Source organism: Phascolarctos cinereus, unplaced genomic scaffold, assembly GCF_003287225.1.
Source record: "Phascolarctos cinereus isolate Bilbo 61053 unplaced genomic scaffold, phaCin_HiC Scaffold_726;HRSCAF=1367, whole genome shotgun sequence".
In the NCBI taxonomy this organism is placed as follows: Eukaryota; Metazoa; Chordata; class Mammalia; order Diprotodontia; family Phascolarctidae; genus Phascolarctos; species Phascolarctos cinereus.
The window spans coordinates 332,640,380-333,793,812 of NW_027556098.1; the positions used below are offsets into that span (position 1 = coordinate 332,640,380).

Genomic DNA, 1,153,433 nt, shown 5'->3' on the forward strand with positions numbered 1-1,153,433 from the left:
AAGCTCCTACACCCAAAGCCTCCAAGAAAAATATGAATCAGTCCCAGGCCTTGGAAGAGTTCAAAAGGGATCTTGAGAAGCAAGTAAGGGAAGTAGAGGAAAAACTGAGAGTGATGCAAGAAAATCATGAAAAACAAGTCAACAGCTTGCTAAAGGAGACCCAAAAAAATACTGAAGAAAATAACACCTTAAAAAATAGCCTAACCCAAATGGCAAAAGAGGTCCAAAAAGCCAATGAGGAGAAAATGCCCTAAAAAAAAAATTGGCCAAATGGAAAAGGAAGTCCAAAAGATTACTGAAGAAAATACTTCCTTAAAAATTAGAATAGAGCAATTGGAAGACAGTGACTTTATGAGAAATCAAGACACTGTAAAACAAATCCAAAAGAATGAAAAATTAGAAAACAATGTGAAATATCTCATTGGAAAAACAACTGACCTGGAAAATAGATCCAGGAGAGAGAATTTAAAAATTATTGGACTATCTGAAAGCCATGATCAAAAAAAGAGCCTAGACATCATCTTTCAAGAAATTATCAAGGAAAACTGCCCTGATATATAGAACCAGAGGGCAAAATAGAAATTGAAAGAATCCACAGATCTCCTCCTGAAAGAGATCCCCAAAGGAAAACTCCTAGGAATATTATAGCCAAATTCCAGAGTTCCCAGGTCAAGGAGAAAATATTACAAGCTGCCAGAAGGAAACATTCAAGTACTGTGGAAACACAATCAGGATAACACAAGATTTAGCAGCTTCTACATTAAAGGACCGCAGGGCATGGAATATAATATTCCAGAGGGCAAAGGAGATAGGATTACAACCAAGAATCACCTACCCAGCAAAACTGAGTATAATCCTTCAGGGGAAAAAATGGTCATTCAGTGAAATAGAGGACTTTCAAGCATTCTTGATGAAAAGACCAGAGCTGAATAGAAAATTTGACTTTCAAATACAGGACTCAAGTGGAACATGAAGAGGTAAACAGGAAAGAGAAATCATAAGAGACTTATTAAGATTGAACTGTTTACATTCCTGCATGGAAAGATGATATTTTAACTCATGAGACCTTTGTCAGTATCAGGGTGGTTGAAGGAATAAAAATACATGTATGTATATAGATAGATAGATAGATAGAGGGCACAGGGTGAGTTGAAGATTAGGGGGTCATATCTGGAGAATAAAATTAAGGGATGAGAGAGGATTATACTCGGAAAAGAAGAAAGGGAGAGGTAGAATGGGGTAAATTATCTCACAAAAAAAGAAAAGAAAAGTCTCTTACAGTGGAGGGGAAACGGGGAAGGTGAGAGGGAATGAGTGAATCTTATTCTCATAGGATTTGGCTTAAGGAGGGAATAACATACACATTCAATTGGGTATGGAAATCTGTCTTACCCTACAGGAAAATAGGGGGAGAAGGGGACAAGAGAGCAGGGGGATGATAGAGAGGAGGGCAGATTGGGAAAGGGAGTAATCAGAAGGAAATACTTCTGAGGAGGGACAGGGTCAAAAGAAAGAATAGAATAAATGGGAGGGCAGGATAGGATTAAGGGAAATAGAGTTAGTTTTTCACAACATATCTACTATGGACGTGTTTTGCATAACTGCACATGTACAACCTATATTGAGTTGCTTGCCTTTTCAATGAGGGTGGGTGGGGAGGGAGGAAGAGAAAATTTGAAACCTAAAGTTTTTAAAACATATGTTTAAAACAAATGTTTTCACATGCTACTGGGAAATAAGAAATACAGGAAATGGGGTACAGAAGTCTATCCTGCCCTACAGGAAAATAGAAGGGGAAGGGGATAAGAGAAGGGGAGAGAGATAGAAGAGAGGACAGACTATGGGAAGGGATATTCAGAATGCATGCCATCTTGGGGTGGGGGTAAGGGGGAGATGGAGTGAAAATTCAGAATTCAAAAGCTTGTGGGAGTGAATGTCAAAAACTAAAAATAAATAAATTTATATTAAAAGAAGATGATTTGGGAGAAACAAGAAACAAAAGCATTCCCCTTCCTCATTTCTTTATCTCTTCTTCATTCATTGTCTTTTCCTCTTATTTAGATAAAAATAAGAGGGAAAACAAACAGAAACTACTCTGTAATGTTTTTTGCATCCTCCTTGGATTATAGAACTATTAGAAACCTTAAAGGTCATGTTTCTAATATTTTTACTTTAGAAATTGAGGAAACTGAAGTCCCAAAGAGAAGTGACAAGCCCATGGGCAGACAAATAGCAGGGGCAGGATTCAAAACCAGGTCCTCACACCAAATATAGTGTGATATTTGATTTGATAATGAAAAGACTCTACCACAATCCGTAAGTGGTGGAATGAAATTAAAGCCTTTTAAACACCTGGAGTGCTACTCTCCCTCCTTCCACCCCTGCTCAAGTCCTGCTTTGGACAGAGAACATTATGGGGGCTAACAAATACTTTCCAAATAGAATTTGAATGAAGCAAATACACATTTACAAGAACAGCCTGGCTGGTAGAGAATCATCCTCAAAGTCAGGAAGTCCAGGATTCAAGCCCCTTTTTTGACATATGCTTACTGTAAGATCCTGAATAAGTCCCTGAACATATCTGTATTTTGGCAATGCTCTGAGACTCTAATCTGCAGAGAAAGTGCTGACCTGCTTAAATAGTGGGAATTCCCTCACCTGGAAGCTTCTAAACAAGGAGTAGGGAACCTGCGCTAGATCAATGAAATCACAGATCCAGTCTCTATTCCTGTGCATAAACACTGTGTTGGGTTTTAAAATAAATCGTTAGTTTCTTTTAATGACTTTTCTTTTCAAGCTGCAGCTAGCTAGCTGATGCTTGGCACAACCGTTCTGAGTATCAACAAATTAATGCACATCCTAGCTTTGGGACTGAACTGGGTTTCAGACACCCAGAGTCAGAGAATCTTAGAGATGGAACGTACCTAGAGACCAAGTAATTGAACCCTTATCCCGACTACCACATGCCATCCAGCTTTCCTGGAAGCCCTCTAGTGAGAAAAATCCAAGGACTTCCCAAAGCAGCCCAGTTCACTTTCTGATATTTCTAGTTACTAGGAAGTTTGTTTTGCCGTCCATAAAGCCTATTTTTGTCTCTTTGAAATTTCCACACAATGCTGTTCATTCTGCCCTCTGAGCCAAAGCAGATTAAGTCATATTTCCCTCCCACAAGAAAACCCTTCAAATACAGCACTTGAAGACTATTAGGTGTTTCTCAACACCCTCCACCCCCAATCCAATGTCTTTTTCCTAGGCGAATCATCCTTTAACAGTCTTCCTTTGGAATTACCACCAAAATGTCAGCCTCCCTGAACACCAGGCCCACTTGATACTCTAGTGTTTGTTGTCCAAGTACTGCCAGACTCCAGATCCTCCCAATGGCAAAAATAACCAAAACCAAAAACACCCTTTTTCTTCTGTAGCAAATGGTTGGAGGTTTGTGCACTTCTCAGAGCTGTGCCCCTGCAGAACTTGGTCAGAACTGCTGCTGAAACAAACATCATCTTTGAAGCCGCCCTAGAGGACCCCTTGCCCATGGAACTCAGAAGAGTTTCCAAGGACCCACCTTGGAGAATAGCAGGCCAGTCAATATCTCACACCTTATGGTAGCCAGGACCACATTCCTCCTCCCTACAAAGACCCTTACTTTTCAGCCAGGGGATTAGGCATATGTTCTCCCTCTTGCTGAGGGAAAGAAATAGGTCAAATAAAAAATAATTGAAGATGAAGGAGATTTTCACAGTTTCAACTAGGCTAAGAAGATTACATGTATTCTAAGTATAATCATGGTGGTAGATTTATTGCTGGTTAAGGTTCACACTGAAGTCACAAGTCACTGGAGGCAAATAGGGGTTTTAGTCCCTTCAGAGATGCAGTAACCCTTTCTTCTTATCTTCTACTTTCTAATTAGCTAACTTCTATCTAATTTTTATGGGATTGGAGATTTTAAAGACAAAGGAAGAAATCAACTAGAAAAAGTTTTACAGCTGGTCCCCATTAGACTATATTACCACTGGGCTGGAACCAATTGTCATATTTCATATAGCTAAAACTTTGAATAGTGCAAATTCAAATACATGCAGCCACTTCATTGGATTCTTTATTCCTATTATCCTTATTTGCACTAATCAAGACTAGCTGTAGTTTAATTTAGATAAAGAAGGCTTTTCATTGGCTTCAATAAAATAGCACCTGCTTAATGGGTGTTGAATGGGATCAAGGTCATAGATCTAGAGGTGAAAGGCATTTTAGAAGTTACTAGTCCAACAGTCTCATTTTTCAGATGAAGAAACTAAGGCCCATGCACTGTGCTCTAGTCAAGAGTATTTGATTTGAAAACAAAAGTTCTTAGCTTCCCATTCCACTTCTACTAATCTATGTGATCTTAGCACAATTACTTGGTTTCTCTGGGCCTCAGTTTCTTTGTCTGCAAAATGGAATTCAACTAATTGATTCCTAAGATCCCTCCTAATTTAGAACTCTATAAACTACTAAAATGGAATACATATATATATATGTATATATATATACACTTATACATACATACACATATACACACACATATATGTATATATGTATGCATACGTATATATAGTGTTTTTCCTTTAAATATATCCTTTCCCTTTACTTCCCTACTGAGAAAGTTATTGCTTGTAACAAAGAAGAAAAAAAAAATCCAGCAACATGACCCAAGCACATCATCCAAGTCTGACTATCCATAACACGGAAGTTTTATTGTATCCCCTTAACAACTAGACCAGACATAGCTACTTACCAAGTAAGTAAGTGGTTTTTCTTTGTGAGACTCAACAGTAAGTAGCTCCACTATGCAATAATTTGGAAATGCTCAATTACGTAATTTACAATTCTAAAAAAATAGATCATGGAATGCTTTTCAATTCCACTTGTTTAGATAAGAAGAATCCATTCAGTTTGAAGTATAAATAAATCCAAACAAGCTTTACAGGTGAATTAGTATAAGGTCTTGGGAACTGTCACCTTGGGGTTTAAGTCAAGCTTTTAAAATGCAAAATCACCAATATCTTTATGGAAAAATCTGTCCTGTTTCTTTTCTCTACCATATTACTTATAAAGTGGTATACCAAAGAAAGGAACATTTTAGGAATAAATAGCATCATTAAAATTGCTTTAGCAAGGGGCAGCTAGGTGGCACAGTGGATAGAGCACTGGCCCTGGAGTCAGGAGGACCTGAGTTCAAATCTGGTCTTATACACGTGATACTTCCTCGATGTGTGACCCTGGGCAAGTCACTCAACCCTGATTGCCTCACCCAAAAAAAAAAATCTTCAGTGTCAGTATATTTGTTTTTCAGAGATTCAGGCCCTGCCTCTAAAATACCAATGTTAATAAAACATCTTTCGGGTAGTTCAAACATAATACTTTATTAACACATGCTAATTTATACTTTTCATCTTGAGTATTTCAAGGCATTTCACACATGTTAATTAAAGTTCAAGGGTTTTATATCCATATATATGTAAAATTAAAAATTTAAGCTGGGGTGATGTATAGCTGAAACATTCTTGAGTGGGGGAAGGGGAATAACCTTAAAATATTGGAGTTCTGTGGTTGCAATCTCATATTTAAGAGACACTAATTTAACATGCTTTTTCATTTCATTGGGGCTGTAGAGCATGATTTAGTTATTTTTTTTTCCTTCTGGTTGTTTTAATAGTTGGCAAAAGAGTGGATCTGATTACTCATGATTGATAACATTTATGCATTAAGAAAAACTAAACCATTTACAGATATCATCCTGAATATAGCTGACCCAATAAAATTAGAGATGTGACTTATCTAATTTGAAATTAAATTTTAAATATGTATTTAAAATTAAATCATTACAGACTAACCATATAACTAGCCAGTCTGTGAACTATGGAAACTCCAGATAACTTGGCATTTCTCCCCACTTCCTTGAGGAAATGTCCTTGACGCAGTACAGTGCAGTGAGGAAAACACAGAATTCATAGCCAAAGAATCTGTTTGAACCCTGATTTTACTTATCACTTCTAAGCAAGTCACCTCTTCTGTGGTGGCCTCAGCTTCTCCTGGAAAATGAGAGGTTTGGACCAGATGGCCACTTAAGGATTCTTTCAGCTCTATATCTCTTGACTACACGCATACCCTTTCAGAGTATACTTGTCTTCTTGATTCATCCCTCCAGTGAAGGATTTCCTCCATATGGAAATGAACTTCCTCCTTTCATTATTTTGTTATGCTCCTCACAAGGGTCAGAATCAGCCATACAGGCTGATGAAAGATAGGCAGGGAGGGGTGGGAATTGGGTTGGGCACAAAGGGAGTATATTGTATTTTGCCAGGAATGGATTTACCCGAGAGAGCTGTTGTACTGAGGATAACCTGGTATTTTTTTGCTTTTTTCTTAGTGTTGAGGCATGTGAACAAGGATCAGCGATGGCCTACTGCCCTCCAGACACTGTCTTAGGTCTAGCTCACCCTGGTTTATTGAGATGGCAAACTCAGAGAGGCAGCATAATGCACTCCAAAGAGCCCTGGCACTTGAAATCAGGAGACCTGGCTCAAGATAATAATTCAGGCACTACCTTCCTTATTTAAAGGTTTATAAAACTACAATGCATTGTATAAATAGGTGGTGTTACAATGATGATAATGGTTATGTTCTTGATAATGATGATGGTTATTGCCCAAGGTAGAGGATAGAATGGAACTGAAGCCATTGTGTTTCTCCCTCTAATGCATATCATTTCTTTCAGGATTGTTTTTCATGGTTATTCATGTGCTCTATCATAATAGTCACTTTAAATCTGTGTTGTCCTTTGCTTTCCTGATTTGAACGTTTAGTCACATTTAAATGTTTCCTTTATATGCTGACACTAAATTTAAGCTGATTTAGGATGTTCACTGTGAACAATGATAATTGATCATAAATATTTATTAAGTGTCTACTATGTGTAAGGTACCATGCTAAACTCTGGGAATACAAAAAGAGGCATAAGACAGTCATTGCCCCTCAAGGAGCTTGCAATCCAGTGGGGGAGACAATACACAAACAAATATATACAAAGCAAACTACATACAGGATAAATAGGAAGGATATGCCACTTCAACTTCAAAAATTTGTGAAATCCTTCATGTGGTTGTTTCCTTCACCAGTGCAGATTATCACTCTTCCACACCTTAAGAGAAAGTCTTTATTTGTAGATGTGGCCAAAAATGAAAAAAAAAAATCATTTCATGGTCCACCTTAAGATGAGCATCTCCAATCGTGACAAGGAGTGTCTTTGGGCACCAGGTATGAAGTATGTGTGTGTCTGGGTCGTATTCAATTCAATAAGCATTTATTGAAGACTTTTGTGTCTGGAACTCTGGATGCTAGGGATACAAACAGAAAAGTTAAAAAAAAATCCTTGACCTCAAGGACCTTGCTTTTATTGGGGGAAAACATGTATAAAGCCTTCTATGTTGAGACATTGATAGAATGCAAACTTCTTGAGATCAGGGATTGTTCCATAATGCATATCTATATCTCCTGCGCCTGTCACCATGTGTCACCATCATCTCCCTTCAGACCTGCTGGGGACACCTAAAAACCCTGAACTCAGGAGCCTTGAGAATAGCAGAGCTCCTCCAAACCACTAGACCTGCTCCTATCCCAGTCCTCGCAGCCATCATTGAGGGGAGAAATCTTTGTCGAGAAGGGGTCCACCTTCCTTATCACCACCAGCAACAACTACTGACCAACTACCACCAACAGGCAGAGGGGCACAGGAGTGGCAGTACCTTTCAGACCTCAATTCCTGCTTTCCGCCCAGCCTTCACAGCTATCTTTTGGGGAAGCAACTCCTGTGGTGAAAGAGCCAACCATCCCCACCAACAGCCAACCATTTGCCACAAACAGGGTAGGCAAGCCAGCCTCACCGAAGCTGCAAGGCTGATACACCAAAAGAGACAGGAGAAATCATGTGCCAAGCAAGTCACATCTTGACCAATGCTTTGACCACCATCTCCCTTTAGATCCTAATGGCGATAGCTCAGGACCTTGAATTGAAGAGCCTAGGGAATAATGACATTAAATAATGACAGTAAAGAAAAGACATTAATATCTGCTTTGCTGTTTATACACCAAGGATCATGAAACTTTCCCATTTAACTTATAACTCAAAACTTCCATGTCTATTGTCTCTTTCATTAGAATTTGAGCTTCTTAAGGGCAAGGAATGTCTTTTCTCTCTGTACCCCTAAAGTTTGGTTCCAACAGCCATGAAGGTAGCTGAAGCAGGCACTGGGGGTGCTTAGGGCTTGGTCAGACATCAAAGATGTCAAGGTCATCCATTGCATCCTGGGCTATCACCAGTTGTCTTGACTTTTGTCTTGCCACTGGACTTTGATGACTCTGGAAGAGATAGTGAGGCTGATGACTTTGTGCAACTGTGCCTCACTTAAATCTAATTCACACATAAGTCAAGACATCACCCTGTGATACCACTGATGAAGAACAAACAACAACAAACAGTAAGTGCCTAATAAATATTTCATCCATTCATTTATTCATGTATGGCACATAGTAGGGACTTAGTAAATGCTTGTTGATTGACTGAATTTGACAAAGCTTGCTACTTCTACATCATGATGAGGAATCAGATTCAACCCGCTGCCATTATGGCCTCTCCCTCCTTCTGATTAAAGAGGTGGAGGGTAGACATCAGAGAACTCCTCAGAGAACCTCCATTTAAGGAGGGTGCCCAGGACAGCCATCTCATAATTTCCCACTGGGCTGCCACGTTTCATCATACTTCTGCCAAGTACCCTCCTCCCCTCCTAGTTTTACTGCTTCTTTTAAAGTATTGTCTTCCCCTGTTCTATTGTCTTTGAGGCAAGGACTGTCATTTGCCTTTCTTTATACTCCCAGCCCTTAGCACGGTGCCTGGCACATAGTAGATGCTTAATAAATGTTGACTGACTGACTTCAGTGGATGAAGGATATCATTACATTAAAAAAAAGTTACTACCTCATGAACATATTTTAAGTTAACATTTTTATAATACAATCCTAGTGCAATATGCAGCATAATACACTTAAATGCACTGGTTCAGACGCAGCAAAGTTTTAATTCAGTTGCACTAACACTTTGACTGAATAAATGTCAGTAGCTATCTCATAAATAAAAAAGATAATCAATGAAAAGTCAGGCACTTTATTATCACATGCCAGGTATCTTTTGGCTAAAATAAATCTAGCTTTGACTGATAAGAATCAAGGGGTAAAATTTATTGTCAATTAGTCAGGGTCAGAAAAGCTTTATATTTCTATGATGTTTCAAATTTCAAGAAAAAGCTAGCAAGTTTCACAAAATAAAATGATTTCTAGAAAACAGAGAAAGAGATGTGAATAATTATTTTAAATTCAGGTTTAGATTTTGTGACAAAGACAGCAATAGGAAATGTTGTATAATGGATAGTGCACTGGCCTTAGAAAATAAAGATGGTCTGGATTAAAGTCCAGCCTTCCGCATGTACTGGATGTGCTAAGCACTGAGGACACAAAAAAGAGGCAAAAGGCAGTCTCTGTCCTCAAAGAGCACACACTCTAATTGGGGGAGATAAAAAAATAAACAAGGATAGTTGATATGCAGGATAAGTTGGAAAATTATTGGCAATATTGAATATTATTATAGATTATATTATATATTATTATTTATATAATTATATGTAACATTATATAATATATTATTAATATAATACATTAATATTGGAGAGATTTGGTGAGAAAGTCTTTCTGTAAAGATTTTAGTGGGATTTAAAGGAAGCCAGGGAAAGGCATTAGGGAGAGATGAGGAGAGAGAATTCTAGGCATAAGGGACAGCCTGAGAAAATGATCAGCAAAGAGAGATAGGGGGTCTTTTTGAACATCAAGACCAGTGTCACTGGATTAAAGATTATATGGTGGGGAATAAGCTACAAAAAGACTGGAAAGGTAGGTGGGAGTTAGATTATGAAGGGCTTTGAGCACCAAGCAGAGGATTTTGTATTTCATCCTGGAGGTGATAGGGAAACTCTGGAGTTTATTGAGTAAGGGGTAAAGGGCAGGAACCTGGTCAGACCTGTGCTTTAGGAAAATCCCTTTAGTGGCTGAATGGAGGTGTCTCAGAGTGATGGAAGTAACCTGGAAGTGGCAATGGGTAGTAAGGACTACTCTAGCTCCTTTTTGTATTTTATATGAACTTTTAAAAATTAACATATCATTTATTCCCATTGAAATGTGAGCCCTTTGGGGATAGGGAATGGTTGTATGTTTTTGCTTTTGTTTGTATCCCAGTGCTCAGCAAAACGCCTGACAAATAGTAAGCTTCATAAATGCTTATTGATTTCTTGATTGATTGATTGATTGAACATTCGCTAGTTCAGATAGTGGAGATAATCACAGACAAAAAGGGCTTGTGAAAGTATGGGACAGAATCAATATCTAAACAAACCAAGATAAAGATGAGTTGTGGAACTAAAAGAACCATTGTTGAAATTAGAAGCAAGTTCAAAAACCAGTAATCATAATATGGTCTGAATTGGGGCTAGCGAGGGGCAAAGCCTAGAGTGATAAGCAGGTGATTAAGTATACGTGAGACCGAAGTAGAGAAAGAATTAGCTCAGCTTGCACCACTCGGTTGGTTGGTGGGTACCTCTAATGTCTTGGGTATCCTGTGAGCCCTGATCGACATCTTCTGAAGTTTTTTTTTTCTTTCAGAGAGAGGACTCCCACCAGGACCACTGCAGGGAGGGAGGGACATCCAAAATGCAATGATTTGTGCCTTCGACCTAAAGGAGGGTCCCTCAAACAGCTGACCTATTCTTCACAACAGCTGGACTGGGATCAGAAATAGGAGTGTAAATCCAAATGGAGGGAGTTGGTGATTAACAGTCAAGCTGCTTGGCCTCATAGCTCTGTGCCTGTTACTACCGCTGCTTGATGTGTGCACATAAAGGTCAGTCAGTGCCTTTCCTGTAATTACCAGGCTGTGCAAGCTCATTTACAGGAGATTGTAAGGAATTATTATTCTGTATAATCCTGAGCCTCATGCATGTATTTCTCTGAAATGACCTTTTCCCCTCCAATTATAACCAAATGTTAATTACTAGAAATAATATTTAAATATTACGTTAGTGGTAGGATTAGTCGAAGTTTAATAATTCCTGCTCTGGATTAGTCAATATCATGTATCGACCATAGCTTACCAAGGTCTGATAAAGTAAGAACTGATGTACGAGGCTCACATTATTTCACTAAATTTTGAGCTTTTCTTTTTTTACCTCAGGAAGAATGCCAGAGGAACAGAATCTTATATTTTCATGAAATGTCATCAGCTTATTACAGATTTGGAAAGATATTTAGTCCCAAGATAAATTACAGCTCTTCCAATTATGAGGAAAATGAGTAGTGTTCCTTAAGATAGGTGAGTTCATGAGAAGTCATATAAATTGAATTTTTGGAAATTGAGCATTTTACATGCCATTAGAGGAGTTAATTTTTTCATAGGGTTAAAACTGTAGAAGTTATCTAGTCCAAATACCTCATTTTACAGATGAGCAAACCAAGGACCAGGGAAGTTAAATGTTTTGTTCAAGGTCACACAGGTAATAGTGATAGAATCAGGATTCAAACACAGAGCTTTTGACTCTAAATGCAGCATTTTATTTATTGCATGTATGCCTTCTTGGAAAATAATTTTTTGCCTTTGATTACCTTTTCAAAGCATTTTTTTAGTTAACAATAATCTATTTTCTGTCCTTGCTACCTCCCTCCTTGCATTGAAAAAAACAATAAAACCCTTGTAATAAATATGCATAGTCAAGCAAAATAAATTCCCACATTGGCCATGTCCAAACATATGACTCATTCTTCGTGCTGATTTCATCATCCTTCTATTAGGAGGTGGGTAACATGCTTCATCATCAGCCTTCTGGAATCATAATTGGCCATGTCATTCATCAGTCTTTCAGATCCATTTATCTCTCCCGCAATGTAGTTATTTTATTTTTTTAAAAAAATCATTCTTCTCTCTTTTCTTGCTTCACTTTGTGTAACTTCTGACAGATCTTCCAAACTTTCTCTGAAACCATCCTTTTCACTGTGTTTTTATAGCACAATATTATTCTATTGTATTCATATATCGTAATTTATTTAGCCATTCTCAAATTGATGGGCACCTCCTTAGGTTCCACTTCTTTGTTACTGAAAAAAAAATATTGCTCTAAATATTTTTGTCATATGGTTTCTTTTCCCTGATTTACTTTTTAAGAAAAGTTATCAGTTGGTGGGGGAAAAAAAAAACAAAATAAAACATTAGATTGGAAGACAGAAGACTGAGGTTCTAAATCTCTGCTCATCCACAAAGTAAATAAATAGAATAAAGAAAGTGGACTAGGTGATCTCTAAGCTTCTGCTCATGCTAAGATTCTGTGAAAAAAAAAAAGATAATTCTAAGTTTTGGTAGATTAAATGGGCTTGGAAATGATATTCCTACATTAGAGATACTAATGGAAAACATCAGTGCAATAGTAAGCTTTGACAAACATGAAATATATCTAGGAGGTCAGCATTGTTTTAATTTTTCTGCACCTGTATTAAATTCAGTCCTTGAGGGGATAGGCCAAAAGAACTAATGAAAACATATGCTAAGGCATGGAGTGGTTACACTCTGCCTTGGTGAGGAAATGTATTCATAGGAATGAAACTAAATCTCTAAACTATTTCCCAATAACAAACAAAATTCAAATAATTTGGTAATCATATTGCTTTATGAAATAGGGATTTCAGAAGACAGTGGTAGATTTGGGATGTGAATAGCTAGTTTGGAAGATGTTGCCTGAAAACAAGACAGGACAAAATATATTTGTGTATACATATGCACATAATTTAATCAAGAAGGCTTTAACTTGAAAGGAAAAGGAAGAAGGAAAAACAACTGCCTATGCATATGTACGACTAGAAAATCAGCAATTCTTCATATGGAGAAGAAAATCAGTAGAGATATCTGTTAATTTAGAAGAGATGGTATCCAAGAAAAGACAGCAAAAAAGCTCTTAGACATGTGTACACAAAGGATAAAGAACAAACTCTAAGCAAGGAATACAAGAAGACAAATTTTATTTCATATGCATCACTATGGCTTGCTAAGATAGGACTTACTGGAATATGATTTTGAAAAAGTATGTTATTCAAAGTAAGTAGAATAGATAAAGAGTGCAAGTAGCATTGTATATTTAAAATCTGTGCCATGAAATCTAGAAACTAGAAAAGAAAAACACTGTGGAGAGCACTTGGGTAAAGAGAGAAACAGAATCAATATCGTTGAAGGAGCATATCATAGATCATCGGTGTCACACACTTCTGAGAGAACAAAATTAAAATGTCGTTGGGAAATGTCAAACAAAATACTTACAAATACAGTACAGCACGGATAATGTTACTTTGTAGTTTTCTAAGTCAATATGCAACAGGGATTTTTTTTTCATTTGAGTTTGACTCTACTGCTATAGACCAACTGTACAGAGTAAGAAATAGATGTGGAGTTTAGGAATCAGACGGTACAGAAAGAGGATATAGTAGTGATTGGAGATTTCAAATCTCATGATATCTACTAGAACATTCCTCCTATTAAAAGCAGAATAGCATTAATAAATTCTTTTCTTGCCTAAGTGATAATTTCATGTTCTAAAAGGTGGAGGGAGTAACAAGAGTAGCTATTCTGTACCTAATTAAATAACAAGAAACTGGTTACTGAAGTGTAAAATGTGAGAACCATAGAAACAAATTACCACCCCATTTTCAAATGCATAGTTGTAAAGGAAAAGAAGGCTGGGAATAATTGGGCATGCAGCCCAAAGGACATTGGCAGGTTGCCGTAGAACTAAAGTTTTGCAGATGTCATCAGCTGAAAAAGGATCAGAAGCTCTCAAGAATGAAATTCTAAAGATGCAAACAATAATTACAATATGGAAGATAATGGGGGACCTATTTAAAAAGTAATTGTGGGTGCACAGAATGAATGCTTAGGATGTGCCAGACTTGCTGCCTAAGGAAGTAAGACAGCCCCTGCCCTCAAGAAGCTTACATTCTAAAAGGGGAAGACAAAATACATAAAGGGAGGTTAGAGTTGGAAAGTTGGTTGGGAGAGGGGAAGCAAGGGTACATGTATAGACATGGTTTGGAAATGGCCCAGAAGTGGTATGGTACTGGTAAGGCACAGGTAAGGAACAAGTAACTGAGCTTTAGAGAGGTTAAGTGATTTGCTTGACATCACCCAGTTAGTAAATGATGTAGAGAGGAATGAAACCCACATGTCCTGACTACTATTGACAATGTCTCTTAATGTCCCTTTTCATCACACCATGTTTTCCCAGGATGGGAAACACTATCTTCTTCTTAAGTAATTTTCAAAGTCTTAATAATAACTTCCTCTTTTTCAAGTATATTCTAATTTTAAAGACCATCTTTTTGCTTGTCTTTCCTTTGTCTTACAAGAATGTAAGCATCCCTTTTGGGCTGTGACAGATAGTCTACCATAATAAATGCTATGGTCTTGGGAGAGCACAGAGCCAGTGGGTTCAGGTCAGCATGAGAAAGTCTGAATTGTTAAATCTTTATGTGACAAAATAATGTTGTAAAATATTTTATGGCAGCTCTCTTTGTGGTGGCAAAGAACTGGAAATTATAGGAATGCCTGCTAATCGGGGAATGGCTGAACAGGTTGTGGTATATGATTATGATAGAATACTACTGTGCTTTAAGAAATGATGAGGTTGATCGTCTTAGAAAAACATGGATAGACTTGCATGAAATAATGCAGAGCAAAATGAACAGAACTAAGAGAACATTGTATCTTGTAAAAGTAGTTTTTTTTTAAGAATAACTGAGTGAATAAGTAATTTTGACTATTATAAATACCCAAATTAACTTCAAAGGACATATGAGTAAAAACATTATCTGCATCCAGAGAAAACTGATAAATAGAAGTAGGTATAGAATGATTTTACATACATATCCATATTTTTGTCTAATGGTAGCCATTTCTAGGGTGGGGGGCATGAAAAAAAAGAAAAGAAATCTACATGACAACTTTATTATATATTTAAAAGGAATAGCAAGTTGTACATAATAGATGTACAGTCTCATTTGCAATCACTTAAAAATTATACTATGTTATGCAAATGCTTATTTTATTCCATAAATTAAAAATAAAATTAAAAAAAAATCTTTTATTGTGCATCAGGAGGGCCAATTACAGGAGTGACAAGCAAGAAGTACAAACCAAACAGGGCACAAAACACTTAACAACAATTTTTTTTAAATTTTTAAATTTATTGACTTAATAGAATTAACCATACAACATTTCATAAAGAAAAAAACAAACAACTTTTAACAATAAATTGTTAGTGAGATTGAAAATGCAAGTAGGAAATCCAGTTCAAGGTCACACTAAAGTTTCAAGAAAGCCAGTATGGCACAAGGCCTAGGCTTGGACAAGGAAATCATTCTCTACTTGTCATGCTTATTAGAGTATAAGTCTTTTGCAAAGCACAGTGATGTCCTGTCAAGTCCAGGGAGGTGATTGGTTGTTGTCCTTCGTTCTCAGAGAAGACCCAAATGACATCACTATGCTAGAGTCAAGTTTCAGTGTGTCCGCTTGTGACTGATCAGACCAATACGAGCTCAGAATGTCCTACCACAGGTCGGGCATGAATAGTTCAGGTGAATATTGGGGTGGATTCTTTAAATTTGCACATCTCACATTTCTTTTGAGCTGCTTCCATTCTGCTTTGCTCACAGAGGACAGCACCTTCTCTGATGTGGGCATGCCATGCTGAGTGGTCCTGTGCCAGTGTCTCCCATGTCACACAATCAATTCCAAAGTTCTTTTTTCAATTGACTATTAAATTTAATGAATATATAACAATGATTATTTTACTGTAAGCATGTGGAAGTTTGCTTAATAGAGAAGTCTGGTCAGTTGCAAATCATATACTATGGAACGCCAGGCTATAGTCTATTACAAATCATTTGGGCAACTCCAGAAAGATAACAGTATAATCAGCATGAAAAAGTGATTTCCCCTCCTTTCTTTGTCTAAGCATGGTATTTATGTCTTTTGAACTTCTGCTGGATTGTAATCTTAGCAATCAGTTACATTTTCCTCCTGGTGAACAAACCAGGACCATCTAAACATATCCTGAATGTAATTAGCTACAAATGACCTATTATAATTTAATTAAGCATTCTTTCCTATCTGCTGCTTAAGTAACAAATAAATTCTTTTATGTAGCTTCCAATTAAACATGTATATTATATATTTTAATTGGCTAAGAATAAGTTAAGCAGTTGTTGTCCTTTATACTCAAAGAGGACCAAAGTGACATCATGTTGTTAATTGTCACAATCTAACCAATTTTTAAAATGTAGACAATTTCCGTGATCCAGGCACATAGGTATCTGAAACTGATGAAATATCGAATGACTCTAATCAATGTCAATCTGATTATTTGTTACCTAGGTCCAATTCCAAAGTTCTTAAGAGAGACCTTGAGAGTGTCTTGTATCGCTTCTTCTGACTACTATGTGAATGATTACCCTGTGTGAGTTCTCCATAAAATAGTCTTTCTGACAAGCATACGTTTTGCATTCGAACAATGTGGCCAGCCCATCGGAGTTTTGATCTCTGAAGCAGAGTTTGAATGCTTGGCAGTTTAGTTCGAGAAATGACCTTAGTGTTGGCATCTTATCTTGCCAGGTGATCTTCAGAATCTTCCTAAGACAATTCGAATGGAAGCACTTCAATTTCTTGTTTCAGGTTTCCAGGTTTCACAGGCATACAACAATGAGGTAATGCTAACTGAAACCTCCTAATTCCACTGTATCACTTCATCTGTGGACAGTTCCCTATTACTCCAGGCATTTCTGACACTGGGCACTTCGAAGTCAAATGAAACTCTTTTAAGGTCTGACAGGGGTAGCCTTGTTCCAGAGGGATGTGCTAACTTATAAGATTTCTTCCCCATCTAAGTTGAGAGTGTCAATGACATGTTATCCATATCATGACATGATAAAGATGACCTTCCTGAAGTCAAAGAGGTGAGAGATGGGTAAAGGATGATTCACTAATTTTTTTCATAAATTTCCAAAACAGAACATTTATTTTCTCTGGTTTGACGTACTAAGCCTACTCTGGCCAAGGACTAAAAAGTGAAGTACTCTTAAATCTTAACTCTGGAAACCTAAGCCTCAGCAAGTGTTCAGATAGTTAGTACAGCCACTTCAGTAAACTGTGGAGAGGTATATTTTTTAATTACTTAATTCCTTGGCCTGAACTTACATATGCAAATTAGAGCTAATTAGAATCATAAGACTTAATACTGCCTGCTGAGCATTGCTGTATGTTTTATTAAATATCCATGTGCTGACACCAGGTACAAAGAAGTACACTCAATTGACTTCAGTGAATTAATGAAGCTTGCCCATGTAAGTATCAGAGAAACACTCACCAAATAATTAATTGGTTAGATCTATTTTTCATTGTCCAAAAGGAAGGAATCAGTGATTACCCAGTGGATTAGGCCTTGGAGTATTTCAGTAGATCAGTGAAAGATGTTTCCAGAATGGAGAGCTGCAACAATTCTTACATGACCTGTTCTCACCACTCGGAGGGCCACAACCCAAGCCTTTATCATATCTCTCTTAGACTACAGTAATAGTCCAGTTGGTCTCCCTGCCCTCAGGCTCTCTCCTCTCCAATCCTCCCACATATGGGCTGAGGTGATATTCCTACAACACAATTGAGACCATGTTGCTCCCCTCCTCAAGAAGCTTTCACCTCTCTTGATTGCCTCTAGTACCAAAATGCTGTTAAGACATTTCAGCGTTTCAAGGTGATTATACATGACCATTCCTCATGCACTTTTAATTCCAGCCAAACTGGCCTGCCTTATTATGGTCCTGCTACACAATTTTTCATCACCTACCTCTGAGCTTTGCGTAAGTTTTCTCCATTTCTAGAATGTCTTCCCTCCTTACCTCTGCTTTTGGGAGTCCTTAGTTCTGTTGCGGGTCACCTCAAACACAAACCTACTGGAAGAGGTTTTTACTGAATCCGTTCCCTCCAGCTGGAAGTCTTCTCTCTACCTGCCACTCAAAAGAAATAGCTTTGTATTTATATTTCTATTTACATGTCCCCCTTCACCCAGAAAAATCCAAGCTTCTTGAAGATTGAGACTTTTTCCTTCTTTATCTCCAGTGCCTCTACAAAATCCTACTCTGAGTCCTCACTCTGAGTTGGGAGTACTCTCACTTATCAAGGGTTATGTCAGCAGAGCCTAAGCCCTAGATGGTTCTGCCATATTGAAAAGTCTTCACATATATCCCTGACAATCAAATCTATTTTCTGAGGACTGCCCTAGCAAAGTACAAAAAGGCTCTTGACGAAGAACCTAGCCATTTGGAGATGAATTCCTTGGCCAAGGCAGTCCATAAAATAAAGAAAAATAAAAGTTGCCTTGAGTCCTGTGCTATTCCTTTCTACTTCTCCAGTGACAGTGAAACAGTGGGGTGGAGGGAGGGTGGGAAGGAGCTAAAGTTACAATGGATCACCTGGATTTAAATTTATCTATAAATTTTAATTTGATTAGAGGCACTCTAAATGTGAGAGCCTGATCCAATGATCAACTAGTGGTCATACTGCTAGAGGAACTTAATCATACTAATCTCACCATTTGGAGAACAAAATGTAACCATAAGACAGAAGAAGGTTGCATCTAAATGGAAGGGTGGCTCACAGATTCTCTGTAAAGAGGCAAATGAAGGGATTAATAGAATTTGTCCCATTTCATGGGACATTTTGGTTATCTCATATTGCTGAGTGCATAGAAAACACATACAAAAAGACTGCTGTAAAAATAATTGCACTAATTCTTCAAAATGTGTTACAGAGAATGCATAAATACAGAAATTCTTGCAAAAACTTGATGAAATCCTCCAGATAAAACTAACCTTGGCTTTGATGAAGAGGAAGCATAGAATAGTAGATAGAGAGCTTGTTGTAAACAGGAGTAGACTGTCAAGGACTCTCTCTGGCACTTACTGGTTGTATGATTCTGAGCACTTAATTTCTCAACCCCCCAGGCAACCCTTTAAGACTCTAAATTGCAGAGTATTGGTAGTGGGGAATTTCGTCACCAGGAGCTCCACATACTGATAAAATCACAGTTCCATATCTAACTTTGACTAACCTCCTACAATTACCCCCACCCCTCCCCCCCAAAAAAACCACACTTTTAACACTAAATGACTTATATACAAAGATAAGAATATGTAAGGAAAGTGGGAGATGGGGAAAGCAAGGGAATAAACATTAAGTACTTACTATGTGCTAGGCACTGTGGTAGTGCTTTATAAATATTATCTCATTTGATTCTCACAGCAACTCTGTGGCATTATCCAAATTTTATAGTTGAGGAAACAAGGCAGACAGAATACATAGAATATACTCTTCCTGCACAATACCAAAACATTGTATGTATAAACCTAGAATTTTATGTGCGTTGTTATGTGCACATGTCTCATTGTTGCACTGGATAAAAAATTATGATGCAGACAGAAAAGATTGATAGAAAGTCAACTAAAATGATCAAGGGATATTTGTAAAAGCATAAACTAAAAATATGGGAGTCAGGATGGAAGTGGGATATATTCTAAGTCTTTAAGTCATGATGGTTACTGTTTATGATTGCAATGGAGGATAATGAGTGTGGTGGCACAAAGAACTCTTCAGCTGAAGGGTACATGGAGAAACTGTGGGAGTGAGTTGTAGCCATAGTCAGGCTTCAAGAATTCCATGTAGCTATAGATTGGGGAGTGTAGCAAACTGAAATTCTCTTTTCTACCCAATATCCTGATCTTCACATGGAACCAAATTCTCAATTATTCAGTCCCACACTTCGACTTCTGCTAGCTCAGACTTACAGAGAGAGGAAAAAAATTGAGAGATAGAATGTTTATTCATGATCCATATTTTCCAAAGGCAGCTAGGTTCTTCTCCTGCCTCATTTCACATCATTCAGACATCTTCCCCCACTATTTTTTTCTCCTCTCAAATCTTGTACGAAGTGGTTGCCCTTCTCTCCTCCAAGACAACCCTTTTACCTGTACTCTTTATCCTATCCCATCCTATATTCTCTAGAACACTACCCTCACTATCATCCCCATTCTCTCTTATCTACAAATTCTCCCTACCTAATGACCCCTTCCTTGCTGCATGCAAACACATCTTCCCATCCTTAAAATATAAAACAAAACAAAACAATAACAACAACAAAAACTCTTCACTGGATCTTTAACTTCTGTGCCTTCATTTCCTCTCCTTCCACTCTCTTCCAAACAATTTGACTTGTAATCTTTCATCACTCAACTGAAAGCATTCTGTCCAAAGTTACCAGTGATCTCAAGTATAAGGGCTTTTTCTCAGTCCTCATGTGTCTGTGATCTCCCTGAAGCACGTGACCTTGTGGATCACCCTCTCCTCTTGGACATTCTCTCTTTTCTAGGTTTTCATGATACTAGTCTTTCTTCCTAACTGTTTGATGATTCCTTCTCAATTTTTCTTGTTCAGTCATCATTCATATCATCATACCAAAGCTCTGTCCTAGGCTGTCTTCTGTTTTGGGTCTTTACTATCTCATTGAGTGATCTCATTAGCTCCTATCAATTCAACTACTTGCCAATGATTCTCAGATCTATATATCTAGCCCTAATCCCTCCCTTGAAATTCAGTCCTATATCACCAACTATCTTGTTTTTACTTAATTAAATGTTAATTTTTCCAATCAACAAAAATCTACCTTCTTCCCCCTCCCCTAATCCAATTGAGAATGAAAGACAAACAAACCCGTTATAAACGTGTATTGTCAGGTAAAACAAATTTCTACATTAGCCATGTCCAAAAGACTATATATCTATGTTTGTGTGTATACATTTTATATATAGCACACAAATATACATATAAGCATACATGTATACACATATACATGTGTAATTCTAGTGTGTTTCATTGTTAGTCCTTTGGAACTGTTGTTAGTCATTCTGTTGTTCAGAGCTCCTGAGTCTTTCAAAGTTATTTCTCTTTACAAAATGTTTTAATTGTATGAATTGTGCTCCTGGTTCTTTTCACTTCACTGTCCAGGAGTTTGGACAAGTCTTCCCAGGTTTCTCTGAAACCCCCTCATCTCTGCTTATAGTGCAATACTGTTATATCACATTTATATACCATAACTTGTTCAGCCATTTCCCAATTAATGAGCATTCCCTTTGTTACTAAGAGAGATAGAAATATTTTTGTACATTCTTTAGTCTTTGCATTCCCAATAAATGTTTATTGAATTTTTTTATATCAACAGAAATAATGAAAATATTCTGTTATTGAAAGGTAGCACAGCATCATGAATAGAAGGTCAAGAATGGGGTAAGAAAGACCTGGGTTTGGGTCCTTTTTCTGACACATGTTGACTGTCATTCAATCTCTCAGTACCCCACAGCAATTCTCTAAATGATCAGGTAACAAATGACTCCTGATCTGTAACAGTGAAGGGGAATTTCTACTTAGGGAGTTCCCCATCCCATATGAAACCCTAAGTCTGGGGGAAAAAATCTATTATTATCTTCTAGGATAGCAGATGAGGGAAAAAACTTTTTTGAAAAAGAGGACCTGAAATCATCTGGTACTTTTTATTTTTTTATTCCAGTTATTTCCATTACTTTTCCCCTCAGAATGATCCCTCCACCATTGGTATGTCTGAAAAATACCCTTAAAATAATGTAAATAATTAAATTGTAAGGACTTACCTCTCTCCTTTCTTCATTGCCAAAAGCTAAAAAAAATAATAATTTTTAATGGTGTATTAATAGCAGTAGATGGTATGGTGATAACTAATCACAGGGGAAAGGCAGAGCAATTCAACTTTTGTCTAGGTTTTATCTGAAAGGACAATGACATTAACAATAGAAATAAGTGAAGAAAAGTCCACTGCAAGGAGCTGACACTTAAAATAAGGAGGAGATAAGAGAACACACAGTAGTCTTTGATAAGAAGTCAAGTCACCCAGCCCAGATGAAGTACATCCTCAAGTCCTGAAAGAACCAAAGCCGTAATTGATGAGCCTCAGTCAGTTTTATTTGAAAGATCATAGAAAATAAGAGCGACATCATGAGATTGGAGAAAATATGTTCCAATTTTTAAAAAATGAAAAAGAATGGAATTTGTGAACTATGGATTAGTGATATTTAATTCAATTTCTGGGGAAAAATTCAGAGCAGATTATCAAAGAAATATTTGCTAATCATCTAGAAAGGGAAACAGTGATTCTAAAGAACTAGCTTGGATTTATCAAGAACAGATCATGCCAAACTAACCTCACATCATTTATTGATAGGATTACTAACCTAACAATGGAGAAGAAATTGTGTTTACCTGAATTTTTAGCAAAGCTTTTGCTAAAGTATCACACTTGGGGAGAAGATGGAGAGATGTGTGTTAGATAATAATGCAAAAAGATGGATTCACAACTGGTTGGGTGCTCCGATTCAAGAGTAGTTGTTAATGGTTCAGTGTCCATGTGGCAGGAGGGCTTCAGGAGACTACATAAAGCATCAGCGTTTAGCCCTTTGCTGCATAACATTTTTTCCATGACTTTCCATACCTTCAGATTTTCAAGACACAAAACTGTAGGATATTGCTAACACACTGGTTGACAGATTGCAAAAGAATCTTGATAGGCTAATGCATTGGACTGAATTTAATAAGATAAGATTCAATAAAAGAGATGAGAAAAGAGGGAGAGGAGAGAGGAGTTGAAGAGAAGAGAAGAGAAGAGAAGGGACCAGTACAAAATTATGATACCTTGCTGAGTGGTAGCTGGCTACAGCCAACTACAACTCCTAAGAGATTTTGTTGTTTGTTTGTTTGTTTGTTTTAATATGAACTACCCTCTAATCACAGTGTCTTACTGGGATTTCCCAGCTTTTTTTTTTTCCACCCAAGTGCATGACTTGAATGTCTCCTATTAATTTCAAACAGATCATCATTCTAAATTACTGATGTCTTTTTGAATCCTGATTCTATCACCCAACATATTCATGGTAGATACCTTTCAATTTTATGTGATACAAACTTGAAGTGCATGTTTCCACTGCTTTCCAAGGATTGAGCTCTTTTCAAGTTGACACAGATTAATTGATATTTTTGTTGAGTCTGGTCACTTGATCTACTCAGACTCCACATTTAAGGATTTTGTGAGAAGCTTTTTCAAATTCCATTTTCCTCTATCAATCATATTTTCTAATGGTTCATCAAAGATTATGGTAAAATAATAATAATTGACACACTAAAAGTTGTAAGGGCATTGACAAATAAGAGCATTCACTTGGAATTCTTTCTAGAGAAAGAAAGAGGTACTTTTGGAGAATATTGCTCCACCACTATATATCATATAATCCCCTTGTCTCCAAACTCCAAAGGAGGAACAAGGCGAGAAATTGGCTGCGGGAACTAGACTGAAAGTACTGCTATTCTTAGGGCTCCTGGATCCTGAATTATCTTCATCAAACAAAGTGGTGTTCAAGGTTTTGGTGGTAGTGGTTTGATTGGAGTAGTACATGCTGCCACCGATCTCTCCTTCAGGGTGATTCGATTCAGCTATGCTGGCTTGTCTGCCCTATGGATAATATATTAGTATTTATATTGAAACAGATTTAGATATAGATATAGATTTTTTTTGTTTCTTAATATAATTAAATATTTTTCTTCTATCTACTCAAAAGTCTTTTGCTTCACCAGGAGAACAGAATAAATCAAACCCAATTCTCTATATAACTTCTTGGTATCCAGGTTACTCATAAGAAATGCCTTAAGTACCTAATTTTTGTAACCATAAAGCACTGTGGAAATATTATTATTGTTATTATTAGTTACAGAATAAAAAAATTTAATGAATGAATGAATGAAATATTTTTAAATGAGATACCCAATTTATAGGAACTCCTCCCAATAAAAGCTCATCTATAGGGCAGAAGCAATAAGAGAATGCTCAATGAAGGAAGTGTTGAATTTGAGATTTAGAGGTCATGTTGTGGGGAGAAGACAATGTACCAATGAAAGGGAGTCATGCAGAGAAATGGAAAAAATAGATAACACCTAAAATTGTAGGTTCATGTATTCCTTAGGTCTGGATTTGGAAATGACCCTAGAGATTCCCTAGACCAAATGCTTATTTTGCAGGGTTCCTAAACAAGTTGTTTTTGGCATGTAAATAGTTAAATCTTTTCTTTAACACTTCTGGTCTTTGGCAATGATATTTTATTATGGCAACTGAAATGATTGCATGATTCTTTTTTTTTCAGAGCAGATATAGTAAAAGCCAGTGTCTGATTAGTCATTCTCATTATCACATCATCATCATCTCCTTCACTGGCTAGACCACAGTACTTTCCTTTTCTTAGATCTTAGAACTAAGATAGTCTCTCCTATGATTAGCAACTTTAAACTGTCAGCCATATGTCCTGACTTCATTTCCTCCCCATTGCCTCTTTCCTAACAATCCAAGAGTCAGTGTGAATGGCTGTGCTAAATAGTAGGGCAGGAAGGAGCAAAGTAAATGCTGACATATGCTGGCATTTGCAAACCTGAATAACATCCCTCTAGTTTGCTAAGACAAAGTGGAGCCTGAGAATTCTCGAATGTGGACACAGCTTTCAGAGAACTTATGTGTCACAAAAAATAAAGGGAAGTAATCATTTGATGTTATTCTGAGCACTGAATAAGCAAAATAATCTCAGCAAACAACATTCTTATTACCTTTTATCATCATTAAAGGAAGTCATTTAATCAACTGGATTCTGATGCTGTTAAAGATTAATTTGGCACCCCAAAATTCAATCCATTGATAAAACAAAATGTAGATAATCAATTCAATTAAACAAACATTTATTTAGATGATGATGATGGCAATGGTAAAAATAACAGGAATTTGTATTAATCAATAAGCATTTATTGAGCACTTATTATACACCAAGCACTAGGATGGGTGCTGAGGATACAAAGGCAAAAGGTAACAGTGCTTTATATAGCATTTAAAGTCTAAAGAGCACTATGTAAACATCTGTGCAAAACGCTGTGCTCAGTACTGGACATACAAAGATAGATAGGACAAAAGACACTCCTCTCAAGAAGCTTACAGATTAAAGTGGGGAAAGATTGAATATACAAATTACTTTTCCCCTCTCCTTTTTATTTTTATTTATTTTAAATTTAAAAAAAATTAATTATGTAGCACATCTTAACCATCCAATGGTCAAAAATACAAATGTGCCCACTTTAAATCCTGAGTACTTACATTATTTTTTCTAATAAATATGCCCTATTTATTACCAATCACAGTAATGTAATTGCCAATTACCACAGTAATTACCAATCACAGTACCAATCACAGGAGATCTATCTGATAAAAGCAATGCATTAAAATCCTTTTTTTTCCCCTACAAATCACTTTAAAAAGAAAGTGAGAGAAGTCCAAAGTAGGGATCCAGGCAAAGGGCTATGGGAAATTTGAGAAGGGTGAATTGACTTTTACACTGAGGGGATGTCAGAGACGACTTCTTGGAGGAGGTAGAATATGAGTTGGTTCTTGGAGGAATGGCTAGACTTCAATAGATGGAGCTGAAGGAAAGTCTAATCTAGGCTTGGGCAATGATATGAGCAAAGATAGGAAAGGTTAGAAAGAGAACAGGGGTAGGTGGTAGTCTAGCTTGGCTAGGATGAAAACTTCATAAAAGGAACAACATTGAATCAGCCTAGACAGGCTGACAATGAATCTTTTGTCTGTCATAAAGGATCAGAGTAGTTAAGTTCAGAGAAGATCATGAGTTGGTTTTCACCAAGTCCCTTTGCAAACATATAATTATAGAACTCAAAGATTGAACAAGTTTATTTATAGTTAAAAGAAAACAAATAAGGTAGATAACATAGCTCATGGAAAAATCATATTACCTATTTAGGAACAATAGTCCCAGAGATTAGTAAAGACAGTCATTTATAGTCATCCCATGAATAGTCATCCAAGTAGACATTGCCTCAAACGTGGCTTCTCAGGATGTATCTCCTATTGTGTTTCTCCACAGTGTTGCTTTGCTTAATCATCTCTTCTTGAAGTTCCTCCACTCTCCTGCAAAGAAGTTCTATGACTAGTAGTTCATCCAAAGCTCCTCATATCATCATTTGAAGTTCTGAGCAGCCACTGCGGCTCCTCCCGCAGCTCCCCACGGCATCCAGCAGGTGGTCTTCCTCTGTCTTCCCCTGCAGCTCTCAACCAGCAGTATGGCAGTACTATATGGAAGCTCCATAAGTAAAGCTCCCCTCTGTTCCATAGCTGGAGGAAGGACAAAATTCCCAAAAGGCACCTCCTGCCCACACCAGCTTTTCCCATAGATCAAATAGTTAAGTACAGCCCCACCATTCCACACCCACCCGCCACCACTACAATGGGCTAGTATTCAACTGGGACCAATTCAGCAGGTTTATTTAAATTACCCAAATCTCCTTCTCTTGGATATCCAAGGTGGGGGGATGGGATGAGGTAAGAGCTGGGCACCACTCTGTCACTGATGAAGTAAAGAAGAGAAAATGCTGCTGTCCTGACTATACATGAAATATATAGTAGAAACACTGAGCTGTAATGCATGCAATATGATATCTTATTGCACCCCTTAGTCTTCAGAAGAAGAAACTAAAGGTCAGGAAGTTAAGTAATTTATAGTCAGTTAGTGGTAAAGCTATTACTGGAACTCAAGATTTGACTCCAAAACCAGTGCTCTTTCCATCATATCATCGTGTCTTTACTTAGATCTCATTGCTAGATAGAGAAGGTGGCTAAGTGATAGAATTTTTGGATAATGTAGAGTAATATAAATAATGTGGACGATATAGAGCAGTGAAAGCATATTGTCTTGCAGTCATAAGACCAGCTCCAACACATTGTAGAAGTGTCACCCTGAAAAAACCAAGTTACTTGTTAAAAGAGAGTTGTTTTCCATCATATCCAATTCTTTGTGAGACCCTATTTGGAGTTTACTTGGCAAAGATATGAGAGTGGTTTGCCATTTCCTCCTCTGGCTCATTTTACAGATGAGGAAACTGAGGCAAATAGGGCTAAATGACTTGTGCAGGGTCTCACAACTAATTAATGTCTGAGGTGAGATTTGAACTCATCTTCCTGATTCCAGGCCTGGTGCCCTATCTACTGCTGTGGTAAAAGAGAATAAGCCTCTCTAAATCTTAGCTTCTCTGTCTATAAAAATGGCAAGAATAAAAATAATACTACATATCTTACAAGATTATTGTGAGAAAGTGCCTTGTAAACCATAATTTGTTACAGTGGAAAAACTACTGGATCTGGTATCAAAGGACCTGAGTTAGGATCTCAATTTAGTTGCTCTGCTTCTCTTATCTGTATGACTTAGGGTAAGCCACTTTCCATCTCTGTGTCTTAGTCTCCTCACCTTTAAAATGGAGGAGTTGAGGGGGCAGCTAGGTGGTGCAGTGGATAGAGCACTGGCCCTGAAGTCAGGAGGACCTGAGTTCAAATCCGGCCTCAGACCAAACATTTGACACTTACTAGCTGTTTGACCCTGGGCAAGTCTCTTAACCCCAATTGCCTAAAAAAACACAAAAGCAAAACAAAGATCATGAAAATTGATGTATACAAGAATAAAAAAATTCATTGAGAGGAAACAGTGGATTAGGGTTTGTGTTAGAAACCCTCCTGGAAGAGAGGAAGCCTATGGCATAAAAATAATAATTAACAAATAACTAGGCATTAAAGAAGGAAGGTGCATGGCATAAGAGTCAGTAATTCGAACGGTTTTGCTCCATGTGAGATAGCTTGGGCAAAGCAGGAGAGTGAGGTCTAGACACAAGGACCCAGCTAAAGACTATGTAACACCTATCCATTAAATATTATGTGCAAGGATCTGTGCTTTGGGCTATGAGAAATAAAAATAGAAGAGGTCCGTGCCAGCCACTGAGGAACATATAGTAAGAGAGGCTATAAGATCATAAGATTTGGAGTTGAAAGGGACCTTAGGGATTATCTTGTTCAACCTCCTCATTTTACTAGAAATAAATTGATGGCCAGAGAGATTAGCATAGTCACCCCAGTGTCACATGGCTAGCAAGCAGCAGAACCAGGATTTGAACAGAGATCAATTGACTCCCAGTAAATCGTTCCAGTAAACAACAGTAACAACAGCAGCAGCAGCAGCAGCAGTTATCTTGTGCTTTAAGGTGTACAGTCCTCTTTACAGTTTTATCTCATTTGATCCTCACGATAGCCCTGCAAAGTGAATGCTATTATCCCCATTTTACAGATGAAGAAACAGAGGCTGAGGGAGGTTAAGGACTTACTCAGAGTCATGCAGCTAGTGGATGTCTGAGTCAGGATTTGAATTCAGGTCTTTTCTGATTCCAAGTACAATGCTCTCTCTATCCACTGTGTTATGTAGTAGCCTATTGGTATCACTAATGCTAAGGACTGAATGTAGTCAGTGTTTTCAATCCAAAAGAATTTATTCCTGTTGAGATAACTTCAGAGAATGATCTTTGTCTTTTCCAGGCTAATCATCCCGAGTCTCTGATCCTTATACTGAATGGTTTTCAGAGCCCTTGCTATCCTGGTTGCCTTCCGTTCAATGTGATCCAATTTCGAAATGCCACACATGAGACTTGACGCCTGGAACTGAACACAGTACTTCGGATAAGGTCTCAACTGAGCAAAGGACAGTGACTCTGTCGCCTTTCTGCTTTCCATCCCTATCATTCTCCTTCTACCAACATACCTAAAATAGCATTTGTTCATCATTACGTGATGAACTTCCAGTCCATTACTGTTAAAGCCCTGTGGTAATTTTCACATGAACTGTTGTCCGAAGTGGCTCCCATATTGTAACTGTGTCTGATATTTTTTTTATTAACCCAAAGTTACATTATATGTACACAAAAGTACATTATATGTATCCCTATTGAATTTCATCTTACTAGATTTGACCTTTTATTCCAAACCCTCCAGATCTTGTATCCTCATCCTGTCATTTGACATGATAGCTGTTCCTTTGGGGAAAGAAGGAGGAGCAAAGAGAATGTAGAATTAGTACTTAAGATAATTTGGATTATTATTAAAAATGATAAAGAAAAAGCAGAAATATCCAACTTTTATTTAACTTCATTTTTACTCTACCAAGGACAATTTTCTTTGGCACTTAGCTTCTTCAGCTGCAAAATAAGCCAGTCAGATTTGACAGTAGGATTCTAGAATTAAAACTAAAAGGGACCTTAGAGACCACTGAGTCTAATACCTTTATTTTATGCTTGAGGAAACCAGGGCTCAGAGAGGTGAGTGACTTGTAAGTAGGTGTGTCTGAGGGAGGATTTGATCTCAGTTCCTGTCTTCCAGGCAAAAACTCCACTCACTCTATCCGCTGACCCATTTTAAACTCAAATGTCCGAAATACCTCTGAAAAGGATTTTATGGCATTGATTAAACAAAATATTGAAAGCATTGTGCATGTATTAGATTCTTTTCAATTAGGAGGCACTTTTGAGACTAAATTAATAGGAGATTCATGAATATGCACTCTGGTTTCCTGAGGGATAGGTACTAAACCTATGATTTCATTATTATAGAGAAATCTCAGGTAGCGAATCTCCCTTTACCACTGCAAGTCAGCAACTTATTCTATTAGAGAGTTGCCTAGAAATTGAAAGTTAGATCACTAGCCTAGGGTCATTGAGACCTTACGTGTGGATTGGGATATAAGAGTGTGGAGGGAGGAGTTTGAACCCAGGTCTTTCAAAATCGAAGGCTGAGTCTCTATCTACTTGTCCATGCTGCTTCTCCCAAAATTATACTATTTGTGCCTGACCTGTGGTAGAGCCTTCTGAGCTCCTATTGGTCTGATCAGCCACAGTCAGGACACATCATAACTTGACTCTAACATAGTGATGTCATTTGGTCCACTTTGAAAATGAAAAACAATAACCAACCAACTTGTATTACCCTTGCTTGGTACAATACTGGCACAAAGTAAGTATTCAATAAATGCTTGTGGATTGACTGACTAATGAAGAAAGCTGTGACACTAGGCATGGCTTAGGAGTGTTGTGAGAAAAAGGTAAAGAAAATGTGTCAAAGGTTTCTCCTGGCTAGATAGAACAAAATTTATTTGACTTTTTACTTATGGTCATCTTGATTTCTTCATCCATGAGAAGATCTAGACATAGAGCCCTGGCAGAGCTACTATAAGTGCATAGAAGAGCCTGAGAGGCAATGAAAACTCTTCCTAATGATTAGAACTACCTGAAAGAGAAATGGATCTATGTGGGAAGTTTGGTTTTTTCTGTTTTTGGAGGTTTTCAAGTAGAGGGTGGGTAGGTTCTTGTCAGAGATGTAGTGAAAGGCATTTCTGCTCAGGTGCAGGTTGGAGCCGTTGACCTTGGGGGGCACTCTGACTTTGAAATGCTAGGATTCTGGGATGCTAGGATTTGAGCAAACCATTAAAATGAAAGGTAGAAACTATTACTGAATGTCTTGCCCCTGGATCAGCTGATAATTTTGCTGCCCATTCTCCTCCTTTACATCAGTGTCTTCTTACGTCAGTGAATCAATTCGTTCTCCATATTCCCTGCTCTGGCCAGCTTGTGGTTTAGGAACACTGGCATTATTTGTTTTCATTAGTTCTTTTGGTAATTCCAGACATTCACAATGTAGACAGCAACCTTTCCTTCTAAATAAGATCAAAGGTTTGACTGAAGTCAATGAAAATTTTCAAAGAACTCTCCTAACAGCTGGATTATGAACAGTTGATAGTCTGTCTCTGTCTCTTTCCCAGGACTCTCGTTTCACTGAAATTCGGAAAGGATTTCAACACCACTTTTCTTTTGCACTTGGATGATTTTGTTAAGAAAACACTTTAGTTGTTTAAATATTTGTTATGTTTTAATGATTATATAGAATACAGATTCTTTTTTTCCTTTTAAAAGTAAGGTTGATCACTGGATGAATGGACCAAAGCTATAGGCAGAAATAATTACATTTCTCCTGTCTTTCCTCAAAATTTCCTAGAATGTTTTGTCTGGATATCTGCTTTGCCTTTGTTATATTTTATCTTGTTTTATATTTATAAATGAGGTTATGTATATAAAAAACCCTACAAGTCTTAAAGTGATATCTAAATGTCATGACAAAGAAGATGATGATGATGGTGATATATCTTTCCTGTGGATTATAAATTCCTTGAGTAGAGGAACAGTATATTTTCATCTTGGTTCCCTTGCCCCTAGAAGAGTGTCGTTCACATGGTCAGTGTTTAATAAATGTACATTGATTAGGAAAACAGTATGCTTTCTTTGAGAACATTATTTTTCTCGAGTATTTCTTTCTTGTTTCTTTTTTCCTTCCATACATCATCTCAAAAGGGAGTCAGGATACTGGTGGTAATTGTCATTCAGTTGTACCCAATAAATGATGTGGAATTTTACTGAACTCCATATACCAGGATTATTTTCATAAATGGGGTGAACATGACTTCTGTATCTATCACCCCATGACTTCTGGACATACCCTACCAAGTCACGAAGGGGTGCAGAAGAGCTGAAAACTGATACAGAACAGAGGCTTGTGGAAGAATTTCAGTATTATTCTTGTGTGACCTTACCATGTAAAAGTTTGTACCTTATGTTTTTGTGTTATTCTTTCCTGTAATTTGTCTTGGCGGGGAGAGGGAGGGAGGGGGAGAAGGGGAGAGAGAGAGAGAGCAAGAGAGCAAGCGCACATTTATTGAGCACTTACCATATATTAGATACTGTGCTAAGTGCTAGGGAGACATAAAAGCTAATGAGGTATTTATTACCCTCAAAAAGCTTACATTCTAATGGGGAAGACAACATATAAAGAGGTGGTGGAAAGCAAGGAAGAGGGGGCTCACATTGGGGCATGGTGGAAAGATTACAACAACAATAACAATTAGCACTTTGAGGTTTACAAGACACTTTATATACATTATCTCATTTGATCTTCACAATAACCCTGGGAAGTAGGTGCTATTATTATCCTCATTTTATACATTAAGAAACTGAGGCACAGAGAGATAGGGTCACAAAGTTAATATGCCTCTGAGGCAGGATTCAATCTCAGCTTTTCCTGACTCCAAATTCAATGCTCTACACCTCTGTCATGGTGGCCCAGTTCCCAACTACATGAGGCAAAAATCTCACCTATCAGGGTTTGTACAAGCCAAGAGTGGATCCTTAACTTCCAGTGAAGTAGAAATGGTCAGAGAATGAGGCCATGGAGGGAAAAGGGACATTGTTAGTAACCTGTTCAGGCAGTAGGGAACACCTAAGTTTCTCATGTTGGACTGGTAGTTGAATGGAAAACAAACAGAGAAACAAGCAAACAAACAAAAACAGAAGAAACTCATTGTGGTAGCACTTTAGAATCTCTCTTTTTTGTTTTTAAGATTCCTAGGAACATGTCTTCACATTTCACCTTTAAAAGGCAATTCAAACCCACAAGGGAAAAGTCAAGGGAGAATTACTTCTGAAAGCCTTAGGTCTTAGAGTCATATAGTGGAGTGATGCCTTATTAATTTGGACATTTTAGGCTCTAAGCAAGTTGCAGAAAGGTGTTAATATAGTGTTTAACCTAGTACACTAAACTGAAATAAATGGGCTAGGCAGAAGCAATGAAAATAGTGGGAGAAAGAAAAAACGTTGTTTAGAGGAACTGATAGTAATGAGGTATACTGTTTATACTTGAATGGCTGTTTGTTCAAAAATTTCTCTTATGTATTACATTTTTTCCTTCATACATAGAAAATTAAGTGATTTGTTGACTTGACAGGACCAAGGGAGGGAGTGTAGAGGATAGAGTCCAGAGCTGTGCATTCATTAGCAAAGGAAACTTCCAATCTAGAAACTAATTTCTTTGATGCCGATCAGCTATAACATAATCTTGGAGCAGGTGTTCTTAACCTGTTTTATGTCATGGATCCCCTCTGCCAGTCTGGTTAAACCTATGGCCCTCCTCTCAGAAGAAAGCACATAAAATAAACTACACATTACAAAGGAAACCAAAGGATAGTAAAAAACGAAGACGTTACTTTTTTCCCATCCATGTTCACAGACCCACTGAAATCTATGAACAGACTCCTTGGGGTTCCCAGGCTAAAAACTACTGCTTATATACTTGCCTAGGGAACATAGATAATGGAATCTCCTGTTTGAGCATAAGTTTCTTGTGAGCAGGGACTGTTTTATTCATTGCATTTGCATGTCCACCATCTAATACAATCCCTAGCACTTAGGCTATACTTAATAATTGCTTTTTTATTGATTAATTAATTGATTGGAACTCAAAGATACCTTCAAGGCTCAGCTGTTCTTCAAAACACCTTCCTTACCTCCCTGGGTTAATTAACCTCCTCAGATCACTGTGTTATGTGTCCTGTATTAACTCACCTATGAACATGCTGTATCTCTATCATAGAATGTAAGAGCCTTGACAGCAGGAACCACTTCACTTTGTTTTTATCCTCAGCATCCAGCACAGTGACTAACACTTAGTCTGCACTTAAATGCTTATGGATTGGTCAAGTGATACTCAGATACAATCCTACCTTTGGCAGCAAATCCCCATGCAATTCAATATTTTTTAAGCAAATGAATGTCCATACTAGTAAAGGAAACAAGAGAGACTGAACACAGCACTTACATGCCTAGAATGAGATTTATTTAGGGATATTCCTTAGAACCAACTAAAGTCTCAGGAAGTGTGGGTATTTCCAAGTTTAGTTCAGAAATCAACTAGGAGATAGGGAGCGATAACATAGAGAAGGATGGATTTCCAGCTTTTCCCCTTTTGTACAGAAAAGATCCATGTCTGGCATGTATTAATCAGTTGTTCTTACTTCTTAGTGTTCTCAGATGGTGATTGGTGGGGAAGCAAACTGTTATCTACTGTTCCTGCTTCAAGATCCATGTTTTCGAGGATCACTGGGCATGGTAATTGAATGACAGGGCAAAGGAGGGAGAAAGGGAAACTCTTTTCATAGAGACGTCTTTTCATAGAAAGTCTCATTTTTTGTTATTGTTGGTTCAAGGATTTTTTTTGCCTTCAATGGGCTTCGTGCAACATTTCCAGACCTTTCCTCTACACAGTGGGCCGTGAACTCATAATGGACTGCATGGCAAAACAAAGAAGAAAAGTGCAAAAGTTTATACAAGGCCTGAATTTCCGACTTAATTCTCAAATCTCCTAACCCAGTTTCCATGCTCTAATGTACGCTACAGGTTCAATGAAATGTCAACATTCACTTGTGGATTTTTGTTCACAGTGACTTATCTAGGAGATGGGCAGCAGCCAATTACTAATTGTGTATGCATATATACATTTTCTATCAGGCAATGTCATTTCATTTACATTTACAAAGAAAGGATGGAACTTGTAGTTACAGATGTCACTTATGGTTCAGGGTCCCCTAACGGCTCTGTATTCATGCAGACCTGGGGACCTGACCCCCAGTGGATCAGTTTCTACCTTGGCTTAAGTGCCGAACTGGATTTCTCCAGCAAAATCTTTAAAACAAAGCTTAGGCTCATTCATAAGTAGTTCTACCCATATGCAGATAATAGAGTCTCCTTGCAAAAATGAACTCAAAGTACATTCTGGGTATTCTACCCACCACAGAAAATAAATGAGATGCAAAGGATTCTCCAAACTCATCGAGAAATGCAAAATACTCAGAAAGCCCATTATTCACATTATATTTCCCTGGAATATAGGTACCCTTAATGAAACTGCTGAACAAATATGCCTTCACCTCAGCCCAGCATAATTCGAACAACTCACATGGATATCATGGAATTGGCAAGGTTCCTATCACCTGCTCTTCATGGTAGAGTAAAAGTCCTTTAGCTACCAAGTAAACATGGGAGGTAAATTCAAAACCAACCTTTGCAACTTCAAGTCCAGTGTCCTTTCCACTAAACCATACTGCCAGGTATTCTTCAAGAGTAAGAAGCAAAAGGGGAGGTCATGGAACCATACCATGTAAAAGTGAAGCTGCCTGGGCACAAAGCCATATTTATTCAGGAGAGGTATCTCTTATTCCACTAACTAGCCTCATCCTCGTACCCACTGACCTGAGGGAAGTAATCAGGCCCGAGCAATGGGCAGCCTTTTTATGCTAATGCATATCTTTGGATAGGTTTGTTGCATGCTCCATAAATGTACTCATTTCCTTCTGACTTGATGGCAAAGTGTCTGACCCACAGTGCTCTTGTCATCACCATGATTCAGAATTAAATAGATGTAAAGCGCTTATATTTCACCACAGATTATCATTTGGAGAAAACAGATTCCAAATAGCTAGTTAAAATGTCTTTCCAGATTTCTGGGAATCATGGAATCTACTGCCTAACATATCAAACATTAGCTAAGGAAGCAGCATTCCATTAGTCACTATTGCCTGAACTGCCTCAGAAAACCAGGTTAATGAAGAATAACCTATAACTATGACCTGATGGAGTAGAACAGAATTTTCTTTCATAATTTAAAGAATAAAAATAAACATGCTAGTGCTTTTCATATCAAGATGAGGCTATTGACCCACAGCCAGCAGGGGTCACTATCTACAATGTTTCCAGTGGTCTTAATGGATCATGGCATCCACCACAGATTCTGAGCTAGAGACCTGAGAGTGCAGTCATCCACTCCAGGTGTTCTCAAACTTTTTTTTATTTTCAAGACTTCTTTATGCTCTTAAAAAAATGTTGGTGACCTCCCAAAAAGCTTTTATTTATGTGGGTTATATTCTGAATGCAATAGAAATTAAAATTTCTTCTTCCTCTTTGTCTTCTTCATCTCCTCCTTCTCCATTTTATTATTATGAAGAAAATAGTTTTGACCTTGCATACTTCCTGAAAGGGTCTCAGGAACCCCCAGACCACGCTTTAAAAACTACTAATCTAGTTCAATGTTCTCATTTTAAATATGAGAAAACAGAAGCCCAGAGAATCGGACTGCTCTCTCCAATGTTAGATAAAGTAGAAAGAAGCAGAGCTGATATTTGTCATAATCTAGTCCCAAGGACTGGGACCCGCAGGAGAATATGGCATGATGGAGAATAAAGGACCATATTGGGAATTAAAAGGCTTGAGGTTCTAGTACTGGTCTGCCAACAACCTTAGCTAAATTACTCCCCGCCTCCCTCCCACCCCAGCCAGGTTTCTTTAGCTTATAGGCTAAGCTCAGAGGTGGGAAACCTGCAGCCTCGAGGCCACATGTGGCCCTCTAGGTCTTCAAGTGCAGCACTTTGACTGAATCCAAACCTCACAGAACAAATCCCCTTCACAAAAATGGGTTTGTTCTGTAAAACTTGGCTTCAGTCAAAAGGCCCCACCTGAGGATCTGGAAGGCCACATGTGTTCTCGAGGCTGCAGGTTCCCCACTCCTGGGCTAAGGGATCTCTCCAACTTCTCTCCAATCTCCTCTAATTCATCCTTCAAACCACTGCAAAATTAGTCTTCTAATGAACAATTCTGACACATGGCTCCACAGTTCAATGAGTTTACACTGGTAACCAAATAAAGTCCAAATTCCTCAACCAAGGTACTTAAACCCTCCATAATCTCACCTTAATTTACCATTTTAGCCTCATGTCACAATATTCTTCCTTACACAGTTTATGCCAAAGCCAAACTCAAATGCTTGCCAATCCCAAAACATAGGTATCATAGAAGTTTAGAGTTGGAAGACCCTCAAAGACATCTCTTCCAACTCTCATTTTACATTTGAAATTAAAAAATGGAAGCCCAGGGAGTATCAGTGTCTTACCTGAGATTGTACAGGTAGTGAGTAAATGAGCTGGCACTTAAGCCCAGATGTTCTGATTCCAAAATCCTTTGCTGTTTTTCCCATGCTTTTTTTCTCATTTTTTCTGACCTCTTTGCCTTTGGCACTATGCTTTCTAAATTAAAAACCAGGACATTGGGCTTTGACAAAGGATATTCCTTTGGCAAAGCCATGTTAAAAATACACTTTTACTGAAGTCTTACTTACCTACCATTGAAAGTCAGGTCAAATGCTACCCTCCTCTGTAAAAGCTTCCTTGACCTCCACAGCATAGAGTACTTTCTCCTTCATGTGAACTTATACTTTCAAAATATCACAAAGTTTAGAGCTCTAATAGACTACAGAAGTCATTGTGAGTATAATCCTTTCATTTTACTGATGAAAAGATTGAGTCCCAGAGAGCTTACATGACTTTCCAAAGATCACATAGGTAGTTGATGACAAAGTCAGGATTCTAACCCAGATCCCTTAACTCTAAATCCATAGTTCTCTGTCTATATTCTCCATATGCATTGCAATTTGTAATATGCACCAATTCATGTGCATGTTTTATTTTTTCCATTTGACTAAGCTCCTTGAGGTTAGAGATACTATCTTATGTATATTAACGTCTTCCCCATCATTATGCCATATGTCACTAAATGATGAATACCTCTTGACCCAATAATACTACTCATAGGCCTTTACCCCAAGACATCAAAGAAAGAGGAAATGGATTTGCATGTAAGTATTATGTATTTGTTTATATTTTATATGTATATAACATATATTTATAGCAGCTCATTTTGTGATGGAAAAGAACTGGAAACTAAGGGGGTACCCATCAATTGGTGAATGGCTGAACAAGTTATAGCATATGAATTTAACGAAATACAAGTGTGCCTTAAGAAATTTCATAAAGAAACCCAAGTAGACTTGTATGAGATGACAAAAAATAAAGGAAGCCGAACCAGGAGAACAATTTGTAGTGCAACAACCCTGTATAAATGAATAACTTTGAAAGAATTAAGAACTCCTATCAACGCAATTACCAATTATGCTTCCAGAGGACTGATGACGAAAAATGCTGCCCATCTCCTGAGGGAGAGATGATGGACTATACCAAATGATTCATAATTTTTGATATGGCCAGCATGGGAATTTTTTTTGCCTGACTATGCATATTTATATAAGGCTTCATTTTTCATTTTTTCTTTTTCCAATGTGTGGTGGGGGAAGGAAAGGGAGAAGTATAGCTGAGAGGAAGAGAAAAGATGTTTGTTAATAGATGAATAGAAAGTAAAGAAGATAACTATTCCGATTACAAGGATTATGTAAACCGAATGGTACAGGATGGAACTGGATTTAAGGAAGTAACCCAATATAGAATATATCAAAATTAACCAGTCCGCATAAAGACTGACTCTTTGATTCTGACTTCACTAAGAATAACAACTCACATGGATTGAACTAGATGGAGGACCCTTCCAGCTCTTAGTAAGTTATGTAGCACTTTGCTCATACCAAGTGTGAGAGATAGATAACAAAAATTATTCCTATTTTACAGATAACTGAAACTGAGGAGATTTTGAGTAACTTGCCCATTATGGCAAAGCAAGTAAATAACAGATCTGGGATTTGAACCCAGGTCTTCTGACCTCCAATCCTACACTTTTTCTACTGTGCCATGCTATTTTTCCTTCCATGCTCTAAAACCTGAACTCCTAGACCACAAAACAACCTAAGTGATATACTGATAGTATTGCTCCAGAAAGAGATTGGAGGGTGCACATTTCTGTTTTTCTCTGTCAGCCATTCCTGATATCCTTGATTAGGGAACAATAGAATGTTAAATTGGCCAAGTCCTACCTAATAACACAGAGTTTTGCTCAATGAAAAGAAAATGATTTTTAGTGAAGGTTACTAACAAGCCCGTGAGTTTTCATGACAATTGCTAGATTAGTGCAACATGCAAATTCATCCACCACTTCCATTAACTGACTAGAGTCCTTCCTAGTAAACCGAAAGATCCAGATCCAGAAGTGTTCCTGAGATTAGAACACGGTTAGTTGGCTGGTTGCTGTCCTTTGTTCTCAAAGAGGACCCAAATGATGTCACTATGTCAGAGTCAAGCTACAATGTGTCTGGGGCTGCTAGGTGGTGCAGTGGATAGAGCACCAGCCCTGGACTCAGGAGGACCTGGTTCAGACACGAATCGCTCACTAGCTGTGTGACCCTGGGCAAGTCACTTAACCCTATTACCTAGCCACAAAAAATAACAAAAAGCAACAAAAAACCAAAAAACAAAGATACAGTGTGGCTGACCATGGTGGGTCAGGCCAATATGAGCTCAGAAGGCTCTACCACAGGTTGGACACAAATAGTCCGTGTGAACTCTTGGACTGGAGAGATCTCTAAACTTGCACATGTCATATTTCTTTTGAGCTACTGAAATTCTGCTTTGTTCACAGAACACAGAGCATTCTTTGATGTAAGCATGCCATGCTGTTTGGTCTTTTGCCAGTGTCTCCAGTCACTTAATTCCAAAGTTCTTCTAAGAGACCTTGAGAATGTCCTTGTATCACTTTTTCTGACCTTCATGTGAGTACTTGCCTTGTATGGGTTCTCTGCAAAAATAGTCTTTTAGGCAAACAGACTTTTGGAGTTCAAACAATGTGGCCAGCCCATCAGAGTTGCACCCTCTGCAGTACTTTGAATACTTGGCAGTTTAGCTCAAGAACGGATCTGTGTCCTTTCAATACCTTATCTTGCCAGGTGATCTTCAAAATCTTCCTAAAACAATTGAAACGGAAGCAATTCAAACATGTCACATTACAGGTTTCACAGGCATACAATAGTGAGGTCAGCACAATGGCTTCATAGACCTTCAGTGTGGTAGGCAGTCTAATACCACTTTTCCACCACACTTTCTTTCAGAGCCTCCCAAACACTGAGCTAGCTTTGATAGTACGTACGTGTACCTCGTTATTTTTGTGTACGTCCCTGGAAAGTATACTACCAAGGTAAATGAACTTATCCACAGTATTCGATATTTCTCCATTGTTGTCACTGATAGTTCCACAGATGGATGGTATGGCACTTGCTGGTGAAGAATCTGTGTTTTCTTGGTGTTAATTATTAGGCCAAAATTAGCACAAACAGCAGAGAATTGATCAATACTTGTTGCATCTTCTCCTCAGAGGCTGCACTGAATGCACGATCATCTATGAACAAATAATCATGCACCACCTCTCCTTCCACTTTAGTCTTGGCTTGTAGCCTTTGCAAGTTAAATAATTTATCATCAGTGTGGTAGCTGACTTTGATACTGTTTTTATTCTTGTTGAAAGCATCCGACAACAATGCTAAAAGCATCATGCTGAGTGCACAGCAGAGAACAAAAGAAGACTTACAAGCAAGCAAAGAGAAGATGAATAGCTCTGACTACAATGCACAGTATTTATTATATAGGGATTCTTGAAGTGGAAATTTATTGCTATATATTTTGAATCTTCTCATATTCTACTGTGCATGTGGCAATGCTTTTTTTTCTTATTTTTTATTTAAGTCTCAATATTTAACTTTATAATATATTTCTCTTTCTTTTCTTATTGTGTTTTTAAGTTTTACTATTTGAGTTTAAAATGTTAAAAAACCCACAATATCATGCTAAAGAGCACAGGAGCAAGCACAAAGCCCTTCTTCACTCCACTGGTGACTGGGAAAGTACAAGAGTATGTCCCTTATCCAGAACCTGTACAAACATGCCATCGTAAAACTGACATACAACACTGATGAACTTCTCTGGGCACCCAAATCTTGCCATAATTTTCCACAAGCCCTCATGACTGACAGTATCAAAGGCTTTGGTCAGATCGATGAACATTGTGTATAGACCTCTGTTCTACTCCTGGCATTTCTCCTAGAGTTGTCAGGCAGCAAACACCATATCAACCATTCCTCAGCCCTTTCTGAAGCCACACTGGCTCTCAGGTAGATGGCCATCTTCCAGGTGAAGGATCAGCCTATTGAGGAGGACTCTGGCAAGAATCTTGCCAATAATAACTAAGAGAGAGACCCTCTGCAGGATTGCCACAGGGTAATCTATTTCCTTTACCTCTATAGAGATGGACAATGGAGGCATCTTTGACCTCCTGAGGGATAAACTCCTCTTGCCATAAAACCTGGAAAATTTCATTCAGCTTTTGTATGAGCAGTGAACCCTCTGTCTTACAAAGTTCAGCTGGAATAGAATCAGCACCAGGTGCTCTGCCACAGTAGAGGAACCTAATGGCATTCAAAACTTCTTCTTCAATTGGAAGTCCAGCTAAAGAGGGATTGACTTCAACCTGAGGTATGTGGTCAATGGATTCAGCATTGATTGATGATGGTCTGTTGAAACACTATGGAAATGTTCAGCTCATCTTTCCAGAATCATGTCCTTATCACTAATCATTATGGTTCCATCAGCACTGAGTAGTTGAGATGCATCATAGGTCTTTAGCCCATAAATAGCCTTCAAGGTATACAAAACATTTTGGATTATTGCTGTCAACATAAAACTGAATTTTATCTGTCTTCTTACTGAGACAAGAGTCCTGCATCTCTCTAAGTTTCACTTGCACTTGACTTTTAATGGAGTTAAGTGCTACCTTCCTAGAGGTGGATTAACTATCCTGCTGGTAAACCCTGTGGAGGTCTTGTTTTTCATTTAACAGCTTCTGAATTTCCCCATTATTTTCATCAAACCAATCTTGATGTTTGTGAGTGTCTTAACCCAGATGAGTAAATACAGTGCTGTATACTAAATCTCTTAAAGTTATCTACTCCTTTTCTGCTCCACTGTTGCCAATTATGTGTTAGCTTAGCTTTCCCTACAAGTTAGCAATGAACTGTTCCCACTCGGAGAAGCATAGACAGGCAACTTTAAGTGGCACAACAGAGTGCTTGGCCGGGAGTCAGGAAAACCTGAATTCAAATCTGGCCTCAGGCACTCACTAGTTGTGTGACCCTGGGCAAATCACTAAACCCTGTTTGTCTCAGTTTCCTCATCTGTAAAATGAGCTGGAAAAGAAAATGGCAAACCACTCCAGTATTTTTGCCAAAAAAAAACCCCAAAAGGGGTCATAAAGAGTTGGATGTGACTGAAAAATGACTAAACAACAATAAAGTATCTAAAAAGAAGTAATAGTCATCTTTCCCCTACCCTTTCCAAGCTTTCTAAGGATTGGAATATACTTAGATAACCTTTCCTGGGTTTGGACCCAGGCTCCATTTGAAACGAAACTTGTGGCGATTATGTTCCAAATTAAGAAGTGAGGGGGAAGATGGTCAAAGGTAGAGCTCACAGGATTATAGATTTTAGCTGGGAAAGTCCTTAGTATTTAGCCTAGTTCTTTGCATAGAATAAGTCCAACCTTTTCACTTTACAGATGAGTAAACTGAGGTCTGGAAAAAGGAGAAGTGATTTGGCTGAGGTCACATCTGTAAGTGGCAGAGATGGGAGCCAGAACTCAGTTCCTCTGACTCCAAACCACTACAGCGTACTACTTCTTAATTAGAAGAACAAAAACAAGAACGACATAGAAGAACCGGAAAGAAGAAGCACATTCTTGTCAGCTGGTGTTCCAGATGCTCAAAGAGAGAAGGAGAAGCCACTCTGTCCATCGAGAGCGGAGAAAGGTACCATGCTCATGTGGTTCACTGCTTGCACCTGTTGTGATTTCACAGTTAATGTAATATATACCAACTAAAAACCATGCCTATAGAAAAGACCCAAAAAAATTGTTCTTAAAGGCCTGACTATATCATTTGGACCTAGAACTAAAGTATCTTGGCATTGGGAGGGACATCTAAAGACTAGGAATCTTCTTTACAACTCCTTAACGTTGGAGTTGATAATATGTATTTATGAGCTGATTATATAGCAGTATTCCATCTCAGAATTTAACACCGGAGAGTTGAGTAGATATTGTCAACTAGTGATGGTGATTCCCCGTCACTAAGTTCTCACAATGCCAAAAGGAATGAAGACGTCAATGAAGAAGACACACAAACTTCTAACACCAATAAAAATGAGAGAAAGAGGAGAAGGTTTCCACCTTTCTCTTTTTAGGGTGTTGGGTGGTTTAGAAAACTTTATTATTAATTTCACTTACTAAATGATATTCCAGTTGCTGCTGTTTTTAAGAACAGTAGCTGTGGTATACATGGTAACAGCAAATTACGAGTATTTGAAAGAAATGTCCCTCTTCACCCCATAAAAGACTTACTAAAACAAAATAATTGAAAAGACTTCTAATGTTTAAAGAATATGTGCCTCAATAACAATAAATTTTATTGGTTGTATTATAGCACAGTTAGTGCTATTACAATTAGTGCACATATAATGACAGGTATAAATATAAGAATTATGCAATTTGTGCTTGGTTGTTAAAAAAATGAATGTGATAGTTGAAGGAATAGTACATTTTAGACTCTGGTGGAACCATAATGCCTGATTTTCTATTGACTCCTGAAATTACTCCTGAGATTACTTAAGATGCTGAATTGGATCCAAATGCATTTGAGGGTTTGCTTTTAGAAGATACCTTTCTGCATGTGTTATATTTCCTCCTTGAATTTGATTGCTACCTGCCATAGCTTTTTTTTTGTCCTTTTGGACTTTTGAAAGGTTGGCAACCTTTTCTTCTTTCTCTCAGTCTTAGTTTTATTTTAAAAATAGTGAGAAGATACTTGTATTTCTTCTTTGTTGTTTCGACATTGTGAGGATCTAGTTATAGAGAGTAAGCATCATTAGCTAGCAATGTCCACTCAGAGAACTGACAGAGTGTTATTGATAATGCTTCCCAGAGTATTACTGATAATACTCCCAGAATATTATCTCCTTCTCCTTTCCCGTGTCCCTGGATCTTTGCCCATAGTAAAGTTTAGACAATTGGAAAATTGCCAATTAGTGGAGTGGTTGAAAGGCAACAGCTAAAAAACTCAGTGTGTATGTAATTTGGCCTGGTTATATGATCTGCATTGCCACATGAACATTGGAATTGCTCCCAAACTGGAAGACACCCAAGCCTTTTGTTTCAACCACTTTGTGGTTGGTTTGGAGAATTATCATCACACTCATCAACAATGAAAAACAAGTATCCAGCACGTACTGCATGTAAGGCTGGGCAAACATACAGGTAAAAGATATCTTCCCCTCCCCCAATTCCCTGTGAACATTACACTGTAGGTGGGAAGACAGGATAAATACTTAAATGACAAATGTGACAAAATATCATAGGCAAACTAAGGTGTGGATCTAGGATCAAATACCATCATTATCTTCAATAAATATTTATCAAGTACCTATTCTATATGGAAGCTTGTTCTAGGAACTTCCAAGGACCAAAAGGGATAGACAGAGGTGCCATGAGAGCTTCCTTCAGAACTCAGCTTAAGTCTGCCTTTTGCAGGGGGGAGCCTTTCCTGTTCTTCTTCCTGACCCTCAGCAGCTAGTTCGTGATCCTCTCAAATTTACCTTCCATCTACTCTTTCTATATCTTGTATGTAGCTGGTTATTTACATGTTTGTTCCCCGTGAGAATGTGAGCTTTTCAAGGGGTAGAAACCACCTATTTGCCCTTTTTGTGTGTCTTTAGTATTTAGCCTAGTTCTTAGCATAGAATAAGCACTTAGTAAATGTTTATTCACTGACTGACCTTTAAGGAAATTTCTATACATTCATTTATTCATTCCACAAGTGTCCTGACTTCAAGCTCTTCTCTGACAGTAAAGGTGGAATTCTGGGAAATGCTTTACAAGAGAGCACAAGCTGCAGATTGAAGAAGGTTCAGCTTGAATCTACCCACCTCTAGTGTTTAGTACAATGGTAAATATGTCCCTACTTATTCCCTTTGGAGAATGTTAAACCATAGCCACTACCACCTTATCTTTTCATCCTTCATCCCGTCTTATATTTTCATTCTGTGTCTACTAGAGGCAGGCACATGGAGGCCATTGGACTGGCAGGGGCTTTAGTCAGGTAGCTGTGAAGAAAGAGGCAGAAGGAAGGATCAGAGGAAATAGAAACCAAGGAATCTTTCCCAAAAACTCAAGGGGAGGTGAAAGGAGCACGTAAACTTGAATACTAGTTGGGCCCAGAATAGTTTCTTGGCAGGCAGAAAGTCTTCAAGAGCCTAGAATTCTTTTTCCCGCCCCCCCTCTTTGGCCAGAGAGATAAGCTGTACACATTCTTTCACTGACATTGGCAAGCCACATTTATTATCAAAGGCTCACAAATTTTATCAATGCAGTGCAATGTTAAGTGTGGATTTTTGTATTCAACTTCTGATATGTATGGATATACATTATAGCTATTACTAATAGCTATTAAATAGCTATTATTATCAGATATTCAAATTCACACTCACAAGCAGCTGTTATTACTTATCATGACAAAAGCGAAGTTGTAACAAACATACGATTTAAAGATCCTACAGATATTGCTTCTATCTTTGTAGTGCAGGCATGACACTGATCCTAACTCTCCCCAGGCTCTTTTTCTCCTCTGGTTATGGCTGCTTCTCTAATCCTGCTTGCGTCTTCTTGAGCAAGTCAGAGTGCTTCCCCAGAGTGTTGGCCAAATGACTAATGTTCTAACTCTCAAGGTCCTAGGGGTAACCCTTGAGGTGACCAGTCACATTAATTCTCATCCACACTCCAGCAACTCCAATAGGCTGGTTATATTGATTGAATGTCAAACATATGTTTGCCTGAAAGATTATTTTATAAAGAACTCACATAAGGCAAGCATTCACATGGAGGTCAGAAGTGATACAAGGATGCTCTCATGGTTTCTCTGGAGAACTTTGGAATTGATTGCATAACATAGGAGACACTGGCAAAGAACCTCCCAGCATTGTGCTTTGCAAAGCAGAATTGCGGTAGCTCAAAAGAAAGGTGAGATGTGCAAATTTAGAGAGAGACATCTCCACTCCAAATGTTCATGTGGGCTATTTATGCCCAACTTGTGGTAGAGCCTTCAGAGTTCATATTGGCTGATCAGCCACAGGTGGACACACTGTGCCTTGACTTCAATGTAATAATGTTCTCTTCCTCTTCCGGAATGAAAGATGATACCCAGCCATATCAATACTATATAGGTCATGAGCCCCCACCATTGTATTTTTCATTAACACTTAAGCCAATAATATCAATCTTGCCAATCTTGCCAAAACACTTGCTGAAAATGCAAAACAAATTCATAATTTTATGTAACATTCCATCCAAAAAACTCAGTTTCATTCTCTCACCAATGCACATAATATCTATGGGAAGAGGAAGCACATAGCTAAATAAAGGGTAATAAAGTATATATGTAAGGAATGCAAATGGCTAGCAACTCACGTTCTGGAACTATAGACTTTCACTGTCTTCTTTCTGCCTCAGAAACTGTCCACAAGTTTCTTGATGAATGAAGCTTTTTTGTTGCACTGATACTGGTCTACGATGAACTTAATTAACACCTGTTGGGTACAATGTCTTGGCCAGGCTAGTCAATCCACTAGGCTTCTCTGATGTTCTCCTTCCAAACTGTCCCTCTGTTCAATTGGGTTTGCTCCTCAGCAGCAACTGTAGTATCCATCACTTCCAGCTTCAGATTCAATTCATGACTTCAGCTGAAATAGTGCTATACTTTTTTTAGGAAAAGGTTACAAATTTTATCCCCAAATTGTCAAAAAGCCCCTCTAAGTTTCTTTCCAGAATTATTGTTCCCTTTTTCCACCTCAGTGATAATTCAGATAAATATATTTTATTTTCTCTTTTCTCCACTTCTCAGCATCAACAGCTGACAACTCAAAAAAATATGTTCTGTCTTTTCTCTTTCCAGTAATCTCCTCTTATCAGAAGCAAATAATATTAGGAAACAATCTGTTTTCTCTACTCTCATATAAGCCACGATTGAGAATAGAATAAATTATCTGAATTCCTTTGTAATTTGATCACCAGGTGGCAGTAGAGAGCACTCCATGCAGTAAATAGCCAACCAATCTGAACCACTGATGTCATACAGGAAGGAGAGTCACGGTATCTTTTTGACACAATTCCGAAATCTATTCTTTCCTCTTTTTCTCTCTTCCTCGAAACATCCTTGATTCGACAGCTAGGTTTTCTCTACATGTAAACCAAATCGGTAAATGTCATTAGTCTTATAGTCAAGATACAGCTTTGGTGTCCATATTTCCCAAATAACCTGAAAGTTCTCCAGTTCTCCATATGTAAATCACTGAAGCTGACCGTGTTCTCCATTTACTCCAGTATTAATCTGAATATAATAGATAACTGTCTCAGAACTCTAAGTCAAGCTCAACTCAGGAGCTGCTTCTGTTAGAACCATGAGGTAGACCTATGCCCCAGACAAGTGCAGGTTTAACTCCTATCAAGGCAAATTTAACCCTTCTTCCTCTTCCTCCTCCTCCTTCTTCCTCTCTCCCCCTCTCTCTGTCTCTGTCTCTCTGTCTGTCTGTTTCTCTCTCTCTCTCTCTCTCTCTCTCTCTCTCTCTCTCTCTCTCTCTCTTTCTCCCCCAGATTTATGCCCCAATTAACTATGAACAGTCAACAATAGCTCCTTACATTTGTACAAATAATTGGGATCATTGGCTCGTTCCCCTGAGTTTCCAGCCTCCTCATTGGCTATTTGCCATACCAAATGTATTAGATACGTGGTCCATGAACAAGATCATGGTTTTGTATGTGATTCTCAAGGCTCCTCAAGGTTCCTAAGGAAACCTTAGTCATACCTCCAAAAATCTATTTTCCTTTTCTTTTGCTGTTTCCCTACTAATTTTTGTTTGGTATGTTATCATTAATTTGACCTAGTCCTAATTCCTTCAGACATGAAGGCATTTCTGAATTCATCTTCCATCAATGAAAATCACAACCCTTTTGCACACTAATACCTGATGTCATAGGTGGCTATGGTAAAAAAAAACTTCCTCATTCTGGTGATGAGACTCTCAGAATTAGCTAAGCTGGTCCTCTGATAAGATTCTGTCATGGGGCCCAGACTCAAAGTCCTTCCAGCTCAGTAGGACATGACAGAGTTTGTGTTCCGTTGGAACACCTTTAACCTCAAGCCTTTGGGAATCTAGGATTATTGCCAAGCTACAAAAAGGCAGTAAATGGATGAGCTATCAGTTTCCATTAATGCTGATAAAACTGATGAGCTTTCTAAATGCATCGTGAGGATGAGGATGCCATCCACAAGATGAAGTATATAGGATGTCTATGGATACATCTGTTAATTGGTGCCGGTAAAGATGTCTGGATCAAGAAAGCATGGCTAACATTTTGATAATTAAAATCTTCTTCTGACCCACAGAAAACATGAAGAAAAGTCCATTTAAGAACTATGAAAATAAATATAGCCCTTAGAGAGAGCATGTCTAGTGATTTCTGCCATTCTGGAATTTTTGGTGAAAAGGAACAAATAACTAACCTTAAAGTAACATGTTTCTTTCTCTAATTCATGCATCTCCTATTATAAAACATTTTGACTAGAATTTGTTTTAAATCAGCAGCTTTATTTTTAAAGGAGGGGGTATGCTATAAACTGCTCTTGGGCATCTTTATTAAAAATAAATTTCTTTTTAAAAGCTGACAAGCAGATTCAAAGGGAAGGTTGCTGTAACAATTCAGAAGAAAGTTTAACTGGAACAAAAATTTCGAGATCAGTTAGTCAAAATTTCTTATTTCACAGATAGACATTATAATCTGCCCATTTCTATGACACCTTATGGTTCAAAAGGTGTTGCACTCAACACAACTCTGTGAGGTAGGTAGTGTAAGCATCATGAGACACACTTATAGATAAACAAACATGATCAGAGTGGGGAATAGGCTCACCAAAGGTCACACCACTAGCAAATTTACCTAATCATAGATAACTCTGGAAAGGATCTCAGACATAACCAAGTACAACACTCTTGCTTTCCATTTAACTCTGAAAAGGTTCTCAGAGATAATACATTCTAACCCTCTTGTTTTCCAGATGAAGAAAAGAAGGCTATAAGTAACTTGTTCGGTGTCACATTGAATGCAAATAGCAGAGTTGATAGTTGAACCTAGGTCATGTGACTCCAAATGGAGCACCTATTCCACTTAACCATCATTACTCTCCATGGTTCAGAGTCAGGAGATGAGTCTCTTCCAACTTCACTCTCTTACACTCTTTACTCCTAACAGCATGCAACTAATTAGCCAAAGGCTAGGATTAGAAACTACTTGTTTTGGCTTCCCATTTTCTTCTCTATACAGTAGAACTGCAGACAACTTGACCCCTCAAAATAAAAATGATAGTGTCTATATAGCTGAATTAATGAAATACTGTGTTTGGATAAAATTTACCTCCTGTCTTCTTTGCCACGCAATATTGGACCATTCTAAATCAACGAATTAGAAAATTTCATTCGCATGCTCAATTCCTTTAAACTAATTAATATTTATTAAGCACCTACTACATTCAGGTCACTATGCTATTGTTGTAAGATAAAGAACAGATATGTTGGAAGGGGTTAAAATTCTGGCTCTTTTACTTTGTTCCTGTGTGACATTGGTCATACTTTTGGGATCTTGGGCAGCTAAGTGACAAAGTAGATAAAGGTGCCAGGCCTGGAGCCAAGAAAACATTTTTGTGAGTTCAAATATGATCTCAAACACTTACTAGCTCTTACCCTGTTTGCCTCAGTTTCTTCATATGTAAAACGAGCTGGAAAAGGAAATGGCAAACTACTCCCGTGTCTTTGCCAAGAAAACCTCAAATGGGGTCATGAAGAGGTGGACACAACTGAAACAATTAAACAGCAACCACAACCCAAGAAACAGGTCATCTAATAATGGCCAGAGGAAAAAAAGGCAAATCCTGGTGATTGGTGACTCTTTGGTGAAAAGTACTGAAGTAACCATGTGTTGACCCATCATGAATACTGAGGATATATTGTATTCTTGTGGCATATATCTAGGATATTACATATGGGCACCCAATATTTTCCAAACCTAACACACACTATTCATTTTTGGTGGATTCAGGTAGGAACAAGTTACACTCACCCCAAGGGGTTCTATGATATTATCTATTCAGGTATTCTTTCTACTAAAACAGAATGGAAATCTATCCACCCATCCCTATCAATTATGCATATCTCTTGTTGACGTCCTCCTGTAAATTCACCAATAGGAGTCTACGGACATGCTGAGACCACAATGCTATCTATCATTCATCTCCAGATTATTTTGTAAACTTCTACTATAGGGACATTTGCTGATAACATACAGCAGCAATAGAAGTACAAATGCATTTTCCATCTCCTCACTCTGTCCCCTCTCAACCAGGAACATGTTCTTCCCCTTCACTGTCTCAGGTCCTGGGGAGAGTGGACTCAAATGTAAATGGTTGTTACAAATCATTCACCCCTCCAAGTTCATTTCTGAATGTGTCATCGTTCCTGGAAGAGTTATCCATTTACGGGGGCAGCTAAGTGGTGCAATGGATACAGCACTGGCCTTGAAGTCAGGAGCACCCGAGTTCAAATCTGCCCTCAGACCAAACACTTGACACTTACTAGCTGTGTGACCCTGGGCAAGTCACTTAACCCCAATTTCCTAAAATTAAATAAAATAAAAATATTTAAAAGAAGAGTTATCCATTTCCTGCAAAATATGCTTTGGCTGTTGTGGATGCACTACTTAGTCAATCTCTGTTGAGCATGGCTGCTGGCAAACTCTGGCATCAACTCCTGCCATTGTATCTCTGCTTCTCTGACCTTTTGAAGTCACACGAGATTCTGTAACAAAGGAAAACAGATACTAGGCCCCATCTAAGACACAGTCTTGCCTGGATCTTATGCTCATCCTACATGTAAAGGTAAAAACTATTATTGTCCCTAAATACAGATTTCTGCAAATTCATTCCCCCCCATCTAAAAATCTAGTGGGCAGTTAGGTGGAGCAGGGGATAGAGCACTAGACCTTGAGTCAGGAGGACCTGAGTTCAAATCCCTCCTCAGTTGCTAATTGGCTGTGTGATCCTTGGCAATTTACTTACCCCTGTTTGCCTCAGTTTTCTCATCTGTAAAATGAGCTGCAGAAGGAAATGGCAAACCACTCTTGTAACTTTGACAAGAAAATCCTAAATGGGCATGAAGAGTTGTACACAATTGAAATGAAATTAAAATAACCAAAAAGTTACACATTTTGTCAGATATTGCTAATTGCTTAAGGGTGTTCTATTTTACTGGAAATGACCTTTCTCAATATAAAGGCAATAAAGAAAAGAATATCTAACTATATGTGTCAGGAAACCTGGTCCCTGCACATATCTGCCTCCCAAGGGCAACTGAACTGCCCAAATGTCACCCCCTTCCCCTCAGATGGGAAACCAGGCTGTCCTGGATGAAAACTCTTCCATAATTCTCTCAGTGCATATGGTCATCTTAACTGGAATCTGATCAAAATTTCTAAGGATACCTTTTTCTGTTCAAGAGAGGGCATAGTCTCCCAGCACTAATGTAGGTAGACACATTTGACTTCCTAAGTGTCACTGAAACTTGATAAAATAGGGCTTATGACTAGTATTTTTTTTTCCTGGAAGATATTCTTTATTCAAAAGGAACAGGAGATAAAGTGGGGAGATGTGGAGAGTAGCACTGTCTATTAAGAAAATTCTTCATGTGAGCAGATCTAAAACGAAGAATGGTGAAGCCTGATGGTAACAATTTTGGTTAAGTTCAAAGAGGGTTGAAATAGAAGCAATATTCCACAGAAGTATATTACAGACCACTTAGATGTAAAAAGGAAATACCTTAAGAATTTGAGAAATTGGTCATAAACCTATAGAAACATGGTATCTTAGTGATGGGGGATTTCAATTATTCAAACATCTATCGGAACTCTCTCTGCCAAAAGCGGAAAAGCTAACTTCTTGACTTATCTTAATGACAATTTCAGTCTTCCAAAGGTGGTGGAAGTGATGAAAGGAACTGTGATTATGGATTTGCTTTTTATCATTATAGAAAAATACATTATTATTTATCATTTATTAATACTGTTTGCATCTCATTTTATGTGGCTAAGCATTGTCTAATCCAAAAGCTTGCTACAGAGATTGATTGATCTCAGAGATGTTCCTGGAGAAGCAGGATGGCTAAAGAGAATGCTTGGATCCCACCCAGGTCTTGGGTCCACCCAATGTTTGTGTTTTGGGTTCCCCAAATTTGAATGTTTATGCTTACTGAAATACATCTCAGTGACCTTGCCTGGGAACTGCCCTCTTTAATAAAACAGCTTAACTGCTTGTATGTGTAGTTCTGATTTTCTTCTCAGAACTCAGAACTCTGTAATGTAAACCTCACAAAGACTGGAGATGAAGTCTTCTTCCAGCTTTCTTTCTCTACCAAATGACTAAATAAATCTATTTCCAAAACTATTTCAGGTGTTGGGGTTCATTTTCATGACTAACATCACCAAAAAGGACTTGTTATTGAAGTAGAAATGATAGGAACATGAGGAAGAGGGGAGAAATAACCACTCCATCTTAAAATTGATGATAGAGGGGGGGAAAAAAGGAAAGCTGGGTATACTCTTATCTGCACCTTAGTTTTGGGGACACCCTTTTTTTGATGCTCACTCCTATCCCAGGAGAGAAAGTGAGGCCTTATTGCTCCAGTTCAATCTACAGTAAGACGGCACTGCCCCTGAAATGGCAGATTTCTTGCTATTCCTTCCCTTTTAGGCAAATGATGCTCCATCCAGCTTCCAACAGTCCTGGGTTTGGAGGTCTCAGTGGCACAAAACCCTTCTTGCTTACCTTTCTTGACATTATTTTCATAAATATTTTATAGAGATGGGAATGTAGACCCATGGATCAATAGTTTCTCAGTGACTATTAAAAAAATAAGATCCATATTTTTCTTTTCAATTTTCGGTAAACTTTATCTTCAGATATTTTCAGAATTAATCCCTTAATGTCCTCAAAATTGTTTCACCTCCAACACAGACCTCCTTTGTGTATACTCATCTTTGTTTCCTTTAATGTCATTTCTATTTACTCATGGTTTGCATTGGGGAACTTAGTATTGGAGTCCAAATGTGGTGATTCATTTGTTATTTATGTAGAGAAGGGTTTTTTCATAAAAATCTTTGCAGATTTGTTCTATTTTTATCTCTTCATTGTCTTCTTTTTCAGTTTTATTCTTTTGAAAAGTTCTGAACCTGAGAAACACTGAAGTGACCATTTTCTTATATAAAGTACAACAAAAAAATTGTATATGAAATTATAAATCTTTATTTCATATGGTTTGTTTTTTCTTTTAGATATATTATAAATTTTGAAGCTGTCTGGTTTGTTTGTAGCTTCATCTGACCTTCACTCTATTCTCTTCTAGATACAAGGGAGTGACAGTTTACTAATCTGGGGTACAAATCTGCTTATGAGCAAAGCAATTGATGTACTGTCTGTTTTAGCCATTTATTTGTCTAAGCATAAGTCTATCCAGAGTTCTAAGAGAATAAGTTATTGAAGTGGTCTGACTTAGATTTCTCAGACAGAACTTATTTGTACATTTGAATATGACACACTACATAGAATATTGAAATGAATGGAGAACACTACATACCTCAGTGACACATGTATACATATATGCAAAATGTATATATAAACTTACATATATGTGAACAATTAAAAGATTTAGTTAATAACAGGAAGCATAAACTCTACAATTATTCTATGGCAATTATGGAAAATGCAATTTAAGGCAAAAGTTGAAAAATTGTTTACTAGCCATAAGCTGAACAGAGGTATAGCTTAGTGGTGAGAATCAGAGAAGGCAATTAGCAGTTCAGTTAATTTGACTGAGATTTTGTGGTCAGCAATGCAGAGTGGATCAGTTTAACTCAGGAGTACAAGCATCTGTTCAACACAGAAGCTATTCATATCAAGGAAATTTTCTGGACAGTTTACGAGACAGAAAGAGGGCACCAAAGTTTATAGTTCCAAAACTGTAAGTTACCCTGAGCATATGGGTTATCGTCGTGTTTTCCTTGCCAGATTTCTGTAGGTGTGCCCACTCTCATTTACAGATACTGAATTATGTTAGTGGAAAATTATGGCTCAGATTATTTATGAGTTGTAATTTATTTGAATTTGAATTTGAATTTGAGTTCCTGAATTAATATGAGTACTTGTGACATTACTCTTATTATTAATAATGTTTCCTTATTAATAAGTAAATTTTAAAAATTTTAAAAATTCAAATGTATCAGCATTGTGAGTAACTAGTTTTGTAAAAATATAAACACACTGATTGGGTCTCAAGAGCTACTCACTTAATAGAGAGAGAATATTTCCCTACTATATGGTTACTTCTAGGTGTAGTATAAAAGAATTTTTGTGTAACAGTATAGTGGTGTTTCTTTTCTGGGAACTAACACCTGCAATTGTATGGGCAGATAGAATGATCCCAGAGAGTTCAAAGGTGTCAAAAAACTTTTTGAAAGCTATAGGGCACTACATATTCATAGGGACACTTCATGCATATATTTATGTGTCTTTTTAATGCTTCATTCACTTTTATTTCTGTTTTTCACTTTTCCCTCTTCCCCATAATACCTTTCCAAATTAGGAAAACAACAAGAAAAGCATTGTAACAAATATTCATAACAAAGCAAAAAAAAAATCACCACTCTGGTCAAAAATATGTTTTATTCTGTACCCTGAGTCCATCCTGTCTTTGGTTGATAATGGGTAACATGCTTCATCTTTGGTCCTCTGGAATTATAGTTGGTCATTGCATTGATCAAAGTACTTAAGTCTTTCAAAGTTGCTCATTTATTTTTGCAATATTGTTGTTGCCATATTTTCCCCTCTTGATCTATTTTTATTCAGAAATCGTTGTGGTATGATTTTGCTTAGTGAAGTTTCTCACAAAGCTTGTATAAACTTTTTTTCCTATTGATGATTTTATTTCTTATGAGGTGAGGTTGCTCATGATCTTTCACGATTCTCCTCTACAAGATTTTACAAACAAGTTTATATTTTAAACTGATGCTATTTATGTTGCTATACCTAAAGACAAATTTTGACTTGCTAAGGCAGATTCTGGAACTTTTTTTTTCTCAAGTGATGATTGACTTGCATCAGTTAAACTTCCTTAGGAAATAGTGATAGTCTGCATCAATAATGCTTCCTTTATCCATTTTCTATGTTTCAGTGTCCATAGCTTATTTAAATAGGTAAGTCTGAAGTTGCTTCAATTGTATGATGTATCTCTTGTTTGACTTTCTTCTAATTTGATGTTAATTCTAATCTTTGCTCTACTAAGTCATGATAAAAGGATATGTGTAAAATGTTTTTCAAACCTTAAACTGCAATAAAAATGCCAGCTTTTTTTATTATCTTTATTATTACTGCCTATCTGCATAGAATCACAAAGGATCTATCTTGGAGAGGACCTCAGCAGCCATAAAGTCAATCTATGTTTGAGCATCAGTTCTCTCAAACTGACAAGTGGCCATCTAACCTTATACAGATTTCCAATGAAGTGGAACTCACTATTTCCCAAGGCATCTCATTCCACTTTCAAATCATTCTAATTTCTGGGAAGTTTTGGCCTACCTCCATCGTAAATTTGCTCCTTTGCCACTCCCATCAGTTATGCTTTGTTCTGATCTCTGGGACCAAGAAAAAACAAATCTCTTCCTTTTTCCAGTCTTTAAAACATGTGAAGGCAGCTATTCAGACCACCCCTGAGTTTTTTTCTTCTGAAGTTTAAACATTTTTCAACAAATCTTATGGCAGAAATTCAAGCCCTTTCCCTTTTCTTTTTGTCTTCCTCTAGATACTCTCCAATTTATGGATGTTTTTTCTAAAATCTGGTACAAATCATCTTTCTTCTTTGATCCTTCTTTTCCCCACTACTTTTCAAATGTATCCTTAGCTTTCCTCACCAGCCTCTGTTCATTTTGAGCTTAGATGTTCCTGATACCATAAAGGATTATAATTTAACAAAAAAAAAGTCATCCTCTATTTCCTGCTCTTGCTTACATCTTCTGTTAATGTCTTAGTGAAATCTAAGTAAGTTGGTGTGTTCCCTGTACATCTGTGTTGGTCTCTTTAGACAGTACCACTCCTTATCTCCTACTCCTTTACCTCTTCATTGAAACTGCTTCTCTGTGTTTTCAGAATTTCATTCTCAAGAGCTTTAAGTTCCTTCTGTGCTCACTTTCCCTGTAGAATTTTAGTTTACGGCATCCTACCTGTCCTTTTCTTGAACCTTTTGAAATCTACCCTCTCAAAATTTTCGTGCTACTACTAGCTTTCCTTTTCTTCTCTAACACAAATTTTTAGGTTGGAATGGTGACTTTCTCCTAAGACCATCATTTCTACTTTAGTAATGAGTTCCTTCTTGTTGGTGAGAATCAAATTCAGAACTGAATGTCCACTTATTGGTTCTTCCAGCTTTTGAAGGATGACATTATTATTAAAGCAATTCAAGAAGTTACTTGATGCTCTGCTTTAAGCAGAAAAAAAAACATACCCTTCCACATCATTTCTATATTTTGCCTTGGCGCCAGGCCTGTGATCTACTTTTGGAATTCCCAATTATTCCCTCTTTTTGTCCAAGTGATTTCTAGTAACTCTGATGAACATATCACTTTTATTTCTTCCTTAATTGAATACCATCTAAATGATTTCCAACATACTTTCCTCTTTTGGCTTCTGGATTTCCTGACACATGTTTATCTCTTTTTGATTAAGGTATGTTCTTTCAGATTCATTATGAAGTTATTGGTCTTTTCTCACTAACCTCAGTGAGATTAATGAGGCAAAATTTGCTTCTTTGCCTTGGGATCACCAATTTGTCTTGCTTTTATCCAAACTTTGTGCAATTATGTATAGACATCTATAACCATGGATTTTATGATTCCTTTTCAATTTTTTTTTCTCCTCTGACTTCCTGGATTTCTGTAATGTGATTCTTCTTTCTATACTGTAGTTATTCTATATGGTATCTAGCTTGGAGAGTACATAAGGACAATTTATTCTCACTCCCTTCCTTTTTTTTAAGCCTAAAGCCTATTTGATTGGATTTTCAAGACTTTCGTTAAATAAATTCTTCTTAATCTTTGCTAGGTGCACTCCATTCCTAGCTAGGGATGTCATCTTTCTCTATTTTAATCTAGAAATCTAGAAATCCAAAACCTATTTTCAGGTAATATCTTCTTAACAACCTATGCACTTCTCATATGTATCATTCACTTTGAATCTCTCATCTTTTAGAGGAATTAGTGAAGAAAATAATGTCCCTTCCCCTATTATCTTTAGTGCCTTTCTACAGATGTTGCACTATTTTTTAGGTTCATTTGGGTAGTACTCTTTGAACCTACATAAATCACTAGAAGTGGGTAGTTGTCAAGTTTGATATGTCTTAGAGGTTCTGTATCCCATCTTTTATCCATAGACTAGGAAGACTGCAGACATCCTTTGGATTGTTATCAGGGCAATAAATAGTCACCTCAGTGCCCCTCAGTGTATAATCACCAACTACTGCTCCTTAGATACACACCATCATTTCTTAAATTGAAAACAAGTGTTTCCCACTTAGAACATCCATTTCCTTCCTCTTCAGATTGTCACCTAGTGTTAAAGTATATGTCTTTTTAACTTGGAGCATCTTGTCGAGTTCTTCTCAGAATTTTTCTCTCACACTCCACAACAGAAGCTGGTTCAAAAGCTGCAATTACTTTCATGTCAGTTTTTTTGGGGGGGCAAATGCACTGTAATAAGCTGTGACTGAACATAACATGATATATCTTGTCTAATGAAACCTAACCCAATAAGTCTTTTATTTGTCTCCTTGAGGAGAACTTTTAAGACATTTACTATCACGACTCAGTGGCCACTGGACAAGGACATCACATGTAGAATACCAACAGTGAAGTCAAAGTATATAGATGCTGAAAGTGTTATTTTGAGAATCCTTTGCCCCCTACCTGCCATGTTGCCACCATCAAAAGCAAAAGTGGGCAAATAGGACTCAGGATAATTTTAAATTTCTCTGTTTTGTGGGTTGCCATGACCAAAAATTTCAACACTGAGTGTCCTGAAAAGAAAGAAGCCTCTTAATATTTAGCAAGAAAAACCAACCAAGTATGTTTGGGACCATAATCAAAGTCTTTCATGCATGAGAGAGAATGTGCAAACACTTCTATTCTCTTGATAAACCAATCAAGAACCCAGGGTCACCTCCATGCCTTGATGAGGCATTGAAGTTAGACTTTGTGGAAGAAAATGCCACTAATAACTCAATTATGAAATGCTTTACTAATATAAAGCACTTCAGATGTTTCTTACCAATCAATCCTCAGAATAACGCCATCTGAAAAATGTGTCACTACTTCTATTTTAGAGATTTAAAAAGAAACCCTAAGAATGGTTAAGTAACTTATCTAAAGTCACATAGTTTCCAAGTAGCAGAACCAAAAGTAGGAACCAGTTCTTCTAAATCTTTGACTAGGGTTCTTCTTACCCATCACATTGCCATGAATCCATTATTTATAAGAAATTGTTTGCTTAAAGAGTGCAATATATACAACCAGTTCCTTATTGTTCACTCCTACGTGGGTAATTTCCAGTCTAAAGACTTCAGTGCACGTCATGATGAATTTTTCCTACACAAGAGGTTTTTTTTAATAGATATCATTGATTATGAGAGTCTCTGACTTTTTTTAGCCATTGTATATAGGGGGAAATTATAAACATAAAAGCATCTGTTATGCTATTTTTGCTTAAAAAAGAAGTAAAACTAAAAATGCTCCTATGAAAATTAAGTCGGGCAGCTAGGTGGCACAGTGGGGGACAGCTAGGTGTTGCAGTGGATAGAACACTGGCCCTAAAGTCAGGAGGACCTGAGTTCAAATCCGACCTCATACCAAACACTTGACACTTACTACCTGTGTGACCTGGGCAAGTCACTTAACCCCAATTGTCTAAAAAAAAATTTTTTTAAAAAGAAAATTAAGTCAAGGAAAAAAAAACTAAGCTGAAACCCAAATAGTTGTGCTTAATAATGGTATGTAGGGTCAGTTTCTTTTCCTCTATTTTCTGTATGTTGGAATTTGGAAACATAAAGCATGCATTTCTCTGTTCCCACTAGAACTACTGAATGATGAATTGGAAAACCATAGTGATCATCTATTGAATCTTCTTATTCTTTAGATGATAAAACTTAGGCCCAGGATAAGAAGGAGGCTCATCCATGGTCACACAGTTTATTTAATAGCAGAACTGTAATTTAAACCCAGCCCTCTTGCCTTTTAGTTACAGAATCCTCAAATGTCGAAGGTGAAAGACACCTTTGAAGTTATCAGCTTCAACAGATAACTGACCAGGAATTCCCCATAGGCATCTCTGACAAGTAGACATGCAACCCTTGCTTTAGTTCCTTCAGTGATACCCATTCCAGTACTGAAATATTTCTAATTGTTAGGAAATGTGCATTGCTGGCACATAGTAAGTACTTAATAAATGTTTCTTGATTATAATAAAGTAAAATCTCCTTCTGTCAATACTTTGTATTTCCTTTTGAGATCCATACTGGTTAGCCTTAATAGCAAATAAATATTGGTTGAGTGCCAACCGTATGCAAAATACTCTACTAGGTACTAAGGAAGATATCAAGATGAATACTCCCTGCTTTTAGAAATGAGGAAACTGAGACGCAGAAAAGGGAAGTGGCTTATCCAAGTTCTCAGAACTAGTAGCAGACCAAGGTCTCTAGAGTCCTTATAAAAATAGAGGCTGATTTCAGATCCACACAAGGAAAATCTTTCTAACAACAAGATTGTGATTATATGAATCCGAGAAAATTCATTAAGGAAGTGCTAGAGACACAGACACAAAATCAAAATACAGTTCTCTCTTTCAAGAGGACATGCCACTGAGAGGAATCAGCATGTAAATAAATAAGTTGATATAAAATATTAGAATGCAATCCTTTTGAGAGGAGATACTTTTTTTCTTTTTCTTTGTATCCTCAATTTTTAGCACAATACCTAAAATATAACAAAGGTGTGTTTACTGATTGAAATATAGGCAAAGGAAATGCAAAGTAATTATTTTGGTGAGAACTAATAACATTATTACAGAATCTCAGAAATGGAAAGAAAATTTAAAGTCTTCTAGTCCAAGTGGTGTCAAACTCAAATAGAAACATCCCTGCAGGCTGCATGTTGACTTAGGAAGCCACAAATGACATTCTCTCTGTTTTTGTAGTTTTATTTATTTTGTTAAGCATTTCCCAGTTACATTTTAATCTGGTTTGGACACCACTTAAGAGTTTTGCCAGCTGCAAGGGACTTGAACCAATGAGTTTAATACTTCTTATCTAGTCCAGTGCTAAGCATGGTGCCTGGCACACACTAAAAGCTTAACAAATGCTTATTAAATTGAATTGAATTGAAACAGTTCAACCTCATTTCTGAATAGGAATTTCCTTTACAACTTTCCCAACAAATGATAATCCTGTCTTGACTTAACAGACCTCTAATAATGGGAGCTTCCTCACCACCTCCTCAAATAGTCCATTCTACTCTGAGATAGTACTAATTGTTAGGAAATGTTTCCCAACAATTAGCCTCTATAATTATTTTGCCTTTTGGAAAGTTGAGCCAGGTGAAGAAAAGGCAAGGATTGGACTCAACTGTCTTCTAAACCCCTCCAAACACCTTTTAAAAATATCCCCAAACAAATTCTAAAGCAGAAGAACCCAAAAAAGGGCAGGACTGAAACAATTTCCCAGACCAAGACAACTCAGGAGGTCAGCAGTAAAGGTCTGTTGCACCAGGATGGGAGTGGAGCTCAGTCCAGTGCAGGCCACACCTGCACAAACCATGCCCCAGTAAACTAGGAGCAAGCCTTGGGGGTGACTGAATCAGTGGCTGCAGCAGCTACTTTTGGACCTCTCATCCCACAGATGCTAAGTAGGTAGGACAGCTGGTCAGAAGGATATTACAGGGGTCCCTTTGCTGGTACCAGGGGCAGGACTCTGTTACATTGCCCATACTAAGATCTGGGTCATAGTCCTGGGTTTCAGTCCCAGGACAAGGAAGAACACTAGCACACCAGAGTTTGCAGCCATAGGGAAGCAGGGATTCTAGTCACAGATCCAGGGTAGAAGAGAGTGCTTGTGGTCACTCACAGACTAGTACACAGTATAGGAGAGTTGTAAACACACCTCTTCCTAGATCCTATCATCTTTGAAGAACTGAAAACTAACAAGTTCTCAGAATTATCTCTGAAAACAGCTGCACAAGAAACTTGAAACTTGGGACAGTGCACCCTTCACTGGGAGCAAAGCCTCAATTTAGCACAGAGTTAAAAGTCAAGAAGTAGTCTGGAAAATGAGCAAACAGCAGAAAAGATCCTTAATATAGAAAGTTACTATGATGACAAGGAAGCTCAAAACACAAACTCAGAAGAAGACAACAATATCTTAACTCCTACATCCAAAACCTCAGAGGAAAATATGAATTGGCCCCAGCCATAGCAGGGCTCAATAAATTTTTTTAAAAATCAAGTAAGAGAAGTAGAGAAAAATTGGGAAGAGAAAAGAGAGTGATGCAAAAACAAAAAAATCATGAAAAACAGTCAAAAGCTTGGTAAAGGAGGCACAAAAAATATTGGAGAAAACAACAGCTTATAAAACAGAATAGGCCAAATGGTAAAAGAGGTATAAAAGTTCACTGAAGAGGAGAACTCCTTAAAAAGCAGAATTGGCCAAATTGAAAAAGAGGCACGAAAATTCACTGAAAAAAAATTTAAAAAGTAGAATTGGCCAAATGAAAAAAGAAGGCACAAAAGTTCACTAAGAATATAATGCCTTAAAAATTAATGGGCAAGGGGAAGCTAATAACTCCATGAGACATCAAATAAAATCAAAAGAATGAAAAAATAGAAGAAAATGTGAAAAATCTCGTTGGAAAAACAACTGACCTGGAAAATAGATCCAGGAGATAATTTAAGAATTATTGTGCTACTGAAAGCCATGATCAAAAAAAGACCCTAGATGTCATCTCTCAAGAAATTATCCAGAAAAACTGTCTTGATATTCTAGAAACAGAGAGTAAAACAGAAATTCAAAGAATCTACCACTCACCTCCTGAAAGAGGTGCCAAAATGAAAACTCCTAGGAATTGTATAGCCAAATTCCAGAGCTACCAGGTCATGGAGAAAATATTACAAGCAGTCAAAAGGAAACATATCATGGAGGTACAGTCAGGATAGCACAAGATTTAGCAATTTCTACATTAAAGGATCAGAGGTCTTGGAATATGATATTCTGGAGGGCAAAAAGCTAGGATTACAACCAAGAATCACCTACCCAGCAAAACTGAGTATAATCTTTCAGGGAAAAAAAATGGATATTCAGTGAAATTGAGGACTTTCAATGAAAAGGCCAAAGCTGAATAGAAAATTTGACTTTCAAATCCAAGACTCAAAAGAAGCATAAAAATGTAAATAAAAAAGAGAAATTACAAGGATTCAATAAGGTTTAACGGTTTCCCTTCCTGTATTGGAAAATGATATTTGTAACTCCTAAAAACTTTCTCATTATTAGGCTAGTTGTAAGGAGTATACATAGACAGAGGGCACAGGTGTGAGTTGAATATGAAGGGATTAAAAAATAAAATTAAGGAGTGAGAGAGGAATGTACTGGGAGAAAAAGAAAGAAAGAGGTGGAATGGAGTAAATTTTCTCACATAAAAGAGGTAAGAAAAAGCTTTTACTGTGGAGGGGAAGAGGTGGGGATGTGAGGGGCAGTGAGTGAACCTTACTGTCATCAGAATTGGCTCGAAGAGGGAATAACATACAAACTCAGATGGGTATAGAAATCTATCTTACTACAAGGAAAGTAGGAAGGGAAGGAGACAAAAGAAAGGGAGTACTGATAGAAGGGAGATCAGATTAGAGGTAAAAATCAAAGGCAAAACACTTTTGAGAATGGATAGGGTGAAAGGAGAGAGAGAGACTAAAATAAATGGGGGGATAGGATGGAGAGAAATATATAATTAGTAACTATTACTGTGAAAAAAAATTATAGCAAATTTCTCTGATAAAGACTTTATTTCTCAAATATATACAAAGTGGAGTCAAATTTATAGAAATAAGAGTCATTCCTCAATTGAGAAATGGTCAAAAGATATGAACAGGCAGTTTTCAGACAAAGTAATCAAAGCTATCTTCAATCAAATAAAATTTCTCTAAATCATTGTTGGTCAGAGAAATGCAAATTAAAACAACTCTGAGCTACCACCACATACCTATCAGATTGGCTAATAGGACAGAAAAGGAAAATGATAAATGTTGGAGGTGATGTGGGAATATTAAAACACTAATTCACTGTTGGTGAAGGTGTATACTGATTCAACCACTCTGTAGAGCATTTTGGAGCAAATTAGAGCAAATTGCCCAAAGCATTATCAAACTGTGCACACCCTTTGACCCGCAATACCACTGCTAGGTCTGGATCCCAAAGAGATAAAAAACAAAAATGTGTGCAAAAATATTTGTAGCAGCTCTTTCAGTAGGGACACAGAATTAGAAATTGAGGGAATGTCCATCAATTTGGGAATGGCTCAACAAGTTGTTGTATATGATTGTGATGGAATACTATTGTGATACAAGAAATGACAAGCAGGATGATCTCAGAAAAACCTGGAAAGACTTACATGAACTGATGCAAAGTGAAATGAACAGAACCAGAAGAACACTGCACACAATAACAGCAATATTGTATGATGATCTACTATGAACAGTTTAGCTATTCCCAACAATACAATGATCTAAGACAGTTCTGAAGGACTTATGATGAAAAATTCCATCCATCTCCAGAGAAATAACTGATAGATCCTGAATGCAGATTGAAAAATACTTTTTCTTTATTTTTTTTTAATTCTGGGGTTTTTTTTGTTGTTTCTGTTTTTCTTTCACAGCATGACTTATATGGAAATATGTTTTGCATGATTACACATTATAATCTAGTTCACATTGCTTGCCTTCTTAATGGGAAGGGGGGAGAAGAGAGGGGAAGAAAATTTAGAACTCAAAATTTGAGGAAAAGAATGTTAAAATTATTGGGAAATGTAATTGGGAAAAATGAAATATTTTGCCTTTTCTTTCAAGAATCATACAGTTTATTTTCAACAACAAACTTGTTGCATTAAGAAAGTCCTTTGGTGTACAAGGCCCCTTGCTAGGTACTAAAAGAACAAGTATGAATAAGCCATATCCCCTGTCCTCATTGAGCTCACTTTCTAGTTGGGGCAAAGAAGATGTACACAAATAAATTCTATACAACTAGAATGTAATATGTTCAGCAAAAAGTTACAGATAAAATGGCATGAGAGTTTGGGTGAGGAAGAAATCCTTCTAGCTAGGGGAATCAGTGAAAACTTTGGTGAGCAGGTGGCATTGGAGTCAAACCTTGAAGGGCCGGGTTGTTGCTATAAATACCCTAGTCTGGCCATTGTTTTTGACAGAGAATTTCAGAATGCAGAGCTTTGCAAAGGATAATAGATTTGTTAGCTGGAAGACACCTTAGAAGCAATCAATATGGCCCAACCGTACAGATGAGGAGATTGAGAGCCAGAGAAATTAAGAAATTTGCTCAGGGTGACAACTACATAAAGTTGTTTTGGTCTTAGAATTCACTGGGTTGTGAGTAAAACCTCAGGATGACTGAATAATCTATCTCTTTCAGAAGCAATGGTAGTGTGAATTTAACGATTGTTCTCAGAACGAGAGGTCTAGAAAATAGGATGGAAAGGGATGTTGTGGATTGGTTAGGGCAGGAGTTCCAAAGCTAAATGATTTAGCTCCTCTAGGTCATGGTCCACATTCTCCACAAGTGTAGTAGAAGCCACCATAGTAGCAGTGTAGGAGCAGCAGGGCAGAAAGATGGTCAAAGTGAAACAAAATACAAACTCCTTGGCTTAACCTGTAAAACTATTCACAACCTTCTTCTGACCTAAATTCTTAGACTATCTCTTTTTCACAAACTCTATGCTTCAGTCAAACTGACCTACTCAGCATTCCCTGAAGTTGGAATTCCATTTCCTGTTTCTATATCTACACAGAGTCTGTCTGTCCCCCATTCATGGAATGCATGTACTCCTTGCTCACCTCATGCCTCTGAGAATCCTCAGTTTCTTTCAAGACTCATTTCAAGTACCACCTCTTTTGAGGACACCTTCTTGATCCCCTTAGCTATTAGTATTTTCTCCCTTCTCAAATGATCTTGCGTTTACTTATTTACGTGTTGTAGAGGGCTGGCTTTGGGGAGTTGGAAGGCTTAGGCCAGCCCGGGTCTTACCTGCAGCTTGTGCTAAGCCTGACAGCTGTGAAACTCAGGATGTCGGCTCACCACCCCCCTGTTCTGTCTCTTGAAAACAGGATGCAGGAAGGGAGGAAACGGATGGGGTACAGGACAGGATGCAGGAAAGAATGTAACAGACAAGGTACAAGAAGTAAGGAAATCACCTAATTAGATTTGTACTTTTCATGAATAACAATGTTACTATTGCTTGATACAGTACTATATAAGCCTGAGCCTTCAGATCAATAAACAGAGTTTGTTCTTCACTGCTCTCACCTGGCCCATGTTTCTTTCTCTCTTCACATTCTGTCGGCATCAGACCACAGCCGGGGACGCAGGCGCTCCCGGCGTTTGGCGCTCGAACAGGGACCTGAAAGGAAGGCTTCCCCTGGCAGAGTGGCCCTGGACAAGGTGGGCTGTTTGGCCAACAGCCCTAGAAAAGGAAACTCTGGTCGTCAAGAGAAGACGCTAACAAGGTAGGGCGATAATTTTCCAATACAGTTTTTTATTTTCACCAGGTTAAACGGGGATTAAAAAGAAACCAGACTGCCGCTTATCAGGGTCTCTTAAAGCGAAAGTGAACATCAGAACGAGACTGCCGCTTGTCGGGGTCTCTTAAAGTGAAAGTGAACATCAGAACGAGACTGCAGCTTATCGGGGTCTCAGATTTAAAGTGAAAGCAAACTGCACAGGTGGGAAAGCAAACCACACAGGAGGACAAACAAGACTACGGCCTTTGAGCGTCTTCAAAAGCTAAAGTAAACTTCAGAATGAGACTGCTGCTTTTCCGCTTCTCTGATTTAAACGGAAAGTAAGCTGCACTGGCTAAGTAGTGTCCTATAAGATAGTTAGCTAATATGGGGCAGAGCTCGTGGGCAGAACAGAGAGGCAGACAATATTATTTGAAAGTGTTTAAATACAGGGGACACAACTAGAATTTTAGCATGCAAATAAGAACATTGTCTTTCTTTAAATTGTCAACTGCATCTTTGCCATTTCTATTGAGAACAAACCAAGTGCCATTCTGCTACTGAAATCTCTGCATAAGATACCTGTACTGTCCAACCATTGCATTGCCAAGACTGTACTAATACCAACTTTGATTACACTAGGAAATGCCCAGTGCTCAGTCTTAGTGGTGTTGTAATTTTCACATATTTGGTATTTTATTGATTATTGTTTAAAATAATAGTACTATATGAGAACTTAATGATTATATCTTGGAATTATTTTGTATAGAAAATATACTTAGAAAAGTGGTTACCATGCTGCTGTCCTGTTCTTGTTAAAAAGACCCATGTCATAAATATTCAGGACATTGGCAGCTGATCACATTTACAAAGTCAGTGTGTAAGTGAAATTATTACTCCCTCCATAATGTCTTATGGACAAGCAGGAGCTGTGATGTGAAGCTACACTGTATTTCCCATTTTATATATGTCTCCCTATTTGATTTTATTCAAGTTATAGTACATTCTGAAAAAGTTGGCCTTAGGTGTGTGTCATTGTGGCATGCAAAGAATTATGATACTTACATTAAATGTTAGAATTTGTAGTCATTATGATATTAAATTTTTGTGGTTTTCAAGAGTCTCAAAGAAAATTGTATATTAACATTTTTTTGTCAGCCATCACATTTCCAAAGAGTATTCAAAAAAAAAAAAGGTAAATGTGATATGGCAGATGACCAGAATAACCAAAATCAGTGGTTAAGGGGATTTCATTTTAGATCCTTTTTAATAATCAAAGAAAATGGGACATTTGCCTTATATACATATAAAAAAAGTTTTATTGAAGTTAGAGCTAAAATAGCATACTTAATTTTATAGCTTTTGTAGATACATGTCCTTTGCAACCTTCCATTCATTTCAGATCAGTTTGTAAATCCAGAGTTCTATCTTATGGTAATTCTAGAAAAATAAAGCTTGTATTATTTTATCTACAACCACCATTTAGGTAACTTTAAAATTACATTGGCATTCAAAAAAGAGGAAAATTATTTAAGAAGCTAAGTTATATCAATAATTAGAAAACAAATCAACTTGTTTTCTTAATCAGGTGGGAGGAAACTTCAAGGGTAGGAGTAAATAAACTCTCTGCTTTAGAAATTTGACATGAGCAGTTTTGTATGTTGAACACAGTCTAATGCACTGTATGTATACTAAAATTTCCAGTAAGATGTAGCTTGTAAATTTTCTGAATCAGCTCCTTAGTACTAGTTATAATATAGCTAAAATCTTAATATATTTTACAGTATATAAAAGGCTATAACTTCATAAGTCCTTTTTAATGTATCTTTGATAGAACTTTTTGATTTAAAAAATTCTTCATTCTGACTTTGTTAGAATATTAATAGCAATATTTTTAGGCTTTCATTTGTCCTGGTGGTTCTTTGAGAGGATTTGCAAGCAAATTAAACAAGCAAGAGTGGAAGGGGACATTTATTTGTCTTTGAATATTTAGAAATATATTTTTACCCTTGCCCAACAAAACCCTCTTGAATTCAGTAGATAACTAAAGAAATTCTTTTGCTTTGCTGCAGAGTTCTACTGCCTAACTCCCCAGCATAAATCCAGCATAAATTTGTCATAGCCTGGTCAGTAGTTAAAATAACATTTCAGAGTTGAAAATAATTTTTATTAATTAAACCATTAGGGAATCTTTTTTTAACTACAGATAGGAAACTTAGTTATTTCTGTGTTTTCTGCCAAGAAGCATAACCTTAAACACATTTCTATACATACCTGATTTCTTAGCTACTTAAATTTATGCTGTTCTAAACATTACTTAATCATATTTAGTTGGCTATTTTTCTACTGAACAATTACACAATGTTAGGGAGAGTCTTATTCTAAAATTCCTTTATTTCATATCAATGTGTGATTCATGTTTTTTAAGTGTAATTACAATGTATGTGTCAGAGTATGTGCAAAAAAAAAAGTGGGGGCAAGATATACTTCAGGAGATGGGGGTATCCATACAATCTATACGGCAGGGTTTTCACTAGGGGTCACTGTTGAGAAAGACAAGAGACAGAGGACCCCTCGAATAATTTGGAAGGAGGGACCTCCCATATGGGTGGAACAGGGGCCCCTATCTCAAGAAAAGCTAACTGCCCTGACTGAAATAGTAAAAGAACAGTTAGAGGCCGGCCATATTGAGCCATCTAATAGTCCGTGGAACTCACCTATTTTTGCTATAAAAAAGAAATCAGGAAAATGGAGAATGTTGACTGATCTTAGATGCATAAATGATAGAATGCAAGATATGGGCAGCCTTCAACCAGGCTTGCCCTCTCCCAATATGATACCGAAAGGATGGCCCTTATGGATAATAGATCTGAAGGACTGCTTCTATACTATCCTGCTACAACCAGAGGACAGGCCATACTTTGCATTTTCATTACCTTCAATAAACTTAAGAGCCCCACATAGGAGATATCAATGGAAGGTTCTCCCCCAAGGGATGAAAAATAGTCCCACCATTTGTCAGCAATTTGTAGCAGCAGTCATCCAACCAGTTAGAGACTGCTTTCCACAGGCCTATATTATACATTATATGGATGATATTTTATGCTCTCACCCAGATGCTGGAGTATTAGAAAAGATTTTGAGGACTATGACTAAGGCATTAGAAGATCAAGGATTAGTGTAGCACCAGATAAAATACAACTTTCTCCACCCTTTTCATATTTAGGACAAACAGTAGAGCAGACAGAAATTAAACCACAAAAGGTCATAATAAGAAGGGATCAATTAAAATCCCTGAATGATTTTCAAAAATTACTGGGAGATATTAATTGGCTTCGACCTCATTTGGAATAGGAACTCATGAGCTAGGGGAACTTTTTAAGATACTCCAGGAGATCCTAATCTTAATTCCCCAAGACAATTAACTCCAGAAGCAGATATACAACTTCAAAGGTGGAATCTGCAATTGAACAATGTAGAACCCAAAGAATAGAAAAGGGTCTTCTTATTGAAATAACCATCCTGCCAACTCCAGAGATTCCTTTTGGAGCCATACATCAGCAAGCAGGGATCTTAGAGTGGGTATTCCTGCCATTCCAAACCAAAAGGTCTGTAACCCCTTATGCACAGCTTGTAGCGCAACTTCTATCAAAGGCGCTAAAAAGAGCACTCGCCATCAGTGGACACCTTCCTCAGGTGATCCACCAACCATATACTCAGGAGCAGATTGACATGTTGGTAAGTAATGACCCTTCCTGGCAGGTGGTGTTATCAATATATCAAGGGTGTATGGATAACGTTTTTACACAAAAAATCTTTCAATTCATGACACCTTATAAGTGGATATTCCCTCGGATTGTACAAAATCAGCCATTGCCCAAGGCATTAACTGTCTTTACTGATGCCACTAAGAATGGCACCGTGGCTTATTACTGCCCTCCTGACATTAAAAGGATTATTAATACTCCATTCCAGTCTACTCAACAAAATGAGATTTTTGCAATTATTGAAGTTATAAAGCAATACAATTGTCCTCTCAATATTGTCTCTGATAGCAAGTATGCTGTTTATGTAATTAACTCCATAGAAACTGCACAGTTAAAATACTCCACTAACCTCTCTATTTTTCAGCTTTTTCACGAATTACAAAATACAATAAGAGAACGTACCCATCCTCTTTTTTGCATGCATGTTCCTGCTCATACTTCTCTCCCAGGTCCTATAATAGAAGGCAACTCCGTAGCAGATACAATAATTACCTTTTCTTTTCCCTACTCGAAGCTCAACAATCCCATGAACATTTCCATCAATCTGCTAATATGTTAAAGAGACAATTCCATATCACACGAGAACAAGCGCGGAATGTTGTGAAATCATGTACAAAATGTGTCCCCTATCTTCCCTCTCCACGTATCACCTCCACTAATCCGAGAGGCCTTCGTCCATTAGACATATGGCAGATGGATGTCACTCATTATCCATCTTTTGGGCGTCTTCACTATATACATGTAACTGTAGATACCTTCTCTGGGTTTACTATGGCTACCCCCCATACAGGGGAGGCTGCTACCCATGTATTGATCATTTATTGTTTTGCTTTAGTATTCTTGGTATTCCAAGATACCTCAAGACTGACAATGCTCCCACCTATACTAGCAGGAATTTTGCACAATTTTGTCTCACCTATAATATCACTCATTCTACTGGCATCCCGTACAATCCTACTGGACAAGCCATTGTTGAAAGGCGCAACAAGGATATTAAAATCCTCCTTGATAAACAGAAAAAAGAGGGAATAGAAAATAGGGTAAGAAGGAGATTGGATCAGGTAATATATACCATAAATTTTTTGACACTAGATGATCAGGGACGTACTCCTGCACAAAAACATTTTGCAGGGCAAAAGAACAGGTTGTTAGATGAGCAACCAGATGTCACAGTAATGTGGAAGGATCCAAAGACGGGTAATTGGGATGGTCCAGTAAAATTACTAACCTGGGGTCGAGGTTATGCTTGTGTTTTTCCAGAACATGCAGGAGAACCAGTCTGGGTTCCCGAGAGGAACATCCGTACCTGTCAGCATACTGACCAGAGGGATAGAGACCCTGAGCATCAAGGAAAAACTGGTCGGAGAGACAAGCAGAGGAGGAAGGCGAGACCGAGAAGATGAAGAGCCAATAATAAGATGTTGACTGTCCTTTTTTGCAATGATGACTGTCGCAGATGGCTCATGATGGAGTCATGATTACATTGGACTTTATGCCTTACCCCACCTTGGGTTAAACCTGTAACTTGACCACTATACTTTTGTTTGTGTAACTCCCTATTTGCTTTCTAATACTACCAATGTAACTTCTGATCAAATATTGAATAAGTTTCAGGGCGCTTGGCATTCCAAAAATATAACATGGATGGTATTGATCCTCAAGATATTGTTTATAAGCTATTGTACTATATCAAGCAACTTAACACTTTCCAGAATATTTCAAGTTTGCTGTTGCATTTTGTACCTTGATAGTATTCTTGTTACTCTTGAGTTTTCTCCTGATGTGCATCCCACGTTCTCAAGCTAGAACAGAAGAAAGGGGGAGATGTAGAGGGCCGGCTTTGGGGAGTTGGAAGGCTTAGGCCAGCCCGGGTCTTACCTGCAGCTTGTACTAAGCCTGACAGCTGTGAAACTCAGGATGTCGGCTCACCACCCCCTGTTCTGTCTCTTGAAAACAGGATGCAGGAAGGGAGGAAACGGATGGGGTACAGGACAGGATGCAGGAAAGAATGTAACAGACAAGGTACAAGGAAGTAAGGAAATCACCTAATTAGATTTGTACTTTTCATGAATAACAATGTTACTATTGCTTGATACAGTACTATATAAGCCTGAGCCTTCAGATCAATAAACAGAGTTTGTTCTTCACTGTTCTCACCTGGCCCATGTTTCTTTCTCTCTTCACACTCTGCCAGCATCAGACCACAGCTGGGGACGCAGGTGCTCCCGGCAAAGTGTTATATCACAACAGTTGAATGGAAGCTCCTTGAGGGCAGAGGCTGTTTCCTTCTTATGCCTTTGCAACCCTGTTGGCTAATACAGTGCCTTGTACACAGTAGAAACTTTTAATTAATGTTTGTCAAATGAATAGATTTTTGTCATTTATCTGCATATCCTCATAGCACCTATCAGCTTCTTACATATAAGGTTTTTTAAAATTTTATTTTTATTTTATTAAATATTTCCTAATTACATGTAAAAATTTTTAACAATAATGACAATTTTTTAAAATATCAAGTTTCAAGTTCTCTTCCTCCCTCACATTCTCCCACCCACGTTCAGAAAGGCAAGCATTTTGTTATCAATTACTTGTGTGAAGTAATGCAAAACATATTTCATATTAGCCATGTTGCAAAAGAAAACACAAAATAAAACAATAAAAATAAAGAAATACTTTTAAAAGTATGCTTCAATCTGCAGTCAGAGTTCATTAGTTCTCTCTCTGGAGGTGAATAACTTTTTCTTTTTTTAGTGATAGGTCCTTTAGGTTTGTCTTGATCAGAGTAGCTATGTCTTTCACAGTTGATCATCATAGGAAGGTTCTTAATGAATGATGAATTTGATGAAATTTCAGCCTTATTCTTATAGTATCTACTTGCTGAAAAACTTCAGATTCTAGATTTCACTGAACAGAATGCAACCTAATGTCCAAAAATAGAGTAGGAGTACAGAAAGAGCTTGGGGGTTTATTTCTTGTCCTTGCATGGGGAATTTTCCAAGAAGGGAATGTCCCCCTCCTATACCAACAGAAAAGCATCTTGAAGACTAGACCATTTAGAAAGCAACTAATTATATTGTCTGGATTGTATCTGGATATTTTAACATCATGTAGATGATGCACAATTTTTTTTTAGCACATAGTTTATTTAAAGCAAGAGAGTCAATTCCATTGTTCTTCCTTTACTCATCCCTAACTTAGAGTATAAGCTTGGTGACACTCATATACTCATGCTTATGGTGAGATACCTTGGGAGTTCTTCCTGAAGAACTCAATTTTGTGTTTATATAGGATTTATGACTACAAATTTCTTTCACATTCACTATCTCATTGATTCTTTCAATAATGCTATAAAGTAGACAGTATTAGTAGACCTATTTTCCAGATGGGGAAAATGAGTTTTGGTGAGTTTGCCACTTGCCCAAGATCATGCGGCTAGTAAGCCACAGAACTGAGACTCCACTCTGAACCCCTCCCCCCCATACTCTGTACCCAACTACCTCTAGTGTAGTTGGGGGTCAGTGCATATAAAAATTGCTATTTTCATAGCATTTCAAAGCTTGCAAACCATACTTTGTACATTATCTCATTGTAATCACACAAAAATTCTATGAGGTAAGCATGAAAAGAACTATTATTCTCATTTTACAGATGAGAAAACTGAGGTGCAGAGAGGTTAAACAATTTGCTTGAAATTATGCTGCTAATAAATTTCTGAGGAAGGATTTAAACCTGAGTCTTTCTGACTCTAGTTCCAACACTGTATTTACTAGTCCATTATATATATATATGTATATATGTGTGTGTGTATATATATATATATATAATATATATATACCTGTGTGTGTGTATTTATATGTGTGTGTGTGTGTGTGTGTATATACATATATATATATACATATATGTATATATATGTAGGCAAAACTCCTGCCTGTCCTTTGGGTAACGGAGGCCGTTCTTTCTTTCTTGATCTACAGCTCCAGTCTCACTGAATGGCAGGAGAAAGAGAATTGATCTAAGGTGCAGGTACCAGGATCAAACAGGCTCCCTCTCATGAAGAAATCAGTCATGTCATTAGCATCCCCAGCACCAAGCAAGGCAGGAGGTGGGGAGTGATAAATGAAGGCTCTAAGTGATAAATGGTGGTTGGGCTCTCAAATGCTTCTAAAAGCATAGAGATTCTCTCAGAGGAAATACCTATATTCTACAGTTCTTACATTTTAATAATTGTTTACTGGATGAAATGCTAATCTCCAGGTAATTTTTCATCTCCAAACACAATCCTTGGTCAAAATCTCCTTTGCATTTCCACAAGGAAAAAGTACCAGTTTCTTCTGTAAGCCTTTGTATTTCCACGTATTAAGACAATCCTATCTTCCCTGCGTATCGCCCCTTACTCTTCAGAGAACATTTTCTTACATTCTTTCACCAGATCTCCACAACAAACAAATGAAATAATCTTCATTTTGCAGGTGAGGAAACTGAGACACCGGACTTGGAGTCAGAAGGCCTGGATTTTTGTTCTTTTTCAATGAGAGGTTAACTCTCCTTATCTGTAGATGGTCAAAGGTGATTTGGGGTCATATATTAAAAACTGTAAGAGGTCACTGGATGAAAAGTTAAAAGTTACAAAGAATTTAGAAGTTAGAAGTTAGTTAAGTTAGAAGGAAGAGGATACCTCTTTCTGCTCTGCTTTTCTTATTACTAGCTCTCCTAGAATCCCAAAGGAAAGTAGCACAAGGTTAGTCAGTTGGTCAACTGCATTTACTAAACATCTATTATGTGCCAGACACTCTTATAAACATGGAAGATATGAAGAAGGCAGAAAATCATTCCCTGATCTCAAGGATCTCATGTTTAGTGGAGGAGACCAAAAAAAAAAAACCCACCAAACCCACAAAAAACCCTGGAAACTGTGTACAAACAAGATATAGATATGATAAATTGGGGGAAATCTCAGAAGGAAGGTTAAAGAGGACTAGGTAAGATCCAAGTCCAATTTCTATAGGTAAAAGGTAGGTTATATAAGATGTTGGCTTGCTTCTGTTTAAGTTTTAGAACACTTCAAATAGCTTTTTGAAACTAATCCCAAGAATTCAAGGTAAGGTAATGCTTGTGGCACAAAAGATTACGATAAGAGCAATGAGTTCCCAAAGTAGGTATCTGTCTGCCTCTGAGGTCCCCAACCAGTAGTTAGAGATGTACCAGGAGATGTACCAAGATATAAAGATGTACCAAAGTTCTTAAAGCTTTCAGAGGTAGAACTTTCAGAGGTAGTTGGTTACTGTGCCTTCTTTCTGGCTACCCTCCTCTCCTCAGAAGTTCTTAAGAAGACCCTATGAGGTTGAGTGTGGTGCTGAATATCTGTAATCCTTGGTACTAGGAAGGCTAAGGTGGGTGGGTCATGGGAACTTGGGACTCTTGAGCTACTGTGCTCTAAGCCCATCAGGTTCTAATTAGGACACTAAGACAAGCACCAATATGGTGAGGAGTGGGGTGTGGCACCAAGCTGCCTGAAAAGGAATAAGCTAGCCCAGGCTGTAAACAGAGTGAATCTATAGTGGGATCAGGCCATTCCTTGATTTACTATGCTTCCAGACAAAGTGAGAGTCTCAAAATAAAATAAAATAAAAAGCCGTATGAAATATAGGGTCATTGATTTTTCCATTCAAAAATTTGGTAAATTGTGGTTTTTATCTTTATGACAGCTTCGTATTTGTTTGTTTGTTTTCATGTGAAGAGCCTTGGCTTCCCAATCCCTTAATTTTTGAGTAAATGACAGCTAACATTTATATAATACTTTGCTTAGATGGGTAAATGATAGCTGACATTTATAAAGCACAAGGTTTGCAGAGTACTTTACATATATCATCTCATTTGATTCTCACAACAATCCTGTGAGGTAGGTGCTATAATTATCCCTGTTTTACAGATAAGGAAACTGAGGCTGACAGAAGTTGAATGACTAGACCAAATAGCTAGTAAGCATCTAAAGTCAAATTTGAACTCAAATTTGAACTTACCAAGTTAAGCACTGTATCGAGTGGTGCCAAACTCAACTAGAAATGGATCCCTGCTTACGGCACATTGATTTAGAAAACCACAATTTAATGTTGTCTATGCTTTATTGTATTTTATTTTGTTAAACATTCCCCAATTACATTATAATCTGGTTCTGGCAACACTGGAGATCCCCAAGAATAACTAACATGCCCAAGGTCACTCTACTAGTTAGTGGTAGAATAGAGATTTCCTAGAACTCACATCTCCTATTGCACTGTTATTTTCATTACATCTTTCAAGTGTCAAATCCTATGGTGTAATATACATGGTAAATCTTATAAGAATTCAGAGAATTCCTACAGGACCTACAGATTCTTATAAAACACCCATGTGGATAATGAAATGACAGTCCCTCTGGTCTCTGACATTATCTTATCACCTCTGAAGTATTATGTTCATTTCTGAGTATCAGGGGGAGGTAGCCATGGCATAGTAGATACAGGGCTGTTCTTGGAACCTAGATGAGCTGGCTTCAAGTTACGTCTGTGGCCTATAGTGGCTGTGTAACCCTCAGCAAGTCAATTAACTTCTCATTGCTCTGAGTCACTATATAGGATTCTAAGTTACAAAGATGATATCACCCTGTATTTGGTATAGTGTTTTCTCATCCAAGAGTTCCCTATACTGAAGAATGAGGTACAGTCACTCTTCCTAGCAGAGTGTTACATTTTAGAAAGAGAAAGAAACAGAGACAGAGAGATGAGAGATAATGTCACTTAACCCCAATTGCCTCATCCAAAAGCAAAAAAAAAAAAAGAAGAAGAAGTAATAGGCAGAAGTGACAGAGGTATACATTTAGGTTTGAAGTACAGATTTACTTTTTAATCATTAGAACTACCCAAAAGTGAAATGGGCTGCCTCAATAGGGTATAGATTCCTTCTCACTGGAGACCTTTAAGCAAAGGCTAGATAATCATTTCCTGAGTATTTGAAGAACCTTACCGAAGTTTGGCTCTGCCTAGAGGACCTTGTACTCCCTTCCAACTCTGAACACTGGTGATTCTTAATCAGGTAAGACATTTTGGGCTTGTGTTGAGAAAGGAAGTTGGAGTCTTTAGTTTCCATCAACTTCTCCCATATCTCCATTCAAACTCTTCAAGAGGGTCCATTCTTGATTAAAGTGAAAACAAAAAGTAGTGAAAGGATACATGCTGTCCCAGAATTAAAGTTCCAAATTACCACTGGCCCTCAGGCCCTCAGGAAAAACAACAAAGTATATTCCCTAACATTACAGCTGAGACATGAGCCTAGCAGATGGCCTGCTACAGTCCTGCATGAAGCCTGGCACATTGAGGACTCTCCTTGAATAGTAGTAACGAAGAAGCTGTGGGAGAAGATTTAAAGCTACATAACTGAGGCATGCTAGAAATCCTCATTTTTCCAGGAAAAAAGTGTACCAATTCACCACATGGGTGGTATTAATGTATGGGATCATCAGGAGAACTTTACTAATATATGTGTTCTCATCGGGCAAACCTCATACCTACTTCACAGTAAAAGATTAGTCGTGTATCGAGTAATTCCTTAAGAAATGGTCCTAAAAGTAATAGACCTGAGCATGGCATAAATATTTCTCTTTGTGACAATTCACTAAAAATGTAGCAATTTGCTGCCAGGAATGATTAGAGTGAAGCTTGTTAATTCCACTAATACTATATCAAGTTTCTGAAGGTAACTTGTGAATCAATTCTTGTGACACTTTGGACAAGCCCAGGCTCTGACCAAGGCCTTCCAATCAGGAACACTGCTTCTTCATTTTGAGTGATTCACACCGCTATTCCATTACCATTTCATTATCAAAAACAGTTTTCAGGGTCAATGTGGCGGTGAGAGGCTGTCAACTACCAAACACCGTAAGGCAATTTGTTTTTGTAAGGAACATCTGGAATCCAGATTGGGATAATCACAGCCAACATTTTTATAGCGCTATAAGGTTTGCGAAGCACTTTCATACGATATCTCATTTGGTCCAGGAGAGTTTTTCTGGATGCTTTCTCCATATAGTTATAAAAGTGACATTTTTTTTATCAATTGATTTTGAACAGAACTGTCAGGATTCCTGAGACCTTTGAAGCACTGATTTAGAACTGGAAGGAATTTTCATGGTCATCAATTCTTCTCTTTATAGATAAGGAAACCGAGGATCAGAAAGACTGAGTAAGACTATGTGGCCTGGGGCCACATAGGGAGTAACCAGCAGACCCAGAGTTATAGAATCCTTTACGTTAGAACTCGAAGGGATTGTGCAGGCCATCAAGTCAACTCTTTGCTTGATGCACCAACATCTTCTACAACTACCCCTGAAAAGTAGTCATTGAGACCATGTTCAAACACCTAAAGAGATAGATCTCTCTCACAAGGCAGCCTATCTGATTTCTGAACAGCCCTAATTTTTAGTGGCACAGTGGATAGTGTGCTAGGCCTAGAGTCAAGAACACTTAAATTCAAATCTGGCCTCAGGCTCTAGCAGTGTGACCTTGGGGCAAGTCACTTAACCGCCGCTTGCCTCAGTTTCCTCATCTGTAAAATGGGGATAATAATGGCACCTACTTCCCAAGGGTGTGATGGTTAAATATGTATAGTGCTTGGCACACAGCAGGTGCTATATAAACATTAGTTATTATTATTACATCAAATCATTTAGTTTTCTAACTTCCAGTACCATTGTATAGCAATCCTTTGCTTTCATGCAGAGACATTAGGATGGTAGAGAGACACTACTTATTTCCTCATTCACGAGCTACAGAGCAGTTTCATTAAATCTTTAAAGACCATAGGTCAGACTTCCCTCTGTCCTTGTAAAAGATACATCCCTAATTGAATTATCCATTATCCATCACTTAAAACTCTTCCAAGACCAAAGACATGCATGACAAATGTTCTAGGAGTGTTTTTTTTATGAGTGAATAAGACAGTCTTCTTTGTTCATGATTATTTAGTGGTGAAGTTTCATAATTCAGAGCCAACAAACTTTTTTTCCTTCTGCCCACATCTGCCTTTATAATGGGATAAAATACCACAAGCATGATGCTGTGTTCTCTTTTCTCATTTGAAAAGAACTGTTCCCTTCTGTCTTCCATGTGGTTCTTAAGAGTTGGCAGTTATAGACCCAGCCTAACACTGGCTGGATAAGCTGATCATATACTCTGATAGCTTTTTTAGGATTCACAGCTGAAAGAGATCTATTTCCTTCTTTTTTCCTTTGCCAGATGAGGAAACTGAGGCCCCAAAAGGGGGTGACTTGCCCATGGCCACAAATCACACAGATAGTAAGTAGAAGACCTGGCTTTCAAACCAATGTCTCCTGTGTCTCTAAATTCAGTGATTTTTTGTTTGTTTGTTTGTTTTTTCCATCAATGGGCCATTCTGATAAGAAAACCAAGACATTACATTGTCATCTTCCTGAATGCAGAGGTCTGGGCCAGGGCCTGTGTTTCTATATGAGGCCATAATAATAGATTTTCACAAGTTAATAGCATTTCTGGAGCACTCTGAATAATTACTGCTCACATTTCAATTGCACTCTATAATTTTAAAAGCACTTACTTAACAATAACCCTACGAGGGAGGTAATACAAGTATTGCCATCCTCTCTTTACAGGTAAGAAAGATTTATGGTGCAGTCAGTGCCTCTTGCACAACAACACTTAGGAACAGAGATTTGGAGCTGATAAGGCCCATGTTGTCATTCAGCCTTTTTTCAGTTGTGTTCAGCTCTTTGTGACCCCATTTGGGGTTTTCCTGGCAGAGATAATGAAATGGTTTGCTATTTCATTCTCAAGCTCATTTTACAAAGGAGGAAACTGAGGCAGATGGGTTAAGTGACTTGCCCAGGGTCACACAGCTATTAAGTGTCTGAGGCCTGACTGAAACTCAGGAAGATGAGTCTTCCTGATTCCAGGCCCAGCACTCTATCTGTGCCACCTAGCTCCCTGATAAGAACCATGGGAATTATCTATTTCAACCTTCTCATTCTGTAGATGAGGAAACCATGGACCAAGAAGGTTAAGTGGCTTCCTAAAACACATATTGATTATAAATAGCAAATCCAGGATTCAAACCCAGGTCTTCTGGCTCAAAATTCGAGTTCTTCTCTACTATGTTATGTACCTTTAACTTGAAGTGACTTGCCCAAAAGACGGAATTAGAACTTGGCCTCAGATCTTTCAACTCCAAATCTAGCACTCATTATACAATATGATTGTAAACTTTCATAAATATATATACATTTGTCATGTTTGTGCAATGTGAATTTTATATGTATGTATATATATGCATAAAGAGATATACTTATGTATACAAAAACATATTTGTATATATACTTACAATATGATATACACATATATTTACAGTATGATATTTATATACCATCCAGTAAAGAACTGAGTGGTTAGATGGGTAGGAGCAATGAAAATGAAGAAATGAAGATAACTTCAGTTGAAGTTGTGAACCTGGACAACTAGAAGGATTAAAGCTGAGATTGCTGAGAAATTAGAGAAAAAAGAGATAATCTAGAATAGAGTGCAGAACTTAAAGCCTAATGTGCCAGATCTTGTAATTTTCTGGAATAGTCTTTGAAAACCCAATGTTAGGAGACCTCTTCAAAAGGACAGAATACATGGGAGCATAACAGTCCATCTTTCTCATACAATTAGACCAGCAAGACAGAAAAATAAGCACCAGACATGATAATAATCAAGAAATCCAAGGAAAATCTACAGTAAGTTAATTTTTCAAGACTGAGTCTGTACAAAGAGATAGAAAAAAGCCTATAGGTACTAGGAAGGGGTCCTGCCAGAGTAACCTACCCCATGAATGCAGCACACGTAAGCCTTCCAGCAAACAGAATGGGAGCAAGTCAGGAACACTGGAAGCCTTTATCCCAAATCCGGGACCAAAGGTAGAGAGTTAGCTCTAGATCAGACTGAATTGGTACAGCTTGCTAGCCTGACACGCTTGAAAACCCAAAGTACCATGTGCTGAGTAGTTCACAGAAGCAGCAGTGGCAAGACTGCAGATAATTCAGATCAGCACATACACACACACACACACACACACACACACACACACACACACACACACAAAAAGCCTCACTGTTCCTTTCAGAAGGAAAACTAGGTCCTCACATGTAACTCCCAATTTGAGAAATAAGGCTGGGGAAATGAGTAAACTAAAGAAATCATCAATGATAAAAAACTGGCATGAGCAGTACTGCCTCATAAATCAGAATGAAGAAATGGGAGGTAAAAATCAGTTTACATCTTAACCTTTTTATTGTGGACTCATTTGGCAGTTTTGTAAAACCCATGTATCCCCTCTCAGAATAATAGTTTTAAATGCATAAGCTATATGGCACTATAAAGGAAAAAAAATATTACAATATCATCATCAAAATATTTTAAAAACAAGTTGGTGAACCTCAGGTTAATATTTCTGGTTTAAATAAATCTCTGTGATAAACTTAACTAAGCAAAATCAATCTGAGGGCAGTTAAAAATGAGAATAGGAGTACAACAAACAGAAAAATGGAAAGGATTTGTAGAGATTTTTTAACAAGCTTTTCACAATCAATAATGGGGAGAGGAGAGAGAGAGAGGGAGGGAGAGAGACAAAAGTCTAAGGCATCGCCTTGTGTATAGCCATGAGTGCGGTTGGATCATTCAAGTGAGTCAAAGATAGGAGGAAAAACTGAAAGCAAAGATGTATTGCATGCTAAAGAAACTGGTGACAGCAGCTTCAGCTTCCTAGAGTACAGAGAAGCCTTTTCATAACTTTTCTGCCCAATCAGAGTACAATCAATCAGCAGCATTTTGTGGTGACTTAGATTAATTAGATAAGTAACACTTGTCCCAGTAGAGGGAAAGGTAGAGAAAAGGAGAATCATTCAAGAGAGAAAAATGGGGGCTTCTAGAGAGAACTTTTGCCATGTAGCTGAGTTTGTTACAGTCATTGGCATGAGAAGACATTCACTTTCAAGTGTAAGAGAAAAAAGGATGTGACCAAATATTTTTACAATTGTGAAAGAAGTCCTTTTAGACAAAACTATAGGGTTGAGGTAACCATTTAGACATGACTGCAGGTATCTCTAATCCAACAACAACAAACAGTTGTTGCAACAGTGGATAAGACTACTAGCTTTACATAGTTTGTTGTATTTTATTTTTCCTTTCTTTCCACCATTAGGCCACCAGATAGTTGGGGAATTTCTATAGTGTTAGTCCATCAAAATGTCAAGAAATGATTTTGGTTCCTATTTTCCCCCCATAACACTTTGAAAGGGCACTTACAGTAGTCCAAATATCAGTTTGACTCTAGACTTAAGCAGAACAACAAATGAACCTAGAAAATGCCAGTGAAGATGCTAGGCAGCAGGATGGTATAGTAGATAGAGCTCTGGGCCTGGAATCAGGAAGACCAGGGTACAAATCCAGTCTCAGACACTTTACTAGCTTTATGACCTAGGGCAAGTCCCCTAACCTGTTTGCCTATTTCTTCAATTGTAAAATAAAGATAATAGCAGCTATTTACCTTACATAGTTGTCTCAAGGATCAAATGTGGAAATATTTTTAAAGTGCTTAGCGTGGTATCTGACTCATAGAGGGCACTATATAAATGCATATTCCCTTTCCACCCACTCCTACTATCTCTCTCCATAAGCTATTGGAGAACATTCCTTTGAAAAATTTAAAAGGAGCCAAACTAGTTTAACAACAGGGCCTAAGGCTTCTTTATTCAGATTAGCTTAAGTGAGGGTTAACATCCCTAAAACTTTTAAATAAACCCAAGTAGAAGAGGAAATAAACTTGTTCTATATACAGAATTGGGAAGAGCTCTGTAACAATTAGAATCGTCACAAAGAATCATACACTATGACCAGGTAAGATTTATACCAGGAGTGCTGGGCTGGTTCAATATTAGGCAAACTATAGGGATAATTCATATCAATAATAAAAACAACAAAAATCATATGATCATATCTATAGATGCCAAACAGGCTTTTGACAAAATGTAACACTCATTCCTTTTAAAATCACCAGAAAGCAAAGGAATAAATGAAGCCTTTCCTAAAATGGTAAGTAATATATACTTGAAGATAAGAGGAAGCATTATCTATAATGGGGATAAGCTCAAAGCCTTCCCAATAAGATCAGGGGTGAAGTAATTATCATTAATATTATTTAATATTGTACTGAAAATGCTAGCTATAGCAATAAGACAAGAAAAAGAAATTGAAGGAATAAAAATAGGCATGGAGGAAACAAAATTATTACTCTTAGAAAATGATATGATGGTATGTATACTTAGAGCACCTTAGAGAATCAACTAAAATATAGTCAAAACAATTAACAACTTTAACAAAATTTCAGGACAGAAAATAAACTCACAAATAATTAGCATTTCTATATACTACCAATAAAGCGCAACAGGAAGAGATAGAAAAAAATCCCATTTAAAATAACTGCAGACAATATAAAATATTTGGGCTTCTACCAGCCAAGACAAACCGAGGGATTATATGAACACAATTACAAAACATTTTTCACAAAAATATAGTCAGATCTAAATAACTGGAAAAATATTAATTGATCATGGGTAAGCCAAGACAATATAATAAAAATGACAATTCTATAAAATTCAATAAAAATGACAATTTGCTTATTCAGTGCCATATCAATCAAACTATCAAAGAATTTTATAGAGCTAGAAAAAGCAATGAAATTCATCTGGGAAAACAAAAAGATCAAGAATATCAAGGGAATCAAGAGGGAAAAAAAAAAGCAAAGGTAGGCACCTAGAAGCACCATATTCCAAACTATATTACAAAGTAACCATCATCAAAACAATCTGGTACTGGCTGAAAAAGAGAGCGGTGGAATAGTGCAACAGAGTAGGCACTTTATACAGAGTAATAAATGACCAAAGCAATCTAGTGTTTGATAAACAAAGAACACAGCTGTTGGGGCAAGAACTCACTATTTCACAAAAACTGCTGGGAAAACTGGAAAGCAGTTTAGCAGAAACTAGACAAAGACCAACATCTCACATTGCACCAAGATAAGGCCAAAATGGATAAATGATTTAGACAGAAAGGGTGATATCATAAGCAATTAGGGGAACATGGAAAAAATGTATCACTCAGATCTATGGATAAGAGAAGAGTTTATGACCAAACAAAACAGAGAGCATCATAGGAAGCAAAATGGATCATTTTGATTACATGAAATGAAAAAAGTTTTGCACAAACTATAGTAATGCAGCCAAATTAAAAGGAAAGCAGGAAAATGGGGATGGGAGTGGGGAAATGTACAGAGAGTTTCTCTGTATATTTCTCAAATATATAGGGAACTGAGCTAAATTTATAAAAAATGAGTCATTTCCCAATTGATAAGTGGTCAAAGGATATTTTCAGAAGACATCAGATCTATCAATAGTCACATGAAAAATCTTCTCAATCATTATTGATTACAGAAATGCAAATTAAAACACCTTTAAGGTACCATCTCACACCTGTCAGATTTGGCTAACATTACAGAAAAGGAAAATGACAAATGCTGGAGAGAATGTAGAAAAATTGGGACACTAATGCATTGTTGGTGGAGTTGTGAACTGGTCCAACCATTGTGGAGAACAATTTGGAACTACACTGAAAGCTATAAAACTACATGCTACTTAACTTAGCGATGCCAATACTAGGTGTGTACCCCAAAGAGATCAAAGAAAAGGGGGAAAAAGACCTATATGTACAAGAATATTTATAGCAGCTTTTTATGGTGGCAAAGAATTAGAAATTGAGAGAATGCCCATCAATTGAGGAATGGTTGAACAAGTTGTGGTATATAATTATGTTTGGATTGCTATTGTGCTATAAGAATGCTTTCAAGAAAAACTTGGGAAATCTTATGTGAACTGATACAAACTCAAGTGAGTAGAACCAGGTAAATATTGTACACAGTAACAGCAACTATAAAAGACTACTCTGGTCAAGACAATGATCCAAGATAATTTTAAAGGACCTATAATGAAAAATGCTCTCCACCTCCAAAAAGACAACTGAATTCTGAGTGCAAATTGAAGTATATTTTAAAAAATTTTTTTCTTTATTTTTCTTGGGTTTGCATGTGTTTGTTTTCTTTTGAAACTTGGTCAGTATGGAAATATGTTTTGCATGGCTTCACAAGTATAATCATTATCATATTGCTTGCCTTCTCGATGGGTAGGAGGGAGAAAATTTCAAAAATGAATGTTAAAAGTGTTTTAAAATGTGATTGTGAAATATTTAACAAAATAAATAAAAATGTTTAAAAAAACAACAACAATTAAAGCTGTCCCAAAGTGGAATGAACTGTCTCCAGAAGTGGTGGAAGCCCCATCCCTGAAGGTCTCCCAATTATTAAGCATCTGACACATGGCAGGCACAGTGCTAAGCACCAGAGATACAAAGAAAGGCAAAAGACAGTCCGTGCTCTCAAGGACCTTATAATCTAATGACAGGATGACCAGTTGTAAGAGATGGATGGTGTAGACACTGGATGCTCTTCTAAGATTCTGTAAATAGTTGAGTATGTAAATTTTGGCAGTGTGATAATTCACCTTTATTTTTTTCCCTGGACATGCCCTTGCCCGTGTTACCTTCTCCATGTCAAAGGTGTTCCTCTTAGTTCTTTCAGGTGTCTATCTTTTATCTAGTAGTTCTGTATTTTAATGCTGGCATTAAGTATTACATAATCCAACTTGAGGGATAAAAGCCACAATCTAATGAATTCTGCTTAGGGGCAAATTGTTCTTCCCATTGAACAAAAGTGAAATGAAAGGATAGATATAAAAAATGTCACTAAATTCCCATGTTAAATAAGCATGCTTTACAACAGTACCATCTCTGTGCAGTGATATCATCATAGACTTTTACTCCATTTGAGGGACTTCTATATGCTGAATCTTGCCAGGTCACTGTAGGACTTAAACTTTATAGGTGTAAGCCCTTTTCCAATTACATAATTTATTCAGTCATTCCTTGTATTCCTAAGAAACAAAGCTGTTAGTGCTTATCTGGTACCCGTAATGAAGCAGGGCAGTAACATAAGTCTTATAGAGTGGTTTGACTGAGATTATTACGTGTGTGGTTGGCTAATGACCTTGAGAAAATAATGAACAGATTTATTATTTGTGTTTAGATTTCAAATCTATCTATCTATATCTATATATATACATATACATTTTTATTATTGACCGTCAGTGACTACTAATAAATGAAATTGCCATACACAGTTAAAAAATGTCTGAATTTCATATATTTTCTCTTGTACATACCAGGGAGTCAAGATCAGCGTGACCTTTCACATAGAAAAATCCAGACAAAAAGATGAGATTAATTCTTATTTAAACTTTGGCATGTAATTCAAGTTTCCTAATCACTTACTGATACACTATGCTAAGAGCTGAGGCATGAAGATGAAAGAACACACAAAGCATTAAAAAAAAAGCCCAATTCATGAATTTTCTTCTTGTTCTTCCCAGAAAGCCACCAAGAGAGTGTAACTTCCAGGTTAGCTAGTGCTACTAGTCTTTCTACTCTTAGCTATATCCTTCACCCTGAATGTTCTATAGAATTTGCTCTGGCAGTGGGGGTAGAGGTGAGGAAGGGAAGGATAGTTTTCACTGCTGCACCCCACCTGGGGTGGGGGAGAGGGGAGACATGCTAATGCTAATATATGGATATTAGCATCTTCTTTCTGTTACTGAGACTTTCAAGTAGTTAGATTTCATTATTAAAAAAAAACACATGGTTTCAGCTATCCCAGCTTGGCCAATGTTACACCAGATGAGTCTTTAAGACAGCCACTTCTAAACACTTAGTATACATTACCAAAATTCACCCATACCCCTCTTCCCCATGTCCAGGTGGACTCTAGCCTCTGGACCCACAAAGAAAGACAATCGGTCTGAAATCACTCCAGGAATTGTTCAATACTGTGAAGGAAGAGACAAAGAAGAGGACAAATATCTATCATACAGATTCAGTAAATAACTCAGTGCTTCAATAGTGAAAATGAATTATACAAGAATCCCTTTGCTTCCAATAATTTTTAAAGTCCATGTATAAAAATTCTCTGAAATATACAAGCTATAACATGTCTGAGGTTTCTCTTAAACATTTGCCAAGCAAAAAAGTGCCTTTTAATGAACACAATCACTCCCCTCATGATTCATACAACAAAATCCATTTTTATACAATCTGGTGGTTTTACAAACATAAGGCACAATTTTTTTTAAAACATCTCTTTGAGTTACAAATGACCATTAGCATTCATTTCTCCACTCTTCTCTATAACCCTGTAAACATAATTTAACAGTGTTCTTGATAAAAAGTTCTTTTGATAGAAACCCATACCCAAAGTGGGGTTGGAGCTTAGCGGGCACCTTTGAGTTTTAAGAGGAAAATGATTCATCACATTCTACACAGAAGCTTTCAAAAAAGCTCTAGTGAAATCTTATATTGTTCCTGAGTTAATCTATGGAGATGGACTGAGATGAATGAAGAAATGCCTCACAATTTGGGAATTGGCATGGCAGCCACAGCTATGCTCTCAATGGCACATTCGTCAGTGCCTCGGCGGATTCTGAAGTAGCCACTCTCACCCCAACTGGTCCCCCAACTATTTTTAACTATCCAGTAATCCTCACCACTCTTTTCATCAGTGCCATAGCCTACAAGAAGAACAGCATGATTGGTCAATTCAAAGGGATTGAAATTGTCCCTCAGCCCTGTGTGGTGATAGATCCCTGCTTTGTAGTGAAGGAAGTCATCATATACTTCAAAAGCAATGGCCAGGGGTCCTTTCTGAATCAGCTCATGTTTCATCAGGGCTTCGTTGCAGCCTCCATAGAAGCCTCCCACATAGTGGTACTCTGAAGTATAATAGCGAGTACAGTTCTTTGGAGTACATGGAGAATCACTGGCTTCGTAGGGAAAGCATTCCTCTTCCACCAGCCCAAAATCTTGGGCGTATTTTCCCCCAATGAGATATGGGAAGCCCCCATCGCAGCCTAAGGAGGGTAATAAAAAAAGCACACAAAGTTATGCTCCTCTACTGAAAAGATGCCCACTTCTCACTATTCTTCCTTCCTTCCTGCTGCCCATGAATTAATTGATTTCTCTACATTTCTTAGAAACAGAGAAAGTATGTCTGGCAGGTTTTGTCATTTTCCCAGAACTGTCTCCCAGCTAAGCTGGAACAAATTCATAGCAGCAGCATGTGAATTGGGGAACTTTTTACGTTGGGCAACATTTCATCATCGTTAAGTCCCCATAGGGATTTGTACTTATAACCTAGGTTTGGTCTGTTCAAAAAGCTAAGAGGAGTATAAAAAGCAAACTTGTGCTTACAACTCAAAATGGGGGAAGACAAATTCTGACATGGTCACAGAGACATAGAATTTAGTGCTTTGAAGGAACCTTACAGGTCATTTAATCTGACTCTCTAATTTTACAAATGAGAAAAATGAGACCCAGCAAAATTAAATGGCTAACCCAAGAGTATACAGCTAACAAGTAAAAATTAAATTAAATGAGATAGTATAGCAACAACCAACATTTATAAAGTGATTTAAGGTTTACAAATAACTTAATCTGGCCACAAAGCTAATATTGTCAGATCTGAGATTCAAATTCAGTTTCTCCTGACTCCAGGTCAAAAGATCTTTCTATAACATCAGAATATTAAATCCTTGCTTCTGTGGCATGGGCAAAATTCCCCAGGGAAGAATACCTGGGGTGGAGGATCATAAGGATGGTCCCAGACCTTGAATACTTTACTCACCTGCCTTTGTTAGCTTATCTGCTTCTATCTACTGATATTCTGCTTATACTTGCTACCCAATTCTTAGCAAACTCCCATAGTCTTACATTCCCAATCCCTGTGATACTGAATCCCTCATTGCCAAGATCAAACTCTTTCTACCAATGAGGTATGTCCACTTTCTCATCCCCATCTAACTCAATCCTGCACCAACCATGTTTTACTTCCTGCCTGCCAGCTGCTTCCACTATGCCTTTAGGAACTCCTGCTCTATAATTAACAAACTTCCTTTCATTTTAGACCTTCTCCTTTCACCTTTCTTTCAACTCTTGCTTTCAATGAGGACTAGTTCCTTTCAAATTCAACCCTGACTATCCTTTCTCTTACTGGTTGAACCTTCTCTCACACCATGTACTAGTCATGACAGTCAGAATCCTCCTCACTTTCCATTGTCATTTCCAGACTTCCATTCGATAGCCATTACTTAGCAACCTTCCCTTCTTCCTGTTTCATTCTTTCCAAATTTATCGTTCAATCCAGATCCTGGTAACTGATATTCATCAACCCTCAGACATTCTCCCTCCTTTGTCAATGAATTTCTCTTCATGTAGCCTAAGATTGCACGGCTTTCCTGGCTGTCCCATCCCACTGCTGACTCATAGTCTTACAGTCTTATTATACAAACATACATACGACACTTACATACAGCTTATAGTCCACTAATATGGGGTAACAACCATAGTTTAAGAAGTGCTGAAGGGGCGGTGAGTGGAAAAAGTTTAAGAAGCCCTGCACTAAAACACCAAGATTTGTTTTATAATTTTGTCCAGATTTTCAAAAAATGGAATGGAAGAGAGTCTGCAAACTGTAGGTCAGTGGCATTTAAAATCCTTTGCAAACTGACCCCTTTCTATCTTTGCTACTTATACAATCCATTCCTCTATGTATGTACTCTATGGTTCTGCCAAATTCAGTTACTCTCCCTTCTTCATACATGATACTTCATTTTTTTTCCCACATGTTGTTCCATTGGCTGTTCTCCAATCATAGAATATGCTCCTTCCTGACCTGTACCTCTTGCAAATCAGTTTCCTTCAAATTTCAGGTCAATTACCATCTTCAGCATAAAGTCTATCCTGACACTGCCCCCCTACCCCTACCAAGCTGTTGGAGCACTCCCTCCCCAAACTACATTGTGTTCACTTAAAAAAAAAATATTATGGATGCAGTTATATCTGTATATGTTGCACCCCCTTTCCTTGCTAGGATATAAGTTCTTGGGATGAAGAATTGTTTTTCCTTTTGTGTATATATGCTTAGCATTTAGCACAGGGCTTGGTATATACAGGTGCTTAATAACTGCTTGTTGATTTACTCATCTGTAAAATGAAGGGGTTGGACCAGATGGCCTCTAAGTACCTTTATAGATCTAAATCTATGCTTCTATCCTCCCCTGACTGATTAATTCACCATGTTATCTCTTAGTGGGTGTGTAAAGTGCTTTGCAAACCATAAAGCATACAAATATGAGCTATCATTTTGTTTTTATTAAGTATCATATTCAAGTTCTAAAGCCAATAATTATTCCACTACACCATGCTTGTAGCTTTCAGGCAAAGCTTAATGGGGCTCATGGGAATATTTCTGGTTCATCTCATGGATGCCCACAGCAAAAGGGAAGGACCCCTTTCCTATGCGACTCATGCAGTATTCAACAAGTCTTAGTGATCAATGATCACGGGCCTTTCATCACATTACATTGTCTTAGCTGCAATTGAGCCAGAGGCATGTAAAATGCTACATAGATGTTATTAATAATTATTATTATTAATAATTATTGTTATTATTACCTTGAGAATATTCGCTGCAAGACACAATCTGTTGTGGACTTAACACTGGCAACTGGGAATTATTGGTTAGGATACGAATTCTTGACTCCAGCATACCCATGGAAGCAAAAGCATAGCAGCTGCCACAGTTTCCTGGAGAAACAGAAAGGGACAGACAAGATATGTGAATCCTTCTGAGTGTCATCCTTCCATGCAGTCACACAGAATCATGCCTACATGGCCAAGTCGTAGTAAAACTCATTATCCTGTTAATGTCTTTTTAAAGGCTTAGCACCATACAGAAGACCCAACTGGGACTCCATAATTTTCCTTTAGATTTTCTTTTAACCTTTTCTTCTTTCTCTCAGAAAGTTCAAACTCAAACAAATGTCAGGCAAAAAAGCTTCAGGAGGTACAGAGAGTGTGTTTGGTATGGGGCTACATGGGCTCATGATCAGTCATGTCATTAGCATTAGAGACCTTGGATTCAGTAGTGATTGATATGGCCTGAGTATTTACATATCTCTGAAGCATAGACATTCTTTCAAAGAAAGTATCTGTGTTCCACAAATGTTTCACATTTAACAACTGTCTGCTTGATAAATGGCTAATCACCAGGTAATTTTTCATTTCCATTCTGAGGCCTAGTTCGAGATATTTTTACTGCATATATCAGTGGTGAAGAGCTACAAATCTCAGGTCAGACTACAAATACAGTTATTTACCCATATTCCATTTTTCCCTCATCTCCAACCCCCTCACCCCCACCCAAACACACACAATTGCATTTATATTCTTAAATAGAATGAGAGTATAGAGAAGGAGCAGGAATGGTATTATAATCATTGTTTCTCATTGTTATGAGCAAATATATTCATCTTTGAGACTCTACATTTATTAAAGAAAAGCAACCAGTAGGCAAAAGCAATGGGCATCTTTATCTCCTAAAATGTTATACTTCCTTTAGGAACTCTAGTTCCTCTAGGAACTAGCAGCTTGAAGGAGGGGATGGTTTCGGAGGAGGAGGCAACCCCTTTAAAAGAGCTTGCCTGTGTGTTTATGAGAGACAGAAAAGGAGAGAATCAGAAAGTGAGTATGGGATAAGATTGGTTGGTTGCTGTCCTTCATTCTCAAAGAGGGCCAAAATGGTATCACTACGTTGGGGTCAAAGTACAGTGTGTCCAACTGTGACTGATCAGAGCCATATGAGCTTGGAAGGCTCTGCCACAGGTGAGGCACAAATGTCCATATGAACATTTGGAGTAGAGATGTGGTTAGAAATTCAGAATTGGAAAGGATGTGAAATATGGTTAGAGATTCAGAGTTGGAAGACCTTAGGGACCATCTAGTGCAAACATCTCATTTTATAGATGAAGAAACTGAATCCCAGAGAGGGTAGAGGTTTTGTCCAAGGTCACTTGACTCCAAATTTAGTGTCTTCTTCAATGCACCACACTGCTCATTTGCCAGGGCAGATAAGGTTAAATCATAACTAGCTACTCACCAGTAGCAGGGGAAGAAGAGAACTAGTAAATACGCCCCTCAACCCTCAACCAATCGCTTCATATCCATATCAATTTTCAAATGAGTTTCTCCTCTATTCCTCAAAGGGAGATATATTGGGCTCTTAGATCTTTAAATTTACCTCCAATCCTATGAGAGGACTTTATCTGTCTTTATTAGATAGCTACAAGGTACAGTGATAGAGCACTAGACCTCAGAAGGAACTGAGTCCAAATCTGGCCTCAGACACTTACTAGGTTGAGTGACCCTAGGTAAATCACTTAACCTTTGTATTCCTTGGTTTCCTCATCTGTAAAACGGGGATAACAGAATCTACCTCCCAAAGTTGTTGTGAAGAAAAAACTGAGCTACTTGTAAAGCACTTTACAAACCTTGAAGTGCTAAATAAATAGTGGCTATTGTCACTGAGCTGTAGCCACAGCAGCTGACTGTTCCATCCTATCAGGAGATCAGTACTCTAGTCTAGGGGTGGCAAACCTGAGGCCTCGAGGCCACGTCTGGCCCTCTAGGTCCTCAAGCGGGTCACACTCAAGGACCTAGAGGGCCTCACATATGGCCTCAAGGCTACAGGTTCCCCACCCCTGCTCATCTTTGCTTTAACCATAACATAATATTATGTTAATTTAATATTAACATAACAACTTTACATAACTGGGTCTCATTTTCTTTATCTGTAAAATGACCACATTAGGTTAGATGCTCTCTCATGTCCCTTACAGCTTTCAAATTGTGTAATTCTTGAGAAAAAGCATTCAGAATCAGAACAGAGCAGCTTTCTGCCTACCTCTCCAAAAAATCCCTGGAGGAAAACAAATAGACTGGCCTCTTAGAACTGACTCTACATGGCAACAATCAAGCAACCAGTCTTATTCCATACTCACTTTCTGATGCTCTCCTTTTCTGTCTCTCATAAACACACAGCTCTCTTACAGGAGTCTCCTCCCCCTCCCCAACCATCCCCTCCTTCAAGATGAACAGAGCTCCTAGAGGAAATGTAACATATTAGGAGATAAAGATGTCCATTGCTTTTGCTACTGGTTGCTTTTCTTTAATAAATGTAGAATCTCAAAGATGATAACATAAACAGCATACACAAATTATTCCTAGGCTGGCAGAAGCAGAGACTATATAAGCTCTTTTTGATCTGGGGAACTTATCTTTTTTCCTCTTAAATGTAGAAAGAACTGAGCTTCAAAAGGGTTCAAATGCATGCTGTTCTGATTTAGGGAGGGCCATTTCTGCCCAACACAAAAAAAAGACTGGGCTGCCCCCACTGTGGGAAAGGGCCCTGCTGTTCTCTGGAAAGAGAAGCTGTGGATTCCCTTTCGCTATGGTTGATTCTATGAATTCTGCTGATTCCTGGGGTTGATGGGATGCTGATATCTTTAGAGTCAGCAGAAATTTCCAAGTTGCCCAGATGAGGGAAGAGAAAATCAAAAGAATTAGTCCCTGTTTTCCCCCTCTTTAAAATACTAAAAACCAAGAGGAAGTCAAAAGGAGAAGTTGTGGAAGCTCCGTTTTTCCAAGTATCTGCTAGCATAGGTTACGGGTGAGTCCAGAGTCACATCGTGACTTTTCTTCAAAAAAGGAATGTCCAAAATACCAAAAAGAGAATAATGAGGTGACTGGAACATGATAACCTGGGTCAGAAGAAAATCCTACCAAAAGGCTAGCTTTAGGAGTGTCTTTCTAGTTCTGTGCCTCTTGTAACAAGGGATCTCTTCTTTTGCCATTTATATCTCCAGCTAAATCACTCCTATCTCTTTCAGTCCTCCCTGATCCTATTTCTATCATCTCATAGAGGCCCATTCCCAAAGAAGGTATGGCAGGGAGTAGTGAAAGTATACAGACTTTCTGACTTAACGTAACTGGTATTTACATAATGCTTTGAGGTTTGCGAAGTGTTTTACAAATATTATCTCATTTTATCCTCACAACAAGTAGGAGAGATGGTGATATTATTGTCCTTATTTTACAGATGATAAAATGGAGGCAGACAGAGATTAAGTGACTTGCTCAAGGTCACACAAGAATTAAGTGTTTGGGCTTGGATCTGAACTTTCTGACTTGAGGTCCAGTGCTCTAACCACAGTACCTCCTAGCTACCTCTAAATGGCAGGAATGGTTGGCTTTTAGGAAAACTAGTAAGATAAAGTCTCTGACATTAAAGTTAAAGTCATAGGACCACAGATCCAGAACTGGGAGGGACCTCAAAAACCACAAGTCAAACCCCTCCATTTTATAATTGAGGAACAGGGAAATAGTGATTACACAAGATCAGGACACTCACTGGGACTCGGGAAGTTGATAAATCTAATTAAATTGAGTATACAATGCTAGAAGTAACTATTTGTCCAAGAAAGGTGAAGAACAATTCGCCGTATGTGTGGAGAATTTATGGGGCCCCCAAAAGGCATTTATTAAATGTGCTAGTTTTCAGATAACAAACTCCACATCTATTTCATAGTAAAAGATCAGTAGAGTGATTAGCTCCAAAATGATCCTAAAAGTAAAAAACCTGAGCATGGCATAAATAATTGGTCAAGTGACTACTGACTAAAAATATAGGATAATTTGCTACCAGAATTGATTGGAGGGAAAATTATTAAGTTCACACCTCCTACACCAAATTTATGAAAATAACTTGTGAAAGTCCATCATGATTTGACTTTGGAGAAGTGTGGCTCTAATCAAGGTCCTCCATTTGGAAAGCCAGGTTATAGTTAACTTAGCAGTGTGACCTTTAAGTTAGCAAAACCCCATTGCATGCTGTAATTCTTAAATATTAGCTAAGTTCTCCAGACAGTGGGTAGATCAGAGACCCAATGAGACTTCCCAATATAACAAAGCCAGGTTACCTATTTGCAAAGGGAAAAGCAAGTCCTTTTAATCCTAAGCTATCAGCGATCAATCCTTCCCAGATTCAGATCCAAAAGGACATTTTTTTTACCTTGGTTTCGAACAGGGCTAACATAGTTGACACCATTAACATTTCTCCAGTCCCAAGACTTCGGCAGAGTTAAAGTTTTTTGAAGTATTTCATGGGTCAATGGTGCAGGTTTTGGCCTGAAAAAGAAATATACATAGATCAGCATTTAGTCAAGCTTCAGTATTCATTTTGTAGATTATGCATATCCTCCATCTTTATTACCACAGCTACTCCAATAGCTTGTATGGATCCCAGGCCAACCACAAGGAAGGTAGATGAGCAAATATTGGGGTGTGTGTGTGTGTGTGTGTGTATTTGAATGAGACTGACCACGTATTTCTAATTACATTATAATAAGAAATAATTTAGAGATTAATCATTGTTTTTTGTTTCCTCAGACTTTGTTTTCTTGCATTAATGTAGAGAATGGAAAGCTGATACTGTGGTTTGCCGTGTGATAAGTCAACAAACATTCAATTCAACAAATATTTATTTAGTACCTATTACCAAGGACCTGTGTAACTGACATCTTTAGCACACCTTTACATCTTAGGTTTTCTCACTTTCCTCTAACAAATTTTAACAAGGGAATGGGGCACAGGTAAGATGGCCAATAGCCATGATAGAGAAGGAAAGATGAATAGTTGGAGACACCCTAATACATTTATATTAAGGCATGACTAAACTGTAGTTATACTAATCGGGCAAGATATACATGAAAATCAGGGTCATAACTTTAGTCACGGCTCATGTAACATAGCTTAGAGGCAGCAGGTCTGTGGAGAGACAAATGACTGAACTTGCTGTGTGTAATTAAGGAGGTTAGGGGAGAAAAAAGGGGGAAAAAATCCAGCCCTAAACAAACATATTAGCAGCTCAGTTGATCCATAGATTGATTTAGACCAGTCTTCAATTCATGCTTTTGACAAGATTTCTGCAGGCTAAGGTTCTTAATCTGGGGTCTATGAACTTAAAAAATGCTTTTTGGGAACTATATTTCAAAATAATTGATTTCCTTTTAATCTAATGCATTTTTTATAAATTTTAAACATGACTCTGTGAAGGGCTTCAATAGGCTTCAAAAGACTGCCACAGAGGTCCATGGCACAAAAAGGCTAAGAATCACTGATGTAAGCCTTTATCATCCCCTCTAACTCCCCTCTAACTCCCCTCTTTCTTCCATATACTTCTTTCTGTAAGGGAAATGTGCCAATTTCTAAACAGAAAGGAAGTAAGAAAGAAATGAAATACCACAAGATGAATATCATAATATACTTAGAAATTTCCAAAAAATGGTCAACATCTCCTATGCAGCTACCCATACAGGAATGCTCTTGCCAATGCAAGCACCTTTGTGCTTTTTTTGGATGTGGCCCTTGGGAAGACTAATGATACTTTCACCATGAACTATATGCTGGTGTTTTCCATTTGATACAATTTAATTTGGCACTTTTTACTGCTGCATTGTGCTTGGTGCTGTGAACAATAAAAAGATAAGTAAGACACAGTCCCTGTTCTTGAGCTAACTAAAATCTAATATGTAAAGTATATAAGCAAAACTGACATGCTAGGGGCATGGTTATTGGTAGTTATATATGATTATCTTCAGAACTTTAAAGAATAAGGCTGAATCGCTAAAGAGTTAAACATTAAAATTTCAATGGACTTGTGATTTCTTTGATGTGGAATTCCCTTCAGTAATGAAAACTACTCATCCATGCTTTCTCATTCTGATCATATTCTTCCATATATATTCTCCTGAGGATCTACCTAATGCGGATCAGGTCCATGTGTCATGGACGCCAACAGAGCACATAGGCTACTTCTTATTCATCTTTTGCTCACACCTCCATTTCCAATCATACACTTCCTTAATAATATCCCCTTTATCTTTGACTTTTATCTCAACTTTATCTTCTATCTTGACTATAGCTATCACTGGATACATGCTACAGACTACTTCTACCTACCATGTATATGTTTCTCCATTGCTTTCTGGGTAACCTGCAATTTTAGCTTCTCAAAGGCTGTGATGTTTCAAAGTTCACAACACAGAGAGAAGAGATGGTCATCACTGGGAAAATATTTGTGTTAAAAGGGTAGACATTATATCGGGGAACAGTTTATGACTAGTACAAAGTGTTACATAGTGTCGGAAATACAATCCAACCCACTTTTTTCATTTGTTTCAATTCTGTCCCAATTTATCGCTCACCTGAAGAATCTGCCCCAAACTTATGTACATATGTACTGATTCATTTACCTTTTCCTTTACTACCAGGCCAATCACTTTATTATTCATTGTACTGGACAAGTCACTCAACATCTCTAAGCCTCAGTTTCTTTGTCTGTAAAATGGGAGGATCAAATGAAATAACATGTAATTCAATTTGCAAACCTTAAAGTACTACATAAACACTAGCTATTATTATCATCTAATTGAGTAAGTCCTATAAAGTTCTGGATCATGACACAACCAGCATCATGTCATTAGCAAATAAAATCATCTAGAAAACATCATTATTTACTGGATGCTCCTCTTTTATCAGTCAATCAGCAAACATTTGTTTAGTGCCTACTTAAGCACTGGCCTAAGTTCTAGGGATTCCAACATTGGGAGACATTCTCCATGGTAATGGCAAACCCTTTTGGCAACCATATGTCTCCCAACTTAAAGCCTCAACTAATATAAATAACTGTATGGTTATTGAACAAATTATCTTGTGGCTGAATTTGTCAAGGATTCTTATATGATCTTGATATATGTATACTAATGTCCTTGAAGCTGAGCCTTTAAAATCAATTTGCTCTACAAAGTCAATAGCTTTTTTTTAAATAAAGAATAAACTTAGTAGAATCTTATATTCTTTGCACCTTTCAGTCAAATGTGTGACTACAGAGATTTAATGCACTACAGGATATGTGAAAAACTATATGTCATATATAGACTTGACTTGTTTCATCAGTTTCATAAGAGATCAGCTAATCAACAATTATTTAGTGATTACCTATGATAGAAGCTAGGCAGCACACTGGATACACCACTACACTGGGAGTCAGGAAGGTGTTAGTTCAATTCAGCCTCAGATCAGTTGTAAGCTGTTGGACAAATCACTTAACATTTGCTTAGCTCAATTTCTTCAAAGATAATACTAGCATCTATCTCTCAGAGTTGTGTGAGGACAAAGTGAGATAATATTTGTAAAGTACTTAGAATAGTGTCTGACACATAGTAGGTGCTATGTAAGTGCTTGCTGCTGCTATTGCTATTACTTACAGCACTATGCTAGGTACTGAAGAGAGGAGGAGAGGATAACATGTTCCTGGCCATCAAAGAGTTTATAATCTGTCTTAAAAAGAGAAAGAGGTCCCCAGAATACTGGGCATATTTCTGCAGGAGGATTTGGGATAGGGGAGGGACATGATCGAATCACACAGGATAAGAACAGGGTAGGTTGCATTATAAAATGAGTAAGAGTACGTCAATGACCAAGTTTTATGTTACGTTCCATGAACTTATTTTTTTTTAATGTTTTGTTAACTGCATTTCAATGTAAGTGATTTCTTTTGTAATTCAATGTATTTTATGAATTCAAAAAGTTGATTCTGAGAAGGGTCCACAAGCTTCACTAGATGGCCAAAAGAGTCCATGTTTAAAAAAAAAGGCAAAAATTAACAAAATAAAACAAAACAACAACAAAAAAAAGGATTAAGAACTCCTGTCTTAGACTAATGAGATATCATAAGTAAACCAAATAAAATGACATGTACTTTGCAAACCTTAAAGTGCTATCACTATTATTATCATAATCTTCTGTCTCCATGCCTTTGCACTGACTGTCCCCCATACCTGAAATGCACTCCTTCCTCAATTCTGTCTCTTTAAATCACTAATTCCCTTCAAAGCTCAGCTCTACCTGTATCCACTATGAGGTTATTCCTTATCCTCCCTATTTCTCCAACCCCTCTGAAATAATTGCATGTATTGTGTATATCTTTTGCATATCACAGATGTATATGTTTGTTGCCCAACAAAATAAAAAGCCCCTCAAGGACAGAACTTTTTTTTTTCATCATCATGAGCACAATACCTAGCACAATGCCTGAGGCTTAATAAATGCTTTTTGATTACTGATAAAGACCATTAATCCACCAAAAAAAATCAAAACACATTTTATCTTGACTAATGTTTTTGCTCATTTAGGGTTTTTTTTCCCCAAAAAACCACTATCAAATCATCCTAAATAGAGATATAGTCTAATTGGGGGAGAGACGATAAGTAGACATACAATAATTAGAGCACAATTATGTTCTTATGGCCAATATAGTCATGGGCTTCAGAAAGAGAGTACTGAGAGTCAAAAATATCCTATTTATTCCACAAGGAATTGAGAATGCCAATATTAAAATATAGGAATTAAACTTACAAGATGTAAATTGGGTGTTTCTTTAAGGGCTTAAAATACTAACAACAATAATAAATTTATACCTTTCAAAGTGTTTTCACATCCATGATCTTATCTGCTCTTTGCAACCAACATATTTTATCTCTAAAAGCAGCTAAAAGTCAACACAATCATTTCCGCCTCAATAATTTTCTCTTTGTTCAACATCTCCTAAACTCAATCCTTCTACTTAGCCTCGTAAGTGTATATTCTCAGTACAGGCTGCTCCTCAAAGAAAAAGAAATGGAGCAATCACAAGGGGCCAGGGAAGATATTCCTTCCTCAGAATCACTTTGCTTTGCAATTCTTGACAAAAGAGATCTTTCCACCTTTGTGGCTGTGTTTTGTCAGGCCAGGAACATCTGTCTTCTCTCACTGCGTGCACCCAGATATCCAGACACTAACGAGCATACATAAGAAGACAATTCTATAGGACTAACTTTAGATGGCATTCTTATCTGTCCCTTTGTCTGCCACACTTAAACAATAACTAAAGAAATCATTCTTTTTAATTAAGACTGCAAAAAAAGAGGGAAAAAAGCCCATAGAAGTATTACTGTCATTGTTAAAAGTGATATTTAAGTTCAGAGAATACAAGGACTTTATCAGAGAGGCAGAAGAAAAAAGCAGGAAGGTAGAGGCCAATTAAAGAAGAAAAGAAAGGAAATGCTACAGGAAGGTTCAGAACAGATTCCCCAACTAAAGTAGGTCACAAAGTACCAGTTCAGAGAAGCTAGGTGACTGTAGTAGCTCAAGCCCTGGACTGTAAGTGAAGAAGACCTGAGTTCAAATCTTGCACCTAACACGAGCTGAATGATCCTGGGGAAGTCCCCTTTTTGTTCCTCAAGTTTCCTCACCTAGAAAATGAGGATAACAATACTCCTTACCTCACAAGGTTGTTGTGAGGATCAAATAAGATAATCCATATAAAAAGCACTTTTCAAGCCTTCAAGTTCTATATAAAAGTTAGCTATTATTCTAAATAATGATGTGACATTTCTATTTGCTGTGAGGTTTATGAAGTGCTTTTCATACAGCCATCCTTCAAGGTAGGCTGTGCAAGTATTATTCTTCCCACTTTTCAGATGAAAATTACCTTCATGGCCATAGGTAAGCCACAGTCTCTCTGTATCTCAGATTCCTCACCTATAAAATGCTTATAAAATGAAGCAGTTAAAGTAGATGTACTCTTCAGGCCCTTCCAGCTCAAAAATCTATGAATTCTATAAATTCTGTTCCTCATTTTCTATAGCTTTCAATGGCAGCTAATCACTTACTGTTTTGGGACACCTCTTGTATTATACCATCATTGATATTTAGCTTTTCATGAATGTATGCATTGCTCTGTTTGATGTCCTCAACCATTCTAATCTAGTGAGATCTACTGATATTGCCTTCAAAAATCCATGGCAAATTCTGAACCTTGATTAGACAGCAGAGGACTATAGCAGAAGACAATACTAACTCCTTTGTACGATGATAACCACTGGAGAGGGGTAAAAAATATTATATGTTATAATAGGAAACATACTCGTTTTTGAAACAGAAGACTTGGGATTAAATCCCATCTCTTCCATTCATTCTTTGACTTTAGAGTAAGAGGACTTGAGTATATTTTTGATCTGGACCAAATTACTTACCATGTTTTGGCCTAAGTTACTTACTTCCCTTGTAAAATGAGAGGGTTGGATTGTTGAAATATTTTTTTAAATGCACAGAAGGGAATAGAAGAAAGTTCGGAAGGAAGAACAGACTATTTGTCTGTTTTGACAAATAGGGCAGTTTTAAAAGTAAAGTGTGGAATTTGTTATATTCTTTATTTTTAAAGCAAGCAGAATGAAATGGACATTCATAGTTTCACATGCTGTTTTTCTTTTTTGTATTCTATGTATTTGGAAATGTTCTTTATTGGATGTTTAAATTCAGAATAAAAATAGTGAAAAGTAAATAAAAATGAGGGAATTGGGCTAGGTGACCTCTAAGGTCTTTTCTGTTTCCAAATCCCTGATCTTTTGATCCTAATGAGTTCTGAGCATGAGAGGAAGGAGAGCTTATCTCTGCCTAACATAATAAAGTATTCATGGAGAAGATGGTATCAAAGTTGGGTTTCTAGGGATTGGTAGGACCTAAACAGCTTGAAATGTGGGAGAAGGCTTTCATTGAATATACAGCAGCATTAGGAATGGAAGGGGAACTACAGCATTAATTGTTCAGGGGATGAAAGTAATCCACTTTGAATGAAGACAGAGGAGGAGTGTGAGGTAAGGAAAATCAGTGATGAGGACAGAGCAAGACTGTATAATCATGAATACAAGTATTTGAACAGTTAGTATAGTCATAAGGAATACTGACCTCTAAATTACAATCTTATCTTTTGGGTGTAAATGGAGAGAAATTAACAGGCAAAACCAAGTGGTTAAAGGACAAGAAGGATTTTGATAATCAGAAATTTGCAGGGGTGGAATGGCGGAGGGAGTGAAGGATGAAATGAAGGCATTGTGGAAAAAGGGCATTTTTAAAGAACTGGTGAGTATTCCAGGCTGCATGAAAGCAGGGTTTATTTAGGTGATTAAACTGTGAAGGCCAGGACTCTCTTTTTCCACCTCTTTTTGTATCCCCAGCACTTAGCACAGTACCTGGAACATAATATGTGCTATTGATTGTTTTTTGAAGTGAGAGAAGATCTGTTTGGAGCATATTATAGAAGGCCTTGACTACCAAGCTGAGGAGTTGGGATATCACCATTACTATTATTTTTAAACAATAGTAAGAATAATGTCTAACATTTTATATAGTGCTTTATAGTTTGCAAAGCACTTCATAAACATTGTCTCATTTAATCCTCATAACAACCTTGGCAGGCAGGGGTTATTATTATCTTCATTTTTCAGATGAAGAAACTGAGGCTGGCAATGGTTAAGTGACTTGTCCAAGGTCAGTCAGCTCATATGTTTCTGAGGCTGAATTTGAATTCAGGTCTTCCTGACTACAAGTCCAAAAGTCCTCTTATATACTGCTCCATTAAGCCAATTTCACTCTTTTAGGTAATAGGGAAGTCACGGAAGATTGTTTATATTATTAGAAATTAATTTGGTGCCTCTGTGCATGATACAAGGAGATGAGAAGCAGGAAGATCATATGTGACTGCTCAGTTGCCCAGGTGAGAAGTAATAAGGGTTTCAACTAGGGTGGTAGTAGTGTTGTGGAGAAGATGGGGTGGATTCATCAATCAATTAATCAATTAATTAATCAAGAAACACTGATTAAGATACTATTAGGTACTAAGATGTAGAAGTTGGAAATGCAAAGACAAAAATGAAACAGTCCCTTCCTTAAGAAGTTTATATTCTGTGGAGGATGGGGGTGGAGAAAGGAGACAAAATGACATATATAAGTATAAACAAAATATATGTAAGAAGCAAGAGATACTCCAAAAGATCTAGAAAGTAAGACTTGACTAATGTTTGGATGGAGGACAGGAGAACACGGGATTTTCAACATAAGGTGACTAAGGGAATGGCAGCTAGTGCCATTAATAGAAACAAGCAAGTCAGGAAAAGGAGCAAACAAGATATCCAAAGGTTTTGAGTGCTTAAAAAAGATAGACTTGAGAGGGTATTACCTGGGGAATGGATAACTGTGGCCACCACTTCTCTTAATCAATTGATCCAGATTGAATTTTTCATATTCCTCGTACACGGTAGCAGTCCAGGAGTTCTGAGCAGTGTTGATGGCATGCACAAAGTCATAATTGTATTTGTAATGTTCCTGTAAATACCTGCAAATGAATTAGACCTTTTAGTTTATAATCTTTACTACTTTCAGAACCAAAGTCCAAAAATCTTTCATAACAAATTTCTTAGTGTATTGCGCAGAACTTTTCTCTGCACTAAAGGTTGGTGGATGGCACAGTCAACATACCAGAGGGGTCAGGAAGACAAATTCAAATCCTGCCTCAGATACCTAGGCAAGTCACATCAATTTGATCAGCCAAGGTTTCCTAATCTGTAAGACAAGGGGATGGGATACCTTCGAGGACATTTCCAACTCTAAACCTGGGATTCTATTTAGATCTCTCCCTGAAATCAAAGTGATTGCTATACTTCTCCTTCCCCCATTAGACTGTAAGTTCTTTGAGAGCAGGAACCATGTTTTATGTGTTTTTGGATTCTGAAAGTCCAGCGCATAGCCTTATCTATTGTAGGTGCTGAATAAACATTTGTTGAATTGGAATGACGTGCCTGCCAGAGCACATGGCACTAAAAACCTGTGGCATGAATGATGACAAGATGATGATGATGATAAACATTTGTATAACATTTTAAAGTTTGCAAAGCATTTTACGAATATTATTTCATTTGCTCCTCACAACAACCCTGAAGGTGGGTGACATCATTATCCCCAATTTACCGAGCCAGCCAAGTGAAGCAATTTGCCCAGGGGTACACAGTTGAAGTTCTGGAGCTGAACTTCCTTTCAAGTGCAAGAGAATTCTGCATGATGTAAACCCGACAAAGACTATTTACAAAGCAGACTAAATGAAGTAGGGAATGGTCATCAGCACAGAATTCCTCAAACTGAAGGAGATCATCCTGGGCATTAAAAACGGAATTTGATTTTCCAAGATTCAATTCACATGACTTTTCAAGATACACATATTGCATGTTATGTGGCTTGTCTGCATTTTTACACATCTAAATGGTGTTATTTTTAATTCTTTTTTTTTCTATATTTTGACATTGTGTACACACCACTAAAGGCCCTAGGTCATAAACTTATCTTTTGTATTGAGTACTGGAAAACACATTGAACTTGGAGTCAGAAGTTTGTTACTCCCTGTGAGCAGTGACCATGCTCAAAGAGCATTGTTCTAAGGTTCTATGGATACAGAGATAAAATCAAAAGTATTCCCTGTCCTAGGAAATGTACACTTTACTATCAAAAATAAAGACTGATCAGTTACCACATAAATGGAAACAATAATACTAAAAACATTTCCTTCACAGAGACTTAGTTTTCTCATCTAACACATGAGAGAATAATTAAACTTATGGGACAGTTAGGTGGCACAATGGATAGCGTGCCAGGCCTGGAGTCAGCTTCCTGAGTTTAAATCTGGCTTCAAACTTACTAGCTGTGTGATCCTGGGCAAGTAACTTAACCTTATTTGCCTCAGTTTCCTCATCTGTAAAATAAGCTGAAAAAGGAAACTGCAAACTAGTATCTTTGCTACAAAAACCCCAAATAGGGTCATGAAAAGACAGACACAACTGAAATGACTGAACAGCAGAAACATATTCAACTTACATTACTGACCTCACAGGGTTGTTGGGAAGAATGCATTTTGTAAAAATCAAAACAACATAAAACAAAACAAATTTAAAAAAACCTATATAAATGTGAACAATCTTTTCTTCTCCCTGCCCCCCCCAACCCCTAACACCCACAAATACCCAGAAATTGGATGAGTTAATCATACAGTAGAGTTACTAGTCTTGGAAAAAGAAGATCTGGCTCACCCCCTTATTACCTGTGGGGCTTTGGGCAAGTTAATTGTACTCTCTAAGGCTAGGTTTCCTTTTTAGTAAAAATAGAATATTTTTACATTCACAAGACTACAAATGAGCACCCTCTGGGTTTACCAGCTTTGTAAACATGCTTTCTTCTTTCTTTTATCTTTCTTTCATTCATCCTAGGTTCACTCTAAGTGGTGAAACTTGTATCTAAATGATGAGTGTTATGTAAATAAACTTTAAACCTCTGTAAACCTCAAAAGTGCCAGGAAATGAGTCTCATCGTTATCACCACTATCATCAAAATTATTGTCTTCATAAAGGATTGTTTTAGGATGGGGAAGTGAGCTCAGCAAAACTTCAACTCAGTATCAATCCCATGACACAAGTGCCTCTAGAGAGAATCTTAATATAAATAACTCTATGTCTAAGCTATTTTAAACAATCTCTTTTACCACACCCAGAACAGGAACTGCTGTTAAGAGCACAGAATCTGAGGCAAATGACTTAATAAACTACTGAGTGCATCTTGAACCAATACTTTGCTTCATTATCAGGAAAGGAAACAGCATGGCTTTAAATAAGCACTTTGCTAAAGGACAACACCAGGGAGTATAATTTGTTTTTAGTGAGAGTATGTAATAGCTATTAGACTTCTAAGTCAGAAAGATCATTCCAGAAACCAGGAATTCAGGTTTATTTTTTTAGGGATGAGAGAAAATATAATTTTACTATTATATTAGTAACCAATTGTTAAATTGGGATCCAGGCTTTTCTCCTTCGTTTCCTTCATCGAGGCCCAGCTCTGATGGAAGGTCAGCCTCTGAAGGGCATGACTGATTGAGATTACCTCTATCCCCCAGAGAACAAGCTATTTGTTCTTGTGCCTGACCCCACCCAATTAAAAGACTTTACTTCTGTTTAGGGTATAAACAGAATTCAGTGTAGGTGAGTTCTTACCCCAAGGAAAAGAGCCTTTTTACCCTTCCATTAGAGTTTAGAGTGATCCAACTCAAGAAGGAGAAAATCAACCAGAGTGGTCTGGACGGAAATGGATTCCCCAGTGCAGATTGCTGGAGGTGGCTGAATTTGAAAGAGCTAGCCAGTTCACAGCAGGAGGGGCTGAAAACTTGTACCCTATCTCCTCATTAAATGTCCACCAATCAGGGGTTGATTTTCAGTTGTCAATTCCCTTTTAGGGATTATTTAAAACTTTTCAGACTTTCCATGTCTTTGGTTGCTGAGAGAAACCACTGTTCATCAATCTATCCATTACTGTCTAGTCTAATTGATAAATTGATAATTAATTACTAGAAACTATCTCTCAGATTTTTTTTCATTCATCACAGAGGGGTGAGGTGGTGGATGGAAGGTAATATAGAATGATTGACGGATCTTAAGGGAGAGGAATGTATAAAAGAACTTGATGCAAAATCAGCTTTCATAAATAAAAGGCAGTTTTCAGCTAGTAAATAGGTTGGGTTTTAAAAAACTTAGCTGGGTGTTTTTTAGCTAGAAAATATTTTTCCCATCAAAATGATTTCATAAGTAGCAATAAATGTTCCAGGTCAATCCACAAAAGCCTATTTCACCTACTGGCTGAAATACTGTTCATTCACATGGAAAAATAATAGATATTTCTTATAGCTCAGTAAAATTCCTCTATGCAGAATATAAAGACTACAGAGAAGCATGGAAAGACATGAACTGATGCAAAGTGAAATAAGCAGAACCAAGAAAAAAAAATATATGCAGTGACTACAACAATGTCAATGGAAACAACGACCAGAAGACAATCAAAAACTTATGCTGCAAAATTACAAAGAATAGGCATGGATCTAAAGAAGAGATATAAGGGGCAGCTAGGTGGCACAGGGGATAGAGTACCGGTCCTGGACTCAGGAGGACCTGAGTTCAAAGCCGGCCTCAGATCTAACATTTGACACTTACTAGCTGTGTGACCATGGGCAAGTCACTTAACCCCAACTGCCTAAAAATAAAAAAAATAAATAAGATATGAGATATGAGAAGTCACCTCCCATAATCCTTTGCAGAGGTGGGGATCCATAGGTATGGAACATTTCATGTACTGTCAGATTTTTTAAAAATATATTATTCAGTTTTGCTGAATTTTTTCCCCCTTCTTCCTTTTCTTCAAACAAATTCTTTGTAATATGAGATGACTTTCTGGGAGGAAGAAGGGCTAAAGACAAAGGACAATTTAAAAATAAAATTTATTTTAAAAAAATAATTGACATAATCATTTAGAATCATAAGATTTCAGAGCTTGAAGGGGCTTTGAGATGATGCTTCCCTGTTTTCAACTCCTCTACTCTAGCAGAAGTAACTCCAGCCTAAGTGACTTGTCTAAGGTCACATAGCTGGAAGACTAAGACTAGAAGCCAGATGTCTTGACTTCCAGACAACTATTATTCCCACTCTAAACTACACTAATTACATGTTATAGATATATAACATTTTTGAAAAATTAAACAAGATCCAGAAAGAGTTTAATTTCATCTAAATATGAATGCTTAAAGAAAAAAGCATATTTTCTGAGGGGAGGATAAAGAAAGGAAATGGATGGTGAACTTTGTAGTGATTTTAAAGTCTTAACAACACTTCTAGGCACCTAGGTGGTAAAGACAGAATGCTAGATTCAGAGTTAGGAAGATCTGAATTAAAACCCTGCCTCATTTCCTAGCTGTGTGACCCTAGGCAAGTCACTTAACCTTTCTCTTCCTCAGTTTACTCATTCATAAAAAGGGTATAATACCTGAGTTCAAATCCAGCCTCAGACACTTGACTAGCTGTGTGACCCTGGGCAAGTCACAGCCCTGATTGCCTTAACAGAAAAAAAAGGGGGGGGTATTGAAAATAGCACCTATCTCACAGGGTTGTGTGGTAAGGATTAAATGAAATAACATAGATGGAGTGCTTTTCAAACCTTAAAGCACTTCATAAATGCTAGCTATTATTTTCACATTTTCAAGAGTAATAATGATGTAATGACCTTTTATTTTGTTGATTTCCCCCTCAAAGCATGTGTCTTTACTTTCCATGGCTACACATGTATCATTAGCACTACTCTTAAGCTTATAAATTATAATGAGGTTCATACTTTTTATTTATATGTTGGAGAGATGGGAGGGGGCAGAGAGAAACAGAAAGAGAGAAAGAGACAAAAAGAGAGACAGAAAGAGAACAAAGTTTCTATTAGAAATAACTAGGACTTAGGCCTGGGTTCTGCTTTCAGCTCAGTTACTAACTAGCCACCTAATACCTTGGGCAAGTCACATTAACTCTCCATTCATCACTTTCCTTGTCTTACAAATGAGAGGGTTAAAGTACATGAGATTTGCAGTCCCTTATAGATCTTATTCCTGATACCAAGAAATGGAGAGAGGTTGATACATTTTCCTAGATTGCTTTGAAAAGAGTTCAAAGCAAAAAGGGGAAAAAAGAAGGGAATTAAAGTGGTCTCTCACTGTATAGGAGAGAGAAAGAGAGAGAGAGAGAGAGAGAGAGAGGAGATAGGAGAGAGGAAAAAGGAGAGAGAGGAGTGGGGAGAGAGAGAGATCTTGGCTGTGTCTTATGGATAATTTGTATATGACTCATTTTTGCAAATTACATATTTCCTAACTCAGAGAATGTCTATGTGCAGTTTATGTAAGGTTAGGATAAAAGTATGTTCATACAGAATGACACAATCTCAACAGTAACTTCACAGGATAACTGCTCCAATTTGTAAGTAAACAGAAATTCTCTCCAGACAAGCCATCATCCATTATCTACCTGAAGAGCTCCAATAATGAGGAATTCACCACATTCTGAGGCATCTCATTCTACTTCTAAATAATTATTAGTAAGGTATTGAGTTTGTTTCCTCTTGAGATTAACCTAAATTTGCTTCTTTGAAAATTCTACTGATGGCTCCTGCAGCAGGTGTCACAGTGGATAGAATGCTGGACCTAATTAGAGTCAGGAAGTCCTGAGTTCAAAGGCCACCACAGTAACTAACTAGTGGTACAACCCTGAGCAAGTTAAGAAATCTCTCTTAACCTCAGTTTCCTTAATAGCAAAATGGAAACAATCATAGCACCTACCTCATAGAATTGCTGTGAGTTTCAAATGAGATAATGCATATAAAGTGCTTTGCAAATCTTAAAGGGCTAGAGAAATGCTATTATTATTTCCAGTTCTGCCCTCTGGAGTCAAACATTCACATACTTGAAGACTATCTCATCCCTCTTCAGCCTTCTCTCCTCCAGGCTAAATACTCTGATTTGGTTCAAGAGCTCCTACTACGGCATGGCCTCAAATTCCCCTAATTATCCTTTCTTCTCTTCTTTAGGTTTACTCCAGTTTGTCAATGTCCTTTCTAAAAAATGCAGCATCCAGAAATGAACACAATACTCTTGCTGTGTCCTGACTAGGATGACAATAAGCTTGTAACCTCCCTCACTCTAAATTGGATGTTTCTGTTATAATGGCCAAGACATATATCTCACACTAAGACTACAGTCAACTGAGAATTGTATCCTATTCCAGATACTAAGACACTAGTGCTAAATAGTGAAGCCACCCAGGGTATCCTTTCAAGAACAAAATTGAGAGGCAATGTGGTAGAGTGGATAAAGTGTTATCTTTGTCCAAATCCTGCTGCTGACCCCTACTAACATTGTGATTCTGGGTAAGTCATAACTTTCCTAGTCTGTTTCCACACCTTAGCAAGTGAGCTTCTTGAGGACAGCAAATGTTTTAGCATTTTGTGTATATCCTCCAAGCTTAGCACATAGTAAGTACTTAATAAATGCTCTTTGATGGATAAACTGATTACTTATCTATAAAAATGTAGGGGCTGGATTCAATGGCCTTTAACATTTTTTTCTAGCTCTAATTCTATGATCCTGTGAGCTTAGGAACACTGGCCCAGGATGTTTCCTGTTACAATAAAGCCCTGTCCCAATTTTGAAGACTGGATGTCAAGTCTTTGTTCCACTGAAAGTATTACTGCAGAGTAACAAGCTTCCAGCTTAGAAGCAATAGGTACACTCTGGGACACTGGGCCAGGGATAAGAATCCTTAGTTATGCCACCATCAATATGTTGTACTGGAGAATTAAACAAAAGGAAAATATGCTCGGATTTTTGTTCCACAGAAGCCAAAAAAGGAACAGTAAGAAAGTAAGGGGATCAAATAGTAAAAGCATTTATTTTCTCACATTCATTACTACATTAAAAACTAACAATATATTGCAAAGGCATAACAAGCACATTGTGGAGAGAAATGAGCTGATTGATGAATTTAATGTACAAAATTGGCTTCACAACATTTCTTTCCACGTTCACAAGAGAAGGCCACTATTACTTTCCTTTTTATGTTGTCAGCTAGGAGTTGGGGAGATTGTGAAGGAGGGTGGTATAGCATATCGGAATGATATTGGATTTGGAGTCAAAGTTTGTGGGTTCAAATCCCAGCTCTTCTACTTAACTATCTATGTGATCTTGGGCAAATTACTTAATATCGGTGGGCCTCCCTTGGCTTATTATAAAAGGAGAGAGTTGGTTTAGATGATTTCTGAAGTCTTTTCAAGACCTAGCCTTGTATAGCAGAAAGACCACTGGGTTTTGGACTCAGATGACCCAAGTTCAAATCCCAGTTCTTTTTCTTATTACATATATGGCCATCATCAAATCATCTAAACTCTCTGGGCTTCGGTTTCCTAATTTATAAGATAAGGAGGTTGGACTAATAGACCCCCTAAAGTGTCTTCCACCTCCAAGCGTATGAACTAAGGCTTTAAAAGGTCAAGATACTGGGCCCAGATACATATAAAAGTCTTGAATTCCAGGCTAAACAAGAATTTGGGCTTTACTTGGTAAGCAACTGAAAGTTTTTGATCAGGTGAATAGTATAAGATGTGGAAAATTATTCTGGAAATGCAGTGAAGGCTAGATCTTACAGGAGGGAGCAACTCAAAGAAACAAAAACTATTAGACGAATACTAAAATAGTCCAAGTGAGAAGTAAGTGGGGTATAAAACAGAGTGGCAGCAATGGGAATAGAAAGGAGCAGGGAGAAATGAGATTTTACACATGTATAATCAACAGGACTTGAAGACTTATTAGATGTAGTGGGGTGAAAACAAGGAAGAGTCCATAATGATTCTGAGCTGGATATCTAGAGTATGAGGACCAATAGACAGTTTTAAATGCATAATGTTTGGGAAGAAAAGTAGATGTGGGTGTCATCGACGTAGAAGCAAAAGTGGATGCTACAAGGGGGGAAAAATAGAGAGGGGTTTTTAACCCATTTAATGTCACAGACCCCTTTGGCAATCTGGTGAAGCTATGGACCCCTTTTCAGAACACTGTTTTTAAAATGCATAAACCACAATGAAAATCAATTCTATTGAAAATAAGTAACTTCCTCTTTCAAATTACCTTATCTACTACTCTCTGTATCTGTTATGTGCCTCATTGTTTACATGTTGCCTCCCCCATTATAACTACACTCTGAAGGCAGGCATTGTTTTTTCTTTTTTCTTTTCTTGACAATAATAAACACTAAATAAATAAATGATTGTTGACCCTGTATAAAGTGTGAGCACCTTGAGAGCAGGGACTATCTCAATGTTTCTATTTGTATCTCTAAAAATTAGTGATGTTTGACATATAGAAAGTAGTTAATAAAAGTTCATTCCTTCTCAGGCCTATTATTTCCTAAACAACAAGTAGTTTAAAACCAAGGAGTTTAGAGAGCCTCTGACAACGATATCTAACAAAAAAAATGCTTTGAACAATGAAGGAATCATTTTAGGCAATCTAGGGATTTTGTATTATAATGGTAAGCTTATACAAGTAATGATAATAACTATCTTTCACACAGGTTTCTTATTTTCTTTTTTTTTTTTAAGCAGTTGGGGTTAAGTGACTTGCTCAGAGTCACACAGCTAGTAAGTGTCAAGTGTTTGGTCTGATGCTGCATTTGAACTCCGGTCCTCCTGACTTCAGGGCTGGTACTCTGTCCACTGCGCCACCTAGCTGCCCCTCACATAGGTTTTTAAGCTACAGTTTCTTCATGACAACTTTGTGAAATAGGCAGCATACAATATTATTGGTCCCATTTTACAGATGAAGAAACTGAGGATCAGAAAGATGAAGTAACTTGCCCACAGTTACACAGCTACTGGTCACAGAGCAGAGATTCAAAGTCAGAACTGACTGTGCTGGTATAACATATTAGCCATAATAACAAGAAAATTGATTTAAAAGTATGAACAAACTCAGTCCTCAGCCAAGCCAACTCACCTTTCCTTGTGATACCTGGGGGGTAGCTCATTCACCCGTACATTTTCAGCAGTGCTTATAAGCTTCTTTGCAGTGAAACATGCCCAGTTCTTGCCCAAAACATCATGTACCCATCCAGGAAATGTCTCATGACAGTAACTCGTCACGTTGTGGGCTTCCTTCTTATACTGCAAATGAAAGCAAGCAAAAGTTTGGTCATTTTCCTGCCCAGCTCCTGTATATATATATTCACTTAGACTTTTAACCTGGTCCATGTTCTTTTTAAATCAGGCTTCTGTAATCCTGCCGAAATAATTTATTTATATATGGTTTAAGGTTTAAAATTGCTTTCTCCATATTGACCCTATGAGATAACAAATGTATTATTGTCCACATTTTTTATAGATGAAAAAACCAAGGCACAGAGAGTTTAAGTAACTAGCCCAAGATCACACTGTCACTTAAGTATCAAGATGAGATTTGATCTCCTATCTCCAAGTCCTGCCTGAGCTTTTTTTTTTAAACTTCATTTCACTAAATGCTACAGAGAGAAGGTATGTTCTTACAGTAGTTGTGCTAGAGGAGAGGGAGAAAGGGTTGGAGGAAGAGAGGGAAGAAAGGGGAAGAGAATGAAAGAGAGATGGATCTGATAAAATGAAATGGACAACAGTAGTAATTTTCCATTTCGGAAATAGGCTTGGCTTAGTTGGGGTATAGTGGATAAGCACTGAATCTGGAATAAGATGAGTCTTCAACACACACACCCCTTTGTCCTTTGAACAAAGTCAAATTTTCTGGAAGTAGATGATCATTAATGAACCTGATGGGGAGGAGAAATAAAATTGCCTAGAAAGATTCTCATTCTCTCTCTCTCTCTCTCTCTCTCTCTCTCTCTCTCTCTCACACACACACACACACACACACACACACAGAATATTCATTCCAGGTCACACTCATGCTCAAAGAAGCCTGAAAGAAGGAGGAGGAGCAGATGGTATAGCCTACATTAAGATCAATAAGGTTGGTGACCCTCACCCACATGGGTTGTTTCATTTTTGTAGATTCACATTGGTGTGTTCTTGGTCTTAGCTCCACTCTGTGGTCATAGGAAAGTCACTTATTACCTGTCAACCTAAAGATTCCCCTACTTGCCATCTATTCCAAGGAGGCCATTGATAAGAAGTCCCCATACTTATCAAAACATTCATAGCAGCACTTAGTGTGATAATAATAATTAAAAAAAAAACTGAAAACAAATAGCTGCCCAGTAACTGGAGAAAGGCTAAACTAAAGTGGTACATGAATGTAATGGAATGTTACTGTGCTTTAAGAAATGACTCTAAGAGTTACCGAGAAGCATGGAAACCTACATGAACTGATACAAAATGAAGAAAGCAAAGCCAAGGAAACAATATATGCATTAATTACGACAATGAAAATGGAAACAACCACACAGCAAAGGAAAATTAACGTCACAGAATTACAAACAAGAAGCATGGTACTAAGGAACAGATATGAGAAAACATCTCCCATTCCTTTGCAGAGGTGGTAAGGTACATAGGTTTAGAACACTGAGTATATATTGAGATTTTTTTTTGAATGTATTGAGTTAGTCAATAAGCATTATTAAATGCTTATTTAAATATGCCAGGCACTGTGGAGATTTAGGGATACAAAGAAAGAAAGAAGACAGTCCCTGCTCTCCAGGAGCTTGACATCTAATGGGTAGTTACATATTGCTTTAAAGTTTGCAAAACATTTTATCAATATGGTATCATTTGATCCTCAATACATCCCTGGAAGGTAACCGCTCTTATTATGGCCCCAATACAGATGTGGATGTGGAAACTGAAGTTAACAGAGGTCATATGACTTGCCCAAGTCACATAATAAGTGACTGAGGCAAATTTAGGTCTTTCTGAATACAAGCCTAAGCACTCTCTCCACTGAGTTCCCTACCTGGTTCTATTGATTGGTTTTGTTATTATTTTCCCCTCTTCTTGCACTGCAGGTGAAGACTGAGGTCCACATTTTCAGACATGGCCATCATGTTGATTTGTTTTTCTTGACTCAACTTATTTGACACACAAGAGAGCTCTATTATAAGGCAGAGGGTTAAGTGGGAAGTGATAGTGTTATAAAACAAAGAATCAATAAAACATTTTTAAAAAGCAAAGAAAATCATTAATTCTCCTGAGCCTATTTCTTTATCTATAAAATGAGGTGGAGAGGGACCTATCTTATATGGCGTAAGGGGTATTGTGAAGGAAATGTTTTGCAAACTTTAAAGTGCTATATTACTGTGAATTATTATTACTACTATCTCACTCACTTATGTGTGCACTAGTATGGGACAGTGGGAAAAGTATGGGCCTTACTGACTTTGATGAGGGAGACTTAAACTCATATACTACCTATGAGAAACCTTTCCTGATCCCCCTTAATGCCAGTCTTTCCCTTTGTTGATTATTTCCATTTTATACAGTAAACACTTTGTTTGTACCTATGTCTCCTTCATTAGACTTGGAGTCCCCTGAGTGAAGGGATTGTCTTTTGTCTTTCTTTGTATCACCAGCACTTAGCACAATGCCTGGTACATAGAAGGCTCTTAAATAAATACATACTGACTGACTACTGCTGATACTAGCTGTGTGACTGTGGGCACAGGGAACATCACATACCTGTTGACTGAGTTACAAAAAAGGGATTATGGATAAAAGTCAAGTAACATTTCATATGTAATTTCATGTTTTAATATCTATGTTGGAAACTGATGTCCTTTGTTTTCTCTTTGGGTGCTTACAGACCTCCATTTGTCCAGCAATTAATGACGAATGAATCATTTTATTTGAGGGTGCAGGGGGACTCACAGAGTGGCATCACTGAAGTGTTCTAGCCTGTGTTCATCATTGTTCTAAATCACTACTTCTGTCCTATGTTGTGAAAAGCCTGGAATGAGAGTGAAAAATCATGGAAAAAGCTAAAACAAAGGTTACCTAAGTTGAAATTTTATAATTCCCTGCCAAGATGACTGCATAGCTCTCCAGGAAAAGCCTTTCTTGTCTGGATTCTAATAAAGAATCTTGGTTTTTAGTACACTGACCAAAACATTTAGGATGTATTCTAAAGAATTTGAGTCACCCCCCAAATATTGCTGTGATCACACTAAAGTACCATTTCAATGCTTCAAAAGACTAATGACAATGAGTGGGGGGCTCCCTACATAAATGCTACCAATCTCACCATCTACACCCACAGTGGTCCAGGAGATAGGTCAACTAGGCCAAGTGGCAGATGCAAATTCATTACCAGGTCATTTTTTGAAACCTTTCAAGATTGGTAAGTGGTTCTGAGTTTATGCTTCATTGTTGAAGTGTTTAGGTATAATAGGCATTCATGCCACACTGAGCATCAGGGACGTACTTAGGCAAGTGTCAAATATTCAGCCTGCAACACTCCTGAGTGTGGTAGAACCAGATTAAAATGTAATTGGGAAATATTTAATAAAATAAATAAAAACACAATAAAACAGGTAATATTACATTTTAACATAGCTCACAGAGAGCCTTGTATATGGAATAGTGACCCCTGTTTCTATTTGAATTTGACACCGTTGGCTTGAGGAAGCTGGAAGAAGCTGCATTATTGCCTGGCCATTATTAATAATGGCCAAGCAGCTTCCTGAAAACGGCATGATTCCCATGGAAAACCTCATGTGCCAAAGGTGGATCCACTCCCTGAATTCCACATGGCTAATTTAAGTTAGTTGTTCCAGGGTAGTTGATAAAATAGCATCTACTATTAACAAAGAAGCTGAAGTCCTTTGCCTCCCCTTATGGAAACAGCATCAGAAAACCTCAGAATTAGAAAGAAGTATGAAGAAGAGAAAGAAGATGTAAAGGGTTGGGGGTTTTAATGGGGAGTACAGATTTACCCCATGCTGTTATAAAGGATTGCTATATACAGATATGGTCTAGAGCAGGGGTTCTTACTCATTTTTTTCTTTTATTATTATTTTTAAATTAATTAATTTATTTTAGTTTTCAACAATCATTTCCATAAGTTTTTGAGTTTTACATTTTCTCCCCTTCCCTCCCTGCCTCCCTCCCCAAAGCGACATGCAATCTGACATAGGCTCTCTCTATATATTCCTATTAAACATATTTTCACATTAGTCATGTTGTAAAGAAGAATTATAACCAGTAGGAGGAACCACAAGAAAGAAGAAACAAAACAAAAGGAAAAAGAGCAAATAGTATACTTCAATCTGCATTCAGACTCCATAGTTCTTTCTCTGCATGCTGACAGCATTTTTCATCACGAGACTTTTGAAGATATCTTAGATCCTTGCATTGCTGAGAAGAGCTAAGTCTATGAAAGTTAGTCATCGCACAATGTGGCTGTTACTGTGTACAATGTTCTCCTGGTTCTGCTTACTTCACTCAGAGTTCTGTTATCTTCTGTCCTGCTGGGTTCCTCACTGTTCAGATCTGAGCCTCCTGGGAGTCAGTGACTCATTTTTTCCCTTATGAAGTACAACTCAGGAAGTCCAATTTTCTGTCAGTCATGAAACGATTAATCTTCATTTAACCCAGTCTCTAAACTACTTTTGATTTAACAAAGGAGTTTTAACCTCTCAAGGTATAATCATGTGCAAAAAAGCTGAGGGACCATAATACCCTATGACTTTAATCATTTCTCTGATCTCAAATATGTCCCCTCAGTTGCAAAACAGGTCCTCTTAATCATCTGCATCTGTCCCCACATTTTAACAGAAAAACAAAAACAAAAACAAAAACAAAAAACCTGTTTCTTCACACAAGGAGTATATCAATATTTCATGCACAAATGTTCTTTTTTCTTTCCTTTTTAGGACTGTGCACATATAAGAGCTAATATTTTATATCTTTCTTAAGTTGATTTAATTCTTTTTCTTTACACAATAGCTCATTTTTGGTCTCAAAAGTTTGGCTTCTTTTCAGCAACCAAACTGCTCACATACATATAAGGTTGAAACTTACACATGACAGGTTCTACAACAGTTAGGGAAAAGAACAGGATAAAACTCAATTGTGGTAAGACCACCGAACACCTATCAGGAAATCAGACTACAAAAAAGTAAAATCTCTGTAGCCAGCAGCAGACTTGTGAAATCATTTCAACTAGAAGAAAAGTTCAATGTTTCAGGAGAGCCTAGCTTTTCAAACTCTAGCTGCCTGTGTAAACAGCTGTCCTTCATATTCAAAGAAGATACCAGTGTCGCTCCTGCTTCATTCCACATTGCAGGGAAGTAGTTGAAGAGATGGATGGGTGACCAGGATTCCCTTCCCCAAAGCCTGTGTGTACACAATGTTCTTTGGTTTGTGGCCGCAGCTGCTTAGCAGGAGACTTTTGACTCTTGGCCTCAGTATTCCCAGTATGTCTCAGCTTAAAAAGAGCCACCACAGTTTTGGTGGTTCCATGCTAGACTGGTTTTTCTATTTATTAACTATAAAACAATAAAAACTAGGGTTACTTACTTTTGGCAAAGAAGGCCCTTTTTTAAACACTATGTATGTTAATGTGTGCCCGGCCCAGTGTGCTTTACGCTTAACTAGTAAAAACACTAGTAAAGAGATGAATGCATTTTTCATTGTGTGATCTGACATTCCACCAAGTGAGGCATTAGCAATTTCATGCATGCAGAATATCATATCCAGTGAGCACATGCATAAGCACAGCTGGTTAGCAGGTATGATGTTAATCTCACCTAACGCTGAATGTTAGTTGGAACACTACTTCCCACTTTAATCTATAAACTCTATCCTATGAACCTAGCACTTGCTAGTTAGGCACTCCTCCCTTTAAGCAAGCCCAGGGTCTTCCTCTTCCATGTGAGGTAAGTTTCTCTAGTTAGTAGGTGAGAGGAAACTTATCAGTCACTGCTCTATGGCAGGAAAGTGAGGCTAATAGTAGGCATTAGTATCTGGCCTCTCAACTTCCTTTGAATTTCTTTTCTGTTAACCGCTTCTCACATTTATGAACGCTACGTGAGAAATGAGAGGGAAGTGATGAGACAGTGACATTTACAAATGCATGGCTAGGCAGGCAGAGGAAGGTTCTATTTTTTCTTCTCTCTCCTATTCCTTTTCTGATTATCCTGCCCATTCTACTGGTCCAGAGTGGTTTCACATTTAACCTAACCCCTCAATAAAGTTAAAGGATCATTGATTTGGAGCTAAAATGACCCTGAGAAACTACCTAATTTGGCCAAGGTCATACAGGTTCTAAGTGAAAGTTTTTAGACTTGACTCCAGTGGGAAGTTTAATAGTAAAAAATGGTCCTTCCTCACAGCCTTCCCCAGTTTTTTCAATAGGATGGGCCAATGTCACAGAACATGACTAAGGAGAGAGGAGTGGGTGTCTGGAAGTGTAAGGAAATAGAATATCTGGTACAATTCTAGGATAGGCAATTCTAGCTTGTCTCAAAGGCTCTCTCTATTGAAAAAGCTAAGGGCCTTCTCAGAGGACTGAGGCCATTACTTCTCTTGCCTTAAGAGCTTCCCACATATTCACTTACTATGAGAATCACATCTGAATAATTTAATTCTTCAGTATGCTAGTCAGCATGCACACCCTACCCTGCTTGAAGCTTGCTATGGCTTAGCAGAAGAGCTATAAAGCAGCTCATGGATAGGTAAGGACAAGCAGGCTTAAACAGGAAGCAGTAAAGATGCATCCCTCTTCTCCCACTCCCTTTGAGGATTAAGGTGCAACACACACAACCATTGTGTTATTTGGTAAGAAAGGTAAAATATGTCAATAGTGCTCACCCATGTTGTTCCTCAGATGTTCAAATCATACTTCCCCACAGTCCCCACGTGCAAGAAAAACTGACTCATAAAATCAGTGACATCCTAAGAAAATGTTACAAAGGGTCAAATGTGGTATGAAATTCAGATTAAGAAAAAGCATGATTAAAGCATGATAAGGCATTATAGAATTGTCATTTAGACAAACAATGAAAGGCAAATTTTGGCCTTTTCCAGCATTTGAATTATGCTAAGCCTTTACAAGTCCAAAGTTAAGAACTGGAACTAACATTGGCTATAGGTTATGTTGGGTTAAGATTGCTTACTCCTGGAATCATTCCTATTTATAAAATGGTTAAAGTATCATCCTTTGCTGCTGAGCCAAGAAAGTTAGTCAAAATTTAAACTCTACACCCACACAGATCTATAACCAAAGAAACACATGAAACTGACACCTCTAGTGTTGATCACAAATATTAAGTAAAGCATAAAATAATCTAACTTTAGGGGTGTAGGATTCCCAGAGAAAGAAGCTCCATAGTGGGATTCATAACCCACTATGATAACAGTAACAACATAAACATAGGCACATGTACAGGCACACTCTATAAAGAAGATCCAAACTGATATTTTTAAAAAGAATCTCACTCCATACAAAGTCTTGATTAGAAAAAAATAAGCTTTGGCAAGGGCTGACCAAAAAAACATTTTGAATACAGCTTCCTCTCTTTCTAAGCCCCATCTCGTGACTCAAAATTAAAATGGTGAGTTCCTTCTTTTCTAATATTATCTGTTGAGTCCTTTTCCTTCACCCCTATGGCACAGAGGAAGTAATGTTAACAAAAGAAAAAGGGGAAAAGGAACCTCCTGGATTTAATAATTTGGAAAAAGCATAAACTAGTCTGGTCCTCAGCTTACTTTCTATGCCTTCCTCCTTTACAAATCCTACGGGGAATTTCATAGTGGACATGGGTGAGAGGTTGGTGATGGATGCAAACTCAATTCAGTTAGGAGGAAAACACTCCTGTCTCTTAAAACAATAGAATGTTGGCTATTTATAAGCAGAACACACTCTTTTAAAGGGAAAACACTTGCTTTCTAGGTCACTCCCAAAAAGGAAAATATCATAAAAATGATTCCTTTAAATTATTTACACAGTTCAATTCTTACACAAGAGTTCTCTCTCTCTCTGTCTCTCTGTCTCTCTCTCTCAACAAAGCATAACTCAGTAGGCAGGCAAAGAGTGCAGGCTGGCCTTTATGTTTCACTCTAGGCTTGATTTTGACCTACTAAGAATTGTAGAATGTTTGGCCTTGAAGGAAAGCTTAAAGAACATCAAATCCAACCCCTTCATTTTATCTATGAAGTAATGGAGATCCAGAGAGAGGAAGTGATGTGCCCAAAGTGACACAACTAGCTAGCAACAGAGATCTGCCCAGAATCCAGATCATCCATTATTTCCCAGGCCAATATTCTTTTTCTGCATGATGAAATCACAATGAGGAAAAAGAAATTTTAAGTTCAAATTAAGGGTGGATTAGTGGAGAAGGGTATATTCTGATACAGCTAGGCCCCAATTAGTATGAATAATAAATCCCATGAAGGGGTCACATGTATGCAAATTCATGCTATTCATTATAATTATACAAAATATGGTCATTGGTAACAGCCTAGAAGAATGATGTAGGGCAAATTTGAATAATGCACCTACTTCATGAGATTTCTTATTCATGCTAACTGGACCTGGCCATCCCATGCATGAAATAAAGACAATTTCCAGATGAGACCAGAATAAACAAACCTTAAAATGTTCTTAAACACAGGAATAAGATCCAATATTGGAACGTGAGTAAAGAGCAATATGCAGCTCATTTCCTGCGCCAGATATTAGAAAAAAAAATGTATGCCCTATTTCTTCTCTCTTCAATTCCTTGGGGATTAGTTTCATGGACCATCTTCCTCCAAAAATCTCTAAAAGACCCATAGAATTATAAAACGTTAAGTGGTGAAAGGGACCCTACAATTTGTTTAGTCCAACCTGCTACATGTGGAAGAGTTCCTTTGGGACATCCTTGATGAGAAATCATCTGCTTGAATACTTCCAGGGATGGGTAGCTCCTTACTTCATTAGATAGTGATTCTTTTTGAATGGCATTAAAGTACTAATGGTCAGAAAGTGCTTCATTATAATTGCTAAAAAAAGATTCCTTCTATTGAACTGAAATCTGTCTACCTGTAACTTACACACACTTGTCCCAGGTGTGCCCACTATACCTCCAAGTAGATTGTCTACTCCATAAGAATGCTCTCCAAATACTTTAAAATAATGACCATCTTGCTTTCCCCTTGTCTTCTCCAGTCCTCTCAAATGATTTTCCTATGATACAATTTCAATAATTATTTTAGTCTGGACACATGATTTCATGGGTAGAGAGAAGTAACACAGACAGCTGCTTTGCAGTGTATAGACTTATTGAGATAATTGAGATAGTATCTCAATCAATCAACAAGCATTTACTAAGCACCCACTATGTGGCAGGCTCTGTGCTAACCAATGGGGGATACAAAGACTAAAGTCAAACAGTCCCTGTCCTCCAGGAGACAACATGGACATTCAATATATAAGTATGTAGGAAATACACATACATGCCTATACGCATATGTAAGTGTGTGAGTGTATATATATGTATACACATATATAGTTTGTGTGTATGCACATATATACATATATGAATGCATGTATGTGTGTGCATATATACACACTCACAGAGATAGACACACATACATACACATACATATACAAATTTGGGGAAAGGGATCAGTAGCAGGATGGTTTGGGAAAGACCTCATGTTTAAGGGGATGCTTTAGCTGGATTTTGAAGGAAACTAAGGATTTTTAGAAGCAGAAATGAGGAGGGAGGCATTCTAGGCATGGTGATCAGGCAGGTGTCCCAGGAGTAGAGCAACCCTCAACTTCTTGACTAAGTGTGGTATCATCTCTGCTAATGTGCTTCCCTTTTCTTAAGAATAACAATCATGATTGAAGATGACAACTAGTTTAACTTAACTAACTCAACTACCCATACCTTATCTCATTTAATCCTTATCACAACCCTCAAAGACGTATGACTATTATCTCCATTTTACATACGAATAAACTGAAAAGTTAAATGACTTGCCCAATGACATGGTTATTAAGTCCCCTCCCTATAATGGCTGTTTTCTCCTCTGGTGGAAGTGTCTCTCTTAAAATATGGCTCACATGTACTGTTAGTTATCTTTTTCTACATATGTACATATACATATACATATATATTATATATATATGTATATATACAATATATATGTACATATACATATACATATATATTATATATATGTATATATACATATATATATACATGTATTTTGTATCATGTGTATATATACAGACATAAATCTTTTGTATTCCCAACAATGCCTAACACAGTTTTATTGCAAGTAAAAGACACTCTAAATACACCTGTTTTATTAACACTATAAATAGAGAACTTGAAAGCAAAGCTCAGTAGATAAAACTGTGATTGTCTTCTCTGCATATTCCTTTCCTAATAAGCCAACCTTCTAACCCATCTCTTACCATTAAGACTGGGGGGAAAGGTTCTTTTTTTTTAATTTCCAAACAATTTTCCAATTTAGAATTATTTCAAAGGAAAAAAAAACTTCTTCCATAAAAACAGCTAGTATCATTTCTATATTCTCATATTACTCTAGGTACTTAAGTAAGTTTTTCTCATTCACTGATGTGGCTATTAAAACAAAACAAAACTTCACCAGCATAAATCAGTTATTTAGATAACTCCTCTTTTACCATGAAGTTGGTCATAGAAAATATTACAGAGAGATGATTGCTAGATGGCTATGTTACAGCCAAATTCTTTCCATATTATTACTGGTACAATACAATTAGAAATTATTCATCTGTATTTCATGATGATTACTTAGACTTTCTCCATATAAATTTAAATTATCATAATTAGATTATTTAACCATGAAAAAAATCTTTTTTGACATCTGTAAAATTTGATCTGATTGAATGGATTTTCATCAAGAATTTGCACACATCCTAAAGACCATGGTACAATAGAAAATTTAGGAATCTTGGGGGATGAAGTCAGTCACTTTCTACTGGTGTGGCCTTGGACTCATTTAAGCTCTCTGAGCATTGGTTTCCTTCTCTGTAAAATTAGGGCATTGATTCTGATGAGTTCAGTGATCCCCTGAACATACGATATTGAGCAAGCCATTTCTAATATGTGAAAGAGGGTCTTTTAAAAATGTCAGTCAACATAATGGAAAATGCTATCCACATGCAGAGAAAGAACTGTGGAGTCTGAATGCAGATCAAAGTGTACTATTTTCCCTTTTTTATGGGGGGGGCATTCTTTCTCATGGGTTTTCCCTTTGATTTTAATTCTCAACTAATGTGGAAATGTTTAATATGATGTTACATGTATGGCCCATATCAGATTACTCACCATCTTGGGGAGAGGGGAAGGAGGAGAAGGAAACTTAAAACTCAAAATCTCATAAAAGTGAATGATGAAAACTAAAAATAAATAAATATTTTAAGGTGTTAGTCAACATAGTCATTGGAAAAGCAGAGCTATTACGCTCTTCAAGAACATAAAGTAGGCACTTATATTATTTGTTGAGTGAAAGTGAGGTGGGGAGGGATTGATCATTTCTAACATAATGAAAGCTCAAAGGTCCACTTGTTGGATTCCCAAGGAAATTCATCTATCTGGCTTGGACAAATAACCACCAAGGTCTCCTCTAATGCCAGAATTCTATGTTTTCCTATTAGTCAACATTAGCACCCAGGGGGAGGTCATATTCTAAGAAGGAACTACAAATATTCAACAGTGAAACTCTTCTGGGTACATATCTGGGCTTCTGTGGTCATTGACAGTATCTTTCTCTCAATTTCCCATGCATTCTTTGTTTTTTAAATGCTGTTCTACTTGTATAATCTTCACCAGATGAGCTCAGTGTTTCGATCCTTGTTCCATGAAGAGGATAATATTTACTCTGAATTATATGCTGTAAGAAACAGCTATTCTCAGGCTTGTGGATTTAATTTGCTTGGACCATTTAATACTGTATTTGTACAGGCAGTTGTTTCTGAGTTTAAAGAGAACATCTGGATCACAGACTACCATCTGGGTCACAGCCTGCAAATCTTCCAGAAACTGTTTTACTTAAGAGCTTCTATTGAGAGAAGTAATATGATTTGGTACTCTATGGCAAGTAAGATCAATAGTTCAGGCCTGTATGTGTGAGCAGAAATAACCTAGACTGAGCCAACTTCTGCCATTGCTTTAATTAATAACATTGATGTAACCCTTGGATTGACTGTCTTCTGGATAGAGGACTTTCAGTCCTTTCCAGAAAGTTATTGTCATGATCCATTTTGCACATTACCATGAAAAAGCAATCAGATCAATGAAGAGTCTTTCAGAGGCACAACACAAAGGTCTGAGAGGTGAGGTGGAGGCTGTAAACCAGAAATAAACTGATTTTGTTTTTAATCCATAGTTTTGAGGGACCAGACGAGGCAAGTAATTGCCATTACAATTAGAAAGGAAGGATGTAGCCACACATACCAAACTGTGAAGACAAATATAATTAACTGTGCACAATTAAAAATAAATTGAGCTTAATTTGTTTATATTTAACTATTTATGAATTCTGATTTCATATAAATAGTGATAAGGTGACATGACTATTTTAACTCATCTTGGAAAGATTGGTGTCCAAAATTGTGGCTTTCGTTCTTTTTTGACATTGATGAAGGGAACAGATACTAAACAGAGGGTTCAATGAGAATAAGAAAATAATCATTAAAGAAACTGACCTTAAAAAAGGCAAACCATTTGTAGTCATTTAACACAATCTCAAAACCTTGATTGTAAATGATTGTGAAGAAACCAGAATTGCCAAATTCATCAGTTGCCACATCTAACTTCTGCAGGTGTACTACCACTTTCTTTCTTGGTGGCCCTGGGGACACAAGAAATGGCAAAGAAAAATTAGGCATTGAAGAGACAGTAATAAATCCTTCTCATTCATTTTTCTCCATCTTAATCAAGCTGTTTTCTTCTCATGTGCCAGATTTTGGCTCTTTTCATCCTCCTCTGTTGAAAACATAAGATGAGCATCATTTTTCGCCAAGTCCTCTGAAATACAATCTTTCAACTGTATTGTTACTTGGCCCTGTGGAAAACCCTATGCTCTTAAGAATGAGGGCTAGTGAGAATTTTCTTTAGGAGATCAAAGGACTTGTCTACGATCACAAAGTTAGAAAGTATTTCAGCCAAAACTAGAACATAAGTTTTCTGCCTGTATCCAGTATGCCAGCTCAAACAGTGAAAAAAGTGAGAGTTAGAAAAATATGAAGAGATATAGAGGGAAAGACAACAAAGTAGACAACAATGAAGCTAAAAAAGTCAGTCCCTAGAGAGATAACAACAGGAAAGGAGATTGGTGGCACAGTGGCCAGAAAGCTGGGCCTGGTGTCAGGAAGACCTAAATTCAGATTTGACCTCAGATGCTGCTTAACTGCTTAAAAGTGCTTTAAAAAAGTGCTTACAAGCACTTAACTGCTCTCTGCCTCAGTTTCCTCAACTGTAAAACAGAGATAATAATATCATCTACCTCACTGGGTTGTTTAGGGGAAAATAAGATTATTTTTAAAGTGTTTAGCACAGGGCCTAGGCATACAGTAGCTGCTTAATAAATATGTGTTCCCTTTCCTCTTCCCTTATGCTCACCTAAATTCATAAAATGGATATTTCTGAAACATTTCTCTTCTGTAGGATTTAACTACACTAACTGTATCAAAACATGGTGAACTTTTTCTTCTGCAGTATTTCTTTGTGGTCATGACGATGTGTTCTTGGAGGTTTCTTTAAGCTATTGAACACTTAAAGCACCACTATTTTTGTTCTGTTACTTTACTTCTAAAGAGTTGTGATTTCCTCCATGACGGTCCCTTCCACACCCAACCAGCCTCTGCCGTCAAACACGTGCTGATCATAAATGTTCCACACATTGGTAGACCAGAAGTCATAGACCCAAAACTAGAAGAACCTTCAGCAGCCATTTCATCCAAACTCCCCATTTTACAGATATAAAATTTTGCAGAGATGAGGCTCAGAGAGATTAAATGATTTGCCCAGAGTCAAACAGCTAGGGCACACATGAGGCAGGTTGAGAACCCAAACTTTCTTTACTCCAGTTCTAGCACTCTACTGCTTCTTGCTACTTTTTATGAGTTGTATTAGCCATGAAAAATTCATCCCCTAGACATCAGGCTTTTAGTGAGAACTCAAGTTGGTTCTCAGACAATAGCTTATCTCTCAAGCCTTTCCAGCTTAATAGGATCTGCTGGAATTTAGGCTCCTTGGCAGACAGATCTTTTGAGAATCACAGACATGTCCCTACTCTAATGAAGCATTAGACAATGACTTAAGCATCTAACATAAAAACCTATTTCCGTGCATTGCCTCCATAGAATTTGGGTTGTATCCACATTATGGGGCCTGAGTTCTACTATGTGAGAAATAGGACAAATTTAGTGCTCCTACCCAAAGTTGAAAATCATTTTGGCCAGCTAGCCTCCAGCTTTAACTTTTCACCAGATACATACCTCCCATAAGGGAAAATGGACGAAAGCTTCTGTAATGCTTCTACAATCTGGAATTCTACACTTAAGGGATTCTTGAGTATGTAAAAAACCAGTACTTGCTCTCAAGGAACTCACAGTCTAATGGCAGGTTATATTCATAGATTAAGGAGAGCTTGAAGGACCTATGATGACATCTAGTCCAATGCCCTCTTTTTTTTGGGGGGGGGAGAGCAGGGGGAAATGGTATTTTTAAAGATGACTGAGAAGTGAAAAGGTTAAGTGACTTGCCCAAAGTCACAGGTAGTAAAAGGTAGGGTCAGGCTTTGAATCCAGGTCTCCTAACTCCAAATCCAGTATGCTTTCCACTCTAACAAGGTGCATAGCCTTGTAGAAAACAAGGCATTAGAAAATTTCATTAACAAGTTAGATTGGGTTATGTTATTTTGTACTGTAAGAACAGCAAGGTTGTTTTTTTTTAACTTAAAAGTTTTCCTTACTCTAAAGAAATAGTCTCTACCAAGAGTTATGCCCTGAAACTGGAGCAGTAGTCCTGTAGTATATTTAAATAGAAATTCCATAACTGCCAGCTTCCTCATTTTCACCTCCCTCTCTCCCAACATAATATGGAAAAGTTCCCATTGTTGTGTCCTAAAGTATCTTCTAGCTCATTTCTTTTCCCAGGCAAACTCCTATCAGACCACACTGCCAAAAGGGAGTAGCCATTAATTTTTAACTTTATGAATTTGCCTAAACTAGTATCAAAAAGGCACACTCCAAATTCCCAGGTTCTGTCCCCAAAATCTTAGGTCTCAGGGAAAAATGGGAAAGAGAGAAGCAGAAAAAATAGCTAGCTCTAGGTGACTGTAATCTGCTAGCCTATAGAGTGAAATTAATGAAGAATATGTATTTAGATCAGAAGAAGATGCCTTTAGAATTAGATTTACATGACATTACACCAAATATCTAAGTACTGTTCCCCATTAGATTGGAAGCCCGTAGAAGGCAAAGATTTTTTTCGTTGTCGTTGTCGTTGTTGTTTTGGGGTGTTTTTATTTTTGTTTGCTTTTTGTAGTTTCTTTGATTCCACAGCTCTCAGCACACAGCCTGGTATATAATAGGCTCTTAATAAATGCTTGTTGACTGACAAAAAGTAACAGTTTCACAGAGGATCTTTCAGAGTCCAAAGGGTCAAAAAACATTTTTAAAAATGAAGTTCATCAGCAATATCGTAAGATGATCAGCTATTCCCAGCAATACAATGATCTAAGACAACTCTGAAGGACTTAAGATGAAAAATGATATTCAACTCCAGAGAAAGAACTGATGGTGTTTGAATACCGATTGAAGCATACTTTTTTTTAAAAAACTTTTTTCTTGATTTCTTTTTGGGGGGGCTACGTTTTCTTTAACAACGTGACCATTATGCAAATGTTTTGCATGACTGCACATGTATAACCTGTATCAAATTGCTTGCCTTCTCTGTGAGGGGGTGGGGTAGGGAAGAAGGGAGAGAATTTAGAACTGAAAGTTTTAAAAAACGAATGTTAAAAATTGTTTTTACATGTAACTGAGGAAAACAAAATACTATATAAATTTAAACAAAAAAAATGAAGTTCATAACTGCTCAAATTTCCCTACTTTGACCTGAGGCATGAGGTCTTCAAGTCAGGGGCACGAAGGGCTCACTCTGGGATTAGTGAGAAGAGGGGCTGAGGAGGGAGTATCCAGGGCATTTCAGCGCAAACTCTAAATAAACTCACCTTAGTTGAACTGAAAGGAAGAAAAAAGAAAGAAGTAGTGGGGGAAGGGCCAAGGGAAGGGAAAGGGCCTCACTACCTGTCATGAGTGGAGAAAGACATTCTCAAATAAAAGAAAAGGAAGGAGGTGGTACAAGACGCTTACCCAACACTGAGCAGTTGATGCGGTTGTCCTGAAGCCCCTGCCCCTCTGACACCTGGAAAACCCAGGTACCCTGCAAATCGGAGTAAGTGCAATTGGCGGGAGTGTCGGAGGAGGCAAACCCGACCAGAGAGAGGACGAAGAGGAGACTCAGCAGGCGCGAACAGCCCCAGAGCCCCATCCCCACCAGTAGGCAATCAGGGCGGCGTGCCGGCTGCTGCGGAAGGTGCTCAGAGAGAGCGCAGCCTAGCACCCTCCGTATACTCAGGAGCAAGGCCACCCGGGTGTAAGGCATTTAAAGCTCAGCAGCTTTAGGGGGCCGGAAAAGAGGAGGCCCCCGAGGGATCACGCGGTGGGGGCGAGATAGGGGAGGGGGAAAGGGGAACTGTCACGTGAGCAACGCCTCCTCACCCACCCCCATTCGGCCTGTCCTAGGGCCCGCCCCTTTCAAAGTTTGGGGACTAGGGTTGGCTCGGTGACGGGAAGGGACAGGGTCCGGCCAATGTGTCGTGCTAGCGACTCTACTCTGGGGCGGCTTCTGGACGCGAGGTGGAGGCGGACGGAACGGGACGCACTGGACCGGGCTCCCTGCGGACCAGCTACGAGGGGGGCTACTGCTTGCCTAAGGAAGGGCTTACAAAAGATCCCACTCTTCGGAGCCAAGGCATTCCGAACACCCGCAGACTCAAGTTTCTGGTGCTCAGTCACAAGGAAGCTGTTGGTGTAAACTACTGCTGGGTCAGAACCCCAGCATGACGTGTCCTGAGAAAGTTAGCTCTCCAGCTGCTTATCCGGGCAGAGGAACGGCTGGCCTCTGAGTAAGGGGCGTAGGTCGATAAAACAAAAAACCAGACAAAACTTTCCATAACAATTTTTCAGAAAAGGTACAGAGAATACTATGCTGTCCCTGGTCAGAGGTGCTTGTTTTTTTTTTTTCTAACTTTCGTGACTTTGCCTTTCTAGCGTCTCTTACTTCATTGTTCAGTTAATTTCTTTGGATTCCTAATTAATTTGCTCTCTCCAGGAAGTCTTTCCTATAGACTTTGAGCTCTCCGCCCTCTCCCCCGCCCAGTACTTTGCATCTCTCAAATGCACTTAATCTTGTAATGTTCTGTATTTTGGTTAATCGTATGTGAGCTATCCGGTCTCAGACACATAACACTTACTAGCTGTGTGACCCTGGGCAAGTCACTTAACCCCTATTGCCTCACCAAAAAAAAAAAAAGCAAAAAAAATAATATAAGCCTTATATGTCTGCCACACTATAAGCTCCATAAAGGCCAGTGAGTGAATTATTTAAACTGAGTTTTCCCCAGTACCTAGCACACTGTTCTGCACACAAAACCTACTTAATAAATGTTTCTTATTATTTTTGAAGTTCTTTTCCTCTGGCTACTCACCTGTATGTGAAAGGGAGAATTTATATTTTTGATTTCTACCGCTCTAAAATACATCTGAAACCTCGGATGTCTTGGATGAATAGATGGTGTTGGCCTAGGCTGCATGGCCACAGTTACAGTGTGGGTTGTAGATGGGTGCTGAGGTTACTTCCACCTCTGAGATTCTCTGATTATACTCCTGGATAAGCTAATTTTTTTTTTTGTTTGCTTGTTTGTTTGTTTGTTTAATCTCCTGGAAGTTAGTCTTTTCTCTTCTCTTTCATTATCATCCCTAAATCTGGATATAGAATTTAATTTGGAAATCAATGAGTAGCTGCACTTATATCCTTGAATAAACAAGAGAGGCAAGGGGGTAGCCAGGACTTGATTTCAGCTCTTGTTACCTTTCTTAACTTTAGCATACTTGAAATTTGAAGGAGAGGTAAGATACTTAACAATAGTGATACTAGATACAAATATAAACTTAAATTGTAGCAGTGTCTCCAAGAAGCAATGGAAAAGTTCTTTGGTTAGTTGATAAGCCTTTGACACATGCTGTTCCTGTTGAACAGTTGACTCTCAGGGTTTCACAACTTCTTCAATTTAAGCACAATAATCAATTGTAGAAAATTGGCCTTCAGTTTCTTTATTGGTAAAATAAAGGGCACAGTTGAAAAGGATCTGGTCTCTGATGCTTACTACCTTTGTGACTTTGAGCAGACTTTCTATGATCCCTAAAATGATTACCTAAGTCCCCTTTGGTTTCTAGATCTATGAATCTTAAGAAACCTTCTAGACTTGATGTTACAAAAGCATGGTAGTGATCTGCTTAAATTGAGGGAATTCCCATACAGAGCCCACAAGACTGATTCAGTTGGTCATTTTGCTTTTCAGTAGGGTCTAACTTTATGAACCCCATTTGGGGTTTTCTTGGCAAAAATACCAGAGTGGTTTTGCCATTTCCTTCTCCAGCTCATTTTACAGTTGAGAGACTGAGGCAAACAGGGTTGAATGACTTGCCCAGGATCACACAGCTAGTAAGTGTCTGAGGCCAGTTTGGAACTCAGAAAGATAAGTCTTCTGGCTCCAAGCCTGGAACTCTAACCACTGCACTATCCTGCTATCCTATAAGACTGATAACTGAATCTAAATTAAAGGGAGAAAATAAATAACATTTGTGTTGTCTGACCTTTCTAGAAAACAAAGGACAGAGCTAGTTTAAGGTTTGTGAAAGATTATAAAAATAATTATAAAAATGTTCCCTTAATAACTTTGTTAAGTAGGCAGTAAATATATCATTAACCTCCATTTTTTAGATGAGGAGACTAAAGCTACCTAACTTCCATGAGCTCATACAGATGAAAAATGCTCGAACTAGAATTCAGACTCAAATCCCCCACTTCATATTCCATATGGATCAGGCTTTATTGTCTTTGAGTTCCCTTCCAGCTCTGATGTTCTGCATTCTGGTACTAAGTTGAGTGTTCTTTCTACCATACTCCATACTATCTCTACTATCAGAAACTGTATTCCGCTTACTGCAAGAAGTTTTCAAATATACTAGGGTTTTCAGAGGAAAGAATGAGGAAGCTTTTTTCTTCAGTTTACATCTTGAAAAAATAAGCTGCTATGTTCCTTTTCTTCAGGGAGTTACTCAAGAACTTAGTTCACGTTAGTATCAAGGACCTTCCCCATGAGTGCACTTTCAGTGGAAGACAAGTAGCAGCTTTTACCAAGTAACTAGGACCTCAATTTTCTCTGCACAAAAGCTGGTTTGATAAGTATTAAAAAGTTATTCCCAACCATTCACATAATTTACTGTGAAAACACCTAGAAAAAAATGTGAGTAACTTGAATTTCCCCAGCACTCTTATTGGCACAGTAGGATCTGGGAATTTAAGTGAGTATACTTAAGGTGCTTTCCCAAGAATTATTTTTGACAGATGTTAAGGATTAAGTAAGAATGATGTAAGTATATTTGGCAACTTGATCTGATGCATCATTAAATATTGAGCAATAGCAGGACCAACCCCCCTTTTATCATCTGTGTAACATTGTTATTTTTTTCTTTATTTCTTTTCATTTCATTTTATGTTCCATCTCCTTCCCTTTATATTTTTTTTTCCAGAAAGGGAAAAAAATGCAAGCATACAAGGTGAATTCATGTCCTCTGTTTTCTAGGCTCCCACCTGTTGACATCTTACTGATTTTCCTATTAAGAAGAGATTTCTCCCTTAGCTTATCTTAGAGCATTCTCATTTCCCCTGATGCGTTCATCACATCCTAGCTTCCATTATTTTTATAGGTATCCCTTCTTTATTTTTCTGATTAAACTTTGTTCCATGAAGATGGGAACCATATTTGAGCAACTGCACTTATATTCAGGAGAATTGGCTTCCAATCTCACTTCTGACAATTATTAGTACTGGAAACCTCAAATAAGTCACTAACTTTTATGGGCCTCACTTTTCTCCAATCTAGTCCAAACTAGTAAATGTTTATTAAGCAGCTATTATGTGCCAGACACTGCTAAGCCTTGAGGATACAGTTAATAAAAGGAAAGACAGTATCCTGCCTCAAGGAACTTATAACCTAATGGGGGAGACAAGACACAAAAGAAAGAATTAGTAAAGGGGGGGAGCCAAGATGACAGAGTAAAATCAGTGACTTGTTTGAGCTCTTCTCCAAACCCTTTCAAATACCTGCGAAAAATGGTTCTGAACAAATTCTAGAGCAGCAGAACTCACCAAAAGACAGAGTGAAATAATTTCCAGCCCAAGACAACCTGGATTATTGATGAGAAAGATCTATTGCTCCGCTAGAAAAGGAGCACAGTTCAGTGTGGGCCACTCAGGCAAAGACCAGGCCTCAGCAAACCTGGAGCAGGCCTCGGGGCACTGAATCATGGGGAGCTGTGGCAGTTTCTAGACTTCTCAACCCACAAACACCAAAGACAACTTAGAAGGTCAGTAGGAAAGGTCTGTCAGACCTGTGTGTGAGAGGACCTGGGTCAGCTGCTGCTTCCAGAGCTCCTGGCCCACAGATGGTGGGAGTATCAAGCAGGTGATCAGAAGTGGATTGAAAGGATCTTTGCTGGTGCTGAGGCAGGATTCTCTTGCTTTGCCTGTGCTTGGATCTGGGTTGCAGTCCTGGGTGGCAATCCTGGGGCAAGCAGACACACTGGCTTGGCAGAGCTTGTGGCAGCAGTAGAGAGAGAATCTTCCTCACAGTTACAAGGCAGAAAAGAGTGCTTGTGGTCACTCATAGACCAGCGCACAGGCAATGAAAGGAGTAAACACCTTACCTTTTATCATACCACTTTGGAAGAACTGAAAATTTATAGATCACTAGAAGTATCTCTGAAAACAGCTGCATGAAAGCCTTGAAGCTTGGGACAGCACATCCTCTGCACTGGAAGCAGACTCCTACCTAAACAAAGAGTTTAATAGTCAAGTAATTGGCTGGGAACATGAGCAAACAGCTCAAAAAAAAATTAGAACTCAGACCATAAAATCTTATTTTGGTGACAAGGAAGATCAAAACATACAACCAGAAGAAGACAACAAAGTCAAAGCTCCTACATTCAAAGCCTCCAAGAAATAATATGAATCAATCCCAGGCCATGGGAGAACTCAAAAAGAATTTTGAGAAGCAAGTAAGAGAAGGAGAGGAAAAACTGGGAAGAGAAATGAGAGTGATGCAAAAAAAATCATAAAAAACAAGTCAATAGCTTGCTAAAGGAGACCCCAAAAAATGCTGAAGAAAATAACACCTTAAAAAATTGTCTAACCCAAATGGCAAAAGAGGTCCAAAAAGGCAATAAGGAGGAGAATGCCTTAAAAAGCAGAATTGGCCAAATGGGAAAGGAAGTCCAAAAGCTCACTGAAGAAAATACTTCCTTAAAACTTAGAATGGAGCAAATAGAAGCTAGTGACTTTATGAGAAATCAAGACATTATAAAACAAAACCAAAAGAATGAAAAAATAAAAGACAATGTGAAATATGTCATTGGAAAAACAACTGACCTAGAAAATAGATCCAGGAGAGATAATTTAAAAATCATTGTACTACCTGAATGCCATGATCAAAAAAAGAGCCTAGACATCATCTTTCAAGAAATTGTCAAGGATTGCTAATGTGAAAATATGTTTAATAGGAATGTATATGTATAGCCTATATCAGATTGTGTGCCATCTTGGGAAGGGTGGTGGGGAGGAAAGGGGAGAAAATTGTTAAACTCAAAAGCATATGGAACTGATTGTTGATAAATCAAAATAAATTAAGAAATTGTCAAGGAAAACTCCCTGATACTCTAGAACCAGAGGGTAAAATAGAAATGGAAAGAATCTACCCACCACCTCCTGAAAGAGATCCCCAAAGGAAAACTCCTAGAAATATTATAGCCAAATTCCACAGTTCCCAGGTCAAGGAGAAAATAGTACAAACAGCCAGAAAGAAACAATTCAAGCATTATGGAAACACAATTAGGATAACATAAGATTTAGTGGCTTCTATGGTAAGGGATCAGAGGGCTTGGAATATGATGTTCCAGAGGATTAAAACCAAGAATTACCTATCCAGAAAAATTGAGTATAATCCTTCAAGGGAAAAAATGGATATTCAGTGAAATAGAGGACCTTCAAACATTCTTGATGAAAAGAACAGAATTGAATAGAAAATCTGACTTTGAAATACAAGAGAAGTTTGAAAAGGTAAATAGGAAAGAGAAATCATAACAGACTTATTAAAGCTGAACTGTTTACGTTCCTACGTGGAAGGATGACATTTGTAATTTATGAGACCTTTCTCAGAATTAGGGTAATTGGAGGGGGAAAAATATATATATATATATATATGTGTGTGTGTGTGTGTGTGTGTGTGTGTGTGTGTGTTTATATGTATATATGTATATACGTATGTATATATAGACAGAGGCCACAGGGTGAGTTGAAGATGAAGGGATGATAACTAAAAAATAAAATTAAGGGGTGAGAGAGGATTATACTGGCAGGGAAGAGGTAGAATGGGATAAATTATCTCACATAAAACAGACAAGAAAAAGCTTTTACAATGGAGGGGAAGTGGGAGAAGGTGAGAGGGAATGAGTGAATCTTACTCTCATTGGATTTAACTTGAGGTGGGAATAACACATACACTCAATTGGGTATGGAAATTCATCTTACCCTACAGAAAAATAGGGGAGAAGGGGAGAAGGAGGGGGAGTGATAGAAGGGAGGACAGATTGGGGAGAGGAGTAATCAGAAGCAAACACTTTTGAGGAGAGATAGGGTCAAAGTAGAGAATAGAATACACGGGGTGGGATAGGATGAAGGGAAATATAGTTAGTTTTTCACCACATGACTAATATGGAAGTGTTTTGCATGACTACACATGTATAACCTTATTGAGTTGCTTGCCTTCTCAATGAGGGTGGGTGGGGAGGGAGGAAGGGAGAGTATTCGGAACCCAAAGTTTTAAAAATAAATGTTAAAAATTATTTTCACATGCAACTGGGAAATAAGATATAGGCAATGCGGTATAGAAATCTATTCTGCCCTACAGGAAAATAGAAGGTGAAGGGGATAAGAGAAGGGGAGAGGTAATAGAAGGGAGGGCAAATTAGGGGAAGGGGTATTTAGAATGTGTGCTGTCTTGGGGTGGGGGAAGGAGAGAAATGGGAAGAAAATTTGGAACTCAAAATCTTGTAGAAGTGAACGTTGAAAACTAAAAATAAATTAATTTTTAAAAAAAGAAAAAAAGAATTAGTAAAAATGAAGGAGTTGAACTCATTAACATCCAGAGACTCTTCCTACTTTACCACTCTATAATTCGAAGTTATATTACCTCTTTGAGCTTCAGTATTCCCATCTCTGTAATTAGAATAATAATATATTGGAAAGTAGGAATTACTTAGAGAAAAAGCATGTTAGAACTGGAGTTAATTTTTTTTTATCAAGTGGAAGTAATAATATTTGTATAATCTTTGATAGATAAAGCAGTTATTAAATGCTTACTTTGGACCAGACCTGTCAAAAGCAGGGAATACTTAATTAAACAAACAAACAAAAAACAGCTCCTAACCTCAAGAAACTTATATTCTGAAGGAGGAAGATGATACATAAGAGGATGAAAGCAGGGATAGGGGAAGAACTAGTTGGAGAAGTGGTCTAGGAAGTTGTGAATTGAGGTAGGTTTGAGGTGAGCATGGCTAGTGGTGGCACTTCCTTAAATGGAGATTCCAAGGCTGATCAATCAAAGGAGGAGGCAGGAGAGGTAGTCAAGGACAGAGGGAGAAGGGTGCTGGGACATGTGTTAAGAAGTACAGCTATTAGGGGCAGCTAGGTGATGCAGTGGATAGAGCATCGGCCCTGAAGTCAGGAGGACCTGAGTTCAAATCTGGCCTCAGACCAAACACTTGACACTTCCTAGCTGTGTGACCCTGGGCAAGTCACTTAACCCCAGTTGCCTAAAAGCAAAAAAGAGAGAGAGAGAGAGAGAGAGAGAGAGAGAGAGAGAGAGAGAGAGAGAGAGAGAAAAGAAGTACAGCTATTCCTTTCACATTGCAAGGGCTAGGGATATGGTGCCCCATGACCTGGAAAATCCTCATAAAATTTTTTGGCCCTCCCTTCGTACCAGAGAAAAAATCTGAATTACTATGGCATTAAGAGATAAAATATGTTGATATCATATAATACTACACATATCTTTTATGAATTTCTGAGTTTCCAAACTTGTCCAGTATTTTCTGCAGCTTCAGCAAAACTCCCCCCAAATTCCCACTTAATTTCTTATGCTGACCAGCAAGATATTGAAACTGCTGTGGGGAAAGTCAATATGTAGAAGGGATAATTGTAGTTGGGGAAGTCATGGGCTGATCTAGGTTTTGAGTGAGCATGGCTGCCATGAATACCTCCTCAAATGGGGGATCCAAAAGGACCTTCCCATCAGGATTGCTCTGCGGGCAGCACTATGCAAAAGTGAATTTTTATTATTGTACTGCTCAATGGAGTGAGCAGAGCACTTTGAAAATCATAAAGCGCTATATAAATATCCTTTAATTTCCCCCACTGTCATCTAGAACAGTTCATTGCCCATGTTAGTTACTTAGTAGATCCTTATTTCAACATGTTAAAACTGGAATTTTATATTTCTTCTCAAGCCTGCCCCTCCTACAAACTTCCCTATTTCTATTGAGAGCCTCCAAATTCTTCTAGTAACCTAGGTTTGCAAATTTGGAATCATCCTTGACCCTTGCAGCAATTGCAGACAGCATGCAATCTGATATAAGCTATACATGTACAATCATATTAAACATATTTCCACATTAGTCATGTTGTAAAGAAGAATTAGAACCAAAGGGGAAAACCACAAGAAAGAAGATATTTTGAAAGAAAGAAAGAAAGAAAGAAAGAAAGAAAGAAAGAAAGAAAGAAAGAAAGAAAGAAAGAAAGAAAGAAAGAAAAAGAAAATAGTATGCTTCAATCTGCCTTCAGACTCTATAATTCTTTCTCTGGATGTGGATAGCATTTTCCTTCACGAGTCTTATGGAATTGTCTTAGGTCCTTGCAATCCTGCGAAGAGCTAAGTCTATCAAAGTTGGTCATCATACAATGTTAATGTTACTGTGTACAATGTTCTCTTGGTTCTGCTCACTCACTCAGCATTGATTCATGTAAGTCTTTCCAGGTTTTTCTAAAGTCAGCCTGCTCATCAGCTCTGATGGAACAATAATATTCCATTACATTCATATAGAACAACTTGTTCAGCTATTTCCTGATTGATGGGCATCCTTTCAATTTCCAATTCTTGGTCACCACAAAAACAGCTGCTATAAATATTATTTTAATAAATGGATCCTTTCACCATTTTTATGGTCTCTTTGGGATACAGACCTAGTAGTGGTATTGGATTCTTCAACCTTTAAAACATATCCTGAATCTATCCCATTCCCTCCACTCATGCAGCCACCATCCTAGTTCAGCTCCTTGTGACCTCTCCCTGGGACTATTACAATAGCTTACTAGTCTACCTCTCTGCTTCCGTTTGCCACCCTTTTACATTATACACAGCTGCCAAAATAATTTTTTAAAGCAAAGGTATGACCTTGTCATTTTCCTGTTGGAGAATTATCAGTGGCTCCTTATTACCTCCAGGATAAGGCAAACTCTATAACTTGGGATTTTAATTTCTTTATGTTCTGGTGGCAGAAAGTGAAGAATAATTGAGAAGCCTCTTGGGGCAGCTAGGTGGTTCAGTATACAGAGTACTGGCCCTGAAGTCAGGAGGACCTGAGTTCAAGTGTGACCTCAGACAATTGCTAGCTGTGTGATCCTGGGCAGGTCACTTAACCCCAATTGCCTCAAGGAAAAAAAAAAGAAGCCTCTTGATGAGGGTAAAAGAGAATGTACAATTGGCTTGAAGCTAGACATCAAAAAGACTAAGATCTTGGCAACTGGTTCCATCACTTCCCGGCAAGTAGAAGGTGAACAAATGGAAGCAGTCTTAGATTTTATATTCTTGTGCTCAAAGATCACTGCAGACAGAGACTACAGCCATGAAATTAAAAGATGCTTGCTCCATGTAAGGAAAGCTGTGGCAAATCTGGATAGCATGCTTAAAAGGAGAGACATTACCTCGCTAACAAAGGTCTGTGTGGTCAAAGCTATGATTTTTCTAGTAGCAATGTATGGCTGTGAGAGTTGGGTTGTAAGGAAACCTGAGCACCACAGAATTGACACTGCTGAATTGTGGTGCTGGAGAAGACTTCTGAGAGTCTTTTGGATAGCAAGGAGATCAAATCAGTTGATGCTTAAAAAAATTGATTCAAGCTGTTCACTGGAAGGTCAAATACTGAAGCTGAAGCTTAAATACTTTGACCACATAATGAGAAGATGGGACTCACTGGAAAAGACCCTGATGTTGGGAAAGATTAAAGGCAAAAGGAAAAGGAGATGGCAGAGAATGAGATGGATATACACTATCATGGAAACAATGAACATGAAGTTGGGCAGACTTTGAGCTATGGACGAGGAGTCATACAGAACAACTTGTTCAGCTATTTCCTGATTGATGGGCATCCCTTCAATTTCCAATTCTTGGCCACCACAAAAACAGCTGCTATAAATATTATTTTAATATATGGATCCTTTCCCCATTTTTATGGTCTCTTTGGGATACAGACCTAGTAGTGGTATTGGATTCTTCACCTTTAAAACATATCCTGAATCTATCCCATTCCCTCCACTCATGCAGCCACCATCCTAGTTCAGCTCCTTGTGACCTTTCCCCGGGACATTGCCACTGCCCTTTAGAATTCTTAGTTTCAAGGCTCAACTCACTTTTTAAAGGCAATCTTTCCTCATTTCCCTAGTTGTTAGTGCTCTCTCTTTCCCTTCTTAAGCTGCCTTATAATTATCTATCAGCAAACATTATATCTTCCTCCTAGTAGAATATAAACTCTTCATTGTAAATTTTTTTTCATTTTGTCTATATAACCTAACCCTAATTCCTAGTTTAGTGCCTAAATCATAATAGACACTTGATAAATATTTGCTGAATTTAATTGAATTTATTGAATTAATGGATGAATATTGAATAAATTATGAACAAAACAAAAATAAAAGCAGGCCATACTATAAGGAGAGCAATTCCAGACCCAAAGTAGGTTAGTTATAGGGTAAAACAGTCATCTCTTTATCAGGAATGATCATGTGACTGGTATCAGCAGTGGCATGGGAACATTCAAAACAATTTTGTCTTTACCAGTAGTTCCAAAGGTCTGTGTATTCCCCAGGTGCAGTGGGTCATAAAAATCTTTTTGCAGTTAATATATTAACTTATATAATCACAGAATCTAAGAATTGAAAGGTACCTCAGAGACTAAATAATCTAACCTTTACCTGACCAAGAATCCTCCTATCAAAGCCGCAATAAATAGTCATCCAGCCTTCAATTGAAGGCCTCTAGTGAGGGGAAGCTTCCAAAGCAGCCCCTTCCACTTTGGAGGCAATATCAACTATTAAGAAGCCATCAAGGAGAAATCTATACTGCTACAACTTTTGTCCATTGGTTTTATTTCTGCCCTCCAGGGCCAAGAAAATTCACATAAAACATGCTTAGTATATTGCACCCAAATCTCACCATCAAATTACAAAACTTTGCTATTACATTGGGGGCCAAACACCGTTTATAGCAAGACTAACTAATTAACACTTAAGTTAGCATACACACAGAAATAGGCACAAAGTAGAGTCAACATGAGTGTATGCTGAGCACTTCCATAAATTGAAGCAAGTCTCTTAATTAGGTGCTGTAGTGAATACAGTATTGGACTTGGAATCAGGAAGACAAGTTCAAATCCCACCTCAGATACTTATTAGCTGTGTGACTCAAGGCAAGTCACTTAACCTCTATCTATCTTAGTTTCCTCATCTGTAAAGTGGGGTAATATTAGCACCTATATCTCAGAGTTTCTGTGAGGCTCAAAGGAGATAATATTTGTAAAGTACTTAGCAATGTCCCAGACATATCATGGGAACTTAATAAATAAATGTTTCCTTCCTTCTCTGGACTTAATACCCTCATCTGTTAAAAGAGAGGGAGAGAGAGAGAGAGAGAGAGAGAGAGAGAGAGAGAGAGAGAGAGAGAGAGATTAGCCTAAATAACTTCTAGATCACTTCTAGCTCTGAATCTATGTTCCTATAATCCTATGATTTCACTCAAAGTTGGAGAAAGGAGGATGACCATTCCTGGCTGGGGGATGGATAAAAGTAAGATTAGAGCTGGGCCTGAAATGATTAATCAAATTTCAGTTAGTAGGTGGTAGGGATAGCATAAGATGTTTGGGCTTTATTTGTAACATCATAGATTCCAAGATTTGCAAGACACGTCAGAGGGCATTTAGTCCAACTCATAGCTTACCAAGAAACCCTTCTACAAAACCAAAATAGTTAGTAATCCGTAACTTTTGTTCCAAGCTCTCTGGGGAAGGGAACTCCTCTATCTCCCGAGATAGCCTATTCCACTTTAAGATTGCAGTGATTGTTTGGACGTTGTACTTTTTGTCAAGCCAATATCAGCTCCTCCTCAACTTCACTCATAGCTTCCACATTGGCTTGAAGGAAGCCAGTGACTTTCCCCTCCAGCTATTCTGATGCTGTGAACTTCACCACCATGCCTCAGCTACTTTCACCTCCTGGTTGTGCTTCTGCTAGTAACAGACAAACTTCTATCCCCTCAGATAGGCTATATTACTTTCAGGTAACTTTAACTGTTGGGGCAGCTAAATGGTACAGTGGATAGAGTGCTGGGCCTGGAGTCAAAAAGACTCCTCTTCCTGAGTTCAATTCTGGCTTCAGACATTTACTAGCTGTGTGACCCTGGGCTAGTCATTTAACCCTGATTGTCTCAGTTTCCTCATCTGTAAAATGAACTGAAGAAGGAAATGGCAATATCTCTGCCAAGAAAACCCTCACATGTGGTCACAAAGAGTCAGACATGAATGAAAATGATTGAACGATAACAACAAATAATTTTAATTGTTGGATTATTTTTTTCCTCACTTTTGTTTTATACATTGTCCTTGTAGCAACATCACTCAGATCTTCCTTCTATAGTAAAATAGGTTGACCAGTCCTTCCAGGTGAAAACTCTTCAAATTCTTGAAGACAGTTGTCATGCTCTGCCCCAAATCTTTTTCTGGGCTAAGCAAGTAAGCACCTGTTGGCTCCTGTTAAATGTTCTACCTGAGTACTTATGTCTCAGAAATCAGCAAACACTACAAATCAGGTCTTGATTCATTGTTTGTTGATTATCTAGACTTTAAAAAGTGCTGGAGAAAATGTTAATAATGCCATTAAACTTAAAAGTGCTTATGTATTTTTTCTGAGAGCAGTTGTTTATCACTCACCAGCACACCACTCCTTTCAACCCATACTAATATCACATGATCTCCAGACTCTTCAGCATCCTGGCTATTTGTATTTTTTGGACACTGTTGAGCTAGTTAATGACCTCCTAAAGTATATACCACCCCAAATGGAGCTCAAGATTTCATACAGAGGTACTCTGACCAGGAATAACATTCCCTCAATAGATTATGAATTCCATAAAAAGCAGAGGCAGTACTTCTCATCTAAACTTTGCTTGTTTGTTTTTTCTCATAGAACCTAGCACAGTTTTTGTACAAGTCAAAAAAAATGAATACTGTATTTTGTTTTAAGCATAAGTTTTCCAGAAGCAATTTCTAAAAATTAATTTAACATTACTCTAAATTCTAGCATTGTTCTGCTTGAAGAGAAATATCCAAATTGTCACAGTCCTCCTCGTGTTCTTAGACATCTCTTTCACATAAGACATTTTGAAGTAGCAGGTATAGGAATCTTGAATAAGACAAATCTCATAATATAATAAAACACAATTTTGACTTAATGTTCTACTTCATCTAATAGAATAGTAGTCAAGCCCTGCGTGGTCCTTTGGTTTTCATTCTCTCCCTCTCCCTAATGGCTTGAAAAGGGGAGGACTGCAACAAAGCTGTCTCAAAGAAGATTGGCCACTGAATCAAGAAGAATTAACCATTCAATAAAGTCTTTTCAAGTCTTTTAAATAATGAAATCTTTTTTTAAATTTTATTTTCAGTTCTGAATTCTCTTCTTCCCCTGTCTCCTCCCCACCAGACTGAGAAGGAAGGAAATATAACAACCATTATACATATGAAGTCATATAAATGGTATTTTCCATATTAGCCATGTTGCAGAAAAACACCAACAACAAAAATAAAATGAAAGAATATGTGTTTCAGTGTGAGTCTACCAGTTCTCTCTCTGGAGGTGAATAGCATTTTTCATCATTAGTCTTTTGAAATTACCATAGATAACTTTATTGTCCAAAGTATCTAAGTCTTTTACAATTATCATCACAATGTTGCTGTTACTGTGTACAACATTCTAGTTCTGCTCACTTCACTTTGTATTACCTCATATGTCTTCCCAAGTTTTCCAAAACCATTCTTTTTTATCATTTCTTACAGCACAATAATACTTTATCCCAGTTATATACCACAACTTGTTTAGCCATTTCCCACTTGATGGACATCCACTCAATTTCTGTTTTTGCCACCACAAACAGAGCTGCTATAAATTTTTTTGCACATAAGGATCTTCTTCCTTTTTCTTTGATCTTCTTGGAGTACGGGCCTTGTAGTGATATTGCTGGGCCAAAAAGTATGCACAGTTTACAAATTGTTTTCCAGAATAGTTGGACCAATTCACAGCTCCACCAACAGTGCATTAGTGTACTTCTTTTTCCATATCCCCTCACTTTCTTTTTCTGTCATCTTAGCTAATCTGATGGGTGTGAGGTGGTAGCCCAGAGTTGTTTTAATTTGCATTATCTGATTATTAGTTATTTAGAACATTTTTCATATGACTGCTGATAGCTTTGGTTTCTTTTTCTGAAAAGCACCTGTTCATATCTTTTGACCATTTATCATTTGGGAAATGGCTCTTATTTTTATAAATTTGGTTCAGTTCCCTACATATTTGAGAAAGAGACCTTTATCAGAGAACTTAGCTTTTAAAATGTTTTCCCAGTTTCCTGCTTTCCTTCTAATTTTGACTATATCACTTTTGTTGCTTTGATACATTTTAATATATATTAATTTTAATAATTAATTATTAATTAATGCCATGTCTCTTCCTTTCTCTGGCACCATGGAAGCTATGAGCATAAAACAGCAGGCACATGTCTGGCCTTAGGACCTTGGCTGCATCTTCTGTTTTCTGTTCCTTTCTTAAGCATAGGTAATGGAACAGCAGACATATCTACCTTAGACCTTACCTTAGGGTTTGAGAGGTCAAGAACTTCTGGGTCCTTCAGTCAGAGCTGACTGGCAACAGGAGTGCTCTGCAGTTACATTGTTCCTGGAGAGGATAACCATTGAAAGAAGTCGGTCCCCCAAGTCCTAGCTTAGCTTGTTAGGAGACATGGACCTGGAGATAGTATTTAGATAGTACAGAGCAGGGAGAAAGTGAAATGTATATTCAGTTGTCCCATAAAAATATTGCATGTTTTACTATTTAGGTATCAGCCTCCTAGGAAAATACAATAGGAATTAGGAGTTACTGATGCTTATTTAAGTCATCACTAATATGCACTTGTGAATCCATTGTGTTAAGCATGTTTTTGAAGGCAACAAATAGCTTATACCCAATTTATATTGCACATTGATTACCTGGTTCCTTTGGGGAGAACCCAGATAAAAGCCAAACATAAACTTTAAATTATGTTCTCTAAGGGTCTTGAGTAGGGGCATAAAAAGCCAGAGAGTATAGGAAAGAGTCTGATCCTTCTTTTTAGGGGCCATTTTCTCCCCAGGAGTGAGCCCTGTCCCTGTGTTGATAGTGGATACTCCATCTACGAAAACAGGCCACAGTCTCTTCTGTGTCTTAAGAGACAATTTCATGAGCTGCTATGGCTACACACACACACACACACACACACACACACACACACACACCCCTTGTTTTTTGTGATGATAAGTTTGTGAACTATAGCAAAAATGAGAGAGATTCCAGATTTTTTTTGGAAGCATGATGTATGATTTTTTGTTGACTAGGAAGAGTCCAGTTGTGCAGGTGGTTAACATGATATAATTTTGGTGGCCAAAAGTTTGCAAAAAGGAAATTTATGTAGAATGCAAGTGGTCTGATACTATACCATATATATATTTCCCTTCCACCATTAACTTCACTTACTTTGTACAGATTTACAAGAATAGTGTTAGAAGAATGAAAGTTCTGTATGAACTTTTCCATATTTACTGATGAGGAAACAGAGGTCTGAAGAGGTCCAGTGACTTGTTCAAGGTTACAATAGCAGTAAATCACTGGGGCTAGGATCTGAACCAAAGCCCTGTGCCTGCTTCTATGTCTAAAAATACCAAGTGAAATGCCAACACTAGATGGTGATGAGCCTTTCCAAACCTTGGTTGGTCCTCAGACAACACATACAAAGTGTTATGAATGTCTTATTAGATTATATTCAGTAAAATCTATCATTTTAAAGGTGCTTTGCTCTCTTAAGCATGTTTCATGATGACAATTTTATTTTCTCCCATGACAATAAGTTCTAACATTGTTAGCTGAAGCCATTGTGCTAGGAAATTGTCTATTCAATGTCTGGAATCCTCATGAAAAACATTCCAGGAAGCTGGGGGCTTCTGCATAGCAAAAATAACTTAAGAGAAAAGAAAATCTCTGGGAAAACATCAAGCACCATGAGCTGATGTAATTCATTACCTTTTTGGTCAACTAGTAGGATTAATTGAACTCTAAAAGTTTTCTCTATGTTCTCTTGGTTCTTTGTGACTCACTGGAGGCAACTCTGAACAAAGTTGAGATCTAGCTCCTTAGTTAAATACATGTGGATCCACCATCTCCTTGAAATACGAATCTGTAGTACATAGCTTTCAGGAACCACTGCATAAAGAGGTAAAAACCAATTCTATGTGCAGTTTAAAGGGGAAAGCTTTTCACAATGGGTATGAAGGGCTTACTGGATGATGTGGTATTTGAGTTGGTGGGCTTTCAAGTACAAGCACTTACTTTTCTCCTAGCTCTGCTCTTACCTCTCTGTCATTCTCCTCCTCCTCTCAGATGCCTCCACACCCTGAAAGATCCTTCTTCTCATTTAGCCTCCTCCTCCAATTGGTGAATTTCTTCTCAGAACCTCCATTTTAGGAAGTGCTATCTATCTATCTATCTATCTATCTATCCATTCCAAAGCTTCATCATGATAAAAAAAGTGATCCTTGGTTCTCAAAATCTATGCTGCTGGAGGGCCAACTATGGTCTTACCAAGCTGGAAAGATTTTAATTAGCCATCCAGTGATGGATGATGTGACTCTATGCTTGTCATTTATGGACCAGCCCTGGTGAGTTTGCAAAGGCTCGTCAATAACTAGTCTGATGTTTGACTATAACAATTGACTGCAAACAACTGATATGTTTGACTACAACAATTGTAGTAGACAACTACTCAATAATAAAAGGTATAAGATCTGCATAGGTACAAGGAGTGTGTGTATCAGTGAAGTCATGGACCTTAGAAGAATTAAAAATAAGGCTAATACTGTAATTTCCAGAGAGATGGAAGAAGCACATTTCAGGCATAGGAAGAAGTACAAAAAGGTGAGAGTACATAGGACATTTTTTTTGGAGGTGAGGAGGAAGGCAGAAAGTAATCAAGATTGCCTAGAACTTAGAGAAAATAGAAGGATAGAAGCAAAGATAGAAAGGAAAGGACTCTAAATCCCAAAAGGTCTTGAATGCCAGGCAAAAAGACATGCAGTCCCTCCATTCTAATACCTTGTGGTAAATTACTGCAATGAAATTTGTTTCTGTTTCTCCATGGATATAAATTGCCTTGAAATGTTTTACACCTTGACATTGTTTTTATTAAAGGCTAAATATAGTTTTGTTTTGGAGATGGCTTCAAAGTTAAGCAATTAGAAGCATCATTTGGCCGAGATACACAGAACTCAGAAGGAGATGCTCTGGTCCTCTTGGGATAGTGTGTATTTCATGATACTTTGTTTTATAATAGTTAATGCAAGTTTATTTACCACTCAAGTGGAATCCTAGAACTCTCAAGGAGATGAATGGGCAGAGGTAGTGGGGTCCAATGGTTTGGGCCCAGAAGTTGCCACTGCTGTTCACAAGAGGGTGGACTGGCAGCAAGAGTTGCCTGGTGAGTTTCTGAAAATGGTGTCTTGGAGCAGCTGTGGGCAGAGCCACAGACACTGACATACTACATGGGATACCAGACAATGCCAGCTGTGCCCACTCAACCTTTTAGCTCTGCCTTTAAGCTCCTTCCCTTCCTTTCTGAGATGATCAAGGAGAGAAAGCTCCTGATGATAAATCCCTAGATAGGACCATGGTCTCATGATCTGGGCAAGTCACTCCTTCCCTCTGTACCTTAGTTTCCTTATATTCCAAATGAGAGTGAATGGGATCAGATGACCTCTAAGGTCCTGCTTAGCTTGGATTCTTTAATATTCTTTTCTCAGAAGCCCTTGGTTCTCATTTTATCTCTGTTTTCACAAGGCAGGTTCTTTCTTTCTTTCTTTTTTCAGACAGCTAGATGGGGCAGTGGATAAAGCACTGGGCCTGGAGTGAGGAAGATCTCTAAGATGAAATATGGCCTCAAACACATACTAAGTGTGGGAACCTAAGCAAGTCACTTCACCTCTCTTTGCCCCAGTTATGTTATTTACAAAATGGGGATAATAGCACCTACCTCTCAGGTTTGTTGTGAGGACAAAATGTAATAGTTATAAAAACGCTTTGCAAACTGTTGTTGTCATTCAAACCTGTTGCTAATCTGTTGTTTGTGTCTGACTCTTTGTGACCCCATTTCTATTTCCAGTTCGTCTTACAGATGAGGAAACTGAGGCAAACAGATCCTGTAACTTGCCCATGGTTATGTAATTAATAAATGTCTGAGGCCAGATTTGAACTCAGGTTTTCCTGATTCTAGGTCTAGCACTCTATCTACTGTGAGACCTCTCTGCCCTCTGCTTGACACTTAGTAAGAACTTAATAAATGTTTGCCCTCTTACTGATTAAGAACAGGCTTTTATTGTTGTTCAGTCATTTTTCAGTCATGTCCAACCCTTTGTGACCCCATTTGGGGTTTTCTTAGCAAGGATATTGGAATGGTTTGCCATTTCCTTCTTCAGCTCATTTTATAGATGAAGAACTGAGGCAAGCAGGGTTAAGTGACTTGCCCAGGGTTACTTAGCTAGTAAGTGTATGAGGCTGGATTTGAACTCAGGTCTCCCTAACTCCAGGCCCAACACTCTTATCTACTGGCACCTAGCTGTGACCTAGCTGATCTATTTTATAAGACAGTCCAAAGGGTAGTGATTGACAAGAACCCATCAGCCTGAGTCCCACTCAACCAATCACCTTGTTGTTAGCTCCAGGGTTCTGAAATTCTATTAGTAGTACTCTGTGTTTTCTCAGTAATTCTCTATATCCAGTGAGTATACCTACTTTCTGTATCCCTCAAATACTTCCAGACAATGGCTAACATCACGTAATTTCATCAGGTTGATGGTGTATCTCATCAGATTAATTGTTCCTGAAATCAACTCCACCTGAACAAGAGGTCCTTAACCTGGGGTCCGTTGACACATAAGGAATATGAAAGTATATTTCAGTGAGTCCATGAACTTGGCTGAAAAAAATGCACCTTTATTTTCACAATAATTGATTTCTTTTGTAATTGTTTATATTTTATTTTATTCATGTAAAAACATTATTTTGAGAAAGATTCCATAGGCTTCACCAGACTACCAAAGGAGTCTATCTTACACACACACACACACACACACACACACACACACACACTATTATAATTAATTGTTAATTATAGTTAGCATTTATACAGTGCTTTAAGGTCTGCAAGGGGAGCAACTAGGTACACAGTGGATACAGTGCCCACAACTGAACTACAACATGTGTCAGGCACTGTACTAAGTGAAGGGTATATAAAGAAAGGCAATAACACAACACTTGCCTTCAAGGAGGTCACATTCTAATGGAGGAGATAGCATGCAAACTACTTTGTACTCTTTTGCCAGTTGGAATTTCCTTTCTTTAGAAGGCAGATTAGCTGACATACCAGACCTGGCCTTGAGGGGAGGGGAATTTATAACTTAATACTCTCTTCAGAGGAACCAGAAATGGCTGCCCTGGGGACAGAATCACATGTGTTCTTCCATAGCTTTCTGAGCACAAGTCAGAGACTCACTAGATAGCTCTTGAGAGTGGATTATCCCAGTCAAAGAGATGACAGGAGCCACGGCACTGAGTTCTTGTGGAAGAACATGGCAGAAGAAGACATGTGCTCATCTATGTGACCTTAGAGGGTAGTAGCCTGTAGAAAATGTCCAGCGGTCTATAATAGAGGGAGAATGATGTTGGGCTCTAACCTTCTTGATAGAGACATGAGATTTCCTGGGAAATGTCAGTCTTTGGAGCTATCTTGTGGGTTCCTAAATTGGAGAATTGGGAAATAATACTTTCCAGAGAAAGGAGCAACCCACACAGGAAAGAGGAGGGGTGAAGGAATTAGATCTGGATTTTCCCTTTCTCTAATATCACAATGAGCTGTTCAGACAGTACAGGTCTGATGGGAAGGGGAAATTTAACTCCATGTTCAGTTACCTTCCAAAGAGAGGTTATAGGCTGTTCATGTGGCTTGGGTGTTTTCTACACATTTATGGTCTCTAATGAGTCCTTTGAAGGCTTAATATGTTTTCTGCATCTGAGTTTTGCTCTTGTGTGAGGCTTTGCATCTTCTGCTTTTTCTATGGAGTAGAACAAAGACTATCCTCTGCCCATACATCTCGCTAGCTTGAACAGCTGTATGGGAGCTGGGGACCCATTTATCCACATTTGGGAAAACTTGCACGTAATTAACAGCCAAACCTTCAGCAGATCTTACTTAAGTAAACTTTGGGTGGGACATAACAAGCCAAAGAGAAACTAACCTTTTGGAGTCAGATCCTAAGATTAGACTCTTCGGGGAGGGTCCCTGTGCCATGGTTTCTATTTATGAGCTAGGTGAGCTTAAGTAAATGACTTAAGGTCTTTAGGTTTCATTTTCCTCTTCTGTAAGATTAGGAGATTGGATTAGATGACCTTTAAGATCCCTTTCAATTCTAAATCCTGTGTTGCTCTGGGCTATACATGATTTGGCTCATTATCTTTGGATGACTGGAAATGAGTGCTTGCCATAGCAGGCAGAAGCATATAGTTACACTATAAAATTTAGATCTTACTTTAAGAGATGACCCAGAAATGTTTTCACAAATCTTTCACACCTTAGGCAGATCATAGAAGTCTTATTTATTCAAATAAGGACCACCAACCACTATTTTCTGAGAATTTGGTAGACCTAACCAGATAAGCTGCCAGGATTTCTGCTTGGTGAATGCTAACATCAGCATTTCCTGAAAAGGGCAACAAAGACTTGGGCAAACACAGATAGGAGAGTGACCAAATAAAAGATCACTAATCTTGAAACTTAAAAAAAAATTATCCACCCACAGTCATCCAGTTCTTCCCTCCTCCTCTTTCCTGATGTGTATTTCTCAAGCAGTTGAGAACTTATACCCCTCCCCCCAGCACCATCCCCTCATCTACCTGCCCCACACTCCACTTCCTGTGTCATAATTCTTTGATGACTTCTCTTCTATGGTTGTCAGAAGAATTCTGCTATAATACATGGACTTCAACTCCAGGAAATTTATTTTTTTGTCGTAGCTCTGCCAATGAGGGTTGTGTGGCTTTGTACAAGTTACTTAACCTCTTTGAGCCATAGTTCTCTGACTTGTAAAAGGAGTCAGTGGGACTAGACAATCTCTTCTGACTTTTTTTGTAGCTCCGGTATTTTATGATTCTATTCTCTTTTCCCACTTATTCATAGACCTCTCTGCTTGTAAAATGGATGTGGGAGTAGTCTTAATTCTAGGCTGAACTGTAAATAAAGTCAACAGAGTTTATCTTTCTGCCCTTTTTTTTTTCTGACTACTTTTTCCCTGGTCAGCTGGCAATGCATAATCCCACCTGTGTTAACAAACTGTAACATAAAATGGGGATTTTCTGGAAATAAAAACAATCTGAAGAGAATGTCTAATGATGTAAATCAGACCATAAAACATGCCTTTTGGAGTTGCTACATAGCTGGAACAGGCTATGTTTAAAACTGGAAGAATGGGATGGTCCCAGCCTCTTTAAAGAGCAGCAGCATCTTCACAGTTCCTCAGGCTTAACAACCTTATAGTCATCCTGGTTTCCTCACAATCTCTCACCACTCACATCCAAGCTATTTCCAAGGACTGCTAGTTTCCCCTTTGGACCATCTCTCAAATGAGCCTCCTTCTGTCTTCTGACACTGGCACCTCTCTAGTGCAGGCCCTCATCACCTCACACCCGGACTACTGCAATAGCCTACTGGTGGGTCTGCCTGCCTCAAGTCTCTCCATGTTCCAATTCATCCTCCATTATTTTCCTAAAGCTCAGTTTCAATCATGTCACTTTCTACTCAATAAACTCTAGTGGGTTCCAATTGCTGCCAGAAGCAAATACAAAATGATCTGTTTGGCATTCAAAACCCTACACAATTTAGGGCCCTCCTACTCTTCCAGTCTTCTTACACTTTACCTTCCCAACATAATCCAGTGAAAGTGGCCTCCAAGCCATTCCAGGAATAAGATACTCCATCTCTCTGCTCTAGAAATTTTCTCTGGCTGTCCCCCATGCCTGGAATGTTCTCCCTCCTTAACTCTACTTACTGACCCTTACCCTATTTATCCTATACATAGCTTGCTTTTTACACATTTGTTTGTATGTTGTCTCCTCCGTTAGACTATAATCTCCCTGAGGACAGGACTATCTTTTGCCTCTTTTTTTGTATCCCCAGCACTTAAGCACAGTGTTTGGGACAGAGTAGGCACTTAAAAAAAGTGTATTTATTGACTGATCTTTTGTGCTACACCCTGAAGGTGAAGATCATAAATAGTTCACCCAAAATTTGCTATCATGAACTGAATTAGGAGCAGCACCTTCCTCCCCCAGTCCCTGCTCTCCCTCTTTTCACACTCAATTTAAAGAAATAGGCCTGGATGAAGAATTTTTTCTTGTATGAAATGACAGATTTTATATAGCTTTCTTTTGCCTTGTTTTATGTACGATAAAGGAAGGTGCTCTGAGAAGTAAAGCTAGGTGAGTTGTGAGTTATAACTGTTGCTAGGGGTCTACAAGGTGTCCCGAAAGTGCGGCTTTAATAGCTTTTAAATACCACCAAGGTGTTTGGGATATACTACATGTTAGCCTTTCTTTTCCCCACTTTGTTAAATACGAACTAAAGGCTAAGGGAACAAAATGCTCCCAAATTTGGCTGCATTTCTCGGTTTTGCTAGGGAATCTAGTATAATTTTAGTAGCTAAATTGACATGTTGTTTCCTTAGTATTTTTTTTCCTTATAACAATGGTAATGCACTTCCTTAACACCATAGAAAGATTAAGATGCAAATTTTGATGTAAGTTCTTGCTGTATTTTTAAAAATCACATGGCTATTCAAATATTTTGACTTGTATGGTAAGCAAAGGTATTTGTAATTCATTGCCTTCTTCAACTTGCCGAATTAAGACCCTGATTGAATATGTAAATATATTTCATTAAAGATGTGATTATTATAAGTTTTACCATAATGTAAGTTTGTAGCTATGTCATTTAAAGATATTTTAAATGTAATTTACATTCATGCTGTCTGTAATATTGCTTTTTAAAGTTTGTATACATCAGATGTATATTTTTGTTTTGACATAAGCTACTGTCTAACTTTGCTTGGCATTTTGTCCATATTATAGACTTTTTTGAAGGAATGGAATCAACTTCTCAAAAGCTGTGAATAAATGCATTTTTACATTTAAAAATAATAAATAATTTTGCTTCTTAAAAAAGAAAAGAAAGAAATGGGCCTAGAGGTATTTGATCCTGTTCTGCTGTTTGTCCTCAGTTTCAGTTGCAGGCAATAATCTTCACTAGAAATCAAGTCAAGCCATGATGACCTGAGAGCCAGAATTGCTGATAGAATGTCGTAGCCAGTCAGCTGAGCAGGGAAGCCTGGAGAAGTCCAGATGTTTGGGACTTAATTCTAAGAGGGGCACGCTTTGGTATTTTGGACTTGGAGCTTGGGACTGTGCTCTATGGGAACTGAACTAAGCTGTTTGTATATTTGTTACTATGCCTTTGAAGTTTTTTTTTTTAATTAAAGCTAATCTGACTTTTAAGTGAATGTGTCATCACCATAGTCCCTTCCAAATCTAAATCCTATGATTCTTGCGCTGATATTTGCAAACTATTTGATCCTAATGAATTCCTTCGCCTCTCTGAGTTTCAGTTTCTTCCTCTATGAAATAGACTTAATAATAAGAGACTTATGCCCATGCCATATACGGATGGATTAAATAAACTGACGTTTAGCCTAGAGAAAAGAAAATTTGGAGTGGGGGTTGGGGGGAAGTGAATAGGATAACTGAGTATTTGAAGGACTGTCATATATTATATGGAAGAGGGATTAAATGTTCTGCTTGGTCCCAGAGAGCAGAACTAGGAGCAACGAGTAAAAACTGTAAATGGGCAAATTGAGGCCTGATGTCAAGAAAAGAGTCACATTCTACTTTGATAGATAGTTGGAGGTCTCCCAAGTTGAAACTGGATGGTCACTTGCCAAATGCATTATAGAGGGGATTTTTATTTAGGTGGGGGTTGGATTCATGTCTCTTCTATTGCAGAGATTCTGTGATCTGGTGGACTACCAACTTCACATATGTCACTGTGGCTGAAAATATACTGCAAATCTTGATGGGTTACATACATATGAGTATCATCATTAGTCCCATTTGTGTCAAGACTAGAGAAATGGGGTGAACATAGCCTCCCCAGAGTCTCTTGCAGTAGAGATGGGCATGTCATATGGGGCAGCTAGAAAAATCTCCTGGGAGGCCTTAAACTCCAGATGGTCAGGTTCTAGATGTAGTGGGATACATCCTTACCTTTCCACTTCCTGATACCACCTCCTAGGAGGCTTCTCTCCTCTCTATATCTTTCGTATCTGCCAGCTAAAAATCTAGCCATCATTTAAGGCCCTGCTCAAATGTCACCTTTACACAGGAAAAGACCCCTCCCTTCAAAGTCTCGTTGTGCTTTTTTTCCTCTATATTGTTTTTACATTCTACCTTATAGTCTAATTATTTTCCTATACATCTTACTATCTCTTCTATAATATAATCTCCTCAAGGGCAGGGCCTGTGTCTTATTTACCATAACTGAGATCACTGTCAATGGAAAAAGGTAGTTGAATTAAAGGGAGGAGTTTGGGAGTAGGGAAGTGGGAATGATGAGTGGATAGGACCTGGACCCCTAAAAGGAAAAGACCATGTCTTTGAAAGCAACCCAGTCCCTGAATTTTCCAATACATTTCAGTAGCCCAGATCACTGGTGCTTTGGCCCAAAGCATCTGGCCCACCCCAGGCCACCTTGGTTACCTAATTAGCTTACACTCTTTAATCTCATCTAGACACTTTCTCTGTTGCCCTTGTACCCCTCCAGGCTATTTACCACTCCTTAATCCCACCCAAATCTTCTCACAGTGTTTTTCTGTATAAAAGTACCAATCTTATTTCAAAGACATGGTCTTTTCCTTTTAGGTGTCCAGGTCTCATTTCTCCATCAAGAACACTAGGTAATTGAGTGAAAACTTTTAAAAACAAGTGATCTTTTTAAAGTAGAGGGCCCACAGTTGTCCCAAAATGGAGGCCTCATCCCAAATTCTACCCCTGTCCTCACTACCCAAGGGAATAATGGATTTTCTTCTCAGAAGACTTCACCCTTGGGATTGTAGCCTTTCCCTTTATTTCTTATGCAGTAACCCAACTATTGTCTTTTCAGTACACAAAATTTTCAGTCAGTCAGATAAAGTGAAAATCTCCTTAACTTAGTGTAGGAAGATGACTTTGTCCATAAGGACTGTTTGTGCCCAACCTGTGATATATCCTTCTGAGCTTATATTGGTTTGATGAGCCATAGTTGGACACATTGTACTTTGACCCCAATGTAGTGACGTGATTTTAGTCCTCTTCAAGAGCAAAAGACAACAACCAACCAAATTGCAAATATCTCAAGGGTTGTCATATGGAAAAGATATTAGACTGATCTGTGGAACCATCTATACAATCGGTGGTGGTTGTGGTAGTGTCAGTGAGGTTGACCTTGTAAATGTACATTTTGAGTATACTAATGAATCCTGGCTCTCCTTCTATCTTCCTGACAATTCCTTCTCCATCTCCTTAGCTGGATCTTCATTCATATTATGCCTGCTAACCATGGAGTTCCCCCAAGGCTCTGTTTGAGGTCTTCTTCTCTTCTCCCTCTATACTATTTCCCTAGGTGATCTCATTAGCTCCTGTCATTTCAATTAGCATCTCTGTATAGATGACTCTCAGATCAACTTGTCCCAAACTCTCTCTCAACCTTCAGTCTAGCATCTCCAACTACTTATTAGATTCTTCAAACTGGAGATCTTAAATTCATCATGTCCAAAACTGAACTCATTATTTTTCTCCCCAAACCCTTAATTTTCCTAAGTTCTTAATATCAGTCAGTCACCTGGGCTCACAACTTAGGTATCATCCTTCAGTCCTCACTCTCTCTCCCCTATATAATTGATTGTCAAGTCTTGCCATTTCTACCTTTGCAACATCTCTTGTATATGTCTCCTTCTTTCCTGTAACATCAGCAGCATTCTGGTGCAGGGCCTCATTGCTTCATGTCTGAGCTATTGTAATAGCCTGCTACTTGGCCTCCCAGCTTCAAGTCTCTCCCCACTACCCTCTCACTCATCCGCTGCTCAGCTGTCAACTTGATCTTCCAAAGCAAAAATTTGACCATTTAGAAAAATCCAGTGGCTCTTTATTGCTTCCAGGATCAACTATAAAGCCCTCTGTTTGGCTTTTAAAGACTTTCAAAACCTTACTCCTACCTATATTTCCATTCTTCTTATACCTTTTTCTCTTTTGTAGTGTTCTGTGACCCACTGACACTGGCCTTCTTGTTGTTCCTTGTACCAAAACCCCTCCTTTCTCTCCACTCCAAGCATTTTCATAGGCTGTCCTCCACACATGAAATGCTCTTCCTCCTCATCAACTCTTCCTAGCTTCCCTGGCTTCTTTCAAGTCTCAGCTTAAGTCCCACCTTCTAGAAGAGGTCCTTCCCAATCCTTAATCTTTGTGCCTTTCCTCGAAGACTATCTCCAATTCATCCTTTCTATATTTTGCTTTTAGTTGTTTGCATGTTGTCTCCTCCATTAGACTTTGAGCTCCTTGAGATCAGGGACAGTCTTTACTTTTCTTTGTATCTCCAGCATTTGGCACCGTGCCTGGCATGTAGTAAGTGTTTAATAAATGTTAGTTGAATAACTGACAGACTGACCCTTATTCTTTTGGGGTTAATGCTTTTGACAGTTTTCAACTCTGGTTTCCTCACTGAGCCTGAATTTTGTGTTTCTATTTCTATATTTCTATAGTGCTAAAAGCTGCTGGAGGAAGTCACATGACCAAACCAACTCTGGTTCATCTGACCTGCAGATACCTTCACAGAGCTCTTTTTCCTGGTACCTCTTCTCTCTTTAAACTATTTTACTTATTATCTCATTAGCTCTCATGGATTCAATTATCATCTCTATGCTGACAATTCTCAAATCTATTTATCCATTCCTAATCTCTCTCCTCACCTCTAGTCTCACATCTCCAATTGCCTATTGGACATATTGAACTATATGTCCCATTTTGTTACTCATTCATTTTAGTCATGTCTGACTCTTCCTGACACCGTTTGGAGTTTCCTTGGCAAAGATACTAGAGTGATTTGCCATTTCCTTTTCTGGCTCATTTTACAGATAAGGAACTGCAGCAAACAGTGTTAAGTGACTTGCCCAATAAGTTTCTGAGGCCTGATTTGAACTCAGGTCTTCTTGACTCCAGGTCCAGTGCTTTAACTACAGTACCACCAGCTGCCTAGATGTCCCATAGACATCTTTACAATGTCCAGAACTGAACTCATTTTTTCCCCAAAACCCTTTCCTTTTCCTAACTTCCTTATTACTGCTTAGGGAACCACCACCCACCCAGTTACCTAGACTCACAACCTAGGTATCGTCCTTAACTCCTCACTCTCTCTAACCCATATATCTAATCTGTTGCCAAGGTCTGCTGACTTTACCTCTGCAATGTCTCTTACATATGTCCTCTTCTCTTATCTGACATTTCTACCATCTTGGTATAGTCCCTCATTATCTCACTCGTGGACTAGTGTAACAGTCTGTCTGCTCTTTGTTCTCACTGCCTGAAGTCTCTACCCAATCTGGCCCATCTTCCACTCAGCTGCCTAAGTGATCTTCTTAAAATGCAGGTCTGATCATGTCACACATACCTCTTCTCCCACTCAGTAACAGCACGGCTCCACCTTCAGGATCAAATATACCGTCCTCTGCTTGGCATCCAAAGCCCTTCAAAAACCTGTCTCCCATCCCATCTTTCCAAAATTTTTGAACCTTACACCCAACCTTCTCCTCCACAGTCTAGCTAACTCTTTGACACTGTCCAGTGACACTATCCCCTTTATTACTCCCTGAACAAGACACTGCACTTCTTGACTCTGGGCATTTTCATTGGTTGTCTCCATGGCTGGAATTCTCGCCCTCTTTATCTCCACTTCCAGGCTTCTCAGACTTCCTTTAAGTTCCAGCTAAAATCTTTCCTTCTACAGGAAGTCTTTCCAGTCTCCATTTAATGTTAGCGTTTTCTTTCTGTTGATTACCTCCAATTTATCTTGTCTATAGTTTGTACATAGTTGTTTGCTCGTTGACTCTCTTCCATTAGACTGTGAATTCCATGAGAAAGGGGACTGTCTCTTGCCTTTCTTCATATCCTCAGCCTTCAGCACAGTGCCTGGCACATAGCTGGTATCTAATAAATGTTTAACAACTGACTGACTAAAACAGAGGTGGGGAATCTGCAACCTTGAGGCCATGTGTGGCCCTCTAGGTCCTGAAGTGTGGCCCTTTGACTGAATTCAAACTTCATGGAATGAGTCCCCCTTCATAAAAGAATTTGTTCTTTAAAACTTGGACTCAGTCACAAGGCCATAGTCAAGGACCTAGGAGGTCACATGTGGCCTCAAAGCCACAGGTTCCCCACCCCTGGACTAAAACATATCACTCTCATGCTGAAAAACCTTCAGTGGCTCCCTATTGTTCCTAGGATCAAATACAAATTTAGTCTTAAATTTAAGGCCCTCCCCAAATGGCCTCCCACCTCCCTTCTTGTAATTACTCCCCTTCACCAATCTCTTCTCCATAAGGGCCTTACTTGTTACTCTCTGGATTCAGCCTGTCATCTCCTGCCACTGTGTCTTTGCTGCATAGTTTGAATAGAATTCACTCCTTTCTTTCCTCTACATATTAAAATCCTTAATTTCATACAAGTCTAGAGTCAGGTGCTCACCCCTCCTAAAAGAAGCAAATGTAAGTCTTTTTTGATCTTATTTGCTAGTGTTCTATTTTGTCCCAAATTACACTGGATTTACTTATCAATGTAAATGTGTTGTCTTCTCCCCCCTTCCAATAATTGCTCATCGAGGGCAGAACCTGTTTCTCTCTCTTTTCCTTGTATCCCTAACATCCAGTACATAATAAGTACTGAATAATTACATGGTCAGTTGAGATGGTCTATACTGTTACCAAAGATGAATCACTTCTAAAAAACTATAAAAGATGTCATGAAAGAAAAGCACTACCAGAAAAGGAGGTGGGTCCATCCTAAAGAAGCTTCAAGGAATAATAGATAGCCCCAGTGTTTACTGTGCTATCTATAGAATGTTAAGAAACATGACGTCTATCAGATTGGATGGACCCCCTATGTAAGTCTTACGAGAGTACTCTAATAAGAGTACTAATAAGGATGAGAAGTCATGGGTGAATTATCAGCTACATTATTGAATGGACTAGCCATGTGAATGTGATCACAGGATGCGTTGAAATATTAATGAAATAAAAAGATCCCAGAAAGATAACACAATGGTACAGTGGAAAGAACACTAAAATTTGAGTCACAGGGATGAGACCTGAGCTTTTGTACTTACTAGTAGACTTTAAGATAGTCAACACCTCTAAACCTCAGTTTCCTCAACTGTAAAATGAGGTAATTGGAGTGAATGACTATAATGTCTGCCACTCTGGATCACATCATTTCTTGGGTTGTAGTTACATGAATAGCTTCAGTTGCCAGAACCAGAATAAGACAGTAACTCAAAAGGCACATGTAGTGTGGTTAAGTGGAAAGGAGAAAGAATTTGGAGTCAGAGGACAAGGCTCTAATCACATCTTTGCTGTGTCTAACCTTGGCGAGTTGGGTGCTGACTTTCATCACCTGTAAAGTGAGAGAGTTGGGCTAAATAGATGGCCTCTGACTGTCTGATCTTATGGGTGGCAATGGGCCAGAAGCACACGTCTCATTAATAGGAGTGGGTGTTCTGTCTATAGTTGAAAACAATTATAGTTAGCTTGGAAGTAGGCATGGCTGTGTTTCTTTTCCTTGAGATCTAGAACTCTACTAACTCAGTAAGAAAGAAATATTTGGATTGCACTAAGGAAGTTCACAAAATATCTATGTTGACAAAAAAAGGGGAAATATCAACTAGATGATTTAAGTAGTTGAGAAGCAGTCAGGCATAGTGAAAAAGTAGTGGTTTTGAGGTTGAAAGACCTGAATTCAAGTCTAGGCTCTTATACCTACTGGCTATGTGACCATAAGGAGAGAGCTTTATTTTTTTGAGGACCAGTTTCCTCATTTGTAAAATAAGCATTATCAAGTTTATACTACCATCCTCATAGGGTTTTGGGGAGCGAAGATATTTGGCATGCTTTTAAATTCTTTTTAAATGTGAGCAATTATCTGATGAATTTTGGTTATTATCAGGCAAATCTGGCTGGCAGATCAATGTCAATGTGGAGAAATATCTCTAGAGGCTTATCATAAAGTCCTATCTTTGATCCTTGCTTTGTTCAACATTTTTTCCTTAAGAAAAACAGAAGAAACACTAATCATTAGAAATATGATCATAAGCAAACACAGACATTTCAATATGTGAAACAGAAAATAGTATTGCACGTGAAACCATGATACTCAGCATTTTTTAATCAAATGTGAATGAAAACATGGATAATAATACTACCACATATTTATGAAGCACATTGACATCCTTGGAAGGTACAGAGAGCAAGTTCTATTATCCCCATCTTCCAGATGAAGAAACTATTTCAGAGGAGTGAAAGAACTTGTAACAGTGCCAGCTATAGAATAAGCACAGTAAATGCTTATCAACTGTCTGATTGCCCAAGGTGACACAGTTATTATACAGCATGTTTATAAAATATTTTGGTGGCATGAAGCTAGGGGAGATAGTTAATACATTTTATGATGCAATCCCAAAAGCTCTTGTCAGATTGCACCAATGGACTGAATTATAGGAAGGTGAAATTTATTAGGGAAAGAATTAAGTCTTGCTCTTACAATACATTAAGGGAAGGCAGATAGTAGCTGGCACAAAGAACAGTTGAACCTATACTACCAGTCATTCAATCTCCAAGCAAGACAAATGTTTAATGAGGTCAGCTGACTGATACTATTTCTTCAATGGAATTAACTTGCTGATCCCAGATCTGTTAAAGAATTGGGGTGTTTTCTCCACACTAAGGCTAACTCACTTGATTGTAAGGATAGGAAGTGTACAAGAAAGATATAGATGTTGTCAAACTGATATATACTTAAATCTAAGTGGATCTTTAAGCAGTTAATTTTACCTTAATTTGGTTCCAGTTCCATTAACGTTCCCTATAGGATCAGACAAAAACATTTCTCCTGCACTGCATCTTCTTCCCAGACTAGAACCAAGAGTAATTGAGATTGTTGATACAGATGAAATCCAGAGGCAAGTTATGTGCAGAGGGACTCAAGACAGTCAGGAGTGTAGAGATTGTGTTTTAGAAGGGATAGTTCAAATTATTAATGACATTTAGTCTATAGAAGATAAGAGGAGAGGAGAGGACAAGACAGGACTGAAGGAGACAGAGGAGAAGAAAGGATAGGAGAGGAGAAGAAAAGAGGAAAAGTTGGGCAAGGGAGGGGATGAGAGGGAAAAGAAGAGGGAGATAATTATGGTCTACAAATAACCAAAAAAATTATCATATTGGAAATTGAATAAACAAGTATTTATTAAGGGTCTGTTATGTAGAAGGCTCTGTGCTATGCTCTGGGAATTAGAAGGGAAATTATTTAGTACATATCCTTAGTGTAACAAGGATATCAATCTTTGCCACTGTAGAAGGGTTGTCCACAGTGTTATCAGCTATGCTGTTTCCCCCACCACATTTCTAATGCTTTCTTGAGATTCTCTGAGCCTGTTGGTGATTTACATGATCTGGCCTGAGCCATGGGTTATAGTGGTGGGTGTGGAAATTATGAGTAGTGGAAAAGCAAGTGGAAAAGTTTCTAGTGTTTTGACCCAAGTGGTGAGCATACTTCCGGAACTTTGGGGGTAGATATGAGTACAACCAGATTGCTCTAACTTAGAATTGAGAACTATAGACCTTTCATTAAAAGGGAAATTGTGAATCATCAAACTGCCTGATAGAGTCCTTTTGTGTACAAGATAATGAATAAAATGAATGAAAAGAGTTTTGTGACAAATAGACTACAAGCATTGTGGCCTTATGTCCTCTCCCTATTTGGAGAGGGGCTTCAATCTATAGTAGTATGATTAATATTGGGTGATAAATTTGGAGTACAAGTTTATGAGGAAAATGGGCCTCATTGGATGGGAGCATTGTTTGGCACCCATTGGAGGGCAGAGAGTTTTTTTTTTACTGTCTATGAATATGAATCTTTGTATGAATATTTTCTGTATTTTCTGTTGTGTTAAATGAAATGTGTTTTATATTTAATGCCCTTTTCAGCCTGAACACTTACAGGAGAGCTAAAGGCTTTTAAGTGAAACAAAATGAGCCAAAAACTGAAGTTCCCTGGTCTTCCTTAGGTGAGGGCAAAACATAAGTCAAAAGAATTTTGTAGAGGTCCTCTTTTCCCAATTTCCCCTGAGTCCTTGTGTCAAGACCCCTGTCACATGTAGCACCAGAAATCATAAGTAGAGGCAATAAGTGGAAATAATAGAGGAGGAAATTTTGACTAAATAAAAATTATTTTCTAAACATTAGAACTTCCTAAAACTAAAATAGGCCATCTCAAGAAAGAGTGAAATCCCTTTCACTGAAAATATTCAAAGAGAGGATGAATAAATTTAAGTAGATAACTCTGAGGAAGCTTTTGCTTTCCTTAGTTCTAGATCTTATTGGATAAGTGGGAATAGGAAAAGGGAGAGGGACTCGGCTCAAGAATAAAGACATAGAATTGTTTTGATGGCTTTGAAATTATAAAGAAGGCTAGACAGTGAGTTTGGGGAAAGGAAATCTACAAGGGTATAAGAAGGAAAAGGACTTAAACTGAAGCTGAGAAGGAATTGAATTGAAGAAGGCAGAGATGCCTTCAGAAGTCTGAAGGAGATAATAGATTCAAAGAAAAGTAGCTGAGGAGGAGAAGGGAAATGACTCAAAGAAGAATGAGACCTGTGACTAGAATGAGATTCTTGAAGATTATAACATTCAAAAGAAACAGCATAGGTTAAAAGTAATCATTTTTAGCCCAAAGAAGAAGCAGAAGAAATTTTTTTTTTCATTAAAAATGGACTACCAATTACCTGGTTGGAAAGAGAAAATAAGTGAAAATTTCAAAAACAGGTCTCAAGCCTGGTGCAGAGGCCTGATAGTGGTTGGGAGTAGGTGGTGGTAGAAGAAGAGGGTCAAACAGGGGTAAAGACCATTGCTTAGGATGCATAGGATGATAATAACTGATGACTAAGAAAAGGCAAATATTTTAACTCATTTTACTATTTTTTCCCCTCTTCCCAGGAAAATAATCATTGGGCTAAAATGGCAGAACAAGTAATGACTAATATGATGTTGATAGCCAGATTAACTAAAGAGAGCACCCAGCTATCCTGGACAAAATTTCGGCTTATGCACCAATGGCTTTTGCATTTGATGAGGAAGTAGAGTTCTTTCGCAGAATTAGATAAGGCTGGATTAAATCAATATATACTTTAGTCTATGGGGATTTCAATGTAAAAGTAGGCATAGCAAAAATATGTTGGTAACTATGGTTTCAGAGTAAGAAATGAGAAAGAGCAAGGGCTTCACAGCTATGAATAATGAATATGGTTTTTGAGAAATGAATCTGGAGGCACTATATATGTGGCAAGCACCCAACAACATCACAAAATATGAAATTGATTGTATTTTAACGGACAGAAAATGACTTACTGCAAACCAGCTGAATCAGTTTCCTGTGTGCAATCAGACTACTGACTTATTAGGACAAAGATCAAAAATAAAAATGAGTAAAGGGGACAGGCACAGAAGGTAGAAACAAGATTTCATAACTCATTGGATTGGTGAAGTGAATGTGACTAAAGAGTTAAGGATGACACTGGATAACTGAAAGGATGAAGGTACTTTTGACAGAAATAGAGAAGTTTATTTTTTTTTGCAATTGGGGTTTAATGACTTGCCCAGAGTTACACAGCTAGTAAATGTCAACTGTTTGGTCTTGAGGCTGGATTTGAACTCAGGTTCTTCTGACTGCAGGGCCAGTGCTCTATCTACTGTGCTATCTAGCTGCCCCCTGAAATAGAGAAGTTTAGAAGAAGGCTATGTTTTGGGGGAAAGATAATAAGCTCTATTTGGATATTTTGGTGGGCCTATAAGATATCCAATTTGAGATGTTCAAGTGGCAGCTATCAATTGATACAGGCTTAGATCAAATGTGATAATATTTGTGAAAAAGCGTTTGGCACAATGCCTGGCACATAGTAGGGACTATAGTCCTTGGACCTCATTTGAAAGATGAGGGTTGGATGTATAGGTCTGGGAGTCATCAATAGAGATCATGGCTAATTTCATGATATGTGATAGGGTCTTCAAATTAGAGAATGTAGAGAGAAGAGGTCCCGAACAAGGCCTTGAGGTACATTTACAGGTATGGAGCATAATATGGCTAATGATGGAACCAAGAGAAAATAGGGTTAAATCCAGAGAGGAAAGAAGGTCCAGATGAGAAAGTTAATAGTGGCGATGCAGCCAAGAGGAGAAGAAAGATGAGGGCTGAGTAAAGAATATTAGATATGATAATTGAGGAAGTTTGACAAACTGTTAGGCCCTATATGAATGTGAACTATTGTTATCAGAACTCTACTATTTCTAACTGTTTAATAGAGCAAAATTGCACATAGTTTTCTACCTTCCCTCTCAAAAAGATTTTGCAAATAAGTTTATATTCTAAACCAATGTTGCCCTTGGCTGCATTATCTCTCAGTGGCAAGATCAAGCATTTGATGATAAAGGCAGTCACTAGGCTCTTTTGCTCCCTTTGTTATACTAATTGATTTACTTCAGTTAAATGTCTTTAGGAAATTGTTATAACTTGTGTTAGCTTCTCTTCCTCCAAACATTTCCTGTTTTTCATCGTAAAGATAATTTGTTTAGATAAATCAGGATATAGGTGTTTTGAGTACATACCATATCTTTCCCTCATTTTTCTCTTCTAGTTTTCTATTAACTTTGATCTTCGCTATAACAAGTCAGTGGACTGAATATACATTGGCTTCTGATTCAGAGATATTAGTAACCAGTTAAAATATCATCAGTTTCACTTTTGTAATATTACCAGATGCTGGCAATATACAGTAGCTCCCAATTATTATCTCAAAAAATGTGCTAGTGATCTATAGATGTTGGCTTCCTTGGAGCCAACAAACATTTGTTTCTCTTGCTTCTTACTGTTGAACTATATTTTTCAACCTACCTTTTTTTCCTGTACAAGTGGATATGTCTGAATATAGCAGGTGTAGCCTGTATCTTCAAAGCTTCCCAAGATAGGTTATGGTAGTAGGAATTAAGAACCAAATCAACAAATGGAGGTTGTATATTGCTAGATGAGTGATCTCTAGGGTAGCTCAGTCCATCTCTTCTGGGACTCTGCCTCAGTTTCCTTACCTGCAAGAACAGTATAATAATAGTATTTCTACACCCTAGGGTTGTTGTGAGGGTCAACTGAGATGATATTTGTAAAGTACTTAGCACAGTGCCTGGTACAGAGTAAGTGTTGTTTTTTTTTTTAAATGCCTATTTCCTTTTCTTACTGTTGCTTCCCAATCAGGAAAATGCAAGCACTGAATCAGATGATCTCTAAGGTCCAATTGAACTCTAAATCTCTTGATCTGGTGGTGAGAACCCAGGCTATTTAATCCCATGCCCAATGTTCTCAATAGCCAAAAGAGTCCCCCACACCACTGCACCATATTCAGTTTTAGTGCTCATGACTAAGGCATTAGGTACAATGAATTTTAAGAGACAGTGAGTTTCCAAGGAATGAGTTTCGAATAATGAAAGAGAGAATTCTCAGGTGTTTTGTCTCTCTCTTGAACGGTAGTGGTTCGAACGCCTGGGGCAAATTCTTCCTCTGCATCGTCCGCTTTCCTGGGCTCAGTGTCGCCCAGTACATTTCATTTAATGCCCCTTCCCTCCTCTACCCACATCTTCCTAGAGAAAAGATATCTGGAAGATAACAATTGCATTATTTAAAATTCATTCCTTGCAAGCTCCTTTAGATAGCGTCAGATTTCTTTGAATCTAGCACAATGCCTTGCTGTTATGAAGACAGTAGTGATATGGTGGAGGCTTTATTCTTCTAGAAAAGAGCCCTAAACTTGGGGCACAACATATAGAAATATGGTATAGTTGATATGGTGAAATGGAGAGAATAGTGGACATGGAAGGAGGAGAAGCCTAGTTCATATCACATCTCCAGTACTTGCTACCTGTGAGACCTTGAATAATTCACTTGACATCTGTGAGCTTCTGTAAAGTGAATATACTGCCCATCGTAGCTACCTCCAAGAATTGCTCTGAGGCTCAAAGAAGATGACACACAGTACTTAGTAAAAGTTAAGTGGGCTTTGTCCATCCCAGCAGTTATTGTCATTATATCTATTACGATAAAAAAAATAAAACAAAACACTAAGCAGGCATGCACCTACCAACAAAAAGAACTAAAGGTATAGGCTTAATTGAAGGTCATGAATACATCAAATAATAATAATAATAATAATAATAATAATAATAATCTATTGAAATTAAAATTGAATTCAACAAATATTTCTTAAGTGCATACACACTATGCACAAAGCCCTATGCTATCTGCTGGGTGGTCTGAGAAGGGCTGGGGAGGAGACAAAGTTTAGTAAGATATAGTACCTGCCTTCATTGAGTTTATAGTCTAGTAGAGGATTAATGCATACACATAGATAGAGTCACATTAGATAGGGAAGTGGATAGAGCTATGGACCTCTTACAGTCAGGAGAGACCTGAATTTAAAACTGGCTTCAGTCACTTACTAACCTTGTGACCCTATTCAGATCACTTAACCTTTCTCTTCCTCAGTTTTCTCATGTGGAAAAGGGGGATGATAATTGCATCTACCTCCCAGAGTTGTTGTAAAGACCAAACAAGAGAATATTTGTAAAGCCCTTTGTAAACCTTAAAGTACTATATAAATGGACTTATTATAGCTGTGATGAAAAATACTGTAAGTACAAAAAATATCATCTGAGGTCTTGGAGCAAAAGGTTATTACTGTCAGGAGAATCCAGGAAATACTTCATGGAGAAGGTAGCCTTGAGTTAAGATTTAAAGAGTTCATATTTTTCTCAATAGGGGTTCTTAGCTTGAATTCTGTGAATTTTTTAAAAATATGTATGTGTTTTGATAACTATATTTCAATGCAGTTGGTTTCCTTTGTAATTCTATATATTTTATGCATTTAAAAACATTCTTCTAAGGGATCCACAGGCTTCTCCAGTCTTCCCAAGAGGCCCATGACACAAGAAATGTTTAAGAGCTCCTGTTCTAGGACTTTCCTTAATACACTCTCATTTGAACCTCCTAAGAGTTACCTATCACCGGCGATTTTCAATCAGAGGCTGACTGGATGACCCATTATTGGAGATGTTTTAGAGGGGACTTCCACTTCAGGGGATGGTTAGGCTTGTTACTTCTGTGGTCCTTTTTAGAGCTTAGGTTCTGTGATTCTGTGAGGTAGACAGTGAAAACACAATGATCCCCATTTTCTTAATGAAGAATTTGAGGTTCAGAGAGGTTCACAGCTGGTAGCACTCCAACCAACATAGGAAGAGAATTGTAAGGGAACTCAGAGATCAGTTAATCCATTGTACAGTTGAGAAAACTGAGGCCTGAAGAGAATAAGAAACTTTCTTAAGGTCACTTGGGTAATAAGGATCAGAGGCAGAATTTGAACCCTCACCGTGTTATTCCACAGCCAGAGCTGCTTCCCGCACACTTTATACAAAGAGGTCAGAATGTATGTGATGCAGTTTTAATTTTTTGAACAGCCAGGATCTACTCACTGCCCAAGGGTCTTTTAAACTTCTCTCCTAAAGAAAGAGTCACTTCTCATATTGAAAGGAAGCTAATATGATGAGGAATCCTTAGCTGTCAAATTTAGCCTCAAGTGACTTGTTATCAGAAACTGTCATATCTAATTTCCTTTCCTTAGAGAGGAAATGAATGACTAGCACAGTTGTATAGATGATCCTTATGTCCCTTCTAGCTCATATGTTACCTCTTCCCTAAATGATGTTCAAGTAAAGTTACACAGGAAGCTGGAAGATGGTTTCCATTGCTGAAGGCCTTATCTGTTGGGTTTTATAACTAGAAGGGGCATCATTTTATGGGTAAGAAAATTGAGGCCTAGAGAGGATATCTTGCCCAAGGTCACATGTGTGATCATTAGCAGAACTGGTATTCGGACTTGTCATGGGATTGTGAGAGCTCAGATTTAGAGATCAGAGGGGCCTGAGGAACCATCTAGTTGAACCTCATTTTGCCGATGAAAAAGTTGAGGCCAAAAAAGAGGTGACTTGACTAAGGTTACGTGGGTTTTAAGTAAGAGAACTGGGTTTCAGAGCATTTTCTTAACCCTAGATCTACCATATTATAAGTCTTCATTTGAAGGAAAGTTCACATTTCTTTACCACTTCAGAGGTTATGAAGCTTTTTTTTCCCCTATACGTGACAATCCAGTTAGGGATTTCCTGCAGTACTTTTTATTTTTAAGATTATGTTTCAACATTTACTTTTAAGGACTTTTTTTATCTGATGGTTTTTGTTTTATTTTTCCAAAGACTCTATGTTTCTGGAAAAAAAGAAAGATGCTTGGATAATATTGGAATTAAAAATCAGAGATTCAATTGAGAGTCAAAGGATATGAATAAACTATTTTCAGAAGAAGAATTACAAACTATTATCATTCACATGAAAGATTGTTTTCAAGTCACCAATAACAAGGCAGAGACAAATCAAAATAGCTCTGAGGTTTTATATCACACCTAGGAAATTGTCAAAGATAATAAAAAATGTAGTTAATGTTGGAAGGGTTTTGGAAAGACTATTGGTAGAGCTGTGATTTGGTTCAACCATTCTAGAGAGATTTAGATTTATGCTGAATTAAAAAAAGAGAGAGAAAAAGCTCATACCCTTTGACTCAGAGATCTCCTTGCTGGGTATATGCTTCCAAAGTGGTCAAAGATGGTAAATTCCCATTAATGCCCTAAATATTTGCAGCATCATTTCAAAGAACCAGAAACCAAATAGATTGCCCATCCTTTGAGGAATGGCTAAACAAATTGTGGTTCATGAATGCAATGGAATACTACTGTGTTATTGACTGGGACAGCTAAATGGAACATTGGATAGAGCACTGGGCTTGAAGTTAGGAAGATTGGAGTTCAAATCCTGCCTCAGACATTTACTAAAGGTGTGACCTTGAGCAAATCATGTATTATTCATAACTTCAGTTATTATAAATAATTTTAGTTTCCTCAACTGTAAAATGGGAAGATAATAATAGCACCTATCTCCCAGGTTGTTGTGATGATCCAATGAGATAATATTTGTAAAGCACTTAGCACAGTGCTTGGCATTAAATGGTTGATTGTTCTTCATTCTCAAAGAGGACCAAAATGACATAACTATGTTAGAGTCAAGTTACAGTACTTTCGACTGCGGCTGATCAGACCAATACAAGCTCAGAATGCTCCATCACAAGTCAGGCACAAATAGTCCATGTGAACATTTGGGGTGGATTCTCCAAATTTATGCATCCCATGCTTCTTTTGAGCTACTTCAATTCTGCTTTGCTCACAGAGCACAGCGCCTTCTCTAACGAGCGCACACCATGCTGGGCAGTCTTCTGCCAGTGTCTTCCATGTTACACAATCAATTCTAAAGTTCTTAAGAGAGACCTTAAGAGTGTCCTTGTATTGCTTTTCCTGACCACCATGTGAACGCTTGCCCTGTGTGAGTTCTCCATAAAATAGTCTTTTTGGCAAGTGTACATTTGGCATTTGAACAATGTGGCCAGCCCATCGGAAGTTACACTCTCTGTAGTAGAGAGCTTATTATGTTTATAACATAATAGGCACTATATAAATTCTAGCTATTATCATCATTACGTGAAATAATTAATATAAAGAATGTAGAGAAACATGGGAAGACATAAAAATAATGCACACAAAGTAAGCAGAACTAGGAAAACAATATACACAAGTGATTGCAACAGTATAAATAGAAAGAAAAGATGAACCCCTCTGAACCCTATGTTCTTTTAATGACCAAATCTGGCACCCATAAAAAATGAGAACATGCACTCCTCTCTCTTTTTTGCAGAGAAGAGAAACCAGGGGTGTGGGGAATTATGGGAACATTGCATATCCCATGAGATTCAGTTGATATGTTAGTTAGTTTTCATCCTTTTTTTTTTTTTTATGCTTTGTCAGAAGGAATGGCTCTTTGAGTAAGGGAAGGGGAGGCATATATGAGGAAATGAAGGTGACATAAAAACAAAACACATCAGTCCAAAGAATCAGTGATTTGAAAAACTTGAAAAAGAGGGGTGTTCCTTGTTCCTCTTTATCCCTCATGTCATTTGTTATAGGTTCTGAAGCTCAGAGTTACCTTTAAAAAATAGGTACTGGGGGCAGCTAGGAGGTGCAGTGGATAGAGCACCGGCCCTGGATTCAGGAGGACCTGAGTTCAAATCCGGCCTCAGACACATAACACTTACTAGCTGTGTGACCCTGGGCAAGTCACTTAACCCCATTGCCTAGCCAAAAAAAAAAATTAAAAAATAAATAAAAAACAGGTACTGACCACTACCCAATACTTCACTGCTTTATTCTTTGTCTTTTATGATTTAATTAAACTGAAGTGATTATCTCCAAGTAACAGCCAAATTCCCATGGATAACCTACATCTTAGCATCAGATTGATCTCTTTACCCTACTTAACAATTAGATTAAGAAACATTTATTGAGCCTATATTATGTTTGTGACATTGCCAAATCTAGGAGGTTAAAAAAAAAGTATGTAGAGTCTTTGATTTTGAGATAGCACACAGTAATAAGGGATGATTTTATGGAGCAGCTTTTTTTTTTTATTAAAGTTGGACCTTGAAAGTTGCATAAATGTTCAATAATTGAAAAGAAGCAAAGAGACCATTTCACAGGCAAGAAGAAGCATGAGTGAAGCCTCGGTTGTATTTTTAAAATACTGTCTTGAATGCACTCAAGATGTGTTCCGTTGATTTAACTGAACAGCTAATAGTCTGATTTGGGTAGATTACATGTACAGAAAGCATTGGAAGAAAGGCCTGGAAATGTAACATAGGGCCAGATTGTGGAAGGCCTTGAGTCTTAGGTTATAGAGTAGGGACATCATTTGATAGTCAATAAGCTCATCATTGAAGGCTTTTGAGCTGAGAAGTAATATGACATGAGCTATTTTAAAGAAGACTAAATTGACAAGAATATAAAAAAAAAGAATTGGAGGCAAGAGAGGCTGGAGGTAGAAAGACTGGTAAGGAGGCTCTTGTAATAGGCCAGGTTAAAGTTATGAGAAAAAAAATGTACCCTTAGGGAAAAACCAGGTCTAAGGTGAGGAGATGAAAGAATGCTTGTTGGAAAAGGTGGAAAATATAAAAAGTCATGCTCATATTAGAACAGAAGGGACAGTGAACTGGAGGAGGGACAGTTAGCTGGAATGGGCATGGGAAGGGAAAAGGTTAAGGAGAATAATGATCAGAACATAAGAATATGCAGCAAAGAGGAAGGGAGGTAAGTATGGTTAATTGATACTATTAGTAATAACATCTCACATTGTTTTATCAGTGAAAGTTAGGGCCAATTGGGTAATGGAGGAGGAAAGGACATCAAAATCCATGTGAAGCCACCTTGTCTAAATACTCAAGAACTCTGAGCTCTCAGAATCAAACACTACTCGTGTGGGTGAATCTCAGTTCTTTCCAGCTTTATTTAACGTGAAGATTAGTTTATTGTATGTATGGGAATATGGCTGACGAAAGGCTTGCTGAAATCATCACCAAAATACTTAGCTCCATAGGTCACACATTTGCTTTTCTGTCCTTATTCCCATTCCCATCCTATTACAATATAGTGTAATTTTTTTTTTCTTTGAAGTGTAGGAAAAGGGCTCTGAGGCTAACTACACTGTTCTCATTGCTGGTTCAGGTGCACATAGATTTAGGACGAAGCTACTTCCCTGGCTATTTTCTTCTTTCTCTTCTTCTTTTGCTAGGTAATGGGGTTAAGGGACTTGCCCAGGGTCATACAGCTAGTAAGTGTCAAGTGTCTGAATCTGGATTTGAACTCAGGTCCTCCTGACTCTAGGGCCAGTGCTCTATCCACTGCACCCCCTAGCTGCCCCCTGGCTATTTTCTTTTAAGGGAGGAGAGATACTTCAAGTTTATACTCACCGGTTTGATTCCTTATCACTAAACACTGATTATACAAAAGAAGCTTCACAAATAGTGAATAGTAATTAAACCTATGTGTCATATCAAATAAAAACCACAGGATAATAGAAATAGGAAAATAATAGAAAATATTCAGAGTGAATGGACTCTTTAAATGGAAATGAGATAACATCTTAGCTCAAGAAAGAGGTGCCCTGATTTCACCCGCAGGGAAATTTTCTGAAGTCTCTACAGACAAGTTAGAAATCAGGCTCATGTTGAGACACAGTTTTCCTCTACATGTCTGCAGCTTGCAAAGTTATTTTTATCTCTCTCTCTTCCTCCATGAGTCCAGAGTCAGTTTTAGCCCCATGTGTCTACTAAAGCAAAAGGAAAAGAAAACACATAGAATGTCTCCGCTTTCCAAAGTTCTCATGACAGCTCTACTCTTTAGACATCCTGTATCTCTCAGCATTTTATCATTGGCTCTCTTAATGGAAAAGGAGAACACAAACTTAAGGAAATAAGAGATAGTATGGGGGCTCAGGTTCAGGCAGCAGGAAATAATGCTACCAAATTCAGTTGAGAGGGACATCACTATTGCTGGTATCTCCTAATCCTCCAATTCCCATTGAGTGTATCAAACAAATCTCCATGGTCATATTGGAGTCTCCTTCGAAGGGCATGACCATCTCATACCAGCTCAAGATGTTTAACACCACCAATCATCTTTTCAGGTAGTCAATACAGGTACAATACAGGCAAGCTTTTCTCACAAGACCTCAACCATGTGCCTCAACTCTGACCTGGAAGGACTACCTTTAAAGGCTTATACAATTCAAGAACAGCCAGATTTGATCATGGTGAACTAATTGAAGATCTGACAACCTCAATTACCTATGAGGAATATCCATACTGATTTCAGTGAAGTTTTGGATACATTTATTTAGACTTTCTCTTATGAAATCACCAGTCCAAATGGCTTCATTGGCTGTATAACTAGCTGTCAAGGAACAAAAATCAATCAAATTCCTCATATCCCAGACTCAAATCAAAATTACCAATCCAGTGGAAAGACCTACTGATAGTCAAGTTACCATCAATGAGTGGGTTGCCACCAGTAGGTTGGCCCAGTATTTAAGCAATGTCAGGCTTTCCTGGAAGGGGAGTGACATGACAAACATCAAGAATAATGTGGACCCACCCTATTACCTATTTCTGCAGTTTACTACCTGTTATGTATCTGAGTCATTCCTGAATAGTCTGTGACTCCATCTTTTAACTAATTTGTAAAGTTTGAATTTCTACACATTATCATCTACTCATGACTTTAAAAATCACAGACCTTTCAATTCCTTTCTTTATTCAGCTATTAGTATTGAGATCTGTTATTTCATTTGTTTTAATAGCTTCTCCCCACCCACTACTCTTTTTGGTTTAGTTTAGTTGTGTTTATTTTGCTTGGGATGAGTGGTTCTTGTTTTTTGAAGGGATTGTCAGTGAAATATGAGTGGAATATTAATGCATTTCATTTAAATACTATAATATAAGAACTCTTTCAAAAAATTAAAAGGTAAACTTGAGTTGAAAAAGGGAAAGGAGTATGCAATTATTAAGCACCTATTATGTACCAAGTGTTTTACAAATATTATCTCAGTTGATCCTCTCAAAAACCCTGTGAGGTAGGTGTTATTATTATCTCCATTTTACAGATGAGAAAACTGAGGAAAACAGAAATTAAGTGACTCATTCAAGGTTACTACTTAGTAAGTATCTGAGATGAGATTTGAACTCAGTTCTTTTTGAATTTAGGAACAGCGTTCTATTGACTGTGCAATGTAGATATATGTTAACTCTGATCATTCATTCATTTATTCTTTAATTTTATAAATTCATTTATTCATTAATTCATTTATTAAGTCCCAACCACATGCCATGGAATTATACTGCAGAATCTCATATTTACAAAGGACTTTAGTGGTAAACTCTTCCAAACTCCCCAAGCCCATGTAAGAATTGATAGCATTATCTGATAGTTGGTGTAATTCTATAATGGTATGCACAATGTTGACTTTTCAGGAACTTTCTTCCTTAGGGTGAATACAGAATAGAAAAGAATCTCCAGTCTCAAGATCATTCTTCTGCCAGAGTTACACAATTTCCCTATTTTTATTTCCAATCTCTGTGGGTAGTTGGTTTGCTATTTCAGATTTTCAAGCATTCCTTAATTGTTTGGTTTTCATTCTTCCATATCCTTTTTCCATGTACTGCTAAATCCATTTTGAGGGTTTGCATTGAGAATGTTTTTTTTTTAATATCAAGCTCATCTTTGTATGAGCATAACTATTGTATTTCACTTTATTGTGTTTTGTAGATATTATGGTGTTTTTTTTTTTAACAAACTGAAGGTTTGTGGCAACCCTATATCAATTAAGTCTATTTGGCGCCATTCTTCCAACAGCATTTGCTCACAATCGTGTCTCTGTGTCATATTTTGGTAATTCTTGTAATATTTCAAACTTTTTCATTTATGGTGATTTGTGATCAAAGATCTTTGATATTACTGTTGTAATTGTTTTTGGGGCATCAGGAATTGCACCCATTACCCATAAATGTTATGTATGTTCTGATTGCTCCATCTACCTGCCATTCCCTGTCTCTCTCGCTCTTTCTCTCTTCTAAAACCTCACTATTCTCTAAGACACAGTAATATTGACATTTGGCCAGTTAATAACCCTACAATGGTCTCTAAGTGTTCAAATGAAAGGAAGAGTCAATCAATGCAGCAAACTTCATTGCTGTCTTATTTGAGAAATTACCACAGCCACCCCAACCTGTGGCAACCACCACCCACTGCAGCCACCAACATTGAGGCAAGACTCCCACCAGGAAAAAGATTACAACTCTCTGAAGGCTTAGATGATGGTTAGCAATTTTTTAAAAAATCAATACAGTCTTTTTAAAAATTAAGCTATGTACATTTTTAAAGATATAATACCTTTGCACACTTAATAGACTACAGTACAGTGTAAACATGACTTTTATATGCACCGGGAAGCCAAAAAACTCATGTGACTTGCTTTATTATGACATTCACTTTATTGTGGTGGTCTGAAACCAAACTCACAATAACTCCAAGGCATGCCTGTATAGCACTTATTTTACTTATTTAACAAACACCGTTAAGTGCCAGTGCCTCCTCAGACTATACAGAAGACTGCCAGTTCCAAAAGGCTATACCACTGACAGTAACATTGGCAGTCCTATGGAGCTGGAAAGACTTCACCTCAAGAGCTAGAGAGGGACTATGTGCTTATTAGCTGACTAGCCAAGTTCACAGAGGTTCAGCAGCAAAAAGTTAGCTAGCAAGAGATTAATTTTTTTTCAGAAACAGCCAATCATGAAAACCAAGCACTAAAGTATACAAGATAAGTACTTTAATAGTGGACAGAGTACTCATGTAGGTAGAGGAATGGATTCTTAAAATATTGAAGCATTTGAGATTATAATATTTTTTCTCTCTCAGTTATCCTGGTGCAATAATGTATGTGAGTATTTTTGCATTTTTTTTTAGAGAAGAAAACAGACACATGCATATTGTGTCTATATGCATGAATATACATGCTATGCACATATACATATATATGTACACTCATATACATATGAACACTTATGCATATATGTGCTTTTCTCCATACATGCATGTATACACACATATCTTTCTTTATGCATGTGTATGTATATGCATATACATATGCACATGCCCAGAACATAGTCTTTAAGTGGGAAACGATTATGAGATTTGGGAAATTGAGAGTGGGTCTAAACTACTTTAAAAGAAATAAAACAGAAGTCATCCAAATGATGCTGAAAAATGAGGTCATGACAGTTAATAAGAAGACTTACTAATGGAAAAAAAACATTGTTTACCAGCCAAAGGGGGAAAAAAGTAGGAAGATTCTGTGAATAGACCAACCAAAGTGAAAAGAAGGCAGCAAATAATTATGGTAAAAATCAATGGGCAAAATGTTATAATTTTTTCAGGGTTCATATAGACTCATATTTTTCCTATTTTTATAATACTTCAGCTTTTAGGCAGCACAGTGTTTTACACATTGCACCTTGAGTAACAAATACTTGGAAAACAGGGAAACTGGAAACCAGAGCTGCTTACCAAGGAAACCTGCCTATGAGGCAGTTGTCCCCGCAGCAGTGGGCACAGCAGAAAAGTCTTCTGGTTTGGACTCAAAAGATGCTGTTTCTAGTCTATTTTTTAATTAAACAATTTATTTATTAATTTTTAGTTTTCAATATTCACTTCCATTAGATTTTGAGTTTTAAATTTTCTCTCCCTTCTTCTCCTCCTCCCTCCCCAAGATGGCATGAAATCTGATATAGGCTCTACTATATGTTCATATTAAGCATATTTTCACATTAGTCATGATGTAAAGAAGAATTAGAACCAATGGGAGGTTTCTAAGCTATTTGTACATGTGATATCAGACAAAAAAGCTAAACTTCACTGAGGGTAGTTTTCATCATCTCTTCTGTTGTTATTTTGTTCAGTTGTTTTCAGTCATGTTTGACTTTTTATGATCCCATTTGGGGTTTTCTTGCCAGAGATATTGAGTGGGTTGCTATTTCCTTCTCCAGCTCATTTTATAGATGAGGAACTTGAGGCAAACAGGGTTAAGTGACTTGTCAAGGGTCACACAGTTAAGAAGTGTCTGAGGCTAGATTTGAAATCAGGTCTTCCTGACTCCAGGCCTGGTGCTCTATCTGCTGTGCCATCTAGCCTCCCCAGCATCTCTAACTTGGGTTAATAGAGAATCACGGAATCTATTAATTGGAAGGATCTTTGGAGCTCAACTATTCAACTTGTACCAACATTTAACTACTCACTGGGTTGTTGTGAAGAAAAAAATAAGATAAATGCATGTAAAGAGGTTTTGTACATTGAAAAACTTGATAGAAATAATACAAATAATAATTGCCTTTTGTTGTTATTGTTGTTATATTTTTATGTTAGAGAGGCAGCATCAGGCAGTGGATAAAGAGCTGGCCTCAAAGTCAGGAAGAATAAACTGTGGGACTGTGTAAATCCCTTAACCCCTCAGGGCCCTAGGCAGATGGAGTTTCCTCATCTGGAAGTTAGCTATTCCTGAGAAACCATAGATTACACCATGTTGTTGAGATGGTTGCTGTGATAACTTACCATACTCTACAAAGAATCAAAATTTCAACTGATCCAAAACTATCTAGGGCTATCATATAATACCCATGATGCCTTATATGTAAGAATGAGAGTACAAGATATTCTGGAAAGGGATGAATACAAAAGAAAGAGTCCTGGTTATTTATTAAGAGTATAGGATGTGCAACTTGTGTGTGCTGCACTGGTACCCATGGAATGTTAAAAAAACATGGAAGGAGCACTTTTGATGAATCTCTTGTGGAAGATACTGGGTAAAGCATGGACAAAAGTAGCATATGTTAAGTAGTTATGGTTGGATTGAGGTCTTTACTGTTGAAGAGACTGCTTACACTGATGAGATTTGAGGATCCTTTGGAGTAGTGAAGAATTCATATTTCTTTAGCATTTATGGTTTGCATAATGTTTTCCTTACAATGACCTTGTGAGGGAAATAGATAGGCTGGTGGGTAGGTGAATAGGTAGGTAAGAAGGTAGGTGGTAAGTAAGTAGGAAGGTAGATAAATAGGTTGGTGGTAGGTCAGTGGATAAGCTAACCAAACCTGGGTCATTCGAATTCCCAACAGGCTTTCTCTCTGTTATATAAACATACGTGCTGAGTGAAAGAATGTATTACTTTGCAGGGGCTAAAAACTCAGTAATCTGAGAAGTATCTAAGGAAGGAGTCCCATGGAAAGGAACTTCTTCAGTTTTCATCAATCATTCCTGTTTTGTCACCTTGGTTTTTCTATTTATATTGTTCCAGAACAGGGGTTCTTAACCTTCTCTTGTGTCATGGGTGCCTTTAGCAGTCCAGAGGAGTGTGTAGACCCCTTTCTCAGAATAATAATTTTAAATGCATAAAGTAAAATGCATAAGATGATGAAGGAAGCCAATTATACTGAAATACAGTTATTAAAATATTGTACAAACAAGTGTACAGACCCCAGGTTAAGAATCCTGTCTGGTGGCTGTCAGTCAAGATGTGTCTAGTAATTACATCTCAAATGGAAAGAGAATGAGTATCAGTGGGGTGAAGGGAAACTGGCCAGTGGAAAATTGCATTAATTTGTATATTAGGCAATTCTCAGCTAGAAGCTGAAAGAACCCTTGTGTTTAACTTACACACTCTTCAGAATTGTTTTTCCTGGGAATTTTCATTTATACTTGATTTACAGGTTAATGAAGCTAAGGTAGGTCATTACACAATGGGGAAGACAAGAAAAGGACAAGAATCAACTAGAAAATAAATTTCAAGGGCTTACAGGTGTTCCAAGATAGCCCTGAGAAAGTCAGAGCTGGGTGAGCCTAGTTCAATAATTACTCTGGGGTTTTGTTGTTGTGCTTGAAGTAGCAGAGAGGGCCCTAGTTACTAAATTAGCATTTTCTTTTCCTAAAGAGGCTTTCGGGTATAGTGGAAAAGACAGCTAGATGGGACTACCTTTTATTAAGTGTATTATAATGGGGATTCCTTTTGGGTGAAGGTTATACTTGCTGACAGCCGAGGTCCCTTCCAACTTTCACATTCTGTGATTCTGTGAAAAAGGAGTTGCAGAGGTGTGCTGGAGTCAACTCCTATGAACTAGAAGGAGTGAATTTGTGAGCGAATTTACTAATTTGGAAATTGGGTTAGGGTTACATACAAGGGTTTGATTTATTGTTTTCTTAAGTGTCAAGACTTAAGAATGTTATGGAGAAAATGTTAAGAATGCATATTAAACTTAGATGTGTGTATGTGTGTGTGTGTGTGTGTGTGTGTGTGTGTGTTACAGACAGAGAGACACACAGCACACAAATGCATTTAGAGAGCCAGTTGTTAAACATTTAACAGCAGCACTCCCCTGTACTGCAAAGTTTTCAAAAGTTGAACATTAATGTTCTAGAATTCTGAATCCTTGAGAGAATGAGTTAACAGAGATCAGATTAGAATACAAAAATATCTGGAGCATGAGACTTGAGGTTTTCTAATGGAAGGGCAGAGGGTTGGGAGGCAAGGATAAGAAACTTTATTTCTCAATTTTTCCTCAGGCTCATTCTGAATAGCTGGTTTACAATCACCTGACAGTTTCTTATTTTGTTGAAAGCTGCTGAGTCAATGTTTTGATCTCCTTTTCCCTCACTCGTTCAGTTCTTATCCTTCCTTTGAAGGCTCTTTTCATATATTCTCTCCTCTAGAGAGCGATCCTTGATCCCTTGGTGGGAAGCAAACTTCCCTCTCAGACTTTATATAGTACTAGGTTGCAATTTATCCAAGATCATTTAACTCCCGAGATTAGAAGCCAGGTCTCATAACTCTTAGAAACATTTTTTTCTTTCAAAACTCAGTTGCTACTTTCCATGTGAATTCTTTCCTGATCTCCTAGAGTCTCATCAACCTCAAATTAGCTTCCATTTATTTTGTATATACTGTACAGTCAATTCTAATAGAATGCAAGCTCCTTGAGGGCAGGGATCATTTCATTATAGTATTTTTATTTCTAGTGCCTGCCACATAGTAGACACTTAATACATGCTTTTTTATTGTTGGATTGATTTCTAGTTCTTTGATCTTTCCTCAAAATGTTAGTCTGAGGAACATGAGGAAAGAATGGTAGTTTTAGAACTAGTACAAAAATCACACCAAATACCTAATCAGAAAACACGGGGATTGTAATTATTTCTGTCCTTAGGAAACTAGTCTAGCTATATTCAAATATGTTAGGTAGAGTTCTTGGTCTCTCCTTCTGCTGTTGATGATCCAGTTTTTTTAAAAGTACGTGCTTTTTTGCAAGGAACCTCAGCTTTTGGGCTCTAGGTTTCCACAAAGAAAATCTCCCTGAGGTGGCAAGAAAAGGGCATTCCCAGCTGATTCTTAGAATCTACCTCTTCTCTCTAGAGGAGATGTGGGGGTGGGGCAGGAAAAGCGAATTAAAGAAGGCACTTTGGAGAACAGGTCTGAGAATCACCAGCCAGTGTTGTTAGTTCAGGACACTTTTCTTGCTAGTTGGACACTCGGAGATAAGAGTAGAGCAATGGCAAACCTAACCTTCAGAGTACCACACCTTGTTCCTCAGACACTGATCTATGATAATAACTTCACATGAGGCCCTTCATTGGATCTCTATCACCTATCTTGTTTTCAGTCACGTCTGACTCTTCATGACTCCATTTGGGATTATCTTGGCAAAGATGCTGGAACCGTTGGCCATTTCCTTCTCTAGCTCACCTTACAGATGAGGAAAATGAGGCAAACAGGGTTAAGTCACTTGTCCAGCAACTAACCCAGGGTTAGCCAGCATGACTTGGATAAAGATTCAGCAAAGGAACCTGAGAATAAGTAAGAGGAGAATCAGGAGAAACTAATGTCATGGAAATGTGTCTGAGGACAGATTTGAACTCAGGAAGATGAGTCTTCCTGATTGGAGGCCTGGCACTCTCTCTTACTTCACCATTCCCAATAAAAGAAATTTCAGATTTATCCTGGTATTCAAGGCCCTCCATCACCTCATGCTACCCTACATCTACTGCTTTATCTCTGATAATTCTGCTCCTGCCCTTCAAATGCTCTGTGCTCCAGCTAACCAAACTACACTACTCCTTACCCACAACTTATGCTTAGGGCTTTCCTGCTTTTTTTTTTTTAATCTTGTGCTCATGCTATATTCTCTATGCATGAAGCAAATGAGGTAAGATATGTAAAGTACCTTAGAAATCTTAAAGCATTGTATAAATATTAGCTCTTATTATTACAGAATGTTATCTGCCTTTTGAATTCCTACCCACTCTTTATAAACCCGAATCAAATGCCACTTTTTTCCTCTATTCTCTCATGCCCTACCAGTAATGATGCTTTCCCACTCATACCTAACATGATACTTTTCTCCTCTTTTATTTGCTTGTCATGTATTATTTTTGTAACAGGGACTGGTGTATGCACAGAACATATTAGGGTGTTTCACTGATGCAACTTGGGAAATGCAGAATGAGAATAAGCATTTATGTAGTGCTTACTATGTGCTAGGCACTGTGCTAAATGTTTTACAGATATCTCATTTGATCCTCACAACAACCCTGGGAGGTAGAAACTATTACTATCATCATGTTACAGATGAGGAAATTAGGCAAACAGAAGTAAAGTGATTTGCCTAGGCTCATGCAGCTAATAAATGTCTGAGGCTAGATTTGAACTCAGGTCTTCCTGATTCCAGTCCCAGCACTCTATCCATTACACTACCTAGCTACACTAGGGAATTTGCTTCTAAATGATTATTGATGATTCAGAATGTAAATGCTTTGGAGAAACTGCGGAACATGTGCAGACATAATGTAACTGGTTCTGGTCTGCTAACCATTTGTTAATTGCCTGTGTAGCCAGAACTAGAGGCATCTTTAAATAGGCCTAGGTCACCCTCAGGCTAGTCTCTTTGGCCATTTTCTCATCAGCTGTACTCTTGGATGACCTCTTGGACTCCTTTGCTGATGGCATCTGGTGAGAAATAACGTTGTGAGAAAAGGGCTTGGAGACTTCTTCTTGTCAAGACCATTTGATCCTGAGAAGCAGGGTTTGGTGCTTAGCCTCTGCATTTCTGTTCTAGGTGAAGGAATTGGACGGAGTCTTTGATCTTGGGTGTTTTGAAAGGCCAGGAAAGTGAGTGTCTGAGCTTCCCACAATTAAGGTATTATAGCCAATTCAGTACTAGTGACAAAAGGAACAAAGAATAACCTTCAGAAATGACCTTCAGCATTGCACACAGTAACAGCAACACTGTGCAATGACCAACTGATAGACTGCCCTTCTCAGCAACACAATGATCTAAGACAACTCCAAAAGACTCATGATGGAATTGCTATCCACATCCAGGAAAAGAACTATGGAGTCTAATACAGATCAAAGCATACTATTTTCACTTTTTTTTTCTTTCTCATGGTTTTTCCCTTTTGTTCTGATTCTTCCTTCACAACATGACTAATGTAGAAATATGTCTGACAGGATTGTACATGTATAGCCTACATCAGATTGTTGTTTTGCTTCTGTTTTCTCAGCCCAGGGGAATAAACCGTAAATTAGAAGAGACAGCTGAAAAATGGCTAGCAGGAAATAAAACACTAGATACCTAGGAAAGTACCTAGTTAATTTTGGTTAATTCAAGTCAATTTGCCTGGATCAGTTGTAGTTCCTACCATTTCAGGATCATGGATTTAAAGCAAAAATGTATGCACTAGGTTATCTATCCCAACCCTCTCATTTTAGAGATAAATAAACTGATGCCCAGAGATTAAATGAATTGACCAAGGTCACACAGGGAGTAAATGATACAGGTAAGATTTGAACCCCAGATTAATTTTATTTTACCTTTTGACAAGGTTATCCGATTTGTGGGTAAGAGATTGCTAGGCATATCTTAGCAAGATACTTGGTGTTACTCTTGTGAACAAGATGAAGAGATGGAAAACAGATGCCATTAGTTAGGTGAATTTGAAACTGATTCAATGAAGAGACCTAAAGGATCAATGGTAATAGATCAGTATCAACATAAAGGGAGGCCTCTAATAAAATGTGTGTCTTTGAACTATGATATTCTTTTTTTTTTTTATCAGACTGAGATGAAAGTACAGGTGATATGCTTATCAAATTTCAGGTGGAAGCTTAGCAAAATTATTGTCACTTTGTTTTTCATTCTTTGAAGAAGACCATTGAATAGAGTCATTAAAGTAAGATGCTATTTTCTTGCCTCTACCAGAGGCAGCTAATCAACATAGTGGATAGAGCTCCAGGCCTGGAGTCAGGAAGACCTGAGGTCAAATCTGACCTTAACTACTTATCTAATTACTCTGGGCAAAGCATTTAACCTCTGTCTGTATCAGTTTCCTCAATTGTAAAATAGGAATAATAGCACTTATTCCCAGGGTTGTTATCAAGGTCAAATGAGATAATACTTGCATAGCACCTAGCACAGGGCCTGATACATAGTAGCCTTTTTTTTTTAGGCAATTGGGGTTAAGTGACTTGCCCAGGGTCTCATAGCTAGTGTCAAGTGTTTGTTCTGAGGCTGGATTTGAATTCAGGTCCTCCTGACTTCAGAGCTGGTGCTCTATCCACTGCACCACCTAGCTGCCCCCTATAGTAGACATTTAATAAATGCTTATTTTCTTTCTTCCTTCCAACAAAATACCTCCCACACATATGGTAAACTCCTATAGGATTCCTTAATAGATGCAATGACACAGCTAATTTTGTTTAACAGTAACAGTCCTCTGGTTATCAAGATTAAACAAGGTTAAAAAAAAAGAAGAAATATTTTTGTTGAAGTTGCTTATCAATGTCAGGAAGGTGTCTGATAGGGTCCAATTAGAAAAGAGATTTCTTATTGACTGTGATGTCCTCCAGGTGCTCCTGTTTAGGAATGCCTTGCTAATTGTATCAAAGCCTAGAATTCTAAGATACTCTTCAATTATATTCGTGACCACCTGAAAGAGATGGGCCTAGTCATCCATGTTTGAAAAACCAAAAGGATGAAGAATCCATATTGTCCAGAGTATTGCATGCAGTTGGAGTTTGCCAATGAATGTGTTTATTTTGATACAGACATTTTCCTATTTGACCTCTTCCCTTATTAATCTAGTTTTATCATTTCTATATTTCTTTTAGTTCCAATTTATCTATTTCCCCTCTAATTTTTAATATATCCTCTTTAGTGGTTATTTTATGTTTGTTGATTTATTTTTTAAAATGCATACTCAGTTCATTAATCTTTTTATATTTTGTTAATATGTGATTACAGAATATGATTTCCCCCCAAGGATTGCTTTAGCTGCTTTCCAGAAATTCTAGTATGTTGTTTCATCAATCTTTTCTTTCACATAGTTATTGCTTCTATGATTTATTCTTTGACCCACTCATTATTTCAGATTTCATTGTTGTCTCCCTTTGAGTCTGTATCTTTTGTTTGTTTTCCCTGAATAATTTTCTGTTGTTATTGTGTTATGATTTGTAAGGGATGTATTGATTTCTGCCTTTTTGCATTTGTTTGTAATATCTCTGTGATCTAGAATATGATCAATTTTTTAAAAGTTCTATGTGATGCAAATATACACACATGCACACACGCACATTCTTTTGCTGTCCTGTTTAGAAGATACCATAACTTTTTAAACTCTAGTTTCTGTAGACATTTGTTTAGTTCCATATTTACCATTTATTTATCTTTCTGTTGGACTTATCCAAAACTGATAGGGAAATATTGAAGTCTCCTGTCACACTGTGTAACAGTCTATGTCTTCTTGAAGCTCAGATAATGTTTCCTTTATGAATCTGTATGTTAAAGCATTTAGAGTGTATAAGTTACTTATAAGTGTATAAGTTATTACTGCTATTGGTTTGCTATCTATAGCACCTTTCATGATAATACATTCCCTTGTTTATCTCTGTTTTTATTTGATTGCTTTTGCTTTATCTGATAAAATGTTTTTCTAGGGATGCATGGTAAAATTTTATCTATTCCTTCAGTTTTATTTTGTGTATGTGTGCATTTTAAATGTGTTTCTTGTAAGCAACAAATTTTAGGGTTTTGTTTTCTTATTCAATGTCAATTCTTTTACTTTTATAAGATTTGTCAATCCATTCATATTTAAGGTTTCAGTTAGATTTATATTTTTCTGTCTCTAAAATTATTTTTTTGAACTTGTGATTTTCCCCTCTTTTACTATAAAGATTGTATTATGTTCCTTTAATTACTTTAATCGTTTTTTTAAGGTGGCCCTGTGCCCACTGGATCTCTTCCCCTCCTCTCTAATCCCATTTTCCTTTAGGATTTTATTTCATCCTCTCTCCTGTTTTCATCTAGCTTTATATTTCTTCCCTCACTTTTTTCCCTCTCAGTCTAGTAGATTTCTCCTTCCCCTCCTCTCCTTCAGTTAGTCCTGTTCATTAGCTTTTGTGCTCCTTCCCCCAAAAAAGATTTCTCTAATTCTCTTCATTATCTATCGTCTCTTTCTGTCTACTCTAGACCTTCATTCATATGATCCTTACAATCATCTGGTCTTTTTCTTTTTTCTATGTTCTTTTTACAAACAAAGCTTCCCAGGTATCCATTCTGGGCTCTGCCTTCTAGGTGCTTTCTTCCACTGGTTTGTAGGAATCCTCGTGATTCCTCTTTTCCATTGTGAAGGCCCTGACTTATATCAGGGCTCTTCTATCCCCCCTCCTCCCTCACTAATCTATACCCACTTTCACTGAACTTTTTTTTTTCTCCCTACATTTTCCTGAAAATTTCTTTCATGTGTCCACTCTCTCACATTCTTCTAGGTTCTGGGGGTTTCAACTCACCCTGTCTTAGACAGGTAGACTTCTAAGGCACCAAATAACCAGACCTCATCTGGTATAAGGTTCTCATCTTCACCCATTGGAACATTTATCAGTGGAAGCCTTCCCACCTCCAAAATAAGACCTCTTTCCTTTTCTCTACTATTTAATCTTTCCCTTTTCTTCTTCCCCCATTCTCTTGTACGGTCTCCTCTTTCTGAGACCACAGAAATGGACTCCTTTTCATTGTTAAACTTTGATTAGACCCTGGTGCATCATTCCTTCCTCTTTATCCCCTTGTTCCCCTATCTCTTTTGATGTACCTTCCTATGTTATAACATAGTGCCACAAAAGAAACATTCATCTATAGACAGGGTGATACCAGGTTCTGTCCAGAATGCCCTCTATCCACCTCTTCAGTCCTATACTTTCTTTTCTTTTCTTTTTTTTTTTGGTGAGACAATCAGGGTTAAGTGACTTGCCCAGTGTCACAAAGCTAGTAGATGTCAAGTGTCTGAGTCCAGATTTGAACTCATGTTCTCCTGATAGACCTAGAGCTCTATCCACTGAGCCACCTAACTGCCCCTCTCTTCAATGTTATAGCTACAAGATTTCCACCTTCACCCCTGTCTTCTTTTGTGCATTTAGAAAGAAATCTCTTACTGGTCATTCTGTTGTCACTTTGATGCTGCTGTCACTGTCTGCACTTATTTGCTCCTGCAATTCTGTTATTTGGGGTGTTTGAGAAGTAAATAGTCTCTTCAATTCTGGTTTTCTTTCTAAAAATGTTGCAAACTCTTTTTTATTATTGAACATCCATCTTTTGTCCTATATGGTTAAGCTCAGATTTGAACTTGTTGTTTCTGAATTGAATTGTTAAATTTAACCACTGTATGTGTTGGAGTTTGCAACCTTATCTTTTTTTCCCCCTTTGGAATCAATCTGTCAGTTCTTTCAATTGAGATTGAATTTTCAATGTTCAGAAGTTCCAGGCACTTCTCCTTTATAATTTCCTTCATTATGGTTCTAAGGGTTGTTCGGTCCTGTAGCGTTCTTCTGGGAGACTTGTGATCCTTAGGTTCTCTCTGTGTAGGCTATCTTTGAGATCCATATGTTTTGCTTGCATAGTGAGTATATTTTCTTTTAATGTTTTTGCTTTTTGTTTTTCTTCTTTTAGGCTATGCTTCACTTCTGTGTACTTGTATTCTCAATCTATCGTTCTCTCTTTCACTTGCTATTATAGATTCAAGTTTTTCTGTTTATTATTTTTGCTATGTAAAAAACAAATTCTACAGTCATCACTCTCATTTCTATTTAAACCACTCAGGAATGGCATGGTTCTATGTTCTTCTCAAATTCCATAGGATCTTTTGTCTCAACAAGTATTGGATCATTTTTGTTTATTTTATAATGTGTGCTCATAGATGCCTGAATTTGTTTACTAAATCTGGAGGCCATTTCCCCTCTGTTGTTTCTTTTTTCCCCTTGCTGTTTTATTTACTTATGTTCAAAGTCTTTGAGGTGTATTTTTCCTGAAATCTTTGATACTTCCAGTCTTCTTCTGCCCCCACACACTTATTTTCCTGATCACTCACTGCCTGATGCCTTCCTCTCTGATTGTGGTTTCCTTTGGCACTGGATCTCAAAGTGGCTCAGCCTGCTCCCACACTGGGCAATTTATGATTCACCAGCCTAGGTCTCTGTCCCTGACTTTTGGGTGGCCAGAACTGGCCCCAGCTGGAGTACTGTACAGCTTCCCACATTCAGGATGTCCTGTCTTGGTGACCTGTCCTTCTCCCTGTGTTCCTTAGTTTCCTGGCTTGACAGTGGCAGAGCCTGCTTTTCTTGGCACTGGCATTTCAGAGCTTTGCAGCATTGGTGCTTCCAGTTTGTAGACCCTGGCAGCCTTTTTCTCTTGAAGGGCTATCTACCAAGCTGGCTGTTGAGGGCTGAACAGACTTCCACAGCCTGGAGCCAGGATCTTTAAAGCATTAGAAAGAGGGAAGGGAGGAAGAGATATAGGGGTTGATTTTGGTTTTGATTTAAGCCTGTATAATATCCTTGGTTCTATTGGTGTAAACTCACTACTGGAAATGGGAGAGGATTGCTAAATGAGGTCAGGATCAGTGAACAAGAGTTCTTGGATTTTCAGGGTGTTTTTTTGAAACCTTTTTGGATTCTGGGTGTCCTAGACCATGGAAACAGTTGAAATAGTTTTATCTTTGGTCTATAATTTCTGTTTTGGAGAGGTCTGAGAAGTCCTAGGTATCAGAGAAAATGTCTAGTCTACCATCTTGTTGCTCATGTGACCAAGATCCTCCCTTATTAGCATAAGTGAATTAATTTTGCTTGTGTAAAAGCTTTTATATTTCACGTAAATCAAAATAACCCATTTTATCTTTTATAATTGCCTCTATCCCTTGTATGGCTAAGAATTCATCTTCTACCCATAAGCTATGAAAGATTTATGATCCACTTCTAATTTTTTGTGGTTTTATCTTTAATGTACAGATCATACATCCATTTTGAGTTGGAATATGGTATAAAATGCCAGTCAAAGTCCAACTTCTGCCAGATAAATGCATCTGCTTGGACAAGATTTGAAGATAGAAAATGAATATGGCCAGAAATGAATAAATGGGAAAAAACTGGCATTTGAAAATTTGTGCAGCGTTGCTCTTCACCTATCTACACATATTTTTAACACCAATATTTAATTACAATAGCATGTGTTTCTAGAGCACTTCAAGGTTTACAACATTTACAAACTTGTTACATTCTTTCTAGTATCAAAGGAATAGAGATAACACTCATTTGATTACCATTCTCAGGGTAAGAGAAAAAAAACAGAATGGGAACATTGTTGTGGCAACAGTTGGTGGTAGGGAAGACATCACTGAATATCTAGATGACAAGATGCTTAGACTGGGTTGATTTGAGTTTTATATTGTTTGGATGAATGGGGTATAAAGAGCAGTTTGGAGCCAACTAGATAGATTAAGTTAGTTGAGATTTTACTTGACCACAAATCAGGAAGCTTAGACCCAGGACAAATTGTCAAAGCTAAGTAGAGAGGTAGACAACATAAACAGATGTTTACCATCTTTAAAAGCATTTCTGTATCTATTGTCTCATCTGAACCTCGTAACAACTTTGTGAGGCAGGTAAGCAAAAATGTTATTTTAGTACCAATTTATTAATGAGAACTTGGTTAACTGACTTGCCCAGAGTAATATGGCTAGTAAGTGGCATATTACTAGAATCCAGGGCCCAGAACTTCGATTCTATTGCTCTCACTACTTTAGGTTGCCTTACTAAGCAAGAGAGATAACTAGTATGGTTTAACTTTACCCCCAATATGTATACAATACACATTGTATTATTTTATGTAATAATATGTATATGTTATATAAGATGTATAACCCTAATATGTATAAAAATCTAAGTCAGATAATGTGGTATAATGAAAATAAATCTAGATTTTTAGACAGAAGACCCAAATGTGTTACTTACCATCTGGGTGATCTTGGGTACCTTCAATTGGGCTTCATTTTCTTCATGTCTAAAGTAGATGTTTGATTACTGAAGTAATTTCTGTTGCTAAAAATACTATGATTTTCTTCATTGGATTCTATAGAAGATTGAAATTCCCACCATTAGTGCTCCCTCTTCAAAGACCTTGGTTACATTTTAATTGGGTTAAGGCTTTACCTTAGCCAGAATCTAGCTAAAATATCAACCAGCTATTACCTTAACAAGTAATGGTTTATATTTCATTAGATTCATTATCCTCTGCTGTCAACAGAGATGCATGACAGGCCCATTTTCATGGGCCAAGTACTTGGAACTATGGAACAAGACTTTGGTGGGGAGAGAGGAGTCTTGATTAACCAGGGGGCAGAATAAGGACATGGTCTGTAATTGTAGGTGTCAAATAGAGATGTAAGATGAGGGTGACCACAAGTACTTTGTCCACTTCACAATTTAGCTTGGAATGGACCCTATCTCTAACTCTGCTGGTGGTACTTTATGTTAAGGCAAGGTTACTGATCCCTCATGAAAACTGAGGCTATGGCTGGGAAAAATGGGTAGGAGAGATGAATTTGAATGGTGTCATAGAGAAAGAACCGGAAGCATATGGGGGGCAGACTAGCTGCTAGGTGAAGTCCTTTCAAACTATGGAATTCTATAATTCAGTGATTCTGTAAAAGTTCAACAACTTAGTATGATATGTGGGTATTATTAGTGGTGAATAGATTGTTGTTTGTCCTTCATTCTCAAAGAGGACCAAGATGTCAGGAAAGTGATGCCATGACATGCAAGTGAATTGGATTTAAGTGAGGGTGGGCCATGCAAAGTCAACAGCCTCACTTTCTCTTCCAGATCTTTTTGGGTCCAATGGCCAGATATGGATCAGAACAACTGGAGATGGCCCAGGATACAGTGGGGAATCTTGGCCTTTTTAAGCTAAGGTCTTTAACAAGTCTCAGATTGACTGAGGAAGTCAGTGAGCAGGTAGTTAGGTTGGGGAGAGGAGTTTGGAATCATAGTATCATGGGGCCTTACATCCTGAAAAGACCTTAGAAATTATCTAGTCCAAATTCTTCATATTACAGTTAAGTGAACTGAGGTCCAGTGATATAATTTGCTTCAAATAATATAATTATTTTGGGGCAAATCCAGAATTTTTTTGAGTCTTGTGTTTTCAAGTTCCACTATGCCATTCTCTGTCTTAGGGTATTGGGGATGATGCATATGGGCTTAGAAAGCTTTAGTTTTATTGGCAGTAAGAGACTCAACTTGCAATGTAAAGTGAGAATTGAAGTCCTTCACAAAAAGATTCTAGGTGACATATTGGATAGAGTGCTGGGCCTGGAGTTAAGAAGATTCATCTTCCTGAGTTCAAATCTGGCCTCAGAGCTGTGTGACCCTGAGCAAGTCATTAACCCTGTTTGCCTCAGTTTCCTCTTCTGTAAAATGAGATGGAGAAGGAAATGCAAGCTACTTCAGCATCTTTGCCAAGAAAACCCCAAATGGGGTCACGAAGAGTCAGACATGAGTAAAACAACTGAATAACAACAACAACACCACAAAGAGCCTCTAATCTACCTTTTCAGTCTGATAACACACTGCTCCCCTTAATTCACTTTGTGGCTCAGCCATAGTGACCCACCCACTGTTCCTTGTGACACTCCATTTTCCTGTCTCTGCGCCTTTGCATATGTTGCCATGAGCCTTTTTTCTTCTCAAAGAATCAGCTAAGGACCACCTTCTACATGGCATCCTTTCTACCAGTACCTAATTCCAACCCCCAATAATCTTATATTTATGTAGTCACTTTTAATATTTTTATTTTTATGTATGTAACAGGGACAGGGAGGGTTTAACTCAGTTTGAGTCCAGGTGAGAGTCATATTCATCAGCCAATCATGTTGTTAATAGGGTATTTTAGCCAGGCTCAGAATTAACCAGATGGGAAAATTTCATGTCCAAAAAAGGAAAGGGCACAGTAGGAAAACTATTTCAAGAGGATCCCACCTTCATTATGCCAAGATCATGCCCTCAGGCACAAACATCTATCTGTAGAGGTTCTCAGGTGAGACTCCCTTGAGAAACTATTGAGCAATCCTCAAATAATGGATTATTGACTTAAAGATCATTCAGACACTTATACCTAAATTCAAAACTTAAAACAATATTTAATTAAAATCCCATGAGATTTAACAAAATCAGCAAAATTTCGGTGATCATAGCATGGGGCCACGACAGTTATTTTTATTTTCATAATCACAAATCATCATAAAGTCACTTTTATACTGTAAGCAACTTATGGGCTCTCCCCTAGCTTCTCAGAAAACCAATGTAACATTTTAGGGCTAGGGTACAATTGGATAACAGTCTATTATTATTTATCTCATGTTAACATATCAATTTAAATTGCACTATGAAGTTTCTTGTATATATAAAATTTTAATGTCAAATGTTTTAAACACCTTCTTCTTGAACAAATTAGCAAGGTTTGCTCTGCAGTTTTGAATTTTACAACAGTTACCTAGTATACTAAAAAGTTAAGTTCTTATGACTCTTAGGGCAATGTGGTATAATGGGCAGAGGTACGCATTGAATCTCTCCTTTTTATAATTTCTACATAGACCTATGATTTTATGAGTATGAGGAACCGTAAAATTTATTGTCATCATTCCCAAATAAAATTAAATCACCACACTCTAGCCTAGGGTAGGACTAGTTCTTAAAATCTTAGTTTTGCCCAGTTGCCAGTATGTTGAAAGGTCCCAGCACTGTTTCTCAGACTTAATTACTTTAAACCATTAGCAGGGCTGGTAAGCTCTTAGGACTGCATTTCACGGATAAGGCCATTTTAAGAGATCTTTGCTATATCAAATTTATAGAAAATTATTACCACGATCTATTATATTTCTAAATAAATAATTTTCAAACATTTTCATATCTTTTTTTTTTAGCAATTGAATCTATAATCCAAGAGAATCTAGATTAAAGGGGAATTTACGTTTCTAATGGTATTTCTAATACAATGATTTACCAAATTTATGTTAGGCACTATGCTAAGCACTGCAAAATCATGATATTATTTGGTTCTCCCAATAACCCTGGGGGTAGATACTATTTTTATCCACTTTAAAGATTAGTAAACTGAGATAGACATGAGGGTGAAGTAACTTGCTTAAAGTCACATAGTTAAAAAAAGAATTCCGAGACCACATTTTGAATTAGGTTTATCCTGATTCATGAGTTTTTCAATATATTGTCTTAATGCTGAATAGCAAATGTAATTTGCACTAAGTTCAGATTTACCACAATTATACTGATAGGAGAACACATTTAGATCACATTATGATTTAGTTTCAGGATAGATTTCAACCAAATCACATCTAGATTTTATAACCACTAATAGTCCTAATAGTTAACTTATTACTTTAACTAGTAGTTAAAATCTCAAAATTTACTGGTAGCTCCTCAAAATGTTATTTAATTGTTATCAATCAGCTCATTTTCAAAGACACCAGAGGTACTTTTAGCTCCCTATAACCTTTTATCTATTTCCTTTTTTAGGCAATTGGGGTTAAGTGACTTGTCCAGAGTCACACAGTTAGGAAGCATAATGTGTCTGAGGCCAGATCTGAACTCAGGTCCTCCTGACTCCAGGGCTGGTATTCTATCCATTGCATAACTTAGCTGCCCCCTCTGTATTTCCTTTTAAATCACCCCCAAAGCCTGATCAATTCTTTTTGTGTTCATAATCTTTTCCCTACTGTTTCATCTGTCCAACCTTGGGCAAGAGATAGGAAGAGGCTCCATGTGGCAGCTTCTACATTCCCATCACCTTGCTTTGGAAACTGGGAGGTGTAGGGGATAAGACAGGAAAAGCTACTTGTTAAAAAGAAAGAGGATGCTTAGATTATTACAAAGGCCTTTAGCATAACTATTTACATCAAACCAAATGTAACATTAAAGCAACTATGTGGCACAGTGTTTGCCTCAGTTCCTCATCTGTAAAACAAACTGGAGAAGGAAATGGCAAATTACTCCAGTATCTTTGCGGGAGAAAAAAAAAAAGAACAAAAAACTGCAAACGAGGTCACTGGGAGTCAGCCACGAAAGAAACATCTCAACAGAAAGAAAACACTATCCTCTTTGCCGGTAAGTTAAAAGCATTTGCCAAGCTCCTACTAAGTGTCTTATCATATAGGATAAAGGGTGAGTTTGTAAAACATTAAATACTTATCAAAAGAGGCATCAGACAACCCTGGGAAGCTCAAGGAATCCCTTCCTGATTTAGATTTCCTCTCATGTTGAGCAAGATTACTAAAACCCCTCATCAGTAGGATGTCTCACTACGGTCTACAAAGATATTGGAGACATCTATGACTTTGTAAGGATTCACTATAATCTGGGAGTTGGTTTCTATGCTGAGATTTGCCGGCAACTGGACAGTGAGGAATGAAATAACTTGTTCAACCTGGAGAGATGTAGACTCATGAATGTATTGGCCATTCTACATTTGGAAGCAAACTTGATGAGACAATTGTTATGTAGAAACTGCAGTAAATTTGAACCGACTCTCACAGGGAACAAGGTAAAACAGAGAAAAAGGTTCTTTCACAGGTTGAAGGAGAGATATTTACATTTCTAGTCTTGCTATATTTTTATGGTATCGGCTGTTTTTTTTTTTTTAGACGATTGGGGTTAAGTGACTTGCTCAGGGTCACATAGCTAGTAAGTGTCAAGTGTTTGGTATGAGGCCGAATTTGAAAGCAAGTCCTCCTGACTTCAGGGCCAGTGCTCTATCCACTGTGCCACCTAGCTGCCCCAATAAGTATCAGTTTTGTAAAAGTTAATTGATGAAAAATACAGTGGTGGATTAGCAGAATAGATTAGTACCTATTACATTATAGTAAATGACCATAGCAATCTAGTATATGATAAATCCAAAGATCCAAGCTTTTGGAACAAAAACTCATTATTTGACAAAAACTGTTAGGAAAACCAGGAAACGGGATGGCAGAAAATATGTATAGGCCAACATCTCACACAGTACACCAAGATAAAGTCAAAATGGGTACATAATTTACACATAAAGGGTGATACCTTAAACAAATTAGGAGATCGTGGAATAGTTTATTTGTCAGATCTATGGATAAGGGAAGAATTTAGGACTACAGAAATATAGACAGCATACAAAAAATTAAATACATAATTTTGATTATACAAAATTAAAACATTTTTGCTCAAACAAAATCAATGTAGCCAAAGTTAAAAGGAAAGCAGAAAATTGGAAAATTTATTTTGTAATAAGTCTCTCTGATAAAGGCCTCATTTCCCAAATATATGGAAAACTGAGTCAAATTTATAAAAATACAAATCATTCCCCAATGATAAATGATCAAAGAATATGAAAAGGCATTTTTCAGACAAAGAAATCAAAGCTATCTATAAGCATATAAAAAAATTCCCCAAGTCACTATTGATTGGATAAATGCAAATTAAAACAATGCTGAAGTACTACCTCATACTTATCAGATTGGCTAATGTGACAAAAAAAAAAGGAAAAAGATAAATGTTGGAAGAGATGCATGAAAACTGGGACACCAATGCACTGTTGGTGTAGTTGTGAACTGATCCAACAGTTCTGGAGAGCAATCTGGAACTATGCCTAAGGGTGCATAGCCTTTGATCCAGCAAGGTCTATATTCCAAAGACATAAAAAAAAAAAGAAAATCCCTTATTTGTACAAGAATATTTATAGCAGCTCTTTTTGTGGTGGCTAAGAACTGGAAATCAAAGGGATGCCCATCAATTAGGGAATGGCTAAACAAGCTGTGACATATGATAGTTATTATTGTGCTGTAAGAAATGACAAGCAGGGTGATTTCAGAAAAAAACCTGGAAAGACTTATATGAATTGATACAAAGTAAAGTGAGCAGAACCAGGAGAAATTTGTACACAGTAATTGGAATATTGTACGATGAAGAATTGTGAATGATTTAGCTATTCTCAGCAATACAATGATCCAAGACAATCTCAATGGACTGATAATGAAGAATATTATTCACCTCCAGAGAAAGAAGACTGAAGCATGCTCTTTTTCTTTCTTTCTTTTCTTTGTTTCTTTCTTTTTCTGTCTTCCATCCTTCTTTTCTCTCTTTCATTTTTTTTAATTCAGGCCTTCCCATGGAAAATGATTAATATGAAAATATTTGACTTGGTTGATTGCACATGTATAACCTACATATGATTGCTCATTGTCTTGGGGAGGAAGGAGGGTAGGAATGGAGGGAAGGATAGAATTTGGACCTCAAAACTTCAAAAAAATGATAAAAATTTGTTTTAACATGTAGTTGGGAAAAATATTATATATGTGTACACACACACACACACACACACACACACACACACACACAGTTAATTGGTGTTAATTGGGAACTAGGATTCTCTACCGGGCTCTGCTTCTGACTTCTGAACTTTGACACAATGCCTGAGCTGCTGTCTAACACTGGAAATGTCTTCAGAACCCGGGGCTTCCTCACCCTGCAACCACCATTCACTCTTATCACCTTCTCACAGTAAATCTTTACATAATTCCCTATGGTCTTCATATGCATATTTTCTTATAGTACAATAATATAGCATCACATTCCTGTTATCAAAAACAGGTATATACTCTGTTTCCCACTCTTTTTTACAACAAAAAAGTGTTGCTATAAATATTTTGTTGTATTAGAGCCTTTTATTTTTTTCTCATTGACTTTTTGGAAGTTTGTTTATGCCTAGCAATAGGATCTCTAGGTCAAAGGCATGCACATTTTATTCACTTTCATAGCCTAATTCCAAATTGCTTTCCAGAATGATTGCATCAGTTCATGTTCATGGTTCCAGTAACAGTGTATAAATTTTCTCAAATATTTTATTCTCTTCCAGTGCGAAATAAGGGAAGTCCAGAAGACTGGGTTGTGCTCTGAATCTTGAGGATCATATTGATTATGGGGGTAGAAGGAAGCAAGCATTAAGGAAGAAAATGAAAAGCACCTACTATGTGACAGGCAATGTGCTAAGAACTTTACATACACCATCTTATTGGATTGTCACAACAATCCTCAGAAGCAGGTGATATTATCCCCCTTTTATAATTAAGCTAACTGAGACAGATAGTTAAATGACTTGTCTTGGGTCACACAGCTAGTGAGTATCTAAGGCTGTATTTGAACTCAGGTCTTCCTGACTCCAAATCCAGCCCTCTGTTCACTATGCCATCTCCCTAAGGAAGTAGGATTCAGCAGAGAGGGAAGAATCATTTTTGCCAATTGCTGTGGGCTACTTATGAGTCATTCCTGTTGCTTTTCATTTTCTGTTGGGTAAAATAGGGCTGCCCTGTATGATGATATGAATTGAGAGTTGAGGTCGTTTTATCCACATCTGTCCAGATCTAGTTAGAAGCTCTATTCCATGACTCCCAGAGATAACTCTGGGCAAATGAAGCCAAATCTGAGGCTCTCAAGAAAATTCTAGGTGGGGACAAAATGAACTAATGAGGGTGATTTTTGAGACATCTCCAAGATTGAACCTGGTCCATGCAAAGCCAAAGGCTGGGCTTTGGGCCTATAGATTATCTTTATGTAGATCATTTAGTTCATAGTTCAAGTCCCATCTTCCCCTGACTAGAGCTTAGGCTTCTTAAAAGGTGAGCACAAGGGATAAGCAAGTTGAAGAATCTGGATAAAATATCACCGAGATAACCAGCTCTAGAGTGATGGAGAGTTCTAAGACAGCTTTGTAATCTCTCTTAAGAAAAAAAAAAGTCTACCATTTCCTCTACATCATAGGTTCTCAAAGTGAGCAACACTCTGGGGGGCGCTGGAAAAATCCAGGGGGGCGGTAGTTGCCTTGGGTGCAATTGGGAGGTGTTGAATAAAAATAAGGGAACTGTGGGAAGCATAAGGAAGGAAGAGAAGATAAGAAAACTGAAAAACCATACATGTTTCATCTATTGTGTTACAGAGTTAAAGTCATAGTGATTCCATTATTTTCCAAAGAAACACACAAAATGCAAGTTATAACTGATCAGTGGTCAATTCTGCCAACAGGTCTTAACAAGCAAGCATTGGCAGGCAAGCTTGTCACACATTGTTGTAATGGCTCATTTATAATATAATACTACATAGTTACCTAACAAAGTATTGAGCTATCAAAATTTCAATACAAGAAAAAAACCAAAAATTTACAACAAATTATTAAATTTAAGATGCTTCATTTTAAAAAATGTATATTTTTTTCAGGATGATGCAAATAAAAAAAATTAAAGAGTTAAAGTACATTTCCAGAGGAGCACTGAGTAATTTTTTGAAAAGGGGGGGTGTAGGCTAAAGAAGTTTGGGAACCACCGCTCTAAGTCATTAGCAATGGATTTAATTATAATTGGATTTTCCCCCCACAAATTCATAATTACTTTTTAAAAATTGCTTCTGACATTTTAAATTTATGGAATAAAACAAGCATTTCCATAATATAATATAAAAAAAAGATTGCAGATGAACCTGCAAATCTATTATGTACAACTTGTTATTCCTTTTAAATGTAAGAGAAAGTTATAATGTAAATTTCTTTTTTCTTTTCTTTTTTCTCCCTTTCTTCCCTCCCCCCCACCATAGAGATGGCTAATATTTACTTCTTAGTGGGCAAGTACTACTTCTCCTTTGAAATAATATATATGAAAGTATTTGGAAAAACAGAAAGTGCTGTCATGATAAGGGATTATGGAGAGACTGATAATGTGGAGTGTTGGGTCATTGCATGTCAATGAATATAGGTTCCTGGGCAAAGCCCCTATCTTTTTATTTTTGGAAATCCTAAAACACTGATAAAGCACATTTCTGAGATCATACATCTTGTAAACTCCTGGCCTACTCCTTCCTCTGGCCCAGCTGAGATCCTTGTGAATAAACATAACCCATGACTTAAACTCATTTTCTAGCTTAGGGCAGAAACAGAACATGCCAAAGATGCAGCTGCAGACAGATTTTTATTTTTATTCTTTTCAAGTGCAGATCTCACGCTGGTTGGTTCCATAGAAAGCAGCACTCTTGCTCAACCTGGCAAAGTTGTGCCTTTTTCTCTTTTCCTGAGTCCTTTGTTTTCCCCCCATTGAAGGTATGTGTGCCTTAGGAAAGTACTTTGCTGATGTTTTGTGGTTAGGCCCCTGGAGATATACAATACAACTTTCGGTTGCCTTTTTGCTACTTGGTTTAACGATTTGTTTGGTGTCAGATTTTGTTTGCCAAGTAATTTGCTCATTTTAGCCCAATATAAAGAATAGCTGAAACCTCATGGGGTAAGTGGGTGGTGGGAAAATGTGCTTTTTTCCCTAACTAAAAATTTAATACCGTAGAAATGCTTTCTGTTTCAAAATCATAATCCTTTAGAGAAGCAAAAAGTAACTAAATCCAAAGAAGCATCAGCTTGTTAACGAAGAATCTAGGAGGATAATGATAATCATAATCATGATAATTGTTATTACCAGCATTTATGTAGTGCCTTATATGTATCAGGCAATGAACTAAATATTTTATAAATATTATCTCATTTAATCCTGGGGGGGCAGGTGCTATTATTATCTCTGTTTCAGATGAGGAAATAAGGGCAAACAACAATTAGGTGACTTGTCCAGGGTCACATAGCGTCTGAGGCTCAATACCCTATCCACTGTATCACCTAGCTGCCCTGAATGAATAACTCTTATTCTGATAAATTGTAAACTCCTTAAGGACACGTACTGTTTTGTTTTTATTTTTCTACCCATAGCACCTCTTAAAGACTCAGCTCATCCCCCCAACATGTGAAATAAATAACCACTTTTATACAACCTCAGCCTCTGGGAGGGGATTCACATTTTAACTCATCTCTCATAGTCCCACCAAGTCAAAAACCTCTCTTGGACCTAGAAGGCCACATCTGGCCTTGAGGCAGCAGGTACTCTAAACCAAAGTGAGCAGCAGCTGATAGGAAATGAAGTTTCCTTTGGAAGGCCCGGCAGTATTCTAGGGATCATACAATCAGTATGTTCTCAAAACCCTGAATATCTGAAGAATCTCAACATAGACAGGGTATCTTTCTTGTATTTGGATTTTGCTCAGGACATCTCCTGTCACTGCAGAAACTGGTGAACAAATTTCTCCTTGTTATATGCCTATCTGGATTTCCATGTTGTATTATGTGTTAATTATGTATATGCTATATTTCTCTAATACAAGAGTTCTTCACTTTGTGTGTGTGTGTGTGTGTGTGTGTGTGTGTGTGTGTGTGTGCATGTGCAATATCCTCCTTTGGAAGTCTAGTGAAGCCTTTGGATTCCTTAGAATATTTTTAAATGCTTAAAATAAAATATATAGGATTGCAAGAGAAAATCAATTATACTGAAATACACTTACCAAAATATTTAAAACACACACACATACACACACACACACACACACACACACACACACACACACACACACACATGAACCTTAGGTTAAAACCTCTAAAGTGTATTGCAAGCTTCATGAAGGCAAGGACCTTACTTAAAGGTCAGATTTCCTCTACTAAGTAGCATAATGTTCTGAACAGCATTCAGTATTGGTAAACTAACATTCACTATCTGAATAGCGGGTATTTAATGCTTATTGAATTGAATTATATTATCATTGGCTCCAGAATGAATTAACTATTAACATAGTATCTTGCACATAGTAGGTGCTCAATTGTGCTCCATACACAGTAGGTTCAATGCCTCATAAAAACTCTACCTAGGAATGGAGGTCCTAACCTTTATTATGTCTTTATTTTTATTTTTTGGTGAGGCAATCGGGCGGGGTTAAGTAACTTGCCCAGGGTCACACAGCTAGTTAAGTGTTAAGTGTCTGAGGTCAGATTTGAACTCAGTTCCTCCTGACTCCAGGCCAGAGCTCTATCCACTGCCCCACCTAGCTGCCCCTAACCTTTATTATGTCATGGACCCCTTACACAGTCTGGCAAAGCCAATGAACTCCTTTTCAGAATAATATTTTTAAACACAGAAAACAAAACTAGAATGGAAGCAAAAGATGAATGAAAATAAAGATTTATTTATTTTTCCATCTAAATTTACAGATCCCTGAAATTTTACCCCAGGTTAAGCATTCCTGATACGGGAGGAAGAGTGGGGAGAAATGGTAATTAGTAGGTATCAGGAGAAGCATGGTAAAAGAGAAAGGCCATTGAATTTGGAATTAGAGAATCTTGGTTCAAATCTCGCCACATACCACACGTATGACCTTGGACAAGTCATTTCACTGTTCTTCTGGGTCTTAGTTTCCTTATTTGTAAACATAGATGGCCTCCTGTGAAGTCCCTTCCAGCTCCTGAGCTATAGCATTGGGAGAATTTCCTTGCCCTGTTTGTCAAAGAGCATTAGATGAGAAGCCTAGAAACCTCGGGAGTGAAGCCTTGCTCTGGTACTTACAAACTATGATGCTATTGTCAGCTCTCTTAACCTCACTGAGATTCTGTTTTCTTATCTACCCATAATACAGGAATAATGATACCTATACTATATACTTCACAAGGTTGCTGTGAGGAAAGTCCTTTGTAAACCTTAAAGCTCTATGTAAATTTGAGCTTTCTTTTGGTGAGGCAATTGGGGTTAACTGCCCAGGGTCACACACCTAGTAAGAGTCAAGTGTCTGAGGTCGGATTTGAACTTTGGTCCTCCTGACTCCAGGACAGATGCCTCAATTTGAGCTATTAATGTTACCTCATAGCACCCAATATTTACTTCAGTGGGAAAAGAAATCTGAAGGGCAGTGGAGACCTTTATTTGTCTAAATGAGTTGCAGGATGCTATATTTTTGAAGACAATAGTGGGTGTATGAATTACATGATATGAATTATATTTCCATGGTTGCTTTTATTTTCAAAGCACCTCATAAACATTACCTAATATATCCTTAAAATATTCCTAAAGGGGCAGGAGGTAAATAAGTGCCTGCTTTGAATCAGATGTCCACATTTCTCAGCATTTTTCACAGTTTTGTTTCTAACTTAGGTTATATATTTCTAGAATGCAGGAAGTTAAGACCCAGCTAATTTTTTGTAAAGTTTTTAAAATGATCTTTAATTTTTATATTGATGTAATTTTTAAATGTAGCTCTTTTCCTCCCACCCATTGCGTTATCCCTTATGAAGTAGAATTAAAAAAAGAAAGAGTTAAAAAAATTAATTCAGCAAAACTAAATCACACATTGAGTGACTATGTTACACTCCCATGATTTCCTATCTGAGCAATTTCTTTCAAATGTCCAAGTTCAGAGATCCAGTTAATTTTTAGTTCACCCTTTAATTTTTGAAATCCTGGGAAATTGAAGGGGGAAGGATCATTCTAAAAAAAAATAAAGGAAAGAAAAAGGGGAGAAAGTACTGAAAAGGAAAATTTGGTAGAGTATATTACCAAGAGATCACAAGAAAGGCTATTGTCTCAAATCCTTGAAATTTCTTTTAGGGTGATCAGCAGTTCTTTCCAAACGGTATGATTTCCTAAAATGCTCCCATGTTTTGAAAATGGGAAGAGGTATCCAAGAGATTTGAGGGAGTACTGACAAAATGGCAGGGTCCCAAGAGATTAGGGAAGGAAAAGAGAAGAGATGTCACAACACACAGGCTATGTAAGAGACAGAAAGACCTCTGAAGATCATTTAGTTCAAACCCATCGTTTTATAAATAGGGAAGCTGAGGCTCAGAGAGAGAGAGAGAAGGGACTTGAAATCTCACATAATCCAACATTTGGCAACTTATTAACCACAAGTATGAGAAAGTTTGGCAGGATTGTAGAGATATAAACTGTTGACCATACCAAGCTAATGGGAATTTTTTTCTTCAAATTAGTTTATCAGGCAATCCCTGTTCTCAGCTATAAAGGATAATTTGAGAGTTGGCTAACGTAATTCATCTGGCTCAACTCCAAACACATGAAAATACTTTATTGAATTTTTTTTCTTGTATTATGTCTTGGGAAGGGAGGAAAAGAAATGGGAGAGTGCTTTGAATACTCTTCCCAGAAGGGATCTGGGGGCTCAACAGCTTCCCCTTGCTAGCCAGTTAACAATGAGCCATGTAAAAACCTCATTTAACAAAAAAACTCTCTTGATTTTGAGAGAGGAGAGAGAGAGAGAGAGAGAGAGAGAGAGAGACACACACACACACACACACACACACACACACACAAAGAGACACAGAGGGACAGAGATAGAGACAGGAGAGACAGAGTGAATAGAGGGAGAAAGAGAAAGATAGAGAGAGATAGAGACAGAGAGAGACGGAGAGAGACAGACAGAGACAGAGAGAAGGAAACACTTAATTTGGTTTTGTAAGCACATGGATTTTTTTGGAAATTTCCAGATCAACACACAAATCTATCAAAAATTGCTCATACATTGAGGATATAATTAAAAATAAAATAACCCTAAAGGTACTGACACTAGAGCATTCCTGCAAATAAGATGGGATTATTTTACAAATCTGCTCCATTCCTAGGTCCCATTAGAAACCTTGACTGGAGTCTCATAGCTTACACTATAAAAGAGAAAAAGAAAAGAAGGGAGAAAGGGGAGAAGTTGGGGGGAGGGTAAAAGGAGAAGAGAGAGAAAAAAGGGAGAGCAGTAAAGGGAGAAAGGTAACTAGGGTAAAGAAAAAGTGGGGGAGGGCCAGCTAGAGAACTGGCCCTGGAGTCAGGAGCACCTGAGTTCAAATTTGGCCTCAGACCAAACACTTGACACTTATTAGTTGTGTGACCTTGGGCAAGTCACTTGACCCCAGCTGCAAAAAAAAAAAAAAAAGAAAAGAAAGAAAGAGTGGGGGAGCAAAATCAGGAAGGAGGTTGATAGGAAGAAGAGAGGGAAAGAAGGAGAGAAAAGGGAGGGAAGAAGGTAGACAAGAGAACAGGGAGAGACAGAGGAAAAAGGTGAAGGAGAGAAAGGGCCTGTCCAGCCTTTGAACTGACTATAAGAAAGGGCAAAACACTGGCCCTGAGACAGAAGGGTTTCCAGTAGATCTCAGTGAAATCCCATCTGTTCTCTTTGACTCAGTAGCCTGCTCCTCAGCTCCCCCTGAGGGTCAGAAGTAAAATCACGCTTGAATGTCAATCTGCTGCTTGAAAAAGCAGCTATGTGAAAAGGGATAGGCAGCTAAGTGGTGCAGTGGATAGAGCACTGGCTCTGGAGTCAGGAGGCCCTGAGTTCAAATTCGGCCTCAGACACTTGACACTAGCTGTATGACCCTGGACAAGTCACTTAGCCCCATAGCTTAGCTTAAACAAAAAACAAAAAATAATCTTCAGAGTCAGCTACTTAACCTTCTTCTTCATTTTGTAGATGAGAAAACTGAGGCCTTCAAAGACAAAACAATTTGCCAAATGTCTCACAGCTAGTAAATAGTAGATCAGAAGTCATCTGCCACCAAATGTAGTATTCTCTTCAGCACACCACCTCCCTTCTGGGTTTGGGGCCTTCCTCCTTCTTCCAGATACCTAACTCCTACCTTCCCATTTCAAGGACATCAAGTACCTTTAAGCTACCCTCTGCCTACCTGTCACCTGTGAGGCCTACACTCCCCAGGCTTTTTCTATATATTTATCAATCCCAAAAGATAAACTTCCTTCCCTAGTTGCATTCTTACCATGTGACCTCTGGAAAGTAACTTGACCTCTCTGGGCCTTGGGTTTCCTTATCTGTCAATCAATGAACATTTATTAAGCTCCTACGTTGTTCCAGATACTGTGCTAAGCATCAGGGATAAAAAAGAAGTGAAAGATGGTCCCTGCCTTCAAGGAGCTTGTCTGTCTAAGGATTATATGGACTACATGATAGCTGTCAAAGAATGCCTTTCAGCTCTAACTGCATGATTGATGGACTGTTGTGATCATTTATGCTAGTTACTTTAGCTGATAAACAAATCCATGTTTTGTATCATAGCAGTTACTGTAAGAGTCTTATCTTAGTCCATCAATTACTCAGTCAAAAAGAATGAGTCTAATGCTGGAGATACGAGGCTCTGCAGTCGGCTAGTTGGAAAAGTATTGCTGAGCTTGGATGAGAATTTTGGCGTACAGCAGAGCCAACTGTCTGTCCAACCTATAGAGAGAGAGTATGTCCTGCTTTGGAGAATTCAGATGGCAAGAACTCTTGTATTCCACACGGCGTGGGCAGGGGTGGGGAAAGGATGATATGGTGTCGTGTTCCAAGCACAAAGTACCTTTAAGGTATCAGCCACTACAATAAATGTATACAAGGAAGAAATTTGAAAAGAAAAGAACTAGTGGTGCCTCATTTTTTCCAAGATGGCGGGAAGACTCTGAGAAATAATTTTTAAGTTGTTGTCGTTGGTCAGTAATTTTTTAGTTGTGTCCAACTCTTCGTGACCCCATTTGGAGTTTTCTCGGCAAACATACTGGAGTGGTTTGCCATTTCCTTCTCCAGCTCATTTTACAGACGAGGAACTGAGGCAGACAGGGTTAAGTGAGTTCTGCAGGATCACATAGCTGGTAAGTGTCTGAGGCCAGATTTGAACTCAGGGAGATGAATCTTCCTGACTCCAGGCCCACTGCTCTATCCTTTCAAGAACCATTCATTTATTCAGTCAGCATTTGCCAGCACTGTAATAGTGTTTTTTGACCCTTGCTCCATAGCATTCAATTTTCCAGGTCATAGTGCCGTGTTTATCTTTTAAAAAATGCTATCCTGTTCTCAGTTTCCTTCTGTAAAATGGGGATAATAATACCACCCACCTCCCAAGGTTGTTGTGAGGATCAAGTGAAATAATAAGAATTGTTTCCTCACTATAAATGGAGGTGGTTGAACTAAAGTGCCTCTGAGGTACCTTCTAGCTCTAGAACTAGGTCTGAATCTCTGTTTTTTATTTTTATTTTTATTTTTTTTTGTTTTTATCCTTCTGGCTCCTCCAAGGTTCCTAGCACAGTTCTGGACCAGCAGCAGGTGCTAAATAAAGACTTGTTCAAATCAAAGACAATTAGACTCCTTGCCTGGTACATACAGCATGGCAGATGGCTAACCACCTTCCTTTGCTTGTTTCTTGCCCATCTGTCTGGTTTGAATTATAAATGCCAATGGCAGGACAGGATGTGTTTCTGACTGTATGATCTATATAGCACTTTTCACATTATTGGCACTTGAATAGCTCATCATGCTCAGAATCACTCTCATTACTATTGATAGCAGCAGCTTGCTCATCAACAGTTAACAATCTTCATGGAGATGCCAAAGTATGAGTAATGAGAGTCAACATGAAAGGAATAAAAAAGAAAAAAAAGAGAGATTGAAGAAAGCAGGAGAATTCAAGATTTCTTTTAATGGTGCCTTGTCTCTGAGTATTCTGACTTATTTTATTTTTTCTGTCCACTATATGGAGGGCTTGGTTTTCTTGGACCTTGGGAAGACATCATCCAAAAAGTGCAAGGTAGAACATGACTTTAGATAAACTTTATAAGGATACAGCACATTAAATGAGTCCTTTGTTTCTCTAGACACTATCTTAGTGCTTGGTGTCGAGGAGAAAACCTACAAGTGGAACTTACGACACTAATAGCACTATAAATCAGCTATGTGTTCTCCAGAGATTTAACTGAAGGCTTCTAATATATGGGGCCTTTTGACTCATTGTACAGCTTATGCAGAAAAAAAATAATCAAAACATCTAACTACCAACAAAGAGGGGGGAAGTTATTGAGTAATCTTGTTGTGAAATGTTATGTATTTCTCAAACTGCAATCAAATCAAGATTTTAGTAAAAAAAACCGTGGCTTAATGGAATTCCTACTATCATTTTTATTCATCTCAAATTTCAATCAAATTTAAATTTTAAAGTGTTCTAATAACTTAGGTTAAGTGGATCCATGCTGTACATGAAAAGTGATTTGTTCTGATTTAAATGTTAATTTAAAAATTGTCCTTCCCATGTAGTATAAGTAAGAAGTTGGAAGGCATGGAAGAGACTTTTCTATTTGGATGTAAACAATGAGCTTTAGCAGTGTATAATAGGCTGACATTCCCTTACTCATTAAAATCACAGAATTTCAAGTTGGAAAGGACCTCAGATGTCTTGTCAGCAAATTTCACCTAAAATGTCCCCAATGAAAGGGTAACAAACTCCACATGAAGATCTTCTTGATGGGAAAAATATCACAGTTTCTTTTGAGGCAAGTCCATTTTTTGATATCTTAGTTTATTTAGCCCAATCACTGCTCCACACAATAGCCTATTCAGTTTTTGGGCAGCTGTAATTGTTAGGAAGCTTTTCATAATGGGGAACCATCCTTATAACCATCCTTTCACCCAGAGACCAGAATGTCTACCATATATGGTACTGTGCTAAGTGATAGGAATACAAAAAAAGGTAAGAGCAAACAAACCAAAAACAATTCCTCTTCTCAAAGAGCTTACAGTTTACTGAGAAAATTATAGGAAAAACTGGAGATAGTCAACAGAAGGAAGGCACTGGCATTAAGGAGGCTCAAGAAAATTTTCTTACAAAAGGTAGGACTTATTCTGGACCCTGAAGGAAGTCAGGGAAGCCTGGAGAGTGGGATGGAGAGAACTCTAGGCATGGGGGGACAGCTAGGGAAAACACAGTGTCAGAGATAGAGTGTTTTGTATAAGGAACAGCAGAGCCTTAAAGAGGATGGAGAGGTGGTAAAGTATAAAATGTAAGAAGACTGGAAATGTAGGAAAGGACCAAATTATGAAGGATTTAAAAAAGCAAGCAGAAAATTATGTATTTGATCTTTGAGGTAATAGGGAACCATTGGAGTTTATTTAATGGGGGTGGTTGGGGTGGTGACAGAGTCAGATCTATACTTTAGGAGGATCAATTTGACATCTGTGTGGAAGACGTCCTACAGTGAAGGGGAATTAGAGGAAAGGAAATGTTTAAGTTTAATTTGCATTTTTACCATTTTCTCTATCACTTAATCCTGGACAAGCTATAAAACAATGAATCAAGCCCTGATGTTTTCGAGGGGTAAATGTCTAACAGTTGGCTGTGGCTCTGGTGAGCCAGTTGGGGTTGGCTTCAGCATGCTCCTTTCACACATTCTATGTAGCAATTAAACAGGCTTTTTTTTTTCCTGTTTCTCACGTAGGACAGACTTCATTTCATTTCTGAGCCTTTCCATAGGTTTTGCCTTTATAGCTGAACTGCAGTATTTGCTCAACTACTCCAGAATTCATTTCTCCTTCAAAACTCAAGTGAAGACCTACCTAACAGAAGGCCTCCCTTTTGACCCTAGTTACCAGTGTTTTTTTCCCCCCAAAAAATATGACTTTGCATTTATTTTGTATATTCTTATATGTATTCATGTAATTTTCCCTAATAGAATCTAAATTCCTTGGCTATTTCTCTTATGTCTGCATCTCCATTGCCTAGGACAATTCATAGCAATGCAGCAATTATTTAATATGTATTTTTTAATCTGTAGTTGAATGATGACTTTTTTTTCTTCTTCAAGTATCTAAAAGGCACAATGGTTTGAATACTGGGCCTGAAGTCAGAAAGATCTGAGTTAAAAAATCTAGCCTCAGACATTTACTGGGTATGTGACCCTGGGTACATGGTCAGTCAGTAAACATATATTAAGCACCTACTGTGGGCCAGACACTGTGCAAAGCTCTGGGGATAAAAAAGAGGCAAATGACAGTGATTGCCCTCAAGAAGTTCACAATCTAAGGTAGAAGAAAACAAGCAAACACATATGTACAAACAAGCTATACACAGGACAAATAGGAAGTATATAAGAGAGGGAAGGCATTAGAATTAAGAAGAGTTGGGAAAGTCTTCCTATAGAAGATGCTGTTTTAGTTGGGATTTAAAGGAAGTGAGGGAAACCATTAGGCAGAGATAAGGAGGGAGAGTATTTCAGACATGGAGGACAGACAGAGAAAATGCCCTAAGTCAAGAGATGGTGTGTCTTGTTTCTGGAAAAAGTCACAAAATAAGTCCTTCCTTCCTTCCTTCCTCCTTCCTTCCTTCCTTCCTTCCTTCCTTCCTTCCCTTCCTTCCTTCCTTCCTTCCTTCCTTCCTTCCTTTTTTTCTTCCCTCCTTCCTTCCCAAATGTATTCAGTTCACAGAATCTGAGATTTTCAGAGTTGGAAGGATATGTAGAGGCCATCTTGTCCAATATATATCTATACATCAGAGCTGATGAATGGTCATTCAGCTACTTCTTGAAGACCTCCCAGGAGACAGGGATTTACTTTCTGAGGGTGTACTTTCCATTTTGGAATAGCTCTAATTATTAGGAGGCTTTCTCTTCCATTGAGTCTAAATCTGACCACTTGAACTCTTCGAATTACTTCTAGTTCACCCTTGGGGTCAAACAGAAGAATTCTAATCCGTTTTCCTTAAGAAAGCCCTTCAAATGTTCAAGTATATTTCAAAGATAGTTAACATGTGTCATCTGTCTTCTCTCCAGGCTAAATGTAGCAGTTTCTTTAAGTGTATCTTTAGACCTCAGGAACTCCAGCTCATTCATCACTAATTTGCCATATTGAATGTTTACAAATTATCAATAGAGCTTCTTCTCTGCTAATTGATCCTATGTATCCTGTTTATAGCTTGCTCTGTATATATTTGTTTGCATGTTGTCTCTCCCATTAGACTGTAAACTTTTTGAGGGCAGGCACTGCCTTTGCCCTTTTTTATCCTCAGAATTTAACAGTGTCTGGAACACTGTAGGAACTTAATAAATCTTTATCGATTGTTTGTTACATAGAACTGAAGAGAATAATCATCTTTTTTTTTCTGTTGGATATTGACAGCCCAGTATAGATGGAAGATGCTCAATAATGAGACACAAAGGGAATCAGTTCCAAAGAGAGGTAATATAGTGCTTATATAAATAGACTTATGAAAATACACAAAGAACTCACCAACTCATTTAGACTTTAAAAAGAAAAGTACAAAAAAACTGAAGCAAGACCAGATTATAGAAAATGAGCAGTGTGGCATGGTCCAAAAAAAAAAAATAGTATCAGGAGTGTTAAAGATCAGCATGAGCTGAGGCTGGAAAGAGAAGCTATGGACAATAAGATGGGAAGTGATAACAGAAGATTGGAGAAAGACAAATGCTATCTTGATTTTCAAAAAAGTAAGAGAACAAAGTTTGTAAACTGTAGGGTAGCTTTATTCTGATTTCTGGGAACATTTCAGAAAGGATCATTAAAGAAACGTTTAGTGAATATCTAGAAGAGCTGATTACAATGAGCCGGCATGGTTTTTCCAAGAATGAGTCATGCCAGACTAACCTCATTTCATTTTTGGACAGAATTATTAAATTAGTAAATGAATGAGGTAGAAAGGGTGTGAATTAGCTCAATTTTATCAAAGTCTTTGGGAAAACAACAACAGCAACAAAGAAAAACCCTCATATTATTCCCATGGAAAAGATGAAAAGAGATTAAGTAGATACAACCTATGGATTCAGAATTGGTTAGATGATCAGACTCAAAGAATGGTTCTTGATGGCTCAATGTCAACATGATAGAAGTTTTGTAGTAGAGTACTCCAGCGACCTGTGCTAATCCCTACACTGTTTAACATTTTTTATCAATTACTTGGAGAATAGCATGGATAGTGTGGTCATCAAATTTGTAAATGACACAAAATTAGGAAGAATAGCTAACATTCTAGATTTTAGAGTTAGGAATACAAAAGGAGCTTTACAATCTATAGCACTAGGCTAAATCTCTTAAGCTGAAATTTACTAGGGATGAATTTAAAGTATTATATATTAGTTCAGAAAATCATCTTCATAAGTATAAGATGGGGAAAGTATATATAAACAGTAATTATTGTGGAAAGAACCTGGGGATTTTAGTGGGCTACAAACTCAGCATAAGTCATCAGACAGAAAACAATCATTTTTAAGCACTTACTGTGTGACAGGAACCGTGTTATGCATTGGGGATACAAATAGAAGCAAAAAGAAAAATATCCCCTGTCTCCAAGGAACTTATATTCTTAGATGGGAAGATAATACATAAAACAGAGCTGAAAAGCAGAGTGGGAGAAGGGTTGAAGTCTGAAGAATCCGAAACATAGCCAAGAAGGGAGTCAAACAGGTCCATCTTGGATCCATCTGTCAAATAGAGGCCCAACTGGTGAGGAAAGAACTCACCAATGGTGAAAGGAGTCAGCATAGCAGAGGAATATTCTAATGGTGAGGGGGTCCCAATGTCTCAGGGAAGTTCTAAACTGAAGAGGTAGCTAGGTCATGGTGATCAAGTCTGGATAGTCAGAAACATAGCTATGTGATGTGGCAGCTAATAAAGCTAATTCAACCTTAGACTGCATTAAGAGGGGCATAGCTTCCTGGAGTAAACTGGTCATTGGTCAGAACATCAAATCAATAAAAAGTATAATAGAGAATATTCAGCACAGTCCATAGAACATTGGACTTGGAGTCAGGAAGATATGTTTGAATCCTGCCTCAGACATTTACTACCTATGTGACCCTAGGAAAGTGATGTTATGTCTCTCATCCCCATCTGCAAAAAAAAAAAAAAAAGAATAAAATTGGAATGGATGGTGTCTAAATTCCCTTATAGCTCTAAATCTTTGTTACCATGGAAGTGCCCAGTGAAAGAGAAATTGTATTACCGCTGTATTCTGTCCTCTCAGTTCATGTCTGTAGTATTATGTTCATTTCTGAATGTCACATTATAGAAAGGGCAGTGACAAGCTGGACAATGTTCAGAGCAGGATGATTAGGATGGTGAGAAGACTTGGTATTATACTACTCAAGGATTTCTGGTTAAAGAAACTGACGATGCTTAGCCTAAAGCAGAGGCATTTTAGTTCTCTAGTTCTCTTCAAGCACTTGAAGGATTATTATGGGGAAAAAAAGTTGAACTTAACCAATCTTCAGAGGGCAAATTTAAGGCCAATGGAGGTAATAATAACAATGATAATATAGCATGAATATAGCATTGTGAAGTTTGCAAAGCACTTTAAATACATCATTTTATTTGAGCCTTACAACTGTGGAAGGCAGGTGCTATTATTACCCTCATTTTCCAGAGATTAAATCACTTGCCTAGGATCACATATTCGCAAGTATCTGAAGTAGGATATAAACTCAGGTGTTCCTGACTTCAGGTCCAGTAATCTCTTCATTTCCTAGGAGAACAGTGAGTGCCCTTTGAATAGATGTATTTAAGTAGAAACTGAGTTGACACTTTTTTGTTTTTAATATTTATGCATTTGTTAGGGGGCAAACTAGATGACTTCTGAGGTACTTTGAAATCTTATTTCTTATCTAGCCTTAATCACTGATTAGATGTTGTCTCAGTCAAACTGATACCTGTTAAAGACCTTAGATTAAAAATGCTAAGGTCTCCCACTACATCTGAGGCCGCCTCCAGTTGTCCTGATCTATGTCTGGCCACTGGACCCAGATGGCTCCAGAGGAGAAAGTGAGGCTGGTGACTTTGCACAGCCCTCCCTTACTGAAATCCAATTCACTTGCAAGTCATGGCATCACCTCCCTGATGTCATGGTCCTCTTTGAGAATGAAGGATGAACAATAACATAACAACAGCAACAACCCTGAAATCTATAATTTTTGATTATTCCAAAAAAAATTCTTTTTTTTTAAACCTCTGATCTGCAAACCTCTCAGTGCCTCAGTGATAGTTATGAGTAAAGTGAAGATAAAGTGCTTGATTCTGGACTTAAATTCTAGTATGTTATTAGCTTTATCTCTTTTTAGAATTTATGAGAAGAAAACTACCATCTGCTCCTCGTCCTGTTGTCGACCCACTGTTCTGATTTCCGAGTGTAATCCCTTGTTGGTACTTTAGGCAGACATAGCTTTTCTTCATTTTACTCCCTATTCCCCAGCAACTATCTCCTTGACCATCTGGGAGGCATTCACTTCTCTTCCTCTTAAGTCCTGGAAAAGTGATTACATAAACTCTCTGTTTTTCCTGGGAGGAGTGTGTCAATTGAAACCCCTAAGATCCAATTCACTATCTCAGTAATCTCTTCCAGACCAAAGTGTCCCTTCTTATTTGGCCACCACTGCCCTAAATATATTGTCTTCAATTGGAATGTAAACCTCTTGAGGGTAGGAAATCTTTTTTGATTCTATATTTGTATTTCCCGCATTAATATATTAAATGCTTAATAAAAGATTTTTCATTCATGCATTCATTTTTCTAAAAGGAAGTATAAACTCTTAATTGATGGACAAGTCTAGTAACAAGCATTTATATTAAACATTTCCCACGTGCCAGGCATTGTCAGGAACTCCTCTTGAGGCAAGTATGGTGGCATGGTAGGGAGAGGTTTTTGTATATGACTCTGGCCGAACTATATTTTAGGCCCGTGGACAGGGTATGGTTTTTGATGTCAGATGCAGGCAGTCAAACAATATTTATGAAATGCCCAGTAGGTTCCTAGTAGTGTGGCAGAAATTATTATGAGAAAGAGGTGGTCCCTATCCACAAGAAGCTGAAGTGCTAAGGTATAGGATCTGGGAACTGATACTTTAGATGAATCAGAATAGCAAATCCAGATGAATGATTCCATAAAGCGGATGTTTTTTGGTCTTGTGTATGACTGCATCAAATGAATCAAGGTGTTCATTTCATTTAGTGTAAATCCCAGAGAGCTGAAACGACTTGCTCAAAGTCACACAGGTAATAAAGGTGCAGGCCATGAATTGTAACCGAGGTCCACAAACGTCACACCAGAGCAAGATGGGGTTGAAAAAAATCAAAGCAGGGTATACCATTTTATTGAAGTTAAATTTTACTTCTCAGCTGGCCCATAATGTCAGTCAGTGAATTATGAGACATTGTTTGCTGCAGGTCATTCTCTCTGCTCAGAATAGAAATGTCCACTCAGGGACATTAATTTTTCCAACTTGCTGGACCTCCAAGACAAATATGTTTAGAATTCATTAGCAACTTAAAATTAAATTTGTAGGAAGAGAACCTGAAATATGGTGAGAATATAAAATGGATAGAGTAGAAGCTTGGTGTATGGGATAGAGAGGCACCAGAAGCAGGAAGGCCTGAGTTCAATTCCAATCTCCGATTGTCATTTATATAGAACTTTAAGGGTTTGCAAAGTGCTTTACAAATATTATCTCATTTTATCCTTGCAAAAACCCTGGGAGGTAGATGGTATTATTACCCCTATTTTACAAATGAAGAGACTAAGACACAAGGAGATTAAGTACTTTGCCCAAGGTCACATAGCAAGAAGAATGTCTGAACTTAGGTCTCAGCTGTGTGATCATTGGTAAATCACTTCTCAGTGCTATAGGCCACTCTCTAAGATTATAAGTTAAGGAGTAATTATTGATCTGTATTAGAGTAGGAATTTCACCATGGAGGGTCCCCAACTTGTGCTGAACTCACAGGTCAAAAACAAAGAAACAAAAAGGAAGAAAATGAATATTTATTAAGTATATGCCAGGAATCGTGTTAAGTGCTTTACAAATATTATCACATTTGATCTTGCAACAACCCTTGGAAGTAAATGCTATTGTTATCCTCATTTTACAGGTGAGGAAACTGAGGCAGACAGAATTTAAGTGACTTGTTCAGGTTGCCATAGCTACTTAAGTGTCTGAGACTGGATTTGATTCAAGTGTTTCTGACTTTAGGCCTAGCTTTCTATCTGCCTAGCTATAGAAGTCCAGTCCTCCTGCATAACTGGAAATCCAGTCAATTTTCAATGCATGAACTATAAGCAGAAAAATGTTAATGTCAGGCCAACTTAATGAAACTGCAAGCCACTCACTGTATGGTGAATCTTAAATGGCTCATTATTTTTAAAGAACATAAAAAGAATGGAGGAGCTTAAGAGCCCCACTGCATATAATTATTTCAGGATTAAGCAACTTTATTAGAATATATACGCTGTCTGTGTTAAGTCAGCATCTCTCAGATTTTCTTGCTAATAAAAGATTTCCACATGGAGAATCCATTATTCGGCTGCACTCAAGCCTGGAATATAGTCATACATAATGAATAAAAGAACATGTAAAAATTAATGTGTCTTTTTTACTGTACCTTTGGATAGTGGACAAAATAATTCACATTTTCCCAGCGTATAAGCCAGTGGTAATGCTGAATTTGAGTAATATCCTAATTAATATTCTAGAAATTCTAATGTATCCATTCATCATGCAGTGATTCAGATGTAGCTTTCTGAAAAGAATACTGAGTTCTTCTTTCTTTTCACTATGTAATCATTAAGTTTTATGCTGGACTGAAGTTAGTTCTCCAAAGATGAGCTAATATTCCTGTTATAACATGGAAAGGATGATCAGGGCAAAGTTTCTTCTTCAAATGCCTTTGGAGAACTAGTTTGAAATGAACAGAATTGTTCCTTTTTGGGAACATTCTGTGATTCACATGATTATCCAGACAAAGGTACAGATGGCCTTTTTTCTGCAACGTCAATAATAATATTTAGCATCTACCCAGCATTCTTTCCTGCTGAATGCTAAAACACATTAGTCATTTTCTCACCATCATCTGCAGGTTAAAACTATGTAGAGATATAAATGGCAGTAACACTTGAAAAGCTGGGAAGTTGGGCATTTGGTAACATAACCACCTGGCAATTCAGGGAAAGTCTTTGGGAAATCTCCAGTTTGTAAAAAAAAAAAAACCAAACCAAAAAACACTCCCAGCCCCAACACACACACACACACACACACACACACACATACAATAAAACACTGTTGGCTCTTTTGTTTCTCCAATTTTATGCTGCCTAAAATAAGTTCGTGCACTGCAATGTTTATGTGCATATTCTTCAAACATATTTGAAATGGAAATCAATGAGACATATTTATTGCATACTTAAAAGAACTAAGGAAACAAAACCCAATATGTAAATGTCATGAAACTGCTCTAAATCTAGCTTAAAAATAACTTGTTTAAACCTAGTTGAAAATGTTCTGGAATAAGGAATTCATTCTTTTACAGGAACTCTCTTCTGGACCTAACTTATTAAAAGTTATTAAAGAATTGCTATAGCCAATAACTGTATATACTTTGCCATTTACTCCAAGATGGTTTACTTTTTTTTTTACAAGAATAAAGTGCAGTTCTAGTTTGCTTAACTTCCTTAAATTGTTGCATGGAAATGTATTAGATGAAGCAGTGTTACAAGGGACAGTGAATTCCATAGGAACAGTGCCATAAATGTATGATCAGGTGAATGATGTAGTACAGCTTTTTTTTTTTTGTGATATCATGGGTTTGGGTTGATTATATTAATGATGTTACTGTGAAACAAAGTCAGTTAGAAAAATGTTAATCAATATATCCCTGTGAGTCTTTTTTCATTAATATTCAGGAACATGCATATTAACAAATGAATCAAATTAGGAACAATGAATTATATCATTTTTCTGAATTGATAGCTGAAGATAAAGCAGAGAGATATCAAATTCTACCTGGATATTAACTTTTTTTTTTTTTTGGTGAGGCAATTGGGGTTAAGTGACTTGCCCAGAGTCACACAGCTAGTAAGTGTTATGTGTCTGAGGCTGGATTTGAATTCAGGTCCTCCTGACTCCAGGGCTGGTGCTTTACCCACTGTGCCACCTAGCTGCCCCGATACTAGCTTTTTAAAAGTTTGCTCTTTCGGAATTTACCATTTAGGTTTTGGCAAGTTTAGGTGTTTTGCTAGAAAAAAAAGTGAATTTGATTTATTTTTTAAATTAGAAGATCCCAATGTTTGTGATCCCAATATAAGGTAAAGCCCATGTAAATCGAAATACAAAGAGGAATGGAACCTAGAAGTATTGATTGTGTACTGGGACTATACACCTAAAATTATAAGCCACTAGAAGACATGAGCATAACCCCTAGGAGTTTTTGAACTGGGCTCAGATTTAACTTATCTAGTAGTCACTAAAAGTTTGAAGGCATCTAGCTCTTTGAGACTCTACTGTTTTGGAATCTACAGGGAATGTCAAAACACCCAAGATCCTTTAAAAGATCTATTATTTATTTTAACATTAATTTTCTTTTGAATTTGAGGTCCAAATCCTCTCTTTCCCTCTAGCCCCTCCCCTGCCCATTGAGAATGTAAGCAACATGATAATAATTGTACATGTGAAATCATGCAAGACAGATTTCCACATTAACAATTTTGTAAAAATAAAGGGAAAAATTACATCTCAATCTGCATTCAGACTTCATCAGTTCTAGTAATTATCTTGGATCACTGTCTTGATCAGAATAGCTAAATTTTTCACAGCTGATCATTACAATGTTCTTGTTACTAGGTACAATGTTATCCTGGTTCTGCTCATTTTATTTTGCATCAGTTTCTTGATTTCTCATAAAGTCATTAGCTTCCATTTGTTTGATTCTAATTTTTAAGGAATCATTTTCTTCAGTGAGCTTTTGTATTTCCTTTTCCATTTGGCCAAGAAACAGCAAAATAAAACCAAAAGAATTAAAAAATAGAAAACAATGTGAAATATCTCGTTGAAGAAACAACTGACCTGGAAAATAGATCCAAGAGAGATAATTAAAAAAAAATTATTGGACTACCTGAAAGCCACAATCAAAAAAGAGCCTCAATATCATCTTTCAAGAAATTATCAAGGAAAACTGCCCTGATATTTCAGAACCAGATGGTAAAATAGAAATTGAAAGAATCCATTGATCACCTCCTGAATGACATCCCAAACCAAAACTGCCAGAAATATTATAGCCAAATTCCAGAGTTTCCAGGTCAAGGAGAAAATATTACAAGTAGCCAGAAAGAAATAATTCAAGTATCATGGAGCCACAATCAAGATAACACAAGATTTAGCAGCTTGTACATTAAAGGATTGGGGGTCTTGGAAATATGATATTCCAGAGATCAAAGAAGCTAGCATTACAACTAAGAATCACCTACCCAGCAAAACTGAGCATAATTCTTCAGAGGAAAACATGGAAATTCAATAAAATAGATGACTTTGATGCATTCTTGATGAAAAGACCAAAGCTGAATACAAAATTCGACTTTCAAATACAAGACTCAAGAAAAGCATAAAAAGGCAAACAGGAAATGGAAATTATAAGGGACTTAATAATGTTAAACTGTTTGCATTCCTACATGGGAAGGTGATACTTGTAATTCACAAGAACTTTCTCATTATTAAGGCAATTAGAAGGAGTACACATAGACTGAGGGCACAGGTGTGAGGTGAATATGAAGGGATGATATCTAAAAAAATAAAATTAAGGGGTAAAGGAGGAATTTACTGGGAGAAAGGGAAAAGGAGAGGTAGAATATGGTAAGTTATCTCACATAAAAGAGACAAGAAAAAACTTTTACAGTAAAGGGGGAGAAGGGGAAGCTCAAGGGAATGAGTATACCTTACACTCCTCAGAATTAGCTCAAAGAGGGAATAACATGCACACTCAAATGAGAATAGAAATTTATCTTACCCTATAGGAAAGTAAGAGTGGAAGGGGAAAAGAGAAGGGAGGTGGTGATAGAAAGGAGAGTAGGTTGGGGGAGGGGAGAGTCAGAAGCAAAACACATTTTGAGGAGGGACAGGGTAAAAAGAGAGAGAGAATAGAATAAACGAGGGGGGAGAGGATGGAGTGAATTACAGTTAACAATAGCAACTGTGAAAAAAAAATTGAAGCAAATTTCTCTGATAAAGGCCTCATTTCTTAAAAATGTAGAAAACATAGTCAAATTTATAAAAATAAGTCATTCCCCAATTGATGAATCAAAAGATATGAACAGTTTTCAGATGAAGTAATCAAAGCTACCTATAGCCATATGAAAAACAAACGCTCTAACTCACTATTTGTTGGAAAAATGCAAATTAATACAATTTTAAGGTACTCCCTCGTACCTATTAGATTGACTAATAGGACAGAAAAGGAAATAAACAAATGTTGAAGGGGATGTGGGAAAAATGAGACATTAATGCATTGTTGGTAGAATTGTGAACTGATTCAACCACTCTGCAGAGCAATTTGGAACTATACCCAAAGGGCTATAAAGCCACGCATACTCTTTGACCTAGCAATACCACTACCAGATCTGTATCTCAAAAGAGATAAAAAAGGAAAAGGACTTTTATGTACAAAAATATTTATAGCAGCTCTTTTCTGGTAGCAAAGAATTGGAAATTGAGGGGCTGCCCATCAATTGGGGAATGGCTGAACAAATTGTCATATGGGATTATGATGGAACACTATTGTTCTATAAGAAATGATGAGCAGGAAGTTCTCAGAAAAACCTGGAAAGATTTTCATGAGCTGATGGAAAGTAACAACGGTATTGTAAGGTGATCAGCTGTGAATGACAACTATTCTCAGCAATACGATGATCCAAGATAACTCTGAAGGACTTATGATGAAACATGTTATCCATGCCCAGAGAAAGAATAGATGTTGTCTGAATACAAAATGAAGCACATTTTTTTAAACTTTATTTTTCTTGAGGTTTTTCTTTTTTTTTTGATCTATGTTTTCTTTCACAACATGACTAACATGGAAATGTTTTGCATGACTACACATGTATAACCTTTATTGAATTGTTTGCTTTCTCAATGAGGGAGGTTAGAAAGGGAGGAAAGGAGAGAATTTGGAAGTCAAAGTTTTCAAAGTGAATGTCAAAAACTGTACATATAAATGAGGAAATACTAAATAAATTCAAAAAGAAAAGAAAAGAAAAAATATCATATTTGTGTTGTAAAAGAAATGTGGTAAATCTCCTTCTTTACCTATTTTTTTCAAAGACTTTATATGGTATTGACATTCATTGTTCCTTAAATGTTTAGTATAATTTATTGTAAATATTTATTGTTCTGGGGATTTTTTTCTTATAAGGCTCATTTGTGGGTTGTTCATTTGCTTTTCTAAGACCGGGATATTTAAATATTCTATTTCCTCTTCATTCAGTCTGGGTAATTTTTATTTTTGTAAATATTCATTCATTTCACTTAGATTGTCAGTTCTACTGATACATAACTGGGCAAAATAACTCCGGATGACTGCTTTAATTTCATATTCATTACACTCACCCTTTTCATTTTTTGATACTGGTAATGTAGTTTCCAACTGTCTTTTTAAATCAAATTCACCAATGGTTTATTTTATTTTTTTCACAATTTTTTTCATAGTTTTATTCATAAGTTCAATAATTTTTTGCTTTCAATTTTATTATTCTCTCCTTTGATTTTCAAGATTTCTATTTTTGTATTTAAATGGTGATTTTTAATTTGTTCTTTCTCTTCTTGCTGTTGTTATTCAGTCATTCTTCAATCATGTCTGACTCTTCATGACCTCATCTGGGGTTTTCTTGGCAAAGATACTGTAGTGGTTTGCCATTATCTTCTCCAGTTCACTTTATAGATGAGGAACTGAAGCAAACAGGATTAATTGAGTTGCCCAACGTTACACAGTCAGTAAGTGTTTGAGGCTGGATTTGAACTCATAAAGATAAGTTTTCTTGACTCCAGGCTCAGAACTCTAGTCACTGTGCCATGTAGTTGCCCTTGTTTTCTAATTTTTTAAAAATTATGTGCCCAATTAATTGTTTTACTCTTTTCTCTCTCTCTTTTTTTTAATTGACATATGTGTTTAGAGATACACATTTCCCCCCAAGTATTGCTTTGGCTCATTCGACAAATTTTGTTATGTTGTCTCATTATTGTCATTATCTTTAATGAAACTGATTGTTTCTATGATTTGTTCTTTGTCCCACTCATTCTTGAAGATTAAATTACTTAATTTCTGATTAATTTTTAATCTAGGCTTCCAAGATCCTTTACTGAATGAATTTTTTACTTTATTATCATCTGAAAAAGTACATTTGATATTTCTTTTTCATGCATTTGTGAGGTTTCTATGCTTTTGTACAGTCAATTTTTGTGAAGTTGTCACATATAGCTGAGAAAAAGGTATATTCTTTTCTATCGCCATTCAAATTTTTTCCCCCAGAAATCTAATATGTCTAACTCAGATTCTCCTGACTCCAAGGCTGGTGCTTTATCCACTGCACCACCTAGCTGCCCCCATTGCTTGCAATATTTTCAATGAGATATTTCACATTTCTTTCTAAATTTTTTTATTCCTTTGACTTTGTTTTATTGTTTTATGATGTCTTGTGAAGTATTTAACATCTACTTGCCTAATTCTAATTTTTTAAGGAATTGTTTTCTTTAGTGAGTTTTTGTACTTTTTTTCCATTTAAATAATTTTGCTTTCTAAGGAGCCATTTCCAAATTTTGTATCTCTTTTTCTGTTTGGTCAATTCTGTTTTTTGGGGAGTTCTTTTTATAAATTAATTATTTTTAGTTTTCAACATTTACTTCCATGAGCTTTTGAGTTTTAAATTTTCTCCCCTCCTTCTTCACCTCCCTCCCCAAGACAATGTGCATTTTGATATAGGTTCTATATATTCATTCTTATTAAACATATTTTCCCATTAGTCATGTTGTAAAGAAGAATTAGAGCCAATAGGAGGAACAACAAGAAGAAGAAACAAAACAAAACAGAAGGAAAAAAGAGCAAATAGTATATTTTGATCTGCTTTCAGACTCCATAGTTCTTTCTCTGAATGTGGACAGCATTTTCCATCATGATTCTTTTGGAGATGTCTTAGATCCTTGTATTGCTGAGAAGAGCTAAGTCTATCAAAATTAGTCATCACACAATGTGGCTGTTACTGTGTACAATGTTTACTTGGTTCTGCTTGCTTCACTCAGCATCAGTCCATACAAGTCTTTCCAGGTTTTTCTGAAGTCCATCTGCTCATCATTTCTTATAGCACAATAGTATTCCATTGCATTCACATACCATAATTTGCTCAGCCATTCCCCAATTGATGGACATCCCCTCAATTTCCAATTCTTTGCCACCACAGAGAGAGCTGCTATACATATTTTTGTGCATACGGGTCCTTTGCCCATTTTTATGATCTCTTTGGGATACAGCCCTAGAAGTGGTATTGCTGGGTCAAATGATATGCACATTTTTATAACCCTTTAGGTATAATTCCAAATTGATCTCCAAAATGGTTGGATCACTTCACAACTCCAGCAACAATGCATTAGTGTTACAATTTCCTCACATCTTCAGGGAGTTTTTTTTTTTTTGGTGATTTTTTTTTAACCTCTTTTACCATTTGGGCAATTCTGTTTTTTAAGGTACTGTTATCATCAGTATTTTTTTTTGTGTGCCTCTTTTACTGAACTACTGATTCTCTTTTATCATTCACATTTCTTTTCCTAGTCCTTCCTTTACCACTCTTAGCTCTTCCTTTAGCTCTTCCAAAAATTCTTCTTGGGCTTGTGTCCAATTAGAATTTTTCCTTTGAGCTTTGCTTATAGCTGTTTTCACATTTTTGTCTTCTGAGTTTGTGTCTTGAGCTTCCCTGTAACCATAGTATTTTTTTTTTAGGCAATTAGGGTTAAGTGACTTGCCCAGGGTCACACAGCTAATAAGCATCAAGTGTTTGATCTGAGGCCAGATTTGAACTCAGGTCTTCCTGACCTCAGGGCTGGTGCTCTATCCACTGTGCCATCTAGTTGCTCCCCATAGCAGTTTTTTATGGGCATGTCTGTTGCTATTTTCCCAGCCTATTTCTTGAATTTTAACTGTATATTGAAGTTGGGTTCTGTTCTCAAGGTAAAGGTAAGGTAATTTTATTATGTTTCAGCTGAAAGCAAAGAAAGCAAAGGTAGCAATTATGATCTTAGAGAAAGTAAAAGCAAAAATAGATCTAATTAAAAAGAGATAAGGAAGGAAACTCTATCTTGCTGAAAGGTACCATAGACAATGAAGTCATATCAATTCTAAACATATATGCACCAAAAGGTATAGCATCTAAATTTTTGAAGGAGAAGTTGAAGGAGTTAGATAAGAAAACTATACTAGTGGCAGACTTCAGCTTTCTCCCATAAAATCTAGATAATTCCAACAAAAAAATAAACAAGAAAGAAGTTAAGGAGGTGAATAAAATACTGGAAAAGTTAGACATGATAGAAGTCTGGAGAAAATTGAATGGGAATAGAAAGGAATATACCTTTTTTCTCAGCAGTACAAGGCAACTACACAAAAATTGACCATATATCAGGATATAAAAACTTTATAACCAAATGCAAAAAAGCAGAAAGAGTAAATTCATCCTTTTTATATCATAAAACAATAAAAATTATATGCAATACTAAACAATAGAATGGGAGATTAAAATTAGTCAGAAATTAAATAATCTAATCATAGAAAATAAGTAGGTCAAAGAACAAATAACAGAAACAATTGATAATTTCAGTGAAGAAAATGACAACAGTGAGCCAACTTATCACAATTTATGGGATACAGCCAAAGCAATAATTAGGGGAAAATTTATACCTCTAATTGATTATATCAATAAAATAGAAAAAAAGCATGTCAATGAATTAGATGTGAAATAAAAAAAAAACCCAGAAAAAGAACAAATTAAAAATCCCCAATTAGACACCAAATTGGAAATCCTGAAAATCAAAGGAAAGATTAATAAAATTGAAAGTAAGAAAACCATTAAACTAATAAATAAAACTAGAAGCTGATTTTATGGGGAAAAAACCAATAAAATAGACAAACCATTGGTTAATTTGATTCAAAAAGGAAAGAAGAAAACCAAATTACCAGTACCAAAAATGACAGGGGTGAATTCACCACTAATGAAGAGGAAATTAAGATGATTATTTGGAGCTATTTTGCTCAATAATATGCCTATAAACTTGACAATCTAAATAAAATGAATGAATATCTACAAAAAATATAAATTACACAGGTTAACAGAAGAAAAAAGTGAAATATTGAATCCAATCTTAAATAAAAATTAAGTTGAACAAGCCATCAATGAACTTCTTAAGAAAAATTCCCCAGGATCAGATGGATTCACAAGCTAATTCTACCAAACATTTAAAGAATAATTCATTCCAATACTATAGAAACTATTTGGGAAAATAGGTGAAGAAGGAGTTCTACCAAATTCCTTTTATGACACAAATATGGTGCTGACACCTAAACTGGTAAGAACTAAAACAGAAAGAAAATTATAGGCCAACTTCCCCAATGAATATAAATGCAAAAAATTTAAATAAAATGCTAGCAAAGAAAGCAATATATCACAAGGATCATACACTCACCAGGTGGGATTTTTACCAGGAATGCAGGGCTGCTTTAATATTAGGAAAATTATCAGCGTAGTTGACCATATCAATAACAAAACTAACAGAAACTATATGATTATCTTGATAGATGCAGAAAAAGCTTTTGACAAAACAGCACACATTCCTATTAAAAACACTAGAGAACATAGGATTAAATGGAATTTACCTGAAAATGGCAAGTAATATTTATCTAAAATCATCAGCAAGCAAGCTAGAAATCTTCCCAATACAATCAGGGTGAAGCAAGGATGCCCATTATCACCTTTATTCTTTAATATTGTACTAGAAATGTTAGCTATAGCAATAAGAGAAGAAAAAGAAATGAAAGGAATTAGAATAGACAGCAAGGAAACAAAATTATCACTCTTTGGAGATGATATGATATTATGCTTAGAAAATTCTAGAAAACCAATTAAAAATTACTTGAAATTATTATCAACTTTAGAAGGATACCAAATAAACCCACATAAATCATCAGCATTTCTATATATTACCAACAAAACTCAATATCAAGAAAGAGAAATTCTATTTAAAATAACTGTGGACAATATAAAATATTTAGGAGCCTACCTGCCAACAAAGCCAGGAACTATATGAATGCAACTATAAAACACTTTTCACACAAATTAAATCAGATCAGATCTGAACAACTGGAAAAACATTAATTGCTTATGGGTAGGCCAAGCCAATACAATAAAATTAAATGACAATTCTACTTAAGTTAATCTATTTATTTTATGTCATACCAATCAAACTATCAAAAATATTTTATAGAGCTAGAAAAAATAATAACAAAATTCATCTGGAAGGACAAAAGGTTAAGGATATCAAGAGAATCAATTTTACAAAATGTGAAAAAAGGTGGTGTAACCATACCAGATCTGAGACTGTATTATGAAGTGGTAGCTATCAAAACAACCTGGTACTGGCTAAGAAACAGATTGGTGGTGGGTCAGTGGAATAGATTAGATACTGATTACATTATAGTAAGTGACCATAGTAATCTGGTATATGATTAAATGCAAAAATCCAAGCTTTTGGAACAAATACCTATTATTTGACAAAAACTGCTGGGAAAACTGGAAAAAGGTATTGCAGAAACTAGGTGCAGACCAACATCTCACACCATATACCAAGATAATGTCAAAATGAATCAATGATGTACACATAAACGGTGATACCATAAGCAAATTAAGAAAGCATGGAATAGTTTATGGATAAGGGAAAAATTTAGGACCAAAGAAGATATAGAGAGCATTACAAAATGTCAAATAGACAATTTTTATTACAGTAAATTAGAAAAAAGGTTTTGCACAAATAAAACTAATATAACCAAAATTACAAGGAAAGCAGAAAACTGAGGAAAAAATTTGCAACAAATCTCTCTGATAAAGGCCTCATTTCTCAAATATATAGAGAATTGAGTCAAATTTGTAAAAGTACAAGTTATTCTCCAGTTGATAAATGGTCAAAGGATATAAACAAGCAGTTTCCAGGCAAAGAAATCAAAGCTATCTCTAGTCATATGGAAAAATGTCCTAAATCACTATTGATTAGAGAAATGCAAATTAAAGCAGCCCTGAGGTATCACCTCACACCTATCAGATTGGCTAATATGACAAAAAAGGAAAATGTTGGGTGCTGGAGAAGATGTGTGAAAACTGGGACACTGATTCAGTGCTGGCAGAGTTATGAACTGATTCAACCATTCTTGAGAACAATTTGGAACCATACCCAAAGAGCTATAAAACTGCACGTACCCTTTGATCCAGCAATACCACTGCTAGGCCAATATCCCCAAAATATTTATATCAACTGTTTTTGTGGTGATTAAGAATTGGAAATCAAAGGGATGCCCATCAATTGGGGAATGGCTCAACAAGCTGTGGTATATGATTGTAATATAATATTACTATGCTGTAAGAAATGACAATTAAATGATTTCAGAAAAACCCGGCAATACTTACATGAACTGATGCACAGTGAAGTGAAATAGAACCAGGAGGATGTTATTCACAGTAACAGCAATACAATGATCCAAGACAATCCCAAAGGAAAATTCATGAAGCAGACTATCTGCCTCCAGACAAAGAACTGATACTGTTTGCATACAGACTGAAACATACTATTTTTCACTTTCTTTCATTTTTTTCTTTTACTTAAGACTTGTACAGAATAACTTATATGGAAATGTTTTACATAACTACAAATGTATAACCTATATCTGATTGCTTACTATCTCAGGGAGGGAAAAGGGAAGGGAGGGATAGAATTTGGAACTCAGAAATTAAAATACAAATGTTAAAGAGTTGAAAAAAAAAAGAAACCAAAGCTTTAAGGTTCTGGAATGACTGAGGAAGACTGGAAAGGAAGAGTCCTTCTGCCAGATCAGGTACAGATAGAACTCCACAACCACAACCACTTAACACTTTGGTCTCCAACCTACTGGCACAATGTACCTTATTTCTTTAGGAGGGCTGAAAACAAATAGAAAAGCTTTGAAAAGTCAACCTCTTATTAAGGTTGCTTCTCTAACCGACCCTGGGTATCTGGGAAATCTGTGTTGAGTAAAATTTCAAGTGTTACAATAGATATGTGGTTTACAGTAAGAATGAAAAAAGATAAGGTGTTTGGACAGATGTAAAAAGTAATATACAGATTGAAAAAAAGCTAATCTTTTAAGGTATGAGAGACAAAAGAGAACTAAGCTAAGACCATGTATAGGAAAGAAAAACAAGCCAAAAATCTCTCAAAAATCAATCTCTCTCAAATTCGGGGTATGGGTATTTAAAGGGAAGACAAGGCACCAGCAAGGAAAAATGAAAAAATAACTAAATCAAATATTTAAATAATAAAAAAACCCAGTAACCCCCACAATGCCATATTCATCTTAATCCATAGATATTTAAAATGAATCTTAATACAGGGATGCCAAAATAAAAGGCCCTTTCTTGCACCGGACCTAATTTAAGTCAATTTTTTTTTACTAGCAAGGAGAAGGAGGTATTTCTTATTTTTATGATTAATTTGTTTTTTTTAGTTTTCAACATTCACTTTTATAAGATTTTGAGGTCTAAATCTTTTTCTTCCTCCCTTTTCTTCCCCTCCCCAAGAAGGCAAGCAATCTGATACAAACTATACATGTATAATCATATTAAACATGTTTCCATATTAGTCATGCTTTGAAAGAAGAATCAGAACAAAAGGGGAAAACCACAAGAAAGAAAACAACAACAACAACAGCAACAAAGTAAAAATAGTATCTGTACTCAGGCTCCATCGTTCTTTCTCTGGATGTGAATAGCATTTTCCACCATGAGTCTTTTGGAATTGTCTTGGATCATTGTATTGCTATGAAGAGGCAAGTCTATCGAAATTGATCACACACAATGTTGCTATTGCTGTGTACAATGTTCTCCTGGTTCTGCTGGTTTCACTCAGCATCAGTTCATATAAGTGAAAGAGGGATTTCTAAAGGTAGTCTTTGAACAAAGGACTCTGTCTCCATCTGATGACTGTCTGGATCTGTAGTTGGCAGCAATGAAGGATAATGAGGAGGCAGGAACCAGGAAAAAATGATTTTTAAAAATTACTTTTAGAAAGGAAATTGTACTTTCAAATACATAACAATTATTAAACATACATAACAATACTCTGATTAATACTATTTGGAAAATTCCCCATTAAAAGCCAAAATAGAAAAAATTAAATAGAACCCTTCCAAACCATAGCTAGGATATTTTTGTAATATATTAATGAAAATGTGTTCTTTTTATGAGAATGAGGAAATTGAGAAACAACTTAGAATTAGAAAACTTGAATTTGAGTTCCCAACTCTGTCTTTTCCTAGCAAAATGCCTATAGACAAGTCAATTAAGCTCTCTGTTTCTCAATTTCCTCATCCATAAAACAGAGATAATAATACACTATCTACCTTAAAGGTCATTATGGGGGGAAGGGCTTTGTTAACCAAAGAATGCTAAATTAATATTAGATATTATTATAATTATTATATATTATATTATATTATATATTATTATATAATATACATTATGATATAATGTAATATATAATTATATCATCATTATCACTAGAGAAGCTAATAACATAGGAATATCGTGATACCCAGCAACTTTTTTTTTATTGCTTGCTCATAGAATTGAGCTAAAAGGGACCATAGAGATCATCAATTCTCCTCCTTCACTGCCCCCTCCCCAATTTTATAAGGAAGAAATAGTTCTGACTGGGGTGAAGAAGACCCAGACAGTAAATAAAAAGCCAGGACTTGAACCCATGTCTTCTGACTCCAACTGCAGAGCTCTTTCCACCATATCATCTAACATTTATCTAATTTCTAAATTTCTAAAATATGTCTACCAAACTCCTTTAAATTTCATCTCTTAAAAATATACTACCTAATCACTGGGGGCAGTAGCAAAAATAAAGTTGTTTTTGCGCTCTCAAGACGTGGGCATTTTTGCCTTTGTCTAAAGCTCCATTCTACCCCCCCCATACTTTCTCATATTGAATGAGAACTGCATAAACTTATGATTATTAGCCCCAAAGGCTGAGCTAGACTAGTGAGCAATGACTTGCAAAGGGAAGAAACATCAAATAATCATTCCTCTAAACAAAGTTTGGGCAACATAGTTTCTCCTTCACTTACCAATTCCTCAGGAAGCATTTAGAATTCCAGTCCTTCCCCTGCACCTCCACCCCATACTTTCCAATTGATAAACCATTTCTTGGCAAAGATACCAGAGTAGTTTGCCATTTCCTTCTCCAGCTCATTTTGCAGATGAGGAAACTGAGGCAAACAGGGTTAAATGATTTGTCCAGGTCACATGGTTAGTAAATGTCTGAGGCCGGATTTGAAATCAGGAAGATGACTCTTCTTGACTCTAGGCCTGACCTTCTATATCCTGGGCCATCTAACTTCCCTATATATTGTATTAATTGTTGTCAAACAGATGCTAACCTGTGTTGTTTTTATACTGTTGAAATGCTATTAGTGCCTAGGGAAAAACCCTGATACCCCTGTATCAGGCTTTACATCTTCTACTTTCTCTTTCTTGCCAGTATTTGGGAAAACACACACACACACACACACACACACACACACACACACACACCCCACATACACATATAATCCTATAATCTTAAACAAAGTACCACCACACAGCTGCTTGTTTTTTCTCAGTATTTTTTTCTTCCTAAGATTGGGGGACTAATTAAGACACCCTGGGGAAGTTATCCATGCCCAACAGCATGAAATTCATATGACTGCAATCCAGATACTTCTCACCCACCCCACCAAGGCCCATTACTGAAGTTAATTAGATCCAGCAGCACTGTCTCCCAACTTATTGAGTTCCAGGTTCAGCAGGTTGTGTCAATTTCTACTGCCTTGAGCGGCTGACTATGCTTCCCTCTGGAATGCCTGAGCTGTCTGGATTCGGGGAGCAGCTTTAAATGGAATGTCACCCCAGTGACACCTTAGCAACTTTCCATCAGCATCTTCTATTAAGTACAACCAATTGAGTGTCTGATGGGCTGTGCATAAGAGCCAATTTCCCAATTACAGGGACCTTCAATAGTTTTTATGGTCCCAGATACACCCTTCACCTATTCATGGAGGAGGGATATTGCTTTTCAGTTTATCTCGCTGTGCAGCTCCCTTATGTAATGACATTCCCGATTTCTCACTTTACTTTTAAAAGCCTACTTGCAATATCCTTGTCATTGGCATCTGTCCTGAAATCCAATTATGGTGCATTTCTGAATAAAATTAAGAAATGGAGTTTATTAAGATGGTATCAAAAGGCATATAGCCATGAGAAACCTTTTCTAGACTCACTTTATGGAAGTTTCCTTTTTTTCCCATCTCTTCCCTGTTCCCAAAAGCAAGTTCCAGCAATAGTAGAAGTCAGATACATCATTACTACAGTGGGTCTGTGATTTCATTGGTCTGGATGTCTTGTCCAGTGATGTTGATGTCCCTCCTATAAATTCATCACAGGGGTTTATCCAATGTGATATAGATATAGATCTTCCTCACTTTCTTTTGCTATTGAGAGAATACTGGTGGATCACCTAGTCTATTCAAAGGTTATCCCTCACTATCCTGAAAAAACCCATCTTTTTGCTCTTTCATTTCTTTGATGGCATCTTTATTCTGATTACTCTTTGTAATTTATTACTTGTAATGTTTTTGTTTGTTTCTCTGTTTGTTTTAGTGAAACTGGGTCTCCCTAACTCTCCCAGGCTGGAAGTAGAGTGGTTGCTCACGGGATTGAATAACACCCTGATCAGCATGGAATCTTTAATTTGCTCTGTTTTTCCAACCTGGACCTATCTGTAACTTCTGCGGCAGCCTGGTAGCCCTCTTCAACTGGGGCTTGCAATATTAGTACTAGACAGTGTAGACATTGGATTAGCTTTACTCTTGACATGTCTTAGAACAGTTGAATTAAGCCATACTTCAGCAGGGACCATAACTAGTTTACATGATCTTGCTAATACTCCCCATGTACTTCTCCACCGCATGTGGATGAAATTTATTTTCAGTTGTGAGATAGTAATATTTCATGACACATCATACAATAACACTGAAATAATACTAACTGCTCATATTTCTATAGGGCTTTAAGGTTTATAAGACACCTTCCTCACAAGATCCCAGTGAGGTAGGCACAATATTATTGCCCTGATTTTACAAGTAGGGAAACTGAGGGTCAGAGAATTTAAGTGACTTGTACATAGTCACCCTGCATAAAAGTATAAGCATTAAGCCAAAAGGAGAGACATCTGGGTTCTGGTCGTAGGCCTATAATCAACTAGATGTGTGACCTCACTCGCCTATCTGAGCCTCAGTTTTTTTGTCTATATAATGTCAAGGTCAGTTTAAATGATCTCTCTTTTTTCTGTATCATACACAGTTTTGGTAATCTGGTAAACTACCAATGGACCCTTTCTCAGAATATTTTAAAATAGTTTTAGGAAATGATAAATTTAAGTTAGAGGGTGGTAAAAATAAAGATGTGTTTTTATACCATCTATGTTCATGGACCCCCCTGAAATCTGTACATTGACCCTTACAGGTCCATAGCCCCTAGGTTGTCTAGATGATGTGCAGTCATTCTGTGCTGCCTGGATGCTTTGGAAAAGGTGTACCATATATGTTATATCTTCTTGAGTACATTTTAGTATTCCTTTGCTCTCCTTCACTGGATCACCCAATCATGTGCTACAGTATTTAATTAATCACTCATTGATTAATTGAAATAGCTTCTTTCCTTTCACCTTAATCTTTGTGTGTGCTTTTGTGTGTGTCTGTCTTATCTTTTTAATAACATCATTTGCTCTTGGAGAGCAAGAGTCATGCTTTATATTTCTCTAGCTCCCATAGTATATAGCATAGTATTATGTGTGTATGAACACATACATGTTGCTCTGTCATGAATTTAATCACTGAGAATTCTGGGGTAATTGGTGGAACAGGTTAAAAGTTTTTGGATGGCTAAGTACAAGATTTATCAGGGAGGAGAGTGGCGGCATAGAGTCAAGGATCAGGGATTCTATGAGGTAAGCAGCTAGAATTAAGACTGGTTAGTCATCCCTAAAGGGAGAATCAGTCAGCCAGTAAATATTTACTAAGTGCTTACTATGTGACAGGCACTGTGCTAAGCACTGGGGGAGCAAAAGATAGTTCCTGCCCTGAGTGAGCTCATAATCTAATGGAGGCAAACATATATGCACAGAGAAGCTATATAAAGGTTTAACAGGAAATAATTAAGAGAGGGAAGACAATGAAATTAAGAGGGGTTTGGAAAAGCTTCCTATGGGAAGGTGGGATTTTAGTGGAATCCTAAAGGAAGCCAGGGAAGTCAGAAGGCAGAGATGAGGAGTGGGAGCATTCCAGGCATGGGGGACATCCAGAGAAAATGCTTGGAGACAAGAGGTGGAGAGTCTTGTGTGCAATAGCAAGAAGGCCAGTGTCACTGGATGAAAAAAGGACTTGTTGGGGAATAAGGTATAAGGATACTGTAAAGGTAATGCAAGGGCTGTAAGATGTCTAGGTTATGAAGGGCTTTGAACACCAAACAAAACATTTTGTACTTGATCCTGGAAGTGACAGGGAGTCATTGGAGTTTATTGAGTGGTGATGGGGATGGGGGTTGACATGGTTGGACCTATAAGTCAAGTCAAGAGGAAATGCTATGAAACTTTGACATTCTTAGTAAGAAAATGGAAGTGTACCCTGCAGGATTTGGGAAAGAACTGAATATCAGCCTTCATTTTCATTCCTTTCCTTGCTTTTCTCTAACTTATTGTGTCCTAGGCAGTCACTTCAGCTTGCTGAACCATTTTCCTCATCCATAAATAGGGAATAATAACATTTGAACTACCATCCTCAGAAAAGGATTGTGATTCATGAAAGTTTTTTGTAAACTTTAAAACATAAAATGTGGGTCATCACCATTGTTAGTAGTATTATTTCCTTCCCCCTTCCTTGATCCTCCTGAAGGCCAGAATGATTTTATGCAGATCTATCTATCTATCTATCTATCTATCTATCTATCTATCTATCTATCTATCATCTCTGTCTACCTGCGCCCCTAAGAAAATTCCAGGGGATTTCCCAAGCATAGTATTTACCATGCATATTTATTAACTTTCTTCTGGGGGACTGAGGTCCAACTAATAAAGTCTTCCTTTCCATACCAATAAACTTTTCTATTTCCTCAAATTTTCATTGGTTGCAAATACTCTAACATTGCAGTACATGGATATTATTTGAATGCTATCACTAAGTAATTACTCTTTTAATCACATCACTCTCTTTCAGTATGAACCCCTAAACTTACTAATGACTTTTGTAACTAACCTAATTAACCAACAAGTATTTACTTTTATTTACTTTTTTTTTTAAATTTTGGATGGAATTGGGGTTAAATACCTTGCTCAGGGTCACATACCTAGTTAAATGACAGGCCAGACTTGAACTCAGGTCCTCCTGACTCCAGGGCTGTGTTCTATCCATTGTTCCAGGTAGCTGCCCCTCAAGCACTTACTAAAGTTTTACTAATCTAATATTTCTTTCAGTTGTGCTCTAAATTTTCTAATTTGCTAAGCATGAGTTCCCTTTAGTCTGGTGTTTAGGGGTCTCCATTTCCCAGTCATTCTCAATTCAATTCAATAAATATCTATTAAGCACTTACTATGCACCGATCAACAAGCATTTATTAATAGTTTACTATGTGTCAGGTACTGTGTTAAGTATTGGGCATTATTTTAGGCTAGGAAAATAAAAAGAAAACTGTTAACAGGCTCTGCTTTCACAGAACTTACATTCTAGTAGTCTGATTTTATCTTTTCCATGTAGTCTTTGGGCTTCAAACATTTCTTTAGGTTTTCTTACCTATATCTTACAGGGAAGGTTGTAGAAGTAAGAGATGGAGTGGAGTTTGAGAACTTGGATTGGGGCTGTAAATTATCAAGCAGTCTCTGGGAGAAGGATCTGGAGTTCCTTTGTAAGCAGGATCAATATCAGCATTGTAAGAAACAGCCTAGCTTAAAGCTATTTCCCACCCCAGCCCCCTCGATTTGTTGGCTTCCTCTAGCCTTAGTTGGATTTATGGAGCTCCTATTTGTTTTAGCTTCAAAAACTTGCCTGTAATCCAGCGTCCATTTTAAAACTAGGCACTTACCTCATGGCTCCACAGGATCCCAATGCTCCGTGGTTTTCAAAGGGTTCTGATTCTTTGAGCTCTAGATCAATCAGAACTTGACCTGTTCTTGCTCCAGCTTTTGTGTTTAATTAGCTTTCCATGTATGCTCCACTAAGAGGTTTCCCCATGGGTAAAGTTATTTTCATTCTTATTTTTACAAAATGACACTCAGGAAAACATAAGATGACTGCCAAATTGGGGGCCTTTCATACCTTATGTTTATCGACTGACTAGGTAATGAATATCTACCTCATATATGCCACCATTCTAGGTTCTATGGGAGATATAAAGAAATACAATTATGTGACTCCTAGCCTTAAGGAGCTTATGTCCTAATTGAAGAATAAAACACTTAAAAAATATTTTATCTCCCCCCAATTACATGTTAAAACAGTTTTAAACTTTTTTTTTAAGTTTTGAGTTCCAAACTCTATCCCTCCCCTCCCATCCTCTCTTCTTGAGACAGTAAGCAATCTGATATAGCTTATACGTGTGCAATTAGGTAAAACATTTTCCTATTAGTTATTTCATATAAGAAGACAAAAAAAGAAAGAAAGAAAGTGAAAATAGTATGCTTCAGTCTGTATTTGGAAAATGTCAGTAGTTATTTCTCTGGAGGCAGATAACATTTTTCATCATGAGTCCTTTGGTATTGTTCTGGATCATAGTATTGCTGAGAATAGCTAAATCATTTACAATTCTTCATGGTACAATATTGCTGTTACTCTCCTGGTTCTGCTCATATAACTTTGTATCAGTTCATGTAAGTCTTTCCAGGTTTTTCTGAAATCATCCCATTTGTCCTTTCTTATAGCACAATAATAGAATAAAATATTTTTACATTTATATTTTTTCTCACTAGTTTCACACAACCACCCCATGAAATAGCTATTCAACATACAGAAAACAAAAGCTCGGAGATATTCAGTGACTTGCTCAAGGTTGGATAGCTAATTGGTAGTAAATCTAGGATTAGAATCCAAGTCTCCTGAGCTCTAGCTAGATGTTCTTTGAATTAGGATCCATTCAAGCCTCCTAAACTGATAAATCCAGGGAATGCCATCTGCACAAAATACCTTAATTTTGACAAAGCATTAGACACATTTCCTGATGTTATACTTATGGACAAGACAGAGAGATGTGGAATAGATAACAGCACAGTTGGGCTTCCTTTAAACTGATAGAATAATCCAAATATTTAGTCACTAATACTGCTACATCAATTTCACTCTGAAGAGGAATCTCGGCTGAGTGCTCTAGAGGCTTGGTCCCTGACTCTGAAATGTTTAAAATTTACCTCAATGACTTGGATATAAAGACAGAGATAGCCTATCAAATGTGGACATAGCTAGGAGGGATAGCTAACACATTGGATAACAAGAGTTAGTATCCAGAAAGACCATGTAGGCTAAAATGATTGTTCAACTACAATACAATTAAATTTAATAAAGACAGGCAGCATGGCTTACTATGAAGGGAGCTACCAGAATAACCTGGGTTTAAAAGTCTCATCTCTGACACATACTGACTTTGTGTTTCCAAGAAAGTCACACTGAACCCTTCAAGATACCAATTGCAGAATAATACCTATTATTGGTAGAGAGAGTTTTCCCAAGGCAGAGTGCTCTACAGTGTTGAAATCATAGGTCTGGATTAAAGAAACAAAGTAACAAAACATCTTGCCCTAGGCTTTAATCCAACATTCAAAGTACAGGGTGGCAGAGGTGTGGCAGATCTGGTGACTTTAGTTAATTGCAAGCTCAGTATGAATCAATGGTGGAACAGGGCAGCCACAACAGCTAATGTCATCAGGCTAAATTGAGGCCAAGTGTTCAGAATGAGAAATTTGATAGGTACAACCAGAGGAAAGCAGCCAAGTAACCAGGATGGTGAAGGGATCATGCCACAGTAGGATATATTGAAAGAAATGAAGGCATTTAACCTTGAGAAAGCAAGCCTACAAGTTAGCTGTTTACAACTATTTGAAATGATGTTATGTGGAATGGAAAAGAAATTTGTTCTAGTTGACCCCAGAGGGCAGAAATAGGACTGATGTGTGTACGATACAGACAAGAAGTAGGTTAAATTCGATATAAGGTGGGGGGAAGCCAAACCATTAAATTGCTCTAAAAATGAAATGGGAGGCCTTAGGAAGTAGGTGGTTACCCTTTACTGCAAATCTGTAAGTAGAGGTTGGATGAACAAATGTTGGAGCTGTTGAAAGTACACCACTTCAAGTGCCCTTTGGGGTATAAGACCTCTAAGGTCCCCTTCCATCAATAATATAGTCCCCCACCCCCACCCCACATAACATGGCACTGAATCCAGTGGTTCAGTAGCCTTGAGAATCAGTGTTGGAAATTAACTGGTAATTGACATCTCAAGTTCATTTAATCATCTGAGAAATAATAAAGAACATTGATGTTTACTTCATTGCAGCGGAATCCTCTGCTGAGCCTTTTTCTTAATTGTTCTAAGGCTAATTAAGTTGAGCATTTGTCACTGTTATATGTCAAGCAGTTGCTATATAATTGTTTAGAAATTTCACTCCCGGCCAGATGTGTGTGAGGGCACACAGTGTAATGAGCGTGCTCTTGGGAGTAATAATCCATCATCTTTGGGAGGGGTGGGGGAATACAAAATGGAGGCTCATTAACCAAGAGAAGCTTTTTTTGTTTTGTCTTTGTAAATTTTTATTGCTATCACTTATTCTTACTTAGCCTAAATTTCCCTCCATTTGATTCTTTCTACCTTCTCCCAGAGAATCATCCCATAAAATAATGACTTTTTTAAAAAAAGAAAATATTAAGAGGAAGAGGAAAAAAACCATCAAAATTGACCAATACATAAAAATATATTGACAATATATGGCAATGTTTCATACTTGTGGACCCTCCTCCCCTCACCTCTACAATATCGTGGAAGTAGGCATCCTTTCATATCTCTTCTTTGGAGGTAAACCTTATTGAGAATAACTACTTAAATGCATTCCTGCTATCTACATGGTAAGCACTTAATAGATGGACATAGAGTCTTTAGGGGTATTTCTTATAAAGAAGTTGCAAAGAAGCAATTTAAATTTCACTTGAGGAAAACCTTCTCAATAATTGGAGCTAACCAAAAGTGGCATGGGGGCTCAGGAGTTGATGAGTTCCTCTGTACTGGATGTCTTCGAGCAAATGTTGAATGAGTACTGATCAGATATCTGTAAAGGCGATTTTCACTATTGCTACCGGAGTTCAGGTTCAGGTTCAGGTTGAGATTACACTACTTCCTTTGTAGTCCTTCCTCATGATGCAAGTCTGTGGTTGGTTGTGAAACAAATCCAGAATATCTGAGCAATTATAGGCCAAATTCTGAATTAACTTATTCCATGTTGTTTTTTGAGGATTTGCTATGGACCAGCTACTGATCTGTGTGACAATAAGACTCAATCTCTTTCTTCGAGGAACTTTGAATCTAGTTTGGGAGACAAGGCATGTAAGTATGAAATGATGAGTAACAATGTAGAAGTACCGAATGTATAGAATGGATGACACAGCCTCTAGGAATTCAGGAGTCACTTTTTGTTGTAGGAGTCAGAATAAACTTCTTGGTCTTTCTTAGCAACAGGCTGTGACCATGTACCTAAGATGCTCTAAGTTGCAAGAATTAAGATCCATACAATGAATATTTAAAATTACAGAGGACTAGTGATGAGACATGCTATCCATGACAGAGGTGATAGATTTAGAGTACAGAATGAGACATGAGTATAAACATAAATATACATACAAGCCTACATATATATACACATGTATATATGCATGTATATATGCACATATATGTACATACATATATAACATACATGCACTAAATATACATGTGTATACACACATATGCATTTATACATAATTTATGATGAGATGGAGTATAGATATTGAGGACTTTTTTTGCTTGATTTTGCGTATTTGTAACAAAAATTTATTTACTTTTTTCAATGGGGTGGAAGAGGGAAGAGAAAATAGACTTCTATTAAATTTTTGTTAAATGGGGTACAGATGTGAAATGTTGCATGTATATTCAGATGATGATATTATATTATTAGTTTTATTTAATTCTTTTAATTTGTTACAAGAGACTTCTCACACAATGAGAATAATCTGTAAATGTTTGTAATGTAAAAAGAAAACACATCAATAATTTTAAAAAAAAGAAACTCCAAAAATGATAAAGATAAAAACTGCAAAAGATTAAACAAGCAGAATAGTCTATCTTGGAGATGGTGGGTTTTCCCCCTTTTCATAAAAAAGAGGTTGGAGTGGGTGGTAATATAATTGTTGTTTAGTCTTTTCAGTCATTTCCAACTCTTGTGACCCCATTTGGAGTTTTCTTGGCAAAGATACTGGAGTGGTTTGCATTTGGCAAATGGGGTTAATTGATTTGCCCAGGGTTGAATAGCTAATTATATCTGAGGCTGGATTTGAATTCAGGTTTCCTGGATTCCAGGCTTTTTGCTCTATTTCTCTCCCTCCCACCTCCTTCTCATTAAAAAAGAAACACTCTCCCTAAAAAGATCCCCCCCAAATCTCATGACAATTATGCACAATCAAGCTAAAAACCCTGCACATTACTCATGTCCAAAAATGTTTTGTGGCATTCTAATAAATGTCTTCAAGATGGCTCACCAAACCATATTAATGTGTTTTGAGTTTAAATTTCATATTTGAGTAAACTTAGAGATGGTAATGATTATTGGTTTTGATTTCCTGAAGCTAACCTCAGAATGACTTTTCCCATTTTTGCCACACTGATCCTACTTTACTAAAATATTTCCTACGCTAAGGAAATTGAGTGTCCACTTGGCTGGGTGGCCAATATATAATTAAAAAAAATAGATTTCTCAATACTTTAAGAAGAACAGCTGCTTTGACCAGTTATGTGTCACTTCATTGTTTCTACTGGTTTTCAGGTGGTACATGACTGTCTGAGCTGCCTGTCCATTTAATTGGGGAGAGGGATATGAGGGAGCACACCAATGTTCCAAATGCCAACTCGGTTGTGACATTCATGGCAGAAGGTCTTCATAGTATACATTATAAAATTATGGCCTAGTTTTATCTCTGACTGGCAGATATCAGTTACCATTGCTGTTTCCTGGAAGGACAATCATGAGAGACGAATAAGGCGATGGCTTGTAGTCCTTACTCAGCATCTCAAAGGTAGTGAATAACCAAACCAGGATTCAAACCTGGGACTTCTGACTATGGTAAAGTGGAAAACACAATAGATCTGAACTCAAAGACCCTAGGATTTTAATCTCCAGTGCTATTTATAGGACATTGGATTCGAATTCAGGAAAACCTGGGTTCAAATCCTACCTCATATCCTTATTAGTTGTATCACCAAAGAAAAACCACTTATATTCTCTTGACTTTAGTCTCCTTATTTGTAAAATTAAAATATTTTGTTTAGATAATGTCTGACATCCCTTCCAACTTCAAATTCAGTGAGTTTGAGACTTCACCATGATTTTTATAGCAATTATGTGAAGTACACAAAGAGGTCACTATCACTATTTTAAAACTAAGGAGTCATGATGGGCAGCTAGGTGGTACAGTAGATAGATCACCGGGCCTGAATCTTTCATCTTTCTGAGTTCAAATCTGGCCTCAGACACTTACCGACTATGTGACCCATGGCAAATCACTTAACTCTATTTGCCTCAGTTTCCTCACATGTAAAATGAGTTGGAGAAGGAAACAGCAAGCCCCTTCAGTATTTTTGCCAAGAAAACCCCAGATGGAATCACAAAGGGTTGGATGTGACTGAAAATGACTGAATAATAACAGTTGGAATGAACTTAAGCAGTTCATTTCTCCAAATTTTTCATTTTACCAATGAGACCAAATATTACATCCCCCCCTTTTTTTTTTGCTTTTTGGTGAGGCAACCAGGGTTAAGTGACTTGCCCAGGGCCACACAGCTAGTAAGTGTCCAGTGCCTTAGGCCAGATTTGAATCCAGGTCCTCCTGATTCCAAGGCTGGAGCTCTATCCACTAGCCTCTATGTCACATTTCTTATGTTTTGAGGTTTACATGTCTTTCCTCAACAACTCAGAGAAATAAGGCAAGTATTGGTATCCTTATTTTATGTATAACGCAACAAAGGCCCAGAGAGGCTCAAGTCCCCAAAAAGAACTTGGCTAAAGTCATAGACTGAAAAAGTAGCACGGCTGGAATTTGAACATAAGACTTCTGATTCAAAATACAGTGTCTTTCTTTTATCGCATTACTGTTGATTCTGAAACTGTGGGGAACTACATTATTTTTTAAGGTCAATGGGATTCAATGCTCTGAATATAGTAGTGTACTCATATTCTAGAATGAGTTTATGACCATATTAGGTGTTCAGTAAATGCTTGCTGAATCTAGGACCAACACCAGACAACAGAAGTTGGACAGAATGGGTTATTTGTTATCGGGAGCATTTCCAGCTCATCTTTCAGGGTTCACAGAAAGACTTGGACAAATAATAAATAGGTTTCTGGAACACCAGACCCCAAATTATCCAGAAAGCACTGTGAGCACCTCTCAGATCCCATTTGTGCTGGAGCAGTCTTGTAAGTGGGGACTGTCTTCCATCTGCTACCCAAAGGGCCAAGGATACATACTTCTCTTACTGCAAGAGGCAGGGCTTGTTAGAGGAAGTCAGGCCACCTTAGTTCTCTGATTATAGATCTAGCTTTTGACTGTATGCTCTTTTAGTAATTAGGTGTAACCCTGGGAACAATTAGTAAGTTTCACATGAAAAGCCATCTTAGGTGATGAGATGTGATACACTGGGTGACAGCTTGACCCTACGTCCCTATATTCTTCATGCTACAACTGGTGTTAGGGCATGCCTAAAAAATATTGATCTCTCTTTTTCCAGATGACACTTCACCTGGTAGCCCACCCTGCCTACACACATACCCTAGTACCTCAATCACAAAATCATAAATAATAGAAAATGAAAGTGGGCAAGGACTTTAGGAGCCATCTAACTTGTACCTGAAAGAATCCCTCCTCTAATATGCCAGACAAGTTGTCATCTAGATTCGCCATGGAAGAACTCCAGAGACAGGGAACTCATAATCTCCCAAGATGGCCTATTTCAATTCTGGACAATCTTAATTGTCAGAAAGTTTTTTCTATTGTCAAAATTAGACTTGCCTCTGAAAATTCCAGGCATTGCTCCTTGTTCTGCCTGCTATGGCCAAAGAAAACACATCTAATCACTTTTTCACACGACAGGCCTCCAAATAATTGAACACAATGATCCCCCCAGAGTCTCTGCCTCTCTAGGCTGAATGTTCCCAGTTTCTTCAATTTCTCCTCACATGACACGGACTCAAGGCCCTTCGTCACTCTGGTTACCTCCCTTTTGGATACTCTCCAGGTTATTGTTTCTTATCCTGGCCCCCTGAACCACACACGACACTTCAGATAAAATCTGATTAAGCCAAACTACTGAGGGTAAGGTCTCTGTCATAGCTGGTGCTTAATAGTTGTTTGTTTAATTCATGAGTTCAATTAAAATGACCTCTCATGATAGTTGTCTGGAAGTAAATGGAATTTGCTGGTGTTTACACAGCAGCAGTTTTCCCAGAACACACCCTCTCCGTCGAACAAGCTCTGATTGTACTTGTTAGCTGCTGAAATGATTGATGTCATCCTTGTGGGCAGGTTAAGCAGTGCTGGCATAAATTGTAAGTAACTATGTTTTGTTCCCTACCATGGCCATTAACTAACTCAGCATGACAGATGCTTTTTTAAAGAAGCTGGAGTTCTGAAAGTGATATCCATTTACCAATTGAAAAAAGGGGGGTAGGTGCTTAAGGAGGACTAGCTGCTTAATATAACCCATAAATCATAATAACAAAAGCTGGTACTTCAAGGTCTGCAAAATATTTTGCATATGCTGTCTCATGGATCCTTACAAGAATCCCATTAGATATTATTATACCCATTTTGCAGATGAGGAAAAGAAAACTGAGAGGTTAAATGACTTGTTCTGGTTCACAAAATTAGTATGCAATTGAGACAGGATTCAAACTAAGATATTCCTGACTTCAAGTCAAGAATATTATGAGTCTTCAAGAAACCCTTCAGCACTTAATCAGGACTTCAAAGGCCAAGGCTAAGTATCCCTGAGGTTGATACAAATAAATAGAGGTCATAAAGCAGTAGGGATGGAAAAGGTGTTTTTATTATTTCTACACCCATTTCAGATGACTTTCTTGGGCTGTGTCAGTCTGAAAAATGGGAAAGAAAAGGAAAAGAACAGGAAAGAAAAGCTTGGATGACCACTTGTCAGGTGTGCTGTTCAGGAGACTTTTTTTTAAAATATGGTTTTTGATGGGAAGCCCACCAAGGTCCTTTCCAACTCTGCCATCTTGAGAGTCTGTGAAAAACAAAAGAAACATTTCATTCACTAACATTCATTCATTCATTCATTCATTCATTCATTCATTCATTCATTCAATAAGCATTTATTTAGTCCCTACTTGTGTGGAGTGCCACATTAGGAGCTATGAAGAGGAAAGAAGGCTTAACCAAGAGAGTCAGTGTGATCTAGTGGAAAAAGCTATGTATTTGCAGTTAGACCCAGAATGATTACCTTTCACTAATCAGCAGGGCAAAACATCTTTTTTATTAGTTTTCCAAGCTTTTGGTCATGCTTCTTCTCAATTCTGAATGCCTTTATCCAAATCTTAAATCATCCTTCACATTCTAACTGAAGACTTTCCTCTTCCATAACCCTCTGCTGATGACTTTGTCCCACACAGGTCTCTTCTTCCTCTGACATCTTTGTAGCCTTTGCTGACTTTACTGAAAGACATAGCACTTAATTATGCCTTCTTACTTCTACATCAAAAGAACTGTGATTATGTCAGTGCAGGTCCTCTTGCCACCCACTCAGATCAAATCCTGCCATGCTTTAGTAGATAGTTTTATGAATTGCTGTGGCCAAGTAATAATAATAATAATAATCACCTGGCAGCCAGCCTCCTGATGTGACCATCCAATCTTAGCTAGGTTTGCCCTTAGACAAAAGACTCACACTCTGACAGCAGCCCACACAAAGCTTTTGGAGCTTAGTAGAATCTGCCAAGGATTGTGCTTCATTGGCAAAATCTGTAAAATTCCAAGGCTGCTTCTATGGCAGGATGAGCCACTGGATCATGAATTTATTGGAGACTATCCCTTTAATAAATACATTTTCCAATAATAATAATACTAATACATATAAGTACACACACATGCAAATATACATATAAACATATGTGTGGCTTAAATATTTGCAAAGCATTTTATACACATTATTTCATGAGAGCTCACAAAAAACATACACAGAATGTACTGTTAATTGACTCTTTTATAGATGTGGAAGCTGAGACCAAGAGCATTTGAGTGACTTACCCTTAGCAAGAAGAATCAGAGTCAAGATTTGAAGTCCTTTTCCTGGCTTCGTGTCTAGTGCTCATTCCACCATACCATATGGACTTTCAATGTTCTTCATTGTTAGGAAGATTCCTTTGAAGAGGATTTAATTACATAATTTATTTTATTTTGACTAGTTGTTGCATTTGCATTACTCTCTCCAACCAAAGAAACTGGATATTTTTGCTTCTTTTATATTCTCCTGTGTAGTGCTTTAATATAATATATATCAATAATGTAAATGTGGCTCAACAATCACTTTTGACTGCTTGTTTTCTCACCTGCAAAATAAAGGAGGTACGTTCTACTATTCCACTGTGGGTTCCACAGAGTTCCTTCCAGGTTCAACATTCTATGATTTATTTATAGACTGAGGTGGTCATTGATTAAAGATGGGAATTGTCCAAATGAGAAAATCATATACTACATCTTAAAAAGTGCACACCTGGCTATTTCAAAACTTGGTTCATATAAATTTATATTGGTGTTTATCTATCATATTTTTGAGGTGAGACATATTAGAGAGAGGGATTAGGAAGGGCCGGAGGGAATAGTAAAAAGGGAATAGGAGGGTCAGCTAAAGTGGCGGACTATCAGGAAACAAGGCAATCTAGTTCCTTCGAAAGTTACTCCATCAAAGATCTCAGAAGAGGATCAGACTGAGCAGTGATCAGAAATCTGAGGAGAAATCAGAGAAAGTTATGTCTATAGAACAAGATCACAAATCTAATCACAAAGCCACAAGCAAGTGACTAGGGCAGGAAACACGGAACAGAGGTGGGCAAGGGTGTGAAGTCGGGTCCTGCGAGAAGAATGGTTCTACAGCACTGTTGCTGTGATGATGGAGACGGGGTTGGCATCTCAGATTCAGCTCCCGGGTACAGAGGCTGTGATGCTGACACTAAGCTTAGAGAGAAGACCTCAGACACAGAGCCACAGCATTTTTGCTCTGACCCTAGTGGAGAGATCTCAGACTTTGCTCCTGGGAGCAGAAAAGGACATAGCATTGTTACTCTAATCCAAGAGAGGATTTCAGAGCCAGACTATAGTAGTAGAAGAGAGGCCCAGTGATGTTGCTTCAATCCAGAGAGAGTATCATGGAGCCCAAAATTCTGGGAGCAAACAGGCTTGTATCACTGTCTCTCCAACCCTAGAGGGGGATCTTGCTTAGTAAATATTTGTGGATTGACTGAATGGAAATTTTCAAGACACAAGCAAAAGTTATTGTGATAATAAGGAAAATGGGGGAGCTACTATAGAGACTTACGTAACTGTATAAGGCACTCATTGCCCAATTCAGATTATAAACAGCAACATATATATAGAAGATGGGAGGCAAGGGTATGTAACTGGGAGATGAATACTAAAGAGTAACTTAGGCCTACAAAAATGGCACTAGGAGTACCGAAATTCAAATGTACTGAGGTTGTTAATGAATATTAAGGACAATTAAATTTTGTTTTATTTGTAGCTACGTTATGAAATAGAAAAGGCTCAAAGAAATGGTGGGATGGGGTAATGAGAATGAATGATGATAAATTTATTTTTCCATTTCCATTTGATTTTCCCAAGAACAGTATATTTATATTGCAATAGATAAAAGTCAAACAGAAGGTAAATGGAGAATGTAAAGACATCACCTAGTTGCCACCAGGTAGCTGAAAGTTCAAAAAAAATGAATTATGGGTACTGAAAGAACGTCTGGGATATTTGAAAGATCTTGGAAATTGGGAGAAGTATCACAAGGTTGGAGAAGAGCAATTTTTAAAATTGGAAGAAGTAGCTCCAGGCCATTAAATTCATGCTTTATTTTTAGAAAAATTATAGATACGATACGGAAGGTATGGCTCCTGAGCATTTAGAATGGGGGAACAACAGTTACTACAAGGCAGCAGGGCTTCATCAAAATTAGATCACTTTGGACTAACTGCATTTTCTTTTTTCCAATGTAATTAGGCTGTTAGGGGACTGTTTTAGACATAGCAAAATTAAATGTCTTCCAAACATTTGACAAAGAACCTCATGTTGTCCTTATTAACAACGTGGAGAGATAGAGAATCAGTGATAGTACCATCAGGTGGATTTAGAAATAGTTGTGTGATTGTACCTTTGTCAACTTAGAGGAATATCTGTAGTGGAGTAGTCCAGAAATTATTCTTTGCCTTTGTGTTATTTAACATAGTTGATAGTGATTTGGATGATACAAAGAAAGGCAAGTCACATTTGCAGATAATGATGCAAAGTTGAGAAAGATAGGGAGCATGTTGGATGAATCAGGATGCAATCACAGCTCTGGAAAGACTCAAACAATGGACCAAATCCAATAGCATACAACTTAATAAAGATAAAGAAAAAGTTCAAGCAAGCATTTATTAAGTATTTATTATGTGTCAGACTGCATGAAGAACTGGGGTTACAAGGAAATCAGTTTTATGAGTATTGGGCAGTGAAGGAATGACTAGACAACTGTTCCTTTGAAAATGGGGTGGGGGAAGGTTATTGCACTGGAATATCAATATGAGTAAACGGTATTATATGATAGCCCAAAACTAATTGCACAAGGCTCCATTAATCAAAATGTAGTGTCCAGAGTGAAGGCAGTCATACATATTTTGTGATATTTTGTCTTGGCCAGACCACAACTGGAATACTGTGCTCAGTAATTGGCACCACATTTTAGGTATAAAATTAGAGATGTGCTGGGGCCAGATCCAACTGGACTGCTATATTTTCAGTGTGAGAGATTATAACTTGGAAATTGGCAAATCCTGCAAAATGTCATGATTTATTGTTTTGATTGTCTAGACTTAAGAAAGTGATGGAGAAAATGTTAATAATACAGATTAAACTTCAAAGTGTGTAGTGCAAAGTTTTTTTTTTCCCCTTGACAGTCAGCTATTAAACATTTACCAGAACATGCCTAGATAAAATAGGAACGCTGGAGAATTTCTATAAGCCATCACGTAGGAGGATGAGGAATGGTGAGCATGTTATATAAGGATCATTTGAAAGAACTGTGAAAAATTTAGCCTGGAGAGGAAAAGCTTTAGTTGGGGCACGATACTTGCTGTGGAGTGGATACTTGTTCAGGTATAGACTGGACTAGCTGGTCTTTGGTCTTTTCTAATTCTGAAAGTCTGTTATTCCTTAACAGCAAATCTTATGGACTTTCCTGAGTAATGACTTGGGCTCATCATCTGATGAGCACTGTTTAGATTATTTTCCCCTGAGTGCTCATAAGTCCTCCAGCCACTTTCTTTCTATGAGATTTTGGATATTGTTTCACAATTGTCAAGAACTTTCCAAGTATGTTACATGGAATACTTTCTCCCTTACTCAGCATAAACCAGGGTTGATGGTACACATCATTGCTGCATGTGTCACAAGAAATGATAACAGTGAATCAAACTTACATAGCCTTGTAGTTTACAAAGCTTTCCTTCATTACAGCCCCTTGAAGTAGACAGTGAAAGTATGATTAGTCCCATTGTACTAATGAGACTAAGAATCAGAGAGATGAAGTAATTTGCCCAAGGTCATGTAGCTAGTAAGTGTTGGCACTGATCCTGAAATTGATGTCTCTGACTCCAAATCCATCACTCTTTCCACTATTACATGCTGCTGTCTCACTAAGATCATTTGTTTTAAAATGACATTCACAGTTTTAGTTTATATCACATTTGAATACTTTATTCTTGTTTTTCCTTAGTCTAATGCCTGAATGTATTAAGTTTTTTTGCATGTTCTAAAAGAACTCTAGCAAGTAAAAAGTTTATGGACTTTAAATTAAAAGAATGATTGTGGATTCCACTCAATCCTCTATGAAGAAGAGACAGCTCCCCAGAAAAGGACTCTGGCTGAAGCCAGGATATCGAAGCATAGAAAATCTTAGGGAAGCTCAATTTTGTGTCCAGTCAAACTGTCGCTAGTAGTGACCAACACAGACCCCTGGACCCATGGAGCCATGATGAGCAATGACGAGGTAGGACTGGCAGAGAGCAATGCCCAGCTGAGATTACGTATTAGGCAGAGATGCTGGGTCAGACAGATAACATGTCACAAGATATGAGTGAGGCACAGGCCTAGTGAAAGCAGCATGATAATGGTTATAGTATTAGAAAACATTGGTAGTCTTACAACGTCCTTGGCATGGGCTGTCACTGCATGAATGTGTCCTGGCTACTCATAATCCCTATGTTTGTGCCTCTTAATTTGTCTTTCCCACCGCTAGTATGCACATTTGTAGGTGAGAATACCCCAGTTTTATGGAGGGGGGATGTTTTATATATACTTTAATTACCATGTTATTATTATTATTATTATTTTTTAATTTTTAGGCAATTGGGGTTAAGTGACTTGCTCAGGGTCACACAGCTAGTAAGTGTCAAGTGTTTAGTCTGAGGCCAGATTTGAACTCAGGTACTCCTGACTTCAGGGCCGGTGCTCCATCTACTGCGCCACCTAGCTTCCCCATACCATGTTATTTTATAAAATGCCTTTGATTTGAATGAATTGTGTCTTCTGGCTGACTAGAAAAGTTAACACATCAGTAGGGGCTTGTAATTTTTTTGAGTTGATGTGGATCTACAGAATAACTTTAATTTGGGGCTTCCTTGTGACAGATGCTGAGTGCAATTGCAAGTTGAGGGTGACTTTGAGTACAACATCTAAAAATTGTATTTGGCCTAATCTAATATGTGGCATTTGGGAAACAATGTTGTTTCCCCAAATTATTCTATTGTTATTATTCTATTATTCTATGCTATTATTCAAATCAACAAACATTTGTTGAATGTTTAATATGTACCAAACATGATGGTAATATTCTTGGAGATAGAAAGATACAGTGTCTTCCCTCAAGAAGCTTTGCATTCAGTAGAGGAAATAACAAACAGATTAATTTTTGAAAAAGGATAATGCTCTGGGCAGAGGTACTGTTGGAAAAGCATAGATGGGGTACTATCAAAGCAAAAAAGAAAAAACAATCCTTGATGAATGGGTGGCATTTGAGCTGTGCCTTGAGGAATGGGTAGAACTTTGAAAAGCGCTGTGAGAGGGAGCATCAGAGATGGAGGGAAAAATGTGAGCAAAGGTGGGGAGGCTGTAAAGCTCGGGTTATATCAAGAGGATAACATTCAGCTTAGCTGGAAAATTCATAGAATAAGGAGGCATAGAATGAAGGCAGATTAAGGACAACATTGAATGTCAGACAAAGGAACTGAAACTTTATTTTGTAGGCAATGGAATGCCCTAGAAAGCTTTAAAAGAAAAAAAAAAGAAAACCATAGTAAGGTTCTAGAATATTTTAATTCCATAAATTTCCTTTTTATAAAAAAAATCAATTTCCACTTGTTATTTTCAGGTAGGTTAAAATACTTTTTACTAGTATCATGGAGGATTTTAAAAGCTTGGGGGAATAAGCATTGCCTTTTCTTCATAATGTTTCCTCTGGCAGGACGGCCATTGAATTCTGGCTTTCTTTCCTTTTCCTTCATAAGTATCAGGTTCCTAGGGCTCTAATTACATGGACTTCTCTTGTGTATGAAAGCTTGACTTAAAGCCAAGCAGAGAACAGGGGAGAGCTCAATTCTGGTTTACTTGCAACTTTTTTGTAACTATATTTACTTGAGATGAAAGGACTCTGTTCTTTCCTGGTGTGCTTGCCTGCCTTGAGAAAAAGCAACTGTCAACCCAAGATGGAAAAAGGCCTCAGAGAGACTGAGGCAAGGTTTGGACATTGTACCTCCCTGTGAGTTATTGCTATTGTCATCTTTGGGAGCTCCTGTAATACATGCCACTTGATTTACCAAAAAAAAAATCATTTTCTACACATAATAAAAAATGGAATTTCCTGGCATTAACACATATGCATTCATTTAAAATATAAAACAAAAATCTAATGGTGTGCTTGAGATAACTGCCTGCCTACTTGCCTCTCTTATGTACTCTCAATCCCAGCTCTGCTGTCCATTGTGAATGCTGAGTTTAAACATTGCCAATGACTACCTTCCTAGGTAAGTATTTTTGGTCACTTTTCCAAAGGTCTTTCCTGAGATCATGGGATTGTTGATTTGAAGTGGAACGTACCTTAAAGAGAATCTAGTTCAACATTCTCATTTTATAGATGAAGAAATTGAGATTCAAGAGGCTTAGGTGACTCAACCAAGGTCACAAAACTACATTCTAGACAAATCCACTCTTTCTGTACCCAATTGTCTTTCAGTGAAAACACAAGCTGGATGAAGACTTGGTTTTGTGTTAGCTGGAATGGGGACCATATTGAGGAATAGGGTAGGATCTCATCCCCAAATACTTTAACTGCCAGCATGAAGTCCCTCCATTATTCACTTCATGAGTTAGGGCACTGCAGTCCTTTTTTAAAAGACAAATTAAAAAATGAGGTTAATCTGTAGTAGAGAATCTAAGAACCAAGATAACGAAGAGCTGTGAAGCCATACCACAGAGGAAAATGTGAAGCATCGGGGAAAAGACAGCTGGAATAAAGAGGCCGTGAGGATTTGTGTGTGTATGTGTGTGTGTGTGTGTGTGTGTGTGTGTGTGTGTGTGTGTGTGTGTGTACTGAGAGTGTTTAAAGGACTGCCATATGAAAAATCAATTACATATATCCAGTGTTGCTGAGGAGGTCAACGTTAAGATCAGTGGATAGATTTTACAATGAGGCAGATGATATCTCAAGGAGTGAAGGAAAGGCTTTTTAATAAGTAGAGCTGTCTGAAGATGCAATGTGCTGCCCTGGGAAGCAATAATTTTTCTTGTTTCTTGAAGTTCTTGAATAGTGTCTGGATGCCCACTTTTCTTTTGGGTAACAGAATCTTAATGTTGAGAGAGATGTTAGCTGCTATCTTCCCCACCTCTTCTTTGAGGCAATCCAACCAAAATCCCATTTCCCCACAAAACAGCCTTTTAAGTGTCTGTGGGCACATATTTTTCTTTGGACCATTCACACTGAACTGGAAACTCCTTTCAGTCGAGGCACCCCTGAAGAAGATAGAGCATATTTTAATCTCAATACCCTTACTTTTCCGTTAATTGTTGTTGTTGCTTGTCCTTCATTCTTGAAGAAGACCAATGACATCAGGTGGGTGATGTCTTGACTTGCAAGTGAATTGGAATTAAGAGAGGCAGAGCTGTGCAGTCACCTGCTTCACTCTCTCCTCTAGGATCTTCTGAGTCCAGTGGCAAGACATAAGTCAGGACAACTGGAGATTACCCCAGATGCAATGAAATACCTTGGTTTATTTAAGCTAAGGTCTCAGTTTGTCTGAGGCAACACTCCATCAGTGATTTAAGGCTAGGTAAGAAATGAGGCAAAAGATGGCCAAGTTTGCTTACTCAAAAAAAAAATCAAACTGGGAGGGGAAGAACCTCAGGGTTTATAGCCAGAACAAAAACAATTGCTACTTACATTCACTCTGAGCCATCAAAACCCAAACAATGACCAAGTGAGGTTTGGGCTGGGGCCTGTTATTGGCCAATCAGTGAGAACCAGAGTGATTTGGGTTTAAAACATGGTTACCCATTAAAACTTTGGCATAAAAGAATATAGAAGCATGTGTTGGAGTGGGTAGTGGGGAGAGGAAGAAGGGATGTGAGATGATATGTTCTTACAGAACTGAACTGAAATGTAGGTCTTACCTGGGCTTGCCTGTAGGTAAAGTCTTCTGAATTGTGATGGAAAGATGGAAAGATGGAAGAAAGAAAACTGGTGTTGTCCCTACACCAATCAGTTGTTGTGTTGCCCAAGTAGCATTATATACTTTAAATACTTTGTAAACTTTAAAGCCTTATATAAATGTCAGTCATTATCAGACCCATTGCCATCAATAATTAGCCTCTGAGGCAGACAACTCAAGATCAAAGCCAGTCACATATCTTTAAGCTTCAGTTTCTCTTCCATGAAATAGGGCTGATGGTACTTAGATGATCTATCTCACTGGGTTAGGGTATGGCACGGTATTATGAGTGTATATCCCATTAATTTATTTCACATAGAAAGGCATTAAGGGTCTAAAGTGCTTGCATGAGGGAGTAGGGATCTGGAAAGGTATAGAAGATGATTTGTTCTCTAGGAGGGCAGAATACCAAGAAGCCCTGATCAGCCAAGGCAGACACCATGAGGGTGCTAGGTACTTAGGGTGAGATGGTTTTTATTTTATTTTAAACTTTAAAATTAAGTTTTCTTTTTAAATTAAGAAAAATCTATTTTCTTGTCATCCCCACTCCACTCACCCAAGTTGACAAAGAAAAAGAAAAAAAACTCTTGAAACAAATACGTATAACCAAGCAAAATAAATTTCCACATTGGTCATGTTCAAAAAATATGATTCACTTACCACAGAGTATCTCTTCTCTGTTAGGAGGTAGGTAATACATTTCATAATCAATCTTCTGGAATCATGTGAGCACACTGAACTGATCAGAGTTCTTAAGTTTTTTAAAGTTGTTTTTATTTAAAATGTTGTTACTGTTTATTGCATAAATTCTTTTCCAGGTTCTGCTCACTTTACACTGCATCTATTCATACAAACTACCAGAAGCTTCTCTGAAACTATATCTTTCATCATTTCCCAGATCACAATAGTATCCACGACATTCATTTACCACAATTTGGTTAGCTTGTCCCCAACTGATGGGCACCTCCTTAGTATGTAATTAATTTTGCCATCACAGTAAGAGCAGCAATAATTTGTTTTTCACATATGAGTCTTTTACCTTTTTCTTTGATATTTTTAGAGGCATAGACCCATAGTGGTAGACTTAGAGATGCATAGCTTAGGATATTTTGGGGCATGGTTCCAAACTGCTTAACAGAATGACTTGACCAGCTTTTAAGTCCACCAGCAGAGTATCCATGGGTCTATTGTTTCCCAGTTCTTCCAACATTTGTGATTTTCTCTTTTTGTCAACTTTGACAATCTGATGGGTATGAAATTTTCACTTCTTTGATGATTAGTGATTTTGAACATTTTTCAAAATACTTGGATTGTTGCTTGGATTTCTTCCTTTGAGAAATGCTTGTATGATATCCTATGATTAATTTTAAATTGGAAAATAGGATTAGGTATGTTGTTCTCTCTAGTCTTGTCAGAGCTGTTTGGAGCTGAGCTATACTGATTCCTTCTACTCTGCTAGCTTGGTTGGTGTCAACAAGGTGTATTAAAAACAAGTGTTCATTAGGTCTAAATGCAATGAATCTTCTATATGATAGTGAGAGAATCAGAAAAGGCAGACAAAAAGAGTAAGTGAAAATGTTGGGCAAATGAAAACTTTATTTTTCAAGTAGCATAACATATTGGGTAAATCATTGGACTGAGTTAGAGAAACCTGGGTTCAAATCCCATCCTTAGGTACCCCAATCAGTCAGTCAACAAGCATCCATTATTCACTTATTACGTGACAGGTACTATGCTAAATGCCGAGGATACAAAGAAAGGCAAAAACATAGACTTTGCCCTCGAGGAGCTCACATTCTAATGGAGAAGACAACTGGTAAATATAGACAATATAGACACAAATATAGATGTGTCCATAGAATAGATATCATACAAATGGAAGGTTAGTTTGAAGAGAAGGCACTAGCAGTGTGGTTGGGTTTGAGGAGGGATTTAAAAAAACTGCCTATAAAAGGTAAGATTTGAGCTGAGTGGAGTTGTGAAGGAATCCATGGAATCTAGGAAGTAGAGGTAAGAAGAGAGACTATTCTAGGCATAAGCAACAGCTAGTGAAAAATGTAGGGAGTTAGGATGTAGAGTACTGTGTATGGGAAGAACAAGATGACTAATGTCGTTAGATCAGAGGCAGAGTTTGTGGAGTGGAATAAAGTATAAGAAGACTGGAAAAGCAGGAATTGGATAGGTTAAGAGGGCTTTAAATATCAAACAGAAATCTATATTGGAACCTATAGACTTTGGAGTCTATTGAATATGGGATGAGGATTATGGTGACATGATCAGACCTGTGCTCTAGCAAGATCTCTTTGGCAGGTGAATAGAGGAAGGAATGGAATGAGGGGAGACTTGAGACAGTAAGCACGATTGGACAAGTCTGTTGAAATAGTCTACATGAGAGATGATAAGGGCCTGCATCAGGGTGTCGACTGTATAAGTAGAGATGGGATTTATATGAGAGATAGTGCAAAGGTAGAAATAACAGGACTTGGTAACGGATTGGTTATGTCTGGTGAGGGAGAGGGAGGAGTTGAGGATAACATCTAGCCTGTGGGCTTGGGTTCCTGGGGTGATGGGTTAGGGATAAAGATAGTGTGTTCTATTTTGGGTTTGTTGAGTTTTAGATATCCTCAAAACCAGTTGGCGATATAGGATTCATTATATAGATCTGGGAATCAGCCAAGGGGAAAAGGGCAGCATTTAGAATTCAACTGGTGGGATTTATTATCAAAATAAGAAAACATTACCTGTTCAAGGGCAGGAAGCAAGGGGAAGAGAGTTAATCCTTTTACAATTGTGAAGGCTAGCTTTATTGACCATACGACAAGGTCTCTTATCCCAGGAAAGCAATTAGTTGTTAGGCCAGTAAATGGGGAATGTATCTTTGCATAGGAGTTGAAGACTTGCTAATATTAGTCCACTTTGTGCTTGTGGGGAGAGAACCAAAATTACATCACTATGTCAGGGGATAGTGTGTGACTATGACTGATCAGATCAATACGAGCTCAGAAGCCTCTAGCAAAGGTTGGGCATAAATAATCTATATGAACATTTAGAGTGGAGATGTCTCTAAACATGTATATCTCATGATTCTTTGGAGCTACTACAATTGTACTTTGTTCATAGAACTGCCATGCTGGCAGTCTTTTGCCAGTGTCTCCCATTTCTCACAATTGATTCCAAAGATCTTCTTGAGAGTGTCCTTGTATTGCTTCTTCTGAGCTCTGTGTGAGCACTTGCCTTATGTGAGTTCTCCATGAAATAGTCTTTTAGGCAAATGTACTTTTGGCATTCCAACAATGTGGCCATCCTATTGGATTTGCACTCTCTGTGGTAGAGTTCAAAAGTTCAACTTGAGAAAGTACCTCAGTGTCTGGTACCTTATTTTACTAGGTGATCTTCAGAATCTTCCTGGCAATTTAAATGAAAGCAATTTGGTTTCCTAGTATGGTGCTGGTAAACTGTCCAGATTTCACAGGTGTACAACAATGAGGTCAGTACAACAGTTCTGTAGACTTTCAGTTTGCTAGGCAGCCTAATACCTCTTTTCTCCCTATCCTTTGGAGCCTCCCAGACACTGAGCTAGATCTGGCAATGTGTGTGTCAATCTCATCATCTATGTGTACACTCATGAAAAGGTAATTGAACTTATCAGTAGCATTAAAAATTAGCACAAGTGGCAGATAATCAATCTATACTTTGTTGCATCTCAGACCCAGAGGCTGCATTGAGTGCACAATCATCTGCAAACAAAAAGTTACACACCAACTCTCCTTCTACCTAAGTCTTGGCTGGTAGCCTTTTCAAGTTAAATAATTTACCATCAGTATAGTAGCTGACCTTGATGATGGTTTTGTATTCATTTATCTGTATACATGTTGTTTTCTCCAAGTTCCTTGAGGGTAGGCACTATTTTATTTTTGTTTTTGTATCTCTAGCCCCTAACACAGTGTCTGGTATATAGCAGATGTTTAACAATGGCTTGTTTAACAGAATCAAAGTGAGTATGTGATAGTAAAATGTCTATTAACTAAATGTTTTGTTTTGGAGTGTTGGGTTTAGTTGAATTTGTTGGTTTAAATAGTAAAGTCAGATACTGAGAAAGAACAGTGTTAAGAAAGCACAGGCATAGTTCAAATACTGAAGTTGTTTCTTTTCCCCTTTTTCATACCACCCTCCCCTCCCCCAATTGCCCAATCAATGAAGACAAAGCTAAGCCTACACAAACTAGAAAGAACAGATTATTGCTACCTCAAATCCCTCTCACAACTCCAGTCTTCATCCAATGGGCTGAATTTTTGTCACCATGTATTTATTTGGCTGAAATTCCCTATGTTAACATTAACATCTGTGATAAGGGGGTTTTACCTTTTTTCTGGTTGCTGTGAATGTATATTTTGTTTTTTCCTTCTCATCTAGCACTACCGAAGCCAGTGACTTTCAAACATTATTCTCTTCTCTCACACCCCAAAAGAAATGGGTCAAGGGTATTGTAGGAATAATAACTCCTAACATCCCTGGCATATAGGTTAGGCTAGATTTTTTTCCCCTGGGGAAAAAAAGAATTATGAAACTGCCCTCAAGACTGACCTGGTTCAGGGGACTAAGTCTTGAACCAAAGCCATACCTTCCTGGCCACCTAAATACAAAAGTCCAGTACATGAAGAGTCAGGGAGTTCCTGAGGCTTGACACCCATACTTCGATCTCCATCATCATGGAAAATGGAGAGACAGGGAACTGGAGCTCAACCGAATCAGTGCTGTATTCTTGCTGAATAACCTTTCTATGCTATTGTTAATGAAGTTTCCTTTTGTTAAATGTTTGATGATCCACAAGTGTCTCATTCAAATCCTAAGCCTACTCTACTAGACTGGCCTCAGTCTGGCCTTGCTATTGGAAATCATTCTAAGATGTTTTAATTGTTTTCTTGATTTAGGAAATTGAGGGAATACCATGGAATCTTCATTGGTTAAGGTTACCAAGGTCATCATTGTTGAAAATCAGTAAGCCTTATTCAATATGCTAAATGTGAATGAAGAAGATATAGAAAATACTAACCTTTTAGTTTGCCTTTAAAATAAAAATCCAGGTAGATTATTTTCTTGTCATAACTTCTCTTACAATGGAAAATTCTGATAAGTGGAAGGGTCAGATCGATCCTACTGTGGTTAAGTTGTAATGTATCAGGGAAACTGGGGAGAAGGGAGTCCATTGTTACTATTTTCTCTCTGGAAGAATGACAGACTCCTTTAATTTCATCAGTGTTCTAAAAATAATAATAACAATATCAACCGTCTGTATTTATAATGATTTGAAGTTTACAAAGTACTTTATCCATCACAATTTGTGAGATAGCAGCCAAGAATTGAAGAGTATCCAAGCTAGAAGGAGCTCTGATTGTCTTTGATTCCATACTGTAACTGAACAGGCAACTCCTTTACAACATGCTTAGTAAGTGGTCATTCAGCTTCCATTTAAAGACCTGAAATGAAAGGAAAATGACTACTTTCTGAGGCAGTCCATTTCATTTTCAGATAGCCATGATGGTTAGCAAAGTTTTCCTTGAATCAAGACTATGTTGGCCTCTCTTCCATCTATTTTAGTTCTGCCCTCTGGGACCAAGAAAACAAATCTTTTATCTAACAGTTTTTCAATCTATTTTTATATAAAGTAGAATGCTTTGCATTTATTCCTAATAAATTATATCTAGTTTGACACGGTCCATTATTTCAAAATCTGAAGGTCTTTGTAGATACTGACCATATTACCCAGAATGTTAGCTATCTTGCACAGGTTTGTATCACCCATCAATTCCATCAACAAGTCAAGTCAGTAAGCATTGTTAACCACTTACTATTTGCCAGTATTATTACAAATAACAAGCAAAAAGAAAAGCAGTCCCTTCTCTCAGAGCTTACATCATTTTAAAAAAAATAATTTATTTATTTATTTTTAGTTTTCAATATTCACTTCCCTAAGATTTTGAGTTTCAAATTTTCTCTTCCTCCCTCTCATCCCACTTCCCCAAAATTGTATGCAATCTGATATAGGTGCTACTTATACATTTATGTTAAGCATATTTTCACATTAGTCATGATGTAAAGAAGAATTACAACTAATGGGAGGAACCACAAGAAAGAATAAACAAAAAAAACACAAAAGAAAAGAAGAGCAAATAGTATACTTCCATCTGCATTCAGACTCCACAGTTCTTTCTCTGCATGTGGGTAGTATTTTCCATTGTGAGTCTTTTGGAGTTGAAAGAGCTTACATTGTAATAGGGGAAGTCAACACATAAAAGGGAGGTAAAAATACAGGATGGGGAATAGGGCTAGATGAAAGTATCAGAGCCAGGGCATTGTGGCAAAGTCTTTAGAGTCAAAAGCAGCACCAGGAAAGGAATGATGACAGGCTGGCCTCAGCTCTTCCTCAAAAATGGAGGTTCCAGGAGAAACTGACTAATGGGAAAGTAGGCAACAGGTGCAGAAGGATGTTCCAAGGTGAGAAGGCCATAGATGCTGAGGGAACTTTAAGGGTGAGAAAGCCTCTGAGGCATGGTGGTGAAGCCAACAGAGAACCAGGACAATAATGAAGGATATCTAACTTGGTTATCATCTATGTTTTTATCCAAGTGACTAAAAACAAACAGTCCAAGTATGAGAGAATATGCCTAGGCCTTTCTACTAGAGACCTTTCCTCAAGTTGGCATCTAGCTATTAAAAGTAATTATTTGGGTCTAATGATTTAACCAGCTCCAAATCTACCAAAGCCCGCAATTATCTACTCTGTATCTCTCCATGTCAACATGAATACCACTGATGACTTTACCAGATGTTTTGCTGAAATCCAGACACATGGAATCTACACAGTGCAACACTCACCAATTAGTCTATTAACTCTGTCAACAAGAGATGACATTAGTTTGACTTGCATGATGAACCCATGCTGTCATAGAGCAATCGTAGCTTCTCTTTTCAAATGCTTTCCCACTATCTTAACTCTTCCTTTCATAGCTGAAACTGAACCATAGGATGGGTCAGTGACATTCTCTAGTTCACACAGCTAACAAGTTCATAGAAGAGACATCAATAGAACCCAGGCTTCTGGAGCATTAGCCAAATGTATTTTTCCCCTGGTATAGCTCACCGTCTTTCTATAGTTTAGATTTTCTGTTCCATTGCTGCATAATTACATGGAACTCCAATAGAGCAGATGTTGACGAGGAAGCTCATTTCTAAGTTTGTCTCTGTGATGGTCTGTATTCTATCCTCCAGTGTCCATGATGATGGGCAACACTGGGCTTCTGAAGGCATGAGGCACAGGGGAAACATGCAAGCCATTAACTTGCCAAGGTCACCGTAAGGTTGGTGCCAGGATTCCAAGCATTTCAGGATTTTGTGCCATGCTTGGGGATGAATTTCCTCCCTGCCTGCCTTCCTAGAAAGAATAGCTCTTTATGGCGCCAGATGATTTCTCACTTTCTTTATGTAAGGAGGATCAGCAAATTACACCCTGATGCCAATTCTGGAGGTCGCCAACAGGAGAGAAGGCAGAGGTCCAAAATGGCCCTACATTTGATATTGCCTGAAGATGAGTTTGACAGCTCTCTGGCAGAGCATCCCTCACAAAGGGATTGAAACAGTTGTGAACATGGCCCATCTGTGAGTGCCATATGGTGAGAAGATTCTTCACCAACAAGCAGGTATGAACAGGTTGAGTCTTGCCACTGTCGACATGAGGGAGGACCAACTCTCTGGCTGGACTACCCAGATGTCGCTGTATCAGATATTGCCAAGGAAGCTCTCACTGCAGGGATCATATTCACACATTTACATCCTTCCACATCATGCCTTTCCCCATTGTGGTTTTCATAGATCATAGGTTGGCATAAGAAATTAAATGGGAATTTTTTGGGAGTCTTGCAGAAGCTGCAGATGACCTGTGAAGGCCAGCAGGAGACACAGAGTCTATGACCAAATACATAACCCAAATTTTAGAATAAGGTACTGTATACACCCAATAAAAGAAAAAGGAAAAAATCAGACTTCTTCTCTGGTACAAAGGGAAAGCCAAAAAATTTTATGCAAATTTTCCAGGTCGTGGGCGCTGCTGCTCCCCTAACCCCACAATGTGGAAGGGATAATTGTATTTTTATTATCTGCAGCTAATCATTATGGCAGAACGGTATTATGCATTGAGCACAAAACTTGGAGTCAGGAAGTCCTGGGTTCAAATTCTGCCTCATTCACTTAGTAGCTGTTTGATTAAGAAATTTGCTTCATTTGTAAAATGAAAGGGATAGACTTTTTTTGTTTTGTTTTGTTTTTGGTTAGGCAATGGGGTTAAGTAACTTGCCCAGGGTCACACAGCTAGTAAGTGTTATGTGTCTGAGGCTGGATTTGAATTCAGGTCCTCCTGAATCCAGGGCCAGTGCTCTATCCACTGTGCCATCTAGGTGCCCCCCCCCCTTTTTTTTTTGGTTAGGGGATAGACTTAATGGCCTCTAAGGTCTTTTACAATTCTAAATCTTTAATAGTAATGATAATTGTTAGTACTCTAAACATTCAAGTGTTAGCTAGTTTTGAGTTTTGCAAAATTCTTTACAAATATCTCATTTTATCCTCACAACAACACTCAGAGGTAGGGGTTATTATACCCATTTTACAGATGAGGAAACTGAGACAGACAGAGGTTAATGACTTGCCCAGTATCACACAGCTAGTAAGTGTTGGAGACTAGATTGGAATTTAGGTCTTCACTCCAGCTCTAGCATTCTATCAACTGGGTCAAACAGCTGCCTATAATCCTATGTTCTTTTAACCCTGTGATCATATCCTTTCTCACAATGTAGGGAAACCTTGTTGGCAGCATCAGAAGGAAGAGTAATAAACACTTCACTAGAGAGGTAAATGAGGTGTGAGGTAAGTGAAATTTATAGCTCACACAATTTGCTTAACTAGTGAGAGGTAGAGTAGTGGAACTATAAGAACATTAAATTTAGAGTCAGAGAATCTGGACCTGCTGCTTGTGTCTACATCACCTCGGTCAAGTTATTTACCCTCACTTGGTTTGGTTAGCTCATTTGGTTAGGCTATGATACTAAGTAAACCAAGGTCAGTGATCCACGCCAATATAGAGAGTAGCATAATGCAGTGGAAAACCTAACGGATTTAGAATCCAAAGACCCACCCTTTCTCAGCCACAGTTTCCTCATCTGCAAATTTAAGGGGTAAATCTAAACAATCTCTATGGTGCCAGCTATCAAATTGGTGATCTTATCACTCACAAAATGGGAATAATGGTGTTTATACTACCTACTTCTCAGGATTGTTATAAACATTCAAGTATTATAAAAACGTGAGTTGTTTATATAGTGAGTACCTGGACTAAAATTCAGTCTGTGAATGGCGAGTAGGAGTGGTAGTGGTAGTGAAGGCAGATACAGCAAAATGACTACCAGGCTAGATTCGCATGATAATTAAATCAGCATTAATCAAAATTAACATTAATTAAATAATACAATTAAATAAATGTTATTATTCATAATAATAAGCACAATGGCAATATAGACTAGAGTCTGGTGACCATTTCACAGTATCTCCCATTACCACAATCATCTGTACTCCCCCTTCATAGCTGGAATTTTAGTCAAGGTGCTCAGTAGTAATAATAATATCTATTATTCCCTTAGTGTAAAGAACTCCTGGTATGGAAACTACTTGCACTGCTATATAGCTTCAGCAACTCATAACCTTAGAAAGCTACCTGAGTTATCCTATTGACATGGTTGAGGTGATACTTCCATGCCTTCCATAGAGATAATGTGTATATGGAGATATGGGTCCTACAAAAAGGGTACCTCTGCAAGGGTACCTTGGGCAGGTTAGTCTGGGGATGATTAGACCATGTAGTAGCATAGGCTGTCCGAAAACTGAGGAGTATGTCTCTTTTTGCCTCCACCAAAGCTGGTGTCCCTGGCCCAAATTTACTTTTTTACTCCATACTAAGTATGGCTTTGCTCCCTGGGCTCCAGTTTCCTCATTTTTTAAATTATAGGGTTGTATTTGTACATATTCAACTTTTCTTTGGGTAGCTAGGTGGTGCAGTGGATAGAGAACTTGAGTCAGCAAATCTAGTCTCATCAACTTACCGGCTTTGTGACCTCAGACAAGTCATTTAACCTCTCCCTACCTCAGTTTCCTTAATTATAAAATGGGGACTATAATATCACCTAACTCACAGGGTTGTTGTGAAGATCAAATGACATAATATTTATAAAATACTTAGCACAGTGCCTGGCACCTAGTAGGGATTTAGTAAATGCTTGTTCCCTTTCCATTTCTCTCTTCCAGCATGGAGTAATAAGATTGAGTACTGTAGTTCCTGAAGTCAGGAAAAATTAGGTTCAAGTCTCACCTCAGATAGTATCTCCGTGATCCGGGCTAAGTCCCAAATTCTCTGAACCTCAATTTCCTCATCTATGAAATGAGTGATGGGAGGACTTTCTAGCTCTAAATTCTATATTCTCTATAGAATTCTGTACAAATTCTGCAATTCTGTATGTGTATAAAAACACCCTGACCCATATCAACAATTTTTTTTTACATTCAATAGTGGGGGAGTTAGTTAAAAAAAAATTAATGGTATAAATGGGAGGTATGGTTCTGGATGGCCAAATTTTAGTTATAAAAACTTAAAAGGCAGAGGTAGCTTAGTGGCATGTTGGATAAACTATTGGGCTTGGAGACAGGAAGATGTGAGCTCAAGTCCTGTCTTGAGTATTTAGCCCTGGGGAAGTCATTTAACCTCTCTGAGCCTTAGCTTTATCATCTGTAAAATGGGGATATTGGCACCTATCTCATAAGGTTACTTCGAGGAGCAAATGAGATAATATATGCAAAGCACTTTGCAAAATTCCAGTATTGCATAAATGTTAGCTAGTGGTGCCACATTCTTTATTAGTCTTATTTTCTGAGCCTGATAGTCAGGATAGCATACTAGATAGAGAGTCTGTCTGGAAGCTAGGAGATTCTGTGGTAGCTGTGCGATCCTGGGCAAATCATTTAAGTTCTCAGACTTTAGGCAACTAAGGCTATAAATTGCAGAGAAGGTCCAGACCTGAACTGGTTAAAGGTATTTCCCCACCTAAGAGTTCCCTGTACCAATGAAATCATAGGTCAAGCTCCTTTACTTATCTTCTATATAAGGCAAATCAAGGCTACTATGAGGCCAATACATGGAAAATCTTTTTTAATCCCTGTAAGGTCTATGATTTCATAGTGTAGGAAGTTCTTTCACCAACAGAGATTACCACCCCTCTGTGATGGGCTTTGGGGGATGCTGTGGCTGAAATAGTTAATACCTTGCAAGTGACAGGACAGGCCTCTCTGAACTTAGTTGGGCATTTCCTGAGATGACAGATATACAGTCTCTTATCTCGATTGTATGTAAAGTCTTTCCAGCTTAGCAGACCTTTCCCTGATTGTGATCTACAGACCTGGCCTTTGAGGGCCCGGATACACCTCCCTTTCCTATTGAACATAAACAAAATAAGTATGAGATTTAAAATCAATAAGGGCTGTCTTATTTTCTTTGACACAAGAGATACCCTCTGATAATGTGGCTGAAATACAGCACAGTAGTGTTTTCCACAGACTTACGATGGGAGTTGGCTTTGAAGAACCACTGGTAGGATTATGAAGCAATGGTCTGAGAAAACATTATTGGAAGTAGGACCAATTGGTGTTACAAACAATACCAGCTGGCATTGGTTTTCAGTATGCCTAGGCCTTCGTGCACCAAAGATGGTAGTACATATTTGTGTTTTTTTGAAAACATATATTCTTTAGTTCTTGGGAATCCTGAAGCCCAAAGTTTGATGGGATTATTTATAAGAGACGTTAATTATCTTTAAGACTCGCTTCACTCAAGTCCTTAAGTTTTATCTTGGCATGGAGATGAATGGTATCCCAATGGTTGTGTCAGTAAGTGTGAAGATGTATTAAGTTACGCTAAGTCTGAGCAGGCAGCAGTAAGCCTGATGATGAACTTTTTAATCTATCGTCTGAGGGCCTGATGAGTTTGGGAGGCTCACCAGCAGGGGGCTAGACACTAGGGAAGAATTTTCTTTGAGCGCAATGAACTAATGAAGATTGCTTCTGCCTACTTGGCCAAAACAATCTGTTATCTGTATCAGAAAGGAAGTGCCAAAGTATCAAAATCACAGGATTTTGTGAATTGGGAATGGCACGACTAGCAGTTGCTCACGTGTAGCACGCATGTCCTGTGTATTGCAAATTGAGCTATGGAGTGAATTTACCAAATTCAAGAGAAGTACCTATTTATTTTAGAGAAGGGCATGATTTACTTACTGAGGTAGGATGAAACATGAAGGTAAATCCAAGTCCTTCTAGGTCTCTTCTAACTCTCACACTCTAAAAAAAGGTACTCATGGAGTAATTATTTAGGTGAAAACTTGTCTCTTGATTTGATGCAATAAATCAATGGAATTTTGATTGGTGTAATAGGAGTTTATTAAGTGGTAGCTAAACCACAGGGCCACATTTATGATAGAATTGACGCTAGAAGAACCTTAGAGTCCATCTGGTCTAACCCCCTGATTTTATAGAGAAGGATATTGAGATTCAATAGAGTTAATGAACTTGATCAAAGTCATATAGGTAATCAATAGCAGAGCTATGTTCTGAATCCAGGTCCTCTGAGTCCCAATCTATCACTCTTTTCATGTTGCTAATCTGCCTCACAAATTGAATTGAATGAAGTATGCATTTTTGGCACCGATGACAAGGGGAAGGACATTTTCAGATTGCCCAGCCCTATGAAGGTACATCTTTCCAATTTCCATGTTTCCATCATAGTTTGCTTTCTATGGACTGTACCACAAGATGCCGAAGAAATCCTTGGTAAATGACTTTGACTACAACTTTGGGAGGGTCCTTTACCCACCTCACTACCTCTTTTTCCTTCCCTGGAATAAGACTGTTCAAGTTGAAAAAGACCTTAGGGACACTCCAATTTGAGGAAATTGAAGTTCAAAGGATGCAACTCGCTCAAGGTTATACAAATAATTACTGTAACAGAGTTGGAGCCTGTCTGCCAGGCCAGTACATACCTGTTGATTGATTAACCAATCAATGGGGTGGCACTTGCTGGCTCAAAGAGCTAGACTTGCCTCATCATTAGTAACTGAAATCATCAGTCAATTACACAGTCAAAACAACCCCTGGCATTTTTTTTGCCTTTTGAGGTTCTCAGCTTCATTGGATTTTTCCTTGACATTTGTCTAATTTGTTTGGCCCTTACCATCACTTCAAGCAATCTTGTGTCCTTGGGCATCCACCTCAGAATTGGGAATGACTTCACAGTTTTTGTTTGTAAGAAACCCTTTTATCATTGCAGCCTTTTCCTGCCTTTGGGGTCTTGTGGTCTGGCAGACACTGCTTTTATGGTCTCTCTAAGACAGGCTGTTTAGAATGGGGGGAGTTGGGATGGCTTTCTAATTTTGTCACTAACTTATTATGGGTTCTTGGAAAAAGCCCCTCGATCTTTCAGTATAGGAATTTCTACATTTTAGGATCACAGGTCACAGATTTAAAGCTAGAAGTTACCATAGAGGTAATTTAGCCCATCCTTCTCATGTCACAGATAAGAAAACTGAAGCCCAAAGCTGTAAAATGACCTGCCCTAGATCACTCACATTCTAAGCAGGAGAGACAATATTTGAGCCGATGTCCTCTGACTCTAGTAAGAATAAATTTATTTCCTTGCATCCTACTGCATATTGGTGCTGAATGAATGCATTGCATCTTGCACAGTGTGTGGAGATCTTCCAGTAGAAAGAATGTGCTACAAAATCCTTATAGATTGGATTAAATGAAAGTGAAATAATTTTCTTGATAAACCTGGAAAACATCTTGTTCATTTAGGTAATTCGGACATTGGATTTTTATGGGAATTTTTTTAAACCTAAATTACTTTTCCAAATTGTTAGGTAGCTTGAATTATCTGGCTAATCACTCCCAGGCTTGTGTTTCACATGCCATGTAGTTATCTGGCCAGTAAGTGTTACGCTAATGAATTTTTTTATGACACGCTTCACTAGAGTCCACCAAAGTTAATGAAACCATATGACATGTTTGTCAGGAAATGAAAGACTGACTTGTGCATCACAGAGAATTTTTAAAATGTGCTAATAGAGCTGAGCAAAGAGCAAATGTAAACTTAATGAACAATAGAACAAGGCTTTCCATGCTTTAATAAAATAGCAGTGAAGTTACTGCTAGATTGGATACTATATCTTTCTTTTAACTTTTACATTGCAGAACATATTATTCTCAGTTGGCCATGATTCTAGCCAAAGAAAGCTAGTGAACTTGAAGTTTGAAGGGTGCAAAAAAAGTGTGTGGGTGTAATGACTTGTGTTTTATATTCAACATTAGTACTATTAAGTATCTATGATTTCCTTAATGTAGAGCACTTCCTCCACTGCCAAGTACAGATTATGGTCCCTTATCACTAGAGCACTCAATTTTTGTGAGTTACTCTGATAGAAAACATTCAGCCTCCTGGAAATAGGCCTTTGAGAGCTTAGACTGGGCTTCAGATGCTGGGAAGAGAGTTTGTCCCTAAGCTTGTAACTAAAAACATTTCCAGCTTCATAAAATAATTGAATTTTGGAGTTGGAAGGGAGATTAGAGACTGTTTAGTCCAACTTGTAGCTGACCAAGCATTCATACCATAATATTGTTCACAAGTAGTCATTCTACCTTTGCTGAAGGACCTCCAGCAAGGCGAAGTTTAGGGCAGCTAGGTGGCACTGAGGATAAAGTGCTGGGACTAGAGTCAGGAAGACTCATTTTCCTTAGTTCAAATGTGGCCTCAGATCCTTACTAGCTGGGTAACCCTGGCCAAGTCACTTCACTCTATTTGCCTCAGTTTCCTCATCTATAAAATGAGCTGGAGGAGGAAATGGCAAACCTCTTCAGTATCTTTGACAAGAAAATCCCAAACAGGGTCATGGAGAGTCAGAAAGTTGGACACGCCCACACAGCCATGAGAGGGAGCCTGCTCCCTCCTGAGGAAGCCCATCCCACTTTTGCATAGATCTAAGTGTTTGTGCCCCCTCTATTTTGAAATCCGGCTCTTCCTCTGTCCAATTTCCTTCTACTTGTTGTTAGTTCTGCCTTCTAGGGTCAAGCAGAAGAAGTTTGTTTAAGCCATCTTCCACGTGACAGCCCCAAACATACGTGAAGTTAGTATTGCATTTCCTCTTAGACTTCTTTTATCCAAGTTAGGTATCCCTGGTTTTTAAAGTTATCCTTATTTGGCTTTTTCTCTAGCCCGCTGGCCATCCTGGTGGTCTTTGATTGTACATCTTGTAGTTGATCCATGGCATCCCAAATTATAGGACACGGAATTGAATATGGAATCACAGGTGTGGTCTGGCCAGGGTAGAATGCAGCAAAACCACAAGCACTCTTGTTCTGGATACTATGAATCTCAAGGTGCAATAGTAACAAGAATGAGTAATGTATAACATCTGTATAGTAATGACTATGTATTATATATAATCTATAATAACAATGGACATCAAGAGCTTCACAAGGCTTTGTGTTGAGTTGTATTGGGTTTATAGGCTGATGAGACCCCTAGTTTCTCACAAGCTGTTGTCTAGCCATACCTATCCTACTTTGTACTTAACGTAATTGCTTTTTAACCCAAATATAGCACTTTACACTTATCAATTAAATTCCACCTTATTAGATTCATTCTATTATTCTAGTCTGTTGAGATAACTGAATATTGATTTCTGCCATCTTCTGTGTTATCTAAGCTTCCCAGTTTTCTGTCACATTCAAATTTTATGAGCAGCCATCTATGGCTTCATCTATATCATTGGAAGAAAAAAGTTAAAGGTAGGCCTAGACAGAGTTTATATTCCTTTGCACAACCTTTGAGAACTAAGGACTACTTTTAGTTTACAAAGAGAAACTGGAGTCAGAATCTTATTCCTATACATATAGTATATGCATATATGTCTACATACACACATAAAATGACAATAAAATGTTTTTATTGAACTTTAAATTTTAAAAAATGTTTTACCTATTTATTTCATTTTACCTTCAATCACCCTACGAGGGAATTATTTTAGGTAGCGTCTCATTTCCAGTTTTTACATGAAGAAATTGAGACTCAGCTTAATTGACTTGCCCTAGGGTACACAATTAGTAAGGGGCAGAAATTGAATTTTGTATTCCTGATTGCAAGTCTGGAATTCTCTTCACTGATCTACTCTCATATATATATATATATATATATATATATATATATATATATATATGTATATATGTATATACGCACATATGTATATGTATATATGTATGTATATATGTATATGTATACACATACATATATAATATACATACATATGTATATATATACACATACATTTTATATATATAAGAAGTATACCTAATGTATTTAGATAATATTCCCAGGACCTGATAGTCTTTCAGAATAAAAAAATTACCTGAGATCTAGGCTGAAATTCAGTTTCTTTTCTTATGTGGGTGAAACACCGTTTTCTTGTAAGTTCTTTAAGGTTATATGAGTGATCAAAATTTTCTGTTCCTATGGACCTTTATGGGAACCAAATTGATGCTCCACTCATGTTAGCTCAGATTTTGTCATATTTTTATCCACCCTTATAAAATGGAGTCAAGATAATAGATAAACTTAGTAAATAACATTAACATCCTGAGATTTTTTTTCTTTATCTGTCTCATTGTGACTATTAGAATCCTTATTGTGTCTTTTCTCAGGTATTATGAAAACCTCCTAATTGGTCTCCTTGCTTCTAGTCACTCCCCTCTTTAATCCTCTACCCCAGTTCAGGTTCTCCTAATTTCCCCTCAAGATTATTGTAATAACTTCCTAATTGGTCTTCCTGCTTCTGGTCTTCCCCTTTTCCATTCCAACCTTCTTCACATAGCTGCCAAATTTATATTCCTAAAACATTGATCTGATGATATCATTTTCCTAGTAAAAATCTTTTTAGTAACCCTTATGGCCTCTAGCAGAAAATACAAAGTTCTCAGCTTAGACTTCTACAATCTGATTCCCACTTTCCTAAAGAGATAGTGCTGGTGCCATAATAGAATGCTGAACAATTAAAGAAAATTTGAATTCAAATCCTGCCTCAGACATTTACTAGCTATGTAGCTCTGGGAACATTGTTTAAATTTGCTGAGCCTCAGTCTCTTCTTCATGCACTCCCTCTTCCAGGTTCACCTGCTAGCTGGCCATATGATATGGTCTTTACACATGATATCCCTATGCCTGGAATATAATCCCTCCTCACTCTGGAGCAGCCAATGATAGATGAGCACATAGAAGATCTCTGATTCTCCTTCTCTGAACCCAATAAACTGCTCCCACAGCCAATAACTGATCAGTTGTGAACCAGAATGACAATGTGTTTTAGGTATAAGTACCTGTGGGAAATAGCTCATTTGAGACCACTTCACCCGAAGACATGCACATTTTTGTATCTTACCTGTCTGTCTCCTTGCCTAGACTCCCAACAAATGTATAGAATAAAACCTTTTACTGATTGTAGTTTTAGTTGGAAGAAAACATTTTTTCTTGCCATCAGAATTTCTTCCCAGACTGCAATGTGAATGAATGATTTTTCCCTTCCTCCTTTTCTTCCGTCACTAATTTTCAGTGGTAGTCTAGTATTCTGCATTAGTTGTTAAACATTTACTAAGTGTAAGTTAGTTTCATAATGTTTTACATTATATTATAAATATATTACAGCAGCATCTTCCTTTTCTATAAACAGATGTCAAACTCCTTGAGAGAAGACACTGCTTATTCATCTTTGCTTTTCTTTCATATCCCAAGACAGTGCCTTGCAAATAATAAACATTAGTATATGGTTTTTGAATGTATATGTATAAATGAATGCATAATCCACATGCTTTCTCTGCTTCTTGATGAGGCACATGAAATGAATTATTGGGTTGGATATCTTTACCTGAGATATCCTGTTTCTGCAATATCATAAATACACAATTCAAGTAAAAAAATACAGTGAGCATATGCTTAATGCTATGAATTGTGGGACTCTGAGCCTGCAGAGTATGCCTGGAAACAGACGAATTTGCTGGGTGACTAAACAGGTCATATTTTATCTATAGTATGGAGGGAGTGTGAGACAGAGACAGACATCCAAGAAAAATAACCGAGAGAAGGAGTTTGCAATAAACAACTGAAGAAAGTGACTGCGAATTCCTAATTATGAGAGATCTAACTCTAGGTTTCTTGAGTGGATAATTCTCATTAATTGAAGAAAGTCTTGGACATAAGTCTGCTTATGGCATAGTAAGCAAGCTGAGGGATGAAAGGTTAGCTTTGAAAATTGGCGACATAACCTAAACGAGGTCAATATTTCTGGCCTGAGCTGTGACCCGTTATTATAAGCAAGGGCTGAAACAACTTTAGTGAAATAATCTTTTCCCAAATGCATTTAAAAGTCTTTATGTACATCTAACATAGCTATTATAACTTTCTTGTTAGCAATATTGCTCAAGTTATCTGAAATATTCTGCAAAAGTGTTTCATATTACAAAGCTGTTCATTGCGATGGTTGAATGCACACATTACTAACTTACCTACTCTGCCTGAAGATATCAACTTGAGAGTGTTTCCCACAAACATATTTAAGATTGCATGATATTTCACTATTTCCTTCTTCTCTTGACATACTTCCTTCATCAGGTTAGGGGGTGGATTAGGATTAGCCTTTAGTGCAACATAACTTTAAACAGATCCTGTTTTTTTTTTAAAGTGTAGCTTGTCTATATAAAAATTATGATTTGAACCTGGACTCAGTTCTGTCAATTTTGAGACCAAAAAATAATCTTCATTGCAGTTTATTTCAAGAATCTCTTAGAGACCTCAACAGCTTGAAAACAATAGGGTTGAACACCAATGAGTGTCTAGAAATTAAGAGTTAATTGTAGAGAAATGTTCAGATGGTAGCACATTCTGCATTTTTCTATGCCAGTAACAGACTCTTCTCATTTGTGCACCTGTTAAATTATTTCATATTCCTTACTTCCAACTTGAATTCAAACTCCTCTAGGCAGTAATCTCTGATCTTCCCACTTGGTAATGACCTTTTCACCTCTGATTTCACATAGCAGTGTTTGCACATATCTTATGCATTTCTTATGTATGATTTTATTTAATGTTCATCATTAACCTGAAGAACTGGCTAATCTTTGATTTTCAATATTACATGAAATAAAAGAAAATTACTCTTCCACATGTTTACATGGTTTAATTTACCAAGACAATCAGCATCTCCTAGGAAAAAGTTACATATAAATTTGTGTAGGTCTTTTATGGTATTTGGATTTCTGCTGAAGTTTAAACATTACAAAACCATTTTGCTTAATGTTGAGCATTGAATTATTAATTCTATGTGCCTATACACATTATAGACCACATGTAGCGAGCCTATTCATTTGGTAATAAATATTAATAAATAACTTCAAATAGCTAGAGGGGCACTACTGAAGTGTGAAGGACCATTTAAGAGCATCTGAAAATAAATTTAATAAGCATTCACTAAGACTTGACCATGTTCGCAGAACAATATTACATCATGGGAGAAATAATTTATCCTTCCATGCAATATAAAGAAAATATTGTTCAAAATGGACCTAGATTTTCTCATCATCAAACCAAATTTCTCAGTCATCATATTTCATGAGTACTTCAACAAATATTTAGTGCTTTGTTTTGAATGGTCAGATATACCTTGACATTACATTACTATAAATATTCATAATTTTATTGATAACTATAGAATCATAGCATTTTAGAGAGGCAAGGGGGCTTCATAAACATTTGGCTCGGGGACCTAATTTGAAATGAAATAAAATGAAAAAAATAAAAAACTGAAGTCTAGATCATGCAAGTTACTTGCCCAGAGTGACATCACTTATTAATGTCAGAAGTGAAACTAGAATCTAGGACTACTAGTCAGTAGTCTTGTTTTTTCTTTCCATTGTAGGGGAGTTAAAAGAAAAAAATCACTTAAATATCATGCCAAAGAAAGCCTAACATGGAAAGTACATTTTTCTAGAATGGTAGACATCCACATGTGTAGAGTTCGCCAGCGGTCTGGAACTAGTTCATTGCTGTTTAACATTTTAATCAGTTGTATGGGTGAAAACATAGAAGTCATAGTTTGTCAAATTTGTAGACAGCACAAATCTGGAAAGCTTAACTAACACCCTGGGTGACAGAGTCAAGATTAAAAAAAAAATCTCAGGATAGAACATTGAGTTGGATGGAATATATGAAAGTGAATGGGAAATAATGAAAAGTTTTCTAGAGTTAAAAAATCAAATGCTTACTCCAGATCAGGAAAGGTATTACTAGGCAAGAGTTACTGTGAATATATCTGGTGGTTTTAATAAATCGAAATCTCATATGAGTCGATCATGTGACGTGTCACCAAGCAACACTGAGTGTCTAATACATTGTTCTAGTTGTCTTTGCCCTTGCCACGCCATGTGGGAAGCATTATGCTCAATCTGGGAACCACATTTTAAGAAAGTCATAGAAAGACTGGAGCACAACCAGAGGAGGGTAACCAGGGTGGTGAAAGTATTTTAAACAAAGATTGGTTTAAAATCTCTGGAATTTGTAGCCTGGGCAAAAAAATGACTTAGAGAGTATGACAGCTGTTTTCATGTATTATCAATCAATAAACATTTATTAAATTTTTTTTCATGCCAGTCACTGTGCTAAGTGCTGGTAATACAAAGAAAGGCCAAAAACGTGGTTCGTCCTTGTAAGAATATCACATTTTCATGGAAGGGCCGTGAGGTATAAGAGGGATGAGATTTGTCCTTCTTGTCCTTAGAAAAGAAAGCTATGAACAAAGGGTGGAAGCAAAAAGCTTGAAGATTGAGGATTTGCGTAAGGAACAAAAAAGGACCCTTGACAAGTGGTGCTTCCCAAAAGGAAAAGGAGCTGCCTCAGGAGGCGATGGTTTCCTTCCCATGGAAGGCGTTTGCTCACAGGGTAGATGCCCATTGGATAGATGTGTTGGAAAAGGAATTGTTTTCTAGTTTTGTTGGAAACATTTGGTTTCTGAAGGTCCCTGCCAGCTGAAATTCTATGATTCTGTGCAGCTATCTGAAGCCATTTCTAGCACCCTTCCTTTGAACCCAACATTTGTGTGTCAGGGACTGAATTGGAATATTTTCCCAGAAATTCTTTCTTTTCATATTCCTTGGACTTGATTACAAACCAAGAATCTTGCATAATATGGTATGAAAAAGAAGCTATTTTCTGGCAGATCTTAACCATTCTGAAATGATATATTTCTAAGGACAGGGCAGGGTGATTTTATGTCATCCAAGACACAGTTTAGCTAAGTTTGAAGATGATAATCAGTTCAGCAGAAAGATGATGAATGCAGAAATAACAGCATCTTCTAAGTCACAAAGGGCCTGCAAACTTCATCAGTGGAGGGAAAGCCCACATTGACTTAATTACAAAACACTGCCATATTTAAGTATGGTACCAAAAATCCCCAGTTCAGCTTCACATATGTGCATACCTCGGGGAGGAGAAACTGCCACACTCTTCCATTTTAGTTTAGTTCATTCTCATATGGCGTAGGTATCCATGGGTAATGTAAAAAAGATTTACAAAACCAATCAATAAATATACTTCATTTTGAAATAACTGGATGGGAAATTAATCCAAACGTTAATGAATATTATGGTCCTTTTGGCCCTTAGAAAACAACGTTAAGCCATGTTTTAAATCATTTGTGGAAAAAAAATAAAACAGTCAATCACAGATTTTTTTTAATACTGTTGAAAAAGTACCCGACTACACAAACACCAATTATAACATGATGTAGACAACTGAGAAACAAGCAAATGTATCCTTAAAATGCTAAAATAAAGTACATTTATACAAGTATGAAGCAAAACAGAGCTGATAAAAATGTTAAATTTTATGAAAAAACTCATTTGCAATTCACATCAAAAGAACTGTACATTCTCTATTGTCTTAATAGTATATAAGCAGCAACAACATAAAAAGAACATACAGCCACACAATGTTTAAAACCAAATCCATTATAAGTTATTAGCCCCAAAATAATAATATTAATTACAAGCACTTATAGCCCACACAAATCTTTGAGAATTGGCACCATCTGTCTAAAACATCTATATTCTCTATAGATTTCTAATTACAAACACACTAGCAGCTGCCATGGAATCCAAGAAGTACATAGAATATACATAGTATATTTGTTCACATTTGCCAGATCAGTGACATTCAGCCACTCGGCCTTGTGCCTTCTGTCTCCTTCTCCCCCTGAAGAGAGAAATCACTCTCAGGCACCATGTCATCACCAAAGCAAATACTGATTCATCTTAATGCTTTCACTGATCTGGATTTTTTTTTTCACAGTATAAAATTATAAATGGCAACCACAGAGATTTTGACAGCTTGAGTGTTATTAAGAATTTGCTGCTCATAGTGAACTCTGATGACACCATTTAAGCCTCCAGTGTATATAGGCTATGTTGGGAGACTAGCACAGAAGATTCTTTTGTTCTGGAAAAAGTGTGTTTTCATTCCTAGTTTTGAAGTTGTAAAACTGCCACACAATCATTATCTGACTCATTTGTGGACATAAATTACCTTTCTATTTTTCTCAAAATGAGGAAAACTGTTAGTAAGAGGAGTAGCTTGGGGGAAAATAGGTTGATGGAGGATTCTAACATATTTTGTTTGTTCTTGTTTTAGGGAATTTTAAAATTTCTTTTGAAGGCAATCAGGGTTAAGTGACACAACCAGGGTCACACAGCTGGGAAGGGTCTGAGGCCAGATTTAAACTCAGGTCCACCTGACTCCAAGGCTGGTAGCTCTATCCACTGCTCTATCTAGTTGCTCCATTTCAAGGAAATCTTATCAGGCTTTTCTTACCTATCTTTACCTTATTTGAGATTGACCACATTTTAGACACTGATCTCACAATGAGCTCCTTTCTTGGAATATAACTCCTCTTTCTGACTAACCATTTGATCACATTTGTTCATCATGGGACCAAGCTCTTTTATTGAATGACTTTTCTTAGCTAATAATGACAATATAGTCCTTGAACTCTTCACAATATTCTCTTCCTCAAAGTACTACTGGTCCCAACTAGAATATTATTACACAATCAGCACACTGCTCTTATCTGGGAAACTCAAGTGATTCTAATAAGGTCAAGTAACCATCTACTCTCATCTACAAGTGTAACTCAGGCCTCAGTCCTAGTAAAGATTTTGAGTCCCTTGTGTATTTTATACTTATTCCCTGGAAGCCAGCATCTAACCTTGCAGAGTTTGTACCACATAAGGAATATTTCACTAATTTATCATGTGGAGAATCATAGTTATCCTACTAGATATATAAGTTGTCAAAATAAATATACAGATTCAGAGAGCAAGCCATCCTGCTTTGCTCTCACTGGAAACTGTATCTTCAGCTTTATAGTTAATTGGAAATGGGATTTATTATGGAAGTTTTAGGTGGGAATTTATTTGCATGAAATGATTTATATGCATATATTTTTTCTTGTGTTCCTCATCGCATTGAGCACTGTTTTAGGAAATAATCTAACAAAGAGCTAGAATAGAAGTGTGACTTACTTGAATGTGATTTATTGTGATGTGCTTAGATGACAAGTTATTTGCATTAAATTACATACGTGTATACTTATTTTTTAAAGTTCCTCCCTGTATGAAAAATCATTTTAGGAAATAAGCTAACAAATAGCTGTGAAAGAAGTTTGATCAGCTGGAAATATTATTTAATATGGAATTCTTAGATTAGAGGGGGATTTATCCACATTAAATGATTCATATATACATATACACACATTTTGTCATGTTTCACATTTCATTGAGCACTGTTTTAGGAAATATATTAGCTAAGAGCTATGAAAACAAAATCAGTACTGGGGAAAATTGAAAAAGAAGTTTCTTGGTATTATTCAAATTTGATAAATCTATTGGACAATTTATTTGGGACTAAAGAGAAATAAGAATAATTATTGAGTGAAAGAAGTAAAAAAAAAAGATAAGTAAATGTGATCCAGGAGAAGGTTAAATTACTATGTAAAGATGTAGAGATAGCTATCTATAAATGAATCTCCTCCTTTTGGACAAGGATTCGGGAGGCTGGTTTTCTAAGCATGTTTGTCTTTGTTTCATACGTACTCCTTGAAGTCTAGATATGACTGTTCTTGTAAAGAGAACTGGACTACCCACTTGAAATCAGGCTGATCCAACAGCACCATCTTCAAATTATCACATGGCATTTGAGGGTTTTGTTTGAAAATGAATATAAAGCTTCAGAACGGGGAAGGGCTAGGATATTACTCATATCTTAAAAGAAAGTAAACCACATACTGCAAAGCATGTGCTTTTAGTCTCTAAACAATTTTATGGAGCATTGTTCATTTAAAATAAACCTTCTATTGAGTTATGATTTTGTGTGTAGGGAGGAGTGATATATATGAGAGTCATCCAGGATGTTTAGGAATGAATACATTGTGACCTTTACTCTGGGATGAAATACTCATGTTGATTAAATCAGAGATGTTTTGGAATATTGGAGTGAGAGTTCAAATATGAAATACTGATTTCTAAAGGGAAAATATTTTTTCCACCTACACATTATTTTTATTATATGTCTTCTTCCTCTTTGGCTATCCATCTATCTATCAATCCCTCTATCTTCAGTATAAAGCTGGGTCAGCTCCCCTTTACATTACAGTCGCACCCCTTCTGATAATGCTATCTTGATATAAAGTACAATGTTTGGCACCTGAGGATAGCTGTACAGAAAAAGGAGAGGAAGGATGTTATACTCAGGGCTTGAGTGAGGTTGCTGCCCATCAAAATTCATTTGTTACTAGTCAAACTTTCACTCTTTTCCCCACATGTATTCAAAAGTAAGAACTGCATTAACCCATTCTAATGATTATTTCAAAAAGAAAAATGTGAGTAATTCCCTTCTGTCTTCTACAAGTGGCTAAGAAACCAAGAAAGACCATGTTGGTTTGTACTCTCTACAGTTTCTCTGTTTTTTTTTTTTAACGTTTACTCTGTATTGCTTTGAAAATCTACTTTTGTCACAGTTCATAGCTGCAATGTCTGAGCAGCCAAGAGAAGTTAAAATCGTTGCTTATTGGAGTCATACACCCTCCACTAAGCTGGCCTTAATACAGTTGTTTATTTCCAGTTTATTTATAATCTTGATAACTCCTTCGGCGACAATCCCTACAATTGTGGCAACGTCTTCATCGGGTTTGTGGGCCACCATCCCCAGTAGTCTGACTTCAAAAGTTTGAGCTGAAAAACTCTTCGAGTGTGTATCAGGTTCTTGCAAGCAGGGAATGAGGAAGCCTGAATGCCTATTTTAGCTGGCAATGCTAATGAAACAGCATTCATAAAAATGTGTGACATTCCACTGGGGAGGCAGCAAGGATAGAGCTCAGGATTGCTGCTAGGAAGAGGGTCCCCAGCTGCATAATGTGCCCTAAGAAGGGAATTATAAAACAGTGTTCCAGAAAATGTTTTTTGTTTGTTTGTTTTTTGCTACTCCAGTATTGATTGGCAACATGGTGAATAGTCTGAATAGACAGGAAATCTTCCACTGGTTTTGTTGGCTAATGGAGGTGAATCCAATGTAACTAAGGTCAACCTCCCATGGAGATTTCTGGAAGAGGATTTCAAAACCAAATTGGTAAGTTGAAGAGAAGTCTGGTAGAGCCCTAAGTCATATAGTTAGCATTCACTGCAGAGTATTCACTCTCCAGTTGTATATCATGCTTGGGACACACACTTCGGAGGATTTTACTCAACTGAAGTTACTGCTTTTCAAGATCTTCATGGGAAAAAAAGAGAGAGAAAGAGGAGAGGGAGAGGGAGAGGGAGAGGGAGAGGGAGAGAGAGAGAGAGAGAGAGAGAGAGAGAGAGAGAGAGAGAGAGAGAGAGAGAGAGAGAAAGAGAGAGAAAGCCTGACATTTTGGTCCCAGATTTTGAGTCTGTTAGAAAATGTACATTCATATTTGTTCTTCTATTCTTGATAAAAGATCACTTCTGGGATAAGAATCAAAGTAAACAAACAAAACTTTTTTTTATAGTAGCTTACAATCTATTCTTTTTTTTTCACATACTGTACACAGAGTTCATTGCTACCCTAAAGCAAAGCACTTGGTATATAACTGTTATAACAGACTCTTTATCAGCCGTCGAAAGTAGAAGCAGTGTTTCTTAAAAGCCCATGTTTTCTAAGGCCACTGGAAGAAAATCTGCCACTAGATTTTTTTAATAGCACAAAAATCTGATGTTTCCATTACTGATTTAATGTCTGCCTTACACCTCTGTTCTTAATCAGGTGACCAATGCCTGTCACTGCCTCTGTGCAAACACTAGAGATCTTGAAGGCTTGCTTTTGTCTCTGCCTGATCATCACTGTCAGGATCCAGTGTGGTCTCAAATTACATTCACAAAGAAGAAGAGCTCTGAGTGTAATCTCTTATGATAAGTGTGTCATATTTTGGAGATGATGGGATACAGAGGGCTGATTCAGACACTGGTGAGTTAGGAGAAGTGCTCCCTGAATCCACTGAGTCTCTAAAAGGGGAAGGAGGAGTTAAAGCCACCAACTCCTCCAGATCTTGCTTGACTACGGCTGATGTCTCAGGTGCACTCTCTTTTCCAGCACCTCCTCCTGGAGGGGTTTTACTGGTTGGCTGTGCACCACCATTTACCTCAATGGAAGGGAGAGGTTGTATTTCAGCAAAAGTGGTCATGGTTGTAGGAAGCTGCATCTCTTTAGGGATCAGGTAGGAAGAGCAAAGAGGGGCGGCCACCATGGTGCCTGGGGACGCTGTTGACAACATCATGGAGTTCAATTCACTGATGTTGGCCGTGAAGCGGGTCACTACACTGCTGATCTGCTCCATCAGGGAACCCTGGGAGGAGCTGCTCCTCTGGGCGTGTTCTGAGTGCAAGGATGGGATGTCATCATCCGTGCGGCTCACAGACCCTGCTGGCTGGCTCACTGTGCTGACGGGAGAAGGAGTCTGTGGCCTATACTGGGCGGGGTAGTGTTCTTCTACTTCTGAAACATCATACAGCATCTTGGTGCTAGACTCTGGGAATGTGGTACTGCCAAATCTGCTGTCTGTGCTCTTGGAGAAGGGCTTAATGACAGCTGTTTGGTTGGGGTTCTCTTTTTTGTTGATGTGGACTGACAGTCTCTGCCAGAGGTGCTGCCCACGGCTGCTCTTCTCATTCTGAGCCCACGTGACCGACTTACCATTAGAGCTAGGAATGAAAACAAACAAATCACAGACTATTAGTTCTGGAAGAGACTTTAGCAATGATCTAGCCCAACCTTCTTATTTTATAGATGAGAAAACTGAGGCTCAGAGAGAAGTGACTGCCTGAGTCAGTTTTAGACTCCATACTAGAATACATGACCTGATTACCAGTCCTGTAATCTCTCCACTATCATATGTTGCCTTCCAAAATTGGTAAGATTCATCTCACCTGGGTGCTCCAAGGAAGATTAGCACAGCGATATATTTTTATTCATCCTATCCAAGTCCTTGCCCTCCATGGTGAATGTTTAAGACAAGATAAATGGGAACTATATTTCATATTCATATAGAAAATAGAATATTCTACACACCATGAAAAGGAACAATGCAAGTCTAGAATTCAGGACAAGTTATTTTACTTAATTTGCACAGAAAGGTGACAACTGACTCAGATTATCATTACTTACCACTGAAACATGTTAAAATTGCATATCTATAACAGCAAAAGAATATTTTGTAATAGTTCCTAATCCACCTCTGTGGTAGAGGATATTGGAGAATTGTCAACATGCTTGTAATAGGGAGATATATGTACTGGGGCACACAGTATTATATACTTATATGTGTATAATATGGAGATAAATATGTATATATATATAATATGATTTATGCAAAGAGACCAAAATCATACTAATGAATAGAGTGGATGGAGGGGGTAGAAATGACCAGCAAGTAGGTGAATGATTCTGTTTGGAAACATTCTGAGAACTAATAGCTATATTCACTGGGGTGATTCTCTTACATTCTGTCAATACTACATAAACCTATACTTGTTGCTTATTTTATGCTGTGATAGGTAGCCACATCAAGAATGTATTTATATGTGTACATGTGTACATGCATGCATGCATGCATATATTTATACCATCTATTTATGCTTTTGTCATAACTTTTTACTAGACCTATGATTTCAATGGTGTACAGAATTTCCAGGCAAAGAAACTCCCTCTAGCACTGCATCAATACCTGCTCTGCAACTTATAGATCTAGAGACTTGAAGCACTGAGAAGTTAAGTGACTTGCCCAGGTCCATACATGTGGTACATGGTAAAGTTGTAGTTGAATCCAAGTCATCAGGACCCTAAAGGTATTTAAAGCCTTCCAGGAGTTTCCTAGACCAACAAAATCACACACATACACATATAAACAAATATATATATATGTATACATATGAAAGGAAACATGATATAGCAGTTGTCACATATGCATATATTCTGAAGAATAACATACATATAAATAACATTTATGGCTTCACAGAATACCACATAAACATGACTTATTTGGGTATTTTATCCTTATTTTTGGTGAACTCAGGCTCCCTGATATGATCAAAAAGGGTCATGTCATGTATTTTTTTTAAAATTTCTTCATGATACCAGTACAATGCTCTGCTTCCACTGAATGTTTCATAATATTTTTTTTTACCAACTTGCAATATTTAGACTTTCTTTCCATTCTTACTTTCCTAGGCAAGTTTTCCATGCCTTTTTCTGCCTGACTGAAGCGTTTAGCTGTAGGGAAGGAAGCTGAAGAGTTCAGAGCCTAGATCAAATAGGCTAGACTGTAACCTTTCAACTTCCCCCCTCTCTCTTCCCCAGGGGTCTGATTTGGTTGACCTCTCTAAGGATACAGTCTTTGCTAGCGAGCCCCAAACCTGGTGCAGGGAGATAGAGTGATTTTTCCCAGGGTCCTATAGCTAGCAAACATCAGAGCTCGAATTAAAATCAAGGTCTTCTGGTGTCCAAACCAATGTTCTTTCTACTATAATCCATCTCTTCGTCACATGACTCTCCCCTTCCAAACCCATACGACAAACCCATATGCCAAATGGATATTTCTAAAGCACAGGTTTGACCCCATCATTCCTTTGCTTTGGAAGTGCCAGTGATTCCTTATTTCTTCTGCAATGAGGCATAATTCTTTTGTTTGGCATTTAAAGCCCTTCCCAATCTGATTCCAATCTACCTTTCAAGTTTATTGAACATTTTTCTTCTCATGCATCCTTTGTTATGTATACTCAGTAGTTTTTTTTTTCTTGTCCCTGTCTTTGAGCCTTTGCCCCCCCATAGACTGTCCCCATGCCTGGATTTTTTTCCTATTTATCTCTCCTCCTTAGACTCTTTCAAGATATAACTCAGGTGCCATCTCCTTCATGAAGTCTTTTTGGTCTACCTGGTGGTAAATGCCATCCCCCATGAAATTCAATTAATCAACCATTCAATATTTATTAAGTATTTGCTATTTGCCAGGCACTGTGTTAAATTCTGAAATTACTTTTGAATAGTATTTTTACACACTCACACATATATACACACACATATGTATCTGTATCTATAAATAAACATAATATACACACATATGTATATATGTATGTATATATTTTTGTATACATTTATACATTTGTGTATATTGTGTATATATATGCATGTGTACATACATATAGCATCTGTTTTGTTTTTGTTTTTGAATTTACTTGTTAGTGTACATATAGTTTCCTTCGAGGAGACTATAATTTCCTTAAGGCCAGAGGCTATTTTTTTGTTTGTATCCCCAGCAGCTGGAATAGCATAAAACACATTTTTAATAAATAGTTTTTCAATGTATGAATGACTGGAGGATATAGTCTGTGACTCTCCCTTCTCACTATTTCTCAACTTAGAGTAATCTAAGACAGCACTAACTGGTGATTGTCTCTTTGAGTCCACAGAGGTGTACTATGAGGTCACCCTCTAGGATACCTAGAAAATCCTGGGCTAGGTGGAGAATTTAAAGGGAAAGAAAAACAGCTTAGAAAACACAAGACCCACTTTGAAGAAACAGTTCTGACAGTGCTATCCTTGCCACTGAAAGGACTATAGATTAGCCTCAGACTGCCTGGCTGGTGGCCTTGCTTGGTGTTTTGTTGATATTTTGGGTTGTGCCTGCTTAGATCTGATAGATATTTCTTTGTCTGATAACTCTATAAAGTTTGGCCTGTGGTCCACTGCTGTGAAAGATCCTTTACTATCATTGTTAAGATTGCTAATTTTGGGCTGATTGATCCATTAGGTTGACTCAATTGGATAGAACACCAGCTTTTTGTCCTCTGTAACACCGTGCTTCTTGATTACTCTGCTTTCATTTTCCCACCATTGTTTCCTATCACATCTATCTGTGTATTTCTTCTGGCTGCTATCCTGTCCCATTAAGTGTTTTTTTCCTCACACTAGCAACTATCTGTGGTTCTATTGAGTGACCCACAGAATTCTGAAAATGGTATGCAGCATTTTCCTTCTTTGAAAACAGAGGTTTCCAGGTGTGGTGTGTGTTTGGACCCACAATAACATCGGCAGAATAAGTATAGCAACTAGCCAGAACAACCAACAAACTCCACATTTTTCAGTAGAATTTCAAGATTTTCATTGATTCCAGTCAAGTTGTTTTGGACTTTCCCCCTCCCTTTCCCCTTCTCTTTCCCCTCCTTTGCAGCTCCAAGAGAATAAGGTTATCCAAGATCTACATCTTTCTCTGTCTCTCTCTCTTCTATCTATCTATCTATCTATCTATCTATCTATCTATCTATCTATCTATCTATCTATCATCTATCCATCATCCATCCATCCATGCATCCATCTAGTAATTGAGCTGCAGCACTCATTTCTGTTAATGATCCTGAGACTGCACTCCCACCTCTGACCACACTTCACCATCCCCTGACCACTTTGGGCTTCAGGGAAAGAAAGGAACAAGAAGACATAAGGGGAGAGGAAAACAGAAGGAAAGTTAGGAAGACTAAGTGAGCAGGACTGTGACAATATGATTTGTCCTGACTCAGAAGCAGGGGACAAAGCCCCTGTAGCTTCTTTCTATTCCCCAAGAAATGGTTAGCCTATTTGCAGAACATTGCTTTACTGCATATCACCTTTCTCCATTTCAGAATGACTCACTAATTAAATCTGAACAAAGGAAGCTCCATGAAGGTAATGTTATTCAAATGCCTGCTATTTTAACACTGCAATTTTAAAATGCAAATAATGAAGGCCAGTCGTAATGGTACTTTCCATCTTTTAATCCTTCCCTCCCTTACTTTAGGGAAATGTTAGTTATTTACTTGTCTCAAATAGGCTCTCAAATATAGCTCTCCAGCTATATGAATTCCCTTTCGTTGTTGTTTTTTTCATAGTGACAGATTTTAAGGGTTTCAGTGTGTGTATGAGTGGGGAAATTTATAGCAAAAATTCTACATGATAATTAGGAGATCTAAATTAATATACAGAAAGGACTCTCCCATGGGAAGTCAGTGAAATAGACCAGTAAACATGTATACTGCCCCTCAAAGGGCTGTCTAGGAATATGCAACTAATAAGCTGCTGCCTTTTGCCTTGGTTAGCCTGGACTCCACACAGTGAGGATTATAAGCTGTTTAAAGTATTCTTATATTTCAATATATTTAGTAATGGTAGAGACTTTAATGCAGTTCATTTGTGTTTTCACAAGTGGCAAGGGGACAGGAGCAGATAAGACGCACAAAAAATTACAGAATCTCAGAATTGCATGAGACCTCACAGGCCATATAGTGTAACCCAGACCTGAAGAAAATAAGACAGGTCTTCCAGCTTTTGGTTAAAGAATTATAGTGGGGGGAGGGAGAGAACCTGCCACCTTTCAAGCTGGCTCATTCCATTTTGGGAGCTCTATATGTTAGAGGGTCCCTGTCCCCCTCTATAGCCAGCTAAAATTAACTTTCTTTTTTTCAATTTAGAATCTTCAAAAATACCTTTTAAAAATGATAATTGTTCCTGCTGAAACTTAATTCCTCTTTATTTTTGTTTGATCCCTGTGTGATTAGGTATTTTGGGGGCAATATGTGCTGGTGGTGAGAGATGGCCTTAATATTTAGACTCTTTGGATAAATATTTCCCAGTCGTCTGTGAGATTAGAAATGTTATTACTGAATTATGCATTCCAGGCAGTAAAATTTTCACAATGAATATGGGCAGTCAACAAGAAGTTCACTTAGTTGGGTGGTCCAGGAATGTTTGCATGTTTGTTTATACCGCTGGGAGAGCTGGGAATTTTAAGCACATCCTTAATCACAAGGCATATTTTTAAGCATCTTATGAGCTTATCAAATACTTTGTACTGAATATAAATGAAGAACATACTACTTGAGCTTTTAATCTATCTTCAAAGACTTGAAATTAAAGGAAACATTTTATTTCTTAGCCTTGGAAAAAAATTTAGTGTTTATGTAACCTATCACAGAATCGGATACTCTGAGTGTTTGGTAGATGTCAACTCAAATTTCTGTTAATGCCTACTATGTGTCAGGCACCATGCTGAACACTGGCGGGGGAAAGATAAAAGACATGCATTAATGCCTGCCCTCAAGGAGCTTACATTCTATCCGGAGAGGCAATATATAAACATGTAAATATATTATATATATATGCATATAGAAATAGACATTCAGACATGTATGCATGCATTTGACCAGATATGTGGCTTCATCCCTGTAAAAAGCTTCCAGAGGTGTACTGCAGCCAGTTTGAACCACATCTCAAGAGGCAATTGTTAAGTGTTTGCTTATTTATTTATGGATGTTTATACCTCAGAAATGATTACAAATCAAGGCTTGATTTATTTTGTTGATTAAACTTAATGTGATGAATGAAATGTTAATAATGTTGATTAAATTTTAAAGGGTGGCACCAATACATTCATTCTACTGATTCCCATCCCCATTCCCCAAGCCAGTTGTTAAACATTTACCACTACATTCCTGGGAGCTGTGGATGAGGAACTTCCTCATCTAAGCATCTTTTATACAAATTATAGTCTCATCCAGTTGCCTGAGGCATTTAAGAGGTTAAGTGACTTGCCCAGGGGTCAAATAGCCAGTAGTTGTTAACCTACCTCTTCTTAACTTCTAAGGTTGTATCTCTATCCACTATACCATCTTCTCTTACTAAATATAAAGGGTGAGGATGTCCTTTGATGAGGAAACTCCCTCTATTTATGCAGGCTAACACTTTCACTGAAAGTTGTAGCCATATAAAATGCCTAGATAGTACTGGAAGGTCATGTGACTAAGGCTATGCAGGTAGTATGTATCAGAGATGTGGACTTGAACCCACACCTTTCTGGCTCCAAGGGCAGCTCTCCATCCACTCTTTCTTGCTGATTGTTTAAGTAAAATATATACAAAATAAATACAAGGAAATTATTCGGAGGTTGAATTAGCCTCAGATTGCATCTACTTCAATTTATACTCCCCGAAACATTTCTTCTATCATATACCTGACAAATGGTCATCCAGACATTATTTAAAGACCTCTGATAGGAGGTAACACTATCCCCAAAGCAAGAATTTCCACTTATCATAGTCCTAGTTGTAAGTACTTTTTCCCTTACTTAAAAGAAACCTGATCTCTGCAGCTTCCACATATTGTTCTCAGTTCTGTTCTCTGGGAACAAGGTGGACAAATATTTCCTTTCTAATTTACAGATAGCCTTTCAAAAACAGCTATTGTGTCCCCCTAAGTCTTCTCTTCATCAGACTAAATAAATATCTGTAGTCGCCTTAACTGATCTTTATACGTCATTAGCTAGAGGTCCATCAGCATCCTAGCTGTCTTCCTCTGGTGGGCCTCCAATTTATCAGCAGTCTTCTTAAATGTGGTATTCAGAATGGAATGAGATACTCTAAATGCGATCTGCCTAGGACAAAGTAGAGCCAGACAATCACCTTCCTCATTCGAGACCCTAGGCCAATCTAAATGTAGCCTAAGATATGTTAATGTGCTTGCGCTCTCTCTCTCTCTCTCTCTCTCTCTCTCTCTCTCTCTCTCTCTCTCTCTCTCTCATCAGCCTCCAAAGGTTGGCATATCATAGCATTGAAATATTGCCACTAGCAAACCTTGTACAAACTGGAAAATCAATCAATAAACATTTATTAAGTACCTACTATGTGCCACACACTGGGTTAAGCTCTGACTTAATGACCAAAATGACCGAATAAAGGAGATTATTATAGCAGAAACACATCTTGAAAAATGCGGTGCTAATGAAATGGCTCTATCAGCATATACTATAAAAGCCAGAGACTATCCAGCTGATGATAAGACCCAAGATGTCTGTTAGCTCCATCACTCCCTTTGTGTGCAAAGGCTCTGTGGGAGTCCTTGCTCCCTGAATCATCCAAGAGTTTATATTCTACCTAGAGATGGAACCTCTGAGCATTTTAATTAGGAAGATGGAATGAATTGTCTTTTGCATTGGTTTTCCACTCCATCAACTCTCTTCTCCAACCAGGCACTTCAAAGGGCTCCGATTACTACCCAACTGAGAAATTCTCAACCTCTAGGACTCACCTCCTTTGCCTGGTTGCTGAATGTAACACACAAGGGCATTGTGTCACTTCAGGCTTGCTGCTCCATCAGTTCCTCCACAAACATTTATTGAGAGTACCTGTTCTGTGAAAGGCCCACATTGTTGATGCTGATGATTGCACTGTGCTAAGCACTATACACACATGGATAGAAAGAAGTATCTAACACCTGCAAGGCGTTTTCAACCTGTATTCTCAACTGGACCATAGTCATCACCACCTAATAAGACTCCCTGCCTCTGGTCACTCCTTTTTCCAATCTATCATTTATACAACTCTCAAAATAATCTTAAGGCATAGGTATAACCATATTCCTTTCCTTTATAAAACTGTTCAACTGCCAACAAATTCTTTAGATTGGAAGTTAAAGCCCTCTACAATCTGGCTTCAACCTACCTTTCTAGCTTATTTGCATATTAACTTTCCATTCTAGCTAAGCAAAACAACTGTCTTCTGATCTGTTTCTACTCTTTCTCACCTCTCTAAATTTGGGTCTATGTCTGATATTGTTCATGTTTAGAATGCATTTTATTCATATCACAGTATCTTAAATTTTTTCTTTTTCTTTAGTGCTCAGCCCCTATGATCATAGAAACTTTTTCCTGATCCCTACAAGTTGACTTCCCCAAATTTTCTTAAAATATCTATATATCTAGATCTTTGCCTCTGTCACATGCTAACCTGTGTTATTGAACCATGTGCTTGGGCACATCATACACCGTCCCCCATTAGACTGTAAGATACTCAAGGGCATAGACTGTACTTTTTTTTACCTTCCTATTCCTAGGTCTAGGGGTAGCAGAGTGGCCTCAAATAATAGCAATAATAATAACTAGCAATTACATAGCACTTTAAGACTGGTAAAATACTTTTCATATGCTTTCTCATTTGATCTTCACAACAACCAGGTAAGGTGGGTGCTATTATTATCCACATTTTACAGATGAGGAAATTGAAACTGAGGTTAGTTTAGGATCACAAAGCTGGTAAATATCTGAGGAAAGATTCTAACTCAGGTCTTCCTGACTTTTAAGGCCAATGCTTTATCCACTGACCCATCTTGCTGCCCTAAAAACCAGGAAGAACTCTGTCCAAGTCCTGTCTCTGACACATTCTAGATGTCACTTAATCTCCTAGTGTTGCAGGCAATTCTTTAAGATTATTATTACAGAGAAAGTGCTGAACTACATCAAAAGAGGAATTTTTTTTGATTTAAGAATTCACTATGCCATTGAAATTACATGGATCCAATCCAAATTCTGGTGTCTAGAACTATGCTTTGAATATTCATTTGTTCCTTCCTTTCTTATTTTGTTTATTTACTTGTTTGTTTCTTCATTTAACTATTTTCCTAGGTATTCATGTTTAATTTATTTGTTCATTCATCTATCCACTTAATCATTTATCTTTGTATTTTCTCTATCTATCTATCTATCTATCTATCTATCTATCTATCTATCTATCTATCTATAATCTATTGTCTAGATCTGTATTTTCAACAGTGTGAAATTTTCTAGTTTGGGAACCTCATCCACCACTGTAGATTAGTAATTGTAATTTAGGTTCTTAGAGAATTGTCTGGGAGCACTGATAGGTTAAGTGTCTTGTAACTGCAGTGTGTTTCAAAGACACGAGTAGAATTCGTGTTTTTCTGACTTTTGACCCTCTGTCCACTAGAAATGCTTTTTCTCTAAGCTTTGTTCATAGGAAGTGCTTAATAAATGTTTTTTTTTTATTAATTCATTCATCCATCCATCCATCCATCCATTCATAGCAGGTACTTGTAATAAAATCAAAATCTTGAGACCGTTGCAGGGGATAGAATTTGAAGGGGCACCATGACAGAGAGCAGTTGACCTGACATGATCAATCATGTTGGACTTCATTATCTACTAGCTGGGGAGGGAGTGCAGTGGTGGGGGAATCAGAAGACTTAGATTTGAATCCCTGCTCTTCTACTTACAATATGTGTAACTGAGCAATAACTCTAGGATATGTTTGAGTCCAGTGCTCACTGTACTGCAGTTTCCTCATCTGTAAAGTGAGAGAAAATTAGACTCAATGACAACTGGGGCAACTTCAAGTTCTAAATCTATGATCCTTCAAATCTATGATCCTTCAAACCTATGAAGCTGTGATTCCTACAATAAATAATGAATCCAATATGGCAAGATAGTAAAAAAAAAAAGGCAAAGGGCAAGACTTCTTAACCTGTGGTCTATGAACTTTTTTTTTAATTTAATCACTGCATTTTGATATGACTGTGTTCCCTTGCAATCCTCTGTATTTTATTTCATGAATTTGAAAACATTATTTGGAGAAAAGCTCCATAGACTTCACCAAACAACCAGTGGGATCCATGACACAGAAAAGTTCAAGAACTCCTACTCTAGGACATGAGAGGGAAAACAGAGAGCACTTCCAACTGGTCAGAGAAGGCTTGAGATTTGGGTAAGATTTGAATAGATGTACAAAGGGGGGGGAAACATTCTAGGTAAAAAAGGAGGGTAAGGGGACTAAGAGTGCAGAGAGATTCAGGTAAGCCTGGAGAAGGTAGAGGAACATGAAGAAAAGCATTTTGGCTGTAGGAGAAAATTCATAGAAGAGATTCAAGGAAGTTGTGAGGATAAAGTGAGATGATGTTTATAAATGGCCTAGAACAGGGCCTGGCACTTAATAATAGACCCCTAGTAGATGGTTAATAAATCATTAGTTCCTTCCTTATTTCCTTTCTTCCTTGACCTAATGAAGAGAGAGGGAATTCTATGGGTCCTGGAGCTAGAATTTGTTTAAAATATATAGCAGTTAGAAATAAGGGATGCTGTGTTTAGTGAGGGTTACCAAACTATGGTGATGTCAATCAGCCCGATTTCAGTTCCTTTAGGATGGGAACTATTTCTCATTTTTGTCTTTGTATCATCAGTGCCCAACTCAGTATCTCACATATGCTTAATAAACACTTATTGAATTATTGAATTATTCAGAGAATATCACTAGCATTAGAAGGACATACTACAGAAAGGGTTTCTAAGCAAAGTTTCCAGATAGGTATCAGAAGGTTAGGAGAAGCTTTCTTCTAATGTTCGAGAATTCTATACTGTGGCATAAGGTGTTTAGGCCTGTATCTAGAGGCCAAGTGGGAAACAGAGATTAGGAAAAGCAGAAGAGGCAAAAAGATGTTGTCTGAAACAACAATGGATAGTTTTGCTATTTGATGTGGCCTTCTAGCTAGGGCAGCTTCTAGCTAAGCTCACCAAGGTAGGTCCCCTTCAGTTCGTGGTTCTAATCGTGTCTGTTATTTCCCTTAGTTAGGATGGGAAAGAGGAGTCTTTGCCAGGGACTGAAAGGAGGCAGATTCCTCTCAGATACCTGTTGCTGCCTTCATATTTGGAAAGGACCAATATCATATCCCAATGTTAGAATCAATGTACAGTGTGTCTGACTGTGGTTGATCGGACCAATATGAGTTCAGAAGGCTTTAATACAGGTAGGGCACAGATAGTCTGCATGAATGTTTGAGTTGGAGATGTCTCTAAAGTTGTATATCTCATTTTTCTTTTGAGCTATCACCACTCTGGTTCACTCATAGAGCATAGTGTCTTCTTTGATATGGGCCATCATGCTGGAGGGTAGAGATCCTAGAGATCAATAGATGGTTGAACTGTTTCTTCATTTGTAAACTAAGCTTGTACTCCTTTATGAGGTCCATTGAAAGGTTTTGTGGAACCATTGGCTAATTCTTTAAATATTTATGTTTACTTCTATTCCCCCAAAGAGACTCTAAGCTCTGTTCTTTGTATCCTGCACAACCCCTAATAAAGCCATTAACCTAAGTTAGCACCATGCTTGGCATGTAGTAAGTATTTAATAAATGCATTTGTAATTCATTCATTCACACAATAGGAATTCAGTGAATATATTTGAATGAATGAATGAATAAATATGAAAGCCTTACTTCCATAAATAGGTTTCTGGCATCCTAAAAGTAAAGATTGTTTCTTCTATATCCTCCTATCCCTAGCTCATGTAGGACAGCACATAGCCAGCCATTATTGAGTGCTTATCAAAATACTGTGCTGACTCTGTACATAGGAAATATTAAATTCTAGTTGGCAGATGTAGCCCATTTATACAAATATAGTCCCTTTACTTGCAATTCTATTGCCTCTCATGAACCCCAGAATAGTAATAAGGGTTAGGGGGAGCCTTGTTGAAAAGGAGATAAAAATCAATTCACTGACCTTCCAAAATGTGACAGTTCTCCACCAGGCAGCATTGCTGACCTGAGCAGTAGTCATTTTTATCATTCCTTGGTTTTCTATCTGTCTGAGCATAGCAAGGCAGTAGAGAGTATTTTTCTCCACTGCTATGACGGAGGATAGGGCTGGTTGCAGCATTCTTGTTCTTTCTCTTGCCTGGAGGACTCAGAAAGCCATTTTCCTTTGACTTGGTAGTGACTTCATGGAAATTAATAACTAGTGGACTCAGTTATCCCCATTAGAATACAAGTACCTTGAGGGCAGGGACTATTTTGCTTTTGTCTTTGTGGCAACTAGCATAGTACCTAGAACATATAGATGTTTAATGAATGCTTGTTGATTGAGTGAATGAATGAAATAGGAATCAGAGCATAAGAGTGAAAAGGACACTCTTAAAGACCATCTAGTTCAAAAGACTCTGAAAAGGGGCCTGCTCTGTAGTATATCTGATTAGTGTCAATCTATCCTCTTCTTGAAGACCTACAGAGAGGGAAAATTTGCTATCTACCAAGGCAGCTCAAACAAGGTTAGGACATCTTCTCTTATATGGAGCCTCAATTTACCTCAACATGACTTCTACTCATTTTTCCTAGTTTTGCCCTCTGGAACACAGTAGAATAATATCAATCTAATTTCTACATAACAGATCTTCATAGCTGGAAAGCACCTATCATGCCCCAGCTAAGTCTTCTGTCCAAGCTAAGCACCCCCACGTCCTACAACTAAGATGAATAGGGTGTTGCTTCTACTCCTTTCACCATCCTGGCTGATCTCCTCTGGAACTGGTATATTTCTCTAAAATCCATCCTGAAATGTGGTATCCAGAAGAGAACACAGTACTCTAGTATTGGTCTGACCCAGGAACAGCAAACGAGATATCCTCTTCTTCATGCTGGGCATTCTGCCTCTATGAGTTCAACCCATGATTGCAGCAGATTCTTCTTTTGTCATGCTTACACTGTTATTTCATATTGAGTTTTACGTGGTAGGCACTGTGCCAAGTGCTGGGGATATAAAGACAAAAATGAAAACAGCTCCTGCCCTCAAAGGGTTTATGTTTTACCAGAGCCAGCTAAACTCCCAGGAAAGATACTTGCCCCTGAGCACTACTTTTGGAAAGCTGTGATTATTAGCAAGTTTTTCCTTTCACCATGCTTACCTGTGCAACTTTCTCTCCTGCTGTTCCTAGTGGTGGCTGGGGACTAAGCAGAGTAAACATAATGCCTCAGCTGTATGACTTCTCTTCAAGGGCATAAAGGCAGGAGTGTGGCTGGAGCCAATGTGTACCATCTCTCAAGAGCTGTTTGTTTTATATATATATATATATATATATATATATATATATATATATATATATATATATATATATATATTTAATATAAACTTATTTATTTTTAGTTTTCAACATTCACTTCCACAAGGTTTTGAGTCCCCAATTTTTCCCCCATCCCTCCCTCCACCCCAAGATGGCATGCATTCTGAATATCCCTTCCCCTAGTCTGTCCTCTCTTCTATCTCTCCCCCGCCCTTCTCTTATCCCCTTCCCCTTCATTTTCCTGTAAGGCAGGATAGACTTCTGTACCCCATTTCCTGTATTTCTTATTTCCCCAGTATCATGTGAAAACATTTTTTAAAACACATGTTTTTAAAACTTCAGGTTTCAAATCTTCTCTCTTCCTCCCTCCCCACCCACCCTCATTGAAAAGGCAAGCAACTCAATATAGGTTGTACATGTACAGTTATGCAAAACACGTCCATAGTAGACATGTTGTGAAAAACTAACTCTATTTCCCTTAATCCTATCCTGCCCTCCCATTTATTCTCTTCTTTCTTTTGACCTTGTCCCTCCTGAGAATCATTTACTTCTGATTACCCCCTTTCCCAATCTGCCCTCCTCTCTATCATCCCCCTGCTCTTGTCCCTTCTCCCCCTATTTTCCTGTAGGGTAAGGCAGATTTCCATACCCAATGAATGTGTATGTTATTCCCTCTTTAAGCCAAGTCCTATGAGAATAAGATTCACTCATTCCCTCTCACCTTCCCCCGTTTCTCCTCCAGTGTAAGAGACTTTTCTCTTTTTTTTGGTGAGATAATTAACCCATTCTACCTCTCCCTTTCTTCTTCTCTGAGTATAATCCTCTCTCATCCCTTAATTTTATTCTCCAGATATGACCCCTTAATCTTCAGCTCACCCTGTGCCCTCTATCTATCTATCTATCTACATATACATACATATAATTTATTTCCTCCAACTACCCTAATACTGACAAAGGTCTCATGACTTATAAATATCATCTTTCCATGCAGGAATGTAAACAGTTCAATCTTTCTAAGTCTCTTATGATTTCTCTTTCCTGTTTACCTCTTCATGTTCCACTTGAGTCCTGTATTTGAAAGTCAATTTTCTATTCAGCTCTGGTCTTTTCATCAAGAATGCTTGAAAGTCCTCTATTTCACTGAATGACCATTTTTTCCCCTGAAGGATTATACTCAGTTTTGCTGGGTAGGTGATTCTTGGTTGTAATCCTATGTCCTTTGCCCTCCAGAATATTATATTCCATGCCCTGTGTCCTTTAATGTAGAAGCTGCTAAATCTTGTGTTATCCTGATTGTGTTTCCACAGTACTTGAACTGTTTCTTCTGGCAGCTTGTAATATTTTCTCCTTGACCTGGAACTCTGGAATTTGGCTACAATATTCCTAGGAGTTTTCCTTTGGGGATCTCTTTCAGGAGGAGATCTGTGGATTCTTTCAATTTCTATTTTGCCCTCTGGTTCTAATATATCAGGGCAGTTTTCCTTGATAATTTCTTGAAAGATGATGTCTAGGCTCTTTTTTTGATCATGGCTTTCAGATAGTCCAATAATTTTTAAATTCTCTCTCCTGGATCTATTTTCCAGGTCAGTTGTTTTTCCAATGAGATATTTCACATTGTTTTCTAATTTTTCATTCTTTTGGATTTGTTCTACTGTGTCTGATTTCTCATAAAGTCACTATCTTCCAATTGCTCTATTCTAATTTTTAAGGAAGTATTTTCTTCAGTAAGCTTTTGGACTTCCTTTTCCATTTGGCCAATTTTTTTTTTAGGGCATTCTTCTCCTCATTGGCTTTTTGGACCTCTTTTGCCATTTGGGTTAGGCTATTTTTTAAGGTGTTATTTTCTTCAGTATTTTTTTGGGTCTCCTTTAGCAAGCTGTTGACTTGTTTTTCATGATTTTCTTGCATCACTCTCAGTTTTTCCTCTACTTCCCTTACTTGCTTCTCAAATCCCTTTTGAGCTTTTCCAAGGCTTGGGACTGATTCATATTTTTCTTGGAGGCTTTGGATGTAGGAGCTTCGACTTTATTGTCTTCTTCTGGTTGTATATTTTGATCTTCTTTTTCGCCAAAGTAAGATAATATAGTCTGACTCTTTTTGTGCTGCTTGCTCATGATCCCGGCCAATTACTTGAGTTTTAAACTCTTTGTTAAGGTATGAATCTGCTTCCAATGTGGAGAATGTATTGTCCCAAGCTTCGGGGGGTTTGTACAGCTGTTTTCAGAGATACTTGTAGGACCCTGTAAATTTTCAGTTCTTCTAAGGTGGTATGATAAGGGGCGAGGTGTTTACTCCTTTCCTGGCCTGTGACCACAAGTACTCCTTTCTGTCCTGTAACTGTGAGGAGGGGTTTCTGTCCACAGCTACTACAAGCTCCACCATGCCAGTGCTCCTCCTCACCCTAGCACTGCCACCCAGAGCTGTGGCCCAGATCGAAACACGGGCAAAGCAAGAGATTCCTGCCTCAGCACTGGCAAAGAGATCCCAGCAGTCCCTCTCTGATCAGCCACTGGATTCCCCCTCAGTCTCTGGGCCAGAAGCTCAGGAAGCAGCTGCCCCCCCAGGGCCATGCTCTTGGGGAATGGAGATGAAACCCCGCCTTCCTTTCTCAGCACTGACAGAAAAGACTTTTCCCACTGACCTTCTAAGTTGTCTTTGGCTTTGGTGGATTGAGGAGTCTGGAAAGCTGCCCGAGATTCAGTCCTCTGAGGCCTGCTCCAGGTTCACTGTGGCCTGCATGCCCACGCTGCGCTGTGCTCCCAGCCCCGCGCGATACACCTTTCTGATCGATCATCCAGGGTGTCTTGGGCTGGAAATTTGTTTCACTCTGTCTTTTTGTGGGTTCTGCTGCTTCAGAATTTGTTTAGAGCCATTTTTTAATGAGCATTTGGAGGGGTTTGGAGGAGAGCTCAAGCAAGTCATTGCTTTCACTCTGCCATCTTGGCTCTGCCCCCCTGGTTGTTATATTTTCTATGAGCATTTACATCTCAGAAATTGTAAACACTACAAATTAGGGCTTGATTTGTTGATTGCCTAAACTTAAGAAAGTGATGGAGAAAAGAATGATGCACATTAAACTTCAAAGTATGTCCAGTGCTCACATTTTTTCTGCAGAGGGCCTATCATTAAACATTTACCAGTAAATCCCTGCTCTGAGCACCTTACCTTTTGCTAATTCACCTTGTTTCTTTCTCTCATCACTATAAAATACCTATATTGTCATTTATATAGCACTTAACATTCACTACACCACTTGAGCCTCAAAATAACCTTTTGAGATAGTTATAGCAGGTACTATTACCATCATTTTCCAGATGAGGAAACTGAGGCTCAGAGAGATTAAATGATTATGGAACTAGGAAACAGCAGAGATATGTTTTGAACCCTGATCTTCCTGGTGCTAAGGCTGACTCTCTGTTATGTTAAACTGGCTACCTCTCTATAATTTAGCATTACCTTACAAAAGGAATTTACTCACAGAATTTATGATGCTCTTGGCAAACCAAACTAAGGGAATTAGGAAAGCAGTTTTTATTTGTGTCATTTAATGAAGCCAGTAATTTCAATTCAAAATCAGAGAAACATTAGCCTCACTTCCAGTTTTTGATAGCCTCATAAAATATTCCTTTGCATAACTGATTGTAGTGCAGAGCATTTGAAAGACTCTTTTAGGTCAACTTGGGGTTTATCATTTCTTTCCTTCTCAGTGGTACTTCTAGAAAATTAATCTGAAAACAGGACAAAACGTACAAAAGACAGCTTACTTATTATTACTTGCATTCTATGCCACTTTTCAAACAAAATAATCACAGAATTGTTAGTAAACTTCCTAGGCAGAGATTCAAATATTGGGAAAGGGCATAGCACTGGTTCATTAGGAATAGCTTTCTGAGCCCCAAGAATGTAGTCACCTATACATTAGAACATTGGAACACTACACTGTAACTTTTATGTAGGAAGGTGAAGAGTTGTTTTCTTTAATTGAAGAAAAAACAGTCCCTGCCTTCAAGCTGCTTATATTTTGGTGGGGGGAACTGAGTTCACTTGTCATTAATTCCCAGGAAATCACTGCCAAATTAAAGGACATGGCTTTCTGAGTACTCAAGGCAAGAGAAAGAATAGTAAGAATACTGTGACCAGCCTCATTCCCATCACAGTGTTGGATAAACATAATCTGTATTACCTTCTTGTGCTCGGATAGACAACTGAGCAGTGACAGAAAGTGACTTTCTAGTGTAGGGAAGTTAAAGTACAGAAAATTCAATTATGGTCATGGAAGGGCTGGAGTAAGGGACACTAAAGAATATGTTGTTAAAAAAATGTCCTAGATGTTTAATTCCTCCTGCCATTAGCCTTCCTTGGGTCTTCACTTTGTGGCTTATGACCCTTCTCAGTCGTGTACTTTCCTGTGCTACAATGGCAGAGTTGGGTAGGCAGCGTATTGGAATAATTGAGATGCTTTTATGATTATGGCTCTTCTTTTAGGGCAGTTTTGTCTTGTTGATAGTAATCCACACTCTGAGTGCTTTGGTCAAGCTTTATCCCAATGACTGGCCACTATTGCCTTCTCCCCCACTGCAATTTTATAGCCCTTATTACTTGGACCAAACTAAAGCCCGCAGGAATGAAGGATGAATACGACAAACCTTATACCCGAGGAGCTCAGTCTACTTGAGGAGGCCAGCCTAGGCATATATGCATAAAAACAATGAATAATGCAAGGCAATATAAAAGTATGATACAATTCTAACTGTTTCATTTACATGGAAATAGTAAGAAGAAAGAATGCTAGATTTGGAATCAAAATAACTAGATTCAGCTCCTCTCCTTCCTATTTGTTGTGTTGTGTCTTTGTGTACCTTGTTATAAAACTACAAAGAGTGACTTCAGATAAGTCACTTGAGATTTTTGAGTCTCTGTTTCTTAATCTGTAAAGTAGGGATAATAAATGTAGTATTTGACTCACAAATGTCATTGTAAAGAAGTCTTAAGATGCTATTGAAAAGTGAGTGATTAGCACCACTGCCATCACCAATCCTCCTCCTCCTCCTGTTCTATATGAGTCTTTTCTCTCCAACAGCACTGAGAATGCTTTCATGGCAGAGCTGATCATATTTTGCTTATATTCTTCGTAGTACATAGGATGATGCTATTTCACAGAACATCCATGCTTGGAAAGGACCTCCATGATAGACTAGTTAGTGCAATCCCTTCATTGAACAGATAAGGAAATAGGCCCACAGCAGGGAAAATGACTTGCCTAAGGTCACAGAGCTGGTAAGTACTTAGTGAAAGCTTTTTAACTGACTGGTCAAACTATTCTTCTTTGGGGCTTTACTGATACAAAACACACATACTTCTGAATGTTACAAAGGAGTAGGTTTAGTTTTTCATTCAGATCATCTCCAATGACAGCCTTTCATAAGATAAGTATCAAGTATTTTGTATCCCCAGCACCAATTAATGTAACTAACAAGACATTCTATGCCCTGATATCTTTAACAGGAAAGAATGCCACTTTGATTGAGTTATAGAATTAATCAGTCAAATCTCTAAATCAGGCATGAACAGAATTTAAAAACCTCTAGGGATTCAATCAATCACAGACATTAATTAGGTATGAGCAGTCTACTTAATCAAGTTGGGAAGGAGCAAAGAGTCATTGGATAGAGTCATATGGTGAAATGTTTTGGAGTCAGCTGAAAGAATAAGACACAGTTCTGTGCCTATGTGTATCAGAAATGCAGGTTCTAACAGGACCATTCCATCAACTGCACTGGGAATCAAGTTTGGGGAGCACTTTAAGAATGCAGAATTTTGGGGTCTGTGTCAGAAGGCAGGGCATGGGGCTGGGGAGATTGAATGCAGGGGTATCACATCCTTCTCCCTCTTCATTGGCATGCCAGTGAGACTAGATTGGTAACAGTGCATCCAGCTAGGAGCTGAAAGAGGACCAACCTGATAGGTGGAAGGAAGGCAGCATCAGACATCTTGCACTCTTTGGGGCAGAAAAAAGTAAAACTTTAGTATTCTCCAAGGGCCTGGATCCTTGTGGCCCAGTAGAGAACACACACACTTTCATGAAGACTATATGAGGCCAGAAAGAAGAGAGAAAGGGGTTTTTATTCAATGAGAACCTTCTGCCTCATGCACTTTTTAAACTTGATTTCATATTTCCATGTACTCTATATACTCTTGTGGAAGACTGTGTCCTAGATTACTGGGGAGAATATTGTATACCAAATATTCTTATTATACTATGTTAGTAAATAGTGCCAACTAAAAACTAATCAACTGGATAATTGATATGAATTGAATTAGCAATTATAAGCATAAACAATTGGGGGCAGAATAATTCCTAAGTCATAATACAAAAGAAAAGACACTCCAATCCTTCAGGGTTAACCCTTGAACTTATATGAGACAAGGAGTCCAACACCCTCTGGGAACCCACCTCTGGCCACCCACTAGATAATGTGAGGGGGTGCCACACTAGAATACTAGAATTGATCTAACCTTGAGGCCATCTGGATAGTGATGTGTTGAAATGATTAATTCACTATTATTCAATCTATTAGCCTTAATTGCTTCATTAAACAATCCATATTATTCTATTATATAATTTGTCACCTTCACATTCATATTGTAGAATCCAGATTCAGTATTATATGAATTGTTGACTAACAGATTCCCTCCTTCATCCCTTTCCATAGTCTGTTTTCCAGGAGAAAATAAGCTTGTTGAGGGCAGGGGCTATGTATTATTTTATCTTCTCATTGCAAGTACCCAACATACTGTTTACAAATATTCTTCTCCAGGCTGTACTCCGAGCTTCTTTTAACATGTCCCAGAAACTTCTTTATTGTGACACTTACTCCAGCCCTGGAATTCACACATCAGAAGTATTCTCTGTCCCTCCAAATGAGGCAGTTTGTTTTAGTGCCCTTTGGAGTCAGAAACACTTGGCTGGTGTCTGTATCTTGCCTCTGCTATTCATTAACTCTCTCACTTAACTTCTCAACTTCAGCAAAATGGTAGTAATATTTGTCCTCCCAGACTCGTGGAGATGTTGGGAGATCAGCACCTAGTAAACTTTGTGTAAGCATTAATAAAGATCATAAAACAATAAAATGATATGTTTCTGTATGGATGGGGAAAATGCATTGCTTTCAGGCATTTCAGGGGATGAGCTATCATGCATTAACAAGAATTCTAGCATTCTGAGATACAGATGCACTTGCCACTACAATGAAAGAATAATGCTGCATGATTAATGGGAATGCTATGCCTTCTACAATAGCTGGATGTAATTCATTTAGCAAGCATTTGTTAATCTCCTGATATGTATGGAAGGGGTGTGCAATAATTTATTAAGTACCTATTAAGTGAAGGACCCTGTGCTAAGTGCTTTATACATATTATCTCATTCGATCCTCACAACAACCCCATTCTATTAGGAGAAGGAGGAAGGGAATAAACATTTATATAATACCTACTATGTGCCAGGAACTGCCCTAAACACTTTTTACATTCCAAATGTACTAAAATGCCCCAGTGGCATAAATAGCACATCATTAGCAATCTGGTAATTATTGAACAAGACACAGTAACATTTTTGCTGCCTTTATTGATTATCTTAAAGACTGTGACTCAGTTTTGAACTCATGGTTTATTTATACAACTGGGGCACTTTGGCACATTCTTTTTGCTCCATGGTAAACATATATATTCCTCATCTTTATAGATTTTTATTTTAGTGATATAAACTGTGAATGTGGTATGAAGTACAGAAGTATGTAATTGGCTGATATTTGGAGTTATTGGTGTTCTCATATTTTTTGGTAGATAAGTGATACATTCTGTTAAGAAAGTTGGCATCAGGCTTGAACTGGAGAGGAATCTTGTTAAATTATTTTGGATTTATGGGATATGTTAAAGCATATGAGTGAAAAAATATGACTCTTATCAGCTCTGAGACTTTCCAGTTTTGAGAAAAGTTAGCTTCAGTCACCTCCCTTAACTAGTTTGTAGTTTGTTATATAAAGGATGTATAACTATCTGTTCCACAATTGAACCAACTTATGTTTTCATTGGTTTATACTTCTTGTGGCCATAGAGATGACTAGACAGTTTCCTCATTCTCCTTCTTTGGGCATTCTCCCCCCCTTTCTGCTTTTTTTTTTCTTAAGCCATTGTAGTAAGTTTTTGATTGATACTGAACTATTTATTTATTTTTTTACTGATTTGACTTATTGTTATAGATTTGAATTTTGGCTTTTGTTTTTAATTAGTGATTAAAGAAATCTAGAATTCCTAATATAATCTTGATTTCTGGATCTCTCCTCTCACGCTACTTTTTATTGCTTTTAATTGGTTTTTCAGGTTTTCTATTGCACATAACAGCTACATATTGACATATTTGTCTAATGCTGTTGTTCTTAACCTTTTCTTATTGTATTACTTGGAACTAAGAGTACTATTGACAGAAAGTAGTATAAAGTCCTTGCACATTATGGTTAAGAGCTGTTTCAAGTTTTGTTATGATGAAGTATTGACACTTAAGGTGATTTTTCATCTCTTCAGTCCATTTCATTGTGGATTTTCTGTATTTAGAGGATTAGTAGGAAGCAACATCTGCTGCCAGCAGTATCTGGCACTATTGGCATTTTTGATTTGTTCTAGTGTATCTGGCTCTCTCTCTCAATCTAGAACATGAGGAAATGTCTGCTTGTTCTGTTGACCTCGGTGCCAAGTTATGAGCATAGTGGTTCTCAGTAAAGTCTTTCCTCTTCTATTTCTCTGACTCTTGGGAACATTTCCATTAAACTGACCAGGGTAATAACTCAGCCATTGACCAAAAGCCTCAGTGACAGCTATTGACCTTTAGTACTGCCTACAGTTGGAGAGAAGAGAAACTGCTCATAAATGCCTCTTGCCCTGTATTTCCACCTCTGGTTGGAAAAGGAAAAACAGAGAGCTTTGCAGCTGCTTTGTACCCTGGTGAATTTCCTTGCCTGACTTAAAGAGTCAATAAGAGCTGTGTTCCTAGGAGTTCTGTTCTGAATGGGTAGTGGATTCTCTGGATGAGTAAATGACTGGCTCTATTAGACTGTATGTATAACTCAAAGAGAGTCAGTTTGATAAAAATTTCCAATTCTCTTATTTAAAGGGAACTGTTCCAGAGGAAACATTTTCTAAACATTTATTCAAGAATATTCTAAGTTGAAGGAGCTTGCAGGTATTAGAGTAAAAGAGAAGATTTCCTCAACTGAAGGGGACCAAAAGACAAGAAAATAAGAAGAGACCGTGGTTTCTTGAGCAGACATTCCTGAATGGGCCAGTGACACCAAAGCATATATGCCAGAGATGTAAATTATCATAAGCATATGGGCTTTCTTCCCTTTCTTCTCTGACAGGTGCCTGTACACCCCCACAGATACCGAGTATATCGCTGTGACCACATATGAATTCAGATGTATTTTATTTTATATATACATTTGCTTTAATATGTGAGTATCAATAACATTTTTATTTCTTCTGCACTATTGCTAAAGAAATGGTTATTTTTTAAAAAATTTATAAGTTTTTATGAATCTCTGGTTGTGGGAAAAAAAGGAAGAATATTATTGGAGACCCAAAAATCAGAATGGTAAATATATATGTGTCCCCTCAACAGTGTTACTTCTAGGACTCTGAGAGACTTAAATGTAACCATGTATAGCCTATTTCTGGGCATCCATATTTATCAGAGTAAGGTTAGGGTGGGTTGATTCACTTAAGGAGTGAGTAAGTATTAGCATGTCCCATGTAAGGAGTGATCTATTGCGTTAAATTAGTGGGTAATTATACTACGCCACGTGACTCCAGTCTTGCCACTGGTGATACACTTCCTTAAACCTTTTTTAGAGTGTCTATTCAACTTCTAAGTCATTGGACTAATATGACAAAAAGTACTTCACATCTCCCCCAGTTCATATCCATCTAAATGACCTCATGTGACATTTTTGTCTGTCTCTAGAAATTCTGATGTGTCCTTGGGTGGAGGAGACTAGGGGTGAAGATCTGTTTTGATGGCTGAAGAGCAGGGATCTCTGAGGTCATCTGGAACCTGCATAGAATCAAAGCTGAATCCCTGGGGTTGGCATAAGAGTAGCCTTATGGATCTTCTAGGATGAACACTTAATCTGGGGTCCATGAAGTTTGAAAAATATTTTGAGAACTATTTCAATATAATTGTTTTTCTTTGTGATCCTATGTATTTTATTTTATGTATTTAAGAACATATCCTGAGATAGGGTCCATAGGCTTCAGACTACCAAAGGAGTTTATGATACAAAAAATAGTTAAGAACCCTTGCCCTATCATGAAGGAATACTGTAGGGATGACTCCCCTATAAAGCTGCCCTTAAGTAAAAGCTGTCTTAGGCATCCAGGAGATTATGGAGAATGGGATACACTACCATATATGAGAAAATGGCTCCCAAACCTGAAGGAACCCACTGAAGAAAAAACAAACTCAAAAGTCAACATGAAATGCTCCATATTCTTTTGAAGGCTTCTCTAAACACAGATTTCCTCATGGCTCCAACAGAAAAGAAAAGAAAAAAATATATATGGATATATAAGTGTGTGTATGTGTGTATGTGTATGTGTTTATATGTGTATGTATAAATAAAAGTCAACCAATGAGTCTGCTCTCATCTGTACTATGTTCCTCTGATAGCCAGGGAAATAGTGCTTCAGTTCTATGTTTCTACATCATAGCACAATTGGGAAATGGCTTAGAACCCAAGACTATTGGCAAAGCCATATGTATGAGTAACCAGTCCCTGCTTCCACTCACAAATTTCCAGAATACTGACTCAAATAATCTTGTAGAAGTCTTTCCCCCAATAACTCCTTTTTGGAAACATACATCCATGCAATTTAGCAGTTTTTAAAACTCATGCAACATACCCAGGTTTAAGAAGGTCACATATTCCTGGGAAGTCTCCAGGTTGTGGATGAACCATTACTAAGACACATGCACAGTTCAGTGACAGGTACAATTTAGATGGAACACATAGGAAGTAAAGGAGCTGAGAATCTACAGGAGCCAGAGGAAGGCTAGCTCATCTCATTTTAGCACTGGGAAGTCACGTTCATCCCTACCAGTTCATTGGCTTGCTACAGCAAGAGACATGCTAGCCTGAGAAAAGGCATCAGACTCAATCCCAGATTACTCTGCGGCCACTAGTCATTTGCTTTTGTGGTCAGCTCAGTCCATAATGTGAAATCCTTGCAATCTCCTCCTATTTCCAATCTGCAGTATAGGGTAAGCATTAAGTCACACCCCTCGGGTTCACATTTAAGCATGCAAAGCACACTACTCTGGGTAAAAACAGCATCTTGGACATGAAGTTCTCATGACTTAAGATGAGAATGGCCCTGAAAGGTTTTGTGAACCACACAGACATAAAGAATCAGTGGTGGCTAAAGATGTTGAACATACTGGATGGGAAGCACAGTTAGTACAGACTGAGGATCTGGGCTGGGGCCCAGCCCGCTGGCTCCTCTTGCTCACAGACATTCCACACTGCCTCAGGCCACTTACTGTTTGCTTACCTGCTCATGGTTGCTCGCCCACCATTCCCCATACTCTCTTTGGGGGTGAAACACTCTATTTCCGACTTGTTCTGGGCCAGTCTCCTGCCTTTGTACCTAATGAATCATGACAACGACAGGAGCAAAGAGAAAGAGGTGATTGTGTGCTGGGCAGCTGTGTGGTGGAAGAGCCAATGTGAAGAGGGATGCTTGAAAGAGGGCCCAGAATATAGGACTTTCCAAAGGCACCAGTCACCCCATATTAAAGTCTACAGTCCGAGAATACAGCAGGAAATCTCAGCCCAGCTCTCTCTTCTCACTCTAACAGTTACTGTCAGATATCTTTTTACATTATGCAAATATTCATTAAGTACCTGAAGGCATTGTGTCCTGGTTTTTTTTTTCTTTGATAGACCCTGGAATTTATATCATTGCTGTTTGGTTAAAACCTCATTAAATAAACTTAGTTTCAATGTCTCTTACTAATCACAAACAAAATCATCATTAACCTACATTTCCGGAGCTTATGTGGGGTATTATGTTGAGCATTTGAGACTCAATGAAGTCTAAGACAGATTCCTGGCTAAACCACAGTGCAACTGAAGCTTAGCCGGCAGTATAGAAGTGCCTAAACTGTTAAGAATGCATCTTGTAGGTTCTTTTATTTGAGAATATTGTATAATGCTCCTCTGAAGGTATTAACAACTTCATTTCAAAGACAAATTTCACCATGTAAAATCACTAGAAGACAAATTTTAATTTTTTAAACATCCTTAAATTCATATAACACTTTAAAGTTTTCAAAATATGGTCAAAAGTTACATCAAAGACCTTTTGCTGGTGTGGAGACTCTGTTGTATTGATTTATTAGTATGAGAGCTCCTACTGATGGAGAGAGGGACCCATTTAAAACAGAAAAGGGATTTGAACCCAGGTTTTCACAACGCTAATACAATACGCACTATACCAGAGATATCAAACACGTGACTCACATGCCTCATGTAAACTACAACTCTCCCAAGGATGACTGGAACCAGATTAAAATGTAATTGGGAAATTTTCAACAAAATAAACTAACCCCTCCCCCCAAAACAACATTGATAGCATTACATTTTAAAACTAAGCATACATGCAGCCCTGAGGGATCCTTACGTATGATTTAGTGGCATTTCTTTTATATTTTGACATGACTGCAGTGCACCATACTAACTCAGTCACCTATATTACCATATTTTTGGATTTCCACAACAACCCCATAAAGAAAATATGACATGTGCTCTTGTGTCCATGTCACAGAAATGAAGTGACTTCAGACCATGTAGAATTCTGATCTGGCTGAGATAATGAATGAGCAAATAATTTTCCTTCTCTCAGTGTTGGAAGTGATTGTCTGGTCCAATTCCTTACCTCAAGTGGTTATCTGGTCCAGTTTTCTACCTTCAGGGAGATAAAAGTAATATTTTCCCTACTTTATACATGAAGAGAACAAGGTCTCAAGAACTTGAGTAACATACACAGTGTCAACGAGAATTGAATGGCAGAACTAGTACTGGAATACAGGTCTTCTGAATCCTAATCCAACACTTCAAGACACTAGGATGAGCTTTCAAGATGCCAATTCTGACCAAACATGGAGTTAATATGAGTCTCGAATGCAACGTGCGTTTCTAATGAAGTAAGAAGTTCTTTTGATTATAGGACCTTTCCATTATCTCTTGTATGTGAAACAAGGTCAGGGATCCATTAAAATTTGATTGAAAAACTCATTTGTGCTTTCCAATGAGATATGGTTTGGCTGACTGTGAATCAGTAATAGCTACCTAATCATATTGGCTGTATATTCAGACCATCCAGTTTCTATTCATCCACTCTCACTGCCCTGTTCAAGGTAACAAATGATGCTTTAATAGCTGCAGGTTGCTGCCCATGCTTATGAATTTTGGCTTTTATTTAGCTGTAGGAAAGGTTAAGCTATCAGTTGATTATTTATAAATTTGAAGATAGTGAAAGAGCGGGAAATTTCTCTCTAAAGGGGTCAGGTTTACTTTGTTATTATTCTTCAAAGCGCCTTTTCCAAAGACAATAAGTTGTTATGCAAATAATCATGTCATTAATCATTGAAATATCCACGGAAATATGTAAGCAGCTGTGCAGATGTGGTAGAAGGCCTGGATTTGGAATCAGAAGACCTAGATTTGAGTCCAGGGCCTGTTACTATATAGCAGTAAGATCTTGGGCAAGCCACAAAAACTTTTAGTTTCTGCATCTATCAAATGGGGTTAACGACCTATCAATCTTACAAGGTCTTTTGAGTACCAAATGAACAAAAGTTTAGGGATAAGAGAGAGCTAAAAGTTTATCTGGTCCACTCTCTTCATTTTACAGATGAAGAAACTGAGGCCCAGACAGTGTAAAGTGATTTGCCCAAGGTCATATGGGTAATAACGGCAAATTTCAGATTCACACCTATACTCACTAATTCTAAACCCATTGTTTCCCACATAAGATGCTTTGTAAAAATCTCTAAAAATGTGGAATGTAAGCCTCTTGAGGGCATGGATGGACTTTACGTTTTTGTTTTTGTATCTTCTGTATCTATCAGAGCACCTTGTGCTGTAATAGGGCCTTAAAAAATTTGCTGAATTGAATTCAGTTAGATTTTATGTCTATTTTCAAGATAGTATATCTGTAATAACTTAGGAGGGGATAAAGTAATGTATAGAACATATTTTGAATGATGTCAGTGGATAACCTGGCTGTGGGACTCAGATATTGTGATTTATAGTTACAGCCTCTTGGTTGGGGAAGAATTCTATAATATGATTTACATATTAAGGAAACCTCTTAGAATTCCTCCCTTATTTACTTGCCAATGTCTCCATTACCTTTTGGTTGGGGCAATCAGGGACTAAGCCTTTCCTTTCATAATGAAGGCTGAGATTTAAAATGAAAATCCGCAAGTAGAAGGAGCATATTGACTTCAACTCATATCAGATATGAGAACAGATCCCTTTGAGGGAATAGATTTTGTTCAGGTGTGAAAAATGGGAAGGGAGGACAGGACAAAGCAGGACAGCACAAGGGGCCTGGATATTTAAAGAAGGGAAGGCCATTTTGGAATGAGGGCAGGGTCTTAGAAAGTACAAGTAGAGAGAACCAAAGATTTTTGTCCAATTCACAATTTTGTCTCAGCGTTGCCCTGCTCAAAACACTCACTGAAGACACTTGTTCCAATCAAACCTAAAGTGAGACCTAAAGTATTGGGAAAATACTTTTCTCCACTGTTTTCTATCCTATCACCCTCTTTCTCTTTAATTATGCAAACATGTTAAGGAAGAAGTTGCTCATCCTTCTGAACTCAAATAGGTAGTACATGGATAGAGCACTGGACCTGAATTCAGGGAGATGAGTTCAAATCTAACTTCAGAAATGTACTAGCTGTGTGACCCTGGGCAAGTCACTTAACTTCTACTTCAGTTGCCTCCTCTGTAAAATGGGCATGTTAATAAGCCCCTGCTTCTGAGGGTTGTTGTGAGTATTAGACGGTATAATATTTGTAAAGCACTTTGCAAACCTTAAAGTGCTATATAAATGTTAGTTGTTGTGTTTATTATTATTATTGTTACTATTTTATCATCATGTGACTGTTCACTAGATACTTTTATGTTGAGGCATGCTCACGTATTGTAATTGCTGTTGTTATGTCATAGAAATATATGTATTATATAACATGTTATTATGTTATTATTACTACTACTAATGTAAGGACGCTCATGCTGATATTGGTAATAATGATGAGATAGCAAGGTTTGATATATAGAATACTGCACATAAATTTAGTGGAATTTTGAATTTTGACACTGACATATTGTCCATGAGCAAATTACTTCATCTTTCCAAGTCTCAGTTTCCTTATTTGCAATAAAGGAGGTAATATAGCTTATACTACCTGCCTCACAGATTTCTTGTAAAAAAAGCACCTTGGAAACCTTAAAATATTATACAAATTACATTATTTACTAAGAGTGACAAATTGAAGTCAGCAGACCTAGGTCACTTGTGTGACCCGGGCAAGTATTTGTTCAAGTTACTTCATTTCTTTGGTTCCTAGTGCCTTCTGCTGGAAAATGAGAGGATTGGATTAGATGATCTCTAAGCTCCCTTCAGATATTAAATCTATGTTCCTGAAATCTATGAGAATAATGATATTAATGCAGGTGGAGATCTGTATTGGTAGAAGAGTTTCCTCATTTGGAATTCCCTATGTCAATGAAATAATTGTTACAGTCCAAAACAACAACAACCACAAAATCTCATATTTATATAGTAAATGTCTTTTTAGTGATCCTGTAAATTAAGTAGCATTTTAAAATGCTGGGAGTTATTTCTCTACTTGTATGGAAACCACAGTAAAACTGTTCTGACTTGTTCAATTATGTGGAACACATTCAATGGAGTGTAAGCTCCTTGAGAACAGGGATTGTTTTTAATTTCTGTCTTCTTATCGCCAGTCATTATCATAGTGCCTTGCACCTAAGTAGGTAAATAGTATGTGAATTTTGAATCAGAAAAAAGATGGAGTGCTTAAAGAGTCAGCACAAAGAAAAAAATGAGAAATTGTTTGGAACACTGATTGAATGTAGGATTTTAAGAGATTAATTGTAAAGGTGGCATGATGACAAAGGAGGGGGAATGATGATTTGTTTGTGTTTGGTAACGAAACTTTATTTGGACAGGATTATCCTAAAGGAGTCAGGCTAAAGATGTAAATAATTGTGTCTCTTCCAGCAAACTTTACACCCCCATCATCACTCCTACGCGTGCGCGCGCGCGCACACACACACACACACACACACACACTCACTCACTCACATTTTTGCCAGTAATGAATGAGAGAATGCAGTAGCAGAGAGAATCTGCAGGAAAATGGTTCCCTTCTGGTAAAGAAGATGCAGGGACTTCATGTCCCTGGATCAAGAGACCAAAGTCAAAGACAAGGTTCTTTAATAAGAGCAATTAGAGCTAACAACAGGATATTAATGCCAATAGCAGTAGAAAGCACTCTTAGAGTTTTTAACGTCTAAACTATGGTCTAGAATGAGGAGCGTTAGCTTGATCTGATCATATGGGCTAGAAGGTTTCAGTCACCCAGAAAATATTCAGGGTGAGTGAAGGTTATTTTTTTCCTTAAACTTAATCTTGTATGATGTATTAGAAATAACTACTGTTTGATAACAGTTGAATTTCAGTGAATAAGTTACTTAATTTGTGAGTAGATATTCTTTAAAAACTGAAATAAACTGTGTTGTTATAAGTAGCCATTTTTAAAAGATTAATATCTATGTTGTTTTAATAGTTACATTTTTATAGATGTAACTGGATAGATTAATATTTTTTCTTAGTTATCTGCACCTGGAAAAAGCCAACAGTTGGGCCATGAAAATGGGAATGTGGTTAGGTGAAAATGACACTAAATTTGAATCACAGGACCTTGACTTGAATTCTAGGACTGCCTGTTTCTATCTGTGTGACTTTGGCTAAGTCATTTCTCTCTGCCTCATTTTCCTCCTCTATAAAGTGAGACAGGTTGAATACAATCATCTCTTTGCTCCCTTCCAATTCTAAATCCATGATCCTATGATCACACTTAAAGAGTAATGAATCACAAAGGGATTCATTTAGTTTATCTCAATTGAAACTCAAAATGGTATGAGTATAATAGATACAGAGGTGTATCTTAAAGACCACCTAAAATAACTACCTCATTTTACAGATGAAGAACCAAGGCTTAGATCATACAGGTAGTAAGCGGCAGAAATGCAATCTGAACTCAAGTTCTCAGACTCTAAATATATTTCCACAATATCATACGTTATTATCCCTTCTTTAGTGATGAAAAAATGAAGAGACCACATAGTAAAAAGCCAAGCCACAACTCAAATCCAGTATTACCCTTAAATCTGTAAAATGGGTATAATCATGACTATGCCATTTAACTCGTAGGGTTGTCTTGAGGAGCAAATGTGGCATTTGACAATAATTTGCGCACCCACTTGTTAAGAACATTTTATGTGAAGGACCCTGGACTGGGCATTGGGAATAAAAAGCTGAAAAAATATATATGTATGTATATATATATATGTGTGTGTATGTGTGTGTGTGTGTGTGTGTGTGTGTGTGTATGTGTGTGTGTGTGTGTATACACACACACATATTTATAATGCTTAAGGAACTTTCATTCTCGGCTCTTGAAAAGAAAGCTTGGCAACTTTAAAGGTCTACATAAACACATTACTGCTCAGCAAAAATGAAATGGTAAAGTTTGGTTTATGACAGTCATCTGAAATGAACCAGCAAGTTGCCTCTTAAATAATCTCCCAGCCCCTTGTCTTCTGTACTTATCAAGGATCTTGGACACATGATTCACCCCCTGCCAGCTAAACAGTTCCATAGGCTTTGCCAGCTCTGATTATGGGACCAAGCTGTATTAGACGGATCCCTGTGTACATCAGAAAGGATGGAAAGCCGCAAGCACTGATGTGTGGGTTACAGTGTGAAATTAAAGGGAAGACAACCCAGAAACAGACTGTGGTAGCATTTCCACAGCAATTAGAATGTGGAGCTAGAGAGCTGATGCAAACAATGATTCACTCACAACTTTCAAAGGCCTAGTCCTTCACCAAGCTTTAAAAACCAGAAACCAGTTCTAGCTGAACTCAGGATTGTGTCTGCACAGCTATGGTTTAAAAAGGAAAGGACCAGGGACAGTATTTAACCATATTCAGTAATGAGAAGAACTAAAGATAACTGGCCACTTCTGTTTCTTTAAAAAAACAAAACAAAACAAAACAAAAATACTCCATTCATAAATAAATAAGTGAAATCATTGACTCTTTGCTCCAGAAGATCCTATGGCATCATGCCTCAGAAAAGTGGTTTCACACAGCCCTGGTAAAATACCAAAGGGAATCATCCAAAAATATCGGCTGGGGAAAAAAAGAATGTGACTAATAAATAGCTCAAGAAAACAATGTCCTGAGTCAATATTTATAAAAGGTTTTGAAAATCTACCATGGCATCTAATTTGTCTGCTCTAAGAGAGTGAGAAAGCACATATTCACAGGTGGGTAGTCAGAGGCTTCAAGGACTTAAAATCTATTAGAACCTAAGCTTATAGAAGACAGGGCCCAAGTTTATTAAATCAATTCAGCAAACATTTTTAAGGTATCCTCCAAATGCATAGTACTATGCTAAATCCTGGAGGAGATGCAAAGATTAATGAAAACTAGGCCTTTGCCCTCAAAAAGGATTCAATTTAGTGGGTGGGAAATGACAATGTATACTTGAATGATACTACAAAATAGAATTTTGTGGTTACATGGAAAACCATCCAAGGTTGGAAGAAGGAAAAGCCGGCTGGGAAGGGCTTGGAGAAGACAGTGCATGCAGTAGAGTTTAAGAACAGTTGGAAGCATTTCAACAGTAGAGATAGAATCCTCCAGGTCAGGGTGCATTCTGGGCATACAGATTGGTATGTGGAAAGGATCTCTCTCTCTCTTTATATATATATATATTTTTTTTTTCTTTTTTCTAAAAAGGCTCTAGTCATTCATCTTTTATCTCTTGTACCAACTTGCACAATTGATTCCGTATTGTAGACTAACATAAAAGAGCTAACTGTTAGCTAATTGATGTATTAAAGGTTATGTGGGCATATTCATACCGCCACAATTGACCAATGACATTGACATCCCATTACTCTCCTCTTCTCCCAGAATAGTTTAAAAGAGAGAGATTGATCTATTTTTACAAATACTGTAGTCATCACCACGGCATGATTTTGGGGTTTAAGAGCCCAGGATACTCTGGAACTACAGACAGCGAGAGTTGGAAAGAGCCCTAGACATCATTTCATTATATAATTCTAGGGTGATAAAGTTTAGAGGCAACAAAAAGACCTTAGACATCATCCAATTCAGAGATTCTTACCTGGGATCTGTAGACTTCCAAAGAGTCCGTGGATAGATTTTAAGAGGTTCATGAACATGAATGAGAAAAAAAATACACCTCTTTTTCACTAACGTTTGGCTTCCTTTGTACTCCAGTGTGTTTTATTTTACACATTTAAAAACATAATTCAGAAAAGTGGCCCCTAGGCTTTGCTAGACTGCCAATGGCTTCCATGGCACAAGATAGGTTAAGAACCTCTGACCTAGTTCAACTCCTTCATTCTATATAGGTGAGGTAAAAGGTCTACCTAAGGCTATGTGACTTGTCCAAGACCAAATAGCTCGTCAGTACATTAAAGAGCCAGGATTGGAACCCAGGTCACCTGATGGCCAATCCACCATATTTTTACTATGCCCCTTAAAAACAGATTGTAACCAGTATGAATTAAATGACTTTTCAGGAAAAGGTTCTAAGCCTGTGGATGCTTCTTAGACTTCTGTATCAGTCTGAACCCAGACATGCTTCAGTTTACTTACTCCTCTGCATGCATCATCATGATAATTTGAACAACTAGCTTGCTGTACATCCTCCTTCCTTCTCCCATCTCCCAAACCCAGCTCTTGAACTATAGTCAGATCTACTCTCTCATTGCTTTTGGGAGAGAACTGCCCATCTCTGTCTTTACGGTCCCACCCATTGTCCCTGTTATTTTCCAGAACCAAATAGTCCTGTCTAATCACCACTTCCCTACCACTTCTTCTATTTCAAATGTAGGCACCTGAAGGACTGGGGAAGTTTCTGCTTTTGTATTTGAATCCTCTGTAAAAGCATAGGGAATTACACATATTAAGAGCTTAATAAGTGTTTTTTCATTGATTTATTCATAAACTCCAGGTCTTTAACTAGTTGTGTGATCTGGGACTAATCCCTTCCCCTTCCGTAACCCCAGGATTCTCATAAATGTTCCTGTAAAATGAACAGGGAGGGGTCAGATGACCTTCAAGTTCCCTTTTGGGTCCGAAACTCTTATAAAAATAGTTTGCCAAGTACTTTACATATATTATTTCATTTCATTTTCACAACAATTTTGTGAGATAGATGATATTATCAGCTCTATTTTACAGATTAGGAAACTGAGGTCCAGAAAGCTTAAAGGATGTGCATAAAGTTTGACAGCTAGTAAGCGTATAAGGAAGGATTTGGCCTGATCTCTTCCTTACTCTATGTCTTGTGTTCTATTACTGCACTACCCAGCTTTGTCGTTGTTCAGTTGTTTCAGTCATGTCAGATTCTTTGTGACCCCAGTTGAGGTGTTTTTTTTTTCAAAGATACCTGAGTGGTTTGCCATTTCCTTCTCCAGCTCATTTTACAGATAGGAAAACTGAGGCAAACATGGTTAAGTGCCTTGCCCAGGGTCCCATAGCTAGTAAGTGTCTGAAGCCAGATTTGAACTTAGGAAGAGGAGACTTCCTGACTCCAGACCTGGCACTGTATCCACTGTGCCATCTAGCTGCCTCTTATCAAATCATTTATTTTTTCAATAAAACAAGAATTATGATTTTAGGTATGAGGGGGCCTTAGAGTTCATTTAGTAAAAAAATCATATTACTTCAGGGTTTTGAATTGGAAAGGATCTCAGAAATCTCATCCAACTTCTTTATTTTAAAGGAAACTGAGGCATGGGGAGATCTAGTGAAGTTCCCAGGTTCCTTCAGGTAGTTAGTGGCTGAGCAGAGAGTAGATCCCAGATGTTCAACCACCAAGTCCCATGCTATTCACTTTCTCATTTGATGGCAATGACTATGTGAGCACAATTTATTTCTTTATAAACTATGAGCACGTTGCTTTATTTTAAAAACTGACAATTTAATGAAGATAAATAGGCTTTAATCATAAACCCTAGATTAAATGTTCTATTGATGAAGAGTTTTCTCTTGGCTTTCAGAGAAATCCTGAAGGATATCTTAATTCCATTTGTAATGGGAATGTATTTAAAGAGATGAATAATTTTAAGTAATTGCTTTTTCAGTGGACACTTTGCTTCATTGTTACACATTGCACCATCAATATTTTGTTATACAGGAAGTTTTGAAGGTCATCATTATTCTTTAGCAGTAAGCTTGTAGACTCAAACAGGGAGAGAGAATAAGGAAGATAAGCTGGTGTTTATTAAGACAACACTCCAACTGATTTTATCTTTTTCTCAAAGGGAAGCTCTAAGGTCACCTTGAGAGAGGGCCTGGGGGATTACCCAAGAGCAAGATTTATCTGGATACAAACCATGTGCTAACTCACATTCAATCTTGCAAACATTCCACTTGGAATCTAGGGCCTGGTTAATTCTCTAAGCTCCTCTGCTACTAGGATGGCCCTCTTATTTACTATATCTATGGAGGTAGTTGTAGATGGAGTGGACTGAGTGCTGGATCTGGAGTCAGGAAGACCCGAGTTCAAATCTGGCCTGATACATTTACTTGGTATGTCAGTTGCCTAAACTGTAAAATGGGAATAATAATAGCACCTACCTTTCAGAGTTGTGAGTCTCCAATGAGGTAATATTTGTAAAAAGTACTTATCATAGTGACTGGAACATAGTAGGGGCCATATAGATGCTTATTCTCTGTCTCCAAAACTCCTGGTTTCTCAGTCTCCATCATCCATTATTATCAGATAAGATGGCACAGTGTCAAACAACACAGATGTGTAGTGAACTATGTTGCCATTTGGCATAGTGGATAAATCACTGGGCCTGGAGTCCAGAAGACCTGAGTTCAAGACTAACTTCAGACACTTACTGGCTGTGTGACCCTGGGCAAGTCACTTAACTTTGTTTGCCTCAGCTTTCCTAACTGTAAAATGGGGATAATAATAGCACCTATCTCCCAGGGTTGTTGTGAGGATCAAATGAGATAATAATTGGAAAGTCCTTAGCATAATGCCTGGCACATAGTAAGTACTATATAAATGTTAGCTATCATTACTGCTGTTATTGTTATTATTATTATGTGACCTTATGTAAGCCTTCATACTTCATTGTCACTTTCCTTACCTTTAAGATGAGGTGGCTAAAATCAATAGCCTGTAAGATTTCTTCTAGTCTGAAAGCCTCTGACTTTGGCTTCAAGATACACAGCCTCTCCTAGATTTCCTTCTTTAGACTGTGAGCCTTGAAGGCTTTTGTCTTTTACCTATACCTAGGGGGCAGCTAGGTGGTGCATGGGATAGAGCAAGGGCTTGGAGTCAGAAAGATCTGAGTTCAAATCTAGTCTCAGATACTCACTAGTTGTGGGACCCTTGGCAAGTTACTTAACTTTTATTTGCCTCACTTCCTCAAGGTAAAATAGGGATATACTGGAGAAGAAAATGGCAAACAACTCCAGTATCTTTGCCAAGAAAACCCCATGGACAAAGTCCATGTAGAGTTGGACACAACTAAACAGTAACGACATCAACAAGAGCTTAGTGTGCCTGGCACACAGTAGGTGCTTAATAAATATTTTGTGACTGACTCCCATCCTCTCAGCCATAGTTGTTTATGTAGTTCATTGGCCCACGGGGACCAAATCTGCCTCATGACCCTATCTGTGTTCCTGTCAGATGCCTCCATTCCTTCTGAGTTATCAGGCAGTCATGGGGAATGAGGAAGGAGACAGAAGAGAAAAGTAATTTGGTGTAGGGTAGTGATGTCAACATCAAATAATAATGGGGTCACTCATCCCTACATAAGGATCCCTGAGGACTTAGTTTTATAATGTAATGTTACCTACATTTTGTTGCATTTTTACTTATTTTGATGAATATTTTCCAACTATATTTGGATCTGGCTTGGGCCCAGATGATCTGGAAATCCCTTCCAGCCCTGATATTCTGTGCAGACCAGGTTTGCCTTGTCTGCTGCTCCGCCGGCTCATTCAACTTTGTAGCTATGAAGTCTGCCTCTACCTGAAGAAACTTTTGAACAGAAGGGTGCTTGGTATCACCTGAGCTGTATCTGAAATGAGGAAACCAAAAATCAAGTAGGGTAGTGGAAAGATCATCAGTTCTGGATTCTGAAAGCCTGGGTTCAAATTCTACCTCTAACATTTATTCCTTTTTTGACTTTGGACAATCACTTTACCTCTCTATTTCTCAGCTTCCTCATCTTTAAAAGGGATAGCCATTAAAATCCTTTCCAGCTTGATATCTATGATCCTATGGATTGTATGACAATGGTCAAATTGCTTTGTCTCAATTTTCTCATCTGTGAAATGAGAGTATTTTGCTATTATACAACACAGGGCAGCTTGGAGAAAAAATGACTTATAAACACTAAAGCACTTATATCTGTGATTATTATGAGAAAGGAATAGCTTTTAGACCTGACACTTGCTTCTTCTTTGGGATGCATAATTAAAAAAAAGGTATTGATGTCTTTTTTTTTTAACATCACTTTCATTTTCAAATATATCCTTCCCTTCTCCTCTTCCCAGAAAGCCAGCCATTGTAATGAAGAAGAAAGAGAAAATAGTTCAGCATGATTAACTAATAAATCCACCAAGCATAAGTGTATCTAATATGCTACAACCAGTTCCCCACCTCTGCAAAGACGGGAGGGAGAAAAGAATAGAAAATTTTGCTTGACTCCCACAAACTTGCTAAATGTAGTTCAGCTATAGATAATGGAATCACCTGAGAAACTTATTTAATAAATAAGTAAATAAATAAATAAGCATTATATTAAACAGATAGTTCATAGATTGGCTCTGTTACAAAGGCCCAGTCCTCAATATACCCACCACAGTGTCTGGGATTTATCTTTGCGTATTCTAGTAAAAGCTAGAATGAGTTCCTTTCTTCCCACTTAGCATTTTCACTTTTTTTGTAGACAGGTCATTAAAGACCAAAAGACTGGTTAGAGGTCTGTTAGTCTGTGGGCCTGTCTGGTTAATGATATTGACCTTCTGTACCCATATCAAAGCAGATCTCTTCAAAGCTACCTCTTATCTCAACACCAAGCACGAGGCAGATGATTAGAATCTAGAGGTACAAACTAACTGTTCTTTCTAGACTGCCTCCTTCAGTAGAAGAAGGGATTGCTGTGAAGGTCAAATGAAATAATGTATTCCAAGGTTTCTCAGGTTTTCATTTCCACTAAGTTTGCAAAAGTGATTGATAACTAGGGAATGTGGATGTTTGTAGGAGCAGTTGTCACTACAAGTCAACGTAGAAGCCTGAAAGTCAGTAGGACAATGTGTCCCAGTGGTGGTCAGACTGTCCTTATGCATCAGAAAATACCATGAGAAGTATAAAGTGATACCATCCTCCTCCTCCTCCTCAGCTCAGGTGATACCTCTTCCATGAGTCAGCCTTTCCTGACCTCCTCCCCCACTCCACTCCTCACGGTATTCTTTCCTTCTCAAATTTTCTGCAAGTCTTTGTTTGGATCTCTTCTCTTAATCCCATCACATTCTACCTTGAGCTATGGTTATTTGTTTATATGTATAGCTCTGCTCTTTGACTATAATCTCCTTGAAGTCAGGGACTGTGAATTTTTCATCTCTGTATCCCCAGTGTTTAGGGCAGTAGGTTTCATATTTTGTTGTTCAGTTGTTTCATTCATGTCTTTATGACACCACTTGGGATTTTCTTGGCAAAGATACTGCAGTGATTTGCCATTTCCTTCTCCAGCTTATTTTACAAATGAGGAAGCTGAGAAAAACAGGTTAAATGACTTGCTCAGTAAGTGTCTGAAACTGCACATGAACCCAGGTCTTTTTGACTCCAGGTCCAGTACTCTGTCCACTAATCCATCTAGCTGCCTATGTGATGTGCTTAATGACTTTTTGCTATTGAATAAATACCCTTGGTGTAATAATTCATTTTGGGATCATAGTCCACAAAGTAAGCAGGATACAGTGCCTGGTACAGGGTCTTGCATACAGCAGGAACTTAATACATGTTTGTTGAAATAAATTGAACATGACACAATCTGCAGTTTGAAATGAGGGTTCAGAAGAAATGCTTTCTTAAGAGAAGGAGTTCATATAGTATCCATATTCATATAGTATGCTTATTTTCTTTCCATATACTTTGACCACTGTGTAGCTTGGTGATAGAAATCCATGTCCTTGCAAATAATAAAAATGAGGATATTTATGTCAATCAATCAGTAAGCATTCATTAAGTTCCAAGTTCTGTGATAGGTGCTGAGGATAGAAAAACAAATTTTTGTTCTCAAAGAGCTTAAAATATGTTAAGGGGAGATGCACATGTATTGGTATATACACATTATATTCAAAATAAATATTAAATATAAAATGATTGAGGGGATCAGGAAAGCCCTCATGTAAGAGATGGGGCCTAAGCTAAGCTTTGAAGCATGCTAGGGATTCCAAGAAGCAGACGTATGTATAAGATACAGCCCAGGCACAGGGGGAATCTTTTCAAGAGGCAAGGAGGCAGGAGATGAAGTGTCAAGGACGAGCAGCAATAAAGAAGACAGTCTGTCAGTGAGGGGGAGTATGATATGATAATCCTGGAAAGGAAAGTTGGAGCTGGGTTGAAATGAACTTAAAATGTCAAATAAAGGATTTTGTATCTGGTCCTAGGGGCCATAGGGATCCACCAGGGGTTATTGAGTAACAGAATGACAAGGTCAGATTCCGTGCTTTTGGAAAATAATTTTGTCTCCCTTCCTACATTATCCCAAATGCATTGCTGGAAATGCCCTTTCTCCTTGTCCACTGCATATACAGTAATTGCTTTCCCTTAGTGCTAACAAATTGAATGAGATTTCTTCTACTCATATTATCATCGCTTACATCTTATTGTAATTACACAATCACACATAATTACAGTGAGCGTATTTACCTCCATGTGGGTCAAGGAAAACTCCCTGTTATAGCAAACATCGGGGAGTATAGTTACATAGTGTCACATAATGTGATTCTCAGCAGTATTGGCATCATTGGCTAGCTCTTAGAGACTCCCTTAATTAAATTGGTTTTACCTCGAGTGGGCACAACTGCTGTAATAAAAACAATATGAATGCTTTCATTTCTCACAACTATTTTTTCTTTTGAAAATCACCTAAAAAATGGAAAGACTAAAAGGGCAGGTACCATCCAGGGCAGTAGGTCATCACTGAGCACTTGCTAGGCATTGTTGGATAAATCCTAAGAAGCACATTCCATAGATCCGCATCTCAAGAAACATACACTCCTTTGGGGGAAGCTCTGTACATATATAAAACAGAGGATATTAGAAAATAGCATATAAGCAAATGAAAACCAAATGTATAACGCAGACAGATTGGACGGGGAAGTCAATGTTGTTAGAAGGCTTTATGGAGGAAGAAGGACCTGAGTTTCGAAAGATGGAATGGATTTGATAGGTAGAGTCTATCAATTATGATGACACACTAGTAGAGTGGGAAGAGTGATGTTCTTGTTCTGTTACTGAATTCCTGAGTTATGTTACTGTGTGCCCTAGGACAAGTCCAATAAACTCACTTTGGTTCAATTTTTCCATTTGTAAAATCAAGGCATTGACACCAGGCATCTATCTTCACAGATGCCTGATTCTCCCCTCCACAGTTAGGATGATGCCATAATGGGAAAGTGGAGAGCATGGAAGGCAAACTTTACCTACCTCATAAGATTGTTTAGGACAGGCCGATTCACTGGGAAGCTTGGTGGAGACAGGTGCAAGGGAAAGGGCTGAGGGTAGATTCAGGGTTGGTTCATGACTGAGCTCAAGGAAACACAGTGAAGAGCATTAGTAGCATGGTAATGATAATGATAATAATAATAATAATAATAATAATAAATCATAATAATAATAATCCATCACATTTGTATTGTGACCCGAGATTATGAAACGCTTTCAAATACATTACGTTGTTTGATTCTGATTGATCCTCAAAACAGCCATTTGTATTAAGTAGCACAAATGCTATTATTACTTTTTACAGATGGGGGAAGTGAGGATCAGAGAAATGATATAATTTGCTCAAGGTCACATAGTTTAGTAAGTCGTAAAATTAGAAATGGAATTCACATCTTCCCCTTTCAATTGGCAGGATTGCAGAATCACAGAATTTCATAGCTAGAAGGGACTTCAGAAGCCTTATAGTCCAATCTGTTCCTGACCAAAAATCCCTTAAATAACATACTTCAACAGCAGATCATCCAGATTTTGATTGGAGACTTCTGATGAAGAACAGCCCACTATTTCCTTAAATAACCCTTTTCACTTTTGGATAATTCTAACTTACTGGAAAATTTTTCTTACGTAAAGCCAAAATTTGTCTCTGTACAAATTCCACCCATTACTACTAATTCTGCCAAACAACACAAACTCAATCCCTCTTCCAGATGATGGTCCTACTAATACTTGAATAGGGCTATCATGTTCTCTACAAATCATATCTTCTCCAGGCTAATTCTCAATATCTTCATCTGATGTTCATGTGGCATGAAGTTAAGGCCCTATGCGATCTAGACTTTTTCCTTTGGACCCTCTCCAACATGTCAATCTTCTTTTTAAAATGTGACATACAGAAATGAACACTATACTAGGGTATTCTACATGTGTATTATTTTCTTTACACCTTTCTTCACGTTCCCTATTATTGCATTTCTTGGTGGCCATGTTAAATTGTTGACTCACTATGAGTTTGTAGTCTACTGAAACTCCATTTCTTCTCTAGAATATATTTGTAAGGTTGATTTTTTTAACTCAAGAATAAAACTTTACATTTACCCCAAATTGTCATTTAGTTTGATTCAATTAAATGTTCTAACCCATTAAGACATTTTTGGAGCCTAACTCTCAGTTATCGGATTAACATTTCTCTCAGTTTTGTGTTAATTGGAAATATTGAAAATTGTACCATCTGCGTTTTATCCAGATCATTTATAAGAATGTTGAAGTGCATAGGCCAAGCATAGGTAGCAGGCAAATGCCACCAGAAATCTTCTTAATTGGCATCAAACAATTAATGACTTTTCTTTGGGTCCAACCATTCAACCAGCTCCAAATGTACCTCATTGTTCTATCATCCACTCTATATCTCTCCATCATTTCCTTAAGAAAAGCCTGAAAAATTCTTTCCAGTCATTTTCAAAAACTGAGATAAACTGGATCTATATCATTAGCTTGATAGGTCATTTTAATAATCCTTTTGAAAAAGAAAGTATGGTATGGCTACTGCTGTTTTTTATATATTCACTGACTGTCTCTTTACCAATAGGTTCTAGATTTTTGACAGGAATTGGAGTAAAAATCAATAATCTACGTTTTTCTTTTGCAAGACAGTTGGGGTCAAGTGACGTGCCCAGAGTCACACAGCTGGTAAGTATCAAGTGATCAAGCGTATAAGGCTGAATTTGAACTCGAGTCTTCTTGAGTCCAGCACCGGTGCTCTATCCACTGGAAATAATCTAAAATTTGAGCACTCTCTTTTTACTCTTTTATTTTTGTTAAACTGGGGCAATCTTTCCCTTCTTTAATACTTGGGTGCCTCTCCTATTCTTCACAATGTTTCAAAGATCATTGATGGCATATGAGCAAACACATCCACCTAACCTTTAAGTATCTGAACATGTAGTTTATTGGGGCCAAGCAATGTAAATTTGTCAAAGTCAGGTGCTCTCTTAGACTCTCATATTTATCTTGAATATGTTCTTATCTTTTACAAATATCTTGAAGAACAATTTTGAAAGAGACATTAGACTATAATTACTAGAGGTTGTATCCAAGACTAAATCTAGGCCATCTGATATAAAGTCTTATGGGCTTTTTATTTCTGTTGCCACTGCCCTCACCGTCATTCTACTATCAGAAACAGCCTTCCATACACCATCACCTCTATCATCACCATCATGCAATTATAGGACTATCAGAATTAGAGTTGAAGGGAATTTAGAAACCATTTACTCTAAGTCCTTCATTTTACACTTTACACTTTACAAAAGAAAATTGAAGTTTGGGAAAGTAAAGTAAAATTTTTAAGGTCACTCTTTTAATAAATGGTGGAGCCTCAATTTAAACCAAGGTGCTTGTGATTCTAAATGTAGTACACTTGCCTCTGTACTATATAGCTTCATCATCAACATGACCAAATCTATCACCTTGGCCTCCATTATGACAATTATCACTACCATGGTCACTAGTTTTTCTATCACCACCAAATACTTACCACAGTCTAACATCACCATCACCACTTCCTTCACCATTACTGTCACCAGTCCTTACATCATTATTATCATCACCACCATCGCTAATAACAATTATTCCATCCATTAAGCCATTGAGATGCAGGTTTTGCTTACTTACCTTGAAGGGGAAAAATCAAATAAGCACATGGAGATTTATGGAAAGTGAGGAAAAGGAAGAGATATAGTTTGGAGATTTTAAAAAAATGAGAAACACAACAACTGAGAAATAGATTTTCTTTCAGGTACTTATCTATCAACTGAAATAATTCAGTACAGGTTTATGAAAGGTAATAAAGAAGCTAAATAAGTCGACAAGCATTTATTAGGCATCTACTAAGTGCCAGGTATTGTACTAAGGACTGAGGGTACAAAAAAGGTAAAATACTATTCCTTGCTTTCAAGGAGCTCACAGTCTAATGGGAAGAGGGGGATGACATGTAAATGACTATCTGCATACAAGATACACAGAGTAGAGGGAAGATAATCTCAAGGGGAAAAATTAGTGGGAGAGTAAAAGAGACAGAGAAAGGCTACTTGCATAAGGCTAGATTTAAGCTCAGTCTTGAGGAAACAAAAGAAGGTAAGGGGCAGAAGTGAGAAGGGAGAGCATTCCAGTCATGGGGAACAGTTGTGAAAATGGTATGTGATCAGGAGACGGAGTGGCATGCACCAGGCACAGTAGGTACATGCAGCTGGATTGTAGAGTGTGGAGGGGAGTAAAGTTTAAGAAGAATGGAAACATGAGAAGAAAATAAGTGGCAAAGAGCTTTAGATGCCAAACAGAGGACTTTATATTTGATCTCAGAGGTAATAGGGAGCCATTGGAGTTAATTGAGTAGTGGGGTGACATGACCAAATCTGTGTTTTAGGAAAATCACTTTAGCAGGTGAGTGGATGATGGATTAGAATGCAGAGAGATAATGAAGGGAAACCAATTAGAAGGTTATTTCAATAGTCTACAAGACAGGCAATGAGAACATATACCAGGATGGTGACTGTGTGAGTAGAAAGAAAGTGACATAGGTGAAAGATGTCATGAAGATTAAAATAACACAATTTGAAAACAGACTGGATATTTGGGGTGAGTGTGAGTGGTGAGTTGATGCTGACATTGAGGTTATGAGTCTGGATGATTGGGAGGATAGAAAAAGAAAATAAGAGGAAGTAGGAAAGGAGGATGGTTTGGGGTATAAAGATAATGAATTTGGTTTTAGACATGTTGATTTTTATCCAATTTGAGAGGTCCAAAAAGCATTGGGTGAAGCAGGACTACAGCTTTAGAGAAAGATTGGATCTGGGAATCATCTGCATAGAGATGATAATTGAAGCCATTGTGGCTGATATCACCAATTGAGATTGTATAGAGAGAGAAAAGAAGAGGGTGCAGGATAGAGACTTGGTGGAACCATGGATCTCCATAGATGAAAAATGAGCAAAGGTGACTGAGGAGTGGCTAGACAGGTAGGAGGAGAACCAGGAGAGAATGGTTTCATACAAACCATATTCAAACTCTAACTTCCCTCAGCAGTATCATCCACTTTGTTGTGAGGAGCAGTAGTGATGGCAGCTCATAGGGGCAGCTAAGTGGCTCAGGGGGCAGACTGGTGGCCTGATGTCAGAAAACTCCTATTCCTGAGTTCAAATCTAGCCTCAGATACTTAGTAGCTATGTGACCCCGAGTAAGTCATTTAACCCTGTTTACCTCAGTTTCCTCATTTGTAAAATGAGCTACAGAGGGAAATGGCAAACTACTCCAGTATCTTTGCAAAGAAAACCCCAGATGGAGTCATGAAGAAAGAGTTAGACACAACTGAAATGACTGGACAGCTAAAATCTCAGAAATCACCTTCCTTCTGGGTAACGACTTAATCAGCAAGTAGGCACGTCCATGGCAACTCATGTGCTAACGAAGGATGGAGATGGGCAGAAGTGTGCTGAAGCCAGCTTTTATTGGCTTCTGAGAGTCAATTGTTAAATTTTCACTGTGAGCATTTACACTTTAGAAATTGGCAAAGACTACAAATCAGAGCTTGATTTATTGTTTTCTTGATTGTCCAGACTTTAGAAAGTGAAGGAGAAAAGAAAGTGTTAATAATTCAGGTGAACCTTAAAAGTGTGTCCCTGAGTATTTTTTTTGAGTCAGTTGTTAGGAACCCAATGCTGTGATCATCAGATCACTATTTAGCATAGAATTATAAATCCTTTAAGTTTGAAAGAATCTTAAAGTACAACCCCTTCCCTTTACAGATGAAGAAACCATGATCTAGAAAGGGATAATGACTCTCTCAGAGTCACTCAACCTAAGTAGTTCCAAAATTTGGATTAGAACCCAGCCTTGTCCTCCGACTCCTGACTCAATCTTCTTAGTACATTATGTTGTTTTTCTTTCTGGAAGACACCCAGATGACAAATAGTTTCAGGATTAAACAAATTTTGGTTGTCTCCACAGCCACCCAGTGACAAAAAATTATGATGTACTAATAATATTAGAACACAGCTTTGAGTCTGAGAAACCCTGGGCTCACAGCGTTCAATGTGCACAGTCCAACTGTTCCAGTTATGTGACTAATGACTTGGCCATTGATAATAAGCTTGGATTTTATGCCAAAAGGACCACTGGGACTGTTGCTATTATTTAAAACTTATTTCTGTCCCAATTATTAACTGTAATATTTTTATCTTACTGTAGTTTAGTTCTAGATGGACCCATGGTGTTCATTTCCAAGTAGCAAGGTACTATGATACCGCAGCTGAATCATGCCTGTAGACTAGAGGCTTCATGTGGGTTTGCCCCTGAGGCCTTGAGTTCATCCATTCACTACTTATTGCCTGTGGCCATGCAATACATTCTCCTCAAGGCAGATGATTCTTTATGAGTTAATATTTATAGCGGCAATATTCTCTCACTCCTAATTACTTCATCATGAATTGAAATCAAAGGAGGCCACACGCTCTGAGCTTTCAGAAGGATCTCATAACAGAATAAAGACAGCATCCTTTATAGCTATAAATACTATTAGAGGGAGACATCCTAACGTGGTAGATTGGATGCTCGACTTTGAGTAAGGGAAACTAGATTTGAAATATTCCTTAAATGCTTACCATTAGTATAATCACGGCCAATTTTACCTTTCAGAGCTTCCATTATGTTATCCGTAAAATGGATAGATAATTATCCTTATACTACCTCCCTTCAAAGGACTGTTGAAGGTGCTTTGCAATCCTTAGGTAAATGAAGGTTTGTTATTTGTAATTTGAAGTAAGTCTGGCAGTCACTGTGAACTAGACCATCATCACTATGTGATACTTCCTGAAATAAATTGATTTTGGTACAAAGAGACAGATCTTTTTTATTGTGTGTTTCAGACTCTGTCATACATTAGGGATTTCAAAATAGAGCCTCAGTGTTCCAGCAGTGTCCTGAGTTGTACAGATTAATGTCTTCCTTATTGGAGGCATAAGTGGGAGAAAAAAGGATCATAACAGCCTAGTTCTCATTCACAGAGGGCTCATCTCCAAAGCTGCGATTCCACTCTGCATTGGACAACTAGATTTCAGCACTGATTAATTTGATTCCATTCATTCAACAAATAATTGATGAGCATTTAAAGTCTGCTGAAAATACTATTTGTTGTATGGGATGGTTTTCCAGGAAGACGGAAGAGGAGGGATACTGGGCGAAATACTAGTTATGTAATATCAGTGATGTAAAAAAAGATATTAATAAAATTTATATTAAAATGAAGATATTACATGGTTCAATATCTTTCTCAATAGTGGATGCCATAGTCTTAATTTTGCAGAAGAAGTACTACATCAGGGGTTAGGGGGAGGGGGTAAGCGAAATGTGAAGGATCACACTAAAAATGAGGATCTAAATGAAGGACAGAAGTCAGTCCATTTGTTTTCCTGAAAGACAGAACTGGCACAGATAACTAATTGTTGTAATTCAGTTCCTCATTACCTCTTTCCTGGTCTATTACAATGTCCTCCTAAATGTTCTTCTTTTTCCCAGTCTCTCTCATTGCCCCAGTTTCTCCTTTTCACGTTACTGCCAAAGCAATCGTCTTAGGACCACTACCAGACCATGTCACCTTTTTGTTCAAAACTCTTTGGTGGCTCCACAGCAGGATAAAATTCAGGCTCTTCACTCTGAATACAAGGTCCTTCACGATCTGTCTTGAACATAACTTTCCAGCCATATTTCACATTGCTCCCTTTCATGTGACCTATGGGTCAGCCAAATTCTACTTCATACCATTCTTTAATTTTTTCTTCTTCCTCACCTATACTCATGCTTCCTGTGTCCTGTGACATAACTTCCCTTCTCTACCCACCTTCACAAGCTAAAATCCTTCCCATCCTTAGGTGTCTAGTTGAGATACCGCCTCTTCCATGATGCCTTTTTCGATCTCACATGCTGGAAGTAACATTTCACAGTGTCGTAACATTTTATTTTTATGAAGTCATATTCAAATTTCTATTCCTGTTATATGCATATCTGTTTTATATTATGTTCATCACTAAATGGTTAGGCCGTTGAGAGCACACTGTAGTGTGACCCTGGGCAAATCATTTTACCTCTCAGTCTCAGTCTCCTCATAGGTAAAATGGGAATAATAATAACAATACCTACTTCACAGGTTTGTTGTGAGGATCAAATGAGACAATACATGTAAAGTGCTTTACAACAGATAAAGCAATACAGAAATGTCCGTTATCATCATCATCATCATCATCATCATCATCATCATCATCATCATCACTACTATCCTCTTTGCCTGTCACAAAGCCTTTTGAAAAAAAGCTACCTACTAAATTGTTTGTTAAATTGAACTGAATCAATGAACAAATCTGGTAAGCTTCATGAAGACAGAGAATATTACATTTCTTTCACATCTTTCTTCAGGACCTAGCAGAGTGATGGGTTCATAGTAGTTGCTCAATAAATATTCGTCACAGCAAAATTAAACAGTATTACTGGGGTTGTTTCTCAGAAGTTCTCATGTCTAAAGAGACAGGTAACTTTTCCAGAGTACAGCATGTTTAGATTTGGGGCCCCAAATCAAAAAAAAATGGTGCTAGACCTCATTTGGAACTTTGGGGTAATTTCTGAGTGCCATATTTTAGGAAGGACATTTAAAAACTGAAGTACAACCAGCAGAAAGTGACCAGGATGGAGGAAGGGTTAAAGACCATGTTGTAAGAGGATTCACAGGAGGAAGGAAGGATGTTTAGCATGAAGAAGGTGTGAAGAAGTTAAAATGACACAGCTGACCTCTTGTTAAGGGGCAGGGGCTTGCCTTTGTTGAGAAGATGCAATTAGCCTTTTGCTGAGGCTTGTGCCTCTTAAGGCACATTATCTTAAAGATAATCAAGCAATACCTGACTAGTCTTTTAGATTTGGGGATATGTCAGAGGAAGATTTTTGATTGGGCCCTAATCTCTGGGCTATTACAAACAAGGTCTCTGTTCTCATTTGGACCACTCTATCTGAGGGTAAAGACTACCTCCTCATTTTCCTTCCTGGAAGTCCAAGGGGGGAGCTGGTGCTACATTGTCCTAAGAAGAACAGCCTAAACAATAGCAGAAGCCTTCTCATCTCACTTCTTGTTGTCCACAAAATAGTCAGCTCTTCCTATTCAGTGACCAATCCTACTGAACACAGCCCCCAGTCACAGTGACCAATCAGGGGCTGCTGTGTCATTGTAAAACATAAATGTACATCCTCAGCAAGTGGCCATTGAGCAGGCATAGTTTGATTCCCATTGTTGCAATAGTATTTAAAGGGTCATCACATAGCAGGAGGATCTTATGACCATAATATCCTAGTTAAGAGATGAAATGGATCTGAAAGACCACCAAATTCAACCCCTTCATTTTACAGCTGAGAAAACTGAGACCAGGAGAGGTTAAGTTAATTCCCCAGTGTCATAGAGCTAGTGAGTGTCTGATGCAGGATTTGTACTCATGTCTTCTTGACTCCAAATCCAATACTCTATCCAACCTTTCTTCCTTAGATTATTATGGTTGGCCTTACAAGGCAGAACCATGTGGATGCAAATTAGAAGGAGGTAGATGTAAACTTTATGTAAAGAAAAAATTTTCTAATAAATAGAGTAGATAGAGATGAGATTAGCCCATTTTTCTTTCTTCCCTGGCAAAACACATATCTATTGAAAAGGAGTAGTTTAGTCTCACTCCTAGAGGAGATTATAAAAAGGCTGGCTGGCTAGATGTTCACTCTGTCTGGAGTAATGTATATTCACTCTCTAGATATCAAAGATAATTGATTGCCTTGAAAAAATAGAGGCTATCAAGGTAAAAATAAAAGAAAATCAAAAAGGGCTGAAGGGATCTTGACTTGCATCGGGAAGTTGGAGTGCAGAAGAATGTAATGTAGAAGATAGCATGATTGTCAAAGGGACAGAGGAAAAGGGGATGGTGGGAGAAAGAAAGGGAAAGAAAGGGAAGAAACAAGTAATGGTCAGTAACTCCATGATGGGGATACCAGTGGAGTACTTGTTGATATGATGGTAACAACAAGGAGGTCTACCATCTACCAAAGGCATGTGTCCAGCCTAGCACAATCTTCTGAGACTTCCCAGACCTCATGACTATTGTCCACTTAAGGTGATTTATGTAGGGATAAATGATACTCTGAGAAGAATACTACCTCTTGCTAGGATCATGGATATCTGGGAAAGAAATTGAATAGAAGATATAATATTTGCAGCATTGCTGAACATTTAAGGCAGGCAATTTACAAGAGATACACAGATTTGGGAAGGAAACAGGTGATTAAGAAAATAATTTTACAACTCTATACCATGGCTTAGAGGATAGAAATGAACAGCTTGTGATCTAGGATGTGATATATCTATAACAAAGCTTCACAAAACCAGACTTATTTGGAATCTTGAAAATCTTGTCAAATAATTTTTCACTGAAAGGCATTGGGAAGGAGAAAACTGACTACATTTATCTACCAACCTCAATCCTACAGAGAACAGTAACCACAACCTGGGAGGAATAGATATAGAGATGCCCAGTCATACACAGAAGACTAAAACTTTTAAAAAAAGATAACAATGGAATCCAGGGTCTTAGATTTCTATACACAAATGAGTAAACCGTGGATAAGAAGGATGTTGGACTAGATATCTTAATACAGGGAAGCAACATTGACTTTATAGTTATCACTTAGACTTGGTAGAATGGGAATCATTTCTAGTATATGACTTCCCAGAGAACACTTTATTCAAAAGAAGTGCAGTACATTAAAGGAGTAGTAAATAACATTGTGTATTAAGAAGATATAATTAAGCATGAACTTTTGAGAAGCATTTGTGGGATACAGTGAGAGTGATCAACAGAGAAGGAAACAGGAATTCCCTTGTTCCTGGAGAGTATATTATCAACCACCTAGAAAAAAGGAAGAAATAGACATGGAGTAAAGGAAACAGATCACAGATTTGACACAGAGGCATGTCATAGTAGTGATTGGGAACTTCAATCTTATGCTTCAGTATTGGAACTATCTCTCTTCCGAAAACACAACAACTAATCAATGGCTGGCTGGCCTTAATGATACTCTCATCCTTCAAGAGATGGAGGAAACAAGGAAGGACCCTGTTATTCTATGTCTGATTCTAACCCATGAGAAAATACTGGTTGTCGAAGGAGAAATAACGGGGACCTAGGGAAGAAGTGGATACTCTAACTCAGAATTTGTGATAGAAGACCAAAAAGCTGGGTTTTATGTGACACACCCTAATTTTGGGACCATAGATTCCAAAGTTTTCAGAGAAAGGATAGGTGGGATTCCATGAACTTCAGGTGTCCAGGTTAGTAGTGATTTTCTACAAAGAAATTGTATCCAAATGGAATAAATCTGTACTATTGTGCTTATTTCTAATCACTGTGACTTGCAAAGGACCTTGATAAACTAGAAAGTATCCAGAGGAGACAAATAGGTTGGTGATGGGCCTTGAATTCATGATATATGAAGATAAGTTGAGGGAATATGGCATGGAGTAAAGCAACATATTGGGGGGGGCATGATAGGTTTATTCAATTATTTGAAGGTCTGACTTGTGGAGGAGGGGATTAGACCTGTTCTGTTTGATTCCATAGGGCAGAAGAAGAATCAATGCGTAGATGTTGCAAAGAAGCCAATTTACGCTTGATGTCAGGGGACACCATAATCATCATCATAAACAACAGCAACTTTCTAACAATTAGATCCATCCAAAAGTGGAATGGCTTCCCTTGGGAAGTGGTGAATTCCCCCTCCTTGGAGGTCTTCTACTTGTGGATTATGTTATAGTAGAGATTCCTTCATGTATGGGTTGGAGTAGATGCAGGTGATGTCTCTTGTAATTCTTAGATTCTGTGATTCTATGATTCTGCAGTGAGAAGATCTCAAAAATGAAATTCTGAAGGTGTAAATACATAATTAAAATAAGGAACAAAAAGGGGAACTGTCTAAGCATACCGATGTGGATGCATAGGGGAACTCATTGACCAAATTAGATTAAAAAGCAAGGGAAGAAAAAAATGAAGACAATTAAAGTGATGTGCTATAGTTCTTATAAGACAACCCTCAGGAATACTTAAGCTCAGAAAAGATCTGAGGCTAGGGATAAATTCTGAGAACAACCAGAAAGGCTCACTTCTTTTTTTGACAGGTTACTAGAGGTAATGTTATAGATTGTGCACATGATAGAGAGATATAGGCCAAACAGTAGTACAGTTAGATTGATTGAGAATCAGTGGAATGGTCAAACCCAAAGAATAATTCTGATATACCACTGAGAGGATATCTCTAAAGAAATGTTCAGAAAGAGGTATCTGGTCTGATTGGGTCCACTTTATAAGTGAGTTGAATGAAGGGTTACATACATGTTTTACTTGTGTTTACAAAAGATAGAAAGCTGAGGATACCTAACACATCGGATAACAGTCTGGTTGTGAAAAGGTCTTGACAGGTTAGAACCGTGGCCCAAATCTGATTAGATGAAATTCAAAAAAGTTAAATCTAAAATTCAATACTTGGGAACAAAAAAAAAATAAGCTTCACAGGTATAAGATATACGTGGATAAAAAACAATTTGCTTGAAAAAAACCATTTGTTTACCATCTCAGTGTGACTCAACAGTGTGACAGATAGACAAATGCCAATGAGATCTTTGGCTACACTGAGAGATATGACAATTAGGGAGTAAGGCAAGAGTCTCCCAATTAGAACACTTCTGTAGTATTGATTTCATTGCTGGTAACAGGAAGTTAATTGAAAAGATAGTGTCCAGAGAGGTTGGTGAGGATGGTAGTGGTCCTCTACACTAGTCCACATAAGGCCTACTTGAGGACAATAAGGGTGTTTAGCCTGAAAAAACAGACTTGCTAAGTTGAACAAGGAAAATGGGTAGAGATCTGATTTCAATTAATATGGGGAAGATTTTTTTTTAAATATTTAGAATTATTCAGAAATAGAGTGAACCTCAGGAAGTAGTGAAGGCTGAATGATCATTTAGTGGGGATGTTGGGATACTAAGTGGTACAGTGGATATAAGGTTGGACTTGGGATCAGGAAGGCCTTTGTTTAAATTCTGCTTCAGACACTGACTACTTATGTGAACTTTACCTCTCTGCCTCATTTTCCTCATCTGTACAATGGTGATAATAATAGCATCTATCTCCCAGGGTTGTTGTGAGGATCAAATGAGGTAACAGTAATAAAATTCTTAGTAAACCATAAAGCACTATATAAATAATAATGATTATTATTATTGTTGTTATTGATATTATTGTTATTATCATTGTAGGCCCATGTGTCTACTCCTTTTCTCAGCCAAACTAGAAAAAGCTATATATACTCACTCTCATCACTTCCTCTTATTACTAATCTTTTGCAATTGGTTTTCCAACCTCATTACTCATGTAAAATGTTCTTTCAATAATGACCATGATCTCTTATATGTTACAGTGATATTGCCAAATATATATATGTACATATGTATATATATGTATATGTATATATATTTTTTCCCAGTCCTCATCCTTTGTGATCTCTCTGCTTCATTTATTGCAATTGACCTTCCTCACCTCTTGGAAAATCTCCTGAGTTTTCATTGTTGTTTAGTTGTTAATTGTTTCCAACTCTTCATGACCCTGTGGACCATAGCACAATAATACTGTCTTTGGGATTTTCTTGGCAAAGATGTTGAAGTGGTTTGCCATTTCCTTCTCCAGTGGATTAAGGGAAACAGAAGTTAAGTGACTTACCTGGGGTCATACAGCTAATAAGTGCCTGAATCTGGATTTGAACTCAGGTCTTCCTGACTGTAGGCCTAGAGCTCAGTCCTATAAGCCATGTAGCTGCCTCCCAGATTTTCATAACAGCACCCTATCCTGATTTTCGGATAACTTTTTGTCAGTCTGCTTTGTTGGTACATCATCCATGTCACATTTCTTAAATGTAGGTACTCCTTAATGTTCTATCCTAAGACTTCTCTTTTGTCTCTATAATCTTCTTGATACCCTCATCATCACCCATGGGATTAAGTATCATCACTATATCTAATTCCAGCCTCTCCCTCTTAAGTTTCAGTACTGCATTACCAACTTGGACATTTCTTCTGTACATATCTCGAACTAAATGTGTCCAAAACAAACTTATTTTCTCTTCCCCAAATTCCAAGTCCGCCTTTCTATTAAACTTTTTTTTCTGTCCTGTTTCTGACAACTAGTTTCTCAGTTTTCAGTTTCTCAGATTCATAACCTTGGCATTATCCTTGACTCCTCACTCTTCCTTATGCCATAATCCAATTGATTATTTCTACCTCCATGATACATCTCACATCTAACCCCTTCTCCCTATTCTTGTTGTTTCTGATTGTTGTTGTTATTGAGTTATTTTTCAGTCATGTCCAACTATTTGTCACTCCACTTGGGGTTTTATTGGCAAAGATACTGGGGTGGTTTGCCATTTCCTTCTACAGATCATTTTATAGATGAGGAAACTGAGGCAAACAAGGTTAAGTGACTTGCCCAGGATCACACAGTTAGTGTCTAAGGCCAGATTTTAAAATAGGAAGATGAGTCTTCTGACTCTAGACCTGAACCACCTAGCTGGTCTATTCTTGTAGCCACCACCACAGTTTATGCCCATGTGATCTCTCATATTGCATTGGCTTCCTAGTTAGTTCCTCCTCTTCCAGTCTTTCCCCACTTCAACCTGTCCTCATAAAACTGACAAAGATATTTTCCTTCAGCATAGATCTGACCTTGTCATCTTTCTCACTAAACTCCAGCATGGCTATTTATTGTTTCTATGATCAAATACTTCTCCCCGTAGGGAAATTTCCTCTAACAATGAAGTTCAGCACTATTTTCAAGTTATAGTTCTAGAGAGGTGCTTGGGGCCCTGAGAGGTTAAAGGACTTATTCAGGCATACACACCTCATATGTGTCAGGCACAGGTCTTCAATCCAGGCTGCCTGACTCTGAAGCCAGCTCTCTGTTTAGCAGGCCATACTAGGCAATGTTTCCTCTTGGGCTTAGGCAATGTAGTAGCTAGAATGGATCATAGAGATCCACTTACTTTTATGAAAATTACAAATTCTTCCAAAAAAACTGTCTCTAGTACCCCATCACAGCATAGAGATTACTACTCTATTTTTGAATACACACACACACACACACACACACACACACACACACACACACACGAATGATGGTGTCTAGTTAAACACATTTAAATGTAGGCTTTTTGAGGTCAGGCGCCTGTTTTTGCCTTTATTTGTGTCTCTCACGCCTAGCACACCAGTAAGTGTTTAATAAGACAGACTGATTTCCTTAAAGCTCACATAGCTCATGAACATATAATTCATTTTATTTTATGTTAACTTGTATACATGTCTAATCCTCAGTGCCAACTAAATTATAAGCTCTATAATCTTCTATGAATGCATAATAAAATGTATTTATTAAGCACTTTATATATGCCAGACACTGTGCTAAATTCTGGGGAGTAAGATGCTATCTCCTTTATGACTAACTACGTGAAAGAATAGCATGTATAGTGGTGGCTAAGGAAGGGAATTATAATGTGGGGAGTGACAGGGATGGTGAGTAGAAAAAAAGGCAATCAATTTTCATGATCTTTGTTTTGCTTTTGTGTTTTTTTAGGCAATTGGGGTTAAGTGACTTGCCCAAGGTCACACAGCTAGTAAGTGTCAAGTGTTTGGTCTGAGGCCAGATTTGAATTCAGGTCCTCCTGACTTCAGGGCCAGTGTTCTATCCACTGCGCCACCTAGAAATTTTCATGATCTTTGAAGAAGCAATGGTAACACTGATTAGATTCCTGGGAGTTAGGTAGAGTGGCCAAGGTTTTCTTACATAGTGACAAGGAAGAACACAGGTTTCTCATGGTGGAAGTCTGGGTGAGATGTGAAGCTTGTCTGAGGCAACTAGCTCTTTGCAAACTTTAAGGCACTATCATCGTCATCATCATCATCATCATCATCATCATCATCATCATCATCATCATCATCATTTTTTAGCTATTAGTTTTTAAGTGAGATTGCACTCCCTTACTAGTAAGGACATCTCAGACTAGTGGAAGAGTTTCCAAACTGAATGCATTGACTTACCAGGGTGGAGGGAGAATAGTATCTGGAGGTCAAATTTGGAAGGTGGTGTTCTAGGTGGAAATAAGAGGACTACAGCAGAGTAGGTGGCAATATGCCTGTGCATCTGAGCCTGAATGAAATGTGAAGTATGGTTTGGGGCCAACTAGATAGAGTGTGATAGGTCCCAGGGCCTGTGTAAAATTTATCTTTTGATCTTCCCTTCCCCCACATATGGCAAAGACTTAATAAATATTTGTTGCATCAAAAAGAAGCACAGTATCAAAGAAGGAGGGTGTAACTGGCTTTTACTTTATTTGTTTTAATCTTTTCATTAGAGTTTTAGGGATGAAGTGATGGTGGTTAGGTTCAGGAATTGTGTTTGAAACAGACTTTATGTGGGGGATGAAATCATTCTCGGCCAACTAATATGACTTTCATGCCCTGGATATGGGGTAGCCAGTATAAGTCAAAGCAAAGGCAACATACAAATCAGAGAAATTATTCTACAAAGATGAACTTCCAAAGGGGGTTTTGAAAAAGTTATAAGCTTATCTTGCCACCCGAAGAATTCATCTCAATTACTCAGTAACATTTTAATCAAATTCAAGTAACAACAAATGAGACTGGAAACATCACATGCAAATTAAACTTCCCTGTAATCACAGCATTCAACATTACCAATGCATTAGACAAAAAGAGTGTGTTAGATGCAATTCATCAAAATCACTCATATATATTCTTATAAGAGTTCCCCAAATATTCTTCAATGACTCTAGGGCTCAACTACTAAATTAATCATTTCATCAGATTTCTCCAGAGAAGCATTTTAAAAGTTATCGACACAGAATGGCACAGACGAAGGACCAATTTACTCGTTCCAAACTGTTTGGGAATTTATTTGCTAATGTTTCCGGGAGAATTAGAGATCTACTTAAAAAGTCTTCAAGAAGACAGGTGCTTGAAGGAAGCTAAAGAAGTCCTCAAATTTTTCTGCTGTAGAAAATGAACCATGTGTGTTGTGAATGCAAGAAGAAACTGGGTCCACATTTGCTTGAGCAGAATAGGATCTTGGCTACACAATGGATACTTCATCCAAGATCTGCCACTTTTTCAAGATGACTATATTTTCTCAGACATAGAGACTGCTAGAAATTGAAAAGGCTTTAGATACAATTTAGTCTAACCCTCTCATTGTGCAAATTGTGAAACAGAGACCCAGAGGATCAACATAAACTTGCCCAAGGTCATTCAGAGTTGAAGTGATAGAGGTAAGACTAACATGTGGTCTTTTGAGTTCCAGGGCTCTAATTTCCATGACACATTACTAGTTGGTGAAAACAATGACATGTAACTCCCAATCCAAGTTTAGAAATATTTTGTACTCCTATAGGGTCATAGATACAGAACTGAGAAGTCACCAAATCCTACTTCTTCGTGTTTCAATGAGGTTGAGAAGTTGTATAAGATCATATAAAATAGCAGCAGAGTTAAGATTCAAACCCAAGTCTTTTGACTCCACATCCAGCATGCTTTCCATTGTGACCTGCTGCTTCCTAATTGCCTCTAGTATGTATTCTTGAGGAAACACACAATACATCAAATTCGTGTACCTTCAATGTCAGTTAATCAATAAACATTTATGAAACAGCTCCTCTGTACCAAACACTGTTCTGAACACTAGGGATACAAAGAAAGACCAAGAAATATGCCTTGATGTCAAGGTGCTCACATTCTAATGAACAAGGCAAATATGAAAATGATCATGTATACAATACATACAGAGCAAATGGAAGGTGATCTCAAAGGGGGAGGACTTAGCAGATGGCTATAACAGGAAAAGTTTTCCTATCTGGAATTTTGGATTTGAACTGAGTTTGAAGGAAGCCAAGGACGTTGTATTTATTTATTTTTTAAATCAATCAACATGAATGATCCTGAGTGTTTAATGGAAACAATTATTTTTATATCCTACTCTTTGCCCCAAGTCTTTTCCCCTCTCTACTGCATGAGAATTGTCTACATACATAAAAGAAACAGAGACAGTTATCTAAAATAACCATTGGTGGTGTGCCCATCTCTGTGGAAAATACCTGGCAATGAACACAGACATTGCAAATAGTACTTGGTGAATGAGTGCCTACGGATCATTGCTTATTGAATCCAAACCAGCTTGGACTGGGCACTGGCAAGAATCCACCACAGCAGGGAGCTCTAGTCCTTAAAATTCTAGATTGCTGACAGATAGAGAAGACTTTGATGCCAAGTTGAGAATCTCAGAGTTGTGTTATGTCAGAGGCCACGTAGCCCAACCCACACCTGGACAAGAATCTGCTCTATAACATTCTTAGCAAGTGGTTATCCAACCATGCTTGAAGACGACCAATGAAAGAGTCTCAACTGTCAAAAGTTTAATCAATAAGAATTTATACTAAATGCTTATTGTGTGCCAAAAACATTACAAGGCAGCCAATTTCACTTTTGGATAGCTTTAGTTATCTTTTTTTCCCCCTTTTGTTGAGCTTAAAATTACTTCCTTTCTATTTCCAGCCATCACTCCAGTTCTGTCTTGTGTCACCAAACAAAATACTTTTGCCTATCTTTTATAGGGCAGTCCTTCAAATACTTGAAGACAACTATAATGCTCCCCCCCCAACTCTTCTCTTTTCCCTGCTAATAATCCCCAGTTTCTTCAACCAATACTTATAAGGTCATGAACTTGAGGCCCTTCACCATCACTCTCCAATCATCCCCAAATGTTGGGTCCAGAATTGAACATGATAATGCAGCTGTGGTCTGAGCTCAGCAGAGTAGAGTGGGATTATCATCTCCCTAGTTTTGTATTTTGCACTTATCTAAAGGCAGACTGAGATAGTATTAGCATTTTTGGGGGGGATGGGGGAAGGGGAATTTGAATGCTATATCAGAACATTGATCCAAATTAAGCTCATAGTCCACTAAAACCTTCAGATCTTTTTTTCAGATGAACTTATCTAGTCTTGGGCCAACACTCCTATCTATCTGATGCTTATGAAATTTATATTTTTGAACCTAAGTTTTTATTCAGAGTGGAAGGAATAAAGCAATTGGCCGGTAGAAAAACTTGTAGAGTGTTAGGAAGGCAAGACATTTGGTAAAGGGATTTTACTTTGGAGAGATTTTACTTTCTCACTTTAAGGGTACAAACTGGTTCTTCTAGCACATCTGTTTGGGGTATCTTGCAGGTCCAAAACAGTTTCCCTGTGAGGAAAGCACTGCTTAATTTTCAAAACCAGTATGTGCTTCCAAGAAATGGAGAATGGTATTTGGCAGCTTCAACCCTGAGTTAGCTCTCCTCCTAGCAAAATTACTGTATACCAAGGACAGGGCCCCAAGTTCTATATCATCCAATGCCATTTAGTCTGATTTTGCATTCCCTGCCCAGGGGTGGGGGGTAGTGGAGATTTTTAACAACAGCAATAACATTATATGGTGTTCTAAAGTTTGCAAAGTGCTTCTTTCTCATAATAACACCAGGAGGTAGGCAGCCTAAATACAATTAACTGCATTTTACATATAAGAAAATGGGCAGCTAAGTGGCACAGTGGATAGAGTGCTGGGCCTGGAGTCAGGAAGACTCATCTTCTTGAGTACAAATCTGGCTTCAGACACTTACTAGCTGTGGGACCCTGGGCAAGTCACTTGACCCTGTGCCTCAGTTTCTCATCTGTAAAACAGGCTGGAGAAGGAAATGGCAAACCACTCCAGTGTCTTTGCCAAAAAAACCCCAAATGGGGTCACAAAAAGTCAGACATGACTGAATAACAACAGATAAGAAAACTGCAGCTTAGAAGAGATAGGTAAATTTCCCATGATCATAGCTAATAAATGTGTGAGAAAAGAATAAAACTTCTACATATACTTCTCAGAAGAAACATTGAACTGTATTTCTAAGGATGGCAGAGGTGAAGAAAGATTTGGTGGGTCTGCCTTTACATGGACTTCATAAGATTTGGCCCTGGAAGGGAGCTTAGAGCTCATCTTGTTTCTTGTCCTTTATTTGCAGATGACATAATGGGAGACCAAAGGCAGAGGTGTTGCTTTCTGAAATTCACTGCAAGGTCTCCTATCTCTTCCCAGGCCTTTTTCAGGTCTGAGTAACACCTATTTTCCTCTCTTGCTTTCTTCTGCCCTTTTTCTTTTGATTCCTTCTAAGAATTCAAAGTAGAGCTGGCCAACCAAGTCATATCTTGGGATTTATGAACTTGATTTAAAACAACAACAACATCTATATTTCAGTGTAATTGGTTTTCTTTGTAGTCATATATATATATATATTTATGAATTTTAAAAAAACGTTCTGATAAGAAATCTAGGAACTTTACTAGACTGCCAAAAGGGTCCAATGACACACAAAAAGGCTAAGAACTATTGCACTAAGCATATCACACTGATATCAATTTAATCTGCAGTGCTACATTGGGCAATACTCCTCTAAACACCTTTGTCTATTGCCCTGATGTTATAGCTATGAAAATATACTGTCATCACTGTGGGTGATGAAACTACCAGATAAAAATGGTAGTACTTGGGAAATTCTCCTTCTGTTGGTACATCTGCATATCTACAAATCCTCTACTAGCTCTGCTCCAGTAGAGATTTACCTCAGGCTCCTTACATTAATATATCTATTTGTACAAAACCCCCAGTGACAATTAGTGTCCCATCAGCTTTGCATAAGAAAAGTGGGACTTTCTTATAGATTGAGCCCATGTCCAGAGCCTGCTGTCAGCCAGAGCCTACCCATGGAGCACCTGCTGCCACCTAATGGTCATACCCAGGAGTACTCATGCTGACTGCTGGGTGGGAAAGCTGAGAAAAGCCAAAGAAATAACTGGGAGAGAGACTCTTAGATGTATTTCCAATGCAGAGTTAGAAATGCCAAAGGATTTAGGAATACTGGCTGTCTGTGACTTGGCAACTTTCTGCCATGGTTTTCCCCGGAAAAGAGGCTTCCAAATCACAAAGCACTGTCTGAATGGTAAATAAAATTCTAGAAATGTTTGAAAGTAGAATAAGAGAGTGTCTTGATTTTGTGCAATTCAGATTGTGAAGGTGAAAACAAAAGAAAAGAGCTATCAAAAAGTCATATGAGTTTGACTTCAGTCTAACATAATAGGATTCTGCTAATATGCATTTGCTAAGTTACCTCTTGAAGGCATTTTATTTCCCTCCCCCCTTTACTGCCTCAGTATTTCAAGTCTGGGTGATCCACTGGTGACTTGGCAAATTATAGATGAAGAGCTGTAAGAGACCTTGGAGAACTTTTAGCCTAAGACAGTGAAATTGAGGAGCTGAGTGGTTAGGTGATTTTCACTAAGACTTATTCTCAAAACTTGGGATCAAGGTTCCAAGGTAGTTTCAGAGGCAGTTTTGAACCTGGATTTCCTGACTCTCAGATCCAGTGCTCTTTGCACTTTCTTGAAATGGTATTTAGGGTACCTAGGTGGCTTAGTGGAGAGAGTGCCAGGCCTGGAGTCAGGAGGACCCATGTCCAAATCCAGCCTCAGACACTTACAGCTGTGTGACCCTGGGCAAGTCAAATGCTGTTTGCCCCAGTTTCCTCATCTATAAAATGATCTGTAGAAGGAAATAGCAAATCACTCCAGTATCTTTGCCAACAAAACCCTAAGCTGGGTCACAAAGAGTTGGAGACAAAACTACAATAACAAGGATGGTCTTTGGTAGCTTCTGTGGATGAAGAACTCTGTTCTGCTGCCAAGCTAATGCTGAGTTTTTACAGATTTATCTACGTTTGTCCCTAACAGCAGGCATATGGTATATCACAATTAAAAATATTTTTGATGTTTGACAGGATTTTTGAAAGCTTGTGGCCTTCACAAACCACTTTCAGATGATGAGATAATGTTGGAGGAGAAATTTAATAAGGTTTCCCATCCACCAGTCCACATTATTTATCAGAATTTCAACAAGTTATGTTTTCCATAGAAGATATCAGAAATTTCACAAATATGTTAGAGAAAGAATTAAAGTTAGATTTGGTTAGTTGTGGATTTACTACTATTTTATACATACACACACACACACACACACACACACACACACATATATATATATGTATGTGTGTATGTGTGTATGAATTTTTATAAGAATGTATATCTACATAGACATTTGTATGGATATATAGGAAAGAGGGCAAAAGGCATTATTTTTTTTCTGTTTTTTTTTTCTTGGCTACACAATGGGCTTAAGTGACTTGTCCATGGTTACACAGCTAGTAAGTGTTATGTGTCTGAGGCCAGATTTGAACTCAGGTCCTCCTGAATCCAGGGCCAGCACTGTATCCCCTGAGCCACTTAGCTGCCCCCAAAAGGCATTTATTAAGTATATGTGTGCATATATGTAGTATTGGAATGGGGAGTAGCCTTTTCAAAAATAGTGTATGCTACTTCATAAAGAATCAAAGCTGGAAGAGACCTTAGAGTTTGACTTTTCTCACCCCTTCATTTTACAGGTGAGGAAATGGAAGCTCAGAAAGGGGGAGATAGGTTGCTGATCTGTGATTCAAATAGAGGTGATTTGATGTCTTCATGTTCTCTCAGCTTCACCATAAACTCTATTGGGTGAGTAGTTGAAAGGAATTTATGTATTAGACAAAAAAGAACTGTACTAGATGATTTCTAAAAGTCCTAACTCCAAAAGTCTATGACATTCAATGAATTTTAATCTAATTAAATAAATGTTTATTAAAAATACACCATGTGGGAGATCACTGTGTTAGAAACTGGGTAAGATACTAAGTTTAGAAATTATGCAACTGCTACCTCAGTTTAATTCATAGTTTAGTTATGAAATAAGACATAGACAAAAATAATACAAAATAACATGTGTTAAAAGACAAAGAGAGGTCCATAGAAAAGAGCTTGTTGATGACAAGAGCATCAGGAAAGGCTTCACAGAAAGGGTGGAATTTGTATTATGCACTAAAGGCTACATAGGAATTAAAGTAAGTCAATAAGCATTTTATTAAGTGGTGACTGTGTGCCAGGCACTGTGCTAAGTGATGGGGATACAAAGAAAGGCTTTCTGGGAGCTCACAGTTGACATAAAATAGACAACATGGTGCCTTTGATAGAACACTAGACTTGGAGTCAGGAAGAGTTAAGTTCAAATCCAGGGCCTGAGGGCCCTTACTTAGCTTTGTCTTCCTGGCAAATCACTTAACCTTTCTCAGGCTCAGTTTCTTCAACCGTAAAATAGGGATTATAATAATACCTACTTTCTAGACTTGTTGAGAGGACAAAATGGGATATTTGTAAAAGACTCTGAAAACTTTGAAACACTATATAAACTTCCAGGTCACGTAATCATGAAGATGGAGGATTAAACATTCTCTCTGATCCTCTGGACCTCTCGAACCTCTCCAAAACAGAAATTATGTGCCAAAGATAAAGAAACTTCAGCTGTCTCTATTTAGTCTACCCCAAATCCAAAAGAAGGTTAAAAAAGAAACCCATGATTTGACTTCTCTACTGAGCTCACTCAGTATCCCTTGTATCCCCCACCACATTCCACATTACAGGTAGAAAGGTCACACTAGCACAGCCACACAAATTTACTGCAAAAACCTAACACTACACACAAGTCTCCCCTTCCTCTTTCCAGGGCTGTGGAGATTCTGGCTCCCCAGTGAAAGTCTGCTCAGGCCAGGACGGATTGATAGTAGTTTCTTAACAAAGTTCCACACTATGGAAGCTCACTGGGGCCACACAGCTAGCATCTTGGTAGACAGTGTTCAATGCTGCAAAAGATCTCTTGTAAGAGAGCCAGGAACAGAAAAAAGCGGGGCCAGGACATATCTGTGGGCTTAAAATAGAGCTCAATACCACATTCCAAACAAACCTTCCTCCCAGAGTCTCTGAGGCCCAAACTACAAAAATCTACCCCATAGCTAATCAGCTGGTACCAGGTCAGAGAACTGAGAAACAGAGGAGACTGGGACATGACGTAATATGTCTGTAAGGTACTCCACTAAGCCTAAGGGAAAATACTCATCACTTAACTGTCCACCCAAAAGTTACTTGGGGTAGAGACGTTGGCTGGTGTTCTGTGAATTGCTCAGAATAGGAGGAGGCTGAAGCACTTTGAGATTTAGTCCCCAAGGAACCCACGATCAGAGGGAAGTGTTAGAGACTCACAAAGTTAAGTAACAAAGTAAGTAAGGGGAAAACAAGGGAAAATGAATTGTAAATACCAAAGATCTCAGGGAAAAGAAAATTCAAAGACCTTTAACATAAACAGATAAATCAATAAGGAAATCATTAACAGCAGAAAGACATATAGCTTCCAGATCTAGTAAACAAGTTCAACCATCTATGTACAAATATTGCAACATAAAGCAAAATGATCCAACATTTGATGAGACAGAGGACTCTGTGAAATTTGGGGAGAACATGGAACCATACAACACGCTGTTCCTGAGAAGTTCAAAAGAGAAATGTGAATTATGAGAGCAGAATTTATGTCCTACACAGCAAAAAATAACAGGCAAGACAAAATAACTGGAAACTGTGATGGCAAGTCTCACCAAAGAAACAGAAGAGAACAATAGACTAGGAATGCAAGTGCATAGACGTGAAGGACAATCCAGAAGAAGAGAAGCAAAAAATAATAACATTAAAAGAAAATATGTTCACCATGCAAGCAAAATATACTGATTTCAAAGACTCAAGATATGTAGACACAACCTAAGGATAATAGCAAAAACATGACAGGACAAAAAACCTTAACACTATTAATGCAGGAAGTAATACAAGAGAATTTCCCACAACTCCTGAACATAGAAAATGAAATACTAATTTTTTTAAAAAAATCCACAAATCACTTTCAGAAAAGAACAAAACAAAATAAAACTTCCAACTGTGAGATACATGGTTAAATTTAAAAATTTAACTCAGAAACAAGTTCTTTGAGCTAACAAGAGAAAGAATTGCAAATAAAAATGAAAGGAAGCCAGAAAATATAGGAGGAAATGGGATAATATATTCCAAAGATCAATGGAGCTTAGAATGCAACCCAGGGTGACCTACTCTGCAAATCTTAGCATAACCATAAATGAAAAAGAGATGGACATTTAATAATAAAGAGGCATTTGAAACATTTTTAAAAAGAAAACCAGACATGAAAAGATCATTTCCTTCTTTAACACCCCAGACAACAGACATATAGGAAGAGTGAATAAAGGCAAAAGCCAAGGACAGCAACAGCAACAGGGTGATGGCAGAGATAATAGTAAGAGACTGGTTTCTAAATATACCCAATGAGACTGGGGTGAAGGGTGAAGCGTGAAAGCAGAAATCTAGTGGAGGTAAACTCCCCTTTGTGGAGGTGGAGGTCCACAGGTGTTTCACATTAAACATGTCCCTTTATCAATGTATCAGTTGTACTGATTTTTTTTCTTCTATAAAAAATACTGTTTGTCATATGGGATTCCTTCCTGGGAGGGGTACAGAGAGGGGCAGAGATACTTGGGATAGCTATGATGATGTAAAATCAGAAGACATTATTTTAAAAAAAATTGAAGGTACAATATAAATACTAGTTACTGCTAGTATGATTATGGAAGCAATTGTGAATACAAAAGGTATATATGGTATAAATTGGAGATAATTGAAAGAGAGAAGTCACGAGCATTAAGGGAGATCAGAAAAAATTCTTTCAGAAGGTTAGGTTTTAGCTGGGATCTGAGAGAAGCCGGGTAAGCCAAATGGAGAAGATGAGGAGAAAGAGAATTCCAGGAATGGGTGATAACCAGTGAAAATGCATAGTCAGGAGATGGAGTGTATCTTGTTCAAGGATCAAGAAGGAGGCCAGTTTCACTGGATCACAGAGTATACAGAGAGAAGTAAGTTGTAAGAAGAGTAGAAAGGTAGGAATAGGACAGGTTATGAAAGGCTTTGAATACCAAGCAAAGGATTTTGTATTTGATCCTAGGAGTTATAGGAGAGACTGGAGTCGATGGGAGTGAGGGCGGGAGGAAAGAGTTTAATCTGACAGCTGAGTGGAGAATGAATTGGAGTGGGAAGAAACTTGAGGCAGAGACCAACCAGGAGGTTCTTGAAATAGTCTAGGCATGAGGTGATGAGGGCCAGCATCAGATTGGTGGCAGTATTAGAAGAACTAAGGGAACAGATAGAAGCGATGTTATGAAGGTAAATTTGACAGGACTTGGCAAAGGAATGGATATGGAAGGAGAGAGCTACTGAGGAGTTGAGAGTGACACCTAGGTTGTGAGCCTGGGTGACTGAGAAACAGTGGTAGTAATTAAGTAATTAGGAAGATGGGAGGGTTCAGGAAGAAAAATAATGAGTTCAGTTTTATACATGATGATTTTAAGAGGTCTATGGGATATCCAGTCCAGGCAGGTGGAGATGTTAGAATGGGGGTGAGAAGAGATTTTAAGACGAGAGAAGTAGATTTGACAATCATCAGCATATAGATAATCACTGAATTCATGAGACCTGATGAAATCACCCAGTGCAATAGTATTTTGGGAGAAGAGAAGAGGACCTCGGCCAGAACCCAGGGGGACCCTTATGATGCGACTTGAATGATGACCAAACAAAAGAGGCTAAGAACTAGTTGTCAGATAGCTAGGATGAAAGCCATGATAGAGTAGTGCCATGGAAATCTAGAGAGAAGAGAATATCAAGGAGAAGAGGGTGCTCAACAGTGTCACAGGCTACAGAACGTTCAAGAAGGACGAGGATTGAGAAAAGAACATTGCTAACAGTGCAGAGAGCAGCTTCACTTAAATGATGAGGCCAGATGTCAGACTGCAAAGAATTAACACGAAAATGAGAAGGAAGGAAGTGGATGTTTGTACTGCAGGTGACCTTAGGGAATTTAGTTACAAAAAGAAGAGATGAGGGTAATAGCAGAGATGGATGGATCAAGTATATGGCCTTTTTGAGGAAATGATAGACATAGGCATGTTTGTAGGCCAGTATACACAAAGAGATTGAAGGATAGAGGGAGAGAGAGGGAGAGAGAGAAAGAGAGAGAGAGAGAGAGAGAGAGAGAGAGAGAGAGAGAGAGAGAGAGAGAGAGAGAGAGAGAGACGAGAATGTAGGGATGAGAGAGGAGGCAATTTGCTAGAAAAGAAGGGATATAATAAGGTCACTTGCATATGCAGAATGGTTTGCTTTGGCAAAAAGGATGGCTTCTTCGTGTGGGTGGGTGAAGGAGGAGAAAGGAATAGAAGGCATCTGGGAACTGGAAGCTAACAGTATTTGAAGGATTATTGACATAAATGTTGAAGTCCCTTAGTATGAGGGCAGGAGTTGAAGAGAGAAGACTGTGAACCAGGTATTAAACTCATTGAGGAAAGAAAGATGGAAGGAGTGGGGAAGTAAAAGATTTAAGGTCAAAGCAAGTTCATTCCATGCTTAGGAAACAATAACATAGCAGGCACTTCTTTAGCATTGTAAAGTTTGCAAAGTCTTTACATATATTTTCTCCTGGATCTTCATAACAATCCTGGGAGGTAGATGGTATTATCATTCCAGTTTTATAGATAGAGAAACTGAGGCTCAGGAAGGTTAGGTAACTTGCCTGGGTTTATTAATTATCTGAGGTGGGATTTGAATTCAGCTCTTCCTGATTCCAACTCCAGTCCTCTAACCAGAAAAGTGAAATTCATTTAGGGAACAGTGACTAGCCTGATTTGGAACATAGAACTCATGGGAAAATCAATCAGTTAATCAATAAACATTTATTCAATACCTACTATGTGCCAGGAACTGTGCTAAGTGCTAAGGATACAAGAAGAGGCAAAAAGCAATCTCTGCTCTCAATGAACTTACAATCTAATTGCAGAGACAACATGTAAACAAATATATACAGGGCAAGCTATATATAATTAACAGAGGGAAGATACTAGAATTAAGAGGGGTTGAAAAATTCTGAATTTGTAGTCAGAAGACCGAGGTTCCAATCCTAGTTCTGCTACTTACCATGTGTGTATGACTTTGGGCAAATCACTTAACCTCTCTGGGTTTTACTTTCCCCTGTAAAAATGAGTCTGGGTGGGAATAGGGGGGAGTAGATGACCTGTAAGAGCTCTTAGGGTTCTAAATCTATGAGCATATGATGTTACAAATTATAGGGGTAAAGTGGGGAATAACCTTGAATGTTATTCTAAAGGATTGAAGATTATTTTGGTGGCAATAGAGCCATAGGTAGTTATGTGTATCGTAGGGAGAACTTTAAGCTGGGGAGAGACTTATTAAGAATCTATTATAACACTCTAGGTATCTATTAATAAGGTGGTATCAGTAGAACCTTCAACATTAGATTGTGTGTGGTCCCATGTAATAGTTATCATTTAGATAATGCTTAACATGTGGCAGACACTGTGCTAATCACGTTACCATTATTATGCCATTTGATTCTCACAACAACCCTTGGAGGAAGGTGTTATTTTTATCCCCATTATACATATGAGAAAGCTGAAACAAACAGGTTAGGTGATTTGCCCAGGGTCACATAGCTGGTAAGTATCTGAAGCCAGATTTGAATTCAGATATTCCTAACTTTAGGCTATATTTTGACCTATGACCAAGAAAACAGCTTGATGCAAAAGAGTTTGACCAAGAATCTGTCCAGGAGAAAGTCGAGTGTTTGATCTCTAATTCCAGAGCTGAAAGGGCTTTCCCATTATTTGTGTTTGTTAAGGTATAGGTCGTTGGCTCAGTGGATGGAGTGCTGGGCTTGGAGTCACTTTTCATAATTTAAGACAGAGGTAACCCTCAGGATTCTGTACTGGACCCTCTCCTCTTCTCTCTCCATACTACTTCTCTTGATAATCTCATCAGCTCCCATGAATTCAATTACCAAATCTGCGCATTTGATTCTCAGATCTATACTCCCATCTCAGTCTCTGTGTTTACCTCCAATCGGGCATCTCCAAATGTGCGTCAGATATCTTGAATTGGTTGTTCGGTACACCTCTTAAACTAAACACATCCAAAATAGAACTCATTATCTTTGTCCCTAAGCCCTCTTTCTCCTACCTTCCCTATCACTGTAGAGGGCAATGCTATCCTCCGAGTCCCCCAGACTCACAAACTAGGAGCTATCCTGAATTCCTTATTATCTTTCACCTTCTATATTCAAGCTCTAGCCACTGGCTGATTTCACCTTTGCTACGTTTCTTGCATACTCGCCTTTCTCTCCTCTGACACTGACACCGCTCTATTGAGGGCCCTCATCACCTCAAACCTTGATTATTATAATAACCTGCTGGTGGGTCTGCCTGCCTCTAATCCAGGGGTGTGGAAGCTGCATCCTCAAGGCCACATGTGGCCTTCTAGGTGCTCACATGTGGCCCTTTGACTGAATCTGAACTTCACAGAACAAACCCCCTTAACAAAAAGATTTCTTCTGTAAAATTTGAGTTCAGTCAAAAGGCTGTACCCAAGAACCCAGAAGGCCACATGTGGCCTCAAGGTCACAGGTTACCCACCCCTACTAGTCTCTCTTCACTAAAATCCATCCTTCAATGTGCCACTAAAGTAATTTTTCCAAAATGCAAATCTGATCACGTTATCCCCCTGCCACAAACACTCAATAAATTCCGGTAGCTTCCTGTTGCTTCCAAGAGCAAATACAAAATGTTCTGATTGGCATTCATAACCTAGCTCCCCCCTACCTTTCCAGTCTTCTTAACATCTTACTCTCCAAAATGTACTCTTCAATCCAGTGACATTGGCCTTCTGGCTGCCCCATGTACAAGACACTCCCTATCTAGACTTGGGGCATTTGCTCTGGCTGTCCCCTCTGCCTAGAACACCCTCCCTGTTCCAGTCAAACTACTGACCTTCCTGCCTCACTTTAAGCCCAATTAAAATCCCCCTATCAACAGAAAGCTTTCCTTAACGCCTCTTAATTCCAGTGCCTTCCCTCTTTTACTTATTACCTATTTATCCTGTATATTGTCTTTCCTATTAGATTCTAAGCTCCTAGAGCTCAAGGACTGTCTTTTGCCTCTTTTTTATCCTCCATGCTTAGCACAGTGCCTAGCACACAGTAGGTACTTAATAAATGTTTATGGACTAATTGATGAATTTTGGTGACCAAGATAATTCATTAGCTGGTGGCCAAACTTCTGGTGCCGAGACCCTCCAGATGCAGTTAGGCTGATGGAAGAAGGCCTGTAGACTAACAGGTTGTGCATTCATAAATCAAACTATCACAGCCAGCCCTTTTTTATTGATTGAACTTTATCTTCATTTTTCAAATGGTTTTCTATTTGAGAGGAATAGGAAACTACCATTTAATAAACAGAAAAAAGTCAGTAACTCCTCTCTCTTGAAACAAATAGCAGTACCCCACAGCAAGCAACCATATTGCTTGAAAGCACCTTCCTGCATATCATTGCTCACCTCAAACATTGCCTATCTCAGTAGGTTCCTGAGGAGTCATCCATAAGTGTGGGCCCAGCGTAAAGAGATGCTGATGATAACTGGATCAACTTTCTATGTATAACATGTAATCAGATGGTGAGTTCCATTACCAGCTGAAGTATCTGCCTCATTTCATTGTGTAGCTTGTGCCCAAGGTCTCGGGAATTTATTCAACAAAAAGACATTGACCTTACTATACATTTGAAAAGGCAATTGAACGCGATCATTACTGCTGGATGCCTCCAGTTGGAGGTGCTACCAAGGGTGCTTTCTATACTGCTTACCTGGACATCCTCTGGAATGCTGACAGATAAGGAAACATTCACTTAGTTTCTCCATGTCCCTTTCAGTTTCACATGATCCTTTCAGTTATAGTTTAAAATATAAATGCCTCCTTCCAGGAAGCAGCACGGTGTAGTGGGAAGTCCACTGAACTAGTCCACTCCCTAGTTGTGTGGCAATAGACCATTCACTTATCCTCTCATTGTCTGTTTCCTCCATGGTAAAATGGGGACACTAATTTGCTTCTAGGTTTGTTGAGAGGAAAACAAGCTATAAGCCTAAAAACATGATATAGAGCAGGGCTTTAACTTCCAAGATTATATTTACCAGCAGCCCTCTACTTTTGTTGCTGCTGTTCAGTTGTGTCTGACTCTTTGTGACCCCATTTGGGATTTTCTTGGCAAAGATTCTAGAATGGTTTGCCATTTTCTTCTCCAGCTCATTTTACACATGAAGAAACGGAGACAAAAGGGTTAAGGGACTTGCTCAGGGTTACACAACTAATAAGTGTCAGAGGCCAGATTTGAATGGCACCTTTGGAGGCTATATGCATGAATCATGGGTTCTTGAAGGAATGATCCAAATTCTCTGGGAGTTATTTCTACCCACACCTCCAGGGTGGCTACCGGTAAGGCTATGAAAATGGGAAATACTATGACTATTTGTAGTGAATTTTCATGATTACTTTTTTTTTTCTAGCTAAGGCAAAAATGTATATGAACTACCACACATCAAATTGGCAAAGATGACAAAAAAAAGAAATAGGTATTGTTGGGAACACTGTGAAAGACACACTAATACATTTCTGGTGAAGCTAAGACTTGTTTCAATCATTCTGGAAAACAATTTGGAATTAAATTAATCCCTTTTGACTTAGTGATTATACACTGGTTATGTCCCGAGGAAGATAAAAAAGAAAGATCCCAAATATTTTAAAATCTGACTAGTGTTTGGAAACCATTGTTTGGAGGAATATCTAATCATATTTTGAAATCTGAATATGATCAAATATTATCACACTGCAAGAAAAAAGTGGATGTATGGAATTCAGAGACTCATGGAGAAGCCCCCTATCAATAGAGGGAAGAAAGTTTAGCTAGAAGAACAATATGAACAATGACTACAATAAAGCGACAAAAACAACACTAAATGCCAGCCAAATTCAATTTAGTTGCAATGACCACTCTTGGTCCTGTGTGGTAAAACACACTTTCCTCTATAGTGAAATGGGACAGCTAGGTGGTGCAGTGGATAGAACCTTGGGCTTAGAGTCATGAAGATCTGAGTTCAAATCCAGGATCAGACACTAACTATGTGACCCTGGGCAAGTCACTTAACCCTATTTGCCTCATTTTATTCCTCTGTAAAATGAGCTGGAGAAGGAAATGGCAAACTAATACAGTATATTTGATAAGAAAACCACAAATAGAGTCGGACACAAGTGAACAACAACAATCACCTGAACCTCCTGGCTTCTTTGGCTTCCTTTAAGATTCAGCCTGAATTTGAAATTTGAATTCCACATCTCCCTAGATTCTTTCTTCTCCATCCCCCTACTGCCAGTGCCTTCCCTCAGAGACTAACTTCCATGTACATTGTATATATTTGGTACGCATAATCAATTTTATTTCACCTTTTAGTATGTTGTCTCTTACAGTAGAATGTGAAGTCCTTGAGGGCAAAGGCCACTTTTTTGCCATTTTTTGTACCCGCAGGACTTAGCGCAGTGTTGGTATGCAGTCAGTGATTAATAAATGCTTGCTGAATGACTAAATACACATAGTAACTATAAAATAAATGTCTTTTCATGCATTTATTCATTCAAGAAGGCTCAATAGATGGAAGATTTGATATTTATTTTAAAAATATATCAATGTAACTTTTAAAAAATTATGAATTGAAGACAAGTCATCTTAAAGAACAGAATCTCACATTGTATCATGCATAGCATATTTTCAGTGTTTAATCATTTTCTGCATATTTTGATCAGTTATATATCCTATAGAGGGACACATTGAAATCTCTCTCTCTCTCACTCTCTCTCCTCTCTCTCTGCAGAGTAGATATAATTAGATTTACAAATGAACAAATCATTGAAAATCATAAGCTACCTTTAAGCTTAGAAAGTGCAACTTAGCAGAAGTGAACACTTTTTGCTTAAGCTTTTCTGTGCTGTTCACTCAAGAATGGTTATAAGACTGGGCCAGAATGTGAGTTCCATCAGTATGTAAATTATTTAACAGTGATGCAGGCAGGGTAAATCGTTTCCATTAACATACCTTCTCCTTGGAATGATGTCATGGAAATTGCTATTGTTTTTAATTATGTTTCTGTCAGCCTCTGAAGGAAAAGAGATGGCCCTGTGAGGTTATCGTATTTAGCTATGCAGGAGTTATGATCTGAGGAGCACAGGGAATACTATCTTGGTCCTAAATCTCTCTCTTCTAAGTTTACCATGAGACCTAACTCTCTCTAGATAGTTTTATTCTTCTGGAGATCTGTAAGGCTGAAAAAAAAAAAGATTTCTTACTCGAAAAGATTTAGATTGTCACCAACAGCCATTAATACTTTTAATGTTAAAGTTAATTAATACTAATTAACACCTTAATACTAATTAGGGGATGGGACAAAAGACAAGTACATTTTGCTTAAGAAGAGAGGGGGGATACAGAGTAAAGTCAAAAGGAAAATGGAAAGGGGCAATGAAAGCAATGTAGTAGGCTCTGAAAATATTGACCTCTTTCTCCATTTTGCTTTGGGCTAGAATACTTCAAGGAAGTACCGAGATAAGCTAAAACCAACAAAATTACCTTTAGTTCAAAATCGTGTAAAGTTGAACTTTAAGTAAGGCTGAAATTATTATTTTAGCAGGAAAACATCAGGTGAATTCAAGAAACATTGAGTACCTGTTATGCACTAGATACCGGGAATAGAAAAATAAAATAAGTAAGTTAACTCAACACTTATTTATCAAGCATCTACTCTATGTAAAGTACTTTGTTAGACAAGGAATAAACAAAATTAAAAGAATAATAGTAATAAGGTCTTGCCTTCAAGAAGGGTCTAATTTAATTGACTTGAAGGGATAACTATCATAATGGAATGTAAGAGAATTGTCATCAATCTTTAGACATGTCCAACTCTTAGTGACTCCATTTGGGGTCATTTCTTGGCAAGGATACTGGAATGGTTTGCCATTTCCTTCTCCAGTTCATTTTACAGATGAGGAAACTGAGGCAAACGGGATGAAGTGACTTGGCCAGATTCATACAGCTAGTAAGTGTCTGAGGTCCAATTTGAACTCAGGAAGATGAGTCTTCCTGACTCCAGGCCCAGCACTCTACTCACTGTGCCACCTCACTGCTCTGTACAAGAAAATAGGAGCTCTAAAACAGTAACTGGAGGAATCTGACTTACAAGTGGAAGGAATCAAGGAAGGCTCCATAGAGGAAGTGACAATTACAACTGGGTTGTGAAGGAAAAAGAGGATTTAATCAGGAACAGATGTTGGGGGAGGCCTAGGGGAGGCAAAAGAATATAAACGGTCAAGGGAGAAGAGAGCAGAATGAGACTGATAGGTAGCAAGTTTCACTGTTTGAGCAGAATGTAGAAGGTCAAAGAGAAATAGCATGAAATAGGATCAGATAATAAAGTATAGCCAGAATGTAGAAGGATTTAAATAATATGCGGTCGAGGAACTTGGGCAAAACCGAAGGTTTTTAGCCAAGGCAGTGACATTATCAGACTTGAACAATAAGGAGATTATTTTGGTTGTTGTGTGAAGGATGGAATGGAGAGGAGAGAGACTAGAGGCAGGAAAAGTATTTAGGAAGTATTAAAATAGTGCTGTGATCTTGGGCAAGGTGGTCCATTCGTGCATCTCTGCTCCCGCGGAGGCTGGTAGATTGCTTTAGCTCAGGAGTTCTGAGCTGCAGTGTGCTAAGTCTATGTCCACACCGAGTCTAGGAGCACAATTACGACGAGCCCTCAGGAGCAGGGGGCCACCAGGCTACTTATGGAAGGGTGAACTGGCACAAATGAGAAACGGATCTAGTCCAAGCTTCTGTGATGATCAGCAGTGGGATAGGGCCTTGTGAGGGAGCATTGCACTGCACTACCAGACTAGTTAAGATAGGGAGACTCAGTCTCAAAAACAGAGGAACAAAAATTAAAACAAAAATAGGAGCCCATGTGAGAGATGGTAAGGATCTGAATTGGGGTGGTCTGGCGTGAGTACAAAGAAGATGGTTCAAGAGATGCTACTGAGAGTTGGGAGGCCAGTTGAATGTGAGCTGTGCTGGAGATCAAAGAGTCGGTGGTGATGGGAAGCCTAGGTACGTAGATGACTCGGAGGACGAAATAATTTGCTCAAAAAGGAAGGTAGAAGGAGATTCAGGCTTCTTCTTCTTCTTCTTCTTCATTTTGGTGGGGAGATAATGACTTTTAAATACTGCCCTTGTTTCAGACTTAGATCTTTGTGGAGGTGAGGAACAATGGGCATAGAATATTGCACACTCTGATTTTTTTTTTCCAACCAATAGGTTGGTTAGTTTTGCTGAACTATTTTTCTCTTTGATGTAAGAGATAGCTCTCTGGGAAGGACAGAGGTAAATGTGGTCGGACCAGAGTTTTGCTAAAAACTAGGGCCCTCTTTAGGAAGCCTAATACCACACTAGTTTTCTTGGCTGCTGTATAATATTAGTGACTCATTTCCAGAAAGTGGAGGAAGTGTGTCTTTCAAGCATATCTCTGAGGAAGAACTGGCAGGGGGTTAGGGGGAGAGAGCAAGGAGGGAGTGATACAGGTTGGGGAGAAGAGAAGCCTCACTTAGGACCACCATTTGAGAAAGGAACTCATGCTTCACTTCCTTCTCACTTGAAAGTTCTCCAGACTCCCCTTCCTTCTTACCTGCCGCGTTGTCATCCTGAAAAAAACTTCCACCCTGGGGCCCTCCTTTCCTCATTGTTGACTCCTTCCCTCAGATCAAGTATTTTAGGAAAGTCCCTAAGTGTGTTTAGCCTCACTCTCACCTGGGTTCTCTCCACATTCCTTCTCTTCATCCTCCTGTTACATGACTTTGCACCCACATGGTTGCTTTTCCTCCTCACCACTACCATATCTCTGCTTTCCAGTTTCCATACATGTGTTGTCTTCCCTATTAGAGTGTAAAATCCTTGAGAGTAGGGACTGTCTCTCTCATTTGTATTTTTGTATAGGGATATTTGTATCCCTAGCATTTAGCACAGCACACAACCTGGCATATGCTAAACACCTAATTACCGCTTTAGCTCTCTATCTCGTTGAGTTTACTATCCACTAAAACTCAGATATTTTTCAAACAGCTTTTCCATCTTATAATTTCTGGTTTCTTGAATCTAAATGTAAGACTACATGTATTCATTAAATTTCATTTTACTCAATTCAGTCCAATGTTTTAACCTCTCAATATACTTTTGGTTCCTAACTAATGATTCAGTGTGCTAGCTATTCATTTTAGGTTTGAGTCTCTTGCAATTATGATAAGGATGTTTTCTATCCCCTTATCCAAGTCAAGTCAAAACTCAAATGGATCTCTGCTCTGCATCCAGCAATACAGGTCACTAACCACCCATGACTGCCCATTCTTTTCTATTCACAATCACATCCTCCCAAAGATTTGCCATAGAGCATCCATCCAAAGTGCTAGAAGCATCCTTTGCAAGAGAACCAGTGAAGCAAGAACTGTAGCTGTCCACCTGTTATCCCTTAACCTTGCCATGTGACCAGTCCATCTTTTCTTTCCATTATATAATTCTTTGAGGCCATTTTCTACTCTTTCTAATTGTCCATATGCCATAGTTTGCTCACATCAGCCCCACATCTTTCCTTGCCCTTTGTGTGATGCTCATCTTTAGTTTTTTCAGAGGCACTGCTATTATAGTTCTTGTTGTCATGCAGAAATCTACAGGGGTAAGTAAAAGTGCCTTAAATTCCCTTAATCTACCAGTTTGGTAACCTCCTAATAAAAGAACATAAAATGAATATGACATGACATACTCTTAAAGAAGCCGATCATATTCGTTAGGATCACTTATTTAATAAAAATATAATTAAATAAAATATGGTCCCTCCAATCAAGTTAGCACGGTATACAGACTACTGGACCCAGAATCAGGAAGACCTGAGTTTAAATCCTGCTTTAGACCTTTATTAACTATTTGACTCTGGACAAATCACTTAACCTCAATCATCCTCAGTTTCTTTGTCCTTAAAATGGGGATCTAAAAAGGATTTACCCCCTAGGATTGTTGTGAGGATAAAATGAGATAATATTTTTAAAGTGTTTTGCAAGTCACATAAAGTGTTATATAAATGTTATTAGGATTACTATTATTGTTGTTGTGTTGTTATTGTTGTTGTTACCAAGGATCTTGTGATCTTTTACCCACATCCATATGCTTTGTGATCCAGTGACGCTGACCTTCTTGCTGTTATATTTTATACACAATACTCCATCTTCCTACTCTTTGTATTTTCACTGGCTGTCCTCCATACCAAGAAAGATATCCTTCCATGACTTCCCTTCCTGGCTTCCCTTCTCTTCAAGACCCAGCTGAAATTCTACTCTGCACAAGAGATCTCTCTTGAGACCTCTCCCTCCCTTGTCACCATTTCATTTCATCTGAAATGATCTCCAGTTTCCCCTGCATATGTTTTGAATGTACTTAGTTGTTTATAGAACGTCTTCCCCCTTAGAATGTGCGCTCCTTGAAGACAAGGGCTTTGTCTTTCTTTATATCCCCAGTCCTTAGAACAGTGTATGGTACACAGTCAGCAATTAAGCGCTCTTTGACTTGACTTGCTTTGTTGGGAAATCATACGTACTATCATAAAATAGTAAATGTTAATGTATCAAATGAGTGGTTGAGATTGATCATCAATGTTACATGGGTTTAGGGAGGGGAGCTTACTTGGGGAAGTCTTCAAGGAGAAGGTGAGATCTGAGCAGGGCCCTAAGGAATGAGTAGAATTTGAATAGGTCGAGAAGAGGAAGGAGAATAGAAAACAGAAGAGTGGAGAAGGGGAAGGAGAAGAGAACCACTAATTCATTATTGAGATTTTTTTTTCTTACACGGCAATTGGGGTTAAACGACTTGCCCAGGATCACACAGCTAGTAAGTGCCAAGTGCCTGAGGCCAGATTTGAACTCAGGTCCTCCTGATTCCAGGGCCAGTGTTCTATCCACTGCACCACCCAGCTGCCCCTTTATTGAGATTTTTAAAAAGAGTAATAATTTACCATGGATTCAAAGTTTTTCATTTAAGACTTATAATGGTCTGTTTACGATTACCTAATTCCTATTCCTAAGACGAACAATTTTCCAGGCAACATTCAGGTCGGCCAGTATTTACAGAAGGACCAGGACACATATGGCAGATGTCATGGTTAAGTGGAGGTCTCATGAGCATGATTTAATAATTAGCATCAAATTATATTACAAATGATAACAGATGAAAGGAAGAAAAAACTTTGAGAACTAAGGGTACAGCTACCACTCTTGTTGCTGGATGAAGGCATGAATCCACAGCAAGGACTACATCTTACTTGGGTGCTCTCTCTCTCTCTCTCTCTCTCTCTCTCTCTCTCTCTCTCTCTCTCTATATATATATATATATATATATATATATATATATATATATATATATATATACACACACACACACACACACACACATATATACACACATAAATGTATATGTACATTTGTGTGTGTATGTGAATTTCTATCAATAGCTGAGTATTTCAGTTAACTTTCTACCTTAGAACAGAGTTAGGTAATTCTGAAGTGTGCAGTCCTGAATATAGTCAGAGCTTAAGATGCTGCTAGATGCACATCTTTATTTAGGCCAGAGCAAGCATTTTCTTTGTCAATTTGCAGCTGATGGGAAAATGATAAATGGAGCTCTGGCATTCTCAGTTTGACAATGAATTGAAGCAGCACTGCCTTGTGCTATAAATTAGTGTCAAGAGTCAGGATGTTAATCACAGGGACCTCCAAACATAGGTGGCATAAATAGCATGTTTCTTTAAAAACTCTACAGTGACTCATTCCTTTTAAATAAACTTCTCTCTGCTATTTAAGTGAATTGTATGACTGACTTGGAGGGTTTTTCTTCCACCCAATTTAGGGTAGGTCTATTTGGCTTTCTAGACAACACTGAAATAGGTTGAGCTCCAAATTAATTTGTTCTGATATTCCATTCTTTCCTTTGTGGAAAGGAGAGGAGATGAGAAGAAAGGAGAAAGAGAGAGAGAAAGGGCAAGAGAGAGACAGAGATAGAAAGTCTGCAGAGACATGGACAGAGACAGAGGGAGAGAGAAAAATAATTCTCTTTATGACATAGCAAAGGAATTAGACTTATTTGGGCCCCTTTCTGGCTAAAGAGGAGAATCATTTTCCAGGTATCAACATCTGATGTGAGTATTTTCACCACTGTTATGCCAGATATGAAAGGGGCATGAAAAAGATAGAATCTTCACAGATAGCCATGAGCTATGCTTTCTTTTAGGATCTTCCAGTCTGTGGCACACATTGGTACATGGTGGTACAATTGTATGAAGTGATCTTTTATCTAGTGGAGTATTGGATTTAGTTAGTCAGGCAGAGTTGGATTTGAATCTCATCTTTGACCCTTGTTAGCTGTGTAACCATGGGTAATCACTCAACACTCCTTAGTTCCACCTTCTATAAAATGAGGACACTAACACTTGCATTATCTACCTCTCCGACTTGCATGAGTCAGATAATATGTATAAAATACACTAACCTAGAGTGAATTCAGACACAGTAGAAAGAGAGCTATATTTGGGGGTCAGAGTATCTGGGTTCAAATCTTGGCTATCATACTATTCGTGTGACCTTTGAGAAATGATTTAACCTCTGTTACTTCTCTGGGGTTAGAATAGATGACTTTATAACTGTCTGTACCAATTTGGATTTACAACCCTGGGTTTCTTTCTACCCAAATGGATCGGAAAATTTGACTGTGTATATTGGTATACAAGTTGCTTACCACATAGTATAGAGGAAGGATCACTGGGTTTATTTTAGAAGTACAGTATACTCAATTGTACCCCATAAGTTCTACTTGTCCCGTGTATTATTTAAGGCCCTAACATTCTTAAACATTAATATATTTTGATGACAAAAAAGGTGCAGATATCAGACAAGTTACTTCACCTCTTAAGGGTTAAGTTTCATCCCTTATAAAATGGGATGAAATAGTCATGCCCTGACTAGATGACCAGGTTCTTGAAAGGATCAAATTAAGCTGTAGGTGTGAAATTCCTTTATTATTATGAAACACTATTTCATTGTGAGCTATAATTATGATTGTTAGGGAAAATAATGCTAAATTTTCCAAGAAATACATATATTAGAAGTTTTAAACATTTTTGCATCACAAAAATCTTAAACAAAGGTGCATGTAGGAGATTCTTTAGGGAAGCATTTATTTACTCGGAAAGGGAAACTTCTACCTCTTGGTGAGATAAGAAAACTACACTATGCACACCCATACATCAGTATACTGTGCTAGAATGGCAGATGAGCTTAGAATCCATTCTAAATCTTGCCTAGTGTATTATGGGCATGTCCATCTACCCTGCTGAAGAAGAACCACTTGGAAAATGTTCATCCACATGAGATTCCTGTAACCAAATGCACTGATACAAATCCAATCACCCAGAACTACATAACGTTGTAGGAAAAATAAGTGAAATCCTGAAAAGCATTTATTAAGTACTAGACACTGCGCTAAGTGCTGAAACAGACTAAATGTTTAATAATTACATGCATGTTGAATCAACTGACTTATTGACTAATAATGGGGGGGTTGAAAGTTACATTTTTTCCAGCATCACCAGTGACTTTCCCCACCATCTTCCCTAGAAGTGAATTAGATGAAAATAGTAAAGTAGCTATTGGAAAGGAATATTAATAATTTACAAAAACCACTATGGATAGAATCAATGAGTTCATCTCTGTAATAATACAAACACATATCTATAGCACTTTTAGGTTTGCGAAGGACTTTCTCACAATAACCCTATGAAGTAGGTAGTACAAATCTATCTATCTATGTATTTGTATATACGAACAGATAGATATATATAGGTAATCAGTCTAGATCTCTGGTTGATTTTATTTGATTAATTTAGGAAACTTATGTTAGGGAATTATCTACTCTAATTTAGACCTTCAGCTCATCCTTCAACTCATAGTTACTAGGATGAAGGAAGGGGGCACTGAAAGCAATTAGCTGGAATATTATTGTCCCCATTTTACACACGGGAAAAAAGCATCTGAAAATTTGCATGGCTTATACAGTCCTTTCCAAGTCTAAATCTCTGATTCTCATTACAGATTGAGGGTCAGAGCTAGAATTCAAAGCCAAAATTCTGCCTGTGATAGCCCTATCATCAGTTTCTACAGCGCAGTCCCCATCTGGGAATCAGTTGGGGAAAGGGAATGCTTGCCGTCACTCCTTAATGGTTCAATTTTTCAACAATCATTATCACCACTAGGGGGCAGTGGTATACATACTTGAAGATAAGCGAAACCAAACTACATCACTAGTTTCCCAAGTGTTTACAATAGATATAGACCTAGTGTCCTGGTGGGGTTCATTGACCACCCTTCTGATTGCGTTGAGGGCTTCAGCTACAAAAAACATCAAGTTCTTGTAACTCTCAAAAGCATAAAAGGAAGGCTGGTGTGGCAAACAAATGGACAGGGTAAAACCAGTAGATGTCAAAACTGTCAGTCAGCAGGACTTATGGAACATCTACTCTGTGGAGGATTCTGCATGGCTCATGATAAGAATTCAGACCCAGAAGCAGTGGACAAAGCCTCTTCTCGGAAGCAGTTTCTAATCCTGTTGAAAAATGTATGATTTAGAATTCTGGGGTTCTTAACCTGGGATTTGTGAACTATACATATTCATATATATGTACACCTGTGCATACACACACACACACACACACACATATGTGTATATGCCTATGTATACGTATATTGACAGATCCCTGGTTATGTGTATACACACATTCATGTTTGTGTGTTTATATGTATATATCGTGATGTAATTGGCTTCTTTTGTAAAATTCCTATGCATTTTATTTTATACTTTTAAAAAACATTATTCTGAGGAGTCACCAGACTGCCAAAGGAATCTATGACCCAAAAATGTTAGGAATCTGTGATAGATGGAAAGAGACATGGCAAATGAGGGAAGAGCCCACGAGTAACAGAGAGAAGGAGAAAGAGAAGCGGTGTAAGTAAGCTGAGGCTGGCATGCAGCATGCAAAAACTCCGAGTCCTCCAAGTCCTCAGTCATTGTCATCCCCAAGCAGAATGACTCCTATACCTCATTTCATTCAGTCTGTGTAATATGGCAATTCTTACTGATGGAACCAGTTAGAATAGATAGGAATTTTCATGCAGAGAAAGTAAAATAGAAAATGCCTGATTGAAACAAGATTATTCAGAATTTTTTTCCAAGTTAGTTTATCCTCTTTTGCAAAAACAACACACCTAAGTAAATATGGTAGGACTAGATATATTCTTCTATGGAAAACACTATTCCCCAGCATCCAACCTCCTGGAGATTATTTGGCTGCCCTGAATTTTTCACCTAAGCACTTAAGATGATTAAAGTTATTTTCAGCATTTTATTGTTATTCATTAATTAGTAGGCATTAATATCTAATGGAGAATACCACTTGGGATTGAAATTCTGATACTTGACCAAGTGGTGTGTATTTAATTTCACTGTTCATGGTCCTTGGCCAGAAGGAAGGGTGAGCTGCTTGAGTAGTTTGGTAGATTATACACTCAAGCTGACTAATCATGAACCATCCAACTGTTCAAGGATATTCTCCCAAACAACTCAGTTTCCTAGCCAAGGACTGGGCTTGATGACTGTGAAAGACATGTGAACTAGACATACAGTCATAAACCTGGGTGCCAGGATCAGGTAGAAGAGAAGGTATCACAAGTTCAGCCAGGCTCTTATTCTTTCTCCCTTCTTTTGGTGATGTTTTCCTCTGTTTCTTCCCCACCCCAAGCTTGTGAGTCAGTACCAAGGCAGTCCCCCTGTATAATTTTGGCTCTAATTGCCTTCCAGTGCCTCTGTCCTTGACTTAGCAACTGAACTGTGTTGTGTTTTCCTGGTCTCATTTCCTATTTGCTCATCTGCTTTACCCCTCATCCTGACCTTCTTGTTTCTGATCCTGGTGTGGTAACCTAACTCCAAACCTGGTTATGACCAGGTTATATCCAACTGTAAGTGACTCAGTAGGAAAGCATCAAGTCTTTTCTACTGCCACTATTTTTCAGGTCATATTCACCTTTCGAAAAGCCCAAGATGGAAATAGTAATGCCCTAACTGGGATGACCTTAGCTCCTCCCTTGTTTACCTTAGGGTCTCTCCAGATGATCCCCTTCTTTTCCACAGGTTGACTAGGCTGCTTGACCGGCTGGCAGCTGAGGATGACTTCCCATCTCCTACATGCATCCGTACCACTGTAGAGGTTGTGAAGGCGCTTCTCACATTTCTCTCTGGCTTGGCCAGAATGATGTACACCTTCGGCACAAACATGCAGCCCAGGGCCACAGTGGCACTGAGGCTGACCGAGAAACACATGGTGATGATTTTGTAGTTGCTTCCAAAATATATGGGCACAAAGGCCAGCCATATGATGCAAGTGGTGTACATTGTGAAGGCGATGTACTTGGCCTCATTGAAATTAGCTGGAACATTTCTGGTCTTGAATGCATAAAAGGTACAGCTTAAAATTAATAATCCATTATAACCAAGGGGAGTTACAACGCCAAGGTTGGTGGTGTTGCAGATCAAGTAGACTTCCCGAATACTTGGGTAGTCATGCATTATGTCAGGAGGCTCCATTATGAAAAGGGCAACAATTATGCCAAGCTGAATGCAAATCAGGATGAATGCAATGACTAGCTGAGCACAGGCACTCATGAACCTTGGCTTCTTGGTACAGATCTTTTTCTTGCTGCCTGCCAGAATTCTGGCGATGCGATTGGTTTTGGTGACCAGTGCAGAGTAGCTCATGGCTGGAGAGAGGCCAATGCCTATTCTCTGAAGGTAGCAATAAATCTGCTTAGGCTTTGCGATGAGACAGAAAGTACACAAGTACCCCAAGCAGATGCCTGCCAGAATAATATAGCAGAGTTCCCGGCTAGAAGATTTGACAACTGGAGTGTCCCGGTACATGATGAAGATTGCTGTAACAAACAGGGTGGCCAGCAGGCCCAGGCAGGAAAACACCACAGCTGCAATTGGTTCTGGATCACCCCATCTCAGATACTGCACTGGGATCAGATCGCAACCTGTGGAAAGAGAGAGCCACAGTGAGAAGGAACGAGGGACAGGGGACTCACCTGGCTCTCATTTTCTTCGGATTACTATAGTTTTGCTTTTGGAAAGAAGCTGTAGCTTTCAGCTTAAAGATCTTTAATGTCTTTCCATGAATCAGGGAAGAGGATAGAGAACAGACGTGTGATTTCACTGATACAGGAAATACTCAGATGTGAAAAGAAAAGTCTCTTTACTAATTCAGGTCTCCACCTTCTGTAATCTTAGAGACTCATCTAGAGCACTGAGAAGTTAGGTGACTTGATCAGGGTCATACAACCAGCATGTGTTAGAGGCAGGTCTAGAAATCAGATCTTCCTGCCTTTAAGGCCAGTTCTTATTTTTATTTATTTTATTTTATTTTATTTTCTCTGGCTAGGCAATGGGGTTAAGTGACTTGTCCAGGGTCATGCAGCTAGTAAGTGTTATGTGTCTGAGGCCAGATTTGAACTCAGATCCTCCTGAATCCAGGGCCGGTGCTCTATCCACTGTGCCACCTAGCTGCCCCAGAGGCCAGTTTTTTATTCACTATGCCACACTACCTGTCTTAATGCATTTTTAAGGTAAGTAAAATGGAAAACATTGCATACTTTATAGAATTTCATTCAGAATAGGTTTTTTAAATATTTATTTTTAATTTATGAAATAAAAGAAGCACTTCCATAACATGGTAGAATAAATAAAAAGAAGACTGCACATGAAACTGTAACTCTATTATATACAACTTGCTATTCCTTTTAAATATATAATAAAGTTATCATGTAAATTTATTTTTTTTCTTCCTGTGTTTGACAAGTGAAAGGACTTAAGTTTTGGGGATAAGAATTCATTATTTGGTGAAAACTGGAAAGCAGTCTGACAGAAATTGGACATAGACCAATATCTTGCACCATTTACCAAGATAAGGTCAAAATGGACACGTGACCTACATATAAAGAGAGATATTACAAGAAAATTTGAAAAAATATGGAACACATTATATATCAGACTTATGGATAGGCAAACAATTTATGAATGAACAAGAGATAAAGAGCAGAATGAGGTAGAAAATGAATAATTTTGATTCCATTAAATTTTATTCAATATAAACAAATATCTATTATACCTATAAGTATATGTACACATGTACACTGAGATTAAAAACCAGCAGACACAGGTTAGTTATATACTTAAAGTCAGCTACTGAAATATATGCCATGTTATATGTTTTAGGCTCATTCTTACATATTCAGATTGAATTTAAAATACTTTATTTGATTAAGGTCCTAAAAATTCTCTCTCATATATCCTGGAGTATTGTTATGAATAATAACATTTAGACTATAAATATATTTAATTTTCTTAATGCATAAGACTGATCGTCTTACTCCTCAAGTCAAAACTTTTTCATGACTCCTAATTCTTATGTGGAATGGCATGTGTAAGGTCTGATTCAGCTCTATCTTTCCATGCCTTCTCTGGATAATAACTATATAGTTGGTTCCAGGAACCACAACCCACAGCTTCATTCTGGGAGATTCCTATGAAGTTCTGGCTGTTCTCTTTCACTTAAAATAAAAGTAAAATTGGGAATATGGTTGCCATAGTAGCATTCCTTTAAATGTCCACAATAGTTTTCTGATAAAGGAATCCAGTCATGTTTTGTATGATATAAGAATCCTTTCATTCCCCCCCCCCAACACACACACACAAAGAGAAGCAACTATTAAGGGGTTTTTTTTAATACTTCATAATGCAAGATTGTGTGAGCTATTATTTTTTCTCAATTTTTTTTAAACCTCCAACTCATCTTTATTGCTAAATCTTAATTGTCAACTAATTGGATATAATTAGTCATTAATGTCCACATTTTACATATGTTGTTACCATTCTTTTAGGTTGGAAATATTTCAAAATTCCTTGCCTTAAGTCTATTATAATTATGAATGAACCTAAAGAGAAAATTTCTTTGGCCATGTGTATTTTAAGTTTTCTACACAAATATACTAGTGGAGCATGTCAGGCAAATATATGTTCAAGTACTGCCATTGACACTAACTATATGACCTTAGCAAATACCTTCACTTCCAAGTGCCAGAATCTAGGTGACAGGTGATTTTTCTGGGGCTGTATTAGTGCAGAAAGTTTCCATATAGGGGTTTGCCTTTACAAACGAAATCTCAGTTACAGAATATGAAAAGAGATAACTTTTTTGACAAATATAATCCAACTTAAAGGAAACTTTCAGGAATAAATGAGATCTTCTGTCATTACAGGGTCAAAGACTTACAGCTGGGAAGTCAGAGTCTGGGCAATCTGACTTCCTAATTTATACAGCAGGAAATTAGGGACAGAGAGATTAAACACCTTGTCCAAAATCACCCAGATAGTTAAACGCAGAGCTAGGACTTGAACCCAGACACTCAGGCTCCAAATCTAACATTCATTCCTCTGCATTGTACTTCCCTTACAACATATGTGACCTGGCTTATATCACAAATAATCAATCATCAGCCACTGAGAGCAGAATTTGCTGACATTAAAATACACATGGGTTAGCTAGGTGGTGCAATGGATACTGCATTGGGCCTGGAGTCAGGAGGATCCAAGTTCAAATTCAGGCTCAGACATGAAATAGCTGTGGTACCCTGGGAAAGTCACTTAACCCTATTTGCCTCAGTTTCCTTATCTATAAGATAAGCTGGAGAAGGAAATGGCAAACCATCCCAGTATTTTTGTCAAGAAAACCCCAAATGGGGTCATAACTGAACAAAAAAAAAATACACATGGTGATCAAAAATAAGGTCTTAAAAGCTTCCTTTGTTTTTACCCCCCTTCTTACCCTTTTCTCTGGGCCCTGTTGTACCTTGCATGGCTGCCTACTTTGCTTTCCCTGCTCTAGGCTCTGAATACAGGAGCACTTCTAGAATCCAAGGATTGTTATCCTTTTTTTCTTTTTTTTTTTTTTGGCTACACAATGGGGTTAAGTGACTTGCCCAGGGTCACTCAGCTAGTAAGTCTCAAGTGTCTGAGGCCAGACTTAAGCACAAGTCCTCCTGGCTTCAGGGCCAGTGCTCTATCACTGCACCACCTAGCTGCCCCAGATTGTTATCCTTTTCAAAGTCATTCCCTTATGAATCTATGTACCCACTCCAACCATGCTGTTTGTGACATTTCTAGAACTCTTTTTTTTTCTAATTATGTATTCATTGGAAACTTTTCAATATGAGTGATAATTTTATCCTCTGAGATTGTTTCATTTTTTTTTCAAAATAGGTGAAATTAATTTGAAGTCGAGTCTTATAGATAAGATAAATCATCTTTTGCTTAAAACACAAGATGCCATCAGTGGATGAGCCTGATTTTGTTACATGGTGGCTTTGAAAATACTTCCGAACAGAGTTTCAGAAATGTGGTAGATTTTTCTGGGGGGGGGGGGAGTAGGCACGCAAAATAAATATGTAAAATCTCTAGTTTGTAGGATGGCACTTCTTTTACATATGAGTTCTGGTACATTTGAATTAAAAAATTAATCTCATTACTAACTTCACATTTTATTTTTCGTGTGCTGTGGGAAAAGAAAAAAAACATTCTGCACAAAAATGGAAAGAAAACATGGATTAGAATGAAAAGCCTTGTAGTCTAGTTCTGGTTGTAGAACTAACTAATCAGTTGTATATCCTTGGGGATGTTATCAGGACTGAAACTTGTGACTCAGTTTCCCCATTTGCAAAATAGAAATTGTCATAACAACGAAACCTCATATTTAAATAGCACTTTATACTTTTTCCAAAACACTTTTACCATCATTATATCATTAGTTCCTCACAACAAACTTTTGAAGTAGACAGGATTACCCAAAGGAATTATTTCCAGGATTTTTAGACTAGATGATCTCTAAGGTACCATTCAGTTCTAAAATTCTTTGGATAAAATGGATCAACAAAAAGAAAAGCTATTTCATATTGTATTAAATTCAGTGTATTAGCATATATACTGTAAGTAAACACTAGAAGGTATTATAATGATAACTGAAACATTACCAAGACCTTTATGAGGGCTTTTAAAAAATACTCATCCCTTTTTGTTGGGGAGTCCTAGTTACTGATGGTCAATTTATAGTTGGTGGACAAAAAGCATTATATAAATGGGAATTATTATTAGGACTCTCAAGTATTGAAACAGCTTATTAGGCAGAAGTTAGTAGCTATATCTTCTAGACCCCAGATTCTGTTCTTTCTAACATTCCCTGGATTAATTTAGTATTTCTCTTAGCAGCTAGTAATTAACATTTGCTAGAATATTTGAGATTCAGCTTCATTTGAGTGACATTCAATATACATCTATGCAGGAGAGCTCGTGCACTTTACTTTTAGGGAAGACTCTTAGGACCATTAGCATCTGAGTGAGGCTATTTACTCTTATTTAGCACACAGTTCTAACACTGTTTAGGTCTCTGGTTTCTGAAGCCCAGAGCAAATTAGCCTATGAGAGGAGAGTTGGTAGAGACAGTTATCCTGACAGCAGGGACAAGTGCCAAGTGACAGCCTGACAGCAAGAAAGAAAGCACAAAAACTATAATAAGCAGAGAAAAAAATCCAAATAGCAGAGTAGCCTTGAGGCCATTTAATATAAGAGCAAACAGGCTGATCCAACTTGCTAGCCCTGAAGGCATCACTATAATACAGCCTTAGGAGTAATAAAGAAAAGGTTGCACTATATTCACTGTTATATTTAAAATCAGTTAAAATTGCATTTTTGAAACATTTCCAACTGAATTGTTAAAATGAAAAGTTTATAAACCATAAGCTTTCTGGGAAAAAAAAATAAAAACAACAATAACAACTCATTTGGGATGACTTATTCACTGAGGGTAATAGATAACTGGGGTTTACCATATTTCTGTGTTGTGACCATATGTGTTTTTTCCCTAACTCTTCTCTTCCTGTAGAAGGGGATGTTATAATAATAGCTATTGTTACGAACAAACCTTTACTGAGCACCTAATGTCAGTAGAACACGTAGTAGCACTTAATAAATGCTTGCCGACTCGGTTGAGTGCTTAATACATATGAGGGAGACAAAGAAGTACATAGCTTAGTTCTGGCTTTTAAGGGACTTGCAATCTGGGTGAACAAATAGACCACAGAATTATCAGTGTTGAAGGGACTTTTTAGTTCTAACCCATTTTCCAGATGCAGAAACTGAGACTCAGAGAAGGGAAGTGATTTCCCCAAGGATACATTGCAGTTTGGTGGCAGAGTTGGTATTAGTTACTTTGAAACATATATAACTATTAAACAGTGCAACATATATGCAAAGTACCAAATAAATGGTTTGCAGGGATGGGGAACCTGCGGCCTTGAGGCCACATGTAGCCCTCTAGGTCCTCAAGTGTGGCCCTTTGCATGTGGCCTTGAGGCTTCAGGTTCCCCACCCCTAGTTCAGGGGGCTTGGAGGAAGGAGTGTTGGCTGAGGTCTGGGTAAGTTATATAGAAGATTATCGGATTTGGAGCTTGAAGGACCCTTAAAAGTCATCTAATCCATCTCCCTCATTTTATAGAAGAAGAAATTGAGGACAGTAGAAGTCAAAGGGACATGTCCAAGGTCACACAGGTAATAGCTGAAGAGGGAGTTGAACTCAGTCCCTCTGATTCCAGAGTCATTATTCTTTCCACTGAACTGCTTCTCTTATTCCAATGCTACAAAATCAGAATGGAGCAAAAAGAGGATCCCCAGCATTCCAGGGAAAAGTGCTTTAGGCTGCAAGGCTCCTAGAACTACATCTTTTCCCTTTTCTTTGATACCACCTGACATCTTATTGCTATAATTTCTTTCTCTCTCTTTATGCTTGAGCTCTGGTAGCTGCCCTTATGACCTACTGTCTCCAGATCTTCCACACCTCTAGCCTGGGCAATGACACTCCCTCTATGTGGGTACAGGGAATTCTCAATTTTTCAGGCATTTGATTGCCCAATTTGTGGATTATTCAGACCCTCCCATCTATCTGCCAAACACCAATGCCTCAGAGGTGAGGCTGAATTAGGGCACATTTGGCTACTCGGTAACTCAGATAAAAGATTCCATATGTCAATCTGTATCATTAGTACAGCTAGGTGGTACAGTGGATAGAACACTGGACTTGGAATCAGAAAGACTTAACTTCCTGAATTCAAATACAACCTTAGACACTTCCTAACTAGTGTGACCCCTTGGCAAGTCACTTAATCCTGTTTGCCTCAGTTTCCTCATCAGTAAAATGAGTTAGAGAAGGAAATGGCAAACCACATCAGTATCTTTGCCAAGAAAATCCTAAAATGAGGTCATAAAGAGTTGGATGCAACTGAACAAAGACTTTAGGAAATTTTTCTTTGTGTTGTCATCATATATGGTTAAAAGGAAGATTTTTTTTTGTGGAGGGCAGGTTGTATTTCACGTACATTCATACATGTGACTGTTATGTCTGTGCATATTTACTGCGTATGTAGGGTATCATTCCAGAACTTTCTAGTCTCATGTGTTCACACCTCTTAATCCTTATATCGTCATAGCTTTAGAATTGGAAGGGACCCTGGAGACCATCTAATTAATTTTCTTCATTTTAAAGAAGAGGAGACTGATGTCCAAAGAGTTGAGTGACTTGATTGAAGTCACACAAGTCATAAGAAACAGAAGTAGGTTTTTGAACCCAGGTCTCTACCTCCAGAGGAAATAATCTTTCTACTAATATGTTGTTCCTAAACATAGTGTTCTATGTTTCCTCTCATCCTGCTTGTCTTTTCATATCCTAAGCTTCTGAGTTCCTCAGACAATTACCTTGTACTTAATTTAGTTATCTAATTGAGGCATGGGGCAAGGCTAGGGCTTTAGGATTATGGATTGAAGAGCTGGAGGGAATTGTGGAGGAAGGTGAGGTATAGACTTGTGGGGACAGATGGTAAAAGCATGTCCAAAAGCTACTTGTGGTTAGAAATGGGCAGCTAGGTGGTGCAGTGAATAGTTGCTAGGCCTACAGTCAAGAAGATTCCTCTTCCTGAGCTCCAATCTGGCCACAGAAACTTACTAGCTGTCTGATACTGAGCAAGTCATTTAACCTGTTTGCCTCAGTTTCTTCATCTATAAAATGAGCCAGAGAAGGAAATGGCAAACCACTCCAGTATCGCTGCCAAGAAAACCCCAAGTATGGGACATGAAGAGTTAGACAAGACTGAAAAATGACTGAAATGGACAGAAAATCACGAATAGCCTTTTGGGGAAACCAAAATCTTTCTTTCCAATTTTATTTATCAGTAGATTTCAATTCATGTGATGCCTATCCTACTTTCTCCTAGAAATGAGAAGTTAAGAGTAAGCTAGATTTAGAGAGAGCTGGCAGGGATACTTCTGTTTGTTTGTTTTTCCCCAATGACAAACTAATAATATAACTATGAATTGTGTGCTGCTTAGAATGGCTTTAACAATACCTTTTGATTAGAATGAAAGCACTTTAATCTCACTGTAGAGAAGATACGACATAAAAAAAGAATGAAAAAAATAGACAGGAATCACTTATAGGCTTTTCATAGGATCATAGACCGAGATTTAGGAGGGACCTGAGAAGCCATTTAGTTCACCCCATATCATTTTCCAGATAAGGAATATGAGTTCTCAGAAATGATAAGTGTCTTGCTCAAGGTCACAGAGATATAAAACTGTAGAGACGAGTTTCAAGCTCATGTTGTCTGATATTCTCACCATTATGCAGTGCTTCTTAAACTGTGGGTCACAACCCCATATGGGGTCATGAAAAATTTGGCAACAGGAAAAGGTTTCTGAATGCACAATGGATAAAAGCTAACAAATAATGACTCTGAGTTGCTTCTGGCAACACTTGACCACGTTCCATGATAAAACTTCAAGGCAGCCTTGGTTCTGAACGCAAAGCTTGCACACTTTGCACTGTGCATACCCTCAGGCTGTGTAACACCACGTAATGCTGCCAAACCATAAAAAGGGGTTACTAGTGGAAAAAATTTAAGAAGCCCTGGTATAAAGAGCCAAAGAATTTTAATCTTTTTATTTTACAGATGGGGAAACTAAGGCCCCAGAGCGGTAAAGTGGCATATTTGAGGCCAAATAGATATTTAGTAGTTTTAGAATTAATAAAATTATTCATTTCAAAATGCCTTTGCCTGAAGCATCATGATATCAGTTTATTGGAAAAGCACTGACTTTGGAGTCAGAGTGCCTGCGTTCAAATCCTCCTTTGGAACATTTACTGGCTGTGTGACCGTGGGTGAAGCACTCCATCTCTTAGGCCTCAGTTGTCTTATTTACAAAATGAAGGGGCTGAACTTCTTTGGTTCTTGACACAGGAAAGTCTTGCATTTGTAGTCAGAGAACATGAGTCTGAACCCCAGATTTGCAACTGACCATGTTACCTTGAACGTGTAGAGGACTAAAGACTACAAGATGACATAGTGGATAGAGAGGACCTGGACTGAGGGACACCTGAGTTTAAATCCTATCCCAAACTCTTTCTAGTTGTGCCACACTGAGTAAGTCACTTTAACCTTTATCTATTTTGGTTTCCTCATCTGTAAAATGGGGATAAGAATAGCACCGACCTCCCAGGGTTGTTATGAGAATAAATGAGATAATATTTGTAAAGTGTTTTGCAAATCTTGAAGTGCTGTACAAATGCTAGCTATTATTATCACATCACAACCTAAGATTCCTCATTTGTAAAGTAATATTTAGTAGTAGCAGCAGCAGCAGCAGTAGCAGCAGCAACAGCAGCTGCGACAACCACAACATACATAGTACTTTAAGGTTGGAGAAGCACTATATCTATCTATATCGATGCATATATACAAATATTTTTTGTGTATATAGTATATATTATACATATTATATATTAATATATACTATATGCAATATTATACATATGTCACTGATTCCCCACAAAAATACTATGAAGTAAGTGCTATTATTATTCCCATTTCAGAAATGAGAAAACTGAGGCAGAGAAAAGATAAGAGACTTGCTCAGGGTTGCAAAGCTAGAATGTGTCTGAGGCAATGTTTGCACTCAGGTCTTCCTGACACCAAGTCCAGCTTTCTATCCACTGTGCCACCCTGTATTTAAATGAGAGGTCTGGGTGGTAATGGTGAACTAAATAGCCTTTCAATTCTATTATAACTTTAAATCTTCCTTGGTCACTTAGGACCTGTGTGGCTATGAAGAACACTCTCTGGTCTCAGTTTCCGCACCTGTAAAATGAGGTTTGATTGCATGGTCTCTAGGACAGTTTTGGCTCAAAATCCTGGGACCCTATATCCTTTCATGCCTTCTCCACCAAGAAAAAGAAAGCCAATGAGGTTTGTCATAATGGCATCAGAAGGACATACCCAACCTTTCCTAACACTGAAGTAGATCTGATGTACTTCTAAGATTTAAATCTCAGAATCTCAGCTTTGGAAAGAACCTCATCATCTAGCCCAACCCACAGTTGAAAAAGCATTTCCACTATACCAGACCCAACAAATGGTCACTGGACTTTTGCTGAAGGCTCTCCAGTAAAGAGGAACTCATCACTCCCTAAGGAAGTCCATTCAGCTGTTGAATTGGTTGAATAGTTAGAGAGTTTATGTCCTTTTATCAAACCTAATTTCCCGCTTTACAATTTCCACTTATTGGTCCTCCCTTGGGATGACAAAGTATGAATCTGATTCTTCTTACACAGGCTAGCCCTTCAAATACCTGAAGAGCCCTATTAGTCTCTCCTCCCACTCCCCCAACCAATGACCCAGTGGACCAGCAAGTTATTGTTTAGTCAGTTTTTTTCAGTCCTGGAGAAGTCTTCAGGAAGACAAGTCCAAATCTATCTTCAGACATTTGCTAGCTGTTTAACCCTAGGCAAGTCCCTTAACCTGTCTACTTCAGGAGTTAATATCACCTACCTGCCAGGATTTTTAGGAGGATTATATGAGATAATATTTGCAAAACTCTTAGCACACAGTGCCTGGCATCACATATTAGATGCTTAGTAAATACTTACTTCCTGACTCCTCCCAGCCAATTAGACAGTGAGGATCTCCATTAATGGTCACTACCATCTGAAGTCTATGTTCTCCCAAGATTTATTTGATTGTTGCTCAGAGGAGCTGATTGGTAACTGTAATGTCATTTATGTCCCTGAGACCATTCTTCAGAGCAGAGGTATCTGAATTATTTGGACTGAGCAATAGGGCAGAGCAAAAGAAAATGAGGATTGATTATAAGGCAATTTCCCTACCTTACCACAGAAAGGATGTTCTCACAGACCTACATTCATCATCTGTCCTAGTCTATTTCATGCCCTTCAAGGTTTATTACTCTCCCCCACCCTCCTTCAGATTCACTTAATAAAATCAAGCCAAAGAAATAAAGACTCAGGGCTATTTTTTTTCTTGTCTTCATTGGCTACATTTTCCTAGGGCAGGTAGAAAATGTTTGTGCTGACATTTCATAATGCTAATTGAATTGTGTTTTAATCTGGAGGGGAAGTATGGTTGTATAGGTACACATGTTGAAATCAGTTTCTGAAGAAGTACCATGGGGAAAGGATGGTATATTTGGGTAGGAGAACCTAAGGTCATGTTCTATATCTCCCTCTTATTGCTTGTGTGATTTTGAATAAGTTGCTTGATCTCTTTAGGTCTCAGTTTACTTATTTGTAAAATGAAAGGGTTGCAGTTCTTAATCTGTGTGTGTGTGTGTGTGTGTGTGTGCACGCACGCGCACACACATGTGTGACATGCACCCCTTTACCTATTTGAAACCTAGGGACCTCTTCTCATAATGAGTTTTTAATTTTATTTTTAATTTATAGGGCTATAACATAGTATAATAAAAGAGATGATTGCATATAAAACTGTAAGTCTACTATGTACAACTTGCTATTCATTTTAAATATGCTACAAAATTATCATGTAAATTTATTTTTTTCCTTATCTTCTCCCCGCTCCCTGCCCTAGAAATGCCTACCATTAGACACAAAAAGGTGCACACACATATACACACACACTCATACATATATATGTATTATATATATGTAAAATTATTCTATATATATATATTCCTATTCATCAGTTCTTCTCTGGATGCAGATAGCATCTTTATTCGTATGCCCTTTATGGTTAATTTGGGTATTTATAACAGTCAAAATAACTTATTTGCTCAAAATTGTTCTTAAAACAATATTGCTGCTACTGTATATAATATTCTCTTGATTCTGCTCATTATGCTCTTCATTATTTCGTGTAAGTCTTTCCATGATTTTTTCTAAAATCAACAAACTCATCATTTCATATAGCACAATAGTATTTCATTACATTCATATACCACAACTTGTTCAGCTATTCCCCAACTGATGGGCATCCCTGTAATTTCCAGTTCTTTGCCACCACAAAGAGAGCTTCTATAAACATTTTAGAACATATAGGCCCTTTTCCCTTTTCCCTAATCATCTTTGGAAGTACATCAAGTAATGGTATATGATTATGAATATGAATAATATTTTTAAATGAATAAAATAAAAATATTTACAAAGGATTACAAAGAAACTAATGATGTTGAACTATAGTTATCTGTCTATAGCTCTCTCATCTCTCTCCCCCATATATCTATCATCTATCTTACTGTCATCTGTCTCTCTATTAGCTATTTCTCTGTCATCTCTCCTCTCTCTCTCTCTCTCTCTCTCTCTCAATTTTATAGGTTAAGATGATCTCTAAAGTCCTTTCCAGTTCTAAATCTCTGATATGGTAGAACCTATAGCTCCTGTTCATATTTCAAACTAGGAGGTTAAGCCTTCAGAATAAAATTCCTCCTTTCTCAATAATCTAGTCTTCTTAGAGCAATGAACAACTAATCAAGTGAAAATTGATGCTTGGAGGTAGCATTAGCATTTTTGTTGTCTTGCAAAAAGTAGGTACTCAATAAATCTAGTAGATGGATATACCTCAGGTCTCTCAGTCACCATTACTGGCCTTGGCACTTTCAATGATATTCTTATTATCTTTAGTAGTTTGTTAACTGCTCAAAGTTGGAAATTTATTATATTCACATACATTACTGAGAAGTCTTTCTTAAAAGGATTATTGGGTTACAGATTTAGAGCTGGAAAGGACATTAAAGGTAGTCATTTGGTCCAACTTCCTAATTTTCAGATGAGAAAACTGAGGCCCAGAGAGACTGAGTTGCCCAAGCTACAGAGATGGTAGATAGCAGAGGCTAGGTTCAAACTCAGGTTCCCTCATTCTGAATCTAGGGCTCTTTTCAATTCATCACTCTGCCTCTTTGTTTACAACCAAATCTAGTCTTACTCATTTTCCCCACAAAAGTGATGTTATTTGTCCAATGCACCACTCTGTTGGTGCTACAGACGATGAACTGAAACACACATACTCTTGCCTTCTGAGACATGAGCTTTTTTCTTCTTTCATTCTTTAACTTGAAAAGAGGACATCATTTCTCACTCTAAGTTTGGGTATCTTCTTTCTTCCCACCCCCACCAATAAAATTAGAGCTTAAGTCTTCTCTGACCCCACCACTGATAATGCTACCACCACCACCACCTCCATCATCATGTTATTTTTGTTCTCGTTCTTCTTCCTCTTTAATTTTCCTTACATTATTCTCATTTGCTTGGTGTGCTTCCACTTTACCATCCTTTTCTAATAATATAAAACAAATTTCTCAAGGAAAAGGATTATTATGATTTTTGTCTTTATATCCTTAGCTCTTCACACAGTTCCCTACGCCTAGTAGGTACTTAAGAAATATCTGTTGAATTGAATTGCCAATAAATCCATTTTTGAGGAAATGTACAAAAATCAAATGTATATAAATTTAATCTTATATGAAACGCCCACATAAAGTTCAGTATTTAAAAGAATCCTGTAGGGATGTTTTTCATAAAGCAATGAATGCTTCTAACATGTGAATTTCCTAATTCTTCAGATTCCAAAAACTGGGTTTTTAATGTTCAGTATCTAGGGTGATTGATCAAGTTTACTGACAGATGAAAAGTTGCTCCAATGCAGCCTAAATTAGATAATTGTCCTTTGGTGATCTGGTAGAGGGGTAAGGGTAAATAACTTAGAACCACTATTCTCTAACGTGGCTAAGGAGACAGCAGGAGAGAATGTGACTAATGAAATCCAACATTGATATTTTTCAGGTAACTCTCTATTATTTCCTCTAGGAACTGGCTGTGTTAATTTTGTCTTTCTATCTGTTTCTGTTATCTATATGTATTTCTCTTCTCTCTCTCTTCTCACGTGTATATATTTATACACATATGTATGTATCTTTGTCTTTGTCTCTGTCCCTCTTTCTATTTCTGCTTGCCTCTGTCTCTGTGTCTCTGTCTGTCTGTGTTTCTGTCTCTATCTCTGTCTTTGCATCTGTCTCTGCATCTTTATGCCTCTCTGTCTCTCTGTATTGATGGAACAAGTTCCCACAGTGAGAGCTTCCTAAGCTGACAAAATTATAGTCACTTTATGTATTCAGATGCTTGTAGTGCCAGTTGAATACCCAGAAGTTCTCTGTGCATGGCATAACTTATGATGCTTTATGATCTAGCGTGCTGACACTCCCAGAGGGAGCAAACTCATTTGCCCTTCCCTGTTTACCTCAGAGCTGTAAGCAATAATAATTTTCTCTTCTGCTGTATATACACACCTATTCATGTAAACAATAAGCAGTAGGATATGGGCTTCAGAAGAGAGGTTAGCATTGGACATCCAGATTTCAAAATTGTCTGCCAAAGAGGTGGTAGTTGAAGCTGTGTGAGCAAAGGAGGTTGTCAAAGGAACTGAGGGATACACAAAATGTGTGTATGTTGCATACACACAGATATCTCTACTACTAATTTCCCCTCCCTTTGCATTATTATTCAAAACTTTGTTTAGGTCTCTCAAATCATTTTTAACAGGCTTTCTCTTGACCCTTTTATCCCTTCAGTTGTCACCCCATCTTTCTTTTCTCCCTTGTTAAGCTTCATGAATAATTTTTCGTAATTTATATTTTCCCTTCTTTTATCATAAACTCTTTGAAACTGAACTTCAGCCTCAGCATTTTATAGAAACTGTTCTCTCTAAAGTCAGAAATGACAGTCGTCGAACTCCAGAATTACCTTTCTTTCATCTTCCCTCTCCTTAAATTGTCTACAGCTTTTAACACTGTTGGCCTGTGTCCCCTATTGGGTGTTTTGTCCACCCTTGGCTTCAGAGATACCACACTCTCCTTTTTCTTCTCTCACTCTCTAACTTCTCAGTTTGAATCCTCCCTTTGGAAATTTCTCAAGGGTCTGTTCTTAGTCCTAGTCTCTTTTCTCCTTTCGCTCTTTCCTTTGCAATCTCTTTTTGCTTCTACTGCTTCAAAAGCCACCCCGTGTGTTTGTGATTCCCAAATTTGAATATCTAGCATGACATTTCTTCTGAGCCTTAGACACATAATTCCAACAGTCTTCAGAACATCTTCATCTGGATGTCTAACTGGCTATTCACATTTTCATAAACATGTGAAGTAGCTATAATTTTGCCAGCAAAAGAAATCCCAGTAAGAGAATTCCCTCCATCAATACAGATTGCCACTCATATTTTACTTACTAGATACATTCCAGAGTCATCAGAAACATAAAGAGATTAGATACCCCATGGTCCAGCTCTTCATCTTCAGTCTCACTCCAGCCCTGCAATCCACATACTGGAGGTCTCCTCCCCCTCCCCCTGCCTTTTCCTCTGATTGGGTGACTCATTCCCGAACCTTCATTTAAGGAGGGTGGCCAGGAGTACCAGTTGTGCCTCATTCTTCTCTAGGTTGCACTGTGGACTTTCTTTACCATGACCTGTCTGGCACCTTTATTGCCCACTCCCACTTTCAGTTTCCTTTTATATGTTGTCTTCCCCTATTTGTGTGTCAGCTTCTTGAAGGGCAATATCATCTTTCTTTCTTTTCAGTTGTTTTTCAGTTGTGTCCGACTCTTGATAAAGATACTGAAGTGGTTTGCCATTCCATTCTCCAGCTCATTTTACAGATGAGGAAACGGAGGCAAACAGGGTTAAGTGACTTGCCCAGGGTCACACAGCTAGTAAATGTCCGAGGCCAGATTTGAACTCAGGAAGAGGAATCTGTATCCACTGTGCCATGTAGCTGCTCTGTCTTTCTTGCTACTTTTATTCATATTCTCAGAACTTAGCATGTAGTAAGCACTTAAATAAATACTTGTTGACAGGTTACTGGCCAGGAGATTTGCCACATCTTAGTGAGTATGAAACGACATTTGAATTCACATCTTTTTAATTTCTAGGCCAGCACTTTATCCAATATTATACAGTACTTTGAATTTAACATGCCCCAAACCAAGCTCATTATGTTTCCACTAAGCCTTCTCCTTCTCACTTTCTTTTTTGGGTTTCTGTATCATCACTCAACGAAACTCCCATGTTCAGAAACTTGAAATTGCCTTTTTTCCGTCCAATCCAATCTCTCATTCAGTCACTTGCCAACTTCTATTTATTAATGATAATTATAATTAATAATAGTTTTCTTTGTTTCTGTCATGAAACTTTATAAATTACACAACTGCAGGGAACACTTGACCAAACCTATGGATTTCTCCTAGTGCCAAGTGCTGCTATTTGGTCTTTTCAGTTATGCCTATTCTTTGTGACCCTATTTTGGGATTTTCTTGGCAAAGCTACTGAAGTGGTTGCTATTCCCTTCTCCAGCTCATTTTACAGATGAGGAAACTGAGGCAAACACGATTAAATGACTGGCTTAGGGTCACACAGCTAGTAGCTGTCTGAGGCCTGATTTGAACTCTTGGAGATGAGTCTTCCTGATTCCAAGCCTAGAGCTCTATCCACTGTACTACCTAGCTGCCCAGTGCCAAGTACTCTGCTCTTAATATAGTGAACTATTGATACATGTTTACTGAAGGAAGGCATGAGTAAGTAAGTGGCATATCCTTGGTTTCTGCAGATCCAGTCCAATAATCTAGGTGGATGATAATCATGACACATCTAATGAAAACTCAGGCACCAAAAGAGGCTCAGTGTGTTATCACATAAAAAGGCAACAGCTCTGGAACTTGAGCCTTTGAATTCAAATCTAAGACCAGATTCTTATCATCTATGGGACTGTGGCAATATTGCTTGAGTTTTCTGTGCCTCAGTTTTCTCATCTGCAATATGAGCACAATAATCCTCAAATGATCTAATATTTCTAACTTGCTTGCAAAGCCACTGTAAGTTAGCTTTTGGCAAGTTGCCTATGTATATTATTGGATTGTCCTTTGTTCATCTGGTGAGAAGCCAAGCATGTCCTGTTTTTCTAGCCTGATATATATATATATATATATATATATATATATATATATACATATATATATATATTATATATATACACATATATATATATATATGTATGTATATATATATATATATATATATATATATTTTAAAAGCCACACCAGTAAATTGCATTATATTGCTTTAAATTGTTTGCAAGTACAATGATTCACATGATGCTTTGTGAATTTTCCATTTTACCTAATGTGATTTATAAGAGGAATCATGATACAAGACATTTATCTGGTTCATATTACTCATACAATATACCAATACTTTATGGAGAATTTGCCAAGTGGTTTAGATGGATAATGTGATGGTAGGCTTTGTTTTTTTTTTAGATTGTTTATGTTCTGGGAAAGAAAAAAGCAATTCAGTTTGGACTAGTTGTATTTGTCATGAGTGGAAATCAATGAAACCATATTTTTTTTTGAGTTTAGTTTCATCAGAGTAGTTTTTGACTATAGCCACATTTCCTAGGCCAAAGGGGAGCCATCTCTTCATTTTTCACCCATCTGTAACCTGTAATCCTCCATTGTCTCCTTCTCCTTTTCTCCTCCTTTCAGCTTCCTTTTTACATATTGCGTTCCCTCATTCTAATGTAAGTTCCTCGAGGGCAGGGAATGTTATTTCTACCTTTATTTGTATCCCTCATACCTTAGCCCAGTGCCTAATACTTACTGAGTGCTTAATAAATGCTTATTGACAGAGTACATATACACATTGCTGGAGAAGAACATGAGGGATAGGTTTTAGTTCTCTTCTTTCTAGAGATTATAGAATTTACATATTGTTCTCTTCATGGAAATGAACAGATGAATGAGAAATAGTATGAAAGCTATTTTCAAAAAATTGGTCTGACTGGAAAAGGAGGTGAATGAGACCTGGAGAAAGAATAAAGGAAAATAGATAGGTAGCCTGAAGACCAAAAAACAAAACAAACAAACCAAAAAAGAATCAATGAAAGCATTTAATGTATTGAGAAATCAGGCACAGGCTATGAATGGCATCCTTGGATGAACCACCTACATTGATAAGAGCACAGTTCTATTCAAACACTGAAAGGAAGAAAATACAACTATTTCACCTGATATGTCTCTAAAAAAATACCAGCTTGTGAACACATTCATTTCTTTTGCTTCATATGTTCAAAGTGCCTATTTAAAGGGACCCAGTGATAAGACAGTTCCTCCCTCATGCTTTATGGCTATTGGAAAATGGAAGTCAATTCTATCAGGAGAAAGTTGATGAAGGATGGTATGAACATGTGACAACTCATTAGGGAGGGCCTTTTGGGGCAAATGTTTCTCATTTTTTTATTGTTGTTTTAGTTTTTTTTTTGTTTCTTTGTTTTATTTTTCCTGGTTGGTGAGGAAAATGACAAAGATCAACTTTTGAAATAGAAGTACATAGGTTTTTTTTTTTTCGGGCTCATGTATTACTCATAAGCAATGTCTTATCTGATCACTCTGGTTGTTGGTATTTTTTCCTTCCTCAAATTTTCATACACACATATCTATCTATCTATCTATCTATCTATCTATCTATCTATCTATCTATCTATCTATCTTCTATCTATGTGCCCATCTAATTTAGGAGGACTAGGAAAGGGTTCTTGCAAAAGGTGGGACTTTTGAAGGAAGCCAGGTAAGTTAGAAAGTGTACATGAGGAAGAAGAGAATTCTAGGTATGAGAAATAACTAATAAAAATGCTTGGAGTCAGAGCAGCAAGGAGGCCAACGTTACTGGATGGCAGTACATATGGAGGAGTATAAAGTATAAGAAGACCAGAAAGATAGGAAGGTCCTATCTTAAGAAGGGCCTTAAAAACAAAACAATATTTTATATTTAATTCTGGAGGCAATAGAAAGCCTATTAAATTTATTGAATGGAGAGGATGGGACATGGTCAGATCTGTGTTTAAAAATCCACAACCAACAGCTTAGTGTAGAATGGACTGGAGTGGGGACACATAAGGCAGGGTGAACAACCAGCAAGCTGTTACAGCAATCCAGGTATGAAGTGAAGAGGACCTGTTGCAGGGTGGTGTCGGTTTCAGAGTAGAGGAGGAGGTGTATATGAGTGATGTTGTAAAGGTATAAGTGATGGGATTCTGCAACTAATAATTCAGGGAGAAGAGGGAAAGAGATAGAAAGGCAGAGACAGACAGAAAGACACAGACAGACAGAGAGTCAGAGACAGAGTAAGAGAGACAGATAGATAGAGACAGAGACCGTCAGAGACTGAGAGAGGGAGAGGGAGAGGGAGAGGGAAAGAGAGAGAGGCAGACAGAGACAAACAGAGAGCCAGAGACAGAATAAGAGAGACAAAGAGAGACAGATAGAGACAGAGGGAGGGACAGTCAGAGACTGAGAGAGGGAAAGGGAGAGGGAAAGTGAGAGAGACAGAGACAGAGAGACAAGAGACAGAGAGACAAGAGACAGAGAGAGACAGAGACAGATAAAGGGAAGACATCAGTCATTTAAGGACTACCACTCTTGCATGCAAAGCTAACCACCCTAGATTGAAAACTGTCCTTTCTGTTTCAATCAAAGGTTTGTTTCCTCTCCCCAAAGTTAGAACCTGCCAAACAGCATACAAACAGTGATCTCACCTGTGATCCAAGAAATTGAACCTAGGCCTCTTTCTCAAACTCCAGAGTGCTTTTCAGGCAATACCCTGAGAACTTCATGCTAAGTCATATTCCAATTCAAGTTTCTTCATCCACTTAGGAGCATTTATTGCAACTTTGATCTTAACAGAATCAATGATTTCTTAGCCAACCACTGACAAATCCCCTGACAAATAAAAAGTACCAAACACTTAATGAACATTGAGAATTTTTCCCTTTCATCTAAATTCAATTAAGGAAATCAAATAGCCAGCACATTTCAAGTGTATTTGGAATGCAAGAATATTTCTGCAGCCTTAAGATAATCAATGTGTCATTGCCTTGAGGATTCCTTTCTTCTCTGAAAATATCACAACCTCTCATTGAGTTCTGTGATAGGGAGGGGGCCATATTGAACAACCCCTATGTTTAAAAAAAACCCCAAAACAACAAAACAATGACACTTTCTTATTCTTTTCCTCCTCTTCCTCCTCTCTATTACATAAGAAAAATATCTCCATTCTTTCTTCTCCCACACTTATATATTTGCCCTACATGTAGCATTTAGTAACTTAGCAAGCATTAAGTTCTCTACTGTTTATAGAACATAGTGATGCATACTAGGAATAGGGACTATACAAAGTTTGGATAAAATGTAAATCCTGTTCTCGTGAAGTTTATATAAAAACATATGTCCATGTATGTATGTGTGTATATATATGTATATATATGTGTACATATATACATATGAGAGAGAGAGAGAGAGAGAGAGAGAGAGAGAGAGAGAGAGAGAGAGAGAGAGAGAGAGAAATGAGAACGACTTTGGGTTTTCAGGAAAAGTAGAACTAAAAAAGGGAAAGAACATTAATGCTAAAATTCCCAGGTCAGAGCAACTGGACCTTGGAATTTGAAAACAAGTTGATAGAAACACCCTGTTGGTAATTGATTCTCCCTTCATTACCCTTTTATCTTATCTTATTTTATTTTATTAAGCAATTGGGGTTAAGTGACTTGCCCAGGGTCACAGAGCTAGTAAGTGTCAAGTATCTGAAGTAGATTTGAACTGAGGTCCTCCTGACTCCAAGGCCAGACCTCTATTCACTGTGCCACCTAGCTGCCCCCCATTCCCCTTTTATTAACCCTCTTCATTAAGAAGGACTTCATTTCTAACTTACAAAGCATTTAGGTCAATGAGGCAAGGAAAGAAGTTTCCTGAAGAAAGTTTTCATTAACAGGTTAATGTAATTGTCTGACCCCACCACATTTCCTGGTTTCTACACTGCGTGCTTGTCAACAATGAGATTCTTTTTGTGTTTTTGATCATGAGGTGGAAGAAAACCTACTTCTTTCTTCTCATGACATTTCCTATTGCAATATTTGCATGAATGTTCTGCTTTCCTGCTTTCATTTCTTTCTGGATGGAAAGGAAGAGAGCTAGAGTTGGTCATGTCTACTTTGTAAGGTTGGCCCAGTTTTATGTGGAGGATGGGGAAATAGAGCAGTGGCCCGCTTGCCACTTGAATTCCTTCCTAACCATTCTTGAACATCTCAATCACAGCATCCAAGGATTTTGAGAGTTAGAGGGGACCTTAATGGTTATCTAGTCATTCAACTCCTACATGAAAGGAATCCTTACTACAACTGCCTTACCAGTAGTCATTCAACTTTTGCTTGATGACCTCCAAGAAAGAGTAACCTGCCACCCCTCAAGGAAACCATTTCATTTATATGTAGCATAAATTATTAGGAAGTTTTATTTTATTTTCCATTAAGCTTTGATTCTTTGCCACTTGTATGCATTGCTCTCAGTTCTAGCCTCTGAAGCTAGATATTTGAAGATAGCTGTCATTCCCTCCTCTCCTTCCTACCTTCTCTCTTGTGTACAGTAAATCTCTACTTTCTTAAATTTACCTTCATATGAGAAAGACTCAAGGCCCTTCACTACCCTACTCCCCAAAGCATTTTTTAGACACTCTCCATTGTCTTGCAGTTTGAACACACACTCTTCTAGAATGCCTTTCCTTACTCTCCCTCCAACCGGACAACTCATTTGACAGAGCATTTTGTTTTGCATTGCTCAGATGTACTTAGCATGTATTATTGTGATATTACAGGTATTTGTGCATGTGCCATACCCTCACTAGAACAGAAGCTTCATGAGGGAAGGAATCATATTTAATTCAAACCTTATGTCTCCTGTTATATGCAATTCTCTGTAAACAGTATAGAATTTAATCAATGCTTATAAATTACTGAATTTAGCTATTATTGAATGCTATGTGTAAGGCAAATATATAAATATGGGAGAAAGGGTAGAGATCTCTCTCTTATATCCCTCCAATTAATAAAGTAATTATTTGTATACATGTCTTTTGTATAAATATTTGTGTAAGTCCCTATATATGCCCTCCCTGAGGGCTATTTTTGTTTGATATATTTGTGTTTTTCTCAGCCCCTAGCAAGGAGCTTGGTAACTGTTTAAATGATTGAATCAAGTCTAAGTGAGAAGAATAATCAAAAAGGATGTGTGTTTCTCTCTTTCTCTCTCTCTCTGTCTTAGACAGAGAGAGAGAGAAAGAGAGACAAAGACAGAGAGACAGAGACAGAAATGGAGCATAATGATTTAATTCCTTAATGTAATAAATATGAGCTAGCATTTGGATAGTACTTTGAGGTTTGCAAAAAGCTTTATAGAAATAAATGAATTTGACCCTCACAGGTGCCATTATTACCTTAATTTAACAGATAAGGAAAATGAGTCCCAGAGAGGTTAAGTCCAGGGCCACACAGCTAATAAGTGGCAGAAGTTGGGTATGAATCAGATCTTCCTGACTCCCAATCCAGTCATCCAGACTTGGAGTCACCTGGTTCTTCCCTCTTTTTCAACTTCTGTTAATACAAATCTTTTACCAAAATCTATCATTCAAGGGCAGCTAGGTGGCACAGTGGAAGGAGCACTGGCCCTGGAGTCAGGAGGACTTGAGTTCAAATCCAGCCTCAGACACTTGACACTTACTAGCTGTGTGACCCTGGGCAAGTCACTTAACCCCATTGCATAGGCAAAACAAAACAAAAACAAAATCTATCATTCATCCTTTAAAGTAATAGTCTAAAATTTACTCTAAGTAATTATAGCGGGCTGAAACGAGCAGAACCAGGAGAATGTTGTAGGCAATAACAGCCACATTGTATGGTGATTAACTTTGATAGACTTAACTCTTCTCAGCAATAAAGGATATAAGACATCTCCAAAAGGCTCATGATAGAAAATGCTATCCACATCCAGAGAAAGAACTATGGAGTCTGAATACAGATCAAAGCATATTACTTGCTCTTTTTTTTCCTTCTGTTTTGTTTTGTTTCTTCTTTCTTATGGTTGAAGAACCATATTGGTTCTAATTCTTCTTTAAAACATGATTAATGTAAACTTTGTTTAATAGGAATGTATATGTAGAGCCTATATCAGATGGCATGCCATCTTGGGGAGGGAGGGGAAGAAAATTTAAAACTCAAAAGCTTATGGAAGTGAATGTTGAAAATCAAAAATAAATAATTAATAAAAAAGTCATACGAATACTTATAGCTGGGTTCCATCTTTAATTAGTTGCCCAACACAGGTTTCTATACATCAGCAGCTGAGAGTAGAGCTGAAAATCACTGTCTTTCCAGACATTTCTTTCCGCATTTCTTTGCCTTTGGATAGGCTGTTCTCCGTGCCTGGATCACGCTCCACTTTACACCTTTATCTCTTGGAATCTCTTGCTGCCGTTCAAAGTGTCGCCTCCTCCAGAGGGCTTTCTTGATTCCCCAACTTTCTGTGCTCTCTCCCTCAATCTCTTTTATATTTGCCTTGTAAACATTTTGTTTTGACTTGTCTGTGGACACATTATGTCCCTGCCTCCCCCTCCCTCTTGTAATATGTAAGCTTTTGGAGGGCAGGCATTGTTTCATTTTAGTCTTTGAATACCCAGGGTAGACAGTTGCTTAATAAAGACTCGTTGAACTGAATTTAATTTAGATAAAGCTGCATAAAGAAAACACACACACACACACACACACACACACACACACACACAATCCATGTTCCTATTGGCTGGTGAGTTGTTCTCCTCATTCTCAAAGAGGACCAAAATGACATCACTACATTAGTTTCAGTGTGTCTGACTGGCTGATCAGACCAATATGAGCTTTACCATAGGTCGGGCATGAATAGTCCATGTGAACATTTCCGGTGGCTTCTCTAAGTTTGGGCATCTCCCATTTCTTTTAAGCTACTTCAATTCTGCTTTGCTCATAGAGCACAACACCTTCTCTGACGAGGGCATGCCATGCTGGGCAGTCCTGTGCCAGTGTTCATGTCACACAATCAATTCGAAAGTGCCTATATTCACACATGCAAGTATACATGTATACCTATACATATACAAATTTGAGTATCATTCTCTCACTAAACATTAAGTCTGATTCATGGTCTAATTTGGTTGGTTTTTTTTTCCCTGACATAGTATCAGCTGGTTCCCAAATCCCATGTATCTAGAAGTCTGTTTCAAGTCAGATAACAAGCAAAAACCCTAATGAAGGCCCAAATTCCATAGGTAATCTGGGCTAAGCAAAAGGGCCTCGAGCAGAAGCTATATAATGAGCTGATGTAGCGACATGACAAACCAACCAGGAAGGCAAAAGAAAACATCTGAGGCATTCATGGGTGCACAGCCTTGAGTGATGTGCTCTCACTGTGGGTGCTGGGAAAAGACTGCTGTCAACAGATTTGCCCGGCAGACATGCAGCAGGAAGGAAGGGAGGCAGTTACTAGTTTGGGACAAAGCCTTTGAGTCACAGGTGAGTCAGAGAGACTACTGTTATGAAGAGCTACCGACTCTCTAGACTTTACAGGGCCTACAGATTCCAATTATATGAACTCAGAGAAGAAAGGACTTTTGATTTGCCATTAAAAAAAATAAGACACATTTACACATATACATCTAGACCATTATCAGTGGGGAAAAATTCTAGAAAGACCTGACATAAAATACGGAAAGAGAACAGTACTTGCATACAGAAGACCTGGGTTCATATGCCACTTCTACTTTTCAACTGTGTGACCCTGACAATGTCATTCAGTCTTTCTGACCCTCTGTTTTTTAATTTCTAAAATGGGCATACTACTTACGTGATCTACTTCATAAGACTGTTTTGAGGAAAAATTTAATTATGTATTATACCTCATTTTATTGCACTTTGCAGATACTGCATTTTTTTTTTACAAATTGTGTCGAATAAAATCTATCAATGCCATTTTTCTAACAGTACGTGCTCACATCATATCTCTTGCATTATTATTATATCTTGTATTATGACCTGTGATCAGTGATCTTTGATGTTACTGCTGTAATTATTTTAGAACACCACAAACAGTGCCCATGTAAGATAGAGAACTTAATCTATGAATGTTGAGTGTGTTCTAACTGCTCCATCTCTCCCTCTCCTCAGATTTCCCTATTCCCTGAGACACAACAATATTGAAATCAGGTCAATCAATAACCCTACAATGGCCTCTAAGTATTCAAGTGAAAGAAGAGTGAATTGATGTGGCAAACTTCACGGTTATCATTTTAACAAATTGACACAGTCACCCCAGCCTTTAGCAAACACTTCCCTGCTCAGTCAGCAGCCATCAACACGGAGGCAAGACCCTCTACTAGCAAAATGATTAAGACTGGCTGAAGGCTCGAATGGTAGTTAGCATTTTTTTTTAGCAAAAAAGTCATTTTAAATTAAAGAATGTACATCTTTTTAGACATAATTCTATTGCACACTTAATAGACTTGCAGAGTTCCCAAACACATTTGTCCTACCACTCCCTTTTCAAGAAAAAATTACTCAGCACCCTCCTAAGATTAAGTTAGGTTAACCCTTATTTTTATTCAATGCCCTCCAGTTGTTCCTGAGACTACTCCTCCTCCCCCCCCTATCATTCCAGTGCCCCTCAGGGGATGGTATTGCACACTTTGGGAATCTATTGATAGTGTAAACACAATTTTTATATGCACTGGAAACCAGAAAAAATCATGTGACTCACTTTATTGCAATATTCTGGAACTGAACCCTCAGTAACTCCAAGGTATGCTTGTATTATACTTACTGACTTTGTGACCTTGGGTAAATCACATAACCTGCCTAGGTCTCCAGTTCCTCACCTGTAAAATGAGAAGGTTGGGCTAGATTGGTTATGGGGTCCCACTGAAATTTGAATCTATGAGCCTATGATGTTCCAAACAATGTTTTCTAAGAGGGCAGCTTGGTGGTAGCCAGGTGGTAGCTAGGTGGTGCAGTGGATAGAGCACTGGCCCTGGATTCAGGAGAACCTCAGTTCAAATCTAGCCTCAGATACATAATGCTTACTAGCTGTGTCACCTTGGGCAAGTCACTTAACCCTATTGCCTAGCCAAAATAAATAATGTTTTCTAAGTATAAATCAATATATAAATAAAATTTTAGATTTGTCTAGGGAGGGAGAAGAAAGGGAATAATCACTTATATAACATCTATTATGTGTCAGGCACTGTGCTAAGCACTTTACAATTATTATCACATTTGATCCTTACAACAACACTGGGAGGCAGGTACTATTATTATCTCTACCTGAGGCTAGATTTAATACAATGGATAAAGCCAGGGCAAGAGTTGGGAAGACTCATCTTTCTGAGTTCAAATCTGGTTTCAGATACTTACTAGTTGTGTGACCCTGGACAAGTCACTTGACTCTGTTTGCCTCAGTTTCCATATCTGTAAAATGAACTGGAGAAGGAAATGGCAAACCACTCCAGTATCTTTGCCAAGGAAACTCCAAATGTGGTCATGAAGAGTTAGATACAACTAAAAATGAAACTCTTTCTGACACCAGGCCCAGTGTTCTATTCTCTGTGTCATCAGCTGTTTCTACACACACACATACACCCCCCCCCCCAATTCAGTGGTTCTCACCCCACAGAACAATTTTCTTTACCACAACAAATCCCACTGCACTGAGTATTTAATTTCATAACAGATAAGGGTTCCTGGTCAGGGTAGGCTCCAGATACACCTCTTCTTCCCCTTCCCTTCTCCCTCTCCCTTTTCTTTCTTTACTTACTCAGGGCTTATGACCTTCCTTCAAAGATAGAGGCGCTGGGTGTCTTGATGGATATAGTGCTGGACGCGGTTTCAGGAAGCCCTAAGCTGGAATATTGCCTCAGAGCCTCGTTAGTTGTGTGACCCTCCCTATTGTCACTTAACCTCTGTCTTAGTGTCCTCATCTCTAAAAATGGGGATCACAAGGGTACTTGCTTCACAAAGGCGTTGTGAGTATCAAAGGACATAATATATGTAAAGCATTTTGCAAACTTTAAAGCCATATGTAAAAGCTAGTATTATTAGCAAACTCTCATCTTCCCCAAAGGCCAGCTGGTAAGAACAGACAACAGACTGCAGCTGGGGGAGGGAGACTGAGAGATGCTGAGGAGAAGGGGAAGTGAAAACCTGAGGTGTGAAGAGGAAAAGGAGGAATGGGGGGAGGGGCTCATTTTGAAATCAAGCATTTGTAAGTTCAGAAAGGCATTTTATTTTGTTTGAGCTCTGAAAACAGCCATGGCATTAATTATAAGATCAAAGGGGACTGAATTTATATAGTAGGCCAAAAGAGGTGGCTGATCATTTATGAAGTTTTAAATGGAACAAAGTTTCTTAGCATGGCTAGAAAAAAAAAAACCTTACTTAACATTAGTGTGAAGATATACTCCTTGAGAATCATAGAACTATATAATATGCACACAGGTATATAGAGAGATTAAGTACATGTGTATTTCCATACATATGTACATAAATACCTATCATATACCTCGTCTGAATTACTTCTCTTATTTTTTTTCTCAGATGTGGAAGGAATCCTGGGTTCTCATAGACCAACAGAATACCAGAAGAAAGCGAGTTGTGGCAAAGTGGCAAAAGGCTTTAATGTGGACCCAGCCGGGAATCTGAGTTCTCCAAAGACCAACTTTGCTGCATTCATACACATATGTGGGCATATATATATGCACATACATGCATGCATACACATATGTGGGCATGTGTATGTATATATATATATACACACACACACACATACACACACACACACACTGTCTTCTACAGAGACAATTTTGAAGCTCCTTTGTTGATGGATTGGCTGACTTGTACTACCTAGGCTTAACATTTTTTAGGGTCATATGTATGCACATACATAAATATGTGATGTTTGGATCTTGATAAAACATATAAGTAGAGATATAAATTAAATGTCTTTCACAATAACAACTGAAATTTAAAAAGTATTTGCTTTGAAAAGCACTTTCCATATATTAATTAAGTAGCTAGGTAGTTCAGTGGATAGGTCTAGCTAGAGTCAGGAATACTGGAGTTGAAATCCAGCCTCAAAAATTTACTAACTGTGTGGCCCTAAGCAAGTCACTTAACCTTTATGAATCTCTGTTTCCACATCTGTAAGATGAGGATAACAACAGCACCCACCTCACAGGGATGTCATGAGGATCAGATGAGGTAGTATTTATAAATGGCCTAATACAGTGCCTGGCACATAGTAGGTACCTAATAAATACTTGTTCCCTTCCTCTCTAACAAGGAGACAAGTATCTCCTTCTTTGATAATGATTTGGCTTGAATATCTCAAAGTAGCAGGGAAATAACTGAACAAGTGAGCTGATTGTTGTTATAAAGAATAATTTAGTAACATCTTGATTCTTATTTAATTGGATCTATGAGTTCATCTTTATAGGAAGTCCCTGGTAAAGAAGGGAAGGTAATAAGAATTTATTAAAATCTACTATATTCCAGGCACTGTGGTAAGCACTTTTGCAAATATTACCTTGGCTACACATATTTCCCCATTTTACAATTGTGGAAACTGAGGTGTCTAGAAATTGAGGGACTTGCCCAGGATCACACAGCTAGAAAGTACCTGAGGCAAGATTCAAATTCCAGGATTCCTGACTCTAGGCCCAGTGCTCCATCAACTGTGCCACATAGCTGCTTTCAGGGATTTTTTTTCTACCAAGGCAGAGGAGCACCTTTTCAGCCATTCGTAGTTATTTGTTGTCCTGAGCTACCTCTTGGCAGTCCAATGATTCTGGAGGAGAGAGTTAGGCTAATGACTTTGCAAAGCCCTGCCTCATTTAAATCCAATTCAGTTTCAAGTCAAGACACCTGCTGATGTCACTGGTCCTTTTCCAGAAGGATGAACAACTATTTATGAGTAGTCTTAGCTACTCCCCTTTGGACCTAACTAGCCGGTTCCAGTTGGGCAATGCTGCTATTTCCCCTCCCTCTGTCCACATGGGGAGTTGTAATCTTGAGGTTTGAAGGCTAGCAGGTTTTTTTCTACCTAGTTTTTTATTCTGTCATTTAAAAAAAACTCAGACAATTAACTCTTTTGTCTCATGTAGTTTCATTTATAGTTTCTTGAAATAGAGCTCTTAAAAATCATTGGGATTCAAAACATTGGGATTCAAATGGAGCTACTTGACTACTGAATCCAAATCACTATGGCTCTCACTGATTGGTCAATAATAGGTTCTAGCCCACTTGCTTTATTGTTTGGGTTTTGACGGCTCAGAGTGAATGAAAATAGCAATTATTTCTGTTCTGGCCAGAAACTCCTAGGGTCTTCCCCTCCTAAACTGATTCTTTCGTGATGGCAAGTTACGCCATCTTTCCCCTCAATTCTTGCCTAGCCTTTCTTCACCGAATGGGTGTTGTCTCATACTAACTGAGACCTGGGAAAGATCTTAAAGAGGCCTGGGCCTCCCGTTACATCCAGGTCCATCTTCACTCATCTTGGACTCCAATGACTCTGGAGGAGAATGAGGCTGGTGGCTTTGCACAGCCCTGCCTCACTTAAATCCAATTCACTTGAAAGTCAAGACATTACCTTGGTGATGTCATTGGTCCTCTTTGAGAATTAAGGACCAACGACAATCTGTGGGTCTGTGTCTGTTCCCTAGGGGTACTGATAGGATAAGTCACCTTCTCAAGGTCCTATTGCAAGTATGTGGCAGAGAAAGGACTTGAACCCAGGTCTTCTAAGCCAATTCTGTATTCAATATACATATTGTCTCACCATCAATTACATGAAGACTAAAACCACTGGGCTGGCAGACATTTTGACATTTTTAAATGGATGATCCTAAAGAGTCTAAATTTCAACAAGTTAGTTTTCTCCTCCAATCGGGAAAACATCTTACCCTTAATTCATCCTGGGGGACACATAGAAACACAAGCTTGCTCAAAACAAAATTTCCTACAGATGCTATTTTGAAGCTCTTTTGTTACTGGATTGGTCAACTGGTCCCATGTAGCCTTAACATTTTTTCAGGCTAAAATTTTCCTTGATATGTTTTATGGCACAGGTCTCTGGAGCGTGAGTAAGTAGAACACATTAAAAATACTAGAGCAAAGTTAAAATGGTTTGTTGTTATTGTTTTTTATGAAAAAGAAAAAAAGGGGGTGGAGCCAGACTAGGCTCAGCTCTCCCCCAAACACCTTTAAATAATACCATAAAACAATTCTTGGAACAGCAGAACCCACACAAGGAAGGGGTGAAATTATTTTCCAGCCAAAGACAACTTAGAAATCAGCAGGAAAGGTCTGAGAGTGGAGTGCAGAGCAGTGCTGGCTGCCTGTGTATTCCAAGCCCCAGCAAACCAGGAGCAGGCTTTGGGAGCCACTGAATCAGTAGCAGCAGCAGCAGCTACTTCTGCAACTCTCAGCCCATAGAGAGTAAAGGGGGCCCAACAACCGGTCAGAAGGACATTTCAGGGGTCTCTTTGCCATCACTGAGGCAGGGCTCTATTGCTTTGCCCATACTCAGATCTGGGTAACAGTCCTGGGTGGCAGTCCCAGAGTGACAAGGAGCATTAGCATGCTAGAGCTTATAGATACAGGGGAGCAGGAACCCTCCTCACAGTTCTGGGGCAGAAAAGAGTGCTTGTGGTCTCTCACAGACAAGAGCACAGGTCAGGAGAGCAGTAAACACATGTCCTTAGATCATACCACCCTGGAAGAACTGAAAATATATAGGTCCCTAGAAATGTCTCTGAAAACAGCTGCACAAAACCCTTGCAGCTTGGGGTTTTATTGGCAAAAGTGCTAGAGTGGTTGGCCATTTCCTTCTCCAGCTCATTTCATAGATGAGGAAACAGGAAAACTAGGTTAAGTGACTTGTCTAGGGTCACACAGCTAGTATCTGAGGCCAGAGTTGAGCTTAGGAAGATGAGTCATCCTGACTCCAGGTCTAGAGTTCTACCCACTGCATCACCTAGCTGCCCAATGAAATAAACGAATACAATAAAACATAGACAACATGTAAACCGCAGGAATCCTTACACACAGTTTAGTGGCCCCCTGAGTTGGACATCATTCCTCTAGGCAAATCTCTAACCCGACAAGTTGGAGAGAAGGCCCTGACCTGCCTTCTAACAGGAGGCAAGGAACAACATGAAAGCAGGTATGTGTATACATGACATATATAGGAAATATTGTGGATAATCTCAGAAAGAAAGTACTATGATTAAAAGATCAGTTGTTTATCCAATGAGAAATTTTACATTCTCTTCTATTAGGAGGGGGAGATGAATAGAGAACACTCTACACATGGGGGCCAGCCATTGAAAATGCATGAAGTTGGGGGATGGAGAATCTTGTGCAAGATATAGTATGGAAGCCCGTGTCACTGGAGGGGAGAAAGAAGGGGAGAAGGATATAAGGAGAATGAAAAGTTAGAAAAGGACAGATTATGTGGGACTTCAAAAGCCAAACAGAGGCTTTTATATTTGATCTGAAGGCAGTTGTGAGGGACTGGAGTACATTAAAGGGAATGGGGGGTGTGTCACATGGTCAGAACTGTACTTTAGGAAGATCAATTTGATAGCTGAGTGAAGGATGGAATGGTGGTGGAAGAGAATTGAGGCAGGTTGAAAAACCATCAGGATTTGGGAATAGTCTTGGTGTGAGGTGATGTGGGCCTGCACCAGGGTGGTGACTGTAGAAGAAAGAAAGGGGAATATAGGAGAGATATAACAAAAGGTAGAAGTGAGGACTTCTGCTTCCAGGAGCCAAGATGGAGGAGTAAAAAGGTAGTTGCTTTCACCCTCCCCTATCAACCTCTGAAAACCCAGAAAATATCACCCCAGAAAAAACCATGAACAGCTGAACCAGAAGAAAGATGGGGAGCAGCAGAGCAGTAGCCCCACCTCACTTTAGCACACCAGGAGGAGATCCTGGTGCCCCGACATTCTACAGTGGGCCCGTTTCCCAGTGCCTCAGCAAAAATAAGGGGGGGCAGAACTACGAAGGGCCCCAGACAGATAAACACCCTGTAGCATTCATCTGGGGGGAGCTGAAGAAAGCAACCTAGAGTTGCCCTAAAGTTCCAGCCTTGCTGATTCCAGCCCAATACCAGGTAAACTGTCAGAACCCTACAGCCTCCAACTGCCAACCAGGAGGAGATCCTGAAGCCCAGGTGGTGGAGTGGATGTGCACCAATGCCTGGACCTTCGAGTGCCTCAGTAAGGGTCAGGGAACCAGTGGAAACCAGCTCAGAAAACCACCAGGTGCCTCAGCGCTCTACAGCAAAGGAGCCTCCCAGTGCCTCAGCTGATCTAAGGGAGGCAGCACTGCAACGGGTCCCAGGCAGATAAATACCCTGCAGCACCCATCTAAAAGGATATGAAGAAAGCTAAAGGAAAGGAAAAGCAGGCAACTTAGAATTACCTGAAAGTTCTGGCCTTGCTGATTCCAGCCCAACATCAGGTAAGCTTCCAGAAACCTACAGCCTCCAATTGCCAACATAAGAGGCCACAACACACAAAGCCAGTGACCAAGACCTAGGCTCCCAACATAAGAAGCTTGCGTTAGTGCCATCTGCTCCCCAGCAGGAGAGCTCAATCTCTTTAAAGGCCAAGAAATAAAGAAACACTATGACTAAAAAGAAACACACCATAGATTCATGTCATGAGGAGAGTGAAGATCAAGACAGAAATTCTGAAGAGGACAACGTTGTCAACAAACCCCCATCTGCAACATCAAGAAGGAATGTGAACTGGTCTGAAGCCCAAAAGGCCTTCTTGGAAGAACTCAAGAAGCATTTTAAAGGTCAGATGAGAGAGGTAGAAGAGTCCTTAGGGAATGCAGTTGGCCAATTGGAAAAAGGGTGCACTGAAGAAAACAAGTCCCTAAAGAACACAATTGGCCAGCTGGAAGGGAGGTACACTGAAGAAAACAAATCCCTTAAAAATACAATTGGCCAATTGGAGAAGGAAGTTAAAAAAAAACTAACAGAAGAAAACTCTGTAAAAACTAGAATTGGACAAATGGAAACTAATGACTCTATGACAGAGCAAGAATCAGTCAAACAGAAACAAAAAAATGAAAAAAATAGATGAAAACATAAAATACCTCAAAGGTAAAAAAACAGACCTGGAAAATCTATCCAGGAGAGACAACTTAAAAATTATTGTACTACCTGAAAATCATGACCAAAAAAAAGTCTGGACTGTATCTTTCAGGAAATCATAAAGGAAAACTGCCCTGAAGTCCTGGAACAAGAAGGTAAAATAGCTATAGAAAGAATCCACTGCTCACCTCCTGAAAGAGATCCCAAATTGAAAACACCAAAAAATACGATAGCTAAATTCCAAAATTACCAGATGAAAGAGAAAATGCTGCAAGCAGCCAGAAAAAAGCAATTTAAACATCATAGAACCACAGTCAGTATCACACAGGACCTTGCAGCTTCTACATTAAAAGACTATAGGGTGTGGAACATGATATTCCATAAAGCAAAGGAGCCTGGATTGCAGCCAAGCATCAACTACCCAGTAAAAATGAATGTGATCTTTCAAGAAAGGAGATGGATATTCAACAAAATAGGGGAATCCCAAACCTCCCTGATAAAAAGACCAGAGCTCAACAAAAATTTGATCTTCAAGTACAAGATTCAATAGAGACATAAAAAGGTAAATGGGACAGAAAGATACAATATGTTGTTAATAAGGGCAAACTGTCTACATCCCTACGAGGGAAAATGACACTTGCAACTCTTGAGAACTCTATTGTTATTACTCCATGTTAAAAAAGTATACATAAAGGGGGTGGATATAAGTTGACTTCGATGTAATGATAAAAAAAATCTAATCAAGTGGGTTAAATGTATCCAAGTAAGTGGATTAGTCTGATCTAAGAAAATGTACTGAGAAAAGAGGAGGCAGACAAAGGTAAATTACATTACATGAAAAGACACAAAAACCTGTTACAGAAAAGGGAAAGAAAGGAGGGGGGTGAGCATTGTTTGAACCTTACTCTCATCAGATGTGGCTCAAGAAAGGAATAACATAATCAGGTATAGAAATCTAACTTGCTCTATAGACAGTAGGAAGGAAAAGGGGAAAGAAAATGGAGGGGGGGATAAAATGGAAAAAGCAGTTAGGGTAAAGAGGAAGAACAGGTAAAGGGCTAATAGAAGGGAGAAGGGACTGAAGGATGTGGGGGTCAAAAGCAAAACACTAGGGGAAATAAGAAAGGAGAAAGAAAAGCATGAACAGGGGGAAAGAAGGATGGAAAAAAAGACACAGATAGCAATCATAACTGTGAATGTGAATGGGATGAACTCTCCCATAAAATGGAAGTGAGTAGCAGAATGGATTAAAAACCATAATCCTACAATGGAGTCTTCCTTAAAATAATAAATAGCATCTATCTAAAACCTTCAGCAAGCATAATATGTAATGGGGACAAACTAGAAGCATTTCCAATAAGATGGGTGGGGGGAAAAGGATGTCCATTATTACCACTGTTATTCAATATTGTACTGGAAATGTTAGCTTTAGCAATAAGAGAAGAAAAAAGAAATTGAAGGTATTAGAATAGGCAAAGAGGAAACAAAGCTCTTTGCAGATGACATGATGATATACTTGGAGAATCCTAGAGAATCAAGTAAAAAACTACTTAAAATAAACAACTTTAGCAAAGTTGCAGGTTATAAAATAAACCCACATAAATCCTTGGCATTTCTACATATTACCAACAAAGCCCAACAGCAAGAGATAGAAAGAGAAATTCCATTTAAACTTACTGTAGACATTATAAAATATTTAGGAGTCTACCTCCAGAAACAAACCCAGGAACTCTATGAACACAATTACAAAACACTTTTCACACAAATAAAATCAGATCTAAATAATTGGAAAAACATCAGTTGCTCATGGGTAGGCTGAGCTAATATAATAAAAATGACAATCCTACCTAAGCTAATTTACTTATTCAGTGCCATACCAATCAAACTACCAAAAATTATTTTATAGAGTTAGAAAAAATAATAACAAGATTCATTTGGAAAAACAAAAGGTCCAGAATATCAAGGAACTAATGAAAAGAAATGCAGGGGAAGGTGGCCTAGCAATTCCAGATCTTAAATTGTATTATAAAGCAGCAATCATCAAAACTGCTTGATACTGGCTAAGAAATAGGAGGTGGATCAGTGGAATAGGCTAAATATGCAAGACACAGTAGTCAATGACTATAGTAATCTATTATTTGATAAACCCAAAGACCCCAGCTTCTGGGATAAGAACCCACTCTTTGAAAAAAACTGCTGGGAAAACTGGAAAAGAGTATGGCAGAAACTAGGCATAGACCCAAATCTCACACCATATACCAAAATAAAGTCAAAATGGGTTCATGATTTAGATATAAAGGCTGATATAAAAAACTGGAGACAAGGAATAGTTTACCTATCAGATCTATGGAGAACAGAAGAATTCATGACCAAACAGGAGATAGAGAACATTAAAAAGCAAAATGGATAATTTTGATTACATTAAATTGAAAAGTTTTTGCACAAACAAAGCCAATGCAACTAAGATTAGAAGGAAGGTAGAAAATTGGGAAAGAATTTTTACAACCAGTCTCTCTGATAAGGCCTCATTTCTAAAATATATAGAGAATTAAGACAAATTTATAAGAACAAGCCATTCCCCAATTGATAAATGGTCAAAGGATATGAACAGCAGTTCTCAGATGAAGAAATTAAGGCCATCTATAGTCACGTGAAAAAATGCTATATATCATTATTGATTAGAGAAATGCAAATCAAAACAACTCTGAGGTATCACATCACACATATCAGATTGGCCAAAATGACAAAACAGGAAAATGATAAATGTCAGAGAAGATGTGGGAAAATTAGAACACTAATACGTTGTTGGTGGAGTTGTGAAATGATTCAACCATTTTTGAGAGCAATTTGGAACTATGCCCAAAGGGCTATAAAAATGTGCATACCCTTTGACCGAGCAATAGCATTTCTAGGGCTATATCCCAAAGAGATCATACAAATGGGAAAAGGACCCACATGGACAAAAATATTCATAGCAGCTCTCTTTGTGGTGGCAAAGAATTGGAAATTGAGAAGATACCCATCAATTGGGGAATGGCTGAGCAAGTTGTGGTATTTGAATATAATGGAATACTATTGTGCAATAAGAAATGATGAACAGGCTGACTTCAGAAAAACCTGGAAAGACTTGTATGATCTGATGCTGAGTGAAATGAGCAGAACCAAGAGAACATTGTACACAATAATAGCCACGTTGTAAGATGACTAATATTGATAAACTTAACCCTTCCCAGCAATACAAGGATCTAAGACATTTCCAGAGGCCTCGTGATGGAAAATGCTATCCACATCCAAAGAAAGAACTATGGAAGTTGAATTCTATTTTTTTCTCTTCTATTGAGTTTTTTTTCCTCTTTCTGATGGTTCTTCCTATTGGTTTTAATTTTTACTTACAACACCACTAATGTGAAAATATGTTTAATAGGAATGTAAATGTATAGCTTATATCAGATTGTGTGCCATCTTGGAGATGGTGGTGGGGAGGAAGGGGGAGAAAAATTTTAAACTCAAAAGCATATGGAAGTGATCATTGATAAATCAAAATAAATTAATAAAATTTAAAAAAAAAAGGTAGAAATGAGAGGACATGACCACTGATTCCATATGGGAAGCAAGAGAGAGTCAGGGGACCAGTAAGAATCCTTGGTTTTGAGCTTGGGTGCCTGAGAAGATGGCGTGTCCTTAACAATAACAGGGGAGTTAGGAAGAGAAGAGTGTTTGGGGGAAGTTAATGGGTTGAGTGTTGAATGTGGTGACCTTAAGATGTCTGTTTTGAAGGACATTCAGCCTGAAAATGTAATTGGCAGTTGGACATGTGAGACTGGAGGTCAGGAGAAAGGTCAGGGCTGGACAAGCATATTGGAAAGTTATCTGCATACCAGTAATAACTGAAACCATGGGAATCGATGAGGTCACCAAGTGAAATCATATAGATGAGTGCCTAGTACAGAGATGATTCTTTCCTATCCTTAAGAAAACATTTTGTAGGTAACTCACTGGGCAAAAAGTGGGCATTTGATAAATACTCAAATGAGATACTACAAGTACAGCACTTTTCAATCCTTCAAGCACTATACAAATGCTAGTAATTATTGTTGTTGTTAATTATTTGAACTCCAAAAGAACTAAGACAGTAAGGTCTCCTACAATAAAATAGTCTGCTCCAGGGAGATAGGGGTCTTATCAGCTTAGGGTGCTTGAAAGAATTTCCCTAGTTTGGCCTGCTTGGCATCATTTCTTCAGCCATCCAAAGTTCTGGGAGTCATTCTAAGTATGCTACCAGAGCCCAGCATGTGCTTTTGGTGATTGGAAAATGTTGGCTGTCAGACTACGAAAGACTGCTGTTTCTGTAGTATACTTCAGCTTTTGATCTTCCCCTTAGAGGAGCCATGCTGTGAGAGGCTGCTCCCTTGATGAGAAAGAACTGTAGAATATTTTGTTTCTGTATCCCTAGTGCCTTGTACATCAGAGATGCCTAATCAATGATTGAAGAAGGTCATTATAAGGTGCTGTAGTTTGGAGCAATTTGATTCAAATTTAGGCTTTTTTTTGTGACCTTGGTCCAGTTAATTACCCTCTCTGGGCCACAGTACCCTCATCTGCAACATGATGGGCATGGTCCAAACGATATCTAAGGCTTCTTTTACTTTTCTTTTATTTTTATGTAGTATCTATATTTTTATTTCTTTAGAAAACTTTTATCATAAACCTAAACCATAAACATATAAAAAATAAGGAATAAAATCTCACATAAAATCCTTAACTGAACAAATGAGTAGATATCAAACAAACGAGAAATGCATCTTATTCAATGTCCCTTTCCAAGTTCATCTCAGTTTTTGCTACTTTTATCTTTTACTCTTGGGAAAAAATCATAGACTTTATCAAATGAGATAATGCATGTTAAGCATATTGGAAATCCTAAAGCATTTTAAATGTCAGCAATTAAGCTATAGATGATATATTTGTCATTGTTATTCTGCTGCTCTCACTTTTCATATAGGTCTGATATTATCATATTTATTTATTTAGTTTTACAGCAGCATAGTATTCTATCACATTAATATACCATAACTTGCTCAACAATTTGTAGTCAGTGGAATTATAGCTTGTTTACAGTTTCTTTGCTATTACAAATAAATATTCTATACTGATAGGTACTTTTTAAATGATATTTTAAAGGTAAAGTCCTAGTAATAGAATTACTGGGGTCAAAAGGTATATCATTTTTTTATATTGCCATATTTGTTCTCCAAAATCTTTACACTAGTCTACAGCCACATTAGCTATGTATCAAGAATTGAAGGCTTCTTTTAACTCTAAAATGTGATTTATAAATTATGAAGTTAACAACCTGCAACCTCATCATAAAAATACCATATGCTTGTATGGCAGGTAGGCATAAGTAGCTAGGTGGTACAGTGGATAGCGTGCTGGAACTGGAGTCAAAAAGACCTGAGTCCAAATCTGACCTCAGACACTTGCCCTCTGGCAAGTCACTTAATCTCTCTTGAGGGACCTCTGTTTCTTCATCTGTAAAATGGGCATAATAATATAACCGAACTTTTGAGAATATTGTGAAGATAAAATGAGACAATATTTATAAGTGCTTTGCACACCTTAAACTACTACATACCTGCTAATTAGCTATTATAAACTAATCCCATTGTAATTGGGATCTTTCAGAACTTTTATTGAGGGTCATGAAAGTTTTCACCACTAAAGTAGCAAAAGCTCATGCCAGTGAGTATAGGAAACAATCATCTACCTTCCTGAGTCCGAAGCTAGGACCGGAAGACCTCTCAAACATTCTGCCCTCATCTCTACCTGAATTAGGTTGCAATTTATCTAGTAGGAAATTTATTTTTATGGCCAGTTCCAATATAATGCTTGTTTTTTATTTATTTATTTTTATTTATTTTTAGGCAATTGGGGTTAAGTGACTTGCCTAGAGTCACACAGCTAGTAAGTGTCAAGTGTTTGGTCTGAGGCCAGATTTGAACTCACGTCCTTCTGACTTCAGGGGTGGTGCTCTATTCACTGCACCACCTAGCTTCCCCTGTAATGCTTGTTTTGACCATATACATTTGCTTTGATACAATTGATATAGTAGGGAACAATTTGAGTATAACAAGAATTTTGAGTTTGCTCAATATTTGATTTTTGTCCTTGAAAAACAGTGAGAATGCAGAAAATGGTACCATTTCATAGTAACCCACAGGCTGCAACCCTTCTGAACCCACTTCCACAAGCAAACTTCAGTTTTTCTTTATCAAGATAAAGTGCCCTATCTTTTTGTTCAGTAGGAGCTGTGGGCAGGGGAGGGCTGGTCCAGTCTGAGTCCTACCTTCCCACCTTCAGCCATGGCCCTGCTTCCTGGAGATGCAGCCCATGTAGACAGGCCTCTCACTCCATGAGAACCTGGCCACAGGGTGAGCAGAGCCCTAGGATGCTGTCACTCATTTACGTATTTTGTAACCTTTAACGTGTATAAATCTCTGCTACTATTTTATTAGGTTCCCATCTTTTTTTTCATTTCCCATCTTTTTATGTGTCACTGATGAAGATTTTGAGTGTTGTGCCCCAATTCCATTTTCTCCATAAGTCCCATGGTTTTTATTTTAAGGTTTTACGTAGCACAGTGATTTTTAGAAGTGCACATGTTGTGTTAAAGTATAACTAACTGTACTTATGTTGGCATATTGGAACATTTTGCTTAGCCTGAATAAAATATAGACTCCTTGAAGGCAGGGATTGCTTTATTCTGGTAATTTTAATCTCGGCCCTAAGCATACTCACTGGCATAGAGAGGAGATTAGTACTAATAATGAATAATAATAATAGTAGCAATAATGATAATGATAATAATAGCATCTAGCATTTATATAGTGCTTTAAGATTTATAAAGCACCTTACATATGTTAACTCATTTGATCCTGACAAGAACTGTGGGAGGTAGGTGATTTTATTACCCCTATTTTACAGGTGAGGAAACCAAGGCACAGTAAGCTTAAGTGATTTGTTCAGGGTCGCACAGATAAAGAGTTTCTAAGATAGGATTTGAACTCAGGTTTTCCTGATTCCAAGTCCTGAGCTTTTTCCACTGAGCCACTTAACTGCCTATTTAATAAACACTTGATAAATGAATCAAAGATACTTAGTAAATGGTTATTGAATGAGTGAAAAATGAATTAACAAATGGAAGTAAATGATTTTCATTCTAAGCCAGGTTTAGTTATGGACAAAATTGGACTGCTTGAGAGAAAAAAAAAAAACCAACCTTCAGTTTCAGCCTCAGCCAAGTTAGAAATGGCCGTCTCTGAAGCAGTTTAGTATCACATACAGCATCATAGAATTGAGTAGTGCTATGAAGAAAGCAAACAGTTCTAATTCATAGCAGCATTATGTGGTACAGTCATTAATTGGAGGCATCTGGTGCTAAAGGCTAAAATGTATGCATGAGGAGCAGCAAAATGTGCAATGCAGTAGAAGAGATTTGCCATGAAAAGGACTTGAGTTTGAATCCTGTCTCTTTCACTTACTAGCTATGGGACCTTGTGTAAGCCACTTAATCTCTTTGGGCCTCCATTTCCTCATTGGAATGTAATTCATCTTTTGGAGCTTGGCCAAAATGGATTGGTATAGAGCAAGCAGAGATGTGTGGGTGGAGCAACACATGAGGCAGAAGACCTTCCTAGCCTCTCTAAACTCTTCTAAGACTTCAGACTTTACCCTGGGGCAAACTCCTCAGATTTCATCCCTCCTCCCCATCCTCCACCAACCAACCATGGTATTTCATAGAGTAGCTATTTCTTTAGTACCTTGCTTATAGTTTACTTTTTTAATTGTTAGAGACATAGGCAATTGGGTGCAAGAAGAAGCTTCAAGGAGTATGGCCTTCTGGCAGCAGAGAAGTAAGCCACTCATAAGATGTTTTTTGACTCACTATAGATTCAAGGGAAAACTAGCCCTTGGGGTCAAAGTTGAGCTGCTGAGAGGAGGGGACATAGGAATCCCAGCTAAGTAACCCTCCCAGCAGAGATATATGATGGTTGAGTGGGTAGGGGATGGAGGGGTGGGCTGTTCAATGTGAGGACCCTGTTATTAAGATTAAGTCCATCAGGACTCTATGGTTTGGGAGATGTGAATTACTGTTGGTCCCATGTGTTGCCTACCTGTGTTCTTTACTTCTAGAACCTACGTTTCCCACTGTCGCTGTGTACTTTAGAGAGAATGTGCGGCCCCAGGAGGGGAATGCTGTGTAGCTATTGTATTTACCATGTCATCTTAGTGAATGACTTTGTTTTAAGAAAACCGTGGCTATTGTTTTTGTTCAGTCATGTCTGACTCTTTATGACCCCACTGGAGGTTTTCTTGGCAAAGATATTGGAGTGGTTCACCATTTCTTTCTCCAGCTTCTTTTATAAATGAGGAAACTGAGGCAAACAGGGTTAAGTGGCTTGCTAAGGGTCACGCAGCTAGTAAGTGTCAGAGGCTGTATTTGAATTCAGGTCTTTCTGATTCTAGGCCTAGAACTCTATCCACTGTGTCACCTAGCTTCCCCTAAGCTGCGGCTATTGCTTGACTGTTCAAAGTATGTATACTGGCAGAAGCTTATGAGACATTGTTTTATGAGCGTGTCCTCAAAGAAAGTCCTTTGAATATAAGTGTAATCACCTCGCTATCAACCCATTGTAAAACCTGTGAATACCAGATTGGTAAAAGCCCAGAGGGAGTGCCATATGTGAAATTAGAGGGTTGGTTGAATTTCTTAATCTTAATGCCCTTCTACCTCTCAATTTATAATCCTGTGATCCTAAAATTCTATGATCTATGTGAACTCAAGATTCAGGCACCCTCCAAAGCCAAGAAGAATTCACATCTTCGTCCCTATTACTTGAGCAAGACCAAATGATTTGAAATACACTGTTGATATAATCAGGTGCTGTCTGTGCCATATGGCATTTCCCTGTTGATTTCATTTGGAAGACAATCTTGCATATTGTGGCATCACCATTTGTTTACCTGTAAGATCTTCAGTGGGCCAGGAGCCAAGTTGGCATGCCTTGCATGTGTATTCATCAAAAACAAACTCATTCTCTTTGCATGGAGTACAGGTCCAACAGCAGCTGACTTCTCCCTTTCGGATCACCTAAAATTAATATTTAATAGCATAATTAGATTTACTCAACTGATAAGTGTGCCTATGAATATACTTTAAAACACCTAAAGACATTGGAAGCCCATTGGCATGGCATTTCCTTGAACATTGCACAACACAAACCCCCTTCAATCAACCAATCAACAAACATTTAGTTAGGACATACTCTGTGCTTAGCACTGGGGATAGAAATGAAATAGTACCTTTCTTAAGGATCTTACCTCCTATTAGGGAAGACAGCATTCACATTTTGAAGTATGTGCAGAATAAACACAGACTAAATATGAGGTAGTGTCCAAGGAGTAGTTCTCCTCAGCAAATAGGGGATTAGGGACGTTTTCATGTAGAAGGTGGTGCTTAAGCTGAGTCTTGGAGGAAGTAAGGGACTCTATGAGGCAGAGTTAAGGAGAAAGTTCATTCCAGGATTGAAGAAAGACCAATGAAAAGGCATGAAGATAGGAGACAGGAGTGTTGTGTGTGAGGAACAGAGAGAAGGCTACTGAGACTTGATAGGAGAGGACAGGAAGGGTAGATTGTAAAGTTGGCTTGGGGACCAGTTGAACAGGGCTTTAAAAGTCAAATAGAGGAGTTTGTATTGTATTCCAGAGAAAATATGGAACCCCTGGAGTTTATTGAATAGGGGAATGATGTAGCCATCTTTGCACTTTGGAAAAAAAGAATAACTTTGGCAACTATGGGGAGGAAGAATAGAATGAGAAGAGACTTGGAGTAGGGAGATCAATTGGGAAGATATTGAAATAATCCAGGTGAGAAATGGGGAAAACCTGATCTAAAATGGTGGCTCTGAGAGGAGTGAGAAGGGGCTAGGTGTTGTCAGGGTAAAAATGGCAAAATTTGTCCACTATTTAGATATGTGGGCACAGTGAGGAGTCAAGGATGACACTGAGGTTACAAACCTAGGTGACTGGAAGGAGGGTGGTGCTCTCAGCAGAAACAGGTTTGTGAGGAAAGACAGATAATGAGTTTTATTTAGATCAGGTTAGTTTGGGATATCTGCAGGACACCTAGTTTGAAACGTCCAATAGGCACAGCTGGTGATACAGGACTGGCACACAGGCGACTGATACCTACAGATTTGTAGAAAGCCTCCATGAGTTGTTATGGCCAAAACATTCATCGTCTAGTGGTCATCCTTCTGGGGATGAACTCTCTGAGTTTCCTTGAAACCAGTTATACTGGTCCCTGGACAATAATCATACTGTTCTTTGTCATGCTATAAACACCTTATAGCTTGGTGGACCCTGCCAGAGTTTTCAAATCACATAGCTTTCAAGGACTGAAGGGTGCTCTCTATACTAGGATGAAGCCTTGGAATAGGACTTTGTGGAGAGTGTATGCTAGCTAATCTATCTATATACAAATGTGTTGATAATTTTTGATTAAGCACTCTGTGGATTATCTGTGGCACTTTTTATCTCTTTTATTTAGTAGGCCCCCTCATGTTAATAAAAAGAATTCTAGGCTAGGATTTCCTAACCTGGAGTCTGTGAATTTATTTTTAAAAAGTAGTTTAATAACTGTATTTCAATTTAGTTGATTTCTTTTGCAATTGTGTGTTCTATTTTATGCATTAAAACCAAACAAACATTATTCTGAGGATTCCATAGGTTTCCTGATCTTCAACATCTTTTTCATTCTCAAGTGGTATACATAACACATTTTAAGAAAATCATGAATAAGACTGGTAAAAAAATACAGCACTAAATCAAGAACATTTGATTTGCATAAGTGATTTGCATAAGTATTTAGATTTCCTACCACCAACACAGTGTCTATGCTAGGGAATTGCCTGAAGTAAACAGAAGCTAAGTTCATTGTCCAACTAATGAGTGTCAGAGGAAGGATTTGAACCCCAGTCTTCTTCATTTTAAGACCAGTACCTTACTGCTTTTGTGCTTTCAAAAAGCCTTATCTAAAAGTCTCAGGTCCAAAAGTAAATGACTGATTGGATCATTCATTATTTTGGGTTATTAAACTCTAGGCTTCCCCTTCCCCCTTCTTTTTTTGTTGTATAATGAAGAGGTACATTTAGTTTACTTTCACTCTTCCTGGAGATATAGCCTAGCACAGTGGATAGAAACCTAGCCTTATAGCTAGGAAGAGCTTGAATTTCACCTGGGACACATATTGAGTAATCCTGAGCAGACTGCTTAAACTGTCAGTGTCCTAAGTATATTGCTAAAACTATAAGCTGCAGAGATAGTGCCAATCTACACTAGTAGAGAGAGTTTCTTTATCTAGGAGGTCTTTATATTAATGAAATTACAAATTCAGTCCTTTTCTTGTCCTCAAGAGAGTTTTATTCAGAAAGCTCATTCTGCTTATGGCAAGAATGGACCCAAATGAACCAGTCCATCATTTAAAAATATCCATCACTCTACAGGGATTAGGAAGCTAGGATTTTGACATTGGGTAACAAAATTAGAGGTTGTAAGAATACCCTAATGGGAAGTCAGACGTGCCATTCTGGGGTACATTTCCTCCTCATAAATGGCTGTTCTTCTAGACACTTGCCCATTCTTTTCCCATCCTTTCCTATTTCTTCAGCAGCACCATAGAACCTTCTCGTGTCCTGGGTTAGACTTCTCTTAAGTTATATTCTAGGTGAGGTATGTCCTTCCCTGATCTTTCCCCAAGGACAAATATTCATAGTTATGGTCCTGTTACTATTGGAAAGACAGAACCCTTGTTTAGGAATTTCATTCTATAAATATCTTTGTCTCTGTTTTTTTTTTTTCATGGAAAATGAGTGTGTGTGTGTGTGTGTGTGTGTGTGTATGTGCAATGCAGTTAATCACTTAAACCTCTCTTTCCCAGTCATCAATCATTGCTTCACTTGGTGAGAAGGGCTGTCAAAAGCCAGATCAGCCTTCTGGGCCTGTAATTAATTTATCTCTTCCATTTTTAAAGCAGCCAAAATAATTAAAATAATTTGACAACTGAATCAGAGCTATATATGTCTATCTACATATATGTATACACACATACACACACTGATATTTTGAGGCTATTGATATGTATTCAAATAAATGGAAAGGAGACTGAAGTAAAAACAAAATTATCTTGAAATTCTTATCACAGTTTTTATATGCATTATAACCACATGGACAAAATATATGGAATAATTACATAATATGTGTAACACGTTATATGCACATATCTAATATAGTAAGTGTATTATTAGCCAAAGCAATATGCAATGATCATGATAAAATTAAAATCTGTTGTCTTTTCTCCAAACTTGCTGAGGCTCCATGAGCTTGGCTTTGTGTACATAAGGAATAAATGAGTTCCAAGATTCCATCCAGCTCTGATACTTTATGACTGCAGAATAGAGATAATCATTCAAATGAGTTAGACCAAACTTTTCCTGGGGACAGAAGGTGACTTTTGGGCATCCAAAGTATCCAAAGGTAGTCACTGCCTTATTCGTTCTCTCCATTTGCATGTAAAACCAGAGCCCAACACTGGTTTTATTTTATATTGGTCTCAAGGTCCTCCTTCCCTACTCCACTGCTATTTTCTCACCACATGCCATTACCTATTTAGTGGTTAAGCTGATAAAATGTAGGAGTTTTGTTTCCAGGAAAACTTCAGTAAAATTCAGTGGTGAGAGTACTGGACGATTATCACTTCCAAAAAGAAAAACAGTATTTTAGCCATTACAGCCACTGAAGCAACATGAATGGTGATATTTCCAATAATGAGGGGTTCCTTCCCCCAGAGTCTCAGCATGCCTAGAAAACAAAGGCAGCCACTTCTTTTCCTGGAAATACATTGGCCCCCTACCGTTCAATTTGCATTGGCTCATAGACATGAGCAGAAAAAAATGATCAAAATCAGTTCATACCCTTTCTTAGGAACAATAGGGATTCTACAGTCTATTTTTGAATTGATGGTCACAACATAATATGTTCTTTTCTCATCCTTCAGAATGGATTTGTTTCACATATCCAAAAATATACATGTATACATATATGTACATATACACACATGTATCTATATATCTATATCTATCTATATCTATATACCCATTTTTTCCCCTGTTACATCATGTTGCACACTCATGTTAAGAGGTTGTGCTAAGTCCTTTTTGTAGGCATTCCCATTCTTTTCAGGGCAGCCAGTCCATCTGCTACCTATTCTATCCTGGCAGCAGTGAGGACAGAAGATATTTTTCTTACAGCAGGATTTCAGTTAAGGCCCTAACTCTTTTTAAGCAAATGTGATCAATTATAATTTAAAGTAAATGATGGAGAAATGTGGTTTAATTCAGGTTTTTTTTTTTTAATATGGGACTGGTAATCTTAAAAACATTTTTATGATTATATGTATAATTGGTTTACTTTGTAATCCTATGCATTTTATTGTACGTGTTTAAAATCATTATTCCAAGAAGGGGTCCATTGATTTCAACAAATTGTTGAAAGGGACCATGATAAAAAAGATGAAAACCTTCTAGTTTAGATGAATTACTAATCAAATAATAATAATTCTTAAAAGACAATGTCAGTTTCTTTGTAATTTGATAAGAAGGAAAATACATACATAGCAAGACTGAGTGAATTTGCTCTCAGAAAATAAAGGCCTTTATAAGGCCAAACAACTGGTCGATAGACCCCTCTGTTCTCCCTAACCTAACTAACCTACTCATCATTGCACAAACGTTTGATTCACTTTGGTCATCACCATGTTTTTGCTCCTCCTGTTCCCTCCACCTGGACTTCCTTCCCTTTAGTCTTTGACTTTCAAGAGTCTTACCTCTCCTTAAAAGTTTAGCCCAAATGCTACCTCCTACCTGAAATGCTCCTTCATCCCTCTCAGCTGGAAGTATCTTTTGGGAACTCCCATAGCATTTTGTATGCATCTTATGATCTTATGTGGCATTATGATGATTATTTTTTTTTAATATCCTCTTGCTAGGCAATAAACTCTTTAGTGGAAAATACAATATCTCCTGTTTTTTTTCTTTTTTCCTTTGTTTTTCTGACAGTTTCTAATCTTGTTGAAATATCTCAATTAGTAGTGATCTGATCACAGTATGAGAACTCTGTGCTCCGAGGCAATTTGCCACGTATCTTATAGCCTATGACTTATAGGATCAGAGGGTTGCTTGAAATTCAGAAATGATGTGACTTGCCCTACCCATGGTCACACAGTTAGATAGAGATTGTCAAATGTAGAATTTGAAACTAAGTCTTCCTGACTCCAGGGCCAGCATTTTTTCCATTGTACTGCATTGCTTATTGTAAAAGAAGTCTAAGTTCATTGAAAACATGATTGATCATAGTTTCTAAATAAGAATAATTTATTCTCAGGCAAAGGTTTTCTCACAGTGGTTCACTGGAGTTGATCAGAAATAGTAACATTCTCCTGTTTGGCAGTGAGGTGGCAGAGTGGATAAAGCATTGGACCTGAAGTCAGGAAAGCCTGAGTTCAAATTCAGCCTCAAACATTTACTTTGCTTGTTAGACCCTATAATTTAATTTAACCTCTATTTGCCTCAGTTTTCTCTTCTATAAAATAGGGATAATAATAGCATCTACTTCTCAGGATTGTTGTAAGAATAAAATAAGATATTTGTAAAGCACATTGCAAACTTTATTATATAAATTCTAGCTATTATCACTATTATTCAGTCAGCCAACAACATTATTAAAAGAAAGGACAGAAAGAAAGAAGGAAGGAAAGAAAGAAAGACTGAAGAAAGGAAGGAAAAAAAGGAAGGAAGGAAGGAAGGCAGGGAGGGAAGAGGGAGAAGTGGGTGGAGGGAGAAGAGTATATTTTTTGTAGAATGTGACACTAGTCAATGTCGACAATTTAAAAAGGAATAAAAAGAAATACTCCTGCCTTCATATACCCTATAACCTCATAAGAAAATTGAAAATTATAATAAAAATGAATAGATGTAAGGAAGTTAGATAATTCAATTGCAAATTATAGCACTTGTAACACTATTTACCTTGATCTGGCCTTTCTCACATGGGTCACTGCACACCGACCTAATGATGGCACTTTTCTTGGGCCACACTTCGTCATCATCCATTTTCAATTCACCATTGTCCCAGCTGCCCACATTGATGTAATCGAAATAGTTGTTTCCCATTTCCTTGAAATTCATGATTTCATACCTTTGGAAAAAGAAAGTGATTATTCAACTGGGAGATAGCCACAAGCAACAATCTTACTAGTTCATCAGCTATCACATCTGTGATTTTGGAACTGGCTACACTTCATATAACAGTCTGTAGATGGTTGGGCAAGCTTTGACTTCTGCATATCACATATGACGTATCTTATTACTCTGTGATGAATTTCAGTTCATACCTGAAACTGAAGACATAACAGTAGCATCATGTAGAGAAAAGATCATGGTTTCAAATTACAGGCATTCTGCCTACTACCTATGAAAATTTAGATAAATCATCCTCTATCCTTCATCCATTGATCCCCATTTTCCTCTGAGGTTCCATGAACTTAAAAATTCTACGAAATGAAGATAGTGTTAATATCCTCGTGTATGATTGGTATTGTAGAGGAAATGTGGTATAGTGGGGGGAAAAAAAGCAAAATACAAAACATTAGTCTGTGAGTTATTTCATCTGCCATAATCTCCATTTTGCTTATATTCCATTGATATTATAAGGCTCCTAGACGAAAATGGATGTGAAAGCTCTTTGAAAATTGTCATGTGTGCTATTAGGTCAGGGTGCTTCATCTGGAACTTTATTAAAGAAGAAGACAAATGCATTTCTATTTTAAAATGTTCTATAATTCATCTCTTTCATTATTTCAGACTAGTCTTGAAGTACACAAAAGAAAAGTTATAATTATTCTTATTATAGAGAAGAAAACCAGCATTGCTTGATAGAGGGTGATTTGGATATCTTCCCAAATTGTCTAAATAAGTATCATTAGGGTTCTTGCAGGTTGGAAATGCTTTTCATTTTCTTGTTTCATTTTCCATATAGGCACAAATACAATAAATTTTTTTAATCTGAATGCTACGAAAAAGGAGAGGTAGTGTTGTATGATTGAAAGAACACAGGCTCTGTAGTCATAACAGCTTTTGTCACTTATATATGTGTGACTTTGTGAGAGTAACTTAACTATGCATCAATTTCCTCAACTAAAATTGAATGCAATGAAATAGATGTCCTCTAATTTCTCTTTAGGATCTAAAGCAATGCTCTTACGGATTTGTGCAGATGTCTACAGGGTCTTTGATGAAGTTTATCTTTCTTAAAAGGGGGAATAAATATAAGGATGAAGAAGTACTCTTTGGAAAATTACAGCTACATTAAAAGGGACATCAATAAAGAATTCTATGTTCATTAAAATATGTTAAAGTTTTTCTCAATTATTTTATTTGATAGCATACGCATTATTCTATTCTGCATCTTTAAATTAGTGTAGTTGTTAACTATGAACCTTTAGGGTATAAAAATTTTTATTACTACAATATGGTAGATTTGTCTACAGAATATTAATAATTCACATTTATATAATGCTTTAAAGTCTAAAGCTTTGATTTAAAAATTAAAGCTTAGGTAAGAAATAGCTCATTACCAATATGATAGAGACTAACAAGGCAGCATATGAAATTAAAAGAGGACTAGACTTGACATGTGTGGACCAGAGTTCAAATACTACCTCTGACACTGGTTGTGTGATCTTAGCCAAGTCATTTAACCTCTTTGGGTCTTAGTTTACTGATTTGTAAAATCAGGGGGTTTGGACTAGATGATCTCTAAGGTCCCTTGTGGCTCTAATTCTCTGATGCTGTAATCTATTATTTTACCACAATATTCCAGAAAACAAAGAAAAAGACAAATTTTTCCTTAGTCTGGTGTATCAGAGCAAATGACACCCAAGAGGCTGTCTAGCTCTACAATTCTATAATGAGATTTCAAATTCAGGAATGCCAGCTACATGAGTCTACAAGAGAACTATGAATGCAGTGCATGTATCATCCCATTGTCTTATGATGTGGGTAACATTTTAGGGGAGGAATGCCTTGCATATATTTCATATATTCTTATTTATGAACATACTGTCTTCTCTAGGAACATATGAACTCCTTGAGAGTATGGAGTGTTTCATTTTTCTATTTGTATTGCACATGCCTGACACAGTGCCTGGTACATAACACATGCTGGATAAATGCTTTCTTACTGACAGACTGACTGACTGGTATATTACTATGTGTATCCTACTGTGCTTTTCTTTCTACCTCAAGGCTCTTTCCTCTTCCAAATCTCTTTTTTCCACCTTTATCTTCTTTGACTTCCTTCATTGACTCAATCATAATGTTTTAAAAGTTCTTAAAAATCTTTGGAACCCAAAGTTTAAAAATAAAAATTACAAAAAATATATTTTCCACATGCAATTGGAAAATAAGATATACAGGAAATGGAGTATGTCAGACATCTATCCTGCCCTATAGGAAAATTGAAGGGGAAGGGGATAAGAGAAAGGAGGGGAGAGATAGAAGGGAGGGAAGATTAGGAGAAGGGGTATTCAGAATGCATGCCATCTTGGGGTGGGGGGAGGGATGAGATGGGGAGAAAATTTGAAACTCAAAATCTTGTGGAACTGAATTTTGAAAGCTAAAAATAAAAAAACAAACAAATAAATATATAAATAACAAGAAAAAAAGTTCTTAAAAATCCAAGGATGGTTATTATAGCAAGGATGTGTAGTCATTAGGGTTATGTAATAGGGATAATCTGCTATAAGCAGGCTAGTCCTCAGTTCATGGTCAGTCATATTACATTTTACAATCTCAAAGACACCATTAATGGAGAATACCATTTTTAAATGAATATAAAATATATTTATAACAAATAAAATTAATATTTATGAGGTTTTCTGGTTTATTTTCATAAAGAAGAAGAATATTATAGTGGATTGAATGCTAGATATGAAATGGAGAAGACCTATACTCTAATCTTACCTATGGCATTTAACAATGGAAGGATAAGGCTCATCAAGTGATACAAAATGTCTTATTTTGAAATTAAAAAAAAATTGCAGTCTCTGTTATCTTTACGGATAATATTTTTTTACTTTGTCCACTGGCAGAGCTTGGTCCTTCTAGCTAGTCTTAATTCCAGTCCTTCTAATAACTGTGACGTTAGACCAGTTACTTAATTTCTCTTTGTCTCAAAAAAAGTACATAGTTATCATCATCCACAATTGTAATCTCGTTGGTGAAGAGTTCCCACACCATGAGTTCTACACACTAACAAACATAGCTCTTCTCATTATTAAAGGAGAATAAGCTAGGAGATTGTTTTCTCTTCCCAAAACCTGTAATATTAGACAATGAATTACGTTTTTGCTTTTCAGGACTTTGGCAAAAGTCAAAGATGCATTTCCACAAGGTACAATTTGTTCTTTGATGAGTGCTTTACACTTGTTGAAGACTAATTACTATGATTCTCCCACCTTTCTCTTTCTTTACCTTTTTCTATGTCTTTCTCTTTTTCAGAATATGTGTATGGTCATGTATGCACACACATGTTCTATGTTTTCTTCTCTGTGTTTGGGTGTCTATAATTTTGTGTGTCCGGAACTAGGTTGTATAATAGGCCTTTTAGGCATTTACTTGTGGGTCCCAAAGTTTAGTGTCTGATGAGAGTCTCTCAGGATAATGAAGTGGAGAAATCGAAATGATATTAATTTGTTTACATGCTGAAGCCAGTCTCTCAATAAGTTGACAAGCTTACATTGGTATTATTAGGAGCAGAAAAACCATAAATAAAGATACCTCCTTAAAAATATTGTACTTATGAGGGTTTTGACTACAACCACACCCAGATGGGCACAATTCTGGAAATCAATGTGGAATTATTCTAAGAAGATATCCATACCATTTGACCCAAAGATCCCACTCCTAGGCAGGGCAAAACTTGTCAATTTAAGCAAATAAAAATTATCCATTTCATCATTTGTGATAGACTCCATTCTTTGCTTGTTTAGCATTCTCTCCCTAGCCATAATGATGAAAAAGTACATGATCTGGTTCACTTCTTAAAAACAGAGTGAATTTTAATATGCTTTAATCCACTCCCTAGGATTTATCTGCTAGCTCATAGAAGGGTTGTAATCTGTGCTGCTAAGCAGTTTTTTTTCACCTTGGAACTTCCCCCACTCTCATCCTTCTCATATTTGCACAAAGTTGCTCAACAATAGAATGGTATCTTGTGAAAGTGTGAGTTCCATGCCACTGAGAATATTTAAGCAGAGGCTGGGTCACCACTTGCCAATCTATAGAGCCATTTTCAATTGTAAAATATGAGTTTCATAATCTCTCTCTCTCTCTCTCTCTCTCTCTCTCTCTCTCTCTCTCTCTCATACACATCCCTCTCTCAACCTTTTCCTTTCTGCACATGCACACAATGGAGAGAGAAAGAGAGAGAGAGAAAGAGAGAGAGAGAGAGAGAGAGAGAGAGAGAGAGAGAGAGAGAGAGAGAAGTGAGAGAGAGAGAGAGTGAGAGAGAGAGAGATAGATGTAGAAGTCTATCTTGGCAAGTGTTTAGGAATATCCTGAGTCCCCAGTAGCTGACCTATAATCATATATAATTTGATATTTCTCAGGATCCTCTGTGTAAATGATGAAAGTTGAAAAGTATAGGAGAAATAGTAATTTAGTCCTCAACCAAGGTGACAGTGCATCATCTGAAAAATAATGCAATAAAAATATGCCTTCTAATGCATGGCAGGAAGACTAAACAGTGTGTCACTACTTTAGCCCTATCTTTGGGATTGTAAGAAATGTGATTCCTTCTGTGCTCAGAATAGCTCCAAATCCAAAGAAGAGAAATAAGGGTTTTGAACAAAATACAAAATGCTTGCCAAGAAATGATAGAACCAGCTCAACTCTTCATGACTACATGGACTCAGATCTAGGCTTGGATAACTGAAATATATACATGATCCTCAAGCCACATCTTTGGCAATTCATTTTAACCTTTTTCTCAAAAATGATGAAAGTGATGTTGGTTTTCCTCCCTCCCTTGAACACTTCCTAATGGGGAGTGATAACAAGGGCAGGGAGGGTAGGAAGAACAAGAGGAAGAAGGGAAGGGAATAGGTATTTGTATAGTGCCTACTATATGCAGACAATGTGCTAAGTACTTTTACAAATATTATTTTATTTGATCCCCACTACAACCTTGTAAGGTAGGTACTATTATTATTTCTATTTTATAGCTGAAGACATTGAGAAAAATAGATGTTAACTAAATTGCCCAGGGACACCCAACTAAGTGTCTGAGGCCGGATTTTATCTTAAGTCTTTCTGACTCTGTGCCACCAGTTGCCTCTAGGAAATAAGGAGCCTAAGGGCTTCCCAAACTATATCCCTCATATAATCACCCTGTAACTGTCATTAAAGCTCCTTCATATATGGAATAACTGCAATGATACCTTCCTGGAGAGTCACCATTCTCATCGAAAAGGATTGTATCTCCAGAAACGCCGGTGAAATTTGTTTTCATCAGAGAATCAAGAAGTTTTCGACCATCAATTGGTTTCATGGCATCACAGAGCCCAGCATATCCTGGGCAGAGTGCTGTCTGCATGTTGTGAAGACCATATGCCATGGAATATATCGCATTGATTACAAACCCCATTTTGGAATCTTGGACATACTGTGTAGTCAGAGTCAGGGAACCTGTTAGAGAAGGAAAAAAAAACAGAAAGTTTGAAAGCAACTTTCAAAACTGATTACAGATCACCAATTATGATGCCATCATAGATATTTTCTCCAACTAAATTCCTCCCTTGATGCCTTATTATGCAATGTACGTGATGGTCTGAAACTATGTGACAAGAAAGAACAGGCTCTAGAAAGTCCCACCAATCTGGAGACATTCAGTATTAGTGTGGTGATGATGGTTTGTATGTTGCTTGAAGACTAATCTATCTAAATTTAGAAAGACTCATAAACAAAGGGTTGGGGTTGTGATCTGTTATGGTGGAGGGACTAATCATACTGTTGAAATCACAGATACCTGAAATACTGAAGTAGTAACAAGATTAGTACATTAGTGGAAGAACTACCCATTCCAATAGACCTGTGACACAGAAGTCAGACTCCAGGGAACTTGGCCAACTGCTCCAACTATCTCTTCAGAGCTGTGAGTTTGGGCAGTCTAAATAGACAACACTGGTTGAGTGAATATTGTTAGATCTTGTCCTTACATCCAAAGGTTTCAAAGATATTGTCATATTTAGATCTGTTTATCCCCATTCTCCTTTAAGGGGCTAATCAATAAAATGTTCAACATACCTTAAAAAAAAGAAGTTAATGACTAATCAGTCAAAAATATTTATTAAACACATGCTGTATGCAGAGGACTGTGCTATGTGAAAGAGGAGAAGTAAGGTTTAGACAGGAGCTTGTAGTCTTTGCCATTGTGGGTCTTACAGTCAAGATCAGGAATAAGAAATACATCAATAATATTATAGAATATAAATATATAATACCACATAAGATAAAAAGAAGGATTCAACTGATCAAGTGTTCAAGTGCCACATCTCTCTAGGCTGTACCTTTATAACCTTCATTCATAGTATGAGATTAAAAAAACTTTATATCTATATTTACATATATTTATAGACACATATGCACACAAGCATGTGTACATATATGCACACATATACTTACATGCATATGTATTTCATTTGTGCCTAAGTCTTTGTGACCTCATTTTGGGTTTTCTTGGCAAGGTGCTGGAGTGGTTTACTATTTCCTTCTCCAGCTCATTTTACAGATGAGGAAAATGAGGCAAACAGGGTTAAGCAATTTTCCCAGAGTCACACAGCTGGTAAATGTCTGTGGCTGGATCTAAACTCAGGAAGATGAGTCTTCCTGACTCCAGGGTGAGTGCTCTATCCACTGTGCCAGATAGCTGCCCTAAACTTTATGTATATACGTATGTATATGTATGCATGTGTGTATGTGCATACATATACAAATATACAAACAGATGTGTATGTATTAATATACACATATATAAATATATGAGCATATATGTTTACATATACACATATACATATATATAAAGTGTATATGTATTTATACATCCACATATACATATACATAAAGTATACATAAAGACTCATCTTCCTGACTTCAAATCTGACCTCAGATTGGAAGGGTAGCTGTGTGACCCTAGGCAAGTTGCTTAACCCTGCTTGCCTCAGTTTCCTCATCTGTAAAATGAGCTGGGGAAGGAAATGACAAACCACTCCAGTATCTTTGCCAAGAAAACCCCAAATGGAGTCATGGAGAGTCAGACATGACTGAAATGACTGAAGAACAACATACATAAAGCATATATACTGAAAAAAAATTATAGCTAAATCACAATTAATGTGAATAATAAATTCCCTGAAGAGATCACATATATTCAAATTCCCACACTTGAAGTTATAATTACATAAAATATGGTAATCAATTATAGCACAGTGAAAATATGCGATGTGAATTCAAATATAGCTACTATTACAGGTCAATTAATTAACCGATTAACATTTATTATATGCCTACTGTGTGGCAGGTACTGTGGGGGAAGTCTCTGACTTCAAGAAACTTACAATCAGGGCAGCTAGGTGGCGCAGTGGATAGAGCACCGGCCCTGAAGTCAGGAGGACCTGAGTTGAAATCCGGCCTCAGACCAAACACTTGACACTTACTAGCTGTGTGACCCTGGGCAAGTCACTTAACCCCAATTGTCTAAAAAAAAAAGAAGCTTACAATCTCATTTACACTAGTACATACCTAGCTATATTCAGAATCATTAAAGATAGATAGATGATAGATAGATAGATAGATAGATAGATAGAAAGATCATGTGAGTTATCTACAATTCTTTCAATTCAAATAAAGATGTATTTTTGTTAATGATGTCTTTTGCTTTCTTTGTCAATCGGTCAGCTATCTTAGCCCTACCCTAGATGATATTCAGATTATGGATTTTTTTCTTAAAAGGCAGCTCCTACAACTGCACTGAATACTACCAGTATGGGCTGACCATTGAAGAGTACAGTAGGTTTATCATCTCCACAGAGCTTAACATTTTGACTCTGTTAACATGGATTAAGGTCACTCTTTTTTTTTTTTGAGGGGATGCTAAATCACATATTGCCTTCTCGAACTCATAGTCCACTAAAATACTAAATATGTTCAGCTGAACTGCTCTGATCCATTTTTTTTCACTTTGTACTTATGAGATTGATTTCATTTTCAAACCCACGTATAAGACAAATTTATTCAACTTGACATAAACAGAAGAGATATATCCTGTATTTTTAGGGCATGCATTTGGGACTTGATAGAGAGCTTTGCACATTTTGTGAATCTCATAATCCCTACCCAATTGACTGTGAGGTGTGTGGGTAAGAAATGGTACCTCCAGGAGTAACCTAGAAAGTATTTCTTGGGGTCATGAAGATGTTAAAGGCACAGGTGCTGATTCCATTTGTACTGTTGAATAAAAGTATGGGATACAGAAAAGAAAGCTCTGCATAATAAATGAATATCTGCTTAAGAAAATGGTGACAACCCTAGAATTTTAAGACCTGAATCAAGTCATATAATACAGAAATAGCTACATCTTGTCCAAGGATAGAGTGAATCTAAAGCGGACCCAGAGCACAAACCAGGAGAGCAGTGACCACAACTCTTCCAGGATAACACCACCTTGGAACACTGGAAATTTGAAAAACCCCAGAACTAGCTCTAAAAAGAGCATCATACAAAAGCCTGAAACTTAGCACAGTACCTCCCCACCTGAAAGTAAACAGAGCCCAACTTTAACATGAAGTTTAAAGTAAAAAAAAAATAGATTAGGAAAATGAGCAAATAACAGCAACAACAAAAAAATGATTTGACATAAAACATTATTATAGTGGCAGAAAAGACTAAGATGTAAACTTAGAAGAAGACAATAATGTGAAAACAGCTACAAGAATGCTAATTGTGCCCAAAGCCAGCAAGAATTCCTGGAAGAGCAAAAGGAAGAGATAAGAATGGTAGAAGAAAAGTTGGGAAACGAAGTGAGAGTGATGCAAGAAAATTCTGAAAAGAGGCATGACAAATACTGAAAAAATATAATACCTTAAGAAACATAATTGGCCTAAGGGCAAAAGAAGCACGAAAATGAACTGAAGAATAGAGCTTCTTAAAAAGCAGAAATTGGCTAAATGGAAAAAGAGGTACAAAATCTCATTGAAGAAAATAATTCTTTAAAAATTAAAATTGGGAAAGTAGAAGCTAATGATAGCATGAGACTTCAGGAAATAATAAAAGAAAGTCAAGAGAATGAAAAAAAAAGATGTTAAACATCTCATTGAAAAAAATAAAAACAACTGACCTAAAAATAGATCAAGGAGAGAGAGTTTAAGAATTATTGAACTACCTTAAAGCCATGATAAAAAAGAACCTAGACAACATATTTCAAGAAATTAACAAAGAAAACTATCCCTATAGATTTAGAGGGTAAAATAGATGTAAAAATAATATACCAATCACTTCCTGAAAGTGATCTTGAAATGAAAACTCCCAGGAATATTGCAGTCGAATTCCAGAACTCCCAGGTCAAGGAGAAAATGTTGCAAAAAGCCAGAAAGCAACAATTTGAATATTGTGGAGTCAAGATCATATAATATTTAGTAACTTCCATGTTGCAGGGTTGAGAGCTTGTAATATAATTTTCTGGAAGGCAAAGGAGTTAGGACTACAACTAAGAATTATCTACTCAGTGAAAAGGAGTATCATCCTTCACAGGAGAAAATGGATATTTAATGAAATACAGCACTTCTGAGAATTTATGATGAAAAGACCAGAGCTGAATGGAAAACAGATGACTCAAAAGAAGTAGAAAAAAGGTTAACATGAAAGAGGAATTAGAAGGGACTCAACAAAGTTAAACTCTGTATATTCATATATGACAAGATGCTACATGCAACTCCAAAGAACTTTATCATTAATAGGGTAGTTTCTTCTAAGAAATCTGTATAGACAAAGGTAAGGGTATGAGTCAATTATGTTTGATTAAGATCTAGAAAATGAAAGCATTAGAAAGAGGTATGTGCCAGAAGAAAGGGGAAGGGAGAGACAGAATGGGGAAAGTTTACTCACATAAAAGAGGTACAAGGAAGAGCTTTTATAGTGGATGGAAAAATTGGTAGTGGAGGGACAGTGGACAATGTTTGAGCCTCACTCTCATTACATAATTGGTTCAAAGAGAGAAGAAATATATTATATGTACATACACACACCCTAATCTGGGTATAGAAATCAATCTTCCAATAGGGAAATAAGAGGGGAAGTGAATAATGGTTATAAGAGGAGGAGTGTTATTGTTGAGTTATTTTTCAGTCATTTCCAATTCCTCATGATCCTATTTGGGGTTTTCTTGGCAAGGCTACTGGAGTGGTTTGCCATTTCCTTCTCTAGCTCATTTTACAGATGAGGAAATGAGGCAAACAGGGTTAAATGAGTTTCCTAGGGTCTTAGAGCTAGTAAGGGAATCGGGGAAACTACATTTTGCTAAAAGCTACCATAGACAAAGAAGTGATATCAAAAAGTGTTACAGTAAGTTTCTCTGGTAAAAGTCTCCTTTCTCAAATGTATGAGGATCCAAATCAGATCTATAAAAATAAGTGCCATTCTCCAATTGATAAATGGTCAAAGTGTATGAATAGGCAGTTTTCAGAAGATGAAATAAAAGTTATCATAGTCATATAAAATGCACTAACTTATTATTGATCAGTGAAAGGCAAAGTACCACTTCACACCTATAGAAATGACAAAGGCTAGAGGATATGAAGGGAAATAAATACATTAATAAACTTTTAGTGAAGTTGTGAATTTGTCCAACTGTTCTGGAGGACAATTTAGAACTATGCCCAAAGGGCTATAAAACTGTGTACGCCCTTTGATACAGCAATACAAGTACTGTTTGCACCCAAAGAGATCAAAGAAAAAGGAAAAGAAGCTATATGTACAAAAATATTTATAGCAGCTCTTTGTTGTTGTTGTTGTTGTTGTTGTTGTGGCAAAGAATTGGAAATTAAAGGGATGCTTACTAATTGGGGAATGGCTGAACAAATTGTGGCATACGATTGTGATGAAGTACTATTGTACTATATAAGAGATGATGAGGGCATAGTTTCAGACAAAAAAAAACATGCCAAGACATTTATGAACTTATGCAAAGTGAAGTGAAAAGAATCCAGAGATCATTGTACCTAGTAACAGCCCTGTTGTAATGATGATTAACTGTAAAAGACTTGGCTACTCTGATCAATACAATGATCCAAGACAATTCCAAAGAACTCATGATGAAAAAATGCAACTTCCAGAGAGAGAACTGATAAATTCTGAATGCAAATTAAAGTACAATTTTCTGATTATATATATATGTGTGTATATATATGTGTGTGTATATGTGTGTGTATATATATATATATATGTATATGTATGTATGTATGTATGTATGTATGTATGTATGTGTATAGTCATCAGCCTCACTCTCTCCTCCAGAGTCACCCAAGTCTAGTGGCAAGAAAAAAAAAAACTGGCCTAGAACTGAGCTTTCTTAAAGTAAGGTCTTTCCCAGGTCTCAGTTTGTAATAATTGAGGCAAAAGATATCCTAGTTTACCATCACAGAAAAATCATTTTGGGAGGGGAAGACTGCAGAGTTTCTGGCAAGAATAGAAAATGGTTACTATTTACATTCACTCTGAGCCATCAAAATACAAAGAATGAACAAGAGAAGTTTGTGCTGGGACCTATTATTGGCTAGTCAATGAAAGCCAAAGTGATTGGGTTGAAAGGTACAGTCAAGTAGCTCCATTTGAATTACAATGGGGTTTTTTGAAGCCTGTTTTTCAGAGCTATATTTCAAGAAATCAAAAATTAAAACTGTTCATGATTAAGAATTGTCTCAGTTTTTTAAAAGATAAAATAAACAAGAAATTAAAAAAAAAACCTATCCCCCAAAACCCAAAATATCTTACAAAATATAAGCAACCAAAATTGTATTCCTTTGGACAGAGCACCCACATGTAAAGGTATGACACTCCATGTACCCAGAGGGAAAGAAGAAGAAGAAGAAGAAGAAGAAGAAGAAGAAGAAGAAGAAGAAGAAGAAGAAGAAGAAGAAGAAGAAGAAGAAGAAGAAGAAGAAGAAGAAGAAGAAATAGCAGCATCATCCAACTCAAACTGGCAGGTTGGGTTTCCAGAGCTACTTCTCACAGATTATTGTTCAGCCTTTGTTCTCAGAGAAGACCAATGAATTGACTTGCATGTGAATTGGATTTAAGTGAGACAGAACTGTGCAAAGTCATCAGCTTCACTCTCTCCTCCAGAGTCATCAGATTCCAGTGGCAAGACTAGAATCAAGATGATTGGTTATCGCCCAGGGAAAGAGGAGACAGAGGAAGGAAGAGGAGGAGTGGGGGGGGGAAGGGGAGAAAAGAGAGAGAGAGAGAGAGAGAGAGAGAGAGAGAGAGAGAGAGAGAGAAATAGTAAGAGTATACAGGTTAAGTCTATATTTGGCTAGATGATCCCTCTTGTCTTGCTCTATAGTGTGATACACTATCTACAGAAAGCATTCTATTGGAATGGAATGAGACTAAGCATCTTTATCTGGAGACAAAACCCATGATGACAATAAAGACCACAAATAAATAAGATTTGAGTGTAAGTGATAATAGTTTGCTTACCAAGATGAGACAGGTGAGGGTGAGGAAATGGAGAGGATAAATTCACTAGGTTCTCACGACAATAATATAGCAAACTTCTGTTCTGCCAGATCAATAAGGTGAGTAAAGCACTGCACATAATCAGATCAGGTTAGCACCAACCTTCCTTTCCGATCTGGCATATTTGTTCTAAACTTGTGATTTCATGGGTTTGGGGCACAGTCTGGTGTGAAAACTCCTTTCTGTTCTATAGATTGGCAGTTCATCTGTCATTTCTCATCTTATAAATTATCAATTGCATAAGAACTTAAATGACTTGTACATAGTCACAGAACCAGTATGTCTCAGGAAGGCCTTGACCCCAGGTCTTTCTGATTCCAAGACCAATCTTCTAATCACTAAATTACTAAAGAGTTTCTCATGTCCTAGTCAATGTTGGCTGGAATGAATTACGATTTTACTCAATGCAGTGAACATTTATTGTCTGTTGTGTGCAAAGCATTGTGGGAATATGTCCTCCCTATAGGCTAAAGGCATGTTTCTGACTATTCTCTGCTTTAAGAGGAATAGTTGTTCTTCATGGGGTACTTAACAGGTGAGAAAGTGGTAAGCAAAGAATTTCCTTTACTGATCTAATAATCAGAAAGTCTTCTGTACGTTAAGGTGTAGCTAAGTGCCTTTTTTTCAGATTAAGTACATTTGCACTTGTTCTGCCTTCCGTGGAGCTGACTTTTAATAGAGCTCCATTAATCTAAGGATGGTTATTTTATGTCTTTTAAGCTTCTACTCACAGATAGGTAGCACAGTGGATAGAGTGTTGGGCTTGGAGTCAGGAAGACCTGAATTGAAATCTAGACTCAGACACTTATTAGCTGTGTGACCCTGGGCAAGTCACTTAACCCTGTTTGCCTCAGTTTCCCTATATGTAAAATAATCTGGAGAAGAAAGTGGCAAAGCATCCAGTATCTTTGCCAATAAAACCCCAAATGGAGTCACAAAGAGTCAGATATCACTGTATAGCAGTAACAAAGCATTTACTTCCAAAACTAAATAATCCAAACTTCTTTAATGATATTTTTTTATCACTACATCATCTAATGTTTTTTTCTTAGGATTTCTCCATCATGACCAAGTTTTCAGTAAAATATTAATAATAACAATGATAATGATGTTAATAATTTACATCTGTGAAACAATTTTTGAATTTATTTTCACGTTAGCTGAATTTTCCCTCCTTCTGAACAACCATCTACTCTCAGAATTGAAAAGTGACACAAGATCACCTATTCTGACCCATATATTAATTTTTTTAACCCTGTACAAAACAATGTACTCAACAAGTAACTATCCAGACACTTTTCAAAGAACCTCCCAACCTGACCCCCTGCACCTTTCAAGGAAGCTCATTCTACTTCAGAAAGCTCTCCACATAAGGTTTCCTTCACATCAGGTCCAAATTTGCCTCTTTGTAAATCTCACCCACTTCTAGTTCTACTCTCAGGCAAAGCACAAGAAGTTTCATCCCTTTTCCACATGATAACCTTTTGAATACTTGAAAATCAATGTCACACCCTAGCAAAGGTTTCTCTACTCAAGGTCAGCCATTGTTGTCCCTTTGATCAACCCCCAAATACTATTAGTTCTTTCATCATTCTGGTCATCCTTTAGCTCTTACCTACTCTTTTCAGTAAAAGAAAGCAATTCAGAGGTTAAATAAATTGCTCAAGGTCATAGGGTTAGAGAATTGTAGTGCTAGAAGTAGAAATCAAATGGGTTTTCTGATTCCCAGTTGAGTGGGCTACTTATTATACATTATTCTGACCAGTGCCACGTATAATGGAAAGTTGACTTCTTTCCTATAATTTGTCCTTCATGAATTGCTTGTTTCCTTTGAAAACCATTCCATTGATCATTTGCCAAATATCGGGGCAGGGTATGCTGAAGTGATAAATCAAAGGCTTGCTGGGCATAATTGAGGGCTTTCTGAGCTCGTGTATCATTCCTTTGTATATATCTAGTCTCTGTGGTAGCCGGGTTTTTTTCTATCAGTGCTAGGGGCAGGATCTTATAAATAGAAATATAAGAAATGATACAGCTTTGGGGATTCATATAGCAAGCTTAATAAAAAGCTAACGAGGTCCCTAAAATATAATCAAATATAACAAAAACAGCTGCCTGTTCAAAGATATTTGTATACTCAGGAGGACTTATATTCCAGAGTTCAAACCTAAACTCAGACACTTACTAGCTGTGTGACCCTAAGGAAGTTACTTAACCCTGTTTGCCTCAATTTCCTCATCTGTAAAATGAGCTGGAGAAGGAAATGGCAAACCACTCCAGTATCTTTGTGAAGAAAGCACCAAATGGGGTTTTGAAGAGTCAGACAAGACCGAAATCACTGAATAACAACAATGAAATAAGCATTATAGGTAAATCCAGCATAAGACAAAACTAGAAACAACCTAATGTCAACAATAGAGAAACAGTTTAAAGATTTAGTGTATAACAATATAATTCTACTCTGACCAACAAGGGAGCAGAACACAAGGAAATCTAGAAAGACCTTACAAAGTGATGTATATTGAATAAAAGGAAAATCAAAATGGAGTACATAATACCACTATATAAAAAGGAAAATTAGTTCAGAATGAATGGATGAACAAAACTCTTGTTAGAGATACAGAGAGAACAAAGGAACAAGTTATGGTGTTTTATACTTTCAAATTTAGTTGCATTAATTAAAATTATTAACTGAACTAATAATAATTGTTCAGTGCATATTTTGCCAACCCATCATCCTGAATTTGTTTTTCACATGGATATATACACACATATACATATACATACATACATATATATATATATATATATATATATATATATATATATATGTATATGTGCACACACACAAACATATATTTTGTCTCCTTATTGAAGTTGGGGAAAGTTTTATTTTTGTTGTATCACCAGCACCTAAATGCTTGTTAATAGGTTGACTTTTAATTTATCATTTAATTAAAAAACATCAGTGGGATAACAGATTTTAAAGTAATGAAAAGGATAGCACTGAAGTTGTAGCTAGCCCTGGGGAATGGTGTGGGGGCAGAGGGCAGTGCAGTCAGATTGGAACTAATAAGATGGATAATGTGAAAGGGCCAGAGTGACTGAAGTTAACACACCAGATTCTTTATGGTAACATTAATGTTATTTTCCAGTCCATTGAAATACTAACACTTGCTTTTCCACTTAGTACTGAACCAACAGCATTGAGAGTTGAACCCCCAAATCTCATATCACAACAAATACATAAGGCAGATGCAGAAGGAAGATGGGCCCTCAGGGAACTACAGAAACTCAGGAGGAATAACACTGTATGCAAACCAAAATTTAAATTTAAATACTCCAGTATGAGTCTGTTGATCACTCTCTAATGGATGTGCTATTCCAGATATAATATCACTTTCATTCACATTACAGTGTTCAAAAGAACTTCCATATGGTGACTGAATGGAGAGAGAATTCTGTGGGAATGCTAAATGTTGGCACACGTGGCAGTGGAAAGGAATAATGTAGAAAAGACAGACCTGCATGGAAGTTCTTGAGCCCACATTCCAATTGTGCATATTTTCTACCACTTCCCACAGAAAGTTAGGAAGGGAGGGGAAATAGAGATGGAGATTTCCACAGATGCAGCCATGGACCTCTCTTGTGTCACAAGACTCAACCTTCCTCGTAGGAGCAGGGAAAGTCTAATTCCATTTTCCATTCCCTATGGCCCCAATTGCTCTCCCTATAACTTTCAGGACCAAACTGCCCCTCCTTGAAAATCATTCCCTTATTCATGTTGCCTACCCCATTACGGTCAGGGACTATCTCTGCTTTTGAATTTACATAGTTGAGCTTAACACAGCATCTGGTACATAGTAAGTGCCTACTCAGTGCTTTTTCATTCATTGCTTCTTAGATTTTATACCCTTTGATATGAGTTATATCTTTCCCAGTCCTCCCTTGGTCATCCGAATTCTTAATTTAACACCTTCACTAATGTAGCATTTGTTTTTCCCCCACTATAAATATTTGATAGAACTTTGAATGTTCTCTCCCATGGATTCTGGTTCCTTCCTCATTTACTCTCTCAAAGAAACTTGGGCATAAATCATAAATATAAACTAGAATCCAAACAGAGACACGTGTACTGAGTGTTTTCCTTCTACCCAGCCTTGGGGTAGGTTCTCTGGGGAAAATAAAGAAAGCGTAAGACTTGGCCTTTGCTCTCAAAGAGCATATTAGAGTGAGGGGAGACACGAGACTAACACATTTGAAATAACTGGATAACAATAAAGTGAGTAAGTAATTAAGTCACTAATGTATGTAGTACAGACTAAAAGCTTTCTCTGAGATTAGAGGAGGAAAATATTAATAAGTGCAGGTTGGAGTACTGGGAGAAAGCTTTGTGAGGAAGGAAGAGTAAGTGGAGAGCCAGGGGGAATACTGCAATGAGGACAGACATTTTTAACTGTAAGTCTTTGAATCAACAAGCATTTATTAAGCACTTACTAAGTGTCAGGCACTGTGCTAAGTGCTCAGGATACATAGAAAGGCAAAAACAACTCTAGCATTGAGGATCTTACATTCTAATAGGGGAGACAATATGGAATAATAAGGTACTTAGAACTTATATACAAAGTAGATGGAAGGTAATGTAGGAGGGGAAAACAGTATCTGTAAGCAAGAAAGAAAAGTTACTTCTAGAAGGTGAGTCCTGATGGAAACCAGGAAATTTAAGAGGAAGAAGTGAGGAGAGACCATAATAGGTATTGGAGATAGCTAATCAAAGGCATAGAGATGGATGGTGGAATGCCAGCTCCAGGAGCTTCAAGAAGGTTCATAGAATGTATGGAGGAAAGCAGAATGTAAAAAGGCTGAGTAAGTGTGAAGGGGCAGGTTGTGTGCAGATGGGTGCTTTTCCTAGAGTCAGGGAAATGAGTTCAAATCCGACTTCAGACACTTAGTAGCTGTGTAACCCTGGTCAAGTCACTTAACCTCTATCTGCCACTATTTCCTCAACTATGAAATGGAGATAATAAGAGCAGCAGGAGTCAGGGACAGAGGGAGAGAGAATGGAGAACAAAGGATCAGTTAACAAATAATCAAAATGTAGGCAATGAATCTGGTAATAGGTAGCAAGGATAGAGTTTGGGTTGTGGGAATGAAGGCTTCCTTCACAAGGCCAGAGCCCTTAGAATTCATTTCAAGAAACATTTATTAAGTGTCTGTAATATAGAAGGCAACAGGATGAGTGTTTTAGATTTGAGCTGTCAGGAGGAAGCAAGGATATCTGATTAGAAGAGCAAGAAAAGGAATGGGGATCAAGTCAGTTTTTCACATCAGGAGCCTAGGAAGTTCAGAAATGCTGGGATGATTACACAAGTATGAAAATTCAGAGAACACAGTGAGGCATTTGCAGAGAATCAGAGAAGATTTGAGGGATTTGATGAAAATCTGAAGCCTGGAAGCCTGGAAGTTCAAAACAATAGCCCTAGCAAGAAGAAATAATAGGGTGACCTCTGCTCACAGGGTCACACAGGTCTGTCTTGTTTTAACCTCCTATGGAGTTTGGGTAGTCATGGACCCCAAATGAATAACCAAAGATGATGGGAGAGCTAGGGATCCACAGGGGGATGCTGCTGGAAATTAGAACAGCAGTTGAGGAGGCCGGAGTATGGGACTGTTTTATTGTTTGGTCTTTGTATCCCTGGTGACTAGCTGAGTGTCTAGCACATATTAGCTGCCTAATTAATGCTTATTTATTGATTGGGGGTTGTTAGAGAAGCTCTTACATGAACAGCCAAATGGTTCATGTCTTTCCTCTCCAACACAATTGTAGCTTCGCGAATGAGGCACGGTGTAATGTTCCCCACAGTGCCTAGTACAACGCTGAACATGTGGTAAGTGCTCAGCCACTTTGTTTTAATTTGATTATTTCCACTCAGGGGAATTCCCTGGGTTTAGAAGTTAGAAGTCATCTACGTTCTCTCCTGAGAGATCGTTAAGCAATTTCTGGAGGATCCTGGAAACCACTGTCTATCTCGAGTCTTCCACAGCCTCAACAAGTTCCAACCAGGCACAAAGCTGTGGCTGCGTGGCATAATGGAAGTATTGAGGCCCTTAAAGTCAGAAAGAGAGGTTTAGGGGCAGCTAGGTGGCACAGTGGATAGAGCACCAGCCCTGGATTCAGGAGGAACTGAGTTCAAATCCAGCCTCAGACACATAACACTTACTAGCTCTGTGACCCTGGGAAAATCACTTAACCCCATTGCCTAACCAAAAAAAAAAAAAAAGAGGTTTAAATCCCACCTTGGACACTTACTAGCTATCAGTTCCTGTGCAAGGTGCTGAACATCTCAGAATTTGTTTCCTTTTCTGTAAAAAGCAATAATACTTCATAGAATTGTCATAAGCAAGCACCTTGTAAACCAAAAAAAGGCTATATTAATGGGAGTTATCATTACTCTCATATGTCTTGTGGAACCCAAGATGCAGGGTACAGAAAGCAACTCATTACTCCTTGTGCTTCTTATTATCTGGGAAAACAAAAGGACATTTTTTCAGCAGCCTCTTGAGAGATACCCAATATAAGCTTTGGAGTCTGGGGATTGGTGGGGAAGCTGTGGTAAGGAGAAGGGAAGACCTAGGAGTACATGGAATCTAGTGGCAGATGGCAGGACCCCTTCTTGTTGGGATGCCCCTCTACCATGTCCTCATATGGTAATCAATTGAGGAGGAGGAAGTAATGAGAATATTTCCCAAACTCCATAATGTTTGTGTGTTTGTTTTCTCTAGAGAAATAAAAGAAATTGAAGAAAACACAGTGATTTTATGGTCAAGTCAGATGATCAAAAGGCAAAGAAGTCAATAATAAGGATAACTGAAATCTTTTCATTTTCATTGTCCCTACTCACTTTAATCCACCATTTTGATCTATTTCTATGCCTCCAAATTGATCCAGGGCTTTTGAAAACCTTCTCGTTGACGTAGGTAGTGGAAAATATTCTCAAAGTTTGAGTATTAGATACTTAGCAAAGTTAAATCAAATTATTTAGAAAAAAGAACTCCAAAATGGTTTCCTTTTGAATATGACAACTGTTATGTAATTTTATATTCAATACTACTTGTTTAGATAATAACACATAGTTTTTCTTCAATAGCTGACTTTTCTACATGTCAGGTAAGAGCAGGTATTTTGCCTAAATACTATTGGTGACTAAACATTTAAGGAAAAACTGAGAGAGTAAAAATTGATATTTATAAATTTCTTTCAGATTAGCAAAACAAATAACATACACTGTCTTATTTGGCTTTCATAATAAACATGTAAGAAAGGTTCTATTTTTACTCTCATTTTATAGAATTGGAAACTGAGGCTCAGAAAGGTTGAGTGATTTATATTGAATTATACAAATTGCATCTAGTGAATGTCTGAGGTGGAATTTGAACTCAGGGCTCTTTAACTTCAAGTCCAGAGCTGTACTATTGCATGCTGCCCCTACTAATAGCTCTGAATAACAACTCATTTTTACAGCATTTATGATTTCTATAATAATTTCTTTAAAACTGTCCTTTGAGATAATACAAGGATGAGCATTCCTATCTTACTGATGAAGACCCAATTACTCAAAGAGGTTGAGTTTTTTTAATGGTAGTTGGATATTTGGTGTCTGTGACAGAATATGAACTCACCTCTACCAACTCTAAGTCCATTGTCCTATGCACTGTATCACACTGCCCATGTTTCTGTATATATGTATGTAGCATAAATGTAAATATTTATGTATGTATTATGCATATATAATACCATATGCAATATATTTATGCATATATACATTTCTAAGAGCCAGCAAGGCACCATCATCTGTTTATCCCATAGGTCCAAGAGGAGAACTTGTCATCTTTCTCCCAAAATTTGTCCTTTCTAACTTTCCAGTTGCAGCTGATAACTCAATCATGCTCCCAGACACCTAAGCATCAAACTGGGGAGTCAGCCCCCTCCCTTACCTCCCTTATGAAGGTCTGTTGATTTTGCTTTCATGATATTTTCTACGCTATCATCTTCCCACCTCTTTTTCTCATGCCTACTGTACCTGGGCAGCTAGATGGAGTAAGCATGTGGCTAGTGCAGTGAAGAAAATGCTGGGCCTGGAGTCAGGAACACCTGAGTTTGAATCTGGCCTCAGACACTTACATGCTGTGTGACCCTGAGTGAGTCACTTGATCTCTGTTTGTCTCAATTGCCTCATCTGTAAAGTGAAGATAATTATGGCACCTAGCCCACAGGGTTGTTGTGAGGATCAAATGAGATAATTATAAAGTGTTCAGCACAGTGCCTAGCACAGAGGAAGTCTATATAAATGTAAAACAACAACAACAAAAACACCACAACACAACACTGCCCCAATTCAGGCTTCTTCCAAGTCACATCCACTAACCATGAGTATCCCTGAAGACTCCATACTTGGCCCTCTTCCCTTCTTCCTCTATGTCCTTTCATTTGGCATGTCTACACAGATGATTCTTAGATCTATTTATTAATCCCTAACCTCTCTTCTTGCTAAAGTGATCTTTCTAAATCTTGTCTGATCATTCCAGACCCTCCCTCCCCCACACATATTCAATAATCTCTAGTGGCTTATTATAATTATCACTATGACTATTAATAATGATAATAGCTAGCATTTGCATAATCCTTTAAGATTTTACAAAACACTTGACAGATATGTATTTTTATGCCCACAAGAAGGCTATTATTCGGCATTAGGTGCTATTAATATCTTCATTTTACAGATGAGGAAACTGGGGTAGGTAATGGCTAAATGATTTTCCCATGGTCACATAGCTAGTAAGTGTTTGAGATGAGATTTGAACCCAGGTCTTCCTGGCTCAACATCTACTGCTCTATCCACTGTGTCACCCAGCTGCTTCACCTAGCATCTCTAGGATCAGATAAAAAAACTTCTGTTTAGCTTTTAAAGCCATTCATTTCTGATCTCTCCCTACCTTTCCAGTCTTCTTATACTTTAATCCTCTATTCCCGGGATGCTGTTTTCCTTGCTATTTCTCCCATAAGATACTCTACCTTCTTACATCACACTGGCCATCCACCATGCTTGGGATAGTATGCTTCTTCATCTCTACCTATGAAATTCTTTGAAATTCAGCTAATTTCCTACCTTCAGCAAGAAATCTCTTCTGATTCCTCTCAATGCTGACTTCTTCTCTTCTCTTTACCCTCTATACATCTCATATATACATAGTTCTTTGCATATTTTCTTCCTCAGTAGAATGTGAACTCTGTGAGAGCAGGGACCATTTTTTATTTCATTGTATCCCTAGCACTTAGCATGGTGCATAGGACATATATAAATGCTTATTGCCATAACTTAACTTGTTGATGTGACTTCTCATTCATATTATAGTGATTTCCTTGTAACTGGTCTTATTGCTAACTATCTACTACTTCCCTATTGATGATGACATCAGTCAATGAACTTGTAAGAATTTATTAGGTATTTACTGTATGCCAGACCTTGTGTTATATATTAGGGATAAAAAGACTAAAGTGAAAAATCTTCTACTCTCGAGGAGTTTACAATCTATTCAAAGAAACAGCATGGACACATAGAAGTATATATAAGTGGAGAGAATGCATTCTTACTTACTAGCTTTACACTTACTAGCTGTGTGACCCTGAGCAAATGACTTAACCCTTTTTGGCTCAGTTTCCTCATCCATTAAATGATCTGAAGAAGGAAATAGAAAACCACTCCAGTATCTCTGCCGAGAAAACCCCAAATGGGTTGATGAAGAGTAGGGCATGACTGACACTACTGAACAATAACAATAACAAACTGTCTGAAGGAAAGGACTGTAATTCCATTTCTTTTGTCTTTTTATCCCTAGCACCTTACCTGAGGTTTATTATATAAAGCTAGCTCTTAATATGGTTTTTTTTTTCTGAATAAAATTGAATCCATGGTAAAAGGGAGGTTAGAAGGAGGAGAAAGTTTTAAGGGAATGATAATGGGTCTAGGTCTGGACATGTTGAAATTGAAGTGTGGGCAGAAAATCCTTGTGTGGTTGTTCTCTTTTGTTCTCAAAGAGGACCAAAATGGCATCATTATATCACAATCAAGTTACAGTGTGTCTGACTGTGTCTGATTAGACAAATACAAGCTCAGAATGCTCTATCACAGGTTGAGCACACATAGTGCACATGAACCTTTGGAATGGATTCTCTAAATTTGCACATCTCATGTTTCCTTTGATTGATTTCAGTTCTGTTTTGCTCATACAGCATAGCACCTTCTCTGATGAGGGCATGTCATGCTGGGCAGTCCCGTGCCTGTGTCTTCCATGTCACAAAAACAATTCCAAAGTTCTTAAGAGAGACCTTGAGAGTGTCTTTGTATAGCTTTTTATGACCCCCATGTGAGCACTTGCTCTGTGCAAATTCTCCATAAAATAGTCTTTTAGGTAAGTATATGTTTGGTGTTTGAACAATGTGGCCAGCCCATCAGGATTATACTCTGCAGCAGAGTTTGAATGCCTGGCAATTTAGTTTGACAAAAGACCTCAGTTCTTGGTACCTTATCCTGCCAGATGATCTCCAGAATCTTCCTAAGAAAATTCAAATGGAAACAATTCAGTTTCCTAGCATGGCACTGGTATACTGTCCAGGTTTCACGGGTATACAACAATGAGGTCAATGTAATGGCTCTGTTGAGCTTCAGTTTGGTATTCAGTCTAATACATCTTTCTTACACTTTCCCTCAGAGCCTCCCAAACACTGAGCTAGCTCTAGCAATGTGTGTGTCAACCTCATTATCACTGTGTACATCCTTGGGAAGTACACTGTTAAGGTAAGTGAACTTATCCACAGTATTCAAAACTTCTCATTTGCTGTAACCTATGGTTCCACATATGGATGGTGTGGTGCTGGTTGATAGAGCACCTGCGCTTTCTTGGTATTAATTGTCAGCCCGAAATTAGCACAAGCAGCAGAGAATCAATAAATGCTTTGTTGCGTCTCAGCTTCAGAGGCTGCATTGTGTGCACAATCATCTGCAAACAAAATTCATGCACCAAACTCCCTCCACTTTGGTCTTGGTCTGTAGCCTTTCCAAGTTGAAGAATTTACCATCAGTGTGGTAGCTGACCTTGATGCCATAGGGTTTGTCTTCATTGAAGGCGTTTGACAACATGGCTGAAAACATCATCCTGAAAAGCATAGGAGCAAGCACACAGCCTTGTTTCACTCCATTGGTGACTGAGGAAGAGTGAGAACACTGTTCATCATCTAGAACGCAGGCAAGCATGACGTCATGAAATTGACTTACAATATTGACGTACTTTGCTGGGCTGCCAGATTTTGACATAATTTTCCGTAAACCCTCATAACTGACAGTATCAAAGGCCTTTGTCAGATCTACAAACATCGTGTAGAGACCTCTGCTCTGCTCCTGGCATTTCTCCTGGAGTTGTTGAACAGCAAATACCATATTGGCCATTCCTTGGCCCTTTCTGAAGCCACACTGGTCCTCAGGTAGAAGACCATCTTCCAGGTGAAGGATAAACCTATTAAAGAAGAATCTGGCAAGAATCTTGTCAGCAATGACTAAGAGAGAGACCCCACTGTGATTGTCTTAGGACAATCTATTTCCCTTAACTTTCTAAAGATGGACAATGGAGGCATCATTGAACTACTGGGGGATAACCTCTTCTTGCTATATGACCTGGGAAATTTCAGTCAGCTTTTGTATGAACAATGGAATCTCCACCTTGTAAATCTCAGCTGGAATAGAATATCAGCACCAAGTGTTTGCCACATAAGAGGAGCCTAATGGCATTCAAATTAGAACTTCAGCTAGGGTGGGAATGACTCCAACCTGAGGTAAGAATGGTTAATGGCTTCAGCAGTGATTGATGATGGTCTGTTGAGAACACTATGGAAGTGTTCAACCCATCTGTCTAGGATCATGTCCTTATCACTAATCAATATGGCTCCATCAGTACTGACTTTGTTGAGATGCACCACAGGTCTTTGGCCCACAAATAGCCTTCCAGATAGCGTAAAAGTGCTTTGGATTGTTACTATCAGCATAAAACAGAATTTCATATGCTTTCTTACTGAACCAAGAATCAAGTACAAGCTTGGCTTATACTTTACTATTGATGGAATTAAATGCTACCTTAGTGATAGATAAATTGGCTGGCTGGTAAACCCTGTAGAGTTCTCATTTTTCATTTAGTAGCTTTAAATTTCTCTATCATTTTCATCAAACCAGTCTTGATATTTGTGAGTGGTCAGACCCAGATGAGCAAATGCAGTGCTGTGCACCAAATCTCTGAATGCTGGCCACTCCTTTTCTGCTTCACTGTTGCCAGCTGTGTGTTGGCTCAACTTTCCCTCTAGAGAAGTGCTCTAATCTGTTGACATTGATTCTTCTAGTAGTTTTTTTTTTTGCCTTGGGGCTGCCACTTTTATTGAATGTTAATATTTAGCTTGGAGAGGTTAAGTCTATGATTAGTCCAGCACTCTATGCCATATATTGCCTTCATCACCCTCATATCCCATCTGTCTGTTCTGCTTACAATCACATAGTCTATTAAATGTCAATGTTTGTTGTAAAAGTATATCTATGAAGTTTTATTGAATCTAGAGTGGAAGACAGTGTTAGTGATGAGAAGTTCATGAGATGCACAGTCTTCAGTAGTAAGTGAACATTGCTATTGCTGTTTCCAACTCCATTCCTCCCAAGGACTGCCTGCTATGCCTGGTAGTCTGAGCCTATTCTAGCATTAAAGTGATTCAGAATTATAAGTTTGTTCTGTTTTGGCATATTGATGATAAGGGTTTCTAGGTCTTCATAAAATTTTTATTTGACCTCATCAAGATTCATCATAGGCACTAATGATGGTGACACTGATGAGGTGTTTGGGTGCCTGTATTCGGACCCCAATTCCAAGATCATACTTCTACCTAGCCTCAAAACAGTATCCCTGACAATTTTCTCCCCAGCTTAAAGACACCTGTCTCTGGCAATAACTCAGGAGTGGGCCCAGTGAGGTAAACTATCTCATTATCTCTCCCTGTTACAAGAATACTATCTCTCCCTGTAGAATTGCCATTGTACAAAGGGACTATCTTGTATCAACAAAATTATCATGTACTGATTCCTACAGTTATCATATGCAATCCAGAGGTCAAATTATAGACATCAACTCCCGAAACTATCTTGTCACAGACATAACAGACCAAAAATACAGCTCTTAGGAACCCTCCCCCCTCGTTTCTAGTAGTAAATAATCTCCATGACTGATGTTGTATATTATCATCTAATTAGCATACTTGGCACATAATTCACTACTTTTCCTATATAAGCTTTAACATCATTCCTGCTGGGTGGCAAGTTCCCTAAGGAGCTCTGCCCACCATGGCAGAATCCCTTAAGGGGCTCTGCCTGCTGTATTAGTGTCACAATAAACTTTTGCCAACTTGACTTAAAGATTACTTGAATCTCCGAATTCATTCTAGATGACCCTGTTCTGTAGTTTGGTCCTTGGGGGTTCCCTGAACCTCTCAAACCACATCAGCATGACATTTTCCTGCAAGTGGCAATTGCATTGTAATAAACCTGTCATTCATTCTTTTTGGTAGGCATACAAGTTTGTTGACTAGATTAGTTTTGATTGCAAAACCTACACCAGCTTCACAGCACTCCTCTTCCCTGTGGCCACTCCAGAAAACAAACAAACAAACAAAGAACATGTATCCAGCACTGACTTCAGTAGCTCACCTTCATTTGCCAGTCTCGTTTCACTCAGGGCTGCTATTTGGATGCAATACCTGCTGAGTTCTCTCACAACAAGAGCTGATTATCTTTCAGGTCTACTGGATTTTGTGTTGTTTGTAAGTGTACATAACATTCCATGTATTGATGGTAAGTGGAATCATCTTTGCAGAAGTTTTTGCACATTTGTTTTTGTCCCTCTGCCTTGGTAATTAGGCCAGGTTTGGGTAAGCAGACAATTTTTAGGGTGTCTTCTCTAGCCCCTTCCTCAGACCAGGAGGTGAACAGTGTGATCTTTAAAAGGCTGCTCAGACAGTCAGGGGACTGCCAAATACCACTGCTGCTTCCAGTGAGAAGATGACCCTCTGGCCTGGGCCACCTGTGTTCAGGGTTGTGACTATAGATCTCAGTGTATCCACACCTGCTACTATGTCAATGGCCTGTTGCCACAGGACTTTGAGATAAGTTAAAATAGTAAAATGTTATGGGTGATATCTTTGGATTCATGCATAAATTGGATTTAAGTGAGGCAGAGTTGCAAGAAGTTGTTGGCCTTACTCTCTCTTCCAAAGTCGTCAAAGTCCAGTGGCAGAGCAGAGTTAAGATGACTGGTAAGGGCTTGAGATGTAGTGGATGACCTTGGCATCTCTGAAGTCTAACCAAGCTCTAAGTGCTCCACAGGGCCTGTTTTAGCTGCCTTCATGACCATTTGAACAAATTGTTCTTCTCATCTGCCTATTCCACCAGGGGAAGTCTTCCCATGCTCAGGGCAGACATCCTCCTCCCCAACTCACCAACGGGTTAAGACCCCTTGGTTACCCTCAACCTGGTTTAGTCCATCTAACTGAAACAGTTGAACAGAGTGTGGCTGCTGTGCATGCTACAGCTTCTTGGAGCCATAGGTGAGAGTTGGGTGGATGAGGTGGACACTACAGGTAGAAAGTGGCCCTGAAAAGGGCTCAGCAGCCATGCCACAGGTACTTGTCTTCTATGAACACACCCTACATCCCAGCAGAAAATCCCACAATCATATTCACCAATCAAACATTCCATTGGGCTGGGATTTTAAAATAATACAGTTTCAATCTTTGAAAAATGCTGTGCCCTTGTGTTTCACTTGTTCCAAGTTTTGTACATTTGAAAGTAAGTGCTGCTAAAAATACAAGTTCCATTAAGACTTTTGCTTCTAATTAAAAATAACAAGCCTACTAACTGAAAACCCCATCTCTTATAATAAGCATGATAATTGAAATGAAGTGGAAAATTGAGCAAATGCATTACATTGCAGTACACAACCATTCTGTGTAGAATTTCCTCTCTGAAATGAGCTGCTCATAAATTGTACACCAAGAAGGTTAATTATTGTATCTATTACAATAGAGCTGATTAGTCTAGAAAGGGGATTTACTGTGAGATGACAGACACTGCATCATCACCATCAAAAAACATTTATTAAGCACCTAATTGCATGTAATATTGTATTAGTCACTGCACCAGGAGGTTATCAACTTTTCTTTTCAATATTCAACTTCCTCATTACATTTAATTCCTTAAAATATCAAAAACACATTGAAACGTTATAGTACCTTCATTCCAAGGAGCTACAAGTATTTTCTACAAATTTTTTTATCTGGTCTTTTTTTCATAGTTAGAGCAGGTATAAAACTTACAGACACCAAATACAACTTCCTCATTTTACAGATGAGGAAACAGAACCATCAACAGGCCTAAGATCACGCAGGTAGCAAAAAGCAGAATCAGTATTAGAAGCCAGACCCTCAGATTCCATACCTGGTTCATTTTCCAAAATACCACACTACTTACATTATAAAAGAATCCTTTTCACTTACTGTGAATAAAAATAAGTCACTGACTGACCAAGGGAGCGTAAGTGTAGGAATTAAAGAGCTGAAGTAGAATGACTGCCAATGCTGTATAAATTAGACTGAGCTCAATCTGAGTTGCTATTACTTGGCCACCAGCCTACTGGGTAATGAGATGAAGGAATATCGAACAATCTCCAGTAGACAAGGCATACTTATTTGCAAGAATGAATATTTCTATCTTCTTTCTTCATGTCAGCAATGACATATATGACTAGCATTCTACAATGATATTCACTTATGTTAAGAGAACACGGATATGGCCCATTGCACATAAGGTGTAAAATTAATGGAGGAATACACACAAAAATTACACAGGGTTGGCAAATAGGTTGTGATGTGTACTGTTAGTGAGAATATTTACAATGATGAGATCATAACTCCACTATTATATGAGTATCTTATTCATATTTAGGAAGTTATAGGATCATGGGACCATAGGATCATATACTTAGAGCTGAAAGGCACATCAAAAGGCCATCTAATTATCTTATTTTTACAAATAATGAAACTGAAGCCAAGAAAAATAAGTGACTTACTGAGGTCATATACGTAGTCAGTGTCAAAGGTGGGATATAAACACAGAGGCAGCCAGGAGGTACCATGTATACCTGAACTTGAAGTCATGAAGACTTAAGTTCAAATTCTGCCCCAAGCACTTACTAGCTGTGTGACCCTAGACAAATAACTTATGCTGCTGCATGCCACAGTTTCCTCATCTGTAAAATGGGGATAATAATGGCATCTAGCTTCCAGGATATCTAGCTTTACATACGTAATGCCAGTTATTAGAAACCTGGCCCCTCCCTCCTTTCCAGTCTTCTTGTAGTCTGTTCCCCTCCTAACACTCTGGAATCTATCAACATTGGTCCACTTGCTGTTCTTCAATACAACACTCCATCTCCCAACTCTTTTTTAAATTTTTATTTATTAATTTTTTTAGGCAATTGGGGTTAAGTGACCTGTCCAGGGTCACACAGCTAATAAGTGTCAAGTGTGTGGCCTGAGGCCGGATTTGAACTTAGGTCCTCTTGACTTCAGAGTTGGTGCTCTATCCACTGTGCCACCTAGCTGCCCCCATCTCCCAACTCTTTACATTGACACTGGCTCTCCTCCATTCTTGGAATGCTTTCCCTACTTACCCCTGCCTCCCTGCTTCTGGATCTTCCTTCAAAGCTTAGCTCAAAGCCTACCTTCTGCACATAGCCTTTTCCCAATCTTCTACCTTCCCCCTAAAGAAACACTCTGTTAATTTCTTTCCTCACTGTATACATCTTGTACAACATTGTTATTTACATATTGTCTCTCCCATTAGAATGGGAGCTCATTAATGACAGGGATCATATTTTATCTTCTCTTTATATCCTTAGGATTTAGTACAGTCCCTGACATGCAAGAAGAACTTCATGAATGCTTGTTGACTGACTAACTCAGCTTTCTCCCCATACCACATTTTCTCTCAATTACCTACTGCTATATGACATAAGTACACATACATGGTCAGAAAGAATGGAAATCCATAGTCTTAACACAAACAGACCATATAATTCTCATCTTTATCCTGATTCCATTCAAAATACTCAAACATCAGCCCACTCCCTGAACAGATGAATGATATGAAAAGAATGCCCTCCACTGAATTGTCTTCTATAAGCATTAAGTGCCCTCTACTGTCAATACCCTCTTCATGGGCACTTAAACATACAAATCTGGTACTACTTGGAGGGACCCTTGAACAACTTGAAGCTCTTGCCAGCACATAACAGGAACAAGGTAATCATTCCACGTAGCAACAATTTTGTGATTATTTGCTCCTTTTACACCTACAGATTGTTTAGTTCAATTTTTAGCTACATGTACTACATGGGTTGGTGAAAAGAAGTGAAGAAAAAAGAGTCAGTAGATGTTCATGCCTCCCTACTGCAACTAAAGTGCAGTAAAGAGCTATTCTGATGGGGATATAGGCAATGTTTACTTCATCACACTGTCAAATGACCATCTTCTACCATCGAAAAGCTGAGAACTGCATGCCACAAAACTCCATTCTCAGAAGACAGAGTCTGGCATAGAGTAAGCATTTCATAAATCCCCCACTGATTCAATGATTTCTTCAAGACAAAGGCTACATCCAGAGCATGCTCCATTATCTAAATGGAGAGGGAGCATAGTATATTATAATGGCAATGTTTTGACTGGCATTTGATTATCACTTCTGAGGTCTGCTACTAGTTGAATAAATACAGGCATATCACTTAATTGCTCTAACTCAGGATTCCAAAAACATAAAATGTAAATAATGATGCCTATGTTACATATAGCATTAGTAGAATATTGTTGCTGGAAACATGAGTGAGTCTTTCTTTTTGATAAAAGTTTGAAATCTTTAAAGTATCTTGGAAATTTCTCACAGACATGCAGATCACTCTTTTCCTTATGTTTAATGTGATCTCCATTTGTTATTTCTTGATGAGGTTATCCATCCATCCATCCATCCATCCATCCATCTATCATCTATCTACCTATTTTTCTGTCTTTACCACTATGTCTCCTTATCATATATCTAACTCTGTTTCTTGGTCTCTATTTCTCTATCATTCATTATCTCTTTTTATCATCTATCTATCTAATCTTATCTAGAAATCTCTGCAACATTCTAGGGCATAATGAAACCAGCCTAAGGTGAGCCACTAACAGGAACCTCTGGATTACCTTATCAGTCATAAGGAATCCCTTTCTCAACTTGGGCTCTGTGACAGATGTTGTCCAAGAGAGTAATGAACACCATTGATAAGTGTGTGTCTCCCTATCTTATGTCTTGCTTAATATTTATGACTAGTCATTCATCAAAAAATATTATCTGCATTTTTATGTTTCAGGGAGTTGTGATGAGTAGGCTTCTTGTTGGAAGAGAGGTTTTAAGGCTGAATTTTGGTCCACCTAATGAAATATTTTAAAACATAATAATAAACAAGCAGAGTAGAATCTTGCTTCTTCATATTTTTTAGTGACTTGCATTATGGTAAAGATGTGACCTACTAGGTAATGTCACTTGGGAAAATCTGTTCCCTAACACACTCATCAGTGATAGCCTCATTTCATGTTAGATGATCCTTACAATATATGTAAATTACATAACCGCTGATTATATGTATATATACACGCACACACACACATATACATATATCTGTATAAATGTGTAGTCACACACATGTATGGGAGAAACAATCAGATTAGTCGTTAGTTGTTGGTATCATCTATATCACCTTCTTTTAGTATATAAAGTCTTTTAGTCATAAAGTCTGAGGGTTTTTTATGTCTTTGATTTCTTCTCCTTTGGATACCTTGTGAATCTATGCTCAAACGTCACACAATTGTGTTGCTTTCAGAGTGAATCTCCTTTATGCACACTTATTTTAATCCAATTGCTTTTCCTATTTTCCCTTCTCTTTCTGTCTCTTCTGCAAGTACATATGGGCACTGTAATAATAGAATCCCAATGGAGTGGCTCTAATTTTTCTTGATGATTAAAAAAAAATGTTCATGTGTTTGTTTTAGAAAAATTCTGCAGCTCTTTCCCCTTTTTCTTCTTTTAGTATATGGTAGTGACTCATAGAGCACTATAATCTTGGAAGAATTAAAAATGAGTATCACCCAGAGGCACATGGTGGGTGTGAACAGGCTGTGATGTATAACAAATAAGCAACTTCAAAGAAGAACTAACACAAAGGATGTCATCAGGGAAGTGGATGATTCAGAAAAAGATGGATGTTCACATGACAAAAAGTGGATAGACCTTTTTTCCCATTGGTATTCATGTGAAATCAGTAGAAAGCAAGAAAAGTCTCTATTACCTTTTCACTGGGTTTTTGCAGAAGCTTCTTAACTGATTTCCCCTCTAACTTAGCCTACAAAACATTTACCAAAAGTAGTCTTTCTAAGGCACAGGTCTGACCATGTCAGTCTTGCTCAAAAACTTATTGTGGTTTCTCAATCCTTAGCCTGGCATCTAAGGTCTTCTATTGTCTAGCTACCACTTACCTGTTCACAATACTACTCATCATGAGCACTGCCTTCCAATAAAACTAGATTACTAGGTGTTACCTGAACAAGATACTCAGTTTCTTACCTCCCTGAATTTTTATGAGCTATCCTTGATGCTTATGAAATACTTCATTCTCATGGGTACCTCTCAAAACCCAATTCATAGGATCCTTACCTTCCATTTGGGTTTCAGTTGCTAAGTCTTCCCTGAAATCATCTCTGACCTCCATGGTTGTTAGTACTCCCTCTTTCCTCAAAAATCCTTGTACTATACCTATCTAGGGGCATGTTCTATCCCCCAGTAGGACATAAGCTCTTTCACGCAGGGTCTCTTTCCTTTGTGTCTCTATATCTTTAGGACCTATGGCAATGCCTTACAGGTAGAATGTTTATAGAATTACATTAAATGCTGATTACTAAATATAAGTAGTTTGAGATCAACACATTGAAATAATCCAAAATCTTGTTGCTGAACCTCCATGTTGTCCTCCTCCTTCTAATTAAAAATGATGCTGGCAGTCCTTGGTCTTCAGCTCTAAACTTATCAGGGAAGCATCAGCTCTTTACATTTGTGGCACAGAAGAGGGAGATAGAATTCACTGAAGAGAGTTCTGGCAGTGGTACTCTTCTAGACAGCCTAGGATGTGGTAAATATGGAGGATGCCATCAGGTTTCATGAGCTTAGAAGAGAAAGAAGAAGTAGCAGCTGCATTGAGGGGGTCTCAAAAGAAGCAACAAAGAGGCCATTGAAACTGGGTGAGGAAGCCTCAGGGCCATGAGGTTCAACAGCTGAGGTTCCAGGTCAAACAGTAGGCTTTATGACATGTAGTTGTGGTAGAAAAATGAGAGGCATCTAGATTGTCTTTTGAAATGTGGAATTCTATCCAGACCATGATGATAGCCAGAGAGCCAAGGAAAAAGATTTCAGCCATTGTTCAGCAACTCCTGAGGGACTCCTGGGAATGCCTCCAAGAAGCAGATGGCACCACACACTATGTCCCCAATTCAGACAGTGAGTTGCAAAGTGACTGTATCCTGCTATTGCTTGGGGTTAGACAGACTGAAGGAGAATTTGATTATACCTCCATTGAAAATGACATTTTCAGTTGAGGAAAGCAAAGCAGATAGAGGTTAAGTGACTTGCCCAGAGTAAAACGTCGATGACAATTATAGCATCTACCTCCCAGGGTTACGAGAATTAAATTAGATAATATTTGTAAAGCATTAATCACAGTGCTTGATGTATAATAGGTGCTAATAAATGCTTATTTCCTTCCTTCTAAGGAAGGGGTTATCATACTCTTTACAATCTTATATATTCTTTTAAAAGCATTTGTCACAAAGGCAAACCCAGTGATAATTCAGTTACTTTGTGGGGGAGCTTTTCTTGGGAGAGAGTGGGGGAAGGAGAAAGCTCATGTAGTGAAAAAAAAAAGAACAACATAAAATTTTAGCAATGGCAGACCTATCCCAGCACATTTGTTTCAATACATTACAGAAGTGTCATTTTATAAGAACACCAGACTATGTATGGTAAATAACACCCACCAGTAACAGAAAGAGTCCAATGGTAAGGCTTAACACTACCTACATACTCAAATTGGTTTGTTGGGGACACGGGTTAAGAAGGAGCAAGGTGAAATTCCATCCAGAAATATTTTGAAAATCATATTATTATGGACAAGTTACTATTTCCTGACTGACTGAATTAAATTTGTTTTTAAAATAACTGGTTGTTCGACTTTATTCAACCTATTTTCTCTCTTACAAACAAATATGTGTGTACATATAGTCTGAGAGTAGAAGAATAACCTATTCTATGATTTTAAATCAAAATGAGACCTTGAGGATTGATAAAATTAAAAAGAAAGGTCAGGTTGGAAGAGGAATGAAAAATTAGCATTCTCACTTTCTTTCCAACTCCTTTCAAGGGAGGCAAATGCCACAACAATAGCAAATTGTTTTAAGTTTAAGGATCTCTATCCTGAGAGAAAAATATACTCTGGGTCTTTAGGAAAGTCTGAAGAAGCTAACTAAGTGGAGAGAAGTGCTCTAAGGAAGCTTTTGTCTCTACCTCTTAGATGCTGCAGGAAGGAGACCATTAAGACCTAAATAACTGTGTATTCAGAACAACAGTGGAAAACCTGGTATATGATTTTATATATAAGAATGAGAAGGAAAAAGGGCAGGGTAGGAACACAATAGAGAAAAAAAGGAAGGGGTAGAAGAGTTTAAGCCTCAATTAGGTCTTTGTCTCAATGCATTTTGTATGTGCTTATGACATGATCAGTAATAACATCAATAACATTTCCCAAAATTGTTTCAGGCCCTGTCTCTGTGATGGGAATCTCCAGTCAACTAGTCAGTTGTGCATGTTTGTTTTTCTTGGTTTTCAGCTTGCTTAAAAAAAAAAAAACACTGACCTACCAGGCGACCACAGACTATCTAATCAGATACTTTCTCAATGCATTATGGGGACGACTCTTTGTAAGAAATGTGCTATTCTGCCAGATTTTTCCTGGGTGTACTTTATTCTTCATAGTACATTGGCTTCTAACTTTAGGGAACTAGTTCTCCAGTTTCATGGCTAGGCTACATTTGTTTTTCTCTACCCCATTGGAGGCAAGGGCCTTCTGTGTTCCAGCATTGAGGCTTCATTCTCTCTGCAGAGAAGGGAACCTATACATCCTATAAGTTGAATTCTTTGGAAACACCTGCATTCTGGGTTCCATCATCATCAGTACGGGTGCATGCTAGTATAGGATTGATAACAAACACACACACACAAGATATGATTGCTATATTTTTTAGAGTGATTACTGGATTCATGATTCAATCTATTCATTCCAATTTATCCATGATATTAGAGCATACTTCCAGTGTGATGTTTTGGATTAAATCTTGAAGTTGGTAAGACTAGAATCCAAGTCTTGCCTCTGAGAACAGAGTGACAATGGACAAATTACTTAAGCTATCAGGCTCCAAGTTACAGGTCTAAGACTATAAGTTACAAATAAGTTGCTCAAAGGAGTTGCCACAATGAGAGTTTTTGTTTCTGAGGGAATTCCAAGTCTGAATAAAACCAAAACAAAACAAAAAATGAACCAATAAACAAACAAACAAAAACAATCTAAAACCAAACCAGAACAAACCAGCCAAAGAAACAACATAGTCTCTTGTCTCATAGCTAGTTCAGTTCTATTGTCCATGTGTCGAATTTTGTTCCTTTTTTTCTATTTTTTATTAATTTAGTTTGATTTATCAACAATCACTTCCATAAGCTTTCGAGTTTTAAATTTATCTCACTCTTCCTCCCCATCTCCCTCCCCAAGTTGTATCACAGTCTGATATAGGCTATACAAATACATTACTATTAAACATATTTTCACATTAGTGATGTTGTAAGGAAGAATTCGAACCAATAGGAGGAACCAGAAGAAAGAGAAAACAAAACAAAACAGAAGAAAAAAGATAGTGAATAGTATGCTTTGATCAGCATTCAAACTCCATAGTTCTTTCTTTGGATGTGAATAGCATTTTCCATCATGGGAACTTTGGAGATGTCTTAGATCCTTGCATTGCTGAGAAGGGCTAAGTCTATCAAAGTTAGTCATCACACAACGGGCTGTTACTGTGTACACTGTTCTCCTGGCTCTGTTCACTCAGCATCAGTCCATGCAACTCTTCCCAGGTTTTTCTGAAGTCTGCCTGCTCATCATTTCTAATAGCACAATAGTATTCCATTACATTCATATACCAAAACTTGTTCAGCCATTCCCCAATTGATGGGAATCCTCTAAGTTTCTAATCCTTTGCTACCATAAAAAGAGCTGCTATAAGTATTCTGTATTTTACATAATATTTTTTATATTATGTGGGGCATATGGAAAGTAGACACTACAAATGACTTTTTTCCATGTTTATCCTGAGCTTCATATGATGATAGAAACCTCTGGACAACTTACTCATTGCTGGTGGAATATGGATTTGGCATCTACATGGATACTCTGTATCAGAATCTTAGAGTCATATGGGGGCTCAGAGGCCATCTGGTCCAACTTGTACCTCCAGTAAAAGGAAACTCATTAACTCTTGAGAATGTTCTCATCTCTTTTTGATGCATCTTTAATTATTAGGAAGAATTTTCTCCCCTGAAATCTTTGCAGCTTCTAATCATGGCTACTGGTTCTGCCTTCTGGTGACAAGTGGAAAAAGTTAAATTCTTGACTATCTCCAATAGTCAATACCACCCATAGATTTAGCACAGAGAGATAGCAGCTGTGACAGAAGGCTTTTAAGCATCAACAGCCTCATTGTAGAGGGCAACTCTTTTATATGTCAGGCATCTGGCCTGGGCATCTCTTCCCTACAACTACCAGGGTTGTGACCCTGGAAACTGCTAGAATGTCTCAGAACCAGAATGTCCATGGTGACAGTAGTGACACCTCTGTACTTTAAGTTGCCATGGTGATATGGAAATATTTGTAGTATCTGACTGATTACTCCAGAAGAGAAACTCAGTCCCGATATTATTCTCTTCCAGCATATTCCAGAGAACAGCTCCTAATGATGAGGCAAAGATACATGGTCTACCCAGGAACTCTATGAGCACAATTACAAAACACTTTTCACACAAATAAAATCAGATCTAAATAACTGGAAAAACATCAGTTGCTCATGGGTAGGTCGAGCTAATATAATAAAAATGACAATCCTACCTAAGCTAATTTACTTATTCAGTGCCATACCAATCAAACTACCAACAAATTATTTTATAAAGTTAGAAAAAATAATAACAAAATTCATTTGGAAAAGCAAAAGGTCCAGAATATCAAAAGAACTAATGAAAAGAAATGCAGGGGAAGGTGGCCTAGCCATTCCAGATCTTAAATTGTATTATAAAGCAGAAATCATCAAAACTTCCTGGTACTGGCTAAGAAATAGGGAGGTGGATCAGTGGCATAGGTTAAATATGCAAGACACAGTAGTCAATGATTACAGTAATCTCTTATTTGATAAACCCAAAGACCCCAGCTTCTGGGATAAGAATCCACTCTTTGAAAAAAACTGCTGAGAAAGCTGGAAAAGAGTATGGCAGAAACTAGGCATTGACCCAAATCTCACACCATATACCAAAATAAAGTCAAAATGGGTTCATGACTTAGATATAAAGGCTGATACCATAAGTAAACTGGAGAACAAGGAATAGTTTACCTATCAGATCTATGGAGAACAGAAGAATTCATGACCAAACAGGAGATAGAAAACAGTATGAAAAGCAAAATGGATAATTTTGATTACATTAAATTGAAAAGTTTTTGCACAAACAAAGCCAATGCAACTAAGATTAGAAGGAAGTTTTACATCCAGTCTCTCTGATAAAGGCCTCATTTCTAAAATATATAGAGAATTAAGACAAATTTATAAGAACACAAGGCATTCCCCAATTGATAAATGGTCAAAGGATATGAACAGACAGTTCTCAGATGAAGAAATTAAAGCCATCTACAGTCACATGAAAAAATGCTTTAAATCGTTATTGATTAGAGAAATGCAAATCAAAACAACTCTGAGGTACCACATCACACCTGTCAGATTGGCCAACATGACAAAACAGGAAAATGATAAGTGTTGGATAAGATGTTGGAAAATTGGAACACTAATACATTGTTGTTGGAGTTGTGAAATGATCCAACCATTTTGGAGAACAATTTGGAACTATGCCCAAAGGGCTACAAAAATGTGGATACCCTTTGATCCAGCAATAGCACTTCTAGGGTCATATTCCAAAGAAATCAAACAAATGGGAAAAGGACCCCCATGAACAAAAATATTCATAGCAGCTCTTTCTGTGATGACAAAGAATTGGAAATTGAGAGGATGCCCATCAATTGGGGAATGGCTGAGCAAGTTGTGATATATGAATGTAATGGAACACTATTGTGCTATAAGAAATGATGAACAGGCTGACTTTAGAAAAACCTGGAAAGACTTATATGGTCTGATGCTGAGTGAAGTGAGCAGAACCACGAGGACTTTGTACACAATAACAGCCATGTTATGCTATGACTAATATTGTTAAACTGAACCCTTCTCAGCATTACAAGGATCTAAGACATCTCCAGAGGCCTCGGGATGGAAAATGCTGTCCACATCCAAAGAAAGAACTATGGAAGTCGAATCGCTATCACTTATTTTTACCTTCTGTTGAGTTTTGTTTCATCTTTCTGATAGTTCCTCCTATTGGTTTTAATTTTTACTTACAACTTCACTAATGTGAAAATATGTTTAATAGGAATGTAAATGCAAAGCCTATATCAGATTGTGCACCATCTTGGGGAAGGTGGGAAGGAGGAAGGGGGAGAAAAATTTTCAACTCAAAAGCATGTGGGAGTGACTGTTGATAAATCAAAATAAATTAATGAAATTTAAAAAAACCCAAAAAACAAACATACATGGTCTTGGAATGAGGACAACTGATTTTCAGAGGCATGGGGACATTTGACCGGAAATATATTCTGTTTTCAACTAATATGCCATGACACCTTAGCCTGGTTGATGTGGAAAAAGCAACCTAGTGATAAATACCACTACATTCTGATTCATGGATCACCATGGAAACTAAAAGCCCATTATGCATACTTTCTTCAAATGAGAAAATAAGTCCACTTCACACATTTTCTAAAATGCAACTTTTTTTTTGGAGGGGGTGCAGTTCCCTGTGAGAGTGCTTGTTTAATGAAGAGAAACTCAAGGAGAAAGTTCAATCTGAGAAAACAGTTACAGTTGTATTAACACAGGGCCTAAGAAAAGAAGAGTTCAAAGTTATAAGGCAGGAGAAGAGACTATCATGGAGATGAATAGGTGGAAAATAGCAATATATGGATATAAAGATGGGCAGAGAGGTGGCACAGTGGATAGAGTGCCAAACTTGAAATCAGGAAGACATCTTCCTGAGTTCAAATCCAGCCTCAGACAGTCACTAGCTGTATGAGTCTGGACAAGTCACTTAACCCTGTTTGCCTCACTTCCTGAACTGTAAAATGAGCTGGAGAAAGAAATGGTAAACCACTCCAGTATCTCTGCCAAGAAAATCCCAAATGGGGTAATAAAGAGTCAGACAGGACTGAAAAGTGATTGAACATGGGTATAAAGAATCATGAAACCTGTCTTCTTTTTTCTTATTAGTATGAAGATAGTTCCTGTTTATATAACACATGAAGAAGTAAAAAACATTTCCTCACAGCAGTTCTATGAAGGAGTGAGCATAAGTACTAACTACTATAAGAATCTATTACTTTATTATTGTGAGTGCCCACTCCGCTAAGGCAAATCCCAACATACCATTTATAGTCCTAGCTGCTCATGATCCCACCATTTCCCTTAACACCGTCACACAGGCTACAAGCTCAGTAAATGCGTATTGAATCAAAGAAGTTTCAAGCAAAATACTCCAGTTTGCTATGTTTAGTGAAGTATTTTCCTCCCAACAAACTTGCTGTTTGATTAAGTATTATTATGCTGATTTTATAGCTATTTCTGAGGCTCAGAGAGTGAGCAGTCAATATGAAAAAGAAAGGGCAGGGGAGGGGAAAAGGAAGGGAATAAGCATTTATGCAGCTCTCAGTACTGTCTCATTTGACCCTCCCCCAAATGCTGAAAGTTCAAGTACTATTATTTTACAGTTGAAGAAACTGAGGCAGACAGAAGTTAAATGACTTCTCCAGGTTCAAGCAGTCAATAAGTATCTGAGATCATGTTTGAACTCCATTCTTCCTGATCCCAGGCCCAGCACTCTAACCACTGAACTGCTAGCTAGGGAATGACAGAACAAGAATTCCAAGTCAGGTATTTTTCCTCATGACTAGCCCACATGAGCCATCTTGTTTCTCAGCATTCTTAATAAGGGGGCCTAATTATTCCTGTACCCTCCTTCTTCATCTCCCACCTCATCTGAGCCTGGAGATCACATCTCAACAGCCTCCTTGCTTTTCCTAGAACAAACTGCCCACCATCCTAATAATCTTCCCACACCATTCTCCAATCTCTTCCTACCTAGTCTCTCACTCATTGATGCCTACAATACAATCAAATCCTCAGCACCCTTAGAGAAAACCCTTACATGACCCAACTTTCCCTTCAAAGATCATCCTATATTTTTCCTTTTCACGATCAAATTCCTATGCAAAGTTGTCTCTAATTCATATTTTTAACTCCTTGGCAATCTGGATTTCTAACTCAACACTCAACTGGACCTTATCTCTCCGAAGTTTCCAACCTCTTAATTGTCAAATCTAAAAGTCTTTTCTCAGCTCTCACTCTTCCTGACTTCTCTAAGGCATTTAATATCATTGATCCTTCTCTTCCTGGATATCCATCCACTCACCCATGAGTTTTCATGACACTGACCGCTCTTGGTTATTCTTGTTTGGCTACTCCTTCTTAGTTTCCTAAGCTAGATCATCGTCCATATTACATGCCCTACTGTGGGTGTGCCCTAAGACTTCTCACTGGGTCTCCATTTTTCTTCTCTCTTTCTTTGTCTTTTTCTGCCCCTATTTGTCTCTGTTTGTCTGTCTCTCTTTCTCTCACAGGCTCATCCACTTACTCATACACCTCTTCAGCCTCCATGGTATTAATTACCATCTCTAAGTAAATAAAATCCAGATCCTGAGGCTTCCTCCTAAACCTCTGTTGCCACATTACCAAAGATTTATTGGGTATTTTGAACAGGATGTCCCATAGGCATTATAATTCAAAGTATCCCAAACAGAATTTATTCTTTTTCCTTTTTAAACCCACTCATCCTTTTCTTGGTAAGAATAGTGGAATGGCTTGCCAATTCCTTCTCCAGCTCATTTTACAGATGAGGAACTAAGGCAAACAGAGTTCAGTGACTTGCCTATGGTCACACAGTGTTTGAGGCTGCATTTGAACTCATGAAAATGAGTCTTCCTGATTCCAAGCCCAGTACTCTATCCATTGTGCCACCCGTTGTGTATGTATATATACATGTATTTCTATATATACAGACACACACACACACACATATAAATATACTTACACATGTATGTATATATATATAATTTGTGTATATATACATGTATATACACATACTTGTATGTGCATACACATACTTATACATGTATAAGTACACTTACATATGAAATATGCATACACACATGTTTGCATGTATATACACAAACATTATACATACAAACACACACACACACACATACACACAGCATTAGTTCTTTTCTAGTCCTAGAGTTGCTGCTCTCTTTCAGACTTTAAAATTTTCTCACTTTGAATACTCTGATAGCCTTCTAATTTACCCAATTATCCATTCAGCGACCACACTGATTTTCCAAAAGTGTAGATTTCACCATGTCCATACCCGACCACACATACCCCATTCAATAACTCAATAAACTCCAATGGTTCCCTAATACCTCTAGGCCTGAATAGAAAGTCCTCTGCCTTTGAAATACCCTCATAACCTGCTTTCTTCTCACCTTTCCAGTCTTCTCACACTTTACTCCCCTCCACATAATCAACAATCCAATGACAGTGGCTTCCTTGCTGCTCCTGAAAGAAGACACTGCATCTCCTGAAATCAAGTCTTTTCCCAGTCTGTACTCCATGCTTGGAATGCTCTCCCTTCTCATTTCTGCCTCCTGGCATCCTTGTTTTCCTTCAAGTTTCAGCTAAAGTTTCACCTTCTGCAAGAAGCTTTTCCTGGTCCTATTTAATCTTAGCACCTTCCCTTTGACACCATCTCCAACTTATCCTGTATGTATCTTGTTTGTACATAATTGTTTGCATATCGTTGCCCATATTTAGCTCAGAAACTTCTTAAAAACAGGATTGGTTTTTATCTTTCTTTCCATCCCCAGTGTTTAGCAGTGCCTAGCACATAAAATGTGCTTAATAAATACTAGTTCACTAATTCATCTCCCTGTTTCACTTTTCTCCTCTCCTGGGAGGTGGCTAGGTGATGCAGTAGATAGAGAATTCTAGGCTTAGAGACATCAAGACTTGAGTTCAGAATCAGCCTCAGTTAATTACTAGCCCTGTAAAACTGGGCAAGTTATTTAGCTTTTGTCTACCTCAGTTTCCTCAGCTATAAAGTGGAGATACTAATATTACCAAGCTCCCAGCATTATTATCAGGAAAATAAGATAATCTTTGTCAAGTGTTTAGTGCAGTGACTGGCACAAAGTAGGTACTTAATACATGCATGTTTCCTTTCCTCCTTCCTCTCCTGTCTCCTTACAGCTGTTAAAGGGAAATTCCTAAAGGACAGGTCTGATCTTTTTATTCCCTTGCTCAAATCATTTCAATGGTTGCCTATTGCTTCTAGAATTAAATAATATCCTCTGTTTGACACTCAAAGACTTCCAGAATCTGGCTCTAGGTACCTTTCCATTCTTATTATCCATTACTCCTATTCAAGAACTCTACTTTCCAGCCAAATTGGCCTACTTGGGTTGTCCCCAATGCTTCTAATGTACTCAATAGTTCCCTTCGAATTTCAGCCTCAGCTGCATATTCTACGTGAGGCCCTTCCTGAGCTCCCAAACTGCTAATGTTTCTCTTAATTACTCTGTAAATTACCTTCTATTTATTTTCTAAGTATTTAGATTAAAATGTATACATCATCAATTTAGATAGATTGGAAGCTCCTTGAGGTTAGTGGCAATTTTGTTTTGTCTTTTGGATTTCCAGCACCTAGCCCAGTTCTTTGCACAAAATAAGCACTTACTCCATAAGTGATTGTTGACTGATTTATTTTTTTTATGGACACCATCAAGTGATCCTGATTTTCCCTGTTGTCTATGTTTATTCTCCTTTGAAGCTTTGGCTTGTGATCACAAGCACTGTTTCTCTGGGCATAGAATCATTTTATTTTATTTGTTCAGCTTTGGTTAAGTATTTTCAATTTTTTTTTTCAAATTCATTTTCTATCTTGCTGTACAATGAAAAGGATAATTAATTTTTAAAGGAAAAACACTTAGGTAAATGGATGGCCCATTCATGTCTGAAAAGTGGGGAGGGATGTTCAGAGTGCAATAAACAAAACATTTTTTTTAAAAGAACACATTTCATGGAGAGGAGAAAAATCACTTTTAAATTTCTAAGTGTTCAATGTAATTTTCAACAGGCCACAGTTGCTCAAATTATTTATCCTGTTCCCCAGAAACATTCAACTCTTTATTATACAGATATTGAAAAATCGATTTATGGAATTTCTGTATCTTTTTTTGAGAAGGGAGAGAATAAAAGCATAGGCTTATTTTCATCTGAAATACATCATGTGTTTTTCTTCTGCCTTCACTCTGATTTTCCACTGTCTTCAATCTGCAGATACCCAAAGAATGCCAGCTTATTTTGATATTACATCAACATATCAAGAAACTAGTTTTGTCAGTATGGGAATTCTCTCCTCTAGAATAACAGATTGTGGTCCGTCTATAATGTTTAGTCTTATAGGGTTACCTGAGACTCAGAGAGTTCAAGTGGCTTGCCAATTTTCATAAAAGTATGAACATTGAACCCAGGTCTTCTTAATTCTAAATCCATCACTCTGTCTATAACACAAACTTTTGTTATTTGATATTTACCTATATGAAATGTAATTACAAAGATAAGACTTCTGTTTTTAAACAACAACCAAAACAATTCCATCATACAATGCAAAATAGATTTGGATTATATATTTACTAATTCTATAGTTGCCCTTCAAGAGTGATGGCTTTTGTGAGCACAGTGTACTTACAGGTTAAAGTCAAGGATCGGAAACCTCCAAATGTTTAATTTTTTCAAGTGCTCTAAGTAGAAAGGTTCAAATACCAAGTATCAAGAGATCCTGATTAAATAACAAAGGATGAAGAGGAAAAATATTTGTAATGATATCAATTATTCACCTGAATAGGAATCTAAAGGAGGTGGACTCATGAAGAAGTTGGGCTCAACAGCATTTTACAGAAATACAAGAGAATTTGAATCATTTTCCAATTAGATTTAAATATTTTTTATTGGTTTCAGTTTTCTCTAAATGTTTTTAATTGTATACCATTATCGATAAAAAATGGGTCATGCACAAAAAATATATGCATATTTGCTTATTTATTAATGCTGTAATGTACCATTATACTAGGTAGCACAATGGATATAGTGCCAGGCCCCGAGTCAGGAAGACCTGAATTCAAATCTGACCTCAGATGCTTACTAGCTGTGTGACCCTGGGTCACCTAACCCTGTTTGCCTCAGTTTCCTCATCTATCAAATGAGCTGGAGAAGGAAATGGCCAACCATTTCAGTATCTTTACCAAGAAAACCCCAAGTAGGGCCAGAAAGAGTTGGACATGACTGAAAATTGACTCAACAACAAATGATTATATTTTTGATGACGTGCATTAGCACTCTAATACAATAATAGAAATTAAAAAGAAACAAAGATGAAGTAATAGTCTATCTTAGAGTCAATAGGGAGCTATTGACATTTATTAAGTGGGGTGAGGGATGATATAGTCAGGAATGTGCTTTGGGAAAACCACTTTGGCAGTTTAGTAAAGGATGGAATAGAATAGGGAGAAATAGGAGGCTGGGGAGACTGAAGAGTCTATTCCAACAGTCCAGGTAAGAGGTAATGTGGGCTTGACTGAAGTCGTGATGGTGAACAAAAAAGAAATAGAGTGATGCTGTGGAGTTAGAGACATCAAGATTTAGTAATGGATTCATAGGTGGGGAGAGGGAGAGTTGAAATTCAAGGATGATGGAAAGGGTGTGAACTTGGGTGACTCGAAAGATGGTGTTGCTCCTGATTTAAATAGGTACATTTGGAAGAGGGTTAGACTTTGGGGCAAATGTATGAAATCTGCAATAGGGAGTTTAACTTACTCATACTTGATCATCTCATGTGACTAATTCTGATCCTTCAATAAAATAAAACATGGGAGAAATCACAATATTATTACTTCTTGGCTATTGTCCTAGAATGCACTCCCTGGGGTATTGGAAAATCTCAGTTTGGGGACAGGGTAGTAAAAAAGGGGAGGAGAGAGATGATTTTGCCTACGCAGCTACTAGTGTGCATCCCTGGGTCTTGTTTAGTTTATAATTGCTCTGAGAGAGTGGGAGTTTGCCCAGACGGGTGAGGCCAGCAATAAGGGGTGGGAGTAGGGAGGAGAGCTGGTTAGTGTTGGCAATAATAGGTAAAGGCGGTTGTGCCATCATGTTGGAGGCAAAACTAGCAATTAGTTGTTGTGGGGAAGGGGTCATGTTTCACTTGCCAGAGGGGGAGGCTTTCAACTTGGAGACCATTGGTTAGAGCAAAGCTTTGGGCATCATGAGAAACAGAATCAGAGGAAGTCAATCAGTTTTTCTATAATCTATGGCTGCAGATGGCACCTTTCATCCTGACCTATCATAGGAAGCAGTGTGTGTAGGTGCAGGAGCATTAGAAGTGAAATTGGAAAAAATGGCTTTGAATCTCTACTTGGCTGCTATTGGTGTGGCCTATAGAAGACCACTTAAACTTTCTTGGCCTCAGTTTTCACATTTTCAGAATAAGATTTGAACTCTTCTTGATTCTAGGCACTCTCTCTACTACACTATTGAGTTGTCCATTTTCTAAGGTTAACCCTTTACAAATATTCTTCAACCTTCTCTAAATTAGTCTTCAATCACACTATGCAGTAATAGTCACAAAGCAGTTCATGTCAAAGAATATTGATGTGTACATGCAACAGTATCCTGGTAAATGTTATACTACCAGCTCTTTAAAAAAAATCTAAGCAGGGAATATTTCTAAATTTAATCTACTTACTTAACATTTTCTCCATCACTTTCACAAGTCTAGATAATAAATCAAGCCCTGATTTAGAGCTTTCTCTGATTATTCAAGGTATAAATGCTCACAGTGACAATTTAATGATCAGCTGTCACAAACTAACTTTATGTTTATATGTAAACATATATACACATATGAATATACATTTATATACATATGTACATGTATATACAAATATACATATACATACATTGAACAGATGAGGAATCCTAGCCTCAGAGAGATTAAAGGATTGACCAGAATTGTTGTCATTCAGTTGTTTAGCCATGTCCAACTCTTCACAATCCCATGGACCATAGCATGCCAGTCCCTTCTGACCTGAGGGGTTCATCTTCCAATGTCCTATCTTTTAGTATTTTAACACTGTCTATGGGGTTTTCTTGGCCAGAATTACACAACTGTAAATGTCAAGTTTTGAGCCTAGGCTTTCTCAACTCCGAGCCCAGTACTCTATAAACCATGCCACAAGATGTTACCTCTCTTATTCTGCATCTACTTCCTGAAAATTCACCCTGAGGACCTGTGTTTGGGTTCTATCCAAGAATGTCTCATTTCTTCCATGCCTTCTAACTTTTTGTGTTTGAGGTTTTGATTTCCCTCTAGGGAGAAATGATCGTTTTGAAAATTCAAATACTCCAAGGCAATGTGGTTCAAAGGAAAGAAGGCTTGATTTAGAGTCAGGAAATCTGGATTCAAATAAAAGATCTGTAAATAGATATAAGATGTCATAGCACTATAAGTGCAGAGGGAAAAAGCACTATCAGACCCTATGAGGAAGAGCATTCTTCCTGCTGGAAAGTTTCACAGAAGGCTGAATAGAACAACATTTGAGTCAGGCTTTGAAAGATGACTGGATGTCATCAGGCACAGGTGGGTGTTGGAGAGTACTTAGGGCATAGGGAAAGAAGGAAACAGAAATACAGAGGTGAGAAAGCATCTAGCTTAGCTGACATGTTCAGTATTTGAATGGAGTTATCCATAGGTGTCTTTGAACAGAAAAGATTTTTTCCTAACATACTGCATAGCCATAGAGAAAATGAATTTTAGTGATACTGTTATTGTTAATACATTCTTCTAATCTTTAATAGGGTTCAAATGGAAATGACTTGACAGAAATCGTTATGCCATTAGTGTTCCTTTACATTTAATATTCTGCACACTTTGGCACAGATTGATAAAATAAGTGCTTTCCATAGGTGAATATTTTTAGAATGTAAGTTCATCTTTTGTAGAAGTCACTAGCTTTTTTGTGGTTCGTGAACCCCTTGGCCAGTGTGATATAGCCTATGAATCCCTTTGCAGAAGAATAGGTTTATATGCATAAGATGCATATTGAAATTCTGCAGTGGAAATTTTATTTAAAAACAAAACCCAAATTCATAAATCCCCAAGTTAGGAGCCTTTGCTCCTAACTGAAAGCATACTTGCTACACCTGCAAGAGCAGGTAGACAAAAGACATGTTATATATCCCATTCTGGGAAGTAGGCCAGAGCATATGACGTGTTGGACCCAGAGTTAAGATGACTTGAATGTGAATCCTGCCTCAGACTAACTGGGCAACTTTGGGTATGTCTTAACATCACTCAGCCTTGACATCCTCATCTATAAATGGGGTGTAATAGCGGCACCTACCTCCCAGGATTGTGGTGAGGATTACACGAGATGTCATATGAAAAGCACTTTGCATAGCTAAATGCCGTACATGAATGCTAGCTACTATTATTAACCTTTCCTCATATTATTTTGACCTTTCTATATTTTGAAAGCCTTTCATTCCATGCAACTTCCATAATAGAAAATATGAGTATTGAGAATGGCAACCTCTATTAAAATGATTATGTTTTTATAGATTAATATTGTGGACAATGATTTGTTCTACAATGACAATATATTTCCAGAAGAGTTTAATGGCTGAGTTCTCTAAGATATCTTGAGGTATCTGTTTGTACTATAGAGATTTGTCATCTGTCAGTCTATGCATATTTCTACCCATTAAGTAGTTGTAATTACTATGATTATTCATGTAGTCATCTCATTTTTCTGATCTTATTTTAATGGAGAAAGAAATGGTTACTCCTTGCTATAATTCTCTGATATTTAATATTTTTCAGGTTATTACGTAAGTAGATAGGACAATTGTTTTCGGTAACTGAATAAAAATATTGAAATGTAAGCTCATCTTTACTTGGCACTCAGAAAGGATCTTTGGGATGACTCTAGTAGCAGACAGGATGATGGGGATGATATGTACTTCACCCTGTTCCCATATGATTGTTATCTCTTCCATTAGCTTTCCATATTTTAAAAGCCCTTCATTAACCATTATAAATATGACAAATATATTGCAGATACCTATAATACATAGATATTTGACACGGTGATAGCAACTGAAAATGTTTTTCTTAAATGTTTATGGACTGATGTTATGTTTGGATCATCACAGGCAATAATTTTGTCTGTGATGATGCTCTAGTTCCACTACACTTAATTTGCGGAATTCTAAATGATATTTTGACATCTGTTGTTGCTGATGCTGTCATCATCATCACTGTCATCATTAGTAATGATGATGACAGATATTAACATTGCACATTTTTCAGTGAAGGGGCTCCTCTGAGAAAATTCCCTTACCCAATACAAATCATCAACTATTCTGCAACTTATGATCTTATTGTCTGGCCTGCTGATAGTAAGGGGTTCAGTTATGGGACTTGCTCAAGGTCACATAGCCAATACATGTCAGAAGTGGGATTTTAACCTTCCTGACTCTTACCAGTACTCTTCTGGTCTGTGCCATGCTTCCTATTTTATGTTTGCAAATCATAATATTTGCATACTTTGGCTCATTTGATGCTTCCAACAACCCTGTAAAAGAAACACTAAAACTATTATTTTTAGTGTTTTTTTTTAATAGATGAAGGAACCAAAGCTGACAGAGTTAAAGTGACATTCATGTTTGTATAACTAGTAAGCTTTAGGGGTAGAATCTTTACCTAGGGTTCTCATGATTTCGTGTCCCTACCACAGTCTTTCTATCAGAGGAAAACATTAAGGGATTTCTGTGTGTGTCTTGACATAAACTCTACTCAGATTTTAAATGTTCAGCTAAGTGAGTGAAGATCACTGAATACTTTTAATTGATGATGAACATGTGGCAAATTGAAATCAGAGTTCTAGAAAGGCGTGTGTTGGGATCAGTACTTAACTGGGCAGTGAATTTAATCTAGTTTCCTACATACTGTGAATTCAGCAACTTGCAAGCAAGAAGTTTGACAGATGGCCCTTGTGAATATTAAAAGTAGTTGGTGCTTTCTTATGTGACTATATTACATATTATTTCCCTTTAAAATAGAATCCTAAATTGAGAATCGAGTCTTCTGGCATTAAAAGCAACTATGAGAAGGACATAATCCAAAACATATGTTAAGCCAAAGCTGTCACATTAATCCCTAACTGAAAGCTCATTTCTTCAGCTATTACAAAGATGATAATGGGTTTTTACTCAGTAGGTCTAACCATGTAAAACAAGAAAACATCAACCATCTTTCACAGGGATGATAAATACTGGAATGCTATCTAGAGCAGGCAGGTCCTGTCGTGGTCTTCAGATTATTCCCATCTGGACCTCCCATTATTTTACCCATTGTTGATATATATAGTCCAGAGAAATTTTTCTGATCATGGTATATAATATATTAAGAATCAGTTTTCTTAGAAGTGGTGATTAATAGAGAGCATAGCATATCAACCAAAGAGCTTTTATTAACTGTTTACTTTTTGCCAGACACTATATTAAGCAGTTGAAATGTAAAGAAATGAAAAAATACTGCTCCTTCTCTAAGGAGCTCACATTTTAATGGGTGACATAATATGTAAATAGCTATGTACATATAAGATGTGTATTTCTCATAGCCAGGAAGACTTGAATTTAATTCTCATCTCTGACATACACTGGCTCTTTGACCATGGGCAAGTTAACTTAATCTCTTAATGACTTAGGCAACTCTCTAAGACACAACTCTTGTAAGTCACAGACATTCTCTATACCAATGAAATCATTGGTTCAGATACTATCTCTATTCCTGTCAATCTGGAGGGAAGTTTTTAAAACTAGGGATCTGCCTTTGGCCTCATTATGTTCAACATTTTTATAGATGGCTTGGATAAAGGCATAGCTTTTCAGATTTACAGGTAACAAAAACCTAGATTGGGCTAGCTAATGTGTTGGGCAGATGGATCTGGATACAATATGGTCTAGTAGTCCCAGCTAGAACAAAGGGCCAGATTGGTTGAAGGCACCAAGGATGAATACCCTGGAGAAGATAAGTATCTGGAGGGATGTGTTTGTTTCTTTAAAATACTTGAAGTCATATTGTTGATGAGGGTATAGACTTAACCTGCTTCACCACAGAGATGAGAAATAGAAGCAATGGGTTGAAGTTACAAAGAGGTAGACTTAGGTTGGATACAGAGAAAATCTTTTTAATATTAGAACTGTCAATGTAGAATAAATTGTTTTGGTAATTAGGGAAATCTTCAACATTGTCTTTATTCAAACAGAGGCCGAATTACCACTTGCTTAGAAAGTTGTAGAAATAAGTTTGTTTTAGATCTGGATTGGATGAGACACCATACATTCTCAAGGTACATAATCAAATGATTTTAATAAATATTCTTCAGTAACTATTATATGTATAATTCTTGATAGATTTTTCCTCTGATGCTTCCATTTAAAAAACACATTTTTAGAACAGGACTCCAGGACTTCCCACTCAATAGAAATTAAGACAAAAAAGAGAACCACAAGGAGGAGAAACCAGACAACTTAAGCACCTCTTCCATCCCTCATAAAATGTCTTTGTGACATTTACTTTATTGTTTATGTGGTTCAATTTATAAAGTGATCCCTTAACAGGTAATTCCTTTTCAATGCTTTGCCTATGATTCCAGTAGGTTGGGTCTTTGGTTAGGGCTTTGTGATGTAAACAGTCAGGCTTTAAATGCAGATGTGTTGAACTGAGGCACTTTTATTTATTTTTAAAAATAAGACTTCAGTGAAATAGTGAAAAAAAATCCCAATTTGTTTTATTTGAAAACAGATAAATTCAGGTCATACATAAGCTGCTGAAGGGTATGCATTTTTATGATTAATCATCAAATTAATAAGTGGTGTACCTGACATTTTGTTACAGAATCAGAGCATTGTAACAGGCTAATGAAGAGTATTGGGTGCAGGGAGAGGAATTTTGTGAGGAAAATGACAGTAATGTAAGTGAGAGTATGGTTCGCTCTAGTTATCTGTAGCTGACTGTAGGAGGAAGGTTTCTAGCTTGTTAAGCCATTGTAAACTTAGGTAGTTTTAAAAGAGATCTGAGCATCTGGGACACCACTAACATTCTGCAAACTGTCATAAGCTTGTCAGGAGGTGGGCGACAGGTAGAGTTCATGTCAAAGGAGGCAGTGACTGAATGACATTGACTGTCAAGGTAATGATTTTAAAAGAAATGTAGTCTTAAGAAATTTGTCCAGAATAGACTGAAGTAGAATTATTAGATAATAGCTTTAATCTGTCTACCACTTTCTGTGCATTCTAGGTATTTTAAATTTATATCATTTATTTGGTTTAATGGGTTTTTGGATACTTTAGATTTACAAGGAAGCACTTTTAACAGTTTTAATGAAGTAGAAACATCTGGACTACATATCCAGATGCTTCTACTTCATTAAAAAGTTTATATATATATATATATATATATATATATATTATATATATATATATATATATATAATATATATATATATATATACTATCTATGCCATTTTTCTGTTTCAAATAAACCCTGAAATACTTTGGATGATAAGGCACAGCTCCTCTCAATACTAAGGTTCCATGAGTGACTGGTGACTGGTGACTGGGGAAACGAAGGTTTATGATATTTTTAGAGATTTATTTGAAGGTTGAGCTCAAAAATGACAGTAAATCTCCCAAACAATAAAAAAAAGCAATTCCAGGCACTTTTATAGAGATAGACAATATTGGAATGGTGAAAACTGAGATATGTTCTATTTCAAGAACTACGATTTTATTATAATGGGAGGGCTAGCCAACTGAGGCCTTAGTCCTTGTACCAGGCTCTGGTATTCCTTGTCTGGTTTTAAGCCAACATGTGGAACCATGGTAGTATTCAGCCATGACACTCAGGGTTAGTATTACATGATGATGAAAAGTCTTATCATTGTCTTCTTAGACTCAAAAAGGGGCAGTCAGATGGCTCAGTGGATAGAGTGCCAAGACTAGAGTCAGGAAAATCTGCGTTCAAATCTAGCCTTACACACTTATTAGCTGTGTGACCCCAGGCAAGTCACTTAACCCTATTTGCCTCAGATTTCTCATCTGTAAAATGAACTGGGGGGAAGGAAATGGCAAACCAATCCAGTATCATTGCCAAGAAAGCCCCAAATAGGGTCACGGAGTTGGACAAAACTGAAACGACTAAATGACAACAAAATCCCAAGGAACTTATTATTCACTAGTTGCTGATCTAGAATTGTATTTATGAAAGGTTGGAATAGGTGAACTTTCACATTTTCCTGGAGATTTTCCAGTGAGGAAAATTACTGTGAGCTGTTGGGTAGAGAAGGCGCATCAAACTGTATTTCCCCATATGTCCTGTATGTGTTTGTGCCAGAATGGGACCTGTTCCTTTTGTATATTTTGTATTTATTCTTTTTTGATCTTACGTGAATAAATGTATGGAGACATGACAGACCAGACCATGGCCTTTTAAGGTTATGGGTGAGCTAAGCTCATCTAAGGTGAGCTTTTTAGGTCGAAAAAGACCCTCAGCATCTAAAGTCCATAGTAGCAGCATCAGTATCCATTGAAAGGTCATCATTAATGAACAAGGGAGCTCCTTACTCCAAGTGAACTTGGTCGGGATTCTTGAAAGGAAAGGATAAAACATTCTAGGGCCAGAATCCAGAGTATCCCTTGACCACATGTGTTAGTATGCATATGCCTCATTTCCATTGTACTTTTAAGTTTGAGCCCACTTTCCCCAGGGACTTTGCAAATATGTAGGAAAATAACGTTTCTGCTCATTCGCATCTCTTTTGAGTTGTTATATATCTAATGCTTTTGGTATATCTTCACAGTAAATACTCTTTCTTAAAAGTTAGTAGAACTATTCTCTTGATTGGTATTGGGGGCTTAAGATATCATATGGGGGACTTACAATTGATAGACCCACAGGGTACCTTGACAGGAGAAGTAGCCAACCATGCTTTGTATTCCCCTTGTTATTCAGTCATTTCAGTTGTGTCTGACTCTTTGTGATCCCATTTGGGATTTTCCTGGCAAAGATACTGGAGTGGTTTGCCATTTCCTTCTCCAGCTCATTTTACAAATGAATAGCTGAGGCAAAGGGTTAAGTCATAGCCCAAGATTATACAGTCAGTAAGTGTCTGAGGCTGATTTGAACTGAGGATGATGACTCCAGCACTCTATCTGCTGTTCCACTTCTTAGTAAAAGTGGAAGTTGGGCAAATGTGTTTCCCATTTATTAATAAAAGTAGAAGTTGGGTAAGTTAGCCCACAGGAGGTGCTGTACAATGATCCTATGATCCCTCACTACTTATAGACTATAAACTCCTTGAGGGCAGGAGATGTTTTTCATTTTTGTATCTCTATCTTCTAGCACAGTATCTTCCATGTATTGAGAGCCTAATACATGCTTGTTAGCTTGACTTGAATTGATCTGTTTAAGAAAGCAACCCATCTATGTGTTCTCTTCCTGTGAAGTTCTTAGCTGTATTCATCTATACATCCTCTAGAAAGATCTACCCATTGGGATAGTAGGCTCCCTCTAGTCTTTTCATATTTTATGGGTACCAGTGAATCAACTGGGCTCTCATTGTGTTAGACCTTCCTCTTGATAGATGAATGATGTATCTCCGTATCTTATCCTGTGTTTCATTGGTAATATCTCATCTCATGTATAGATCATCAACCCATGAAATAGAGTGCCATAAAAATGCAAATTATTTTCATTGTTAGCAATGCCTACCAAATGCCATAGAAAATATACTGTTATTATTGCTCCCACAACTCACTTCTGATTTTGGTTAAAAAACAGAATAGCAGGTGCAGAACATGAGCATGTAGCTCCATCTCCAGCACGTAGCTGGCACATGGTAAGTGAGTAATGACCTCATTTTACATCATTCATTCATCATTCATTCATTTCTACTATCTTCCCTAGTATTATAGATTACTGGATTATCAGATCATCATTCCAATTGGTCTAATAAACAGTTTTGCCAATGCAGCAAAATTCTGTTATGTCATGTTTTTATGCATAGATTTTGATAACTATGTATTAGATCACTAATATGGGAAGCCTCCTATGATAGATGTTAATTTGCCCTATTTTCCATAAACAGCCTCAGTCACATTGGTTACAGCCTCCTTATCATAATGCCCCATAGCTAATGTAAACTTGTAAGGATTTTTTCTCCCTACTCCCCATGTACTCTAAGGGCATGCATGTATCTGGCCATGTCCAATCTCAATAGAGTCTACATATCTTCTGAAACTAATATCTGTGTAGTACAGGGAGTAAGAGAATTGGACTTTTACACAATATTCATCGCCTAGAGTAAATTGCAGCTACATTTCTTAAAGACACAAGCATTTCAATCAAGACTCATTTTCATTCTCTTTAAAAGAGAAACAATATGTCTCCACTTACTGTTGCAAGTGGTATTGTATTTGCTGTTCTCCTGTGAAAACCCTGCCAGCCGGCACTGGAAGCGATGCTGCCAAAACTCTTGGAACCAAGGGTTTCGCAGGTTGGTTTCTGGTCGGAGTTTCAGGTAGTAATCATCAAACCACTTCACATCAGGAGACTGGAGCTTGATTGTGATTCCACCAACAGCTTCACGTTGGTATCCCTCTGTCACATCATACCTGTCAGCCCAGCCATCACTGTGGGAGACAAATATAGAGAGGCAATACATGAGCTTGGAGAAAGAGCTGTAATCTACTCAAGTGCCTTCATTCGCATCTTTCTTAAAATTAGTGGTCAATGCAAGGTTACAATAGGGTACAATATAACCAAGATGTTCTTCTAACTTGCAAAGACCTCCGTGATGATTTTTGACACAAGACCTTGGAAGAAGTAATACTAGCAAAAACCAACATTTATACAGCACTTCAAAGTTTGTGAAATGTTTTATATTTCTTACAAAATGGGGGTACATTCTTCCCCTGAACACCCACAGGATCACTGAGGAGAATGAGCTCAAACTTATAATATAACAGTAGTGAGCCATACATAGTTAGCAGATAGTGGAGGTGTGACAATAGAGTAGTTCATGACTCCTGTTTGTAGGAAATTCTTTTCTCCTTTCACAATCCTCATGAAGTTACTCTGAGCTATGGCTTCTGCTGGACTATGAGGTTTGGTTCCTTCCTGGCATTCATAGCCAACACTCTTCTCCTCACCAGGGATCACACTCCCTAGAGCTGTTTTATCTTCCAAGTAGCTGTCTTTCGTTATTTAGCTTTGTTGGTGTGTGGGCATGCTTATTCTCATTTATTCTCAGGGTGCCCTTGGTATGTCTCTCACTGCTCCTGGATGAATGTTTGTCTCCTAATGGTCCAGGATATTTGATAACATGGTTAATATAAAGGCAATGAGAATAGGACTATGGCATTTTCTTTGGGCTAACCTGCCCTCCCTTTGTCTTCTGGTATATGCATAAGGGTCTGCCTCCTCCAGGCACGCCTAGGCCTTTTTACTGATTGACTTCTTGTTGGGTTGTGGCTACTGAAATTTCCCTACTATTTAAATCACCTAGAGGTATAGTCATCCTGTTTAGTTATTCCATCACACTCATCCTTTCTTGACCCAAAGGAGTCACACCCCTTAATGGGCTTAAAGGGCATAGACCATTCTGTTTATATATTTAACACTTCATCATTTCCTTAAGCTGATTACATTATATAAGCTGAGTTAGAGGTATGAAATCCCATTCCTTATAATGGTAAGGCATGTGTCTTCCTCTCATAGAACTTGTAGTTATGACAATGAAATGAAATATTCTATAGGCTCTGCCAAGCTTCAGAGACTTCCATTATAAACCTGTGCAAAACAGACCTGTCTGTTCTCCAAGGTAAGATCAGGGAACAATCACCAGAATATGATGGTGAAACCCTTGACAAGTACTGACTAAAGTCACTAGGTTGTATATATGAACTCATAGATCTTTTAAAGTTGAAGACAATGCCACAAGTAAGTCTGAAAAGAGAAACATAGAAAACTCTTCCTAGTAGCCCTCTTCATCAAAGACACAAGTTATAGAACACAGCCTATAATTAATCTTCAAAAATTGAAGAGGCAAAATACTGGACATTCACCACCACTTAACTGGTTCTATGAGAACAAGACATCAGATGAAAGTCCTTGATGTCCTCCAAGACATCAGTTCTTCAAGAGACAGACAGTTTATCCTATAAAACATCTTCCAAGAAAAAAATAAATTTTTGGGAGACCAAAAACACCACATAATTTTTATAGAGCATTGAAACTGCCAGTAGGGCTGAGGAGAGCTGCTTAGATATGTTACCAGGTGGAGGTGTGCAGATGTCGCATATGAACTCATCAAACTATTGCCATGAAGGTAGAATGGAGTGGGTGAGGCTGAGAAGTTTGGACCAAGGACGAGTGGCAAAGAATACAGTAACATCGCAGAAGGAAGATGGAGAGAGAAACTCTTTCCATCCCGGAAGTGTAATTTAGGTTCCAGAGAGAGTTGATGATGATCAAATAAGTTTGTGCAGTGTATCTAAAAACATAAACAAAATTAAAATTGCATTGCTCAGTGCTGAAGAAAATATAATCTATCGCACTAGAGGAACAGAGTAGTGGAAAATTACTGAGCACTTCATGGCCTGGGAGAGGGCAGTCTCTGAGACTAAGATGTAGACTAGAGTTTGAAGAGATAAATCCCCTGAAATCCCTTTCCATCAGGGAGTAGATGGATATATCCATCAGTGGGAAATAACACTCAACTAATTGTAGTCGGGTTAAAAGTTTTTTAAAGTTTCAACTCTTTTTCCACCTCTTACCTTTCCTCCTATGCCCGCCTTTTTGAGTATTATGAAGGGGGAGGTTTATAAGTTAATAATATATAGAAAATACTTAGTCAATGAGCATTTATTAAATACCTATTATGTGCCACATAGAGGGAAAACAAAAACAGAGATGAAATGTATCTTCTTGTGTTATTCTAAAAATCTACATGAAAAGGTAGTATGGTATAGTAAGAGGAAGCCCAATAATGAATAAGGAGTTGTCCACAGATCCAGGAGGACCAGGGGGTCAAATACCATTTTTAATATATACTAACTCTGTGACCCTAGCAAGTTCGCTTATTTCTCCTTTTTTTTTTCATTTTGCAGGCCCCCTCTTGACTGGCTCCAGTAATTAGATCAGCCCTAATAATTAGCTTGGTCTCAGGATATAAGCTCTTGTTTACATCCTGAGTCTAAGCTAATTATTAAGTGCTTGCTCTAGCTACTAGCCTTAACCAACCAACACCACCATATTCCTGACACTGACAACCCCCTCTCCCCTCCCTAATCTCCACCCTGCTCCATCTCACAAAAATAATCAAATTAATGACTACTTTTTCTTTATCTTCCCTGACATTTTTCCATATGTATTCTCTCCCACTATTAGAATGTAAGCACTTTGAGGGCTGGAAACTGTTTTTCTTTTGTATTTGTATCCCCACCATTTTAGCACTAGGACTGACCTCATTGGAGATAAGTTGAAGACCTAACATACCCATGGCCTCGCATTCTATGCAAATCTTGTTTTTCTTTTCCTGAAAAACCTTCATGGCTCTGTGTGTTTTGGGTCTTCCTTTAGGTGCTACTATGGGTAGTACTAGAACCGGAATCAGTAAACTTGAGTTCAAACCCATTCTTTGGCATTTATCAGCTGTGAGTGACCCTGGTTAATCACTTAACCTCAGTTTCCTTATATATAAAATGAAGATAATAATAGCATTTTTCTCCTTGGGTTGTTGTGAGGACAAAATGAGATATTTGTAAAAGTGCTTTGTTGTTCTCAAAGCATTATAAAATCCTAGTTAATAGCTAGTGAATTATCTCCTGCCATTTCATCAATTCCAATAAAGTGTGAAGATTCCCATTGGTCAAACCTTGCTTTTGCTAAATAACCAAAGCACTCCCTTTTCTAATCTTACATTTCCCTCATGAGATCTGTTAGATATTAATATTATTATATAACAGCATTATTTGGGAAAGCTTCTTGTGGCACATAGCTGTTCATGCCTTGTTCCCAGAAAGAATAGAGAAGATTTCAAAGCTGTTTACTTTGTCTCATCATTGCTTTTATTACATTAGTTCATTTTCTACCATCCCCATGATGTTCTTTTTCAGACTCAGGAAGTTTTATTTTAAACTAGCAGGCTAAACAAAATGGGATCATTGTGTTCATGCCTTCTCTTCTCTTTGGGTATGCTTGTTACCTCACTGCTATGGGAATGTGACTCTCATTAGCATTCCAGATATCACATAGGCACCATGCAAAATGGGGCAGGCATGATATTTGTCATGAACAGATTCCCTTCTCCATGAAAGTTGGATGTGAAACTGCTCTGTTTATTCATTCTAGTTCATTCTTATGTAAGACTATTATTAGGGATATTATATAAGAAATGTAGGCCTGTAATGGGACCAATTTGCCCTTCACAATTCATTCATTGACTTAAATGGGGGTTTCACATGTACCTCCTCTTATAGCTACTATTCCCTCAAAAGAAAGTGTCAGGACCTTAGGGTACTAATTTACTCATCTCTCATCATATTCTCCTTTTTTATTATGAGTCTCTTGCCTACATTCACAAATTAGAATTTTTTAAAATACACTATGAAATCAGTAAGAGATATAGTTTGACGTAATAGATACAAGGCTGACCATGAATTCAGTAAAACTTGGGCTCAGGTTCTGCTTCTAATATATAGTAACAATGGGGAAGTTTTGCAATTCTCTACATCCCTAGACAATATTAGAGGATTTATTGATCTGCATTTGTGGAGGGGACTTCCATACTATGAATTCCTAACAGTGATTTTTCAAAAACATAGAAAAAGTCCAAAATGATCAAAACCACACCACCAGGATAGAGACCTTAAAATTCTTTTTATTTCTTCCCATGAATTTAAGCATATGTGAATTAGAGAGGGTCTTATTGTTATAGACCAGGGGTAGAAAAACTACTGCCTACAGCTCAAATTTGGAAAGGCAAATTTGCCTTGCCTACTTTTGTACAGACAGCAAAAGGGTTTTTTTTAATATTTTAAATGAAACTTTATTGTGTTTAAAAATGTACAAAAGATAACAACTATTCTTAAATGTGGGCTGTACAAAAACAGGTGCTTAGGGTGAAGTTGGCTTACCACTGACATAAAATACAATGCTATCATTTAAGGGCCTTGGGCAGGTAAGTCCTTTATCATATAGTCATTTCGATTTTTAAATCTTTGTGAGGGCTATTGGCCAAAAAGAGATCAAGAAGCATGTCTGGATAAGTTGCTATATCCTAAAATTGAAGTTAAATACATTCCTGATTAGTTTATATTCATATGAACTTGCCAAGAGAGAAAGAATCTAAGATAGCCATAAAGTAACAATGAAATAATATTTTCAAAAGAACTTACCTTCAAACTAGTGTTTTAAGGTGAAAAAGTACTTTAATACACATCATTTTATTTGATACAATAATCCTATGGCAACTAGGTGGAGTAGTGGCTAGGGCTAGGGTACTGGGTCTGGAGGCAGGAAGACCTGTGTTCAAATCCAGGCTCAGATACTTACTAGTTGTCTGACCTTGGACAGTAATTTAATATCTGTTTGCATCAGTTCCCTCATCTGTAAAATGGAGACAATGATAACACCTACCTCCTGTGATTATTGTAAAACCAAATGAGGTAATATTTGTGAAGCGCTTAGCACAGCTAGGTGGCTTAGAAGCTAGCTGGGCCTGGACTTAGGAAGACCTGAATTAAAATCTGGACTCATACACTTACTAGTTATATGACCCTGGGCAAGTCAATTAGCTCTGTTTGCCTCAGTTTCCTCATATGTAAAATGAGCTGGATAAGGAAATGGCAAACCACTTTGGCATCTTTGCCAAGAAAACCCCAAATGGAGTCATAAAGATGGATGTGACTAAATGATTGAACAACATAGCACAGTATCTAACATATAGTCAGTACTATATAAATGCTATTATTAGTAGTATTAGCAGTAGCAAAAGTAGTTAGCAGTAGTAGTAGTAGGAGTAGGAGTAGGAGTAGGAACAGGAGTAGTTAGTTAGTTAGTTAGTTAATTTATACAATTATTCCCCCCATTTTATAGATAAGAGGAAGTAAGACGTAGTGAAGTTAATGAGCATGACTTAGGTCATATAGCTAGCAATTGGTAGACCTGAGACTTTTATCCAGAAATTTGGGTCCCTGAGTCAAAAGTTCTCCTCTCAATGCCCTTCAACTTCAGTATGTTCTTGGGATCATAACATTTTGAATTGGAAAGGACATTAGAAATAATCTGGTCTGATCCTATCAGGTTATCTGAAGGTCACAAAGGTAGTATCTCTCAGGATGCCTTTACCATTGCTACCTGCCTTTTGCTGCTTACTAACAGAAGAATTCAGTGTGTTTACTACATCCCTGTGTCACTTTATCATCATTCATTCAACAAACATTTACTGTTTACTATGACCAGGTACTGAGATAAGCACTAGTAATTAAAAAAAAAAGATGAAATAATCCCGCCCTAAAAGACTACATTATTTTACATGAAAACAACAATAACATTGAATATCTATCTATCCATCCATCTATCTATCCATCTATCCATCCATCTATCTATCTATCTATCTATCTATCTATCTATCTATCTATCTATCTATCTATCTATCTTCCTGGTGGGAGGAATCAGCAATGAGTGGAGAGGAGATTGAGATAGGTCCCTTCCATGTAGATCATGCCTCTTGAGCTGACCTTTGAAGGGAGCTCATACTTCTTTGAGGCAGAGAGTATACTTTCTAAGAATGGGTGAAAGGATTGTGAGAAGGCACAGAACCAGGGGAGAATGTCACATAGGGCACAAGAAGGAGACTAATGCACAAAAGCCTGGAAAAATACATGGCAATGTCAAATGCTGTCAAGTAGTCAAAAAGTAGTCAAAAAAGAACGAAGATTGCAGAGAGATAATCGAAGTAACTTTGGAGAGAACAGTTGAGTGGTGAGTTCTAAAGCCAGATTGCAAGGAGGAAAGGAGTGAATGAGTGGAGAGAAAGTAGAAATAATCAGAACAGAAATTTTTTTTCTAGAAATTTGGATGTGGAAGTGAGTGGTGACAAAGGGTGATTGCTTAAAGGGATGGTAGGTTCTAGTGAGGATTTTTATGTATGGGAGAGAATTGGGCATTTTTTTAAGCAGTAGAAAAGGAGCTAATGTGCAAGGAAAGTTTTAAAACTAGCCAAAATGAAGGCATTATGGAAGGGGAAAGTTCTTAAAGGAAATATGAGGTGTTGGGACCAAGATCACAAGAGTATTTGTAAGGAACAAGAAGGGACAGCTCTTCCTCAGAGACAGACACAATAGGGGATAGACTGAAGAATGCTGTTAGTGGGTTACATTTTACTATTTCAGGTTTAAGAAATACTCTCAGAACTAAAAGAAGAAGACCTCTGACCCAAAATTATGAACACAAATTTTAAAACATATGTAGTAACTGCCATGGAATGTTTCTGATGAACAGAAATAGGAATGAATGATTTTATCGTAGAGAACCCTTTGACTCCATTCTTTATTTAATTTATTGTCCCAACTATACCTCAGCACAGAAAACATTTGCTATAACTTGTCCAATCTATCACAAATCATTTCAATTTACCCATTTCCACCACAGAGATAACACTCAATTATTTAATCTGCCCTGAAACATTTTTTCTTTTTTTTCCTCCACTGATCTCTAATGCCTAGGCTTTTCCAAAACACATCTGATACTTAAAAAACCCATCCATTCCTTATCTTTTCCAGGTCATTTTTAGCCTTAATTCCCATCTAACTTTTATTTATCCCAACTAGTGTTTTTTATAGAAACTAACGGGTTAGTTCTATTTCCGTGACCTTGCATCTCATCACTCTTCTTATTTTACTTAGTCTATGTTTTTATAAAATGAAGAATAGCTGTTGGCACTCTTAAAATGACAAGCAGCAACAATAACAGAACACTATAGGCTTGGCACTATAGGCAATTATGCCCTTATTATGTAAATACCACCTGTGATTATGGAAATTTATAGTTAGTATTTTTATCATCTATTGTATTAACCTACTGGCACACAAGGCAGATTAATGGCCATAATAGCTATCGAGTGAGCACAGAGGATTTCGGATATTATAAAGTTCACTATCTAAATTAGGTTTTGCAACAGTGCAGATACCTCTGCAGGTATTAACTGAAAAGAAAATAAAAGTTCTTAGAACATCACAATGAAATAGCATGATAACTGTTCAATGTAAAAGTGGACGTCTAAACAAGTTTAAAATTCTTCTCTACCTGGATCCTGGTTGGCGATATGAATGAAGCATATTTGTTCTTATTTTTGAATAATTGCTATGGAAAACAGCGAAATCTATATTGTTTTACAATCCCATGATCCTGGTTGGGGCTGAATTCAAGGAGGATGCTCTCTCTCTCTCTCTCTCTCTCTCTCTCTCTCTCTCTCTCTCTCTCTCTCTCTCTGTTTGGCTAGGCATTTGGATTTAAGTGACTTGCCCAGGGTCACATAGCTAGTAAGTATCAAATGTCTGAGGCCAGATTTGAACTCAGGGATGTTCTCTTTAATTTGCAAGGTAAGGCAAGGCCATCTGCATTGAGGACAGGAATAGTATGCAAAATGAGGGACTCTTAAGTCATCATGAGTTCTGATCACAAGTATGAAATGTAACTGCAAGTTCAGTGACCCTCTTAGAAGAGACCTTACATAATAATGAAAACCTTATTCAATAGACATAGCCGCCATTGGAATCCAAAGACCTGGCTTCAAAACTTAGCTCTAGCGTTGACTACTGGTGCAAGTCACTTAGTCTCTGTGGGCCTGTTTCCTTCTCTAGAAAATGAGGGGATTGAGCTAGATGACCTTTGAGGTCCTTTGTATTTGTAGATGCCTAAATCTATGATTTTCTGTCTATATTATGTAGTTACCCACTACTCCTGTCCCCTACACACACATTATGGCACTGTTGCTTACTTGTAATGTTCCTAAAATTTGTAAAAGGCCTCCTGCCTGCACGGTGCCAAGGGAGCATCATATATGTGAGTGAGAAACCAAGGACAATTGCTAGATCATGGAGACCCAAGACTTATTTTTACTGCATGGGATTACTTACAAGGGTAATCATAAATCATACCAGGGCCAATCTCCCAACCCTTTTCAAATCTCTTCAGTCAAATATGATGCCCACAGATCGTGAGGTGATTTTTAAATGAATAAAAATAATACTCTAGATAAAGGGCGGTGAGACTAAATTAAAGGAACAAAGACCCATTATGCTGCCATCTTTCTCCAGGGAAGCATATTGCCCTGTGTCCTGCAGTACTACACAGTCTCCAGAGAGCCTTTTCCTTCTGGGGACCTTGAATCACAAACAACTTATGGTAGGTAGGGGGGTAGCAGGACCAAGACAGCTGCATTACATAAATTTCAGTTTGTAATAAGTCATAGTAGCTCATTGATAATTCTATGCCCTAAGCTATATATAGGGTGGTAACATCATCATATCTTACAGCCAACAATGTTCTCAGTCTCAGAAGATTAGAACATTAAGATCTAGACTGCAGTTTCAACCAACTCAATCAAAAACATTTCTCTTTGCTGATGATGGCATGTGAACAAATACCTCTTTCTTTTCACCTCATCTTTTCCATTCATTATAAAACGGGAAAACATTACTATTGTATGCAGTAGTGTTAATTATTTTGGAAGGGTGAATTGACTGTCATCTTCCCCAGTGAATCTCTCCCCATTTTCTACCTGATGCCATTAAGGTTAATGAGTGCATTCATTAGGCTGTAGCCCAGCGTTTTTTTTGAAAAATCTGTTCACAGCCCACATAATTATCATGGAAACTGCTGTTCTTCCCACATGTAATTACCATTCTGCCAAATCTCTAACTGATAGAATTTTAACAGATATTTTGGGATTTTTTTTTTGGGTGAGAGTGGGAGTTTACTGACTGCTTACATATCTTTATATAATAAATTATTTAATGGAGCAGGTCTTAGAAACTCTAAATATAAAATTTTAAAAGCATCTAAAGATAACTGAGCTTTCTAACAGAAGTCATCTTTGTATATGTAATCACTAGTAAACACCAATGAATTGCTTAATTCAAATGTATGCTTAGGGTGGAGTAGAATAGGTAACTGACTAAAATTGTGGTCCTGATATATTTTATCCAGATTTTCTTGGATTCAATTTGTAGATTGAGGCAGCTTGGAGGCACCATAGTGCACAGACTGCTGGGCTTGGAGTGAGGAAGACCTGAGTTTAAATCCAGATTTGGAGACTTACTAGCTGTGTGATCCTGGGAAAGTTGCTTAACCATTGTCTGCCTCAGTTTCCTCAACTTTAAGATAGGGCTAACTATAATAATAACAGTAATCGATAACATTTATGCAGTGCTTAGTATGTGTCAGGCACTGTGCTAAGTGCTTTGAAATTATTATCTCATTTGATCTTTACAACAACCCTTCAATGTTATTATTATTCTCATTTTACAGCTAAAGCAACGGAGGCAAACAGAGGTTACAGGACTTGTCCAGCATCCAGCTATAGCAATAGCTTCTACCTCTAGGTCTTTGTGAGGATCAAATAAGATATTTGTAAAGCATTTAGTAGAGTGCCTGTCATATAGCAGATGCTTAATAAATGCTTGCTCCATTCCCCATCTATCCATGATGGTCTGATTTTTTTTATGAGGACAAGAAAAGATGAGAATTAATGTAATTCTATTTATTTTTGATATTCACGTTTTCTTTCCTGTAAATTAGAACAAAAATTTGCTTCCAACTAGTCTATCCATATGCTATGAAAATGTTTTTTCTAACATGAAAATGCTCTGGCAAACATACAAAGTGGTAATTTAATATAATACTGAGGCCCATCTACATCTAAAGAAATATTTTATTCAATAGACTTTACTTAAATGTAGGAGGATGGGGGGGAATAATTCATCTAAATACTTCCAAATGTCAGGAAGCTCATTATCTAATAAGGCAGAAGGTTCCAACTTTGAGTGGTTCTATGAGATAGAAAATGTTTTATCTTAAAAGGAAAAGTGGTTAGTTTCACATTTTTTTTTGTTTATTCATTCCTATTTCTAGTGATTATCTGTCCTTGTTCTAGGCATAAATCATTTATAGAACAATTGATTCTTGATGTTGGTGCAGAATGATGCCTACCTCATTGGTCTACAGCTCCCTAAATCTATCTAATTCCCAACTCTTTTTAAAAAAATTATGGTATTTTCCCATTTCCTGTCCCTTTCCATTTTGGCATATTTGCTGTTCACCATGATTGCTCAAAGATGACTTACAGTGTCTTTGTGATTACATGTGCCAGTACTTTCACTATTGGGATATATATTTTTGGGGACCAAGAGATATGAATAAATCAAAAACAGCTAAGAACTTTTTTCCTATATCCCCACTTGTCTTGGAGTTTAATTCCCTCTCAACCATGTTTGTTCTATTTAGTATCTGTTTGAAGATCATCCTCTTTTATAGATACATTCAGAACTGAATAGGATAAAGTAGTTATGCTTCTTCTTTGTCACTTACTAGTATAATAATAGCTAATATTTATAAAGTATTCTAAGACTTTCAAAGCATTTCATATATTTTGTCTTATTTAATTTGATACTTATAACCATCTTGTGAGATAGTGCTATTTTATCTTATATGACACATAACAAAACAAAGGCAGAGTTGAATGATGTGCTTAGGGTCACATAGCTACTAAGTCAGGAATCACACTCAGGTCTTCTTACGTATACAGCACTTATTATTCAATCTAACTACCTCTATCCTTATGCCCATCAACCCCAATGGACCCTTATGCCATATAACCCCAGTGCTTGCAGTAAAAGAATATGCATTTTAATGCTGGTTCTTCTATTATGCATTTAACTTTGGGTAAATCACTTAAGCTCTTTCACTCTCAGTTTCCTCATTTACAAAATGGTGGGGCTGGAATTAAGGACTCTAAAGTTGCTTCCTGCTTTAATTCTATGATCCTTCTTCATTATTCTTATCTCTCTGGACACAGATAAAAATCATTGCACATATATTCTTTTCCTAAACCTTACCTTGAAAGTCTAATATTAATATCTGATCATGGCATGGAGATCACCATGTATTCACAAAGGATTGGCCAATGAACACAATCTTTAGCCCACCCAAAGAAAAAGGAAAGGTTTTGAGGATGAGCTTGGCAGCCAATCTGTTATCTGAGACCACCTCCACTTCAGTAGAAGTTTATCACAAGAAAGACATACAACAAGAGTTGATCCCTTTCTTTTCTTTTATAGATCATGTGGGAAGAGTATAACAGGCATAATTATTTACGAAATGGATAAAAATGCAAAAGCATATTATGTAGCCTTTTTTCACTTCTGCAGTCATAGTTACAGAAAAAGGATTAGAAGGTGCTCTTCTTTTCCCTATTCACTTTTTGGAGAGTTTGTAGAGTTTTTTTAGAACAATTGCAAAACTAATTTACCTATTGGTATTATTAAAATGAGACCTTTTGACCAATGACCAACAAACTGACATGTTGTTAGAGGAGGAACTTTCTTCCTTCTGAAGAAAGAAATGAAAATGAAAAATGTCACCAGCCTTCCCATCTATGTTGACATGTATTCTGTGATGTAGTAAATAGAGTACTAGGTTTGGAGTCAGGAAGATTGGGTGAGAATCCTGTATTTGATGTATAATATTGATATGATACTGGGAAAGTCACAATTTCCCCGAGTTTTAGTTTCCTTATATGTAAAATGATGACAATAATGGCATCTACCTTGTTGAGTTGTTAGGATCAGATGAAATAATTCATGTAAAGGATATTAAAAGGATTAAAGATCTATATGATTTCAAGCCAAGCACTATGGCACGTCACTCCATTTAATTAGTAGGATATTGTATGCTTGCCTTTTCTCAAAGCTCTTCATAAACTTTTGGAGAGTTTTAACTGTAGGATGGAGCAGAAGGTAGGGTTAGCAAAGAAGGAAACTATATAAGTTGTAATATACAATGGAGAAGAAGGAACTTTTTTTCTTAAAAATAAACCATTTATGGTGGAAAATTGTTTGTAATAGTAGGTAGTTGTTCATTCAAAATTGTTGAGTCACACAAGTCACATGAAGGCTCAAAGCCTCCACAAATCACTAATAATCATACTCATGTAAATTAAAGTAATTCTGCCTTACACTGGCAAAGAAGGGGGAGGGGAGGAGGGGAGGAAAATACTAAATATTGAAGGGCTGTGAAACAATAGGCCCATTAATCTGTAGGAAAACAGGTCCATTCAAGGATTCACCAGACTTTGGTAGACTTGTGAATGGGTACAACTATTCTGGAAATCACGCAAAAAGTCATTAAATAGTACATGCCATTTGGCCCAGCTCTAAAATGAGTAAGCCAATATGCACGTGCGCACACACACACACACACACACACACACACACACACACGTCAAAGAAAGAAGAAAAAAATATATGGCAGCTCTTTTATGGAGGCAAAAAAGTAGAAATTAAAGTGATGCTCATCAATTGAGAGTGGCTGAATTGTAGTATATGAATGTGATGGTACTAATGTTCTTTAAGAAATGAAGAAATAGATGATTTCAAAAAGATAAGAAAAAACTTGTATGAACTGATGCAGAGTGGGGTGAGCAGTATCAGAAGAAGAAATGGTATTATTATGTTAATATTAAAAAAAATGAACAATTTAGAAGGCTTTTATAAACTGATGAAGAATGAAATGGGCAGAACCAGGGGAACAATTAAGAAAACACTGTAAAGACAAACAACTTTGAAAGCTTTAACAACTATAATCAGTACAATGACTATCCAAAATTCCAGACGACCAATGATAAAATATGTTGCACAACTCCTGACAAATAAGTAATGTAATTAAGTTGTAGAATGAGACATTTTAAACATAATCCATGAGGATGTTTGTTTTGCTTGACTTTGTATTTTTGCTACAAGGAAATAACTCATTTTTATTGTTTAATGGGGTAGGGGTGGGAGAAAAATAATTTCTGTTAATAAAAAATTAAATTTTAATACAAATTTTAAAAATGGAAAAAAAATTATTTATGCATCCAGCAAATATTTTGCTAGTACTTTTAAGTCTTTATACATCCTGATTGTACTTCTGTCTTTAAATAAATTTCTCTAGCTAAAATTCAAAGAGGTCTAGTTTTGGTAGAGAGAAAGAGGTGCACCTTGGTGTTAGATCATTCAGGAAGTGGCAATGCATTTGAGAGTACCAGACTAGTGATCAGAGGATAACAAATTACTGACCTTAAGAAAGATAGCTCGGGATTGAGATAGTCTCTCTTTCCCTGGGACATAAATTGTTGTAGTCCCTGGAGAAATCTGGCATCAGCTGGGTCCCCAAGGATGCTTTTACAGCAGCTGCACACTATGAACACTGCTGACCTCATCTATTTCACACCCTAAGACTGGGAAGGGGAAGGTCAGCACAGGCAATCTGCAGCACCACACAAAGTGCCTCTGTATAAAACTTTTCTTCCACTTGTTTCACCAACTGAAGATTTATTTTCCTTAATGAGCTTCTCTTTTGGGACCAAATACTCCAGAGAGCATTAAAGACCTCCACCTTACTGTCAGTTGTTTAATCACATTTTAAAATTAGCTAGGATCAGCCTCAGGGGATGAGGATTTTTATTAGAGCCTGGTTTCAATGTAGGATGGCCAAAAACTTGGAATTGGATTCATGCTGAAGAACATATTTTATCTCCAAAGGCAGAGGGAAGGAGTGCCAGTTTGGGCTTTCTGTGTTATGTATTCATTTCCAAGCAGTTTGGTGATCTTCCTTACCCTCCCACTATAACTTGAATTCTCCCCCCTGTACTCAGATACATAAGCTTTTATTTTTTTATCTAGTCAAGAACCAGGCCAACCTGTTAGTGCCAGTCATTTCTAAACCATGCTCTGATATTACTTTCCAATTCTTTCACTCACCTTAGTGTTGTCTTCCACTATTAGAATGTTATACACTCTTTGAGGACAGGTATGGTCTTTATATTCCTAGCACTTAGCACATGACTGATACATGGTCATCGCTTAATAGATGCTTTTCATTTATTCACTCATTCATTCATTAATTCATGCATTGATGTATGGAGTTAAGGTCCTATCTTTTTTTTTTTCTTTCTTTTTCCTTTTTTTTTTTTAATTTAAGAAATCCTAACAGGAGAGGTGGCTGGATAGCTCAGTGGATGGAGCTCTGGGCCTGGAGTCAGGAAGACCCAAGTTCAAATCCGGCCTCAGATGCTTACCATCTGTGTGACCCTGGGCAAATCAGTAAACCTTGTTTACCTCAGTTTCCTCATCTGTAAAATAAGCTAGAGAAGGAAAGAAAAACCCAAATTGAGTCACAAAGAGCTAGACATGACTGAGAAACTAATGAACAACAACAGAAGATAAGGGGAAATTAGGGGAAATGAAGAGGAACAAAAGAGGAGACATGCAGCACAGGGCAGACTCTTCACCTCACTTGATTCTCCTTTCTCTTCCTCTTTTATTGTTTAATTCAACTCAACAAACATTTGTTAAGTGTCTACTACTTAAGCAAAGGACATATGGCATAATGACTGAAGGTGTGGCCTTTTAGTTGGATAGACCTGTGTTCCAGGCAACTCTCTCTCTAAGACTACAAGCTGCAGAACAGTTTTGATCAGCAGCTGCATTTCTGCAGTCAGCTTCTTCAGTTTGAGCTCCCTTCTTTGTGATTGGGGCAGCTAGGTGGTGAAGCATTTGGAGAACCAGTACTAGAGAAAGAAAGATGCTTCTACCTGAGTTCAAATCTGGCCTCAAATCAGACATTGAATAGCTGTGTGACCCTGGGCAAGTCACTTAATCCTGTTTGCCTTAGTTTCCTCATCTGTAAAATGAGCTGGAGAAGCAAATGGTAAACCATTCCACTATTTGCCAGTAAAACCCCAAATGGGGTCACAAAGAGTTGGATATGACTGAAGCAGCTGAATAACAGCTCTTTGAAATCCTAAGTCCAGAAAAAAAATGTGTAGGAAGAGACAGCACCTCTGAGTTGTAGAAATAACCAAAAGAAGAACAGAACATTTTTCAATGGACAGAAATACATAATTCTGAAAAAGTGGGTGGTGATTGAGGATCTTAGCTCTTCACCTAGCTTTTTATTTACATACCAACCAAATATGATAATGGGAGAGAGATTCCCTTCAGTACTAGCCTCTTCACTTATTTTTTATGGGTTTTGTGAGTATTCACGTGGAAGGATTGGGTGTGTGTGTGTGTGTGTGTGTGTACTATGTATGTGTGCAAAAATTCATGTATAAGAACATGTTTGAGTAAATCTTTTTTTTTCTTTTTAGGCAGTTGGAGTTAAGTGACTTGCCCAGGGTCACACAGCTAGTAAGTGTCAAGTGTTTGGTCTGAGGCTGGATTTGAACTCAGGTACTCCTGACATCAGGGCTGGTGCTCTATCCACTGCTCCACCTAGCTGCCCCCTGTTTGCATAAATCTAATCTGGTGGTTGTAGGATAGAGGACACATTTCCTATTTTCAGTGGCAGTACAGTATTTAAGTGGACTTAATAAAGCTTATAAACTTATAAATCTGGGTAAAAAAAAGAGATACATATTTAGGAATGAACTGTAAATAGGTGGGAGAACTCTGAATAGGTGAAGACAGTAGATGAGTTCCCTGAGAAAGCAGGCATAAAGAAAGCAGGACAAGCATCTGTGCATAGTCATATTTGAAAGTGAAATCAGGGAATTCAGCAAAACAAGGAGCATGTACAGAGACACAAGGCTGGGCACCATCTTGTTTACACCCCTGATTTTTTAAAAGCTTCTCTTAGCATCTGTGGATAATTACAGCAAAAGGTTCAGAAAAGGAATCATCCAGGCCATCAAAGTATTCCACTCTTCAGAGAGCCTGCCAACAATGCATTACATTAATTTACTGCCTTACATATAATTGCAATATTCTTGTTAAATTTTGTGTAGCCAATCAGTTGTTTTTTGCTTTCACTTTCTCCTCTTTTTAATGAAAAAAGATATGGCAGTTTCATTCTTTTTGGTTTCCGTTATTTCTGTACTACTTACTAGTTGTGTGACTTTGGGCAGGCCGCTTAGCCTTTTCAGCCTTAGTTTCCTCATCTTTAAAATGGAAATAATAATTATATCACCTTTCTCTAGGATTGTTGTGAGAATGAGATGTCTTTAAAACATGTTCTATATTCTGTACAACTGTCATCTGTTGTAGCAGCAACAACACTAATACCATCATTGTTACTATCTTTATTGTGATTATTATTTTCCAAAATACATGAATTCTGGGGCCTTCATCTCTGGGTCACTAGGGATACTGAATGGCTTATATACAAAGCAAAATTCTCAGAAGACTAAGGTTAGAAACAGTGAGGGTGCCTTTGAAAAGTAAGCACTCTTGTTCCTCCTCACGTATCGAGGCAGGACCTAGCAGGAGATGCCATTTCATGCCCAGGATTTGGTTAAGTTATGAGACAGATGGAGCAACCAGGCAGTAACAAGGCCATCAAATGGAACTTGGGCTAGAATTCAAACTAATTTGGATTTTAAGGAATGAAAATAATCATACCTGATTACTTAACTACTTGAAAAAAGCCTTGAAAGCTGCAAAGCTACAGTTAGGGTAAAGAGAATATTACAAGTTATCCTGTAAATTGCTCCATCATAATAAATCAGTTAATGTCTCCATTGTTAGGCATCCCATGAATTCAGATTCTCTTCATCTAAGTTAATTTCCAGCAAAGTCAATTAAAATATAGCCTGCTTGTGCATAAGAGCAGAAAGTTTCTTCAGAGTACACATGGGTATGGTCATGAGTGTTATTGTCTAGTCTAATGTCAATATCAGTTGAAATAGATTACTATAATCACCAGCTGATATTAAACTGAGTGGAACTTTGTTTTAGTGATTGTATAATGAGATATAAAATAATAACAGTAACTAGCATTTTAATACTATTCAATTTATATACTATATATAATTTATAATGTATACTATAGTATAGCTAATTTATATAAACTTAACTTATAGATAAATTTATATACTAGATCATATCTAATATGTACATTTGTAATTTTTATAATTTTTATACTATATGTGTATGCTAATTTGTATATATTTATACTATATACATGCATACGTATACATATATACCTATATATATATATATATATATATATATATATATACACATATACACATACTATACTAGGTGGTATTATTATTATGTTATATTCTTATTTGAACTCAGGTCTTCAGTCTCCAAATCCAGAATTCTATTTATTATATCTCATAACTGAATGCGAACATATACACATATGTGTCAGTTTTCTTTTAGGTCTTATCCTCAGGAAAACTAGTAAGGTTACATTAGCTCATTAGGTTTGTTTTTTGTTGTTGCTATTGTTGTTTTCAGTTCTTCAGAAGGCTTAGATATACTCTAAATGTGAAAACATTCTTTAGAATTTGGACAATTTTCAACTATCAGGTGAGTGCTCTCCTCTACTTTTCAATTTATAGAAATAAATATCAACCAAATATATATGACTTCAGGTTTTCTTCTACAAAATGACAATACTCGACATTTTTTTCCATCACAATGTCTTCTTGAGCCAAAATCATGTTCTCAGGCAGGACCAGCTGCTTTATTTCATCTACTCACCTTTTCTGTGGACCAAAGTAAGATCTGATCTCACAGTTATCTGGGTTCCCCTTATGAGCTCTTCAAATTCCGATTTATGTCACATTGATTATTTGTTAATTTACTCTTACTAAATTGTAAGCTACTTGATGGTGAGTGTCTTATACTGATATGTATCTTTCTATACACATGTCCACATATGGGATGTAAACACTTAAGCATGATAGGGTAAATTTGGGTGAGATGGGTACAGGGAGGATCAGGGAATTCTTCATGTAGAAGGAGATGTATAAGCAGAATTTTGGAGGAAATGAGATTCTGTGAGTTGGAAGTGAGGAGGGACTGAATTGTAGTCATAAAAAAAGTCAATACAAAGATGCAGAAATGAGAGGTGGATTATGATGTGTATATCATAGCAAGAAAGTCAGTTGCGTTGTACTGTAGAAAATGGAAAGGGAAGTAATATACGTTAGGAAGGGTAAATTGGGGACAGGTTATGAAGGACTTAAAAGACAGAAAAGTTTTCAGTTGATCATGAACCCATAGCAGTTTATTAAGTAGGGAAATAACATGGTCAGAATTGTACTGGAGCAAAATCACTTTAGCAGCCGTGCGTGGGATAGAGTAGAAACAGGAGAGACTTGAAAAAAGGAGACCTACTAGAACAATGCCTGGAACATAAATATGTACTTAATAACTCAACTCACCTTAATATGCATTTATTAAACTTGTTTACAATGTGGTAAGACTGTGCTAGGTTCTAAGAAGGTAAAGACAAACTGATGAGTTCCTCCCTTCAGGGAACTTTGGTTCTAATGGGGGGAAGCATACAATACATACACAGAGAAGTAAATGCAAGACAATTGGAGGAAAAAGGGAATACTTAGGGTAGGTCAGGAAAGGCTTCCCAAGGAACTGGCACATGATTGAGCCTTGAAAGAAGCTAGGAATTTTAAGAAGTAGAGATGAAGGAGTACATCATAGGCATGGGAAATATGCCATTCTAATTACAAAGGTAGGATATCAAGATTGTGAGTGTGTATTTGTGTGTCTATGGGGGGGGAGGATTAAACATTTCTTAAATGCTTAGCATATGCCAAGCATTGTGCTAAATACTTCATAAATATTGTCTCATTTGATTCTCACAACAACTCTGTGAGATAGGTGCTATTATGATCCCCATTTTACAGTTTATGAAACTGAGACAGAAGCTAAGTAATTACTTAATTTCTTTAAGGAAATACTTTTAGGCCAGCAGTGCTTTAAAGGGAGTGATGTGAAATTTGTATGGAAAGGTAGCCTGGAATCTAAACACTGAACAACTTTAAACAGAAAGTTAAGAACTTTTTATTTCATCCTATTACCATTAGGGAGCCGTTGAAAATTTCTGAGCAGGGGAGTGACAATTAGATCTATGCATTAGGAAGATTATTTTGGAAGATCGGTTTGAGAAAGGAGAGAATGGAAGCAGGTTTATCAACTATAGAGGTAGTGCAATAGTCCACACAAGATGTACTGAGAGAGACTGAACTAGGGTGGTCACCATGTGAGTGGAGGGAAGTTAGTGGATACCAGATATATTCATAAAATCATAGATCTAGAACTGGAAGGAACCTTAGAAGCCTTTTAGTCCAACCTTCTCATTTTGCAGTGAGGAAACTAAAACCCAGAGAAGGGAAGTAATTTGCCTACGGTCATACAAATAGTATGCTCAGAAGCAGGATTTGAAACCAGGTGCTCTAACAGTGCTCTATTGAAACATACTGCCTCCTCTGTTGTGGAGGTGGAATTTTATTAGATTTGCCAACAATTAGAAACAGGAGATGGGGTGAGGACAAGAAAGAATGAAGAGTCAACAAGGGATCCAAACTTCCAAATTTTAGTGACTGGATGATGAGCTATACAGGAATATGGCAAGAGTAATAAATTCTCAGCTGTACGAGTGATTAATACTGTTCAGTTTTCTAATGTCCCTCCTGTTTCATTAGAATTGCCTTAATTCTATGGTCATTCTAAAATGAATACAATGCCAACATTGAATCTGACATTCTAGATATTTCCTGGCTTCTCTTCCTGTTTAAACCTGCTACTCAAAACTGCGCCACACAAGAATGAATTGAAGGAAATAGGGATGCTTTACCTAGAGAAGACCTCTAAGAGAAAGAAATATTTTCTTAAGTCATCTAAAGGGATGTCATATGGACAAACACTTAAGTTTGTTTTATTTGGCTCTGTGAGGCACCATTGGACAGGACCAAGAAGAATAAGGAGCAAGTACAAGGAAGTTGTTCTTAAATCTGCATAAGGAAGAATTTTCTAACAATTAGAGCAATGTCAAGGTGGAATGGAAAACAGTGTGGAATAGAAAAAGAGTGCTGATATAAAGTCCTAATATATGGGTTCAAATCTTGGCTTTGTGACCTTATATCTGTGTGACCTTGGACAAGTCATTGAATCTATTTTGGCTTCAGTTTCTAATATTGTACAATGAGGTTGTTGTTCTAGATGTCATCAAGCATCCTTTCATCTCTAAATCTAGAATATTAGTGTAGCATGGGTGGACTTGCCTATGAGGCGGAGTCCTTAAAGTATGGCCATTAAAAAAATATTTCCTCAAACCTGTCATGCTACTCCTCCCCACCTTTTAATTTTTTTTTATTTTAATTTTTTGCTAAGGACTTCACCTCATACTTCAATAACAACCACAATAAATGGAGGTCATTCACCAAGAACTTCCCATTCTCTCCTCATCTCACTTCATTCATATGGTCCTCTTTGGGGCAGCTAAATGGTCCAGTGGTACTCCACCCATATATAACACCACAAATCTGTATATCTGCATTATATGTGTTCTGTGACATACACATACATATACATACATACATACATGCATACATATGTATATACTTACGTACTAGCTGACATTTATATGGCACTTTAAGACTGCAAAGCACATTTACATGCACTATCTCATTTGGTCCTTACAATAATCTTGTGATGTGAATGCTAAAACTTATTCCCATTTTCTGAATGAGGAAACTGAGGCTTAGAAAGGTTGAATGATTTGCCAATGGTGATACAGGTATTAATTTGAGATTACTCCAATCCAGCATTATCTCCACTATTTTCCACTCCTGTTTCCTTTCTGCTTCTCCTCCCTCTCCTCCCTTCTCTGTCTCTCTGTCTTTATGTCTATCTCTGTATCTCTCTGCTCCCAGAGGTATGTATACATATTTAAAGGGAGAATCTCTGTTTATATGTGTTTTACTGAGGTTTGATGAGCAATGTTTAAGTCAGGCAGGTGAAGCATAGCAGTTCTCTTGCTGTGTTTGCTTAGCCCATTAGCTAAATCATCCAAATACTAGCCAGAAGGTGTTTTTCTCCCTCAGGTTTTTACTTCTCAAGGAAACAAACAAAGAAACAAAAAATCTAGTTCTACAGTGAAGGAAAATGGCAAATCTTTTACAAATTCCCTAATTAACAATTTCTGGTTGCTTTTGGTTCAGCCAGAGCACATGATTAATTTTAAGAAGAAAGGGAGAACTCTGAAAGTGAGCATTGACATTTCTAAGGCCTTTAAGATTCGAAAGTGCTTTTCTCTTAACACCTTGGAAAGTAAGTGGTATAAATATATCCCTGGTTGCCAAGACCTAGAATCACAGAGACTTTGGCCCACCAATGCTATCCATTTAATAGAATCATAGAGACTTTGGAGCACTGAGTGGGAGAATGGAGGATATGTGAGCTGGACTGTTAACAGAAATTCTGAGGAGGGCTCAGCTTATATGGAGTTCCATCAGCCTTGAGGAAGGGAATTTTAAATAGATTTTTAGGTCAGTAAGCTGAAGTGGTAAAGAGGGAAGAGAGGAAATGAAAGCAGAGGCATATGTGAACCGAGGAAGAAAAGGTCAAGAAATATGGCAAAGGAGTGACCTGGAGCTGGGACCAGGCTAGCAGAGCAGTAGCTGTGACAGTTGATGGGAACCAAGTGTAGTCAACAGCTCTTCTTCTTCCTATTGACCCAGAGAATAGAGGTGATTCTAGCTTTGAACTCTGTTATAGATGATGCTATGTTTAAATGTTTACTTTCATTTCATTATTATGACATTGCTAATAAATTGCACAGAATGGTAACAATGCTTTTTTTTTTAATTTCAACTCATTGTGAGGTTAAATAAAGAGGATTCTAGGCTACAGGTGAAGATATGCTCCTGCATTAGCTGATCTAATTAGAGAAAGAGTTTTTATAAATTTGGTCATTTCTGAGAATATTCTAAAGCATATGCATTACACTGTCTTTGAACCCAGTGAGAGGAAAATTTTAAAGATGTGCCAGTAACAGATTAAAGGAACAGGGGATGATGCAATTGTCTCTGAGTTCACTTTTCACAGCCTAGCATCATATATCCTCACCTTATAGGTCCCTACATGTAGGGTTTCCCATTGTGATTTTTTCCCCTTATTTTTGGAATATTTTTCTTTCTTACAAGATCATCTGACTGTAAATCAAAGAACTATAAATAAATAGAAAGAACAGAAGAGTGATGCTGCTGATTAATGTATTAAGTTGACATGCTTGATAGGATAATGTACATCTGGTATTGATTTGGCGGATTTTAGTTGACTGTTCATATGCTAATTATTGGTATGTGTAGGTAGTCATGGTAGCTGCCTTTACATGATTTTGTGCATGGCATTTTCTACTCCTTTAATTTTTATATCTGCCTTAATGTTTTATTTGCTACTGCTTCAAAGCAGGCAATTATCACTTCACTGTTTTATTATTGTCTGACTGTATATCTGTGCTGAGTCTGACATTATTGGCTTGATGAATACAATGTAACTAATATTTGAGCAAAAGATACAGGATATCATATTTGAAAAGTATTGTAATATAATGGTGTTAGAGAAATATAGAAGAAGGAAGGAAGGAAGGAAGGAAGGAAGGAAGGAAGGAAGGAAGGTAGAAAGGAGAGAAGAAACCAACCATTTAAGCACCCATTATGTGCCAGGCACTGTACTAAAGAATTTACAGATATTTCATTTGATCTTCACAACCCGTCCTGGGAGGTTGTACTTATTATCATCCCCATTTTATAAAAGTTGAGGAAACTGAATTAAATAGAAGTTAAGTTACTTGCCCAGGGCCACACAGCTAGTGCATTTTTGAGCCTTCATTTGAACTCAAGTCTTCCTGACTCCAGGCCCAGTGTTCTATCCACTAACTCAGCTGTTTTTAGGTTGTTATGAAGGTCTCTGGGTTTTATGGGTAGACCCTGAGGATAAAAGTAGGATCTTTGTATGAATATTGAAAAGAGTTAAAAAAAAATGAAGATTATAGCTCAAGACCAGGCAAAACCACTCAATCTAAGTCTTAAAAATAATTAGACCTAGTTTATTGCTCCAAATATCTTCTACTGTCATTGATATACTGGCAGTAGGAGATAATAACAGAAAATCGATCTCCAGAACCTAAGTGCCCTTGTCCTCTGAGGAGGGGTTGATTAAAAACAACAACAACTACTACAAAAATGGAAAATTCCTTAACTTAGGAAATGATGCCTCATGCATATCTAGTGAGGCATCTAAATTTTGTAGAGGGATATTTTAGGTCTAAGTGAGTAAGCATCTTAGGAGAGGACCTGTGTCCCTATGGGGATAAACATGGAAAGTTTGGATCAGCCATATGACGGTATCATTATAACACTGGCATACATCTGAGTTAGGGAAAAAAGGACCAAATATATATAGAAATATCAGGATTTTGGAATTGTTCTGGTACTGAAGATTGCCTAAAATCATGTCAAGGATGCAACAACTTCTACAGAAACAAAATGATGGTGGTGGTAAATGACAGCAAAATGTGTTATATTCATCTATTCGATAATGGAGTACAAAGGGGGAAGACCTTCTGATTTGGTAATGCATCGAGTCATAGACTGGAAGAAGAACAGCAAAGCCTGAGGAACTGAATGAAGCCAGTAGATGAGGAACAAGCTCCTGTAGTCATGATACATTATCAATCGTTGAAGGCACATCTAATTAATTGGTCTTGAATTTGCAGAAGGCACTCAATTTTGAGAAGTTGCTAGAAAGATTAAATTGCTTTGAGGAATGTATCTGAGTGTTAATGAGTGATTTAGCTTGGGAAAGACCAGCTGACCAGATCCCGACCAGCTCATGTATGGACCACAGAAGCAAGCCAGAATTATCAAAATCTATAAATATTTGTATCCTCAGTTTACAGATGAGGAAACAGAGGCACATATTCACCCAGGTTATAAATGGCAGAACTGCAGCTTACAATCAAGCCCTCTGACTTTCCAAACCCAATTTGAAACCCAGCTGAAATTCCAGGCCACAGCAGCAGAGTACCCACATCTGACAAAGCTGTGCCCTTCACTACCACCCTTCACCTCTGTCCTGTCCTGTTGCTATTTAGCATACCCCTACTGAAACAAACTTTCATCCCAATGATTTCAACAGTTATCAAGATTGCAGTTTCTAGGCACTTAGGAGATGGCAGATGAATTGTAATCAGATTTCGTGTCAGTACTATGCACACATTATTAAAATATGCATAATGGCTCAGGTATCATGCCCAATCTATTTAGCAATATGACATCTATCATCAGGGCACCAAAAAGCTTTTCCTCATTCTCATCCATCAACCATTCTGTTACACATTTTCTTTAAACTAACTAGCACTGTGGGCACTTAGGCAGGATAATAAGGATGCAGATTTCATTAATACTGAAAAGAGGAGTCAGTGAATTTAAGGAAAAAAACTCAGCACTTGGAATCAGAAAATTAGGGTTTGAATCTTTGAACAGCTGACTATTAACAGTGTGACCTTGGACGAGTCATTTAACTTCTTTAATACTCATTTTCTTTCTTTATAAAATAGGGATTATATTTCTACTACCTAATTTGCAGGATTGTTGGAAGGAAAACACTTTATAAGGCTTAAAATTCTTTTTAATAAATTTGAGTTATTATTATTTATAGTTGTTTTGTTGTGTTATTCATTTAGAAAAAAAACAGATCTGAGATTTCTCTGACCCTGCAAACTCCTAGTAAGCCAATCTCTTCTACCAATACAGGTCAGTATCTACTTCATAATTGATTAGAGTCCCCTGGGTCATCAAGGTAATGTGGCTTTCCCAGGATCACTCAGCTATTTAGGTGTCTGGGGCCCTAAAGTGAACTCAGTTCTTCCTGACCCCAAGATGTTCTGTTTATTATGCTCCTCTGCCTCTTTGCATATTTTAGGTAGTTATTTTGAATAAATGAATATTTGCTTTTACTTCAAGGAATCATGGTTCTATTAACGTAGGGCTTGCCTAAACCTTTATAAATCACAACACTAAGGCTTTAGTAGATGGTCACTGTGTGTTGCCTAGGCCAAAATATTCAGCACGAACCAGTTTGGTAAAGTCTCTCAAAACTTATCTAGAGTGGATCTTGCACTGAAAAAAAACATGGTCCATAACCAGACCCTTCCTGAAAGACTTCCCAACTTGGTAGGGCCTGGTACAACACTGATTTGACAATCTAGGGGCATTTGCAAGCCACAATATGACATCAGAATAGATCTAGAGTAGAGGATGACTGAATTAATAAACACACAAAAGCCTCCCTCTTTTCTTTCTAAGTTTTATCTGCATCTAGAGGAACAATCAAGTTGTTGTTTTGTTTTCCAAGGTATTTGCCTTTTAACTCCTTATGACAATGAGTCATAACTACATAAGTAGTTCCAGAGGCCTCCTTGTGCATAAGACTAAAGATGTTAAATGCATATGGGGGTTCATTAATAGCCTTGTGAAACACTAAGCAGAGGCGTGGGTGTCTGTAAGGCAGAGGATGTTTCCTGATTGCTTGTCATGCACTTGATTTCATCACTAATAAGGCATCCTTGCTGAGCCTCACTAAGGGAGAGCAGTAGCTAATGAGACATTGCATGAACGATAAACAAGTACAGTCTCCTGCTATTCCCTCAGTGGGTTTTTTGCTCATTTTCTAAGATTGGGTGATCTGAAAGGATGGATGCTGTTTCTGTGTTGGCCTGACTCTAGGACTGTATGTGCCTTCCTAAAGTAATCAGCTGAAGTTAAGGATATTTACAGTAAGCCCTGTCAGTCACCTCCCTTCCATACTCCCTCTTCCCTCCCCCATATAAACCATTAGTATAGATATAAGAAAATAATAAGTTTTACAGAAGTGTATGATCTTTTTTTTAAGTTCTTTTATTTTTGGATGGGAAATAGCATAGTAAAGTGAATAGAGTAATGGAAAATGGAAAAAGTTACTTGATTTCTTCATTTCTTGATGCATTTGGATTTATGGGTTCTTAGTTCAAATCCTGGCTCTGACATGTGCTACTTATATCTACGCTGTCTTAGGAAAATTTCTTCTACTCTCTGAGAATCAGTTTCCTTCCTCTCCTATTCCAGTAAATGGCTCTATTCATATAAAAACTAATCTTCCATTACTTCTATTCTCATCAATACAATGCCATATCATCTATAACTCCTACCTATGATGGTGCTGAGGGGACAAGTAGATATAAGATACCAGTTATTTCCCATGGCAATGTACAAAATGGAAATAATCTCAGATGGGGGATGGGTAGTGTCCAGAACTGTGATTTCATCTGGATAGAGAACTAATGATTTGAGAACTACCTCCATTGATATGGGTCAGAAACCCATCTATTTATTACTATCTTAGAGCTGCCCTAGCCATTGAGAGTTTAACTTATTTGCTAATTGACACAGAGAAAGCACCAGGTGGCATAGTGGATAGATAACTGGGTAATAAAGTATCTTTACCTGGGAGTTCTCCATAACAATGAAATCACAGGTCTAGCTCCCATACCTAACCCATACTGTTGGGATCATCTGTATCCTATGTCCAAATGTATAAGTGTATCCTAGGGCACCTTCCTGAGCCCATCTTTATTCTATCTCTACCATGATAGGGATCAAACTATCATTTCTATGTCAATATTCTAGACCTCTCCTCCTTTTTGTGCCAAAAGTACTGGAAGAGGCTGTCCATTCTCATTAACTTCACTTTTTTCCTTCTCAAACTTCTTTGGTAACTTGCAACCTCCTTCCCCCCACCTTCCCCCATTTGACTGATCATACTCTATAAGGTTGCCAATGACCTCCTTTATGTTAAATATGCTGCCTTTTTATCAGTTATATTTTTTGATATCTCCAAAACAATGACAGTAATGACCACTCCGTTTTCCTGAATATTCTCTCTCTTCTCATAGTTTTCAAGGAGCCACTCTGTCTCTTCCTTCCTCTAAGACAGATCCTTCTCCATCTCCTTTGCAGATTCCTCACCCATGTCTTGCTCTCTGTGTGTGGGTGCACCACAGAGCTCTGTTCTGGGTCCTTTTCTCTTTTCTTTCTGTACTTTCTCAAAAGGTATCATTAGTTTCTATGGATTGAGATATTATCTCCATGAAGATACCTCTTAAAGCTACATATCCAACCATTGTCTCTCTCCTGAGCTCCAGGCCCATATTTCCAAATGATTGCTGGATATCCATCTGTACTTGGCAGTCCCATCTCAAGCTCAACCAGTGGGAAAGAGAACTCATTAGTTTTCTTCTTAATTCTAATGCTTTCCTTCACTTCCCTATTTCTGCTAAGAGCACTGTTATTCCTCCAAGTCCCCAGATCTTTACTCTGCAAGCCCCTAAGGTCTTTACTCTCCCTCACAACTACATATCATCAATGAACATGTCTTATTGATTTGGCCTCCAAAACATTTCTCACATCTGTCCCTGTCTCTTTATTCACATGTCACAATATTAGTTCAAGATCCCAAGACCTAATTTCTACTGCCTGAATTCACCCTTATTTCTCCATTCTGTGACTCTGCACAGGCCATCCCTTAAGCCTAGAATGTTCTTCTTCCTCGTGTAAGTCTTACACTTTTTATAATCTCTAGTTTCGTTCATTTCTCAGCTGGTGTCACTTCTTACATTAAATTTTTTTATGATACCCCCCACTGCTGCCTTTTCTGAAATTATTTTGCATTTACTTTCTATATATTTAATATTTATTGTGTATTTATTATGCATATAAATATACTTTTATGTATTTATACTTAACATTTACTCAGTTGTTATATTTCAAATATGGTAGTTCAAATACTCTGTATTCTTCCAGGAGTATGGAAGTATTTCTCAACCTTTTTGTACCAAGTATCAGTACCTGGTAATTCAACTACCAATTCACTTGTGATTATTCTCTTTTAACTTGCCTATTTTGTTTGTTTTACATGTAGAAGAATAGCTATGGGGATGAGGTCACGACCAACAATTTAAGAAGTGCTGAATGGTTCGCAACTGGAAAAAGTTTAAGAAGCCCTGGTATAAGTGAATAAGCTCAATCTCAGGGTCTGAGGTTTAGAGCCATATTATTCTATCAATTATTTTTGATTATACATACAATGAAAAATAGTATGAAAAATAAGTAGTTGTGTATGCTTTTAGCAAAGAACTTTCTGTTGCCAGTAAAAACTAATTTATATAGAATAGAGGATAGAGTATTTGATTAATTCTATATTTATTTAACAGCTACAATGTTCATGCTCTGGCATTCTTATCTGAAAAGTATTATAATGCAATATAATATCCAGTACCCTGAAACCATCTGAATAAAACTTGATTTATGTGCATGGTAGGGATGGGAGTGACACTTTCATTGTCTCAGGGCCGTTGATGAATGTTAATACATTATGCTCATGTTGGATAACAGAATCAGGATTCCAAAAGATCTCTACAGTCTGGAGAAATGAAAAATTTGTATAAAATCAAACAAAATGGGGACAAATGTGAGGTCCTATGTTTGGGTTCAAAAAGTTAATTGAAGAATTAAAGATAGAGGACATATGTGTAGACAATAGTTCATAGAAAAAATATTATGGTTTCTGTTGACTACAAGCTCGGAATGAGTCATAAAGTCTTGGTGTATTTTGAAAACCTTAAAGGACTATGGAAATGTCAATTATGATTCTCTACATTGTCAGTTTTCAACATTACTACCATCTTTTTTTTTTTTAAAAGATAATGTGGGGGCAGCTAGGTGGCACAGTAGATAGAGTTTGGAGTCAGGAGGATCTGAGTTCAAATCCAGCCTCAGACACTTGATACTTACTAGCTGTGTGACTCTGGGCAAGTTGCTTAACCCCAATTGCCTCACCAAAAAGAAAAAAAAAGAGATAATGTGGTATGGCATGCTAGGCTTGAAGTCAAGACGACCTAAATTTAAATGTTATTTTTGATACATACTAACAGTGTGACCCTTGTTATGGTCATCTAGTATCCATGTGCCTCAAATAGCTTCCACATGGAAATTATAGATGGGTGACAATCTGCTTTGTGTGTTCCCACATAGGGCAAAACTATAGCTCTTTCCCGAATTTGTGTGATTGACATACCCCTTGCCTCACTGAGTTGTTCTGATGATTTCATAGGATAAAATCTGAAAAAAAGAAACTTTTGAAAAGGGAAAGTGGTAACAAAATGTAAGCAGTCATTATTTCTAATCATTACATAGAAAGTCCATGATGAAATAATTTGATTCGAGATGCCGGTTCATCGATAAAACTCATGAACAATCTTTGCCTTGTTCTTTTGACTCAGCTCATCCATGTGGCTCTTGTAGGGCATGGAGCTTTAGGATTATGATAAAAGGAGACACTACTGTATATACTTCAGCAAATTGGATTACAGGACACCATGTAACTTAGTTTTGTAAAATAAAGCAGGATTTGATGTAGTTTGTAATGTAATGTATTATAGTAATAGCTCAGTAGAGGGTCTATGGAAAGCCCCATTATCCTTAGATCTCACATTGAATCCTTAAGCTAGAATATGTGCTTTGGTTAAATTTTAAATTCTTGTGAATTTCAGCGGAAAAAACTTGAAATTTGAAGTTAGATGACTTTAGTTTGAATTCTGGCTCTGTCACTACCTGTGTGACTTTGTTGTCTTTCTCTGTGTCTCAGTTTCCTCATCTGTGAAATAAGATTAGACTAGTTCATTTCAAAGGTCTCTTATACCACTAAGACTAAAATCTCAAGATCTTATGACTTTTTTTTTCTCAGAATTCAAGGTCACTGAATGGGGAAACCTATACAAAACCCAATCTAACATTTAAAATTAATAAAAAAAAAGTGTTCTTTTGACACACAGTTCTATACAAAATACTTTACTCATGACAATGCCTTTTTTCCCTAGATGGATGTAATATCATATACCTGTTTTATCCAAAATAAAAAGGTACGCTGTCCTAATTATAATATTCATTAATTCCCTAATTTTATATCATCACATTGTTTAGGTAGCGAAATGTAAGAATCCACTCAATAATTTAGGCATTATTTTCCTTGAGGAAGTAGAAATGTGTGTGTGTGTGTGTGTGGTGTGTGTGTCCCTGCTTTGGAGAGCTTACATTTTAATTCTGGAAAAAGGTCTAGGTGATCAGACTCACATAATAAGTATTTATCATTCCATACTATTTTATTTCATTTTAAGAGAAATTGACATGATCAGAACTAATTCAGCTAATGGGATATTTCCTATTAGTTCAGAATTACACCATTTGTTTTTGTATTTGTTTGGGTTATATTCATCATAAAGGTCATGGGAATATGTGGCCTTGGCCATTTCACCAAGATCAATAGGCAAAAAAGAGCATGTTATGACTTTCCTGAGCAAATGAGTGTTGAGCAAACAACACAGCTTATTGGAAATGACCTTGATATGTTACATATAACATATGAGTGTTTTCATTGATCAGTAAAAGACTGTAAACCTTAAGACTATAAGTGGCAATTAACATTGGTACTTCCAGCAAATGTATTAGTTTTGGATATAGATCTGAAGTAAAATTCTTTCCTTGCATAGGTAACCACATCATATATTTACTGAAGCTGATGGCAAGCCCTTTAGCAAATCATTGTGTTGCAGTGGGGGAAAAAAAAGAAAAAAACAATATTTGAAACCAAAAGAACTAGGAATTTTGATTTAAATTTGAATCCAGGATCTACTAATTACTTTCTTAGGGGCCTTGTGCCAATCATTTAAGCCCCCTGAGCCTTGGTTTCTTAATGTGTAGGATGAGGGGGATTTGACCATAAAGTGTCTCAGGCCCCCTGTCAACTCTAAATTTATGATCCTATATCTTGGAAGACAATCTATATGAATTGTTGTGCTTGAGAACAATAAAAACTTTGTAACCAAATTACTGGTGATTACTTTCTCTAAACTTACCTAGTCTGGTTCTTAGAGGATAGACCGTTCATCACTAAGCCTGTGCTTGTAGCTTTTTCTAGCCAAAGCCTGGGATCCATTTTCACATACTTAGAGAACAGAGAGTCACTTCCACTCCACAGGGAGGCATCAGAAATGACTTTAGTAGAGCTTATTGATTAAGATGCTTCAAACGTTCAGCAGTAGTCCTAATGAAATCCATTTCTACATATAAAAACTGATGACATTTGAGCTGATGATGTGAAAATCAAGGATCTTATGTCCAAAAGGGTTAAGTGACTTGTCCAAGGTCCCACAGGTGGTAAGTGGTAAATCTTAGATTAAAACTTAAGTTTTTTGACTCTAAATCCAAAACCTTTTCCATTGTTCTATGTAGCCTACCCACTACATAGCACCTAGGTACCCCCCTCATACATGGGACCATAGAACATCTACCCTACATTCAGGTACCCTGTGATCCCAATCCCCTGCCCCCAACACACTTTTGGTATTACTCTTTTATCTAGTCAGCCAGAGAGCGTAATTAGTTCTGAGGAGACATTTAATTATAATAGTATAGCATAATAACATTTCACCCCATAAAAATGGTATGGGTGCTCTCATAAATATACATACCATCAGTGAGGAAAATAAGCACATATAGAGATCATGAATGAGAGCTTCCTAGGTATGGCCATGGCATATGTATGGCAAAATAACCTCAGCTGCCAACCCTATCAAAAACCCAATGTCTTCTGGTAATGTTATTGTGTTATTCTCACTAGGCCACCCCCTCCTGAATGTCACATGTCCACAAAGCATGTTGCTGTACTATTTCCTGATGGTCTCATGGTGATGACAACATCTGCTGGGCATTTAGTCTCATCTGGGCTTCCCTCTTTTGGTCTCCAGCGGTGTCATGGTGGCTACTTGTCTTAAATGGTTTCAAGGACTCTGATGCACGTAGTTTCTGCCGCTACCAGCATCTAGGAATCAGCTTTTAGGGTCACTTGGTAGGCTTCTCAGCTTCAATCTGGTAGAGCATAGTGGTTAGAATGTCTCCATAATAAGGACAGGCTGACCACTCTTTAGATTTCTTTTTGCTTTCATTTTTAACTCCTGTGCTTGGATAGATACAATAGCCCCCTGTTTCATAAAACTATCTCAAATTGGGTTCCAGGGATGGGGAACCTGTGGCCTTGAGGCCACATGTGGCCTTCTAGGTCCTCAGCTGTGGCTCTTCGACTGAATTCAAACCTCACAAGAACAAATCCCCTTTATAAAAGGATTTGTTCTGTAAAACTTGGACTCAATCAAAAGGCCACATCCAAGGACCCAGAAGGGCACATGTGGCCTCCAGGCCGCAGGTTCCCCACCCCTGAGTCATTTCTAAGAACCTCACTGACTTTCCTACAAATGAATTTTTGTTGAAAAGCAAAAGCTAAACTAAGGAATCAAGCTTCCTCATCTACCTTGTCCCTTCTCTGAATATTTATCATACACATTTGACAGCAACAAAATCTCCTTTGATTTGCTGTTCTATTTTGTTCATATGTGTTTAGGGAGGAACCTCAGTGTACCTCTGTAAAGATTTCTTCATTATTTCTTCCTACCTCTCCTCTCTTCAAAAGATGTATGAGTGGTACACATCACACACATGTACACAGTCTATCTTACATAAATACAGTCAATCATGTTAGCACGTTTATGAAATTTGGTGAACTGTATGCAGTTAATTGTATTATAAATAGGTAAAAATCTTGTGGTGTAGATAATGGAGCTCCATTTATATTTCACCATAAGACAAGATGTGCCCCCAAATTCTCTACTTATTTCATAGGCCAAACCCCCTGCATGGTGTAAGCATAACATTCTCATATTGGAAACACTGTCCTGTAATGGGAAGAATAGCATAGGATCACAAACATGGTACTAGAAGGGCTCATAAGCTATTTAGTCCAACCTCCTCTTTTTACAGATAAAGAAACTGAGACTGAGGGAATTTAAATGACTTTGCCCAAGGTCACACAAATACTAAGCATCTGAGGCAAGGTTGGAACCCAATTTTTCTAATTCCAGAACTAGTGATTTTCTCAATGTACCATGCTGCCTCCTTAACATTGGACTGAGTCCCAAGTCTTAGACTTCAGTCTTTTCTCTGTTATTCATGAGCTGTGGGATATTGGACATGTTATTTCACCTTTAGGAATATTAGTTTCCTCACCTTCAAAATAAAGGGATTTGGCTAGAATGTGATCTCTAACCCATTTTTCATCACTAACATTCAGTGATCACAAGAACTTCTGAGTGATTCTACCACTGATGTCTGGTCTGTCCTAAAAAAAAAACCACTTAACCTCTGGTCTGTAAATCATAATTAACCTTTCTTAAATTAGCACAAGATATTCAAGTGATAGTTGTCTGCCAGACTATTTGTCTTGGAAATTCTGTCATGCTCAGATTCGTTTGGGATAAAACGATTAAGAAGTGCAAGAGTACTCAATTTTCAATTAAAAATGCCAATGCTCCCTCTTGCCCAAAATAGACCCAGGAGCAGCTGGCTCACAGATGCTCCCTGAGATGCCTCAGCCTGAAGTCCTGGGAGCTATTATGGATTTTGAAGAAACCAGCTCCTTCTCCACTATTGAGGGCCAGGCCAGCCTTCTGTGCAGCCTCCTGGCCATGGATAGGGGCGCAGATGACGATCAGACAGAATGGCAGGCCAGGCCCACTGGGCATCCCTCCTGATAGCTCAGAGAGGAAACAAGGGCTTCTGTGGCTGACATAGAGTTGGTCAGAGACTCAGCAGTTTATGTGGTATAGCTGGCAAGGTTGAACATTGTTTAGGCTGAGCATGGTGTATAAATTGTTCTAATCTTATTGATGTTATAGCATAAATTGTATATACTTTGAATAGTTTTTGTATTTACTTATATGTGTACCTATTCTTGCCGCGCTCCCCCTCCCTACCCCCAGCTCCCAATAGAATAGAGATCCTTGAGTGTGAAGACAATTTTGATATTTTGGCCTCTATTTCCCCAGCCCCTGGCATAGTCTGACATATTGTGGGGTCTTAATAAGTTCTACCTCAGAAAAGGAGTGAAGAAATGAAAATATCCAGAGAAGCAGCTTCCTTTAAAAGAAGGGCACCAGATTTGGAATCAGGAGAGCTAGATATGAATCTTATCCCAGGTCTTTCCTAGCTCTGGGATTCTGGACATGTCTTAACTTTCCATAGTCTCAGTTTTCTCAACTGTAAATGAGGATAGCAGTAGTTACATAATCTCCATCATAGAGCAGTTGTGAGGATAGTGATTTTCAAGTCTCAAAGTATAATACAAACTTTCTTCTAGCTGTTACACAGTAAGACTTTGAACTCTGTGCCTCCACTTCCTTATGTGTAAAATGAGGAAGTGGCACTAGAAGATCCTTAAGGTCCCTTCACATACTAATTTCTATGATTCTATGAGCAAAGATAACAGAATCACATTCAAATTAAATATATGTATGCTATATTCATTAGTCCTGATAAGAAGCAGAGGAATTAAAAGGGAATTAAAAATTAAAAGTATAATTAAAAATTATATATACACACACACATATATACGTATATATGATGCAAAAGGTCAGGTAAGTCCTTTCTAAGGTCCATTTGAGACTTCTCAGTTGAAGAACAGGAGGAGATGGTACATACAGAAGACTTCAACCTGAGCAGTAGAAGAGTGAGGAGTCTTAAGTTTTATTACTCTATCTTTCCTTTCTGATTTTATTCAGTAAAGATATTTCAATGTATAGTATGTGTATGTGAATACTGTTGAGTCTTTTGAAATTGAAAAGATAAGAAGCTTAGTGGGATGGGGCAGATACATTTTGATAGAATTAGTAAATGTGGTCAGCTAATTTGTATGTTTTAAATACTAGTCTACATGGAAGAGAAAGAACTAGACCAAAGCACCAGGAATCTAAAAGATTTGGTTGGGTGTGAGACTGGGGGTTGTTTCCAACATGAACATAGAAGAGGACAGTTAGCTGGTAAAGCAGCTTGAGCTCAGAAAACCTCCTAGTAGCTTGGGTAGAGCTCTCATTCTAAGTATCTAATCTAATGCTCATCCATCTCAGATTAAGGTCCATCCATCTTAGATTAAAGTCCATCTGCATCTGCAATGCATATGTAAGGTAGACATTTCTCTACAGAGAAAATATTTGCACCCTTACAAACACATTTGTATCACCAAAGGACTTAAACTTCCTTTAACACTGAAGGTGTTCAATTAATGCTAAACAAATTGGCTTGAATGGAAATTCTAACTATGTTTAACATGTATAAGAGGTAAAAACACCTTTTGGAAGAAGACAAGATATGATAAGTCAATTAGTCCCACTGCTTTCTTTTACCTCCTACTTTTTAAAGTTTTACTGCTAACTTTTGTTTTTAATGCACAAGAATATCTTGAACTAGCCCTATAAACCCACAGAATCGAACAATCCTCTGACTAACATTTTAGATGACATTATGCTTAATGGTTTCCCATTTCTCTGCCAATAGTAGTCAGGTCAATTCAACAAGTATTTATAAAGTGCATACTATGTTGTGATAAATGCTGCAGTACAAAAAAGGCAAATAAAAATAAAAACAAAAAGTCGTTGATCTCAAAGAGCTCTCAATTTAATGGAGGAGACAACACGCAAATAACTATGTATAAACAAGATACATACAGAGTAACCTAGAAATATTGTCAGAGGGAAGATATTAAGATTAAAGAGGACTGGGAAAGGCTTTTTGTAGTAGGTAGGATTTAAGATGACAATTGATAAAGAAGGAGATAATTCCAGCAGGAGGCCAGTCAGTAAAAATACTTGGTGTTAAGAGACGAAGTATCATATGTCTGCAACAGCAAGGAGTCCAGTGTCAGAAGATCACAGAGTATGTGGAAGAAAGTATGGTATAAGAAGTCTTGAAAGGTATGAAGAGGCTGGCTTATGAAAGGCTTTAAAAACCAAACAGAGGAGAGCATAACCCCAAACATCTGCAAACAAAGCCTTAAGGAAAAACACAGCAAGGCCACAAATCATTTAGAATTCCTGGAGGAGATGAAACAATTAACAAAAAGAGTTTAAATGATTTAAAAATGAAATGAGAGTGTTTAAGGAAAAAGTGGAAAAGAAAAGAAAGCTATAGAAGAAAGAATTAGAAGGGAAATTAACCACTTGTTGCAAAAGTTACAATATCCTGTCCAAGCAACATTAAGTTCCTGAAAATTAAAGGGATTAAAAAGAAGCCCAGGACTCTAAGAGAGAACAAGAAATATTAAAAATGAAGTGAAAGGCATGAAAATGGTAGGTACATAGTAAGATATCTCATAGATAAAAATATCAATCTGGCAAACATTGAGGAGAAAAATTTAAGACTGTCTGAAGCCATGACCAAAAAAAAAAAGGATTATATTTCAAGAAATATTAAAACTCTCTTAGAATCAGAAGGCAAGATAGAAATATAAAGAATCTGCCAGTCACCTAATGAAATATAGGCTGGAATGAAAACTCTCAGGAACTTCATAGACAAAAGCCAGAGCTTTCAGGTCAAAGAAAAAAAAGACATAAGTTGTCAGAAAAAAAAATTGAATCCAAGTATTGAGGAGCTTCAGTCAGAATCACATATGATTTAGCAGCCAGCATTATAAAGGACGAAAAAATTTGGAATACAACATTCCAGAAAGCAAAAGATATAGGTTTATAGCCTAGAATAATTTACCTAACAAAAGTTAGCATAACATTAAAGGGTGAAAAATGGATATTTAATGAGAGGACTTCTAAGCATTACTGATAAAAATATCAGATTTACAGAGAAGCTCTGAATTCATTGAAATGGAGGAATTAAGAGAAGCATAAAAAGGTAAATATTAATGAACAATTGGTACACCACTTATGTTCAATATGGGGATATGATACATGCGTCCCTCTGATCCATATCATCATTAGGTATCACAGAAGTAGTATAATTAGACAACGTTCAGGAATGGTTCTATTATCTTAAGAAAATAATGGAAATAGAAGGGAAGAATAATGTAGTAGAGGTGGGAGGTGAGGGGGTCATGGTGAAAGAAAGGAAGGTTAGGAAAAATTATTACACATAATCAGGTTGTATAAATATATATCTATTCCAAACCTGATACTTCAACCCTGCTCATCTGAATTGGTTAAAGGAGGGAAGAATACACAGAATTATGTATACTTGTGTGTAGAAGTACATTTCACTCAAGAAGGAAATAGAAGGGAAGCAACAAATTAGAAAGCACTAATTAGAAGGGATAGATTAAAAGCGATATTAGTTCTAAGCAAAAGAAACTCTAAGGGTAGACAAAAACATAGCTGCTTTTGAAGCGGCAAAGAAAGAGTATCTGAGGGGATGTTGATAAATTAGGAAACAGATGAACAAATTGTTGTATATCCATGTGATAGAATACTATTGTGTTATAAGAAATGATAGAGAGGCCTTCAGATAAATCTGGGAAGACTTTTGTATGATCGGATATAGATTTGAGTGAAGAGAACCAGCAAAGCATTTTAAACAATGACAACAATATGATAAAGGCAAACAACTTTGAAAGAATTAAGAACATTTTTCAATATAAAGGTCAACCATGATTCTAGAGGACTAATGATGAAACATGCCACCAACCTTTGGATGCAAATAGAGAGAATTCGAATTGCAGAGACTTTTTTTCAAAATATGGCTACTGCAGAATATTTTGGGGGGGGATATAAATATTTGTAATGGGTTTTGTTTTTCCTTTGTTCTCAATTGGTATGAGTGGGAGGATGAGAAGACAGAATTTTATTTATTGAAAAATTAAATATAATTTTAATCTTAAATATAAATTTATGATTTTATATTTGATGTCAGAAACAATGGGGAGCTATTGGAGTTAATTGAGTGAGGGGAGTAATATGGTCAGATCTGTGCTCTAGGAAGATGAATTTGACAAATGAGTGGGCAATGGAATGCAGGGGCAATTCCAAGTGTCAAGTGATGAAAGCCTACAGCAGGGAGGCTATGATGTGAGAGGAGAGAAGGGAACATATATAAGAGATGTTATGAAGTTAGAAATGACAGGACCTGGCAACTAATTGGATTCAGGACTGGGGCAGGGGAGGGTGGTGATGAACAAAGAGAGGATGACACTTAGGTTGTGAGCCTGAATGCCTGAGCAGATGATGGTACCCTAGAGAGCAATGTCGATATTGAGAAAATGGTAGAGTTTTGAGCAAAAAATAATGAGTTTAATTTTGGACAGGTTGAATTTAAGGTGTTTATGAGATAATTAGTTTGGGATATCTAGTAGGCCATTGGAGATGTCAGAATAGAGGTCAGAAGAGAAGTTAAATGTGGGCAAATATATCTGAGCATCATCTTTATAGAGATGAGAGTTGAATCCATAGATTTTGATAAGATCTTCAAATGAAATATTAGAGAGGAAGAAGGGAAGAGGGCTCTTTGTAGGTGACAACCAGGGTTGCCAGTGTGACTTGGATGAAGATTCAGCAGTGAATCCTGAGGAGAGCTCAGAAAGTCCGGAGGAAAACTAAGAGAGAGTCTTGTCATATGAAACTAGAAAAAACAGACTAGGCATTAAAAAGAAAAGGTTGCTCAATAAAGTCAAAGGTTGCAGAGAAGTCAAGACTGGTGAGGATTGAGAAAAGACCATTGTCTTTGACAAATTAAAGAATTTTGGTAAATTTGGATAGAATAGAATATAAACTGTCATATAATCTTTTCTCTCATAGCCTGTTCAGCTTTCGTTTCAGGATTTTTGTTTCATTGACAGTCATTATTTATACAGTTCTTATTTCAAGCTCCATATCAGTTCATATAAGTCTCATCATACATTTGTATGAATTCCTAATATTCATCATTTCTTGCTGCATAATATTTTATTACATTCATCTATTACAGTCTATTCCTCAATCAGCAGTCATATACTTTATTTACAGAATTGCATTCACAATAGCAACTACTATGAATATTTTATAGATTGAACCCTTGTTTTTGCCTTTGACTTCTGTGGTGTTTATGCCCAGTGGCTACTACTCCTCTTTGATAGGAACAAGTTAATATTCCCTGGGAATACTTTTAAATAGAAGCAGCAAAGTGTCTATGTAGGCCAGCCTACAGTGCAAAGCTATTCTGAAATCTATGGCTAATAATAAGAGGATCATAAAAGTCTGTGAGCTGGATTATGCATCTGGGATGTACTTGATTAGAAAGCTTTTTCTCTTACGCACATCATACATAGGTATTAAGAAGCTTTAGGGAGTTGTGAAAGTCTGTGATAAGAAACATTTATTAGTATGGATGGAACTTGTGTTATGCAGTAGAGGTGCTCCTGAAAATACACATTTATACACATGCATGCATAAGCAAAGATAATTTGTTTGCAAAGCAAAATATATTTTAAATTCATTATGGGAATTGGATATTTAAACAAAACTAGGGAATCCACTTGTATAGGACAGAAAGTGATTTCCTACCCTATTAATTTATTGGTTTGTTCCTTTTGGATTTTTGTATATTTGGTTTTATTAAAGTCATGTTATGTATATAGTAGAAAATCAAGAAAACTAACTATATCTAGTAGTTGCTATGGTTATTCACTGTGGGGCAGTGGCAGAATGGAGAGCAAAAAGATAAATAGAAGGGTAGGAGTTTTATCAAATCAGAAATGATTTTGGAGTGACATGAGAGCTGCATATGGCTACATAGTTTCTGCATGTTTCAGCAACTGGAGTTGGCATAGATCTTCTGTAACAACATGAATGTCACATGCTATTTCTGTGTTAGAAAATACTCTTGGATTTCTGATTATTGGCCACCATGGGGAAAACAGATTTATTTTGTTGATACCTAAGAGTTTTGAAAATGTGAAACAGTAATGGTATGAATCATTGTTTTGTGGATAAGTGCAGTAAATAACGGTGCCTTTAAAAGGGAGTATGTGGGTAGACTGTAACAAGTTGACTTTTCATGGATATACATTGTACCCCACCAAGCAGGTCAAGGCATCTGACCACCATATATATGGTTTGAAAATTGCATAGTCTAGCACTTGAAACATGAACTTCCTTTATTTTTATCCACTGGAGATATTGAACATTACTTTAACACACATAACTATAATACATGAGATATGCCATCATATGATTGGTAGCAGAATTTTATAGCATGAAAACAGATCCACATGAGTCTAAATGTTTGTTGATCAATATGCATTTGTAAAAAGGTATGTTAAAAAGTGTCCCTTTAAAAAAAAGTGCCCCCTTTTGAACTCCCCACAGGAAGCTCTCTAGGTTAACACACACACACACACACACACACACACACACACACACACACTTACTAAGTGCCTCTTAGACAAGGCACTAGACTAATTACTGAGTATGCAAAGAAAAAAAAAAGAATCATTGTCCTTTTTGTTGAAGTTATCCACTTGGACTCCTTGAGAGTCCAGAATGGATCTCACCCAGGAACATATCTCCGTAACTGGAGATCAAATAAAGTGAGCAAGCAAGCTTAAAAGAAAAGAAATTTATTATTTTGCTAAGGAAAACTGTTTTATGGTAGCAGCTTCAACTTCTTTAGGTACAAATTGGACCTTTTAACAATTAAGTTCCCATGTTTGCTTAAAGTACATAGCCAATCGGGGACATTGAACAACAGAAAGGAAATCATGGGGGAGAGGGGTTGTGCAAGCCTTTGGGGCAAGGCAGTTGCCAAATTTAAACTGAAGGTCAAGTTTGTTTTTCTGCTGTGGTTTTGATGCTGATTCTGTGGAATTAGAATTTCCTTTGTTGTCAAAAAATCTGTAAGAAGGTGGAAGAAACTCTGACAGTCTGAGGGTGATAGACCATGAGAGGTGAAGGCTATAGGCTTGTGTTTGTGTGTTCTTCACGTGTTATCTGAACTTAGATAAATGTAGCAGAGAATTAAGTCAAAGTCAAATAATTAAAATATGTTTATTATATAAAATTATGCATACACAAATACAGAAAAGGTTTGTGATTTCTTCAGTAGGGAAAATTTCTAGTGCTTGAGCTCCCTCCATAAAGGCAGATCAAAATTAACTTAGTTAAGTTCTGTGGCATTGCCTGAAGCACAGAGAACTTCAATGAGTTGCCCAACATCCAATAGCTAGTCTGTATCCCAGGTGAGATTTGGACCTTGTTTTCTTCAAGCTGAGAGATTTGCCTACCATGCTTCTTCTATAGCATTTTATGTGTCACATTTGATAAAGAAAGAAGAAAGGAAAAAGAATATAGTTGATAGTAGTTACACATTCAATTTCATCAGGTGTAACTTGAAGGGAATGGTCAAGGGGTTCATCCCACATATTAATTTCTGAGATTTATTTTCACCAGTAAAATGAAGTTAGACTAATCATTGTGTTGGATAATTCAGTCCTGAAACTAAATGATTCCCTTATCTTATTTCTACCAAAAATGATTTGCTCACATGATTTCTATAGTGGAAGTGTCCTCCCATTGCCAATGTTGGAACAAACAGACTCTCTTAATCACAAGGAAGAGACTTGTCAAATATGAGATTACTTGTACCTGGCTCAGTATTTCTAAGAAATTAAGATAGCCTTTCCTATTGGTTTACTATCAAGAAAAATGCCTCTCTTTATAAAATATCCCTTTTCCTTGACTATCTGAATAACTGAACACATTTCTTGTGTTCCCCATGGCATTCCTTTATTATTATGTCCTAGGAGGGTCTATGTTATTCTATTCAAATGCCTTAAATCAAAATAAAATGTTATTTTCCAACAGTACCATTTATAATATTTCTGAATAACCAATTCACTAAGTTCTAGAATGAAATTTTATGGCTCATTTCAACAGGAACAGCCAACATTTAGGACACCTATAATAGTTACAGGATAAAATGGAAAATTATTTGGATTTTTAGATTATTGTGGCCTCCAAGATAAAAAGAAAGGTGATTTCTGAGACAAAAAGTTTCCATAGAAAGTTCAAGATTTATGAATGATTACCATAGCTCAGAATTGTGACTAATGTTACTTTGATTGCAGTGAAAAATTCAACTTTTAAGAGTCTTCTTTATCCTTTAAGAAAACTAAACCTGCAACTATTATGAAATGCCACTGTAAGAACAATAGGGTTAAGTCTCAATGGACTTATTTCCCTGAAATGCAGATGACAATTACAAAATATCCAGTACCTTCTTTTTTAAAATGCAAAACACAATTATTTATTAAGATAACTTCACTTAAATAATGTTACAAACCTTTTTTTAATTATTATTTTAGCAAGCTTTTAAGGAAAGCAAAATCTAAGGTACAATTTGGTTTCTTACTATTTAATTCTTAACTGTTATAAAGCACTACAAAAATCTAACTCTGGCCTTCCCAGCTTAGATTAAGTGGTCCCTTTATAACTTACCTAGAATTATTACCTTGAATTCAGATGCAGAATAGTCCCAAGCTTGTTCATGATTCTGAAATTTCAATCTAACTTTATGTGGAGAGCTAGTATTATTTCACCTTAAATAATCATTCTTGTGACTACCTTTATGACCTATTGTTGACTTGATTCCTTCTTTTTTCCCCCTGTTTCATATAAATCTCTTGGTAGTCTTTTCTGGTCAGAGGCACTACTGTTAGGAAATTCCATTTTCTTCAGCATTTTAATGAAAACACTAACTTAATCCAACATTTATCAAGTACCTTCTGAGTGCAGTTCATTATGCAAAATTCTGAAGGAGACACAAAGTACAGAGAGGATACAATCCCACCTTCTGTAGACCTCACATTATAATAGGTGGATATGGTAAATACATTAATTACCTCAATACATGATAGGAATGAATAGGTGGGATAAAGGAGAAGAAATTAGTGGATAAGCGAAGGAAGGAAACTTTCCTATATGATGTAATATGTATCTTTGATATGAAAAGACAGGTAAGGCAGGTACACCAAAACAAAGAGAATTTTGTGAATGATAGTATGGAGATGAATATATATCAGATATATCAGATGCCGAATATTCTAGTTTGTCTAGAGCTAGAATATGTAGATGGGAGTTGTATAAGATAGGTTGGGGAGGATATAGAGGGAATGAATGAAATATTCCAAATTATGGAGTGCCTTGAATGCCAAGGAATTTGAGCATTAATCTGGGGACAATTAAGAGCCATTAAAGAGGTTTTTTTTTTAATAAAGGAATGCCATGGGGAAACTGATAAATTAAAAAAAATAAGTATGGCAAATAGCAGAAGTATGGAATGGAGTGGTACATGGAAGTAAGGATAATTGGTAGGAGAATATTACATTAGTTCTTTTAGGGCATAGCAATAGCTGATAAAAATGTGACAGCAGTGGGACTAGAGAGATACTAATAATTACGTGTTTTAACAATCTGTAATTTTTCCAGTATGGAGACTTTAAAAATGGCAATTGACAGCTGTCTTCCTTGCTCTGAAAACTACCTGTTCATATACTCTTTCCATTAATCTATTGGTGAGTGACTGTTATTCTCATTCCTATAGTTTGGAAATGAGACTTTTATCTGTCAAACTTGATGCAAAGTCCTTCCCCCTCACTTAACTGTTTACCTCCTAATTTTAGATACAGTGCTTTGGATTTTGCAAAAATTTAAATTTTACATAATCAAAATTATTAATTTTATCTTCTGTCATCTTCTCTATCCCTTGTTTTTTTCTCATAAGTTCTTCCTCTATCTGTAGAACTAAAAGATAATTACTTCCTTGTTTCTCTAATGGACTAAATATGCAGAATAAGACATATTTTTAGACATGGCTAATGTTGGAATTTGGTTTGCTTGATAAGCATATTTGTTGAAAGGTTTTGTCCTCTTACCCTTTTTTTCCAGTGGAGGGAGGAGAATCAAGAGAAAAAGAAAAAAAATGCTTCTTAATTAATAAAAAAGAATTCGAGTATCTGCACCATGTTTCTAGAATAACTTATTAGATGGTCTGGGAGAGATTTGATAGGTTTTTAATTTATCCCTTTTTGGCTGAGCTCAGTTTAGATATATTGAGTTTGAGGTGAATGTCAGGATCCAATCACAGTGTAAATATTCAAGATGCAGTCTACTGACTTCCTCCCATACTCCCCCCAATCAAGTATGCTTGACACTCCCACTCACAATCACTTATTTTAAAAATGTAATGAGAAATCCTGTGAAGTCTACTTTATTAAAAACTAAATCTGGGAATAATTCACATAGTTCAAAATAAACTCAATACACTACCTTTGCAATACAGAGATGAAATGACCCTTGAGAATTTCAAACGGTATCTGCCTGTCTCCAATAAGAACTATTCTTAGAATCTATTCAATATGAATTAACTTCTACATTAATAATGATAACAACAACAAAAAAAACTTTTGGGAAAGGAGATTTTATCTCTATTTGTGACTTATTCTACTATTTAAGATGTTTTCTTTGTATCAGATCTAAAGTTTAACTTCACAGCTTCTTTAAATATCAAATAAAATGGATGGAATATTTTTGGGTTCACTAAGGCTAAATACTTGTTACCTCGTGGTCAGGCTAGTAGTGGTGAGCTTCCCTGCATTTGACTGGGTTTCTTTAGACAGCAGACACAGACTCTCACTAAGATAATACTTGGAGCTGTTCCATCCTGGTAGAACCTGCCACAGCCTACACTCTGCTGGCCTAGCTTTATTCTTTTTTCAGGCAATTGAGGTTAAGTGACTTGCCCAGCATCGCACAGCTAGTAAGTGTTAAGTGTTTGGTCTGAGGCCAAATTTGAACTCGGGTCCTCCTGACTTCAGGACCAATGCTCTATCCACTGTGCCACCTAGCTGCCCTCTGGGCTAGCTTTTAAGAAGCTTCGGATCATCTCCATGACACAATGAGGCATCAGCATATTATCAAAGTTGGACAGAAACTGATTTTGCCCAGGAAAAAGCCCCCTTCCTTCCCTCCCTCCCTTTCCCTCTTTCTTTTCTTCTCTTCTCTCCCTATCCCTTTCTTTCTCTTGCCCACTCCCTCACACATGACAATAGAGTTTTTACTTTGATACATAAATCTATGATTTCATTTACTATGTTTTCCCCAACTCTTACACCAGATTGCACCCATCTACGACTTGTAGGGGTCTTCATTAGTTCTCATTGCTGAAACATTCATCACTCTATAGCTAATCTGGTGATAAGTCTCTCTCTACTTGTTTAGCTACCCTACTTGGTTTGAAGAAAGTAGACAGAATGTAAGGTTCATATTTAAAGCCTTTCCAGGAGAACCTGCCAGAGTGGATATTTTAATTAGCAAAGCCTTTGAGAATCCACCTTCATGCCATGTTAAGACATCAGCAGAGCTGTAACTAGGGATTTTCTGACCTGAAGCAGAAACAATTCAGCAGTATGGAGGGGACAATATTGGACCAGGGGATATTATAACCACAGGTGTAGTCACAGCAGCATGGGTGGGTGATAAGTACTCAGTCCTCCAAAGAGGACTGATTCCATGACTCCTTGGTGGAAGGATGGGTGAGTGATAAAGGTAGCATCATACTATGTAGACTGGCAGAGAACCATTATGTGAATAAACAAGGCTTATGAACCCCTATGGGGAGGAAGCACACTTCATGATTTTGTCACTCCTGGGCAAAGCTCCAGTTGCTGCATCCTAGTTATAACTCTGGGCATTGGAGCACACACACATACAAATACACACCTACACACACACACACACACACACACACACACACACACACATATATACATACATATACAAAAGTGTATGTTTGTATTCTTGTGTGTGTGTGTGTGTGTGTGTGTGTGTGTTTGTATATTCTAATGCTTAGAACCATAACTAGGACAGAAGAACTGGGGCTGTGTTCATGGGTGTCAAAATCCACAAATATGTTAAATTATTATTATTTTTAAATCAGGAGCATTATATATAGCTATGAGAAATTAGTTTCATTTTGGAGGCTCTTCCCTATCTCCAGCTGATAATACCATGTTGATCTTTGGGTAAATTAAATTATTAAGGATTGAGGTACCCTTTGTATCTATTTGCAGGGAAACATGAAAGCTCTGTGTTTTAATTCCCCTAGAGGAAAAGTTCAGAGCCCTGTGGCATATGGTCAAGGATAGGGAAGTCCCGTGGAAAAGAGGGTATCTGAAGTAGGCGCAACAACATGAGTGAGGATGTTTAGCCTAGAGAAGAGAAAACAGTTGATGTGTGCCAGATGTATTTGAGAGACTACAATGTGAAATACATATTTTATTGGTTCTCTTCATAGGCAGAAATTAGAGAGATAAATCTTGACTCAGAGTAAGAAAAAGGGTTTCTAAAAGCTAGAGTTGTCCAAAAATGAAATAGGCCACCTCAGAAGATAGCACATTCCTTATGACATTCAGTGTTGTGTAAAGGATGGATAACCAAATTTCAAGTGTGGTGTAAAGGGAATTTATTTTCTGCCATAAGCTGGACAAAAATGACCTGTGAGGTTTTTCCAAATGTGAAAATTTTATGTGCCAGATGACTGACATTCAAATGTTCCCTGATCTACTCCCAATGTTCCAAATCCATTTCTCATTGCTACCTTATAGAACCCCTCTCTGTGACCTGAAGTTCACTCCACAGCAGGATCATTGAAGATATTTCAGTTTAGCCAGATGAGAGGAACTTGAAGGGCTATGAGTGGGAAGAGGGCATGACAGTTGTCTTCAAGTATTTGAACTGGTATAATCTGGCAGAAGGAATAGATTTGTTGTTTTAGGTCCTAAAGGTTAGAACTAGGAAAAATGTATAGAAATTTGAAAGAGGCAAATTGAATTTAATATAATGAAAGGACAACCTCTCCTAAAAACAAACAAAAAACCTTCCTAACAAGTAGTGCTATGGGAAATATTTTATCTAGGGAATTGTAGAAGGTAAGGATGGAAGAATAGCTGAGGACAACTTATAGCGTGTCTGAATGCCATCCTAAGCAATTTGGATTTCATACTTAAATAGTTTTATATTTGTCTGTGGCATAGATTGTGATACTCCCAACAACCCAGAGAGGTTTCTATTAAAATTAGTTTGTAAATTTGTGTTCTTAGGGCACAATACCAAATAAATAATCATTGTGTGGGGTGTGTGTGTGTGTGTGTGTCTCTGTGTGTCTATGTGTGTCGGTGTGTGATGGTATGAGACGATTCTGAAGACCTGGATTGCAGATGGAAAACTTGCTTGGAATGAAAAATAAATTGTAGCTAATCTCCATATATTGATCCAGTCCTCAGTCCCAAAGATTAGCATTAGTCCAAATAAGAAACCAATTTTGCCTCCAGTTCCTTTGAGAAAAGAATTTAATGAGGAATGTTGCTATAACAAAACAGAAGTATCTTCCACAAGGGCTGAGGACACTAGATCATTTAGGGTTTGGGGGGAGAGAGGAATTCCAGGGTATAGACATATATCTAGGTTTGTATTTTAGGTGCTTTTGAAGCAGGGAAAAGAATAATTCAGTGGATAGCAGTTCCACAGATAAGGACAGGCCATGTGAGAGAGATATACTCAATTTTGGAAGCTCATATCATCTGGCTTAAATGAACCTAGAAGCATATTAAATGATGCAAAAATCCCTATAAAGAAATGACACATTAATCAACATGGGGATGGATTCTCTGGGGCTGTCAAGTGAAATGCTTCTAACTGACAAAACATTTTCCCCCAAAGAGATCCCGTTGTGTAGGTTAAATTAAAGGTCCCTTTGAATCTTTCTCAAGAGAAGTTACCAAGAAGAATGCAGTGCTCTCAGAGATTTTTAATGGAATTGGAGATTTCTGAGTTTGCAGGGACCATCTATTCCAATATCTACCTGACTAGAATCTATCATATAATGTCTTCAACAAGTGATTATTCCAAATCCACTTGAAGCCCTTTAGGGCTTTTCGAATCTTGGATAGCTCTAATCATTGAGGGTTTATTATTATTGTTTCCCTTTTATCTTGCCTAAATATGTTTCTCAGTAATTTCTATTCATTTTCCTACTTCTGCATTCTGGGACCAAATAAAATAAATCCAATCTTTCTTCTATAAGACAGCTCTTTAAATACTTGAAGACAGCTATCATGCTTCTCCTCAAGATTTCTCTGGCACAGACTAAACACCCCTAATTCTTTAAATAAATCTTTGTATGGTGTGCTTTTGAATTCTCTTAGTCCAGTTTTCTTCTCTCTTATTGTGCTACAGGTTGTAATGTCCTTAAAAATATTGTTCCTAGAACCAAACACAATATTCCAAATGTGGTTTAATGAGGGCAGAATACATTGGGATTATCCCCTGCCTCCTTGTAGGCACTGAATAATAATATACCCAAACATCAAAATAACTCTCTTAGTTAGCACGTCTCTCTCTTAACTGATATTAATGATATAGCAAAATAAATCTCTTAATTTCCCCCTACCCTGCAGTAATGTTCATATAGCCTAACTTCACCAGTTTGTATTTCTGCAGCTGATTTTTTAAACCAATTGTAAGGCTTTCTCTTTATCAGTATTAACCATTACCTTATTAGGTCAGACACATCACCATTCTACCCTGTCAATCATTTCAATTCAGCAAACATTTATGAAGTACTTACTATTTGGAAGGTACTATTGTTTCTAGGGAACCTATGCTAAATCTTTTGGGATCTTGATTCTGTTACACTTGTCGTCTGCCTTTCTCAGTCTGGTGTTACCTCTGATTTTATTCAATCAATAAACAAGGATGAATTAAGCAACTATGATGTGTCAGGGACTTGGGATACAAGGACAGAAATGGTATAGTATCTGTTTTCAAGAGGCTTATAGTCTATCAATTATATTAAAAACCATATTAAGTATAAATTCACCCAGTTTTTGACAAAGGGGTTGAACAGGGTCAGGTACTAATCTCCAAGTAGGGATCACTCCTGTAGAGACCTCCTTCTAGGCTGACATCAATCCATCAGCCATTGTGTTAAGCTGTCAGTTCTGAAAACACTTAGCTATACTGTTGTCCACCCTTCATTTCTCCATCTTATCTCCAAGTATATTGTTAGACTTTTCATTAAGCACCCCACAAAAATCTATGCAGTTTAAGTCTAGGTCCCTGATCCGCCAGTATACTTACCCTGTCAAGCAAGAAAAGGGGGCTAGTCTGGTAGCAGTTGTTCTTGACGGAATTTAAGCAAGTCTATGACGAATGGCACTGATTTTGGACAATTTTTTTTCATTTGAGTTTCAAGTGCAGGAGATTTTGTGCTGGATGGAAATTAAGAATCATCTCTTGCATATTTTAAAAGTTAACAAACAGAACCCAGGTAACTATCATCGAAATAATTTCTTGGATGAAGCTTCAAAATTATATGGTAAATATCTATTGAACAAACTAGAAGCCTGGGACAAAGCCAGTGCTATTATCAGCTCCAAATAGGCAGGCTTCAGAAAGGGAATATAAATTCTATTGTTTAGCCCAACAGGCCACAGCGTCCTATTCAATATTTCTATTCTGTTTCTGCAGCTGTAGCTTCAGCCTTTGACTCCATCAATAGAGACCGATGCTGGTTCTGATGAGCTGGCCCACGTGCTGGGAAGCTATCTCTTCTTGTTGCGACAACGGCTCCCCTGGGAGAACCCTATCAGGGGAAAGTAAGGATTTCTAGTTCCCCTGGCAAATGTGATTTCTATTGACCAAAGAGAGAAGCAAAGCTCTTACTTAACCCCCATTGCTATTCAACTTCACATTAGCTGCATCATTAAAAAAAGTTTTCTGACACAGATTTGTTTCTTTTCTCACTTGTCTATTATAGATTATTTTTCTTTCTTCTGCCTGTAGGTCGTAGATAAGGCAGTAGGGTGTAATGATAAGAACATGGGAACTGGAGGCAAGAAAGATGTGTTCAAATGCTGCTACTGATACTACATGGCCTTGCATGGATCCCATACACTCTCTGAACCACAGTTAACCCATCTGCAAACCTAGATTAAAAAACAACTGTAATTCTTAGTTCACAGAGTTGGTTTGAAGAGATAATATATGTAAAATAGATTGCAAATTTTAACAAATGCCATTTATTATGTAGATATAGTTCAACTATTACATATTCATTTTCTTTAGGTATAGACATTTCTCTTTAGGTGTAAACTTATTTTTTTTTCCATTGGATTAGGGAGCTGTCTGCTAGCAAAACTCCCTTTATCAGTACATATCAGCAACTATTCTGCAACTTATTAGTTTAGAGAATTGCCTGGATGAATTGAGATGCTAAATGACTTATCCAGGGCCACACATGTAGCCATTATGCTTCAAAGCTAGCACTTGAACCCAGGTCATCCTGCTGTCAGGTTTTCAATCTATTACATCATGTTGTTGTTCAGTCATTTCTGACTCTTTGTGGCCTCATTTGGGTTTTTTTTGGCAAAGATACTAGAGTGGTTTGCCATCTCCTTCTCCAGCTCATTTTCTAGATGAGGAAACTGAGGCAAGCAGAGTTAAGTGATACCTGGGATCATGAAGCTAGTATCTGAGCCTGGATTTGAACTTAGGTTTCTCTGACTCCATGTTGGGTATTCTATCCACTGCCATCCAGCTGCCCTACCATTATGCTATGATCCTATTCTATTTATTCAAAAGACTATTGGCTAAACCCAGTAACTCTTATAAAGAATAATGATTACATAATAACTATTCAAAAATCAAAGTAACAATTTTCTAAGAGATCTTCAGAAAATTCAGGTGGACTCTCAAAAATTAGTAAATTTGAATATCCAGTCATTTTTTTTTAATATTACACTCTTGGAAAATCCATTTCAAAATGGCCAAATATAAAGCTACTAAGATGATGGGGAGGCATACAGTCATGTAATTGCTCAGACGATATTCATGTGATCTGCTGAAGTGCTAATAATGCCGGATGCGGAATCAAAGGGGTTGGGTTTCAATCCTGATTCGCTTATTTCAAATATGATCTTGGACAAATCACTTAGCCTCAATGCAGCTGTTTTTTTGATCTGTAAAATGTAGTGGTATGACTGGAAAATCTCTAAGGTTCTTTCTGTGTCTAAATCTCTGGACATTTGCTTACTCTTTCCTTTAAAATTCTCCCTGAGACAGCAAGCCATCTTTACAGCACAGAAGTGTCAGATTGGGACAAAATACAGACAGAAATATTACTGTGACAAGCATTCACATAAAATTCTAATCATAGCAATGTAGCTGCCATTTTTATTATTTTAAGATTTGAGGAACATTTTATATACTCATTTGGTCTTCACAACAGCCCAGTGAAGTGGGTTTTATAGTTATTACTATCTTTATTGTACAGTTAGAGAAACTGAGTCCCAAAGAAATTTAGCGTCTTAACTACATTCATGCAGCTTGTAAGTCTTAGAAGTAGAAATCAAACATACATATGGCCTGACTCCAAGTCATCTACTATATAATGCAGCATGGTACAGCAGAAAGTATACGGATTTGGCGTGAGATGATCTGAGTTCTAGTATTATCTCTTTTATTTATGACGTATGGGACCCTGTTTCTCACCTGTACAATGAGGAATGTGGACTAGATACCTATAACATTCCTGTCAGATCTAAACTGATGATTCTCATACTGCCTCCTTAGCATTCCTAGTAACATTTCTATACGACTGGTTTTGCTATTACCCAATCATACTACTTTACAACACTCTATCATTGTAAAAGTGTTAAACAGATGATCTTATTTGATCCTCAGAATGACCTTGAACTTGAAGGTCTTTAAGCAAAGTCTGAGTAGCCATTTGTCAGGGAGTCTGCTTAGCAAATTCACATTCTAAGTAGCGATTAGACTAGATGTACTTTGCCATTCTTCCACCTTTATGATTCCATGATTGTATCTTGGAAGCTCCAAGTAATCCATCAAAATTCCTGAGGAATAATTGAGATTCTTGTCTTTGTCATAGGGATTGGAAACAATATCTCAAAATCTTTCAGCATTCCCCTATTACATAATGGGAAAAAAAATGAGATATTTTTGTTTGTCTTTCTGAGCCCTTGTCATTCTGGTGTTTCCTGATCTAAATTCATCTCCCATGTAGTCTGTGTCCTAGACAAACTGTACTAACAGTCACCACTACACATGCCCTACACTGTCTTGCTTTTGCTCACACTGTTATCTATGCCTGCAATACCACCTTTGGCTCAATTCCCTTCAACTATTGAATTCCTACCCACCCTTTAGAGCCCAAAATAAATGCCACTTCCCTCAAGAAGACTTTATAACCCCATTCCCTGCCCCCCAACAATTAATAATAGTCAACATTTACGTACAGTGCTTCAAAGTTTGCAAGCCACTTTCCATACAGTGTCTCATTTGAATCTCACAACAATCCTAGGAGGTAAGTGTTATTATTATCCCCGTTTTACAGGTGAGGAAATTGAGCTAAGAGAGGTTTAATAACTTGCTTAGGGTAACACAGCTAAGATAAGCATGTGAGGCAGGATTTGAACTCAGGTCATCCTGACTGCAAGTCCAACACTTTATACACTGCAACACCTAGCTGCAGGTGGCTTTTTCTTCCTATGACTTCATATAGCATTTTACTTCCACATTTATTATGTTCATGTTATGTGGTTTTCCACTTACAAGATAGCAAACTCTGCATGAGTACTATAAACATTAATTCTTTGATGGATCTGTGGTCTTATTTATGGTGGTATTCCTTCCAATGGAGCATTCTGCAATCCCTTCATGTCTTTCACTTCGAGACACTCTTCTCTCTGTCTTCTCCTAAATCATTCTCAAGACTCCTACTCAGTGTGCTTAAAGCCTTCCTCTCAATTTCATATTATTCAGGTAGCATTATAGTGCCAAGGGTGTTCACCAGCTATCTCTCACTCTTGCTACATGACTAGTCCTTTTTTTCCATTCACACATCTTTTTTTATGACTTTTTTGGCATTTTCCCAGTAACTGCTCATTTATAATATGGTTCAGCTTGTTTATTGCTATAGAGGAAGCCAGCTGCCTGCTTTGAAGATAAAATGCCAACTTTTAAGTCAGGAAGACCTACATTTAAATTCTGCCTCAGACACTTACTGACTGAACCATCCTGTTCAAGTCATTTAACTTCTCAGTTCTCTAGGCAACTCTCTGAGACTATTAGCTACAGAAAAGACACTGACTTTGTTGAAAGAAGGAATTTTCTCACTTAGGAGTTCTCTATGTCAATATAATAGTTCACAAGTCCCCAAAATTGAGCATAAAGCCTTACATATAGCAAGCACTTAAGTGTTTATTGAATTCTTAAAGTGAGCATTCTCAGAATAAATGTCGAAATAATCTTGAATATTTTCACTATGCCATTATAATTCAATAGCAGTATCATAAACAAAATGTTATCTGGGTGGGAGTGTTAGGTATTATAAACCCCCAAAGTAGGTGGCAAGTAGATGTGAAGTTGGGGCTAGTGTGTAGCTTTCCAGAACTACCAGGGACAGAGGCTGTTATTGCCCTTGGTAGCCCTGTTTTCATAATCAGAGGTATGACCTGTGATACATGTAAATATTGCTAACCAAGCAATATATATTTATGACTTCCCATGTGGGAAAAATACAATGTATACTTTCAAAGAGTACCTAAAGGAAGAGAAAAAAACAAACAAGTAGCAGACTTATTCGTTAGCTTCCTGTTTATGCTTCTTTTTTGTAAGGCTAATCATTCATTAATTTTAATAACAATCTCATGATGCTAAGGATTGTAAGTGCATAACAGTTGTGAGATGATTGGATTCAGCAGGTACATAGGACTGTTAGTAGCAGTAACCTAGACTCATAGTAGTACTTTTAATCAAGGTACATATGTCTTGTGTAAACAAATAACTGCCCTTTACGATAAAAGTGAAATCAGGACTTTGATTCATAAACAAACTCATTGCCCTTCCTTGATGTAGGTAATTTGCCACTTTGACATGTACATAACATATAGATAGATTCCACAGGTGATGGCCTATTTGCAGTTTATAGCCTCCTCATCTTCCTGTTTTTCATAACCATAATAAGTCCATTCCAAACAAACTTACTCTCCCAATTTTCTTCACTTTAAACTGACATTAAGGTAGAATAATTGTGCTGTTGAAGGTAAATTTGACCTCCCTTGGGCATAGGAATAATTTTAAATGAAATTTTCCTTGTAATTATGAATTTACTAGTAATAATAATAAATAATAATAATATTAATAAAATTCCATTTAAAATTACTGTTGATATTATACAATATTTAGGAGGCTATATCCTGAAACAGACCCACAAACTATATGAACACAATTACAAAATGCTTTCTATACAAATAAAGTGAGACCCAAATAATTGGAAAAACATAATTTGCTCATGGGTAGGCCAATCTAATATGATAAGAATGACAATTCCACCTAAACTAATTCAGTTATTCAGTGCCATGCCAATCAAACTACCAGAAATTATTTTATAGAGCTAGAAAAAATAATAACAAGATTCATTTACAATAACAAAAGGTCCAGAATATCAAGGGAATTAATGAAAAGAAATGCAGGGAAAGGTGGCCTAGCTGTTCCAGACTTTACATTATATTATAAAACAGCCATCATCAAAACTGCTTGGTACTGGCTAAGAAATAGAATGGTGGATTGGTGCAATAGGTTAGGTTTGCAAGAAACAGTAATCAATGACAACAGTAATCTATTATTTGATAACTCCAAAGATCCCAGCTTCTGTGATAAGAACTCACTGTTTGCCAAAAAAAGAAAAAATGCTAGGAAAATTTGAAAAGAGTATGGCAGAAACTAGGCATAGACCAAAATCTCAACCATATACCAAAATAAAGTAAAAATGGGTTCATGATTTAGATATAAAGGCTAGTACTATAAGCAAATTGGGAGAGCAAGGAATAGTTCATCTATCAGATTTGGGGAGAACAGAAGAATTCATGGCCAAACAGGGGATAGAGAACCTTATGAAATGCAAAACGGATAATTTTGATTACATCAAATTGAAAAGTTTTTGTACAAACAAAGCCAATGCAACCAAATTTAGAAGGAAAGTAGAAAATTGGGAATGAATTTTTTACAAACAGTTTCTCTGATAAGGGCCTCATTTTAAAATATATAGAGAATTAAGTTTAATTTATAAGAATACAAATCATTCCCCAATTGATAAAAGGCCAAAGGATATGAAGAGGCAGTTCTCAGATGAAGACATTAAAGTCATTTATAGTCACAAGAAAAATTTTCTAAATCACTACTGATTAGAGAAATTCGAAACAAAACAACTCTGAGGTACCATATCACACTTATCAGATTGGCCAACATGACAAAACAGGAAAATGATAAATGTTGGAGAAGATGTGGGAAAATTGGAACACTAATGCATTGTTGGTGGAGTTGCGAAATGATCCAACCATTTTGGAGAGGAATTTGGAACTATGCCCAAAGGGCTATAAAAATGTGCATACCCTTTGACCCAGCAATGAAACTTCTAGGTCTGTACCACAAAGAGATCATAAAAATGGGGAAAATACCCACATGTACAAAAATATTCATGGCATCTCTTTGTGTGGTGGCAAAGAATTGGAAATTGAGGGAATTCCCATCAGTTGTGGAATGGCTGAACAAGTTGTGGCATATGAATGTAATGGAATACTTTGTGTTATAAGAAATGATGCTCAGGCAGACTTCAGAAAAACCTGGAAAGACTTGCATGGACTGATGCTGAGTGAAGTGAGCAGAACCAGGAGAACATTGTACACAGTAACAACCATATCGTGTGATGACTAATGTTGATAGACTTAGCCCTTCTCAGAAATGTAAGGATCTAAGACATCCCCAAAGGTCTCATGATGGAAAATGCTATCCACACCCAAAGAAAGAACTATGGAGTTTGAATGTAGATCGAAGCATACTACTTGCTGTTTTTTTCTTCTGTTTTGTTTTGTTTTCTCTTTCTTGTGGTTCCTCCTATTGGTTTTAATTCTTCCTTACAACATCACTAATGTGAAAATGTGTTTAATAGGAATGCATATGTATAGAATATATTAGATTATGCACCATCTTGGGGAGGGAGGAGGAGAAAAATTTAAAACTCAGCTTACAGAAGTGATTGTTGATAAATTAAAATAAATTAATAAAAAATGGAAAAAATAAAGTGAAGTTTTCTTTGTAATTACAAATTTAATAGTAACAATAGTAATAATAATAATAATAATAATAGCATTTATATATCACTTTAAGGTTTGCGAAGCACTATGTATGTAATTTCACTTGATCCTCACATCAATCCTATGAGTTTAGTGCTATTATTATCTCTAATTTACAGATGAGAAAACTAAGACAGAGAGGTGACTTGCCCAGTGTCACATAGTTATTAACCATCTGAGGCCTTATTTGAACCCAGGTCTTCCTGACTCCAGATCTGGTGCTCCATCCACTGCAGCAACTAGCTGCCAAGGTTAAAAATGCACACATGTGTATATTTCATAATCACTACACATTTAAGGTAACTTCTTGATCTTCCTTTTTTTACTTCTTTCAGGCTTTGACATTACATTTAGAACAGGAAACTCAGTGTCTCAGGATCAATAAAAATATTAGTTCTAATAAGCTATAGTAAGTTATAGTATTAAACCAAACTTCCTCTATTTTTTTTTTAAATTTTAGAACCATAGAGATAATTGAAATGAGTAATCAAGGAAAGAAGGAGAAGAGATTTAAATGTGGAATGAAATCTTAGTTTCTGGGAAAATTTTTAGTACTATGGTTAAGATTTTTGGTAGATACTAATTTGAGTCTGGATTATTTCCCTGTTTAGTGATGGCATACATAATGAGCATCAAAATAACTCTCAATTGTTAGTCCTTCCAAGAATATAGCTCCAAATATATGTGCCTTATGGAAAATAATTTTTAAAAGTGAATTTTTATTTCAAAATATTATTTATTACACTATCTTTATGGGGTACCACTGAAATTCATTGTTCTTACAAACTCCTCTTGGACATCACCCATTGAATGTTCAATATGCATCTCCAACCAACAAGCCCAGCACAACACTAAATATCTTTCCTCAAAACCTTTCCGTCTTCCAATCTAAGCCCTCCAACTTTACAAGTAAGGAAGCTAACATCCAGATTAGTTTTGAACCAAAACAAATGTTATTTTATTGTGCCACATTGGCTCCTTTGACAGATAGAGAACAAAGGCAAAGACTGTTCTAGATAGAAGAAAATGCATGGATAAAGTTTTGGAAATCATATGGTTTAAACCATATCCTAAGAATATCCTAAGAATAGTGAAAACATGTAGTTCAATGGTAATGCAGTTAAATGTTTCCTATCACTTTCATTGATGGACAAGTGAGTCCCCTTATTCACCATATGACAAGAAATATTGGCTCTAGCATAGACCCCAAGAGGTCACAATATCATTTGTTCCCAGTTCAATACAGAAGTATTATCCCTGAAATAGTTGTATACAGGAGCAGAGAAATGCACTTCAAGAAGGAAATCCATAGCGCCATAGATTCAGAAGAGGAAAGAACCATGGAGATCATCTAATACATCTAATGTAGATCATTTAAATATTGGGAGACTGAGGTACAGAGAGATTAGGTGATTTGGCCAGTGAGACACAGGCATTATGAATATAGGATACTGTATTTAGTGATGGAAAGGTCCTTAGAAGTCTTCTAATCCAGCAGTTTTCACTTTTTGATTTTACACTTGGATCAGTAATTACCGCCCCCACCAATGGGACTTCATTTATCAGAAGTAGGGAGATTTTCCTAGTGTTACCTGAGAAAGTGATGATGTAATCACCTGGGTGGGAATTAAGCAATAATTTCTTGGAGGAGTCAATGCCCAGCTCAGAAGAGGGAGAACTGGGAGCTTCAACAGCAGAGAGATTGAAGGCAGCTAGGTAGTTCAGTGGATAGAGGGCTGGGCAGGGCCTGGAGTTAGAAAGACGAGTTCAAATCTGGCCTCAGACACCTAGAAGTTGTGTGACCATGGACAAGTCACATAAGCTTGTTTGGCTCTGTTTCCCCATCTATTAAATGATCTGGAGAAGGAAATAGTAAACCACTCCAGTATCTTTGCAAAGAAAATCCCAAGAGAGTTCACACAGAGTTAGATGCAACTGATAATGACTAAAACAACAAAGAGGCGGTGCAACGGAGAGAGTTGTTGAAGAGAAGTTTTAGTTTTGCAGTTAAGATTCATGGTTAACTATTTTCAGGAGGGTGGGATGTGACCAGCCTTCTTCCCTCCCTCCATTGTTTCATCAGGTAATCCTTCAGGGTCAAACTTGTCATCCCTGGAAGTTCCAGCAGTATTTCTTTAGAGATCACTGATTTAGTTCAGTCCTCTTTCATTTTGAGATTGAGTCAATGAGGGCCTAGAAAGGTTAGGTGACTTGCTCCAGGTCACACGAGGAGTAAATAGCTAGAGCCAGAATTTGATCCCAGATATTTTGACTCAAAATACATTGTCCTTTCAACTGCTCCACCCTTGAATTCAACTCAAATAAATAGCTATCAAACAATTGAAATGTAAAGTTTTGAAAGAAGTTAAGAATTCTAAGAAATTGAGCCTACTCTGATGTGTATTCCAGGCTTGGGAGACAGCTTGTGAAAATACAATGTGAAAACATGCATTACTGGGTTCAGGAAACACCTCGTGGATCAGTTTACTTGGTGTGCAAAGTGTATGAAGAGGAATACTGTAAAATAAGACTGGAAAAGATGGCTTTAAAGCAGGGGGTAGAACAATTCACTTTGTAGAGGCCTTCAAATCCAGTCTGAGAAGGTTGAATTTTGTCCTAGAATCAGTACAGAACTAATAAATATTTCCAAGGAAAGGTAATGTCATAATCAGACCTTACAAAAAATGTCAAAATTTGGACTATAATTAATACTCCTTCAAGTTGAGATTCCAGTTTAATTTGGGTGGAACATCACTAATCATTCTTGAAGAGATGCACCAGGTTTCTCTTTAAAGACCTTCATGGAAAAGTTCCCCTTTATAACCAAGACAACCATTGAAAAAATGAACATGTCAGAAGATTCTTTTTATGTGTCAATATACTAATATCTCTTTCTCTATACTAAATTTTCCCATGAGTGTTGTTAACTTCTTCACCCACTTATCTTCCTGATTCAGAATTCAGATCCTCTCCTCTGAAGAACTGTCATTATCCTCATTAAATCGGGCCATTTATCAGCTTAATGGGCTTGTATTCAATCCACCTGTCTCCTGTCTCAGTAGAATCCTGGACATGGTTCATGCTCATTTACTGACAGCTTCAGTTTGAGACAGAAAGGTTAGATGCAAAAGAAAAAAGTAAAAAAAGAATGATACTCAAAGATATCGCCAGGTAAAGTATTCCCATAAAAATACAAGTTTAGAGCTTGTATTTCAAGAAGAATATATACTCACTGAGGTTAATAAGCAGATCATCATTCCCTATGTGGGGAGAATCCTGGGAAAATGGATGAAGAAAGCAATCCAATAAGGCAGACAGAAGAGTTTGACACCTACTTACAAACTAATGACACAGAGGATGGAGTATTGGACTTGGAATCAGGAAGCCCAAGTCAAATCTTTCCCAGATATAAACTAGCTGTGTAACCCAAGGAAAGTTATTTAAATTATCTCAGCTTAATTTCCCTTTTGTATTAAATAGAGATAATTATAATACCTCTTAGAGGGCTTTCATAAAGATCAAAAGAGTTAATAGAAGCAAAGTGCTTTGCAAACCTTCAAGCACTATATAGTCGTTGTCACAAATTAGATTTATTCATTCTTTCAGATTTCTGCCAAATTTTAAAAACTGCATCAGAACTAGAAAAGGAAGATCTGAATAGTGTGAACACCGGCAATTTTGCACATAAGATATTTGGTTGAAGAAACTGGGCATATTTATCTAGGAGAAGGCTCATGGGGGAGTATAAGAACTGTCTTCAAGTATTTGAATGGTGGTTACATGGACAGGGAATTAAATTTGTTCTTCTTGACCTCAGAGGGCAGAATTATCAAGTTATTACTATACTAGAAGTTATTATTATAGAATTATAGAAGCACACAGATATTAATAAGCCTATCTTCTATTTCACTCTAATTTATATAAACCCACGTATACATACGTATGTATGTATGTATAGGTATATATGAATATGTACACTATATACTGTATGTGTATGTGCACATACATATACATACATGGAATCATATGTTTGCTAAGATTCTTTCCAATTCCACAATTTTCAGATCTGCTAATTATTTGGCATGCAAAGCCTTCCAGATAAATGTAACAGGAGGGAGTGCATTCTCAATAACAAAGTGATTTGGGATTGGATTAAAACAGTAGCTCTTAACCTTTTGGGGTATTATGGACTCTTTTGTCAGCCTAGAAAAGGCTATGAACCTTTTCTCAGAATAATCTTTTTAAATACACAAAATAAAATGTATAATATTACAATGGAAAACAATTGGAATCTCTCTCTCTCTCTCTCTCTCTCTCTCTCTCTCTCTCTCTCTCTCTCTCTCTCTTTCTCTCTCTCTCTCTCCATCTATCTAATCTTATACTCTGGTTAAAAACCTCTAGTTAGAAGTTGGAGTCCTCTGAACTAGAAGCTATCTGTGAGAGAATAAGTTAGACAAGAGTAATTGATGGTGTTGAACATGAGCTCTAGTTTATGCCTTGTCTTTATGAGTCTATAAATGGTGCTTCGTTGGTTACTGGTACCTATTACAGGGGGCTGACTGTTGTAACCTCATCTAAAGCCAAAGGTAGGATACATTTCCTTTCCAGGGAGTAGACAAGACTAAAGGTCTTTTATTCTCCCCCAATCATTTCACATACTCTGGGGAGCGTCTTTAAATGTGTGAATGCTTCCATTATGTTATGAACAATTTCTCTCTTTAAAAAAATTCAAGGAATAAAATGGAACCAGTTCCAAATAGGAAAGAGCTGCACTGTTGGAGCCCACATAATGAAGTCTGAATGAATAACAAGTCATTGTCTTGATACCAACAGAGAGGCCATTTCTGGCTTGGTTTAGCACTAATGCCTCCTTTGCCTCTCTTGTCCACAAGCCAAAGGGAAGTCACTCTTTGTTTCCATTTTCATCTGCAAAGTTTTGAATGAGAGTTCCCTAGGAGTGCACACTGCTCAGGATAGTCAGATTGTAGGAAAATAAGATTTGACATAAAATTTGAAAGATAGGAATCATCTCAAAGTCCCAAAGACATTTTTTTCTTTTTTTTACCCCTCTTTTTATTTTCTTTTTCCTTTTCTTAAAACTTATCTTTCCATCTTACCCAGGCTGAAAGCACAGGGATTATTCCTGGGGTTCAATCCCACCACTAATTAGCATTGGGAGTTATGACACAATACCTTTCCAGTCTGGGGTAGCTTTCCCCTCCTTATGTAACCACAGCTCCCTTTAATCTGTAGGGTTCACCATATCAATGCTGAAATTAGTCATGACACCTTATTAGAATAGCTTATTGTGCTTATAGGAATGCGCCACCATATTCAACCCTCCTTTTCCCAAAGATTTCTCCACACTATTCTCACTAGAGATGTGGCTTATAAAAGAAACCTAAGTCAAAGGGCCCTGTTCAGACATCTAAAGTGATAAAGTTCTGAGAAACGATTTGTTTCTATTCTGCTCAAGAGATCTGTCTACCTTCACTACATTTCTTTTATCTTTCATATTTTTAAAATTGTAGAGCCACTGCTTGTTCCAACCCTCACCACATTTAACTTCAACCGTTGTCTACTATTTGGCTTCCCAGCTTTCAAAATCTCCCTTCCCCAATATATCCTCCATTCAGACATCAAAGCCATTTTCCTAAAGTAAAGGTCTGACTATATAATCACTGCCCAGCCCTATCCCTCTAGGATGATATACATTTGAAACTCTCACTCACAGAGTTGTGGGAAAACAGGCACATTAACTCACTGTTGGTGCAGCTGTGAATTAGTACATCCATTCTGGAAAACAACTTGGAACCATGCTACAGAAGACACTGATATGTCATGTGATTTGACCCAGCAATGCTACTACTAAGGCTTATATCCTAAAGAGATCAAAGAAAGAAAAAAAATACATTTATGTACAAAAATACTCAGGGCAGCTAGGTGATAGAGTGGACAGAGCACTGAGCTTGGAATCAGGAAGACTCATTTTCCCAAATTAAAATCTGGCCTTAGAGACACTTACTATCTATGTGATCCTGGGAAAATCTCTTAACCCTGTTGGCCTCATTTCCTCATCTGTAAAATGAGCTGTAGGAGGAAATGGCAAGTAACCCTAATTGCAAAGAAAACACCAAATGGTGTCACAGAGACTGACACAACTGACATGATTGAACAATAACAACAGAAATACTTATAGTATACAATACACATATTATATATTATACCTATAGCATAAAATATATAAATAAAATTAATTTTTGTGATAGCAAAGAATTAAAAATTAAGGGGGGTGCCCATTATTTGGGTAATAGCTCAAATCATTATACATATGAATAGACTGTTGCACCATAAGAAATGATGAAAGGGATGGTTTCACTGAAACCTGTGAAGACTTGTATGAATCGATTCAGAATGAAGTGAGCAAAAGAAGAATAATTTAAACAACACCATTGTAAAAGCAAAGAAATTTGAAAGTCTGGAGGATTTTGATCATCAATTAACAAGCACGATTCTCTAGGACTTATGATGATGCATGCTACCCATTTCCTGTCAATGAGGTAATAGGCTCCAATTTTAGAATAAGACTTGTTTTGAAGGGGAGCGAGCATGATGAATATGGGATTTTTTCCTGTAACATATACATACATATATATATATATACATATATATATATATACATATATATATATATACACTATATATATGTATATATATACACACATACATATATATACACACATAGATATATATATATATACATATACACACACACGCATATACATATACATACATATATATGTGTGCGTGTGTGACTCATATTTTTAGCTTTTGTGTTATTTGTTATTTTTTAATCAATGACGGGGATGTGAAGGTAAAAATAAATTTTTCTTAACTAAAAAAAATGTAAATTTTGAAATGAAGAAAATTAAATCAGATCTACTGAAACTCTATGTTTTAAGATTCATTGGCCTACCAGTTGTTCCCCAAATATTGTGACTAGACCGGTAACCAGGAGATGGGGAATTGAGAAGGAGATGGAACAACGTGATATTGGCATCTACTGAGTACAAAATAACAAAAACAAATGTATTGAGAATAATTTAGAGAACATTTTCATTAAAAAGTTCATTGTGGCCTAGTCGATAGAGAGCCTGTCTTACAGTCAGAAAGAACTGGATTCAAGTTACAGTTGTGACACAGACTGACTGTATGTCCCTGGACAAATCATTTAATGTCTTAGTGCTCTAAGTCATTCTCTAAACATAAATTGCAGAGAAGTTTCTGATGTTTTGGTCAATGGAATTCCTTATCAGGCAGAAGGAAGATAACAAGTATTTATTGTCTATTACATACCAGGCACTGTGGCAAGTTGTTTACAAATGTTATTCATTTGATTCTCACAACAATCCTAGGAGGCAGGTGTTATTGTTATCCTCACTTTGTAGTTGAGGAAACTGAGTCAAAGATTAAGTCACTTGCCCAGGGTTACACAGATAGTAAGTATATGAGGTCAAATTTAAATTTAGGTCTTCCTGAGTCCAGGCCCAATCCTCTATTCACTGTGTCACCCAGCTGCTTCCCTATACCTATACTTAGGAACTTCCCTATACCAATAAAAACACAGAAAGTTGTCTTGTATTTTCTGTTCCTTTTGATCTATTGGGTAACTATAATGATGTTGTCTGTTGTAGAATATTTTTTTTTAATTTAGGAAACTCTTTTAAGGGAATAGGATCCCTACCTGTGTAAGGACCAGAGCACAGATCAAGAGGGCAGTGACCATAATGTTCCCAGAATCACACCACTCTGTAAGCATTGAAAACTTACACAGCCTCAGATTTAACAGTGAATACAGCAGGACATAAAAGTCCAAAGAGCAGGCCAGACATTCTGACCACTCCAGAAGTGAGTAGATCTCAAGTCTAACAAAAAGTCCAGAGTCAAGAAATAGGTTGAAAAAATAAGCACATAACAACAGCAGCAAACAATAACAAGAATCTGACCATTAAGACCACCGCTTCCGGAGGCCAAGATGGCAGAGTGAAAAGGTAGTCGCTCTCACTCTCCCCTATCAACCTCTGAAAACCCAGAAAACATCACCCCAGAAAAAAAAAACCCTGGAACACCTGAACTAGAAAAAAGACGGGGAGCAGCAGTGCAGCAGCCCAGCAAATGTGTCATCCAGTGCCTCAGCAAAAATAAGGGAGGCAGAACTACAAGGGGCCCCAGACCGATAAGTACCCTGTGGCATTCATCTGAAAGTAGGTGAAGAAAACAACCTAAAGGCTTCCTAAAGCCCCGGCCTTGCTCATTCCAACCCAACAACAGGTGAGCTACTGGAGCCCTGCAACCTCCAATTGTGAAGAAATCCTGAAGCCCAGGTGGTAGAGCAGGCAAACACCAACACCTGGACCTCTGAGTGCCTCAGTGAGGGCAGGGGAATCACGGAAAACAGCTCAGAAAGCCACCAGGTGCCTCGGCACTCCACCAAAAAGGAATCTCCCAGTGCATTAGCAGAAAGGAGGGAGACAACACTGCAGGGGCCCCAGACAAATAAACACCCTGCAGCACCCATCTAAAAGGAGCTGAAGAAAGCTAAAGGAAAGGAAAAGCAGGCAACCTAGAATTGCCTGAAAGTTCCAGCCTTGCTGATTCCAGCCCAACATGAGGTAAGCTGCCAGAAACCTACAGCCTCCAATTGCCAGCATAAGAGGCCCCAGCACACAAAGCCAGTGACCAAGACCTAGGCTCCCAACACAGGAAGCTTGGGTCAGAACACTCTGTTTCCCAGCAAGAGAGTGCAATCTCTTTAAAGGCCAGGGAATAAAGAAACACCATCAGTAAAAAGATACGTACCATAGATTCATATTATGAGAAGAGTGAAGATCAAGACAGAAATTCTGAAGAGGACAACATTGTCAACAAACCCACATCTGCAACAACAAAAGGGAATATGAACTGGTCTGAAGCCCAAAAAGCCTTCCTAGAAGAGCTCAAGAAGGATTTTAATAGTCAAATGAGACAGGTAGAAGAGTCCTTAAAAAATACAATTGGCTAATTGGAAAAAAAATACACTGAAGAAAACAAGTCCCTAAAAAACACAATTGGCCATTTGAAGAAGGAAGTACAAAAACTAACAGAAGAGTATACTGAAGAAACAAGTCCCTAAAAAACACAATTGGCCAGTTGAAGAAGGAAGTACAAAAACTAACAGAAGAAAACAATCTGTTAAAAACTAGAATTGGACAAATGGAAACTAATGTCTCTATGAGAGAGCAAGAATCAGTCAAACAGAAACAAAAAAATGAAAAAATAGATGAAAATGTAAAATACCTCATCAGTAAAACAACCGACCTGGAAAATCGACTCAGGAGAGACAATTTAAAAATTATTGGACTACCTGAAAATCATGATGAAAAAAAGAGCCTGGACAGTATCTTTCAGGAAATCATAAAGGAAAACTGCCCGAAAGTCCTAGAACCAGAAGGGAAAATAACCATAGAAAGAATCCACCGATCACCACCTGAAAGAGATCCCAAATTGACAATGCCAAGAATATAATAGCAAAATTCCAAAATTACCAGATGAAAGAGAAGGTGCTGCAAGCAGCCAGAAAGAAAGAATTTAAATATCATGGAACCACAGTCAGGATTACACAGGACCTTGCAGCTTCTACATTAAAAGACCACAGGGCATGGAACATGATATTAAGGCAAAGGAGCTTGGAATGCAGCCAAGGATCAATTACCCAGCAAAAATGAGCATCATTTTTCAAGGGAGGAGGTGGATATTCAACAAATAGGAGACTTCCAAACTTTCCTGATAAAAAGACCAGAGCTCAACAAAAAATTTGATCTTCAAGTACAGGACTCAAGAAGGACTTAAAAAGGTAAATGGGACAGAAGGATACAATATGTTGTTAATAAGGGGGGGGGCTGTTTAAACCCCTACAAGGGAATATGAGACTTGCAACCCTTGAGAACTGTATTGTTATTACACCTTGTTAAAGGAGTATACATAAAGAGGGTGGATATTAGTTGACTTTGATGTAATGATAAAAAAAAATCTAATCAAGTGGGTTAAATGGATCCAAATAAGTGGATCAATCTGATCTTAGAAAATGTACTGAGAAAGGAGGAGGCAGACAAGGGTAAATTACATTACAGGAAAAGACACAAAATCCTATTACAGCAGAGGGAAAGAAGGGGGGGAGCATTGTTTGAACCTTACTCTCATCAGATTTGGCTCAAGAAGGGCATAATATAATCAGTTAGGTATAGAAATCTAACTTGCCCTATAGGCAGTAGGAGGGAAAAGGGGAAAGAAAAGGAGGGGGAAAGAAAAGGAGGGGAAAGAAGGGAGGGAAGCAAGCAGTAAGACTAAAGGGGAAGAAAAGGGAAAGGGATAATAAAAGGGGGAAGGGACTGAAGGAGGTGGTGGTCAAAAGCAAAACACTAGTGAAGGGGAAAGGAAAAAGGAGAAAGAAAAGCATAAATGGGGGAAAAGGATGGAGAAAAAGACACAGATAGTAATCATAACTGTGAATGTGAATGGGATGAACTCTCCCATAAAACGGAAATGGATTGCAGAATGGATTAAAAACCATAATCCTACAATATGTTGTTTACAGGAAACACATTTGAAAAAGAGTGACACATACAGGGTAAAGGTAAAAGGCTGGAGCAGAATATATTATGCATCAGCTGAAGTGAAAAAAAGCAGGGGTAGCAATCCTGATCTCAGACAAAGCAAAAGCAAAAATAGATCTAATCAAAAGAGATAAGGAAGGAAACTACATCCTGCTAAAAGGCACCATAGACAATGAAGTAATATCATTACTAAACATATATGCACCAAATGGTATAGCATCCAAATTCTTACAGGAGAAGTTCAGGGAGTTACAGGAAGAAATAGACAGCAAAACTATACTAGTGGGGGACCTGAACCTCCCCCTCTCACACTAGATAAGTCTAACCACAAAATAAACAAGAAAGAAGTTAAGGAGGTGAATAGAACATTAGAAAAGTTAGGTATGATAGACCTCTGGAGAAAACTGAATGGGGATAGAAAGGAATATACTTTTTTCGCAGTACATGGCACATACACAAAAATTGACCATGTACTAGGGCATAAAAACCTCACAATCCAATGCAGAAAGGCAGAAATATTAAATGCATCCTTTTCAGATCATGATGCAATAAAAATTATATGTAATAAAGGGCCATGGAAAGATAGACTAAAAAATAATTGGAAACTAAATAATCTAATCCTAAAAAATGATTGGGTCAAACAACAAATCATAGAAACAATCAATAATTTCATTCAAGAGAATGACAATAATGAGACAACATACCAAAACCTATGGGATGCAGCGAAAGCAGTTCTTAGGGGAAGTTTTATATCTCTAAATGCTTACATAAATAAAATAGAAAAAGAGGAGATTAATGAATTGGGCATACAACTAAAAAAACTAGAAAAAGAACAACTTAAAAATCCTCAACTAAACACCAAATTAGAAATATTGAAAACCAAAGGAAAAATTAATAAAATTGAAATTAAGAAAACTATTGAAATAATAAATAAAACTAAGAGCTGGTTTTATGAAAAAACCAATAAAATAGATTAGCCTTTGGTTAATTTAATTAAAAATAAGAAAGAAGAAAACCAAATTACTAGTATCAAGAATGAAAAGGGGAAAGCTACCACCAAGGAAGAGGAAATTAAAACAATAAATGGGAATTATTTTGCCCAACTATATGCCAACAAATTTGACAATCTTAGTGAAATGGATACATATTTACAAAAATATAAATTGCCCAGATTAACCGAAGAGGAAGTAAAATACTTAAATAACCCCATCTCAGAAAAAGAAATTGAGCAAGCCATTGATGAACTCCCTAGGAAAAAATCTCCAGGGCCAGATGGATTCCAATACTATATAGACCACTTGGGAAAACAGGTGAAGAAGGAATCTTACCAAATTCTTTTCATGATACAAATATGGTGTTGATACCTAAACCAGGAAGAGTGAAAATAGAGAAAGAAAATTATAGACCAATTTCTCTAATGAATATAGACGCAAAAATTTTAAACAAAATACTAGCAAGTAGATTGCAGCAACTTATCACAAGAATAATACACTATGACCAGGTAGGATTTATACCAGGAATGCAGGGTTGGTTCAATATTAGGAAAACTATCAGCATCATTGAGCATATCAAAAACAAAACCAACAGAAACCACATGATCATCTCAATAGATGCAGAAAAAGCTTTTGATAAAATACAACACCCATTCTCATTAAAAACACTAGAAAGCATAGGTGTGAATGGAGTCTTCCTTAAAATAGTAAATAGCATTTATCTAAAACCTTCAGCAAGCATTATATGTAATGGGGACAGGCTAGAAGCATTTCCAATAAGATGGGGGGTAAAACAAGGATGTCCATTATCACCACTGTTATTCAATATTGTACTGGAAATTAGCTTTAGCAATAGAGAAGAAAAAGAAATTGAAGGCATTAGAATAGGCAAAGAAGAAACAAAGCTATCACTCTTTGCAGATGACATGATGATATACTTAGAGAATCCTAGAGAATCAAGTAAAAACTACTTGAAATAATAAACAACTTTAGCAAAGTTGCAGGCTATAAATAAACCCACATAAATCATCAGCATTTCTATATATTACCAACAAAGCCCAACAGCAAGGGATAGAAAGAGAAATCCCATTTAAACTTACTGTAGACATTATAAAATATTTAGGAGTCTACCTCCGAAACAAACCCAGGAACTCTATGAACACAATTACAAAACACTTTTCACACAAATAAAATCAGATCTAAATAATTGGAAAAACATCAGTTGCTCATGGTAGGCCGAGCTAATATATAAAAATGACAATCCTACTAAGTTAATTTACCATCAAACTACCAAAAAATTATTTTATAGAGTTAGAAAAAATAAAACAAGATTCATTTGGAAAAAAAAGGTCCAGAATATCAAAGGAACTAATAAAAAGAAAGGCAGGGGAAGGTGGCCTAGCAATTCCAGATCTTAAATTGTATTATAAAGCAGCAATCATCAAAACTGCTGGTACTGGCTAAGAAATAGGGAGGTGGATCAGTGGAATAGGTTAAATATGCAAGACACAGTAGTCAATGACTATAGTAATCTATTATTTGATAAACCCAAAGACCCCAGCTTCTGGGATAAGAACCCACTCTTTGAAAAAAAAAAACTGGGAAAACTGGAAAAGAGTATGGCAGAAACTAGGCATAGACCCAAATCTCACACCATATACCAAAATAAAGTCAAAATGGGTTCATGACTTAGATATAAAGGCTGATACCATAAGTAAACTGGGAGAACAAGGAATAGTTTACCTATCAGATCTATGGAGAACAGAAGAATTCATGACCAAACAGGAGATAGAGAACATTATGAAAAGCAAAATGGATAATTTTGATTACATTAAATTGAAAAGTTTTTGCACAAACAAAGCCAATGCAACTAAGATTAGAAGGAAGGTAGAAAATTGGGAAAGAATTTTTACAACCAGTCTCTCTGATAAAGGCCTCATTTCTAAAATATATAGAGAATTAAGACAAATTTATAAGAACACAAGCCATTCCCCAATTGATAAATGGTCAAAGGTATGAACAGACAGTTCTCAGATGAAGAAATTAAAGCCATCTATAGTCATATGAAAAAATGCTCTAAATCATTATTGATTAGAGAAATGCAAATCAAAACAACTCTGAGGTACCACATCACACCTATCAGATTGGCCAACATGACAAAACAGGAAAATGATAAATGTTGGAGAAGATGTGGGAAAATTGGAACACTAATACATTGTTGGTGGAGTTGTGAAATGATCCAACCATTTTGGAGAACAATTTGGAACTATGCCCAAAGGGCTACAAAAATGTGTATACCCGTTGATCCAGCAATAGCACTTCTAGGGCTATATCCCAAAGAGATCAAACAAATGGGAAAAGGACCCACATGTACAAAAATATTCATAGCAGCTCTTTTTGTGGTGGCAAAGAATTGGAAATTGAGAGGATGCCCATCAATTGGGGAATGGCTGAGCAAGTTGTGGTATATGAATGTAATGGAATACTATTGTGCTATAAGAAATGATGAACAGGCTGACTTCAGAAAAACCTAGAAAACTTATATGGCCTGATGCTGAGTGAAGTGAGCAGAACCAAGACAATTTTGTACACAATAACAGCCACGTTATGCAATGACTAAGATGTTAAACTGAACCCTTCTCAGCATTACAGGATCTAAGACATCTCCAGAGGCCTCGGATGGAAAATGCTGTCCACATCCAAAGAAAGAACTATGGAAGTCGAATCGCTATCACTTATTTTTACCTTCTGTTGAGTTTTGTTTCATCTTTCTGATGGCTCCTCCTATTGGTTTTAATTTTTACTTACAACTTCACTAATGTGAAAATATGTTTAATGGGTAAGTAAATGTAAAGCCTATATCAGATTGTGTGCATCTTGGGGAGGTGGGGGGAGGAAGGGGGAGAAAAAATTTTCAACTCAAAAGCATACGGAAGTGATTGTTGATAAATCAATATAAATTTTAAAAATTAAAAAAAATAAAAAGAAATAAAAAAAAGAATCTGACCATTAAAAAGCTACTATGGCAACAGGAAAACTCAAGATGCAAAATCAGAAAAAGACAATGACTTGAAGCAAAGCCTGAAAGACAAATAAATAACCATAGACAGTATAAAATACCTAGGAGTCTACTTGGTAAGACATAGAAAGGAACTATATGAACCAATTAAAAACCACTTCATGTAAAGATGGAGCTACATAAATGGAGAAATATTAGTTTCTCATGGGTAGGCCAAGCCAACATAATAAAATAATATGATAAATAATAACAATGTCATTTATATTAATTTACTTATTCAGTGCCATATCAATCAAAATACCAAATAATTACTATATAAGACTAGAAAAAAAAACCAATAACAAAATTCACGTAGAGGAACAAAAAGTCATGATTAAGTGAATCAATGAGAAAAATAATGTGAAGGAAAGGGGCCTAGTAGTACATTGATGGAGAGAATACTCTCAGGGATGAAGTTGAGTCATTTGAAATTGTAAAATATATACTGAATTCTATAAAGCAAGAAGCATTATTAACCTTTTTTCTGGTGCAGAAACTGGGACTTGGAGTGTTTTTTAACTTCTATTTTTGGTGTGGGGAAATGAGTTAATAATTCCTTTTTGCAATCTTAATCTTTGAGTGTGTGTGTGTGTGTGTGTGTGTACTTCATCTGACAAAGGAGTTGTCTAAGATGCTGAATCTTCTCTGAGGAGAACTAGGCTGTAAGTGATAGCAGAAGTATTAGCGACAATGTCTTTCTTACAGAATAGGCTTCTATCACATGCTACAAAGGCAAGATTTACATCTTCTATCAGTAAGTGCAAGAGTATGGAAGTAAGCCAGGACAGGAATAATCTTAGGGATAAGAACTCTTGCCAAATGATTCCTATTCATGCTTGAGTACAAAGGGTTCCATGAAATCATCTTTCAGTATTTGCGTATTTGACAATTATAGAACATTTCACATTTAAAATTCATTTAACATTGAGGTATCTCCATTTTGATCAAGAGTGCTCTAACTACAGTCAAATGATGAGAGAAGATTTCTAAAACCCTTTTCTCTCAGGTTTTCTACATTAATTCAAAATTGTTGCTTAATTCAGACAGAGCTGAGCCATATTTAGCTTTGGTTTCCCCCAAAGATCAGCCTTGGGATAAGATCAGGCATCAAACTTACAACTCATTGGATGCAAGTGACAACAAAATTCAAGTTACCTGAGAGTTTTAATTGCTTGAATGACAATTAATTGAACTTTTAGTTTCTATAGCTACATCTAATCAATTCTGATAAACACACCCTGCTGGAACCAGATTAAAATGGAATCAGAAAATGTTTAACAGAATAAATGAAAAGAAAATACAATATAGATAATGTTAATTTGTGGTTTACTAAGTTAATATTCAGCTCCTAGGGATCCATTTTTATTGGACTTGGACACCGTTGGCTTATATAAGTTGCAAGTTATAACCTACATTCCAGGTTAGAAAGTGATTGGGACTAAAAACAAATTTCAAATAGGCTAAGTTTAATTCCCCTGAATTCCCTTTGAGGAACATGAGTGGAAATAGAAGGTCCTTGAGGACAAGCATGGTTTCATTTGTATCAATTATATCAGTAGTACTTAGCTCAATTACTTGAACTGGGCTAAACATTTCTAAACAATCAGAGTTATTTAAAAATGGTAGCTTTGGGACGTAGCGGATTCCCTTCATTAGAGTTCTTCAGACAAAGGCTGGATGACCACTTGGTAGGTGGTCATGAAGAGGGTTCTTTTTTTTTTCTGAATTCAGTCAGGCTACATCATCACAGAAGTTCTTTCCAAATCTAAAATTCTGAGTTTCTATGAAGAGTCGATGAATGGATGTTGAATGAAGAGAAGTTTAAATACATTTTTGTGTTTATAGCTGTAAAATGCAGCTCAGAGCAAAAGTGACTTTTTTGAATTTATCTCCACAAAAGGTGGGTCATAAAATCTAAAAATGGAAGAAACATTGGAAATCATCTAATCACAGAATCACAGAATTTTAGTGTATATTTTGTCTGACTCGTGACTAGAAAAGAATTTCTCACTACAATAAGCTAATGTTTTATTTTAGATCTAAGAAAATTAAGCTTATTAAATGTTAAGTGGATTTCAGGAAACCATACAGTTAGCAAGTGCTTGAATTTAAACCCAGGTCCTTAATTCTAAATTCTGTGTCCTTTCCCCTATATCACATTACCATGTTTCTCCTTGAAAATGGTGAAATGAGGTCCTTACATCTTTCCCTTTTCACTGGACCAAAAATGTAAGTAAGTTAATTTAATTTGTTGGTTGTATGAAGGGGATATGGAAAATTATTTCTTTCAATATTTTGAAATTATTTTTCAAAAAGAATATCCTAATGTACCTATTTTCTTAACTCATCTTCCTCTCTTAGTAAGCATAATCTTCTGAGCAAAATATTTCTTATGATCACCAAGGATCTGCAAAGGATTAGAGATATCTTTCAGAATATCTTTGTATATTTCTGCAGACACAGAATGAGTACAAGATTGTTTTTTTCCCCTTGCTAGATCCCTGAAACATGGTTTTTTATATAATATCCCTTTGTCCCTAAAGTTGAGGACCAAAAACTTTTCATTAAATTCAAGGCTTTGATGAGTTGGGCTCATATGAGGTTTTATTGTACTGAATATTACCAGTACAAAAATGAAGAGGACAAAAAGCTTTCTACTTTGTTTATTTACTACTGCTGTTAGAGACAACATTTTAATGATGCATCAAGGAGAGAAAAGAGCTCCTCCTGCAGTCTCTTCTCCCCACACTCCATGAAAATTAATAGAGAAATTTTTGAAGATTATTCTTATCTTCATTCACTTGTAATGTAACAAGTTCTAGCAATTTTAATTTTATTTAAGTTAAAGGGTCACATTGTATTTAAAAAAAAAACAGGATGATCAGTAAATAATATTTTATTTTATGGCTCCTAGAACAAGATTGCTGACAGGTGTGAATGTCAAAGCTTTATGAGCTGTGTAGGATGTAATTAGCATAAGTAATGTCATCCAAGGTGACACTTGAAAACTATTCTTTTGTCTGATACTTCAGACAGGCAGGTTTTTTGTATCATATATGTCTTGAATCTAAGCTTTTGCTGATCAAAACACTCAAAAAGCTTGAGCTACTTGAGATTTTTAATTGCTTGAGTGATAGTTAACTGAGTTTTTAGTGTCTAAAGCTGTATCTAATCAATTCTGATTAATAAGTATAAGGAGTTATTGAAGTAGAGAGCACGTGAGATTTGTCGCAGAAAACATCCTTGAGGAAGTGAATTTTGGTCAATATTTTTTGAAAGCAGAGAATCAATACATGTGGACATTTGTGTATTCAACAATTTTGAGTGGGAAAAGTCTGGGAGATATAAAAATATCATTTATTATTCTTGTCCTCAGGGAAGTTATGATCTAACTAGGAAGTTATGACATATAGACATGAAAAGTTGAGTAACAAAGGGTAATAAATGAAAAGTACAGATTTTTCATACCTGAGGAATTTGTAGGAGATCAATGTCGGTTGGAGTGATCTGAGAAGGGCACCACAGAGCAGATGAGATTTGAGAGAAGCTTTGAAGAATGGTAAAGATCAATAAGATGTAGAAAAGTACAGATGTGTTATAGGTGAAGGGAATGGAGGTGACTAAAAGTACAGACACAGAAATCCCTATCTGGGGCTCCATGAATAAACCAATCTGGCTAGGGAATAATAACAATAACTTATATAATTTTCTTGTTCCAGATTTACAAAGGGGGAGGAATTTTGGTGGAGATAAGGTAAAAATAAATGTCAGGGATAAGTTATATTTTAGGTTGGTTGAGACAGAAGACTAAATGGGTCATAAACAGGGAGTATAAAAAAAGATTCCTTTTTTGTTTTGAAATAGAACAACTCAACAAATAGTCCTTAAATACCCATAATATAATGATCAGTGAACTGTAGTAGGTTAAAGCTACAAAGGAAGAAAAAAGACAAAAAACCCAAAGAACTCCCTACTATAGCCATTAAAATGCTGAAACTCACTTGTCAAACAGTAAATGAATGTGCAGAGACACAAGGAATGATCATACCTTTATCAAATTATATTAAAAAAAACCCCCCACAATTCATGCATATGAGAGAAATCTGGATTTGGAGTCAGAAATACCTGTAATTGAAACACTGCCTCTGATACATGTGAGCTCTGTGATTACAGACAAGTGACAAACTCTCAGAAAATTTGACTTTCTAAGATGACTTAAAAGAATCATGAAAAGGTAACATGAAAGAGAAATCATAACAGATCCAATAACTTTAAACAATTTTTTATTTCAACATGGGGAGATTATATTTGGAACTCCTAAGAACTCAATCATTGTTTGAGCACTTAGGAGTAAAGGTTTGAGTTGACTATGAGGATATGATATTAAAAAAAATAATTAAGGGGTGAGAAAGAGGGATGCATTGGGAAAAGGAAGAAAGCAGAGATAGAATGGTGGTGTAAATTATCTCACATAAAAGAGGTACAAAATATTTTTCAGTGTACAGGAAGATGGGGGACATGGCAGGCAACACTTGAACCTCACTTTCAACAGAACTGGCTCAAAGAGAGACTAACAAACACAATCTATTAGGTATAGAAATATATCTTACCCTACAGGAAAGTCAGAGGAAAGGGGAATGACAGAAGGAGGGTATTGATTGAAGGGAAGGCAGACTTGGGGAGGTGGTGGTCAAAAGCAAAACACTTTTGAGGAAGTTCAGGGTGAAAGAAGAGAGAGAGGGAGAGAAAGAGAGAGAGGAAGGGGAAGGGGAGGAGGAGGGGAAGTGGGAGAGAAAGGGGGGGAGGAGGAGGGGGAGGGGAAGGCAGAGGGATAAACAGGGGAAAAATAGGATGGAAGGAAATACATATTTAGTAATCATAACTGGGAATGGGAATGGGATGAATTCTGAACTCATCCATAAAATGGAAGCAGATAGCAGAGTGTAAAAAACAAAATTCTACAGTATGCTATTTATAAGAAACACACTTGAAGCAAGGACACACACATACCCCCACACACAGAGTAAAGGTAAAGAACTGGAGTAGAATGTATTGTGCTTCAGCTGAAGTAAAAATTGCAGGAGTAACAATTATGATCTCAGACAAAGCAAAAGCAGAAATTGATCTAATTAAAAGATATAACCAGAAAAACTGCATCTTGTGAAGAGATACCACTGACAATGAAGTAATAGTAACACCAATCATATTTGCATCAAATAGTGTATAGCACCCAAATTTTTAAAGGAAAAGTTAGATGAGTTACAGTAGGAAACAGGTAGTAAAACTATACTATTGAGGACTGCAACTGTCCCCTCTCAGAACTAGATAAATCTAAACATAAAATAAACAAGAAAGAAATTAAGAAGATGAATGGAATTTTAGAAAAGGTAGATATTATAGACCTCTGGAACAAATTCAATGGTGATAGAAAGGCATATACATCTTTCACACTAGTATAGGGTACCTATACAAAAACTGACCATGCATTATGGTATAAAAACCTCACAACCAAATGCAAAAAAGCATAAATATTAAATCCACCCTTTTCATACCATAGTGCAGTAAAAATTATAGACCTCTGGGGAAAAAATTGAATGGCGTTAGAAAGGAATATACATTTTTCACAGTAGTATAGAGTGAATACAATATGACTATGTGCTATTTATACCATGATTACAGTGCTATTTCAATATTAAGAAAACTATCAGCATAAATGATCATACCAATAACAACAAAACCAACAAAAATCATATGATTGTGTCAACAGATGCAGAAATAGCTCAAAATACAACATTCATTTTTATTAAACACTAGAAAGCATAGGAGCAAATGGAGCTTTCCTTACAATGATATTCATCTCAAATTATCAGCAAGCATTATCTATAATAAAAATGAGTGTTGCATTTTGTTGAAAGCTATTTCAGTATCTATTGACATAATCATATGATTTTCACTGATTTTATTATTGATATGATCATTTACAATTCCAAAGTTCTTAAGACAGACCATGAGAGTGTCCTTGTATCACTTTTTCTGCCCACCATGTGAATGCTTGCTCTGTGTGAGTTCTCCATAAAACAGTCTTAGGCAAGCATACATTTGGCATTCAAACAACTTGGCCAATTTATCAGAGTTGCCCTCTCTGCAGTAGAGTTTGAATGGTTGGCAGTAAAGTTCAAGAAAGGACCTCAGTGTCTGGTACCTTACCCTGCCACATGATCTTCAAAATCTTCCTAAGACAATTCAAAGGGAAGCAATTCAGTTTCCTGGCATGGCACTTGTATACTGCCCCGTTTTCACAGGAATATAACAATGAGGTCATCACAATGATTCTGTAGGCCTTCAGTTTCATAGTCCGTCTAATACCTCTTCTCTCACACACTTTCCTTTGGAGCCTCCCAAACATTAAGCTAGCTCTGGCAATGTATATATCAACCCCATTATCAACGTGTACATCCTTGGAAGGTATACTGACAAGGTAAGTGTACTTATTCACAGAATTCTAAACTTCCCCATTTCCTATAACTGATGGTTCTGCATATGGATAGTGTGGTACTGGCTGATGGTACACCTGTGTTTTCTTGGCGTTAATTGTTAGGCCAAAATTAGCACAAGCACCAGAGAATTGATCCATGCTTTGTAGCATCTCAGCTTCAGAGGCTGCATTGAACACACAATCCATTCACAAACAAAAATCATGTAGCAACATTCCCTCCACTTTGTCCTTGTCTTATAGCCTTTTCAATTGGAAGAATTTACCATCAGTGAGGTACTTGATCTTCATGCCATGTTTGTCCTCGTTGAAGGTGTTTTACAGCATGGCTGAAAACATCTTGCTAAAAACACGGGAGCAAGGACACAGCTTTGTTTCACTCCATTGGTGACTGGGAAAGCACAAGAGCATCATCCATTACCCAGAACCTGGGCAAGCGTGCCATCGTGAAATTGACAAACAATATTTATGAACTTCTCTGTAGTGAACTGATCTATCACTTTGTTATCAAGAACCTGTGAAATTGTTGACTACTCATACCTTCTACAGCTATAGAAATAACAAAGGATAAATTTATACTGATTAACTTCTGTGTTTGGAAAAAATAGTTATAAATACAATGTTGATAAATTTCTAGTATATAGAATAACTTATAACATACTTTATAATACAAAACCCCAAAGTTTTATTATAATTGTTTAAACTTTAAAAACCAGGACTTTGTTTCTTTAAAGAGTAATTTTTATGGGAAACATAGTGGCATATCTTAAATTAGGTTGTCCAAACCAATAATGCTTTATCATATCATTGTTAATTTCTTGTTTTCAAATTTCACTGTAAATTTACAGAAGCTAGGGAAAACGTATTCTTTGTCAATTGTCAGGGGAGGGCTTCCGTTGGAGGGGCTGTAGGCATAAGTATGCATAAATTACTGGTTGGGGCATGCTTTCAACCATTGTTGGTTGAAGTAAGAGGAGGCATAAATAGCCCAGAAGCAGTATTTTGTATGGAACAGTTACTTATTAAAAAAATGACACATGTAGAGGAATTCACCATTTGCTATTCTCAACTTTCAAGGAGGGAATGAAGGGAGTTTAGCCTGAGTCTTGAGGTTAGAAAAGAATTCCTCCCAGAGTCAGGATAACACAAGATTTGGCAGTTTCTACATTAAAAGGATTAGAGGGCTTGAAATATTACATTCTGGAGGGCAAAGGAGGTAGGATTATAATCAAGAGTCACCTACCCAGCAAAACGGAATATAATCTTTCAAGGGAAAAAATGGACCTTCTATGAGATAGAAGACTTTCAAGCATTCTTGATGAAAAGACCAGAGTTGAATAGAAATTTTCACTTTCAAATAGAAGATTCAATAGAAGCATAAAAAGGCAAACAGGAAAGGGAAATAATAAGGGACTTAATAATTTTAAACTTTTTTACATTTCTATATGGGAAGATGATATTTGTAACTCATAAGACCTTTCTCATTATTAGTGTAGTTAGAAGGAGTATATATAGACAGAGTGCACAGGTGTGAATTGAATGTGAAGGGATGATATTTAAAAATAAAATTAAGAGTTGAGACATGAATGTACTGAGAGAAAAAGAAAGGGGGAGCTAGAAAGGGGCAAATTATCTCACATAAAGGAGACAAGAAAAAACTTTTACAGTGCAGGAGAAGAGCAGAAAGGTGAGGGGGAGTGAGTGAACCTTACTCTCATCAGAATTGGCTCAAAGAGGGAGTAACATAGACATTCAATTGGGTATAGAAATCTATTTTACCCTACATCAAAGTAGGAGAGGAAGGGGATAAAGTAAGTAGGGTGAGATAGAAGGGAGGGCAGATTGGGGGTAGTCAGAAACAAAACACTTTTGAGGAGGGACAGGGTGAGAAAAAGAGAGAGAATAGGATAAATGGTGGGGGGGAATTAGATGGAGGGAAATATAGTTATCAACAGTAATTGTGAAAAAAAAAGTTGAAGCAAGTTTCTCTGATTAAGGCCTCCTTTCTGAAACATATAGATAACTGAGTCAAATTTATATAAATAAGAGCCATCCCCCAACTGATAAATGATCAAAGATATGATCAGTTTTCAGATGAAATAATCAAAACTCTCTAGCCATATTAAAAAAATACTCTAACTCTGTATTGATTGGAGAAATACAAATTAAAACAATTCTGAGGTACTACCTCATGCCTACTACATTGCTAATAGGACAGAAAAAGCAAATGACAAATGTTGGAGGGGATGTGGGAAAAATGACACCTTAATGCATTGCTGGTAGAGTTGTGAACTGATTCAACCATTTTACAGAGCAATTTGGAACTTTGCCCAAAGGGCTATAAAATCATCATACCCTTTGACCTAGCAGTACCACTACTAGGTCTGTATCCCAAAAGAGATGAAAAAAGGAAAAGGACCTAGATGGGGAAAAGTATTTATAATAGCTCTTTTCTGGGGAGAAAGAATTAGAAATTGCTGGGAAGCCCATCAGTTGGGGAACTGCTGAACAAGTTGTGGTATGTGACTATGATGAAATAGTACTGTACTATAAAAATTGATGAGCAGAATGCTCTCAGAAAAACCTGGAAAGACTTGCATAGGGGATGCAAAATGAAATGCACTGTTACAAAGTAACAGTAATATTGTAAGATGCTCAGCTCTAAATGATTTAGCTATTATCAGCAATACAACGATCCAAGACATCTCTGAAGGACTTATGATGGAAAATGTTATCCATCCCCAGACAAAGAACTAATAATGTCTGAATACATATTGAAGCATTTTTTAACTTTCTTTATTTTTCTTTAGTTTTTTTGCCTGTTTTCTTTCATAATTTGACTAATATGGAAATGTTTTTCATGACTATACATACACAACCCATATCAGATTGCTTCAATTCTCAATGGTGGGGGAGGGAGGGAGGGAGAGAATTTGGAATTCAAAATTTTAAAAATAAATATTAAAATTGTTTTTTACATATAACTAAAGAAAAATAAAATACTAAATCAAAGCTGAATTTTTTTACACATTTCTCCATTTGCTTGTTAGTGAGATATCTTGGCCAGAGGAAGGTAGTTACTCTGTCTCGGTGTCATATGACATGTTGGCCCTACCTCATTTTCAGGTTCTCAAGTAATTAGCTCCTTGAGGGAAGGGTAAATCACAATGGTTTCATGGAGGCCCAGTAAGGTACCCTTCCATAAAGTGGATCAATTAATGTTCACTGAACTCTCCAACAGCATAGAAATGGAGTGTGTTCTAAGATGACATATGAAAAAAAAAAAGACAATCTTGAAGGATCTTATGATGTAAGAGTTTGACAATTAAAAATGATTCCTTTATAAGACTCCCATAGAATCCACTTTTATAAAGGTTGCTGTAGGATAATGGACCTTGCATTGCATTTAAAGTCTGAGGAGGGGGTTTTAAATCCTGACTTTGCTACTTACTACTTCTTTTATATTGGGAAGTAACATCTCTTCCTTTGCCTTCAATTTGTATCTCTAAAAGGAGGGAGATGGATTGGTTAACCTTGTAAGTCCCTTCTGTATAAGACCTATACATCCCATGAACCATCATGGGTATTATTTGTTTTTCAACTGATTTCTATGAGCTCTGAGCTAAACTAACATTATAGCCACAAAGTATGTCATACTGCCAGCTTTTCTTCTTTATATTCTGGTTTTATTCTAATTGATCTAGAATGGCCTCAGTGATTTGGGATTAATTAAGGGAAATTAGTTCCTCTAGTTCCCTCCATTTTCAAAATATCATCAAAGAAATATGTGAGAAAAATGGAGATGAGCTAGCCAGTGAGAGCAATGGACAATGATCAACAACTGATGTCTTTTACTGGTGTCCTTTTGATATCAAGCAAAAGCAAGGAAGGTCATCAAAAAGTTGTGCAGATTTATGGAAGGACATGAACAGGTCATGTAGGATGGGCAGGCATTGAAATTGTGGACTTCATCTCTGGAAGGAATTTTCAAATTCAGAAGATCACAGATGCACTTGAGTATAATAGATTCACCCCCTATAGGAATAGGTTGTACAATTAAATTCAACAAACATTTAGGAAGCACCTATTTCATAAGGAACAGTGCAAGACTTCAAGGACACAATGTATTTTAAAACACCATTTCAGGGACATACAGTAGTACAATGGAAATGTGAGCTATTCTTATCATTATACAGAAGCCAGGGGTCAATGGAGAACAATGTCTCAAAAATTTGGCAAGCAGTTAGGACTCAGATGTCTGTGCCCAGATATTAAAGATCAACAGTGTCCATAACATCAGAACTGAAAAGGACTTATCAGCCTATTACTGAGACTGATTCAATAAATCCAGTCTTACGCAATCTGCTTTTACATGGTGATTCTTAAGGAAGTAGTAAGGGATCAAGAATCTTTTATGTGTTCCTAGTCCTCTGGAACAGGGCTTCTTAACCTGCATTATATATCACTGACAACATTGGCCAGTCTAACGAAGCCTATTTGCAGAATAATGTGTTGAAATGCACAAATAAAAAACAAAGTAAACCAATTTTACTGGGACACACATATACATGTATGTTTACATACATGTAAGTATTACATACATAGAGTTAGATGGTCTAGTGGATAGACTGCTGAGATTGGAGTTAGGAAGAATAATCTTCCTGAGCTCAAATCTGGCCTGGGCAAGTTGCTTAACCCTATTTGCCTCAGTCCCTCATGTGTAAAATGAGCTAGAGAAGGAAATGGCAAACCGCTCCAGTATCTTTGCTGAGAAAATCCTAAATGGGGTAATGAAGAGTCAGACACAACTGAAAAACAACTGAAAATGTATGTAGCCATGTGTGTGTGTGTGTGTGTGTGTGTGTGTGTGTATGTATGTATGTATGTATGTATATATGTATGTATGTATACCAGGTAAAAAACCATTAACCTAGAAAAATCTTTTACCATTCCTGACAAAATTATTTAGTTACAGTAGGTGTTCTCTTGAATAACATACCAGAAGACATACTTTTCCTCCTATTACTAGCCTAGTTTATAGTTTGTGCCTTGATAATAAACAAGACATATGAACTAAAGTCACATATGGTTCCCAATCAGTAACGTCTTGCACATAGCCAAAGATTTTCCCAGGTGTTAGGGATCTGGTTAGTGTCACCAAATAGAGCTACTCCAGTAGCATGTCCTTTAATGATTGTCTGAGGGATGTGAGGTGGATGCAGAATCAAGAAGGCCAGTGGTGTCACTTGTCAGGATTTAGCAGACTGAAACAGCAAGAAGAACTGATGTTGAGGTCCTCCTGGCTTTGAAGTAGTTTCTAGATGCTTCTTCTTTTCTTTCTTTCTTTTTTTTTTAATTTTTGCTAGGCAATGGGGTTAAGTGACTTGCCCAGGGTCACACAGCTAGTAAGTGTTATGTGTCTGAGTCTGGATTCGAACTCAGGTCCTCCTGAATCCAGGGCCGGTGCTCTATCCACTATGCCACCTAGCTGCCCCCTAGATGCTTCTTATCTTCCATTAATCCATTGTCTGGATATCTGCATACACATGGATATAGACAAAGATGCATACAACAGATATGCACACACAGTTTGTATCAGTAAAGAGAGAACTCCTCCCTAGGACTTCTTTACACTGATGAAATCATGGCTCCAGACCAGTTCAGATCAGATTAAAAAGAAAATGATATGTTAAGCAGCATATCTATGGAAACAGAAGCATCAGACAGATCAACCTACTAATAATAACAATAGATTTATTTCTATCATTATTTGTTTATGAAGTGCTTTTCCAATAACAGTCTTATGAAATGGGCTGTGTAAACATGATTATCATTTTACTGATTAGAAAATGAATAATCAGGAGATTGGTTTGCCAAATCTCACACATTTATTAAGGTCCTGAGCTCAAGACTTAGGACTCCAAGTTCAGTCATCTGTCTATGTGTAAAAGAACATTGACTCAAAGCAAAAATTCAATTCCTATCAATTTCACAAATAAATATCTAATAAGTGATATTTATACAGCACTTTGAGATATTTTTATTTACTATCTCTTTTAATCTTCACAACAACCCTGTGAGGCAGGTACCATTTTTCTTATTTTGCAGATGAGGAAACTGAGGTTGAAAGAGGTTAAGTGACCCTTGCCTAGGGTCACAAGCCAGCAGACGCCTCAGGCTAGATTTGAACTCACTTCTTTATAAGTCCAAATCAATCACTCTATGAACTGTGCCACTTACCAGGTATTCATAAGACATTGTCCTAATCAGTAGAGATAAAAAGACAAAAATTAAATGCCTCCAGTCCTCAAGGAGTATACAATCTACAATAATCAGTAGGTAAGTGATATCTTTGCAAAGGCATCAAGAATGTATGTGTAAATCATATTCTAAGAATATTGACTATAGCAATTCTTCACACACACACACACACACTGCCTCTTCTGTGCAGAGCAGAAAGAATGATTGATTTAAAAAAATCAGTCTTTGCAGCTACTACCTGTCCCTTCTAAGATACATCCTCAAGTATTTATAGAATAACAAATGAGATCCATGGAGCAAATTGGGGCAGAAGGGAGGAGGTTATTGTGGGTGGGCTAAAGAGAGGACATGGGACACATATAGAAGAAGAGTCAAGTTTCGGGGATGGGAAGCACAAGTGGAAAGCACAGGTGAGCAAGCAGATGAATTGGGTCCAGAGATAGACACCAAGGCTGGATGGAATGCTGTACACTGGACAAGAGTTACTGAACTCAGAGGCTTTCTTCTGGGTATTCCCATTTATGTTCACTAAGAACCAATTATGGTTCTTAAAACTACCATTTTTAGAAACTGTACAAAGCCAAAACCAGGGATTCCTGCCACTAATGTTCATCTTTGAGTATACAAGTATTGAAAATGTACTTTTTGGTATAAAGAAAAGCAAATGGTTTTCTAAACACATTTAACTTCCTCCCCCAAAAATATATTTGGTAGAAATTAAGTTCTGTTCTATGTTCATTTGGACATCTAAAGTATTTACCATTGTAACTATTTATGGTAGGAAGGTAAAAATTACTACCATTTACGTAGAGCTTTAATATTTACAAAGTAATTTACATATATATGATCTAATTTGAAATTTACAAGAGACACAGAGATATGTACTGCAGATATTATTATCTTTCAGTTTACAGATGAGGAAGCCTAGGCTTTGAGAGATTAAGCATTGCTGAAGATCCTACAAATTATTACTAAAACCAGATTAGAATCCAGATCTGTCTTGGTTCCAAGTTCTATACCTTTTTCATACCATCATACCATCATACCACCATCTTAAGATAACAATGACGAGGGACTAGATCTATACTATGATTTCACTATTTATAGGAAATTCCTTAGTAATAACACTATGGCTGTCAATGCATGTCAGCACCTTCTTTGCAACTTACCTAGTATTAGAAAGATCCTTAGAACACCGAGAGATAAGCAATTTGCCCAGTATCACCCAGTGAAGTCTTCCTGTCTACAAGATCAGTTCTGTCTTCACTGTGTCATGTTTAACTCAGAAAATAAAGCATCAGAAAACAAAGATGTAGGCTGGCTGAGAAAAGAGAGTAAGTTGCTAGATTTTTCCATAAGAATACTTTTCCTCTTCTGATAGTCTGAGTGTCAGTAAGAATTTTATTTTGGGTATATTTTTTCTTCTTTTTCTTTTTTTAAGTGTTATTCAAGTGGAACTTTTCTCTCTTTTTAAGGGTGAATACAGCCTAGGCCTAAGGCACCATTATAGCAATATCACAGAATAGAAGTAAGAGAAATGAAATGTCATTCCAATGACAAGGGAAGAAGGCCATTTTTCTCAATACCACTGATGAAAATTTGTAAAAGGTTTACTTTACCCCTATGAAGACACACATCATTACCTCATAATTTCTTTTTGGAAAACTAGACTAGAGCTGTGGGGAATACATCAATAATTAGTGATATCTAATGATCACAAATAGAGCACATGGGCTATCTCCATGGGTCTGGTCAATTGCATGTTTCTAAAATAATTAGTCAAAAACAGAGGAAAAATAAATCTGATATCTGCCTATTCACATTCTATGCTTAGATACAATTATAACTGAGGATCATTAATAACTAATACCTGCAAATTATACATACAATCAATCCTCAAATTATCTTTGGATTTTTCTTTAATTTGACTTTGTTTTTTTTTTCTTAGAAAAACAGAATACAACAGCTAAAACCAAACAATCTAATATTATTCAATTTCAGCTGATATTCAGAGATTACAACAGAAATTCTCAGATACATTGGAGATTACACTGAAGGCCTGATGGGACCATCTGCCTCAAGCCATTTGTAGCTGTATGGGGAATCTAGTTGTTAGTAAGCACAGATAAACAAAGCCAAGTGGAGCCTGGGGTATACACATCCCCAATGTCAGTATAAGAATTGTGGGATGTAAGTTGTGAGTAGGCAGGGTAGGGTCAGCTGTTAGCAATTATACCTTCAGAGGCAGAATTAGAGACAGGTAGAAAAGCAACCTCAGAAGTACGTTGAAACTGGTGATTGTCAAAACCAGCTTGGTTGTTTCTGGAACGTCAGAGCAATTGCAGTATCATTTGGGTAAATTTCACAGATAGCAGATTAAGATGGGCTTGAGGGATCAGTGTAATTTCCATACTTCGTAGTAATGTGTAAAAATCAACTCTAGACTTTTCTGGCTAGCAGATACCTAACAATATCATTGCAAATCACATTTTCCATCAAACTGATCCTTCAGCTAGAGTAGTGATCTCAAGACTACAGCTTGCCTATAATTATCTAGGTATGCCACAAAATTTTGGATTTTACGTGTTTGTAGATAAGAAGATTTAGAAATAATTTTAAGTAAAAATTTTATTTACCAAGTACATATTGTGTTCCAAGCATCATATTTGTGAAATAAGTGAGATCTACTCCATTTGCATTAGCCTCAAAACCTATCAGACTTTGAACTTGCAAAAAAATTTAGCACAAACGAATTTCTTATTGCAGGGTAACCACATACATAAGCTTCTTTAGTCTCTTATTGTATTGCCAACTCACACATACTGTGTAGCATGCCTTAATTCGTTGTAGGAAAGAATGATGTGTGGTCAGACAGCTAAAAATCATGTATTAAGTACTTATTACATGATAGGCAGGTAGGTAATACAGTGCTGGGCCTGGAATCAGAAAGACTCCTCTTCTGAAGTTGAAATCTGGCCTCAGACACTTGATAGCTGTGTAACCCTGGGCAAGTCCCTTAAACTTGTTTGCCTCAATTTCCTTATCTATAAAATGGGCTAGAGAAGGAAATGGCAAACCACTCCAGTATCTTTGCCAAGAAAACTCCCAAAGGGGTCACGAACTGTCACACACAACAAAAAGGCAACTAACTGAACAACAACATGTCCTAGGTGTTGTGGTACACATCTGGGGATATAAAAAGAAGGAAAATATAGTCCCTGCCTTCAAGTAGCTTACATTCTAATAGGGCCAGCCTAATCACAAAAGGTAGCTAAAGGATAATGATAGTGTAGATGTTGGCAAAATCCAGGGAGTAGGTAATCATGAGTAGAGTCTGAGAATCACTAAGCTAGTGGATGACAGCAAAAGAGACAGGGTAGAGATACCCACACTGAGAACAAGGCTTGACACATAGTAGGTGTTCAATAGAGATTTATTGACTTTAGTAGAATAGCTTTCCGAAAGTACCACAATGAGATAAAATGTCTGTTTTTGCTGCTTCCCCAATACTTTCCCTGGTAATCAGCAGAGGAAATACCTTGAGGGAGGTGACTATGTAAAACCATTTTCCCCCCTTTCTCCTCATTCCCATTCAGAAAACCGGAGGTTCTAATCTAACTGGAGATCATCTAATCTAACCTCTACTAGAATTCACAAGCATCTAATTGAAGTTATCTAAGGAATGGGTTCTTGCACACCTCAGAATAGACAAGTCTAGTTTTTGATGGCTCTAATAATAAGTTTTTTTTCTTATTTTGAACAGAAATCTGTTACCAAGTAACTTCCACTCATGGCTACTAGTTCCAGCCTTTAGAGGTCAAGCAGAATAAATGGAATTCTCTTTTTTTCAACTGGAAATCTTTTACATACTTCAAGACTGCTATCACATCTCCCCAGCTGTATCTTACGCAGGCTAAATATTACCAGATTTTAAACACTACATACTTGTTTACTATTGATGATTCTGTCTCTCCCTCATTATTATTATCTATTGAACTAATCCCTGTATGGAAATACGATACTCACTTCCTTTCTTTTTAAATTTTTTTGTATAATTTTAAATTTATGGAATAAAACAAGCATTTTCATATCAGTATAATTAAAAAATAAAGATAATTCTATTGAATAGTATGTATCAAGTTACCTGGTAAGGTAAGATTTTGGTTCAATACAAGGAAAATTCCTAACAATTTGATCTAACTAAGAATAAATCAATTTCCCTCAAGGAGGTGGTAATTCTCTGTCACTGGACCACTTCAATTAGAAGCTAGATAAGACCTTCTCAAACAAGTTAGAAGTTGGCTTATATGACCTTTGAGTTTCTATCAATTTGGCTATTAAGGACAAGGTACCTCCCCTGAGGCAGTGTCCATTTAAAGCAAACCCTCTAAAATCAGCAATCATTTAAGTAAATTCTGCTTGGTCCAAATACTTCCAAGGTCTCAGGCCAGTTAGAAAATTAATTTTTACTTACATGCAATTTACACACTACTATGCTCAACCATGTAAAGCAGGGGTGACCAAACTACAACCTTTAAGCCAAATACACTAATACATTGAGAGATTCATGAGGGCAAGGACTATCTTTTGTCTCCTTTTGCATCCCTAGATATTAGTACAGGGTGCATAGTAGGCACTTTATAAATGTTGACTGATTGATTGATATGGCCCACTTCCTATTTTTGTACAATCCTTGAGCTAAGAATGCTTAAAAAATTAAATACAATATGTTTAAATACCATGTATGTTAAAAGTTATCTTGAGGTTTGTATATAAAAACAGGTACCTTCAGGTAGTTTGCCAATTCCTGCCTTAGAGGAAAAGAAGGAAGGAAAGAAGGAAAGAAAGAAGAAAGAAAAATGATACTGACTTCAAGATGCTTACAATCAGGTTAGAAATAAAGCAGTAACACATGAAAAAGAAACATGACATTCAGAAACATGTAATTGAATTCAAATTAATAAAATATAAATGCCTAGAAGGACATAGACATATCTATATTTTCTTCATTCATTCATTCATTCATTCATTCATTTATTACTATGTTTTTGGTTCCAAATCATGGCAGTTCTTTGCAAGGGCAAAGTATATCTGCAAATCTTCCTTTTGTTCACAGAAATTGTGAGTCCACTGTTACTGTATATGATCAAGTAGAGATTAGAAATTGTCACTAATATCATAGCAAGAATTGGTGCTGTGAGTAGAGGTTGGACTGCATGACCTTAATGACCCATTCATTCATTTATTCATTCATCCATTCAAGAAGCACTTATTAAGCACATAACTATATTGTAGCCATGATAACAGACCCTGGGGATATAAAGACAAAACTAAAATGGTCTAGGCACTCAAGAAGCTGACATTTTCCTTTCCAACCCCTTCCTAACATAAATACAATGATACTTCTTCAAATTCAGACCCAACTAACAAGAATCCTCAAATAAGTAGCAATATGGAGTTTAATGTTTGTCTATGTTTGATGTTCAAAGAAAGAATTAAGTGATGAGAAAATTAGTTCAAAACTCTAAGTTATCCTCAAAAACAACCAACTTTCAAAGTATATATTATTGCCAATGAACAGTCTAATTTTTTTTTTAATTCAGTCTACACCACTGTCCTTAGCAAGATGAGAGAACAAGTTCATCTTTATGGTCCCAAGGTGTTACAACAGAATGAACTATTTAAGAATCAATACTATTCACTTTATTTACTAAGATATGGCAGTAGACTAAGGCATTTTAGGGGAAAATATCAATAACAATGATAGAAACAAAAAGAGTTACTAGTTAAGCCTTTAATTAACTAATGAATAAGAACCTCTCACTCTTCATAGATTTATTTTAGCAATGGTTTAAATATAATTCTACACAAAGGTGCAGGGTTTTTTTTTGGCTTTTGTTTGTTTCTTTGTTTTTAGTAATGACTGTCTAATAATGAACACTTAACATTAAAAAAACATAAGTGAATCAGTTATGTTAGAATAGTTAATGTGGGACTTGTATAGAATCAATTATAAATCTTAAAGTAGTTTTCAAGAAAAAATAAGCAAATCAATGAAAGCAAGAGATATAAGTTCAAATTGCAGCTCCAGTTGTTATCAGCTGGGAACTTTGAGCAAATCACTTGATTCCTTTGATCCTCGACATACGTATCCACAGACTACTACCCGGCTCACAGGTTTGTTGTGGGGATGTAATTAAATATTGGAAGGAATGTATTTTTAATTGTGATATGCTATGTAAAGAGCTTATGTTTTTGAGAGGTAGCATATTAAAAGCAGAAGGAACATAGACTTTGATCAAAAGACAGTTGCTCAAAGCCCAGTTATAATACTTAACTAGTCATATGACTACCAAGCAAATCATTCCACCTTCTGAGGAAGTTATGAGTAAAAATGCATTACCCATCTGAAGAATTACTAGCATACTGGAATTTAGAGCCATAGGAGATCTTATAGATCATTGAAATCTGAACCTTTCACTTTACTGAATTCCTGTAAGGAAATATTTTGAAAAATTTGAAGTATTATATACACATGATCTCTTGTCATTTATATAGGACTCTATTTTCTGAACTTCCATGAATTCGCCAGTTTATTGTTAAAGAATTATGAATATTGTATGGGACTTACATATTCTATCAAAGTTAGAAGAGAAAATATAATTAAATTTGTGTTGGTACCATGTGTGTTGCTAATTTAATCCTATAATATTTATTCATTGATTTAGTTGCATCAAAAGACACTCCTCCATGCCCATCATTGCCCTATAAGATCACCTTTACCTTTTATAATGTAAGCTTCTTGAGGTCAGAAAATGTCATGCTTTATGTATCTGTGTAAAAATCTAGAAAAAGAACCTAAAAGGGAGCAGTCAGAGAGATAAGCGAATAACCAAATGAGACCCCTGTCACGAAAGCCTACAGAAGACAGAATATCCAAAAGAAGATGATAAATAGTATCAAATGTTCCAGATAGTTCAAGAAAGATAAGGATTGCAAAAATAGATTTGGAAATTAAGAGAGATTTGCAAAGGAATGGTCACATAAGAAAACAGATTCGTTTTTCTTCATACAGGGAGATAAAATATAATGATGATAATGTTTTGCTGAAACAATGGGATTTGACTTATAACTAGATTTTGGCAAGGAAAGGATAAATCAAATTCAAAATGGTTATATTAAACAGAAAGAAGCTGTGAAAATCATTGTTTATTAAGAAGATTTATGAGGAAATCTGTGAACTGGTGTTCAAAACCACAGCGAAGGACCTTTGAACAAGTCAGATCATTATATTTAGATTTAGCGGTATGAAAGACTTAGAAATGACCTAGTCCAACCCCCTCATTTTACAGATGTAGTCACTAAGGAGAACAGAGGTCCGAAATAACTTGTATAGGGTCACACAGGCAGTAAACTGTAGAGACTACATTAAAACTCAGTTGCTTTGACTCTAATTCTAGTCCTTTCTTCTCTTTTCATTATGCCACATAATGTTATAGGAAGCAAATAAAATATTGTGGTGGGAGAATACTACAGGCCACTCAGTCAGAAGGAGATACTGGAGGCTAAATTAAAAAAATGATATGATAACCATGTCATGAAGGCTAGCCGTCTTCGCCCTGATAAAAGTTGAGTAATATAAATTGTTAGCTTTCCTTAATAACTTTATCTTTAAAGAGAGAAAGAAGTAATGAAGGAAATTATTCTGAAGTGATTTTGATCAATGATGAAGAACTGGTCTGCCTAAGTACAAATGACTGGAGGCTTGGGAAGATATGGTCACTCCCATCTCAGAAAAAAAAGAACAACAACTCAGGGAATTGAAAGAATGTTTTTTTTAAAAAATAAATTTATTTATTTTTAGTTTTCAACATTTACTTCTGCAAGATTTTGAGTTCTGAATTTTCACCCCATCTAGTCCCTCCCCCTACCCCAAGATGGCATGCATTCTGAATACCCCTTCCCCTAGTCTGCCCTCTCTTCTATCTCTCCCCCTCTTCTCTTATCCCCTTCCCCTTCTACTTTCCTGTAGGGCAGGATAGATTTCTGTACCCCATTTCCTACATTTTTTGTTTCCCAGTTGCATGTGAAAACATTTTTTAAAACATGTATTTTTAAAACTTTGGGCTCTAAATTTTCTCCCTTCCTCCCTCCCCACGCATTATCATTGAAAAGGCAAGCAACTCAATATAGGTTACATGTGCAGTTATGCAAAACACTTCCATAGTAGACATGTTGTGAAAAACTAACTCTATTTCCCTTAATCCTATCCTGCCCCCCTCCACTTATTCTATTCTTTTTTTTGACTCTGTCCCTCCTCAGAAGTGTTTGCTTCTGATTATCCCCTTTCCCAATCTGCTCTCCTCTCTATCATCCCTCTGCTATATTGTCCCCTTCATCCCCTCTATTTTTCTGTAGGGTAAGATAGATTTCCATACCCAATTGAGTGTATATGTTATTCCCTCCTTAAGCCAAATCCTATGAGAATAGATTCACTCATTCCCTCTTACCTTCCCCTATGTCCCCTCCACTATAAGAGCCTTTTCTTTTCTGTTTTTTTTTGTGAGATAATGTACCCCATTCTACCTCTCCCTTTCTCCTTCTCCTAGTATAATCCTCTCTCACCCCTTAATTTTATTCTTCAGATATGGCCCCTTCATCTTCAACTCATCATGTGCCCTCTATCTATCTATATACACATACATGTAATTTTTTTCCCTCTAACTACCATAATACTGACAAAGGTCTCATGACTTATAAATACCATCTTTCCATGCAGGAATGTAAACAGTTCAACCTTAATAAGTCTCTTATGATTTCCCTTTCCTGTTTACCTCTTCATGTTCCACTTGAGTATTGTACTTGAAAGTCAAATTTTCTATTCTGCTCTGGTATTTCATCAAGAATGCTTGAAAATCCTCTATTTCACTGAATGACCATTTTTTTCCCCTGAAGGATTATACTCAGTTTTGCTGGGTAGGTGATTCTTGGTTGTAATCCTATCTCCTTTGCCCTCTGGAATATTATATTCCATGCCCTGCAGTACTTTAATGTAGAAGCTGCTAAATCTTGTGTTAGCCTGATTGTGTTTCCACAGTACTTGAACTGTTTCCTTCTGGCAGCTTGCAATATTTTCTCCTTGACCTTGGAACTCTGGAATTTGGCTATAATATTCCGAGGAGTTTTCCTTTGGGGATCTCTTTCAGGAGAGATCTGTGGATTCTTTCAATTTCTATTTTGCCCTCTGGTTTCTACTATATCAGGGCAGTTTTCCTTGATAATTTCTTGAAAGATAATGTCTAGGCTCTTTTTTGATCATGGCTTTCGTATAGTCCAATAATTTTTCAGTTCTCTCTCCTGGATCTATTTTCCAGATCAATTATTTTTCCAATGAGATATTTCACATTGTTTTCTAATTTTTCATTCTTTTGGATTTGGTCTACTGTGTCGTGATTTCTCATAAAGTCACTATCTTCCAATTGCTCTATTCTAATTTTTAAGGAAGTATTTTCTTCAGTAATCTTTTGGACTTCCTTTTCCATTTGGCCAATTTTTCTTTTTAGGGCATTCTTCTCCTCATTGGCTTTTTGGACCTCTTTTTCCATTTGGGTTAGGCTATTTTTTAAGGTGTTATTTTCTTCAGTATTTTTTTTGGGTCTCCTTTAGCAAGCTGTTGACTTGTTTTTGGTGATTTTCTTTCATCACTCTCAGTTTTTCCTCCACTTCCCTTACTTGCTTCTCAAAATCCCTTTTGAGCTCTTCCAAGGCCTGGGACTGATTTATATTTTTCTTGGAGGCTTTGGATGTAGGAGCTTTGGCTTTCTTGTCTTCTTCTGGTTGATGTTTTGATCTTCTTTGTCACCAAAGTAAGATAATATAGTCTGACTCTTTTTGCGCTGCTTGCTCATGAGCCAATTACTTGAGTTTTAAACTCTTTGTTAAGGTAACAGTCTGCTGTGGAGAATGTCCTGTCCCAAGCTTTGGGTGTTTGTACAGCTGTTTTCAGAGAAACTTCTATGGACCTGTAAATTTTCAGTTCTTCCAAGGTGGTATGATAAGGGGCGAGGTGTTTACTTCTTTCCTGGCCTGTGCTCTGGTCTATGACTGACCACAAGCAGTCCTTCCTGTCTTGGAAATGTGAAGAGGATTTCCTTTTTACTGCTACTACAAGCTCCACCATGCCAGCGCTCCTCCTCACCCCACGACTGCCACCCAGAACTATTACCCAGACCCAAGCACAGGCAAAGAAAGAGATTCCTGCCTCAGCACTGGCAAAGAGTGCAGAGGCCCGTCGTGGGTAGACAACAGAGTACAGATCAAGAGAGTAGTAACTATACTTCTCCCAAGATGACATGACCTTGGAAGCATCAAAAGCTTGCAGACACCCCAGAACTAGATCTGAAAAAGCAGCATAAAAAAATCTAAAGCTTGGAACAGTGCCTTCACATCCCTATGTGAGCAGAACCCAACTTTAATACAAAGCTTGAAGTTAAGACACAGGTCGGAAAAATGAGCAAACAACAACAACAACAAAATCTTGATGATAAAAAGCTACTAGTGGCAGAGCAGACTAAGACACAAACTCAGAAGACAACGTAAAAGCCTTACAACAAAAGTTTCAAAGAAAAAAATGTTAATTGGACACAAGGCCAGCAACAGTTCCTCAAAGAGTTAAAGAAAGAGATGAGTGGTAAAGAAAAAAATGAGAGGGATGCAAGAAAATTATGAAAGGAGGATTAACAGTTTGTTAAAAGAGGTACAACTAATACTGAAGAAAATAGCACCTTAAAAACCAAATTGTCCAAATGGTGAAAGAGGCACAAAAATCCAATGAAGAAAAGAACCCTTCAAAAAGCAGAATTGGCCAAATGAAAAAAAAATACACAAACTCACCAAAGGAAATCATTCCTCAAAAATTAGAATTCTGCAAGTGAAAACTAAAGACTTTGTGACACATCAAAAACAATAAAACAAAGTCAAAAGAATGAGATAAGTATAAGAAAATGTGAGCTATCTCATTAGAAAAAGAAACTGACCTGGAAAATAGTTCCAGGCAGGATAATTTAAGAATTAGTTGATTACCTGCAAGTTGTAACCTGAGATATTATACTTCAAGAAATTAGAAAGGAAAACTGCCCTGATACCTTAGATGCAGAGGGTAAAATAGAAGTTGAAAAAATCTGCCAAGCACCTCTTGAATGAAATCTCAAAATTAAAACTCCAAGGAGTATTATAGCCAAATTCCTGAGCTCCCAGGTCAAGGGGGAAATACTGGAGGTAGCCTGAAATAAGCAATTCAAATACTGTTGAAATACAGTTAGATCACATGAGGTTTGACAGCGTCCATGTTAAAAGAGAGGAGGCTTGGACTATAATATTCCAGAGGGTAGAGGAGTTAGGATTATAACCAAGAATTACCTACTCAGCAAAATTGAGTATAATCCTTCAGGGGGGAAAAATGGATATTAAGTGAAATAGAGGACTTTGAAGTATTTATGGTGAAAAGACCAGAGCTGAACAGAAAAACTGACATTCAAACAGAAGACTCAAGAGAAACACAAAAAAAGTAAACATTAAAGAGAAATCACAAAGTTAAAGTCTTTATATTCCTATATGGGAAGATGATACATATAATTCTTAAGGACTTTATAATTATTAGGACAGTTAGGAGTCTACATAAATAGAGGGCACAGGTGTAAGTCAATTATGCTGGGATGATCTCCAAAAAATATGAAGGGATGAGAAAAAGGGATGCACTAGGAGAAGGGGAAGGGAAAAGTACAATGGGAAAGAATAGCTCATAAAAGAAGAACACAGAAGAGCTTTCACAGTGCAGGGGAAAATGGAGCATAGTACTAGGCAATATTTTAACCTCAGTCTCATTGGAATTCATTCAAAATGGGAAGAATATCTATCTCTTTATCTCTCTATCTCTCTATCTATCTATCTATCTGTCTCTCTCTCTCTCTATCTATCTATCTATCTATGCTCAGTTGGGTACAGAAATCTATTTTACCCAACAGGGAAATAGAGGAAGAGGATAAGAGAAAGGTGGAGGGTATTTATAAAAAGGAGAACAGGTTAAGGGAGGCAGTGGTCAGAAGCAAAACAAACTTTTGAGGAGGGATGAGATAAAAAGAGAAAGAAAGAAAGATAAACAGGAGAAAATAGGATAGAAGGAAATACATAGTAATCATAAATGTGGATGTGCATGGGAGGAGCTCACCAATAAAATGGATGTGGATAGCAGAGACATGGCAGAATCTATTATTCAGCTGAATTAAAAAAAGCCAGGGGTAGCAATCATCATCTCAGACAAAGCAAAAGTAAAAAATATAATTTAAAAAAAGATAAACAGGGAAACTACAAAAGGTACCATAGACAATGAATACCAAAAAAAATTCAGTAAGTTTCTCTGATAAAGGTACCTTTTTTTTCAAATACATAGGGAACAGAATCAAATATATAAAAATAAGATCTGTTCCCCAGTTGATAAATTGTCAAGGGATATGAATAGGCAGTTTCCAGATGAAGGATTCAACATTATCTATAGTCATGTTACATACACACACACACACACACACACACACACACACATGTAGATAGATAGATAGATAGATAGATAGATAGATAGATAGATATAGTTCTAAATCCCTATTGATTAGAGAGAGGATAATTAAAACAGCTCTGAGGTACTACCTCACACCCAGCAGAAATGACAAATGCTGGAAGAGATGAAGGAAAGTAGGTACACAAATGAACTGCAGGGGTTGTGAACTGGTTCAGCCATTCCAGAGAACAATTTGGAACTATGCCTAAAGGGCTGTAATATGGTGTATACACTTTGATGCAACAATACCACTAATAGGTCTATATCCCAAAGAGATAGAAGGAAAAGGACTTAGATATACAAAATATTTATTGCAGCTATTTTTTGTGGTGGTAAAGAATTGGAAATCTAAGGGATGCTCATTAATTGGGGAATGGCTGAACAAGTTGTGGCAAATGATTGTGATGGAGTACTATTGTGCTATAAGAAATGATGAGGGGGAATGCATTCAGGAAAAATGTGGGAAGAACTGATAGAGTGAAGTGAGCAGAAACAGGAGATCATTGATATACAGCAACAGCAATAGTATAATGATGATCAACTGTGAAAGACTTTACACTGATCAATGTCTTGATGTCAAATAATTCCAAAGGACTCATGAAAAATGCTATCTGCCTCTAAAGAAAGAACTGACGAATATGAAGTGCAAATTGCAGTATAATTTTCTCACTTTATTTTTCTTGCTTTTCTGTGGTATGGCTAATATGGAAATATGTTTTGCAAGATTTAACATGTATAATTGATATATTTCTTGCCTTCTCAGTGGGTAGGTTAGGAGTAAGAGAGAGGAAGAAAATTTGGAACTCAAAATTTAAAAAAAAGGTTAAAATAAATGAATAATAGATATTTTAAAATAGTCCTACAAATCTTGATTAAATTCTTGTTACAATTCCTATTCAGATGTAAGTTAGATTATATAGCTCCAGAGTCCTCTTTTAGCTCCAAGGTTCTATAATTTTAGGTTTTCTGATTGAGGTACAACTTTATTTCTATATTTCATCCAAGAAAATCTAAAAGTTTACAGAACATAAAGAAGCTTCTTTCTGAGCTGCTATAATATTCATTTATTCTATAATACAACATTACTAGATCTTATTGTGTCCCCATTGCAAGAATTTGATTTCTACAGACTTTAGTCAAGTCATGGGGAAACTATGAGCAAAGTCGAAATCAAAGACCATTATGATTAGTAAAATCTGTCATATCTGAGCCAATATGTACTGTTGTTGTTACTGCTGTTTCCAGTTAAAAAGGCATCTTTTTATTCATTCTCTTCATTGCCAAGGATGAAGCTCTCAATGAAGTTGTGAGTTAGGTTAAAAAGGACTGACCCCAGGACCCAGAAGTCTTGGGATTCAAGTCTAAGATTGACTAGTTATAAGTATGTGACAGTTAAAAAAATCCCTTAAGCCTCAGTTGTTTTGATCCCTTGATAAGAGCTATGGGTATAAATGTGCTTTGAGAACTGAATACAGCTCCATCAATATGACCTACTGTTATTTTCTAAGTTTCAAGCTTTAGTTCAAGTGCTATTGGCTCCTTCCTCCTCCATGAAGCTCTCTTTTTAACCCCTCTTTGATTCTGTTTAGTCCTTCTTCAGATAGCTTTGCATTTAGTAGTAGGAGTAGGAGTAGGAGTAGTGGTAGTGGTAGTGGTAATGGTGGTGGTGGTAGGGGTGGTAGAGGTGGTAAAGGTGGTCATGGTGGTGGTGGAGGTGGTAGGGGTAGGGCAGCTAGGTGTCACAGTGGAAAGAATGCTAGGCCTGGAGTCAGAAAGATTCATCTTCCCAAGTTCAAATCCCTCCTGAGATACTTATTAGCTGTGTGACACTGAACAAGTCACTTACTCCTTCTTCCATTTCTTCATCTGTAAAATGAGCTGGAGAAGTAAATGGCAAATCACTCCACTATTCAGGCAAGAAAACCCCAAAAGGGATCACACAAAGAGTCTGATGTGACTGAAAATTATGGGACAATAACAAAAGTAGTAGCAGCAACAGTAGCATTTGTAGTAAGAAGGAGAAGGAAAAAGGATAACAAGAAGAACTAACATTTATATATTGCTTTAACATTTCCAAGTTTTTTGTCTCATTTTGTCCTCAACTCTGGCAGGTAAGTACTATTTAACCACTATTTTACAGATGAGAAAACTGAGGCAGACATGTTAAGTGACTTGCTTAAGGTCTCAAAGCAAGTAAGTTTCTGAGGCTGGATTTGAATTCAGATCTTCCCGAATCCAGGGTGAGCACTCTACCCACTACATGACCTCTCTGCCTCATTATACTTATCTGTGCACATGTTGCACCCTCTATGTAAATATAAACTGCAAGCTATGGTTTATGAATATAATGGGATACCATTCTTCGATTAAAAATATGAAAGTGTAGTTTCAGGGAAAAATTTAGAAGACTTGCATGAATTGATGCAAAGTTAAGCTAGTAGAAATGGGAGAATAATTTGTACAATAGCCACAGTATTATAAAGATAATCAACTTTTGAAGACTTAGCAATTGATCCACATAATGACCAACCACAAACTGAAATACAATATGATGGAACATGCCATCCACCTCTAGATAGAGAGCTGATGGACTCAGAAGGCAGATTAAAGCATTCTCTTCCCTCCCTCTATTTCTGTGAAACATTCCTTCCTCTCTCTTCCCTTCCACATTCCCTTTCTCTCTATCTTTTCCTTCTCTTTCAATTTTTTTCCTAACATGACTCTACATCATTTGCATGACTCTACATCAGCATAATGGGGTTTGCTTTTCTTGCCTTCTCAATGGATGAGGGAGGGGGAGGGAGAGTATTTGAAACTGAAAATGAACTAAAATTGAATTAAAAATTAAATTAAATACATGTCATTGGAAAATGCATTTATATGCACATATATACATATACACACATACATATATACACACACATACATACATACATACATACATACAAGGTTAAGGATCCCTGATCTAGTCCAACCCCCTCATTGCACAGATGAAGAAACTGTAGCTCAGAATAGTTACTTGACTTGTCCAAAGTCACACAACCATGGACAGTGCTGTGATAGTATTTAGGTCTCATAATATTCTTTGTCTACATTTGTTTTTGAACTTTAGTCATTTGCTAGATACTTGCTAAAATTCTAATGTTGATACTGTGGTATTGTGTGAAAGAAAAAAAGAAAAACAAGGGAAAATGTATGCATCTCTTGAGAAGGTGGATGACAATGTCAGTTTTTCACATACAGTGAAATAAATATGAATCTTTGCATATTTAAAGAGGTTGGGAATATGATTGGGCCCTATTGCTCTTTTGAACTTTTTTCCCCTCCACCTGCCCCTTCATCTCTCTGAACCTACATAAGTAAATTGGATTTATGATATGCTAGAGGACTAGTGGGAGAATGATTTGGCTTTGATTTCCCAGGCACAGGTGGCACCAGCAGATGCAGACCCATTAGTCCTTGTTGGCTCTCCAATAGCTCTTGGGTTTATCACAATCCTTTCAGCTGGGGATTTAGTGGCCATGATGTCTCTTATGGGTTGGCTAGATGCCATAATATGATACCATTTGTTACAGTGTGTCCAGGGCCTCAGTACTTTTCCTAGGGCCCAAAACAAATGAAAAATAAAAAAGAGAGTCATATCCAAGTCACCTTGGTCAGCTGAACCAGGTGCAACAGCAATAAAACCCTAGCAGTGATTTTTTACTGCCTTTCTATTATCCTCCAAGGGATCTGTTGTATTTTTTCCCTAAGTAGAATACTGTACATTAAATTATTTATTTGTAATCAAAGTTTCATTGATGCCTTTTGTTTTCATAGCATGGTCATTTCCAGATATACCTCACCAACTCAATGAGCTTTTTCTGATAACAAAGAAAAAATAAGGAAAACCAGCTGACAAGCAACCTTGTACATTCAGGCATTCAACTTTCTTTGCCTACAGTCTTTCATTTTCTAAGCCATATGAACTATATAATATATATAATATATATAATATATATATATATATATATACGTATATATTAATACATATATATATATACATATATATATATATGTGTATATATATATATATATATATACATATATATATATATACATATATATATATACATATATATATATATGTGTATATATATATATATATATATACGTATATATATATACATATATATATATATATATATATATATATATATATATATATATATATTAGCTCCTCTAAGTCAGGGATAATACATTACCAAATTTTCATAGTGCTATTACTACTCTTTCATTGTCAAGTACTCTACGGAAACTCTATAAATGTGTATTAATAATTACAATTAATCCATCTCATCCTTTTCTAATATGCCATAGAAAGAACTTACCTCAGACTTTGCTACCACGATATCAATACAAAATATTTATTAAGCATATATTATGTACCAGTCACTATTCTAAGTGCTATGGAGACTTCTGCCCAAAATATTCTTCGTTACTACATCTGACCAGTCTGACCAATGAAATCCTACCTGTTCTTTAATACCTCCCCCAAAAGGTGTTTCTTGGTTCCCTCCTTTGGAAGCTGCCTCACCTTATAATCTCCTATAACAATTTTACCACTTTTATCAAAATTATATACTTGATAAACTATTTTATCTGTATATTCATATGCATACAGATACACATAGATGTTTCTGTATATATATATTTTTTTCTAGAATTGTATATAGAATTGTTACACACACATATACATATATATATATATATATATATATATAATTATATCTGTCTATCTGTCTGTCTATCTATCTATCTATCTATCTATCATTCCTGTCCCAAAACCCATTGGTATGAATCCCTCTCCTTATTGGAGAAGATGAATGCACTGCCCGACATGAGGGGTAGAGCTGGTGAAAGGCAAGAAAGTTTCCATCTTTTCCAGTCCTCTGTAAGACTCTCCAAAAGCTTGTAACCTTTTAGGGACTTATCATTCAGGCATTCCTGGTTTCTAGCTTTGAGGGAGAAGATTGAAGAAGTCAAGTTACTGAAAGAAAACACTCTTAGAAGACATGAGATGAGCAGGTGGTCTTCATCATATGGTTGTCTTCATCATCATTTCTAGTTTGTTACTCAAGAAACTTCAGGGAGTTTCCCTTTGGGTGAAATCTAAGACATTTTCTCTTGATTGAGTTTTATTACTACCAATGGAGAAATTTCTTCTTTCTGTATTATCTGGTCTATTCTCCTATGTATACCTTCTCTGATTTCTGTTTTGCTATGATTTGGTTAAATGGATTTCTTTGCAATTTTCTATGTATGCTCATTGAGGAACCTGTATTAGTTGGGAAAGAGGTTAAGTCTTGGATAGAAAGCATGATGTACCTCTCCCCCAATAATAAAGTGATCAAAAGTTAGATAAAACTTGACTATATCTGCTAGACTAAATATTTAAGGGAGCAGAGAGATCTTCCTGTAGTCCAATAGCCTCTTTCTCTAAGGAGAGCAGAGTGGTGGCCTCTAGCCTCGAATTCCTGCTTTTCCTCCTGCCAAGATGGTGAAGAGAAGTGCGGGAGAAGAAAAAGCTAGATATGTCTATACTGCCTCCACTTGAGTCATACATAAGGACAAACACAATTTATGCCATATGTGAAGCCTTACTACTCCCTCTGTCTCTGTCTGTCTGTCTGTCTTTCTCTCCCTCTCTAGAGATTACATGGATAGAGATAGAGATAGAGACAGAGAGACAGAGACAGAGAGAGACAAAGAGAGACACATACAGAGACAGGGAGACAGAGAGACAGAGAGAGAAAGAGACAAAGAAAGAGAAAATATGAACGGATAAATGAGAAAACTGTTAATCCATCACAACCAGGTCTTCACCCATCTCAATGAATTTGTGTCTAGCCCTCAACTCTTATTTCAGAATAGTTTAATACTCTATCAAATTTTTCACTATAAGTTATGTATTTTTGAAACATATTTAAAGTTTTTGTTTGATCCATCAGATAGTAGCCCTGTCAAAATGGAAATAAGAATATTTCTGTATAAATTGTTTCTAATATTATCAGTCTGGACCTTCAGAATAACTCCTTCTTTTTCTAAATGTTCGTTAAAAATCTCTTCAGTGATCTGTCCTAAAGTTTTCTGAGGAATTTAGGACAAGGTCATTGGCTGTTCATCTGCAAACTATTTTCTTTTCTTTTTTTGAAAATTGAGAAGAGGAGGAGGATAATAGGCTTGATTTTCTTTGCTAATGTTTAAGATTCTTTAATGACCCTATATTCTTCCTTTAGACAGAAATCTTTATTTTTGATACCTCTACTGGTGTTGTAGTATAACCACAAGGCATGGAAAATGATAGTCTCCAGAGAAATTAAAAGGAATGTTACCCAGAGGACAGTGGGAAGAAGGATGGTGGGTGTGTGGAGGCTGTAGCATGTTACAGAGAAGGCATTATGAAGAAAAACCAGAGTAAAAAAAATATTATTAAAGAAATTCATGAACAGAAATAAGATAGACTTCTCAGTATTGAAAGCAAAGGATAACTGATGGGTTGGAGCATTATTATTCCTAATCCATTGATTAGGAAATAGAGCATCATGTGTAGGGAGAGGAATTTTCAAGAGGGGCTGAGATTTCACCTAATAAAGTTTACCGTGCATTCCTTGGATTCTTGATAAAGTTTTGATCATGAACCAAAGACAATTATTATTACTTGAGTTTAGAGCTGATGCTGGGCACCTATTATGAAACTGGCTATAAAAAGTGAAAGTTGGGAGATAGAAAAACTCCCATGGTGGTTTTTAAATTATTTCAAAATATTGGAAGTCAGTCCAAAGGAGCCTTGTGCTTTTCAACTGATTTTTCTGTCTTATATAATAAGAATTGAAATTCCTCAGGTTTTTTGCATGCAGTCCATTTATCTTCCAGTTTGCCTATGCCTCCTGTATCAATAAGGCACAGCTAGGGACTAGACCTGTGATAATATTGGCCTAAGGAACTCTCCATTTCAGAAAGCTTCAGCTTCTATGCAACATCCAGCCCAGAATGATGTGGGTTTAAGTGATGTGCCTAGAGTTACCACATCTAGTATGGGTCAGAGGATACTTGACTTCAAGGCTGGCTGTATCTACTCTTCCCTAATGCTTCTCAATATGACAGTAAGGTTCATTATACATCATAAAAGTTAAGAGATATAAAAAACCATGATGAAGATGGAGGATAAATGGAGAGAGATTTCTTATATCATTTTCTCTTTTTCATGATTATAATTCCTCAAAAAGTAACTATGAGTAGTCTTACTTCATCATTCAAAGTTAACCTAATTTGAGAATGAAAAGTTTCTCCCATCTGCTTTATTTCCAAGAGAACTCACTGTCTGTATCTATTACATAGTCACCATCAGTTATAGCTATATCCAGCACAGTACTTTTTTTTAAATCAGTCCCTCACCACCATCCCATACTTCCCCATAGTTATCAACATCCAAAGCTCGATCTATCTATAGCTATAATCCTTCCTGATTCATTCTGCTGGAAGCAGGAAGAATTAATAACATCTTGCTATAAGATTTTCAATTCAAATCAAGTTAACACATTTGTTAATGCCTACTAAGTACCAGGCAGAGGGACAATGTGATACAAGAGATATAGATGCCCAGAAGCCAAGAAGAGCTGGGTATTTACTAGCTCAGTGACCACATCCAAAGCACCTAGCCTCTGGATGTCCCCAGAGAACTCTCTGAATCTTCTTCACTTCTGTTTTTTTTTGGGGGGGCAATTGGAGTTAAGTGACTTGCCCAGGGTCACACAACTAGTAAGTGTCAAGTGTTTGGTTTGAGGCTGGATTTGAACTCAGGTCCTCCTGACTTTAGGGGTGGTGCTCTAGCCACTGTACCATCTAGTTGCCCTCTGAACTCTCTGAATCTTGTACATTGTAAATGAATTGTCTGTCTCTCTGATGAATATTGGTGGAGGGAGTTTCCAAAACCAGATTTCTGTACATCGGTGATATCACAGGTCCAGACCCCCCCTCCTCCTAAAAAACATAAATTCATCTCTCTTAAAAATGTGTAAGGCACTTTTCTTCCTATTTGTCACATTCTGACATATCTTCCCTCCCTTAGTACACTGTAAATTCCTGATGGCAGAAACCATAACCTTTCACATTGACTTCCATTCACTTCCAGTTGCATACATATTTGTTTAGTCACATAACATATGCCTGTTGCACTGTATTGCAGTTTGTTTACATATCCAAGGAAGAGACAACCTGATAAAATGGAAAGAACAATGGCTCTTAAGTCAGAGGACTGTGGTTCAAATGCTCTATCTTGAAATTTATTGACTGTGTGACTAGCCGACATTTACTAGTTCAATCCTCCTGGGCCACAGTTTCCATATCTATAAAATAAAGGGGGAATTGCAATATGTTTTATTAGCTGGATGATGCATCCCAAATTGTATAAGTCTTGTTTTTGTTTGTTTATTTTTGTTTTTATTTTTTGCTGAAAACAAATAATTTTTTTACATCATTCTTGATGTCATGGTGTGGACAAGAGCTGTCTGTATTGACTCCATAGACATCAGTATGGTGTGACTGTGCAAAATTCTTTGGATTCCTGAACTCCAGAAAATTCCAATGTAGGACTGCTATAAGATAGAAATTCTTCACCATTCCTTGGAATTTAATTCCCAGTTGAGGGTGAACTGAAATTTATTCAGCCCTGCACGGATCATTGTTCTGGATGATGTTCAGCACCTCCCATTTGGCACATTTTGCTAAGGCAAGGAATATGTGCTAAGCACTGTGCTAAGTGCTGGGGATACAAATACAAACAAAAATATAAGCATTTCTCTCAAGCAGCTTAAAATCTACTGGGAGAAGACTAGGCATATAAGGGAGCTAGAAGGTAGGTAGGGAGAGAATGAAGGATTAAAGTTTCTCAGCATGAGTACATAGAGTTGAATTCTAAAAAGTCAGAAGGGAATTAAGTCTGGCAACCTAGGCCTCCACAAAATGGAAGGCTTATGAGGAATTCACCAATGGGAAATGGGGGCTAGCAAAGCTGAGAGATATTCCAGGGTAAGATGGCAGATGATGCATGGTGTTCAAATCTAGGAGTCATAAATATAGACAAAAGGGGAATAAATACCGTTTCAAGACTACTTGAATCTTGACTTGTCTGCCTCCTGGTTGTGTCTATCATTGCAACAGGACTGACACAAAACTAAACCATGATTGCCTTTTGTAGTTTCTCCCTGCACAAATAGATCTAGATTTGTAACTAAGTGAAGCTATACAACTGTAATTCCCTTAGAACTACTTGTGAAGCAATTATAAGAATCTCACTCTAGCAATATATGCAGCCTCTGCAGCTAACTACATGAATAAAGGGTTTCATGGACTTCAAATTTTGTTTTTTCCCATGTAGACACCAAAAGAAAGAAAGTTTTCCCTCACCTCTTCTTATCTTGTCTGATTGCATAAATTTAGTGTCAGGACAATTCCTTGTTAAATAAATAAGATCCTGACTATCCCCTCTTACACACTCATACACATTCTTATGTATGTATATATGCATATATTTTTGTATATATTTATATATGCACAAATACATGTACAAATATTAGACATCCTAACTTACATGCATATTGATCTACCCCAATTCCAAGTGATTAATATGGCTGAACTCATGAAATAATTTGCCTAACTGCCCTCTAAATCCTTTCCTTATGAATATGTATCTCAAATTACAAAAAAAGAAAATAAAAAAAATAAGTTGAAAAGAAAAAAAACAATAGAATCTACAATTTATTTATATAGAATCAAACAAATTGGGACTTGAAAGAGACCTCAGTAGCCATCTAATACAAGCCATAGAGTAAAGAAATCCTACAACATATTGAAGAAACGGTCAATGAGCCTCTGGTAGAGGAACCTCCAAAGAAGGAGGAACTATCATCTCTTGAGGTAGCCCAATTCTACATTGAGGCAGATTGAATCTCAAGTCTAAATCTTGATATTAAGTCTAAATTAACCGTTTTGCATCTTGGACCCAATACTCCTGCTTCTGATCTCTGTTACCAAGTACAAAGAGTCTAATCCCTCCTCTTCATATACTGGATGAAAGCTGACATGTTTCTTCCAAGTCTTCTCTTGCTCAGGCTAAATATCACCAATTCCTTTAACTGGTCCTAATATAATGAACTCAAAGCCATTCAGTGTCTCGGCTTCTCTGGACACAGTCCAGCTCACTAAGGTCCTTTGCATTCCATTTCTATTAGGTCAAAAGATTGGTGCATTGGGAAAAACACTTGCTTTGGAGACAGAATTTGTTGATTTAAGTTCCAGCTCTACCACTGAGGACTCATGAGACTCAGGAAGTAATTTAACCTGTTTGCATGAGTTTCCTTGTTGGTAAAGTTAGTTAGACAAAAGTTGTTCTAACTACCTCAACCTTTTGTGGTTAGGATCAAATAAAATTTTTTAAATGCTTTATAAATCAAAATTCACTATGTAAATAGATAGGCAGCATGATGTAGTAGAGAAAGAACAAGGCTCAGAGTGAGGAAGATCTGGGTTCAAGTACTACCTCTGACAAATTCTCATTGCATGTTCCTGCTGAAGCTACTTAGTGTAGGGCCTCAGATGACTCTCTAAGACTTTCACAAAAATTGTATATATTAAATAGTAATAATAATGTTACTTATAATAATAGACAGGAAGACTGACAAAATGTACATTGTAGTATCTATAACCACTTCATTGGACTATGAGTTAGTTAAATGAGTTTGTGCCACATTGTTGTCATATATAAAAGGATTATAAATAATTATTAAATAATTAAGTATAACACAGTGAGAAGGGAACAAATGAAATGCCTTCTTGCTCAAATGGATTATCAGAATCTAAAATATCAGCCTTCAAGGTCAAAATAGAATCAGGGGATGTGGGTTCTAATCTTGGTTCTGCCATTTACTAGCTGTATGACCATAAGTAATTCATGTAACCTCCCTGAGTCTCTCCTTCCTTATCAAGGCAAATCAATTCATTTTAACGAACCTCAATTCTTTTTAAGTTGTTAAGGATAAGGACATTTGTTTCAGAAGTTTGTTTTAAAGTAAGTACTCATTAAAATAATTTGATACTGTTAAAAAAAGAGAATTTGATCAGTGGAAGAGATTATATGTAGAATAAATGAGCAAACATTGGTTCATTGGGAAGAACACTTGCATAGTGTTTAACAAACACAAAGATCTCATTTACTGAGAGAAAGACTCACTATTTGATAAAAATTTCTGGGAAAACTGGACAACATTAGAGTAGAAATTAGATTCAGACAAATATTTTACACCATACACCAGCATAAATTTCAAATGAACATATGACCTAGACTTAAAAGGTCACATCATAAGTAAATGGTAGAGGAACTAGGAAAAGCTTACCCTTTGAAGCTATAAAGTAGGGAAGAGTTCCTGATTAAACAAGAAAAAAGTTCACAAGTTTAGCATCCACAAATCTAATGTTCTAATGTAGTAAAATTTAAAAAGTAAATAGGTAACTATGGGGAAAATAATCTTTGCAACAGGTTTATCCAATAAATGTTTCATTTCCAAGATATATAAGGACACGATTAAAATTTGTAAGAGTAAGAGCAATTATTCAATAAACAAGCAGTCAAAGGATATGAACAGGTAGTTTTCAACTGAAGAAATCCAAGATATTAACAATCATATGAAAATATATTTTAAATTACCAATAACTGGAGGAATGGATATTTAAAAAAAAACACCTCTGAGATGCTACCTCACACTCTTCAGATGGGCAAAGATGAAAAAGGAGGAAAATAACAAATGATGGAGGGGTTGAGGGAAAACAGGTACACTAGTGCACTGTTGGAGCTGTGAATGGTCCAGCCATTCTGAAAAGTAATTTGGAATTATGCCTAGAAATTTGTTAAACCATGCAAAGCCTTTGGCTCAGCTATATTATTTCTAGACTTGTACCTCAAGGAGATAACCTCATATGTAGGAATGACTGAACAAATTGTGGCATATGAACGTAATGGTATAAGAAATGAGTACTAGGACCATTTCAGAGGAAACTAGAAAGACCTCTGAACTGGGGCAGAGCAACTTGAGCAAAACTAGGACAGTTTATACAATGATAATGGTATTACTGAGGAAAACAAATTTGAAAATGTTTAGAAATCTGCCCAATGCAATGAAAAGTGATGAGCTCAAAAATAACAAAGAATACCACTCATCACAGGTGATGAAATTGAAATGTAAAAAGACATATTTTTCAGACAAGTCCCATGTGGGAATATGCAGATATGCACTGAGTGTTTTTTTTTTTAATTTGCCCAATGAGAACCACTGAGAGGAATGAAGGGATTGATTAATATAAATATTTGCTAACTGAAAAAATAAAATTAATAAAATTAAATTAAATTGTGATACAAAACTAAAATATCAATAAATATTAAGATTTATATAAGGGAATAAAGAAAGCAGTTTAGAAACTTTAGTGCTCTAAAGAACTATTGTAAATTCAATCACATTGTGAGAATTAATGAAATTTTTGTTGACTTACTTCATTTATTATAATTGGGCAGGAATGAAGATAGACTAGGGCCTAACCTGATACAGAATGTCAATTCATTTTACAAGTGAGCTTATTGCCAGCATATAAGGTTTAGACGTGATGTGGCCTGGATCAGGAGAGTAAAGGAAATTAATAGAATAAGGAAGGTAATCTGAAAGTATCTGAACACTGGGCAATAGGAGGAGATGTGAGTAACAATAATAACAAAATACTAACAAAAATAACAGTGTGCATTTATATAGCATTTTACAATTTGCAAAGACTTTACATAGGTCATCTCATTTGATCCTCATGACAACCCTGGCAGGTATGTACTATTATTACCTCATTTTCCAGGTGAAAACATTGAGGCACAGAGAGATATCTTGCCCAGTGTGACAGAAATAATAATTACAAGAGCCAGGGTTTGAACTTTGGTTTTTCTGACTCCAAGTCAAGCATTCCATACATTATGCCATGTAGCTGCCACATATGAGGTAACACAGGGGAGGCAGACAATAGGAAATGGTTAGATTCCCTAGCTTCCTTCAGGGATCAATTCATGATACCTCTAGGGGTGTGTGTGTGTGTGTGTGTGTGTGTGTGTGTGTGTGTGTGTGTGTACCCTCCTTCCTCAAAATACCATAAATAGATTGAACTGTTTATCTGTTATACACCTTCCATAGAACATAAGCCCCTTGAGGACAGAGATAGGTTTTTGTTGCCATATTTCTAGCATGTGGCACAATCCCTTGCACATAGTAGGTATTTTATAATGATCAGATTTTATGAATTGATATTTTCAAGCTCTTTGTAATACCAGTACTTAGCATACATCATTGTCTGAATGCAGATAATTATGATGGTGGTAATAAGAATAGCCCATAAATTCTAATTAGTAGCAGGCTAGTTTATTAAAGCAATTATGAGATATCACAACAGATCTTTTTCCCCTAAATTTTCATAGGTCTAGCTAAAGAAAGAAAAAAAGGAAGGAAGGTAGGAAAGAAGGAAGGATCTGTACAATGATATTACTGAGTAAGAATTGTCTGGATCACAAGGTTTCTAATAATCTATCTCCTATAAAATTATTGTACAAGATATGTTATAATTTGAAAATGACTTGATTTTTCCATTCAGCTTAAAAATAATTATTTAAATGTCACCAGATTATATTTGGTAGCCTTATAACAGGAATTTGGAGTTATGCAATCCCCAGTTCCCACAGTTTCACTGTCATGTTCATGAACCTTTGCAAGTATATGTAACTATTCTTACAAATGAGCTCTCCCCCAGATTCACACTTTTATAGAAAGGAGAAAGACTAGAGTTTTACTTTATTTCACCAGATTTTTTTTTTAATTTAAAACCTCAGGTTCATTCTCTTTTCAGTAACCACGTAGGCACTTTCATTGTTATAGCAGGTTAAACAAATAATCATATGCAACCATTTAAAAAGATACACCCTCTACATTGCATTGATTAAACACTTCAGGCATTTCACAGGAGCCCTACATTCAAGTGTTGAAGTGTAAGATTTAAAAATCAATTTTCAAAGATGAATTTTGAATAGTTTCAATGAATCAAATAATTTTTTTTAATACTCATTGAATTTGAGGCATTATGGAGATGTATAAAATAATAGACACAATTCTTGCTTTTGAGGCACTTCTAAAAATCTTTGTTTCTGCAAGAATGTATTATCTTTGAGGCACTTTAAATCTAGACAGAAGCTCAAGGTTATAATAATAATAATAATAATAATAATAATAATATAATAGCCAGTGATTATATAGTGCTTTAATGTTTGCAAATTACTTTATGTATATTATTTCATTTAGATTCTCATAATAATCTTGTGAAATCTGTGCTGGTTGAAGCCAATGGTACTGAGGCCTCCTTCATATTGCACATAATAATGTCATAATGATTAGTGTAATTATAATGCCCTTCATCTTATGTCTCTGATACCTCTGGAATCAAATCAGTCTTCAAGTATTTATCAAGTGCTTATTATGATTCAGGCACTTTGCTAAGCATTAGGGACACAAAAAGAAGTAAACAAACAAAATGACAACAACAACAAAAAAATCCATGCTCTCAAGGAGCACATAATCTAGTAGGGGAGATAAATTATAAAAAAACCAGGAATAGACAAGATATATGCAAAACTGATGAAAGGTAAGCTGAAAGGGGAGGCATTAGCAATGAGAAGTGAGGAATGGTCTCTTGCAGAAAGTAGCTTTTTTTTCCTTTTATTAATTTATTTTGATTTATCAACAATCACTTCCATATGGCTTTTGAGTTTAAAATTTTTCTCCCCCTTCCTACCCACCACCTTCCCCAAAACGGTGCACAATCTGATACAGGCTATACATTTACATTCCTATTAAACATATTTTCATATTAGTGAAGTTGTGAGTAAAAATTAAAACCAAGAGGAGGAACCATCAGAAAGAGTAAACAAAACTCAACAGAAGAGAAAAAAAAGATAGCGATTCAACTTTCACAGTTATGACTATCTGTCTTTTTCTCCATTCTTTTTCCCTGTTTATGATTTTTTCTCCTTTCTCCTTTCCCCCCCTCACTAATGTTTTGCTTTTGACCACTGCCTTCTTCAGTCTCTCCTCCCTTCTATTATTATTTTCCCTCTTCTTCCCCTTTGCCCTTACTGCTTCTTCCTTCCCTTCTGTCCCCCCTCCCTTTTCTTTCCCCTTTTCCTTCCTACTGCCTTTAGGGCAAGTTAAATTTCGATACCTAACTGATTATGTTATTCCCTTCTTGAGCCAAATCTGATGAGAGTAAAGTTCAAACAATTCTCACTCCCCTCCCTTCTCTCCCTCTGCTGAATAGGATTTTCTGTCTTTTCCTGTAATGTAATTTACCCTTGTCTGCCTCCTCCTTTCTCAGTACATTTTCTAAGATCAGAGTAATCCACTTACTTGGATCCATCTAACCCACTTGATTAGTTTTTTTTATCATTACATCAATGTCAACTAATATTCACCCACTTTATGTATACTCCTTTAACATGGTGTAATAACAATACAGTTCTCAAGAGTTGCAAGTGTCATCTTCCCTTTTAAGGATGTAAACAGTCCACCCTTATTAACAACATTTTGTATCTTTCTGTCCCATTTGCCTTTTTGAATTTTGAATCTTTCTTGAATCTTGTACTTGAAGATCAAATTTTCTTTTTAGTTCTGGGCTTTTTATCAGGAAGGTTTGGAAGTCCCCTATTTCATTGAATATCCATCTCCTCCCTTGAAAAATCATGCTCATTTTTGCAGGGTAGTTGATCCTTGGCTGCAATCCAAGTTCCCTTGCCTTGCAGAATATCAAGTTCCATGCCCTGCGGTCTTTTAATGTAGAAGCTGCAAGGTCCTGTGTAATCCTGACTGTGGTTCCATGATATTTAAATTGTTTCTTTCTGGCTGCTTGCAGCACCTTCTCTTTCATCTGGTAATTTTGGAATTTTGCTATTATATTCCTTGGCGTTGTCAATTTGGGATCTCTTTCAGGTGGTGAGTGGTGTATTCTTTCTCTGGTTATTTTACCTTCTGGTTCTAGGACTTCCAGGTAGTTTTCCTTTATGATTTCCTGAAAGATACTGTCTAGGCTCTTTTTTTCATCATGATTTTCAGGTAGTCCAATGATTTTTAAATTGCTCTCCTGGATCGATTTTCCAGGTCGGTTGTTTTACTGATGAGGTATTTTATTTTCATCTTTTTTTCATTTTTTTGTTTCTGTTTGACTGATTCTTGCTCTCTCATAGAGACATTAGTTTCCATTTGTCCAATTCTAGTTTTTAACATATTGTTTTCTTCTGTTAGTTTTTGTACTTCGTTCTTCAATTGGCCAGTTGTAATTTTAAGGGATTTGTTTTCTTCAGTGTGCTTTTTTCTAATTGTCAAATTTTATTTTTTAAGGACTCTTCTACCTCTCTCATTAGACTTTTAAAATCCTTCTTGAGCTCTTCTAAGAAGGCTTTTTGGGCTTTAGACCACTTTATATTCCCTTTTGATATTGCAGATGTGGGTTTGTTGACAATGTCCTCTTCAGAATTTCTGTCTTGATCTTCACTCTTCTCATGATATGAATCTATGGCATGTTTCTTTTCACTTAGGGTCAGAAAGTAGCTTTGAGCAGTCTTGGAGGAAGCCAGAAAAACTAATACATGAAGGTGTGGGACAGAGCATTCCAGACATGGGAGACATCCATTGCAAAGGCATGAAGAATGGAAATATTTTGATAGAGGAATTGGAGTGAAGACAAATGTAAGGAAACTGGACAGGTAGAAAGGGGTCAGGTTTTAAAGATTTTAAAATTCAAAACAAAGGAGTCTATATTAAACTTGAAGGTAGTAGGAAACCACTGAAGCTCACTAAACAGGTGGGATGACATGGTCAGACCTATGATTTAGGTCTGCCTCCTAACATCCCTTGCTTCCTTGAAATCTTGGCTAAAATATAACCTTCTGGTTAGGATCTTCCTTCTGAGATTATTTCCAGTTCTTCCTGTCTATCTCATTTATACAAAATGTGTGGGTGTTGTCTTCCACATTAGATTGTAAGCTTCTTGAGAGAAGAGACCATTTGCCTTTCTCTTTATTCACAATACATAGCACAGTGCCAAGTACATAAGTGCTTAATAAATGTTCTTTGGCTTGACTTTACTTGGCAAGTAGTGGAAGAAGGATTGAAGCGACAAGAAACTTAAGACAGGAAGACAGACTAGAAAAAAGCTTATTGCAATAATCATTGAAAGATGAATTGGAGGCAGAACCAAGATGGTGGAGAAAAGCCAGGAAGTTTCCTGAATTCTCCCTGGTTTCCCTTGGAAATGTTATATTAAGCCTCTAAATGGACTCTGGAGTGACAGAACCTACAAAAAGGCAGAGTGAAATAATTTCCCAGCTTAAGATAACTTAGAAGAACTTCAGGAAAGGTCGGTCTCACTTGGGTAATAGGAAACCACTGAAGCTCACTAAGCAGGTGGGATGACATGGTCAGACCTATGATTAGGACTGCCTCCTGACATCCCTTGCTTTCCTTTGAGGAGTGACAGGGTGAAAGAAGAGAGAGAATAGAATAAGCAGGGAGGAACAGGATGGGGGGAAATACATGTAGCAATCAGAACTGGGAAAAATCTTGAAGCAAGTTTCTCTGATAAAGGCCTCATTTCTAAAATATATAGAGAACTGGGTCACGCTTATAAAAATAGGAGCCATTCTCCAATACATAAATGATCTAGAGATTTGAACAGTTTTCAGATGAATTAATCAAAACTATCTGTAGCCATAGGAGAAGGTGCTTTAAATCTCTATTGATTGGAGGAATGCAAATTGAAACAATTCTTGGGTACTACCTCATACCTGTTAGATTGGTAAATAGGACATAAAAGGAAAATGACAGATGTTGGAGGGGATGTGGAAAAAATGAGACATTAATACTCTGTTGGAGTTGTGAAGTGATCGAACCATTCTTTAGAGCATAAAACCATGCATACCCTTTGATCTAGCAGTGCCAGTGCTAGGTCTGTATCCAAAAAGAGATCAGAAAAGGGAAAAGGACCTATATGTACTGAAACATTTCCATTAGCTCTTTTCTAGTGGAAGGGATTTGAAAATTGGGAGGATGCCTATTAATTGGTGAATGGTTGAACAAATTATGCTGCATAGTTGTGATAGAATACTATTGTACTATAAGAAATGATGAGCAGGATGCTTTCAGAAAAAAAAAGATGGAAAAAATAAAGAAAAAATGAAAAGTAAAAAAGTAAAATAATTTATAAAGTAACAATAATATTGTAAGATGATCAGTTCTGAATGAGTTAGCTATTCTCAGCAATACAATGATCCAAGAAAACTCTAAAAGATTGATAATGAAAAATGCTATCTATCCCCCGACAAAGAATTGATGGTGTCTGAATACAGATGGAACCATACTCTTTTTAAACTTTCTTTATTTTTCTTTATGTATTTTTATCTATGTTTTCTTTCACAACATGATTACTATGCAAATATGTTTTGCATGACTATACATGTATAAACTATATCAAATTGCTTGTCTTCTCAATGCAGGGGGGAGGAAGGGAAAGAATTTGGAACTCAAAGTTTTAAAAAGAATCTTAAAAACTGTTTTATATATAATTGGAAACAAGTAAAATACTGAATAAATTTTTAAAAATAAAAAAATGATAACTGGAACAAAAGAATATCAAGGGAATTAATGAAAAAATGCAAAGGAAAGTGGCCTAGCCATACCAAATCTAAAACTATATTATAAAGCAACAATCATCATAATTATTTGGTATTGGCTAAGAAATAGAGTAGTGGATCAATGCAATAGGTTAGGTACACAGGACACAGTTGTAAATGACTATGGTAATCCACTGCTTGATAACTCCAAAGACTTCAGCTTCTGGGATAAGTTCTCAGTATTTGACAAAAACTGCAACAAAACTGGAAAACAGTTTGGTAGAAAGCAGGCATAGAATAATATCTCACATCATATACTACGATAAGGTCAAAATGGTTACATGACTTAGACATAAAGGGTGATACCATAAGTAAATTAGAAGAGCAAAAATAGTTTACCTGTCAGATGCATGAAGAAGGGAAGAATTTATGACCAAAGAAGAGACAGAGAACATTATGAAATGCAAAATGGATAATTTCATTACATTAAATTAAAAAGTTTTTGCACAAACAAAAGCGATAGCACCGAGGTTAGAAGGGAAGCTGAAGGATGGGAAACAATTTTTACAGCCAGGATTTCTGATAATACACACACACACACACACACACACACACACACACACACACACATATTATAATTATATATATATAAATTATATAATTATATATAATATATAGATAACTGAATCCGATTTATAAGAATATAAGTCATTCCCCAATTGATAAATGGTCAAAGGATATGAATAGGCAGTTTTCAGATGAAATTAAATCTATCTATAGCCACATGAAAAATGCTCTAAATCACTATTGATTGGAGACATGCAAATTAAAACAACTCTGAGAGTACCACTTCACACCTGTCAGATTGGCTAATAAGGCAGAAAAGGAAAGTGATGAATGTTGGAGAAGATGTGAGAAAATTCAAACACTAATGCGTTGTTGGTGGAGTTGTGAACTGATCCAACCAGTCTGGAGATGAATTTGGAGCTGTGCCCAAAGGGCTATAAAACTGGGCATACCCATTGATTCAATAAATACCATTATTAAGTCTGTGTATCAAAGAGATCATAAAAAGGGAAAAGCGTTCACATGTAAAAATATTTATAGCAGCTCTTTTTGTGGTGGCAAAGAATTGGAAATTGAGGGGATGCCCATCAATTGCGGAATGGCTGAGCAAGTTGTGGTATATGGATGCAATAGAGTAATATTGTGGTATAAGAAGTGATGGGCAGGTGAATTTCAGAAAAAAAGCAAACAACCTGGAAAGACTTACATGAACTGATGCTGAGTGAAGTAAGCAGAAACAGGAGAGCATTCTACATAATAATAACAGCAACATTGTGTGATGGTCAACCATGATAGACTTAGCTCTTCTCAGATATAAAATGATCCAAGACAATTCCAAAAGACTTGTAATGAAAAATGGTAACCAAATCCAGAGGAAGAATTATGGAGTCTGAATGGATATTGAAGCATAGTATTTTCCTTTTTTCCCTTTTGTTTTTTCCTTTTGTTCTAATTCTCCTTTCACAGTATAACTAATGTGGAGATGTGTTAAACATGATTGTATGTGCATAACTAACATCTGATTGCTTGCCGTCTTGGGGAGGGGAAAAGGCAAGGAGGGAGAAAAATTTGGTATTCAAAATCTTATAAAAATGAATGATGAAACTATTGTTACATGTAATTGGAAAAATAAAATAGTATTAAGTGAAAAGAAAGATGAAATCCTTATCTCCCTTAGGAAATCAAATTTTGACCAAGTCAAGAGGAGTGTTTTTCATTTTCAGAGGTAAGCTCTTCCCCAAGAATATGTCCATTTAATTATTATTTTTGATGCTTTTTTAAAACCATAAATTCATCTGTGTGATTTTGTCCTTTTATTGCTGTGGAATTTTTTTTTGCCTTTTTGTTTTACTATTAATATAAAATTGGAGATTAAGAAAGAAAACAGCAAGCCGGAATCTCTCTCCAAGCTAATTGCTAGTAAAATAATCAAGGTGTTTCTTAATAGTTTAAGCAAAAAGTGTAGATTGTTTTCCTTCTTAGTAGACTAGGATTACAGAATATTAGAGTTGGGCAGAATTTTAGAGGTCAACTATCCCAAGGGTACTTGACCTGGGGTCTGTGAATGTGTATTTTCTGAATGTTTCAATAATTTTATGTAAATATAAATGGTTTACTTTGTAATCTTATGATTTTTATTTTATGTCTTTAAATCATCATTCTAAGGAGCAATTCATAGGCTTCATTAGGCTTCCAAAGTAGTACTACACACACACACACACACACACACACACACACACACACACGGCACGTGCACACACAGGACAGGGTAAGATCCCCTGCTCTAGTTTCACTTCATCTGAAATGCAAATCCCCTCTCTATGTCATGATACTATGCATAAGTAAAAATATACATGATTTAAATAGTGAAGTGATAAAACTACAAATAAGAGAGATGATACAAAGTGATAAAGGTTGAATTTTCATACAATCCAAAATTTAGAGAACTCAAAAGGATCATAGGGCCATCTATTTTGATTATCTTATTCTACAAATAAGGTACTGAGAAAAAAGGGAGGTTGAGTAATTTCCCCAAGGTCATAAGTAGATAATAAATAGTATAGCCCAGAACCTCTGACTCCAAAACCAGTATTCTTTCTTGACCTAGATCATGCTGTCCAATGAGGGATAGAAACAAAAAGCAAAATTCTATAGGTTACTGTAGTCTAGGTCAGTTTCATGGGGACCATAGAATAAGATCATTGTACAGATGAAATAGACTTTGAGGACACCCTACATAGTAAGTGGCAGAGCTCAGATTCGGACCCAGATATTCTGGGTTAAGATGTCATTTTCTTTCTCTTTTATTATATGGAAGATTTAAAATGGATTTTTTTTTAAAGCAGTGTAGTATGGTAGAAAGAACATGGGGTTAGGATTTAGGAACACTGAGTTCCAATCCTGCCTTTGAATTAAGGTCAGCTACCTGACTTTGGAAATTAACTTCCTCTCTCTGAGTTTCAGTTTGCTTGAATATTATTTCTCTTAATGTATTTAAGATTATATTGACTTATTTTAGGTGTTGGATCATTTTGACTGATGTTACACTAATTAAAGCATTAAAAACTCTGATTTTTTTTTTTACAAGAACTATTGTCTAGCCATATATTCAGCATGTATTTGCACTATTGAATTAGCATGTTGGACAAGCATGATTCTACGCCTTCCAGCAAATCATTGATAAACACGGGAAAAGGAACAAGGACAGCTCCCTCCTTGGTCCACAAGTGATGAATCTTTTCTTATTTGCAGCAAATCACAAAACTGTTTTCTAAATCCTAGAGGGAAAGTAAAATTTAAGAAAATTGGAAAGGTAGAATGGGACAAAGTTTTAAAGATTTTTAAATTCCAAACAGTGAAATTTATATTCAGTCTTGGAGGCAATAAGAAGCTACTGGAGTTCACTTGGTAGAGGGGTGACATGGTCATGGTGTTTCCTTTGGTCTTTTTTTGGTACAGAGAGCCCCTTTCTAAGGAAATCACAAATCTTTAGAAGTAACAACATATCACTTTTCATTACTTTTACATTTTCACAAAATCTATTGCATAGGGCAGCGGACTTAAATGAACTCTGATTTTGTCAGGGTAGGTGGGAATTCACTCTCTATCAAATCATCTGCAACTTTGTAAATAAGTCTTAATTACAGAAGGCACTTTACTCATGGCCTCATTATTAGTGAGTACCAGAAGCCAAGATCTGACCTTACCATTTTCTGACTCCAATTCTGACTCTATGTCTACTCTAAAGCTCTGCCTTTCATAAATCAATTGTAATTCTTTCACTCTGAGAACATGCTTGAATCTTGCTATATTGCAGTGTGATAGATTTCACCGAATTTAAATTTATCAACTGACAGGACTTATATAAGTGTGAAGAATTAAGAATGTGTAACATATCCACCCATTTCATTATTTAAATGAAAAAAAAATACAAAGTCTGTGTCACTTGAAGTTTTAGAAGATGGAAATTTAAAACATTCTGAATATTTCCTTTTTATAAAATGATTCCCTAAAATACTGTTATACACATCATACAGCTGTTTTTTTTTTAAACCTTCCCTCCAGGATACAATAAAACATCTAGAGTAATAGACTTGTTTCCTCAGGAGTCATTATAATTTATTTTCCTTTTTATTAAGGGCAGCCTTCACTGTAGCTAACTTCTTCCTTCAACAAATTTTTGGCCTTCATCTTTTTTTTTTCAATAGAGCTGATAGAAAATATGCAGGTGAGACTTCACTTTACCTGACAAATGTTGAATCAGAAACTGTCCACTATCATCAATTTAACTGCTAAAGAGATTTTGAAAAGGGCTCAAATGCCTGGAACATTGTTGCAGAAACTCAATAATGAGATGTTCCTCATGCCATGAAATCATTGATGAGTTTTAAAAAAATTCAAAGTCAAGTTCCTATTTTTATAAACAAACACACACAACATTTACCTATTTTTCTTAAAATGTTTTATTCAATAATTTTATCAGAATCCTTATAACTAGAATGTGAAGTTTAATATAAGTAACACCAACAAGTAAATATTGAAAATTAGGTTATTTAAAGTGAAGATTACAGTTACCAAAGGAGCAATCAGGTAGGACCATAGAAAGTTAAAAAAAATCAAGCTGAAAGTGATCAGATCCCTATTTTTTGGCAAGTTAATATGCATGGTGTGGTGAGTGGGAATATGATAATAATATCCATCCCTTTTCTCAAGGATCAAGGTCAATAAAATTAAATGTGATACAAAGTAGAGTATAAAATATTATGGATTTCAAAAAACTGTTCCTACAGTCCAAAGGAGGTCAGAATCCAGTCTGGATCAATGAGTGATACATGGAGGAGGGGCAAGTAAGCCAGCACTTGGAGGATGGATAGATTTTCAACCAATCGTGGTAGTGATATTGGGGGGCAACAGAAGAAGGTATTTGAGCTATAGAGAAAAGCACTAAAGAAAGAAGTAAAGTTGAGGAAACCAATGATACCATTTATTGCGGTAAAAGTTTTTGAGTTATTGAGAGTGACAAAATCATATGTGCCATGGGCATTGAAGAAAGGAGTAAAAAGGCAGAGCCAAGATGGTGGACTAAAAGCAGTGATTTGCTTGAGTTCTCCCCCAAACCCCTCCAAATATCTATAAAAATGGCTCTTAACAAATTCTAAAGCAGCAGAGCCCACAATAAGACAGAATGAAATAAATTTACAGCCCAAGACAACCTGGATGGTTGATTGGAAAGGTCCATCACACCAGGCTGGGAGAGGAGCCCAGTTTGGTGTGGGCACACAGGCAAGGCAGACCTCAGCAAACCTGGAGCAGGCCTCAGAGAATTGAATTGCCGGCAGCTGTGAGAGTTTTCAGACTTCTCATACCAGGAACACCAAAGACAACTTAGAAGGTCAGTGGGAAAAGTCTGTGTCTGCAGTGAGAGAGATAAGTGTGGTGGTCTCAGCTACAGTCCCCAAGCTTGCACCTGGGGCGGCAGCTGCTTCTGGAGCTTCTGGCCCACAGACTGAGGGGGAATCAAGTGACTGATCAGAGGGGGAGTGCAGAGATCTCTTTGTTGGTACAGGATTCTCTTGCTTTGCCTGTGCTTGGATCTGGGTCACAGTACTGGATGGCAGTCCTGGTGTGAGGAGGAGCGCTGGCTTGGTGGAGCTCTTAGTGGTGGGGAAGAGAAAATCCTCCTCACAGTTCCATGACAGAAAAGAGTGCTTGTGGTCACTCATAGACCAGAGCACAGGCCAAGAAAGGAGTAAACACCTCACCCTTGATCATACCACCTTAGAAGAACTGAAAATTTACAGGTCCCTAGAAGTATCTCGGGAACCAGCTGCACAAAACTCCCGAAGCTTGGGACAGTACATTCTCCACACTGGAAACAGACCCCCTACCTTAACAAAGAGTTTATAACTCAAGTAATTGGCTGGGATCATGATCAAGCAGTGCAAAGAGTCAGACTATAGAATCTTACTTTGTTAACAAAGAAGATCAAAAAGTACAATCAGAAGAAGAAAACAAAGTCAAACGTCCTACATCCAAAGCCTCCAAGAAAAATATAAATTGGTCCCAAGCCATGGAAGAGCTTGAAAAGGATTTTGAGAAGCAAGTAAGAGAAGGAGAGGAAAAACTGAGAGTGATAAAAGAAAATCATGATAAACAAGTCAACAGCTTGCTAAAGGAGACTGAAGAAAATAACACCTTCAAAAATAGCTTAACCCAAATGTCAAAGTAGGTCCAAAAAGCCAATGAGGAGAAGAATGGCCTGAAAAGCAAAATTGACCAAATGGAAAAGGAAGTCCAAAGCTTACTGAAGAAAAACTTCCTTAAAAATTAGAATGGAGCAATTGGAAGCTAGTGACTTTATGAGAAATCAAGACACTGTAAAACAAATCCAGAAGAATGAAAAAATAGAAAACAATGTGAAATATCTCATTGGAAAAACAACTGACCTGGAAAATAGATCCAGGAGAGAGAATTTAAAAATTATTGGACTATCTGAAAGCCATGATCAAAAAAAGATGGTAGACATCATCTTTCAAGAAATTATCAAGGAAAACTGCCCCGATATTTTAGAACCAGAGGGCAAAATAGAAATTGAAAGAATACGCCAATCACCTCCTGAAAGAGATCTCCAAAGGAAAACTCCTAGGAATATTGTAGCCAAATTCCAGAGTTCCCAGGTCAAGGAGAAAATATTGCAAGCAGCCAGAAAGAAACAATTCAAGTATTGTGGAAACACAATCAGGATAACACAAGATTTAGCAGCTTCTACATTAAGGGACTGTAGGGTATGGGATATAATATTCCAGAGGGCAAAGGAGATAGCATTAGAACCAAGAATCACCTACCAAGCAAAACTGAGTATAATCTTTCAGGGGAAAAATGGTCATTCAGTGAAATAGAGGACTTTCAAGCATTCTTGATGAAAAGACCAGAGCTAATAGAAAATTTGACCTTCAGATACCAGACTCAAGTGAAATACGAAGAAGTAAACAGGAAAGAGAAATCATAAGAGACTTATTAAGGTTGAACTGTTTATATCCCTGCATGGAAAGATGATATTTGTAACTTATGAGACCTTTGTCAGTATTAGGTAGTTGGAAGGAAAAAAATTAGATAGATAGATAGATAGATAGATAGAGGGCACAGAGTGAGTTAAAGATGAAGGAGTGATATCTGGAAAATAAAATTAAGGGGTGAGAGAGGATTATACTGGGAGGAGAAAGGGAGAGGTAGAATGGGGTAAATTATCTCCCATGAAATAGACAAGAAAAGGCTTTTACAGTGGAGGGGAAATGGGGGAAGGTGAGAGGGAATGAGTGAATCTTATTCTCATAGTATTTGGATTAAGGAGGGAATAACATACACAATTGGATATGGAAATCGATCTTACCTTACAGGAAAATAAGGGTAGAAGGGGACAAGAGAGCAGTGGGCTGATAGAGGGGAGGACAAATTGGGGAGGGATAATCAGAAGCAAACACTTCTGAGAAGGACAGGGTCAAAAGAGAGAATAAAATAAATGGGGGATGTGATAGGATGAATGGGAATATATTTAGCTTTTCAGAACATGACTACTGTGGAAGTGTTTTGCATGACTACACATGTATAACCTATATCGAGTTGCTTGCCTTTTCAATGAGGGTGGGTGGGGAGGGAGGAAGGGAGAAAATTTAGAACCCAAAGTTTTAAAAACACATGGTAAAAAAGTTGTTTTCACAGGCAACTGGGAAATAAGAAATACAGGAAGTGGGGTATTGACATATATCCTGCCCTACAGGAAAATAAAAGGGGTAAGGAATAAGGGAAAGGGGGGAAGGATAGAAGGGAGGGCAGATTAGGGGAAGGGGTATACAGAATGCATTCCATCTTGGTGTGGGGGAGGGATGAGATGGGGAGAAAATTTGGAACTCTAAATCTTGGGGAAGTGAATGTTGAAAACTAAAATAAATAAATTTTAAAAAAAGAAACAAGAAAAAAAAGAAAGGAATAACAAGATCTTGGTCACTTTTTACAGAAACTAAAGAGATACAGTCATTGACCTGCCCATCCCTGGTCAAGTTCAGAATTGAACAGATTTCATATACAGAGCTTTCAAATTCAAAGATCATGTTATATCCCAAGTAATATGATGTCATCATCATCACCAACATCATCACTATCATTATAAAAGATTTACTATGTGCCAGACGCTTAGATAAGCGCTTTTCTCTTTTTTTTTCTTATTTGATCCACACAACCCTGGAAGGTACATGTTGTTATTTTCCTCATTTTATCCATGAAGGAAATGAGGTAAACAGAGGTTAAGTAACTACAACAGGATCACACAACTTCTAAGTGTCTGAGAACTCAGGTCTTCATGACACCAGGCCTGGCACTTTATCCACTGTGCCACCTAGCTATCTGTAGACATTTTGGATAGACTGCATAGCTTGAAGCTAGGAAGACTTGGGTTGAAATCCAAATTTTGACACTAGCTGCCTAATCCTGGAAAAGATTCTTAAATTCTATTTATCCTTCTCCTCTCTGTCATGACTCCCCCAGCAACTCCCTTAGATTGATCTACTAAGACATAGGCTGAAATCTGTGTTTGGGAAAGTCTTTTCAAACCAGTAGTCTCCCTCAGTAATTTGATCTCTCTCCCATTGTTTAATCACTTACCCAATATATATATATATATATATATATCTGAGAGCAAAGTAAGTCACACTCTACACATTCCAGTTCTCATTCTGCTGGAAAGCATCTCATAAAAGGAAGGAAGTGAGTCTTAGCCCAGTATCTTCTTTGTTCCAAAATGCATTTTTCCTCCCTCATTTCAATGACTTTTGGAGTCTAAAGAAAGTAGCACGAAGAAGCAAACCAACCTCTAATTTGCCCAGGTGTGTTCATCTTAGTAATAAGGGCTTGCTTTTCCCTGCTCATTGGCTACAGCCAAATTTAGCACAATGTGCTTCCAATCTAATGTGAAGTCTTTGTTCAATGGGAAGAACAATGAGGAGAGTAAGTAAGAAAGAAGTTGCAGAGGTATGGAAACTAATTCTGGTTAATTACAGGGATTTAAATTGAGAAAAAGACAACATAGAATTTAAATGTTGTAGGGATTTAGTGGGTCAGCTTGGCAACACAGTGGATAGAGTACATGGCCTGAACTGAAGAAGACTCATCTTGATGAATTCAAAACCAACCTCAAGCACTTACTAGCTGTGTGACCCTAGGCAAGTCACTTAACCCCATTTGCCTCACTTCCTGGAGCTAGAGAAGAAAAAGCCAAACCATTCCAATATCTTTGCCAAGAAAATCCCAAATGAAGTCAAGACTGACATGACAACAACAACAACAACAACAGGGACCTTAGTGGATACCTGAAAGAGACTTTAGGGACTGGTTGTCTGGTCTAATACCCTCATTTTTCAGATAAAAAACAAAAAAAACTGAGCCAAGAGAATGGAAGTCATTTACCTAAGGGCACAATGACAATACAAAGTAAAGTCAGAATTCGCACTCAGGCCCTCTGAGTCTATAATTTCACCACACTGAAACAGAAAAATTTAGTCAAATCAACAGACATTTCTTAAACACCTATTATGTGCCAAGAACTGGGCTAAGTGGTTGGGGTGCAAAGATAGCCAAAAAATAGTCCCTGTTCTCAAGGATCTCACATTGTAATGAGGGGAAAAACATGAACAAAATTATGTATGAACCATAACACATATAATATATGTAAATACTATATATGTATATATGTGATATATGTATGTATACACACATATCTATCTATATCTGCATCTATGTTGATATAGATATAGATAATGTTAAAGAAGCCAGGGGAGTCAGAAGGAGGAGAAAAGGAGGGACAGAATTCTTGGAATGGGGGATTGCTGATAAAAGTACATGGAGCTGGGATTTGAACATGAGACAAATAGCAATACCTATGTCACTGGATATCATAGTACATGGAAAATGTGGTAAGGTGTCAGACTCTAGGAAGGGGTGAGTTTGTGAAGGGTTTTAAAAGTCAAGTGGAGGATTTTATATTTAATCAGATAAATCTGATTTATATTTACTTGACTTTTCTCAATATTCAAAAGTTCTCTATCCCTTCAATCCATATATATATATGTATAAATATATATACATATATATATACACACACATATACACACACATATATATGTATATGTATATATATATATGTATATATATATATATATATGTGTACATAATACACTTTATCATTTGAACACATCTTTTTTATTTTACCTCTGACCCTCCTTTCCCCCAGAACCTGAGGATGATTGAAATCAGAGATGAGTATACCAAAAGTTACTTGTAAATAGGAATTACAAAGCCAATGTAAGGTAACTCCTTTTCACATTCTTAGTGCTCATTGGGTTAGTGAACAGACAAACTCAGGGTAGCCTTTCTTCCTTGTGATTACACACATTTTTAGAGTTGTATCCCTAAAACTATTTATAGCCCTGAAAGAGAAATGCACACACACACAAATACACACACACACATACACACACACACATACACTCCTGGCTTCAGACAATTATTCCTTCTCTGACTGTTAAAACACCTTTACTTAACCCTGACAATCCCTTTAGGCTTAATGTTCAGTCGTATAATTTAAGTGCCATAGATTTCTTCCACTTTAATCAAATATTAAATTAAAACTGAGTGTTAGCCTTTGAGAAGGAATCATGTGGAACAAAATAACCTATGCATATTGTTTACTTAGATTTGTCAAAAACATTTAAATACTCTCTCACACTATTCTTCTGGGAAAAGATGGGAAAATGTAATCTAAAAGATAGTAAAATAATGTGGATTTAGAATTAGTAAAATGGCTGGAGAGTAGCCCCTAGAAGGAAGATTAAGTTTAGTTGTTTCATCATCATATAGTGCACAGTTGAGATTAAATATAAATTGACTAATTAGTAGTATTGCAAAATAGCTTTATGTTCTGGTGAGGCTTTTCATTTGCCCAACTTCATCACTTAGAAATTGTCACCAAACTCTGTTTTACTCATTCTGATCATGCGTGCTATGCTTATGATTAGCGTTCCTCTTTGTGGGAATAGGGACTGGATATGTTATTTTATTGGCATAAGGAGCTTCCAGGTGAAGAAAGGCCCTTTCACCAGTACATCTTGCAGTCTTCTCTGTAACTTATATTACTAGAGGGTTGACTAGAGCACTGTGAATTTAGATAGTTTGCCCAGGGCCAAAGAGTCAGAATATGTTTGAGTTGGGCTCTGAGGATATTTCTGTCCACTATACTACAATGTCTCTCTTCCATACTCAATTTATATCGTACATTGAGTTTCTTTTATTCTCCTTTTGGAGCCCTAAATTTAACCAGTCTGTCTTGCTATAAAAAGCATTGTTTAGATTTGTTAACAACCCAAGGGATGTGAAAAAAAAGTAGGTTTAATCCCCTTAATTAAAAGTAGACTTTACAGCATAGAAATTGGTCTCAAAATGTCGATGGCTAGATATGGGACCAGGAGGAGTGCAGAATCCTAGACCGTGTAGGCCCAGTCAAGCAGCATCAATTAGAGATATATTTGTTCTTTTCCCATAGTGGAGGTCATACTACTTGAGGGTGAGGACTCCTTATTTTTTTTCTTTTTTTTATCTCCGTCATCTAACCCAAGCCTTACACATCAGAGGTTCTTAATAAATACTTTTGACTGAACTATTGAACTAAGAGAAATAGGTGGAAGATTCATGAGGGCAAATTTAAGCTTAATTAAAGAAAAACAACCCCACAAAACTTCCTAACAATTAGAGGTATTCAAACATTCAATAAACTACTTTTTTTTTTTGGAGGGGGTGTTTCCTCCTCACTGGAGGATTTTTTTTTTTAAAAAAGATTGTATGACCACATGTCATACATGTTGTAGAGAGAATACTTTGGAAGATAAGGGATGGGCTAGATGTCCATTAAAGTCCTTTCTTATTTTGAAATGATTTTCTCTCAAAGCCATTCCCAGGTTTATAACTTGGACAGAAATGTGGCACAGAGTTGATGAAAATTTAAAAGTATTATATACACATTATCATTAAGTACATATAAAGAGGCCTAGATAACATGGTTAGCAGCATAAGACAAATACATCATCGTAAGAACTACTACCTGTAATTGGCACGTTTAACAATGCTCAAATAAAAGGTTGGAGCTGTGCTTTGATATTTATAGATTTAAATTGGTCTAAATTCATGTCATTGAATGGCTTCTATTAACCCCTTCACTAATAATAGGAATTAAATATGGAAAAATTCAATTAGGTCATTTTGTTCAATTTTTGTTCAACTTTCAGTTCTTTTTAATGCTAAATATGGGTTGCAAAAATCATTCCATCTCCTGGGTGCCAGAGGTGTTTTTGCCAGGGTGCTGGTGGGTTAGCACAGTAGGGTAGGCAGTATGGTTGGCTTCATAGAAACATGAGTGAAGCAGGGGGTGCATTTGACTGGGTGAATGCTCAGGCATTTCTGCCCACACTTAAGCTGTATTCAGGCATGGTATTTAAGGAAAGAAAGCAAGGGTGGTACATTGACACTAATCCCCACTATTCTTCAAGCCCAGAACATTCTACTGAGGGGGAGTAGGAGACAGGTAAGCTTGTGGTTACAGCTAGTAGCATGGCTACAGCAAGAATAAGAATAATAGCTAACATTTACATAACTCTAAGGTTTGCAATGTATACACACACACACATACAAATATATATGAGTGTGTGTCTAGATATACATACATGTATATATGACTATACACACTCATTTCACCATTAAAACCATCCTAAAATAAGTACTACTGCTACCTCAAAATCTGGATGTGGTACAGTACCTAACAATATCTAACATTTTAATTTAGCTTTAAGGGTTGCAAAAGGATCTACATATAATCTCTCACTTGATCCTCACACCAACCCAGTGAGGTGGGTGCTATTATCTCCATTTTACCAATGGATAGGCTTAAGCAAATTAAATGTCTTACCCAGATTCACACACAGATAATAAGCATGAGTGGCATGACTCCTGATGCCTGGTGTTTCATTCCACAAACAAAGCAAAGCACTGTTTTCTATAGTTATAGATATGGTGAGCGCAAAAAAGGGCAGAACATCTTTAACAATACTTCCAGACAGTACCATTTCGAATGCACTGATGTACTATAATTATATGAAAAAAATGCTCTAAATCACTATTGATTAGAGAAATGAAAATTAAAACAATTATGAAGTACTACCTTACACCTATCAGATTGCCTAATATGACAAAAAAGAAAAATGATAAATACTGGAGAAAATGTGGGAAAATTGGAACACTAATGCATTGTTGGTGGAGTTGTGAACTGATCCAACTATTCTGGGGAGCAATTTGGAACTATGCCCAAAGGTCTATAAAACTGTACATACCCTTTGATCCAGCAATATCACTGCTAGGTCTGTGTCTCAGAGAGATCATAAAAAGGGAAAAGGGCCCACATGTAAAAATATTTATAGCTGCTCTTTTTGGTGTGGCAAGGAATTGGAAATTGAGGGGATGTCCATCAGTTAGGGAATGAGTGAACAAGTTGTGGTATATGACTGTAATGGAGTACTATTGTACCATAAGAAATGATCAGCAGGTGGACTTCAGAAAAACCTGGAAAGACATGAACTGATGCTGAGTGAAGTGAGCAGAACTAGGAGAACATTCATATATGCAGTAACAGCAACATTGTGTGATGACCGCCTTTGATAGATCATTGTATTGCTCAGAAGAGCTAAGTCTAAGATAATTCCAAAAGACTCATGAGGTAAAATGCTATCCACTTCCTGAGAAAGAACTATGGAGTCTGAATGTAGATTGAAGCATGTTATTTTCTTTCTTTTGGTTTTTACCTTTTGTTCTGATTTTTCTTTCATAACATGACAAATATGGAAACATGTTTAATATGATTGTACATGTATAGTTTATACAAGATTGCTTGCTATCTTGGGGAGGAGGGAGGGGAAGAAGGGAAGGAGAAAAATTTGGAACTCAAAATCTTATGAAATTGAATATTGAAAACCATCTTTCTATGTTGTTGGAAAAAAATGAAATACTGTAAAGTAAAAAAAAAAGAAAAAAGAAGAATGCACTGATCTATTTTCTCCAAGTAGTCATCCATGAAAATATATGCATAAATATTCACTAATGAAAAATTTGACAGTACTTGATACCACTGTCAACAGCATATGTGGAATCAGCATTTCAGATAATCAGTAAAAGGAAAATGAGCATGTAGCATTTGCCCTTCAAATTATTACTATTATTATCTTCAATTTTACAGACGGGAAAACGGAAGCTGAGAAAGCCTAAGTGGCTTACTATCTGAAATAGTAATTGTCTGAGGTAGGTTTTGAACTGAGATCTTTCTTATTAAAAGTCCAGAACTCTAACCATTCATACACCTAGCTGAAGTGGTCTCAGTTGCTCTTCTCTGTATGTGTGTTAATGTATTCTGCTGATAACCTTAGCTTAATGGAAAGGAAGTCAATAGTGTACTGTAGTGTAGTATTGTGTGTGTGTGTGTGTGTGTGTGTGCGCGCGCGCGCATGCGAGTTCATGAGTACTATGTGTATGGGTGTGAGTGTATGCATATGATGTTGTGTTCCCCTCCAAATGTCTGGTCTCATTTGCTTGTGGCCATAGTAACTACAGTTCCAGAGTTCCAGAATAGCTAATACTGTTCAAGCAGTAACCATGGCTCTCCTTTCCAGTCTGGCAGAAGTTGTATTCCTATGAATTCTCCGTCACCAGAGTGGGTTTTTTGGAGATTAAGGATATAACGTAAGATTAACTCCCTAACAAAGTGGTGCCAAAAGTAAACCTCTCTCCCTTCTCCTTCTGGCCATGCAGCCCCAGATGAAGCTTGATCAGAGAAGCCAGAAGAGAGGACATAGAGACTTTTCTTATTTGTGGAGGCTCTGACCCCCAAGCACACAGAAGGAAGGAGAGAGAAGGATAACTTATTGAAGTCTGAGCCGAGTGGCAATTTCCTTTCTCCCTTGGAGGCTGCCTTAGGATGGGATGCCAACACCTTAGCAGGCAGACCAACTAGAGACAAAGAGCCTTCTTTTCATTCTGAATACTCCCAGGGACCTATTACAGTCTGAAAAAGCTTTAGAACAATAATTATTGGGCCCAGAATATCTCTGTAGTCAAACAATAACTAAAAATTTATTGATTCTTAACTGCTACAGGAAATTATGGGAAAGAGTTTTGCTCCCCTGAGAATTTCATAGAATAGAATTTCAGATAATTTGGTATCCTGAGATATTAAAAGCAAAAAAGGTCTCCAGTGCATTGGTTGTATTCTGCATTTGGAGAAACTGAAAGACGCAGACAACAATTGCATGGGAAAATGGTGTGCAGGGCTTTAGGTTTGTACAGAGGGAGGGAATATCTACACTGACTAGATCACAGATCCCTTCAAATATCTAAATAAGTTAATTTGGGCTTACTTCTTTTTCTGCATTGGACAAAAAGACAGAATGGATTGCATTCTCTTGAGAAAATGAGCAAATTTTCTTTATCTTCTGTAGGATGTAAATTCTATGCAGGCAGGAATGGCATTTGCCTGTGTAATCCAGCAACTAGCACAGCACTTTTTCTACTATATGAGACTCTTAGCAATGCTCCTTGCGTTGAATTACTTTGATCACTGGAGATGCACAATCTGATTTGAAGCATCAAATACAAGCAGAAAATGAAAAACCTTGACTTTCCCTTCTAAAAATATATTTTTCTACAGTTTGCAAATGATTTTTTTCACAACAACCACATAAGGTAGGATGTATCACCACCACCATCACAACAAAATAGCTTGAATTTATTTAGCACTTTAAGGCTTTCAAAGTGCTTTACAGGTATCTCATTTTATTTTCATAAGGGCCCTTGGAGGTGGGTTCTTATCCTTATTTTACAGATAAGGAAACTGAGGAAGAGAGAGTTTAAATCATTGGTCTAGGATCATATAGCCACCAAATGTCTGAGGCCAGATCTGAACTCAGTTTTTCCTGATACCAGGTCAAATGATCTATCTACTGAGAGATCTAGCTGCCTCAAATATTTACAAAATAGCATTTACATAATAGTATGAGATTTACAAATATTATGTCATTTAATCTCACAGAAACCCTGGAAGGTTGATGATATTATGTCACATAACTGCTAACTATGTAAGACTAACACGGAGTGGGTCTCTGTAGGCTGTGGGATAGTGTGGCCCTAGGGGTCCCAAGGGATCATGGGTGGGGGAGTTCCAGATGCTGAATGTCTCCCTCCCCTCCCCATACCCCTCTCCCTGTCTCTCTGTTTTCCAGGCTGAGAGTACTCCAGCACCATAGTCAGGAAGATAGTTGCCGCAAAGATGAAAAAGTCGCTGGAGTCCAGCAATTCAAAGCTCCAGCTGCTCATGAAAAATGGCAAATGTGTGCTAGGCTACAAACAGACCCTGAGAATGATCAGACTAGGCAAAGCCAAATTGGTCATCTTAGCCAATAACTGCCCAGCCTTCAGGAAATCAGAGATTGAGTATTACACTGTGTTGGCCAAAAATGGCATACATCACCACAGTGGCAGTAACATTGAATTGGGTACAGTATGTGGGAAGCACTACAGAATATATACACTGGCTATTATTGATCCAGGTGATTCTGATATCATTAGAAGCATGCCAGAACAGACCAGTGAAAAGTAAACTGTACAAAAGTATTCTTTAATAAACTGGCCAAAAGTTGTTTAAAAAAATAAATTACATGAAAAAAATGACACGTTTCTGCATTTCTCAAGAAGCTGACAACCTAGTGTTTAGTATAAGTCTCAGTAACTCCATTTTGTAAATTACGGAACTGAGACCATGGAGCAAAGGCAAAGTACCTAAGTATACCCAGATAGCAAGTGAAGAGGCTAGACCCAAACCCAGTTCTCCTCTTTTGCCAGCGCGCTTCCTACCATATCACACTTTACTTTTCAAACATGAAAACAAACACATACAGTAATGCTCTTTTACAAAGCTGTGATTATTTCTTAGGGGATTCTTCCTATTTGAATTAATTTGAATAATTCCAAAGCAATGAATCAAGTATGACAATAAAATCAGCAGATGGGCTATAGACCATTTTACCAGGTTCTGAATGATTTTCAGTGAACCATGCAGCCTGTCTGCAGGAGATATGGGGCAAATCAAATCGCATTGCATCACATCAAAAACTCAACAACGACTTTCTACAATTAGCCACTAACCAAATATGGCAGATTGCAGCCCAGAAGCAGCATATATTTCTAATTAGTTGTAGATGATTTGACACTCATACACATTTGGCTATGTATTCAGAAAAGGAAGTATTAAGCTGCTAATTGCTAAGTGTTAGCAGACTTCACTTGGATTGGTCAGAAGAAAAAAAAATAGAGAAATTTAAAAAAATAATTTCATAGGATTGAAATGAGACTGACAGTAAATCAGGCAGGTTCAACAAATCAATATATTTTTTTTCTATATGCTCAAGTAATATCCTCCTAATCTTCATCCTCACAAATGACACAGACCTCTCATTGAGTAAAGGCTTAAAAATTGGTGTTGTCCTCCAAATATTCAGATAAAATGCATGGCAGTCACAGGCACATATAGAGAGTAGCCTGGCACAGCATGAGGCAGCTTGATTCCCCTAAAGTGCAAGGAGACCTATGATTGGTCATTACTGCAGTAGGCACACCTGGCACACCCTCCAGGCACACCTAGAATGGTATCTCTGTCTAATCAATCACCAAGCGACAGATTGTCTGTATAAATGAAGCTGAATGTCTAAGCTAACATCGTTAATGAAAGGCCAGAGGGAAGATAATAGGATGTGGAAAAATGATCCCAAAGCTTAGTAACAATACATTTGAGAAAGAAATAGGAAGACATCCTCAACAGTCAGATTCTCTGGACAACAGACTTATTTATAAGTCACCTTGTACAGAGATGTATAATGGCTATAAAATGATTGGCTAGATAGGATCTCAGAAATCATTTAATGCAACCTCCTTATGGCCCAGAGAGGTTACTAGCCTGCTATTAGTTGCACAGCCAAGACTAAAATCTTCACCAACTGCAATATTGAGATTTTCCTTATATTAAGCCAAAATCTATATCTCTGCACCTGCCTCCTTTACTTCTTGTTTTAGGAAGAAAAAACTAAATCCCTCTGCCACATGACAGTTCTTCAAATATTTGAAGGCAGCTATCATGCTCTCTTTAAATAACCTCTTTTAAAAACTAAACACCCCTGTTCCTTCAACTCATAGTCTCATGACATAGTCTCCAGTCCTCTTTGTTAGAAACCTGCCTTCTGCATACATTCTAGTTTGTCAAAGCCTAAAGCCTTGAACCACTCAAAAGAAATGAATTAAAAGCTTATCTCTGACACTGTGATGCTGGAGAAGACATTTAACTCCATTGACCCTCAATCTTCATTTATAAAATAGTGAGAACAACACTTTTATTACCATTTCACATAGTTAATCATTTGGCCCTTGGACTGTATTCATTTCACTTTTCTCAAGCTGTTTCCTATGCCTGGAATGCTCTACATCTCCCTCTATTCAATTGCTAAATTCATACTTCTTATCTCCTGAAGTTCAGCCCTTATGCCACCTCCTCTAGGAAGCCTTCTCACTTTCCCCCCAGAGATTAATGCTCTTTACTTGTTTTGCAGTTCTCTAATGCACTTACCATATGATATATATGTATGTGTATATGCACATACATGTCATAAATTTTATGTATATATATACATATATATATATAATAGTAATTTAGCTTGGTTTATAATCTCATATAAAATTTGTGTTTACCACATATTACCCTGCCCATAAAGTACTGCTTGATAAATCTTATTTGATGTTATTATTGTCATGGGTTTAACTACCATTTCATTCAAGTTATTTTCAAATTTCTGTGCTAACCTGAGCCTCAGACAATTATCTTCAACTTTTTGTTGGATATTTCTACATGGATAGCTACCACTTCACACTCACTATGCCCAGAAACCGAGCCCATTATTTACCACAACAAACTACATATCTTTCCATGAGCTTCCTATCTTTACTGATTTAATGATGCCATTTTATGGTTTTTCTTATCATCCACACCTGAACCATGGCATTATCTTTGAATTATCTCTCATCAACTCCTGCCAATTTTTCTTTCAGTTACTGAATTCCATCATTACTTTTCTTTTTAAATATATTTGTCTCTCCCCCCTAGTTCCTACTGCCACCGCTCTATGAAACTCCTTTAATCACTTCATGCCTAGATTGTTGCAGATTTATCCTACTTCAATTCTATCCCTCTAAAATGCAATCAGCATAGCATTGTCAGATCACTCTTTCCCAACTGCACATTTTATTGTGCATTCTCCTACTCAAAAACCTTCAGTGGCTCCTTATTTCATATTTCAAAAATCATAATTTCTTTTTCCTTATACCTAAGGCCACTTATAATTTGGTATCATTCTACCCACCACCCATAACACCATCATCATCATCATCATCATCACTACCACCACCATCATTATCATCATCACACCTTACATTTATCTAGCTCCTTATGTCTCACATGACTTTTTCCCATATCAACCCTCTGAGGCATATATAATTAAGAGTTGACATTTAGATACAAGGCATTCTACATTCATCATATGTTGCGTTCCTCCCAACAAACTTATGATATAGAAACTATCTTTATCTACATATTACAGTTAAGAGAATTGAAGGTGAGAAATGTTAAGGGATTGCCTATGGATATACAGCTAGTAAAGGGTCAACCTACTTTTTTTTTTTTTCCTGACCCTAAATCTAGTATATTTCTCAGCTGAAAATCAATTCCAGTTCTTCTGAAACTGTGGTCAGCCTTCTTTCTACAGCACTAGCTTTAATAAAGCAGGTTTCCTCATGTCCACCATCAACACATGATTCTAGGTGCTGCTGTGGATAGAATATTGGACTTGAAATGTGTAAGACCTGAGTTCAAATCCTACTTCAGACATTGTTTAGTGACATTACCCTGAGAAAGTCTCTTAACATCTCTCAACCTCCATTTGAACGTGGAGGTAATAATTGAACCTATCTCCCGAGACTTAGAGGAGGATCATGTGAAATCACATACATAAAATACTTTGTAAACCTTAAAATGCTATTTAAATGTTAGCTATTATTAACATATCTGCCAGCTGACCTCTGCGTATATAGTTGCCCAAACTATCTCAGATAGCGACTACAATCTTAGACATGTCTAAAGTTGGATATTTCACAAACTTTTCCGAAGGTTTAACCATCTATTAACTTAACAGTATGTTCGTTTTGTGTCTAAAGTTTTCATTACGTTAGCAATCTGGAATTTCATTGTTGTGGGTATCTGCACATTCATGACTTAGTAGCTATTTTTCTAGAGTTGTTATGGCTAAAAATTTCATCATCCTGCAGCCTAGGGATGAGCTTTCAAAATTCCAGGAAGCTGGTTATTCCCCGGTACACATACAGTACTTCACACAATCCTTAAATTCTTGTCAGCAGAACAGAACCTCAATCTATAATCAGGAATTTTATTAAGGATGTATTTTACCAGGCACCATGCTGTGTTGTGGATACACTTTTGTATAAAAATGAAAGAAGTCCCTCTCGTCAAGTTGGACAGTCTACTAATTTGACAAAAACAGGTTCACAGATTAAAAGTGCTCTCACTACAGTCAGAAGACCTAGGCTCAAACCCAATCTCTGATGCACACTACCTGTTGGCCTTGCCTCAAAATTGCATTGTAATAGAGTTAGAGCTAAAAAACAAATCCTTAGAGAACATTCAGTCCAATCTCCAAGGCAGCTAGGTGGCACAATGGACAGAGCTCCAAGCCTGGAATTAAAAGGACCAGAGTTCAAATATGGTCTCAGACACTTATTAGCTGTGTGACCCTGGACAACTCACTTACCTCTATTTGTCTCAGTTTCCTCATCTGGAAAATGGCAAGCCACTCTAGTATCTTTACCAAGAAAAACCAAATGGACTCACAAAGAATTAGACATGACTGAAATGCCTGAACGACAACAAAATGCAACTTCCTCTTTTTACAGATCAGAAAACTGAAGCCCAGTAAAAGTTAATGACTTGCCCAAGATCACAGTTTATTAAAAAATGGCAGAGGTGGAATAGGAACCTGAGTTGTTTGACTCCAGAGCCATCATACATCCCATCATATCATGGTGACTATACCTGAATATTTAAAAGAAATACTCCAACCTGTGTACCCCACCTTTATCCCTAGGACATTTCTGGTAGCTGATGCCAATGTGCAGATCTCAAAATAATACTTTGAGTTTAATTTTATCAGTGGCAAGGAATCAGGAATAGAAAACAAAACTTAGAGTCCAGAACATTCAAACCTTAGCTTTTATCTCCATGCTGTTCCAGAAACAAAAGGTGCGATAAGCTATTTTATTTAAAATGTTCACACATTCCTAAGCACAGCATGACCCCAGATAGGTAAAAGGAACCATTCAGAGAGATCATTCAAAAGGGAACAAATAAAGTGGCAGCATATTTAGGACAGATTTTAAAGAAGGTTAAAGAGGTTAAATTTTACGTCACATGAAATATCTATTTAATTATACCTGAAAAGATCTTATCTTTTATTTCTGCACCCTTCCCTTGCCACACACAAATAAAACATAGCTAGCCTGACTCTACTTAGTAATTTTCATAAATTCATAATTATTTTATTTTCTTTTGTAGGAAGGGGGACTTCTGTGGAGGTTTAAGATAATTTCCTTGGAAGTTACTCTAATTTGCCAATATATTGTGTTTCTAAAATAGAGACATTTGACTGCTCAGATTTCAAAACTTATACATTTGCCGTGATGATTAGGTTTCCAGGCCAGCCCTCAAAAGGCATGATGTATCCTAACTAATAGTATTTTAGATTCAACCATTAGATTTATAAAAGTACTGTAGTGACATCTACTCTATGATATCTGGGAAGAATCTATTCAACAACATTCCAAATATTATCCACATTCCATTTGAAGATTTTCATTTATAGGGAATTCATTACATACTATAGCAGCCCATTCCAATTTTGGTACTAATGCATAGAACTTGACATGTAGCCTTATTAACACTTTGAATCCTCATATATGCTAAGGAATGATTTACCATGATGATTTATTAATTTATTTTTGACTGGACCCATGACATGTGGTGCAGAGAAGTCCTTTGTAGGGAATATCAGACACTGATGCAAGTCATAAAATCAAATGTATTCTATAATTTGACAGAGTTTCCTGAGACACTGAGAGATTAGGCAAATTGCCCATATTCACAAAGATAGCAGGCTTCAAAGGCAAGGTTAGAAGCCAAGCCTTCTTGACTCCAAGTTTGAACCTCTATTTACTTTGCCTTTAAATAATCCACATAGAGTCAAATGTGATTATTGCTGCTATGAATGTAAATAGAAATTATTTCTGTTTTGGTCAGAAACCCTGAGGGTCTTCCCTTCCCAGAATGATTTTTTTTAACTAGGTAAAAGAGACCATTCTCTGTCTCATTTCTTACCTAGCCTTAATCACTAAATGGGCATTGCCTCAGTCAACCTTAGACCTGTTAAAGACCTTGGCTTAAAAAAGCCAAGGTCTCTCACTGCATCTAGGGCCATCTCCAGTCGTCCTGATCTATATCTTGCCACTTGTCCCAGATGGCTGTGGAAGAGAAAATCAGGCTGGCAACTTTACACAGCCCTCTCTCACTTAAATCTAATTCACTTGTATGCAATGGCATCACCTCCCTGATGTCATGGTCCTCTTTGAGAATAAAGGGCAAACAACAACCTCTGTGAGTAGTAGTAGGAGCTGCCTCACTGGGGACCCAACTCAAACTGGCCAATTGGGCAATACAGCTTCCTTCCTTCCTTCCTTCCTTCCTTCCTTCCTTCCTTCCTTCCTTCCTTCCTTCCTTCCTTCCTTCCTTCCTTCCTTCCTTCCTTCCTCCCTCCCTCCCTCCCTTCCTTCCCCTTCTCTTCTCTATGTCCACATAGGGTATCATACCCTTACCTGAAGTTGCTCTGCCCAAAGGAATGTATGTAAATTTTGATCCCTGAAAACTCACAAGATATCTTGGGGTTTATGGGCTGTACTTTTTTTTTCTTAGGGGCCATGCCTTAAACCAAATTACTTTGGCTCTCATTGATTGGCCAATAATAGGTTCCTGGCCAAGCCCCATTTGGTTATTGTTTGTGCTCTGATTGGCTCAGAGTGAACGTAAATAACAATTGTTTCTGTTTTGCCCAGAAACCCTGAAAGTCTTTCCTTCCCAGATTGATTTTTTGATTAGAAAAAAGAGATCATTTCTGCCTCATTAATCACTGAATAGGTGTTCCCTCAGTCAAACTGAGACCAGTTAAAAATCTTAGCTTAAAAAGGCCAAAGTCTCCCACAGCATCCAAAGCCATCTCCAGTCATCCTGATCTATAGCTTGCCACTAGATCCAGATGACTCCAGAGGAAAAAGTGAGGCTGGTGATTTTGTACAGCCCTCCTTCACTTAGATACAATTCACTTGTATGTCATGGCATCACCTCCCTGATATTATTGTCCCTTTTAAGAATGAAGGACAAACAACCACAATAATAATTCAATACAAAACAGTTACAACTGGAAATATTTTGGTTGATGAAGTAAAGGTTCAAATGCTAAGATCCTGAACTTTTAAAATGAAATTGATACTGCTCTTGCCCCTTGTATGGACCTTCAGTTTCAAATGAGATGGTACATGTAAATCACTTTGCAAGCCTCCAAAAGCTACAAAATGTTAGTCTTTATTATTATTGTTGTTTATTAATGCGTATTGTTGAGAGTACCCCAATGAGAGAATTCCATCTATCAATGAAGATGGGCAGCTTCCTTTTAATTTACAGACTTAGCATATTGCCTGGACTACTAAGTCCCATGATAAGGATATGGAGCCATCATGTGCCAGAGCTAGGACTCATATCCAGGTCTTTCTGATGCCAAGGTCAGGAATCTCTCTTTTACCCCTTATCTTAAAACAAAGAAAATCATTTAACCAGCAGAATGGCATATCAACTAAGATCACAGGGTTATTGTGATGAATCAACTTTGCAAAGTTTTTGTTATTGTTACTATTATTAACATTATTATTATCATTATTTTAATTTGGACCCATAATTTCACAATTATACTGAACCCCAGTGCTGGAAATTTCCTTCGTTGATGTAGATAGCTTGCTCGTTCACTTGTAACTTACACTTATAACTTACAAACCTTTCAGCATTCTATATTTTCATTGTCATTGTAAAGCCCTGAGTTAAGCACTATAGATTTTGTCTGTATCATAAAAGCTGGATGGCCCAAAGTATTCCCTTCTCACAGAGGTTGTCGTTTGTCCTTCATTCTCGAGGAGGACCATGACATCGGGAAGGTGATGTCATGACATGCAAATAAATTGGATTTAAGTGAGGGAGGGCTGCGCAAAGTCACCAGCCTCACTTTCTCAAGAGCCATCTGGGTCCAGTGGCAAGATATAGATCAAGACGACTGGAGATGGACCTGGAGCTTAATGAAGTATTCTTTCTATGGATAATGCCAGTAGAGATGAGACACTGTCTTGAAATATGGGCTAAAATTGGGGTCAACTCTTTGAAGAAAAATAAACTATGAAGGCATTATTAGTCCAAATATTTACTTATTGACAAGGAGACTGATTTTATCTGTCTACTTTTGTCCCTAGGCAAAACATTATAGGGGAACCAAAATCAGCCATGTTTTATTGCTAATGTCAAGCTTTTAAAGTTGAGATAAATCTACCACATCTCAAACAACTATAAAGCACTGGTCCTTTATTTGATACAAATGCCCACCTCCCCCAATTTTCAGTGGAAGTGGTAAGGAATAATGTTTCTTAATTTAAAATGGGGTTCAACCCTTAGCTTCTTATTGGGCAGTAAGAACATAGTCACTCTTCCCTGGCACTCTATATGTATTATCTATCTTCAAAAAAAATATGGTCCCTGGTCTCAAGGACCTTGCATTCTTAATATGTGTGTGTGGGAGGAATGGGGACAGGGAATACATCATGTAAATAACTAGATATGTACATGTACACAAGTATAAGCTTAAATAGTTTCAGTGGCACCTCGGTTGACCTTTGAAAGAAGACAATAATTCTGACAATTAGAGATGGGGGGCGTGTGATCCAGGTATGACAGGCAGATCTGCCAATCAAAAAATCATAGAATTTTAGAAAAGAAAGGAGGCTTAGAAAGCACCATTTCAAAAACCCCTCATCTTTAGATAAAAAAAAAGCCTCAAGGTGAAGTGCTTGGTCCTAGGTCACAGAGCTCCTTAGTGGCAAAACACAGGTCTCCTAAAGTGGTGTTATTATTATCTTCATTTTAGAGAGGAAGAAAGGATCAAAAGAAGAAAAATGGGTTATCTACTTAAGACCAGAGTCACTTTTCCTTTTTCATATGGTCAGTTTATCTTCTGTAAGAAAGCCCATCTCTAAAGTTTCATTGCAAGATATAAGTGATCCTGGGGGTCTTAAAGGCCCTGCTCACAAAGTGACAACCATATAGAAAGGGTTTGAATATGGAGAAAGTGTTTTGTATGTTTTAAAGTACTAAAGAAATCTATTTTTTTTTTGCCCTGAGCACAGTGAGAAAATCTCTGATTAAACTTCTTTTTACTTTAAACAATTTTCTATTTGTAATTATGCAATTCATTTCAATAAGATATTAGGAGAAGGCTTAGCTTAAGGATTTGTATTGGTCAGATAGAATTATAAGTTACCTCATCAAATGGTAAAGCAAGTCCTTCATGGCTCTGAGGTGGTGGTGGGAATATAATGAATCCCATTATATAGCTATTACACAAGCATACTCAACATTACCTACAGTGGAAACTTCAAAATATCCTCCAAGCTCAGTATTTTCTTAATTTTCTGGTAATCTGGGCCAATAGGGGCCTAGGGATGTCAGCCTATAGAATAGAACAGCATGATATCAAAAATGTGTAATCTTATCAGTCAATGCTGTTGGGAGACAAAAATGAGAATTTCTTTTTTTGAATAGATTAAAGAATGAAGGAAATAGGAACTCTTCATTCCAATAATAATAGCTGTCAATTATCTTTAAGGTTTTGCATATCATATTTCATTTGATCTTTACAACAAACTTGTGAGGTAGGTACTATTATTATTTTTATTTTACAGAGAAGTCTGAGACAAAGTAAGTCACTTGCCTAGAATTGAACAGCTAGAAAGCGTCTGAACTTGGATTTGATCCCAGGTTATCCTCTCTCCAAGCTTTGTGCTTTATCTACTACATCATGGTGATATGGACAGAGACTGACTGAACTTATGATTTCGTTGGTCTAAGGAACCCTTAATTGTAAAACTCCTTCGAGTAGTACAAGCCCACATCTTCTCTGCAATTTCTAGGCTTAGAGATTTGCCTAGAACCCCAAGAGTTTAATTGACTTGTCAAAGGTCAAACAACCACTATCTGGGCAGAGATGAGACTTATACTATGGTCTTCCTGGGTCCATGGTCAGCTCTTTATCCACCACATTATGCTGTCTCTAATTCTAACACGTCCTAGATCTCTCACTACCTAACTGTCTACACTTAGGTAAGCCACTTAATAAAAAACAAAAATGTATGCATTTTCCCCTCGATTGTCTCTGAATGTTTCTTTAAAACAGTAACTTCACGATACTGTATTTTACTGTGATCTCTAAAGTCCTATCTATATAGCTATCTATTAGTCTATTGTTATAATTTAGCAGAGTGAGGGAAGATTTCTGGATAAAAGCCTTTTAAAGTTTTGCTTCCAATGAGCCATATCTACTCAGCCTCCCTGCATACCATATTTTGAGCTGTGTCTAATCTGTATACACAAGCTACTTCAAATACCTTGAGTGAAAGGACTAATTGGTTTCTATCAGCTGTTTGCACCAAGCAAGCAATTGAATCTAAACCCTCTGAATATCTTCTGTCTTAATGCCATTGCCAAGAATGCTATAATCTAAAGGCCAGAGATGTACACAGTCTTAGCCTTATCTTTATATATTTCAGTGATTCACTGTCCTTAAACATTAGTTCCATGGTAATAAAAGAAAGTCAAAATGGATTTAGTCTCCAATCTCAGTTCTTTCCATAATCCACCTTCTCACTTCTTATTCATAAAACATCTATGATATAAAGCTATGTTGATTTAATTCTCTACAAATTTATGCTATCCATCAGTGAGATATAGCAGCAAACTTGCTAATGTGATCTTGGGATGGATTAGGAGTGCTCTTGTTATTCAGTAATGTCCAACTTTTCATGACCCATTTGGAATTTTCTTGTCAAAGATACTGGAGTTGTTTGTCTTTTCCTTCTCCAGCTTGTTTTACAGATGAGGAAACTGAGGCAAATAGGGTTAAGTGATTTGCCTAGGGTCACATAACTAGTAAGTGTCTTAGGCCTGATTTGAACTCCTGAAGATGAGAAATCTATCTTTTAGTAATAAGGAACAGAGTATGTTGGCACCTGGTTTGAGCACAATCATTTTGGAAGGACATTGATAAGTTTCAGAGCATCTGGAGGAGACCAATGGGGATGATTGAGGTCATTGAATTCACTCCATATGAGGATCAGTAGAAAGAAAGGAAGATAGTTAGCTTTGAGAAGACAAACTTTATTTATTTATTTATTTAGGAGGAGAAGGGAAACGATAGTAATATTCATGTGTATGAAAAGGTGTTTTTTTTTAAAACATGGAAGAATGATTACACTTGTTCTCTCTGATCCAAGAGGCAAAAACTAAACATAAATGGCTAATAGTTATAGAGGAAAATTTAAAGCTCAATGTCATGAATTAACAGGGACATGTTAATAGTTGGAATTGGGAGGGAATATTGGCCTTCCCCTTCCTGGAGCTGTTCGTGAAGAGTCTTCAGATGAACACTTATCAAGGAGGTTTTAGAGGGGATTCTTGTGCAAGCATAGGCTGGACTACATAGGCACTGACATCCCTCCTGACTCTGAAATTTGGTAATTATGTAAATCTCTCTGCTTTGGAAAGTCTAGAGTATGGTAAAGAACTCTAAATACTGTCTGTTACCAGCCTCAGGAAAGTCAGAGAATCCTTCCATTAGGTCAAACTTATGTTGATATTTTTTTAAACACAGAAACTCTCAAAACTTATCTTCTGTCCTAGATAGGTTGTGATTTTTGTTGGTGACTGGAGTACCAGAATTGAAAAATCATGGTTTCTCTTAAGTATTAAAGTTGTGGCAAAGTCAAATAAGCTTCATGTACTACAGTGTCATTCTCTCAACTGGAATTTATTTACTAAGTATCTACTAGGATCCAGGTACTATATGCGTGCTGAGGATACTAAGAATGTAAAAACAGTTCCCACCGTCAAGGAGCTCAGTGTAATGGAAGAAACAACATGAAACGAATGGTGTACAAACAAGGTATCTACAAGATAAATTGAGGACAATCTCAGAGATAGGGCACTAAGATTAGCGGCTGGGAAAGGCTTTTGGTAGAAAATGGGAATTTAGCTGAGCCTTGAAGGAAGATAGAGAAACTGAAATCAGAAGATTGGGAAGGAGATTGTTTCAGGAATAAGGGGGAGCCAGGGAAAACATTAAAAGTTGAGAGATGGAGCATTGTGGGTTTTAGTCCTTCAAAACCTTCTGGGATTTTTGCACAAAATAAAATTTATCCAATTCTTAGCCAGTCTGTATTTATATAGTTAATTTTTGGAATCAAAGTGTACAATTAACTGTCATCTATCTGTTATCTAGCATCTGTCTATCTTTATCTATCCATTTATCTATTAATATCTTCTGTTTCTTAAGTCATTATAGTTATCTCAACTCTCTTTCCCCCTCCCCCTTCCAGAGAACCACCTCATATAACAAATAGTATTTTTGGAGAGGAATAAAAATAAATACTATTGACTAACATTGAAAAAAATTGAAAACATGTGCAATGTGTACACCTCCCATGTAAACCTCTCACCTCCAAGAAGGGTGAATTGGGAATGTCCTCTCATATTTCTTCCTTCAAGCAGGATTTTATATTTATCCTTAACAGATCTAAGCTGAATTGATTTGGCCAATTTTTTGAGCCTGTTGAAGCACTTTTGGCTCCTAGTTCTTCAATCTTAAATAGAATATGCACTGCAAGATAGTTGATAAATATACCCTTGAGTTACATTTCTTTCATGACCTTTATATGTCTTGAAGAGAAGAAGCTTGAACCTTTTAGCTCTTCAAATTGACCAGATCCTCATCCATAAATTGAAGGGAACAATACCTGGCCTGCCTACCTCACAGTGATGTGATGAAAACCAAATGAGACATAATGGGTGGGAAGGGCCTCTAAAGGTACCTCTAAAGAGCTATACATGTGATGGGTCAAGCTCATTTTGGATTTTATGAACTGTGTGTGCTTGATAGTTATCACATATAGTTGAATGTTGGAAATGACCTTCATTGTGTCCAGCCATGGTTACTCTGAATCAAGATAAAGCATGCAGTATTTCTGCAAGTATTTCATATTAGTTAAGGCATAATCAAGCTAAAACATTTTGAAAATCCCAGCATTGTAATCTACCTCACTATCTTTCTATAGGGATCTTTTGTGTTGCAACAGCAAATTAGTGGTGAATTCTAAAAAACAAAACAAAAACAAAAAACAAAAATAAACAAACCAAAAATTGTTTTTGCTCTCCTTTTTATTTCCTTTATGTCTATGAGATTGAATGCATATGTCATAAAGGAGAAACATATTTTCCATCCTCTAAAAAGAAGGGGATTGAAGTGTACTTTCAGTACATAGTGTGATTTCCTAGACTAAAATTGATGTTACATTTTTTGATGTCTGTGATCCGAATCTTTACAAAACATGTACAGATAGAAATTTAAAATTTGCTCACTTCAATATAATGGTGTAATTAAGATACTCTGTTCTATAAGAGTAAGAGATGTACTTTTATCATTGACCTCAGAATGAAATTCTGGATAGATATGACCATATTGTTAATCAGCATTTGCCAAGAAATTTAAATATCCCTTTTTCATTATTTAACTTGGTTAATTCAGAATAACAAATCTCTATGAATGCTAAGCCTCTGATCATCGAAAAAAGCACAAGCATATGTGTGTTGTAGGTTGCTGTATTTATTATTTTCCTACTTTACTATAAGATCTGTGAGGGTAAGGACCACATCATCTCTGAACTCTGAACCATTCCCAGTATTTGGCTCAGTATTCTGCACACAGAATACTGTGGTTAATAAAAGTTTAAGGGATGAATAGAATTTAGATCAACAATTAAACTATCTCTAATTATGCTATAGAATCATAATTTGTCAGAACTATTTAGGATGCTTAGAGATCATCTAGCCCTGAGGTGACAAATTTATACCTCAAGGGCAGTGTGAACCAGATTTAAATATAGTTGGCAAATGTTTAATGAAATAAATAAAATTCAGTAAACCACAGATAATGTTAAATATCTAAGTCAACGTGCAGAGAGCAGGGTTAATTTTTATTTGCGTTTAACACCATTGATCTAGCCTAAAACCCCTATTTGAGTGTAGATGAATAATCAACTTCATGCCTTACATAGTATGACAGAATATGAACGTAGATATTATGTGAGTACATATACATTAGCTGGAAGCTAAATTTGGTTATGCTGTATTTGAACTTTCTTTCAGGAGAAAAGAAAAGGGTCATACATACACAAACCAAACAAAAAAAAGATAAAACCTGTTTATATTAAAAACTTAGGTATCATAAACCAAATGATTTCAAAATTATGTTTTGAGTCAATTCACATTTTCTATTGTTTTCTCATAATGTCAGCTGATGAATTTAATAAGAATATTTCACATTTCCAAAGCACTTTAGGGTTTGAAAACTACCTTGCTCTCAACACTTGACTAGATTATATTACAGCTATTTTTGTAAACAGAGATGTAGGCACAGGTTGCCTACAGTGGGAGAACCTTCCCAGGTCAAAGCTGATCCCCCAAATAGCACCATTTTCCTTTTGAGTTAATTGTCACTTTGCCTGACAATCACCCATACTGGCAGAAGAAAGAAACTGGTGGAACAGTTTTTGATTCTATCCCTTGATTATTTTTTTTCCTCTAAACATAATTTCTCTTCTGGCTAATATATGCATGGCTTTACTATACAGTTAATAAGGACATGTGGTAGGGAATCAAAGGAGTGTTCTAAAGCAAAAGCTCCTTTGAGATACAGCTCTCTATCTCTCTGCTCTGGGCTACATTGGATTCAAAGGTTCCTTAGACCTGATTTTGAGCAGAAGCTGCGACAGCAGCAACTTGAGGGTAGCACTATGTCTATAAACTAATGAACGTGACTTCAGAAATAACAAGTAAAAAGTCAGCACAATTACCTCATAGTCCAACCTCATACAAAGATAAATATGTGGGTGCATGAATAAAACTAATATGTATGTGTATGTATGTATGTATGTATGTATGTATGTATGTATACACACACATATATACATGTGTCAACATAAGCATGAGTATTGAACTCACATGGAACATGAATATGGATATTTCTTTATACAGTCATCTGGCAGCTGTCATTTTAGAGCTCTTTATGATTTGTGCATATGTGTGTGTGCATTTGTGTGTGTATATGAGAAAAAGTGCATGTGTGAGTGTGTGTGTGTTTGCAGTTGCTCACATGAATTCTACCTCATAAGGTAATGAACTAAATGAATCCTCATCACTGGAAGCAATTAGGCAGAAACTTGATATCTATTTGCAGAAGAGATAAAATTACATATGTGTTTTGGGGAAAATATAATTAATATTAATTATTAATAATTAATATCACAGCAATAGTAATATTAATATAATTAATACGTAATTAACATATTACATTAACATATGTGCCTGGTACACAGTGGGCATTTAATAAATACTTGCCTCTCCCCTCCATATAGGAAGGCATTTTTTTGGGGGGTGAGGGGTTGGCAATGGGGTTAAGTGACTTGCCCAGGGTCACACAGCTAGTATATGATATGTAATTCATATTGAGACCTTGTCATAGTGTATAGAGAGCCTACTTGAGGCCAAGAAGCACAGGGTTCAAGTTCCACTTCAGACACATAAAGTCTGTATGATCCTAGGCAAATTACTTAATCTCTTACTGCTCTGGCCAATTCTTTAAGATTCTGTTTAAATTGTAGAGAAAGTAATGATCTACAGAGAGATTTTCCTCATCAGGGAGTTGCAAATATTAATGAAATTCCAGGTCCAATCTCCTTCTTTATCTTTATCCCTGTGTGTGCACGTGTGTATATGTATGTATATACATGAGTATATGCATTGTGATGTTATGTGTGATTGTGTTATATATGTATGTGTATCTATGTATCTATGTGTATATGTATATATACAAACACATACATAAACACCACGCTCCCCTCCCTGTATACCTCTTGGTTTTTTAGATTTAAATGTTTCCCTTAGTCCCTCTTCGTGTGATTATATGACCTTGGAGAAGTCACAACTTTTTTTGCTTTTAGTCTCCTCATATGTAAAAGGAGGATATTAGACTACACAAAGTTCCAGCTCCAATCCTATGGCTGCTAGAGCATCTTAGTATAGCTTATATATGGTACATAACACACCCACACATAATACATACATGTATATAATTATTGTCACTGCCAATGTTTTTGTATAACTCATTGCCCCAAATTTCTGTGCAGGTTGGCTTTTCCAGTCCAGGATTCCAACCATCCTTAGCCACATTTGATATCCACAGATGGTCCCTTGGCTGCCTCTAATCAAGCCCATTTGTCAGGCAAATATCATGCCCACTCTGTTGCTTGGTTTCTTTTCGGAAGATTCCTGGGTGCCAGATGAACACAGGTGTGAAGGGGCAGCCAGCACAGAGCTCAGATCTATTTCTTGGGAATCACGTCCTGCCACTAAGAAGGAACTGGCACCCAAAAAGCTGCATGCCTTTTGTTTAATGACACCTGTTGAAATCTACTTGCCAACAAAACCGCTATTCCCTGTTGAGTCTAGGAGTTAGCGGCACATGAGGCTGCCAGCAACCTGGTTATATGACAGCAGGTGACTGGGAATCACGTTAACACAGCCTTAGCTTAGGATGACATGTGATTCTCAAAATCTTCCTTGTGATCTGCCTCCCCTGGAAAACACTTTGTACTGATGACCTTTCAATTATTAACTTTAGTAGCAGCAGTTGTCTTATTATGAATAACAGTAATATCAGGTATTGAGTTCATGGGGAACATGAATTTTTATTTACATATTCATATAATGCCAGATGTCACTTTAAAATTCTATGATCTGCATGTGTGTATGTGTATGTACTTGCACATCCTACACCATGAAGTAATGAATTCCTTGTCACTGGAGGTAATCAAGCAGAAACAGATTGCCCACTTGTGGGATATAATATCACCATCACCATTGTATCAACGTATAGATCTTGTTTCCACTATCAGCACAGAATAAGATTATAGAATTTGGAGTAGGAAAGAGCTTTAGAATATTCACTTCATTTTCTTCAGTTGATAGAAGGGGAAACTGAGTCCCAGACTAGGGAAATTATTTGCCGAAGATCATAAATGTAACAAGCAGCAGGATGGGGATTTGAATCAAAATTCCCTGACTCCAAATCTGTTTTATATAAACAGGCTTATAATTCATTCTACTTATATTGTTTATTTTTAAAATATTTCATTTTGGGGGATCCTGTAGTGAACAGATGGCCTATATGCGGTAATATTTTGCTACATCATCATATACTCAGCATGTGATATACCCCTTAGTAATATTAAAAATAACATCACTTGATATTTGTGTTTTGTTTGATACATTTATATGTGTAATTTTATTTGAGGCCAAGAACATTCCTCTGATGCCCTCAGAGGCAGCTGGTGGTGCAGCGGACAGAGCATTTCATCAACAGTCAGGAAGATTTGAGTTTAGATCTATCTCCACCATTTACTAGCTGTATGACTCTGGGAAAGTCATTTAACCTCTGTTTGCCTCAGTTTCCTTAACTGTAAAATATGGATAATAAAGGCACCTACTCCACAAGGATTTTGTATGAGATAATAAATGTAAGTGCTTAGCAAAGTGCCTGGTACACAGTGGGCATTTAATAAATACTTGCTTCTCCCCTCCATATAGGAAGGCATTTTTTTTTGGGGGGGAGGGGTTGGCAATGGGGTTAAGTGACTTGCCCAGGGTCACACAGCTAGTAAGTGATATGTGTCGGAGTCTGGATTTGAACTCAGGTCCTCCTGAATCCAGGGCTAGTGCTCTATCCACTGCTGCACTTAGCTGCCCCCAGTAGGAAGGCATTGTTGTCACCATTTTACTAATAAGGAAACTAAAGCTTAGATAGATGAAACAATTTGACCAAGGTAACAAAATGAGTTAATTAGCACAATGCTCAAATATAGGTATTCTCATCCCAGAACAGGTTCTCAGTGAGTACTTGCTGAATGAAATTTAACATTCAATTGTATGTTTGCTCCCTTCACACCACCTCTCAGAGACCGAAAAGGACGTGGGCACCACCTAGACCAATCCGCTTATTGAACAGGTGAAACCGAGACCCAGTTTGACCTTCCCAAATGGTTACATGGGTGATAGTCTAGATTTAAGCCAGTACTTTTAATTCCAATTTTTGCTCCCCACCTCCCACCCCTGCTACGTCTCCTTTATCTGATACTTTAAGGCCTTTCATTTCAACATGTAGTTATTTAGTTAGGTATTCGGTACTTAGTTAATGTACAGGTTAAGATAGCTTGAAAAGCCAGAAAACTCCCATGTTGAATAGACTTTCCAAAGCAGCTCAGAGCAAGGAGGCCCATCACGTTTTCGTATTTACTGGATCTTGACTAATTAATTAAGTCTGAGGTTGCTTCTTGCTCCACACTTCCCACCTGCTGTCCCTTCCCCAGGTGTTCACAGATGGCTGTCTTGCTGAACGACCCTGACTATATCTGGTAACTGGTTCTTGACTATCCTTCCTTATAGTCTGCACTTTCTTCTCCCACCCCTCACACTTTCCTCTCTCGTTAACAGAGACTGATTCACAGTGGAAACATCCAAAATAATGCAGACGGGATGAGGAATTATTTTTGGTTGATAGTCCAAAAAATAATTTAGCTAACAGTGCTGCTTTATGGGGATCCAGGCAATTTTTTTTAACCAATCTCAATTTAAAATTCAACTGTGAAATGGGGATAATAGAATAACATATTATAAATATTTCTATTAACCTCAAATTTTCTAAGCATTACTTGTGCAAGGACTTTTGCCAGACACTAGAAAAGACAAACGGGCAGCTAGGTGGTACAGTAGATAGAGCTAGGATAGTGGCTAGGATAGGCACAACGTATAAGACTAGGATGGGTGCAGTGGTCTGAGTTCAAATACAGTCTCAGACACTAGCTGTGTGACCCTGGGCAATCCAATTAACCCTGGTTGACTCAGTTCCCTCATTTGGAAAGTGAGCTAAAGAAGGAAATGGAAAACCATGCCAAGAAAACCACAAATGAACTCATGAAGAGTCAGACATGACTGAACAATAAAAGACAAAAAGATAAATAAACAGAATGAATCAATCAAGAGGAATAGAAACTAGACCTGCGATTTCATTAGTGTAGCAAACTGCCAGGTGAGGAAAGTTGATCTGTTGATGAAGGTCAGCCCCTTCTCTGAAATTCATAGTCTTAGAGCTGCTTGGGGCATAGAGAAATCGTGACTTGTGCAGGGTCACACCGACAATTTTTATCAGAAGTGGGACTTGAATCCCAGTCTTCCTAGATTTAAGGTAGGTTCTTTATCTTCTTTGTCATGATGAAGTCCTAGCCTTTATGGAGCCAAAATTCATCTGGTGGATATGTATAAACAGATAAATTAACATAATAAACATGAGAAAAGGAATAACACTGAGAACTAGAGGGATCCAGAAAGGTTTTCAGGAGGAATTGGCCCCCGAGGTCAGTCTTGAAGAAAGCTACCATTCTAAGACGGTTTAAGGTAATGAGGAAGGCACTGCAGGAATGGAGCACAGCCTGAGCAAAAGGACAGAAATAGGAACCAGAGGGCTGAATTCGGGAATGACCAGTTAGGCGAGTATGGCTGAAATATAAGGCAAAAGAAAAGGAGTTTAGTGAAACAAATCAATAATTGCAGCCTGGAACCAGATTGTGAAGGGCTTTAAATAATAAGCAAAGGAGTTTAAATTTAATCTGAGAGTCAATAAAGAGGAACTGAAGATTTTTGAGCAGGAGAACAACATGGTGCAATGAATGCTTTCCTTTGCCTTTGCTCCAGGAGGTTAGAGCTACTAAGTTATGAGTCCTCTTAGACACAGAAAGGAAAGGTGTCTCCCTCTGGCCATCTTCCATATGCTCTGCTCCCTTATGGCTTATACTTGGATAAAAGAAAATCATATAATTATAGATTCATAACACCTCAGATTGGATATTCCCTCAGAGTTCATTTAATCCAACCTGTATTCGTCTTTACAGATTAATGGTCGTCTGTCATCTGTTTGAAGACTTCAATGATAGGAAATTAACTATTTTGAGGCAGTTCATTTTCTTTCAGCCAGCTTTAATCATTTGAACATTTTCTCTTACATCAAACCTAAATTTACTACATTGTAACTCAAAGCCATTGCTTCTAGTTCCATCTTCTATGTCTAAGCAGAAAAGTCTAACTTCTCTTCCACACAATGCTTGTAATATTTATAGCTATCCTGTACCCCCTAATTCCTCTCTTCTACAGGCCAAATATACCCATCTCTTCTAATATATGTATAATAATATTTCAGATATACACACACACACATATAATATACATACATACACAGAGAGAGAGATCTGATATATTATTACACATATATATGGACTTGAGCCTTGAGCTCTCTCACCATTTCAGTAAGTCTTCTTTGGATATACTCAGGCTTTACAAGGACCATCCTAGAATGTAGTCCCCAGAAATAGACACCTTACTCCCAGTAAAGTGTAAAGAAACCAAAGTACTGAACATTTCCCTACACCAGCTACTCTTAGCATGGGAAAAAATGACTAAGTTGTATGACCCTGAGCAAGTCATTTAGCCATTCTAGACCTCAGTTTAATTACCTACAAAATAGTGCAACTAAAGTACTTACCTCACAGAATTCTTCTAAAGATCAAATGAGATGATCTTGTATAAAGTGCTTCACAAACATTTAAGTGTTATATAAATACCAGCTATTATTTCATCACTGCCTTCATTATAGATGCTATATTTTTATTCATGTAGGCTATTTTCTTGGCTGCCATGAATAACTTGCCACAAGAAAATCAACATATATATTTAGAAAAACTCCCAGCTACCAACAATAGCACTCTCACATTCTGGCTTACTGAGGAAAATCCTACTGAATCCAATTCAGTTCTACAAATATTGATTAAGTGCTCTATCAATGGACACCATTTCTCTTTCCACACTAATGCCAAGCCAAAACTGAGGGGATGACAGAGAAAGGGAGACTGAAGAGAAGAACTGGAAAGGGTTAAATACATGACTGTTATTTCTGCTGTCAATAAATCTGAGGCTGAGGGTGGGGAAACTATTTAAAAGTGCATTTTTGTAATGATTTAAAGAAGTGTGAGAAATATGGCCATTCAGATAGTGGCATGATAACTGGCCTTCCTTCTGCCTTGGCTCTAAGTTATCTCCCTTAAAAGCACATAGATTTAGTGATCACTCTAGTAAGAAAGGACCTTAAAGATCAGACAGTCTAAAACTCTCATTTTGATATTTAGTAATTCAGTAAAAGCCCACATGCTATACACAGAGGAGCAGCACAAACTAGAGAGCCACTGTAGGCATTATATAAAAGGAAGAAAGGTTAGCACTCCACTTGATAAGGATGAAATGGATGACCTATTGACCTTTAATTACACACACACAAGTGCATATACATACACAATATTCATGTACATACACATACATTCATGAATATATACACACAGTATACATATGTATAGACACATGCACACACATATTTAAGCCATTGCTGCACATATTGTGAAACCTAACCATGTTTTTCTATATTACTCCCCTCTTGACAGAGAGGAGATAGAGTAAAGACACAGAATAAGACATATATTTGTGGACATGGTCAATAAAGGATTTTGTTTTGCTTTTCTATACATATTTGTTACAAGAGTTTTTAATTTACGGGTTTTTTTAATTGAGAAGATGAGAGAAAAGTAAAATGCTTGTTAACTGAAAACCAAAATAAAATGAAAAATTTAAAAAGGAAAGCCAGCGCAATAGCCATCTTGCTGAATCTTGACATTTTTCATGTACCCTTCCCCCTCTGCTTTTCTTCTCCTGCTTGGAATGAAAACAGATTTAAAATGGGAAATAACACAGCTCATCCATGTACAGCTGTTGTAGGGAAATGCTTGGTTTTTATTTGCATTTGCTGCTGAGCTGTGCTTGCCTAGGGAAAAAAAAAAAACCTTGCCAAGTATGCTGTTTGATATAGGAAGTGAAAGGACTCAATAACTATGTGTCAGGCAATTGGGATGCTGTAGGGCTGAGGGGAAGAGAAGCAGGTGCTATCATTTGCAAAGCAAGATTCCCACCTGCATCTCACTGTTATGGGGGCAGCTGGGAAGTATTATAGAATTAAAATTGAATGATGGAAGGAACCATAGAAACCAATGAGTTCAACTTCCACCTTTATCTCAGGAAACTGAGGCCTGATCCTCCCGGGAGGATAAGTGACTTGCTCAGGGTCACACAGTATATATCTGAAACAGGATGGAAACCTAGGTCTTCCTCACTCCAAATCCAACAATCTATCTCATTTGCTCCCTCTAAAAGGGGAATGATTAATTGTAATTTTGCAGGAGATATTTACAGGCTTCAAGAAGTTTCATTATGTGAGAGCAGGGATTATTTCATTTTTTGTCTTTGTTATCAGAGGTACTTAGTGAATATTTATTATTTGTTTAACTGATCAACCAACCTACAGACTCCTTTAGATAGTAGTTAAGTTCTTCCATGCATCCAAAACTTAATGTTTCTCCAAGGGAAAAAAAAATAGAGTAAATACGAATTGTACTTTAACAACTCATTTGCAGGTACTAGATGTCTCTTGCAATATATGAAATCCTACATTATCTTGAAACTTGCCTCTCACACTGCTCATTGCAAAAGGTACTTGTACTTATATATGTAATGTAATATGACCCAAACCAGGTCTACTGTAGTAATACACATACTAAAAGGTTTGGAATAATCCAGGAATGCTTTAGAAGGTTCAGTATTCTCTGGTCACTTAAATATGGTGCTAACTTGACCCTCTTTTCTATTACAAAGTTGGCCCTGAAGACCTGTGGACTGATGTCTCTTTACTTCCTTTCTCCTTAAGGAACTCACAAGTTTTAGCCATGATCCCGTTTTGCTCAAACCTGTGAACATCAACAGTGTGACCCTTACCTGGACAAGAAGTACATTTATATCTATCTTCACATAGAACAGTTATAGTCTCTCAACTAGGTGCTAAGCTTTATGAGGGCAGAATGATAAAAATAAAACATTTTTCTATCACTTATAACATCTAGAAAATATTATTTGTATTGAGAATAATTCTAAAACTTCGATATGTTTATTTATAATCTCATGATTTGAGTCAATGCACATCTTGGCCCTTTCATGCCCCATGAAACTTGTAGCCAAGTCATCTATAAATCCACCGCAGGAGCCCCAGTAAAAAATAATATCCATACAGTGAGTCCGTTGTCAGTCTTTGGGGAAGAGGCAGCCCTTTTCTTTGATACACCAATCCTGTACTCATACCCCAGATCCCATCTCCTTCACTCCCCTTCAGCTGCTGACTCTGTTCAACCCCTACCCCATTCTTAGTCTCTTGTTGACCATTCCCTAACTGACCTGTTACCTAAAAAAAAGCATTTCAAAATCTCTTCCATTCTTAAAAAAACTTTCACTTGACTTTGACATGTCCTTGGATCATCCAGTACCCGCTTCTCATGACCTCTTGACTGAACTGCTATAACTTCTGCAGTTTCGGTGCCCCTGCCTCTCCAGCCTTGTCCCACTCCAATCCATTCTCCATACAGCTACTAGAGAAGACCTCTGAGGCCATCATCTACCTTTCCTTCTTTTCACAATCAAACTCCTAGAAGAAGCCTTCTGCCTTCCACTTCTGTTTCCTCCCCATCCACTAACTTCTTAATTCTCAGCCATCTGGCTCCCAGCCTCACCACTTGACTGAAAGTGGCCTTAGCAAGACCACTGATGATACCTTAAAAGTCAAATTCAATGCCATTTTTTAAATACTCATGCTTCTTAACCAGTCTCAGCATTTGACTCTATATTGGCTTATCCCTCCTGGATATGCTCTCTTCTCTAAGTTTTTAGGACACTCTTCTCTCCTTATTTTTCTCCTACTTCTCTGACTGGATTTTCTTTAAGGGATCATTATCTATGCCATACTAAATAACTATATGTGTATTCTGTCCTTGACCCTCTTCTCACTCAACATTTTCTTTCCTGGTGATCTCATTTGTTCCCATGATTTTAATGATTTATTCTATACAGATTTATCTGAATTCTGTATATCCTTCCTCATGTCATAAGGTCATCAGCCCCATCAGCTCCTTATGATCTCTTGTCTGTACTGCTATAATACCTGCTGTTTTGGTCTCCCTATCTCTAACCTCTACGCCATCCAATCTATTCTCCATACAGCCAAATTGTTATTCCTAAAGCATGGGGCTGACTGCAAAAGAAAGTTTAGTGGCTCTCTATAGATCATAAGGGCAGCTAAGTGCCACAACTGGAAAGAGGGAACAACAACAATAAAATTGACACTGAGATAAGATACAAATGCCCCATGCAGTATTTAAAGTCCTTTACAATTCGGCTCTTATCAGTTTCTCTGTATTTATTTCTTACACCCTCTACCTTCCAACCAAATGGGCCTTGTTGTTCTTTTCTGAACATGCTATTTCGCTTTCCACCTTTTCGCCTTTCTTCAGTTTCCTTCTCACGCCCAGAGTGTTCTCTCTCCAAATCCCCTTGGAATCTCTAGATCCCTTCAAGGCTTATCTCAAGTGCTGCTTCCTACCAAAAAGCAAAAAATCTTTGCTGAATCCACCCCACCCCTAACCACATTTTTAGCACATCATTGCACACACCAAAGATTACTCTGTATTTGTTTATATGCACATACAATGGAGGGGTAACTTTCCTTTATGCATCAGCATAAAGGTTTCAACTCCAGTGAACATCATATCCCCATATCTAGTCCCCTTGGTGCCCTGCCACTTTTACAGTTTCCTTTTGTGGATTGTATTCCTCCATTAGATTGCAAACTCCTTGAGGACAGTAATGTTTTTTTTTCTTATTTGTATCCTCAGAGTTTTAAGCACAGTGCCTGGCCCATAACTGGAGTTTGATAAATATTTATTGAATTAGATTGAACTTACATCTTATTTCTTCCAAGTAGCATATGAAGCACTTTAGGGGAGGGACTGTTTTCATGTAATACATATTTTTATTTTTTTGTCCTCAGTGCTTAGTATAGTACCCGGCGTATTAGAAGCCCTTAATAAAAACCTGTTGAATTAATCAAAACTGGCATTTTATTCTGGCCACCATTTTACTTCTACTTTTCAAAAAGTGAAGAAAACCGCACAGGGATAGGATAAGGCCACAAGTTTTAACCTTTAAAGCAGAATGTTATGGGTACCTTACCTTTAAACAAGTTGGTCAAATCAACAGTGGTTTAATTAAGTGGTTACAAATTAAGTTTTAGATCTTTAAGGTAGCAGTGTATAATTTTAGAGTTTTATTTCTTTAAAAGATATTAGTCCTTTCCTGTTGCATAAAATAAGTGTCTCAGTTTGGACTGAGATTTGGGATTTTATTTGTCCAGGTCGCTATGGCATTAGGAAATGAAATCTCTAGGCAAACCCCTTAGAATTTCTGTTCACTAAGAGCAGGCCTCGTTTCTCTTTTAGAACTACCCATAATGTGAGGCAAGTCCATAAAACCAGATTAGGGGATAAAGCACCTTCTATTTTAGCCTAAATTAATCTTTGTCATGTGTTTGAAACATTTAATAGCTGTTCCTCTGACTTAATCCCTTTAGGTAAATTTTCTACCCACAATATATAGCTGTAAGTTGATAAAACATTACCTGGAAGTAGAAAACCCAGAATGTTTTAATTCTCAGTCACCAATTTTACAAAACTGTTCTCAGCAACTTTTTAAGATTTGTAAAATCATAAGTAATTTTATGCACCATGCTCATTGTGGCAAAAAAAATAGTGAAAGAACTCAATTGGCAACGTTATTCAAAGCACCAGAAATATTCCCTATTTATTTTGCGGAGCCCTAGAGTGTAAGTGGAGTGTATAGGACAATCTTTCTATTTAAGCTTAAACTTGTATGCAGTAAGTTGGGTTACTTAGTAATATAAAATTATAATTACATCCCCTGGTAATTAATGATCATCAAATACATTCATGAAAAAGTTATACAATTCCTTAAAGTCTTGTTCATCTCATCTCTACCTATACACTACACTGTGTTTCAATACATCATTTTGTACAGACACAGCTTTTTCTTTAAAGTTCCTAACATGTTATTTTACAACTCCTTTCTAAAGAAGCTATGATAGCATTATTGTTGTTGTTCAGTTATGTCCAAATCTTCATGACTCAGTAGACCCTATTATTCATGGGGTTTTTGCTGGCAAAGATACTGGAGTGGTTTGCCATTTCCTTCTCTGGTAGATTAAGGCAAAGAGGTTAAGTGACTTGTGTAGGGGCTGGATTTGAACTCAGGTTTTCTTAGCTCCAGAACACCTCTCTATCTGACCTCTTATGAGCAAGTGAAATGAATCAGAAGTTTCTAGTCTCCAGAAAGGACAAAGAGGCAGTATAGCACGGTGAAAAGCATGCTGAATTTGCAGGGATCTGAATTAAAATTCCAACTCTGTTACTTACTATCCATAGGACCTGGGCTAAGTCACCTAACCTCTCACTTGCTTGTCTGTTTTCCCATTTGAAAAGTGTGACAGTCAGTCTAAGTGACCTTTGATGTCCCTTCTACCCCTAATTCTACAGTTCTATCAAAGGACATATGTTCAAGATACTATAAAAAAAAGTTTTTGAAAGTCCCTTTTAAAAAGGGATCTTACTGGTTATCTTCATAACAACCAAAGCTTGCAGATGGAAAGAGAAATTCAATTAGTCATCAAGTCAGCCTTCAGGCTGTTTATGATAAGTACCTATGATGTGAAAAATATTGTCCCAACTATATTAACAATGTCATTTGATGATATATATTATTTGCCTCAGCAATAAAATTACTGCATATATATCTAGGGAAGTTGATTATGGAGAGAAAATGCATATGTACAGAAATATGTATAGCAACATTTTTGTGGTAGTAAAGAATCAGAAAAAAATGGTTTTGGCAAATGACAACTAATTTTAGTTTATGATTGTAACTTCACATTATTGTATCTCAAGCAATGACAAATATGAAGAATTTAGAGAATCTCAGTAAGACGCAAACTGATGCAGAGGACTACATGCAGGAAAACAAAGAAACAAACAATTCACATAATAATTACCACAGTATAAAAGAAAACAATATGGATTGTTATGATCAGTGGAGTGATCAAACGACTTTGAATACCTGGTAGGGAAGCATGACTCTCTCATTTTGGTGAAGAGGTGGCAGTCTTTAGGTAGAGAATGAGGCCTCCATTGTGAGACATTGCCAATATGTTGATTTGTTTTACTTTACTATAATTCTTTTTTATACCATAGGATTCTGGGTGTTGTGAGGTGGTAGGTGCATTATTGTAAAAGTGTGGAAATACAAAGAAAATGATAATTGCACATGCATATATAACCATATATTTAAACATATTGATATTTATGTACATATATATATATATATATATATATATATATATATATATATATACACTTAAAATCGTATCTAAACTTACATATGAGTTTAAATGTTTTTAAATGTATCATCCCAGATGGCAAGTGCCTGAACCCATAGCTTTACCAGAATGGCAGAATCAGAAAGGGGAATGTCTTGACATGGTATGTTAACTATCCCATTATAATGATGACACAATAGAACATAGTCAGTTTTCTTTTTCTTCTTCATGAAAATATAATCATAATGATAACAAGTTTAATTGTTCATATTTCTATAGTCCTTTATAATTTACAAAACAATTTACCAAATTTTTTGGGTAGGTCATGCAAAGATTTTTATACCTACTTTACTTATGAGGACATTGAGATGTAAAGAGACTAATTTATTTGTCTAATGGTATTCAGATATTAAGCATCATGATCAGGCCTCAGACTCAAGTTTTCTGACTCTAAGTTCAATGGTCTTTCCATTTGAGCATTCTATTATAATTCAGACTTGCAACTGGGGCAGGGCATGTGCATCTTTGACTAGGGAACTGCGATTTCAAAGTGCATAACTTTGAAATAATTATTTTTAAAGACTGACAAGGGGTTGACAGCATGTACTCCCTGATCACTACAGAACGGAATGAGCCCAGAATGCTTAGTTAATGAGATAGTTAGATACTATGGAAAGCTACATGATGGCTTATGAGCAACTAGAACAATTAATTCCTCTTTCCACTCAACTGAATTTGTCTTTCTTATTTATTGTATTGTTTTCCATCATGAATTAGAAAGTTGATTTGAGAATGTACTCCAGAAGCTAGAGTTAAGCAATCACAAGAAAAAATATAGCTTTTTTTGACTCCAGATCTATATTGATATTAATACTGATATCTGCAGATAGAGATATCTACTATATAAACAGATATAGAAATAAAGATAGAGATGAAATAGATATTATCTTTTAATTTCCTTAACCTCCTTGCAGCCCATGACATACTACTTCTTTACTATACCTCAGCCACACATAGCAATGGCTGGTCATATACTAGAACTCAGCTTTTCTGACAAGTGCTCTACTTCCCTAGTTAAAAATCTGAAATTTCCCTATCTGTTCATAACCTCCTATCATTCCACCTATCACTATGTGTCACCCTTCCTAAACTTGTTTTTCACTATGATGGAGATTCCTACACCTTCCATCCCAAAATATTTTCTGAAGCCATTACCCCTGTTCTAATTTCAGTCTCCCTCCCCTGGTACCTCAATCTGATAGTTAGCCATTTAAACTCTAGGTTGTTATCTGCTCTTAAATTCCTTGCCCTGCTTGATCATAGACCCTCTCTTATTAAACCTCTACCTTGGATCACCCCCACCAGCAACTTCCTCTGCTCCTACCTGGGAGTTGCTCTACAAATCTGGGGAAATCTCACAGCTGTAACAACTGTGTATGTTGCAAATTAATGTTATCCAGTCCCCAACTCTTTCCGCACTGTTGAAAGGCAGTCCTTTTTTTTCCTCCCTAAGTGATTCCCTATCTTACTCACCACAAAAGCTATTATAAACATTCGCTTCCTTCCTGAAGCCTTCCCATACACACCCTCCCCACTTTCAGCTGAAGACCTCATCTCTTACTTTACTGAAAAAATGGAGGTCATTTAATATCAGCTCCTTTTTCTCTCTTTGTCTTCATTTGGAACCTCACTTGACACTATTACCCCATTTTCTCCCTTTTTGCAGTCTCTGACAGAAAGATGGCACTGAAAGCCAAGGCCAAGCCCCGCTGAAAGTTCATTTGATCCCATCTATTCCAGTCTTCTCCAGTTTCATCCTCAACTATCCGCACTATCTCTCAAATCTTTAACCTCTTTCTATGAACTTGTTTCTTCCCTTCTGTCTTCAATCATGTCAACATCTCCATCATTTGAAGCACTCACGCACACACACACACACACACACACACACACACACACATTAATAGATCTTCCTAATCTCTCAAACTATTTTGTTATATCTGTCCTCCTTTTCTCAGCCAAACTCCCTGAAAACAGTTGACTACATTTGCAAACCTCTATTTCTTCTCCTTTCATATACTCCTCAACCCTTTGTATCATGTCTTTCAATATCATATTTCAGCTGAACTTGCTCTATCCAATATTAAGAATGACTCCATGATTTCCAAACTGATGGTCTTTGCTCAGTCTTAATCCTTTTTAATTAATCTGCTTCATTTGATGTTTATGATTAAAATCTCCTTATAGATATTATTTCTCTACCAGGTTTCATGACACTCTTTTCTTTTGGCTTTCTGACCACTCCTCAATATCTTTTTTCCTGGTTCATTACCAATATTATAGCCCTTGACTGCAATCAAGGGCATTCCAAATTTCTGTCATTGGTCCTCTTCTCTACAGTTTTTCTCTCTTGGTAACCTCATCACGTCCCATACGTTTAACTACCGGGTCTAAGCAGATTACTCCTACATATACCTAGCCTGTTTAAATGTTTTCCCTGAGCTTCAATCCCATATCATCAATTGCCTACTGAATGTTTTAAAGTCTTTGCACTTGAGATATATTAAACTCATTATATCTAAAATTGAATTCATTCTCTTTCCCCTTTAACCTTCCCTTCTTGCAACCTTATCTACTTCTATCCAAGGCCCAGCCATCCTTCCATGTTCTCAGGTTGATCATCTTGATATTATCCTACACTCCTCCCTCTCCCTCCCCCTAAACAGCCAATCAGTTGTCAAATTCTGACATCTCTGCCTTTGCTATATCTCTCCCATATGACCCCTTCTCTCAACCCACACTTGGCTTTGGTCCTCATCACCACCAGCCTCTGAATTGGTTTCTTACCATTCCCATCTATTATAAAGATTGCTGCCAAATAATTTTCCTTAAGCACAGATCAGATGATGTGAGCCTCTTACTTAAACAACTCTTATGGCTTCCTATTGCTTCTTAAATAAAATATAAATGTACATTTAGTTTCTAAAGTCCTATACAATCTGGCCCCAATCTAACTTCTCAGTTTTATAGAACATTACTCTCCCTCCCCCCTACTTTGACCCAATCAAACTGACTTTCTCTCTATTACCTACTCTTCATACTCCATTTCCCCTCCCATGCTTTTGTGTTTACCATCCTCCATGCCTGGAATGTACTCCTCTTTGCCTCCACCTCATAGGTTCTCTCTCCTTCCTTAAGCAATATCTAAGACACCATATTCTACATAAATTCTTTCCTCTTGCCCTCAACAGCTACTGCCCTCCCTCTCAAAAAATTTAACTATGTGTATTCATTTATACGTGTCTCCACAGACATTGATATATGCATTTGCACACACACACACACACACACACATACACACATATATGGTGTGTGCATTTTTCTATCTTGCTCATCAGAATGTGATCTCATTGGGAGCAGAGATATCTTTATTCACTATACCCCAGTGCCTAAAACAGGATTTAGCACATAGCCATTTAATAAATACACGACTGATTGGCTGATTATGATTAAGGATAATTAAGTATCTGTTAAGAAAACATGAGGGGCAGTACTTTTATGATAGTGTTTATTTAATGACAAAGGAATTAATGGAAATTTCTTATCTCAGCCGTGATCTTTGTCACCACCTGGCTACAGTCTATGAAAATTGCAAGGACAGTTATTGGAGAGCTTTAATCCATTAAATGTATTCATTACAAGTGCTGACTTTGGTTTATTCTTCAAGTTATCCATTCAGTAACATTTACCAACTATTTTTTCAGACACTAAGCTAGAGTGAGGGGGTTATGATAAATATGAAAAAAATGCCTACCTATAAAGAACTTAAAATCTATTAGGGGAGACATTTACTAGCTATGTGATTCTGGGAAAGTCATTAACCTCTCTTAACCTGGGCCGAGTAGAAAATCTAATCCCACTTTCACATGGTAGACCTTGCAATATTTAAGGAAAACTTTAATTTCCTATGTCAATCTTCTCTAGGTTAAAGACTGTCAGTTCCTTCAACCAATCATCAGTGCTCAAAGGGAACAACCTCACTCAAGTCCCATTAGAAGAATACTACTCCTGTCCCTCAAAAACTTTATTACTTTTGGAATTGGAAATATTGTTCCAAATAGTTTTTTTGGGAGTTAGGTAACAGGGTTGAGTGACTTGCCCAGGGTCACGCAGCTAGTAAGTGTTATGTGTCTGGGGCCAGATTTAAACTGAGGTCTTCCTGAATCCAGGGCCAGTGCTCTATCCACTGCGCCACCTAGCTGCCCCTCCAAATAGCTTTTATATTACAAATTTTAAACATCTCAGACCAGATCTTTAAATAGAAAAGAACTGAAATAATTTAAGAGTATTGCAACCAAGGAAACCAGAATAACAGGGACATAATTTTGCTCTCTTCTGACAAGTATAGTTGACACACTGCACTCAAAGGGCAAAATATATTCAAAATTTATACCCATGACAGGACTTGTGTATTTGCTGTTCCTCTACCAAAGAGATAGCAAGGAAAAATATGAAAAGAGATCATTTTCAAAGTATCTGGAGACCACACTGACTGAGTACTAGTTTAAGGCTTCTTTTCAAGAATTATATTTGGACTTGTTAAGTTTTGTTTCTCCTTACTCAATCAGCAGACTTTTTAAAATAAGTGTTGACTGTAGGCAAAATCCCATGGTAACTGTCATTGAGGATCAGAAGAAAAATAACACATGATCTTCTTTTGTACAGTTACATATTTTTGCACAAAATATCTTTCTTGTGAATAATAGATTCAAGTGTTTTTATATGGATATTTATTTTAATATAAATTAGTTGCAATTAATAATATGTATACATGTTTTTAAAGTCTGTATACTTTCCCATATTATTCATTGAAAATGAGACCCATAAATTATATGGCATCTTATTCTTTCCTAAATGTCTTGTTGCTACTCTGCTAATGTGCTCTGTCCCATGTACTACCTAGCTGCTCCTAAACACAATGGCAGTGAAACATATATGTACAGAAGACATATAGCTAAAGTCCTCACAGTTCTATACCTGCAGGACTTGGCTATTCATTTTCTCTGTGGAGGGTCCTGCTGACATCTGCTATAAGTTGCTCTGCTCTGCAGCTGAGCTAATTCTTCAGAAGGCACATCTTGTAATACTCAGATGTTTTCTGCTACTATCTCCTCCTTCCCCTCTGTCTCACATAATGAAGTGGCCTTACTCCTTACCAAGGTTTACCTCTACTTGTTCAAGTGATCCCATTTCATTCCATTTCCTCTAACAGATTGCCCCATCTGTAATTCCCACTTTCTATTTTCAACCTCTTTCTGTCTACAGGCGCATTTCCTCATGGGTACAAACATACCCACATTTCCCCATCCTGAAAAAGCAAACAAAAATAACAACATTCCTCACTTGTTCCTTCCATTCCCACTAAATATCATCTCATATTTCTTCTGCCCTTCATAGCTAAACTTCTTGAAAGCAACATTTACAATAGGCGCCTACACTACTTTAGTTGGTGATCTCATCAGCTCCCATTGATTTAACTACCATCACTCTGCTGATGATTGTTAAATTATCCTATCCTAGAGGTAGGCAGGTGATTCAGTGGATAGAGCATGGGACTGAAATCAAGAGAACTTGAGTTTAAACAAAGCATCAGATGCTAATTGGCCATGTGAACACAGGCAAGTGATTTCATCTGTTCACCTTAGTTTCCTCATTTGTACAATGAAGATAATAATACATCCCAGGGTTATTGTGAGAATCAAAGGAGACAATAAGTGTAAAGCAATTAGAACACTGCCTGGCACATAGTAAGAGCTATATGAATATTAGCTATAATTGTCATATTACTATTTTCTGCCCTAAACTCTTTGCTGATCTCACATCTTCCACTGCCTTTCAGACATCTTGAACTGGATGCCCACTAGACATCTTAAACTCAACGTATCAAAAATGAAACATATTATATTTTTCCTAAATGACCATGAGGTTCTATTTAATCATCAACAATAAATTATCATCCAGCTTCTCTTTGAATACCTCCAGTGACAGGAAACCTACTTTCTCTTTCACTACCCCACTTCCTTTGTAGATATCTCTATTTATTAGAAAGTGCCCCTTGATAACTAGCCAAAATCTGCCTCTTTAAAATGTCCATTTATTTTTCCTAGTTGGGAAGGGAAAATATTCATTGAAGACCCTTAAGAATATTGGTTGAATTGAATTGAATTTCCACTAAATGAATAATTTAATCTCCTACCAGAGTAATGGGAAAGTTGAGTTAGGAACTGGAGGAGGGAAAAGGGAAGGTGTCATAAAAAGGGAGAAAAATATGAAACAATATACTTCATAACTGTACTGACCCCAACTGTTTAATTATCTTTGTGAAATATCTTATTTCAGGGATCATTACCACATTCCCAGTACCAAGATACTAAGGAAATTAATTATTATGCATTATAAGTCCCCATTTCTCAGATTAGTGTACTCAGTTTCAGAAAAAAGTTAGAAAAAAAGTTGATTTTCTGGATACTAAGATGCTTGTCTATTAATTAAATTCAGGTGCTTATTTAACAAAACAGAAGAAGAAGAAGAAGAGGAAGAAGAAGAAGAAGAAGAAGAAGAAGAAGAAGAAGAAGAAGAAGAAGAAGAAGAAGAAGAAGAAGAAGAAGAAGAAGAATTGGATCATCATTTGGACATTTACCTATTTAATGGGATGTATTAGTAATTGGGGGTGGACTACAATGAATTACTCAGAGAAAATGGGTTCAACTAATTGGTCCAGAAAAATCATCTGAAGGATATAATTAAATTGACTAGTGTACTATTACTGCTAGCATAAACACCATTACTGATCTTTCAGATACCTTGCATTTCCAGTATAATTAAAAATAACTGGTGGGGAAATAAAAGACCCATAAGCCAAGGCATCTCAAGAAGACAGATTTATGGTAAGCTAATGAAGGCAATGGAAGGTCACCAGTCATATTCTCTTCCCAATAGTTTTTATTCTTCATTCGTTGCTCTATTATTTAGTTGATACTTCATTCAGCATTCATTCATTCAATCAATCATTCAAATGAGCTTCTTACTTTTCTCTTTAAACTTGCTCTTACTGACTTCACTACTTCTGTAAATGGCAAGAACATTAACCTCTTCCCCCATGTTCAAAATGTTATTTTATTTGACTCTTCCCATATTTGACTCAGACCTCGTATTCAGATAGTAAGTCTTGTCATTTCTACCTTCACAATATGACCTGTATCACAACCCTCTACTTAGCAGCTGTGTGAGTATAGGCATGACATAATTTTTCTGAGAATGGAGTCTGAGTCTAAATGAGAAGGGAGAAGGAAGTTAGAGTCTTCCAATGCAGAATATAAGCCTATAGTAAAGTAATGCTTGTTCTTTGCTCTGCTTTACTTCAACATAGCAACTGTTTTTGTTTCCCCTGTGAACACCATCTCCATACTTCAATGTTCTGTAGCTACAACTATAAGCTGAGTTTATAAAGTGTGAGTAAGTGAGGAGTTATATTGTTTGGTGTTTGAGGTCATAAGACAGTGGCCATTCATCTACCAAAAAACAAAAATATTGTATGTTCTGTATAGTACTTATGATAGTGTTTGGCCTAAATAGCTATTACTAATTTTGAAATTATGATTTTAGTTTTATGTATTTCTCTTTTGCTACAATATCCATTTTGAAAATATTGAGAAAATTCTACTCCTGTAGAAAGAGGTAGGATTCGATTAGAAGATCTTCACTGCATCAGAGAATCACAGATTGTAAACTAGAAGGGACCTCAGTGGTCATCCAGTACAATCTACACATAAAGGAATTGCTCCTATAACATACCCAACAATTAGCAATCTGGCCTATGACTGAAGACATCTAGGGAGAGGTAATCCTTTATCTCTTCAAGAAAGCCAATCCCATTTTCAGAAATTTCTCATGAAATTAACTCAAATTGGCCTTTGCAACTTCTCCCCCTTTGCTCCTATTTCTGTCCTCTGGGGACAATCAGAACACATTTCATCGCTTTACCACATGACAAGCCTTCAAACATAGTTATCACATCCCTCCAAACCCAGTCTGTATTTTCAGGTAAAATATGCCCTGTTCCTTCAGTCAGTCCTTATACGTTATGAACGCAAGGCCCTTAGACATTCTGATTGCCCTCCTTGGTACAATTTCTAGTTTACCAACACCCTTTCTCAACCTTAATCCCCAGAACTGAACATAATGTTCTAGAAGAGGTCTAAGGGCATGGGACAGCGGGATTACACCTTCCTGTTTTTGAAAGCCATCGTCCTTTTAATGAGCCCATGACCGTAGAAGTGATGTTGGCAGCCACATCACACCACTGATTCATATCAAACTTTCAGCTCATTACAAATACCTATGGGTTTTTTTAGAATAGTTATGGTCTATCTATGCCTTCCCCATTTTATACTTGTATGGCTGATTTTTTGTGCCCAAGTGCAAGACTTTTACATTTATGCCTACTGAAGTTCATCTTATTAGATTGATCCAATGCTTTGGTGTGTCAAAGTATTTTTGGATTCTGTCTCTTCCATATAGTGTGTTGGTTACTCCTCTGAATTGTGGGTCAGCTGCACATTAGATGAGCATGCCATCTATGCCTTTATCCAAGTAATTGAACTTCCTTTCATGTTTTCTCTCCCAATTAGAGTATTAGTTCCTTGGAAGCAGGAAATGCCTAGCTTTTTCTATTTGTATCCCTAACACTTAACACCTAGTAATCACTTTTTTTTGGTGTATTCATTCATTCACTCATTCATTCATAAAGATGTTAAACATTACAAGGCGAAGTTTAAATCACTGAGGTACTACACTTGAGAATTCCTGCTATATTGACACAAAATCTTTAACAACTATCTTTCAACAAACATTTCTTAAGTGCTAATTATAGGCCAAGTGAGAGAGAATGTGGTAGAGTTGCTAGAGGGCTGACTTTGGAGCCAGAAAGATCTAGGTTCAAATATGCCTCAGATGTATATTGTCGTCATCATCATCATCATCATCATCATCATCATCATCATCATCATCATCATCATTATCATTAATTATTATTGCTACCCAGGGCAAGTAACAACGTTGAAGTATTCTGGGAAACTCTCAAAGACAGTAAAATGCAGAGAAAGTACTGACTTGTAGTGGTACATGTTTCCCTTTCCCTCAGTCCCTTATGCAAATTAAGTCAAAGGTCCTGTCTCTAGTCTATGAACTTGGCAATAGAGGAGCAGTGTGTTTAATGGATACAGCGTTGGATTTTTAGTCAAGCATGTCCTTGCTGTTTCCTGTCTATACTGGCATGGATGGAATTCCCGCAAATACAAAATAACGAGTCCCTTGACACATTGACACAGGTACCAATCAAATATTCCTGTCCTGTAGGACCTGATAATATTTAGAGAAGGAGATAGGTTCCCACATACCTGTAATGAAAGTTAAAGAATGACTAAGTGCATTGAAGAAGGCAAGAGTGACAGTGGAAATTTAAATCAGGAGATCACTTCTAGCTGAAGAGGTAAGGGTTGGGGCTAGTCAGGGGATGTGCATGAATATGAGGAAGAAGAGCATTCTAGGAATGGAGGAGAGCATCAGCAAAGGTACAGAGATAGAAGTGGAACGTTTTATGTAAGAAGCAAGCAGATGAGCATGTAGAATGCATGAAGGATAGTAATGTACAATAATTCTGAAAGGGTGGGCCAAAGCCAGATTTTGAAGGACTTTAAAAAACCAAAATGATGATTATAATGATATCTATTTTACTCTAGGGGCAACTGGGAGCCAGTGGAATTTCTTGAGCATAAAATAATAGGATCCAAACTGTCTTTTAGGAACATTGACTTGGCTGCTATATGAAGGATGGATCAGAGAAGGGAGATGGACTGGAGATAAATGAACAATTAGAAAGGCATTGCCTTGGCCTAAGCAAGAAGTTATATGCTCCTAAAGAAGAGTGGTGACCATGGGAGTAGAGAAGAGGTAGATATACAATGTACTGTAGGGGTAGAATTGACAGTAACAGATCAAGTATGAGGGGCTAGTAGTAGAAAGGCTGAAGGATGATTCCAGTGTTGTTAGCAAGGGTCAATTCACAGATCATAGCATCCTCAACTGAAACAAAGAATTTAAGATTAAAGATTTCCTTGCATCAGCAAGGAAAAATAATGACTCTTGCATTGTAAATGTTGAATTTGAGATGTCTCTGGGGTATTGATTTGCAAATATCCAATCGGCATTTGGTGATGTCATTTGGAGTTCAGGAGAGCGTTATGAATTTGAATTGTAGGCAGGTAGGAGGATGTAAGCATGGAGGATACAACTACAAATTTAGAATCAGAAAGACTTGAGCTCCAATCCTTCATCAGAGGGTCATTAACTATTTGAGTCTAGACAAGTTACTACTTAACCTCCCTTAGCCTCAGTTTCCTGACTAGTAAAATGGAGATAATAGCTTCCCATAGGGTAGCTGTGATCACTGAGATTATTAAATATGATAATATATGTAAAGTGCTTTGCAAAACCTAACGCATTATACAAATGGCCAATTATGATTTCATTATTTTACTATTATTAGGACAGAAAGTGGGAATAGATACATTCATTTGGGATTTCTCTGCATTAAATCACTGAGAAAAGGAACAGAAAGAGAAAAGTAATCTCAGGACAGAGCACTAGAGTAGACACCTTCATGCTCTTTAGTGGTCAGTTCGAAATGGAGAGAAGACATTCACAGAATTTTATCTACAGGAAAAGAATATTGCCTTTGGTAGCACATCATTGAGATTACTTGCACATAAATCATGAAAGGAAAGAAGTAATATGTGGCTGCAAAACATCAATGTTTTTTGCGTTTGTTGTCTAAGATCTGATGAGAAAATTCTATGTCTTAAAGGACAGCACTGGGGCCTGCTGCTGTCCTCTTGAGAGAACCACTATGGAATTCTACCCTCAATCAGCTAAATGGAGTAAATCTAAAAAGAGACTTCAGAAATCTTCTGGTCTGACATTTTCATTTTATAAATGAAAATATCATGAATCACAGAGGTTAAAATGTTTTGACATATCTATTATCTTACCTGATATTCACAATTAGAATTGGTGATCTAGACAAGTGTAGTTATACATGGTGGATGAAACCACGGATCACTGAGAACAAGTAATTTCCTTAGGATCTTATTTATCTAATTATTAATTTGTTTATTGTATTATCTTGTTTATTTTTGTCTTGTCAAGAGAGAATTTCTGAAAAACAGACATTGCACACTGTTTTCTGACTTCCAAGTGTTGTCAGAATTTCTTTTTCTGGTATATATACATGTGTATAAACACATATATTTGTGTATGTGTATGCATATGCACAATCAGAATTGGACAAACCCCTATACAAGGCTAAGGAAAGTTATTACCTTCCTAACCAGCAGTGAAACTTCTCTACTCATACGCAAGAGGAAGAACTGGTTATGAATACTTAATCCAGAATATGTTTTTATTTCCATGAGCTGCACCCCTTTGACAATTTCTAGAACTGATAGACTCCTCTGTTATGTCAGTAAAATCCATTTTTGAAATGTCAAGTAGTCTCATACTGTTCAGTTAGTGGGTGTGATGTATTAGTCCCATTAAGGATAAAGCTCAGAAAAATGAAACATGATCAATTGTAGTTTTAGCTACAGTTATTGGTTTTCAAAGCAATACTTGTTAACATTGGAGAGTCATTATATATATATACAGATATATATATATATACATGTATATATGTATATATCTGTATATATATATATATACACCCACACCCACACACATATGTACACACATATATACACACACATATATGTATATATATATGCACACACATACATACACATATATCTATATATATATCTAAACACACACATATATATTATATATAATATATGTACATATATTACATAATATATGTACATATATTATATAATATATATACATATATTATATATTATATAATATATATACATATATTATATATAATATATGTATATATATTATATAATATATATACATATATTATATAATATATATATCTATACACACATATATATTATATATAATATATGTACATATATTACATAATATATGTACATATATTATATAATATATATAGATATATTATATATATAATATATGTACATATATTATATAATATATATACATATATTATATATATATTTAGTGATTTAAGGATTGCAGAATAGTGAATATATATTGTCTCCCTTGATCCTCACAATAAAGCTATGAGACTGAGATGTAAGTGCTATTACTATTACTATTTCTCAGATGTAGAAATTGAGTCCCAGATAGGTAAAGTGACTTAACTTTGAGAAGGATAGCATAATCATTAGGATGATTCCATGACATAAATGAAATGGCAACCTTGGCATAAGGACTTAATGCTTATATTATACAGGTCAAATTGAATGAAAAATAAAGAGGACTAATGTAGTACATTAATCATTGTGAATACAATAGGGGCATCATGGAAAACAATAATTCTTCAGTGTTTTAATTGTATTTTTCTTTCCATTCACTCATTCACATACTTAATCTATATTTGGGGATTTACATATGTTTATATATGTACATATGTGTGTTTATGAATGTATATGCATACATATTTATTTATAAACACATATACATGTGTGTATACATACGCAAACACATATCTCTCCATATCTATATCTCATGGTCTTGGGTGTTAAAGGAGGATGCTGGATAAATTTAAGAGATAATTCTCCACCTCCTCCCTCCAGGATTTTATATTCTGGATTGGGGGAGGCAAGAAAAAATGACATGAAAAGTTGAATAACTACAGCAGGAAATGTGTGATAAATGCCAGAGCAATTGGCACAATTATTTGGTACAATATAAGTTCTGAGACTGGTGATGCATGTGGGCAGAAGTAGTCTGGATCATACCTCAAAGTGATGGAGGTATTAAGGATGAGCAGAGTTTATATAGGTCAAGAAGAAGAAAAAAAAGGATTCCAAATGAGTCAGATAAATCTTCTACAAAACAGCAGTAATAATAATATCTTAAAGCCTTTGCAATTTGTCAGAAACTTTAACTAGGGTAGGATAAATAGAGCTTTTTCCTAAGCTTTCAATATGTAAAGGGTGGTGCTGATAGCAGTCCTTTAGTTATAGAGATTCAACAGAGTTTGACATGCAGTTAGTAAGAATAGTTAAAGTGAGAATTTGTGAACTATCAGTGGTTTTCCCTCTACATCCATAAACTCAGTGGGATCTATTCCCCAATCATCCCATAACCTCAATTGGCTGCCACATACTAATACACCAAAACAAAATGGAATTGGCCATGGCCTTCAAACAACTAGGCAAATGACAGACCCAGCAAATCAATAAACAACAGATTATATTTAGGGAAGAAACATGGTCTTGTTCATTTTTGCCTTTCTCCTAGTGCCTCGCCTAGAACCTTACATGTAATGGGCACTCAGCTGACTTTGGAATCCAAGTGCAATTGGGAGCAGAGAAGTACTTCTGTTGAGCAATCCCAGAATTCAATCTCAGTGTGAGTAGGAGCATAAATTCCTAGAATCACAATTTACTTCAATCCCATCATTTTGTCAATAAGGAAATCTAAGTCAAGGAATCACATATATAAGAAATAGCAGAACTGGGACTACGACCCAAACCCAATAAAACCTTCCTCTTATTATGCCATGACTCAACTCACAACAAGGAATCCTGAGACAAGAATCCCTCCCCTTGAACCACATTAATTTCTGTACAGAAAATGCATTAGCACTGCCTTCTCATGGATCCCAAAGACTCAAAGGCAGTACAGTGTAGTGGAAAGAGTGCTTGACCTGGACACCAAAAAGACTAGAACTTGAAGCTGGTATATGACATTAGTGTGTTACCCTGGTCAAGTCACCTAACCTTTCTGAGTCTGAAGAACAGAGATAATGTCTGTAATGTCTACCTCATAGGGTCCAAATGTAAGTAAATCACTTTGCAGGAAGTAGAACTATTATATAAATATCACCTATTATAATTAGAGCTTGAAAAGATCTGAGGATGACAATAGAGATAGCATAGGAACAAATGGACTAGCCAAGCATACAACTCAGAAAGTTGGCTTCTGCACTGTGACCTGATTATTACTCTATAATCTGTCATTCTATATGTGTTTCAGGAACTATTTTTATCGGTGGATAATGATGGAAGTACCTAGTATTTACTTCATTCTATTGATGAAAAATGACAAACCAACACCTCCATGACATCATCATAGAAATCTAGAGCTGCAAAGGGTCTTGGAAAGTCAATCAGAAGCAATCCTTTCATTTTTAGATGAGGAAACTGAATAAACACTCCTTGTTCAAGGTCACATAGGCATTAGAAACAAAGCTGAGACTAGAACCTAGCCCTCTTTCTCCTAAATTAGTTTTGGATATATAGTTTTTCAGTTAAGGGAGACTTAATTCAAATAGCTATAGAATTGTAACATAAATGTTAATTAAATTCTATTTGTAAACAATCATCCTGACAATCAGAGACTGACTTGAGGGCTTTGGGAGGTGAGAGGTTAATATGGTTGGCAACCATTGCTTTGCATTCAGTACATGGGTCTGGATTGAGTGGAATCCACTTTGAGCCATTAATTCAGGCCAGCTGGGAATCAATGCAGACAGCATGTAGGATGGAGAGGAAATGGAGAGGGTAGTATTGCTGAAACCATAGAACAACCAAGTTTAGTAACTGGTGTCCTTATAGGCAGGTCAGGCCCATACAAGTGTAGACAAACATAAGTGTCTGAGCTAAGTTGACTATAGTATAATACCATGCAGAGACAACTACGCCAAGTGGGAAAAAAAAGTTTTTTTAAAAGGCAGAACCAGATGTTTTCTGAGTCCTAATAAAGATGAAGCTAAATGAGTATTTCCACAATAGACAAGTCACTGCTTAATGAATTGTGGGGTGATGGAGTGGTTCCATGAGCTTCTTTTAACAGACTGCATTGCCATCTTAAAGGAACCTCAGCTCACTGAACCCAGATCCTGACATAATTCTTTTCTTGTTGACAGGAAATTATGCAAAGATTACTATGTCCAAGCATGGTAGCAACCCCAAATTTGGGTTGTTCAAAGAAACTTCACCATTTATTTTCTGAGCATAAGAGCTCCTTAGTATCTGAGAGAGGGTGGGTAGGAGGGAAGTACATGACAAAGACAGGAGAGTATGGTTTCATCTTCAGGAGGCAGACCTCCTCATGTGTTTGTGTGTGTGTGTGTGTGTGTGTGTGTGTGTGTGTGTGTGATCTCAAGATGTGGGTACTCCCTTTAAAGCTCTAGATCACAACATGCTCATATCAATACCTTTCCATCCTCTGTGACTCTTGTTCATGACTTTCCATAAATCATCCTCAGAAAATCCACCCAACATTCTAGTAGACCTTCCCCTAGTTTTCTTGACATTGTATGAAGTCATATAATCTATATCCCCATCACTGTTTATATCTATCCATGTGTATATGTGTATAACTTAATTCCTTCATGGAAAATTATTCTAGGCTCTGAGCTTGATAGAAATAACAACAGTAGCTGACTTTCATATATAGCTTTTTTAAGTTTTGCAAAGCAATATACATATATTATTTAATTTGATTTTTACACTACCCTGTGAGGTAGGTGTCATTTGTTCAAGGCAGGTTTTGAACTCAAGTCTTCCTGACTCTGAATCTAGCACTCTAACCTCAACATGAAGCTGCCTACAAAGATTAAGAATATAGTTTCTGCTCTTATGTAACCTACAGTCACTAGTAAGGAAAGTGTCTATGTTGAAAATAAAATTGTAATAAATCAGAACTGATCAACTTGTCCCTAAATCTGTCCTTTCTTCCAACTTCCTTATTTCTATTGATGCCATCAGTGTCGTGCCAGTTGTCCAGGGTTTAAGCCTCAGAATCTTCTTTAACTCATCATTCCTTATCCCACTCCCACTCCCTTATCAATCCCAGTACCAAGTATCAGTGATTTTTTTTCAACAACATCTTTTATGTCTTTCCTTGCTTCTCATGAAGCTTATTCTACCTCATGAAGGATCTTCTATTCTCTCCTTCCTCACTTCTTGAGTGGATTTTTGGAATAACCTTCTAATTAGACTTTCCATTTCTAGCCTCTTCCTTCTCTAATTATTACTCTGACTAACTTCCAAGATAATCTTCCTTCTGCACAAGTCTGACTTTGCCATTTCCCTCCTCTAAAACCTTCAGTGCTTCCATAGGATGAAATGCCAACACCTTCACCTGACATTTCAAGCCATGTACAATCTAGCCTATACCTAGCCTTTAATATGATAATATAACATGATATTGTGTCACATTCCCTACATTTCAGCTAAACTATCTAGTCTCTGTTCTTCCATTTTCCGCCTATTTCAGTATATTCCCTCCTGATATAGGAAACAATATGATCAAAGATATGGCAGTTAGGAAGGTATAGACCCTATTTGGGAGAAGGGCAGAGCATAGCCTTGCCTAGTAATCAGGATAGAGCAAATCATCAGGGTTTCAAGTTATAATTTATAAATAAAGCAGGTTGTGGAGGTCATTTCATGAAACCAGAACACAGAGAAATCAGCTTCTTAGACAGTGGAGGAGGAGCACTAGAGAAAGCAGGAGAAAAACAACAGGGAAGTCAGGAGCTCAAACATCACTGTTAGTGAAATGGTCACTGGCATTATCAGTTTCAAGTAGGAGAATCACACTCTTCCCATCAGAATGAAATGCTGTCTTGAGAGCTGAGGCCTGAGATGATGGGGTTTTAAGCCATAGTGTTACAAATATCAAACACTGATTTAGAATGAAGACTGGAACCAGAGAGGTGCATATGATTATAGCCTGCCAAAGGTCAGGTTGTGCTCATATCCAGGAAATGCCTGAAAGAAAATCAGTAAGCTCCAGTGAGCTTACATCTCCTCCTTTCAGAATCTAATCAGGTCACTAGCTATGCCCTCTCTGTTCTAGAGAATACAAAAATCATAAGAGAAGGAAATAGGTGAAGCACATGTGTATGAGGCCTTTAACCAATACATATTGGTTTGTATTGCTTTTTGCCTCACCGATTAGACTGAACCAATATATACACATATACATACATATATATATATATATATATATATATATACACATATATGCATGCCTACACACATATACATATGTATGTGTGTGTGTGTGTGTGTGTGTGTGTGTGTGTGTGTGTGTGTGTGTATATATATATATATATATATATATATATATATAGGTTTATACACACACACACACACACACACACACACACACACATATACACAGCGATGCAGTCGAAGCAGAAATATACTATGAGGTCGTAGTCTTCAATGCTTCCTTAGGCAGAAGCTTATTTATTGGAGAAGTAGTATAAAATGCCTCATTCTGCTTAATGTAAAAGGCCTCAGTATTCAAGAAGACAAGTGGCATGGTTCAATGTGAGGAGCCCTGGGTTTGAAATCAAAAGAACTAGTTGGAGTCCAGCTCTTCCATGTAAAAGCCATGAAATAAAGGATAGACAATTTTATCCCTCTGGGACTATACCACATAGATGCCTAAAAAGAGACATTAGGAAGGATTTTCAATGTAGCAGGTAAAATCTGTCTCTTTTTTTGGCAATTTCATAGTCTCTTTTTCACATATTTAAAGAGTCTACAGCTTCTTATACAACAGACAACTATTGGGGAAATAATTGGGAAGGAAAGCATCTTGTCTGACCTCATTTTATATCTGAGAAAAATAAGGCAATGAGAATCAAAGTGATTCCCCCAAGCTCATTCAAGCAAGTCAATGTCAAAACTAGAACTCAAACCCAGATCTTCTTATTCCAGAATGAATGTATTTAATTAAACACCAAAACTTACCTCTCAGTGCAATACAGATTATCATGTTTAGCTCAGTTTATACACATAATCTTCTTATCTTACAATAGAACCAATATGGTACCTACTATTTGAAGCATCCTCTACTTTGCCATCCAAACTACTAAAATGTTAATTTCTCAGTAGAGTTGAATGGCTCACAGTTGAATGATTGTCTACCACTGTTTTAAGTTTAATCACACTACTGCCAATGATCATGGTGGTCAGGATGCTATAGGAGTCTGTTACCAAAGGAGAGATTTGTTATGCAAGAAGCATTCAGCTGTTCCAAAGCAAAAATAAGAACAATGAAACAAGAGGAAATCAGGAAAGTCCATCACAGGAAACTTAAGAATGTGTTTTTAAAGCGTCAGAAATAAAGGAAACACGTTTCAAGTGGTGGTGTTAGCCTATTGCACTTATTGTATTAAGAAGAAACAGAGATGGATCTGTTAGCATACCATATCTCACCAGTCATGCAGTTTTTATAACTCTTGGGAGACTTTGTTTCTCAATATTTGCTATCATTTATAGAATGCCATCTTTAGTCTGAAAGCTAGCACATCCTGGCGATTGAGAATTCTATTGCTTGATAGAACATTCTAAAGCAAATAGATTGAAATACTATGTATACTCATTAAGAGATAGTTCATAATGCTATACATGTATATCAAGACAATGAAAGCTTGCATTATCCATGTACATATATGTGTGAACATACAAGCAAACACACTATCAATCCAACAACTATTTATTACGTACATATTATGTGCTAAGTATTTTTTGTGATGGGGATGAACAACCCCATTTTGGTTTTCTTGGCGAAGACACTGGAGTGGTTTAGTATTTCTTTCTCAAGCTCATTTTACAGATGAGATAACTAAGGCAATCAGGGTTAAGTGACTTGCCCAGGGTCACACAGCTAGTAAATGGCTAAGGCCAGATTTGAACTCATGAAGATGAGTCTTCTTGACACCAGACTTGGCACTCTACCCGCTGAGCCATCTAGCTTCCCCCACACACACACACATGCAGAGTATAAATATAAAGTGAATATACAAATACAAGGTCATTTGGGAAGAAAGACAATAGCATTTAGGGGTGGAAACCTGGAAAGACTTAATGTAAGAGATGGTACTTGAGCTGCTTCTTAAAAGGAGACATTCTTTGAGATGGAGATAAAGAGAGAGTATATTCCAGGCATGGAGGATGACCAGTGCAAGGCACAGAAAAGATATATGGATTGTTATGTGTAAGAACACCACCACTTGAAACATGTGTTTCCTTTATTTCTGGTGCTTTAAAAACACATTCTTAAGTTTCCTGTGATGGACTTTCCTGACTTCCTCTTGTTTCATTGTTGTTCTTATTTTCACTTTGGAATGACTGAATGCTTCTTGCATAACAAATCTCTCCTTTGCTAAGAGACTCCTATAGCAACCTGACCACCATGGTCATTGGCAGTAGTGTGATTCTTAAAACAATGGCAGACAATCATTCAACTGTGAATATGAACACAGAGAAGGACAGATTGTTAGAGTTTCTGGTGAGGTTAGAAAGATAGGTTGGGAAACAGAGACATTTTTATTTTGTCCTAGAAGTTACAGGAAGCTACCAGGGTAGACTGAGTAGGGAAATCACAATCAGATCTATGCCTAAGGAAAATTGCTTTGGCAGCAGCACATAGGATGAACTTTTGGAGAGAGAGAGAGCTGAGCAGGAAGACCTATTAGGAAGCTCCCACAATAAGCTATGTGAGGGGGATGAGTGTCTCAACTAAGGTGGTAGCTGTGCAAGTGGAGTGAGGGGATAAGATATGAGAGTCATGTCATGAAGATAGGCACGGTGAAATCTGGTAACTAATTGTGCATTAGGAGTAAGCAAGACAGTTGAAGATAATGTAAAAGTTATGAACCTTAGAAACTGGAAAGGGTTGTGGTACTTTCTACAGAAACAGGAAAGTTTAGAAAAGGAAAAGGTTTGAGGGGATAAATAGGGAGTTCAGTTTTGGACATGTTCAGTTTGAGATGCTTTGGGGACATCTGGTTTAAGATGTTCAACAGGTAATTGGTAAAGCAATTATAAAACATTCTATATAATATGAGTGGACATATATGGACACATATGAATATACATGCATGTGTACATATATGTGTATGTAGGTATATGTAAATGTGTGTATATGAGCGTGTGTGCATGTATATATGTTTATGCATGCATGTCTATATATGTGGGGCTGCTAGGTGGTGTAATGAATAAGTCACTGGGCCTGGAGTCAGAAAGACCAGGGGTCAAATCTGACCTCAGACACTTCCCAGCTTTGTGACCAGAGGCAAGTCATTTAACCCCTGCCTACATAAAACAGGAGACGGAAATAACAAACCCCTCCAGTATTTTGCCAAGAAAATCCTATGGATGGTTGGTCCATGGGCTCACAAAGAGTCAGACACAACTGAATGACTAAACAAGAACAATCTGCATTTGTGTATATGCATGCATATAATAGATACAGATAGGTATAGATATAAACATACACACAAACATGGTCTCTCCCCTGAGCTTCAGTTCTTCATCACCAATTGCCTATTAGAAATTTCAAACCAGATGTTCCAGAGAAATCTCAAACTCAACATGTCCAAATTTGAACTCACTCACTTTCCCCTGAAATCCTCTTCTCTTCTAAACTTTCCTGTTTCTGTCAAAAGCATCACAATCCTTCCAGCCTCCAAATTTCATAACCCTGGCAATAACTCAACTCTTTCCTTCATGCCATATATCCATTGGCTGAGAAAAGGAAGAAGATGATGCAATACCAAATTTGTTCACTTCATTTCATCTAAAACAACAATTAATGTTTATTTCTTTAGGTCAGCAACTATTTAATCTTCTTCTCTGTATCTCTAGTCCCTATATAGAGGCAATCTGGTGTGGTGGACAGAGAGTTGGGCTTGGAGTTAGGGAAGACCTGGGTTCAAATGCAGATTCTGACTCTCTTTCAGGGATGCTGGGCAATTATACAATCCCTCTGTCATTCAGATACCTCCCTAGGACTTGTCTCAGAAAAGACTGGATCTGCACTGATGAAGAAAGTTCTCACCTATGAGTTCTCTATTCCATCAAAGTCCTTTCTCCTTCATGTATTCATTCATCCACTGTACCTTGCATATAGTATAAACTTAATAAACATTTACTGAATTGAATAGGATTATCTATATGGATATTATGGTTATAGAGCACATTGACATTCACTATCTCATTTGGTCAGTCAATAAATATGTATTAAGTACCTACTGTGTTCTAAGTATTGTGACAAGCGATGAACATACACTGATGTAGCCTTCAAGGAGCTTTCAATCTATCAGGGAAACTTCATATAGATATTCAGGTCTTATTAAACTGTATGAGGTAGTGGCCCACAGTTTAAGAAGCCTTGAAGGGGGTCATGAGTGGCAAAAGGTTAAGAAGCCCTGGATGTTTATATATAGTATGTACAAAAGAGTTATGAGAATTTTTGGAGGCATGGCACTAATACCTGGCAAGAAAGTAGGGCTGAGGAAGGGGCAAAAAATGTCATCATATAGAAGGTGGTACTTGAACTGTGTCTTGAAGGAAGCTAGGGATTCGAAAATGCAGTGCTGAGGAATGAAGACCTACAGTGTAAAGGCAAAGAGACCACAGATGGCATTCTATGGATGAGGAACACAAAGAAGATTTCAGGGGACATGAGGGATATTAATATATAACAAAGTTGGAAAGTTAATTTGGGCCCAGGAAGTATAACTCAATCTTCACAACAATCCTGACAACTGGATAAATATGATATTCCTCGTTTGCCAGATAAGAAAACAGGAGCTCTGAGAGGTTAAATTATCTCCTCAGTCACTGAACTAGTGGCTATAGATCTGAGGCTGACATTTAGGTCTTTTGGATTCAAATCCATTTCTCCCAGCAAATCCTCTGCACCACCAAAGAGAAAACCTCCCAGGGAGAAAGAAAAAGAAGTCAGCAGGAATCCTTGGATCAAAACCTAGTCTATCTAGGTTAAATGTTTACTTTGATGATGACAGAAATGAATAAACCACTTAGAAATGATAAGGCAACAAAATTTGTGAGGCTACATTTACTTATGTGCACCCTGACCCAGAAGTAACTGTTCACTCCCTTAGCACACTGGGACCCCCCACCTTGAAGCCTGAACAAGGGCACAAACTCGGGTTATAATCTCTGAATTTAGCTGCTCCAATAATCTTTGCTGAACAGCCGGCTCTGCAGCAGTCTCAGAAAGGGCTGCTCATTCCATGATCCTGAATACTAATCATGTACCTTTAAGAGAAATCACTGGCCATGAATTCAGGCCTGCTCCCTAGGAAGCTTTTTCCCATTTCCAGAATATTCAGGAGAGACAGGGCTGGGGGATTTGTTAGCCTCAGCAACTGGCTAATTAACATTCTCCTGCAACCTTTCTGGAGAATGGTCACAGGCTTATAATCCACTTCCTTGATATTCAAATAGCATGTTTATTCTGCTGGGAAGACTGCTAATTAGTGTAACTTAACACACTTTGGAAGCATTATTTTTCCTAAGTCAGTAAGAAAATAATAGACTGATTCAAATTAAGGACAAGATATCACCCCACATTTCCCCTTATAACTGAAGAATTAATTAGAAAACACTGGACTCATTCTGGAGACTGGTAAACAGCCAGCTAGGGCGAAAGACATGACTAGTAAATAATTGTCTCTCAACCTACATTAGATTTGGATAAAATAACAATCACCTACAACCTCATTGGGAAAAAAATACTAAGTTTTGAGTTAAGGACATGAGTTCAAATCCAACTTCTGATACCTAGTACCTATGTCATCTTGGGAAACTCATTTCCCTTCTCTGGGCATCAGTTTCTTTATTTGTCATTTGTCCCTCATTCTCGAAAAGGGCCATGACAGCAGAAAGGTGATGCCATGCCTTACAAGTGACTTGGATTTAAGTAAGAGAAGGTTGTGCAAAGTCACCAGCCTCACTCTCCTTTGGAGCCATCTGGTCCAGTGGCAAGATATCGATCAGGACTACTGGAGAGGACCCTGGATGTAGTAGGATACGTTGGCCTTTTTAAATTAAGGTCTTTCCCAGGTCTCAGTTTGACTGAGGCAATACCCATTCAGTCATTAAAGCTAGCAAATCTGTAAAATAAGGTGGTTAGACTAGATTATCTCTGAAGTATTTTCCAGCTGTACATAGCAGAATCAGAGCATTTGCAAGTTCAAAGAGACCTCAGCAGTCATGTAATCCAAACCATACATGAAAGGGATTTCCTTTTTAACATATTCCATGAATGGTTATCCACTTGTCTATTATCATTATCCTATGATCCAAGGGTCAGGACAGGTTGGAACCACACGTGATGTAAACGAAAAGAGATTTCTATGGCCAGGCTTTTGTACTGATACAGGCTATCTATGGGATGATGAGACAAGTAGAATTTAATCTCTTGGAGGCAGTGACAGTCTCTTTTTGTTTTTGTATTCTCAGCATTCAACATAGTGCCTGGTGCATAGTAGGCTCTTAACAGATGGTTGTTTATAGTTCAAGCTGTGGACACACTACAATCCCTCTTCCCAAAAGTTAGAGCAAATGAAAGGAGGAGAGAGCAAACACAGAGGCTGGAATGATGCTATCTTTTTCAATTAGACTCAATCCTGTTCAACTTAAATCAACTAACATTTATTATGTTACCTACTATTCAAGATACTGTTATTAGTTACTGGGGAAATACAAAGTTTTGTTTTGTTTTATTTTGTTTTAAAGGTAGTCCCTGCCTTTAAGGAATTTATAGTCTAACTGTGTAATGTATATGTAATATTTCTCTATCATACTTCCATCTGGGTGCAATCCCTGTTTCCATCTCTTATTCAGGGAACTATACTGAGATTAATACTAATATTTCCTCAGTAAAGGGTATGTAATTTAATGACCATGTTACCTCATTTATAAACACTGTGACTTCTCAGACTGGAGTGCTAGATCTTCCCTGCCACCCTTGTCCTAGAAGTGTTTTCTTTGAAGCATAAGCATCATGAGGGCAGGAAATCTCTAACTTTTGTACTTGTATACCCCATCATTCAGCTTAGCACTTGCTTACAAAAATCATTCAATAACTGTTTTTCGTTCATTCGTAATGGTTGAAATATACATAGAAAATCAAGGTTTATAAAAGATTTCTTATAGATAATATCTTTTGGTCTTTCCCATTACTCAATGAAGTAAGTATTATAGATGCAATTATTCCCATTTTTACACACACACACACACACACACACACACACACACACACACGTTTAAGGACTGACTTTGGGAGCCAAGATGGTAGATCATCACGCAGCAACCCAGCTGAATTTACCCAGCATTTCCCTCCAAACAACTTTAAAATAACTCCCCATGTCAAATTTTGGAATGACAGAGCCAAGATCAGGGTGATACATTTTTCCAGCCTAAGATAATTTAGGAGTCAGCAAAGGAGAGGTCTGTGACACTGAAGTGTGAGCTAGCCTGGAATGCATGTAACATAGCAGTGGTAGACAGCAATGGTAGCGGTAACCACATCTGCTTTGGAAGTTCTCAGCACAGAATGGTAATGGGGGTCAGCCAACTGGTCAGAAAGAAATCACAGGAGACCTTTTGCTGGCACTGGGTGCAGTTGGCACTGATTGGTAATTCTATTGCCTATAAGCAGTTCTAGGTCAGTTCCAGGGCAGAGAGGAGCACTCGAGGCCTGCCACAAGTAGGCAGGGACCCGGTCACATTTCCAGGACCAAGAAGAGTGCTATTGTTTGTAGTTGCATAGAATCTGGATTTCTTCCTGGGTGAAGACCAGGGCACAGAGTAGAAGTGAGCACACTCTGCTCAAATCCCACCACCTTGGAAGCACCAAACACTTTCAGACCCCCAGAACTAGCTCTGAAAACAGTACTATGAAAAAAAAATTTAAAAAAAAAGACAGTGGATAAAGCTCCAGCCTTGGAGTCAGGAGGACCTGAGTTCAAATCTGGCCTTAGACACATGATGCTTACTAGCTGTGTGACCCTGGGCAAGTCACTTAACCCTTATTGCTTCATCAAAAAAGCAAAAACAAAAAACAGTACCATGAAAAAGCTGGAAGCCTGAGACAGTGCCTCCCCACTCCCAGGTAAGCATAGCTCAGCTTTAATATAAAGTTTAAGGTCAAGCAACGGGCTGGAAAAATGTGTAAATAACAACAAAAAAGAACTTGACTATAAAAAGCCACTACAATGTCACAGAAGGCCAAGATACAAACTCAGAAGAAAACAACAAAACTGAGTGAAAACAACTATAAAGTCTGAAAGAAAAAAATGCTAGTTGGACCCAAGCCCAAAAAGAATTTTTGAAAGAGTTAAAGAGACAAGAGTAGTAGAGGAAATATTGGGAAAATAAATGAGAGTGATGCAAGAAAATTATGAAAAGAGAATTAATAATTAGGTAAATAGAAACACAAGAAAATTGAAGAAAATGACACTTTAAAAGAGAATTTACCCAATGGTAAAAGAGGAACAAAAAATCACTGAAGGAAAGAACTCTTTAAAAAACAAAATAGGCCAAATGGAAAAGTAAGTATAAAAGCTCACTGAAGAAAATCAATACTTAAAATTTAGAAATGGAAGAATGAAAGCTAATGACTCCATGAGACATCAAGAAAACATAAAACAAAGTCAAAAGACTGAAAAATTGAAGAAAATGTGAAATATCTCGTTTGAAAAACAGCTGACCTGCAAAAATAGATCTAGGAGAGATAATTTAAGAATTATTGAACTATCTGAAATACAAGATAAAAATGTTTAAATATCATCTTTTAAGAAGTTATTAGGGAAAACTGCCTTAGTATCTTAGATCCAGAGAGTAAAATAGAAATTGAAAGAATTTACCTATCACATCCTGAAGATATCCCAACATGAAAACTCCCTGAATAGTATAGCTAAATTCCAGAGCTTTGAGGTCAAGGAGAAAATATTGAATGCAGCTAGAAAGAAACAGTTCAAATATTGTAGTGCCACAGTCAGTATAACACAAGATTTAGTATCTTCAAAGTTAGAGGACTAGAGGGCTTGGAATATAATGTTCCAGAATACAAACGAGCTAGGATTATAACTAAGAATGACCTACGCATTCAAAATAAGTATAATCCTTCAGGGGAAAAAATGGAAACTTAATGAAATAGAGGACTTTCAAGCATTCCTGATGAAAGACCAGAGCTGAACAGAAAATTTGACTCAAAAGGAAGACTCAGGTGACTTATAGAAAGGTAAACATGAAAGAGTAACCTTAAAGGATTCAATTAACTGTTTACATGCCTATGTAGGAAAATGATACATGCAACTCCTAAGAACTTTATCATTATTAAGGGTGTTAGAAGGGGTCTGCAAGGACAGAGGGCATGAGTGAGAGTAAATTATGTTGAGATGATCTGCCCCCCCAAAAAAAGTGAAAGTGTGAGAAAGATAAATGTACTGAGAGAAGGGAAAGGTAGACTGGGGGGTACTTTTCTCACATAAAAGAGGCACACAAGGAAAATCTCTCATAGTGGAAGGGCAAATGAGTGATGATAGACAATGCTTGAACTCTCACCAGAATTGTTTCAAAGAGAAGATGTGTGTGTGTGTGTGTGTGTGTGTGTGTCTGTGTGTGTGTGAGCATGTTTGTGTGTGTGTACAGACTCAGTTGGGTATAGAAATCTATCTTGCCTGACAGGGTTTAGGGTTAGGGTTAGGGTTATGGTTACGGTTAGGGTTAGGGTTATGGTTTGAACCTGGTCTTCTTCCTCCAAATCCAGAAAACTTTCTGCTTACTCTGAGTAAGCACTTTAATCTCTTATAGTTTCAATTTCCTCATCTGTAAAATCAGGATAATATTTGTACTAGTTATGAGAAGGAAATAAGAAAATGTATATAAAGTGCTTTGTAAAATGACCTTATAGCAATGTAGAGAGGCTGAAGCTTCAATACCTAACAAAGGACCTTTGCACACAATAGGTGCTAAATCATTGTTCTCTGAGTTGAATGAAGTTAGATTTGTCAGCTTCCTTTAGCGAATGTTGAAAGAGAACAAGGGGCAGTGGAAGGATTTGAAATCAGAAGACTGGATATATGTTCATTGATCTAGAGACAGAAGTGATCTTAGAGGCTATTCCACTTCCCTCCATTTTTACAGATGAGGAAACCGAGGCCCAGTGAGATTAAGTGACTTTCTCAAGCTTAATCAGTTAATAAGTGACAAAAGCAGAATTGGATTTTAGTCCTTTAACTTCTAAATAGCTGCTCTCCCCACTGTACTTCATTGCTTTTGTCCAAATCCCAGAGTTGCAACTAATTAACAGCATCATTTTTCCATGCCTTGAGAGAGTTGACTTAGATACTCTCTAGGCTTCTTAGAGTCATAAATCATATGAAAATAAGTCATTTAATCTCTCAAATATTGCTTCCTCATTTATAAGATGAGAAAAGAATTCTTGCTGGATCTACCTTCCAGACTTGTAAGAAAAGAACTTTGCAAATTTAAAAGCACTATACAAATATGTTATTTTTACTCTTTTGGGAAGGAACATTGGATTTGGAATCAAGACACCTGGGTTCAATCCTGACTCTGATACTTAATAGGATGGTGAACTTCAGCAAGCCTCTTTGCCTTTATGAGTGTCATTTTCTTAATATGTAAGACAGGTACTGGGTACCTCATAGGGTTACCGGGGGTTTGAGTGGCGCATTTTATAAACTTTGTATTTCTAGAAGAATATGAGCTTATGTGTTGCAGGGGCACAGAATGAGATTTTTTCCAAAGCTTTCCACAAATCTTATGTCAGCAAATGAAATAGCATAGATGAATTTTCTAGGAGGATAAATAAGGCATTAGGAATATCCCTAATCCCAGAAGCCATTGTTAGGTATGTAGGAGATTTCATATCCATTATAAAATGGAAGGTACTGTAAAACTCTTAAATTACTCTATCCTTTCAAAATAAATGACAGCAAAATGCACAGTACAATAAATGTAAAATGAGGAACCAGAGTTGCTTCTTAAATTTATTTAGAGAAACATAATAATGACTTATATTTGCATGTTTTTTTCTATTATCTATTATATCTATAGTGTTTCTTTTTATTTGTAACACACCCATGAGGTAGCTAATGGAAAATTATTATCTCCATATTACAGATGAGGAAACTGAGGTTGAGAACAATAAAATAATTTATCTAAAATACAGTGCTCAGATTATATGTGGGAAATGTGTCTATTTCTATGCAGATAAAGCAGTGGGACCTTACTGTGACCTTAATCTGAGCTTGGTGTGAAATGTTCCAGCAAGCAACTAAAATGGGACTTTTAGGTTTGTATTGTGTTGTTATTTACAGAGTTAGAGCCCTACAAATCTAGGTTCTTTCCACTATACAGCATTTCTTCTTAACATCTCTTTAACTTAAGATACATTTTATATCAAGCTCAGAAAAGGAAGTAATCTATAGATAGAGATATACGTATGTATATATACATGCACACACATATGGTTATGTCGACACACATGTGCATATGTATACAGCGGTGCACACCTATTTTATATGTATGCATGCCTACATGTGTACATGTGCATATATGTACACTGTATGAATTATGTTTGTATGTATAAATTATCTTCTCTACAGAAAAATTGTATCATTTAAAATTTTATTTGGTACTAGCTCTGGGATTCTCAGGAGATTTGGGATAGGCCTTCTGTAAACAGATATCCTTTGTCACACAGTCATTTCTTTGTTTTCCAGAGTAAAACACAACTCTGGAGAGGCAAAGGGAGCCTATGTTGGAATAATGGCTCTGCTAGGCCCATAGGATCAGAAGTTTTGACCTAGAAGAGACCTCAGAGGTCTTGGTCCCACTCCTTTTTATAGATGAGGAAATATGACCCAGAGAATAGGCCTGCGCTCAGTGACACAAGTAGTAAGCAGAAGAGATAAGATTTGAAACTGGTCTTCTTCCTCCAAATCAGAAAACTTTCTGGTTACTCTGAGTAAGCACTTTAATCTCTTATAGTTTCAATTTCCTCATCTGTAAAATCAGGATAATATTTGTACTAGTTATGAGAAGGAAATAAGAAAATGTATATAAAGTGCTTTGTAAAATGACCTTATAGCAATGTAGGATGTACGTATTTGAATTATTATTATTAATGATTACTACTAATATTGCCTAAACTTGCCACTTAGTTCCAAAGACATATTCAAACAATATAAATCTAAGAAGTCAAAGTATGATGCAAATATCTTTCCAAGGTCAAAGTGCACTCCTTAGAGGGAGCTCTGAAAGATTCTGATACCTGAGAATACGTGCACTTTAAGATGTTTCTCACACATATCCAGCAAATAAAGCATCTTCCAATAACTGATTACATTTCCCAGAATTTTCTTCTTTTTTTTTTTTTTTGCTTTTTTGTCAACTTTGGCTTCTGGGAGGGAGGGAATGAGGAAATATGCATTTATTAAATTCCTACTATGTGTCAGGCACTAGGCTAAGCACATCACAAACATTATCTTCCTTGATCCTTGTATCAACCCTGGGAAGTAGGTGCTATTATCATTCCCATTTTATAAATGAGGAAACATGCAGTCAACAGTTAAGTGACTTGCCCACAGTAACACATCTAGTATCTGGGGCTAGATTTGAACTAAGTTCTTCTTGACTCCACACCCAGAACTCTTCACTATGCCATACAGTTGCTCCAGTTTCCCAATTCTGACCCAGTCTGGGAGTTTGGATTCCCATCATTATTATGTCTTCTAGCTTTGGAACTCTACTTTCTGACTGTCCTTTTATGACACCTGGCTTCCATGGTTCACCATTGCTTTTTTTTCCCTTTCCACATCCGATGTCCCTGACCCTTGTAAGGAATCAGATACTACCCATCCCACCTCAGCCAATCTCGACAATTATCCTATAACCTAGCTGACTTTGCAAATAAGCAGCTATTTGATTGGCATGTAGTTTGTACCCTGGAAAAGCTTTATGGTGTGGTCTGAATGGTAGCCTGACAAAAAGGATCTCAGATTTTTTGGATCATAGATTTTCATAAGAAAAAAGCAATGAAGAAGAAAAGTTGAATTTTCAGATTTTAGTAGAAAATCTTTAGACTTTAGAAAAAAGTAATGCAACAGAGAAATTGCATAATTACAACTTCATCTGAAAGGCATAGGTTCCCAAAGTGTGCAATACCACACCCTGGGGGGTGCTGGAATGATACAGGGTGGTGGGTGTATTGGGGTGGTTTTGAATAAAAATGAAGGGGCAGTGGAAGCACAAGGAAAAAAGAGAAGATAAGAAAATTTTGAAAAAACATCCGCACACATTTCATCTGTTGTGTAACAGAGTTAAAGTCTTAGTGATTATATTATTTTCCAAATATACATGCAAAATGCAAGTTATAACTGATCAGTGGTCACATCCACTGACAGGTCTTAACAAGAAAGCTTTGGTAGATGAGCATGCTGCACATTGTTGAGAAGTTCAGCACACATCAGCAGAAATGTGTGCGTGTAATGACTTGTTTACAATATGATACTGTATGGTTGCATGATGCAATATTGTATCATCAAAATTTCAATGCAGGAAAAAAGCCCACAAATTTACAATAAATTATTCAATTTAAGATGCATCATTTAAAAAGATATATTATTTTGAAATGATGCATTTTTTTAAAAAAAAAAGTTAAAGGGTTAAAGAAAGTAGATTTCCAGGGTGTGGGAGGGCTGAGTAATTTTTTTAAAAGGTACAGTAAACCAAATAAGTTTGAGAACCTCTGTAATCTAAACCTTTCAAGAACTATCCATTTTTATTGAAAGTTAACACAAGATAACTTTTTTTTTTTTTTTAATGAGAACCTTTTTCTGCTCCTTGGTGTTCAGACTTCGTGACTTAGATGATTTGTACCTAGAATTGAAGAGTACTCCACTTTCAAAGGCCTCTTTTCGGTCTAATATCATCACAGGATTTGGGGTAGCTAAAGTAGTAATATCTTCCATTATGATTAAACTTTTCCTATAAAGGCCCAATTACTCTAGCTATTGTATTCAAAAGGATAGTGGCTAGTGGGGGGAGGAGTTATCTGACATCCATCATCCCCCAAACACAAATACCCCTTAAGGACACAGAATGTAGTGAATATTTCAGGTTTCAAATAATTAAATCAAATGAAGTTTTCTTACAATGGAGCTATCAGAATCTCCTCTGTTGGCATTTTGAGAAGTGGAAAGGTACCCAATCATTTCAAAGCACCCATTTCAAAGAATTTCTTGATGGATTTGTGAAAATGAAACAGTATCAGCCTAAAGTGAATGTTGCCATAGGCACTATTTTAATGAATTTACTTCTTCATACTTTGATAGATCTGCAATCTCACAGATGTGGCTACTGTTTCCTTTGATGTAAATCAAAAACCATTTTGAAAGAGTCTTGTTAATGTTCATTGATAAATTCTGCACAGGGAGCCTACTCAATGTGTGGAGAACCAGATCTTTGGCATTTCAATTAGACCAGCAGTTCATGCTGGACAAACACGTGATGCTTCATTCTTGTGGGATGAATGTCCTGTTTCCTTTTCTGGAGATACGTCTCTCAGATAATATGTTTTACACCGCTAGGACAGATGACTTTAAGACCTGTGTCCTCATAACATTTGGCACATAACCAAAATACCTTAAACTTTAGTCTGCATTCAATGGCCACTGAAAATGTGATTATGTCTTACCCCATAGTCACTTACATATGTGTACTTTGAATCTTATCTTCAAGATATTCATGAAGAGGAAACTTCAAGCTAAAGCCCTGCTATTAAATCTCTAGAGAACTTGTTAGGCAGCTGGAAGGTCAGGGAGGGGAGCCATAAAAGGTTAGTAACTGAAATCCAAAGTTAGTAACTGAAAAACCAAGAAAAGTGCAATGTTGAGCTAGAAGAAACTGAAGTGTCATTTAATTCAGTTTTTTCCTTTTTTTTTTTATAAAGAAGTAAACTAAGGCCCAGCATTGCACAGCGGTGTGACAGCTAACTCTGGAGTCAAAGTACCTGGATTAAAATCTTAACAGTGACTATTGCTACCTCTGTAACCTTAGATAGGTAACTTAACCTCAATGGGCACCAGTTTCTTCTTCTGTAAAACAAGAGGGTTGAACTATTTTGCCTTTAATTTCCTTCCCAGCTTTAAATCTAAGATCTTATGAAAGGCCTTTCCTAAAGTTACAGAGCTAGTAAGTGGTAAAGAAAATATTAATTTTTTATTAATAAAAGTAAGCTTTGTAGATAGTCCCTTCTGTTCCAGATTTCAAAACCATTCCTCTGTTGTTTTCTCATCCTGAAACTTGGAATATCCAACCATCTATTCAGCCTCCTCAACCTGGAACATCCCTTTTCAATGCCTTGCCCTTTATGCAGTTGTTGAATTCCTACCAGGGTCCCATTGTGGACAGGCCCAAACCAGCCTCAATTTCTCTCTCCATCCTTTTTCTGACTTTCAGACTTCCATGGGCCTTGATGGGCAGCTCCCTTCTTACCTTTCAGCTTCCTTTTGCATATTGGATTTCCCATTAGAATTTAAGTTTTTTGAAGGAAGGGACTGCCTTTTTTACTTGTGTTTATATCCCTAAACATAGTAGCTGGCATATAATAAGCATTTAATAAATACTTGTTTCCTTTCTTTGCCTTTGTAAATATAATGCCGTGTTCTGGATTTGCATTTATGACATTTTACCATCATTACTTAGGATTCACTGCAACGTACTTAAGAACCAATAAAATGACATAATCAAATTACGCATATGTGTTTATGTAATATGTACATGTACACATACCTATAATGAGTGTTATTCCATCATAAGCTTTTCCACAGACCAAAGAGTCTCAAATTACTTTCTTCAGAAAGTCTCTTTAATAAATCAGGATGAATATCAACTGTAGATCCAATCCCACTAAAAATAATATCTTATATCACCAAACCTAGGCTTCTCTTATGAATATGGAATTAAATCATCAGAGTAAACATCAAGGGAAAATTAAGATTTCATCTTATGCAGTGGGAAGAAAAATGAACAAAAAGCATTCATCATTTCACTAGCTTAGACATTTGACATCAGGGAAAGAAGTAATTTCACTGAGCTAAATGCATTTCTTTGGGAATTTTCTGGATTTATGGAGAACTTTTATGCTTGGTAGTTTTCTCTAAAACATTTATGATTTGAATAAAGGGGAAGAAAGAAAATGAGTGTGTAATAGATCAGAGGGTATAAACTAGAAGTTAGAAGGCTTGGCTTCCAATTACTCTGACATTAATGAGGTTTTTGATCTCAAGAAAGTCACTTAACCTCTCTGGGCCTCAGTTTCTTCTTTTGTAAAATGATGTGGCCTAACTAGATGGTATGTATGGTCCTTCCCAGCTTGAAAATCATATATAACATCAGTGGATGAGTACACATGTAGAAACAAATACAGTGCCAGTCTTTACAAAACAGTCATATGAATATTTAGGTGAAGTAAAGGGACTCAATTATAATTTTAAGATAATAATAATAGTCACTATATATATATGTTATTTAATTTGAACCTCACAATAACCATGTGAAGTAAATGTTATTTGTGTTCTCATTTTACAGATGAGATGAAGAAAGAGAAGCTGAGAGAATTTAGATGACTTGCCCAGGGTCATAGTCACTGAGGCAGGATTTGAACTCAGGTTTTCCTGACTCCAACTTCATTGCTCTTAATCACTGTCCCCCCTAGCCAACTTTGATAATATAAGCATAATGTGATGAAAAGAGCTTGTGGTTGAGAGCTACAACTCACCATCTGTGCTGTAACACCTCAGTTTCATCATCTACAAAATAAGTGGCTGCAAGAAACAGGGCAGAATGGACTAGACTGGGTGGTGTTCAGTCAGAGTGCAAGGAAACCTCAGTATTCTACCTCTGCAACATGCAAAGCTGTTATATTCTTTGTACCACCAGCATTTATCCCATGTACTCTGCTCAAGTCAAAGGCTGTCATGTTAACAGAAATATGGCCCTTTTTCTTTATGACCAGCCTACATTTCATAGAATAACCCAAAGTCCCTTGACTCTCGAACCCTAGAGAGGAAGTGAGAGGGGAATCCCAAAGCCCAAGGCAGTGGTGTGGCTCTCCCACTCCAGCCTCTCTTTAAATTTCAATGCCTGGGAGAAATGCTCCAGTTGGCTCACCTTGGTTAGAGTTCTGCCTCTGGACTCACATTGTTAACAACTTGGGTATATTTACCATTTAATTTTATTTGGAAGGCAAAGTGTTGCAGTAGATGAAGTCCTGGCATTATAGTTAGAATCATTGGTGTCAAATCCTATCACTGAGAAAGACTAGCATGTGAGGATAGACAAATCATTGAAACTCTAAATGCCTCAAGCAACTCCATAAAACTATATATGATAGACTAGTTTGGTGGTGTCAGTGTATTCCATCATCAGAATTCCTACACTAATGAAATAATAGATCTTGGACTCCTTTTCCCACCTCCACCCTGAATTAGAAGGGGAGATTATTTATTTTAGTGATCTGTGTTTGTTTTACCTACTACCTACCACCTTCCTACCCCTACCACTTGACTATGAGTTTCATGAAGACAGTTGCTATGTTTTAGGTCTACTTGTATCTCTTCTTGTGACTAAAACAATAGTCTGTATACAGTTGGCACTCATTGAATGTTATTAGATGATATGTAAAATGGATGGAATGCACAATCCTTGTCTTCTAGGATCTTCCAGAGACAAAGCCAAAACATATAAATAAGTAATTAGCATGAAAAGATAGAATACAAAATGCCAGCATTAGAGCCAACAATATGCAGTGGTCCAAAGAAGAGATCAATTTTCTCTGGAACATTTGTGGAAGGAAGGTTGCATGTGGTGGGGTGGAGAGACGTGAATTGAGTCTTGCAAAATGTGTAGAATATAAATTGCTAGCAAATATGTGGAGATGGAAATGAGCATGATGTTTTCAGGGAATAATTTCAGCAGGTCCATCCTGCTGTCATGATGATGCCATTTGATGAGAAGAACATGGTTGGAAAGAATGAGACCAAATTATTTAGGGCCTTGCATCCCCTGAAAAAGTACAATATTTATTGCACATAGTGGCAATCAGAAAACTCTTAGGAGTAGGAATAAACATGCAACTATATGAGTTTTGTGAAATGTTGTTGTTGTTCACTTATTTAAGTTGTGTCTGACTCTTCATGACCCCATTTGGGGTTTCCTTGGCAAAAGTACTGAAGTTGTTTGTTATTTCCTCCTCCAGCTCATTTTTTCAAGTAAGGAAATTGAGGTAAGCTGAGTTAAAGGACTTGCCCAGGGTCATAAAGCTAATAAGTGTTTGAGGCCAGATTTGAAATCAGGAAGATGAGTCTTCCTGACTTCAGGTCCAGTGGAGGCACTGTGCCACCTAGCTGCCCTTTTTCACTTTTGTGAAATGTGAAGGTCTTAAAAATACTTTAAAACTCTGAAGTGCTTATTACTGGTGCTTGAAGTAGAGAGAGACCACTGAAGTAGATAAACTAATGCATTATCGGTGGAGCTGTGATTTAGTCTAATCATTCTAGAAAACAATTTGAAACTGGGCCCAAAGGACTATAAAATTGTGCATATCTTTTGACCCAGAAATACAAAGAAAATGGACCATATGTACCAAAATATTAATAGCAGCCCCTTTTGTGGTGGCAGAGAATTGTAAACTGAGGAGAATGACTAAACGAGTTGTGGTATATTAATATGATAGAATACTGTTGTGCTGTAAGTAATGATGAAGGAGATGATTTCAGAATAATCTGGGAAAACTTATATGAACTGATATAAAGTGAAGGTAATAGAACCAGGAGAATAATATATACAGTAATAGTAATATTGCAAAGATAATCAACTGTGAAAGTAACTCTAATCAATACAACAATCCACCAGAATTCCAAAGGGCTCATGATAAAAATATTCCCCACCTCCAACAGAGAACTGAGAGAATCAGAATGCAGATTGAAGCATGTTTTCCCCTTCTTTTTCTTTTTTCTTTTTTAACATGGCTAATGCGGAAATATGTTTTGCATGATTTTGTACGTATGATGGGTGTAGTATTTCTTACCATTTCAATGGGAGGCTCATAACTCAAACTTTGATCCACAAACCCTAAATAGTCACCATAGGAAAAAGAATCTTTCTTCTTTTCAGCTTTCCCTACTCTGGCACCATCCTCGGTGCATCTGTTTCTTAATCATGTTCCTAGGAAGGAATGGGTTACGAAGGAAAAATTTATGCTAGCACTATATCTTGAGGTTACATTTGAAGTATATTCACATTAGTATACTACAGTATACTACATCTGCCACAGCTGATAGTCTGGCATGAGGGAAAAAGCAATGAACTTGAATCCCAAAGACCTAGGTTTGTATTCTGGCTCTATTAATTAGTAACCATGTAACTGTGTCACGTCACATTTCTGAGCTTCAATTTCTTCATCACTAAAAATTTTTTCGATTTGTCCTGGCTACCTCACTACTTTATAGCAGAGAAAGTGTTTTATAATCTTTAACATACTTTGGAAATATGCCTTATTATTCATGGTGCTTAATAAAAGAGAGATCACTAGAAACCATGCATTGAAAAATGCTGAACTGTTTATGGCATGGGTTATTTATTATTTTTTTTTTGCATGTGTCATTCACCCCTTCAGCAATCTGGTAAGCCTATGGATGCTTTCTCAGAAAAAGCATTCTCTCTCTTTTTTTTCCACATCCAAGTTCATGACCCCCTTGAAATCCATTCATAGACTCTTTATGGGAGGTCTGTGAAAGCCAGGTTAAGAATCATTGGTTTGCATGTATGTATGTATACACTCACATTTACATATGCCTATATTTACTATACACACACACACACATACATGCATATATATATACACATACACACATATATTTTAATAACTTTCCCATTTATATTATCTGAGATTTCTCTGCAGTTTGTCTGGAAAAGATCTGGGCATGTTAGTGGAAAACAAACTAAATTTTAATTGATAGTGTGATATAGTAGCCAAGGAAGTTAATATGATCTAAAGTTCCATTCAGGACAGCATGTGGGAATAAGGAGATGATATACATACAGTACTGTGTCTTAGGCAGGCAACACCTGGAGTATGTCTTTAGTTCTGGGTACTACATTTAAGAAGAGCTTTGATGAACTAGAGAACTTGAGAAGATGGCAAAAGAATGATGAAAGGGCTCAAAGTGATGGTATCTGATGATTTCTTGAAAGAAAAAGGGGTATTTAAAGACAACTAGATGGTACAGTGTCTAAGAGCATTGGATTTGACTTCAAGTGCCCCTCAAACGCTTAATAGCTGTGCAATGCTGGGCAAGTTATTTAACCTTTCTCAGTCTTTTTTCTTCATCTGATGGCAGGGAATTAGCACAGTGGATAAAGTACAGCACTTGGAGTCAAAAGAGCCAAGTTCAAATCCTGCCTTGAACACTTGCTATGTGATTCTAGCTAAGTCACTTAAACTTTGTTTGCCTCAGTTTCCTTACATGTAAAATGAAGACAATAACAGCATGAACTTTCCAGCATTGTTGAAGAAATAAAAAGTAAGAATATATGTAAAGCTCTTTGCAAACTTTAAAGTACCATATAAATGTTAGTTGTTATTATCTATAAAATGTTGTGAAGATCAAATGAGAACATCTATCCAGGGTTTTTGCAAAACTTGAAGTGCTGTATAAATGCTAGCCACTGTGATTGTTACTATTTATGTTGTTGATTAACTATTAGTTATTAATATTATTTTGTCCTATTTATTATTATGATTTAACCTCATGAGGTGGATATGCTAGCAACCCTTAAGTTTAAGAAGGACTGCCATGTAGAACAGAAATTAGTCTTTCTACTTTGCTCCAGAATAGAACAAAGAACAGTGGGTAAAAGTTGCTCAGAGGCCAACTTCAACTATATATCAAGAAAAAAGAAAACTCCTCAACAATTTGAATTCTTCCAAGCTGCCTCTGAACAGGATGAATTCCCTCAAATATGAAATCTTCAAACATAACCCAGATCAGCTGTTCCATGAATTATATGAGATATTTGTTCAGCTATGAATAGGATTAGATGAACATTAAGGTCCCTTGATACCCTAAATGATTGTGCTTCTGATTCTGTTCTCTATTTCACCCAGTCCTCTTCCCCAATATTAGGAAAGATACTCAATATCAGAAAGGTAACCCAAGTAAATGAAATGAGTCTTTAAGTTGGCAGCATCCAATTATTAGAACTGAGTTTTGCAGAGGCTTGTTTCTTTAGCTTTCTTGAATACAACTGTCAACCTCTAAAAGAATCTAATAAGTAGAAATAATTAGACAACTCAAAAATATTTAGTTATATCCTATAAAGATGCACTCAAAATTCAAAAACCGTGATAAAATAACAAACAAAAATATTTTTGGGGGTGGGGATATCAAGATTACAGTTTTTGGAAAAACAATTTCCATAAATCTGTGCTCAGACTTTGGTCTACAGCAGTGATGTTGACCAATGGCCCATATCAGTACCTGTCCAATTCAGATATGCAATACAAGTGTTCTAACAGTGTTTATAAATGACCCTGATCTTTCCAACTGAATGAAATAAGCCAAGAGCTGAGACACTTAATGTGTGTTTCTGATTTTTTTTTAATGGAAACTCCTTCAGAAATTTTCATGTAATACAATTTCATATATTGAAATCATACAAAGGATCAAGGGATTAGAACTGCACATCTCGTCATCCAGTGCATAATGTAAAATACATAGTTTGTCAGATCATTTTGTACCTGAAAACTAGAAATAGTAGTGGTTTTTTTTGTTTTTGAAGGACAAAGTAGGGAGAGTGAGCTTCACAGTATGGTCACTACTATCGAAATCAGGCTTGACTCAAAGATTGATGTCGAAGGAGCAGGTGATAGAGCAAAGATTCTAATAGGGTAGAGCAACATTATCAAAAGGCAGTTGAGAGGGTTTTCAAGGGAATCATTGCTGACTTCCAAATTCCCCTAGCTGACTATTTCCATTCTTCTTTCCTCCCTTGTCCTTTCTTCCATCAACTTCAGCCAAGCAGTGGAAAGGGGAAAAAGTCTCCTACTTGGGCTTATCTTATCAAGGGGTGTAATAATGTCTAAGGGGCAAAGGGCTAGTTAGTCAAACAACATTTATTATTCACTTACTGAGTGGCATGCACCATGTTAAACTTCTGGATATGATGAAAGTCAAATACCTGAGTCTTGCCCTTAAGGAGCTCTAATTTGGTAATGCCTAAAATGTAATTCAGAAGAGGAGGTTAAGAGCAGGGATTAGATTATCATGCAGATAGAACATTCATACTTCACACTTTTTTTTTCCATTTCTCTACCTCTTCCATAATGCCTTTTACCTTATATAAGGCAGATTTCCAAATGTTATCCTGTGCATAGAGCCACTTTCAAGTTCTTCAGCAATAGTCAAGTTCTTAGCATCTAACAACCACCATACTTAGCAAACAAACAGCTTTGCTCTATTCCTTCTGCCCATCTGACACTGTCCTGGGCACAGAATATGCATTGTAGGCTACTGCCAGGGAGAATAAAAGGTCTCCCCTCACTCAGCAGGCACTTCAGCCTCTTGGCAGGGTGCCCAGGCATTTCCTTTCCTACAGGGCAAAGTCTGGGTTTTGAAGGCCCATCAATCTGTCAATCCTTTCTGTTCCCAGGCCAAGTAAAGTTTCCCACAGTGAATCACACTGTTATTTTCACAAAGAGCTTTGGGAAGACTTTTACAAAATGATGCAAAGCCAAGGTTAGCACAATAAAAATAACAGAGTAAACACTGACTACTAAAATATAAATAAGAATAAGAATAAAGGTGACATTTTAAAAAGTACTTAATTTTTTGAAAGGGAGAGAAAACTTTAATCAATTAGTATTACCCTTATTAAACCTTGAATTATAATATTTTTCAATGAAATGTAAATGATTTGAATATTAAGCTTTGGTTTGGTTTGGTGAGGGAAGATAATGTGGGAGGGAGAGGTGAGTCCAGAGCAGTGATTTCATCAACATGGAGAAGTCCTAGTTGTCCTAAACTAAGCCAAATAGGTGGCTTATTTCTAACTTAGGATCTTAGATAGTTGAGTGGGGGCATTGAGTGCTCAGATGACTTACACATCTGTCATCATGGAGCTAGTATGTGACAATGGCAACACTTGAACTCAAGTCTTTTTTATTCTAAATGAATGAATATTTTTAAATCCAGTCTTCTATCCACCATACTTCATTGCTTTTAATATGTGTTTATAATGATGGAGGAAAAACAATGCCTTCTTTTTCTAAAATCCCTTCATTGAGATTGTAATCACCTATCTAATCATGGAGTGAAAGTGACTTTCAGACTTTCAGTTTTCAAAGAATATGCTTGTGGAATCCGAACTCTGATAGGTCACATCAAACTGGATAGGATTCAATTATGGGAACATTACTGGAGTGTTGGTCTGTCCAGGAGCATCCTAGTGCCTGTGGCATTTTTTTTTGTCTATCCCTTTGATTTCACCAGTGTAATGGAACTCTAACAAAGCTTATCAGCAGTACTCTGCAATTTACATTCTTACAAAGTTGCTTGGGGCACTGAGAGACTAAGCAATTCTCCTAGGTCACAGAGCCCATAGCTAAGTCCTGAGAATTAATGCAAATAATGGATGCAGTGGTCACATGTATGTGAATTTTTACCACTTGAAATTCTAATTACATAAAATATGGCATAATTCTAGGCTAATGCAAATATGCAATGTGAATCCAAATAACATGGCTGCTTCGTGGTATTGATTATCCATACTTATTAGGACCTTGCTGTGTAAGTCAGAAGAAGGAATTGAAGCCAAGTCTTTGTGACTTTGAGGCCATCTTTTAATATACTACTCCATACTACCTCTCCTCTGTGTCTTAGTCTAGGTAAATTTGAAGACTCTCATCACTGGAAGGGTGGTCACCAGCTTATGACTTGGAGTCAGGGGATAGTTGCCACAAAAGTTAGGTAGACTGTGAATCAAGGTTAGGATCTGTATTGATGGAGGAAGTAACAACAGTGATAAAATCATGAGATTTTTGAAGTATGGAAATATTGTTGCTGTTGCTGATGCTAATGCAATTGTTATACCTCCTTCATAGGTCACGATGGCCAAATTGTTCAGCAGTGAATGGTCAACCAGCTAAAGATGAGCCTTGTATCTTATCTTTGGACAACAAACATAGCTCATCATCTAAATTGTATTTGAAGTCTTTCTAACTTGACAAAGCTGGCATTGTGCTGCTGTAATTGAGCGTTCAATGCCTCTCTAATGAGGCACACATTTCTGTAGCTCACAGTTATAAAGCTCTTTATTCTTCACCAAATCCTTTCCTCATAGCAATCTTGTGGGGTGGAGAGTATTTGTAAATGATAGGGAATCTGGGAGATTTAAGCAACTAGCTTGAAGTCATGCTAGCTTGTGTCAACTTGATTAAAATGCAAGACAAACCCAAGGCTCTCACACTCAATACATGGACAAACATTTGTTAAGTGTGTATAATGAACACAATACTGAGGTGAGCAGTGGGGAATGCAAATACAAAGAAGCTTGCATCTTACTGAAGGAGAAGATGAATTTCAGTCATTCTTAAGTCATCTCTGACTCTTTGTGGCCCCATTAGAGATTTTCTTGCCAAAGATATTCGAGCGGTTTGCCATTTCCTTTTCTAGCTCACTTTAAAGATGAGGAAACTGAGGCAGACTATGTTAAGTAATTTGTCCAGGGTCACACAGCTTCTAAGTGTCTGAGGCTGAATTCAAACTCATGAAGGGTATTCCTGACTCCCAGCCTAATAATCTATCCACTGTGCCACTTAATGGCCCAGAAAGTTGTATACAGATAAGTAAATAAATCTATTATCTAACTGTCTGTCTGTCTATAATTATTGATGGTGGAGTGAGCTAGAGATCAGGAAGAGTATTATGTTGGAGAAGAGCCCTGAGCTGAGCCTTGACAGGAGCAAAATATCAAAAAAGGAAGAAGTGAGGAGGATAAAAATTCCAGAAATGCAACACACTATAGAAAGGGATGGAGATGGGAAATGTGCAGAACTAAGATGAAGCTCAGTTCTTTTATCTCCAAGTCTACACCTACAATAGTAGGTGCTTAATAAATGCTTTTTGACAGACCCTGATACCTGAAATCAGAATGATAACCAACAGCCATGTACCACACCCACCCATTTTCTAATAATCCTTCCAGAGCCACCTTCTCTGCTAACCCCAAGGAAAGTGTGCATTTGCAATGGCAGCTGACATTCCTCCAAGGAACCTTAAGTAACTTTAAATAACAAGTAGGGGGTGAGAGTGGAAGAAAGGTAAAAGATGGTTTCTTTCCTTTCTGTTGTTTATAAGGAGGACTGACTACATCTATTGGAGAATCAAGCAGAGTCTCTTTAACAACCAAAACATGAACTATCTCAGAAAAATTAGTTGTTCAGTCAGTCAAAAAATATTTATTAAGCACCTACTATGTGCCAGGCATTGTGCTAAGTGGCTATTACCCTTTCCATTAAATCTTTGTAAGCACCATATCTCTTTCACCAGAGAAACCAGTGTCTAGACCAAGACTTTAAATTCTCTGCTCCTGTCATTTCAAACAAGTCTGCTGATGTCATGTCTGGATTCTAACCAGTAAGATCCATCATCTGACTCGCTTCTTTGACCAGGAGCTTTCCCTCTGCTGAAGACAAACGCACACAATTTTAACTGGGAAAGCCAAATGAATTTAAGGGATAGATGGCACAGTTCTAATGGAGTGATCCATTTCTTTCATCAAGTTAACATTTCTCTTTCTTCCATCTCTGTGGAAATGCCTTTTGCTATAACGTCCCTCTCTTCAGAGTCACTGAAAACAGAGCTATTTGGAGCACCATCACCTCAGAGAAATGAATGCCATCCTAAAATATTGTCATTGATCTTGATGGTTATACTATGGAGAATAGATATTCTTTCTCAGCTTGCACTTAGTGGCCAGAGAAATTAATCTAAATTGCAGTAGCAGGGATTTGGGTTAGGTTTATGGAAGAACTGTTCATCATTTAGAAAGTTGAGTCTGGCTCACTTTTCATCATAATAGTTATTTCTATTATATTAAAAAAAACTTTTAAAAAGTGCTCTCCTGACAAGAGTTGTTAACTTGGGGTCCTTGAACTAACTTTCTTTCTCTCTCTCTCTCTCCCCCAATGGATTTTTCCTCAGTGCCAAAATGGATTAAAGGCTCTATGAAGAAAACAAATTTTTCTAAGGACTCCATTGAATATTGATTCATTGATCATGGGTTTCACTCATTTAAACATGTTTTCTGAACATGTCCTATGTATCAAAGATGGTCTTTAAGAGTGTGCAACATGCCAAAGAAATACAAGGCATAGTCTTTACCTTTGAGGGGCATATGGCATATGGGGAGGTATGATTTAATTTTATCATCTGTAAAATAAAGGGATTATACCAGATGTTCTAGGATGTTCCCTCCAGGAACATGAAAAGAAACAAGGCATGATGACAACAATGACAAAGAAAAGTAGCAAATCCAAATGAAACTGCAATTGGGCTTTGGAGCATGACTAGACCTCCTAACATGGAGCCATCCTCCTTCTGAGAAAAGATGCCTTATGTAGTTTCGGTGAACTGACTAAGGAAAGGAAAAGGATTACCTTCTCCCTCCTCCCTCCAACCCTATGGCCCTGAGAAACAGACTCGAGATATTATTCACTTTCATTTCTCTTTTTCACTTCCACGTGCAGGAGGTGTAATCGCCACTGGACCCAGATTTGAGCTGTTGTGACCTTAGAGCCAGGATTCCAATCTGGAAGTTTTAGCCAGCCAGCCCAGGAGGGAACCCCTAAGAAGCCAGGTATTGAGCCTGTTTTGGGCTTTGGACATGGAATTTGGAACTCTGCTATGTAGAAATGTAGCTAAGTTGTGAACCAAATCTCCTTCCCCTACCCAAAATATGAAGTGGTGGTATTAGGAAGAATTATGTCCCATGTGGTAAGGAAGTATATCAATAAAACTGTAGTTAAATCATTGAAGTATTTTTTTAAATAAAAGTAAAGCCAATCATACAGCTAAATGGAACTGGAGTACAAAGTATACTTCCTATAACTGGAGGAACACAATTATTGGGGGTCAAAGCCAACAGCAGAGAGCTTAGACATATCCAAACCTCCTTAAGGATATTGAGAGTATTCCAAAGTATGGATGAAATGCAATATAGCTGTTCTTCTGATTAACTTCATAAACTAGGTAGGTACATAGAGATTTGAGTTTTCTCCTCCATTAGAATGAAGGTGCCTTGAAAGCTGGGGCTTTATATTCATTTGCTTGCTTTGCCTTTCTTTCTGTCCCCAGTGCTTACTCCCACATCTAGTACTAAGTAAGTCTGTATTAAATGCTTCTTGACTGTCTGACTGCAACTTAAATCTTTAAAAATTGCCTAGCACTTTGCGGACTTGGCTGTAGTCATACAGCTAGTATGCATCATAGGCAGTACTTGGGTCAAAATCCTTCTGATACTGATGCTAATACTACACCACCAAATCTTTCTTTCTAATTGAGATATAACCAATACTATCTAAAGATATCAGCATAGTTCACATCTGGTTTGACTTCCTTATGACCTCTCTTATGGTACTGATGATCACCTAGTTACCATGGAGTGGTTCTGCCAACAACCTGGCTCTGTCTCTATCATCAGAACCCAAGTCATTTCCATCCAACATTTACCTGATGGTAGGTTCTGTAATGACGAGCAGGTGGGTAGCCATCTGTTGGTTATTATCTCTGTGTATCTGGCTGCCTCCGTTCAATGACATCATTTAGTATGTTTACATTTTGTCTGGACAATGTTCGCAGGGCTACTCTTTGGCGAGACCTCAACTACTCAAGGACACTGCTTAGGTGGTAAGTGGCAGTGTACAGGGCTTTACTATGGGTTACATAAAGTTATGATCTTGGAATAATTAAGATCTTTGTTTAAATGCTACCTCCAATACACCAGCAGTGTTGTTATTGTTATTGTTGTTTAATCATTTAACTTCTCTTCCTTTTTCTCAGCTATAAATTACAAATTAGAATTATATGTCAGTAAAATGATAAAGTTTATCACGTTATTTTAAAAATTATAAGCTAGATCCCCATTGGTGAAAATAAGAAACTCCAGACCTGAGTTCAAATCTAGCCTCAGACCAAACACTTTACACTTACTAGCTGTGTGACCTGGGCAAGTCACTTAACCCCAATTGCCTAAAAAAAAAATAGAAAATAAGAAACTCCACTAAGTGGGGTTTACTTGAATTCACACTACATTGTGTGAATTCACACTACATATTTTCATTGGGCTGGAACCAATTACCATAATTTTACATAAGTATAAATTGGAATAGTGTGAATCTGAATACATATGACCACTTCACAGCATTGATTATTCACAAAAATTCAGAATAAGATGAATAAGAAAATATATGTAGAGTGTTTCATAAATCTTAAAGTGCTATATAAATATTAATAATGAAATTGATGTATGATCTACAGCTGTGAGAGTATTCATTTCATTGGATGAATCTTGTGTGCTCTGCATGAAATTATGGGTTTCTAATCTTGATTAAGAGAGAAATTTCATGTTGGTCATTCCTAGAGGTCAAAGCAGTATTTTAAGCTCTTTTGATCACAATCCAGAGTGTTTTTTTTTAGGAAACTATGACACAATAGGGAGATTTTCAATTTTATAGCATCACAGAAAGTTTGACAGGCAATGAAGATACTTGATTTACAAAATTCTGACTGAGACACTGCATCCACTTGAGACTCCACTTGTTTGGTAACAGGTAGAAGTATAGCAGGAGATCCAACCAATCATGATAGTAACATAGCAGTATAACCCTTGAAAATGACTCTTCAGCTGCTCTAGAGTGTTTTGTTGTATGCAATGTGAGTTTCACTCCATTGATAATGAAGAATGGCTTTATATGAAGTGTGCTTTCTGAACACATTCTGTAGCACATCTCCTAAAACATGCCAGTCTAAAGGAATCATCCATGCCCAGATTTGTGTATGGTGGATAATCTGCTTTTTGTACACAGTAGAAGCTTTATAAATGTACATGCACGCACTTGAATGTAGCCACTGACTTTGTTTTCAAAAGCACATAGTAAAGTGATATAACAGAAAATTTGGGAGTCAAAATCTAGTACAATAAATCAAGAAAAAGTAGGAGGCATGCTATTGATCCCCAACAAATGTATGCTGGTATGATTTTTTTTCTAGTGCAGGTGACTTGCACTTACTGAAGATCACTAGCCACAGTCTTATTATCTTCTTATTTATTTTGGGTTCTAATTCTCTATTCTTTTTATTTTGTGCTTTCTAGTTAAAAATAATTCTCCTTGGTAGAACTTAAAGTACAGTTAAAGCCCTACACAATCTGGCTCCAGTCTATCTTTCCAGGTTGATTATGTAATAATCACACATTCACACATTCCATTCTCCATCCAATTTGATGTACTTGAATCTTCATGTAACACAGTATCCCATTTCCCATCTCTATGCTTTTGCAATTATTGTTTCCCATGCCTATAATGTTGTCCCTCCTTTGCTCTGCCCCTTTGAACTATTAGCTTCACTTCAGGATCAACTCAAGTGTTACCTCCTTCAAAAGACCTTTCCAATTCTTCCACCAAATCAAAACAATCATATTTATTCAGTGTGTGTATGTGTGTCTCTGTGTGTGTACTTTATATTATAGAAGGATGATGTATTCCCCTAGCAATTTGTAAGCTCCTTCAGGAAGCTCATTTTTTTTGTATTTGTATCCCTTCATACAGTGTTTGGCACATAGCAGGCTCTAAATAAATACTTCTCAATTGAATGATTGAAAATAGAAGTTGTATTGCTCTGTCTTCTCTCTTGTAGATTTTCACTATACCATTCATGTCAAGTAGCTGTTTTATCCCTTTCCGATTTTCCTTCTAACTCCTTAGATAATCAAAAGGAGAAAAAAAAAGTCTTCAGCATTCATTTTTAAACTCAACTAGTTTTGAGCTTTAACATTTCTTACACTATTTTTACAATTATTCCAATTCTGTTTTTCCTCCATTCATTCTAGTCACTTGCCCTAGCTTCGATCTCTAAGTCATGTCCTTTTAAACTCTGAGTTGTTCAATAATAAGAGCTAACATTTATATGGTATGTCTCAAAATTCTTATTGAAGTTTTAAGCTTTAGTAATTTAAAACACCAATAAGACTTTTGGAATACCTAGTACGGTGCTTTAAAATTCACAAAATCCTATGTAATGATTTAACACTTTTGACAAAGCATCCAAACAATCTGGCACTGGGTAAGAAATAGAGTAGTGGATTAGTGAAATAGATTAGGTAGTTATCTAGTGTTTGATAAACCTAAAGCTCCAAGATTTGAGGGCAAGAAGTCACCCTTTGACAAAAATTGCCAGGAAAATTGGAAAGCAGTTTGGCAGAAACTAGGGATAGACCAACATCTCAAACCAACACCAAGTTAGGTCAAAATGTGGACATAATTTATATGTAAAATGTATCATCAAAATTAAATTGGGGGAGCATGGAAAAATGTACCTGTCAATTCTATGGGTAAGGGAAGAGTTCGTGACAATACAAGAAACACACAAAATCACGAGAAATAAAATGGATAATTTTGATTATATTAAATTATTTTTTTTTCATAATCAAAACCAATACAACTAAAATTAGAAGGAAAACAAGAAACTGGGGGAAAACATCACAGCCTGTATCTATGAAAAAGGCCTCATTTTTTAAATATATAGGGAACTGAATAAATTTATAAAAATAAGAGCTATTTCCCAATTGATAAATGGTCAAAGACAGTTTTCGGAAGAAGAAATCAAAGCTACCAATAGTCACATAAAAAATACTTTGTCACTATTGATTAGAAAACATAAATTAAAACATTTTTGAGGTACCACCTTGTATCTGTGAGATCGGCTAGCATGACAGAAAAGAAAAATAACAAATGATATAGGGTACGTGGAAAAATAGGGACACTGATGCACTGTTGGTGTAGTGTGAACTGGTCTAAACATTCTGGAGAACAATTTTGAACCATGTCTAAAGGATTATAAAAATGTGCATACTCTCTGACCCAGCAATACCACTACTAGTTTTTTATCCCAAAGGGATAAAAGAAAAGGGAACATGATGTATGCATACCAAAAATATTTATAGTACTTCTTTTTTGTGGTGGTAAAGAATCAGAAATTGAGGGGATGCTCATCAAATGGAGAATGGCTAAACAATTTGGCAATATCATTGTGATGAAATATGATTATGCTATAAGAAATGCTGAGCAGGATGATTTCAGAAAAACCTCGGAAGGCTTATATGAACTGATGTCAAGTGATCAAAACTAGGAATGCATTGAATACAGTAATAGCAATTTTGTAATGATGGGTGACACAGTGGGTAGAGTGCTGGTCTGGAGTCAGGAAGGTTCATCTTCATGAGTCCAAATCCAGCCTCAGATACTTATTAGCTGTGTGACCCTGGCCAAGTCACTTAAACCACTTTGTCATAGTTTCCTCATCTGTGGGAGGAGGAAATTATAAATTACTCCAGTGTTTTTGCCAAGAAAAGTCCAAATGGGGTCATGAAGAGTTGTGCGTGGCTGATAAATGACTAAACAGCAACAATGATGATTAACTATTAAAGACATCTGTTCTGATCAAGACAATGATTCAAGACAATTCCAAAGGATCCATGATAAAAAATGCTATCCACGTCCAAGAGGCAAAACTGATGAACTCTGAATGCAGATTGAAGCATATTTTTTTCCCACTTTCTTTAAGTTTCTTGCTTTTTCCTTTTTTTTTATCATGTATAATATGGAGTTGTTTTTTTGTATTATCTCACATTCATAATTCACAATCATATTGCTTGCCTTATCAATGGATGTGGGGGGATGGGATGAAGGAAGAAATTTGGAACTCAAAATTTTTTTAAATGAATGTCTAATTAATGATTAAAATAAGTAAATAAGCCTTGCTGATAGTTATACAGATGTGTCTGAATAGTGCCTGAATAGTGTCCATCACAATTTAAACCCAGATCTTCTTGAATCCAATCAATCTATAGTATCACTGTACTACCTCCTTTTCTTAATATAAATCACTTTAACTGTGATAACACAAATTTATTCTCAAAAGGACCTCTGGAAAACTTCTTGAACTTCTATGTCTTTTAGATACATACTTTATGTTATACAATCTGTCCCATTCCTGAACTTTTGAGCCACTTTATCTTAATATTTTGAGTACTCATAGAATATTCACTATTCCTTTCCTTATCTATCCCAAATTAAAGGCTATATTGTGAGTAAAAGCAAAGCAAAGCATTCAGAAAATGTGCAGATATAGAGAGCAGTCAATTTTGGCTCAAAGGTAGAAGAAAGTGCTATCCTCTAAGTTTTCAAAGTATTGTGGTACTAGACAATGGAAGGCATTGAGTGTCAGCTAAGAACTTTAAACTTTACTTGGTAGGTATTTGAAGGATTTTGAGCAAGGTATATGAAATGACTGCTTATAGGCATAAAGGGAAAATAGTCTGAACGCTATGCTAATGTCTCAGTAATTCAACAAACATTTATTCAATAATTGAGCAAGTTATGCTGTAGGTGAATTGGTGTAAGGGAATTAGAAATGTGAATTTAGTGCTATAACAGATGTATATATGCATATTTCTCCATAGTTATGTCTCTAGGTCATGTTTGCACTAAGTTCTATGAAATATTTGGTTGAAATTTCAGAATGTATTCACCCCACAAAGGACAGACTCCTCTGTGAGGAGTCTTTGCTGTCCCCATCTTTTAATGTGATCATATACAAAACTATAAAGGTAGATACACCAGCAGAGAACTTTAGCTTCCAGAAGAAAAGAGCTGTCTTCTAACAAGCTACTGATCTAAATATAGGCGGGGAAAATGGAGAAAGAGATATGAAATCACAGATTGCTCACAAGGCAGCAGCATCTGGCCGGCATTTGTGAAGATTAAATAGATTGGCCCTATTCTAGGAGTTTGAAAAGAGGGAGGAGATATATTGCATAGCAAGTGGGAAGCTATTCAGAGGGCTGGGGGTGGCATGGGAGAAATCACAGAGAGAAAAACAGAGAGAAGGAAACAAAGGAACAATGAAAGGAAAAGAGGAGGAGGTGGAGCTCTTCACTGATGCTGAGGGTGTGTTACCTAATATAAAAACCCACAGCAGGAAGTAAGCAAAACTTGTCAAATCTCAGGCACAACGAATTTGTGTCTACACAAGTAAAGCGGAGGGTTGCCTCAGTGTATTTGTTCTTGCTGGAAAAGCAATATGTATAATTCAAATCATAAGTCACTCTACATCTTCTCTGTATTGACAGATATATTATATATATTATGTGTATACATATACATATTCATAATACATACATACATATATATGTATATGTATATATATATATATATATTATAAATATATGTGTATATATATATGTGTGTGTGTATATGTGTATATACACACACATATATATATTCTAATGAGTAGGGTAAGAGTTGCTGGACATATCCAGATCATAAGCTTGAGAGCTAAACCAGAACTTGGGAATCATGTAGGCCAGAGGTGACAAATGCACAGCCTGTAGACTAAAAATAGCCTACAATAGTCCCAAGGTCATCCTGAACCAGGTAATATGTATGGGAAATATTTATTTAAAAATACAATAAAATATAAAATAATATAAAAATGAAATAGATAATATTTTAAAGTCCATATGTCACCTGCAGGGTTTAGTCGGCTCCTTTTCTATATGAGTTTGATATCACTTATCTAGGTCACCTAGATTTTTGTACACATGTGAAAATTGAAGCCAAGAGAATGGTTAAGTGAAGTTTCTAAAGTCATACAGACCCTTCATGGCAGAAACCAGGTGTTCTGATTGTAAAATCCAGTGCTCTTTCCTTTATAATCTACACTAAAGTATCTGGATACATTGCTTTATGCTCCACTTGGCTTTGATATATAGCCCCTCTTCAAACTAGCATTCAGAAGATGATATTCAATGGTATTATCCAAGGTTCATTAAAGATCATATTCCAATCAGTGCCTTTGGCATGGATAAATAAAATATGAATTAATTAAATATAGCCTTGTTATCATTTCCATTGCCAAGGATAATCATTTGTTGTCTTTGTATTACTCTCTTCACAAAATTAGCACCCAGTGCTAATGATTTTTCCCTTTATTTTAGATGTCTAGATTTCACATCTTTATTTCATAACAAGGATCCAAGCTCAGATTTTTTTCCTAACTTTGCAGTTGCATTTTTGTTTTCTTAATTAATTTATTTTAGTTTTCAACATTTACATCCATAAGCTTTTGAGTTTTAAATTTTCACTACTTCCTTCCCCCCCCCAACTAATATGGTGTGCAATCTAATACAGGCTCTACATATAGATTTCTATTAAACATATTTTCACATTAATCACGTTGTAAAGAAGAATAATAAACAATATGAGGAACCACAAGAAAGAATAAACAAAACAAAACAGAAGAAAAAAAAAGAACAAATAGTATGCTTCTCTCTGCATTCAGACTTCACCATTCTTTCTCTGGATGTGGATAGCATTTTCTGTCATGAGACTTTTGGAGATGTCTTAGATCCTTGCATTGCTGAGAAGAGATTAGTGTATCAAAGTTAGTCATTGTACAATGTGGCTTCTACTGTGTACAATATTCTTCTGGTTCTGGTGTCTTCACTCAACATCAACCCATACAAGTCAGTCTTAGTGGTGACATTCAAAGTGATATTCAACTAGAGTGATGATATTCAGCTAAGAGGATATAATGCCCTTCATAATAGAAGTAAGCATTAGCCCTGGGTCAAGTGCCTTTATGAAGATGGTTGTGGAAAAGGGGAAGAATGGTGCTTGGTTGCACAACAACTCCACTGATGGCAATTCTTGTACTATCTGTGAAGATCTTGCGGTAACCAGTTTGGCTTTGTTACAACATTCTTTTTCAGATCTGTGCTGCTATAACTATTCCAGAAGCTTCCCCTTGAGGGCTGCCTGACCTAACCTATCACAATTCTGCAACACTTTCATTTGATATGAATTTTCACTTATGATGTTACTTTAGAACTTAAATTAATAAACTAAAAATATTGATAAATTATTCAATACCATCTTGTATTTATCAAATACTCCTATAAAATCAATCAGTTATGTTCATTGCTTAGATTCTTGGACATTTCCTAGGTTTTCATCAGAGGAAAGGCTAAGGAGAAAGAGATCTACTATACCATTTTGGTGTGTCCTTTTGGAAAAAAAAAAGAGATATGTTTCCAGGTTTAGGGGGTAAAAGCTACCATTATGAAAGGAGAGAATATTATGAAATCACAAAAATCTCAAAATCCTAGAGTTGGAAAAAACCTCAAAGATCATGTAGTCTAATTCTTTCCTGAATAATTCTAACAAGAAGTTATTGAGGGGCAGCTAGGTGGCATAGCGGCTAGAGCTCTGGCCTTGGAGTCAGGAGGACCTGAGTTCAAATCCAGCCTCAGACACTTGACACTTACTAGCTGTGTGACCCTGGGTAAGTCACTTAACTCCAATTGCCTCATCAGGAAAAAAAAGCAAAGGAAAAGAAGTTATTGAGCCTTTACTTCTTCCCCCCCCGTGTGTGTGTGTGTGTGTGTGTGTGCATGCACGCGAAAGCATATGCACGTGTATTCAGTTATCTCTGACTCTGTGACCGCATTTGGGGTTTTCTTGATAAAGATCCTGTAATAGTTTGCCATTTTCTTCTCCAGCTTTCTTCCAGATGAGGAAGCTGAAGCAAACAGAGTTAAGTGATTTGTACAGGTCCACACATTTAGTAAGTGTCTGAGGCCGGATTTGAACTCAGGTCTTCTTGACTCCAGGCCCAGCTCTCTATTCATTGTCCCACCTAGCTACTCAGTTTACCACTAGAGATAGAGAATGCATTACCTCCTGTGGCAGCTCACTAGTTTATTATATTGCAACAAGATAGAGAATGAAAAGTAATTGAACTTTGATGTAGAAGACTAGATGTGGTACTATCCATGCTACTTTAGCATCTATTTATCCTTTTATACCTCTTGGCCTCAGTTTCTTCTTTAAATGTAGGGGGTGGACTAGAGAAGCTCTTACGTCTCTTTTAATTGTAAATTACCGCTGAAGGAATTAGTGGTAATGTATATATTTACTTATAAGGAAAGCAGGGTAAGGAGGCAGGATGAAAGAAAATGTCTTCCCTCAAAAGAATTGCCTTTCTCATGTATAGGAAGCACCAGATTTCAGTTACCTTCCCCTGGTGATTGTTAAGTACTCAAGTCACCAAGGTGTTGTGGAAAGAACAATAGATTAAAATCTGAAGACCTGGTTTTAAATTCTAACTTCTTCCTTTCATATGTGTTTATAGGCAGATCACCAACTTTATCTGTAAAAGGAGGACGTGCTTGTATTACTTAACTTCCAGAGTTATTGTGAGGGAAAATCTTTATAAACTGCTATGCAAATGTGAGTTGTTGTTTATAGAGTTGAGACACATTATTAGATTTCAAAACATATATCTCCCCAAAGAGATATGCTGAGTAACATAGCTTGAATTCATTTAAATTTTAAAATAAAACATTCTGAGACTATTGGAGCATCCCCTTGAGCTTATGCCAGATCAAAAATCTGTCAGAGAGCATTAGAAGTGGAATGAACGAAGAGATTGTCTAATCCAATCTAACCCAAAAAGCAATTTTAAAGCACCTATTGAATATAAAGAACTGTAATAGGTCCTGAGAATATAAAGACAAAATGAAAACAGCCCCTGATTTTAAGAAATATTTATTCTAATAAAAAATATTTTACTAAGAAGATGTACTAATGTAACCTCCCATCAAGGGGTCTGATGGGAAATGAAATTTTCCCAGGTAGAAGCAAAGCCTGAGTAGTCAAGGGAGATAGAAGCCTAGAGAGACAGGAAAAGCTGTGGAAAGTTTGAGTCTCCAAAAGTAGAATAGTGGTGTGGGTATGTGTACATGGTAGTGTCATGATTGCAAATGAAGGCTGCTGTTACTTTGCACCGAGAATCATCATGAGCAGTTGGAGTCTTATCTGGCTTGGCTCAGTGACCCATTTATGGAGTTATCTGCCAGGATAAAATTTCAAAATGAATAGCTACTACTGGAACCTGATGAATTTATTCTTTCTCCACTTCCTCTTCTTTTACTGTCTTAGGTTCCCAGGTACACTACACTAGATTATCTTAGAGAGTTTCCTGTTCTTTTTAACTTCGTTTATTTACTGTGTGGAGTTTTTTTTTTTAATGGATTTTGTCTCCATATAAAGATAAGATGAATTTTTACTGCATTCTGAAAGAGTATTTTCTATAAAGTAATGGATCATAGAATGGGGAAGTGGAAAGTGGGACCAAGGGACCCTAGGCTTTACCTTAAGAGTATTTTGATTGTCTCTTTCTGGAGAAACAAAAGAAGAGTTATATCATATAAACAGAAGTTTACATGTGGGAAAACTAAAGATAAAAGTGGAAAAGTGATTTGACCAAAGTCAACTTGAATCTCTTTCTGCTTCTCCAATCCTACTTCTACCACCCAGTTCAAATTAGTTATGGAGTCCTTTATAATCTTCCCATGTGATATATCTCAAAGAAGCAACACTGTGTAGTAGAAATAGCCCTAGACTTGACTTTCAATTCAGAAGACATGGATTCAAATCTCTATGCTGATGTTAACTAACTGTGAGAACTTAGTCATCATTTGCCCTTTACAATCTCCAAACTTCAGTTTCCTCAACTCAAAAAAAAAAAAACTGAAGAAGTTTGAGTAGATAACTTAAGCTCACTTCCAACTGTATAGCTTCTACAGCTAGTCCTTTATTACCATTCCAATTGCTACCACTGCAACTATATGTATGTGTGTGTGTATACACATATATATATATATATACACACATATATATATACATATATATATATACATACATACTGAAATAACCTTCTAACTTGTCTATCTTTAAGCTGATTCAGTCCTGTGTCCATATACACAATCGATCCTCCTAAAGCTCTATTTAAAAACAAAAGCAAATCTATTTTATTGATGGCTTTACTTTTAAATTACATTAATTTCTGAATATATTCCTTTTTACTCCCTCTACCCAGCAAGAGCTCATTTGTCACAAAGATTTTTTAATATGAGAAAAAAAACCAACTCTACAAAACTAACTAAAATATGAATTGTCTGAAAGTATATACAGTACTACAAACCAATACATCCCTGCTTCTGCATTGAAAGCAAAAAGATACATTGCCTCAATCCTCCTCCAGGACCAAATGCAGTATTCATAATTATACAGTGTTTAGTCTTGTGCATGTATGTTTAATGTTGTTGCTGTTCTTTCCTTTGCTGTCATTGTTATACTCATTGTGTATATTGTTTTCTTGGTGCTGGCTAATTGACTTTATCAGGTCCCATGTTTCTCTCTCAAGCCTTTCTATGTTTCTTTCAAATGTTCATTTTCATTCATTTTAACAACACAGTAATAGTTTATTATATTCACATGTTACAACTTGTTTAACAATTTACCATCAATGGACACTTTTGTTTCCATCAATCAATCAAGAAACTTTAAGTACCTCTTGTATGCCAGTCATATTTATAAGTCTTGTTATGAATGTTAAGGTAAGTGACTTTTCTTTATATCTTTAAACTCATCCCTATCCATCAGAAACCTATGAGTGAAATAGTATGGAAATTATAGTTATTTTTAAGTGCATTGTTTTTCTGGATTGGACACACTTTATATACAAATCAATTACAATGTATTAGTGTGACTGTCTTCCCATAGCTTTTCCAACATTCACTATTTCTCTCCTATCTTCTTTGACGGGAAGTTACGTAGTGTAGCAGGTAGAGTGCCAGGCTGAAAGTCGGAAAGATTTCTGAGTTCAAATCTGATCTCAGACATATACTAGCTGTGTGAGCCCATACAAATCACGTAATCTTGTTTGCCTCAGTTCCTCATCAGTAAAATAATCAGGAGAAGGAAATGGCAAACCACTCCAGTATCTGCCAAGTGTTTGACACAGTTGAAATGAATGAACAAATCTTATCATTGATAACTTATTGAATGTGAGAGATGAAACTGAAAAGTTGCTTTGATTTTCTTTTTTTATTGTGAGTGATTTTGGCACAATCTAAAGTGCGATAATACTTGTTATTTCCTATACAAAAGTCCTTTGTTATTTCCAAATGCCTAAAGTCTGAAATCTAAGCCTAGGGTTTGAATCCCCCTATAATTTGTCTCCAATCTATTTTTTCCAAGAGGCAGGTTGGATTGGGAAGGGCACTGTTCCTGGAGTGAGAACATCTGGACTCAAGTTTCAGCTCTACCACTTAGTTCTCATATAATTTTGGGTAAGTTACTTCCCTTTTGAGTGGTTCAGTTTTGTCATCTGTAGAAAGGGGATCATAATATGTGAAATTCCTACCCCCTGGGGACCATCACTAGGATTCGATAAGACAGGAAAGCTGATTAAATAAATAGAAACTAAGGCTATTTCATTGATTCATCAATCATTAATTGCATGCTTCCAGCATCTAAACCTGTGAGAAGGTGGGTAGAGATGCAAATGTTTAGATAGGACATAGTCCTTACCCTCATAGAGTTTAGAGTCTTCTAGGGAAATGTACACATGGATACCTGCAGAGTGCAAGAATTCATAAATAAACAAATCAGGTATCAAACAAACCAATATCTCAACATTTGTGTTTTTTTTCCTTCTGAGAATCCTGTTCTCCAGTCAACCCAGTCTACTGATTTCTCCTGAATATACCTTTAATATTCTGCCTCTGTGCTTTTGTTTTCATTGTTCTTTCTGCTTAGTATACAATTCTTTCCCCCCCCTCCAATCCAAAGCACTTAAATCCTTTTAAAATTCAAGACCCATTTTAAGTCCTGCTTCCTCTGTTAAGTGTTCCTTGGCCATGCCAGCCCAAAATTGTGTCTCCCTCCTCTGGATTTCTTGTTTTATTAACAGTTATTTCCTTTACAGTTATTCTTTTACAATTTCTTTACAATTCTTTTACACATTCTCCCTTGAATTATAACATTGACCTTTCACAATCACATATTCATATTTCTGATCTAACTCAATTAGATTGTAAGCTCATTGAGGGGAGGGACTCTATAAATATAAATGTGTGTATGCATATAGATATATGTATATATGTAGCTTCTATGGAATCCATTGTAGAGCGCTGCATAGGCATTCAACAAGTATCTTAAAATTGATTCCTTAACTGATAACCAGTGATATTATCGCCAGTGACACTCTAAACGCTGTACAAAGAAGGCTTGGAAGTAGAGAATTTCTCAACTGTAAGGGCCTCAAGTTGTTTAGTTTAATTGATAATTGATCAAGAATCTCCAGCAAATGTTGTCAACTTTTACCTGAAGATCATTAATGATGAGGAACATAGTACATCCTGAAGCTGCCCATTTCATTTTTGAACAGCTCTGAAAGGTAAGAAGTTTTTCCTTAGACCTAGTCAAAATCCAGTATTCCATAGATTCCAATAAACAATGCCATGTGCATTTGTTTTCTTTGCCATGTTTAAGGGAAAGTTAAGCCTAACCCTTAACTTACAACAGATCAGTTAGTCTATTTAGTACTGATGGCAAAGAAATTCAAGTACCTGTTGTGTGTGTATATATATATATATGTATGTGTATATGTATATGTGTGTGTGTCTATATATATATATATATATATATGTATATATATGCGTATATATATATGTATATATACATATATATATACATATATATATACATATATATATGTATATATACATATATATATACGCATATATATACATGTATATATACATATATATATACATATATATATATATATATATATATATTTATATATTTTAGGAAATAGATTGAGTCATGCCATGAATCAAAGTTAATGTCTATTCTAAGGCAGAAGCAAAATGTATGAAAAAAGCACATGATTAATAGAAAGGAATACTCCACCAGGGGGCAGTTCTTTTTCATTTGAATTAAATAAAATAACAAGAGAAAACCGAATCCAGGGCTCTCATCTCACCAAAGTATAACCATTTCTCTACCTGAAGTTGAAAGATATTTAAGCAATGTCAGAATAAAAAAACAATTTTTACTTAATTGCCCTTTCTGAAATACCTAAGTTGTTTAATTTTATGTTAAAATAGTATCTAACCTAATACCTTGAATATAATAAACTTTTAATAAACATTTGTAGCTTTAATAAATGAATGAATTAATTGAGAGAAAAGTGCTGGTTACAAGTAAATACATGGTTAAAATATAGATGTTTGAATGATGCCTCTCTTTTTTTTTTTGCTGTTGAGCCTTGAATTAAAAAAATAGCATTAACCTGTGACTCAATTTCTTCACCTGCCAAATGGGAATCATATATATCCATTGTTACTTTTTTATGTTCAGTGCATGTACGACAGATAGTATTTTTGCACTAAGATTACCCATGTAGTAGTTCATATTTGGACATGTTTAATTCTTCAAAGCACTCATAATCTTTTCTCTCATTGATCTTTACTCAAAATTACTATGTGAGACAAAAGGGGATGTCTCCATTTATTTTCTCATTTGATTTTCAACATTTAGCATAATGACCTCAAGGAAGTCAATGATGAAAAGAAACGTTCTATAGACATTGAAATATTGATAGCTCAATTTTTTCATGGTAATAAAAACAGCAAATATAGTATCTGTCCATCCATCTGAAATGGCTTTTCCTGGAGCCAGTATTTTACTGCATTTTTTAATTTACTTTGTGACCTTGGATAAATCACTTACTCTGCAAAACTACATTTTGTACATATTTTTCATTTATCTACAAACATAACATTTTTACTGGTAAAATGTAAGTTTCTTTGGGGTAGGACTTGTATCCTTTTTCCTTTATATTCCTCAATGTCTAGCACTTAAAAAGTCTTATTGATTAATTTCAGCTCTAAATCTTAAAACCTACCAAATCCAGCCATTGTTACTCCTGGAAATACTGAACACAAAGCATAAGCTTTATTAATAACATTCCAATAGCAATGTCATCCTTATTGGGAAAAACTAAAAATCTTCTAGAAACCTCTCAGCAAACATTTATTCTAAAATATTAACCACATGGGAAAAGCTTGTAAAATATATTATCAACCATAATTTGTTTTCTACTCTGAGGACAATCATAAGAACCCTTAGAAGAAAAGGCCTCCTTTAAGTATGCCCTCAGAATACTGAGCAATCTTTGCCATTTTTCTTAACCCAATTTGCCTATGATGATCCACCAGACCTTGACTTTGAACTTCTTTTCATGTAAAACAGCATTTTGCTTGATCAATTTCGGGGAACAATGACAAAAAGCATAAAATAGGCCGTTCAATTATATTCCTCTTTGTTTACTGGAAACAGATGTAAAGACTATTTAAATTACTCCAGGCTTAATATAACTTGGTGCAGAGAACAGGGTATCCTTGGTGAATAACCATGAGCACTTAGTGCCTCTATTAGAATCAAAACAATGACAAACAACTTAGACATCTTAGAATGTAGGGAAAAAAAATATCAATTGTTTCTGCTAGTGGTGAGCCTCTCTACTTCCAAAATTAAGCACTGTCAAGTTTCCAAAAGAGTTGATCATATCTGAAATGTATTCTAGAACCCTCAGCTATGCCAAGGCTAAGGCTCAAGCCAGAAGGGTACTGGATAGATGTCAGATCATCAAATCCCTTATGAGATGTGCATGATCTTAAATCAAAATATTGGTCACATTTCTTGTTGTCACTCCAAGTGCTACTCATTGATAACATTAAAATGTCAAAAAAAGTCATTCCCCTTTGTTTCAATTGCCAAATGTAACTATATATAGCTTTCAAATGATGACCTCAATGCCATTAGCATTGTCTTCCTTCTTCACTCAAGTACACACTTCAATCTTGCAAACAAATGGTAAGAATTCACAGCCAGCTCTTATGAGTTCGTTGTGTTCTGCCCAGATCTCTGAGAGTCCTGGGCAAACCAGTTCATGCCAAAAAAGGACCATGAAGAGGTGAGAAGCCATTGTGAGAAGCCATTGATCCAGTGCCAGCCACCTGGAACCATTCATCAAAGATACATTTATTTTTCAAAGAGACAAAGTTAAGCTAGAAATATTTACAGAGGACTCTATTTAGCAATAGGCCAAATATTGAAGGATAGGGTGAGAAGGGACATTAATGATAATCAGCTATAATTACAGTAATTATCTGTATTTCTGGGTTGCTCAGATTTTTTTAAAATGAAATGCCTCCCAAGACAATGCAATATGCATTCATTATTTCCCAAATCATCCTAAGCATCTTTGAAATGAGCTCTCCACCATGAAATTAATAATAGTAACACATTTTATAGAATTTTTAGGTTCACCAAGTGATCCCCTCACAATCATCTGATGAGGGAAGTAGTGTTTATCATTCTTACTCTCATTTTACAAATGAGGAAACCAAAGCCCAGAAAGGTAAAGCAACCTGCCCAGTGAAAATAGCCCCCAATAATTTAATTCAACAAAGTAATCACGGACTTCCACTATGCCAAATGATACAAAACATTAAAAAAAATATTCAATATGCCAGGTTTCTTGCCCTCTGCATCTTATAATCTAATGACTCATAAATTGGCAAATGTATATAAAATATGTGATATTCTTGGTCAATAGAAAAAAAAACATTTGGGCCCATTGAAAGCTATGAGAAGTATTGATTATAGCTTCAGGATAAAAGAACCATTTCATGGTAGAATCTTATTTGGCAGAATTTTTATGCCTTAATCCAAGAGTCCATATGGTATCAGTGGAAGAAGTTCAATATTAGGACTTGGGATACTTGGGTTCAAATATGAGTCTTGATACTTTACTGAATCAGTACAATTCAGAAAAGTATTTCACTCACTAGTGAAGTGGACACAATATACATCCAAAGGTTCTTGAGAATACATTATTTTGTAAACCTTGAAGTGTTATATAAATAAGTTAGCATAAAAAACATTTTCAAAGCACTGATAAAAATTATATTTTAGTGTTATTTTAAGAAACAATAAAAATTGCCTGTCTTGACTACAGGTAACAACATATATCTAACTAATAAATGTTTTATTTTTTAAAAAATAGTTATTTTATTTTTCCCCAATTGCATGTCAAGACAATTTTTAGCATTAATTTTTACAAGGTTTTAAGCTTCAAATTTTTTTCACTCTGTCGCTCTATCCCCTTCCCTCTTCCTAAAATGGTATACAATTTGATATAGATTATACATGTCCTAGCATGTAAAACATATTTCCATATTACTCACAGTTGTGAAAGAAGAAACAGATCAGACGGAAAAAAAATTAATTGAAATATTAAGTGAAAAAAAGTATGCTTTGATCTGCATTCAGAATCCATCAGTTTTTGTTTTTGTTTTTTATATGGGTAGCATTTTCCTTTATGAGACCTTTGTACTTGTCTTGGATCATTGCATTGCTGAGAAGAGCTGAGTCATTTATAGTTGATCATCACACAATGTTGCTGATACTGTGTACAATGGCTTCCTGGTTCAGCTCATTTCACTTTGCTTCACTTGAAAGACATACAAATCTTTAAAGATTTTTCTGTTCTATCATTTCTTATTGAACAGTAGTATTTCATTACATTCATATACCACAGTTTGTTCAGCCATTCCCCAATTGATGGGCATCCCCTCAATTTCCAATATTTTGCTATCATGAAAAGTGCTACTCTAAATATTTTTGTACATGTAGGTCATTTTCCCTTTTTTATGATCTTTTTGGGATACCAACTTAGTAGTGGTATTGCTGGGTCAAAAGGTATGCATAGTTTAATTGCCCTTTGGGCATAATTCCAAATTGCTCTCCAGAACAGTACAATCAGTTCACAACTCAATCAACAGCATATTAGTGTTCCAATTTTCCCACATTCTCCCCAACATTTTTCATTTTCCTTTTTGTTTGCCGTATTAGCCCATCTGATAGGTATGTGGTGGTACCACAGAGTGGTTTTAATTTGCATTTCTTTTATCAAAAGTGATTTAGAGCACTTCTACATGTTTCTATAGGTAGCTTTGATTTCTTCATCTGAAAACTGCCTGTTTACATTCTTTGACCATTTATAAATTGGGGATTGGCTCATATTCTTATAAGTTTGACTCATTTCTCTATGTATTTGAGAAATGAGGAAATTATTAGAGACACTTGCTGTAAATACTGCTTCCCAGCTGTCTGTTTTTCTTCTAATCTTGGTTGCATTGGGTTTTTTTGTGCAAAATCTTCTTAATTTAATATAATCAAAATGATCTATTTTATATTTTATCATGCTCTCTATCTCTTGTTTGGTCACAAACCTGTAACTCAACTTCTCCTTTAAGAATGTGTATGCTATATCACATGGTGCACATATATTTAGTCATTGTATTACTTCATTTTCTATGGTACCTTTTAGCAAGATATCATTTCTTTATCTCTTTTAATTAGGTCTATTTTTTTGCTTTTTCTTTGTCTGACATCAAGATTGCTACCCTAAGGGGCAGCTAGGTGGTGCAGTGGATAGAGCACCGGCCCTGGATTCAGGAGGACCTGAGTTCAAATCTGGCCTCAGACAATTAACACTTACTAGCTGTGTGACCCTGGGCAAGTCACTTAACCCCATTGCCTAGCCAAAAAAAAAAAAAGATTGCTACCCTGCTTTTTTTTTTCTACTTCAAATGAAGCATAATAGATTCTGCTCCAGCGCCTTACCTTTATTATGTGTGTGTCTCTCTGCTTCACGTGTATTTATTGATTTATTGTAAACAACATATTGTAGGATTCTGGTTTTGAATCTATTCTAGTATCTATTTCTGTTTTATGGGAAAGTTCATCCCATTCATATTCACAGTTATGATTACTAACTTTATGTTTCAAGCCATCCATTTTTTCCTCCTGTTTGCCCTCTCTCTCCTTTCACGCTTTTCCTCCTTGACAGTGTTTTGCTTCTCTCTCTGCTCCCTCTTCCATCTGCCCTTTCTTCTGTCTGTCCCCTCTGCTTTTATTTAATCTCTTCCCCTCCTACTTTCCTGTTGGGTAAGATGGATTTCTATATTCAACTGATCGCATATATTATTCCTTCTTTGAGCCAATACTAATGGGAGTAAGGTTCACGGGATGCCTACTGCTCACCTACCCTTCCATCTTTCCCTCCACTATAATAGGATTTTTTTATGCCTCTTCATGTGAAATTAGCCCATTCTATCTCTCCCTTCCTTCTGCACTCAGGAGTGTACTCCTCTTTCTCATCCTTTAATTATTTTTATGTCATTTCCTCAGGTAAAGTTTATATCCATACTCTCTGTCTATGTATATTCATTCTAGCTGTACTATTACTGGTACAATTTTTAAGAATTACAAGTATCATCTTCTTATGTAGGAATGTAAACAGTTCAGCTTCATTGAATCCCTTATGTTTTCTTTTTCCTTTTTACCTTTTAAAGCTTCTCTTAGGTCTTGATATTGAAGATAATATATTTTTAATTCAGTTATGGTCTTCTACTTATAAAAGCTTGAAATCTTTCTATTTCATTGAATGACCATTTTTTTCACCTTGAAGTATTATGCTTAATTTCACTGGGCAGATGATTCTTGGTTGCAGTCCTAGGTCATTTGTCTTCTAAGATATCGTGTTCCATAACCTCTGATTCTTTAATGTTGCAGCTGCTAAGTTCTGTGTAATCCTGATTGTAGCTCCCCAGTATTTGAATTGTTTCTTTCTGGCTACTTGCGGTATTTTTTTTCCCCTTGACCTGAGAGTTCTGTAATTTGGCTGTAACGTTCCTTGGAGTTTTTCTTTTGGAATCTCTTTCAATCACTATTTTGCCCTCTGGTTCAAAAATATCAGGGCAGTTTTCCTGGATAATTTCTTGAAAGGATGCTTTCCAGGTCCTCCTTTTGATTATGGCTTACAGGTAGTCCAATAATTCTGACATTGTCTCTCCTGAATCTATTTTCCAGATCAAGTTTTTTTTTTTACCAATGAGGTATTTTATATTTTCTTCTATTTTTTCATTCTTTTGAATTTGTTTGATTGATTCTCGGTGTCTCATAGAGTCATTAGCTTCCATTTACCCAATTTTAAATTTTAAGGAGCTGTTTTCCTCAGTTAACATTCGCTTTTATAAGATTTTGAGTTCCAAATTTTTTTTCTCCCTCCCCTACCTCCTTCCCAAGATGGCTAGCCATCTGATATAGGCTATACATGTACAATCATATTAAACATATTTCCACATTAGTCATGTTGTAAAAGAAGAATCAGAACAAATGGGGAAAAACACAGGATAAAAGAAATAACAACAAAAAAAGAGAAAACAGTATGTTTCAATCTGCATTCAGATTCCACAATTCTTTCTCTGGATATGCACAGCATTTTCCATCTTTAGTCTTTTGGAATTGTTTTAAATCATTGCATTGCTAGTAAGAGCTAAGTCTATCCAAGTTGGTCATGGCACAATGTTGCTGTTACTGTGTACAATGTTCTCCTGGTTCTGCTCACTTCACTCAGAATCAATTCATGTAAGTCTTTCCAGGTTTTTTCTGAAATCTGCCTGCTAATCATTTCTTATAGCACAATAGTATTCCATTACATTCATATACCACAAATTGTTCAGCCATTCCCCAATTGATGGGCATCACCTCAATTTCCAATTCTTTGCCACCGCAAAAAGAGCAGCTATAAATATTTTTGCACATGTGGGACCTTCTCCCTTTTTTATGATTTCTTTGGGATACAGGCCTAATAGTGGTGTTGCTGGATCAAAGGGTATGCACAGTTTTATAGCCCTTTGAGCATAGTTCCAAATTCTTCTCCAGAATGGTTGGATCATTTCAAAACTCCACCAACAATGCATTAATGTTCCAGTTTTCCCACATCTTAAGGAGTTGTTTTCTTCAATGAATTTTTGTATCTCCTTTTCCATTTTGCCAATTGTACTTCTGAAGCCCTTGTTTTCTTTTTCCAAGATGTTGACTTTTTTCATAATTTTCTTGGATCACTCTCATTTATTTTCCAAATTTTTCTTCTTTCTCTCTTAAATGATTCTTAAGCTCCATTTAAAACTCTTCTGTGAGTTCTTTCTAGGCTTGAGACCACTTCCTGCTTTTTTTTTGGGGGGGGGGGTTGCCAAAGATATTTTGATATTGTTGTCCTCTTCTGAGTTTGTGTCTTGATCTTCCCTGTCCCCATAATAACAACTTTCTTTGAGTCAGAATCTTTTCTGTAGTTTTTTGCTCCTCGTTTTTGCCCTTTTTCCTTCCTTTTAAATTTCAGCTCTGCTTCCAGAGTAGAAGGAGCATTGCCTCATATTTCTTGTGCCAGAGGCTGCAGGCCCTGGCTATTTACCTGGTGCTGTACTGATGTTGCCGGGAGGCCCATGGAGGATCCTCATGTCTGGTAATTACATATAAAGATAGTTTTCAGTTACACTGAGAGGGTGGGGTGAGAGTGGCTGGTGTTGCTGGAGGCTATCGGGATGGCAGCTTACCTGATGTTGAGCCAAGGTCCTAGTGCTATTGTTTGGCTAATGCTAAGGCTGGTGGGGTGTTCCTGACATATGGTATATGGAATAATCTTAATATGGCAAAATCTTGAAATCTTTCTGTATCCTAACCCTGTTCCTCCATATGAAGGGTGGGGAACCAGTAGCCTCAAGGCCACGTGTGGGCCTCTAGGACCCCAAATGTGGCCCTTTAACTGAATCCCACCTTCACAGAACAAATCCCCTTAATAAAAGAATTTACACGACTGGCCCAGTCAAAGACAAAAACAAGACATCTCTGATGAATTTTCAATATGTTTTTTGTGTTACACTTATCACCTAACCATACCATATATTTCACGAGAGTACAGAATATTTACTCTTTAAACTGCCCTAGAGCAGACCTGTACAACTTAGGAATAGGTAGGGGCCAGAATTAAAACAGGCTAAACTGCTTAAGGCTGCAGATAGGTTTTTAGCGGCTCATTTTCCAAGTAAATGTATAATTAATGATTAAACTATTTTACAAATAAACTATATTAAAAAGGGAAATTTCAATTAATATAAATTAATTACACTTACTGCTCAAGATTTTTTATCATGAAATCACATTAATGTTAAAAAAAATTGCTAAAGCAGTACAAATTTTATTGCATTTTCAGGTTTTCTTATTCTTTACATTTAGTTAATGGGATGTATTACACTTCTTGTAAGTAATCAGTTTATTGTATTCCAGAATCATGTTTGAAATTGATTTCTTTAGAAATCTGAAAACTAACCATAGTAGCGGCTTCATTTTCTGAGTTTACTTTCTTGAAAAGCTATTGTTCCCCACTGAGATTTTTCAACAATTTGGATGCTTTAATTTGTTTTTCATTGGTGTCCAATTTTCTTAAGTCAGGATGTTTTGATTTGAAATGGCAACAAAGATTGTATTATTTTGGAATGGCTATCATTTCTCAGCAAACAAGGCACAATATTGTGTCTCTTGTGTAAGTAAACAAGTTATCTATTTGTCTACACTGGATTAAACACTCTATGCTCTGATTCAATCTTCCATTTCTTTTTATCATCCATTTTACAAAGTCATCCCAAAAACTTTAATGTTAGAACCAAAAAATCTCCACTGCAACTTCTCACATACAAAGAAATACTGAACTGAGTGTCTGCCCTTGGAGAGAGGACCAGACACTCATGTAACTAGGAGGACAGCTGTGCAGCAAAGGAGGGGAAGAAGCCCTCATATTGATGCCTCTCATCACATAGTGGGCATCAGTTACATTGGCACTGTGGCTGCACTCCCCATATCCCTATACAATGCCAGTAATGACGCAAAACACAATGAAAAGACATGACTCTCACTCCTCTCAGACTAGAGACAGACTGATGATGGTTAGTTGCCCCAGGTCATGCAACGAATAGGAGAGAGTGCACAGTGGCAGCTTACCCACCAAATTACTTGGAGGGCACAATAGTGATTAGTAGAAGATGGGTTATATGGACATGACAAAGCACTTATTACATCTTTACTTTCTTTTACATCCTCTACATTTTTCAAGGGCTGCCTGAAATCCATTGGCGGGTCACAAGCGGTCCACAGGCCTTATGTTGTGCATGCCTGCACTAGAGGAGTGCTTTGGGCAGTCAGTATTTAATAAATATTTGCTGACTGACTGATTGCATGAATGGGTAATGTGTTGCCCCGTTTGAATTTGAACAACTTTGTTTATGTGAAGGGGCAGAAACAGAATTTTGAGAGATCTTCTTGGAAAGCAGTTCCTCAGAAGAAAGCAAACCCTGGAGAAACACTACAGTCATGCAAAGAGCTGAGAAAAAGCAGCCTTGCTGAAGTTTGGATTCAGTTAAAGGACTGCACTTGAGGACCTAGAGGGCCACATGTGGCCTTGAAGCCACAGGCTTCTCACCCTGCTTTATTTATTGATTCGCTTTGTTGTATTTTCTGTCACTTTTTCTTCTTTTTCTTTAAAAATAGTATTTGTTATATGGAGATGGCCCTTTAGGAGGTAGCAAGGGAGAGATACTAGGAGAAATTCTGATTAGTATAAAAAGCTATCAATAAAATTTGTTTTTACAAAAGAGTTAATGGTATAATCTTGCCTAATTTGTTTAAAAATAAATCACACTCTAAGGGGCCCATAGACTACCTGAGTACTAGACATATAGCTTCCCTGCAAAAAGTTTATCCCTAGGATTCTGAGAGTAAGTTTTAGCAGCATAGGTCATATCTATCTGGGACAACCCCTGACCTCCTAATGCATGCACAAAGTTGAGGTAAGCATGCTAACCAACAATGAAAAGAAAATTGGCATCATATACCATGTCCTAGACACCATGCCCATGCCATTCCTATGTATTACAAATAAATGAGACAATTATGAAACACTTAGGCCTTTCATGTTGAGTAATTCCATTCTATTGAAATAGAGATCTAAGTGATCACCTGTTGAGAATGCAATGTATTGTTCACATGGACTTTTTCATTGGAGCACATTATGTTGTAGTGGACGGTAATGCCACCAATAATAAAATAAATTCATAGTTTAAACAAACATACAATTCCATTTGACAGTAGAAGTATAAAAATAACTTTAATGAATTTGCTAAAATGTGTTATTTTTTTCTATAAATATTATACAAGTTTATCTCCACATTTAAAATATCCTATAAGCTATCTCCAAGTAATGCACTCCAAGGAAGATAAATACTGCTACGGAATGAATACATACATACACACACATGCACATGTTGAACAGAAGGCAGAAGGCTAAGCCTCTCCCTTTCCTTACAAAAGCCTCTAACTTTTCAGGGATGGATCACATTTCATTGTAAGGTTAAAAAAAAATTACTAAAATCATTTAACGGACCTGAACAAGAAATTCTTCATGACAACATTTAGCCACTTACAGGGATCTTATCCTGTAAAAGTAGGTAGATAGGTCTACCCTAACTTTAGTGATGTGCAAAAAAAAAAAATTTATTTACAGCTACAAAGCATTTCCTCATTTCATCCTCATAAAAATACTCTGTGAACTATGTAGCATAAGTAGGACATGTTTATCTCTGCTTTGCAGATGAAAAGTACATGATTCTTAGAGAGGTCAAAATGCATTGATCCGATTTAAGGGTGGCAAATGTAATCAATTACAAGGTCCTATTTCTTTTTGTTGTAAAGGGGTTTCTATTACCTTCAGGGGCTCAGGAAGAAATCATGAAGAAATAATATCAGGGGACCATAGAATTAAAGCAGGAAGGGATCTTGGAAATCATTAAAATGTAGGACATTGAACCTGAAAATATTTATCATGGTTAGGGTATGAAAATATCCATGAAACTTGGAGTCTATAAAGGGAACCTGGGAAACCATAATATCAAAGCAGACCTGATTTGCTTAGTTCTGGCTCTCTTTTGGTCCAATATCATGGGAGAACTAGATTTTCCCTCCACTGATTTTGTTACTTTTCCTACTCCCTCAGAATGTTTTCCATTTGGAGAAATCAGGTTTCAAAGTTCCAAGCTAAAGTTCTTTGTTGTGCTTTTAGCAATATGTCATGTTTAATCAGTTAGATAAATTTATGCTTGCTCCTAAACTCCATTGCATGTTGTCGTACATTAAAATCAGTAAGTATTTATTACACACTTACTGTATTCAAAAGTACTGTGCTTGACACAGAAAATACAAAAAAATGAAAATAGATTTCCCCAAACATCAAGGAGATTACATTCTAATGAGTGGATGTATAATATACTGGCAAGAGAACTAAACTCTTGCTATACCATTTACTGTCCTGTGACCTTGGGCAAATTATTCAACCTTTGTGGCCCCCCATAATTTCATCGGTAAATTAGAAGAATGGATCAGGTGACTTCTAAGGTCCCTTTCAGCTCTATATCTATGCTGATCCTACGAATACAAAAATGGAATGGAACCTTGTGGCAAGGAATGCAGGGTGCCATCTTGGATCTTAGATGCCATCTACTCAAACAGGATAAGTGCTTAGCAAATGTTTGTTGATTCAATGATTAACCTTCTTGAGAGTCAGGATTTCCTCTTTAGCATTCCTGACAAGGGAACTTCCAGATTCTGTTGTCTTCTGTAAATTTGTGACTATTAGCAGTCCCATATTAGCCAAATGAATCATAGGCTGAAAAGGGAGTGCTGCTTATCTAAACTCATTATGGAAGGTGGGAGACTGCAGTTCATTTTATCTTAAAATAGAAAAAAATACAAAAAAAATGTGTAGCAAATAACCTCTGGTCCTCTTAAACCTGTCTTTTTATATTCTGTGTTAACACTTACCTCTGTGTGAATGCAAAATTGTCAACAACTCTCTTGTTGATAGCATACACATACACACACGAAAAAAAGAAATAAACATACCTACACAGTGCCAGCAATTGGCAGTGGCCTCTGCCCTGGACAAAGAAAAAATGGTGATTTTGGAAAAATCTACTACACAAAGTGAAGGAAAGAATCTGATTTGGCTTCATTATTTTGAAAGATGTTCTGGTGAATGCAAAGACTGTCTAATTATTCCTTTGGCATCATTTTGCTGAGAGAACATTTACACTCATAAACCAGTTATAGGAAAATGGAGTCATGTAAGAGAGGAAAGTAGTCCCAGAAGGCATTTATGCATTTGCCAAAGTAAAGGAAAAATGTTTTAAGAAAGAATTATCAAAAGTTAGTAATTACTATGTTGGTTAGTAATTCTAACGTGTTGTTTTAAAGAAATAGATAGAAAGGAGAGAAAATGAGAGAGACAGAGTCTATAGAAGAAATACGGAGACAGAGAGAGAGGAGAGGAGAGAAGAGAGAGAAAAACAGAGGGAGACGGATATCTCACTCTCTGCATATATATGTGTGTGTATATATATATATATATATACACACACACACACACATATATACACATATATACACATATATGTATACATATATACATATACATATACATATATACACACACATATATACATACATATATATATATATACACACACATAAATGCATACATATGTGGAGAGAGAGAGAGAGGGAGAGAGCAAGAGATGGAAAGAGAGAGAGAAACAGAGAGAGAGAGAGAGAGAGAGAGAAAGAGAGAGAGAGAACCAAAACTCCTTCTGTTTGTTCTTTAAATTGAACATCCTATCAAGCAGAAGGACTTCATAAGTATGAGATCTAATGCACAGTGGGATACCACTTAGTAGTCATCTGTAGATCCATAGATTGTCAGAGTGGTAAAGGACCTTACTTAATACATAATTGATGATAAAATCAACATCCTCATTCAATCCTTATTAGTAGAAGTATGTACAAATACAGTACAGATTATATGTTGTGTATGAATAGGTATTCCAAATAAAGGAAATTTTTTTCCATAAATATTTGAAAGTTACCTTTCTTTAAACACCAGCGGTGATATTTTCCCCTTTAAAATATCTTTAAATGGAAAAAGTGAAGTGTGGTAGCTTGGCTTTTGAAAATTATAGTGAACATAATTTAGCCTTTTTTTCTAGGTGATTCTAGGGGTATGTGGTATAATGAAAGGGCATTGGAAAAGAAGTGGAGAGCCCCGCTCCAAATCTTTAATCAGGTAACCTTGTGACAATGGGCAGTTAAATGAATACCCTTGTGTCTACTCATCTGTCAAAATGAATATGATACAGAATCCTTCTTCAAGGTCAAATATGTAATTCTCTAAGATCATTATGAGCAACAATTAATGAATTATGCATCCTAATTGATATATAATTAAGTAATTCTAGTAGAAGTTAGCAAAATAAGTCTAGGTTTTTCATTCCAGAGAAAATTGCAGTGCTTTAATGTTTTTTCCCACTTCTTATAGTTTCATTATCCCAAATATTAGAAGGAACTTATTGCTACTGCTGTTAATATTTCCTCACTACTTCTCAACTGCTTGCTTATTTTGACCACAATTATGTGGAAAGGGGTGAGACTTGGATTGGCTACATTCCTCCATTATATAACAACAACTACCACCACCTTTACTCCTAATCACACTTCTATCATGCTTTCAGGTTTGCAAAAGACTTTACAAACATTATTTCATTTGATTCTCACAGTGACCCAGTGAAGTAGTTACTATAATTGCCCTCATTTTATAGATGAGAACTCACATTTGAATTTACCAGAACTCTGACTTCTGAATAAGGTAAGTATTAATATGCAAAGAGAGCTTTGGGTATCTTCATGTTCAAGTAACCTCAACATATACAAATCACCAAAAAATATGAGTCACTTTTCACCAGCTATTACAACTTGACATTTCTATTCTATAAATTAACCAAAGCCACACCTTACACTTAGATCCCAATGAATCTGAACCATTTACATTTTTAGGCACATATTCAGTATTGCATAGGCAGTACTGAATAATCATCTTATTGATTATTAACCATAACTTGTAACCATCCACAGACATAGTTCAATTTACAGAACAGCAACATTTCTGAACTATTAACTATAAAGTCAATTTGTGCAAATCAAATTTTTTTCATTGCTTTCCATGATAGCAATTGAATTATGTCTTCCTGAGAAAATGTTGGCCTAATAATATGAAATAAGTTACATGAGAAACTGAACAATTTTTTTAAAAAACCCTCCATTGAAGGAAAAAAATGGCTATTTTATGAAGAAAAATATGGATGACAATAATGATCAAAATAAATCACAAAGCATTATTAGCACATTAGTAAAGTTACCTAATATCCAAAATATCCATGAATTGTCTTTAAAACTATATCTGTGCAATAGTTGGGAAGACTATAGTTTTGTTTCTCTGTCTTGAGTAAGCAGTCATATTCTTATATGCAAAGATTTTTCTTTGCCCTTGAGATAGTCATGAATGCTCATTTAACTAAAATCTTGTACCTTGGGTCAAACTGCAATGACACTTAAGGATACTTGATTTAGTTTGATCTTTCTAAATTTCTTTGTAAAATCATAGTGAAATAGTCCCTCAACTTTATAGAGCAATCCAAATATATCTCTTCCATGTGTTTATTTAAAAATACATACACACACACACACACACACACACACACACACACATAATTTTTCCAAGGTTGTAAATTCAGTATAGTCAGTTCCTCATGATCTGGGCAAGAAAGTACTTTTGAAAAGTGTGTATATTATGGAATAAGAAGTTAAGTTAATTATTAATTAGGCATAAAAATAAGTTGTCATGAGTAAGCCAGTGGAATGTCTTTTTAATGTTATTTTTTTTTTGGCAGGGGGATCCAAAGGATTCTGAATACAGTTACAAACAAAGAAATCATTTCTCACATTGTATGTATGTATGTTTTTGTGTGTGTGTGCATAATATATAGTGTGTGTGTATACATATATAAGTATCTGCACACATACTATGTGTGTGTGTGTATGTGTGTGTGTGCGCGTGTGTGTATAATCTTGCACTCATTTTGGGATGAAATCTAAATTTCCATCTCATAGATTCAGAGAATCTTAGAATAGAAAGGGTCTTTAAAATATTTTGTTAAACCTTTTACCCTATAAAGAAATCTTCTCTACAACATTGCTGACACTCTCTGCTTGATGCTTTCAGTGATGAGGAGTGCATTACTTCACAAGGCAGTGGATATTTTCATACATGTCAAAAAGCTTCATATATACATATATACAAATACACGATCCATGTTTTGGATAATATATATATAGTGTATATGTATACATACACTATATACATATGTGTGTGTGTGTGTGATTATACATTTTTTCCTTTCAAAAGGCATTCCTACCATTATCTATAAAAGCTGTATATAAAGAAATTACATTGTTCTTTTAAGAAATTATCCAAACTTAGCATTACAGAATGTTGGCTCTAGGGAAGAGCCGAATGGAAAACCAACCCAGTTCCCAAGCTTTATCTAAGGTAACTTCATTAGCAAATGTTAGAGCCAGGAAACAAATCTAAGTATTCTGATTCCAAATCCACTACACTTTTCACCACTTGATCCTTCTATCCAGGTGTTTATTGTCCCTAGAAGTATCCACATGGGAAATTGTACGTGGGAAATTCCTGCCAATGCTGCCATTAATAAGAACATAGTTTTGACTCCTCTTGGGGAAATCACATTCAGGGTTCCTGACAAAGTCTTTTGAATATGATTAGCCATGCTCAGTCATCCTTTTCAAGGATGTTCTTGACTTTTAGAAACAGAACCAAGTAATTAAAAGTCCATTTAATGTGGTAGATCATACGGGTTTTGGAACATAGATTTAGAACTTGAAGGTCATATAGAGATTATTTAGCCCCATCCCTTCTTTTACAGATGAAAAAAAGTTCAGAGAAGTTAAACAACTTGGTCCAACCTTATATAGGTATCAAGTGGCAGAGTAAAAATTTGAACCCAGGTCCTCTTACTCTAAATCCTGAGCTCTTTCCACTAGGACCCAAGACCAAGGTTTAACTTGATAAGGAGTTTCCTGAGAGGTAAACCACTGTTAAGGAAAAAAAGCACTGGCTTTGGACTATGAAGATCTAAATTCAAGTCTCATCTCTGCCCTTTTTGCAGCTGTGTAAGATAGGTACATCCCTGCCTCTTTGATTGACCTCATCTGAAATTGGGAATAAGATACTTTGCTGCCTGCCTCATAGGGTTGTCATGAGGATCAAATGGGCAAATGTAGGCAAAATACTTTGTAAATCTTAAAGTGCTAAAGTAACAGGATCATAGTTTCAGGGTTGGAAGTGCTGTTACATATCATCTAGTACCCCATCATTCTATAGATCATGAAACTGAAACATAGAAGTGTGAAGTGAATTGTTAAATGAATAATATGTGGTAGAGGTGATGTTACATCTTATTCCTTTGTGATTTCTTAATCTGTTCCTAAAGGTAATTCTAGAAGAAGAGTTTATGAGCAATGGCAGGCTCCTTAGATGAAGTGTTCTCCTCCTACAGCAAGTATTTTAACATCCCTCACTTCAACATAGAATTCGTGTTATTTTTACTTAAAAAAATGGTAGTCACACTTGTAAGATTAATACCACACATGACAATTCCTAGCCATCCTGATAAAGTCAGTTGTAAAATAAAAATGACAGGGACTGTCCACAAATCTTTCCTGGGTATTCAAGATATATAAAATTTAGTTCCAATTAAAAGATTCTGCTACCAAAGAATTGAGTTGACCCATCAAGAGGCAGGAGTGCGGTTAATCAAATACGAACATTTCTCACCAAGAATATTCCAGTCAGGGAGAAGAATGAAGAAGATGATTCTCTTTCCTACTCACCTTCCTAGAAGTAGAAATTCACCAGCCAGCCCTTGGCGCCTCATGGCCATCAGCAAACCTCTCACTGTCATCCCCTCACAAAAGCAGGCCACCACTCTTGCCTTTGGCAGGTGGCTGATAAGCTTCTTCAGGAGCTTGTCAAAACTCTGTTCCCCAGCATTGCTATAGATCTTGTAGGAATGAGCAATGCAGATTCCTTCCTTGGCTGACATGTCTTTGAATGCTTCCATCCCACTTTCTCCATAGTTGCCTGCATGGAAACACAAACAAGCACATAAGGATTAAGTAGACAGGAACTGATGCATCTTTCATAATGAAGTTCTCATTGTATATCAGAAGCATTATATTTCATGTAAAACATCTTTTAAAAAGTATATGAATATACTTAATGGGTCTTGATGCCTTTGTTATTTAATACCTCCCCCCCAAAAATAATCCAGATGTCCTGAAAAGAGCCATACTAGAGTATCAGATTTCTTGAAAGCTGCATGAAATAACATATTTGCAAATGAAGCCCACTTCATCCAAAACATCTAAAATGTAGGCGTTCTCAACCTGGGGAGTCCATGAATACACACATATGTATTCATGTTACACCAAATAATGATGATGATGATGATGGTGGTGGTGGTGGTGGTGGTGGTGGTGATGACAACGACTTCAATATAATCGGGTTCCTTTATAATCATACGTATTTTATATATTTGCAAACATTATTCTGAGAAGTCCATAAATTTCACCAAACTGACAAAGGGGTCCATGACGCACACATACACAAAATGCAAAGAACCCCTGTTTAAAGTTTCAAAAGCTAGCCATTTGCTCAAGTTACTCAGCTTGCAAAATACTAGTTACTCCTAGTTACTCCTCACCAAAGTAAGAAAGGTCCAAAGAACAACCAAGAGTCTAAAGAATGGAGATAGCCTACTTCACTCAACAGCAAACAATTCAAATGTATGTATATAATTTGTTCATATCTCTTCTCATAAGTGTATAAGCCACCAAGGCATCTCTCTCAGCATCACTGAGGGAAGGGATCTGCTTATTTTGCAAGTGACTAAGTATAAAAAAGGCCTCTTCTCTGAAAACTTTGATGAGGAATTTCAAGTTACTAGCTATATCAAGCTAATCTAGGGATTCTGTTATTCTCAGGTTTATTTTTAGTGAAATTTATGCCTTAAATGAATTTCTAGAGGAGAAATTGTAAATGATTTTAATTTCTCAAAGACTTGGATAAGGTAATAAAATTAATATATGTGACACTTAATTCAATGCCATAAGCAATTATTAAGCACCTACTATCCACAAAGTATGTATCACACAAGGTACTAAGGACTCGAGGGTCAAACAAAGAATACAAAGATTTGAGTCGATCAGGGATTTTGATGTTCTTTATATTTTTTAAAATATGTGGCATGTCTAATCTTTGGCCTATATTTCACCATCAACAATGTGTTTCAAATTCTTATATAGTAAGTTGTGGAAAAAAAGTTATTATGCCAAAATATTATGAAAAAAATCCCCAAAGTGATCATGAAGGAAAAGTATATATGTATGTATGTATGTGTATATATATATATATATATATATATATATATATATATATATATATATATATATATATATATATATATGTATGTATGTATGTGTATATATATATATATATATATATATATATATATAATTCCATAAAATATTGTATTTGATTTTTTTTAAAAGAAAAAATTAAGATAAATGCTTCTAAATGATGGGGCCTCAATGAGTATGTCAATAAGCACTTATTAAGGACTTTCTATTTGCCTTGTCATGGATTAAACATTGGAGATAGAAAGGAAAACATGCTGTCATTGCTGTCAAGGAATTCACATTCTAATGGGGGAGGTGGCATAAAAACATTTGTACACTTATAAGATATATGGGCATATTTCTCTCCATATGTGTACAATAAAAGGAAGTTAATCTCAAAGGGAAGACACTAACTTGTAGGGAGAGGGGAGCAAAGACTGGTAAAGGCTTTCTGGAGGAGATGAGATTTGAATTGAGTCTTAAAGGTAGCCAGAGAAGCCAGGATGTAGAGGTGAACAGAGAAAGCATTCCAAGCATGATGGAGAGGGTAGCCCTTGAAAAGATGTACCCTAGAGAGAAGTGTTATATACAAAGGACAGTTATTATTGGATCACAAAGTTCACGGAGGGAGTAGAATATAAGTAGACTGGAAATGAAGAAAGGGACCAGATTTTGAGGCCTTTAAATTACAAAGTTTTTTATATTATATCTTGGAGGAAATGGCGAGTCACTGGAGTTAAATGAGCAGAGGATAACATTGTCAGACCTGTGTTTTAGGAAAATCACTTTGGCAACTGAATAAAGGATGAGTGGATAAGAGATTTCAAGCTGGGAGACTAAATATAAGGCTGTTAAAACTGTCTAGGCATGAGGTGATATGAACATTTAGTACGGTATCAATTATGTGAGTAGAGAGAAGGGGCCTCATAGTATTTAGGTTTTCAGCATTCCTGATGAACCACCTCTTCCTGACTTTTGGACTGAGGCTGACTCAGACCAGTCCCGTGTTAATAAGGTTTTGGAAAAAAATGAGACACTTGCATGCCATTGAATAGTTAAAGTTTTTTACTCAGTCATAGAAGGAGAAGGGTATTCAGTAAGGTTAGAGATTGCTTACACTTTGACATGATTCAGCTGAACAAAGTCCCCTTACCCACATTTTCCACTTCGACACATCAGCCAAGCCTCAGACCCCTTTGGCAATCCTCTTGGTTGCTTTGTACTCAATCAAAGAAGTCAACAGTCTGAGCCTTTATTCTTGTAAGAAAATCAGTTCTGAAGAAATGGGTCTATTTTTTTTTTCAGGAAAAACTAGCCTAAAGTATATGGTGTAGGAGAGGACTTAAGATATTGCTTTTACCACACCAATACACCACATTAGGAGTTTGAGAAAATGACAGGACAAATAGAAGAGAGTTTATCATCTAAGCACCATAGATAGCTCTTTTCATGATTACCTCTGATTAAATGCTACTTAATTATTCACAGGGAATTCTCTCATGATTTTGATGAGGTATGCTTATATTTAATTTCTCTAATACTATCCCCATAATGAAGGTGCCTCTGGGGGAGAAAATTCATTTTACAATTAACATTCCTATAGAGAATCTTCCTTCTTCTATTTCACAGTAATTATTTCACCAGTTCTAAGGAAGAACTCTGTTTCAGTCTTGTGTTCTTTTTCATCTCATCAATTGTATCTAGTGGCAGCATCTTTCTAGGCTGTTTATCATGTGTACATTTATTCCATTTTCACTAATGAACACAGGATATATTCATGAAAATGTGAAGCTTAATGACAGCTCTTCATCTGCTTTTGTATCAGGAAAAATGACCTATTATCCAACAGTAAGTGCAAGGCTCATGAATAATCCCAAGTAAGAGTCCAAAAGAGGGCATGTAATTTCTTGTTACTCAGATTACTGGTTGGTGCTCTGTAAAAGAATGTTAGCCAGTCTGGGTTGCCATGAAGCAGTGCAAATTGGGGTGATGTATATACATGGCACCAACTATTTGGAAGAAAACCAGAGAATCTCTGTCTCTTTTCTGAATAATTGATGTTGGGTGCTGAGAAAATATAAGTGTATTGTCAATTTTGATCTGGATCTTTGATATTTTTGACCATGCATCATAGGCCCATATATCTAAAGATAAAGGGACCTCTGATGTCATTTAGTCCAGTCTTTACCTTCATTTTCTTTTTCCAGTTGCTTGTTGATTTAAGAAACTGAAGCCTAGAGAGATTAAATGACTTGCCCAAGTAGGAATTAGTAGAGTGAGTATTTAAACCAAGGCCCTCTGTCTCCAAAGTTATGTGTGTCACTCTGTGTATGTGTGTGTGTGTGGTGGAGAAAACTATCTTATTTTATAGGGAAAGACTCTTATTTTATAGGAAACAGGCCCAGTGAAGCAAAATTATGTTTCCCAAGTTCTACAGGTTGTACAAGGGAAGTTATTATTTGAAACCAGGTTGTTTCCATTAGAACAAGCTACCTCTTGGTTAACACAATTTAAGCAGCAAACCCAGTTTAAAAATTCCATGACATCACATACATTAAACACACGCACATTGCCCTTCTAAACTGGGCAATGTAAATCACTGGCATCATTTTGTAACAAAATTCATCTGTCTTGTAAAGAATATAAAATCTTTAGGGCAGGATTCTTTTTTATCACTGAATCAGTGATGTCTTGCACTTAGGAAATATTTAATAAATATTTTTAATTAATTATAGATGGCATCAGAAACACAACTTCAAGGAATCTACAAATATATGTGTATGTATATATATATATATATATATATATATATGTTATATGTGTGTGTGTGTGTATATGTGTGTGTATATATATACATATATGTGTGTGTGTGTGTGTATGTGTAAAAACACTCACATTTATGCTGTGCTCTGAAAAGAAATGTTTCCAATACCTTGTCCCCATCATAACCTACTACCCCTGGAACTATTTTCACCTTTACATTAAAAGGCACCAAACAATACATTAGCATCCAATCTATGACTATAATGAGATGTTCTTTTAATCTGCATGCTGTAAAGTGACAATACTGTGGCTTAAAAAGCAGACTCTCCTTCCCATGACTAAATCTTAATATAATATAATCGCTAAGTGACATTGATGAGATAACAGGTATGCCGATTTACCTCTGTGGAACAATAGAGGCATTAAAACATCTTGTTTTAATCCTATGAATGTTACTAGTGACAAGGAACAATTAACAAATAAGTCCAAAGAACAAACATCATTTTGATAGAATGGTAACAGTTCTTTCAAAGGTAATCTCTTGTGCATATTATAAGTAGATTTCACCCAAAGTTGAATTACTTGAGACCACATTTCAGCATCTAACTTTTTTTTAAAGCTATGACCTTGTTCCTTTACAGATTGAGGGAGGTAGAATAAGATTTGCTCTCCTGCCCCTAGAACTCTTCCTTGTGGTTTTCATTATGGGAGCTTGTACCGTGCACTTGGGGGAAGAGTGCCATGTTTACTGCTTACCCTTCTCCAGCATGGTTCAGTGGAATGAGCATTCATTCGTTCTATGAAATATTCCTGATACTGAAAGTTTTATATTAGTGATCACAAAATCCATATTTATTACCAAATCATCACATGGAGATGCTATATATCATTAAAAACTATTTTAATGTTTATTAAGTGGATTGTGAATATTTCTATTAATTGTGGTTATCTGGAATCCCACTCTATTATAATGTTATTTTAGGTGGACAGTGTCTTTCATTGGATTTAACTTTAAGGTTTCAATGTATTATGCTTTTTCCAAAAATTAAACTGAGAAGGACTTCATGCATTAGAAAATATAAATCATGTGTCTGTATATATTGAGGGTTTCCATTATTGATAGGACTATGTGAAAATTTTCAGATTAAATGAAATTGGTAATTGATAGTGAAGCTCCAATAAATTGTCCATCAACTCACAAAGAAGTCTATGTTTCAAAATTCATGGAAAATTTAGAAGAGCTTGTTTTCACTGATATCTTTCCCTGAAAACCACAATGAACTCAATGGCTCTTCTAAGTAGAGGTGATGGGCACAGAAAATAGAACCACTGAAGACCAGCCTTTGTGAATGTAGCTTGAGGAGAATACAATGAAACTCCATAGAAAGACAAATGGATTAAACCAGGTTTAATTATTTTAAAAATTATTTTCAGAATTTATGCAACCTATGAAAATCAAACATAACTGAAGAAACATCTAAGATTAGGATAAGAAAATGTGATAAAATTTAACTAGTTTTATGTGAAGTAATGAATTCTAATTCTATGTTAATACTCATACATACATACATACTTATGTAAGTAGTCATATAAATGATGTAAATAGGCCTATCTATGAAAATGTAGAGAACATATAAAGGTCCACAAAACCTATATTGGAATCTCAGAGGCCACTTATACCAATAGGAAACTAAACAAGAATCTCTCTCAACAGTTCTGACAAGTGGTCATCTAAAACTGCTTGAAAATTCCGGTGAGAGGAGAACACCTATCTTCCAAGGAAGTGTATGACATTCCCCTTTTCTGTCTTTTCTCCAAGCTCCAACAGGAGCCTGAGTTGAGTCATACCTCTAATTCAGGCAACCTAGATTCTGTTCTGGTACAGTGGCATCTGTAGTCTCACTTTCCATTAATGAAGATCCACTGATCTTAAATGAGCCTCTAAAATGAGGCCTGTTGATCAATTTGGTCAAGCACTCCAAAATGACTAGAAGTATCTATTGAGTGAGCACTTTGGCATGGTGGGAGGTAATATCTTTGTTCATAGACCTCTTCACTGTGAATGATCCATTGATTTTAAGATTAGTCATTCCTTAGGCCTCTTTAAATATGGAATAGAATAACAGACACTGAATCAAGCCACAGAGCGATGAAACATAGCACATTTATAATTTGTAGTCAGTTGGGAGTCTCTGGACAGAGAGTCACAGAGTTAGTTGAATTCCCAGAGCAGCTGGGAGCAATTAAACTCCTCCTTGCCATGTGGGCCACTAATTCCACTAATCTACAGTGAAGATCCATTTATGAACATGAAGAAGTGGATAAGAAAATGTTTCCTATCATCCAGGCTCGTAGGTTTAGGAACAATCTCATTTCTCTCAGAAATCGTAGGTGCTCAGGTATGGTTAAAACTGGCTTAGTCCCTGAGTAATAGTTGACTTAAAAGTGCTAAGGAAATGATCTGTGCTTGTATAATATAAGACAAAGTGCAAGACAAAGCACAGTAAACTGGCCATCAGCATGATTATGAACAGAGATGCACAAACATTTCTTACTCTTTCTTAAGGATCTGGCCTATCTCTCAAATAGTTAGATTTCAGGATCCCAATCAGAAGACAGCAAGGACAAGGAATCTCTCCTGGCTTCCTCTGAGTCTTAGCTAAGATCCTACCTTCTTCAAGAAATCTTTCCTAATGTTTCTTAATGATAGTGCCTTCTCTCTGAGGTCATCTTCAGAATTCGGTTATTCATATCATCATCATCTTTAACTTGTATTTTTATTTGTATTATTGTTTGTTTATTGTATTCTTTCTCCCCCATTAGACCATGTACTTCTTGAATGCAAGGTCTGGGTTTTTTACCATCATTGAATCTCTATTGTTAGTATAGCGCTGGATACATAATAGTTCCTTAATAAATGCTTGGATTTAACTTAGCCTACCTGAGTCTGTTTCCTCATCTTCAAAAGGGTGATAATACCTATCCCGTCTCCCTCACCAGGTTATTGTGAGACTTGAATAATAGATGTGAAGCATTTTGTAAACTCCAAAGCATTCTCAAATCTGAGCTATTATTAATATCTTACAAGCGAGAGCAAGGTCCTAAAGGGACCCTTGAGGAGGAAAATGACATGGTTAGATTGGTGCACTGGGAAGATTGGCATGTCAGTTTTGTGAAGGATGGACTAGAGAGGGGAGAGACCAGTCCAGATATCTCAGCCAACTCAGGGAGAAGTAAAAAGAGGATTTGTAACACAGACATGACTCATAAATGAAGAGAAAAGGATGACTGGGACAAATATTTTAGGAATGAATTGACGGTACTTGTTCACTATTGGGTGTGTAGATGAAGGAATAGAGAAGAGTTAAGGATGACTGAAGTTTCAGGCATGGGTGACTGGGAAAAGGCTGTATATTCTGAGAAGACAAGCACAATTGCTGTTAATTAAATGTCTAATTCATGTTCATTATGTCTAACACATTAGTTTTGGAGAGGCCAAATTTGTGATTCAGTATAATTGTATTTTTCTGTGCTTTACATACACTTTGTAGTACATCACAGGATTCAGAACAGGAAAGTTTCATAGAAATTATTTACTCCAATCCCTTCATTTGCAAATAAAGCACTTAAGACCTAGGGGGAGGGAGGGAATTAATTATTTAATATCACATAGATAATAATTTGCCCCCTCCTCTCCTATGGTACTGCCACCACTGTAGTTCAGCCCCTCATCGCTTTATGTATGGACTATTGCAATAACATGCTTGTGGGTCAACCTGCTTCAAGACTTTCCCCCTTCCAATCCGTTTAGTCACAAAAGTAATTTTCTAAAGTTCATATTTGATCATGTAAGTCTTCTCCTCAATAAATTACAATGGATCCCTATCACCTCCAGCAACAAACACAAAATGCTCTGTCATTTAATGTCCTTCATAATCTAGCCTCCTCCTACCTTTCCATACTTCTTATATCTTACTCCCTGACATGTACTTTTTGATCCACTGATATCAGTCTCCCAGTTATTTCTTGAACAAGACATTCCTTCTTTCAGCTCTGGTTATTTTCTCTGATTGTTCCCAGTGTCTAGATTGCTGTCCCTCCTCAACAGTTCCTATGGCTTCCCTGGCTTCCTTTAAGTACCAATTAAAATCCCATATTTTCAGGAAGCCTTTCCTGATCCCACTTAGTGCTAGTACCTTCACTCTATTTATCCTGCATGTAGCTTACTTACTTATGCATATTTTGAATGTTATGTCCCCCATTAGACTGCAAACTCCCCGAGGGAGGGGACATTTTCTTTTGTTTCTTCGGGTTGGCTCTGGCATGTAGTAGGCACTTAAAAATGGTTATTGATTGATAGTAAGCAGCAGGGTTGAGACTGAACCTCTATATCCTTTGAATCCAGTGTTCTTTCTAGTACCTTGCACTACTTAGTCATCATTAAGTGCAACTCAATTATAAAGAAGAAAAATATGACCTGTTTTTATTCCCTTTTTGCACAATGTCATCTGTGTCTTCCACCACAGAAATTTCCACTTGTCTCAATAATCTAAAAAGCTTTTGCCTCATCATGACTTGGGTATGTAAGAGTTGAAATTGTGTCAATGTCCAATTATGCAAAGCAATAATTAATCCCTAATTCCCACAGACATGTATTTGCTACCTCAGATACCAGAAATCAGTGTGTTTTATTTCCTGGTACTGAAGAATGCAGGATTTATAGCCATGTAGGTTGTTAATGACTATAACACACTAAAAATGATAGTGTTCTGCTGAATGTAAGTCAGGATTAGCTAGTCAAACAATGCCTATGGAATATTCTCATATCAGCCAACTCCCACTATCACAAATACTAAACCTGACAAAGGAGAAAGATAAGTGATTTTTGTCTCAGTGTAAGCAACTTTCAGCTTGATGCTCCATGCTTGGCATAGTGCCTGGCACATAGTAAGCATTTAACAAATGCTAGTTGTCAGAATGACAAGACTGATCACAATCCATCAATGTCTTAGTAGATAAATCCTAGGGAGTAGCCCAGGAAACAGATATGCATTGCCCAGAGTCACACAGTGACACATTAAGTTGAGATTGGAACTCAAGTCAAGCACCCAAATTACTATGCCATACTGTCTCTAAATGTCACTACAAAAAAAAAAACACCTTTGTAACAAATTTCTAAGCTCTATCCAATAGGTTATTTATTTTCAATAATATGCTAGAACTTTGCTATGCCACATTGCTCAGAGCACAATATTCACCAGAAAGAATGTTTGGGTTGGATTCCATCCAGGGTTGTTTATTACTCGAAGTACTGGAAGGATTTTGTTAAATACTTCCATTTACAGCACTGTCTTGGCTTTGGGACATGCACAGCTTTAGAGTATGGATCTAATGTATTTGACCAGGACATAAAATCTAGCATAGCGAATCTCTCTGAATAGTTCCTTAAATTGTGACCTATTCAGAGGAAATTTCTCTTAAGTCTTCTGAAACACTGTTAGCATTCAATAGAAAGAGATTGGCAAGCTTTAGCAAGTGGAACATTATGTTGGTTATTCTTTCCTTGTTGTCTCTTTTTTTTTCTGTGATGACAGCGATGGTAGTGGTGGTGAAAGCAATTTTTAACCTGGGAAGACATGGGAATGACCATGCCGATTCTCTTAAATATCAGGGCAGTGACAATCAGCAAGTTACACAACAGGTAAGACATGGGAGAGACAATAGCTCCATATACCACTAGAAATCAACATGCATGCCATCACATATTCTAGGAACATGGCATCAAGCAAAGTTACAGAAAATCATATATTAGACTCAAGGCAGAATCTATGGGACATGCCATTATCATTCAATGTTATCTTCAGTGTACTTTCTGTCAAGCCTCCAGAATGGTACAGAGCCTTACTTCAGACAAATAAAAGGATGCTTAAGGCAACTGTAGCTCCTTTTAAGAGTCTGACTGTGTCTTATGAAAAGGTCAATAACCAGGAATGCCTAAAATCAGAATGTAGGAGAACATGGAAAAAAAAAATTAAGCAAATAGCTCCAAGCAGCTTCAAACTCTCCAGATCTCAATCATTCATTTTCAAGCTCTCTTACAATAAAGCGCGAGTTGTAATTGGTTGGCTTGATAACTGTGGCCCACTCTGTGATTATTTTGTGTGGACTTAGGTACTAAATTTCCAATAGAGATTATCAGCAGCTCTTATATCATGTCTATGTTTTCCCTGGGTGTCCCTGTGTAGGTCTGCAGAAAGCAACTTTTGGGCCTACCTACCAGCTGTCAGCCCTGGACATCAAATGCATCAAAGAGAGGATCTGAGCAGTGAAAATATACCTCCTAGATTTAGCTTAAAGTGATAAAAATCAGTTGGTGAAGCACATAGCTAATCACTACTGCCAGTTGTGAACTGGGCTTATCTAAGAGTATCAAATTGCAATTTTAGCATTGGTTTACAAAAGGTATCCTGGTAAAAACTAACCTGCAGGAGTCTTTGAAGTTAATGTTTAGAAGAAAAACAGAAAGAAAGAGCTTTGTTGAGCAATTAAGTGGGTGCAAAGAATAATAGTGAATAAGATGGGAAGAACAGCAGTGTGAACTAATATATGTGATAGAATATTGAGAACCATAGTTCCTAATATTTATGTAAGAGTCTAGAGTAGGAAAAATGAGTTTGTATGAAGGATAGAGTTTTGAACTTTGCTATCTTAGAGAGAGACTGAGTGAATAACAGGGCAGTTTTGAAAGCTTCACACTCTGTGCTTTAAGCCCCAAGATACTCAGGGCCCTACTCCCAATTAACACAGTGGTGCTGGTTGCAGAGAGCAATGGCAAGACGTCATTAATCAGATTGGATCTTAGAGTATTATGACATTCAACCATCCCCAGGCTTTTCCTTCCTCATTTGGATAATGACGGGTTAAACTAGATTACCTCAAAAGTGTGTGATATATAATAAATATATTTCTACCCAAAGCTCTTAGTCCATGATGCTATAATATGAATCGGAATCTTTGACAACCCTATAGTATCTGTTTAAGACAAGAATGTTCCTAAGGGGTGGAGTGTACCCAGAACTTGAGACGTAAGTGAATGAATATGTCTATGATATAAAGTCCCATAATATTCTCATGTAATTAAGCTTAATTCCTTATTCCAAGAGAATGGGTGAATAGAGGCAGGTGTCAGAATATAATGATTATACCAGCTGTGTCACTGTGCCCCTAAGCCTATTGTTAATGTATGGACTCCTTATCATATGAACTATAGGTTGCTGATTTCTAGAACAGAATACTACTGAGCCACAAATCTGAGGCCACTATATCAGTGAGTAGGATATGGGAAGTTAATCTGAAATTATGTGAATTAGCTAGAAGGACTTAATCACCCAAAGGGTGATTTGATATTGCAAAAAAAAAAAATACACATTGTCACAAGTCATCTTGACAGCAATGATTTATTACCTGTAGTTTGGAAAATCAGTGATGAATTTGTTTTACAAGACTGCCCTGAATCTTCAGAAATTGTGTATTTCAAGAAATCTTTGCTTGGAAATGAGGAATGTCAAGAGAGAATGGAAGATTGTTGATTTTCTTTCCATTATGATAAATATATGATGAAAAATATACATATACATACATATATATGTATATATATACTTACACACACACACGTGCACACACACACACACACACACACACACACACACACACATACAATTTCACTATATCTGCCATCAAATGGCTTCTCTCAATCCTATACTTTTTTCTGGCTGATCTTTAAAATAAATAATAAAAATAAGTTTTCCCAGAAGGAAATTATGACCTAGTTTAGCTTCACAGTCTAAGCCTTCTTCCTTCAATTTTCTCCTTTTTCTTTTGAAATTGTCACTTCACAGCTCTAGCCTGATCATTGAAAGTTTCATTAAGAGTGATCCTATTTACTTGAATAGAACAAGGCTCTGTGTAAATCACTGTTGCCAATGTGCCAGTGTTTTTGGTCAGGCCTTTTTATTTTTTTGCTAGTCACTTCTAATCTGTGTGTCTAACTGCATTTAATGACAGCCCTGTAATTCTCCTATTTTCTCTCTAGTCCAGGCTAAGATTTTCCAAGTTTAACAGTTTTTGTAAAGGCAAATTGACTTCACCAATAGCTTCACCCTTAGCTGACATGTCTTTTAATGTGTTTGGAGGCCTAAGCCTTCCATTTGGTAAGTTGTCTTCCTACACAAAAGCCATCAATGACAAAGGGTCAAGGGATGCCAGGGAACAAGGGGATACTGTCCTAGAATCTGTAACAACTCTAGCATTTAGAAAGCAGATGAAAATGATTGTAAAGCAGTACTTTGACAGATGACAAGATCAGAGATTTAGAGCTAGCAGGACCACAGAGGTTGTCCAGTCCAACCTCGGCATTTTACAGAGAGACCCAGCAAGATTAAATCATAGGTCCAAGTTCATATACTGGTAAGTGGCAGAGAGAAGACTTGAATCCAAGTCCTTGGACTTGAAATCCAGGACTTTTTTGTTTCATTCACCATACCATCCTGCCTCCCAGCTCTGTCAATGGTCTTAGGAAAGATGAGATCCTTTCCTTCAAGTGAGTTTCATTCAGGAAGACGAATTCCCAACTATGCCTGGGGAACATAGGCCCAAGGACTCAGCTTTAGTCTAGTTATAGGAAAAGTGAACTATCTCCTTTTCTGAAATAATAAGACATATAGCACTTTAAAGTTCACAAAGCACTGTCCTCACCACAGTTTTGTGAGAGAGGTAGTAGGATTATTACTCCCATTTTACAGATAAAAAAAAGCATCTGAGAGATGAAACACCATGCCTACATAAAAAGCAAGTATTCATCTGGGAAGACAAACCCAAGTCTCCTGATTCCAAAGCCAAGACTTTCCTCTACATGCCTCTGCCTCAATGGGACTACAGTGTCGTGTAGTACAATTGATCCATTTTTTAAAGGCACCATCATCATCAACACATATGTTCAGAGCACCTACTATGTGTTAGGAACTATGCTAGATACAAAGAATACAAAGAAAGATAAGTCACAAACCCTACAGTGATTTATGATATAGTTAGGAATACAGATCTTTTATGTAAATTATAATTTTCTTGAGGACAAAAGCATTCCATACTTAGTCTGCCTTATCTTTATCTTTGTATTTACACATGCTTAGTGATTTATTTTATTTTTTCATCTGATGTATTTCTTTTTTTATTAATTTATTTTGATTTACCAACAATCACTTCCATAAGCTTTTGAGTTTTAAAATTTTGTCCCCTTCCCTCCCCACCTTCCTCCCCCAAGACCGTGCGCAATCTGACATAGGTTTTATATATATATATATATATATATATATATATATATATATATATATATGTATATATATATATATATGTATATATATATATATATATATATATATATATATATATACATATATATATATTCCTATTAAACATATTTTCACATAGTGATGTTGTAAGGAAGAATTAGAACCAATGGGTGGAGCCACAATAAAGAGAAAACAAGATAAAACAGAAGAAAAAAATAGCAAATACTATGCTTTGATATGCATTCAAACTCCATAATTCTTTCTTGGAATGTGGATAGCATTTTCCATCATGAGACCTTTGGAGATGTCTTAGATCCTTATATTGCCAAGAAGGGCTAAGTCTATCAATGTTAGTCATCTTACAACATGACTGTTACTGTGCACAACATTCTCCTGGTTCTGCTCACTTCGCTCAGCATCAGTCCTTACAGGTCTTTCCAGGTTTTTCTGAAGTCTGCCTGCTCATCATTTCTTATAGCACAATAGTATTCCATCACATTCACATACCACAACTTGTTCAGCCATTCCCCAATTGATGGGAATTCCCTCAATTTCCAATTCTTTGCCACCACAAAAAGAGCTGCTATAAATATTTTTGTAAGTGTGGGTCCTTTTCCCATTTGTATCATTTCTTTGTGGTACAGATCTAGAAGTGCTATTGCTGGGTCAAAAATATGAACATTTTTATAGCCCTTTGGGCATAGCTCCAAATTGCTCTCCAAAACAGTTGGATCATTTCACAACTCCACCAACAATGCATTAGAGTTCCAATTTTTACACATCTTCTCCAATATTTATCATTTTCTTATTTTCTCATGTTGGCCAGTCTGATAGCTGTGATGTGGTACCTCAGAGTTGTTTTGATTTGAATTTCTCTAATCAAAAGTGATTTAGAGTATTTTTTGTATGACTATAAATGGCTTTAATTTCTTCATCTGAGAAGTGCCTGTTCACATCCTTTGACCATTTATCAACTGGGGAACGGCTTATATTTTTATAAATTTGACTTAATTATCTCTATATTTTAGAAATGAGGCCCTTATCAGAGACAACCAGTTGTAAAAATTCTTTCCCAATTTTCTACTTTCCTTCTAATCTTGGTTGCATTGGCTTTGTTTGTGCAAAAACTTTTCAATTTAATGTAATAAAATTATCCATTTTGCATTTCATAATGTCCTCTATCTCCTATTTGGTCATGAATTCTGTGCTCCATGAATCTTATAGGTGAACTATTCCTTGCTCTCTCAGTTTGCTTATAGTATCAGCCTTTATATCTAAATCGTGAATCAATTTTGACTTTATTTTTGTATATGGTGTGAGATTTTGGTCTATGCCTAACTTCTGCCATACTCTTTTCTAGTTTTCCCAGTAGTTTTTGTGAAATAGTGAGTTCTTCACCCAGAAGCTGGGGTCTTTGGGTTTATCAAATAGTAGATTACTACAGTCATTGACTACTATTTCTTACACAGCTAACCTATTCTACTGATCCACCACTCTATTTCTTAGCCAATGCCAAGCAGTTTTGATGATTGCTGCTTTATAATACAATTTAAGATCTGGTATGTCTAGGCCACCTCTCCCTGCATTTCTTTTCATTAGTTCCCTTGATATTCTGGACCTTTTGTTATTCCAAATTAATCTTGTTATCATTTTTATTTTAAATAAATCTTAAATGAAATGAAAATATTTGCTTAGTAATTTTTTAAAACTGTGTTGAGTATTCATTTTGTATCACCTAATTTTTCTGGGATCTCAGTTTCCTCATCAGTAACTTGAGGATAAATGAGATCAACTCTAAAATCCCTCCTGGTTCTGAATAGATCATCATATGAATGCATGAATGAATGAATGAATTCATTGCAAGAGTGAAAAAGCAACAGAGCTATCTAACATTGCAAAACAACTGTGCTGAACACTAAAAGAGTGGAACATACAATAAATTCTGCAGGTGTTTAGAAAGAGAGCTCATTGTGGGCTAAGGTGGACAAGGAAGAATTTAAAGAAAAGATAGAATGTTGACCTTAGTCTTGAAACACAGGTAGGACTTGTTTAAGCAGAGAGCTACAAACGCTGAAGTATGAATGCCCTATACTCATGTGCAATAACAAATAATATATATGTTTACTTTTCCAAATCTCTTTTTCAACTGGTTTGCTCTAGCATCTGTTAAAAGCTGTGCATTTTATAAGATTCTGGACATCTAAATTCCAAAGTGTGTTGCAGGCCAGCTAGCAATCTACTCCAGAATATATGAAGTTTATCTCATCTACCTTGATCCCTTATTTCATTCCAATTTTGTAGTTATTTTTTTTAATCCCAGAAATACAATGTAGTGGCAAATCAGAGAACAACATATTCTCAAAAGGATACAAATTACAGCTTTCCCAAAAGGAAAGGGATGGATGTATAGTTGGTCTAAATTGACTGACACAATATTATCACTTTACCAATTCTTTCATTGAATATGTCAGGAAACCAAGGCTCACAGAGATTAAATATGCTGTTCTAGGTTGCATGCTAATGTGCACAGGTATAAAGCCAATGCCACAATCTAGTTTTGCAGTCACTGAAACCAATGATCTTTTCATGAGATCACACTGCCTACCTATGTCATGGGCATTGTATATTGAGAAAAAAAACTGTCATATATAAACATTTACAATAGACAATACAAACTTAAATCAACTTTTGGATGTGTGAAGCACTAGTAAACTGTAATTTTATTCAACAATTCCATAGAGTACCTTGATAAGCCTTGATAAGCTATTGATTGACCAAACCTGTGGGTGAACACATGTCAATAGATGAATATATAGAGTCAAAAGGTATTACTAATATATGGTAGTATCTGCTACAATAAATTAACATAAACTTTGCTTACCAAAATTCTCCTGATTGTATTAAGTGTGATGATAGTAAGCATACAGGCTTTCATATGTACATTTCATATTAGAATATATGTTCATTGAGGGCAGGAACTCTGATTTCCCAGAACTCAACACAGTGCCTGACATATAAAAAATGCTTAATAATTACTTGTGTACTGGTTGACAGTGATATTATAAGACCTTTTATTAGTAAAACATGGATTTTAAAATATTATTTTCCCCATAGTGAGGATGGATTTACAGGGACCCATTCATATTACCTCACTTAGCCCTACTTGAAACTAATAGCATACCTTTATGAGAAAGGATTGATCAGAGTCTGGTATACAATTTGTGACCAAGAAACAGGACAAAACTACTTGCTGATAGAAGTAGCATTTTTAACTAACCAAATGAACTAATTTTCCATATGTTAATTTTAAATATCAATAAGCTTTAGAAAACTATGGTGCTCTGCAAGTTTATCAGTAATACAAATAAAAACCCTTGAAGAGATGCCATGCATATACACACATTATACACACACACACACACACATACATACACATATATGTGTGTATAACACACATATAGCCACCTACACACACATATGCATATAAAATGTGTACATATGTATAAATTTATCCATACATATATTTATGTGTACTCTACCGTATATTTAAATATGTAAGTATATTCACTATATATATTTAGTATGATATAAATGTGAATCTATGCAAGCACATGCATTTATGTATGCATGTATATACATATACATACACACATATGTGATAGATAGATTAGATAGATAGATAGATAGATAGATAGATAGATCACCTGGCTCTATAGATAAATCTATTGATAGATCACTGCTGGGGCCTCCCTCTAAATGTAGATGGACTGGTCCTAAAATAGACCCATAGTCTGTCAGACCGTATACATCTTTCCAATTTGAATTTGCTAAGACTTTCTAGGGCTTGTGCTTTCCTGATAGATACAGAATTACTTTATCACTGTGATGCAGCACCAAACTAGGGCTTTAGTGGCAGGAAGTATGTAATCCAATAGACTTTCAACAAGAAAGGAGGGAATATTAATTTCTTAGAATTCAGTGCAGGTTAAATATTTTCATAGTCCTCTGTGGGTGTGCTGAATGAAGAAGTTGAGTTTAAGGCTCTCAAGAGATAGTTAATTAAAATCCTGGTTGAAACATGTATGCTTATTGACTTACAGAATCTTCAAGCAGGCCTCCTCGTATGGAATAACATGGAATTTTATAATGATAACATTTTACTTACACATCATGCTATCTGAGCTTTAATCAATTCATTTAAAGAAATTAAAAATTGGGGAAGACACACAAATACACACACACACACACACACCCTCACATACACCAATGAACTTAATGTTAATGCAAGTCACCTTTAATAATGCCTTATTTTTGTTTTATTCTTTTCCTAATAAATTATTATATGCTTGTTTTTACATATTATTGTCACTTTTTAATGTCTCCATCTCCAAGCCCCCACCCCCCTTTGTAACAAAGAATTACAGTTAAGCAAAATACACCAACACATTGGTCAGTTCTGATCACATGTGCCTCATTCTGAAACTCTAGTCCATCACTGCTGTGCCAATATTAGGGAGGTATTGCCACTGTCAGCCCTCTGAATTCAAGATTGGTGACTACACTGAGCAGATTTCTCACATCTTGTTCTACACTATTTTCCTTTCTGTCAGTGCAGTCCTCATGCCAGTGGTTATTGTGGATCTACTTCATTCTGTACCACTTCATCTAATTTCTGAAATGACATTTTCCAATTTACTCAGAGGATTCTAATTGCTCAATATTTGCAACTACCTCTTTGTTAAAAAATGTACATGCAGCACAATTGTACATTTCAAATGCATTATTAATGCTTTACTAAATCTAGACAATCAACAATGACAAAAACCAAGGCTTGATTTGTAGTGCTATTGTAACTCACAATGAAAACTTCACAATTGCCTCTCATGAGCTGGCTCTTATTGGCTTCCATACACCCCTAGTTCAAGACCATTCCCCGATATTTGCTATCTATGTGACCATGAACAAATCGCTTAATCTGTTATCTTGAGAGTTCGTTTTGTTAATCTATAAACAGAAATATTTGTTGAACCTATCTCACAGGGTTGTTGTGAGGATAGAATCCTTGTAAACTATGAACTACTATTTCACAGTAGTAAATACAAGCTATTTTTGTTTCTTATCCTTTCCTCAGTTACACTTCAAAAATGTGGTAGATAAAGAACCAGTTTAGATAGAATAAAATTTAGCATAAATAATGCCAGAATTGTAATAGCTTGGAGTCCTGGGCTCAAATCCCACCTCAGATGTTAAAAAACTGTGTGACATTGGGTAAGTCACTTAACCTCTCTGAGTCTCAATGTCCTCATATGTAAAATGGAGATAATAATATCTATACTATTTACTTCACAGGAAATATGGTAGATAAGGTGCTTTGTAGACCTTTAAATTCTCTATAAATGTCAGCTATTATTTTCAGAGGTTAAACAAAGTTGAAAAAAAAAGGACATTCCCTGATGTTGATAAAAAAAAAAACTAGAAAAGTCAAATACTTTGCTGGCAAATAACAGTGCTCGAAAAAATGGAGTTTAAACAATGATTCCCATTGGGCCTTCTTCCAAAGTGAAAGCAACTTGCAGCCAGTTCCCTGGTTCTATGCCAGGTCATTGGCCAATGCCTTTGAACAGCTGTTCTTGAGGGAATTGATGATATGAATGGAGAAATTCTAGTTAATCTGATATATAGAGTCGTGCATATTATTTCTGCACCACAGGTTTCCAATTTGTTATCAGCAAACAATTTTAATTCTCTGACAAGCATGCCCAGAGAAATTTGCTCCCTTTTCAATTTGCACACATGGAGAGAGATTGTTAGAGAAAGTCATGTGACCTACTGCTTTTGGAATGGCATGAAGTTCAGGAAATTTTATGAATAATTTGGGTGATTTTAGCAAACTTACACAAATTATCGGGTGATTAAGTCCAGAAATAAGGATTGAAAACTTAAGAACCTGGTTAGTTTCCTGAATCATAGAATCTAGAAAGAACTAAGCATTTATACAGCACCTACTGTGTGCCAGGTATTGTTAAATGCATTTGACAAGTACCATCTCATCTGATCTTCACAACAACTTGGTAAGGTTGGTACTATATTATATTATTCTCCTTTTAGAGTAGAGGAAACTAAGGTAAAGAGAGGCTAAATGGCTTTTCCAGACTTTCTTGGGTCCACATGCATTTTGCATACACCAAGACAACTCATGCAAAAGACAGACTAAATAATGAAGTTCTTGCACAAGTCAGAAGTAAGGAAGGTTCTTTATGGTTCTAATTTCTAGTATCTATTTGATAGCCGAGGTTTCATGGAAAGCATTGTGTTCTAATGCAGATGACCAAGTGATGTGCTCATAGTAATGAATGGTCTCCTGCTTGTTAGAGGAACCTTGATAGCCCAAGACAACAATTTCAGTTTCCATCTATAAATCAACCATAGTTGTGCAGTATAGAGCAAATGTGCTAGCATTCTTGACTATTCCCAGCTCAGACTCTATGGGACCTACGAAACCAATACAAAAGTATTTAGCTTCCACAAGTACCACTGCCATCAGAAAATATAACTTGTAAAATGGTGGGTATGATTAGCCAATATTGTAATAATATCATTGTTAGCCCATTTTCACTTATTTCTTCTTAGATAGAATCCCAGAATATTTCCAAAACAGAATTTTTGTTCCTCTCTCTTGTGCTAATACTTGCTTTGTTTTCTGAATTTCTCTTTTAAGTTTCCTTTGGTATTTCTAGAGAGGTATAAGCCTTCTGTTATTTTTCAAACACATGGAAAGTGTTCGGTTTACTCCCATAGAATACATGAAATCTAAAACCAAATCAAGGATGTCTTCCCATCCTTACAGTGCAGCTTGCTTTATACTAGCCTCTTGGGATGCAACCCTATACTTAATCTGGCCAATATAGCTCCAGGTAGCCTAGGTCCATAGGAGGGAATAATTTCAGAATTACAAGTAACTACTCCAATACATACCCAACAAGAAAATCCCTCTGTAGCATATGTGACAAATGGCTTTTAGTTTTTTACATAAAGACCTCTATTTGCTAAAGGGATACCTTTCCAAAAACTCTTTTTATAAAAAGCAAGAATTCATCTACCCAACCATCATTTTACTCTTTAACCCTCTCCCATTTCCATTTAGAAGGGGAAAAGAAGACATAAAGGAAGAAATTAATATTATCTAGTATTGTTAGAATATTCCTGGAAAAAGCTAAGGCATTAGTGAGGACTCCATTTTATGAAGATCTTATGTCATTATGTGCAAAAATGTGAAAGAGAAAAAAAAGATGACAAAGGCAGACAATTATGTTGAAGTTCAGGAAGTAATGCATGTGATTAAAGGTGATCAACTATATGCACTGCATATATATATATATATATATATATATATATATATAGGCACTATATATGTATATATACATATACATATGTAAAAATACACATGCACATATACATACATACATTCAAAAATACATACATATAGGCACTGCAATAATGGGCCCTTATGTGAAACATCTTATTCAAAAGTCATGCTACGTTGAACAGATAAATATGACATGTTTACTGAAAGAACAGACTAAGATGTTATCCTCATATTACATCGTTAACAAAGCAATATCAAGCGACAGAAGAAAGTCCTCAGCACACTGGATGATCCCTTGTTGTCACTTTGTGGGAGGATATGGAGAAGAGCTGCACAAGACACCCAAGAACGTTTGGGTTATCTTCTCCACCACTAGAGCACATGGGATTCACTGGTTCATTGAAATATTAACATGTCAAAGAAATAAAGTTTGTAGATAAGGCCCTGGAAATATCTGTGCATTGTCAGCCCCAGATAGGATGGAGAAAGACACATTATACGTTATAGTTTTTATTTTAAAGGGACTTATGTGTTAAGAAACTCAGTTGCAGAAAAGAACAACATACTAATTCACACATGATGATGATGATGAAGATAAAGATTTATATAGTATTTTAAGATTTGCGAAACACTGTACCTATTATATGCAAGATCCCATGATAGAGTGGTGTGATTGAGAAAGGAATATTAGACATGGGTCCCTGAATTTAAAGTGAGAAGACCTCGGTTTGAATACTGATTACAACACTTCCTGGCTGTGAGTAAGTTACTTATCCTCTCTGCATCTCAGGTTCCTCCTTTCTAAAATAAGGGGCCTGACCTAGACAATATTTGTGATTTCTTCTAGCTCTATGATCCTCTGATTCTGTATTTCCCATTTCATCTAAATGATCATAATCTAGTTGAGAGGATCACATATGCACTCACATATGAATTTGCAACAATCTAGCATCAATGTATTATATGGAGCAAATTAATATTATAAGAAAGTGCAGCTGTGTGATAGTAGTAGAAAAAAAATGTTCAGATTTGAAGCTATATAATCTGGGTTGAGATTGCAATTCAGTGTGACCTTGGGCAGTTCAATCTACATTTAGAGGTTTCTACCTTCTCTTCTGTAAAAAATAAATTCCTATCCAGCTCTAGAGAGGCTGCTTCCTTCAGTTGGAGGCTCATTTCCTTCAAATCTTTTAGAGTCTGTATCTTGAGAATCAGATAAGAATTTATTTTTGGAATGATCAGGATCAAGGGTACTGGTTCAAATACTGGGAAATTGATATGATGTAGTTCTCCACATTTCTCATCTAGAAGCTTATAAAAGTCATAACTCACTGCTTTGATATCAAAGGTATCATCTCAAAGTGTTTGCTTCCTTCTACAGTTACAGATACCAACGGATCCAGTTCAGCTATACTGCGGTACAAGACAGGAGGATTTCTATTTGGTTCTATTTTTTCTCCTGATTTAGTCCTAAGAGCCCTAGAAATTTTGGAAAAGGTGATGTTGCTGTTGTTTGGTTGTTTATGACTCTCTGTGACCCTATTTGGGGTTTCCTGGCAAAGATGATGGAGTGGCTTGACATTTGCTACTCCAGTTCATTTTATTGATGAGGAAACTAAGGCAAACAGGGTTAAGTGAGTCACCCAGGGTCACACAGCTGATGAGTGTCTGAGGATAGATTTGAACTCAAGAAGACGAGTCTTGACTCCAGGCCTGACACACTATCCAATGTTCCACCTATATCTTTGCATGTGTGCATGTATGTATAGCATGTTATGCAATTTTATAAACTGCTATGTGTAAGACCCTCTGCTACGTGCTGATGATACAAATGCAGCTATGACAGGCTCTAGATTTACACACACACAAACACACACACAGGTGTATGATTCACAGGTTTGAATCCTAGCTCTGCTATAACATACTCTCCATGTACAACTCACTTAATGTGACTCAATTTCCTCATCTATAAAATATGTTGGTTTGATGTGATGATTTCCAAAATCCTTTGAAATTGCAAGATTCTCTGATTCTGTGTTAAATAACTAGGGAAGAGAGAGAATGTGATTAAATGGAAAGTGACCAGTACAGACCATGAGCACTTACAGGTCTTTGGAGAATGTGGAAGATTAATAGCTGACATTTAGAGAGTACTTTGCAACAGTCTGAGAAGGCATCATGGAGGAAGTGGGACTTGGTCAAGGTTCTGAAGGATAGATAGGATTTGCCTGGTGGAGAGGAGGGAGGGAGGGGATTACATGACATTTATCCATCAGCTGTGCTTAAAAAGGCAGACCAGAGCAACAAGAGAGATAGGATTTAACTCCCCACACATTTTTCCACCTAAAGGCTAATCCTCCTTTTTCAGATTACTTTTGCTTTTGAATTTATAGGGATGGGAAACTAGTCCAGTGTTCTAAATCCATTCTCTAAATGTTATCAAGTTGAACCATGCCCGGGCTTCAAGTGAAAAATATTTTTTCCTTCTTTGCTCTCTTCACTTACTTTAAACAAAAAGATGGATGCAATTAGGAAAATATTTTATTTGAGGTAGTTATGTTTGTGGAAACTGGAGAAAAGATGGCTATGACTATTTATGTCTAAATAATAGAAATAAAAACAATAACAAATCACAGGAGATAAAATCACTAGGTTGAGTTTATTATATATATATATATGTGTGTGTGTGTGTGTGTGTGTGGTGTGTGTGTGTGTGTGTGTATATATGCATATAGTTTTCTAAACCTTAACACAATAGATAAATATCAACCATAATACCAAAAATGTCCATGTTAATCAAAAGAAAGAATAAGCACATTAAATATCAGTATCACTGGTGTGGTGCCCAGTACCTCTATTCTTGATGCTAAGGACGCCTAAACCACACTACAGCTTCTTTTTACCCAGCTTAATCTTCCATTACAAATTAACCTCTTCCTATCTTATAGTCTTCTTATGTTTTACTCTGGGCAACTATGTGGCACAGTGCATAGAGAGCCAGGCTTTTAGTAACTCATGATTCATCTTGAGTTCAAATCTGGCCTTAGCCACTTACTAGCTAGGTGACCCTGGGCCAGTCACTTAACCCTATTTGCCTCAGTTCCTCATCTGTAAAATGGGCTGGAGAAGAAAATTACAAATCATTTCAGTATCTACATCAAGAAAACTCCAAATGGGTCATGAAGAGTTGGACATGACTGAAAAACTACTGAACAACGATGTTTTACTCTCCTCCATACACCTAAGATCCAGATAGAATGGCTTACTTGCTGTTTCTTGAACATGACACTATTTCCTGACTCTATGCCTTTGAACTGGTTGTCCCTCATATCTGGAAAATCGTCTGTCCTCACCTTGGCTTCTTAGCTTCTTTCTTGGCTTCCTTAACTGTAAATTCATCTAAAAGTTCATCTTCTGCAGGAGGCCCTTCCCAGTACTCTCCTTTCATCTAGTCCCTATATTCACATCTTAAATGGACCCAGTTACTAAAGTGTTGTCTCTCTCATTAGAATATGATCTTGATGACAGAGATTTTCTCTTTCTTTGTATCCCCAGCACTTAGCACAATGCCAAACAGGTAGGAAGCACTTAACAAATGTTTGGTTAGTAATGCTTTGCTCCAAATATCTACCAGTAAACAGTTCAAGGACTCCCTTGGTCTACCCAGTACTTTCTAAACTGATGATTCAAGGCCCTCCAAAGTCTGGCTCCAATCTCCCTTTCTAGCCTTATCTCACACAACCTACTCATGTTTGCTGGGCTCTATACAGATTATACTACCTGCTTTCCCCCAAATATGTCCCAATCATAGCAAACCCTTTCTGAATCCTGATTTCTAAAAATCCAACACTAAATCTTAAAATTTATATTAACATTTTGATCTTAAACCTTACCTATCCTCCAGATACAGCTTATTTACCTGACCTCCATCAAAATTTCCCTGATTCTAAAAGCCAGAAATGTTCTCTGCAACTTAGGAACTTTCAACAAATGATTGGCATTCATATGAAAGATTCTGTTTTGAATTATAGTTATTTCTCTTCATCCCTTATCTTCCCTGTTATACTGTAAGATCTAATGGAAGTTAGGTAATGCAGTGGATGTTCTTGGACCTGGATTTAGGAAGATCTGAGTTCAAGACATTTCTCTGATATGTAGCTGTATGAACCTGAGGGATAAGTTATTCATCCTCAGTTTCCCCACTTGTTTTGAGGAACAAAGCATATATCATATGTAAAGTGCTTTGCAAACTTCAATGTTCTGTAAAAATGCTACTTATTTTTATTATTATCCATGATGGCAGGAACATCATATTATTTAATATTTGTTCACTGAATTGAAATTGAATTATTAATAACTGCTTTTCTCCTTTTCCATTGCACACTGAATATAATACAGCTTTCTCTCTTTGTCTCTGTCTCTCTTTGTCTCTCTGTATTTCTTTGTCTGTTTCTGTCTCTATTTCTGTCTCTCTGTCTCTGTCCCTCTGTCTGTCTCTCTGTCTCTCTCTCTGTCCCTCTATTTCTCTCTTCTTTCACACAAGCACACATACATACACAGCTATCTTTTCAAGTTTCTGTGCTTTTCCCACTTTCACTGATATTTGATTTCTAGAATATCAAATTGATGACTTCAATCTTTGGATCATCCCCAGTGTGATAGTGTGATCCAATTCAGGGATAAGCCAGACCAGTGTGATCAAATACATTATAAATATTCACTTGTTAATGGGCACTGAACAATGCTGAACCCCACACCAACAGGACTTGTGCTCTTTCAAGAGATGACATCAACTTATTGAAGATGCTTTAGAAATGTCCATGAGGAATAAGACTAATATGATAGAAACATAATTACATCTGTAGACTAAATTTCTTGACTACATCAAGGTCCCAAATGATAAGACATGGAAAAGACCTCATGGGCCATTGAGCTCAGCCCTCACATTAAGTGAGGAAATGGAGATCCAGGAAGTAAAGTCGATTGGCCGGCTTACTTGAAGCCATCATTCTTTCTGCAATGCAGCAAGTCTTACCTAATTGTGGTGCCTCACACACAATACATCATCTTTCTAAGTTTGTAACTTTTCCCTAGCTTTTTGCTGTGCCTGGCATGTTCTCCTCAACTACACTTCCAGGGTTCCTCGGTTTCCTCCAAAAGTCACTTTGAATCCTACATTCTGTGGGAGACCTTTTCCAATCCCCTCTACTACTAGTATCTTTCTTCTGAGATTACCTTTTATTTACACTGTGTATGTCTTGTATGTGCAATTTTTGGCACACTGTCTCTCCCATTAGAATGTACTCTACTGGAGGGCAGGGAACCTGCTTTTGCCTTTCTTTGTATCCCTGTCAATTACCACAGAACCTGGTTCACAATACTTGCTTAATAAGTACTTATGGAGTAACTTACTGATAGATTACACCAAGCAGGTTGTTGAAGGCACTGTCTTGCTTCAGTTTGGAGTTCATCACCACATCAGTCACAGGTCACTGATTTTTTCAGCCACAACAACTAGGACCTATTAAGTCATTAAGGAGTTCTGATATTCAGAGGAAATACCCATACTGATGAAACCACAAGTAATGACTCAGATAGTGAAGAGCATGGGGCTGATGAGGCATGACTTTGACAGAGAACACATATGGTACAAATGCAAATCATTATAAAGTTTTAAGGATTAATAGAGCCGTCATGGACAATTAGGAAAGGGTTAGACCTCAGAGATCATTTAGGCCAGCTCCCTTATTTTACAGGTGAGGAAACTGAAGCCCAGAGACTTCAAGGCCAGGCAACTAATTAGTGACAGTAGGGGTATTGAACTCCATATTTTCTAACTAAGGTTTCAAAAACGTTTTCTTACTATTCTAATGATAATTCATTAATGGAAATTAATGAATGAATAAACCCTTACAAATAATTACCATTGTGTTTTCTGGGTTCTATACTAATGCACTAGTATTAATAGTCATAGGACAGATGGCTATTAATTCTCTTTCTAGGAAGCATCAGTGACAGGCAAATACATAATAATGGGTTACTTGCATTAGATACTCAATTCAGCCAAAAGTCTGTGGGATGGTCATGGAACAGACAGATATGGTGGTCAGAGGGACAGAGAAGGAAAATCAATGGAGAACTTACATATTGGATTCTTGCCTAAAAACCTTATGAAGAGAAGGATTCAGAACACAGTGGTGCAAGCAAAAATTGGGGATGTCAAAGAGGAGTTTGATGAAAAGGAGAAGGGAACAAGGGAAAAGGGGCACAAATAGAGCTAATATTAGGCATTTGTATAGCCTAGGTAAAGTCAGAAAATTCTGTGTCTCTCATTGATAAGAGATGCAAGCACATCATACCTGTTTAAAAGTTAATCTGGATAAAATGAAAGTGACCTTAGTTACATAAATCCTCAAAGAAATGCCTAAAATATAACATCCCATCATTGTCAGATTCATTCTGGAAAAATAGCATTTCACAGCTGTGCTCCCAAATTCTAGGGACTGCATTAAAATTATGTGCATGTCAATACATCAATATTCCAGCAAATCCAGGACTAAAAATGATCTTTTTTTCCTCAATTTTGCAAACATTAATTTGTAAAATTAATGTTAAATGCCTCTCACACTTCCTGTTTCTTTGTCAGCTAGATGTCAATCTATCCTGACTACCTATTGTCTTGACTCTAGAAGATCATGTCATTAAAAGATTATATGGCATGATGTCCAAACCTCTCCCTAGCCTTGTCATGCTTCTCTGAATGAATTACAGCTTTTCATTGTCTTCCCTAAAATGTGGCACCAAGAAGGGAACAAATTATTTCAGATGTATAACCAGGACTGAAGACAATAGAACCATCGTATCCTTTGTTCTAGACAAGGTGCTTCTATTAATATAACTTGAAGTCTTTCTAGGTTCTTTGTTCTGGTTTAAATGATAGTGTTAACTTTCTTCTTTGGTTTTTAAAAGTGTGTATAGAAGGTAAAAGCAGGTGTTGTTTAGGATAGTGGTGTCAAATTCAAATAGAAATAAGGGCCACCAAACAATCCATAATAATGCCATATTGACTTAGAAAATGAGATATTATTATTATCTACCTGTTACTATATTTTTTAATTTATTTTTAAATATTTCCCAATTACATTAGAATCTAATTCTAACCACACTTAGGAGTGTTCCCTGTCTTTGACACTTCTAAGGGTTATACCCTCATCCTGCCCCTGATGGTGATTCTTCTTTATGGGCATAGATGGGGCTACACTGTGGGGTTGATGACCTAAAGTACAAGCTAGCCTGATGTGACACACAGTGTCACACAGTTTTCCATAACAGAAAGATCCCCCGTCCCTGTAAGTAGCATGCCATAGGGTTACATCCCTGTCAGATTTTCCCTAGCCAGTGACTATAAGATCCCCAGAAAATAGTCTAAACCAAGAGACTAACATGCATTTCTACCGAGATCTGTTAATGTCTAACAAATGGATTCTTGATTTTCTTCATTTATATACAATAAGCTGATAGGTTTGGTTTTGTTTTCTCTTATCACTGTATCAGCCAGTAAATTAGTATTTGTACTTGACGTGGCCTATCTCAGTGACATCTGTACTGGACTTAAAAGTCATGAAGGCTAAACTTCAGTCTCTGTTCTTCCTCTAACTTGCTATGTGACCTCGAGCTAATTAGTTACCTATCCTCTCTGAATCCCAGTTTCTTTGTCTGTGTAGTGAGGGGTCTATACTAGTTCTCTGGAGTCCTTTTCAGTGTCAAAATTCTATTATTCCACATTTTAGATTGCTTAAAAATCATACGTGTGTGTGTGTGTGTGCATGAATAATATATATACACATACATATGCAGCTAGACTATTATATAGATATATATGGACATATTCTATAAAATGAAATGGCATAAAAAGACATAGCAACAAATCATAGCATATAGCATAATGTGGCATAACATGGCATGACATCACATACCAATGGCAAGTGACACCATGACATGCTACTCCATGCCATGCCACGCCACCATGACATAGTTTGATATAACATAACATACACAACAGAACACAACATAAAAGAACACAGCATATATTGTCTTAAATAGCTGGTGTCACTATCATAGGTGGAGAAATTTCCTCTACTAAAACAAATCAGCAACCATTCTGCAACTTACAAAGAGTTACATAAGTGACTTTCCCAGGATTAGCATCCAGTAAGTCAGTATCAGAGATATAAATTGAATTCAGGTCTTTCTTATCCCAGGCCAGCTATCTATCTAGACTTGCCTCTGCTGTGTTATGTTATGTTATGTTATGTTATGTTATGTTATGTTATGTTATGTTATGTTATGTTATATAATGTTATGTTATGTTATGTTATGTTATGTTATGTTATGTTATGTTATGTTATGTTATGTTATGTTATGTTATGTTATATTGTGTTGTGTTGCTTTGTTTTGTTGTGCTGTGTTGCATTGTCTTATGCTTTCATGTGATGTCATGCTCTGTATCCTAATTAGCAGATTACATACCCTTCCTGAATTAATGCCCACAAAATACTTTCCACAAATAGTACTAATGTTACTTGATGGGTATAATGGGTAATTTACCAGAAAAAAAAAACACAGAAATTGAGGATTTCTAACACCATTTTGACTATAACACCATATATGAGGATTGTCACAGATCCCTAGGGACTCACTCATGTGGGTCAGCCACAATCTCTTTCAGAAAAGACTTTAATTGCTGTCTTCATGTAGTCATAATTCCGTCTCCCTCAGCAAAGAAGTTGTTTCATTAACGTTGGCCAATCAATAAATAGCCACTGTGGGTCCAGTATGTAGAAGTGCCTTAAAGGATGTTATTAGAGATGTTTCTGAGTAGAAAAGAAAATGGGAAGATCCTTCACTGAGACTGAGGGATAACCGATGGACAGCCTCCTTGACACTCATGTACTGTCAACAAATCTAGGGGAAATCTTCTGGCATGTTGGATGAAACAAATCCTTAGGAGATATTTTTAGAGGATATGGACAAGATTAGCACAGAATAAACAGGTATAGATGGCTTATGAGAAGAGAGAAGAGAGTACCTATGTCAATGAGGTCACAAACTCATTGAAGCATGAAGGCTAACATATACAAGGCACTGGGATAGCTGCTATAAGGGATGTAAAAATGACTGATATAATCCCTACTGGCTCTTTAAGAGTTTGTAAACTTTTGGTGATGATATGTAAATATGAAAATAAATAACAGTAAGGACAGCATATGGTTCAACAAATATTCCTATGTAGCAATACCTGATTAACCTCCAAAAACATAGTTTTGATCACATAATGCAATTATTCAAATATCTTCAATGGCTCCCTATGGATTAAAATCTAGTTTTCTTAGCAAAACTCTCAAAAATCTCCACAATCTGGTGTCGATCTTTTTAGGAAACTGTCATTGTATAGGGAAAGAGCATCAAACTTAGAAGGAGGGAATCTAGACTTTAATTCTAGTTCTAACACTCATCTTCTATATGACCAAAGGAAGTCACTTCGACTCTGTGATCTTCAATTGCCTTATCTTTCAAGTGGAATAATAATGGCACCTAATTCACTAGATTGTTATGACAAAGGGTCTTTGAAAACTTAAACCTCTATAGAAATATGAGTTATTACAGTGTTTTCAGTTTTATCTTTTAATTCTACTCCCTCTCCCAGAAATATGTATGTAATATATACATATACACATACACATACACATACACACACACACACACACACACGTCAATGCTCTAGGCAAATTGGAATTAGACAATTCACCACGCACATGCCCGGTGATCCCCTGCCCAGCTCTACCTTCGGAAAACCTTTCCATTCAAAATCCAGCTCAAATATAATATTATCTTTTCCAGGAAGCTTTCTCTGATCCTCCCATTTGGTAATGATCTTTCTTTCCACAGACCACACAGAATTTTATCTATACCCACCTTGTGCACCTATTATATTCTGGGTTGTTTCATAGGGGTAAAGTTTTAAGAGTTAAGCGGACCTCAGAAATCATTGAGTTCAAAACATCATTTTACAGATGAGGAATTGTAACTGAGAGGATGAGTGATTTGCTCAATGTCACACAGGTAATAAGGAGCATATTTGGGATTCAAACAGAGACTAATTCCAAATATTACCTGTGGGCAAGATTGTCTCATTTATTAATTTAGAGGATCGTTGAGGGATAGACCATATTTTTTTTTTATATTTCTCCTGTACAGGATTTGGAGTCAGATGACAAAGATGTAAAGTCTGTGTCTGCCTTTTCTGTGACCTTGACCTAATCTCTTTGGACTTCAGTTTCTTCATCTATAAAATGAGGTGGGTAGACAAGATGACTTCTAAGGTCCATTTCAGCTCTAAATCTTTGATAGTGTTATTCCCCCAGTGCCTACTATGGTGTATTCACACACATACAAGCACACACACACACACACACACACATACACTATGAGATAGGATACGATTTGTGGGTACCAGAGAGGAAATTCCTCTATAAGCATAAGTCATCACTTTCTCCAAAATTTATGTTCTCAGAGAGCTGCAAACAATACTGAAATACTAAGTGACTGCTATGGGGTCATAGAGCTAGTGTATTTACAAGACACAATGCTCAAACCCAGGTTTTCCAGGCTTTTAGGCCATCTTTTTATCTGCTTTACCTCAGTGTGCCTCTCATATGTATGTTGAAACACTGATTAGATGCTAGACTGTAGCTATGTTATAAAGCAAAGCACAGCTGAATAATCTCAGGGGATATGAAATATTTGCAAATGATACTTATGTATTTCTTTACATTGAGTATTAGAATACAGCCCTCATTCATCCAGGGATATCAAACATTTATGTCTTTAACATTGTACTCCAATTATAATTTTAAAATCTCTTTCTCTTGTGAATTGTCAAACTGGTACAAGTATTTGTCCTGTTTTTTTGTTTTTGTTTTTGTTTTTGTTTTTGTTTTGTTTTTGTTTTTTTGGCCAAAGAATAGGACAGAGGAAAACACAATTCTCCTTTCTAGAGGAAGCAGCTCTATCCTTGGTCCAAAGCGCTAAATGAAAATGTACCAATGATGAGAAAAATCTGTGTAGTCCTAACCCACAATGACTCTGTGTGTATGTGTGTGTCTATGTGTAAGACGTGCTGAAAGTGTCAAATGCATTTCTTTTGATTTCCTAAGCAAATGCTAACCAGATTATTGGCCATCAGAGCTTTTTATGCGTTAGCCTGAAGGCCAGGGTAGGGGAGAGGAGTTGAATATGTTTTCCTGTGAACTTGACATTCATTTATCTCTTAAAATGATGACCTTCATATATCCATAAGCTATATACGGCCTTTGATTTCAGTTCCTACAAGTGACCCCTGCTGTTTTCTTGCAAGTTTCCTTCTTAACATCTGCCAAAATAAGCTACCGTCATTTCTAGGTGTCTCATCTCAAAAGGTGCCAACATCCCTAAGGGAAATAACATCCACAAGCTTATGGGTAATAATTGAGACATATATCAATCAGAGTTAAATGTTATCTCATTCTCTCTGACAATGCCTTAGATCAAGGAATAATTTTCATTTCACGATACAAATGATTCCTTTCCTTCCTACTCTGTTGGGAGAAGAATAGTGTAGGGAGGCTGATTATTTATGAGTCAAAGAACCAGATACTATATTAAAATCAAATTTTCAAATGCTCCCCATGTTCTTGAAATACTCTCGCCTCCTTGAATGATTGCCAGGGCCCTAAACTGATTTATAAGCAAAGATGAGTTTTTAATGATGATCTTCAATTCCCAAATCGAGCTGTCATTTAGGGGCCTGAACAAATTATTCATTTACCCTGTAAAGGAGTTAAATAATATTTTATCACATAACACTGAAGCTTCAAAAGTCCACCCTGCCTTCCCTTCTGTAATTCTGAAAATTCCAAACATTACATTTTCAAAGAAAATTACAAAAATACCTCATTTTCTATTTCATTTATCAGTCAGTGAATATGTATTTAAGAGCCTACTGTGTTTCAGGTACTCTGTTAAACTCCAGGGATGCCAAGCAAAGCAAAAGACAGTCCCTGCCCTCAAGGAGCTTACATGAGAGAAACAATATGCAGATGAATATGCACAAACAAGTCATATACAAGATAAACTGGAAATAATTAACAGAGAGAAGGCACTGGAATTCAAAGGGGTTGGGGAAAGTTTCCTGTATAAGGGAGATTTTAGATGGAACTTGAAAGAAGCCAGGGAAGCCAGGAAACTGTGCTTTGTTTGTTACGTGGTCCTAGAATAGGGAAATGAGGGAAAGGGACAGGCAACTGGACCAGGCTTTCATGAGTTTGTGAACTTGGGATGCTCACATATCAGTGCTGGTTGACAACTGTTAGGTATTTCAGAAACTCAGAATGAGAATTGGGAAAGATGGAGGGAGCAGGATTTTTAATAGGTTTTGCAGCCACCTGTTTGGGATAGAAGCATGAAGCCATGGAGGCAGAGTCATGGACAAGATGGTCCACTTAGTTTCATATCATCTTGGTTCCGTGAGTCTCAATTAGTAATTGTTTTAACACTAATCATGACCATAGTCATCAGGAGAGCAGTGAGCTGTACTTAAGACCAAAGCAAAATCCTTCCTTGTGCTTTAGCTCTGGAAATAATTACCAGGCAGAGCTGCCAGCAGGGTGTCACATTAGCTCTTCAAATACATGCCCTCTTTACCACATTGGAAAGTCAATCTTCTGCTTTGGCCTTTCTATAGATATTCATTTGGTCAATTACTCTCAGTGGACACCATCCGTGGACTTTTATATTCTCCAGATAAAAATATTTAAATTACTTAACATTTTTTTCTCATTTAAAGGCCTTTTTCTATAAAAAGTATACCAACTCAGATATTAGCAAGTTATTGTACATACACAGGTATGAATGGATATGGATTTTGAAGGAGATAGCATGATTTAGTGGATAGAGAATTGGCCTTAGATAGAAAGTACTTGGTTGCAATCTTCTCTCAGATAGTTGTTAGCTGTATGGCCCTGTGTGTATTACTTAAGTCTCTGAGTGTCAATTTTCCTTCTTAAAAATGAAAAGATTGATGGTGCAGTGGATAGAGCCCCAGCCCTGGGATGAAGAGGATGTGAGTTCAAATCTGGCCTCAGACACATAACACTTACTAGCTGTGTGACCTTGGGCAAGTCACTGAACACCATTGCCTAGGCAGAAAAAAAAATTAAAAGATTGGATTTCATGACGTTTGAGGTCTTTTCTATTCTTTCTGTATCTCTCTGTCTGTCTCTGTCTCTTTTTCTTTCTCCCTGGAAAGAAATTTGAATTATACTGCCATTTTGGCCTCTTAAATCATCACAGATCTTGATAATATATATTTAAATTACATAAAGATACAGAGGTCTTTGTTTGTTAACAATTAACTTAAAGACATTCCCTTTGCTAATGCTAATTGGCTTATTAATGTCCCAATATCATCCTTCCTATAGGTATCAATATCAGTTCTGATGAAAGAAGGAAAGAGACCTAATATTATTGGACCCCAAGTATCCTTTTATACTGCTTCCTTCTTTTTAAAAGAAACAGTTTGCTATTTAGTCAGATATAGTCTAGTACAGCACTAATTCTTTTAAAGTTATAGAGATGAAAATATGGATATTTTCATGGAAAGTTATTTTCCTGAAAATATCATCCCTGGTAATAAGCATCTTTTTAATTGTAGATATAAGCAGTATCATCAAAGTCTTATTTTATTTGTGGTACAAAAGGCCCGTGTGATTCTTTTTCATTTAACCTCCTAGGAACTCTTTGATGAAAATTGCTGTGATAAATAGAAGCTTGATGATTATATAGCCATATGTACTGAAATATTGTGGAATAAATTTGGTAAATCTGCAAAGCCTGTAAGTACCAAAAGCTCCTATAAACAGATTAAGATATATTACCAAGGTTGATGTGCATGTGTATGAAATGATATAAAATACATCTTCAAATACACACACACACACACACACACACACACACATATATATATATATATATGAATATCCATACATACTTATACATATAACTGCAAAATACTTTGTAAACCTGAAAGTGATCTATGATGTTAGCTTTGCTCATCGTATAATCATGATAATCATAATTTGTATTAGCATTATCAGTAATAATATTAGTAGTTGAAGGACAAATTCTTCCTGACAATTTGAGCTTCCCCCATTTCTGCTGATGACACCAGCATCCTTCCTAGCCAGGCCTAGAGCCTTGAAGCCTTTGGCTCTCCCAGCTCCCTTAATCTCCCATCTAATCAGTTGCTAAGTCTTGTTGATCCTACCTCCACATCTCTTACATATCCACCCCCTTCTCTCGACTTATGTAATCTTTGTGGCCTCTCATTAGACAACTCCAATAGCTCCCTAGTTGTTCTTTTTGCCTCTGGCATCTTACCCTTTATTCTAGCCTCCATACTGCTGACAAACTGATATTCCTAAAGCAAAATTTTGATTATGTTACTTTCTATACTCCACTGAAAGATGTTTAGTGTTTGTTTCCCTATTGCCTTTAGTGCAAAAATACAGATCTATACTTGGAATTTAAAGTTCATCCCATTCTCCTAGCAAACTTTTGAATCTTAGATTTTATCAGTTGCCTTCATAAAATCCCATCTGGGCAATATTCTTCATAGCACTTTAAAGCTCCATATTTTTGCATGCATTCCTTGTTATTTGAATATTCCATGTTAAATAAATCTCAACTGTATGAAATAATACAGAATTAATTATACAAGTAACTATGACCATGTTAATGTTCGAACATAGAATCTTTGAATGAAAAAAAAATGTAAATCTATGAGGCATTTGGGAAATTACCTAAGTGTTTATTTTACAGATAAGGAGACTGAATTTTATTTTACAGATTTATTTTATATATTTATATTATATTACAAAACTTATTTTACAGATAAGGAAACTGAAGCACAGAATCTTTAAATGACTTATCCAAAGTCATGCATCTAGTTAGTGGCAGAGGTGAGACAAGAAAAGAAAAAGACAGGTTGGCATGAGTCTAGAGGACTAAAAATGAATCATGCTTCCTACACCCTGCTAAAGAGGTGATAGACCTAAAATCCAGAATGAGACAGACATTTTTAGATGTGGCCAATGTGGAAATGTATTTTTTAGACAAAATGTTCATAAATAAATAAATTAATCAACTATTTAAAAGAGCATTTTGTGAATGGGAATAAAGGACATGACATTTGTAGTCAAGCACTTGAAGGAATGTCATGTGGAAGAACCTTTCTGCTTGGTCACAGAAAACAGGACAAAGACCAATGTGTATAAGTTGCAAAGAATCAAATTAGTCTTTATGTTAGGGGAAAAAAAAAACCTGACAATCAGCACGGTTCAAAAGTGGAATGGGTTGCATATTTCCCATTCTTGCAATGGTGAATGATCATTTTGTTAGGTATGATTTAGTAGAGACATTTTTTGTTGGTGCAAATTGGATTAGCTTGCCTATTGAGGTCCCTCTAGCTCATGTTCTGAGTGGTTCTCTATAAAGAGTCCAAGTACGATGTTCAAAACAACTTGTATTCTGGCCTCGACTAAAACTAGACAATAAAGGACTAAACTGCTTCTTTTAGGAAAATAGGTTCACTATCAGCATAAATTCACTCAAAATCAAGGTTTCTTACTCTGAGCCTCATGAACTTTGCACTTTGATTGGATCTTGGATATTGTTGTGCTTCAGACATGTCAGACGTTTTCGTGACTCTGTATGGGGTTTTCTTGGCAAAGATACTGAAGTGGTTTGCCGTTTTCTTCTCTAGTGGATTAAAGTGAACAGAAGTTAAGTGACTTGCCCAGGGTCACACAGCTAGTGAGTGTCTGAAGCCAGATTTGAACTCAGGTCTTCCTGACTCCAGGCCCAGCACTCTATCCACTGAGCCAATTAGCTGCCTCCATCCATTTTGGATATATTATCTATATCTGTACATGATGTCTCCCCTGTTAGAATAGAAGCTCTTTGAAGGAAAACGCGATTCACCTTTTGTCTTTGTATCCTTAGAATGTAGCACAGTGCCTTGCACATATGTGAACTTAAAAATGCTTGTTGACTGACTGATTGCTTAATCACTTGCCCCCAGGACACATAGCTAGAAAGTGTCTCAAATGGAATTGAAATGCAGATTTTCTGACTGGTCAATCACCATTCTCTCTACTATACCATATTTAACCCTTCTGATCCTCAGGATTCTCATTTGTAAAAAGGGAATAATAGTAATATTAATACCTGCAGTATCAGACATGATCAGACATGTAATTTTTTTTATTTTTAACAAAATTATTTACATTTTAGTGAGATAGAGTCACATAGTACGTAAATATGGATAAGACAAGGAAACTCGGGAGATGAACGCTACCAACTAACAGGCAGGGCCATAGAATTCTTTATTCAGGAAAAGTGAATAGAGAAATCTTTGGGTCAGCATCATAACCTAGTAAAGTGGGTCCTAGTTTATATAGGCTGTGAAACTTCCATTTGAATTCTGTTTATCAGCTCAATCCTGTTAAGATTAAAACCTATTCTCACAAGGCTACCTTAGAAAGTAGGTATTTATTCTCTTGAGATCCCCAACAAAAGTTATCCGAAGTGTAAAAAGTGTTTTTAACATATGCTGTAGAATGTAGTCGAACAATTTTCTAAAAGGTTAAAAAAAAAGGAAAATACAGCATGTTGTTCTAAATATAGGCTTATACTTTTGCCTAAAAACCTATCTTGAACAAAACCTATAATCACATTTTAGTAAGAAAATGATAATGAAATTTATGAAGATGAAGAAAGCTAGATAATGAAAATGAATAAAACATCTAGATTTGAATTGAAAGAAATTTATTCTTTAAAATCCTTTCAGAGTATTTTTTCTTTGTGAGGTAGAGAATGGTTCATGGTAATTTTGTATAATTATTTTTCAGTGTATACTTACATGATTTTTCCTTTAGAAGATATCTCATTTTAAGGGTACAGTCTTCATTTAAGAGGGCACTATACGCAGAACCCAATGAAATGACATGCACATAAAATAATAGAATAGGTATACAATAGCAATATCCTGACACATTTCTTTGGGTCAATGGAAGTTAAATGAAAACACACACACACATGCCCCCAAATATATAAAAGTGAAAAGCAGAAGAAATGCTCTTGAAGGTCAACCTAAAAAATCCATTTAGTGCTTTTTAGATATTTTAAAATAAAATGTAATTATTTATTTTATTTTATTTTAAATTTATTAAACTAAATTATTAAATTAATTTTAGAATAAAATGTCATTTAACAAAATAATTGATCATAGAGACTCTAAGTAATATGTTTCTGGATATTAATACTAGAAGTAAATGCAGATTGTATTATTTATCTCTTTCCATTTAAGTGTAATAGAGTCATTCTCCAAAAGGACTACACTTTCTACATGGCTGTTGCCCTAGGACTCCATTTCTTGCTATGTTCTGTGTCTACAGCACAAGGCAATTTCATCTTAACAACTAGCTTTGTGTCTTGAAGAGGCAACTAAGTAGAAGGGGCAGCTACATGGAGGAGAGATGGTGGCATCATTGTCTAGAAATGTAGGAATTCCTGAGATGTAAGTGTGGAGGGCAGAGAGGGAGGGAGGGAGGGATGGAGGGAGAGAGAGAGACAAAAAGAGAGAGAGAGAGAGAGAGAGAGAGAGAGAGAGAGAGAGAGAGAGAGAGAGGGAGGGAGGGAGGGAGGGAGGGAGGGAGGGAAGGAGGGTGAGATAGAGAAGGAACAGCAGCAGCAGCAGCAAGAACAATTAGGCTGAATGAAGTAAAATGAAATTCAAAAAGGAAAATGTAAATTCTGTCTGGGCACAAAAAATAATCAACTTCACTAATGCAATATGGAGGAGGTATGGTTATATAGTGGTTATTCTGGGAAAAACAACGACAGCAACAACAACAACAGTACCAAACAATCCATTGGGATTTTTCACAGCCTGCAAACTAAACATGAGACCGTGTTGCATGTCCACCATCAAAAGCTCGTGTGTAAGTGGCATCGCTTCTAGGAATAGGAAGTTGATATTCTCACTGTCCTTTGCCCTCACCATCCTTCTTCTGGAGCACTGTGCTCAGTTTTGGGTGCCATAATTTAAGGATGATGTTTGTAAATTAGAGATTTTCCAGCAGAAGACAACTAGGGTGATGAAGAGCCTTGAGTTCATATCATATGAGGACTATTTGGAGGAACTGGGAATATTTAGCCTGGAGAAAAGAAGATTCAATGCGGACATGATAGCTCTTTAAGGTTTTGAAAGGCTGTCATGTGGAAGAGGGCATTAGATTAATTCTATTTGTCCCCAGATGGCTGGATCAGGAGCAATGAATGGCAGTTACAATTTAGCTTCAATATCAGGGGAAAATTCCTATTAATTAGAGTGGAATGGGCTGCTTTGATATGTTCCTCCTTTTTGGTAGTCTTAAAGCAGAGGCTGGATTACCATTTGTTTGGTATATTATTGTAGGGGTTTGGCTAGATGGCCACTGAGGTCTTTTCTAGCTCTTAAATTCTGTGATTCTGTAATTCCCTTTATCAGAAAAGCCAAGGCTAGAAAATCCACACGTAGGTAGTACAAATTTATTAAGCACCTATATGTGCCAAATATAGTGTTAAGTTTTCAGATACAAAAAGAGGCAAAAGACAGTCCTTGTGTGCAAGGAGCCCACGATCTAACTGAGATGACTACAAGTAAAGAAATATATACAAGCAATCCATATACTAGATAAGTAACAAAAAATTCACAAAGAGAAGGCTCTAGAATTAAGAGGGATTGGGAAAGATTTTCTATAGAAGATTTTAGTTTGGACTTTAAGGAAGCCAAGTGGTAGAGAAAAGGAGGGAGAACCATTCTAGGGCTAGATTATGAAACTTTGAATGCCAGACAGAGGATTTTATATTTAATCCTGGAGGTGATAGGGAGCCACTGGAGTTACTGTGCAGGAGGAGGATGGTGTGGTCTTAGGAAAATCACATTGGTGGCTGAATAGAGGAAGGATTGGGGTTGGGGGGAGACTTGAAGCAGGTAGCCCCACCAGAAATGGCAATACGACTTAGAACAAAATTATTTGATAAAACCAAAGATAAGCATCACTTAGAGAGCAATGAAAAGGTGCAATGTTACATTTGCACAGTTTATAGCGTATAACCAATAAGAAACACCTAAAAAGAACAGGATGGAAGGATATCTTCAAAGACTTGTATGAAAGAAAAAAAATGGCTCAGTCACATGACAAGAACAAAGGATAATAAGCAGATGGCCATGGTGTCCTAATGACACCTTTGAAATATCTGGAAATGTAAGGAAGGCCTTTCCCTTCCTTATTACAGCAGACTTTTCAAGGGTCCAAGTGTGAGGTGATGAGAGAGTGCACTAGGGTGGTGGCAGTATCAGAAATGAGAAAAGGGAATATCCAAGGGATGGTGCAAAGATGAAATTGATTGGCCTAGGCAACAGATTGGACATGGTGGGGTAAGAGATAATGAGGAGTTGAGGATGACACCTAAGTTGCAAGCCTGGGGTCTGTAAGGATGGTGGTACCTTCAGGAGTAATAAGGAAGTTTTTTTGAGGGGTAGAAAGAAAGACAATGATTTTAATTTTGGACATGTTGAGTATAATATGTCTACTAGACATCCAGTTTGAGGTTTATGAATAGCAATTGGAGATGTGAGGGTGGAGGTCAGCAAAGAAATTGGGGCAAGTTAGGTAGATTTGAGAATTGTTATTATAATCAAAGTGGTTTAAGATAACTGAAAGTATAAATTCATTATTAATTGAGAAAAGATCTATTATTTATACATAAGAATAGACTTATTCTAAGGAAATACAATGCTACTTTATCAATCTATTGGGGCTTTAATCCAAGAAGCTTGGATTCTATTAAGAAATTCCTAATTTTATAATGTGCTCTAGGGCACTCTATTCCTCAATTTTCCTTTTGTAAAATGGGAGTAGTATATGTTATGAATGTATTCACAACAAAGCAGAAAGGGATATAACACCAAACAATAAAAGCAGCAAATATTTTAAGTCAGACATTCTGGAAAAAGTGCCACATCAATACAAAATACCATTGTTATTTACATTTATGGCTCAATTTAATCAGCCTTAGCTCCATAAAAAAACATTCTTTTTCCTGCTAGTAAAGGCTATTCCTGCAAATAATGTTTATTTTTCTCTGGAGAAGAAAAGAGAATTGAGAGATTTACTGTGCCCTAGAATAGAAAATACAACATGAATTTAATCACCATCTCTCTGATTTCTTAAAATGAATTAGTATTCCTTTAAGTACAGCCCTTATCAGTAGAAATTTAAATTTTCTCATGGGTGTGCAAGTGCTCATGTATATTTTTTTCTGGCCTCGGTTCACTCAGAAATTACTAGGGGATTTCTCCTTCTCCAGTTCATCAGAGAAGTTAAGAAATATCCTCTCTTTCTTAGGATCCTAGGATCATTGGAAGGGAACTTAGAAATCATTTAGTTTATCCATCCTCATTTTATGGATGAGAAAACCAAGGTCTAGAGAGAAGCCACATGCCATTTGGATTTATCTAAGAAAAATTTTCAATAAAATACCAAGAAACAAAACAATAAAGCAAAAATAAAAACAAAAACAAAAACAAAAACAAAATTCCTCCAAGCCACATGGTCTAAGCTTGTAGCAGTTGACATACTTGCATTTCCACTATGTTCATTCATCAACATATTAGAATCTCTACAATGAAATCATCACTAATGAAAACAAGAGGTAACATATTGTTTTGAGGACATTGCTGGAATTTGAGTCATGAAGACGTGTTCAAATCCTGTGCGTAATACTTACTTAGCTGTGGGACCATGAGCATGTCACATCAGTTCTCTGAGCCAGTTTCCTCACTTCTCAAACATGGATGATAGTATTTACTACACAGGGTTGTAAGGATCAACTGAGATGATATTTGTAAAGCACTAATTAAATGTCAGTTATTATTGCACTTGCCTTACAGAACTACCAGATCGGTTGCTTATCCACACCTCCTTTTAGCAAGAGCACTTTGACATCCCTTTCCCTGCTGCAAACTTGCCTGCAACTGTGTCCTTGTAGCCAATTTGGCTTTTACTCAGGGGATACATAAAGCCCCAGGTGGCTCAGCATCTTTACCTTTCCTGCTAATCTCCCTCCTATCTTGCATCCTGAATCTAGTTACTACTAGACACATGCCTTTCCACCGCAATTGAGCCCTAAAACGTGTGCTGTTCTCCCTGTACTTTGCCCATATATCAGTTCTTTTCCTGATTACCAAACCTCAGATGCCAGTTTCTCTGGAGAAAGTCTAAGACAACTCTCCCAGAGTCTGGGGGCACTTTCCTGAAGTGCATTTCCTGGGTAACTGACTCCCTACCTTCCTTGGCCACTTCTCATACTTACCACTCTACTCATTTGATACTGTGCTCTACCTGCTGCTGACACACTTATCAGCCGCCTATCTCTGGGCACAGCTGATCCTGGCCACCCGCCTACCTGTATTCTGATCTATTGCCTTCCACCAAATAGCTGCATTGTCCTTCAGCTGGCAGAGGACCAGACATCATCCTGCAACTTGTTGCTGGGACTTGCTTAGATTTCCTGCTCAGCCCTAGCTCATCTATCTCCCAAGATTTCTAGGTCACAGCCATCCCTAGTCTGTCACATACTGCCATCCACAAAGCTGTAATTGTTGAATATTTATAGGCAGAAAGATGGCATGGTGGACTCTGAGTCAGGATCCAAGTTCAACTCTTGCCTCAGATGCTTATTAATTATATGACCAAAGGGCAAGTCAATTACTCACTCTCAGCTCAGTTTCCTCATCTGCAAAATGGGATAATAATAGGATCTAGCTCACAGGATTATTGGGAGGAACAAATGAGATAGCATATGTAAAGTGCTATATAAATTATACTTCTATGGTTCATAAAATTAGATCTGGAAAGGGAATTTGGAAAGCATTTCATTCAGTGTTTTTTCCTATCATCCCTTTGTCAGCTAATGAAATTTTTGGACACCTCAGAATTACTTTTATAATGCTTATAATAAAAATAAGAGGATTGTAAAGGAAACCAATAATATTGAAATACATGTATCATCTATCTACATACACACTTAACATACACATATATGTATATGTGCATACATATGTGATGTATATATGTGTATATACACATGTGGATACACACATTGTGTTGTGTGTTTATATGTAGATAGATAGATAGATAGATAGATAGATAGATAGATAGATAGATCCAAGTTCACAGACTCTAGGTTAATAACCCCTGATTTGATTCAACTTCCTCATTTTGAAAATGAGGGAACAGATCCTGAATTAATAGTCCAAGGTCATACAAGCAACAGAATTGGATTTTGAACCCAGGCCTCAAATTCTGTTTTCTTTCCACAATGCTGTATTTTCAAGTGAAATTGCTATTTACTATATTGAAAACTTGAAAAATGTTTCTTTTTTAGAGAAAAATAATAAATGAAGTTAGAAAAGAAAACAACTTTCTAGAAGTGATTATGGAATTTGAAATGCCAAGGGGATGAGCATTATTCATGAAAGATTGGAATGAAAAAAAATTACTCTCCACCCCAGCTTCTTTAGGTGTGTAGCAACATTTAATAGCATGTTTATAAACCAACTTCTTCTCAAGCATGAGCAGAATAACTTTGGCCTTTCCTAGACTTTCCAAGAGAAAAAAGAATATTTAACAGTGCTGTGTAGAAATACAAGTGAGTTGAGATGTCCATTCCCTGTATTTTATAGAAAAGACTTTACTATTTAAGTATTTTTACTGCTAATAAAGACAAGTAAAAAGCAGTAGTAGGATGTCTGGGGCAATGCCTGACTCAGGCCAGATTAGTGATCAGGCTTGGGATTTGAATGAAATGTTCTTGGACCATCTGACATTGAACTAGTTTTACTTAACAACAGCATGAAAAGCATATTTAGCAAGGATACTACCTTGATTCAGATGAGTACAGCTCCCTGACTACCCCATTTCTAATAGTAGCTGCCAGTCAGCAAAATATGTCAAATCTAAGGAGCCTTTGGCTTCACCACACTGGACTTTTATACAAAAATGACCAGGAAGTAAATTTTACAGCATAAGCCTTAGTTTTAGAGTCCAATTAAGTCTTTTTCAACTTGTTTTAAATTTTATTTTTAATTTGTGGAATAAAACAAGCATTTCCACAATATAGTTTAAGAGGAAAGATGATTGCACATGAAACTATAAATCTACTATGCACAACTTGGTATTCTTTTCAAGTATGCAACAAAATTATCATGTAATTTTAATTTTTTTTTTCTTTTTAACTTTTCTCCCCCTCACCACAAAGATGGCCACCATTATACACAAAAAAGTGTGTGTGTGTGTGTGTGTGTGTGTGTGTCTATAATTGTTCTATGCATCTGTTTATCAGTTTCTTTTTTGGATGCAGAGAGTGCCTTTTTTCACATGGCCTTTATAGTTAATTTGAGTATTGAGAACTGTTTTTTATTGATTTTTAGGGGAGAAACAAAGTCTAGACTTTGAAGGAGAGGCCTCAATACATGTTGCTCCTACCACAAAGGACATTTCCCCATGCTCTGATTTCTCAGAAATACTTTTTGCTTTTCAATATGTTAATTTAAATAGTATAATGGTGACTGTCTATAAAACATGGTGGAGTCTGCATTTGTCATGGAATGTCCAATTCATTTAATTTTCTAATTATATGACAATATTTTAGAAAAATATTCTATAGAGATTCTATAACTTTTGAGAGATAAATGGAAGAGGTGAGCCTTTAAATTAAGTGATTGTACTGTTCCTTTCACCCCAAACCTACTCCTTCACTATTCTTGCTTGAAAGGATCAACAGTTTCATCCTTTTAACTGATACTTCTTCATAAGCATTACCATTCGCCTAAGTCTCTTATCTAAACTTTTTTGCTTTTTTTCATTTTGTCAATCTCATTTTTTCTTTTCTTTTTTTTTTTTTTTTGCTTTTTGGTGAAGCAGTCAGGGTTAAGTGACTTGCCCAGGGTCACACAGCTTCTAAGTAAGTGTCAAGTATCTGAGGCTGGATTTGAACTCAGATCTTCCTGACTCCAAGGCCATAGCTCGATCCACTGTGCCACCTAGCTGCCCTTTCATTTTCGTTCATGGTTTCAATTTTTGGTGTTACTTGAGTGTTTACCAAACATATCTCTAGCTAAAACTCTCTTCTGATTTCCAGTACAAAATTTCCAACTGCCTACTGGATATCTCCTCCAGAAAGTCCCATTCACCTCATGAATATAGCATACAACTGTATAGTGTTATAGATAGGAAAATGGTGCTGGTATCTGGAAGCCCTGGGTTAAAATCTAACCCTTAGACACCTACTAACTGTGTGAATTTGAGTACTTAAATTCTTTGGGTTTCAGTTTTCTGTTCTCTAGGTCTCAGTTTCCTTGTCTGTAAAATGAAGGCCTTGGCTTGGAAGGTTCCTTCTAAATCTAAATCAATGTTAGTCTATAGCACCATAGATAAAGCAGGTAAGGGTCTTAAAGGCCTTTAAGTCCAACCTCTTGATTTCATGCTTGAGGAAACTGAGTCCCAAGAAGTTGAATGGTTTATTCAAGTTCATTCAGATAGTAAGCATCAGAGTCAGAAGATGAATCCTGGTATTCTGACTTCAAATCCCATCAGTCTTTCCACTTTACTACATAGTACTCATCTATTCTCCAAAACCTGCCTTTCCACCTTGCTCCTCCTTTTCTGTTGATCTCATCGCTGTCCCAGTCAATTGATCAAGGATCTTTGATTCCGTTAGTGGGAATTCACTCTACCAATGAAGATGAAAATCTTTCCATAACTCAGAAGATAATCTTAGAGAGTTACCTGAGGTTCAGAAAAGTTGAGTGACTTTTCTGTGGTCATACAACTATCATCAGAGATGGGATTTCAGCCCAGAGCATCCTGACTCTAAGTGTAGAATTTTACCCAAAACTCCATATTGCTTCCCCCCCCCCAATCTCTCTAGGGTCAAAACTTGAGAGTCACAATTTACTCTTAGCATTTATTATGTACTGCCTTATATTGAAGAATCATCATGGTACTACTGAACCATGAGAGTATTAAACCTCTCTGGAGAATTTGTTTTAAATTCTATCTCCAACACTTTACTACTGTGGGTGAAAAGCCGTTTAACCTCCCAAACTCTCAGTTTGCACATCTATAAAATGGATTAAAATATTCATACTACCTATTTCGTTAGATTGAGTGGAGAAAGAAAATACTTTACAAACTTATAGTACTATATAAATGTGAGCAATTATTATGAATGAATGAGAGGCAGTGTGATGTAATGGTAAGCATGCTAGACTAGGAGTCAGAAGATCTTGTTTCATTTCTTGGCTCTGGGACCGATTACATTTATGATCTTGGTTAAGTCACTTCATCTCTGTTTTCTCATTTGTAAATTAAAGAGGGAAGGCTTGTCAGTCATTTCAGTACTTTCTGACTCTTTGTGACCCCATTTAGGGTTTTATTGGCAGAGATATTTGAGTGGTTTGCTATTTCCTTCTCCAGTTCATTTTACACATGAGGAAACTGTGGTAAATAAGGTTAAGTGACTTGTCCAAGGTCACACAACTAGTCAGTGTCTGAGGCTGGATTTGTACTCAGGTCTTCCTGACTCCAGGCCCAGCAGTCTATCCACTGCACCACCTAGCTGCATCAGTGTGGTTGCATACCCAGAAAACAACTTGGAGCATTTTTTTTTCCCATTCCAGGCAGAACTAAAACAAAGTAGCACACAGTTAAAATGAATGAAAAAAATAATTGAACTATAAAGAAAAATACGTGTGTGTGTGTGTGTGTGTGTGTGTGTGTGTATAACAAATAGCTCCTTTGATTTGCATTCTGTTTGAAGAGATCTCAAAATTCTTGAATTAACTGATATTCTGCTTTCCCTTTTTTCCAACTGAGTGCTTTTCTGTCTTTGAAAGGCTATATATTCTGGTCACAGTTTCATCCGAGACTCATTGTTAATTCAAAACATATTAACTGACTATATCTTTTTCACTTATTATTCACAGCATCAGGTGCTGGGAACTCAGGATATTTAACAATAATCTGTCAACTCTGTTTTCTCTTTCTACTTTTTTGTAACGTGTGATTTTGTTAATATAAGGAACTCTAGAGAAAATTTAATCTACACATTCAGAGTATCAACTGTCCAGAAACTGTCCAAGGACATTCTAGGTCCTTGGGTACAGCCTTTTTCCTGAGTCCAAGTTTTACAGAACAAATCTTTTTATTAGGGGCATTTGTTCAATGAAGTTTGGATTCGATCAAGGGTGCACTTCAGGACCTAGAGGGCCACATGCGGCCTCAAGGCCACAGGTTTCCCGCGTCTGGTCTAGTGGGGTATGACAGAGTTAAATGCCTTGCCCAGGGTCAGTCACTATGTGTCAGAGGAAAGATTTGAAACAGGTCTTTCTGACTTAGAAAAAGCTCTCTCTTCACTACATGGAGCTGACTCTGTTTCCTCAACAGCAAAGGAATAATCTGACAATGTTCTCGTGACATAAGTGGAATAAGAGTTAAAAAAAAAATTCCTCAGAAGGGTTACCCTAATTGTCTGAGTTCAGGTTTCAATAGGAAAATGCAAGACTATTCATTCACAACTGAAGGATTTTGTTGTATAATTCCACAAAAAAAGAAAAATCCAATTAAAAAAAAGTATTGTGTCAAAGTATGAAGAAGATATGTGGCATGAGCTCTAATCTGAGTTGACTATCAAATAGCTGTGTGATCATGGTTAATTCCCTTCACCCCTACATATGTTGATTCCCTCATGTCTAAAATAAAGGAAATGGATTTGAAAATTAATATGAAAATACCCTTCCGAATGTCATATTGTTGATAGTTTTCGATACATGTTCCCCACAGTTGGCAAGGACTTCAAGAAAAATGTGAATTCTGCACTTGAGGAAGCAGGCTAGAAAATAGTGTCAATTAGTAGAACGTGAGCACCTTATCAGCAATGGCTGTAGGAACTCGATGTTGTAACCTTATTTCTGAATCAAGATAAATTTAAGGGATTTGGGGGTCACCTAGGTGGGAGGCAGGGATAGCTTTCATGAAAAACTAATGCATATAAGAGTTCTCAAGAACTTCTGATTCCATAAACTTATTTTGTTTCTCCTAAAGCAAACAACTAGAGAATTCCAGCAAGGCAAAGCTAGTAGATACAATGAAAACCTCGGAGCTATGCTAATGCTCACATAAGTATTGAGGGATTCAAAAGCAAAAGCATGATTACTATGGGTTGTCATATCACTGACCCATCAAAAAAGGCTTCATTTGTGCTGTTTTCTACCTTAAATAAATCAAAACTATGCTTTTTCTATGGCTTATTTCAAATCACCGTATCCTTTCCTTTCCTATTGTTTACTATTGCGAACCTTAAGACATCATAATCCTGTATTTTAAGATTTAAGCTGCTATAGGTTGTCAAACTTAGCAGCCTCCTTAAAGGTCATATAGTTCCATCCCCCCACTTAACAGAGAAGGTAACTGAGTAAGGTGAAGTAGTAGTAAACTAAAGTAGTAAAGTAGTAGTTAAGAAAAGAGCCAGGACATGAACCAAGGTCTTTTAATTCTCAGTGTAGTGCATGGGTAAGGAACCTGCAGCCTCAAGGCCACATATGGCCTTGTAGGTCCTTGGGTACAGCCTTTTTCCTGGGTCCAAGTTTTACAGAACAAATCTTTTTATTAAGGGCATTTGTTCAATGAAGTTTGGATTCAGTCAAGGGTGCACTTAAGGACCTAGAGGGCCACATCTGGCCTCAAGGCCCCAGGTCAGTCACTGGGCTTTTCAGTATTACTTTGTCAGCTCAGTTTCCTTCCTGACCTTCTCAGTTAATTTTTATCTTCCTCTGCCCCCTTTCTGTTATAGAATTTTGGCCGGATTATGGGGACAAAAGTCCAGAACAGAGTCTGGAGAAGAATTAATTTGTCTCTTCTAGATGCTCTCCTTAAATTGAGTTTCTGGGAGGAGCCATCCAATCTGAAAAAGAAGCCACTGGGGTGGATGGATTTCCAATGTCAATTCCAGGACCAGAGTGAGGTTCTAGGATGAAAAGATTTCTGGAGCATGGTAGGGAATATCCCAAGTACTGTGTAGAGAGGAATGAGTATATGTACATATCATCATGACCAGCCAAAACATAGTTGAGTGCACTGAAAAAATAAAATTCCCTTCTTTGGTGAATGATTGTCTATGATATCTGAAACATCTTGGAGAATGTTGGAAGGGGTAGAAGTACTGAATGAGAAGTACTGTCTCTATTTTCACAAACAAGAAAAAGGTGATGTTCTAAACTATAAACTAACAAAGTTGGCTTCAATTCCTAACAAAATATTCTCAGAGATCCTTAAAAGGAAGCTTTGAGAATACTTATATAGAGAAATAATGATTACAAATGTATGCTATGGGTTCATCAAAAATAAATCAAGCCAGTCTCATTTGATTTCCTTTTTTTGTTAGGGTGATGAGGTTGTTGAATGCTATTGACATGAAATACTTGGATTTCGACAAAGTATTTGACAAAAGGTATTCATTATATCTTTCAGGACAAGAAGGAGAAATGTGAATTAGTTGATGGTGCAATTAGGTGAATGTTGTTCATCTTTCATTTTCTAAGACCAATAACATCAGGATGGGTGATATCTTGACTGGCGCATACGTTAAATTTAAGTGAAACAGAGTTGTGCAATGTCATCAGGCTCACTCACTCTTCCAATCAGCAAAGTCCAGTGGCAAAACAAAAAAATCAAGATGGTCATGGCCTGGGATGCAGTGGATTACCTTGGAATCTTTGTGTCTCACTAAGCACTAAGCACTCCACAGAACCTGTTTCAGCAGCCTTCCTGGCCGTTGGAACAAGTTATTCTCATCCCCCCCATTCCACCAGGAGGAATCTTCACATGCTTGGGGTAGGTATCCCCCTCAAGATTTGATGCCTGTTGGCTACCCTCAGCCTGGTTTAGCCCATGGGCCAAAATGGTTTTATTGGTGTATGACCAATGCATGTGCTCCAGCTTCTTGGAGCCACGGGTGAGAATTAGCAAATAAGGGCTCGTTAAATAATCAAGCATCAAGGGCAGTGAACAACAGATTCATAGTCATCAGAATGGAGGTCTCTAGAGGAAAATACCACGTATCTGTCATAGGCCTTATGTTATTGAGTATTTTTTATTAATAACTGTAACAAAGGTATAGGTGGAATTGTCAAATTTCTGGATATAATTAATATGGGGAGATATCTACCCTATTTATTAACAGAAGTGAGATTTAGAAAGGTCTTAAAAGGTTAAAACAATCTCCCAAATTAATGAATTAAAACAAACTTTCTTAAAAGTGAAACTATGTGCGTGAGTAATTCTCTCATTGATACAGATAATATCCTCTCACCGTTTTTATTCTTCTAAACAACACTAATTTAGTGATGAAACTTAAATGAAGATGAATCAATATTCTAATAATAACAGCAATGCATATCTGAATAAACTTTAAATTTTGCAAAATATTTTACACATACAATCTCATTTGTGCTTCATAACAACATTATGCGACAAGAAATGCTACTATTATTATCCCCATTTTACAGATGAGTAAAAATAGGCTCAATATGCTCCTAACAATTCATGAAACACTTTAGGATATTGCATAGAATGATATGAATAATGAATATAATTTTCTCATACTATAGTTAGTAAGAGACAAAATTCATTTTCTGTACTAACTGTATGAAATAAGCAAACCACTGTTCTAAGGGGATATAGTATTTTTTTTCTATTTTGGAGTAAGTGACCAATATTATTATTCTTACTTACTGTGAGTTTTTTTCCAAAAGGAAGAAACAATTATATTTTTTTGAGCTTTAAGTTTACTTGAATTACATTTAATCAGAATTTATTTTATCTAGATTTTCATTTGTAATTCTTTGTATTCTGGAATCTCACAATGCCAGTTTCCTTTATAATAAACTCCATGGGCCCTTCTCCTTGGAGAAAATGTTTAATAGTGTTGTTCCTTGGATATCACATTGGTGAAACCCTCTTAGATATGATTCAAGATGGCCCAATTTATGTTTTTTTTTAATGACTGACCCATGTTTTAAAGAGGGTCCAGTGAACGTGGCTACATGTTTGTTTGTAAAAATGAAAACCATAACAGAAGTTACCAGTCACTAAATAGGTAACTGTTAAAATCCAACTAATTTCTAAACATTTAGTTTAATGTTGCATATTTACATCTGTTCACCCATCTTTCTCTAAATCATTTCCATGACCTTTTTAATAAATCAATTTTATTTGGAAGAATACACTCTGTGAGAATCATTCAAATGGCCTCAGAGATGAGCTTTCAAAATGGGAACAAGAGAAAGGTCACCCCTGAGTAATTAACATTTCATCTTTAAATTATTTTCTATTTTTCAGCACATTAACTAAATAATTTAGTATTCAAAAAGAAAATTCACAGCATTGCAATCTAGGTACTTGGAAGCAGTTCACTACAAGCAAATATATAGACTTAATCAATACAAAATCCTAATCCACCAGACCCTACCAAAATCAAACTTAATGCAGAATCTGATAATCAAAATTAACCTCAAATCAATGTTACTATGAAATCAAGTGAAAGTAAGTGTTGCTATTTTGCTATGAAAGTAAGTTTGGTTGCATGGTGTTTTTTTTTATTTTTTTGCATCATCAAACAATTCTAATAAAAATTTGAAATTTGATTGTAATGGGAAGCTTTTGCAGTACTCTACACACATAGTTCTCTGCCTTTATGCCAACGGAAAGGACTTTTTTTTATTAGTTTCCTGGAAATGATTATCCTATGTGTATAATCTGAATTCTGATGCTTTTTAGAATTTTTACTTTTTATTTAAATTACATTGCATTGCATACATATCACTCTCCTATTTGTTTTCTTTATTCAGTATCAGTTCAGACAAGTCTTCTCATGATTTTTTTTTCTGATTTTTCAGTTGTTTTCAAATCAACAACACCCACTTTCCAGTCTTTGATAGTACAAAAATTCTATTCTGAATATTTTCATATATATAAGGCCATTACTTCCTTGGGCTGATCGTGAGATAGCTACAGAATCAAAGCTTATGAACACTTTCTTACATTATTCCAAATTGTTTTCCATAAGCCAGTTTATACCTTCAACAACATTCAACTAGTGCATTCATTTTTCTACTCACTACCCTTCCAATCTACGTTGCTTTTATCTTTTAACATTTTTGTCAGTTTGACAGGTATGAGGTGAAACCTCAGAACTATTTTGATTCACAGTTCTCTCATTAGTATTTTATTACATTTTTTTCAACATGGTCATTGATACTTTACATTTCTTCTGTTGAAAACTTGAATGTCTTTGCCCAGTAATTTATTGGTAACTCATTCTTCATTTTATGTAATTATGTGAATTGCCTTGGTTTTGGATGTCATCAAGGTATCAATTTAGTTTTACTCAAATATTTGTTTTCTTTTCCATAAAAGAATCTTTAGTAGTTTGGGAACATGGGCAAGTGATAGAGGTGTAAAAGCAAAAAGTATCAATATAACATTAATTTAGCTTTTTTAAAAGCAAATGAGCTAGGCTTCGCTGGTTTGTGTGAAACACTGTTTCTTCACATCTGCAAAGTGTCATATCAACTGTTTTGATATTTATTTAAATCTTCAAAAGAAATACTCTTCTATTTTCCTTTGTTATTTTGCACCCCTCCAAATCTATTCAAAATGCCATTGCTTCAATCAACATCTATTTCTTGAAAATTTATCAGTGATTTTTTTCACTTTTTGACTCTTCATTTGTTCATTGTCACTTGTAAACTAACACAACCCTAAGCTTCATGGCCTCTTGCTTCCTTTTCACTTTTTTCAACTCTTCCTACTTCTATTTTCTACTTTCTTTTTAGTGAATATTCAAACCAGAGAATTACAAATCTTATAGTTTGTCCATCTGTCTTCTGATGAGGCACTGAAATTGTATGGGGTAGAAAGTCTCCAATGCTTTTAAAGTTCTCTCCAAAAGGATCAGTGATCTATTTTCAGATGTGGAAAGAAAAGCCCAGTAATATTAGGTGACTTGGCCAAGGTAGAAAGTAGCAGAGACAATAAGTCCAGGTCTTCTGATTCCAGATCCCATATTCTTTCTACTCCTTCATGTTGTCTCTATAGTTATCATGAGTTTGGAAGTACCATCAGTGCTACTCAAACACAGTAATATTTAAGCACATTTATACATTGCTTTTAAGTTTACTAATGTCTTTTCTCACAACAATCCTCTGAGGTGAGATGTGAAAATAAAAGACTGTCATGGAAAAAGGGATTAGAATTGTTTTACCTGGCCAAAGACTGTACAAATAGTAGAAATTAGTGAAAGATGCAGACCCAAATTTAAGCTTGATGTCAAGGCATCATTCTTAATAATTAGAGCATAGAAAAGTGGAATGGACTGTTTTGGGTATCAGTGGGTCCCTATTTCACTGGAGATCAGAGTCCAAAGGAGAAATCATCAAATATATTATATGAGGAATGCTTTTTTCAAGTATTGGTTGTCCTAGATGGCCATCGAGGTACATTTGAACTTTGAGATTCAGTCTTTAGGGTCCTGTTACAATTAAAATGAAATAGCCATCTACCGTTTCTATTATCTACCCTTAATTGGGGTAAATAATCAATATTTGACCCATAAATTATTATAGTTGTAGTAAAATCTGGTGATTTCAACTGATTCCTTCAGTTGCTACATAAGGGGCCCTGATTAGCACTCAGTGACATGTGACCATTTAGCAATGCTTCCTAACCTCCTCCACAAACCAGGGCATATTATAAACATTAAGTTAAACTATGAAAAGAATCATAGCTGGCAATGAGTCTGTCCTTGAGCTTATGATTCAAATGATTTTGAAAGTCTGCATGAAACCTTTCCCAAACCTTCCACCACTTAGTGCCCTCCCTCCCAAAACACCTTGATTTCAGCTACTTTATGTGTCTATATGTGTAGCATTAATTCACTTTACATCTTTGTTATACACTTTTATTATACTTGTTTTGTTCCCCCCCAGAATATAAACTTCTTGTAAGTAGGAGTTGTTTTCTTATTTGTACTTGTGTCCCCAGTGCCTTGCACAGTGTCTGGTACATAGTAGGTACTTAATAAATGCTTGTTGATTGTTTGAGCAAATTATCTTACTATATTCTATAATTAGATGAAAGAAATTCAGTGATCTCAATAGAGACATTGCCACTTCCTAAACTTCCAACTAGTTCCTGCCTCCTTAGAGTATTTAATTTCTCATGAAACAGGGAAAGTACACTTTAATCATTGAGCCTTGAGCCTATGTCTTCCCCCTTATTGCTTGTTACAAAATAATTGGAGCCAACAGAAACCAATAAAATCACACTGTTTTTAGCCAGGAGTTCACTTTGCCATCCATCTTAAATGCTTAGAACACACCTAAGAATCCAAGAAAGGAGTGGAGAGGATGGGGAGCCATTGGGCAGCAAGAAGAGATGCAATGCAGTACATGCAATAAAGCTAATTCACTTTACTCATGGATAAGCTCCTTAGGCCCTCATTCATAGTCCATCCGCTCTCCTTTTAGAGCACAGTTCTATCAAATTAGATTAACTTGTTTTCCTGCACACTGATGATTTTGAGGCCACAAATTAAAGGGAAAGGGAATAATGAGAGATAGGACAACTGACAGCAGTAATGGTGTTACCTGCAACCTTGACAATAGAGTAGAGAGAAAAAACTATAAAAAAACTACTCAAAATGCACAAAAATCTGGAACGTATTTGGCAAAACAGTAACAAAACATTAGGTGCATTGATATTCCATAAAGATTTTATAGCAAGAATTGTGTAATTTAGTTTGACAGAAATCACATACAATATGTTTAAAATCAAAGAAATACCAATCCTTAAAAGAGCAAATTTCAATTATCTGAAAAAGAATTACTTGAAACTTCTACACCCCACAAGAAACAGATAAATGAAATGCTGTATTTTCCATCTCTTTTCTTATTTATTGTAATGCTTACTTTTTGACACCAGCAGTCTGCCTTCTATCCAATTTCCCTCTTAGGATAGTTGAAGCACTATATATCATGTGACGATTTCACTAAACTCAAAATTATCCAAAATTGTACATACTTCATATATATCAGTCTTTCCCCTCTGCACAGGTTTTTGAAGAGTAATGATGGAGAAAATTTCAAAAGTAAATGCTAAAAAAGAATCAGAAGTATTTTCTCTCTTTTTCCATGAAATACTCAATAATAATGCTTTTTGGAAAGAAAGAATATTTACATGAATTCTTTCTTTTTGAATCAAATTGATCATCTGTTATATTGTTGTGTATTGAAGGCCAATTATTCAATTCCTTCCCACAACCTGGCTATTCCCTTAAAATAGTTATTATTCCCTTAAAATAGTTATTATTCCCTTAAAATAACTGTCCTGTTTTTGTCTCTTCCCTCTCACTGTTAAATACTTCAATGTATTTGTGATCTCCATTTAGATGGTTGCTCCAAGTGGCATTACAGCCTATCTGTCCCTTCCTATCCTGTGTGATGACTCTTCATTTCCTTCCAGAAATTTGCCCCAAATTCCACCCAATGTTTTGGCAGTATATCAGTGAAGCCTCAAGGCTCTCTACTTGCCATCTCCAACTCTCATCACATGACCAAACCACTTTCTCTTCCTATAAGAGGAGAATTGCATGGTAGGGTGTGAATAAGCTAATGATATATTTACTTCTGTTCTTTGGCACTCTTCCTGTATTGTGTTCCAGCCTTCTCACAAACTATCATAGCTTTCTCCATGGTCCACAGTGTGATAATCACTTTCAGTTCTTCTATGACTGTTGTGTTCCATGCTGTAAAGCTATATGATATTGTTATACCACTAGGACGGAAGTGATGTTATTAATTATATGTATAAATAATAATTATTTTAATTAATACTTGACATTAAATTAACAATTTTCATATTAATAAATAGTGCTTACATGGCAGTTAAAGGTTTAGAATATGCTTTACATATGTTAACTCACTTCATATTCACAACGACCTTGTGAAGTAAGTTATTATTGTATCCTAACTTTACAGATAATCAATACCACACAAGTAAATATCTCTTTGAACTCAGTTCTTCTTGTGTATTGGTCTCACATTCTGCCCACTGTTCCATATCACTACCTCTTTAAAAAAGTGTCTTTGTTTCTGAGAGAAGCTTAAAGTCATTAGAGAAGCTTCTCAGTCTCCTAAAAGTCACCTTGCTTTTGCCATTACTCTTTTATTTTTACAGCTAATTTTTCTAGAAAAAAATAGCCATCTACTTCTCAATCACTTATCAATCCCCTGAAATATGGAACATATCAATGTTATTCTATTTAAATTGTTCACCCTATTTTTTTCAATGACCTCTAAGTTGTAAAATCCAATTACATTTTGTCAATACTCTGCCTTCTTTGCTTTTCAGCAGCATCTGATACTGTTAGTCACTTCTTACTTCTGCTTTTTCTCTCCTACCTTGGTTTCCATTATACCACTCTACTAGTTCTCCTACCTATCTGATCATTCCTTTCTAATATCTTTCCTTGTTTCATCGCCTTCTTTTGCCACTTAAATATGGGTTCCCTCAGTGCTTAGAACCTATCTGGTTTGATATATTCTCTTTCTTGGTGAACTCATCCACTTCCATAGCCTCAATCACCACTTCTGCACAAATAACTCCTAAATCTCTATATTCAAACCTATTTTTTCTGAGCTATAGTCCAACATTTACAAAAGACTTTTGGGTGTCTTCAACTGGATGTTTCCCCTGCCATTACAGTCTTAGCATGTAAAAAATGAACTTATCATCTTCCCTCCAAAATCTACTCTTCCCAAACTTCTTATTTTGATTGATGGCACTAGAATTCTCCAAGTCAAATCACCCAAGATTAAGATGTGAATCATTTTCAGTTTCAAAATGTCAGGAGGTGGAGCCAAGATGGCAGAGTAAAGGCAATGACTCACCTCAGCCCTCCCCCAAACTCCTCCAAATGTCTTTAAATAATAACTCTAAACAAATTCTAGAGTGGTAGAACCCACAAAAAGACAGAAATAATTTTCAGCCCAAGACAGCTTAGAAGGTCAGCAGGAGAGGTCTGTTGCACCAGAATGAGAGGAGACTGTAGTCTAGCAGAGACCAAACCAAAGCAGACAGCCTCAGCAAACCAGGAGCAGGCCTTGGGGTGAATGAATCAGTGGCAGCAGGTTTCTGGCCTATCAGCCTACGGATGGTAAAGGAATCAGACAGCTGGTCAGAAGGAGATTTACAGGAGTCACTTTGCTGGCACCTGGGGGAGAACTCTGTTGCACTGCCTTTACTTGGATCTGGGTCACAGTCCTCAGTCTAAGTCCTATTGTGAGGAGAAGCACTAGCACAGCACAACTTGTGGCCACAAAGGGAGCAGGGACCCTAGTCACAGTTCCAGGGTTGAAAAGAGTGCTTGTTGCCACTCACAAAGCAGTGCACAGTACAGGAGAATAGTAAACACATCTCTCCCTAGATCATACCACCTTGGAAAAGCCTGAAGCTTGGGACATTGCCCCCTCCATTTGGGAACCAGAGTCCCACTTTAGCATAGAGTGAAAAGTCAAGAAATAGGCTGAAAAATGAGCAAAGAGCAGAAAAAAAAATTGTGACCATAGAAAGTTGCTATGGTGACAAAGAATATCTAATCACACATTCAGAAGAAGACAGCAAAGTAAAAATTCCTGTATGCAAAGTCTCAAAGAAAAATATGAATTTGTTTCATTCCATGGAAGATGTCAAAAAGGATTTTAAAATCAAATAAGAGAGGTAGAGGAAAAATTGGCAAGAGAAATGAGAGTGATACAAGAAAATCATGAAAAAAGAGTTAACAGCTTATTAAAGGAGGCACAAAAATTCCTGAGGAAAATAGTGCCTTAAAAACAGAATAGGCCAAATGGTAAAAGAGGCACAAGAATCCAATGAAGAGAAGAATTCCTTGAAAAGCAGAATTGGTCAAATGGAAAAGGGGATACCAAAGTTCACTGAAGAAAATAATTCCTTAAAACTTCGAATTGGATAAGTGGAAGCTAATGACTTTATGAGATATCAAGAAACAATTTTAAAAAATCAAAAGAATGAAAAGAGAAGAAAATGTGAAATATCACATGGGAAAAAAAAACTGATTTGGAAAATAGATCCAGGAGAGATAATTTAAGAATCATTGGGCTAACTGAAGGTCATGATAAAAAAAGAGCCTAGACATAAACTTTCAAGAAATTATCAAGGAAAAACTGGGGTAAAGGGGGAAAAATCAAGAGAATATTCTAGAACCATAGGGTAAAGAAGAAATTAAAAGTATCAACCAATCACCTCTTGAAAGAGATCACAAAATGAAAACTCCCAGGAATATTGTACCAAATTCCAGCCCTCCCATATCAAGGAGAAAATACTGAAAGCAGCCAAAAAGAAACAATTCAAATGTTGTGGATCCACTGTGAGGATAACACAATATTTAGTAGCTTCTACATTAAATCATTGGAGGGCTTATACAATATTTTGGAGAGCAAAAGAGCTAGGATTACACCCAAGAACCACCTACCCAGAAAAACTGAGTAGAATTATTTTCAAGGTAAATATAGACATCCAATGAAATAGATGACTTTCAATCATTAATGAAAATGTTTGAAAAGCTGATCAAAAAATTCTGACAAAAAGACCAGAGCTGCATAGAAAATTTGACTTACAAATACAAGATGCAAAAGAAGTATAAAAATTAAATAGGAAAAAGAAATCTCAAGCAATATAATAAGGTTGAACTCTTCATAGTCCTACATGGGAAATGATATTTACTTTGCCTAAAAGCTTTCTTATTATTAGGGCAGTTAAAAGGAGTATACATAGACAGAAAGCAGAGGTGTGAGTTGAACATGGTGGTATGATTATCTAAAAAAAATAAAATTTTGGAATGAGAAAGAAGAATGCAGTGACAGGAGAGAAAGGAGAAAGGTAGAATGGGATAAATTATCTGACATGAAAGAGTCCTGAAAGAGATTTTACAGTACTGGTGGAAATAGGGGAAGTAGGAAGGGGAGCACATGAACCTTATTCTTATAGGAATTGGCTCAAAGAGAGAATAATATGCACACTCAGTGGGTATAGAAATCTATCTTATCATACAGGAGAGTAACAAGGGAAGGGTTTAAGAGGAGGAGAGCTCATAGAAGGGAGATAAATTTGGGAGAAGTGGAAGTCAGAAGCAAACACTTTTGAGAATGGACAGAGTAAAAGGAGGGAAGATAAATAGGAGAAAAACAGGATGGAGGAAAATACATAGTTGGTAACCATTAATGTGGAAAACATACTGTGAGTTTCTCTGATAAAGACTTCATTTCTCAAACATATGGAAAACTGGGTAGAATTTATAAATGGTCAAAGGATATGAACAGGCAGTTTTCAGACAAAGTGATCAAAGCTATCTACAATCATATAAGATGTTCTAAATAACTACTTATGAGACAAATGCAAATTAAAACAACTCTGAGCTACTACTTCATACCTGTCAGATGGACTGATATGACAGAAAAGGAAAATGATAAATGTTGGAGGGGATGTGGGAAAATTAAAACACTTATGTACTATTGGCCAAGTTGTATACTGATTCAACTGTTCTGGGGAAGAATTCGGAACTATGCCCAAAGGGCTATAAAACCATGAATACCCTTTGAACGAGCAATACCACTACTAGGTCTGTATCCCAAAGAGGTGAAAAAGGAGAAGGACATATATGAGCAAAAATATTTATAATAGCTCTTTCAGTGGTGGCAAAGAATTGGAAATCAAGGGGATGTCCATCAATTGGGGAATGGCTGAATAGACTGTTGTATATGATTACAATGGAATATTATTGTACTTTAAGAAATGATGAGCATGATGCTTAAAGAAAAAAAACACATGGAAAGACTTAGATGAACTGATGCAAAGTGAAATCAGCAGAACCAGGAGAACAGTATACATAGTAACAATAATATTGTATGATGATCTACTATGAATAACTTAGCTATTCTCAGCAATACAATGATCTGTTGGACTTATGATGAAAAGTATTGTCCATCTCCAAAGAAAGAACTGGTATATCCTGAATAGAGATAAAAGATATTTTTTTCTTTACTTTATTTTTCTTGTTTTATTTTTTTTGTCTGTGTTTTCTTTCATAGAATGACTTTCATGGAAATGTTTTTGCATGACTACAAATGTATAACCTATGTCAAATTGCTTGCCTTCTCAACAAGGCAGAGAGGGAAAGGAGGGCCAGAATTTGAAACTCAAAATTTGAAAAAATTATTAAAATTATTTTTATACATAACTGGGAAAAATAAAATATTAAATAAGATTTAAAAACCGAAAACAACATGTCAATTATCCAGCCATCTACAGGAACTCTTCCTCTTCAAAAACCAGGGCAAAAATATTCTTGTGCCTTAATGATAATTTCATCTCTCAAATGCTGTAAGAACAAGGAAGGATGAATACTGTATCATCCTTATTAATAGGAAAGAAATGGTTTCTGGTTTGGAAATGATTTGAACCTTGGGGGAAAATGATCACTCCCTCCTAAAGTTTGGGATGGAGGAGAATAAAGTCAGAGACAGTTTCACACATATTTTAGAATTTGGAGATAGATATTTCATAGAATTCAGATAAATAATAGATAGGATCTTTTGACCTAAAATTCTCTAGAAAGTCAGTCCAATAATAATGGGAAACTCTCAAGAATGAAACTTCAATAATACCAAAGAAAACCATTTTGACAAGAAAGAAAAAGAAGAGAGAAAATTGTCTGAAGAGACCAAAATGGATACACAGAGAATTTACCAAACAACTTCAATTTATATATATATGTGTGTGTGTGTAAATATATATATATATATATATATATATATATGTATATATATATATGTATATATATATGTATATATACATATATATATATATATATATGTATATATATACAGAAAATCATGGTAAAGATCTCTAACAATTGTGGCAAGAGGCCTAAAGACCAAAATGAGATGAGAGTAGTAAAGAAAGACGTGGGTAACAGAAAGGGATATTTTGGTGCTATGTTAAAGAAAAGAAGAGGATCAATGAAAATATAGCACTTCTGCTCGGGCTGGATAGAAAAATGATAAGAGACAAAAATTGAGGTAGAAATGCTCAATTCTCATATAGCCACTCTTGGTCAAAAGAAATAACCTTTAGACTGAAAAGGAGAGAATAAAATGGCTAATAGTAAGCTATTATTGAAGAAATAACAAGAACATAGTAATTTAGCTACCCTTAACAAATTTAAAATGTCACATTAGCAACATCCTTTTGTCTCTGGAAGAACTAACAGATGTGATTGTTGATCCAATGTCAGTGCTATTTGTATCAGTGCTCATAAGCTTGAAAACATTAATGTTACTCACAATAAAATATATTTGCAGTGTAACAGAAAATGATATATGTGTGCATATTTCAACAATGCATATCAGTAAGAGATAAGATAGCTAGAGTAAAATCTAACCATCAAGTCTAACTACTAACTTCTCAACTCTGGAAACACAGTCCTACCATTTAGATATTTTTGGTAAGGCAGTGAAAGTATCTCCTCAAGAATACTCTTCATAATATATATATTTTTTGAAACATGGGGATCATTCACTCAATCTATTAGGAAAGAAATTTGCTTAGTCCTTTCTCTCTGTGTTTAGTTAGTCTCTTCAGCCATGATTTTAACACTATGTCTGCCATTTATTCAATATTCTATCCCTTCTTTATGATACAGTTACAAACTCCATAGACCCTGTGATGGAGTCTATTGAATTTTGGGTTATACCTAGATTTCCTCAACTCCATCCAATGGGAAGGGGGGAAGAAGGCTAGATAAAAGTACCATCATTTGGATTTGGAGCTGAATGAATGGCTGGACTCACACATACATGCACACACAAATTTTACCTGGACTTTTGATTTTATTTGTGTTGGTAGCTTGAGAGAGTAATCTCCTTCTACCAATGGAGATCAATTGTTCTGAAACTTACTATAATTTTGGAGAGCTGCCTGGGGCACTGAGAGGTTAAATGATCTGTCCGTGGTCTTGTAGCCAATAGCTATCAGAGACAGGATTTACTCCAAGAAATTCTGACTCCGTGGTCCTCTTGTTTGGGCTAAAGTTCCAACTCCAGCCATTAGTCTATACATATACATTTTATCTATAAAAGATTTTAAGGTTTGACAAGCACTTTACATGCATTAATTCATTTGAACTTTCAATAATTCTGTGAGGAATGTACTAGAGGTGTTTTTATCCCTATTTGACATATGAAGATACATGATACATGATACAACTAGAATGTTTTCAAGACAGAAGTAGAACCCAGGTCTCTCCTGATTCTGGTTCTAGCCATCATACCCCTACTCTGCTCTTCTGAATACATGAAACACGAATCATTTCAGAATCCACACAATATCACAGTCTTTCACCTTGAAAGCAAAAACAGATCAGGTTAGTCTGGTTACCAATTAGAACCTTCATTAATGACATTTTTCAAGACAGGCACCCTTCAACCTTCTCTTTCATCCCCATAAGTGCTTTCTCTGATTCCCTGCCACCACTATGACCTGTGTCCATAGAGTACTGTAGCCTCATGATTGAGCTTTCTTTTAAATTCACCTGTGCTCCATTTTTATCTCCTACAGTCATTTTTGTTGCATATTCCATATTTTTACTTGATGACTAATTCTTCTGAGGATGAGTCAAGAACTCTTTTCTGATACTACCACAGTAATTTGCCCTCCCTCGAGTTCATGAAAATATAATCCTAATCTTATTTCCAAATGTCACTGCTGAAGACAACTGTTTACTCATTTTACTTTGCCTGGCTTTCAACAGGCAACTTCTGGGAACAGGTGCAGCCTCTATGAAACAACATCTTCAGTGGGGCTAGAAGACTCTATTTTTGTGCAGCTGCCTGAAGTTACTCATAAAAGCTGTTCACATGGAGGAGAAATAAACAAGGTTCATCAATCTCTTAGCTCTCATCCTGGGCTTCAGTTTATGCATCTATACAATGAGAAGATTGATCTAGGACCTAGATTCTAGATAATATCTAAAATTTCTTCAATATACATGTCCTATGAGCCTACTGCAAATGAAAGAGATGAGTGGAAAATGAGAATATGAAGAAAAGCACTTGAAGATGACTTTAAAAACTGTTTAATTTCTGGAATTTGTGTGTCTCTAGCTGCACTGTAAGATCTTCAATAGCCAGGGCTTCATTCTATCCCTCTTTAGTTCCCATTATTTTTCACTCTGCCACCAGAGGACCATGTTTTATATTATGATAGACACAGCTAACATATAATAAGTGCTTGATAAAGGAATGATGAATAACTCCATATATTTAAATCTGTTCACAAAACAGGTTCCATGGTCCTCTTCTATTAAAGGAGATGGAGTCCTCTATTTTCTCAATTAAGATGACTAGTCTGGCTACATTCCCCTGATTCCCTCACACTATTGCCATTTAAACTCTGCCTTCAGGCTTAGTCATACCCAATGCCTTGGAAACCACATGACCCATAGGCCAAAGTCAATTAAAGACCTCTAAACCTATCAAAAGTTTAGGTCGGTCTAACTTATGGTTCCAATATGCCCTCAAACAATAATTGATCCAGTATAAAACCCTGAATCTTGCATTAATCTTCTCATGCTGGGTCAGCCTCTCAATCCCTTATACCCGACTAAATCCTTCTCTTGAGATTATGTGGCATACCCCAATTTTCTTTTGTTTTGGAGCTGCTTTGCCTTCAGTCTTTCTGGGGACTAGAGTCCTTGTAACTTATGTCTTGGCCCCAGCAGCTGATGCCACTATACCTTCCTATCACTACCTAAACTCTATTTGTCCACTGGCATAACATAGCTTGGTGCTCTCTGCTGCCAGTTATTGAACTTCCTCAATGCCAACTACCTCCCTGTTAATACATTTATTACTTACTACTATATTCCCTTGCATCTCCAGTTGCTTTCGTAGGTATCTTTCTAGAAACTTCCCAGATATTTCTGAAAGATCCCACTGTAGGGATCCTCCCTTATTGACTTCTTACCTGTATGTGATCTGTCTGCTCAATAGTTCCCAATCATCCACTACATATTCATCTGCTGCCTGCCAAACCCAGGCCCTAAAATCTATCAAGACTCCATCCTTCTCAGTATTCTCAGCTATTAACAAAGGAAAAACAGCGTGCTCATTCAGTTAAGAGAGAGAACATCACGCCTTGTAGAACTGATTCTTTTTTCCCTCCTTACCAAGGATTTCCTTTCCAAATCTCTTGGTTGACCCTGAACCCCGATTGGCTTTTTGACAGCCATCTAAATGGACCTGAACCTGGATAAGATCCAAGATTTGAAGGTAATTCAGGGCCAGGTAAGGGGAATTTCATTTAAAACAATGACCTTTCATTTGACTTTGTAAGCTAGAGTTAAAGCAAAATTAAAGGATATTGGGGATTTCCACTGAAATTAATTAGCAATGTGCCACTTTTCTGCAAATCCTTAAGATATAATGAGTGAATTCATTAGGAGAGACAGGTTAGGTCATTTTAAATTTGTCTACAGGAAGCCAACATGTCTTGTTGAAAAATGAAAAATCTAGTTAAACCATCAGGGTTTTGGATTCATAACATCCCAAGGAATTAATTAGTTTAATTATTTTTTTCACTTTACTTAAATGAATAGTTGTCTTAATGACCAAGTGGACTTATGGTTTCAAGTTACATAGATGCAACTTCTATAGAATGTATTTTCTTTGAACCCAAAGAGTGTACTCCGTATACATGGCCCTCAACATATCTATTCCAAAAAGAATATTCCACATGATGAGAATAACAATAAATGTCTTATGTAACAACTACAATACTTGTAATACTAAAACAGCAAAAACATGGGAGACTAAAATGAAAAAATACTGTAGAAATGAATACATTCATAAAAAAGTGGAATAGATGCAGGACCCCAGATGATTTTAACAGCTTTCTTACTCTTTTTAAATAAACTGGGAATTGAAAGTGAAAATTCATCTTTAAAAAAGAAACAAGAATTAGCCTAGGAGAAAGATAGGGGGCAATAAACTCAACTGATAGTGGGATTTTTGAAGTGCAATGTCTTCTTTCTTATGTGATTCAATCACTTGGATCGATGTGAACATCTCAAGAAAAATTACTGAAGAAATGCAAAAGATATTAGCAAGTCTCTTTTTTAAAAAATCTTTATTTTCTGCATTAAGTTGCCTAATTGCATTCTCTCTTGTCATCTTATCTTACTGTATCATTTTAGCTGAAAAGGAAATAAAAGAAAATGCATCTAGTGTGCTCAAATATTGAATGAAAACTTTTCTTTACTTCTACTCTATTTGTACACGTTGGATTTTTTGCTTTTTCGAGGATATGAGGGCAACCCACTGGAGCAATCTAGGTAGGAGATTAAAATAGATGAGATTTGAAGGTTACTTCAAGTTATTAGTGACTTTGATTCTATTACCTCACTATTGTTCCACACATTCTTGACCCTTTCACAAAATGTCATTTTAAGACCTGGCCCTAGCTGGACTCTAAAATTAAGAACAGGCTTTAAGTTCACTGAAAGTTCTTTCCGTTTAATGGAATGTAGTTCCCTGACTTGAACTCATTGAGGGTAACTAGGTACTCCCTCACCATAATCTCCCTGGTCATTAGTTATTTTCATTCTTTCTTACCTAGTCCAAAGATTATACTCCTGAGTAGATAAAACAACAAAAAAAAAAGTTAATTAGTACCATACTCTCTCCATTGTCCAATATTACCTCATTCATTCTGATCTGGAGTTCCATCCCTTCCTCTATTTTCTTCTTTCTCAAACATTGATAAAAACCAAATGCAACAATAACAATCCAATGTGCTATGTGGTTTTCTTTAGTGTATTAAAATTTTTGGTTCATCTTGGGATTTAAAGTCTTTCTGACATTAGTCTTATAGGACCATGATCTTCTTTTGTCTTTTCCTATTCTAGACATCATCTCTTGTACATGGTCTTTTTTTTTTTCCATTGGAGTTAAGGCTCAATCTGTTTGGACAATGTATTCTCTTCTCATTGTCAACAATGGATTAGTTACCTAAAGAGTAAGCTCCTTGAGGGAATGTCCTGTTTCTCATGTTACCCTTGTATCTCCCAGCATCTCTCACAACCCAACAGCTTAGATAAGAATTTGAAAACAAATTGGTACAAAGTAGTTACCACTCTTGCACATGTTATGATTACTTCAAAAAATAGTTGTATGATTATTTTCTCCACACTTTACTAGAAAGTCTCCAAGAGGTTCTTGAATGAAAAAAGATCATTACCTGGTAGCTAAATTTCTAGTAATAAACCACCCTCAGCTTAGGGTAGTTCTTGATTACAGGCATGTGCTTTATTTCCAGGCCCATACTCAAAGCCTATTCAACTTGGTAGCTGAAAATCATATTTCATCACTTAACCCCTCTGAGATATAATTTCTTATCTATAAAATGAGGATAAGAATATGTGCAGGACCTACTTCAAAGGATCATGATAAAGTTTAAATAAGAGAAGGTTCTTAAAATGCTTTGTCAGTTTTAAAGAGGCACATACAAGTCAGTTATCAGTGCCAAATTAATTCAAAGTAACTAAAGAATATTCAGTGACAGCTTAAACATTTTATTTTCCTATTTGTTTGGTCTCATTCTCTTTAATTACTGTGAAGGAGAAGTCCAGCCTTATTTCTGATCTGTTTGGTCATGAAAAAAAAAATAATACTTCAGAATAGAAACACACACCATGTCCCAAAAGTCTTAGTGAAGTTTTAAACTGCTATCTGCTAAAAGCTATCTATAGATATATTGATATAACTATATAAATAGACAGATGAGTAATATAGTTATGTATAGGCATAGATAGATAGATAGATAGATAGATAGATAGATAGATAGATAGATAGACAGATAGATAGATAAAATTATCTTACATAGCTTCTTATCTTCTTTTCACACCCTCTTCTCTTGCAAACTTCTCTAAATACTGTCAAGGGTATCACTATTCTCCCAGGCACCCCAGCTTTCAACTTCATTTTCATCCTCAACTTTTCACGCTTACTGACAGCATCTACACAATATTTTTCCAAGTTCTGTCATTTCTACCTTTATAACATCTCTCCTTTATGTCTCTTTCCCTCTACTTACTTAAACATTTCCCTGGCACAGGCTCTTATGACCTCAAACCATGAATATTTTAGTAAAGTTGTGATTGAGCTCAATCTCAAGTTGCACCCCACTCCAATCAATCCTCCTCTGAACTGCCAAAGTGATTTCTAAAATCTAGGTCTAACCATGTCACCCCACTACTCAATAAATTCCAGTGGCTCCCTATTACCTCCAGGACCAAATACGAAATACTTTGTTTGGCATTTAAAGTCCTTCACAACCTGGTCCCTTGCGACCTTTAGTTTTCTTACAATTTTCTCCCTTTCATACATTCTACAATCTTGTTCTTAACTCGTGACATTCCATGTGTCCACTCAAAGCACTTTCAGTGGTTGGTATCCATGTTTAGAATGTTCTTTCTGTTGCCTCTGCCTCCTGATTTCATTCAAGATTCAGCTTAAATCTTATCTTCTGCAGGAGACCCTCATATACCAGCCCCCTCCCAATCACTCCAGCCTGAAATTATCTCCCATTTTTTCTTGTATTTTATGTATATTTTATGTTGTCTCCTCCATTAGAATGTTGAGGGTTCACTCTCTTTCTCCCTCCATGTATACATATATGTATGTAGATAGCTATAGATATATATGTATATATACTTATGTATTATTATAACGTAATTTAATATATTTAAGAGTTAAGCTTAAGTGGTAGAAACTACCACTTCTTTACATTTAGTTATCGTCGTCTTTCCCAGTTTATGTTGTATAAATTCTTCATTACCCTTTTCCTGATGACATTCATTGATAGTTTGAGAAATAAATACTATAAAGCAAGAAAGCAAGAAATCATCTTAATCTCTGTCTGAATGTGACCTGTTTTCACGATATGTACTTTTGCAGTTCAAAATCTAGGCAATATAGTGGACATTGTGGTTGGTATCTGAAAGACATGATTTTGAATACCGACTCTTCCACTGGTACTTCATGACAATACCAATTCAGCCTGTATTTACTAAGCACCTACTATCTGTCAGACACTGGACTTGATGCTAGTAATACCCAGATAAAAATGAAGAGTTTACATTTTCTTCAAGAGCTTATATTCTCTGGGTAGGAGATGAAATATGGACACAACATATACATGTATAAGTAAATATATCACTTAGTGTATTAAGAAAGGCCTCAGGTAAGAAATGAAGCTCAGGTGAATCAGTCCTAACCTCCAGGACCCTTGCTTTCCTCTATTGTTGTTGTTGTGGTTGTCCTTCATTCTCAAAGAGGACCATGATGTCAGGGAGATGATGACATGACTTGCAATTGACTTTGACTTGAGTGAAGGAGGCTTGTGCAAGGTAACCAGCCTCACTTTCTCCTCCAGAGTCACGTGGATCCAGTGGCCAGATATTCATCAGGGTCGTCCCTTCTCCCTCTCCCTCTCCTTGTCCTCTCTGGGGTTAACTGGCTAGATTTCTTTCTCGAAAGACCAAGCCTTAAATCCATTTCACTCTGGAGCTAATAGATTGGACAAAAATAGGTCCTTACCCAATCACCACTTAATGCTTATTTTTTGGTTCCTTCTGGCTCAGAGTGAATGTAAACAGTAACTGTTTCTCTTTTGGCCAACAACCCTGAGGGTCTTCCTCTCCCAGTTTGATTTTTTTTTTTTTATTAAAGGGACCATCCCTTGATTCACTTCTTAAAGAGGCCTACTCATTGAATAAGCTTTACCTCACTCAAAGTGAGAACTTTAAATGACTTTAGTATAAAAGGGCCAGGATTTCCCATTACTTTCCTCTATAGCAAAACATAACCCCACCTTTTTGAGGATTCATTGGCACGATGAGTATGAACTGTTTTGTAAGCTGTAAAGAACTGAATTGATATAAATTTTATTATTTATTCTCCTAGCAAGTGAGATTTACATTCTATCTGTCAATAGGACTTTCCCCTCAACTGTCCTTTCTTTGCTTTGTTGACGTTACCCCAACTATGCCTCATTATCTCCACAGCATTTGCTGAACAACACAGGCAGGTCATCATCAATTGTTTCTAACATAAAATACAAATCTTCAGTTAAGTATTTAAAGTTCTCTAAACCTGGTTCCCACCTATCTTTCTAGTCTCCTTTCCCGTATAATTTCAAACAAGACTGCTAGCTTCACCTTAGGCATAATTTGGCCCATCAGAGCTCCATCCTTACGCACCAGCTGGGCCACATAGCTAAAATTCACTCCTTCTCCACCTGGCCCTCTTAGAATCCCATTTCCTTCAACGTAGAGTCCAAGTTCCACTTCATATGGGAGGCATTTCCTAAGACCCACCGTAACTCTTTCTTGAAAGTACTTTCTATATGAGTATAGAATACTCACATAGTATAAATAAAATACTACTCATATAGTATAATGAGCTTATGTATTTACAATTGAATCATTTGTTTACCTGTTGTATCCTCCCTCCTTCAGAAGAAGGTAAAGCCCATGGTTACCAGAAAAGTTTATTGATCACTGTACTTAAGGTTCATATTCAGCAAGTCTTTTTAATCAAAAATGGCATCACTGTGTGAGGTGGGGGGAGGGGGGAAGGTAACTATATCCCATACACCCTTCCTTCAGATAAAGATACTTCTGTCTTTTTGGCTTTCTTGACTTCCTGCAGGCTCTAAATATTACCCCACCTCCTACAGAAACCCTTTCCCAACCCCTTGTGCTTCTAGTACCTTCCCTCTATGATTTCCTACTTATACCATATGGAGCTTGTTTGTACATACGTGATTCTTGTTATCTCCCCTATCAGATGATGTGCTCTTTTCAGGTCAGGGACTATCTTCTGCCTCTTTGTGTATGCCAATTGGTTACAACTATGGCTAGTACATGCTAGGTGCTTAATAACTGCCTTTTGAGTAACTGATTGGTGTCTAGACTAGAAGATCACTCTTTGTGGCTTTTAAGTTACTTTGTATGTATCCCAGGAGGAGCAGTCACACACATTTTTGCCTTACCAATCTGACATTTATCATCAGGTAAAGTCAATCTAAATACAATTACTAAAGGTTTTACAAACAAACGAAAAAAAACTATAGAAGTAACAGAGCAAGGCATCCAGGTTTAGTGAAAGGGGTCATGGATATGAATTATGACATTAGGAGAGCTCGTTTCAAATTTTGTCTCTGCCAGTCACTAGCAATATGACCATGGGTAAGTCATTAAACTTTCTGAGCTTCAGTTCCTTCACCCATCAAAAGACATTAATAATGTATTACCTACTTTACAGGACTTTTATGTAGCTCAAATGATACATTTGTAAAAAAATTTCTCAACCTTAAAACGGTAGACAAAGGTAAACCTCTAAATCAGACAGCAGTAAGCCTTTTGAGCACCTTGACTTTGTGTGTGCGTGTGTGTGCATGTGTGTGTGTGTGTGTGTGTGTGTGTGTGTGTGTGTGTGTGTGTGTGTTGCTTCTCCCATTAGAATATAAGCTCTTTGAGGGCAGCAACTGTTTTGTTTTTATCTTTGTATTCTTAGAGACTAACCTGGTATCTGGCCTACAGCTGGATATGATAAATGCATTTGTTGGTTGTAGAGTTTAGACTGGATAAGTGATTTCTAAGGTTATTTCTGGCTCTCTAATAGTCTAGAATTTTGTTTCAAGCCACAACAATCAGGCGAGCCTCTTTGAATTTAATACTTGGTCTCTATAAACCTGAAAACTTACCAGATGTAAGATCAATGCAATCAATTTAAAAGATCCCCTTACTATTTTCTGGAAGAACAGGGCCTGTTTACCTTAAGGTTCCAGCTCCTCTGTAAAGCCTTTGCTGGTCAACTCTTAATGATTCTTTCCCTGTCTCTGTCTTTTCCCTCTTTTTTTTCTCTGCCTTTCTTTCCACTCTAACCCCCCATCATACTCTCAACTTTTATGACCCGTGTGGTAAAATTAACTGTTCCTAGAATGATAAAAACAAACAAACTTAGCTTTGAATCTCACCTCTGTCACTGTGTGACTGTGGGCAAACCATTTAATTCTGTGAGCCTCAATTTTCACGTTTTCAAATGGAGATTATACAATTATACATTGTCTATTTCCTAGATTAGAAACTTAGGCTTGAAACAACACTCTAGTTTTCTGTTATTTAGAGCTGGAAGGCACTCAGAGAGGACTTAATGAACCCCCTTTATTTTATAAATGAGAAGATAGGGACGCAGAAAAATAAAATGATGCATCCAAGATCTCAAAATGGTAGAGTTGGAGTATGAACTCCAATCTTCTAACTCCAAAAGTAGTGTTGATTCCATTACAAGTCCTGGAAAAATAGTATGATAAGTAATAACAATAGCTATCATTATGTGGCACTTTGAAATTTGCTAAACATTTTATCTCATTCAATTGTTACAATCATTCTGTAGAAGAGGTGCTACTATTCCCATTTGACAGATGAAGAAACAAACTGAGAGAGGTTAAGTGATTTGCCCAGATACCTGCATCAGAGGTTACACAGATAGTGTCTGAGTCAAGATTCAAATTCAGGTCTTTCTGATTAAGTCTAGAGCTCCAACTACCACACTATTTAGCAGCCCAGGTGATTATGAGAGTGCGGATTAGAGAGAGGAAAAAAAGGAAATAACAGTTACAGTTCACATTTATTTGTTTTAACTTTTCAAAAGTTCCTTCCTCATAGAAACCCTGTGAGTTATGTTTTGATATTATTAAAAAAAACTTTTTTGGACAGGAGAAAACTAAAGAGCAAAGAAGTTAATCTTTCATGGTAGGTAAATTTTGGAGATGGCATTTTAACCCAGGTCTCCTTATTTCAAGTTTGGTGCTCTCTCCATTACACAACACTGCCTCCATAGCAATGACCTCATTTACTCCCATGAGTTTTCTTATCACCCCTCTATTGTTAATTCTCCTATCTACATTTTCATTTTTAATCTCTCTCCTGAATTCTAGTCCTATACAGCACCAAGTGCCTGTTGAATAAAACTAAGATATCCTCCCAGCTTCACAAACTCAAAGTATCCAAAAACAGAACTCATTATTTACTAGTCTAAATGTATCACTCCTCCAAACTTCCCTGTTTCAATTGCTGTCACCACCATTTTTTCTATGAGGCTTCAAACCTAAGATTCCACTTTACTTCAATCTCACACCATGTCAACTTCCAAGTCCTCTCAATTTTACCTCTGTTTAATGTCTCATATCTAACCCCTTCTCTCTACTCAGTCGGCTATCTCTTCATTAACTCTTGACTGGATCATCATCATGGTACCTTTCTTATTTATACAAGCTTTCATTGACGTTTCCTTCTTTAATATCACCACTGTTTCCTTCAGCATCTCTCCCTGTCTCGGACACAGAAAGCTATCCTATATAAGAAATACAATTTTTAAAGAAAAAAGATAGAAAAAACAGCGTAATTGAGCAATCGTTAGCAAAGTCTGAAAACATATGCAATGTGTCACACTTGTATACTTCCCACCTTTATAAAAATGTGGGATGGTCATGTCTTCTCATATATCCTTTTTGCAGTCGTGCTTTTTCTTTGTAATTTTGTAACATGTACTTTTGATTTTTTTTTGAGGTTGTTCTTTTGATTTACATTTTTGTCGTCATTGTGTATTGACCCTGCTTACCTTTTTATTCATCAATTCATGTAGACTGTTCCATGCTTCTCTGTATTCATTACATTCACGATTCCTTACAGTACAGTAATACCCCATTACATCTATATACCACAATTAGTTTAGCCATTTCCCACTTGATGAATATCTACTTGGTTTCCAGTTCTTTGCTTTCATAAAAGTGCTGATATCAATATTTTGTAGTATATCTTGAATTTTCTTCATGCCAATGTCCTCATTGAAGTACAAGCCTAGGAGTGGAATCCTTGGGTCAAAGAGTATGGGTATTTTCATCACTTTATTTGAATAATTCTGCCTTGCTTTCCAATACTCATGTACTGATTCATAGTTCTACTATGAATGGACTAGAGTGCCTATCTTTCCACAAGCCCTCCAATATTGACTCTGCCCATCTTTTGTCATCATTGTCAGTTTTCAGGGTGTGAGGTGAAACCTTAGACTCCTTTCAATTTTGTCATCATCCTTTTATTGGTCTCCTTACCTCTAATCTCTCACTTCTGTTTTCCACCTCTCACATAGCTAACTAAATGATTTTCTGTGTCAGAGAGCTACATTATTTCCTTGCTCAGAAATCTACTATAGCTCTTTATTGCCACTGGTATAAAGTACAAACTTCTTAGCTTGATGTGTAAGACACTTCACAACATAGCTTCAAACCTATCTTTCTAGCCTTAAAAAAATTACTCCTATTCTCACTTTACATTCAAGCCAAACAAGAATACTAGCTGCTTCATGAACTTGCCAACCCCACCCCACCCCAACTCCATGAATTTGCCCAGACCATCCTGCCTAAGGAGAAAATGATGAAATATTCTCCTTACTTATCTCACCATCTTCCTTCAAGCTTCAGCTTAAGTGACACCTCCTCCATGAAGCCTTTCCCCCACCGCTAAATATATTTTCTACTTCCTCAAATGCCCCTTGGATATCCTGTTTGCATCTCTACTTTGCTGACATCTCTATTTTCTATTATACTTACCTATGTATGCATTTTTTTTAATTTCCTGTCTCCCAACGACCTTAAAATGAGAATAGGGGGGCAGCTAGGTTGCCCAGTGGATAGAGCACTGGCCCTGGATTCAGGAGGACCTGAGTTCAAATCCGGCCTCAGACACATTGTACTTACTAGTTATGTGACCCTGGGAAGGTCACTTCACCCCATTGCCTAATCCCCCCCAAAAAATGAGAATAGGGAAGTGTTCTATTCTCTGCTATTTGAAAACAGAGGCTTGTTATTTTTTAAACTTCTATGCCCAGCACTTACATATAGGGGAAAGGGGGTGGGAATAGGCAAAGTAGAAGAATGATTTGACTGATATAGGGAACTTCCTGGTAAGGCAACTTCCTCTCCCAATGAAGGTCTGCAGTCCTATTACAATTTATATTACCAGGAGGTTATCCTTTAGGGTTACTGAAAGGTGAATTGCTCAAGATCATGTAGCCAGTAAGTGTCAGAGTCAGAATTTGAAACCGGGTCTTCCTGACTCTGAGGCCAACACCTATCTACTATGCCCTGTTGCCTCCCAATACAAAGGAGGTGCTTGAAAATATCTCTTTAATTGAATTAATTTACAGAATAGATAACTTACAAAACTCATATGACCCAAGAGACTCTACAGGCTGAAAGGAGACGCAGATTTAAGTAAAGCTTAAATGAATTTGTGTTAAGACAGATGCATGATAATGAAATTAGAATTTTTTTTTTCTTGGTGAGAGGCAAGAAATTCTGAAGTTACTGTCATGGAAGAGAACCAGATAGATTTGCAACTTTGTCTATCGTGTCTTTGTCAGAGAACCAAACAATTTAGCAATACATTAATCATGCATTCTAGTTTAAAGAATGTAGTAAGCAATATAAGAAGATTTTTGTTCAAATTTTGGTTTTATACTTAGTAATTACATAACCACAGTTAAGCCACTTGACTTCTCTGAGACTCACTTTCCTTTTTTCTGTGAAATGTGACTAACAACAATTCTACTACCTACCTCATTGGGGTGATCTATGGAAGTGCTTTGTAAACCTCCAAATACCCATATCTCCAGTGCCTAATATAATAGATTTTGAGGTCTTGTACCATGTAATCCAGCCCCCTCATTTTACAGATGAGGAAAGTAAGCCCCAGGGAGGTGAAGTGATTTGCCCAAATTGGTTCACATAGATAGCAAGCATCAGGGGTTAGAACTGAATCCAGGTCCTTTGAATATAGATGTGGTATTCTTGCTATGGTATCATATAAGTCCTTAATAAAAATTGCTTGATTTATCTTATTGTTCTTGTGGACTGTCCAAAGTAGTCCCTAAAGTGAAGATATGCTTTTAGATGAAAGATTATACTGGTTGGTGTATGTGACCCATTAATTCCTGTACTACACAGAAAAACATTGCAGTTGCTACCATAAGGTGGGTTTTGGTGTGAGCAGGGATAGTTCATCATTCCAAAGCTGTTTGCACAATGATTCCTGGCTCTGGAGCAGAGTCCTCGGGGTACTGCCATCCATTACTAAAGAACATAAAAACCATCCATTGTAACAGTCCACCAGGCAATGGCGAGCTTCCTCTCCTGTGTGAATCACCCTTGGCTTTGGGCAGATAATTCAGTTTGTTGGCTTGCAAAACTGTTTGATGTTGTGCACCTTTCTGAATGGCTCATCTTTTTTTCATGGATTACCTTCGGAGTGGATGTACGGCTAAGATAAAATGCATACTGCACTATATCAATAACACAAAAGACTTAATTTGCTTCTGGGATGGAAATTCACTGCTTTTATCCTCTCAAATTGCAATCACTTGGCATGCCCTATAGTTCTGTTTGACCAAAGACAGAATATTCACTGCAATTTGTGATTGTAGATGCATCAAATTTTTGGCTCTCTGATTTCCCCCTTTAAATAAGGTTGATATTAAGTTTCTCTTGATGTTCATCCATGAGCATGAAATTATTTTCTATTGAAAGATAAAACAAGAAAGCAAATTGGAAATTTCTACTCTAGGAAAAAATAAAATTCAATTAAATTTAACTAACATTTATTATGAACCTACCATACATGTGTACCGTACTAAAAGTTGAAGGTGTGATGACAAATACGAATCAGGCACTACCCATAAGGAGCTCACATTCTATGGGGTGAAAGGAGAAGACATGAAGAGGAAATGGATATAATATATATACAAATGGATAAATACTAGTTAATTTGAGGAAATGAACACTACCAGCTGGAAAGTTTAGGGAAAGTTTCCTAGAGAAGGTGACACCTGAACTGAGTAATGAATCATGAAATAATATGGCCTTGGAAGAATTAAAATTGCAAATAATCCATAGGGGAGTGGAAAGATGTATGATAGGTATACAAAGGCTGAGGAATATTAGCAATGATAATTTACACCTAAGAAGCACATAGTGTAGTTGAAAGAGTGATGGATTTCATGTCAGAGGACATGGGTTTCAATTCTGGTTTTGTCATTTATTATGTGTCTGTGTGCTTAAGTAAGGTACAAACTTTCATGGTCTTGGTTTATTCCTTAATAAAATGATGAGGTTGGAATAGACATTCAAGTACTATGCAAAGTTATCACTCTTTGGTATTATTTTTCTTGGCTTCACTCCCAAAAGAGGCACACCCCAGCTGCACACTCAGGTGAGTTGTTGCCATCCTATTATCTCAGCAAACACCAGGTTGTTCCAGATGAAGGACCAAGGACAAAGTGCACAGTTACTCATGATGTGATGATCACACATGAGTTATGTAATCTGAATGTTGGTGGGGGAGGGGAAGAGTCATATTCATCACTGAAAAACCTGAAATTATGTACTTTATGGCATTTTAAACTTTATAAATCACAAGTTCTGCAGGTGCCCATGCAGCAAAAGTAATCAATTCTTTGAGAGACCAAACTACATAATGTGTTTTTGACCTTTTCAATATTCTATTTGCCTCCCTTAGATTTGTTATTCAATCTGGCTTCCCCACAGGGTGTGTAGGGAGAATGAGAATGATGCCACTCAAATCACCCGATGAAAACTAGTCTATGAAAAATTATCACCCAGAGCATTCTTAATCAAACTTCTTTATTATTTTTGGAGCTCAAAAGTGGAACTAAAAGGCTTACCCAATAGGGGAGGCTGTGCCCACAGCTCTAGCAACAGCATGAGGAAAATAAAACACCATTTATGATGAGTAGCATTTTCATGACTAAAAATTAAAATGATAAAACCTCAAAGTCACATTGAATTTTGGACTTTATGGGACAGAACCAAAAGCATATTATTAAGTAATACTGATAAAGGGACAACTATTTGACAAGCATTAACTTCCAGAAAGTATACATGGTAACCATTTCCTCTTATTCTCCTGCTCACATTATAAAACCCAATCCTTCTTCCTCCTCCTCCTCCTCCTCCTTCTTCTCTCTTTCCATAATAATTTAATTATTATTTACTCCCTAATAATTTAGTTATTCTGTTAGTCTTTGCATCTTATTTAAAAAATTATTGTATTTCATTCACCCATTCATAAAGCAAACATATACCTATGGGCATCTCCTATGTGCAAGACATGATTTCCTTTTATTCCTGTGAAAAGAATTGCATAGTGAGCCCTGGAGATGCCTCTTGTCCCAATCAATTCTAAAACCTCTTTTCAATTCATTCAGTCAAATGATTTATTCATTTATTGGTCATACAACTATTATACCAAGACCTTTGTTAACCAAATGTATATTTCACTGTTCAACTTTTATGAATGAGAAGCATTACAGTAAAAACAAATGTCATTTAAAAGACCTAGTAAAAGGGAAAAAATATCACAGGAATTGAAGTTCAGATTGATCTATGTTTTCTCTAATTTCTTTTCTCCAATTTTCTCCAATTCTCAATAAGTCTATAGAACCGTCTTGTAATCAGGGGTGATCAGGATGATGACCTTCTCAGTCACTCATTATCCAAATAGATTAAACAGTGAGGAGGCATAGTGGATAAAAGGCTAGATTAACAATGAGGAAGATGTGAGTTCAAATCCTACTATAAACACATCAGCTGTGAAACCCTAGATAAATCTCTTAAATTTTTCTATCACAGATTCCTTACCAGTAAAATAGGGATAATAATAATTGCCCTATAAGGCTGTTGTGAAGGAGATAATGTATATAAGGTTCTTACTAGACCTTAAAGTGCTATATATTCTTATGTTAATTGAGTTCTAGTTAGTATCAGGGCAGGGCACTAAGACATTTTGCAGAGATTTTCATCCTTGATTGAAATAAATCTGGATGTCTGTTTCCCCTTCAATTACCTAGAAATTTAATTTTTGCAGAACCACAGCTCTTTCAAAGCATTCAGTTAACTCAACCATTTTCTTTACAACATCATGAGCAGTAGCATTCAGCAGTATAGAGAAAGAGGGGCAAAGCAGGGAGAAGAGAAAATCTATCCTTTTTTTTAATGAAGATTCTATGCTCTTGTGCATCAGAGTTTATAATTCCTATGCCTTCTACATAGTATTGATTTTTATTCAGTTAAAATAATGTCAGTATAATACCATGATATCTCGTCATGGCACAAAAATCATCCCAGGCTATCAAAGATCTCGCCAGAGAAGCCAAATGAATCCCAGAAGGGTTAAAGAACTTGCCAGAGGTCATACAGGTAATAAAAGCATAGTAGGAAGTGGAGGCAGATAGGTAGCTCAGTGGATAGAGTGCTGGTCCTAGAGTTGGGAAGACCTAAGTTCAAAACAGGCCTTAGAAACTTACAGCTTTGTGTCCCTGGGCAAATCATTTAACCTCTGTTAGTCTTAATCATCTGGAGAAAGAAGTGGCAAACCACTCCAGTATCTTTGACCAGAAAACCCCATAGAAGGTATTGGTGCGGGATGATCCACAGGGTCATGAAGAGTCCCACACAATTGAACAACAACAACAAGGAATTAGAAACCAGGTCTCTCTGACTGCAAATCTATCATTTAACAGTCCAATATTGTTATCTGCCAAAAAGAAAAGGATCTTTGTCATTAAGGGATCAACAGGCTAGACTGGTTAATAGATGAAACCAACTCTTTCAACAAAAAGGAAGATCTGGTTCTTTCACAGAAAATAAGGCCATTTGCCATGAACTCTTCCTTCTCCCCTGTACTTCATCTCAAGTCACTTTCTCCTCCTTAACCCCCATTTCACATGATGAAATGATTTTACTCTTTATCCAGGCCAACCTCTCTATCTGCTCCAGTGAACCCATTCCATCCCGTCTCCTCCAGTAGATTGCTCTCTCTATCATCCCCACTCTTTCACTCATTTTCAATCTCTTCCTCTGTACTGACTCACTTCTTACTGTCTACAAACATGTGCATGCCTCCCCTATCCTGGAACACTCTCACTTAATTCTTCTGTCTCTGCTATCACGCTATTTCTTTTCTGCTCTTTGTAGCTAAACTCCTTAAAAAGGCTGTAGAGAGTTACAGCACCTTCCCAGTTTCTTAGGCTTGTTCCCAGGAGTCCTCTTAGACTCCTCATTATCTCTCACCTCCCATATTTAAGCTGTTGCCAAGGTCTATTGACTTCACCTTTGCAACGTCTCTTAAATGCATCCCCTTCTCTCTTCTGACCCTGATACCACTCTAGTGCAGACTTGTATCACCTCACACCTTGATCACTGCAATAGGCTACTAGTGGCTCTGCCTTCCTCAAGTCTCTCCCCACTCCAAGCCACCATTCAGCTACTAAAGTAATTTTCTTAAAACACAGGTCTAATTGTGTCATCTGCCACCCCCCCCCAGTAAACGCCAGTGGCTTTCTATTGCCTCTAGGAGCAAATACAAAATGTATTGTTTGGCATTCAAAACCCTTTATAACCTCGTCTTCTCTTACCTTTCCAGTTTCTTACACCTGACTCTTTAACATGTACTCTTTGATCTAGTGACACTGGCCTCCTGACTGTTCCATGACAATATACAACATCTCTAGAGTGGTGGTTCAGCGGAAAATGTTAGGTACACAAGAAACAGTGATCAATAACTATAGCCAATCTACTGTTTGATAACCCCAAAGACTCCAGCTTCTGGGATAAGAACTCACTATTTGACAAAATATGTTGAGAAAACTGGAAAATAGTATGGCACAAACTAGGTATAGACCAACATTTTACACTATAAAAAATGGAAACCACATCCAAAGAAAGAACTATGGAGTCTGAATGCAGATTGAAGGATACTATTTTCACTTTTTTTTTGTTTTTCTTTCCCGTGTTTTTTTCTCCTTTTGTTCTGATTCTTCTTTCACAACATGACTAATGGGATAATATATTTAACATGATTGTACATGTATAACCTACATCAGATTGCTTGCTGCCTTTGGGAGGGAAGGAAGGAGAAAAATTTGGAACTCAAAATTTCACAAAAATTAATGTTAAAAACTATCTTTACGTGTAATTAGAAAAAAAAATTAAATATTATGAGGAAGTTAAAAAAAGGAAAAAATATATACTACATCTCTCAGTTCCAGGCATTTTCTCTCACTGTTCCAGATGCCTAGAATGCTCTCTCCTCCATTCTTCCTCCTGGTTTCCTTGGCTTCTTTTAAATCTAAATTAAATTCCTGCCTCCCGAACCTCTCTTAATTCCTCATTTAAGTATTTCCTATTCATTCTTTTCATAGCTTATTTTGTACGTATTTGTTTATATTATGTTTTCTTGATTAGATTATGAGTTCCTTAAGAAAGGTGACTGTCTTTTGCCTGTTTTTGTATCCCTAGCACTTAGCACAGTGCCTGGCAAATGGAGGCATTTAATAAGTATGTATTGGATTGAATGCGCACTGTTAACTGCAAACTCTCCTCTTTTCCATGAGCATTCCAGATCATACAGTAGATAAAACATCCAGTTGCTTCCTCCTTCCTCCCAATCTCCGTGTGTGTGTGTGTGTGTGTGTGTGTGTGTGTGTGTGTGTGTGTATGTGTATGTGTCTGTGTGTGTGTCTGTGTCTGTGATGTCTGGAATTTCTAGCTAACTTTCCAGTTTGCTTCTACAACTCTGCTTGATTTGAACTCTACAAAACATGATGCCCCACCCAGTATAAGTCAATCACTTGGAATCTCTTCCTCTTATTAATTCAGCTTTGGATACTTATCATTTTTTCCAACTCCTTCAGCTTCCTCTCCCCCTATGATTGGAGGGCTAGAGGACAGAGCCTTAAACTCCTCCCATTTCCTTTATATAGCACTGGAATCTGTATTTTGTAACTCCCTCTCCATTTTCTGTCTGAAGCCTGATTGTTTTGAACTCCATGAAACATGATGCCCTTGTGCCAGGTACTTTCTGACTCCCCCTCCCCACCAGCTTCCTTTGTGTGGTGTATTACCCCATTATGTTGTCAGTTCCTTAAGCCGAGAACTATCTCCTCCCCTATTTCATCCCCAACACTTAGTACAATGCCTAACACATAGTAGGTGCTTAATAAGTGATTATTGATTTGAATTTAATTGTGTGTGTGTTTATGAGCACACAGGTAGGATGAATGAGAAAATCCTACGTGAGGAAGTCACTAAATTTAAAAGGATCAGGACAATGAAATGACAGAATATTTCTGCCAAAATGTTGCAATGTACCTTCCCAAAGCCTATGTGTAGAGGAACCTTATTCCCAGAAAATGAATAAAGAATTAAGGTTTGAGGAGAGAGAAGTCACATGCCCATTTCTTTAATTAAGAACACAGTTTGATACAAAAATGACAGATGGTCGCTGTTTCTGTGTTCTGGTCAAGGACAGCAGGCTCCTTGAGGGTTAATACCACCAGCACAGGTTGCAAATACTTTAGTTTACTGGAATGAATGATGAATATAGAAGGGAGGTGTTGGGTGCACTTTCTTGGCTTTGACAATTACTTCTTGTAATCGAACAGGTCACCTTGCTTCTCTGGGGCCCCAGATTCCTCATCAGGCAAATAAAGGTGATGGCAAGAATTCTCTGGGTATCTCAGGCCTTCAAGGTGGACTGAGAATTTTGTACATTATCCTTCCTCAAGAGGTTCTCTTTCAGAATCTGCCTCTTTCTATCTCCTGAAAAGGTTTTCTCCCTCTGGTCATATCAGCTTGGCTGTAAAGTGGATCTGTAATCTTCATCATCAGGGAAGTGTCAAGATGTGTGTATTTGGATGGAGGGAAGGTGGTGAATTGATGGAAGAATTGATGGAAGTTTGAGCAGGATAAGTGAGGGCTCTGATTATTTGTATTCTGTGAATTTTTTTTTAAGCCATACTGAGAGTTAGTGTAGAATAATGGAGATAAATCTGTCTTTGAAGCCAGGTAGGTCTGAGTTAAGTCTCACCTCTGACCCATACTGCTCGTGTGATCACAGGAAAGGCACCAAATCCTTCAATGCTCTAAGCAGCTCTCTTCGACTAGAAGTTGTAGAAAAGGTGTTGGCCTGCACTGGTAGAGGGAGTTTCTTTCCCCAGAAGTACCCTGTATTAATGAAATCATTTGTCCAGTCTCATTCCCAATTATTATGTTAGGATTTTCAAGATTTAGAACTATATTTATGACTCAGTGCCCTTTAGAAACATGAATGAGGTTCTGTCTAATAAAGCTAGGGAAACATTGCTATTTTAAAATGAAAAAAAAGGGGGGCTGGACTAGAAATCAGGAGTTATTGACCTGGAATCTGTGAGCTTTAATATGTCGATATAGAGAGACAGCTGTTGTTCAGTCATTTCAGTTATGTCCGATCTTTGTTACCCCATTATGTTTTTCTTGGCAGGATCATTTCCTTCTCCTTGTCATTTCACAGATGAGAGAAGTGAGGCAAACAGGGTTAAGTGACTTACCCATGGTTACATAGCTAGTAAGTATCAAACCAGATTTGAATTCAAGAAGAGGAATCTTCCTAGCTCCAGGCTCCACACTCTATCAACTGAACCACCTAGCTACCCTGATGGATAACTGAATTTCAGCATAATTGGTTTCCTTTATAATCCTATTTATTGCATCTTATACATTTAAAAATGGTATTCTGAGAAGGGGTCCATAAGTTTCACCAGACTGCCAAACAGGTACAGGACATACAAAAAGGCTAAGACCTTTAGACTTGATAATCTATAAGATCCTCTCGAATTCTATGATTCTATATTTGAATTGTTAAATTTTAAAGTTAAAGCATTTTGTCATTTACTTACATATTCATGAATATAATTGTAAATAGAATCATGGGTTTATAACTGCAAAGGATCTCAAAGGTTATCTAATACAACCCCACACTTGATATGTGAGAATCTTGGCCACCATCCAACTGTTTTATGTGTCTCAGATGCAGAATAGCCCAAATGCAGGAGGATAGTTGATGTATCAATATCTAGTCCCTTTTATCTCTTTGAGGTTAAGCTGGGACTACATAAATTTCCCCCAATTATAATACTGCAGTGGTGTAGTATATAAAGCACTATATCTGCAGTTAGAATGATCTGAGTTCAAATCCTTCCTCAGACATTTACTAGTTGTGTGAGCCTGCCTCAGTTTCTTCATTTTTTAAAATGGGGATAATAGTAGCATCCACCTCACTGCCCAGGGTTTCTATGAGGACAGCCTGAAATAATATTTGTAAAGTATTTTGCAAACTTTAAAGCACTCTGTGAATGCTGGCTACTATTTCTTAGTCAGATGCTTGCTTGCCAAGTCTTATTTAGACAGTCATCAAGAAGTAATTGTTATGTAGCTACCAGGTGTAAGAAAATGTACTGGAAAAGATATACCACTATTAAATTCATTTCTCCCCTTCACACCGGGGTAGCATTGTTGTTACTTCTTAGGCACCCTGTAAATCAAATTATGTAGGAACATTGATTATCATAGGATGATTTTGGTTGTAATGACCCAAGAACAGTGTGTTTACTTAACCCTAGCATTCATTATCATCATCATCATCATCATCATCATCATCATCATCATCATCACCACCACCATCACTAAGATTTATAAATAAAATAAATGTTATTCTTTCTAGACACTCTACTAGGTTATTTTACAAATATTATTTGATTTGACATAATGCAGCCCAAGATTATATTCCCTGGCTGCCATATTATACTGCTGACATATTTAGTAGTCAACTAAAATCCTTAGCTTTTTCCAGATGAAATGTTGCCTAGTCACATATTCTCTACCTTTAACTTACGTAATGAGTTTCTTGAACCTAAGTGTATAACTTTACGTTTATCTGTACTAAATTTCATCTTATTATATTCAACCCATTTTTCTAGGCTGGAATGTCTTTCTGGAGCTCAACTGCTATCTAATGTGTTATCAGTCTCACCTAGCTTCCTGACATGTTCAAATTTGCTAATAATTCATGCCAGCTAACTCTTTATTAAAGTCATTGATAAAAATGCTAAACAGCTCAAGGTCAAACACAGATTTCTAGCATATCCCACTGAAGAGATCTTTCAAGATGGCAATGAACCAATAATGATGGTTCTTTGAATCCTACCATTCAACCACATCCAACACCATTTAAAAGTACTAAAAATAGTGTTGTCTTCTAGTCTATTACTATCCATATTTTCCACAAGAATAGTTAAAATATTTTTTATCAAACGCTGTGCCAAAAAACAGGTAATTTTCAACTATAGCCTTTCCAAATGTATCATTTTTGAATCAGTGTCCAAAAAAGTGGAAAATGTGACAAGATTAACTTGTCATGACTTTTGGTTGATGATACATCCTTGCTTATGATCAAGTCACCCCCCCCTTTCATCTGAATGTTTACTATCTCTTTAATAATCTATAATCTATTCTAAAGGCATCAATAAAATTTGTTTTGACAAAAGAAATGATCTGTTCTAAAATTCTGCCAGCCTTCAAAGTCAAGATCTTTGGCCTGCAGTTTGCAAATGCCATTATCTTCCTTAAAGAATAGAAACCGGGACATTTCCTCTATTTCTGTATTATTTTTTCTGTTCTTTACAACCTCTTATCTATCACTGACAGCCGTATAGAAATAACATCACAAGTTCTTTTATCACTTTAGGATATAGTTCATCTAGGCCAGATAACTTGAATTTATCCAGAACTGCATTGCTATCTCCTCATTTATCTCAGATATAAATCATTATTAGCCATTTCTTCTCTGTTCTTAATAGTCCACAGATCATTTTCCTTGGCAAAGAAAGAAGGAAAATAAGATAGAGTCACCTTTGCTTTCTTATTGTTCTCAATTATCATCCCCAGGTAGCAATACATCCCTTCTTTCATCTTCCTTTTCTCCACAATACTTATATATCAATATGTAGATATATTTACATGTATGTATATAGTGTATCTATATATCTCTATACCTACATCTATGCATACCAAAAAAAAAAAAACCCTAAGACTCAAACATTGAAAAATATCCCTAAAACTTTTTGAGTCATTCTTAGCTTTCCTTGCCTGCCTCAGTTCATTTTGAGCTAAAGCACCACTGTTATAGGACTATGGCATGATTTAGGATTTATCCTCAATCATTTTCTCTAGCTTCAATCTTTGGTACACATACTTTTAAAATACATTTTGATTAATGAGTTCTTTTTGAATCCACAACTCTTCAAACAACTCCTTTTTATCCTTTTCATCAAAAGTGGTTTCTTTCTTGTTCTTAGAATTTCATTCTTGAGCTCATCATCCTCTTAAGTTGACTTCTCCTATAGAATTTCATTCCACAGGCTTCTTCCTATTTTTTCTCTGACTCCTTGACATTTTCTCTCCTTATTCCTAAGGTGCATTTTTTATTTTGCTCAGTTTTCCTGTTCTTAACACAGAGAGATTATAGTTTCCATCATTTCTGCCTCAGCACTAGTTTGCTCCTTCTGGTGATAGAGCCAGAAGAGAAACAAAATAAAATTCCCTCTTATTGGATTTCCCATCTTTTGAAAGATAGAATTAAAGTATCATTAAAGCAAGTCAGGAAATTGTTAGCTTCTCTGATTTTGGCACACACACACACAGAGATATAGACATAGATAGACATAGAGACAGAAAGAGAGAGAGAGAGAGAGAGAGAGAGAGAGAGAGAGAGAGAGAGAGAGAGAGAGAGAGAGAGAGAGATTAACTACAACCCCGGATAACTGAAGGCTCTCGTCAATTGAATAATATGTTACTGATTCAGGTTTCTAATCAATTTCCTGAACTCTTCCTCTATCCTCTAAGTCTGTCCTAGTGATCTGAAGATTTCTTCTACTTCTGCTTGCCCTGATCTCACTCATATAGTCTCCACTCTTATTTTCTCCTCTAGATTATGGGTTTTGACAGATGAGTATGCCTTCTTAATATGCAGTGCCACCACGGAGCACATCTTTTAGCTATATGTATACCCAACTAGAGCCACATTCTAATCAAGGATCTTATCCCACCTTGTCCTAATGACATCTATGAGATTAAATTTTACTCTTTGTTTTTAATACAAATGATCTTGCTTGTTATAAACCCTATATTCAATCCTTGACAATGAGTAGGGATAGAAACCCCTGAGTTTAAACACTAGGCTAGGCAACTGACACACAAAACTAGTGGCTTCTTGGGTCATTAAACCCCATATTGTGTTAATATAGGATCAGTCTTATTCTTTTGTCCTACAGCTGAGCTTGTGGTAAAACAAACTAAAATTCTTATTTCACTGGTAGAAAGAATTCTATGTTGAGGAAAATTTCCTTTACCAATTCTGTTTGGCAACTTCTCTATAATTTATATTTCTGGAGAGTTATTCAGAGCACTGACAGTTTAAGTAACCTACCCAGAGTCATAGAGCCAGTATGTGTTAGAAGCTGTATTAAATCCAAGTCATCCTGGCTTTAAGGACAGCTCCCTACCCACTACCATACTCTGCCTAACAGGAGAAATAGTCCTGGCTAATGTCTAATGAATATAAGAATGTGGTCAACTTGCCTCAGCAAGAACTCTTTTAATTAATAGTGTGGGAGTGGAGAGTGGGAGAACTTTGATGTTGTCTATCAACACAGTGGGAATGTCTCTAAGAGCTTGCTCTTCTTTTCATTAGAAAATGTTACCCCAGCACCCCAAGTTATATGTTAGAAAATCATGTTAACTCTGCATACAAAATAATGTTTGTTTTGATGTGTTTTAGAATAAATATTCCAAAGGAAAAATCTGACTTCTTTAAAAATTAGAAAAAGAAAAAAAAAGATGAGAAGTAAACTGAAAGATTTAGACTATGAGATAAATAATGTACTGATTCATCAGTAAGTACTGAGAAACAGATTATTTGATGAAAAAGAAGATTCCTTCTCTTGGAGGGGGAAATTGTTGTCTTTTGACTATAAAAGTGCCATCATGGGAGAGTTAAGCTAATGACATTCAGATTTTGGCTAAGCTGGATTCTCTCTCATGAGAAGACAGAAAAGACCTTATAGTTAAATGGACAGAGCTAAGCAATTGCCACCCAAATAAGAAAGACTGCGGCCAAAGTGATCTTCTTAAAATACAGGTCTGACTGTATCACACCCTATTCAATAAACTCCAATATGTCTGCAAATCAAATGCAAAATACTCTGGCATCCAAAGCCCTTTAAAAAGAGCCTCCCTCTTTCTAGTCTCATTAAACCTTACACCTCCCAGTCTATGTACCCTTTCATTCAGTGACCCTGGCCTCCTTGATGTTCCTTGAATAAGACACTCCAGCTCTTGGCTCTAGGCACTTTTTCTGGCTATCCAACATGTCTAGAATGCCCTCCCTCCTTATGTCTGCCTCCTGGCTTCCCTGGATTTCTTCAAGTCACAGCCAAATCTCCACATTATACTGGAAGCCTGTGCCAATCCCTGATAATTCTAGTGCATTCCCTCCATTGATTATTTCCTATTTATCCTGTACATAGTTTGTTCTTATATATTTGTTTGCATATTGTCTCCCCTATCAGACTTGACTTCCTCAAAGACAGGGATTTTTTTTTTTTGCCTTTCTTTGTATCCCCACAGCGTAGTACAGTGCATGGTACATGGTTGTGATCATGATTGTTGATTTGTTTAAGTCATGTCTGACTCTTTGTGACCCCATTTGGGGTTTTCTTGGCAAGGATACTAGAGTGCTTTGCCATTTCCTTGTCCAACTCATTTTACAGATGAAGAAACTAAGGCAAATAGGGTGAAGTGACTTGCCAAGGGTCACACATCTAGTAAGTGTCTGAGGCCAATTTTGAAGGCCAGGTTTGAACTCACAAAGATGAGTCTTTCTGACTCCAGGCCTCTATCCACTGTACTATTAGATACACATAGAAGGTAGTTAGTAAATGCTTATTGACTGACTGAAAATAAGAAAACTAGGCATCTCAAAGCAGATAGGGGTCACGTAACCAGTTCATGGAAATTTAGTTTTGGAAGATACCATCGAGACCAGTCTAATTCCTTCATTTCACAAGCAAGGAAATCAATGAAATATGAAGTTAAGTGACTTGTTCAAGATCACACAACTACTTAATGGCATAACAAGTTCCCCGAAGTGGGGTCGGAGCCAAGATGGCAGAGTGAAAGCAGTGACTTGCTTGAGCTCTCCTCCAAACCCCTCCAAATACTCATAAAAAATGGCTCTAAAGACAGAGTGAAACAAATTTCCAGCCCAAGACAACCTGGATGATTGATCAGAAAGGTGTTTTGTGCCGGGCTGGGAGCGCAGCGCAGTGCGGTGTGGGTGTGCAGGCCACAGCAAACCTGGAGCAGGCCTCAGAGGACTGAATCTCAGGCAGCTGTGGAAGTTTCCAGACTCTCAATCCACCAACGCCAAAGACAACTTAGAAGGTCAGTGGGAAAAGTCTGTTTCTGTCGGTGCTGAGAAAGGAAGTCAGTGTCTCTGCTCTATTCCCCAACAGCGTGGCCCTGGGGGGGTGGGCAGCTGCTTCCGGCCCACAGACTGAGGGGGAACACAATGGCTGATCAGAGCGGGATTGCAGGGATCTCTTTGCCAGTGCTGAGGCAGGAATCTCTTGATTTGCCGTTTTGGATCTGGGTCCAGTTCTGGGGCGTGCTGGGGTGAGGAGGAGCACTGGCTTGGTGGAGCTTGTAGTGGCTGTGAAGAGGAACCCCTCCTCACAGTTACAGGACAGAAAGGAGTTCTTGTAGTCACAGGCCAGGAAAGGAGTAAACACCTCACCCCTTATCATACCACCTTGGAAGAACTGAAAATTTACAGGTCCCTACAAGTATTTCTGAAAACAGCTGTACAAACCCCAAGCTTGGGACAGTACATTCTCCACATTGGAAGCAGACTCTTACCTTAACAAAGAGTTTAAAACTCAAGTAATTGGCTGGGATCATGAGCAAGCAGCAAAAAGAGTCAGACTATATTATCTTACTTTGGTGAAAAAGAAGATCAAAATATACAACCAGAAGACAACAAAGTCAAAGCTCCTACATCCAAAGCCTCCAAGAAAAATATGAATCAGTCCCAGGCCTTGGAAGAGCTCAAAAGGGATCTTGAGAAGCAAGTAAGGGAAGTAGAGGAAAAACTGAGAGTGATGCAAGAAAATCATGAAAAACAAGTCAACAGCTTGCTAAAGGAGACCCAAAAAAATACTGAAGAAAATAACACCTTAAAAAATAGCCTAACCCAAATGGCAAAAGAGGTCCAAAAAGCCAATGAGGAGAATGCCCTAAAAAGAAAATTGGCCAAATGGAAAAGGAAGTCCAAAAGATTACTGAAGAAAATACTTCCTTAAAAATTAGAATAGAGCAATTGGAAGCTAGTGACTTTATGAGAAATCAAGACACTGTAAACAAATCCAAAAGAATGAAAAATTAGAAAACAATGTGAAATATCTCATTGGAAAACAGCTGACCTGGAAAATAGATCCAGGAGAGAGAATTTAAAAATTATTGGACTATCTGAAAGCCATGATCAAAAAAAGAGCCTAGACATCATCTTTCAAGAAATTATCAAGGAAAACTGCCCTGATATATAGAACCAGAGGGCAAAATAGAAATTGAAAGAATCCACAGATCTCCTCCTGAAAGAGATCCCCAAAGGAAACTCCTCGGAATATTATAGCCAAATTCCAGAGTTCCCAGGTCAAGGAGAAAATATTACAAGCTACCAGAAGGAAACAGTTCAAGTACTGTGGAAACACAATCAGGATAACACAAGATTTAGCAGCTTCTACATTAAAGGACCAGGGCATGGAATATAATATTCCGGAGGGCAAAGGAGATAGGATTACAACCAAGAATCACCTACCCAGCAAAACTGAGTATAATCCTTCAGGGGAAAAAATGGTTATTCAGTGAAATAGAGGACTTTCAAGCATTCTTGATGAAAAGACCAGAGCTGAATAGAAAATTAGACTTTCAAATACAGGACTCAAGTGGAACATGAAGAAGTAAACAGGAAAGAGAAATCATAAGAGACTTATTAAATTTGAACTGTTAGGGGCAGCTAGATGGTGCAGTGGACAGAGCACTGGCCCTGAAGTCAGGAGGACCTGAGTTGAAATCCGGCCTCAGACACATAACACTTACTAGCTGTGTGACCCTGGGCAAGTCACTTAACCCCATTGCCTAGCAAAAAATTTAAAAAAAAGATTGAACTGTTTACATTCCTGCATGGAAAGATGATATTTATAACTCATGAAACCTTTGTCAGTATTAGGGTAGTTGAAGGGGAAAAGATATATGTATGTATATGCAGATATATAGATAGAGGGCACAGGGTGAGCTGAAGATTAAGGGGTCATATCTGGAGAATAAAATTAAGTCATGAGAGAGGATTATACTCAGAGAAGAAGAAAGGGAGAGGTAGAATGGGGTAAATTATCTCACAAAAAAAACAGAAAAGAAAAGTCTCTTACAATTTAGGGGAAATCGGGGAAGGTGAGAGAGAATGAGTGAATCTTATTCTCATAGGATTTGGCTTAAGGAGGGAATAACATAAGCATTCAATTGGGTATGGAAATCTGTCTTACCCTATAGGAAAATAGGGGGAGAAGGGGACAAGAGAGCAGGGGGATGATAGAGACGATGGCAGATTGGGAAAGGGGGTAATCAGAAGGAAATACTTCTGAGGAGGGACAGGGTCAAAAGAAAGAATAGAGTAAATGGGAGGGCAGGATAGGATTAAGGGAAATAGAGTTAATTTTTCACAACATGTCTAATATGTACGTGTTTTGCATAACTGCACGTGAACAACCTATATTGAGTTGCTTGCCTTTTCAATGAGGGTGGGTGGGGAGGGAGGAAGAGAGAAAATTTGAAACCTGAAGTTTTAAAAACATATGTTTAAAAAAATGTTTTCATGTGGTACTGGGAAATAAGAAATATGGGAAATGGGGTACAGAAGTCTATCTTGCCCTACAGGAAAAAAGAAGGGGAAGGTGATAAGAGAAGGGGAGAGAGATAGAAGAGAGGACAGACTAGGGAAAGGGATATTCAGAATGCATACCATCTTGGGGTGGGGGGAGGGGGGAGATGGGGTGAAAATTTGGAACTCAAAAACTTGTGGAAGTGAATGTTGAAACTAAAAATAAATAAATCTATAGTAAAAAAAAAAAAGTTCCCTGAAGTAACTAAGTGGTGTAGTGAATAGAGCACTGGACCTAAAGTCAAGAAGAACCAAGTTCAAATTCAGACTCAGACACTTACTAGTTTTGTGATCCTGGGTAAGTCAGTTAATCTGTCTGCCTCACTTTTCTCAACCATAAAATGGTATAGAACAGCACCCATTTCACAGGGTTGTTGTGAGGATTAATTGTGATAATATTTGCAAAGTGCTTAGCACAAGAACTGTTGTGCTGCAAGAAATAATGAGCAGGATGCTTTCTGAAAAAACTTGGAAAGACTTATATGAACTGATGCAAAATGAAGTGAGAACATTGTACACAGTAACAACAATACTGTACAATTATCAACTGTGAATGACTTAGTTAATGATCCAAGACAATTCTGGAGGACTTAGATGAAAAATGCTATCTACCTCCAGAGAGAAAAAAAAAACTGATGGATTCTGAATGTAGATTAAAGCATGCTTTTTAAAACTTTCTTTATATTTCTTGTTGGGTTTTTTTTTTGTCTTTGTTTTCTTTTAGAACATGGCTAATGTGGAAATAAGTTTTGCATGATTGCCCATACATAATCTATATCAAATTGCTTGCCTTCTCAAGAAGGAGGTGAGAAAGTAGGGAGAAAGAGAATTTGAAACTCAAAATTCTAAAAATGAATATTAAAATTGTTTTATATGTAATTTTAAAAATATTAAATTTAAAAAATATACAGTGCTTAGCACAGAGCTGGCCCAAAGTAGGTGCTTAATAAATGCTTATTGCCTTACCCAGACCCCCCAAAACTTATTTTCTCCATTATGTCATACTAACTGTTCCCCAAATAATATAAAGTCATGGATAAATTTGTGCCCATTGTACACTTGTCTTGAGATCTTAGAGCTATAGAAACAAGTGAAGAAAGATTCAGTATGAGATTAATATCCTAATGCCAGGACTTTGGAGAAAGCATGGCAGGCAAACAAAGAATGTTACAGTGGCACAGCCAGAAGGGATAGGGAGGTGATAGTACCACTCTACCCTACATTTAAAATAATAATCATGATGATGATGATGATGATAATTATATAGTACTTTAAGGTTTGGAAAGCACTTTAAAAATATTTCACTTTATCTTCACAACAACTATGAGAGGTAGGATCTACTACTAAGAGTTCATTAAAGATGCTCAGTTTTAGCTCATGATTAAGAAAATATTGAGATGAAATATGGCAAATATTTCATCTAGATAATTTGAAATCTTGGTGCCTTTATTCTCTTTCCTTAAGTGACAACTCTTCCATGAAACTGTCTCTGATCCCCAATTCAAGTCTTCATCACCACTTTCCTGAACTAGAGTAAAATTCCTCTAATTCATCTCCCTATCAGCAACCTCTCTTCTCTCAACCACATTTCAAATTTAACATGGCTAAGGCACAGACTTGACCATGAACTCTCATGCTCTTGAATATCTAGTTGCTCCCTGTTGTCTCTATGATAAAACACAAATTTGTCTGGCATCTACAGCTTCAAAACACTTTACAGTCTGGCTCTAATCTATTTTCTGTTGCTGTTGTTGTTTCCTTTCTCCCCTCCCCCATCCATCATTTCTGCCTACTTTCCTTCCTGCCTTCCCCCTTACTTGGCTGCTTGCTTGCCTGCCTTTTTTTCTATCCGTCTAGATACATGTGCTCACCTTTTTGTCATTACATCACAGACATTTCTGAAAGAAAGGGGGAAAAAATGTCTTTCCCACATCATGTTGAACAAAGATTCCAGTCTATTTTTCCAGTCTTAGTGCACATCACTCCCCTTCATGCACTCTCTATTACTGTCATGCTAGCCTTTGATGAACATTTTACTTTTCTCCCAGCTGGGACTTGAAGCTGATTAGATTAGTAAAGATCCTTACCTTTACTCTTAGAGTTGATAGGTTAAGATCCTTTTTCAGGTTTCTTTTTCCTTCTCAGAAACATAACTAGAGATTTCTGCATTGGAGGCTAGTCATCAAAGGGACAAAGGTTTCTTTGTTAATAAAGATGAAGGGGACCTCCTGTCTCCCACCACCCATGAAGTCAGGCACTATCATGATATCAAGGGAAGGAGGGGTAGAGGAGAAATGCCTCCAGGATGTTGATGTGCCAGCTCTCCAAATCCTCCTCCATGGCACAAAGCACTTCTCAATTTATCTTAGTTACTCATCTCCTTCTTCCCCTTCCTCCGCACCTCCCCATTTCACTGAACTTCCAATTCCTCTCTCCTCCATCCCATATGTTATTATAAAACATAAGCTCCTTGAGAACCGGGACTGTCTTTTTCCCCCTTTGTATCATCAGTGCTAACTTTAGTCCTTCCCATATAGCAAGTATTTAATACTTTTTGATTATTGATTGATTGTTCTCTTACCTATATGTAGAAAGGTTAATTATATTCTTATTTGTCTTACCACAAAGTGGGATTACTGGTCATTCAAGTTCCCATTGAATTTTCTATTTATGCTTGTATTATTCTTAATCACTTTTGAAAACTTTAAGTGGCTATCAAAAATGAAATTCATTCTGTTATCTAAAAGCATTACCACTTTCAATGAAAACTTACAATTATAAGGTGAAGCATGCCCTATTAGCAAAGCTATTTGGATTCCTCCTTGACATGGATGCAGGATAGCAGGAAGACTTCAGGATTTCCAGGCTCCAACATTCTATTGGACAATTATTCAAATAAGATTTAGTGGACATCTGTTTGGGGGGGGGTGTTGGGGGGATGTGAAATTCTCAGCAAAAAATTAATAGAATAGAATTCTATTAATATTTAATACAATTCAGCAGCCATAATTCAGTTCCAACCATGAGCACAGTTATTTATTGTAATTTTCATTGGGAAAGGAATAGAAAACACAAGGGAAAGATAATAATTCATCTCACTCTAACGTAGCAGATTCATGGGACTCTGAATGTTGTCTGAACTTACATCTTCCATATCCATATATGAATCTAGATGTATTTAGACAACAGTTATCTTTTTAAAATAAAATACTTAACTGCAGTTTCTAACAATTTAATCACATTGATTTCCTTCACCTAGGTAAGGAATAGTCAGAGCTACAGATTATTTCCTTCCTGCATCTGATTATCTCTTTAATCTTTAAAGTTAATGGAGGATAAAGGAAGCAACCTATATTTTATCACTTTCTATATTTTTCAAATTTCCTCCTAGCTAAACTGCTGGGAAGGAATAAAACAGAAAAATCCATGGGCCATCTCCTGAGATAACCCATGTAATTTCTGGGTTGAAAAGCACTGTGGGGGAGATGTCAGAAAGCCCATGAAGTTTATGTGCTTTTCATAAAAACATCAACATTGTAAATGTTTGCCAGGTGTTTTTACTGCCATGGGAATCAAGAGTTCAGATAGAAAATGGAGTCGATTTAGTCTAGCGTTCAAGACCCTCTACAATTTGGTACTTCAGATCTTTCCAGATTCATCTAGAATTTTGTCATCACAACATTTTTCACCATCTACTGACCCAACCCTCTTGGATATTTGAAGAATTTGGGCCTAGAGTGGTCATAGTGTCCATAAGATCACACACAGCTAATAAGTAGCATACACAGAATATGAAGTCTGATCATTTCGTTCCAAATCCAACGCTCTTTCCACACTTCCATCTGTGGATCTTCTCATGGCATAAAATATGTGACCTACAGAACAAATGCAATCCACCTGATTCTGGAGTGCAATCCTCATGAGATTTAAAACAGAGGACAGTTTTTTCAGCTTTATTTTTATTTAGCCTAACTGACTAATGATCACGAACTAACCAACTAAAATTTCTTCATTCAAATCTGCCTGAAAGGAACAAGGAAGTAGCCTGCCTCACCATCCATCTACCAGCAGTTATCACCACCTTTCTTTTACTCAAATACTTTAGTTATATGAAGTGTGAAAATGTGTAAACATAATGTACCTGCTTCTGGCTCTACTGTTAGCCTTGCTCATTATGTTAACTATGCCCTCAATGAATTTAACCCACAATTCTTGAAAATAGGTCTGTCTCCTCAACACCTGTATTTTCTTTGAGCTTGATCCAAATGGATAAAGGATTAGTGTTAGGATTATAACTACATATTTTTCTATTGATAAAATTGATTAATTTTTCTTTTATTACTATATATGTCAACATGCATATATCTATATCTATCTATCTATCTATCTATCTATCTATCTATCTATCTATCTATCTATCTATATGTCATACACACATTTGTGTATGATACTTTTCCATGGAGATCAGAAAAAAAATATTCATGTAATCTTCATTCTTCTCATCCTGTTCTGATCATTACTGAAAATACTCAAAAATATATATCATGTTCTTCTTTCTCTTAATTTGAGTCAATCAGCTGACAAGCCTACAATGTACCAGATACTTTGCTAAGAGCCAGGGATATAAATGTAAAGAATGAAACAAGTCTTACTCCCAAGAAGCTTATACTCTAACAGGATAGGAACATAAATACATATAAAAATAGAGACAGAGTAAACATTCTACATATAAATGAATTCAAACTAAGTAAATACAAGGTACTCTGCGAAAGCTAGGCCTAGCAGTTTATTGGGGTGGGGGGGAATGGGGAGAGGAATCAGGAGAGGCTTTATATTGAAAGTGGTGTTTGACCTGTGTGCTGAAGGAAGAGAAGAATTCTGACTTAGTGGTGAAGAAGCTATGTAGAACAAGCATGGGGAATGGCCAATGAAAAAGGATATCGAGTTGAGAGATTGGGTGTTATATATGAAGAATAGAGTAATCCAGTGACAAATCTTTACTAAGCTCTTACTACTAGGTTCTCTTTCAGGTGTGGTCAAGGATACAAATAAGACAGTGTCTTATCTCATATTGCTTATTGTCTATTTCTTGTTGAGTGTCCTCAACAAGAAAGTGAGATTGTGGAATAGGGATGACCAGAGAAACAGTGCCCAATAATCCATGTAGGATTAACTCATTACTGTATATGACAAAACATGTATTTTATCATGTCTTCTAAGTAAGGAAATTGTCTTGAAAATAAAGGAGATTATTAACATGAATAACCACACTGGAAACCTTTTTCACACATCAGGTCACTACTCAGCTCTTCAGAAATTGCACTGCCTCCAAATTTGCTAACATATGTACATCTTGTTTGCTCTCACTTCCCCAATATTTGTGGCCCTACTAGATATACAAATATCTTTTCTAGCATCCAAAGAGATTTTTATTTTTTTTTCTTCTTCTGGGTGACAGGGAGAGAAGTAGGAGAGGTGGAACAGTCACAACTCAGCAAGATAAAGAAGGCATTACCTGAAAGTTTTGATGCTGTTAAGTAGTTTTTAACAACCATTTACATTTAATCATAGTGATGGGACATCTGACTTGCCTTACAAATAACACAGAAGGCTACTATGTCTAATGGACATATCTTTTAATTCAGAGGGCTATACTCACTTCTGAAGGAAAGAGATTATGCTAATTCTGCCCTCTGTGTGCCAAGCAGTAGAACTTGGAATGGCATCTCCAGATAAACAATCATGAACAAAAACCTTTTTTTTCCTCCAGATTGTGAGCAGGAATTAGTAGTTGTCCATTTCTCTGTCAGTTCATTTAGTGAAACTCAGGTCTAAATAAGAAGGTAAGGAAAGTACAAAATCTACTTCAAATTAACTAGAAGAGGAAAGATCAAACATATAATGTCATCCTCTGCATTAATGAAAGTAGTATACAGTCAAATACGGGCAAATGCAGGTCCCAAAGAAATCAGTATTGACATAAATAAAATAGACATCAAGCTAAATGGAGTAAGGAAAAGCATTCAAAAATGTGGGATGTTACAGAAAGGTCAAGGAGGTTGAAGACTGAAAAAAGGCCATCAGATTTATTAAGTGATCAGTCATAAGCTTTGAGAAAGCAATTTCACTGTAATGGTGTGGTCTGATGCCATATTGTATAGGGCTAAAGAATGAGTGGGTAATGAGAAAACAGAGGCAGAAAGTGTAGACAACTCTACCCAGGAATTTAACAGTGCAAGGGAGAAGTTGGACAGGCAATATATTGGGATGATGACAAATCCAAGGTGGGGTATGTTTATGAATACCTAAGCACATTTGTAGCTAGCAACAGAGTAACCATATAGATAGTAATTGATAAGTGATCTATGAGATGAGGATAATGGCATCTCTAGTGATTACCTCACAGGATTATTGTGAGGATTATATGTACACTTAACGTATGCAAAGTACTTTATAAACCTTAATATTCTCCTTGCATATGGCTATCAAGCCATTTAAGTTCCTATTTCCAACTGTGTTTTGCAAAGTTCTTAACCTTTTTTGTTTGTCATAGACTCTTTGGTGTTCTTCTGAAGCCAATGAACCCCTTCTCAGAATAGGTTTTTAGAAAATCTTGTAAGTGAAGGAGTTGCTAAATTTAAGTAAAAGCTGGTGAAAATAAAGATGAAAGTTTTTTCTCTCATCAAAGCTCATAAATCCCTTGGGGATTCATAGGTCAAGAACCACATTGACGTATTGCAATTGCAATACACAAATATTCATTTTCTTCTCCCTCTGATTGATTCTTCCCAAAGAGCCTGAAGACAAGATGCCTTATTGTAAAGGAGGCAAGGAACAACACCATGTTGCAATCAGGGAGGAAGAGAGATAATGGAATAGCTAGAAACTAATGGTGCCAAGTCCAAGTACAGCCTCTCTGGGACACCATGCCTGATCCTCATCCCTCTTCCTGATACAACCTAAGATCCTAGAGGAAAGTGCGGAAAAATGCTGGACCTAGAATTAGAAAATATGGGTTCCTAACCTGGCTCCTCTAGTGTGACATAAGTCACTTAGCCTCTCTGGGTCTCTGTTTCATCATCTGCAAATTGAGAAGGTTGGATTAGATGACCTCCAATATCTCTTTAAAAAATCTGAATCTACGATCCTATCATCTTGTTGAGAAAGGCAGGTATGCTGTAGTTGTGCTGGGGGACAGTGAGGAGAAGGAGTAGATTTGGACCAGTTCTTGTGGGAAAGTAAGAAGGAGCTAGTCAAAGAAGAAGAAAAAAGATTGCTATTCAGTGTTTAGCATACAGATGAGGTTAAATAACAATTCTAATTGTGTCCTAGTCTAAACTGTTTCATGACTTTTTTTCAATAGCATTCATAATTAAAAAAAACAGCTTCACATTTATATAGTTTTTTAAAGCTCTTCCAGCTCTCTAAAGCACTTTACAAATAGTATCTCATTGGATCTTCACAACAACCTTATAAGGAGGGTGCTATTATTATCCCTGTTTTAAAGATGAAGAAACTGAGTCACAGGGAGTATAAGTGATTTCCCCAGGATCACATAGCCAGCAAATGAATCAAACAGGATTTGAAACCACATCTTCCTGATTCCCAAAGGTAACACAAGTTTAATGAATATTGGGTTGGTTGTGAAGTTCGGAAGGTCAAAGGAACAAGGAATTGTGGGTGGAGGTCCGTGACATTTTGAACTGCTTAACTTAATGTAAAAACTAATGAAAATGAGCCCAAAATGTAAATGATAGACTTGGGAAGCATGGATGAATCAAAAGGGATTTTTACTTTCGTATAGGGTAATAACTTCCTGTACCCTTTCGTTAAGCTATTATATTATTAATGATGGATATTCCAAGAATGAAGGCAAATGCAATAAAACTGGTTTACCAAATATTCTTCCATCTTAAATCTTTTCTTCATCACTACTTCCACATAACTACAGTAAAATATGACAATTAGTTATAATCATGACCACCTAGAGGAAGTACAAAGATAGTTTATAATCATAATTCACATTTTCATAATACTTCACACTTGCAAAGTCCTTTCCTCACAATAACCCAGCAAGATAAATAGCGTCAAGTACTACCGTTCTCCAGATTTACAAGTTTAGGAAGTTTCTTTTATCTGTCCGTGGTCATGTATGGTCCAGTTGTTAGATCTCAGATATGAAACCAGGTCTTCTGACTCTACTACATTCATATTTGTATGTAAATACTGTTATTTTAGAGAGCAGCTAGCTGGAGTAATGGATAGAACTCTGGGCCTAGAGTCAGGAAGACCTGAATTGAAATCCAGTTTCAGACACTTACTACATATAGTAAGGCAAGTCACTAAATCCTGTTTGCCTCAATTTCCTCATCTATAAAATAAGCTGAAGAAGGAAATGGCAAAGTACTCCAGAATCTTTCCCAAGAAAACTCCAAATAGAGTAATGAAGAGTCAAATATGACTAACAAATGACTGAAAATTATTTTTCTAATTTTTTTTGAAAATGGATCTTCTGACTATATGACAATTGTTAAATTTCTATTAATAAGAATATTATATTACCTAGAAAAAATCCCCATGGAAACACGTCTCTAAAACTCTATACAGATATGTGCCGATTTTCTGTATAAATATTTTATTATTATGTTATTATTATTTGAACTAAATATCCAATTTTATTTTTGTATGGAATTTCTGTTGAAGAAAGTTACTTAACCAATCAAGATCTTTATTCTACAATTGATAGTCTTAGAGAGTTGCCTAAATGGGCTCAGAAGGTAAATGGCTGCTCAGGTTCATGTAGCCAGTATATGTTAGTAGCAGATTTTGAATCCATATCTTCCCTGAATTTGTGGCAGTTTCTCTATCTACTCTGCCATGTTGGTTCTCTGTTCTTTTCCTTGGAATGAAATATATTTATTCCCTTACCTTTGACTAAACTTCCTCATCATTACTAAAGGCACTACCATTACCCCCTTTCAGTTAGTCTCAAAACCTTAGTGGTTCCTCATTCTCACTCATCCCACATATCCAATTCCTTGCCAACTCAGTATATCTATGTTTGCAAGATCATTAATAGAGGTCTTTTACTCTGTACTCACAAAGTCATCTCTCTAGCTCAGGTCTTCATCACCTCCTGTCTGGACTACTCCAGTGGTCTAGTTAGTGGCCTTGTCTCAAGGCTTTCCCTATCCCAATTCAGCCTCCACTCAGCTACCAGACTGATTTTTCAAAGTGTGGGCCTAATCATATCACCTGCTATTCCCTCCATGCACATAAACTCAAAAACTCAAATACCTACCTAATACTTCTAAGACCAAATTTCATTGTCTAGTTAGCATTTAAATCTCCTCAAAATTTTTCCCTTTCCAACTTACCTAATCTTTCTTGAAATTTATATTGATTTTAGTGATCAAAAATCTGTTTTCTTCTCAGTCTTCTTATACTTTAATCCCCTCTTTGTACTCTGTGATCCAATTACAATGACCTTTCTGTTCCTCATACAAGTTACTCCACAGCTCCTCTCCATGTCTTTTCATTGGGTGTCCCTTATGCCTTGAATGTTCTTCCTCCTCACCTCTACATCTTGGTTTTTTTTTTTCCTTTAAATCTCCACTCAAATCCTGCCTTCTGTAGGAAGCCTTCCTTGGCTGCCAACCCTGACCAACCCCCACCCAAGTTCTAGGCCTCTCTGAAATTCCCTTCTATTCACTACTACACAAGTGCACACACACGTGTGTGTGTGTGTGTATTGTCTACACCTTGTTATTTACACATCACATTAGAATGAGAACTCCTTCAGGATAGGAATTGTGCATAATTGTGCCTTTCTTTGTATTCCCAGCACTTAGCCGTCTTAGTTGGCACTTAATTAGGGCTTTTCATTGATTATTTAATTGACTAAAGTTTCTAACTGGTTTGTGGTGCCTCATCTACAATACATACATACTTTTCATTGTTAGTGAATAGCATCTGCTTTCCTGTTAGATGCTCAGCTCCTATTGCTGATTCAGGCAGATTATTACCACTCTGTAAAATGAGTTTCAGAGGAAAACACAAAACTCTCATCAGCCCTTTATCCATCACTCCCTCACAAGAAAGAGTGTGAGCAAGGCTGTAGTAGCAAGTTGACAAAGGATTTCCTCAGCCTGCTAATTCCCATAGAATAACTAATTAGCTAACGCTTTTGTTTCATAACACGTCAGCTTTAACCCAGAGTGAAGATGTGTGTTCCCTAAATAGCTTTCATCAACATACTTCCTGAGTAATGCATTCAAGGGCGCTAATTAAAGGCAGAACGGGGATGTCATTGCTCATAACGGGGCTTAAGTTTCAATAGGTGAATACTTTCGTTACCCAAAATTCCCAACCTGCAATATAAATCTTCAGTGGAGTGTTTTCCTATTGAAGCTATTTATCAACCAAATACTACAGTGAAAGGGGCCATAGAAAAACTTAGCATATTAAAGTCATTGGGGGGAGAGTGTCAAGGGACCAGCTGAAGAAATCTCAACTAATTAAGATTAGAAACTACTCAGTAATCTAAAGTCTTAGAGATTTCAATGGGGATACTAAAAGACTGAAGGCTTTTCTCATAATCAAACATCAAGTAAGTAAGATGTAGGATTTAATTTTAATCATCCCAAGCCAGATGTCTACCACCATGACCTGCTGCCTCTTCATCAATATCATTTATAAATGAATCAGATATTTATAGAGGTCATACTTTGTCCTTAATAGCTTATTAACCAATAATAATTTATTAAATACTTACTTTGTGCAAGGAATTGTTAGTTGCTGGGGATACAAAGACAAAATATAAATTGTTCTTACCTTTAACGGGCTTAATTGTTATTAGAAGAGAACATATGTGCATATTGAAAATAATATGTAAAATTAATATTTTGCATTCTGTTGCTGTTGCTGTTGAAGTTACTGATATCTGGGGGATAAGGAAAGACTTCATGTAGAAAGTTGTTCTTGAGCTGAGTTTTGAAAGAAATTAAGGATTCTCAGATTCAAGGTTGAGAGGGGAAGATCCCAGGGGCTAATAAGAAAAAGTGTGGTGCAATGGAAAGACCATGGGATTTGAAGTCAGAGGACTGGAGTTTGAATCTTTGATCTTATTCTTAATAGGGAAGAATGTAGGATGGGGGAAGTGGGGGTAAAAAGCATTTAATAAATGTCTACTGTGTGTCAGGCACTATGCTAAATACTTCATACATATCATTTTACTTGATCTATCAGCTGGGTGAAATTGAATGACTCACTTTACCTTTCTTCAGGTCCCAGTTTTCTCATCTTATAAATAAAGTGGTTGATCTAGATATGCTGTGAAGTTCTTTCAAGTTTTAAATTTATAATGCTGTATTTTTCTTCTTCTCCATCTTATTAGTAAAGATTCTTAGAAAAGTTATTTAGCCCTTTATTTTGTATCTCTTTGAAGCACTTGAATAAGCATCAATATTACATTATGTCTTAGTTGTTGTTAGTATATGGTCTTCCTACTAGACAGCAAATTCCTTGACAATAAACACTATGTTTTAACTTACAAGTATATCTCTCTCTTGCTCCCTAGCTCAATATTCTAGAAACTAAAGATATAGTATGATAAATACTATATATTATTATGTATTAGACATATATAATATATGACATATTATATATGAAATGTTCTTAATATTTTGTTTACAATCTGGTCTTCTAATCAAGCCTAGGGCATTAGACATCCTAATTGGTAAAGAGAATGATGATGGGATGCCTTGTGCTTTTATAAGGAGCAAAGTTATTTGGAGGGATTTGGATAGGATAGTCATTTCTCATTCTTCTTTGCAAGATGCACATGCACACACACACCTGTGTACATATGTGTGTATTATGCATGCATGTATATGTATGTGCATAGATGCGCACAAACACATGAGCACATGTGTATATTGTGTATGTATGTTGTATGGACACACACAAGCACATGTATTTATGTGTGTTGTGTGTGTGTGTATGCACATACATGACTTCAAGAAATTTCCCCCTAGATAACCCTGGAAGCTTTCTCTTGGTTGAGCTGAAATATCTCCCACCCAGAGAATGTATTCACTCAGTGAATGTTCTGACGTATTATAATCTGTATAACTTCTCTGATTTCTTTTGGTCTCTGCTTGAATAAAAGGAATCACTATCCACCATTTGTGTTGTTTTTTTATATACTGAGTATTTGGCAAGATGAAGTCAAGTCCATCTATGTAAGCTCTATTTATATACCCCACCCCCAAGAGTTAAAGACCAGAAAACTGTTGTGACTCTCAAACAGTAATATGGGGAGGGAGGCAGAGAGTTGAAAATATGGTCCTGTGCCCCTCTCACAGAAAGGACAACCTCGTAGCCCCTTCTCCTGTTCCTCTCAAGGATGAGTAACAGTCAGCCTTCAAAGTAGACGGGAAAGGCTGTTGAGATCTAGATCCATGCCTTCTAATTAGCCATATTTAGATAATCCATTTGAGCATACACACATCTTATATGAGCAGCACAGAGTGTCCAATTCTGTAAGTTGTATATTCCCATTATGTTTATTTATATGTGTCTATTACATGACTCTAAATTGGACACCTGCATAGTAACTTGTCACATAAAAGTTAAGGCACACTACATGGTTCCAGGGAAATTTTTGTCAAAAACATTAATATAGAATATTAGTATAATCTGTTTGGTTTAGTGGTGAGTAAAGTAGCTAAAGATACCACTATTCTAGTACTGGTTCTGTCAATAGTAATAATGCTTAACATTTATATAGTGCTTTGAAATTTTTAATTCAGCAGACATCCATTACCTAATTTTATACTAAACAAATAGGCCAGAGAGGCAAATACTACAGGTATTATTATTATTATTCCCATTTTATTGATGAGGAGACTAAGGAAAAGAGAATGATATATCCTTGCTCATACAGCTGGTATTGGTTGGCAAAAGAACTTAAGCCAATATCTACCTGACTGAATCAAACTCACTATTTACATCACATCACCAGTCCAACATGTCATATTAGTCTGGTAATAATAATTAATAATAATAATGACAATAAAAAATAATAATAATATACCACTTTACTGCTATTACTACTACTACTACAACTACTGCTACTATGCTGCTGCCACTGCTACTTCTGCTGCTGCTGTTGCTGCTGCTACCACTACTACTACTAATTATATAAAATATACTATTATTATTATGACTATCACATCACCATCACTACTACTACTCCTGCTGCTACTACTACTACCACACTGCTACTACTACTACTACTACTACTACTACTACTACTACTATACTATAATAATAATAATAATAAAATAAAACATTATACTACTACTACCACAGCACCAACAGCAGTAGCACTATTACTATGATTACTGCTGCTGCTGCTGCTGCTGCTGCTACTACTACTACTGATAAAACAAGATACTATAGTACTACTATTACTACTACCACTACTACTGCTGCTGCTGTTAATGCTACCACTACTCTCACTGCTAGTAATAATTGAGAGAATACACTTCTACTACTACAGATGATGATGATGATGATGATGATAATGATGATGATGGTGATGATGATGATGACAATGATGATGATGGTGATGATGGTGATGATGATGATAGTGATGATGATGATGATGATGATGATGATATTCCTCTACAGGTTGCATGCCTGACTTTCTGGTCTCTCTCTCCCATGCCCTAGATACCTCTTCAACCTGGAATCCTCTACCTCTTTGGCCTCTCTCTCTGGCTGGTTCCTCCCAGGACCTCCATTTTAAAGAGGACAACAAAGCCAAGCATGTCTTTCATTTCTCTCCAGGCTGCCTTTCTGACCCCATACTTCCTTTCTGTTGCTCCCACAATTGAACCTTCATCCCTTCCTCACTCTGTTTTCAGATTCCTTTTATGTGTTGTCTTTCCCCTTCATATGTATGCTATTTGAGCATGGGAATTCTTTTTCTTTTTTATTTATTTGTATTCAAAGTGATTGCACAGTGCCCAGAACATATTAAGTAGATTAATGATAGTTATAATTATAACTAAAATTCAAATGGTGCTTTAAGGTTTATAAAGTGATTTACTTATTTATCTCTTGATCTCACAACAACCCATCTCTAACTAGCAATATGATCTCAAGTAAATCACTTAATTAATCCCTCTGAGTCAGACTTTCTTCATTTGTAATGTGAGAATATAAATGCCATATAACTCCAGTGGCAGATATTAGAAAATATGAGGCAGATCAAGGAGGGTGAAAAGATCTGCATAGGAAGTTAATTCTCTATCTAGACCATGCCTGTTTTCATATGTGTACCTTTCTGTCCACAGGAATGTATCCATTCCATTCGCTACAGAAATGCAACATGAAACAGGCATCATATTTTGTGAAATTTTCTTTGTAAAAATTATTTTTCTGTGTGATAGAATGCTGGTATATCAAGGGTGACTTGCAACCAGTGCTTTAGTTTATAAGTACATACACTGAATTGCATAATTAAATGTTGAGCAATGATATTTTCAGAAACTGTTAAACATTCAAGGAAGTGAATATAATTGCCTCATGGCACAAATTATTCCCCAGTAAGTCAGGCAGTATTTCACAAATCAACCCATTCCATCATTAGCCAGTTCTAGTGGCTGAAAAAATTATTCATTATATTGAGCCCAAATGTACTTTTTTTTAAAAATCTTCTATCTACCCATACTGTCCTTTGAAGTCACATGAAATAGAATTGGAAGACATGCCTGGGAATCAAGAAATCTGAATTATAGTCCTGATTTTATCATTAGTTAATTTTGTGATCTTAAAATCCTGAAAACCAGTTTCTCCTTTGTAAAATGAGGATAATGTATAATATAAATTCGTACTTCCCTCACCAAGTTCTTAGGAGCATAGAATGAGATAACAGACATAAAATATATTTTGAAAATAAAGGCTTTTTGTTGTTGTTCTGATTTAATAATAGAACCTAACTCCTGGTATTGCTGTGTGGATCAAATGAGATTATATATGTGAAGTAGTTTGTAAATTGTATTCACTATATCAATGCTGCTTAACCTAGAGACAATAGGCTCCCAGATCTCCCTTAGATATATTTTAGGATGTCCATAAATTTGGATAGGGGAAGAAATTATTCTTTTTTTTCACTAACCTTTCATTGAAATTTAATATTTCCTGCAATTATTTCAAAGTCTATTCTGAGAAAGAATCGATAGGTTTCAGGAGATGGCCAAAAAGTGTCCATGGCAAAAAAAATGGTTAAAAAATAGCCTTGTGCTATATAAATGTTATTTTTGTTGTTATTTTTATAAAAAATATTGGCTTCCGGAAAGTTCAATTCCAAAACCATATCATAACATTGAAGTGACCCTGATTCTTGCCGGCTAGGCCAATACCTCCTGGCAAACTCTGACAGGAAATACAAGGTGGAAAGATCTTGAATACAATCCCAGTGACAGACTGTGCCTCATTTTGGAAGAGCAGCATGGTCAGGTATGGAAAGCCTTATTACTAGCAGATGGGTCACTAGATGATGAATTCTAAAGTTATGAAAGCCCCCAATACTAAGAGAAATACACAATGCTATTGGAATTCCTTCTGTCTCAGCAATGACAGTAGCAGAGTGGCAGAAAAGGACAAAAGGACTCAGAATCATAGAGCTTTCAGACTATCTATAAATATTCATTTTACAATCAGCACTCTAAAATATGAGAACTTTGTACAGTACCTAGCTCCCTAATGCCTCAGAGATATGCAAGCTAAATTCCTTTGTTTGACATTTACAGCTTTTCTTAACTTGGATCCAGGCTGTCTTTCCAGATTGATTGCATATTCCTCTTCCTCAGACATTCTCCATTCCAGACAAACTGGCCTTCCTAATGCTGCCTGTACAAGACAGTCCATCTCCCACTCTTGTACCTTTGCCCACGCTGTCTCTCCCACCTAGAATGTTCTCCCATCTCACTCTACTTGGTGCAGCCCTTAGCTCACTTTGAGGTTCAGTTCAGGTGCCCACTCTTCTGGGAGGCCTTTCCTGAATGTCACCAGTTCTGAGTGACCCTCCCCCTACTAATTACTTTGAATTCATTTTATATATAGTTTTGTTTTAAAAAAAATTCTGAATTTAAACACAAAATAAAATGAGTTCATTATGTATGAAAGAACAAGTGAACATTGTACATGAGACCAAGTACGTATTTTACAAGTCTCACTTTTCTTTTAAAGTGTATAATAAATTCCACTTATAAAATAAATTTAATTATCTGTCTACATCTTGAACTCAGTAAGCAGAATATAGTTTTTTTGAGGGTAAGAAATTTCATTTGGGGTCTCGTGTTCCCTAGTATCTAGCACTGTGCCTGACATGTAATAGGTACTTAACTGTTCACTGAAATGGATTGAACTGGAAAGCTAAACTATATAAATATTGACAAGCTAAATATAATTGAAATCTTGAGGTGGAAAGAAGTATTAGCTAAATGAAAATGTAGCTCACAGCTCAGGAAAACAAGTTGATATAGTTAACTTCACTAAAAGAGAACACAAAACATCATCATAAGGTGTTTTGTCATTTTGCTATGGGTGCTAATGATGAGCTTAAGCAAAAACAGTATTATGAAGATAGTTGGAGTTTAGCACAGACATAGGAGAGAGGCTGGAGTAGGAAGAAAAAAAAGGTCCTCCAAACTATGTCAACATATATCTAGACATTTGATATTCATTGACTTCAGATTGAAGGTGAGAATGATCAGGGACAGCAAAACAAAAAAAAAATAGGAAACATGGATTAGTATTAATAAATGAAAGAGACCAAAGGCTTATGAAAGTTCAGAATACTTATTCATGTTATCATGAAACCTTTCTTCAGGAGAGGGTCAGAAAGTGTATGTGGCAAGTGCTGAACAAAACACCCTCAAAAAATTAAATTGATTACAACACACAAGAAATGATTATTGACATAGTAGTCTCATTGAATCAGTTATACATATGTAGTCAGAACAGTGGCTAGTAAGATCAAAGGTCAAAATCAATACTGCATTAGAAGGAACAATAACATTGCCTGCAATGACAAAAGCTACAAATTTACCTATTTAAACAAGTTATTGTTGCTGAATAGAATCAAGATAGCGTACTAGATAGAGAAGTGATTTTGAAATCAGGAAGACATGGGGTCAATCCTGACTCTGATGCCTACTGGTTATGTGGCCCTGGTCAAGTCATTTCATCTATCAAGGCTCCAGGAAACTCCTTAAGCTTATATCATAGAGAAGGCTACACCCAATTTGGGAGAGGCAATTTCCTTACCTGGAGTCCCCTATTCCAATGAAATCCCAAGTTGGGTTCCTATCCCCCATCTATCCTGAAAAAACTGAGAAAGGGATTACTGAAGACATTGATATCACCATTTCTTAAAGCAGTCTCTATAATGAGAAGAATAAGAGAGCAGAAACAGTCTCAGCCAGCAAACACCTAAACTCTCTGCCAAGTAGAGACAGAGATGGTAGCCAAGGGCAATACCAGTTAAGAACATAAGCTCGTTTGTAAAACATAGAGGAGAAAGATGAAAGAAGACGTGCTTGACTCTAAAGTACAGAGAATACAAGATACTGCTATGTCTATTTCCCATTGTTAATTAATAACACCACCACTAATAGTAATAATAATGTTGATTTTAGTAAAATGAAGAATTAAAGGCTCTTCTCCATCAAGATGTCTCTCACATAAATTTTAAAATCACACAAAATTCAATATAGAGATCAATACAAAAGCAACTGATGATTGCTGATCACTATTAAGTGTTGTTTAATACGGACACATATGCTTGCCAAATATCTTTGTCACTCTATGGAAGTAACTCTACAGAGTTGAAAATGAAATCTTGTGTAGCTCCTGAAGTCCTCAAAATGCTCCTGTTTGCAAAGGACATTATACGATTGCATCAATCCCCTGTAGAATATAGAAATTTTTCAGGGAGTTTCATTGTCATTCAAAAGAGATTGGCTTAACAATCTATACAAGAACAACAAAGTGCATAAAACACATGCATTCCCTAGCTTATAACATGCAGTTGGATAGGAAGCCCATGGAGTCAGCCCAGTAGTACCTTGGGAAATTATGATGAGTGAACAATAATACATATGTAGAATTGAATAGTAGCAGTATACAAGGCTGAATCATATCTGGGACACTGAGTAAAGTTTTCCTCCTTTTTGTCCTCTTTCCTTCCTTCTTTTTTTTCTTTCTTCCCTCTTCCCTCCTTAACCTTCCTTCTTTTCTTCTTCCTTCCTCCACCTTTCTCTCTCCCTTCCTTCTTCTCTTCCTCCATTCATTTCCTTCTTTCCTTCTTTCCTCCCTTTCACCTTTCCCTTCTTTCCTTCCTCCATTCCTACCTTCCATTTTACATCACCTAGACTTCCCCTCCCATTTCCCAGAGATCTATTACTTGTTTGTTAATTATTATTTATTTCATTGAGTATTTCATAATTACACATAAAAAATAATCTTTTTTAAAATTCTAACTTCAAATTCTTTCTCTCCCTTCTTCCCCTCCCCCCTCCCTGAGAAGGCAAGCAATTTGATTGCAATTATATATGTGCACATGCTGTTACTACATAAAATGTTCTCCTGGCTCTATGTTGGTCTAGGCCTAGTTTCTGCCAAACTGCTTTTCACTTTCTCCAACTATTTTGTCAAATAGTTCTTATTCTCCAAGCTTGAATCTTTGGGTTCATGAAATGCTAGCTTTGTTGCTGATTTCTCAATTAGTCATGTCCAACTGTAACCCCATTTGGGGTTTTCTTGGCAAAGATACTGGACAGGTTTACCATTTCCTTTTCCAGCTCATTTTACAGATGAGGAAACTGAGGCAAACTGGGTTAAGTGACTTGCCCAGGGTCACATATCTAGTAAGTGTCTGAGGCCAGATTTGAATTCAAGTGCTCCGGACTCCAGGTCTAGTTCTCTGTCCATTGTGCCACCTAGCTGCCCATTTGGTAATTAACTACTTTTTTCTATTGTGTACCTAATTTATTCCACTGATTCACCACTCTATTTCCTAGCTAATATCAGATTGTTCTGATCATTACCACTTTGGAATATAATTTGAAATCTGAAATTGCTAGAGTACATTCCTTAACATTTGTTTTCACTGATTCCCTTGATATTCTCAATCTTGTATTCTTCCAGAAGAATTTTGTTATGATTCTCCTAGCTCTATGAAATAGTTCTTTGGTAGTTTGATTGGTATTGCACTTAATAAGTAAACTAACAGGTAAATTGTCATTTTAATTATATTCACTCAGCTTACTGCATGAGCAATTAATATTTCTTCAATTATCTACATCTGTCTTTATTTGCATGAAAAGTGTTTTATAATCATGTTTATGTAATCCCTGGGTTTGTCTTGGCAGGTAGTGATCCAAGTATATTATATTGTTGGCAATTATCTTTAATAGAATTTGAGACCCATTACTTGTAAGACAGATTTTTTTTTGCTTTTAGGCAATTGGGGTTAAGTGACTTGCCCAGGGTCACACAGCTAGTAAGTGTCAAGTATTTGATCTGAGGCTGGATTTGAACTCAGGTCCTCCTGATTTCAGGGCCGGTGTTCTATCCACTGTGCCACCTAGCTGCCCCAAGGCAGATTTTTTTTTAGAAGAGGAGAAACAATTCTAAAAAAGTTTGACACATTTAATTTTTTTTATATTTATAGATGCCAAACTCCGCAAAGGATCAACAGAAGGCATCTTTTAACATCTCTTTTTGAGATCAAGATTCTTCTTTATAATTTTAATATGATTTTGATCATTTTGTGATTGGTTTTCTTTCCATTTAAATTGTAGTCATTGTGTAATAATTTTCCTGGCTTTGTTTACATCACTTTGTATCAATTTATGTAATCTTTCCATGTTTCTTTATTTGTCTTAGAACACAGTAATATCTAATCACATTCATGTATCACAATGTATATAACCATTCTCTAATCAACAAACATTTACTGTATTTCCAATTCCATAGTTCCATGAAAAGTGATGACACAAATATTTTGCTGTACATGGGTCTTTTTATTCTCAATTATTTGTTTAGGATTTATATCCAACAGTAGAATTTCATAATCAAAGGTTCCTTTATTTGCATAATTCCAAATTGTTTTCCAAAATAGTTATATAAATTCACAGCTTCACTAACAATGTGTTAGTATTCCTGGCTTTCCAAAATACCTTTAATATTTTCTATTCCTATTTTTGTTTCTTTTCCAATATTCTGTATGTGAGATGAAACCTGAAAGTTGTTTTGATTTGCATTTCTCTTATTGAAACATACTTCATATTATTAAAAGCTTGAAATTCTTCATTAAGAACTATTTATATACAATATTTGACAATTTCTGTATTGGGGAGTAGCTTTTAGGGTCATATTTTAATTTTAGTTGCCTATATGTACAGTGGAGTTATTTTGAAAGGGAATTCCTGTGTTATTGCCTCTTGGATCTTGCTATCATTATATAGAAATGTAAAAAATTATATATCATTATGTAGAAATTTTGTTGATTTCAGACCAGAGAGGATATTTTGAAGCCTGCAACTTCACTAAAGCTATTGCCTCAATTAGGTTCTTTGTGTATTACCTAGGATTTTGTAAGTTACCATTTCATCAGCAAATAAGAACAGTTTTGTTTTTTCCTTTACCTTCACTATTTTAATTTCTTTCTCTTGTCCTATTGCTATTGCTAGCATTTCAAGAATTATACAAAATGATAGAAAGGAGACATTCTTTCTTTATTCCTTTAATTATTAGGAAATATTTTGATATATCACATATAATTATTACTTTGGGTTATAGACAGATCCTTTTTATCAATTAAAAAATCAGAGCATGTTTTCAATTCAGAAAAACTCTCTTCTGATATAAAATCCTGTTTTACAACCTCCTGGTCATGTTTCATAGCTTTGAATAGCAAAATACCACAGTCCCCAAAGAACAAAAATTGTGTGTAACCCATATCATCATCATCATCATCATCATCATCATCATTACCATCACTACCACCCCTACCAAAAATTTCACAATCACCATCAGCATCACCAGTATTTGCAAGTTCAAATTGTTTTAGAGACATAAGTTTCTGCAGCTTACCTAACTCCATAGGCATTTTTTCATCCTTTCATTCATGAACATCTGAAGCTTAAATATAAATGATTATGAGAATTCACTCAATTTTCCTTCCTTATTAATATATACCACATAATAATTTGGTACTGAAATCTGTCACTCAGCTCATCCAGGGACAGTTGAGTAAGTTGTTATAAGGGATGCTTTTTGGAGGCTTATATGAGCAAAATTGGAACTTTTTTCTTTTACTGTCTGACATCCTGGGCTGATGATTTGATATATATTTCATCCTAAGCCTGAAACACAGATTCAAAGTGTGTCAGAGGATAAGGAGGAGGAAATAGTCAAGGTATAAGTGGCTATAGCATTCACTACCTAACTGTCCTAAAATTTTCAAGCTATGACTAATTCTAATAGCTATATAGCAGTCAGAAGTACATGCCAGATGTGAGTAATTTAAGCATGAATATGAAAGGAGTGGGCTGTCACCACTAAAGATATTTTCATTTTGCTATGCATTAAGAGGGCTCTTAAGTATATTTCTTAGGGACCTAGATATGAGTAATTCTCTTGGAATAGAGCCCTAAATTTATCATTCCTCCTAACTCCCCTATTTCTTTTATGGACACTGCCATCTTTCCAATTACCCAGGTTTGTGATTCTAGAATGTAGGATCCAAAAAAAATCACTGAGGTAGAGCTCCAAACTAATACCAATTTATTAAAGGGTCTGTGGTCCCTCTAATGAAGTGGGCTTCAGATATTCTTCATAATCTATGATGTCCCGTGGTCTTCAACACCTTATTTTTATAGGGCTTGATACCCACTCAGGAGAGGCAAAATAAAACACAAAATCTCATTGGTTGAGAGACATTGATTTTGACCCTCTAGGAGGGCCAGAAATGATGTATCAGCATGAGTGGTCACAAGATGGGAAAGGCAAGGGTCATCTCCACTGACTAAGTGGTCACAGGATGGTCACCTGCTCATGTTGGACAAGAGAGGGTGGCACAGAATTAAAAAAAAAATTGGATGATCTTCAGTATCATGCTACACGTGTAAGGCTTAGACATAGGATTTGAGCAAATAGGATGCAGATATCTTTGTTAGCATTCTTGTGGTTGTGCAAATGAGCTTCATAAGTGGTAAATAAGTGGTGAGCACTGGATTAAAGTTTGAGGCCTACTATTAAGGCCTACTGTAAGAACCTGTCTTATCTAATTATCCCTAATGATTTATGTAAAATATGTTTTAGCACATGTTTATTCTTGACCATTGGTAAGTGAAGAAATGTTTGTTACCAGATGCATATATCACTAATAACTGCTAATAATTATTGCTACCTCATGGAATCACACTGAACTGATTAATACTGATTGGAATAGAGTAGGAGGTCCAAATGAATCATTTCTCACAAGAATCATTCATGAGTGTTTTCCCTTATCCTTCACCTCCTGCAGTTGTGTTGATCATACATTTAAAACATTTCATGCTTCTGTGCTTTCTCCTTTCTACATGCTTCTTCCTTTCTCTTCATCCTTCTTCAGACCTACATTGCCACTTACCTACACTATTCAAGTAATAATAGATTTGTTGTTCTCTTTCTTTCCAGTTCCTCTCCAATTCATTCTCCGCATGTTCTTTAAAATTAGTCATTTTAAGTAATTGGTATGAATTATCAGTCTTCTCCTCATTAACCTCAATTGAAACAATAAGGCACATTCTACCCTATAGCTGCACTGATCTGCCTGATGTTACCTCAACTCTGCCTTCCATCTCCTAACCCTGTGCTTTCACACTTTTGCAGTGTACTCCTCCAGCACCTCTTACAGTGATTAGCTTCTTTCAAGGCCCAGCTTTTGTGCCACCTCCTAACTAGAAGGGTTAACTTATGCCTTGCCTTTGCCGTTGCAGTAGAATGTACACTCCTTGAGAAAAAAATCTTGCTTTTTTATTTCCTGGCATCATCACTATCACCATCACCATCATCATCTTCATCAATAGCAGCAACAGCAACATGACCATGAAAACATTTGTTATTTATATAGATCTTGAAGGCTTTCAAAGCATTTTATACATATTATCTCATTTTCCCCATACAAAAGACCCTCTGAAGAAGGTGCTCTTATTATTTCCAGTTTACAGATGAAGAAACTGGGGCTGAGAGATTAAATGAACTGTCCAAGGTCACATTGCTACTAAGTATCTGAGGCAACATTTGAACTCAGGTCTTGACCTAGGTCTGACACCCTACTCACTGGACCATGTGCTGACTTCATAATTATTTATTTCTTCTTACATCACCTATACTTAGCATAATATCTTGCACAAAGTAGACACTGTTTTGTTCCTAATGTTCCTGTCCTGTGATTTCCTCAGTATGTAGAATTCCCAATAAGGAAATTCCCTCTATTAATGCAGATTGGCAGCTTCTAGAATTTATAATCTTAGAGATTTTTCTGGGGATAGAGAGGTTAGTGATTTTCCCAGTATCACACAGTGAGTGTATATCAGAGGTGGAAACTCTGGTCTTCTTGACTATAAGGCTAGCTCTTAATACCCAACACCATTGAATTGAATTGAATTGGAAGAATTTTTTTTTGGCTCATGGAACTCGGTGGCTTGAAAGAAGGTAGAGAAAGAGATAAAATGGACAGAAATAAGGAATAAGCAGGGAGAAGGGAAAGGGACAAGGATAATTAAGGGGTAACATAGACAGATTCTATGTATGTATTCCAGAAAGTATTGTGACAAATATGTTAATAGCTGAGTAAACTAGTAAGCCCCCACAATATCACCCTATGCGATTTGCTTTCTGTTAAGTCCAGCCAAGGTGTCCTCATAGAAACCTGACAACATCAGTATAATTCCTTTGTTTGTAGAAGACTGCCAATTTCTCTTGAACTCAAGTCAATTTTAGGTGCTGTTACTGGGAGCTAAGGACACATCTAAATGGTGCCAATGGAAAAGTAACTATGCCTTGGGCCAGTCACTCTATTGTTTTTGGACATCATATTCTCAATTAGTTGATAGAGTCCTTGCCACTCAATTTTTGTTTCTAGATTCCTCCTCTGCTTAGCTAGATCCTACCCTTTCCTTCCTGTCTCAAACTCAATTTTCACCTCTTCTGGGAAGTCCTCAGTTATCTCCATTAATTCCTCATACTTTTAATTATCAGTACTAATCAATGGCACTTAAACTTTACTGCTTTATATTGTTGGCTAACTTTTTATGAATTTTCCTGTCCCCCAAACAATAATTTTAGATCCTTGAAGGCAGGGCCCTATCCAACTTTTGCATGTCCACCAGCACCTACCACAATGCTCTGAACACAGCTCAAAAGAAATTTGCTGCATGGCATTGTAGATTATAAGTTTCTTGAGTACAAGGACCATTTAATTTGGTGTGCTTTATCACTTCCTCCTGCCAGGAAATACATTGAGACTACTCTCTTCTAAGTTGCCAATTACCTTTTAAAGGCCAAATATAATGTTTTTGTTGTTGTTGTTGTTGTTGTTGTTTTATGAGTGGTCATCTCTCTTGACCTTTCTGACACTTTTATCCAACAAAGTACACTTGCAGGGATAGAGAATGAATATATGTTCTCATTGGTCTAGGCAACTCCCTTCTAGGTGAGGACACTGTACCAATTCAAGTTGGAATCTTCTCTGCAATTTGGTCTTAGAGAGCTATCTAAGCACAAAGAGGTTAAGTGACTTGCCAGTGGTTACACAACCAATATGCATCAGAGACAGCACTCAAAAACAAGTCTTCTTGACAAACTCTTTATCCACTACACCATGCAATTATTCGGCATAGAAAATATAATTAAGTAAATAAATGCAAACATATATTATACAAATTTGTGTGAAGAGAGAGAGAGAGAGAGAGAGAGAGAGAGAGAGAGAGATTTTTTCTGATAGAAGTACACAAACAAAAAAAATTAGAGACTATTGTTCTAATCCAAAGTCCCACCTATTACATACATTCCTACAAAAGCATAAGACTTTAGAGCAAAAAGAGGTTGGAGGTATAAACCTCGCATTATCTTTTCTGACACTTATTGCTACATGAGGTCAAGAACTGTTGCTTAATTGGATCTGAATCCTTTGTATTTAGCACAGTACCTGGCATATGGCAAAGCTCAACAAATGATCAATCTAGTTCAATCTAGAATTTGAATTTGATCCAGGAAACAAAACTAGAATATGTGTGTGCATGTATGTGTGTATATACTTACATATGCTTACACATATATGCTTACATATACATCCATGCATACATATACTGAATATTTGAATATATTTCAAATTGTTGTTCTCTATGTGCATGCTCTTCTGCAGAATTTCCTTTATGCAAAGAGTTGGTCAGGTCACCTATTGGCTCCAAAATTTTCAATGGCTCCCTACTACTTCTTGAATAATGCTCAAACTTCATAATCTTGAGGTGTCTGTGTATGTATATATGTATGCATGTATATGACAGATACTTATGACCTGTGTAAACACATACTATATATGTGTATGTATGTGTGTATATGTGTATGTATATTGTTGATACTCAGTCATTTTCAGTACTGTCTGACTCTTTGTGACCACATTTGGGATTTTATTGGCAAACATACTTGAGTAGTTTGCCATTTCCTTTTCCAATTAATTTTACAGATAAAACTGAGACAGACAAGGTTACGTGACTTGTTCAGAGTTACACCACTAGTAAGTGTCAGAGGCCAGATGTGAACTCAGGAAGATAAAACTTCCTGATCCAGGCCCAGCACTTTAGCCACTGTGCAACCTAACTGCCCATGTATGTGTGTATGTATGTGTGTATATATATATATATATATATGTGTGTGTGTGTGTGTGTGTGTATATGTATATATATATATATGTATGCATATATGTAAGAATACATGTGTGTATATAGGTTTACATGTACCAATAAAGCATGATAAGGATTGAAATACAAGATAGTTAAAGGACCTAACAGATATCAGAAGAATTTGCCAAAAATCTGTTTTCTAAGCTATGTAAGAATAGATTACAATGTATTCTGATACTTAATGAGAATCAGTTGTCCACTGCCTTTTACTTCATCTTAACCACTCTATTTCACTTTAGGCTTGATTATTCTTTTGTATTCTTTTTTAGCTTTATTTTATCTCCTTTCTTTTTAACCAAGACCTTTCTTCAGTAATGGAAGGGAGAAGTGAAACCCTCTTGGCAATATTTATGTCAAGAAGGGTCCTTCAGTAGTAATTTTACTATTCTGACATCTTGGCATGGTCCCAAACTGTGTTTCTCCTCCAAAATGATCAAGCCAAAGTTACTCAATATCTTCTTCTTCTTCTTTTTTTCTTTAGTATTCTCTGCATTCTGAACCATAATAAATGTGACTGCAGGATACAGGAGAAATCGAGGCTACATTCCCTGAAAACAAAACATTCATATCTTGACAGAAATTTCACATTCTAACTACAGCCTCTTTTACCCTTCCATCTCTTCCACTCCCTCCAACACAATAATTTGTGTTTTGCCTTCACTATCATCTTTTTTACCCTTAAGGTGGTACTCCCCAACATTAAGTCATTAGCATTTTTTTTCTTTTTTATCTTCTCTCTATTGTCAATCTCATTCACTCACCTAGTTTCAACTGTTAATCTATCTTTAGAACCAATAATTCACAGCATACCTCCACCTGAATGTTCTGAAAATATTTCAAATGCAAAATATTCAGGACCAAGTTTATTATTTTCCCTGAAAAACTTACTCTTTCTTCTGATTTCATTACATCTATCATTGGTATTCAGAAGCAGGGTGGCAAAATGCATAGACAGCCTCTGATTCAGGAAGAAACTCACGAAGAACTGCATTAAATTGCACTTTTGACACATACTGGCTATAACACCCTAGGAATATCCCTTAAAATTCTCAGTGTCCCGGAAGGTTCTGTGAGATTTTAAGTTGTAGAACAGGTATATTGATAGAGAGTTTCCTCATTAGGAGTTTTCTACATGAATTTATAATTACAAATAAAATATAAAACAAATAACTAAATGCAGAAAAAAGCAATATAACATTTTCCATTTTAGAAATCCTGCTTTCAATCATTCTTCCCCTTGTCTTACTTTTCATGTCCACTTTCCAAGTTCTTACAAGTCTATCTTTAAAAGAATTGTCATGCCTTCACCTTCATCTTTCTTCAAGCTTCCAGCAGCTTTGGATAGGCTATCAACACTGCCTGACTGGACAAGACTGGGACAGTCTTCCCACCTTTATTTTCTTCCCGTAACTCATTTTCAATCAATCAATAAACATTGATTAAGTGCTTACTATGTGGCAGGCACTGTACTAATATCTGGGGATGCCATTAAGAGGCAAAAGACAGTCTGTGTCTTTAATGAGCTCACAATCTAATAGTGGAGATAAGAAGAAAATGAATATATACAAACAATGCATATACAAGATAAATAGGAAATTCATAGAGGGATGGAACTAGATTTAAGAGGGATTGGGACAGGTTTCATACAGATTTCAGACTAATCATCCTTATGCAAAGTACTGTTATGTCACCCATTAGCTCCACAACCTTAAATGGTTCTCTACTATCTCCCAAGTTATGTTCTACATAAGTAATTGTGTGCCCATTGCTTAGCACAGCACCTTTGTCATAGCAGACACAATAAATGCTAGTCAACCAATTGACTGATAATAAAACAAGAAATGTAAATAATGAAGAGCCTTCAATGCCAGGCCAAGGAGGGTATATTTTAAAACATAAACACTGGAAACAGCTAAAAGTTTTTGAAAAGATCATTGAGATGATCTGCTAGTGATGTGAAACACCCAGTACAGGAAGAACAGCTAGAAGGCTACCAAAGGAGTCCAGACAAGCAGCAATAAGTGTGTGAACCAGGACGCAGCAGAAAAGGCAGTGTGAGTTGGGCAGATGCAGGAGGTATTACAGACACATCAATTTCCATGTTGCTCTATAGCAATCTTTCAAGGGAATCATAATCTAAGATGATCACATGATCACAATTTCTTAGGAGATATTTATGTTTTGCCTCATTATATAATGAATAGGGAAAACCTATTGGTTTGGAAGACCTTATAAGAATTTCACCTTCAAAGCTCAACCAGAATAAACTATAATAGCAAATGATTTGACCATCTTATTTGATACTAGTCTCAAATAGCTTTAGGCACTGAGCAAGGCTCATTCTCCCTTTTGAGATGTAAGGGAAGTGTTTAATCATTCCTGTTCATATGTGTCTAGATATACAGCATTAACAGAATATTGGAGCCCGAAGAAACCTCAGAGGTAATATAATCCACTACCTACATTTTACAAAGAAAATTCCTCCAAGAAATGGATAATGTTTGTACAATTAGTTAGTAATTGATCTAAAGTTAGAACCCAGGTTACCAGAGTCCAAGCTTAGTGTTATTTCTCCTGAACTACTCTTACACTATCATTTTAGAGGATGACATATGTATTGCTATAATCCATACCAGCTCTACACAGATTACATAGGCAAAGATTGTCTTTGGCTTCCTCTCTACTCTTTCTTTCCAGGATCTTCTGCCAGTCAACGATTGTCTTTGGCACCCCCTTTTCTTTCAGTATCCTTCTGTAGGTACTTTTTATGTGAGCAGTCACTAGAAAGAGTTGATAAAGCAATCCTTTTTAACGTTCGAATGACTGATAATAGCTAATTACTTCCCTGGTCAGAGAAGAATTGAATTTTAACAAAAGAGTTTTAGAAACACAAATACTTTGCCAAAAGCAAAATTCTCCCATGATAGATTTTCAGATACTGTGATGGGGGTACATGGATGGGATTTTTAACTTAAAAAAAATTTCTGACATAGAATTTTAAATCTGTTTCTCACTGAAGAACAAATGGACTTCCTAGTGACATTAGAAGTTGTTCATTTTTTCAAAAATATTTAAAAATGGAGAAAGGAAAGAGAAAGCATAATACCTGTCAGGGCTATAATAAAAGGATTACCATCTGATAATAAGTTGAACTGGATTACCTCTAAGGTCCTTCTGTCACATAATTTTGGGGGTGAATTAGAAACATTTCCTTTGCTTTTCAAATCACCCTATAGAGGTGACTTCCTCTCTTGACATTCCATAAGGCTTAGTTATACATGGCAGTGTCTCATGCTTCAAATACTTCATGGATTTGTGATTTTGTAGATGTGCTCACTCCCTGCTTCAATGCAGGGGTCAAAGAGTTATCAGTGTGAGACACTCTATATACTGTCAGCTATGGATGCTGTATTTTTAACTTTGTGGCACTGTCATTTTTCTATACCTTGGTAGATGGCCTTTATGAATTTCCAAATAATATTTTGTGGTCAACCTCATGTTGATCCTCTTTGAACTTAGCTAGCCTGGTCTTCAAGTGAAAGATTAATTACAGCTCATCTCAAGATCTGTATTTGAAGCCTCTGCTGATTATTGGAACCCAGGGCTGATTCTCCATTGACATGACATTGAAGATCTCATGCTCAAATCTATACCAAGATGAGGCATCAAAATAGGATTTCAGTGGAGGCATGCAATATAGCAACAACAACAAAATAATATCCCTTCTTTATTATCTTCAACAACTTAATTAGGTGATGCCTTACACAAGGAGTGCAAAGATAGAAAGGTCTCATATACAACAAAAGATCTATAAATGAACTATCTATAGTAGCAAAAACAAACAACCTCCCCCCCAAAAAATGGAAGTAATATAAATGCCAATTGCTTGAAAGAAAGCTAAACACATTGCAGTACATGAAGATAGTACAAGAATAATGAAATATTGCTGTGCTGTAAGAAAAATAATGAATATAATGACTATAGAAGATTATGGAAAGACATATGAAGTGATTCAAGCTGAAATAAGCAATGCTACTACCAGAAACAATACATATATATATATATATATATATATATATATATATATATATATATATGTGTGTGTGTGTGTGTGTGTGTATGCGTATATATGTATATGTATATATGTGTATGCATATATGTATATGTATGTGTGTGTGTATATATATATACGTATATATATATATACATATATATATACACACACACACATATATATATACATATAGAGAGACAATGTAAATGAAAAGAATTTAAAAAGTCAGATCCAAACACTGTGTAATGATAATGATTAAGCTAGACCATGAATTAAATATATAAGAATGAATTTATCCTCCTCTTTTTTCAGAGATGGGGGAAATAGGGATGTGGGGCACTGCACAAATATTTTGTCCAATTTAGTTGACATGTACATTCACTTTGGGGAACTGTTGTTTTGTTTTATTTCATGTTCTTTGTTAAAAAGGGATAGCTGTCAGGATTGGATATGGGGGTGGCAGGTTGGGAGATGAACATAATGTACAATCAAATGAATAGGAAGGTAAAATATAAGTTTGATTTGGTGAATTTTCATTGACACTGAAAAGAGTCTAATTTATACTTCTGAAATGGTTGAGTCATAAAGTACTTCAGAAACTCTCAAGCACAACTCTGTGATTTTACAGTTTTCCAGAGATGTTACATTCTCTCTCATCACTGTGATTCTGACTTTTTAGCTTTAACTTCATGCCTAACCTACACACTTAAAATGGAACATCCATCAGCCCTTGCAACTTTCACACCCTGGAACAATCTTATGCTACGCTGATTCTCCTAGCACATACACTTGGATGAAGGGCCCAGGCCTATCAAACTTCTTCCTGATTTCCTCTCTCCATGCCTCTTTCTGGAATTCAACACGATGCCCTCTACTTGAGGTATCTTCTCCCAACTTGTTATTTAAACTCCTTTCGTGTGTTATCTTCCTCCATTAGAATGTAAGTTCCTTGATGGCACATAGTATCTTTCTTTTTGTTTGTATTTGTATCCCCAGTGCTCAGCACGTTACTTGGAACATAGAAAAGTTTAATAAATCTTTGTTGCCTTATTTAACGTTTTTGTTGACTAGGTTAAGTTCACATAGCGTTAGGTAGAATGAGCAGTACAATTCAACTCTCCTGACTCCCAGGCTATTATTCTTCACATTTATTCTATTTTCTTCTTTTGTTACTAAATTTTGACTTTTCCCTGAAGAAAATATATACAAAGGAACTCCTTTATCTTCACATCCTCACTCTATCTCTTTCCATATGTAAACTATCCTTCATCTGTTTTAAATGACCCCACTGTATGTCAGAGCAAAAGTTCAATTATTTCAAAAGAAATGATGATTCAAACTCTCCCTCAAGAATGTCCAACAATAATACTAAAGCAAAACAATTAGAAAAAATATTTACTAAGAATACCCCAATTGCAGTTCTTGCTCTTCTGAATAAAGGAGCAAAGCCATACAGGACTTCACGTTCCTGAAGCCTTACAGGACTCAAGAGGAGAGCTTTTGCTAGGTATGGTAGTTATCATGAGATATGGTGGTTGAGTTAAAGCAAGGCCTTATATAATATATAATAAACCTTAGAGACAGCATGGCCTAGTGGAAATCACATTGGACAAGGAAAATATGGATTCTCATCCTGGCTCTACCACAGACTAGTAGCCTGATTTTGCTCATGACACTTAAACTTTCTTGGCATTAAATTCTTCATTCTTAAAGTGGAGAGGTGGAATGTGATAATCTCTAAACTCTCCCTTGCCCTTTTAACTCTAAGGTCCTGTCCTTATATGTTAGAGCTCAGGCCCCGGACTTTCCCATTTAAAACTGAAAGCTACCATAGAAATGGGATCTCTGAGAGAGAAATCTAAATTCTCCCCCTCTTACCTCTGCTCTGAAACTCAACATCTGTGATCTTTTGACCCTATGACCTAGGAAAATGATTGTGGGGGTCTGAGGGCACATACATGGCAGGACTGTCCCTGGTGCAAAGGAGGTGCTTGTGGACTGATTACAAAGAGAATCATCTCCTATTCCAGGTAAGCACCCTGCAGCTTCCTACCAAAGGTTCTGCTGCAAACCAGAGCAGGGAAAGGCAGGGCTATAGCCACAGAGGAGGTTCAGTTGATTCCCTCTTATCTTGAGGATTCAACAAGAATAGGTCATAGCCCTGCTTCTTGACACTCATTTCAAAGTCAAGGTACTTAGTATGCAAAACACTCAGAAAAGGTTAAACAACTTTCTGATAAATTAATTGACCCAATTGCTGCACTGAACATATCTGAAAATGCCACATTAGCAGCTTGCTGATGAGAGCACAAGCTCCTGCACCAATGTTTCATGGTCTCCAATTAATCATGTGGAAAATTCCTTGTGGTGCAATGGCCCAGCCTTATTACTGGGAGTGAGGGTTGAGGTTAGGGTAGGCTGATGTGTGCTTCAGAAGAAAGGTAGGTGTGGAGCTTACTGTATGCTCATGCATTACCTTATTGCAATCAAGGCAGAAGAATATCTTTGGGATCCACCCCTGGTGGGGAAGAGCTCAAGCAATTCATGCAGAATCCTTAGGAGATAGGAAAGTGACTCATATCTAGGAACTGAGAGCAAGGAAGGATGTCATAGTAACCAGCTTAGTTATGTGGGCTTGCAATGGTACTGATACAAATGGGCGAGGAAGAGTGTTTGACACAAAGCAGGAAACTAGCATTGGATTCAGAAGAACTGAATTCCAATCCCAGTCATGCTCCTTTAGAGATGACCTTTGGTACCAATCGACAATCAGTCAACTATTATTATTATTATTGTTATTATTATTATTATTATCATTACTATTATTACTATTATTATTATTATTATTTTATCATTTACTAAGAGCTAGAGATACAAAGAAAAAAAACACAAATCTCTATGGACCTCGGTTTCCTCATCTTTAAAACTGACTTCTGAGGACCCCTCTATCTCTAAAGCCATGCTTTTATGACCATGAAAGACCAGTCTCTGGTGAAGGTATTACAGGAGAAAAACCGGTACATGGTGTTCCAGTGCTTAGCACAGTGCCTGGTACAGGGTAGGTGCTTAATAAATGTTGATTAACTGATGGATATCTTGTGCCATTTACTCCATGGTACCATTCTACAATGAGACAGTACAGTATATTGCAAAGAGTGTTGCACTTTGAGTCTGGAGTGATTAATGATTATATGGCTGTGAGCAAGTCACGAAACCTCTCTACACTTGCTGAACTTGGAGTCCAAATTCTGCCTTTGACCAAATCATAAAAGTTGCTCATTTTGTAACCCTCAGCAAGTCACTTAAAATCTCCAAGCTTCAGTTTCCTCCTCAACAAAATTGGAATAATAATAGCACTTACTTGCCAGGGTTGTTGTGAGGAACAGAAGAGAACACACACACACATACACACACACACACACACACACACACACACGTGTATGTGTGTAAATGCATGTATATCATATATCTTTGCATATACACATATATACATATATATGCATCTTTAAGTGTGTGTATAATATCTTTGCAAATCTGAGTTCTATATTAATGCTATTGTGATTCTTATTATAGTTATTGCATATTTATATTATATGTACACATACAAATACATACATATATATGTGTGTATGTATGTAAGTATATACACACATCCTATATTTCTGAGTTAATTAAAGGAGGTGAAATAGCTCAGAATTTAAAATGAGTTCATTTCTAATGGCTTGGTCCATTCAGACTCTGATTCTTCAAGTTGTGTTGGAACTAGTTGGATGGCATATAAACCTAGATAAGTCATACCAGGTTCATATCTTACTAGGTCATAGAATCATTGTTAAAATTTTATTAATAATAAAAATAACAATAACTATCACTTATACTGCAAAAGCACAAATAAATATCTCACTCAATTATGACAATAATCCTGAGAGGTGGGTGTTATAAGTTAAGTGACTTGCCAAGGGTCACAAAACTAGTAAGTAGCTGAAGCAGGATTTCAATGTAAATCATCTTCATTCCAGGTTTGACATTATATGCACTGTGACACCTAGCTGTGTGCAAAACCCTGTGCTAAACAATTGGATATACGTAAATTATATATGCAACAGGTCTTGGCCTTCTGGAGCTTATCTAGAAGATAAACAATAAAGAAATGTTGATAACCACACTGCACAATAAAAAAGGATAAACATAAAAGAGACAAAACAAAGTACTAATTGAGGATTAAGTGAGGATTCATTTATGACTTGGGATTTTGTTGGTGGTGTGACAGTGATGCTGTCACTGGCTGGGTAATTTTATAATCAGGGACTTACCAATTATGATGGAAAGGGATTTGGAATTGGAGAACCTAAATTTAAATTTCATGCCCAAAAACTGCTTGTGGTCTTGGGCAAGTAACGCCCCTTTGAATCTTAGTTTCCTTAACTATAAAATAATGAACTCTATTAGGTGATCTGAAAGTTTTCTTCTAGCTCTGTATCCTATGCATGTATGTATTGTCTATCTTGGCCACTAAGTGGTGCAGTGAATAGAACACTTGGCATGGAATTCATCTTCCTGAGTTCAAACTTGGTTTCAGACACTATCTGTGTGACCCTAAGCAAGTCATTTAACTCTGTCTCAGTGTCCTCATCTGTAGAATGAGCTAGAGAAAGAAAAGGCTAACCAGTCCAGTATCTTTGCCAGGAAAATTCCAAATGGGGTGTCAGTCAACAACAACAACAACAACAGAATTATCTAGGAAAACAATAAGGTCATGTTTCAGGGAGGTTAATTAATGTTGCAAGAGCTTTTAAGTACTTAAATCTAGGTAGATAAGTAAGACCAAGTGGTCTAGATGACTGAGAATAAGGAAGAGTAACAATCAATCAGGATAATTGAACGGCCTAGCTGAGAAGGGTTTATCCTATGCCCTGTTCCACAGTCAAGACTAGGTGTGGTGGCCCTAGGCTCAGAAGACTGGATTAAGGCCAAGAGGAAGATAAGAATGCCTTAAAATTTTTCTCTTTGCTACAGCAAGCACAGACATAATAGGATTGCCTTGCAGCTGGGCCCTTGGTCTCATTTAAGTGCAAATTTGCAAATAAATGTGGTTGAACCAAAGGTGTTAAATTGCCCAAATGAAAAAAGAAGGAACATTTCCCAGAATTATTTGGTTGTTTTATCAAGAGACAGCAGCATCCTCAAGAGAGACATTTTTCTTTGATCATTGCCTAGACTAAGTACTAGAGCTATTGCTTTCCAGGACCTTAATTCCAGTCATGCTTTTGAATTACTGTAAAATAGGCTTCACAGTGTTGGACTTTTTTTTTTAACTTACTGCTATTTCCCAATGTTACAATACTTTTCTATTTCATAGGCTTTTGGTATAGCTATAGCAGAGATTGCTCTACAAAATTAATATTTTTATGATTCATATGGTTTTCTCCCTTCCACCTCAAGAAGCTTTTCCAGGTATTTCAAACACCTGAAAAGTCTTACTATTCAACATCCTTCTGGAGCATTTTCAATAAGTCTCAAAACACTTTATTAATAACTAAATTTGAACATCACTGCTGAGAATGTGATCCTTATTGAACATTCCTTCTTTGAAATAAGAAAACTAAGAGCTAAACAGACTTTCCTTTAGAAATTGACCATCTCTGGATTTCAGCCAAGACAACATAATTCAGCCCTAATCTGCTCAATTCCACACTGCCAAACACTAATATAACACAATGAACTTTGCATGTGGAGGTGACCTTGATAGTATCACAGACTTGTAGAAGGAAGTCTCTAATAGTGTACTGAAGGGCTCTGAAAATGTACTAGTGGCTTTGAAAATGAAATAGATGGCAAGCTTATTAAATTTGGGCATGACAGAAAACAGAGAGAGACAACAAATTTATAGGATGACAAAATAAAAACAGAGGTTGAGTCAAGATGGAAAAGTAAAAGCAGTGACTTCCTGGAGCTCTACCCCAAACCCCTCCAAATACATGTAAAAATGGCTCTAAACAAATTCTAGAGCAGCAGAACACACAAAAAGACAGAGAGAAACAAATTCCCAGCCCAAGGCAATATGGATGGTTGATTAGAAAGGTCTATCGCACAGGGCTGGAAGAAAAAAAAAACAGTTCAGCGTGGGTGCACAGGCAAAAACCAGGCCTCAGTGAACCAGGAACAGGCCTCAGGGGACTGAATCATGGGCAGCTGTGGCAGTTTCCAGATTTCTCAACCCACAAATGCCAAAGACAACTTAGAAGGTCAGTAGGCAAAGTATGTCACCACAGTGAGAGAGAAGCTAGGCCCCAGCTCCAGTCCTGTCACACCCTGGGGGATCTACTGCTTGCACAGCTTTCAGCCCCATAGACTGAGGGGGAATCAGGAAGCTGATCAGAGGGGGATTGAAGGGATCTCTTTGCTGGTGCTGAGACAGGATTCTCTCGCTTTGCCTGTGCTTAGATCTGGGTCACAGTTCTAGGTGGTGATTCTAGGGCAAGAAGGAGTGCTGTCATGGTGGAGCTTGTGGTGGGGTGGAGAGGCAGAAGAGAGTTCTTATGGTCACTCATAGACTAGAGTACAGGCCAGGAAAGGAGTAAACAACTCACCCTTGATCATACCACCTAGGAATAATGGAAAACTTACAGGTCCCTAGAAGTATCTCTGAAAAAAGCTGCACAAAAACCCTCAAGCTTCTGACAGTACATTCTCTGCACTAGAAGCAGACCCCTACCTTAACAAAGAGCTTAAAACTCAAGTAATTGGCTGGAATCATTAGCAAACTGCACAAAATTGTCAGACCATAGAATCTTTCTTTGATGACAAATAAGATCAAAACGTACAACCAGAAGAACACAACAAAGTCAAAGCTCCTACATCCAAAACTTCCAAGAAAAATATGAGTCAGTCTCAGGCCATGGAAGAGCTCCAAAAGAATTTTGAGAAGCAAGTAAGAAAAGTAGAGGAAAAACTAGGAAGAGAAATGAGAGTGATGCAAGAAAATCATGAAAAAAACTGGTCAACAGCTTGCTAAAGGAGACCCAAAACAATACTGAAGAAAATAACACCTTAAAAAGTTATCTAACCCAAATGGCAAAAGAGGTCCAAAAAAAAGAGGAGAAAAATGCCTTCAAAAGCAGAATTGGGAAAATGGAAAAGGAAGTCCAAAAGCTCACTGAAGAAAATACTTCCTTAAAAATTAGAATGAAGGAATTGGAAACTAGTGACAATATGAGAAATCAAGACACTGTAAAACAAAATCAAAAGAATGAAAAAAATTAGAATACAATGTGAAATATCTCATTGGAAAAACAACTGACCTGGAAAATAGATCCAGGAGAGAGAATTTAAAAATTATTGTACTATCTGAAAGCTATGATAAAAAAAAAAGAGCCTAGACATCATCTTACAAGAAATTATCAAGGAAAACTGCTCTGATATTCTAGAACCAGAGGGTAAAATAGAAATTGAAAGAATCCATAAATCACCTCCTGGAAGAGATCCCCAGAGGAAAACTCCTAGGAATATTATAGCCAAATTCCAGAGTTCCCAGGTCAAGGAGAAAATATTGCAAGCAGCCAGAAACAATTCAAGTATTGTGGAAACACAAGGAGGATAATACAAGATTTAGCAGCTTCTACATTAAGGGAACAGAGACCTTGGAATATTATATTCCTGAGGACAAAGGAGATAGGATTGCAGCCAAGAATCACCTACCCAGCAAAACTAAGTATAATCCTTCAGGGGGGAAAATGGGCATTCAGTGAAATAGAAGACTTTCAAGCATTCTCGGTGAAAAGGTCAGAGCTGAATAGGAAATTTAACTTTAAAATATAAGACTCAAGAGAAGCATGAAGAGGTAAACAGGAAAGAGAAATCATAAGGGACTTATTAAGGTTGAAATGTTTACATTCCTGCATGGAAAGGTGATATTTGTAACTCATGAGACCTTTGTCAGTATTAGGGTAGTTGGAGAGAAAAAAAAATATGTAGATAGATAGATAGATAGATAGATAGATAGATAGATAGATAGAGGGCACAGGGTAAGTTGAAGATGAAGGGGTAATATCTGGAGAATAAAATTAAGTGATTAGAGAGGATTTTACTGGGAGAAGGAGAAAGGGTGAGGTAGAATGGGGTAAATTATCTCACATAAAATAGACAAGAAAAGGCTTTTACAGTGGAGGGGAAGGGGGGGAGGTCAGAGGGAAAGAGTGAATCTTCTTCTCATTGGATTTAGCTTAAGGAGGGAATGACATACAAACTCAATTGGGAATGGAAAGCTATCTTACCCTACAGGAAAATGGGGTGGGGAGAGGGGACGAGAGAGCAGGGGGATGATAGAGGGAAAGGCAGATTGGGGTAGAGGGTAATCAGAAGCAAACACTTCTGTGGAGGGACAGGGTCAAAGGAGAGAATAGAATAAATGGGAGGCAAGATAGTATGAGGGGAAATATAGCTAGTTTTCCACTGCATGACTAGTATGGAAGTGTTTTGTATGACTACACAAGTGAAACCTGTATCAAGTCCTTGCCTTCTTAATGAGGGTGGGCAGAGAGGGACGAAGGGAGAAAATTTGGAACCCAGAATTTTAAAAACAAATGTTAAAAAATTATTTTCACATGCAACTTGGAAATAAGATATATAGGCAATAGGATGTAGAAATCTACTCTGCCCTACAGGAAAATAGAAGAGGAAGGGGATAAGGTGGGGGGGATGGAATGGAGGATAGGTTAGGGGAAAGAGTATTCAGAATGTACACTGTCTTGGGGTTGGGGGAGAGAAGAGATGGGGAGAAAATTTGGAACTCAAAATCTTGTGGAAGTGAATGCTGAAAACTAAAACTAAGTAAATTAATGAATCTTAAAAATGTACATATTTAAGAACCCTCCTTTTTGCCAAACGTTGCTAAATATGAACATTTCTTTGAATTGCTAGGCAATGGTCATCTGTTCACATTCCAAATATAGTTATTTGAAATTATTATTTTAAAAAACATATTTCTATATGATTCTGTATATTAAGACAGTAATTTCATGCAAATTTTAGTGGTGTCTTTTTTCCTTGTACAAGGAAGGTTTTTCTTATCATAATACAGGTATTAGTGATTCAAATACTTAATAAAACTCCCAGATCACAAAAAAAATATAAATAAAAACAGGTCAGAATGAAGGACCACATCTAACAAGGGTAAATTATTGAATAGGAATAGTCAGTCACTTTGAACTAAAGTCTTTCTGTGATGCTTCTTCATAAACAAGCAGGTGACCCTGAATTTTCCAAAGCTGTGATAGTAGAATGTAAGATCTAGCCAGTCTTAGCAGGTTAGAAGGATCTTGAGGAAGCCATGATTTTGGATTGTATGTCAGTTTCCTGAGGAATAACCAAAGAGGAAGGGAAGAGATTAGGCATTTCAATATCACCTACCATGTAACAAGAACTATGCTAAGTTTGGAGAGTCTCATCACCAGAGGATAAGTTTGAAAGATAGAGAGAAAGCCACAGAGCCAGAAGGATCTGAGTTCAAGTTTTGCTTCTTATATGAGCTGGCCAGGTAACCACAGGCAAGTAGCTTCACCACTCAGTGACACAGGTAATGCTATAACACTCTAAGTTGCAGAACAGTTGCCTACCTGCATTTATAAAGGAAGTTTTCCTCTAAGAATTGCCTAAACCACAGGCCTAACCACATTCCTGCCAAAAACAAAAATCACTCCCAAATAGGCAACATTATTATTGAACTGATGGCAGAAGGATGTTGAGTGTGGAGGGTATTACTTATACTAATTCCATTTTGGATTAATTATAAAATTTGAGTGATAATGTCTAATTACATATCATTTTCCTATTTATCATCTCATCTGTAATTCTGCATACAAGTTCTAAAACTCAACAGCATAAATACTAGATGAAGGAGAAATGATAGTATTTAATGTGGAATCAACTTAAGGATTTTAGAAGCCTTCAAACTTCATATAAGCCCTCGGTAAGAAGCTGCTGTTGAAATAACTAAAAAAGGCCTAAATGGCAGAAATTACTTTATTGAATTATAATAGGCTAACTGTCTACTATGTACAAAGTATGATACACTACACTAGAGAAGGAAAGACAGATGTTTTGCCTTTAAAGGGCCAGCAATTCAGTAGGGAAAGAATGAAGAAAAGGAGAAGGAAATGGCACTTTTTACATTGTATGGAATAACAACACAAGAAGAATAAAATTATTACAGCAGAATAGAATGGGACAAATGCTTAAGGGAGGTGCAAAGCATTAGGCCTGAAGAAAGAAGCAATAGGGAAAGCATGAATGGTAAGCAAAGGGAAAAGCCTCCAAAAGTTCCTCTGTGTGGTAGGAGACACTGTTTTCCTTGTGTTCCTTGTCTAGTGATTATATATGTGTATATATATATATATATATATATATATATATATGTATACACACACACACACAGAGACAGATATATAGACATATATATAGATATATATATACACACACATATATGTGTATAAGTATATGTATACATGTATACATAGATGTAGATAGATCAGTATAGATATATATCTCTGTGTGTGTGTGTGTGTATAATAAATTAGTGATTTCCTTTTACTGAGGTTATTTTCTTTTTATTACCTTCCTTATACCGACCAAGCTCTGGACATCCCAAAGACTACTCAGGAGCAGATCTTTGTTCCTTTCTGATTTCAAGTAAATCTCTGTTATTCAAATATAGTTACTAGAAAATTTGATGTTTTTTCCCTTTCTGGCCCCTATGAAGAGTCTAAAACCTCTGACCCAGCAATGCCATTTTTGAGCATATTCCCTCAGAAAGTCAAATACAGAAACAAAGTTACATGCAACATATACAAAATTATGAAGAGCAGAACTCTCTGGCATCAAAGACCTGAAAATAAAATGGCTACTCATTAATTGAGAAATGGCTAACCAATCTATGGTATATCAGTGTGTTCCTTGGTATTTTATTGAATCATGGAGCGAGTGAATCACTGGAAGGAAAGATATAGGGGAAGTCTGACTTTGGAAAGAATTCAACTTGATGATCTCTAAGTTTTTTTTTAACTAATAATGCCATATTATCTATTGTGAGATGAATACTAGAAATTCAGAGAAACATGGAAAGAGTTGTATGAACTGATGCAAATTTTAATAAGTAGTACCAAAAGAACAGTGTATTAAATGAAAAGAGCACAAAAGAAAGCAGAATTCTTACTAAGTAGAAATCCAATGATGATCCCATGGATCAGGGCTTCTTAAACTTTTTCTACTCTTGAGCCCTTTTCATGTTTTTGTGTCATGTGACCTGAGCACATGCACTGTGCAAAATATGCATGCTTTGTGTTCAAAACCAAGGCTGCAATGAAGTTGTGCTATGCAACAGTGCAATGCTGCCAGAAACAAAATAGATTCACTACACACTTGATTTTTAATTAATTTTCCTTATTGCATATTCAGAAAACTTTTACTGTTGCCAAATTTTTTGTGATCCCATATGGGGTTGTGACCCACAATTTAAGAAATGCTGCTATAGATGATGAAACTTACCTCTTTTCAGTAGAGAGATGGAAGTCTATGAAGTCAGAATGCTGTATACGTTCACACATAGTGATAACCATTGGTGGTTGATTTTCTCCTTAATTTTTTTTTCATCACAAAGGAAGATTCAATCTGGAGAAGGGAAGACCTCACCTACCCTCCAAGAAATAATTATGAGGTAAAGACAAAAGAAGTACAGCTAGGTGGTGAAGTAGATAAAGTGCAAAGCTGGAGTCAAGGTCTTCTTGACCCTGGGTAAGTCACTTAACCCTATTTGCTTCAGTGTACTCATCTGTAAAATGAGCTGGAGGAGGAAATGACAACCCACTCTAGGATCTTTGCCAATAAAATCCCCAAAGGGGGTCACAAAGAGGGGGATACAACTGAAAATGACTAAACAACAACAAAAGACAAAACTAATCAAAAAAGAATATTTTCAAAGAGAAATAAAAGGAAGAATTGAAAGAGACAGATAACATAAGAAAGGTCAGAGCAGAGTGGGGAAAGTGAGTATAGGGGGACACATCAAATACTAGCTGCATCTTTTATAGGCCTACTCAAAAAAATATTGTGGCTTTAATCCATAAAAGAGAAACAACCAATTTGTTCCTTGTTCATGAGATTAATTATTCATCCTCAATGAGGTGCCCATGGGACAAATACTGGAGTCCAGGAATGTGGGAATGTAACACTTTCCAAAGAGAGATGTAATCAGAATTCCCAAAGTCAACTCCTCATAACTGCATCAACTTTATCAGGTTTTTTTTTAATCAATCTCTCCCCCTCAACATAAAAAAAATCACAAATCCAAGAAAGAAGAGATTTAAAAAGGGTCTGGTTAGTTGGTATTATAAAATGCTATAAAAGGAGTCAGAGAAAATAGGGTTTAACAAAAGATCATTGGATTTGGTGAATAGGAGGTCATTGGTGCTCTTGGATAGAAGAGTTTGCATAGTCATAGTGATGGAACTCAGATTTTTGGTAGTTAAGAAAGGAATAGAAGGTGAGAAAGTTCATACAGTGAATTTAAATTACTCTTGAGAAAGTTTAGTGGATGAAAGTATGAGGATAGGAAAGAAGGTCAAAGAAATAGGATCGAGAGAAGGATGCTTTGTTTGTTTTTAAGTTAAAGGGACATACTTTAAATTTCACTAAAAGAGAAAATCCGAATATGTAGAATAAGAGTATACATCATAATCCTCAAAGCAAAAATCCTCAAATCCTCAAAATATTTCTAGCAAGTATTTATCACTAGTAACATTACTTTAAAAATACAGTGAAAATACTTAGCTTGGCTGTTTTTTCCACTGAACTTAGCAATTTTTTTTCCTTAAATAACTTTATTCCTCAAGTGAATAGCCACGTGTGTGATTCAATATTGAGGACAGAAGCATTCCAATGTGTTCCAATTTTCTTCTAAGCCTAATGGTATACTATTCTTGGCAATGGTAGAAGATTTCTACAAGTACTAATTTTCATTTAACAGACTAATTTGCAAAAATGAGCCTCTGGTGATACTGTCTGAATCAAGGTCTGTTTACTCAAAGAAATGGTTGAATTACTTACTCTGGACAGCCACAATGGAAGATGCTTTATGATTTCTAGGAAACAACGTGACTGCAATCCTCCAAAAGCCAGAAAAATAATCTTAGCAAAATAATCTTATCATTTGTGAAGAATTCTATTACATCCTGTATTTATGGTCAGTAATGCAGTTAACATTTTCAAATATTTGAAGGGTTGTCATGTGGAAAAGATTAGACTTATTCTGTGTACCTCCACAGGGAGAATTAGCATAAATTATAAGAAAATAGACTTCAGCTTAATATTAGGAACTTTCCAACATTCTACCTGTCAGGAAAAAAAAGAACACAAAGACACACCTATGATGAGGTAGTGAGTTCCTCACTACTATGTTCAAGCAAAGAGTGTGCTATTGTCTGACAAGGAAGATGGAAAGACATATGGGAAATTCCTGCTTTGGAAAGTAATCTCAACTTGATGAACTCTAAAATTGTTTCTAGAATATAGATTTTTTGAAATGGTCCACATAATACTGTGTTTGATTTTAATTTAGTATTTTATTTTCTCCCCAATTACATCATAACGATTTTCAGCATTTGTTTTTAAAATTGAGATCTAAATTCTCTCCCTCCCTGCCCACATTACATTATGTTTGAAATAATTTCCCAGGACTGCCTACTTTATTTTTGGATAGCTCTTATTATGATCCTATTACAGAGACTGATATAGATATAGATATAGATAGATATAGATATAGATATGTAGATATGTAGATACAGATATACACACATACATATACATATCCATCCATCCATCCACATATATACACATATATACCAATATAACTATAGACACAGAGAGTGGGAAGGATGAGGGAGGGGGAGAGAGTATTGTAGATATCCTGAAACATTTCTGCAAACATCTGTAGCTATAAAGCTGTATCACAAAATCATGGAAATTCTAAAGTTAGAAAGGCCACTTAATCCAGTCTCAGCCTGCACGATAGCACACATATACACAAGTATGTATATGTAGTATATACATACACACACACACATACAAATATTCATCTCCAACAAGTGCTGCAGATGGACAATGAGCTGGGCTTAGAATTGAAATGAAAAATGGAATAGACATTTGGAAAATAATGTGGCACTTTTAATGACAAGCTGCTCATGATGTCAAGTGCCAGTCTTTTTAATAGCAATATTCCTCTTGTAATTCTCTATGGCTGTCAGTCATGTAACATCATGATCTGAAAATAATCAAAATTGCAGGTGACATAAAGAGCCATCAAAAGATTCATATGGGATCTAAGCAGGCTGTCATTTTTTTTTCCAGAAATGGCCTATACATGAGAAGTGACATAAACGACATCATCAGTGACATGTAATTGGAAGTGGAGAGTGGACACTCAAGCAGTGAGTGTTAGGGTTAATGAATGGACAGTCTAAATGTTATATTGAGGTCTGAATAGCAACAACAAAAACAAAACATGGCTAAAAACAACCAATAAGAAAGCATCTAAAGCATTGGTTAATTCCTGTTTGAGGATTTAGAGACAAACCTGTGCAAAATTTCACATTAAGTCAGGCATTGATAGGTTATCATTGACATCCACATATCATACTCACATTGATGAGATCATAGTACTAAGTATCATCTGTCCACAAAGTAAATATTTTCATTATAAAAATTTAAGACTGGTAAAGCTAAAGCACACACACCCATTCTCTCTCTCTCTCTCTCTCTCTCTCTCTCACACACACACACACACACACACACACACACACACACACACCATTGTCATCATCACTTGTTCCCAAAATTTGTTAATATAGATTTAAGATCACTTTCATTACATTAAGTAAATATAGATACAGATATAGATTTAGATATAGAGATAATAGCGACAGATATTTTAATATCATTCCCCCATTCAAATCTATACTCTTTGATGGTAATTACTCAATAAACATTTATTAAACACCTAACTATGACTATTTTTGTAGCCTCAAAACTTAGCCCAATGCCTGGCCCATATGAAGTACTTAATAGATACTGACGAATGGGCAGCATTACCACCACCAGAAGTTTGTCCTTAGGATGTGTCAAGAACTCACACAGAAATTTTCCCTGTTATTGCACTTTGGGTTGGAATTATCTCCCTTTGTGTAGTATTCACTCTTCATCACTACCTCATTTATAAGGTCCAAAGATTCTGTTGGCAATGGCTTCAACCCCAGGAGGATTTGTGAACAATCCGTTTTGCCTAACCTCTCCACCCCATCTTCCAGCTCTGGACTCCACTTAGGGCAGAAGATAGAACAACATTGATTCTTTGTTCCATGAAATCCTGGAATTTCCCTTTCTTCTATAGCATTATCTCATTTTAAGTGAAACAAGTCTCAGGCCTTGTATATGGGCTCATTTAAAATGTCATGGGTCATAGTCATAATATATAGTGACTTAGATCTTTAAAAATAGGTCAAGTTTCACTGATTAATATAGATTCTAAGGAAAACATTTACAAAGTTCTTCCCAAAGCTACCCTTGGTTGCCTAGATAACTGAGCACTCTCAGATCCTACTTACCAAATCTGTGGCTAATCCTCTAACACAGTTGGAAAAGTAGAATTCTTTTCTGTTTATTTGTGAAAAATCTTAATGCAATGGCTCATGCACTGATGGGAGTAGTCTGCATATTTATATAGTATCCCAGCCTACTCTGTTGTCCCATGATGCCCTTGTACCTATGATCCTGTCTATAATAAGGTGAGGGTTGACAAGCGGAATACCTCATTTGTACAGGTGAACTTAGTCCACTGTAGGGCTCAATTTTTTAAGCATATACTTGGGGAGGGGGAAATCTAAGTAACAATTCATGTGAAAAATGTTCCAGTGGACTACAAATATCATAGAATGGCATGGCAAACACAAGAGCTAAAACAATCTTAGGCCAAATTCATAAAAGCATGCTGCCCCAAGAATTGGGCTGATAATCCTGCTGGATTTTTCCTGGCCACACCACATATGGAGAATTATTTCGGATTCTAAGTATCATGTTTTAGAAAGAACCCCTCCTGAATCTAGAGACCACAGAGAAGATGATGACCAAGATAGTAAGTAGATTAAAAATTGCATCTTAATCATAACTAGCATGGATACAGTGCTTTCAGGCTTGCAAAGAACTTTGCAGACATTAACTCATTTTATTCAACCCTACAAGGCAAGTGCTCTTATTGTTCCTAATTTTCACATGAGGAAACTGAGACAGACAGAGCATAAGTGACTTGCCCAGGATCAGTCAGTAAGTATTTGAGGCCAGATTTGAACTTAAATCTTCTTGACATCAGGTGTGGGGCCCTAACCACTATACCACTTCTTTACCTCTACTGATATTCTACAAGAGACAGTTGAAGGATCTGGGGAGTTTTTGGATTACAGAACAAAAGACTTAGGGAGATACAACAGTATTAAAATACATAGTGTTCCAATAGCTTTAGTTCAGTTTGAAGCCATAATAGCTTTTCAGACTTTGGGACATCCTGTATCTAAAGGTTTACTATGTAGAAGAGGGATTGGCCTTGCTATCTTTAGTCTGAAGGGCAAGACCAATTCCATTGAAGTTTTATATAGTTCAGTTAAACAGAAGGAAAAAAAAAACTTCCCTTAAAATTACAGCTGTCCAAAAATGGAATGAGCAGGCAGTGGTGGGGGAAGTGGGGATTGCAGAGGGAGAGTTTCTCATCATTAGAAACTGTAAAATAGAGGCTTTGGTCATTTCTCAGGGATGTTCTACAAGCTGACCTCAGAGTTCCCCTCCAATTCTGAGGTTTTCTGATTCTTGGATTCTAGGGTTTGGTATGGGATGATTTATAAGGGCCATTTTAGTTTTAACACTGTTCAAGTCTTCATTTCAGAAGACAAATCACTATATGACTTTTTAATTATGTAAACAAAGCCCAGCAGATTCCAAATTCAATTTATCTTCAATCAGGATATCAGTATGTTAAGAGCATATGTGCCTAAAATGAAATTTATTAAAGCTATCTGTATTTTTCTTTTGCCTTTACTTGACTATAAACCCTATAAGGGCAGGGGTTCTTTATTAATTAAGTGGTCTATTGTTTCCCCCCAGTATAATACTCTAAACATAGTAGATACTTCAGCAAATATTGAACTTCAATTTTCTTCACTAAAATTAGGGAAGGAAGAGCAATGATAATACTTTTCTTAAATACTGGCAGCATGATCCAATTAAGAAAATGCTAGATTTAGAATCAAAGAACATGAATTTGAACTCTAATTTGGATTCATAAATTTGTGACCCTAGGCAAATCATTTTATCTATTTTTTAAGGCAATTGGGGTTAAGTGACTTGCCCAGGGTCACACAGCTAGTGTCAAGGGTTTGGTCTGAATACAGATTTGAACTCAGGTCCTTCTGACTTCAGGGCCAGTGCTCTATCCACTGCACCACCTAGCTGCCACCAAATGACTTTAATTCTTAAAGCAGCTAGGTGAAACAGTAGACAGATACAATCCAAACCTCTATCATGATGTGGAATACAACTCAAGATTCTACCATGATTTTTTATACAATTAAAAAACCACCAGCTTTGGTGTCAAATCAAAGGCATCATCAAAATGGGTACAGGGTAGCTCAAGGACTCCTGACTTTTACTGCAGCATGGCTTGGTCACTGCTGAGGGGGAGTGAGCTATTTGTGGGTGACAGTGAAGAGCAAAGATCTCCACGGCCAGTGTCCACACCAATGGCTCCCGTTAATTGTCATCAGCTCTCCAAATGGCCAAATCTGCCCCACTAAAGGACAGAGCCATGCCTGGAGGCCCCACAGGGCAGGTGGGGGTCAGCTTGATAAGGAAAGCTGGATTTTAGATTCTACAAATTTCCAAGTCCAAGTAAGACAAAATGTAGGGGGAAAAATCAATTAGAACAAAACACACAAGTTCCACACTGAAGCTCCCAGTTCTTCTGGACATCCCATGCCCTTGGTTTTCCTCAGCTGCATGTATTTCCATGGTGGGTGGGCAAGCAAGGGAGAGGCATGCCATCCAGCCCCTCCACACTCCCACATCCACACATGCTTACAGCCTTGGTGGAGCTGCAGCTCAGTCAGGGTTTGCTTTGCTCTGTGACCTGGTATGGCATTTAAAACTTGAGGCTGAAGTCCATACCTGTTGCAGACACTCATTGATTGGTGGTGGTGGGATAGAAGTCAGATGACCTTGAAGTCATCATCCTCTGGATGGCTGTAAACAAGTCCTCCTTCTGGAGGGAGGGAGCTGGTGCCATACTTAACTTTCTGCTGCTCACTCGTGGATGGCCACAAAGGAAACATGGAAGGCTTGATGGGAAGGGAGTTTCTTGGAAGTAATCATGCTTCTGGCTGTCTACTGCACCATTCTCCCCTGGGGGTAGTAAGTCAAGAACTTGCTCAACAAGTCAAAGCCCGAGTCAGAAAGGAAAGCATCAAATCTTTTTTGCAAGCTATTATAGGGATATTTTGTAGAAGTAATTTTCTTCGCTGCTGGAAGGTCATTGTAACCAGGCCAGATATTCTCACTTGGAGTTCCCAGGTCCTTAAAAACTTTATTGATCTGATTTACCTGGAAACAGGGGCTCTTGAGTTAACAGCTCTCCAAATATGCAGTGTACTGACCACATATCTGTTTCAGTGGAATATTCCTTTGCTTCTAGTAACAGCTCTGGGGCCCTGTACCACAAGGTCACCCCAACAGTGTGTAAGCTTTTAATGGTGAGCCATGTTCTCTGGCCAGCCTAACATCAGCAGCTTTTAAAATGCCTGTGTGACTGAGGAGCAGGTTGGAAGTATTCAGGTCTAGGTGAAGGATCCAGTTGTCATGAAGATGCTTTACCCCATGCAGGAGCTGGATCATCAGTATCTTCACTTCTTCTGGCAAGAAGGGCTGCCTCATTGTCTCCATAAGGCTCTTGAGATCATGCTCCATGAAGTTCATCATGACGTAGATCTTGTCCATGTTGCTTCTCACCACAATCTCCTGGCCAGTGGTGGTGTTTAGGTGCTGAGTTTTCAGGATGGTATTGATTTTCCTGAAAGAGATAATTGACAAACCTTCTTTCTCTTTTTCCATCTTCAACCATTTCTGAAACACAATCTTGTTAGTCTTTTTGTCATTTGCTCTGTGCTTAATTAGATCCTATTTAGATACTGGAATTCTTCTATGCTCTGACAACCCTGGAGATCAAGGAGGAATTTGGGGAGTTTCTGCTTCAACTCCATGGGAGATAAGGCTGGAGAGTTGGAAGAGTAAACTCCTTTCCTGTGGTGCTGGACTGCTGGTGTCTACTCTCCACTTCTTTATATTCTCCACTCCCTCCCCAATCTCAGTCAAACCTTGATTCTGCAACAACTAAGATATGATTTCCATTTTCTTGCTCTTCTTCTTTACTCATTTCTTCAGCAGATGGCTCATATAATTCCTCAAAAATGCTACCTGACTCCTACTCCTCTTCTAATTCCTCACTGTTGCTCTCTTTTCTTCCTTGGAGCCAGATCCTGACTCTGCTGATGAGGACTCAGTTGAGCTGATGTTCTTTTCACTGTCACTGATATCTCCTAAATCAGAAAGGTGATCCCTCTCTTCCAATTTGCCTTCTTTGACTGGTTTCCTTCCATCCCCTTGCTCAAATCTCTCTTGATGGTGGCGTAAACAGCTTAGGCTCTGTGATTGATTTTTACTTTGTCTCCATAGTCTTCTTGCACTATTCTGTACAGACACTTCTCTTCTGGCCTCAAGCTCTGTAGCTCTTTACACCTCCTCTACCCATCTCTCCGGCTCCTTCTTTTCCCTTGGCTCGTTCTGCTGCTCCCACATCTTCTGCTTTCTTTCTTTTGCTCCGGCTGTTCAAGATGAACTCTCTCAATCCTGGAATGTTGTTGAACCATTTCATCCCTTTCTTCTTTTCCCATTCCCTGCAAGCTTTATCCTACTCCTCCCAATACATTTTTTTTGTTTGTTTTTAGGCAACTGGGGTTAAGTGACTTGACCAGGGTCACACAGCTGAGTAAGTGTCAAGTGTTTGGTCTGAGGCCAAATTTGAACTCAGGTCCTCCTGACTTCAGGGGCGGTGCTCTGTCCGCTGTGCCACCTAGCTGCCCCCAATACATTTTCTGATGCTTATGTTCCCTCTCCTCTTTAAACCTGGCATGCTTCCCTTTCTCCCCTGAACAACTATGATAATGATTTTTCCCTTTTATTTTCTCATCTTTCCTGTGACAATTTTTTTTCTTGAGTGACATTTGCTGGGTTGTTGTGATGACCAAAAGTCATCTTCTTCACATCTATCTTCCATAGAATCTTCTGTCCTGCAAGATGAGTTCCGGATTTTATCTCCATGCTGTGGTCGCTCAGCTCCCCCTCTGCAATGTGATCTCAATTGGAATCCCAATCATCAGAGTTTTTAATGTGTTTTACCTCTGCCTTCTTTTCTTGTTCCTTCCTTAGTTTCTTTTCCTGAAGAATTTCATCTAAAGTTTCATTTTCCAAGAATCCTTCTCATTACCCATTTGAGTTAAGATACATATCATACCTACAGTCACCATCACTGTCACTGCCACTGCCATCACCAGCCTGGAGACTGAGGAGAACCAGCATCTGGCACAAGAGAAGCATGTCATGGGAGAAGTGAGTCAATTCTGGCTGCAGGAGTCCAGGGACATCAGTTTAACCTTTTCATATAAGTTTTTTAAAAAAACTCAATCCAGAATGAAGTTTTGAACATTAAAATTGTCATTTTAAAAAGCATATATATTAAAGTCATTAGCAAAAAAAAATGGACAAGGACTTGAAATCAAAAAGGACTGAGTTGAAATCTTCCCTTAGGTAAGTCACTTAACCTTTTTCTACTTCATTTTCCTGATCTGAAAAATGGGAGTAATAATAGAAACTACTTATTGGACTATTGTGACAATAAAATTACATGATATTTGTAAAGCATTTTGCAAACCTTAAAGTCCTATATAAATGCTAGCTATTATGTGTCTTGAGTTTCTTCTATGGTATTAAGGTATCCTTTACCTCTTTACCTTGCTAGGTTTATTTTAAGTAAATGGTTTATAATTCAAAAGTTATATAAATCTAAGTTATAGTTATTAAGTTTACAAAGTAGTATGGAACACAGAATTAAGAGTTGGCCCTGAAGACAGGAAAATCTGAGTTTATGTCCTGCCTCTGACACATACTGGCTCTGTGTAATCTTGGAAAAATATCTAACCTCTCATAATTGGTATACTGGATAGAGTGCTGTGCCTGGAGTAAGAAAGACTCATCTTCCTGAGTTCAAATCTAGTCTCAGACATTTATTAGCTCTGTGTCCCTGAGCAAGTCATTTAGTCTTGTTGGCCTTGGTTTTCTGAGAGTAAAATAAGCAGGAGAGGGCAATGGCAAACCACTCCGTTATCTTTGCCAAGAAAACCCCAAATAGGGTCATGAAAAGGCAGACACGACTGAAAAATGACTGAACATCAATAACCTCTACTAAGCTTCTTAGAATCTAAAGTTGCAGAAAAGGTGCCAAGTTTCATTGGTAAAAGCAGTTTCCACCTTCCATGTATTTGTGAAGTCTTTATGTCAGTGAAAAATAACAGGACAGTGTTGAAACCTTTCCTAAGAAATTAAGGTAATAATAACAAAAGAAAATTTATAGGGAGATTTATTTCTTTGCAAAATTTCTCTCCTTGTTGTAGAATTAATCATATCTCTCCTGGGTATTATGAATGTCTTAACCTGCCATCTCTAACTACATAAATACTTCTCAGCAATTTCAGCAAGGGCTTGTGGAACGTAGCTCCCCTAACCAACTATCTTCATTTCAAGGCAAAGTCAATCTAGAATAATCTTGAAGGCATGCATAGAAAAGCTGAGGCTTCTAATTCTATCATCTTGTCCAGGATTTTAGTATCCTTTAAAAGACAGGCATCAGGGTCCCAGCACAAGGCATGAAGTCTACTACCACAGCTTAAATGACATTATCCCTGACATTCATAGTTGAGGTCACCTACAATGAAGAATTATAGATCTGCAGACCTGTATGTTTCCAATTAAATGTAAAAGGTTTCAGATAAACTAGAAAAGCAAGTATTATTAACTTACAACAAATTCCAATTTGTTTTAAAGGTTGATTGTACCACACACGGTTCCTGAAATTGTATCAGTATGTCTCTCTTCCCCCAACCCTTCCAACACTAAGTATATCCATCTTTTTCTTTTTTTTAATTCCTGCTAATTTTCTGGGTGTAGAGTAAAATTTTGTGCTTTTTTATCCTACAGTTATTTTATTATTACTGATTGCATACGATCTTATACATTGTTAATTGCTTTTTCTTTTTTTGAAAATCATTCGTATCTTTTGATGACCTCTACAGGGGAGTGTATCTTATTGTTATATATTTCCCCTTTCCCCTCCTACTTCTGCCCACTCCCACCCTTCCCTTTTCTTTCCCTTTCCCTCCTACTTCCCTATAGGGTAAGATAAACTTTTATATCCGACTGAATGTGTATGTTATTCCCTCTTTTATCCAAAACTGATGAGAGTAACATTCAAACAATGCTCATTCTATTCAACATTGTCATCTTGTGATTCATTTCTACCTTCTTTCATTCTACTGTAATAGGTCTTTTGAGTCTCTTCACGTATTATAGTTTACCTTATTCTACCTCCTCCTTCCTTCTTCTCCCAGTACAATCTTTTTTTTAACCCTTAATATTTTTTATATCATCACATCAAAGTCAACTTATACCCCCACCCTCCATCTATATAGACTCCTTCTAACTGCCCCAATAGAGATACAGTTCTTAAGAGTTACATCTTCCCAAATAGGGATATAAACAGTTTAATTTTATTGAATAATACGTTTTTTTTTTCCTTTCCTGCTTACCTTTATTTGCTTCTCTTGAGTCTTGTATTTGAAGATTGAATTTTCTGTTCAGCTCTGGTGTTTTCATCAGGAAAGTTTGAAAGTCCTCTATTTTATTGAATTTTTTTTTCTCCTGAAAAATTACACTCAATTTTGCTGGGTAATTGATTCTTGGTTGCATTCCAAGCTCCTTTGCCTTCTGGAATATCATATTCCAAGACCACTGATCCTTTAATGGAAGCTGCTAAGTCCTGTGTAATCCTGACTGTGGCTCCTTGATATTTGAATTGTTTCTTTCTGGCTGCTTACAGTATTTTCTCCTTGACCTGATAATTCTTGAATTTGGCTACAATATTCCCTAGAGTTCTCATTTTGGGACCTCTTTCAAGAGGTGATGAGTGGATTCTTTCAAAGACTATTTTACCTTCTGGTTATAGGATATCACGGTAGTTTGTCTTGATAATTTCTTGAAAGATGCTATTCAGGCTCTTTTTTTTTTTATCATGGCCTTCAGGTAGTCCAATAATTCTTAAATTATCTCTCCTAGATCTATTTCTCAGATGAGTTATTTTCCAATAAGCTATTTTACATATAGTTCTATTTGTTTAAATTCTTTTGATTTTATTTAATTGACTTTTGATGTCTCACATACTCATTATCTTCCACTTGCCCAATTCTAATTTTTAAAGAATTATTTTCTTTAGTGAGTTTTTGTACCTACTTTTCCATTTGGCCAATTCTGCTTTTAAAGGAGATGATTTCTTCAGTGTTTTGTTTTTCCTTTGGCTAATTCTATTTTTTAAGGAGTTGTTTTCTTCAGTGATTTTTTGTTCTTCCTTTTCCAAGTTGTTGACTCTTTTTTTTCATAATTCTTCTTCATAATTCTGACTTCTCCCAATTTTTCTTCTACCTCTCTTACTTGATTTTTAAAATCCTTTTTGAGCTCTCCCAAGAGGATTTCTGGCCACAAGAACAATTCATATTACCCTTTGAGGATTCACATATAGGCATTTTGACAATGTCGTCTTCTGAGTTAGTGTTTTGATCTTCCCTGTTACCATAGTATCTTTCTATGGTCAGGTCTATGTTTCCTGTTCATTTTTCAGCCCACTTCATGACTTTTAAAGTTGAGGTCTAGTCCTGGGCACAAGAGGCACTGTCCCAAGCTTCTTGTGCTGAGAGCTAGGGTCCTGGTCACTGGCTTTCCATGCCAGGGCCTCAAGTGTTGATGGCTTGCCCACTGTGCTGAGGGTGGCCCAGCCTAGTGGTGCCTGTTGTGCCTGGTTTTCAGGTCTCACAATTTTCCTTTTGTAATGGGGCTGGTGGCCTCACAGCTGGCCTGCTGAGCCAGGCTGATGGGCTTTGCTTGCTGATCTGTGCTATGGCTAAGAGCCTTCCACTGGCTTGCATGGATACCATATGCATTGTGCTGTGCTCCCCTTTTACTCAAAGGACAGATCTTTCCTGAACTCCTTCTAAGTTATTTGAAGCTGGAAGATTGTGCCACTGTCTTATTGTGGTTTCTGTCACTCCAGATTTCATTTACAGACTTGATTTAATGTTGTTTTTGAGGGAAACTGGGGAATACTCAGGCAACTTCCTGGCTTCTCTCCGCCATCTTGGCTTCACTCCTTATTGTTATATGTGTATGTTAGTTCCCTATATATCTTGGGCATGAAACCTTCAACAGAAATAACTGATCCAAAGATTTTCTCTATCCAATCAACTATTGTCTTCTTTTCCAGGCTGTATTAATTTTGTTTGTGCAAAATATTTCAATTTCATTTAATTAAAATTATTTTATTTTTATGCTGGCCTCTATATCTTGCTTGGTTTATGAATTCTTCTCCTGATCATATCTGTGAAAGTAATCTGACTTGGCTCTCTACTATTTTTATGGTATGACCTTTAATATTCAAGTTATTCATGCTTTGTGAGCTTATTATGATATACAATACAGTTTAAGAAAATAATTATGTTTTCTATAGTATTTTAAGGTTTGAAAAATGCTTTACATATATAGCATTTCATTTGCTCTCATAGCAATCTTTTGAGATAGGTGTTATTACTATTCCTTTTTATAGGCAAGGAAACCAAAGCACAGGAGGATATTTAACTTGTATAGGTTCACACACCTATTAAAATTGTGAGGCATGATTCAGATCTCATTCTTTCTCACTCCTAATCCATCACTCTATCCATTATGTCACTGTTACCTCTCATTTTAGAGGATGATCTAATCTTAATATCCACTAAATTGCTTTCCAGCAAGATTATATTGAAGGACACCACAGAGTTTGAGAAGAATGAGAAATAGGGGAGAGCTAGCAAGAGGAACATTTTAAATCTCTGTAGACACTCAGAATCAGGGTGAAGCAAAGCAAGAGGAGTGAGGTTACCAAATATAGAATAGGAGAAGAAACGATTAATCAGTAGTTGCATTCCCCAAGATCCTATGATGACAGCAGTGTCAGTTTAAGGGAAATGATTTCAGTTTCTACAGCTTGTCACTTCAAAACTTAGGATGCTTGGACTGTGGGCATCCAAGTGGCTGAGACAGGCTGTATGAGCCAGGTATCTGAGTCAATAAATAACTGGGGAAAGTACTTAAGAAGAAGGGATGGGATTCTGAACTAAAACCATATTTCAACCAAGATCAGTACACAGGAAAGATTTCTGGCTCTGTAACAGAAGAAAATGACTTCAAATTCTGGTTCTGCCATCTGTGTGAGCCTCGGTTTCTTCATTTATTAAGTGAGGTGGTTGGACTAGAGGCCTTTCAAGATCTGCTCAAATTCTTAGTCTTTGATATCTCAAGATGATGGCCAGGGGAGTGAGTGACACTCAGAAGGTGTCTTACACATGAAAACTCCAACATTCTACAACCTTTGGGTGGTCTGAGGCTTGGGTTTATGGTACAAAGGAATGATGACCGGATTTCTTCCACCCACTATATAATTCAGCTACATTCAGTTGCCATGTTCCTTGAATTTGGTACTTCCTCTCCTATCTCTATGCCTTGGCTCTGGATATCCTCCATATCTGAAATGCTCTGTCTCCTAAAATGAGCGTCTTGGTTTCTCTGGGTTCTTTTCACACTCAGTACCTTCTACAAGATGCCTTTGCTGTCTAACAACACTCTGCCTCTTTCCCAAGCAGATTATCTTCAATCTACTCTTTATATCTCCAGTATGCACCTAGATAGTTACATGCTCTTTCTTATTAATAATATATGCATCTTTAGAACAGATCAGGGACTAGGTGGTGTTTGTTTTTTCAGAAATTTTAGAATTTTTAAAAATTGTTTGGTTTTCTCCTTATTTTTCTCATCCCTGGCACTTATAATACTAAATAATATAATATTATAGTATTATAATACAATACATATATTATAATGTAACATAATTAACATAACATAATATCATATCATAATAAGAGAATAAACATTTGTTGGCTAATTTCTACACAGACGGCCTAAGTTGAAATCCTACCTCTATCTATGTGACCTCAAGCAAATCCTCTAACTTTTATGGGCTTCAGTTTACCTCTATATAATAATGAGATCATACTTGATAAGGTCCTTTCCAGCTCTGTTTCTATGATTCTATATTTGCAGAAATAATAACTAACATTATCCAGTCCTGTGATGATTGATTTTTGTCTAACTCAGAATGAAGAGCCATATGGAAGTGTGGCTGGAGGTTGAGATTAGATGTAGATCAAAGTTCTGGAACAGTCTTAAAGGGCTCTAGCGTACTTGAGAATAGCTAAGGGTTGATTAATCTACATTCTATTCTGTGTGGTGCTAGTTTAAGCCAATGGAAGTATTTTCCCCAATTCCATGTTATTTTCCTATGTACAAGGAGCATGTGAATGTAAATTTCCTCTTTTGCCCTAGTAATGCATATCAAATTTTTGTATTTTTCTTCTGGAAGGCATTCAAATTTATATTTCAGAAATGTTTGCTGTAATACTACCAGCCTTTCCAATTGGGACATAATATCTTCTAGATGAATTCATTATGCACTTCTTTATGCTCCTCACAGCAAATCTCCTGCTGCTTCAAATTCACATACATATAGAATTCTATTTTCCCTTTGGTTCTTTTCCCAATTTATCTTAATTAGCTTCCAAAGCTTCCACATGCATTGAAACTACATGTATATTAAACAACTTCTTAGGATTATTCTTATATATATCTTTTCATTCCTTGTGATGTAGAAATGAATTTGAACTTACTTCTTTTCAGCACTTTAGATTAACTAAAACAGTTTCTACAATATAGTAATTCTTTTTAACCATGCAACAGAAACTTCCTTACATTACAAAATAAAGCCCAGTTCAATCAAACCTCATTTTTAATGCCTTTGGAAGATGCCACAGAATTCCTAAGAGTGAAAAATCCAGAAGATTCATACAAGGCTTACTAAAGTTTTTTGATGGCAGTGGACAGCTGTATCAAAATGACACAACTGGTAGGAAGAACCAAGGGAAATTCTGGCTTTTACATTTTCCTTAACTTACTACCCCAAAGTGGGTAGCAGTTCAAATCCATTCAGGCTCTGCAAAATGTTCTTAGCAATTTCATGTGTAGATAAATTTTTAAATCCCTGGGTTTTCTACTTGGAAGAGAACATAATTAGCACATTGTTTATGACTTTCAAGTCCAGTACTAGTCAGAATGCACCCAGCTGGTATTGACTGCATACCTTAATATGTCAATATTTCAAGTATGCATGATTTCATTGATATGGATACTTCCTACACCAGTGCCAGTCTCAGACCTTCTATGACTTAACGTATCATCTTTGGAAAGTTGTTATGGCTTCAAAATTAATTAGCCCTCCACTAACCTGGTGATAATTGTCTGCAAACTGAGACAGGCTTGTCTCAGGGATACAGATAAACAGTGTGGCATGGGAGGCAGCATGGCACAGTGGAAAGAGTCCTGGATATGAAGTCAGAGGACCTGATTTAGATTTCTTAGCACTGCTATTTAATTATTATATAACCTCAGGTAAGTTATTGCCTCTCGAGACCTCAGTTTCCTCATTTGCTAAATGAGAAAGTTAGACTAGACGCACTTAAGGTTGCTTTTCACTCTAAATCTATGGCATTTAACTCATCACCAGAGCTTGCTTTGCCCATGGCATAGCCTTTGGTAAACAATGGCCACCACCACACTGCAATAAGGCATCTGCGTTGAAAAATTTTGTTGGAAGATTGAATTATAGTTTGCTTAAAATGGAAAAAAAAACAAAAGTTAACTCACTTCATTTTAGCATATGTAGTACACATGTTCAATCAACCAACAAGCATTTATTAAGCACCTAATATATGTGAAGTACCATGCTAAACACTTGAGATAAAATTTTTAAAAATTGAAATAGTACCTATTCTCAAAGAGCTTACATTCTAATGGAGGAGACAAGTACATAAGCAGAACAAATATAGAGGAAATGAATATAAAAAATATAAGGTATTAAGGAAGGGAGGGCAGAGATAGGAAGGGGAAAAAAAGATTACATGGAGAAAATGGTGCTTAATCTGAGTCTTGAAGGAAACCAAGGATTCCAAGAGATAGAGTAAGAAATGGGTACATTACAGGTGTGTTTTGGGGATGGAATGTAGTGCAAGGAGGAAAAGGTTGGTGTAAAGGCGTGAAGATATGAGACTGATTACCATTTATAAAGAACAAAGGGAAAACCAATCTGGCTAGATGACAGAAAGCAAAAGTGAGGAATAATGCACTATGATGCTGAAAGATGGGTTGGGGACAATATGTGAAGGTCTTTAAAGGATAAAAGAATTCATATTTTATCCTAGAGACAATAAAGAAACTCTGGAGATTATGAAGTAGGGGAATGATGTATTCAGAGCTGTCCTTAAGGAATAATATCATGACAGTAGCCTGAAATGAGAGAGATATCAGGTAGGGAGGCCAATTAGGAGGCCATTGCAATAACCTATACCAGAGAAGATGAAGACTGAAGCCATTAATTAAAGGGGTGGCTGTGAAGAGAAAGAAGGGATCAGATGCAAGAGATATTGTGGAAGATACAAATGATAAGATTCTGTGGCTGATTGGAAATGTGGGGTAAGAGAAAGATGGATAATACATAGATTACAAAATTGAGGGCATGGTAGTCATAATGTGTATTTCAAATGAGATAAAGAAATTTGTAAAAGGGGTAGATTTTGGAGGAAAAATAATGAATTCTTTTTTGGCTGCATTGAGGTTAATATGTATCTGGAAGATCCAGTTCGAAATGCCCAATAGGCAGCTGGTAGTGAGCCTCATGGGAGAGACTTTGGCTAGAAACATAGTTCTGGGATTCATCTGCATAGAGATATTAAGCTAGATTTACAGACGGCAAATGTATCTTTTCATTCCTAGTGATGTAGAAATGAATTTGAACTCACTTCTTTTCAGCACTTTAGATTAACTAAAACAGTTTCTACAATATAGATAAAGCTGTATAGACTTCAAGGATTAGGAAGAGGGCAGAAACACAGTCATTTTTCCTCCCCCATTTCACTTCAACTAACCTGCTTTGGGGTAGCTAAGTGATGAAACGGATAGAGCACTGGCCTTAGAATCAGGAAGGCTTATCTTGCATTCAAATCTAGACTCAGATACATACTAGCTATGTGACCCTGGGCAAATCACTTATCCCTTTTACCTCAGTTCCTCATCTGTAAAAGTGTGTTGGAGAAGGAAATGATGAACCACTTTCCCAAGGAAACCCCAAATGAAATTACAAAGAGTCAGGAATAACTGAAACAACTCAACAACTACAAACTTTTTTTTTACTTTTTTGGAATTATTGATTATGCCTTACTAATGCAGGAAACTCATCACTGGGAAATAGCATTATGCTACAATATTGAATCTGCCTGGTACTCACATCTCATCAATATTCTCTGTCCTTCTGATTGGGGCTTTTGACTGGAGGGTAGGGCCATAGGCTCCAGGGCTTCTATTTAAAGAGGCTCAGTACAGTTTTTCTACCCATTTCCCACCAGCTTTTGAACTTGTTTGGAAACTCCATTGTGCCTCCTGCAGAATACCTCCCATCCCACTAACCTTTGCCTTTCAGCTTTCTTTTTTATGTTGTCTCTTCCTATAACATTGTAAACACCTTGGAAGAAAGACCTGTCTTTGTTTTTATTTGTGTATATATATATATATATGTGTGTGTGTGTGTGTGTGTGTGTGTGTGTATGTATATATATGTATATATGTGTGTGTGTGTGTATATATGTATATATGTATATATGTATATATATGTGTGTATGTATATATATATACTATATGTGTGTGTATATATATATATGTGTATATATATATATATATATATATACATATATATATGTATGTTTTGTGTGTATATATATATATATATATATATATATATTTATATATCTCCCAGGTGCTTACCACAGAACCTGGCATGTAGCATTCATTTAATAACTATGTATTGACTTAATGATTGACAGTAAAGATTTATGGGCATACAACATAAGCTTCCTGCCTGAACTCTTTATTGAACATTTTAGGAATGATACACTAGCAACTTGAATCTTACCATTTTGTTGCCTAATCATCCACCTCTTTGTATCATTCACATCCCTCATCTGAATTCCCTAGAGAACCCAGGCCTAGGACTATAGGACAAGATAAACCCCTGAACACCCATGTTGTAAGCTGGAAACAGATACAGTGCTCTGGAAGCCTGGTTGTTTTCCTTCATTCTAAGAGAACCAAAATAGCATCACTATGCTAGAGTCAAGTTACAGTGTATCTAACTGTGGCTCATCAGACTAATATGAGCTCAGGATGTTCTATCATAGGTCAGGCACAAATAGTCCATGTGAACATTTGGAGTGGATTCTCTAAATCTGCATATCTCATGTTTCTTTTGAGCTGCTTCAACTCTACTTTGCTCATAGAGTAAGGAACCTTCTCTGATGTGGGCACACCACATTGAGCAGTACTATGCCAGTGTCTCCCAGGTCACACAATTAATTACAAAGTTCTTAAGATAGACTTTGAGAGTGTCCTTGTACCACTTCTTCTGACAACCATGTGAACACTTGCCCATGTGAGTTCTCCATAAAATAGTCTTTTTGGCAAGTATACATTTTGCATTCAAACAACATGGCCAGCCCATTGTAGTTTTGTTCTGTGAAGTAGGGTTTGAATGCTTGGCAATTTAGTTCAAGAAAGGACCTCAGTGTCAGGTATTTTATCCTGCCAGGTCATCATCAGAATCTTCCTAAGACAATTCAAATGGAAGCAATTCAGGTTTTTATCATGGGCCAGGTTTCACAGGCATACAACAATCTAGTCAGCACGACAGCTCTGTACATCTTGAGTTTGTTAATGTAATATCATCTCTCTCCCATGCTTTATTTCAGAGCCTCCCAAACATTGTTCTAGCTTTGGCAATGTGTGTGTCAACTTCATTATCAATGCTCACATCTCTGGAAAGTACGCTACCAAGGTAAGTGAACTTATCCACAAAGGTGCAAAATATAACCCCTACAGGAACAGGATTATCCTTTTTCATTTGTTCTTTTATGGTTTACATTCTCATTTCCAATACTTTATCTTTTTTTAAAATAAAACTGCTACTCCACAACATCCTCATTCAACGCTTCTTTCTGTTGTAGAGATGACTCTGAGTTTTGTGAATCACAAAATCTCAGCGTTAGAAGCTATCTTAGTGACCATTAAATTCTACCTGTTCCTGAACAACAACAACAAACAACAAAAAATGCTTTATGACATATGTGACAAGTGGTCCTCCAGATTTTATCCAAGCGCCTCTGGGAGTAGATCCTTCCATTTTTGATACCTCTCATCATTGTGATGACAATTTGAGCTTCTTTGCAGGTAGCCAAAACTTACTTTTTTTTTTTTGGAAATTCTGTTTATAACTAAGACTCTTGTCCTATGAAGCCAAGAAAATTTTTTTTTCTTTCTAAACATCCTTAGAGGTATCAACCAATCCTAGGTAATAATATCATGAATATTTTTTATCATCCTGGGGAATCTTCATTGCATACTTTTCAACTTGCAGATATTCTTCTTAAAATTTAACGCTGAGAACTGAACTAACTGCCCTGGATATGGTCTAAACAAGGCAGAGTGTTATGGAAATGTCACCACCCTTGTTTTAGGTCACTGTTAAAGCCTGTGCCAGAAGGGCACAATTTCCTGCCCATCCCACCAAGCTATGAAGGCTATGAGTATAGTCATAGCAATAAACGAAGTCTGTCATTCATTCACTTCAGAATCAATAAACTACAGAGATTCACTATTATCTTTTGAATCAAATTCCAACTCCTCTATTTGGCATTTAAAGTCCTTTACAGCCCCTCACCACAAACTGACCTTTCCAGTCTAATTATGCATTGCTGCCCATATACAGTCCAACCAAACTGCCCTCTTTTTATTCCCTACACATGACATTACATCTTCCCCCTGTTACCATCCCTTATCACAGAGCTTGTACTGAACTCCCTCATTTCCTCCACGTTTTAGTATCTGTAGTTCCTTCAAGGCTTAATTCAAATACCACTTACTACATCATGCATTTTCTGATCTCTATTCTTCATGAATACACCCCTCTCAGGTACCTTTTGTTCATTTTTTATACATTTTCCATATGTATAAATATCATCTCCCCAATATAATGAGGTGAGGGACTATCTCTTTTTTTCTATTTTTACTCCTATTGTCTGCCACATGGCCATTAATTTTTATTATTGTTTACTGATAGACCACCATCAGTAGGTTTAGAAATGTTTGTCACCAAGGAATGAGCCATTAAGTTAGGAATTTTTAAGCTACAACGAGCCTAGAAGACTGATGAGTAAGATTGTCACTTGCCTTGGCAGGAGCACCAACATCAATGAAATCCCAGTTATTTCATGTATTGATTGAAAGGAACATCTGAAAAAGGATTTATTGACTGATTAAGATATTTAAGGATGCCCAGAAGGGTTAGAAGTCCTTAAGTTCCAAAATAATAAATCTGGAAACTGATAGAAATTGTAGCCTCAAATAGGAAAACTGAGTTCTTTAGATATACTGCCTTTGCATAAAATCAAGGGGCTACACTAGATGATCTAAATTATTCCACAGATTTTACTCCATGGAGTAATCTCACCCTCACTAATTAAGGCCCTATACTGGAGCTCTGGAGTCAGAATGAAGAGGTCCCACAATGCTGTTCTCCTTCTCTCTCTGCCTTACTGAGTAACTTTCAAAGAATTCACATCTGCCTTGGAGACAGATTGTCAAAACTGAAGACAAACAAAAACAACCCTGCAACCAGGAGAGTGAGTGGCACTTTGGGATTAGTTACAGTAAACACATACCATGTGACAGAAGGCAGCCACAGTTTTTGCAGAAGGATTTTAATTATCACCCAATTTATTAGCTTCACAGTTCACCTCAGTTAGCACTTAAACCCTGTGGGGGAGTTTTACTATGAAGCAACCTATTTCTGTGCAGCAAAATTTGATTACAGTTATGGCTTTGTCTCTGTGGACCATGACAAATACCATCTTCCCTCACAATTAAAATGTCTCCCATTTTCTAGCCTCTCCCCTCTCCAATACATCCTCTACACAATTTCAAAGTTTATAACACAGATCTGACTATTCTAATCCCCTGCTCAAAAATCTCCATTGGCTCCCTATTGCTTCTAAGGTTAAAAAAAAAAAAGAAAGAAAGAAAAGACAAGAACCATGATGAGTCTTTTATGATCTGAGGTCCCTTACAATATGGTTCTCAATTACTTTTCCAGTCTCAATTCTCTATTCTAGAAAAATTGGATGGTAAGCTACTTGTAACAGACATACCATTCCATTTCCTGACTTATGTAACCTAGCACAAATAATTATGTCAGGCCTTAAATGGACTCCTTCCTCACTTCTGCCTCTTGGAATTCCTACTTTCCTTCATATCTCATTTCAGATGCAAGAGTCCTTTCCAGATGCCCACCACTCTCTCTCCCATCCCTGAGTTGCTAATGTTCACTTCTTTCTGAAATCCCTTACCATACATTTATATATGCTTTTTTATTAACTTATGTGTTTACTTACATGTACACAAGTTGTTAACTTACATATTTACTTACATGTATGCAAGTAGTTTCCTCTTAATAATATGTAAGTTCCTTAATGGCAAAAACTTTGGTTTTTATTTTGTATTCTCAATGCCAACCACAGTATTTTACCAATAGGGAAACCCGAATGGAAATAGAGAGTAAACCAGTGGTTCCTTTGATCAGTGCCTTCTCTGTAACTTATAGCCTTAGAGCATAGCCTGGGGGCATTACGAGTTTAAGAAATTTGCCACCAGTTCAACCCGCAGGCAGTACTTGAACCCAGGCCTTCCTAGTTTCAAGGTCATTTTTTCTGTCTACTATACTATGCTGCCATGCTTTCCATATAGCTTTGTTTCTTGAATTTGAATCATATTTTCTGCTAATGCTGATCATTCAGGAAAAAGCAGTTTGGAAAGTTGCCTACTACTCAGTGTAGAGTGATTATTAAGCCAAGTAATTAATGTTCAAACCAAAAAAACCCTTAGATCACCCAGTTTAGGTGTCAGGTGAGTATAAACATACTAACTGTGTCACCTTAGGTGAATCACAAGGCTTTGTTGGCTCATCTACAAAATAAAGTCAATGATACTTGTACTACTTTCCTAACAGGGTTGTTCACGAGGTGACAGAACTTAGAATTAGATGTAGAAGGAATCATCTAATCCAACTCTTTCCTTTCAGAAGTAAGGAGACTAAGTCCCAGAGAATGTTAATGTGACCCTAGGTCACACAGATAATGGGGAGGAGAGTTGGAATTTGTCAGTTATCTGATTCCAAATCCAGTGCTTCTTGACTGAATAATGAGTGTCCTCTCCAGAGATAAGAACTGTAGCTGTGGTTTCATGGTTGTAGTTTATGCCCCGGAGAGAAAACTCCCTCTACCAATGCAGGCTAGCCTCCTGCAACTAAGGGAACAATAACCTAGAGGACTGAGAAATGTTGACTTGTCCCAAAGTGGGATGTGAATCTAGTTTTTCTTAGTTTTGAGGCCAGGTCCCTGTCTGTAATACCATGATCCTTCTCTCCAGAAAAGGTATATAAAAATCATGCAACCATAAAAGAGTTTAAATGTAATCTGCTAGAATAATAATATTGTTGTTGTCCTCCTCGTAATCATCATTACTAGATATCTTAGACACAATGATTTGATAAAGCATGATCACCACTTTTAACCTCAACTCCTCATTCTCTCATTCCCTTAAATCTACAAAGTTCCAAAGTCCTCATGTTTCTACTTTTATGATATCTCTTTTATGCACCGTCATCTCTCTTCTGATATTGCCACTACTGTGGTGCAGGTCCTTATTCTCTCATGACTAGACTATTGCAATAGCCTTCTGAATAGTCTTCCTGCTTCAAGACTCTCCCATTCCAGTCCATTCTCTAGTCTAGAAGCTGTCTAATTAATATTCCTAAAGTGTAGGCCTGACTATCCAAACAATTCAGTCCAATTCAGTGGCTCCCTATTACCTCCAGGAACAAATTTTAAATTCTCTGTTTAGCTTTGGAAGATCTTCATAATCTGCCCTTTTTCTTCCTTTCCAATCTCCTTATATTTTACTCCTCTCCACATACTCTGCAAGGTACTCTGTCTTCTGACTCTGTATTTTCACCAGCTATCTTTCATGCTTGGGACTTTCCCCTTCCTCATCCCTGCCTCCAAGCTTCCCTGGCTTACTTCATATATCGGCTAAAGCCCCATCTTCTGCAGGAAGCCCTTTCTGATCCATCTTAATCTAAATATCTTCCCATCTGAGATTATCTTCATTTCATCCTGCATATATCTTGTTTGTACATAGTTGAATATACTCTCTAGCATTAAACTATGTGTACTCTTGGAAAGCAGGGACTATTTTTGGCTTTTCTTTGTATATCCTAGCTTCTTAGCACAAGGTTGGCACATAGGAGCTTAATGAATGATGAATGCTTGTTCACTTGACTTGATCCAGTTTTACCAAGTCCAGGACAGATTTGTATGTTGTTATATATGAAAAGAGACCTGGCTCTTTTATGGTTGAGGGAAGGCTGAATACAATCTTCAAATGTGCATAAGGGAATTAAGCATTTCTGGTGACTCTTTGCAGAGAGAAGTAAGGAAAGGATCTCTTGAAACATGATAAAGACTTTGAGTAGTGGATTGCAGATCCTAGGAGGACAAGAACATAACAAGTATATGTGCATGTGTGTGTATGTGTGTGTGTGTGTGTGTGTGTACACACACACATATATACACACATGTGTGTATGTGTATGTAGATACACATATGTAGATATATGTATACATATGTACATACATGCATAAATACATACATAGGATTAGAGTATGCCATTCAATATTTTTCTCTCTCTTTTTGCCACTTTTTAGGATCTCTTTACTCCACATGTATCTCTGAATAGTATGTGGAACCAACTCAAAGTAGTCTCCATTTTAGGGACACAGTACTCAGCTAGGTGTCACAGTGGATAGAGTGCCAGACCTGGAATCAGGAAGACCTGAATTCAAATCTTGCTTCCAACACTTACTAGCTGTATGACTCTGAGCAAGCCACTTTAACCTTGTTTGCTTCAATTTCCTCATCTGGAGGAGGAAATGGCAAACTACTCCAGTATTTTTAACCATGAAAACCCCAAAATGGAATCACAAAGAATCAGACATGACTGAAATGACTGAACAAAACCAAACTCTCTCTAGTAATAGAATGTGCTAACATACATCCTTTCCTTCATCCAAACTCCTCTATTCTGTTTTGTACATCATGAATCCCTTGCTCTGAACAATCAAATTATTCTAAAACTTGCTAATGTGTTAGTGGGTACTCAGCATATTTTTTTGCTTTCTTTTTTTAATTAATTAATTTATTTTTAGTTGTCAACATTCATTTCCACAAGATTTTGCACTCCAAATTTTCTCTTGTCTCTCCCCTTCCCCTACCCCAAAACAGCATGCATTCTGAATACCTCCCTTCTATCATCCCCCACTTTTATTCCCTTCCCCTTCTATTTTTCTGTAGGGCAGGTTAGATTTCTATACTGCGTTGCCTGTATATCTTATTTCCCAGTTGCATGTAAAAACAATTTTTAAAATTTGTTTTTTAAAACTTGGGGTTCCAAATTCTCTCCCTTCTTCCCTCCCCACCCACCCTCCTTGAGAAGGCAAGCAACTTGATATGGGTTATACATGTGTAGTCATGCAAAATACTTCAATAGTAGTCATGTTGTGAAAAACTAACTACATTTCCCTTCATCCTATCCTACCACCCATTTATCTGTTCTCTCCTTTGACTCTGTCTCTCCTCAAAAGTGTTTGCTTCTGATTACCCCCTTCCCCAATCTGTCCCCCCTTCTATCATTCCCCTTTCTCTTATCCTCTTTCCCCCTATTTTCCTGTAGGGTAAGATAGATTTCCATGCCCAATTGAGTGTGTATGCTATTACCTCCTTAAGCCAAATCCAATGATAATAAGATTCGCTCACTCCCTCTCACCTGTCCCCACTTCCCCTCCACTGTAAAAGCTTTTATTGGTCTGTTTTATGTGAGATAATTTACTCCATTCTACCTCTCCTTTTCTCCTCCCAGTAAAATCCTCTCTTACCCCCTAATTTTATTTTTAGATATCATCCTTTGATCTTCAACTCACCCTGTGTCCTCTGTCTTTATGTGTGTGTATGTATATATGTATGTATGTATGTATATGTGCATGCGTGTGTGTGTGTGTGTGTGTGTATTTCCCCTTCAACTACCCTAGTACTGAGAAAGGTCTCATGAGTTACAAATATCATCTTTCCATGTGGAAATGTAAACAGTTCAACTTCAATAAGTCCCTTATGATTTATCTTTCCTGTTTACCTTTTCAATTTAGCATATTTTTAAAACTAGATCCTTCTAGAGTCAAAATGCCTTTAACCAAAAGTGTAGCTATGATCATTGCTACTAAGAAATAATTGCTGTATGTAGAAGATGCTGGTAGCAGGGAGCAGACCACAGCTAAAGTTTGCTTAGAGAATTAAGGAGAGCAATAATTGACTCCCATGACTGACCTTAAAAGTGTTCTATTATATTCCCTTGTTGAATATACTCTTTGCCAAAGATCAAAGCTATTTAGCCATCCATTTTCTTTGAACCTGATATCTAATCTAAGTTTCCCGAGCATATCTTGAATTTTATCACCTACCATTGTCAGACTATTTTTCTGGATGTCAGGCATGTCTCTTGTTTTGAACATACTTTCACATGTCGTTTCATGTTCAATGCACCAATAACTGATTCTTCTTCACCTGATTTATCTCTTAATTCTGGCTCCTCTAGCACAGAAATTTATGTTGTTCCAGTCTCCCCTATCTAGAACAGGCCTAACCCAAAGGACCATGAGTCTATAGTCAATGTCTTAGAGAATTCTTGCCTGCAAACGCCCCTGTCTGGTCCCATTTCTCATCAGAAACATAAAGAAGAGCTTACACCATCTCTATAATTATTGGAATTTCAGTTTCTCGGGTGGTCAATAAAGAAAAACTGAGTGAAAGAAGAATAGGAGGACTTTTAGCTGACCTGCAGATCACACTTCAGATATGTACGTGATCTGTCCTGCTAGGTAGTAACACATTTTTCTACATAATTGTGTGAAAAAAAAAAAGATATGATCATCATGAAAAGAATAACTCAGCCCCATTCCTAAAGGCCAGACAGCCTTCAGGCAAGATTCTGTGGCTATGCAATTTGTCTCTCTTATCCTCTTGTCCCAGAGGAACCATATGGGAATGGATCAGAAAGTGACTTCTCTCCTGTATGCCTTTCTATTGTGTGATATTTTTCTGCTCAACTGAAAGGGAAGATACAAGGTCAGAGAAGCCAAGAAATATCCAATTAAAATGAAATGACAAAATTCCAATAATGATTATTAAAGGTATAAAAATAGCAACTCACATTTATAAAATACTTTTTGATAAAAATGTTATATAAATAGGAAGTATTGTTTCAATCCCAGATAACAAGTGGGATGGTAGTTCCTAAAAAAACATTATGTTTCACATCCATTAATGACCCTATCACATCAACAATGAAAATATCATTATTCCCATTTTACATATTAGGAAACTGTGGCAGAAGAAGCAAAGTGATTTCTTCAAGGTCACACCAATACTAATATATAGCTTAAAGTTTACTTGTCAAAAAGCACATATTGTACTTAGAGCCAAAGAAAATAAACCATATGTGTGTACTAAACACGTTTCTACCTCAGATGGATTTTGAAATGCCATTTTCCCCAAACTCATTCAAAATTTAACTAACTTTGATATGTTCTCTGGTGTCAAGGGGGGGGAAACATGTTGAACATCAAATTTAGGAGACAATTATAGCTTTAAATTGATTGCATTTTCAGTGTAAGATTTTAATGAGCATGTAAGCTTTTTGCATCTGGGAAAGAACTGGCAGTTATATTTAACAGACCGGATGTGCATCCATCTTGCTGTTCTGGAACATTAGGTAATGGATGACAGCAGACTCTGTCTGGGAGCCCTTGTTCCCTAAAAATACACTAGAATGAAAGGTTGCTAGTGCTAATTACTGGGTTTGATTCCATTGGTTAGACATAAGAAGATGCCTGTTTTGTAATAGAATTTGAAAGGTTTCCCTCTTGACAGCAACTCATCCTTAAGCATTCAGTCCTTTAATTGGTCTATACTCTCACATTGACATCTAATCATGACTTACTCACCTATGAGGGAAAAAAAAGAATTTTTGTTGGGGGCAGGGAGGAAGACAATTTTCATTTTATATACATTCTGTAATGAATAATAGCAATGCATCAGCAGGATTAATTATGGGACTAAATGTATACTGCTTGGTGGGGGCTGGGGGGAGGGTGGGATTGATGATCCTTAAAGGACACTCACAGATTTCAATCTTATTTCACACTTTCTCTTTTGCACTTCTCACATTCCAGTTTCCATTTGACATCACTGAATTTGTCTTTTCTCTTTAATCAACTGTAATCACATTGAAGGCTGGGACTATGTCTTTTTTTTTATTTTTATATACCCCCAGTATTTAGCAGTCCATTTGTTTAGTGACTCACTGAATGTTGTAAAATGAGGTGATAACTTAGAGAAGGCTGAAACCCTCAGATCTCAATTTCTTCTGGTCTCTCAAGCAAAACTATTTAGAATAGCAAAAAACAACAAACAAACAAAAACTCTGTTTAATACTATGAGCAATTCACAACTTCCCGGAGCCTTGGTTTCTTCATGTATTAAATGAGTGGATAGTATTAAATAGCCTCCAAGTTCCACCTCTAGATCTAGATCTAAGTTCTCACGTTCAATCTTATGAAAATGTTAGTTGAGAATAAAAATAAAACAATTATTACCTTTGAGTAAAAATATAAGATAATTGAAGAGATAATCAGCCTGCATCTAGAACTACACTTAATCAATTCAAGTTTAAGTGCTACTACATCTTGGAGAACTGACAACTGACTGTGGGATTGTTGGCCTGTTTTTCTTATTGTTCACTTGTTTCGGTCATGTCCAAGTCTTTATGACTCCATTCAGGGTTTTCTTGGCAAAGATACTGGAGTTGTTTGCCATTTCCTTCTCCACACAGGTAGAAAGTGTCTGAGGCCAGATTTGAATTAAAAAAGATGAGTCATCCTGCTTTCAGGTTCAGAACTCTATTTCTTCACTGTGCCTTCTATCCCTTCTATCTGCGATTAGGGATCTTTAAAAGACCTTAGAGAATGGAAAAGGTGAGAAAGGTCTGGAGAAAGGACTCTGCGAACTCTAAATTTGATTTTAATTCCTAGCAAATTCTAAAACCCAGTGTTAATGAATACTTATGAATAACTAGAGGGAAAAAAAACAACGATCACTAAAAGTCAGCATGACATCAATGAAAGTGTGTCATAACAGAAAACTATATTTACGTTTTTTTTCTTTATCTTGTTCACAGTACTTTTGTAGGTTTCCCAAACTTGCCTTTATAGGAAGCTCAGAATTTACCAGCTACTTCTATTTCCCACATACTGTTCTGCTTAGTTTCAACCCAAAAAGCATAATGTTAATTATACTCTGGTTCCCCTTGTCCATTGTGTTCCCCCACTCGATTGTAAGTTCCTTGAGGGCAGGAATTCTTTTTTTTTCTTATTTATATCCACAGTGCTTGGCACATAGTAGGTGCTTAATAAATGTGTTGTAGACACAGCATATTTAGATTTTTAAAAAGTTAGCAAAGTCTTTTAATGTTATTTTAGGAGGACAATGAAAATGTAAGTCTCAGGGGAAAGGAGCATTAGATTTGCATCTGGTTGCCTAAATGAAACCCAAAATTAGTCATTGGTAAGTTGATGTCAACACAGAAAACGTTTAGTGGAGAACTCTTGGAGTCTGTCTTTGGTCATGTGCTATTTAATAATTTCATCAATAATTTGGATGAAAGCATTTATGCATGTTTATCAGATCTGCAGGTTATATCAAGCTTGGTGGGCACAGCCAAAACACTTGGTACCAAAGTTCAGATCCAAAAAAGATCTCACCCTCCTAGAAAAATAAATAGGTCAGATTAGATAAAATGAACTTTAATAAGGATAAATGTGAAGTTCTATATGAGTTTATTTTTTTTTATTTTCTCCTTTTTCCTCCTCACTAGTGTTTTGCTTTTGAACACCTCCTCCCTCAGTCCCCCCTCCCTTCTATTAGCCCCCTCCCTTTTTTTTTCCCCTTTCCCTCCTACTGCCTATAAGGCAAGTTAGATTTTTATACCTAACTGATTGTGTTATTCCCTCCTTGAGCCAAATCTAATGAAAGTTTCAAACAATAATCATCTCCCTCCCTTCTTTCCCTCTGCTGTAATAGGTTTTTGTGCCTTTCCCTGTAACATAATTTACCCTTGTCTGCCTCCTCCTTTCTTTTTCTCCCAGTACATTCCCTTAGTTAGATCAGATTAATCTACTTACTTAGATTCATTTAACCCACTTGATTAGATTTTGTTTTATCATTACATCTAAGTCAACTTATGGTGTAATAACAATAGAGTTTTCAAGAATTACACAAGTCATCTTCCCTTGGGATGTAAACAGTTTGCCCTTATTAATAACATGTTGTTGTTGTCCTATTTTTTCCTGTCCTATTTACCTTTTCAGGTCTCTCTTGAGTCTTGTATTTGAAATTTTCTGTTGAGCTCTGGTCTTTTTAGCAGGAAGGTTTGGAAGTCCCCTATTTCATTGAATGTCCATCTCTTCCCCTGAAAGATTATGCCCATTTTCACAGCATAGTTGATCCTTGGTTGCAATCCAAGCTCCTTTGCCTTATGGAATATTGTATTCCATGTCCTATGATTTTTTAATGTAGAAGCTGCAAGGTCCTGAGTAATCCTGACTGTGGTTCTATGATATTTAAATTGTTTCTTTCTGGCTGCTTGCAGTATTTTCTCTTTGATCTGGTAATTTTGGAATTTGGCTACTATATTCCTCAGCATTTTAAATTTGGGATCTCTTTCAGGAGGTGTTTGGTGGATTCTTTAGATGGCTATTTTACTCTCTGGTTCTAGGACCTCAGAACAGTGTTCCTTGATGATTTCCTGAAAGATGCTGTCCAGGCCCTTTTTCTCATCATGATTTTCAGGTAGACCAATAATTTTAAAATTGTCTCTCCTGAATCTATTTTCCAGGTCAGTTGTTTAACCAATGAGGTATTTTATGTTTTCATCTACTTTTCTTCATTCTTTTATTTCTGTTTGACTGATTCTCGCTCTCATAGAGTCATAGCTTCCATTTGCCCAATTCTACTTTTTAACAAATTGTTTTCTTTTATTAGATTTTGTGCCTCCTTTTCCATTTGTCCCATTTTATTTTTTTAAGGACTTCTTCTCCTCAGTGAGTTTTTGTGTCTCCTTTTCGGTTTGGCCAATTCTGCTTTTTAAGGAGTTGTTTTCTTTAGTTAATTTTTGTCCTTCTTTTTTTAAGCTATAGACTCCCTCTTGCATACCTCTCATTTCTTTTCCCAATTTCTCTTCTACTCTCTTACTTGACTTTTAAAATCTTTCTCGAGCTCTTCCAAGAAGACATTTTGGGCTTCAAACCAATTCATATTCCCTTTTGAGGTTCCAGATGTGGGTTGTGGACAATATTGTCTTCTTCAGAATTTCTGCCTCAATCTTCACTGTTCCCATAATAAGTGTCTCTGGTATGTTTGCTTTTACTCATGGTGCTTTCTTATTTCCTGGCCTTTAAAAAGAATAGGCTTTCTTGCTGGGGAGCAGGAGGCACTGACCCAAGCTTCTTGTGCTGGGAGCCCAGGGCCTGGTCAATGGCTTTGTGTCCTGGGGTCTCTGATGCTAGCAGCTGGAGGCTGTAGGGTTCTGGCAGCTTACCTGGTATTGGGCTCGAAACAGCAACACTGGAACTCTAGGGATAGGATTGGGCAGTCTGGCCCCTGGAGGTTGCCTGCTCACCTGGGCCTTTCCTTTTGCTTTCTTTGCCTCCTTGCAGGTGGGTGTTTCTCCACCTGGAGCTTTCCCCCATAGAGCTGCGCTTCCCAGACTTTTACTGAGGCACTAGGAGACTTGGCTGCTGTAGAATGCTGTGGCACTTGGTGATTTCCTGACCCAGTTTACACTGGTTCCCCTGTCCATACTGAAGCACTCAGGGGTCCTGGTGCTGGTGCTTGGCTGCTCCACTACCTAGGTTCACGATCCCCTCTGGTATGCTGAGGTGGGGCTTTCTGCTACCCTGCTGAGACACATCCCATTCTATACTGCTGCCCCTCCACCAGGACCTTTCCTGTTAATCCCTCAAGCTTTCTGGGTTACCAGACTGCCATACCTTATCTTTCTACTGGTTCAGCTGTTTCATGGTTTTTCCTGGGGTGATATTTTCTGGGCTTTTAGGGGTTAATAAGTTACATTAAGAGCAACTTACTTCTTATTCCACCATCTTGGCTCCCAGAAGTGGAACCAAGTTCCATATGGGTTTAAAAAAACCACTTCACAAATATCAGATGTGGTTTGAAATCAGCATTAAGAATGACAGAAGAAAGAATATTACTATTTTCTAGTCTAATATTGGCCATATCTTGAGTATTTTTTTCAGTTCTAGTCACCACATTTTAGAAAGAATATAGTTAAGCTGGGGAATGTTCAGACATGATGAACGGAAGGTTAAAATGATTAGAGAACATGCCATTTGAGGATTAGTTAAAGGAACTGGGAATGTTTACACTGAAGAAAAGAAGGTTTAGGGTGGAACCTGATGTTTGTTTTCAAGTATTTGAAAGGTTATTTGTATGGAAGAGGTATTAGGTTATTATTAGGTTATTCTATATTTCATATATAACATACGTGTATATATGCTATATAGTAGGTTATTCTATTTGGTTTGATGAAGCAAAATGAGAAGCAGGGGCCATAAGCTGCAGAAAGCCAAATTTTGTTTTGATGTTAGGAAAAACTTACTAATGATTTGGGCAGCTCAAAAGTAGAATCAGCTGAGGTGGTAGGTGCTCTCTCATTGGAGGACTTCAAGCAGAGGCTGGATAATCCACCTGGCATGAATGTTGTAGAGAGGATTCTTGGAAAGAAATGAACTGAGATAGATTGGCCCTGAGGTCATTTTCAGGTCTTAGTAGTAGTAGTACTGAGGATCTTTGACTACTGAATGAGTATTTGTATTTTCATGGCTTTTCACTTATATTGGTCCCTTTCCCCCATTTTACTGCAAAATCTTCAAGAATGGGGATTATTTCTTCTAAACCTCTTTTTAAATTCCCATAGTACCTGAAATTACATACAAAAACACCCAGAGAATATCAACTGTGTATGTATGTATGTATGTATGTATATATGTATCAACCCAGGAAAAATGGATCTAAGCACTTTGCCCATGCCTAATCTATGAAATCTCAGCTATCTTTAAAGCTCAGGTCAAATGTGATATTCTTCATGAAGGTTATTCCCTTGTTCAGAAATTATTTTGGCCTCAGCAGAGTGCTTAATTAGAAGGTCATTAATGCCTCTATCATATACTATTGGATATTATAAATATCTGTGTTGGTGCCATACCAGTCCTGGACTACATGACCAGAAGACAGGCACCAAGTCCTAGCTAAGTGTAATATCTTCATGAGTGTTTAATATAGTTCTTTGTACCCAATACATGCTTCATAAATGTATATCGTAAGTAAAATATAGAGAGAATAGTTATTTAATTTTAATTTGAGGCCAGGGATATTCTTACTTATTTCTGTTTCCTCATACTGTCTGACACTGGCTTTCATTTAGCAGGTATTTAATAAATGTAAACTACACTCTTTCCTCCATTTCATTCTTCAGTTGTTGATTCAATATTTGTTTATTAAGCATTACACTTTGTAGAGCACCATATTAAAATCTGAAGAATAAAAAGATTGGGTAAGATAATGTTCTTGCCCTCATGGAGTTTACAAAACTAAGTTCCCTCTTTTCTATTGTTCAGTGAACTCTTAAAATGACACTTTTTTTACCATGTTTTTAAAAATGGAGTTATCATCTCTCCTTACACATTCTTTGCTGAACATGTAACTCAGACATTTGGTACTTCGATTCATGACACACGGATCTATACATATATATGTGTATGTACACATACACATATAGGCATATATGTGTGGGTGTATGGGTATGTATATCTGTATGTATGTGCACACACATCTAATACATCTGTAATGTATACATTTAATGCATACATTGCCTTTGTACTTGTGCTATCTTTAGCATTTATATTTGTTTTTTTAGATGAGATATTCTGCTTTGGATTGCAGGCTCATAAAAGCCAAGAGATGCGTCTGCTTGACTAATGAGATATAGCATAGTTTAATGTTGCTGGACCTGAGTGTGGCTCAGGCCTCAGAGACTTATCTCTAACTCTGGACAATTCATTTAAACTATCAAAATTCAAATTCATCATCTATGAAATAAAGGTCATATTTATACTTCCTCCTCACAAAGTTTCTGTGAGAAAGACATTTTTGAACTTGAGACATTATTTATTTGATAAAGTTCCCATCAGTCATTTTGGATATGTGATGTTTGATACATTTGTAATAATGATAACAATAGATATCCTATGTTTTTTTTTAATTCTCTTTAATTTTTTTCCTCTCATGAATTTTACGTTTGGTCAATGACTTTGCATGTGGAAATTTTGAAGAATGAGGAGAAGAACCTTTTTGGAAGAGACTCATGCTATCTTTAGAAGTCTTTCTCTTATGTTCCAACTGAGCCAGTGTTTTGATACCTGACATGTGAAAGGTCTGGCCTGATGTTATCGTGTAATCATTGTAAAACTCTAATCCACAGACTTTAAATGCAATTTTTGATCCTAATCATGTGCCAAAATATACTATTCAAATAAATATTCAAATGCAATTCAAAAATTCAAATAATATTCAAGTAAAATTCTTTCAAACAAAATTTATCAAGAGATTTGGGTTTTGATGCAGAAAATATATTTCAAAAAGGTATCACAAAAGAATGGATTGGGTACTTGTCTTATAGTCAGGAAACCCAAGTATGAGCACTAATTTTGACACTTACTATCTCTGTGATTTAGGAATCTGTGATTTTGAACAAGTCACTTCACCTTTGTGTCTTTTCTTCTTCATCTGGAAAATGTATATGATGATGATGATGATGATGATGATGATGATGATGATGATGATGATGATGATATCTCACAGAGTTATTTTCAGGAAGACATTTTATAAACATCAATATATTTCTGTCTAGAAAGATAAATTAAATAGAATTAGGAAGTTGATAAAGCTACATTTTAGGATTAGATATCATTCTTCATTTCTTGAGTAAATAAATTTGGAAGAAAGTTGGCTGTATATGGTAGTCTTAATCTCTGAAGACCAACACAAGCAACAACCTTTCTGAATGACTGAGGCATTTATCTGCCTGAATGTATGAGTCTAGATAAAATACTCTTGAGGGGTCATTTACAAATTTGGGAATTTATAATAGGATTTGTGATGGGTTTCTATGATGAGTTTCTCACCCTAGTGAGGAGATCTACAGTCTATAATGTCTTTGCTATCTCATGAACTGCATCACAGGGAAATTATGAAGGACTAAAATATAATTAACAAAATTCTCTAATATTGATATTCATTGCACTCAAGTGAAAACAAATTCACCAATGAGATCTTCACACTATGGAGCTATATAATGCCTTCCCCTAAGATAACTGACATTTATGACCATTTTTTAACCTTGTTAACAAGAAAGGGTTAGACAGTTTTCTTCTAATGGAATCATTATTAGAGATCAGTCTTTCATTGGGCAGGGTAGAAGTACTTCAGAATTATAATCTTTTCTCTTCCAGAGATGGAAATTTTGGTCAAAAGGAAGCCTTTTTGTTTCCTCCATCCAATGAGGCTGTCAAAGTAAGATAGACTGAATATGAAAATTTGTGAGTTTGAGACTAGAGTGATTCTTATTGCTGTAATCATGAGAAGGGAGAAAAGAGCTTTCCCTTTAAACTCCAATGTCTTCATTTGGCATATGAAGAAACTCAGGCCCAGGAAGATGAATTTACTTATTCAAGGCCACATAGGTAGTAAATTTCTGAATAGGGAATTCAAACCTACATCCCCGAATCCTGGGCCAGTGTTATTTTTGCTGCTCTACATTGCAGAGAATGTTACTTCAGGCAAGACCACTCCTTGGTCATGGATTTACAGATATAAATGAACTTACAGTTCATATGATCCAACACATCTTAAAAAATGAGGCAATTGAGGATCTCAAGAGGATACAGAGGTATTTAGTGGCAGAGCTCCCCCAAAACCAAATCCAGCTTTCTTCTCATAGCACATATTGCCATTACTGTCCCTTACAGAGATAGCTACAAAATACAGTATTCTAGGAACGAGGCCAGACTTCAATAAAATTGTGAAGCCAGTGACATTCATCTTTGTTCTGGAGAAGCTGAGGTTCTATATCTGTTTTAAAGGTGTTTTTCTATGTTCTCTGTGTTTAAAATGATGTTTAAAGTAAACAGCTTGAAATAGTGTTATCAGCAGGAGCCAGGTGACTAACAATTAGTCTTTTTTGCAAAAAATGGAAAAGGTTGATATAGTTTCTGTTTTGTGGTAAAGAATCATTAAACCACCTTATAGTTTCAATGATGGGGGGGCTGATAGCAGTGTAAATAAAGGGGAAACAAGTGGGACCCCATGATTATCACTTCAACTTAACTGAGCAGTCATTTATTAAGCACTTACTATGTGTCAAGTACTGTGCGAGGTTCTGGAAATATGAAGACAACTGGAAAAAAATCCCTCCCATCCTTCCCAAGGAACTTGCTTTGTACTGGAAAAAACAACACATGCACAGATAAATACTAATTTATCCCTAACTGGAAGAAAAGATAACTCTTTACAGCTACCACTATCATCATTCACATTCCTGTAACACTTTTAAGTCTTACATAACACTTTGCTGTTAATAACCTTGTAGGGTAATTGTTGAAACTATTATTATTCCAAAGTCATAGGAAGAACAAGAAAATTCTTCTGTTTTATTACTATGGCATTTAGTTAAGGCTGACTACAAAGTCCTTATAAAACTACTCCTACCTCATCAATGGATGAGATTAGACAGTTAAAATTAACATCTTTTGGGGGGAGGAATGAAAGGAAATAGTCTTCTGATTTCATTGTTTAGAGAATTCCCATCTATCACTGCTGATCTGCAATGTTCTATAATTTTCAATTTTGAAGAGCTGTCAAGGGCACTGAGAAGTTAAGTGATTTGTCCAGAAGTCAAGTCAAGTCAAGAAGTAGTTATTACATTCTTACTATGTGCCTAGGACTATGCTAAGTATTGAAATACAAATGGGAACCAAAAGAAAGATAAATTCTGCCCTCACATAATTTACAATCTAGTGGAGGAAGACAACATATTAAAAGACTGATCAAAATAAGGAAAGAGAAGAAGCCACCTAGCCTATTGGGGCAGGTAGACAAAGGCCAGGGAATCAAGATGGCCTGGCAAATTAGTAAAGACAATTCCTCAAAATGGAGGTTCTAAAAGGAATTCATCAATGGGAGGAAATATCTATGAGTGCAGAAAGATCTTTTAGGATGAGAAGGCAGTGCTGGCATGGTGGTAAAGCCGGGACAGAATTCAGAAAGTCAGATAGTCACTATATGTAAGAGGAAGGGCTTGATCTCTGAATCAAAGGCAAAATTTATATACTATGCAATGCTGCAAACATTAAGCTACCCAAACTCAATTTTCCCAAAATTATATCAGATGCTCAATTGCCTATATTTTAAAAAGGAAAAATGAGTGGCTGTAGCAGCATTAGGAACCTGTTTCAATATGACATCTGAGAAAATTGTAAATTTAAATTGGGAATAAGCTAGTACTTAAATTATAATAACAAGTGTGTTCAGAAGGTAGAAAGGACATTAAAATCTCATGGGTTACTGTTTTCTTTTATTTTTATATGTTCCTAATGTCATTTCTATTTTATTATTGTCATAAGCTTTCACAAAAATCTTCCTTGGATGCCTCATTGTTGTAACTCTGGATTCTGTAAGAATAGGCTACTTACACACGAGTCAGAATGCTGTTGTTCAAGAACATATATGGCAAAAAATTATATATATATATATTCCATGAAGACCTGCCTGCCTATGCTGACAAACTCATCACTAGAAGTCAGTTTCCTAATTGAAATGCCAGTGTACCCAGGGATAAGCAGAGATCAGGGTCAAATCAGGCCTGAACAATTTGTAGGGACTGGCAGGAGATAACCAAGTCCTACCAAACCAGGGGAAAGAAGAACCTGGCTAGTAGCAGAGACCATGCAGAGACCAGTGGGGAGTGGGTGCATGCCAATCTAAAAGCAAAATTGTTGGGAAAGTGAGATCAAGCATCAAGGTAAACAATAGCAAGCAGGTGAGGCAAGAACAAAGCCTGGGATCTAAGAGGCCTGACTGAATGAAAGTATAGCAAACACAATTATTCACTGCTCAGTTTTTTGGTATACATAGAGAATTTTTTGTTTTGTTTTGTTTTGTTTTGGATAGGCAATGGGGTTAAGTGACTTGCCCAGGGCCACACAGATAGTAAGTGTTATGTGTCTGAGGCTAGATTTGAACTCAGGTTCTCCTGAATCCAGGGCCAGTGCTCTATCCACTGTGTCACCTACCTGCCCCTGTACATACAGAATTTTGACAGACTAGGATGATCTCACTGATGTATCCATTCAAGACCTTAACAAGGAGCATCTTGGCCTTTGAAACTTCAAATGATTCCTCTTTCCTTGGGTTAAATACTATCTCTTAGGTTGCAAATTGTAGCCCATCTATGCTTTCTCAACTCATTTTATTCTTGTCCAACTTCTTTTTTTTCCTATAAATCATTCATGGAAAATATAGCCAACATACTGAGAGCCTTCCTTTGTTTCTTTTAACATTCTGTGGTTAGCAATGTAGCACTCAGACTGTGCATTCTTCACTCTTACAAAATGATTTGTCAATGAAATAATTATCTATAGATATAAATAGGATTTATGTATGTCTCCATATGCATACACATATATGTAGTCTTCTTATTTGATCCTCACAACAACCTTGTGAGGTTGGTATTATTGTTATATCCACTTTAGAGATATGAATACTCAGCCTAGGAGAGGTGAAATAATTTGCTTACAGTTGCATAGACAGCATCTGTGGAAAGATTTAAACTCATGTTTTTTTTTCAAATTCAGTCTCCTCTCCACCATGCCAGGATTGCCTCCCAGTAAAGCTCTAATGAGCCATCTAGAGCCAATCTACAAGTGCCATGACTATGACACTTGGTAAAACCATGTATACTCAATGGCTCAACAAAAGAGACCTTCATCTCCCTGAAGGCAACAATAAATAGATAGAGAATGACTGACCATGTCTTTGAGGAATAAAATTCAATTACTGGACTTTAGGTTTATTCCTTTCTCCTTCAGGGTACAAATTAAAAAAAAAATGTTTGATTTCACCTGATTCAGTTTGTGGAAAGAAAATATACTGCCTTACAAATTCTGGTGCCAGGCTAACTGGAGCTACTCTGAAGGAGGACTTGATGACTTGGAACCTGATAACCTTGTTAAACAAAACCATAGTGAGTTTTAATTAATACTCACAATGAATCTCTTTTGTACATCTGCTAATGCATTAACCATTTTTCCTCTTAAAACTGTAGTCTCCTTAATTATTTTGACTTTCAGTAATTTATACTTATGGTTTCTTTATCCCATTTTAACAGAGCAATGAACATTTTGTGGCATTTTTTTTTTCAGAAGAATTCATTTACAGTGATTGGCATTGCATTATGGGGTGCAGGGAGAAATGGACAGGGAAAAACCAGTGTTATTTTAACACATATTAATAAATCGAACAGAATACTTTCCAAGGCTTCCCAGTGAAATATTCACTCATAAAAGCATACATTGAAGGCATATACTTAATGTCCATACTACATGCAAAAAGTTGAGAAAATAGGAAGATGAATTTAAAAAAAAAAAAAGCCCTGTTGTCAAGGAGCCTAAAATCTGGAATGGAAGGTAAGAGAAATGGACTAGTCACTTTAATATAAGGCAAAAAACAAAAATGAAAAATAATGTCATGGTCACTATTGTACAGGCATAATGAGTTGAGGATTAGGCACTGGGAAGGAACACATTCCAATGTCAGATATAAATTAGTCCTTAAAGGAAGTGGGAGAATTTGAGTAAGTGGAAATAGGGAGGAAATTTCCCTAGAGGAATGAACAACATGTACCAAAGTGTGATGACAAGAAAATTTATGATGTTCACGGAATAATCAGAATTTCACAATTGGGGGAAAAACATTATGGTCCATCTAATCTCACCTGGAACCGAGTAAGATGCTTCCTAGATCACATCTCACAAGTAGTAATTTAGCATTTCCCAGAAAACTGAAAATAATGGGAACTCCACTAATTCCTGAAGTGGCAATTCTAATTTTGGAAGGTTCTAATTTTTTAGGAAGCTCTTCCCAGCCTCTAGTCTAAACTTACGTCTATACAACATTCACCCATTGCTCCTAAGTATGCCCTTGGTGACCAAGTAGAACAAGTTTAATCTCTATTACATGTTATGGCCATATTAAGAATCATATTGTGACCTTTCAAATGTTTCAAGATAGCTATAATACCTCTATCCCTAGTCCTCTTCTTCATTATAAATTAATTACTTAATTCCTTCAATAGATCTTCATATGACAGGTATTCAAGACCTTTCACTATCCTGCCTGTCCACCTTTGGATTTTCCTGGGTTTATCAATATCTTTCCAAATGTGGTATTGAGCACAATACTCCAGAAGATATCTAACTATGGTATAACACAGTGAGATTGAGAAAAACTTTTAAATTCTGAGTATTCAGGCTCTATTAATGATGACTAAGATTACATAAATGTTGTTAGTGTTGTTTTTGGTCATTTCTGTTCATAAGACATTTTGTGGTCTGGTTTGACGTAAGTATAGAGTACATAAGACTAATGGGATACAGGACTCAGTGAGTAGGTTGCAATCAGAGTATAAGGGGTATTGAATACAAGATTTAGAAGTTTAAAATTGATTAAGTAGGGCATGAAGGTTTATTAAACTCTTTTGAGCATGCAATCAACATTATTAGAGCTGTGTTTCAAAAAGATTCATCTGTTAGTGGTGTAAAGGGTGGACAAATAGAGACAAAAGCTAAAGACAGGGTGACCAACTGAGAGATAATAGAGTTCTGACTTAAGTTAGTGGCAGTAAGAAGAGATCATAATGACAGAGAAACATTGTAGAGTTAGAATCAAGAGTATTTGTTCACTAATTTTCAAGAGAGAAAAAGTATGAGTGACTAGGATAATGATGGTGCCATTGTGAACTTTTGTTTAATGAGGTGTTTTGAACATGTTAAGGATAAAAAGAAGTAAAGAGATGTATAGGAGTCCTTTACCTGCAGGGCAGTTAGGTGGCATAGTAGCTAGAGTACAGTGCCTGGAGTCAAGAAGACTCCTATTCCTGAGTTAAGACACTTAGTCACTGTGTGACCTTGGCTGAGACATTTAACCCTGTTTGCCTCCGTTTCCTCATCTATAAAACTAGCTAGAGAAGGAAATATCAAATGACTCCAATATCTTTGCCAAGAAAACTCCAGGGGCAGCTGGGTGGCACAGTGGATAGAGCACTGGCCCTGAAGTCAGGAGGACCCGAGTTCAAATCCAACCTCAGACCAAACACTTGACACTTACTAGCTACGTGACCCTAGGCAAGTGACTTATCCCCAGTTGCCTAAAAAAACAGAACAAAACAAGAAAACTCCAAATGGGGTCACTAAAGAGTCTGACATGACTAAAAAATGACAGAAAAATAACAGCAACACATTACCTGAAATGGCATTTTAATTACTTAATAAACAGTAGCTTGGGATTTAAGCCCAGTCCTTTAACCTCAAGAAAATCATTTCTTCCTCTATACCATTCTGCCTCTTAACCAACTTCACCACCTCTTAAATGATGATCCTTATTTCATTTCCAAAGTGATTTTCCACAGGACACTCAGGTCATCAGTAGATTAGCTAAGATAGTCCTTATGAGATGTAAGTGATTTATATTTTAGCAACTCCAGCCAAGTCTTCTGCATGGTAGAAATATTGAACTTGAAACCACTCAATTAACTGAGTAATGAAAGTATCATTTTAAGGTAGAGTATTCCTATAGTGCTAAGCAGCATAGTGCATAGAGTACTGAGCCTAGAGTCAGTAAGATCTGAGTTCAAATCTGGCCTCAGCCACCTACTAGTTTTCAGACCCTGGACAAGTTATTTAACTTTTGTCTTCCTCAGTTTCCTTAATTGTATAATGATGAATACACCTGCTCCACAGATTTGTTGTGAGGATCAAAAGAGATAATATTTGTAAGGTGCTTAGCAGAGTGCCTTGCACATAGTAGGCACTTATTAAAAGCTTGCTTGCTTATTTATTTTCTTCCTTCCTTCTTCTTTCCTTCCTTCCTTCCTTCCTTCCTTCCTTCCTTCCTTGCTCCCTTCCATTCTTCTTCCTACACATCTCTTCTCACCTGTTTCATACTCAACCATGAAAACATAGTGAAGTCTAGGATAATGAGCAAACATATGCTATTGAATTAGATGCATTTCCCAGCATGATTCAAACAGGACAATGAAAGGTACTGCTACAAAACTGTAGATTTTATCAGTTAACAAAATTAACTGAGGGAGAAACACCTAAAAGAAATACAGAAATCAAGGCTCATTTCATGAGAAACAAGTAGCAAAATCCACATTTGAACTTAAAACATTGTTAATTATGACCAGGTATGAATGCTTTCACACTAATATTAAGAAGTCCCTCAGGAAGACTAGCCAAGATGTCAGAGTAGGAAGCAGTACAACCCTCCTACGACTAAACACCAATGAAGACTGACAAACCAAGCAGTGATTGGGAAATATAAGGAGAAATCATGGTGTGATATGTTTCTAGAATAAGATCATTAATTTGACTCACAGGCAAGTGACCAGAGCAGGAACTATGAAGCAGGGGTGGGCTTTGGTTAAGGCCCCAGCCCTGGACTAAGGACAGAGCTAGGCCCCAAGAGAAGTTTGCACAATCAACCCTGGCTCAGGCTGATATCACAGGGCTCTCTTAGATGACAGTCATGGACTCAGTTCCTAGGGCTGGGTCAGCAATCCTATGTTGTCCACAATAGATGATCAACTCAGCTCTGGGCCCAGGACAAGACTAAAATAGCAATACTCTGAAAGTAGATGGTGGGGAGGCAGAGCCAAGATGGTGGATGGAAGCCAAGAAGTTGCCTGAGCTTTCCCTAGTTTCCTTCAGAAACAATGTTTATTCAAGCCTCTAAATGGATTTTGGAGAGACAAAACCCATAAAAATGGAGTGAAACAATTTTCCAGCTATTCAGCAAAGATAACTTAGAAGGACTTCAGATAAAAAAAGGAACAAACCAGTGCAGATGGTGTCTGGGCAAACCCAGTGGGAGGCTGTTAGCCACAGTACAGATAAGCAACCAAGGCCCATTAGTCTCGGCTCAGCAAGCCAGTGGCACAAGTCAGCTGTGTGACCCAGCACAGAAGGCAAATTGTGAGCCCCAGAGACCTGGCACAACAGGTATGACTAATCCAGGCCACCCCAGCACAGTGGGCAAGCCTCAAGCACCAGAGGCCCTGGCCTGGAAAGCCAGTGACCAGACCCATGGCCTTCAGCACAAGAAGCTTGGAACAGTGCCCCCTGTGCCCCAAGAGCAGAAATGAATTTTTAAAAATGAGCAAAAATACAAAAAGGGACCTGACCATAGAAAGCTACTATGGCGATAAGGAAGATCAAAATAGAAACTGAGAAAAGGACAACAATGTCAAAATGCCTACATGTGAAGCCTCAACACAAAATATGAATTGGGTTTTTTTTTCATTTTTAGGCAATTGGGGTTAAGTGACTTGCCCAGGGTCATGCAGCTAGTAACTGCCAAGTGTTCGTTCTGAGGCCAGATTTGAACTCAAGTCCTCCTGACTTCAGGGCTGGTACTCTGTCCACTATGCCACCTAGCTGCTCCAAAATATGAATTGGTTTTAAGCCCAAAAAGGCCTCTTTGAAGAGCTCAAAAAGGATTTTCAAAATAAAAGAAGTAGAAGAAAAAAATGGGAAAAGAAATGAGAGTTATGCAGAAGAAATTTTCTAGAAAAAAGAGTGAACAGCTTGGGGAAAAAAAAGCACAAAAATTGACTGAAGAAAACAACTCCTTAAAATCTATAACTTCCCAAATGGGGAAAAATTCCACTGAAGAAAACTCTTTTAAAGGTAGAATGGAAAAAGAGTTACAAAAGTTCACTAAAGAAAATAATTCCTTAAAAATTAGAATCAGAAAGTGGAAGGTAATGAGTATGTGAGACATCAAGAAACAATTAAACAAAATCAAAATAATTAAAATATTTTGAACAAAATGTGAAACACTTCATTGGAAGAAAACAACTTACCTGGAAAATAGATCCAGGAGGCATAAATTAAGAATTATTGGACTACCTGAAGGCCATGATCAAAAAAAGAGCCTGAACAGCATCTTTCAAGAAATTATCAAGGAAAACTGTCATGATATCCTAGAACCAGAGGGTAAAATAGTCACTGAAAGAATCCCTCCTGAGAGAGATCCTAAAATGTAAACTACAAAGATTACTGTAGCCAAATTCCAGAACTATCAGTCAATGAGAAAATATGGCAAGCAGCCAGAAAGAAACAATTCAAATATCAAGAAGCCACAGTCAGGATTACATAGGATTTAGCAGCTTCCATTAAAGGATTGGAGGGCTAGGAATATGATATTCCAGAAGGCAAAGGTGCTTGGATTATAACGAAAAATCAAAATTGAGCATAATCTTTAAGGGGAAAAGATGGATATTCAATGAAATAGGGTACTTTCAAACTTTCTTGACAAAAAGACCAGAGGTGAGCAGAAAATTTGATCTTCAAATACAAGACTGAAGGGAAGAATAAAAAGGTAAACAGGAAAGAAAAAAAAAACATGTTCTTCAATAAAGTTAAACTGTTTACATCCCTACATGGGAAGATGATACTTGTAACTCTTGAGAACTGTATCTCTATTAGGACAGTTAGATGAAGAATCATAGACAGAGAGCATGGGTATAACTTGACTTTGATGTGATGTTATTGAAAAAAAAATGGGAGTCTATCTGCCAAAAGAAACCTAGGAACTATATGAACACAATTACAAAACACTTATCACACAAATAAAAATCAGATCTAAATAAGCAGGAAAATATCAATTCCTCATGGGTAGACTAAGCTAATATAATAAAAATAGCAATTCTATCTAAATTAGTTTACTTATTCAGTGCTATACCAATCAAACAACCAAAATTATTTCATAGAGTTAGAAATAATAACAACAAAATTCACCTTGAAGAATAAAAGATCAAGAAAAACAAGCGAATTAATGAAAAAAAATGTGAAGGAAGATAGCCTAGCCATACTAGATATAAAACCATATTCTAAAGTGGCAATTACCAAAATTATTTGGTACTGGTTCAGAAATAGAGTGGTGGTTCAGTGGAGCAGGTTAGATACACAAAAAATAGCAGTAAATGACTATAGCAATCTACTGTTTGATAAACCCAAAGACTCCAGCTTCTGGGATAAGAACTTACTATTTGACAGAAAAAAAAACTTCTGGGAAAAGAGGAAAATAGTATGGCAGAAACTAGCCATAGACCAACATCTCACACTATATGACAAGGTAAGGTGGAAATGGGTACATGATTTTGACATAAAGGGTGATACCATAAGCAAATTAATACAGCAAGGAATAGTTTACCTGTCAGATTTATGGAGAAGGGAAGAATTTATGACCAAACAAAAGATAGAGAACATTATAAAATGAAAAAGAGATAACTTCATTACATTATGTTAAAAAGCTTTTATACAAACAAAACTAATGCAAAAAAAAATTAGAATGAAAGCAGAAAGTTGGGAAAAAATTTTTACAGTCAGAGTTACTGATAAAGCCTCATTTTTCAAATATGTAGAGAACTGAATCAAATTTATAATAATACAAGTCATTCCCCAACTGATTAAATGTCAAAGGATATGAAAAGGCAGTTTTCAGAAGAAGAAATTAAAGCTATCTATAGTCATATGGAAAAATGCTCTTAATTGGGGCAGCTAGGTGGCACAGTGAATAGAGCACTGGCCCTGAATTCAGGACTACCTGAGTTCAAATCTGTCCTCAGGCACATAACACTTACTAGCTGTGTGGCCCTGGGAAAATCACTTAACCCCATTGCCTAACCAAAAAAAAAAAAAGCTGCTTTAAAAAAAGGCGGGGGGGGGCAGCTAGGTGGTGCAGTGGATAGAGCACCGGCCCTGAAGTCAGGAGGAACTGAATTCAAATCCGGCTTCAGACCAAACACTTCACACTTACTAGCTGTGTGGCCCTGGGCAAGTCACTTAATCCCAATTGCCTAAAAAAACAAACAAACAAAATGCTCTTAATCACTATTAATTATAGAATTGCAAATCAAAACAACGTACTCACACCTATCAGTGTATCTATCTAATATGACAGAAAAGTAAAATTATAAGTGTTGGAGAAGATATGGTAAAGTTGGAACACTAATGCATGGTTGGTGGAGTTGTGAACTGATCTAACCATTCTGGAGAGCAATTTGGAATTATGCCCAAAGGGCTATAAAATTGTGCATACCCTTTGATCCTGAAATACTACTTCTAGGTCTGTTTTCCAAAGAGATCATAAAGAGGGAAAAGGACCCACATGTACAACATATTTATAGCAGCTCTTTTTGTGTTAGAAAAGAATTGGAAATTATGGGAATGCCCACCAATTTCCTAGATTATCAGCTCCTCTAGGACAAGGATCCTGTATATTTGTGTAGGTCTCCACAAAGTGAACTACAATACCTTGCACATGGTAGTTCCATCAAAGAATGTTTTGTGATGGATGAATGAATTTATCCCACCCAGGCACCCACTTTTAGGAAATAGCAATGAGGGAAGAAAGTATCTCCATCTGATTTCTCACACTTTTACTCTGCATTTGCAAGGTTAATTATAATAAAATTTATTCCATATAACAAGGATGAGGTCTGTTCAGACATTACCTCCTTTCTCCATTTATTTTTGAGATCCTGGACATCTTCATACCAATGGATTAGCCTGTTATGTAGGACCATAAGCGTTAGATCTAGAAGACACATGGGAAATCATATCATTTAATCTCATCTTACAGAGGAAGAAACTGACACACTAAACTGTGGAATAATGTCATCAATATAGCACAGACAGGAAATAAATAACTAAACTGGAATTTGTGGGTTTTGTGTAAAATGTTGTGTAAGTTGGAATGATCAAATTTTGAGATAGTAAGAGTGATATAGACAAAGTGCTATTGAATCCAATGGAAAGAAAAATCAGCTTGACAAGGATAAACTAGGAAGGCTTCATGGAAGGGACTCTGTTTTAGGTGGGCACTGAAGGATAGATAAGATTTCAGTAGGTGGAGATGAAGGGAGAAGAGCTACCAAGCAGAAGAAATTATATCTATATCTATATATATCTATATCTATATCTATATCTATACATATACACATATATACATATATAGTATATATGTGTGTGTGTGTGTATATATATATATATATATATATATATATATATATATATATATATATTCCCTAACCACAGACCCACAAAAACTTAATCAATGGCAAAATGCTTATGTGATAAATTGAATAAAGGGAAATTTGGACTCCTAGTCATCATCTTTCTTTATAAAATAGATCTCAAGAGTTCTCTGGATGATGCCAATAATTGTTTTGCCTGAAATTTTCCAGGGTCTCTGATGCTACTCAGGTACCAATAAAATATTGCAAATTAATGATGAGAAGGTACTTTGAAGACAGAAGTAGGAAAGCACCTGGACTGAAAAGCAAAATCCTTATACAATCTGAAAATATGTACTGTATAGTAGGAATGATTGCATAATTTCTCACTCACACAAAGTGAAAATTTAGTTCCACTTGCAAAATACAACACAGAATATTCTGATCTCCCACTGCATAACCATTATGAGCGCAAGATGCTTGTGGTCATGAAGTTAAAAGTTTACCTAAGAAGATAAGGCATTGATATATGAAAATCAATACAATACAATGAACAGTACTAAAGGTATATAATTCTACAAAATAGCAATCCAAGAAATATCACAAAGCAATATATATATATATATAGTGGCAGGGGTGAGTTCAGGCAATACATCTTACAAAGTATGTCTTTGAACACTTCTATTTCATTAAAGCTACAGTCAAATCACTAGTAATTTAAACATGTCTTCCTCGACCCCCCAACTTTGTGATGGATTTCATTTCCTTATGACTTAAATTAAATGCCAAATGTATTGGGCACCACAGGCAGTGACAGAGCTATCTTTGCTTGGCCAGTTGCTAAATTGTTTCTTGTGCATTTCCAATGGTAACTCCTAAATAATACTATGAAAAGTGTTTATCTGCATTATGAGTTCTGAGATAAACTATTTATCTCTCACAAAATAGGAGAAATAAATATATTTTATGTTAAGAATTTAGAAAACATAACATTCTCTCTCACTGTACATGCCCAATCTGTTGCCCATCTGTTGTCAATTTAACCTTTGCAACATCTCTAAACAACCTCTTCTCTCCTCTGACATGCCATAACTCTAGTTGTCAGCACCCATCACCTCATGCTTGTTCTATTGCAATAGCCTGCTAGTGAGCCTGCCTGCATCATCTCTTCCCACTCCAATCCATACCTCATTCAGACATATAGCAGATTTTCCTGTGTGCTCTATACATACCTCACACACTCAATAAACTCCAGTGGCTCCCTGTAACCTCCAGCATCAAATACAAAATTTTCTATTTGAAATTCAAAGCCCTTCATAACCTCATTCTCTCCTAATTTTCTAGTCTTCCTACACCTCATCCCTTATCATATATTCTTCATTCTGGTGACATTGGCTTCCCTACTATTCTGTGAAGAAGACATCCCAATTCTTGACTCTGATCATTTTCTCTGGTTCTCCCCCATGGCTAGAATGCTATTCCTTCGCATCTCTACCTCCTAGTCCCCCAGCTTCCTTGGAAGCCATTTAAAGAGCTGAGATCCCTAGTTTTGAGCCTATTCAGACTGGAGACAGAGAGACAAAGAGAGAAAGAGAGAGAGAGAAGGATTTTTTCTTCTCTTCTCTTCACCCTCTACATTGTCTATGGCATCTAGTAGCAGAGCTCCTCATCTAAAAGGAAATGCCTCATCCAGTTGTTTCAGAGTTCATCAGTTTAAGAAACTTCAAGAACCATTGAGGGAGCAAAGGTATAGGCTTTCCAGTCCAACAATGATACAGTGGCACTCAAGAAATGAAATTTTTTTTCCATTTCTGAACCCAGACTAAAAAATCACATACAACTCCTGCTCTACTAGGATAACCTCTTGATGTGTAATAACTGTCTATGAGACCTGAGTGCCTCTGTAAAGATCATAAATGTCTAATTCGTTCATCAAAGCCTTCATCTGTATCAAACCAGTAATTCCAGAAGTTTTTCAAATCTGTTTTGTGGGGCCTTTGCCAGAGCTTCCACCTACAGTTAGAAGTGTGAACTTCTCTGCATAAATATGTTCTTCCATTGCACCTGCAATAATTTTTTTTTCCTGCCACATTGTAGCTCTCATTATCTCATGGCTCCCATAATTCAAACCCATGCTGTCCATGCATTTGATGGGACGACAAAGTTTCAAGAAGCATGACCTCTGATAGCACAGAAGAAAACTGATCCATGTAGAATTATTCTTACCTAATGGGAGCTGACCCACAGAGAAGAGCAGACTGATGGTGCCCAATTAGGTGACTTCCCAACAAATGGTTTTGAAGGGGAGCAGCATGAAAACCTCATTAGGAAAGAAAGGACATTGAGGTTTTGCAGTATCAGAAACTTGAGTTGATTTCGTTACATATGTTATTTTCATATATGCCTTACAACCATTTTTTTTCAAAGTTGTTGTACACTTTTCCCAAGGAATTTGTAACTTTGTGGAAGGGAGCACCCAGGAAAATGTTTTATAGCTACGGTTCTTACTATGTCATATTAGTACAAACTTTAGTTTTAAGCTAATTATGTATATCAGCTGATGATGGTTAAGGGGAAGCACAAAAGTAGGGAATCACAAGAGGAGTCCAAATTTGCAGTGTATCCTAGAACCTTGTAGTAGCATCTACCCCTTTGGGAATCCAATGAGTCAGTGTAAATGTGTTTGGGGAGTAGCTTAGCAGAAGCGTTAAATATTTATCCACTCAAAACACACTTGATGTGTGCAATGCCCTATGGTTGGCCTCATTCTGTTCAAAAATGATTTTTCTTGTGTTCCATGTATCACTAGAAGTCACTAAATGAAAATTAGTAAAGCAAAGTACCTACTACACTTCTGGTAAGCACCATCTGTGTGACTGTGCAATAGAGTTATTGGCAACTTGTGGCTGCACTGTTGCTCTCACATCTAGTCCTTTAAATTAGTCTTTAAAGAAGAGACTTTTAATTTCTACTGTCTAGGGAGTCAGTGAAGGGTGGAATGGGGGTGGGGGATGTCTAATTGAATTAGCTACAAAGGATTTGCCTATTATTTGTATTGTAGGAATATTTAGGATCAAGTAATGTTATGAGGATTGCTTAAAATATTGAAGAAGAAAAAGGTTGGGCTCTCAGGTTTTTAAACTTTTGTCCATTCCTGTACTGTGATACATTTGAATCCTTAATTTTTGATCTCATTTCCTGGTCTGGACAAAATCACATATACATATCTATATATAAACACAGAGTAGTTATTTTAAAAAAAAACCTCTTAGTAACATTCATGACAAAACAGGCACATATGTATATATGTGTAAGTGTGTGAACATGTGTATGTATATACACATTTATGTAAATATATGTGTGCATATATAACATATATATATATATACACACATAATATCTATACTTTGGATTTTTATGCTACAGTCACTTAATGGTATTCTTCTCCCCATTAAAACTGGACTTTCTACTACCAACCAATGATGACCCAGTGATCTCTCAAAGGGGAATATCTCCATTCCATACTGGCATGAACATTCCCCAGAAAAGTGAATGCCATCTCTACCATTCTGTTCAGAAACACAAAGTCTTATCTTAGTTAAGCAACTTCAAAAGCATCCCTGTATAGGTCTCCCAATTCTGATGTGTATGCAATAGGGGAGGAAAGAAAGGAGTTTATCTTAGAGAAATGAGGGAACAAAAAAAGGTCAAGGAGGCACAGATGGGATAAAGCTAAAAGAACTCAATGAATTGCTATGAAGGAATACATGAATAATAATAAATATTTAATTCTACTTTAAGATTGCCAAAGCATTTCACGTACATTTTGACATTTTATCCCCTCAAAACTAGGAGATTGATGCAATAATTATTATTATTATCTCAATTTTACAGATAAGGAAGCTGAAGTTGAATAAGTTGAAGTGACTTGCCTTCAGTAACAACCTGGATCTCTCCTGATTTGAAGCTCAACTCTCTTTCCACTACATCAAGTTTCCTACTATGCAAAGAGACATCATACACAAAGATGCATGAAACTTCCTCTTTAGGGACCATTCTTTCTTTATTATTATTTAATTTTTAGTTATAGAATAAAACAAACATTTCCATGACATAGTATAATAACATACGATTGCTCATGAAACTGCATATTGATTACATACAACTTGCTATTTACTTTAATATATAATTAAGTTTTATGAAAAATTTTTCTTCTTTTTTTCATCTACCCCCTGGCCTAGAGATGGCTATCATTAAACACAAATATGTGTGTATGTGTGTGTGTACATACATGTATATATATATATATGTATATATGTATATTTATGTATATATATATAATCTTTCTATACATACTTTTATTTATCAGTTCTTTCTCTGAATGGAGATAACATCTTCCTTCTTATGTTCTTTGTAGTTAATTTTGGTATTTATAATGGTCAAAATATTCTTGTGGTTTGTCCTTCATTCTCAGAGGACCATGACTTTGGAAGATGATGACATGACTTGCAAATGAATTGGATTCGAGGTAGGGAAGGCTGTGCAAAGTTCCCAGCATCGCTTTCTCCTCCAGAGCGATCTGGGTCCAGTGGCTAGATATAGATCAGGATGCCTGGACATGGCACAGGATGCAGTAGGAGACCTTGGCCCTTTTAAGCTAAGGTCTTTCTGAGGTCTCACTTTGAGTGAGGCAACACTCATTCAGGGAATAGGCCTGTTTAAGAAGTGATCCAAGGGATGGCCCCTTTAATTAAAAACAATCAAATTGGGAGGGAAGAACCTCAGGGTTGCTGGCCAAAAGAGAAACAATTACTATTTACATTCACTCTGAGCCAGGAGTGCTTAGTCACTCAAAATTGTTCTTAAAACATTATTGCTGTTCCTGTATAAAACATTCTCTTGGTTTTGCTCATTTAGCTCTTCATTATTTTATGCAAGTCTATCCATGTTTTTCTAAAATGATTTCTTATAGCACAGTAGTATTTCATCACTGTCATATATCACAACTTGTTCAGCCCTTCCCCAATTGATAGGTATCCTGGCAATTTCCAGTTCTTTGCCACCACAAAGAGAGCTGCTATAAATATTTTAGAGTATATAGGTTCTCTTCCTTTTTTCCCCTAATCATCCCTAATCCCTGTAGAAATAGACCTAATAGTGTATTGCTGGGTCAAAGGGTATGGCAAGTTTAATCACTCTTTGGGCATAATTCTAGGCTGCTCTCCAAAATAGTTGGATTAGTTCACAATTTCAAAATTTCACCAACAGTGAATTAGTGTCCTGATGTTTCCATATCCTCTCCAACATTTATCTCTTTCCCCTTCAATCATTTGAGCCAGTTTAGTGTAAAATGATGTCACATAGTTGCTTTAATTTGAATTTGTCTATCAATAATGAGTCAAAGCATTTATATGACTATACATTGTTTTGATTTCCTCATTGGAAAACACCCTGTTCATATTCTTTGACGATTTATCAGTTGGGGGAATGACTCATTTTTTATAGATTTTACAAAGTTCTTTACATATTTGAGATATGATACCTTTATCTGATAAACTGTCTATTATCTTTTTTTCCCCAATTTTCTGCTTTCCTTTTGACCTTGGCTACATTTATTTTATTTGTACAAAAACTTTTTTTTAATTTAATGCAATTTAAATTATCCATTTTATACATCATTCAGATCTCTCTTATTTACTGTGATCATGTTACAAGATTTTATTATGCCTGCATTTAATTATTCTAAATCCTATTTATGGTTCTCTATTGAATAAAATCTTAAGCAGTTGGAAATTCTATCAGGATTGCTCTGCCATAACTGAGTATCACCTTCTTAGCTTGAAGTCTCTATGCTGCAGTAGACCAAAGGTATTAGCATTCAATTCTACTACACAACTGACCAGTAAAATTGGAAAAATGAGATTTTCAACTCTGTATTTTTAATAGTATTTCAATTACTTTCGAAAGAATTTGGGAAGAATAAATCTAATAACCTGGCTTACCCACAAGAAAATTATGGATGGTGCCTTGTTCCCTAATCTCGGGACCTAACATGGTGCTAACGAATGAGCTAATCTACCCTTAGAGCAGTCCTTCATTATAGCAGGCTACCTAAATAATTGGGGCTGGCTGTTCTCCCAAGTAATCAAATCAGCCTTACACCACTAATAGGCAAGTAGGCTTCAACCAAGGAAGATTAATTTCTTCTTCAAGTTGTGTTTCTTAGACCACAAATCTATGGGCTGTTGGCAGAAGAAATGGAAAGTTGGAAACCAAATTTAATGAGAAGAAAATGTAGGAACTCTTATTCAATTGCATAGACCTCCATGTTCCCCTCTAAATCTAAGAGAGTGTAAATAATAAAATTCACTAAAACCTTGAGGTTTTCCTCCATTTATTCACCCTTACCTGTCCAGGAAAATAAGCCACTCAACAGAGTAATTAAATTCTTGGCTACATATTAGGTGGGGTAAGATTGGCTATTCACAGATCTAAGTACAGAAAATAAAATGTTTCTCAGTCAGCATAAGGGAACATAGAATTACATATTAGAATGAGAAGGGGTCTTGAGATCTAAATCCTGTCCATCCTTTAAGGAGTAACTATCTCTACCTCTTCCATTGTGCTTTCCTTCATAATAGCTGGTGATATTCATATAGTTCTGTACAATTTGTAAAGCACTTTATAAGTGTTTAGCTTCATTTGTTTCTGACAACCCTATGTTTCATGTGCCATTATTGTCATACACACACACACGCTCACACACACACACACACACACACACACACACGCACCTCATTTTATGAATAAAGAAAATGAAGCTCAGTGTGACTTGTCAAGGATCATATAGTTAGGAAGTATCTGAAGTAGTATTCAAACCCATTTTGACCTGGCTTCAATGTTAGTATTCTATCCACTTTATTGGTTCTACACATACTGTTCTACCCAATATTGATCACCATCTTCTAGGACTACTTAAATCGACTATAAATCTCAAATTAGCCTGATTTTATAGCTGAAAAACTGAGGTTTTAAAAGCTTGACTGATTTATTATATATGCTACGACAAATCAGAATGAAAGTCAAGATGAGAGCCTAAGATCTCTGCCTCTTGGCCCATTGTTCTATCTAAAACAAACTTTTTTGAGTGTCATGAGCCTTGTTGGTAATCTGAGGAAACCTATTGATTTCTTCTCATAAATTTTTAAATTCATAAGCTAAAATATATGAGATCATAAATGAATCAAATTACATTGAAAAGCAGTTATTAAATTATGTTTGTTTGTTTTGTAGTTTATGAACACCAGATTAAAAACCACTTCTTTAAAGAAATGATGGCGGCTCACGAATATTCAGCTTACTATTCAGTCATTTCTGTCATGTCCAAATCTTCATGACCCCATTTAGAGTTTTCTTGGTAAAGATACTGAAATGGTTTGCCATTTCCTTCTCCAGCTCATTTTATAGATAAGGAAACTGAGGTAAACAAGATTAAGTGATTTTCCCAGAATCATACAGCTAATAAGTGTCTAAGGACATATTTGAACTCAGGAAGATTAGATTTCCTGACTCCAGGCTCTGTACGCTATACACTGTGCCACCTAGCTGCCTCTGCAGTATGTTCCCTAGCAACATGCTATTGCTTCTTTACTTATTTATAACCTAGATAGTCCACTGAGAATCCAAATTCCAGGTCAAGGTGGGAATTTATATATGTTCTTCTTCACTAACTCTCAATCAGAAGGCTGCTAGACATTGTGTTAGACATGTTTCAAGTGTCTTTCTTCATTAGGCTCTAAGGAATACATTAGCACTGGCACTAGATTCAGAAGAACGGCATTCAAATCCTGTTTCTGACACTTTCAGTGCAACTTTTGATTAATCTCTGTCTCTGGAGTTTAGTTTTCTCACTGTGCAGCCTTATGTAAGTTATTGAACTTCCCTGGGCTTCTGTAAAACTTGTGTGTTATGTAAATAGCCTAAGAGATCTCTTCCAGCTTAAGAGCTATTAGCTTATGTTCTATAGATTCCAACAAATATTTAAGTGCTTACTAAATTTCAAGCTTTTTTAAAATCATTTATAGATAGAAATACAAATCCAAAATCGAGAGCATCCCTGCCCCATGGAGATTACGTGAAACCTGGGGGAAGGGATGTTATATATGTATATAGTTATGTATATGTAATATATAAATATATCTTATATACACACATATGTATATATACATACATGCATATGTGTATATACATACATGCATATGTGTATACAAATATACATGCACATGCATATATGTGCATATATACACATATATGTACATTTTTATATGCATATATACAAGTATATGCATATTGCGTATGTATAGATAGACAGATAGATATAGATATATGTTATACAAAGTATTTTGGGAAAGTAATAACTGAGGGAATAAGGAAAGCCTTTTTGAAGAAAGTAACACTTTTGTCTGCCCAAGACATTCCCAAGATACAAGCAATATTATTCTCTCTCATTCTATACTTGAGCATTTAGAATCTTGTACAGTTCCTTACCACAGATGCCAATCAGCCTACTCCTTGATATCCCTGAGTATATCCTGAGGGGTTTTAAATACCAACTCCACTTTCCAGCTGCTTTCATAATAACAAGTAGTATGATGAGGATTTCCATGCAAGTAGCAGCACATGTGTGTCTCTCCCCTCTTTACCCTTGTACCTTCCTTAGCTCATGATGCTGTCATTCAGTCATCATGGACTCCCAAACTACCCTTAGTCAACTAACAGTTGTTTTGTTTTTTGTTTTTTGTTTTTGTGGTGTGGTAAGCAGATTATCCTCAATAGAAAATCAATGCCTCAGTCACCCAGATTCAATTTTTGAAAATAAAGCTTTTTAAAGAATCAATCAAAGCTGAACTTTATACTCCAAACCTCTATTGAATTCTTAATTTGCCTCACTAGGTTCCATTGCACTCATGGTTGCTAGACACTAGAATATTAAGGAAGGAATAACTCATAGGTTTAAGTGGAAGATGTGAGATGACACATTTCAACTGATTATTAGGGAAAGATTCAAAAAAGCTAACACAAAATAGAAAAAAATGACACTTTAAAATATAGAATAGCTTGTGAAATTGAATGCCATCACATTTAATTGATTGGATATGAAATTTTTATGTTCTTTAAGCTCTTGGTTAAAAAAAGGAAGTATATATATATATATATATATATATATATATATATATATATATATATATATATATATATATAATATCAGATATATTTTAAAGTCTAATTGGATACAAAAATGCTGTTATGGTGAAAAAAAAAACAGTTCACAAGCTCTCTTGAGAACTAATATGGTACTTAAAGAAAACACTGGGCATAGAATGACTAGAAACAGGTTCAGATACAAACTTTGGAACTTAAAAGTTGTGTGACTATTGGAAGTCAGTTCACCTTTATGTGTCTCAGTGTTGTTTTCTGTAAAAAGTTACATAATACTGAAGACATGGCAAGAAAAATTCACACATATCAATAAGTTGATAAAAGTAATTTTATAGCAAAAGAAACAAAACAAAATCCTCTACATTTGCATAACTACAACCTTTAAATGAAGATAATATTGAAAGATGTGATTTCAGATAAAATGCAATAATCAATGTTGATTCCAGAGGACTGAGGTTGGAAAACAATTTATCTTGTCAAAAGGTCACAGAATATAAATGTTGAATAGGATGCAATCTGTCAGTCTCAATTGCTACATAAGACAATTTCACTCAATTCACTGTTTTTTTAATGGAAGAGGACAGTAGAGGTGAGTGGCTATTGGGAAATAATTGTCATTTTGAGGTGCGGTTTGCTTGGTTTTAAACAGAAATCAGTTTTCTTTGCCTCTTGATTCACTACCTCATAGAAAATAAAATCAAAACAAATTCCTTGAAACAAATATGCATAGCCAAACAAAACAAATTCCCTAGTTAGATGTGTTCAAAAAATATATGTCTCTTCCTGCGCCATAAATTTATCATCTTTGGAATCATGCATGCCATTGCATGGATCAATTTTCAAAGTTCTTCGTCTTTACATTATCGTTGCATAAAATGTTCACCTGGTTCTACTCATTTCATTCTTCATCAATTTATAAAAGCCCCCTAAATTGCTTTCATATTGATGATATAATATATTTTTCTACTGGTTCTGCTTACTAATTTCTGCATCAGTTCATACAAGTTTTTTTATGTCCTTGAAATTATCTGTTTCCTCATTTCTTGCAGCCCAATAGTATCCCATCACAGTCTTAGACTCCAATCTGTTTAGCCAGTTGTCAGTTGAAAAAAAAAAAAAGCTGAATGTGTGTGTGTGTGTGTGTGTGTGTGTGTGGGTGTGTGAGAGAGAGAGAGAGAGAGAGAGAGAGAGAGAGAGAGAGAGAGAGAGAGAGAGAGAAACTTTACCTCTTTCTTTGATTTGTTGAGGGGGGTGTCATTGGACTAACATTAGTATATCAAAGGCCATGCATAATTTATTAAATTATTGTTTATAATTCCAAATTGCTTTTCAAAATAGTCGGACTCACCTAAAGGTCCACAAAAAGGGTATCATTGTGGTTGCTTTCTGACAGTGTCTCCAGCATTTTTTTTCCTTTTTGTTATCTTTGCAAATTTGATGGCTATGCAGCAAAACCTCAGAATTGCTGTAATTTGCATTTCTTTAATTAGTAATAATTTTTAGCATGTATTCACATAGCTACAGATAGACTGTTTTTTTTTCCTCTTTAGAACTGCTTATTCATAACACTAGACCATTTATGGGGAAAGGATCTTATTCTTATAAATTTACACAAATTCCTCATGTCTGCTAAATGAGAATTTTGTCAGAGAAAGTTGCTGTACATCTTCATCCCCCTTTTAATTGTTTTCCTTTTTCAATTTCAGCTTTATTAGATTTGTTTGTGCAAAACCTTCTTAACCATATATAATAATTTTTTTAAAAAAAAAGCCATTCTGTGATAGTCCTCATGCTTTGTTTGGTCATGATCTTTTCTTCTATTCAGAGATCTGATACATAATTTTTCCCTTTTTCTTTAATTTGTTTATGATGTAACATTTTATACCTAGTTCACATTGTCCTTTGGAGCTTATCTTCATATAAGGTATAAAGTGTTTGTCTACATATAATTTCTGCCACATTGCTGCCAAATTTGCCTAGCAATTTTTATCAAATAGTGACTACTTATCTTGATAATAATTGTTTTATCAATCACTAAGGCACAAGATTTGTTTCCTTCTGCATGTTGAGTGGGTCAGTGTTCAGTATTTGTTTCTCAAATAGAAACACAGGCCACTAAACAATGCATAAAGATCCTGGGAAGTGACATGTTTACTTAGAATATTAGTATTATCTGTTTTATTGTTTTTTATTTAACTTGTTAAACATTTCCCAATTACATTTTAATTGGGATTGAGCTGTATTCAGGAATATTGTAGGCTGAAAGTTTGATATATCTGGGGCAGGTAATGTTCCACTGATCAACCTTTCTCTTCGCAAGTAATACAAAACAGTTGTGGTAATTACTACTTTGTACCATAGTTTCAGATAAGGCACTACTAGATCCTCTTTCTCTGCCTCACCCCTTTTTTATTATTGCCCTTGAGATAATTTACCTTCTGTAATTTCAGATCAATTTTATAATTTTTTCTAACTGTATACAGTAATATTTTGGTAGTTATGGTGTTGAATAAGTAAATTGACTCAGTATGGTCATTTTTATTATGTTGACTATGAGCAATTCATGTTTCTCCAATTCTTATCGAGAAATTGTTACATAACACCCCTCCCCCCTCCAAGTTTTCTTTTCTTTTCTTTTCTTTTTTGTGGATTCTACTACGCATCTTTCTCATATACATTCCACTCACTCTATTCACTTAACTGCTAGGTGAAATTACTCTAGATTATTGAGCTGGCCTATTGTAATATGATACTAATTCATCTCTCTGTCTTTTGTCTTCTCCCCTCTCCAGTTCATCCCAACATAAATACTAAATTAATCTTCCGGACACAGTTCTGAATATATCACATCCCTCTACACAAACCTTCAGCAGGTCCCAGTTTCCTCTGGGGGTCAAATACAAACTCTTCAGTCTGGCAGGTAAGACACTCAACAGTCTTACTCTTGCCTTCCCTTCTAATGATCTTCCTATTATTCTCTTTCATATAATTTATGTCTCAAACATGATGAATTGCTACTAGCTGCTCCTTAAATTGAATGTCCATATCCCATTTCTGAGCATTAACATGCAAGCCTCCATGCACAGAATATATTTCCTCCTCATTTCTGATCACCCCCACCAACTATCTACTCCCTTAAACCAACTTACATTGACTTAACAGTATATTTTTGGATTCCCCAACCAAATGGAAACCTCTTAAGAGACTCAAAGTTTTTTTTTATTTTTTTTTTGCTTAGTATAAAAACTTACACATGATAACAACACCATTCAATAAATTATCTCTCTAAAGTTTCCGTCTCTTAACTGCCAAATCTAATGAACTTTTCTCAGTCTTCATTCTTCCTGACCTCTCCATAGCTTTTGAAACTGTTAATCACCTTCTTATTGATACTCTCTTCTCTCTAATTTTTCACCACAAAACTCCCTTCTGGTTCTCCTCCTGCCTAACCCCTTCTTCTCATGGGACCTTCATTCATATCATGCCCACTAACTGCACTTGTCCCACTCTGCCCTGGAACCCCTTCTCTTCTTCTCTGTAATAAATTGCTTTGTGATCTCATCAGACTCCATGGATTTAATGATTATTTCTATGCCTAATATCTCTGCTGACCTCCAGTCTCATATCTCAAATGCCTACTTGACATCTTGAACTGGATATCTCATAGATATCTAAACTCAAGATGTCCAAAACTAAACTTATTATTTTTTCCCCAAACCCTCTACTCTTCCAAATCACCCAACTACTGTTAAGGTCTCCACTATCCACCCATTCACCCAGAATCACAACCTAGGTGCCATCCTTGACTTTTGCTCACCCACGCCACCTCATCAGATCTGTTGCCAAGGCCTTCTGATTTCACCATTGTAAAATATTTTTCATACATCTGCTTGTCTTTTTTGACACTGCACCCCCACTTGCAGGCCTTCATCACTTTACACCTTGGCTATTGAAATATCCTGCTATTAGATGTTCTCCAAGGATCTCCTTACTCCAGCTCTTCCTCTACTCAGCGATCAAAGGGATTTTCCTAAAGTTCAGGTTTAACTATATCATCCTTCTCCATTCAACTCTTAGCCCCTTTAGAGCAAGGACTAACTTTTATCTTTCTTTGTATCCACAGTGCTTAGCACAGTGACTGACACATCATAGGCCTTTAATGCGTGGTTACTGGCTGACATATATTTGTTGAATTAAATACAATAAATGTGTGTTGAATGTTGAAGAAGTTTCTTTATTTGTAAATTTTGAAGACTGGATTAGATGACCACAATGATTATTTCTAGTGCTATTTTTTTAAAATATTATTTGATCCATTCATTTTTCAGATCACGAAACTAAGATCCAGAAAGGCAAAAAAGAACCGAACAAACAAAAAAAATCCTTTTCCTAAATTACACATTAAGCCATTGAGCTACCATCAGAGTCATGACCAAAATGTCTGTCTGAACTGCCAATCACAGAGAACTCTTTCTAAGTGAAGAGTAAATCTTAAAACAAGGTAATACAAAGGATATTGATTAAAGAAAAATAAATCATGGACCCTGTCCCTGAAGTTAAGTAGTGGGTCTTTAAAGCTCTAATACCAGGGAACTAAATTCACTTTTTCTGACTCCTACTTCCAACATAAGAATATTAGCCACTTTTCTCAGGAGCAAAATGGCTCAGCTCTCAAGTTGCTGATTACAAATGGTGTGTAGCTGTTTGAATTCCACTTCTGGACATTTCAAGAATGTCTCTGAAATGAGCATCCCCAAGAAAATACTCCTTGTCCTAATGTATCTGCATGGTATCTCCTAGTGAAGGCATCTTTTCCCCATCATGCTTCAGCTTCACAATCATAAAAAGTCAATTCTTGGAAACTAAAATTATAAATGTATACTCTAGCCAAGGGTTCACAAATCTTCAGCTTTGTCCCTAAATCATGTTATGCATTTTATGAAGAAGAAAGTTTTACTCAGTACTCATTTGAAGTGATTAGTGATAAATATGCAAAACAAATATGCATTTTTAGCTTGAGATCACTTCGCTAGTCTTTAAGTTATACATAGATTGCTGGATCTGTGAAGTATCTAAGAGAATTGCTAGTCAAGTGGTTCTGGATTTCAGGAGGTTAAAAAGTTGAATAAAATATATTTTTACTAACTCCTAAATAAAATTTAGTATTTAAGTCAATTATCAATTAAAACAAAAAAAAATATTCTAAGAAAGTATTTGTAGACTTTCACAGAGTACAAAAGGGGCCCATTGTACAAAATATACATATAAAAACATTAAGATATACAAAAACATACATAATCTTCACTTGATAGATTATTATGTCTAGTAAAGGGAAGAGACTTCTCCATGGGCACATGTGTGTGTGTTTACATGTGTGTAGATTTAGATATAAATATGGAAATATGGTAGAGTTGAGACTCGAATACACATTTCCTGATTCTTAATCTACTGTTCTTTTTTTTTCTTTTTTTTTTATGATACATTCGGGTTAAAGTGACTTGCTGAAGGTCCAGAAGCTAGTGTCTGAAGCTAGATTTGAATTCAGGTCCTCCTGACTCTAAGGCCAGTGCTTATCCGCTGTGCCACCTAGGTGCCTCTACTGCTCTTTCTTTTGTTCATGAAAGTCACAAGAAAGAACATTCTCCTTCAAAGATAAAAACAACATTGTATGTTGTTTAGAAAAGGGGAGAACAGTGAAATTGTTTTGAGACAGTCATTAATCCTCTACTTATTTAAAAAAATTCAGGAATAAAGTAGTGAATATTTCAAAGAAGGCAAAGTCCACATAGAAGATGAAAGGAGGAAAGAATGTTAATATCAAGACTTAAAGGCACTATGAAAATATACCAATACCAAATTTCAGACACATTTTAGATAGAGCTATAATCAGCACAGGGATTTTCATTGATTCGCCTCATTTAATGATACCCTGAACATAAATGAAAATGATAGTACATACCAATTAGTTTATTTTCTCTTATTCCTGGGATCCCATTAAGCACAGAATCACTGTGCATGGCCATGATTTTAGATTATAAATAACAAAAATGGAAGAATTTAATGTCCGTGAGGGCAAGAACTATTTCATTTCACAAGAAATACCCATATCCACTAACATTATGTCATAAACAGTAATGGGTTAATAAGTTCATGATGCCTTACACACAAAAATTAATTAATAAGTGTATATTGAGTTGAATGGATTTAAAGATTTTCACAGATAATTTGTAACTATGTAACACTGAACAAGTCACTTCACCACTCTATCTTTGTGCTTAAAATGAGGATAGCAATACCTGCACTACCAATCTGGCACAATTACTTTGAGAATCAAAGGACATATTGTATCTTAAAGAGCTTGGTGACTTAGAGCTTTGAATGATTTCCAACTCATAATCATACTTGTTTACTTTGGCTTCTATATCACTTTCTTCTTTTTTACTATTTAGTTCATTTTAATTTTACATACGCTCACTCAGTATGACAAAATACATTCAATTTGTATTTATTTAGCACTTCCTAAGTGCCAGGCCATGTACTAAGTGCCAGGGAAGCAAAGACATAAACCAAATAATCCCTGTTCTCAAAGACATTGATACACACACACACACACACACACACACACACACACACACACGTAAGCAAGCACGTAGACAGGTAAGTATTTTTCCACAAAAAGTAAATAGATCATCTTCACTAATAAAGACTCTTGGGAGAGGCATTATCTATACAAAGGCTTGGGATATATAAATGTGTCTTAGGATGTGGGTTACCTCTATGAAAGCTTTCTTCTAACAATATATCTTTCACACTTGTGTCAAAATCATAAGAGATTCTTCAGAAGATATATCAAGATAAAAAATCATATGACAACTTCCTAATTGTCAGAGATAGCTAGGTGCCATAGTGAATAAGTGTTAAATCTGAAGTCAGAAAGATCTGAATTCAAATCCATCCTCAGTTAATTCATAGTTATGTGACTCTAGGCAAGTCACTTAATTTTTATTTGGCTCAGTTTGCTCATCTGTAAAATAGGGATAATAACAGCACCTACTTCTCAGATTTGGAAACAATTGTTTTAAAGCTCAGTAGTGTTCATGACTTAATAAATGTTTATTCTCATCTAATTATTAATATCAAGTGAGGCATAAAATAAGGAAGTGTTTTGTCACTAAAAGTCTTTGCCTCTGTCACAAAAGATATCCCATCCAAAACTAAAAGGAAGAGTGGTTCCTTATAGATAGTGAAATTCTCCTCATACTATCATTTGAAGATAACATTGTCCTAATACCAAAGCCGCAGAACACTGAAAAAAAATTCTAAATGGGATATGTAATTATTCAAAATATTTCGGCCTAATATTTCACATGTGAAATAAAATAAGCAAATAAGCAATAAATGCCAACAATATTCTCTGTAGTTGAATGGTTGACCCATAAAATTTGTTCATGGGTACATATTTCATGAGTAAAAGGAAAGTGGCTAGTGGATTGGAACTAGAATTGATCAGGAAGAAATCATATCATATTTTGAAGACTTCCTAATACTTTGAGTATTCCAAGGCTTCTTCATGAAAGCAAAAATATACCTTTGTAAAATTATTATTATTTTATTGGGGCTATTTGGATTCATATTCTAGTACATATCTGAAAAATTAAAATGTAAGAGAGAGGTAAAAATCATCAACAACACAAAAAATGCAGAAGTCAATTTAAAAGAAATGAAAAATAAGTTAAGAAAGGTATACATTATGAAATACATGAACATTTTGAAAAAGACCATGTAAGAGTTCACAGTTTCATTTACATTTTTGTTATTCCTTGAATATGGATTGCTCGTATTTATTGATAAGTGAATATAAGAAGAAAATATATTTTAAAACTAAAATATACAAATTAAGTTGGCAAGTTATCCAAAGGGAAACACAATGTTCATGGTAGACATGAATGAAAAATGAGGTGGTTTCATGCCTAAAGAATGTTAGACAGGAAGACCTGAATTCAAATCAAGATCAGCAAGACCTCAGACACCACTTACTAGTTGTGTGACTGGGAAAGTCACTTAACCCTGTTTGCCTCAGTTTCTTCATGTCTAAAATGAGCTGGGGGGAAAAATGGCAAACCATTCCAATACCTTTGTCAAGAAATTCCCAAATGGCCTCATGAAGTATCAGACACTACTGAAAAAAAAAACTGAACAACAAAATTATTATTGTTGTTGTTGCTGACAGAATTGTATAACAGAAGCCATTAAAAGAGTATAAGCAGAGAAAGGTGGGACTGGAATAGAGGCCATGCTAGTCATATAATACAAGTATGTAGACAAACCATAGACTTCATTGTGCGATGTCAGGATACCTGGAAAGAACTTCCAGCATGTTGGGTTTATGTGAGTACCTAGAAAAAAGTCCCACAGAATGAGAAGGTTTGGATGGATTTCAACTGGCACAACTTGAGAGAGCAGTCAATATTGATGGAACTATAGATTAAGTATGGAAGTATAAGTAATTTTCCTCCAATTACTTTGGGTGTTCTGGGGCAGTGTGGTGAAAAATTTTACTTTCCATGATCTCTCAATAAGCTCATATATAATTTTAAATAATTCATGCCAGAAATCAGAGTACAGACCAAGTTATGTGGTTGGCATCAATACTCTCAGAAGAAGTCCATAAATCACTCAGTGAACTTCAATGAATATTAGTAGTCTACCAATTTGTAAAACAGGTATGGTATGAAAGAACTGAATAACTGGGTAAAGAAGGTTGTAAGCCAATAAAGCAACTTACAAGCCAGGACAATCTGCCTTTAGAAGAATTTGCCAATATTTGAAAGGTTCTAAGACAAGAATGTTTAAGACAGATGACAAGTCAAAAACAGGGCTTTGCTCCTGACTCACTCTCTTATTATGCCCATTCTGGGGCATAATTTCCTCTACTGCAAAATAGGGATAGTAGTTTCTCTATACTACCTACCTTGTAGAGAGGTGTTTTATTGATTTAAGGTGGGACCAAGATACTTAACTTCAGTCAAGAATTCCCTTCACTGCTTGTCAATTTCAAGATCTCATAGATTCTGTTGAATTGAAATTATCATTGTTTCTAGGATTCTTTCCCACATGGGAATGTTTCTATACTTCATGAATTTCTAAAACAATAATGATTTCAGACATAATTGCTAATTCCTCTAAAATTCTAGAATTAATAGTGTGAGCTTTTAAATTATGAAAAAGAATTCTTAGTTATATAAATAAGATACCAAAATAACATATTCAGTGATATATTTTCAGCAAGTGACATTAAATTCATAAGCTTCTGTCCTCTCTTAATCTTTCCCAGTGAAGTCACATGAATTTCTAGCTTCATTAGTAATTAAATTCCCCCAGTCCCCAAGGGACTGGAAATTAAGCCAACATGACACATGGCTATGTCTTACTTAGCTTTTCTGTTCCTCAGGCTTAGCAATGACAGCATCTTGGGAGATCATTGTTTCTTCTTGAAAACAGTTCCCCAAACTTCACAAATTATCTAACCTGAAAGTCTCCACATCATTTTCTTAATAATGTCTAAAAAATATCTAGACCAAGGCCTTATCAGTGAACTGGCAAAGACGATCACAGTCACATATATAAGCAAAATGAAACCATAAAATTTTGCCAGGAAAGATTTTCAAAAAGATCATTATGGTAAAATCCACAGACATTCAATTCCGAGAAGCCCTCAGACTAAAACTGTCAAACTCCTCCTCTTACCCATCTTCTACAGATAGGACAGAAATTGTCCTGAATAGAGAGTTACATGATGATATATAGATATTCGAATTCTAACCTTGTCTACTTATAGGGTTTGTTATATGGGTTCCACTTTTCACTTAATAACTTTGTGGCATTGGACATGTTCTATCTCTCAGAGCCTTGGCTTTGTCTATATAATAGATATAATAACCTGACCTACTTACCTCATAGGATTATCACAAAATTAAAATAATATAATGCATTTGTAGTTGTGAAATACTACATTAAATTAAGTGCTATGTAAATGTGCAGTAGTATTGAACATTAATCTAACTTACGGTGATTACAACATGACACAGACATTCACATTCAATTAAATTTGACAAGCATTTATTAAGCACCTATTATATGCCAGGCATTAAACTGGCTTTAGGTATAAAAAGATAAAATTCTCTTTTTGTTCAAGAATATAATGTTCTATTGGATATAAACATGTACATATATAAATTCATGCAAAATATGTACAATTTCTAAGTGGAAGACACAAGTATAATACCAAGGAGAGTTTGTTAATAATAAAATAGAAATTGTATGGGGATATACTATAAGGGTAGAAAAGACTGGAATAGAGTTACTAGAAGAATTGGGCTGATATGGGTGGTATTAAGTTAATTGAAAGCTCTGAATTAAGATTCCAAATGCTCTGACCTTTAAATACACTTCTCTTTTTCTTTCTTGTTTCTGTTATGCTTAATCTTTATCTTCCCCAAGAGGAATCAGGAAGTCATTGAAACTCTTTGAATATTGGAATAATTGAGATAAGAGGTAATGAGTTTCTGGACTAAAGAGGTGACCATGGGAGTGGAAACAAAAGGAAAAAAAATAAGAATGGCTGTGGAAGTAGATTCATGAATATCTGGCAAATGTTTGCATATTGAAGTGTGGCTAAGGAGAGTGAAGAGTTGAGGATGGCTCTGAGATCCAGAATCTCTTTAATTGGAAGGAGAATGGTTCCAATGGCTGAAATAGGAAAGACAGAAAAAGTGGTGGATTTTAGGAGGGAAGATAATGAGTTATGTTTTGGGCAAGTTGAGTTTCGAATGCCTATCTGACATCCAAACAGAGATGTCCTAGAGGCATACGATAGTACTTAAATTCAGGAAAGAGATAAAGGTTTATGCAGTAATTTTTCAGTTATATTCACAAAGATGATTTGGCCAAGATCAAGATCACACAGATAATAAAGCAAATGGAAGAGCAAACATTTAAACTTAGGGCCTCTGATTCTGAATCCTTAGAATTTTTTATTGCATCTCTCTGCCTTCCCCCATTGTCTAAAAATTTATCTGTCTTGACTTTGGTTTTTTTTGTTTGTTTATTTGCTTGTCATGTAAACAGACTCTCATGCTTAAGTATGGCTGAATAAGCAATCGCATCTACATTCAGAAGAATATAGATGTCTTAAAATTTTGAGCATTAGGTTGTATCTACAAAGCAAACACTTACATGAAAAAAATGTTTAATTATTTTAAACATATTTTCATATATTGAGATGCTTGGCATTGTGAAGACATCTGGTGGGTCCTGTAAGTTGGCTGTATCACAACCTGAAGATTCATGGACACAGCACAGATCATCCATCAGCTATCATCTGTCATCCAGCATGATGTCCAGAAAAATAAAAATGTCAGTCAGTCGGTCATATGCTGTACTCCAGATTGCTTTCCTATCTTATTCTTGATCCTTTCAATTATACTGACATTTCACATGACCCTATTTCCTTATCTGCACTGATCACATATGAATGATGTCAACTTCTCTTTACCCCTGCTAATTGCTTACTGAATCCTTGGTATAGGAGACTTTTTTTGAACCCCATTGAAACCCTAGGTTTCTTGACTGGTATCTTTCTCTTGTGATGTTCACCTCTTCTTTCTTCCCAGGTCTGCTCCAGCCTGTGGTAATCTGCAAAGCCCAATGCTCACTCCTCCCCACGGACTGACATGTCTGATCCCTAAAGCTCAAAGCTTTTTCTGGATACTCAGCTTTTCGCCTGCATGGCTACTTTTATAAATGTGAGAGATGAACTCTCAGAGGTGAAGCCTCCTCAAAAGATCAATAATTTTTGATTATTACTTTCAAAATCCTCCCCCACTCAGACCCTGTTTTTAAGCACTTAACAGAAAGAATAAGCCCTGCCCCACCCCCAACCTGAGCCATTTGCCCTTGGCTTCCCACCTCTTTCCTTGTCTTTGAATTTCGAGCCCCACCTCCCAGTTAAGGGGATAGGAAGAAACTTTTGAGCTTAGAATATAAGTCCCACCTCCCAGTTAAGGGGGTAAGGGATAGTGGTGGGAGGAGATTTGGCTTTATAAGGCGGACCCTGTTATGCATGTCTGTCTGTCTGTCTGTCTGTCTCTCTCTCTCTCTTCCCCACCCCCCCCATGTATCCAAGGAGCAAACAGCCATCTCCTGAGATTGTAATAAAGGTAACCTTTGCTTTCCACCTTGAGAAGTCTCTGAGTTTAATTTGGGTTAGGGTCGCTGTCCCACACATAAATGTCTTAGCACGTATTGAAAAGAGCAAAATTAAGATGAGAGAGGAATTTACTAAAGACATTTTTCCTTAATATTTAAAATCTTTACAATCAATCAAGAGCATCTACAAATGCCTGCTATGTTCCAGGTATGGCAATGAGCAAGGTGCCAGAAATACAAAGACAAAAAAAACGAAACAGACTCTGTCCTCAAAGAGATTACATTCTAATATGGGAAAACAACACCCACAGGGGAGTAGTAGCCAAGGAGGAGTGACAAACAGGGAAGACAGAAGGAAGAATGATGGCAGTCAGAAGGCACTTGATTGATTCATCCTTATCAAGAATGTTAGTAGTAATTTGTTTACTATATTGAGCTAGACTTAGAAAATGGGGTATGTAGGTGCAAAAAGCATACAAAAAAAAACAAAGTTATTTCATAGAGGAGACATTATGGGGAAGTAATAAAGGCCTTATGTAAGAGGTGACATTTGAACTGTGTTTTGAAGGAAATTATTTCTAAAGGTGAAAATGAGAAAGGAGTACATTCCAGGCATGAGAAAACAAAGATAACTGACACCACTCAAAATCATTTGGGGCATAGCCCACTAGTTGAAAACCTATGGCAAATAGGTTTCATATAATGTTTACACAAAACATTTTGAAATTGACTATATTTGTATTTTTTTTCTCACCAACACCCTCTGAAGGAAATCGTCGTTCATTTATTAATTTTACAAATGGGAAGAGGGATAAAAAGTCTGGGGGCAAAAGCTACATCTATTTTAATATTTTTCCATTTTTAAGAAATAGTTATATTTAGATCTTTATTGTGTGTTTAAGGTAGAACATTCAAATTTAATGTGTGTAGCTAAAATAATAATAGCTAGCATTTATATAACACTTTAAGCTCTACAAAACACTTCATATATCATCTCATTTGATCCTTACTACAACCATATTAAGTCAGCTCTGCTGTTATCCTTATTTTACAGATCAGTAAATTGAAGCTTAGAAAGATTTAGCAACCTATCCCAAATCACGAAGTTAGTAAGTATGTCAGGCAGAATTTGAACTGATCACTTTCTGACTTCTAGTCCAACAACATATCTACTGCTCCACCTAGCTGTCCTTAAAAATTCTTGTTTCCTTGGTCCTCTTTAAGCTAAGTGAATATAAAAGCATTGATGTTAAAAATGAAAGATCTACAAGCTCTATTCTTAGGCTGATGCTATTTGCTATCTTTGACATAAATCTCTAAATAAATGTTTCCGGGCATAGCTGCAACATATATAGAGAGGGAAGTATTTGATTAAAATGTGCTACACATACTGAGAAGTGTGAACTCAGAATTTAATTTTTGGGAAAATAGTCACTCTAATCAAATCATTGTATTTGGTCACCTCATAGTCTATTTCCTAAGCACTTGTTTAGTTTTCATTTAATGTTCACCTCCCAGGTTACAGAAAAATAATTGTCTCATCAAGGATTGGGGCCAATTTATGCATCTGATGAACTGCTTACAGTCTTCCTGCTGTTTTGAATAAAAATAATATATGATACTTTAATATTTTCTGTAATTGGCATATGTTTTAAATTGCTATTTTGTTGTTCAGTCCTGTCCAACTCTTCATGATCCCCTTTAGGGTTTTCTTGGCAAAACTACTGGAGTGGTTTGCCTTTTCCTTCTGTGGCCCATTTTACAGATAAAGAAACTGAGGCAATCAGTGTTAAGTGACTTGTACAGAGTCACACTGCTAGTACGTTTCTGAGGCCAGATTTGAAATCATGAAGATGAGTCTTCCTGATTTCAAACCCAATATTTTATCCACTGCACCATTTAGCTGCCCTTAAAACACTATAGACTTCCAGAACAGAGACCAAGAGATGTGAGAGAACTTAGAAATCATAAGATAAAAGATATTGAACTGGAAACTCCTTCAAAAGCTAGAGAGTCCAACAAACTCCTTTTAAAGATGAGGAAATGAAAAAAAATTACATTAACTAATGCAAAGTGAAGTGAGTAGAACCAGGAGAACACTCTACACAGTAACAGAAATATTGTGTGATGATCAACTATTAAGAGCTTAGCTCTGCTTAGCAATACAATGATCCAAAACAGTTCCAAAGGACTCATGATGCAAAATTCTACTCACATCCAAAGAAAGCACTGATGGAGTCTGAATGGAGATCAATGCATATGATTTTCACTTTCTCTATTTTTCTTCATCTTTTTTATTCTGGTCTGTTTCTTCTTTCACACCATGATGAATATGGAAATATGTTTTACATGATTTTATATATACATAACCTATATCAAATTGCTTACCATCTTAGGTAGGGCGGAGGAAAAGGAGGGAGGGAAAAAATTTGGAACTCAATTTTTTGAATGAAGTTTAAAAGTTATTTGTATATGTAATCAGAAAAACAATAAAATGCTATTTTGAAATAAAGATAAGAGGACTAAAGCCTAGGTCACTTAAGTGATGCAAAGTCTCACAGTTAGAAACCTCAGAGGGAAGATTTGAAACTAGGTCCTCTGACTCCAGCATCATCTCAGTTTATCAATGAAGAAACTGCTGCAGAGATGATGCAACCATGTCATTATAGCTGGAATGGGCATTAGAGATAAAATACATTGGAAAGAGTGCTGAATTTAGAGTCTGAAGACTTGAGTTCAAATCTCTTCTCTACTAATTCTGATTTGAGCAAGTCACTTCGTGGCTCTAGATATCAATTTTCCTATTTGTAAAATAATTGGGTTCGGCTAAAGGACCTATGATATCCCCTGTAGTTGAAAATCTGTAATCTATGACCTAACCATCTCATTGGAGGCAACATGTCAAGAGAGGTTATTATTTACTTCACACAGCTAAATAGTAGCAGTGCTTAGATCCAGATCTCCAAACTTTCAACATACTGTTCTTTCCATTACATTTTGCTGCATCCTTTGAATATCCTTTTTTGTTTTTTCAAAATTTTTTTTTTTACTCTCAAGCCAAAGGTTTGTTGTTGTTTTCTTTGTTTTGGTTAGGATATATAAACTCTCCTTAATTTGGTAGCTGTTTTTTGTTTCTGTTTTGTGTGTGTGTGTGTTTTTTCCCTTGCTTTTTGGTAAGGTGATTGGGGTTAAGTGACTTGCCCAGGGTCACACAGCTAGTAAGTGTTAAGTGTCTGAAACTGGATTTGAACTCAGGTCCTCCTGACTCCAAGGCAAGAGCTCTATTCAGTGCACCACCTAGCTGCCCCAATTTGGTAGTTTTGATGCCTCACTTTAAACAGGGTATATTTTCTCCTAAAACTCCACCTTTACCAATACTATCAAAAATCGAGTAGCAAGGCAAAAGTTAAGATGACTAGAAATGGCCCATGATGCAGTGGGTGACCTTGGCCTTTCTAAATTAAGATCTTTCTCGGGTTATACCAAGATCAAACACAGAAACTAAGTGTTGAAATGAGCCTCAAAATCATCTACTCCAACCCATCCCTAATACACACTGATAAATCATCTTTAAACTTACACTTGAGTTGATCAATCAAGAAATAAACACTTTTAAGTCTCTTTTATGCACCAATCACTGTACTAAGTGCCAGGGAAACAAAAAGAGACAAAAAAACAGCCCTGGCCCCTAATCATAGAAAACTCAGTATCTCCTGAGGCAGCCGACTCCCCCTTTGGATCATTTTGATAAGGATTTCTATTTTCTGTTGAGATAGAATGTGATTCCCTACAGCCTCTACCCCTTTGATGTTACTCAGCCCTCTAATCATGTCTGAAAATCCTTCAGATATCCAAAGATAGTCATAATAGGTTTCCTAAATATTCCTTTATCTAAACTAAGCATCTACTTTCATCAACTTATTTTGGGATGAGATGGTTTTAAGGCTTCTTATGATCCTAGTGCCCTCCCCTGGAATCATCCATCTTGTCAACGTCCATTCTCTAGTAATATAAAAATAATATAGAATAATAATATGTTCCAGAACTAAGCATAACACTGCAGATTTGTTCTTTTCAGGGATGACTGTTGTTGGATTATGATCTTCCTTGTTCACGTTCTAGGTATTACATATCTGTTAAGATTATGTTACATTTTTGGCTGCCATGATGCTATTAAATAATATGGACCCCCACAATCCACTAAAACAAGAAAGTCTTTCCCATGTATATTGATGTAGAGTTATATTTCCCTTTTCCTATTCTTAGATAATCAAAAAAATTCAAGTGCATTACTTTGCATTTATCCATATTACATTTTGCCTTATTAAATTGGACCCATCATTTCCAACCTATTAAATTCATTTTGGGTTCTGATACAGCCATACTGAATATTGGCTATTATTTTCAGATTTGCATCATCTACAAATTTGATAAGAATGTCCTCTCTGCATTTATCTAATTCATAGGATTTAAAAAGATAAATATAAATATCGATAGGAAAAATAATTGATGAAAATATTAAATAGAACATGGTAAGCACAGAGCCCCCATAAAACACATCAAGTAATCAATAATGACTCATTAAGCACCTGTTATGGGCCTCTACATTGTCACTGACTCACTAATCTGTACTATTTCAGTCCAGTTAAAGAAACAGTTCTCTACCTACCAAGCTCTGCTATTATCTACTCCACATCTTTCCATCTTGCCCAGGATGACATGATGAAAGGCTTTACCAGACACTTTCCTGAAATCCAGGTGTAATATTTCTAAATGATCTCTAAGTTCCCTTCCCAGTTCTAAATTTTATGAAGCATTATGTCTATACATCATTTCTCATGAACTACACACCTACATAGCCTTCCTTGTACCAATCCCTCAAAAGAAGTAAGACATCTATTTGACCTGGTGAGGACCAGATAGTCACCAGGATGTATCTCTGGTGTTTGGGGTTAAAAAGTCTCCAAATTCCATGTTATTTTAGTCTCTGAATGAGTGTTTGAGCTGCTGGTGATTACACTACAGTCCAGCAGGATTGAGTGCTCCTAATGCATGTATTACTTGCTAGATTCTCAAGAATGTAGTAACTTATAGATCACTGTTTAGATACTAATACAGCATGTGACTTTGTTTCATTGATTTCTGTAAGGTCATACACAAGTTATTTGTAAATATAAATAATTTTCTGCTACCAGTTTGCTTTGTTTGAGACCACACTCCTTTCACCTTTGGAACCCTGAGAAATAAACTTCCATACACAGAGGCCTGGGGAACCAGGTTCTTAACAAAAGGACCAGATGGTCCCTCCCAAAAATGGCATCAATACTTTTTCCTCTAAACTGTTGCTCTGGTGTTGAGGAATACTTGTGAGATAAATGATTATTTGGCAGTTAATTGTGATACTACCACCTGTATCCATGCTTCATGTTCAGAGTTTGTCACTGGGTCACAGTGACATGAATAAAGATAGAGGCAAATCAAAAGCTATCATGCCTGGGTATTAGAGATAAATGAAAGCATTGCCATTCACATTCAGTCCAGAAGATGAACACTGGAGAAAGTGTGGTCTACTAGAAAGATCAGAAAAGACCTAGCTTAGGGGAACAAATTAGATGACCTAAAAGATTACTCTAATATTCCCTTCCGACATTTACATTCTATAATTCTCTTACTCTATTCCTGTTTCTGTCACTGATTTTGTAACCTCAGGAATTTTTTTTTTCTGCTGTCTTTGGGACTCAGTTTATTCATAGAACACAGAAATGAGTTATTAGAGCTGGTAAGAAATTTAGAAATGAATCTATTTCAGCTTGTAATTTTGCAAACAAAGGAAATTGAGGTACAGAGAGGTAAAATAAAATTCTCAGATTGGAGTATCTACACATTTGAAAGCACTCATTTTTTGGTAGAAAGGGCACTGGATGGAATGAGAATAAAGATTCAAATGTCACATCTGTCACTACCTGTGTGAATTTAAGCAAGTCACCTAATCTCTCTGGGCCAGAATGTCCTCATTTGTAAAATAAGGAGGGTTATACTGGAAATTTTCTAAAGTCTTTTCCAGCTCTACACTTGTGATCTGATGATCCAATGATCATCAAATCCAGATGTTCTGCATCACAGAGAATTTTCAAAGAGCTGGCAGATGTGTCTACTGAGTTATTGTCAGTTATCTTTGAAATATTACAGAGGATAAAAGAGGTGCTTCAGGAATGAAGAAAAGCAAATGATGTACCAGTTTTCAAAAGGAGGAAGAGGATGAAGTCTGTATAAGTAATAGTCCAGTGAGATTGATTTAATTCTTGGTGGGGGGGACTACAATGTAATTATTGAAGGTATGATTATTAAAGAACTATAAAGAGAAATAGATCACAAAGAATCAGAAGGAACTCCTAAATTTATGAATATTTACCTGGGCCTACCTAGTTTTTAGGGGGGAAAAAATTGACAAAGTCTCTCATGCTATTGCTGTAGGAAAGATGGCAAAATGTGGGCTAGACAATAATAACATAAGATAAATTCAGAATTGTTTGACGAACCAGAAACAATTGTAATCTCAATACTATTCAACAATGTGTTTTAACAGCCAAATGTGATTTTCACCTACATTAAGATAGGTATAAAGTATAGAACTGGAGAGGAATTGTTCTGCTCTACACTGCACTGGAAGATCAATTTAGCTTTTGTTCTGTTGGCTTGTCATTTTCAGTCAGGACCAACTCTTCATAACTGCATGTGGTGTTTTCTTGGCAAAGATACAGTAGTGGTTTGCCATTTCTTTCCCCAGCTCATTTTACAGATGAGGAAACTGAAGCAAACAGGGTGGAGTAACATGGCCAGGGTCACATACCTATTAAGTGTCCGAAGCCGGATTAAAACTCAGGAAGGTGAGTCTTCCTGACTCCAGGCCCAGCACTCTATCCAATGCACCACCTGTCTGCCCATATTTTCAGGAGGGACATTGATAAGCTGGGGGATGACTGGAAGAAGATAATCGAGATTGCGGATTATTCCTCATGGGAAGCCACTTAAAGAATTAGTGGTGTTTGACTTGAAGATGAAAAGACTTAGAAGGGATAAGATAGCTGTTTTTATGTTTCTGAAATATTGTCATTTGGAAGAAAAATTAGACTTGTTCTGCTTATTTCCAGAAGATAAAACAAAGATCAGTGGATAAACATTGCAGAGAGTTCAATTTGGGATCAATGCAAGAAACAACTTCCTAAGGTTAAGAGCTATCCAAAAGTTGAACTGACTGCTTCAGACAGTAGTGGGTCACCCTTATTGAAAGGTATCCAGCTAAGCCTGGATGATCACTTGTTAAGTATACTCTGGAATGATCTCTTAATAAGTTATCAGTCACATTTGATAGCCTCTGAAATCCCAACACTGAGATTCTGTGAAATTATCTCCCTGGGATATAGCACCTCTATTATTATCACTTTTGACAGATGAGAAAAATAAGGTTCAGAAAGATCAAGGAAATAGTCTAAAGTTAAAATTCATGTCAGAAGAGATGATACAAGCTGGATGCCCTATCTTCTGAACTACTTTTTCTCTGTAGTATTATGAGAAAGCTAAAGCCAGAAATCATCTCAGATGCCATCTAATCCAAATCCCTCATTTTGCAGTTGAAGAAATAAAGGCCCAAAGAGTGAAGTGACTTGCCCAAAGTCACTCAGGTAGTACTTAGCAGAGCTGATATTCAAACTCATGTCTTCTTACTCTCACACTGGTAGAAGTGATTGACTATCTACCCTTTTGTTGAAAGCCAGTACTTGCTTTTAAATTGAATACCTTGGAAATTGTTTTTGTCTTGATGATATTCAAACATAAAGGAAAAAATGGCCCCTATTCCCATGAGTACCGAGACTAGGTACATATGTACATATATCACCTTTTATTGGTTCAAAATTCACTAACAGCAGCAAAGGGGAAAATAGACTATCCAATTTTTCTTGCAACCATTTTATCTTTGACATGTCAGGAATAAAATTCATCATCGGGCTGCAACCTCTCCTTTCATGCAACAAGAATGTGCACATAGGTGGCAAGAAATCCCCCTGCCAAAAAAAATAAATCCCTCCTCAAAGAATCAATATTTGGTGAAATCCATTGGCTTTGCCAGGGTACATTTGCCAATGTGCTTGGATGAAGTCTTCACCACTAGTTGTGTTGATGAATTACTAAGGCCATAGGTTGATGCATAAAGCTGTATCACTTGACAACATGTTCTTGGGCTCCTAAAAAAAATAACATACTCTGCTGCTCCCTATAATTAGCATTTGAAGGACAGATTCTAGGAGTCTGAAATGAAGATGTGAATAAAAATATCCAGGTACAATCTGTTCTTATCACTAGACCCACAAAAAAAGTGAGGTCTGCTGTGAGGTCAACTTGGTGTTACATGTCTCCTCTTTAATTTATTTTCTTGTGACTGTAATTCGTTTTTTTCCCTGGGAACCAAAAAAGGCCCAGTTTTGAAGGCTAACAAAAAATGAATATGGCCATATTCAAAAGATTGCTTCTGGGGGGCTAGAGAGAGGTACATGCATCTTTCTATTTTGCTATCTTTTCTTTTATAAAAACTCTCAATGTCTCTCCTACCTGTATACTGCCTCCCTTACTCAAGCCACTAGTTTAAAAAGTTCAATAGAGAGCTAGTGCAGTCTGAGTCAGTAATGCAGAATTTGGAATTCTAGTCCTAGAATTGCCACTGATAGCTTGTGAAACCTTGACAGGTTGGACAAGAGGATCTCTAGAGGGCCTTAAAAGTCAACCATGCCAGGAAAATGTGCAAGTGTCACCTCCCACAAGACCTCTGCTGATCCTCATCCTAGTTGCTTGAGGAAAAAACACTTTTTTCTCAATTTGGCATTGATATTTGGACAATTGTATTTCTCCAATAGAATAAAATTTCCTTCAGTACCTGGACTCTTTCATTGCTGTTTCGGTGTCCCTAGCACCTACAGTAGCACAGTTCCAGGCCCAAAGTAAGTCTTTGATAAATACTTACTGAAGGAATTAAACTATTTTACTTCTCCATACCTTAGATTTCTTACTTAGAAAGTGGGACAACCTCATCCACCTTCTGCCTTCTACATTACTGTAGAGGGCAACACTATCCTAGTTCCTCAAGTTTACAACCTACAAGTCATGTTGGATTCTTCATTATTTCTCATCCCCATATCCAAGCTGTTGCCAGACCTGTCTATTTCACCTTTGCAACATCTCTCAAATATGTATCCCTTCTCTCCTCTGAAACTGAAACCACTCTAGTGCAGGCCCTCATTACTAATGATTACTGAAATAACCCTCTGGTGGGTCTTCCTGCCTTAAGTCTCTTTGCTCTCCAATTCATTCTCCATTCAGTTACTGGAGTGATTTCCCTAAAATGTACGTCTGATCATATTACCCCACCCCCTCTCTCAATAATAGCCAGTGCTTTCAGGAGCAAATGCAAAATGCTCTGTTTGACATTCAAAGTCCTTCATAACCTAGCACCCTTCTACCTTTGCAATCTTAGGTAATTTTACATCCTGATACACACTTTTTGATCCAGTAACACTGGCCTTCTGGCTGTTCCATATACAAGATGCTCCATCTCTTGGCTTTGGACATTTTCTCTGGCTGTCCTGCTTTCTTGAAATGCTCTTCCTTCTCTGTTCTGATTGCTGACTTTTCTTGGATTCTTTTAAATACCTACTAAAATCCTACCTTTTACAAGAAACTTTTCCCAACCCTTTTTATTTCCATGCTTTACCTCTTTTGATAATTCTCATTTATTCTGTATATAGCTTGTTTTGTATATATTTATTTGGATGTTGTTTCCTTCATTAGAATGTAAGTCCTTTGAGGACAGGAACAGCATTTTGCCACTTTTTGTATCCTCATCACTTTGCATAGTGTCTGGCCCTGTTCATTGAAAGCTTATTGAATGAATTAAAGAAGTGACTCAATTGACAGTGCCCTATACCAATGAAATTACAAGTCCAGCCCCTATCCCTATTAATTATTATCTTCCAAAAATCTCTAGCGTACCTTTCAGTTTAAATGATAATTTTCATGGGATTCTGGAAAGATTTATTCTGTATTTCTTCCCAACCCTCAAAATGTTTTCATCAAAGAGTAATTTCACCTCCTCACAAATGCACCTATGCCTTCTTTTTCCAACTCTCCATTGCCTAATTCTTCCCTAAAACACTTTACCACAGAGCCACAGAATTCCAGACTTAAAATATCCAACTTGTGCTTCATTTGAATGTTAAATACTGCATGATTTTTTTTTTACTAAAATGATTGGTTCTTATTATGGAGGATGGTTTCAGAAGGAGAAGGGATGTAAAAACAGATCCTAGGATGCCGTAATTATAAATTTAACAGACTTTATAAATAACCTACTCTAACTCCCTTATTTTATAGATCAAGAACCTGAAGTCCAGAAGAGTGACATTGCTAGAAAGTGGCAGATCTAAGGCTAGAACTGAGGTCATTTAACTCAATATTCCATGCCCTTTCCTCCATTCTATGGCAATTATTCTTACAACACTTAGTCTTTATCCCTTTAGTATGGGGCAGATGCCCAGTTGCCCAGGGTGGAAAAGATATATACATACATACATAAATATACATAAACATATATATATATATATATACACATATATATGTGTATATATAAACATACATATATATGCATATCTTCATACATATATACATACACATATATACGTACACACACGTGTGTGTGTGTGTATGTATATATATATAGTATATATATATATATATATATATATATATATATATATATATATATATATATATATACAAAATTTTCTTGTTATTTTATGCTAAGGGGTAGAAAGTGGGGAAGAAACATTATTCCCATATTTTATACCTTGGACCAGTAAGCACAATCCTTATCAACTAATAAGGGAGAATTTAAAAAATCAATCATGATTCATCACTGCATTCAACAAAACAAAAACTTGCCCTAAAATTCCAAACACAATTGTTATAATAAATATACTTTATCTTGAAGAAGCATCTAAATTATGGTATCTCAATTTACATGAAAGAAGTTGTTGCTATATGCCACAGTTGTAGATAATACATAATTATAAATGGCCAGTGAGCTATGCTCCATCAATGTCAAATAATGCTCCAAGAAGAGTTCTTAAAAATCTCTCCTCATCCCTTCTCTCAATATACTTGGAGCTGATGTTCGAGCTGTCTTTATAGGCTATTTCCGTGTTCCTTTCTCATCTAATGTGACTTTTTGCCTTGCAGGCTTGAATGCATTTGTAGTCAGATACAAAAGTGTACAGGTAATATTCTCAGAGTTTGTGAGCACCTATAAATAAGAGGTGATAGTAACAGCAGGAGAGATTAACCTTGAAGATGAAATACAACTCTCTGCTTTTAACTATCCCTAGGAATTCTGAAACTACTGGCTTCTCTGTGGATTAGTAAATACTGTCATATTCACCAAGGGCACAATTGGTGTCACTGGTACCATGACATGTTAGTATAGGAGGAATAAATGAGCCTTGGGTCTCAAAAGTATTTTTAATAGCAGAATTGTTTTCAAGCCTTTCATTTCTCCACTGAAAAAATAAAGAAATACTGATTCACCTTTGATATCAGGGATTCCCCATGAGGATTAGGAGGATAAGTACAGCATTTCCATAGGCTAAAATTCCACTGTGTGTAGAAACTCAGTGGAAGAATGACCTACTGGAGAAAGAAATTCAATTTAGGAATACCTTACAGTAGAGACTTTATTACGGTGCAGCACCTGAGTCTTTGTCACAGGTTTCTAAACTTAAAAGGTGCTCAGTTTAGAAGGTAACAGCAGTATTTCAAGTCTTTCCTTAACATAGACACAACAGAACTTAGCACTTAGCTGTTGTTCAGTAGTTTTCAGTCCTGTCCAACTCTTCATGACCCCATTTGAGGTTTTTTGTCAAAGGTAATGGAGTTGTTTGCCATTTCCTTCTCCAGCTCATTTTACAGATGGGGAAACTGAGGCAAACAAGATTAATTGACTTGTCCAGAGTCACAGGGCTACTGAGTGCCTGAGGCCAAATTTGAACTTAGAAAGATGAGTCTTCCTGATTCTAGGCTTGGCACTCTATCCGATGTACCACTTAGCTGCCCATTGTCACCTAGTACCAAGTTAGAAAGAATTAATTAAATAAGAACCTATCTATTGTATTTAGAGATCACTAGATGTAATTTGTTGTATTTGTCCTAGGTACAAAAATTCTTAGTTATGACTCTAGCAACTTTTATTCTCCTTATTTTAGCCATGTTCTCTCCTTTGATTCAGATTGAGCAATCTACTTTTGGTCTTTCAAAAATTTTCAAAAACTGCAAACATTTCTCATTGCTGCTGAAACATCAAGTGATTGCCAAATGATATAAGCTTTCACTTAAATAGACCAGGATAATAATGGCTTAAAGTGTACATCATGTAACTGGTTGAATCAGAAAATGAAAAGATATTTCTTCCCATAAAAAAGAAAAAAAAAACATTCAGAAGCCTATGAGAGGAAGTAGCATGCATAACACATGTTGGGTTATGGTGTTGTGTTTGAGGGTGGGTGGGGAAGTGTATGAATATTAGACAGCTCCTGAAAGTTTGACAAGAGCAGTACTGCCCACTAACCATTTGTGTTATATTCAGCAATTTAACAACAACAAAAATAAAAATGACAAAAACAAACAACACCCTGTGCCATCTTTATTGGCTTGGGAATTTGAAAGGCCTACAAAGATAATCAGGATTACAATTTAAATACCTGATAGAGTCACTGAATTTTGTGTGTGTGTGTGTGTGTGTGTGTGTGTGTGTGTGTGTGTAATCTTATGTTGACATTCAAAGACCTCCATGATCTGTTCCCCACCTACTAAGAGGTAGTTTGATTATTTCAATTCAGCTCAGCAAGAATTTATTGTACTCCTACTATTTCGTGCAAAGCACTCCCTTACTTGCTATGCCTCAAAGTAACTTTACCAACTATTTGAATATATATATGTAAGTATGTGTTTGTGTATGTGTATATATATATATATATATATATATATATATATATATATATATATATATATATATATATATATATATATATATATATATATATATATATATATAGTTTCACATTCCTACCTTTACAATTTTATTTATAATGCTCTCTGCAACTGGAATATTGTACCACCATTTGTCCTGTCACAATGATACTTAAACTTCAAACCTCATTCAAATGCCATCTTCTTCCTGAAGTTATCTCTAATACATTCAGGTAGAAGTTGTCTCTTTTTCCAATGAATTCCCATAGTATTATCTTTCTGCCCATTTATTAGCTCATCACACTCTATACTTTCTTGTAGCTTGAGTACCAACCTTATTTATCCTATTAGACTGCAAGCCTCTTCAGAGTAACGATCCTCTCACTCATCTCTATATCCTATCTAACATCTAGTATTGTTATTTGAACAAAATAGCCACAGTAAACATTTGCTGATTTAATCAATGAATGAATAGGAATAAATGGATGAAGAGGATCTTACTATATGATTTTAAATTACGTGTATTTTAGTCATGATCTTTTCTATGGCATGATATATGTAAGATTCCAAATAAATTAGAACTTCAAATAATTCATATTTTTACTCAACATGCATTTTGAGAAAAGTGGCAACTGATAAAAAAAAATCTCACACACAAACAAATCTCACTTGACATTTGACATTTTCTTTCAAAATCACATTTTCAGAGTATAAACTGTTCTTACTAAAACTTTATCCTAATCTCCTGCAACTTTCCGATCAGAGGTTCTTAAACATTTTGTATGGATCATGTACCCCTTATTAATCTGGGGAAACTTATTGGGACTCTTCATAATAATGTTTTTAAAAATATAAAACAAAAAATGGTATTGAAAAATAAACTAATTTTATGAAATACAGTTATTAAATGATTAAAAATGTCAATTTTTCATGGATTTCAGGTTAGGAACCCTTTTTATTTAGCTGCATACATGACTAGACAATGATGAAACCTAGGTAGATTCATAATCCCAACACCATGTAAAGTGTTTCATTATCATAGGAACATTATAGTCCATATACTGTATTTGCTAAGGTAGAAAACTGGATTACAGCTTTTGAAGTATTTTCAGTAATAAGAGTTGAAATAGAATGGGTTTTTGGTTAGCTAGGAAATTCAATAGACCAGTACCCTACTTCCTCAAATATTCAATTTCTTTTTGATCAGAGTTCCTCTACACTACTTTTCCATAACACAAACTGTCATAAAGATTCCTACCACCAGCAGCAGCAGTAGCTCTGATGTATTATTCCTGAGACTTGATCATTTTCTCCTCATTTTCATTCCTTCCTTCCTTACTTTAGTCTACTACATATATTTTACATTAAATGTTAAATAGATTGCAACAACCTTCAAAAGGTCAGGTCTCTTAGCCTCTTGATGATCTACCATAACCTAGATTACTGGTAAATCACCTGTTCAGTTAACATCATCATGGGATGGGCATCCTGGTCAGAATAAACTTGCTTTGCTCTTCATTCTCTACAGATCATTGACATTAAAATTCTGCCTATGACACAAAGTAATTCTAATCAACTTTAAGTTGACACTATGGAAAACTAAAATGAATGCTACTTCTAATTTTTTAAACTTTACTTAACATCCATACAGCTGAGTCCAAGCCAGAAGAGTAAACAGTATTTAAAGTTACCAATATTATAAACAGGAAGGCTAGACATTGTCAATGACTTAGAAAGGTATCATCTCTTGATACTGTAAAAATTTACCTTCTGTGTGCACAGCAGAAACATAGGTCCAGTTGTATCTTTTCACGATGTCCACCATGGCCCGAGCCTGTTGGGCATCTGATGGCACTACCCTCATGAAATACTTGAACAATGTTTTGTCACTTAAGTCCATGCTTGTGGCTGAGTATGCTATCTGAGGTATATTGAAAAGCTGGAGCAAGTTCTGGACCTGGATCGCCACAGAGCTAGAACCAGGGCCAATCACCCCAACTATGGGTTTTTTTGAGCGGAATGGAGTGGAGGAGCCATCAACACAGCGCACCAACCCCTCTTCCTCTTCTGAAGAAATGAGTGAGTCCCTTATGAACTCTATGCTCTGCTCCAGGGCCACAGCAGAATGCCAGCAAGAATCCCTTATTTCACAGCCTAATGTAATATTAGGCAACAGTGTTGGGTCTGAATTAATCCTCTCCAGGGTATGGAGCATGGCCTCCACTCTCTGAATGCCATATTGTTCCCTAACCTCTCCACATTTCCTCTCATGGACCTTGTCCACAGTAGGTTGGTGGTGGACTGAAAATAAAGCCCCAATGATGATATCACCAGGCATATGAGCAACCACTCTCCTCTCATTGGACTGTGCAGAAACCAGAAAGCCAGCATTCCTACCAGCATCTTCCTTCAAAAGCAGGACTGCCAGGAACAACAAAAGGACCATTTTAAGAATGTTTCAAGCCAGCAGAGGTGACATGTTGTAATAAAATGCTTTAAAGATATAGTCAATCAAAATGCTGGATAAAATGTGTAGAAAATCTAGGACTTAACCATCCATTTCCATCTGTTGTCTAAAGAACCTCCATAGTTTCTCAGGGCACCAACTATGTAGAATCAGATAGAGGATCATAATCTTCATAGCCTGAAACAGAAAAAAATAGGCCTTTAGCTTTGACTATGAATATACATTACTGATTAGGTCAACTTTCAGTTATTAATGATCATGGAAATAAAGGCTCAGAGATGGCAGTGGCATTTTGGAAAATCCAAAAGAATAATAAATCCAAATCCATATTAACTTGTCTTTAGGTAGTGGGGTAGATAATATGTGATAGTCAGGAAGATATGAACTCAAATCTGGCCTCAAACACTTACTAGCTGTGTGACCTTGGCCAAATTACTTAACCTATGTTTTCCTTAGTTTCCTCATCCTTAAAATGGGAATAATAACCACAGTATCTCCCTCTCAAGGTTGTTATGAGAATCAAATGAGATAATAATTGTAAAGTGATTAGCACAGTGCCTAATAGATAGTAAATATTTTATAAATAGTATCTATTATTCTGAGCATTCATTGACATAGAGCAAGGAGAAGAAGCCTGCTCTTACGCTTAGTGATATGGAAAGAGTGGGATCAGGCTAGGAGTAAAACTATGGCATACTTAATAATTATAATAACTAGCATATGGAGAGCCTTTATAGTTCACAAAGTGCTTTCACAGATGTAATTTGATTGTACCAACATCACTGTAAGAGGCAGAGCAGCTGTTATTCACATTTTAAAGATGAGGAAACTGAGTCAATCAAGGTGAAATAGTCAATCCAGTTGCACATAGCCAGTAAATCCAGGGCTAGGCCTCAAATCTAGACTTCTAACTCCAAGTCCATTAATACTTCCACTATGCTACACTATTAGGTAAACTGTACAGTGTGTAATAGAGACATAACATACAATTATTTATGTACATGTTATGTATTCAAATGGATCACAGAGGACAAAATAGTGCAGAATAAGTACCTTCTGAGAGCCATGAAAACTGAAATCCTCAGAGGCTTTTCATGTCTGAGTTAGGACACGTGAACTATGAAGACAACTGTTCAACACTTAATGGTATTTCTGAAACAACAGCTTCTTAAAATTCATATAGTCTAACTTTTCAGGCCACATCAGAATTAGTGATACTATAAACATTTGATTTTAGTAACATCTTTCAAGTCAAGAATTTGGTATGGCCATTAATACACTTATCTACATCAGCCTAAATGGTGGGGGGAAAAGCAATTTTATCTTGTTAGACACAATCCAGTCCAATTTCTAAAAAAGTAGGGGCTGCCAATTCAGTAATTCACAATATTTAAAGACATTTTATCAAAAGTCTTTTGTGTGTGCGTGAGCACTGAATCTGGAATCTGGGAACCTTTATGTGGATCTCAGTTTTCCTACTTACTACCTTTGTGATACTGAGCAAGTTCTTCACAGTTCCAGGGCTTACTTTCCTAGACATAGTAAAAATTGAACTATGTGATATCTAATGTCCTTTTCAGTTCTAAATCGTAGGGTCCTCATTCTCTTTTATTCAACAATTTTAAGTTTATTTGAAATTATCTAACTATGAAGTATTCAAGATAGATAAAAAAAATTGCAGTGTTTGTTCACCAATGCCAGTGGTAACAATATGCAAACACTAGTTTTGACTTAACCTACATATCTAGGAATTCCTTTCTTCCCCTCAAAGCATCAATTAATTCTATAGCTCCCCAAAACAGCAGATTAAAACTGTATCGAATCACATTGACTACACACACAAAAGGAAAACCACTAACACATCTGGATGTTTCTAAACATCTAGATGGGTGGCAATATGTAGACCTGAAATTGACATTAACAAAATACTGAATTTTGACTTAATATGCAGGCATCGCGTAAACATGCCAGAAAAAAAAACAAATAAAGAAATTAAATGTGTCTGAATATATTTGTTTTCTTTTAGGCCTTATTTCTTCTTTCCCTTAAGCTTTCCTTCCATATATTTTAGGCCAAAGATATGTGTATATGGGTACAGTACTTATTTCCAAGGCAAATGTGAATGATTTCTCAAGCCAGACAACTGAAACAAAAAGAAGACACAAGTATCACTGGTTACTTCTGCAAATCTAGTTCATTATTCTAATACACACACACACACACACACACACACACACACACACACACACACACAAAACCCACCCCAATTCCCATAATATGTCTACCAAAGATATATAAAAGATCAGTTTTATTTGGTTTCTACATTCAATCTATGAATATCTTTAAAAAGAAGTATTTTAGATAAGATTTACAAAACTGAGACAAGTATATGTATATGTATATACATATATACATATACACACATATTACACACACACACACACACACACACACACACACACACATCTCTTTGCAACTATCTTGGACCAAATGAATCCCTCTGCATCAATTGACTTCAAGGAAGATGTAGCAATTGCTGACTGTGTGCAAGAAACTGTACTAGAATGTGGGGATACAAAAACATGATACAATTCAACATCCACCTTCCAGGAGCTCATTTTCCACTGGGTGTTGGTGGGGTGTGGAGGAGTAGGGTACATGCAAAGGCGGCAGCTGTAATAAAATGCCTTGCTGCTTTCTAGAACCATATTTTGTTTGGCAGGTAACAAACACAAATACAAAACTGCTATATTTTATTAGTACTGGCTTTCAGTCAATACTGTTATATATGGAATGGGTGGCAATATATAGCTATAAAGGAAACTCCATTACACAGATAAAATAGAAACCATATAATATGTAAATGTAACAGAGTTGGTATAATAGAAACAGTGCTTGCTGTACATATTTAGACGTACTAAATATCAACTCATGTACTTTGAAAACATTCATTTTTATTATGAAAATTTTAAATAACAATTCTAAGCCAATGTGGAAACAACTAGGTCTCTCCCTCAGCATTACATTTGTACAGAAATTATGCCCAAAATAACATGATTTTTTTTTACCAAGAGATCACCTATCCCAATATTCCCATAGTGGAAGGATTTTTTTTTGTGAGGAAGTAGGGAGACTTTACCTACTCTTTTTAACTCTTATAAACTGTCTTTCTTGGTTAATTTCTTGTATATTAATTTTATTGCATAGTCAACATATGGTACTACGTGCTAACACCCCACCTTTGTCCATAACAAAGAAAACCTTCTCCCACCTTTTCTTCTTATGAAAATGCTATCCAGAATTTAAAGCCAAAGAATTGTAGGATCTAATTGTTGAAACCAACTCTTGAAGCCATTTAGTCCAAACAACTTGAATAAGCAACTTTTCTTCAATATCCCCAACAAGTGGTTGTCCTTCTTTTACCTGAATATTCTAAGTGTTGGAGAACGTACAATCTCCTAAGGCATCCCATTTCACTCTCATGTAGTTAAAACTGTTCATGATTTTTTCTGTCCATAAAGCCAAAAGCTCCCTTTTTGTGACTTCTATCCATTGTTTGTAGTACTTCATTTTGTGGCCAAGCCGAATAAATCTAATCCCTCTTCCACATAATAATACTAGAAGTACTAGAAAGCAGCATCATATCTCCCTTAAGTTTTGTCTTCTCTAAACTAAACAGCCTCACTTCCTTTAAATTATCTTCATATAGAATGGTCACAAGATCCCTCCCCATCTGGAATGCAATTTTCTGAATGTTTTCTGGCTTTTCAATGTCCTTACCAAAATGTGTCACTGAGAAGTCAACACAAGTCTACAAGTGTGTTCTGAACATGGAAGAGAACAATAGGACAACACACTGTGTTTTTTGTAATGTAGTCTGATTATATTAGTTTCAGTAACTGCCATATTTCATGGTCAACAAAGACCTACTTGGACAATGCATCATCATGACGTGAAGGTAACCCCAAGTTCTGGGAACCTATGGCCATTGATTTTAAAGTCTAGGAAGTTATACCACACTTAAAGGTTTGAAATTGCAATCATAAAAAATACAGAAGGACTTAGTTTTATTTTTTTAATTAATTAAATTTGAGTTTTCAACATTCACTTCCATAAGATTTTGCATTTTAAACTTTCTCCCCCTCTCTCTCCTTACCCACTTGCCAGGAAGTCATGTAATCTGATATATGCTCTACATATGCATTCATATTGAATATGTTTTCATGTAAGTCATGCTGTAAAGAAGAATTAGAACCAATGGGAGGAATCATGAGACAGAAGAAAGAAAACAAAACAACAACAAAAAAAAGGGAACAAATAGCATGCTTCCACCAGCATTCAGACCCCAGAGTTCTTTCTCTGGATGTGGATGGTACTTTCCTTGATGAAGGATCCAGATTTATGAGATCTAGCCTAGCTAAGCATAAAGAAAGTCATCAACACCAGACTGGACAATTGATGTTCAATTTCTTGGCCTTGGCAACTGAAGAAAAACCATAAAAATAAAAATAGCTACCAGTCCAGTATTGGCACTTCTATTTCTTCAGTAATTATAGAAAAGGAAATAAAAGGATATCAATAATGATTGGTTTAGATTATCTATAAACTTTAACCAAACTGTGATCTCTTAATCTAGTGAACAAAGAGAATACATATTACTAGAGGAAAAAATGAATTGCATCCTTCTTGACTTTTTTCTGCAAATGAAAATAGAAGAACGTATATGCAGCCAAATGAAATGATGGTTCACAGATTCTCTTAACATAGGCAAATAAAAGTGTTGACAGATTTTAGTAAGCCCAAAGGTGATAAAAGACATATTTTCATGGAATATTGTATGAACTCACATTATACTGCTTTATGAAAGCAATGAAAATAATTGGATCATACACATCTTTTTATAGAAAATAGATAAGATCTACAAAAGAACAGATACTTCAAATTAAATCAACATATACTTTTATATGGAATCACTTTAGTACAAAATTAGGAAAAGTTGAAGACCACAAGAAATATATTCATAATAATGAAATGATTTTTTTTTCAAAATCAAGAGAGGTCAAAGCTTTGTGGACTACATAGAAACTTCATATTTACATATCATAACCTTTTTTCTTTGTAAAAGGAATCAGAAAGCACCAAAGTGACCACTTAATAACATCACAAAAGCAAAATTAACTACATTTTTTTAAAGAAAAGCAACAACTCATTAGTGATATAGGAGTTATTTCAGAATCAGCTGTCATGTATAGTCAGACCACTAATTTGTTAGAAGAAAAGAAAAAGCACAAATTTAGAAGAATAAAAATGAGAAAATGTATTTGATAGAACTAAAACAGCTCCCTTCTGATATATTCAAAGAGGTTATTGATGAATAAAATGGGATGTGGACAGAAGAAAAAAAGAAGACAAAAAAGAAACAATAATGCTTAAATACATTTAACAAATGCAAACCAATTACCACAACAAGGGGAACAAAAAAAATTTTGAAGTACCTTAGTAAAAAAAAAAGTTACTTGCCAAGAAAAGAGTTATTACAGTCAAGGACCACATGGACTTTGAATATAAACTCATTTGCAACAATTAAAAGGGAATGATGATGTAAAAATAGAAACAGTATGGTGTAAAACATCATCTCTTCCTTGAGAAGTTTGCATCCTTTTGAACCAACATTCTATTTAATATCTTAGGCAATGGGACCTTATCCTTCAATGAATTCTTTAATTCAGTATCCTACAAGGCACTTGGAAGACAATATCTGATATTCCCTTCCTTCTCAACTAAGACTACATGGGAACTGCCTTCCCATGGTTCCACCCTTTTTAATTCATCCAACTCACCTCATTGTTCACAATTCCAAAATACTTGTGTGCTATATCTCTGTTTCTACCTCCATAAGGAAAAATATCAATAATAAAGATGTTTTTTTCAAATGCTGTGGGGTTTTTTGTTTCATTTTGGTTTGTTTTTAGGAAATGGAAATCCTTTCCAAGGAGATTGGGTAATTGAAGTTCTACAATAAAACTCTAGCCAGTCTCCAAATTATTCTCTTTTATTTATAATACAATCTCAGTTCTAGTCTTCCAGGTTACCTGGTGATCTGTAGGCTCCCATAACCTTTTGCCTCTGTTTATCTCTTTTCTGATTGTCATAAAATGCTTTCTAACACATTTAACAGTTTAAATTTGTGAATTTCCACATAAGTGAATTTTTTTCTTTTTGTGAAATACATTCACACTCCCTTCTATATAATCTCTTATTTTTGAATGAGGTGTAGTTCTCCAGTGCCATATTTAATAATGAGTCATACCAATACTTTGTGTTCTTATAGATTCATATAGCTAACCTCTCCAACAATGTGGTATAGCCTTCACCCTCTGTGTCTATGTCCTACAATAAATCTTCCACAGGGGAACCATCCATCACACCAGGAAAAGAAGGTTTCTTTAGTTCTCTTGCCATTGCATGTAAATCAATTGAGCATATGGTCTGTCCTTTGGTTATCCCTCATTCTTGTCACATACTCAGTCTGCACTGCATTCTTTTCTTGTCACTGATCTCTCCAGTAAGATATTTATGCCACTTCTTTTATGCAGTTCTTCATTGGTAATATTTTGAAGCCAACTCCAATCCGTGATGAGCCTCTGCATTGTTATGTAGGCAACTTGAAATTTTAATTCATCAGAGAGTATTTGTACTCTGATGAATGTCCATATAATATCATCAAAAGAATATTATTGTTAAAAAAGATGAATCTTTCAAGGAGAAACTTAGGATTAAATATTGTAGTTTGGAAAGATAAATGTATTACTATCTACCTCCAGAGAAAGAACTATGGAGTCTGAATGCAGATCAAAGTATACTATTTTCTCTTTTTCTTTGTTTGTTCTTTCTCATGGCTTTTCCCTTTTGTTTTGATTCTTCTTTCACAACATGAGTAATATAGAAATATGTTTAATATGATTGTGCATGCATAGCCTATATCATTTTGTATACCATTTTAGGGAGGGGGAGAGAAGAAAGGGAGAAAATTTAAAACTCAAGATCTTATAAAAATGAATGTTAAAAACTAAGAATAAATAAATATTTTTAAAAAGATAAAATAAAGTTATTCCATTTTTCTTGTCTTTTTCAACTCATATTTCCTTAAAAATTAGAATGGAGCAAATGGAAGCTAATGACTTTATGAGAAATCAAGAAACAAAACAAAATCAAAAGAATGAAAAAATAGAAGACAATGCGAAATATCTCATTAAAAAAAACTAACTTGGAAAATAGATACAGGAGAGATAATTTAAAAATTATTGAACTATCTGAAAGCCATGATCAGAAAAAGAGCCTAGACATCATCTTTCAAGAAACTATCAAGGAAAACTTCCCTGATATTCTAAAACCAGAAGGTAAAACAGAACTTGAAAGAATCCATCAATTGCCTCCTGAAAGAGATCCTAAAATGAAAAGTGTCAGGAATATTAACCAAATTCCAGAGTTCCCAGTCCAAGGAGAAAATAGTGCAAGTAGCCAGACAGAAACAATTCAAGTATGGTGGAGCCACAGTCAGGATTTAGGAGCATCTATATTAAAGTATCAGAGGGTTTTAAATATGATATGCTGGAGGGCAAAGAAGCTAGGATTATAACCAAGAAAAATTTACCCAGCAAAACTGAGGGTAAAACATGGACATTCAATGAGATAGAGGAATTTTACTTTTTTTTGGTGAGGCAATCAGGGTTAAGTGACCTTCCCAGGGTCACACAGCTAGCACATATCAGCTATCTGAGACTGGATTTGAACTCAGGTGCTCCTGCCTCCAGGGCCAGTGCTTTTTGCACTGTGCCATCTAGCTACCCCTGAAACATTCCTCATGAAAAGACCATAGCTGAATAGAAAATTTGGCTTTCAAATGCAAATCTCAAGAGAAGCATAAAATCATAAACAGGAAAGGTAAATCATAAGGGGCCTAATAAGTTTAAACTGTTTACATTCCTATATGGGAAAATGATTTTTGTAACTCATAAAAGCTGTATTATTATTATTAGGGTAATTAGAAGGATATTATATAGACAGAGGGCACAGGGACGAGTTGAATACAAAGGGGTGATATCTAAAAATAAAATCAAGGGGTGAGAGAGGAACATACTGGGAGGAAGAGAAAGGTAGAGGTAGACTTCAATAAATTATCTCATATAAAAAAATATCTCACATACACTGGAGGGGAAGAAGGGGGAGATGAGGGAAAGTGAGTGAACCTTACTATAACCAGAACTGGCTCAAAGAGGGAATAACATGCAAATTCAATTGGGTATAGAAATCTATCTTACCCTACAGGAAAGTAGGATGGGGAAGGGAATAGAAGCAAAACACCTTTGAGGAAGGACATGGTCAAAGGAGAGATAGAATAGGATCAATGGTGGAGGGAAACCAGATGGAGGGAAATACAGTCATCAACAGTAACAGGGAAATAAAATGAAGCAAGTTTCTCTGATAAAGGCCTCATTTCCCAAACTAAATGAGAGAACTGAGACAAAATTGAGAAAATAAGAGCCATTCTCCAACTGATAAATGATTAAAAGATATGATCAGTTTTCAGATGAAGTAATCAAAGCTACCTAAAGCCATATAAAAAGTACTCTAACTCACTATTGATTGAAGAAATGCAAATTAAAATAATTATGAGGTACTACCTCATACCTATTAGATTGGCTAAAAGGACAGAAAAGGTAAATGACAGATGTTGGAGGGGATGTGGGGAAAATGAGACATTACTAGACTGTTAGTGGAGTTGTGAACTGTTTCAATCATTCTGTGGAGCAATTTGGAACTATGCCTAAAGAGCTATAAAATCATGCAAACCCTTTGACCTAGCAATACCACTACTGCTTCTACATCCGAAAAGAGATTAAAAAAAAAAAGGAAAAGGACCTATAAGTACAAAAATATTTATAGCAGCTCTTTTCTGGGGGCAAAGAATTAGAAATTGAGAGGATACCCATCAATTGACTGAACAAATTGTGGTATATGATTATGATGGAATGCTATTGTACTATAAGAAATGATGAACAGGATGCTCTCAGAAAAACCTAGAAAGACTTCCATGAGCTGATTCAAAGTGAAAAGTACTGTGTACAAAGTAACAGCAATATTGTAATACGATCAGCTGTGAATGGCTTAGCCATTCTCACCAATGCAATGATCCAAGACAACACTGAAGGACTAATGATGAAAAATGCTATCCACCCCCAGACAAAGGATTGCTGGTATTTGAATACATATTGAAGCTTATTTTTTCAACTTTTCTTGAGTTTTTTTTTAATCTGTGTTTTCTTATTTTTTCAACTTTTCTTGAGTTTTTTTATCTGTGTTTTCTTTCACGACATGAATATGTACAAATGTTTTGCATGACTATGCATGTATAGCCTATGTCAAATTTATTCCCTTCTCAATGGGGGTGAGAGTGGGGAGGGATAAAAAGAGATAATTTGGAACTCAAAATTTTGAGAACAAATGTTGAAAATTATTTTTGCATGTACCTGGGGAAGAATAAAATACTTAAAAAATGAAGTGGAAGGTAGCAGAGATGGATCTAGCAGCAGCATTGAGTTCCCTAATTCCACGACCAGTCCTGCCTCTGATTCTGGTTAACTGTGTGATCAAAGGCAAGTCATTCAGCCTCTCATACTCTCAGTTTCTCCATCTAGAAAGTGGGGATAATGATGAAAACACCACAAGTACCTATTCTCACATGGTTATCTAAGGTAGCTCAAAATGAGATAGTATATAGAAAGTTCTTTGCACACTTTAAATGCCACATAAATGCTTATTATCATCATCATCATCATCATCATCATCATCATCATCATGGCATCCCTAACAATTTATTACAGACATTATAAGAGAGTCATCATTTTTATGTGCATAAAACATATCTTCACTTAGCCTCTCTAATATGTCAGTACCATAAAAATAAAACATTGATACATAAAAATAAATTATAAACCAGGTTATTTTGTATCCTGTGGAAAATCAGCTGATTCATTAATCTGATTTGTGCAAAGCATTTCAGATAGTGCATTTCATATATTTCACTTATATATTTATATAAGTTAAAAGGTTCTCATATACTAAAATCAGTGATCAGACAATTGTGGTTTCCTTGTAAAATCATCTTTACTTTAATATTCTCCATAAGAATGGTGCTCTTCCAGGATTGGGACTGTTTTCTAACTAAATACCTAAATAGGCATACCATATACCTTAGGAAATAAACTCTTAAATGATTTTCTTTGTCCAAGAATTGTCCTGATCATTATGAGACAGAAGTGTGTGTATGTGTTTGTGTGTGTGTGCATGTGCGTGCACATATGTACACCCACATAATGATCTTTGTATGCCATTGATTTATGTTCCTCAAAACAAGTGCACGCAACAGATAAGAGAGTCTGTGAGGGAAATGATACTAAAAGCTATATAAGCTCAAACAAAGCAAAATTTCTGGGCATATCTGAGGCACACATCTGTGACTTATTAGCAAGCCTAGCAACTATGTATGTGCACAGGAAGAAAGAGATAATTTTTTTTTATTGAAAATGTACCCAAAGGGTGGGTAATAATGTAATACCATATAGAAATAATACCTGCAATTTCTTATATTAATAAAAAGTCTTGGTGATAGAATTTAACTCACTAAATTGATGTAAACCATTAAAACTAGTAATTTAAGAGCTAATTAAGACTACAAATAGATCTCTTTAGCAAAGCAATAAAAAAGAATGTGATTCACGTTACCTACTCTAATTTAATTACTGAGTACTATTTCTCCCTACAATGCAGGCTTAAACTCCTTTCCCACTCTTCCTTGTATGACTATAAGGACAACTTAACATTACATTCATGTTAGTTTCCATGTAGTGTAGTGCACAGTTCAGTTCAGTAACCACTTATTCGTCACCTACAACATATACAAGACTGTTAGGTTTTGAGAAAGATTTAAAGAAAAAAAAATTTTAACATAGCCCTTACCATTGTGGAGGTTACAATCTATTGGAGGACTTGACACCCAAATAACTATAATACAAAGTGGAACATGGTCACTTTAGAAGATGCATGCAATCAAAATGTATTTGAGGTCACAGGAAGAAAATGTCATTTTCCTCCTGAGGAAATCAAGAAGTTCGATGGGGTGCTTTCAATAACCCATTATTATTATTATTATTAAACTTAAAAACAACATTAACTAGCATTTATATGTAGTACTTACTATGTTCCAGACACTGTGCAAAGTGCTTGACAAATATTATCTCATTTGACAATAATTATAAATTCTAAGAAAAAGACAGCTCAAGCTGATTGAGCATGGTACGCTGTGTAAAATATGGATGAACTGGAAGAAAACAGGTATCAGGTTCTTCCTGAGTCTTCTCTTCTCTAGGATAAACATTTCTAGATTTTCTAATGATCCTGATCCTTATATGGCATAGTTTTAAGATTCCTGTCTATAGCCTGTTTAGTCATTTAATTCATATTAAGCAAATTAACCATATTTTCCCCTTGCTTTAAAAGGGACAGACACATGAGTTCAGGAAGCTAGAAAATTAGAAAATAGAATTTGGAGTCAGAAAGTACCTTAGGAAATTAAGTCCAATTCCCTCATTTTATGGGTGAGGACAGGGAGGTGGAACTGACTAGGATTATTCACAAAGCTAGTAAATCTCTAATGTGAAAAGCCATTTCTTTAACCTTCCAGATATCCAATTGTCACTAACTAGCACTTTGGTCTTGGACACTCCATTATGTCTGCTTCTTATTACACTGACTCCCTGTTTTTGCATACATTGATTAGTATTCTAATATGCTCCTCACCTTTGGCTTCTCAAATTAAAATGATTATGCTTTGGAACATCTCCCTTCTACATGGTACCAGTCCAATGACCCTGGATTCTATGAGATATCCTTTTGGACCTAGGAAAATTGAAAGTTCCCTATGACATCAATTTTATTCATCATAAAAGGGAAGCTTCATGGAAAATGTTGCATTTGATCTGGGTATGATTAACTGGTAAGGAAGATTTTAACAAGCAGAAATGGGGACTGGGAGAAGGGTTGTATATATTACAAATCTATGCAATGGCATGAGTAAAGATACAGAGGCATAAAATACTTAGATATATATGAAGAGCATCTAATACTTCAATTTTTTTAGAGTGCAGGGTATTGGGGGGCAGTAATGTGCAATAATATAATGAAAATTCAACAAGAATTCATTATGCAGCTACTGTGTGCCAAAAACTGTGTAAAACACAGAGGATACAAATAAAACCCAAATTCCACCCATGTTTTCACAGAGTTCATAGTCTAATGAGAAAGACAACTGACAAACAATATAGTCTGGATTAAATGGAGATAATACTGGGGGTGGAAGGAGAAAGGCACTAGTGTTAAGTGTGATCCAGAAAGATTTCTTCAGAAAGTGGGATTTTAGTTGAGACTTGAAGGCAGCCAGAGGAGCTAAGAAATCCAGGAGATAGTTATATGGAGGGATAAAAATTCCCCACATAGGGCAGAGCAAGTGAAAATGCAAAGTCAGGAGATAAAGTACTTTGTCTGAGGAACAGCAAGGAGGCCAGTGTCACTAGGCCACAGAGTACTTGGAAGGGAGTAAGCTGAAAGAAGACTGGAAAGGTAGGAGTGTGTCAGAAGGACTTTAACAGCCAAGCAGGATTTTATGTTTGATCCTAAAGGTAATAGAAAGCCACTGGAGTTTAATGACGGGAGATTGACATTGTTAGACCTGTGCTTTAGGAGCATTGATTTGATAGCTGAATAGAGGCAGAGATATTCTCCTGATTACAGACTTGAAATGATGAGAGCCTACACGAGGATGTTGTGAGTGTCAAAAAAAAAAAGAGGACATATATGAGAGATACCAAGAAGGTGATATTAAGAATATTTGGCAAATGATTGGATATAGGGGGTGAAAGAGAGTGAGGAATTGAGAATAACATCTAGGTCTGTAAGCTTGGAGATTGGAAGGAAGTTAGTGCTCTCAACAGTAATAAAGAAGTTTGTAAAAGAAAGATACCGAATTTAGCTTTGCATATTTAGAGTTTTAGATATCTCTAGAAAATCAAGTTTGAGATGTATAATAGGCAATTGGAGATAGGAGACTAGAGGCCAGGAAATGTGAAATAAGATTGGTAAGATAATGTGCTCCATATTGTGGTGGACCTTTGATGGGAAATGAGGCTAGACTTTATTTAGAAAGCAATGAGGATGTTTTTGAGTGAAGAAATGACAAGATGAGATCTGTGTTTAAGGGAGATTAATTGGTATATAGGTAGAGTGCCAGGCCTGGAGTCAGGAAAAATCATCTTCCTAAATTCAAATCTGGTCTCAGACACTTACTAGCAGTGTGACCCTTGGCAAGTTACTAAATCTTGTTTGCCTGAGTTCCTCATCTGCAAAATGAGCTGGGGAAAGAAATATCAAACTGTTTAAATATCTGTAACAAGAAAACCCAAAATGGGCTCAAGAAAAGTCTGAAATAACTGAAAAATGAGTGAACAAATCCATTCACAGTGAAAATAACATATGTGTGTGTATATATATGTACAATATATGTGTATATATATGTACATATATACACATATATATGTATGTATGTGTATATATATGTATGTATGTGTATATGTATGTATGTTGTATTACTTAGGGAATGGGGAACAAACTATACCACATGAGCATAATGAAATATTATACAGTAAATATATATATATATGTGTTGTGGTGATGTATATATATATATATTATAATATAGTGTGTATATATATATATATATATACAGTAAGAAATATAGTAGAAAAAAATCCATGGGTCACTTACTTAAAGAAACCCCAAAAGGAAATATCCCAGTAACATGTAATATTATAGCCCAAATACAGAAATTCCTAGTCAAAGAAAAAAAATACTGCAAGCAGCTAGAAGGAAAGAATTCATACACTAAGGAATCACAGTCAGAATCATACCATGCTTTAGCAACTACCACTACAAAGTAGTGGAGAACTTGGAATATAATGTCCCAGAAGGCAAAATATATGAGCTTGCAGCCAAGAATAATTTGCCCAGAAAAACTGAGTGTGATACTACAAGGGGAAAAATAAACTATTAATGAAATAGAAGACTTTCAGGCATTCCTGATGCAAAGATTAGAGCTATAGAAAAATTTTGAAGTTCAAACATTGGAGTGAAGAGAAGCTTAATGAGATAAATATGAATGGACAACAATAAAGTAGTAAACAAGAATAAACTTCTTACATTCAAATATGGCAAGATATACATTTGTCCCTTCTGAACCCAATCATCATCGTGGTTTATAGAGGGGGTCTAATTAAATAAGTTCTGAGAGTGGTTCTCTTACAACTTGATAACCTTAAGAAAGCAATTGTAAGAGAAGGGAAGAATACACTATGTAGGGAAAATTCATTCATATAACCAGGGTGCACAGATCTCTGTGCAAATGAGGAGGAGGTGAAGGAGCTATTGTCACCTTAAGTGGATATAGCCATAATTTCTATGAGAAGATCTTATTATCAAGATTATCCATGTATACATGAAGATATCTTTAAATCCTCATAAACTCAGAGTAAGGGAATGATTTAAAATATGTTGAAATTGTTCCCTAGAAAATTGAAGTCCTCTGGATTTACCCCTATGGATTATTTTTAAAAAAAAGAAAGAGAAGTTGAATATAAACAATTTTGCAAAAAAAGAAGCCATGGGAAGATTTATATGTCCCAATACACAATGAAACAATACAGGAACAAAATCAGAAGAATATATGAAATGGCTATAATAATTTTTTAAAAGTTCTTTTTAAAAGGGAATTTATATATAACTATAAAAAAGTAATCCCTGTCCAAGGAATAGATAACAAAACACATGTTTTTTTACTCAGGAAAGAGAAGAGGGACTATGGAAGTAGAATCTTCCATACATTGACAGCTATGATTAGCATATAAGGTACTTTTCTAAAGTTTTTCTGTATTATATAGGAAGGTTCCATGGGAGTGGAGTTGAGTAACTAAGCAATTATTATTGTGTAAAAACAGAAGGAATCATTAATATGTATACACATCTGCATATGTTAGTGTGCATTTATTATTTCTTTTTCTCTTTATAATCCCTTATAGCTCTTTATATGACTCCTTCCCTTTTGATGGTGTTTTCCCTGGTTTCTGGCTCTTATCAACATCAAATGAAATCTTACTGTATTGGGCAATTCATGATTCACCAGCTCTGTGGAGCAATAATCCAATGAATTTAATTCAAACAATATTCTTTCCAAAAACCAATATCATCATGATTATATGTGTTGAGATTTTCTTGAAATATTCAGGCAATAATTTGCAAGAATAACCTTGGGTTCATTATTTTATCAGTCATCTTTCAAATATATTATATTTTGATTTAAGGGGTTCAAATTTAAGATAATTAATAGAAGAGTTTCTGATCCAAGAGATGTTTCCAAATATCCCAAAAGAACCATAAATAAGAGCAAAAATGATGCCTTTTGATACATTGCTCATGTTAACATAGTTTAAATATATCATTAAAGTATGACCATAACTGAAACATGAGAATTCTACAAAATGGAATGATTTTCAATAACCATTAAATACTAGTTAATCAAAATCAATGCAAATCTTGAAATTGCGGAATTAAAATCAAAAGAGTTATAAATATTATTTGCCTTTCTTTGAGGACTTTAAGGAGATTTACTACATTTGTATTTATTAAAGGAAGTTAAAATTAAATTTTTTTAAATTATTCTACAAAATATTATGAATGCTAATAGGTTATGTTATTATTACAGTGGCCACTTGTGCCATTACAATGATGAGGTTTTCAGGGTTTTCTCATAATACTTATGTTTTGATATTTATAGCCAGCAGCACATAATGACCTAGGAAGTGTATTTTTTTTAAACTCTGTGGGTAGAAAAGTGAAAGAATCATTTATCATTAGTTAATTTCTCTTCAATATTCAATCTCTATAATATAAATAGTGTTGACTCTGCATAAAACCTGTATTTAATTGTAACTAAGTATTATTTTTTTTTAATTTTCCAGATAACTTTACTTTAATATAAGGTTATATATACAAGTAATTTGATAGTTTGATAAGACACCTGTGGTGCAGTGGGATGAAAATGATAATCGGCATTAGGAATCTTGGGTTCAAGTCACATCATTGTTCAAAAATTATCTGTATCCATTGGTGTATATTATTTAATTTATCTGAGCCTCAGTTTTCTTGTTTGTAAAATGGGTACCATAATTCTTTCACTAGCTACCTTGTAGGGCCCTTATCAGGATCAAATGAAATGATGCACGTAAAGAGCTAAATAATTCAATTATTTTCATTTTATGACCTGTTTGCTAGTGTTTGTATACATATAAACACTGTTAAAATTATTAGTAAATGAAATCAAACATGTTGTCCTTCACATCTGAAGGCATCTAATAATTGCTTACCAAAGGGGAAAATGTTTTTTTTTAGACCCAATAAGCTCAGTAGAATTTAAGCCCCCCAAGGGCATAGTCTGTTTTATTTTTATCTAGTGCCTAGCACAGTACCTTAAATAAAAGATACTTAATAGGTGTTTACTAAATTGATTTGTGCCCTTTGTGTTTGACTGAGGCATCACATGTTGCTTATTACAGGAATTTAAATTCTTGACCATAGTGCCTAGATTTCAGGTCATAATATTAAAAAGAGTTCATATTTCTATATGTTTTGAAGGTTTGCAAAATGATTTCTTTTTCCTGAAACAATCCCATGTCATAGGAAGTGCAAGAATTATTGCCCTCATTTTGTAGATGAGTAAACTAAGCCTTGGAGTGATTAAGTGGCTGGACCACAGTTATATTCAAATGCAATACCTGTCTCCCATTACAAGACCAGTGTTCTTTCCACTACACCATGTTATTTACAAAAGGCTGTAAACATATTTTGGTGTTGAGCAAGAGTCTTTAGCATAACAAATAGTGTAACAAATGGAATTAGCCATTATATTAGTTATAGGGCTTACTCTAGATAGATCAAAGGATACCAAACATTTAAAATACAGAAGATAGTTAGCACATCTTGCAAATTCAATTTATGTTAATTTGAAGATGTGTCATCATCAAGCATAAAAGTATATACATACAACTTGGGTAATATTAGAGTGAACCAAAACATTTCTGAATGTTTCTTAAATACTGATTATTAAGATCCATATTTTATACCCATGAATATACCAGACACAGCAGAAAATGACAGCAAAAATAAACTATTCCCCCTAACTGGATTTATCTGATATTGGCTTTCCACAGCAATCAACTACTATTTCATTTCCACTCAGTTTATCCTGCACCAAATGCTTGGAATGTTCACCAGCGAAAGTCAAGTGATACTCTTATAAAACCTCCATGCCTTTCTGGAAAGATAAAATAGTGTAAAAAGCCTAATACCATTCAAACCTTTTAGATATGGAAGAAACAAATATTATTTTACTGTGATTTTTTTTTGTCTTTATCATATTTGTAACTATGACTGCTACAATAAGCTTCTGACTGAAAACTCAAAAATTGACTCAACAATTTAAATACTTCTTGTTCTGTAGACATAATATTCACATTTGTCAGAAGGCCTCAATTTTGTGTTTCAATTTTTCAGTTTATGCCTTGATATTTAGCGTAACACAAACAGCCCAAGTCTTCAGTGAAAGGGGGAAACAAAGGTAATATCTAACATGAAAAGTGAGAAGACTGAAGCAAAGATTGATATATATCCCATACCAAAAAACAAATCATAATTTGGTTTGCATTAATTAAATATCACAAGGTGAAAATGATCTGTATCACTTGAGGTTACTGAATCATCGCTGCTAAAATATTGCAAGACAACTGATTTCTGAAAGGAGGTCCCCTACTAGACCAAGTATATTGAAATCTTGAGTGGAAATTTCTAGGAAGGATTTTATATTCATTTTGGAATCGCTGCTCTTTTTGTATTTTACCAGAAGCAGTAAGAAAGGAGTCTTTTCCCAGTTAGAACTCTCCTTGGTAAGAGGGTCACCCAGGGAGCTATCCGATGTGCTGAATAGCCTACCGGCGTATAAAGCAGTGGTTTAGCATAAGACTCCAGCACCAAATTAGAGAACTAATGACAGAAACCCAAAGTATGGATCCTTCCTTTTCAAACACTCTTCTGTTCATACGAAAACAGACATACCTAAATTTAAAAGTCTACGGATCTTTGGAAAGTGAAGGGGGGGGGATTCCCCTCACAAAAGAAAGCTTCATGTGTGTGTATGTGTGTGTGTGTGTGTGTGTGTGTGTGTGTGTGTGTGTGAGAGAGAGAGAGAGAGAGAGAGAGAGAGAGAGAGAGAGAGAGAGGAGGAGGAGGAGGAGGAGAATAGAGGAGAGAAGAAATGAGAAGTGAATGGAAGATAATAGAAGAGAAGCAAATTAAAAGAAAAGAGGATATATTGAAGTTTCTTTCACCAAGTATTTTGGGGAGGAAAGGTAGTTTGGCTGTCAAAATGGTTATGATTTGTCTATCCTGGATCCCATCCAAACTGTCCAGGAGGGTATCTACAGAATGACATAAAATGGGCATTGAAGGAGAAGGTAAAGTGCTGTATTTCAAAGATCTGAAAAATATACTACTATGTGGTGCTAGCTAGGACGACTCTGTAAAGATCCTTTTTGTGCCTGGAGAGATACTCTGGTCACATCACAGTGCCTTCTTGGGGTGCTTGAATCTGGTTAAGGGAGATGGGCTCCAGCCCAGATTCTGGTCATTCAAACAATGAAATGAGAGGCTGAGGGGAAAAGGGGGGTGGTGTCTTTTTCTCTGAGTGAAGCAAAGGAATGGATACTTTCTGCCTTCTCTGCCATTAGTCTCTTCAGTTCAAATGAAGTAGCACTACAACCAAACTCATTGTCACAAAAGAGCTTTTCAGCCCCTCTTTTTTCCCCCAAAGACCACAGGGATCCTAGGGAAAACAGCAGGGAAACTGGCATCCTCATTACAATTAGATTGCTTTAAAAACAGCGTTTGAGAGTCTCTAGGACCTTTCACTGCCCCTCACCTCAAATGCAGATAATGTTCTACGCACAGCTTTAGTACTTTGCTCCACCTGGCCTCCACTGCATTCCTAGTTCTCTTCACGGACCTCTCTCTGTCTCAACGGAGCTGCAGCTACATTTGCTCTGTGGCTTGCATGCTGCACGCTATCTCTCCAGGATTAGCACCATTGTTTTTAAATCGAAAAATATGTAGATGGACTTCAGTAGAGAAACAGAGAGGGAGAAGAAAGAGCAGAAGGGCACCTGGACGGGTGGGGGAGGAATAATTGGGGATATCCCCAGCCATAAGGTTGAAAGAGCCAGCTCATTAAGATCTGCTTTCAGCACTGCTCGCAGTCTGTCTACTTCCTGCATCGAGCTGCTTCTGCCATTTCCGAGTGAACCTATTTGGGGGTGATCCTTTCTTCTCTTTCTCTTTTCCCCTCGAGCTTCCTTGACTTAATACCTGAACTTGGATGGATCTAGCTTGTCTTACTAAGAGCATCGCTATCCCCCAAAAGTGGCAGAGCTGATGAGAGAGCTGGCTCTGAGTTTATATTCCTGCCCCTGCCCCCCACTCCACCCCTTCACTCTTCTCCACTTTCCCCCCTGCCAATGAGTTATAACTGCCTTTCCTCCCAACAGGTATTAGGAAGAATGTCAAGGGGTAGAGGAAAGAGAAGGACTCTACAACCCCTTTCCATCGCACCGCACCCCCCGTCTCAATCACCTAACACAAGCTCTTAGAACACCTCACCTCTCCCCCCTCAATCCACACCAAGTCCAAGGTTTCTGCTTTCTTCCTTAAAAAGAAGATTGGCAGACGAGGAGCTTACCCACTATTTCTTCTCCATCGAGAGACGGTCTGACATCCCTCCACAAAGTTTAGATTGCCCTAGCAAGCAACCGCAGAGCTGGGCGCCCATGGGGGCGGGCTTGACCCTTTAATGCTCTGCCTGCAGTTTTAAATCCCGCTCCGATCAAGGCGCGAAAATGCCGGAGACAGCAGAGAGCAGCTTGTGCATCTATCCCCCCGCGCTGGGAGAGACAGAGGAAAGAGAGAGGCAGGAAAAGGGAGGGGGAGGGGAGAAGAGAGAACAAGGGAGGGGAGGCAGTTTGTATTTATAGAGAACAGAGTTCTTCAACGCAATTTTTTGGTGCCACCAAGTGGCACACTGAGTCCCTTTAGGAACCCGAATATCAAGTCCAACCGTGGAACACGCTCATACATCCAGGCAGATGCTCATTTATCGAAACTGAGAAGAGCCCTGAATCAGGTGTTTCCTAGTAGTCCCTATAGATTCAGGAACATGGGAGTCATTGTCCTGCTTTCCTCTCACGAATAGGGCCCACAAGTGGGACTGCCTTGAGACGGTTTCTCCCTGCGCAAAAAAAAAAAAAAAAAAAAAAAAAAAAAAAAAAAAATTCTGTTGCCGCTGGCTTTTTTTCCCCTTCAGACAGCTGGTGACCGGTGCTGACAACCAAGGATAAGAAAGGAAGTGCCTAGGCTAGCAACCCCTCACGGGAGCCTCTGCTTCTAGCCTCTACTGCCCAGGTTTGTCATGAATTGCTTTAAAGTGAAATATATCTTTCTCTCCCTGCAATCTTACCCTCTACCAAGCAGCTCCAGTCTCCAAGCTCACTCCTTCAACATTCTCTGCCTCCCCCCAACCCCTATTATCCCACAACACACCAAAACACTGGGACGGAAACAAAACACTAGACTATTTCTCATCCTGAAAATGCTCACCTCTGATTGCCACCGCCAAAAGAGAGAAAATTTCAATGTCAAGGGGCCTCAGAGGTCACCTAATCCAATTCGACCCTAGTAGACCTAGCATTGATTCAACTTCAACCCCTCCCCCACACACACACAAAATAAAGAAAGATGTCTGCTTTTGAACAACCTCTATCCCGAAATCATTTTGATACATTTCACTCTATGTACCTCTAGTGTCTCGAGGTGTCCTTGAGATCAAGACTGAACCCTCTGCTTGCCCCAAGCTCCTTAAATCTAACCCATTCTTTTCAACCTCCCCCACCCACCTGTGGCCCCAAGCACACCAAGCACTCAAAACACCTTGGCTTTTAGATTTTGCCCTGAGATATCCGGAAACACCACTCCACAGGATACCTCAGAATCCAACTGCAAGGAACCCTTTCTCGGGCTCTGTCTTTGTCTCGCGGTGCACCCTGTCACCAAGTTGAAGTTGGCTGAATCATCATTCTGGAGAAGTTAAATCAAGGAGCCCTAGTCTTGATGCGTTTTTAGCATCAAAACAGAGACTAAAGGACGAAAGCTCACAGGTTCCAGATCGTCGGTCCCAGAGAAATCAGTTTACCAAGCAGCAAAACGTAAAAAAAGAAAGAAACGCAAACCCCTCCCACCCCCCCTCTTATCAAAGGGCTCCAGAAAGAAGGTTCAGACTCTATAATATTCAAAGCCTGTTTCAACCGTGAATTCACTAGAGTGAGAAATATCAGTCCATGTATCAGATTGGCAACGACCTAATCCTCTCAAAAAAGACACACCATTCATTCCAGCACTGCCGGTGTGGTGCATATGCATCGGTATGCACAGAGAAGAAGATACACTAGCTCTCAATGCCTTCTTTATCTCGATAGGCGGGTTTCTCCTTTCATTTTATTTTATTTTTTTAGTTCGTTTTCTATGGAAACGAGACTACTTAAATCCCTCAATGATGCAAGTAAAATAAAAACGATCTTCATTTATCTCCCATTGGAGGGACGGTGCTACTGTATGTACCCACTAGAGACTAATTCGGAATCAATTTCCTATTCAGGCAACACCCGTCCTTCCAGGGTGACTTTCCCAAACTTAACGGACCTCACCGTGCTTGTGTCTGCAAAAGACTCATGCTCATCAGCCCAGGCCACCCCCTCTCTCCTTCTCCTCTATGCTGTCACACCACACCACACACACACACACACACACACACACACACACACACACACACACACACACACACGCCCTCATTCACCCACTCCCTTCACTCCCAGATTGGGGGAAGGGGAATTCCCTGCGCATTAGAAATATACTAATAAATGACGAGCTTGGAGAAAGGAAGAGAAAAAAGGTGGGCTTACCAGGTGCGTTGACACCTGCACTCGTAATTTCTCGGCCCAGCTGCTGCTGGCCGGCACATCCAATCTCAGCGCCTCCAGCACCTTCCAGGCTCTCCTTGCCCCTGCAGCAGCAGCAGCGGGAGTCGCTGTGGCGTCGGCGGCAACGGCAGCGGTGGCAGCTGGAGCGCTAGAGGCAGCGGAGGCAGTGGCTGCAATGGGGATGGTGAAAGCGGTGGAGGCAGCAGGGTTCGCTTTGGCCAGCGCCCGGAGCACGTGCCTGCTCCAGCTTGTAAACGCAGCTGGAAACAGAACAAGAGCGCCGCTCTGCTCTTTCCACACCTTTTCAGTGCAGAAAGGAGCGGGGGAGGCCGTGGGGGTGGGCTGGTGGGGTGAGGGAAGAGGCGTTCTCTTCTTTGCAAGAACTGGGTGAGGAGGGTGGAGCGGTGGGGACACCTAGTCTACCTAATTCTGTTAGTCCGTAAGGGACTCCTGCTAGGGGAGCCAGCCACTGGTTTTGTCACTCACTTGCTGCGGTTCCGAAACCACAGTTCAGTCGCTGCTAGGCTGCGGAACTGGGGCCGGGGGAGATATCTTGGGAGGAGTGGGCGATGTGTCACTTAGGCAGGAGTTGAAGAGTGAGGTAGTTAATAAGTTTAAGTGAGCTGCTAGCCAGCAGAAAAGTGGGCACAGAAACCTCCAAAATGAACAGAACCTAATCTATGTTTTCTTCTGAGGGAAGAGCAGCAAATCAACGTTTTGAAAGATCTACTTGTAGATAGTTATGTCCTGATTAACGTGTACATTAACTAGCAGTAGGGGAAAGGGAACTCCCACCCGGAGTTCTTCTGTACCCAAAGAAACAGCTCCCAAATGCCCTAGCGTGGTTTGAGCCTTGGACAGGATATTACAGCTGGGGAACGGATGAATTGAGCTAGTTAGAGGGTGAGGTAGGCAGGGTCTATAATTATAATCATCATTATTAATATCATTAAGTTATAATCATTGAAGATGCTGGTGCTTGTATGTCATACATATTTTTGAAGCAAGTATGCTTTTTCAAATAGCCCCATATCTCATTTTCTCTATTTTGCACAAATCACTTAATATCTTTTACTTCTCCCAACATACACACATATGTTCTTGCTCCCCAGCAGTCACCTGGATACGCCAAGGTTGTCATCTTTATACTCATAAATATGGAAATATTTTTGTTTCTGCCACTGAATAAAAATATCATCATAATTATTGACATGGTTCATTTTAAAGAAAAGGTAATCATTCAAGTGAACACAAAACAGTTACTGTTGTTATGGTTATTAATGTCTGCCTGTATTGTCTTTATATTTCCCTATATTGTGCCAGATGCTTGCAGCAGCTGGATAGAAGATTAAAGACTAGGAGAACAAAATCGAAGGGGTTGGTCCTGATGCTTACAGTACTAATGCCTATTATTAAACTTCCCAATCAAACTCTTGACAACAAAAGTTTTTTGGGGGTATGCTTGGGATATAAGAAAAGAACCATTTATTTAGCCTTCCACCTTGCAAAGTTTTACAAGGTAATCTATTCTGTCTCTATTTGCAGGTGTTCTTCTTTAGGTTCCTAATTTAACTAGATCACCAATCAAGTTTCCTTTCATTTAACAAGATGTCAACCAAAGCAGAGTAGGTAAAACATCAAATCTGGGAGAAAGATGAGGGTAAGAATGATTATGTGTAGCAGAGACGAGTACAGATGGGTAATTGAAAATGAGATTTGGGTATAATAGTGAATTATTTGGGTCTGATGATATCAAAGAAAAATATTAATGCAAGTACTGTATTTGGCATTTTTAGGCTCCAGTCTTCCAAGGGGAGAAAAGGTTGCTTAATGTTAATCTATATCCAAATCATTTCCAGATTGAAAATAGAGGCACCCAAACTGGAATTCTACCTCATGTCTTCTGACATAACTCTTTATCCCCCAAAAATTTCATATAACATATACAGGAATCTTGAACAAGGAGAGGGTCTCAGTGTAAAAAAGATACACTTTGATTTAATGTTTCAGAAATGTAGGATAACCAATTCACTACACCATTCATCAATCAATGAGGATCATCCTAGAGGTCTATCACTAGAGTCCAAGTTAAATATGTAGCCCTTTCTTTCTTGTGAAGGCAATCAGGGTTAAGTGACTTGCCCAAGATCACATAGCTAGTAAGTGTCTGAAGCTGGATTTGAACTCAGGTCCATCCTGACTCCAGGGAAGGTGCTATATCCACTGTGCCACTTGGCTGCCCCTTTGTGGGAGCCTTTCTATGGAAACTCTCAGTCTTACTGAATGGGCCCTAAAACCAATGCTTCAGGATAGAGAAGACCATGATCAGACTGACCAGCATTTTTTGGTTATCCATTTTCCTAAAAAAAAAAACCCTTAGGTTTTGTTCCATACATTTTCATCAAGAGAAACAATCTAGAAAGGGACTTTAATTGAAGAAATGACATATTTTTAATATTTCAGTTTTACTTTTAAAAAAATTTTTTAGTTCTTTATATAGTCTATGAACTTGTGAATTAGCTCAGTTGTTTAGGGGACTAAGCTATGTGGTAACAGATTTGAGACTTCTTTGATTCAACTAGTTAGTTCCATTATGTTTCCTGCATACAGATTAAAGTCTCTATCTCATTCTTTCTCAAACAGTGATTGGACAGAAAAAGTGGCTGGATTGAATCAAACCTATTTCTGCTACTAAACACACAATTCAAAGTCCATGCCCTCTCTATTGAGGGTGGGTCTGTAGGGTGATTTGAGGATAGCAAGGATAACCTTATATAAAGTTTCCTAGTGAAACTTTTAAAAATAGTTTTATTTTTAGAACTGTTAAATGATGGACTAGGTAAAAATATTAGAAAAAGCACAGAAAGTGTTAGGTGATGGGAATCAAGCCCTGGCATGTGTGGTATTAAGAAAATTTCATTTTCTTACTTTTAGTACAATGAGTAATATATTCCCTTGCATGATTCTTTCCAGTTATAAGAAAAGTGAGTAGAAATACTCTTTTATAAATAGAGACAGATGTACTAGCTGGCATGTATAATCCTTTAAGTTCTGAAAAACACTAGATGTAGATGACTTCATTTAATACTGACAATATTCATAATGCAGTAGGTGCTATGATTATATCTGTTTTACAGATAAGAAGAGAGATAATATGATACACAGGATAAGGAGCTGACTTAGGATCCAGTAAACACCTGGATTAAACCCAGTATTATACTTGAGCCAGCTCATGTAGGTTTTTGAAAGCTGATTGATAAAATTTCAGTGTGAGCATTTACACCCTAGAAAATGGTAAGTACTACACATCAGGGTTTATCTCATTGTTTTGCTGATTACGTAGTCTTTAAAAAAGTAATGAAGAAAATTTGATGATGCAGATTAAATTAATCGTGCATTATGCATTCATTTTCAGAGAGCCGGTTATTAAACATTTGCAAACACATCCCCTAGAAGTCCTGCCACTGACATGTACTGGCTGTGTGATCTTGACTAGCTGACTTTATTTTTTGGTACTGTAGACCAGTAGTATCAAACTCATAGAAATGGGAACACTAAATTGCTCATAACAATATCTGGGGTTGCTTATTGAATTAGAAAACCACTATGTTCTATTTTATTTATTTTGTTAAAATGTTTCCCAATTACAGTTTAACCTAGTTTAGGCTGCACTCAGTGATACCTCCTCTTTAGGCATCCATCTCTCTAAAACTGTAAATCATAGATGGAGAAGACCTGCATTTGACAGAAATTTCAAAAAAGGAGCTCCTTATATGAATGAAGTCGCAGGTCCAGTATCATTCTCTTTTAGAAATGAAGAAAGGGAGTCAGATGAAAGTTGTGACTTGACCAGAGCAACACAAATAACAAAAGTCTGAAACAAGATTTGACCCATATCATCCTGTTTGTTGACACAAGTACAGCACAATATACATCTGTCTCTCTCACTTTCTCTTATTGTGTCTCTCTGTTTTTATCATTTTCCCTTCCCCTCTCCTTTTCTCTTTTGTTCTCCTTCTCTCTCTTTTTCTCCTCCCTTTTTCTCCCTCTCCTCCTTTCTCACACTTTCTCCCTCTTTACTCCCCCTCTTTTCTTCTTCTTTCTCCCTCCTCTCCCTCCCTTTCTTTCTTTATCTCTGTGTCTATGTGCCTCTATCTGTCTTTCTATCTCTCTCTCTTCTTCTCTATATACACATATAAACCTTAAAAACTGCACTAAAACTTTTTGGATGTAAGCTTTCTGTATGTATATACATACATATATTCACAAATATGTATACATATACACACATATGTATATGAAATTCTGTGTTGGTGTGTGAAAAAGAAAGCTATTTTAGGACTGTAGTAAACATTTATAACAGAAAGCAATTAAAACAATTCTGCTTTCAGGATACTATCTTGATGATGGCATTTGTATATTAAATTATATTCCCCAACTGACAATTCATTTTTACTGTTTTTCTATTTTGGCCCAAAGTGGAGCCTTTAAAATTCAGCATCTTGTGTGCTATTAGATACATTCATCACTCATATGCTTACTTAGATGGTAGTTGCAACAGAAGATAATTCTGCCTTTTTAACTGTGATGCTGGTAATATTATATAAGACAATTGTGACCACTGTATAATTGGACTTTCATTTTCACAAATAAAATGATTCTATCAACCACTACATCTATCCACATACCCTATATAATGTTTGTGTTCAAATGTTTCTCTTATTATGCTTTTTTAGTCCATACACAAGAGAATGCCCTAGAACTACTCAAGACTGGATTTCTCTATTGGGAATCCATCTTTTCAAGAATTTAGTTTCCTACAGTCTTTCCTATTGGAGATACTTTCATGTTCTACTTTGGCTATCTTACCCTAGATTCACAAATATATAAATTACTTGTTTGTTCTTTGTGAGATTGTAGCTATGACCCCTTTCATAGGAGAGATATTAGTTTCTGACTTTAAAATTCTCTTCAGTCTCCATATTGTGAGGTCCTCTTTTCTCCATACTGCTTAGTCCTCTTTATAAGAGGATGTATAAATCAGTTTCCAGTTGTTTTCAAGTACTTTCAGTACATATAGTATTTATCAGATTATTAATTAATAGAATATTGAATGAGCGGTCTCCTCAACTATAATCTTACTATGAAACATCATCTCATTTTTTTTTTACATTTCTATTCAATAATCCTATACTGTACTTGTTTTTATTATCAAGGTCAAATCCTAACATCAGGAGACCCTAAAACATTTCCAAATTTTAAACATTATAAATCATATTAACTATCAATATTTTAAATTACAATAATAAATTTGTGCTTAACAAACCAACTATCCTAAACCAATCATTAAACATGCATTTATACAGTAATGAACATTGAAATAATAGTTAATTCCAATTAATATGCATCAAATAAAACAATAGAACAGGCAAATCAATGTCACTAATTATGCCAAGCATTTTGAAAGCATGATTCTATGACCAAATACTTATGGGAAAAAATCCTGGTTGAGCCCCAACATGTAGCAAAGGTAGAAGAATGAATCCACATGTATCAGGGTCAGTAGTCACCAAAAAAAATATTTTTAGTCACTACTTGACTCATTCCCACATTTGATGACAAATTTAATCATTAATCTATTATCTCAAGATACAGGACAACTCTTTACAACATGACTAATGTGGAAATAGATTTCATATGAATGTATATGCAGAGCCCATGTCAAATTGCATCTTTGGGTAGGGGGAGGGGAGAGATAAGGAGAAAATTTGGAATTTAAAATCTTATGGAAGTGAATGTTGAAAACTAAAAATAAACAAATATTTTTTTAAAAAAGATACAGTACAATTCAGGAAATATATTTGAATAATTCCCTTGTTAATCAACTGGATTCAAACAAATCTCTCCCTAAGTCAATTAAGTTCAGAGACCCTACCCCAAGGTATAATTTTTTTTAAATGCATGAACCCACCTTTCTCAATAGTAGTTATACATATCTCTCTATGTATTAAATCCTTTGATCTTCTTGGATTGAATAAATATTAAAATTCCTGAATCCTAAATTGATTAATGCTGATATTAATAAGCACAGTGTCTGGCACACAGAAAGTGTGTAATAAATATTGACTGATTAATTGATGATATCAGTAATAAAATTAAAAAAGACTGATTAAACATTATCTGATAATCACCTCTTTTATTCACTTCTGAAAGCACAGTGCCTCCCCATTTAGTTTATTTAGGGTATCAAAGTTTCTTTGCAAGAATCCTCTTCATGAGGTTGGGCAAGGACAAAGCCAAGATGGCAGAGTGAAAGCAGTGACCTGCTTGAGCTATTCCCCAAACCCCTCCAAATACCTGCAAAAAATGGCTCTAAACAAATTCTAGAGCAGCAGAACCACAAAAACAGAGTGGAACAAATTTCCACCCTAAGAAAACCTAGATGATTGATTGGAAAGGTCTATTGTGCTGGGCTGGAAGAGGATTGAAGTTCAATGTGGGCCCCACCAGCAAAGACAAGGCCTCAGTGATCCTTGGAGCAGTACTCAGGGGACTGAATCAAGGGGAGCTGTGGTGGTTTCTAGACTTCTCAACCCACAAACACCAAAGATAAATTAGAAGATCAGTTAGAAAAGTCTGTGACAATGGTGAGAGAGAAGCTCAGTCCCAGCCCCAGTCCTGGTATATCCCAAGGATGGCTTCTGCTTTCAGAGCTCTTGGGCCACAGAATAAGGAAGAATCGAGTGGCTGATCAGAGGGGGATTACAGGGATCTCTTTGTTGGTGCTCTGGCAGGATTCTCTTGCTTTGCTCATGCTTGGATCTGGGTTACAGTTCTGAGTGGAGGTCCTAGGTGGGGAGGAGTGCTGGCATGATGGAGCTTGTAATGGTGGTTAGAGAGAATCCTCCTTAGGGTTCCAAAGTGGAAAAGAGTGTTTGTAGTCACTCACAAACCAGTCCACAGGCAAGGAAAGGAGTAAACACCTTGGCCTTGATCATACCACCTTGGAAGAACTAAAAATTTACAGATCCCTAGAAGTATCTCTGAAAACATCTGCACAAAACCCCCAAGCATGGGACAGTACATTCTCCACACTGGAAGCAGACCCCTACCTTAACAAAGAGTTTAAAACTCAAGTAATTGTCTGGGATCATGTGTAAACTGAGCAAAAAAAAGTCACACCGTAGAATATTTCTTTGGTGACAAAGAAGATCAAAACATGCAACCAGAAGAAGACAACAAAGTCAAAGCTCCTACATCCAAAGCCTCCAAGAAAAATATGAAAGAGGATTTTGAGAAGCAAGTAAGAGAAGTAGAGGAAAAACTGGGAAGAGAAATGAGAGTGATGCAAGAAAATCATGAAAAACAAATCAACAGCTTGCTTAATTAGACCCCCCAAAATACTGAAGAAAATAACACCTTAAAATATTGCCTAACCAAAATGGCAAAGAGGTCTTCAAAAAAATGAGGAGAAGAATGCCTTCAAAAGCAGAACTGGAAAAATGGAAAAGGAAGTCCAAAAGGTCACTGAAGAAAATACTTCCTTAAATATTAGAATGGAGTAAATGGAAGCTAGTGACTTTATGAGAAATCACTACATTGTAAAACAAAACCAAAAGAATGAAAAAATTGAAGACAATGTGAAATATTTCATTGGAAAAACAACTGACTTGGAAAATAGATTCAGGAGAAATAATTTAAAAATTATTGGACTATCTGAAAGCCATGATCAAAAAAAGAGCCTAGACATCATCCTTCAAGAAATTATCAAGGAAAACTGCCCTGATATTTTAGAACCAGAGAGCAAAATGGAAATGGAAAGAATCCACCAATCACCTCCCGAAAGAGATTCCCAAAGGAAAACTTCTAGGAATATTGTAACCAAATTCCAGAGTTCCCAGGTCAAGGAGAAAATATTGCAAGCAGCCAGAAATGATTTGAGTATTGTGGAAACACAATCAGGATAACACAAGATTTTGCAACCTCTACATTAAAGGATTGAAGGGCTTGGACTATAATATTCCGGAGGGCAAAGGACATAGGATTACAACCAAGAATCACCTACCCAGAAAAAGTGAGTATAATCCTTCAGGAGGGGAAATGGATATTCAGTGAAATAGAGGACTTTCAAGCATTCTTGATAAAAAGATCAGAGTTGGATGAAAATTTTGATTTTCATATATAATACTCAAGAGAATCACAAAGAGGTAAACAGGAAAGAGAATTCATAAAGGACTTATTAAGGTTGAACTGTTTACATTCCTGCATGGGAAGATGATATTTGTAACTCATGAGACCTTTGTCATTATTAGGGCAGTTGGAGGGGGGAAAAAAATTATATGTATACAAAGACAGACAGACAGACAGACAGATAGACAGACAGACAGACAGACAGACAGACAGACAGACAGACAGACAGACAGACAGATAGATAGATAGATAGATAGATAGATAATAGATAGATAGATAGATAGATGGCACAGGATGAGCTGAAGATAAAAGGGTAATATCTGGAGAATAAAATTTAGGGATGAGAAAGGATTATACTGGGAGAAGGAGAAAGGGAGTGGTAGAATGAGGGAAATTATCTCGCATAAAACAGACAAGAAAACAGTGGAGTGGAAGAGGGGGAATGTGAGAGAGAATGAGTGAATCTTATTCTCATTGGATTTGGCTTAAGGATGGAATAACATACACACTCAATTGGGTATGGAAATCTATCTTACCCTACAGGAAAATAGGAGGAAGTGGATACAACAGTTGGGGAATGGTAGAGGGGAGGGCATATTGGAAGAGGAGGTAATTGGAAGCAAACACTTCTGAGGAGGGATAGGGTCAAAGGAGAGAATAGAATAAATGGGAGGTGAGGGGATGAAGGGAAATATAGTTAGCTTTTCACAACATAACTACCATGCAAATGTTTTGCATGACTACACATGTAAAACCTGTATTGAGTTGCTTCCCTTCTCAATGAGGGTGGTTGAGGAGGGAGGAAGGGAGAAAATCTGGAACCCGATGTTTTAAAAACAAATGTTAAAAATTATTTTCGTGTGCAACTGGGAAGTAAGATATACAGGCAATGGGGTATAGAAATCTACCCTGACCTACAGGAAAATAGAAGAGGAACAGGATAAGAGAAGGTCAGGGAGATAGAAGAGAGGGCAGATTAGGGGAAGGGTATTAAGAATGCATGCCATCTTGGGGTTGGGTGAGGGATGAGATGGGGAGAAAATTTAGAACTCAAAATCTTGTGGAAATTAATGTTGAAAACTAAAAATAAACATAAAAAAACATGAAAAAAGAATCCTCTTCATGCTTTCTCCAAAATAAAGGTTACAATAGATTCTTAAGTAAAAAGGTCACTCCATCACCATCACAAAGAAAAAGGCATTTTTTTTCTCTCTGACCTCTCCAACTTATCTCCAGCCATGTCAGAAAATCTTCTCTCAGGTTCTTAACCTCAATAGTCACTCTCAAGATTTACGCCTTATAATTTTTTTAAATAATGTTTCTTTGTAAAATAAGAGCTGACAGGTCTAAGAAAAATAAGTTTCTAGTCACTTTCTTTCTCTTTCTTCTCCATAGTCTATCTCATAAATCTTCATAGATCAAAACTAAATTCATATAGACTCTCCCTAGTTCCATAGAAAAAAGCACTTCATAGAACAGAAATTACAACTGGAACTTTTAACTTCTCAGCTCTTAAAGAGAAAGTAACAGTTTGCAGTCTTTGTAGAAGATGTGATTAAAACAGGTATTACAGAGAGGTAATGAGAAAGACTGGCACTGTAATTCACTTCCAACATTTTCTGTAAAACATTTTGGATAGTAATTTTGAGTGCCGAGAAGCTAAGAGACTTGCCTAGACACAACCAGTATGTCGGGGATTTGAGGACATAAACCTAAGGCTTCATGGCTTCAAGGGAGGCTTTCTATCCATTACACCATGCTGCCTATACATACAGAGATCTAAATAATTTGGTAATGGGTGTAGAAACTTTTGAGTCGTATGTGTAACGAGATAGAAAAGTATAGATTTTCTCCAGTCCTCATGATCTCCCACATTTCTCTAATGTAGGCATTTTGCACAAGAGAAAAAGCGATTTCAGCCATCTCCAAGATCTAGGATACCAAGTAACTCAATTAGGTAAATACCAATGAACTAATGGCAGATAAGACTAATTCCCAATCCTAACATAATTTCTCAGAACCCAGTCCCTCACCACCTATCACATTCTTGCAGGGCTGAATAAACCAGCAAACCTCAATTCTACTTCCCCATTCCCCAATGCTGCAAAATTAAAAAAAAAGAATCTTGCTGTGACTAGGACTACAGCATTCTATATTATATAGTAATTACATGGAGAATTGAGGAACAGAGGGAATTGGGCATGTTTGTCAGAGTGTGTGTAGACCCACTAGATATACCTGAAGCAAAGGGCCCAGAATCCAGCCAGGGTCAGTATTGTACTTCCAATAGTCAGTTGAGGCAGAGACTAAGGACTGTGAAATGAGAATTGTCACTTCTGCTTCCAGGAGCCAAGATGGCAGATTAAAAAGGTAGTTGCTTCTCACTCTCCCCTATCAACCTCTGAAAACCCTGAAAATATCACCCCAGGAAAAAACCCTGGAACACCTGAACTAGAAGAAAGATGGGAGCAGCAGTGGCAGCCCAGCAAAGGTCTCCCAGTGCCTCAGCAAAAATAAGGGAGGCAGAACTACAAGGGGCCCCAGGGATAAGTACCCTGCATTCATCTGAAAGGAGGTGAAGAAAACAACTAAAGGCTTCCTAAAGCCCGGCCTTGCTGATTCCAACCCAACACCAGGTGAGCTGTAGAGCCCTGCAGCCTCCAATTGTGAAGAAATCCTGAAGCCCAGGTGGTAGAGCAGGCAAACACCAACACCTGGACCTCCAGTGCCTCAGTGAGGGAACCAGTGGAAACCAGCTCAGAAAACCACCAGGTGCCTGGCACTCTACCAAAGGAATCTCCCAGTGCATTAGCAGAAATGAGAGGGACAACACTGCAGGGGGCCCCAGGCAGATAAACACCCTTCAGCACCCATCTAAAAGGAGCTAAAGAAAGCTAAAGGAAAGGAAAACCAGGAAACCTAGAATTGCCTGAAAGTTCCAGCCTAGCTGATTCCAGCCCAACACAAGGTAAGCTGCCAGAAACCTACAGCCTCCAATTGCCAGCATAAGAGGCCCCAGCACAAAGCCAGTGACCAAGACCTAGGCTCCCAACACAAGAAGCTTGGGTCAGTACCCTCTGTTCCCCAGCAGGAGAGCTCAATCTCTTTAAAGGCCAGGGAATAAAGAAACACCATGAGTAAAAAGAAATGTACCATAGATTCATATAATGAGAAGAGTGAAGATCAAGACAAAAATTCTGAAGAGGACAACATTGTCAACAAACCCACATCTGCAACAACAAAAGGGAATATGAACTGTTCTGAAGCCCAAAAAGCCTTCTTAGAAGAGCTCAAGAAGGATTTTAATAGTCAAATGAGAGAGGTAAAGAGTCCTTCAAAAATACAATTGGCCAATTGGAAAAAAAATACACTGAAGAAAACAAGTCCCTAAAAAACACAATTGGCCAATTGAAGAAGGAAGGACAAAAACTAACAGAAGAGTATACTGAAGAAACAAGTCCCTAAAAAACACAATTGGCCAGTTGAAGAAGGAAGTACAAAAACTAACAGAAGAAAACAATCTGTTAAAAACTAGAATTGGACAAATGGAAACTAATGTCTCTATGAGAGAGCAAGAATCAGTCAAACAGAAACAAAAAAATGAAAAAATAGATGAAAATGTAAAATACCTCATCAGTAAAACAACCACCTGGAAAATCATCAGGAGAGACAATTTAAAAATTATTGGACTACCTGAAAATCATGATGAAAAAAAGAGCCTGGACAGTATCTTTCAGGAAATCATAAAGGAAAACTGCCCGAAGTCCTAGAACCAGAAGGGAAAATAACCATAGAAAGAATCCACCTCACCACCTGAAAGAGATCCCAAATTGACAACCCAAGGAATATAATAGCAAAATTCCAAAATTACCAGATGAAAGAGAAGGTGCTGCAAGCAGCCAGAAAGAAAATTTAAATATCATGGAACCACAGTCAGGATTACACAGGACCTTGCAGCTTCTACATTAAAAGACCGCAGGGTGGAACATGATATTCAAGGCAAAGGAGCTTGGAATGCAGCCAAGGATCAATTACCCAGCAAAAATGAGCATCATTTTTCAAGGGAGGAGTGGATATTCAACAAATAGGAGACTTCCAAACTTTCCTGATAAAAAGACCAGAGCTCAACAAAAAATTTGATCTTCAAGTACAGGACTCAAGAAGGACTTAAAAAGGTAAATGGGACAGAAGATACAATATGTTAATAAGGGGGGCTGTTTAAACCCTACAAGGGAATATGAGACTTGCAACCCTTGAGAACTGTATTGTTATTACACCTTGTTAAAGGAGTATACATAAAGAGGGTGGATATTAGTTGACTTTGATGTAATGATAAAAAAAAACTAATCAAGTGGGTTAAATGGATCCAAATAAGTGGATCAATCTGATCTTAGAAAATGTACTGAGAAAGGAGGAGGCAGACAAGGGTAAATTACATTACAGGAAAAGACACAAAATCCTATTACAGCAGAGGGAAAGAAGGGAGGGGGGAAGCATTGTTTGAACCTTACTCTCATCAGATTTGGCTCAAGAAGGGCATAATATAATCAGTTAGGTATAGAAATCTAACTTGCCCTATAGGCAGTAGGAGGGAAAAGGGGAAAGAAAAGGGGGGGGGAAGAGGAGAGGGAAGAAGCAGTAAGACTAAAGGGGAAGAAAAGGGAAAGGGATAATAAAAGGGGGAGGGGACTGAAGGAGGCAGTGGTCAAAAGCAAAACACTAGTGAAGGGGGGAAAGGAAAAGGAAAAGCATAAATGGGGGGGAAAGGATGGAGAAAAAGACACAGATAGTATTCATAACTGTGAATGTGAATGGGATGAACTCTCCCATAAAACGGAAAGGATTGCAGAATGGATTAAAAACCATAATCCTACAATATGTTGTTTACAGGAAACACATTTGAAAAAGAGTGACACATACAGGGTAAAGGTAAAAGGCTGGAGCAGAATATATTATGCTCAGCTGAAGTAAAAAAAGCAGGGGTAGCAATCCTGATCTCAGACAAAGCAAAAGCAAAAATAGATCTAATCAAAAGAGATAAGGAAGGAAACTACATCCTGCTAAAAGGCACCATAGACAATGAAGTAATATCATTACTAAATATATGCACCAAATGGTATAGCATCCAAATTCTTACAGGAGAAGTTCAGGGAGTTACAGGAAGAAATAGACAGCAAAACTATACTAGTGGGGACCTGAACCTCTCTGCACTAGATAAGTCTAACCACAAAATAAACAAGAAAGAAGTTAAGGAGGTGAATAGAACATTAGAAAAGTTAGGTATGATAGACCTCTGGAGAAAACTGAATGGGGATAGAAAGGAATATACTTTTTTCTCGGCAGTACATGGCACATACACAAAAATTGACCATGTACTAGGGCATAAAAACCTCACAATCCAATGCAGAAAGGCAGAAATATTAAATGCATCCTTTTCAGATCATGATGTAATAAAAATTATATGTAATAAAGGGCCATGGAAAGATAGACTAAAAAATAATTGGAAACTAAATAATCTAATCCTAAAAAATGATGGGGTCAAACAACAAATCATAGAAACAATCAATAATTTCATTCAAGAGAATGACAATAATGAGACAACATACCAAAACCTATGGGATGCAGCGAAAGCAGTTCTTAGGGGAAGTTTTATATCTCTAAATGCTTACATAAATAAAATAGAAAAAGAGGAGATTAATGAATTGGGCATACAACTAAAAAAAGTAGGAAAAGAACAACTTTAAAATCCTCAACTAAACACCAAATTAGAAATATTGAAAACCAAAGGAAAAATTAATAAAATTGAAATTAAGAAAACTATTGAACTAATAAATAAAACTAAAAGCTGGTTTTATGAAAAAACCAATAAAATAGATAAGCCTTTGGTTAATCTAATTAAAAAAAAGAAGAAAACCAAATTACTAGTATCAAGAATGAAAAGGGCAAGCTACCACCAAGGAAGAGGAAATTAAAACAATAATTAGGAATTATTTTGCCCAACTATATGCCAACAAATTTGACAATCTTAGTGAAATGGATACATATTTACAAAAATATAAATTGCCCAGATTAACAAAGAAGTAAGAAAATACTTAAATAACCCCATCTCAGAAAAAGAAATTGAACAAGCCATTGATGAACTCCCTAGGAAAAAATCTCCAGGGCCAGATGGATTTACATGCGAATTCTATCAAACATTTAAAGAACAATTAATTCCAATACTAATAGACTATTTGGGAAAATAGGTGAAGAAGGAGTCTTACCAAATTCTTTTTATGATACAAATATGGTGTTGATACCTAAACCAGGAAGAGTCAAAATAGAGAAAGAAAATTATAGACCAATTTCTCTAATGAATATAGATGCAAAAATTTTAAACAAAATACTAGCAAAGATTAGCAACTTATCACAAGAATAATACACTATGACCAGGTAGGATTTATACCAGGAATGCAGGGTTGGTTCAATATTAGGAAAACTATCAGCATCATTGAGCATATCAACACAAAACCAACAGAAACCACATGATCATCTCAATAGATGCAGAAAAAGCTTTTGATAAAATACAACACCCATTCCTATTAAAAACACTAGAAAGCATAGGTATAAATGGAGTCTTCCTTAAAATAATAAATAGCATATCTAAAACCTTCAGCAAGCATAATATGTAATAGGGACAAGCTAGTAGCATTTCCAATAAGATCGGGGGTGAAACAAGGATGTCCATTATCACCACTGTTATTCAATATTGTACTGGAAACGTTAGCTTTAGCAATAAGAGAAGAAAAAGAAATTGAAGGCATTAGAATAGGTAAAGAGGAAACAAAGCTATCACTCTTTGCGGATGACGTGATGATATACTTAGAGAATCCTAGAGAATCAAGTAAAAAACTACTTGAAATAATAACTTTAGCAAAATTGCAGGCTATAAAATAAACCCACATAAATCATCAGCATTTCTATATATTACCAACAAAGCCCAACAGCAAGAGATAGAAAGAGAAATCCCATTTAAACTTACTGTAGATATTATAAAATGTTTAGGAGTCTACCTCCCGAAACAAACCCAGGAACTCTATGAACACAATTACAAAACACTTTTCACACAAATAAAATCAGATCTAAATAATTGGAAAAACATCAGTTGCTCATGGGTAGACCAAGCTAATATAATAAAAATGACAATCCTACCTAAGCTAATTTACTTATTCAGTGCCATACCAACCTAACTACCAAAAAAAAAAATGAGAAGCCAGTAAACAATAATGAGGAACAAGAGTATTCTAAGCATAGGGTACATCCAGAGAAAATTCCCCGAGCTGTGAGTTGAGTGTCTTGTGCATGAAATGTAAGGGTGCTAGTGCTGCTGGAATAAAATGTATGTGTAAAGAGTAAGGCAAAGGTAGGGGCAAGGCTAGGTTATTGAAGATTTTGAAAGACAAAAAGAGGGTTTCATCAAACCCCATTACTTGATATATAATCTGAGTTAACAGAAGCACCAAGTATTTATCTGAATTATAATTTTGCTTTATTTGCTTTATCCACTTTATGGATATCTGTTTTACATTACAAATTTCCAGAAACAGGAGATCATACCTGGCCACCTATTTTCACTGGGTATGAATGGGCATATAACAATATATTTAATGATAACAATAATAATGTGATTATAAGCCCTACCTTCCAAGATTCAAATGAGAAGCTGAAGCCCTAAGTGGCCTGTGTTCCTGGTGGTTATCCATATTTTCTTGTTTTGATCTATAAATCCAGTCATTAGTAAGTCACTATGACATCCTCTCCTAATGGCTTGCCCACCCAGGTATTACATGCCAAGTTATTGGTATTCCATAATAGCTGAGAAATCAGCTCCCAGCTAAAGACAGGTGCTCATTTTCCTATTCTTTAAAAAGTGGATGTCAAACTAAGTCAAAGAAGTTTCTTCCAATTCAACTTTTCTCCTCCTAATATACATCTTGATGCTCATAAATAACAATTTTAAATGGCATTAGAGAGAAAGAAAAGAGTTACAAAAAATCAAACTATAGCTGGGTGATCATAACAAATTTACAAATTGTGCAAAAATGCAATTATCCCATAATAATCAAAATCTATGACAAAGTATCAAATTTAAGGCTCAGATCCCCTGCTCAAGACCTCTCTTCTGATCTTTTGATGTGCCATGTGCTCGTGTTTAGTTTCCATGGCAACCATTTTTATGTGTCTTTCAAATGATGAGAAAATTGATCTTTCTTGTTCATTAAAACTCAGAACCTTGGAATGAGTGTCTTTTTTCAGTTGTTGTAGACATTCCAAAGCATCTTTCCTTAAACTAAAAAAAAAGTCAATTCTCAGTCAAAAAGAAAACCCCAAAAACCAAAAAAAGACAGAATTAAAAAATGCAAATGAAACTGACATTTAATTTTTATGAAACCTGTTTTGATGGCCTGAAAAAAAGGGGAAAAAGTAATAGGAATAAAAACAGAGCAACTTTATCTTCATTAAGTTAATGATCTAAAATACTGCGGACAACTTAAGAATTAAGGAGCTGTGACTTCCTGCTACCATGGAAGCATGAAATGTGTAGCACCGAGCTCGCAAAACTGCCTAGAAAGCATGGCTTTGCTTGGGATATGAGTGGTACAGTGGGGCTGTAGTAATATTCTATAATTGATAATTTTATTCATAACATCCTAAGCACATTTCTCCTGAATCAGATAAGGGACCACAAATGATGAAATTTCCTTAGGATCCCTAGCAAATTATACTAAAAATTGACTTTAGTTTTCTCATCATAATTCCTCAAATTAATGAGATTTTTCTTTTGTTCGCCTGAGTTTCTTTGCATGATTTCTTTTCCTTTTTTCATCTTCCTATCCCCACCTTCCATCCTCATACTTGTTTTTCATTTACTTTAACAAGATATGGCTCCTTGATGCAGAAATGATTTCTTAAGTTAATACCGCAATATTGATACAATCCAAAACTAACTCTCTCTCTCTCTCTCTCTCTCTCTCTCTCTCTCTCTCTCTCTCTCTCTCTCTCTCTCTCTCTCTCTCTCCCCAAAAGTCAGGATGGTACTCAAGTTCCACTTTTAACAACAGATGACCATGTTAACATGGGAAAGTTATTTAAAAATCTAAGCATCCCAAGCAACTCACTTAGAAGGTAAGTTGAAGAATATTTTCTGGTATGCATTGGTAGAGTGGATTTCCTCCCTATAGGCTCCCTTCCTACTTTCCTGTATGGTAAATAAAGATTTCTACACCCAACTTTAGTGTATATGTTATTCCCTCTTTGAGCCAATTCTGATGAAAATAAGGTTCATGTGCTTCACTTGCTCCATTTCCCCCATTTTCCCCTTCATTATGAAATATCTTTTTTACCTCTTTAATGTCACATAATTTACCCCATTCTACCTCTCCCTTTCCCCTTTTCTCAGTGCATTCTTCCTTCTCATCTCAGTTTTATTTTTAAAAATAATCATCCCATCATATTCAATTCACACCCATACCTTCTGTCTATGCATACTCCATCTAACTGCCTTAATAAGGAGAAAAATTTTAGGAGTCACAAGTATCATTTTTCTCATACAGTAATATAAACAGTTTAACCTTTTTGTATCCCTTATATTTCTTTTTCCTGTTTACCTTTTTATGCTTTTTTTTAGTCTTTTACTTGAAAGTCAAATTTTCTACTCAACTGTGGTCTTTTCATCAGGAATGCTTAAAAGTCGTCTATTTTGTGAAATATCCAATTTCCCCCCAAAGGATTATACTTGTTTTTGCCAGGTAAGTGATTCTTGGTTGTAATCCAAGCTCTTATACCATTCAGTACCTATTTCAAACTCTCTAATCTTCTAATGTAGAAACTGCAGAATCTTGTGCTGTCCTCACTGTGTGTCCATGATATTTGAATTGCTTCTTTTTGGCTGCTTGTAGTATTTTCTCCTTGACCTGGGAGTTCTGGAATATGGCTATAATATTCCTGGGAGTTTTCATTTTAAGGATCTCCTTCAGGAGATGATTAGTGGGTTCTTTCAATTTCTATTTCACCTTCTGATTTGATAATATCAGAGCAGTTTTCCTTGATAATTTCTTGAAAGATGATGTCTAGTCTCTTTTGTCGATCATAGCTTTCAGATAGCCCAATATTTTTTTTAATTATCTCTGCTGGATCTGTATTCCAAATTAATTGCTTTTCCATTGAGATAGTTCACATTTGCTTCTTTTTTTTCTTCTTTTGATTTTGTTTGATTGTTTTTCAGTGTCTCATGGAGTCATTAGCTTCCACTTGCCCTGTTCTAATTTTTTTTTCTTCTATGAGCTTTTGTTCCTCCTTTTTCATTTGGCCAATTCTACTTTTTAAAGAGTTCTTTTCTTCAGTGGTTTTTTGTACCTCTTTCTCCATTTGGTCAATTCTACTTTTTAAGTTATTTTCTTTAGCGATTTTTTCTATCTCTTTTTCCATTTGACTAATTCTCCTTTTCAAGTCATTCTTCTCTTCACTGAGTTGTTGTGCCTGTTTTATCATTTCACCTATTCTGTTTTTAAAGTGTTGTTTTCTTCAATATTTTTTGCTTCATACACTAAGTTATTGATGTTTTTTCATGATTTTATTGCATCACTCTCATTTCTCTTCCCTATTTTTCATCTACTTCTCTTAATTGATTTTTAAAATCTTTTGTGAACTCTTCCATGTCATGGGGCAAATCTTATTTTTCTGTGAGGCTTAGGATGCAGGAATTTTGACTTTGTGGTCTTTATCGGATTTTGTATTTTGATCTTCCTTTCACTATAGTAACTTTCTGTAGTCAGGAGCTTTTCCTGCTGTCTGTTCATTTTTCATTCTATTTCTTGTCTCTTAACTCCATGATAAAGTAGGACTCTGTTCCTGTGGTGGAGAGGGCACTTCAAGCTTCAGGGTTTTTTGTTTTTGTTTTTGTTTTTTTGTGCAGCTACTTGCAGAGATAATACTGTGGATCTGTAAGTTTTCAGTTCTTCTAAGGTGGTATGATCTAGGGAGAGGTGTATTTACTATTCTCTTGTACTATGCCCTGTTTTGTGAGTGACCACAAACACTCTCCCATCTTGGAACTATGATCAAGATCCCGCTTCCCTGTGGCTGCAAACTCTTTTGCTGCTAGCATTCCTCCTCAGCCTGGGACTGAGACCCAGGTCCAAGTACGAGTAATGTAACAGAGTCTCCCCCGAGGTCTGCTCCTGATCTTGGGGGGCCTGGTCTACAATGGCTCATCCTGTGCTGGACTGAGCTCCACTCTCACCCTGGTGTAACAGACCTTTGCTGCTGATGTAAGTTGTCTTGGGCTGGAAAAAATGTTTCACTCCTTCCTTTTGAGAGTTCTGCTGCTCTAGAATTTATGGACATAATTTTTTAAAATTTATTTATTTTTGGTTTCAACATTCACTTCCACAAGATTTTGAGTTCTACATTTTCACCCCCTCCCTCTCCAGATGGCATAGGATCTGATACAGGCTCTACATATATATTCATATTGAACATGTTTTTACATTAGTCATGTTGTAAAGGAGAATTAGAATCAATGGAAGGGACAACGAGAAAGAAGAAACAAAACAAAAAAGAGAGCAAATAGTATGCTTGATCTGTATTCAGATACCATGTTTCTTTTTCTCGATGCATATAGCATTTTCCATCATGAGTGTTTTTGAGTTGTTTTAGAGCCTTGCATTTCTGAGAATATCTAAGTCTATCAAAGTTAATCATCATACAATGTTGCTGTTACTATGTACAATGTTTTCCTGGTTCTGCTCATTTCACTCAGCATCAGTTCATGTAAGCCTTTCCAGGTTTTTCTGAAGTACACCTGCTCATCATTTCTTATAACACAATAGTATTCCGTCACATTCATATACCACAACTTGTTCAGCCATTCCCCAATTGATGAGTATCTCCTCAATTTCCAATTCTTGCTACCACAAAAAGAATTGCTATAAATATTTTTGTACATGGGAGTCCTTTTCCCATTGTTATAATGTCTTTGGGATACAGATCTAGAAGTGGTATTGCTGGGTAAAAGTGTATGTACAGTTCTATAGCCCTTTGGACATAGTTCCAAATCACTCTCCAAAATGGTTGGATCAGTTCACAACTCCAACAACAATGCATTAGTGTTCCAATTTTCCCACATCTCCCACATTTATCATTTTAGAGCTATTAGTTAAAGTTGTTTGGAAGGGCTTAGGGGAGAGCTCAGGCAAGTTCCTGACTTGTCTCTACAATTTTGGCTCTGCCTCCAGAAGTTTATTTCTGATACATATATTTTAGACAGACACTGAGAATTGCAAGAAGGCAGAGAAGATAAGAACTGGAGGAGAGAGGGCAGAAGTTTCCAGGCATGAGGAGTAGCCAGGACAAGGCTCAAAATTGAGACACTGAATATCCTGTTGAAGGAACATTGAATTGGCAAGTATAGCTTCATCATAGTGTATGGAGGGTGATAAAGTGCAAGAAAGGTACCAGAAATTTCTGAAAGCAACAGGGTTGAAGAGCTTTAAATGCCAAATAGTGGAGGTTAAGTTTGACCCTGGATGTCATAGAGAGTCATTACACAGGGAATAGGAGGGGTAGTGACAGTCAGACATATGCTTTAAACTCATAATCACTGTGATCTTCCCAAAATTATTTCACAGAATTCATTTCCACACTTTATACTTGAGCCAAATTTAAAACAGACTCCTGACCCCAAAGATGTCCCTGTGTTTTCCCACATTATATTGTCATTCTATCTTATTCATGTTGTTTTCTAAGCCCATAATGTTTTCATAACTTATTGAATGTCAATTTATCCTTATAAATTCAAGTATATTATAGATGAAAGAACACTTGTTTTGAGTCCTGGTTCTACCACTTACTTCATGCATTTCCTTGGTCAAGTCATTTGCCTATTGTAACATTCAGTGTCAATCATTTTTCTGTAGGTTTATGCCACATTGTCTTACATTGTTTGTCTGCCTCCTAAAAGATATGCTAACCTCCATAACAGGTGTCTATTTCTGTCATTGTTTGGAGATTGCTGTGTTATCGGAAATCAGATCCATGTTTTGAATGTCTAATTTTCACTGTTCATAGTAGGGATATGTTTACCATTTGGACTTATTACTGGTCCATAGTTGACTTTGCCAAGTGCCCCATACTTTTGAGCATATCTTTTTGAATGTCTCCCTCCCCCCACCCCACCCAGAGTGTCTTGTACACAGAAAACACTTAATGAAAGAATGAATCAATGCAAAACAAATCTGTAGTTAAATTCAAATTAGTCATTGCCATTATTGTTCAAGAGATCCTACAAAAAAAATGGGCAGAGAAAGTTGGCAAATTTGAACTTAGTACAGTCCCTCTGTGTTTTTTTTTAATTATATTTTTTATTCTTAGTCAAAGGTTATGGTCAAAAGAAGTATTGGAAATTACATGCATAGTTCCTTGGACATGTAGTCCCAAATAACCAATTTCAGACAATATGCAAGATTAAATCTTTGCTATCTTAGTAAATATTTTGCCAATTATTATTGTCTCTACTAAAAAAAATAGTTGGAGTGGTTCCAGATTCAACTCTATGGCCACAAATAGGAAAGGAGAGTCTCTGTTCAATTGATAGGGTCTCTATATTCAGAGTTCCCAACAACATTAAATTCCATGTATACAATTTCTAAAATTGTTTTGCAAAGCACTAGCTGTCCATTTAAAGCATAGGAATAAATGGTTCTTTCTATTAAGAAGAAATCTGTGATGGGGAATTTCTGTTCTATTACTTAAAGGTCCTTGGAACAAATACCAGCTCCATGATAAATTGTATATGCCAATGATATAACTTTAGTGTTTAACATTCTGTCTTCTTAAGTTGCTTATGGAGATGTTGTAGTCTGTGGGTGCTTATTTCATTTAAATGAAAGCAATTGTAATAGATAAAATTGTCTTCTGAGATTTACAACTTTAATGTCATGCACTAGTCTCATAATCAGTTTTTAAATCTAAAATCATTTTTTAAAAATTGCATTCCTGAATAATTTCTGAAATTATCATATAATTAGAAATAATTTGATATACCTTCCATTTACATGTTTATACTTTTCAAAGAACCTTCATGTTATTTTGTTTGATTCTCACAATAGTCTCAGGAAGAAGTATCACTACTCTAAACAAATTAAATTTTAGTCCATAGTATGCTATTGATTACAGGCTGTGAATTCAGATTTGTAACATATGCACACATCTGATATATCTAAGACATTTAGTAGGTATGTTAGGGGTGGGGGGAGATGACAAAAAAGAAAGAAAATCACCAGTTACCAGTTACAGGGCATTAGAAGATGGCCATCAATACAACTATAATCATGCTCCATTTCTGTCTATTAGAATGTTTGCAAAGAACGTCTGATTACATTTGGTCTTTGGTTAATGTATTAAAAAAATAGTGAGCAATTTTAAGGTCTTACATAGTATTCCTTCTGAGTATTCTGATTTTAAAGCTAGAATCATTTCTTTTATTTTAAATATTACATGATGCCCCAAGTGCACTTAGCTGAAGAATGATAATATGAATGTCATATTGAAATTACTGTAGTTTAGTGACTATAGTCTTTGACAGTAGTGATCAACTGTTCTTCCTGAAGACAGTCAGTGATGTGTACTGAGAATATGTTGATCCATACAATGAAAGGGACAAGAGTTGATGGGATTTTGAGGATTTGGGGAAAATAATTATTGGAGGCATTTCCAAAAGTAATGAGACAATAGCATTTTTATTTTAAAGTGGTTTTTTTTAAATTTAGTTTTGTTTGTTTTGTCTCACATGGTCAATGGAGAGATGGAGGAGATGGATTTTTATTTGCATCTGTTTTCCTTACTAGCTGTGTAACATTGGGCAAATCACTTGAGTTCTCCAGATCTCTATTTTCTCCTCTGTAAAAGGAGGGCCTTAGACTACCTGACCTATAAGTTCCCACTCTAATTTAAATTGATGAACCCACTCCATATGCAGGAAGCTCTGGAATGGACTCTCTTCAATCTGGCTGAGTGGTTGGAAACAAAATAATCCACATCTCTCACAACTACTCCAACAGTATCAAAAAAGAAAGGGGGAACAAAGGGTCATCAGACTTAGATATTATTAAGAAATCCAAGGAGAAACTATAGGGAATGCATTCTTCTAGCTCAAACCCACCCAGAGATAGCCAGAATCCCATAGGTACCAGGGAACGGGTCCCATGGACACTAAGAAAGGGTTACATAAAATAAAATAAAATACAGTAAAATAAAAGTATAACAAAATAAAATACTACTTCAGAATGAAGCTCAACAATTCTTGTGACTAGATCAAGCCAAAGAGAAACCCAGAGCTTGAACTCTGTACTAGATACAGAGAGGCAACAGTCTAGACCAGGATCTAGCCAAGAACACTTGGAACTGTCAGCTGTGCCACTCTGTTTCTAAACCAGGGCTTAGAAGCGTATTGGGCTCAGAAGCCTAAAAGTCTCCTAAAGGGAGAGAAACAGAGTCCACCCTGAATAATATAGCCCCAACATTGACCACTCATCCTAAACAGTCCAGCATTATCAAAGAAACCACACTTTCTGCATGCATCAGACCATCTCAGTATAATGTCTCTATTCAGAAACCTGGCTAGTTGCCCTGATGTTCTTAAAGATCATGGGTTCATTACCCAGAACGCAAATGATCTGGATCAGTGCCAAAGAAACTCCTGCCATTTCTTCCAGAAGTGTACCAAATCTGGCACTGACACAAAGCCCCAAGTCAAAAAGTAATTATGATAACTAATATTTATTTAGTGTCTAATATATGCCAGGCACTGTGATGAGCAATTTGCAATTGTTATTTTTATTTGACCGTCACAATATCCCAGAGCTATTATTACCCCTATTTTTATAAATGAGGAAACAGAGGCAAACAGGTGCTAAGTAACTTGCCCAGGGTCACACAACTAGTGTCTGAAGCTATATTTGAACTCAGGTTCTCCTGACTTTAAGCCCACTGCATCACTTAGCTGCCCCAAGTAATATTGGAAAAATTACTTAACATAAGGAAGCATAAAAAAATAATGACATATTATGGAGCCAGGGATGCTCAAGGCACAAACACAATACAAGGATAACTCCACATAACTACAAAAAGCAAAGCCTCAAATAAAACCACAGATTTTCAAAAAGCTCTACTCAAATTCCTGTTGGGAGGGACCCAGAAACTAAAATAAAAGATTGCATAAATGAAGTGAGAGCTCTTTAGGAAAGAGTGGGATATTAAATTGTAGGAAGGAATGTGAGAGAGAAAAAAGAAAACATTCTACCACAGGTGCAAGACTTTTACTTAAGTAAGACTCCTTGAAACTTAGATTACATTAAATTGAGAACAGTGATGCCAACTTTGAGTAAGAAATACTAGAATAAAAATTAACAGGCTGAAAAATAATAGAAAACAAAAGGGAGCTTTTATCTTAAACAAATTGAGAGATAATCTAAGAATCATCAGACTGCCTGAAAAGCTTGAACATAAGAAAGCATTAATGCCACATTTCACAAAATCATTAATGAAAACAACTACCCAAACCAATTTAGAACCACAGAAAAAAGTGAAAAGGCAGTTATTTTTACCAGTCCCTTACTGAAGGCCATGTCAAAATTAAAACTCAAAGGAAAATCATAACAGAAATCAATAGCTTTATCATTTAAAAAATGCTGCACATAGAAAGAGTGCAAGTACTAAGCCACAGCAAAAAATTATATAATATCTTGTCAGTTACCTCTATAAAACAGAGGACAGCTTTGAATATCATATTCCCAAAGGCAAAAAAAAATGTTCATAACCTAGAATAACTTATCTGGTAAAGTTAAGTATAGTCATTCAAGGAGGGAAAAAATAGACCTATCATAAAATAGAGGACTTCCAAGTGTTCTAGATGAAAAGACTCCATGTAAATAAATATATTGAAATGCAAATACAGTAATCAAAAGAAAAAGAAAAATATAAATAAACTGACATTCAGAAAGGAATATATGATAAGGTGTTTATATAGGAATAATAATTCATTCCCTTCCTAGCCCTGTTCCAGACTTTTTGGACTTCATAGTCTTGCCTCTACTGATATCTCATCCTAGAACTTTCCTTAGAATCTGGGCTGCCTCACTGGAACATTCCACCTCTTCTTTAGACTGCTCACTTTGGAATATGACTTTACAATACCTGGCCCATTGTCTATATGATGAACTCCTCCTGGAGGCTCAGTTTTGTGAAAGGGTCCAACCAGCCTAGCTTCATTCCCTTCCTAGTCATACTGCTGACATTCTAAACTTCAAAATCATGATCAGCACCAGATACCTTCATTTTCTTCCCTGCTCCCTTTCCCCCCAGCTTCTTAGCTCCCTTTTGTTGTTACTGTTGTTGTCTTCCTCCGTTAGACACTAGACTCTTTCACTAAAACTGTCTTTCTGTTTGTACTTAATTGTATTCCCAGTACTTAGCATAGTGCCTGGTATATAGTAAGCATTCAATAAATGTTTCTTGCCTTCTTTCCTAATGAGGGAAGAAGAAATAAGTGCCTTCTCAGAATACTAACAGCTTCTTGGGGCACAAAAGTTCTAAATAACACAGAGAACCTGGGAGCAGTTTTGTTTTAGTTTGATGTTCTTACAAAAAAAAATAGAAGGAAAGAAAAATGGAATTCATTAGGAAAGAAAAAGAGGGAGAGGAGTGGTATTGATGATCTCATATAATTGAGATACATAAAAATGTTATATCAACATGGAGGAAAGGATGGGGAAAGTCAGGGATACATGAATTTCACTTGTATCTGAACTGAGCAAAGGAGAGTCAAACACACTACACACAGACACACATAAACATATACAGAGTTTGATGTAGAAATATAATTCAAAGAGGAATCAGGCTAGGACAGGAAGAAAGAGATTAAACATGAGGGTAGATTTAGGAAAGAATTAGTCATAAGCAAAGCACATTCTAAACTTGAAGAATGAAGAAAGAAATAAAAGAAAGGAAAGGTAAGGAACTGATAGGGCAGTGGACAAAGGGTAAAGGAGTAATAGAATGGATTCAATTGTATGAAATAGAGATCATTAGAGTGTGTTCTTTAATCTTTTCTCTCAATACTCTTTGCTTTGTAACGAAAGGGGGAGAGGGAAAATATAAAATGATAGGATGAAGGAAAATACACAATGAATAATTACAACTGTGATGAAGACGAACTAAACCACAAAAGAAAAGAGGCTAAAAGCATGGCTTAGAATGCAGAATCCAGTAATACATTGTTTATTATATACATATATATACACACACATATATACATGAAGCAGAAAGATTCATAGAGTAAAAATAAAGTACTAGATAATAATTACAGTTAATATTAGCTAACATTTATATTCTGCTTACTGTGTTCTAGACACTATTCTAACTGCTTTATAATAACTGTCTTGCCCAAGGTTATACCACTAATAAAGTGGTCTGAGGTTGAATTTGAATTCAGGTTTTCCTGACTCCAGGCCTAGCACTCTATTCACTGCATCACTCAGCTTAGAAAACAAGGGTAGAAGTGTTGACCTCAAAGAAGGTAACACTTTTTTTTAAAAGACTTAATTAGAAGAGGTAAACCAGGAACCTACATATTACTGAAAGGTACCATAGACAGTGAACATATTTCAAATATATATTTATATTACTAGTTAATAGTATACATACACACATATATACAAAAGTACATGTGACATTTTGAAACAAATATGTTATTTTGTTGATACATTTTATCTTTAGATTCTATACTAGAACATATGTATATTATATGATTTTATATTTACTACTAAGTGACTGTTTCCCTATCCTGTCCTACTCAGAGAGTTATTCCCTTGTAACAAAAAATTTAAAATTGAAGAAAAAAAAAGGTTTAACAAAAATAACCAATAAGCCAAATAAATCTGTTCAATGCTCCACACATATTTTCCCACTTCTGAAATGATGGGAGGGAGTACATTTTTTTACGTTGGTGGCAAAAGCCTGGACCTGTGATTTCATTGATGGTGAGGATCCCCTACTGAGTAAAGTCCTTCCATGGATATCAACTAGTAATACCTCTGAAACTTCTAATCTTCAAGAGCTACCTGGAGGTAGTAATTGGCCAACTGCCTTGCCCAATATCATACAAGCAGTATGTGGCAGAAACAGGACTTGGAACCAGTTTTTCTGACTTAAAGCCCAACCTCTACCACTTATGCCATGTTCTCTTTCTTTTGTTCTATGAAATATTTAACATAAAATTAAACCACAAAAGACAAAGGAGTATAATCATTTTTTTTTAATCTTCAGTGAAAAGGCATCACAGAAGGTAGCATACTGGGCTCCCCACACCCAGACTGGGGCTTAGTCAGTGTTTAGTTGCACAAATAACAACCAATCTGTCTCTAATAAAGCATAGAGGTTAAGCAGGTTGGCATTTTTTTCTAAAGTATTAAAACAGAAGATAATAAAATTTACCATTTTAGATACCTTTAAATGAGCACTACGCATGTGCCATGAAGTTGTTGCCTAGGTAACAAGAGAGTGCATCTTATTTTTGGCATAAACCTGTAGGTGTATGAAAGATCTGAAATCTGCACCCACACAGGATGAACACTGATATTTATGATGCCAACTGCAGCTACAGTAAAGAAATGGTGAAGCCCCATCTAGCGGTCACCAGAGAATAACTAAAGAATGTAAAATATGGTACAATACTTAATGGTAAGTAACAGTATTGGATATTGAGTAAAGTAACTGATTGGACCAATACAAATTCCAATCTTATTTGGATGAGGAATTTGAGACTCAGGGAAAAAAATAAAAAGAGGAAGCTCAAGAACTCAGAAGATATTTGCAACTTCCTAAGCAGCAGCCCATCAATATCTTCCTGGTCATCAAGTGGGATAACTGGATGCGGCTTTAAAAGTATGTTAAGTTTATTAACAGTAAGATTTTATTTCAGTGACACAGTTGTATTCTTTCTGAAGTATTGATTTGGTAACAGTGAAATTCTCTGGAGCCAGGGTGGGGAACTTGGCGCCTCCAGGCCACATACAGCCTTCTAGAGCTTTGGGTGGGGCCTTTTTGACTGAGTCCAAGTTTTACAGAATAAATCCTATTATTAAGGGGATTTGTTCTGTGAAGTACAAATTAAGTCAAAGGGCCACACTTGAGGACTTAGAGGGCCATATGTGGCCTTCAGGCCACAGGTTCCTCACCCCTCTTCCGGAGGTTCACAGAATCACATAAGATTATTGTTATAATTAAGGGAGCTAAGGCTATTTTGGAATTCGTTAAGTAAAACATTGTGTCCAAAATGAGGTAGGTGATAATCCCCTGGTACTTTGTTCTGGAGAGAACACATCAAGAGCATTGAAAAAAAAACATTTTAGGAAATGTTTACATCTTTAAAAACCCAGTGCTGAGAACAGTACTGTGCACCTCATAGTCACATAATAAACATTAATTTCTAACTAGGGGCAAAAGAGTTTAAAAGGTCCCATGTATGATTATAGGCAATATCACCTCATAAAACAATGAGTAGCAATAAAAGAAAAAATGCACACGTGAAGAAAGTTGGCCAAGAGACCTAATTAAGCAACAGCAACCTGAGGGATTTTGAGGATTAACCTGGAAGGACAGCAAATCATTGCATAAACAATGTGAAACAAATATTCCACTATCAATGACAGTAAAACACCAACTTGTCATCTTAATCTCATGGTCTTTAGGGATGCTACATGAGGAAATAAAAGTCATACTAAATAATGCAACACTAGGAAAAGCATTTGGATTAGAACAAATATACATACAGGAATTCCATATTGGATGCAACAAAAATTTGAAAGCAGAAAGATCAGTTCTGAAGGTAAAAAGTGGAGAATCTATTTTTTTAAGTAGAAAAAACTCAGAAAATTATTGTTATGAACATTGTTACTAAGAGAATAATAATAACTCATCCCTTATGGCTCGACTCCCATGGCTATAATTTTTATGATAATAATTTCTGTACATATTGAGGGAATCCTTGAGGAAGGTGTGCAAATTTAATAGGTATGAAGTTTACAAAACGCTTTTGAAAATGATATTCTTAGCAGATGATATTTATATTTATATTTATAACATTGAGTAAAAAGAGTAAATAAAAGGTAGAGACTACAATATCCCATTCTGCTTATTGTTTGATTTTAAAAGCCTTTGATTTTATAACTTAAAATGTCCCCATAAAATTTTTTCTTTCAATATGTTTTATCTGTCTATCTACACACACATATTTATGTTATATACGCATACACATATATGCAGATAGAGAAATACCTACATATATACATGTATATCTATCTATCCATCTATCTATCTATCTATCTATATCTATGTCAAAAATCACATGTAGCAAATACTGTCTGGCCTTGTTCTATCAAAGTGAAGTGACCTACATTGGCCTTCTCAGGCCTCTAAGGATACTCTTGAGGGGCTTCGGTGTTTATTTTCTAATGCTATGGTCTCAAGACCCCACTTCAGTGTGATTTCCCCTATTGTTAGCCACCACTGACTAGTGTCTCATTTCCAAGCATACAATTAACATGATTTTTAAGGGTGTATTCATTTCAATGATATATTAAGAACAGAAATACAAACGTTCTTCCTTAGCACCTTGAGGACACACTCTGTCCTATACTACCTCAGTCTCTTAAGATATTAAGCTTAGATTTAACTTTCTTTATTTTTTTAATTTGTGGAATAAAATAAGCGTTTTCAAAACAGTACTATAGAAAATATGACTGTACATGAAATTGTAAATCTACCATGACAACTTGCTATTCCTTTCAAATATACAACAAAATTATCATGTAAATTTTTTTCTTTTTTTTTCTTTCCTCCCCCACCTTAGAGATGGTTACCATTAGACACGAATAGGATACGGTGGGTTATTGTGTGCGTGTGTGTGTGTGTGTGTGTGTGTGTGTGTTGTGTGTGTGTGTAAAATTATTCTACACACACTTTTATCTCCGTATTTTCTCTGTATGCAGATAGCCTTTTTCATCATATGTCCTTTCTAGTTAATTTGGATATCTGTAATAGACAAAATAACTAATTCACTTAAAGACATTCTTAAAACAATATTGCTATTACTGTACATAATGTTCTCTTGCTTCAGCTCATTTCACTCTTCATTATTTCATCCAAGTCTTTCTATGGTTTTTTTTTCCCTAAAATCATTGAGCTCATCATTTCTTATAACAAAATAACATATTTTATCACAATCATATACCACAATTTGTTCAGCCATTCCCAAATTGATGTGTATCACTACAATTTCTAGTTCTTTGCCACCACAAAGAGAGCTACTATAAACATTTTAGAACACATAGGCTCTTTTCCTTTTCCACTAAACATCTTTGAAAATAGACCATGTTATAGTATTACTGCATCAAAGGATATAGGTAGTTTAATAAATCTTTGGGCATAATTTTAGATTGCTCTCCAAAAACAATGAATTAGTGTGACAATTTTTCCATATTCTCTCCCACACTTGTTATTTTCCCATTCTATCATTTAGCCAATTTGGTAGGTGTAAAATGATATCTCAAGGCTGTTTTAATCTGAACTAATGAAAAGAAATGCTAGGAAAGGTGGCCTAGCCATACCAGATCTTAAATTGTATTGTAAAGCAGCAATCATCAAAACTACTTGGTACTGGCTAAAAAATAGAGTGATGGATCAGTGTAATAGGTTAGGAACATAAGACACAGTAGTCAATGACTATAGTAATCTGTTTGATAAACCCAAAGACCCCAGCTTCTGGCATAAGAACTCATTATTTGACAAAAACTGCTGGAAAAACTGGAAAATAGTATGGCAGAAACTAGACATAGACCAAAATCTTACACCCTGCATCAAAATAAAGTCAAAATGGGCACATGATTTAGATAAAAAGGCTGATACTATAAGCAAACTGGGAGAGCATGGAGTAGTTGACCTGTCTGACTTATAGAGAATACAAGAAATTATGACCAAACAAGAGATAGGGAACATTATGAAATGCAAAATGGATAATTTTGATTACATTAAATTGAAAAGATTTTGCACATGTAAATCTTATGCAGACAAGATTAGGAGGGAAGCAGAAAACTGGGAAATAATTTTTACAACCACTGTCTCTGATAAGGGCCTCATTTCTAAAATATATAGAGAAGTAAGTCAAATTTATAAGAATGCAAGACATTCTCCGATCGATAAATGGTTGAAAGATATGAACAGGCAGTTTTCAGATGAAGAAATTAAAGCTATCTATAATCATTTGAAAAATGCTCTAAATCATTATTCATTAGAGAAATTCAAATCAAAATAATTTTGAGGTACCACATCACACCTATCAGATTGGCTAACATGACAAAACATGAAAATGATAAATGTTAGAGAGGATGTGGGAAAATTGGAATACTAATCCATTATTGGTGGAGTTATGAACTGATCCATCCATTTTAAAGAGCAATTTGGAACTATGCTCAAAGGGCTATAAAAATGTGCATGTCCTTTGACCTGGCAATCTTCTAGGGCTGTATCCCAAAGAGATCATAAAAATGGGAAAAGCATCCACATGCACGAAAATATTTATAGCAGCTCTTTCTGTGGTGGGAAAGAATTGGAAATTGAGGGGCTGCCCATTAATTGGGAAATGGCTGAACAAGTTGTGGTATATGAATGTAATGGAACACTATTGTGCTATAAGAAATGATGAGCAGGTGGACCTCAGAAAAACCTGGAAAGACTTGTATGGACTGATGCTGAGTGAAGTGAGCAGAACCAGGAGAACATTGTACACAGTAACAGCCACATTGTAGGATTACTAACTTTGATAGAATTAGCTCTTCTCAGCAGTGCAGGGATGTAAGATCTCTCCAAAACTCTCATAATGGAAAATGCTATCTACATGCTGAGAAAGAACTATGGAGTTTGAATGCTGATCAAAGCATATTATTTGCTCTTTTTTTTCTTTCTTCTATTTTGTTTTGTTTCTTTTTTCTTGTGGCTCCTCTTATTAGTTCTAATTCTTCTTTACAACATGACTAACGTGAAAATGTTTACTAGTGATGTATATGTAGAGCCTATATCAGATTGCATACCATCTTGGGGAGGGAAGTAGGAAGGGAGTGGGAGAAGATTTAAAACTCAAAATCTTATGGAAGTGAATGTTGAAAACTAAAAATAAATTTTAAAAAGTATTCTTGGGGAAAAACAATATTGTTGTTACTGTAAAAAATAAATAAAATAAAATGTAAAAAAGATTGTTTTAATCTGCATTTCTCTAGTCAATAATAATTCAGAGCATTTTTATTTTTTACTTGTATTTTTACTTTTTAATTTAGTTTTTATTATTGGTTTTAATTCTTTACAACATGACTAATGTGAAAATATGTTTAATAGCTTATGGAAGTGAATGTTGAAAACAAAAAATAAATTTTAAAAAATAGTACTCTGGGAAAAAATTAAGGAGGGTGACAGAAGGGGTTCCCCAACTGATAAATGATCAAAATATATGATCACTTTTCAGATGAAGTAATAAAGGTTATCTATAGCCATATAAAAAATACCCTAACTTGCTATTGATTAGAGAAATACAGATTTGTTTTTGCTTTTGTTTTTTGCCTTTTTTTAGGCAATTGGGGTTAAGTGACTTGCCCAGGGTCACACAGCTACTAAATGTTAAGTGTTTGGTCTCAAGCCGGATTTGAACTCAGGTCCTTCTGATTTCAGGGCCGGTGCTCTATCTCCTGCACCACCTAGCTGCCCTTCAGAAATATAGATTGCAACAAATCTGAGGTACTACTTCACACTTATTAGATTAGCTAATAAGACAGCAAAGGTAAATGACAAATATTAAAGGGGGCGTGGGGAAAATGAGACATTAATGCACTGTTGTTGGAGTTGTGAATTGATTCAACCTTTCTATAGAGCAATTTGGAACTATGTCCAAAGGGCTATAAAAGCATACATATCCTTTGACCTAGTATCACCACTGCTATGTCTGCATCCTGAAAGACATAAAAAAGGAAAAGGACCAATCTATACAAAAATACTTATAGCAGCTCTTTTCTAGGGGCAAAGAATTAGACATTGAGGGGATGCCCATCAAATGAGGAAGGGATGAACAAATTGTGTCATGTGATAATGATGGAGTACTATTATAATATAGGAAATGATGAGGAGGATGCTGTCAGAGAAACCTGGAAAGACTTATGTGAGCTGATGCAAAGTGAAATGCATTGTGTATAAAGTAACAGCAATATTATAGAATGATCAGCTGTGAATAATTTAGCTATTCTTAGCAATACAGCAATCCAAGACAATTCTGAAGGATTAATGTTGAAAAAAGCTATCCACCCCCAGACAAAGAACTGATGGTGTCTTCATGCAGATTGAAGCATACCTTTTTTAAACTTTATTGAGGGGTTTTTTGTCTATGTTTTCTTCCACAACATGACTATTGTGGAAGTGTTTTGCATGACTATATATATAACACTTATGGAATTGCTTGCTTTCTCAATGAAGTGGGATGAGGAGGGAGGAAAAGAGAGAATTTATGACTCAAAGTTTTGAACATGGATGTCAAAATTGTTTTTACATACACCTGGGGAAAATAAAATACTAAATAATTTTAAAATGCAAATTAAAAAGGGGGAAAAGATTTTATAGCTCTTTTTCCAATTCATTAATTTTGTTTTCATAATTTTCTTGAATTGCTTTTTTTCTATTTTTCCACATTCTCTCTTATTTGATTTTTGAATTCCTTTTTAAGTTCTTCCAAGATTTCTTTTTGGGTTTATGACCACTAAATGTTACTCTATATGGTAGGAGTGGCTTTTTTTTTTTTTGCCTTACTATCTTCATCTGAATGTGAACCCAGATCTTTTATACCAAGGTAGACATAGTAAAGACCTTAGCTTAAAAAGGCCAAGATCTCCCAAAGCATCTAGGGCCATCTCCAGTGGTTATGATTTATATCTTGCCACTGGACTCAGATGCCTCCAGAGAAGAGAGTTTGGCTGGTGACTTTGCACAGCCCTGACTCACTTAAATCCAATTCATGTGCAATTCATGTCATCACCTTAATGATATCATGGTTTTCTTCAAGAGCAAAGGACAAAAACAATGAGATATCAATGGTCAGATTCATTTTTCCTTTGCTATCTCATTTTTAATTTGTCTTATTTTATTTTTAAAAGCTCTCTATTATTGTTACCAAGTTTTAATCACAAGTTGTGGATAATGTTGTCCTAGGTGTCAGGCCCTTGTGTGGGGACTCAACTTCAGGTCTTCTCTAAGCCCCAGCCACATTATCCCCAAAATGTTCTTGCTCCTTGTGGCACCACACTCACTGGGTGTGTGCTAGATCCTCCCAGCCCACCGTCACAACCATGGATCATGTCTAGTCAACACTGCTGGACCTGACTTCCAGAAACAGCAATGAGGTCCTTCAATCTTCCTTCACTGGTCTGTTGTTCTTTAGATGAAAGCTTGTGAGGTAAAACTTCATGAGGTGAAAGTTTCTGAGGCAAAAGTTCTGGAGATGAAATTTATTTTTTTTTATTCAGTTTATTCAGTGAAGTAGGCCTAGACATGTTTACATTTCACTCAGGCCAAACTTCTGCCCCTGGAGTCTTCTCTGAGATCCCCTCAAGTTTTCCTAGGAGGTCAAGTGCTTTATTCCTTTATTTTTGTTGCTCTACATTCATTTCATCGTGATCTTCTGTCTGTTTTTCTTAACATAGTTTCTACATAGCATTGCTTCTATCAAGTTCACATTCAAGTACATAGCTATCAGATGAGTCATTTTGCCTCTGTACTGGGTCCTCCCTCCATGACTTTTTTGATGATGAGTGCTAAAATGGCTACAAAAATCAGCTGGAACTCAACTTTGAGACTTTTAAGAGTCCCTGTCTCAGTTGGTTTGCTTCTCTGACCTCTGAAACTCCCAAAGTCATAGTCTGCAATGAATTGGCACATATTAACAGGGCTATGTGTTGGCACTAGAGTAAGAGAGACCCCAAGGCCTTTCCTCTTATGGTATTTTCTTTTGCTAGAAGCCATAAGGTAAGAGGAATTTAAAATGAAGAAAGGAAACCAAGACTGAAGCCCTGGTTTGCTATTGTCTTTTAAATATACTGTAAGACACTTAAAAAGTGATTTCTCTCCATTGGATTAGCATAATGCACCAAGGTATAAAATGTATACAAATGATCCAAAGTCTCCATGTCCTCATGACTCTCCCCCAAACATCCCTAGCATTTTCCATATGGATGTATTGCAGTCAGTGGTACTATGCATGCTCACTCATAAGTATTAATATTATTCCCTATTTTACACTCACTTTTGTTTGAAAATTTTGCCATCCTCTGCAAATTGACTAGATACACTGTGATACATCTAGATATACTAGATACATATTTTCCACGTCACCAATCTGGAACATTCATTTCCTTGAGAGAAATAAAAAGAGAAACAAATTTGTTCAGTGATGTTCTTGGGAGGCATTTGGGGTTAAGTAACTTGCCCAGTGTCACATAGCTAAGTGTCTAGGAGTACATTTGAATTCGAGTAGGTCCTTCTGCCTCCAGAGCTGGTGCTCTATCCACTTCACCACTTATCTGTCACTTTAGTGACTTGTTTGTTTTTTTTTTTTATATTGTTTTGTTTTGTTTTGTTTTAATCAAGTGAGAGATAAAATAGGGAAGCAGTTTGGTACAATGGGAAGAGGACTGACTCTGGAGTCAGAGGGTGGATTTGTATTCAAATCCTGATTCTGGTGCCCACTCACAGTGTTATACAATACAGAGTCCAAATAGAAAAGCAATTAGATCTAAATGGTGAGGCCTTCTAAATTAGAAGTGTTGAACATGGGACCCACAGGCCACATTCAAGCCCATATGACTCTCAAAAGCATCTCAGTCCAAATTAAAACATAAATGCAAAGCATCTTAAAAAAAGTATATAACAAACATGGATAACATTACATTTTAAAACTAAGTCAATATTTGACCCCTAGGGATCTTTAGATATCAATGGCCACCATTTCTATTTGAGTGTGACACCTTTATTCTATATATTTTTGTTTGTAGATTGTACTGATTTCATCAGGCCCTATAATATTGCAAATTCTCCCAAATGACACACTTAATCATATTCAAGTATTTGATTTATATTTATTTCCATTTTACAGATGAGGAAACAAAGGTTGAAAGTGGTTAAGTAACTTGAATGTGGTCACACAACTAGTGAGTATCTGAGGCAGGATTTGAACTCAGGTTTTCTTGCCTTCAAGTCTAGTACTATTGCAAGCGTACCACCCAGCTGGGCAAACCATGGCACTTCTCCATCAATACAAGATTTTGTAAGACACTTTGGATTGGCAATGAATTAGGACCCGATTTGAACAGGGCAATGAGTTAAGCCCAGATATCAACAGGAAGTGAGAAGGCTGGATTGCGTTTGGGAAATTATATAGTGATTTAAATTATTCAAGCTTCTCTTTGGAACAAAAGCCCATCTTTGAAACAATATCATTTTTAGTAATGTTGTATAGATACAAATAATGCAATAATTCTCCTAAGAATTAAAATTGAAATCTACCCAAAGGCCATGGAAAGGTACATCACGGTCATTAACAGATTACAATATATTATCATCCAAGACTGGCTGAAAGCAGTCAAAATGATGCCACAAATGAAATGTTTGATCAGAAAAGAATGGTGGAATAATCATATGAAAAGAACAAGGAATAATCTACAGCCTGTGATGGGTCCTGGGATTTTGGCTAGAGTCACTGTTGAGGATTTATGGGAAGACTTAGGCAGGGGTTGTACAGGATAAGCAGATATGAATGGGTTATCTTCTGCATTGCTGAAGTGAGTATACATCTATTAAAATGTCATTTACATAGAAACATGAATCATTCAAAGCAAGTACTTTCTCTTTCAATATAGGTCATAGGCTTCAAAGCAGAGGGATGCCAATGGTCACTGTTTTATCTATTTGTTTATGGTGAGAATAATGTAATTTTCTTGTTGAGGAGTTCTTCCTGTTTTGACTATCACGGCAATGGGACACAGGAGAGGCCATCCCAGGGCATCCTTGACAGATCACATTAGGGAGAGCACAATGCTGAAGGAAAACTATGGGAGGACTTGGGATTCAGCTAGTATACAAAATGCATACATGTTCATCCAATAGAGGCCAACGATCATAGGAGTTCATGTATTCAGCATTGGAACTCTTACCCTAAAGGTGAGTGTTCATAATTGCAAAGGAGTGTGAATGTGTAAACTCATCTAACCCATTATCTCTAGCCTATCCTATACCATGCTTCACATACCATCTACTCAGTCCATTTTTCATATCTACCCTTGTTACTTTCCCCTCCCCAAAATTTAATACCTCATAGTATGGGAACAGTAATGAAATCAATCTACCATTGCTTCCAGAAAGAATCTGACATAGCTCTATTCCCCATTGCATACATGTGTTGACTCTCCCAATTAGATTATAATCTCCTTGAAGCCAGCAACTGTCTGACTTCAATGAACATTTTATTTTTGGTCACCATTTATAAACTGGTCTTGGATCCAGACATAGCTGATCTCCTTATAGTGAATATAAGGATTCTAGGTCAATAGCAATTTGGCCACTAGTCTCTGCCTAGCTAATACTGACTAACAGATTCATGGATGATGGAAATTTATGAAATAGCATGAACCATTTTTCAGAGTCAACATAGCATAAACTTTGATTGAACAAATGTTTATTAAGGTACCTACTGTATGGACAGAATATTATTGTGCTATAAGACACAATGAGCAGGACACTTTCAGAAAAACCTGGAAAGACTTACATGAACTGATGTGAAGTGATGTGAACAGAACTAGGAGAATGGTGAACACAGTACCAAAAACATTGTATGATGATCAACTGTGAATGACTTAGTTATTCTGATCAACATAATGATCCAACATAATTCCAAAGGATTTATGATGAAAAATGTTATCCACCTCCAGAGAAAGAACTGATGAAGTATGAATGCAGACTGAAGTATACTTTCTTTAACTTTTTTTGAATTTTCCTTAGTTTTTGGGGGGCCCTGTGTTTTCTTTCATAACACAGCTAATATGGAAATGCTTTGCATGACTGTACATATATAACCCATATCAAATTGCTTGCCAACTTAGGAAGGGGGAAAGGGAGAGAGGGAAGGAGAAATTGAAACCCAAAGTTTTTTTAAATGTTAAAAATTGTTTAACACATAATTTTTGCAAGGCAATTGGGGTTAAGTGACCTGCCCAAAGTCACACAGCTAGTAAGTGTTATGTGTATGAGGCCAGATTTGAACTCAGGTCCTTCTGACTTCAGGGCCAGTGCTCTATCCTCTGTGCCATCTAACTGCCCCCACACATTTTTTTTTAAATATCAAAAAGATGTCCTACTCTGTGCAATCTTCTGTTAATGAAATAAAAAGGGTTCCAAACTAAGAAATAGAACTTGAATTTGAATCCCTGCTTTGTGACCTTGGACAAGTCAGCCAACATTTCAGGCCCTAAATTTCCTCATATGTATAAAATGAAGGAGATGAAGTTTCTTATAAAACCTCTTAGTTTCCATTCCAACATTAGATCTGTGATCCCTGCCAACAGCTAAGCAGTGGAACCAACTTTGCTATCATGGAACTTAGAGATTCATAGAGTTAAAGAGTTGGAAGGGACCTCAGCAGATATCTAGTCCAAATCCTACTGAAAAAGAATCTGCACTATAACATATCTAACACGTTCATCTCTCTTCTGCTTGAAGACTGTTAACTCACCTTTCAAAGTAGTCAATTTTATTTTTGAACAACTCTAGTTATTAGTAAGTTTTCCCCATGTCAAGTTTAAATCTGACCCCATATCTTAGATGTAGTTATAGTCTTTTTCTAGCCTAAATTTACTTCTTTGCAACTTCCATGCATTGTTATTGTTTTTCCCCTGTGGGGACCAATAGAACAAGTCTAATATTTTTTTTCCAGGCATGTAGGTGGTGCAGTGATAGAGTGTTGGACTTGGAGTCAGGAAGGCCCCTCTCCCTGTGTTCAGATCTGGCCTCAGAAACTACTTGTGTGACCCTGGGTAAGTCATTTAATCTTCTTTGTCTCAGTTTCATCATCTGTAAAATGAGCTAAAGAGGGAAATGGCAAACCAATCCAGTACTTGCCAAGAAAGGTTACAAAACAGGTCTTCATGAGGCAGACCTAACTGAAATGACAAAACAACAATTTATTTTCCACGTATTAGCCCTTAAAATCTTTCATAAGGAAAACACTGCCTCTTTGGTATGTGGACATATTAGGGCAGACAGGGAATGTTTGTGTGAGGAAACCTGGCCAAATTAAGGAGCGAAGAAAGCATCTTCTTAGACTATATGTTGAGGAGAGACACACTGTTTGAGGACCAGATAGAGAACTGCCCCCACAGAGGAGAGGACCTGTTTGAAAGTAGAACAATGACTGAGCTAAGTATTGCTCCAGGGCATTATGTTTTATCAGAGATTTGCAAATGACCAATTTCAGAATTTTAAAGATTATAACTAAGAAAAAATAAATCAAATAACTATTTGGAAACTGAGGAGATAATAACAATGATTAGCTTTTATATAGCATTTTAAGGTTTACAAAGCATTTTACATACATTGTCTTTTTTAATTTTAGATTATGACTCACAAATATGTAGCTCTTTAAGGTTTCCTAATTACTTTACCTATGTTATCATTTTTGATCCTCAGAAGAACTCTGGGAAGCAGACACTATTAGAATCCTCATTTTACAAATGGGAGAATTCACGTTGCTTGTGCAAAGTCACATATAAAGTAACTATATGAGACAGGGTTTGAATTCAGGTCTTCCCAAATACAGGGCCAGCACTTTATCTATTGTGCTACCTAGTTACCATACAAGGATTCTTGAGGGTCATACCTATGAGAACAATGGAAATGTTGAGTTTTACATCATAAGTTAGAGAATGTTCACTGCTTTTGAAGTGGGACTGGTGTATAACATTTAAAGCCAAAAAAGAAACTAAAGAAGCTAACAGAAAGAGTCGAAAATCATAAGCTGCTTACCACAGAGGAATCAAGAAGAGAAGATACAAGAAGTAATGAGAGAAGCTGCTTACAGAAGACACAATATAACCATCTGACAAGGGCTTGGTCATCTAAGATGGATGGTTTGAAGACTGATAGACTGCAACTGCTGAAATCTCAAAGGAAAAGAAGCTAAATCCTGTTGCTGGTTTGTTTATCTCTTCAGCCATCTAAAGCCTGAAAGACAGTTCCAATGTTGTCCTCTAATGGGAAAAAATGAGAGGGAAAGACAAATTTCACATCAACTTTGCCATAAAAAAATGAGTCTTGTCTCTGCTGAGAAGTAATTCTACTAACTCCAACTAAACATGTCCATAACAAAACTCATTATCTTTCTCACCAAACTCTCCCCTCTTCCCAAATGTCCTGTTACTGTCAAAGGCTCTGTCATTCTTCTGGTCACCCAAACTCTCAATCTCATTGTTATGCTTAGCTCCTCCATTTCATTCACACCACATATTCAATTGCTTGTCAAGATACTTTTTTTTTCTTCATATCTCTCATATACTTCCCTTTCTTTATTTTTTCTAATTACACAGATATTACCCTGGTGCAGCTCCCTATTGCCTTAAATGTGGACTATTGTAATAACCTTCTAATTGGTCTCCCTATCTCAAGTTTCTCCCCATGCCAATCCATCTTACATTCAGCTATCCAAATTATTTTCCTAAAGCACAGTTCTGATGATGGCATCGTCTCATTCAATAGATTCCAGTGACTCCCCATCATCTCCAGGATCCACTACCTTGATCTTTAAACATGTTCAAAATTCAATGCAATAAATGCTTATTAAGTGCCTACTATGTGCCAAGCACTGTGCTTAACATTGGATATAATAAGAAAAAGACATAGTCCTTGCTCTCAAGGAACTTACAATCTAACAGAAAAAGACAATATATAAAAGGAAGCTAGAAATGGTAAGGGGTGGGGTTGACACCAAGAGTATCCTGGGGAGTTCAAATCAAGAACTGCAGATGGAAAGTAGAGAGTGAATGAAAGTTCACATCCTGCTCTCTATAAATAAAAGCTCTGAGAAGAATTTAGCGATCTTCCCTCCAGCCTTCCAATCAGAGGGGAAAGGAGGTTAAAAGATGTAGGAAGGTATTGCATATCTAAGGCATCATTAAACAGCAGGATAATGAGATTTCAAGCAACAAGTTTATCTTGTGAAAGGAACATCTGGTTCCACAGCTCAACCAGTCTTGGTTTAGATAGAATGTATTTAACTAAATTGAGAGCTGGGTGGTATAGGGGAGACTCGTTTACAACCAGGAAGTTCCACCTCTGGATATCCTTACCTGATCCTAGGCAAATCATTTAACTTTGTGGAGTTCTCAGGAATTCTCTAAGAAATAGGCTTCAGGGGGCAGAGCCAAGATGATGGAGTAAAAGCAGTGACATGCTTGAGCTCTTCCCCAAAACCCTCCAAATTCCTGTAAAAATGGCTCTAAACAAATTCTAAAACAGCAGAACCCACAAAAAGACATAGTGAAACAAATTTCCAGCCCAAAACAACCTGGATGGTTGATTAGAAAGGTCTATTGTGTTGGGTTGGAAGAGGAATACAGTTCAGTGTGGGTGCATAAGCAAAGAACAGGCCTCAGTGAACCTAGGGCAGGCCTCAAAGGACTGAATCACAGGCAGCTGTGTCAGTTTCCAGACTTCTTAACCCACAAATGTCAAAGACAAATTAGAAGGTCAGTAGGAAAAGTCTGTGACCGTGGTAAGAGAGCAACTCAGTCCCAGCCCCCAGTTCAGCAGCTGCTTCCAGAGCTCTCAGCCCACAGACAAAGAGGGAATTGAGTGGCTGATCAGAGAGGGGATTGCAGGGGTGTTTTTGTTGGTGCCAAGGCAGGAGTCCCTTGCTTTGCTCATGCTTGGATCTGGGTCACAGTTCTGGGTGGTGGTCCTGGGGTGAGGAGGAGTGCTGGTGTGGTAGGGCTTTTAGTGACATTGGAGAGGGAATCTTCCTCACAGTTCCAAGGCAGAAAAGAATGCTTGTGGGTACTCATAGACCAGAGCACAGGAAAGGAGTAAACACCTTGCCCTTGATCATAACACCATGGAGGAATGGAAAATTTACAGGTCCCTAGATGTATCTCTGAAAACAGCTGCACAAACCACCACCCCTCAAGGTTGGGATGGTACATTCTCCACACTGGAAGCAGACCCCTACCTTAACAGAGTTTATAACTCAAGAATTGGCTGGGTATGTGAGCAAACCTCACAAAAAAAGTCAGACTATATTATCTTTCTTTGGAGAAAAAAGAAGATCAAAATATACAACCAGAAGAAGATAATAAAGTAAAAGCTCCTACATCCAGAACCTCCAAGAAAACTATGAATCAGTGTCAGGCCATGGAAGAGGTCAAAAAGAATTTTGAGAAGCAAGAAAGAGATGTAGAGGAAAAACTGGGAAGAGAAATGAGAGTGATGCAAGAAAATCATGAAAAAGAAGTCAACAGCTTGCTAAAGAAGACCCAAAAAATACTGAAGAAAATAACACCTTAAAAAATAGCCTAACCCAAATGGCAAAAGAGGTCCAAAAAGCCAATGAGGAGAAGAATGCCTTAAAAAGCAAAATTGGCCAAATGGAAAAGGAAGTCCAAAAGCTCACTGAAGAAAATACTTCCTTAAAAATTAGAATGGAAGCAATTGGAAGCTAGTGACTTTATGAGAAATCAAGACATTGTAAAACAAAACCAAAAGAATGAAAAAATAGAAAACAATGTGAAATATCTCATTGGAAAAACAACTGACCTGGAAAATAGATCCAGGAGAGAGAATTTAAAAATTATTGGACTATCTGAAAGCCATGATCAAAAAAAGAGCCTAGACATCATCTTTCAAGAAATTGTCAAGGAAAACTGCCCTGATATTTCAGAACCAGAGGACAAAATAGAAATGGAAAGAATCCACCAATCACCTCCTGAAAGAGATCCCCAAAGGAAAACTCCTAGGAATATTGTAGCCAAATTCCAGAGTTCCCAGGTCAAGGAGAAAATATTGCAAGCAGCCAGAAAGAAACAATTCAAGTATTGTGGAAACACAATCAGGATAACACAAGATTTAGCAGCTTCTACATTAAAGGACCAAGGCATGGAATATAATATTTGGAGGCAAAGAGATAGGATTACAACCAAGAATCACCTACCCAGCAAAACTGAGTATAATCCTTCAGGGGAAAAAATGGTCATTCAGTGAAATAGAGACTTTCAAGCATTCTTGATGAAAAGACCAGAGCTGAATAGAAAATTTGACTTTCAAATACAAGACTCAGAGGAACATGAAGAGGTAAACAGGAAAGAGAAATCATAAGGACTTATTAAGGTTGAACTGTTTACATTCCTGCATGGAAAGATGATATTTGTAACTCATGAGACCTTTGTCAGTATTAGGGTATTGGAGGGAAAAAATGTATATATGTATATGATAGATGATAGATAGATAGATAGATAGATAGATAGATAGATAGATAGATAGATAGATAGATAGATGGCACAGGGTGAGTTGAAGATGAAGGGTGATATCTGGAGAATAAAATTAAGGGTGAGAGAGGATTATACTGGAGAAGGAAGAAAGGGAGAGGTAGAATGGGGTAAATTATCTAACATAAACAGAGATGAAAAGGCTTTTACAGTCGAGGGGAAGCAGTCCAGGAAGGTGAGAGGGAATGAATGAATCTTATGCTCATCGGATTTGGCTTAAGGAGGGAATAACATACACACTCAGTTGGGCATGGAAATCTGTCTTTCCCTACAGGAAAATAAGGGGGAAGGGAACAAGAGAGCAGGGGGATGATAGAGGGGAGGACAGATTGAGGGAGGAGTTAATCAGAAGCAAACCCTTCTGAGGAGGGATAGGGTCAAAAGAGAGAATAGAATAAATGGGGGGGCATGATAGAATGAAGGGGGATATAGTTAGTTTTTCACAACATGACTATTATAGAAGTGTTTTGCATGACTACACATGTAGAACCTTTATCAAGCTGCTTGCCCTCTCAGTGAGGGTGACTGGGGAAGAAGGAAGGGAGAAAATTTGGAACCAAAAATTTTTAAAACAAATGTTAAAAATTGTTTTCATACACAACTGGGAAATAAGATATACAGGCAATGGGGTATAGAAATCTACCCTGCCCTCCAGGAAAATAGAAGGAAAAAGGGATGAGAGAAGTGGGGGGGGAGATAGAATACAGGGCAGATTAGGGGAAGGAGTATTAAGAATGCATGCCATCCTGGGGTGGGGGGAGGGATGAGATGGGGAGAAAATTTGGAACTCACAATCTTGTTCAAGTTAATGTTGAAAACTAAAAATAAATTAATTAATAAGAGGAGAAGAAAAAGGCATGAGAGGAATGAGAAAGAAGATTTCACTTGCATCATTAGCCCCTAAAACATTGCCTTACATATAGGAGAATTGTAATAAGTAATTATTGAATGGAATTACATGATAAAAAGAATAATAATAACTAGTATTCATACAGCCCTTTAAGGTTTGCAAAGTACTTTACAAATATCTCATCTAATCTTCACAACACCCTGGAAGTTGGATTCTGTTATTATCTCCATTTTATAGATGAGGTAGAAGTTAAATGACCTGACTCTAGGTCCAGGACTCTACTCACTGGCACACCTAGATTTTTCTAATATCTGCTTTCTCTTCCTGTATTCTATTACTATGATCTTCTCTTTTCTTTTCTGCTATTGATGAATAGAATGTAAGTTCCTTGAGGATATAAAATAATATTTTTTTTACTCTTTGTACCAATGGTGCCAAGCACATAGTAGGAAATTATTCAATGCTTCTCAAGTGAATGGAATAAAAAATAGTAATGATTGAAATTCCCATAGTTCTTTCATATTCTTTTAGTTCCTGTAATTTACCTGGTGCCATAGTCAGCTATTACTTTTTATTAACTTTCCTTATTTTTTTTATTTTTGAGTTTTGAATTCTCTCCCTTCCTCCAGCCTCATTTAGAAGGCAATTATACCCACTATACATATGAAAACATGCAAAATGTATTGCTGTATTAGCCATGTTGCAAATAAAGAAAGGAAAAAGGGGAAAAAAAAGAAAATAGGTTGTGAAGGAAGACCAACTCTGCATTGGTAAAAGGAGTTTCTACTTCTAGGAGTTTCTTACACAAATGCAATCACAGGTCCAATTACCTAACTCTCTAATGTATACAATGGCTAGGCTTTTGTTTCTAAAACAATATCTAATATTTAATTTTCTATGTTAATAAAATCAGACAATTTCTCTTCAAAACAATGTCTTTCCTCCTTTCCTTCCTACATTCCTCCTCTCTCCCCCTTGTTTAGTTTAATCTATAAAGAATCACTGAGGTCAAACCTAAAAGTCACTGGCTTTTAAGTCAGAGCACTTGAGTTCAAACCCTTGCTCTGACATTTACTATTTCTGTGGCCACAGGCAAATCACTTAACATCTTTGGACACTGTGCTGAGCACTAGAATACAAATTCAAGAAAAAAAGACAGTCCCTGCTTTCAACAAGCTTACTTTCTAAAGGAGGAAAACAACACATAAAAGAATCTATAAAATGGAGTTGAAGTAGAAATTCTTCAAAGTATCTTCTATATCTATGGTCCTTTTAACTCAGTGATCCCCACACATCTATTGCATGGATGGTGAATTGAAATGGACTGATTACAAGAAGAGTGGGAAGAAGATCTTTGTCTGGGCAATACAATATGTATGAGAACACCTTGGGAAGGATGAAATCCTATAAGAGAAATCATTATTTCTCTCATATTATTAATTAAGACTAGGATCTTCCCTTCCCATTTCCTCATTCAGAAATAAGTCCCTATAGGTGATTTAGGCAGTCTCTGAGAGGACATTGCTGATAGTTGAAAAGGTCCAAATCCTTGGGGTACAAGCCTTTCTAGCTTCGGTGGGAATCCACCCAAGAAGGAGACCTTACAAACAGAATCCAGTCTAAGCAAGATTTTGCCGTTAGGAAATAAGCCCCTGTCTGTCCTTGGAGCCTTTCATTAGAGTTTGGGGTGACCCAGCTTATGGAAGGGAACACCAACCAGCCAAGTCTGGATAGAGATAGATTCTTTTGCCCAGATTTCTGAAGATGGCTGAGTCTCATGACTAAGTCACATTGTCTGCAGGAGGAGTTGAAGACTTTTTGTCCATCTCCTCATTAATATGTCCACCCGTCATTGATTGTTAACCAGTCAGAGTTGATTTCCATCCTCAGGGACATGGCTTTTTAAACATTCAATAATCCCCTGAAAGGATCTTTGGTTTATGAAAGTCAAATGACTATTTTTTCAATTATCTGCTAGCCATCATTAATAAAATTATTAATTACCCAGAAACTATATCTCTCGAATTTTTTATATGCCACATCAGTAACCCAATCCCTGGCAAAGCAGAGTAGTTGTCAACAGTCAGAACTGGAGCGATTAGTAAAAATAACAATACCAATGTTGGAGATGATAATGAGAGAAGAGAGCTGTAGAACATTTTAAATGCCTGCAATGTGCTTTATAGTCACTATCCCACTTGTATCACACAGAAATCCAATGTGTAGATATTATTTTTATTCCCATTTTATACCTGAGGAAACTGAGGCTCAGAGATATGATGTGATATATCATAGTTATGTGGCTGGTGCAAGAGGCAGGATTTTAATCCAGATCTTCTGGGTTCCTGGGTCTAGAATGCATCAAAACAAGGAACTCAGGAATCATAATAATTAAAATGAAGAATGAATCTAAATTCTTATATAACTAGCATATCTAAACCAAAGGCAATACCTTATTCCTCACCTCACGAGAGATCACCATCCTGCCCTCAGAAGGCTTGCGATCCTTCAGAGCAGGCCCATGAATTGCGGACGTACCTAAGAATTCTTTGACTGGCTACTGGTTGTTACTTCAGGTCCATAATACCCTATTCAGCTAATCCATGCTTTTCGTAGAGGCATATGTGATGATTTGAGTGCTAATCAGATATATAGACCTTATATAGCAGAGTTGTGGCAAAGCAAAACCCATTCTCCACAGGTCTGAAAAAACAATCAGTCATATATCCAGCTTTTCCCTCTTAAGTCCCCCTTGCTGCAACAACATTGTCTATGGCACCATCCCAGAATACCAACAGAATTGCAAAATTATGAATTCAAACTGAACCCACTTAACTTCAAATTACTCATTAATTCCAGATCTCCATGTCACATAAAGTTAGCACTCCTTCTAAGAAGTATGTTAATAGAGTCATCAGATGTGATTATTCCTATTATCATCATTTTAAAAGCAGTGAAAAGGAGCTCTTCCCAGGAAATCAAACCCCAAGTCAGTGAATGCTTATTCAGTATACCCAGAGAACAAATGGATGCAGCAACAAAGAAGTTTCCAGGAAGATCTTGATTTAAATCTTGCAGGAATTTCAGAACAACTTTCAAGAAGAAATGATCTTTAAGAAATGTAAACTGTAACATGCTTTGTCTAGTGAAATGTTAGTGTTTTTGATTATCATTTAAGTTGATATTTTTGGAATCAGGAAAATTGAGTTCAGGTCCAGGCACTTACTAGGCAATCGACCATGAGCAGGTCATTAAATCCCATAGAGCCTCAATGTCCTGATCTGTAGTATTGGAGATTTGATCTGGGTGGTTTTTAAAGGCTTTAGTCTACTAAGGTAATTTTTTTTTAATTAAAAACATGCATAGAAAAAATAGAAGAAATTTAAATTATAGATATATCACCATGATGGATAAGTGATTTCTTTGATTTAAGGAACTCTCAGTAAGGAAACTCCTTCTATCCATGTATATCTCCAAGCATTCTACAACTTTTGGTTTTAGAGAATTGTCTAGGCCAGGGCTTCTTAAGCATTTTTCTACTCACAACCCCTTCAGTGCTTCTTAAATTGTGGGTCGCTACTTGAACCTAGGTCTTCCCAACTTTGAAGCCAGCTCTTTCTTTATCCACCACCTCAAGTTATAGCTCATGTAAATTTTTGAGCAAATTTTAATGCACTATCTTAAAAGTCACTTTTTGTTATGGTACTGGTGGTTGTCATTGTTATTAGCTCCTTGCCATCTTCTCTTCCTTTGTCTTAACGACTACCTCCTTTTTCTTGTGTTTTTTTTTCCTTCTATGCCTCAGAGATTTATGCTTGTCATTTTCCTTATTTTTTTTTGCCCTTGTCTTTCCTCCTCACCCTCACTGCAAGTGTCTTCCCCTTGATATTATTTTTTATGTATTTTGTAGGTATATACTGTTTGCATGCTCTCCCCCCATTAGAATGTAAACTTTTTCAGGGCCAGAACTGTTTTTTTTTTCCTTTTTGGTTCCTCAGCTCTTAGCACAGTGCCTGGCACACAATAGGTGGTTAATGCATGCTTGTGAAGTGACTGACTCCCCAGATTCAGTCTCTGACCTTGTTCACAGCTCCAAAGCCCACCAATTCACATAATTCCTCATCCTTAATCTCCTCCTTCTTCTGCACAAACCTATCTCTTATACTTTTCCCAGCTAATCTTTTCCCATGTAAGCAAGAAATAGAAATAACAAATTGGGACTAAGTCAAGGACACAGGGTGATATTGGAGTCTGTTCCACTTCTTTACTTCTTGTGTAGCTTGTGTGGCTCAGCTCTTTCTCTAGGGGAGGGAGAGAAGTGGACAATAGTCTGCATGTGTGTATTCTGTATTCTTCAAAGTTTCTACAAAGGCTTTTCGGCTGTTCCTTATCTGTGCATTACAAGGGTATGCTGGGAAATTGGTTTGGGTCAGTCAAGGTCACTATAGTTGTTGTTTCAGATGGCATTTGGCCCAGGGTTTGGTGACAGGAAGTACACACCTGAGATGATCATTTTGAAGCTCTCCCTTACCCCCTCCCCGAGCTTGAGTGTAGTGGCAAGAGGAGGAAGCAGCAACTGGCACTTAGTATCACATTCCATTACCTATTTCCTAGAGATCAGGTACCCAGGCTTTCTTGGGCCAATATTATCCATATTGCTGCTGGCCTTGTTCCCTTTACTAAGTCTGGAAGCTGTTCCTACAGTGCTTCTGTTTGGCATTAAAAACAATGCTACATTCCTGGCTTTGAAATAAGTGGTGCAATTTTGGGGAGTTGTCTACAGGTTGTCATTCAATTTGGTTGAAAATGACAGATGGACCTTCTGCTTTAGCACAACTGGACATACCAGGCGCATAATATAACATCGGCTTTTGGAAGGTTATACCTGAAAATTCAAATGTAGAATAAACATTAAAGAGTTACAAAAACGTTTCTCATGAAAGTGCATTATTCAGGACTGCCTGGCTAATGCCTGATTCCTCCTCTACACACTTTTGCTGTGGCAAAATCGTACTGCCCTGTATTCCCTATTAATGTTCTATACCATTTGACCTCTTTGCCTTTGTTCATCTCCTTCTCTCTACCTGGAATTCTTTCTCCCTCTTCCTTTAACAATTCATCCTTTAATGCTGGCCTCATATACCATGTAGAAACATATGCACGAAGTTCAAATTGGCATAGAGATCTCCTAGAGATTGTGAGGCTCACCAGGTGATCCTTTGTGTGAATTGAAATGTACTTTTTGAATGAAACATCAGAATACTGCAGGGCCTCTTCAATGAAATACGTGGTCACTTGAAATAAATTACACTAGAACTCCAGATGCTCTATTGGATAAGAGCATTGGACTTGGAGTAACAAAGATTTAAGTTCAAATTGGCCTTAGATACTTTCTTGTTGTGTGGCCCTGGGCAAGTCACATAGCTTCTCTTTGAGTTTCCTCATTAGTAAAATGGGGATAATAATAACACCTACTCCCAGGGTTGTTCTGAGAATCAAAAGATGGGGGAAGGATAAGAGAACAAGCATTTATTAAAGGTATACTATGTGGAAATCACTATGCTAACCACATTACAGTATCTCACTTGAAATGAGATACAATATGTATATAACTTTGCAAACCTCAAAATGCCGTATAAATGTTAATGATTATTATTATCTACGATGGAAAAAAACACAAAGATAATGAAAGCAAAGCACTCATGTCATGTCATAGTTAGCCAGCTATAATACACACATATAATAGATATATATTATACGTTATATGTGATATGATTATGTAGATACATGGTATGTAACATACAATATATAATACTTTGGTATTATATTATATGATGCCTATTATATTACACATATATGGATAGATATGTTTGTATATACATATGTGCATATACATATCTTGTATAGATGTTACTGTACATAAAAAATTCAAAAGGAGAAATCCTCACAGTAAGCTGAATCCCATTTGGGAAACTTACAATACTTTCACTGATAATTGTATGCTGCTAAATGCTACCAGAACATGCCTTTTTAACATCGATATTTTTCTGATGATGCCGTATGACCACAAATCATAGTATACCATGATCTCTAAAGAATCAGCATTGCAAGCTTTCCAAAGGACAATGGAAAGTTATGGTGGGTAGAACTATGCTGTATCATCTTTCTAAGGATGACCTACTCATTAAAAATTGACATAAGACCTATTATTTAGGAAATGAATGATCAGGAAAGGATATGGGCTAGTCATGTAGTGAGAACAAGGAATAACAGATGAAAAGTGTGAGTACTACACTGATAAATGTGAAATATTATAAGGCCCAGAGGAAGCTTCCATCTTGCTGGTTAGAGATTCTACATATAAATTATAAGAAGAATGCCAAAGAATCATTGAGAATGAGAAGATATGAATGAGTTATGATCTGCACATATTACCATTAAGGAATTGAAAGTGAAGAATAATTATGAGTTAGTGTTTAAGGTCCCTACCTGCCTGCAAACTCAGTGAAGGCAGGGCTTATCTTAAGTTTTATTATTTTGTAGTGCCCAACAAAGCTATCTGCATGCCATGGGTGCTTATTAAAATTATCTTTTCCCTGGCATTGAGTTCATGTTTATAATTTTGTTTTAAATCTCAAAGATTGCAATGCATTCCAAAACCATTTCTAACAAGACTTTTGCTATCAGAATTACCACAGGGAAAACAGGATGGAAGTTTTTCCAAGTAGATACTTTGACTACAGTTTATTAAATTGTCTTTGTTGTTCAGTAACTATAAGATACTCCTGACTAAGTAGGATCAATGTATTACACCCAGCATAAGCTTTACTTCCATAGTCCTATTCAGTTATTGTGGACCCAACTGGGGGAAAAAAAAAACACTTCCAACCCTCTCAGCAACTACTTTTTCAACATTTTGGTTAACAAAGCAGGAAAAATTATTAGATTAGTTTCATTGCAGTTTGGTTATTTTGTTCCTGTATGCCCAGGTATTACAACTCTGAAATATTTTTTGGAAGTGTAAAAAATGGGAATAGAAACTGAATGGAATTTCTTCCACAAATGAAGCTGAGCAGATGCCCGTATATATGCTCATTGCTCACCCCTGCCTTCCAATCAAATTCCCAAGATACCCTTTTAATAAGGTCAAGAGAAGGAGAATGAATTTTGAAAATAAGTTACTTGGAGGCAATATGATATACTGGAAAGATCATTGACTGGAGGCAGAAAACCTCAGTTCAAATTTTTTCTCTGCTACTACCACCATGACTTCAGGCAAGTCATTTCATTGTCACTGGCCTCAGTTTCCTTATTTTTTAAATAAATGAGCTGAAGTAGTAGACTTCAGATTTCTTCTAGCTCTAGATCTGAGATCCTGTTTCAAAAGAGTTTGCATTACATAGCCTTTTTATTTTATAATGGTAATGTAATTGTCACATGATAGCATTTTATCTACTGGTGTTGGTCTTACCTTTCTACTAGACTACAAGTTTGTTGAGATAAGGAAATAGATCTTAACTTTGTTTTTTACTCCAGTCTCTCACATAAGTGACTTAATGGCAGGCACTCTTTTTTTCTTCTTTTTTGGCCATCTTTTGAACATATCTCCTTGCTTAGCACAGTGGCCCATAATAAAGCTTACCAAATGCTTATTGATTGGCTGACTCTGCATACAGTTGGTACTTGAGAAATGTATTACATTTTAGCCATCTTTCTTCTGTCATTTTGGGATCAGCCACAAAGCAGATAAAAATGCACTATCACATCTGAGACTTGACAGGTGTGCTGAAACACAGCTGTTTGTTTCATTATGACTCATGCATTAAAAAAAAACATTATTGGCAATACCCTACTGTTTCCTTGCCACTTTTTTCTCTCCCCCTATTGAAGGAATTCCTATTGGAAAGTATATCCCCTTATATCTCCTATTAAATAATAATCTTTAATGCCCAAAATGGACCTCTTATGAGAAAGTTCAATTCTAATGATGATGAGGGAGAAAACATCAATTGACAAAGACTTCCTCACTATCTGTGGCTTTTTGATTGATTGAACCACTTAGAACCATGCATCAGCTAACCCAAGATTTACTCTGTGAATCAACATTTCTGAAATCCCAAGACACCGTGACAAACTATGTCAGTACTGAATCACCTCAACTGATGAAATTTGACATAATCACTGCCTGCAGTGATGTGACAGCAGGACAAGAAAAGAACTAATCTAAGAGAAAATTAAACAGACAAGGAAGGTAAGGTGAAATCAAACAAATTAAAAGTAATTGTTCTGGTAGTACAAAAAGTTAAATAGTCCTCAAGGCTAACAACATTTTAAAAGCCTCCTCATAAGTTTTCTACTCCATATAGTTTGTTTTAGGCTGTGGAAAAATTAGTGAAAATATAAAATTTTCCATCCCCTAAGAATCATAGCTATCAAATCCCCCACCTGTGGACAAGCACTACGAAGTGTGGTGGAAGCAGGGAGAGACATCTTTTTGTAGAGATGACTTTCTTCAGGACAGAAGGACCTCTAGTGGAGAAAGCAAAGTCTCATACATAGCAAGAAGCTTGTGTTGAGGAGGATGTTATGGTATCAATAGAAAGAGTTTCCTCACTGATAGTTCCTTACACAGATGAAATCTCATATCTAGTTAATTGTTTTTACTAATGTGGTTCTAAGTTCTAAGTTATACACACACACACACACACACACACACACACACACACGTATATATGGGTGTATATATACACACATACATGTATGTGTACACATGTATATGTATACACACATGTATGTGTGTGTATATATGTATGTTTACATATATATACATATAAAGATCAAGGTATGACAGCCTCCCTCATGCTAGAAAGGCTTTGACTATTGGCCCTGTAATAGATTCTGTGTCTATTGAAAGAGTATCAGTCTAATTAACTTCAGTGATGTTCACCACCAGAAGTCACCAAATAATCTTCTTTTTCTTCTTCTTCTTCTTCTTCTTCTTCTTCTTCTTCTTCTTCTTCTTCTTCTCCTTCTTCTGTCTGTGAAGGGCTTAGAAGGATTGACATCTGCATGGGTGATGGAATATATATGCTGGCATTAAGGAATTCATGGCTCCTTAATGTATTGAAGTAAGCAAAATGATCACTGAATTAGGAAATGTCTTGTCAGCTTTCTTTACAGTCAATGACAAGAGAGTCAAGATTGCTAAGTACAATATCGAGATTAGTAAAAATATTAAGGGAAGTGACTGATTATGTAGACTCTGCCACTCTAAGAAGACATGTCACTTTGGAATTTAGTGTCAGTGAAGCCAAGGAAATTTATAAGACTTGAGGAATGAAATCATTGCTTTGAAAATTATTGATTTTTCATGCAAATTGTGTCTCAAAATGACATGTGTGTTGCCATGCAACTTTTATTTAGCATCATATTAATATTTGTATTACCAGCCTTCTTGCCAGAGCTTCATGAAACTTTAGAGCAAACTAGGGAGGGAGTTTAAGTTTGGCATAATGGAAAAGCATCCTTTATAGAAGGCAGGGATCTAGACTTCTAGCTAAATTTCCACTTTCCATCTGTAGCTCTTCCTGTTTTGAATTTTGTGGAACAAGATGCACCTGCATGGGGTACCACTTAGTGTCTCTCCTCTCCCACACTTCTAGCTTCCCTTTGTGTATTGTTTTCCTGGTAGATTTGCACATTTTTTGCGGGCAAAAACTATCTTTTTTTCTTATTATTATACATGGTGCTTAGCCCAGTGCTTGGAACATAATAGTCATCTTATAAACATTTATTGAATCAAATTAATTGAATTGAATTGAAACAGCTCTGTCTCTACGAAGAACAAATTTGGTCATTTTGGGGCATAGTTGATATAGCGCCAGACTTGTCATTTGGAAGATCCTGGTTCAAATCCTGCCTCAAACATTTACTAGCTATATGACCTAAGCAAAAATTTACCGTAAGTCCCAGATCCTTCATCTGGAGAAAGAGAGAGAGAGAGAGAGAGAGAGAGAGAGAGAGAGAGAGAGAGAGAGAGAGAGAGAGACAGACAGACAGACAGACAGACAGACAGACAGAAGAAATAATAGCATTTGCCTAACATTGTGAGGAGCATCCAATGATGTAATACCTAAAGGTAAAGCATTCTGCAAAGTTGAAAGAGCTACATAAATAGGCTGCTTATTTAATAAGATAATAATAGCTCATACTTCATAGGGTTGTGAGGAGCAAATGATATATTTGGAAAGTGCTTTGCAATTAGGGGCAGCTAGGTAGCTCAATGAATAGAGCACTGGCCTTGGAATCAGGAAGACTCATTTTCATGAGCTCATATTTGGCCCAGACAATTGCTAGCTGTGTGACCCTGGACAAGCCAGTTAATCCTGTTTGCCTCAGTTTCCTCATCTGTAAAATGAGCTGGAGAAGGAAACGGCAAACAACTTTGCCAAGAAAACCCCAAATGGGATCACGAAGAATCAGACATGAATGAAAAACTATTCAGCATTGAACATTGCAAAACTTAAAATGCTATGTAAATGTTATCTAAAACAGAAATGTTATTGAATACTGTTGTTACTTGTGAGACCTTGGAAAAATAGCTTGATTTCTCTGGGTCTAGATGTCTTCTAAATTCCTTCTGGTCCTAAATCCATAGTGCTATGATGCTAAAGTAAGGATTGCTTAAAAAAATCTTTAAAGTTCTTTAGTTCTAATATTCTGTGAGGGTTTTAAAATATTAAAAAGAAACTTATGGAACAAAATGTATTTATTGCTTTAGAGAATATATGGATATGAGTGCTGAGCCAAAAGGTAAACAGGAAAGAATCAAAAGACAGATGATAAGCTTAATTCCTCTCAGCTGAGGATTTATTTTGACTATGTTTATACATGAAGGAAAAGATGCCTAGAAACAAAAGTGAATGATTCAAATACCAAAAAGATTGAAAAGATAATGCTTATTAAAAATAATGCCTCTTTTGGAGTTGAAATTGGCTGTTCAAATAGTAGGTGCCATATAAATGCTAATTTATTATTTTATTATCATTATTAATCAGATTTTCTGACCTTACTGTTGTTAACTTTACAGGCTCAGGTTTACTAGTTTACTGGGATGGGCAACATGGCATTATGGAAAGGACACACAATTTAGAAATTGAAGCACAGTGGGCAAGAGTGACATTGATGCTAGTGACCCAAGCAAATCTCACATCACAAGATTAGGTTCCAAAAGAGATCTTGAAATCATTTAGTCCAACTCCTTTATTTTATTAATGAGGAAACTGAGGCCAGAAATGTAAAGTGGCATATAAGAAGTAAATATCATGTGTGGGTCTCAGTGTAATACAAGATAACTTTTAAAGCCTTTTACAGTTCTAAGATCTATTAGTCATCATAGAGTAGAATTAGAGGCATCAATATTTACAGCAGGGAGGAATCTAAGGGGCCACCTAATCCAGTCTCTATACTTTTCCAATAAGGAACTGAACCCCTGACAGGTTAAATGACTTACCCAAAGTCAATTAGGTACTAAGTAGGAGAGCTGGGATTTGAATCCACATCTGCTGACTCCAAATTCAGTACACTTTCCACAACACTACACTAAATGTATCACCTTATGGGTGAGAACTGTTCAATTATTGTCTTTGTATTCCTAGTACCTAGCATAGTCTCACACAAAGCACATTATCTTAATCAACCAGTCAATCAAATATTCATTAAGTGTCTACTACATGCCAAGCTCAGTACTCAAAAAAGTTTCTTTCTTCTGACATACATTGCCTGCCAAAAAAAAATTGTTTTGAAGAGTGTTTTTCTCATAGATCCTTAAGAGTCGTCATCTTATTCCAGCCCTTAATCTTACTCACGTTTCCATCATACTTGTAATAGTGTCTATCATAACTATGAGTATTTATTTAGCAGTCCTCTCAACTAGACCATGATGTCAATAAGGGCAAGTACCTTGCCTTGCATTTACATTTTGTATCATCCAGTTTGTTTTCCAAAAAGTTTAAAGTAATTTCATCATGGCTTCATTTATTTCATTATTGAGTCATGTTATTATTTTTAATTCAATTTTATTTTCAGCTCTCAACTCTTTCCCTTCCACTCACCTCTCCTCATTGAGAAAACAAGGGAAAAACCATTATAAAGGTAAACGGTCATGCAAAACAAATTCTTGAATTAGTTATATAATTTTGTATATATCTTATATATTATATATTACACATACTATATGTGCCTATGTTATATATATATATATATATATATATATTTATAACACACATATACTACATATGCCTATATTACTTATACATATATGCCTCAATCTGCACTCTGATTCTATCACCCATAAATATTTTATAATCAGTGGCCATGCCCCAAGAATACATACCAATATATCAGAATGGACTGTCTCACTTAATCCATCATTGGTTGACTGACAGCTTATAGTTTTCCAAAATGTGATCACCTGGAGGATGTTACTTTCTCCCCAAGGTGTCATGAATAAGGAGTAGAGTTAAGAGGTGCCTCTGAGCTACTTTTCAGACAAAAAAAGGTTTTTCTACTGCATAATCTATCCAGGCCAGTCCAGCTCCCTCATCCTTCCCCATAATTCTCATCCGCACAGACTAATGGGGCTTCTTAGAGGGCAAATTCTGAGACATACCAACTAACACAACCAGGTATAGGCCTGAGTTTGAGCCAAAGGCCTTATGCCAAAGATTAGCAGCTGTGTGTCTCAGCTTTAATCAGCAAGTTCATTAATTGAGTAAACAAACCAGGGAGGCTTGAGGGAAGCTGTTCCAAAAAGAAGACAGAGTTGAGGGAATCCCCAGTTTAAACCATAAGGGTCAAAATTCAAGGGCAATAAATTCCAGAATGGATAAGTAAGGTATCAAGAGGCCAAAAAGAACAGGAGGGCCAGTGTTCACATGCTGCAGACTGGAGTGGGGGTGGGGGTGGGGGTGGGCGTAGGGGTAGGGGAGGTAAACTAAAAACCAGAGTATATGAAGGAATAGCAGCAGAGTCAGAAGCCAGAGCAGGTCCACTCAGCGGGACAATTTCTTTGTCAAAGTTCAGGCTGAGGGGAGTTCATCATTTTATGGTCAATTAGTGAGTCTTCGACTTAGCTAAAAGAAAAGCATCTATAGGCAGAGTAAGACAGATTTAGCGTCATTCAAAAGAAACTAGTTGGTAAGGCAGAGAATTGGAAGGATATAATTTCAGAAAGATTTTCAACAACAATTTCAAACCAAATGATAATCCTGCTGTGTTTTCAATTAATTCAGAGGCATATGAGACCTGAGTTCAAATCCTTCCCCTAACACTAACAAGCTGTGAGAAATGATCTCTCAGAAGTGAAGCCTCCTCAAAGGGTTAATAGTCCTCACAAAGGGCAGCAATTAGGAGATCACTGGTCATTTGGAGAGAGCTGTCTCAGTTAAATGATAAGGTCAGAAGCCAGATAGTAAGAGGTAAAGAAGAGAGTGAGAGGAGAGAAATTGGAGGCACCTGTTGTAGATGGCCTTCTCAAGGAATTTAGTTGTATTGTTGAAACACACTCCCTTCTGACCTTGTCAATCCCCCCCACCCTGTTTTTTAAAGCACTTAGCAGAAAGGATAGCCCCACCCCCAAACTAAAGTGTTTACCCTTACAAAACTTCCCACCTTTTTGTTGCTGGGGAAGATTTCCCAGAATAGATTGTGTCCCCTGAAGCCCAGCCAATGGGATAAAGGGAAGGGGGTTAGGGAGGAGGAGCTCGAGTTAGGGTACAAATAAGGCTTGTTTTCTGTAACCAACTTGTACTCCCTGGCTGGGAGCTGAGTGGTACCCTTTCTCATGAGAAAGCAATAAACTGCTTTCTGCTTTCAAGGTATCTAAGTCTTTGTCTTGATTTTGAGTAGTGGTCTCTGTCTCACACAAAGCTATATGGCATTAGCCAAGTCGTTCAACCTTTCTCATCTGTAAACTAGGAATAATAAAAGCACCTACCTCACAGGATTGTTGTAAGCATCAAAAAAGATAACATATTTGAAGTGTTTTGTAAACCTTAAAGAGCTATGTAAATGCTAGATATTATTTATGTGTTTTTTTTTTCATAGTAGGAAAGTGAAGCCCATAGATGCTAAAAATTTTGTCTAAGGTCACAGAAATAATAAGTGGCAAAGCCAGGACCAAAACCTAGCTGATTTAAAACCTATCGATGAAACTAGTACATGTGGTAGAACATTCATTTCCCAGATTCCTTGCATTTCTGTTTCCTTTGCCCTGGAAGAGATTTCCTGGAACAAGTTAACTAGACTTGGTGTGGGAAAAAGAAAATATCCAACCATACTTCATAATGGGTTTCCCTTTTGATCGACTGAAGCAGAGGGGCTCTTCATTCCTTGATACCTCAATGATGCCACTAAACTTGTGGGGGAGGGAATAGATAAAGGAAGAATTGAGATTGCTTCTGGAAGACAGTAGGCCCTGTGAGCAGACTTGTGGTGCTGTAAACCAAGAGCAGATGGCAAGAAGTGGAGTGGAAGAGGAGCAGATTGAATCATATTTGGGACTGATTGGTCTAGGAAGAGTATGCCATGAACCACAGCCATGGTGAGTGAGATGCCAACTCTACTCCTTCCTCCTCCCCTTTTCATTCAGAACGCTCTGAGGGAAACCTCCACAATTATAAAACTTTCCAAATCCTTTTCTTTTCCCCCTTTACAGGCTAGGAGGAAGTATACAGTGTGGAGCTGGTTTCTATTTGAAAACTTTTTACAGTTTTGTGGTGTCATGCTATGCTGTTGTTTTTAGATACCTTATGGTGTTTCAATAAATCACATGAACTTTTAGGGGGAAAAAGACTTTTAAAAAATTTAAGGAATGAGAGGTATGAATGAAAAAGGAAATGCTCAAGTCTATTTTGGTAATTTTGAGCATATCACAGGCTATACCCCTAGATTCATATAGACCTAGGTGCCAGATTCACCCACCTACATACATCTCTTGGGAGAGACTGCGGGCTGGTAAGAAGAATCACATTACTGAAGTAAACTGAAATCTATTTGGAGGGCCATCAGGTGGCTAAATTCAGTACTACACTGCCCAACTGGTAAATTGATCAATCAATTATGTGACTATCTGTTGCAATCTTTAAGTTGCAAACTAAGTAACTTGTTAGTTGAGGCCCAATGAGGTAGATGAAATTCTAGCAGTCCCATCACTTTTATCTATGGCTCTGACAACCCAGACCGCCTTTATTATTACAAAGATTTAAAGCAACTTCCCGTTTTATGATGTAAGCATCTTCAGAACAGGGACTTATTTTCTATATTTTTGTTTGTTTGTTTGTTTTTTTGTTCTCCCAGTGCCTAACATAATACTTGGCAAATATTAAACACTTGATAAATGCCTTTTAAATTCATATTTTCATTCATTCATTCAATGCTCTCTAACCGAAAGTTGTATACATTTCATTCATTTAAGGATTTCTAAATGGGGAAAACATTACCTCCATACTACTAGAAAATAAAAATAAAACTATGAGATTAACCTTCAAATCGCCAGTAACTTCATTAGTCACCTGTTACCTGAAAGGATGTGTATGATGGGATGGCTATCATAAATAACTCAATGACATTAATAGTAAGTAATACTGGAAGGTTGTAGTTATCTCAGGAACAACAGTCTATTCAGCTTAGGCACTAATAAATATCCTGAAAATGACCTTTGAGAGAAGCTACTTTTATCTCAGAGTAAGGGTAAAAAAACTTCTTGAAACTGTTGGAAGAAAAAAGAGTTTAATATCTGGATGTAAATTTATGAAGCTACAAAGTGGCCACACTTCAATTTAAAAAAAATTAACATGCAGGCTAAGATTATAATTAATCGTAATTAATATTTTTTTTCTATTTAGGAAAAGAGCCTCTCAAAATGAGGATTGTGCCTGCAGTTACAATAAGTAGATAATAAGGAATAATAATAGCAATAATTATAGTAAAATAATATAATAATAATAATAAAGTGAGATATATAATGATGATATAGTGAGAATCTAATCTCACTATATCAGAATGAGGCCAGTAATATCTCTCCCTCAGAATTTTAGGGCAACCCATAAGTGTGTCCCCTAGTCCAATGGTATTGGCTCAAATTTCCATTTGAATGGGTTCTTTTTCATGTTAACAAACTGATTAGCCCTTTCAGCATCACTTAACCAATTAACATGAATTTACTTTTATAAAAGGATATTTATTATGAACATATTTTAAGAACTGAAGTATAAACATTTCCTTTAATACTTGGGGCTACACTCTCTCTAATACCACTTCAATCCCTAGGGCAATTGGTCCCAAATTTGAAAGAGTTTTTCTTTATCAAATTGCTCCCACCAAGTTCACTTCCAAGTGTGGCATAGGCACTGGATGAGTCCTTATGTCAGTTTTCATTGCTCTAGGTTCCTCAAATCATTCTTCAGGGCCTCACTATTAGGGCTTCATGGTTCTTTCAATGGACTTCAAATATTCCTTCAAATGCCTCAGTCAGAATTTAACAAAGGGCAGATTGAGGCAATTCTCCAATTAATATATCCTTTATTTGCAGGGGCATAAAGCCTGGTAACAAAGGGGTTTTATAACTAACCTCCGTTTGTGCCAAAGATGTAGATTGAGGGCCAACAGCATCTTTTAAACCTTTGTGAGTCTTCCTTCTGGTTGTCCTGACAGTGCATCATTTAGACCTTCCCTGCCAAACATAAGGCAACACTGATTAGTGGACGTTTTAATGAGGAGGTGAATTAATAGTACCCAGCTCCTCCCTATTACTTCGTTGTTGGGAGCAGGACTAAATACTTAGGATCAATCTGCAGCTAGAGAAAGAAGGCTGGCTTTCAGATGTGGCTGATCTAATGCCTCTCTAACACTCAAGGAAAGCCAGCCATCCCATGGATCAATGGGGCATCATGAGATCATTAATAACCCAGGGAGTATAGAAGAAAGATTGGAAGAGGGTCAAAAAGAAAAGCAATGAATAATGAACCAAAGGTACACTGTATCATCACAGAGGGATGTCCAGAATAGTACTGGAGACCAGGAAATGTAGGTTCTAATCTTAGCTCTATTTTTTAAGACAGTGGGTAAGTAATTCAGTTTTTCTGAGCCAGAGTTTCAGAATCTTCACAAGTAACCCACAGCCTTGAACTCTCTAAGACTATACACTTATATGAAATGGGTCCAATCCTGGGAGTTAGGAAAATAATTTTTTCCCCTCTTGGTCCATTGGTTCCACATAGAATTATTCCAGGAACATCTCTAATATATTCATAATAGAGCTTATTCAATTCTTTTGCAAGTCATGACATCACTTTCCTGATGCCATGGTCCTCTTCAAGAATGAAGGACAAGCAACAAAGTGAGTATTAGTAGCTGCCCCACTGGGGACTCAACTGGCCAGTTTCAGTTGGGCAATGCAGCTCCTTCCTTCCTTCCTTCCTTCCTTCCTTCCTTCCTTCCTTCCTTCCTTCCTTCCTTCCTTCCTTCCTTCCTTCCTTCCTCCTCTCCCACTGTGCATATAGGGAATCATGCTCTTACCTGTAGGTGCTCTGCCCAAAGGAATCTAAATTTTGATCACTGAAACCTCCCAAAATATTTTGGGGGTTAAAGACTAGATTTCTTTTTTAAGGACAATGTCTTAAATCCAAATCACACTGGCTCTCATTGATTGGCCAACAATAAGTCCCAGACCAAACCTCATTTGGCCATTGTTTGGGCTCTGATAATTCAGAGTGAGTGTAAATAGTAATTGTTTTCTGTTTTGGCCAGAAACCCTGAGAATCTTCACCTCCCAGAATGATTTTCTTTTTTTTTCTTTTTGACTAGGTAAAAGAGGCCATTCTCTGCCTCATTTCTTACCTAGGCTTGATCACCAAATGGGCATTGCCTCAGACAAACTGAGACCTGGGGAAGACCTGAGCTTGAAAAGGCCAATGTCTCTCCCACTTCATCCGGGGCCATCTCTAGTCATCCTGATCTGTATCTTGCCACTGGACCCAGATGGCTCCAGAGGGCAGAGTGAGGCTGGTGACTTTGCACAGCCCTGCCTCACTTAAATCCAATTCACCTGCAAGTCTGTACATCAACTTCCTGATGCCATGGTCCACTTCAAGAACAAAGGCCAAACAACAACAATAGAGCTCATATGACGTCTTCTTTCATAGCACTATGCAAGCACTGAAAATAACTAATGATTAGCAGAACTGCCTTTAATTCACTCCACACAAATTGTAGAAGAAGCTTACAATTTATGCTAAGGAAATACAAAGCACAGGGTGGTAGTCGTCCTTCTTACTCAAAGGGGACCAAAATGACATCATTATGTTAAGGTCAATGTGCAGAGATTTTAACTGCAGCTAATCAGACTAATATGAGCTTGAAAGGCTCTACCACAGATCAGACACAAATAGTCCATATGAACATCTGGAATGGAGATGTCTCTAAATTTTGGCATCTTTTGAGCTACTGCAATTCTGCTTTGCTCATAGAGTAACAGTGACTACTTTGATGCAGGCACATCATGCTGGGTGGTCATTTGCTGGTGTCTCCCATGCCTCAAGAATCTATCTTGCCAACAATGACTAAGAGAAAGACCTGTAATTGTCACACGACAACCTATTTCCCTTTCATACAAAATATATAAAAATTGGGATAACCTATCAGTAAAGGAAAATGAACTTGGGGTTGCCATCTGGTCAATACTTTGGCATTCTGGTGACTCCCTAGCCTTTATAGCTTCTGTCCCAGACTTTTAGTGCTACTCTGTAGTTTGAATTTCTCCTAGAAGCATAAATTCTCAAGGGTTCTTGTATATTCAGTCTCCTTCACATTGGGCCTATACAGTTAATACTGAGTATTCTCAAAGTATTGATTCAGTTTTAAACTTTAATGCTTAAATTTCAATGCTTTAAACCACACAAAGACTTTTGGGACACCCACCCTATATTACTTTCTGGATTAACTCACAAATTAGGATATTAGGAATTCAAAGAGTAGTTTTGTCTTCTTTCTCCAAGGCATGCAATATTCCTGTTTCAGGAAATTCCCTACTCTCAGAAGAAGATCCAAAGATTTATCCCTGAACTACCAAACTTGGCAACTTTTTTTTTTTTTGGTTGGGCAACGGGGGTTAAGTGACCTGCCCAGGGTCACATAGCTAGTAAGTGGTATGTGTCTGAGGCCAGATTTGAACTCAGGTCCTCCTGAATCCAGGGCTGGTGTTCTATCCACTTCACCACCTAGCTTCCCCAAAGAGAGGGCTTGGCAACTCTTGAACTTAAGGTAAGCCACAAGGCAATCCCTTGATTTGGAACTCTTCCCTGGGGCAGAGAGGGCATGCTGACTTCTGTTTCTGCCATTTCTTCTGAAGAAAATATTTTGGTGATCTGAATGCTACCATCTCTTAGCTGGGAAAGTCTAACTTAGGAATCCTAGTCTTTGAAATACGCTTAGCAGCCACAGGCAAGCACTAGTGCCTGGAAGGTAGAAACTGTGATTGGACAGATCAAGTCTTCTCTTCCAGTATTCATGACTGCTCTGATGCATGTTGATAGGTTTTTGGAATAGAGGATACTGAGAGGTAGTCTGGCAGTCCAAATTTATAGGCTTTAGAAAAGGACAATTCTTGAGACCATTTGAGTTCCAGACAATTATTCTTCTTACATACTACTTTGGCATTTGAAACCCAGCTAATAGTTCTCTACTCCCTTAGCAAAGTGTCTGTAGGCATATCTAGAATGTAATGGGATTACTGGAACAAAATGTATCTATCATTCTCCAGGAGGGTGAGAGAGGCATGTGCTATTTGCCCTCAATCTTAATCCTAGCTGCAAACCTCCAAAATTCCATTAAGGTATTTTAGCAGTTACAAAAGTCTTTAAATCATATTTTGGAAATTTACAGAAAAGATAATACATTTCAGTTACATTTTTAGTCTCTAGTTTATAATGCCATAAATATCTACACACCCAGGAAAAAATATTTCCTTCCTTTTCTTGTCTGTCTTTATCTCTTTGATCTCTAGCCTGGTCAAGTTTGTGAAGGAAGAGAGAAAGAATCTCATAGTTTGTCCTTCTTATTTCCCACTGAAAATCTAATCAAAAGTTAGTGAGAATAAGTCCCTGATTAATGTTGCCTACAGCTGACAGAGTTGTTTCAGGCTTCATTAGACTTCCCTGCCCTTCTATACTTCCTTTCAGTGCTGTCTCATCATAGTTTCTATGAGGGATGAAGTGCTCCCCTCCAAAGTTCTCCTAGCTAAAATGACCTTGTACATGCTAGAGAACTTCTGAAGTGGAAGCCCCATCAATCCCTCCTCATTGCCTGCATTGACCCTTTCTGGGAACCACCAAAATCTTTATTTCCTCTTCTCTAGTTTTCTTTATGAAAGTGATTTCTTAAGAGTGTCATGGTCTTTGTTCTTTTTTTTTTCTCTTCCCCTAGGCTCTAGTTTTTCAAGGCTGGTTTTTAACTTGTGCAGCAGACAATAATTCAGAGAACTGTCTTTTATTTGGACAAATTTGCTAGGCACAATTTTCCCAGTCCCTACTTAGCAGTGAAGCTCAAGTGGATATAAACTGGCAGGGTTTCCTTGACCTGAGATTTAACAGATTGCCTAAATGGGAGTCAGTAGGAGGCTTGCACATCCTAATTCCATATTGATATTCCCTAGTAAATGAGGGGATACTCTCATGCACTGCAAGCCCATTTCTTACCTTGCCTCTTCCCCTATGAGTGCTGTTCCATTTCTTTGTGCACAAATGAGAAGAATTAAAATTTGCGTTTGGGACCTATTTCTTCTTTTCCTTTCTGAGTTTTGGGAGTTTAATTCTAAAATCATTTCATGTCTGACTTACCGGAGGAGACCAGAGGAGTCTACACCAACTTGGATTGGGGCAAAGGCCTTCTGCTGGCTGAAGAGAAGCAGTTGGACTCCTCAAGTGAGAGCCACAAGAATGAAGGGCCCTAATCCCTTTATGGTCCTCAAAATTGTCGAAAGCACCAACGATAACCCCAGGTTACACCCTTGCCCTGATCAATTAAAGCAAACTCAGGAAATAAGAAAAAAACTGTCACTACACCAAGGCAGCATGTGTTGGCAGAGCATTTGTTCTGTGTTGTTCTTTTTATACACAAGATTAGGCAATTTCCAGCCTTGATTGGTCCAGATTTCAAATAAGAAGATGGAGTCAGTGCTGCCTCAGGTTGGTTCATGTAATCATGACAAGATGGGATTAGGGAACCTACTCACCCACTATCTTATGATGCCATGTACTCAAAGTTAAAACAAGGTTTTTGGTTTGTTTGTTTTAATGGAGTCATCTAGACTGGTGGAACAAATAGCTGACTTCTGACACAGGGACTTAATAGTCAGATTTGTTTTTACAAAGTAATACTTACTTCAAAGGTTTAGCAAAAATAAATACACAAACATACCCTCAAACACATGAGGAGGCACGATTCCTTCTTATACAACCTTCATCTCTGGGGACAAGGAGATTAGGTTCACAGTTTATATCAGTTCCAATATAATACAGTTCCACCAAGTTCCAAGACCAAACTCCCCCTTGGGCTTACTTACCAGTCATGATGGTTTCTCAGGTCCTTTTTGTTGGGCTAGTAACAACATCAGTCCTCTAATCCAAGGTCATCATAACTTGAATTAAAGATCAGACTGCCTGTGCATAGAACTAAAAAAGATCAGACAAGACAGACTAGTACAAAACTCCAAACATTATTCCTGGGGTTTTATGGCCTAACAGGGAGGGGGGGATGGCTACCTTTCATAGTGTCCATTTTGTCAATGAACAAAACGTTCTCCCTCTCTGAAAATACCTAAAAAGAGGCACTGTTTCAATCTAGTGTTTCTGGCTACAAAGCCAATATGGGGTAGGGGGTCAGAATGGGGGTACCTTCATGTATAGATTGGATAAGATGACTCTTAGGGCCCTTCAAATGCTCATAATCTATAATTCTGACTATTAAAATTTGGTTTTCAATTCTTATTTCCCTCCTATTTTCTCTGCCAAGAAAAATTAAATTTGGACTTGAAAGAACAGAATAAATATGGCAAATAAAATATGTGTTACCCAAGATAATTAAGGAGGTAATAGGAGAGCAACTAGATGGCCTTGAAGAATTCAAGTCAAAGGGGCAGCTAGGTGGCACAGTGGATAGAGATCTGGCCTTAGAGTCAGGAGGATCTGAGTTCAAATACAGCCTCAGACAGTTGACACTTATAGCTATGTGACCCTGGGCAAGTCACTTAACCCCATTGCCTACCCCCCCAAAAAAAAGCAAAACCAAAACTAAAAAAAAAAAAATTCAAGCCAAGAATTGGGGAAGGGAACAAGGAAAGTGAATAAACATTTTTGTAACATCTATTATATTCCAGGAACTATGCTAAATACTTTACAAAGTCAATCGCATTTGATGTTCACAACAACCCTGTGAGGAAAGTACTGCTGTTATCCACATTTTACAATGTGGAGGAAACTGAGGCCAACAGAGGTTAAGTGACTTACCCAGGGCCATGCAGCCAACAAGTATTAAAGGCTGGTTTTAAACTCAGGTCTTCCTGACTCTAGACCGAAAATTTTATCCACTGTACCACCTATCTCTATTGGCAAATATGAATGCTAAATGACTGGTCACGATCTTTTTAAACTTGTGGAATATTGGAGAGTACAAAGGACTGGATAAAGGCAAACTTGCTCTTGAGTTTTTCTAAAAGGAAGACAATGAAATCTGTAAATGATAGGACATAGATTAGGGAGGATGACTTTTATTCCTAACAAAATTCTATGATACATTATAAGGTGGGTTGTTAGAGAACATCTACAAAAAGAATAAGTTGTCACAAAGAGCCAAAATGGCTTCATTTGAATCTTTTTCAGGGTGGCCTAATTATCCTGTGTGACAAAATTATTAGAATGCTGTGTTAGCAGAATTCTATAGTTAGAGTTGAGCTTTACTTTACCAAAGCATAAATTCTCTCATGTTATTCATGAGAACAAGATGGAGAAATATGGCTTAGTAGAAAGTACAATTCAGTGCATGATGCGCTGCCTGAATCACTGGACTTCAAGTCTAGTGCATGATTGCTTCAATGATATTCATGGTCCTCGTCAAGTGGGAGGGATATCTCCAGTGGAGTGTCCAGGGATATACACTTGGTGCAGCAATATTGGCCTTTTTTTATCAATTACTTAGATAAAACTATAGGAATCATGCTTATCAAATATGTACCCTTGATGGTCTCTAATGTCCCTTCAAGCACTGCTAGTCAATGGTGTGTTACCCAAAGTCACAAAGAGCATTTCTTGCGTGGCTGATAAATTTCTTTCACAGTGTTGTGTTTGCTTAGATATAGAAATTTGTGAACTGAATGGGGATGAACATTATTTGTTTGAAGTATTAAAAAAAATCCATACTTGAATAGATATTATGGAAATGATAGTCCTTGTTCTTGATGAATGCTAAAAATACTATACTAGGGACACCACACACACACACATACACACACACACATGTGTATTTGTGTATGTATATACATACATGTAAATATTTTATATCTATGTGTGTATATATGTATATGTTCATGCATACATTTGTGTAAACTTTGAATTTCTGTTCAACAGAATGGAAATATTTCTAGCCTTGGTGTTAGCAAAGAGGTGTATGTAGAAAGTTGTACAAGTTTACAGAGGCCAAGAAGCAGATTTTTGCTTCCAGGCACATAAAGAGATGGTTATATGCTGTGATGTTATCTCTTAAGGCTTATCACTCTTGAATAAATGCCTAGTTATCTCTTCTTTTCCAGCAGAGGGCAGGAAAGGGACAACTGAAGAATTCAATAGAACATAGAAAGCAAGACTTAAAAAAAAAAATGATGGATTCTAAAAACCCAAGTCCAAACCATCTTTAGAGGTTTTAGAAGATCCTTATGGATCACCTGGAATCAAAGGAGAAAGTAATGAACCAATAGGTATTTTGTGAGCTCAGCATTGTACCCAAAATTTTGTTAAGCATTGTGAAGAATGGAACACAAAAGCCTACCCTACCCTTAGGGGTTTACAGTCTAATCAGGGAAGGACAATACTAATTCTTATTTCTAAGCAAAAGTCTGTCTATAACATTCCCCTGTTCAAGAAGATTCAGTGGCTCCCTATTTCATCTGTGAGCTCCTATATTTTATATTTAAAAGCTTCTCGAATCTGGCTGTAACCTACTTTTCTAGCCTGATCACAAATTATTCCCTCACATATGCTATACTCATTCTATTTTCCTCATACACAGCATTATATTCCCCTCCTTTGTGCATTTTTCCACATTGTTTCTCATTGTTGCAAGGTTCCTTACTTCCACATCTTCAGATAGTCCATAGCTTTCTCCAAAACTGAGTAGAAGAGTTCCTCGTTACATAAGGTTTTTCCTGATCTCCCTAGTTACCAGTGTTGTCACTACAAAAAAAGTGTTTATATTTCCTTTGTAAATATTTGTATTGCCTTATCTGAACATACTTTTTTCTTCTAGTAGATTTTAAGTTCGTTGAGAATAGGAACTGTTTCATTTTTTTTGTCTTTATATCCCTCATATGTAGCACAGCACCTGCCACACACTAGACAATTGTAAATGCTTGTTGAATGAATGAATGAAGCAATAATAAAGGATGCAGTATGGAGCTAAATGCTAATTCTATGAAATGCAACTTTGTAAAATATACTTGACTCAATAAATCTTATCAATTCTGTAGCAAATTAATAGTCTTGCAATAAGTATCATTTATTTCCCTCTTTACTTTTGAGTCACCATCTCCTTTGTACTGAGAGATATGGTGAACTGAGGAAACGAAAAATTAATTTTACTACCATCTAAAGGCAAATACTATTAAAATGGTTCAGACATCCTGCTCCAAAGTAATAATCCATTCAAAAAGTTAATTTAAGGCTGTGAATCAAATAGGTTAATGATGACCTCCAAGTTTTATTCCAGCTCTATAATGCTCTGATTCACTGTTTTGGAATGATTTGTGCCACTGTTATTCCCTGTATTGGCCCAAGGAATGCCTTAGATCTTCATATATCATAGTAAGTTGGAAAAAAAATTAGCTCTGGAGTTGGAGCACTTGGGTCAAATCCAATTTATTAAGCATACTATCCGTGTGATCCTGAGCCTCCCTGGACCTCAGTTTCCTCATCTATAAAATAAGGGATTTGGACTAGGTGACCTCTGAGATTTCTTCCAATTCTAGTGTATGATCCTATATAATATTGGCTAGTTGTTCTGAGCATCTTATGATGCTCAGAATATTTGAGTCTATGTCCTATAAAGGCTAGTTGAAGAAAATGATCACCTTCAGTCTAGAGAAGATTTAAAGAGTACATGACTATATAGACTTCTGAAGGGGTGTCATGTGAAAGGATTCAATTTATTCTGCTTTGTTCATCCACAAAGAAGGAAGAGATATAGGTAAAAGTTATAGGGCAGCAAATTTTGCTCAACATAAGAAAGAAGTTCCTAACATTCAAGACCATTGAAAAGTGTAATGGGCTGCTGTGGCAGGTACCGGATCTCTCATTTCTGAAGATTCTGAAGCAGAGGTAACTTGAGGTTATTGCTTACCAGGGATTTTTCTAGGAATGAAGATGACCTGGGTTTGAATCATATATGACCATGGATAAGTCTTACATAGCTGATACTGTTTCTTCATCTTTATATACTTTTCACATTCATGCTAACTTGCTTTTTGCTACTATCTTATCTTTCTCTTGAAGGGTGAATCAGGAGGAAGGGGAAGGGAATAAGCATTTATATAACAGCTATTATGTACCAGGTATTGTGCTAAGCACAATTTTACAAATGTTATCTCATCTGATCTCACAAAAACCCAGCAAGGTATGTATTATTATTATCCCCATTTTACAGCAGAGGAAATTAAGGCAAACAGAAGTTAAGTGATTTGCCCAGGGTCACACAGATAGTAAGTGTCTAGGTTGGGTTTCAGCTCAGGTCTTCCTGACTCCATGCCCTGTGCTCTACACACTGTGCCACCAGCTGTGTTTAATAGAAAGCTGAGTGGCAGGCTTGAAAATGGATTTCCACATTTACTGTAAGTCTGCATCTCCTCAAAGCTGACAAAACTTGAAATGGCAGTACATGTTTGCTCTTGAGCTGATTTGTTGACTACCAAACAGTAGATGTATGTCACCCTTTAGCAATTAAAGCTTATGCTAAAATGATCTCATTATTAAGAACCAGAAAAAATGTTTTTTTTAAAAATTATAAATACTTTTTATAAATTATAAATAATAAAATGTTTTATGTGTAGAAAATTATTCGTATATATTTAATAGTTCACAAGGGTAAACATTTGATTTTTTAATTGTTTATTTTAATATTGGTGTCAGCATCTTGAGGGAAATATCATTTACTAGGGCATTCCCAATAAGATGGCTATATAGAATGTTTATTGTATTAATTTTTCCCTTTTAACTTATTTGATATATTTTTCAACATTGCATCCTATTTCTGAAAAATCGTAAATAATTCTTAAATGAAGTAAATAGAACTAGAACACTATTTGATGACTACAATGATGTAGTCATTGAATATAGTAATCATAAGCAAGCATCGTCCTGTCAGTAGAGAAGTGAGAGAGAGAGACTGAAATATTTGAGATATTCCATCAATTGTCACATGTGGTCATGCTGTCAGGTAATTTGACTTTTGGTTATATTGGAAGCCATTGAAGTGGGCATATCAGGAAATGACTACTGAAATAAGCAGACATTAATAAGAAATTTACAAAAGACATCATATTACAGTATTCTGGATCTTCATGTGGACAAAAGAGAACTTGTTCTTAAAATGAACAACTGGCAAGTGAATGACATCCATCTAGGTATGAACAGTCAGACATCCTTAGATATCTGTTTCCTATCAGCACATAGATGTGACGATCTATAATGAAAGTATATTTTGTTTTGTTCCTTAAATACAAATCCTGGTTCGACCTACTGGTGGCCATGGGATCTTGAAAAGAAATCACTTCACTGCTGTAGAGCTCAGTTTCCTATTCTGTAAAATTAAAAAGTTGGACTAGATGATCACTAAGGTCCTATCCAAATAAAAATCCATGATTCTGTGATATGATGATTTTCCCTTGGTTTCCAATAAGTCTTAAAGCTAGCTTGGCCATAATGAGGCTTCCTTTTTTCCAAATTTAGTATTTGATGTTTTTTGGTTTTATTTTTTTCTACAATACCAAGCTTTTTCTCTAAGTCAATCATTTTTGGATGGGTCAGAAAGTTAATGGGAATATTCTACAGTAACCAAGGCTAGAAACAAATTAATATATTGATACATTCCTAAATAGATGCAAAAGTGTGGTACTGACCACCAAGTTTTAGCATCATGATTGTAGCTGGTTGTAGTTTTGTAGTGTTAATAAAGTTAGGCAATAGAGAAGAATGGGAAGCCCTTGGTCATCTGAATAATAGAGGATGAGAGAGATAACTTATACTGCCAATATTCTCATCCTATTTGGACATTGTGCCAATTTGCTAAAAGATAAAAATATGAGTTGTTCAGTTGTATTTAGTCATGTTTAACTCTTCATGACCCCATTTCTTGGCAAAGATACTACAGTGGTTTGCCATTTCCTTTGCCCATTCATTTTATAGATGAGGAAACTGAGGCAAACAGTATATGAGGCCAAATCTGAACTCAAAAAGATGAATCTCCCTGACACCAGGCCCAGCTCTATCCACTGTACCATCCAGCAGCCTCAAAATGTGAACAGTAATTACCTATCTGAATGTTTATCATGAATTAAATTCATGAGCTCATAAGAGATAAAGGACACCATAACATTAATTTTACTGCCAAAAAGCCATTCTCCCACAATGTATTTGGGATAGCCAAAACATCCAAAAAAAAGGGCTATTATTACTCTCCTATAATATTATAATTCTTTGATGTAGTATGTTTGAAGTGGTTTTATATTTCCCATAAGGATGATGTTTTAAATCCTCTGGGAAGCAGCCACCATTAATTTACTAAGATGTGTGTAGTCCAAACACTTATAAGCCACATTGTATTAACAACTGATTTCATGTCATGTCTGAAGAAGGTAATATGCCATAGTGGGAAAAATACTGGATTTATAGTCAGGAGATATACATTTCAATGCTGGCTTCAACATTTAATAGTTGTGTTATCATGAGTAAAATAACCTCTCAATGTCTCAGTTTCTTTCACTATAAAGTGAAGATAGTAATGCTTATAAAATTCCATAATGGTCAGAAAGACTTGGTCTCAGATTCTACTTCGATCATATTTTAACTGTGGGACCATGGACAAATAATATAACCTCTCAGCTCCTCAAGCAAATCTCAAAGACAATTAGTTGAAGAGCAGTTGCCTATATGAATTGGTAGAGGGAAATTTCTCAATGGGAAATTCCCTTTATCAGTGAAGTCACAGAGCCAGACCAAAAACAGTTGCATTATCTCCAATATCTACTCAAAGGATTATTGTAAGGAAAGTGTATTACAAGTTTTAAGCAAAACAGCAACGTAAGTTGTCAAATTGTCAAATTTAGGTTTTCATCTCATAATTGTTTCTTCTATTTTGCGTGAGTCACTCCCCATTTGGTCACTCTAATTGCTTGTGATAATTCTATGTTTAAAAGCCCACTAAACCACTTTTGCTTTCTGCTCAGTTACATTCACAGGGACATTGTCACCGCCTCAGATCAGAGTTTTCTTAGGAAAATCAAGTGAGATGATGTTTAAAGCTCTCTCTCTCTCTGTCTTTCTCTCTCATATAGATAGATAGATAGATAGATAGATAGATAGATAGATAGATAGATAGATAGATAGATAGATATTTGCATATGTGTGTGATGAATGTCTCTTTTTCTGTAGATAATTATAATAGAACATTTGTCATATAAAATAATAACTATACATACTATGGTTGGTTGGTTGTTGGCCTTCATCCTTCCTTCTCAAAGAGAACCATGATGACATCACAATGACAAGTTACAATGCATCAGACTGTGGCTGATTAGACCAATACGAGCTCAGAATGCTCTACCATAGGTTGGGCACAAATAGTCCATGTGATCATTTGAGGTGGATTCTCTAAATTTGTGCATCTCCCATTTCTTTTGAGCTGCTTTGCTCACAGAGCATAGTACCTTCTCTGATGTGAGCATGCTGTGCTGGGCAGTCCTGTGCCAGTGTCTCCCATGTCACACAATGAATTCCAAAGTTCTTAAGAGAGATCTTGAGAGTGCCCTTGTATCACTTCTTCTGACCACCTTGTAAGCGCTTATCTTGTGTGAGTTCTTAGTAAAATAGTCTTTTGGGAAAGCATACATTTGCCACTCAAATAATGTGGCCAGCCCATCATAGTTGTACTCTCTCCAGCAGAGTTTGAATGCTTGGCAGTTTAGTTCAAAAAAGGACCTCAGTGTCTGGTAAAGGACCTCAATGTCTGGTGTCTTATCTTGCTAAGTAATCTTCAGGATCTTCCTAAGATATTATATAAAACTATATATAATATTCACATATATAGTTGTCATTATATAGCATTAGTCTTATAGAATAACTACATATGCATTCATTTATGTAGTTATTATTTTATATGACAAGTGCTCTGTTATAATTTTCTATGGAAAGTAATATTGAATGTTTGGAAAAGCCATCACATGAGTGGAAGTAGCAGAGAGGTATTATTCAGCTCCATACAAGGAAAAACTTCTTAATGAGTAAAAATATCCTAAATTAGAATAAGCTGCAGTGGGAGTTATTGAATTTCCCCACCCCTGGAGGTCTTCAAGAAGAAAAAAGACAATCACATTTTTTATGGGTGTTATTAAGTAGATTCCTGTATAGGCACTGATTGCATTCAATGACATTTGAGATCCTTTCCAGCCTTGAAATTTCAATATTCTGTAAAGAAGCACAAGTTCCACAAAGGGCCAGTTAGTCTACCTGAAAAGTTAGGTCAACAATAGGCATAATAAACCAGAAAGAACTTAATAGCAATATGTATCATTTTCAGGAAGAAAATATAACTATCTACAAAATATTAATTCAGAGAGAGACACTGTATCTACTTTTTTTTCTGAATCTATAGAATTCAAATACTTCCAGAGAAGGTGAGGAAGCCTCCCTCCCACATATGTTGAATAAGTACTTGGTAATAAAGTTATCAGAGGTCTATAAATTAGAGTTACATGGGATGTGTAGGCATGGATGAGATGCAATCTGTATTAATGAATAATGTCCACATCAATGAAGTAAAGATCCATCTGAGTATGCAGGTATTGTATATGTGGTCACACAAGTCTTTCAGTCGTAGAATCAAAGTCACATAATCTTAGAATAGAAAAGTACATTAAAGTTCAGCAATTCTAAGATTACACAAAATCTAGAAAAACCTCTCACAGAAGGCCATTCAGTTTTTCTGTTTGAAAACATCTAGAGATGGCAAAATCACCACCATAGCATCCTGTTCCATATTTAACTGCTCTCATTCTTTGAAGGAAAAATAAAGGTTCTGCTTAAACTGATCAGAAAACTCAGTCCTTTTACCTCCTGCTTCATGGTGCTTGTTCTGCCCTCTGGGAGGACACAGACAAAAGTCGAATCCCTTTTTCACATGACAGTGTTTGTACCCACAGCGTAACTGTCATCATAGACCAAGTGATATTTTTAACGTGATCAATTTGTACTACCCTATGGTACAAGTAATCTGATTTGAGACGATTCAGACCAGTGCAGGGTGCGTTATTGGTATTTCTAATTTCATCTGCACTGCCGGGTGTGGCACAAGCCATCTTATTTATTTTCTAGCTCATTGACTTGTATCAACATCACTGTCATCGTTATTTGGCATTTAAGAGGAACTTGAACCAATTCCAGATCAAACGTTTATGAGAGTAGATGTTTGTGAATAGGCCCACAAAGTAGAACTATCAACTTGACTACTGAGTTATCAAAGCAGGCTGTCTACTGTATTGTCAGCAAAGCTGACTCTAGAGTAAATAGGAAAAAAAAATTTGAAAATAAATACAAATTCTTGCATGGTCTCCTCCCCAATAGCCCAAATCCCCAAATCTAACCTCACTTCCTGGAGTTCTACCATTAGAGAATTATGTGGGCAAAAACAAATTTCTGAGTTGCTCCTATTAAAATTGTGGCTCCCCATTGCTCACTTTCAGATTCTTCCATACTTTGGGTATGATTTCTTAGGGACTGGCCCTCAAAGCTGTCTCAGGAGATTCCTAGTCAGCCTCTATCTCTGACTCAGATGACTTCTGGGGGTGCAGAACTGGTCCTAGCTGAAAGCTGGGTTCTTTTCCTCAGGCTTAATGGAATGTGACGTATTCACACATTTACCATTTCTCCTCCAGTTTCTGAGTGAGCTCTGCTGCAACTCAGAACTCTGTCATGCTGTTATCCAGCCTGAAAAAATTTCCGCCTTTTGCTTTTCTATAGCACTGGAAGAGGGGTGTGGTGAAAGTTGAGTTCTCTTGCAAATCTATGGCTTGGCTCATCCAGCCTTGCTGTGTGAGCCTAGTGGAGAGTTGGGAAATGAGTACTGAGTACTGAGTCTGTGGATTAGGGGTTAGGGATTAGCCTTTTCTTCTCTTAGTTAATTTGATTTGTTGGTGTCCCAGACTAAAGACAAAACTAAAATTGCTTTTTCTATTCTGCATAATTCCTGTTTTTGAGAGGTTTGAGAGATTGTGAGGATTGAAGAAAGTATGTAGCACAACTTTTTGTTCATTACATGTCCCAAAAGTCACTCCTGTTAAAATTAAAATGGCATCAAAGGTGGGAATTCTCCAACCTAATATAAACAATAATACCTGACCATGGATCTATTTACTTGAATATCTAGTTGTTGGATAGAAAAGCATAAAATCAGAGAGAAGAAAGGTTAAGTTTTTATTCAAAATGTAGTGTGGGGTAGTCCCTGAAGTTCAGATAAAGGCTAGATTAAGAGATTATAAGGAAGCATTTTGGGTAACTAGGGAGCAGTCTGAGAGTGTTGGGTATGTGGTATAGAAGGATATCAAGTGCGAAATGAGATGGCAGCAAAGACAAATTATCTTCACATTTTCAATGTCTGCCTTAATTTTATAACAGATTATTTTAAATGATAAATAGTAAGGATTTAGAGAGGAAACTACATCTCATAGCCAGCATGGCTTCCCAAAGGAGGAAATAATACAAAACTAATTTCACTTCCTCTTTTTAGAGAGTTATTAGACAAGTATAACAAAGGAATGTCATGGATTGCAGCAAAGCATTTGACAACGTGTATCACACCCTCTTTGTAGGTAGTATGCAGAAATCTGAAGTCGACCAAAACAAAGAAATTTTGGTTTTTTTTGAAACTTGTGACCTAACTCAGAGTAATAATCAGCATTCAATAATTTCCTAACAGAGTGTCCAAGGCATTTGTCCTTGGTCCTATACTATATCAAAGACTTGGTTAAAGGCATGTAAGACTCATTCCTCAAATTGTGGAAAACACAAATAGAAATATCAAACATCTCAAAAACTAAAAAAAAAAATGAGCAGGACCTAACAAGATTAATTTTAATAGCAACATAAAAACCAATATGGTTTAATAAAAACTATCCTATACAGCAAAGAATTAGAGAGGCTTGACGTGATAGTATAGGATTATATTAAGTATTTGTAGGGATGAGCTAAAGGTTCTCACATTACTTTCTGCCACTTTTAAATATGAGGGGGGAAAATACTTCAAAAAATGTAGTGACACTCAAATTTGAAAGAGAAGTGTTATTTTTCTGATTTCAGTTGGATTATTTCACATTAAAAAGATAGAGAATTGAATTTAATAAATAATGAACCTCCACACTCTCCAAAAGAAAAAAAATGGCAATTTTTCTTCTCAAAATGTAAGAAAGAAAACTAGCTATAAGGTATCTAAAACGTTAAAGCACTGAACTCCAGAGTTGGAAAGGAATTTGGAGATCATCTAGTAGTCCAATGAATACTTTAGAAAGCAATACTGATACAATATACCCAACCTAGTTTTTGACTGGAGATTTCCAGTAAGGGTAAATGCTCTATGTCTTGAGGCATCCCATTCCAATTTGGGGTAGCCCTGATTATTGGAAATTTTCCTTTACAAAAAAACAAACAAATTCATTGCTCTTAGTTCTGCCCTTTGGCCGGTGAGTTAGGCATTCAACACTGGATCTTCTCTCTATAGGGAGAAAGGGGAATAAGGTCTTCTAGGCATAGGTAAGAGAGGAAGCAAAGGTTCAGAGATGGCAAAATACAGTTATTGGGTCAGAAAGTCATAGTATTCCAACATAGCATAAGATATGGATGAGGGAATAGAAGGAGACTGAAAAGTTAAAATAGTGTCAAATTATGAAAGGCCTTCAATGCCAGACTAAAGAGGTTTAGGTTTATCTAGATTTTTAAAAAATGGAAAGATTTTGATCAAAAGTGATATGGTCAGATCTATGAGTAGAGAAGATAGACTTGACAGCTAATTGCAGAATACTTAAGATGAATTCCACCTCCAAGCTCTAGGCAGCAATTGTAAATAAAAGTGCTCAAGGCAGTATGATAAATGTATTTTTGGATGATTCCCAGACCTTCTCACTAGAGAAAATATTTCAATTAGATGATCCTGATCCCCTTCCCCACTAGAAGGTAACATGTATTGAGAGATATCACTTTATTTAGCTATACAGAGGAAATCTGCCAAGATGGTGAGGGTACTTGAATGTCATTTAAAGTATAAAGAAAGGGATGTTTAATATATAAAAGAAGCCCCTGAGGGAAATGATAACATTCCTTAAGTAGGGGAAGGGTACGAGCATTTACAGAGTGTCTGCTATGTGCCAGACACTCTACTAAGCCTTTTACGAATATTATCTAATTTGATTGAAGTATATGCAAGATTGTCAGAGGAAAGAAAGATTAAGCTTATATCTAAGAGTAAAACAGACTTATAACTAAGAACTCTGTCAAATAGGGCAAATTACAGTATCTAGATGGACTGGGTGGGAGTTGGTGGCAGAGACAAGATGGAAAGGTAAGTGAAAAATGCTGCTATGCTGTAGATAAAAACTCCTCTTTGAATCCTTATAATCTAAAGACTCAGATTGTCCTCGGGTTGGGGGGGGGCATGACTTTTTCTGCTACTATTACTTGATTCCTCATGTACATTCACATCATTCCTTTCTTTTAGGAGTCCCTATCTTGCTCCCTTTCTTTCTATTGTTTTCTCTGGAACTCCTATTGCATTGTTAAGTTTTTCTTTGCTTTAGACCCTTTCCTCTCACATTTGTCTTTTTAAAAATATCTTTATACAAAAACCTGGAAGAAATTGCATCATTAGTCACTCTCCCCACTCTCTGTAATATCTCTAACACACTAGGCTAAAAGACTTACAGAACTATTAAGCATTATCAATGCCATCATATAGACATAGTTAACTTAAAGTTTATTAATGCATTTGATAAAACATCTCATTCTATTGCAGTGGAAAAGATGGACAAATATAGGGGCAGGCAATAATACAAGCCCTTCACAACCTTGGTTCCCCCTACATTTCCTGTCTTCTTATACCTTAATGCCCTCCTCTCCTCTAACATACTGTGTGATCCAATAATGTTAGCCTCTTTGTTCTTTCTCCCATAGGACACTTAAAACTGTTTTGTCTATCATTGTTTTCATACTGTCTCCCCCAGTTAGATTCTGAACTCCTTGAGAACAGGAATCATCTTGTTTTCTTACTTCATAGCCCCAGTGCTTAGTCCAGGGCCTGGAACATAGGAGGCACTGACTAAATGTTACTTAACTGACTGGCTAAATGTAGTTGAAATTCATTGAGTGACTAGACTCAAATAGTAGTTATTATTAGTTCTGTATCAACCTAGAAGGAATTCTTCATTGGAATGCCCCAAGTATCCGTGTCTGAATCTGTACTATTTAACATTTTTATCAATGACTTAGATAAAGACATAAATGAAATCCATTCTGGACTGGATCTGACTCAGGCCAGGCCCTTGTTTGTTTAAGTTGATTCAGCTGAGTAAAACTCCCCTTCTCTAAGTTGCCTGCGGTAGCTTTATAGTCAATTTTAAGAGAGAGAAAATGAAGTTCCTGAAGGCCGTATTCAGATAACCAGGAAGTGATGTCAAAGGTCCTGAACCAGTTAAATTTCACGTATGGTTTCAATATCCTCTAAGGAAAAAATTCTTCTGACATGTATGGGACAGTAGTCGACGATATTGCTCCCACCACAGTACCTTTATAAAATTTGTAGATGACACAAATATTTTAGATGGAGTTAACACTCTGGATGACAGTCAAGACCCAAAAATATTTTTAATAGGCTATAACATTGGGTTAAATATAGGAAGATGACATTTAATAAGGAAAAAGCCAGTCTTACATTTGGGTTCAAGAAATTGTCTTCATATGTATACAAAGGAGATTGGATATACTCAGCAGTTATCTGCAAAAAAAGTATATATGAGGTTTTAGAAGACTTTAAGTCCAGTATGAGTCAAGAGTGTGCTTTGGCAGTCAAAAAAGCTAATCTGATCATGGACTACATTAAAAAAAGGTATAGCTTCCAAGAAAAAATAAGTGATCATATGCTTGTGGAACCCTTAGAGCTTGGTGAGACATTGAAGATACCAAGGTCATCCACTGCACCCCAGGCAATCACCAGACATCTTGTGTTTTGTCTTGCCACCGGACTTCAATGCCTCTGGAAGAGAGAGTGAGGCTGATGACTATGTGCAACTCTGTCTCACTAAAAACCATTTCATGCACGAGTCAAGACATAACTCCATAATGTCACTGGTCCTCTTTGAAAATGAAAGACAAACAATATCATGTATTAAGTTTTGCTTTTGTGCTGAAGTTTCTGTTTCCCTGGAATCATTGGCCCTTGTGCAAGACCAGGTAGGGAAATTTCATCCTGAAACTGCCTCCCACAGGGTCCCAGTGTTGCACTAAGTGAAATTACCTCACTGTAAAACACTATAGTTCTTTTCTACCTAACTGAAGTGGAATATAAAATACTCTCAATCCCAGAATACTTTGGGTTTATTTAGCAAGGAGAAATGTCCCAACTGCCTCCTACCATTCCCAGACAGGATGACAGGGCCCATCATGTAGACCAGTCTGGGGAAGCTGTGGTCCATGATTAACTACATGGCTACTGGAACTATCTTCATCCAAGTCCACTATGACTAAAATCACCACCTTAGAGACAGCTGATTTTCATCTATTTCTGTGCAACCAAGGAACAAACTTCATTTCATTCTTTCACTTTAAGTCTCTCTTGGAAATTTGTGTGACTCTGTGACTCAAATTGGGACAATGATAGGTTGTCCATGAAACTAGGACAACTGAATTACCTAGAGAATTGGGGGATTCTTTATTTAAAGGTTTACATCCTGTTTATTTTGGGAGTTTAGGCGAGAGCTAGTTGCCTCAGCTCTCTGCTGTACACATAGGCACTTTTGCCTGAACTCTTTCCAGGAGCAATGGAAAAAGGCGAGGGTAATTATTTGGATGACTTTGGTATGGGGAAAAATCACTCATACTGAAACACGATGGTTGAAACAGGTAATCTTTGGCCTAAAACATCTCTGTCGGCTCAATACTTTCTTGCTGGATCAAATTGATCAGTAAATGCCAATGCCCTTTTACTTGAAGAGGTGAGAAATTGAAAAGACTAAGTATAGAAAGAAGGTGTGCTAGCATGTTATATTTTGAATGACATGAAGCAAAGCAACAGACAAAGATGAATTCGACTGAAAGTGCCATGGAGATAAAGACCATAAAGGTCACAAAGCAGAAAAATGATATAGTAAGGTGAGCTTGGTCAAGTTCCTGTCTCATGTTATCAGAACTAGCCAGGCTGTGCCAGCCAATTGCAGGATCTCTAATTGAGATGCACATCCCAGCATGACTTTAAATTTAGTTTTTCAAACTTCTCTGGGATATTTGGCAATTGTCAATAAAGCATTTTTTTTCTGCAAAATTAATTGAAAGACAGAAGGCTGTTTATTGATTTTTTTCTTTTAAGAGAATTGTGTTTTCATCAGAGAAAAGACTCTCATGAAGGAAATTTGCTTCACAATTGCAGATTTAAATTTCCTTCACTGATGTGGATAAGAGAATGCTCTGCTGCTTACAGTATTAAAGATCAGCCTGGATCATGTCAAATCTGATTTGCCCAAGGTCACACAGCTACTGTGTGTCATGAGGGAGACCTGATCCTAGGTATTATTGAGTCTGAGTCCAACTCTATCCACTCTACCATATTGCCTGGGTGATTTAGATTGGGGATAGGGCCTGGACCTACTGATTTTATTGGTATAAGATAATCCAAGGTGAGGAAACTTGTTCTCTAATACCAGTCATCACTTTCTCTACAACTCAGAGTTAAACAGTGTCTCGGAGCATATAGATAATATATTTCAGAAGTGAAACTTGAACCCAGGTCTTTCTGGTTTCCATGCCAGTTCTCTAGCCACTATTCCACATTCCTTCTGATTTACCTACTAGTAAACCTGTATATTATAGAAAAGGGAATTTTAGTTAATAACATGCAAATCTATCAAAATAGTAATTATAAATTAGAAATATACTTTTTTTTATTTACTAACTTCTAGGTTCAATCAGGTATGTCTGCTCAAGGATAGAGCTGAATTGTACTTCCTATTTGTTGGGTGCCTTGTTGAGGGACTTGCTATTTGTATAAAGTTTAGAGTAGATGGCCTCAGAAATCCTTTACTAGCTATGTGATGGAGGCAAGTAACTTAACCCTCATGGTTTAGCACAGTGACTTGGGAGTGGGGGGAAGGGGGACCAAGATGGCAGAGTAGAGGCAGCAATCTATGTGAACTTTCCCAACATTCCCCTCCAAACAACTTTAAAATAAAATGTAAAATCTAACTCTGGAGCAGCACAGCAAAAAAAAAAAGTCAGGATGAGACAATTTTCCAGCCCAAGACAAGTGAGGAAATTTGTAGAAGTCTGTGATGCTGAGGCAGAGGCTGGCCCTAAGTAAAAGTAGCAGCAACACCAGTGATAAGCCTTGGAGAGAGCTGTGACAGCAGTAGTGATAGCTTTAGGAAGACTCAGCTCAGAGACAGTAAGGGCAATAGAAAACTGGGCAGAAAGAGATTACAGGGACTCTGAGCTGACACTGAGTACAGGATTGGGACTTGTAACTCTGTTTCCCATGCACTGTTCTGGATTATGGGTCTGGAGCAGAGAAGATAATTTTTGGTCAACACAATGGAAAAGAATCTCTGGTCAAGAGGAGCACTCACACTTGTGGCTGCAGGGGAACTGGGGTTCCTCATCGGTAAAGACCAGATCCCAGACCAGAAAAGTGTTCCCCCTGGATCATACCACTTTGAAAGCACTGAAAACTTGCAGACCCCCAGAAATCTGGGGGGTTCAGAAGCTCTGAAAACATCAGCACAAAAAAGCCTGAAGCTTGGGATAGTTTCTTCCCACACCCAAGATGAGCAAAGCCCAGCTTTAACATGAAGTTCAAAGTCAAGAAATAGGTTAGAAAAATGAGCATAGAACAACAGAGAATCTGAGCATAAAAAGCTACTGGGAAGATCAAGACATAAATGCAAAATAAGACAATGACATGAAAACAGCTACAAGCAAAGCCTCAAAAATGTTAATTGGACCCAAACCCAACAAGAATACCTGGAAGAATTAACAAAAGTGGTAAATGCAGTAGATGAAAAAATGGGAAAATAAGTGAAAGCAATGCAAGAAAATTATGAAAAGAGAATTAACAGAGCTTGATTTAAAAAGGTACAAAAATAGTGAAAACTTTAAAAAAACAGAATTGGCCAACTAGAAAAAAGAGATACAAAAGCTCACTGAAGAAAATAATTAGAATGAGGAAGTAGAAGCTAATGACTCCATGAGACATCGAGAAACAATATGACAAAGTCAAAAAAATAGAAGAAAATTTGAAATATCTCATCAGAAAAACATCTGATCTGAAAAATAAATCAAGGAGAGATAACTCAAGAATTACTGGACTGCCAGAAAGCCATGGTGGAAATAAAGAGCCTAGACTTTATATTCCAAGAAATTATCCAGAAAAATAGCCCCGATATCTTAGACCCAGAGGGCAAAATATAAATTAAATGAATCAATCAATTACCTCCTGATAGAAATCTCAAAATGAAAACTCCCAGGCACATTATAGCCAAATTCCAGAGCTCCTAGATCAAGGAGAAATTTTTGCAAGCAACCAGTAGAAAACTTCCAAATATCATGGAGGTGTAGTCAGGATAACACAAAAATTTTCATCTTCCACAATAAAGGAATAGAAGGTTTGAAATATAATATTCCAGAAGGTAAAGGATTTAGGATTACAACCAAGAATAATCTACCCAGTAAAACTGAGTATAATCCTTTGGGGTTGGGGAGGGAGGAATGGATATTTAATGAAATAGAGGACTTTCAAGTATTCCTTTTGAAAAGACCAGAGCTGAACACAAAATTTGATGCTCAAACAGAAGACCCAAGAGAAGTGTAAAAAGATAAACAAGAAGCAAAATCATAAGGGACATAATAAGATCAAGCTTCTTTCATTCCTACATGGGAAAATGATACATGTGACTCCTAAAAAAAAAAAAAACGACAGTTAGGAGTTTATATAGACAGAGGGAATGGGTGTGAGTTGACTATAATGGATTGTTATACCCCCAAAAAGAATGTAGGGATGAGAAATAGGGATGAACTAGAAGAAGAAAGAAGGAAGAAGTAGAATGGGGTAAATTATCTTATGTAAAAGAGGCACATGAGGAAGAGTCAAATTCATAAAAATGCAAGTCATTCCTCAGTTGATAATTAGTGAAAATATATAAACAGGCAATTTTCAAAAGAAATGAAAACTAACTATAGTCAAATGAAAAAATTCTTTAATCATTAATGATTATAGAAACGCAAATTAAAACAACTCTGAGGTATCATCTCACACCTATCAGATGGCTAATACAACAAAAAACATTACTAATATTGGCAGGGATGTGAGAAAATTGGGACACTAATGTATTGTTGATGGAATTGTGAACTGATCCAACCATTCTGGAAGGCAATTTGTAACTATGCACAAAAGGCTATAAAACTTCCCATACCTTTTGACCCAGCAATAACACTATTAGCTCTATATCCCAAAAAGAACAAAAACAAAACAAGGAAATGGACCCATATGTACAAAATTATTTATAGCAGTTCTTTTTTATGATGGCAAAGAATTGTAAACTTAAGATGCCCATCAATCAGCAAATGGCTGAGCAAGTAATCGTATATTATTGTAATGGAATATTATTCTGCTTTAATAAATGATGAGCAGGATGCTTTCAGAAAAACCTGGAAAGACTTACATAAACTGATGCAAATTAAATTGAGCAGAACCAGGAGAATGGTGCACACAGGAAAAGCAATATTGTATGATGATCAATTGATGACTTAGGTATTCTCAGCAATATGGTGATCTAAGACAGTTCCAAAGGAATCATGACAAAAAATATTATCTACCTAAGGAGAAAGAACTGATAGTCTGAATACAGATTGAAACATACTTTTTACTTTATTTTTCTTGATTTTATTTGTATTTTCTTTCATAACATGATTAATGTGGAAATCTGTTTTGCATGATTATACATGTACAATATACACAAAATTGCTTGCCTTCTCAATGATGGAGGAGGAAGGAATGAAAGGTGGGAGAGAATTTGAAATGCAAAATTTTTAAAAATGTTACAAAATTTCATATGTAATTAGAAAAAATAAAATATTTGAAAAACTGAAAAAAGAAAATGTGAAATGACAGAATAAAATATAGCAAATACAATGTGTCACTAAGGATTTGTGAATTACACTTTCTAGGCTGGTAATAACAGCTCTTGAAACCATCCCCTCTTTAGCCCACCTGACATCCTTATCAATGCAAAATATTACTGTCCTTGATTGCAGCCTGCATGGGAGTGATGAGGTCTGTTTTTACTAGCATGCATCAAATATTCGCTTCCACAATTTTATACCTCCTCAGGAAGCTTATAAGAGTAATACCTTATCTTCCTCCAGATCAAGGTGAAACTGCAACTGGTATACTGAAGACATGGGTATGAATCTATTATGTCAGGCAATAAATCACCTGAAAATGCTTCTGGTATTTGGGAAAGTATCAAAATAACTGTTTTGCCAAGTTGATGACAGGGATGTTCCCCTCTTTCTTGTCAGTAGTGGGAGCACTTATCCCTTGCTCTGAGCTGCATTCAAATGCCCAAGAGATTTCCATTATCTGATTTCAGGTCATTAAAGATGGAATATTGATGATACTGACATTATGAAGTTTTTCATATTTTGAAAACCAAATTGGATTGATTTTCAAAGCAGGAAATAAGTATCAAATATCATAGATGCTGATAATCTCATAAATATTTGCCCCTCTTTTATCCTACCTGAATCTTCCTGTAACATTAAAGATAAATTTAGCAGTATTTATTCCTATCTTTAGGCAGTGAATTGTTGCCAGGGAAGCATCAAAGAATTACTCTATGCACTACCGATTTGTGTTGTAAAACTTCATTTTGGCATTCAGTGGTGCTTCACAGTTCCACTTCTTAAATTACTAAAAACTTAAGACCGCTCCCAAGGTGGATATAAGAAACCTTTTTCCATTCTTCTCAAGTCCTTAACCATTCCCTCGCCCCAGTTACTGGGGTCAAAGTAATTTCTTGTGGAACTACTTTCCCCACCCAATCCCAATTCCTACATATATTGCTGTCTATTCCTTTTCTTCCATTCTCAGAGGAATAATTATAGAATTTTTGAATCCCAGAGTTGTAAAGGAACTGAAAGGCCACCTAGTCAAACTAATGAAAAGGTACCCCTCATCATTCCTAAGGTGAATCACATTTTCCTGTGAATTTCCCTCTTTTCCTTTATTCATCCCACAGGACCATTTACCATTAACGATCTATTCCCGCTAGCAACTTGATTCTTTTTTCCTGATGGCTCTTTTCCTTCCACTTTCAAATGTATACAAGTCTCCTATTTTAAATACAACATTAAACATGAAGAGCAACAAAACTTCAATCTCACCTTTTCTCATTATCTTTACAAGCTACTATCCAGTTCCATCTCTTTTTAGAACCAAAATTCTTTTTTATTTAGTATTTTATTTTCCCCAATTAAATGTAAAATAATTTTAAATATTCATTTAAAAAACTTTGACTTCCAAATTGTCTCCCTCCCTCTCTGCCCCCCCCACTGAGAAGGCAAGCAATTTGATTTGGTTATACATGTGCAGTCATGCAAACCATATTTCCATGTTAGTAATGTTGTAAAAGAAAACAGACCCAAATCAAAACAAATAAACAAGAAAAATAAAGTTCAAAAAGTATGCTTCAATTTGTATTCAGTCTCTATTAGTTCTTCCTCTGGGGATGGATAGCATTATTCATCATAAGTCCTTCAGAGTTGTCTTGGATCACTATATTGATGAGAATAGCTAAGTCACTCACAATTCATCACCATACAATATTTTTGTTACTATATACAGTGTTCTCCTGGTTCTGCTCAATTCACTATTTATCAGTTCATGTAAGCCTTTTCAGATTTTTCTGAGAGTACCCTGCTCATCATTTGTTATAGCACAATAGCATTCTATCACAATCATATGCAACAACTTGTTGAACTATTCTCCATTTCATTTACATTCCCTTAATTTCCAATTCTTTCTTATCACTAAAAGAGCTGCTATAAATATTTTGGTACATATAAATCTTTTTCCTTGGTTTTTATCTCTTTGGTTTATATACCTAGTAATGGTTTTGCTGGATCAAAGGATATACATAGTTTTATAGCTCTTTGGGCATAGATCTATTTTGCTCTACAGAATGGTTGAATCAATTCATAACTCTACCAACAGTGTATTAGTGCCTCAACTTTCCCACATCTCCACCATTTGTAATTTTCCTTTTTGGTCATTTTAGCCAATTGTTGCAATTTGCATTTCTGCAATCAATAGTGATTTAGAGCAGGACTTCTTAAACTTTGTTTTTTTTTTCCATTCAGGACCCCTTCAGCACTTCTTAAACTCTAGGTTGTGACCCCATTTGGGTCCCATATGGGAAATTTTAGAGCATTTTTATGTGACTGATAGCTTTATTTCATCTGAAAATTGCCCATTCATGTCTTTTGACCATTTACCAATTGGGGAATGGCTCTTATTTTTATAAATTTTATTCCATTTTCTATATGTTTGAGAAATAAAGCCTTTATTAGAAAAACTTGCTGCAAAATTGTTTTCAGTTTGCTAATTGTTTTCCCTCCATCTTATTTCTCCCCACTTATTCTTCTCTCTCTCTCTCTCTCTCTAAGTTTCTTGCCTCTGACTAGCAACTTTACTAATCTCCCTTCCTTTTATCAGCCCAATTCCCCCTTTCTTTTATCCCCTTCCCCCCCTACTTTCCTGCAGGGTAAGATAAATTGCTGTACTCAGCACAGTGTGTACGTTATTTCCTCTTAGAGCCAATTCCAATGAGAATAAAGTTCAAGCATTCCCCACCACCTCCCTCATCTTCCCGCCACCATAAAAGTTGTTTTATTCCTCTTTTATGCCAGATAACTTATTCCATTCTACCTAACCCTTTCCCTTTCTCCCAATGCTTTCTTCTTTCTCACCCTTTAATTTTATTTTTATGCCATTCCTTCATATTCAACTCACACCCATATCCTCTATGTCTACTCCTTCTAATTGCTTTAATAAGAAGAAAGCTCTTTTGAGTTAGAAGTATCATGTTGCCATATAGGAATATAAATACTTCAATCTTATTGATTCCCTTATGATTTCCCTTTCCTATTTGCCTTTTTATGCTTTTCTTGAGTCTTGTATTTGAAAGTCAAATTTTCTACTCAGCTCCAGTCTTTTCATCAGGAATGCTTGAAAGTCCTCTATTTCATTGAATATTCATATTTTGTCCTGAAGAATTATACTCAATTTTGCTGGGTAGGTAATTCTTGGTTGTAATCTTAGTCCCTTTGCCTTCTGGAATATCATAGATGTAATTACATACATCCTAATGTTCTATCAGGGCCAGCTAGGTGGCACTGCCATTACAGTTCCAGATGTGAAATCAGGAAGACTCATCTTCTCGAGTTCAAATCCAGCCTCAGACACTTACTAGCATATGACCCTGGGAAAGTCCCTTAACCCCAATTGAAAAACAAAAGGATGAAGGTCAACTAAAAGATTTTTAATATTTAACTTGAAAGTTCAAATTTAGATGTGATCTATCTCATTAGTAACATATAAAGTGAAACCTTATTATCTTATCTTAAATTATCTTAATTTCATAATTATCTTAAAGCAATTATCATCTTAATTATCTTAAAGCAATTTCTATCCAACTTTAATTCTCATCAAAACCATTTCATCAATTTCTCTTTCTAAACTTTTGGCTCTTCTCTTCAGGGTTATTCATTTTGTTATGTTTTGCTTTGCTTTTACCAAGTGAATCTTTCCCCAAAGCTCATTTTCTGCATTTCCACCTCTATACTAGACATTTCCCCCAAATTCACTTCAGTACCATAGAATGAATATGTCTGAATTCATCATTTTCTTCCAAATCTGACCCCCTACTGAATTCCACTATTTCTTTTTGTGATATCACTCTCATTCCAATAAGCCAGATAGGATTCATTTTTGACTCCTTCCTCACTCACCCCAAGATACCAAGTCTTACTGATTTTCATTTGTGCAAGATCTCAAACACTGGTTCCCTCCTTTCCATTCAATACTGCCGATGTGTTGGCTCAGAGCCTTATTACTTCTCCTATGTGTCATTATAAAAAGCTTATAAATAGCCCATTTCTATTCTCTCTCCATCTCCAACACATTCTCCATATAGCTGCTAAATATATTTAAGGCAGCTATCTAAATATATCACACCACACTAAACCTTCAGTGGCTTCCTATTACCTGTGGGATGAAGTAAAAACTTCCCATCCCAGCACTTGGGGTCATGCAAAATCTGACTCTAACCTCTCTGTTCAGATTTATTTTGACATGACTCCATTTCTTGAACTCCCCGCCAAAATGTACTCCTGTTTCACAAACTTATCTTGCCATTTTCTATTTCTGTGAATGTATCCCTATATACCTGGCTTGCTCTCCCTCCTCTTCTCAGACTGTTGAAATCTTCATTTTTGTTTGAAAGCTAGCTAAGATGCCACCTTACGCATGGAACTTTTCCTGATATGCTAGACTGAAAAAGATAACTCCCTTTTAAAATTTTCCCAGAGTTTTTAATGTATATTTCTCTTTTATGCTTTTCACATTCAAAGTTATTTGGGTACATGTTATTTCCCCTGTGCTAGATAATATCATTGAGGACAGGGTATTATTGCTTTTTTTTCTCATTTTATCCCCAATGCTTAACAAAGTTCCTTGAACATTGTAAGTCCTAAAATATTTGCTGATATTGTTTGAGATGAATTGAGGTGAGTTGAAGGACTGCCAGCCCAGTTTGCACCTAGAGGAGGGCAAGGCTTCTTCTTTGGAATCTGTTAGTGTTTGTCCTTTGTTTTCAAAGAGGATCGATAACATCATGGGGTGATGTCTTGACTTGTTTGTGAATTGGGCTTAAGTAAGGCAGAGTTGCAAAAAGTTATCAACCTCACTCTCCCCAGAATCAACCAAGTCCAAAATGACTGGCTATGGCCCAAGACACAGTGCATGATCTTGGCATTTTTGATGTCTGACTGTGCTCTAAGCACTCCATAGTGCCTGCTTCAGTCACCTTCATGGCTAATGGAACAAATTATTCTCATCTACCCATTACACTATCAGGAATCTTCACATGCTTGGGGTAGACATCCTTCTAACTCACCATGGGTTTGAGGCCCCTTGGTTATCCTCAACCTGGTTTAGAACATCTGCCAAGACAATTTTACTAGAACATGGCCACTGTGCATGCTATAGCTTCTTGGAGGCACAGGTAAGAGTTGGATGAATCAGGTGGATGCCAAAGGTGGATTAGCAGCCTTGAAATGGGCTCAGCAAACCTTCACCCCAGTCCTCCCTTTATATCCTCTATACCTACGTGGCATAGTGGATAGAGTAGGGAACTTTAAGTTAGGGTGACTCAAATTACTGAGTTCAAATCTGGCTTCAGATACTGAGCTATGTGACCTTGGGTGAATTTTAACTTAAGCCTGCTTGCCTTGGTTCTTCATCTATAAAATGAGCTGAAGAAGGAAAAGGCAAACCTCTCCAGCATCTTTGGAATCCAGTCAGATTTGAGATTCCTCTTGGAGTCAGGAGGACCCTGGGTTCAAATCTGGCCTCACACACTTGACACTTGAGACTTATTAGCTGTGTGACCCTAGGCAAGTCACTTAACCCCAATTGCCTCACCAAAAAAACCAAAAAGATTTGAGATTCCTTCCATTTTGCAATGGAGTTTAAGTGAAGCACTCCACTAGTGTAATAGAAATCTGTCACTCCTCAATTTTAGAGCAAAGAGCCATTAATCACAATTTGATTGAGGTCAAACTAGTTATACTTGGGAATATTAAGAATGCTTGGCTTAATGTTGAAATTTAATGTTGAGTGCATTTGTTGACCAACTGGAAAGCTTTTCTGGGCCAGAAAGTGCTCATCTTTTAGGAATGTAAACTGATACATTGAAACATCATGTCCTTAAAACAAAGTAGAGCAATCACATTTTTCTATTTTAGCCCTAACAAGAAAAGATTCTATGAAGTATTGTAATTTGTTCTTTGAGATAACTTGCTAAATAATTCTAAAAGTCTATCCTCCTTTTTCAAAGTGAATATCCTCATTTTTTAATTACCACCTTGGAGACAGACCCCGGACAAAGCTGTAAAGCAAGGATAAACAGAGCAATGTCCTACATGTGAACAGTTGCATGATGGGAAAGGGATTCTATGTTTTACAGAGATGTCAAATGTATAGCCTTCTGCTCCGTATGTGATTCCATGCACCTGAGGCACTGATCATGTATGTATCATAATCTGATCAATGCACATTATAGGTATGATATCAAAATTTTGCTGATTACATGTGTATCACATGAACATCATAGTACTAATAGCAGTACCTATTGCATGTCGAAAACAATTATGTGAACATCACATGTTGATTATGGCACATGAGGTGCTGATTTTGAATATTTCTGCTGACACAGACCAGGGATCTTCTGTAATCATTGAGACTTTGGCCAACACACAGACTCATAAACCTGAAGCCTTCTACATCCACTGGAATTCTAACACACCAAGTAGAGACAAATCAGGTTCCTCCCAGCAGAGGGTGCTAACCACCTTTGACTCAGACCAGATCTGCCCCTCCAGTGTAACTCATAGCGCCCTCCTCTTAACTTCCCCAATGAATACCCTTCCCCCCCAGATGTTGTTATCGTTCAGTCATGCCCAACTCTTTGTGACCCCATTTGGGGTTTTCTTGGCAAAGATGCTGGAGTGGTTTGCCGTTTCCTTCTCCTGTTCATTTTACAGATGAGGAACTAAGGAAAATAAGGTTAAGTAACATGCCCAAGGCCACATAGCTAGTAAGTCTCTGAGGACAGATTTGAATTCAAGAAGATGTCTTTCTGACTGCAGGCACAGCACTCTCTCCCCTCCACCTGATAGCTTCCCCTCAGAGTCCTGCCCTACTCACTTAAACCTCCCTATTCCCTCCTAGACTCCGTCAGAGTCCCACTCACTTGCTATGCATGGACCAAGAATCCCTTCTAATAGATGGAAGCCATCCCCACCATATGACTCAGATGAGAGACTTGGCAGAAGTCACTCCTATTACCTCCCACCCAGGCCCAGGTACAGCAGCTCTAAGCCCCTACCCTCAGAACAAAGTAGGACCCCTCCCTCCTTAGCAGCACAGAGTCCTTACCATTTGCTAACAAGGAACCCTGGACTCTGAAGCAACTTTAGCAGAGCTAAGCCCTAACTTGGAACCCAAACCCCCAAACTGCTAGCTACTGCTCTTACATAAGCACACACATGCAGTGGCCACTCAAAAAACAGCCCACCTGCTGACATGGAACCTTACATCTGTCACCCCACCTGCTGAAACAATAGGATCCCTTGCAGCATCTTCCTTTACAATCCCTTGCAGCATGAAAAGAACCACACACAACTAACGCAACAGCACCTGAGCCCCAGAAATTACCACTAACTCCCATTTGAGACTTGGCCTTGGCCTTGGCCTTGACCTGGTCAACACTGAGGGTTTTGTGACTTACCCTGGGGTAAAGTACCAGTAGCAGCCTCCTGTTTCCACCACCATTGCTTCTGCCAATTTTGCTGGGCTCTGGGGAAGCTCCTTCTGGGAGTGTAGTGGGTGTGGTGGTTTAGGCTTTCTAGCTGCCTGGGCCTCCAAGTATAGCCGGAGGAGGAAAAGGACTTTTTTTCTAGAGAAGGCTAGACCTTAAATAAAAAATGCTTCTACTTGCCTGGGGTATATTCACATAACATACACATCATGTGTACATCATGAGTACATCATGAACTGATTGATCACATGCCTTACTCTGTATCCCAAGCACTTAGCATAGTTTCTGAAACATAGTAGACACTTAATAAGTCTTTCCTTCCTTCCTTCCCTACCTCTCTCCCTTGTTTCCTCCCTCCTTTCTTCCTTCCTTCCTTCCTTCCTTCCTTCCTTCCTTCCTTCCTTCCTTCTCTTCTTCCCTCCCTCCCTCCTTCCTTCCTTTCTCATATGTTAAGCACCTACTAAGAGCAAGGAAGTATTCTTGACTTGAAAAATGCTAAAAACAAAACTTAGTTTAATCCAACAGACATTTATTTATCACCTCCTATGTGCAAGGAATTGTTACTCACTATATAATATAAAGTGCAAAAATGGGATATTTGCTGTCCTTAAGGAATTCACTACCTGATAAATAGAAAGAGAAGAAATAGAAGCAGTGTCAAATTTTATATTCTTGGGCTCAAAGATCACTGCAGATGGTGACTACAGCCATGAAATTAAAAGACACTTGCTCCTTGGAAGGAAAGCTATGGCAAATCTGGACAGCATACTAAAAAGCAGAGGTATCACCTTGCTGACAAAGGTCTGTAAGGTCAAAGCTATGGTTTTTCCAGGAGCAATGCATGTCTGTGAGAGTTGGACAATAAGGAAAGCTGAAACGTATAAAATCATTCCTTTCAAATGGCAGTGATGGAGAAAATTTTTGAGAGTTCCTTGGACAGCAAGGAGATCAAAACAATCAATACTTACTTAAATAAATTAATTCACTGGAAGGTCAAATACTAAAGCCAAAGCTTAAATATATTGGCCACATAATGAGAAGATGGGATTCATTAGAAAAGCTGCTGACACTGGGAGAGACTGAAAGCAAAAGGAAAAGGGGATGGCAGAGGATGGGATGGATAAATAGTATCATGGAATCAACAAACTTAACTTGAACAGACTTTGACAGAGTGGAGGATAGAAGGTCCAGGTGTGCTGTAGTCCATGGAAGCACAAAAAGTTAGCCATGACTGAATGACTGAACAACAACAAGCAATTTATCCCCACCCACTCACACTACCCTCATCATTGCCTTGTTGGGGTAGAAAAGCCTAAGTAGCTCCATGAAACTATGAGATATGCCATCCAGGGTTACCAAGATGGACATATCATAGTGAAGAGTTCTGATAAAAGGTGATCCACTGGAGAAGTGAATGACAAACCATTCTAGTATCTTTGCCAGGAAAACCTGATGAACCAAAAAAAAAAGATGGCATGGGAAAATGAGCCCCCCAGGTCAAAAGGTGTGTAATACAGGGCTGGAGGTCAGGGGAGTCAAGAAGAGTTGGACACAAATGAATGACTGAACAGCACGATAAATTCACATTTTACTAGGGATGGGAATACAAAATCTTAACAGATATGATATTCAAGATAATTTGAAGGGAGATGGACAACTAACATTTGAGGGAAATCAAGAAAGGAATCATGGAGTAGGTAGCCCCTGAGTTCCTTCAAAGAATATTAGTATTTTGAGAGCCAAACATTTACAAGAAATCCATTAAATGCATTGAGTAGCAGGGATAGGTCATTGTAAGGCACGATTGCAAATAAAATGTCAAGATTAGGGAAAAGCTAGTAGTCTAGTTTTGCTAACTCTTGAAAGGGAGAAATATAAAAGGTTCATAGTTTGGAGCCAGGTTTTGGGGGGACTTAAATGTGCCATGGTGAGGGCCGAATGTTGTGGAAGCAAAAGGGAGTCACCAAAGAGTTTTAAGCAAGACAGCAATATTGTCATACCTGTGCCTCAGGAGAATTATTTAGACAGCCGAGTAGGGAACAAATTAGACAGAAGAGGTGAAAGCAGAACAACTAGGAGCCTGTCAGTAGTTCAGTAAAGAAGTGGTAAAAGCCTGAAAAAGTATAATGGTCTTACCTAAAAAAAAATGTAGGGCCACCATAAGTTTTTGCCTTTAATTGCCCTATAATCTAGTAGAGGGATAAGACATGTATAAAAATAGCAATACTATAAATTATAATGCATATTATAAATGTCAAGCATATAAATATAAGGATTTAACAAGAAAAGGGACATATATCTGGAGGAATGAAGAAAAGACTTGGTTTCAAAGCTTACTATTTACTACCTATAGCTAGGTGGTATAGTGGCTAAAGTGCCAGGTCTGGAGTCAAGAGCTCATTTCCTGAGTCCAAATCTGGTCTCAGAAATTTACTAGCTGTGTGAACCTGTGAAAGTCACTTCTTGCTGTTTGCCTTAGTTTAATTCAACTGTAAAATGAGCTAGAAAAGGAAATGGCAAACTATTTGAAATGGCAAACCATTCCAATGTCTTTGCCAGGAAACCTCAAATGGAGTCATGAAGAGTCAGAAAAAAATTAAATGACTGAACACCTGTATGATCTTGGGAACATTTTTTAAATCATAAACCTCAGTTCCCTTATCCATAGATGAATAAATTGGACTAGTTTATTTCAAGTTTTGACCTAACTGTAAATCCTATGATATTATAAATTCTTTATCAATCTTGAATGAAGATAAGGATTTCAACAATGTTCTTAATAGTGCTTGAGCACAAGATCTCCCTCTCTACATCCCCTTTGTCCTGTGACCTCTATTTTCTGAGCTTGATATTTTATGATAAACTAATCTAAGACATGGTGAGAATAAATGACAATACTAGCTGCTCTTCATACCTCATATAAGGGCATTTCAACAGGGAACTCTTAGTGATAGGATTTCAGGAACTATGGCATTCAATGGGAAGAATATTTGGGGTCATGCCTTATGTTGGTACCTTCCAATTACACCCTGGAAGCAGCTTTTTCCTCCATGCATCCTGAATAAGTACTACGTTAGATAATATAGGGGATTCCTGAGTTCCAATTAGACTTAGATTGTAGTGTCAAAAAAACTTAAAATATGCTGTGAACAAGTTACATAAAGTAATATATAGTCTAACCACCATGACAGACTCTCAAGGTTAGAAGGGACCTTAGACTCTAATCACCTCATTTTAAAGTTGAGGAAACCGAGGCCAATACAAGTAAAATTCTATCATGTTTAGTGGAAAGAACGTTGGACTGATTCTACCACATACTAACTATACTGTTGAGCAAGAGACTTAATCCCTATGAACCTCAGTTTTCCTTTCTTTAACTAGGGGGAATGATACCTGCATTAAACTCACAAAGCTTTGTGAACAAATTTCTTTGTTAACTGTTGTATAAATTCAATCTATTACATGAGGGTCCATAGAGTTAAGGTTTGAGACTTGAACCTACGTCCCATGAATACTATTTCAGTGTTCTGTCTGCTCTGTGGTACCCAATGTCAGACAACTATATAAATACATAAGATCAACTTGAGCTGCTTCCCAGGCAAAATTGTTGCACCATTCCAGCTCTGTAACTATTCAAAAATGGTGTCACCTTCTCAACTTAATAAAGTTCTTCCTCCTAGTTGCGCATGACACCTGGGTTTTTATCTTTGATGCGTAGATGGATGGTGGTGTCTCAATAGCAATTGAGAACTTTTGAGGAACATTTGCAGGAGGGAAGATTTCAGTTTCAGTGATGTTGAATTTAAATTGTTTATGGGATATCAAGTTTGGGATGTTCAATAGACAATTGGAGATGTGAGCCTGGAAGCTAGGAGAAAGGTTTTTTTTTCTCCCAAGAATCTTTTGGTTGATTTTCTTCTCTGAATTAGAACCTGTAATCTAAAATAAATGGAAGTGCTTTTGATTCTCCCCTTTTCACACTCATTTCATACAATGATGTGTCAACTATGCACTCTATCAATCAGAAGGTGTTGGGTACCATGATGTTGAAGGTTTCTTATTGTCAAATCACAATGAAGTTTATGGTTCACAGAATAGAGTAATTGACATGAAACTGGGTTGTGGAAGAAAGCTGTTTGAAAGGAACATTACATTTTCAAGAAAAATTCTGGGCTGAGAAAATGAGGGCCTGCTAAGAGAGACAAGGAAGCAGCTAAAAGCAGTGCCTACTAGGATAGCAGCCAACAGTTAGTTGATTTTTTGATTCTTGCTGTGGTAATAGTGTTGTGGCCCTTTGACCTTGTTTCCTTCTCTTCACATGAATGTGAAGCAGAACCAAAAAGCTAATTGAATGCACAAGGAGTTACTGTATTAAATGCCTGTAACCTCTGCTCCATGTTGTTCAACTGCTTATGGCCCAGGATCAAGTTTCTGTGGATTTCCTGTAAATACACAGAAGTGTTAAATCACAATACCTGGCTTACATAGGGGAAAGTATGTGGCTTACTCATCATCATCATCATGGTCAATCAATAAGCATTTATAAGTGCCTGCTATGTGCCAGGCACTATGTTAAGCTCTGGTGATACAAAAAGAGGCAAAAGACAACCCCTATTCTCAAGGAGCTTGAGGCAGGCAGACCCACTAGCACATTGGTTATCATTATTGTCGTTGTTATTTTATTGTACTTATTATTATTATGCTGATAATTATTATTATTGTTGCAATAGTCAAAATGTGAGGTGATGAGGGCCCATACGAGTAATGGCAGTGTCAGACAAGAGAAGAGGGTGCATTTGCAAAATGTTACAAAGGCGAAATCAACAGGCCTTGGCAACAACTAGGATACCGGGGGCTGAGAGTGAGGAGCCCAGGTTGATTCCTAGGCTGTGATCCTAAAGGGCTGGGGTGGTTTCTTGTTGTCCTTTACAGTAATAAGGAAAGCAAGAATGAAAGAGGGTTTAGGAGGAAAAATAATAAATTCCGTTTTGGACACATTAAGTTTCAGATGTCTACTAGATATCCAGTTTGAGATCATCATCTTATCATTGTCCTATGAGACAGGAACGTTAGCTTGGTGCATCCAAGAGAAAGTTGACTCTGTCTTTTGGTTGGCCTTGAACAAAGTAGCAAAATTCTTGCCTATGAACTTCTTGTCATTTCCACCAAATAGATCATGGCAGAAAATGTCCAGAGGCCCAAATTACTCATGCGTAATTGTCATAATAGACAATAATAACAATTAAGCTGGCAAAGTGCAGAGTAGCCTCTTAACAACCCTATGTGTCAGTTCTGTCATTAGAATGATTAAAGACAGTATGGTATAATAGGAAAAAGCGCTGGCTTTGGAGCCAGAAGATTTGATTGGGTTTCTATCTCAGCTCTGTTGCTGTCATAGGCATGATCTTTCACAATTTATGTAGCCTCTTTGGCCCCCACCTGTACAATAAGAATGTTGGATTAGATGACCTCTAACATCCCTTTCAGTTCTAAATTTACAATCCTTTCACCCCCATTTTACAAATGAAGAAACTGAGGCTCATAGAGGAGATGACTTGCTCAGGGTCATCTGGGTAGTAAAAGTCACATAACACTGGGATTTCAATCCAACTCTTCCAGATTTCCAATCTACCACTATAGATAGGGTTGGGTTTATTTTGTTTGTTTGTTTTATGGTGTGGTGCATTTATATCCCTAGAGTATGACTCCACTCCTGCTGATGTGACTGAGATACTCCAGGTTATAATAATCATTATAGTCAACTAGGCTTTGACAGTTTTCATAGCACTTTCACAAACATCATCACACTTGAAAGAAATATTAAGTATCACCATCATTAGGCTATTCTGCCTTTTTATTTCTCTCTCCATTGCCTGGGGTTACTTGAAATCTGATCTGATACTCAGATCTAAGCTGAGTTGGCATTTTTGTGACTATTAAGCCTGGATCCCAATCACTCCTCATTTCCTAGAGTTTTATTGTCTTGTGCATTTTGGTCTGTTGCTAAAAACAATATGAATGTGTGTGTGTGTGTGTGTGTGTGTGTGTGTGTGTGTCTTTCACTAAATCATATTATATCATATAGCCCCCACATCATAAAACACTGAGTGGGCCCTGTATATTTACCTTTTCTCCCATCTAGCTCCTAAAAGCCAATAATGCAGTTAATTTCAAATCTGAGAGACTGCTCAAAATTATACAACCTTTCACAGGAGGATTCTAGGAGCAATATAATAACTGCTCAAGGATAATGGAATGTTTTAGATAGTATGCCCAGATTATCAGACCAAAGACTATCTTGTTTCTGACAGTGCTGACCCAATGCTCAGTTTTTTAGTTATTTGTCCTGTAGGGGCCCTTCTTCTTTAAATTTCTGTTTTTAACTTTCATTTTGCAGTTCTTTAAGATACTTATTGGGGGCAGCTAGGTGGCACAGTGGATAGAATGCCAGGCCTGAAGTGAGGAAGGCTTATCTTCCTGAGTTCATACATGACCTCAGATACTAGCTGTGTGATTCTGGGCAAGTCACTTACCCTCTTTGCCTCAGTTCCTCATCTATAAAATCAGCTGGAGAAGGAAACAGCAAACCACCCCTTTATCTTTGCAAAGAAAACTCCAATGAGAGCATGAAGAGTCTGAACAACTGAACAACAAGTCCAAAGAACATGTTAAGAGGTATCCTGACATAATTCAAGAGAGCCGCTCCTGGAGTCAAGAAAAACTGAACTTGAGCACTGACTTATTCAACTGTTTTTTTTTATTTATTTTATTCCACTTAATATTATTTTACTTTTCCAATTACACAGAAAGATACTTTTCAATATTTACTTTTATAAGATTTTGAATTCCAAATTTTTTCTGCCTCCTTCCCTCCCCTGTCTATTCTCAAGACAGCAAGCAATCTGATATGTTAAGCATGTACAATCAACTTAAACATATCTACACATTAGTCATGTTGTGAAAGAAAAATCAGAACAAAAAGGAAAAAACATGTGAGAAAAAAACCCAAAAGTGAAAATAGTATTCATCAATCTGTATTCAGACTCCATAGTTCTTTCTCTAGATATGCATAGCATTTTCCATCATGAGTCTTTTGGAATTGTCTTAGATTATTGTATTGCTGAGAAAACTCAGTCTATCAGAGTTGATCTTTGCACAATGTTGCTGTTACTGTGTACAGTGTTCTCCTGGTTCTGCTTGCTTCATTCAGTATCGGTTCATGTGAGTCTTTCCAGGATTTTCTGATATCCACCTGCTCACCATTTCCTATAGAACAATAGTATTTCATTACATTCATACACCACAACTTGTTCAGCCATTCCCCAATTGATAGGCATCCCATCAATTTCTAAAATTTCTAATTTCTAATTTCAGTTTCTAATATTTTGCCACCACAAATATGGCTGCTATAAATATTTCTGCACATGGAGGTCCTTTTCCTTTTTTTCTGATCTCTTTGGGATACATATCTAGTAGTGGTTTTGCCGGGTCAAAGGGTATGCACACTTTGCTTGCCCTTTGGGTGTGGTTCCAAATTGCTCTCCTGAATGGCTGGATCAGTTCACAACTCCACCAACAATCCATTAATGTCCCAATTTTTCCACATCTTCTCCAACATTTATCATTTTCCTTTTCTTTCATATTAGCCAATCTGATAGATGTGAGGTGGTACCTCAAGGTTGTTTTAACTTGCATTTCTCTATTCAAAAGTGATGAAGAACACTTCTTCATATGCCTATAGATAGCTTTGATTTCTTCATCTGAAAACTGCCTATTCATATCCTTTGTCCATTTATCAATTGGGAGATCGCAATATTATTGTAAATTTGACCCAGTTCTCTGTATGTTTGAAAAATGAGGCCTTTATCACAGACACTTGCTTTAAGGATTGTTTCCAATCATTGTGTTTCCTTCCAGTCTTGGTTACATTGGTTTTGTTTGTATAAAAGCTTTTAATTTAATATGATCAAAATTATCTATTTTAAATTTTATAATGCTCTCTACCTCTTGTTTATGATTTTTTCTACTCCCCACAGGCCTGACAGGTAGACTATATTCCTTGCTTTTCTAATTTGCTTATGATGTCACCCTTTATGTCTAAATCATGCCAAAAGTCTGTCATATCTAACTTTTCTAATGCTCTATTTGCCTCCTTAGTTTCTTTCTTGTTTATATTTTGTTAGATTTATTGAGTTCTGAGAGGGAACTGTTGAGGTCCCCCACTAGTATAGTTTTGCTATTTCTTCCTGTAACTCACTTAACTTCTCCTTTAAGAATCTGGATGCTATACCACTTGCGCACATGTATTTAGTATCAATACTGCTTCACTGTCTATGGCAGCTTTCAGCAAGATGTAGTTTCCTTCCTTATCTCTTTTAATTAGGTCTATTTTTGCTTTTATTTTATCTGGTATCAGGATTGCTACCTCTGCTCATTTTACTTTAGCTGAAACATAATAGATTCTGCCTCAGCAGAATCTTACTCTGTGTGTGAAGCACTATTTTATCTCTTTTGTGAAAGAAAATCTTGAGTTTGACATTTTCTGATCTACTCTTCCATCTTCCCAGAATTCTTCCCTCTCTTGATAATTTCTTGAAAGATGTTATCTAGGTCTTCCTTTTGATTATGGCTTTCAGTCCAATGATTCTGATATTGTCTTTCCTGGATGTATTTTCCAGTCAGTTGCTTTTCCCATGAGTTATTTTGCATTTTCTTCAACTTTTTTCATTCTTTGAATTTGTTCGATGAATTCTTAAGATCTCATAGTCATTAGCTTCCACCTGCCCAATTATACCTTTTAAGGTGTTGTTTTCTTCAATTGGCTTTTGTATTTTCATTTGGCCAATTGTACTCTTTACAGAGTTGTTTATTTCAGTGGATTTTTATATCTCCTTTTCCATTTGGCTAATTCTACTTTTTTTTTTTTTGAGGCAGTTGGGGTTAAGCAACTTGCCCAGAGTCACACAGCTAGTGAGTGTTATGTGTCTGAGACTGGATTTGAATTCAGGTCCTCATGACTCCAAGGCCAGAGTTCTAACCCCTGCACCACCTAGCTGCCACCTAATTCTACTTTTAAAGCAGTTTTCCAAGCAGTCAACTCTTTTTTATTTTTAATAATTCTCTTGCATTACTCTCATTCTCCAACCCCATTTTTCTTTTATCTCTTTTGTATGGTTTTTAAGCTCCTTTTTGAACTCTTCTATGAGTTATTTCTGGACTTGAAACCATTTCTCATTTTTCTTTGGGGTTTTACCCATGGGTTTTTTGACACTGTTATCCTCTTCTGAATTTCTGCCTTGGTCTTCCCTGTCACCATAACAACATTTGTTGTTGTTGTTATTGTTGTTGTTGTTTTGCTCCCCCCTTTTTTTTTTGGCCTTTTTCCTTCCTTTTAAATTTGAGCTCCACTTTTGGGATGAAAGGGGTGCTGTTTCAGGCCTCTTGAGCCAGTGGCTACAATCCTTGGCTGTATACCTGATGCCGCACTGATGTTGCCCTGAAGCCCATTGGGGACCCTTGTGTCCAGTGCTGTGCTGAGTGGGTACAGTGGGGACTAGCTAGCAATGTTGGGGGCCACAGGGTCTGGTAGCTTACCAGGTACTGATCTGGGTCCTTACTGTCTGGCCTGTGCTGAGGCTTGGTGTTGTGTTTTTTCATTTCCCCAGGGCTACACTGAAAAACTTGGAGGTCTAGCTTTTGGAATTTGCCTGTTTACCCGGGGCTAAGCACATGGTGTTTCTTGGAGTCTGGTTCCCTTGGTTATGCTAAGGCATGTGTGGATCCTGGTGTTGGTGCTTGCCTGTTCCACCATACTGGGGTTCAGGATCTCCCACTGATTTGCTGTTGTCTTGCTATGATGCTTCCTATCCTGGCATGTATTCACCTTTTATCTGAGTGAGATAGACCTTTCTTATGGATCTTCCAAGTGTCTCAGGCTAAAAGATAACTTTACCCTTTTTGCTAGTTCTGCTTTTCCAGGATTCATTTTGGGGCACTATTTTATGTGTTTTTGGAGGTGAATATGGGGGAGTTACAATGATTTACTGCTTACTCCATGTTAGTATTATATAGATATGTGAATGATTTATGCAGGTTTATTTTTTATTCTGCAACTTTGTTAAAGTTGTTAATTATTTTAAGGGGTTTTTTAGTTGATTTTCTAGAATTCTCTAAAGTATGCCATCATATCATCTACAAAGAGTGATTGTTTTGTTCCTACATTAACTATTCTAATTCCATCAATTTATTTTCTTCTCTTATTGCTAAAACTAACATTTCTAGTACAATACTTAATTATAGTGATGATAATGGGCATCTTTGTTTCACCCCTGATCTTATTGTGAAAGCTTCTAGTTTATCCTCATTACACGTAGTTCTTGCTAATGGTTTTAGATAGATACTACTTATTATTTTAAGGAAAACTCCATTTATTCCTATGTTCTCTAGTGTTTTTAATAGGAATGGGTACACACGCATATTTCCCACTTTTATTTACTCCTTCAAAAACTTTGTAATTTCCTTTCTGTGGCTATTCCTTCTCCCCATACCAATCTCCTGCATGAATTGCTTTGGCTCCAAGCAGAAACCTGTCCTTTTGTAAGTAAGCTTCTGTTTACAAACTTCTTTTCACGTGGTTAGGTTGGTTCTGTTAACCATACATGATGGCCAGAGACTCGTATTCAGAAACCTTTCCAACTTGGTAGACCCTGTCAGACATTGTGCTCTCTCAACAAAATTTTTGTCGCATAGTACCTTTATGCTATGGTGAGATTTTAGAGGATGAATGGTTCTTTTAAGCTGAGTATCAGGCAACAAGGTGGAAAAGTTTGTCAACTGCCATAACACAATGATTGACTTGAGTACCAGATTAAAGAGCTTGGATTTTGCCCTGTAGGCTATGGGAGTCCTTAAAGTTTTTGGAGTAGGAAGTGGTTGACTGTACAAAGTGGTACTGTGTTAAAGATTAATATGGCTCTGGTATACAATATGGACTAAAGGCAGAGAAAATTAGTTAAGATGTTACTGAAATACTCCATGTATGAGATGATGGGACAGCTTTTACAAGAGATGGAGTAGATGTGAATGGCTTGTATCCTGGATGTAATATTTGATGAGCTCCCATAGGGAAAATATACTTAATCTGCCTTCAGAAACTGGTCAGACGCTATTGGGCATAAGACTTCAAAATCTATGCTAATGACCTCAAATCAGGAGTACTTGAAATGGTGACACATATTTGGAGTGAAGGCTTTGATCCCTCCAAATGGGAATCAACCTCTTCTTCCTATAAATTCTTACTCCCTTCTATTGATCTATTTAGGCAAGCAGATCTTCTTTCATTCTTTGCTTGGCATTCCCTATTTTGTGTTATAGTTATTTTATTAAAATAATCTATGTATATGACCTACCATCCCTAATAGATTGTAAAAGGTTAAAGGACACAGATACTGCTCCAACCTATTTCTGTAATTCCTCTGGACCTTAGTACATGGCTTTTGCAAATGGGGGACACTGTTTTTTAGTAAATTAATTACCTAATTACTTAATGTCAGCTGTTAATAGAATAGATTGATTTGGCCCTGGTCACATATATAACAAGTTGTAGAGTCAGAATATGAACCCAGATTCTCTGTATCTAAGCCCTAAGAGTCATTATTCTTGTAAGTCTTTTCTTTGAAATATGAAATAAAAGTAAAAATAGGCTAAGAAGAAACAGTAACAACAACTCAGGTGACATTGTGAAGGCTTTTTTTTTTTACATAATTTCACCTTTGATCCAAATGTCATTAGAAAGCCTGATAGGTGTGCAACTGTCAGGGTAAAATTCTTAATTAAAGGGAACACGAGAAATTGAGTTCTGTCCCTAATAAATGAAATGGAATTACAAAAGGCAGCATGAGGCTCTAAGTAATACAAACCGGAGACCCCCAGGGAAAAGAAACCTTGTGATAATCTTTTTGCAGCTTTCAAATGAGAGAGGGAAAAAAAAAGATTAATCCTCCGCGTGCTCTTCAGGGAAACCTTGTGATGACTTTTGGATCCCAGCCAGACCCAGCATTTTTATTTTAATGGTCCTTTCCCCCACCCCCATATTTAAAAAAAAAAAGTCTATTACCCACCCTCAGCAGCAACCAAGATCCACTGACTTTTCAGCCCCATTTCTATCATAATGCAGTCTGCATCTCAGGACAACTGAATGGATAGGATGAAGTTTGTCTAAGGCCAAAACAGAGTTAAAAATGGAGTGCCATATTGAGCTATCCTAGAGAATGCTCACCATCAAAGCAAAGCAGAGGATCAACAGTCAGTCGAACTTTTCAAATTCAAAGTTTTGTAACTGATCTTTAAAAGTGCACATACACACACACACACACACACACACACACACACACACACACACACACCCCACATACACAGGAAACTAAAGATGCAGCAAGAACTGTATTTCAGTACTTAAGATACGTTTTGTTTTGCATTTAATAAACAGAATAAAAGAGAAATGTGTCTTTCAGGATGAAAGTGTGAACTAAGATGATATTTGGGCATGGAAGATCTCTGGTCTTGACACCCCAAGACTAGCAAGTGCATACCATCTGTCACAAAGCAACTTACCTCCTCGGGTCTCAGTTACTTCATCTGCAAAACAAAGAGATTGAATTAGATGATTTATTATGTTTCTTTCCCCTCTAAATTCTGTCTGTCTTCACCATTTTGAATAAATGGATCTGTTTTTCAACTTTATTATTGTAAGTGAAGAAAGAGTTGTTTTGCTTACAATCAGTCTTTTTCCTCAGGGATTCTTTAATCTCAGGAGGCCAAAAGATTTTCAAGTCAAGGAATAGAGCAGGGCAGAAAAGGAAGGACATGTCAGTGAAATTTACTTTGTTCACTGACCATTTTTGTCTTATTGCTCACATACCCCAAAATCTTCTCCAGGTGGAGACAGGATAATGTCCTGACTTGTTAATTTGGAAGTCAAAGCCCAATACAATCTGGCTCTACCCTTCTTTTCTAGCCTTATGTCCTATAACACTTTTATGAACCTTATGCAATTTATTCATTTCCCCCTACACTTATATCTTTATTCAAGCCTTTCTTCTTTCCAGAGATATACCTTTCCCTTTTTCCAAGTATCCAAATTCTCCTTATCCTTGAAGATGTAGCTCAAACCCTACCTTTTTGTGGGACTAGCACATAAGTGGCAAAAGCTTCCCACCCTGACTTCCTGCACAAACACTGTTCATAATAATTGCTCCCTCCTCTGAACTCCTCTGGTATCAATGTTCTATATCATTCATCTATGCATATAGACCACAATTTCTCTCTCTCTCTCTCTCTCTCTCTCTCTCTCTCTCTCTCTCTCTCTCTCTCTCTCTCTCTCTCTCTCTGTCTCTCTCTCTGTCTCTCTGTCTGTCTGTCTGTCTCTCTCTCTCTCTCTCTCTCTCTCTCTCTCTCTCTCTCTCTCTCTCTCTCCCTCCCTCCCTCCCTCTCTCTCATTTTTTTTATCTAGACCTGTGATTTAATCAGTACTAAAAATTCCCAGTGTAGAAACTCTGGGATCTATCCATAGCTAGGAGTATGAGAGAGTTTTCTGGAAGAACTGAGAGGGTAATTGATTTATCCATATTAGCACAGGTATATGAGTTAGAGACAAAATCTGAATGTAGACATGTCTTTCTACTCTGTCTATTATGCCATTATACTTCTCAACTGCCTTATATTCCTTTTTTTTTATTTGCTTGGGGAAGACTAAGTAATTCAGTGAAAAATGTATTGGACTTCAAGTCAAGAAACCCAAAGTTTAAGGCTTGTACTTGACATATGCCAGCAGTATGAACATGAGCAAATGACAATCTGTCAGGGTTCCCAGGAAACTTCCTGAGACTTTTATAGTAAGTTACAGGTGGCTTACAATGTGCCTTAGTGAGGGAACTTCCACCAATAAAATCACAGATGCTTGACTTACACATGCTTTGTCTCCTCTACTGGACTGTATGTGCCTTGAGGGCTGGTGATCATGGATTATATATCTGCACTCCTTTAAAATGCTGGCACATAGTAGAAACACCTTAAATATTGGCTGATGGAGCAATATGATAGATCCCTTTTGTATTTTAAAAATGAATCTCATCCAAATTTGCCTGGCTTTTAGAAATAAGTACACATTTTTATTTAGTGTTTGCTGTCTTATTCTGCTGAAGTTATAATCTTACCTGAATTCTGATTTGCAGATTCAATTCTGATTCAAATTATTCCACGGCTTAGTATAGTGTATGGTACATAGTAGGTGCCTAATAAATACTAGCTGATTGATTGATTGATTGATTAGACTGTCAGTGTGGTCAAGGACCCATGTTCAGATCCTCTCTGTGTCTATAGTTATATAGGATTATGGATTTAGAGTTTGAAATCCCTAGGAGCCATCCAGTTCATCCTACTCATTTTACATATGATAAAGCTAAGGTCTAAAAAAGTGAAGTAACCAATGGTAAGAGGCAGAGCCAGGAATTCAAATCCACATTTTCTGGCTCCAAATCCTGTTCTCTTTTGACTATGCCACATGCCTTCACTATACCACATAACCTTCAAGTAACACACTTAATACCTGTGTGATCATGAGAAAATCATTTTGCTAATCTGAGCCTCAGTATCTTTACCTGTGTAATAATGGGGTTGATGACTTTCAAGATACCTATTAGCCCTAAATCTATGATCTTTTGACTATCTCTTTAAATCAATAAAACAAAATGATTCAAAAGATTTATCTTCATTAATTAATCATTGATTAATCTTGATTCAGAAACTCCAAAGATACTCTGATAGTGAAGGGTGTCACTTTAAAAATTAGCCTATGTTGGCTATCCTATTTCCAAGAAAAGTAATCATGTGCTGAGCAGAAGATGAGAGCTTAAGACAAAGACTAGAAGTGTTTGAAGTTGGAAATGGGAGGAGACGCTATTTAGGTTTCAGCCAATGCATGTGATGATTAGAAGCTAACAGGGAGCTGGAGAGGAAGCCAATTAGCCAGCTAAGAAGGAATTTGTGGAGGGCCAAGGGAAGAATGCGTCTAGTACCTGTATGCTATTTGCTGTGGATTTTTCAGGGTTCTTTGGGGCAGTTTCCCAGAGCCTGTGTCTCATCCAAGAACCTGTTAGAGAAGGAATGTTGTCCCATATGGAGTGGAGATGGCTCTCCCTGTGGCCAGCTGTCAGGCCGAGGCTCCTGCCAGGAGATCCACCTTTCCAGGGCACCACAGGGACCTCAGTTCCCTTTCTCCAGGGTGGATGACCGGGAAGAATGGCCCTCTGTCTTCTACAACCGGACCTGCCAGTGTTCTGGCAACTTTATGGGGTTCAACTGTGGGGACTGCAAATTTGGGTTCTTGGGACCAAACTGCCTGGAGAGGAGATTGCTGCTAAGAAGAAGCATCTTTGACTTGAGTATACCTGAGAAGAACAAGTTCCTTGCCTATCTCAACTTGGCAAAGCATACTATTAGTTCAGACTATGTCATCCCTACCAGCACCTATGCCCAGATGAACAATGGTTCAACCCCCTTATTTAGGGACATAAACATTTATGACCTCTTTGTCTGGATGCATTACTATGTATCCCGGGACACACTGCTTGGGGGCTCCAGTGTCTGGAGAGACATTGATTTTGCCCACGAAGCTCCAGGTTTCCTTCCCTGGCACAGATTCTTCCTCCTGCTATGGGAACAAGAGATTCAGAAACTCACAGGGGATGCGAACTTCACTATTCCCTACTGGGACTGGCGAGATGCTCAAGAATGCACTATTTGCACAGATGAGTACATGGGAGGTGGTCACCCGACAAACCCAAACATCCTCAGCCCTGCCTCATTCTTCTCTTCATGGCAGGTAAGGAGTAATAGGGATGAGAGTCTGATTGCTTCTTATGAAAAAAAAAAGATACTACCACTACTGATACTAATACTAATATGAATGATAATAGATTATATTTTATAGTACTTAACGGTTTTGTCTTTATAATTAGCTCATTCGATTCTAAAAAAAAAACGACCCTGTGAAACAATTAATATAAGTTATTTGGGTGTTTTGGCTTAACCTCTAATGCCTTTGCATGCCAGAATTTTTTCCAAGGAAATTTTCTAAGGCAAATAAATAACACTTTTGTAAACTATGGTATTGGAGAAATGCCTGGGGCACTGAGATATTCAGCTGCTTGCCCTGGGACATAAACAGTGTGTGTATTCCAGAAACAATGGCAATATTTTGATCACTAAATTCAGAATAAAGTTGGGGGGGGGGTAAATGCACACCATAGCCAGACAGATGGCAAGATGGTCTCCATAGATAGCTAGATGGGAAGTGAAGAATGGACAGGTCTGGAATGGGCTAGAGTGGTCCAGGTGTGTTTGCATTCATTCACTCACCAACTAAGCTTCAAAGCCCTCAAAATGAGTGAATTAATTCCCCCTGTGACCAGAGGCAGGATTTCTAGGTGTCTGATTCAGAGGATAGTGGAAGATTGGACAGCAATAAGAACCAGGTGAAGAGGGTTATTAAATACTTTCCTCACTATAAATTTGAGCTTGTCCTAGAAGTTAGGATCTTATATGTTATGCTCATTTTAGAGATGAAATAACTGAGACACAAAGATGTAAACTGACTTATATAATGGTTACACAGGCAGTCTATGTTGGAGCAAGGGCTTCTGACACAGAAATGAAACAGATGATTGATTTAGAGCTGAAAGAACATTGTTTTTGCTGAGTCATTCAGTCATATCTGACTCTTCGTGACTCCATGGTCTTGGTTGTCCACGGGGTTTTCCTGGCAAAGATACTGCAGTAGTTTGCTGTTTCCTTCTCCTGCTCACTTTACAGATGAGGAAACTAAGTCAAACAGGGTCAAGTGACTTGCCCAGGATCACACAGCTAATAAGTGCCTGAGGCTAGATCTGACCTCAGGCCCTCCTGACTCCAGGCTTTGCGCTCTTTCCACGGTACCATTGAGCAGCCTAGACCACCAGAGGCCATATAATCCAAGCCCTTCATTTTACAGGTGATAAAACTGACGTCCAGAGAAGTTGTGACTTGTTCCAAATCATACAGTTTATAAATAGCAAAGCAGGAATTTGAATCCAGTTCTTATTATATAGGCAGTGAGGTAATGCAATGGATAGTGCACTACACTTAGAGTCTGAGAGACATGAGTTCAAGCCTGGCCTCAGATACTAGCTGTGTGACCCTGGACAAGTCACTTAACCTCAGTCTACCTTTGTTTTCTAAACTGTAAAATAGGAATAATGATAGTACCTGCCTCCCTGGGTTGTGGTGAATAGCAAATGAGAAAATATTGTAAAGTGCTTAGCAGAGTGCCTTGCACATAGTAAGTACTTGATAAATGTGTATTACCTTCTCCTTCCCTCCTTCTGATTTCAAGCCCAATTCTCTTTCCACTACATTGTGAGATGACTTCCTCAAAGTTCTTTTTGGACCATGAAAATTTTGAGCTCTCAGCCCTGCACTTGGCAATTAAAATGTGTGGATGACTTTTCTCTCTCAAGTGCACATAGCAATCAAGAGAAAGAGGGATGCATTCAAGTTCTTACTTGAAAATTGTCCCAAATAATTTTTGTCACATGGCAAATGTCAGCACCTTATTGAGCAGAGGCATCGTGTTTATGCATTGGGAAAAAGCAAAATCTCTCTGCATATTGTGGGGAAAAGCATAGATTTTATGAAGGCTTCCAGAACTGCTCACCTTCGTATTGCTAAATTCTCTAGTCTTCCTTTACTCCTCCAAATACTCTTTGGTCGTTATGAGGTTAAAAACAAGAATAAACAAGACCTCCTTGTTAGCTAACCCCTTTGAGAAAGGCTGGGTAGCATGGGACACACATGGGATCTGGAGGCAAAAGTCCTGAGTTTGAGTTCCCAGTGGATCCTTTATCAACAGTTTGACTATGGTCAAGGTTCTTTGTTTCAATTTTCTACTCTAAAACGTGGGTAATATTGCATTATCTGCCTCATAGCACTGTGGTAGATTTTTAAAGGGCAGGTAATGCTTTATAAATGTAAGCTATAGTTATTTTGACATGGAAAAACTAGAAAATGCTCATAATTATTTCCAAGTAGCCATTGACACACATAGACACTTCTAGTAAATATTAAAGACAATATGATAAAATGGAAAGAACATTGGCTCAAAGCCAAAGGGCATTGTTATGAGAATGAATACAGTTCTAGTCCCAAAGCAAGGAAGACCTGAAATAATTTGCCTCAGACACTTACTAGTTCTATTGGCCTGGGCAAATGACTTAACCTCTGTCTGCCTCAATTTCCTTAACTATAAAATGGGGATAATAATAACACTTGTCTCAAAAAACTATCATGACGATCAAATGAGATGACATTTAAAGTGATTTGCAAAAGTTTGTATGAATGCCAGCTTCTGTTTAAAATTGTTATCATTATCCTGCCTGTACTAATATATCCTTGGATAAGTCACTGAACCTCTTTGGGCCTTAATTTTCTCATCTGTAAATTGAGTGGATTGAATTAGATCATCTTGAAGGTGCTTTGCAATTCCGAATATATGAGCCTAAATGTTTATGGCCTAATTAGATAGGAAGTAGCCCATACTCCATAGCTACTATCCCAATTCCCACTGGCAGTTAAGAGACAGGTCCCCAGAGTAGGACTACTATATCCCCTTCAAAGCTCTAGGGTTCAGATGGGTTTTGTGAGAATTGTGTGAACCAAACTAACTTCATCTTGTGACTTAATTTTGAATCTAGCTCAGTTCCCCTTCTATTTAATTATGCGTCTAGTTCAATTTTTGCCTTGAAAGAAAAGTTTAGTTCATTTATAGAAATTATGAGAAAACTTGATTGCATAATTTGAACCTAGCCTTGCCTGGCTGGAAAGCTGGACCACCCCTACTTGCTACTTAAAGACCCTAAACTGAAGACCTAGGTTATGCTGAGCAGAAACCTGGTTAGATCCAAGGATTAATGCAAGGAGTTTTCACACAATTATATCTCAAACAACCATATGTCTTATCTGAAAACTAGATCCATATTGGTCAATCAGCAACTGTTTCATTGTTCCTTTAATTGAATACAGACACCTGGAACAAGGTGGGGCATCTCCTTTTCTGATTTTAATGAATTATGACTGTTTGTTCTACTCCTCCCAACTTAAAAATCCTCTGATCTTCCCTCCAATTAGAAATCAGATCACCTACTGTTGTATCTTGGTTTATATCTTGTTCATCTTTTTTAATTCATAAAAATCTACCTCCCCGTGATTTTTTACATACAGTGCCAAGTTGAGGACAATGGTCCTGATCTGTTATGCAATTGCATGCATTTCTTGATAAAGCAATATTCTCAGAAGCTCAAACCTTTGTTTCCTTAGTTATTTCATTTTTCACTTATCACATTTCTAATGCTACAGTTCATAAGCCCTCACCAGTGGGCTTCCCATCATGATGTTTTTTTGTTTATATCAATTAGCTAGTCAGACTTTATTAAATTTTAGAAAGAGGTATTTAGTAAGGTAGTTTGATAAGAAAAGTAGATATGATATCCCCCCCCCAACTCCCATATCTGTGACAAATGCTTCTGCTAACCCTCACAGGCCTAAGTACATAGATAGTAAAGGAGTAACTCAGGTCTCCTGGAAATTCTTTTGATGGAGTTCTCAGTAAGTTTAGTAGTGTTTTTCTACAGGCCTCTTTGTAGAGCCTCGAATCTGTATCCAGTTTGTCATTGGATTCTAAAGCACACATTCCCATAAGCCATTACTGAGAAAATTGAAGTTCAAACTTTTTTTTGATACTTCCAAGTTTGAAAGGAGTCCCTCTGGCTAAGGCGATAGGAGGGAGAGAGACCTGGACTCAAGCTGCTGTTTTCCCCCTTTTTAAGGGCAATCTTTTCTATTGGTTCAACTTTTACTCAAAACTATCTAGGTCCAACCAGCACAATGGTTTTACACAGGCCTCAGAAGGCCTGGCCACAGTGTACCTAAGGGGATGTCTGGACCTTGTTCAAACCCAATGAACAATCAAATGAGTTTTCACTGGATAAATGAAGGTTCTCGCTGACTCAACACAAAATTTAAATTGTTTGGGATGATTTAATTTATTTATTCAATGGACTCCTTCAACTGTTTCTTTTTTGTGCTTTATAATTGTTTAACTAACCTTTCACTTTCCCTGTGTAGAAGGAAGACATAGAGTTATAGAGAATACATATGTATCAAGTGTAAACAAAGGTAGTAGTCTGGGTCCTTGCCTATAAACAGTGAGGATGTGTCAGACATGTAGCTATTAATCATGCCAACTCTACCCTTAATTTTATGTCCCTCATATATCCTGGAATCTTACCTAGATGTATGAATCATTCAGTTTTACTTACTTGGCCACCCTCTTTCCATAGCCTTCCCTTTGTGTTCATGCATTTATCTGCATTCTCTCAAGGTCATAATTCATATGCAGAGTTCAATTAGATTATTAAATTCGTAGTACAGGCTGGACCATTAATCACATGTAACCTAGGCTACAAATTCCATTAAATTCCTGGATCAAACTTCTTATAAGGCATAAATCCTATTTTTGGCCTGAGTCCATCTCCCTTTTACTTAAGTCTCTCAGCCTTATTATGAAGGCAAGAGACAATACTAATACAAAGTTAAGTGCCTTATTATAGACTTTCCATTTACCCACAAAATTATTTATTTCATGGTCTAACATTATTTGGGGGCAGCTAGGAAGAACAATGGATAGAGCACCTGGCCTGGAGTAAGGGGGAGATCAGTTCAAATATGATCCCAGATACTTACTAGCTGTGTGATCTTGGGCAAGTCATCTAACCTCTGTTTGCCTCAGTTTCCTCATCTGTAAAATGGGGATAATAATAGCACCTACCTCCCAGGGTTATTGTGAAGGTCAAATAAGATAATCATTGTAAAATGCTTAGCACAGGGCCTGGAATATAGTATGGATTATGTAAACGTGAGCTATTATTGTTATATCATCATAATGTTGCTACTTCACAAATTAAAAAATTAGATTGCACTACATCCTATGGAGTCCAATTTAAGGCCTTATGTCATAAAAAAGTAGAAAGTCGAACCCAGAGATAAGGATGCTGTATATCAAACATTTTGCCTACAAACCCAGAATAACATCTTTGCATAAGAAAGCAAGAAATGTAATCTCTAGGGAATTTGGGCTTTATTTCATGTCATGAATTATTTATTTTAGGGGAGATGGAAGATCTGTTATAACACATTCAACTTTTGGTTAGTTCTGTTGCATGTCCTGTGCTACAACTGAAAGATAGAAGAAAGAGTCACAAAGCAATTACTTCCTTATCTTATGCAGGAACACTGTGCTTCTTATGGTTGCAGCTGCATGAGTAAATAGGAACATGGGTTTACTCTTACAGGATATTCCCTGGAACTCTATTCCATTAGAATCCCAGGACTCTGCTTTAGTGTCTGCTTGTGCCACTGTCTATCCTTGTAAACCTAGTATTGAAACAGGGCATGTGATGTTAAAATGTCTCAGAGGCTAATAACAAAAAGCATGTTGCCAAACTAACTCTTTCAGTGACAAGAGGGGACATGTGCCTCAGCCACCATCTTGTTTCTCTTGGTCTTTGTCTTTTTCCATTCCATTTTCACATTCTGATGTCATTTCCCTACAATTAGTCTTCAGTAGCTACTCTCAGAAGGCAAATCAGATGATGTAACTCTATCAGAAAAGCAAAATCCTAACAAAGAGCTAGAGTCTTCCAATCCAATCCAATAAACATTTATTAAGTGACTACTGTGTACCAGGCACTGTGCCAAGTTCTGGGGATAAAATTAATGAAAAGATAGACAGTCTCTGCCCTCAAGGAGCTGAGACAACACCCAAAAAGATGCAGAAAGTGTGAGCAGGAGGAGTCAGGACATCAGGGGTTACCCAGCATGGGGACATCTTATTTCCTGTAGTTGAAACTGGTTTAGCAGCAAATGCAAATTGGAGCAATCTGAGAACTCAGTTTCTGCCCCCTATAAAGGAAGGCATTAGGAGGAGTTTCATACTCTGCCTTCCAGCACTCCAGTCAGAGGGGAGGCTGACTGAGATGGTGCCAAATCAAGGCTAGAATTAGTACCATGGCTCTGAGATGAGAGATTATGAGCCTATCTTGGGAGAGGCATCTTTTTTCCTAGAGTTGAAACCAGGACATATTAGAAGATGCAAAGCGTGACCCCTGTTACATATACGCAGAGAATTAGTGCTACTCTTTTGTTTTGTTTATACCAAAATGAGTATTACAGCCTACTATCAAGGTGCTTCAGTTTTTAGAAAGAAAACAAAAGTTCACAAATCATGTTTGGATTTTGTTGACTCTACAATTCTGCACAAGACTATATATCTAAAAATTACCTACAACTCTGTTGGTAAAGATAATCATATTTTGGGATTCTGGCCTCATATATGCTCAGTCAACCTTAGACCTGGAGGTAAAACATGCTAAAACTGAAAGAGATTTGAGACAATAACTAGTCCATAACTCTTATTTATAGGTTGGGAAACTAAGGGCCAGATTTGGGAATTGTGGTACAATGAAAATAATATTGTACTTAGGGACGAAGAATGTAAACTTGAAGCCTGGTTCTTCTACTTTCTATCATGAGGCTGTGGGCAAATTACTTCCTTTCTGTCCATTTCAGTTTACCCACATTTAAAATGGGAGAGGAAAGGAAGCAAACCAGACTAGAGGATTTGTAAATTCCCTTCCAACACCAAATCCTGTGGACACCAAAATAACTCTGATCAATCACACAACCAAATGGCAGAACCAAGACTAGACCTCATATCTTCTAAACCTGGTGTTCCCACTACCATACACTGCCCCTTCTGATAGTTCTGAGGAACACCCAAACAATCACGAAAAATATCTTAGAATAAAATATAGCTTAACTGAATTATTTTATTTTTTGACTAATGCCATGGGAATATTTTTAAAAGTCCTATTCATTCTTTTTTTTTTTGAATGATGAAAACCCCAATACTGATGATAGCAACTGGTTCTCATATTCCCTACTGAAATTATTCTGTCATTATTCAAAAGACCCATGATTTCATCTTTGAAGGACTCACTTAGCTAATATAGGTGGCAGTATGTCCACATGAGCTACTGTAATTAAAAAGTATTCATTATAAGAAAATGAGCAGTCTTCTGATAATGCGCTCCTCCAATTTCACTGGGCTGGTACTTGGATGGCAAACACATGGGCCTAAGACTTGTATGTACTCCAATGGTGTATGGAGTCTTGGGAAACCAGACATGAATCTCATGCCATTTTGAGGGAATAGAATAAGAGAGTGGAATTTAAGAGAAAAAAGCCACTGGCAAGTAATGTCCAATTAAAATTGTATCAAAGGATATTTTTCCCACTGAATTTCTAATATTCCTAGTGTTTAAGTATTTTGCTTGTTGAAAATATTGTATAAAATCAGGGTGTCTGTCTCAATAGGAGAACAAATTTGAAAACAGAAACTTCTATTATTTACTTCAGAATTAGGCACAGCAGTGACAAGCGTGACAACTAGACTTGTCAATAAATCTCTTTGGTCTTTGACTGGATGACAGAGAGCAATGATGTGTATTCATTAGCAATGATCTTTGATCAAATATATTAATATATTCATAGAAACATTTTTGTGGGTGCAAAAAACATTGAGTAGAGAATCACTAAAGTAAAAATAGTAGTAATTAATGTAATTGAATAGAACTGTGCCTTAAGAAATAATGAATAGTAAAACTTGTAAGAAGCATGGCAAGCCTGATATGAATCAATGCAAAGTGAGGGAACCAGAACCTGGAAAATAAAAGACCAATGACTACAACAGTGAAAAGAAAAGAAATAAACAAACCTGAATGCTATGTGATTATCATGACAAAATTTAGACCTGCTGAGAAAATATGCCTCCGTTTTTGCTTTGCATAAGTGGAAGGTCTATAGATATGAAATATTACATATTCTGTCAGGTATAGTTGATATGTTGATTGTTTCTGGTAATTTACTTTTTTTCTCTTTATTAATCTTTTACAAGGGAGGAAAGGGAATGGAAAATTCAGAAGGTAATTTTAAAAAATGAGATTTTTTTTAAGTAAAAATAAGTAAGCATCCAAGATTTCATCAAAGGTTATTTCATCAGAGACATTATTTAAAATAATAATAGCTTCTATTTAGCACAATGTGCTTTCAACTCTGTTATTTCAGTTCCATTACATTAATCACTTTACTTACTATGCTTACAAGTTGCTAGGCTGGATATATAATGACAATAACAAAAAGACAAGCCCTGTTTACATTCTAGGCCACAAGAAAAATGTATAGAGATAAATTAAACACAAAATGGCCCCAAAGTCCTCTTTTGAGATGCCCTGTACAAAGTAATATGAGGAAGAAGAGAATACTGACAGGAATCAAGAGGGTTTCATGGAAAAAGTGGAAGCACAATGGAACCTTGAAGGAAGATAAGGATTAAGCAGTACCAATGAAGAAGAGCATAGTGATCTGAAGAAGGTTGACTGTATAAGGGGAATAATGTAAAATAAGGCTAGAAAGGTAATATGACTGACCTTGTTCTACTCTCTCAGGTCCTGTTACATTTTAAACCCCTCCAACACAAACACCTTAGGGTAGCCTGAAGAGATTTAGGAGTCTCTTTTCTCTGCTATCAACTTGAGCTCCCATTGATGGTGTCCCTTCAATTTTAGCGGCCCAGTGCCTAACACCCTAGTTTCATCTAACCACTTATTAGATAATGTTTTACAAAGGGATATTTACTTCAAAGGTATAATGATAAGAAACATATAACTATTTCCTCCAATACCATGGTGGTATAATTCTCCTCTTATTTCAGATTCTGGAGAGGGGGCATTAAGCTCACAGTTTAGTTCAGTTCCTACATAGTATTAATCTCACTGGGTTTATGTCCAAAGCTCCATTTGGGATTGCATTATGCTGCCCTAGAGTTTAGGACCACTTGATGTTTGGGGCCTTGTTGCAGGGTTGGCTGTATAAAGCCACCCAATTTCACCTAGACTGTGTGCCTGCATGCCTGTGGCTCCCCCTCCTAGGCAAGATAGGAGACTCCACTCTCTGAACCTAGATCTGAAAAGAATGAATGAAAAGTCCAAAAAAAAATATATATATATATGCATATAATATGTATGTATGTCTATTTATATATATAATATGTATATATGTTTATATTTATATATATACACATAGAGAGAGTGTGCTTATGAATATGTATATATGCATATACATGTGTGTATATGTTGTACATGTGTGTATGTGTGTATATGTATATACACATCATATGTAAATACATATTATATATATACATTTATATATAGATACAGATATATAGAGAGAGATAGATATATACAGATATATATAATTTGGAGTTCCAAATTCTCTCCCTCCCTCCCTCCCTCCTCCCTCATTGAGAAGGCAAGCAATTTGATATAGGTTATTCATGTGCAGTCATTCAAAACATGTGTTCATATTAGTCATGTTGTAAAAGAAAACAGACCCCCTCAAAAAAAATAAAAAGAAAGTTTAGTTTCAGACTCCACCAGCTCTTTCTCTGGAGGTGGGTAGCATTTTTCATCATAAGTCCTTCAGATTTGTCTTGGGTCATTACATTTCTGAGAATAGCTGTTATTCACAGATGGTGAATATAATATTGCTGTTACTGTGTAAACTGCTCTTCTGATTCTACTCACCTCACTTTGCATCAGTTCAGATAAGTTTTTCCAGGATTTTCTGAAATCATGCTGCTCATTATTTCTTATAGCACAGTAGAATTTCATCAAAATTACAGGCTATACCTTGTTCAACCATTCCCCAATTGATGGGCATATCCTCAGGTTCCAATTCTTCATTACCACAAAAAGAGCTGCTATAAATATTTTTGCATGTATAAGTTCTTTTTTTTTTTTAGTTTCTTTGGGACACAGATCTAGTATTGCCAGGTCAAAATGTATGCATGGTAAAGTGAATTAATCTGATCTAACTAAGAAGACGTACTGAGAGAAAAGGAAAGGAGGAGACAGACAAGGGTAAATTTCATTACAGGAAAAGGCACAAAAAGCTATTACAGCAGATGGAAAGAAGGGAGGGAGATGAGCATTGTTTGAACCTTACTCTCATCAGATTTGGCTCAAGAAGGGTATAGAAATCTAACATGACTTATAGGCAGTAGAAGGGAAAAGGGGAAAGAAAAAGGAGGGGGCTAATAGAAGGGAGGTCGGACTGAGGGAGGCAGGGGTCAAAAGCAAAACATTAGTGAGGACTGGAAAGGAGACAGGAGAAAGAAAAGCATAAATAGGGGGAGAAAGGATGGAGAGAAAGACATAGATAGTAATCGTAATTGTGAATGTGATATATGAATGTAATGGAATACTATTGTGCTGTAAGAAATGATGAACAGGCAGACTTCAGATAAACCTGTAAAGACTTGTATGGTTTGATGCTGAGTGAAGTGAGCTGAACCAGAAAAATATTATACAAAGTAACAGCCATATTGAGTGATGAGTGACTTTGATAGACTTAACCCCTCTCAGCAATACAAGGATCTAAGACATCACCAAAAGCCTCATGTTGGAAAATGCTATCCACATCCAAAGAACTATGGAGTTTGAATGTAGATCGAAGCATACTATTTGCTTTTTTTTTCTTCTGTTGTGTTTTGTTTCTTCTTTCTGGTGGTTCTTTATATTAGTTCTAATTCTTACTTACAACATCACTAATGTGAAAATATGTTCAATAGGAATGTATACGTATAGCTTATATTAGATTCTGTGCCATCTCGGGGAGGGAGGTGGAAAGGGAGGGGGAGAAAAAATTAAAACTCAAAACTTGTGGAAGTGATTGTTGATATATTAAAATAAATTAATAAAATGAAACTTTAAAAAAAATGTATGCATGGTTTTATAGCCTTTTAGGCATAGTTCCAAATTGTTCTCCAGAATAGTTGGATCAGTTCACAAATCTACTAACAATGCTTTAGTGTTCCAATTTTCCCACTTCCCCTCCAACATTTGTCATTTTCCTATTCTGTCATGTTAGCCAATTTGATAGGTGTGAGGTGGGACCTCAGAGTTGTTTTAATTTGTGTTTCTCTAATCAATAACGATTTAGAGCATTTTAATATGATTATAGATAGCTTTGATTTCTTTGAAAAGTCTCTGTCTACATCCTTTCACCTTTTGTCAATTGGGGAATGACTTGTATTCTTATAAATTTTAGTCAGTTCTTTATACATTTGAGAAAGTCCTTTATCTGAGAAAAAAATCAGCTATGATTATCAACTGTGTATTTTTCTCCATCCTCCTTTTCCCCTCTTTCTCTCTCTCTCTCTCTCTCTCTCTCTCTCTCTCTCTCTCTCTCTCTCTCTCTCTCTCTCTCTCTTTCCTTTCATCCTGTCCCTCCTCAAAAGTGTTTTGCTTCTGACCACTACCTCCCCCAATCTATTCTTCCTTTTCTATGCCCTTCCCTTCTTTTAACCCCTTCCTTTCCTATTGCCCTATAGAGTGAAATAGATTTCTATGTCCAACTGAGTAAGCATGTTAGTCCAGCTTTGAGACAATGGTGATGATTAGGTTTAAGAGCTGTCTGCCATCTCCTACAATCTTCCCCTCCACTGTAAAAACACCTCTTTTACACATTGTACTTCTTGTAAAGTCCAGAATTCCCCTGGCTGGGAAACCTTGTACCTCCCCTGTAACCCTGGGGTGTCTTTCTGATACAAAAGGAAAAGGCCAAGTATATCCAGATTGATTATGGGGAGCAGTTTAATCAATCATTATGAATACTTACAAATAAGGGCAATCTTCAGTCTGTGGTTACAGCCAGACAATTTAGTGCATCCCCACAAAAGAACCCCCCAAATCCCCGTGATAATTATAGAAAACAGACAAAAGGGGAGGAGGAGCTAGAGAGTACATCACTACTAAATGGTGGATATTTTTGGTTTTCTGCTTAGTAATAAGTTGAATGTTAAGCCAATGTTATGCCCAAACATAAGTTTGTGTACCAGTCATGTATGGGTCACAATATTCTTGTTATGGCTTTCAAAGATCATAGTATCTAAGTTTTGACTTGGTCTCTAAATTGTACTTCAGTATCTAAGTTATGATTTTTCAATAGGTCAACATGTTTGGGCTTCTACCTTTCACAGAGTTTAAGTTTTTATGACTTTTCATTTATTATTGTATTTTATGGCTTTTCCGCATTTGGGATACCACACTCTCTTTTCCCCCTTCTCTTAGTACCTCTCTCTTTCTCATTCTTTAGTTTTACTTCTTTAGATATCATCTAAGGAGTCACTTTCACTCACACATGAAAATGAAGAAAAAAATCACCACTATTGCTGAGTCAAGCTGCTTTAAAAGATGTGTATATTTCCAACTGAAAATTGACCAGGCACGTACCAGAGTCAGCCCAAACTATTTGCTGAGAGGATTTTCAGCAAGAGCATTTCCACCTTAGAATTCAGAAAGCACTACATATCAGGGCTTGCATTATTGTTTTGTTGATTGTCTAGACTTAAGAAAGCAATGGAGAAAATGTTAGCAATGCATTCTATTTAATTTAAAAGCATGTTGGGCACACATGTGGGTAGATATCTGTAAAAAGAGGGATAGATAGAGAAACAGAGAAAGGGAAGGTATATATGTATTTTCTAGAGCTTTGTTGTTAAATATTTATCAGAACAGCATTGCCAATACAAAATGTCTTCATATTCTCTAGTTCTACGATCTCCCCGAAGTAGATCTTTAGCATCTACCAAGTACATGACACTCTCCTAGGAGGTTTGAATGAGCACCTGACCACCATTACAACTGGCTGAAGCTAGATTGTAATGGGTCTTAAAAAAAAAAACAAGCTAAGTAGAGCACTAGCCCTGGAATCAGGAGGATCTGAGTTCAAATCCAGCATCAGACACTTATTACCTGTGTGACCCTAGGCAAGTCACTTAACCCCAATTGCCTCCCCTCCCAAAAAAAAGGCAAGCTAAGAGTCTGCATTTAAACCTCACTATGACCCTGTGAAGATAAGGCCATGGTGGGGGGAGGGGCAAACATGGAGAAGGAGGTTCTCAACGTGGAATTTCATTAGGCCTCCTACTGATGCCTTATTATACTATTAGTTGACTGAAAGTCATCAAAGATTAGATATCTTATTGATAATCACACTGCTAGTATGTGTAAGAAGCAAGATTTGAATTCAGATCATCTTGGATCCAAGAGGGACCTTTTATCTACCATACTACTCTTCTGCCCCTCAGTCTGTTTTTGATAGTAGTGCAAAGGTGAAACTGAGGTTCAGAGAAGTGAAGAAAATCCTCAAACTGAAGAGTTCTTAGGAAGACTGAGAGGGATCTCAGAGGAATAGCAGAGTTTATGTGGTCTAGCCTCTACCTGTATTCCTCTCTAAAATGTTCCAGACTTCCCCAAGGCCACCAGTAAGTAAGAAAGCTAGGATTTAAATTGAGATCTTCTGAGGCCCCAAGTCTAGTGTCCTTTATCTCATACCATTCAATGATGACAGATTCTAAAAACTGTTCATTATAAAAGGGAAAAAAAAGTCAAGCTTCTAATACAGAAAGGGATATAGGGACAGAAAGAGAAAGTAGAAAGAATGCTAAACAATGGCAAGAAAATTACAGAGAACATCATTTTGAAATGCAAAGAAATAGCACTAAAGTAGCAAGCCATTTTCCCTCTGCTGTTATGTGTTAAGGAGTACTGCTCTGGTTTTGCATTAGGAGGTTACTGGGGACAAATGTGAACCACACAGCATTTCACAGAACTGTCTCCATAAAGAAAAAAAAAAAAGAAAGAAAATCTGTTATTTCTCTGAGCAGTTGCCATGGCTACAGTGTTCCCATGAATACCTGCTGAAATAAGACTTTCCACCCCACCCCACCCCTTCCCTCTGATTCCTTCTGTGTGACAATTTTTTTTTCCTGGATAACTATATTCCTTGGTCACATTTTTCTCACATCTATCATCTAAGGAACATTTTTTCCCTCCTTATTTAGATCTATAATGTCAGCAACCTCCAATCTCTCTCTCTTCTCTCTCTCTCTCTCTCTCTCTCTCTCTCTCTCTCTCTCTCTCTTTCTCTCTCTCCACCTTCTTCCCTCTAGTCACTTTATTTTTTCTGAGTAAATTACTCTGTGTTTAATTGGCCCAAGATTTGTATAAATATTTCCATATTTGTGCTACGTGAGGCTGTCAGGCAGATATATACAGATTACATGTATGTGCATATACTTGTGTATATATATGAAAATGAAATATAATGAAATGTTAAAATTGAAATATAATAATTGAATAGTAAGCATATAATTTCAAATGATTATACGTGTATAAATTAACCAAGGGTTCTTGTATTTTTTAGAATGGCTAACAAAAATCCACTTGACCTTATTTCTATTTCACTCTAAAACTAAAGAAATCTCAGTTAACTCTAGTCCATAGTCTAAATCATTCAGGTTGGACAGTGTCCTCTGGAGTTCAAATTAAGAGAATTAAAGGGTGATAAAAGGCCACCTTCTACCCAAATGTTTTATGATAAAACTTTACATTTCATTTTAAAATTAAACGTGAACTGTGATCTCTAAGATATTTGAGATAAAGTGTTTCATAGAATCATTTATTTAGAGCCAGATGGGACCTTAAAGTCAATCTAGTTTAACTCTCTCACATCATAGTTGAAGAAACTGAGTCCCGAGGATTTTAAGTGACTTATCCAAGGTAAATATCAGAGAAAAAAATTTTATATTGTTGTTGGTTAGTCATTTCAGTTATATCCAGCTCTTTGTGACCTCATCTGGGGTTTTCTAGGCAAAGACATTGGAGTGGTTTGCCATTTCCTTCTTCAGTTCATTCTGCAGATGAGGAAATTGAGGCAAACAGGGTTAAGTTATTTGCCCAGGATCACACAGCTAGTAAGTGTCTGAGGCCAGATTTAAACTCAGGTCTTCCTCATTCCAGGACCAATGCTAGTCCAGGACCAGCCACCTAGCTGCCTCTAAAATATTTTTTAAAATGCCTAGTACATATTATACATTAGTAAATTCTCATTCACTGAATGATTCATTATTATACAGCGGCAGTGGGTATTTTTTTACTCATGTCTCTCTTAATCCTGTAAGTCATTAGCCTTCCTCAGTCAAATCAACAATTATTTATTAAGTGCTTATTATATGCCAAATACTGTGCTAAACTCTGTGGACACAAAGAAAGGCAAATCCATGGTCTCTGCTCTCCAAGAGCTCACAAGATTATGGCAGAGACAACAGACAACAGCTATGTATATGTAATGGCAGGATGCAGAGGTGAATGTGTACACATTCATGTGTGTAAATGATAATCCACCTTAGAGTGAAGGCATTAACTTGGGAAAAAGCCATGAGGAGAGGAAGATGGAGAGGAAAGATTCTCTCGAAGAAGTAAGATTTATACTGAGTCTTCAAGGAAGCCAGAGAAGCCAGGAGACTCTCTATTTGAAGGTACTGTATATAGACTTTAAATTTACTTGCTCATTTCCATGTTGTAATCCCCTAGTAGAAAGTAAGCCCTTTAAGAATAAGGGAACTTTTCATTTCTGTATTTGGGGAATTAGTTGAATTAAATGAGTTCCTGAGGCTGTGAGGTGAAATTTCTTGAGGCCTAGTCTGCTTGGCTGAAGGCCTACTCTTTGTTGATTCACTAGACTCTGGCCTGGAGGTGTTTATCCTTCACCCAGACCAAACCTTAGTGACTGGAGTCTTCTCCCTGGTTTTCTCCAGGCATCTTAGTAAGACAACTGCATTACCCCTTTCTTTTTGCTGCTCTATGTTCATTTCATGGTGATTTTCTGTCTATTTGTAGAGGAAATCTGGAGAACCTGGAAATGTCTGACCTATTCCACCATCTTCCCAGAACGTAATTCTCTAACAATTACAATAAACTTCTAGGGTCATCATAGTCATTAAAAAATATTAATAAATAAAAAGAGCAAAAAAAAGGCCAGGTCAGCACACAAGGACTGAAAACCTAATAAGGAATATTTGAAGGCCACGCACAGATTCCAAGATGCCATTTGGACCTATAGAGCCAGAAATCAAGGACAAGTCTACAGTGGGGCCCACAGCCACAGAGGCTGAGGTGGAGATAAATGTGTGTAAGGTCTTTACAATCTTCTGGAAGTCTACAAAAGGAGTCAATGATTTATGTGATGGCATGGGATAGTCCTCTTCAAGGTTTACATCATGCTTCCCTTATGATGACCTGACTGGATTTGACAATGCAAGTATTATTGTGCCCTTTCTACAGATGAGGAAGCTAAAGTTCAGAAAGTGTGTATGACTCACTCTGCTAATACAGATAATAAGTATTAGTCCTAATATTTGAACCTGGGTCTTTTTACTCCTAGCAAAGTATTCCTACAACTGCACAGCATTCCCTCTTTAAACCCTAAAGAATTGTGGGCTCTTTGGGAGAAGCATAGCAAAAGAAAGGGGAAGAGTATAAGTACTCATTTCTATCCTCCATTAGAATGAGGGTAACTCAAGTAGAGATGGTTTCATTCTTTATACTTGTAACCCCAATACCTAGAGCAGGGCTTGTCACTTAGTAGGTGCACAATGATTATTTGATAATTGATTATTCTAATCATGCCAATAAGCATCTATTAAGTGCCTTCTAGGTGCCAGGAGCTGTGTTAAATGATGTGAATACAACTGCCAAAAAGACACTCCTTGCCTTCAAGGAACTTTTATATTCTTTTGGGGTGAGGGGTGGCAACATATATAAAAGGAAGCTGAAAAGCAAGGTGGAAAGATGAAAGGAAAAAATGAAGGTACCTAGTTCAGGAGCATTTCAGAGAAAGTAAAGGAGAGTCAGGAGTGTAGCTTGGACAGTAATAAATACTTGGCTAACCTGGGTCTCCTTAACATGGTTCTGAGAGGAACCAGCCAATAAGAGGGAGACACCCCAGGAAGAAGGATAGATCCAGTGTATGAAGTTTGAAAGTTGAATGATTTCCCAGGGTGAAAAGGCTTCTGGTGCATTGTTGATAACGTGCAGGAGAACCAGAAATGTAACCTAGAAAGGAATGAAGGATTATTATTTTTTCCCCTTGAGAGAATTCTGTGCAGTCAGCTTCCCAAGACAAAAGAAAGAGTGATAGCAATGAAAAACCAGGAAGCAGAACCAGTAAACTAAGCCTTTGTTCTTGCTGGTTGTTGGTTTTTGTCCTTTTGTTTGTCCTTCATTCTCAAAGAGGACTGTGACATCAGGGAGATGATGACATGACTTGCGTTGACTTTCATCGGAGTAAGGGAGGGCTGTGCAAAGTCAACAGAGTTACTCTCTCCTCCAGAGCCATCTGGGTCCAGTGGCCAGGTATAGATCAGGATAACTGGAGATGGCCCAGGATGCAATGAGAGACCTTGGCCCTTTTAAGTTAAAGTCTTTTCAGGTTCTCACTTTGAGTGAGGTAATTAAGTGAATAGACCTCTTTAAGAAGTGAGTCAAGGGATGGCTCCTTTAAAAACAAAATAGAACTGGGAGGGGAAGACCCTCAGGGTTGCTGGCCAACAGAGAAACAATTACTACTTACATTCACTCTTGAGCCAGGAGGGCCCAAAAAAATAACCATTAAGTGGTGCTTGGTCAGGGACCTATTGCTGTCCAATCTATGAGCTCCAGAGTGAACTGAGTTTAAAGCTTTGTCTTCAAACTCCAATTCACTCTGGTCTTGTTGGTAGGAAAAATAAGAAGAAGAATCTAATAAGCCTATATTGCACCCAAATCCTACGGAGCTTCTATTGCTTTTAAAGCTATATTGACAGAGGATATCTGAAAGATGCCAATGAAGTATCCAGGCTATCCACCAATTATTCCTTACTCACAAGGAATAATCCATAGCCTGTTGGGTGGCACCCATGAAAGACTTAAGAAAGGATATGAAAAGAGTTATTCACACAGGGAAAGTATGCATGTATTAAAATAGTCATTGTTTAAGGAAGTACCCATAGCAAACATCATAGACAAATTGAAATATCATTAGAGGAGCAAGGATTATATGGTTTCCAATTTTGATTTCAATTTTTTCAAGTATTTTTCAATACATTGACAAGTCATTGTGCCAAAATATGAATTTTTCTGATGTTTTCATTAAAGTAACTATTCCTTACAGACCTAGAAAAATACTATGGTTAATTAGATAAGAGAGCCAGTTTAGAAACCAGGAAGCCTTGACCATGTGACCCTGGGCAAGTCATTTACCACTGCCACTTCAGGTAACTTTCTGTAACTTTAATTTGCAGAGAAGGCGCTGACCTACATTGCTAGGGAAAGTCTCCCTACCCAGGAGATCTCTATGACAATGAAATGGAAAGTCCAATCCCTATCTTGAAAGACCTCAATCAATTAATCAATCAATAAATATATATTAAATATCTCCTATGTGCCAGGCACTAATGCTAATTGCTGGGGATACAAAAAGAGGCAAATGATGATCCGTGCCCTCAAGGGTATTACAGCCTAACTGGGGAAACAACATGCAATATATATATATATATATATATATATATAATATATATATATATATATATATATATATATATATATATATATATATATATATATATATATATAATATATATATATATACACACACACACACATACACACACACACATATACACATATATAGGTATATGTATATATATATGTATGTATATATATATATATACACACACACATATGCACATATATAGGTATAATATATATATATATATGCACACATATACACATATATATAGGTATGTGTATATATATATACACACACACATATACACATATATAGGTATATGTATATATATATACATACACACATATACACATATATAGGTATATGTATATATATACATACATATACACATATATAGGTATATGTATATATATATATATGTGTGTATATATATATATACACACACACATATACACATATATTGGTATATGTATATATATATATACACACACACATATACACCTATATATAGATATATGTATATATGTTATACATATATACACATATACACGTATATATAGGTATATATGTGTATACATATATATATACACATATTATATATATACATATATATATATATATATATATATATCTGCAACGCAATCTGTGTATAGGATAAATAGGTGAGAATTAAAAGAGGTGAGGCACTAAGATTAGGAGAAGTTGGGAAAGGCTTTCTGTACAAGGTGGGCTTTTAGCTGGAACTGAAAGAAAACCAGCAAAGTAATAGAGTTGAGGAAAGGGAACATTCCAGGCAAGAGAGACAGCCAGAGAAAATGCAACGTGCAGTGTCTTGTCGGCGGAACAGTTAGGAGGCCAGTGTCACTGGATCAGAGAACAGGTGGAGGGCAAGGTGTAAGAAGACTGGAAAGGTAGGAGGGGGCTAAGGTTATGAAGAGTTTTGAATGCCAAACACGGCATTTTTAATTTGGTCCTGGAAGTTATGGAGCCACCGGAATGATATGATCAGATGTGCACTTTAGGAAAATCACTTTGGCGGCTTAATGGAAGATGGATCGCAGTCGTAAAAGACTTGAGACAAGTAGACGTACCAGCAGGCTGTTGCAAAAGTCCAGGCGCGAGGTAATGAGGGCCTAAACCTGAGGAGAAAAGGAGGAATATACAAGAGATGCTGCCAAGGTAAAAGCTGACAGACTTTGACAACAGATTGGATATGGAAGATGGAATGGTTAGGAGTCAAGGATAATTCAGAAATTGCAAGTCTGAGGGCCTGGCAGACGCTCTTGCCTTCTATAATAATGGGGAATATAGAAGGGGGAAAGAGTTTAGGGGGAAAGGTAATGAGTTCTGTTTTGGATATGCTGAGTTTAAGGCATCTGCTATACATTCAGGCGGAGACGTCTTAAAGGCAGTTGGAAACGCGAGACTGGAAGTCAGCAGAGTTTGGGGCGGGATAAGTAGATTTGAGACTCATTAGCATAGAAAGGATAATTAAATCCATGGGAGCTGATGAGATCCCCAAGTGAAGTAGTATATAGAGAGAAATGAAGAGAGGCCAGACCTCAGGGACACCTACAGTGAGAGGCATTATCTAGATGAGGATACAACAAAGGAAATGGAGAAGGAGTGGTCACATAGGTAGGAGGGTAATCAGAAGAGAATGACGTCCTGAAAACCTAGAGAGAAGAGAATATCGAGGAATATCAAAGCCTGTGGAGACATTAAGGAACATGTGGATTGAGAAAAGGCCATTGGATTTGACAACTAAAACGAGTTCAAATCCAACCTCAGATACTATATGTGACCCTGGGCAAGTCACCTAACCCTTATTTGTCTGTGTTTCTTCAATCGTACAATGGACATAATAAGAGTACCAACCTCCCAGGGTAATTATGAGGATTGAATCAGACAGCATTTGGTTTTAAAAGGTACTTAGCATAGTGCCTAACTCATATTAGGCACTATATAATTGCTTATTCCTTTCTTTTCCCTCCTCTTATCCTTACCCCTAGTCCTATCCCTCTCCCTTGACAGAACTAAATGAATCAAACACTTTGGTGTTTGATATTTGGTATTCTTTATGTAGACACAGCCACAGTTGGTTGTATCTGTTTGCATGAGCAAAGTAAATTGGAATGTTGAGCAACTGTATCAGTGACTTGATCAATGGAGACTATTTCTGCACATAAAGATTAATAAAAACTATAACCAAATTAAAAATAAATACCTGGGACAGACAGTGTGAATGAATAATGCATTGGATGCTGAATTAAACAGGAGGTCTAGAACAAGTTAGATTGGTTTTTAGGAAATTGAAAATCTTGTTTAATGACCAAAATTTTCTCCCAGAAACAAAGACCCACCTTAAAAAAAAAACTTATAATATATTGGCATTGCTGTGTGACTACAAGACCTGAAACACAAAGTTCTCTAAACTTTTGAAAACAGATATCACACAGAGGGCAATGAGGTGCATGTGAGGAGTTTTAATAACCTTCCACATTTAACTAATCAAGAACTTTGAAAAACAAGAATAAAATCTGTCATCAGGAAAATATATGATAAGAAAAGATTGGCATGCTCACATAGATGAAGTATGATAGGTAGACAGTCTAAGTACTCCAGCAGTATCCTTATGGTATCAAAAGGAAGTGATGAACAGGTTTTCAGCATGTTGGGTAAAGGTATGGGAGAACATGGACAAGCATAGAACTAGATAGGCAGATATGGATGAGTTGGCCTCCATCATTGGAGGGAATACCAATATTAATGAGATTTGGTATTAATTTGAATCTTTAAAAGCAACAGTAGCAGCAAAGCAATGTTTCTTCTTCTAAGTTACAGGCCTCTGCTAGAGTAATCTCCAAAGAACCCTGACTTTGCTTCTGTCACCTCCCTTTAGGAGTTCCTCAAAGAAAAGCCCAGGCTAGTTTTCATCATCAAACTATCCCAGAGGTAGATGGGAGATAAAAAGACAAATGGAAAGAGAGGAGAAATGACTGTTCAAACCCCAAAAGCCTTACTAAGCAGGGGCAAAGCATTTTGCTGCCAAAAGTCTTGTGAGATAGATGAAGCAAATATTACCTCCGTTTTACAGACGAAGAAATTGAGAATCACAGAGGTTAAGTGACTTGGCATGGTTACACAGCTAGTAAGATACACTGAGCTGATATTTGGACCCAGATCTTCTGAATTCAATTCCAGTAGCTTATCCATTAAAATGCATTGCCTATGTCTGAACTGGTGACTCAATTCAGTCAACTCATTAACAACAGCCAAAGTTTTAAGCATAGAAAAACATATAAACTTGCCTAGGACACAGGGTCCCTCTATGACCTCAAGTGCAGCCCTTTGACTGAATCTAAACCTCACAGAAAGATGTTTAGATTCAGTCAAAGGGCCATACTTGCTGGGTTAAAGTAAGTTAGATACTATATAGCCTTGTATCTAAAACATAAATTGATTTTTTTTTATTGGGAGAATCATAGAATTATCTATCCTGAAGATGAGGAAACTCATGTTCAGAAAAGAGAATTGACTGGTCCAAATAGAAGAAAGACTAGGACTAAGTTCTCAATTTGCCTCCAATGTTCTACCACACATATCTAAGAGCCTGACAAATAGGAAAGAAAATGTAGCATTAGCCTAAACATTTTTTCTCATTAAAATCTTAATGAACTGTACTTTATGGTTTCACATATGATATTATTTTTTCAGTTCTACTTGGTATATAGAAATAGTCATTTTTGTCTGTGTTAAGTTCAGAATTAAAAAAAATAAATAAAAACTTCAGGGAATTACATTTTGAAATGAATGTCCACACAGAGTATAGAAATTATGTGTAAAAACACCTATAGAAGTCACAGCCTAAAAAAGGCATTAACTGTATTCTGTATAAGCAAGATTCTTTGAACATTTAGTAATTTCTTCAATACAATAAATTATACCTTAGTGCACAGCAAAGGCTAATGGGCCTTTGCTAAGTGGTTTGCCTCTCACCCAGGAGAAATTCAGGCCCTAGGATATGCGGTTCATGACATTTTTCTCTTGGCTTAATTCAGGTTGTTTGCTGCCAGGTGGGCTCCCTTTTTTCTCTTGCTACAGGATCTCCACCTACCCCCAACCCTCCTACCCATCCAAATTCTCATCTGCCAAAAGAACTGCATTTGGTTTTTTGATCCCAAAGTATAGAACTAGGAGCGATGAATTGGCGGAACTTGAAGAAAAACAGATCTTATATTTACATTAGGGGAAAAAAAACCTTTCTAACAATTAAAGCCTCATCAAAGTAGATTGGGCTGCCTCATGAAGTAGTGGTTTTCCCATTGTGGGAAGTCTTCCAATGGAAGCTGAATAACCTTCTTTTGGATAAGGGTTATTGCATTATAGAGAGTTTTCCTTTTGAGATACGGGTTGTTCTAGATGATCTCTTGAGTCCTTTTCACCTCTGAGATTCTGTTATTCTATCTGTGGTTCAGTGGATACTGTGCTGGCCCTGGAGTCAGGAGGACCTGATTTTAAATCTGGCCCCAGACATTGGGTTAGTCACTTAAGCATATTGGCCTCAGTTTCCTCATGTGTAAATTGAATTGGACAAGGAAATGGCAAACCACTCCAATATCTTTGCCAAGAAAACCCCAAATGGGGTCATGGAGAATCACATATGGTGAAATCACTCAACAACAACAACATCTGATCCCACATATGGCAGGAGTTCAATGGTCAAGCTGATTTTACTGGAACAAAAAAAAAAAGAATTAGATACTTAGAATTGTTTCAGACTATAATTTCATCTAGTTGATTAGGGAACTATTTCTTGATAATTTGTATAGATGCAGATAAACTTCATTGGATTTGTTATCCATTTTGTTATTACATTGACTATCATACTTCATGGACTACCAGTCTTTTATATTCAGAGTAGCAGAGAAAATCTCTTGGGGACAGGAATCATGTCATATCTCTTAGTATTCTCATTTCAATCACAAGCATATATCAAGTGCCTACAGTCACTTTCCTCAATGCTTATTGTATACCAGTAAGCACAATATAAAGTAAAATGTGATGTGGTAAAATGAGAGATGCAAACACAGTGCTATTTGAAAATTTGTGGAAGAGGTGATCACTTTCAATGGGGGAGGAAGGAGTGAATTCAAAGGACGAGAAGGCTTTCAGTATGTTGAATTGACCTGGAAGTGTATTCGAGGTACAATGTTTTTGACTATGACCCCAGTCTTTCAGGGCCACGTCTGTTATATATGTTCTCCAGTACCTTGAGGAGGCTAGGGTTATTTCTGTCCTCAGCCATAGGCTCAAGGCCCCAGTGGCTGTCTCTTTCAGATTTTTAGGGGTACAATTCTTAGTACATTGGTTTTCTTTAAACACTTAACATTGTATTATCTTTTACAAGGAAATATTTACTTTAAATATATAGCAAGAACAAACATACATTTCCCCCCAAATCTCAATGGTATAATTTCCCTATGTCTCCTGTGGAAGAAACTGGCCCTCCTAATTTGGGACTCAAATTGGCTGAGACTAATGCTATGTAGGAACTGGTTCATAGCATAAGTCTCATCAAATTCAAGTCCAAAATCAGCAGAGCCAGTTTCTGCTGAGCTGGAGACTTCTGCTACAGTCCTGGACCCCCATTTCTCATGACTTTGTGTGTAAGCTGACTCCAAAATCCCCATAGATCATTCTCTTGGGCCAAATCAGATATTCCATTCTCTACAATTAGAGTGGAAAAGAACAGTCACAAAGGCCAAAGACCTAGTTCTGTTTCTTGGGGCCATGTGGCCTGGGAGTGGGGCAGAGGAGAGGAGACAGTGCTTAGGTCCCATCTCTCAAGCTACATGATTCCACTAGCTGGGAGTAAAGAAGTCACTTTAACCCCTAGTCACAAACATAGCAAAAAATAAACAAAAAACACCATCATTGCTGAATCAGGCAGGTTTTGAAGATGCTGATATACCTCCAGTGGAAAAAGGCTTCACATGATAGGTTAATACAGAGTGTCCATTCATGTTCTAGTCCTCCAGTCTCCAGAAAGCAGTCTCTTGGTGTCTTCTATGTGGGTAATATCATTTTAGATCATCTAGGTGTGTGCTAAAACCCCATTAATGTGAAAAATTATTTATTTAGATCCCTACTTCATTGTAATCAGTACTAATCAGTTCAGTGTGATTCCATATGGGATAATGATTATTATGAATTATTAGTAATATACTCATCTAGTAATATACATTTAGTCAGTCATCTAACAATAGTACAAGAATAAACACTTAGTCAGTGGAGATGACCCTTGCCTTGACTCTCTTGTGACCACCCATAGTGATAAATCATTTCTGGCTTTTGAGGAGAGTTGAAATCAAGGTCTGCCAACCAATAAGATTCTATAATTTAACATACCTCTTTTGCATGTTTGGGTATCAAATCCTATAAAAGTAAGGTACGTGGGAAAGGAGACATTTCAGATCACAAGGAAGGTCTGAGGTCCACATCATTAAGGAGAACCATGGGCCCTTTAATAAAGTTCTGTTGCTTTGGAATTCTGCCTCAGTGGTTTTTCTTGCAGATTAGACAATTTTTGACCCCACATTACACAGGCATAAAAAGTGGCTTGCCTTGAAAGTATTGACAATGTCAGGTTCAGAGAAAAGCTAATAGTCCAGTTTGAGTACAATGAAGAATGTGTAAAGGAGAAAGAAAATATGATTGTAAGATAGTTTAGAAGCAGAAATAGGAGAGTCTTAAGTGGCAAACTAAGGAATTTATGTTTTATCCTAGAGGCAAGAAGTAGCTACTAAGTTTTCAAGTAAAGGAATGAGCATGGGCAAATCTACGCTTTAGGAAGAGAATTTTGACAACTCTGTAAAGGATGGAGAGAGAGAGAGAGAGAGAGAGAGAGAGAGAGAGAGATTAATACATACATACATATATTAATTAGTAAACTCTAAAACATATAAATGCAAGCTGCTGCTGCTACTACTATTACTACTACTACTACTACTACTACTACTACTACTACTACTACTACTACTACTACTACTACTACTACTACATACCAGTATTTTGGGAGTTATATTTTCTTTGGCTCAATATAGATATATAAAGCATCTACTTTTCTGCTGATGAAGATCACAGAATATCTACACCTTAACAGATGGTTCATGACTTTTTGTTTCTGAAAAATTCATCACCTGGTAGCCAAACTTTTAGCAATTAGCTTTTTTGAACTTAGTTAGTTGAACAAAAGACATTCAGTCCACCACCAAACCCACCCTTTCAGTTTAATGTAGCCTGCCACCAATTTACACTCTATTGGCTTCACCTTAAGAGCCCAGGTTCACTTTTTATGTGATGACATGGCTGTGAAAAATAAATTTAATTCTCTTTATATCACTTAAGAGAGATGGAGAAACATAATCTTCAAAAACAATCCATAGGTGGCACAGTGGATAGAGCACTGGCCCTGAAGTCAGGAGGACCTGAATTCAAATCTGGCCTTAGACCAAGCACTTAACACTTACTAGCTGTATGACCCTGGGCAAGTCACTTAACCCCAAATGCCTAAAAAAAAAATCCATGAAAAGCATACTACCCTTCCAAAAATAATTAACAATATTTATTATTTTATTTTATTTCATTTTTTTTTCTGAGAGTTAGGAAGATAAATAAATATAGGGTGCTAAAAGTAATGAATGCTTTCATCCATGCTTCTAATTAAGCTACCTGGGGAAAAATCAGTTTGGACATCTACGTCAGAAAGATTTCAGATTCTAAAGGCAGAAAAAAATAAATATGTATATAATACTTCTCAAAGCATTGGCACATATTTCCTTTAATTGGCACAACAAACATATCAATCTTTAAATTATAATGCAGGCATTATTATTCTCATTTTAAAGATGAAGAAACAGGCTCAAAGAGGGCAGAAACTTACCATGGCTACACAGTAAGTGGTGGAACTTGGGGTTCTAAAGAGGTTTTTTAACTCCATGTTCATTTTTTTAAAGAAGCACACTATGTCAGGTGATACATAAATACAATTTTCTACTTTGATTCACTATGTTTTACATGCAGGTAACTGTAGTCATTTGGTAGCAATGAAAATTGCTGCCTAAGATTTCACAGTTTTGAAAAATTGTACTACTTTTGAGAATTTCAAATAGATATTCAGAGCTTATAGGGTGTTGGAATAATAGATGATATAAACTGGAAGGGACCTTAGAACAGGGAATGTCATAGCTATAAGGAACATTAGAACCCACAGTGTAAGAACTAGAAGGAACCAAAACATGCAATGGAAGAACCAGGTGGAATCTAAGAGATAATCGAAGTCATTTGCTCCCAAACATTTTCATCCCCTCCTCCCTGAAACATGCACACACACACACGCGCGCGCACACACACACACACACACACACACACACACACACACACAATTTTATAGATCATACAACATGCAGAAGGAGAACACATGACTTAGCCAATGTCATAAATCAAGTTAATGACAGGGCTTCACTAATACTGGCTCTGCCTTCTATGTTAATGATTCAGACAAATCTCTTAATAAAAAGGTATTTTGTATAGGTTATCTGCAGCCGATCAGAAGAATACAACACCCAGCAAGCCTTATGTAATGCAACAGAAGAAGGACCCCTACTCCGTAGCCCTGGAAACCATGATCGAGTGAGGACTCCAAGACTTCCCACATCAGCTGATGTGGAATCTTGCCTAAGCCTAACTCAATATGAAGCTGGTTCTATGGATCGAGATGCTAATTTCAGCTTTAGAAACACACTGGAAGGTAACTCACTTATGTTCATGTGTACATTTGTAGCATTGGCTCTGGAGCTGACCAGACCAAGTAGCACTAGGTCTAGTGGGTTAAGTCCACAGAAGAGAGATGATTACATCTGTCCCCAAGGTTTTAGGGGTAACATGAAAGTTTAGGGGTAATATCTTTAGTACTATAACTTACAAGTCTCCACCATTGTATGTCTCCTATTAATTGGTTAATATTAATTAGCCAGCCAATTTTAATTACTTTTTGGTTATAAATATTTGCTAAGGTAGTATAGGAAGAACAGTGCTCCTCCAAATTAGGGGCACATTCTCCTAGAAGCACATACAGGGTTCAGGGTAAAGTAAGCTCAGATCTGGAGAACATGCAACAAATTGACAGCTCTAGGAAGTCTTTTTGCTAGAATTCTCCTCCTCCCTCTACCCCCGCTTCCTTGAAACACTCATGAAGGCATGCTATATTTCTGTGGGGTACCTTGTAGAATTAGATCTGTCTTTCCTCATCATGTTTAGTTTTTCCTTGGTTCCTCATGAAGGCACTGCCACTAGTTTCCTATCCTAGTGCCATGGCTACAAAGATGATGAGAAAGCTAACTTCTCCAATCTCTTGAGATTCACAAAGTTATCTTCTGGAGAAGATATGTGGGGTAAGGGTTTGGGGAAGACAAAAATTCTTCTCCTTGTCTCTCCCAAAAGTGATTCCCTCTCAGGGGCTTGTCTGGAATTGCTGACCTCAAGTATTTTGTTCAAATTGCTTTCCTACTTTATACAACACCCAGTATTTTATATAAAAATATCCCAAATCTCTTTAGCCAGTCCCAATACCTTTACCATACAGAGTCACTCCATCTCATCCAATGGATTTCATTCCTTCCAAATTGATCAATGACTTTTTTCATATAATCTAATACTCTTGAATGAGTAATTAATTCAATAGAGATGTTCTGACTTAATAAAGGACATAGATTCTTTTTAGTTCAGATAGGGTGGAGGTGATTGGTTGATTGCTTCAGTTAACACCACCACCACCAGTCTTAAATGTCCTGCATGTTTCTTCTTGACAAGCTCTTTTTTTTGCAGTTTGGTGTTTTTCAGTTAATTCTGTTTTCTAATGTGCCTTAGGAATATATTAGGCGTGTATTTTTTTCATTCATTCAAAAAAATTTTACCAAGTACCTAAACATTAATCAAAGCACATAGGTATTGGGGAAACAATAGTGAAAATGGCCCAGTCCTTCCTCTTAGGGAGTCTGTAGAGTAGTAGGGGGGATAATTATGATAAGAGGTAGAATATGATAAAGGAAACTAACTATTCTAAGAAAAATTTGAATTAGAGGCAATTACTCTGTATTGAAGGCCTGAGAAAAAGTTTCAAGAAGGAGATGCTGTTTGTGTTGAGCCTTGAAGAAAATGAGTGTTATGCTTAATGAATAGGGGACTATATAGCAATAGTTATTATACTGCTTTCCCTTGCCAAGGGAACACATTTGTACAGTATAGTAGGATGAGAAAACTGTTGTGTTCTTTCTCTATTGAAATTATTATTTAACTCTAGCTATTCATCAGAATGCTGATACAGACATAAAGAGCAAGGACATTCACTTTTATGAACTGCAAGAAGATCTGAGCTTCTAAAAATTTCATACAAAGAAAAGACCAATATCACAATTGGCCTTGTAAGAAGATTGATCAACAAAAGTTCTCCTTGCCTTCATTCTTCCCTAACCTCCATCATTAAAGAGTAATTTCTTTGGTGCTTCCATGGCTCCTTTGTCAAAATTTGAAAAAAAAAATCTGGGAAAGGTAGCATATTAAATGGTAGGTGGACAGTTACCTTGAAATGGTCTAATTTTGATTTCATTCAACAAATATTTATCAAATGTCTATTATGTACCAAGCCATTATGCCAGATACAGAGTGTAGAGAAAATTGAGGCTTCCATGCCCTCCACATTCCTAGGCCTTTTCTGCTTTTTCTTACTTAACTTCTCGAATGAATTGTAGACATTCCTTACTAGCATATCCATCTGTCTCCTGAACACCTCTCCCTAAATATGCACAAACATCTCAAAACCAACATTTTTAAAACTAAATTTAGCTTTTCTCCTAAACCTGTTCCACCTTCTGACTTCCCTACTTAAGTCAATTAAATTGTTATTCCATTGTCACTCTTGTCTATGAATTCAAAATCACTTCCAACACATTTCTTTTAATTTCAAATATCCAAACAATCACTAAAACCTTTCAGATCTCTTTACATTTCTAGCTATTCCTATACTACCTGGTTCTCCAAGGCCTACTCCAAATGGCTTTTTGAAGCCTTTCTCATTCTTTCCAGTTGGAAGTGATCCTTCCATCATCTAGTCCTATATTCCTTTTATGCCCTTAGTGTAGTGCTCTTTGTGTCTGTTATATGTCTAAAATCTCCTTGATGGCAAACTCCTTGAGGCCAGGGACTATTTTTAACCATCTTTGTAACTATCTAATAAATGTTAAAAATTATTTAACAGATAATTTGCCTTGGGAAGCAGTATAATCCTAACCCAGTATGACATAAGACAGGTTACTTTTAAAGGGATGGGAGGGGCACCAGGAAGGGAGAGAAGAAAATGGGAAATGTCATGATCTTGGAGCATTAACTTGGGAAGACAAGGCCAGGGTGAGCCTTGTAGTGGGATAATCCATGCCACCTGAGAGGTGACACATAGATGTGTGAATAGGTGCCAAGTATCATAGAATCGTGGAGTTGAAAGAAACCTTGTTAGCTTTTCAATTTATCTCAGAAATTATTTTATATGTTTATATTTATAGGCAGCTAGGTAGCACAATGGATAGAGTGCTAGATCTAGAGATAGCAGGACCTGAATTTAAATCCATCCCTAAACACTTACAAGCTCTGTGACCCTTTGAAAGTCATTTAATTTTTGTTAAATTAAACCTCCTAGATGTTGTTGTGAGGATCAAATGAGATAATATTTGTAAAAATACTTTGCTATTGTTATTATTTTATTGTCTTTGTAAGTAGTATATAGTTATTTATTTGTGTACATGTCATTTACATACCACATCCTTTCCTCTCCTCTGGAATATAAACTCCTTGTATGCTGGAGCTATTTTTATTTTTGTCCTTCTATCTCAAGTGGCCTAGCCAAAAGCCTAGCATATATTTGTTACTTAATAAATGTTGAATGAATTGGCTTGAATTGAATAGAAGCTAGTCAAACATGTGTGGAAGGTAAGTGGCACAGTGGATAGTGCTGGGCCTGGAGTCCAAAAGATTCATCTTCCTAAGTTCAAATCCAGCCTGACACACTTAATAGTTGTATGACTCTGGGTAAGTCACTTAACCCTGCTTGCCTCAGTTTCTTCATCTACAAAACGAGTTGGAAAAGGAAATGGTAAACCATTGCAGTGTCTTTGCCAAGAAAACCCCAGAAAGAGTCAGGAAGAGTAGGATTTGACTGAAAACTAAACAACAACCAGAATTTACCTGAAGCTGGAAGTCTCTACACCAACATTTCTAATAATAAAAATATTACCACATTACTGGATAGCACTACTATTGCTTATTTTATACATGAGAAATGTGGGATGGGCCCAGGTAGGAAACATGTGTGGGAATGATACTCTGTGTCCAGTGTTTACAGTGTTGTCAAGAGTCAACTGTGGCCTTAGAGCATCTTTCAGTATCTGTTTCCCAAAGAGAAAATCTTTGGAGAGGTTTATGTCACTAAAAATAGATGTAAGGAAGGGATAAAGTATGAGCTATTCAGTGCAGTCTTGCTAGAGTTATAAAATCACATTTGGCTTCACTGCAGTGGAACCCTTTTCTTTGTATTCTCAGCACCTTAACAGGCCTAGAACAAACCAGATTGTAATAGTTTCACTGAATATTGAGGATATATGGTAATATGTTGGGTTACCATTCAGATTGGCTATATATATCTAAATATCACAGCAGATATCTGGTATGCCGTTTATTGAATCAATGGAAAATATTGTCTCTGAGTTTTTGAGCCCACCAAGAAAAAATCCGGAATCATCTTTAAGGGTCCAGAAAATGAGCCTGAGATACTAACCCTTCAAAAGCCAAATTAATGACCCAAGTAAGTAGTGAACTTCAGAGTAGCCAGCCCTGTCCTATGTCCCACTTTGTGGCACTATGTTGTTTGCAGATCTTGAACAACAACACCAACAACAAAAATGATTTTGTTTTCTCTAAATCCAACTGGACTTTAACTCCAAGCAACTTGTAAAGGTAGATGTGGTGAAATAGAAACAATGCTGGATTTGGGTTCAGAAGTTAAAGTTCAGCTTTTTATTTATTAGAAGATAACTTTCTTTCTTATTAAATTAAGAATCAGTCCCTCAATACTCTCAAAATTATGTCACATACAACACAGATCTCCTTTGTGAATATTCGGTCTCTCACAGATATTCTTGTTATCTTTGTTTTCCACAGAGGCATTTCAGCTTCTTTATACAACTTATCACGTAAAACAGTTGTGTCAAAGTCTAAATGTGTTAACTCCATTCTACTTGGTAATAGTTATAAAAATCTTGAGATCTTTGGAGATTTTTTTTCTTATTTCTTATCTGTTGACTTATGCCTAGTTTGTCCTTCTGTGCCCTCAGGAAGCCTTTCATCCATTTTGCAGTAAACTTGTGTCTCCCTCCACTGCTTCTCACTGCTTTATGAAGTGATATTACCCATAGTGTTCCAGTAGCTTTCCACTTAAAATTTTACCAAAAAAGTTTGTACTCCAAACCAATATTGTCCTTGTCTTCCATATGTCTCTGCTTTGATAGGAAATCAATTATATCCTGGCTGAGGCAATGGAAAGATTCATTTACAAAAGCCAACATCTTATAGTAATTCATTTATATTAATAATTATTGTTATTAATTATATTATTATAATTATATATATATATAAGTTAAACTTCTTTTAAAACAGTGATAGGTTGTGTCAATATCTTTTATCCATTTCTCTCTCTCATCATCATCATCATCATCATCATCAGTAGCTTGTTTAAATATTCAAGGTTGATGTTTCTTAAACTAGATGCATTAATCATTGAACAAAGATTATAAATTTAGAGTACCAACTCCCAAGTTAATGTTTGTAAATGATCTAAAAATTACAATTCTTAGAATCATTCTTTTTTTTTCCCTTTTCTACCACTCTGGTACTTACACTGGAGAAGTGGAAAGAGACTCCTGAGACTGAAGTCCACTTTGTAATTTTTTTTTTCATGGATCTTTACAGACACATTGCTATCTAATCATGTCTCACCCATCTATACTTTTGAAATTAATTTGAACCCAAGTAAGTATCTTCCATTTATTCACATTAAAAATTTCATGCTGTTCAACTCAATACAATTCAGATCAATTTGGATCCTGACTTTTATCAGTCAGTCAATGAACAAGCATTTATTAAGCACTTACTATGTGTCAAACACTGTGCAAAGTGTTGGGATAAAAATAAAAATAATCAAATAATATCTATTTGCAAGAGTTTGCATTATAGTGGGGGACATAACAATACATAATACACATTTAAGTATACATAGAATTACAATCAAGAGACTAAATCTAAAGTACTTAAATACAAAGTAATTTGGGAGGACATTATCTTTTGGGAGGTTTTAGCAAGGGTTTCATATAGAAAGTGGTGCTTGAACTGCATCTTGAAAAAGAGGAGTTCTGTGAGGCAGAGATGAGAAAGGAACGAATGTCAGACATGAAGAGAAGATGGAGACATAATCATTGTGAAGGCACAAAGATACAAGATATTGTATTTTATATGAGAAATAAGGAGAACTCCAGTTTGCCTGCATTATAGAATTTGGGATGGGGTGTAATATATAATGAGGATGGAAATGTAAGTTGGGGGAAGGTTGTGAAGAGCTTCAAAAGCTAAGCAGAGAAATTTATAATTTATCCTACAGATAATAGGGAGAAACTGGAGTTACTAAGTAGGAAAGCGACACAATCAGATTAGCACTCAATGAATATAATTTTGGCAGAAGTACATAGGATGGAATGCAGTGGGAAGAGTCTGGACAGAGTGTGTTATCTATCCCTTACAGCTTGTATAATCTACAAATTTGATAAACCTGCTGTGGTATTCCTTTATTGAAGCCATTGACAAAAATGTTAAGTAGCATAGAGCCAGATCTCTGGGGGCACCCTGCTAAAGACTTCTTTCCAAGCTAACATCAAACCTTTAATGGCTATTCTTTGAGTCTTATCATTCAACAATTTCTGAATCCATCTGTGTCTGTGTATATATCTATGCATGCATGCATGCATGTATGTATGTATATATACATATACATACATATTGCAATATAATTGGTTTCTTTTTAAACTTATGCATTTTATTTTATGAATTTAAAAACATTACTTTGAAATTGAGTCTATAAGTTTCACTGGATTGGCAAAGGGGTCTATATCACTCTCGTTCACACACACACATAGAGTTTAGAACCCTACCCAGCTCTACAGCATCCCTGGATAGATGATTATATAGTTTTATTTTAAACACTTCTATTAAAGGGGAGCTTACTCCTTCATAAGGCACCCCATTCCACTACTGAAAAACTCTGTTCAAAATCTTCCTTCTGTAAAGCTGGAATCTTTTTCTAGCCTCTAAACTTCTACCCATTGCTTTTTTTCTCCAAATCCAGAAAAGAACATGGATGTATGTCTTATCTGTGATTTTGGATGAATTATTTGAAGGCAGTTATCCTGTTAATTCTAAGTCTATTTTTCCTGTGCTAAACCATCCTCAGTTCCTTCAATTAATCCTCACACTACATGATCTTCAGGCACAGCATCAGCCTTCTTTGGAGAGTAGGCTGACCACTCCTTTAACAGTGACTTGGCTCTTTGAAGTACTCTGATAAGAGCAATGCATAAATGCTTTACTAGAATTTTCCAAATGGAATTTGATTTGAAAGCTTGCATGCAACTAAGAAGATATGTGTGTGTGTGTGTATATGTACATATACATATGCACATATATATGTACATATATATATACACACACACACACATATAGACACACACACGTATATATATATATATATATATATATATATATATATATATATATATATATATATATATAGAGAGAGAGAGAGAGAGAGAGAGAGAGAGAGAGAGAGAGAGAGAGAGAGATGGACAGATAGATAGATTTAGATTTAGATTTTAATTTAACTTAACCTGCCATAAAATGAAGAATCTATGAATCAGGCAGAGGACATGCTTACAGATAGCCCTGAAAAAAATCTTAAATAGAAACTGTACTCAAGAAGGTAACAATTGTATAACAGGTAAGCAAAACCAAACGATATCTAATTCCGATGACCGTGTAAGCCATCTGAATTATTGGTCAATATTTTGTTTCCTAAAGCTTACTGTCAGGAGCAGGTCACTTCTACAAATCACATGCCTACTGAGAGCTTTCCAGTTAAGATGTGATAATAACCTGCTGAGGAAGGGAAACATGTTTTAATATTATATATGGTATTTTAATTTGGATAGTCACAGATTTTTTTTTCATCAGAGCAATATTATTGAAATGTCTTATGGGAGGCATCACAATTTTTTTTTGTATTTCTCTAAGAAGGAGCTTGTAACTAGAGTATTCTAGGGTTTTCAGATTTGATTTACTGTCCTCAAACCATTCAGGGAGTTGTGTTAATATTGAGATATATAGGGAGAAAAAAATCTTCATATTGACATTGGGAGACATGTTATGCTTTCTTTTTCTATAAGACCCATGCAGTGTAATTCATTATTTGATTACTTGGCATTATTTAACATTTTTCTTTATTATGACTGCTTTTGTATGGGGGGAAGTGGGTGAAAGTGGTATAAAACAATGATTTCTTTTTCTCTTTTTTTCCCACAAGGAACAGAAGAGATATAGGGTAATAGGTGTTTTGTTTTGTTTTGGTTTTGTTCTTTTTTTTTGTCAGACTGGAAGAGACATGGGTATATTTGCAAGCACCGAGGAAGGAACAAAGAGACAGAGTTTGAAAATAAATAATAGAATGGGGATAACAGAAGGGGCAATCTGTATGTAAGAGGAGATGGAATGCAATAGGATTGCTTATGTATGTAGACTGTTTAGCCTTGGCAGATAGGAGGACCACTTCTTCATATGAGACAGAGATGAAGGAAGAGGTAGTGACAGAAGGCATCTGAATAATATGTCATTACAAAGAGGAAAAGAGAGGAAACATTGCAAATATCCTCAATTATTTCTGTAAAATATGAGTCAAGGAAATTTTTCTGCTTGGATGATGAGGGAAGAGAAGGCATGGGGAGTTTTAGGAGGGGTCTAAAGGTTTGGAAGAGTCACTATGAAAAGGGGGATAGTGAGTTGGATGTATAGAAGGATTGCCTAGCAGCAGTGAACATTGTGTAACTCTCGCAGTGGGCAACCAGTTGAGGTTGTGGAACATAAATTTGTAGTGGATTCAGAACACGTATATGCTATTCTACACTGTTGTTCAGCAGCATTGTGTAGGAGTGAAGGCAGCAGATGATGGAAGTTATGAAAGATGAGGCTTGACAGAGTGCAGCTGATGATGTATACAAGAGCCAGGGACTAAAAAAAGGGACAGTATAGAGTTCAGCTGTTTTACCAAGAGGTTAAGATGAGGAAACAAAGAGAGAATAGCTAGTGTAGGGGTGATGGCCTAAGAGAAAATAAAGAGATTGAAGAATGGACATAGTGATGGTGATGAAATACAAGGTTTGGTAAAGGCAAGCAAACAGAGAAGTGGAAAATTAATGGATTATGATCAAATAAGGTGATTTCAGAATTCTTGAATATAGCAGTGGTGCATTTGTGGGTAATGGCAAGATCAAGGGTATAACCATCTTTGTGTGTGACTGAAGTGAGGTGGAGGACTAAGTCTTAGAAAGTGAGTAGGTTGAGGATTGAGTGGTTAGGGTGCTTGAATGGGAGTCAATATATATCTTGAAGTTTTCTGTTATGAAGGGCAGAAGTTGGCTAGAAAGGAAAAATTATGAGCCAAGTACTGAACTCATTGTGACCTGAAAATCTCTGTGAGGTAGATTCTACAGGTATTGTTATCTCTGTTTTACAGACAAGAAATCTGCAGTTCAAAAAGTTTAAATTGCTTGCCTATGGGCATACCAGTGTGAATCAGAGGTAGAATTTGAACCCAAGGCTTCCTGTCTGGTTACAAGGGAAACATTACAGGTACAATTCCACATGGCATAATCTATTGATATGTTATGATTATGACTCATATTAATACCAAAATCTCATAAAAATAAAAATCACCAATAATGCAAAGGACAATGAGGAAATGAATTTTGGGTATAAGTGCATTACCAAAGATGACACATGCACTATAAGCAATATAAAAGACATGAGTCAATCAACAAGTGAAGAAGCACCTACTAAGCTCCAGACATTATGCTAGGTTCCGGGAACAGCAGTATAAAAATGAAATAATTGCAACTTACAAAAAGCTTATATTATAATGGGGAGGACAAGCACCTATATAGGTAAATGCAGAATAAATATAAAGATAATAAATGCAAATACCAAATGGTTAAATATAAGGTAGCTTGGAAGGAAGATCAATAGAATTTGGGGAAATCAGGAAATACTTCTTACAGAATGTGATGCATGAGCTTTGTCTTGAAGAAAGAGATGAATTGTCTGAGCCCAAAGTGAGGAGGGAGGGCATTCTAGCCATGTGTTATAGCTGGTATGGAAGTATAGGGATGAGAGAGAAGTTTCTCATGTGAGAAACAGAGAGAAGGCCAATTTGGTTGAATCACAAAGTGCAGGCAAGGGAGTAATGTCCAGAGAGCCTAGAAAGATAGGTTAGGGACAGGTTGTATGGTCCTTCAAAAGTCAAACAGAAAAACTTACATTCTATCCTAGAGGCAATAGGAAACCGATGAAATCAACTAAGACATCATTGAATTTATTTATGATTTTAAAAGGAGGTTCTATAGTCATGTATCGAGAACTAGAGACATTAGAAAGATACCCAAAGTGCTACACTGACATCCCTGAGACACAAAAAGAACCAGAGGAAGACTGTTGTCAGTTGGGTGACCTCCTAGTGAGGATTTATAGAAATACATGGACAAGAATAGCAAGAGATCAGGAAACATAGAGAATGCTTTATAAGTATTCACACCAATAAGATTGTAGAACCATTGAGGTATCATAGTATTTAAATGATCGGTGAGATTTCAGCAGAGTGAGGCAGGAAAGCATATTGCAGTCACAAGGAATATTATGGGCAAAAGTGCTCAGTGACAAATTGGAAAGCAAAACAGTACATTTCTCCAAGAACATGACACTTCTTTCTCTGTGACCCTCTGTAAATAAGAAAGAACAGTGTGTGTGGGCAGGGGGGAGGGAAGGTTTTCCATATCCAGAGTTCAGAATTTGACAAGAGAAAGCCAGCTTTTGCATGACCCATTTAAATGTGCTGGACTCCATGTGTCTCATAATTGAACTATTTTGCCTATTGGGGGAAAAACATATAATCTGCAGGAGACTAACATTTTTAGGGGCATTTGTTCATGACTTTCTCCCCTCCTGCCAGGGTGTCATAATGTATGCCTCTTTTTCATTCTGCAGAGCTAAACCACTGTCTTTGAAATACCCCAAGGAGAAGACAGAAGTTGCTCTTTCTTACATTTATTCAGTCTCATCTCCTTTTCAGCCAGGCAGCAAATGATGTTGTTATCTCCATTTGACAGATAAATAACTGCAAGATCTGTGTCTCCCAGGAAGTGGTAGACCCAAAGAAGTATAAAAACAGATGTCTCATTTCTAATCTCACTTATCTTTCTGTTACTGTCTTCCTCCCTCCTCTCCCTGCCTCTGTACTAGGCAGAATAGTCTGAAAGTAGTTCTTGTGGGGACCACTTACATGTGGAAAATTTACTTTGAGATTTGGTCAACAGGACAGCTAGTAGAAAGCCATACAGTGGATCAATAACAGGAACAAAAAGAAAAAAGAAAAAAACAATAAAGTTAAAACTTGAAAAACCAGGTTTTTTTGTATTTTTCAAAAGAATAAACAAGATAAGACAATTCAATATTGAGAATCTCATTTTAATCTAACAAGAAGTAACCCTTGTTATATGACATTGGCTTTCTCTTTGCATGTCAATAACCAACAAAAAATCCAGTTTGTGTTGTCATCTAAGTTATCACTGTTACTGATGAACTTAAATTCAGGCTTAAGGCATTTCTATTTCATCGTATAGATTTTATTCTAAACATGGCATTTTGACAATTCTTATAATTATTTTCCTTCTCACTTATATGAAGTGACTGGAAAACATTCATGCATATCAATCATTCCTTTCAAAGGTGAGCTAAAAAAATGATAAAATTTGTCAATAGCAAGAAGATTTCTTCCACAGTTACTAAAAGGTGAAAAAGAATTCATTCAATTCACAAAACAATATTGCTTTCTATTTTTGTTAGACTGAAAGTCTCTCCAATTACAACTCTTTCACTAGCTTATACAATAGCTTTGGATAAGTCTTTTCCACTCTCTAGGCTTCAGGTTCCATTTCAGCAAGTTCCTAGACAAGATAACTCCTAAGGTTAATTCCAATTCCAATATTCTGTAACTCTACAAATATGGAAAAATTCTGCTCTTTTGCCTTTGCTCTAAAGGAATTTATAGTAGTGATTCTATTTCTTTCTGTTTTATTCTTGAAGCTTATGTTTTACACAAAACTTATTTATCCTTACACCTCTATATAATTATGCTTCCTTTGTAACAAAAAAAAAAGAAAATTTAAGTTAAAAAAAACTCACACATTACCTACATCCAAAACTATATGCAATATTCTATAATCATAGAGCCTTATTTCTACAAGGAAATGAAGGAGGCGAATTGTCTTACTGGTTTTTATTTTTGGCCTAATATTGGTCATTACAAACATACAAGGTCTGGTTCTATTTTTGTGTTCATTTACTTTTAGTCACTGTGTGTATTATTTTCCAGGTTCTGATTTCCTCACTCTGTATCAGTACTTACAAATCCTCTCATATGTTGCTAAATTCTTATATTCACCAATTTTAAAAGTATAGCAATTTTCCTGTAAGTTCATAGAACACAATTTGCTCAACCATTTTCCAATCTTGAGTAATCATTTTGTTTTCATTTTTTTTTTGCTATCACAAAGAAAGAAAAGTGCTGCTTTAAATATTTTGGTATACATGGAGCCACCATTTTTGGTTTTGATTTCCTTGGGGTTTAGAGTCAGTATTGGAAATACTAGATCAAAAATTTGGAACAGAATTGTGATATTTCTTATAATATTATATTTTTTTCAAGATGGACCAATTCACAATCGTACCAGTGACATATTAGTATTCCTACATTCCCACTACATTTTAGTCTTAGGTCATCTTTGCCAATGAGCTATATGTACATTGAAATGTCAGAATTTTTTAACTTATTTTTAATTTGGAGCAATCTTTTATTTCATTATTGATAGTTTGCAATTTTTCTTTTGAAAACTGTCAACAACCTTTGAGCTCTTATCTGTTGAGGTTAAGGTTCTTGGTCTTATTTTAAGCACACACATATTTACATACAGATGTGAACATCTTTGTGTATATATGTATATGTATATATGCATATATACATATATATGTATGTATATAAGTATACATATACATTCAGACTTTTATCAGAGATCTTTACTATACAGATATTTATAATATTTTTTCTCTCAATTTATCCTGGCTGTGTGATTCTTTTTAGGACTCAGCAAAGGAGAACGAGGAGAAAAGGATATGTGTTTCCCTTTTCTAGACCAAATTTCACTGGAACTACAAGAGAGAAAAGATAAGAAAGGCTCACCTCATGTTAGTATATGGTAGGAATAGACCCGCTATACAAGACACCCCGACCTAAGCTATATTTTTACCTATTAACAAAGAAAAAAACATGAAAATATGTGATTGAATGGAAGTTTTAAAGATTTAAAGATAGTCCAATATAAAACAAATAGAAAAAAATAATTTTGAGCAAAAGCTCTTTAGCCAAAATGATCTCATCTAAAATGTCAGGGTAGAGTAGTTAAGAGAGTATCAAACTGGGAGTCAGGGAATTGCTTTAAATAAGGGGTTATAAACCAAATATTTCTAAGGCTCCTCCTAACTCCATTGTTCTGTGATTTTATGTTCAGTGGTCCTATTGGTTAATTTATCCTATATTTTCCCTCTCAAAGACAAGTTGATCAACCTAATTCATTGTGCAGTCAATTCATAATTTGATATGAATTTATACACATGGGAAAAACTGCAATATACTTGAACTGAGAAAACAGAAGATAGACCACATGGGTTATACATAAACTGACTAAATGATGTGGTTTTATTTGGTGTTATTATAAAAATCATTTCCTTTCTTTGGTCTTCAGCTTTTTTCTCTGTGATAAAAGGTACAGGAAATTCATTACAGAATGGGGAATGAGGAATAAAGAATTTCCAAGAATAATTATTGGATAAAAAAAGTAAAATCATAAAATAAGTACACAATTTTTAAAAAAGTTTATCCTTATGGTACTTCCAAATTGTGGACAAAGTTTCCAAATTAGTCTAAGAGAATATTTAGAGATGTGTTTATAATTTTTTAATTTATTTTAAGGTGAAATATATTTATTTTATTTCAAAAATAATTTTATATCGTCTTAATTTCTGAATATAACCCTCCTCCCTCCCCTACTCAGAGATTCATCCTTTGTGAAAAAATTAAAAAAGAAGACAGCTTTGCAAAACCAACATATATGTATATGGAAATTTATGTGATATTTCACAACCATGGTTCCCCAACTCTTTAACAAAAGGAAGAAGTACATGTGTTTAACTCTTTTCTGAAGACTGTTTTGGCCATTATAATGACAGTGTTCATTATCTTTTTTTTTCTTTCTCTTCTTTCTGTTTGCATTGTCATATTATCTTTGTATATAATGCTTTCTTGACTTAGCTTACTTAGCAGTGCCTCAGTTCATACAAAGATTTCCATGCTTCTTTGAATTTTTTCATATTTTTTTTATTTCTCATATAACTATGTGATTTTTGTCCATGACTTTCCATAAGTTCACCATAAGTTCCATGGCTTCCCATAAATTCAACTCAATATATGGAGAGCTTCCCTACTTTTTCTTGAGATCAAAAGCTTACTAGTATAGCACATGAGTTGCCCATTACTCGTATCTCCTAGTGTTACTCTGTCTGTGGATTAAAGAAATTTATTGTACCTGAAAAAATAAAAAACGAGTCTCACTCAGAGGACATTGGAAAGGCATCATCGTGGTTGTTGGCAGAATGAAATGAATAAGAAGTAAGAAACTACAAAAAAGAACTAAAGTAAAGATGTCATTCAAAAGCATGTAAGTTTCAAAGAGAGGATAAGTTGGTTATTCACATGTATATCAGGCTTTATAGCTCATAAGGGCCTTTTTTTCATGGCAACTCTGTGGTAAATAATGCAAGTATGATTCTTTATATTTATAGAAAGGAAACTGAAGTCCAGATATATGAAGAGATTTACTCATATGTCAAATATCAAATTTACTCAAATATCAAGGCAAAGCTAGGGCTTGACCCTAGGCCTTCTGATTCTGTGCTCAACACCATTTTCCCCACATCAAACTTTCCACTTGATATTTTTATGTTCCTATGTCATTTCCAATTTTTGTTGCTGCTATACATATGCGTACATGTATTTGTAGAGGTAGAGTCGATTAGAGAGACTAGTAATGAGAAGAGAAAGCTAGAGATAGGAGCAGATGCAGAAACAGAGACAGAGATTATGACTGAGATGGAGAAAAGGAATCTGCTTGTGCAGTATTTGAGGCTTTTGACATCTTTCTAAATAAAAAGAGAAGTAAGGAGACGACAGGTAGATGATTATACTTGTTCACAATTTTGAAATAGTCTTAATTGTAGTTATTTATTTTAAAATAGACTTTAATTAGTTGATTGGTATATCAGAATGAAACTTCCTATAATACTTAACTACCCATATATTACTATTTCTTTCTTTACTGTGTCTCCACACAGTTGGATCATATTTATTCTGATCAATGTGCTTATTAATATAGCCTAGACCTTCAGGAAGTTCTGGGACTTACCCATCAAACTGCTGACTCACTTTAAGCTTACAAACCACTAAAACTTTCAACTGCTATTTTCCCCCGCATAAACACTTGTCTAGTCATAACATGACTATGTAACTTGACACTATAGCTATGCAGTTGATTATTTTTACCCAGTTTAGGACCTCACATATTTACTTCATTGTTTCAATCAGATAGATAGATAGATAGATAGATAGATAGATAGATAGATAGATAGATAGATAGATAGATAGATGGATAGATAAGGTATTCATTTGTTAATAAAGTACAAATAAGGAAGAAGTCTCTTCCCTCAAGGAGCTTGCCTTCAAGTCGCCTTCAAGGGAAAGACAACATGTAAAGTACAGTAATATGGGGGTGACTGGGAAACAGTTAATTCCATGGCAAAGTGTGAGATTCCTAGGAGAACGATGAGAATAGAGATATGGAGAGATAGGAGATAGCCAGGAAGTATTCTGGAAACCTATTGCTAGACAAGATACGGGAAAAGTTCACCCTCAGATCCCAGGATAGTGCCAGGGTAATGTCTATACCATGGCAGAGAAATTAGAAAATGCATTGGTTGCTTAGCTTCGGCATACACACATGCAAATATATGTATATACACATGCAAATACATGTATATGTATATGTGAGTATTTATGTATATAATGTATGTTATTGGTTGATTTTGTAAAAGATTAGCCTATACTAGTTCAATGAATCCTTATGCCTGGTTTACAGGCATGAAAGAATTGACCCGTAATGAATCCTGACAGTTTTATGCCAAAAGTGCTTAGTTTAAATGTGCTTATGAAAAATAAAGTGCTCTCATTCACTTATTGGTAGTAGTGTCTAATTAATGGGTAATATCATATTTAATTGATTAGCTTTGATCTTTTTTAAAGTTCAATTAGGGTATTAATTAATGAATATGTGAATTGTTCTTCCATGTTTCAAAAATTAAGTGAAGTTAGTGTTCTGATGCAATATGTTCTCTAAATACATATTATTTACTGCACCTCTCCTTGTCTTTATTTAGAGAGAGGAGAGAGAGACAGAGACAGAGAGAGACAGAGGGGAGGGGTGGGAAGGGAATGGGAATCCTTCCAGCTTCCTTTGAAGGAGCAGTGTGATTTAGTTATAATTGAAGAGGCTTTGATGTGGCAACAAGGTGTTAAACTGATTGCAAAATCAGGGCCACACCTGGTGATCTCTTTTCAAAGTATTAGCATCTCTTTAATTAACTCAGGTAGTCAACACTATGGTCAACTCAGGTAGTACAGAGGATCAGGGAGACTAATTTTCCTGAGTTCAAATCTGACCCTGGACTCTTACTAGCTGTGTGACCCTGTTTGCCTCATTTTTCTCATCTGTAAAGTGAGCTGGAGAAGGAAATGGCAAACAACTCCAAATATCTTTGCCAAGAGAACCCCAAATGGAGTCACAAAGATTTGGACCTGACTGAATAGCAAAGATTGATTTGTGAGGGGACAAAACTCTCCACTAAGCCAACAAATTAACTACATGTTTTGGTCAGTCTGTCAATAAACATTTAGTAAGTCCCAACTATGGGCTTAACACTGTGCTAAGCACCGAAGATAGAAAGGAAGGCAAAAGACAATCTCTGTTCTCAAGGAGTTCATAATAGTAGAGACAACATACAAACATCCATGTACAAACAAGCAATACACAGAATAAATTCAGAGAAATCATGAAAGGATGCTATTTTTTTTAAAAGTATTGGGAAAAGTTTATTGTAGAAGATGGGATATTTGCTAGATCTTCAGGGAAACCAGGGGACAGAGATGAGGAGTGAAAGCATTCAAGGCATGGGGTCACACAGTGAAAACAGCAAAGAGGCCAGTGTCACTGGATGTGAGAGGTGAGGTAGATTTTCAGTTTTTATTGTAAGGACTGGAAAAGTAGGGGGCATGAAGATTATGTAGAATTCTGAATGCCCAATAGATGCTTTCTTCTATATTTGATTCTGGTGGTAACAGGGAGTCATTGAATTTTATTGGGAGGGAGTAGGTTGAGGTGGAGGTATTTGGTTAGACCTGTGCATTAAAAGATCACTTTGACAGCTGAGTGGAGGGGTGGACTGGCCTATGGTAACAATTGTGGAAAGGAGACTAAGCAGCAAGCTATTGCAGTTGTCTGGGTATGAGGTGATGAAGACTAAACTAGAGTGATAGCAGTCTCAGAGGAGAGAAGGGGGAGTATATCAATGTTTCAAAGGTAAAATCAATAGGCCTTGGCAACAGAGTGGATGTAGGATGGGAATGAAAGTGAGGAGGACATTGAGATTGTGAGCCTGGATTACTGGAAGAATGGTGGTGCCCTCAATGGTAAAAAGAAGTTAGGAATAGGGCAGGATTTGGGGGGAGGGGACACAATTAATTCAGTTTTCGATCTGTGGAGCTGGAGATTCATACAGGACATTGAGTTTAAGAGGTCTAATAGGCAATTTGAGCTTTAAGACTAGAGGTTAGCAGAGAGATTGTGGATGGATAAATATATTTGAGACTCATCAGATAGTGAGGATAATTGAATCCATGATAGCTGATGAGGTCACCAAACGAAATAGCTTAGAGGGAGAAGAAAAGAAGGCCCAGGACTATGCTTGTTAACAGGCATGGCCAGGATAAAGACCCAGCACAGGAGAATGAGGAGTGTTCAAATATGTGAGAGGTGAACCAGAAGAGAATAGTCTAACAGAGCCTAGAGAGAAGAGATTATCAAAAAGAGGATAATCAACAGTGCCAAAGAAGTCCAGAAGGATGAGAATTGAGAAAACAACATCAAATTGGCAATTAAGAGGTCATTAGCTGCTTTGGAGAGAGCAATTGAAATTGAATGATGAGGCTGTAAGCCAGGTGGTAGAGAGTTAAGAAGAGAATAAGAGGAAAGGAAGGAAAAGCATCTATTTCATGTGGCTTTCCAAAGGAATTTAGCCATAAAGGGAACAGAGATATGGGATGGCTGGATTAAGTGAGAGCTTTTTAAAGATGGAGGAGGCATAGACATGTTTGCAGGCTGTAAAAAAAAAGTGGCTAGTAGAAAGGGAGAAATAGAAGTTAAGCAAGAGAGTGGGAATGTCAGAGGAGGACAATCTGTTGGAGGGGATGGAATGGAATGTGATCACTAATGCGTGTAGAGGGTTTAGCTTTGAAAAGGAGAAGGGCTAGCTCTTCATGTGAGACAGAGGTAAAGGAGGAAAGTGACAGAAGGTGTCTTGATGATGTGAGATGAGGAGAGTGGAAGAAGTGGGAGCTTTTAGTGAATGGCCTCATTTTACTCCCAGAAAATATGAAGCAGTAAAATATTTCAATATTCAGTAAAAATAAGAGGACAGTTTAGAGTTGAACTGATTCATCAAGGGTTCAAGATGGGGAAAAGAGATATATAATATGTAGTGTATGGTATATAGGGGTGATGGCCTGAGAAAGAACTGGAGTATGTGTGTGTGAAGAGATTGGAGATCATAATGTGAATGAAGAGCAGGGTTTGATTATCAGGCAGAGAGAGAGGTGGAATGGCAGTAAAATGGAATCAGATAAGGGAATCTCAGAGTTCGTGAAAATGGAAATGGTGAATTTGTAGATGATGATAAAATAAAGAATATGACCATCCTCATGTGTGGCTGAGTTGGAATGAAAAATTGTGATGTTAGGGTGTTTACAGAAGTATCAATATGTATTTTGAAGTCTTTTAATAAGAGGGCATAGACTGAGGAACAGAGTAACACTGTGAGCTAGGTACTGAACTCATTGAGGAAAGAAGGGGAATGTGCTAGGGGTTGGTATACAAGAGCTCCCAGAATTGATTGGGTGGTAGATATGGATTGAGTGCAGCTCTAAGGAGGAGAGGTAACTGAATGAGGGTGGTAAAGGGAGAAACTAGAAGTGAAAATAAGGAATAAGGAGCATTCCAACTCCCCCAACCTTGATGAGTCAAAGGGAATGAGTAAAAGTGAAGCTGGTACTGGAAAGTAGTGCAGAAAGCCTATGTCTTCAGGTGGGAGGCAAATGTCATTGAGAGTTAAGAGAAAATGAGAGAAATTGGAAAAAATGAATTAAAATGAAGGCATATTTGCTGCCTATAAGGTAGGTGTTGTAGAGAGCACAATAGATGGGGTAGGTAATTTTAGAATAGGTCACTGAATGGTTGGGTTGAGTAGAATTGGAATAAAAGATCCCTAGGGAGTTCAGAGGAATGAAAGCTTTAAAGACTTCCTGTGGGATGTGAGGGGAGGATGTGTCTTTCTCCCTTCCCACATCCTAAATTGTGTCTAACAATGACTTACCTAGAAAAAGGCTTGCTACACAGCAATGGTGTCAAACTCAAATATAACCAGGGCCACTAAACCATACCCAAGAATCTCTGCAGGCTGCATACTGCCTTCGAAAATAATATGTTGATATTTTCTATGTTGTATGGTAATTTTATTTATTTTCTTAAATATTTCCCAATTGCATTTTAATCTGATTTGGGAAAGAGTCATTTTTGACACTTCTGTTATATAACACTTTGAGAGTTCACATTCAAGAGGATTCAGGACACAGTTGTGGAGTAGAGATACATGCTCTAGATAGACACAGATACAGAAGTCAGTCACTGCAGAGAAGAAACAACTTCAAAGAATGGAACCCCTGGAAGCAGAGAAAAGAGTTGTACTCAAAAAAAAAAAGTTAGCCCTGGTAATTGCTGATCAGTCATGTCCATCTCCTCATAATACCATTTGAGGTTTTCTTGGCATACATACTGGAGTGGTTTGCCATTTCCTTCTCCAGTCCATTTTATGGATGAGGAAACTGAGGTAAACAGGTTTAAGTGACTTGCCCAGGGTCACAAAACTAGTAAGTGTGAGGTCAGATTTAAACTCAGATCTTCCTGATTCTGGGCCCAGTTCTCTGTTCATTGTGCCACCTACCTGTCCATCTCAAAAACATCCTGAGCCATTACCAGTCATGCTGACCTTTTTCTTGCCATTGGACCTCCATAACTCTGGAGGAGAGGCTGAGGCTGACTTTGCATATCTCTGCCTCACTCATATCCAATTCACCCACAAGTCAATAAATCACGTCCATGATGTTATTGGTCCTCTTTGAGAACAAAAAATGAACAGCCCTGGTAATAGCAAATTGGGCGTATTAGAGGGCTGCACAAAGATAGCACAGCACTGCTACCCTCTGCAGTTCCAGAATTGGGAGCTATCTTGTCAGCCTTGTGTTTCCTGTACCTAGGCCTCACTGTCCTTCCACTCTAACTTTATGCCCACTCTTCCCATTGACACATAGTATATTTGTGTGAGAGTGAGTCACAGGTTTAGGGGACAGCAGATGTTTTGTAACCACTCTTTTAACTATATCATTCTAGTAAATGCTTTTGCATTTAGCTAATTGTATCTACTGAGCTATTTTTAATGGAAAGAATACCCAGGTAAGCTTGTAGATAGTACCTTTAGAAGGGTGGTGCCACAAACTACCTTCTAGATCCCAAAGTATGAGCCACAATCTAGTTACCCAACCTGCAAGTGTGAGCACCAAATATAAGTTGGGGAGGGGCAACAAAGAGGGTGCTATCTGCATGTGTATGTACATTCATGTATGTATGTCCATATGCATGTATGTATGTGTGCATATAGCTAGCATTTATATAACTCTAAGGATTGAAAGGCACTTTGTATATAATTGTCCAACAACCCTATGAGATAAGTGCTATTATTTCTATTTTATGCTTTTTATATAATACACACACACATATAGGTCTAGATATATATGTATATATGTCTCTATGGGTATGCATATTATATATACGTATATACACATATATATATATATGGAGAGAGTTAGTTGTTCTGCATTAATTTTGAAACTACAACTAAATTAATTTTATGTAACTAAAAACTTAAAAAGCAGTTTTATATAAAAAATTAGAATTAATTCAAATGATTTAATGATCTTAAATACCATAAAAATGAAATAATGTAGAAAAGCAATCCAAAGCAGGCATGATCTATAGAACACTGGCTTCAATACTGATAATTAATGTTGACGTACTAGCAAAAGGGGAGCATACTGGATGAAAGATACAAGTGTACTAAGTTCTGTCAATTCAACCATAAAGTAAAAGTAAAGGGTAAAATGCTGCCTCAAGAACCTTTTAACTTTTAAAACTCTGTACTTGACTTACTGTTTGCAGGTAATTGAGCTCTCTGGTTCACAGGGTAATTCCCTAGTTTCTGTCAGTTGATGGTTCAACATAACAGTATTTCCGAAAGCCATATATCTAATCTGAATGTAGAGGGTTTTCGTCAAGCCTAGACAGTCCATAAAACTTTATCTATAATCTTTCATGAAAACTAAAAAAAAAAAAATGAGAAATGGAAGACTTCTTGCCCATGAGAGAACTTTAAGGCTTGATCTGTGCATTATAGGAGAAAAATCAAGGATTCAGTGGATGTTGGGGAAATATAAATCCTTGTGGTTCCCACTGCTCTATGCCCATTGAGTGTGAAATCTCACAAGATGGATGTCATAAGATTTCCTGAGCATCCTAGAGCTAAGTGCATCTGACTGTCTGGGACATTTGCCCCAGCTGGCTCACTAGGACCTCCGTCTTTGACCTCTTCTGGGTTAAGGGGACAAGCAAAATTACTTCCTAGTCTAGCCAGGGGGTGGCAGAAATGCCTTAATCTTTTGACACTCCAAATTATAAAATGTAAGGGGAAAAAAAAAAGCTGTGTTGAATGCCTTTGTTGAGTCTATGAGGGTGATGAATAGGACTGACTCACAGAGATCATCAGACAAACAAGGAAATCAATTACAATATTCATGACACAAGCAGTCTTCCAATAATTACACAGGCCAAGAAACATCCACCCAGCACCGGATTTGCTTCAATGTTTTGTTCCTTGAACTGGGGAATGTCTGGACCAAATGAAAGAAACTTTGAAATAAATATAAATGCTAATGAGTCACATTCATGGCTTTAGGGTAAGTTTGTTATTTGAAGAAAAAAAAAGAAAAAAGTAAGAATTAAGTTGAAAGTTACAGTTTCCATTGTCTCTGGGGATTTGGCTAGCTCCCAGATGGATCTGATATATAGTTTTTTAATTTCTGCTGCAAGTAGCTTCAATTCAGTCTTTTAAGTGCTTACTGGTGTTAAGCAGCCTCTGAAATCCTCATGTGTGACCTTGTGATGCACACTTCCTGCTTCCTGAGTTAAGCCACATGTTACATAACTCAATTTGAGACAGTCCTTTTACACTACCAGAGTTTTTCTGTCTTTCTCTTCATTTTCTCTCCTCAGTGTTTCTTTGAAGTAACATGCATCATTAAAATAGATTGGTGATTTATTTAGAATCAGGCAAGCAATTTTTCTTCTCCATCTACTTGATGTCTTGTTCATAACCTTTCACATTTTAAGATACAACTTAGCATTTAAGCAGCTTAGTAAGTCAGGTGGGACCCTCTAGAACTTTGTGCTAGATGCCAACCTTTTTTGGTAGGGAGAAGGGGTAAACTTCTTTGTTCCAGATGCAGTCTAGAGATTGTAGTCTTGGTATCTCAGGCCTTAGGAAAGAGGAAAGGAATGGGTTTGCTGGGGACGGAGAAAAGGTAAGGGTTGTCCGTCTCCATTTCGGCTACTACTCCAGTGGCATCCCCTGTGAATGTGTAAAGGAAGATGGCCACAAAGGGAAGTTGAAAGAGCAGGGTCACTGGTGAGAAAGATCATGGGAGGATGGAAAGTTGATCAGATGGTGTCACTTCAGCTCCTGGAAACAAGTGTTTAGGGGGTTAACTTTTGAAGGGAAATGAAAAGATTTCTCCAAACCAAGCTGGTGGCTGAATCAAGACACAGGACAGCTCCTGGATGTCTGGGATTGAGGGATAAGCATCTCAGTCTCTAGAGAGGGGACCCAATTTGGTGTGAGGCTGGTTTTTGAGGGGATATCAATAGGTCCATTAAAGTTCTCAACTGTAGGAAGAATGTGGGATTGGGGGTAAAGTAGTGATGTAAATCAAGGGCTGATTTTAGAAAGGAGAGAGAATGACCTGGAAAGACTGTAGATAACAGCTACCACGATCAAATGCAATATAATTTGAATTAAAATTAATTTATTAAAGAGTTACCACGTGCCAGGTACTGGAACATTGGAAAACCAAATAGTAAAGTAAGACACCACCCTCAAGGAAATTATATTCAGATAGGGAAATGCATATTCAGGAATAGTAACCAAAGGAAAGGTGTTTTGGTCAGGGAAGTCACAGGGAATGAAGTCACAGTGGAGATATTAAGTAATTGATTGCTTTCTTCTTTCCAGGAATGTAGTTTTACTTTATTGTTCTCAGAGCTAGAGGTAGAAAGCAGAAGGAAGGGAAAATGGCATGAATATGGCTAAGAAACCACAATTTGGGGGGTCTAGGCTTGGATAGAAATGGTGATGGCTCCCTGCTTCCAACCTAAGGTTTTCAAGGTAGTTCTATGGAGCACTGGGTCCAAAATGGAGTCTGGAGAGCCGGAATGTGGCAGGAAGATGGCCAGGAACTGTTTAAAATCTGGCTTCGACCTATTTTCCCAGACTTATTACACATTAATTACCTTTATACATTGTATATTCCAGTCAAATTGGCTCACTTGCCATCCCCCAAGCTTGGCATTCTATCTCCCCACTGTGTCTTTGCCCAACTTGTCTTCCGTGCATGAAATTAGTGCCTCCTCAACTCTGACTATTAGAATTCTTAACACACACTGAAGGCTCATCTCAAGTATTGTCTCATATGCATAACTTTTCCTGATTCTGCCTAGTAATTAGGGTTCTTTTGCTCCTCAAATTATCACATATATAAATAAGATTGAGAATGTCCACCTCTGTCCCAGTTAATGTTATCACAGAGAGTTCAAATAGCTTTGCCTGAAACAATCCATCCATCAAGCAAGTGAAATGTTATATATTCACTCCATGTAACAAGTCTTAATTCAATTTAAAAGGAATAAAATGATTTTATTATTGAATAAAGATAGATGACCCACACAGGAGGTACAGTATGATTGACACATGATTGGGCCTATGTATAAAACAACAGACCAGTTTAGAATCATGAAATCTAATAGTAGGCCAGTCAAGCTACTTGGAGCAGAGTGCTTGTCTCTTTTTCTGTCTCTGTCTCTGTCTCTGTCTGTCTCTCTATCTCTCTCTCTCTTTCTCTCTCCATCTGTCTCCATCTCTGTCTCTACCTCTCACTGTCTGTCTCTCACTCTGTTCTTTCTCCCTCAACCTCAACTCTGATATCTAATCAGTAGCAGAGTTCTCCAGCAGTGGTGGCAAACACTATCAAAGTTAGGAACCTTGAATGGACATTCCTTATATGACTGTGTAATTACCTTGTAGACATTATAGTATCTGCAAAGGTTGCAGTTGGGAGGAAAGAAGTGTCCTGGCTCATCCACAGATAGCGTATTGAGGAAGAATTGTACACAGGAAGTACAAGAGTAAGTTCTCACAAAGGGAGAAAAATACTTCCAGTGTTTATGAGGTGCCCCACACCTGTGCCTCACTACCTTTTCATTTTTTTAATAACGTTGTAAGTTTATAAGTTTGAGCCAATTCTCCCCAGAAACCATTGAGTTTGTATGTGTGTGTGTGCGTGTGTGTGTGTGTGTGGGCGCGCATGTGTGTATAAGGGGAATATGTGTCCCTTGTTTGATGGGAATGTTTTATAACAATTGTTTTTACTATATCACCTCAGTAAATACCTTTTTTTCTAAAAGCTAGCTGAGGCTGTCAGCTGATAATCAGTAGGAACTGATCCAATGGGAGCTTATGAGTGACAATATTAAAAAAAAAAAACTAGCCTTTAGAATTCTGAATGATATTAGTCAACCACTACTTGGGTGCTGACCTTCCATTGCCAAATCAAGTTTGGCAAGCAGTCCAGAATGAATGTGACATTTAATTATTTGTTTTCATATTTTATCCTCCAGGAGAATGCAAGTTCTTTGATGGCAGAGGCTATTTTGTCTTTCAAATATCAGTGGTTGTCAATAATAGAAATGTAATAAATGCTTATTAAATTTAATTAATTTGGGTGTATTTCATTTTGTTCTAACTCTGAATATTGGCAAAATGTGGCATTACATATGTGATAATTCTCTAATAACCAAAATGTTAGATTAACAATTAACTCATTCTACAACCGCAGACAACAGGGTCTCAGTGACTCAATTATTCTACCTATATTTACTTTTTGGCTTTTTTCCTCCTTTTGAGGGAAATTTATATCTTCCAACGTATTCTTATATATTTGGTACTCCCATAACCTATAGTCTACTGATGGCAGATTTAAGTGAAATATAACCAGCACTGGGTAGGGCTGAGATTTCTTCTTTCCCATTCTTTTATTTACCAGCCTGTCACCACAGGTGAGTAAAGTTTAGTTTAACCTTGACTTGGGTTCAATATAATCTTACCTCTTGAGCCAGTGATAATTTCTATGAATTTCAACATCAAGTTTGGTGAGAATATAACATATTTCTAATGAACCTTAGGTCAGTTTGTGATTTCAAATAAATATTCAGTGTATCCCAACTTTCTCACTGGTCTAGCTAGCAGTAATTAAAATACATTTCAGAAACTGTGGGGTGGAGGGAGCAGAGGGGAGCAGACAGTGATTAATCTGGACCTTTTGAATGCTAAGATTCTATGTTGTTGTTGTTGTTTTAATTTCCAGAAATTTTTCTCCTTATGCTACCTCCAAAATGTGACAAACTCAGTACTGAAAGCTATCAAGATTAAATCATAAGTATGATTTCTATGACCGAAAAGTGAACCATGAAATCACAAAACATATTACTCACCACTGAGATGCTTAACTAACATTTGAAAACACGCTGACTTCAGTTTCTGATTGATGTGTGTGTGTAGATCCTTAGGAACGTAGGAAATTTGTCTCTTCCTTTCCAATTTGGTTAGGAAAGTCTGATTAATCGATTAATGAAAAAAAATTTTTGAATGTGCATAATGAAATAATTGTGGTAAGCAATGTATGAGATAAAGAGTGTAAGACATGGCCCCTGATCTTCAGCAATTTTAAAATCAAATCTTAATTTTGAGGGATACAAGATTGTTTAAGATATAATCTTTTGTCAAAACAGCTTAAAAAACAGTTTATCCAAGATTAGGTAAATGATGTAACAAGTAATAATGTTCTTCTTTTACCAGAATGTAGGCATGGCATTTTTCTAGAGTATTTAATGTGATGGGCAGATGATTACTATTACCAGAGGATTCTTACTCTGGTCAAAATCTTGTTGACTTTGGGGGTGATTTGGCTACCAAATAGAGAAAACATGAGGTGAAAGTAAATCTCTAGTGCTCAGGAAGGCTATAGTTACATTGTTTAGATCTTCAGGGTAGTTTTTCCTATGTAGATTCTTTTCTGTGTTCCTGAGTGGTGAGCTGACCCATAGAAATTCTGTGGAAGGTGTGGGGATGGCAGATTATCTCTGCCTCCCTCTTACTCCATATTACCCTGTGTATTATGTGCTGAAATTATGTTTGCTACTCTGTCTCCAAAATTATGTAAGGTCTTTGAAGGCAAGCACTGTTTCATCTTTGTTTTTCCCTTTCATTTAGAAGAGTGCCTTATACATATATATTTTTTTCAATTTTGACCTGTTTCATTTGTATGGCTGTTTCTCTCTTTAGAAATTTCCTCCACCCCAGTATTTAAATCAGCAACTTCCTTGTGACTTATGTTCTTAGAGAATTATTTAAGGTCCTGAGAAATTCAATGTCTTGTTCATGGTTATATATATTTGAGGTAAAGCTTAAACCAAGGCTGTCTTTACTCCTAGGTAAACCCTCTTATCAACTACCCTGGCTGCCCTTCATGGTGTAGATGTTTAATAAATGTTTGCTAATATGGATTAGATTGAGGTGTCACTTTCCAAAACGGTGAGTCTATGATATTTAGGCAAATCAATACAGTCCAGGATGCACATCTGCTAGTGAGATAATCTGAGACTATACTCCATCTCCCTAGGAGTTGTCAAGAGTCACTGCCTCGCAATTCTTCATTACTCCAAAGAGCTTAAAATATAACTCAAGATTCAAGGAACTTTCTAACTGAAGACACCAGGCATTTACCTGTGAGAAGTCAAATAATAACAAAAGGTTTAAATAACTGTTAAAGACAACAGCGGAAGATATGTTGCATGAATAATGCTTAATGAGTGATACAGATATAAATGCCCTTATATTTCAGAGAAGGGAGAATAAATGCCCTTATATTTCAGAGAAGGGAGAATCTGCCTCAGGATCAGTTGCAACAATAGTGCCAGAAAATGCTGGCATCTTCTGTGAGTAATGAATAAATCCATGTGAGTAGATTAGAGAATTAGGGAAGCTTTAAGAAGCATAACTTGCAGATTCAGGTACAGAATGACAAAATATCAGAGTAGGGGATGAGGGTGTTTAGAGAAAAGTTTGTGGAGCTAGGATTCATAACATTCATGTTGTTCTTTGAGGAAAATCCAAAGTTTCCCCCAGGTTCTGAGGACAATAACATTAATGACCAGAGGAATTGAATTGGGGGAGGTGGAGCACCTTCCAGAATGAAATCTTTGATATTTGGAAAGTACAGTCTGGTATATGAGGTAGAAATGAAGAGTTTGAGAGTTCATCTAAAACCTTTCTCTGGGTTATTTGGACTTAATTTTGCTACAAGAAAAGCTTAATTCAGGAAGATATATTCACTACCTCTCACATGCCTAGCAAAATCTTATTCTTAATGTAATGGAGCTTTCACTCTGTATTCTCAGAACCTAGTGCAGGGCCTGGAACAAGGCAGGCATTGATAACTGTTGGTTGGTTGACTGATTACATTTTAATTTATTATTCTTTCTACTAGCATCCCATCCCATTGTAGCTGTCATAGAATCATAGATTTCGAAGTAAGTGGGACCTTAGAAGCCATCAGATACAACCCCCCTCAGCTTACAGACAAGGAAAATAATTCTGAGAGAGGTCAAATTACTTTCCAGGTTAAGTTACTTATCACATAGCTAATAAGTGTTTCAAGCAGGTTTTGTGGCCATAAGCCCAGCAGTCTAAACATAGCACCACCAAACTTCCAATTCCTATTCAAGTTACCGACCTCCTAAAAAAAGTGATCATCCAAGCTCTGTTTGCAGACTCCCTAATATCCTCATAGTCCCAACCACCACTACGACCACCACCTTCATGATATCCTTTTCTACAGCTCTAATTATTAAGATTATTTTTATGGTCAGCTCAAATCCTCTCCTATATTGTCTACCTATTGATTCTTTGAACCATTAGTCAATTAGTTAGCAAGTTCCTACTAGATGTCAAGCACTGTGCTAAGTTCTTGGCATGCAAAGAAATTCGAAAGACAGTCCTTGTTCCAATAACCCCACCAATCTTCTAATGGAGGAGACAAGCAAGATTGATACATCGTATGTTGGAGATAATAAAGAGAAGAAAGGCAATTGCATTAAAGTGGGGGGGCGGGGTGTCAGGAAAGGCTTCTTGTAGAAGGTAGGATTTTAGCTGGCACTCGAAGGAAACCAGGGAAGCCTGGAAACAAAGATGAGGATGGACAAAATTCTAAGCGCGACGTAGACAATGAAAATGCAGAGTCAAGAGAAGAAATGTGTACAAGGACTAGTAAAGAGGTCAGTGTTATTGTATCACAGAATATACAGGAGTGAATAAGGCATAAGAACACTGGAAAGGTAGGAGGGGGTCCAGTTATGAAGAGCATTGTAGAAGTGATAGAGACTAGTGTAAAATAACATCTCAAGGTTGTTTTCATTTGCATTTCTCTAATCAATAATGATTTAGACTAGGGCATTTTTATCTGATTATAAAAGGTTTTGATTTCTTCATCAGAAAACTGCCTCTTCATATCTTTTGACCATTTATCAATTGGGGAATGATTTGTGTTCTTATAGATTTGACAAAGTTCTTTACATATTTCTTTATATATTCTTTATCTGAGAAATTGTCTATGAATTTTTCTCCAATTTTATGCTTTCCTTCTGATCTTGGCTATATAAGTTTTATTTGTACAAAACTTGTTTTTTAATTTAAAGTGATTGAAATTATCTATTTTAAACCTAATTTTCCTCTTAATCTCTTGTTTATTCATAAGTTGGAAAAATTATTGAATGAGAAAGTGACAAATGTTGGCAGGGATGTGGAAAATTTGGAACACTAGTTTATTGTTGGTGGAATTATGAACTGATCCAGCCATTTTGAAGAACAATCTGGAATTATGCCCAATGAGTTATTAAGCAAAAATATGACTATTAGGTCTACTTCCAAAGATGAATGTGGAAAAAGGAAAATAACCTATATATTCTAAAGTATTTATAGCAACCTTCATCATTGTGGCAAAGAAATGGAAATTGCAGGCATGCCCACCAGTTGGGGAATGGCTGAACAAGTTGTGGTATATGATTGTGATGCAATACTACTGTGCTATAAGAAATGATGAGCTGATTGATTTTAGAAAAACTTGGAAAGACTTGCATGAAACAATGATGAGTGAAATGAACAGAGGCAAGAGAACGTTGCATATAGTAACAGCAATATTGGTTTAAGAATGACTTTGAGCAAATAAGTCATTTTGACTATCATACATACCCAAATTAACTATGAAGGGCAGATGAAGAAAGACGCTATCTGCATCTAGAGAAAGAACTAATAAATAGAAATATGTATAGAATAATTTTACATATATGTACCCATTTGTGTCTAATGATAGCCTAACTCACTCTCTCCTCTCTGACTTGGTGGGGGAAGAAAAACAAGGAGGGAAGGAAATTTACATGATAACTTTATTGTGTATTTAAAAGGAATAGCAAGGTGTGTATAGTGAATTAGTGGTTTCATGTGCAATCATTTTTATTGTACTGTGTTATGAAAATATTTGTTTTATTCCATAATTTTAAAAATTTAAATTAAAAAAAGTGATACAGATTTTTAAAAAGTAAATTTGAGTTTTCTGACTTTAAAGAAAACTAAAAGTGCTTTCTTTTTCATATTCGCAGGTTTTGCTAATCCACTTACTGGCATAGCAGATGCATCTCAGAGCAGCATGCATAATGCTTTACACATCTACATGAATGGTACAATGTCCCAGGTACAAGGATCTGCTAATGATCCCATCTTTATTCTTCACCATGCCTTTGTGGACAGGTCAGTTGACTATTTCTCGTAAGGGGATGCTTCAATTTTTTTCAATACTCGTAACTGTGATAACATGGTATAGTGAATAAAGTGTTGGACTTGGAGTCAGGAATAGGGACATGGACAGAATCTACGACTTCATTATATGGAAAATTTCCACATGAGAAAACTCCCCCTACTGATGGAATTTGACACTTTCCAGGACATATATTAGTTGTATCATTATGAAAAAGTCACTTAACTTTTTTAAGCCTCATAAAATTATATAAGACTACTTGTTACAGGTTGCTGATAGAGAACCTCCCCTCCCCCCCATGGAACTCATAAGTCCTTGATGTATGAATCTATGTAATGAAGATTTTTGAGTGGTGATTAAGAGGTCATAAAGGGATTGATAAGTATTATCCTGGACACATCACTTAACTTCCCTATGCCTCAGTTTCCTCATGTCTAAAAAGATAAAGGAGGTTGTACCCAATGATCTCTTAAGTCCCTTCCAGTTCTAAATCCTGTATCCTATGCTCTTATGACCAGTTTTTGTGATATTTCTAAAAACTACCACCAATAATTAAAAAAAAAATAAACAAAAACCTCTCCTCTTTCCAAAGCCCAGTCTTGTACATGGAAACCAGCATATTCTTCCATCTCTTCATCCAAGAAGAACAACTCTAATCTCATCCACATGACATTACTGAAAAATCCTCAAAGATAGCTATGATATATTCTTTTGAGTTCTCTCTTCTCTAAGCTAAACACAGCCATTCCCTCCAACATATCTGCATGTGGCCCTAGTCACCTTGTTTTCTATACTCTCCAACTTATCACTATAGCTCCCAGAACTCAATGTGATCTGCAGGTATGTTCTGACCAGAGTAGGACACATCTGGACCATGAGCTCCCTAGTTCTGAACACAGTGCCTTTTTCAATGTAGCCTAAGATATTTTTTAGTTTTTCTTTAACTATGGCAGAAGTCTAGCAGCAGCAGTCTCATGTCTGAGAATCCCTCAAAGCCTGACCAGCAACCTCACTCAAACTTGAGTTTCCTCCATTTCAAAGATGGAAACTGTCAAGTGTCAGCTGATTGTGAATATACTAAAGAAAGACCAGATTCCCCATAATAAAATCACTTCTGTTGGGTTAGTGAAGTTGGCATGCATGTGAAATCAGTATCCTAATGAAGGATATTTCTGATGAGCTTGCCCTCATTGATATCAAACTAAAGGGAGAGATGATGAATCTCCAACATGGCAGTCTTTTCCTCAGAACAGCAAAGACTGTCTTTGGCAAAAATTAGAGTGTGACTGCAAACTCAAAACTGAGGCATGTCAGCAGTGGGAAGAAAGTCACCTTAATTTGGTCCAGCATAGTATGAAACTCTTTAAATTTATCATTCCTAATATTTTCAAATATAGCCCTAATAAGAAACTGCTTACTATTTCCAATCCAGTGGATATTTTGATATATATATATTTATATATAGATAGATAGGTAGATATATATCTATATCTATATCTATATCTATATCTATCTATATATATATATCTATATCTATATATATCTATATCTATATCTATATATCTATATCTATCTATCTATCTATATAGATAGATAGATATAGATAGATAGATAGATATAACCCAGAAGTTAACTGGATTTCCCTAAAACTGTGTTATTGGAAGTGGTTACAATCTGGATTCTGACTGTTTCCTTTACCTAATGGAGGAAGAATTAACATCTACCCCTCAAGTTATTGTGGAAGGTCCTTGGGAACATGGAGACTCTAGCCATCCTGTGTGGAATAGGGTGAATATAAATGGTGTCTCTCTGAAGAGTCTTCATCCAACCTTAGGAATTGATGTTGATTCAGAACATTGCAGAAATATTCACAAACAGGTGTTTGAAAGTGCTTATGAGGTTATCAGGCTAAAGGGCTACACTTCCTGGGCCATTGACTCATCTGTGGCAAATCTAGCAGAAAGCATAATGAAGAATCTTAGGAGGGTGCATCCAATTTCCACCGTGATTAAGGGTCATATGGCATTAAGGATGATGTCTTCCTCAGTGTTTCATGTGTCTTGGGACAGAATGGTATTCCAGATGTTGTGAAGGTAAACCTAATTCTGGAGGAAGAGGGACATTTAAAGAATACAGATACGCTTTGGGGAATCCAGAAGGAGCTGCAGTTTTAAAGCCTTAAGATGTGTTGCCATTTAACTCTCCAGAAAACATGACAATAGTTAAGGGATTATATACAATGGGCTTTGCAGGTAGGCCAGATCCTTAATCTGATTAGTGACTCAACACCAATATAAAGAAGAAATGTAGAACCCCTGGACACACTCTACCATACTGTTTAAAGTTAGAAATGGGGAATGTTTGTCACACCTCCTTGTTTACATAATAATGCTGGATATGTCTTATCTTGTGCAGCCATTAAGCAGCTGATGTAAAGCAGATATAGCACCACACATTTATATCACTTCCTGCTTTGTATGCCCTTAGGTCCAGAAGACAAATTTCGTTTCCTTGACACAAAACTCTATACAGTGGTAACACTTTGCTAATGGATTACCTTTGTGCCTCCCTCCATTAGGGTTCCACAGCATGGGCCCATGAGTAGCTTTCCCAGAGGGTCTGAGCTTGTCTAATATGTATATGTGTGTGTGTGTGTATATGTGTGTATATATATAGACATACATATATACACACACATATACATAAATATTACATATAACATAATATGATGTACTACATATAACAATATGAAATGTCTAATATGTACATGCATGCGTGTATATGTGTATCAATAGCTGTAAATTTCTATATCACATAAAAAGATCTACATGTACAATAATGCAACCAATTCTTTAAGCATCACACTAACTCAAATATTGAATACTATAAACAACTAATAAAATAAATTTCTAAAAAGTTTTTTTGGTTGCCACATCACACCATTGATTTACACTGAGATTGTAATTCAATAAATTTCCCAAGTCCTTTTTTTTTCTTCACATGAATAGTTATGCAGCTGCATCTTTCCAATCTTGCACTTGTATGGCTGAGTTGCTTTAACTTAAGTATAGGACATTACATTTATCACCATTACATTTCACCTTCTTAAATTTAGCCCACTTCCCAATCCACAAATGCCTTTTTCCCCATACCTGTTTTGCTATTTGACCTTGTAGCTACCCTTAGCTTTGTATTATCTACAAGCATCTTAACCTTCACATAAGTCATCCATAACAAGGTTCTACACAACAGGGCCAATAATAGGACACTGACACCATCCCAACAAAAAGAAATAGTCAAAGAAAAATTCAAAATAAGAAATACCATCTTACACAAACCACTATGATTTAAAAAAGTAGAAACAAACTAATAACATACAGTATATAGGGATTTTAAGTATTTACTCCATGTCCCTTTTCAAGTTTGTCTGTTCTTTTTCTGTTTCATTTTACTCTTGCTTTATTTTTATGTGTTCATTTCTTGGCCTATTCTGGCTAGAATCCAGTACAATCATAGCCAATGTACCTAAAATTCTAATTTTATGGATCTTACTTTAACATCACTTCATATAGGTCTTTCTATAGTTATTTAAGTTCTCATATTCTTATAGCAAAATAATATTCCATTACACAACACAGTATATCACAATTAAATCAGCTCTTCCCTGACATTGTTTCCAGCATTCTGTCTGTCTCCTGTCTGCTTTTGTATGGGTTACTACTCTTAGTTGATGGATTATCTTCTCATCTCTGCCTTTTATAGTCACTGGCTTCCTTCAAGGCTCAGCTAAAGTGACACATGAAAAAGGTGTCCTTCGTTCCCTCAGTTTCTAGGACTTTTCTCTCCAAACTTACCTTGTGTTTTCTTTGAATAAGTATTGTATTACATATGGACATGCTGATTCCCCTTACAGAATGAAGGGCTGAGGCCGGTTCATTATTTTCCTTGTAGCCCCAATGCCAGGCTCATAACAGATCCTTAATAAATACATGTTGATTGATTGATAAATAAGCAAAGTAGATAGCTCATAGTTAAGATGGTATATGGAGTAGACTTGTGATTTCATACATATAGGGAACCCTTAGACAAAGACACTTTTTCCACTGTAGGTCTTCACCTTATTTGCACCTGACAATCTTAGACAGTCACGAGAGCACTAAGAGGGGAATGACTTACCTAGAATAACAAAACCAAAAGGTGTCAGAGATGAGACCTGAAACCACATTTTTCTGGCTCCAAGGCCATTTCTTTTTTTCATTATGCCAGCCACTCTGTCTCTATAATAAATAGGCAAATGACAAGCAAAATAGCTCATAAATACCAAATAATTAATATTATATATTATATATTATATATTATATATTATATATTATATATTATATATTATATATTATATATTATATATTATATATTATATATTATATATTATATTTATATATTATATATTATATATTATATATTAATATATATATTAAGATGAAAGACAATATAGCTAGCAGATAGATGTGAACATATATATATATAATATATGTGTGTGTGTGTGTGCATAAAATATGCCAACATACAAACATACACATACATACATGCATACATAAAGCTGAATTCTGGTTCCAGCTATGCCACTGACAGGCTGTGTACTGTGAGCAACTCATATTATCTCTCTGGTTTTAAGTTACCTTCTTTGTAAAATAATTTGCGGCTAGTTGGCACAGTGTAATGTATGTTGGGCCTGGAATCAGGAAGACTCATCTTCCTGAGTTCAGATCTGGCCTCAGATACTTACTAGCTATTTGACTCTGGGCAAGTAACCTTGTTTGTCTCAGTTTCTTCATCTGCAAAATGAACTGGAGGAAGAAATGACAAACCACTTCAATATCTCTGTGAAGAAAAACCCTCAAATGGGGTCATAAAGAGTTGGAAATACTTTAAAACAACAGAAAAATAAAAAATACATATTTCCACAGAACTTTATGATTTTATAGAATTCTTTCATAGAATTTAAATCTTTAAGGAACCTCAGAGGTCACCTAGCGTGAGATCCATATTTTAAAAATTAAGAGACTGAGGGCTAGGGAGATGAACTGTCTTCCTTCTAGTCCCAGAGAGAGAAAACCACAGGGCTAGGATTTAATCTGCTGCTCTTAATCACTTTCTCTAAAATAATCCTATGCAGAAGGAAATACAAGTATTATCCCAATTTTACAGATGAGGAAATTAATGCACAGAGAAATCAAATTCCTTTCCCGAGGGCACAGAGAGGGTTAAGTATTCAGGCTAGGAGACAAACCCAAGTCCAACATCTTCAACTTCAGTGTTCTTTCCAATTACAATGCCTTGTCTCCAAATGAGGGGGCTGTACTAGGCAATGTCTAAGATTGTTTCTAAATCTTGAATTTTCTACTTCTAAGAGAAATAATGTCTCTCTCCTGGTAGAAGTGACAGTGAAATACATTGGCCCAATTATGGTTATTTAGAAGTCTTCTCTGTGACAGATTAATCATGCTTTTCATTGTGATTAAGAAATGAGACAGATAGGTAAGTACAGAACATAAGCTAAATTGTTTCTCTCCTCTGCTAGGCCTAAATCATGGCATGGAGAATTAAGTGGATCAGTTTGTTCCTTCACCAATGATCCAGCATCTAAATTTGTTCTACCCTAGATTACTTGCAGTGACCTGACTAGGATAGGGGGCAAGGAATACTTTTTAAATGAGAATATAAAGACTATGTGTTAGAAAAAGAATTTAATAGATTCACCCTTAACTCTCAACTAACACCCTTAACATTCACCCTTAAGTTTCAAAGTTATGCAGGTATGGTTGATTTTTTTGTTGTTGTTATTTTGTTTCATTTTTTTCCTAGCTTAATCAAGATCAATGCTAGAACTGGGCTTGGCATGAGGAATTCTTGAGTTCAAATCCTGACTGAGACACTTACTACCTATGTGACCTTGGACAAGTCTCTTAACCTCTGTTTTCCTCAGTTTCCTCAAATGTAAAACAAGGATAATAATATCATTTATCTCCCAGGGTTCTTGTGAGAATTAAATGAAACAGTATTTGTAAATTACTTACCACAGTGTCTGGCATAGAATAGGTGCTTAATAAATGCTATTGTTTTTGTTATTGCTATGACTAGATATCTATGTTTGAATCCTGTGTATTTTTTAAAGAAAGATAAGACAATTCAGTCTTCTTTTTTCTTTTTTAATTTTTTTGGGAAGGCAATCAGGGTTAAGTGATTTAACCAGGTCACATAGCTAGTAAGTGTCTCAAGCAGGATTTGACCTCAGGTTCTCTGACTTCAGAGCTGGTGCTCTAACCGCTATACCACTTAGCTGCCTCATATTTCAGTCTTAAAGGATTCTCAATGCCATGCTCTCCTTAAGTTACTCATTTAACATCTGTATCTATTCTATTTTCCCATACCCACCTTGGTTCTGTAGATTCAAGCTCCATTCTGAGGGGATTCTCTTGAGAGAGCAGAGAATAGTAGATAGTGTGCTGGACTTGGAGTGAGAACAATCTGAGTTCAAATCCTACCTCAGTCATTTACAAACACTGTGAACCCAAGCAAATGACATGACCTCTCTGTGCTTCAGTTTCCTCAAGTGTAATATGAGAAGATTTCATTCAATGTTATCAGTTGTCTCTTTTAGTTCTAAATCTATAATCCAATGATTTCTTAAGTCAGCTACAAATTCACTATCAAACTGTAGAGTTGAAGGGACCATAGTACAGTTAACCAGCAAGTCAACATGCATTTATGCTGTACTTACTTTGTGCCAGTCACAGTGCTAAGTTCTAGGAATTCAAGGAAAGCTCAGAACAGACCCTGTCCTTACAAAGTTCACAGAATTTGAGGGGAGAAGGCATGCAAACAACTATACACAGACAAAATAAGTGCAGGATTAATGGAATGTAACATCAGAGAGAAGTCACTAGCATTAATATGGATAAGAAAAGATGTTTTGCAGAGGGTGAGATTTTTAATTAAGACTTAAAGGAAATCCAGGAAAGCCAAGAGCAGAGGTAAAGAAGAACATTCTAGGCATAGGGGACAGCCAATGAAAATGCAGGAAATCGTGAGATGGAATATCTTATTCAAGGAACGATGAGGATGTCAGTGCTGTTGCTAGATTGCAGAATATGTGGAGGAGAGTAAAGTATAAGAGGACTGGAAAGATAGGAGGCCAATAGGTTATAAGGGACATTAAAACCCAAAAAGAGGATTTATCATTGATACTGGAGGTAATGGGTAAGAGAGAGGATGGCTTTGAGTAAATCAAGTAAATAATCCCAATGCCCATTTAAAGTAATTGACAAGATTCTATACCCTGATATATTTTTCAGGTGAGGACATATCTCCATTTAAAAGATCAATCATAGGCTTTAGACCATGAGAAAAAGTCATTGACCAATTTAGATGGTCTTGAAAGCCATTGGGTGAACTGGAGTGATTTTGTGCAGGAAATTTGTTCAAAATTGTTTAAAAAACTTGGTCATGGTCTATGGAATTTGTACAATACCAGAAAGCTAATTAAGAATTGAGGATTTGACACTCTTTGCAAATGATATGATGATATAATTAGAGAATCCTAGAGAATGAAGTGAAAAACAGTTTGGAAATAAGAAACAATTTTAGCAAAGTTGCAAGATATAAAACCCAAATAAATCCTCAGCATTTCTATATATTACTAATAAATCCCAACAGTAAGAGTTAGAAAGAGAAATTCTGTTTAAAGTTACTTGTAGACATAATTAAGTATTTGGGAGTCTATCTGCCAAAACAAACCCAGGAACTTTATGAACACAATTACAAAACACTTTTCACACAAATAAAGTCAGATCTAAATAATTGGAAAAACATCAGTTGCTCATGGGTAGGCCAAGTTAATATAATAAAAATGACAATTCTACCTAAGTTAATTTACTTATTCAATGTCATACCAATCAAACTACCAAAAATTATTCTATACAGCTAGAAAAAACAATATCAAAATTCATCTGGAAGAACAAAAGTTCCAGAATATCAAGGGAATTAATGAAAGGAAATGGTAGGGAAGGTGGCCTAGCTATACCAGATCTGAAATTGTATTATAAAGTAGCAATAATCAAAACTATTTGGTACTGGCTAAGAAACAGAATTGTGGATCAGTGAAATAGATTAGGTACACAAGACACAGTAGTCAATGATTATAGTAATCTACTGTTTGATAAACCCTAAGACCCCAGCTGCTGGGATAAGAACACATTATTTGACAAAAACTACTGAGAAAACTGGAAAATGTTATGGCAGAAACTGGGCATAGACCAACATCTTATACCTATATATCAAAATTAAGTCAAAATGGGTACATGATTTTGATATAAAGGCTGATACTGTAAGAAAACTGGGAGAGCAAGGAATAGTTTACCTGTCAGATTTATGGAGAGCAGAAGAATTTATGGCCAAACAAGAGATAGAGAACATTACGAAATGCAAAATGGATAATTTTGATTGTATCATATTGAAATGTTTTTGCACAAACAAAGCCAATGCAACCAAAATTAGGAGGAAAGCAGAAAATTGGGAAATAATTTTTTAACCAGTGACTCTTAAAAGGTTCTTTTCTAAAATATGCAGAGAACTGAGCCAAATTTATAAGAATACAAGTCATTCCCCAATTGATAAATGGTCAAATGATATGAATAAGTAGTTTTCAGATGAAGAAATTAAAGCTATCTATAGGCATGTGAAAAAATGCCCTAAATCACTATTGATTAGAGAAATGAAAATCAAAGCAACCCTTAGGTACTACATCACACCCATCAGATTGGCTAACATGACAAAAGAGTAAAATTACAAATACTGGAGATGCGGGAAAATTGGAATACTAATGTATTGTTGGTGGAATTGTGAACTGAGCCAACCATTCTGGAGAGCCATTTGGATCTATGCCCAAAGAACTATTAAAATGTGCACACCCTTTGACCCAGCAATACCCTTTCTAGGACTGTATCTCAAAGAGATCATAAAAATGGAAAAAGGACCCATGTGTGCAAAAATATTTATAGCAGTTCTTTTTTTGTGATGGCCAAGAACTGGAAATTGAAGGAATGCCCCTCCACTGGGAAATGACTGAACAAGCTGTGGTATACAAATTGAATGGAATACTATTGTGCTATAAGAAAGGATGAACAGGTGGATTTTAGAAAAACCTGGAGAGAGTTACATGAACTGATGCTGAGTGAAGTGAACAGAACCTGGGGAACTCTGTACACAGTAACAGCCACATTTTGTGATGACTGACTTTGATAGACTTAGCTCTTTTTAGCAATGCAAGGATCTAAGACTCCAAAAGACTCTTGGTGGAAAATGCTATCCACATCCAGAGAAAGAACTATGGAATGTAAATGCAATTTGAAGAATATTATTTGCTCTTTCTCTTTCTTTTATCTTTTTTAAATTTTGTTTCTTCTTTCTCATTCTAATTCATCTTTACAACATGACTAATGTGGAAATATGTTTAGTAAGAATGTGTATGTAGAGTCTATATCAAATCGCATGCTGTCTTGGTGAAGAGGAAGGCTAGGGAGTCAGAGAAAATTTTAAACTCAAAAGCTTCTGGAAGTTAACACTGAAAACTAAAAATTAATAAATTAATTTGAAAATTAAAAAAAGAGAATTGAGGATTTGAGCACCTGCCAGAATACAGGGAGTTTTGAGCCAAGCCCTTATTATGAAGGACTTTGATGGGAAGAAAAGAGATCTTGGTCTCACTGTCTTTTGCCAGAAGAGGACCTTATGAGCTTAAGAGGACTAGAATTTGTACTTTTTTATTGTCATACTAGTAATGTCCTCTGATTGACAGTGTCTGCTTCAGGAGGGAAGGACAGACTGAACACAATGACGAAAGAAAGATTTAAGACCACTGTGAGCCTAGCTGAAAAGCTGCACCATACCAAAGGGTCATATCTTGAGGAACAACAACAAAAATTAAAAACAACTTTCAGGTGCTGTGGATTACCTGCTTGGATTTATTTACTATCTTAGCTTGAGGCCCCTCTTTCCTGGACTCCATAGATACTAGTAGAAAAGTGTGTCACAAAACATTGGAAAGAAAGATATTTTTATCAACTATATTAGCAGAATAAATATCTCTTTCTAAATGTTAATTCTCTGCCTGACTAATTGATATAAACAGATAGATAATCACGGGTGGAGGCCACAAGTTGGAGGTCATGAGCTTTAGATTTAGGGAAAAAAATCCCTTTCCCTCAGTTAGTCGTAAAACCATGAGGAGAAATGTGGTGGCTGCCCTCAATAGACTTGAGTTGCCAGTGGGATTGGGAGTTGAGAGAGTAGCTCCAGAGCATGTACCATACTAGTAAACAACAAAAGCAACAACAGTAGTTGACATTTGTACAATATTTTAAATTTTCTACATGGTTTTACGTGTGTTATATCATTAAGAGTAATGGTACATAATGGATACACAGTAGTCTTTTGTCCCTTTGTTCTGACAAAAGTTTCACAAGAGAAACATAGATGAGGATAGTGTAGTTAGACAAATAGTTGCTTGTTATAAACTTAAAACAAACTTGTAATTTGAATCTGAGATGATGCTTTAGTTTAGCAAGATCATTTTTCTCTTTTTTGAAGATCAGTCCATTTATCTGTGTCCCATCATCTTCACCTTCCCATTCTCCCAAGATCTGGCAGATCTCATGTACATTGGCTCAGCAGTCACTCTAGCCATTTCTTTGGGTAACCTGGGATGCAGTTGTTTTGATAGTGGTGACTTCAACTCCCTGAAGGCAGCTCAATGCTTCTCTTGTAGAATCTCCTCTCTTACCATGGATTTCAATTCCTCTTTAACCATTTTTGTTGTGTTCAGAACGCAAAGTTTATTCTCCATGGGAAAGGTAGAAAAATGGGAACAAATAAAAATTTGAGGTTTCTGCCCATCCTCTTCTCTTTCTCCTAACTCTTACAAATATATTACCTCTATCTTTTGAGCCATTTACTCAGAACAGTCGTTCCATCTGCTGTTTGATATTCCCATTCCCAAAATATTTATTTAAGCTTTTTGTAAACTTCTGTTTTTGTTTCCTTAGCATTCACTGCAAGCTTGGCCATTCAGAATTTTTGTATTCCTGACATATCATTTGAGATCTTTTGTATTCATACTCAGCTGTCCTTGCTTTTGTTTTCTGGGTATGTATTTTAAAATCAACATTGGTCAGCCTCCTTTTGGGGCATCTATAGCCTGGGCATATATCTGGACTTTAGGACAAATTAACTTGTCTTTCCAGCTTTTTTCCCTTTTGTAATCATTTGAGATGTCACCAGTGTGAATACTTGAATTTTTCAGAGGGAGATAAACAAATAAAATTGTATTTCATCAGGGCTGGAAACAAGTGAAAATGCATTTATTATCCTGGAATAGAAAAATCTATTCAAAATTGGTTCCATACAAAAAAAATCATTCTTGAGAGCTTCTCATCCCCACTTAGGTTGACTCTGTGTAGCATTTGGGGCCATAGACTCCTACCAAATCTTTCTCTTAATTATTTTTAATTTTCCCAACCAAAATCTAGGGTATTATGACCCACAGATCAGGCTCTGCATGGTTTCCTCCACTGCCCTTTCCATCATCCTCCTTATCTAGCCACTGCCAACCATGATAGTGATCAATTCCTGTAAATTCTCCCATTATTTCTATTTCATCAACTCATTAGTCCTCATTGGCCAGAACCTCAGTTCCTTTTGTTGACTTCCTCCACTTTTTGACTGAAACAAAAGGCCTATGTGTACCAAGTGCTCGGAATGAATATCATGAAACAACTGCTTACTTATATCTGATTCTGCACACCAAGAAGTACATTTAGCTTGATGCAGCAGAACCATCAGGCAATAGAATTGTAGAATGTCAGCTTTTTGAAGGGAGAACTTCATAAATATTTATTTAAGTGAGGACATTAAAAAAGATCTGATCAGGGCAACTATGCTTTTAATTATGTTGTGTTATAAACTTAATGATCATCAAAAAAACAATCAAATACACTTACTAAATTAAGATTAATATCACATGCAAAAATATAAACATGGCACACTACCTATTTTAGCAAAATATAATTTGACAAATTAACAAAGTTCACCAAATTTACTTTGTTCTGTATCTCTTTAAAAATTTATTTTAATCTCCTTCACTTCTATCTTTATTTGTGATCTAAATTCCTTTCATATACTTTGGCCTCAATGTATATGACCTTCATTTAAATCACCTCATGCAGATGTTTCTATATTTTTGTTTAATGTACTTCTCCCCCTGAGTCAGTATAGGTAATCTCTAGCCCAGAAATTAATTCCTCTGATGGAAGTCAGGCAACTCTTCAATAATTTTGAAAATTAGAAGCTTCCTTGGGGCACTGAGAGCTTAAACAACTCTATACATGGTTAATTAGCCAGTGTGTCAAAAATCATTTATTAAGTGCCCACTATATGCCAGGTATTTTACTCAGCACTTATGAGTCAAAGGCAGTACTTGAACCCAGGTCTTAATCTAAGGCTGGCCATCAATGTAGTCACCATGCTATTTTTCTTTATATTTATCATTTTATAGCATTTTAATATTCCATTGCTAATTAATATGTTAAAATATATTCAAATATTATTTATTAGAGGACATGGATTTTTCTAGGTGTGCTTTCCCCTACACAGAAGGAAACATCTACTATTGATATAGTTGGCTAGGTTACTCATAGGAAAATTTGGAGCCTCATTAAAGACCCAAACTAATCCCTGAAACGAAAGTTCAACATAACAGTGACAGTAAGCTACATGTAGAGTGGTAAGAATACAACATTCTACTTGTGGTGTTGGCTTGAGTCAAGGAAAATTAAAGTATCTGAAGCATTAAAATTGAGTATTACTTAGAGCAGGGGTGGGGAACCTGTGGCCTTGAGGCCAAGTGTGAATGTGAATGACAGTGGGAGCAAATAAGAGTTTGAGATTTCTGCCTACTGCCTTCTCTCTCCCTGAAATCTTATAAATATATCACCCGTAGCCACTGAGCCATCAAGCCATTCACCCGGAACACCAGTTCCATCTACTTTTTGATGTTACCATTCCCAAAATACATAACCATGCAAGAACCATACTGAGGACCTTCCTCACTTTCTTGTGACATTTTGAAGATACCAATGGATTATATAGACCATGCAATGGTTATCCCTCACTTTCACACCATGAGCACCATCTTCTTTTTGATCACATATTTCTCTGATGATATCTTTCACTCCATTTCCACCTCATAGTTCTATAGTTATGGGTTGCCTATCCATTACCTTCTAAGTCAGGAGTGGGAAACCTGTGGCTTCAACTCCACATGTGTCCCTCTAGGTCCTCAAGTGTGGCCCTTTATTTGAATCCAAACTTCACATACCTGGGCTGTAGTATCATCACTCCCTATTTCAGTCATTGGGAAATGGGGAAAAGGTTATTGAGTTCTAAAAGGAGGAAAGTAGGGGAGGGGACTGGAGAGATCTGTTCCCTCTAGACTGGCATGACCTTGTTCTCAAGTCATATAATTCAAGCATGTCCTCCAGCTATACCCTAGGTATTGAATAGTTGACTCTCCTAATATGTGATAATTTCATATTAGAATTTAAAGTCTATCACAATTTGGCTCCAACTTATCTTTCCAGGCTGATTTTTTATTAAGCCCTCTAATGCACTGTACATTCCAGCCAAAATGGACTACATGCTGTTCCCATACATATCATTCTCTCTTCTGATTTGGTGTATTTGCCCAAATGGGTCCTGGTACTTCCAGTATCTTCCTTGCTCACCATCTTCTCTTGGAACACTCATCTGCCTTCTAGAATCAACTCCTACCTGATACTGCCCAGTTATTAGGGCCCACTTTTATATTATATCAACTATCTTTCCTTTTTTAAAATATATTCACTACCTAGGTACATGTCTTCCCCCAGAGAAAATGAATTCTTTGAGGGCAAGGAGGGGCTATTTTAACTTTTATCTTTTTCTCTACAATGCCTAGCATAATACCTTTCATATAGTAGAGTCCTAATAAATTTTTGTTACGTTTAATTAAATTTTAATTATGAAATCACAGCTATTTAGAGTACCTTCTTAACACTGTTATGCATATCATTGACCTGTTGGACTTTCTCTCAGAGGAACATGGATCTGATTCTGTAAGTCAGGGATCACTAAACAGCACAACAGAGTCTACTAGGTGCAGCTTAGTGGTATAGTAGATAGAGAGCTGGGCCTTAAATCAGAAAGACCTGAGTTCAAATCTTGCCTCAGACACTTACTAACTATGTGACTCTGGACAAGTAATTTCATTTCTGTCTGTCTCAGTTTCCTCATTTGTAAGTGAAGATAATAATAGCACATACCTCTTACAGTTTTTGTGAGTATTAAATGGGATAATAATTGTAAAGAGCTTAGCACAGTGGCTGGAACATGGTAAATGCTACATACAAGTTAGCTATTATTATTATTACCGGTTGATCTCAAAGCTTTACCTTATAGCCAGGGGTTGCTGGCAAATGTTTAACTATCAGCTCATTGGGAATATATTCAGGAAACTGTTTTTATTTAATTTCCATTCTTACCATTTTTCATCATCATTTTCTTAAGTCTATCTAGACCATCAACCAAACATAAATCAAGAATTGGTTTTAGCATTTGCTGGTTTCTAAGGTGTAAATACTCCCCCCAAATATTCAACAATCAGCTCTGGATATGATTAAGCCCCCCTTCTTCCCCCTCTCTCCATGCTCACTACCCTTGTCATACCTTGTGCTCTTCAATTGTCTGAGATTGCTGGGGGGAAAGAGACACAGCCAGCAGCAGATTCTTTTTTTAATTAATTTATTTTGAATTATCAACAATCACTTCCATAAGCTTTTGAGTTTTAAATTTTTCTCCCTCTCCCTCCCCAACACCCTTCCACAGATGGCACACAATCTGATATAGGCTGTACATATACATTCCTATTAAACATATTTTTACATTAGTGATGTTGTAAGTAAGAATTAAAACCAATAGGAGGAACCACCAGAAAGAGGAAACAAAACTCAACAGAAGAAAAAAAAGATCAAATAGTGTGCTTGGATAGATCCAGCATTCAAACTCCATAGTTCGTTCTTCAGATATGGATAGCATTTTCCATCTCAAGGCCTGGAGATGTCTTAGATGCTTGCATTGCTGGGAAGGGTTAAGTTTATCAATATTAGTCATCACACAACGTGGTTGTTATTGTGTATGATGTTCTCCTGGTTCTGCTCACTTTGCTCAGCATCAGATCATACAAGTCTTTCCAGGTTTTTTCTGAAGTCCACCTGCTCATCATTTCTTGTAGCACGATAGCATTCTACTACATTCACATACCACAACTTGTTCAGCCATTCCCCAATTGATGGGCATCTTCTCAATTGCCAATTCTTTGCCACCACAAAAAGAGCCAGCAGAAGATTCTTACTGTAGGTCTTCACTGTCATAAATTGTCCCCCTTCTAAGTTCTTTCTCACAGAAGTACCCTGTTTATTAAGGGAATCCTAAGAATCCCATTTTATTAATGCTATTCTTTACTGACAAACACCCCATCCATTCTCCCCAGTCTTCCTGTTCTGTGACTACTTGTGAATCCTGACCAGGCACATACTTAAAGCAAAATATTCTAAGGATAACTCCATCTCTTCAGCTACAAATTAATTACATCTTCCAATATGACTTTGCCACTGCACTGGCTTCTCAGGCTTCCCCTCCTCCTGCCCCTTCTTCTCTGATCAACACTGTGATACCCATGCTGGGAAGCATTCCTGACCTGCATATCAAGTTCCCATCCAGCAGTCAGCTCAGCAGCACAGAAATATGTCAAGCGATGGGGTGGCAACAAGGCAGGTCCTCAGGGGTGCTGGGAGGATTTGTAGATTGCTCAAGTCACAAAGGAAGATAGCCCAATGAAATGGAACAAGGAAGGATCCCTTGTTTCAGAAACAGTGATGCCATGAGATCTGCTTGAAATAAGGGATGGGGGCTCTGTTTCTAGGTATCTGAAACAGCATTTCACCAACAAGAGATTGCTGGGTTTTTTCCCCCCGAAGTCTGATAATTAGCACAATGCCTGGCATACAGCAGGTGCTTAATTAACATTTCTTAACTGCAAGTGTTTGTTTACTAAACAGAGAGATATGGAACCCAGAACAGGAAGTCATAGCAGCTTCACATTATATGATGTGCAATTCTAAAGCACCTGTCCAAAAGATTCAAGAGTTATGAGTCTGTTTTGCTGAATAATTATATTAAAATTCCATTCAACAAATATATTTTTAAGCATCTACTATGTGTAAGGCACTATGGATTCCAAGGGGGAAAAAAAACCTCCCTTCCTTTATGGAGAAAATGTTGTATTGGGAGAAGTGGAGAAATTTTTTTAAAAAATGAAGAGATAAGGAAATTTTATGTGATATATAATAAATATAGTTTTAAGAGGGAGGAAGTGCTAATAACTGGGGATGAGGATGGACCTCATGTGGGAGGCAGCACTCGAGTTGTGCACTGCAGAAATTTAAGGAGTCCATGAGTCAGAAGGGAAAAGGGAATGCTTGTCAGACATAGAGGATGACTGTTTAAAGGCATGGAGGTGAGAAATTGAATGTCATTTGTGAGAAGAGCTGGCATGTCAGCTTGATATCCAGGCATTGATTTTAACTATATTAGTACAGTGAATATGCCAATTTAGTCTAAATAACTTCACAAATGATGCTTCCTTTGCCAATTGTAAAAGCTCTGTCCCTATTCAAATGACGTTTAAAAATAAGGAAATACTGCAATGATTCAAGTACATATATGATTTAAAAGATGTATGATTCTATCACTGTTCTGATTCTTCAGTCTACCATTAATGACTGAGCCCTCAAAAGTGGTGGAGAATGAGTTGGTGAGTCAATACAAATTCACATACAGGTAGCAATGTAGTGCTGTGGTCAGAACATTGGATTTGGAGACAAAAAGACTTGAATTCAAATCTTGCCTCAGGTACTTACTAGAGGTATGTCCATGGGCAAATCATCTGAACTCTGAACTTCAGCTTCCACTTCCGTAAAATGGGGGTAATGACAGCACCTAGCTCAAATGGAGTACTGTGAGGGTCAAATATGATAGCATGTATGTTTTGCCTTACAAATTTCACCTCTTGCTCTAGAAGCAGTAATGAAATCAATGCTGCCAGTGTTTTTTTCTTTTGAAAATGGAGTGTCAATCAACTTTCCTGTCACCACTCACAACTCCCATTATTGCCCAGACCAAAGAGACTTTTCCTTAGTCACCACTCCCTTATATATGTTCCCTTGCCCATTAGAATATATGCTTCCGAACAGAATTCTTAAATCCTTCAAAGTTGTATCTTAAAATGCTGCTGTTGTTGTATAAATTGTTCTCCTGTCTGCTCACCTTCCTTTGCATCTGTTTATACAGATGTCTCTAGGTTTACCTAAAACCAATCATTTTGTCATTTCTTCCAGCACTGTAATATTCTATTTGTGTACCATATATGGCCAAAGTAGGAATTTGTTTGTTTTCTATTCATATTTGTTATAAGGGTTTTCTTTTTCTCTTTTCTATTAGGGCTGGGAAAATAAATGATTATTAATTGAAAAAAAAATTTTAAGAGACTGTAAGGCCCTTGAGAACAGAGACTGTTTTACTTCTGTATTTGTATCTCCAGCACTTAGCATAACGGTTAGCACATCGTAACCAGTTATTTAATGCTTTAATTCCATGCTCTTATTGAACACAAATGACAAGGCTGTCCTCCATGTATGAGTATGGAGTGATTGACCTTGGCCAAGAGAAAAATAAACATCAGAAGGGGTCAGCCCTTTGATGATAAGCTTCTTTAAATTTAGCTAGGTTGATTCACTGATGACATATATACAAGTATTTTGCCAAGACTATATTTGAAGCACTGATGGTTTGGCAATACCTTCCAGACCATGAACTTCACTGCTTTAGCCTTCCAAATATAGTGACCCTCTTTCCATAAGCGCCTATCAAAGAGAAAATGTAGTTGTTGTAATTAAAATGTTTACATTGAAGGAAAAATAGCCTAAGAGATGTAGTAGAAAATGGTTTACAGGGCAAAGAGAGATCATTACCCTTATTCTCACCCTCATCCTTGCAAAGCACACCTAGTAAAATGCTTAATGAAAGTTAAGAAATGAGCACTATGCAGAAGCAGAGATTTCTGGTAGATTCCCCTTCAGGAATCAACAGTCTTCAATAAGAGTACAGACGCAGAAGCTCAGAGATTATGGGAATTGGGGCACAGTGGTGCCCATAGAAAAATATGTATTTGGCAAGAAAATTAATAGGGACTGCACCTGTGATTTAATGAAACTTATGAGAATTCCTTGAAGAGGCTCCCTCTACCAATTCAGGCCAACAACTCTTCTGTGATTTATGGGAGTTGCTGACAGCACTGAAGATTAAGTGACTGGTCTAGAGACAAAAACCCAAAATCTAGAAAAAGGCATCACTTGAATCCAAGTTTTCCTGACATTGAAGCTAGCTCTCTATCTACTACTCTGCATATATAACCAAATTAATATAAATTGAAGTTACAAAGAGGCCATTTTTGGATCAATGTAAGGAAAGTTTATCAAAAGAGAATGGGTTGGGGCAGCTAGGTGGTACACTGGATAGAACACTGGCCCTGGAGTCAGGACGACCTGAGTTCAAATCTGGCCTCAGACATATAACACTTACTGGCTGTGTGACTCTGAGCAAGTCGCTTAGCCCCAGTTGCCTCAACAAAAGAGAGAGGTTGGGGCGGAGAGAAAGAGAATTGGTTACCTCATGAATTAGTGAGTTCTCTATCACTACTGAAGTGATGAATGCTGACAAATTATTGGGAGAATTGTAGAGGAAATTCATGCATCGGGCAAGCTCATGGTCTAGATGACATTTTACAATCTCTTCCAGCTCTAGGATTCAGTGATATCTATTGATTCATCATTCATTCATGTTTAATAAACAAATGAATGAATTCCATGTTGTCTTTTACTTACCCTTCCTAGCCTTTTTTTTTCTCCATGAGAATCTGGGAAAACACTCAGGTTCTTCAGTTAAGGAGGCAGAATCCTTCTTATCTTAAAAGGTGTGAATCCAACCCTCTCATCTTGGAAATGCTAAGGCTGAACAACAGAGAAGTTAAGTGAATTTATTCCCCAAATCATACAGGTTGAAAGTAGGAGATTCAAATTTGAATTCAGTGACTCAGATTCCAAAGCTATTCACTTTTTTCCTACATCTTCACCTCTGACCAATATTTATTATTGACTCTGTCTGAAGACCTATGGAGATGGGACACCCACAACCTCATGAAGCAATCTAACCTATTTTTGGAGAACTCTAAGGAAGGTTTGTTTTGTTTCCCTCCCCCCTCCCCAATTTATCATTTGTCAAAGAGCCTAAGACAGACTCTGCAACTTCCACCCTCTGTCTCTAGTTCTATGCTCTGTTGTCAAATAAAACCAGTATAATTATAGCCCCTCACCCATAATACTGCCATTTAATTACTTGGAGATAGCTGGCATATCTCCCTTCAGTCTTCCCTTTTGAGCACACATGCCTACTTCCTCCAAACAATGCTTGTTTGTCATGGTCTCTTATTCCCATACATTCTGCTCAGCTTCCTTTGGATATACTTCCATTCATCATTTTTTTTCCTTTGAAAGTGCTAATATGTGCCAGGCACTGTGCTAAGCAACTTACAAATATTATGTCATTTGATCCTCACCAAAATCCAAGAAGCTTTGTGCTGTTATTACTCCTGTTTTACAGTTGAGTAAACTAAGCTATATAGAGGTTAAGTGACTTCCCCAGGGTCAGACAGCTAGTAAGCTTTTGAGGTTGGATTTGAACTTGGGTCTTCTTGATTCTAAGCCCAGTGCTCTAGCCACTGCACCAGTATAAGGGTGGGGAACCTACATCCTCGAGGCCACCTGTGGCATTTGAGGTCCTTGGGTGCAGTCTTTTGACTGAGTCCAAATTTTACAGAACAAGTCCTTTTATTAAGGGGATTTGTTCTGTAAAGTTTGGATTCAGTCAAAGGGTCTCACTTGAAGACCTAGAGGGCCATGTGCAGCCCCAAGGCAACAGATTTCCCACCTCTGAGTCCTAGCTACTTTAGTAATGAAGCTCTAGATCTCATATAACTAACAACAAACAAACAGATCAGTGACTGAATGGATAAACAAGCAGACAAATAAATATATGAATAAATGGATAGATAAATAAACAAAAATAAACATGCAACTGGTATGCAACCATAAAACTAACTAATACTGAGTTTTCAGTCCATGAAAACTCACATATATATATATATATATATATGTATATGTATATATGTAGGTATATGTATATATGCATGTATGTATATATGCATGTATGTATATGTATGTGTGTATTTGTTTTCCAAGTGAAGAGTTGGCTATGTCCCCAACTCTCTACTTGGACAATTTATTTTTTTTAAACAAACATAGGATTTTATATCAATAAAATTAAATTTCTTATCAGTGATTTCAGTAAATTAAGATCAATCAATAAACAAGCATTTATTATATACCTCTAATGTACTATAATCTAGTAACTGGACACTGTGCTAAGTGCTGGGGTTACAAATACAAAGAATGAAACAATCTCTCCTTTCAAGGAGTTTACTCATTTTAGCTACCTCTCCCAATTCTGTAGTATCTTCAAAACTGAGAAACATAGTATTTAACTAATTTTTTTTAAAAATAGTTGACCATCAAATCAACGGAAGACCTTTGAGGCACCCCATAAGAGTGCTTATATTGACTCATTCATAGTTCTGTTTGGGAGCCACAATTCATCACTGGAGCACAGATTTAGTTCTGAAAGAGACCTTAGAGTAAACTTCTTTAATTTTTCAGACAGGGTTAAAAACCCAAAGAAGTTAAAAGATTTGCTCCAAATCACACATTTAGTAAGAAGTAGAGACATACAATCCCAAAGCCATTTCTCTCTCTCTCTCTCTCTCTCTCTCTCTCTCTCTCTCTCTCTCTCTCTCTCTCTCTCTCTCTCTGTATCTGTATATGTATACACACACACACACACACACACACACACACACACACACACACAACGAATTTCTCAACCTTGTCCATAAGTATAGCGTGACTTTTTGTCAAATACCCTGTTGAAATCTGGGCACACTATGTGCCCAGATCTACTAGTCCAGCAACCCAGTCCAAAAAGGAAATTTAGTTAGACTTATGTGACTTCTAAAATAATAATCATAGCTCAATTTTACATAACCTATTATGTTGACTACAGCCTTACCTAACAACAACCCTCTTAGGGAGGCAGTTCAGGTATCATTCTCTTCATTTTACAGATAAGGAAACTAAGACTCAGAGAGCTAAAAACTGGAGTGACCAAATAAATCTTCTGAAGCACATTTTCAATACATTTCAAGTATGAACATTTGAATGGGGTTTTATCTTTAAAATTGATTTTGAGTTGGGCATTTTTTAAGGTTTAAATTGAAAGGCATCAAACAGTCTATGTGTAGATATCATTATAAATTCCATATATTACAAGGAGGTATGTTTGTTCATTACAGTCATGGAATTTCTCTCTGGGACACAAGAGTCTGGTTCCTTGGAATCCATAATAAATTCCCTGAAGAAATCCATTCTTCCCTTTCACTAGTCTTAGCAAACAGAGAGATTTCAGTTTTCAATTGTTCTACCCTAGAGGTATTCTTTTCCTCTTCTTCAAGTGTGCTAATGAATTTGCTGAAAGTTGGTAGAAAAAGATGAAAGAGAACATGAAAGATTAAGATATGAATAATCAAGAACTGCCATTACTAAGAAAAATAAATTCCTCTCCATCACTCTAACTACCTCAATCCACACTGTAATAAAGTATTAGTGGAGTTCTTAGGGAATAAGCCATTCTGGACAGCTAAAGGTTAACCCATTAAAGGATTCACTTTGGTGTGATTTTTTTTTTACTGGCAATATTTCCCAAATATTTCATTACACATTTCTCAGCTTTATAACACAAAGTATGGTGAAAATAATTCAACCTTTTTTTCATGGCTTCAAGTCATCATGGCAAACAATAGTTGTTGTAACCTGCTAAAGATGTACTTACAGAAGGAGATGACCTGGGAGGTTAAATGGATAATTGCCGCAGCAATTGCCTGAAAATTATTTTTTGAAAAAAGACCTAAATTCCTATTTCCTTTTTAGATAGTTGTGTTTTTCATAAAGATGAAGTGAAGTATCATCTTCAAAGCAAGTTAATGTCTGTTTTTTTAAAATAGCAAACCAAAGACTGAGAGTAGCTTTGTCACAAGTTATTTTCTCATCTTCAGGAAATATTCTTCATTGTTTCTATGAGTGTCCTTTAAGTAATTACCATCATTCAAATAATTGTTTTATGATCTCTGCATCACTAACACTGGGCTACAAACTCATCTTTATAAGATCCCAACCACCTCACCTGAATTATGCATATTCAATAAGTGAGGAGTAGCCAGCATTTTTAAAAAGGATTAACAATTGGATATTGACTGGAATATTTATTTCTTTATCTATAGAAGCTAACACTTCTGTTAAAAGGAAACTGTTCTGTCCAAGTTTACTAACTGCTCAACTGCAAAATTTGTTTGTTTTTAGTCTTCATCTATCTTAACCTCTCTGAAGCTTTTGGTGCTATTGACCACCTCTTTCTCGGATAAGATCCCCCCATTACAATGCAAATTCCAAGACTGCATGAGCTATCTTTGTGGTTTTGCCTTTCTTTGTATTCCCAGGAGTTAGCACGCAATAAGCCCTCAATATATACTTAAGGTATTGGTTGATTGGTAGTCTCCTTCCTCAGCTTCTATGACTTTGCTTTTTTCCTGGTGCCCTTCTTATTTTTTTTAACACTTCCTTCTCAGTAATCTTTATGATCATAGATTTTCAGCTGCAAAAGACAACAAAAAATCATATAATCCACCTCCTTGCTCTACACACAAGGAACCATAGACTCTTAGAGGATAAGTCACTTCTCAAAGGTCACATACACAGCAAGTAATGGAGTTGTGATTCAAATCCAGGTCTTCTGAGTCCAAATCCTGCATTAATTCTGCTACTGCATGTTGGTCCCTGCTATATCATCATACATCTTCTACACCTCCCCCAAACATAGGTGTCCCCCAATACTCTTCTCTTTTCACTCTCCACCTTATTTTGGTGATCTATTCATTTCTAGTGGAGTTCAGTTATGACATCTATACAGTTGACTCCATGTATATAACCCAATGTGTAAATCCCAATATCCATCCCAAACCTATTCCTGAATTCCAATCTGCATCACCAACCACCTGCTGCTCATCTCCACCTGGGAATTCTACAGATAATTTCAACAAAACATGTAGAAAGCAAAACTTGTTTTCTTCTTCCACCTTCACCAACCCAAATCTTTCCCCAAACTTTTCTATTTCTATTGAAGGCACAACTGTTAGTCTAATCACTCAAATTGCAAATCTTAGTGTTGTAATAATCTCTTCTTTCCTTCAGCACCCACATATTCAATTAGGTGACAAATCTTATCAAACTTTCAACCACTACATTTCCCACACTGGTCAGCTTCTCTTCATTTATACAGTCACCATCTTAGTTCAAGTCCTTGCCACTTCTCACCTACAGTATTGCATTAGCCTCCTACTGGGTGCTTCTTCATCTCTAAACTGTTCTGCACAGTGCTTTGCCAAAGTAATCTTCCTGAAGCACAGATGTGACCACGTCAATCACCTGTTCAGTGTTTCTCTAGTCTATTACATCTAAGATAAAATATGAATGCCTCCATGTGGCATTGAAGGTCCTTCTCAGTCTTTCTCCAGCCTAACTTCACAGACATTTTGTGCTAATCACTCTCATCTGCTTTGCATTGCAGTGTAGCACAGGACCTTGGAAACAGTAGACATTAAATAAATGTTCATTAAATTGAATTTGTTTGTTTAATGATTCCAGGCTATAATCTGCACATTCTCCCAAATACTTGACTTTAATAGAATCCCAAGCATGAACTATGTTCAAAATTGTATCTTCAGTGTTACAATGAAATAAAAAGTTCCATTTGATGTTCTTACCTAAGTGATCAAATTTCTCATGAAATCTATTTTGTGAAAATGTTTCATATTCTGAGCAGCACTCTGGCCCATGGGATGAATTCTTCAGCAGGCAAAGGAACATAGAATTTGGAGCTAGAAAAGACTTAACAAATATTTAGCCCAGTCCCTTCCATATTCTTTGACAGGGAGGATCCCAAGATTCAAAGACACTGATTTTGTCAAGGTCACTCAGGTAATAAATAGCACACAGTATTTGAACTCAGGTCGTCTGATTTTAAATCAAATTTCTCTTTCTACTACACTATAAGGAAAATAATAAAATACACGGTCTTGATTCCCTGATGAAAGAGCTTTGCTGAATGCTATAATCATGTAGCAAACAATGGCTGTCTCATGATTAATGCCTTTTTGTGCCAAACAGTACAGCTACTAGAGGGTACAGGTGTTTGACTCTATCTTCCCCAGAGTAAAGTTCTTCTCTCTTCTCATCAGAAGTGGCTCTTCATCTTCAGTGATTTTTCTAATCTTTTCTCTCTTCTATCTTCTCTCCTCTTTTCTTCATAATGATTTTGTTATCCATTTCTGACTTCTCAAATTGGAACATAATAGTCTGACATTTTTATGGAGACCAACCAATCAGTGCTCTTTTTCTTCAACAAAGCAAATTCAACAATTGCAGAATAGCAGGTATCTTTCACTTATAAAAAAATAGAGATGTCATGATTTCATGGTAATATTGGCCTTTTAACAACAACAAACTAACATTTACTTAATAATTTGAAGTTTGAAAAGAGGTTTACATATTTTGTCTCATTTGATTCTCACAACAAGTCTATGAAGTTGGTGCTATTATCATACCCATTTTATAGAAGAAGAAACTGAGCCCAAGAGATTTGCCCAGGATTATAAAGCTAGTAAACATCTAAGGCAGGATCTAAACTAGGTCTTCTTGACTACAAGTCAAGCACATTATCCACCATGCTTAGTTCTCCTAATTATTAGTATGTATTTCTTTACAACAAATCTAAATTTGTTTTTTTGCAACTTCCACTCATTAAGCCTGGCTCTGCCCTCAGAGGCCAAAAAAAATGACTCATTCTTCATTCATATAACATCTCTTCAAATACTTAAAGATAGCAATCATGTATCCCCTGAGTTAGTCAGTTCATAAGTCAACTAGCATTAACTAAATGCTTTGTAATGTGTCAGACACCTCTTTTCTCCAGGCTAAACATGTCCAATTCCTTCAACTGATCCTCATATGTCATGGACCTACTCCCCTTTTTCTGTTTACCCTCTTCTTGAATGCTCATTTCAGTGCAGGAAGAACTCAAGATATTAATGATTTTTTAGGGAGGATATGGTATGAGGACATCATTTATTTGAAAGATGTTCTGGAAAAGAGGGGTTAGATTTGTTCTACTTGGTCTGAGGTGTAGAATGGGTACAAGCAACAAAGAGGAAAATTAGACCAGGTTGACCCTCTCTTGTCTCTTCCAAATGAGAGTTTCTTCAATTCTATACTCAGAATGGATTCTATAGTAATTGCCTCTTCATGGTGTGGAGGCAAGCCTGGATTCCCAAAGGCTATGACTGCAGAGTCCAAACTCTAGTATATTTTACCATTTTAGAAAGGCTTTGTTCTCTCTCCCTCCCCCTTCTGAGTGACAATAACAGACAGGAGGCCACTGAGCGGATGCAGCTGCTGCCTCAGAGTCTGAACATGGTCCTTCAGTGGACCCACCTGCACACAGCCTCTACCACAGCCTCACCCTATGTAGATACTGCACCACAACATCAGGTTGACTGCTTTAAGTGTAAAAAATTACCATCAGAGAAGTACCCATCCTGCAATAAAACATATAAACTAATATGTGGATCTAATGTAAAACCATATCATAATGAATGCTATTTTTGCAAGTCAATTAAGAAGAGAAGAGTTGGGGCAGTTAGGTGGCACAATGGATAGAGCACCAGCCCTATTGAGGAGGACCTGAATTCAAATCCAGCCTCAGACAAAACAATTGACACTTCCTAGCTGTGTGACCCTGGGCAAGCCACTTAACCCCAATTGCTTAAAAGAGAGAGAGAGAGAGAGAGAGAGAGAGAGAGAGAGAGAGAGAGAGAGAGAGAGAGAAGAGCCTAAGTGTCACACTTTGGCCATGACAGTAAGAAGTTTACCCAGATAACAACCTCATGAATTGACAGGAAAGAAGGCTATTCAGTAAGGTATTCACTCAGCATCCTTTTCCTCACCAGCCCCCACATTATGGTATTAGTTTGTGCTTTGGGATCTACTCAATATCTTTGTTTCTGCTGCCATGTCTTTTCATAGCATCCTGTTTGGGTATCCTCATCCTAGCATTCGGTGGCAACAAGAGGCAGAACTCAATTGTGCCCACCCACTTCCAGAAGAGAGAAAGGTATAACAAGGCAGAGTACTACAATGTAGCAACACTTAGCCAGAGAACTAAAGAATTAGAGAGGCAGGGTGCCAGTGTTTGGAGGGGGCTGTATTAACCCAAAACTAAAAGTAACTGGCATCCAGCTAGACCAGAACAGCCTCTGTAGAGTTACTTGGGGCAAGGACTGAGGCTGATGTTAATTGAATTTCACAGTGTAGAAAGGGTCTGAAACACCTCTGAGGTTTAAACTGTGTTGCATCTGCCATTAAATGGGAGTTGGAAAATGAGCAATAAGCAAATGTAGAGGAAAGAAAAATCTGAAGTTTCTAAAGTTCTTAAAGGGAAGAAAAGTAAGCTAAGAATTCATAACACAAGCAAATAAATCTTTAAAATGGAAAGATGATGGTCACAGAGACATCTAAATAAGTGCAAACAACTCTAAATATTGCAAAACAAAGGACATTGAACCAACACTCATTTAGGGCTATGTGTGTTCCCAAGAGAACATGGAAATATAGCAAGATGTTCCAAAGTAATTCAAGAGAAAAATTAAAATTTTGAGAGAATTTGAAAGGAAACAAATGACTTGTGCAGAAGTAATTAGAAGTATAGAAGAACTTGAATCTGCTCTGGCAGATAGAAGTAGAGTTCTTGAGCAAACAAATGATAAAGAGGTTCATGGGAGGGAAAATGGATAATTTTGATTACATAAAATTTAAGTTTGTGCACAAGTAAAAGAATTCAGCTAAAATTAGAAGAGAAACATAAAATTGGGGAGGGGGAGAGAAACATTTGAAATTCTCTTATTAAAGACATAATTTCTAAGATATATTCGGAACTTAATCAAATTTATAAGAATAAAAACCACACCTCAATTGATGAATGTTCCATGGACATGAATAGATAGAACTATGAGCTGGTCCAACCATTCTGGGAAACAATTCGGAACTATGCCCAAAGTCCTTTTAAACCCTGCTACCCTTTGACCCAATGATACCACTACTGAGTATAGACTGAAAGAGATCAAAGAAAGAGGAAAAGTACACATTTATAACATTTTTTGTGGTGGCAAAGAATTAAATAGGAGGTGCCCATCAATTGGGAAATGTCTCAACAAGTTATAGTCAATTAATATAATAGGATACTATTGTGCTTTAAGAATTTGTTAGAATTGGTTCCTCTTCCCGGAGCCAAGATGGTGGAGTGAAAAGGTAGTTGCTCTCACTCTCCCCTATCAACCTCTGAAAACACAGAAAATATCAGCCCAGAAAAAAAAAAAACCTGGAACACCTGAACTACAAGAAAGACAAGGAGCAGCAGTGCAGTAGCCCAGTAAACGGGTCTCCCAGTGCCTCAGCAAAAACAAGGGGCCCCAGGTGGATAAGTACCCTGTGGCATTCATCTGAAAGGAGGTGCAGAAAACAACCTAAAGGCTTCCTAAAGCCCGGCCTTGCTGATTCCAACCCAACACCAGGTGAGCTGTAGGAGCCCTGAAGCCTCCAATTGTGAAGAAATCCTGAAGCCCAGGTGGTAGAGCAGGCAAACACCAACACCTGGACCTCGCAGTGCCTCAGTGAGGGTGCGGGGAACCTGTGGAAACCAGCTCAGAGAACCACCAAGAGTCTCGGCAATCCACCGCAAAGGAATCTCCTGGTGCATTAGCAGAAACGAGAGAGACAACACTGCAGGGGGGCCCAAGGCAGATAAACATCCTGCAGCAGCCATCTAAAAGGAGCAGAAGAAAGCTAAAGGAAAGGAAAAGCAGGCAACCTAGAATTGCCTGAAAGTTCCAACATTGCTGATTCCAGCCCAACACAAGGTAAGCTGCCAGAAAGCTACAGCCTCCAAATCCCAGCATAAGAGGCCCCAGAATGCAAAGCTAGTGACCAAGACCTAGGCTCCCAACACAAGAAGCTTGGGTCAGTACCCTCTGCTCCCCAGCAGGAGAGCTTAATCTCTTTAAAGGCCAGGGAATAAAGAAACACCATGAGTAAAAAGAAACGTACCATAGACTCATATTATGAGAAAAGTGAAGATCAAGACAGAAATTCTGAAGAGGACAACATTGTCAACAAACACACATCTGCAACAACAAAAGGGAATATGAACTGGTCTGAAGCCCAAAAAGCCTTCTTAGAAGAGCTCAAGAAGGATTTTAATAGTCAAATGAGAGAAGTAAAAGAGTCCTTCAAAAATACAATTGGTGAGTTGGAAAAAAAATACACTGAAGAAAACAAATCCCTAAAAAAACACAATTGGCCAGTTGAAGAAAGAAGTACAAAATCTAACAGAAGACTATGCTGAAAGAAACAAGTCCCTAAAAAACACAATTGGTCAGTTGAAGAAGGAAGTACAAAAACTAAGAGAAGAAAACAATCTGTGAAAAACTAGAATTGGACAAATAGACACTAATGTCTCTATGAGAGACCAAGAATCAGTGAAACAGAAACAAAAAAATGAAAAAATCGATGAAAATGTAAAATACCTCATCAGTAAAACAACCGACCTGGAAAATCGACTCAGGAGAGATAATTTAAAAATTATTGGACTACCTGAAAATCATGATGAAAAAAAGAGCCTGCACAGTATCTTTCAGGAAATCCTAAAGGAAAACTGCCCAGAAGTCCTACAACCAGAAGGGAAAATAACCATAGAAAGAATCCACCGATCACCACCTGAAAGAGATCCCAAATTGACAACACCAAGGAATATAATAGCAAAATTAAAAAATTACCAGGTGAAAGAGAAGGTACTGCAAGCAGCCAGAAAGAAACAATTTAAATATCATGGAACCACAGTCAGGATTACACAGGACCTTGCAGCTTCTACATTAAAAGACTGCAGGGCACGGAACATGATATTCCATAAGGCAAAGGAGCTTGGAATGCAGCCAAGTATCAGTTACCCAGCAAAAATGAGCATCATTTTTCAAGGGAGGAGGTGGATATTTCAACGAAATAGGAGACTTCCAAACTTTCCTGATAAAAAGACCAGAGCTCAAGAAAAAATTTGATCTTCAAGTACAGGACTCAAGAAGGACTTAAAAAGGTAAATGGGACAGAAGGATACAATATGCTGTTAATAAGGGGGGGGGTGATATTTAAACCCCTACAAGGGAATATGAGACTTGCAACCCTTGAGAACTGTATTGTTATTATACCTTGTTAAAGGAGTATACATAAAGAGGGTGGATATTAGTTGACTTTGATGTAATGATAAAAAAAAATCTTATCAAGTGGGTTAAGTGGATCCAAATAAGTGGATCAATCTAATCTTAGAAAAGGCACTGAGAAAGGAGGAGGCCGACAATGGTAAATTACATTACAGGAAAAGACACAAAATCCTATTACAGCAGAGGGAGGGGAGGGGGAGCATTGCTTGAACCTTACTCTCATCAGATTAGGCTCAAGAAGGGCATAATATAATCAGTTAGGTATAGAAATCTAACTTGCCCTATAGGCAGTAGGAGGGAAAAGGGGAAAGAAAAGGGAGGGGGAAAGAAAGGGGGGGGAAGAAGGGAGGGAAGCAGCAGTAAGACTAAAGGGGAAGAAAAGGGAAAGGGATAATAAAAGGGGGAAGGGACTGAAGGAGGCGGTGGTCAAAAGCAAAACACTAGTGAAGGGGAGAAAGGAAAAAGGAGAAAGAAAAGCATAAATAGGGGGGAAAAGGATGGAGAAAAAGACACAGATAGTAATCATAACTGTGAATGTGAATGGGATGAACTCTCCCATAAAACAGAAACGGATTGCAGAATGGATTAAAAACCATAATCCTACAATATGTTGTTTACAGGAAACACATTTGAAAAAGAGTGACACATACAGGGTAAAGGTAAAAGGCTGGAGCAGAATATATTATGCGTCAGCTGAAGTAAAAAAAGCAGGGGTAGCAATCCTGATCTCAGACAAAGCAAAAGCAAAAATAGATCTAATCAAAAGAGATAAGGAAGGAAACTACATCCTGCTAAAAGGCACCATAGACAATGAAGTAATATCATTACTAAATATATGCACCAAATGGTATAGCATCCAAATTCTTACAGGAGAAGTTCAGGGAGTTACAGGAAGAAATAGACAGCAAAACTATACTAGTGGGGACCTGAACCTCCCCCTCTCGCACTAGATAAGTCTAACCACAAAATAAACAAGAAAGAAGTTAAGGAGGTGAATAGAACATTAGAAAAGTTAGGTATGATAGACCTCTGGAGAAAACTGAATGGGGATAGAAAGGAATATACTTTTTTCTCGGCAGTACATGGCACATACACAAAAATTGACCATGTACTAGGGCATAAAAACCTCACAATCCAATGCAGAAAGGCAGAAATATTAAATGCATCCTTTTCAGATCATGATGCAATAAAAATTATATGTAATAAAGGGCCATGGAAAGATAGACTAAAAAATAATTGGAAACTAAATAATCTAATCCTAAAAAATGATTGGGTCAAACAACAAATCATAGAAACAATCAATAATTTCATTCAAGAGAATGACAATAATGAGACAACATACCAAAACCTATGGGATGCAGCGAAAGCAGTTCTTAGGGGAAGTTTTATATCTCTAAATGCTTACATAAATAAAATAGAAAAAGAGGAGATTAATGAATTGGGCATACAACTAAAAAAACTAGAAAAAGAACAAATTAAAAATCCTCAACTAAACACCAAATTAGAAATATTGAAAACCAAAGGAAAAATTAAAAAATTGAAATTAAGAAAACTATTGAACTAATAAATAAAACTAAGAGCTGGTTTTATGAAAAAACAATAAAATAGATAAGCCTTTGGTTAATTTAATTAAAAAAAGAAAGAAGAAAACCAAATTACTAGTATCAAGAATGAAAAGGGTGAAGCTACCACCAAGGAAGAGGAAATTAAAACAATAATTAGGAATTATTTTGCCCAACTATATGCCAACAAATTTGACAATCTTAGTGAAATGGATACATATTTACAAAAATATAAATTGCCCAGATTAACCGAAGAGGAAGTAAAATACTTAAATAACCCCATCTCAGAAAAAGAAATTGAACAAGCCATTGATGAACTCCCTAGGAAAAAATCTCCAGGGCCAGATGGATTTACATGCGAATTCTATCAAACATTTAAAGAACAATTAATTCCAATACTATATAGACTATTTGGGAAAATAGGTGAAGAAGGAGTCTTACCAAATTCTTTTTATGATACAAATATGGTGTTGATACCTAAACCAGGAAGAGTCAAAATAGAGAAAGAAAATTATAGACCAATTTCTCTAATGAATATAGATGCAAAAATTTTAAACAAAATACTAGCAAGTAGATTGCAGCAACTTATCACAAGAATAATACACTATGACCAGGTAGGATTTATACCAGGAATGCAGGGTTGGTTCAATATTAGGAAAACTATCAGCATCATTGAGCATATCAACAACAAAACCAACAGAAACCACATGATCATCTCAATAGATGCAGAAAAAGCTTTTGATAAAATACAACACCCATTCCTATTAAAAACACTAGAAAGCATAGGTATAAATGGAGTCTTCCTTAAAATAATAAATAGCATTATCTAAAACCTTCAGCAAGCATTATATGTAATGGGGACAGGCTAGAAGCATTTCCAATAAGATCGGGGTGAAACAAGGATGTCCATTATCACCACTGTTATTCAATATTGTACTGGAAACCTTAGCTTTAGCAATAAGAGAAGAAAAAGAAATTGAAGGCATTAGAATAGGCAAAGAAGAAACAAAGCTATCACTCTTTGCAGATGACATGATGATATACTTAGAGAATCCTAGAGAATCAAGTAAAAAACTACTTGAAATAATAAACACTTTAGCAAAGTTGCAGGCTATAAAATAAACCCACATAAATCATCAGCATTTCTATATATTACCAACAAAGCCCAACAGCAAGAGATAGAAAGAGAAATCCCATTTAAACTTACTGTAGACATTATAAAATATTTAGGAGTCTACCTCCTGAAACAAACCCAGGAACTCTATGAACACAATTACAAAACACTTTTCACACAAATAAAATCAGATCTAAATAAATGGAAAAACATCAGTTGCTCATGGGTAGGCCGAGCTAATATAATAAAAATGACAATCCTACCTAAGCTAATTTACTTATTCAGTGCCATACCAATCAAACTACCAAAAAATTATTTTATAGAGTTAGAAAAAATAATAACAAGATTCATTTGGAAAAACAAAAGGTCCAGAATATCAAAGGAACTAATGAAAAGAAATGCAGGGGAAGGTGGCCTAGCAATTCCAGATCTTAAATTGTATTATAAAGCAGCAATCATCAAAACTGCTTGGTACTGGCTAAGAAATAGGGAGGTGGATCAGTGGAATAGGTTAAATATGCAAGACACAGTAGTCAATGACTATAGTAATCTATTATTTGATAAACCCAAAGACCCCAGCTTCTGGGATAAGAACCCACTCTTTGAAAAAAACTGCTGGGAAAACTGGAAAAGAGTATGGCAGAAACTAGGCATAGACCCAAATCTCACACCATATACCAAAATAAAGTCAAAATGGGTTCAGGACTTAGATATAAAGGCTGATACCATAAGTAAACTGGGAGAACAAGGAATAGTTTACCTATCAGATCTATGGAGAACAGAAGAATTCATGACCAAACAGGAGATAGAGAACATTATGAAAAGCAAAATGGATAATTTTGATTACATTAAATTGAAAAGTTTTTGCACAAACAAAGCCAATGCAACTAAGATTAGAAGGAAGGTAGAAAATTGGGAAAGAATTTTTACAACCAGTCTCTCTGATAAAGGCCTCATTTCTAAAATATATAGAGAATTAAGACAAATTTATAAGAACACAAGCCATTCCCCAATTGATAAATGGTCAAAGGATATGAACAGACAGTTCTCAGATGAAGAAATTAAAGCCATCTATAGTCATATGAAAAAATGCTCTAAATCGTTATTGATTAGAGAAATGCAAATCAAAACAACTCTGAGGTACCACATCACACCTATCAGATTGGCCAACATGACAGGAAAATGATAAATGTTGGAGAAGATGTGGGAAAATTGGAACACTAATACATTGTTGGTGGAGTTGTGAAATGATCCAACCATTTTGGAGAACAATTTGGAACTATGCCCAAAGGGCTACAAAAATGTGCATACCCTTTGATCCAGCAATAGCACAATTCTAGGGCTATATCCCAAAGAGATCAAACAAATGGGAAAAGGACCCACATGTACAAAAATATTCATAGCAGCTCTTTTTGTGGTGGCAAAGAATTGGAAATTGAGAGGATGCCCATCAATTGGGGAATGGCTGAGCAAGTTGTGGTATATGAATGTAATGGAATACTATTGTGCTATAAGAAATGATGAACAGGCTGACTTCAGAAAAACCTGGAAAGACTTTTATCGTCTGATGCTGAGTGAAGTGAGAAGAACCAAGAGGACTTTGTACACAATAATGGCCACATTCTGCAATGACTAAGATTGTTAAACTGAACCCTTCTCAGCATTATGAGGATCTAAGATATCTCCAGAGGCCTCGGCATGGAAAATGCTGTCCACATCCAAAGAAAGAACTATGGAAGTCGAATCACTATCACTTATTTTTACCTTTTGTTGAGTTTTGTTTCATCTTTCTGATGGTTCCTCCTATTGGTTTTAACTTTTATTTACAACTTCACTAATGTGAAAATATGTTTAATGAGTATTTAAATGTAAAACCTATATCAGATTGTGCGCCGTCTTAGGGAGGGTGGGGGGAGGAAGGGGGAGAAATATTTTCAACTCAAAAGCATGTGGAAGTGATTGTTGATAAATCAAAATAAATTAATAAAAAAATGGAGAAAAAAAGAATTTATTAGAGTTATTGTCAGAGAAACTTGAGAAGACTAGTATGAACTGATGAAAGTGAAGTGAGCAAAACCAAAAGAATGACATACAATAACAATATTGTAAACAAAATCAATTTTGCCAGACTTAGGAACTCTGATCAACGCAATAACCAACCACAGTTACAGAAGATTGATGATCAAACCTCCAGATATCCACCTCTAGCTAGAAAACTGTGGACTCAGGAATGCAATTTGGGGTGTGTGTGTGTTGTGTGTGTGTGTGTGTGTGTGTTTCTTTTGGAGGTATGGCCAATGCAGAAGCTTATTCTGCTTGAACTTATGTGTTTGATTCAGATTTCTTTTTTTCTTTTTCCTTTTCTCAAAGGGAATAGTTGTAAAGAGAGACAATAGGGAAAGAATTTGAACCTGAAAATAAAATTAAATTAAACTTTTAAAATAAAAATATATGATTTTAAATACTATGTGATAAAATTATATTCCCTGATAGCTTAGCCTTGTTAGAACACATCTCAATCAGTCAGTCACTGGCTTTAGAATAAATGTGAAAAAGTCCTTGATTAACTAGCATAATGTTGCCTAGGAAGAGCACTTGGACTTCAGAACACACTGTGGACCATGTGTAAAACCAGAAAATTCCTTCAGGATTCAAAAGACTAGAGAATAAACAGAGATCAGTGACCTTGCCACCTAAACCTCTTGAGGGGCAGATTGTCTTGATTTTTATGTGGCCAAGAATTGGAAATTGAGTGGATGCCCATCAATTGGGGAATGGCTGAACAAGTTGTGGTATATGAATGTAATGGAATACTATTGTTCCATAAGAAATAATGAGCAGGTGGACTTCAGAAAAACCTGGAAACTTACATGAACTGATGCTGAGTGAAGTGAGCACAACCAGGACAACATTGAATACAGCAATAGCAACATTGTGCAATGACCAACTTTGATATACAACTCTTCTCAGCAATACAAGAATCTAAGACAATTCCAAAAAACTCATGATGGAAAATGCTGTTCACACCCAGAAAAGGAACTATGGAATTTGAAAATGGATTGAAGCATACTATTCTCTCTCTGTCTCTGTCTGTCTCTGTTTCTTCTCTCTCTCTCTCTCTCTCTCTCTCTCTCTCTCTCATTCATCTTTCTTGTGGTTTTCCCTTTGGTTTTAATTCTTCTTTACAACATGACTGATGTGGAAACATGTTTAATATTATATTACATGTACAGCCTATGTCAGATTACGTACCATCTGGGGTGGGGGAGAAAGAGAGGGAGAGAAAATTTAGAACTCAAAATCTTATAGAAGTAAATTTTGAAAACTAAAAATAAGTAAATAATTTTTTTTAAATATTGTCTTGATTTTCTTTGTGTCCTCACTACTTTGCACATAGTAAGATCTTAATATATGATTTATTATTCACTTTCATTAATTCAGAATGAAGTAAGCAGAACCAGGGAAACAATAAACACTATCACAATGTAAATGGAAAGGGCAAAAATAATGAAACAGAATGTTATGTAATAATAATGATCAAGTTTGGCCTTGGAGAAGGGTTAAGAAAAAAGAACTTTTTCCCCTTGCCTGTGGGAGATAGGGGACTACAATTATGGGATTTTGCACATACTGTCAAACATAGCATATGAGTGGGTTAGTTTTTTTTTTATTTTTTTCCCTGAGACATTTTTTTCTCTCTTTTTAAATTTATGCTACAAAAAAATGACTTTATGGTTAGGTTGAAGAGGAGAAAAATATTCAGAAGTTATGCATTGTAAAACAAAAAAAAATCCGTTAAAAATAGATAAGCTTTAGCCTTATAAGAATGTGCCTCCATCGATCTATCAGTCATAGGTTTTAGACTAAGAATGAATTTTTTAAATAAAGTTGATATAGAACTGTGTTTCTTTTAATAATTGCTAAATATACAATTATAGCAATTGCTTTTTAGTATTTTTTTTTCATTTTGGTTCTTGTTTCCTTTATTTGCTTTATTTTTACCTTTTGTTATTTTTCAGCTACTTGGAAGTTCATGTTGGTTGTTAGAAATTAAAACTACTTTTAAAAATTAAAAAAAAAGGCTAAACATACATTGTGTCAACAGATGCAATAAAAGGTCCACCATGGATACAGTCACTCTTGAAAAGTATTTGCATGAGAACTACCTTGAAAATAATTATAACATGCACCAACATGTGTTGCAGAGGATGAGTAGGCAGAAGAATGTTACAGATAGTCTGACAAATCCTTCTGAAGTTAAATAAATATATACACTAATACTTGTTGACTCCTCAGGCTTACAATGCCTTCATACCTACACATATTATCACCAAAGCAAAGTTGTAAGCAAGCCTCCTCCTCCTTTCTGTCTCTGTTGTGTTCCAGGCTTCCTGTTTCCCTGTGTGATTTCTTTTTCTTTTCAATGCTGCCCTTGATGTTCATTATAACCTGATTTCAGCCCTATAGAATCATGTACTCCAAAGAATCCAAAATGCTTCTTTTAAATTAATTCTTTTGTTTCCTTATAATGTTTTGCTTTTTACTTTGAGCTACAAAAGAACAAAATTCTCCCTTCTTCCTCCTCCCCAAATGACTGCAAATTCAATTCAATTCAATTCAATAAACATTTATTAATGTTTCTTAGCACAGTGCCTGTGCTAAGGTCTGGATGTGCAAATAAGAAAGATAGTTTCTGTCCTCAAGGAGCTTACAATCTAGTGAGGATGACAACAACTACAACAACAAACAACAAAAAGGAAGGTGAATGGGGAACAGGAATGGCGCCAGTGGGTTTGAGGTTTCGGGAGCTGAAAAGAAGCACAGCTGCTGATGGAAAATGAGGAGTTACTTAGTCAGTTCTGATCTGAGCCGTTTAAACAGGAAGGCCAAATTTGGGAAGAGTTTACTTCTCCTCCCTGCAATCCACCAATCAGAGAGGAGAGATAACTAAGGGAGCGGCAGTTCTCAGTATCAAAACTGAGTCAATCAGTATGATGATGAGATTTCAGGTGATCAGTTTATCCTAAGGTGGGGAATGATGTTCCCAGAAGTCCAAGCAGAGCTGCTGATGGAAAATGGTTGTTACCTGGAAAGGTAATTTATGTTCCCAATTCGAAGTTTAGCCAGGTGTGAAGGGAAAATTCCAGAAAGCCAGAAAATCTTCTGGACTGGAATCTTCTGTCTCAGAGTGCTTTGTTGTTTCTGTTTTTTTTTTTTAATTGAATGTCTACATTTTAATTTGTTCTTGATTTCTGGCTTTGTTAAAATGCAGAGTTGAGATTATGAAAAAAATATTAGAAGGCTTCCTTCTTAATTGAGGGCATCACTTTAAGTATGAAATACGATTTTTATCACTAAAAGTCATAAATATATGGCTTGTGTCTTCTGATTATACTTTGTAACTAATTTCTAATTACTTTGATGAGTTTATGTTATCCTTGATCAATCAGTTATTCCCAAAAGCAACTATTAAGTGCAGAAGCTAAGCTAAGTACTGATGATTGATTCAAAGACAAGATTGAAACAATCCCTTCTCTTAAGTAGCTTGTGGTTTAACCAGGGAAGAGAACACAAACACATATAGAAATAACATAGGTATAACATATATGAATTACAAAATAGATAAAAGCAAAAGGCATAGGAAGCTGGGGGTCAACAAAGGCTTCATGTAGAAAGTCATTCTTGAGCTGAGCTTTGAAGAAATATCTGACTTCAGAGAGATGCAGGTGAAAGGGGGGATGAAGAAAGAGAACAGAGAGAGGAGGGAGGGAGGGAAGAAGGGAGGAACAGAGACAGAGAGAGAGACAGAGAGAGAGAGAGAAGAGAGAGAGAGAGAGAGAGAGAAGAGAGAGAGAGAGAGAGAGAGAGAAAGAGAGAGAGAACTTTTGTTAGAGGCAGCTAAATAGCACAGCACATAGATTGCTGAGCCTAGAGTCAAGAAAACATGCCTTCAGATGCTTACTAGTTATGTGATCTTGGGCAAGTCTTTCCACCTCTGTTTACCTGTTTCCTCATCTGTAAAATAGGAAAAATAATGCCACCTACCTTACAGAGTTATTTTGAGGATTAAATGAGTTCATATTTATAAATCTTAAGGCTCTATGTAAATGCTAGCTATTCATTTTACAACTATTCCTTAGAGCTAGTACACAAGGCAAAGAGATGAGGGGAGATGGCATATGTGAGGAACTGTGAGACCAATTTTGCTGGAATATATTGTGAATAGAAGGAAGTAATGTGTAACTAATTCTGAAAAGTTAGATCCGGGTCTGGTTGTAAAAAGCTTTAAATGTCTACCAGAAAGGTTTAGATTCGATGTTGGTACTCCCTCCTCCTTCTATTCCTACAAAGGAGCTTTTCTCTGGCTTATTGTCCTAAGTGATTCTTTTTCATTTCTGACCATAAATTCTTCCTGGGGGCATTCACACAAAATGTTATTGTGATTCTTGAGCCTCTTTTATCTCAGATTCTCCATGGTGACCCCCAATTCTCTACCACTGACTAGATCACTTTCTCTGGCAGTTATTCGTGTCTATGATGATGCCATCTATGCATCTTAATAAGAGTGACTAAAAACTAGTATTATCAACTTTAGATAGAAGAAAAAATACTTCCACCAGAAAACTTGGCAAGTACTTCATGTAAAAATGAGTGTGTACTTCAATATTTTTTTCCCTTTTAAATTGAGCATCGTGGTACTGCAGAGGAATTGTTTTTTTTCCTCCTGTCTGACAATCTCCTCTACATTCCAGACACCCACCAGTTACTAATGACAGATGCTATGACATATTTTTCCTATGAATGGGAAATGAAGGCAAATTAAAACTTTGCCAAACTCTCATCTTCCTCCTTGGCTTCATGTTAAACATTTCTCAGCAAAAGAGATGTTTCCCCCTTAAAGTTTCTCATTTCCCTAATCATCATGGTCCTTTATTTTCTAAAAATACTTCTTTCCTGTGCTGGTCTTGCTTTCTGGGGAGTTAGTTTCCCTAGATCTATCATATCTGTGTATCATCAAAGGTGTCAGGAGGAAGTAACACATAGAAACTTTTTTCCCCCTGTCTGGCATCTCTTTAAAAAAAAAATCTTTATACTTTTTCACACCTACACATTGGCCTATCACCACTGACATCCTAATTTGCACATCCTCTCTTTGGTCAACCTTGATGCATCACATGATTGAAGAGTATTCTCTCTTTTGTTTATATAAGAAAAACTATTTCATATGTATCAATCTTCTAACAAAGAAATCAATCGTCTTCATTTTTCTTTGATTGATTTGATATATACAACTAGTAGAAGAGTGGGGTTTTTTTTCCTCTCCATTTCCTTTAATATAGGAAATGTCATACTTTCTCAAGCTTTAACTTCCTTTGGAAAAAAATAAATTGTCTTTTCTCATTTATCTATTTGAGCAGCTCCTGTTTTGATAAAGGAAATGCCCAGGAGGCAATCTTTCTATCTCCCCCAGAATGAATAAAACTGAGATTCAAAGAAGCTGTTTGAGCAATCTCTCGGGAAGCCCAGATCCTTAGAACCATCACTATGTGACCTTAAATCAGTGACTCAGCTCCAGGGCCTTCTGATCCCCCTTTAGATTTATGAATAATCCAGATCTAAAGCTTTGATGAAGAATTCTACCTCAAGGATGTTTAAGCCTAGAGGAAACCATGTTTTCAGTTGATGCTCTATACTTACTTAAGCCAAAAGGCACTGAATCATAAATTAAAAATAGTTTTCTTTTATCATATGATATAGTGTACTGCAGCAGTTCTAAACTTTTTGGTCTCAGGTCCCTACTGCACTCTTAAAAATTCTTAATTACCCCAAAATGGCTTTTGTTTGTGTGGGCTAAATCTATCTATATTTACCATGTTAGAAATTAAAACAATGAATTTTAAAATATTCATTTATTAATTCATTTAAAACAATAATGATAAGCTCATTTCATCTTAAGATACAAGATTTACACATTTTTTTTGCAAATCTCTTTAATGTCTGTTTTAAAGAAGACAATTGGATTCTCCTATCTGCTTCAGCATTCAATATGTTATGATATGTTGTTTTCGTCAAAGCCGATGAAGATAATCTGGTCTTAGGTACGTGGTTCAAAAGGGAGGAGAACTTTAACAAACAAATGATGTCTTAGTGTAATAATTAAAATAATTTTGACCTTGAAGACCCCCTAAAAAGTTCTTAGGAATCTACAAAAGCCTGCTGCCATACTTTCAGAACTTGGTATTGTATGCAGAATACTAACTTCACTACTTATGACTGCATAACCCAGAATAAATCATCAAACTCTGTAACCAATCTTCTCATCTACAAAATGAGAAGAATAAATTAAATGAGCTTTGACATTCTATGATTTTATAATATGAAAATGTGGCTAATATCTACTCTGCTTAAATCAATAAATTATTGAGAGAAGCAAGTAAAAGTATTCATAGCATCTTAACATTTGCAAAGTACATTATAGCTTCATCTCACTTGAACCTTTCAACAATATCATGAGGGTTTCTTTGTTTCTCCAATGTATAGACAAATGCCTAGCACATGATAAGCACTAAATAAAATTTTATTTACTGACTCAATGACTCTGAGGTAATTATTTCAGGCATTATCATCACCATTTTACATACAAGGAATGGAAGACCTATTGAGGTTAAGTGACTTGGCTAAGGCCATATAATCAAAAGCCGTATTTGAAACTATAACTTCTAGATCCAAATCTAGAACTTTTTTTTTTACTGTACTGGGACGGATTAATAATCCACACTTATTTAGGACTGGAATAATACTTCACATTTGTAGAAGACTGGAATAATAACCCATATGTATATAGTATGTAAAATAAGAATGATTCAGTGGAGAGAGGATTGGCCTCAAAGCCTAGAAAACCTGTGTTAAAGTCTCATGACTGACATATCCCTAACTGTGTAATCCTGAGATGACTTACCCTCTCACTGTTCTAGAACAATTCTCTAAAATTGTAAGATGAAGGCAAAGTACCAAACTCCATCAGAAAAAGAAGCTTCCTTACCCAGGATACATCTGTATGACTAAATCATGGGTTTAGTCCCTATCCCTATTACTATTTGTGTAGGATTTTACAGTTTAAAAATACTTACTATCCCATTTCTTCCTCATAATAGTTCCGTAATGTAGATTCTGTATTATGTCCATGTAAGAGATAAGAAAAATATGCCTTAGAGTGATTAAGACACAGGGCCACAATTCACACCCAAATATTCTGATTTGCTGTGCTCTAACAGGAACCCAGTACTACTGGCCAATGAAGTAGAATCTGTTGTATATAAGGAAAAGGAACATGAAGAATAGTCTGACATGTACCCAAACTTCAGGAGACTAAGTTTTAAAGATTACTAAAATAAGATACAATCCCAAGGTCTGAGACAGCAAAAGGAAAATCAGTTCAAGAAGGAGGGGAATCTCTTAATAAGAAATTTATTCTGAACTCTAAATTAATTAATTGAAGGGAAGAAAGAGGGGTAAGACAGACCAATGCAACTGAACAATAAGCATATCAATGAAGTCATGCTTTAAGAGGACAAATAAAGAAAATAGAATTAAAATTGAGAAGTAAAGATAACTTTTTGAGAATGGGAAGGTCCTATAAAAATATTGTAAAGAAGACTAGAGTTTACTGTAAACTGAGATTTATGCTAGATGTTAAAGACTGTAAAATGGGCCTTTTAAAAGCTTAAATGAAAGAGGCAGAGACAGAGAGACGGGGGGGAGAGAATGAGAAAAATAGGACAATACCAATGGATGACTCCAAGAGACAGAACTACTGTACAAAACAACACATGTTTTCCTTCTTTTCTTCTCTACCAAAGAGAATGATCTTCAGACTAGGAAAGATATGGGTCAGATGGTTTATATGGAATTAGAATCTAAAATAAGTGAGGAGAAGATAAGAGAAGACACAGCTTCCCTCAAAGACTTCAAGTTACCAGAACTTGGCAAACTACATTTCATAGTAATGATAGAATTTGAAAATATATTTCCTAAATGGCCATCACTTATTTTGGAAACACCCATGTAATTGAGAAAAATGCTATTATATGGGATCTAGACAAATGTCCCAGGTTTCAGAAAAAGAAAGAAGGCAAATTACTTCAACAATAGGCCAGTAATCAGATGGTTGATTCTTCTAAAAATTCTAGAAAACATTATAAAAGGAATGGTTTACGAGTACTTAGAAAAGGAAGTGATGATCATTAAACCCTGGCATGAACTTATTAGTGGAAAAATTTGCCAGACAAACTCATTTCTGTGTAAAGTCTAAGGTGTAAAAATTGTGTGATTCTTATTGATTTGCATTCTCAATATATTTCACTTGGGAAATTGTGCTACACTCTCAATAATCCCAAGTTGCCCCCCCACCCCAAAATGATACTAAATCTTTTAAATACCAGTATTCTTGTGATGTTGTCATATGGTTATAAAGATAAAACAATATAATCTCTGGTGATTCAAAATTCTAAGTAGCCCATGGAGCAATGAGAAGAAATGTCATAGATACAAGTAAACTGCAGTGTTTTACCAAGAATAACTTGTTTTCAAGAACTGATATAAAAGACATTAGGCAATATATGTATGATTGGAAAAGGAGGTAGGCTCCAGAGAGAGAACCAATGAACTCTGAGAGCAGATTGAAGTATATTTTTATCACCTTTATGTTTCTTGTGTTTGTTTTTTTTGCAGCATGACTAATAAGGAAACATTTTTCTTGACTTCATATGCATAGTAATGTATAATTGCCTGCTTTCTCAAGGTGTGAGGGAGAATTGGGAGGGAGGGAGAAAATCTAGAAGTCAAAATTTTTCGAAATTAATTTAAAAAATTTGACATGTAATTGGGAAGTAGTTAATGAAATAAATTATATATAAATATATATATATATATATATATGTATGTATGTATTTAAAAAGAACACATATTTATAGGCTATGAGATAGCAGTGGTACCACAGCATTGTCACTGCATTTACGGCAGAACATTGAAAAACCTTTCTTTTTCCTTTTTGTAATAGAAAAAAAAATTTTGCAATAGAAAAAAGTGGAGCTTATATAATTCCACATCTTTATAGGTTTATACCTAATGACATTTTGCCAATAAATCAAGTTAGTATTTTTGCCTGCAAAAAGAAAAAGGAAAAAAAAAAAAAGGAAAAGGAGGTGGGTTAAGCATGGGAGAATGCAAAGAATAATAGATTGCTAATCCCAGTGCTTCAATAACACCCACAAAATGTAAAAAGATGTAGAGAATCACCGTGGATGCATCTTTACTTTTTTTATAAGGGACCTATGAGAGGCTGTGAAGAAGAATAGCACAGACTGTGAAGGTATGAAGGGATTGCAAATATCAAAACTGAAGGAACTACCCAGATCAATGACATAGTACACATGTTGAAGTAGCTACACTATTGAAGTAGATGAGAAGAATGTTGTGGACATTGCATATCTGGATTTGAGCAAGACTACTTAATAGTGTTTCTATCATTGTTGAAAAGGTAAAAGAAAAATGTGGACTGGATGACAACAGAGTCAGGGGGATTTGAAATTAGTTAACCAACTCAACACAAAGGACAGGCATTATTGGATGACTGTCAAACTGAAGATAACTGGTAGACTATTACGGAGTTCTAAATTAGCACCTGTTCTTTTCAATATTGTTATAAAGGACTTAGATGAAGAAACAGATTGCATTTTTATCAAGCTTGTAGATGACACAAAGTTGAGAGTAATAATTAAGACATTGAATGATGAAATTTGGGTTGAAGTTTTGACAGGCTAGAAGCCTGTTGATTGAAGCTAACAAGATGAAATTCAACAAGGATAAATATAAAACCCTACATCTGATTTTTAAAATCTACTTTGCAAATAGAGGATATGAGTGATGTAGCTAGAAAACAGTTTGTGTGAAATAGACTCACAAATGCCCTTAACTTCAAATTTGATATGAGTGAGGAAGTCAGTGTAGGAGCCACTCTAATGAGACCTGAGGCTATGTTAATGTAAGCATAGTTTCCAAATGGAGAAGGGCAATAGTTTTCTTCTGAATTATTCTGGTAAGACCAGCATCTGGAGTGTTGTATTTATTTCTAGGAAGCACATTATAGAATGTACATATCATATACCACACAGTAGAATGAGTCCACAGGAGGGTGACAAGCATGAAAGAACTTGAAAGTATATTACATAAAGACTGGTCAAAGGAAATGGGAATATTGAATTTGGATAAAAGAAAACTAAAAGTAAATGCAATAGCTATCTTCAACTATCCAGCGTCTTGGTATAAAGAATAGGATTTAGTCTTGTTCTGCTTGAATGTTCAGGGAAGCAACAATGAAGGAAAGTTAGATGCGAAGACATTTCTGCCCAACATAAGGGAAATGTTCCCATCAATTCAAGCTCTCAAAAAAATGGAATTACCTAATTCATGAGTTAATGAATTCATTTGTAACTGAGATTTTTCAAGTGGAGAGTACATTGCCACTTGCTAGGGATGTGGAAGAAGCAGTCGTTGAACTAGATAGCCTCATATTACTCTTACAATTCTAAGATTATTTTGATATGCTAGGAGGTATGCTATACTTGTACAATAGAACTCCTATGGAGGAGCTTCTATGCATCATTAAAAGTTGCCAGCTAAAATCTCTAATAGGATGAAACTCATTTGTACCACTACAAATCAGTTTCTAAATTGCCACTAATATTTTTTTTTCAAGATGACCTAGGAGTAGGTGAGAGCTTTTTGTTGAAAGTGGTGGGATGATGGCATGGAAGAAGATAGAATCTGACAACAGTATCCAAAGATTGGGGCCTTCAGAATGGGCCTAGCTCTGGGAAGAGGTTAAATTACTGAAGAGATTGGGAGGTAAATAAAACTTTTCTGTAAACTTTGTTGTTAATAGGTGGAACAACTTTCCAACTCCAAAAGTGTTGGGAGTAATACATGGCAAAAGAGCTAGATCTTAGGAGACCTTATTGAAACTCATCTGTTCTCAGCACAGTAGAGACATCTAGATCATCAGCTGGAACCTGTTGAACATCCTAGCTGAACTGACACTCAAACACATATGACAATAGAAGTTAAACCTGGCAAATGCCTGTATCTTAATGGATCTCCTTTCCTTAAGAAAAATCTCTTTGTCTCCTTCCCATATGAGCAGGGACTAGAATCATGAGACTTCATATATCTTCAATTGTCTGGATTATGAGGATGAGGAAGATCTGAGGGGAAAGAAATTGAAGGCAAAAGGAACTGTATTCCTTTCTGGTGAGGAGAAGAAACATTTTTTTGGGTAACAACCATTGAAGTAGAGTCATCCATGAGCTTTGCATACAGTAGGTGTGTAATAAATGCTTATAATACAGAAATATCCTCACCTAAGAATACCTCCATACTGCTTTGAAGAGTGTGTTAACTGATGAGTAAAGGTGCTGTATATAGGTGGTAGGGGGGCCCTACGGTACAATGTGGTATCATGGTTTTCTTTGATATCTTTAAAGTGCGTTATCATTTATGTTCCATAGCTGAAAAGTACAGGTTGATTCTGGAATCATGTTTTGCATGGGGTAGTTTTTCAAATTAATGATGTCTGTTGATGGTGAGGAACTGTCTATCTCTTGACTTTTGCTGATATCAATACAAAAAAAGGAATGACTGTTATTCTTTCTAAACAAGATGCATTTTCCTTTTCTCCTTTACCCATTTTAGAGAGTCAAGCAAATGGATTTTGCTTCTTCTGACCTTCCCCCTTTGGGGTCTATTCTAATTGGTACCATCTCCCCTTCAAGTAAAGTCTGTTCGCTTAGTACGTGTTTACTCTCTTCAGTCTTTATTGAGTCTTGAATCAGCATCGAGTGCAGGCCTGTCTGGGTAACCAGGCCTCAGGGACCAAGTAAATGTTTTGTTGGATGATTACTTTCAGCAATAATTTTTTTCAACACTTACGGACTCTGAAATGGTCAAGGCCCTAAAAGAAAACAGAGATTTAAACCCCGCCTATGACAGTCTTGGTGTCCTTTGGAAGAGAGATTAGAACTTATTGTGCTGGGCACCAGAGGAGGCAACTGAAGCCAATGGGTGGAAATTACAAGGTGTCACGTTTCATCTCAATGGAAGAAAGAGCTTTTTAGCGAATAGAGTTGTGTGAAAATAGAATGTGTGGCTGTTGAAGTCTTGGAGATTTTCGAGTGGAGTCTAGATAGCCCTTTTGAGTAAAGTTTGTAAAAAAAGGATTAATTCTTCAGGTAGCCAGGAGATGACCTGTGGAAGATCTTTGAAACTCTGAGATGCTCTGATTCGCTTACTCGATTGGGGCGTCAATAGCAAGGAACAAGGGAAAGTTAAATAAACCTTAAGGAAAATAAGCAAATAAGGGTGTATGTTTGGGCTGCTCTTAAAATTTTAAGGTGGTTTAGAACAGGTAGCACACAAGAAGCCATTCTAAAAGGAGGGGTTGGACAAAGAAGATGACTAGAAGAAGAAGCTAGAAATAGGAGTTTTTCAAAGTATGTGATTCTAAATGGAAGGCTAGAAAGAGGTCCTAATATGGAGGAGAGATGTGGTGATAGTATTTTCCTTACGTAAGCAAGGAAAATGAACACTTAATTATAATTTTTCAGAGGATATCTCAGGGAAAGTCTTCATTAAGCCCTTGATTCCATTTCTCATGCACTTTCTGAGTAGGAACAATTGCTAGTTGTGATTAAGTGGTAAACCTGTCCATTAGATTGAATTGGCTTTTTGAAAAATATTTTGCAATATGCTTTTTGTTCATCAGACTGAATTTTAGCACATCATTTTTCTCATTTAAATTTCCAATGATATTATTATTATTACTGCATAAATTATATGTGTATTTTTGTTCCATACGCTTCTATAATTGCACATCATAAATATTCTTAGGCAGGATTAAGATATTTGCTATTTACTGAAAAGAAACATCAGGATACCAGAAAGTTTTCATTCCTTCCAGATGGCATCCCTGGTGTTACAACATTTGTCTTTTTCTCTCTTTCTTTCTTTCTTTCTTTCTTTCTTCTTTCTTCTTTCTTTCTTTCTTTCTCTCTCTCTCTCTCTCTCTTCTCTCTCTCTCTCTCTCTCTCTCTCTGTTTCTTTCTGTTCTCCTGCTTCAGCAATATATATTACCACCAACCATTTTTTCATTCAGCATGAATCTAATTATAACACAGGGTACATACTCAAGTGCCTTCTCCTCAGGGAAAAACTCCAAGAATTCCCAAGGAATACACAAACCCACAAGTATTTGTTCTCAATATAAACATACTCAGATACCTGTCTTTCTCTTTTCCCTCTCTTCTGCCACTCCTCTTTCTCCTCCTCTCCTCCTCTCCCCTTCCCTCCCCTCCCCTCCCTCCCCTCCCTCCCTCCTTTCCTTCCCTTCCTCTCCCTCTCTCCTCTCTCTCTCTTCTTTCTCTTCTCTTCTCTCTCTCCTTCTCTTCTCTTCTCTTCTCTTCTATTCTCTCTTTCTCTTCTCTCTCTTCTTCTCTTCTCTTCTCTTCTCTTCTCTTCTCTTCTCTCTCTTCTCTTCTCTTCCTCTCTTCTCTTCTCTTCTCTTCTCTTCTCTTTCTTCTTCTCTTCTTCTTCTCTTCTCCTATATCAGTATTCATTACTTAGCCCTATATTGTTTAGCACTTTCATCAGTGACTTCAAATTTTCAGATAACACAAAACTAAGACAGATAGCTAGCACTGGATAATGAAATTAATATCTAAAGATTTATCA

At 36.9% G+C, this 1,153,433-nt stretch overlaps 3 protein-coding genes, 1 long non-coding RNA gene, 1 other non-coding gene and 3 pseudogenes across 9 annotated transcripts in view; 5 read left to right on the forward strand and 3 right to left on the reverse strand.

The window, feature by feature from the left end:
- The first annotated feature begins 65,335 nt into the window (after positions 1–65,335).
- Positions 65,336–66,873, forward strand: LOC144458220 (uncharacterized). Its single transcript, XR_013487799.1, has 2 exons — positions 65,336–65,527; positions 65,705–66,873. It is a non-coding gene; the product is annotated as an uncharacterized LOC144458220 (long non-coding RNA).
- A 19,076-nt stretch (positions 66,874–85,949) lies between these two features.
- Positions 85,950–128,749, reverse strand: CTSC (cathepsin C). Its single transcript, XM_020993710.2, has 7 exons — positions 128,375–128,749; positions 124,700–124,845; positions 112,034–112,200; positions 102,830–102,985; positions 94,784–94,899; positions 90,331–90,462; positions 85,950–87,728 (listed from the first exon to the last, which is right to left on the reverse strand). Exons 1-7 carry the CDS (start codon positions 128,664–128,666, stop codon positions 87,229–87,231), a joined length of 1,509 nt encoding a protein of 502 aa, XP_020849369.1. The 5' UTR covers positions 128,667–128,749; the 3' UTR covers positions 85,950–87,228.
- Positions 128,750–170,722: 41,973 nt separating this feature from the next.
- LOC110213424 (poly(rC)-binding protein 2 pseudogene) lies at positions 170,723–172,650 on the forward strand (annotated as a pseudogene).
- A 98,753-nt stretch (positions 172,651–271,403) lies between these two features.
- Positions 271,404–938,461, reverse strand: GRM5 (glutamate metabotropic receptor 5). 5 transcript variants are annotated; one of them, XM_020993803.2, is made up of 10 exons: positions 938,193–938,461; positions 915,273–916,149; positions 698,190–698,439; positions 463,224–463,459; positions 413,556–413,802; positions 408,085–408,253; positions 401,966–402,092; positions 359,525–360,464; positions 301,559–301,654; positions 271,404–276,955 (listed from the first exon to the last, which is right to left on the reverse strand). In XM_020993803.2, the coding sequence occupies exons 2-10, from the start codon at positions 915,949–915,951 to the stop codon at positions 276,130–276,132; spliced, it is 3,570 nt and encodes a 1,189-aa protein (XP_020849462.1). In that variant the 5' UTR covers positions 915,952–916,149; positions 938,193–938,461; the 3' UTR covers positions 271,404–276,129. The 5 variants fall into 5 exon arrangements, with proteins under 5 accessions (XP_020849462.1, XP_020849463.1, XP_020849465.1 ...); XM_020993804.2 differs by lacking the exon at positions 938,193–938,461 and adding an exon at positions 935,921–936,138; XM_020993808.2 differs by lacking the exon at positions 301,559–301,654 and adding an exon at positions 317,117–317,213 and having other exon boundaries at positions 276,862–276,955.
- On the forward strand, positions 616,993–617,123 carry LOC144454694 (U6atac minor spliceosomal RNA). The gene has a single exon (XR_013483203.1). It is a non-coding gene; the product is annotated as a U6atac minor spliceosomal RNA (small nuclear RNA).
- LOC110213451 (cyclin-dependent kinase 11B-like) lies at positions 837,943–840,343 on the reverse strand (annotated as a pseudogene).
- Positions 938,462–1,046,452: 107,991 nt separating the features above from the next.
- TYR (tyrosinase) overlaps positions 1,046,453–1,153,433 on the forward strand; it is a 167,037-nt gene continuing 60,056 nt past the window's right edge. Inside the window, exons 1-3 of the mRNA XM_020993647.2 lie at positions 1,046,453–1,047,271; positions 1,074,604–1,074,820; positions 1,105,071–1,105,218. Of these exons, the coding sequence (XP_020849306.1) occupies positions 1,046,453–1,047,271; positions 1,074,604–1,074,820; positions 1,105,071–1,105,218 (1,184 nt within the window). The remainder of the gene's footprint in view (positions 1,047,272–1,074,603; positions 1,074,821–1,105,070; positions 1,105,219–1,153,433) is intronic.
- Positions 1,106,261–1,107,399, forward strand: LOC110213346 (L-lactate dehydrogenase A chain-like; annotated as a pseudogene).

Coding starts and splice junctions, on each gene's coding strand:
- CTSC (XM_020993710.2), bottom strand. CDS start 128,666: ATGCCTTACACCCGGGTGGCCTTGCTCCTGAGTATACGGAGGGTGCTA. Junction 102,986..112,033: donor CCCAGGTATCACAAGGAAAG/GTGAGTTGGCTT, acceptor ATTCATTTGCAG/GTATTTACAGGAACATTACA. Junction 90,463..94,783: donor TAGCCCTGTTCGAAACCAAG/GTAAAAAAAATG, acceptor CTGTTTCTCCAG/GAAACTGTGGCAGCTGCTAT.
- GRM5 (XM_020993803.2), bottom strand. CDS start 915,951: ATGGTCCTTTTGTTGTTCCTGGCAGTCCTGCTTTTGAAGGAAGATGCT. Junction 463,460..698,189: donor GAATTTCTACTTCTAGGAAG/GTGAGTAGGAAA, acceptor TGTCTCCCACAG/TGATGGCTGGGCTGACAGGT. Junction 408,254..413,555: donor AATGGTGACTCTCCAGGAAG/GTATCATTGCAG, acceptor CTTTTTCCAAAG/GTATGAAATCATGAATTTCA.